At 36.7% G+C, this 1,007,297-nt stretch overlaps 35 protein-coding genes, 4 long non-coding RNA genes and 4 other non-coding genes across 92 annotated transcripts in view; 21 read left to right on the forward strand and 22 right to left on the reverse strand.

Moving 5' to 3' along the window:
- Window positions 1-686: 686 nt before the first annotated feature.
- On the reverse strand, window positions 687-34,140 carry LOC143146755 (uncharacterized). Of its 2 annotated transcripts, none has more exons than XM_076311360.1 (4): window positions 34,022-34,140; window positions 13,671-13,886; window positions 10,318-10,610; window positions 687-4,646 (listed from the first exon to the last, which is right to left on the reverse strand). In XM_076311360.1, exons 1-4 carry the CDS (start codon window positions 34,025-34,027, stop codon window positions 4,352-4,354), a joined length of 810 nt encoding a protein of 269 aa, XP_076167475.1. In that variant the 5' UTR covers window positions 34,028-34,140; the 3' UTR covers window positions 687-4,351. The 2 variants fall into 2 exon arrangements, with proteins under 2 accessions (XP_076167475.1, XP_076167474.1); XM_076311359.1 differs by having other exon boundaries at window positions 13,653-13,886.
- A 35,035-nt stretch (window positions 34,141-69,175) lies between these two features.
- Serp (chitin deacetylase-like protein serp) lies at window positions 69,176-81,068 on the forward strand. The gene is made up of 5 exons (XM_076311764.1): window positions 69,176-69,556; window positions 76,197-76,598; window positions 77,439-77,760; window positions 78,228-78,527; window positions 79,526-81,068. Exons 1-5 carry the CDS (start codon window positions 69,508-69,510, stop codon window positions 80,052-80,054), a joined length of 1,602 nt encoding a protein of 533 aa, XP_076167879.1. The 5' UTR covers window positions 69,176-69,507; the 3' UTR covers window positions 80,055-81,068.
- An 11,570-nt stretch (window positions 81,069-92,638) lies between these two features.
- Trnay-gua (transfer RNA tyrosine (anticodon GUA)) lies at window positions 92,639-92,731 on the reverse strand. Its single transcript has 2 exons — window positions 92,695-92,731; window positions 92,639-92,674 (listed from the first exon to the last, which is right to left on the reverse strand). It is a non-coding gene; the product is annotated as a tRNA-Tyr (tRNA).
- Window positions 92,732-92,941: 210 nt separating this feature from the next.
- Window positions 92,942-93,043, reverse strand: Trnay-gua (transfer RNA tyrosine (anticodon GUA)). Its single transcript has 2 exons — window positions 93,007-93,043; window positions 92,942-92,977 (listed from the first exon to the last, which is right to left on the reverse strand). It is a non-coding gene; the product is annotated as a tRNA-Tyr (tRNA).
- Window positions 93,044-93,344: 301 nt separating this feature from the next.
- On the reverse strand, window positions 93,345-93,442 carry Trnay-gua (transfer RNA tyrosine (anticodon GUA)). Its single transcript has 2 exons — window positions 93,406-93,442; window positions 93,345-93,380 (listed from the first exon to the last, which is right to left on the reverse strand). It is a non-coding gene; the product is annotated as a tRNA-Tyr (tRNA).
- Window positions 93,443-148,141: 54,699 nt separating this feature from the next.
- On the forward strand, window positions 148,142-176,673 carry Verm (LDLa and CE4_CDA_like_1 domain-containing protein vermiform). Of its 2 annotated transcripts, XM_076313169.1 has the most exons (6): window positions 148,142-148,435; window positions 153,041-153,173; window positions 156,388-156,518; window positions 168,278-168,427; window positions 170,543-171,465; window positions 174,997-176,673. In XM_076313169.1, exons 1-6 carry the CDS (start codon window positions 148,363-148,365, stop codon window positions 175,228-175,230), a joined length of 1,644 nt encoding a protein of 547 aa, XP_076169284.1. In that variant the 5' UTR covers window positions 148,142-148,362; the 3' UTR covers window positions 175,231-176,673. The 2 variants fall into 2 exon arrangements, with proteins under 2 accessions (XP_076169284.1, XP_076169285.1); XM_076313170.1 differs by lacking the exons at window positions 148,142-148,435; window positions 153,041-153,173 and adding an exon at window positions 155,088-155,172.
- Window positions 176,674-182,881: 6,208 nt separating this feature from the next.
- On the reverse strand, window positions 182,882-185,615 carry LOC143146752 (guanine nucleotide-exchange factor SEC12). The gene is made up of 4 exons (XM_076311353.1): window positions 185,245-185,615; window positions 184,764-185,140; window positions 183,979-184,664; window positions 182,882-183,908 (listed from the first exon to the last, which is right to left on the reverse strand). Exons 1-4 carry the CDS (start codon window positions 185,380-185,382, stop codon window positions 183,823-183,825), a joined length of 1,287 nt encoding a protein of 428 aa, XP_076167468.1. The 5' UTR covers window positions 185,383-185,615; the 3' UTR covers window positions 182,882-183,822.
- A 121-nt stretch (window positions 185,616-185,736) lies between these two features.
- Nd-51 (NADH dehydrogenase (ubiquinone) 51 kDa subunit) lies at window positions 185,737-188,383 on the forward strand. Of its 2 annotated transcripts, XM_076312741.1 has the most exons (8): window positions 185,737-185,773; window positions 186,252-186,346; window positions 186,526-186,593; window positions 186,673-187,341; window positions 187,408-187,640; window positions 187,710-187,913; window positions 187,982-188,178; window positions 188,286-188,383. In XM_076312741.1, the coding sequence occupies exons 2-7, from the start codon at window positions 186,298-186,300 to the stop codon at window positions 188,166-188,168; spliced, it is 1,410 nt and encodes a 469-aa protein (XP_076168856.1). In that variant the 5' UTR covers window positions 185,737-185,773; window positions 186,252-186,297; the 3' UTR covers window positions 188,169-188,178; window positions 188,286-188,383. The 2 variants fall into 2 exon arrangements, with proteins under 2 accessions (XP_076168856.1, XP_076168855.1); XM_076312740.1 differs by having other exon boundaries at window positions 185,738-185,773; window positions 187,982-188,383.
- A 352-nt stretch (window positions 188,384-188,735) lies between these two features.
- Window positions 188,736-600,390, reverse strand: LOC143147485 (pseudouridylate synthase RPUSD2). Of its 3 annotated transcripts, XM_076312737.1 has the most exons (8): window positions 600,274-600,390; window positions 599,203-599,391; window positions 327,366-327,470; window positions 306,544-306,631; window positions 260,539-260,761; window positions 209,009-209,096; window positions 195,715-195,891; window positions 188,736-194,068 (listed from the first exon to the last, which is right to left on the reverse strand). In XM_076312737.1, the coding sequence occupies exons 1-8, from the start codon at window positions 600,289-600,291 to the stop codon at window positions 193,316-193,318; spliced, it is 1,641 nt and encodes a 546-aa protein (XP_076168852.1). In that variant the 5' UTR covers window positions 600,292-600,390; the 3' UTR covers window positions 188,736-193,315. The 3 variants fall into 3 exon arrangements, with proteins under 3 accessions (XP_076168852.1, XP_076168853.1, XP_076168854.1); XM_076312738.1 differs by lacking the exons at window positions 599,203-599,391; window positions 600,274-600,390 and adding an exon at window positions 512,746-513,526; XM_076312739.1 differs by lacking the exons at window positions 599,203-599,391; window positions 600,274-600,390 and adding an exon at window positions 512,433-512,544.
- On the forward strand, window positions 600,367-604,938 carry LOC143147487 (ADP-ribosylation factor-like protein 2-binding protein). Its single transcript, XM_076312742.1, has 8 exons — window positions 600,367-600,615; window positions 602,269-602,481; window positions 602,918-603,202; window positions 603,365-603,472; window positions 603,534-603,640; window positions 603,717-603,802; window positions 603,893-603,989; window positions 604,052-604,938. The coding sequence occupies exons 3-8, from the start codon at window positions 603,184-603,186 to the stop codon at window positions 604,142-604,144; spliced, it is 510 nt and encodes a 169-aa protein (XP_076168857.1). The 5' UTR covers window positions 600,367-600,615; window positions 602,269-602,481; window positions 602,918-603,183; the 3' UTR covers window positions 604,145-604,938.
- On the reverse strand, window positions 600,723-602,696 carry Nesd (SHC binding and spindle associated nessun dorma). Its single transcript, XM_076312695.1, has 5 exons — window positions 602,650-602,696; window positions 601,662-602,579; window positions 601,392-601,596; window positions 601,058-601,321; window positions 600,723-600,983 (listed from the first exon to the last, which is right to left on the reverse strand). The coding sequence occupies exons 2-5, from the start codon at window positions 602,564-602,566 to the stop codon at window positions 600,723-600,725; spliced, it is 1,635 nt and encodes a 544-aa protein (XP_076168810.1). The 5' UTR covers window positions 602,567-602,579; window positions 602,650-602,696.
- LOC143147484 (nuclear pore complex protein Nup93) lies at window positions 603,758-607,600 on the reverse strand. The gene is made up of 7 exons (XM_076312735.1): window positions 607,368-607,600; window positions 606,886-607,066; window positions 605,843-606,806; window positions 605,447-605,771; window positions 605,025-605,381; window positions 604,838-604,955; window positions 603,758-604,760 (listed from the first exon to the last, which is right to left on the reverse strand). The coding sequence occupies exons 1-7, from the start codon at window positions 607,592-607,594 to the stop codon at window positions 604,449-604,451; spliced, it is 2,484 nt and encodes an 827-aa protein (XP_076168850.1). The 5' UTR covers window positions 607,595-607,600; the 3' UTR covers window positions 603,758-604,448.
- Window positions 607,601-608,179: 579 nt separating this feature from the next.
- Cyld (ubiquitin carboxyl-terminal hydrolase CYLD) lies at window positions 608,180-614,240 on the forward strand. Of its 2 annotated transcripts, XM_076312275.1 has the most exons (11): window positions 608,180-608,926; window positions 609,113-609,248; window positions 609,318-609,554; window positions 610,078-610,253; window positions 610,312-610,431; window positions 610,510-610,733; window positions 610,831-611,003; window positions 611,075-611,371; window positions 611,447-611,562; window positions 611,641-611,857; window positions 611,942-614,232. In XM_076312275.1, the coding sequence occupies exons 1-11, from the start codon at window positions 608,447-608,449 to the stop codon at window positions 612,130-612,132; spliced, it is 2,367 nt and encodes a 788-aa protein (XP_076168390.1). In that variant the 5' UTR covers window positions 608,180-608,446; the 3' UTR covers window positions 612,133-614,232. The 2 variants fall into 2 exon arrangements, with proteins under 2 accessions (XP_076168390.1, XP_076168391.1); XM_076312276.1 differs by lacking the exon at window positions 611,075-611,371 and having other exon boundaries at window positions 611,942-614,240.
- Maf1 (repressor of RNA polymerase III transcription Maf1) lies at window positions 612,503-615,540 on the reverse strand. The gene is made up of 5 exons (XM_076312281.1): window positions 614,532-615,540; window positions 614,300-614,440; window positions 613,810-614,091; window positions 613,618-613,737; window positions 612,503-613,542 (listed from the first exon to the last, which is right to left on the reverse strand). Exons 1-5 carry the CDS (start codon window positions 614,612-614,614, stop codon window positions 613,473-613,475), a joined length of 696 nt encoding a protein of 231 aa, XP_076168396.1. The 5' UTR covers window positions 614,615-615,540; the 3' UTR covers window positions 612,503-613,472.
- On the forward strand, window positions 614,942-621,142 carry Wdr59 (WD repeat domain 59). 4 transcript variants are annotated; one of them, XM_076312269.1, is made up of 20 exons: window positions 614,947-615,893; window positions 616,017-616,066; window positions 616,155-616,290; window positions 616,357-616,567; window positions 616,638-616,771; window positions 616,871-617,020; window positions 617,092-617,251; window positions 617,320-617,399; window positions 617,474-617,540; window positions 617,613-617,821; window positions 617,881-618,144; window positions 618,225-618,375; window positions 618,441-618,634; window positions 618,728-618,861; window positions 618,945-619,154; window positions 619,228-619,354; window positions 619,826-619,855; window positions 620,283-620,443; window positions 620,578-620,831; window positions 620,917-621,142. In XM_076312269.1, exons 1-20 carry the CDS (start codon window positions 615,840-615,842, stop codon window positions 621,054-621,056), a joined length of 2,916 nt encoding a protein of 971 aa, XP_076168384.1. In that variant the 5' UTR covers window positions 614,947-615,839; the 3' UTR covers window positions 621,057-621,142. The 4 variants fall into 4 exon arrangements, with proteins under 4 accessions (XP_076168386.1, XP_076168384.1, XP_076168385.1 ...); XM_076312270.1 differs by lacking the exon at window positions 619,826-619,855 and having other exon boundaries at window positions 614,948-615,893; XM_076312271.1 differs by lacking the exons at window positions 620,578-620,831; window positions 620,917-621,142 and having other exon boundaries at window positions 614,942-615,893; window positions 619,952-620,422.
- LOC143147216 (uncharacterized) lies at window positions 617,338-621,733 on the reverse strand. Of its 2 annotated transcripts, XM_076312283.1 has the most exons (3): window positions 621,390-621,733; window positions 621,082-621,325; window positions 617,339-620,427 (listed from the first exon to the last, which is right to left on the reverse strand). In XM_076312283.1, the coding sequence occupies exons 1-3, from the start codon at window positions 621,532-621,534 to the stop codon at window positions 620,397-620,399; spliced, it is 420 nt and encodes a 139-aa protein (XP_076168398.1). In that variant the 5' UTR covers window positions 621,535-621,733; the 3' UTR covers window positions 617,339-620,396. The 2 variants fall into 2 exon arrangements, with proteins under 2 accessions (XP_076168397.1, XP_076168398.1); XM_076312282.1 differs by having other exon boundaries at window positions 617,338-621,325; window positions 621,390-621,732.
- A 250-nt stretch (window positions 621,734-621,983) lies between these two features.
- Window positions 621,984-625,921, reverse strand: Ahcy (adenosylhomocysteinase). Its single transcript, XM_076312278.1, has 6 exons — window positions 625,763-625,921; window positions 625,196-625,386; window positions 623,262-623,603; window positions 622,945-623,160; window positions 622,614-622,840; window positions 621,984-622,361 (listed from the first exon to the last, which is right to left on the reverse strand). Exons 1-6 carry the CDS (start codon window positions 625,788-625,790, stop codon window positions 622,064-622,066), a joined length of 1,302 nt encoding a protein of 433 aa, XP_076168393.1. The 5' UTR covers window positions 625,791-625,921; the 3' UTR covers window positions 621,984-622,063.
- Window positions 625,922-628,105: 2,184 nt separating this feature from the next.
- Window positions 628,106-660,683, forward strand: LOC143147213 (uncharacterized). 2 transcript variants are annotated; one of them, XM_076312279.1, is made up of 6 exons: window positions 628,106-628,242; window positions 653,617-653,686; window positions 656,474-657,184; window positions 658,221-658,455; window positions 658,524-658,614; window positions 659,056-660,683. In XM_076312279.1, the coding sequence occupies exons 2-6, from the start codon at window positions 653,635-653,637 to the stop codon at window positions 659,164-659,166; spliced, it is 1,200 nt and encodes a 399-aa protein (XP_076168394.1). In that variant the 5' UTR covers window positions 628,106-628,242; window positions 653,617-653,634; the 3' UTR covers window positions 659,167-660,683. The 2 variants fall into 2 exon arrangements, with proteins under 2 accessions (XP_076168394.1, XP_076168395.1); XM_076312280.1 differs by having other exon boundaries at window positions 656,474-657,178.
- On the forward strand, window positions 629,121-629,193 carry Trnar-acg (transfer RNA arginine (anticodon ACG)). The gene has a single exon. It is a non-coding gene; the product is annotated as a tRNA-Arg (tRNA).
- A 228-nt stretch (window positions 660,684-660,911) lies between the features above and the next one.
- LOC143147211 (lipid scramblase CLPTM1L) lies at window positions 660,912-663,207 on the forward strand. The gene is made up of 8 exons (XM_076312277.1): window positions 660,912-661,342; window positions 661,431-661,545; window positions 661,603-661,826; window positions 661,904-662,189; window positions 662,264-662,452; window positions 662,546-662,718; window positions 662,789-663,040; window positions 663,113-663,207. Exons 1-8 carry the CDS (start codon window positions 661,089-661,091, stop codon window positions 663,201-663,203), a joined length of 1,584 nt encoding a protein of 527 aa, XP_076168392.1. The 5' UTR covers window positions 660,912-661,088; the 3' UTR covers window positions 663,204-663,207.
- Window positions 663,208-663,321: 114 nt separating this feature from the next.
- LOC143147206 (rifampicin phosphotransferase-like) lies at window positions 663,322-669,817 on the forward strand. Of its 2 annotated transcripts, none has more exons than XM_076312268.1 (20): window positions 663,322-663,533; window positions 663,765-664,427; window positions 664,506-664,633; window positions 664,710-664,848; window positions 664,935-665,115; window positions 665,190-665,300; window positions 665,380-665,604; window positions 665,686-665,807; window positions 665,878-666,003; window positions 666,075-666,283; window positions 666,375-666,505; window positions 666,590-666,853; window positions 666,926-667,076; window positions 667,150-667,689; window positions 667,772-668,074; window positions 668,131-668,520; window positions 668,666-668,991; window positions 669,075-669,159; window positions 669,223-669,523; window positions 669,619-669,817. In XM_076312268.1, the coding sequence occupies exons 2-20, from the start codon at window positions 664,319-664,321 to the stop codon at window positions 669,705-669,707; spliced, it is 3,930 nt and encodes a 1,309-aa protein (XP_076168383.1). In that variant the 5' UTR covers window positions 663,322-663,533; window positions 663,765-664,318; the 3' UTR covers window positions 669,708-669,817. The 2 variants fall into 2 exon arrangements, with proteins under 2 accessions (XP_076168383.1, XP_076168382.1); XM_076312267.1 differs by having other exon boundaries at window positions 666,360-666,505; window positions 669,619-669,816.
- On the reverse strand, window positions 669,228-673,745 carry Sec5 (exocyst complex component secretory 5). Its single transcript, XM_076312274.1, has 13 exons — window positions 673,558-673,745; window positions 673,375-673,483; window positions 673,000-673,300; window positions 672,747-672,942; window positions 672,175-672,676; window positions 671,815-672,104; window positions 671,542-671,726; window positions 671,357-671,471; window positions 671,000-671,278; window positions 670,504-670,830; window positions 670,239-670,423; window positions 669,943-670,154; window positions 669,228-669,876 (listed from the first exon to the last, which is right to left on the reverse strand). The coding sequence occupies exons 1-12, from the start codon at window positions 673,564-673,566 to the stop codon at window positions 669,968-669,970; spliced, it is 2,685 nt and encodes an 894-aa protein (XP_076168389.1). The 5' UTR covers window positions 673,567-673,745; the 3' UTR covers window positions 669,228-669,876; window positions 669,943-669,967.
- Window positions 673,746-674,631: 886 nt separating this feature from the next.
- On the forward strand, window positions 674,632-678,899 carry Akt (AKT serine/threonine protein kinase). The gene is made up of 7 exons (XM_076311491.1): window positions 674,632-674,907; window positions 675,527-675,794; window positions 675,870-676,098; window positions 676,179-676,376; window positions 676,459-676,729; window positions 676,801-677,037; window positions 677,120-678,899. Exons 1-7 carry the CDS (start codon window positions 674,826-674,828, stop codon window positions 677,458-677,460), a joined length of 1,626 nt encoding a protein of 541 aa, XP_076167606.1. The 5' UTR covers window positions 674,632-674,825; the 3' UTR covers window positions 677,461-678,899.
- LOC143146822 (acid phosphatase type 7) lies at window positions 678,590-681,066 on the reverse strand. The gene is made up of 7 exons (XM_076311492.1): window positions 680,482-681,066; window positions 680,135-680,329; window positions 679,737-680,064; window positions 679,486-679,668; window positions 679,207-679,426; window positions 678,911-679,105; window positions 678,590-678,838 (listed from the first exon to the last, which is right to left on the reverse strand). Exons 1-7 carry the CDS (start codon window positions 680,579-680,581, stop codon window positions 678,737-678,739), a joined length of 1,323 nt encoding a protein of 440 aa, XP_076167607.1. The 5' UTR covers window positions 680,582-681,066; the 3' UTR covers window positions 678,590-678,736.
- A 2,719-nt stretch (window positions 681,067-683,785) lies between these two features.
- On the forward strand, window positions 683,786-822,053 carry LOC143146776 (uncharacterized). Of its 4 annotated transcripts, none has more exons than XM_076311388.1 (18): window positions 683,786-683,994; window positions 684,716-684,828; window positions 685,353-685,410; window positions 715,436-715,496; window positions 717,982-718,063; window positions 719,827-719,912; window positions 722,645-722,786; window positions 726,088-726,278; window positions 794,035-795,862; window positions 799,167-799,340; window positions 809,302-809,521; window positions 810,808-811,043; window positions 811,748-812,078; window positions 813,209-813,423; window positions 813,853-814,055; window positions 814,410-814,585; window positions 814,667-814,831; window positions 815,481-822,053. In XM_076311388.1, exons 1-18 carry the CDS (start codon window positions 683,931-683,933, stop codon window positions 815,969-815,971), a joined length of 4,836 nt encoding a protein of 1,611 aa, XP_076167503.1. In that variant the 5' UTR covers window positions 683,786-683,930; the 3' UTR covers window positions 815,972-822,053. The 4 variants fall into 4 exon arrangements, with proteins under 4 accessions (XP_076167503.1, XP_076167504.1, XP_076167505.1 ...); XM_076311389.1 differs by having other exon boundaries at window positions 715,439-715,496; XM_076311390.1 differs by lacking the exons at window positions 683,786-683,994; window positions 684,716-684,828; window positions 685,353-685,410 and adding an exon at window positions 713,152-715,269 and having other exon boundaries at window positions 715,439-715,496.
- On the reverse strand, window positions 740,535-741,181 carry LOC143146778 (uncharacterized). Its single transcript, XM_076311397.1, has 2 exons — window positions 740,743-741,181; window positions 740,535-740,642 (listed from the first exon to the last, which is right to left on the reverse strand). Exon 1 carries the CDS (start codon window positions 741,170-741,172, stop codon window positions 740,786-740,788), a length of 387 nt encoding a protein of 128 aa, XP_076167512.1. The 5' UTR covers window positions 741,173-741,181; the 3' UTR covers window positions 740,535-740,642; window positions 740,743-740,785.
- On the reverse strand, window positions 756,172-758,671 carry LOC143146779 (uncharacterized). Its single transcript, XR_012992078.1, has 2 exons — window positions 757,525-758,671; window positions 756,172-756,352 (listed from the first exon to the last, which is right to left on the reverse strand). It is a non-coding gene; the product is annotated as an uncharacterized LOC143146779 (long non-coding RNA).
- LOC143146777 (uncharacterized) lies at window positions 810,651-852,301 on the reverse strand. 5 transcript variants are annotated; one of them, XR_012992077.1, is made up of 3 exons: window positions 849,506-849,659; window positions 812,047-812,243; window positions 810,651-811,988 (listed from the first exon to the last, which is right to left on the reverse strand). XR_012992077.1 is itself a non-coding variant. In XM_076311394.1 (2 exons), the coding sequence occupies exon 2, from the start codon at window positions 820,694-820,696 to the stop codon at window positions 820,532-820,534; it is 165 nt and encodes a 54-aa protein (XP_076167509.1). In that variant the 5' UTR covers window positions 820,697-821,491; window positions 849,506-849,659; the 3' UTR covers window positions 820,509-820,531. The 5 variants fall into 4 exon arrangements, 4 of the variants coding, with proteins under 4 accessions (XP_076167509.1, XP_076167508.1, XP_076167507.1 ...); XM_076311392.1 differs by lacking the exons at window positions 810,651-811,988; window positions 812,047-812,243 and adding an exon at window positions 824,084-826,473; XM_076311394.1 differs by lacking the exons at window positions 810,651-811,988; window positions 812,047-812,243 and adding an exon at window positions 820,509-821,491.
- LOC143146942 (uncharacterized) lies at window positions 826,378-853,440 on the forward strand. The gene is made up of 15 exons (XM_076311703.1): window positions 826,378-826,481; window positions 839,834-841,828; window positions 842,055-842,761; window positions 842,847-843,447; window positions 843,553-843,881; window positions 844,201-844,868; window positions 845,530-845,698; window positions 845,776-845,974; window positions 846,276-846,770; window positions 846,866-847,100; window positions 847,182-847,350; window positions 847,461-847,575; window positions 847,718-848,036; window positions 848,119-848,329; window positions 849,130-853,440. The coding sequence occupies exons 2-15, from the start codon at window positions 839,867-839,869 to the stop codon at window positions 849,257-849,259; spliced, it is 6,309 nt and encodes a 2,102-aa protein (XP_076167818.1). The 5' UTR covers window positions 826,378-826,481; window positions 839,834-839,866; the 3' UTR covers window positions 849,260-853,440.
- Window positions 853,441-854,163: 723 nt separating this feature from the next.
- Window positions 854,164-856,912, reverse strand: LOC143147450 (uncharacterized). Its single transcript, XR_012992263.1, has 4 exons — window positions 856,908-856,912; window positions 856,778-856,818; window positions 854,725-855,326; window positions 854,164-854,464 (listed from the first exon to the last, which is right to left on the reverse strand). It is a non-coding gene; the product is annotated as an uncharacterized LOC143147450 (long non-coding RNA).
- Mlt (tubulin folding cofactor E like protein mlt) lies at window positions 854,315-882,539 on the forward strand. Of its 7 annotated transcripts, none has more exons than XM_076311031.1 (7): window positions 854,346-854,712; window positions 860,180-860,439; window positions 869,590-870,615; window positions 874,625-874,851; window positions 875,182-875,290; window positions 877,052-877,156; window positions 878,019-882,539. In XM_076311031.1, the coding sequence occupies exons 3-7, from the start codon at window positions 869,602-869,604 to the stop codon at window positions 878,169-878,171; spliced, it is 1,608 nt and encodes a 535-aa protein (XP_076167146.1). In that variant the 5' UTR covers window positions 854,346-854,712; window positions 860,180-860,439; window positions 869,590-869,601; the 3' UTR covers window positions 878,172-882,539. The 7 variants fall into 7 exon arrangements, 5 of the variants coding, with proteins under 5 accessions (XP_076167144.1, XP_076167146.1, XP_076167145.1 ...); XM_076311030.1 differs by having other exon boundaries at window positions 860,180-860,434; XM_076311029.1 differs by lacking the exon at window positions 860,180-860,439 and having other exon boundaries at window positions 854,315-854,712.
- Window positions 882,540-887,275: 4,736 nt separating this feature from the next.
- On the forward strand, window positions 887,276-938,512 carry LOC143147504 (uncharacterized). Of its 14 annotated transcripts, none has more exons than XM_076312782.1 (10): window positions 887,276-887,791; window positions 919,673-919,791; window positions 920,083-920,257; window positions 924,497-924,827; window positions 924,905-925,208; window positions 925,271-925,558; window positions 926,161-927,359; window positions 928,030-928,428; window positions 929,327-929,413; window positions 929,517-938,512. In XM_076312782.1, exons 2-10 carry the CDS (start codon window positions 919,702-919,704, stop codon window positions 929,671-929,673), a joined length of 3,030 nt encoding a protein of 1,009 aa, XP_076168897.1. In that variant the 5' UTR covers window positions 887,276-887,791; window positions 919,673-919,701; the 3' UTR covers window positions 929,674-938,512. The 14 variants fall into 14 exon arrangements, with proteins under 14 accessions (XP_076168897.1, XP_076168898.1, XP_076168905.1 ...); XM_076312783.1 differs by having other exon boundaries at window positions 929,330-929,413; XM_076312788.1 differs by having other exon boundaries at window positions 887,277-887,791; window positions 932,211-938,512.
- Window positions 938,513-942,056: 3,544 nt separating this feature from the next.
- Window positions 942,057-949,722, reverse strand: LOC143147114 (uncharacterized). Of its 2 annotated transcripts, none has more exons than XM_076312049.1 (6): window positions 949,525-949,722; window positions 948,371-948,610; window positions 945,708-945,794; window positions 944,402-944,533; window positions 944,168-944,319; window positions 942,057-943,547 (listed from the first exon to the last, which is right to left on the reverse strand). In XM_076312049.1, exons 1-6 carry the CDS (start codon window positions 949,720-949,722, stop codon window positions 943,421-943,423), a joined length of 936 nt encoding a protein of 311 aa, XP_076168164.1. In that variant the 3' UTR covers window positions 942,057-943,420. The 2 variants fall into 2 exon arrangements, with proteins under 2 accessions (XP_076168164.1, XP_076168165.1); XM_076312050.1 differs by lacking the exon at window positions 949,525-949,722 and adding an exon at window positions 949,312-949,505.
- On the forward strand, window positions 943,421-946,760 carry LOC143147116 (uncharacterized). The gene is made up of 3 exons (XR_012992172.1): window positions 943,421-943,628; window positions 943,692-944,652; window positions 945,765-946,760. It is a non-coding gene; the product is annotated as an uncharacterized LOC143147116 (long non-coding RNA).
- LOC143147115 (uncharacterized) lies at window positions 947,165-949,055 on the forward strand. Its single transcript, XR_012992171.1, has 3 exons — window positions 947,165-947,637; window positions 948,259-948,354; window positions 948,418-949,055. It is a non-coding gene; the product is annotated as an uncharacterized LOC143147115 (long non-coding RNA).
- Window positions 949,723-959,721: 9,999 nt separating the features above from the next.
- On the reverse strand, window positions 959,722-963,611 carry LOC143147451 (uncharacterized). Its single transcript, XM_076312696.1, has 5 exons — window positions 963,390-963,611; window positions 962,164-962,409; window positions 961,939-962,070; window positions 961,274-961,425; window positions 959,722-960,384 (listed from the first exon to the last, which is right to left on the reverse strand). Exons 1-5 carry the CDS (start codon window positions 963,609-963,611, stop codon window positions 960,258-960,260), a joined length of 879 nt encoding a protein of 292 aa, XP_076168811.1. The 3' UTR covers window positions 959,722-960,257.
- Window positions 963,612-972,605: 8,994 nt separating this feature from the next.
- Tor (serine/threonine-protein kinase Tor) lies at window positions 972,606-982,038 on the forward strand. 5 transcript variants are annotated; one of them, XR_012991981.1, is made up of 9 exons: window positions 972,606-972,960; window positions 973,034-979,320; window positions 979,390-979,532; window positions 979,609-979,749; window positions 979,815-980,439; window positions 980,565-980,745; window positions 980,870-980,916; window positions 981,700-981,768; window positions 981,845-982,038. XR_012991981.1 is itself a non-coding variant. In XM_076310829.1 (8 exons), exons 2-7 carry the CDS (start codon window positions 973,098-973,100, stop codon window positions 980,883-980,885), a joined length of 7,329 nt encoding a protein of 2,442 aa, XP_076166944.1. In that variant the 5' UTR covers window positions 972,606-972,960; window positions 973,034-973,097; the 3' UTR covers window positions 980,886-980,916; window positions 981,700-982,038. The 5 variants fall into 5 exon arrangements, 4 of the variants coding, with proteins under 4 accessions (XP_076166944.1, XP_076166943.1, XP_076166946.1 ...); XM_076310829.1 differs by having other exon boundaries at window positions 981,700-982,038; XM_076310828.1 differs by lacking the exons at window positions 981,700-981,768; window positions 981,845-982,038 and having other exon boundaries at window positions 980,870-981,268.
- A 1,096-nt stretch (window positions 982,039-983,134) lies between these two features.
- Ube4b (Ubiquitination factor E4B) lies at window positions 983,135-990,396 on the forward strand. 2 transcript variants are annotated; one of them, XR_012991982.1, is made up of 9 exons: window positions 983,135-983,984; window positions 984,924-985,214; window positions 985,285-985,689; window positions 985,764-987,130; window positions 987,214-987,361; window positions 987,437-988,123; window positions 988,198-988,519; window positions 988,600-988,776; window positions 988,865-990,396. XR_012991982.1 is itself a non-coding variant. In XM_076310833.1 (8 exons), the coding sequence occupies exons 1-8, from the start codon at window positions 983,961-983,963 to the stop codon at window positions 988,662-988,664; spliced, it is 3,309 nt and encodes a 1,102-aa protein (XP_076166948.1). In that variant the 5' UTR covers window positions 983,135-983,960; the 3' UTR covers window positions 988,665-990,395. The 2 variants fall into 2 exon arrangements, 1 of the variants encoding a protein (XP_076166948.1); XM_076310833.1 differs by having other exon boundaries at window positions 988,600-990,395.
- Window positions 990,293-992,286, reverse strand: LOC143146523 (uncharacterized). The gene is made up of 4 exons (XM_076310834.1): window positions 991,467-992,286; window positions 991,243-991,369; window positions 990,987-991,158; window positions 990,293-990,907 (listed from the first exon to the last, which is right to left on the reverse strand). The coding sequence occupies exons 1-4, from the start codon at window positions 991,572-991,574 to the stop codon at window positions 990,694-990,696; spliced, it is 621 nt and encodes a 206-aa protein (XP_076166949.1). The 5' UTR covers window positions 991,575-992,286; the 3' UTR covers window positions 990,293-990,693.
- Window positions 992,287-992,867: 581 nt separating this feature from the next.
- On the reverse strand, window positions 992,868-995,139 carry Heix (UbiA prenyltransferase domain-containing heix). Of its 2 annotated transcripts, XM_076310909.1 has the most exons (3): window positions 994,899-995,139; window positions 994,579-994,826; window positions 992,868-994,113 (listed from the first exon to the last, which is right to left on the reverse strand). In XM_076310909.1, the coding sequence occupies exon 3, from the start codon at window positions 994,098-994,100 to the stop codon at window positions 993,102-993,104; it is 999 nt and encodes a 332-aa protein (XP_076167024.1). In that variant the 5' UTR covers window positions 994,101-994,113; window positions 994,579-994,826; window positions 994,899-995,139; the 3' UTR covers window positions 992,868-993,101. The 2 variants fall into 2 exon arrangements, with proteins under 2 accessions (XP_076167024.1, XP_076167023.1); XM_076310908.1 differs by having other exon boundaries at window positions 994,579-995,139.
- A 232-nt stretch (window positions 995,140-995,371) lies between these two features.
- On the forward strand, window positions 995,372-1,000,562 carry Mlf (myeloid leukemia factor). 4 transcript variants are annotated; one of them, XM_076310913.1, is made up of 7 exons: window positions 995,374-995,662; window positions 996,288-996,477; window positions 996,557-996,854; window positions 997,386-997,527; window positions 998,554-998,649; window positions 999,270-999,333; window positions 999,582-999,658. In XM_076310913.1, exons 1-6 carry the CDS (start codon window positions 995,601-995,603, stop codon window positions 999,286-999,288), a joined length of 807 nt encoding a protein of 268 aa, XP_076167028.1. In that variant the 5' UTR covers window positions 995,374-995,600; the 3' UTR covers window positions 999,289-999,333; window positions 999,582-999,658. The 4 variants fall into 4 exon arrangements, with proteins under 4 accessions (XP_076167026.1, XP_076167025.1, XP_076167028.1 ...); XM_076310912.1 differs by having other exon boundaries at window positions 995,375-995,662; window positions 999,270-999,329; window positions 999,582-999,721; XM_076310910.1 differs by lacking the exon at window positions 999,270-999,333 and having other exon boundaries at window positions 995,373-995,662; window positions 999,582-1,000,562.
- Window positions 1,000,563-1,000,849: 287 nt separating this feature from the next.
- LOC143146544 (uncharacterized) lies at window positions 1,000,850-1,003,651 on the reverse strand. The gene is made up of 5 exons (XM_076310914.1): window positions 1,003,496-1,003,651; window positions 1,002,203-1,002,536; window positions 1,001,932-1,002,121; window positions 1,001,304-1,001,858; window positions 1,000,850-1,001,224 (listed from the first exon to the last, which is right to left on the reverse strand). Exons 3-5 carry the CDS (start codon window positions 1,002,085-1,002,087, stop codon window positions 1,001,045-1,001,047), a joined length of 891 nt encoding a protein of 296 aa, XP_076167029.1. The 5' UTR covers window positions 1,002,088-1,002,121; window positions 1,002,203-1,002,536; window positions 1,003,496-1,003,651; the 3' UTR covers window positions 1,000,850-1,001,044.
- Window positions 1,003,652-1,007,245: 3,594 nt separating this feature from the next.
- Window positions 1,007,246-1,007,297, forward strand: part of Anchor (integral membrane protein GPR155 homolog anchor) — a 3,892-nt gene continuing 3,840 nt past the window's right edge. For both annotated transcript variants that reach the window (XM_076312433.1, XM_076312432.1), the window contains exon 1: window positions 1,007,246-1,007,297. This exon is cut by the window's right edge. The gene's annotated coding sequence lies outside the window, so the exon portion shown is untranslated.

Below are 1,007,297 nucleotides of genomic sequence, written 5' to 3' on the forward strand. Positions count from 1 at the left end.
AAACACCATTAACGATGTTGATAGCAATGAGACATCCTGTACGTTAAATTTTTTTTTTATTCAATACAAGATTGACGTAATATTTTTCTTGTATTTTATTCTTCTCGCCAAGAGGTATCCAGAGATAATTGTTTTAATTTAAAAGGTAGGTAAAGTAGGTCTTGTTTAGTAATTTTATTGCATCGTGATGATACAGAAAATGAAAAATGGAGAAACAATAAAAGGATTGATTATATTTATAAAAATTTTATATGATGTTGACAATTATTTTAGTTATTTTTTATTAAACACAAAAGCTATTTTTGGAAATAAAACATTTCATCGAACAAAAGCAGCAATAAAGAAAATTTAGATTACTTTCAATTCGAGTTTCATTTTACTTTTGATTCGACCGATAGAGATTGCAAATTTAATTGTTATTTCGATTAAATAATTTTAATTGGACAATTTTCTAAGGAAATTTGGAACATTTTGTAGTGCAGAAAGGAAGAAAAAACAATTTCACGATGAGAGGAATGTGATACCATGAGTAAGTAGAATGTGGATCGGACGAGTATATGGTCAGACACATTGGCGTCGAATTGGAAACTTTGAATTTACATATATTCATTCTTCTTAATTAAATTATAATTAAAATATCGATTACACACCGAGGGGGTGCAAATAAACCGACGAACCATTGGAAGAACTTTATTTTCAAATTTATTTCGAACATATACGAAAGTTCTTTACAGTACGAAGCGACTGATCGAAGAATAGTTTTAAATCATTTGACTATGTTTGTCCTCTCGCATCTTGAAAAAGAATGATCTGTCTCAAAATAATAGAACGAAAGGAATCAATCCCAGCGTCTACATTAATTTTACGTTCAACTACTACGACAGCGAAAACCGTGATCTCTTTATAAAAATCAAATCTTCGTATTCAATTTTCTTCATTTTTTATGGAAAATTTTGCACCGTTTTATGGAAAAATATTTTCGATTCGCAGAAATTACTTTTGTTCTCTTTTTATAAATCAGCGAGTCCTTGGCCTGAATCATCGTTACACCGCAGAAAGTACAATTTCATCGAGGTGAAAAAAAAATTTTTCTCCTCAATGATTATGTATATGTATATATACTTTCAACGTTGCACATTAAAAAAAGATTAGAGTGCGGCGTTGTTCTCCGTCAGCGTGACAAGATCTCAGGATTATTTTAGAAATTTCGTTGCTTATCAATAAATAGCAGAACGCTTAGAATGTACAGGGTGTCCCATAAAAATCTGGACATAATGTTTCGGGGGAATGATTTGGACTTTCAAAAATAATTTAAACGTTCGTGTAAACATTTAATACACCCACCTTCTCGATAATTGTTTCTGCATCGTGCCAGTCCTCGCACATAATATTATTAGAAATTTGCACAGAGCATTATGAAAGCGTTTACAAATAGTTAACAAGATCGCATACGAGACACAAACCGTAGATCGAGAACATCGTGTTGATAAATATTTATAAAAACATATTTTTATTACTTTCGTTTATTCTATTCACGTTCAAAATCGTGTCCAGATTTTATGAAACACCTTGTATATATTAGTTACAATACACGTATAGTATATATGTGTACATGTACAATTCACGATTATCTTGTGCAAAGTACCAACGGTACGTAACCCGAAGAAAAATATCTCTTAGCGCGTTTCTTTTTATAAAAGTCGAAACTCGAAATTCAATCGATTTCTACGAAACAATACGTATCAATGAATCGGTAATATCGACCGGTCGAAATTATAGTTACATCGATGGAAAATTGATTACAAAGTATGTATGTACTTAAATTGTTATTAAATAGGAAATAAAAGCAAAAAGATATTTATTCGAAAAATTAGAAAAATTACGAAGAGACGGTTGAACGAAAAACGTTTCGAGGATTTCGAATTTCACTTCGAGTTTCATTAACGCTAAAGAGCACTCCAACAGGCTGCCTTAACGTTACAATTAGCACGAAGCGGGAAGAGAATTTCAACGATCTGACGATCGCGCATGCGCCGTAGATTACCGAGCCTCCCGGTCCACCGTGAGCTTTTAATTTCTCGACGAGGACGCAGCTCGTGATTCGCTTAAAATTACGGTTTAAATGTTGGAGCGATTGTCGTCGAGAGAGAATCGTGTAAAGCACTTGAAGAGTCACGGATTTTTACCTAATTGTGCCTGCTTGTGCACGCTCTTGTGTATACAGGGTGGTCCGTAAAAACAGTCCGCCTTGATGCTAAGCAGTTTCGTTATTTTAATCAATAGAAAGAAACGTTAATAATGAGATTTATAGACTTCGAAGGAACCTTAATATGGGGAGAATAGTTCCTTTGTGTGTGACCTCGTAGATAAGATTCGAAGGTCAAGTTTATTTTATTTTTCTGAAATGCAATGACAGTTCTTTATGGTGGAATTTAATCGAACAATGAATTCTGAGAATAAAAATATTGAAAACAAAAATATTACGGTGTATCTGGTTCTTCAGTGTTATTCAAGGTCAAATTGTAAGTTTATAATAATTGAATATCTCGAAAAATTAGTAAAAGGAAAACTATTACCATCGTATTGTGTTCCTATCAAAGCCATACAATTTTTGTTAGCGACACTTTTTGTTATCGATTAAAGTAACGATGATATTACAGTGGTCTGTTTTTAGTGAACCACCCTGTAGATGAGAAAAAAAAAGATCAGTCCTTGGAAGGAATTGCGAGTTGCATTGGGCCAGACATTTAAGGCCTGAGACTAAGCAAAAATTTGTCGATACTGTTGACACTTTACCTACTCATTGTACCATCATTTTAACAACTCGAGACTGATTTTTCTTTCTCCCTAGATTACATCGCATTAGCTTTTAGATTTTTCACGTGGACGAGGTTCTCAAAGTCACTTCGCGAGACTTAAAATATTGCACAACGCGTTTTTTATTTTGTTTCGACAAATATCTCGGTTGAATAATTGGAAGATTTTAATTATATAAAATCGAAAATAATTCTTGATTTCGATATTTTCAATTTTCCAATACTCACAATTCGTTCTGCGGAGGAAAAATACGCGGTGTTTTTTATCCGGTTAATTTTTTAAAATATTTCATTCAATTCTATTCAATTATCGAATTGTTTAAATTGTATTCTACACGTGTACCTCGCCCGCTTGAAAATGTTGCAGCAACGATAAATTTTCAATTATTATTTACCGCTCACTGTTTTTACAGTAAAAATGCTCGTTAACGCTGCGGTTAAATTATTCAGCACCGTATCAAAATGCCACCCTTTGCTCCGAAATTCCGCTTTTAGCCGCTGAATTCGTGCACTCCGTACACCCTGAATATATCTAAACAATCAACATCTAAACAATCTGCGTTCAGTTTTATTGTATCCTGTCAAGCTCGTTCGTTACATTCTATTTTGAACTACGTGTTACTTTCGATCTTCCGACACCTTGTACATTTATGGTATCTATTTTTGTCACTCAACGTCTCTCGAATGAAGTGAGCCCTTGATCCGTAATTTCTTAGCCACGCACACTTAAACAACTTTTTTCCCTCCCATTATGGAGATCTCAATGAATAATTTGTCCACAAGAGGCAATTAAAATTGTTAAATATATAATTTCTTTACGATATAGCGAAGCTGTTCAGAACTACGGTACTCGTCAGTCTTGATGCACTTCGCTGCAATTCGTTCTACAGAACGGGACCCAGATTGCGCAATTCCTCAAACATTATTCAATATTTTCGCGTCAATATTTTCGAGAAAGAAATGGAAAAGAAATGATCGTCGTACGAAACTTTCAATCCCTACAATTCCAATAGAGATTTCACAACATACAGCCTTAATCGTTCCACACAAACAACTCCAAACATCTACAAAAATTCAAAAAGCCTCTTCAAGAGGCTTTCATTATCTGATTCACCTCCAAATAAAGAATCCAACGAACCAGGAACAAGAAAATAGACCTATAATCCAACTGAAAATAAATTCTCATAAACGAGAGCCCGTGACAAACAACCTTAAACTTTCTGTTCAAACTTCCATCGAGATTCACTTCACTGCCCTTTCAAAGTACAATAGAAAACATAATTTACCTCGAACTTCCTCAAGTTTCTTGTTTAATCTTGTTTAAATTTCTTCAAACTTTCACTCGCACATTGAAACTTATTTAAACTTCTTCAAACTTCTTCAAACTTCTTCAAACTTCTTCAAACTTGTTTGAGGTGCAGAAAGTCAACACAATCGATTGATCGGACAAGTTAATTGCCAAGAGGATCGCCGGCGCCCGGTCGACTGAACTCCTGCGACGTGGCAGGTTGTCGATCGGGCACCAGCAGCCATCCTCACGTCCTCACAAACTTGTAAACAACACCGAAGACCAATACGCTGACCAGAACCAGAACCAGCGCGGTGACCACCTTAGCAAACGCGTTCAAACCGCTCTCCGTGTGCTGTTGAGGCCTCCTGGTGGGAATGCTCTGCTTCGAGGCCAAACCACGAGCCAACGCGGGGAACGCGAGGCTCTGGGTGAAGGTCAGCTTGTGCAAGGACTCCGAGAGAGAGTACGGACCTACGGAGCCACGTGCTGCTGCCCTCAGGAGGGAATACTCCAGGTCCAGAGCGTCGAACATGCTGTACCTGTTGAACAAACAAGACGTTTACTTTGGTGACGTCATAAAGAATGGCGTGTGACACCTCGGTCTCTTATTCACGCTAGAGTGCAACTTGAAGGATCTGTCTAGTTTGGAATACTGAAAATTGGGCGATATTTAATATTTTTTTTTAGGACACTATTAGACGTATGGATTTTAAGTTTTGTACACGTTATATTCATTTATAATTTTTCAAGCTGTATGAATTTTTTTAGGTACAAATAATTCTATTTGTCGATTGCATACTAGTATAGAGTTATAGAGTCCTATTTGTTGAAGGACCAACTCCTCAGGTGCGAACGGGACAGATATACATCTTTTTAGTACCCGAGGAGATCAAAATAGGACCGATCGTAACTCCAGATGCAATTTCTTCGTACACGTACTGTAGATATAAATTTTTGGAATACACGTGAATATTTTGGGCAAGAACCTAACTAACGTCAGTGTATTTCATTTGAAGAGTGTACGAGACGTAAAACTTGAGAATTAAAAAACAGTAAAAATGACAGAATTATTAGAAACGCGACAAACTGATTAAAATACACATTATTATTTTAAAAAAATTTCTATTTGGACGACTCCTCCACAATATTCTCGAAAAACAATCAAAAAGAACCCACACCGTAGTCTTATTAGCAAAATATAGTAATCCCCGCTTTCAAGCAACATCGTCTCTAGATCGCTTGAAAACGGGGTAGCAATTTTTATCTCACACGGAGGATAGTTTCATATATGCACACGAACAATGAAAGGGACAAATTCCTTCACTCGGATCTGATGTAAAAGTTGTCACTTGAAAGCGGGGATAATCCTGACAACCGATTCGTACAAGTTAATTATTTGATACCAAGACTTTGAGGCTTCTAAACGACCACTTTCGTAATACTTGGTTTGTTTTATGTTACTGTAAAGCTTGTCGAATGAAACTGAAACTAAATTCCTTCACTCGGATCTGATGTAAAAGTTGTCACTTGAAAGCGGGGATTAAGCTAACGACCGATTCGTACAAGTTAATTATCTAATACTAAGACTTTGCAGCTTCAAAATAACCACTTTCGTAATACTTGGTTTGTTTTATGTTACTGTAAAGCCTGTCGAATGAAACTGAAACTAAATTCCTTCACTCGGATCTGATGTAAAAGTTGTCACTTGAAAGCGGGGATAATCCTGACAACCGATTCGTACAAGTTAATTATTTGATACCAAGACTTTGAGGCTTCTAAACGACCACTTTCGTAATACTTGGTTTGTTTTATGCCACTGTAAAGCCTGTCGAATGAAACTGAAACCGCGTACACAGTTGGATCGATTCAGTGTCTGGGTGAAGGTTTCACCCTTGAAACTTCAGGGCGCGATGAAAAGAAAGGAGGCGAAGTCGAGACGATTTCCGTCTTCGGGGAAAAGCACGAATTATTCGGATACCAGCCGCGATTAATATCACCGGGTGCATAATGAAAGGGCGTTGGGTGGTAACTCCACGTGCTCGGGGTTGCTGGTCGTCGTATTTGCATGGTGCCAGGGTCGCGCCTTGACATGAGCCAAGATCGACGTCAGACCGTGTCAGCCCGAGGGATTATTTCTAGCTCCACTTTCCCCGTGTAGTAATTTCCACGGATCGGGAACAGAGACCTTCGGGGACTTCCTCGCGCGGGTTGATGGTTCTACAAATGCTGCTTCTCATTTTTCTGGAGGCCTCGACTTTGCAAATGACAAAAGAAAACGAGCTTCCGTTTCTCGTTTGCAATTCTCCGGTCGAGGATTGGAATTTTTTTTTTCTTTTTTTTTTTTTTTTTGAAGATGACGGAATACCGTAAACTTGGAAGAAACATCCCCCAAATATCACCCCTTCGATTTTGACGAAACTTTGTCGGTTTATGGGGCAGTAAAAAATTAGGGGCACGTAAGTTTTCTTGGCTGCAGAAACGAAAGCAAGATTAAGGGTCTTTCCTCGAAATTTTTAATAATTTTTTTGTTAAACGCTATGAAATTTATTAGATTGAATGAGTGTTTGGAAATGTATGAAAATAGATTGCTTCGTGAGTGTTTCATATTTTTTGTGTACGCATTTTTCTCGAATATAAATTATTTGAATAAAATTTGATTATATTTGTATACATATACCGGTAGAAAAAATAAACCAGTCACTTTTGCTACTTTTATTTTCAAAATTATCGAAAAGACAATAATATACAATGTAATAATTAGTCCCAAATTTTTTTACATTGTATTAATATTGTACACATATTGACAATTTTTAAACACAACGAGTAATTGCAAAAATTGTCTTTAGACGATAGTAAACATTTCCATGTGATTTACTAACGTTCGTATTAATTTTTTTTGGTCAATGAGTTCTTCGTGTTATTTTCTATAAAAAACCATACAGAATTTCTTCAAAAGCTTATCTTACTCGAGAATATGTACTGTCCATGCGTGAAAAGAAGGCAACCTCATGTTTCCATCCCCACTCTAGTTCACAAACTACTAACTCCCCTACCGCTGCACGCCTTATCGCTATTGGTCACTCTCGATCTCCGTCACCGCTCTCAGCCAATAGCAGCAATGCGTGCTCCGGTAGGAGAGCTAGAAGCGGGGATATACACACTCGTTAGCCATCTTCTCGCAGACGGACACTACACACACACTCGATGATTTTCAACGCGGCTGCAACCTTGAGAAGAGATGAAAAACTTAAAAAATGTTACCTTTTAAAAAATAAATACGTGTCCCCCATTTTTCAGCGCTCCAAAAACCCAAACAAAGTTTCGTCAGAATGAAGCTATGGAAGCACTATTCAAAGTCCTTCGTTAGTGTACTACGATGACTAGAATGAACACGATAGCCAGTTTTAATATTAATTAGTACTCCGAATTAATGAATGAAACTGGACAAAAATTGTGCCCCAAATACGAATTAACTTCGGTGTGACACAAGTTGGCGCACGATTGGCGGTTTGGAATTGTTTCGCGGGACCAGTGGCATTAAGGTCGACGGTAATAATTTTTGTAAATTATCTGGCCACGTATCGCGAAACATCGATGGAATCAGCCGTAACGATCCCGTGGTATTTATATCGTGTGTCACGCGTACGACACGCCGGTACATTCACGCGAGACCTTTGTTGACCTATTACCGATTTAATAATTCATTGTCCGGTGTACGTTTGTAGTAGCAACAAGTTCATCAATGTGGAACGACGACATCGACGATGATAGGAGATTGAATCACCGAGGGTGCCCTTTCTCCACCTGTCGCTATATTTACAGGGAAATGTCAGGTGTAGTCGTAAATGTACTGTGCAAATTGACTCGAACGGGCCGGTACGGCTTATCGCGATCAACGCAAGGAATAATTCTGATTTCCTTGTTCGTGGACTCGTTGGATAAAAATTTCCATAGTCGGGAACTGGTCTCGGATTGTTATCATCGGTTTAGAATTATTTAACTCGCTTTTTTTTCTCGACACGCCGGCAAATAAATTTCCAGATGGTGATTATTAACTTGCGAGATTCGGTATCGTTCAATCCTCGTAATGTCGACGGTTTAGGCGATCAGGGGTGAGGCCGCGCGTGGGTCAAAACTGACCCGTGATTTGACCACGTACAAATATCTCGAAGAAAGATTCCATTATTTTGTGATATTTTTCTTAATTTTTAGGAAAAGTTGTACTAATGATATATTATTAATTGCTATTAATTGTACAATAGGAAGGTCTATCTGGGTCTCAAGAGACCCAGATGTGATATGGCGAGGGTTAAATGTGAGCGTTTAAGTATTTGAGAAAAAGATAGGAATCTCGTTTGAGGAATTTATTTGGTAAGAGGCAGAGGTTTGTTAGATTGGATACGTTTCACATAACAAGACTATTCTTGACACAATACTGGGGGATACTTGACGGTAATCCGTATCACAGCAGGAAGCCTTAATGGCTTGTGGCATCACAATGGAAACGATTGAACGTTCAGTGTCGGGTGGCTGAACAATGTCTATTTGGATGAAAGATTTGAACAATGAATAAAAGAAAAACTAGTTTATATATACAAAATACTAATTATAAAAATTTTGCCTATTTCTAAACAATATAAACCTTTAAATGTTTAGGGAGAAAAAATGACTGGGGTGTTTTTCCGGTGAAAAGGGCAACGAAGATTTTTTGGAGTGTTAATAATCAATTAACGTCGTTTATAACGAATGAAAAAAAATCTATTCAATATTTATGAAATGTAAATTATAGAATAAAATACTTCAGAATAATCGAATAAAAATATAATTAATCGTCACCTTTTATTTGAATAAAATTTTCCCCTATTCTAAATAATATAAATCTTTAAATATTCGGGATAAAAAAAGAACCGAGGCAAGTGCTTTTCCGGTGAAAAGAGCAACGCAGATTTTTGGAGTGTTAATAATCAATTATCGTCGTTCACAACGAACAATAAAAATCTATTTAATATTTATGAAATGTAATTATAGAATATGTAATTATGGAATAAAATATTTCAGAATTGTTGAATAAAAATATAACTAATTTGAATAAAATTTTCTCCGTTTCTAAATAATATAAACATTTAAATATTTGGTAACAAAAAAGAACCGAGGCAAGTATTTTTCCGACGATTTTCTGAAGTGTTAATAATCAATTAACATTATTTGCAACAAATAAAAAGAAATCCACTTAATATTTATGAAATCTAAATCATATAATGAAATATTTCCCAATGATGAAATAAAAATATAATTCCATCGTCACCTTTTAATGTTTGGGAACAAAAAGAAGCTAAGGCAAGTGTTTTTCCCATGAAAAGGGTAACAAAGATTTTTTGGAGTATTCATAATCAATTAACATCGTTTACAAGGAACAACAAAAATCTACTTAATATTTATGAAATCTAAATCATATAATAAAATATTTTCCAATGATGAAATAAAAATATCATTTATCGTCACTTTTTAATGTTTGGGAACAGAAAGAAGGTAAGGCAGGTGTTTTTCCTATGATAAGGGCAACGAAGGTATTTCGTAGTGTTAATAATCAATTAACATTATTTACAACGAATAAAATGAAATTTACTTAATATTTATGAAATGTAAATCATATAATAAAATATTTCGCAATGATCAAATACAAATATAATTCCATCATCATCTTTTAATGTTTGGGAACAAAAAGAAGGTAAGGCAGGTGTTTTTCCTATGATAAGGGCAACGAAGGTATTTCGTAGTGTTAATAATCAATTAACATCGTTTACAACGAACAACAAAAATCTACTTAATATTTATGAAATGTAATTATAGAATATGTAATTATAGAATAAAATATTTCAGAATTATTGAATAAAAATATAACTAAGTTGAATAAAATTTTCTCCGTTTCTAAATAATATAAATATTTGGTAACAAAAAAGAACCGAGGCAAGTATTTGTCCGAAGTGTTAATAATCAATTAACATTATTTACAACAAATAAAAAGAAATCCACTTAATATTTATGAAATCTAAATCATATAATAAAATATTTCCCAATGATGAAATAAAAATATCATTCATCGTCACCTTTTAATGTTTCAGAACAGAAAGAAGCTAAGGCAGGTGTTTTTCCCACGATAAGGGCAACGAAGATATTTCGAAGTGTTAATAATCAATTAACATAGTTTACCTGCTGCTACGTCTCCTGTCTTGAGAGTGCATCGAGGCGACAGCCGAGCTGGGCATAGATCGTAGACTGCTGGTGGTCGAACTGGAAGGACTCGGCGGGAGTGGTGGTGGTTCTTCGTCTATGGACGCTCTGTCAGGGGTTGGCGGATTCTTAGACCCGGAATTGTGGTGATTGTGATGCAGATGATGCAGCTGCAGTCGAGCGTGATCCGGATGGAGTAGACTGGCGCGTCGCGATTGTTGCGGCGTCGCGGCGGGGCTGGTGCTCGCTACGCCGCAGGGCGATGGCGATGCCTTTTAACACATCGTTCGTGTGGTATAATAATGCAATCATAATTCTCCTGGTGCACTGAAACGCTTTACAAAGGTAGGACAGACGAAACGCTGCAACGATAGTCGAACGTGAGCAAAATTCCTATACGACGTGTCTGCTAAAATTAACACCCTCGTTGCAAAAATAATTCTCCGTTTTCAGTTGCAAAATGGTACACCACGACATTAAGGGAGACTCGTGCGAAACGTTTAAATGATAATGATTTTCGACAATTCTTTTATAACATAACTCGATTATACTTTTCGTATATATTCTATAACATTCTAAGATATAAATTGTTTTTTTTGTATTTCTGTTACAATTTATCGACTTTCGTTAATAAATGTTACTCTCCATAGACTTTCCTGTCAATGATATGCAATTTAGTATTATTTTATGTCAATTTGGAATAAAAAATCAAAGGAGGTTTTTTTTTAAATTACTTTTATTTAAATGTTTTATTCGAGTCTCTTCCCTTAAAATAGTGTACTATATATAACTGGAGAAACAATACATTTTTTGGAACATTTTATTTCAGAGTGAGATGAACTTTTTTTATTCAAATAAAGTAAGTTTCTAGTGCAAAAAAAAAAATCAATAAATAGGTATTTCATCCACGATTGTGAGGGCAATGGTTTCACCAATTTAATATGAATATTAAACAATGACGAAAATACGAGTTTAATATTTTCCAATACCCTGTGTATATATTTAATTTCACTAAAATCAAACATTGACAATTGTTTGACGTTTCTTGGCAGTATTGTAGAGAGAAAGAAAAATCAGTCTCACGTTAAGGGGAATATAGTACCATGAGTAAGTATTATATCGTTCAGAAAGTTCGTGCTCCGGACGTAGAGAGTTTATTACCTTTTTACCTGAGTAATAAAACATCGTTTGACCTACAACTCATGTTGTGTGTTCCGAGTGTAGCTTCTGTGTGAGTTAATCGTTCATTTTGTGTTTCTCGCGAGAAGTATAAGCAAAAAAACTATAAACGAATAGAAGGTACGTTGCATCGTGTTGTACGTATCACGAAAAGCGTTTGAAGGATCAATTACGAAAGATAATGAGCACAATTGTACAAATTGAAAGAAACTATATTTCATAAAAGTGATCGATGAAACGTTGCGAGAATCGTGTAAAAAAAAGAAGAAAAACCTGTACGATTTCAATTGAGAAATATTACAACACCTTATTTTGCAGACATTACGTCAGATTTCTATTTATTACGTCGGATTAATTATCAGGAAGAAACTTTCCGAACAAAGAAACTGATCCAAGTACGAGCAAGAATTTTTTTATGAAAAAAATCAAAAGAGTAGAACATTTTACAAAAGTGGAATAATGAACTTATCGGATAAACGAGAAAGGATTATCGAACAAGATGGAAGCTACGTTTCAACGTTAAAGAAGAGAAAAAGTGAAAAATATTGAGCTTCGTTGAAATGATGGAAACGAACTTTTTGGATGACCTAATGGAATATGGATATCGTCGAGTAATTTTTCCTCAGTCGCCAGTCACACAAAGGCTGACCGAAACGTCTGACCCAATACGTCTTGCATTCCTTACGAGACTCATCTTTCTTTCTCCCTAGAGTACAACAGATTTACACACACACGCAAGAGGCAACAAATAGCGGTCTATTAACCTTCCGACTACTGCAGTTCCGAGTTCCGTGCCGGAGTCATTTTTTATTCACGTCGATATCTCACTAATTGTACACATCGTCGCGCGAGTCTTTTGTTTCTGTACCTTTCGTTGCACATTTGTGATAACGCGGTGTTCAAAATAGATCGTTATTTCATTATCCGGGGCTAAAGCAACTATAGTGACTACGTCACTAAAGTAATCACGAGACTAAAGTAATCACGTCACTAAAGTTACCACCATTAAAATAACGACGGCACTAAAGTAACTATATTACTAAAGTAACTATATTACTAAAGTAACCACGTCACTAAAGTAACTAGATTACTAAAGTAATCACGTCACTAAAGTAACAATATTACTAAAGTAATCACGTCGCTAAAGTAACCACGTCACTAAAGTAACTATATTACTGAAGTAATCATGTCCCTAAAGTAACTATATTCCTAAGTAATCACGTCACTAAAGTAACTATATTACTAAAGTAATCACGTCACTAAAGTAACTATATTAGTAAAGTAATCACGTCACTAAAGTAACTATATTACTAAAGTAATCACGTCACTAAAGTAACTATATTACTAAAGTAATCACGTCACTAAAGTAACTATATTACTAAAGTAATCACGTCACTAAAGTAACCATGTTATTAAAGTAGCTACGCCACTAAAGTAACTACATCACTAAAGTAACCATGTCACTAAAGTAACCACGTCACTAAATTAACCATGTCACTAAAGTAACCATATTACCAAAGTAATCACGTCACTAAAGTAATCATATTACTAAAGTAACCATGACACTAAAGTAACCACATCACTAAAGTAACGCAACTACACGATGAAGTCGCGAGGACTTTATAAACTCGTGGGAAACAATGATCTCAACTTACAACGCTCAAAGTGCCAAATTATGCGAGTTAATACAGGGTGGGTGAAAAAAAAGAATAAGAAAACAATGAGGTATAGAATATTTACACTCGCACAATAAAATGAAAGTAACAAACTTCAAGTTCGATTTTCTCGAAAACAAAGGTCTAGGATGAATAAATTGCATACCACATGTTCTTCTTTTTTAAGTAAAATTACCCCCTGGCAGATTGCACTGCAATTTTCAACTCACTCTGTAAATGATGCTTTCAAGAATGAATATTTAAAGGTAATTAAAATGTATAAATAATTAACAAGAAAAAAATACCAAGCTTCACGTCTTGCCTCATCGTGTAGGGATTATTTAACATACGCCAAGTTCCGTCATTGTGTGCGTTATAGTCATCGTGACAGTTTGGGAGACAAAAGCAGTGACTCGGGCACAGGACATGGTGGGTTAAATTCGGAGAGTCGTTACCAGGTTTGCTGGAAGCTACACGTACGTTTCTAGCGAAGGCTACCTGGATGGACTCGATGCCGCTGTCGTTGACGTTCTCCTGGACGTCTGGGAATACAAACGCCTGGGCTTGGCCATCTGCCTCCCCTCTGGGTGAGTCGCTCGGCCATACCTGCAGTAGAGGAAGTCCGCCGCGTGTCTCTACGGAAACTTCCGCGGTGACGACGTTGCTCTGCTCACCCGTACCGAGGCACAGCCGGCTCAACTCTCTCAGTGGCTTCTGTCGAACATTAACCATTGTTTATTTAGAGAAATAAATAGAGAAATGAATAGAGAAGTACATGAAGAAATAAGTAGAAAAATTAATAGAGAATTTAATTAAAATATTAATAGAGAATTTAATTAAAAAATTAATAGAGAATTTAATTTAAAAATTAATAGAGAATTTAATTAAAAAATTAATAGAGAATTTTATTGAGAATTTTATAGAGAATTAAATAGAAAATTTAATAGAAAAATTAATAGAGAATTTGATAGAGAATTAAATAGAAAATTTAATAGAAAAATTAATAGAGAATTTAATAGAGAATTAAATAGAAAGTTTAATAGAAAAGTTAATAGAGAATTTGATAGAGAATTAAATAGAAAATTTAATAGAAAAGTTAGTAGAGAATTTAATAGTGAATTAAATAGAAAATTTGATAGGGAAATAGAGAACGTTATTTCTCTTTTAAATAATTGTTTATTTAGAGAAATAAATAGGGAAATTAATAGAGATGTAAATAGAAAATTAAATAGAAAATTTAACAGAGAAATAGAGAAATGCATTTCTCTATTAAATAATTATTTATTTAGGGAAATAAATGAAGAAATAAATGGAGAAGTAAATGGGGAAAATAAATTTTCTATAAATAGAAAAATTAATAGAGAAATGAATAGAGAATTGAATAGAAAATTTAATAGAGAAATAAAAGGGAAATAAGTAGAAACATTAATAGAGATATGAACAGAGAAATAATTTTATTAAGTTATTAAATAATTGGAAAATAACACTCAAATCGTGAATTAATTTTCATAATTGAATCAGAGACTTGATTTTACTCAAACACTAAAATCGAATTTTTAAAAAAATATATAAAATGCATATCTTAAAATATTTGAAATTAATTACCGCAAAAAATATATCCTCATGTGAAATTTAAATAATTCAGACATCGTTTCTTTCTTTTTGTTCGAGGCCCATGTTCGTTAATAAATTTGACACTACTGTCGCGAGGGAAATAATATTCGTCGCGAAAAATTTGTCTCCCGACGCCTCGTGACCGAAAAATCAGAATCGACCATCTCCCATTTCATTATTTACAATTTTCAATCAACGATTTTAATCGTACATTTCCACGATACTGGAAATTCCGTATCACCTTTCCTATCGGGGTGTAGCAATTTTCAAGAAATTACTTTCAGGTCGTTCAATATCTTAACCGAAGCATCGCAGCCTCCTAAATAAGAGAACGTACGTGTCCACTGGGACTGACATAACCGTGTTCCTGTCCTGATAATACCGTTTCTCGGCGTTATGTCACTCACACGCGCGCAGGCACGTTATGCACGTTGCATTTGCGTCACGTGAGGGCTGTCACTGGCTCGAATTGATTCGTCCAATGAAAATGTCCACGGAAATATCGCCGCAGGCGAGCGATGTGTTTGGACGTGTTGAATCAATTGCCTGATTACATTTTCACTGGAATATTGTTCACCGGCTATCGCGACACATATTCCGAACAATGCGTTTCGTAAACAATAGTTACAATTGTCGCGTACAAAACGATCGTTGTTCGTCTCGATTCGAGAAAAAAAAGAAAGAAACGTGCATCGATAATACGCACAACGAACGTTCAATTCGTTTTCGTTTCGAATTAAAGTTTCACCGCAACCGAGTGAATCGACGGAGTGAAAATTCGAATCGGCTTATCGACTCCGAGGCGGGAAAGCTTCCTGTAATTCCGTTCGTCGTCCACGTTTATGAAACACGATTAATCGACACATTGAAAATACACATCCCTGCATACGATTCGGATTAAAGCGTCCAACTGTTTGTAATCGAATAAGTGGATGATTTGGATGAATAATTAATGACGAAGCGGGTTGTAGTGGACAATCCACTAATGACTGTTGTTTGCTTCGTGGTTCGATTTGAAGATTTACCTACTCGGATCAAATGGAGAGGTAATTCGCTAATATGATTTTTCGCGACTTTGTGACACTGTAAGTTGCTTGTAAAGTGTAGATAATTATCCATGATTATTGTTTATCGTTTTCTTTATTTTTTGAATCGATCAGTGTTCGATACTTGAACTCTTGATAGGAGAGAAAATTTACAAAGAATGTCTATGATAAATAATATCTGTTGTAATTACGTTTATCATTACATTCATTGTAAATAAACTATCTCCAGTTTTAACGACGCGGAATTTAAAATTGAGAGACAATCGTAACAAATAAGGACGATGCTTAAAATTGGACAAAAAATGTTTACTCAGATTTTAAGAACAACGGTTAGATATTTTTGTCCACTTTTTCACAAAAGTTGTATCAATTGTCAGCAAACAAAAGATTACAATTGGACCACAATAGCTCTGTTTAATTTTTTAAAGTTCATCGAGTCAAAACGTGTGACTTTAATAATTAAATAATTTTTATCGTTTTCATGAAGCGTGTTTAGAAATACTTTTGTCTAACGTGAATAATAAAATTCTGACTTTGAATAACGTAATTGAAGAAACACTTTCGTCGAAACGAAACGAATGGAAACTGTTCGTTCAACTATTTTATTTACCTACCAGATGAGTGAAATAAATGATTCATACGTTCGGATGTAAAATGCATATTTAATACACTATTCTGCACGAATGGAATAAATAGGAAAGTGAAGAAGGTATAAATAGAAATGGAGAATATAGCAACGAGCGCTTCGACAGAGTTGGTTAATTTTCCAGGCTCGTCTAATAAAAGATTGATGAAGTCTTTGTTTCATTATCCGCAGGAAACATTTATGGAATGTCCGAGAATAACGTCCAATCGAGTAGAAGAGAGCATTGTTTATTGCCATCAAAACAGATTAATGGGAGGAGAGACGCTTTCAACGAAAAATCGTTATCGAACGAGATCACCTCGATAAAGCGTCTTCCTCTTGCTAATGATCGACTTTCCTTTAACGAGTAATTTTCTTCGCGCAAAAACTATAAATCATCCGTTAATTTTATGCAGTTGTCAATCTACACGCATGCAATTTAATTCAATCCACGATTAGAAAGAAAAAGCGAAAATAAGATAATTTCTCTCTCGTGGAAATATAATTTTTTTCGCAAGAAAAATATACTTCCACGAGATTTTAACATAAACATTCTGATGTATTTTTAAGAAAGAGAGGGATAATACCTTTCGGTCGATTTTTAATTGAAGAATAACTAAAAGTGTAACGGGCTAAAAATTATTATTTCAGTTACCATACTGAAATAATAATTTTTCTTGCATTATATTTACAACAGCCTTGAAAGTACAGGATGAACTCGGTTAGATTATCAAAGAAATTGCAAACGTGCAGAAGAGATTTCCAAAGGTCGTTCCAAGGTGAGGTTAAATTTTTCAAAATCAGTATTTTAACAATTTATTTTGTAATATCTACACTTTAGATGTTCGTATCAGCCAGCACTTTTTTTAATCAATACTTTATCATTAAATATCAGCGAACGTACAAATATTCGTACACAAAAATAATTGCAATTGCTAAATTAACGATTCTCGTTTCTTCAAATTCCATTTTTTTTCAGTTAATACACTGGAGAAAATTACTAAAATTTACTAAATGTTCCTAATTGAACTTCTCTATGTGTAATTTTCCATTCTAAAGATTTCCACATTAGAAAAGAAATTAATTCTCACTCGAAGAGGTTCGAAACAGGAAAACTCTGGCGAATGGGTTCCATAATGGCGCTGGTAACGCGGAAACTCGAGACAATTCACTCCATAAATAAATCTAACGCGAACTTTCGATTCGACGGAAGTTTGAAAGTCTTCGACCTCGCACAAACCCGTTGCTTTCGTTCTCGTCATCTTGAAATATTCTCAGGATTGGATTTTCATTAAGGCCTGTTTACATTGACACGATGAAGGTCACTACGCGGTAACACGGCTCGATTCTTCGCAACGTGATGACGTAGGATGGACGCACGAGAGGATTTGCAGCAACAGTTCACCGGTAATATTTATCACGGCGTGGTAATAAAAGTGCAAAGTTCGCCGGCTCGTGGCTTACTAGAGTAAGTAACTATAGTGAGTACGTCACTAAAGTAACCACGTCACTAAAGTAACCACATCACTAAACTAACCATATTACTAAAGTAACCATATTACTAAAGTAAGCACGTCACTAAAGTAACCACGTCACTAAAGCAATCACGCCATTAAAGTAATCACGTCATCAAAGTACCCACGTCACTAAAGTAACCACATTACTAAAGTAATAACGTCACTAAACTAACCACACCACTAAAGTAACCATATTACTAAAGTAACCATATTACTAAAGTAAGCACGTCACTAAAGTAACAACGTTACTAAAGTAATCACGTCACTAAAGTAACCACGTCACTAAAGCAACCACGCCATTAAAGTAATCACGTCATCAAAGTACCCACGCCATTAAAGTAATCACGTCATCAAAGTACCCACGCCATTAAAGTAATCACGTCATCAAAGTACCCACGTCACTAAAGTAACCACATTACTAAAGTAACAACGTCACTAATCTAACCACATCACTAAAGTAACCATATTACTAAAGTAACCACGTTACTAAAGTAACTACATTACTAAAGTAACCACATGACTAAAGTAACCACATTACTAAAGTAACCACGTCTCTAAAGTAACCACGTCACTAAAGCAACCACGCCATTAAAGTAATCACGTCATCAAAGTACCCACGTCACTAAAGTAACCACGTCACTAAAGTAACTACATTACTAAAGTAACAACGTCACTAAACTAACCACGTCACTTAAGTAACCATATTACTAAAGTAAGCACGTCACTAAAGTAACAACGTCACTAAAGTAATCACGTCACTAAAGTAATCACGTCACTAAAGTAACCACATTACTAAAGTAACCACATTACTAAAGTAATCACGTCACTAAAGTAAAAAAAAAATACTATGACACTTGAACTTTGAACAACTGTGAATATACGAACGAGTCGACAAATCTACATGAAACTTCACACGTGTTCATCGAACAGTAGTACCATCTTTGGAAAAATAAAACTACGAAGCTGATAGCTCCATTTCTTATCGAACGACAAAACTTATTGAGAAACTTATTAGAGAGCAAAAATATCGACGACGAAGAATGGTTGAACTATTTATGGGGCTATTCTTGTTCCAGGGCGAAAGAATGGTGTTCTTTAAGAACTTTCTGAGAGGAAAGTATAAGAGTAAACATAGATTTTAATATTATACGGGCTGGTAGAGTGTACAAGGAGTCTAATCTAACTTGATCACCTTAATTATCTTATTTGTTGAATATTTTTATTTTTGACGATGGGAAAAAAAGCAGAGAAAAAAATCTGTTTAAGAATGAATACGATAAGAAAACAATATTTCTATTGTACAATGCAAATATTATTTGATACTTTTTAAATGTGACTATATAGTTTGGTTTATTGTTGTTAGTGTGATGTAATAGTTGCGACCAAGATGAAATAAATGTAATATTTAAGTAAATAATGTGTCGAGATTTTTCTTTTATCATCGAACACAAGTGGAATATTTAAAATAGTCAAATTGGATAGAACGTCCTGTATACACTTTGACATTTTTTATGTTACAAATATCTGTAGAGCAAAACTAAAGTTTCTTTCTGAGGAAACATCTCTTGGTAAGATTTATTTAAACGCAAGTCTCCCGTTGAATTTGTTCTGAAAATCGAGAACTTCTGATCGATTGGAGTCTCAAATCCCTGTGGAGAGAAATATCACACGAATGTTTGGATATTGGTTTAAGAAGGAAAACCTCACAATCCTCTGGTAAGGTTTCTTTAAAACGTGTCTTTCGTCGAACCAGAAAATTCCAAAAATCGAGATCATCCGATAGATTGAAGTTTCGAGTTTCTTTAGAGAGATCTCGGTGGATAAAATATTTTTATATTTTTTATTACATTTTCACGAGAGTATTACCAATGGATTGGCGAGATTTTTTCAGTAAAAAAGAGTCTAAGCGCAATATTATTCGAAAGACTTCATATTTGAAAATTTAACAATGATTATTTTGACTCACAATTACAAATAATACGTATAAGGTTTGTTTAGATTGATTTTCATTGAAAAATCGCGCAAATCCATTGATAATATCTATTGTGAAAATGTAACTGTAAATACACAAATTATACAATAATAATTATACAGAAATAATTATACAAAAATTATACAAAAATTATACAAAAATTATACAAAAATTATACAAAAATTATACAAAAATTATACAAAAATTATACAAAAATTATACAAAAATTATACAAAAATTATACAAAAATTATATAAAAATAATTGTACAAAAATTACAAAAATTACAAAAATAATTATACAAAAGATTAGTTTTCATAAGTGCATAAAATAAATTCTACCAAGGAATTTCACCAGTTAAATCCAAATGTAAAAGTTGTGACTTGAAAGCGGGAATTACTGTAACATCAATGTCTACTCCTCATTGCCATACATTCAAGCAACGAGACTCGTTTTCGTATTGTTACACGTATACTGATGAGAAATAGCATTGCAGTCTCTCGACAATGATTCTCAATCGGGGTTAAACGTTTCGCTGGGTTTTTCGATGCTCACAGCCTGAAAAAAGTTGACTCCGATCTCCGTGGGAAACAAAATGAGAGAAAAAAGTGAAGGGGGGGGGGGGAGGGGGTTGAAACTCGAAACGAATCGATACCGGGGAAGTAGAAAATATCGCGTCGAAACGTATTTTTCACCATCGAAAATCAAATTTTTGTCAAGCTACCCCACTTTTTGTACTCAAAGCGCGCTCTTGCTTCGAACTAAAAGAAAAGAAAACCATAGAAATGCAATTAAATATGATCAATTCTCCAAAAATAAATTATACTTATTTTTAAATGGAAATTTACAATAATACTGTTCGACAGAACCTAACAAATTTCCAAGAGAATTTTCCAGTGTTTCAGATTCAGGTTCATTTATTTAAAAAAAAAACAATTCGAATTTTGTTACATTGCTCTATAGTCGGGACTTTTTTTTCACATCTATGACCCAATTTCCGTTGAAATTTTTAGCTCGAATTGGAAAAACGTTAAAAGCAATCACTTCGGTTCCTGTGAAATTTACTTAACACTTTTCAACTTGGAATCTATAAGCGATTTTCCAACAATTCTTCACAAATCATAAATGTTTAAGAAAAAAATATATTAGAAATCAATCGTCGCACAGTTTTGTACAAAATAAACAATGGTAAACGATAGAAGATATTCGTCACGACGAACTATTGATTGTCATCGATTTCTAACCTCAAAATGTTAAATATATTTCGATTTCGTCTATCTATAACAATACACATTTTCTTCCCGCGTGTGTCTTTCTTAATTTACTTGTGTACACTGATGTGGGTTTCCCGTTTATCGATACAAATAAATAAATAAATATCGGCGTTTACAAAATATTACGTACAAATTTATCATCGTTGCGTTCGAAGGGATTCGAACGATGCAATTCGTAAGAGTCAGGGGGATGACATTTAAACGATTCACCGGGTAAAAATATCGCCACGGGTCTACACCTTTTCTCAAAATTTTTCCATCGGGGTATAATTATCCCAACCTCGTACGAAAAAAAAAAAAAAAAAAGAAAATCGGTGGTCTAACAAACAGTGCGGACACAGATTGATATAGTACAACCAGGAAACTCCCTAATGAAGCTGGATGGTTCTTTACAGGTTTCCTATGCCCTGAATAGAAGCAAACGGTATTCCGTATTTGCAGAAAATGGACCATCTGCCCCGAGACAAAGGTCACAGTGGACTCGGGTGATATCGTAGATAAAGCAAACATTTCGAATTTACTGAAGTAGATTAGCCCGTGATAACTGGTAACCTATTCGGAGTGTGAAATTTTAATTCACTAAATTCAATAGCAAAACGGATTTATTAGACGTATGTATACGAATATGTATAGAAGGTGTGTAATCCTATTTTAATATGTAAGTGTGAAAAGAAAATTTGTATAAATTTTAGAAAGACACTGACGTATATTTTACAAGTTTTTATTTTGACTCGTAAAATTTTCGAAAGATTAAATCTATCCTAAGTATTATTCAATCGTATTTTATTTTTGCTTTTAGATGTTAATAAGGGGAATTGTATATTTCCTAAATATATAAACTTTGGGACAAATTTAATTTTTGGAAATATTCAAAGGAGAAATTAATCGTTCAAAAATTGTAAGAGATGTAAAGTAAACAATGGAAAACAATGCAAGATATTCGTCACGATGAACCATTGATATCGATTTCTAACCTTAAAATGTTACAGGGTTTGAAACAAAAAAAAAATCCATCAGTGCCACTAGATTTCAAAATCGAGACACAGAGGTTGACAATGTTGCTGGTCTCTTTACACTCGATCAAACATTTTTAAATATTCCGCGCTATGGTTATCGATTACCGATTTCTAACCTTAAAATGGAGCCACAGAGTTTAAAATAAAAACAAGATCATCAGAGTGTCACTGGATTTCAAAATCGAGACTCAAAGGTTGATAATGTTGCTGGTCTCTTTAAACTCGACCAAACATTTTTTAAATGTTCTGCGCTATGGTTATCGATTATCGATTTCTAACCGTAAAATGGAGCTATAGGTGTGACAATGAGACAAAAAACCGCCAGACAGACAACGGATTTCTTTTTATTGTTCTGGTGCTGCGAACCGGTTGCGACACTTTTGTGGTTTTTTTTCCAGGGGTGGATCTGTGGCAAACAAAGAGCCGCGATTTGAGCGAAACAAGGATCTGGCTACGGTCCAAGCGTTTATGTGGGAAAAATGATACAGCACAAAAGGCAGTAACGACCAACCACTGCTGCAAAGGCATCAAATTTGTATAATCCTCTTTGTTTATATTTGTCACTTCCTGTCTTCGACACGAAGCTTTGTAATTATTGCGTTTGCCAATGAAAAAGGTATCTGTGTTCTCGGAGTAATTTGAATAATTGGCAATATTTCTTAAACAATTTACGAAGAAGAATAGTAATCGAATAATTCAATTTTCGTAATCGAATAATTCGTAATTCGTATTCGAATAATTCGCATTTCATATTCAAATAATTCGTATTTCATATTCAAATAATTCGTAATTCGTACTCGAATAATTCGTATTTCACATTCGAATAATTCGTAATTTGTATTCGAATAATTCATATTTCCAATAATTCGTATTTCGAATAATTCGATTTTCGTATTCGAATAATTCATATTTCCAATAATTCGTATTTCGAATAATTCAATTTTCGTATTCGAATAATTCGTATTTCCAATAATTCGTAATTTGTATTCGAATAATTCGTATTTCCAATAATTCGTAATTTGTATTCGAATAATTCGTATTTCCAATAATTCGTAATTTGTATTCGAATAATTCGTATTTCCAATAATTCGTAATTTGTATTTCCAATAATTCGTCATTTGTATTCGAATAATTCGTAATTTGTATTCGAATAATTCAATTTTCATATTCGAATAATTCGTATTTCGAATAATTCGATATACCGAGATGGTATTTTTATTTTTGTTCGGGAATCATTTGTTACCAATTTTTCAAATTCTTTATCGTACATTTTTCGTACTCTTCGATAAATATTTTTCGAGAGAATTCATGATACTTCCATGACCGCAACAATAGTTCCTTTGTTATGAATATAATGGTCGATCATGCGCGTCCGCATAGTAGAAACACACGTATAGGCAGAATTGAAGGATTGAAACGAAATAACTGAAGATTCACAAACTATTGTCGATGCAATGCTCTTGTAATAATTTACCTCGAAATACTGATAATCTTGTAGAGAGAAAAAAGCTATTCAGGAAAATTGATCGTTCAAAATTGAAGAGCGAAGAAAGAAGTCACAGAGAATTATGAAACACGATTATCATTGTTTTCAATTAGAAAGGACATTTCCATGGTACGTATTATGAAAAGTAATGACCAAAAAATGTAAAATACTATGTAGAGACTAATTGATTAACTCAGACCTAATTCTCTTTGTATTTAACATTGTTCTAGAAATTTAATCTCCCATCTTGATAATTATTTTTCATACTGGAATATAATCTCGTTTTCCTTCGAATTCAAATTTAAATAAAACTAAATAAAATAATTTTACTTTTAAAATTGATAGAAAATAAATGCTTCAAATAACCGAGAATATATCCTATTTTAAACATACGCTCAAACGTGGGAATCACTCGTTTTAGAACTCTACCAATATTTTGTATCAAATTATTTTATTACACATAAAAGAGACAATATTACTGATGGACTTGAACAAGTTATTTAATTATAAGAAATAAGACAGTAACGGAGTATGAATTTTTTCAGAAATCATATCCCATAGTGTGTTTTATTTTCTCGTAGAAAAATTGATGATTAATTTGTCTGGCTTGATCCAGATGAAATGAGTTAATCCCACACACTTCTCCGAGCCTACTATTGCAAAAAATTTCGCGGCGCGTTTGCTGTATTAAAACGCCAGGAATTAATTAATCGCGCGCCGTCAGCTCGCGGAGAATATTAAAAAGTTCGTTATAGCGCGAAACAAAAATAAATATCTTCTTCGTTGCAAGCTCGACGCATTATCAGCGGCCTAATAAATTATAAATTTTGCCAGAGGAAGTTCCGTGCCGTAGCTAAAGCGAAAAGTTTCAATGATTTTCATCTTTCTTTCCGGTTCTCGTGTTAGTTATTAGATTACCAGACCGGCGTACGATACGCAAATTAATTTAAAAATATAACCGAGACATTTGAATAATTCAAAGATAACGGCACGTGTAACGTAGAACGGTATTTATTCAGAAATCACTGTAGATAAAAATAAACGTTATCGTCTGTTGAATTTTCGGTTATTTTCTATTCTTTGTTTTTACGTCTGACAAATATAACATTCTGGACATTAATCACTTATTTTCAGATATGTACTTATATGCTTTTCAATAATTGAAAGGTGTTATTGCCAATGGAAAAACACGATTTGCAGGTACGAAAATTTACTATTGTTTACTATAAATTATACTATTATTCTCAAAGTCGATATTTTAGCACCACGTTGATATTTTCTCTCAATAGTTTCAAAATTCTATTATTATTCCCAAAATCGACATTTTAGCATCACGTTGATATTTTTTTAAATCGTTTCAAAATTATTATTTTCAAAGTCGATATTTTAGCACCACGTTGATATTTTCTTCCAGTCGTTCCAAAATTATATTATTATCTTCAAAGTCAACATTTCAACACCACGTTGATATTTTTTCAAATCGTTTCAAAATTATTATTCTATAATATTATTCTCAAAGTCGATAGTTCAGCACCACGTTGATATTTTCTCTCAATAGTTTCAAAATTCTATTATTATTTCCAAAGTCGACATTTTAGCACCACGTTGATATTTTTTTAAATCGTTTCAAAATTATTATTCTATAATATTATTGTCAAAGTCAATAGTTCAGCACCACGTTGATATTTTCTCTCAATAGTTTCAAAATTCTATTATTATTTCCAAAGTCGACATTTTAGCACCACGTTGATATTTTTTTAAATCGTTTCAAAATTATTATTCTATAATATTATTCTCAAAGTCGATATTTTGGCACCACGTTGATATTTCCTCTCAATAGTTTCAAAATTCTATTATTATTCCCAAAGTCGACATTTTAACACCACGTTGATATTTTTTTAAATCGTTTCAAAATTATTATTCTATAATATTATTCTCAAAGTCGATATTTCAGCATCACCTTAATATTTTCTCTCAATAGTTTCAAAATTCTATTATTATTTCCAAAGTCGACATTTTAACACCACGTTGATATTTTTTTAAATCGTTTCAAAATTATTATTCTATATTATTATTTTCAAAGTCGATATTTTAGCACCACCTTAATATTTTCTCTCAATAGTTTCAAAATTCTATTATTATTTCCAAAGTCGACGTTTTAACACCACGTCGATATTCTCCCTCAATCATTTCAAACTCACCAACAACAAAACGAACAATAACAAATATCACAGTCGCCTTCAAACGACCCAAACACCCTCTCCAACAATCGAACACCAATATTTACAATATTACAACGTCTTTCGAGAACGAACACTTCCCCTAATCCCATCGAAATCACCAAAAGCACGCAACAATCGCAACGAGTATTAAAAATTCCCGAAATTGACAACAAAGTATCCTTATCCATAACACGTATTCCTGCAAACGAGCTTCCTATGCACTTTGGCCATCGTGGCTCGCGTAATCCATTAAAGATTTCGCGAAACGTGCAACCGATCTGCACCGAGGAGAGAAGGGTTGGAGAGGGTGGGCGGGGGTGAGTCCATAATCGCAGCTAATGGTTTGCAAAGCGTGTCAAACAGACAGAGAACGATGTTCGTGACCGTGACTCAAAGATTCTTGGCTCGAACAGCCTTGACACGACACGGTCGATGAAGGTGAGGAAAAAAAAATGGGGGAGGGGGGTTTGGGTTTTCCTTGCATGGCCCCACGCGTGTAAATAGAAACAGTCCACCCTCCTTTACTCCCCCCACTCTTCACCATCGAGTCACGAAAACGTGGTTCGATTAATTCTTAATAGCCAATTACGGATGAAAATCGTTCAAATTTCGCGCCATTTCACACTGGAACCATCTAAAATGGCAGAAATATTTTCCAAGTTAAATAGGGAAAGAGTAAATTAATTTACAAGTACCATTAATTCTCCATTTTGATAATAGTAAGCGAACACATCGTTAACGGTTGAGTATCGGATTGTTCGTAAAGTAATTTCGTTTTCCAAAATGGAGAATGTATAATTTAGTAAAATGTTTATTTCACTCGAAAAAAATCGTGTTTTATTTTCATCGGGAAAAAAACGAAACGACTTTTCGAACAATCTGATAATTTTAAAAAGAAATTCGAAACAGATCCAATTTATCACCTAAGGTGGTTCCAGTGTTAAAGTTCCTCCCGATCCTCTTTGTTTCCACGAGGAAGCTCGATGGTGATACGATTCATGGTGAAAAGAAATTCCACGGGGTGTGGATATCGGGAGTCAAGATTATTATTTTCGACGACGACGCGAAACTTTCAGATCGAATCGGTTTCGACGAGAGGTTAATGGAAAAGTTGGGTGTTGCTGGCACGGAGATTAATTGAAATCCATGGATCTCGAACCCCGATGGGGAGGGCTGGCTGGGGGTGGGGGAATGTCAAAGGGAGCCGCAAACTTTTTGCTCGCTCGCGGAACGAGCAACTTCGTGATGTTGTGTCAGGTGATGAGGAAAGAGGAATTTACTTTTGACGCCATTTTTTCAAGTCTTTGATCGTACGGTTACATCGACCCTAATGGAATTTTGCACTATTTATTCAACGTCGCGCGCAAACGTTTCGATAACACGTTCGTGGTGATTCTGCGATTTAATAAACCGAGAATCGATCAACGAGAAAAAGAAATTAAATTTAAGCTCTTTGAGGAGCCATTTGTTACTGATGGTACGATACAGAATTGTTGCATACGTGCAAGTTGTGTTTCTCTATTGGCAATATCATCTTCCGGTTACTGGAAAGTATACTAGAAGAATTACTAGGGAATTTTGAGTGAAAAAATAAATAGAAAAAATAAAGAATAAAATTTGTTCGTTCGAGGCTCTGTTTTCGAGAAAATCGACTTTGGATATTTGTGCAATTTTTGTTTCCATTTCTGTAGATTTGTGTCAACGTGGCGTCCTAAGCACTTGTCACGATGTCATTTGTTGTCTTTGTGTGTTATTGTATTGACTGGCAGTTTCTGTTGATTTCTCGAGAACACGTGGATACGATGATTGCACCGATGCACTTACCTGGTACAGAATCGATATTACGAATGACATTAGTGCTATTTATAAATCACAGACGTGAGTAAATATATTCAATATTCAAAAACAGAGCCTTAAATGAGAAAATTGTATTCTTCATTTTTTATTCATTCCTTCGGCCGAAAAATATACAACGTTTCCTGTTTTCACCTCTTTTTATAAATAAATACCATTTCTTTCGCATCTTTATCCATTTCAAGTTTTTCGTAGAAACAAGTACCGTTTCTTCTGTTCTTTCACCAATTTCTGGTTTTTAATACAAATAAATACCATTTCTTCTGTAAAGGTCATTTGATTTAAAAATAGCCAACGTACATCCGGCAACAGGTCACGATATGTTTCACCGAGGGTTGACTAAACCTTATTTAAGAATTATGTTAATTTAATACGAAGTAACAATTGCAAATAGTTACTCGTAATTAAATTTTCCAACGACAGACCTCAATATTGTCACAAAATTAACAGTCGATGTGAATCTTTACTTACTCCAAATAAAATCTTTCTCGAAGAGATTATCAGTAGTTTGGAAGACCACAGGGGAGACCTGGGTCTAAATGGACCCGTAACTCGACCTCCCACAAATCCTTCGAACCAAGATTCTTTCTATTATTTTATCATACTTGTTTTTAATTTCAAGGAAAGCTGCATCAATTGAGCTGAAGTCCCTCCGGGTCGGAGAAGACCCAGACGTGACACAGGATCAAAAAGACCCACGTATATTTCTTTCGGCAGTAAAAAATTGCAACAGAAAATTAACCGTAGCGAGAGAAGCAAATACAGTCTTCTAAAATTAATTTGTTTCGAGAATACGTTATACAACGAGGGTATCGCGTATTTTTGTACAACTCCTAAAAATACACCCTTTCAGAAATTAATTAAGAATGTCGTTTACAGGCCAGACCGTAGCGCGCCGATGCCTCGAATGTTTTCAAAGGGAATACGAGGCATTACTCGATGTTATTTCGCTCTGATAGCGAAACCGAAAAACGAAGAGGAAGAGAATCTCATTACATCTCGAGGAGAATCTTTGGCCCCCTTTCATTCCAAAACCGAGTCACGGGTTAGCGTGGAAACAATCGAAACTCGTTATTATCAAGGGCACTTCCTCCTCTCGTGTTTGATTCTACGTGGCGTTGATTTGTTTGCAGCATTTGTGGCGGCTAGGGCTACGAAACCTTTGGAAAATTCACCCTGTTGACCCTCGTGATCACGCCGTAATTGCAAATCGAATCCGACCCCTTGATAACTGGAGAAACAATGGAGAAAGACGAGGAGGAGAAAATGTCTGAATTGCTGGCACACCTTCCAGTGACACTTTTGCATCCTAAAGACGCAGAAATTTAAATAACAGAGAACCGAAGTTGATGACAGAGATGGATAAATTTTTTCTAGGCAAAAGTTTCCTATAACGAGAAAAAAAGAAATCGTTTACACGTTATTGATTTGTTAATAATTTTTACACGTTACTGGTTTTATAAGACCGAGATAACAGAGAAACGAAGTTGATGACAGAGATGGATAAATTTTTTCTAGGCAAAAGTTTCCTATAACGAGAAAAAAAGAAATCGTTTACACGTTATTGATTTGTTAATAATTTTTACACGTTACTGGTTTTATAAGACCGAGATAACAGAGAAACGAAGTTGATGACAGAGATGGATAAATTTTTTCTAGGCAAAAGTTTCCTATAACGAGGCAAAGAAGAAATTGTTTACAAGGTATTGATTTGATAATCATTTTTACACGTTACTGATTTTATAAGACCGAGATAACAGAGAAACGAAGTTGGTAACAGAGATGGATAAATTTTTTCTAGGCAAAAGTTTCGTATAACGAAAAAAAGAAGAAATGGTTTACATGTTATTGATTTGATAATAATTTTTACATGTTACTGGTTTTATAAGACCGAGATAACAGAGAAACGAAGTTGGTAACAGAGATGGGTAAATTTTGTATTTTTTTCTAGGCAAAAGTTTCGTGTAACGAGAAAAAGAAGAAATTGTTTACAAATGATTACATGTACTAAATTATTTAATAAAAACGAGAATTTCAATTGCAGAATGAAAGACTCTATGGTGGTTAAATAAAAATTGAACTCTTCGATGGAAGAAACGTGACGAATAAATTGTTGTACGCTGGCTTTATTCTTATTTTTATTCGAACGAAAATTATTATGATTTTTTAACGTCGAGCAGAGAGTTTTTAAACGATAAAATTTGCATTCTCTCGTGATTATGAAAATGTGGATCTGGATAGGTGATTTAATATTGGAAATGTTCGAGAGATCGAAATTTTGAAGAATTTAACGTGACTTGTTTCATTAATATTTAGAACTTATTTCCATGTATTGTAGATCTGGTACTGAAATTATTTCCTTTTGAAAATTTATGTTTATTGTCTACAAACCTCGTACGATATTTAAATTTATGATACTAGGAAACAAAATTTTCCGATTACTGTACAAGCAGAGACTGGTAAATAATGGATGAAGAATGATAGGGAGAAATAGTAATTTTTCGATATTTCTCGAGGTAAAGAACCATATTCGAGAAGCTGAACGTTAACTGGAGAAGGTTTGTAAATTCATTCGAATAAGCGTATTGTAAGGTTCAGGAGAAGAATACGTATTCTGTATTTGAGGAAATTACGAGAAAAGCGATGAACAAAGCACAATTTAATAGTGACAAACGACGATTCAGTTCCAACAAAGCTCGAGTAAACTTCACGAAGAAGACAACAAAAGGACCCCCTTTCCTAACCTCGTGTTTTAAGTCAACAATTCAGTTTCAAGAAATTTCGAAGTGACAGATTTCGTCGAGAAAATTTGCCAACTTCGATTTAAAAGATTTTCGAATTCAATCAAGAAGAAATTACCCCAAATCTTTAAGAAGGAAAATAAATGAAAAGAATTAAGTTAATTAATCGTAGGATGATTCTACGGTATTTTGAAAGTCAATACAAGAGAATTTACCCTTCTACATAAAAAAAGAAAAACTCGTAACAAACAGTAATGCTAATTTAATTTCCATAGAGCTTAATTTATTTAGAGAGAAATTATTTTGATGGAAATAAATAAAAATTCAAGCTGATACCGGTACTCGTGACATCAATTAACGTTGTAACAATATTACCGCGTTCTCTTACCGGAAAATTTAATTTTAAATATTTATTCGCAATTAGTGATGTTACAATTTAATTTCAGCAGAGCTTAAGCTCCTCGGGGACGAATTATTTCGTTTGAAGTAAATAAAAATTGAATCTCGTCGTAGAAATTAATACTGCGGCCGTATTATGTTGGAAGGAAATTTAATCATGAATATTTTATAACAATTTCAGCCGTTACTTCCATGTTACAATATTTAAGATAACTTAAAAATTAAACGTACACGTACGCCCACTATCCTTGCAGAGATCAAAGATAAGATACCATTTTATGTTTACCTCCAAGATGTCGTAAAACCTAACAAAAAATTATTACTCCAAACACGAAAACAAGACACCATTTTATGTGTCGCCCCAAGGCGTCGTAAACTCTGCCGAGAAAAAAAAATATTTCTTCAAACAACAAGAAACTTATGGAGTATTTGCAAATAAATGCAGATTCCTTTGAACCAAGTTTAAACCGATTGATCGAAACAACAAAACGTTTGGAAACTTTGTTCGCGAAATTTTCGTTCAAGTATCTCTCATAACAGATACTTTAGAGCCTAACAAAGACAAATCGATACTAAGTTCCAAACATTTCGTGACTAGAAGAAATAACTGATAAGGAAACTTTTGACACCGAGTTCTTCAAAGTTTGCTCAATGACACTTGAAAATTCAATGAAAAACACCAACTCCAAACATGTAACAGACACGATACTATTAAGAGTAAAGAAATTTAATTCGAACTGGGGGAGAGGGCTTCATTAACGAATTCTCTTGAAAACTTCATCCCCTGAAGGATGTCGTTACTACACAAGCAAGGGATAATATTAAATCTCGAAAACTCATGGTTGACTCCGCGAGTAAACAAATTCAATCCGAAGAAAGTTTCAAGCAACAGACTCGAACGACGAAGTGACTCGAGCGTGATTCCAAGATGTCGAAAAATTAAATAAAGAAACTAGGCTAACTCCAAATGTACCGATAATACGAACTGAAACGAACCATTCGATCGTAAAACAAACCTGATTGCACGAAATATTCTGAGCACGTATTTAAAACAATCACCGTGAACACCTAAATCGAAATTAATAAGAATCTTTAGAAATAGATAAAAAAAAAGAAAACAAATACAAAAATCGTAGAATTCGAAGAAGAAAATCTGGCTGAAATTTATTCCAAGATATGCAAAAATTAAACAAGACGACTCGCTTCGAGTTTCTGGATAATATGTAAATCGTTTAATTACAAATCACGTTTATAAGGTACGTATCAAATGCTCGAAATAATCACTCACAATTCCCGCCATTAAATATAGACTCCCCTATAGTTTCCAGCCCTCGTAAAACGGGCAATAAAAAAAAAACACGATCATCTCAGGATCCACCCTAACAGCTAACTGGTCGAACTCGAATAACAAAGTTCCCCAAACACAGTCTAAAGATATCTACAGATCAAATAATAAAGAAAGAGACCTCCTCGGATAAAGTAGTCGCGAGTAAATAACTTAATGGTGAATTAAACGGAGGAATTAGGTATGGATGGAAATCATTGTAAACAAAGAAACTTTCGATCTAGGAGCAATGCGTCATAGAATTCTCACCCATCGAAACCCCCTGGGAACGAACTGAAGAAATGTACCTAAATCGTGAGGGTTGACTTATCGAATTGGGACAACAAGGTCCCCTAAATTCTATTCCGGAATATGAAAAACTCGAATCGATAGGCCACGTTTGAAATATTCGGATAATACGGTAACTGCATTATAGTTACGAGTGAACGAGTTAATTGAAAATCAATACTACAAATTACACATCCAATACACGAAATAATTATTGCGAACACCTGAACCGGAATTAAAGACAATCTCTGTCCCAAGTGCTGTGGTTCATCGTTTCCTTGTTACCAACTCATACTCCTTTTTTGAATCTATTACATAATTAGGATAGAAAATAAAAAAAATCAAATTTTCAAATTTGAAAATCAACCCAATATTCAAAGTGGAACGACAATGTCTCTGGAACTTTATTTCGAGACGTGTGAGAACGAAATAATAAATGAACGTAAACTTGACATTTTTAAGTGATAAAAAGTACGTAAACTTTTATGCATACGATTCAGTTCAAGATCGATTCTTCACATTGTGTACAGAGTATGAGAAACAACCACTATGAACACCTCAAGTGAAATTAAAGAGATTCTTTATCCAAGGCACAGTGTTTTACGATTTCCGTGTTTTGATGTTCTTTCTTGGAAGTTTGATTGGAGGTGTAGAAAAGAAGAATACATCTTAAGAATCACTCTAACTGCAAACTCATCGATGCTCATCCCCAATTTGATCTCAAATTGTCTAAGAATCGAATAATAAAATTGATCGTCTCCAAATTTCCAACTAATATATATACATAATCACAAACACCCGACTTAGTTGCAAATTAAATCTACAAATTGCACATGAAGCAATCAAAACAATCGACTGAAAATCAAAGAAACCCTTCATCGAACCGTGTCTCAAACATTCGCGTATCTTTGCTTTCTTCGTTCAAGAAGGGGGGCGGGGAGTGGAAAACAAAGGAGCGTAATAGAACTGGTAAAACACTTTAAACATCGTCGTTAAGACTTCTACGAGTTAACACGAGCGGACATTCCCCAAGTCCAACCATAACAGCCCCCTCGAATCTCCGAGTAATATATACATCACAAACCCACAGCTTCTTCGACCTTTAAAAATACAAGTAACACAGAAAACACTTTTAAAAATAGAAAAAAAAACCGAGAATATTGAAAACAAAATATCCCGGTAAAAAAAATAACTAAAAAAAATCAAATGTACCAATTGCACACGAGACGACCCGTAATAGCGAACTCTGCGATCACTCGAATTAGAATTTGAACCGTCCGAGTGTACCGATGTCGTGGATCTTCTTCGAAACGCCACAGAAACGATCGGAAACGGAAGAGAATTAAGAAAAGAATAAAAGAAACAAATACGTTCGAGAAATTGACCGACCGAATCGAGACTGTAACGAACCGCGTCAAAGCGACTGGGTCGCGTGGAAACGGGACGCGATTGATGGGAATCGAGCGACCCACCTGCATGCTTCCGGGGCCGAGCTCATGGCCAAGGGTTCCGGCACGATCCTTCGACTCGTGCCCAGGTGTCGGCGGCTAGGTTATATCGGCTCCTCGATCGGTCTCCTAGGGGGTTCGAACTGCGACTGGTTCCGCTGCTCGGGACGCTCGAGACAAGCGTGCTCCGTTGGAGTGGGGGAGGGGATGAGGGTTGCCTCGGTCCGGTAGCTCGCCAGGAGTGGGGATGGGTGGCTCTGTATCGCTGTGGTGGGGGGAAGAGAGGTACACCACCGCGAGTACTGATGAGAGTTTGATTTACCCTTCGCGTACCTAATCGTTACCCAGGAGGGTTGATTCGATGTTTATCGGTACCGCTGTCGATCAATCGACGCAACGATTCTGTGAGTCGATCGATCGAATAATCACGTTCGTACACGTGAGAAAGTATTTGTACACTATTATAGTGCGAGTGGATCGATCGAATAATTACGTTTAATTAACAATGCACGCTGGATCGAAAAAATATTTGTACACTGTATTATAGTGCGAGTGGATCGATCGAATAATTACGTTTAATTAACAATGCACGCTAGATCGAAAAAGTATTTGTACATTGTATTATAGTGCGAGTGGATCGATCAAATAATCACATTCGATTAACAATGTACGATAGATTGGAAAAGTATTTGTACACTGCATTATGAGGAAATTGTCCTAACCTACAAGGATAAAATGAAGACTCGAAAATTTTTTGTTTCTTTGTTGTTTTAATACGATTCTTTTGGGGGACTTTTCTGACAATCGAACGATAGAGCTTTGAAAATTGAATATTTTTTTGTAAGAAAATTTTTGTCGTATTTATTACGAAGTTATAAAGAAAATGAAAGTCGTTGCGAGCTCTTCAATCGTTCAACTTTCTCTTCGATTTTCACGTGAAGCAAAACTTTTCATGTGAAAAATGTACAGCTCATTCTGTTGCAAAAATGTCACAAGAGAAGTTGTATGAAAAAAAATAAAAAATACATTAAAACTTTGATTTCACCTTCTTGAAGAAATTTTCTGTAGATGCAACAATTTTTCTGCTTATGCACTATTATACTCTTCATGAACACAAACTTTCATTGAAATCAGACTCACAGGTAAGAAAAATTTCCTTATAATAGAGCATGCAAATACTTTTTGGAGTCACTGTATATTATTATAACAAGAAAATAAAATCACACAAACTAGTATCGGGTCTCTGGAGACACTCTCTTTTGCAATGTTGGTTACACACTCGTTGCATGTATCAACCTCAAACGTTCATGCACACTCTCAAACTGTATCATATATATGGTACCTAGGTCATATAACACTCGTTGCATGCACACACGTTTTCATAACACGAACTTTCGTACTTGTTCGTTGACAGGATATTTTGCAGAACGATAGTGGAGCAATTGTTTTTGACGTATGTAAAATATTAGGTGTAGACGTTCGATGGTTTTTGAGATATGAATTTTGCATTAATCGTGAAAAAAAATCTATTGTGTCTGATGAGACTCGATCTGGCAACCTTGAGTATACTGGTTTAACCTTCAATCCACTTCACCATAGTAATCATGAAACACAATGTGTATATCACAACACATCTTCTTACGTGTCACAGATATGTGACTTTAATTATTTATAACTTAAAAACCATCGAGTATCTACGCTTAATATTTTGTATACATCAAAAGGGATCATTCTACTGTCGTTCTGCAAAAGCACGTTAAAATCGAAGTTGAACAATTCGTGTCCTTCCCTTGTCAGTTTCACGCTGTACTGTTGCATATTTTATGAAACCTGTACCACAGGTTGTCTCTTCACCTGTCTCGAGGGTGATGAAATATTTGTAGACGTTCGAGGAATACGGTGAGATCTTGAGTAGTGAAACCGATACGTAGACTTCCTCTATTAATTAGTGACTTTGTTTGAATTCCAGTTGGGGAAGGTTTAGAGGTCTCAAAGGGTGGAACTGTAACGATAAAAAGGGAGAGTCGCGTTAAATTACTCGTAAGTGATTTGTAGTGTGAAACAATGTTGCAAACAAAAGTTACGTGACATTAAGAGTGTCTTTCGAGACAGTGATTAGTTTACTGTCTTTTATCGAGTCTCGAAGGTCACCTTGAGATTTTCGAACAGAACCCTCGACACTTCGCTTTGGATTTCGCAAGAGTGTCGAGTGCTGAATAAAAAGGCATCACGGTATGTGGAACGAAAATTGTATTCTATTCTCGGTGAGAAAAATTGATTAATCACACTATTTAAAAATTTCCTTTACCGTGATTATATTTAAAAAAAAAAAAAAATAGAACTGGATAATTTATATTGAATTTTCCATTTTCATTGAAGGAAACTATATTTCTTAAATAAATTCTAACGTGTACAATTCTGGAAGTTTCAAAACCTTGAAAAATATCACCTTGAGATAATCAACCAACTGCACCGAAAAGAAACAAAATAGATCGATTGTAATGCTGATTGCATTACTTTCTGTTTAAATCTTCGCAATTGTATGTGACGAATGTTTGAAAAAAATCCCAAGTACTCTTTAACCTCCGAATCTCATCCCTTCGTCCCTACAAAAATAGAAGTAGTCTCTAAAAAATTTTTCAAAATTGCGAATTCGCGTGTAGCGATCAATTGTGCCAGTTGCGTGCATTTCGTCGCGGCGTTCATTGTCACCGAAGCGTGCAGCGGCTATTAAATAAGAACAAACTCTTCGTGATTTCTTAAACGGGATCGCGGACAATGGAACGGAAGCTCGACTGGTCGTGGAAAGAGCGATTTGCTCGGAGACGGAACCGTGGTGGAAACGGTGAACCAATTCATCGAGAAAATGTGTTCGGATTATCGACAGATTGAAAAAGTTGAGAGCGGGGAGGGGAACAACGTGGACCGAGAGATCCCGAAGTGGCTGGACTCGGTTCACGCGATAACGAAGATCGAAGGTAACGCCGAGGGAAATCCACAGCCACCTAAAAGCTTTCGAGAATAAAGCCTCGTGAATCTGGAAAAAGGATTCACCTCTTATCGTAGAATCGTGGCACCGGACGTGTCCCGTTATTGGCAACGTGGAACTACGTAACTGCGAAATTTTGCAACTCAACGGGAAGCGAGCCTACGCCAATGGGTTCACAGATCGCTGAAATCAAAGGTTTCGTACGATCACGGTACGAGAGGCGGATGCACAGGTGGTACGAAGAGGTGATCAAAGAATTTGAAATTCGACGTGCAGAACCACCGGGGCGTAAATAATAAAACCTTGAAGTACGAAACAAGAAGAAAGAATGAAAGAGCTCAAGGGGCAATCAGAGAATCCTTAAAACTCGAGGGACAAAAGACGAGAAAACCCGAGTAACGAATTCACCGAGGAGTGAATTAAAATAGAAGGAGGATCCCTTCGCGAATCCTTAATATTCTAACGGTAATACAACCGAGATCTAAATAACAGGATGAGATATTAAATTGGGAACCACAGAGGTAATTGGAGAATGTTATTGGAACGATGAAGGTGTTTGTAAAATTCATAGGATAAAGTGTGATAAATTTTTCAGTATTAATTGAATCGGTTACCCCGTTGGTATACTGAAATTTAGATGAGAAATTTATCTCGTAATATTTTGCGTTGTTTAATTCCAATTTGTTCAAATTTAGTCCCGAAAGAATTATTAGAATCTAATTTCCACGTTCGGTAGAGTTAAGAATACGAGAAAGTATGTAAAAGGAATATTTCTATTGGTTTCTTGCTATACATTTATTTATCATTTCTGCGATCATTAATAATGTTCAACCGTATATATAAATTTACACGTGTGTGCCTACGCAACCGTGTGATATTTAAAAATCGCTCAAGAACAAACCCATTGAATACCCTTATCCAGGACGTCGAGATCAACCCTTTGTTGCGTGATATTTTATTTTTATCCCAAAATCATACAGTGGACGTGAAGTGTACTATATTTATCGGGAGAAATAATGAAAAATATCTTTCTCAAAATTGAAAGAGTTAAACGTCTCGTTTTGTATCCGAAAGAAAATTAATGTTACAAAAGTACACACGAATGTCGAGAAATAAAAGTTAATTTTATATTTTACACTTCATTGTTATATTATCTATCAACGTATCCCAAAATAGATGGATACAATAAATAAACATTCAAACAACCGAATAAAAAGGAGTTAACTATTATAAGGAGTTAACCTAAAGGCGTGCCAAAAACAACAAACATAAATTCTAATTTATAAATAACAAATATTAATTTATCGAGTAATACACGTATAAAAATATATCAATTTCTTGTCACTACCCTAAAACTAGCAACATTTCTACCATGACCCCAACGTAAACCGTCTGTTAAATTACACGTTAAAAATTTAATTTACAATCCAGGAAACGTTTTATTAAAACGTAGCAATTAACTGCAGCCCATTTGCAACGTGCATGCACATTCCACAAACATTATTCCTAACCGGTGGAATTTCTATGGTCAACACTATAAACGCGAGCCAGCAACAGTTAATAATTGAGGAAAGGAGAGTAACCTCTAAATAATCCGCAAACACACGTAGGTCGGAGGTCCCGGGACCCTAAAAAGTAACTGCCGGCTCGTAAATAGCAGAGAACGGGGCGAAGCTGGTAAACAGGGAGAAGATAAAGTGGACAAAAAGAATCCGAGATTCATCCATTAGGAATGTGTGTTACTCGGCGGGACAACACGGTGCAAAAATTTCTAACGAAAAAGAAGAAAGTAGATTTGTCGAGAGAACTCCGTGGGAGGGGTGGATGGACAGAGTGTGACCCGGGGAACGAAATGGAGGGGGTTGGCAAACGAGGGGTCAGGGTGCAGAGAAAGTGACGAGGATCGACTGACGACGTGGCTGCGGCGTCGAAGGGGGGCGGAAGGGGTAGTAGACGCGGGACGCCGGGACGCCTCGAAGAAGCTGGAAAGAGAACGGAACAGGGCGACGCGATGGGAGGAGAGGCCGAGGACGCGACGCCGGCGCGAGAGAAACCCCGTAGGTCAAGGTCGCGGCAGGTGGCGTCGAGAGCCGTGCCACGGCCCTGAAGCCCCACTCGACCGCCAGAAAGCTTCGTGCAGGACGATCTTTGGCCCCACTCGAGATCGATATACCCGGCCCGGTGAAGCTAAACCGGTCGACGTGCAGACCAAACAGCGCTAGCCCTGGCTGGCTTCGACCTGCAACGTGGCAAACGATGAGGGTCGCTGGGCTCCTGCGAATCGATCAACCCCTGCTGTTACAGTTAATTTCAAGGCACTTGACCGGGGTTCGTGTTACCGTTTAAGAAGGATGACGCGTTTTTGAAGTCGTCATTTTAAGACACTTTTGCGAATGGACCAAGCCATGGTGTCATAGTTTATTTTAGGGCACTTGACTGGGGTTTGTGTTACTGTTTAAGAAGGATGACACGTTTTTGAAGTCGTCATTTTAAGACACTTTTGCGAATGGACCAAGCCATGGTGTCATAGTTTATTTGAGGGCACTTGACTGGGGTTCATGACGCGGTGGTGAAGTCGTCATTTTAACACACTTTTGCGAATGGACCAAGCCCTGCTGTCATAGTTTATTTGAGGGCACTTGACTGGGGTTTGTGTTACTGTTTAAGAAGGATGACGCGTTTTTGAAGTCGTCATTTTAAGACACTTTTGCGAATGGACCAAGCCCTGCTGTCATAGTGTATTTGAGGGCACTTGACTGGGGTTCATGTTACCATTTAAGAAGGATGATGCGTTTTTGAAGTCGTCGTTCGTAGACACTGTTACGAATGAACCAACCCAGACCTAACCACCCTTTATACTATAGTTTCTTTGGGGGCACTTGACCCCGGTTCCACGTTACCGTTTACGAGGGATGTTACGTATCTGAAACCATCGTTCGTAGACACTGTCGCAAATCGACTAACCCCTCATGCTATAGAGTTTCTTTGAAGGCACTTGACCCCGGTTCACGTTACCGTTTCTGAGAGATATTACTCGTTTCTGAAATCATCGTTCGTAGACACTGTTGCAAATGGACTAATCCCTGCTGTCATAGTTTACTTAAGGACACTTAACTGGGGTTCACATTACCCTTTAAGGGAGATGTTACCTTTCTGAAATCATCTTTCATAGACACTGTTGCAAATGGACCAACCTCTTGGTATTATACTTTATTTAAGGACACTTGACCGGGGTTTACATTACTGTTTAAGAAGGATGTGATACCTTCTTGAAGTGGTCGTTCGTCGACATTGTTCCAAATGGACCAATCCCTTGTATTATAGTTTATTGAAGGGCACTTGACCGGAGTACGCGTTACCGTTTACGAGGAATGATGTTACGGCGGCTTCTGAAAGGGTGTGATGAAGGAAAAGGAAGGTAGAGCGTTTCATGCCAGGCTTGTTAGTGGACTGATAAATAAGGCATTCTAGCAGGCCGTACCTTGAGGCCTTGGGACATTGGGTCATCGGTAAAGGATTGTATATATACCGATCGGAGCTGCTACGAGCACTTGTGGGAAAACGATCAGTGATTGGTTTCCCTCTGGTGGCGAGTATGAGAAGTGTCACCACAGTGTCATCTTTAAAATCATCGTTCGTGGACATTGTTGCAAATAGTATTAAAGTTTATTTAATGGCGTTTGATCTAGCCTTACGTTAGTATTTACGAGAGATAATACAATTTTTGAAACTGTTGCGAATCGACCAAATCCTGATGTTAAAGTTTATTTAAAGATACTTCACCAGGGTTAACACTACTCTTAGTGAAAATGTCGGAATTTCTGGTACCGATACCATAGGCGTCGTCTAATGCGAATTACTTTTTTTCGATTGTCTTATACTCTAGGTGTCCATTGTTAAAATTTCAACAAGGGTGGACCACGTGTTCGAAAGTTATTAATATTTTGGTGGATGCGACAACGAATAGGACCCGCCGTACCTTCAGTTGCAATCTTTTCACTTGTCTACTATAGATAGTGGCCAAGAATTATTTTAAAGGGGAGATTATTAAAAGAATCAGTATTTGAACGACAATCAATATTACAAATTTAACAATAAACAATAGAATTTAGAACATTCCCCTGCTACTTATTATACACACCTGTTACGGTTACCTTTTTTGATATTCTAATCGAAGGAACTTTTCATCAATGCAGACTGCAGAGAATTTGTTTCTCAAACCTTCAAACACAAGTGTTCGAACACCTGGTTCGTTAACTTATTTTCATTCCAGAGAGATCGAACAATTTTCCATTCTTACAAAATTTTCCATTGACAAAATTCGAGAGTGGTGTTACAGTCCGGACGTGGACGAGAAAATACGAATAACAAAGGAAAGATCTAAGAACTTTAAATTCAGCGTGCAGGAAGGTGTCGAGGTGTAAATAGTAGAACCTTGCAACACGGAATAAGAACAAAGAATAAAAGAACTGAAGAGGCAATCAGAGAATTCTCAAATCTCGCGGGACAAAAGGTGGAGAATCCAAATGAAAAATTCAGCGAGGAGTAAATTAAATGACAAGAAAAGGGAACAACCCGCGAATTCTTGATATTCTTACGATAATACACCCAAGACGCGAATAACAGAATCGTAGGGCATTGAATTAAATATAAAGACATGCAAACGAAACATCCAGCTCTCCTGCTATCTGGCTCGACCTGGAACATGGAAAATGAGGGTCGTTGGGCTTCTGTGAATCGATCAACCCTTGCTTCGTTAACCCATTTTCGCTCTGAAAGATCTGTGTCCGAAGACTTTGGGTATTAAGCATCCACAGATTTGGCATCTTATCTAGACACACTGGGTCTTTAAGGATCAGTCGACGTTCTTAGTTGACCCAGTGCGAGAAAAAAAATGTGTCGAATTATTCACAAGCTCCTCGAGGTTCCACGAACTCTACTGTGACTACAGGAGACCTCAAATTTTGTGATTGCCGAGTGCCTGGGGATACGAGGTGTTCAGAAATTTCAATAACGAAAAATCTAATGTTCCTTGGATGATCCAGTGCATCTACTAATTGTAAGTGCTGGAAAGAGAGCACAAAGTATTGCAAGGAAGGATAACGTTTGGGCACTGATGAAAGGAATCACACCAGCTTTTTGATACTGATTTCAATGAAGATTTGTAAATAATTGGAAAGTTAAAATATATCTGGTGCATGTTTGGTCGTTGAAGCTGATACTCGGTAGTTTATGAGACACTTAAGAATAAAGATCGCGTTACCGAAGTTAGCAGGTACTTTATCGGTTATCAGGTTTGAGTAACTGTATGGTTTGGAGTATGGAGGTTTTGAATCGTGTGAAATGAACGTCGAGTATCCTTTTGGTAGTTTTGGGAACATATTGTTAGCTTTGGATTAGTTGGAATATGTAATCAATTAACTTTCGAACGGTTAGATTCAGTATTATATTGGTTTTGGTTTGACGAGGTTGAATGCATGTTTGACAAGGTTTGAGGAATGTTTGAAAGGTCGTAGAGTGAAACTGTAGAGTTTGTACAGTACAAATTCTAAACAATTACTTAGGATTTGTTTCAGATTTGGATCAAAAACGTTATAGAGTAATTTGTTGGCTTTGGTTTGATTGTGTTGAACAGGTATTCGAGACGATTTTGTAAAACGTCAGGTTTAGTTTGAAAAGTAATTTGTTCACTTTATTCGGTTTTCAATTATTGCAGGACTACTTTTCTAATGTTTTCAAAGGCATCCACTTGATCAGGAAAAATTAACGAACGGAGGTAATTTGCATTATTTTATATTTCAGTTAACACCTTTGGCAAATATTCTCAAAGAAGAGCTACTTTATCGTTCACCACGCACCATGTATTCCTGCCAATATTTTACGATGCGAATAGCATGGTTTATTCGTCGATAACAAATACAACGATTCGCGTGTCTCAAAGATTTTATACCATTATGAAACACTTTATTACGTAGCTTCCGGTTCACTCGTTCAGGTTCGTTCCGAAACATGCTGGAACAATTAATTACCGTGAATGTTCAATACACTTCTAATAATTGGTTTCTGATGAATAATTATTTGCGTTTCGCGTCACGGAAGACCGTCTATTAATTTCAAAATATATCCACGTCGAGGAGATTCTATCTCGATGTGACATTAACGTTAAAAACAATTTCGTTTCGAGTGAAAACATAAAAAAAAAAAACTTACATAAATAAATCATCAAAGGTTTCGATAAACGACTCATTGAACGAAACACTGTTCTCTCTTGTTTTATTCAAATTGAATATTTTATTTGCGGAGGTAACTATAAAAAATGCATTTCACGGAAATTCGTTAAATCGTACACCGAAAGAAACTAATTATAACACTCTTATTCAAATTGGTCGCTTCGATGTCAAACGATCGAGATAATGCATAATGAGTCGACATTTTAATAAAATAAACCGAGAACATCTCGATGAAATAATATTATTCGACCTATTTATTGAATCACTACCTAAGAGAACCAAATTCTGATATTTTTTCCTTGCAATCAAACGGTTAAAAATGGATGTCCTTCTATCCGTGCCAAGGAAAGCATCGAAGATGCAGTTCTTAATACGACTGCATCTTCTGCATCTCGGTGCAACCGTGTTATGCGTGTCTCGTACACGGGCTATAAATATTTCTTTATTCCACGGGAAATTTTCCACGAGAGACCATTTCTCACAGGATTCTACGAGAAATAATATTCCACGACAAGAAGAACCGATTATGTTCCCCCATCGATTCATATAACACGGATTTGCCAAAGAATCAAGTCGTCGAGTATGCTAGGATTCTTATGCGACACTTTGCGGCCGCGTTTCGTTCGCGTGATTCCGTTCTGTCAGCAATTTCGTCGTGGAACCATGATTATCTTGATTTCTTTTACGATTATCCTCGAGAACCTCGAAAAGTGTTCAATCTTCGAGCACAAGAAGTTGTTAAACTTTAAGCACTGGGTACAATCTTTCAGGTATTCTTTCAAAGACGAATTTCGAGGAATAATTGCCCTTGTGTGATATAAAATAAAAATAGAAAACACTTTCAGAAATATTTCTGTTTTATATACAGGGGATGAAAATGTTGTTAAATTTTAAGCACTGGGTACAATCTTTCACGTATTCTTTCAAAGACGAATTTCGAGGAATAATTACCCTTGTGTGATATAAAATAAAAATAGAAAACACTTTCAGAAATATTTCTGTTTTATATACAGGGGATGAAAATGTTGTTAAATTTTAAGCACTGGGTACAATCTTTCACGTATTCTTTCAAAGACGAATTTCGAGGAATAATTACCCTTATGTGATATAAAATAAAAATAGAAAACACTTTCAGAAATATTTCTGTTTTATTTATAAGGAATGAATTACGTAATCTGAAGATCTTACATCACGCGTAAGCTCTTTGTTTTATGGAAAAATATTTTCCATAGAGATGGAATATAATTGTTAAATTTTTCAATTTCTTTAATAGGACTTCGACGATTTGCTTTTAAAGATAGATTATTGTTCAGGGTCGGGTTGGTTTTGTGTTTATTTTTCTTTTGCTTTTCCTTTCTTTACTCTTTCCTGGTTTATAACGGTGCAGTGAACGTTAAATAAAAATTGAAAAAGAAAAAGGAACGATCGAACGTTGACTACGAGCGAAGAAGTATCGAAGTATAAAAGGTGAAGTGTTAACATTTGCCGAGATATTTCTAAAGCAGTTGTCTAAAATTAAACTATTATTATTAAACATTTTTATAGCTCACGATAGCGTGCGTATAATATAATACCAGGAATAATTTTGCATAACGACGAAATATAGCCAGGAACTACTTTTGAGTCTAGTTTAAATCATGTCTGGCGTGGCATAATTGCTAACAATGCAATATTTCATTGTTGTCTGCGTTGTTGAACCAGTTCAACACAGAGGTAATTATTGATAACGAGACAACAAATTAATTGACCCGCCCCGTGTATTTTCAATGCGAATACTGAAAACAGGGATTGTATTAAAACTTTAATTATAAAATATTGTGGACGTACAAATTCTATTTACTTCGTCAGAAATATCATTATCGTAACTTTCCAACCTGTATTAAAATTCTTATCTAAAAGAACGACTATTAATTCTAATAAAGACGTCACTAAATGGAGTACTAAGCACTAACCATAAAGATAGCACAATTTCTGGAACAGTGTGCGTTTCGTTAAGAAGGCTTGCAGGCTGCTGGTATCTTTTAGAAGCTACAGTGTGGTGGAAAAATCAAAAACCAATTTCCTTACTTCTGATTAATCGAATTGAAGAGATAGCTGAATGGTTCGTTCCAGGAAATTATTTATCATTGTCGGGTAATTTTATTAGGAAATTTATCTAATAAGAATTTATCTAATACTACCCGATATCTTGGTAATATTATCTAATGTTACCTGATGGTCTATTAATGTTGTAATATCGAGCAGCCACTGAATCGATTATAATAAAATACAAAGAAACAACAGCGTTGTCGTGTTACGTAAATAATCGGTTTCACGCTTATGTTTAAACAAAGCGATGTAATAATAAATTAAAAGCAAGTAAATTAAGTTTCTTCCCACAGTAATTTACAAAAGGAATTTTTTTCTATAATTTAACATTCTCGAGCAAGTCATTTCGTAGAGCGGTAGTTTAATTTAATAAAAAAAACAAAGTAAAATATTCTAAGAAGATAGAATAAATTAAAACAGTGTAATAACTAAAAGATAAATTAAAAAATAATTTTTCATTTTGCAATCAGAGTCCTCGTTACCAAGACACACTTAAAATTCAAATTTTTCCACTTTTGATACAGATCCTGGAACATAATTAATAACTCGCGCATTGTTAATGAAAATTACATTAAAAAATTCACGTACTATCTTCACGAGTATACTATCAACCATACAAAATTTTAGTTCATGAAATGGCGTACTTCTTTAAAAAAAAAATTCCGAAGTTTTTGTTCCGCCCCTAAACTTTAACCTAAACTTTAAACCTCCCTCAACAGGCTCCAAGGTCCAGTCACACAAAAATCGAATTCTTTTTTCTTATTTTCTTAAAGTTTGAAGTGCGTAGAATATTATGTTAAAAGGATATTTCAAAATTGTAACATTTGACGAAGTTGCAACGATAAATAAATATATTTTACGTTTGTTACAAAACTATATTTTCCAACTTGGTCAACAATCACAAGAACTATACATCCGATTTACTTCAAATTTTATAGAGACACTCTGCATAGAGTATTCTACAATATAGCGCACGATTTTTTAAATATATTAATTATTCAATTTTTCATAAACGTTCAAAGTCGTTCCCTTGGATAAAAATGATTGCTTTTCTTTAACCTTCGACCATTCATACAATCATTAAAATTTTCGAAAAATCTTACACTACATTCCAGACAATACTCCCTAATCTATAAACCAACAACATTTTTTTATTTCAAACCTCCCAGCTCTCGTCAATTGTAACATCCAACAAACAATATTTCACTGAGAAGGTGTTCAGAGAATACCTCATAACTTCGCCATTTTGTACAATTTTTACTTCTAAAAATTGTAAAACAAAGTCGAAAGTTACATTTACATTCCCTGAAAAAGACTACATTTTTCCTTTAGTAACTACTTGGAAAAAAATTCGCAAACTTTACCCATTTCTTAACGTCTTTAGTAATTCCGATAGATCGTTCGTGGGTTACGGGGGCACTTTTGTTTGCGTCAGCCTGTACTTGGACCAACCACTAAAGCGGCTGTAACGTCGCACAAAAGGGAGAACACGGGGTATAACGACTGTCGAACCGCTCGAAGTTCCAGAGTTCCAGTTTTGCAGCGCTGTAAGTTTGCCAGGGAACGTTTCCAGGGGCGCGTTTGACGGGGAAAGTTCGCTTCGATTCCAGGGTTCAAGAAGAGGCAACGACACACGTGATCGGGGGTATAGCAAACCCCCGAGGACCGATCCATCCGTGGACGGATTGAATTTCCACGACGAGCGGAATTCAAGAATTTTTCCAAAGGAACCGCAGAGTCTCCGAGTCCCGAGATGACGAGCCATCCCGTGGGATGAACCTGGAGAGGTTCAAGGTACAATGGTTTCTCGACGTGGAGAAACAATTTAGAGCTACCAACGTTGACGATGAATGAATTGTTAACGAATTATTGGCTTGCTCGGAAAGTAATTTCGTTTTCCAAAATGGAGAATATATCATTGAATAAAATGTTTGGATATTTTTAAAAAATTGTGTTCCATTTTCACCGAAAAAACGAAACCATTTTCTGAATAACTCAATACTTTTATCAGAAAGGAAGTAAGAGGAAATTTATTAGAATTATTAGATTTATTAAATCGTGTGGTTGGACAAGTATCGAGGTTGTGGATTTTGGTCGAAAATTCGAATTTTTCTAAATGTAACAGTTTTTGGGTGAAATTGTTTACTGATTTTTGGAGCATCTTGTAGGATGTACACGTTGAATTTGTTAAAAAGCGAATTTATTTCGAAGATGATTTTAATGTTATGAAGTGTAAATTATAGAAGGGAAGAATTGATTAGTATTTGTATATTGTAGGTTCTAGTCGTTCTACGAGTACGTGAATTCATGTTTCGAGGGTGAAGGTCGTTCCAGGATCACCTTGCTGCCAATCGTCAAATTTGTCTTTTTATCGACCACGGTGCACTGGTAAAAAAATAGGCGATCATTTGAAAAATTCAAGATTACCTTGACATCTCGAAGGCATGAATAAGTGAAACGCTTCTGTTCGATCAGAACCCATCCAATATAACACATTGCATACAAAAGAGATGCTCTTCGAGTGAATAAATAACTAGCTATTTCATAGGTTAGTTGTTGTTGACTCACCTGGTATATTTCGGTGCCTTGATTACGTTACTCCAAAGAGAATCAAGAGTCGAGAAAAAAATGAAGAATATGAAAAATTGTTTCGTACGAAATTAATTTACATTGCGTTGAATTGCATTAGAACGAGATACGTGTCTGTTAATTTTCGTCTCGATGGAATTGTTCTTTAGTAGAAAAACAAATGACAAAGAACCCTCAGGTTTCAACACCAGATACCAGTCTATCCACTTAAGAGGCCGGAGAATACTATTGTTGAGTATAATTTGCGAACAATGGGGGTATAGTCGGTAGAAAAAAGTAATTTTATTGGATTTTACGTGGTAAAATCCTCGATGAAAACGCCATTTCATGGGGAATCGTCTTAGTAATGAGTAGAGGGGTTGTGCAAAGTGAAAAATTTCCCGGTTGAAGTATCCATCGGTTTTGTTTAATTTTTCTCCACGAAACAGGAGTTTTCCTTTTGCAATGATACTGCATTATGCAAAAGCCAGACGCTACCTGCAACTCCCACCGTATTGTTCCGCAGTGTTATCGACTGACGCGTCTCGATTCCCGAATTTCGTGTGGGTTGCGTATCTTCTCGTTAAATTAATTCGTACGAACATTATCAATTTACGGTGTCCATTTTCGTGAAATATTCGAAGCTTTGACGTCGCGATTATTTAAAACACACGTTAACACAGCAACGCGAAACAAAGGAACGTTGACGTTTCAATTGTAAATATTCAGGAGGATACGAATAAATAATTAAAAAAAATATGAAATTCGTTCCTCGATGCAACTGGAAACGTATTGATGTGCATAAACGGTGAGTGGAAAACACCTGTAACACTTATATATATGTTCAAAACACTTACCAGACCTATGCAGTATTCGATATGTCTACTAGATTCACTATACGATGTTCGACACGCTTAGTAGATCTACTGTACAGTATTTGATATGTTTACTGCATTTACTATACAATGTTCGACAAATATACTAGATCTACTATACGATGTTTGACATGTCTACTAGATTTACTATACAATGTTCGATATGCTTACTAAATCTACTATAAAATTTTTGACATGTCTACTAGATTTACTATACAATGTTCGACAAATATACTAGATCTACCATACAATATTTGACATGTCTACTAGATTTACTATACAATGTTCGACATGCTTACTAAATCTACTGTACAATATTTGACATGTCTACTAGAGTTACTATACAATGTTCGACAAATATACTAGATCTACTGTACAATATTTGACACGTCTACTAGATTTACTATACAATGTTCGACATGTCTACTAGATTACTAGATCTACTGTACAATATTTGACACGTCTACTAGATTTACTATACAATGTTCCACAAATATACTAGATCTACTGTACAATATGTGACATGTCTACTAGATTTACTATACAATGTTCGACATGTCTACTAGATTACTAAATCTACTGTACAATATTTGACATGTCTACTAGAGTTACTATACAATGTTCGACAAATATACTAGATCTACTGTACAATATTTGACACGTCTACTAGATTTACTATACAATGTTCGACATGTCTACTAGATTACTAGATCTACTGTACAATATTTGACACGTCTACTAGATTTACTATACAATGTTCCACAAATATACTAGATCTACTGTACAATATGTGACATGTCTACTAGATTTACTATACAATGTTCGACATGTCTACTAGATTACTAAATCTACTGTACAATATTTGACACGTCTACTAGATTTACTATACAATGTTCGACAAATCTACTAGATCTACTGTACAATATTTACCACGTCTACTAGATTTACTATACAATGTTCGACATGTCTACTAGATTACTAGATATACTGTACAATATTTGATATGTCTACTAGATTTACTATACAATGTTCGACAAATCTACTAGATCTACTGTACAATATTTGACACGTCTACTAGATTTACTATACAATGTTCGACATGTCTACTAGATCTACTATACAATATTTACCACGTCTACTAGATTTACTATACAATGTTCGACATGATCTCTACAATATTCACCTATAGAATACTCGCCTATATAACGGTGAGTAACTCGAATAAAACCAATGATTCTTGTTTCAGTTGTGGCTAGAGAAAATCGATACAGAAGGATAACTCGAGTTTTTCAAAAGTGCAACGGTGCACGCAAATGCACTTCACACAAAATACGATTCCAAATTATTTTTCAATCGACCTACACACTTTCATTTATACGAATCGATTTATACATCTCCGTTAATACAAAATCAAAATTGTATTTCAAGTAGTAAATATCAAAATTATATTCCAAGTCACTTGACAATTAAAAATCAAGACCATAATGTCATTTTTACGATTCATTTTTTCTACTAATTTTTATCGTTTCCTGTACATTGAAACGTTGCTTGTTAATATTGCAACTCGTTCGAATGAAATTTGGTGATTCGAAAAAAATGAGTTTCGGCCGGTTTATTCGGTTTATCGACCATTGTGTGACGCAACGATGGTAATTCGCAACGGAATTGCATCGGTAAAAAACGAGATTTCCACTAAAGCGGAAACGTTCGGTGTAAACGTTGTCGAGAAAACACGAGACGAGGCGAGGGATTAAAATTCAATCCCCTGTTTCCTCCGGCGCGAAATTCACCTGGCAATATCGCCGTGGTGGTCGTGGGGAAAAAAAATTTTTCCGAGCTTGAGAAATCGCGCGCCGCGGATGAAACTTTCATCCTGTGCGCCTGGAATTGATTTCCGCCTCGGCTCGAGAGCATCTCCGCCTCGTGCTTTTTCAACCACCGTGCATCTCTCGTGGGACAAAGATGTGATTTTTAATTATTATATCGATTCTACCGCTGAAAACGGAATATTAAATTACTCCCCCCGTTTCCAACGATACGAAATTATATCAGACGTAATTCGAGTAATTTCGAAAGGTGAATAACAGACAGGATAAAAAATGTTTTTCAGAGTCTTTTCTATTTTAGAATTTTTTCGCGTAAAGATATACAAGATTCTTTAAGTCTTATTTTTATATCTTATCTTCGTTTCAATTTTATTACTTCTTTCTTTTATTATCTTCATTTTTGTCACGTATTACGTATTGTGTATTTTTATCGTGTATTTAGAAGGTTCGTGCTGTTTGTAATGATAATAATAATTAATATACATTGTTGAGAAAATATAGTGAACGATCTGAACTTATAACTTCCATACCTTTCAAGAAATTTAATAATGAAGTGGTGCATAAAGAAGTGAGATCTTCTTTTTAAACAGTGGGTACAATTTCTAGTTTTACAGCATTCGTGAAATGTTTGTCTTTCGATCGCTCTAACTTGGTATACTATAACTGTAGGTATAAAGTGTCCGCGTGTGCCAAAGTGCTCGCATACAAGTGTCCTTAAATGGATCACCATTTTCTACAGCTTGATGTCGAACTGAAATAGGCGAGAGACAAGTTAATACCTTGAAGAATTTAACGCAGCCGTTACTTCCCTATATTCGGACATTTCAATTGAATTTTCTGATTAGTTTTCAAGGTTCTATCGAATTCTTGAAATTCCCGACAGCATTCCGCGCGTTAAATGGAAAGCTTGGTTGGCTGCTTAGGACTGTAATTGAGGTTAGATTTTAATGACGACATTTTACCTGTACCTTGTCTCGTACGTACTCGTGTACTACTTTTTAAAATTTATTTTCATATTAAAAAAAAATAATAATACATAAATAAATAAAGAAATAAATAAAATTGTTATTATATTCGCTGGTTTCGTTCCACTTGCGCAATGAAAAATTGAAATAAGAATAAAATAAATCAACATCAGAGCTTTGAACAGAACAGTGAATACTAATTTAGGGGTAACTATGACGAACAATTATTGAGGTTAGGTTTCGAGGAATCCATTTTACCTATACTTTACCTATACCATTTATTTTATTTATTTCCATGTACTTAAAGAAATAGATAAATAAATAAAATTGCTATCGTATTTGTTCTATCCCCTCCGTTTTCGCAATGTAAATATTAAATAAAAATAAAATACATTAGAAGTGCTTATCGAACAGAGTACTGTTTGTTAACTTGTCGGTGACTGGGACGAACAATAATTGAGGTTATGTTTCAATAACGACCCTTCAGCTGCATTTCTTTCTACGTGGGTAGAAAAATTAAAAAAAATAAAATAGAATTGTTTTTCACGTTTTTATATCTTAATATGTAAATATTAAATAAAAATAAAATACATCAGAAGTGCTTATCGAACAGAGTACTGCTTGTTAATTTGTCGGTGACTGGGACGAAAAATAATTGAGGTTATGTTTCAATAACGATCCTTCAGCTGCATTTCTTTCCACGTGGGTAGAAAAATTTAAAAAAATAAAATACAATTGTTTTTTACGTTTTTATATCTTAATATGTAAATATTAAATAAAAATAAAATACATCAAAAGTATTTATCGAACAGAGTACTGTTTGTTAACTTGTCGGTGACTGGGACAAACAATAATTGTGGTTATGTTTCAATAACGACCCTTCAGCTGCATTTCTTTCTACGTGGGTAGAAAAATTAAAAAGAATAAAATAGAATTGTTTTTTACGTTTTTATATCTTAATATGTAAAAATTAAATAAAAATAAAATACATCAGAAGTGCTTATCGAACAGAGTACTGCTTGTTAATTTGTCGGTGACTAGGACGAACAATAATTGAGGTTATGTTTCAATAACGACACTTCAGCTGCATTTCCTTCTACGTGGGTAGAAACATTAAAAAAAAATAAAATAGAATTGTTTTTTACGTTTTTATATCTTTACTCTAACGGTTACGTAATAAAGACATTAAGATAAAAATAGAATGCTAAGTAACGTCATCAGAGATACGCATTGAACAAAGCACTGGGTGCTGGTTAGATGGGGTGGCTGCGGACCGATTCGGCCAAGGACGAGTAGGGTCAAGTCCTCGGGATGCAACAGATAGCCCCGACTGCATCGCTTATCGTGGTGGCTTCCTCGTAAAGAAGAACGAGGGAAAGAAGGCTGTTTCGATTTTCTGTTCGAATTACTGCGGTAGAATCCTTGGATTGTCACGTCGCGCCGGTAAAAGGGGCTCGGCATCAGGCTGGATTACAAACAGTCAATCAGCGAAATGGAAACTTTCCTTTTCCTTTATTTTTCCAGAGGATCGCAGCAGACGATACTGCATTTGAGCTTCCTCTGCAAGTACAGTACATTTCTCTGCGAAATTATTTGATCGTTCAACCGTAACCTTCCGCACGATTTAATCGTTGAATCATCGACTATTGTAATTTATACGACACGCGGTAGAAGAAACAGGTGTACTTTAAAGAGAGAGTTCCCTTTTTTAAACAATTGAAATTGAATTGAATCTTTCGAGTGTGTTGAAACTGGAGAAAAGTGCACAGATCGATACTGTGTTTCGGTTAATTGTTAAGTGCATCGTATATGACGGGATGGATTAACACAGTTTCAGGTAGAAGGATTTTAATGTAATTTTCATCATTTTAGGGCATTGTGTATTCATCATGTTGCAGTAATAATGTTCGAATAATGATATTTCAATGTTCAACTATACTCAGTTAATTCCTAGTATTCAAATATTCAAATATTCTCGGTTTATTCGTACTATTCGAATACTCAAGTATTCTCAGTTAATTCGTGCTATTCGAATACTCAAATATTCTCAGTTGATTCGCACTATTCGAAAATTTAAATATTCTTAGTTTATTCCTTTTATTCGAGCACTCAAAAATTCTCAGTGCATTCGTAGAATACTCGAATATTCTACGCTGATTCGCAACATTCAAATATTCAAATATTTTCCGCTGATTCGTAACATTCGAACACTCGAGTATTCTCAGCTTATCCACATCATTCGAACACTCAAATATTCTCAGTTTATTCACATCATTCGAACACTCTAACATTCTCAATTTATTCATATAATTAGAATACCTAAATCTATTCGGTTAATTCTACCATTCGAATAGTCAAATATATTCCGCTGATTCGTAACATTCGAATACTCGAATCGTTTCAGTTTATTCATCCAATTCGAACACTAGACTACTCTCAGTCTATTCGTACCATTCGAATACCAATAAAATTGATTCGAATTCCAACTCTGTGACATACAAATCTTTTCAGTGAATTCTACTATTCGAATAGTCAAATATTTTCCGCTGATTCGTAACATTCGAATACTCGAATCGTTTCAGTTTATTCATCCAATTCGAACACTAGACTACTCTCAGTCTATTCGTACCATTCGAATACCATTCGTACCATTGGAATACCATTCGTACCTTCGAATACCATTCGTACCATTCGAATACTATTCGTACCATTCGAATACCATTCGTACCTTCGAATATCATTCGAAAACCATTCGAATACCATTCGAATACCATTCGTACCATTCAAATATCATTCGAATATCATTCGAATATCATTCGAATATCATTCGAATATCATTCGAATATCATTCGAATACCATTCGTACCATTCGAATATAATTCGAATACCATTCGTACCATTCGTATCATTCGAATACCATTCGTACCATTCGTACCATTCGAATATAATTCGAATACCATTCGTACCATTGGTATCATTCGAATACCATTCGTACCATTCGTACCATTCGAATATCATTCGAATATCATTCGAATATCATTCGAATATCATTCGAATACCATTCGTACCATTCGAATATAATTCGAATACCATTCGTACCATTCCAATACCATTCGTACCATTCGTACCATTCGAATATAATTCGAATACCATTCGTACCATTCGTATCATTCGAATACCATTCGTACCTTCGAACACCATTCGAATACCATTCGTATACCATTCGTACCATTCGAATACCATTCGTACCATTCGAATACCATTCGAATACACTCAGACTCGATCGCGTGGACTCCAGCGACTAGAATCCCGCGAGGCTGTACCGATCAAGGCAACCTTACCGCTCGATCACCACAAGCGGTTGGATCGTCGATCATTGATCGTGACTGTGTAAATCGAGCGTACCACGGTAGATGGAGCCCCGTGTACGCTCGCGGAGGCCTGGTGAAAAATCCGCTCGCTTTGGCCGCGGGCAGAGAAAGCTCGCGACAACCTCGAGGCCTTCGGCTGATATCGCCGCGCGGTCGCCTCTTCTTCATCTTCTCCTCCCTCCTTTTCCTTTCACCGATGCGGCATATGTCACGTCGGTGCCGCACGATTTCCAATGGGATCGTCGTGCTTCGTGTCCTGATAACGATCGAGACGGTTTCACGCGCCCGACCTCAAAGATCATCGTGAAAATTAGCGTTGCTCACCAGGACGAAAGTGTCTTTGCTCTCGAACGATACACACCTTCCCCCCCACCCAACATTTTTCCTCGTTTACGAGCACCGAGGAAGCATTTCGTATATTCCGCGTAATAATCGCGCGAGGTTTCCTCCAGGAAGCGTTGCGCGTAGAAGGAACTGCCAAGTTTACCGGTGAAGGTGTTTCGTGGAGAGAGAGAGAGAGAGAGAGAGAGAAAAAAAGAAATATTAATATGTTAATTCGATTGCAGGAAGTAACGTTTCGTGTAGGTAACGTGAATTTTTTTCTCAGAGGTTGTGGGAACTTCGCTCGACGGAGCTCGGGCCACGGTAAAAGGGATCGCGAATTCCGATATAAAAACCGAGGACGATTGTCTTGGCTTTGTCTTGTCCGAATCGAGGTTACATTGTTAAATTTCACGAAGCGTAATCTACCCAGAACGTGCAATATTTTCACGTTATAATTGTACAAGATTGAGGTTACCGTTCTTCGTCGTTAGCCAATGGTTCATTGCAAACGAACCATTAAAACTATATTTATATTAATGCTAATGTATATTATATATTTACTTGTAATTATTACGTATCAATTATATTAATTCTAACGTATATTGTATATTTATTTACGTTATATTTACTTGTAATTATTACGTATCAATTATATTAATTCTAATATATATTATATATTTATTTATGTTATATTTACTTGTAATTATTGCACATTAATTGTATTATTATTATTTTCACTATTATTAATTTTATTATTATTAATTTTATTATTATTATTACTATTACTATTACGACTACTACTACTACTACTACTACTATTATTATTATTATTTCTTTTTATTACCATTAATATTGTTATTATCATTATTATTATTATTACTATTACTATTACTATTATTATTATTATTATTAAATTAAGAAAGTGTGCAAATGATATTTAGGGCAAAATAACATTGTGTAAAGACAAAGACTGTTCTCGAATTCGAGAGCAATAAAAGAAATAAAACTAAAGGAAGATTTGTCGATGTTTCGAGTAGCTAGAAATAATTCTTGACTTAAATAATCGATAGGTGTTTTAGTATTTGTAGAATCTAACGAATCTTTCTAAATGGCCACGATACTGTCGGTCACTGCCCTCGCTGTAAGACAGCTGACGTCCACGCGTTGGCAGTGGTGTAAATTCCTCGCGTCTGACACCCTTTACGAGTATTTGCAGCGATCAATTATTCGGAAGCAACCTTTCAAGAGCAATTCCGTCATTCTTGATTTTTGTCTTACTTCAGTACGTGGAATCGTTCCATGAAATTTCGAACACCCTGAATACACTGTTTATTTATTTTTGAATAATCGAATAACATAAATTGTGTATATATTGTAGTGTATATATTGTGTATGTAGAAAATATATATATATATATATATATATATATATATATATATATATATTTTTTCATTCGGTAATTGAAATATATATACAAAATTTATGTTATTATAGACAATTTAAAACACATATTTTTGAAAAACTGAATCACCAAAATAGTATACATCTTTGCGAATATGATCGAATAATTTAATTTGCACAAGAGAACTTTAAACTGATCAATATTTACAAAATTCTACAATTCAGACAATAAACGAAATATTTCAAATTCTATTTCTGCTAACAAAAATTAAGATACTGTATACGAGTACGATATATTTTTATTATTTTTTGTAAACAATCTTACATTCTTTACATCAATTTCGAACAAAGTATATTCTCACAGACGAGCGTAACAATCACATAAATTACCACTTGCATTAATCGAAGCTTAATCTCAATATACAGTACTGTTCTACACGATCGGCACCGTCTAATTTTTATCAAAAAATACGTTCTTAATTTACTTCTGTGCCTCGAGTCACATTAGACAACTGTAACAGATTGCTCAATCAATTTTGTCGTTCGATAAGAAATGGAGCTACTATGTTCTTCGTTTTATTTTTCTAAAGATGGTACTACTATTTTATAAACATGTGCGAAGTTTCATGTAGATCTGTCGATGTGTTCGTATATTCACAGTTGTTCGAAGTTGAAGTGTCATAGTATTTTTTTTTACTTTAGTGACGTTGTTACTTTAGTGACGTGGTTACTTTAGTAATGTGGTTACTTTAGTAGTAATATAGTCACTTTAGTAGTAATGTGGTTACTTTAGTGACGTGGGTACTTTGGTGACGTGATTACTTTAGGGGCGTGGCTGCCTTAGTGACGTGGGTACTTTAGTGACGTGATTACTTTAGTGGCGTGGTTGATTTAGTGACGTGCTACTTTAGTGACGTGGTTACTTTAGTAATGTGGTTACTTTAGTAGTAATGTGGTTACTTTAGTAGTAATATAGTTACTCTCGTAGTAATGTGGTTACTTTAGTGACGTGGGTACTTTAGTGACGTGATTACTTTAGTGGCGTGGTTGCTTTAGTGACGTGCTACTTTAGTGACGTGGCTAATTTAGTAATGTGGCTACTTTAGAGTCATGGTTACTTTAGTGGCGTGGTTACTTTAGTGACGTGGTTACTTTAGTAACGTGGTTACTTTAGTAATATGGTTACTTTAATAATATGGTTACTTTAATAACGTCGTTACTTTAGTGACACGGTTACTTTAGTGACATGTTTACTTTAGTGTCGTGATTACTTCAGTGACGTGGACACTTTAGTGACGTGATTACTTTAGTGACGTCATTACTTTAGTGATATGATTACTTTAGTGTCGTGATTACTTCAGTGACGTGGATACTTTAGTGTCGTGGTTACTTTAGTGACGTGGTTACTTTAGTAATATGGTTACTTTAATAACGTCGTTACTTTAGTGACGCGGTTACTTTAGTAATGTGGTCACTTTAGCAGTAATGTAGTTACCTTAGTGTCGTGATTACTTTAGTGACATAGTTACTTTAGCGACGTAGTTACTTTAGTGTCGTTATTACTTTAGTGACATGTTTACTTTAGTGGCGTGGATACTTTAGTGACATGTTTACTTTAGTGTCGTGATTACTTTAGTGACGTGATTACTTTAGTGACGTGATTACTTCAGTGACGTGGTTGCTTCGTGCAGATCCGTCGACCAGTTCGTGTATCCACAGTTCTTCAAAGTTCAAGTGTCACGATATACTTTTCCACAATGGGTACGACCTGGTGTACAGACTTGCAACACCGACTGTACACATTCAACAACGCCAACTGGGTTAGGCATTAGTATATCTCGTCCAATGACGAAACAGGAAGAAAATTAGACCGTAAAGGGTCAAACGCTACGCAATCACGCGCTTTGCGACGCGCTTAACTCGCAAACGCAATTTATCAAGCGTGTTTTATTAAATCAACGCCCGAATCGATTATCGCGGCCCGTTGGCTAACGGTGCACTTCGCTCGTTGCACGCATCGCAGTCACGCGTGCAGTTTTCGTCGGAGGCGCGAACGCGGAGAAAATGACCGCCGGCATTCCACGCGATCATTCCTTTAAATAGACTGCGGTCGAAGGATAACGGACCTCGTTCCTTTCTTCGATTTGTCTTCCCCCACACACCCCTCTGCCACCTCTCGTCGCAAACGATCCTCCGCGCTCGTTAAAAATAAGAAACCAAGGGGATCTTTTCCATCGAAGGACGCACACCGACGATGGTAATGGAGATAACTATGATACCTTTTCTTTTCGCGTTGGATAACTTTGTTTGCCGAACGCAGTCTCGTGAGAAGCACGAGAGTCGATTATATAAGTCGAGACGTCGGATAGGTGGATTGTTCGATCGCGAGAGTACACCAGGTTTCGAAATTTATGATAATTTTACTTGGATTGTTACGAGGTGATCGTTTTTTCGAGGATCTTTAACGAATATATACTTCGAGGTTGTCTTTTCCAGAGTCTTGAAAATAAAAAAAAAAAAAAAAAAAAGCATTCACTGGAATGAACGCGAGGAGAAATTTAGAAAATGTAAATAACCTCGTAAGAGTGTGCACAATGGTGGTCGATTATGAAAATTTCCCTGCGATTGGAGAGTATAATTACGTAACGGAGTGTGAAATTTTATTAGCGATGGATCGTATCGTCACGGGATTTGTTTAAAGCAACGACGACGATTAGAGAGATGGATTTGGAACTAGGTCGAATTTCACTTGGAGTAATTGTAACAGTTCCCCGAGCCTGAAATGGAAAATGAGTGTGTACGCAAGGAGTGTAAGTAAAATGGAAAGTACACGTGTAAATCTTCCTTTTAATTTCCAAATGCGTTTCAACGTACTCGGTTTTTCCGTGCACGCTTTTTCTTTACGCAAGTACCGTGTAAACACCGAAAACAAACAAAAGATCTAACAGATCGAAATGCAATTTGACGATTAGGGAGAAAGTTACTGGTAGTTTGAATTTGATTTGAAACTGTTCAAAATTGAACACTGGAAACAAAAAAAAAGTAAAATTAATTTAAATATAGATTGAAAATTAGAAAGTTACCGATAATTCAAGTGTGATTTAAAACTATTGAAAATTGAACACTGGAAACAAAAGGAAAGTAAAATGAATTTAAATATACATTAGAAATTAGAAAGTTACCAATAATTTCAATTTGATTTAAAATTATTCAAAATTGAACACTGGAAACAAAAGAAAAGTAAAATGAATTTAAATACACTTGGAAATTAGAGAGAAAGTTACCAATAATTTCAATTTGATTTAAAATTATTCAAAATTGAACACTGGAAACAAAAGAAAAGTAAAATGAATTTAAATACACTTGGAAATTAGAGAGAAAGTTACCAATAATTTAAATTTGATTTAAAATTATTCAAAATTGAATACTGGAAACAAAAGAAAAGTAAAATAAATTTAAATATACATTAGAAATTAGAAAGTTACCAATAATTTAAATTTGATTTAAAATTATTCAAAATTGAATACTGGAAACAAAAGGAAAGTAAAATGAATTTAAATATATATTGAAAATTAGAAAGTTACCGATAATTCAAGTGTAATTTAAAACTATTCAAAATTGAACACTGGAAACAAAAGGAAAGTAAAATAAATTTAAATATACATTAGAAATTAGAAAGTTACCAATAATTTAAATTTGATTTAAAACTATTCAAAATTGAACACTGGAAACAAAAGGAAAGTAAAATAAATTTAAATATACATTGAAAATTAGAAAGTTACCAATAATTCAAGTGTGATTTAAAACTATTTAAAATTGAATACTGGAAACAAAAGAAAAGTAAAATGAATTTAAATACACTTGGAAATTAGAGAGAAAGTTACCAATAATTATGAGTTGAAACTATTCAAAATTTCGTTCACTTACAACCCTTACATTATGTTACAATTTGCACTCCCAAAGAAAGCCAAAAACATTGCAAAATAAATCAAAATATTCCCTCTCTGAAAGCACACACTTTTAAACCGAATAATCCACATATTGACTCCACATTGTTTACACGGACACCGGAAACGAAGAAATTCCCATTGCATAATCCAGCTTCGCTAATCAGAAAGATTACTGTCAGAGACACGACGTCTACCTGCCTCGATCCTTATCGAACGATTAATATTTACCGAGTAGACTTCAAACAGCATGAAGCTCGAAACTGGTAAATGGAACGGTGTGTCAATTTTGACAATTTCGTTGACATTTCGTGACGTTGGAAAAATAACGAGCACGATCGTTACGACGAAACCGTGTGATCCGCGACGAGTCGAAAATCGTGAACGATCGGTATGTAACGGTGCGTTGTCTCTTCCTCGTGGGATCCACAGCCACGTAATTATCGCGATCGATCAACGTGGATCGAGAAGAAGGAAGTGCACGTTTCTCTCGAACGTTTCCCGTTGGTTTCATAGCCGATTCGCGTGATCAAAGTCACGTCTGTCCAGGTATTTCGCGATCGGTGGATCCTCGATCTTGAGACCGGTAAGGTGCATTTAGAAAGTGACCGGTAATTATAGCGCGTATTAAACCGTGAATCAACGTCAATTATTCGTTTTTTGATCGTTGCTCGAAATATATTCTTTTTCTTTTTTTACGAGTCATTTAGAAATTAAATAGGGAGGTATCGAAAGAGCAATCTTGGAAGACATGGCTCGATTGTTTGCTTTTAAATAGTTGCTCGAAATTTGTTTTTTTTTTTATTTTTTTACGAGTTATGTAGGAATTAAACAGGGAGGCATCGAAAGAGCAATCTTAGAAGCTCGTCAATCAACATAGTTTGTTTATTTGCGTTTCGATTTTGTTTGAAATGTATTTTTACGACATAACGCGATTATTTGCTTTTCGATCGTTGCCCGAAATTTGTTTTTTTTTTTTTTTTTTACGAGTCACGTAGAAATTAAATAGGGAGGCACCGAAAGAGCAATGTTGAACGACATAGTGCACGTGCTGGGGAAATTTACATAATCGAATAACAGGATTATCGAACGCTCGCGCATTCCATTTATTCGAGTCGGTTCTATTCGGTTCCTACGTCTCGCAAAGGGCAAATTCATGCGGGTGAATTTAACGATGATCTCTGGCCGAGTGCCGGTCCGTATCGTTTCACAATAAAATTTCGATACGAACACGCGAGTTCATGACACCTGGTGTTTCGCGGTATCGATGTCCCAACGCTATACTGTACGATTCGATCGGTGGGAAGCGTATAGGTATCGTTACGGTGCAAAAAAGAACCAGACATAGACGATTTCACTTTTTTGGGCCGAGCGATACACATAATCGTCGATTCTTATGAAACGTTACGGCGACTATAACAGTAACTTACCGTGATCGGTATTACCAAACGTTGCGACAACTGCGTGGCCGATACGTTGAATTAGAAACTTTTACTGCATTCGTGAGGACCATTAGATACTGCTGCTAAATGTCACCGATTGTATCTGAAATACATTCGAAATTGTTAACAGACCTATTATACAGTATCTGATTGGCTTGTCCACGCTCGTTACAAATATTGTGTTAATAGATCTACTATACAGTATTTGATATACTTGCCTACATTCTTTACAAATATTGTGTTAAGTTAATAGACCTACTATAACAGTATTTGATATGCTTGTCTACGCTCTTTACAAATATTGTGTTAATAGATCTACTATACAGTATTTGATATACTTGCCTACACCCTTTACAAATATTGTGTTAATAGATCTACTATACAGTATTTGATATACTTGCCTACATTCTTTACAAATATTGTGTTAAGTTAATAGACCTACTATAACAGTATTTAATATGCTTGTCTACACTTTTTACAAATATTGTGTTAATAGATCTACTATACAGTATTTGATATACTTGACTACATTCTTTACACATATATTAAGTTATTAGACCTACTATACAGTATACTCTTTGCACTTACCAAGCTTTCCAAATGATCTATACTATACTTTCCACGCTTACAATACTCGCCAGACTTACTAAACTACTACTCTCTTTATACTTACCATACTCTCAAAATAGTCTACACCCACTATACTCTGCATCCTTACAATACTCGCCAAACTTACCAAAACTACTACACTCTTTATACTTACCATACTCTCAAAATAGTCTACACTCACTATACTCTCCACACTAACAATACTCACCTTAAAATACTCACTTTACAATACTGTCCATAACTCTATACACTTACTAAAACCACTATACCCTTTACACTTACCACACTTTCCAAACAGTCCACACCTACTATACTCTCCACGCTTACAATACTCGCCAGACTTACCAAAACTACTACCCTCTATATACTTACCATACTCTCCAATAATCTACTCCCACTATACTCTCCACACTAACAATACTCACCTTACAATACTGCCCACAACTCTATACACTTACTAAAACCACTATACCCTTTACACTTACCACACTTTCCAAATAGTCCACACCTACTATACTCTCCACGCTTACAATACTCGCCAGACTTACTAAACTACTACTCTCTTTATACTTACCATACTCTCAAAATAGTCTACTCCCACTATACTCTCCACACAAACAATACTCGCTTTACAATACTGCCCACAACTCTATAGACTTACTGAAACCACTATACCCTTTACACTTACCACACTTTCCAAACAATCCACACCAACTATACTCTCCACGCTTACAATACTCGCCAGACTTACCAAAACTACTACCCTCTATATACTTACCATACTCTCAAAATAGTCTACTCCCACTATACTCTCCACACAAACAATACTCACCTTACAATACTGCCCACAACTCTATACACTTACTAAAACCACCATACCCTTTACACTTACCACACTCTTCAAACAATCCACACCTACTATACTCTCTACACCCACGATACTCACCGGTCCACTAACTACTACATTTACTCCAAGCACACAATGCACTTATTAAAATCACTGTACCCTTTACACTTACCACACTTTCCAAACAATCCACACCAACTATACTCTCTACACCCACGATACTCACCGATCCACCAACTCCTACATTTACTCCAAGCACACAATGCCCTCTATCCCACTCGCATATTTACCATTCGAGCTTCGCTCTCCGCACCGCTTACGCGATTCATCCTCCAACCGTTGATGGAAGAAACATCCCCGTGTCTGTACAATGACACACGGGAATCATTATCGTTCCTCATTCAACCGTACCACCGCGTTTCATTCATCGCGAGCGCGAGCGCGTTAAACACGCCGAGCGGCATCAGCCGCGAAAAGTTTACTCGACATCGTTTACATCAACCGAGATCATCGAAAAGAATCATGAACACTCGCGAGCCACGCCGGACGATCCAACGACCATTCACGGCGCAACGGTCGAAACGCGGGAATCCCGCGGCGTTTCGTAAAGGGTAAATACCATCTACCAGGTCCACAATGACTTCTCGCCGAGTCATCGGTTCGCTTGGCAACCTGTTGGCGGAACGGCCGAAAGATTCGCGGGAATCTTGGCATTTACTTCGCGCTCCGCATCCCAGCACCAAGTAACGGACGATGGCGCAATAAATGCGCGCGCAGACTTCCTATGACGATGCCTCGTCACTTGGTCCAAAATGCCAGGCAAACCCTTCCACGCGGCTCTGACATTTCAGGGACTCGGTGTGTAACCGTTGGAATCGAATTTTCTGGCAACGATCGGTACGCTTTCCGATTGACCGAACGAAATACGAGTCTTCTGTTCGTCGTGAGCCGATGAGACGTTAGGAAAGATCGAGATGGAGATGCGTGGGAGTTTGAGAATTCTATTGTCAAAGGTTCGAGTGGTACGCGGGATCGGGAGTCGGTAGTGTGGTTCGATGGATAGAGTCCCGGTGGAGGTTAATTTAGGGAATGGTGATTCAGTTGTGAGTAACTGAAGAAGGTTTGGGGGTCGTTGGTACTGTGGTCTAACGTCACAGATCTGTGACATTTAGCGTAGCTAGTGTACGCGATACGTTTGTTGTAGGTGGTAGAAGGATTTACTATTGGTGGCTATAGTCGACGTATATGCTATAGATGTGTAGCGTACTTGACGCGTTTAATAGAGGTGTATGCTATAGTTGACGTACTTGTTATAGATATTTAACATACTCGATATATTTGCTATAGATACCATGTTTGAAACATTTACTATAAATATCTACCACGTTTGACACACTTGCTATAAGTATCTACAATGTATGACACGTTTGCTATAGATACCTACCATACTGAACGCATTTGCTATAGATATGGAGCATACTTGACGCGTTTAATATAGGTACATACTATACTCGACAGATTTGCTATAGATACCTACGATGTTTGATGCACTTGCTATAATTATCTACAATGTTTAACACATTTGCTATAAATACCTACTGTACTCGACATATTTACTGTATGTATGTACCATGCTTGTCACATTTGCTAGAGATACCTACCATACTCGATGTATTTACTAGAGACACTTACTATACTCTACACATTTGCTATAAACACTATATATGATATTTATACTCGACATATTTTTTACAGATATCTAACGTACTTGACATATTTGCTATAGATAACTATCATGTTTGACACATTTGCTATAAATACCTACTATACGCTACATATTTACGATATGTATGCACCATGCTTGACATATTTACTATAGATATGACATGCTTGATACATTTACTATAGATATTTAACATACTTGACATATTTGTTATAGATATCTACTATATTTGACGCATTTGCTATAGATACTTACAATACTTGACATAATTATTTACTATACATACATACTCGACACATATTTTACAGATACCTGCGACACTCAATACATTTGTTACAGCTACATAGCATACTCGACACATTTACTATATATACCATCCATAGTCGACACGTTTACTACACCTACTATACTCAAGATGCTATATTCACAATACATTCCATACTTGCTCTATTCACCATACGTACCATACCTACTCTAACCACGATACTTACTATACCACAGTATAGCTCTAAGGTATAAATCTGTGTCACGTGTACTACATTAGATATACCTCTAAAATGACAGTGAATACAGAAAATACCAGTGATCACAATCGTCACGTTCACTATACTTAATCGCAATGCAAACGAATCGCCACCGTTGAACTACTTCGGTCTTCGAGTATTCGTAATTGCACTCTCGAAATTAAATCACAAATATCTACAAATCCTCCGTGACAAAATAATCGTTCATCGGGGCACAAGACAGCCAATAAATCTCACCAATAGCGAACTCGGTTCAGTAAACTATGTATCTCTCCTCGTCAGATTCCAGGATTCGTCGCATCGATGACCCCCTCGCTGCACAACGAATGCAGTTGCATTCGAGCTCGTTTCACTTTCGACGCAATGGCTACCGCGTTTCCGAATCGACGGAAAACTGCGTTTCCTTCGTTACGTAAAAATCTTCGTTGCAAAAAAAAAAAACCCGCGAATTACACCATCCCGTTTTTCCATCGATTTTTTCCCTATCGATACCCATTGACGAGTTCCAATGCAATCAACGAACCGTAGACCAATTTCCTTTCCTCGTTTCTACCATTTATTTTTCATCCCGATGGACCGTCTCGCTCGATCTCTGCGAGCTATTCTACTCATAGAGGAACGAACTTATCTCGTGTCTCGTGGGGATTTAATTCAACCTGGAAACGCGTTTCCTCGTAAACGATAGCGTTTTACGGCGAAGTTCGATGCAGCTCGTAAACGTTCCATCGATCGTCGTGTTTTACTGCCGAGTAGGTACAGCAGGACACCGTTTACGAACCGAAATTATGGCAATTTGCTCGATAAACTCACTGGTGTAAATTCGACCGATGGTGTGTCGATATGGAACTTTCGACTCGTAAAATTTAGAGGAAAGAGGTAGAAACAAGTTGGTCGAAGCAACTGGTGTCTGGAGCAGATCAGCTGTGCGCTTTCAGGAACAAACGGAAGGATGTTACTACACGCGAAATTAATTACTCGACAATCGCATCGTGGATCAATCTTCATTGTGAAACGTATGGTTAACGATACGTGGTTGTAATTTTATTTCTCCGCGAAGATTTGCCCGATAGTGTGTTCATTTTAACCCTTTGAACTCGATTCGTTCCTTTGTACGTGAAACTGGAAACCTCGAAGAGATCTTCTGAATCGAATGTAAGAATAAATGGTAGAATCAATTTGAATCTTGTATTTTTTGGGGAAAAGTTCTTTTTTGGAAATTAGACAAATTAGAAAAATTACGGTGGATTAATTGGCGATCGAGAGACGCCATTCGAGTATAAAGGATCAATAGTGTTCGTTTAGATGGAAACAATTTGGTTTAAGTAACTAAAAAGGTAATTTTGTTATAGAGAGATTAATTTGAGTACTTGAAATATCCCTCTCGAATATTTTGTTTGTTTCGATCCATTCGAACGTCTGTATTAAAACATTCTTTAGAGAAGTAAGTCAACTTTAAACATTCATTCGTTAATTAATCATACAGGTTTCGAAATTCTATATGACGAATCATACGATGACTCTACATTTTATATATACATTTCATGGCCAGAGATATATAAAAGACCTTAGTACATCAGAGCTGGAATAATCAAGCATCGAGCTACAGGTCGAACAAAATATCGCGTCGATATTTTGTTGAAATATTTTTTTACTTCGGGACTAGGTTAATAACATTACTATCGTCATTAAAGGAAGAAGTCTTCGGTACAAAATACATAATACAAGACACAAATACAAAATAAAAAAATGTACAATAAAATAAAATAAAGGAAAGACATAAAATGAGGTATAATATACTTAAAATTGTAATACAAAAAGCGATAAAATAAGAGAATATAAAAAAAAACTAATAGCCGTTACTTTAAGCACGTACTACATAGACAACAATCATTTGCATTCATATCCTGAGTTGCAGAATATAGCTGTACTTTGCCTGCAGTATATAACGATACCTTGCTTTTGTCACGTAAGTGTAAATATACCTTTACTTCCATGTACTATTTTTTCTTTACTCGATACTCAAATTTCATATTGTATATAATTCTGGCACGATAAAAAAGTATTATTTTTATTATATAACACAAGTAGCTATTAATATGAAAAGGCCTAAGAAACGTACAAATTTCAAATAGAAACAAGTTTCCTTATTCCAGTCCTGAACGAGCAAAAACGAGTGAAATAATAATTATTATTATTACTAACGTTGTAGTCGTAACAAACCATTAATCGTTTCAATTTAGTATTTTCGACCAGTAGTGATCACCTTTGAGAGGTTTAAATTATAAAATTATACTTTTTGAGCATTTCAAAAGGATTTGTTGGTATTAAAAGTGGAATTGAATCGTGTAGAAATAAATACATATGAAAATATACAAAAATAAAACATTCTCAGCTGAATGAAATTTACAAGTAACAAAAGACACTATTATTTCACTCGATAAAAATTGTAATCCAAATTATAAAGTATTACAAAAAACACTATTATTTCACTCAATAAAAATTGCAACCCAAATAATAAAACACTAATGCTGTTGCCAAAAGTCATCGTGTAGAAATAAATAAATATAAAAATGTACAAAAATAAAACATTCTCCCCTGAATGAAATTTACAAATAACAAAAAGCACTGTTATTTCACTCGATAAAAATTGTAATCCGAATTATAAAGTACTACAAGAAACACTATTATTCCACTCGATCAAAATTGCAATCCAAATTATAAAACACTACTGCTGTTGCCAAAAGTCTACGTGTAGAAATAAATAAATACAAAAATGTATAAAAGTAAAACATTCTCCCCTGAATGAAATTCACAAATAACAAAAAGCACTATTATTTCACTCGATAAAAATTGTAATCCAAATTATAAAGTACTACAAAAAACACTATTATTCCACTCGATAAAAATTGCAATCCAAATTATAAAGTACTACAAAAAACACTATTATTCCACTCGATAAAAATTGCAATCCAAATAATAAAGTACTACTATTGTTGCCAAAATTAAAATAGAAACTATCGTGTAGAAATAAATAAATATAAAAATAAAAGATTCTCAGCTGAATGAAATTTACAAATAACAAAAAACACTATTATTCCCCTCGATAAAAATTGCAATTGAAATTATAAAGTAAAATTACACCTTGTACGAAGAACTGTTCGACAGTACGAACGTTGCAAGCGTGCATTTCACCGTGTGAAAATTCGGCGTGTATCGTATCGAATGGTGTCCATCTCGGTCACCGAGTCCCCGAAAAACAGTGGCCTCTACGCCATTGCATCCCGACAGCAGAATCGAACCAATGGCTCTTGGATCACCATAGACCCATGCACAGACGGCGCAGCGTTCAAAGACACGAAATGGGGGGAGAGGTGTCCGTCGCGGTCCGTAGTGGTGGTGGTAATATAAGGCCTGACGAGTGGCGGGCCTCAGTCAGTCCGTGAGCGGTACCTACACCTTCAAGGTCCGCGTCCTTGAAGCGATACCCGGCCCCCCGAACGAAGACCAAAGGATCCCCGTGTACGGCGCCCGCGAGCGCCCGGAGATCGTCGCCAACCTTCCGGAAGTGGTGTCACGAAGATTCGTGATCTCGTTCGTTTCGATCCCCACCCGTACCCCACCACCCACCCAGCCATCCGTCACTACGGTCCCCGCTTAATTTCGCTTGCCACGTTCGAGCAGGAGTGACCGAGTAGGGCCCGTGGATACGACGGTGATCTCGTGTAACGACCACGGAACGTTCATCGGGAACAGGAAGTCCAGCTCCTTCCGTCAGAGGAGGATGAGGTCCTCGCTGGTGCTGCTGTTGTTGGCAGCGATCGCTTTCGCCGGTGAGTAATGCGAGCTATCAACGACCCCGGCTGGATCGTTTAAATCGTACGAGAGCCGCGAGTTACGTCGATGACACCTTGGGGGAAGGGTGGATGAAATTCGGGGGGACGTAGACATCGGTGAGACGAACCAACCGTGTCCCGTACAGTGATCCAGAGTGGAATATGGCAACGTCGGGGAACATGGAGTCGTTTCTCGAATTCGTGCGGGAATTTTCAATATGGGACCGGTTTTCGACCTCTGTCGATCACCGTGGAGACGGGCCCAGGGTTGTTACGGTCCCCGTTCGGGAAGATGGCGATCACCGTGATGGCGATTTTTCCATCGGTAACGATTCGTGATCACTGTACTCGTGGCATCGGGCCACTCGTTTGGGAATTCCACGCTCCGCGTACCGTAGCCACGGACGCGGCCAAGTTTCTAAATGGGTTTCCAAACGATCGGGGAACGTCATTGGTCGGGTACTGTTCTCCTATTACCGCTGGTTATCCAATGAGCACCTACCGCCGGGGCTGTTGCATAAAAAAAAACCGCCAACCGAATCACCGCGTGAAATTCCGTGTTACATGGAACGAGCGCGAACGGAAGCGGGCGCACGAGCGGTGCACGTGAGGCCCCAAAATGGCGAGCGGTGCGCCCGACGTTGATCGAATCGATACGTGCCACGGTTCACCGCGGTGTCTTGAAACCGGGCAGACGCTCCACGGTACGCGGGGACACCACCGAACGGGGAGAAAATCCTAACCAGAATACGATTCTGACGGTCGACGGAGACGACAGGTTGCATAAGAGATTAGAGCGTGAAAGCCTCTGGGTCTGGTTGGTCCCGGATGGGTGACGTCACTGCCGTGCCCTGAAAAACAACGGGGTGGGGGGGCCCACAACTTTCCCCGTTTGTCGTGGCGCCGCGCGGACCCGACGGGACCGAGAAGCTGTAGAAATTGTCCATCGAGTGCTCCGCGCTCCACTTTGAACGGGACTTCGCTTTTTGAAACTGGAATGCTCCTCTCTGGACACTATGGAAATTACTATGGAAAGATTAGGGTACTGGAGAAATTACCAGAAATTTCAGTTTGTTTAATCTTTTTTTTTCTGAAAATATCGCGAGTTTAATTTGAAAGCTTTCCTGGACCGTTGCTTTTGAAGTTACTTGTAGAATGGTCAACTTTTGAGGAAATTTAGATATTCGAAAATTATTTTTTAAATGTATCCTGGTCAATTTTCGAGGAAATTTAGATATTCGAAAATTGTTTTTTAAATATCATTAAGAGCTCCGTGGTTTATTTTGAACGAAGCTTCGGTTTTTGAAACTCAAGTGCTCCTCTGTGGACACTATGGAAATTACTATGTAAAGATTAGGGTACTGGAGAAATTACCAGAAATTTCAGTTCGTTTTTCATTTTTTTTTTTTTTCGAAAATATCGCGAGTTGGATTTGAAAGCTTTCCTGGACCGTTGCTTTTGAAGTTACTTGTAGAATGGTCAACTTTTGAGGAAATTTAGATATTCGAAAATTACTTTTTAAATATCATTGAGAGCTCCGTGGTTTATTTTGAATGAATCTTCGATTTTTGAAATTCGAGTGCTCCTCTCTGGACACCGTGGAAATTACTATGGAAAGATTAAGGTACTAGAGAAATTACCAGAAATCTCAGTTTGTTTTTCATATTTTTTTTTCTGAAAATATCGCGAGTTGGATTTGAAAGCTTTCCTGGGCCGTTGCTTTTGAAGTTACTTGTAGAATGATCAACTTTCGAGGAAATTTAGACATTCGAAAATCGCTCAGTTCGTTTTTATTTCCAAAAGAATCGCGAGTTAGATTGATCGTTATAATTACGTTTGACGAATGGTGTCAAAGTTTTCCTGGACCGTTACTTTTGAAGTTACCTGTAGAATTCTTCATTTTCAAGGAAATTCAGGGATTCGAGAATCGTTCTTTAAATTTTGTTCTATTCAGTGGATTTTTAACAGGAGAAACAATTCTCTCTGTTACGTTCGAAACAATTTTCGTGGAACACCACTCTTGGAATTAATTATACAATGCTTAACCCTTAAATAAAACCAAAAATTCCAGTTAAAAATTTTGCACTTCTCATCCTCTGCGTTCGATTCTTATTGTAGAAATTCTTCTCGTCGTCTGATCATCGTAAGAGATCATCGTTCTCTCTTCGAAACGATTATTCTCGTTCTCCAATTTTGAAATCGCCTGTAGAATGATTCGCGAGAATATTTGTAAATTTTTCACCTCGAAAATTTTCTATCCGCTCGATTTCCCTGTAATCGAGGCTCGACGATTTCAATTCACCATAACAATCGTTCTCGCGATCCCTCGTTGAATCACCCTGTAGGTACCTTGGTTTTCAAGGAGATCCGGAGTGGTAGCACACCACCGTTTCTGAAACTCCCCGAAGTTCCAGTCTTTTTCTTTCCCATACCTGAGACTCCGAGCGATCGTCACAGAAGTTGTTCTTGACCTAACCCAGACCTTCGTTTTTGAATTCGCCGGTACTCGTGCTCAGTTTCCAAGCGTCTCGGTGGATCAAAGTTTGTCGCTGCTGAGACACGTCGAACGTTTCATCTCCCACGTTCGTAGCACGAACGAGTTGACATTCCTCTTTTAGACCACCTTCAGGAATTTCACTTTCCTTTGCGTGTACTGACTCTTTTTTCTCGCAGTTCGACGTCTTTCCAACCGAAGTTGAAACTCACTCCATGATTTTTCGTCCCTTTCAATTTTATACTCGCTCCATGATTTTTTATCTCTTTCAATTTTATACTCGCTACATGATCTTTCGTCCCTTTCAATTTTATACTCGCTCCATAATTTTTTATTTCTTTCAATTTTATACTCGCTCCATGATTTTTCATCCCTTTCAATTTTATACTCGCTCCATAATTTTTTATTTCTTTCAATTTTATACTCGCTCCATGATTTTTCATCCCTTTCAATTTTATACTCGCTCCATAATTTTTTATTTCTTTCAATTTTATACTCACTCCATGATCTTTCGTCCCTTTCAATTTTATATTCGTTCGATGATTTTTCGTCCCTTTTAATTTTATATTCACTTCATGATTTTTTATCTCTTTCAATTTTATATTCGTTCCATGATTTTTCGTCCCTTTTAATTTCATACTCGCTCCATGATTTTTCGTCCCTTTCAATTTTATACTCGTTCCATGATTTTTTATCTCTTTCAATTTTATACTCGCTCCATGATTTTTCGTCCCTTTCAATTTCATACTCGCTCCATGAATTTTCGTCCCTTTCAATTTTATACTCACTCCATAATTTTTTGTCCCTTTCAATTTTATACTCACTCCATAATTTTTCGTCCCTTTCAATTTTACATTCGCTCCATGATTTTTCGTCCCTTAAATTTTATACTCACTCCATGATCTTTCGTCCCTTTCAATTTCATACTCGCCCCATGATTTTTTATCTCTTTCAATTTTATACTCGCTACATGATCTTTCGTCCCTTTCAATTTTATACTCGCTCCATAATTTTTTATCCCTTTCGATTTTATACTCACTCCATGATTTCTTCCATATTTCGTTCATTTCACCATCTTTGAACGTTTGTACTTTTCTTCGAAAATTTTTAATATTCCTCACTTCTCTGCTCCCGAAGTTTCAAATTACCCAAATCAATCATCCAACCCAAACCTGTTAATTCGTTCACCATTCTCCATCTCACACTGCTCCAAACCGCTACACATTGCTACCTTCCCGTCTCGACTCGAAGATTCGTTTCCTTCTCATGGAAAAACCATTCAACATTTATTCATCAACGTTTGTTCGATTTCTCGGTACAGTGAACGGTCTTTTCCACGTTGAAATGTTTCTAAAATTTTCACTCGACGGACTTCCCACTCCGCAGAAGCAATCGAATCGACCTTCTTCGCGGAACTCCTTCGACAGGATCGGGACTTTCTCTCGAGAGCGACGATCGTTCAAGGAATAACTCAACCAGGTGTCTTCTTCATCGACGAACGCGATTCACCGTGATCATCGTACAAGATTGCAAGACCGTGGAATTGTTTTCGATGACCGTATAAAGCACAGATTCGATTTGGTACGTGCCGCCAATAAAACAATGTCAATCGAGTGGCACGAAACAGCTTTCTCCGTTCCGTAGCTTTGATATATATATATATACATACATACATATATAAAATTAACACGGGCTCCAAACTGCAAAAAGAAGAAAGCAACACGTGCTTCCCCGCATGTAAAAATATACAGTTTGCCACCGCTTTCACGTCGAAAGCGTTTCCTTCGATCGTTAAACGAATTTAACCGAAACAATGCTCGGAACTCGGGTAAAACCTGACACTCATATCTGGAAAATTGTTTAACAATTATTCACTAAATTTTATCACCGACAACGAACCGTATCTTGTACATCCTCATTTTTGCTCACCTTCGAATTATATTCTGTTTCGATCGATCAATTTTCAACGATCGACGTTCCTCTTCGATCTTATCTTCACGTTCTTATAGAATTTTAATCACCTCGTTAATTGCACAGGAATAAATATTCTCGATGTGCCTGTTACTCAAGTGTATTCGTGTTTTGCGAGTGTACGTGCGAATGATCTATAATCGGAAGGATTTGTTTACAGTGAGGCAATCCGTATCGTAGAAAGGAATTAATATTTCTATTATAGGCTTCTAATTTTATTGTATTATCTGGAAGAGTTACGTAGCAGAGATAAATATTGATCGAATCACACGAGGCACATTTATAACGCACCTGTTACGTAAATAATAAGATTGGTTTTCACTTCCGTCTAGGGTACGTGTGATATTAAAGAAAAGAATTAAATACGAGCGATTAACGAGATACAAAATAAGAAAGAATTATGTACGAGCGATTAACGAGATATCAAATAAGAAAGAATTGTGTACGAGTGATTGACGTGATCGCGAAAAAAATTTAATCGGGGTTCTTCGTGTTGAGGAATGAGTAACGTGAAACGAGACAGAATGCGTTATTAGTACATACGTAATCTACGATCGGTTTTCATGAGATGCAGTTTGGCAACTCTATCGATCGACGGAATGAATAACTACGAGCTAAGTTTGTATCGGCACTAATCTCTCGCTTTCCATAATCTCGCAACTGATATTCTCGCGGTTACGTCATCGTGTGTATCTCGAAATTTCACAGTGGTTGTTCAAACAATGTTCGAGGAGACTCTGGAGGAAATTAAACGAGACGTACATTTTTATTTACGGTGCCAATAATCGTAGAAATGAGAAACAGGGTCGAGATAAGATACTAATTTTTCTAGAAGCTTACGTATATCTAGGAGAAATGAAAGTAGTTTTTGTTTACGTACAGGTTGTTTTGTAATTCGTCGTGCGAACGAAGAGAGTATTCTGAGTATTCTTTGTTGAAAGATAAATTTACATGGAAAATCAAATTTTGTTTCATCATGCTCCACTTCTCGAGATAATCGATTTTGAACATACGTGGGTTAAGTTCGAATGTTGATATTTTTAGATTCAATTTTTGAGGATAAGTTTGTAAACGAATCTGTGTATTATGCACGAGCATGATAAACATCCGTGATGTGTGCATTATGCTGCGTTTTACTTGAATTGGCGCATGCCCAAATTGTTTTCAAAATTTATTATCTCGAAAAGAAAGCTTTCTAGAAAAAATTTTATTGTACATTTTCGGTTCATTCCTGGAGGAAGAATATTTGAAATATTTTAAAATAATAATTGTAAGTGTTGTCACGTACGAAAACAACAAAGTTTCCAATGTTTTGAATCGACGTGAAAAATTTTATTCCAGGTCGAATGCAAATTTAGTTTGCAAATTGAGTACTTGTATTGACTGGTAGATTTTTTATGAAATATTTATCACACCAAATACAAGTGGGATTAATTATCACATGAAATTAAATATCGATATTGCATACTATTGTAAAAAAAATTAAATATTTAAAGTAGTGCCTCTCGCTAAATTTTTCTTTTGTAGATAAATTTTGTTTATAGTAATGTTTCCAAAATATTAATTAATTTGATGTTACCTAAATTCACAGTAAAGAATGCTACTGTACTAATAAGTGTCAGTGAATAAATATCAATATATTTCTATAGAACATAACTAATAATTAACAGTGAACAAAGTCTACACACACACATACACTGGAATAATAAGTGTCAGTAAACAAATGTCAATATATTTCTATAGAACATAACTAATAATTAACAGTGAACAAAGTCTACACACACACATACACTGGAATAATAAGTGTCAGTAAACAAATGTCAATATATTTCTATAGAAAATAACTAATAATTAACAGTGAACAAAATCTACACCCACATATATATTCTCCCTAAAACATTTAACGAATACTCTTGCTAGCTGGTGTTAAAATTAACTTACATAAAAAACAAAGATTTCAAATCCTCCATGATGTCCTTCATTCTAACCTCTAACATCCCATAGCACCTCAACATCCTATTCAATCCTCACCAATAAAAATCAACTCTGTACCTAATTCCCTTACAGTCAGTTATCTCCCTTCAAAAATCCCATATTGTCTCCCATTATCCAAGTTCATTTCACAGACGAAAGTCTTCTTCCTAAAGAAAGCGACGAACGCTGTAATTTTAGAGGGCGCGGAGCGTGTGAAGCGGCAAGAAGATGCCAAAAAGGAGGAGAGCTTCGAGAGCGAGATCTGCAAGGACAAGGATGCCGGGGAGTGGTTCAGACTGGTGGCTGGAGAGGGTGACAATTGTCGTGACGTGATCCAGTGCACAAGCTCTGGTCTCCAGGCGATCAGGTGTCCCGCTGGATTGTACTTCGACATTGACAAGCAGACGTGCGATTGGAAGGACTCGGTGAATAATTGCAAATTGAAGAACAAGGAGAGGAAAGCCAAGCCGCTGCTCTACACCGAGGAACCGCTCTGCCAGGACGGTTTCCTCGCCTGTGGTGATGGCTCTTGTATCGAGAGGGGACTGTTCTGCAACGGTGAGAAGGACTGTGCCGATGGATCCGATGAAAACATTTGTGGTGAGTAGAAGAATTCAATTTTTGGTGAGTTTCGTTACTTCTGACTAGCGTAGTACTCGAGAAATACTTGATTCTATTATCGGGGATTTATCATGGAGTAGAATGTAATGTTGGGTAGAAGCTTGATGGATTTGAAATTTTTTTGAGGAATTGTGAGGGGAAATTTTAGTGTCTCGTTACTTGGTAATGATGATAATATTAATATTAATAATAATGTAGCTGTATTCCGAATTATTACATACAGTAATTAAATTTTGACAAGTGTAGTATTCGAGAAATACTTGATTCTATTATTGGAGATTCATCATAGAGTAGAATGTAATGTTGGGTAGAACCTTGATGGATTTGAAATTTTGTTGAGGAATTGTGAGGGGAAATTTTAGTGTCTCGTTACTTGGTAATGATGATAATAATAATATTAATAATAATGTAGCTGTATTCGGAATTATTACATACAGTAATCAACTTTTGGCCAGCATATAGTAGTATAATACTCGAGAAATACTTGATTCTACGATGTGAGTTATTGGAGATTTATCATAGAGTAGAATGTAATGTTGGGTAGAAGCTTAAAGGATTTGAAATTTTTTTGAGGAATTGTGAGGGGAAATTTTAGTGTCTCATTACTTGGTACTGATGCTAATAATAATATTCATAATACTGTATCTGTATTCGGAATTACATACAGTACGAAATGAAGTATTCAACCTAACCTCATCGTCAGTGTTCCATTTTTAATTTTATCGTTACTTCAGCATTTGCGGTACTCGGTTAATCGCTCTCTGAGGAGTATTCGAGTAGACAGCACCCAAGAAACAATCTTGGTCGTAAAAATTCCAGACATGGACAACGATCCCAACAGGGCGCCACCATGTGACCCCGTAGTCTGTGTTCTTCCCGATTGTTTCTGTTCGGAGGACGGCACCACGATCCCTGGCGATCTACCGCCGAAGGACGTGCCGCAGATGATCACGATCACCTTCGATGACGCCATCAACAATAATAACATCGGTCTCTACAAAGAGATCTTCAACGGGAAACGCAAGAACCCTAACGGTTGCGACATGAAGTCCACCTTCTTCGTCTCCCACAAGTACACCAACTACTCGGCTGTCCAGGAAATGCACAGGAAAGGACACGAGATCGCTGTTCACTCTATCTCGTAAGAACATGTCCCTTGTACTCTAACAGCAACGCAAAAATTTTAAATAATCGTTTCCAACGACTCATTCCCGACGATGATCTATCAGACTGAAGTGGTCAGATCTAAGTTTCTAATTTGAATAAAAATATTTGATTCTTGGTATCAAAGATTCACTTATTTGGGGTCTAGTGTTTAGGTCTGAGTTTCTAGATTGAATGACAATAGCACTTCGAATGATCAGTCTTTTTGGTATCAAAGATTCACTTATTTGAGGTCTAGTGTTTAGGTCTAAGTGATTAGATCAAATGAAAATAATACTCCAAGTGATCAGTCTTTCTTGGTATCAAAGATTCACTTATTTCAGGTCTAGTGTTTAGGTTTAAGTGTTTAGATCAAATGAAAATAGTACTCCAAGATTCACATATTCGTGGATCCAGTATCCCTAAAGTCAGCGTTAACCCAGAGGCGACTGCTTCTGTTTCAAGTCATAACGACGACGAACGCTTCTGGTCCGACGCCACTGTCGATGACTGGGCCAAGGAGATGGCCGGCATGAGGATCATTGCCGAGAAGTTCGCCAACCTGACCGACAACAGCGTGGTCGGTGTGAGAGCACCGTATCTACGAGTCGGTGGGAACAATCAGTTCACCATGATGGAGGAACAGGCGTTCCTCTACGACTCCACCATCACCGCGGCATTGAACAACCCACCACTCTGGCCCTACACCATGTACTTCAGAATGCCCCATCGCTGCCATGGAAACCTCCAACACTGCCCCACAAGGTAATCTCGTAAATTTCAATTTCAAAAAATTGGACGACTAACACGGTTACGTCAGTGCCTCCCAACTCCGGTGTGAATATGTTTCACTTCTTGGCACAACGTTTCAAAATTGCTAGCTTAATTGGCAGTATGCCAACTTACGAGAGATTTACAATAATTGGAACGTATCGTCAATTTCGCTTCGTTCCTTTCGCAGTGTGTTTCCAGCGACACGTGTCCACGTGTCAAATCATTCAATCCTTAACTTCCTGTCATTTTCACAAGTGTATATACAGAAGATTCTAACATTCTCGTTATCAATGCACTTCGATACTAGCCTATCGAAGATCAGCCTGCATCAAAGTGCCCACTTCTCCAAAACCTACTTCACGAATCTGTTCTCGAATTTGTTGCATGTGAACTTACGAGAGATTTACAACAATTGGAACGTATCATCCAATCCTTTACTTCGTGTCATTTTCACAAGTGTACGTATGACACAATAGAGAAGATCCTAACATTCTCGTTATCAACGCACTTCGATACCAGCCTCTCAAAGATCAACCTCCATCGAAGTGCCCACTTGCCCAATACCCAGTTCACGAATTTGTTGTATGCTATCTTACGAGAGATTTACAATAATTGGAACGTATCATCCAATTCTTAACTTCCTGTCATTTTCACAAGTGTATGTATGACACAATAGAGATTGTCGTTATCAATGCACTTCGATACCAGACTCTCAAAGATCAACCTCCACCGAAGTGCCCACTTGCCCAAAACCCAGTTCACGAATCTGTTCACAAATTTGTTGCATGCTAACTTACGAGTGATTTACAACAATTGGAACGTATCATCCAATCCTCAACTTCCTGTCATTTTCACAAGTGTACGTATGACCCAATAGAGAAGATCCTAACATTCTCGTTATCAACGCACTTCGATACCAGACTCTCAAAGATCAACCTCCACCGAAGTGCCCACTTCCCCAAAACCCAGTTCACGAATCTGTTCCCCAGGTCGCACGCAGTCTGGGAGATGGTGATGAACGAATTGGATCGCCGCGAGGATCCCCAGAACGACGAGTACCTGCCCGGTTGCGCGATGGTGGACTCGTGTAGCAACATCCTTACCGGTGACCAGTTCTACAACTTCCTGAACCACAACTTCGACCGCCATTACGAGCAGAACCGTGCCCCGTTGGGTCTCTACTTCCACGCCGCCTGGTTGAAGAACAATCCCGAGTTCTTGGACGCGTTCCTCTACTGGATCGACGAGATTCTGTCCAACCACAACGACGTCTACTTCGTGACGATGACCCAGGTGATCCAATGGATCCAGAACCCGCGCACGGTGACCGAATCGAAGAACTTCGAGCCCTGGAGGGAGAAGTGCGTGGTGGACGGGAACCCTGCCTGCTGGGTGCCCCATACCTGCAAGCTGACATCGAAAGAGGTACCCGGAGAGACCATCAACCTGCAGACCTGCGTCCGTTGTCCCAACAACTACCCCTGGGTGAACGATCCGACCGGTGACGGCTTCTTCTAGGTCGCATTCGTCGTCGCGTTATCCCCCATATCTCGTCTAAGTCAAACCCTCTGACACTGCTCTTGCCTGTCGTTTTGGGCGTTCACCTTTTTCTTTTATATTCCTCCGATCAAACACCCCGGGTGTTCCCTCACCTGTTCCACCTCCCCCTTATTCCCTCGCCTAGCCATCGGCCAATCGGTCTTCACCAGTTTCACGGTGGACGTGGGGTCGTCGGCCATGTTTTCGATCCGAGGGGACGATAGGGGAGTCGGTACTGGGTACAGGTTACGATGGGGTAACACACAGCCGGATCGGCGCACTTCAGCCGCATGGAGGTGTCAACGAGGATTGAGAACGACGTCCACAGGTATCCAGATAGGGATGTACCGGGCAATGGTCGCCCCACCGTCGATGGAAACGAGAACGAACCTCTCCCTGCCCTACTACCCTACCCCAACGCATATCCCCTGTCCCAAGATCGGCTCACGAAAACCGTCCGTCACGTCACCAGCGATCTGTGATAAGTATCGAACGCCCCGAGATTCAACGACCAGGACGACGAACTTGACGACGACGAGACACATTCATTTCCAGCCCGCGACGGACTCCAAACAGTATCTGTCCCTGGCCTATCATGAACCGACGGAGAGAAATGGCGGGTCCGCTTAGACGGGTCCGCGAGGATTGCCTCGTATTTTGTAATATAAACGCGTGTCCCGTCCCTGCCCCCTGCCCCGACCCCCCGAACCCCCACCACCCGAAGTATTCCTGCCTCCTCGAAAGGACACGACGGATTAGCTAGAAAACCGGGCTGGTGTCCTGTTCCCCCAGGAAAATCGATGATCCCTCAGCGACCGCCAAAACTACTCCCACTTTAAGGGGCGGACACCCTTATTTTTCTAAGGGTCAGCCAAACTTATATAAATATATATATATAAATATATATAAATACACACATATATATATATATATTATATATATAAATATTAAATAATACGTATGTACATTTTTAAAGCTAAGTGATACTATCAATTGCCGAGAGGAACCTTTAATAAAAGAGAAACTTGCGAAATACCACGGACTCGTGTTTATTCCCAACCCTGATCACCCAACGGGCGCGTGTCGCGTCAACGAAGAAAGTGGAACAGGTTCGGAGCGTTAGAATCTCGACTGTCAAGTTCAGACTCACTCTTTTGTTGCCAAGCTGGGTCACCGAACTGTTCCACTGACGTTCGATCCGCTCCGATAACGATCGACCGCGTCTAACAGGTAGATGTCTCGATTGAACGTTACCATGTTACTTTTCATATTCGTTTCTCGTGGTCTTTAACAAAGGATAGAAGCTTCACGTTCTTGCTTTCGAGTGTCCAGGTGCTCGATGCGAATTTCCGGTTAAAATTATTAATTATCCAGTTGTTCGAGTATAACTGAGTCCAGTTGTTCGACTGAGTACAGAGTATTCGACGTGCGAAATGAATACAGAGAAGTGAGATCAGTTGTACAATTGGTTCTCTTTGATTTCGTCCTGTCAATTGACAGATCGCCATATTCGTTTCGTTGCAATGGTCTCGAAGATAGGTGACGTTACATCGCTACTTGTAACACGAGCAAGTGCTAGAAAGCGGGTTCTGGTTGAAATTGTAATCGCGAACGTGTACAATTTACGTGTACAAATTGAAGCGTCCGAGATCATTTGAATAACTGGCTTCAATTCCGCTCGATCTCGGCCGAGACACCTAGATCTCTCGATCCAGTGAAAGGATGTGCTATTTTCTGTCTTCGTTCCGTCGACACCTGACGGTCTTAAATCGAAGGAAGCGTCGCGTCTAGCAACGTGCCCGGTAGCTGAAAGCATGGTTCACGGTTGAAATTGAAACGCGAACGTAATTGCCACGTGACACGATTAAGGCCTCCGACGCTTCGAATTCAACCAGGAGGACGAAAATATCGTACGAGGGATCGGTACCGATCCCACTCAACAAAATCATCGATCCATCTCTCTCGTGAAAGAGTTGGATCGATGTTCCATTCTTTCACGTTTGTAGGTGTTTGAGTAAAACGAGGAAGCAATCTGTCCAGCGTGACCGGACACCAGAACCGTGTACCATAGTTTGAAATTGAAACGTAAGTGCAATCTACTCGTGACGAAATAAAAGAATCTAATACTTGGTGTGTACCGGCTGTTAAGATCACTTGATCAATTTACTCCAATTCAGCTTGACCTCGATTGACAGCTTGATCTTACGACCTAACGATCAGACGTCATTCTTCGTGTTCGTTTCTCGAGATCGTTGCACCGCTGTTTTCATGTCCAGGTTACGCGGTGCAACGTGCATTACGGTCGGATCGCTAGCATCGGTAACGATGTATCACAGTGACGAAATATGCAGCATTGAACAGTTAAGAGCTACCAAGGAGGGTGTCGAGACCAAGCCTCGTGGTAGCTACGGTGGTTTTCGTTTCAGGGCGAAACGAACTGTCGGTTTTCGTTGCTGGAAATTAGAACGGCGTCGCGAGTACGTGGCCAGCATCGTGGACAGTTCGAAGGCTCGAAGACTGTGGCCGAGAAAACGCCGACTGCATTCTTCGGGCTTGTAGGTTACGAGAAAGGACCTTTCTGTCGCGCTGTAACGCGAGGTTTTCTGGCTGTGGTACGATCGGGGTGACGGTGGCCAAGGTCCGGTAATTTTCGGTCGATTTAGTGTACACGTTGCTGTACACTGACGTTCAAAAGTCTGGAATCGACTTGACGATTCTGTATTCAGAACCGAGACGTAGAAAGGTGCGCGTATAATGTAGTCGGGTTTCAATTTCAACGGGTTTCGTGAAACAATCCGACACAGCTAATCTGCTTTGTGCACCGTATGGGTATTTTTAATTGGTCGTGAGTGTGTATTTTTCTTCACGGAGTTGTTTTAACTGATTAATCGCGACAATCTGTTCTCAAATTTTTTATGTAATAATTGGAAATCGGGAGAGGGGATTTTAAGAACTTGTACCAGTATTGTCTCTCGATTTCTATAGAATTGATATAATAATTTTACTTAGTAGGTAATTTTCGTGTCTTCTGTACTAAATTCCATGAAATAATGCACTTGTGTAGAATTGACAATAATTTTACTTCACAGGTAATTTTCAAGTGTTCTGTACTAAATTCCATTAAATAATATATTTCTATAGAATTGATACAATAATTTTACTTCATAGGTAATTTTCGTATCTTCTGTACTAAATTGCATTAAATAATGCACTTGTATAGAATTGACAATAATTTCACTTCACAGGTAATTTTCAAGTGTTCTGTACTAAATTCCATAAAATAATACATTTCTATAGAATTGATACAATAATTTTACTTGATAGGTAATTTTCGTATCTTCTGTGCTAAATTCCATTAAATAATATATTTCTATAGAATTGATACAATAATTTTACTTCACAACCAATTTTCCTATCTTTTCTACTAAATTCCATGAAATAATATATTTCTATAGAATTGACACAATAATTTTACTTCACAGCCAATTTTCGTATCATCTCTACTAAATTCCATTAAATAATATATTTCTATAGAATTGACACAATAATTTTACTTCACAGTCAATTTTCGTATCATCTCTACTAAATTCCATTAAATAATATATTTCTATAGAATTGACACAGTAATTTTACTTCACAGGTAATTTTTATGTCTTTTGTATTAAATTTTATTAAATAATATATTTCCATAAAATTGACACAATAATTTTACTTCACAGCCAATTTTCATATCATCAGTACTAAATTCCATAAAATAATATATTTCTATAGAATAGACACAATAATTTTACTTCATAGGTAATTTTAATATCTTCTCTATTAAATTCCATGAAAAGTGGCAATGTTTCCAGTTATCCACTAAACAAAAAACTGTCGCAGAACTTTTTTCAAAGCTTCACGTCGTCTTTAATTCGCACTACACAATGACAAGATGCAACGTATGCATCGTGAGATATGGCTCCCTGAAGCCATCTATCGAAAAACGCTCAAAACTTTTTACCTCGCCAATTATTTCAATAGAATCGCCACAATAATTTCACTTCATAGATAATTTTCGCGTCTTCTGTACAAAATTCCACGAAACACAAGAGCACCGGTGTATTAAAAAATTTTTGATAAAATTACACAGCATTGGAATCCGATAACTCGAACATTTCATCCCTTTGACTCCCTTTGACTCCCTGTGAAGTGCATCGTACTTTTTAAACGTGAATATTTAAATTCTCTACAGTTAAGAATACAGTATCGTACCTGCAAAGTGCAAATGGAGAATCTGCCGATAAAATTTTCGTATCGAGAAACTCGAATACCACACGAGTACAAATATTTGTACACAATGTACATATGCGACATTTACTCGCAGATCCTAATGTACACTGCACACTGGAGATGAATGCTGTCACAGCCAGGTTCCATTAATTCTCTCCGTTTAAGCGGAAAGCTCACCAGCCCTGCCATAAAGCAAGACACCACGGCCGAAAGGAGCTGTTGACTCTCCGCTTAAATGGAAAGAATTAATAGACACCATTAGTGACACATCGGCATTCTTCTCGGGCGCCAACAGTAGACGGTGTCTGCTAACATAAAGGCTGACTAAAATAATCGTTTCCTACGGTAACCTTGCGCGAATGGAAGTGCAGCGTTCACCGCGGGGGACAACGTGGATAAACAAGGTTACACGAAAGGATAGTATTTGTAAAAGGTTCTGACAGTGAAATATTACGGATTTCTGAAACGCGGGCCACGCGAAACCGACGGTATGATGCACAACGCCTTTGAGAAATGTTTCTCGATATCTATTCGACACCAAAGGAATTCACGCGCGTTCGAGGACAAGCTCCGCGGAAGAAAACAACGTTTTTAGAACGAAACAATGGTCAAGGATTCGAGAACGAACTATCGGGAAAGTTCCGTGAGAAAATGCATTTCGTAGATACGCGTTTCAGGAACGTGCATCTTGATTCGAGTCAGAGATTACAAAGTGATAATAATTATTGTTTCTGAAAATACAGAATTGACACGATCATTTTACTTCACAAGTAATTTTCGTATATTCTCTACTAAATTCCATGAAAAGTGGAAATATTTCCAATTTTTCAGTAAACAAATAACTAATCCAATACGTGTACGATTTACTTTGTCGTATATTTATATCACACGGACAGGTTACTGAATGGATAAAATTCATTGGTGTAAATATATTGAGAACGTAGTATTTTCTACATCTACTATGTATTGTGTTGCTCACATGTTGCATAATGTATGTTTGAAAATAGTAGATGTGATTAATGTAGAGATTGTGCTAATTGTACGCGACAGGAAGAATACAGTAATTATTGTATCTATTGTTAATGGGTTACACTCTTTGTATGCAACAGGTGTTGCACTGATTGCATTGTGCTGCACCTTGGTGACACGTGTATAGTGTAAAGTGTAAGATTAGATAAAGCAGTGTAGGTTCAGCAACATAAATGTAGTACGTACTGATTACGTGTAGATATCATAATGTTGCAGCTTTTATCGAATGAGAATTTAATAAACTCTTTGGAATGAGCATTTAATAAACTCTTTGGTAATCGTGTCATCGGTTGAGACGAAAAAATAAATGACACGGAACTTCAACTAAAGCACGAAAGAACGTATTGAAACTAATAATACGTCTAACACTCGTGTACACGGTATATTGGTTTCGTAACAGTTCCGTATAAATCGAAACTGATAATCCGTGTAAAAAAATTTTACAATTATTTTTAGAATGTAATATCTATCTACGAAGAAAATCAGGACGTAAGTTTCGAGATTGAAAACTCAATTTCCCAATGTAAAATGAACGATTTACTTTCTCGTTTATCGCAATCTTTATAGATTTGCAAAACGTAACATAAAATGTTACTATATGTACGAAAATGGAATTTTATTTTGTTCCGGAGAAGTTAATGGCTTTGTTTCGATGAAATTTATCATCAAAATTGAAATTTTATTGGTATTTAAAAATCTATAATGGTACACTTTTTACTGCACCGAAAATGTACGTGCAAAAATTAAAAGAAGAGAAATTAATCTACAAAAGTAACGGTAAATAGACAAAGTACACACACCTCTGAAAATAGTATACACATCCTGAAAAACGACACAATAAGAATGATATAAAAGTGATATATTTAAATAAATGAAAACGAAAAGAATAAAAATAAGAAAAATATATATATGCAATATAGAAACATGTGCCTGTAAAATTGCAAAAAAAGAAAGGAAAATTACTCTCCGACTAAAAAATATATACATCATATATTCCAATAATTAATATAATTTTCATACAATATATTTTCCTTTCAAAGTTTTTCCTGCACTGAAATATAAAAAATTAAAAAAAATAATAAAATCAGACTAAGATCGAAATGAAACGTTTGGTGAAACAACTGGACACATTTCCTTAAATTTGTCCATCTTATTAAATCGAAATCGTACAGTTCGAAGGTTAGTTAGGTGTACTCGAAGTTATGGCAGATTCTATTTGCGTCGATGTTTCCAGCGAATAAAGAGCGGAGCCGATCTCCGTCGATCGTGAAAGCAAAACGGCACTTAATGGCACGGTAGCGGGAACGCTGGTCGTGGAACGATGAAATTACAATGGCAGCCGATTAACTCGCCGATTGCGATAAGTCATCGTCGACAACTCGGCCGTGCTCTGGCGCGCGTCGAACAGAAACTTACGAGTCGCCGTTTTGCATACCGGGTACCGTTATTTTCCGTGTGGCCAAGAAACAGAGAAAGAAAGGACACGATGGAAAAACCATGGTAACCTCGTGAAATACCAACGGACGCTTGGCGGTACGCTGCGACTCTTGCATTCCGATGCAGCCTTTCTTTCGTCGTCGTTCATGCATCGTTTCCATTCCGCGACGATCCCAACCGGTGCCTGTCGGCGGCTGGAATCCCTTCTCGATGGAAACGAACGCGAAAGTGCACCACTTCTTCGAAGAAAAGAAAAGAAAAAGGAAAGAAAGCAATTCGATGTAGTGTGGAAAAATTGGTTCGAACCGTTGAACGTTTCATCGTTATTTATAAATATATTTCACTTCTGTTTCTTAAGTTTTCATTTCTCGCTGCTGTCATAGAAACTCGCCTTTATGAAATTTTTCTTAGATTTTTATTTCCCACTGTAGTCATAGAAATTTGCCTTTACCAAATCTTTCTTAAATTTTTTATTTTCCACTGTACTCATAGAAACTCGCCTTTAAGAAATTTTTCTCAAATTTTGTTTTTCCATTGCAGTCATAGAAACTTGTCTTTACGAAATTTTTCTTAAATTTTATTTTTCCATTGCAGTCATAGAAACTTGTCTTTACAAAATCTTTCTTAGATTTTGATTTTCCACTGCAGTCATAGAAACTCGCCTTTACAAAATCTTTCTTATACTTTGATTTCCCACTGTACTCATAGAAACTCACTTTTATGAAATTTTTCTTAAATTTTGATTTTCCACTGTAGTCATAGAACCTTGCCTTTATGAAATTTTTCTTGAATTTTAATTGTCCACTGTAGTCATAGAAACTCGCCTTTACAAAACTACTCCGGTGTGGGATGAACACTTTCTTCTAATTTGCGTAATAAAGATGTTAAGAGAGAATATTTCTCGATAAAATTTTTGAAGAGTTTATGCAAGTCGTCTGCTTCTGATCGGTGACAAAATCGTATAAACTAGTGGGGGAATGTTACGTGTTTCGTAATATACCGTATACCGAGATCGATTTCGACAACTCTTTTATCAGATTTTTACGGAGGAAAGTGAAATGGGAATTATGAATCTTTAACGAGGTGTCGTCCGTGTTCTTCATTTCCTTGAATAAAGTTCGCGTTAGCGAGAGACTCGTAAACACGGGTTAGCATATAAAAGCACTCGAGACGTGTCAGATTAAATAAATATACATTACAAACAGGAATTGATAAATTTTCAAGAATTCAAAAATAAATTTCGTCTAACTATCATGAATAAAACGAGAAAAATATACATATACACTTGTGCAACTGTGCAATATTACAGCACAAATTACAATAAATTGCAGGATTTTATTTGTAACAAACGAATTAAATTTTCAAAATAATAATTAGAACAGTACCTCCCTCGTACGAAATTATTATAATTTTCGTCAGTCTGTTTGACTTTAAATGTATAAATATTGAATATAATATATTAATGCAGATATTGATATTCAACTTTAATACACAAATATTTAATACGATACAATATTAACATTTGACCGTGGATACATAAAGTTGGACAAAGATTGAAGTGAGTCGTCATAAATTCCCAAGAGCACGTTGGATTACTTTGTAATAGTAATTTTATGTATCTTTCCAACTTGCTCCAGATGCGATCGTGAAATGTTCCCCATCGCGTCTTCGCATTCTTCATTGATGATTGCAACGATGCACTCTGGCTATATAAAGAATTTCGTCGATTAATTTCCAACCCACCGCGGGATTCGTTTGCACCCACGTACTGCGGAGGCAATCAGCAAATGTCGCAATTAAATTCTGGTATCTCGGCCGCATAAATCTTTGGAAAACACACAACGTTTGTAACGTGGCCATACTTTATCGTCAATTGTGGCATTATTCTTCAACACGTTAAACGCGTTGAGCATCGAAGTATCATGTAAAAATCTCAATTATTGGGTTGTTCGGAAAGTCGTTTTGTTTTTTTTTTTTTTTTTTGGGGTTGAAAATAAAAAACGATTTTTTCAGAGTGTATAAACATTTTATTAAGTTCTATATTCTCCATAAAGTTTTAAAGTTAATCGAATTTTCCTTGTACCGAATTAAAAAGTAGGTTTTCGATATAGAAGATTATATTGGGTTGTTCGGAAAGTCATTTTGTTTTTTTTTTTTTTTAATTTTATTAAGTTATATATTCTCCATTTTGGAAAACAAAATGACTCTCCGAACAACCCAATATAATCTTCGATCTCGAAAACCTACTTTTTAATTAGGTACAAGGAGAATTCAATTAACTTTAAAACTTGCTAAAAATCTCAATTAAAATATTTTCCTCAACATTTGTTTTTTACCTCGTACCACCAAGATACTCTAAATTAATTTAAAAAAAAAAGAAATATATTCTGTGACTTGTATATTAATAAATAATATATTTCAGATAAAATATTATAAACATTTCATATTTCTTTCTGAGAATTTTTCATTCTACTTAGAATACTAGTTGCACAAATATGAACAAATCTATGCCAGATAAGAATCTTGAATATAGTATAAGAAACGAGTAAAGTCACAGTGATCTAAAATAGCAATCATTAATTGCATTCCTCTTTTAACGCGGGAGAATTCAATTGTCTTGAGGAATTTACTTAAAGCAGTGTTTTCTAAGATAGAAGGCCCATTTCCGAGACTACTTACAATCTAAAACGAACGCGAGGGAAAATTTTTTTTTATAGAAAAAGAATGCGGATAACCTAAGCACCTCTTTCCATTAATACCGCAGAGGTTTATTTCTCATGTATCATTTTAAATATTCCACTTATTCAATGAACGTCCCCAATTCGAAATTATCGTTCGAGAAAATAATACAAATACACAACTTTCACAATTTCTTACTTTGTACCCAATCATTTGCAACATGCACTCCAGTAAATATTATCTATTAGGTTATTCGGAATATAATTTAATAAAATGTTTATATACTCTAAAAAAACTCGTGTTTCATTCTTTCCAAAATGAAGAATATATAATTTAATAAAATGTTTATGTACTCTAAAAAACTCGTGTTTCATTCTTTCCAAAATGAAGAATATATAATTTAATAAAATGTTTATATACTTTAAAAAAATCGTGTTTCATTTTCACCAAAAAAAAAAACGAAATGACTTTCCGAACAACCCAATATTTAACAACGCAAAAGTTCCCCACGTATTTAATCTAATCACACATTTCCACTAAAAGCTTCTACCTGTCGATCAATCAAAATAAATCTAACAAATAGATTTCGTTACATCGTTTCATCCCTTTCCAGAAGTGCATCTTCCAAATAGTTCGAAAACTACCAACCTAAAAAAACGAACAAAACTCGTCCTGTTATTATCTGTCACCCTAACCTTCAACTCCCGTGGAAAGAAAAGTTCGCTGTTCGTCATAACCAAACTTCGCTCGTCCATAACCTTACACTCTGCTGCTTATGCTTTCCGTCGTAATTCACCAACATCTTTATTCTACCGTGCCGGCAGCGATTCCGTTAATGGAATCGTTTCCTCTTTGGTCGACACTGAGCGAATATTCTCCCGTGGAATGCGCACGGATCGGGACGATTAACACGGACAATACTGTGCTCAGAACAACCATTACGGATTGCCGATGGCGGGCAGAAAATCTCGCGTAAGCGAAAGTAGAGAAAGCTGCGTACCTCGGCGCCGTGGCAAGGCCGTCCCTGGTTAAGACTCCTTCGACAGGATGCCGATCGCAGGAATCTCATTAACGTGTTCCCTCCTACTCGAGTTACAGAAAAAATAGCCCGTTCGGGGAAACGAACATTCGGCCGCGTGGGAAAGAACTTGCCCAATGTTCCGCGAGACATATGGGAGCTGTAAACAAATACGTAACTTTAACGAGGATAGTTTCTTTTATTCGTGAACGTTTCGGTTATATGTTTGGACCTGCGGTGTAACAGACGAGAGGTTAATTTAATGTAAAAGTACGTTATGGATTAACAAGTGATAAAAGTATTTGATTGTTGTAATAAGAAATTCTTAATGCTTACAAATTTTGTGCTTTAGGTTGAAGTAATGTTTGTCTTTGAAGGTGACTGAAATGATAATTAATATATATAAAGAGAATTTGTATAAAAGAATGACTAGGGTAAGGTAAAGTTACTGGAGTAGATGTTAATATTTTTGATATAAATTGTTCCCTGGACTTCAGTGTATGGTGTAGTATATTTTTTAAATAAACTTCGGAACGTATAAACAAATTATTCAACCGTGTGCCATTGACCTAACCTAGATTCTAGAAGATAAGATAAGAGCATTGAATGTCGATTTTGGAGAGGTAGAAATATGTCTGCTTAAAACACGAAGTCTGGGAATGCTAGTGAATTCCGGGGAAGTGAAATTATAGAAATTGAGATACGATAGAAAATATCGATGTTGGCAGTCTGGGTATACTGAAACGTAAATGGCCTCCTCTCGATAAGTAGAAAGGTAAGAATTGGAAAACTGGATTTTAGAGAAGTGAAAATACGAAAATATTCGTGTTTCTCAATGCTTCCATTCCAACCCGATTTCTCTTTGTCGATTCGTATCGATAACTTATCTGATCGATACGCCGCGCTGTTCGTAAGTACAATGGCAGTGTCAGTGTCAGCTTGACCCTGAGACGTCTTGCCCCGCGTTGGTAATCTCAGTTTCTCCGATAAACATCGACAATTTTTATTACCAGACGTTCGATCGATCATCCTTAACCTTTTCGATGCATAGATTTTAAGATTCATTGTTGGTGTACGCTCTGTGCGGGATTCGCGTAGTTACGTTTCCTTCGTGTATGTTCTGAACGCCTATCGGCGTACACCGCACGCGTGGCACGGGTCGATTCAATGTTTACGCGACCGCGGTGACCAGAGTCAACGTGGCAACGTCGAACTTTGCCCTTCGTCGACAACCGATTCTCGTGACATAACGAACACCGGGGCTCGAACTGTCACGATCCATTATACGATTGTCAATGGCAGCTGAATTTCACGTTGAAAACTTTTGACTGCCACTGTATGCGACGCGCCTTCGAAGAAATGGGAGCCAGTGAAATTGATTCCTATTAGGTCAGCGAACGATGGAAGCCGAATACCACTGCTGGATTATTTGTCCTCTCCTTTCGAGTCTTGCAATTAATCTGCACGGTGCTAATTGGAATTCTCCTTCCACGGGAGGAGGGACACCGATCGGGGGCGATTAGATTTTCTCAGACGTCAGTTTCACCCGTTAATTGGTACTGCTATTTAACCGTAAGGTGCAGGAAAATAACGGGATCGTAATGCAAGCGATATCCGCGATGAGTTTAACACCGTTATTTTGGTAAAATTTTAATTTTGCAGAGGGAAGACTAATCGTCAAAATTTTGCTCCTCTGATAATGTGTGGAAAATCATCGGAGATATGGTGAAGTTCTCTAATTGAATTTTGTATGATTTTTTACGAAAAATAACATGGTACATGCGTTATATAATAGAAATAAAAATATAACAAATTTCCTAAGTGTATGCAACCAAACTTGTCAAGAGGATTGTTGTCTACCCCCATTCTTCGAATCAGAGATTATTAAAAATGATCGCATCGCTTAGTATTAACATATTTTATAACGTATTATTTTTCAAACAAATTTTTGTATTGTGATTCATATATATAATTCATCGTACAACTATTTGCAAGCGCCTTAACTCCTGTTTCAAGAATCGTTTAAATTAAACAAAAATAATTAGTAAAAAATAAAGTAATTATTAATGTTAGAAAGACGTAAAAATAAGCAAATGAAAAATTGTTTATTTCGAAATAAAAAAAAAAGGTTTCCTTCGAGCCGGATTCGAACCAGCGACCTATGGATGACTTCAATGTATATAACCTCTACAGTCCACCGCTCTACCAACTGAGCTATCGAAGGAAGTATGAATAAATCTTGTTAAATGCGAGTAATAAGCCGAACAGTTTATAATGTAACATTTTTTGACAATTCAATTAATAAATCATAAATTAAAAACACAAATAATAATTTTGATTACCGCACAACAATTTATATGTGCAAAAAAAAAATTAATGTTATAAAATTGAGAAAAAAATAATTTGTTAATTTTTCTTTGATAACAAAATAAATTCCTTCGAGCCGGATTTGAACCAGCGACCTATGGATATCCCTCTTTCCTCGATCATTCAAACAAACTACAGTCCACCGCTCTACCAACTGAGCTATCGAAGGTACGTGGAGTGCATGCAGTTACGGTTATTCATTCATTAGTACCGTTAATGACAGTAAATTATTAAATATTTATGTAAAAATATTCCTTCGAGCGGGGGATTCGAACCACTACCGACCAATGGATTTCTTTTATAGAGTATCAACAAATACAAACAACTCACAATCCACCGCTCTAACAACTGAGCTACTGAAGGGATATAAGGAGATGTTGTTAATACTGGATCTAACTGAACGAACACAGAAATGTTCGATTAAAGAAAAGCTCGACAATAGTCAGGCCACATTTTGATAAAAATATTCTTCCTTCGAGCCGGATTCGAACCAGCGACCTATGGATATCTCGATCTTGAAGCAATCAACCACTACAGTCCACCGCTCTACCAACTGAGCTATCGAAGGCCCGTGATTGTCGCTTCGTCTTCGATGCTCATAATTCAAACTGTTTGCTACTGATGCGTCAAAGAGAAAGGAGGCTTGTCATGTCCGACGAAGAAAAATTCCATCGAGCCGGATTTGAACCAACGACCTATGGATGCCTTTCGTGAGACATGGGATTCAACTGTTCGATCGTATCTCTGTATTAACGTATTTCGTTCTCAACTGGTTAAACGATTCGTACGAAACGTGAACACATAAAATAATAGCAAAAATTTGCACGTGTGTAATGATAATAATGCACCAATAGGAATGAAACTATTGACCTTTCAGTTGCAATCGTGATATTATCGTATGAATTGTATTGAGACTGTAAAAATAACTACGTGTATCAATTGTTTAGTACATTCAAAGTTTTTCACTCTTTCGACTTGGACTTTATGTACGTTTCCTACCTATTCTCCCTTCATTTTTATATTTAGATTAAAAAAATTTATTAGAATACAACAAACTAACATGTGTAATTCGTTAAGATTTATGTAATTATAGTTACCCTACAACTCTTCTTTCAAATGTTTCCACCTAATCCAGTTCGTTATTATTCGTCGGTATCTAATTTTACAATTACGTACTGTTGTTTATTTGCGCAATTTAAGAACATATTTGAGGTTAGAATTTAGTAACAACAATATTAACTGCCCTTCGATTTTACACTCATACGTACTTCTTGCTCTATTTATTTATATTTATGTATACGTACCCTTACATTGGCACAAATAAAATATATAATAGTATAATGTTAAAAAGGGACCTACCTCAGCAACACAGCCAGGAGGGCAACATGGTGCCAGATGTTCCCCTCCTTAATCAATCGGTATCAATACTGATATTCATGAAACTCGGATATACTAACAAAAAACAACGATTACTATAATTCTTCCATGCATTACTATCATCATAAAACCCTTTCTTACTAACTTAAATATATACAAATATACATACACAAATTTCATGAAAATGTAGCCACATAAATACGCAAGAGGCAAGTGGGTCCAAAGATGCTTTTACCAAAACCTAACCCCACTTACGTTCCTCGGATTAAAAGAAACGCAGACTTCATCCAACGGGGAAGAATCATATAATAGATCCTTATTTACTTAACATAAAAATGTGACTTTTTGTTGCGACTTGCTTCATTTCCAGGGAAGAAGAGTACACAACGCAAGAGTAAACGTACAGACACCGAGCCTTTCGTAATCGCGAATCAGGCCGATGGAAAATCTCACCATTCCCAGCGAACAAAATATCGAATCGTTCGGTAACGATTGCACAGAATCGCGAATTATGTCGTTGACTGGCAAGAAAGAGAGAGAGAAAGAGAGAGAGAGAGAGAGAGAGAGAGAGAGAGAGAGAGAGAGAGATTTAGACGGTGGAAATTTATGGGTCTCTTAACGCTATTTCACAGACGCGTTCCGGTGCGCGACGCGTTAATGTAACTGCGACGACGTAACGCATAATAATAAGGCCGTGTATTCCGCTACCGGCGTTACGGGATCGTCACGGCTCGCCGAGCAAAAATTCTCTTCTCACTCCGATTCCCTCGTTCCGCGGTTTAACGAGGGATAAATCGTTCGAAACGCGGTGGCGATCGGTCCGCGGCTACCGGCTAGGGGAAACTCAGTCAATGGAAAGCGATTACGCGGTTCGACGTTTCGGCCGCGTTGAAAACACGCCGTGGTCGTTCGCGATCGCACGTTTGTTCATCGATCACGCGAGGTAAATACAATCCTGTAAGTTTCTTCCGTTGACAATCGTGACAATCGCAAGGATGTGGTTAACGCGACGATTCGTTTCCTCGCTAGTTTATCCGGGCACGTGCAGTGTTATTGTATCAACGTTATAGGTTAGAATACGCAATGATTTGCAACGTCCGACTTGAGAACTCGATACGTGCAAAATAATCCACTCTATTATCGCGGAGTCCATGTATGGATTCTTTGATTTCAAGAGAAGTAACAGAATCTCTATGTTTCTTATATAAAAAAAAAGAATTAATATATTCGTTCGTAAAATTGCAGAAATTATCGATATATTGTACTGCATTATTTACGATCGACTTTTACCGATCAATTGTCAATTACGTTATGTAACTGTCAATTGAAAAATTAAACACATCGATGAGGTTAGGAATCGTTAACTCTATACTGAGTAGATGAAGAATTTGGAAGATTTTCTTACCTAGATTGAATGTCTTCTAAATATTACCATCTCGCAATATTTAACTTGTGGAAATTATTCTTCTCAATCATATAATTACTAATTAACTGATCTCAATTGATTTTAAAACGTTCGAATTAACTTTTTGTGGTATAATTTGCCACGTGCGGAAATCCTGCGATCGCGTTTGTTAGAATACACGTCGAACGCGTCACAGGCGTTTACCGCACGTCATACACTGATCAATAGAACGTTCATAAGCGTCCACAGCACTCGAAGGGATAAGAGTACTTAATCTCAACTAGGTCATACTATATTAAATTACAACGGAACTGAACACCAGCTAAATTCCAATAAATTAATATGGATCAGGATTTGCCGTTCTTTTAGGAAGTTGTGTAACTGTACTTCCTTTAGAAACTGAGTATATATTTGCTCCTGTTTCAATTCATATTTAGATTTGCTTCCTTTATTAAGAAAACAAATATTTCGTGTATATGTAATCGATTGTAATATCATAACTTGTCTGAACTGTAGTTTTTCCACTTAGGATTTCTATTATTTTTAAAGTTTCAAATTAAATGGATCACATGTGTTTACATTAGTACAATTGTTTGTTTAAAATTGTAATAATCGTGCCGTTTTGGAGAAACCAGTGATAATCGATGCTTATTATAGTGTGACTTTCAGTAGTGTTTGTTGTGATTTGATTGAAAGGCATCGAAAGAAGAGTGGCCCTAGCAACGGTTCATAGCAACGGGTGATTGGCAGTCTACGAGTATAATTTGTTTCGTCCTTAAACTTTACTAGAACAATATTATTTAAAGATTCACATATTATATTTATTGTATACATTATTATACATATTATATTATATACAGATAAATATTGAACGAATTTCGATGAAACCTTATACGCATTTGAATCTTATATTCCCATCCCAATATTTGATTAAATATTATAAAAAATCGATCAATGAAAAATAATGTTTACACCTTGAATTTTCCTTTCGAAAGACAATTTTACCCAAAAAAGTTAAACGAACGTTTCCCCTACGTTCTCTAACGAAACAAAATTGAACAAAATCTCATTCATCGCATACTTGAACCACACTTCGTTGAAAATCATAACCTATCCTATGGATCTCGTTTCGTCCTTTTAAAAAGAGTGTATTCAACTTCGATAAGTCGAAAGTAATCGCACGGTGTGTTACCATCGCCAAAATGGTTAAGTGTACACTTTTACAAGACCACGGTTGATAACCCTATTATTCGGCCCGGTTCTGGACATTAAAAACCCGCAAACGCATCGAGCAATAATTTAAACCAGAACGATCGAGTCGATGTTTGCGACACAATTTTTCGCCACGAAATCGGGTAAAAGTTACCACCGTCAAGGTTTCGCTGTGCATGAGGTGAGCGAGTTTTACGAACGAAATAAAAAGATCGATTCGTCCTTCGTCGATCATCGAATCGAAAGTCGACGACCCCGAGGAATCATCGCCCCGTACGAACCGGAGCAGATCCGCGTCGTTCGCGAACGATTTGCCATTGCCGACCCATTTTCGATCCCATCGTGTCGAGCTCGAATTCACGTTGCATTGTCCCCAAGGCGCGTACCACACCTCTTTTCGAACGCCCACGCGCATTCCTACGTTTCTGTCGTTGCTGGAACTTCGCTCTCGTTCGTGTTCGCTCGTGTTCGTTCGTGTTCGCTCGGTGGCTCCCCACCCCTCGCGGTCCACCCGTAGAAATTGTCGCTGGATTCTCGCGTCTGTTTCCGGACTAAATTCCGGCCGTCCTTAGGCAAGGACAGTCTCGAGGATCGCGTGATTGATCGAATAAGGTCTCGTCCTCGAAATACCTTCACTGTCAGGATCACGGAGACGCGAAAAGAGGGACAAGGCGGCCTCCGTTCGAACGTATCGTACGATGGACCTTTTTTCTCGTTTTCTTTTTTTTTTTCTTCCTTTCTTCCGTCGATTTTGCAATTTCAGCGTAACCGGGGTAGGTGAAAGGAATGGAAATTGTCGTAGGAAGCGCGGTAATTGCATTTCCACGGGCGTGACTCGGGTATTTCAAGTATGCCGCGTGATAAATGAAAAGCTGGTAAACGCGCGGATAACGTGCACGGGGGTCTGAGAAATTGGAACGGGCTATAGATCACTGTCGGCGGACAGCGGGAAATATTTGTAAGAAGTGTTCAGGAAGGAAATATTAACATTGGCAATGATAGTGGGTTCACTATCGTTTGCAAATGTTTATTAAACGTTTCGTGTTCAAAGTTCTGGGACTGCTTCCTTTGCTCTTGCGAAATTTACGATGACGAGCATTAATGTCTCTAGCGACCTTGAGCTACACTGGTATTAAGTAGTGATTTTTTTTTGTTTAAAAATCGTATTCGAGGTAAAATTATAAAGAGTATCAATGATACTATTAACCTCGAACTTGTCTGGTATTAAATAGTGAATTTGAAAATTGTATTCAAGATCAGATTTAACATTTGAAAAAATTACAATTGCATTTGATGCAATGTGAAAATTGAACTAGATCTGAACTGTGTATGGAACTAGGTATCTTTGCCGCAATAGATACGATTATCATAATTATTCTGGAATTCACGAGGACTGCAATACGATCTCGTCTTCGAGCAGATCGGGTGATGCAAGTGCATCTTTGATTTGATAAATCGATTCCGCTGATCGTTCTCGACTCGAAGTGGACTGCACTCGTTTTCAAGTGCAACGACGCGAGGAAAATATGCAGCCGTGCCATTTTCAAATGGAATTATGCGTTTTTTTACTTTCCATAGAAGAATTCACCGCGTAAAGTAACCGTTTACAAGAATAACACCAAGATACTGGAGTGGAGCAGTATCACATTATCATTAAACATTCTTACATAATTATGTGTAAAGGTAAACACACAAATGTGAAAAATAAAAGGAAAAAATATTTCTACGTAAATCTATAAGAAGCGAATACACATAAATACACAAATGTGAAAATTAAAAACAAGAAATATATTTATGTAAATCTATAAGAGGTGAATACACATAAATACACAAATGTGAAAATTAAAAACAAGAAATATATTTATGTAAATCTATAAGAGGTGAATACACATAAATACACAAATGTGAAGAATAAAAACAAAAAATATATCTATGTAAATCTATAAGAGGCCAATGCACATATATACACAAATGTGAAAAATAAAAACAAGAAATATATTTATATAAATCTATAAGAGGTGAATACACATAAATACACAAATGTGAAGAATAAAAACAAAAGAATATATCTATGTAAATCTATAAATCTATAAGAGGCGAATACACATAAATACACAAATGTGAGAAATAAAAACAAAAAATATATCTATGTGAATCCATAAGAAGCGAATCGTTTCAATATTATTCTTAGAACCTAACCTTTACACGAAACCAGTCTACGCTATATCACTGCTAAAGGATTACACCTACAGTTTTAAATGAAGTGTTTCACGAGAGCGTAAAATGAAGGTTATGAACTGAACTTCGGTCCAAACGAGCGGAAGAAATTTATCTCGCGAACAAAGTTGCAATTCTGTTATAACGCAAAGTCTTGTTCTTTGTGCTTCGTAATTTTCGTCTTCCATAGAATGTTACGGTCGAAGCTTCGGGATCGTGTTGCATAAAATATTACAAAGCATCCGAGTTCAAGCATTAACCATATTACAGTAAGTTTCACAATGGATACCTTCGTCACAGTATAACTACTATCGTTCTAACCTCTTCAACTATGATACTTCGACATTGTATCTACACTATTGAAATTACACTATTCCATACAATACTATCCTAACCAATCAACTCTACTAATTCATTCGTTCACGTATTCGTTGCTCGATGTACACCATCTTCTTTGTTACTTCTTTACCCCATTAATTCTCTTCTCAGGTGTCTAACGTATCCATTATTGTACAATAGTGATAATACTTGAGGAAGAGCGTATTGTACAACCTGCGATTCTTTGCTGAAGCGTAACGAAATCGATCAATTCTTGAAGCAAATGGTGACGGGATGAAAAATGGGTGACATGCGAGAACAACAGGCGAAAAAGATCATGGTCCAAGTGCGGTGGGTCAGCTCAAACAATCGCCAATCCTGGATTAGGGACCGAGAAGGTTTCATTGTGTGTTTGATGGAATTGGTAGGGAATCCTCAGCTATGAGTTGCTCCCATCGGGCCAATCACTCGATACAAACCTATACTGTCAACGACTGACCAGATCGAAGCAGCCGATCGACGAGAAGCATTCAGAATTGGTCAATAGGAAGATGTTGTGTTCCATGAAGACAACTACAGGCTGCACACATCTTTAACAACGCGTCAGAAGCTCCGAGAGCTTCGATGGGAGGTTATATCGCACCCACTGTACAACCCAGACCTGCCACTAAGAGATTATCACCTTTTCGAGCAATCGCAAAATTTTCGTCGTGGTAAAACACTGGCCTAGAGAGAGGCTCGCGAAAATGAGCTGGTCGAGTTTTTTACCAATAGAGACGAGGACTTCTTCGATCGCGAAATTACGAGATTGCTTTCGAAATGGATAAAAGTTATCGAACAAAACGGTACATATTTCTTCTAAATTCGAAAATTCTAAGTTTGGTAATTTCATCGTCGAAGTGAAGAGAAGAAACGCTCAGAACTTTTTACTTCGTCTATTGTTTCATGGAATTTTGTACAGAAGACACGAAAATTGACTGTGAAGTAAAATTATTGTGTCAATTTTATAGAAATATATTATTTCATGGAATTTAGTAGAGAAGATTGGAAAATTGGCTGTGAAGTAAAATTATTGTGCATATAGAATATAGTACATGCAGTAATATATAAAAATATATTATTTAATGGAATTTAGCACAGAAGACACGAAAATTGACTGTGAAGTAAAATTATTGTATCAATTCTATAGAAATATATTATTTCATGGAATTTAGTAGAGAAGATTGGAAAATTGGTTGTGAAGTAAAATTATTGTGTCAATTCTATAGAAATGTATTATTTCATGGAATTTAGTACAGAAGACACAATGATTACCTGTAAAATAAAATTATTGTATTAATTCTATAGAAATACATTATTTCGTGGAATTTAGTACAGAAGACACGAAAATTGGCTGTGAAATAAAATTATTGTATTAATTCTATAGAAATACATTATTTCGTGGAATTTAGTACAGAAGACACGAAAATTACCTATCAAGTAAAATTATTGTGTCAATTCTATAGAAATATATTAATTGATGGAATTTAGTACAGAAGACACGAAAATTACCTACGAAGTAAAATTATCGTGTCGATTCTATAAAAATATGTACAAATCGTGGACCCATCGAGAGACAATGGTGTTCCAAGTTCTCGAAAACCCGCTCAGAACTTTTTACTTGGTGCTTGAGGAAGAGCGTGTTATACAACGCTCAGAATTCTCGCAAAGATCGTAGTTAAGGTTTCTTTTATTTTGTTTCCGTGAACGGTGGTCAGTTCGACGTTGAACAAAGAAAAGGGAAATGATTCCTTGGCGGACGTTCGTTCGCGGACATTAAATCGAGAAGGTTCCACGGGTCTCGGCGTCTTCCACTGTCACTTTCAACTTTCAACCGTTCGTAATCGTCGTCCTTCCCGCGGCGCGTATTTCTTTCTTTTTTTTTTTTTTTTTTTTCACCGCTTTGAATGCGCGTCGAAGGTGTAACGATATACCCACGCGCGTTGCGACACCTCCGCTCATTATCCGTCGAAGAATCTTACGACGATGCCGATTCCCAGTGCCGAACGAGATATGTAATTTTCCAATTCCTATAAATTGGATAACCATTGGTAGGATTAATTGCACAATCGTCGCGATCGGTTATAATACTCCCGGCGTGAAAGTCGTGAACGGAAGTACCATCTAGGATACACGCCGCCATATCCGACGTTTCTTAAAGTTTAACGCCAGCCTCGCATAACTAACGCGCCGTAAATTGCGCGTGAAACTTTTTATCGTAATTAGGAAGAAAGTTTGTTTTGCAAGACCTACATGCTAGTATTGACAAACTCGTTAATAAGGTTCCCGAACATTCTTTTTTTCTTTTAGTCTACTTTGGATACCGATTGTGACGCAAACTGATAAATGGTAAAATAAATACTAACGGAATTGTATATTTAAAAAATTGGTGTGTAATGTTATAAATTACACCTATCGATACTGAGAGAATAATTTATGTATTTAATGTATTCTTGATGCATTTAAAATATTTAATATATATATTCCCTGTAGTTTTCTTCTCGGTTGTGCGTAATGTAATTTATAGTTTACGCGCGTTTTTCACCGATTTATTCCGATTGAAAAATTGAATACGAACTTGAATCGGGAAGTGGTAAAATTTTCGTTTCGCTGCACTGCTTTTTAACGAAAAACGGTGAACGTTACGACGTAACTGTCGATTGAAGTAACGAAAAAGAAACTGGGAATGTCGATGAGAATGATTTCGTTATCGAGCCAGTGAGCCCCGATTTATCGTCACTTTCACTGCAAGCGCGAAATATAACCTCGTTGATAATATTAAGGAAAAAAAAAAAACACGAACTGTAAGAATACATGCAAGGTCAAAAAATTATCATGCGTGGATAATTGCAACGGATTAATCGCGCGATACTACGATACAGGCGACGCTTTCACTGGAAATAAACTGGTTCTGTATATTTCCTGGCAGACTCATCAATTTTGCGAGAACAAGGTGCATGGAACATTTCTTTGCACACTCGAAGGTACAATTAATTTATAAAACTTAATCCTTCGCGGTCCAATGTCGAATCGATTTAAAAGCAGTCGTGTACCATCGGAATATGTGAACTAAATCTTTGATCGAATGCGAGATAAAACCACAGACTAGGTATAGTATCAGAGATGGATAAAATTTTATTCGAACAGAACCAGCCAGTATAGTGATCCATTCGATCGGATAGTTAAGTTTTTATTACGTTAGAATTCACCCTGTAATTCAAATTCTAATTTTTATTTAACGAGTTATGGATTAAAAGCTATCTTTTATTCATTATTTGGAACTTTTATCCGGATTAAAATTTTACCCATTTATAGGATAGAGTATTCTGTTTCATAATTTGGAGAGCTTTGGGAATTTTACCTATATATAGGATAGAATATTCTGTTTAATGATTTAAAGAGCTCTGAGAATTTTATCCATATATAGAACCAAATATTCTGTTTAATGATTTGGAGAGCTTTGAAAATTTTACTCATCTATAAAATAAAATATTCTGTTTAATGATTTGGAGAGTTTTGAAAATTTTACTCATCTACAAAGTAAAATATTTTGTTCCATGATTTGGAGAGCTTTGGAAATTTTACTCATTTATAGAATAAAATTTTCTCTATTTTCTCTTCCATGATTTAGAAAGCTTTGAGAAATTTACTCACATGTAGAATAAAATTTTCTATTTTATAATTTGGAGAGTTTTGAAAATTTTACCCATTTATAGAATAAAATTTTCTATTTTATAATTTGGAAAGCTTTGGAAATTTTACCCATTTATAGAATAAAATTTTCTGTTTAATAATTTAGAAAGTTTTAAAAAATTTTACCCATATATAAAATAAAATTTTCTGTTCCATGATTTGGAGAGCTTTGTAAATTTTACCCATTTATAGAATAAAATTTTCTGTTCCATAATTTGGAGAGCTTTGAAAATTTTACCCATTTATAGAATAAAATTTTCTATTTTATAATTTGAAAAGATTTGGAAATTTTATCCATTTATAGAATAAAATTTTCTATTTAATGATTTGAAAGGCTTTGAAAATTTTATCCATCTTAATATCTAGAATAGAATTTTCTATTGTATGATTTAGAAAGCTTCGAAGTCCCTTTACTACTTTCGTGTCAGATGGAATCAGTGACGCAGCCAGAGGGGGCGTAAGTCCCAAACTCGGGAGAGTTGTTTGTGTTGTCAGACTTCCTAAGTCGTGTCGTGGGCCCGTGACGGGATAAGGAGAGGGGAGAAATGGGGGCCCCGTTTCTGGGACAGTGATCATCTTCCTCTTCGATCGAACTCACGAAGGGGAAACGGGACTGATCATAAGGCCGGTTTATACCTAATCTCTTCCAATATTGTCTTACTTTCTTTGAAATAGTAATCACTCGACAGAACTAAACAAAAATCTTAAAAGATTGTCAATTTCAGTCTCCTCAATTCGCTAATCTCAATTGCAAAAATAATGCATTTTTCAGAGAGATCGATAAATACATTGGTTCCATTTTTTTACCGATACTACTATACACATTTAATTTTGAACGTATATTAAAAATTGTAACATGAAATCATTAAGTTTGTGAGGAAATATTCACAGTTAAATTTCTCAATAGTATTATACAATAGTATTATTTCTCGATAATATTACCCATTGACATTATCGTAAGTTTGACAAATATCACGAGCCAATATTAATCAGAATGTTTATATCGAGTAAAATTATTTAATTTTCCTCGCTTTGGAGAAGTTACGAAGCTTTGTATATTTTATTGCAATTTAAGAATATACATACCTCATGTTTCTCGGTAAATTCATTCCCACTAAGAAAAAGATCCTTCCTTTCTCGTTTTCTTCCCCTTATGCAATTCTAAATTATGAGACAAAAGTGATATTTAACTTTCAAATAAAGTTCGATCGTTCTTTCCTTGGAATATAAGTCGTAACTTTCAAAATATACTCTGTTCCAGGTAACGTAGTACCTTCCTGAACTATTCCGAGTATCATTTGTTCTCACATTGTTGAAATTTCTCAATTCTCATCTACGTTAACATAAAGCCACGCGAACGGATGAAACTCGCTCTTACATAATGTATCCACTATGTGCAATACATAGGAACGAATTTTGCTCAACTTTACCAATTTCGTGGCAACACGATTCTCGGAATCATCGCCCTTAAGCCCAGAATTCACTCCAAAGTCATTAATTTTTCACGAGATGGCCACTTGATTTCGTGAGACAGAAACTCTCGTCGAATGTTCGGTCTATCCTATACCACGTCGATGGTGAAACTTTCTAAAAGTTACTTGATGCTTCGAGCTGTTAAATAATCTAAACTTTCAGCAGGACTGCAACAGAACAACACAGACGTATCGACAATTATATATTGCGGAGCAATTATAGCACTTCGAGAAAGAAAAGAAAAAAAAAGAACAAAAAACAAACGATAGAAGTATACGTAAGTACGTGTGCATGTAACGTACCGATATAAATCTTGAACGAGGAACGAATAAAAAAAGAAAAAAGCTTGTTGAAACTTACGTACGTAATAGATCATCCAAGCTTTATCTTGGAGTCGAAGTTGAAAGAAAGTATCGATCCAAGCTAATCGTCTATTTACTAATACCGCGATTTTTGTTTCCCTCTCAATGAAGCAAACTATCCGCCATTCCGCAATTGATTGCCTGTCCAGTAAGTACTTCCATCTGACGCGATAAAATGGCGAAATTGCTAGGTATACTTATGAAACGACGCGTGCCTAAGCTACATCGTTTCGAACACTTTCTTTACCTAGGTTTAACTCTGAAACTTTGTTGGGTTAACCGACGTTTATGTAACATTTTTTTTCTTTCTTTTTATCTATTTTATGTCGTGGAATTTTCTCCGCGAAGGTTCGGAAACGTTCGTGGCTCTTCCTTAAATTAAACACGAAAATCGTAACTTCGCAACAGCAAAGATCACGCGTTGAAAATCGTTGTATAATTTGTACAATAATAAATTTGAATTTCAGATCTTTATCTTCGAGACGACTTTTGAATCTCGTACGAATATTTCGGTTGTTTTTTCTTTCTATTGTTTAAGTATTTGTAAGCATTGTAAGGTAGAAGATTGAGTCTTGACTTCTAACGATACAAGTCACGACTGGGTTATGAAAATATATTTGTTTTTGTTGAGATTCTAAGGATTTTGGACGAGGGCTCGAATATTTGGACCACCGATCGAAATTTCGACATAAAATTGAACCCATGAAATACAACACAGAATAAGCAACAAATTCACATTTTTCCAGAATTTTTGCCTTGATTACTATCAATAATTATAAGTAGAATAATTATCACTCGTAATTATAATATCGAGAAAAAGGACAAGCAATAGATTCAAATTTTTCCAGAATTTTCACTCAGACTATTGTATAATAATTATCACTCGTAATTATAGTCAAAAATGAAAATAATCGGAAAAGAATATAAAGCAAGAGGTCAAGCAATAAATAAATCCAAATTTTTCCAAAATTTTCACCCCGACCACTATTGTACAATAATTATCAATCGTAATTGTTATATCGAGAAAAAGGTCAAATTTTTCCAGAATTTTCACTCAGACTATCGTACAATAATTATAAAGCAAAAGATCAAGCAATAAATGAATTCAAATTTTTCCAAGATTTTCACCCAGACCACTATCAATAAAATAATTATCACTCGTAATTATTGGGTACTACGAAAAGTCATTTCGTTTCCCAAAATGGACAATATAACTACTATTAACAATTATAAGTACAATAATTATCACTCGTAATTATAATATTTAACAAATTATAATTAAACATAATTAAACATAAAAAATTATAATTAAACATAATTAAACATAAAAAATTATAATTAAACATAATTAAACATAACAAATTATAATTAAACATAATTAAACATAACAAATTATAATTAAACATAATTAAACATAAAAAATTATAATTAATCATAATTAAACATAATTAAACATAAAAAATTATAATTAAACATAATTAAACATAAAAAATTATAATTAAACATAACAAATTATAATTAAACATAATTAAACATAACAAATTATAATTAAACATAATTAAACATAACAAATCATAATTAAACGTAATTATAATTTAACAAAATGTTTATACACTCTAAAATAACTCGTGTTTCATTTTCACCCCCCCAAAAAAAAAAAAACGAGATGACTTTCCAAATAACCCAACATTAATAAACGCGAGAGCTGTCGTGAAATTTGTCGGGCAATTTTGGCGCCAATATTTCGAAAGTCGTGTTATCCACACGGATAAGCGAGACCGCGGTGAATGTCGCGACAACGCGACATTTCATGTTTCCACGGTGCCAAATGTCGTGACATTCAATGTCATGGTATTAAAAACTCGCGAGTGTACGTCACTTGAAAACGTAGCTGAAATTCCTCGTCGCCGGCAACGAGGTGCAACGGAACGCGTTGCAACACCCACGCTGGCCCATTACGCGGGGTCATTCTCATGTTTTGCGCGCGCAAACCTATCCAGAGGCTTCGGCCCTGGATTACGTGACGTTTGACAGCGAAAGTTAACCGTGGCCGGCCCCAGGGTGCCGTGCAACACGAAAATTCTCGTCTCTCGACCTCACCGTAGGATGAACCAGCTGGAATATTAAACGACGACCGCATGGGGTTTGATCGATAGACCTGTGCCTGCGTAGGCTCCCACGGAGCTATTACGAACAGTAATTAAAGAACAACGTCCACACAAGTCGCGTATACAAACGACCAACGTTTCAATCGCTTTATTTCGATCCACTCGATCGTTGGTCCGGTTGATCGACACGTTCATTAAGAAGAGAATCTTCGAAAGGTCGTGTTCAATAGGTTCTTTTCACCACCGTTGAATAACTCGAGTCGTCACTGTTATCAACGATTCGAAGTTCGAGTTTTTTTCCTCTTTTATTATCCTCTTTGTAGGTCATCTCGACAAGTATCAGATGACATCTGCTGTGTAGGTTCTAGACCCAAGTGACGATTCAATCGTACGATCTCAACTTCATCGTTCAATCCTGCACGATCGGGTCACCAGCTCAAGAATCCTATTAAACTTGTCGCACACTATTATACAGAGTAGCGTCAGTGATCTTGTCAATTGGTGTTTTTTTTTCCAAGCCTACTGGAACTAATTATACCCGCCAACGTCGACGATTGAATATGGATTAGTGTGTACGACTGTCACATTTCATCAAAGTGTTAAGTTGGGTGTCGTTGGTTCGAATTAAAGACGAAAGGTGGGAAAAGAGATGCACATGATTGTAACGTGGCCATTTTTGTGTGTTATTCCCCGAACGGATATGGATACGGTAGAATTTATATTAATTATAATATTTTTAATCTTACGAAGCATCGTTTCGTGCAAATGGGATATATATTTCTTGGATTTTTGGACAAATAGATATTATATTTTAATATATAGATAGATAGAAATATATTTTAAATAAATAGATGGATAGATAGAAATATATTTTAAATAAATAGATGGATAGATAGAAATATATTTTAAATAAATAGATGGATAGATAGAAATATATTTTAAATAAATAGATGGATAGATAGAAATATATTTTAAATAAATAGATGGATAGATAGAAATATACTTTAAATAAATAGGTGGATAGATAGAAATATATTTTAAATAAATAGATGGATAGACAGAAACATATTTTAAATAAATAAATAGATAAATGGATAGACAGAAACATATTTTAAATAAATAGCTAAATGGATAGACAGAAACATATTTTTTAATAAATGAATTATCGATGGAAATTCAGTTTAATGTGATACATTAAATAATACCATAGAATTTTCTCGTTCGGTTAAACGACGATAATTGCGAACTTCGAGACAAGGAGGTTTCTTTTGAATCCCTTTACTTATGCGATGCTTTCATCATCGACGGAGCTACGTCAAACAGGAAACGCAACTCGATGCAAATTTTTACCTTTATACTCGCTCGTAATTATCATCCAGCAGCGAAACAAACTCTCCCGTTTCATTTGCATTCCAAACACTGTACAAACTGCTTCGAAACTCTCATTCGAGAAGTACTTTTACCTACCGCTGGTGCTTCTTTGAGGAAGCACGATACACGAAATTCAATCACGACGTAACATAACAATGAGACGGTGTTATGACACAAATAAATGTTTCTCGTAACAACAGTCGTGGAAATATCACTTCGAATCGGTATTGTTCGAACTTTCTACGAAACATTTCCTAAATCGTTTCATTCTTTTTACCACAGAACTCAGTTGATCTTTCGTTGTTACTTTTATCGAATATTTGACTTATTTATTTAATTGAAAGATCAATAATGTCGAATGAAACAATTTTTCCAATGCGCGAACGGCTATTTTGTTAAGTCGAACAATATTTCTATTGAAAATTGCTTGAAATATTGTGTAAAAAATATTAGTAAAAGAATATTCCATAATATTCCACAATATTACATAATATTCCATAATATTCCATAATATTCCATAATATTCCATAATATTCCATAATATTACAAAATATTCCATAACATTCAAAAATAATCCATAATATTCCATAATATTCCATAATATTCCATAATATTCCATAATATTCCATAATATTCCATAATATTCCATAATATTCCATAATATTCCATAATATTACAAAATATTCCATAACATTCAAAAATAATCCATAATATTACAAAATAATCCATTGTATTCCATAATATTACAAAATAATCCATAGTATTCCATAATATTACAAAATAATCCATAGTATTCCATAATATTACAAAATAATCCATAGTATTCCATAATATTACAAAATAATCCATAGTATTCCATAATATTACAAAATAATCCATAGTATTCCATAATATTACGAAATAATCCATAGTATTCCATAATATTACAAAATAATCCATAGTATTCCATAATATTACAAAATAATCCATAGTACTCCATAATATTACAAAATAATCCATAGTATTCCATAATATTACAAAATAATCCATAGTATTCCATAATATTACGAAATAATCCATAGTATTCCATAATATTACAAAATAATCCATAGTATTCCATAATATTCAAAAATATTGCATAATATTCAATACTATTTCATAACATTCCATAATATTTAAGGAAAGGTACCTCCTGAAACATTCTCTCGAATTTCACGTTCAATATATTTTTTACAGGAAATTTCGTTATATTTTTCAAGCCTCCGAAAATTGTTCACTGCCCGTATTAAGGTCACGAGTGAAATTGAATTCGTGCACGATCGCATCTAACGAAACGAACACGCTCTAAGGACCAGGTTGAGGCTGTTTTTCGGCCGCGGAGCCATTTTTCAGGGGCAAGGTCGACTTTCCTGGCGCGCGAAATACAAGTCTACGCGAACAGGATCGCTCGGAGACAAATAGGCGTGTGCGCGATCTCTCGATTCTTTGCTCGATCGAGCCACGCAGACGAACCCGAGTGAAAGTGACAAGAACAAGGTCGTCGACGTTACAAAATCGGCAATTTCTCGAAAACAGCTCGATACCTGGCGGTGGTTGTGTCCTGGCGCCTTGCTGGAAAGACGATATTGCGCAACACTCGTGAAACGAACATCGCTAATACAGTATAAATGTTCGCTGATTGGCTGAATGAATTAGAAAACAATTCGTGCCTGTGAATCGGGAACAGTAGGCGGTTAGACATTGATTATTCAAAGTATCGTTTATATGGAGATTTAATCATCAATTATCCTCGATAAACTCTTTTACTTGATTTTTCTTTGCTTCTGAACTGGAGTGGGACGATTCGTCGAATTTTTCGGTATTCGAATATTCGAAACACTTTATTCGTTCAAATACTTGGTGAATATAATTCATATTCGAATACATGTGTGTTTGAATATTTGACTATTCGCACACCATTTGAATAGTGTTCGAATACTCGAAATACTATAAATGATATACGAATATTCGAGTATTCGAACACTTATAGAATAGTCAAATATTTGTGGATTATTTTACATACTATTCGAATACACGAATGCTTGAATATTTGACTATTCACACACCATTTGAATAGTATTTGAATACTCAAAATAACACAAATAATCTACGAATATTCGAGTATTCGAACACTTATAGAATAATCAAATATTCGTAGATTATTTGTAATATCTGAACACTTATAGAATAGTCGAATATTTATGGATTATTTCACATACTATTCGAATACACGAGTGCTTGAATATTTGACTATTCGTACACCATTTGAATAGTATTTGAATACTCAAAATAACACAAATAATCTACGAATATTCGAGTATTCGAACACTTATAGAATAATCAAATATTCGTAGATTATTTGTAATATCTGATCACCCATAGAACAGTCGAATATTTATAGATTATTTGTAGTATTTGAACACGTGTTGAATAGTTGAGTATTCGTAGATTATTTGTAATATCTGATCACCCATAGAACAGTCGAATATTTATAGATTATTTGTAGTATTTAAACACATGTTGAATAGTTGAGTATTCGTAGATTATTTGTAGTATTCGAGTACCTAGAAAATATCCTATTTGTAGATTATTCGTAGTACTCGAGTACCTTTAGAGCAGTCAAATACTAAATTATTCGAATAGTCACAGTTCTACTTTAGACTTTCCTTTCGAATGATCAAGTAGATAGACGTATTGAATTTGAATTATTCGAACTGCACAAGTATGATCTTAACGGATCGTGTTCTAATGATCGGTGTTCTATTTGGACAAGAACTGTGACATTAACCGAGGTAAAGAAATGGAGATTGCAGTAATCGACGTTCTACTGGACTGAATTCTTGAAGCGTCACCGGAGATCGTTTCAAGAAGATCGTGCTATCTATGCTAGAAAATTTATTGTAAATAGAGCATAAAATCTTGTAGTCTCGAAGGCGTTGTGCCGGGTACATTTCGATATATTTTACTACGTACAACGAGTGCGATCTCCAATGTGGGTTACATAAATCATTTAATCAAAATTTTATGGAATGATGCTTCTTCGCGAGAATTCGTAAAGCGTATCCTTTTCAGAGAAAGTTGTTTCGTCGGTTATGTTAGTTGAATTGTAGACTCAGCGTAGCCGCATCTGCTTAAAATGATAAATGATTCTTGTCCGATCCATTAATTTCTCAAGGAACGTACAATAACTTAGGAAAATGACATTTCATACACGGACTGTGTCTTTGAAAACAAGTTTTCCTTATTACCTTCAAATCCTTATCGATGTTACTACCAATTAGAAACCATGTGATTATTGCTCCTCAGAATGGTACATAAACTTTCTTAATTGAAAAAATTTTACATACCTTACCGAGCCTCTTTTAGAATATTAATATTCTAACAAAAGTTTCGGGTTGTTGATACAGAGTTCTAGCGCTTCGTTCAAAAATAAACACCACATTCAAATAGTATTTGAATCATTGACGTGTTCGAACATTCGAATAGTATTTGAATCATTGACGTGTTCGAACATTCAAATAGTATTTAAATCATTGACGTGTTTGAACATTCGAATAGTATTTGAGTCATTGACGTGTTCCAACATTCCAATAGTATTTGAATAATTCACGTGTTCGAACATTCGAATAGTATTTGAATCATTGACGTGTTCGAACATTCGAGTAGTATTTGAATAATTCACGTGTTCGAACATTCGAATAGTATTTGAATAATTCTCGTGTTCGAACATTCGAATAGTATTTGAATCATTGACGTGTTCGAACATTCGAATAGTATTTGAATCATTGACATGTTCGAACATTCGAATAGCATTTGAATCATTGACGTGGTCGAACATTCGAATAGTATTTGAATCATTGACGTGTTCGAACATTCGAATAGTATTTGAATAATTCACGTGTTCGAACATTCGAGTAGTACTTGAATAATTCTCGTGCTCGAACATTCGAGTAGTATTTGAATAATTCACGTGTTCGAACATTCGAATAGTATTTGAATAATTCTCGTGTTCGAACATTCGAATAGTATTTGAATCATAGGTATCGATCCAATTGATAACAACAATTTCCAATTGTGATTACAAGTGTTATTGTGTCGTACAACGTCGTATAACTCTTGTAAACACGATTGGGAAATGTTATCAATTGGAGTAAATTTGAACGTATAATATTATATTTGTATTATACGTATGTTTACGTATCGTCTACAATTGTATAATCGTAATGCAATTATTCCAAATTGAGAACTATGATGTAGAAAGGGAACACTAAGTACACGTGCATGTATAGAAGCTACATCTCATGAAATCAAGTGTAAGTATAGTAGTGTTGGAGTATCAACGTCCAGAAATCGTTCCAATTATAACATATTCAGACGATGCAGAGATGATGCTACGTTCTGGCGGGTGCCATTAAGTTTCACCCGGATTTCCACGTGGAATCCCCCGACGTTTCCTCGCGAAAGCGTGAAAAACCAATATCTACGCGCTCTCGTAGGTTCATCAACGTTTCACCGCTGGCGCGCGCCGCTTTTGTTGCACTCTGACCGCGATGGAACAAAGGAAAATTATCTTACGCGAATATTTTATAAAAGAAACGACTTTGCAAAAGTTTCGTGTCGCTCGTAGCCACAGATCGCGGTCGCGAATTGAATAAAATGAATTCAAAGGGGAGAGAGAAAAAATTTCGTTTCATTCCTGTACGAGCGTATACGTGGATCGTTATTGTAAATTAAATTAAATAAATTCTGGGGAGAGGAAGATTTTATGGTTCGAATTGGAACTGGGATCACTTTTCGAATGTTCGAACACTTGAATCATTTGAGTAGTATTCGATTGTTCGAACAGTTGAATTATTCAAATACTAGTCAAATACTATTCGAATGTTCGAATACTTGAATAATTTGAATACTATTCGAATGCTCGAACACGTGAATTATTCAAATACTATTCGAATACTTGAATGATTCGAATACTATTCGAATACTATTAGAATGTTCGAATACGTGAATTATTCAAATACTATTCAATTGTTCGAACAGTTGAATTATTCGAATACCATTCGATTGTTCGAACACTTGAATTATTCAAATACTATTCGAATACTATTAGAATGTTCGAATACGTGAATTATTCAAATACTATTCGATTGTTCGAACATGTGAATTATTCAAATACTATTCGAATGTTCGAACACGTCAATGATTCAAGTGCTATTCGAATGTTTGAACACGAGAATGATTCAAATTCTATTCGAATGTTCGAACACTTGGATGATTCGAATACTATTCAAATACTATTCGAATGTTCGAACACTTGAATGATTCAAATACTATTCAAATACTATTCGAATGTTCGAACACTTGAATGATTCAAATACTATTCAAATACTATTTGAATGTTCGAACACTTGAATAATTCGAATACTATTCAAATACTATTCGAATGTTCGAACACGTCAATGATTCAAATACTATTCTAATATTCGAACACGCCAATGATTCGAATACTACTCGAATACTATTCGATAAGAAGTAATGTATTTACATGCATCGGCTGTAACTAGGTTCAAACCTTCACACTCGATACTGTGCCCTACAATACACTAATGGAAGACATGATACGCAAACGAGCCGCTGTATACCTGCACGCAGATTATTGATTATCTCCTAAGAATCATCGATTTCACTTACCGCAACGGTACATCCGTACGCGTAACCCGATAATCGACCGATGACAACATATAATATTTACATCCAATACCAGTATCCAGATTAATAAAATATTGCAAACATCTGAATATTTTCTTATTCGAACAACAGCATTCGAGTGGTACATTCGAATTGTAATACTCGAATACTTCTATCGCGATATTTACGTTGTAATACTCGAATTCTAATATTCAAATACTCGAATATTTGAATTTGATTCGTAGTACGTGCAATACTATCTGATGATCGATGACGTATCAATAATCAACGGTCGAATTCTTCCGCGTGTTATCGAATCGACGAAATAGGAGCCAGGTGATGCAATAACCAATGCTTAAAGTGGTGACCTTGCGATAGAGGTACCTTGTGTAAACGAAGTTGCCAAGCCGAGACCTTCGGATCAAACGTAGTTAACGAAGGGTCGTCACTCGAACGCGAACGGTCGTCTTAAGTGCACGTTGCCAACACGAAATTGCCCGACGAAGTCTATTAAATAACTCTTCCCAGAAAATTACGTTTCTTTAAATGCCACTAACAGTAAGTACGAGCTTTCAATTTCCTTGCAAATTACTCATTTATAATTTACGTTCCATCTATATATAATCCTTGAAAAAAATATTATTTCCACTCGTGGAAAAATTTTCTTTCGCAAAACACAACTCGATACCACACTCGTACATACCTAAGAGTCTTTACTAATAATCAATACAGTTGTACAATATGTTCGATGAACATTACCATCGATCTTTTAAAATATACAGTGTATCTCACGAACCCTGTCCACCGGAATATCTTGGTTATTTTAAACAGTAGGTGAAAAAGTTACGAATGTAAGTTTAGAAAATATATATAATATAATAAGAATTGACTGTTTACTTAAATTCGTTTAAAGAAATAAACTTGACCTCCAGATCAATATTTCTGTAAACTTTGGAATTTTTCTACCACTTTCCAAGTAAGGAAAAACTCGTGAGACGTAATTGTACATTTTACAAATTTTTACTCTAGGTACGAATAGAAATTAAATTGCAAAAATTAACTAAAAGAGATTAAATTTGTACAGTTTACAAATTTTTACTCCAGGTACAAATAGAAATTAAACGAAAGAGATTAAATTTGTACATTTTACAAATTTTTACTCTAGGTACGAATAGAAATTAAATTGCAAAAATTAACTAAAAGAGATGAAATTTGTACAGTTTACAAATTTTTACTCTAGGTACAAATAGAAATTAAACGAAAGAGATTAAATTTGTACATTTTACAAATTTTTACTCTAGGTACGAATAGAAATTAAATTGCAAAAATTACCTAAAAGAGATGAAATTTGTACATTTTTAAACAATTTTAATCTAGGTACAAATAGAAATTAAATGGCAAAAATTACCTAAAAAAAATTAAATTTGTACATTTCACAAATTTTCACTCTAGGTACAAATAGAAATTAAATGGCAAAAATTACCTAAAAAAAATTAAATTTGTACATTTTACAAATTTTCACTCTAGGTACAAATAGAAATTAAATTCCAAAAATTACCTAAAAGAGATTAAATTGACTCGTTGAAAATTTTAGGAAAACCGAATTAACAATGAAATATATACGTCACGTTAATTCGTGGGGGTTTGTCGAATTGTTGTTATTTATTCAGCGCGTTCGTTGACGTATAGCTTTCGCGAAGGGCGCGGTGAAATTCAGCTGGGCGGTGAAACGGGTCGCGTGAAAAATATCGAAAGCGGAAAGAACCACATCTGCGGGCTTTGCTCCAGTGAGTTTTTACGAACGAGACACGCGTTTTCGTTTTATTTCGGAGTGTCTTGTGTCGTTCGAGCGGAACGATTCGCGTGTATGCGTGTAAAGAGTGGATAATAAACCAACGTCGGAGAAAGGTGGAGGAGCAACGTGAAACCACCGAGCAGGTTTCCGGGATGTCTTCGATTATGGTTGCGATTCGTAAAACATGAGTGATATTCGGGGAGTATCGGACAGCGACGAACACGTTTCGTTGAACGCAAGAGATTCGAACGTAGTTCCTCGTCTCGTTTGAATGGCGATATTTAAGTGTTTGCTGCAGTCGATGCGACGCGACATGCGCGACGAAATTTATGCGACGTGCTACGGGGAAGGAGGAGGATGAGGAGGAGGAGGGGAGAATTGCATTTTTATTTCGCTGGAAATGACATTTGCGTTGGATGTTTGCACCCTCCGTGTGTGAAATAATCAATATTTGCACGATCCTCGCACATTCGACGCTGCGTTTATATTTACAATTAGTTATGATTGTGATGTATGTAAATATGTACGAAGGCGGTGCACCGTCGCTCCGTGTTTATGGAAATGATTGGAGAATTTATTCGGAATATTAATCGATCCACGAGTGCCAACGTTAGCTTGTGTCGTTCGTTGGAAATGTAGCAGATTCGCGGGAGAATTGCAATCGACTTTCACTGAAAATTCACTGAGATTTTAGCAAGGATCGTAATAATTTATAATGCTTGATAATATCTAGACAAATTTCGAAAAATTGTAACGCGTGCGTGTGTTTGAAAATATTTGAGAATTATTCGCGAACGATTCGAAATTATTCGTGTTCACGAAAGTTCTGAGAAATTATAGTGGAATTACTATATTCACAATACTTGGCAAGAATTGGAAATGTTTGGAAACATTGTGATGTATACGATTTATAAAAATAATTAGTTTGGGAAAGATTCACAAGAATTAGAAAAGCTTGGAAAAATTATATTGCATACGATTTACAAAAATAATTAATTTGGAAAAGATTCACAAGAATTCACAATACTTTGCAAGAATCGATAAAAATTTCGAAAAATTATAATGCGTGTGTATTTTCGCAAAAACTCGAACATTATTCGCAAACGATTCGAAATACTTAATTCGTGTTCACGAAAGTTCTGAGAAATTATAATGGAATTATTCACAATACTTGGCAAGAATTGGAAATGTTTGGAAAAATTGTGATGTATACGATTTAAAAACATAATTAGTTTGGGAAAGATTTGCAAGAATTAGAAAAATTTGGAAAAATTATATTGCATACGATTTACAAAAATAATTAATTTGGAAAAGATTCACAAGAATTCACAATACTTTGCAAGAATCGATAAAAATTTCGAAAAATTATAATGCGTGTGTATTTTCACAAAATTTCGAACATTATTCGCAAACGATTCGAAATAATTCACGTTCACAAAAATTCACAAATCGTCCACATCATCAAGATTGCTTTACACTGGAATAATTAATATTTTCTGTAGTTAGAAATCGATCGTACAATTTACAAATATAACTGATTTGGAAAAGATTCACAAGAATTCACAATACTTGGTAAGAATTCAAAAGCTCGGAATAATTATAACGCGTGTGTATATTCACAAAAATTCAAACATTACTCGCAAACGATTCCAATAATTCACGTTCACAAAAATTCACAAATCGTTCACATTATCAAAATTGCTTTACACTGGAAGTTTGAGTAAACTTTAGTAATGAATTGTAATTGATATTTTCTGTAGCTTGGAATCGATCGTACAATTTACAAAAATAATTAATTTGGAAAAGATTCACAAGAATTCACAATACTTTGCAAGAATCGATAAAAATTTCGAAAAATTATAACGCGTGTGTATTTTCACAAAAATTCAAACATTCACAAACGACTCGAAATAATTCTCGTTCACAAAAATTCACAAATCGTCCACATCATCAAGATTGCTTTACACTGGAATAATTAATATTTTCTGTAGTTAGAAATCGATCGTACAATTTACAAATATAACTTTGAAAAAGATTCACAAGAATTCACAATACTTGTTAAGAATTCAAAAGTTCGGAATAATTATAACGCGTGTGTATATTCACAAAAATTCAAATATCACTCCTAAACAATTCCAATAATTCACGTTCACAAAAATTCACAAATCGTTCACATTCTCGAGATAACTTCAAAGATAAAAGTTTAAGTAAACTTTAATAACGTATTATAATTAACATATCCCGCGGTTTCCGATCGATCGTATAATTTAGAAAAACAACTGATTTGAGTTTTCGTTGCATTTAAATCTAAAATTTACTACCATACTAGAAAACGAGATTAAAGGCTAACCTAAGCCGAAATGGAACGATCACCATATTGAACACGTTGTTTTCCATACGTTCTGAATACACCTACGCGATTCGAGCTGTTTTTTTCTTTCTTTTTTTGTTTCCACGTTACCACGACTCGCCTCGAATAATCTCGACATGTTTATTTATCACGTGGCCACAAAATTCGGCGTTCGATTTAGAAAGGTGGTCGTCAAATTCGGGTCGTCGAGACTTTCTTCCAGACCTGTTGAATATCGACTTGCATATCTCATTTGAATCGATGCTTCTCAACGCCGGCGACTGTCGACCTCGTCCTCGAATTTTTCAAAAATATTTTTTAAATATTCTCTCCTATAGAAAGTGTCAAATCACTGTCAAAAGTTTCTCAATCTTATCTTATCTCTCTGATCGAAATTTCGAAACATTTTCACCCGAAGTAAATGTCACGAGCGGTAGAAATCTTTTACCAGGAAAAATAACATTAAAGAGAAGACAGATTTGGACTTGGAGTCGAATTTTCGAAATGTCGCGAAACTCGACGATTTCGATTAGGAAATACACGCTGTATTTTACGATCGTTTTCACTCTTTGGGGCACAATGTGTCAAGATACGTCCAATCTTTCTAACACCTTGATATTCATGGTGGGATATTTTCCAACCCACCATGAAAAATTAGAATGACTCCATATAAATTGCATAGTGAAACTGTTAATATTCCTTCTCACAATTAAACATCTGATTAATCTATTTTTCAATTTTAATTATTTTGTAGCATTTCACATATCAATTTTCCATGTTTAACAATATCCACGACTTAATTCAAACCATAGCATAAAAATCAGAAAAATTCCATAGTTTCTCAGTATACTTGTTACATTCCATCTCACAATTAAATATCTATTTTTCAATTTTATTTTGTATCATTTCACACACCAATTTTCCATATTTAACAATATCCTCGACTTAATTCAAACCATAGTATAAAAAGTAGAAAAATTCCATAGTTTCTCAGTGTACTTGTTATTGCACAGCATTACTAACGACGTGAACATTATTTCAAAATTTTTCCTCGTGAACTTTCTAAGAAACGTAATCCACCGGTCACCAGTGACCACCATGACATTTAACCTGTTAGAAGATCCTCGAACAGATAACGAAGCTCGAAATTGATTTCGTGATCGATAGTCCAGTTTGAAGCGATTCACTCGTTCACAAAATCGAGCAACGTGAATCGTGGAACGTTGGAATCGCGATACATCGATTGGAATGGGACTCTCGTCGGCAAATATTGCCGGCAAACAGGAACAGATCGTGCGAAGACTCGTAAAATCGTTGCTTTTTAACCGGCGCGACCGTGACTTTAAAAGTACTTTTCCTTTGTCTTGGCGTGTGACTCGTCGCATAATGATCGAGGAACGTGCTCGTGCCTTGCATTCGACATTCCGTGCTGACAGAACGAAAATAAAGTAGTTCGAAGAACCTTTGCCTCTACCGGAAGCCACTATGGCGATTATACATGAAACCGGTGTCACAGTCGCGACAAAGAAATATATCGCGTCGTGCTTGACAAGATCGAATTAACTTTTAGAATCTTTCGAGAATTCTGAAGTCTCGTGTTAACCTGAGTGAACGACCGATGAGCAAGAAACGATTCTTCGAATGGAACTTCTTTGTTATTTGCCTTGAATTCATGTATCAGTGAACGTGTGTTCTTTGGTTAGAGGATATCTTAGATAATTTTATTTGGGAATTTTTTCGAATGATTTTATTGTCTGTTTAGATCATTTTGTTTAGGAATTTTTTGGAAGATTTTATTATCTGTTTGTAATTGACTTGATATCGACTGAACTGTGATAACTTGATAGTAGAATTACAATTGGGTGAAATTGAGATAGAAGATTTTTAGAATATTTTATATAAATCTGTTTAGGAATTTTTTGGAAGATTTTATTATCTGTTTGTAATTGACTTGATATAAACTGAACTGTGATAACTTGATAGTAGAATTACAATTGGGTGAAATTGAGATGGGAGATTTTTAGAGCACTCTAGATAAATCTATTTAGAAATTTTCTGAAAGATTTTATTATCTGTTTATAGTCGACTCGAAGTCGACTGAACTGTGATACCTCGATTGTAGAATTACAATTGTGTGAAAGTTTTCGATTACTTTCGTGACCTGGACTTTCCAAACGCAACCAAATTTTACTATATACTCTATATAACAACAGTTTACACTTTTTTCTAAATTTCTACTAGCTATTTTTTGCAAAATTGAGCTAATGAACAGGAACTCACAAACAGTATCACAATTATCCCAAAAGATTGAATCATCTTTACAAGCAACCAACTTTGAATATATACTCTATATAACAATAGTTTACCCTTTTTTGTAAATTTCTAATAGCTATTTTTTGCGAAATCGAGATAATGAACAGTAGCTCACAAGCAGGATCACAATCATCCCAAAAAATTATGACGAGCAATCAAATTTGATTATATACTCTATATAACAATAGTTTACACTTTTTTCTAAATTTCTAATAGCTGTTTCTTGTGAAATCGAGCTAATAAATAGTAGCTCACAAACAGTATCACAATCACCCCAAAAGATTGGAATCATCTTCACGAGTAACCAAATTTGACTATATACTCTATACACCAATAGTTTATACTTTTTTGTAAATTTTTACTAGCTGTTTCTTGTGAAATCGAGCTAATAAATAATAGCTCGCAAACAGTATCACAATCACCCCAAAAGATTGGAATCATCTTTACAAGCAACCAAATTTGACTATATACTCTATATAACAATAGTTCACACTTTTCTCTAAATTTCTAATAGCTATTTTTTGCGAAATCGAGCTAATAAATAGTAGCTCACAAACAGTACCACAATCACCCCAAAATATTGAAATCATCTTCACAAGCAACCAAATTTAACTATATACTCTATATAACAATAGTTTACACTTTTTTTTAAATTTCTACTAGCTAATTTTTTCGAAATTGAGCTAATGAACAGTAGCTCACAAGCAGGATCACAATCATCCCAAAAGATTATGACGAGCAATCAAATTTGACTATGTACTCTATATAACAACAGTTCACACTTTTTTCTAAATTTCTAATAGCTAATTTTTTCGAAATTGAGCTAATGAACAGTAGCTCACAAGCAGGATCACAATCATCCCAAAAGATTATGACGAGCAATCAAATTTGACTATGTACTCTATATAACAACAGTTCACACTTTTCTCTAAATTTCTACTACCTATTTTTTGCGAAATCGAGTTAATAAACAGTAGCTCACAAGCAGGATCACAATCATCCCAAAAGATTATGACGAGCAATCAAATTTGATTATATACTCTATATAACAACAGTTTACACTTTTCTCTAAATTTCTACTATTTTTTGCGAAATCGTGCTAATAAATAATAGCTCACAAACAGTACCACAATCGTCCCAAAATATCGAAACCACCTTCACAAGCAAAGTTCCTCCACAGCGACAACCACATCTTTTGCTACGCTCTGTAGATATCTCCAGATAGATTCGAGTCTATCCCAAGACCCGGGAGCTCAAAATGGAAAAAGAAGTAATGGGTTCCTTTAGTTCGCCGCGGCCCAGGTCTAACTTTTGCGTCTCGGAGTGAAAATATCTTCCGTCGTTCGTTCGTAATATCAAAGAAGACCTCTTTTCGTGCCACACCGTCACACAGTTACACCCGATCGCGACTCCTCACCCTTTGCTCCTCGAAACCGTAAAATCTCCCTCTCGAAGTGCTTCCTCTTGCCTTCGGTGACTATCAAGCGTTATTAAAAATCCCCAAAAAAAGAAAAAACCTCATCTAGTTTCGTAACGCTAGAAATCCATCACACGAACGGATTTTTTCAAACTTGAACATCGCAACGCGTAATTGTTAATCTCATTCCCAGTAACTCCATAAAAAAAAGAAAAAGAAAAACACGAATTTAGTTCAAATTATTCCACGTGACATCACGAAAGGGACAACATAAAGACGCGTCCCTCAGTCCACCTTGTCTCGATTGTGACTCGACTTTCACCGATTAAAAATGCAGAGAGTTCCTTGGAAACGTTCACAAGACGCTTTTGTACACCATCTTCTTTGTTCGTCGGGGTACAATGAATGGACACATCGTTCGAGTAGTCGCCACGAGGAAAGTGCGGACGCCGGGTGCATTTTCTCGCCATCGATGGCGGATCGATACCGAGCTGGCCGTGGCGTCTATTACGAGGAATAACGGAAGGCTGTTTCTGCAAGGTGAACCACCTTCTTTCTCACCTACGAACAGGCTATCGTGCGCGTGTGCCCGCCGCAGGAGAATTTCTCTTTCGATTCCCTTTTAGAGAGCGTGGAAACAGGAGAGAGAGAGACAGAGACAGAGAGAGAGAGAGAGATAAAGAAAAAAAAAATATCTCCCCGGCGACTCTATCGACTGGTCGGTTTATTTCTGTTACATTATTGAGAAATCCGTCAAGGTCTTCGCGATTAATTTTCACCATTTCCAGGTAGTTTCCTCCGATCAACGTATTCCTCGATATTAGCAACCGGTACTCGAAGAATTTAGCCGTCGTTTAATTGCAGTAATTCCCTCTTTCGAACGCTAGAAATGGGTCAGTCGATTCACTTGAAAGCGGGGCGTAATTGAATTTTCTTTCTCCGGTTCGATAATTGTCTCACGTTACGACCACTTTGTTCCATCTTTTCGGAATAATGAGAGAATTGTACCGTTCGGGTCTCTTTCAATGCAAGGTGTTCGAATATCGTTTCAACGTTTCGAGTTTACGACTTTTTAGGACACCGTATCTTCACGGTGAATTTTAATCGAGGTAACGATCGACAACTGCGATTAAGATGATTAATCGTTGGTTCTCGTGCGAGATGAATGCGCATCGTTGGAACACGTAGTGGAAATACAACGGTGCGATTTTATTAAACATGGAAATTGTTATCAGTGACTTCATCTGCTCGAGTGGATACTCTTTTGAGAATTATGGTACAATGTTACTTTATCGTATAATTATCGTGTCTTGATCGAATCGTTTTACCATAGGTGTGTGCAAATATCATTTTTACGTTTTGTTAGGGAAGATTAGAAAATTTATTCGTATTGTCGAAAGTGTCAATTTACTTTTCGTATTAGTTTATATATTTTTCGTTTCACGTACAGTCGTAATGACTACGAAATTTGCTCGACAGTGACTTATTTAAATGATTACCGGATATGTAAATATTTCTGAACGACACTGTACAATCTAGATTCCTATATGTCGTAATAAATCACACCAAGAAGAAACGTTTAATGTAAATAGTAGCAAAAAAGTAATACAAGTTTGGACAAATTGAATCCACTGTAATAAGGATAAGAATATTTTATTGTCTCCGGTTAAACGATTTACGATGTAACGACTTTAAGCGAAACCTGGCTATTTTCTGCTGACAATTGCAACGCATTAATAATACATCACTATGCTTTTATTAGTGTCGATCGTAATCCCATATATTCATTCTATTGTATAATTCTCTTATAGGTATACGTTTCTAATTTTCTTTCTTTTTCTCTTCACGTCTCTTCTATCTCGTTCTTGGTGTATTGCATTCAAGGTAAGGTTAACAGCAGCAGGTACTTCTACACATTAACCTTCTAGTATAATTTTCTTCTTTTCCTTTTCATTTGTAATATTTCATTTTACAAAGTGCATCTTCATCCAGTGAAAACTTAATATCGTTATTATATTTACGCAAATAGAAATTTTCACCGTATAACAATATTCTCGTGAGAGTATAATTAATCGAGATGAATTCTAAAAGAATCTATTTTACGTTGAAAAATATTCGCACGATTCAATAAGAAAGAAAGGCCTTGATCGAAGCAATCACGATTAAGGGACCAATTTTACAGAGTGTCCCAATCATCACCGGTCGATTTGAATTTCCCGCTATTTTTAAAACATCGAACCGATTAAATTGAAACTTGACGTGTGTCGTCTAGACAGACGGGAAATCAATCGTGGGAAAGTGCACGGTGAAAGAACGCGTGTAAATTATTCAACCTTGTTACGAAAAATCGCACCGTGAGTAAACAAAATTGTCGCATATGGGGAACGTTGCGAGAAATTTTGGGAAAGGATCGGTGATTTCTGAAAAAAAATCCAAGACACCTACTTGAAAGACACCTTATCCCATTATTAACTCCCAAGTTCGTACTTTCGTACAAAAAAGAACCAATCGAGATCGCTCGAACCGTTTAAATTTTATTCGAAAAGTAAATCGACCGGTGACGACCGGGACACCGTTTATAATGGCCCCTCGAGTGTGCAATTTCCAGTTTTCGACGTTTCTTTTTCCAGAGCCACGATGAACGAGAGCAGCGATTCGACGAGGCGAGCTACGTTTTCCCTATGGTGGACACGAGTGAACGAAAGCCGTGTGCCTTTATGGACGAAAATTGGCCCGTCGCGAGAACGCCAATTAAACGTCCCCGTGACGTCGATTCCTGGCTCTATTACAGTCTCGTGAAACGACGATTCACTCTCTCGTCGAGTCACTGTTCGTTCCTCTCTCGAGTGTTTTTTTTTTTCTTCTTTTTTATTTCTTTTTTCTTTTTTTTTCTCTCCTTCTCGGATAGCTGCTCGACGTGGGTCGTCGCTACAAGGTAAACCACCTTTCTTATTCACCGCGGTGATGAGCATTCTGTAATTCGCGTTTAGCCAGAACCGGGCTAATTAAACCCGTGTTTGATCGTCAACGAGGATTTGTCGTTCTCGTAAAAGATTCGCACGATTCTCGGTAAATTCACCGACTGGATTCCTCCTTGTTGTAATATTCCATCTCAGTTACTTTCGAGCCATGATACCACCATCAGTCGCGTTCATTGTACTCGAATTTTATTCCTTTCTTGTCGACGGATTGCAAGGATTCAACAGACTCCTCGTACTCGTTTGAAAATTATTATTTCTCTTCGAACGTTTCTTAATTTTTTTAGGTTACGATTTGTTTCTACTCGAAACGTTTCTACGAGAGTAAGGTTACGAGAGTATAAAGTAAACAAAACGGAGCACGCACTACATAGTTGCAGCTAAAATGCTGCTATTAAAACCTAACCTCGTTTCATCGAATTAGTATTCAATAATGTCGTTGATACTAGGTGAACACGTACGAGGCAGGTTAATAATACCACAGATGAATGAATATCACAGTAATAACTGGCTCTCGACATTGCTGTTAATTAATATTATGGTTGTACAAGAGTGCAATAAATCAAAGTTGTGTCTATCGATTTAATTAATTATCAGCAGCATCGAATGTTTATTATCTGCGATTGAAATCATTAGATGAATTTTTCATTTATGTGTATTTTATACAAAGTCTTCGATTAATATCAATATTACACAATTATTATCATTTTCATTAATTCGATCGACGTTAGTATTCACTTTTAGAAGATTGTATTACAATATATATTAATATATTTGTACATTTGTTTTGTGTTGCAATATAATAATATTTTCATCGGTAAAATTAGTATTAAACGAATCGATCTGAACTCTATCGATGAAAGTGGATTGCACGACCAGGTACGAATATTTATGTACAATAGTAGACCGTGTTATCGGTGTTAATGATGTCGTTGTGCCATTGACTGTCCCACATTAAATTTCGAGGCTCCACGAGAGGAGGTGTCGCCGAAGGTACAACGATGGACGATGACCCCCATGGTCAAGGTGAAAATCACGTCGTCGGTGGTGTGCGTCGATCATACGAAAGAGTATTCTTCCGGCACGTGATCAGAATAGAGTCTCATCCGTTCGTTGATCTACGAGAGACGATCTAACCCGGTTAATATCATATCCATAGATCGTTGGGTCGAGAAAATCGAACTTTCGAAATACTCTTCTCGGACAATGGAGTACAGTGAAAAATCATTTACAGAAGTAATGATGAGTACACGTTCTCGATAGAAAGATCCTAACCTCCAAAGCAATTAACATAACCTGCAAAATCGTTTCCTCGTAACGATAGTTTTCCTTTGCTTCTTTGACGAGATCTATGCTTATGATCAGTTCTTTCGGATGAGGGAATATTGTTCGAAAGGAGTTTCGAATTTTAGGGAGAAATAATGGTAAAATGAGTTGCAGTGAGAAATAACAACGAAAGTTTTCGAAGATTTTTTTTTTGTGGAATATATTTAATTTTTATGGTTTGTAAAGTTTGCATCGATTTCAGCATTGTTTTTCGATACGAAAATTGCACGTTAATTGATCGTTAGTGCAAATGGTTAAATATCAGGGACGGTAGAAATATTTGTGCAGATAATATAGTAGATAATATTTATACAAAAAAAAATAAATTCTCATCTTGGAGATTTTCAAGATAATTCACTGAACAGAAGACAAAGTCAATTAACAGAGTCATCTTTGATCGTTTCTTCGTGGATGAATTATTTTATTCTCATAAGTAAACATTAAAATTCATTCTATTACTCACCCATGACACGTGTATATGTACCCTTACGTTACAGCTGCATCGAAATATTACAAAATTTGATTAAAAATGTTTATTCGCAATTCCAACCGTTACTTAAACGCGTAAATAATTCCAAGTGAAAATCAATGATAAATTTCGTTCGATCGACGCAGATTTAATGATTCTTTTTCTACGAATCCGGGCCACGCAAATGATCTTTTTTCTCGGTAAAAGAAGAACCTTTCGAAATGTTTCGAAATCAGTGTGGCCGATGGCGGGGTTCCGGGTAACATTCTAACGTCAATTTCCAATTCGTCACGAGGCGTCGACAGTGACATTACGGTCATTAGCGCGAAATTCATGGCAGTCAATGAAATAACAGCTAGGCGTTGAATTACATACCGCGGTGCAGCGTGTTATGCGCCATAAAAGGCAAGTCTCTGTGGCATCACAAAGGCCGATCGAAAGGTGGACGGCAGCTCGGGGCGTGCCAGAAAAACGGAGGACAACGTTGCATTCCCGATGCATCTAAGTAGGCGCGTATAATTATGCGCATCTCGTATTTCGAAATGTCTCTCTCTTCTCTCTTTGACGTTACGCGCTCTGCCACCGAGCCGAGAGCCGAGAGAGCTGACTTTTCGACGAGGAAAGTCTTCGAAACTAGATGGTCGTGATGCACTTTCATCATTTTCAATTTAATTCACAATGGTAGACGAATAATTATTAGGGTTCAGAATTGGGTGAACGAGGTGTAGTTTGATAATTTCGAATTTGATTTGCAACGTGTAGGCGAGTAATTATAATTTTTTGTGCGATACAAAATTTTAATAAAAGTGTAAAGAGTGTGTAAGTATCTTATACGAGACATTGAATCGAAAATAAAGATTATGCGATAGTTATTGTAGAGGAATGATGAAGCCTTTGAAACTAGATGGTCAAGGTGCACTTTCATCGTTTTCAATTTAATTCACAATGTGTAGACGAATAATTATTAGGGTTCAGAATTGGGTGAACGAGGTGTAGTTTCATAATTTCGAATTTAATTTACAACGAATAATTATAATTTTTGGCGCGATACAAAATTTTAATAAAAGTGTGCAAGTATCTTATAGAGTGTGTAAGTATTTTATACGAGGCATTGAATCGAAAATAAAGATTATGCAATAATTATTGTAGAAACATGATTAATCCTTCAAAATTGGGTGGTCGAGGTGTAGTTTCATAATTTCGAATTTAATTTACAACGTGTGGACGAGTAATTATTATTTTTGGTGCGATACAAAATTGTAATAAATGTGTGCAAGTATCTTATAGAGTGTGTAAGTATTTTATATGAGGCATTGAATCGAAAATAAAGATTATGCAATAATTATTGTAGAGGAATTATGAAGTCTTAAAAATTGGGTGAACGAGATGTTTTTTCATAATTTCGAATTTAATTTACAACGTGTAGGCGAGTAATTATAATTTTTGGTGCGATAGAAAATTTTAATAAAAGTGTAAAGAGTGTATAAATATTCTATATGAATCATTGAATCGAAAATAAAGATTATGCGATAGTTATTGTAGAGGAATGATGAAGCCTTCGAAACTAGATGGTCAAGGTGTACTTTCATCGTCTTGAATTTAATTTACAACGTGTAGACGAATAATTATAATTTTTTGTGCGATACAAAATTTTAATAAAAGTGTAAAGAGTGTGTAAGTATCTTATACGAGACATTGGATTGAAAATAAAGATTATGTAATAATTATTGTAGAGGAATGATGAAGCCTTCAAAATTGGGTGGTCGAGGTGTAGTTTTATAATTTCGAATTTAATTTACAACGTGTAGACGAATAATTATAATTTTTTGTGCGATACAAAATTTTAATAAAAGTGTAAAGAGTGTGTAAGTATCTTATACGAGACATTGGATTGAAAATAAAAATTATACGATAGTTATTGTAGAGGAATTATGAAGTCTTAAAAATTGGGTGAACGAGATGTATTTTCATAATTTTGAATTTAATTTACGATGTACACACGAAGAAAAATCGAATAATCACCGTTTCGTTGATTTTTAATGATTTTGCTTTCCATAATTTTAATAAAAGTGTACAGGATGCATAAGAGACCATATAATAATTTTACTCTTCCTGTTCTGATAATCAATTCAATTCAAAGGAGAAGTTTTCGTTAGAAATTTGTATTTTTATCATCGTCCTGGAAATATCGAGAAAATTTTATTCCATGCGACTACCGAGATCTTTGCAACGTAAAAGTGTAGCCCGATATGAAAAATAGTTGACTTGTTCGAACGCTCGAACGCGTCTATAAATATTTAAGAGGCCTTCCATAAAACAAAAATCAATGCGCTTTTTCGTACATCAAAGTTTCGAAACGAATCGGAAATTCCTGTTGAAAAGTATACTTCTTTCGGAGAAAGGTCAACGATTTATAAAATCGACATTTATGTTTTTTATGTTTCGATATTTGCAACTTCGAGGAAAACCACTATGTTTATATTTCCTGGAAAGAATCTTTCCCAATTCGACAAAGTTTCTAGTAACGAGTTTCCAAAATCATTCAAGCTTGAAGAAAGTAATCCTCATAGCTATTTAGAACGTCAAGGAAGCAATGTTTCAAATAATAAAAAGTCAAACTGAAGTATCTCCAAAACCAGAACCGGAGACAAGAATTTCCAAAATTGAAAAATAGAATTGTCAAAGCCATTAGAATACTCCAATTTCGAGAAAAGAATTTCCAAATTGGATGGATTGGATCAGATCTTGAAAAAATAAATTATTCCCAAAGTTATTGGAATGTCAAAAGCTAAAATTAAAAAAAATTATAACTCAAAGAAAAATATCCCCAGACTCATCAGAACTCGAAATAATAATTTCCAAGTGTTTTAGAATTAAAAAAAAAAAAATGAATCTCAAGTCTCTGAAATTAAAGAAATGAAATTTTAAGAAAAAAGAGTTTGGGCTAAAAGTTTCTAAAATCGGTGTTCAAGAAAGAATATATTCGAAGTGCAGTGTACTTCGAGTCCAGTACGTATGGAATATGTTTCTTAAGATCGCATAATTGTTAAAATGTTCGTACGATTGTCAGAGAAGAAGATCTATAGCCTCCTCTTGCGTAGGAAGAAACGTTGACAAGTCGATCTTCATCCTGGATCATTAAGAATAGCTGTTGGATCGCGGACTTCGAACCTTTCGAGCGTCGATCGATCAGTGATCCAGAGATTAATCGCGACTCGTCGCGAATTGAATGCAGCCACGCGTTCCTTGAACGACGACGATCTCGAAGAGGCACGAGGATGGTTCAAGGAGAGGTTGCGATTGTAGAAAGCATGAAGGAAGAAGAAAAGAGCAGGAGAAAAAGGTCTGTGGGTCACTGTGCTATCCGATTACGTAACCGTGTAACCTTCAGCATTCGATTATCGCGTGCAAAACGTATTTTATACGTTTTCACGACTTGCAACCCTCGCGCGCCCCGAACGCCTGGCTACGTTCGTTTGAAAATAAACGCGGGAAACGTTCTCGCTTTCGTCGGAAGTTGGTGACATTAAAAGAAGGAGAATCGAACGTTTGAGCGCAGGAAAACGATTTCTTGAAATGTGCAAACGATCGACTAAGGGATCGAGTATCACCGAAAATTACAATCACGAAGAATTAAAAATTATTTAATCAATCGTTTGTTTTATTATATTTATTATATGTATATTATGCAATTAGGTGTTTATTATAATTATATATATATAATATATGTGTATATATATGTATATAATAATATATATGTATAATTCTTCCAAACCACTCTGTTTATTGTGAATAATATAATAAACAGTTTATTATATTCTATAATTATATTAATTCCTCCAAACCACTCTGTTTATTATGAATGATATAATAAACTGTTTATTATATTTTGTAATTATATTAATTTTATAAAAATATAATTCCTCCAAATCACTCCATTTATTATGAACGATATAATAAACAGTTTATTATATATTATATTATATATATGTAAAATAGTTTATTATATTATTCATAAATAAACGGAGCGGTTTGAACGAATTATATTTTTTAATTTTCAATATGTTTCATTGTATTTATTACATTTCAGGATCAACTTAATGAGTTGGTTTAGTTTCTTTAGATTATCACTTCTAAGTACTCCCAATCTTCTGCATCCTTCGCATACAAGAAGACGCTGAAGGACCTTTTCCTGTATGTCAACTTACAATTCCTTTCTCAAATATTTGAACCGATTGATTCAAACGAAATAATTGTATCGATTGTTCCTCCAAACGTAATTTCAATGTAATTTCAATTATTGCAAGATTAATTCATTGCTACCCCTTATTTACTGGGCCTGCTTTAAATAAACATTATTTAAATATTCAATTTTACATAATATTCATTGGTGTAAGCACAACATTTTTTAGGATTAATAGAAAGAAACATTTGACTAACAATACAATTACAATTTTAAATTTGTGTCAATTATTTCCACGAATAAAACTTCAAAAATGTACAGTTTTGAGGGCTACGATAAATTTCAAACGCACTCGACTAATTCTTCGATCAAATTCAATGATAATAATTCTTCAAATATTAAATTTTCAAATTCTCCGATATAACGCAAATCTTCAAAATTAAATTTCTCATCGATACAACTATCCGGTTCTCGGTTCTTTATCGTTGCAAGATTGATTGATATCCTAGGTAAATATCAATTTAATTTTCGTCGATTTCGACTAAAAATAATACGTCCCTGAAGAGCTTGATCAATAAACGATGGCAGCGATACGTGTCCGTGGGTCCACGAGTAACAAGTGCAACGTGATTCTGTTAAATTTTCGTCGATCGCGTCGAGCCAATCGAGAGCCACCAATCAGATAAGTGGCGAACGAAATAAAAAACCAACGAAGAGAGGAGGGCTCAAGGTTCGATTAGAGACATTCTCGGGCGATCGGTGATTTTTGTGGCGCCTGGCTGCATAGGTCACCGGAGAAAGATAAAAAACAAAAGGGGAGACAGAGAGACGGGATGTTGCACGCACTGGCTCTGGTGAACTACGAAAACTGGTTCCACGGGGGCCCTCCCCCCATATTTATTCTACGGTGAACGTGTGCCCCCGTTGGCATCCCGACGTGTGCATCGTCAAGGACTCGGCACGCCACGAGTTTAGAAATGCCATTGGATCCTCCTGGATCACAATGTTAAGGAACGTTAAACGTTAAACATTCCGTCGTTTCGATAATACGATTACTTGGTGGTTCGATGAAGAGTAAATGAAAAGAAAAAAAAAAGAATGAAAAGAAAAAAGAAAGAATGAAAAGAAAAAAAAAGAATGAAAAGAAAATTCCATGGATCGTGAAACTATCGAAAGTAAATTTGTATTTCGTAATGAGTTGCCGATCGTTCGAATAATTTCATTTCGGTAGTTAATACCGATTGGTAGAGTAGTAATTATTGCTACGGAAGTAGAATAAGGTCGTGTATTTAAATTTAATTCTACGGTACTGGACCGTATCTCCTTTCTTTTTTCTCTTCTCTTTTCCTCATTCTGTATTATTTCCCTCCATTTTTATTACATTGCTTTCGAGGTTAGGTTAATAGCAGTATGTACATACATAGCAGTACTTTGCCCTTGTACCGAACGTATACTTATTTTTAGTTTTATATATTGACTTTTTATTTTCGTTTTCTCAGTGCAAGACGTATTATTATTATTATTATTATTATTCTGATTCTTCTTTTTATTATTATTCAGATTCTTCTTCTTATTATTATTATTCTGATTCTTCTTATTCTTCTTCTTCTTCTTCTTCTTCTTCTTCTTCTTCTGATTATTATTTTGTTGGTTATTCTGATTCTTATTATTCTGATTATTATTCTAATTATTATTTTGATTATTATTCTGATTATTATTCTGATTATTATTCTGATTATTATTCTGATTATTATTCTGATTATTATTCTGATTATTATTCTGATTATTCTTCTTCTTATTCTTCTTCTTCTTCTTCTGATTCTTATTATTCTGATTATTATTCTAATTATTATTCTGATTATTATTCTGATTATTATTCTAATTATTATTTTGATTATTATTATTATTGTATCTGGTAAGTTTGATCAGTTTATTGTAAAAATAAAATTCTTAAAATTGCACAAATTCTTTTTAATGAAAAAAAAAGAAGGACAATTTAAGTTTATTCAAGCTCTTTATTATGACGTTTTGAAAATAAACGAGAATAAATACAGACACTAATTTAAGAACCAATAAAAATTGTACATTTAGAAGAAAAATGAAGGTGAAAATTTCTTAAGTTTCCAAATGTTTCTCTCTTTCCAATTTTATTATAACAAGCGAAATTAATCTAAATCCTGGTAAGATTGAAATATAAACTTCCGGATAACCGAAAAATTAAAATAAACAATGATATTATAATTGTGTCTCTTCCTTCAGAGAGGTTAAAAAAATGGTGTGTTTAATTTAAAGAATTATATATTCAAATATATATTCAAATTTCATTGTTAAAAACCATTTTCTACCCAAACGACCAAACTTTATATTGCAAAACTCGTTCGTAAAAGTCAACCGGAAATTTATTTTCAATTTCGTCCGAAATGCACTCGTTGCATTTGCAACTTCCCCTTGTTAATTACGAAACTTTTGCAACGCACCTCGTGGCTACGCGATTGCAATATTTTCAACGAGTTCAGAGTACTTATCATATTTCAGTGGCGTAATTTTTGCATCGATATCACCTGACAGAGGAAAATACCTTTCCACGAGTACCATTGTGCCATATCACGATATCGTTGCGTACGCAGAAACGCACGAAACAGGATTTAGTAGCTCCATTGTACCATACGTGGTTCGCATTGTGCAATTTGGAACAATATTGTATTAACGAATCGCGCGTAGGCAGCTGTTCGAATATATAGAAAAGTCATATTGAGATGAATCGATTGTTTGAAACGAACAGAAGATCCTACTTGGAATCCCGATTCCAGCGTAACACGCGTCTATAGGGTGTCCCGATCGTCACCGGTCGATTTACTTTTCGAGTAAAACTCAAACGGTTTAAGCGAACTTGATAGTTTTTTTTTATTTAAAAGTACAAACTTGGGAGTTAATAATGGAATAAGGTATCTTCCAAATAGCCAAATTTTTCACAAAGCAAAATTTGTCACGACGTTCCCCATTTTCCGAGCCCCATACGCGATAATTTTGTTTACTCACAGTGCGATTTTTCGTAACAAGGTTGAATAATTCGCACGCGTTCTTTCACCGTGTACTTTCCCACGTTTAATTTCCCATTTATCTAGATGACACGTGTCAAGTTTCAGCATAATCGGTTCAAGGTTTTAAATATAGCGGGAAATTCAAATCGACCGGGTATGATTGGGACACCCTGTACTATCTCCCTTTTCGTGCTTTATCAGAATCATCGGTCTTCCACAGAGGATTTCGTTCCGTAATAGTCGCCATAGATTCACGTTGACTGTATATTACAATGTGCCAGCGATATCAGATCCTTTTGCAGCGGCTGAAGTGGTTTGAATATTAAAGTAAACTCTATATCGGATTTTGCGAGGTGCACGTTGTACGAGGACTATCTCGATCGTTTCTGAAATTTGTAGTTCCACAAATAGTAGATAGAGAAGATCTGCAATTTGAAAGAAAAATTTCACGATTCTGTTTCACGATCTTCAATTTTCCAAACTCCATGGTATTCGTCGCTGTGCGAATTCTAGATGTTGCGAAAACGTGACACGGATCGCAAGATCGCGAGTAACGAGACAAATGCTAGTCGCGTATGTCAATTTAGAATTTTTCCATCGTTTATCGCCCGAATTGTTGTATGTGAAATTAACTAAAATTTAAATCGACATATACCGGTGACATTCGCCAAATCTTTTAACAGTCTTATCGCGTTGCATGAATATTTATTTCCACTTTTACTGCTTACTTCCGAGTTAAAATATTTTAAATAATTCCACGCGCTTCTTACGATCCACACGATAACTGTTGTATTAGCACTGTTTCGTGACTAAATTATTTCGGTTCAACCGTCGCGTTTCGTGTTTGGATTTTTATACTATTTCCCCTTTTTTTTTTTGACAAGCTTTTTTCAATCTACATGTGTGCCGACACTTGCTAATGGGATAAATTATTACTTTAGTGAACAACCTTATGAAATAAAATATAAAACTTTACAATTTCTCATTAATATTAATACCCGAACAATAAATACTATTTATTCATTAAAATCGACTCTATAAAATGAAATATAAAAATGTACAATTTCTCGTTAATATTAGTACCTGAAATAACTACTATTTATTTATTGAAGTCAACTCTACAAAATAAAATATAAAAATATACAATTTCTCATTAATATTAGTACCTGAACAATAACTACTATTTATTCATTAAAGTCAACTCTACAAAATAAAATGTAAAACTGTACAATTTCTCATTAATACCTGAACAATAACTACTATTTATTTATTAAAGTCAACTCTACAAAATAAAATGTAAAACTGTTCAATTTTTCATTAATACCTGAACAATAACTACTACTTATTTATTAAAATCGACTCTATAAAATGAAATATAAAAATGTACAATTTCTCATTAATATTAGTACCTGAAATAACTACTATTTATTTATTAAAGTCAACTCTACAAAATAAAATGTAAAACTGTACAATTTCTCATTGATACCTGAACAATAACTACTACTCATTTCTTAAAATAAACTCTACACAATAAAACCTAAAAAAGTACAATTCCTCGTTAATATTAATACCCAAAAAGGACTCTGTATATTTTGCTTTTCTCAAATTCCAAAACATTAAAAAGAAATCACCTCTATTGATCGCCATATTGAAATTATTTCAAACAACTCCAAAATAAACAAGATATCCGTGTATCGATAATTCTCTCTTCTATTATTTTATTCGTTACAACGAGCCGTAGGATCGAGCAGATTAATCATTCCCGGCGTTTTTATTAAGAAAAGGAATTAACGTTGCGTACCCTGTTACACTCGTGTGCGTAAGCACGTGTTCCGTGATTAACGACCAGGAAACGGCAATCTCCTTATTTAATCCGAGCACGGTTACGAAGTTTCGTGGGATTGATAGAAACGCGGTTGTCCGAGAAATCAGGTTACACCCGTAAGCCTCGCGAAATCATGAATCATTGGCTCTTTGTACTCGCGTGGATACGTACGTAGAGTGTCTTCTAGAGGGTGTCCCAATCATCGCCGGTCGATTTACTTTTTCCCCGAATTATCAGCCCGAAGGATCGTCATTTTTCTTAATACGCTTGAATAATACACACGCGTTTTTCCATCGTGTACTTTCCCCCGATTAATTTCCCATCTGTCTAGACGACGTATGCAAAGTTTCAACCGAATCGGTTCGACGTTTTAAAAATAGCAGGAAATTCAAATCGACCGGTGACGATTGGGACACCCTGTACCAGCGTCTGTAATTCTCCAGACGTCGATCGCTTCCCATTTGCTCGAGGAGCAATATTGTTAAATGGCACTTCCTGCATATTTTATTTAATTGCATGCAGGCAACTGGTCCTGCTCGCGGTATTTGCATGGCACGACATCAAATTGTCAACGACAAATAAGGCAACTGGGAATTGTAGGAACGTATATAGAATATGACAGCGGACAGTGCTCGATGTTGGCTGATATGCACTTTCAAAAATGCAAATGAACGTCCGCGGTGAATTTTAACGATCTTTACAGGTTCGTGTATTAATTATAAACGTGGATTCGTTATTTTTGGATTCTGGGTGCACTGAATGCTTACCGTGAATTTTACGGTTCGATGGAGGAAAGTAACTTGCACGATTCGTAAAAATTCGTAATAACTATCGAACGTATTACGAACTTGGGAATTATGAGCTTTTATTTTAGAAAGTGCATATGCACACAGGTGCATATTCTTATTATCTCATGTGTCCGGATCGAACTAGTTTCGATTCATATTTCATATATATATGTAAAATAACTTTATATTAATAAAATAATAATTATAAAAATTGTATTTTTATAAATAAAAAAACTTAAATTGTCAACGATCAGTAAAAAAAATATGAATGGATATTAGTGTAATAGTAATAACGATAAAGACGTTCAATAGTAATAATAATAATTCGGAACAAAGTTATGCTCAACATAATAGTTAATAATAAACTATTATACGAATTTTGTTTTTTTATTACAACTATTATACGAAAACTGCACATACTGAGTATCATGATGAATAATTGCTGCAAACTCGAGACGAATTAAATTTTACTCATAAATTTCGAATCTTTGAACATAATTAATAAATATACGATAGAAGTACAGAGTAGTTGTAAATTTGAGAAAATCCCAGTCTAACACTAGATAAATTAATAAGCGTGAACGTGTGGTTTTATTGCACTTTTAATCGCCTACTCGTTTCCTCTTTTGAGAAATTATGAATACGCACTTGGTCTATTTTTACTCAAAGCCTTTCACGTACCTATCTTCGTATGATTCAGCGATTACCATACTCTGTTTCATCATCATCACTTGCACCGCATTCTGTGCAATCTACGAAACATTTCATGTATCACGTACCCGTGGTTTCTTGCGAGCTAAATACTTCTTCCTTTTCAATTCGTCGGTTCTTCCATCACTTGGAGTGCATTTCCACTCGAATGGGTTTAGGCAACTCAAATTCTATTCTAATGAGACGTTGCACTGAAACTGCAATTACCCAAGGATTCATTCCACGTTTCAACGATCTCCATAAACTGCTCGTCGAAATTTTCAGTTTCCGAATATTTTTTTAAACTTAACGATTCGACTGTTATTCTGTCTCATCAACGAGATTATTATTTTACATTCGAATATTCTTATTATTTACTTTACTTGCCTCACCTTTCTTTTTCCCTTGTTCCTCATTATTTTGTATTCGAGATCGTATTACTTATTCTACATTATTTTATTGTATTCTTATTATATTGTCTTCGATGTTACGTTAATATAAACATATTATGCACATACACACTTTTCCCTTTGTATTTTTTTTTTAACTTAATACTTCATATTTATACTTACATAATTTTCTTTCTCTACTTTTCTCCACACAATACTTCAATCTCATTGCACTCGATACAATAAAGAAGTATTATTATTACTTGTATAATTCCTACACTCGAGTATTCAAAATTAATTCAACTTATGAAATATTCAAATATTAAATTATTGGAACAGTCCCAGTGCTACCTGGTACCACAAAAAACAAAACAAAAATAAATGCACTAATCTAAAGATTGTTTGCATTAGAATCTTTAGAGCTATCCTTAAAAAAAAAAATAAAACACCATCATTGTTTTTTATCAATTCCAGTATGCCATATATTTTGGTCTCTGGTCCCCCAAGGAATGTCAGTTAGACACCAAAGGTATTTTCCAAGATATAATACGGTCTAATAGTTTCTTCATAGTCCTGTTCGCGATTCTGAACACGATATTGTTATTAAGCTTTATCTGCAACAGGTCTCGCTTTATCTCAGGATTTATTGATATTCTTGGAGAGCCTCCGCTTAATCCTTCAGAGGTACAGACGTTATTTGTCGTTGGTGGAAGGAACACGACGTGATAAAATTGTGACACAGGAGTGTTCTGGCCGACTCGAAGGAAAACGGGAGTGTACTGGATCGATCTCAATGGCGGCTCGGTTAGTCTACGCAAATCTCTGCTTTCGCAACGGTTTGTTATTGGGAACGAGCGTGCCGCGAATCTGTTTTCCTGACGGTTTCCAAGAACTCGTGCGAACGTCATCGACGAAAATCGAACTCGACGAAATTTCGTTACCTGGAACCCTCGATCGTAACGTATTATGCATAAAGTGACCGGTACATAAAATAGAGATGGGTGACATTCTTATTCGGGGAAATGTTTAGAACGAGGAATAAAAAGTGGACAATTTTGTATCCGTTACTCGTTAAATAAACATTAGAATTCGAATTGTTGGATGAAGTATTTTATAAATAAAAATTTGACGATTGAATTGATGTTGCATGTAAATTTCTATACGTAGAAATGGGGAATATTGGTATTTGGATAAATGTTTAGAATTAGGGGTAAAAAGTGAAGAATTTTGTATCCGTTACTCGTTAAATAAACATTAGAATTTGAATTGTAGGATGAAGTATTTTGTAAATAAAAATTTGACGATCGAATTGATGTTGCATGTAAATCTCTATACGTAGAAATGGGGAATATTGTTATCGGATAAATGTTTAGAATTAGGGGTAAAAAGTGAAGAATTTTGTATCCGTTACTCGTTAAATAAACATTAGAATTTGAATTGTAGGATGAAGTATTTTATAAATCAAAATTTGACGATTGAATTAATGTTGCATGTAAATTTCTATACGTAGAAATGAGGAATATTGTTATTTGGATAAATGTTTAGAATTAGGGATAGAAAGTGAAGAATTTTGTATACGTTATTCGTTAAATAAACATTAGAATTTGAAATGTAGAACGAAGTATTTTATAAATAAAATTTTGTTGAATTAATGTTGCATGTAAATCTCTATACGTTGGTTTTTGTCATCATTTATTCGAATAAAGATTGTTTGCTTGAAAAATATTAGATTCTTTATTCTTTTGGACGAAGACTGGATAATTCAATTTCTGTGGAAAATTAATTTTAGTTTTAATTTTAATTATATTTCATTTCTTTTACAGGATGTACACTTTGTTAATTTTATAATTCATAAATTTGTATGTATAAGTTCACTAACGATGTCACAAATTCGTAGATATAAAATCTTTAAATTTCTTCCCTAATCTCTTCAGTCCTTTTCAATTTTCTCTCACAAGTTTCAAGATATTTTAAACATTACAACCCCGAAAGAAACCACTAAAATTGAATAAATATTCTCACAATCAAATTTCTCAATATCACAAGCAGACACCATAATCGAAAAATTGATCAATTCTTTGTGCATTTCCAACGCAATAATTCATCCCTGAACAAGTTAAACAAACCCTAAGATAATTTTCCAGATACCAACGAATGCATCCAATTACATTTCTGTAACAATTAAAGAAACATTTCACGACCTCGACTAAAAAATTACCTGTCTCATAAAACAAACGAATCCTTAAAAAAAAAAAAACACTCTGCTCCAAATTAATTCCACCATTTAATCTCATTTTTTATTCAAACGATTCGTCGAAGTTTCGAATTTCCACAATTAAAAAAATGCTTCGAGGGCGAAGTGTTGAATCGCGTCACTCCAGCGAGAAAAGAAATCTTTCTCCGCGACAAATTCCCGTACAATCACCGTTATTGTTCGTCAAACCGAATCAATGCACTTTGTTGTCCCTCTTCCCAGGTCTTGGTGTGCGAAACACGCGTCTAACGCAATAGTACGTCTCTTAGAAGTTATTTCGCCGGGAACGACGTCGATAACCTTTTACCGCGTGTACCGCAAATTTATTGGCCACCGGGTGCATCCCGACAAAGCTCGGGAATAAATGCGTTGCGCAAGTGCGACACACTGAACAGTGAAACAAAAAAAGAAAAAGGAAAAAATGTTAGAGGAAAGATGCATCATTCTGCGGACAGCTTTTTAAAAGCCCCGTAAATAATTCATGGGCTTTGGTCGCGAGCAGTGGTCGAGAAGAGGAAACGGGAAACGAAGAGTTCTTTCAAGGGGCTTGGCTATTTGAGAAAACACCAATAATGATAATAACACGGATCATTCAAGGAAAAATAAAACGTGACGCGAGAAGAAAATAATAAACATTGTTAAAGATAAATTGCGATCTAAAGAGCAGAGTATTTGTATTGTTTAATGATAATTACGTTGCGAATGAGTGGTAAATTGTGTGAACGTTGTAAATGAAACTTTATAAGTATAGGGTTTTTATTTGTCATTTTATTGTTGTTATACGAATAAGATGGTGAAGGATAATGTTCTGCGTTAGAGAAAAATATGCTATTGTTAAATTCCTCTTCAGAAAGTGAACTGATATTATACTGCTGATAAATTTATTGGAAAAGTAAACAAATTTAATACTTAAATGCAACAAAAGAGTCTTTAACAACGTTGGAATCAAGTTTGTGGGATAGTTCTGTTTCTGTTGTAAATAAACAGTTGTAAAAATTATCTCTTTCTTCGGTATATTTATTACGTATTGTTAGTTTCTCCTTTTGTCATTTATTATTTTTAAATGTATTGCCAAGGAGAGAGATCAAAAGAAATTGATCTTTGATACTTCTGAATTATATTTTAATTAAAACTTCGTCAAAGCAGGAGCACCTGGTGGTCTCTACGTGAAAGTATCTTCTACATGGGGATATCTTCTTCATGGAGGTCTCTAAGGGGCCCTTAACATGGGACCCCTTCTAAATAAAGATTGCTTCTACGTGGAGACAACTTTTTCGTAGAGCTCTCTAAGAAGTTTCTTCTATAGAAGAGCTTTCTACATGGAGGTGCCTTCTTCATGGACATCCTTTCTTCATGGAGGCCCATTTTACATGGAAATCTTAACTTTACAGAGGCCCCTTTTTCATGGGGTTACTTTTTCACGAAGGTAGCTTCTACATGGGAACGTCTTCTTTATGAATACCTCCAAGAAGCTTCTCCTAAAGAGGAATAAAACTACACGGAGTCTTCACATGGGGACTCATGGGGCCTTCTTCGTGGAGGTCTTTTCTTTATGAAGGCCCATTTTATTTGGAGATTCCTTCTTTATGGTCCTTTCTAATAATTGCTTCTTCTACAGAAAAGTCTCTTCTATCTAAAAGTACCTTCTTCATGGAGGTCTCTTCTTCGTGAGGGCCCATTCTACATGAGGGCCCATTCTACATGGAGGTGGATACTTTTTTACAGTGGGTCCTCTTCTATGGAGGCCTACTTTACATGGAGATTCCTTCTTTATAGTCGATCCTTTTTTATGAGGAGTCCTTCTACATGGAAATCTCTTCATAGGGCCCCATTCTACTTGAAGAAATCTTAACTTTACAACTTACATTCTACATGATTCCTTTTTTATGCACGATTTTTTTTTATAAATGCTTCTTTTACAGGAAAGTACCTTCTACCTGAAGGTATCTTCTTCATAAAGGTACCTTCTTCATGAGGGCCTATTCTACATGGAGGTGGATACTTTTTTACAGTGGGTCCCTTTTCATAGGGGCCTACTTTACATGGAAATTCCTTCTTTACGAAGATTCCTTTTTCATGAGTGGTTTTTCTACATCGAAATCCCTACTACATGAGTGTGTCTTCTTCATAAGGCCCCATTCTACATGAAGATTATTTCTTTTTGTACGAACCTTTTTAATGACTGTTTCTTCTACAGGGAAATACCTTCTACCTAAAGATACCTTCTCCATAGAGACCCCTACTTTGTAGAAGTCCCTTCTAGATGTAGATCCATTCTTTACAATGGGTCCCTTTTGTATGGTGGTTGTAGAAAGTCCCTTTCTACACTGAGTTCTCTTTTACATTAATTGTAAAACCTCCTTTATGTCAAAGAAAGAAAATGACTTCTAGACCTTTAAATAAAAACCTAAAGGTACCTTCTTCGTAGAGGTCCCTTCTTCATAGGGCCCCATTCTACATGTAGATCTACGATGGGTCCTTTTCATGTGGATTATTTCCCCTTTTCTATGTTTAACCTCTTCGACACTGAATTCTCTTTACATTGAGGCTCTTTTGTGTCAAAGGTCAAAAAAAGGTCTTCTACCTTCACGTAGAAACCTAAGGATACCTTCTTCGTAGAAGTCCCTTCTAGATAGAACTCCATTCTTTACAGTGGGCCCCTTTCATGTGGATTCTTTCCACATTGGAGCTCCTTTTGTATAATAGCCTCTTCTACACTGAGTTCTCTTTTATCAATATAAAAGATAGGTCCTTTCTACACTGAGTTCTCTTTTATCAATATAAAAGATAGATCTCAATAGGTCCTTTCTACACTGAGTTCTCTTTTATCAATATAAAAGATAGGTCCTTTCTACACTGAGTTCTCTCTCATCAATATAAAAGATAGATCTCAATAGGCCCTTTCTACACCGAGTTCTCCATTATCAATACAAAAGATAGATCTCAATAGGCCCATTCTACACCGAGTTCTCCATTATCAATATAAAAGATAGATCTCAATAGGCCCTTTCTACACCGAGACCTCATTTACATCGAGAGACCCTTTCCACACACGAGCCTCTAAACCGAAGCTCCCTTAGCGCATCAACGTTCCCATTCAACCTCCATTCGAAGGCTACGTGGCAAAGTCCATGAATTATCGATCTGGTTTCCAGCGAGCGGGAAAACAGCGGAACAGAAAATTTCACGTTTTCTTGCGCGTCTCGTTGCGGTCGCTTAATTAACGCCGCAGCCTTCTTTTCGCGAGTGCGCGCGCCTAACCGGCCAGCTCTTAAAAGACCGTGACCAATTACGAGCCAGTCGGCCGGCCCTTTATCCTTGGAATAATACATCGCGAGAACAGTTTCGCGCGCGGGTTTCGTAACCGGAGCCATGAAAAGCCGGGACTTTCGAGAGATTTAGAAAAGCGAGTCGCAGGCGAAACCCGCAACCGGTGTGTCGGATCGTTGCTTCGGGCGCGATAAACGAAACGAAATTTATTGAATGAAATTGTTCCGTTCTCTTCACAGAGAGGAAATTATGAGAGCACAGCATCGTTCGGACGATCACCATTCGCAGGGACATCGATCTCGGTACACTCGATTACAGAGTTTCCAATTGTTTGAAATGGTTGGTCACGAGTGCGATTAAATAATAGTTGGATATTTCTATTTTGTCGATAGATCAAATTTTGTTAATATTCCGGGAGGTGTATATTTTGCGAGAGTTCTTTAGATCGATTTTTAAATTAACTAAGAAATCGGAGTTCGTCGTGGTGACAAACGAACTTTTAATATTTTGTTTAATAACATTATATGTGTATACACATGCATGTACCTATATATATGTATATATGAATGCATCTATGTGTATATGAGGTATGTATGAATTTGTGTATGTGTATATAAGATTGTATATGAATGTCTGGGTATGTGTATATAAGATTGTACATGAATGTTTGTGTATTTGTATATAAGATATATAAGATTGTATATGAATGTTTGTGTATATGTATATAAGATTGTATATGAATGTTTGTGTATGTGTATATAAGATTGTATATGAATGTTTGTGTATGTGTATATAAGATTGTATATGAATGTTTGTGTATGTGTATATAAGATTGTATATGAATGTTTGTGTATGTGTATATAAGATTGTATATGAATGTTTGTGTATGTGTATATAAGATTGTATATGAATGTTTGTGTATGTGTATATAAGATTGTATATGAATGTTTGTGTATGTGTATATAAGATTGTATATGAATGTTTGTGTGTGTATAGGACGTGTATATGAATGTATGTATGTGTATATGACATGTATATGAATGTATGTATGTGTAAATGACATGTATATGAATGTATGTATGACTATGCAACGTATATATGAATGTATGTACATACATACATACGTACATACATACAAACATACATACACATACTCACATATATATATATATATATATATATATATATATATATATATATATATAGGGCTATTTGAAGTGATTTTTGTTGTATCATATTTAAACGGTATTGGAAATCCAAAAGCAACAAATTGTACGACGTGAAAAAAATATCCAACCCAGAAGAATAATTTATAATTAATTCATTGTGTTGTCCCGAGAAAAAGAGTTTTAGTTGGAAAACGTTTAATTAATAGCTACCACGTTTCTCTTCTAATATTATACAAACTTTCTGTAATTTTCGTGTCCAATTTTTCATTAGTATGATAATAATTTATTACACTTCAACAGAAGTACGCCTAATTTTCTTAATGTTCCTAATGTTCTTGTATCGGGTACGAAGAAAATGAAAAGAAAATGAAATTGTTTCTTTACGTTTCACGGAGCAGTGACGTTTTAAAACATAGTAGCAAATTTTATGCTTTATAATTTACCCTAATAAGAAATTCAATGAAACATTTTTACAAAGTTAAGAAGTAACGTATACATTTTTCATGTGCGAATTTCTTTACAATTGAAATATAGTCCAAGCGATGCTAATAACAAATATTTTTTGTTTCGATGATAAAACGATCCTACGAGTGAAAAAGTCCCCCCTCTTCTCGAAAGAAAAAAGAAATTACAATTTTTCATATTATTTTAAATACTCGTAAAACTGTGAAAGATATTGGCAAGAAATTTAATCGAAACTTTATGGTGTTTTAATACTTTATAACAGGGTGAATGAAATAAAATTTATTAAATGAAATTATTTCGATCTCTTGGAGAGGCAATTATGAAAAACACGGTGAAACTGAATTTTTAAATGATATATTTCCAAATTTTCTATGTTTAATTACACGATTATTTCGTATTAAGATGTAGAAACGTTTCTGAAGAAGACCTTCAACTTGAGCCAAACTTTCGTTTGATTTTCTCTCAAGAACATCGAGTGGTAACTTTATGCTTCTAATCGTCTATTTGTATTATTCAAATCGTCCGAGAAAAATAAGACGATTAACCAAACTGATTTGAATACTGAAACCAGACGAAGCGAGGATAGAGACGCGCAGGTTCAAGGTTTATTTCGTCGACGAAAGTGTTTGTAAAGTAGTTTTCGCGGAAAGTTGGCTCGAGGTCGACGATACTTTCTTCGTGAATTTTACGATTGCCAACAATTTTTCGTCGTTGCTTTCTGAACACCCGTTGGCTCGTACAATTTCCATGAAAACCGTAAAAAGGTATGCAAAGCGCGGTTTCACTTGGACGAAGAGTGAACGATCTCGTAACGCGGACCTTGAACGTCCCAAGGGCTGTTTGCGTTGCACTTATGCTGGTAAAAGTCGACATTTACATATTTCTATTTTTCCCGATCGGATTCCTTTTGAATCGGTCCGGTTTGCGTATTAATAATTGCATAAAACGTGCACGAGTACAATATTCGATCTCGTATAACGATTACGAAAATAGTATGAGTGAATACAAAGTACAGTGAATGAAGAACACAGCGAGCGTAATCTATAAATATGAAATTTACCAATATAAGAGCAGTGAAAAAAATTTACCAATATAAGAGTAGTGAAAAAAATTTATCAATGTAGGAACTGTAAGAAATTTATCAATATAAGAACAGTGTCACAAACTTAACAATGTAGGATCAATATAACAAATTTATCGATGTAAGAGTGGTATAACAAATTTACCAATATGAAATTAATATAATAAATTTATTAATATGGCACGAATACCAAAAATTGGCCAATATAAAAATTTCAACAACGCAAAATAAACATCGACGATTAATCGATGTAAAAATGAAGGAACAATATCATTTGAATTTAAAATTGAGGAAAGCAGTAGATACAAGGTTAATAAGAACTAGAAAAATGTAAAGATTGCGAAAAGAATGGAAATGTCAGAAGCAGGAGCAGTCGAAGACAAAGATCGTACAGATACAAGATGTTTGCACCTTCACTGAAGTCACGTTGGTGAAAGACAATAAAAATGTCCTTACGAGCCAAGAAATGCTCTAACGTGACCTAATCGGCACCGTTGACCTCGAGTTGTAGCCATTTTTCTGCTCCGATGTCTTTCAACCAACCGAGCTGGACTAATTGATTCCACTGAACTGTTCGCCAACACATAACCAGCGACTTAGGTAGATAAACATCTACAGCTAATACGATCAGTGACAAGTCTATTACCTTACATGGAGATGCACATTGTTTCAAGCAGCTTGATGTAAAAATAAAAGACAAAAGTCTACGCAAACCATATTCAAACAGTCGCAAACATTCACATTTCTTTCGTTGCTCTAAATTCACACCAAAATGCTTCTAAAACAATACAATTCAAAGAACACTAATGACATTTATTCTACAATGAAGAATATATAAAAAGCAGTAGAATAAAATAAAACAAAAACCTACGCAAACCATATCCAAACAGTCACAAACATTCACATTTCTTTCGTTGCTCTAAATTCACGCCAAAATGCTTCTTAAACTGTACAATTCAAAGAACACTAATGGCATTTATTCTACAAAGAAGAATATATAAAAAGCAGTAGAATAAAATAAAACAAAAACCTACGCAAACCATATCCAATCAGATCATACACAATCACATTTCTTTCATTGTTCTAAATCTACTCGATAACTAAAGCTCCTAAAATTATACAATTCAAAGAACACTAATGAAATTTCTTCTACAAAGAAGAACATATAAAAGTAGTAAAATAAAGAAACAAAAATCTACGCAAACAGTATCCAATCAGATCATACACAATCACATTTCTTTCGTTGCTCTGAATCTACTCCAAAACTAAAGCTCCTAAAATTGTACAATTCAAAGAACACTAATGAAATTTCTTCTACAAAGAAGAACATATAAAAGTAGTAAAATAAAGAAACAAAAATCTACGCAAACAATATCCAATCAGATCATACACATTCACATTTCTTTCGTTGTTCTAAATCTACTCCAAAACAAAAGCTCCTAAAATTGTACAATTCAAAGAACACTAATGAAATTTCTTCTACAAAGAAGAACATATAAAAGTAGTAAAATAAAGAAACAAAAATCTACGCAAACAATATCCAATCAGATCATACACATTCACATTTCTTTCGTTGTTCTAAATCTACTCCAAAACAAAAGCTCCTCAAATTGTACAATTCAAAGAACACTAATGAAATTTCTTCTACAAAGAAGAACATATAAAAGTAGTAAAATAAAGAAACAAAAATCTACGCGAACCATATCCAAACAGTCACAAACATTCACATTTCTTTCTCCAAAATTAAACCTCCCGACACTAAACCAATACAAAGTACACTGATAAAATTTCTCCCACGAAGAGGATATCGAGTGTACGTTCGAACAGTGGGTCAAGAGTAACAGTCCCCTCGTTTATTAATCACGAATCCAAACCGCAACGAAACTCCCTCGTTAGCGATTTCTTCGATCCAGATGGAAGAAAACAACCAAAAGACAAAGTGCACCCCGCAAGAAGTATTCACGAAATTATTGTCGTTAGAGAACGAGCGTGTCGAACGAAAGTGGGACGGGACTCGAGATTCGGGACGGTGAATTTTTCTTTCTTTTCTTTTCTTTTTTTCTTTTTTTTTCTTTCTCACCCTTGCCAATTGTATCCAACGATCCGTGAACTCTTTCTTTCTTTCTTTCTCGCGGATCTCTCGGCGAGTCATCCGTGGGGCCCGTGAACGACAGGTTGCACACCCATCGAGAAACAAGAAAAACGTAGAAACGACGCGGAATTCGTCGAACGGTGCCCCTCTCGTTCTGAAACGGAAGGATTGGGCCTGTTCTGCGACGTGGAAAAGATGGCAGCACCATCCGGATGGTGAAAGTCCTCCGACGTTGAGGAAGGAGTGGTGGTGCACATATAGAGGGGCGAGAGGGCGCGGCTTGTCCAGACGCTCTTTGTCCCGACGACGACGATGACGGCGACGACGACGTACACGATGTCGCCGAAGTTCCTGTTCCTTCTTGGATCCCTATTTCTGTTCACCGGTGAGTACACGCATCTCTTCCCTGGTTCGCGCCGAGACCATCCCATAGATAAAAATCCGGATCTCACGTCCCACCGTTTCGATTCGAGTCCACGGGTTTGAATCTTGCGCCAATCTTCTCGAGAGTAGCAGTGAGAGTCACTCGGAAGTTCGATCCTGGATCTCGTTGCCCCCCTCGTTTCGAGTTTCGAGTTTCGCGACACGTTCCAGAGGGTTTTGCCTCTGCCCCGATGGTTCGATTCCGTTAGTTTCGAGAAACGTTTCGATTCGTTTTCGATCGCGAGTGCGAGCCAGTTTCGAAGATCGAGAGACTATACGTGGACTACGTCTCCGTTGGAAGAAGTAACCAGGTATTTGTGAAAGTTGTTTTCGATGTTTCGAGAGCTCGACAGGTACGATTCCTCGTGAGAACCGACGAGTGTACGTCTCGAACGTCGATCGGATATTGCGAACGCAATTCACTCTCGTCTACGTTCCAGGGAGTAAATATTATTTACCTCCCACGATTTCTAAAACCGAACAATCTTTGTTCGCCGAGGGATTAGAAAGTAGTTTGTTCGAACCCCAAAGCCGAAAACAATAATTACGATACTTCCGTGTACTTTCTAGAATCGTATTAACAGTTATGCTCCTTTCGTTCACCGTGCCGACGAACTTTCTATCTGTCGCTCTCCGTGTGCTCGTGATTCTTTTTAGAAAGCCGTTATCATTTCGGAACGTTCCAAACTCTCCGAAACGCTACCAAACTGTCCCCGGAGTGTCGAAATGTGAACCGAGGTTGTCCTCGAGAGACACTCGAGGCTCGAAACTTGCGCAGAAGCCGCGAAAAGCTTCGTGTGACTTTTACGGGGAACGTCCGCGTTACGAGATCGAGAACAGTCTCGGGCGCCATGAAAGTTCTGGTTATTTCAACGCCTGGTAACGCGACGAACTATGGCCGCGACAGTGCCATTGTGACACTTCGACGACTCTGCTGCGACTGATCGAGCGTTGATCGAGATCCACTCTTTCGAGATCGTTTGTAGACAATTGTTATGCATTGGACGATATATAATTATTTAAACTTTCTTTCGATGTTTAACGTGGTGCGTTTCGGTCTAGGCAAATCTTCGTTCGAGTTATTCGCTATTTACTCGAATCTGAGCAACTGTAGCGATTCAATTATTCTTTATCTGCTATATTTTGATGAAGCAACAATAGCGATCGAATTATTCTTTATTTGCTCTATTCTGATCAAGCAACAGTAGCGATCGAATTATTCTTTATTTGCTCTATTTTGACCAAGCAACAGTAGAGATCGAATTATGCTCTATTCGCTCTATTTTAACCAAGCAACAGTAGAGATCGAATTATGCTCTATTTACTCTGCTATAACTAAGGAACAATAGTAATCGAATTACCCTCTATTTACTCAACTCTAACTAAGGAACACTAGTGATCGAATTATTCCTTATATACTCGACTCTAATTAAGAAACAATAGCAATCGAATTCTGCTCTATTTATTCAACTCTAACTAAGGAACGCTAGCGATCGAATTATGCTCTATTTATTCGACTCTAACCAAGGAACGCTAGCGATCGAATTATTCTCTATTTACTCAACTCTAACTAAGGAACACTAGTGATCAAATTATTCTCTATTCATTCGACTCTAACCAAGGAACGCTAGCAATCGAATTATTCTCTATTTATTCAACTCTAACTAAGGAATACTAATGATCGAATTATTCTCTATATACTCGACTCTAATTAAGAAACAATAGCAATCGAATTCTGCTCTATTTATTCAACTCTAACCAAGGAACGCTAGCAATCGAATTATTCTCTATATACTCGACTCTAATTAAGAAACAATAGCAATCGAATTCTGCTCTATTTATTCAACTCTAACTAAGGAACGCTAGCGATCGAATTATGCTCTATTTATTCGACTCTAACCATGGAACGCTAGCGATCGAATTATTCTCTATTTACTCAACTCTAACTAAGGAACACTAGTGATCAAATTATTCTCTATTCATTCGACTCTAACCAAGGAACGCTAGCAATCGAATTATTCTCTATTTATTCAACTCTAACTAAGGAATACTAATGATCGAATTATTCTCTATATACTCGACTCTAATTAAGAAACAATAGCAATCGAATTCTGCTCTATTTATTCAACTCTAACTAAGGAACGCTAGCGATCGAATTATGCTCTATTTATTCGACTCTAACCAAGGAACACTAGCAATCGAATTATTCTCTATTCACTCGACTCTAACCAAGGAACACTAGCGATCGAATGATTCTCTATATACTCGACTCTAACCGAGCAACAGTAACGACACGTTCTCTTAGATCTCTTCCGAAATTCCTCCTCTGTATTTTACGAACGATCCGAAGTGAGCACTTCCGCAACGAGACAGGATTCGTGGAGTCTCGTTCGGCGTGAAAGTTTTACAAAAGACAATGCTCGTCCGGAAGCGGGCGATCACGATCGCGGATCACGATTCACGAACGCGGTGGATCGAGAAGGCACGATCGAAGTCTCGAACACCGATGTCGGTACGTACGAAAGGGCGGATGAGGGACGCGGAGGGACAACCGGCCAGAACCTACTTTGGAGAACCGCTGTCGCTTCCCTCCCCACCCCCGTCTTGTTGCCCTGACATTTCCAAGACTTTCTACTTCTACGGGGGGTTCAGTGACCCCGGCGTGTTCGGTTTACGATCTCTTGGGATCGTGGCTTCCAGCGATCGCGACATTTTCCACGACTAATCCCGAAGCGCTACGTATCTGCCCTTTTTATTCAAATGTCACGCACGCTGTTCCCTGGATGTCATTTAGCTCCTCGATGGTACCGAAGGTTAGGTGATTCTGTTCGATTCTGTGGAAGACGGAACGAGAAATGGTTGGGCATCGTGCAGCATTTGTTCATCGATTTCTTACTGTTCGTCGATGTTGGGAGACTGTTCAAGGGACAGTGGAATTCTCTGATCTTTTAAAGAAAATAGTGTAGAAGATAGGTCTTCCAAAGAAAGAAGAATAGAGAATGGATCTCTTAAAGAAAACAGATTCGAAAATAGATCTTTTAAAGCAGAAAGACTAGATAATAGATTTCTGAAAAAGAAAAGACCAGAAAGTAGATCTCTTAATGAAGAAGGACTAGAAAATAGACTTTTTAAAGAAAGTAGAGTAGAAAATAGATCTTCCAAAGAAAGAAGAATGGAGAATGGAACTTTTAAAGATAACAGACTCGAAAATAGATCTTTTAAAGCAGAAAGACTGGATAATAGATTTCTGAAAAAGAAAAGACCAGAAAGTAGATCTCTTAATGAAGAAGGACTAGAAAATAGATCTTTTAAAGAAAGTAGAGTAAAAGATAGGTCTTTCAAAGGAGGAAGAATAGAGAATGGAACTTTTAAAGAAAACAGACTTAAAAATAGATCTTTTAAAGCAGAAAGACTGGATAATAGATTTCTGAAAAAGAAAAGACCAGAAAGTAGATCTCTTAATGAAGAAGGTTTACAGAATAGACCTTTTAAAGAAAATAGACTAGAAAATAGGTTTTCCAAAGAAAGAAGAATAGAGAATGAATCTCTTAAAGAAAACAGACTCGAAAATAGATCTTTTAAAGAAGGAAGACTAGATAATGGATCTTTTAAAAAGAAAAGACCAGAAAGTGGATCTCTTAACGAAGAAAGACTAGAAAATAGACCTTTGAAAGAAGAAATATTAAAAAAAAAATATATCTTTCAAAGATAAAAGACTAGAAAATGGTTCTTTTAAAAAAGTGGATTAGAAAATATATCTTATAAAGAAAGAAGACTAGAAAATGGATCTTACAAAGAAGAAGAAGCTAGAAAATTGATCTTTTAAGAAAAAGAGTCTAGAAAACAGATCTTTTAGAGAAAAAAGACCAGAAAATAATTCTTTGAAAGAAAAAAGACTAAAAAGTAGCCCCCCATGAATGTTAATGGAAATTTGATTCAATTCGATCATTGAAAATCCAAGAATTTCAATCGTTGATTCTACGTTCCTCTTTACTTCAGTAAATCTCGAACAACTCATGCTTTGAACTTCGAACACTTTCTTCTTAAAGTTTCTCGTAAACACGTCTAAGCTTTCGAATGATATTTGACCTGTCCTCTAACAATTTGAACGTGGAACATTAGCTCAACATTCAACGTGTAAAAAGTATCGATAGAAAGAGTAAAAGTTGATCTGTTTGCTAACACTGACTCAATTGAACAAAGAAGCAAGGAATGGTCTTTCGTTGAGTAATTTCATCCTTTTTCTATTTTCTGTCGTCGTCACGTTACTTGTCGTTGGTTACTTTAACAGAAACGGTGATAGGGGGAGAGATTATTGATTGTGAGGTCACATTAGAGATTGCGCTCGTGAATTGAGAGTCGTTTATGTAATCGGTGATAGAAAGTATGTAATCGTCAGTGATCGAAACGAGAGAGTGGGGCGGTGATGTCTCTTTACCTTCCAAGATCACTTTCCTCTCTCGAACGAGACAAGAGACACTGCTTCTTAGAATCTCTCGTTTCGTTTCGAATCGCGCCGATAACTGGGAAATATTCACAGATTTTTATTTCGTTCGTTTATTTTCAGGCACGCTGGTCAGGGCTCAAGATGACGAGGGGGGTGACGGAATCGATGCAAACGCCGAAGAATTGTGCCAAGACAGACCAGGAGACGAGTACTTCCGGTTGAGCGTCGAAGGAGACTGTCGCGATGTCGTAAGGTAAACCATTGTTTATTATATCACGTAACGTTCGGACGACAATTGTCGATCAATCTCGTGTGTGAAAATTTATCGAAATTAAGTCACCGATTATCAAAATTATCAATTATCGTTTCAATGATCATTTGTAGGCTAAATATCTTCGCAAAGTTTGTGCAATTTATTTAAACGTTTTCGATCTCGAATTTTGGGAAGTTTTCAGAAACGAATGTGTAATTATGCAGAACTTGAAAGGTATTAATTAACGTTCAATGTCGAGTAAAGGGGAAACGTAGTATTTTATAACAGAAATTTTAATATAAAGTAATCACGGTGTAAATGATTTGTGCTCGGTTGAAAAATTTATGAGACGGATTAATAAATCGTACGAAGCTTGTGACGATTGTTTCTTTAATAAATTATTATCGTTCTGAGAGAAGATGGTACTGGGTCTCTGAAAAGGTGAATTATACACAGTGAGGCATAAATTTATCAAAAAGAGTTTAATATTAATTATCTTCGTTGAGCTATATTATGTAGTGTCACTTTTCGATTAAAATTGAAAAAAATAAATAAAGATCCAACAATTCGACTATATATAAAATAAAATTTTATACAGTCAATGTTTATTCGCAAAGTTTAGCAAAAAGTATAGTAGATTTTAAAAAATTCTAAGCATTTAGTATAATTTTCTTTTATATCTTTCACTAGGTCGAAATGCTATTATTATTTCGTTTCTATTACATCTTAAATATACGTGTATTAGAAACAATATTTTAGGCACATTTCAAAGTTATTTTGCATACAAGATTAGATTCACTCATAACATCCAAATAAATATTTCAAATTCCTTTTAAACTAGATTCTCATTTTACATTTAAATTCAGAGTTCAATGCACAAAATTCAAATAATTTTACCTTCTTCAGAGACACAGATACACATACATACACTAAGTTCTTAAATTATTTTACAAACACTTTAACTGTCGCTAAAAATTCTAAATATTCAGAACGAATGTTTCCATTCAAATCATCTTCAAAATTCTCTAATATATCAAGACTACAATAAAACGATACAATTTTTCGACATGCCACGGTCGCAAAAATTTGAAATATTTTCCAATATTTTAACCGTCGAGTTCTTAAAAGGAGCAAAGTATTCACTAAAGATACGCTCGTTGAAAAAAAAACGCAAACATTGCTCGAAAAAATTTTTTGAAAAAATCTTTAAACGTTCACTTCGAAAAGATAGCTCACTCGAGAAGACGCGTCACGAGCAGCTTCTATTCGTAGCTCTGAGACCGCAATCGGTTCCGTGACGCGGTAAAAGTAACCCCGAAGGACACATATCGCAGTAACCATGATGTCTGCACGCGAAGTTAACGGTGAAACCGCGATTTACGTGAACGAGGGATCGAAGAACGCGCGGCGACGTCGCTGAGGATTGAAAAGCGAATTCCTCCGGTTCCTCAGCGATCGAATTCCGCGTTCGAAGGTTCAAGGCGAGCCTGATACTGGATACAGGACTCGCCTTCCAACCAATGACGACAGAACCGAGTGTCCTGACTCACTCGAACGGACAGTGTATTTCCGTCGTCAAGGACACGTCTGCAGAAATATCCTCCGAACAGGATATTACGCGTCAGACTGTTTCACCCGGCGCGCATTTTTCGAGAATCGTGACAAAAACATTTTTACTTAAACTCTTGAAATAAATCTCGTAATACGATGATCGATGAATAATACCTGCTTCGTTATTATGGAATGGTTTTTATCGAAACTTGAAACGTTATTCTTGTGTTCTTGTGTTTCCAGTTTCTGGAAATTTTACGTTAGTAGATTTATCTTTTAGAAATATTGTTCTGATTAATACTGGATCATTTTTGCTTTTTGAAATCGTGTGAAGATTGTGTGATCATTTTTACCGTGAAATGTCGTGTCACGTGATCGAGATATTTTGTTGGATATTGGATTAAGTAATGTTGCATTGATTACGGTGATAGGAAATGGATAACGAAAGGTATTTTATATGTGATTTTATCAATGTCGTTAAAAGTTGTTTTTCTTTAATGGAACGACTCGCGAGTGACTGTTTCTTTTTTCCCATATGCGAGAACAAAAATTGAGGTTAGGTTTCGTAACGGTATATTTAGCTGCATCTCGTTTCTTAGGCATTTACGGATTTTAGTTGTATTTTAGCTTTACGTATATTCGTGTGTATATTGTGTATGTTATTTATAAAGTTAAAAATGTAAGCTGAACAAGTAACTATTGAAATAAAATTCTTGTCATCTGTGAGTATAATTACGGTTTGTCAGTAATATTTAATTTATAAAACTGGTAATAATTTTGCTCAGGAAGCTTATTTGGTGTGATTTATTTAAATGAAAATTATTTTTTCCCCAAGTGAACGAATATTTATTCGTGCTCAATTAAAGATAGTAAGAAGTGACAATAAAGTTAACGATAATATTAGTAAAATAATAAAAAATGATAATAATATTGTCTCAATCATACTTATACAGAAACATACAAAATATACAAAATATACAAAAGGTAAATATCAAATTAATAACGGTGCAAAGGGTGAGATACAGCGAGATTAAATTTAACCCTGAAAAAACGACAATTTATACACGACAGTTTGCAATAAAAATCACAGTAGAATATTAAAAATTAAATAACAAAGTAGAGAACCGAGCTAACAGTAAGTTGTATCGAGCTATCTCACATATAACGTGAGTTCGTATCTCTATTCGGAAAAGGATGAAATAAAACCATTTATTTATAATCATCGATATATCTTTCTTTTATTTTCCATTACGACTTTCCTGCAATCTACCAATTTTCCGATTACTCATTCACAAGAATTCTTTAATCCAGTTGTGTACCTTCTAACTCTATTTCTCGACTTCTTTTCGAAAAGGTACGCAAACTTCCAAGCAAGTAACAATTCAATGAACAAATATCGTTAATTTCATAATTCACAAACTGTACAACGAACGATTAAACGAGGAAAAATATATCGATGATCGCGAGTAAATTATTTTCGAAAAGAGAAAAATATTTGTATCGCCTACGAGAGGAGGTGTTTATAACCTCTAAAAAAAAGCGGAGTAAGAGTCAAGAAAACACCTATGGTGGTAAGAAAGCCTTTTAGAAGCGTTCAATTTTTGGACGACAGCGGACACGATAATCAGAACGAAGAGACAAAATTAGAATAAATTAACTACAGATGCGACAAAGCGACCGAGATCGGCGTGACCAGGTTGGCCACCGTGAGATGTCCTACCGGTTTGGCGTTCGACATCGAGAGGCAGACGTGCGACTGGAAGACCAATGTGAAGAATTGCGACCAGCTCGAGAGTAAGCATCGATATTGAATCCTCTGACTGAAAAACGCCCCGTTTTCTTTCTGTCCCGCTTGAACAGATGCACGAAGTCCGGCCTGAAGCAAATCACGTGCCCCAGCGGATTGGCCTTTGACTTGGACAAACAGACCTGCGACTGGAAGGGCAAAGTCACCAACTGTGACAAGCTCGAGAGTAAGTCGATGTATCGACCAGGGTGAACCGGTGTATCTGTCTCCGTTTCTGGTGTTTTCTTCCTTTCGAAGAATGCGTTTATTATTTCTTCGTTCTCACAGAGGTGGACATTTCACCCGAACTCTTCGTTACTTTACAGTATTTGCAAATTAACCTTCAAAGTGTACACGCACGTTGAAAGTCCATCGCTAGGATTCGATTTTTTAAATCGAGAGTAAATCTATCTATTCTTTTATTTTCTTTTTCTTTTCTCATTTTCTTCTCTTTTTGAATACACATTTTCGAATATTTTCAATTTTTTAAATCGAGAGTAAATTTATCTATTCTTTTATTTTTTTTTCTTTTCAAATTTTCTTCTCTTTTTGAATACACGTTGAAAGCTCGTCGTGAGAATATTTTCGATTTTTTAAATTGAGAGTAAATCTATCGATGCTTTTATTTTCTTTTCTTTTCTTATTTTCTTCTCTTTTTGAATACACGTTGAAAGCTCGTCGTGAGAATATTTTCGATTTTTAAAATCGAGAGTAAATCTATCTATTCTTTTACTATTTTTTCTTTTCTCATTTTCTTCTCTTTTTGAATACACGTTGAAAGCTCGTCGTGAGAATATTTTCGATATTTTAAATTGAGAGTAAATCTATCTACTCTTTAATTTTTTTTATTTTCTTCTCTTTTTAAATCCACGTTGAAAGTCCATCGCGAGAATTTCGATTTCTAAAATTAAGATTAGATTCAGCAATTTTAAACTTTTTTCTCTTCTTTTAAATCTACGTTGAAAGTCCATTACGAGAATAATTTCGATTTCTAAAATTGAAAATAGATCTAACAATTCTTTTGCATTTTTCTTCTTTTCATCTTTTTTTAAATCCACGTTGAAAGTCCATCGCGAGAATTTCGATTTCTAAAATAAAGATTAGATTCGGCAATTTAAAAATTCTTTTCTCTTCTCCTAAATCCTCGTTGAAAGTCCATCAACTTAAAAGAATAAATCAGTCTATTCTTTTATTTTATTTTTTTATTTTCTTCTCGTTTTAAATCCACGTTGAAAGTCCACCGCGAGAATAATTTCGATTTCTAAAATTGAGCACAGATCTACCAATTCTTCTATTTTATTTTTCTATTTCCTGTTTTAAATCCACGTTGAAAATCCACCGTGAGAATAATTTCAATTCCTGAAATTAAGAACGAGCAATTATTTCATTTTTCTCTCACGAAACTCGAGTAAATGACACTCGAAATCGTTCCAACAATCTCGGTAGTAATTATTTAAATTACACACACACCCACACACACACAGTTTCATTTCACCCGAGTGAACAAACTGAACGTTCCTCCTACGCGTTAAGAGTCCCGTACCAGGGAATCGAGTCATAACAAACGCATTCTTTCGTGGGAAGGAGCCATACCTGGAACGTTTCAATTCGTCCTCGTGATTCGAGGATGTTGAAAACAGTTCCAGGTGATACGGAGTAGTTCGGTTCCTTCGTAGACTCGCAACGTAGCACGCACCATTCGTAATTATACTAACTCACCAACTATCCTCGCGTACCCTCGAGATCCACCGCACGATTCGTCTCGTCTCCACGTTAAACGTTTCTCACGCATCGAATTCTTACACGTTGCGTTCGAAATCTCCGATTCGACTGTTGTCTTTTCGACGTATTGTTGAAGTTAACATTAATATCGTACTATTTACGGTCTCTGTGCACTTCGTCGAATCGTTCGGTCCGTGTTTTCAGCACTTTCTAAACGCACGCGAGACTAACGCTTTTTCGACTTTGCAAGGTTTTCTTTTCCCCTCGTGGTGTCTCGACTGGCTGTGAAAAAGAAAAACAATTTAAGAAAAAAAAAAAAAAGACAAAATATAGAGAAAAAGAAAAAAGAAAGAAAAACCGGGGTCACGAGCGTAAAGTGAAAATGTTGTTGCACACGGCCGTGTTCATAATTATTCGTACGCGGTCGTGCGAGCGTTTCTCAAATCGCGGCTTTCTAAAACTTAATCGACGACCCGCGTCTCGTGAGATGGACGCGCTCCCGTGGCGATGAAAATTTTTAAACGAAACGGAATCCACTTCAGACTCACTCCTCCGGTTGTTAATTGGGCCCACTTGTGGTACCCGTTGCTATAGATTTCAAAACGTGATTGCTCGCAGAAAATTGCAATTATGCGGTAGTTTCTTATCCCGTGGTAATTGATGTATAGTGCACAGTGTGTACGAGTGTTTCTCAACATCTCGAGGACAGAGACAAATGTGTTTTGTGTAAAAATTCTTCGATTCGTGAGGGCGATAATTGATACGTCCAATTTGTTTTTGAAAAAGATTTCAATGCGTTTCATTAATTTGTTCGCGCGGTATCGTTAATTTTTGTTAATTTTTTTTTTATCGGTATCGTTAATTTTTGTTAATTTTTTTTTTATCGGTATCGTTAATTTTTGTTAATTTTTTTTTTTTGGTATCGATCATTTATTATGTATTAATATTGACTATTTATTTACTGGATATTAATATCGATCATTTGTTACGTATCAATATCAATCGTTTACTGGATATTAGTATAGATAATTGAGAATATATTAATATCATTAAATTATTGTATATCTGGTCACTGTTTTTAAATTACAACGCGAAGTCAGATCGATGAAATTGTAAATTTTGAAAATAGAATTTCAATCCAACGTTGCAATTTTGCCCTTCGAAATCGAACACCTTTTATACAAACATTTATACATATCCAAGAGTTTGATAAATTATTTTGTGTAGACACTCTAATCGAATATGCTTTGAATATTGAAATTAGATTCCATTGCAAAATTGCATTTCATTGTTTCTTCTCCATGATGGAAGAAATAATTGCTGATTTTTTTTTGTTAATTTTCAAATCGAATTGTACAGTTTATTTCAAAATTACAGCTACAAATACAACGATCGATATAAAAAAAGTGTTAGTGAACATATTGAGATATTATGTATTGAAGAATTAACATTATCATATTTTAATTTTCCAACTTCATTTTTTTAATTCTATTGAAATTCCTACATGGTAAAATCTTATTCAAAATAATCTACAGTTGTACATCGATTAATTAATCCTCCTACTCGTGAAAAGTTCTAATACCTTACATTTACATTAAATGGAATAAACAAAGAATGGAAAACTTCATAATTGCAACAGAAACGCGACGCAACAATTTAAATAAAATAATAAAACGACACTTTTGATAATAATACAAATTCCCTCTCACGGTGTATCTCGAAACAAGTGCAACTGTCTCTCGTATTTCCAAGCGGATAATAAAACAAAAAAAAAAGAAAAATATTAATCCAATCTCACGTTCGAAATAACGAAGAAAAAAAGGAAAAAAATTAATTCGATCTTACGTTCGAAACAATGAAGAGAAAAAAAAAAGAAAAAAAAATTAATTCGATCTCACGTTCGAAACAATAAAGAGAAAAAAAAAGTAGGGGGAAAAAATTAATTCAATCTTACGTTCGAAACACGAGCACGACTCGTGCCATTTAATACGCCCGAAAGAGTCGTGTTGGTACCGATAGCTCCGAAATATCTCGTATAATTAACCAAAAATCGTATTCCCATCTTGGTTCGGCGTGTTTCGTAATCTCGAACGATAAACGCTAACGAGCACGTTTCGTTAAGAATAATTCTCGCTTTTCCCAACACGGTAGAACCGTTGGAATAATTATGAACGGTACTGTACACGTAAGTCGCTTTCGAGACGCTGTAATCTCCGGTTCAGCCACTTTCGATTCAGCCGCTGAAAGACTGGTTTCGATTTTGAGCGAAAGTGCAGCGCGCCAGCGCGAGCCAGCGCGCAGCGAGCGTGTAACGCGGAGACGAGAAGCTCGAGCGGTAGCCGCTCGGTCGGTCTCGAATTATTCTAACCTAGTTTCGTGCCCACCTCGAAGCCCTCTTCCTGCTGCCAGTTCACGCAACTCTATCGATTCACCTTGCTCGACTAACAACCATGAAAATGTATACGCACTTTCCACTCCGCGAATCTCGCTGCTGTTAACCTGAGCTTCGGTCGAAAAGAATCGCTTTGGAATATAAATTGCGTGCCATCGTTGTCCCGGGAAATTCAAAAACAGGATTCTCGTTAGATCTGTGGGAACGGCTGGTTGCTGGAAACGCGTAGATCGGTCTCGAAATTCGATTCGATTCGAATTATACGAGAGAAGAGGGAAGTCTTTTGTTTTTTAATTATTTTATTATTGAACACGGAAATAAACAATAGAGTTGTCGATCGTTTCGATAAAGTTTAGATTGTTCGAGAAAAGAGAAAAACAATTGAGAAAAATATTCAATCGATTTGAAATTATAAATAATGTAATGGATGGGTCGAATTAACCCCTTGTGTTCTATTTTTTGATTATTTATAGAAAAAAGAAATAGAGTTGTCGATCGTTTCGATAAAGTTTAGATTGTTCGAGGAAAAAGAGAAACAATTGAGAAAAGTACTCAATCGGTTTGAAATTATAAATAATATAACGGATGGGTCGAATTAACCCCTTGTGTTCTATTTTTTAATTATTTTATTATTGAACACGGAAATAAACAGTAGAGTTGTCGATCGTTTCGATAAAGTTTAGTTTATTCGAGAAAAGAGAAAAAAAATTGAGAAAAATACTCAATCGGTTCGAAATTATAAATAATGTAACAAATGGGTCGAATTAACCCCTTGTGTTCTGTTTTTTTCTTTTTTTAATTATTTCAAGTATTTAGCACGGACATAAGCAGTAGAATTGCGGAGGAATATTTCTAATTAAATTTCTCCACTTTATTATCGTAATATTATCGACGATAAATCACCAATTTCATTTATCGATAATTACAGAAAGAAAAATAGAACGCGCACCATATGGCGCACTTCGCATATAAGGGGTTAATATCGAGCCATTCTACTATACCTTTCGCATACTTTCGTCGCAATTCGATCGGCAGAATAATTCACGAATCGGTAAAAAAACTCGATCGATTAATCATTCCATGCACCGCCTTCGCTGTTGGGCAAGATCGCTGACAATGTCCGTGCAATACCACATTAAAAAGTGGAATATTTCCTACACAAAGCCAGCTATCCTCGAACACGCTACGGTATTAGCTATCCGAGAACCAATTACGACATCTTATCGAATTTATTTACGGACAAAAGAGCTTTCTTTCGGGGAGCAGGTAATGGCTCCCCGGTTTTAATAAACGAATCGTGTTTATCGCGTCTCTCGGAGTCAACGCTGGCACGCAACCACCATTTAGCTTTTATAAAATCCACGCGCTCACACCTGTATGTACTGTTACACACCGACACCACGTGCACCACGTGACTTCTTTCTCTCCGCGTATCGCTCCAGGTACGAGGTAGCACGTTCTCGATCACCGATCTCGCTCCTTTTTCTTTTTCTCTTGTTTTTTCTTTTTCTTTTTTCCCCCCCACCACCCATTTTTTCTCACTTCTTCTCTGTCTCGCTGTCTGTCACTTTTTCTCCCCTTTTTTCACTGTCTCTGTCTCGCTCTACCTTTGCATCTAGATCGGTTTCGCTTCGACGATCTGGCCTCCTTACGAGAGCTCCTCGTTATTCAGCTCGGCTCGTTCGCTGTCGCCGCTCGAATCCCGCGCGAACGAACCAACCAACGAACGATCGATCGATCATTAATTTTTCTCGCGCACGCGCACGCGCACGCGCGGAAGACACTCCTACGGCTCTCATCTCGTCCTCGTTGGCGTTACGCGTCTCCGACGGCTTCTCATCATTCTCTCGTACGTCTTTTCGTCATCGAATCATCCCAATCGAACGGAATACGCTTTCCATCGCTTTCCATCGAGCGCGAGGTGTCGCCCTTCTCGCCGTGGAATTCGTTGCTCCGATTTAATGTCGATATTTCACGATCTAATTTCGATATTTACGATTTAATTCAAGAACGTATTAACGAACGTTGTTCCAATTTATTGGAACCACCAACGAACGTTGTTCTAATTTATTGGAAACACTAACGAACGTTGTTCTAATTTATTGGAAACACCAACGAACGTTGTTCTAATTTATTGGAAACACTAACGAACGTTGTTCTAATTTATTGGAAAAAATAACGAACGTTGTTCTAATTTATTGGAAACACTAACGAACGTTGTTCTAATTTATTGGAAACACCAACGAACGTGTTTCTAATTTATTGGTTTGTATTTTTGAAATACAGAAAGGGGAAAGATAATAAATGTAATTACTTGTTTCGATAGCCATCGAATGGTTGATAATCGAGTGATCCTTTAAAGGGGAGTTAAATGTTTTTCTGTTTTTCTTTTTTTTTTGCAAGTGATCAGGGAACGATTCATCAAGATAGTTTTCTTGATTTTATTAAAGTCGAATGGTATGTTATGCAAGACAAACGAAAGCAATTTATTATTAACTTTTTCGACGCACGAAATATTGAGTTTCGAACATTTTATAAAGTTCTATGTAATTTTTTGTATTTTTTGTATTTTTTGGTTTTGTTTTATTACTTCTCTGAAGTGGATCTTCTCGATTTTTTAATACAACCGTACGATAATTGTTGTTTTTTGGTTGGTTCAATTTTAGTACATTTTGGTCTTGTTGTCGAATAAATACAAGTAATATTCTATTAATATTGAACGTAATAGGAACGACGAGTAATTATATAAAAAGGAAAATAATAACGTGACAGTGGTGTAAATAAAAGGAGCTTACATAATACTGCAGAGTAACATGATGCAAATGGAAGATCGTATTAAATCATAGTTTTTAACACCATTGAAACGATTCGAAATGTCATAATGATTTTCATACTCGTGTGAATTCAGTACAGTGAGAACTGGTTTCTTTTTATAGTACGATTATGGCAAAGTAATATAGTAGATACTGTTCAATTTTCATTATATACATACTGAATGAAACGAATCGCGAGCAATAATTCAAAAGTTATGAGCCGTAAATGCGAACAACATAGTAATGCAGATACACTGCAGCCATGTTTGATGCATTTAATGCATCGATTTATCTCGTTGCATACTCTGAAAATTGATTGCAGCAGTGATCGACACTTAGAGTCAATAAATTTCACGAGTAAAATTTTTAACTCTTAACATCAAACAAATGTACCACATAGATACATCGATCACACTTAATTCCCGTATTAAAAAGAACTGAAATCTCAAAATTTCTATAGAAAATGTTTATTACACAAATCGTCGAATCATCTTTCGATTTATTTTTGAAATACACCGATTTTAAGCAAAATTCTCAAGGAAATTAAACAAACGTATTATTTACCAAAATAAAATTACTTCGAAGCTCTTCCTTTCGCGCAATGCTAATACAAATATACCTAACGTATAAATTCTTAAAATTGAAATATCATGTACAATACTCGTGGGAGTAGATTGCATCGAGCGTTACGATTGGTCCTTGAGAAGTCATCTGCTTCGAATGCAATCTCTTCCCACGCGTACTGTACACACACGTGTCTCATCATTGTATCCGAAAATATCGATTTATTAATATTATCGACCAATGTTATATCACGTTTATCATCGATCACGTATCGAAACGATCGAATCGTAAATGAAATCGGAGCACTCGAATACCATTCACGTGTTCTCGGTACACGTTTGATAATCATCTCGAATCACTTCTATTTTTTTTTTTTTTTGTCTTTTTTTTATTCTTCGCTGTACTTCCATGTGTCTGTTCTCTCATTTACAACACGCCTAAGTGTATCACGGGTTCACCTGCGTGCGAATCGCTGCGAGCCAACGAAGCAACCGCGAATGGAACCTCTCTCCTCGCGATGGGTATCGGTTCGTCGATTCTCGATACACGATTCCCTCTCAAATTCCGATGCGTTTAACAATCTTGAAGGTTTCTCCATCGGAGAACACGCGGAGAGATCCGTGATTCCTCCCGACAGAACTTTCAAGCGTTGAGGAGACAATCCGCTTTCTGTTTTCGTCCGACGACGATTCGCGAGAGGAGACCAATGGACAGTGGGGGTTCTCCTGGTCCATATGGTATCCTCGTTGGTCTCTTTGCATCTTCCCGTCGCAGGGTGTCACGACACGGAGAAACATTCTCTCGAAAAAAGGAGAAAAAAAAAAAAATGAATAAATACGAACATATGTACTGTTAGTCGAACGACAAAAGTGACTTGGAGGCAGTGGCGTAGGAACGTAGAACGAAAACAATCCGAATTCACGAAGAACGTTCACGCTTTCGCGACCGAGCGAAATTTATCGATTTTTATTCAAATCTTTCGCAAATTATCGACTAAGTGTCGAATATATCGAAGTAAAATTTCTGACTCGATATAAATATTCCCCGAAGCTTATTTCAAAGAGACACGAAGATTGAAAATGATCGAAATTAAAATTCGAATCTTGAAAATTTTATGCAATTTTCGATTTAAAATTCGAATCTTGGAAATTTTATCCGATCTTCGATTTAAAATTCGAATCTTGAAAATTTTATCCAATCTTCGATTTAAAAATTGGAACCTTGAAAATTTTATCCAATCTTCGATTTAAAATTCGAATCTTGAAAATTTTATCCAATCTTCGATTTAAAATTCGAATCTTGAAAATTTTATCCAATCTTCGATTTAAATTTCGAATCATGAAAATTTTATCCAATCTTCGATTTAAAAATTGGAACCTTGAAAATTTTATCCAATCTTCGATTTAAAATTCGAATCTTGAAAATTTTATCCAATCTTCGATTTAAATTTCGAATCATGAAAATTTTATTCAATTTTCGATTTAAAATTCGAATCTTGAAAATTTTATCCAATCTTCGATTTAAATTTCGAATCTTGAAAATTTCATCCAATCTTCGATTTTTCTTGGGATTTTTTATTTAAGTATTTAATAGTCGCGAAAGCGTCGAACGAACTCCTCGCACGTATATGTATATAAAGTTTGTGTGTGTACATATTAGATTACACAGGCGATCGATTTTAAACATAATTTGCTCTAGAAGACGCAATTAGTTTGATACTAAATATACCTGAGTTGGCGAGGTACCCCGTAGCTTTGGACTTGGGTGGACATTAATTCAGCACAGTAGCAACTTTAACCCTTTGAGGATTGTTCTGGATATATTGAGTGCGACTCACGAAGTATTATGGTAATTCTGCTGTCACTGAACTCGTCTGCCAGGAAAGAGATTGTCTGCCACAGGGGGTTAACAATGTTTTGTTAAACGAGCCGAGTCTCGCAATTGGGACGATTCTTCTGTTTCATCGACGATGAAAAACCATGATGGAGGAAAAATTTTAATAATAATGGTATCTGCCTTGTTTTATTTTTTTTTTTTTTTATGATAATACAAATGCAAATAAAATGCAATATGGTTAGAAAAGTCGGTGTAGATTATTCAATGTTTCGTTTCAAAAATAAGTGCAATTGCAACTTGCAGTTGCATCGTTGCATTTACGGAATGTATCGAGAATTGTAGAAAAAGATCTTTGACTTTTTTTATTCTTAAAAAAGTTTGAGCTGTGCTTATGAAAACTGTCAAGATTGTTTGTGAATAAAATGTAGGCTTTAGTTTAAAGTTCACGAAAAATTGAACTTCTAAAATATCTGAAAGTAACGAAACGAAAATAAGCTTATTTAAAATAAATCGTAAATTTTGCTCGAGGCTTGATTAAAGGGTTCTGATATATTAATAAAGTTTAATTAAAATCTGAGTTTATTTCACAGTGAACACTGTGTGTTTTATTATGTACAAATTCTATAATGTCACGTGTATAAAATAATTAATTAAATGCAGAATGGATGGCACTGGGTGGTGACAGCGAGAAAGTATAATAATTTTACATGTAAAAATATTTTTCCATACAAAGCTTTGCTTTTCAAAGAATCAATTCTATATAACAATAATAATAATGTCGTCTTTATCACATTATTTAAAAACAATATATACATAGAATGCTGTTAAAGGGGTTCAGTTTCGTTGCTATTAAACCTAACTTATGATGATATAGTCTGAATAAGTATAAAGGACATATTCTCGAAAAAAATTTGGTGAAAAATCTAGAGGGCATGAAATAATAATACTTGCTATGAATTATTACCTACACGTATTCTACAGAACTATGATACTACATCTGTAGCAAGATCCATTAGACGAATGTCAGCGAAATGCCACCCAAACGAATTCAAACTAAATTTTCTCAAAAATGAAGCTTCGTATGAGAAAAATTTTTTAATGTTGAATCTCTTCCTCGTTAGTTCTACAACTCGTTGTAGGAAATCTTTACATGGTAAAATTTAAAAAACATGTCACCCCTGACTTCTGTGATGCAGAACACTGTTCAAATTAATTACCGACAAAGTGATTATAAATTATAGATTTGACCATTTTTAGAAGACTTTAGGTCGATGAAAGATTTTTAGAAGACTTTATTCTTATTTTCAACCCACTTTGTAATCTAGAATCACTCTCTTTTCAATTCTACTGGTCATTAGGAGAAACCTTTACATAGACAAATTTGAAAAAAAATATCATTCACCATTTCTGTGATATAGAGCTTCAAATTAATTACTGACAACAACTTATACACTTGACAGTTTTTAAAAGACTTTGGGTCGACGATACATTATTTTATTTTATATTTCCAACTCATTTTGTAACATAGAATCTCTCCCTCCTCAGTTCTACCATTCCTTAGAAACAACCTCTACACGATAAAATTAAAAAAAGAATCCATCCCTAATTTCTGTAGTACAGAACATTGTTTAAATTAATTACTCACAGTAAATCGTACATTTGACAGTTTCCAGAAGACTTCAGATCGACGATAGATTTCTTTAAGCTATATTTCCACCATAGATTTCTATATACGATACTACACTATATTATACTATTCTATATATTACACTATATTTTCAACCCATTTTGTAACATAAAATCTCTCCCTCCCCAGTTCTACCATTCCTCAGAAGCAATCTCTACATGATAAAATTAAAAAAAAAATCCATCCCTAATTTCTGTAGTATAGAACATTGTTCAAATTAATTACTCACAGTAAAAAATCATACATTTGACAGTTTCCAGAAGACTTCAGATCGACGATAGATTTCTTTAAGCTATATTTCCATCATAGATTTCTATGTACTATAATTCCAACTCATTTTCTAACATAGAATCTCTCCCTCCCCATTTCTACCATTCCTCAGAAGCAACCTCTACATGATAAAATTAAGAAAAGAATCCATCCCCAATTTCTGTAGTATAGAACATTGTTCAAATAAATTCCTCACGAATAAACTCACTTGACAGTTTCCAGATCGACGTTAGACCGTAGACTCGAATTTTTCCTCCGATCGTTTGGTCCCGATCGCGCGACTCGGCCCTGATTGGTTCCTGCGCCGCTGTTTGTATCGATCTCTGTACATAAAATTGGGCGACTCGATACAAGTAGAATTTGTGTCCCGCTCCACGCACCGTTCCGGTGAACACCGAATGGTCCCAGTAGTATCTATCGGTTGCCACATCGAGGCCGTAAGGCCGCGCGAACCGGCCCCGTTAATGAGGATTACGTTTGCAGAGCCACGTAAGGTCTTGCCCATCCTGAGGACCGACGAACCGGTCTGCCCTGAAGGGAAATTGTCATGCGGTAACGGCGAGTGCGTCGACAAGGAGCTCTTCTGCAACGGTAAACCGGACTGCAAGGACGAATCCGATGAGAATGCCTGCAGTAAGTATCGCCAAGACCGAGCCCGTAACCGTCCTGACGTTTACTCGACACGCGTGCCGATGAAAGTTAAATTGGCTGTCTAATTTGCATCTCAAACGTCGGCTCGCCGGTCACGAAAGACGTCTCACTCCGAGATTCTCGTACGAGTGCGTCCGTTCGGTTGGTGAACGATCCATTGGTGATTTCGATGGTCGTAAAAGGACGACACCGGGAATCTCGGTGTTACGTTCGATGGAATATAAATTGACGAGCTCACGTACTCGTAAAGACATTCTTTCGACACGTTCTCGTAGGAAACGTTTAACCCCCCATCGAACGGTGTCGTGACATTTGATCGTAAATGGCGTTACGGGGAACGAACGTGTAATTAATTTTGAAAGATACCACGCGTTTCGAGTACTCGAACGACTGTAATAAATAATCAAAGATACGACCGAAAGATCTCACAATTGAGACTCGTTGGTAGGATGTCTTTGGTGGTGGAAGTAGTTGAGTGTAGATATTCAAAACGTTCAACCGGTTGTATTGTACTGTACCAGAAAATATTCGGGACATTGAACTAGAAATATTTATATTGGTTTGTATCTTGTGTATTGATATTTTGTTAAGATTCAGGTATTTTTGGTTCAGGTGTGGGTATGTTTGTTGGACAAGACGTGTCCATGTTTAAGCTTGGCAATTGAATTTCGATTCGATTGATTTAGATGCAGACTCGTTAAAGTGGTGATAACAAAAGTTCATTGTTAGAGTCTCTAGGTCAACTATACCTGGATCTGGTTCACGAAGTAACTCACTGATTCCTATTACAGGCATGGAAACTGGTCCAAACTTAAATTTGGACCGATGAAAGTCCTTCGATCGATCAAATTGCTAATACCAAAATCCAATCTTCTAATTTTACCAACAACAAGTTCTAGATCTATACATTACCAAGGAATTCTTCGTTACCTCCTATTAGAGCCATAGAAACTGAGCCAAACCTGAATCTCGATCTATCCTCAAATTATTTAAATTGTATATATCGAGCCAGAACTTCCTAATTATCAATTATTCAACTTCCACAATATTATTTCTAGACCCAGAAATCACCAAGTAACTCATCGTTAGCTTTCATTAGACGTGGAAACTGATTGAAACTTAAATCTTGACCTAGTCTTCATAAATTACTGAAATTGCAAATATCGAGTCACCACTTCCTAACCTTATCCATCACATTTTTACTCTTAGACTGACAATCCTCATGTCCCATTAGAGTTCCAGAAACCGATCTAAACATAAATTTAGCCCAGTCTTCTTAAATCATTGAAATTGCAAATATCGAGCCACAACTTCCTAATTATCAATTACTTAACTTCCACAATATTACTTCTAGACCCAGAAATCACCAAGTAACTCATCGTTAGCTTTCATTAGACGTGGACACTGATTGAAACTTAAATCTTGACCTAGTCTTCTTAACTCATTGAAATTACAAATATCGAGTCACCACTTATCCAGCTTCCACACTTCCACTTCAGAAGTGACGAATCATCAAGTAACTAATCCTCATGTCCCACTAGATCTCCAGAAACCGATGTATAGTAAGCATAAATCTAGGCCCAGTTCTCTTAAATAATCGAACCACCACTTATCCAGCTTCCACACTTCCACTTCAGAAGTGACGAATCATCAATTAACTAATCCTCATGTCCCACTAGATCTCCAGAAACCGATGTAAACATAAATCTAGGCCCAGTTCTCTTAAATAATCGAAGCACCACTTATCCAGCTTCCACACTTCCACTTCAGAAGTGACGAATCATCAATGAACTAATCCTCATGTCCCACTAGATCTCCAGAAACCGATGTAAACATAAATCTAGGCCCAGTTCTCTTAAATAATCGAACCACCACTTATCCAGCTTCCACACTTCCACTTTAGAACTGATAAATCATCAAATAACTAATCCTCATGTCCCACTAGATCTCCACAAACCGATCTAAACGTAAATCTAATCCCAGTCTTCTCAAATCGTTTAAATTACAAATATCGAGGCACCAATGATCCAGCCTTCACTGGACATCTCACCTACACCCACGAATCACTAAGTAACTCACCATTGTCTTCACTTACAGCCGTGGAAACTGACCCAAATCGCGCCCCAGACTGCGACCCCACCCAGTGCTCCCTGCCTGACTGCTACTGTTCAGCTGACGGTACCAGGATCCCTGGTAACATCGAGCCATCCCAGGTGCCCCAGATGATCACGATCACCTTCAACGGAGCCGTGAACGTCGACAACATCGATCTCTACGAGGACATCTTCAACGGACAACGTCAGAATCCCAACGGTTGCCAGATCAGGGGTACTTTCTTCGTCTCCCACAAGTACACCAATTACTCGGCCGTCCAGGACCTCCACAGACGTGGTCACGAGATCTCGGTGTTCTCTCTGACCCACAAAGACGATCCACAGTACTGGACCCAAGGTAGCTACGACGATTGGCTGGCTGAGATGGCTGGAGCCAGATTGATCATCGAACGATTCGCAAACATCACCGACGGTTCCATCATCGGGATGAGGGCCCCGTATCTCCGGGTGGGTGGCAACAAGCAGTTCGAGATGATGGCCGATCAGTTCTTCGTCTACGATGCCTCAATCACCGCGTCCCTTGGACGTGTACCCATCTGGCCATATACCCTCTACTTCAGAATGCCCCACAAGTGTAACGGGAACGGTGGCAACTGCCCGTCCAGGTCCCATCCGGTCTGGGAGATGGTTATGAACGAACTAGACAGAAGGGACGACCCAACATTCGACGAGTCTCTACCTGGTTGCCACATGGTCGACTCCTGCTCGAACATACAGAGCGGTGAACAATTTGGCAGACTGCTCAGGCACAATTTCAACAGGCACTTCAACAGCAACAGAGCCCCGTTGGGTCTTCATTTCCACGCGTCCTGGTTGAAGAGCAAGAAAGAGTACAGAGAGGAGTTGATCAAGTTCATCGAAGAGATGCTTGCCAGGAGCGACGTTTACTTCGTCACTATGGTTCAGGTGAGTGGTTCTGTCCTGGGTTATTTGGGGGATGATTCAGGATGACATGAAGTATTGGGTTGTTTGGAAAGTCGTTTCGTTTTTTTGGAGGGAAAATGAAATAGGAATTTTTTAGAGTGTATAAATATTTGAGTAAATTATATGTTCTCCATTTTGGAAAACGAAACGATTTTAAGAACAATTCAATAGGTTCGAGGGACGAGGAAGAAGAACGAGGATTAGAGGTAGTTTAATGTTCGAGAAATTGAGGATTTGACGTGATTAGGGTATTTGAAAGGGATTTGTTGCTTTTGAAATTCGTTTTTGATGTTTTCCATTGAATTTTACGACTCGTTTGGTTTTTATTTATTTTGTTACGATAATTGTGAAGGTTACCTGGATAAAATGTCTGGAAAAATTGAATTTGTTAGTTAACAATGCAATAAGAAATATTCGAATTGAATATCGAAATGTAAATAATTGTAAAAGGTATGAATTGTATTATATAATAATAGACGTGGAATTAATATAATAATAGACGTGGAATTAATATAATAATACACGTGGAATTAATATAAAAATACACGTGGAATTAATATAACAATACACGTGGAATTAATATAACAATACACATGGAATTAAAATAACAATACACGTGGAATTAATATAATAATACACGTGGAATTAATATAATAATACACGTGGAATTAATATAATAATACACGTGGAATTAATATAATAATATATTATTTTATAATAATACACGTGGTAGATCGATCGAAGGGTGGAAAGGAGTAATTTATTTTCAAGAAGATTTCAAAGTTCGAAGGATAAATTAAGGATTTATTCTAATTGGAAAATTTGAATGGAACTTCTTCATTTATCACGTTGCTCGTTCAACTGTGTAAATGTTGTGGTCGGTGATTTTGTTTACTTCCAGTATATTGCGTGAACGTTTTTTCTTTATATTTATTATACATATATCGCTGCACGTGATATTGTGTAACACGTTCTGGATAACTTTTAGGCCGAAGAAAAATGGAACGATCAGCAAGGGTTGGAAAGTTTGAAAATGGAATTGAGAATTGATTGCACGTAAACAATTTTCCACGGTAACCTTTTCGGTTTTCCGAATTCATTTTTAATGTATTATTTAACCAATTCCATGAATTATTCAATCGTTACTTATTTATTCTATTTATACCACATTACTCGATACTATATTTATACACTTCATATTTATGATATTTTAATGGATTTTTTCCGCATAAACTTCTCGGAGATTCAGCCTGGGAGTTGGAAATGGTGATTCATTGTAATTAGGGAACAGGTTCACTTATTCTTTTTTTTTTTTACGCTCTTGAACTTTATAGCTCGTTGCGTAGAGCTTGGAGAGCGTTCGATCAAAACCTGAAACGTGTGAAATTTTTTAAACAACACGAGGATCGAAGCTTCACAAGTGAAGAAAAACATAAAACAATATTAACATTTTCTCATACAAAATCAACGTACACGTATCGTTGAAAATTAACCGAATATTCAGAATTCTTTATACAATTCGAAATTTTTTCCAAGACACATTTGATTTTCGTAATTTTTCCAAATAGTCCCAATAGACCAACGTTTACGTTAGGCCAGGATTTACAATTTTTATTTTCGATGCGGTCCACAAGTTTCGTTTTTAAAACGCAGGGAAATGGTTCCCAGTCTGCGAGAGATTTCTCATTGCTGAAACTGTTATTACGACTACCTTAGCTTGTTCCAATTTATCTCCCGTTTTCAATCCTGCCGCATCACGACGTTTCTCATTCGTGATCCATCAAGCCTCGAATCGTGGTTTTATTTCACTTTACGTCGATTTATTTTCCGCTTTCAATCTAGCCGCGCGATAGGAACTCTCTCTCTCTCTCTCTTTCTCTCTCTTTCACCGCCCGTTTCAATGTATCTATAAGCTCTCTCGATCAGTTGGTAATCCAGCAGAAATTACTTGTTTTAGTTTTATTTTGCGGGCAATATTCTCGTTCGATTCTCGAGCACCGTTTCCGAAACAAGGAACCGCAATTGCATTCTACGAGCACAGCAATCACAGATATCGTTACTTTTGGTACGATAATTGTAACATTTGCGTGTGTGTGCTTCGTAAAGATTGAAACGAACGAGTAAACGAAACAATTAGATCGATTCTCGTTCTATAAGAAGAATTTTCCATTGATGAATAAATACTATTGATGAATAAATACTATTGATAAATGTATAAATATTAACGATGTTTTGAAATGATTCAACGCGCAAAATCATAATTATTCCCTTTGATCTTGTCACGAATGTAATAAATGACTTCTTGTTTTTTTTTTATTCGAAGTACGTATCGAGAGAAGAAGTTTAAGTAACAATTCTTAAATATCTCTATTGCGAATTAATTAGATTCCTCACCTAGAAATTATCTTAAGGGAAAACATCCCCCTGGTTTCCAACCCTCTAGATTATCCAAATTTCGTCTCTGTTAAATTAAATAGTCGAGGAATTATTGTATACTGATGCATCGTTTCTCTGCTGTTAAATTTTTACCATTTTTGAAGTTGCCTGCGAATTTTTACAATTTTTAAATTTACAATTGAATTTTCATAATTTACTATTTTTAAAGTTTCAATTGAATTTTTATAATTTTTAAATTTATAATTGAATTTTTACAATTTTTGAATTTATAATTGAATATTTACAATTCATAAATTTACAATTATATTTGTAGAATTTTTTAATTCACAATTGAATTTGTACTATTTTTAAATTTACAATTGAATCTGTGCAATTTAGAATTTGCAATTGAATGTTTACAATTTTTGAATCTACAATTGAATATTTACAATTCATAAATTATATTTGTAGAATTTTTGAATTCACAATTGAATTTGTACCATTTTTAAATTTACAATTGAATCTGTGCAATTTGGAATTTGCAATTGAATTTTTACAATTTTTGAATTTATAATTGAATATTTACAATTCATAAATTTACAATTATATTTGTAGAATTTTTGAATTCACGATTGAATTTGTACTATTTTTAAATTTACAATTGAATCTGTGCAATTTAGAATTTGCAATTGAATTTTTCCAATTTTAATTTATAATTGAATATTTACAATTCATAAATTTACAATTGAATTTGTACTATTTTTAAATTTACAATTGAATCTGTGCAATTTTTAAATTTGCAATTGAATCTGTGCAATTTGAAATTTGCAATTGAATTTTTACAATTTTTGAATCTACAATTGAATATTTACAATTCATAAATTTACAATTATATTTGTAGAATTTTTGAATTCACAATTGAATTTGTACCATTTTTAAATTTACAATTGAATCTGTGCAATTTTTAAATTTGCAATTGAATTTGTACAATTTTCGAATTTACAATTAACTATTTACAATTTGTAAATTTACAATCGAATTTCTACAATTATCGAATGTACAATTTCAAAAGAAAATTCCGCGATCAATTATGATCGAAGCCACGTCTGACCATACACCGCCTTGTTCTACTTGCAGGTGATCAAGTGGATGCAGACACCGACCGAGCTCTCCGCTCTGCGAGATTTCCAGGACTGGAAGGAAACGTGCGACGAGAAGGGGCAACCGTACTGTTCCCTGCCGAATGCTTGTCCCTTGACCACCAGGGAGCTACCTGGCGAGACCCTTCGTCTGTTCACCTGCATGGAGTGCCCGAATTATTATCCGTGGCTGCTCGACCCAACCGGCGACGGTTTCACCGCGAACAAATGAGCGGATCGAGAGCGGTGAAATCGATCGATCGAGGGGCGCGTGACTTCGAGGAGAACGCGTCGATCCTAGAGACCGAGATCGATCATCCTTGGAGAGAAACGCGCGGGAAACGTCTCGCGAACGCGTAAATCGAGTCGAAGTCGATACTCGAATCGAATCCTGACGCGCAATTTCGACTGTGAAACTCGAGTAATCGATCCACGTGATCGAAGATCGAACGCTGCCGAGTGTTTCGATAGTATCGAGATCACTCTTGCATCGAAATGTTCCACGGAATGTCTTCGAGAGATTCGAGACTCGAGACGCGTGACTATCGATTGTATCGAGCTTAATATGCGAGGTTATGTATTATTGGTAATATTTGGGAGATTTAATGCGATTGTAATAACTGTGATGAAATAATTGTCGACGAAGGAATACAATTTAATATTTTACGGTTAGGTATTCCATTGTAGTGGGTTAATGAAATGAAACATAATTTGTTATTCTGGAAATTAATTACCACGGTACGCGTGGTATTGTATTATATTTCAGCTTTCACTTTTGAGAAAATAATGTTTCCCATCTTTTTCTTCCTAAGTCGATTTCATTTTTTTTTAATTAACAATAATACCAGCTTCTAACGAGGTAATGAATTTGCATGAATTTAAGGGATTGGTGTTGAAAAATGAAAAATCGTGGAAATATACTTAGTAAAAAATTATTAAAGATACTCAAATATTTCACAATTTTATCAGACCAGTTGCATCAATATTTAACGTTTGCACAGAAAATATCAACAAGTAATTACCAACACCGTTGACAACTTATTTCTACATTTATCTGGCATTTAAACGCAACACTTAAAAATTAACTAGAGTTCTTTTAATATGTATCGGTATTAATCAGTGTGTGATTGATTCGATCGCATAGTTAATTAAAAATCGACCAATTCTTGCGAAGAGAAATTCTTTAAAATTGAAAATACTTCGCGATGTCTCGAAGGACGAATGATGAGCGAAAAGTGATATGTAAATTATTTTTCTTTTCTTTTCTTATTGGTGTACGATCCTCAAAGAGAGTCAATTTTCAATTTGCGGTCAGGATTTTTCCAGCGAATGTTCGCGAAACGTTTCTGTCGTCGATTGCGTATAAAAAGGGATTCTCTCCTCGAGGGAATGGAGCGAATCCTTTTGCGAGGACACTCAACTTTGTACATAACCACCGTATCCTTGCCCTCCCTGATCCCTTAGTCCTTATCTTCTATTTTTTTTTTTTTTTTTCGGCGCATGTATTCCCAACGAATGAATGATAGATCGTTCCGCAGCAACGTCGTCTAAGAACTCGTGTAAGGATTCCATGGCGCCGAGATTATCCTTGGTTGAACGTTTTAGAGGTTAAGAGACGCGCGAGAGAAAGTTTAAAATAATTTTTAGAACCCGTGAAATATTTCTGAATAAAACGTTTTACGAAAAAAAAACAAAACAAATCCAGACCCTATATCGAAACACATGTCCTTTTCTACCTACGTTTCTTTACCAACGAATATCGAAGAGAAGAATATTTAAACAATATTTTCATCAATCTTGTAGAGTTATTTTAAGTAATTTCCGGGGGAAAGAATGCGATTTTCTATGTAATTTCTATGTAAAAAATTTCATTCAATTCTTTCTTTATCAAAGAGGATAAAAGTAGAGTTTATTTAATTTTTTTTATGTAAAATTTCATTATTAGAAAAATCGAAATAGTACAAGAGGTGATCATTCTTATCCGTGGAATAATTTTTCTCGAAATCTATGAGAGTTCAGAACTTAAATGTAAAGTTTCATTGAAATCCAATTTAGATGCAATTGTGCATATGTACTGCACGCACACGAGAAGATTACACTTGGAGTCATGGAGGGTTCTATTCGTTCAGGGGTAATCCAGTAAGGCAAAAGAAGGATGTATATATATCTACCGTGATACACACACACACACATATACATATGGGATATATATCTACCGCGCATGCGCTTGAAGAGATGGCCCCTGAACAAATGTTACCCGCCAATATTCAGACGTAATCTTCTCTTGCACGTGCTGTACGTACGTCTATGCACACATTGAAATACAATTTTTTCGAAATTGTTTATTTGTACACATAGGTAAGATTAGATATTACACGTTACTGGTAATATCTATCGTTATCAATGTACGTGTTTATTGTGCATTACGGTGCAATGTATATATATTTTCATAGAAAGAATAATTTGCACAATGGCGAGGTACAACCTAACCTCAATAAAGTGAAATTAAAATGCGATATTGTCCATGTAAAATTAAAAGAAGTTTAAGTCATTATTTGCTGATTTCGAATTAGTTTAAAAAATACAGCTTGTTAAGTAATGGGATTTATTTTATTTTAGCGGAAACGGATTACTAATGAATTTTTATCTCCGAAACCATTAATCTGTTTCTTTTTTTTTCATTAGGAAGAATCGACCTTTTGGATTAAATTTTTTCTTAGATTGAAATGTCATTTTTGACATATGAAAATTATAAATAAATCCTTATGTCGTAACTGGGGTTTTTAAAAAATCTGGAGAAATTAAGCATATTCCTTGAAACTTTCTCTACAAAATAAAATTATTTCTAGAGTGATACATAATAAATGTGATACATCGTGCTTCTCATAAGCAATTAATAATTAATCGTTACTACGATGGTTTAATTCGATCAGGGACGAGAACCTTCCAATTTGTATATTAATTTATCTCCAAAATGAAAACTCAAACATTATTCACATACACTTTACCCATCTTTTAATCCAATTTTTTAATATCTTTCCATTCTACGTGATCTCAGTTCAAAAAGTGTCATTTATTCTAAAAAGTAACAAAATTGCAACCACTGAAAACAACAGTGCTACATATAAACCGTATTACGTAACGTACAATGCGTTAAGTCATAAACGACTCCATTTTTCCATCAACGGAAATTTTTAAACAATCTCTCACGCTCTATAATAACCGAAAGCAATTCTCGCGATAATTATCCAAAGTTTCCCAAGTGTTCCGAATTATCAGAGTATTTTTTCACGTATGTCGTAAACACAAAGTGAAATAAAAAAAAAAAAAATATATGTAGTCGACGAAGAGAACTAAAAAGTTCACTCGAGCTTTTTAGTTTTCCTATTTTTCACTTGCACGACTTCCTGAACCACATTTTTCCCAACCTCTCCTTTTGAATATTCTTTCTCCGATTTCGTTCGCGCTCGTTGCTCTCCGTGTCGTTTTTCGCGAATCAGGACGTGCTAATTCACGCTTGCGGAATTTCGCAAGATGTGCTTGGAGCAGTCAACACGAACGTCGGAACAAAAGCAAAGCAAGTAGCATGAGAACTTTCGACATCGTTTATTTAAGATGACGGCGCATTTAACGCTCAGTCTACAGACTGGGTAATTTCTCCATCGTAAACGCCCATGCGACCGTAATTAAAAATGTCTTGTGTCACTGCAACGACAAATGCCACGCAATTTGGGCAAATAAATCCGAAACGTGACAAAACATCGAAAAACTTCATACGTTCGCTATTTTAAATAATGGAAAAAAAGTGTTTCGTACAAACGTTGTGTAATTTCAAGGAAAATGCTACGTGACTGCAATAGTTTCTTTATTGGTGAAAGTGTAGAGGTTCGAAGGTCAACTTCGTTTTCTTATAGAGAATATGTAAATTTTTATTAGAGAGTTCGATAGAATAATGAATTCAGAGAATAAAAGTACTAATATGTATTCTAAAATTAATACTTCGAAGGTGTACGAAACTTCTGAAACAATATTGAACATTCTAATGTTTTTCATCCGAGGTGCTGAGTTTGTATAGACGAGAGAAAGAAGAACAGACTTAAAAAGAAGTTTGAGTCATACTGAATCAAACGTTCTGATCAGGCTTTACGAGGTCTACCGTTGTGCAAATGTTTCTTAACATTACTCACGGTGTGACTACTCGTGTTATTGTAGAGAGAAAGAAATACTAATCTCAAGATAAAGAGAACGTGGTATCAATAGTAAATATAATACAATGTGGACAATACTTAATCATTTTTCCTCAAAAGTAGGTCTTATAAAGACTTTTGGGACTGATTTCTTTTTCTCCATAGAATACATTTCTAACTATTAGCTTCAGGACACGTGTACCAAGACTCTTTTGTTCCTAAAATTTATTATTCTACCGAATTATTTTTTCTGAGTCAATACTACTCGTAATTTCTTCCAAGATTTTTCTTTCCTTCTCCCTAGAATACAATTCTAACTACTACTTGTAGCACAGGTATACTTCGATACTTTCGTTCTTAAACTTCATTACTCTACTCAATCCAAGACGATTCACAATTCCTTCCAAGATTGGTCTTTTTGGTCCCTAGAATAAAATTCCAGAATTGATCTTTCTTAGTCCCTAGAATACAATTCCAACTATCAGTTTCAGGACACGTGTACTTCGATACTTTTGTTCCCAAAATTCATTATTCTTCCAAATTATTTTTTCTGACCCAGTACTACTCATCATTTCTTCCAAGATTGTTCTTTCCTTCTCCCTAGAATACAATTCTAATTATTAGTTTTAGGACACTTGTACTTCCACACTTTTGTTCTTAAAATTCATTACTCTACTCAACCCAAAACGATTCTCAATTCCTTCCAAGATTGGTCCTTTTGCTCCCTAGAATAAAATTCCAGAATTGATCTTTCTTAGTCCCTAGAATACAATTCCAACTATTAGTTTCAGGACACGTGTATCTCGACACCTTTGTTCCCAAAATTCATTATTCTTCCAAATGATTTTTTCTGACCCAATACTACTCATAATTTCTTCCAAGATTGTTCTTTCCTTCTCCCTAGAATACAATTCTAATTATTAGTTTTAGGACACTTGTACTTCGACACTTTTGTTCCCAAAATTCATTATTCTTCCAAATGATTTTTTCTAACCCAATACCACTCACAATTTCTTCCAAGATTGTTCTTTCCTTCTCCCTAGAATACAATTCTAATTATTAGTTTCAGGACACGTGTACTTCCACACTTTTGTTCTTAAAATTCATTACTCTACTCAACCCAAAACGATTCTCAATTCCTTCCAAGATTGGTCCTTTTGCTCCCTAGAATAAAATTCCAGAATTGATCTTTCTTAGTCCCTAGAATACAATTCCAACTATTAGTTTTAGAACACGTGTACTTCGACACTTTTGTTCCCAAAATTCATTATTCTTCCAAATGATTTTTTCTGACCCAATACTATTCATAATTTCTTCCAAGATTGTTCTTTCCTTCTCCCTAGAATACAATTCTAATTATTAGTTTTAGGACACTTGTACTTCGACACTTTTGTTCCCAAAATTCATTATTCTTCCAAATGATTTTTTCTAACCCAATACCACTCACAATTTCTTCCAAGATTGTTCTTTCCTTCTCCCTAGAATACAATTCTAATTATTAGTTTCAGGACACGTGTACTTCGACACTTTTGTTCCCAAAATTCATTACTCTACTCAACCCAAGACGATTCACAATTCCTTCCAAGATTGGTCTTTCTTGGTCCCTAGAATACAACTCCAAGATTGGTCTTCCTTGATCCCTACAATACAATTTCAACTATAAGTTTCAAAACAGACGTACCTCGATACTTTTACTTTCAAAACGATCATTATTTACTCCTTCGAATTTTCTGTAGTAAAATCCAATCCAATACTCGATTCAAAAAAACAAGATTCTCCTTTAAATTTCACCTACCCCTTCCATCGATTAAAAAGTGATATCAGCCAGAAATATACAAATGAACTTTTTCTTTCGGTCGCCAGGATTCTCGAATCTCCGATAACTTTCCATTGCACGCGACTTTGTTACTCCGAAACGATGATACGTTCTCCGCAGCCTTGAGAGTCATCGACAGGCGCCAGCGTTAAGGTCGTAAAATGTCATTTCTGACTCGTTCCACCACCCCCGCCTCGCCCTTCGTCATTACGTTCGGGCCTGTAGGCGCCTTTCGATTTCGGACGACATTCCTTTTCAAACGAGAGTCCTGATTCATTGGTCGGAGGAGGGAAAAAAAAAAAAAGAAATGAAGAACATTCCTTGCACTTTCTTCAAGACGACAGCCATCAGGGACGCATCGTCGCCACTTATTTTCGAACAAGGGTCCGTAATAATTTGTTTGAAATTTTTTTTGTTTAAATTACTCAATCATTAACAGGGTGTCTTTACTTACAATATTCGTAGACAATTATCGAAATAGACAACTAACGGTACTCGTAAATTAATTTGCCCTTTTACCATCTATTTAGTTTGATACAAATAACTAGTGTTAATTGTGTGTGTGTGTTTTTGTTTAAGATACATAATTGAATAAAAAAATGAAAGACAATGTATTCTTTGGTTTTTCGAGTGCTACAAAAAGAATTCGTAATTTAACGACGATTAACCCATCGTGATAGTTTATTTTTAATTGCGAAGAATATTGTTGAAAATGTTTTAAACAGTTTTCTTACAGAAATGAATTGGTAGTTTTTAAGGAACTTTTTAAACGAGTCTTCCCGGTAAGTATAATTCCGTTTCGAAAGGAAATTGTTCCAGTAATTAATATTATGCGAATGTCAACAAATGCAAATTAACCACGTATCGTGTACCCCATTAGTATGTTGTAGATTTACATCATTGCATTACAAATGCTAATGTAATTGTTCTACCGGTAGTTTGGCAAGAATTTCTGTCACGGGGTAATTTTGCAACACTGTACGGTGTAGTAAGATTTCTGAATTTAAAATTTGATTTTAACAAAGCTGTAAAAAAATATTCCAAATTTTTACATCAACAATATGTGGACAAATTGGATTTTCAAATGAGAAATAAAATACGTGTAAAGTTGATTGTTTCGCATAATTGGCTCGGTACTTATAAAATTCAATTTTTTTAAATATTTTTTTTCACACGTTTAACATCAAAGAATGGAAATATATTAAAAAAAAATAATAATCTTGTCGAATTCTATGTTAAAAACAAACAAAAGTTTTCCTTCGATATTATTTTGTAAAGTCAATAATTTGTAAACGTTGGGCATTTAGATTTAGAAAATTGATCAGTTCGTTTCATCAATGAAATTATATTCAATTCAAATTTTATTAACATCGTAAAATTCCAAGAATGGTAGAAATTGCAAATAATTCGATTATTTCACTATACAATTTTTGTTTACTTTATACAGTTTATAATATTTAAATTTTTTAAATATATTTCTAAATCACTCGGTTAATTTATAGAAAAATCGCCTTTTTTCCGTGTGAGCAACATTTATCTGTTTCGGAGATAGAAAGATATGAAAGTGAAACCTCCAATCACGCGTATCTTAGAATAAAAATGATAATACTCCAAATTATGCAACGTATAGTAAAATTCTCAGAAATACGTGCAGTAATATAACCTACTTCCATTACAGGAAACAGATGTCGCAGTCAATCAATCATTGTCGTACGTATTACGTTATCTTCAAATATCGTAAATCGTTTGTCAGCCATTGGCGTAGTCATTGAGGAAACAGCTCGTCTATTTCAATATTGAAGACGTATCATCGATTTTCTTACAAAATTTCGTGCACGTTTGTAAAGCTTGATAAATAAATTTTAAAGAAACAAAAACAATTTATTAATTTTATCATGTATCTTTATTACATTAACAAATGTACATATTCATGCCCCTATACACAACCCGATTGTACAAGTTTGATTTGTGTCACGGTGAAGCATTTCTGAAGACGGATTCTTCTATGGCAATCTCTCTTCTTATGGGAAATTAAAGGCGCAGGGAAATAATAATATTCTGTGTAACGCGTGTGTTATTTGGATGCAACCTGTTCACCTTAATCTATTTTCTTAAGAGCAAAATAAAGCGACCATGAGTTCCAAGTTATTCTGCTAAGAAATATTGATAAAAAAAGGAAAAAAGAAAGTTAATCGAGTAAAAATGTATGTAAACATATTTAACACTAAAGAATGTACATAAACTATTACGCTTTGTCTACGTTCGGCTGTACATGGAAATATGATACATAGACAGTAAAATTAAATAAATGCAATAGTAAGACGATTTTATCAAATTTTCTTGACAAGGAAAACGATGTAAATTGGTCTCAGAGTGTGAAAAATAGTTTGCGACCAAAGGAAAACATTGAGCTATCGACATTTTCTATTTAAAAAAAAAGAAAATGAATTGAAAATATCTATTTACATTAATGTTCGTTAATTAATTTGTCTAGTGCAATTGCAATTGTTTATTACAGCAACATCTCGTTTGGATCAAATTTCTTTCAGTAAATGAGTCCAAAGAATCTATTCTTGTACGAGATGTCGACCGTTTGTTGGCAAAGAAATAGCAGAGAATCTTACGTATTGTCACTGAAATCGTGCACATATGTTTATGAACAAACACCATGACGAATTTGAACAAACTACGACTTCCATTTCTTCACTAGAAATTACTTTTACGATCTAGAAAAGGCATGTAAGAAACTTCGATGTTCGAGTTACAGAATTCTAGAAAAAGTGCTGCTCCTCTGGACAGTATTAAAAATATACTTCTGGGGTCATATTTCAAGGTAGCTGCAGAAAATGAATGCACCACAGACACTCAAGATGATCAGTATAATGACGAACCAGAATGGCAGTGTGTCTGTAATGAAAAATATTCTTTAGAATTATTCGTTCTCCTTAAAAAATGTTTAATTACAAAATATACTTACGTCTAAAGGGTATGCTATGTATGCAGATTTTGTTATCTACAGAAATGCTAACGACAGCCGTTTCGGTGTTACTTGTAATTGCCGGACCGTCCAATTTAGTTGGTAAGAATTCTAGACCAGTCACGAACATGCTGTGTGCACCAGGCACGTGCAAAGCTCTCCTCAAACTGAATGCAACATATATGTCAACACTACCAGAGAACATTGTTCCAACAGCCACAAATTTCCCATCGTCTGACACTGCCAGAGCAGATAGAGTTTCTTTGTATGGAACTGATTTCACTATACTTGCAGAATCGATGTCCCACATCTGCAGAAAACTAGTTTTCATTGCATTAGAGAGCATGAACAATTGCTTTTTTGATTTATCATCTTCTAATTTTCGAAATCTGCATCTTTTGTACATGTACTTCAAACCATCTGAAGGTGACCAGGTCAATTCCTTGTCTTTTGTGCCACTACTCACATTCCACAGAAAAGCTTTGCCATCTTTTGCAATGCTCACAATTGACATACCATCCGGACTAAAATCTATATCGTCGATTTCGTTTGTATGTGCTTCAAGATCGTGCAATTTCTGTAACTGTGGAAATTTCCACAATCTCACATGACTATCCGTTCCACCAGTGGCCATGACTTTTCCATTTAAACTTATTCTAATGATCCTCTGGAAGGGTTCGTCCTCACTATTGACAAAAATTTGTATTCAAAACTTGGTACATTAAATAAAAGATAAAAAATGATAAAAATATTAAATGTCTTATAGAATTTTAAAATATAATCACCTAAAATCTGTCTGTACACTGTCAGCTGGCTTCACTTTCAGCTGTAATTTTTTGTTTTTAATATTGCAATTGTCTTTAATTTCCTCTATCCTTTCCTTGAAAGCAATATTTTCCTCCACTTTTTCTGCATTTTTCCTGTACCTGAGACCATCCTTAACATTGTTGCTAGATCCTTTAGTGATATCTCCGTTCTCAATAGTTATTACTTTAGTATTCACATTGTACAGCTGACAGTGACTCTCCTGACCAGCTGCGATCCAGGTTCGTTTGCCATCTGTGTAAGTTGTACAATTCATGACAACACTAGGACCTGTTTCATGCCTGGTCACTTCTTCGGCAATAAATTGTGTTCCATCGTGAGATAATTCATATACTTCCTGTAAAACAGAGAGAGTCCTTTAAAAATTGACTTCCTTTCACTGATTTGAATTGGTTTTCAAAATTATTTTTTCAGCAACAAGAAATTTTTATAAATACTCACAAAACCATTGGCCACCCCTGTTTTCGAAGAACCTCCACCGCCACCGACAAGAATATGCCTGCTTGTCAGCATCTGCAACGTGTACAGGGGAAAGTTCACCCTCGCTAGGAGGCCGCAATTGTTTCTTCTGGAAGGCATGCTGGCAGAACAATTGCTTCTCCAATGTGAACGTTCCCGGTCTCGTTGCTGTCACCGAGACAGGTCTCTATTGATAGTCAAGGACCGTGACTAGCTAGAAAACCAGGCACCCGTCGAGTTTCCCCATCACGTAACGAAATATCTGTTTTTATCGAACATCGTACATCCAAAACGCGTCCTAGCACGTCTAACGGACACTGACACAATCTGATCCCTGCGTGAACGGCGACAAAACAGCGATGAACACGTATTCAACTCATAGTCTAGTTCAGAAACGCGCCGCAAGATGACTATGGTATTATTTTCTAGGTGGCCAATGTTTTGTAGTCAACTTCAGTTCGATCTGTTAGAAAATTGCCTGAATCCAAGCGAAAAGTTTTGGTCACTCAAGGTCAGTTCCACATTTTGATTGTAATTAAATATACATTTTGAGTACGTCACGAAACTAATAATTTTTTTTACAAACTTTTACCAAGTTTATCAACTCTATTCATTGTACTAAGTTTGCAACTCTGGGTATATTATTTGTATTGTTATTCGATTTTCTTTGTTACTCCTTCGTAAAGATATTTGGAAATTAAATGATTCTTTTATTTTCAGTAATTCGGTGTTAAAATAATCAATGTAACGATAGTTTTTATCAGTTGTCTTAGTTTATAAGATTGTGCAATATGACATTTGACTACGACGTTTGTGTTTGAATATTTGAAGTGCGCGGGTATTGGCTCTGGCTAAGTTTCAAAAATTTTCTTATCATATAAGTATTACTCGAATATCCGAAATGGAATGTCAGATATATTTTTATAACTAGGACCACAGTCTTGGGAAAGTAAAGTCTAGAATCTTTTGTCTTTCTCTAATAAATACAGTACTACAATAGTAGCAGTGAACTTCAGGAAGTCCGTATACGGCAAGATGGCTGGTGCCATAGTTCGTTGTTTTCAGGTCCCAAGGAGACAATTAGGTAAGTTTTGACGTTAATTTGTTTCTAACGTGTACAAAGTGTTCAAATGTTCGAAGTAAATGATGCCGCGTAAAACGGCGACGTTTTGTTGTTTCAAGAATTGAATAAAATTCCTTAATTTTGCGTTGTCGTATAGACAAGGTTATGTAATTTAAAGAGAAAATTCGTTCACTTTTAAGGTTTCCTTGGAGCGACTTTAAGCAACCAACAGCAGCGAACGCTTGCCGATGCCGCACCAGAAGGAAAGGTACATTGATCTTGTTTCTCTTAAGATTTCGTGATGTCGCGACATACATTTAAAACGCCTATTCTGATACCATTTACAGAAAAGGGGTGGACCCTTGGCTGATCAGGACCGTATCTTCACAAATTTGTACGGCAGACACGATTGGAGGTTAGCAGGTGCTCTGCAGAGGGGAGATTGGTACAAAACTAAAGAAATCATAGACAAAGGTGCTGATTGGATTATTAATGAAATCAAGGTCTCAGGTCTGAGAGGTCGTGGAGGGGCTGGTTTCCCATCTGGTATGAAATGGTCTTTTATGAATAAGCCATCCGATGGAAGGCCAAAGTATTTGGTAGTCAATGGAGATGAAGGAGAACCTGGTACCTGCAAAGATCGTGAAATTTTACGTCATGACCCACATAAGTTGGTAGAGGGTTGCCTCATTGCTGGTCGTGCAATGGGAGCTTGTGCAGCTTACATCTACATTCGCGGAGAATTTTACAATGAGGCATCCAATATGCAAGTGGCCATTGCCGAAGCTTATCAATCTGGTCTTATTGGAAAGAATGCTTGTGGTTCGGGCTATAATTTTGATATCTTTGTGCAACGAGGAGCTGGAGCATACATCTGTGGAGAAGAAACAGCTCTTATCGAATCTATTGAGGGAAAACAGGGAAAGCCTAGACTAAAACCACCCTTCCCAGCTGATGTTGGCTTATTCGGATGCCCCACCACTGTTACTAATGTCGAAACAGTTGCTGTGGCTCCTGTATGTATTTTAAGATATATGCATATATAAGGAGTTTATTTCTAAAATTAAAATTTTTGTATATAGACAATTTGTCGACGAGGCGGAGCATGGTTTGCGTCGTTCGGTCGTCCACGTAATCATGGGACTAAATTGTTCAACATCTCAGGTCATGTGAACAATCCATGCACTGTGGAAGAAGAAATGTCCATTCCTTTAAAAGAACTCATTGAAAGGCATGCAGGAGGAGTAATTGGTGGATGGGATAATTTGCTGGGTGTGATCCCTGGTGGATCTTCTACTCCTGTTATTCCCAAAAGGTACTAAAATAAAATTAGAGACAGACCTAACCTAACCTAACCCTCTTTAATCACATCAACAATTTACAGCGTCTGCGATACAGTGTTGTTGGATTTTGACGATCTTGTCAGGGTACAAACTTCCTTTGGTACAGCAGCTGTGATTGTAATGAACAAGCAAACCGACATCATCAAGGCCATCACGCGTTTAATCAGTTTCTACAAACACGAATCTTGTGGACAGTGTACCCCTTGCCGTGAAGGAATCAGTTGGATGTTCAAAATTTTGAAGAGGTATTTACTTAATCCAACTTTAGAATATAAATGCTCGAAGGGTACTGAAAATATGTCTTTTTTTTTAGGTTTGTGGAAGGAGAAGCTGAACAGCATGAGGTAGACATGTTGTGGGAACTAACCAAACAAATTGAATTGCACACTATCTGCGCCCTAGCGGACGGTGCTGCGTGGCCAGTACAGGGTCTGATCAGGCATTTCAGGCCGGAAATAGAAGCGCGCATTCAGCAGCGCAAACAAGCCGTTTCCAATTAAAAAATTTAAGGTAGAGACTAGAAAAGCCGAATTACCCATGTTTCTTACATGTCGAATGTGCGAAAGGAAGAAAGTGCGAATTGTATAAATTGTATAAGATTTTATATTTATTTTCAGTGTACGTATGTGCGCGGTGTAGTTACATTTCGTCTGTAATTGCGTCGGACCCAAGTTAAATCTTGATGGTTTGACGAATAAAACGTATAAAAATGAAATTTTGTGCCATTATGTGTGCGCGTTCCGTACGAACAACGTGTCCACCTATTCCTGGATATCATTGGTGTATTTGTACATAGCAATAGAAGAGAAAGTAGAGGAGTGTCGTGTCCTCGGAAACATTTGTGCGATTTTATTGGTTGAAATTTTAACAATTTTTTCAGAAAACGATTCTTTTGCGGTGTGTAGTTTTTCTTGAATTTGTATATTGTTGTTGAATAGAAGGCAATATTTAATTGATTTTTTTGTACATTATGTAAATTTAAAAATAATGGTTTTTCAAGGTTGAAGCGTCGGGGGTTGGATCGATCGAGGAGACGAGGTCGGAATAAGAATATCGAGCAAGGCATATACCGAACGATACTTTGCATTTATTCGTCCATTATACAAGAAAAAATTCTCTAGCTCTAACGTTCCGCTGACTACAGTACAGATAATAATGTCGCTCGGATACGGTACAATGTGCGTATACAATATATATGTATATCGTATACAATACAAATATATATATATGTATATACATACAAAAGCGCTCGCTCGATTCACAGACCGATGTTTTTTCTCTCTGTTGCCATTTTGATCGGGACTGTCTTTTAGAGTTTCGTTCCTCTTTTGTTTTTCCATTTTTTTTTTGTGTGTTTTTCTTTTGTCAATATCAAGTTAGTTTACTTAAATAAAATTAAGCTAGCCATTACATTCGGAATAACTTGCGCTCCCGACAAGATATCCCGGTGAGTTAGTAAGCGCACACACTGTCTTTTATGATAGGTCCGTTGTTACGTTATCTCCCTCCTACCTCTATATACCTAAAAATCTCTGTCCACCTCTCTCTGTTTTGCGTCTCGCTCTTAATCGTGAGGGGCAACGGGAAATGTATAGATAACCTTGAATATCTCATCCTCATCGTTCGATCAAATTGATTATCGCCTTATTGCCTTATTCTTTATTCAGGTTTCGCGGTTATTACAAAGTGTTCATAGAAAAGGAGGTTTTTGTTCCCTTCGCGTAATCTCGTTGGCTACCATCAATCTCGTAATCCGTTTACATGGTATAGTAGAACGTTGATTACATTTGACAGGGTCGCCACGAGATACTGGTACACGAGTACAAGCGTGAGCCAAAGACGCTTCACCGGGTGACAAGTTTGATTTGGTTTTAGCAAAAAATTTTACACGATACAGAAGAAGGCAAGAATTATTGCGATATACGGAACATTAACTCCGTTCGAGTGGCGCCATCTTTGACCCATTGCGTGAACGTACTGTCACACATTAAAGGGATCTACAGTCAGGTTGAAAAAGAACCTACTTGATCGATGGTTGGCGAAGTTGGATTCTAATATTCCAGGCACCTCAAGAGAGTATCAATTTTAATTCGACATTAATTTTCACTCGTATTCAAGGTCTTAACGATCTCATTTTTGTATTCGTGAACTAAGTAAATAAATGTTTCATCAAGTTTTGATACTGTTATACGCGTTATGCATATATTTTATTGCTACAGTCGAGTCAAACTCAATTAGCCGCTCAAGGTCACTTTCTTTACTGCAAATCACGCCATACACACCATTCTATACTCTTAGAGAATATTAGTTCGCCGCTCTATTCGAAAGACAGAGGGCGTGATTGTGCCAAACGGCGAAAAATATAACAGTGAGGTTAAATAATATGGTGGGGATAACTTGTATCGACCTCAAGTGGCCAATTGATTTCGTTCCGATTATAGTATCTACGAGACTCGATACATCTGGTTACTACTTAAACGCCCAATAAAAACTGCGTACATTTTTGTGCGACACTACAGTCAAAACGACATGAATTGACCGTTCAAGGTCACCGAGGTTCCTTCGCCGTATCGTTTGATTCTCTATTCTTCATAGTGGAGTCACTCCTTAGTGTTATGGTGGGGGTGAACCTCGATGACCTCGAGTGACTACATTGATCTCATTTGAACTTCAATAAACAAAAACACTGATACATTAGTCAATTTTCAAACAAGTGATTAAAATGGTGTGCATTTCCGTTAGATACGGAAATCAATCAACTGCTCAAGGTCACCGAGGTATCCCCACCACACAATTTAATTCTCTCCCTTTCGTAACGGAAACACTCAATGTTACGGTGTGGGTGAACCTCGACGACCTTGAACAACCACATTGGTCTTGTTCGGATTACAGTGTCATGGTGGATGGTGGACATCGACTGTCCACGTGTTATGGTGGATGGTGGTCACCGGTGACCTTGAGCAGCCAATTGATTTCGCACCGACTGTAGTAAACGCAAACTCTTCCACCGTATGGTAGATAGTGTTTCCCTCTATCGGGATAAGTTTCGGTAGCATTTCCCTCAAGTGTATTCTTTTTTTCAGCCGGATGGTAGGTCCCTGTTTCCCGTCGCCGGTCACGGACAATCCGGCACACGATAAAACCTTATGTATAGCCCCGCTGGAGAAGCCGAACGTGACTCGTAGCAAAATAATGTACGACCTTAATCTTCGTTATTTCACACTCGGTTCGATTGTACTTGTTGCAAGTCCCTGCCGCTACGCCGCGGTTGGTTCGGACGCGCTGGAACAAGGTACACGTACACGATATGGTTGAAGTGAAGCTCTCTGTCTCTCTCTCTGTCTCTCTCTCTCTGTCTCTCTCTCTCTCTCTCTCTCTTGCCGGACGCGCTCGCTCTTTGGCATGATCGTTGGCTATCCTCTGGCAAGATCACGCTTATCGTCGGAGACCCCTGCCGCTGGACCTGCGCCACTATTTAGTTTCCTGTATATGTGTATGTGTATGTATATATATATATAATCAGCCATAAAAATAGACGCGTTTCTATTGCAGTTTCCTACGACAGCCCCCTTTGCCTGCGCGGCTCTCGAGGATGATCACTGAACGCCAGTCGACGACGATTACTCCTTTGTTTGGTTAACGACTCTCTGCACTCCGGTTACGAAAGGACACACTCGTGAACGGTGGCTGGTTCGGTTCGGTTTGAGACGTTCGTTGGGCAAGTAAATCGGTCGAGTTGACGAGAGACGAAATCAATAGCCCCGTGATGGTGATCGTCGATGCTCCGCGCGACGCAACGTCGTCACGTTTGTTCTCGTTGGCTCGCGAAATCCGCGTACAAGAAGGGTAGGTGATTTACGATCGAAGTACGAGATCCGTCTATGAGTCCAATTGCTGAAGCGTGTCGATGAACCCCCGACTGGCAGAGCAGAGTTTCGAGGTCTCGATTGAAAGAACAGATGGAACGTAACGCGAGACTGTAGCTACATCGATGATAGATCAACTTCGAAAGAAGGAGAGACAGAGGGTAGGCAATGTTTTGGATAATTGATTTTCGTAAGTGCGGGGAACAGTGTGACCTATATCGACACTGCTTTACCAGTCGACGGTTCCTAGAATCGGGTAGGGGGTGTAAAAGAAGCTGGAAATTAGTGTCCAAGAGTCGAGAGTAGTCCCCTGCCTCGGTTCTCGAATAGAAAATTCATGAAAGTAGCTTGCCCGTAGGCTAGCTACCCTTCGAGATCTGAGGCGGCCAATTTCGTCCTCGACACGCGGCCATAGAAATAGAAAGGAGCGTAAGCCTCTTCTCGTTCTTGTCCACGTCATAAATGAAGAATACGAACGATACGATCCATCTCGGCTACCGCGGCTGACGGTTGCATCAATCTTCTCTCGTGCGCTCCGGTGACAGTGACTTTTCGACCGACCCGTTTATAGAACCAGCTGGAATCGTTCCATCGTCCCGTACCAGGCTGACGGTTTGACCTCTCGTGTGATCCTCCGCGGGACAATGAGTGGGAATACCTCCCCGATTCGAATCCATCGACAACGCATGAACCCAGAGCCAAATCAGTCGCCGAAGCGTACGTATCTAGCTCCCTCGTTGCTCAACAGCTGTTAGGACCCTGGCGTGGACCTGGGATGGGGGGATTCGGGAGAAATTCGAAGTACAGTAACGTCTCCGTACGTGGCGGTATTCCGGGACAGCTCAGTGCCAGTTACAGAAGAGTATACGATTCTCAATTAGTGAAAACGATCGTTCCAACATCGCTATCCCTACTCTCCATGTTGAGTAAAGATAGGTAACTGTTAGTTACAAAGTAGCAGGGATGCCAGGTTACCTGTTACCGTACAGCTACTGGTTAGAATTCCTCTTACATCACCGAAGGGAGGCCTCCTTCTCTACTACTCTTGTTCCAGCAAATGGTATGGAAGTGCTGTATCAGAGGGGTAGCAGGAAACCTGGCATCCCCACAAGAGTAGTCTTTGCCACTTGTAGAGTAGCAGGGATATCAGGTTCTCAGCTACCACGCAGCGATTGGCTGGAATTTTTTCTTACATCACCGAGGGAAGGCCTTTGGGTCTCGTTTCCTCTCTACTTTTCTTGTTCCAGCCAATGGCATGGAAGTGCAATGTCAGAGCAGTAGCAGGAAACCTGGTATTCCCACAAGAGTAGTCTCTGCCATTTGCAGAGTAGCAGGTATGTCAGGTTCTCTGCCACCACATAGCGATTGGCTGGAGTTTTTCTTACATCACAAGTGGAAACCTTTGGGAGTTTGTTCCCACATAGTTCCTTCTACTTCAGTTCCAGTCGATGACACGAAAATGCTGAGTGATAGCAGAGGACCTGGTAACCCCAACGGAGTAGTCACGAACTGCCACTTACGGAGACATCACCGCAACCGGGACAGGTTCGTCTCTCGGTGCCTCGGAATCGGACGCAGACACCTGGCGCGGACACTCGGCTCGTCGATGACCAACGTCGAGGTCTCATCGCGAGTCCAGCGACCCGGTCGCAGGGGTGGGGTACATGTACGATGGTCGAGATCGCTCGCTGGCGGATGGAAGGCACGGGGTAAGGATATCAAAAAGGGGTACGAAGGGTGATGACAGCTCGTCCGCTCGATGATGGTCTCCCGAACCGGAACTATCGGTCCTCCTCGACCCAATCGCTGGCCGCCCACGCGGGGAGCGGAGTCTCGTACTCCCAGCCGGGGCCGCAGTAGCGCCACGCGTGAAGATACATCACCAGATCGCAGGGCTTCGGGTCTCTGTACTTCACTTTGCACTCGTAGCAGTGCGGGTCGACCGTCATCTTGTCGTTCGCGAAGCTGGAATCAGGCGGCTCCAAACCAGTCTGGGTGCCCACCGTCACCTTCAGCGACGGTTCCTGTTGTTGTTGTTGCTCCTCCTCGCCCAGACCAGGTGTCGATGACGGCGACGAGCCGTCCTTGTCGTTGCTCAGCACACGGTCCTCCATGTCCAGCTTCGGCTTGAACAGACTCATCTCCGAGTCACCGTCCATCCCCAGCCAGTTCTCCGCGTTGTGGATGCTGATCAGGTCCTTCACCAGTTCCTCGTCCGTTTTCCCGATGTTACCACCCTTACCCTTTTGCGGCCCGAATACTACGTGGTTGTAGAGTGGGTCGTTCACCACCGGGTAGCCCAGGAACTGAAGGTGCACGCGGATCTGATGCATCCGGCCAGTTTGGGGCTTGCACAGCACCACAGACGACTTGCCGTTGTAGCTGAGACGCTTGAAGGGGGTCACGCAGTCCTTGCCCTTCTCGGACACCTTGCACACACCGATCTTGTAGGACACCACCTCGATCGGCTCGGAGCAGACCACCTCATCCTCGGGGAACTCACCCTCCACTCGACACACGTACTGCTTGTGAACCTGGAATTGGAGAATTTTTGGGGTTAGCTTTGGGGCAGACTTTCGTAGCTAGGGTTCTTACAATCGATGGTAGGGGACTTGGAGGTAGAGTGGAAAGGTTGAGATTAATTATGATTGGCAGGCTGAAATCTCGACTGAGTAGTAATCTAACCTAACTTTTTTTTGAATCAAACTTACCAGAAGTATATCGTTAACTATTGGGTTGTTCGGAAAGTCATTTCGTTTTTTTTTTTTTTGGTGAAAATGAAACACGATTTTTTTAGAGTATAAACATTTTATTAAATTACATATTCTCCATTTTGGAAAACGAAATTACTTTTCGAACAACCTAATAGTTTGTATAAAGAGTATTTTTGGTACTAAGAGCACAAAAAAGTGTATCCTTTCGTACAAACGAGAAGGATTTTTGAGTTGCAAATAAATCGAATAGTTTTCTTCAAATATATTGTTGTATAGCATTAGTTTTCTATTTCATTTTTCTAAGACGCAACTTCTTTGTGCTACTAACAGATGGCAGTAACTAACGGCGGCCATTTTTGCAGTCTTAAACACACTTCTGGCTGAAGTTCGCGCCACTTTGACTCGAGATCCTACAACTAATAACGAGGCTTCCAGTACTGTGAGGGACGAAGTTTCAGGTGACGTCTATTTAAGTTACCAAAAGTCAAAATGGCGTTGCTCGTACTTTCAAGAGACAATTTGTATCGATTGTTTCATTCAGCCCTTGAGACTCTAACCTTAAGTTAAGGTAATAATTTTGATTTCATATGACTAGTGAACTAGGAAACTATATCCTAGTACGAGAACTATATTCCAGTACGAGATCTACACTTTAGTATGAGATCTATATTTTAATACAAGAACTCATTCAATCTTTTAATAAACTGCATTCTAAGTGAACCTTTAGCCCAGATGACTGAGTAGGTTCTATCAAACCTATCCATTCCTCTATTTTATATTTCAAAAGAATTTTGATTATTCTATCCATTTCTCGTGACAGAGTACCTCCAATGATAAACACAGGTTTACCCTATAACCCCAATTCCAAGTGAACCTTTAGTCCAGGTGACTGAGAAGGTTCTACCAAACCTATCCATTCCTCTATTTTATATTTCAAAAAAATTTTGATTATTCTATCCGTTTCTCGTGACAGAGTACCTCCAATGATAAACACAGGTTTACCCTATAACCCCAATTCCAAGTGAACCTTTAGTCCAGGTGACTGAGTAGGTTCTACCAAACCTATCCATTCCTCTATTTTATATTTCAAAAGAATTTTGATTATTCTACCCATTTCTCGTGACAGAGTACCTCCAATGGTAAACACGGGTTCACATTATTTTCACAAGTCGATGAATTTCCACTACCCAATTTGCAGAGAGCCTGTACAGGTCTGAACAGAACTCGGATGATTTCCAATTCAACACCGACGTTCCCGATACTTTCACGAGCAGGTGTCCAACCACAAATTGATTCTAATGCATCGCGACAGTTTCTCCCTAATGGTGTCTTTTCTCCATTCGAACGAAGGCATTCTGGGATCTTGCGTTCCATTCGTGAACCTCATCATCGTCGTTTGAAGATTCAGTAGAAACTTCGATCGTTCTCGATCGGTTTCCCTCGCATACCAACGTTACGAAACGAACCTGTCGGTTTCTTATTTGGTGCTCCATCTGCCTCGCCTTCTTCGGCGTCCTACCGAAAAGGAGAATACCACTGGTCAGTCTGTCCAGCCTGTGGATCGTCCTGAGGTTCTTCAGATTGTACTCCTTCGCCAGGATGAAGACGACGGTGTTGTGCCGGTATCGTCCACACGGGTGCACCTGGAATCCCAAGATTTGATTTCATTTATTCATCGTGAGAACCAGAAACGAAAGTTTGAAGGAGGGGACTGTGATGAGTTAGAAAGGATTGCGATATCGATGCTACCGTATACCGAGTGGAAACACTTTAAAAGAAAAGCAGAGTAAGCTGGAGCGGGAAAGGATTTCCTTGTGTTTCTGAAGCCTGGTTTCGAGACATTCGGCCAATTTCGTGAAACGCATACCGCTCGTTCCTTTGGCCATTAGTAGGTCGACCGTCTTCAACTTTTGAGATACGAGCGACTTGGAAGTTCTTCGAAATCTACGTACAAATATCTGAAAATCGTTATTCGGTCTCGTTTCCGTGGACTCTTGGAGGGTTTGCAATTTTATCGAGGATATTCTTCTCGGTCGATTCGAATTGTTCAAACAATGGACAACTCGAGCAGCTTTGGTCTTGTAACTTTTGTACTCGTTCTACTGTAAAGAGATCTAAGAATTAATTTAACCTTTTTAGATGTGACGGTCGTATAGGATATACTTCTTTTTTTTTGTATTCGAATATTCGAACATTTCGATGATTCGAGTATGCGACGAATATGATTCAGATATTATTCGAATACGTGTCTGAGTAATCGTAGTATTTGTACAATTTAATGTGAACTGTTCGAGTTGTTTTGAGTTGAAAAAACTACATACTGTTTTAATATAATATTCGAAAGATAATATTCGCATACTCGTACATTCGAATATTCAAATATTCGAGTATTCGATAATTCAGACATTCGAGTATTCAATAATTTAGATATTCGAGTATTCGATAATTCAAATATTCGAGTAATCGATAATTCAAACATTCGAGTATTCGATCATTCAAATATTCGAGTATTCGAGTATTCGATAATTTAACTATTCGAGTATTCGAAAATTCAGATATTCGAGTATTCGATAATTCAAATATTCGAGTATTCAACAATTCAGATTTTCGATAATTCAAATATTCGAGTATTCGATAATCAAATATTCGAGTATTCAATAATTCAGATTTTCGATAATTCAAATATTCGAGAAACGATATTCCATTACTCAAATATTCGAAGTTTATTCGTGGCATTCGTACACTTATAAATTATTCGAACAGACACCTATTTTTAATAGCCTCCATTAAATGCCAACATAGTTCTTGGAGTAATATTTTCGAACTGCGTGTACAATGTTGTAATCTTTAGTGATATTTAAACGCATCTCGAAGAATTTTTCAATCTTTATTAATTCCAGCGCTACGTGAATAATACTGCTACATTTTCTGCAATAACTTATAATCGAAATAAACTTTTACATGCCTTCGCCAAAGACTACTAAATCGAATTAAGAAATATTTCTTGTATCTTCAAAAGCAGTTGTAAAATAAAAAATTCTGAAAATTTATCAAAATTCTATTTCGAAACAGCTAGAAAAATAAAAAATGCTGAAAATTTATCAAAATTCTATTTCGAAACAACTGAAAAAATAAATAAAAATTCTACTTTGACACAGCTAGAAAAATAAAAAATTCTCAAAATCTTACTTCGAATCAATCGAAAAAATAAAAAATTCTCAAAATCTATCAAGATCTTACATCGAATCGTTTGAAAAACTAAAAAATGTTGAAAATCTATAAAAATTCCTACGAGATGCGTTTCAGCATTGCCAAAAACTCTAAGGTATAAAAGTTTCAGCGAGTCGAAAATTGTTGGTACAAAAAGTATCCCAGTTGGCACCGAACGAGCCAATAGAAAGATCGGTTCATCGGCCAAAGTGACCGCAACGCTCGAACCTGCAGTTTACTGGAAATTAAAAGGTGCGGCGTTTGTTCCATCGAATGAAATCCGAGCCTAAGCTCGGGCAATTCCATCGGGCCATTAGAATATTACCGTGGTCACGTGCAAACCGTCCGAGCAGAGTAACGACGCGTCGTGCACGTGCACACACGAGAACGCACCTGCAAACACGGTAGGTACACGCGATCGCGGCCGCGTGACACGACCCATTTCTCCCGGCCATTTGGAACAACAGAAAGAAAACCGATTGGCCCCCGACAAAGGGAAGCGATTCGACCGCCGCAGCGTTTGCTGGACCGATGTCGATGTACGTGCCCAGTTCTCCAGTTGTGGACACATAGGCTAATTCGGAACAGTCCATCCGAAAAACCGAGAGTTCGACCACCGACGAAAGAGGGATCGTTTCGCGTCGTTGAACGAGCCTTTAATAAATGATACGAGCTAGAGGGACAGGGATCGAGAAGGTAAGGTAGCCATGGAACACCCACGTGAGCCTTCGTAACCTAATGTTTCTTCGATACAATTTCGTTTCTCAAAATACAGGGACACGAATTTGATCACTTGAACGAGTGTTGGGTGACTACATAGGTAATTGATAGGGGATACTTGATGCGAAGAAATAAAAGGAAAAAAGAATTTTTTAAAGTAGATTCTTCGATTATTCGATGCAGTAGGGAGAAAAGGGTGATCGAGTAGGTTGGAAAATTAGGGGATCTGTTTCCTTGGGATAATTGGTAGATATGAATGTATATTTATCCGTCCCTTGTTATATCTAGGTAGGGATATTAATCTACTATTTTAGTCTGACATTTACTATTTCGGTCTGTGGTTGAGTGCCGTGCGTACTACTTGCAACCAAAAAGGACGAAGCACGCGAGGAAATTTAATAACGCGATGAAAATTTGTATATTTGTTGCTTGATATCGGGGAGAGTAGTGTTAGTGAATTGCTGAGGTTTTTACGGTGAAAATGAGTCCAAACACGACCTTATTCCGACTACTTTTAATTATACATTTTTTGAAAAATTTTTGAAGAATTTTTGAAATTTTTTTTGATGCATGTAATTCAAAGTAATGAGAATATGGTCGTGTTTGGACTCATTTTCATCGGAAAAGTTTCGCTGATTCGTTGATAATACTCTTGCGAAGATTTATTGAGAATATTGTTATTTTTATTCCTGATCGTAATATTTTTAACAGCAGTGGGAATTATTCGTATCGTCGAGAGATTACTACGTTGACTTGTATGGAAAACAATATTTTAATTGCCTGCAAATACAGAAAATATTTCAGGCAATAAAATAATGCGAAATATTCAATGTAACATAAAATTAGTTGTGATACTTGTTTTGTTAATATCATTGAGCTTTCTGTACACACGAGACAAGATTTTTTAAATATCTGAAGTTATTTGAACGATTTTGGGAAACAGATAAATACTACTGTAAATTGTTTTGGAGAAGTGGTGGTATAATTAATGACTTTTACGATATTTTCTATATTTGATTTAAAATGTTTCTTTTTTTTATTCCTCGACGCTTATTTTGTACCGTAGCGCTAGTAAATTAGTTGACTTAATTATAATGAGAAAGAGAATTAAAGGGAAATAAAAATGTTCTCAGGTCTTTAATCTCAAAGTAGAATAAGATCGTTCCTGGCCAGACGAGGGAAAATTTGCTTCTAATGGAAAAATTAAGGCGAATATGATCAAAGACGGATATTTTAAATGTAATATTAACTAATTTATCGACTAATCTGATTATCTAAAATTTCAGTGAAATTACAATCTCCTTGGAGTAAAAAATATTTGAAGTATCTTCAATTCCCAATCTCGATCTCTAATTTGCAATTTTCACAAGAATTACAACCTACACTCGACTTTTTCTAATTTTCACAATAATAAAATCTCCGTATAAAGCAATTCACAAAATCTTCGAACACATTTTCAATGATTATCAACATATCTAAATGTAATAACATTTCTCCAGAAAGTACACTATTAATAATAGGACAAATTCTAAAAGAATTATTTCTAAATTCAATAACACCAAATTCTCCATTGAAAAAATTCTTAGAAAACCTAATTATTTCTTAACAAATTAATCATCCTGCACGAAACTTGCAAGAATGTAATCAACATCGATCTGCTTCTCAGATCACATAAGTGTTCTCAAGGTTAGATGAGGAAAGGGCAAATTAATTTACAAGCACCATTAATTGTCTATTTCAATAATTGTCCACGAATATTATAAGGAAACACACCGTTAATAATTAAGTAATTTTAAAAAGAATTTTGAAACAGGTCAAATTGATACTTTTGGTAGTTCTAGTGTTAACGTTCCCATAAAAAGCTTTCACTCCATAACGAGGGAAGAGACACTTGTGGTCTATGGTAATTGAGTAATTATAAAAAGAAATTTGAAACAGTTTAAATTGATACTTTGGTAGTTCTAGTGTTAACGAGAAAAGAATTACTTGTGATCTATAGGGAATTGAGTAATTATAAAAAGAAATTTGAAACAATTCAAATTGATACTTTTGGTAGTTCTAGTGTTAACGAGAAAAGAATTACTTGTGGTCTATAGGTAATTGGGTAATTATAAAAAGAAATTTGAAACAGTTCAAATTGATACTTTTGGTAGTTCTAGTGTTAACGAGAAAAGAATTACTTGTGGTCTATAGGTAATTGGGTAATTATAAAAAGAAATTTGAAATAGTTCAAATTGATACTTTTGGTAGTTCTAGTGTTAACGAGAAAAGAATTACTTATAATCTATAGGTAATCGAGTAATTTTAAGAAGAAGTTCGAAACAGTTCAAATTTGGTAGTTCTAGTGTTAACGTCACTATAAAAAGCTTTCACTCCATGTCGAGAAAAGAAACACTTGTGGTCTATAGATTCGGGAGCTTGCAGATCCTTGGGAGGAACATAGCAATAAATTCGAAAGGACTTGTTTGAAGAACGACTCGTTCGGATATCCTTGGTCGTCGGTAGGAACTATTTAAGGCGTGAACGACAAATAAACGGGATAATAAACAGGAAGTAGCGGCTCGTAAAGACGCGCTGACAGTTGGCTGACAACGAGAGTCACTCGATTCCCCGGATAATCCTGTCTTTATTCTTCTCGTTTCTCGGTGAGTCTCCTTCTTTTCGTTCCCTATATGCTTGACCCAATCACTGTCGAGCCCCAGGCAAATATACAGGGTGGGAAAAAAACATGCAATACAATCGAGGAGGAAGTACGATTTTTCGTATAAAATAAATCGAAATTGTAAAATATTGTTCGGGAAGTCATTTCGTTTTTTTTTTTTTTTTTTTTTTAGTGAAAATGAAACACGATTTTTTTAGAGCGTATAAACATTTTATTGAATTAGATATTCTCCATTTTGAAAAATGAAATTACTTTACGAACAACTCAATATATATATTTCTTCCATTTTCTCGAAAATCGATTTCGAAAATTTGCCAAGAGATGAGAAACAATTAATTTTGGCAAATATTGGTTCTGGTATAATATTGTCCATTTTCCATCGGTCTTACAACCTTCTAACTGGTTGGAACTATTAAAGTTAGAACAGATAACATTAACCTAAGTAGAAATAGCGTGTACGGAGAGAAATGTTTGCCATGTTCCACTTAACCTCAGTGTACTTCATTAATTTCAAAAATCGTTTTCCACGGAAACGGAGCTTCGCGCGAATAAATTTTATTCCATACGTTCGATTTGTATTTACACGAAAAATCAACGTATGTTGCAAATTAAAATTAGAGTTGCAAATTCGTTAAACTTTGAAAACACTGTACTCACTGTAATCACAAAAGAATGTCTTACGAGCACATATTCGAGATTGTTTTCTTTTCAAAGTTATATTATTATTAAGTTATATTATTCAACTATTATTATTTTTTCATATTATTTCTTATCTAACGATTACTGTTCCATGACTTAACTTGAACAGTATTTAATAATATCTCTATACTTAACATTTTATTTGCGCGACGAAATCTATCCACCGATGTACAAGTTTCGAGGTTTGTAACTTGCAAAGCATTTACGGATTTGTTTCTGCGTATCCTCTTTCTCTAGTAACGTTTAAATCGTAATTAGTTTGTGAGCAATTCTCTTACGCAATTAATACTTCCAATATTATTGTCATCTCGAGATTTTTTACAATCGTAACAAGTAGAATACTTTTGTTCACTACTTATTTTAAGAACACCTTCTATATGTTGCGCCAACCCCCACTGTTCCGCCCTCGTCTTTTAGGTCAAACTATTTTTTATCACGTTAAGAGGCACTCGGGATGGACTTAATTTTTTAAGGCGATTGCTTCGCGGCGAGCATTGTTGTTCAGTGAGTCCCTCTTCTTTTTTTTTTCACGGACGATTGCGAAGTTAAGGCCGGCTCTGCGCGATCGAAAGAATTTGAATTTTAATGGGCGTGCAAGTTTCGTAAGTCGAGATTTAACGAAATGTCTTTTAAGCGGCATTTGACATTGTGACCGAGTGTATGAAGTGTTCAGTTACTATTGTCAGTTATACGAGTCTGAACGTACACATTTAATGCGGTATTAAAAATTAAAAGTAAAATGGAGGCGTATCTACACTGTTACGGGAATGTTAAATATTTAGAAAAAAGAAATTTCGTAAATTTTAACATATTATACCTTCGATATTTTAATATACATTTCTGCAACATTATGATTTCTAATTTATTTTCTACTCAGTGATATTTTCTTTCGAACGAATTTAGTAAGTTTTATTATCTTTTTTAAATATTTCCGACCTCGTCTGACAAACAATTTATTAACTAAAAGAATTTAATACACAAAGTTATCGAAACTCTCGTATTAAGAACAATGTTAGCTACTTTTGTTCAAGTGTCGTGTATTTAATTTGGAAAAAGTTTAAATCAAAATTGGTGTTCGATAAAAAAATAATACAATACTAATAATGTACTAATAATTATTCATTCATCTTTTCGCAAGAATTTACCTCCATAGTATACTATTCGATATTTATACAAAAATAACTACTCTAATCCTTGTCATATATTTCTTATTGTATTTCAAAACAACTCTTTTTTTCGTTGTCAAAGATCAACGAATAAATCGGTCGAAACGTTCGGTAATCAAGAACGAAATACTTGAATTGACATTATTATTTAATAATGGTAAATACAATTTGTGTTCGCTGGTAAATAATATATTAATTTGTCAGCGAATGAAATTAAACGAGTGGACGAATTAAATTCCAATTTGTAAGCTACAGTGGTCACGGAGACAGGAAAATTCGGGCGATCGAATATATCGTAAAATCTAATGCATACTTTTCAACGCGTTTCGGACCGAAACAAAAGACTGGGAAATAAAATTGGTTGGCCACTGTTTCTCGTGTAATTAAATGATCATTTTACGGTCGTGAAAATGTTTTTACGCCGATTAACTGAATGGACTGAATGGTAATTAAGCGTGACCCAAAGTTTTGCAACAGTTTCCCTTTGGCATTGGCTTCGTGCACGGAGACTCATAAATTAAACGAAGAACGGTAAACAAAAACTGGCTCGTGTCAAATTCTCTGCCGAATCGAAGTGACTTTGTTCGTTTTATTTGCGGTGTCTGTTGAATTTTTTACAAGTCGAATAAAACAGAAGAAATAAAATTATCTTGTTAGGTTTGCTCCATATTGAACAATTTGACAATAATCTTGGAATTCACAATTGTGTAATTAAAAATTGTCTTCGACGATTAATATGTACTTTGTTGACAAATGACTTTGCTTGTTTTATTTGTTGTGTCTGTTGAATTTTTTACAAGCCGAATAAAACAGAAGAAATAAAATTGTCTTGTTGGTTTGCTCCATATTGAACAATTTGACAATAATCTTGGAATTCACAATTGTGTAATTAAAAATTGTCTTCGACGATTAATATGTACTTTGTTGACAAATGACTTTGCTTGTTTTATTTGCTGTGTCTGTTGAATTTTTTACAAGTCGAATAAAACAGAAGAAATAAAATTATCTTGTTAGGTTTGCTTCATATTGAACAATTTGATAATAATCTTGGAATTCACAATTGTATAATTAAAAATTGTCTTCGACGATTAATGTATATTGCAGTAATCTTGATTTTTGAAAAATCGTTCGAACCATCTTAAAAATTTTGCATTTCATTTACATTCCGGATTATAAAAATTAGAAACAACTTTATTCGTTACTGTTCTGCTTTGAAATTTTTTTTCGATGATAATTTTCTTTTCTTTTTTTGTTTTTATATGTAAAATCTTTTCTTTTGTATTTTTTTGTATACGTTTGTACCTTTCTGTGTCTTTTCTTTTGTATCTACTTGTATAAATGGGCTTTCAAGCTGGTGAATAAACTATTATTATTATTATTTTATTGAAATATTGTCATTCTAAGTTTGATTCACAATTGATGTATAATACTCGTGCAAAAAGTTTAGAATCAACAATTAAGATTTTTGTTCCCAATCGAAATCCAAGATTTCAAATTTCTCTGACAATGTTTCACTAAATTTTCAGTATGACTTTCAAAGCTAATTTCAAAATTTTTCAAAAATTCAAGGAATACCTAATCACAATGTAGAATCAATACTTTCCACAATAACCAAAAGTTTCGAATCACAATCAAGAATTTCGTTCGCAATTAAAATCCAAGATTTCAAATTTCTCTGACAATGTTTCACTAAATTTTCTATATAACTTTCAAAGCTAATTTCAAAATTTTTCAAAAATTCAAAAAATACCTAATCACAATGTAGAATCAATACTTTCCACAATAACCAAAAGTTTCGAATCACAATCAAGAATTTCGTTCGCAATTGAAATCCAAGATTTCAAATTTCTCTGATAATTTCACTAATATTTTTAATATGACTTTCAAAAAGCTGATTTCAAAATTTTTTATACGTTAATCGTTAAATCGTTATACGTTAATGGTACCTTGCGCACAATTATCGAGACACAGACAGTGAACACCAGCGTGATCATTCTCAAAATTAGTTTCACATTAACTACATCTCGCGTTGTGAAATCTTCAACGATCTCGCGGTGACATTTCCATTGGCTGTCAGAGAGTCACTGATTTACCACGCTGGTGCAGCGAGCATGATGCACCGCTTCTAACAACAGCGTGCGCAAATCCCGCGTAATCCCCAACAATTTTAATCGTGCCTCTTTGAACGACACATCCACAATCACATCTAACCGAGATGTAATTTACACCAGCCATTACACGCACTGCCGTGAGCCAGTCTGTGATTTTCAATTATAACACGATTATGCCAGCGACGAAAGAAACTAATACCAACATACCGAGACGTCGAGTTAGCTAATACGCGCGACTTTATTTCGAAACGTTATGTAGTTGATTTATCGTAATTGGATTTCTAATCATCTACGTTGATCTTTTACGAGGTATTTACCAGAGAAAGAAACTCTTCATAAACCTCCTTGCATTTTTATGGTTTCTATTATTTTCGTCGTAGCATTTATAAGAACAGTGTACGATTAACAAGCGTGATGTATCGGTGAATAACACGAATGGGAATATTAGATGCACTTTTTTCTTTCCTTTAAGGAAACTTTGGAAATATTTTTTACAAAAACGGATTATTGTCAATACAAAAGTGTGTGTGTTTTTTTATATCGTAGATTATTGTGAAGATACACGAATGTATAAAAAATAAAAGAAGTATATAAATGAATATGTGATAAAGTTGCAATTAAAAATACCGTTAAAATCTATCATTTTTGTCCTACGTCCGGCAGGTCCTGGAGTTTATTACCTCGAATGCAATTTGCACGATTATAATAATTTCCGTATAGTAGTTAAATGTTTGATGTAACTTGGAGAACAGGTTTAAGCGAATGGTCCTCCAGAACGTATGTTTTCTAGAAATGTTATCTAAAAACGTATGTTCTCCCGCTCGAAGATCATAAAATTTAAATTCAATTTCTCCAGTTTCCATAAAAGTCTCTTTTGAACTCATCGTAAAGAAAAATTTATCGATTCGTTCCTATTTACGTTACTATTGAATTTACGAGACAAAGATAACAAAAAAATAACACTCGAAATTCCACTGTTACGAACTTCGTCATTTCTGATACTTTCTTCTAAATTTCTGTCACTGGAATTTTTTTATACAATTTTTTTTTACTGTAAACGAACGATGGTTACGTAGATCTAAGAACGAAAGAAACGACGAAATATTTACGTGAATATTCACGCGATCGTTGAAATTACCCATTCGTCGATAAATTTTGGTTAACGAGCAATAAAATGTTCAAACGTTTAAACAAGGATTCACGAAATAACAATGATTATAAAATGGCGCTTCGACGAGCGCGTTGCTAACGAACGAGAACGCGACAGAGTGAATGCATCGACTTGGCAAATGAGAAGAAAAAGAAGAAAAAATAAGGAATCCTGAGGAACGATGAGCGGGGGTGAGGATGGAGGGGGGTGGTTCTGCGAAATAACGCGAAGCGAACGTGAAACGAGGAGTCAGCGCGCAGAAATGCATTGCAAAATTGCCGCTCGATTATTCATAACGTTTTGCCACGTCCGGTTGAAGGTTACAGGAGTCGGATGATGAGTAAACGTAGCTCGACAAGGACACAAGGTAAGAAAAATTAGTAAAATACATTTACGAAGCGTGCGTGTGGTTAATTGCGAGCCAAAGCAACGGAAACTTACCGTGATGCAGTGAAGGTGCGAAGGAAAGACATGTGTAAACATTTTGCGGGGATTTCGAACGACGATTGAACGCATTGCTGCATATACTGCACCATCAAAAGTGCAACGAATATCGAGCTTTCGCAAAAATTCGATCACGGATGTTCCTAACCTGGGAAATATTTTTCATTCATAATTTAGTGTACTTTTCGTATTACATGGAAAATAATTTCTACGTGGAGAAACGTTAATTGAAAATTTTGAATATTATTCATTAGTATTGAATTTTTTCGAGTCTTCGAAATCGATATTTCTAAGCTGGAAACTGTTTTTCTCTTTGACCCATTATTTAGCGTACTTTTCGTATTCCATGAAAAATAATTTCTGCGTGGAGAAACGTTAATTGAAAATTTTGAATATTATTCATTAATATTGAATTTTTTCGAGTCTTCGAAATCGATATTCCTAAGCTGGAAACTGTTTTTCCCTTTGACCCATTATTTAGCGAACTTCTTGTATTACATGGAAAATAATTTCTACGTGGAGAAACGTTAATTGAAAATTTTGAATATTATTCATTAATATTGAATTTTTTCGAGTCTTCGAAATCGATGTTCCTAAGCTGAGAATTGCTTTCACTTTGACCCATTATTTAGCGTACTTTTCGTATTACATGGAAAATAATTTCTACGTGGAGAAACGTTAATTGAAAATTTTGAATATTATTCATTAATATTGAATTTTTTCGAGTCTTCGATTTTAAATTCGAATTATTTACAGTATTGTATTTTTTGCCCATTTATGATCAATTTCTCCGCGAGGGAAATTGAGGATGAATATATTTCATTTGTTTTCTATTATTGTCCTGGAACTTTTATTTATACTTTTAAATTATTAAGCTTCCGAGTTAGTGGATAACGATCGCGATTGATACGATCGTAATTGAAAAACGTTTAGTGAACTGTTCGAACCTGGTTCAGGAGGAAAGAAAATAATAAAAAAGAAAATAATTGAAATTTTTTTTTTAAGAACAAATATTCGAAAGTAGAATTATTATCACCGTTCTATCGATTGTCAAGGTAGCAAGTAATTTAGATATCTGTATTCAAATTACAATCGAGATGAAATTAATTGGCTGCTCAAGGTTACTTTTTCCACTATGAATTTTACAAGACTCAATTCCAGCTTCCATTCAATCAAAGGTTGCATCTCCATTCAAGAAACAGACAACAGATAGGAAGAGACTCGAAATTGAGTAATATAGGAGTGAGGTGAAACGAAGTGGTGGGGGTAGCCTCCCAGTGACCTTGAGCGGCCAATTAATTTGGTTTCGAGTTGAAAAATGATATCTGGTATACCTCTCGAGTGAGGTGTCGTAAAATGAATGTATTCATCCCCCAATTTCAATCACTACCCTCCCTTTATATCAAGACCATCGTTCTTCGTGATTCGAAGTGACTTATCTTCTCAAATTGATAAATTGTCCGTCGAGTAACTTTCAATTTACGCTCCGTATAATCGAATACAGTATTCTCCTGATACCTGGAAATATCAAGGTCTCAGCGTTTCAATTACACAGCAAGAACTTTTATTCCAGGAATACGACAAGTATAGCAAGCAGGGTAAAATAAAATTTCCCACATTGTCCATTATATATTCACGAAAGCACCATCAACAAATCGGCGAGGTTCTCCCGTTGAAAACGAGTCCAAACACGGCCACGTTCAAATTGTTTTTAATCACATATCGTTCGAATAAAAAAAAAAAGAAAAACCAAAAATCGGTTACGTAAAATCAAAAACACTCCAAACAAGGTCGTGTTTGTACTCATTTTCATCGGGAGAATCTCACCAATCCATTTTCGATACTCCCGTCTGAACAGTGTGACCAACATCAGAATTTTAATCCCCACTTTGTTGAAATTCGATCCCACCGGGTCGGTTACTCGCAACGCCTACCCGCGAACGATATCGAACGATCTTTTCACTTATCCGTGGTAAAAATAGTTTCACTTAACCGGGTAAAAACAGTTTCACTTATCCGGGGTGTACCGTATACTCGTACCCCGCCAACGTTCAAACCCTCCAACCTCTCCTCGCGATCCGTAGCTTATCCCCCGAATTAGCGATGCATATACATCTCTTTAGCAATTACCAAATTGAACCCCTTGAAATCGAGATTCACTCCCTAATCCCTCGGGGGACATCTCTCCTCCTCGTGTCCCCGAAGCTATCCGAATTAGCGAATTATCTCTCCGTGGCAATTTCCAAATCGATGCCCCGCACCTTCGAAAATTACCGTTTCCCCCACTCCATCGGTGACAATTTTTCGCGGCTCGCGCGTGCGTAGTCATTCACCGCGCCGAGTCAACGAATCGAGATTTTTCGAAAATCGCTCCTGTCGCGTGTTCCCAGCCAGAAACGGACCCGTGGGTTCGCGGAACGAGAAAAAACACGGGGATCGATCGCGCGGGTCGGTGCCTTCGGGGCAAAAATAATCGGGCCGAGTTTGGAAAGCTAGCGAGCACAATCGCGCTGCGCGCGGACAATCGTCGTCGCGTACGGGAAGCAGACGTAGGCGACAAGCGTTTTGGCAGTACAGTCCTGGCAGTACACCACTTACAGGGATGGAGGCGGGCTTGTTGACCACGACGACGTCCTCGTCCATGTGTATCACCGTGATCGGCTCCGAGGTGACAGGCACCTCGTGTCTGCAACACACCAATCGCAACCAGCTTAACGTGGCTTTGTTCCTCTTACGCGTACCTCCTTTTTCTCATCCTTCGGTCAGAATTGTCTCATTCGTTCGCAAACAGACATACACACTGAGTAGAACAATATGGTGGTCGATCGCTCGGCATGTAGGGAGGTGGTAGAACGATCAGTCCTGGGTTAGGGGAATTTTCGTGGCACGAATGTATCTGAGGATGTCTGGGGATGTCTGGGGATATCTGAGGATATCTAAGAATGTTTGGTGACATCTGGGGACTATGGACGTGGAAATGCATTGACTGAGTTTTCGAGAAATTCCTTCCAGGGCTGATCTTTCTTCCTCCTTGGGGTACATTGGTGAGAATACGTGGTGAATGTACTTTTTCTTCTTCTTTTTTAATATTTTCGATCTTTTTCTTTTTTTGAAGTTATTTTCGAAACGACGAGGTAAGAATGACGAGAAACAATGATTGTGTTCGTGTGAAAAAACATGTCTGAAAATTTGTGAGAGTGACATAATTAAGTGTACAGTGGATACGAGAAAATAGCGATTTTGGTACTTCGATCGAGTATGAAGTATTAAAATGAAATTCTTGTTTTTTGAACACATTGAAATTTATATATTTGACGTATCTTCTGTATAATTTATCGTGTTACTTTATTGAATAGATTTATGTAAGTTTCTCTGTTTAAGTACGAGATACTGTTCAAAATACTGTTGAATCAGTTTACTTTGTTGTAATGAAGATGATCGAAAATTTTTAATTAAATTATCGTATCTACCACGTATTCCCATTATTGTATGGTAGAGTAGAACTTCGTTTATCAGAGGGACACGTATTGAATGCATACTTTATCATGCAATAATAATAACAATAGGCATGATCAGCGATGGGGATTTGGATCTCTGACTCGGAAATTTTCTAAATATTTGAAAATCCAAACTGTTTTGAATATTACACGAAATTGTAGAATTTTAAAGTTTGGAAGAATCTTAAAGAATTTCGTAAATCTTTAAATTTTCTAACTCTTGCAAAATCTTAAATGTCTCGAAAGTCTTGAGAAGTGTCAAAATCTCTCGAAAGTTTTGAATAATCTTGAACGTCTTACGAATCTTGAACATTCAGTAGTTTGTTCAATATTTATATAAAAAAAAAAGAAAAAAAACTTAAAACGTTCAAAACTTCCAAAGTGTGCAAGAGTATCAAGGTTTCTCGAAACAATTTAGAGTTTCAATATTTTTCGAGATTCTCAAACTTCTACAAGTTTCTCAAGCTTTTATAAAATTCTCAAGCTTTTATGAAAGTCTCAAGATTTGTTGAGATTTGAAAGAATTTAAAAAAAAATTTCTTCAAGTAACATTCAAAGCGATTCGAATCTCACGTAACGTGTTCAGAGTGATTTGAAACACGAATGGTTCGTTCAAAATGATTCGACGTGTCTCGAACCCATCGCTAGATACGACCGTAACGAACTGTACAGGTTCTTTCAATCGAGAATCGTGACTCTAAAGCTGCTTCGGTCGCAATTTAAACAATTTCGATCTTCTTTGTTTCCTTTTTTTTTTTTTTTATATAAAAAAATGATTCTTCGTTCGAAATAACCTGTTGTTCGTGACGTTTTGCCTACAGAAACGTTCGAATAAACGAAGTTCGCAAACACACACGCAGGAATGGTGGCAAAGAAGTAAAAGTTCGAGCAGAGGACTCAGATTTCTAAGTACGAAGGAGAATGTTCGAATTTACTTGTGCCTGACATTCCGTGTGGAAAGGTGAGCACGAGAAGTGTTAAGTGTAAGTTGTTCTCTTCGGGATTGTTTACCCGTGACGCATGCTTGCGCGATTTTTAGACGGGATTTCGGAATTATTTACGATTAATTTAACTTCTCTGAATATTTGGTAATAAATAGTTTGAGAAACTCCAGTCATCGATGATTTTTATTCGTACGCGTTTATGCATCTGGACAGATTTTCTATTCTGCGTACTTTCAGCGAAACATTTAACAATTTTCTCACAGAATACTTTACCTTCTCCAATGGCAATTAATTCAATCGTATCGAATTCGTTGAATTAAAAATATCTTCGTTCTACCGGGAATGTTTAATACCTTTTTTTTTTCTTCGTAATGATACCTTTATAAATGGAACATAAAACAGTGACAAAAAGATACACAAGTTAAATCATAATATATTTGATTGTATTATATTTTTTATGTATAATTAAAAAAGAAAAGAAAATAGGGGCGATGATTTATTATACGGTAAGTCGACAAGCAACAGTATTCAATACTGGCACGTATGCTGTTTTTCCCATAGACGCAACAACCTGTTGTTCGACAAATCTTATCGAGAAGTAGTACACTTCTTCTTAGGAAGAAATACTTTCGCATCTGTACTTCTTTCTCGAGACGTGAATCGTACGGAGAATCTTTCTCACTGGCCCCGAAATGGCCACGTTCCAATAGGATCCAAGATTATTCGAATAATTCAATTTTTAAATATTGTACCTATATGCAGATATTCCTAGAAATATCTTCGAGTATTTAAGTATTCGGATAAACTTCGAATATTTGATTATTTGTAAAAGCTTGGAATATTTGAATATTTAACTACCATTCTTACATTTAAGTTTCACGTATCCTAATCTTAAGAGTTGATTATAACCCGAGCAAAATCGATTTACTTCTTTTTTTTTTAAGTTTAAAAGAAACCTTAAAGAAAATTCAATTTCACCTGAAAAGTTAAACAACATTCTTTCCATCGTTTCTAATGCAGCAAAAGATGAACAAACTAGAATATTTTCGCCTAAAAATATTAAAGAAACAGTTTATTTCATCGTCTTCGATAAAACAAAAATTCATATTTTCTACAATTAATAACTCCAACGCAAAGCCTCGAACGTAATTCCCTGATTCTCGGTATTCGTCTCGATTCGACCGCTAGAACCACCCTGCATGTACTACACGTAGCTGGAAAGACGTCACCTAACAAGAAGCACGAATCGTATCGGATCGGACGACGTTGATCCTCGAAGGCCCGAGACGGTGCAAAAATCGCTAGTATCCCTTACACGCGATACCACACGTTCACCCTAATCCGTGGCTGAAATCTCTCGAGTTCCCCGTGGTACAGCTTTACAAATACGCGCAACAAAGACGTCGAACGAAACCGGTCGTAGCCTCCCGAGACGCCCTGTAACCGGACGTGATTCCTCCGTGGAAACCGTTTCGGCCGATCGAGCTGTTATCCAGGTTCAGAAAGTGGAAACCGCGGCGAACCGAAAGTGGAAAGCGTTGCGCGATAGAGCAACCCTTTTATCCGATACCGCGGCTAAACAGGTTAATGGCGAAACGCGCGCCGACGGGACAGGCGAGGAGTGCCGGGGGTAGGGATCAACGGAGAAGGAAATCGAGAACGGGACAAAGGAGCGAGAGACGAAGACCGGAGTGGGGATAGCTCGGCGTAGTGGGGACGACTGAGCGTAGTGGGGACGACTCGGCGTAGTGGGGACGACTCGGCGTAGTGGGGACGACTGAGCGGAGTGGGGATAGGTAGCGGAGTGGGGGTAGGTAGCGGAGTAGGGATGGGCAGCGGAGTGGGGGTAGAGGCACCCGAAGAAACACGACAGGTGGCTACGTACGTACACACGCTGCGACTCCAATTACACGTTCCATCTACCTAATGCATTTCGCTTCGTGGAACTGCAGTCGTCGCGATGCACGTGGAGCATTCTCTCGTCGCGGACAATAAGGAAGCCTCGACTGGAAAGAAAGAGAGAGAGAGAGAGAGAGGGGGAGATTTCTTTCTAGCCGCGGCTGGAGCAAATTTTCGAATGCTTTTCACGACTTTCAACGTTTCTTCGCCCCGGAGAGTCCTCCCCTCCTCCTTGGCTTTCTTTATCTCTTCCTTCTCGGGCCCCCCCACTCCTCCTTTCTCCACGGTTATTCTTTTATTCTTCTTTGCTCCTCTGTGCGCGCCGCTGTTTGCGCTCACCGCGCGGGACTTTCGTTCTTGACCACCCTGCGCGCGTGGGTGTATTGTTAACGAGGAACGCCCTTCGCGGTGGCTTTTTAAATAATTCGATTCGACGTCGAGAGATTCTCTTGCGATATTAAACGCGCGTGTATATATATATATTTGTGTGTGTGTATGTGTGTGCGTACGCCCGGGTGTGATTCATCAAGGCTGGACGTGATGTTTACGAGCCACGAGGCGTGAAATTGTAAAATGTAATGTATGCTGTTTGGGTGGGTCCGTGAATAATCAACTGGGCGAGTCTTGGTGACGTCTATTGTCAAGAAATCGACTTGGGGGGGTGTAAATTAGACTGGTGAATTATGGAACTGAATTGGGCGATCGGATTAGCGAATTATGGAAGTGAATTAGTAAATTAGATCAGTGAATTATGGAATTGACTATCTTCAGGGAGTTTTGTCGGAAAAATAATTTTTCGAATGATTTGTCACGTGACAGGCTGTGATAGGTTCGATGGTGGTAGAATACTTGTTGGTTAATGAAATTCGTCTTGCGTTAGGTTTACTTTTCAAGTAGTCCAAGTTTATGGAGCCAACATGTGCGGATCCAATCCTTATCTAGACTCAATGCAGACTTAATTTATTCCCGACATAGGAGAACTTGGTCTTGACTCGTGTGTCGCGGTGATCTCTAATGAAGTTCTGATTTAAATATGACACAGAATTTCTTACAGGCCCAAAGTAAACCGAATCCAAAGTTAACTCCGAGGTAGCTTGGAACAAACATAGAAGGAACTTGTAGCATACCAGAACTTAGTCTTGACCTATGTTGTATCTAGACAGAGTATTAACCTTGTTCCACTCTAGATCCAATGCAGCTCTAATTTATGAACTCAAACGAAGATCCAAGAGCGAAGAACTTAAACCTAACTGGGCACAAACCTAGTAGAAACCTGTTCCTAACCTACCTAGCCCTGACATATGCCTTGTCTAGATTGTGTTCTAATCTAGACCCAACACAATCTTAACTAACGAACTGGATGAAAAATTAACATAGAACCAATGTAGTTCCAATTTGGAACTTATACATGTCTAATCGTTTTCTTCGAAATATGTAAAAATTTGAATTGTTGAAGCGTTACGTTATTGAGAAATTTAATTTCGAAAATTCAACCGCGATATTAGTGGTTACTTTCGTGTTAGAATATTTTAAATAATTCGAAAAGTAAACGTAAAGAATTTGTAAGCTTGTAAGCTTACGTTGTAAAGAATTTTTTAAAATTGAATATTATTTATTTTTCTTTCAACTCTAATATCGGTTTGACAATAAGAAGAAGACACATCGGGAAATATAGACGGATAAAAACCGGAAAAGGAGATGAATAATAAAAGAAATAAAAAAAAAGAAATGGCAGAATAGAGTTCCTTACTGAATTCCATTTCATTATTCGTCACACAACTCGGGATAAAGTTCGGCCCTCCATGGAAAATCCAATAATTACGTTGGCCGGAATAAACAGCTATTATTATTAATAAGCAAAGAAGCGTCTAAACTTTTAGAAGAAACTTTCAGATCGTTCGGCGATAAACCAAACACCGGCGATACAATTAAAAAGTTCGACAGCATTTTGCCAATAATGCGATCGATTAATGGAGTCCCCTGTTGCGAATATCGCGCGGTAATTCGCGAGAATTTTTTATTCGATGAAAATATACGATCGAGGAATGCGGAGTGCAGTAAAACGCCCTGTTATTCGATTATCGATATTATCAGATCAAAGTACGCGCTTCAATTGAAATATTCTTGCCCGTTGGTCAAAAGTTATATCGTAGCCACAGTCATTTCACACGAAATTAACACCACGCGATATAAAGCTATCGAATTTGATTGATCAAGTTCGGTGAAAATGTACGAAGAGACAAAATTCGATTTGAAAAAAATTTTTCATCAAATCTCGAAGAACTTCTAATTGAAATGGAAAACGAAAAACCGAATTCGAAAGCCAAATTAACGGTGCAATTGAACGATAAAAAAGTCTGTATCTCCGTGTACACGATACGTCTAAACGACCATAACAGATTCCAACGAAACTTCGTATTCAAATTTCACACCCTCGTTTCAAGATATCCCTCCATCGCGCCTTAAATCGATCCACGAACAACAACGATACTCGCCATTTCTCTCTAGTTTTCCCATTCATCGTTCGCGAAATGTTTAAAAAACTATTTTCAACGAATTGAATATTACAACGAAAAAATTACACGAACGATTTCCCTCCATTTTCTCCGGGCAACGAAAATACATAATTCAATCTCGTTCGTTGCATATTTAAAGCAGATTCCCTTCAATTCAAACAGTATTACTCGTTGCATCGGGAAGTATTGTGACGTAATCGTCCATGTTAATTTTCTTTACCTCGGACACTAAATAGACCCTCCCCCTCCCCCCTAACGCGATAAAAGAACAAATGGAAAATTGAAAGTAAAAAGATGCTCGTTTCCGCGTTGCTCGTGTTGGTCCATTAATTCCCTCCTCGTTTCTCTCTTCCTTTGACGTCGCTTTAATCGCCCGACGAGCCGGATTAGCGTGTAATTCGAGCAGAATCAGCTTGCTCGTACTCGCGCTCGCGCTCGCGCGCTCACGGCTTCTCGCTTTTTATCGAGGCGGCCGACTCGGGGGCCAATTACCATGCACGACGCGATCTTAATGACCCGTCGTCGCAACCCGGCCGCGATTAATTATATCCCTGATTTTTCAGCCCGCGAACGAGGCACGGATTTCCACGCCAAACAAGAGTTAACCGAAGTAACTTTTCCGTAGCTCGGTTCGCTGATTCGCGGCTGCCTGGCTATTCCAGTTATCCGGGGGCTCGTGAAACCGTGAGCCGAAGTTTCGCGCGTCCTGACCGCGAAATAGAAGAGTTTACGGTTGGTTCTCGCGTACGGCATACTTCGACTCTATCGAGAGTGGTTTTCTTTTTTTTTTTTTCTTCTCCTCTCCTCTCCGCGAAAACTGTTGGTTTGTCATTAACGAAGAGCACTCGGTTCGGTGAGTTTCAATTTTGAGGATTTTTTTTTTTCATAAAAATTCCAACGTTTAAGAATAGAATGTAGCAATAGTGAAACTTTCGAGGTTGAAGTGATTTAAAAATTTTTCCACGATCGAAAATTTGAAATCGGTAAATAAATGTGTGAAGAAATCGTACTTTTTTTAAAATAAAAATTCCAACGTTCTATTCTTGTACCAATAACGAAATTATCGAGGTTGAAGTGATCTAAAAAATTGATTCACGATCGAAAATTTGAAATCGGTAAATAAATGTGTGAAGTAATCGTACTTTTTTTAAAATAAAAATTCCAACGTTCTATTCTTGTACCAATAACGAAATTATCGAGGTTGAAGTGATCTAAAAAATTTATCCACAATCGAAAATTTGAAATCGGTAAATAAATGTGTGAAGTAATCTTAGTTTTTTTTTTTAATAAAAATTCCAACTTTTAAGAATAGAATGTACCAATAGTGAAACTTTCGAGGTTGAAGTAATTTAAAAAATTGATTCACGATCGAAAATTTGGAATCGGTAAATAAATGTGTGAAGTAATCGTACTTTTTTTAAAATAAAAATTCCAACGTTCTATTCTTGTACCAATAACGAAATTATCGAGGTTGAAGTGATCTAAAAAATTTATCCACGATAAGAAAGATAGAAACATTTTTTGGAATATGAAATTGTAAACAAATCTAAATGCAATCGAATGTGTCTATTTTTGTTTATCTTTTGTACATTACGAAAGAGAGATTCCATATGCTTTACTCTTCTTGTTAAATGTAACTATTGTTATTCTAGACTTTTATTTAAAAAAAATTCATACTTTGTATTAACAGTGAGGCTTCCTTCGAGATTCAATTATTTCGTAGGTTTATTCACGAGTGAATATTTATTGAACGAAAATTTAAGGGAAGATTGAACCCTGACGAATATTTTGTTGTTTCTTATTATTTGTCGAGAAACGATTCGAGTGATTCTAGCCGTCCGGAAAGAAAATATTTTCTGATGATTACGCAAGGTGTAATTCTTTGGACAGACGGATTTTCACCTTGCGGTTCTAGGGCAAGGAATCGCGAAATTATTTATAACAACGCGCCACTTTGATTCGGGCTTATGCAATGGAGATCGTGTACAGGGATTTTGATTCGATACCGACATTGTCGTAATGCGTTTGTTTAACGACCGTAGGCTTCCGTCACGCGTATCCACTGGTGTGTCTATATTAAGCGTGGAAGGATAATAAATAAGTCGATCTCCTTCCGAAATTGCTCGAGTGCCAAGAGTCCATCGGGCCAACACCGAGGCTTTTAGCGAAATAGGTTCGAAGAAGTTCCTAGGGGCGTGGAAAAATTAGGAAAATTTGAAACTGTTGGAACATTAAAGGGGGCTTCGAACGCCTCTGGTAAAAGGATTTGTAAATTTAGTTTCGAACAGATCGAAATTCGGACGTAATCGAAGCTTCGTTCGGAATCGATCTTAGTGAACATCGAAGAATGATCTCTGACTGAAAATAATCTTAATTTTTGCTTAAATTCGACATAGACGTAACCTAGATTTCTCTTATATCCAATTTAGATTTAATGTAATAAGTATCAATGGCTAACGAGACGGAATATAAAGCTAAAAATGAAACGAAGCTGTGAACAAGAGGCAATCTGATTGCAATGTGGCGATGAATCCTAAAATTATCATAGAAACGATCTAGATGTAACCTAATAACAATTCTAGTTAATCCAGATGTGTATCTAATACGTAAGGTAATCTAGACATAATTTAGATCTATCCTGGAGTAATTTAATCTTAATCGAGTGTTCAAGTATACCCAATGGATCCTCATCTGCATTTCAGGAATTTGTAATCTGGACTACATTCAATATAAAGCAGATCGAATGGTCCTGTACCCTGGACATAGTTGCAACATTACGATAATTCTGTGTTATGTATCCTAGATACGGGCCAGGTATAAACTATTAATAATTACAGCTAATTCGGATACAATATAGACTGCACACAGTGCTTTTCTATACCCAATGGGACCTCGACCAAGTCACATAAAGTCCTGAGCTAGACGCAATGCGATACGAGGAAGTGTGGGTAATCTTCTAACGCAGACATAATCGCAAGACAATAAATCCAACTTTAATATATCCTAAACGTAACCTAATAATATCTATAGATGATCCAGATGTGGACCTAATGCATAACGTAAACTGGGTACAACCTAGATCTAACCTTGGACCAGCAGAGACTCCAGTGGATAAACTAATCTAATGACAGTAAATCTACAGCTAGTTCAAAGTTAGATTATAAAGTATAGGATCTTGCCTAAATCTCATGAATTCCCTACTTAGATTCAATTTGATATAACAAATTTTAAAGTTTCTAACCCACCTAATAATATCTATAGATGATCCAGATGTAGATCTAATGCATAACGTAAACTGGATGCAACCTAGATCTAACCTTGAACCAGCAGAGACTCCAGTGGATAAACTAACCTAATGACAGTAAATCTACAGCTAGTTCAAAGTTAGATTATAAAGTATAGGATCTTGCCTAAATCTCATGAATTCCCAACTGAGATTCAATTTAATAGAACAAATTTTAAAATACATTTACCCAATTGTAAAATACATTAAATCTATTCTTCACACTCTAAACAACCATATCTAACCTAGACGTAGGCCTAATAACATGTACACGACCTGAGCAGAAAATATTCTAAAATCAATTAGGCATTAATTCAATTCAAAAACTTAATATACTTCTGACTAGAAATAATTACTAACAATTGTGTCAAGGATATAAGTTTCCTTTCCATCTTTTTTTTTTTTCGTGCGGTGTCAAGAGCTAAACGAATGAGGTTGTAAGATGACTGGACGAGACTGGGTCCTTTTTTATACAACAAGACAAAAATTCGTCAGCTTGAGATTCGAACCCTGCGCGACCTCGGAACGATGACCTGGCTTCTGGAGATAAGGGAGGGTTAGAAAATTCTTCGGGAATATTACAACGTTTTATGCTCGCGCCTTGCTCCAACAAGGAGCCACGTGCTACGTGCCTGTAATGCTAGATTGATGTCTTGATATCCGCCCGAGATGGATGGATGGAATACGTCGAAAGGACGATAAAGGTTCAGCGGTGAAAGTTGTCGTGGGGTGTCATTAGAAACGTTTTAGCGGAGGACACGTTTTTTAGGGTGAAGGACACTCTGGATAAAAGACACGGAGGGCGAAGCAATTTGTTGAGCACCATTCCTCTCCTCCCTTTTCACAAGTGTGTTTCTTTTTTTTTTTTAATACAAAATTCCCCTTGAAACGTTCGAAAAAGAATCGTTTAGTCTCTCAATTCTACCAATGGGTCTACCAAATCTACCAAAAGTTAAAAGACACCTTCACGATTGTTACAAAATTCGTCCAAAATCAGGTTACTTGAAATGATAAACGATACCTCGTAAAGTGTCTGACCTGCTTCAGTTAGGACCGAGGTACTGGTATCGATTGCCAAAACAATAATACATTTACGTTGACAAATGCCAGACGAATTGTCCAATAAGAACAACAAACTTTATTAGCGATTCTGGGTATCACTTGTACATTGTACGAAGTTAAAAATAATTGGAAGGTACTTTCCCAATAATTCCATCGCTCCTGGTTGTGCAAGGTTTGAACAAGATCGTTATTATGTTAAATAGAGATTAGTGTTTCGATCGATTAATAAGAATAACAAATTTTATTAGCGATTCTAGGTATCACATGTACATTGTACGAAGTTAAAAATAATTGGAAGGTACTTTCCCAATAATTCCATCGCTCCTGGTTGTGCAAGGTTTGAACACGATCGTTACTATGTTAAATACAGATTAGTGTTTCAATCAATTCGATCTGTTAATAAGAATAACAAACATTATTAGCGATTCTAGATATCACTTGTACAGTGTACGATGTTAAAAATAATTGGAAGGTACTTTCCCAACAATTTCATCGTTCCAAGTTGTGCAAGGTTTGAACACGATCGTTACTATGTTAAATACAGATTAGTGTTTCAATCAATTCGATCTGTTAATAAGAATAGCAAACTTTATTAGCGATTCTAGGTACCATTTGTACATTGTACGATGTTAAAAATAATTGGAAGGTACTTTCCCAGTAATTTCGTCGTTCCAAGTTGTGCAAGGTTTGAACAAGATCGTTACTATGTGAAATACAGATTAGTGTTTCGATCTGATTCAATCTTTTGAATTGCCCACATGTGTGACGTTCTGACCGTCTCCAGCGGTGTTATTAACACCTTATCTGGACGCAGTCCGGTATCGCGGACGAATCAGTTTGTCTAAAAATATATTTTGTGTACTCCAGTGTGGCGTAAACGGCCTCCAGCTCGCGACGCGTAAAGCAGAGGCTTCGGGGAGGAACTCTTGGAAAAAAGGGCGCGCACACGAGCCCCGAGATATTGCGCGAATATTTCAACTCTGCCCTGGTTGACAAACTCCCGTCTGTTCCAGCGGGTCCCGCAGCGAAATATATCGCGAGGCATTCGCATGATAAAGTTATGACGTACTGTAACGCCGTTGGATCGAAACGTGACGCTGAATACACGATTCTTTTGTGTCGTGCGGGCTAACGTTCGCGAGTAGCGTACAAACAGCTGGTTCGCGTGCATATTCAGACGTGAAGAGAAAAAAAATTTTGGACTTTAAACGGACCAATTGGGCACCGATGAGCTAAAATCCTGAAAGTGGACAGAACTGCCGAAGCAACTTCGCAACAATCGTTCAAGATAGGATTGAATCGAGTTAGATCTTGGGTGAATATAGATTGGGTCAAAGGTGGAATGGTTTTCAATCAGTTGGACATGGTTGATCAATGGGAGGGTTGCTTGGGAGGAGATATTCTTGATCTTGTGACCTAGAGAGGAACCAATTAGGGATCAGTGACCTAAAGATCAAGTTGGGGTAGATTTGGTTTGGATATAGCTTAGGTTCGAGAGACGATGGTTCGAGACTAGTTGGGTCTGGATGTTAAGTAGAAATGGTTTGGGAGAAGTTATTTTTATGACCTAGGGAGGAACCAATTAGGGACCAGTGACCTAAAGATCAAGTTGGGGTAGATGTTTGGATATACTTTAGGTTCTAGTTGAAACATTTCCTGGATTAAGTAGACTTAGATGTTTAATAAAAGGTTGCTCGAAAGAGGCTACTCATAGTTGTATTGAGAACAACTGCTTGCTCGAAGTCACAGTGGGGCTATTCCCTTCCCGCATTTGGTGGTCCTCTGCTGTTATGTCTTTCACCTCTTCACGCAAAAGTACCTAACATTTACATGGAAATATTTGTTTTGTGAAACTTTGGTAAGGTAATCCTCCGGATGAGGACTATGTACAGCTTTGAAAAGGTAAGCAGATGCAATAGCTACATGGGATCTAGGGTGTCGTTGCATCCAACTCGAGTTATTTTGTTATCTAAATTCAAAAGAAGTATATAATGCTGCTAAATAATGCAAAAGTGACTTCACTCCAGTGTAAAAGTAGGAATGGAAAAAGTATACATAGTTATATGACACTTTTAGAACCGTGTAATACTCATTCGAGAGATATTCTCTTTAAAGTTGCAACAAAGTGTTCCGAAGTAAAGATTAAGTTACACCATTTTATAACGGATGATAGAATTTGCTAGAGTTCTCATAAGACCTGAAGGAATCATAGTTCAACGAGAACTCCCCTTGGTTTCAACTTTGGTAGGCGTGGATGATTAACCTTAATGGCCTCCGGTAATAAATGTTACTATTACTGCTACTAAGTTCGAGATAGCCATTTCTTAGATATAGTGTAGTTAAGGTTCAAGTTAGACTCAGTGATACTCTCTAAAGATAGATGTTACTATTATAATACTATGTCCGAGCTAGACTGAGCTGTCTCTTTGGTAGACTCTGAGTTCCGGTAGATCTGGGTTATAGCTTTTCAGAGAATTGTCCAGACAAGTCCAGCTTAGGATCTTTCAGAACAGTGTCAATGGCTAGAACACAGACTAGCTAGATATGGTATAAATTAGATTTAGATTCAACGATATTTTCTGACAATAGAATATTACCTCTCTTAGCTCCAGAGCTAGACCAAGCTACCTTTCAGATAGTTTAGGTTCGTACATCCTGGATACACCTTCACAATGATTCCAGATCAGTCAAATACAGGACTCTCGACAACACCAGACTCTTAATAACTAGACAATCGAACAGTGAACCACCTAGTCGATAAAACACTCGAATCAAATCTCCAGTAATATTATTCGCAAAAGTAGGTTCATACTCGTTAAGAATACACTCGATCTAACCACAGAAGTGTCTCTCCGATGTGATCAGAAGACCAATTTATCCATCGCTGGCCAAGTTCATGATACAGCGTTAAATTGCGTCTCGAGTTCCATGATTCTCGAAACGATAGCGATTGCACGGGTAGCAAAGTCGCAATGATTATTATAGAGCAACCTGAACGCCCACTTGGTATTTCAAATACTCCTTATTGTTCCGCGAAAACAGGGTCGTTAAAGAACGACGCGTGTGTTCGAGTCCACCCGTCTCGACGTTTGCGACGTCGTCAGCCACTTCGTAACAACGTTCACGCAAATTAACGCGTTCGCCCGGGCAGAGAAAGCTATCTTTGGGTCAGCGTCTGGAGAACACGATCTCCTGGCGACGAACAACCGCTCCCGACCTCTCGATTCACCGGCTCGAGATAACCGCAGAGGAATCGAACTCCCCTTATCGGCGCAAGTTTCCCCCACGGTTGTCAGGGAACAAGGAATAGGTTGGGTCGGGGTTGGTTCCTCCACCCGGCCACAACTCACGATTGCTCAAGTTATGATTGAACTAATCGAATCGGTGGCCCGTTTGCGGACCCGTGGCATGGATTTCGAGACCCGAGTTCGGAGTTATCGGATCGTTAAAAATTTTCGTTACGGAGCCGTGGAAGGATCACCGGGCAAAAGTGGATCGGGACCTAGTTCTGGGTGGTGAGTTTCGCAATATTTTAAAGGACCACCGCGATGGATCTTCGACGTGCTTGGTCTACTGGTGGATAAGGAACCGGTACGGTTTACGTCGCGTACCAGCGGGTTGCGCAGTTGGGAACGATTTATTTCGGGAACCGGGCGAGCAGGACGGACAACGCGGAATTACGAAAATGCTTTTCGGGCTCAGGGACGGGGTTAGGTGTTGTAATTTGACAATTACGAGCCGCCACTTTCGAAACCTTTTGCGATCCGTGAGTAAATTGGCTGACGATAGCCGCCGACAGAGTGGAAAGATTTAAGGGACACTTTTTGCCTCTTAATATGCTCGCTGGTGATTCCGACTAGTCGCCGGTTAATTCGTAGGAAATAACCCGCGGGTATTTCGAGGGAAGACGGTGGGTCTCGTGGTGCTTGTTATTCGGGAATCTATTCAAATTGGACACCGTGTGCCATTATTTGGACAAGTTTGAGGGAAGAGGACAACTTTCTGATTTTTAATTAACGAAAGATGGAATATTTTTAATAGACAGAGTGTGATGATGTAGGTTGTTTCCTGATGTTTGAAGGGACAAAGGAGAGAATTGATGGGACAAGTGTCTGGTAATTTGTGCAGTAGGATGATTTTTTATTTAAAAATAGGTGCTTGTTATTTGGGAATTTATTCGAATTGGACACCATGTGCCATTCTTTGGACAAGTTTGAGAGAAGAGAACATTTTCTGATTTTTAATTAACGAAAGATGGAACATTTTTAATAGACACATAGTGTGGACAAAGGAGAGAATTGTTGGGACAAGTGTCTGGTAATTTGTGCAGTAGGATGATTTTTTATTTAAAAATAGGTGCTTGTTATTCGGGAATTTATTCAAATTGGACACTGTGTGCCATTCTTTGGACAAGTTTGAGAGAAGAGAACATTTTCTGATTTTTAACTAACGAAAGATGGAACATTTTTAATAGACACATAGTGTGATGATGTAGGTTGTTTCCTGATGTTTGAAGGGACAAACAAGAGACTTGCTGGGACAGGTAGACAGTGTATCGTAATTTGTGCAGTAGGATGATTCTTTGTTTAAAAATAGGTGTTTGTTATTTGGGAATGTATTCAAATTGGACTAATTGGATTTTCAACTAACAAAAGATGGAACATTTTCAATAGACACATAGTGTGATGATATAGGTTGTTTCCTGATGTTTGAAGGGACAAACAAGAGACTTGCTGGGACAGGTAGACAGTGTATCGTAATTTGTGCAGTAGGATGATTTTTTGTTTAAAAATAGGTGCTTGTTATTTGGAAATGTATTCCAATTGGACTAATTGGATTTTTAACTAACGAAAGATGGAACATTTTCAATAGACACATAGTGTGATGATGTAGGTTGTTTCCTGATGTTTGAAGGGACAAAACAAGAGACTTGCTGGGACAAGAAGACAATGTGTACGTAATGTTGTAGAGAATGTTTCTTAATTTGTGTAACAGGGTGATTTCTTGTTTCAATATGAATCGAAAATGTATAGAAATTTTTTTTGTAGCAAGTTTTGTTTCCAAGATCACCGATTTTAAAAATGCTATATTTTTAAAAATTCTATTACAATACTTAAAATATAAAATATCCTATTTCTTCTAACAAAATATTATAACAAAATAAATGTTTAAATACTTTTATTACTACAATTTGAACCGAATTCGTTTCAGTCTCATTGCAGATATTACTCGTGCAGTGTAGTATATATATATATGAGTATCAATTAATTTTTACCGATGGAAAGTATTCTGTAATTGCAAGGAACAAATTTGATCGAATAATTTTAAAAGTGGATTATCTCAAGAACGATATCACGTGCAAGAAAAATTTACACTTAGATTTTCAAATAATTTTTGGACAACGAATCCCTCTATTTTGATTGCATCACGAATTATGCAACTCACTGCATTCGGTTTGTTTCTCGGGGTTGTAGTAGCTTGGACATTTTGTTACATGTCTAATAAATAATGAGAGTTAAAATATCCCACTGCGTAAGGTGAGCGAAGTCATCGTAACGGAGCATTTAAGCATATTTAGAACTGCAAGGAAAGCAGGTCTGAATTCAACCGCAGAAGTGGAACAAAATATAAACTTTACAGAAGCGAGCTGACGTAATCCTAAGAAATACGATATTATTGAACGATCCAATGCATGGAATGTAACATTTGTTTTTATGGTTATTAGACGGTTCCGACTGAAGCGTATTCAATCGATTGATATCAGTGAGTGCATGTTCAACACGATCCTAAGGCTACCTACTATCGCGAAGTATTTCATTTTATCCTTCTTCTTCGTTTTTTGCCCATAAAAAGAACGAAAGAGCAAATTTACCGAAAGACTCGATACAAGAAATGTAACAGTTTGTTTTTGTAATCATTATTCTTTCCTATCAAATGAACCTGATCCTAATATTACCTATATATAACCTCAAAATATTTCATTTCATCTTTCTTTCTTTTCAAAAAAAAAAAGTAGTAAAAAACAAACATAATGGAAATATTTTCTTCTATAGTTACTTTATACAGTATTTCACTTCACCTTTATTTTTTCTTTTTCAAAAAAATAAATAAAAGCCAAATTTCCGGAAAATGTAATATCTTCTTCTGTAGTTACTCTAAATTATGACAAAATGAACAATACTTGATCAGTATTACTTTACCTTTATTCTTTTTTTCCAAAAAAAAAAGATTAAGAAACAAACATAATGGAAATAATCTCTTCTATAGTTACTTTATACAGTATTTCACTTCACCTTTATTTTTTCTTTTTCAAAAAAATGAATAAAAGCCAAATTTCCGGAAAATGTAATATCTTCTTCTGTGGTTACTCTAAATTATGACAAAATGAACAATACTTGATCAGTATTACTTTACCTTTATTCTTTCTTTCCAAAAAAAAGATTAAGAAACAAACATAATGAAAATACTTTCTTCTATAGTTACTCTATTATGACAAAATAAACAATACTCGATCAGTATTTCACTTCACTTTTAATCTTCCTTTTCCAAAAAAAATATTAAGGAACAAACATAATGAAAATACTTTCTTCTATAGTTACTCTCGATTATGACAAAATAAACAGTATTCAATCAGTATTTCACTTCACTTTTAATCTTCCTTTTCCAAAAAAAATATTAAGAAACAAACATAATGGAAATACTTTCTTCTATAGTTACTCTATTATGACAAAATAAACAGTATTCAATCAGTATTTCACTTCACTTTTAATCTTCCTTTTCCAAAAAAAATATTAAGAAACAAACATAATGGAAATACTTTCTTCTATAGTTACTCTCAATTATGACAAAATAAACAGTATTCAATCAGTATTTCACTTCATCTTCATTCTTTCTTTTCCAAAAAAAAACAATAAAACCCAAATTTCCTGAAAATGTAATATCTTCTTCTACAGTTACTCTCGATTATGACAAAAAGAACAATATTCCATCGATCGAGATTTTTGAATACAATTAGCTCCATCCTAACGCAACCTATAGAATTCAAAAAAAAAAAAATTTACTTTATCCCTCTTTCTCTCTCTCTCTCTCTCTCTCTCTCTTTATCTATCTATCTATCTATCTATCCATCCATCCATCTATCTATCTACCTATCTATCCATCTATCTCTCTCTCACTCTCTCCTTTACCTCCAAGTTCTCGGTAGATTTCAATTTGGCTCTTTCATTGAACCCGTCGTTGATTCAAAACTGCCTGGCTTCATCCGTTCGTTTAAACGTCGGCAGGTACGGGCGAAACAGCCGTGCATATTTCATTCGAGATGCGTGTCACGTCGGTATGTGACCCGCGTTAAATTTGGAAGGTGCACGACGCTGTGACTACAACGCGGCACTCGTACGTCGAGTGTTGCACTTTTCAAATGTCAGCCGACGCGACGACGCGTCTAGACCAGCTAATGTCGTCTTCGATGGAAATTGTATATTTCTATCGCGAGCTCTGACCCGCTAATTTAGACAGAACCACCCCCGTGGACCGACTACTAACAAGAAGAAGCATAATTCGGTAGACTTTCGGCTCGGTGTTCGTTCAATGGCTCAAGAGCGTTCTCGTAAATTTTGTTAAGCAGAATTCAGGATTTTTCAGAAATTCCACCGCAGTGAACCCGGTTAGAAAGTTAAATGGCTTCTCGAGTTTTCTTACGACTTCCTCCGTGTATCTCAACATCGTGCCTCGCGCCTCTTTCACGAGAATTTGGAATTTTTTTTCTGTGCACAATTTCTTCTGCACCGAGTTACGAACGAATTGAAGAGAATTCTCGGTATTTTTCTTTTTTTTTTCAAGGTTCATAAGATTTGTTTAAATCAACGAAGTTCGAATCGAGAGAATTCTACGGGTTAGCTCGAATCAATATCGACTAAAGATCGTGTACCGATTCTCTTTCAAGAAGAGTGTATTTTCCAAAAATTTATTCATATAGTAGAATGCTAGAAATTTCTACGAACCAAGTCGTGTCCGAATTAAACGAACTCTCCAATGTTCTTCAAACCCTGTCAGTGGAGAATTTCGAGATCGTGTACCAATTCTTTTCTCCCAATTAGAGTTTGGAATTTTTCCAAAAATTCTGCCCGCAGAATTGACACAGAAAGAACGATCGATCAAAAACTGTCTTCGCAACGTGTTCGTTCCAAGCCCTATTCTATTCATTTCGATGTACATTTTTCCCAACGCAATAATTACAAAGACTACGAGGTGTGTATCGTACACTTTGATATAAAAAGAAAAAAAAAAATGTGCATGGTTTCGAATTTACAGTTGGATGAAAATTAAAAATGGTAAACGAGGAAGAAACTAAACTCGAAGAGGAGCCGAGTTACTGTCCTCTCATTTCTGGTTTTAATAATAAAAAAAAAAGAAAAAAGGTACTGTATCGAGCGATAGTCGAAAACGAGTATAAATTTGGCAAATGAAACGTTCGAGGAGTTCGTTAATACTTGGAAATAAAATATCCGTGAAACTGGAGGCGCGAGGAGGAAGAGGCTTATTAGAAACGTTAATTCTAGGTAGGAAGGGACCTGTTCGCTCATTCTGACGGGACCGTCGATCCTAGGATGTCCTCCTGCATGTCCCCGGTGACACGGGAAATTGGGTAGGATGATTCAATTAGCCAGGAGCGGTTCCGTAGGCGAACGATCCGCTTCCGTCGGACACGTCGCGCAATTTCGCACAAGAGTAGCCTTTAGCGGTGAATTAGAAACACATTTAGCCGGCTAAACGGAGGGTAGCCGAAGCTTAGTCCCTATTTCCTATCCATAATTTATAACGTTTCGCGTCTACGGATTCGATCACCGGGCCGAGAAGTCGTCTGGGAGGAGATCGATTTAAAAACCGAACACTTCGAGTACCTGTTCGTCTGTGTACTGGGTGTTCTCGTTATTATCTTTTGGTGTCTTTTCACGGTGATGGTAGATTTTGGAAAAAGAAGTAGAATAGTCTATCGTCTGTGTATAGAGTGTTCTTCTTATTATTTTTTGGTGTCTTTTCTCGGTGATGGTAAATTTTGGAAAAAAAGTAGAATAGCCTATCGTATGTGTACTGGGTGTTCTTGTTATTATTTTTTGGTGTCTTTTCACGATGATGGTAGATTTTGGAAAAAAAATTAAAATAGCCTATGGTGTACAGAGTGTTCTTGTTATTATTTTTTGGTGTCTTTTCACGATGATGGTAGATTTTGGAAAAAAAGTAGAATAGCCTATCGTGTATGTACAGAGTGTTCTTCTTATTATTTTTTGGTGTCTTTTCACGGTGATGGTAGATTTTGGAAAGAAAGTAGAATATCCTATCGTTTGTGTACAGAGTGTTCTCGTTATTATTTTTCGGTGTATTTTCACGGTGATGGTTGATTTTATAAAAAAAATAGTAGAATAGCCTATTGTCTGTGTACAGAGTGTTCTCGTTATTATTTTTCGATGTCTATTTTCGCTGATGGTAGATTTTATAAAAAAAAAAGTAGAATAGCGAAGAGTTTGATAAGTTTTACCTTTTTTTTTGTAATATCATTTTTTAACTTTGGAATGGTGGAACGATATTGTTACGGTATTATCTTTTCTTTTTTTAAATCGATACTTATTAATTTTGTTTGTATTTCATAATAGTTACTGGATGATTTAATAAAGGAAAAATGCAAATGCAAATAGTTTAAGTAATATCATTTTTTAACTTTGGAATGGTGGAACGATATTGTTAGGGTTTTCTTTTCTTTAAACTGATACTTATTCATTTTTTTTCATACTTCGTAAAGTCACTGCATAATTTAATAAACATTTACATCTTACAAAGAAAAGAGAGTTTCGTTTAAAAAATTTGTAATATTACAATTTTTTTCTAGTTGATATGTATAATTTCTTTTTTATATTTTATTAATTATCAAGAATATGCTCCATATAGTTTCCATTTTGTGCTAGGAATATTTCTGCTTTTGTAATTACATTTTTCGTACTTCTTTTTTTATGTAACGTAAATAATAGATTTAAGATGACCCCAAAGAAGAAATTCATGGGTGTTATATCTGGCGATCGAGGCCATTACACAAGTCGGCTTGTTCCTTTCCATTTATCATCGAATCAGTTATAATGAATTACGCATCGAGATATTTAGCACGTTTTTGACCTTGCCCGAAATATTATTAAGATAGCATTACGAACTCCTCGAATAATATTCTCTTGATTTTTGCCTCTTTCGTTTATTAAATCTTATCGTAGAATAGATCGTTGAATTTATCTCGATAGACGTTATCGTTAAATGTAATGTACAAAAAATTATAGGTGTAGATTTGGAAAAAACTGTAAAATTGTCATCTCGAGATCACCGTTACAAATTCAAAAAATTTCTAACATTGTCGTTTCGTGGCTACGGTTACAAATTTAACAAATTTGTAAGATTGTCATTTGTGGTAATCGTTACAAATTAAAAAAAATTTATAAAATTATCAATTACAGTAACCACTGTAATTTAAAAAATTTGTAACATCGTCATTTGTGGCAACCGCTACAAATTTAAAAAATTTGTAACATCGTCATTCGTGGCAACCGCTACAAATTTTACAAATTTGCAATATTGTCACTCGTAATAATCGCTACGAATGAAAAAATTTGCAACAATGTCGTCTATGGTAACCGTTGCAAATTTAAATTCATTTCCATCGATATAAACACATCTTCAAGAGACGCTTCTTTTACGATGCAAGTTTAACGACGTATTTTACATTTAATCTATTTCATTCATCTACCCAAAGTCTTCTCTAAAGGACCTATTACCTCGTTCAAAATCGAGCAACGCGTTAATCCGTCTTCTTCGACACGAGTACATTTTTGAAAGACGCGTTAACTCGTTATTGCCCGCTTAACGAGTTAACAAAAGCTGATCATATTTTATTTTTAATTCAATGAATAATTACATTGATTGTTCCTCTCTTCTTGCGCAAATCGATCTCTACGTGCCGGAACGTGTACCGAGATCTAGAGCTGGTTTTTGTACACATAAATCCATATCTGCGTACGGATCAAAGAATCTAATCCATCGTATGATTACCAACAGTAACATTCTTTATAATCGTATAGATTTTTTCCGTGGATCTTTGCACATCTTTAAAAAATAATTGCTATATTTTATATGAAGGTGTTCGGTCAGTTTATGAATGATAATAAATATTAATAATAATGACGATGATGATGATTATGATGACGATAGTGACGATGATGGTGATGATGATGGTGATGGTGATGGTGATGGTGATGGTGATGATGATGATGATGATGATGATGATGATGATGATGATGACGATGATGATAATGATGATAATGATGATAATGATTATGATGATGTTGATGATGGTGATGATGACGATAACGATGATGACGATGATGATAATGATTATGACGATGTTGATGATGGTGATGATGATGATGATGATGATGACGATGATGATGGTGATGATGACGATAACGATGATGATGATGATAATGATTATGATTATGATGATGATGGTGATGATGACGATGGTGATGATGACGATAACGATGATGACGATGATGACGATGTTGTTGATGATAGTAATAATAATAGTAGTAGTAGTAATAATAATATCAATAATAATAACAATAACAACAACAATAATAATAATAAGAACAACAACAATAACAGCAACCACAACAACAACAACCATAATAATAATAATAATAACAGAAAGTGCCCCGAGGTGAACGTCCACCGCGAAACTCCAAGATCACCGTGAGATCGTTATACGCGGACTTAGTCGATAAACCGTTCCGACTTCCATCGAAAACTTCCGTTAATGCCCGCGGGCAATGAATAACGCAACGAGGACCACCCCCCTCCCCCCCTCCGCACCACCCCACCCACACCGCCCACTCCTTGCTCCATGAGGTCTAAGCGTCTCCATTATACCGTAGGGAGGCGTTCGCTCGCGATTCGAAAGCATTGAAAAGGGATAGGAACGAGCGAGTTGGAAAATTTGCATAAAAATCAACCATCGTTGGCGGTGGCCAATTAATTATTCCGGAAACGAGCGGACATATTAAGTATTCAAGCCTCCGGGAAATGTACAAGGATACGCAGGATAACGAAACGCGCTCGTCGGTCTCGTCTTTCGCTGCGTTTCACCCCCACCACCTCCTTCATCTCCATCTCTTGTCTCTCTCTCAACCTGATCATTTTTATTCCCTTCTTATCGACGGTCTATTATCTTTGAGAGCGTACCGGTAACGAGGCTCGAGTAGCATCTAACGAGACCGATGCGGAAGCTCCCAAAAGCTGCGGCGCAACGGGTAATTGGACGAGCGGAGGTCCTTTCGTAATCGAGCCGGATAAAGAATCCTCGGAGCTGGGTGCAATTAAATGCGCGGCAGGACGGCTCTCGCGCATCGGCGAAAGGACAAAGCGAGCCCTTTTCGTGGATACCTGGCCCGATCGCTTTGATCGAACGAACTCGGGGGAAATTGAGAATGAAATTATTATTAGTTTTTACGGGCCGGAACTTGTTCCCGACAGACACTCCGATTCGGTTAGGTTTGTGTCGTTCGATAATGTTTTTCGTACACCCGGTGTACAAGAGAACAAAAAGTAGAAAATTAATTGCAGAACAAGATTTATTCGATTTTATTCGGATGAGTGTGCAGCAAGAGAAAATTCCTGATACGTGGATTAAAAATGTGGGAAGTTTGCTTTATTTATTTAACATGTTCAATATTTTTACGGGCTGAAAATTATACTCTTCACTTTAGTTAAGTTTGTGTCGTTCGATAATATTTTTCGTACATCCGGTGTACAAGAGAACAAAAAGTAGAAAATTAATTGTAGAATAAGACTTATTCGGTTTTATTCGGATGAGTGTGCAGCAAGAGAAAATTCCTGATACGTGGATTAAAAATGAGGGAAGTTTGCTTTATTTATTTAACATGTTCAATATTTTTACGGACCAAAAATTGTACCCTTCACTTCAGTTAAGTTTGTGTCGTTCGATAATATTTTTCGTACACCCGGTGTACAAGAGAACAAAAAGTAGAAAATTAATTGCAAAACAAGATTTATTCGATTTTATTCGGATGAGTATGCAAGAGAAAATTCCTGATACGTGGATTAAAACTGTGGGTAATTTAGTTTATTTATTTAACATTTTTACGTTATTATAAAAATGCAACAAAATAAGAAACAGGAGGAAGGAGAGAATAATGACGAAGAAAGTAATGGTGCAATTTTTTAAGATGAATATGATTTTGAAAGACAATGTATAGTACGTGGAAGAGAAGATTGCATTTGAGGGGTTTTATTGATTCAAAGTCCATTTCTTCAGGTGCACATGGGATGAGAACACGTATACATGCTTTTTGGGCTTGAGGAGATTGGTCATCAACGAGTAGGATTTTCCAAATGCAATCTTCTCGCGCGCGTATAGTAGATACTTTACTCGGTTATGTTCGTTTACAACCCGGTTGCCTAAAACAAATTGATTCTACTTATAATATTTTGATAGATGAAATTCTAGTTCGTAATAATAGTCATTAGGAGGTGACTTTGTATTTTCACGTGTTCCTGTAACAACTAATGTGAAGAATATTTGTAAAAGTGAATTGAAAATGTGGAATAAAATTGTTCAATACGTGTCTCTGTTTTCGAGGTAATCTCTTTTGAAATTTCTATGGACACGTGTGACGTTTGAGTGCAATTTGGTTAACGCGTCTGACCATTACTCGTTATTTCTACTTGTTCCAGTATTTGCAAACATTGACGGTGGTATTATTCTTTTTCCATCGATATAACATTTCGTAACCAGTTACGAACTAACTGAAAACAGATAATACCGCACCATCGTTGATGTTTACAAATACCAACGCAAGTAGAAATAACGAGCAATGAGCAGACACGTTTGTCGTACTCGATCACGCGTGTTCCCGACGAATTTTAAAGAATCAGTTTTTTTTTTCGAAAATAGAGCTGTGCAGAAAAAAATTGTTATCCACACTTTCGACTTATTTTTACACAAGGAATCGAAGAAACTTCGTTCACTTTTAATTCTAAAACACGTATGTGTAATATTTTCTTAAATATTCAGGAACGTACCAAAGTACCCCTAAAGTTGCTCGTCGTTGGTTCTGAAACGTGAGCATCTTCAGAAACACTATGGTAAGTGTTTTATTACAAAAGAAAAAGAGGTTAACACGTAATCCTACCTAGTTTACAATTACTTCGAAATTCACCACGTAACGATATAATAAATTGTTCGACTAATTTTACCTACTGTGTGTAAATAAAAAAAAAAGTCACACTGTATAGTGGTGGCTCGTTATTTCAACCGAATGGATGAAAGTTACGTTCGATGCTGCGGTTGCCTTCGCAATGTTTCTCCATTCTGTGCTGAGCAGTTTAAAACTGATCTCGATAATTTGGAATTTCGCCAATAGCTCGCGCGATGAATTAGATTTTGTTTGTTCGATTTATTCGCATTATTTGAACGATTTAACCTCTCGACTGCCTTAAATAGGTCCTATGTCCGCGTTCTGTACCTTTTCTTATTTCTCTCATTGCCACTTACGCGTTTCCACACAGTTTCCACTCACAGGGTGCTCCAGAAGTAAGTGAACAGGGTGTGTAAATTTAATTAAAATCCAAATTAAATTAAATTTACATTTTCAATCATTGGACCACTTTTGGTACGCGACACAACGATCGAGAAACACTGCTACGAAGGATTGTGAATACTTTACAATTATACACACTATAAACCACACACTATTATCTCTAGTTGAAAAGACGTATACGTTGAATCAATTCCACACTTCGAATTTACCAAGACTCCTGCTACGTAGTATAATTTGTAAAATAAAAACGTTCAAAATTGCCGCTCACGGTAAAAAAAATTATTCAATTTATTCAACAAAAATACAATAAAATTCCAAAAACACAAAATATAGTCCCAAGATAAAAACATGATTATAGAAAATCACTTTGGAAACTCTTCCAAGTTTCATAAATCGTAAAAATCGTTTAAAATTCCTCCTACTCGCTATAAGCACCTAATATTCTTCTCAGTCTAGTCGGGGGGCGATTAACGCAAACGAGGCACGCGTTAAAAAATTTTAAACATCGTTTCGAATCTTTATATCAAAGGGGAGGAGAGATGGGCGTACCAAGATCCATCAGCGCTGTATCAATTAACCTGTAGGAATAAGGTTGTAAAATTTCCTGGTCCTCTACGATAAGAGGAAATTTTCTAGGGGCGGATAAGCGAGACGTTGCGGTGTTTGCGTTTTGACACACGAAACGCTCGCGAGCTAAGGGACGAAGGAGGTGGGGTTGCTTGTGTGTAACCACGGAGAGTCAAACGGAAGCTGTACTTGTTGCGGAAATTGACGTAGGATCGGTGACAATGTTTGGCGAAGGCGGTTGCCAAGAAATACAACCGTCCATTGGCGTTTCCGCGACAAGGAGAGTGACTCGGTGTGGCCACGGTCTAGAGAGGCGCCCGCGGTCGCACACCCGTTACAGAAGCGAACTTGTTGCTGAATTTGGCAGCTCCGACAGGAAGTTGTGGAAGAGGAGGAGCACCCGCCGGTTGGAAGTTGTTGCCTCCTTTAAATTTATACCCTTCCAGCGTAATTCCAACGACGCGCTGGAAATTCGTCCCTCGTCGAGAGATATTCCCCGGGAATGTGACGTTGATGCATTTTCACGGGGAGGGTCGGCTAACGTAGGTCTTCACGTCGCTTTGATATTTACACACCGCGATTATTTTAGTGGACGTTGATCGGCGGGACGATCGGAAACCAGCAATGAACGAAAGAGAAGGGTGATAGTAATGGATCTTGGGGAACTTTTTCACGAATTTGGAGAAATTCTTCTCGTTTGACGATTATGTGTGCTTGTGGGTGAAATGAAAATTGTGTAAATTATATATATGTGTATGGGTAATTGTTGAATAGGAAGATAGAAATTTCTGGGAGGAATGAATCGTAGAATTTACAGAATGTATCTGATACAAGATTTTATATATTATAGGGAAATATATAATAATATAAAATAAATAATAATAATAATAATGATAGTGAACTGTAGTATTTAATAATGAAGTAGTAAATTTTATAAGGATATAGTTTTTTCAAGTATATCTTCTTATTTGACAATTATATGTGCTTGTGTATGAAATAAAAATTGTATAAATTATGTCATGTGTATGTATGCATAATTGTTGAATAAGAAGATTAAAATTTCTGGGAAGAATGAATCTTAGAATTTACAGAATATATCTGATACAGGATTTTATATATTATAAAGAAATATGTAATAATGATAGTGAACTGTAGTATTTAATAATGAAGTAGTATTTAATAATAAAGTAGTTAATTAAATAAGGATATAGTTTTTTCTAGTATATCTTCTTGTTTGACAATTATGTGTGCTTGTGTGTGAAATAAAAATTGTGCAAATTATATTATGTGTGTGTATGCATAATTGTTGAATAAGAAGATAGAAATTTCTGGGAAGAATGAATATTAGAATGTTCAGAATATATCTGATACAGGATTTTATATATTATAGAGAAATATATAATAATGATAGTGAACTGTAGTATTTAATAATAAAGTAGTAAATTAAATAAGGATATAGTTTTTTCTAGTATATCTTCTTGTTTAACAATTATGTGTGCTTGTGCGTGAAATAAAAATTGTGCAAATTGTATTATGTGTGTGTATGCATAATTGTTGAATAAGAAGATAGAAATTTCTGGGAAGAATAAACATTAGAATGTTCAGAATATATCTGATATATGATTTTATATATTGTAAAAGAATATAGCTTTGAAAGAGTATATATTTAAAACAATGATAGTGAACTGTAGTATTTAATAATAGTAAGTTAAATAAAGCTATAGTTTTTTCTAGTATTGTTATTGAATACTAAATTGTTAAATACAAAGAAGATTTCAGATGGAAGTACTGGAAGAGAACCAGGAAAAAGTGCAGGTACTATTCTACAATATTCTGGAAAGACAGCATAAAACAGTTATGACCCTAACACAATACCGAATGTTACAAAGGAAGCCCAGTCTCGTATGAAAAAGATGCTTTCGAATATTTAAAAAAAAAAAGAAAAAAAAATTCTCCCTTCTCGATGCTCCGGAAGATGCTTTCGAATATTTAAAAAAAAAAAAGAAAAAAAAAGAATTCTCCCTTCTCGATGCATCTCTTTGCATGCATGCATGTTTGCGTCGATTCACAATCCCCCTCCCTCTCGATGAAATTGTTCGAATACAGGAAGCCTCGTCTTCGAACGAGGACAACGAACGCAAAAGAGAATCCGAAGAAAAGTCGCGCTCGATGCTGGAAATTCTTTTTATTCTTCGACGATCGGCCGTCCCCCCTTTTCGCAGGGGGTTTGCTCCGTGTCGGGGGTGTGTTCATCGGGATCGACGATGAAACGCAAGTGGCTCGTGAATTCTGTAGTTTCGCGATTAAGAACAGAGAACGATGCGCCGGAGATTAGGGCCGAGAGAGATTGATGACGAGCAGCTGGAAGTCGTGTTACCTGACGAGACGGTGAAAATATTTGGCCGTGGGGTTGGTAGTGGGGCTGGTAAGTGGGGACGAGAAAGTTGAAGCCAGATTGGTGAATGTTAGATAGGAGGATGCAGGGAGGGTCGATCCTCGTTCGATAAGAGGAATTGGAAATTGCGAAGGTGGGGTACGCAAAGAGGGGGATGATTTTTCATGGGGAATTTCAGGTCCAGGGTTAGGGGGTTCGACGGTGTTTGCGGTGGCGATTTAGGCTGATCCCCACGACCCATTAACCGGCCGCGTTTCGGTAATTTTCGAATCGCCGTAATCCGGGAATTCCTGAGATTCGAGATTTACGATTCGAGTAATTTGCAAACGGATTGCGCATTTCAAGGCTGACGGTGGAATTGGAGACTCGGCGGTGCCGGTGGATAACCTCGCGAATGTCGAGTTCGGGGAAATTCGAGTTCTGTCGCCGAGGAGCGAATCGTTTGATCGAGGATCGTTCGTGGATACGCGGTGGGTACGTTTTAAATGTTGTGGAGTGGAATACGGTTTGTAAAGTTTGGAGAAATTTTTCGAAGAACGATCGTTTTTCGTTTTGGAACTCGAGAAATTTAATAAGCTGCGAGCTCGAGAACTCGAGAGGGGCAATTGCGTGTTCCAGAATTCGAGAAATTTGTACGACTTTCGAGTTCCTGAATTTGAGAAATTTATGCGACTTTCGAGTTCCTGAATTTGAGAAATTTATGCGACTTTCGAGTTCCTGAATTTGAGAAATTTATGCAACTTTCGAGTTCCAGAACTCAAAAAATTTAATAATTTGTGAGTTCCAGAACTTCATAATCGTAACAATTTACATGCATCAGAACTTGAGAAATTTATATTACTTTCGAGGACTAGAACTCGAGAAATTTAATAATTTGTGAGTTCCAGAATTTGAGAAATTTGTACAACTTTCGAGTTCCAGAACTCGGGGAATTTAATAATTTGTGAGTTCCAGAACTTCATAATCGTAACAATTTACATGCATCAGAACTTGAGAAATTTATATTACTTTCGAGTACTAGAACTCGAGAAATTTAATAATTTGTGAGTTCCAGAATTTGAGAAATTTGTACAACTTTCGAGTTCCAGAACTCGGGGAATTTATATAATTTTCGAGTTCTAGAATATCATAATCGTAATAATTTACGTGTATCAGAACTCGAGAAATTTATATAACTTTCGAGTTCCAGAATTTGAGAAATTTATACAACTTTCGAGTTCCAGAACTCGAGAAATTTATGTAACTTTCGAGCTCCAATACTCAAGAAATTTATACAAGTTTTGAGTTCTAGAATTCGAGAAATTTATACCACTTTCGAGTTCCAGAATTTGAGAAATTTAATAATTTGCGTGGAGTTCTAGGATTCAGAAAACGTAATAATTTACAAGGTTCGGAATTTCGTAATCGTAATAATTAACACGTATGAGAACTCGAGAAACTTAATAATTCGCGAGTTCCAGACTTCGAAAAACTCCACAATTCGGGGGCTCGAGAACTCAAATAACTCGATAACAATTTTCCAATCGCAGAAACCGCAAACTAACGAAGAAATCGTTCGAAAATTCCATTACATTCAAATTTCAGAACTCGAGGTATTCTATACTTCGCGAATTTCGAAACTCGTGAAACTAAATACTTGAAATATTCCAGAACCGAACGAACGTGACAATTTTGTACATAATTCCGATTGCAAAACACGTTTTAAAAAAGAACACAACAATTCGCAAATTTCTCTGCTCGAGAAAAGCTAGAAGATTCGCGAGACCTCGATAACCATCAATTTCGTACCTCGATAAACGGAATAAGCAAACTACGGAACTCGAAGGTGGCGTTAATCCGCAGTTTGCCATAACCTCAAATTACGGAGGCCACCAGCTGCGATAAACTCGCGCAAATCACCCGAACTCTCGAGTATCGTGGAACTTTGCAAACATCGTAACTTGAGTGGATCGATCTTTACTCTCGAAGATTCCTGACCGAAAACGGAGTCCATAACCAATTGCGGAATGGTGCAACAAAATCTCAAGTGCGAGGAATAGGAGGTGACGTAACAATTTGCTTAACGAAACTACCCGAAGTTGGTTAATCTTCGAACATGGAAGGCTCCCCGGAGCGCTATACCGTCGTTGATTTGGTTAGAGTCGTAGGGGGGGTAAGCGGGGCGGGGTAAGTGTGTTGCGGGTCGAGGGCGAAGCCAAAGCTCGGCGACAGGTTGATTTATTAGCTCTGGCCTGGTGCACGATGATATCTACAAGGATTGCAAGTCGGTTGTTTTTGGACCATGCGATATCTGTTACAGTCAAGAGGGTCACCCCCTGCTGTTGCCCCTCGCTTATCGTGCACGATCCCACCCTTACGTTTTGACCTTTCGCGTACGCAGTCGTGCACGCATCACCTTTTACCGAGGTCGATCTCGTTCTGGCGATTACATCTTCAGATTCGTTCGATTCGTTCGATAAAATTTCATTCTGATACGCGATCGCCGGAGTTGGCCATTATTCGGATAACAATTTATTCAGGTAATGTTTAGAAAATATTCTTCGAGTTATATTTAAAAAAATAATTTGAATGATATTTAAAAAAAATTCTTTGAGTAGTATTTAGAAACTATGCCTTGAATAATATTTAAATATAATTCTTGGAATAATATTTAGGAAATATTCTTGGAATAATATTTAAATAAAATTCTTGGAATAATATTTAGGAAATATTCTTGGAATAATATTTAAATAAAATTCTTGGAATAATATTTAAATAAAATTCTTGGAATAATATTTAAATAAAATTCTTGGAATAATATTTAGAAAATATTCTTGGAACAATATTTGAAAAAAATTCTTCGAGTAACATTTAGAAAAAATTCTTCATATAATACTTAAAAAAGAAATTGGAATAATATTTAGAAAAATTCTTTGAATAGTATTTAGAAACAATTTTCGAATAATATTTAGAAACAATTTTTGAATAATATTTAGAAAAATTCTTTGAATAGTATTTAGAAACAATTTTCGAATAATATTTAGAAACAATTTTCGAATAATATTTAGAAAAATTCTTTGAATAGTATTTAGAAACAATTTTCGAATAATATTGAAACAAAATTTTTTGAATAGTATTTAGAAACAATTCTTCGAATAATATTTAGAAAACTTCTTTGAATAATATTTAAAAAAAAATTCTTCGAATAATATTTCAAATACATGTGTGTGTGTAATTTTATTATTTCCATGCAGGTAAATATTTCTAACAAAAATACGCGTTCAAAGACATGTATTCTTCTCATAAAATAAAACTAAATTTGTCTCACGTTTAATTAAATATCTTTGATCGATAAGGCACGTTAATTAATTTTTCCTCTATATTTTACATTCCTTCGTTCCTTCCACTCTTTACCACTTTACTCGTTATGGTCTCAGTCGTTTATCTGGTAACTATATCTTTCGAGTTAACTCGGGCATAGTGGTTAAGTGGTCAACCCACAAAATCGTAACTCTAGAATTCTCTAGAATTCTCTGACCGATGATTATTAAAATTCCTCGACCATCGTAACAAACGAAATGTTATGTCTCACTATTATTCTTCGCAAATTCTATCACTAGCCTCTAACCAAGTTAGACATCTTTTATTGGAATTACGAATAACAAATAATATTTCAATTGTTGTTCCAATAATTGTTTTGATATGTAATTCGGAGAATTTATTCAAAATGTAATTCGAAGAATTTATCCAAAATGTAATTCGAAGAATTTATTTAAAATGTAATTCGAAGAATTTATCCAAAATGTAATTTGTAGAATTTATCCAAAATGTAATTCGAACAAAATATTGTATATTGTATACATAATATTATGTATAAAATATTATAAAAATTTTTCAAAAATATACAACTCTTCAAGAATAATAAATAAAAGTTACTAAAAGAGTATTTCATCGAATGTGCTTTCTAACGAACGATGGAATATTTCTATGGGGAAGTATTATATTTTTGTAATTGCTTTTAAGTATTTACAAAGTGAAATAAGAAAATGTTAGCTTCTCAGATCGATTATCGAAGAAGATTAGCCAGGAGAGTCGTAAAAAAATTCATGAATCGCAATGGCGACGAATTTCAGTACTTGGGATGCACGGTTATGTGCAAATTATAGTAGTTGAAAATGGAACGCGAAAGTTCGTGAATTACAATGTTAGCGAATTTTGGAAAATGCGAGTACACGTTGTAACGAGTAAATTTTCATAATGGAAAATTTCCCGGATCAATAAATTACGCGAGTAACGGTAATCGCACATTCGGGAGGGAAACTCGATAAATGTGACACCGTGCGAGTTTCCATAAATGTGACTCGATTCGAATTTACAAACTTCGATAATTGTGAATTTTTGAACTCTCACCAACAATATCCTGCGATTTTTTAACTCGAGTATCATTGAACACTAACACCTGCAAATGTTCAATTATCCTCCAAACGCGACTACTTGCAAATACACGGTACTCGATAAATGTACAATACTTCTCAAACTACCAGATTCTCAATTTTCAGATCACCCTACTCGTTCGCTACGATACGCAATAAAAATTCTCGTACGATTGAAAATCGTGTCCACTCGTGTTAGTTCGCGAGATTCTCGAACAATATAAATTATCGTATAATTCCCCGTTTAATTGTATAATTTAATCGTGCAATTATTCCGAGCGTTTGAACGTGCAATTTAATGTGTTCTCCAAATGACGAAAATTTTTGAAGCGTGCAAACCAAGCGCTGATCGGGCAACGGATCGTTTAATTCCGGCACGATTCGGAAAATTGGAAAATTACAAAATTCTTGGTAAGCGTAATTTCGAAAATACGGGCGTAACTTCCAACACGGGCGAAATTTCGCGGAACTCCCGTAACGATATTTTACAGAATTACGCGGCGGTATATTAATTCGTAAAAACGTAGCGACGCTAAATTTCCGTATTACCGGGGAACCATTAACGGCGAGACTCGTAAAACTCGTAAAGTACGGCAATGAAACGAAAATAATAAAATACGAGACTTTCGATAATTGCGCGGCAAAACGGTCGACTACACGGATCGTAACTCTCGAGCTGCCTTTTAAATTGTCGGATCATTGACGAAGTCAAACGGCAGTCGTTCAACCGGCTTCGAAAAAAAAAAAAAAAAAAAAAAAAAAAAAAAAAAAAAAAAAAAAAACGGATACGCAAACGAATGCGATGATTCAAAAACCCACACGTGCGCGCGCGGTGGAAAAAAAAAGTATCGTTGGATTCCAGGTGGATCGATAATCTGGAAAAAATTTTCTACGAAATGAAAATAAGAAACAATTATTTGCAAGAAAGATATTTGTATATCAGTAACGTTACTCGAAAATAATTAAAATAGTCGTTTTTTTATTCGAAACAGGGAAAATTAATTTTGAAATAATGGTGCAATAAATGGTTTGAAATAATTGTGAATAAAAAATCGACTCGTCTGATTAAACGTTTGTTCGTTGTTTTGCGGATTGACAAGAATTTTTCTAACGTGGAGGATTTTTTATTTATTCCCTTTCTTCGAATCGTTAATAATGGTTCAATAATACGGAGAATAATGTTAAAATAAATGATACAAAATTTGTAATTTTATATATGTGAAATTAGAGGGATTTCTAAACACATCGATCATTTTATTATTTTTAGTATAATACGCTGGATGATTGGAATAATTATTGTATAAAATACAAAAATTACACACTCGATTAAAAATTGAAGAATCGAAACGATAAGAATCTATCGATTGTAAGAATTACATTATTTTTACTAATTTTCTTCTCCATTCATTACACTCTTTTTACAGACTGCAATCGATGCAATTCTTAAAGTTACATCACGAGGGAAGTTTAACGTTATTGCGTATCACGAATGAAACGATAGCGAAATAAGAGGTATCGTGTTGTTCGAAACGCTATCTGAAACAACGTCGCGTGAAAAGTGGCCAGATCTGTTTCCATCGATTCGAATCGACGACCTAGTCTCGTCGTGCACGTGCTTTAAAGAAAACTTCACACAGAAACGAGCCACGACATAATTTCACCATCAGTCCACCCATTTCACCGTGCTTCGCTATATTCCGTATCGTTTGCCAATATTCAGATCGACTCGCGCGAAATCTATAAATTATGAAACGCCCGTTTCAGCGAAACACCGACACGATTCGTATTGGAAAAGTGTCGCGCGGTTTAGTTGGTGTTTTACCGATCAGCGATAGATTCGCGAGTGTCGGCAGGTCGCGTTCGCGCGATCTCATTCGACGAAACTTCGATGGGAAAATTAAACGTCTGATATTTCATTTAGTCGCGAACGAACGCTCCAACCAGCTGGCTGTATTTACGGATGCAAGCTTGGAAACGATGTACGATACTCGCTGTTCCATCACTTTGATGGATCGTCAAACTTAACGTAAATTACGAGCTTATTTGATAGCGTGACGTACACGTTGTACGGAAATTTGTGAAACTTTTTCACTTTCTTCGAAAAATACGAAAATTGAAAACTGAATACGTGTTACGAAATCAAGTACGAAGAATATTGTACAATTTTTCCTCCACTTGCTCGATTTTTTAGTATTATAATTTAAGAATGTGTTAAATATTGTTTACATTGAAGTTGATCCGAGAAATTGAGTGGAAAGAATTGCAAATTGATGTGTCAATCAATCGGTGATTTTGCATAAATTTTCTACCAAAAAGACATTTAAAAAAAAAAAGAAAGTACAAATGGAACCTACAGTAGTGTTTCGAATTTTTCCAATTGTGTACCAATTATAAAAATTCGAAAACTGACGCAACTCTTTCTCGTACGATAAACTTTCATCAAATTTTTCCAAAAACTAGACAAATCTCGAAAATTGTAAAAAATCGTACCCTTTTCAACTTTCGACCCTGGTTGAAATTCCAGCCCGTGGGAGGTGTTGTTTTTAACCGGACGCGAAAAATAATGCAAATGGAGCTCACCGGAGCGTCGAGAAGTTCTCGAATTTCTTTCTTTCTTTCTTTTTTTTTTTTAAATACGAGCGACGAAAGTTCAAGAACTGGCGCGACTGTTCGTCGCGTTATGGTCGCTTCATGAACTCAATTAAAAACAACGAGAACCAAGAGACTCTGTTGCGGGCTGACACCGAGCCATCTCCACCCGCAATTCGACCCGTGTCCCGGCCACATTTGCGTTTCATGAGGACGCCGAATTAGTTTCCGTATGCATTAGGTAGCCATTCGATGGACACACAACACCGTAAGACGAGACAGCGACCATCCGCGAGCGACAACACCCAAGCCCCGAACTAACTTGAAATTACGACAGAGTCGGCTAAGATTAATTACTCCAACGACGGAATTTATTCATCCCGGTGGATGATAAATCGTCCTTGTCCCGTCGTTGACGGGATCTTTCAAGCGACCATGATGATGGTGCATCTTGACGACTGCGTGAGTTCACTTGTGTATTATACTAGGGGAAGTGAAAAAGGGAGACCGAGGGAAGACCAATGGGAAGAGTATCATAGAACGTTTGGAGAATTTTTTGTATAAGGAACTCTTCTTGTCTCGTCTCGACTCTTAGGTTAATTTATGATTGTTTCAATTTTGAAAGTTTCATTGTACAGAGGAAAGTAGACATTGTATTGAGAGAAAGGAGACTAATGGGAAGAGTGTCATAAAACTAAGATAAAATTTTTCAGAATTTGCAGAATTTTTTATACAAGAAACTCTCGTCTTGTTTCAACTTTTATATTAATTTATGATTATTTCAATTTTGAAGTTTTTATTGCACTAGAAGAAAATTAAAATAGAAGACCAATGGGAGGAGTACTATAGAACCAACGTTTAGAGAATTTTTTATACAAGGAACTCTTCTTGTCTCGTCTCGACTCTTAGATTAATTTATGATTGTTTCAATTTTGAAAGTTTCATTGTACAGAGGAAAGTAGACATTGTATTGAGAAAAAGGAAAACTAATGGGAAGAGTATCATAAAACTAAGATAAAATTTTGCAGAATTTGCAGAATTTGCAGAATTTTTTATACAAGGAACTCTCGTCTTGTCTCGACTTTTAAATTAATTTATGATTGTTTCAATTTTGAAATTTTTATTGCACTAGAAGAAAATTAAAATGGAAGACCAATGGGAGGAGTATCATAGAATCAATGTTTGCAGAATTTTTTTCACAAGGAACTCTCGTCTTGTCTCGACTTTTAAATTAATTTATGATTGTTTCAATTTTGAAATTTTTATTGCACTAGAAGAAATTAAAAAGGAAGACCAATGGGAAGAGTATCATAGAACGTTTGCAGAATTTTTTATACAAGGAACTCTCGTCTTGTCTCGACTTTTAAATTAATTTATGATTGTTTCAATTTTGAAATTTTTATTGCACTAGAAGAAAATTAAAATGGAAGACCAATGGGAGGAGTATCATAGAATCAATGTTTGCAGAATTTTTTTCACAAGGAACTCTCGTCTTGTCTCGACTTTTATATTAATTTATGATTATTTCAATTTTGTAATTTTCATTGTGCTAGAAGAAAATTAAAATGGAAGACCAATGGGAGGAGCATCATAGAACCAATGCTTGCAGAATTTTTTACACAAGGAACTCTCATTTTGTCTCGACTTTTAAATTAATTTACCATTGTTTCAATTTTGAAATTTTTATTGCACTAGAAGAAAATTAAAAAGGAAAACCAATGGGAGGAGTACTATAGTACTATAGTAGTTTAGAGAATTTTTTATGCAAGAAACTCTTCTTGTCTTGTCTCGACTCTAATATTAATTTATGATTATTTCAATTTTGAAATTTTCATTGTACTAAAGAAAGTAGATATTGTATTGATAAAAACAAAGGAAAACCATTGGGAAGAGTACTATAGAACCAACGTTTCCAGACTTTTTTACACAAGGAGTCTTGTCTTATCTCGACTCTTATATTAATTTATGATTGTTTCAATTTTTAAATTTTCATTGTACTATGAGAAAGTGAAAAAGGAGAAGAGTACTATAGAATGAACGTTTGCAGAATTTTTTATACAAGGAACATTTCTTGTCTCGTTTCGACTCTTAATATAGTGAAGAGATAAATGGTTTTTTGTATTTTCGCAATTTACGTTATTTTTAAACAAAATCTGAAGCATTCTCAGCGTCATTATTTCTATAATTTTCAAAATTTCTTGTTTCCTTTGGTCAGAAAATTTGACAAATTCTGAGACCATACGATCGATTACAGTTTCTGTGGTTTGTGTCTTTTCGACGAACATTTGAGAAATTTAAGGCAGCCCTGCTTCGGATTCTGGGATTTGTGTCTTCTGGACAAGAATTTGAGACATTCGAGGTGCCACAGTTGGCTCGATCGGAAGGAATTTGAAAAATTTCAAACCCGATTCACGCATTAAGATTAACAAGTTACTCGTCACATACTGCAATACACTATCTTCCAAAATTTTTGAAAATAATTAATGGTCTCTAATTTTTAACATATACTATAATGATTAAAGTTACACAGAACAAACTATAAAGTAAAGTTCTTATTTTTGTACATATTTTTCTCAGTATAAAAGAATATGTACAGATAACAATTGCAATTAGAAATAATTACTTACTTATTCCTTTCAGTATATATTGCTTCACACTAAATATCTTGCATTTAGTAAATTTCTTAGAACAAACTCAACTGTTTCTATATCTTGTATCTTTTCTATCGAGTTTCAGAAAAATTAAGTTTCAAGGAATTTATAAAATTAAAAACGAATTTTTCTTCCTAAGAAGAATTTTGAAATTTCTTGCTCGATGAAATTTTTGATAAATTATGCGGTTGCCGCTGCTGCGTCCAGATAAAAGAAACTGATTCGATTCGAGCAATAGGTTCTGATGAAAGTATGTAAATGCAAGGGGAGCCACATTTATGGGGTCAATCCAATTCATGAGCTGGAGTGTACTAAATTCGGATCGCTATTACACCTACAGTCCAGCTGGAAAATATGCAAATATTGTACATCAAATTATTCAGAATTCTATGTATTTTTCTTCGAGGAAAAACGAAACTACGAGCTTCTTATTCCATTCGTACCGCGTGTCAATTTTACGACACGACACCGAGAAGATTCACATTTTTATTTTGCAAAATAACACGACTTGCGAATTTAAATTTCATCACTCTTTCCTTATTCGATTTATACAAGCTGGGATATCCTCGTTTCATTGAATAATAAAAACATACTCGAAAGTTAACTTTCGATAAAGTGTTTAAAATAAATATTACAAAATGCGTAAAAGTTCTAATTAAGATTGATTTTTAATTTTGTATATAAATAGAAACCAGAAAATTGACAGCAAAAATCGAGAATTATTTCTTAAACAAAAATTACTCTCCTGCATTTCGTAAGAATGGTTGTACAAAAATGGAGAATCTTTGTTCGTTTTTATTTACTATGTACGAGTCTTTTTTAACAAAGTGCAGACACTTTATTTCTTGTTGAGAATTATTTCTTAAGAAAAAATTACTCTTCATGTCTTTTGTAACAATCGTACAGAAATTAAGAAATACAGTTGTCTGCACTTTGTTAAAAAAAAAACTCATACATAGTAAATAAAAACGTACAAAGATTCCCAATTTTGTATGCAAATAGAAACTAGAAGATTGACAGCAAGAATCGAGAATTATTTCTTAAGAAAAAATTACTCCCCTGCATTTCGTCAGAATGGTTATATAAAAATTAAGAAATAAAGTGCGTGCACTTTGTTAAGTAAACTCGTACACGGTACACGAATACGAGAAAATGATCGGAAGCTTTCAGAAACGATGAACAACGATCAAAATATATTTTCTCTATCAACAGGTCGGCTTTGTTGAAAATTCGAGCATTTTCGCGCGAATGGCGCCGCGTATTCTTCGATTGCGGGCGGAGTCGAATAATCGCGCGGGCGTTTTAATAAAATCCGATCGGACATTTAAATGCTCGCTCGTTAAGCATCGCTCGAAGTAATAAGCGTCGAAAAGCGGGACCCTAATAAACCGCTCAAGGAACACTCGAAACGTGATTAAAGTGCAGTTGACATTTCGCCTAGTCTTGCACCTGTAGCTCGCTGTTTCACAGAGGAAGGCGAAACTCGCCTCGTAAATGGACGGAATTAACGCGACCCTCTTGGTACACAATCCTCGAAACTTCGCCTCCCTGTACCCGATGTTCGACAATTCCTTATGTAAGCCGCCTTCCTCCGTGAAACTCGCAACACAATTACGTAAAACGTTTTATCTCGTAAAAATTCCACCCGGAGGATGCTTCGATAAATGTTGAAGGAAAGAAGAAAAAAAAAAAAGAACAGGAGAGAGAGAAACGTGATCAACGTCCTTGGAAATTTTTCTACGTTGACGACACTTGTCCGATTACACTTTCCCACGAAACGAATTTTTTAGGGTATGTAGAATCGGAGCACGTAAGGATTTGAATATTTTTGAAAACATTGGAGTAAGCTGATTGAATATTTTTTAATACATTGGAGTAACGTAATTGAATATTTTTAAAAATATTGGAGTAAGGTGATTGAATATTTTTTAAAATATTGGAGTAACGTGATTGAATATTTTTTAAAATTATTGAGACACTGAGTAATATTGTTAGACGAAGTTCTATTCTGGAAGCATGCTTTTTGGTTTGATTTATTTTATTATGTATTAATGTGTCAAGGAGATTTCAAGGTCATGGAAGTTTTTCAAATGGAATTGTATGTTTTTTAACGTGTATAGTTGGCTGGGATAATTTCAAGGTCATTGTTACAGGCAAGAAAGAGGTGGTTGTATTTTTTTTTTTTTTTCAATTATATTTGTTTCTAACATTCAATTTTTCAGCGACTCTGAGTGTCTCTGGTTATGAATTTTCCCGAAATGTGGACTACGATTATGTTAACAAATACGTAATTATCGTAACACCATATGCAACAAAATTTTATACTCAGTATATTCTTCGTTCGATTTAAGTAATTTTTATCATATCCTTTATTCAGGTCAAAATGAAAATTATGTCTAGGTACAAGTTAAGAGAAATTTTTCTCTGGAAAAGAAGATAATTTTTATAAATTATCAACAGAACCCCCCAAAAGAGCCACTATCTATGAAAATATTTATTATTTTTCGAAATTGAACACCCCTGGAAATTAATACAAAGAATAATTTCGATAAAAAGTATTAAATATATAAAGATCTATTCACATCATTTTTAATAGCAAAACAAAATTCGTGTCAAAATTATTATCCTCACTCGTGGAAATTACGCAGAAGGATAAACTTCAACCCTCGTCCATTAATTCGATAGAATATCGACATTATATTCACGGTTTAGTGGCGAGAAATTTTTGCCAGAATAATGAAACGGAATTAGAAAAGATTTGAAATATCTTTGAGGGAGATTTTCTTGGAAGAAAATACGCCAAGAGGACAAAAATTCCCTCGTATAGGGGGCGAAAGTAAATCGCGATTAAAATTCAACGATCAGGGTAGGGGACATAATTCGAGGAAATTAACGTCAGCCCCTGTTCGCGTAACTTTCATCGAAAGTTTATCTCGCGAATAGATGTTTGACAATTCGTTACGTAAGCGACGATCCAGCATAGATTCCCACGAAAAGGACGACCGATTTCGTTGGAATATCATTTCCATAATTTTCAACGTCGTCTGTGAAACGCCGTGGAACCGGTACGTGATCAAAGCATTATCGAGGAACTTATGTAACGTCGCGGAGGATTGCTTTTGATAATCAAATTGGTATTACTGATAAAAGACGTCCATCGAGAGGAGTTAAGACGGTGATTCTTTTCAGGGAGATAAATTCAGATTGGATATAAGTTATAGGTACTTTGAGACCCGATAGGTAACTCCTTTCTACTTTGAATCGAATTAAGGTAATTGTTTCGTAGTTGTAATTTATCAATTTGTGAGTTAAAGTTGCGCGCCGTTACAGACTTTTCGATCGAGGTCTCATTCTCACGGAGGAATAAAGAATATCGAACGATTTCTTTGGTTGAAAAAGGTGTTGTTTATTTAAAGAGTACAAGCAATATTCTTTTTCAAACAAAGAAATCGTTCGATATTCACTGTTCTTATGTAATAGGAAATTTCAAAATTTGAAATACCTACATACTGATTAATTAGCAAATTTCTGTGTCGAGATTCGTCGATTACAAAAATAACCAATTTTGGGCATTTGAGACGTGCGATAATTTGAAAATTCCGATAATAATTTTCAAACTTGAGAAGACAATTTCGAATTTTAATGATTGATAATCTTCAAATTTGAGAAGATGGGCTTTGAATTTCAATGATCGATAATCTTCAAATTTGAGAACATAATTTTCGAATTTTAATGATTGATAATCCTCAAACTCGAAAAGATAATTTTCGAATTTTAATGATCGATAATCTTCAAATTCGAGAAGATAATTTTCAAGTTGTAACAACTGAGAATGTTTCCACCACGAGAAACAACCGGCAAATTAACAAATTTCCAAATTAACAACTCGAGGGACGCGATGATTGGTAAATTTCAGAATTCGAGTAGTCGTAGAACAATAATCGAGAACGTTGCTCAAAGTTAACTTCGTTTCAAGACGAGAATTCGTTCGTGATCGACGGGAGTCCTTGGGTCTCTAGAGCAGAGATACGCGCGTCTAGATTCTAAAACGCTATCAGCGATAAAATATTAAAACAAACAAACCGTTGGCACCGTGTCAGGAATCTCGAGCAGAATTCACCACGCGCGATATTACGTCAAACGGTGCATCGAAGTGCAACAAAAGCCTTTGTTACGGGGTACAGATGTTGCAACGCGAAGACGCGTTGTCAAAGATACCGGTCCATCGATCGCAAAAGAAGATGTTATTATCGAGGCCCATCGCAGTCGTCGATAATCGAGCAAAGCATCTTCCCTGAGGGCGAGGGGGGTGCGGGGGAGACGTTCGTCTACGAATGTCCTTCGTTTTGCGCGAGAAAGAAGAATTCTGTTCTTGGCCTGAAATCGATCGTCCCTCACTGTTTCTTCCTTCATTACGAATTACGCTTCGTCAAACGCTTATTTTCCAGCAATTTTCCAGCAACAGGATTTATGAACCGAGATAATTGACTTCAAAGAACGCGAGAGTCTGAAACTTCAATTAAAAATTCACAGTTGTTACTTCTCTTTGTTTCTAACGATTCAGTAACCTTTGAATACATAAATTGTTGTGTTTTTTCAATGTTCAGAAATGTTCCTCAACAGGATTTGTGATAGTTCAAAGGTCGCGAGAGCCAGAAAGTTCAATTCGAAATTCACAGTTGTTATATTTTTCTTTGTTTCTAGCGATTCAGCCAACTTTTGAATGCACGCATTGTTGTGTTTTCAATGTTCAGATATATTTTTTAGAAACACTATATATCGTTGTATTTAATACACGATAGTATTTATCGAATCAAGAATTCGTATTATTGGTGGTTGGATTCGAGATTCCGAATTTGAATTAATTTTTGGGTCGATATTCGATGAAAATTATTTTTCGCTAAAGATACAACGAAGAAAAATCGCGTTTCGTTGGAAAATATCAAAATTCGAAGAAACAACGCACAAAGAGAATTTCGGGACTCGAACCTTGGACATTGGAACTTGAAAGTTGGCCCACTAACCACTCTGCCAAGGTCTCATTCGTTTTCTTCTTCTCTTGTCGGTCTATTACTGACGCTACTTTATTAAATAATTCCACGGGGGATATTACTCTTTCCATATAATCATTTTTCTTAACTTTCTAAAAATTCATCTTACTCTTGGAAAAAGAAAATATTAGATTCCATCGTGGAGAAGAATTTCGTACAAATTGAGCGTCAGGTTATCTCGCAGCGGTACCAACCGTGATATTTGTCAAACTCTTCGTTACTATTTTAGATTCGCGAAAGACGGGCGCTATCCACGATAGATAAAAGTTTAAACGAAGAATCGAATGCAAAAGTACTTCGTTCTTATCTATTATTTAGGCTGCTCGAACGACCCGGTTACCTTAACTCGACAAACAACGGCTAAAAAAATGTTGTATATTTTATTCGTTGTCAGTTGCACCCAGTAAAATTTTTACTTTTACACGTAGCCGTAAAATTTTTATTTAGCTGAAAATTTTGTCAATTCCCCTGTGTTGATAACGTTGCACCATTTTTTTTACAATGTTCTCCTCTCTTTATAAATGTAACTCGTTCGTAGAAAAATGTCAGGGTTCTTCGAGGAACGAATTGTTTCATAAAAATTGATGGCCAATTAGAAATTCTGCTATCGATGAAACTCTGGGAAGACAGGATGCACGAAATGAAATAATTTTCTACTTCCTGGGGATTCTGTAACGTCCAAGGTCTCCTGGTGGCGAATAAGAGACCGGATAGGATTAACTCGTAGAAGAACATCCAGTTCGCCGAGCATTAAGCAAAGAGCATTAACTGAAGAATATTAAATTAAAATTCCTCGACGGGGAATTTCATGAATCGAAGATTCCGAGGATCCACCGAAGCGATCTCCACTGATAGTGGATTTCCAAAGAATCAAGAGAAAATTAAAAGGAATAGTAGTCGAAGAGCAGGTGATACCACCATGCTTCCACAATTATATTACAGCACTCCACGTTGCGCAACGATTCTTTCAATAAATTAAATAATATCCGTATGGAACAGTTTTGCAAGAATAATCACTATTTAATTTACACGAAGCACTGAAAAATTTAAATACCACCTGCATCACCATGTTTCTATTATTATAGAATTGTATGATACAAAAAAATTTCAATTAAATTTTGACATTATAAAAATGAAACATTATAAAAATTCTATCACTGTAAAATTCAAACGATACAGGTGGTATTTTAATTTTTTACTCATTCGTTATTCGCACATTTGTTTAATCTTTTTTCACGATCTTTATTGCACGAATTACGTGCACAGAAAATAAAACACAAAAAGGGAAAAGAGAATTAAATGATAAAAAGAAACTTTAAAAAAAAATAAGGAAAAAAAGTTAAAAAAATGTGAAGAAGCGCAGCTCGAGTATTCTGATAACCTAACCTTAAATTTGGAAAGTTGGTCTCTGGATGTAATGTTACCCTTTTCGAACATCGAATCATTCGATTGATCTAATTTTTGTCGTTTGAAGGATCGTTGAAAAGAGCAGAGAGGAATGCAAATTTGTTCCAAAAGGATTTTCTTGGTTAAGTCGAGACCAAGGGTAAGAGTTCGGGTAATTAATCGAAGAATGCCGGTGCAATTAATGACTATTATCGCTGGAAGACGATCTTTCCAGTCGTGGAGTGACGTCAACATCCGTGTTTTATTGTTTACTGCGTGGATCACGAACCGACCCGAATGATCTATCCGCGCGACCTTCGCCCGAAGAAACGGGTTCCTCGTTGATCGAGGCATTTGCGCGTGACGTTGCGAAATCACCGACAGAAGTGATGATTTCTACGCCAGCGGTGCTACGCGTCGTTATTTAGACTAAACAACGCGTACGCTGGCCTGGATATAATGCACGACCTGCGTAAATATTCCAATTTGATCGTTTGGAATAATTTCAATGTCACGATTTGGATGTAAATAGCAATGAAAGGAAGCTGATACGCCTCGTGATGGACTTCTTTGGGGCTATTATACTCGAGAACAGTTAATACGATCTAGGCTACCTCGAGAACATCGGATCTAAACCTGAACTGCTCTGGATTATGTTGAAAAAATTTGACGTAGAATGTTATATAGTTGTTGAGAACAGCTAATATAGGTTAGATTGTTTTGAGAACACACAACTTAACACATACCTAACTTAGACTATGTCGAGAATATTTGATGTAAGACAGACCTAACTTAGACTATGTCGAGAATATTTGATGTAAGACAGACCTAACCTAGACTATGTCGAGAATATTTGGTGTAAGATAGACCTAACCTAGACTATGTCGAGAATATTTGATGTAAGACAGACCTAACCTAGACTATGTTGAGAATATTCGATGTAAGATAGACCTAACCTAGACTATGTTGAGAATATTCGATGTAAGACAGACCTAACCTAGACTATGTCGAGAACATTCAATGTAAGCCATACCTAATCCAGACTATGTTGAGAACAGCTAAGAGAACCAAGGTTATTTTACGAACGAGTGACTTAACTGAGATTTAATCTGAACTATGTGGAAAAATTCGATCAAATGCAAATTATGTGGAGGACAGTTAATGCAACTCAGACTATGTTGAGAACGTTCGATCTAATTCAGGCTTAATTCAGATTATGTCGAAAACACTCGATCTAACCCAGACCTAATATAGACTGTGTCGAGAACAGCTAACATAACCTAGACTATCTCGAGAACACCTGACCTAACTCAAACCTAATCCCAAGACTACATCGAGAACGAATTGTCGAGGTTTATGGGATCTATTTAGTTTGGAGTTTTCTACATTGGGTGATATATGAGATCTTTGTTTAAAAATTTATTAGACACATTAAATTTAAACTTTATAGGTATGTTTGGTCGAAGCAAAAATATACTACTGTGTGTGTAAAAAGGTTATTATTATAAAAAAAAGAATGAAAAATACTTTTACAGTGCACAAGTGTGGCTATCATTCGAACAAGAATAAATAAAGTAACTTGAAAATTGATAAAATTGCAGTTATCGTGGACATTGTACTTAAATCCAAATGTGAGTTGAAACGAACGAAGGATCATGGATCAATGCATGGATCATTTGTTACAATCGAAGGTAATATTTCGCTATTGAAAATGCATCGTAAATCAAAGAAAAGAATTACTTATGGATCTGCATATATTAACGCTTCTTTTACTGTTTCAACAAACAGTAGGTGTCACTGAAGCTTGACCTCAAAGTTTTTTCAAAATTCTGACACACGTTCTTCTTCATCTGACGACCTCCAACTCAAATTACTTTTCGTTTTATAAGAAAATATTTAAAATACATAATTCCATGGTAATGAGAGGCTCGTTTAACATAATAATTAATATCTCCACACTTGCTTTTTTCTGATGTTTATCTATGATTTCTTATGTATAACAAACATCTCAGGCACCTCAGTTTCCTGTCCATTACAATACTTTAAATTGAATACTTAATCAATCGATAGATCTAGAGGAAGTTTCCAATCTAACCTCAAAATCCCCTTTGATTGACAAAAATTCTCATATTCCCAAAAAAGATAGTTCTCTGTCTACTATAATATTTTAAATCCAATATTCAATTAATCGATCGATCCAGAGGGAGTTGTTAAACTAACCTCAAAATCCTCTTTGAACTACCAAGATTCTCGTATACCTCGAAAAAAGGTAGTTTCCTGTTCCCCTGTTCATTGCAATACTTCAAATCCAATACTCAATTAATCGATCGATCCAGAGGGAGTTGTTAAACTAACCTCAAAATCCTCTTTGTATTACCAAGATTCTCGTATATTTCGAAAAAAAGTAGTTTCCTGTTCCCTGTTTATTTCAATACCTTAAATCCAATATTCAATATTCAATTAATCTATCGATCCAGAGGGAGTTGTTAAACTAACCTCAAAATCCTCCTTGAATTATCAAGATTCTCGTATACCTCGAAAAAAGGTAGTTCCTGTTCCCCTGTTCATTGCAATACTTCAAATCCAATACTCAATTAATCGATCGATCCTGAGGGAGTTGTTAAACTAACCTCAAAATCCTCTTTGAACTACCAAGATTCTCGTATACCTCGAAAAAAGGTAGTTCCTGTTCCCCTGTTCATTGCAATACTTTAAATTCGATACTCGATTAATCGATCGATCTGGAGGGTGGGTCCCTCCTCGTGTGGTTTCTCCTTCAATTTTTTGCCGAAAGATCAGCGAGAAAATGTGGAACGCGCTCGAAGGTCTCATTAAATTCGCGGCTAGGTAGACGCCGTGGTCCGAATGAAACTGAAGCGTGGATTCCGGGCGAAATCGTTTCATTCTTCGTTCGTCGCCGCGGACCTTGAGACCGGCAAAAATCGCAACCTCGCGCCTCGGTATACGATAACCGGCGCTGATAATAGAAGCCTCGTTGAGCGACGACGCGTGAGGAACGAGCCGAGGCTCCGTGTACACGGATTCCTTTTATATCCGTGCCAAGGATATCGCGACGACCGCGCGGTTCCTCGACGCGCGCGAGGATAACGGGAGTCCTTTGTCATTCGCACTTGGAAACACTCGGCGCCTGGATACCGAGAACGAGGCGTTCTCCGTCTTGCTTTTGCCTTTTGCTTCTCTCTCTCTCTCCTTCTCTTTCTATTTATCTCTCTATCTATCTCTATATCTATCTATCTCTCTCTCTCTCTCTATCTCTATCTTTTGGCGTGTAGTGTACCATAGCGGTGATTCAACGAAAGTGATTTAGACGGAAGCACCGCGCACGTAGACGCTCAGGGGATCTCTGATTACCGCGAAACTGGTAGAGGGATCTTCGGATCTCTGTTTATGAAAGTAAAATACGGCGGTGCTTGGGTCTCTCGGCAGATGGAGACGTAATATGCCGTCGGATAGCAAACGCAGTCGCTTGATTAACCTTAGAACGACTTCTGTCGAGTTTGACTTTGGGGATAGTCCTTGGGCCCGGGAGGACTTTTCGAGCGATTTAATATTCGAGTATTCCATGGATGTTCGAGCGGTGATTGGAATACATTACGAGTACTCGAGTAGTGGAATATCACTGCTTGGATATTCGGGTATTGGGAATAGTATTACTCGAATGCTTGAGTATTGGAATTTTATTGCTCGAATATTTGAATGTATTCAATTGCTGAAATTACGAATACCATTACTGAAATATCATTATTTGAATATTACTATTCGAATACCATTATCGAAATATTAGTACTCGAATAATATTAGTCGAATATTAGAGTATCGGAATATTAATACTCAAATATTATTAGTCGAATATTCCAGTATTAATATTCCAATATTCATATACACTCAAATATTCGACTAATAATATTCAAATATACTCAAATATTCGACTAATAATATTCAAATATACTCAAATATTCGACTAATAATATTCAAATATACTCAAATATTACTATTCAAATATTCGAGTATATTTGAATATTACTATTCGAATATTCGAGTATATTTGAATATTACTATTCGAATACCTGAGTATTTGAATATTGCTACTCGAACACCATTGTTAAAATACTATTACTGAAATATTATAAATCAAATATTACTATTCGGATACTATTATTTTCATTGTTAGAATATTAGTATATTCCGAAAATTGAATACAATACGGATTCCTTGAATTCGTAGAAATTAAACAAATATAAGTTTTCTTCCCTGGTAAAATGAGTTAATACACTGTGGTATTTACAATTCTAGTTACTCTATATTTAAATATAATTTAAATATAATTTAAATATTATTATACCGGTTAAAGACAGGTATAATTAAAAAATACTTTAAGAAAGTAAAACAAACTAATACAGACTATATTTGTTTCTATTCGTCTTCGAAAATTTCAACCAAACTGATTTCAACAATAGAATTGTTTATGGAGACGAAAGGATTTCTTACCTTTGTTTATGAAAGTAGAATGCTATAGTCCTTGGGTCTCCGATCCATTAAATATGTAATGTCATATTATATAACGATTGAAGTTCTAGATTGATTAAGGCAATCCGCGTTTATTTCTATGCGCCCTTGAATATTTCAGTGGAAGCGATATTATCGGAATTACTCTCGACAGAGATGATTGGATTTCTAATTATCATGAAACTAGAACAGAGTGATCTTGAGACCTTCTTTTATGACAATAAAACATGGAGGTCCTTGGATCTCCGATCCAACGAAGGTAGTACGACAATATTGAACTATGTTCTTAACTTATTAAAGCACGATAGTATTCTGACTATAAATTTGTCAACATAGGACATTGTAAATGGTTATAAAACATTTTTATCTATGGAATATTTAATGACCACTCGACTATACTAATTAATCTTTTCATGCATAATGTATCACATAGGTACGTTTAGTTCCATTAGTATTAAAATTCTGAATGTAGGTTTATTATGATTTTTTTGTCATGTTCTGCTTCTGAAATATAATAGCGGTGAGATAATCGCCAGCCTCAAACAGTCTTCTTCTAAATTATTTATGGTCATGCAGTTTTATCTCGTTCGTCGCGATGGAAATAAGGTAGAGGTAATTAACCTCCGTTAATGCACTCTTTTCTTAATTCTTCGTTGTGAATATAAGAGTAATATTTCTTCTTAGTAACATATTGTAAGAATTTACAATATCTCGAAAGCTGTCAAATTAATTTTTTTCAGCAAATATTTCTCTCAACTAGAACAATAAGTTTAGCATACTTTGATTTTGAAAGAAAGATATTAAAAGGAATACTTGATTATTTAAATACTATTCGAATACTGTCTGAATACTGCATTATTCAAGTAGGCAATTATACAAATACATTTCTACTCGAATATTTGATTATACGTATACTTTATTACTCGAATACTCGACTATACGAATACTTCCCTACTCAAATACTCGACTATACAAATACTTTCCTACTCAAATACTCGACTATATAAATACTTCCCTACTCAAATACTCGACTACACAAATATTTTCCTACTCAAATACTCGACTATATAAATACTTTCCTACTCGAATGCTCGACTATACAAATACTTTCCTACTCGAATGCTCAACTATACGAATACTTCTCTATTCGAATACTCAACTATAGAAATACTTTCCTATTCGATTACTGAACTATTCAAACAATTCCCTATTTAAATACTTTTCTATTCGATTACTGAACTACTCAAACAATTCCCTATTTAAATACTTTCCTATTCGATTACTGAACTACTCGAATAATTCCCTACTCAAATACTTTTCTATTCGAGTACCGGACTATTCAAACACTGAATAACTCGAATACTTTCCTACTCGAAAACTTGTCCAGTCAAAAACCAATCTACACCAAATTCCTTACTGGAGTAACAACACTCGAGTAGCGATATTTGAAGTTTATCGAATTATTCGAACAGTGCTAATCGAATTGCAAATTGACCGAGATAGTTTACGCACCGATCGCGATATAATTCCACCGTTTCAAACGGTTTCTATCCCTTTATTTGTTCGGCGAATAACATTACCGCGACCGCACGAGCGTTTGGTAAATTTGACGAGGGGCGTATTCGCTTACGAGCTCAGCTATTTTACCCGGTGTGCGTGTGGTACGTGTGCTCGTATGTGTTTTTTTCGTTTCTTCTGTTGATAAAGCTGTTTATCGCAACGATCGCGTTCCACGGCCTCTGATTTCAAGCGGAATACGTTCACCGCGGAAACGGACGAAACGTGGTTACTCGATTAGGTTGACTTACGCGAGGCTTTGCTCTGCTCTACATTTCCTTCGCATGGCGGGATCCTCGCAAAGAAAGGGGGATCGATTCACGTTGCTTCGTTGACCATCTAATCGCGAGCGAGTAATCGGGGCCAGCGAGTGCACGACGTTACGCGCGTTTTCCACGACGTGGGGGAATCCCCCTCGTATTCGAGCACTGTTCGTTCGCAAATGAAATGAACGGGACGACACACACTTCAGGTTCACAGTACACGTACGAAACGTAAACACAGAAAAACATCCGACGACAGAACCCCGTCGCACTTGTCACGAATCTTGCAAGTTTGGTGAACGCAGCGTTCAGATACAAAATTGATCGTCGATCGAAACTTTCATAGAAAAATCGTTCACCGTTTGCTTCTATCGATTTCTATCGTTTCATCAGAGTTTTACGATTCAAATTTTGGATGTTCGAGGTCATTTTCAGAGTCACGAATCATATTGGGATGGTTTATTTTTGTTTAGGAGATCGGTGGACAGTATATACAGGTTTGTGTTTTCAGGGGGCGGAGTTTATACTTCCTAGGGGCGGCGCGAAGAGAAAGTGGGCGGAGCAACGGAGCAAAAGTGGGAGTTAAACGTAATGGTGGGGATAGGTGCTCACCTTGAACCGTATCTGCGGTATAATTGAAGATTTTAATTTACTAAACTTTGTGAACTGTTTCGATCGAATATTATTTAAATATTATTTTAAAGATCGAGTGAAAATACGTCCGAATGTTATTCGTATTGAAGTTAGACGAAGTTTGTTAGTGTGCAGTGGGCTACAATTAAGGACACTGTGACAATAATTTTATTTATTTCAGTGGACGATCAATTTTGTAACCGAACGAGACATACTCAAAATATTAACGTGTTCTTTCCTCTTACCTGTGAACGACATTGGCCAGCAGATCATTGTGCCGCAATCTATAATCGACGTCCACCTTCTGATAGTTCACCGTCAGGGTCCCGGCACGGATACATCGCTCGTACTCTTCCGCCGGATGCGCGCGGAACTCCCGCGCGAATACCTCCAGGATCTTCTCGCCGACCCATCTCCCTTTCGTGAATGTGGTGAAGGTGAAGTAATAAGGGTACACTTTTCGGAGTCCTGTAACAGAGAACCCGTCCCCAATTGAGTTAATCGATTGATTGATTTAACGTTTCAATTTGTGAGTACTCTTAGAACGATTCACCAACATAATTATTCCAATCTTTCGTGTTTGAACTTATCAGGGCTGGGACTTCTCTTCGAATTTGTCTGTATTAGGATTCTAATCGAATAATTGACTATTCAGATAATTCGGCTACTCGATTGACTATTCAAATAATTCGACTACTCGATTTACTATTCAAATAATTCGACTAGTCGACTGACTATTCAAATAGTTCGACTATTCGATTTACTATTCAAATAATTCGACTACTCGATGGTCTATTCAAATAATTCGACTACCCAATTGACTATTTAAATAATTCGACTACTCGATTGACTCTTCAAATAATTCGACTAGTCAATTGATATCCGAATAATTCTAGTATTCGATTGATATTCGAACAATTCGACTACTCGATTGATATCCGATTAATTCGATTACTCGATTGATACAGGACAATTCGACTACTCGATTGATATCCGAACAATTCTACTACTCGATTGATATCCGAATAATTCAACTACTCGATTGATATTTGATTAATTCGACTACTCGATTGATATCCGAATAATTCAACTACTCGATTGATATTTGATTAATTCGACTACTCAATTGATATCCGAATAATTCAACTATTCGATTGATATCTGATTAATTCGACTACTCAATTGATATCCGAACAATTCGACAATTCAAATTCTACTCGAATACTTGACAATTCGAATGCTACTCGAATACTTGATAATTCGAATGCTACTCGAATACTTGACAATTCGAATGCTACTCGAATACTTGTCAATTCGAATGCTACTCGAATACTTGACAATTCGAAAATTTCGAACGAATGAAACATGCGGGTTCGTAATGTTAGAACGGTGTGATTTATTTTATCTTTATCCAGTGTTGTTTTATTAACCGCCCTGTTTAATTAATTGTCAGCTCTACGAACCCCCCCATGGGAGCCGACATTCCGCGACGAAAGGATTTCAGACGTATAAATCTTCTCGAGGGCAGAACGCCTTGATATAATATTTCGCTAGTACTCGAATTATTATTTCGTACAAATCAAAATGATTCCACGCACGCGGAACATTAACACACTTTGTCAATTGTCTCGCGGGACACGGTGTATTAAAATCGATTCTATGAACTCCGTGGGAGCTGAAATCCGCGGTGTGCGCGCTTCCAGCGGAACCAACAGGTGCAATGCGAGCGTGCACGTGCGACGATAAATCGTCGTGAAGTGCGCGGTCGCCTGAACGACAGACACCGAGCAGTCGTTTACGTAAGCAGAAAAGATGATAAGGGACGTGCACCGGGTAGCCTTCCAAGTTTCCTACGTCCAGTAATCCCGTTATTATAATCTTTAAATAGTGTCGTGCCCGTGCGATTGTTTCGTAATTAATTACAAATTGGCACGACGTCCGCGCCAAAACACTCGAACTCGCCGAACCGAAAATAAACCGCGCGGAGATCGCGCCAATCGCTGTAAATCACGATAAATCCAGCCAGGGGCGTCCAACGGGCGACGAGCGAGCGATTATCTCGCGAACGATCGCCACGAAAATTTTCTATTTGGCCGCGCTTTTGGCCGCGCGTCAACATCGTGGTCTGCGCTGGACTCTCAAGGGCCATTTTGGATTATAATAATGGGAGAACGTTTCGAGAGGGACCACGACCAACGGCTATGGATGATTCTCGTAACTGGCCAGAGTTATGTCTCTGTTTCTATTGAAGATAGAACGAAATTGTAGAGGAGAATTTCGACAAATTCTATTATCGTGAAATGCAACTTTCTTCGATGGTGCATCGGTGCAATCGTCATGTGCAATTGCAGTTATTTTTTAACATCTTTCTAAGGAAAAGCAAAAAAATTGTAGAGGAAAATTTTGCACCGTTCGACAAACTTTATTATCGTGAAATGCAACTTATTTCGATGGTGCATCGATGCAATCGTCATGTGCAATTGCATTTATTTTTTAACATCTTCTTTCTAAGTAAAAGGGAAAAAATTGCGGAGAAAAATGTTGTATCGTTCGACAAACTCTATTATCGTGAAATGCAACTTTCTTTGCTGGTGCATCGATGCAATCATCATGTGCAATTGCATTTATTTTTCAACATCTTTCTAAGTAAAAGGAAAAAAATTGTGGAGGAAAATTTTGTATCGTTCGACAAACTTTATCATCGTGAATTGCAATTTCTTTCAGTAGTGCATCGGTGTATTTGCAATGTGCAATTGCATTTGTATTTTAAAAAGAACCCTATAATTTTTCTTGTTACTCAATCCTTCGTGTAATTCTGCATAGAAAAGTATTAACGTACCGTAATGAAGAAACGAATATTTTTTAAAGTATTTTTTGCAAAGTTTTTAAAAAACATTTTATGCGTAACTTATTACCATATTGTTGTAGTCGACAAAAAGAACAATATTACGCAGGGTCTCAAGCAACGATTTATACTTCATTTCGTACGTACATCGAATTAAAAATACAAATTCCACACGAGGAGGAATTTCAGCGTAGCATAAAAAGAAATTTAACGCTCAATGCTAACAGCGCAGTATTAACAGCGCGCTCTTGCTGCAAAATGCGATAAATTTCAACACAAAGTCCAATTATAATTTGTCTTAATTAATTCCCCCTTTAACAGAATTAATTTCTCTTGTAATTCAAAAAGGGGAAGAGCGAAGCTCGTGTATTTACTAATAATTAATAAATTATTAATTACGTATCATTATTTTTAATCTCTGACTATTTGTACAATAAGCAAGTAATACAATGTCATGGTTTTCGTATAAATTAGGGTTCAATTAATAATTTACTTAAATTTGTAATTCAATGGTCTATTTGTGTTAATTTGTACACGATTCTTCCTCAGATTAGCAATCATTTCTACCGAAGACTCGAATTCAAGATAAAAAAAAATATTTACCATTAATAACAATAATAATATACTTGTATTCTCGTACGATTCGTTCGAGATATATTTCCTTTTCATAATTTACGAAAAATAGAATAAAATTCATGCAATGGGGGGTTAAATCGGAACTGCCGATCGTTTTAACGCTCCAGTTCGTCCTCCTTGGCGAAGAAAGCGAAAAACGACTCGACTTCTCGCGCCGATAAGCACGGGTCGCTTACGCGGAAGCTTAGAAAGAAGAAGCTCCCAGGTTTCGACGAAAACTAGAAACGAGCGTTTTTGAGGTTTCGCTAACGATTCGTGCGCGACTGCCTTTCCCCCCTCTCCTTCTCCCGAGGTATCGCCATGTGGAAATTAATCTGACTTTTCAGGCGATCGTTCCCTTCTTCCTTGCCTCGACTGGAAGCACTCGGCACACGTGATGTAACCGAATCCAAAGGAACTGCTTTTATTTTTTATTCGAGGAAACTCGTTTAGGAATTTACTATTTTTTTTTTTTAGTAGAATAAATTTCATATCAAGCTCCATCTTTATTCCAAAGTTATCGACTATGATCGAGTGTTTCTCTTTCTTAATCTTTAGTTTGTTTTATAGTCTTCCACTATCTGTAATGTACACACGTTATTATAAAGTTATTTTTATACGTTTTTTTTTCTTCTAATCTTTAGTATGGTTTATACTCTTTTATTATCTCTGATATGTACACGTTATTCTTAAATTTTATTCCTTTGCGAATAATGTTTACTAGCCGCCACACCGAGTGTTCGATAAGGTAACAGATAAATAATATTTTCAGCATAGAATTTCTGCTTCGAAAATGTCACGTTCACAGGGAGGGTACTTTGTTTATGCGATGGAAGATTAGACTCGTGGCGAAACCGTGAAAGAAGAGGTATTTTATGACGCGTGACCTTGAGCGGTCAAAACATTTGGCACGCACTTCGGTGAAGATATAGAGGTAGAGGTATTGAATAGCATAATCTACGTCCATTGTCACTGGCTACTTCATACATCAAGATTGAACGGTGTTTATTTTAAGAACGTATAAATATAGATTTAGTTTAAACGATCTATCACCCACTAGCGATCTTTATTAAAAAAAAAATTACACTTTGAAGGACCTATGTATGTATCTGCTCTGAATAAATTCTATTATTTTCATTTTTTATTTAACGACGTTATCCTCTATAATGAGACAAATATATATATACAATTTCAGTATACGAAAACATGAAACATATTTGAAAGGGAAGTATTCGAAAGGGCAAGGGTTCAGTGAATTGCAACTTTGTAATCTTTCTCTTGCAATTCATTACTCTAAAAAAACCGAACCAGACTTAGTAATTGTAATTCTAGTGATATGATCTCATTATTATGGTTCTAATTACAATTCTGTTAACATAATTGCAACCATTACGATAATATCTAACACAATGAGGGCAAAGATGTACTCGCGTGTGGTGTTGCGAAATAAAATAATCATAAAAACAGATATTACAAGCATGATATATTTATATAATAACAATCTATGAAAATTTCGATTTTGATTTTAGGTTTCCCCTAGTATATTCATCTAAAAGAAAAGACCTAATTACGTCCAGTAAGAGACACATAATTGTCTTTTTAAAGAAAAATATGTAACACGATCTAATTAACCCTCCAGCCACGAACGTCGAGTTAAAAATAAAATATTCGGTACAAGGTACGTAACATATTCATACAACAATAATATATAAAAATTTCGATTCTGAATTTCACTCTTCCTTGGTATATCAATCTAAAATAAAAACAACGAATTATGTTTAACAAAAGGCACACAATTGTCTCTTTGAATAAAAATACGTAACCCAATTTAACACCAGATTCACTATTATACTTTTCAACATTTTTCATAATGAAATTTGCTTTATAATCCATACCATGTTTTTCAAAGACGTCACGATTGTTTGTATTTTATACATGTATCAATTTTTAAATCAATTTTAAAAATTCCTCTTTTCCTTCAACGATTGGTTTCCTTTTACACACACATAAGGTATAATATTCGAAAATCTGTCAGTAGTTCTAGTGTCAATTAACCCTTTGACCACTAAGGTCAGAATACCCTCGAAAACAAAACAATATAATTTAATAAAATATTTACACACTCTAAAAAAATCGTGTTTCATTTCCACCAAAAAAAAAAAAAAAGAAAAACGAAATGATTTTCCGAACGATCTAATATATTCGTGCGTCGGTGAATTTGTATTGTTCGTTTAAATAAAAGATTGAAACGCGAAAAGAAATAATTCCGCGTACCAAGAGACAAAAGTAGCCAACAAAGTCTAATTAACCCTTTGGTCGGGATACTCTCGTAGAAAGAATTCTCTGAAACGTTCAACTTTCAGAAAGATCGAGACCCTTTTTTCTTTTCTTTTCTTTCTTTCTTTCTTCTTTTTTTTTTTTGAAATCGCTGCCAGGGGAACAAAGAGAGCATCGCGAAAGAATCTTGTAACGAAAATACATCGTCGCGGAGCCGCGTTACAGCCGCTTGAAGTCAGACTCGTCAAGACGTCAAAGATGAAATTACAAAGGGCGGAAGAACGCGGCGAGGAATCGCTCGACTCCATTTTCGCAATTAAAATCATTTTAATTAAACACCCGGATAGCTTCGATCGGCTCGCCGAACCGGAAGGGGCGAGCAGACCACGGATGAAAGGAGAGAGGCTTCTCCTTTTCAGCGGCTCGTCGAAGAAAGAGATTACCCTGCAATTTATGGAGCGGCCCGAAGAGGGTGTGTCATCGAAACGAGAGCGTCCGCGTGTTCTTTAAAGCGTGAAAAAGGGAATTTTTATTCACCGGTAGGAGCTTGTTCGTTTCCACGATGCTTTTTAATTAATTGAAACACGACGATGAATTCCGCCCCGTATCGCGATACGCGACAACCTCGTCATTTTTACGTTTGACGTTTCGACGGCTTTGTAAACCGTAGATCGCGACGATATTTTATATTCGTTATTATTTACGTTCGATAATTTAAACACACTTCGTTCTGGAGTCGTTTTTTTACCATTTCAACGCAAGTTTGCCTAACAAGAAATTTCAAACCATTTTATTTTCGAAGTATTCGACTCTTTTGTCGTATTTTGCAATTTTTATGTAAGTTTGTTTATGTGTCCAGCGAAAATAAGCGTAGAGTATACAGAACTGGGAATTTTGAAAATTCAAGATGGCCGGAAAATTTTATTTTGGAAAAATTCGATTCTTTCGTCGTTTTTACAATTTTTATGTAAGTTTGTTTATGTGTCCAGCGAAAATAAGCGTAGAGTATACAGAACTGAGAGTTTTGAAAATTCAAGATGGCCGGAAAATTTTATTTTGGAAAAATTCGATTCTTTCGTCGTTTTTACAATTTTTATGTTAGTTTGTTTATGTGTCCAGCGAAAATAAGCGTAGAGTATACAGAACTAAGAGTTTTGAAAATTCAAGATGGCTAGAAAATTTTATTTTAGAAAAATTCGACTCTATGGTCGTTTTTACAATTTTGATGTAAGTTTGTTTATCTATTAAACAACACCAAAGATAGAATACGAGGATGTTTGACCATTCGAGAAACTAATAGTTTTATAAACTCAAGATGACGAGCAAATTTGATTCAATCTTATTTACACTTAATAATTTAAACATATTCAATATTTTCACCGATTTTCGATTTTGGTATACGTTCGTTTATTCACTGAACGAAATAATGATATATAGAATAGAGAAAATTTTCTGACGAAAATAATGTTTTTCCTTTTCAAATAATTTTTACCGTAAATAAATATTGATTCACATTTGCATCGTTGGGCATTTAAATAATATATTTTATTTGAGATTTGTGACATTTATTTATATAAGAATCATTGGGCATTCGTATATTGCGTTTGAAATTTGTACGGAATCGATAACGAGGAAAATGAAAAATTAAATATTATTTTACGTTTTGCACGTGAAATATTTGTTACAACACAATTTAGAATTCACCTTTTCGTTGCTACGTAAATTGTTTTCTTTGGCTAAAGAAAATATTGTTTACGTGTTTCGAGTTATTTAAAGATTGAAACAAATTTAAATATTTAGAATGATATATATATATATATATATATATATATATATATATATATTTATTTATTTATTTTTAATCTAAAATATTATATTTTTGTTTCCACAATGGATATGATTTTTCATATAAAACGTAAAGTATATTGCAATGAAAATATTATTCCAGTACCCTAACATGCACCATCTTCAACAATCCCCCATTTTGCATTAGTGTCAAGTTATTTGAGATTAGGTTTAAATGTAAGCTTGTCAATACCTCGTCTTTACTCAATATTATCCTATTCGATAACCAATGTGTGCATTATTGTTATTTGCACGTTACAGACGTCATAATAGTAATTATTATTCGTTCAATTTGCAATGTTCAAGTAATTGTAACGAAATACACTCGACCAGACATCAACTATGGTTATCTGATCTTTTTTATTCAAACTTCTTTCGTGCCTGCTGTATTATTTTCGATATACACCAGCTTCAGGCAATTTACATTATCATTACAATACCAACTCCGGTTTCGCCTCGTATGGATTATTCATTAAGGTCGGTACACTACTTGCAACCATGTTTAGTGTAATTTTTCGTGAAACCAATCTACGTTGTACTTTTTCTTTTCAGCAATCTGATCGTATTTACGATAAAACAGTCGCGATGTGTATTACGAAAAAGAAATAATCATCGTCCCAATTAGATACGATAAGGGGTTAGGGAATTAATTATTTTATGTTAAAAAATAACCCTAAAGTTTCCACGTGCACGTAAACTCTCGAGTAACACGTAAACACACAAAGTTTGTCGAAAGTTGGAAATAAAATTGCAACAATTATTTTACTCGTGATAAATGGATATTGGCTAAGAGGTACATTAAAATATATTTTTTAGAGATACTGTTCGCAATACGTTGATATTGTTTAGGAAAGAAATTAATATCGACGAAAATATTTCGTAGAAATAGTAGATCACTGGTATCTAATAACATCTGTATGAATAAAAAATAATTATCTACCAGATCGTCTGTACGAGTTCGAAGGTTAAAGCATGCGATTAACGAGAAGAAAATGGCTGTTTAAAAATGGCAGAAAAATTGTCCACGGACCCAACGATCTAATTTGTCGCATTCAATCGATACAAGAGAGGATAAGGAACAAGACGACCGGAAGAGGAGATGGGGAAATCGACGGGAGTAGGATTGAACAAGCAGAGAGTCGAGAAAAATCGAAGGAAGAGACGGCTGGAGATTCCTCGGAATTCCATGGCAATCGTCCACGGAATTGCAGCGATCTGTGCAACCAGGAATTACTCGTAGAAACCAATCGGGTCCTTTTAGTCGACCGTTCGATCGGCAGAGCGAGCATTCTTGCTGAATTAAAAGGAAATCCTAATAACAAATTCGGTCGATCGGAGAAGGATATGCAAGTACTCGAGGAAACGAAAGTGAAAAGGAGCGAGGAAAGAAGAAACGACGAAAATAATTCCGAGAGAATTTTTTCTTAATTTCAGGGGAGAAGTATGGGGATATTTTGAAGAGAAGAAGAAACGGTGAAAATAATTTGGAAGAAATTGTTTTTTAATTTGAATCGAGAAATATGGGAAATATTGTGAGAAAGAGAATAAGAAATGGTGGAAATAATTTGGGAGAAATTGTTTTTCAATTTGAATCGAGAAATATGGGAAATATTGTAAGAAAGAAAATAAGAAATGGTGGAAATAATTTGGGAGAAATTGTTTTTCAATTTGAATCGATAAATATGGGAAATATTGTGAGAAAGAAAATAAGAAATGGTGGAAATAATTTTGGAGAAATTGTTTTTCAATTTGAATCGATAAATATGGGAAATATTGTGAGAAAGAAAATAAGAAATGGTGGAAATAATTTGGGAGAAATTGTTTGTCAATTTGAATCGAGAAATATGAAGAATATCGTGAGAAAGAAAATAAAAAATGGCGAAAATAATTCAGGAGAAAATTGTTTCTTAATTTTGTACGATAAATATGGCGAATATCGTGAGAAAGAAACTGGTTTCTAATTTTACTCGGACATTGAAATCGACAGGCCTTTTCCACTGTTTAAAAAGAAATTCAAGTATTAAAAGTCTTAGACTCGGTCCACATCGCTATATTAAAGTCAAATGTTAGCGAAGAATCGAGAGGATATCGTGAGGATTTTTCTTCAATTTTCCCGGATCTTCTCTAAGCTGCGGAGAGAAAATTATGTATAGAATCAACAAGTAGGAATATTTGAGTAACTTTGTATAATAATATTAAAAGTAACTTTGGGATTTATTTATTCCGAGTTCCGTTTACTCGTTTAAGCTGCATTTTGCTGGGTGAATTTACAAATTCGTTTCACGAGAAGTTTCTAACGAGAATAATTCGTTAATATTATACGAAAGGATTTACAGTATTGGAATGTAAATTTGACGAAAAATCTTGCATCCGTTCTTGAAATAAACAATTACATTGGATTTGTATTAATGTATAAACGCGTCTTTTTATTTACCACGTTATTTTTGCGTTATATTTTAATATTAACATAACATTATGTTTTATATTTTCTCTAGTCAGAAGCCTCTGATTTTATTTTTTGCACCTAATCGGTAGCTACAAAATTTGTATCTGTCTAGAAGTTTCGAACAGCGCATAAAAGATCGACAATTTTTTACAAAAATTAGAATTTAAATCATAGAAGTATTTTAAAACGATCGAATAAAAAATGTAACAAATCGAAAAATTATTGCGAATAAATCCCTTATATATTGCTTCTTTATTCTCTTGTTATATAAAATTTTACCTGTCTTAATCAATAACCGTTTAAGATTTTATTCAACTTTACCGGATGTTAACTCTTTAGGCGTTTTATTGCATAAAAACATGGTGACAATGAAACACAATTTTTTTAGAGTGTATAAACATTTTATTAAATTATATATTTTCCATTTTGGAAAACGAAATTACTTTACGAACAAGCCAATATAATCGTTTCGTTCAAATGTCCCAATATTTGTATGTAACGATGCAACATCATGAATCGTTGAATAATTATAACTCGCCGCTTCTCGAAACTGAAAATCCAATAGGCGAAGGTGTATGATACAAAATATCGCTCCGAAATCCACCCCGCCCCCCGAATCACCCCTTTTCATCCGCGTGGAAACGTTGAATCGGTGGAACCGTACCACGGGCTTGATTTTCCGCAACCGCGCCGGAAACCGCGCGACCGCGTCCGCAGAGAAGGCTACAAATCGAGCAAAGAACCAACGAGGAACAATAGCCGATGGAAGGGGCGCCGAAAGAATGGCAGAGGGGATCGAAGAAATCGCGCGCGATTCCTCGGCTAAGAAGATGGGCAACTCGAGGAGGTAGGGGCGCGGGGTAGACACTTCGCGGAATAAAGAGCCACCGAGAGGCGGGTGGGGGACGGGGGGAGGGGGTAGCCGAAGAAAGGGAGGCTTACGAAGGGCCAGAACGCCTCTCCACGTGGATCTGGATTACGCGGCGAGTGTGAAACGTGCCAAGAGGCGCGAAACCGACGACGAAAGTGAAGAGCGAGGAGTGGGGGGGACCACTAGTCGAGAGCGAGGAGTGGGGGAGACCAGTAGCGGCGAGCGAGGAGTGGGGGGACCGGTAGCGGCGGAGAAGTGGGGAGACACGCCGAAGGTTCTCTCGAAGAGATCGTCGTAAGTTCCTCCGGATGGTGGCGCGGAGTGGGGGGACCGGTAGCGGCGGAGGAGTGGGGAGACACGCCGAAGGTTCTCTCGAAGAGATCGTCGTAAGGTTCCTCCGGATGGTGGCGCGGAGTGGGGGAAAAGAGAGAGGAAGAAGAGATAGTCGAGGAGACAATGCGTCGTCCTCCGCGACGCGAGTTAAGCCTCCTCCGGAAACTTCGCCAGTTTCCTCGCGAAGGAGGATAGAGGGGGAAGGGGTGGGGAGGTGGGGGATAGAGGAAGCGGTTTTTGCCCATCCGAAGCTCGAACGAGGCCTCCGGACGATTTTCCACGCGGATCCAAGGGAGTCCTCGCGGAATTCATTACCTGGAGGTCGATGGGTGGGGGTAGATTCAGGGGTGGTGGGGGATTTGGGGATCCTTTACAGCCGACTGTTGCGGCCGTAATTACCGAAACTGTTATTAATCGACGCGATTCCAGCTGGCACACGCCGCACCGTTTTCGTTCGACGTTGTTGCCCAGGATATATTTCGTATCAGGGGATTCGGTGTTTTATGAGGTCGTTCGTTCGATGTATGCTCGGTGGCGATGGTCGGTCGAGGATTACTTTCGCGGGGCTGCGACCATGAGTAATTTCGAAGTTGGAGGAAATCTGTCGCTGTTAAGGGTTCGATCGGGGGATTTTTCGGGGGTGTGTGTTTGCGAGTCGAGGGAAATTGATTTTTTTTGTTTGTTTAATATTGGATAGAATTTTGGAGTTGAAAGAAATTGATTTTTTTTATATTTTGGTTGATTAATTATTGTATAGAGTAGGAACAATATTGGGTAATTGTTTTATAGGAAGTATGGTTAAATTGAATAAGAGGCGATAATTTGAGCCTACACGATACTCGGTTACTTACTTCTTTGGGATCTTATTTTTTTTTCATATAAAACGATAATTCGAACCCTTAAAAATATAAAAAGTTTCTGTAAAAAATATCGTCATAAGGGAAAAAATATACCACCTACAACTATATAATTTGTATACAAGCTTTGACGCGTTTTTCTCGAAATTCCTTCCAGAAGTCGTTTTCCTCTCTTCCTACAATACATTTCGTACTCAATCTTATTATCGAAAGTTAATCAAAATTAAATAAATTTGAACGTGCGTTAAATGTATTTCGTTATGAATTGGAGAAAAATACAAAGAAAATAGAAAAAAAAAATACGTTTAAATATATATAAAATAACGAAGATATTCAAATGAACAAGATACGTGGGACATAGTGTATATACAGGGTGGACCAACAACTTTATTAACCACCTTGAATATTTCCATTATAATTAGATATGAAATAACTTTATATCAAAAAGTTGTACAGTCGAGTAGAAAATGTGCAACATGCAATTTGTAATTATTCAGCAATAGTTTAATTATTTTCCCAAGAATTAAAGATCTTCATTTTTCCAAACGATATATTTTTCTATTCCCAATACAATAGCGAGTGTTCGGATTTAATCGACCCCGATTTATCTTGAATAACTATTTAATATTCACATTTAATATTAAATTTCCTTAATATTTATTTTTAACATTGAATTTCTTTCGTGTCCATTTTTTATATTAAATTTCTTTAATATTAAAAAAATAACACTATGACTTCGATCATATAAGTCTCTTCCTACTATCCTCCATAAATATACATACAATAATTACCAGTTAACAAAATCTAGAACAAATAAATGATAAACTCGTTCACCTCGACTATCGCGAAACACCCCTCGGCCGTTCCCCAAAATTCCAATTCAGTGTCTCTGGAATAACAATTTGCCAAATTCCCCGGCGATTAAAAACGGACCCGAGACATGTTCGTCGTTTAAATTTACATCGCGCCCCCATGACCAATACCAGCTCAGTGGCTCCGTCAATGAAATATGCTCGACAATGTGTAACCGGTCCCGTGCTCGACCACGCGCCACCAACCAACCCCCGCGGCATTGTTTCGCTCGCGATTCGTCCCCCACCACCGCTCCGTTAGCCTGGCCCCCACACTCCTCCCACTCCTCCCCCACCACTGCTCCACGGCGAATCCCTGAATTATGCATCGACGATCTCCAATCCAAAAAGCGTACAAAGCGATCCGCAACAACGGAGCAAATTCCAAACGATTTGCGCGGTTTGGAAACTTTCCGCTAAGGAATTCCGCATCCGTGTATCGATGAGATACGAGAACAAAACCAGAGTAAGAGGTGCACGGTGGTAGGAGGGAGGTTCGACGAGGACAATTACAGCCTGTGATCGGCGGATTCACGTATCGCAGACGGATCCAGTGGCTCGGCAATTACTGCTTGCGTGGTTGTTTGAAGATACGGTGAATTTTCATGGGAGTTTGTTACGTGGTCGGAGAGGAGAACTCTCTTTGGGATTCCAATGTAGCGGATCGGGCCACGAGTAACGAGAATTCGAAGCTTTTTCGATTGGACGTCGACGACTATAGCTCGACGCGTGTACACGCAATGTTTAGGAATTCTGAGCGATGTATTGTATTTTTACATGGTTCTTTTTTTTTTGAAATTATGGGAGAATGAGGGAATTTTTTCTGGAGGAAAATAATTTTTTGGGTAAAATTTAGTATCGTTCGAATTTTGTTGATTTGGAGATAATTATGGTATGGATTGTCATGAAAGTAAATTTTTGAGGTTATGTTGACGGGTGAGTGAACTTTTTTAGGAGAAAATAATTGTTTATGTAGGTTGTAATAATGCGAGGAGGGGGATTGTTGTTATATTCTTTTTTAGAGGAAAGTAATTTTTTGGGTAAGTTGCAATATTGTTGCATTTGCATCGCTCCAGTTTTATAGATTTGGAAATATTTATGGCGTAAATTTTTGAGGTTATGTTGAGGGGTTAGTGAACTTTTTTAGTAGAAAATAATTGTTTGTGTAGATTGTAATCCAATTCCACCTTGGATTGTAATCCAAGCACTATCTTGTGTCAATCTTTAACAATTAAATTACAAAAAGTTTTACGCGTTTGTAAAATCACAAACACAACGACCTAATAATCTAATTATAATTTATCGCGATAGTAAACCATCGAATAAAATTTTCAAGGGATGAAACTCGCGAAACGAAACGAACTGAAAAAATAAAAATGAAAAAAAATCACTTTTCCAAACTTTCGAATGATTTTTTTTTTAATATACACCCAAATTACTTCATATTTACTCCTTTGTTAATTTTCACGATACAACACGAGTTCGCGACCTTTCTCCGGTGAATCAACAACAAATTTGAACATTTAAAAGACTCAAATTGTCTATCGACTTTGAATCATATCCAATTTGGACAATTTCTATTTAAGTTATCGTTGTAGAGTTAAACAACAATTTCCTTCTCCGTACCAGAATTACGTACACGCTTGATTATGTTCACTAGAGTTCTGTAATATTCGAAGGACATTCCGATACAAGTATGACCGTGGGGAAGTTGTTTCAACGATTTGTCGCAAAATTTCCAAATGCAAATTGAAATAGTTCGGTGCGCGACGCTTCGGACGTCTCATCATTTATCATGTCAAACTAATCAGGATAGGCGTGTTAACAATGTCCCGAGTGAAAGGGTGTTAATTGCATACCCGCACCAGAGGAGTACATTCCAGTCCCAGATACTCGAGTCTTTGTTGTTCGGCTGATGGCGTGCATCTTGTTGCGACAACGTTATCGATCAACAATTTAAACGCCCAATAGGGCGTCCATGAATTTTCCGCGCCGCGTTATTCTCGACAAATTTGTGCCGGCGTGGTTAAATTCTTCGCGCAGTTTCACGCATTCGCTCGTCAATTGTTGCATACCATCGCGAAATAAAATAGTCCAATCTTCGAAATAAACAATTTCAACACAACCGTCGCGGTTTTGCGGTTTTCAGAATATTTAAACCTTCTCTTTGAATTTGAATATAATTCCTACTTGACTTTATTCGGTTACGCGGATAACGCGGGAATAGAAATAAAATTTATTGTGATATTTCGTAGTTCGATATTGTTTTTTTTCTTAGATCTTTCGTCTCGCTTTCGGTGCATTTAATAAAAATACAAATGTTAAAAGTTTCCACTGTCACAAATATACCATCGTTGCTCCATTTGACAAAATACTTAAGAATAATTTACTAATTTCTTCTATTATCAATCATTATAATTTTTCTTGTATTCTGATTAATAAATATCACTTTTAATAAGATTACAAATATTGAAAGTTTCTATTATAAATTCACTTTATTTCCAATGAAAAAATAATAATTTACTAATTCCTTTCATCCCCCTGTTATAATTTTTTTCTATTTTAATCAATAAATACTACACATTTAATAAAATTACAAATATCGAAAGTTTCCATTACAAATTCACTTTATTTCCAATGATAAAATAATAATTTACTAGTTCCTTTCATCCCCCAATTATAACTTTTTTTCTATCTTAATCAATAAATGCTACATTTAATAAAATTAGAAATATTGAAAGTTTCCATTACCAATTTATTCACTGCCATAAACACATTGCAGCCCACTTAATTTCCAACCACAGAATAATAATTTACTAATTCCCTTCATCCCCCTATTATAATTTTTTTTTTTATCCTGATCAATAAATATTCCATTTAATAAAACTACAAACATCGAAAATTTTCGCTACCAATTCACTCACTGCTATAAACCCCATACCAGACACTTAATTCGCAAGCAACTAATAATAACAATTTACAAATTCCTTCTATCCCCAAATAGCAAAAAAAGATAGAGTCCCTCCAACGAATAAAAATTCTACTAAACTCTCCTCGAATTCTCTCCGGTGGTAGACAATTTCCTTTCGAAAGATTGTTCCGCGAAATACCACGATTCACCATAGTTGGATATACCAGTTCCATCGGTTGATACTTCTAATGGAACTTTTACTCCGAATAAGTCACGTTCCCCGTGCGGCATTCAACGCTTCCAGGTATCAATTAGGTATAGACCGGGTTCCAGGTATTGGTTATCAGTGATCTATTCGCGGTAGAAGTCGATCGAATCCAAAAGGGGTGCGTGAGATCGTCGCGATTTCTTCCGCTCTGTTCACGCAAATGGCCAGACACGGTTCCCGACTTCTAACGAACTCGGCTCGCCGGCCGCGTCGCGCGGAATTTTATTCCCTATCGATCGTCGACGCTCCCCTGTCCCATAAAGAAAAAAATATTACCCTCACGGGGGTGAGGGAGGGGGAAAAATTACTCGACCGCCCGTTCCTTTTCTTTTCTTGTTTCGTTTCGACGTCGAGCCGCGCAGTCCATCTGTGTCTTTTAAAAATTAACTTTTATCGCGCGTGGTCGCTCGTCGCCAAAGGAACCGCGAAATATATTCCAAGCTCCTGCGAATTTTAAACAACGCTGTAACTTTCATCCTCCGAAGACCATCCCAGCCCCCCTCCAACCCCTGAAAGGTACCAGCGGTCGTATACTCTTCTACTTGGAATTTTTTAATAGCGAGCTGCTCGAGGATTAATTTTCTACCGTTCTCGGCGATAAAAAAAAAAAGAAAAAAGAAAAGAGGTAGAGAGAGAGAAAATAAAGAAAAGAAAAATAATGGTATCCGAAAGTTTCTCGTTCATGAAAATTGTTCCGGTGATTATTTTTAATTCAGCCCTTATACTTCGTTAATCACGCTCCCGTAAGTTCTTTGAGGTAATTTTCTTTCATAAACTAACGGGGGAGCGTCTGATGCAGTACCAACGACTTTATTATAGTCTGGTTATAGATATTTTCGATTAGCCTTTGAAGATTGTTTTTCACATTTATTTATGTGTCTTTGGAGAACGAAATGGGAACGTGTCTTTGATTGTGCAGTATTGTTATTAATGGTGAAGTCTCGTTTTGAAATAGATATTCTAAATTACATTTCGAACATTCTTAACATTCTTTTGCGAGTGCAATTTGCGCAAATAATTTGCGAATTGGAAATTATATATGTATGTTTCTCATAAAGGAAGAAAAGTGTGTGTATAGAACGTTATATTTTTTGTTATAGTCTCCTGGTACGTTACATTATTTTATTTAGTACGGTACAGGAACAATATTTATGGATATTGGTTGAAGAATTTTTCACGATTAGAATTTTCTATAATAATGCACGCGTTAGAAATTATAACGAGGTACGAAGCTTTTGGTACAGAGAGAAGACGTGTCTGACCATAAGAGGTCCATTTCTACTCGCGCTGGATATCTTCCCCCACTCTCACTCTTGGTCTGTCACCTCGAAATGAACTGTGTTTCTTTTATGATTTTCCACCTGTACATCGTTCTAGAAATTAATTGAATGGAATATTTGATTCGTTGATTCGATCGATAAAAATTTCACAAAAATATATAAATTTATTTCACGTTATTTCTAGCTCTATTGCTACTGTTACTATTACTGTTCTTGTACTAAACTGCTGATTTTACTAATGCTATTGCTACTGCTACTGTTACTGCTAATGTTATTTTTATTACTGTTGCTACTCCTATTTCTAATTCTAGTGTTACTTTTACTTCTATTGTTAACACTACTACTACTACAACTACTGTGAACAACTAAAATTATTTTTACTATTAATTTTGAATATTAATATTATATATTTCAATAATAACGTATACTCAACTGAAAAAACTTTTAACTCGAGGAGATGATCGTGGAAGAACACGAAATGTGTTTAATTAAAAAAGACTCGAAGTCTTGTACTGTTTATTAATATACATATGGATTAATAGTGTACTTTATACAAATATTTGTGTCTTAAATGGATGAAACAGAAGGAATAGAATTAAGTAGAGTAATAAATATATATTTAAACAATTTTGAGGTTTAATTTCATATATTTGTAAGAGAGTAATATAAGAAACCCACATAAATAATATACCCACATAATAATAGCTTTATGGAGCTGTGAATAGACGTTTTGGATTTTAAAACACTTCGGGGACCAAAAAGTTTGAAAACTGCTGCTATAAAGAGACGAGTGACGAAGAAAATGAAAACTATTACCATAAAAGAGCAAGAAAAAAAAGTATAAAAAAAAAAAATAACAGTTATGGAGTTTAAGATTCACGAATAGATTCTGATGGTCTTAAAACGAGGTAAGAAAAACAGCTCATCTCTAAATATTTTTAGGTTTATTATTATATTTATATTTTATTTCAAGGTTTTTAGGGCTTAAAATATTACATTCCTTAGATTTCAATTATAATAGAATTCTTGGTACCTTACACTCTGAGTTCAGGAATCCATACAATTGTTATCACACTTCTCTGTTATTCAATATAAATATTTACACTTTATCTCGTACAAATAAATACACAATAATCGATATAATAAATTAGAAGGGTCAATTGAACAAATTTTACATTTAAAATATTGTTCTCCCACCAGGGATCTAAACAATTGGTACCACATGCTCCTAATTATTCGGTACAAATATTTACACTTCATCTCGTATCACCACATTCCCCTGTAGTTCACCATAAATGTTTACACGTCACTCGAACAAAGTAAGAAGAGTTATTCGACATTTAGAATATTGTTCCCCCACCAGAAATTCACACAATTCATACAACATTCCTCCGCCTTTCAGAAGTATAAATATTTATACTTCATCTTCTAGAAACGAGAGAAGTTTATTGGACAGATTTTGTAAGAACTGCCATCCAATCTTGGTCTCACTCGATATTTTCTCATTCTGGAATAATGTCAAGTCGTTCTGGGCACAATGCGTACCTACGAAATTTTACACGCTTGTATGCTGTCATAAACATTCTTGAACTGTTTAAATTTAATATTCCTTCAAGATCGCTCAGTCAGGGCGGATTGTTCCACTTAAACCGTCGCCGTATCACCTTCGGTATGCAAAACTGTATCGATCGTGTGTAGTACAACACAGGAAATGGAATTAACAAATCCGTTGTCTTTTCTCAGTACTCCTTGTACTCGTTCAAATGATATCTGCATTCACCAACATTCTTGCACCTCGTTGGAACACTGCATTCGTTTGCACACATTCGTTTGCACACTCGCAGAGTTAGACACTCGCTCGCGAATACATGTTCCTCTCTTGTTGGAAACTGTACCCACTGACGATAAAATAATAATCACGAAAGATAATTTTTATCTTTAAAAATTGATACAATAAATCATTAAATGGTATATATTAAATGATTATACATTAAATGGTTCTCTATTATTTATCGACTCGGGAGGAACAACGAATCTATTTGCGTGAATGTTTTCGTTTCTGACAGGTTATCTTCGGGTAAGTTTATTGTTTTGTCTCGACGGGCGATCTTGGGACAAAATTTATTATTTTGTCACGACAGGTCTTCCTCGAACAAAATTGTTATTCTGTCTCGACGGATTGTCTTTGAGTAAAGTTATCATTTTATTTCAACCTGTCAACGTCGAGAACGTTAATACAAATACAGGTCAATGAAGTATTGAAAACGCAGATGTGATCATACGACTGTCCTTTCGGGTGATTTACTAAAAAAATAACGATAATAATGTGACTGTATCTGTGTTTAAATTTATGCGTTGCCAGAGTCCCTACAATGCTCGATTAAATTCGCTGAATGCTTGTTTCAAGTGACATAACTGCAAAGTCAACCATCCGATTAATGTGTGTGTTTTGAGGATTGCAAGTTACACAAAGAATGTTTATTTCGTTCAGAAATGATGGAATATTTCACGAGAAATTAAAGGTACTAAAACAATTTGCTTGCAAAAGTTATCAAAACGAAGGTGAACACTACATTCTACACATAAGTTTTATTGAGGTTTAATGGAGCATCCACTTTACATAAACAATATTTGTCTTTCTTTTCAACACTTTAGAACTCTACCCTTTTTCGCATATATTCCTGTGAATGGCGATCACCGAACTATGATGTACTTCTGAATCGATTTCAATCAACAGAAATTTCATTGATAGAATATTCTAAATTCGCAGCCAATTAGCTCGGTACTACCCGCGACGAATAATTATTGTTCGCCGCGAGTAATACCGATTACCAGGTCTCACCACGTGGAGGTTGCTGCGAGCGGAGACCCGGAGAGAGATAGATGGAATCGAAGTTCCATCGATCTCCCTCGGCGCGCAATACAAACGAAATTGCTAAACCGGGAAGATGGAAGGAATCAAAGTTCCTTCGATCTCCTCGTTTAGTTCTGCCGAGCGATTACATTGTGGAAAAATGAGGCAAAATTGGGAAAGACGCGACGCGAACCGTATAGTTGCTCCTACTTGGTCTATCCCGTTTCCCCTTAATGAGGCCGATTTTCGAGGAACTGCGCGACGCCGTCCACTCCACTAGAGGAGTGCCCCGTTTCTCCCAACTTCGCGTCAGGAGCCACGCAAGCGTGGACCTGACTCACGAAGGTTGACAAAGAGAGGGTCTTATGATGGATCAAGGGCTTCCGCAGGGACCGGCATAAATACCTGCCCCTGTGTTCGCAGCATGTTCGCTCCCGAAGCGGACCCACCGGAAGAAACGCAGATAGACCGTTCGGACCACCTACACGGCCGGTCACTTGCTTATGCAACAAGCAGAGGTGGCCGGACTGTGAGACGAGGAAGCGAGCAAAAGTAAGCTACAGATTGGATAATTGCTCGGCAGATCACAGATATTCGTACAGGGTGGCCTTAAAACTAACTTATTCTAAACTTAACTAAATATCCCACGGCGGTTGCGACGAGAGAGTCCTCTTCGTTCTTCGTTCTTCGTTCTTCTTTCTTCGTTCTTCTTTCTTCGTTCTTTGTTCTTCTTACCTAAGAGAAACCTAAAGGCAAAGTACGATAGAAAATAAAAACGAAGTTGGTTAGCGATTAAATCAGTCATTCAATAACAAGGAAAATAAAGAAAGCAGTGACAAAAAAATAAACATGGAGAAACAAGTACGAATTAAAATCGGAGAACAAATAAGATAAGTTAAACAAAGAAAAAAATGAAAAAAAAAAAGGATTAAGAGAGTGGTCGCCAGTACCGGCCACCGCCTATCGGCGGTCAGTACCGGTTACCAAGAAGCTCCCCCCTCCATGTACCTAAAAAGAAGTCTTCCGTCCACCTCGGAGGCTCCCGCTGGAATGAAATTTAAGAAAACGGGCGACTCCTTATATACCCACAACAAGGTCACCTACCGTTATTTTGATCGTCTTTGTTCGATCTAAACGAATTTTTCGAGAAATTGATGGCTGTTTCCCATTATTTCTACTAGAACATTGTTAATAATTGTTTAAACTAAAGTCATACGACGGTTGTTAATAATTGTGATAAATAAACATCAAGATATTGCAAAATCTGCGAAGCCGAATAGTTTTGGTGAATGTTTGTTCGTTTTCGCGATTGTTATTAACATTTACGCGTGTTCCCAATAGTAGTCGAACAATGTGTATCTTATTTGTGCATTACAAATGATTAATTAACTTACAGAAATTTATTTTGGTAGAGATTCGATGTTAAAACGCGTTTCGTATAGTTTTGAAGCGTGGAAAGTAATAACTGTCTATTTGTTGCATTAATTTAACATTTGTTTAATTCTTATAATTTAGACAATACGCGTAGAAGTTGTAGTTTTTACATAAAAGTACGATTGTTATTCACATTTAATCATGTTTCCAATAATAATCGAACAATATGTATTTTATTTTGCATTACAAATGATTAATTAACTTATAGAAATTGATGAAGATTCGAAATAAAAATGTGTTTCTTAAAGTTTTAAAGCATGGAAAGTAATAATTGTCGAATTGGTACATTAATTTAGGCTTTGTTTAATTCTTTTAATTTATACAATACACCTGGAAGTTGTATTTTTTATTTAAAATCAGCGAAATTCAATTAATAGCTTTTTTAGATAGAAAAATTATCGTGATAAATACTTGTGAATCGATAATCGATATGTGTAGCCTTCGACAATTTCGGTTGGACCTTAATGACAATAATTCCATCGTAAATAAAGAGTATTTCAACAAAATAATATTTTAAGCAATTATTTATACAGGGACATTGTTAATAATTGTTTAAACTATGGTCCTAAGACAGTTGTTAATGATTATAATAAATAAACATCAAGATATAGCGAAATCTGCAAAGGCAAACGGTTTCGCTGAATGTTTATTCATTTCCGCGATTGTTGTTAACATTTACGCCCGTTTCGAATATCAACATTACAATGTGCATCTTGTCTGTGCATTATAAATCATTAATTACTTTACAAATATTAATTTTGATCGAAAATCGAGAAACATACCACGTTTTACTTTAGTTTTCGATCAAATTTAATTTCTATAGCCAATTCAATCATTTACAATGCATAAAGAACATGCACATTGTTCGATTAAGGTTGAGAATGTGCGTAAATGTTAATAAAAATCGCGGAAATGAACAGACATTCACCGAAACCGTTTGCCTTCACAGATTTCGCTATATCTTGATGTTTATTTATCATAATTATTAACAAACATCTTAGGACAATAGTTTAAACACTTATTAACAATGTCCCAGTATAAATAATTACTTAAAATATTATTTTGTTGAAATACTCTTTATTTGCGATGGAATTATTGTCATTAAGGTCCAACCGACATTGTCAAGGCTACACATATCGATTATCGATTCACAAGTATTCGTCACGATAATTTTTCTATCTAGAAAAGCAATTAATTGAATTTCGGCACTTTTATGTAAAAAATACAACTTCTGCGCGTATTGTGTAAGTTATAAGAATTAAACAACTGTTAAATTAATGCACCATATAGAAAATTATTACTTTCCACGCTTCAAAACTACGCGAAACAAGTTTTAACATCGAATCTCTATTAAAATAAATTTCTATAACTTAATTAATCATTTGTAATGCACAAATAAGATGCACATTGTGCGACTATTATTGGGAACACGCGTAAATGTTAATAACAATCGCGAAAATGAACAAACATTCGCCAAAACTATTCGGCTTCGCAGATTTCACAATATCTTGATGTTTATTTATCACAATTATTAACAACCGTCGTATGACCGTAGTTTAAACAATTATTAACAATGTTCTAGTACAAATAATGGGAAAAAGCCAGCAATTTCTTGAAAAATTCGTTTAGATCGAACAAAGACGATCAAAATAACGGTAGGTGACCTTGTTGTGGGTATATAAGGAGTCGCCCGTTTTCTTAAATTTCATTCCAGCGGGAGCCTCCGAGGTGGACGGAAGACTTCTTTTTAGGTACATGGAGGGGGGAGCTTCTTGGTAACCGGTACTGACCGCCGATAGGCGGTGGCCGGTACTGGCGACCACTCTCTTAATCCTTTTTTTTTTTTTTTCATTTTTTTCTTTGTTTAACTTATCTTATTTGTTCTCCGATTTTAATTCGTACTTGTTTCTCCATGTTTATTTTTTTGTCACTGCTTTCTTTATTTTCCTTGTTATTGAATGACTGATTTAATCGCTAACCAACTTCGTTTCTATTTTCTATCGTACTTTGCCTTTAGGTTTCTCTTAAGTAAGAAGAACAAAGAACGAAGAACGAAGAACGAAGAACGAAGAACGAAAAGGACTCTCTCGTCGCAACCGCCGTGGGATATTTAGTTAAGTTTAGAATAAGTTAGTTTTAAGGCCACCCTGTACGAATATCTGTGATCTGCCGAGCAATTATCCAATCTGTAGCTTACTTTTGCTCGCTTCCTCGTCTCACAGTCCGGCCACCTCTGCTTGTTGCATAAGCAAGTGACCGGCCGTGTAGGTGGTCCGAACGGTCTATCTGCGTTTCTTCCGGTGGGTCCGCTTCGGGAGCGAACATGCTGCGAACACAGGGGCAGGTATTTATGCCGGTCCCTGCGGAAGCCCTTGATCCATCATAAGACCCTCTCTTTGTCAACCTTCGTGAGTCAGGTCCACGCTTGCGTGGCTCCTGACGCGAAGTTGGGAGAAACGGGGCACTCCTCTAGTGGAGTGGACGGCGTCGCGCAGTTCCTCGAAAATCGGCCTCATTAAGGGGAAACGGGATAGACCAAGTAGGAGCAACTATACGGTTCGCGTCGCGTCTTTCCCAATTTTGCTTCATTTTTCCACAATGTAATCGCTCGGCAGAACTAAACGAGGAGATCGAAGGAACTTTGATTCCTTCCATCTTCCCGGTTTAGTAATTTCGTTTGTATTGCGCGCCGAGGGAGATCGATGGAACTTCGATTCCATCTATCTCTCTCCGGGTCTCCGCTCGCAGCAACCTCCACGTGGTGAGACCTGGTAATCGGTATTACTCGCGGCGAACAATAATTATTCGTCGCGGGTAGTACCGAGCTAATTGGCTGCGAATTTAGAATATTCTATCAATGAAATTTCTGTTGATTGAAATCGATTGAGAAGTACATCATAGTTCGGTGATCGCCATTCACAGAAATATATGAGAACAAGGACAGAGTTCTGAAGTGTGTACTCTGTAAGTTATTTCGACAATTCTGTCGGGCAGTTTCTTTATCGAATATCTCTATAGAATTCGATCCTAAAGTTTTCGTCATAGGTAAAGAACTTTTCTTAAATATACAAAACTAATGCAGATAGACTACACACATTTGCACTTCTTTAAACTTTGACGTTAATTTGTAACTATTTGGAACCAAAAATGATTAATAATCCATATACCACAATGTTCGAGAAGCTCTTCTCTTACTTTGAGGATAAATTAAAACTTTCTAGCCTTTTAACTTTTCGTGTAATACCGCACTTTGGTAAAAAAATCTGATCTTTCGTAAAATTCGTGTTTTTCGACAATTGCTGGTGACGCAGTAATTCGGCTTCTGGATTCATGTTTGGTGAGTGTAGCTTTACAAAGATCATCCATGGGTTATTGGAAGGCAAAAATCATGTCGGACAGTCTAATTGAAAGAGTCGATTAAGTATGCGACACGGACAAGATCAGTGACAGACAGAGGGTGCGATCGAAGTGCGACTTCAACCCCTCGAGCACCTCCACACCCTGAACGAGAATAATCGTCCACGTCTGCGAAATTCAGGGTCGAAAGCGAAACACTGTTAAATATTTGTGTCCCATAGAATGCTGCGAATAGTACAGGAGAAGCTAATAAAAAATTTCTTACGACTGAATCTCGTAACAAAGCAACAGGGAGCATTTAGAAGTAAGTTGTTCTTCTTGCCATACTTTAAGAACGTGAGAATCAATTATTGAATCTTGAACCTCGCAAAGTTAAAAGTTTATTTCCTTCTTATACTTTCTTTTCTTCCAGTTTTCTCCTAACATTCTTCTACAAATATATCAAATCAAACCTAAAAATTGTTTAAATATATATTTATCGCTCCACTTGATTCTATTCCTTGTACCTCATCCACTCAAGACACCAATATTTGTACAGAGTACACTATTAATTCATATTTATATTAATAAACGGTGGAAAATCATTATTTCAAAGAAGATCATTGTTTTTTATTTAAATACATTTTTCTTCTTCCACGATTATTTTCTCGGGTTAGAAGTTTTGTTGTACGTTATTATCAAAATGTGTAATATTAATATTCGGGATTGATAGTTGGTAATAATAATTTCAGTAATCACGGTAGTGGCGCTATCGAGATACTCGTGGAACCGGCGTCAGTTCCGTGGTGCTTTCAGTTGACCCACGAATTACACCGTGAATATGGAAATTCGGTATTTTTCATCTCCCGGGGAACCGTTTTCCGCACACTCGGCGGCGGCCGCAGTCCGTTTCGCGGACGAGCCTGAAACGCAACGCAATTTGCATGCCCGTGTTTTTTACACGCATCGTCTCGAACGAGAGACATTTTCTTTGCACCTTTTGCAATTTATTTTCATCCCTCGTTCTCGGAATTTCATCTCGACGTCCGTTGCAACGGTCGATGAGAGCGAAATAATTATAGAATTTATTGGTAAATTTCATTGGCCTGTGCTATGGTATTCTTTCGTTTCTTTTCTTTTTTTTAACCAAAAAACAACATTTTAATTTATAATTAAAATTCCCTCCACAATTATTCGCCCTCTAGTTTTCATATTTCCAAACTTTTAAAGGAAATAACTTCGATATAATATATATATATATATATAAAATATAACTCGTGTTTGTAAATTGGTTCCTTCCGTATTAAATTTTCTTTTCGTTTATTTTAAATCAACATTTTCATTCGAGTGGATCGAAACTAGGTTAAAACCTTTAAGTACTTGTACAGAAGGCTCGCCCTGATCCCTGTCCATTATCTTTCTGATATTCCACATCACGTGCAGCTTTTACACGAATTATATAAATATTTTTTTATCGATTAATTATCGTTGATAATTTAATACTTTTCGTACAGGAGACTTTCTGCAATTTATTTCTCCACTGACACCATAGAATTGATCGTCCCTTTTTCTCTTTTTTTATTTGTGAGCTCGTTCTATTATTGTGGAAATTCTATGACTGTGAAATTTACTACCGCATTATATAATGCAAGTGTACATTAATTCCGGGATAATCCTGAAAGATAAATGAATCGGTAATTCTTCACCGTTCCTGGCAAACTATAATTCCCTGACAACACTGTCACTCTAGCCCTCTACACGTCGATGCACTTTCATATTACACGACTGGAACAATGATCGAGTCCGAAATGACGAAAGTTATAAAATTAGAGAAGTTCCGGAATGTAAAAAAAACTCCGTTCGCGAATTCACAGTCACAGTTTGCGATATTCGAGTAAAAATTTAACGCGGACGATCCAAAGTATTTATTGTTCGACCGTTGTAATATATCGACTGAACAAATTATAAGTTTTGTCAAAATTTGTCTTTATCGATCGCGTCTCGATTTATTTTGTCGCTACAAGCGTTAATTTTCATCGTAATTCATAAATACTTCCAATAATTTCTTATTTTCACAAACATTCAATATTTTTGGGCTCGATATTTTCACAAATATTCCATATTTTCAAAAATATTCCATATTTTCACAAATATTCAATATTTTCAAAAATATTCCATATTTTCACAAATATTCCATATTTTCACAAATATTCCATATTTTCACAAATATTCCATATTTTCACAAATATTCCATATTTTCACAAATATTCCATATTTTCACAAATATTCCATATTTTCACAAATATTCAATATTTTCACAAATATTCAATATTTTCACAAATATTCAATATTTTCACAAATATTCAATATTTTCACAAATATTCAATATTTTCACAAATATTCAATATTTTCACAAATATTCAATATTTTCACAAATATTCAATATTTTCACAAATATACAATACTCCTGGATTCAATGTACTCACAAACATTCAATATTTCCACATATAATATTCTTATAAACATTCAATATTCTCACATTTAATATTCTCTTCAAAATTTCCACATTCGATATTCTTGCAAACATTGAATGTTCAATATTTTCACATTCAATATTCTCACAAGTGTTCAATATTCTTACAAACATTGAATCTACAAAATTTCCACATTCAATATCCTTGCAAACATTGAATCTACAAAATTTCCACATTCAATGCTCTTGCAAACATTGAATGTTCAATATCTCCACATTCAATATTCTCACAAGTGTTCAATATTCCCACATTCAATATTCTTACAAACATTGAATCTACAAAATTTCCACATTCAATGCTATTGCAAACATTGACCCTACAATATTTCCAAATTCGATATTCTCACACAAAATATCGTTCGCCCTTTCTTGTCGCGTACGTTGTTTACTCCTCGCCCTATTATTGTTCCACAGTGCATACTTTGTCCCACCATCGTCGTCGCCCATTTAATAATGCATTTTACAATCGTTGCACCGCGATGCACCGCCATAAACAGCTGCGTGCTCGCGAAGTGGAAAGAGGGTTGCGTCTCAACCCCTATCGGTACACCATCACGGTTGAACCGATATCTCCTAAACCAAACTCGGAGAACTCTCTTCGTACATTCATGCACAGCACCGAAGTCGCGTGATAAGTTCGAACTGTCGTAAAACTTCGTGCCCTCGGATGAACAGGTACTCGCGAGACGAGTCCAAAAACGAAGTGAATTCGAGCACACTTTTATTTTTACACTCCTCCCTAGGGGAGTATTACTTAATAAATCGCGGAGTTTTATTCTCAGCGTTGATCGAGACGCTTCGTGGAATTATTTATCGGCGGTTTGTTATCTCAACCGCGAATCGGTGCGAATAAATTTGTACACCGTGTATATAATTGACGACACGAGGGCAAGGAAATGAAAAACTTGGGTGGAAATGTATTTACGAAAGATTGTGTACAATGGTAAATATTGTGGTAAATTGATAAAATTGATCATTGATAATTTGCGAAAAAATGTTTATTTAACTTTGAAGTATATTTTGGGGTAAATATGATATAGAAAGTACTAATCGTGCTTGTGTATTCATAAAAATATAAGGAAGATTGTGTACAATGGTAAATATTGTGGTAAATTGTTGAAATTGATCTCTGATAATTTTCAAAAAATGTTTATTTAATATTGTAGTATATTTTGTGGTAAATATGATATAGAAAGTACTAATCGTGCTTGTGTATTCACAAGAATATAAGGAAGATTGTGTACAATGGTAAATATTATGGTAAATTGTTGAAATTGATCATTGATAATTTGCAAAAAAAAGTTTATTTAACTTTGAAGTATATTTTGGGGTAAATTTGATATAGAAAGTACTAATCGTGCTTGTGTATTCACAAGAATATAAGGAAGATTGTGTACAATGGTAAATATTATGGTAAATTGTTGGAAAGGATCACTGATAATTTGCGAAAAAATGTTTATTTAACTTTGAAGTATATTTTGTGGTAAATATGATATAGAAAGTACTAATCGTGCTTGTGTATTCACAAGAATATAAGGAAGATTGTGCACAATGGTAAATATTATGGTAAATTGTTGAAATTGATCTCTGATAATTTTCAAAAAATGTTTATTTAATATTGTAGTATATTTTGTGGTAAATATGATATAGAAAATACTAATCGTGCTTGTGTATTCTTATCGAAAATTTTTCCGACAGAATTGATCAGTTTTGAACAATTTCTGAGAAAGTTTTTATTATTGTTGTAATTCCCTGGGTTTCTTCTTTATTTTAGATTCGTGACACGTGTATTTTATGTATCAGGAAAATAAGTTTATTTATCTTGTATTGTATTGAGGGAATGTTTTTATAATTTTGTAAATGATCTGGAAGAGTAGAAAGTGATAATTTCGCTGAAGAATTAGGTCTGTCCAGTAACGGTGATATACTACTTGACAGACCGAGCAAGTAGTGCAGGTAAGTGTATAAGCGGACGTAATGGATTCAATTAATCGTGTTCTTCGTAGTGGAAAGAAATGATTCATAAACGTAACATAGACTGTATTTATAAAGCTCAGAGTCACTCGACGTTAAACAATACCGTGGAAAAAAATCACATTTGGCATTGTTAAAAAACATTTCTTTATTGCTGTCTCCATATAACGACACTTCAAAAGCTACAATTTATTACGCGCAGCATTTTCCTCGCTTGAATGCCGAACGGTAGCCAACCACTGAATACGATGAAATTTAAACAAATGTGTTACTGCAAACGTGGTGCAAATTGCACAAATTCGTCCGCCCGGCTAACGTTTATTTAAATTACGTGGACATACGTAGGGGGGAAAAAAAAAAAAGAATAAAACGTGGACTAGTTTCATTGTCGATCGCTCGAATAGAGTAAAAAAGAGAAGCGGATTAATAACAAAGTAATAAGATTACCTGGAGATTTCTTCTGTTAATCGAGCGAATCGAGGAATAAATGTATCGAATAAATTATTGTTAAAAGCTTTTATTAAGCGTCGTTCGGATAATCGAATTTCTTGGCGAGACAAACGATGTCGCTTTGGTAGAAGTAGAATTATTTATTGCGCAATATTTATGTGTCTTATTATTAATACAAATTGAATTTTTTTTAATTTTTATTTTGCCCTTGCAATTTTTCTAAAATGTCAATTTACATACATTTTTTTATCATCCGTATTTCAGTGGGATTATTACTTCTTGTTTACGAGTGACATTATCTCAGGGTCTTCAAAGCAACGAATGTTTTGCAGTTAAATGGAATGTAATTTTCGTCGCGATAATTTTCTTCCTTGTCACCTTTGTCCGCCATTGATAATGTTCATACTTTCGATGATTTCTTCGTCGATCGTTTCGTTCTTAATATTTGGAAAATAGTTTCTAGCTTCATTATCCGTTGCACTGGTGGATGCTGTTCGGATAATTGAACGTTCAATTAAACAGTGTTCAGCTAATCGAGAGTCCATTTTAATTACACGGTTAATTGCTCTACGTTGCACTACACCGGAACTAATACTTTAATTATTCTAGTGTGATTGTACCACAACTGTTATGTTAATTATTCTACTTTAATTTCATTATCATTGTTAAGTCAATTATTCTACTTTGATTTTACTATCATTGTTAAATTAATTATTCTACTGTGATCTTACTGTGCAATTGATATATTTATTATTCTACTTTGATTCTACCACACGTTTTGTTTATTATTCTACCTTAATTGTACCATAATTTATTATTCTACTTTTATTTTATTAGCATTAAGTTAATTATCCTACTTTAATTGTACCACAAGTGTCATATTTATTTCTCTACTTCGATTCTACGATCATTGTTAAATTAATTAATTCACTCTACTTCTACTATTATTATTAAATAATTTCATTATCAATCCTATTATGTAATTTCACTACCTGTCGAATTATTCAACAATTTCATTATCTATCGAATTATTCTATTATTTTTGCTGATTGAATTATTTGATTATATCATTATTGAACGAATTATTCGAAAATTTCATTACCGATCGAATTATTCAAAAATTTCATTACCGATCGAATGATTCGACTATTTCATTACCGATTGAATTATTCGACAATTTCATTATCGATTGAATTATTCGACTATTTTATTACCGGTCGTATTATTCGAAACTTTCATTATCGATCGAATTATTCAACTATTTCATTACCGATCGAATTATTCGACTATTTCATTACCGATTGAATAATTCGACAATTTCATTACCGATCGAATAATTCGACTACTTCATTACCGATCGAATAATTCGACTACTTCATTACCGATCGAATTATTCGACTACTTCATTACCGATCGAATAATTCGACAATTTCATTACCGATCGAATAATTCGACAATTTCATTCTCGATAGAACAATTCGACTACTTCATTACCGATCGAATTATTTGACAATTTCATTACCGATCGAATAATTCTTCGAAAATTTCATTATCGACCAAACGTTTCGAATTGCCTTTTGTCACGAATCAATGAAAATTCTAATGTCTGCCAACCGTCGTTAATATTCTTATAGGTTATTGCCAAACCGCGTTGGAAGAATCCTAAAACGCGGCACGCTTTCGCAACGTATCATTACGGGTCGCACGACACTAAATCGCGCGGTTGTATCTGCCGCCCCCCAGGCGTCTTGTACGCCCTCTGCCGTCTCTAATCTTATCTCGTCGCGAATTATACACGGCAGACAGAAGCCACGAATTTACTGGCGCTCGCGAGGATATGGAGATTACGGCGGACTCGCGTGCGTCTCGGCGATGATCCGTGTGACAGCAGCGGCTGTCGCGACCAAGACTCTCGTTAGCGCCAAACTGGATCATCCATAAATTATTATTATTATTGCTAAACGACTTTATCAAGTGCACGTCGAGATATACGAATGTGAAACGAACAAAAGCAGAAGGACGTAAACGCCTAAGAGGTTAGGTGCAGCTAAACCGCTGCTGTTAAAACCTAACCTAACATTACAGGAGTCTTATGGAGACAGTGCCGGCACTAGAGATTGCGGCACCTAGGGCAAATTCGAGATTGCGGAGATTCGAAAATAATTGAAAAAATTTTCACGTACTGGTTCCTACAGAGTACAGTGTTCTATATTTTTCAGAAAATTACACTTTATAACACATCTCGATTTCGTCGATGTAATTTCCAACTTGAATTTATTACAAGAATATTATACTTGTAAAAATATAATAAAAAAATTGAATACCCTCGACTACTACAATTGCATTTATTTATTTTTTCATAAAATGTGGAAGTAACTAACAATAAGTAACTTAAGTACTTAACAACAGTAAGTTCTTAAGAACCCCTAGTTTACAAGTGTTGGCGGTTACAGTGTACAATTCACTTCCAAACTTTTACTTTTAAATCGAGTCATATAATTCTAAAAGTGTGTTGACAAAAATTGAATGCCTCGACCATTACGAGTACATTTATTTATTTTTTATAAAACGTGGAAGTAAGTGACAGTAAGTGCAGCAAGTGCCTCACTTGCACTGGTTGTAAAGGCAGTACTGCTTATAGACCACGTGCGAAGAAAGAAACTGTGGGTAGTTCGGCGAATTTCCGAGAAAATTGAACGAGAGTGCCCGGTGACATCGGTCCGGTGTGTTAGTTCACCAATGGGCCGTGGGTCGCGCTGTGTGCAAGGCCTCTAAAAAGTGTACGCGACGTATTGATAGAGAAGACATTTTACTTGCCCCGATTCTTAATTCTGGCATGAGTTTCACGTCCGTGACGGCCTCTAAAAGTTGTATAGGAACAGAAAGAGAATCGATTGGCTGGATCAGTGGGTCGTGGCTCGAGCCCAGATTCTTTGTTTGTAGAATCGTTCTACCAATTGCTCTCGAGTCGATAGATACTCTGGCCCCCAAGTCCAATATTTGCACAGTTGTCCGCAGCTCTAGTTCCTGATTCTAACCTCAAATCTCTCGTAAAATAATATTCCACAATTCGGTTTAAACACATCTCGAATTTCGAACTATACTATACACTTTCTTCGTTTCTTTAAGTTTCTCGTTCTTTAACAAACCTGCTGTAAAATACCATCCCGAGTGATCGTAAAATTTGTCAAATAAAATTTTTAATCGTCCGGTAAAACACTCCACGAACACCCCAGTAGTTTAAGAAACGACTGGGTAGGTTCGTTATTAAAATTTGTTAAATAAAATTAACCACGTGGCTCGTTATCGACCCTCGTCGCCGTTCAAGGGGATTTAAATCGAACTGTTAACTCGATTAGCTCGATACTGGTATGTTCGTAGCTCCGTGAAGCAGTTTAGAATTTTTCTCGTGCGCTTTGCGTTAATCCTGTTGGCGGTTAAAAGGGATACAAATCCGATTTCTAACTCGAATGGTTCTGGAAAGGTTCTGGAAAGGTCCCGATGCGGCCAGTTGCATTCACCATTCCGTAGAAGTCTATGGACTCGTGGAGAAAAGGGGAAACCCCGTGGTACAAGGAGCAGAAAAGAACGAGGGAGATCCCGGAGAATGGCGGTGCATTCGAAGATACAAATGTCTGCGGCCACCTGCTAACTCCGAAGCTAAGACTGGCCCGATGAAGGCTGTTTAAAAGGTAAGCCAAGAAAGATAGAGAACTGAGGGAGGAGAGAGAACGCGAACCGCCGTGAGCCAAGGCTAGCTCCGGGCCAATAGCGTACTCTTGGCTCCTACAGCTGAGATAGGATCGGATCTAGATTTGAATCACGTAGAGGCTCCTCCCCCTATCTTCCCTGTGTACATGTGTATCAGCAGCGCCAGGGTTGATCGCACGGCTATGAAGCCCTACCAGCGTGAACGTTGCATCAACGTGGCTCAGATAACGGTCCGTTCAGTACCACCGTCGGTATGAAGCTTCGATTCACCACTCGATCGATTTAATTGTCCCACGAATCTTGCACCAGCCTTTGGACGTTCCAGCACTGTGCTCACTTTGCTTCGTTTCGCGATGCAACGACCATTTCGAATATTCCAAATCGAGGATTTCTTTGGGAAGAACAGGTAACATCGTAGACAGAAGAAAAGAAACAGAGGAGTAGTTGGGTTAAGGTGGACAGTGTTGAACGATCTTTGCACAGTTGTAGATTCGATGAAGGGTGATGTCAAGATTCGTATGAGTTGTGATTATTTCCAGGATCGATATTCTTCTTTTTTTTCTAGAATACATTTGACATTCAGGTTTTGTTTCGAAAGTTCAAGTTTGAACAGGTAACATCGTAGACAGAAGAAACGAAACAGAGGAGTAGTTGGGTTAAGGTGGACAGTGTTGAACAATCTTTGCACAGTTGTAGATTCGATGAAGGGTGATGTCAAGATTCGTACGAGTTGTGATTACTTTCAGGATCGATCTTTTTCTTTTTTTCTAGAATACATTTGACGTCCAGGTTTTGTTTCGAAAGTTCAAGTTTGAACAGGTCCATGCAATGTTTACAAAAAGGTGTATTCGAGCAACGAAGACTTTACTTTGTGTCTCAATATTTCTGACAATATTTGTACGAAAAGAGAACCTTTCCTTGGGTGTACAATCATGTGTATCCTATGGAGTAAGTAAATAATAAAATTGTTGCACAGTCGTATGTCTGATGAAGGCTGTTAGAACATTTTAGTAATTACTTTCAGAATCGATTTTTCTCTCTCCCTACAATACATTTGGTGGACAATTATAATTTTTGAAAGTTGATCAAAGCTGGATAAATTCATTTAACCTTTACGAAAAGGGAAATTGAAGCACCTAACACATCTAAATATTTACTTCAAGTTAAAGTTTCCCTGTGTCTAATATTATATTGTGTGTGTATGTGTGAACAGCTCTACATTAAGGTAGATAGCGTCGAGTAATCTCCGTACAGTTGCAAGCCTTGCAATGGCCGACGAAAATGTCTAATACTACTCGAAATTCTTCCCAAAAGTGATTTTTCTCCCTCCGTGCAATACATATCGTGCCCAATTTTAGTTTGAAAAGTTAATTAAAGTTTGAACAGAACTATGTGACCTCCTTTATGAAAAGAAAACTTTATTTCATGCCCGAATCTTTCTGAGGAATATCTTCGTTCTAAGCGAAGCATCCCCTGCGCCAAACTTGTATTCCAGGGAGAAGGAAAGATCAAACTCGAGTTAAGGGGGACGTGGTACGAGGAGAATGTGGAGAGTGTTGAGTAATCTCTACTTAGTCGCAGAGTTCACGAAGACCGACTGAAACGTCCGACCCAATGCTACTCGCAATTCTATCCAAGATTAATCTTTCTTTCTCCCTTCAATACATTCTGTGTTTACACAACTGTCTTACGTGGAAAGTTTACTGTGTAAGCATCAGTGTACGGACATAAATTTATTAAAACTTTTATCCCTGCAACGACGAACACTACTAACCCTAAAAGTTTCTAATCCATATGATTGAATTATATAAACAAAAACACCCTGTACAAGTCGCTACATTTGACAAGCAGTGACCTTGGAATTTCTTTCCTTAATTAACAATTAAAAGGAACGATACAGTTTCTTTTTTATCATTTAATTATTTTCATATCATAATTACTAGAAAACTGCTCCAGATAGTGAACAATATACAGGGTGTGTATATTTAAAAATATTATCCATTTTCGTGAAATGATTATTTTTAAGAACGACTAGAACTAATACACTATTGTTTGTTCTTCACATGTGAGATTAATAGAAAAAGAAAGTTTCTTACGAGTAATTATTCTCCGGATAATTTTGGTTCATCTAGGTAATATTTTTCATGGATTCGAGGTTCATCGAAACCGATGGCCAATTGAAATTTATTAACTTCTAATCGTTTCCCTGGTTTTCTCTTGCTCGCTCCCTTGACTCCTCGTATTTATTGATCCGCAGGACTCGTACCGATGGTACGTTTAATTCGTGGTTAATCCACTCGCACTTAATCTTCCTAGAAAACCGTGTCGTTAGTGTATCTTTTTATCTGCCCCGCGGGAAGGATTCGCCACGGCCGTTATTACTTTCTCTGTAACGGGAGTACAATGATGTAGAGAAACTCTTTCTTTCGACCGTTTCTTGTTATTAAAGTGGAACAAGTAGGCGAGCACCAGCGGGCTGCCACACGTCGCAAAAAGTGTGACGAGCGGTGTGTGGTTATGGATGTACGGGGTGTCCTTTCAATTGGTTGACATATTTTTCGAAACTTTTTTCGCTCGTCGCGCGCGAAATTCATTTAAAGAAAAAAATATATGTATGTATGTATATGTAAATAAAATCACAAATCAACACACGTCGATAACAATCGCACGAAGAGAACGAAACGTCTTATGCAATATTTTTTCTAGATACAGTGTGATTCGTTTTAATGTACAGATTCTTTTCAATAGTTGCGTTTAATTTTAAGAAAGAAAAAAAATAGTTATACAGAGGGTGATGTATCTTAAAAATTGATAAAATTTAAACGACCTTGAAATGTCCTTGACACCGTTCACCGATCGATCTTCTTCTGCGAATTCGTTCAATTTTTTTTACTTAATTTTCCAAACTTTCCACAATTTTCCAAGTTGAAAGAGAGGACAAAATTAAAAACGAAATATTGTCACATATTATATAAATCATCAAAAGAAGTAACCAAAGTCAATCATCTTGGTCGTCCGAAACGAAACCAAAATATTGTTTATACGTAAATATTTCACTTTTATTTCAAACCAGTCGATATTTTTCCACGCTAAAATTTGTATACACAAATATCTCCATTGTTTATCCAGTCGGTTATATCGAATAGTTCCAAAAGTAATTTCGTTTTCCAAAACGGAGAATATATAATTTAATAAAATCTTTACATGCCCCAAAAAAATCGTTTCATTTTCACCAAAAAAAAAAAAAAAACAAAATAACTTTCCAAACAACCAAATAGAATACCACAGTAACAATTCCTCTCCATTTCTATTCTCCTCTCTTCATCTTCTAAAACACCCCTATACATTTCACCCAAAATCAGTACACGTGTAGATCAACTAAAATTACTTCAACCCACATTGTAACCCAAACAAAAAACCACCCTCCCTTGTATCGTTACGAGAAACTTTGCAACGTTCTCTCAACGAATCCGAGAATATTAAAACGTCCATTAATTTTTCGCTGGAGCACTGGTGGACCGGAGAATGTTCCAGCGGTTAATTCCCGACACACCCCGTAGACACAAACAGACGATTCTCGTCGAGTTCAGGCTTCTTGTCCTCCTCTGTCTTCGTGACTCTTCTCTGTGTTTTTCTTCGTCGATTTTGCGTCTCAAACGACTCTCGAAGTCGGGAAAAATATTTCTCCCGCCTCTCCTCCCTACCTACCACCCTCCAACCCACCCCCTCCAACGCCACCCTACTCTTTGCTTTCTGGTTTTATTGTGCTCCCGGAAACTCCCAGGCTATCGTTGTCGTCGTTACCAACCGTCTTCATTCGAAGAGTCAAGTCCTCCTCGGGCAACCGGAGACAATCCGTCGACTTTGCGGCCAGTTTTCAGAGGATGCTCGCTGATTCGTCGCTGGCTTTACATTCCGGACGATTTCTACGTTTCTCCTCTTTGACGACCAGGCTGATTCCAAACGCGGGAAGCCGCGCGATCTGTGGAGTTACTATTGCTGGAAGTCGTTCCATCTTCGTTCGGTTTCAGTGAATTTCCTTTCTCGTTCTCTTTTTCTCAGGAGCAATTGCATCCAAACGATCATTCTTCGCGAAGAATCATTGTTTCTACGAAGTCTGTTGATTTCTCACCGGTGGTATACAAACGAGAGGATTTCCGTTTGAAAAACGTCTCTCCTCGAATAGTCGAGACTCTGTGCTCGGTTTGGTTGAATTCTGAATCTCACATGCACACACACACAAACACACATACGGACTGATTATAGTACTCACTTGTGGTTAGGGTACGTTCGATTTTGGGTTGCAAGAATTTGTCAAGGGACGGATTTAACCATGTTGATATTCGAATTTATGTTATTCGGTTTCTATTGCCTCAAATGTTTGTTTTTAATTTTTTTTTTTAATATTTTGTATTTTTTATTCTCTGAATTCTCTCTCACGTGCATGGACACACATATTATGACACTAATGTCACGTGTGTAGCCTCAAATTTTAGTCATTTGGTCTTTGTAATATAAGTCCAAGAATTTTTTTTACTTCTTTTCTTTAAATATTTTGTATTTTTTGTTTAACGTCTTTATCGTACTGTATTTGTGGCACTGTACGCCCGAAGTAAACATTAATTTACGGTGAGTGAGGAGATACGGGAAAATGAAGCGTGCAAAGAGGCGAGGTGCAGCTGAAATGCTATTTCTAAACCTAACCTCGAAAGAAGGTGGGAAAGGTGGGAAAGCAGAATACGTGTCAACTTGTGTATATTAGTGAACTCGTTGGTAAGATTATTCCTACGTGTATTTAATTAGACATCTTAAAATTGAACGAAGATAGACAAAATGTTTAACATAAAAAAAGTTTGGTTCGTGACCAAATTCACCAAGTCGTAGATGGCGCCACTGTAGCCAATTAAATTACTCTTTCGCAGACAGCTGACTGGCTACAGTAGCGCCATCTATGACACGAACTTCTTCAAAACTTGCATTTATGTCGAGAAGCTTTTACGTTTCATCTAATATTGTTTAACAAAGTTAAAACTATGGAAAAATCACAAGTTCCAGTGTTGAATTGTTAAAAAATACACACTTGAATTTAATACAAGTTTCATCCCCTAAAATCACACGAATCATTTAGTTACAATTTCGTTCAATTTCTCCAGAAATTTAACCTACAACATCCCCCGCAAACACCGAAAATCGCACCAATTGATTTTCAATGTCGAATTTTATTTTTACCTACTGATATTTAAAGTTACATAAATAATCAAGTAAATTATTCTCTTACAAGTTTCATCCCCTAAAATCACACGAATCGTTTAGTTACAATTTCGTCCAATTTCCCCAGAAATTTAACCTAGAACATCCCCCGGAAACACCGCAAATCGCACCAGTTGCGTTGCGGTCGCATGGTCGAATTTTACTCGCGGACCGATGTGACTGGAAAGCGACGCGTCCCGAAACGAGTCTCGCGGTTCGAGACGGCACACGAGCCGTCCTTCCTGCCTGGCAACAAAACACAGCCTGTCCAAAAGACGAAAAAGGAGGTTAAGCTAAGTGTCTATCGGCCCGCTGAATCACGTGGTGTGCCCAAGTGGTTTGCAGCGGATCTACGAAGTTTGAGAAGCACTGCACCGAGAGAGCACGATCGAGCGTACAAGGAGCGTTCCCCAAACGAAGCCAGTTCTATTCAGGCCTAGAAGTGGCCGCGGTGTCCGCTAATCCGCGATCGATCCACTCGAGGCGTAAAATCGAAAAGTCACAATGGGAACGAGAGACCAGCGAGAGGGAGAGAGAGAGAGCAGAGAGAACAGAAAGAGCAGAGAGAGAGAGAGAGAGAGAGAGAGAGAGAGAGAGAGAGAGAGGGGGAGAGAGAGAGCAGAGAGAGAGAGAGAGAGAGAGAGACAGAGAGAGAGACAGAGAGAGAGAGAGAGAGAAAGAAAGAGCAGAGAGAGAGACATACGAAGATGGAAAAGCGCGGTCGGTCGTGTCAGAAGTCCCCCACGGTAATGGAATGCGTTTCTCGCGTTAAGGGGACGTTCGCGGGGGCGGGTGGGGGTTAGCGGAGTAGTGGGAGGAGGCGCAACGGTGGGCGTGTGTCTTTCGAGTGGCATTAATAGGTCTTTGTTTCGTCGGAGGAGGAACCGGAGTATGCCCCGGCAGCACGTCGTCAGCCGCGCGCGAGTCTATTATTCGAATGTGGAGCAGATATCGGTTGTCGATACGCCACCGGGTCTAAATATTCGATCGATTCCTCCGTCCATCCCCCGTTTCCCCCCACCACCACCGTCGGCTTCCCCTCCCGTTCTCACCTCCGCTGCACCTAACCTTCCCGTTCTCCTCCCAACCTCCCTCAACGGCACACTTGTACGTCGAGATTCGGTCCTTACGTGCTTCGAGCACCACCTTTCCTTTTGACTTCGCCAAACCGGTCCTGTTATCGCGAACGCGACTGCAACTTGCAATAATGAACCTCAATAGGGAACCGATAGAGGTATCCAACGACCAGCCCACTGCTCGTATCCCGCGAACTTCGGGGCAATTTTGCACCGGTAAACAGCCCGGCTCGGATGGAGCGGGACGACTCGATTCCGACGAAACGTTTGCCCGGAAAATTGAAACAAAAATTGCGTTTCGACGCCCGCTGGGTTTTTCAAGCCGGGCGGTGGCAACGTGCATAGACGGAGCTCGACGTAAACAGGATTTACATGTTGCTTCTGGGGCTCGATAAGCGAACCGCGCGACTGTTGCGTTACCGATACAATGCGATTCATTTTCGAGGGTTTGTGATTCTTTCCAAGTGGAAATCGAGATGGAAAAATTCCTCTTTTGGATACAGGTGAGATAAAATTGAATATGTTCGGGGAGGATATTAATTTGGGGATAGCACTGTGTTTGGAGTTTCTTATTGTCTTTGTTTCTTTTTGGTTCTCCAGATTTCAATTTTATTTAGTATTATTGTTGTTATTGTTAGAATTAACAGGTGAGATAAAATTGAATATGTTCGGGGGGGATATTAATTTGGGGATAGCACTGTGTTTGGAGTTTCTTATTGTCTTTGTTTCTTTTTGGTTCTTCAGATTTCAAGTTTATTTAGTGTTATTGTTGTTATTGTTAGAATTATTACTATTATTGTTATGGTTTGTTATTATTAATGTTCCTTTTATCGTTGATATTATTAGTGTTATTATTGTTAAACGTTCTTACTACGTGAGTTTAGGTTACTGATACACGAGTATAAATAAACAAATCAAACAAGAAGCGCACAAGTGCATCAGCAGTGATGAGCGGTTGCAATTGCTGTCATTAAATCCTAACCTCGATTCGAGCGGCCGATGCAAATACCACTATCATCGTATCAAACACTTAGGCAAGTGATATTTACCAATTGCCTATTCCTTGTATGAAATTTTCGCCAAGGAATTTTCCATTATAAATATTAACATCCAACTGAATTTTTTATTCCAAAATAAGACACTTGGTAAGAATTTCTCTACAATAACGAATTATTTCCCACAAATGACGTCACAGATGTCATCGAAACAATTCGAGCTCTTCTCATTCCATTCAAACAAATTTTCCATTAAATAATATTAGCAATCGAAACTAAACTTTTCGTTTGAAAATAAAAGTCACCTGACAAGAATTTCTCTACAACAATTAACTATTTCTCATAAATGCTCTTACAGATGTCATCGAAATGATTCGAGCTCTTCTCGTTTCATTCAAACAAATTTTCCACTAAAAAATATTAGCAATCGAAACTAAACTCTTCGTTCGAAAATAAAAGACACCTGGAAATAATTAATAATTTTTTACAACAATTTCCCATAAATGCTCTTACAGATGTCATCAAAATGATTTGAGCTCTTCTTGTTCCATTCAAACGAATTTTCCACTACAAAATCTTAACAATTGAAACTAAACTTTTCGTTTGAAAATAAAAGACACATGGAAATAATAATTTTTTTACAACTATCTCCCATAAATGCTCTTACAAATGTCATCGAAATGATTCGAGCTCTTCTCGTTCCATTCAAACAAATTTTCCACTAAAAAATATTAGCAATCGAAACTAAACTCTTCGTTCGAAAATAAAAGACACCTGGAAATAATTAATAATTTTTTACAACAATTTCCCATAAATCCTCTTACAAATGTCATCGAAATGATTTGAGCTCTTCTTGTTCCATTCAAACAAATTTTCCACTAAAAAATACTAGCAATCGAAACTAAACTCTTCGTTCGAAAATAAAAGACACCTGGCAAGGATTCTGCAACTATGAATGTCACGATTCTAAAAACGACGTTACCGATGTCGTCGTAACGATTCGAGCTTTTCTTCGAGCTATTGTTATCGAAGGATAAATGTTGTTTCCACTAACGAGCCAAACGAAGCCAGTCAGTAGCGTCCGTCTATCAAACGATTCTCCCGGAACGTCGATAATGCGTTGTGCGAAGTGGAAACACAGAACGACGTTGCCGCAAGGCTGTACTTTAATTACAGGACGTATCGACACTCGATAAATCGACTCGGGCCCTTTCCATCGTGATATTAATTTAAACCGGCTGGTTTTCTAATATCCAGCTCTCGGTACGCGCTGGCTACTGTTTCAGCTCGACAACGCAGCTAAATCGATCAGCTACGCGAATAACGGACCGACACGCACGATAGTCATCGAACGTCTGTTTTTAATTAACGCGATACGTAATTAAAACTACGCTGTCGCATCCTGGACCGTGCGGAAGAACGAAGAAAATCGTTATGACCGGTACGAACGTTCGAACGAGTCTTTTGGAAATATTCACGGTTAAACGAAGAAATAAATCAAACGGTATACTTTTGTGAAAAAATTAAAAAAATGACCTTGAAACGTCCTTGAGGCTATTTGCTTATTTTTTGTTTGGGTGAAGAAATATTTTAATTATTTTGGAATTCTTTGAAATATGTTTCTTAAGAGAAACACACATTTGGAAGTTTAAAATTGATCATCTTTTATACAGTCATACAATGTGTGAGATATCCTAAAGGGGGTGATACTACGCATAAAAATGAGTGAAAAATGTAGAATAAAATTTTGTCGTTCCATGTTTCATTTTCGAGAAAATTAATTTGGAGACTCTGTATACTGTGACATTTATTTACACAAGATAAATAATTTTACCCTCCTCGTTCAATGTATTGCGATCACACTGTATATTATCTATCAAAGAGGGCTCAAACTAAAGCTTAAAACGTTTATATTAAATAAATAAACAATGCTTCTTCGAACTCTGCATACTATAATACAATTTTATCTACAATTAATAAAACTAATCTTAACCCCCACATTTGCTCTATTACAATTATATCATATATTATTAAATTATTCACCGAAGGCTCAAACTAGAGCTCTAAATATTTATATTAAACTATCGATGCTCGTTCAGACGTCAGTATATGCTACAATATTTATTCATTTTCAATTTCGTGTCCCCTGTGTCGTTTATCAAGAAGCACCGAAATTGCGGTTTTGAAACAAAGCTACGCGGTTCGCAGAGACTGTTAAAACGATGAATAAAAAGACAACTCGGGGCTGCAAAAAAAAAAAAAAAAAAAAAAAGCGAAAAAAAGAAAAAGGGTCAATGAAAGGGAAAACATTGAAAAACGTGGCTTTTGTCTCGATCTGCCGGTCGTCCCTTTTTTCCATTCGATCCCGGTGCCATTGCCACGCGTGTTAACTGCGCCGGCTAACTCGGTCGAAGGTGGAGAATCTCGTCGGATTATTGCTCGGATCGCGCCCATTCGCGGGATTATCCACGATTACCTCGGAACAGTGCCGGCAAACCTGCAGTTACCGGTGTAAGGTCGACGCGAACGCGGATGAAACGATCAATGGCGTATCACGGTCTCACTCGTTCCACCGTTCGTGTCGCCGAGCACTTTCCACGGAGGGTGAAGTCAAGTCGCAGAATATAGGTAGGTGGCTCGGTGGTCGCTTTCGTTTGCAGCGGTGTGTCGACACGCTGCGGGGATTATTCGGAAGTCTCCATTGCTTTCGAATCGATGCTTCAGAACTTCGTAAAGTTTGTCAATGGATGGCCGGGGAGGACACGGTTTCGGTAAAAGTGGAGTGTTCCGCTCCGTTAACGCCCGAAGCACGCCGCGAGTTTCAATCTCGACCGATACCACGCGCCTTATTTACGTGAATTTCGATACATCTTCGAAATGGTGGGGAAATATTTGTTTCTTTAGAATATGGATATAGTTCGACAATTTGGAAAAGATCCCGGAGGGGCGTGGTCTGAGTCTAGAGTGGAGGGGATGAAACTCGGAGAATTGTGTAGATATTGAGTGTCGTTTGATTCTATAAAATAGGTATAGTTCGACAATTTGGAAAAGATCCCGGAGGGGCGTGGTCTGAATCTAGAGTGGAGGGGATGAGAGGCGGAGAATCGCGTAGATATTGAGTGTCGCTTGATTCTATAACATAGGTATAGTTGAGAATTTAGAAAAGATCCCGGAGGGGCGTGGTCTAAGTCTAGTAGAGTAGAGGGGATGAAAGGCGGAGAATCGCGTAGATATTGAGTGTCGTTTGATTCTATAAAATAAGTATCGTTGAGAATTTAGAAAAGATCCCGGATGGGCGTGGTCTGAATCCAGAGTGGAGGGGATGAAACTCGGAGAATTGCGTAGATATTGAGTGTCGTTTGATTCTATAAAATAGGTATAGTTGAGAATTTAAAAAAAATCCCGAAGGGGCGTGGTCTGAGTCTAGCGGAGTGGAGGGGATGAGAGGCGGAGATTCGCGTAGATATCGAGTGTCGTTTGATTGTGTTTAAGAGAAATAAGATTATAGAAGGATAACGAAACCTTAAATTTTCCAAAAATATTCATGAACATTTATTATCTTGGTAATTGTTCAAAATAGTTTGATATTTTGCAACGTCATAAATTAAAAAAATAATAATACGAAGTCACGGGATTCCAACTAGAATAACATGAAAATGTTATTGTCAAGAAAGGCACATTTGAGTCTATGAGGATTTCTACTGAGAAAAGGGGCTGGACTAACGTCCTTCCATCATAGGGATCTTTTCTTAGTTGTCGAGCTATATATTCGACAATTACACGTCGACTGCTGACAATGTTTTATTTCAAGTAGTTTGTCATAGTCCTGATGACTGCATTCGTGTCTGCTCTGTTGTAGGCGCAGAATCTCTCAAACAGAAGGGGTGGAGCGAAGAGATAGAGCCGGAGTAACGTAAAATGGTGGGGATAGCCACTCACTAACTTAGAGAGGTCAATTCTTTCTACCTTGTGTGTATATTTAAGTACGTTGAATTGCCACGAGTAAAGACAGATAGAAACTGTAGCAAAGCTGTCATTCTCCAAGTGTTCAAATCTTCAAATTTAATGGTATTAATAAAGTATGTACTCATTTGCCTTCAATTGTTTGTACAAAAGTACATTAACAAGAATAAGAGTCGATGACTCGTTTAAACTCGTGAATTTATCACGATCTTTTATCTTTCCGAGAAGTGGTTCATTAATTCATTAACTATGTCATTTATCGATTTAAAGAGCTCGCCGGGTATGCAATTAAAAACTAATAAAGACGAATTAACTAGTTCATTATCCCACAGAAAATAAAAATATTACGTAATTTATTTCTGAAACAAGTACAATGCTACAGAGACAAAGATCTATAGATAAATACATAAAAAAGCAAAAAAATTTTAAAAAAAATGTACTATTTTTGTCGTAGAAATAAATAAAAAAAATGATATATTTATATTTCCAATACGAATGTAATTATATGTAATTATTTTCGCTACGAGTTCATTCGTTCCACTCAATACGAAGACGTTTTCAAAAGACACTTTATCTCGTTTATCCGAGTTAATAGCTTAACGCATTGGCAATGTAAAATTACGATTTACGAAACACAATCCTCGCAAACACGCATCTTTGCCCACTGTAGTGTTCCCCGACTTATAAAATCCAACAATCCCTTCGTTTGTATTTCAATCTCAAAAAAAAAAAAAATAAATAAATAAATAAATAATTATAAACAAAATTTTCCATTTTTTATCCCCCCTTTAACGTCACAACTCCGCAACAAACCAGCCGTAATTTTGTCGCGGTGAAATCGATCGCGTTAACATATTCACGACGTTCTACGTCTACGTGCTATATGCAACTGATCTACACTGGCGCGATACATTCTAGTCAGATGCACCGTACGTCCAGCGCGCGTTTAACAGCAAATCGGGTTACCGTGTTCCCTCGCCATCGGATTTCTCAATTCCCCTGGTTGAAAACGTTCCATCGCCTCATTAGCCGTAAACGAACGACTCCCCGGCATCGTTCAATGATCGATCAACGATCATAAATCCAAGCGAGAACTGTTAATCGCGCGTGCACGTCACAAGCGTTCGGGACCTGGGCACGAACGACTCTCCGAGGGGACACTTTCACGGGATCGTTTATCGGATAATATCGAGTGCCCTGGATCCCGTGCGCCCGCGGATTAAACATAAAACGATCTACATAGGGGGTTGGTGGTGTTGGAGGGGATATACTGACCGTTCTCCACGTAATAGCTGGTCTCGTTGTACCGTTCGTCCGTGAATCCCGGCCTCTTCGCTTTCAGGGCTTTCGTTTCCAATTTCGCCTGGAACAAAGGGCGTGGGGATAAGTGAACCGTATGGTCAGCTGCTCGCCGTCGTTGCTCGGACACATGGCCGTTGGGTAAACGGGGAGAAAATGAACGGGGAATTGAAGAGGACCGAATCGCTTCTAGCTACAGAGCGAAATGTTCTCTACCTTGAGAGGATTCCGCGATAGACCTTCGCACCTACGATTGAAATATCGTTGATTTATCTTTCGTGACCCCTTGGCCATGGGGAACCGATCTCGACGGGGTTAGATGATCAATTCGTGCAACGAACGCTCGAATCATTTTTTTACGACCGAACGAAATTTTGATGACCACCGGTAAGGAACATTTTTTAATTTTATATTAATCGTTATATCCTCGCGAGATTGTTACAGATCGATTGGCGAGGTTCTCCCGATGAAAACGAGCCGAAACACGACCTTATTCGGAGTATTTTTAGTTCCGCGTAATTTGAGTCGTTTTTTTTTTTGAAAAACTGACAACTACGTGGAACTGAAAGTTGTCCAAATATGGTCGTGCTTGGACTCATTTTCTTCTGGAGAAGGCTAGGATTTCGTTAATAATGGTATTATGAAGGTACAATGACAAATAAACAAATTTCAATTTTTATTAGAAGATAAATTGATATTTAAGTGTGATTTGGGATAAACAGGGATCAAATTGTGGCATCAAAACGCCGTCTAATCAGTTTGTGACACGATTTAATTTCATGTAACGGGGGGCTACTGTAAAATGTATAAATTGTTTCGGTTTTATTCATTTTATTTGTTTGAAATTTCGTAATTGAAATTGTTAGCAAAAATCAACGATGTAAACTCGCATTTGTTAAGTACACGCAAACTGTACGCAGATAAAATTTAATCTGAGAGAAGAAAAAAAAACCGGTTTTAATACCGGTCGGGTCGTAAAGGCTTTTATTTATCGCAGAACTGCGGTTTCGAACACAAAGTTCGCAAACTTGCTACGAAATTCGCGGGAACGCTCGTGGAGCTTAACAGATCGCCATGAAAATAGGAACGTTGGCCAAAGATAAGGCAGTGCAATAATTCGAAACGACATTTATCATCCGCGGTTAGTCATCCAGTAGATAGTGACCGATGTGGTCAGCCATAGAGTTCATGTTTCACTGGCCGCTGATACAGTACAGTGAACGCGAAGAAAAAAGTATTGGCATCAAACACGCTCGGTGATAAAGCACAAAGTTTCGCCCAAGACCGGTTTCGAACTATAGCAGTGCCCATTTCAACGTTACTCTTTGCGAAAACTTTGATTACTTTGAGTAAAAAGAAAAAGTTGTTTTCACTGCAAGAAGAAACTTCTTAAAAACTGTCAACTACTTCAATTTACATACTTTTCCATCAATTTTTGTTCTCCTTCGATAAATTGTCAATATTCCAGACAGTATTTACTCGATATTTTATTTCGTTTGAAATTACAATAATTTATTCGAAGTGGATTTTACTTACAGAGTTTACATTAGTTAATCGATATAATTGATTACTAAACGTCAGTATTTGAAAAATTTGTTTCTTCCCGCCAAATTCAAATTCGACTTAATACAATTTCGATTCGAAATTATCTACAATAACACTTTATTTTTATTTAACGTCTCTCACTAATTTATCCTCGTTTCGAAACTTGAAGAAGCAAATATTATATTACTTAAATATATGACAATTGTAATAAATATTATAAATTACAATCACTATAATACATTTATTACAATTATCATAAATTTATGATTATAAATTTTGTTTACATTAGTTAATCGATATAATTAATTAATAAACGTCAGTATTTGAAAAATTTGTTTCTTCCCGCCAAATTCAGATTCGACTTAATACAATGTTGATTAAAAATAATCTACAATAACACTTTATTTTTATTCAACGTCTCTCACCAATGACTAATTATCCTCGTTCCCAAACTTGAATAAGAAAGTATTATATTACTCAAATACATGACAATTATAATAAATATTATAAATCACAATCACTACAATAAATTTATTACAATCATCATAAATTTTAGAATCCATTTTCTTGCTCGTCCACCAAGTGATCGTAAACCCTCCGTAAAGAATAATAATAAACAATCGAACCACAAAAAAATACTAATTATTCTCATGCAACGCACATCTTTTAACTCGATTACTTAAAAAAAATTCTCGTTCGAATAAATCCAACGCGTTCACTTTTTCAAGAAAGAACTACATCCACAACAAAAAAAAAAACCCCCAGTGTGACAAGTTGTTAACGAACACAGAAGACGAGGCAACAAACGCGAACAATGACAATCGAAACCGCGCGTAAAATAATAAAGATCCGTGGCGTTGCCGAACGAACGAAGTGTTCGAGGTCTGTGGGAAAAATTGAGCGAATTTTTGATTAGAAAAACGAGAAAGAACAGAGGGAACGTTGACGCAGCGCGATCATTTCCGGGTTTCGGCGCCACTATAGCAGCCGCTCCCCCCACTCTACCGACCGCGGAACAATCTTTCGGTTGTTATCCGCGAATCGTAGCTGTTCCAGCGTTTCGCGCGCGGTGCAGCCTTCAATTATAGCGGCCGGTGCGTCGCTCGGTCGTCCGAAATAACTTTACCCCGCGGCTGACACTAATTCTCTCTTCGATCCCGTGCCAATAATTCTTTCATTGCCGTTCCCGCGGCGATGGGCCGGCTCTGCGAGTTGCCCGCGCCGCGAAACGGTATTGCCGCGCGAAAACGACGCGTCGATCGCTCGCGTGTTACTGACGAGACGCATCGCCCGAAAGATTGATCGCCGCCAGCTAAAATTAAGATCCAACCGCGATCGCGGACTGTTGTCCACACGATAGGGAAATTGGAGCGGAGTCACGATGAAAGTAACTCGTTTCTAGAGGAGGGGATCGAAAGGATAGAAATCCTTCAGTTCTGAGGATACGCTGAGAGAAATTTATTGCTCGGAAAATTGACACCCAGATTTTGGGACTATTATTCTGTTTTTGAATCATTGATATTGTCAATGAAAATTATACAAAGTTTATACATATTAGTAGTTTCACATTGTGTCACACTTCGACACACATCATGTATTGGGTGTGTTCGGAAAGTAATTTCGTTTTTCCAAAACGGAGAATATATAATTTAATAAAATGTTTATAGATTGTAAAAAAATCGTGTTTCATTTTCACCAAAAAAAAAAACAACCCAATATTATTGTTATAGGGTGATTGAATTTCTATTGATATGGGGCGATTAAATTATTATTATTATTATTCTATCGAATTATAGTTGTTACTATTACGGTATGATTGAATTATTATTACAATGCGATTGAATTGTTACTATTATTACGATTTGAACTGTTGGTATTATTGTACAGTGATTGAATTATTATTATTGTTATTATTCTATTGAATTATTGTTATTATAATAATTATTATTATTCGATTGAATTATTGTTGTTGTTGATATTATTATTATCATTATTATTATGGTTCTATTGAATTATTGTTGTTACTTTTACGGTGTGATTGAATTATTATTACTGTGCGATTGAATTGTTACTATTATTACGACTTGAACTGTTAGTATTATTGTACAGTAATTGAATTATTATTATTGTTATTATTCTATTGAATTACTGTTGTTATAATAATTATAATTATTATTATTCGATTGAATTATTGTTGTTGTTAATATTACTATTATCATTATTATTGTGGTTCTATTGAATTATTGTTGTTACTATTACGGTGTGATTGAATTATTATTACAGTGCGATTGAATTGTTACTATTATTACGATTTGAACTGTTGGTATTATTGTACAGTGATTGAATTATTATTATTATTATTATTCTATTGAATTATTGTTGTTATAATAATAGTTATTATTCGATTGAATTATTATGGTTAAGGTTACTATTATTCTATTCAATTTATATTATTATTACTATCATTATTATCGTGCGGCTAAATTTATAATACTAAATTTATAATACTAAATATTTCACTCGATACAAACAATCGAGAAATAAAAATTAAAATGAAGTTCCGTATGTAAAACACATACATTAACTTTCCAAAGTATGATCGCAGAAATATTAAAAATAAAGAGTGTAAATCCAATATTTCACTCGATACAAAAAATCGAAAAATAAAAATTAAAAAGAAGTTTCGAAATTTATGATAAATGATAAAATCAGCAAGGCAAAGAATCGGTCGACAACACCCTTTCCTATTAACTTCTCCACTGCTGGAAACTATATTCCATGTCGTATCATTTACCAAAAGATGATTAAGTATTTCCTAGTATGAAGCACCCGAAACTCGATGTCTGTTGAATATTCCATCAAACTACCCTCGTAAAAAGTGAATCAACCGAGAATTCTAAAAGACATCACCAAGACCTAACATTTATGGAATTCATACATTCGAAAGGAGTCATTAACCAACGGGGGAATTAATTTAGAATTTTACCCCCCTCCGTGACGAGGCTTCCGGAGCACATAATCCGCTTAATTCGCGGAAGTTCGTTTAATGCGCACAATTAATTAACATTTAACCGATTTCAATTTAAACATCCACGGCAGTGCTCGGTTTCTTAAATCCCCATGAAAAAATTCCATCATCAACCACTACCCCCTCCACCTCCCTCACGGTCTTCCATTTTGAATTTCCATACTTGGTTAAAATTTTCCGTAAATCTTGAAATTGTTAACCTACGGGTTCGTTAAGTCGTTTAATTTCAAATCAATGAAAATTTCAATCTCAGATGTTGCAAACTCTCGAGAATGTTACAAATAATACACGACGCACTATTCGCATGATTTCGTGTCGCGTAAATATCGATTTCATGAAAGTCGTTCGTGAGCGAGTATCCGTTAAAATGGCGGAGAAACTCGCGTGGAGGGGGGAGATTGGTTGGTTTTAATATCTGTTAATCAGCGCGGTAATTATAGGTTTGAAACGACAGCTGGATGCTCGATTTTCCCACTCTCGGAACAAACGGAGCATTACACTAATGGATCCTAATATTCTCGTACTCGTACCCCCTCCCTCCTCCCCCTCACCCTCCCTCTCTTCCTCCGTAACGTGGAAACGCGCGCGCGCGCGTGTTCATACGCGTTGCGCGTTTTAATTAAGACAATAATTAGCCGAAACATCGACCCATGTAAATCCGATTATGCCGGACGTGTAACAGGAATTCACGATGTGCAAACAATTCAGCAACGTGGATCGATAATCCAGCAACGGAACGACATAATTGAAAGGCCCTACAGTGAAACGCGTATGATCGGGCTCGGTGAGAAATTATCGAAACTGTGGCACGGTATGATGACTACGTATTACGGAATTCGAACGATAACGGTTGAGGGCAATTTGCGATAAAAATAGATCTTTGGTCGATGAACATTGAAAGTCCGACTTGCAACAGTTGGAAGGTCTCGTATTAGTTCGGTGAAGTCGAGGATTTTTGATTGTTGAAAATTCGGAGCTCTTGTTGACAAGTCGTAGAGACTCTGGATACCGAAGCTTGGAAGCTTTATGGCTCTAAACATTATAACTTGGAAGCTCTGTGACCCTGGATACTAAGACTTGAAAGCTCTACGTAATACAGACTCTAAACGTTATAACTTGGAAGCTCTATGACCCTGAATACTAAGACTCGAAAGCTCTACGTAATACAGACTCTAGGTATTGTGATCCTGAATACTAAAACGTGAAAGCTCTACGTACTACTGATTCTAGATACCGAAACTTGATAGTTATATGACTCTGGTTACTATAACTTGAAAGCTCTGTGACTCTAGATATTAGAACTTGGAAACTCTATGAGTTTGGATAGTGAAACTTGGAAGTTCTATGACTTTGAATCTTAAAACTTGGAAGTTTTATGACTCTAGTTACTAAAACTTGAAAGCTCTATAGCTCTAGATGTTAAAACTTGGAAGCTCTTTGGCTCTAGACATTAAAACTTGCAAATTTTATGACTGGAGATATCAAAACTTGGAAGCTTTATGACTCTAGATATTAAAACTTAGAAGCTTTATGATTCTGAATACTGAAAGTTGAAAGTTCTACGACTCTAGATACTGAAACTTTGAAACTCTATAACTCCAGTTACTAAAACTTGGGAGCTAAAACGTAGTTACTAAAATTATAGCTCTAAACATTAAAACTTGGAAGCTCTTTGGCTCTAGACATTTAAACTTGGAAACTTTATGACTCGAGATATTAAAACTTGGAAGCTTTATGGCTCTAAACATTAAAACTTGGAAGCTCTATGACTCTAGTTACTAAAATTTGAAAGCTCTATGACTCTAGTTACTAAAACTTGGAAGCTCCATGATTCTGAATACTAAAACTGGAAAGCTCTACGACTCTAGATACTAAAACTTGAAAACTCTATAACTCTAATTACTAAAACTTGGGAGCTCTATGACTCTGAACATTAGAACTTGGAAGCTCTATGACTATAGTTATTAAAATTTGAAAGCTCTATGACTCTAGTTACTAAAACTTGGAAGCTCCATGATTCTGAATACTAAAACTGGAAAGCTCTACGACTTTAGATACTAAAACTTGAAAACTCTATGATTCTACTTACTAAAACTTGGGAGCTCTATGGCTCTAAACATTAGAACTTGGAAGCTCTATGCCTCTAGTTACTAAAACTTGGAAGCTCAATGGCTCTAAACATTAAAACTTGGAAGCTCTATGACTCTAGTTACTAAAACTTGGAAGCTCTATGACTCTAGTTACTAAAACTTGGAAGCTTTTTGACTGTAGATATTAAAAATTGAAAGCTCCATGACTCTGATAGATACTCTACGAGTCTCTAGTCACAAACGCTTGTATGCCCTATAATTCTCAATCCCAAAACTTGAAACCTCCAATCCGTGAAAAGTGAAGTCTGCCGCTAATCGTGCCACGGACACACAAAATGGTCGATCAACCACTTCGAACGACCAATCTCCCCACAAATAACCTCTTCATCTCTCATACATCAAAACTTCACCTACAGATAAACTTTCCAACCCCGGAATCGATTAAGAGCGTTCCTTAAAATCATCCGCATCCCTGACTGCTTGATTCAATTACAATATAAATTTCATTACCGACCACTTGATAGTACCCGCGAAACGATTTTCTCTCAAATAATTCCCAGTCGCTCGTTAAATGGAATTCCCCTCCACCCCAAACACGGTCGTTCGAGATCCTCATCGTTCGATCTTACCCAAAATGACCCAATCGAAACTTACAAAAAAAAAAAAAATAAAAAAAATAGAAAAAAAAACTATGTAGTAGAATTTCTCGAACGAAGCTCAAATTCCACGACAAGTTCATTAATATTTCCCTTCGGTCGGTAGTCACGTAGGTTTCAAGATCCGCAGGCGAGCTCCGAGGAAGGCCGCGCGAAGAAAAAGCTCCCGCGCGCGCTCGATCGCGTGAAATAAAGTGTTCCGAGTTCCCAGACACGATGTCGAAACTCCGCAAGTTGCGGGCCGGAAAATAAACCGAAAGAAAAAAGGAGAGCAAGAAACCACCCTCGGCTGCGTTCCCGTTCCACCACGTTCCCCGTGGTCCCCGCTCCGCCCCTGTCCCGCGAGTCAGCCCGCCGCGCGCCGGTTCAGCCCGCTTCTAGTCCGACTTATGTTTCCATCCGCACGAATTTTCGCGCCACTCGCCCCGTTCTGGACTTTCGGCTGTATCGACCGGCCCTGAGGCCTCCCTTCGCCCTCCAGCGACCCCTTCCAGTCACGGTTTCTGTCTACAAGTCAATGTCTCCTTTCCACCCATCGGCCAATCCCCACCACGTCGCGGCTTTCACTGCCCGAGGGCATCTCTCCCGGTGAATACCGAAGCCGCCGTTTAGGCTTCACCCACTTTGCCGCGTTTCGCTCCACGGCTGATGAGATTTTTCTTCTGTTAGGCGCCGGATAGACCCCGCGGCACGTTTTTCGGCACTTCGCACCCTGTGAGACGTTGGCCCACACCGACCACGAAGGAGACCGACTTCGAAATGGACAAATGGTGTATGTAGAATGCTCTTGTATGTGTTTGTTTGTTTGCGTGTGTTTGAGAAGATTTTCGAATCGAGAATTGTACATTTGCGGACACTCGATAAATGTATTGGTTTTTAGTACTGGAGAAAGTGATTTGGAAATGTTGCAGTGTTCGATAGAGAGAGTGTGTGTATGTGCGTGTTTGTTTGTGTGTGTTTGAGAAGATTTTCGAATCGAGAATGGTACGTTTGCAGACACTCGATAAATGTATTGGTTTTTAGTACTGGAGAAAGTGATTTGGAAATGTTGCAGTGTTCGAGAGAGTGTGTGTTTGTTTGTGTGTGTTTGCGAAGATTTTTGAATCGAGAATTGTACATTTGCAGCCAATCGATGGCTACTGGTTTTCAATACTGAGAAAAAGAGGGATTTAATAGTGTGTAATGTTTGAGTGTGTGTGTTTTTGTGTATTTTTGAATTGAGAACTATACATTTGCAGCCAATTGATGGCTATTGGTTTTCTATATCGAGAAAAAGATGATTTCAAAGTGTAATAGTGTATAATGTTCGAATATGTGAGTGTTTGTCCATTTTTGAATCGAGAACTATACATTTGCAACCAATCGATAGTTATTGATTTTCAATATCAAGAAAAAAGTGACAATTCATTGATTTTTGTTAAAGGAATGGTACATTGGAGTTATCACTTATTTTAAGATTTGAAAGAAGTATGTGGAAAATGTATTGTTTGCTTCTGGAGATTGATTGTCAGAGTCATTTGCCATGTAACCCATTCTATGATGTAAAAATGTATTATTTATTTCTTGAGATTAATTTTCAGTACTCTTGCTCATTTTGTCGTATGAAAAAATATATGAAAAAAATATTATTTGTTTCTTGGGACGAATTGTGGGTGTACTTGAAACATAGGTGAGTTAATATTAGAAGTGTACTTGAAGTGTACTTTTAAAAACCATTTAAAAAATAATTAATACCGAAAGATTCAAAAAAAATTAATTGCTGTAAAAAATGTAATAGATCTTCTGCGAGTTAATGCGTCAAAAAAATTTTTTGAGCGCGTTTGGATTGCAAATTTTGCACACAGAAAATTAGCTTTTGTGAGCACTTTGAATTATCGAGAAAAAGGATCTGAAAAAAAGTATTATTTTCAGAGGAAAAAAATTTTTCGCGAAAATTTTGTTCAAAATTATTCTTATACATGTTGATACAATGAATAGTAATATAATGAGAACATTGGTCAATGTACAATTTAAACACTACATTAATATTTTTATTATCTATCTTTACCCCTGATTTTTCTACTTAATTCTCTTTCACGGAAAACTCATACCTTTTAACAATAATTAATAATTGAATCGATTCTTCTTGTACCACTTCTTTCCACATATTTTAACTAAAAATTTACCACCGTAAAGGACCCAAACTAGATTCGAAACGTTTTCAATTTTTTCGATCATACGTCTATCGATCATTGTCATTATCCATTTTGTAACTTCGCTGAAATTTTTCGTTCGTTGAAAATCTGGCCTGCTAAAAGCTCCATTGAAAAGCTTTTAGTTCGTTGAAGTTTTTGGATTAAGGGTCGATGAGTTTTCTTTTACTCTTATCGAAAAAAAAGCTCTCGCGGCAATTAAAACCACCGGCTGAAAATTATCTTTCAATTTTTACAGCGTCGAGTAAAGCGCACGAAATAAGCGCGTACCAAGAAAGAAAGAACCAAGAAAGAAGGAGTGAAGTTCATCGTTCAAGCGACAATGGATAATTTTAAGCTTCGGGGGAAGAAAGAAAAAAGCCAGTCTGTAAGAAGGAATACTTCAACAAATTTCCTACCCCAAAGGGGTACTCCAGAAAAGTGAAAATTCCAAGTACGTTTGAAATAAATATACACAAAAGATCATGGTTTCTGTTCCGAAGTATTCTAAAGCTTCAAAGTCACTGGATAGCTTCCGGTTCTTCTTACTTTCAGGATTACTTTCCAAAGAGTATTCTCTGATGTATTTTTTTTTTTTTCTTTTTTTTTCTCTTACGAAGAACTTACTTGGCTCAAAGGTTCTTCCCTGGCACCGAAATCTTTGCCCAACATCCTGCCATTTAGGCTCACGTCCTCGAGCGTCCTTTCTTCGAGGCTTCCTTTCAACCGTGAAAGGACAAAGTTCCTCTCCGTAACAAGCTTGAATACCAGCCGTGTACAAGCTTATCGAACGGCGCGTTAAAAGGATCTCCTCTTCCCTGATTTTTATTGATATTTTTAAATCGATGGATAAGAAAACGGGGAATTTTCACTGGGATTATTGACCCTTCGAACTTTCCTTAACCAACACGATGAAGAACATGTTTATTCCGAGGTTGAGATCAGTGGCAATTATTGTAAAAGAACACGCTGTAATATATTTAACGGGAACTTTTTTTTATTTTTATTTTTTATTTAATAAGTACATCTCGTTTGGCATCAAAAATAGCACGTTAGGTCGATTTGTAAATATACGATGTACTGTACGGAGATCGAAAGATGACTCATAGGCTAAGGTAAATATAGTGTTGTTCGTTAAATAAGTGAATCTTGTATGATATAAAAAATAGCACAATAAATCCTCACGTGAGTGGATTGTGTGTATATACAATGTATTGTACGGAGAACGAAAGATGACTCCTGGTCTAAGACAAGTGTAGTATTCTTTGTTAAATAAGTGAATTTTGTATGTTGTAAAAAATAGGACAATAAATCCTCACGTGAGTTGATTTGTGTATATACGATGTATTGTACGGAGAACGAAAGATGACTCCTGGTCTAAGACAAGCGTAGTATTCTTCGTTAAATAAGTGAATTTTGTATGATATAAAAAATAGCACAATAATTCCTCACATGAGTTGATTTGTGTATATACAATGTATTGTACGAAGAACGAAAGATGACTCCTGGACTAAGACATGTGCAGTATTCTTCGTTAAATAAGTGAATCTTGTATGATATAAAAAATAGCACAATAAATCCTCACGTGAGTTGATTTGTGTATATTCGATGTATTGTACGGAGAATGAAAGATGACTCCCGGTTTAAAACAAATGTGTTACCATGAATAAAGGATGAAGAACCCCGTACGGTAGACCCTCGATTAATGCGCGAGAGACTCGCTCGCTGCATTGCATTGAGAAATGGAGGGGATGGTCACGTAGCAACGATTGAAGTTGGTGGGGGAAGTAACTGGCAGTAGTGGCTATCGGTAGGGGAAGTATACCGTGTGAGTGGGAGTGGCTTATGTTTTACTGTATTGGCTGCTACTATTCAAAATTAAAGAAGACACCACCCCTTTTGTTAGAGTCACTACATTTTCCTACGTTAATTCAACTCTTGAACTAGAAAAGAAATTAAAAAATATTTCTAGAAACCTGTCACTAGTATTACAAAAGATATTGAAAAATATTTCTAGAAACCTGCCACTAGTATTATAAAAGATATTACAAACGAAATTAAAAAATATATTCACAGGCCTGCCACTAGTATTAAAAAAAATATTAAAAAATATATCTACAGGCCTGTCACTAGTATTACAAAAGATATTAAAAAATATTTCTAGAAACCTGCCACTAATATTACAAAAGATATTACAAACAAAATTAAAAAATATATCTATAGCCCTGCCACTAGTATTTCAAAAGATATTAAAAAATATATCTACAGCCCTGCCACTAGTATTACAAAAGATACTAAAAAATATTTCCACAAGGCCTGCCACTAATAATAAAAGAAAACATAAAAAAGTGTTTTTCTTCCAATTTTTCTACTAATTCTCAGCCATCACAAACGGTACAATTTTTATTCGAAACATTTTCAATACCTTCTATATATTCAAGAGTTACTTAAGTGAGTTCCTTAAATAAAACAATTACTTCCGCTGTAAGGGTAGTTTCTCTCTTAAGGTCGAAAAGTAATAGCAACGAAATACATGATTCTTAGTTCGTTCGAAATGAACAATTATGCAACGTTTCGTTAAAAACGATGTCTGTCGGTTAGCTGTCTTCCTTCGACAGTTGTAAAATCGTTCGAACCGTTTCGAATTCGAGGATGTTTTGTTTACCATGGATCTTTATCCTGTCTCGACTGAACGGGGGCGGGAGTATTTTTCTCGCTGCGATGCACGAAAAGCGTCGACGTTGCACAGCAACAGGCGGCAACAAACTGCACCGGAGTTTCCCGACGCCGTAGGTGGAGGAGGGTTTTCGGCGTGTTAACGTGACGCCAAGCGTCCTTCGATTCCACAAAGTTGCCCTCTCTTATTCTACCTCTTTTTTCCCCTGTCCGTGTTCTCTAATCATTCTCGCTGCCGTCGACATCTTTTTTTCCTCCAGCTTTACATTCCGCAATTTGTTTTCCCTTCTTTCGCAGAAACAACGACTTCTCTGACAATTTTGCGCGGACAAGCTGACACGGGAATATTAGAACTTTTTATTTTTTTTATTTTTTAGCAGACATTAGAATTTAGTATTTTTTAAATAATTTTACAAGGTTACAATTTAATCCCCCGAATTTGAAAATAATTTTACAACGTCAGATCCCCAAATTGAAAAATAATTTTAGAATGTTACAATTTAATCCCCCGAATTTGAAAATAATTTTACAAGGTTACAATTTAATCCCATGAATTTGAAAATAACTTTAAAACTTTACAATTTAATTCCCCGAATTTGAAAAGAATTTTACGTCAGACCCCCAAATTGAAAAATAATTTTAGAATGTTACAATTTAATCCCCCGAATTTGAAAATAATTTTACAACGTTACAATGTTGTTCCTCGAATTTTAAAATCATTTTACAGACCCCTTGTGTTCTAACTTCAATGAATGAAGTGAAAAATTTGTTATTGACAATTTTAATTACAAAATATTAAAATTCTTTTCTCCGAAGAAAGACTATTAAAGAAATTTTAATATACATAATTTAAATCACTGACAGTAATAAAGCTACTAGTTTATGAAATTTAATTTAATAATTACATTCACCGTTGCCCATTTGCAATTTAATTTAACAGGTACATTCATGGTTGCCCATTGGAAATTTAATTTAGTAATAACACACATTATTACTCGTTAAAAATTTAATTCAATAATTACATTCACGATAGACCAGTAAAAACTTAATTCTGCTCCAATAAACGGGTGGTCACTGGTCTAATCGAGCATTTTACTTTTATTTAACCATCTCGACCTTGTAATACGTAATAAAAAGCCAATAAAACGTATGTAATAATAATAAAGAAGTTTTCCTACTAATTATAAAATCACATATTTCTAAAAACTTGTCACAAAAATACTAATGGACCATAATGTTCCATAGATAAAACACAGAAAACAAAAATAATAGTAAAAAAATTATTTAGGCCAATTTCGTATTTTTTCATTGAATACCTACGTGTAGTTACCCTTTTCTAAGGGTGCACAAATTCTTTACGCGGGATTAACACGAAATTAACAATAGACCTTTCTTTCGTTTAATTTCAATGTTTTTTGTTCGAGCTCTGAACGAAATGGAGATTTTGTTACCGACGCAATTGTTGTTACGATGTTAATTATCGCTTTGCTCGTACCGGTTTTAACGAATCGCGATTACCGGGGGTTTTTTTTTTTCTTCGTTCAAAGGCGCAAGAACAAACGAAATGAAAAGTCGAATCGCGTTTCGGTCGTTTCACCTACTTGGAAAATTTAATTTAATACGGTCGCTGTTAAAAATTCTACTCCTTGTGCGACGTAAATTTCAATTAAACTTTCGTACAAACGAAACAAGAACGTATGAACTGATAAACTGTCGAGGAGTGACTCTTTTGTTATCGTGACTGAAAATGGCAGGCCAATACCAATTAACCAGTCACAATCTCGCGCGTGCGACTGAAATTCCACGCGACATCAAAGTACTAGTGTTTAAATTGAATTGTTGCGTACATTACATCTGACCCTCGATTTACACGCTAAATTGGCTCTATAATAGTTTCATGTACAATCGAGAGTAATATTAATTTATATATGTAGACCAAATATTTACTCTTATAATTAATGTATACTAATGGACTATTCCTGTTTACCGAAATTAATTAATAATAAATAGAGATTCGTGTACCAAATGAAGAGATTAATATAAACGTTCCAATCCTCGTTTCTGAATATAAAATAAACTATTTGAATTGATGAAACAATCATTTTTTATTGAAGAAATAATTATTAATCAGACTTTCTAGAATTTATATTTGATTGTATAAGTAGACGATGATACAATAATTATTTAAAAGTCTTTTTTAATATTATGGAATGTAAAATTGGTAATACTTGAATGGTAAAAGATTTATCAATATGGTAGCAATCATTATTTCTATGAACTATCCTTCAAGAACATAAGTTTATTAATTTATTTATAGACCACGTAGAACCCTATTGTAATATAAAATAAACTATTTACCGTCGTACATTACAAACGATATTAGTATGTGAAATACTATTTTAAAATTCACATAAACAGATAATTTTAAATTTTATTTTGTATTATATTTTTACAAGTTATCTTCGTGACTTTTATTATTGTATAATACCTTCGTTCTCATTTCTTTTTCTAACGTTGATGACATCGTTTCATGAAAATCCCATATTAGAGCTTGTCTCTCATCTTTATTAAATTCTATGCAAATTTTCCCAATAAATATATACACATAACATTCCTTCATAACCTCTTCAGGAATGAATTACTATGCTCGAACAAAGTACAAATAGAAAGTATGATACTAATCAACTGACTGATCATATCAGTGTATTACATCACTGAAAAATTTAATAATAAATATTTCTTTAAAATTCTAACGGTTTCACATAAGTTACAATAATTAAAATAACTGACCAATTAAAGGTGACAGTATCCCTGAAGAAATTACATTGAAACTCCATTTTTTGTAATTTATAACTTACAAGTTACTATTACCATTATAAAGGGTACTGTTACTATTATATAAGTTACTATTACCGTTATAAAGGGTACTGTTACTATTATATAAGTTACTATTACCATTATAAAGGGTACTGTTACTATTACCATTATAAAGGATACTCTTACTATTATATAAGTTACTATTACCATTATAAAGGGTACTGTTACTATTATATAAGTTACTATTACCATTATAAAGGGTACTGTTACTATTATATAAGTTACTATTACCATTATAAAGGGTACTGTTACTATTACCATTATAAAGGATACTCTTACTATTATATAAGTTACTATTACCATTACAAAGGGTACTGTTACTATTATATAAGTTACTATTACCATTATAATAAAAGTTAGTATTACTATAAGTTACTACTATTATAATAAAAGTTAGTATTATTATAAGTTACTACTATTATAATATAAGTTACCATTACTATTATATAAATCACTGCTACTATAATATAAGTTACTATTACTATTATATAAGTTTCTACTAGTAAAATATAAGTTACTATTACTATTATATAAGTTACTACTACTATAATATAAGTTACTATTACCATTATACAAGTTACTATAATTATTACAAAGGTTACTCTTACTATCGTACAATCTACTATCACTATTATAAAATTACTATTACCATCACAACTACTATTATTACTCCCATAAAGGTAACTGTCACTATTATACAAGCTACTATCACTATTACAAAAGTCACCATTACCATAAACTACTATTCCCATTACACAACTTATTAAACCTACTATCACTATAAGCAATCATGTAACAATTCTCTCCCTAGATATCAGACCTAAATCGTACAACACCGATGCAAATCGAGGGTCGAATGTACAAAAAAATTCGTCGTCGCGCAACTTTGCCAAATCCAAGGGAAAACGTGGCCGGAACATTGTAAACTTAGCCAAATCCTTTCTTCAATTTTCACAAGGATCGCTCCTCGAGGATTTTCAAGATCCTCCCACCGACGTTTCTCAAAGTGATTCGAACTTTCGTACAACTAAATCCCATACAAATTTACGGAAAGAGCCCGAGGATGGTGAAAGACCGGGAGCATTGAAAGCTCCTCGAGTCTTTTCAGTCTTCGTCAGAGCTATTAGGTCTTTCGAGATCACGATCTCAGACGTCTTCGGAGTCGAACAACGCGACGTGTATACCCTTTGTTGGGCGCTAGGTTCACCGTACAAATTCTCGTGGTGAAGGGGGTCGCGGTCACCGACGGTACGACCGGAAACAATTCGATGCAAAGAACAATTCGCGTTGCAAGCTGCCGAGCAAATTTATTTCGAGTTCCCGCGCGTGTTTCCGTGGATTAATGGCGGATTAACAAAGTCCTCCGCGTCGAGGTGGTCCGGTTTAAGACTTTAAGCGCTACCTTCAGCAATTAATTTCGAGTGGATCCCAAGCTTGCAAAGAGAGGGAGGAGGGGGGTCGAGGGAACTTCCACTGACATTGAAAAAATAAACAACGGTAAATTATTCAGTTCCCGCGCTGTCCTGCGAGATAATTATAGACGAAATTAGGGAGACATTATGGTCGAGAGGGGGTTGAAATTTTTGAGCAAAGGGATGAAATTTTTTTTGTATTCTCATTGTGTGCAATAGTAACGATACAATTTTTGAATTGTTATTTAGGACAGTAGTGGATTAATGGGAATTGTATACAATTGAATGAACAAAATTTCGTGCATTGTTTAAACTGATAGGGAGGTTTCATTTGAAGAATCGACAGTGAAGGTTATTTTATGTTCTTTATTTATTTATCGATACCTCTGATTTTGTTCTATTTTTTTTTTTTTTCGAATGAAACTTCGTGATGTGGGTGCTTTATTAAATTTATGCATTAAGAAGTAACAATGGTGGTTAAGTTAAATTTTCAAAATTGAACTAGCAAAATTTAAATTTATAAATTTAGATTTATAAATTTTGCCAGAACCTACGATATACGTTTCTGTGGAACTTTTTTTCGGACGAATATAAAATAACTGTAAAAAATAAACTTTTACCACAGGGTTGAAGCTTAAACGAAATATTTTAATCGAAAATCGAGAGGAAACGATTTAAAAATTACAAACTACGTGTTTGCAAGTTTTGTTTGTGAAAGTTCACAGTTTCGTTCGGTCTGTGGAAAATCATCATGAACAAACATTTCGTTGCAAAATATAGTATTTATCAAAACTTGTAAATGTTTCGATCTTTTCGAGGAATCTTCAGTACGAGATAAAAATATATTGCAATAATGTTTCAAAATCAAATTATTTAAATTCTTAATTTATCAACGAATTTGCGATCAAATTGATAGAAATGTTTTGTAAAAACGTTGACAGTGATCGACTGGAAATTTTACTGCGAACTTATTTTTGTTAAAATTTCACGACACTCCTTGTGCAATTTTCCTCTTTATAAAACGAACAGTTTAATACCAAAAAACTGTTTGATTGAATATCGTTTAATTGCATTCGGGTCCAACTTCGTTTAAACAATATTTATACAAACAGAGCCCACATTGATGTTGCTACGTTATGCTCTCTGTATTTTTTATTTATTTATACTATGTACCTGCCAACGAATTTCTCCCGGATGTAGATAAAGAAATATTTAAGCGACATTGTTCGATATTAATAAAAATTCTGAAAACACTGGCAGAAATCGAGAAACCATTTTTCCCTTGTATTAATTCAAAACAAAGATCAATAACACGTGTTATTTTCAAGTCCTTTACAGTACCAGTCAGACATTTTTATTTAAAAAATATTTTTAGTTGCATCTCGCCTTTTTTACATATTCTAGTTATACTACGTATATAAAATACATTCACCCGCATAAATGCATAGTATCAATAATAATAACTTTTCTTACACAACCATGGTAATATTTATAAAACAACAAATTTTTCAAGTATTAATATAACGATTAATCTAATTTTTATTTTTACTCTAATCCTCGTTAGAAAAACTGATTCGCGTATAAATTATATAAAATCACCCACTGGGTACAATTATCATTGTATTAAATACTAATTTTCTGTTTTTATTCTAAACATTTAATTCGAATTTCCGAGAAGCATGAACCATTATTTATCCCAAGGGATATTTACAGCGTGAAAAAACAAATAAAAACCGGAGAATCACATTTTTTCATACGGCGCCTCATTCTTCAAAAAAAAAATCGATTTTAAAAATACATGCGCGTTGACCGGTAAATTTTCATTTCGCGAATTTCCCTGCGCTATTACGTTCATGCGTGACAAACATAAAGTTAATCACGAAATATAGCGCACTACAATTCGTTACTACCATACATTCTGTATCAAGAGACACCCATAGGAAAATCTCACGTGCCCCAAAACAATGTTCTCAAAAACGAAATCTCGTTGGAAAAAAATTTCTTCCATATTTTCGATCTATTTCTTCACATAAAATCGTCTCGTGCTTCGTTATGCTAGATTTTATTAAGAGACACTAATTGCAAGAACGTAAAAATTTCCAAAAAAATTTTCTCAAAAACGAAGCTTTCTTGGAAAAAAATTTCTTCCATATTTTCGATCTATTTCTTCACATAAAATCGTCTCGTGCTTCATTATGCAAAATTTTATTGAAAGTCACTTTTTGCAAGAACGCAAAAATTTCCAAAAAAATTTTCTCAAAAACGAAGCCTCTGCAGAAAAAAATTTCTCTCATGTTTTCGATCTATTTCTTCACATAGAATCGTCTCGTGCTTCGTTATGCTAGATTTTATTGAAAAACACTAATTGCAAGAACGTAAAAATTTCCAAAAAAATTTTCTCAAAAACGAAGCCTCCTTGGAAAAAAATTTCTTCCATGTTTTCGATCTATTTCTTCACATAGAATCGTCTCGTACTTCGTTATGCTAGATTTTATTGAGAGACACTTTTTGCAAGAACGTAAAAATTTCCAAAAAAATTTTCTCAAAAACAAAGCCTCATTAGATAAAAATTTCTTCCATATTTCCGATCTATTTCTTTACATAGAATCGTCTTGTGCTTCATTATGCTAAATTTTATTGAAAGTCACTTTTTGCAAGAACGCAAAAATTTCCAAAAAAATTTTCTCAAAAACGAAATCTCATTCAAACAAAATTTCTTCCATATTTTCGATCTATTTCTTGACTTAGAATCGTCTCGTGCTTCGTTATGCTAGATTTTATTAAAAGACACTAATTGCAAGAACGTAAAAATTTCCAAAAAAATTTTCTCAAAAACGAAGCCTCCTTGGACAAAAATTTCTTCCATATTTTCGATCTATTTCTTCACGTAGAATCGTCTCCTTTCGATCTACTTCTTCACGTAGAATCGTCCCGTTTCGATCTATTTTTTCCCATAGAATCGTCCTGTGCTTGTTTGTGCTAGTTTTTATTCAGAGACACTGTTCGCAAGAACGTAGAAAACGGTCGACAGAGGAAGTTTCGGTGAGAAATCTACGAGATCGAAGTGTCCTCGAACGCGTCGACGCGAATATTTAACGTCGACGAAGCCAGGGAACAGCGTCTGATTTCAAAAGGTAGGCGGTTCACGGGCGTTTATTTCGTTAATGACGACTGGCCGTTGTGGACTAACGAGGACGCGGCCCGTGACGGCGCCGGGATGCTCTGGGCGTCGAATATCGACGAGAACGGCCGAGATACGCGACAAGTGGATGAAATACGCGCTCCGTTTCGGACCTGTTATACCGATTTCGGTGGCCAAGGAGCACTGGCCAAGGAGCTTTCAAAATAGACTTTTGGAGAGGCTCATCGAACCTCCACTCTCTGTTCTGGGGTGTTTTTTTTTCCTTTTTTTTTTTTCGTTTCTGTTTTTGTTTCAACTTCGTGTAATGGGGTTCTTGTACAACCGGGAATACGAATTTACAAGGAACGTTATTGTTAGAACGGGTCAGCGGAATTTAATACGATTTGAACAGATGCAGACTCCGTTTGGATTTACACGGAAGCTCGAATAATTTGATTCATCAGGGGAATGCGAATTTATTTCAAATTTTGTCTCGGGTTGGTAAAAATTTCTGGATATAGAATTCTGTCGAGAATTTATCAAGAAATGCTGAAGAATATTAAGAAGAGTATTGTAAATCTCTGCTCAATTTGTTAAGTGAATTACGAAAATAAACTTCTTCTCGTTTAACTCAAATTTTGTTTCGAGTTGGTAAAAATTTCTGAGTATAGAATTTTGTCGAGAATTTATCAAGAAATGCTCAAAAATATTAAGAAGAGTATTATAAATATCTGCTCCACTCTCGTATCGCTCAAATTTTGTCTGGAGCAGATAAAAATTCTCGATTATAGAATTTTCTAGGAATTTACAAAAAAAAAAAACTACTTAAAGAAGAACAAGAGTATTTATAAATCCCTTCTCAATTTGTTAAAAAAATGATAGAAATAGATACTCCTCTCATAAAAGTCCTACTCCAAGATTATGATTAATTGTGAAAAATCTAGAATTGTGGATTGTCTCTACCTCTGAAGTATGAAATTTTCATAAATAGAAACATAAAGTCTAGACGTGACTGAATTTATTTTGGAGTAATGTAAATATAGATTGGAATTGTCAATATTTGATTGTAATTTAGACAGTGAGCAGCTCGAAGTAAATATGTCGAAATTAGGAAATTTATTTGTAAACTGATAATTATAATAATCACAATTATATCAATTCGCGTCATTCTGTCGAAAGATAGAATTGTGATTCTATTTATATATATTTTTACTATGCTCACCTTTTTTAAATCCTTGCTGGCATCGGCTTCTTCGGCCTTCCGCTTCTCTGAGATCTTCGGCGTCGGGACGGCGATCGTCGCCTCCCTGAGTGGTTTCAAATCAACCTGAAACAGAACCCAAATATTTAAAATTAGCCACAGTTCCAAAAAAGTGCACAGCAACATCCTCGATCATTTTTTCAGAGAATTCGATTCGATGACGCAAATAGTCATAATACTCTACGCTCGAAGGAAGCCATTTTCTGAATCAAAGAATAAACAATTTTAAAAAGTCACGATAACGTGGACTGAAAATCACACTTGAAAAAATTTTACAGTTTACCTTTAGGTCGTACTATGATACCTAAGTTAATTTTTGTTATCGAAGAATATATTACCGAAAATATACTGTATTTCATTGAAAAGTATTGACACCCCGAGAAAGTTCTAAAAAGACAAAGAACACTTTTAAAATTTATCTTAAAAAAAAAAAGACAAGAAAAATATAGCATTCCGTAAAAAAAACCTGTATGGAAACGACCTTAAACAAAGAATATAAAAATATCACTCATCCTATTAATTTTCACGTCAAGAACAAAAATAAAATCGTTTCCTCTATTGTTATTTCACAAAATCAATAATTTGTATTATTTCAAGGGTCGATTGGTTTGAGACACCCGGTATATTGGATTCGATTTAATAGCTACACGAAATCGAGACAAGAGTAAACAGCTCAGAACATAATTTCGAAGGAATGAAAATTTTAAGAACAAAAATAAAATTGTCTGCTTTATTGTTATTTTACAAAATCAATAATCAGGCGTTGCTTCAAGGATCGATTGGTTTAGGACACTGGGTATATTGTACTCGATTTAATAGTTACTCAAAATCGAGACGACAATAAACAGCTCAGAACATAATTTCGAAGGAATGAAAATTTTAAGAACAAAAATAAAATTGCCTCCTTTATTGTTATATTACAAAATCAATAATCAGGCGTTGCTTCAAGGATCGATTGGTTTAGGACACCCTGTATATTGTATTCGATGTAATAGTTACTCGAAATCCTGCCATCGAGACGACAATAAACAACTCAGAACATTAATTCCGAAGCAATGAGAATGTTATCGGGGCGGATCGAGTCACGATTTTCTACGATCTTGCAGAGAGCCGAGACAAGGCGTCGTCGTTCATTGTGCGTGTCTCGTTAATGCGGTCGCGGCCGAAGGTTCCGGGCGCATCGATTCACGCTAATCGGTTTAACCCGTCCATGCTTTGCGCGCAGCCCCGCACATGCTAATTTCTCGTTAACAGGACGGCCAAATAGAGAGAGACGAACGCACGGCCGCCGATTTAGTGGTGTGGTAATTCGACCTGAGCTTAATGGCGCGAATCGGCGAAAGGCGAGTTAATCGATGACGCGCGAGCCACGTTAATATAATTAGATCCTGTGATCCTTGCGACTCGTACCGTTCCGAGTACGTTACGTAAACCACGTACCGTTGCGCCACGAAACACGATCGTCTTACGAATAATTAATGCCGCGATGAAGGACCAGACGCTGCGCAAGATGTATCGGCTGCTCGAGGTCGCGCGAGTGGCTACCCCCACCACTCCGTTTCGGTTCCCCGCTCTACCGGCTCCGCGTGCCGCGGGCGTCTTGTCCCCTGGCGTCTCGAGTAGGAATACTTGGAATGTATAACAGTTATTAAAGAAACTGAGCAATTGCTTCAATGTTAAATAAATACTGGAGCTTCTTTAACAATTGCAAATAAAATTGTGCGAAGTGAGAGGCCAAGTAATTGTATTCCAAATAGCTAATCTTATAGTAAATTATGTAAATACTATCTTGAAACGGTAGTATCGTGTTAGTGAGTTATTGATATAATTCTGAAGCTATTTAAATTTGATAAGGGAATTGAAAATAAACTTTGTGGAACACTGTGACAAATTATTTCCATATGTATTATTTTTTGCTTAGTGTGTTTGCGTAATAGGAAATATTAAATAAGAAGTAAAAGGCTGGGTAAATAATAGGAAATAGAAAAGAAAAGACAGTGTACTATATATAGGAAAGTAAGAGATAGTAAATAAGAAATAGAACCTGGCTAGCCTCCCTTTATTTCAAATATACAAATTTTCAACTTCGTTTATATACGATATTGGTCTGGGCGTAACATGAATATTTTATTCCAAGTGAATTCAAGTGTAAATATTAGATACTGTCTGTCTGTCCCATAGATACTGACCAAAATAGTATTTCCTTCGTATGAAAGTTTTATATGCATAGATGGAGAACCCCAAGGCGTTAGGGGGACAGGAAATCCAGACTTGTAAACATACGCGCGCTCTCTCTTAAACAGAGAAGCGAGTAGACGCGGCGCAACAGTGGGGATGGTGTCTAGCGTGTCTATGGTGGGGGTAAGTGATATTGACCGTAGCGGTCAATATATTCCGCCTCAACTCAACCGAGGCGTGACTGTGCTCTTAAGAATAATTATAATTAGTATTTTCCTATCGGTAATTGTCCATAACGTTAGATCACATCGAAATCGTACACCGTGTCCCTATGGTAATTATATTAATTTCCACTTGGGAAAGAGTATAATTCATCTTAGTCACCAGGATTATATTCTTAAGAACGCGTTAGAGCTTCGAAAGTACTGGACAGGTGTTTCCCTAATTACTTTCAGTCGTCGTGGAACTAATAAATCATTTCAGGAAATCATTTCTGAACCTTTGAGAAATAAACGGTCGAACCTAATCACAAACACGTTCGTGAAAACGATAAGGTCGTCGATCCACGTGACGATCAATTTACGACGGGGCCAGCTTCTGAAAAGTTTCATGGGTCGCGAATGGCGGTAATTAGGTGTCGAAGTTTTAGTGGTGCGTTAAGATTTCGGACAAGAACGCCACCGAGAAAAGATTAATGGATCGAAGATTTTAACGGTCGCGCGGGAGAACTAAGCCCAAGAATTAACTTGGTTATTAAACTGAGCAAAAGTGCGATTTCCTTGCTTACCATGATCGAACGAAAGTTTCATCGAACGCTCTGCTGGCAATTAAAAGGCACCTTTGTCCAGCACATTCGGTGTTGGAAGTTTTTAAAAACGTTTAGATAAATTTTACAGATCGAGAACAATTATTATTTTTTTTTTTTTTTTGACACTTTAAGGTTTGACGAATTCGATCATAAATTCAAGAAAAGTCAAGACTTTAACGTCAATACTCCGTCAGACGTTTGTTAATTCGATATTTACTAACCGATGTTCCATTTCCTTTCGTATTTGTGTTTTCACTCTATTTCGATTTTCTGCCACCGTGAATTTCGCTATTTCGTTTCAAACGCAACATATGTTCAAATTAATAGGAGGATCGCGTTTCTGGGCCACTCAGACGAATGAACCATATATCAAGGCTAAAATACTGTGTATTTAGGGCTTAATAACAGCCAAGCTGAGTCTCGCATCAACGCAGACCTGTACACGAATATAATTTTGATACAGTGTAACGTAAATGAGAAATAATATTTGAAGAATTTTTATGATTGCGAGGTTTCGAATTTAGCGTACCGGGGCACGAATCGTTGTTTGACTATGCAGAGATTCGAGTGACACAAGGAAAGGTTTGATTCAGGAATACAATATTTAGTCAGAAGGGTTGGTGTTGTTAATTACCATGGAGTAAATAGAGTGTTTCTCGACTCTGTTTGTACAATCCGTTTCCATGACAATGTAAGTGGAAGTTCCGACACACGACACTGTTTGTAGACTTGGGTTAACCGCGTCGGTTAGTTTACGAAACTTCTGATCGGTAGAACAAATTCTTCCCAGAAGAGATCTGTACAACTCCCAGCAGTACACGTGACAGAAAAGACTCGTTCGTGCTACCACAGATGCACGACAGCTGCTAGCGAAGAAGCGACCCCCACCCGAGCACGCAATGCGCGAGATAGTTGCGCATAACGTTAGTACATTGTCGACTGCCGTACAGCGCGGATCAGAGCGAAGTCGCGCCCTATACTTTATCAGTATTGGATGGTTGACGCGTCAAAATTTTAATTTATATTGTACTCACGGTTTCTGAAAAAAAGTATCTTTCTAATTATGTACTTTGTTAGAAATAGATACACTTTTTCAAAAAAAGCACCGATGTATGTAGTGTCATATTAAAAGTATGTGTGTAGATTATTATATAAGATGTTCCATCTATAGGTATCCATCTAAATATCTACTCTACTTGTAATGATATAACAAATATTTTGTATGCAATTTAACCTGGTATCAAAAAATTTATACACAAATATCTCTCTAACTTGTAACAGTATAAGAAATATTTTGTATGCAATTTATGTGGTATCATTGCACTAATACACTGCAAAAATAATTTTTCTTTCAAAGGTCATTTTTCTTCTTCGAAGTTTCGAAAGTCATCGATGTTTTTTTGCATACATTTTTCTCCATTGCATCGTGTAGTTGATATTATAATATATACTCAGATATGTACAATGACATGACCTTGAAACGACCTTAATTTACAAAATTAGAAACTGGATAAATTGAAACTTTTTTAACGATCCAATTTCATTTTACAAATAATCATCCTAAACGCAAATCACTCGAGTAAGGTAAAGAGTGTATTCTTTAGAGTTCCTTCCAGTAGGTTACACACCGCCAAATAACAATGTTCTTTTTTCAAAGATATCAAACGACCTCGTACGGTGGATTTTCGCTGTGAATTTCTCTCCGAGCAGTGGATCAACTTTCTGTTCGCCCATGCTAGTACGATATTTATACCCAGCGTCGTGTTAAACGAGAGATAAACTCTTTCGATTCGCGCCCCGGTTTCCGCAGGTGTGATTTATTTACAGGATAGTGATACGATGCCGACAACGACGATCAGATACAACTGGTACATCGAGTCCCGTTATTTCATCGCTTCGCTTCGTCGTCGTATCGCGGCGCAGCCTCGTGTTTACACGCAATCAACTTCATTCCCGGGGAATGCAGATTACGAGAATTTTGCCGTGTTATTGTGGTGTCGCGCATCGATGACTCCGTGAATCGATGCTTTCCCTTACTCGGTTAAAACGCTGCAATTACGCTTGTCCGTACTCAGCTCCGTCATTAGCCATTCGCATTGTCTTCTGTGTTTCCCGGAGGAAACACGAAGGAATTGAACGTTTACGTTCAAATAGGGGGTTGCAGAGCGTACTCAAACGGAGTCAAGGTTGGAGCTAATAAATCGGATTAACGGTGTAGTAATTGATGGATAGAAATCCTCTTCAAGCTTTTCCATCTTTGTCTTTCCTGGTTCTTTGATGTCTCTCAGAAAAAGACACTCAGGAAACGATTGAAATCAATCGTAAGTATTCGATAGATGTTGTCCAAGTTACGGATAAAAGTACTGAGATAAAATTCTTCGCGATACGAATCTTGAAATAATTTTTTTTAGGATTGGAATACTTTAGAATGTTTAGTATTTAACGTGTCACATTGCAAACTTGTTACAAGTAAGAATAATCATTGAACTGATTAATGACCCAGAGTCGGGGTCTACGTTCACGGTTCAGAATAGGGGTCTACATTCACGGTTCCGAATAGGGGTCTACATTCACGGTTCCGAATAGGGGTCTACATCCACGGTCCAGAATAGGGGTCTATATCCACGATCCAGAATAAAGGTCTACGTCCACGGTTTAAAATCGGGGTCTACATCCACGGTCCAGAATAGGGGTTTACATCCACGGTTTAAAATAGGGGTCTACATCCACGGTCCAGAATAGGGTTCTACATCCACGACTTCTTTTCTTCCCGATACACATGAATAAATGAATGATACATGAACAAATCTAATGGAACATTTCCAATAATTCAAAATTGTCTTTGAATCATTCATGAGATCTTCTGCCTAAATAAAGGGCATTTTCAATTAGAGAATTTCTACAATGGAAAGGTCTTGAATCTCGACCGATAATAACACTATATCCTTCATATTATCGCAATTTTGTATTAATATTCCTATCCATATTAAGTTTCTATATTATTCTTTTGTACTTAGATCGGGTTACGAAGATCGTATCTACGCTATAAATTTGTACAAAAATTATATTTACCGTTTTCTATTAATCATTCAAATAACACTGATCAAGCTGCAATATATTGTCACAATTAAGTGGTAATACAAATTCCATAAATTGACCTAAAGATATAATAATATTACCACCAGTGCGGAATTGCAATTAATTTTGACAATAATCCTCCAAGGGTATCGATCATTCGTTTTTGCGTCGTGAATTTTTTTTCCCACTCCCCGATCGCCGTAAGGGCGATCCGTAATTTAATAATAAATATTCACAATTAACCAGTAAATCGAGAGACCTCGTAATATTAAAATTCACCCATTACGTACAGAATTACGACCTCGCGGTGTTTCTCCGTCGTCGGGACCATAATTCTAGCAATTATCCTATCGTGGATTTACGCGGGACACGATTAAGCGATCCTTTCCTTCACTGGCGAGCGATCTTTAACAATAACGATGAAAACTACAAACCGCTGAATAATAAAGCCGTGCGTAATTAACCTGCTTACGGCTCTATAATTTATCGAGCTGCTTTACTGCATCGAAGCCACGAGAACGAGGGGCGATCGTTGTCGGCGAAAAAACCACCGATCCTTTTCGAAACTCAACTTCGAACACTGCCGTGTTTTAATCACCGAGTGTGCAACCCGGCCCGTCATTAAAACTTCCTTCGAATCAACTAACAATTTTCAGCGGAACGTTGCATTCTGTCGAAACAGTTCAATCGTATTTTCCTGTTACACAATGGAAATGCGTTGTGAAAAAAAAAAGTTATTGCCCCCTCACAACCGAGTTAATTATTTCGCTATCTCGTCGGCGAATCGATAATTACCTCGGGAGCTGAAGAAGGCTTTGACGCAGCGAGGCAAACATTTTGAAAAATTTAGTACAGCGATGTTCCCCGCTTTCGAGTAACAAAATCGGAACTGTCGGGTCGCTTGAAACCGAGTTAGGTATCGATTCTTATCTCCGGTGGAGGCTCGTTCGCGCGTGTATCGTTCGATGGGGAAAGTGAAAGGGACGCACGAGAGTGAGAGAGACAGACTAACAGCCAACGAGTCTCGCATTACACGCGCTCGATCGCTGAAACTTTAAAGCGATACTATTGGGTTGTTCGGAGAGTCATTTCCTTCTTTTTGGGGAAAATGAGTAGTGATTTTTTTTAGAGTGTAGAAACATTTTATTAAATTATATATTCTCCATTTTGGAAAACGAAATCACTTTCCGAACAACCCAATACACGGTGTGTGTCGAAGTGTGACAAAGTGTGTCACTAATACAGCATAAAAATTTGTATAATTTTCATTGTACGAAAAAATGTACACACTGACAAGTATAATCGAGTAACTTGAACATCGATTTACTCGATGAATAGAAATTCGATTTTATTTCAATTCGCTGAGAATCGTTTCCTATCGCGAGTTGAAAATACTTGCGAATAATTGATAATAAAATAGGAGAAGGTGATTTTCGATTTGTGTTTGTAAAACTTGGGACGTCGAAGTCAATTATTTTGGACGTTTAAAATGAAACAATTTGCTCGGTATTTCGATGAAGTTATAATCCCTGATAACGTGAAACAGGGGTACTTCATTCCAGAAAGTCTGAATCACCGGTTGGTACACCAAAGCGATCGATACTGAGAATCCCAATCTCCACGAAGAACAGGAAAAAAATATCTAGAATATTTTAGAACACATTTAGAGAGTTCGTGGCACATTTATATCTACATTGAAGTTTGATTTTGAAAATTCTGAGCGACGAGATAAACAAAGGTGGTTTCACTCTTGAATATCGAGACAATTGCATTACAGATGCGCATACTATCGAAATTGGTTAATTTTGCGCATTATGCATTGTTCTTTAAAGTGTTAAGTGCCAAAAGAGCGACCGAAGTTGACCCACTATACTTTCATTGTTTCGTCTCAGTCCAGGTAACCGTCTGTATGCTAATACGTAATTTGCAATAAAGACACAATCGCCATTGTTTATGACACTATTATTAACATTCATTGGGTTGTCGTTATTATTAACGTTCGCTTGGCAGAAATGAGGTACTTGTTACGCAATTGGTAAAGTGAGGCCAATTTGACCCCGTTAAAAAACTAGGCGAACTACACTTCGATTAAATGAATACATGGCTATACTTGCGGTAATGGTAGAATGGAACCACTGTTATGAAAATATTACCGGTAAACGGGAAATTAAATTGCTGTGACGTAGCCATTTTTGTTTGCAATCACGGTATCGGATATTAAGTAATGTTAACGTCGGATGAATGTACGTTTGAAATAATATTTTCTTAATATTATTGTTAGAAACTTTTTTCAGAGTTAGATTAATATTTGTGCATATGAAAAATATAGTAGAAGAATACTGAATAAATATATTATTATCATGTGTAATTGAAAAATATAGTAGAAGAATACTGAACAAATATATTATTATATTAATGTCATGTGTAATTGAAAAATATAGTAGAAGAACACTGAACAAATATATTATTATCATGTGTAATTGAAAAATATAGTAGAAGAATACTGAACTAATATATTATTATCATGTGTAATTGAAAAATATAGTAGAAGAATACTGAACAAATATATTATTATCATGTATAATTGAAAAATATAGTAGAAGAATACTGAACAAATATATTATTAATATCATTGTTTCTACTGTTTCAAATACTTGTTCGATTATTATTATCGTTAAATTCCAATTTTATGTTAACGGAATTGAAATATGCAATGAAAACTTCGGGAAAAAATTATTATGTTCGCCATTATTAGAATCAATATTATAATCGTTCGATCACTTTCGTCGTCGATACCATTAGTGAGCAATTAATACTGACGTCAGTACGGTGAAACCTCAATCTACTATTATTATCGCCATTACTACCAACACTCATAATGCTCAATTACTCTCATTATCAATACCATTAGTATGCAATTAAAATTGATCTCCATACAATGAAACCTCGATCGACATCGTTAGTATTATGTATAAGAATACTCCTTGGAATCACACACGTTATCAATACTTTCGACGTTAATTAAAAGTGTAACTTGTTGTTAATATTAATAAATTTTCATACTGAACCGTTCATATTTGAAAGATAGAATGTAAACCAATAACCATTACTGACCAAGTTTTTGCGATATTTTATTTTAATTATGACAAGGTATAATGTAGCCAGGAACGTATCAGTAATTACATCGTGTTATTAACAAAGAGAAATAACATCAAAAAAATTTAACGCATAGAGATTATTGACTTTAAATTATATTATTCTTAGTATTATTGCAACCATTAAGAATACTCGTTCAATTATCCTCTTTATTAATATTATTAGTGTGCAATTAAAATTGATGTTCGATACAATGCAGTCGCAGTTTATGAATTATTAATATTGTTATCATTTTTAGTACCGATACTAAAAATCCTCGTTCCATTACTCTCATTATCAGTACCATAGGTACCAATGAAATTTAATATGAGCGAGATGAAAGCCCAATTTTTTATTATTTTTGTATCGAATGGAATATTTATTAAAATTAACTCAAAGACAAAACTCATGGGGAAAAGAACAATCGAATTGTGAAAAATAAAAAAGAAAACGAAAGTTTATAAATGTGAGAAATGTTAAGGATATATATTACTGTCGATAAGTTATCAAACATTTGTTTGTCCAATATAACATAAATTATAATAGTGATGTATAATAATACAAATTTTTCTCCATCAATTTTAAGTCCTCAATATATGTAGATTACGATTAATATTTCTTCTAGAAGAATAAATATGTGTTAATTTTCTCTCATAATTTTTATAATTTCCCAAAGACAATTTCTGTTCATTGTACACTTTACCTCAATCCCTTTAGTGAAAATGATGAGTCAAACTCAACTTTGACGGTCCACGTAAACCACAATATTCAAATTGTTAATCACCATATTGGTGAATAGTTTCTGGTAATTTATGTGAACAAAGTACACAAAGCAAAGTTACGGAGTAATTTTGCAACCCATCTGTTTGTCACAGATAACGCATTGTTTCACGAAACAACAATCTTCTTTGTAACAAATTCCACGAGTTGCGATAAAATATATGGTACATGCAGGCATTTGCTTTAAAATACATCATGAAGCTTACCATACATTATAATTTCCAATTCACCATGCAATGTAAGGAATTAGTGAGCTTCAACTTCTCTTGATAATTCACAAAATTTTGAAACAATGTTTCGTATTATTCATACTTGATCTGCGATGCAAAAACTTGAAAAGTCTCAATGTTCTCTAACAATTTGTATAATTTCGTAAAAACTTCAAAAGTCTCAATTTTCTCCATCAATTTATATAATTTCGTAAAACCTTAAAAAGTCTCAATTTTCTCCAACAATCTATCTAATTTCATAAAAACTTAAAAAGTCTCAATTTTCTCCAACAATTCACATAATTTCCTAAAACCTTAAAAAGTCTCAATTTTCTCCAACAATTCACATAATTTCCTAACAACAATGCATCATTATCCCACATTTGTCACCTACAATTCACAATTAACAATATAAACAATTACTAATTCTCAATTATCCACGACAATTTACGCAATCTCGTAACAGTGACTCGTTGTTATTCTGCAATTTACCGGGTACAAAATAATTTACAATTTACCCCGCGATGCAAGTAACTGCAGTTCAGAGTGCAACGTAAGGAATTGTGCATCACCATCCGCATTCGCCCCGCGATGCAGGGAAATCGTCGACTAAATTTACGACCGTGTCACGATTTAGATTTACCGCAGGAAAAATGAACAAATATCAATTTTCCTCGCCGAGTTGTATAATTTGGTAACGGTGCGGTTTGTTGTTACACTGCGTTTAATGTGCGTTTCGCGAGGCGGATACCGGTCGAACGAGGACACGCCAAGTGGAACGGAACACGAGCGTGAAACATCGTCGATGAGGATTCGGTCGTCCAGGTGGTCGAGCGCATCCAGTTGCAGTCGAAATCGAGGATCGATAGGCGCGGGGTTGGCTATTATTTCGCGGCCGGATCGCGAGGTGTTCGTTCGTTCGACGCGAATCAGGCCTTACTGGTCGCTAGGGTCGCCCCTGACAACGCCCTTGCCTGCATTGCGGTGCCCCTCGTCTTTCCACCCTGCGTTATCCTGCCACCATAACGTCTGACAATGGCCCGAGAAGGTCGACGAAGGAACGCGAATCCTTTATTCGTATGCACCTGCCCACTGCGTTCCCTGCTTACGGGCACGGGTAATGATATCTGTTGCTTGGAAACCGGCTACACGCGTCGCCTTATCCTCTTCCCAACCCCTCTCGGGAGACTCTATTTGGAGGATGGAACTCAAGCTTTCTTGTTTAAGGTCTACTCCAGACGCTCTGGAAGAACGATAATTTTTTCTTTTCTAGTTTCTTGGAAAATTGACATTTTTTTCTTCGGAAGGATAACTGGGCGAATTTCATTTTTTTTTTCAATTTTAGATTATACCAAAGGACTATTGAGTAAAGTTACACTTAAGATCTACACTCCAGTCTAACGCTCTGGAAAAACGATTATTTTTTCTTTTCTAGTTTCTTGGAAAATTGACATTTTTTTCTTTAGAAGGATAATAACTGGGCGAATTTCATTTTTTTTTTCAATTTTAGATTATACCAAAGGACTATTTAGTGAAGTTACACTTAAGATCTACACTACAGTCTAACGCTCTGGAAGAACGATTATTTTTACTTTTCTTTTCTAGTTTCTTGGAAAATTGACATTTTTTTCTTCGGAAGGATAACTGGGCGAATTTCATTTTATTTTTTTTTCAATTTTAGATTATATCAAAGGACTATTGAGTAAAGTTACACTTAAGATCTACACTCCAGTCTAACGCTCTGGAAGAACGATTATTTTTTCTTTTCTAGTTTCTTGGAAAATTGATATCTTTTTCTTCGGAAGGATAACTGGGCGAATTTCATTTTTTTTTTTTCAATTTTAGATTATACCAAAGGACTATTGAGTAAAGTTACACTTAAGATCTACACTCCAGTCTAACGCTCTGAAAGAACAATTATTTTTAATTTTCTTTTCGAGTTTCTTGGAAAATTGACATTTTTTTCTTCGGAAGGATAATAACTGGGTGAATTTCATTTTTTTTTTTCAATTTTAGATTATACCGAAGGACTATTGAGTGAAGTTACACTAGTGAAAATTCTTGTTTGAAATTTATTTTCAAATTGGAACGTATTATTGGTTATTCGACGAACGATTGACTTCTTAAGGAAAGAAAAATGAATAAAGAGAGAATTTTATTTAATAAGTGAATGCATACAAAATTTCCTTGGAATTTTGAAAGTAAAAAAAATTTTCTTGGAATTTTGAGTATAAACAAAATTTTCTTGAAATTCTGAAAGTATGCAAAATTTCCTTGGAATTGTTAATGTGTACAAAATTTCCTTGGAATTTTGAACGTATACAAAATTTTCTTGGAATTTTGAACATATACAAAATTTTCTTGGAATTCTGAAAGTATACAAAATTTCCTTGGAATTGTTAATGTGTAGAAAATTTCCTTGGAATTTTGAACGTATACAAAATTTTCTTGGAATTTTGAGTGTAAACAAAATTTTCTTGAAATTCTGAAAGTATACAAAATTTTCTTGGAATTTTTAAAGTGTACAAAATTTTCTTGGAATTTTTAAAGTGTACAACATTTTCTTGGAATTCTGAACGTATACAAAATTTCCTTGGAATTGTTAATGTGTAGAAAATTTCCTTGGAATTTTGAACATATACAAAATTTTCTTGAAATTTTTAATGTGTACAAAATTTTCTTGGAATTCTGAACGTATACAAAATTCCCTTGGAATTGTTAATCTGTACAAAATTTCCTTGGAATTTTGAAAGTATACAAAATTTTCTTGGAATTTTGAACACACAAAATTTTCTTGGAACTTTGAATTAAACAAAATTTTCTTGGAATTCTGAATGCTGGAAGAATGTTTCGAAGTTGTCAGGGGGGAACTGAAAAATAATCGTGTATAACTAAAAATACAAATGTGTTTTCAAATAGCTGTTGAAATTAATGTTTCTTTGTTAGAGAGGTGATAACTCTGCAATTCTTATTATTTTTTTATACTACTTTGCACTGTAGAGTAAAACAGGAATATTTACAAATAACACACGTGTGTGAAATAATTTTTAAATTTGGATGCTTCAATCGATGCGTTTATAATAATTAAAAAATTTAAATGTTTCAATGGATGCATTTATAATAATGAAAAAATTTTGATGCTTCAATTGATGCATTTATAATAATTAAAAAATTTAAATGTTTCAATGGATGCATTTATAATAATTAAAAAATTTCAATGTTTCAATGAACGATTGACTTCTCGAGTAAAGTAAAATCGACGAAGAGACAACTTCGATTAATACCTCGAATAAATGCACCCGTATGAAACATATAAAATAACACAAATGGGAAGAGAACTCGAGAGCTCACTGTACACAGTGACGTACACAATACACTGTATTTGTTAAGCATTCAAGGCGCAATGTTTCCACTTTAGTTGTTCTTACGACAAATGCCACTCGCAAGAATGCGTCGTATATACAGTAATTCCTGCTTTCAAATCATAAAATGGTATCTGTCGCGTAACGATATCTATTGCTTGGATACCCGCTACACAAACGTCGTCTTAACCACCACCAACCCTACTCCATCCTCGCGGGAAACTTTATTTAGCTGGCTGAGTCTGAGGCTCGAGTTCCCTTGTTTAAAACGAACCACCACTTGGAAACTAGACACGTCTGTCGTTTTGTTTTCGTCTCGTTTCTCTATTGGTGTCTGCTTTCTGTCGTATGTTTTCAAAACACCAGTCACTTCTTGCAAACTGTCGCGATAATAACAATTTGAAACATATTACATTAAGTATTTGTAACGTGTTCATGGTGCACGAAACCTTTCAGTATTAAATGCTTCGACTAACGACAGCCACGAACATACACGATGTATACAGAGTAATTATTACGTAATATTATTCAATGGCAATTTAATACGCATTGTGTGACTATTCGATACTTGTTGCGCATTTATGATGCACAAAACCTTTCAGTATTAAATGCTTCGACGACTAATGGCAGCCACTAAAATACACAATGTATATACGGTGATTGTTATATAATGTTATTCAATAGGAATTTAATACGCATTGTGTGACTATTCGGTACTTGTTGCGTATTTATAGTGCACAAAAACATTCAGTATTAAATACGTTTACGATTAATGACAAGCACCAAAATATTCCAGGTGAATGGAGTAATTATTGTGTAATAATATTTTATTTTCGTACAGTTTAACAACTGAAGATATGCAAAGATAGGTCAATAATCTTTGTAAGTTTGATTTTTTTTTTATAATTTTTATAAAACTTAGAATCTTTATTTATTCCAAGCTTTGAGCAAATATTGTTCAATAACTAAAGATATGCAAAGATGGATCAATAATCTCTGTAAGTTTGATTTTTTTTTATAATTTTTATAAAACTTAAAATCTTTATTTATTCCAAACTTTGAGTAAATATTGTTCAAGAACTAAAGATGTGCAAAGATAGGTCAACAATATTTGTAAGTTTGATTTTTTTTTATAATTTTTATAAAACTTAGAATCTTTATTTATTCCAAGCTTTGAGCAAATATTGTTCAATAACTAAAGATGTGCAAAGATGGATCAATAATTTCTGTAAGTTTGATTTTTGTTTGTAATTTTTATAAAACTTAGAATCTTTATTTTTTCCAAGCTTTGAGCAAATATTGTTCAATAACTAAAGATATGCAAAGATGGATCAATAATTTCTGTAAGTTTGACTTTTTTTTATAATTTTTATAAAACTTAAAATCTTTATTTATTCCAAGCTTTGAGCAAATATTGTTCAATAACTAAAGATGTGCAAAGATAGGTAAATAATCTTTGTAAGTTTGATCTTCTTAGAATATTTAATGCAACGTAAAATCTTTGTTCGTTCGAAACTTTGAGCAAGTATTGTTATTACTATACTCGTTCAAGCGACAAAATAGTATGTTGTTCGAAGACTAGTTATTCATTCTATCGCCTTGCCCTCTTCCAACCCTCTTTTCACCCTCAGGTTGAACTTTATTTAGAGGGTGAGTCAAGATTCCAAGTTTCTCCTCTAAGCGAGTAGTCTGGTCTAGAACTTCAGGAAACATCGATATATCTTCTTTTCAGGTTCCCTTGAAATTTTAAACACTGTGAACCGTGAATAAATTTCACGTATAACGAATATTTTAAAATGATTTAAAGAATAGAAAAATTTGAAGAATTGGGAAGAATTGTGGAACTTTTGATATTGTGGAACACGCTGATATTGTAACCGTGCAAAATTTGAATATTGATATAGAAAGAAAGGAAATTCTTAAGAGTGGACTTGGATTAAAAACAAACATAATTCTCCACGAATTGTGGATGGAAACCTCTCGATAAGGAAATCAAATCTCGCGATGGGGACGGAAGTCTGCCAAAAGGAAACCGTTTTGTGAATACGCGAGCAGAAAGGGCCAGAAAATGAATCATCGTGGTCATCGAATAGGAAATTTCACATATCCTTCCAGGATCAGGAAGACTCCTCGACAAAAGAGGACACGTCGAGAAGATATGTAATTTCATTGAAAATACGAATCGTTCATCCTTTTGTACGAAGTAGTAAAAAATAATAAAAATATTTCGTAATAAAATGAAAGACACTCTTGCATATACTGTTGTTTTTTTTATTGTTCACCAGGTTACACTAGCGAAGAATTAAAATACTTGTTACATATTTTGCAAGATGTTATTCAATGTGTTCAAATGTTATCGTGTCTAACTTGCATAATTTTTTTTTTTAATTTTGGCAGTAATTGCTTTATGTAACATTTATTAGGAATTTACAATAATTGAAATTTCAAGAAAATGGGAAGGAAAGAAAGATCTATGTTTTTTAAAGTTTGAGTAATATATGCATTGACAATGGATGTGTCCATGAAGATGTCCAAAAGGACCCATAACTTGACCTTGTACAAATATTTAAAAAAAGATTCTATTATTTTATCGTAATTTCCTTAATTTCCTTGTACTAAGGGTACAATTGAGTAAAGCAAAATCTCTTTGGGTCTGAAAAGACCCGAGCATGTTACAACGAGGTGCATGTTACATTAATATCAATATAAGTAAAGTTTATTCAACAATATACCACTTCTCCCACAATTATTTACAGATCAGTATGCAAATAGCAATGCAAAGAAAAATTGTTCCTAATTTTTAATACCAGTAACTCAAAACGATGAGAAGGTACGTAATTTTATTGAAAAAGTAAAAAAAAAAAAAAAAACGTCCAAGGGGAGACTAACTAAATATTGCACGAAAGACGATAATGAAAATATTTCGTAATAAAAATATCATCGAACCAAAGAGTTTACAATAGCTCGATTGTCCACCAGGTTACCCTAGTGAATAATCAAAGTACACGTTACACGAAACGTTACCACCGATGTCGATCACCATTGTCACGGTTACCGAATTAATTTGGAATCGATGCGAGAAAAAATTTCTTTCGAATTTTTAATACCGGTCGCACGAGACTGGAACAATACCTGTTAGATTCGTTACACCGGCAACGTGTGCATTAACCGACACGAAAAACGAACGCGTCTCTCCTCGTCGTTGTTCCTCGCCGGATCGACAAACAGTTAATTAAATTGAGTTAGTTTGTTGTTCGCGATGCGAGCGGAATAAACACCGAACCAGGTCAATAATTTCGCCATGACACAAATAATCATCTGCGCGTAATGCAAAACCGGCTCGACTCTTTGCTGTTATTTGGAGTGAATAATTAATTAGAACCGAAGAAGTTGCGTTGCGCGATTTTGCGATTGCCGGCCGATCGATTCGAGTGGCATTACCGTTCGTTGCACAGTTTCGGAAACTCGTGGAAACGAACTCGTGTAACTCGTGTACCAAACGAACTCGGCTCGGCCGGCTCGCGTGTTCACCGGCGAACTTCACGATCTCTATGAAAATTATGGAGATCGCGACGTAGAAACTTAATTAGCGAAACCTTCACCGGAGAATGGAAATCCAACCGATTCTCGTTCCTCGTTGACGATTCATTCGCGAAGATGCACTACAATTTTTCGCTATTTCATTGACCATTTGGAGAACGGATCATTCCACATGGAAGAAATAGAAAGGAAAATTTGTATTCATCTGTAAACAATTATCAAAGGAGTAAAGTATATATATATATTTTTTTTTGCACAATTTTGTTACGTCACTAGAAAGTTTAACTGCGAATAGTTTTTTAGAATTCTTTTGTAGTTACGATAAGTAAGGTAACTTGAAAATTATAGGTACATGTACTGTGCACGGTTCAAAAGAAGTTATTTGGAAGGGCATAGGGACGAGAGGACTTTTTTTACGATTGTGTCCAATTTTTACAATTGTGTGATCTATTTTTACAATTGTATCAAAGGTAAGTGAAGTAACTTGAAAATTATAGGTATATGTACTGTGCGCGGTTCAAAAGAAGTTATTTGGAAGGGCATAGGGACAAGAGGGCCCATGTAGCTTTGTATGCCCCTTTTCTTCATTTTTTTACAATTGTGTCAAATTTTTACAATTGTATGATCTATTCTTACAATTGTATCAGAGGTAAGTGAAGTAACTTGAGAATTATAGGTAAATGTACTGTGCGCGGTTCAAAAGAAGTTATTTGGAAGGGCATAGGGACAAGAAGACTGTTTTTACGATTGTGTCCAATTTTTACAATTATGTGATCTATTTTTACAATTGTATCTAAGGTAAATAAAGTGACTTGAAAATTATAGGTACATGTACTGTGCGCGGTTCAAAAGAAGTTATTTGGAAGGGCATAGGGACAAGAAGACTGTTTTTACGATTGTGTCCAATTTTTACAATTATGTGATCTCTTTTTACAATTGTATCTAAGGTAAATAAAGTGACTTGAAAATTATAGGTACATGTACTGTGCGCGGTTCATAAGAAGTTATTTGGAAGGGCATAGGGACAAGAGGACTTTTTTTACGATTGTGTCAAATTTTTACAATTGTATGATCTATTCTTACAATTGTATCAAAGGTAAGTGAAGTAACTTGAAAATTATAGGTATATGTACTGTGCGCGGTTCATAAGAAGTTATTTGGAAGGGCATAGGGACAAGAGGGCCCATGTAACTTTGTATGCCCCTTTTTTTCATTTTTTTACGATTGTGGCCAATTTTTACAATTGTATGATCTATTTTTACAATTGTATTGGAGAAGATTAGCCTATAACCCATCAGACCTTTTAAATGACGTTTTGCAAATCTCGCACAGTACATATCAGAAGAATTTATAACAAAGAAACACGACCCAAATTGTTTACTCGTGTGATACTTATACTATATTATACATACAAACCTATTTTGTTTTCTTGATTTTACGACCAGATTCTTCATCAATTAATTGTGTCTTTATTCTTGTTATTATATATTTTATGCACGTTTCACCCCTTTCTTTTGAGAACACAATCGAAGAATATAATTTATACAATTAATTGGAGTTTCAAGTATCCTGGAAGTTGTGAAAAAGATTCGATGAAATTTCGTACCCTCTAAAAACAAATTCGAAAGTGGTTTCTCCCAATTCTGGAAAGTCCTGGGACTTCGTGGACGCTTAAAAAAAGCGGATTTTCCAGCTTCATGGAAGAAAAAGCTCCTCGAAACTTTCCACGAATCCGACAAACTTCTTTGCCTTCGGAAAGAATTTGGTAAACTGCTGCGAGATCCTGGAAAACATCACCAGCACCCTAAAAGGAATCGAAAAGATCTGTCGTGGGAAAAAAAAACGAACTGTCCGAAAAAACTCAACCCATTTCAACTTGAGAAATTCTTAACGAGGCCTTCCAGAAATTTCAGATTGAACCTCGTGCAACTTCTCCGGAGTTTAATAAAAACACCCGAAAAATCTCGCCGCGGTCGAAAAGGAATCTTCAAGAATTCCACTCGACTGTAAAAAAAAAATCAACGGAATCCATTTTAAAGCGAGAAATTTTTAACAAGCTCCGCGAAACTTCCGAACTTTCGAAAGTTGATCACGTTTTCGCAGAAAGAAGTTTTCACACCACGGGGAAAAAATAATTTACATCCACAACATACCCGATTCTTAACACTGAGATTTTTAGATCATTTATTTACGTATAATATTTAAATTTTAATCCTTAGAGTCACGTTACTCGTACACGAGCAACGTATAGATTTTAATTATTGGAAATTTTGAATTTTGAATTATAAGGTAACCAGAAATAACAATTTTTTGAGTTTTCAATTCAGAATTAACCAACCCTCTCGTTTAAATTCGATTTATTCGAATTTTGTGCGTTTCATTGTATAATTTTGTTTCGCATAATTTTGTTCGTTGTATTCTTTTATTTTGCGTCACTATCGTTAGCACGTACGGTTGACTTTATTATTGATTATTGTAAACAGAACGAAATCGTGTAATAAAATCGGACTGCGACCATGCACACGCCACGAATATTCCCGATTAATATTCCATTTAATTAGCGATTTTCCGGTAAATACACGACGATTAAATTAATCAAGATGATCACTGCCCGTAACTGATCATTTTGCGAAACGTTTGAAATGGTGCAACGAAGCAAGAGGAAGTTACTTCGAGAATCTGCGAATACAGTGTTAACAAATATTCCAATTACCCTTTGAAATTCTTACAAATTTATACCACATTTTACCATGCACTTAAACGAACGAACAATCGATGCAAAATGTTAACGAATAATTAGTACAGTGACTTTTGGACCACGTACCAGGTATCTTGGGGTCATTTATAACCCATTAATGTTTCGTGTGGAAAATTATAGGCATTGTTGCTTTAAATAACATTAACAATCGTACGGAGTACGTAGAAAAAAGGAAGAATATATTATCCAGATAACACTAATTGTATTGGCAATTACAAAGGAGAATGTGAAACGAATAGAAAGTTTAACGTATCAGTGACCAAACGATACCAATTATAATAATGCACGGTTAACTTTCATAAGATTTGGGACCCAGAAGTGAAAGTTTCGCGTGCAGGGTAGCATACTTTTTGCAGAACTAAACTAGATAAATATAATACGACCAGCAAGAAAGTCGAAACTCGACAATTTAAAAAGATAATAAAAAAAGTAATTATGCAATATAGAAAATTTTACTTTCCGTACTTCTCATGTTATATTTCTTAAAAATGGTACGTAGATGCATTCTTTGGATTTTTCCGATTAAAATGAGTCCAAACACATAAATTAGCATAATATAGAGCCAAATTAGACTACTTTTAATTAAATGGAAAAAATGAGGAAGGGGTGGAATTTGGAGAAAATTAACTCTGAATTTCTGTACAGGTTAACGAACAATCTTTTTAACAGAATCCGCCAATTTTAAAAATTCCCCTAAAAAATTTCTCAATTATGTACTCTTCGTGTACGAGAAGAAGGCAAACGAATGTTTCTATCCCCACTCTAGCTTGCAATCCCTTACGCTATTGGCCCTTACTGTCACGCCCACTGTCGCTATTGGTCCTTACTGTCACGCCCACTGTCGCTATTGGCCCTTACTGTCACGCCCATTGTCGCTATTGGCCCTTACTGTCACGCCCACTGTCGCTATTGGCCCTTACTGTCACGCCCAATGTCGCTATTGGCCCTTACTGTCACGCCCACTGTCGCTATTGGTCGAAGATGTCAGAGATCAGCCAATAACATACAGAAGCTACCAGATCGTAAACCAGAACGGAGATGTAAACACTCGTTAGCCTTCTTCTCGCGTACCAACAGTAGGTAATTTTCGATCGTTCGTGAAACACAAATTTCAACCTCGTGGGGAGGTTTATGTATACCGGATTCGTTTGCACTCATCGCGTTAAAGTGTCGCGAGCAGTATCGGAAAACAAATTTTTGTTTCCACGACGAGATCGTCGATGTTTCACCCCCTACCCCTACCCCTTCCCACAAACTTTGGGAGTCAATTTTCAAATGGTCGAAACCGACGCGCAAGAGTCCCGACAGCGGAAAAACAATATTTACCGACGTCCCCGGCCCAGACGTGGTAATTAATAGCACGGGTAAATTGCCATTTCGTTGGCCACACTGACGATTATTACTCCTTGTTCGACAGCGATTTATCATAGCGGTGTGTACGCGTCACGCAAATGGCGCGTCGTTAATCTCCGGTTCGAAATATAAAAGAGAATTAAAAAAAAAGAAGGGGAAGGAGAAAAAAAAAAGAAAGAAAAACAACAACGTCGCGTCGCCGTACTAATTTTGCTAATTACCGGTGGGTAAATATTAACCTTGGAACGGATTTCAAAATTCTGGTGAACGACGCGCCTCGAATAATTCAACGAAAATCACCACCTGGAGTTACAACGTTGCCAATTTTTCAGGTTTGAAAAATCAAACAATCTGACGTTTCTGGTCAGAAATTTAGGGTGCTTTTTTACAATTGTTTTTTATAATATTTGGACGTGTATTTGTATTTATATTTTTTTTTTGTTTTTGTTTTTTTTTTTGGTTCTTTAGCCAGTATTGAAAATTTGAAGAAAAATAAGAGGCGTAATTTATTTTCGACATACTGACGATCATTACGAGGAAAGTTGATCAATTCCCAGTGGCTCGTTATAACCGAGTTCAATTGTATATAGATTTGCTTTATTCGATACTTTGCCTCACATTACGTGCAATTCTCGTGCAACAAAGACGTATTATTATTATTATTATTATTATTATTTTCTTTTACCTCGATGCACTTCTTTTCTTCTTACGAACGCAACGCTCGAGGATCCTTGGAAATTATCGTCGGGGAATAATAACACGTTTCTACGATGGGTCGCCATTATCGAGGGAAGAAAGTCGAAACGATGGAAACTCGCGCGTTTCACGGATGGACGATCGGAACACGCGAAAATGGAGATCGAAAGGAAAATTTCTCATCCTTGTTGAAAAACACAAATTAACATCGTGTGCAGAGTGGACAAAAAATATTCATCAAACGATTGATCTGTTATCAATTCTTTTTTTATTTTCGATGTATATTCCAGAAAATAAAATTTGAGAAGTGGGAAAAAAAGAAAACAAATACACCTGGTATATATACATGTTATTATCACAAACAAAAGAAAGGATATTAGAAGTTAGATGCAGTAAAAAATTGTTATTAAAATCTAATTTCAATTTAACGATAAAATTCTTTCTCTTTACATTATACTTATTATGGATTTTTTAGTTTTTATTTTCGGTGTATATTTCTTTGAAAGCAATCTTTTTAATGGCTGAAACATTGTAGCAGAATATTATATTTTACAAGTTTGCGAATCTCTACATAACAGTCTGTTTGTCAGAACAAACTAGGCTCGCGTGTGGCACGATTCAGTTAGGAAAGTGGCCTTGAGAGACCAATTGATTTTATCCCGACTATAGCATTGGATTTACTGGAACAGAAAAATTGCTATAACTCGGAGGAGAATCGAAATAGGTCGTATGTTTATACAAACTCTATCGTTGTTCGGTGCTGAACCATCCCTGAAGTAGGTCCTGCACTACATACAGGGTAGCTAAGAAAAAATGGAACATTTTTAAAAACTTACTTAACAATCTGGAGTATATTGCATTACAAAAATCTTGCTGGTACTGTTTTCCAAATTGACTTAACGAATAAAAAAATTCCATTCATAATAATGAATTCTAAATACGAAAATGTATTGCTTAACAAATAAGTTTATTTCAGAATTAAACCACAAAAATACGAGAGTTCCTTTAGAAATTTTATTAAATTTTCACACGAAACGTATATAAGTACTAACTTTTGAAAATATTAAATCATTTTTAACTGATTCTAAACGTACAATTTATAGACAAAAGAAAAAATTTAGTTACAAAAGTATTTGCAAAAATGAAAATAGTTCAATTACTTTTTACTCGCTCTACAGATACAATTTATAAACAGAGAGGAAAGTATGGACTTAATAAGAAACTTAATTTTTAACGTACATAAGTATTGACCAATTTCGAAAAATGTCAAATTATATTTCACTCCCCCTGAACGTAAAATTGATACTTCAAAAGAAGTAGTACAAACGACTTAATAAAAGACTTAGTTATTTTCGAAAACCTTCAATTACTTTCTACTCGCCCTATAGATACAATTTACAGACAGAAGGAAACGTATAGAGGACTTAATAAGAAACTCGGTCCAGGTGTGATAAATTTTTGAAAATGTTCAATTACTTTTTCATCGTCCTGTAGATACAATTTATAGAGAGAGAGCGAACGGTGTGTATGACTTGGAGTAATGCGACGCGTCCATCTCTGTCTCGGCGACTAAAGCCCTAAGGGTGGCTGCAACCGCTTGAACCTTGACCATTTGATTCTCAAAACATCGAGGGAGTGGACTGAGTGTAACTATACGAGCATAAAGAAGAGATAAGAAGCTAAAAAAAAAAAGAAAAACACCCACTGGTTCGATATAGGTACCGTGTAGGATTAAATGCGAAGTGGTGAATCTGTATATATAAAAAAAGAGGACAAACAAACAGAGACAAACATACATGTTGGCAGAGGAAGGAAAAAAGGTCTAGTCGTTCGGTATTGGAAAACTGGGGAAATCCTTTCGACGCGATTGAACGTACAACCGTTTACCTTGGCAAGAAACCATCGTTAACATTCACGTTGCACTCCTGGTGCAAAGTAATAATTCAAATAATTCGCCCGCGAAAGGGGTCGACCAGCTGGAAGACAGCACCATGTAATAGGCCGAGGGAATTTCATTAAATATTCTTCGCTTTAACGGCACAAAAGTGGAGCACTAATGGGCCAGAAGTTTATGCATCTTGTTACATTATATCTTCATGGGGACCGCTTTTTCCACGGTCTACTCTTCATCGTTAACGATCGAGTGGAACACACTTCGCCAAAGATTCGAGCTTGAGTGAAACGTATCGCGCGATCGTGTGTCGCATACTGTTGGTGCTGGGAAATTCGGTCGATTATTTTCCAACGATGGAGTATTACGTCGATGAAAAAATAAGTATATGAAATACGTACTCAGGGTGTGACACTATCGAAAGATATTGGTATCAAAGATGTAAGAGTAGGTTGAAATTGGTATCAGGAGGTTTGAATTATAGTGAAATAATTTTCAGAGATTACTTTAAACATTTTTACGTTGCGAAGCTCAATGAGTATGTGACACTATCGAAATATATTGGTATCGAAAAAGTAAGAGTAGGTTGAAATTGGTATCAGGAGGTTTGAATTATAGTGAAATAATTTTCAGAGATTACTTTAAATATTTTTACATTACAAAGCTCAATGAGTATGCGACACTATCGAAATATATTGGTATCGAAGAAGTAAGAGTAGGTTGAAATTGGTATCAGGAGGTTTGAATTATAGTGAAATAATTTTCAGAGATTACTTTAAACATTTTTACATTGTAAAGCTCAATGAATGTGTGACATTATCGAAAAATATTGGTATGGAAGAAGTAAAAGTAGGTTGAAATGGGTATCAGGAGGTTTGAATTATACTGAAATAATTCTTAAATAGGAAGTATGGAGTTTAAGCACGTTTGATGTGGTCAGACGATGAGTTCTCAGCTCGTAATTCTAACCTTTCGAATCTTAACTTAGCTCTTTCTAACCACTTTGTAACTTTTTTGTACTCATGGATCACGTTGACTCTCTAATTCTAATTTCTCAGTGCTCTTTGACACTTGGACTTTCTAACTCAGACTCTTCTTAGAATCATTTCACTATGGTACTCTTTCACACTTTGACTTACTAACTCTGACTCTTCTTTGAATTATTTTATTTCAATATTCTTTGACTCTTCGACCTCCTAACTCTGTCTCTTTTTTTAAATTATTTTATATCAATACTCTTTGACTCTTTGACTCTCGAATTTTGACTCTTCTTAGAATTATTTTACTTCGATACTCTTCGACTCTTTGACTCTCAAATTTTGGTTCTTCAGTAATTATTGACTGTTAGACTCTTAAAATCTGACTCTTCAGTACTCTTTGGCTATCGAACTTTGATTGTTCAGTAATCATTGACTCTCAAACTTTAGAAATCTGACTCTCCAGTACTCTTCAACTATCGAACTTTGATTGTTCAGTAATCATTGACTCTCAAACTTTAGAAATCTGACTCTCCAGTACTCTTCAACTATCGAACTTTGATTGTTCAGTAATGATTGACTCTTATATTCTTGAAATCTGATTCGTATGCACTCGTGAACTCTCGAACTTTAATTCTTCCGTACTCATTGACTCTTGAAATCCAACTCCCATGAACTATTTGACTCTTCAATTACTCTTCGCATCTTTAACTATCTAATCCTCACCCATCTCTACTCTTTGACTCCTCGACACTCTAACTCTGATTTCTCAGTATGTACTGGTGAACTTTATGCTCGTTCACTCTCTAATTCTCACTCAACGAATCTGCATGATTCAGAGTTTCAGAAAATTTAAGCGAGTTCAACGACAGTTAGTGATAGGTTACGAAACATTCACTCGACAAAGCTCTTTCATACTGTTTCCTCTACTGTGTGTCATGTTACACACCCTTCAACTTGTATTCTCTTTTCTTCACTCCCATTATGATTAGGTTAGTAACAACACTTGTACTATTACTAGTGCTGTGCTGCTACACATCTGTTTTGTACAATTATGCATATTTCAGTATGTATATTTTACTCGTATTTTCTCACACATATCCACCACTGTGTATGTGTAACAAAAATACCGAATGAAAATATTATAGAAGAACACAAAATTAAATAAAACAATTGATTCAGCCTAAATACTCAAATACCTTCAATTCTATTATTAAATGATTTAAAATATAAATTTGCAATTTAAAAACGATTCCGTAATATCTGACGTACTTTCAACACTCTGACAAATTGTAATTTTTCTAATCTCTCATTTTCGAACGCTCTCGATAAACAACGCGATCGTGTAGATCTTCAATTTATTAATCCAGGTCCAGTTTGTGGCAGAATCGATACTTCACGCATACATTACCTGTCGAAAACAACAACAACCATCTTCCTTCGGTCAAAGACAAACCTAATCACTCGCGATTGTCACACCGATCGATCGAGCTTAATCGTCCAAAAAGCGCCATTGAAATCATCCAGGATTCCCGCGTCGTGTGTTCCCCTATTGTTCGCGCGGCTTAAAGCCCCGCGGAATACAAATCGATCGTTAACGCGATCGACATTTCGAAGCGACAACGTCCTCGAAATCCTGCCATTGAATTTCGACTAATCGCTTTGAAACTCCTGGTACGCCTCGCGCTACACAACGATCGCGTTTAGCATGCGAAACAACAAGAAAATTGTTCGGTTTGTAAAAGAAAAAGTGAAAATAGTTTTAAAATGCTTCTCTTGAAAAATACCTTCGAGTTAAGAGGTACACGAGGGTGTTTGATAAATTGGATGAATTTTATAATATAATATTATTATATTATATTTAATATTGTTACAAGATTAGTGATACAGAAGATGGATTCTTCTAAATATTTTTAATATATGTAATCGAGACAACGTTGAAGTGACAAAATATATGTATTTGTTTGGTAGATACTTTTTCATTGGATCTTCTTGAGAGTATTGTCAATGGATTGGTGAGGTTCCACCGATGAAAATGAACCCCAACACGACCCGGTTTGGAGTATTTTTAATTACAGGTTACTGGAATTATTTTTGAAAAACTGTCAATTGTATTGAAGTAAAATATTCGAAGAATCTACACTTTTAACGAGGAACACATTCGAAAGTTTTGTTCAATGTTTCTTTATTGGAGTAAGAAGCTACACTTTTAACGAGGAACTACCCTACTCAGTTAACCTTAAATTTTCAAGTCGATGAAAGATGAATTTCTAAACACTTACGGAGGTAAGAATCCACACTTTTAACGAGGAACACATTCGAAAGCTTCGTTCAATATTCCTTTATTGGAGTAAGAAGCTATACTTTTAACGAGGAACTACTCTAGTCAGTTAACCTCAACTTTTCGAGTCGCCATAAGAAGAATTTCTAAACACTTACAGAGGTAAGAATCCACACTTTTAACGAGGAATTATCGTATTCAAATCACACATCCGAAAGATTCCTTCAATATTCTCCTCCTGAGGTAAGAACCCGTACCTTTAACGCGGAACTACCCTATTCAATTAACCTCAACTTTTCGAGTCGCCATAAAAAGAATTTCTAAACACTTACGGAGGTAAGAATCCATTTTTAACGAGGAATTATCATATTCAAATTACACATCTGAAAGATTCCTTCAATATTCTCCTCCTGAGGTAAGAAACTGTATCTTTAACGAGGAACTGCCCTACTTAATTAGCCTCAAGTTTTCGAGTCGCCATAAGAAGAATTTCTAAACACTTACGGAGGTAAGAATCCACACTTTTAACGAGGAATTATCGTATTCAAACCACACGTTCGAAAGCTTCGTTCAATAACCTTTTACGGAGTTGCGAACCCGTACTTTTAACGCGGAGCTAACGTTTTCGAGTCAACGAAGGAAGGATTTCGACGCGATCGGACATAATGGAGACTAAAATTGAGAATCACGGCACCGCAACAAAGGACGCGAGTTGGTTCCTCGCTTAGAACCGGGCCAGCCATTACAATTCATCCATCTCGGTCACGTCACCGGTGATGCAATCGGGAAAGCATCCACCCTGTGGCCCGCCAAGGGTGGATTTTTGACCCTTAAACGAGCCGTGGCGTTCGACGGGCACGCGTGCAATTTTTCATCGCGTTGCATCGGACATGTCCGACGCCGTGAGTGACGAATAGTTCTAGTTGCTCGCAAGTCGTTCGGCCCTTTGTGAGAGATTTTTCCACTGCATCGCGGCGGAAAAATGAAATACGATTTCTTCCATCGGGATTTGCGGAACACGTCCCGCGCCCTTCGCGATTCTCGAATCCCTCTTGTTGTTGCCAACATCGATTTTTCTAAATGCTAGCAAATTGAAAGCAAATCCGTGGAATTCCACCAGCACGATTCCAAGCGCCAAAATTGCTCCACAAGTTTCGGAAATGTTTCGTCGACGGTCAGAATTATTTGTTAAACGCTCGCGTTTCACGAGAAGTTCGTGAAACTTCGTGAAACGGAATGGAAGAAAATTTCACACCTGTTTCAACCAAGAGTACATATTAAACTACTGTATCGTCCAAAGGCGAAATCAAAGTGCATTTACGAAATGCTATTCTCTTTCATTTCGTTAGGTGAGAATTTTTTTTTTATAGAAAATTAACGCGTGTGTTTCGTAACGTTTGAGGGACGTTTGAACGAGTTTGAACAGTGGTAAACAATTTTTGCCAGATGATTTATAAACTGTAGAGTGGTGTGTGATGAGTCGATAGAATTTTCAAGTGTACGTGTTGCATAGTTATACATTTTGCTTCTATTATGGTCGTGTTTGGGTTTTATTGGATCGTCAAAGTGATCTATGATTCAGTAGAGGTTTTTGATCATTTCTTTCAAAACTCTAACCACGATAATTTGGGAATTAAAGTATTCAGAGTCGAGTGTCCAAGGAAAATTCACGGTCTATCGATAAGGTAATGAAAATCAGCTCCTGGGATGCACTATTGCACCGGAGAAACTGCACTACAAAGGAAAAATTTATTCGACAACCCTCTCGGGGGAGTTCACTCCAAGAGTACTCGGAATACGAGATGTAAGGATTACTGCGTACCACGAAGAAGTAAACGAAGAAAATTGAAATACAACTACCTCGTTCGCCATGTCCTGAACGTACAGCAACGTGCAACGTTTCCATGTTTCTCATAAGGTACCGGTATAAACGACAATGAAAAAAAAAAAAAAGGAAAGAAAGAAAGAAAGAAAAAGGAAAAACGCAACGCAAAGTACTCGTTACAGGGAAGAAAATCTGAAGCACGTACTCCGTAAAACTTTAACGACACTTGATATTTTGCTGCGAAAAGAACAGCAACCGTAAAGAGACCCCCCATAAAAAGGGGGTCGCCATCAGGGGCATGAAAACAACGCGCATAACTTCGGAAAAAATCTCTAACGAGATCATTAAGACGACGTGACGATGTTAAATGAAACAACGAATCAAAGGTGAAAATGAAAAAAAAAAAGAAAATGGAAGGAAATTATTTCTTTGGGCAGGTACTTACGTATTTGTTGGTTTACTCTTGAAGTGCTATCTGCTCGTGAGGCGATTGTTCTCTTTATGCGTGCAACATTTTAGAAAGTAAATATTATTTGTTTGCCGATATAATTGTACTTCTAAGAATAAAATGTTACACAATATACATAATTTACACTATTAAAAATAGTCAATTTGATGACAACATTAGAGAGTGAGAATCTAAAATTTGTACGATTTGATTATTTGTTGTTAGTTATACAGGAAGAGAATTTTTGATATCTGACTAGAAAATAACGTGTACTATTAAAAGTAAGGAATAACGAAATTAATAAAATTATTGGAGATTGAAAATTCAAAGTTTCTACGATTTAATTATTTTTACAGAAAGAGAAATTTTCACCTTTTTGCGAGAAGTGTTAATCGGTGTTGCAAATTTTGTAAATTTTACTTTCACTTTGTAACAATTTATAAATTTTTCGTTTCACTTCTGCGAAATTTATCTCGGATAATTATTATCAGCGTTAAACGAAAAGGTGGAAGTGAAAACGCTGTTCTATGAAATCTCACGCGAAAAATGGTTTCTCGATCTGAAAATATAAAAATAAAACAATGTCGACAAACGGTGGATAGAATAGAAACGGTAACGATCAAACTGAAACAAAATGGAAACACCCTTGAAACAGTTGCGGAATAAAAGGGCGAGACTTTTAAGTTGTCGAATACCGTTTTGCAGAAATGTAAAATTTCTTGCCAGTAGGAACAAAAAGCGCGGGAAAAGGGTCCATTGACACTACAACACCGATAGATTTCGAAATATTAAGGTACACCTCGTGTGTATTTAAAAAAAAAAAATAAATAAATCAATGAGGAAGAAGATGATAAGTTGAAGAATTTGATAAAGTTGATCATATGTGTGGAATAGAAAAATTCATAAAGTCTTTAGAGAAGACTATATAGAAATAAAGATCTAAGAGTATTTTAACACGAGTATTTTTTTATAAAAATATACATACATTTTTTTGAACTTAGAAAAAAATATTAAAAGATCTAAGCTACGAAATTTGAAGTAAATTTCGTTACGAAAACAATTGGAACCAGTCAATTTCGAGTGATTGGTAAATCCAGTGCTAACAGACGTGTTGCTCGTGGTTGTTTTTCGCGTACAAAGACGCTTTTCGTTGCATCTCGCGGCTGGATTTTTGGGATCGTATTCGAGCTGCGTGAAAAATGCGCGGACACAACGAGCGGCCGAATATTGTTCCGTCGATGGGGATTAATTGTATCCAAGCTCGATTTATATCGAGGCTCTCGAGTGGTGGCCGCGAAACGAGCCATGAAAGTGTGATCGTGGAAAAACTGGTGAAAACGTTCGTCGACTCTGTTCCTCCGTGACAATCGAACGGTCGTTGCTTCACGGAGAGAAATGGCTGTATGCATAACGGTGGAATTCGAGTGCATCGCGGAATTCAACAAGCGTAAGTCGAACTCCAATGTCTGTCGAGATAATTGAATCGGTGAACGAACGTTGATGGACGGATGATTGACTCGCGCGCAAAAACGCACAAAGAATGGGTCTGGAGGGCTCGTAGTCTCGTTTATTTTTTTTTTATTTATATATATATATATATTTTTTTTTTTTATGTATACATTTCTGAACTTATATTTCAGCGTGTGTCTTAATTCGAAATATTAGAAATTCGAAATTCACTTGTAAAAAAAACTCTAAAATTTTAAGTTCGAAAAAAATATATATATATGTAAAATACATAATATAAATAATGTACACTGTTTGTGAGTATGTGAGTAATGTGAGTATTTTTTATGAAAATATATACATATATATTTTTTTAATCTTAAAAGTTTAGAATTTTTTTACAAGTGAATTTCGAATTTCTGAATTAAGGCTTAAAAATTCTAAACTTTTAAGTCAAAAAAATATATATTTTTATAAAAAAAATACATAATGTAAATAATGTACACGAGTATTTTTTTATAAAAATATATATACATACATAGTTTTTTAACTTAAAAGTTTAGAATTTTTTTACAAGTGAATTTCGAAATTCTGAATTAAGGCTTAAAAATTCTAAACTTTTAAGTTAACAAAAATATATATTTGTATAAGAAAAATACATAATGTAAATAATGTACACGAGTATTTTTTTTATGAAAATATATACATACATATTTTTTTGAACTTAAAAGTTTAGAATTTTTTTTTACAAGTAAATTTCGAATTTCTGAATTAAGGCTTAAAAATTTTTAACTTTTAAGTTAAAAAAAATATATATTTTTATAAGAAAAATACATAATATAAATAATGTACACGAGTATTTTTTATGAAAATGTATACATACATACATATTTTTTAACTTAAAAGTTTAGAATTTTGTTACAAGTGAATTTCGAATTTCTGAAATTTCGATTTAAAATACAGGCTGAAATATAAATTTGAAAATGACGAATTCTGAATGGTACTATAAATATTTTTGTATCGAAGATTTCGAGATTTGAAACATTACGTTAGAAATTTTTTAATCGTGAAGTTTTACATTACAAACTCCCGATTTCAAAATTCCAAATCGTCGACTTTAAATGTAGCATTGTGACTATTTTTGCACCGAAAAGAATCGTTACAATTTTCATCGATTTCAAGTCACTCCATATTATGACTTCTTCGCTTTCAATTGGAACAGTAGAAAGATGGGTTGCCGAATTTAAACATAGTCGTACAAGTCTTTGAGACGATCCACGCGAGGGACGTTGAAATAGTGCATCGACACCAGAAATCGTAACAAAAATACAGGATATGATTTTGGAAGATCGTCGATCAACCGAGAGGGATTTAGCAGAATCCCTAGGGATCTCGTTAGGCAACGTGAGCAATATTTCAACTGAAGTTTTGGCTTTCAGAAAGCTGCGTGCACAATGGTTACCGTATTCGATAACAATGGAACAAAAACACATTCGAACAAGCGACTTTCTCGACAACATTTGGAACATTTTAGAAAGGATGAAAAGGATTTTAAGCACCGTTTCATCACTATGGATGAGACTTGGGTCTACCACCATGATCCTGAATCAAAACAGGAGGCTATAGAGTGCTGTGAACCCGATACTTCGATTTCGAAGCGAGTCAGGGTCGAGAAATCGACCAAGAAAGACTCAGCGTCAATTTTTCCGAATACAAACGAAATTTTGTTCGTAGATTACCTGCAAACTGGTAAAACGTTAAACTCAGATTATTATTGTAACCTTTCGGATCGGTTAAATGTAAAAATTCGTGAAAAAAGACCTGGTTTACAGAAGAAAACAATCATTCTTCATAGAGAGAAACCAGCTTGTAAAACCATTACGAAAATCAGTGAATCGAAGTACAAATTGTTGCAATATCCACCCTATTAACTAAATTTATCTCCCTCCGATGTCTGGATGTTCTCAAATTTCCAAAAATTCATCCATAGGAATGTTTATCATCGAACGAAGAATTAATGGGAAAAGTGAACACGTGTTTGGACAGTCTTCCGGATTCTCGCTTAAATTATGTAATCATTGAAACGTCAAAATTGGAACATCGTTTGAACAAATGTATGGAAGTTCAGGTAGAGTATAATCGAACAACAAACTAAATTTCGTACCGTGAGACACTGTGTTTTTTTTTCTTTTTTTCACCGAACGTCGAAACTTGAACGATCCGGTGTTTCCCGCGAAAATTCATTTGAAAATCGGATGAGTTAATGCGCGTGCGTGGGAAAAACAACGATATTTATCGTAACAGGACCAAACGAGATATTTTTACTCCTCATTTTCCAGTCCATTTCCAAGCGTTGCAGCGTGAAAAAAAAACCTAGCTCGTAAAAGGACTGCGCGTCGAAACTTTGTCGTTCGGTGTTTCTCTTTTTTTTTTTTTTTTTTTTTTTATTTCCGTACGACGATGAAATTGTTTTCGCAGCGAATTAACGTTCACGCGGCACCGTTACGACAAATCAACCGAGGAATCGTTCGATACTTTTGCATAAACGTCCGAATTTCTTTCGACGACCCAGATCCCCCGTGCCCGCTCGTTCACCGCTGTAAACGAAAATCAATGGCGAACCGTAATTGGTTCGCGCAGTGTTTCGTCGGTCACGCGGGTCAGATGAACGCCGCGGCGAGGAAAAATGGTGGAAAAAAAAGAAACAGAAGGGGGCAGAAATTGCGAAATTTTTAGCTGGAACAACGCGACGAATTACGACCGCGGGAAAATCGAAACCGCGCGCGTCTCGTCGGTTGCGGGACGAAAACAAAGCAAGTGTTTCCGTCGGGTGGAATTTTGTTGGAAAATAAAAAAGAAAAAAGGAAAAAAAAATGTAAAAATGTTTCCGTAGCGATTACAAAGTGTCCGTGGTGTTATCCACGGTCGATAAGGCAACGAAACGCGCGCGATGAGGAAATGGAAACCGGCGAGGGAAAAGTGGTATTCGGTGAGACGACAACGTTGACGGAACAGAAGTGAATTACACGTTGCCTTTTTAGAACGCGCGATATTTATACAGGCCGCGCTAAAGTTAAACGATCGAACTTCACCGGTTTTACCCTTACCATTTTTAGACGTCTTTTTATGTAAGATCTATTCGTGTACTTTTACACGGTTCGAAGCTGGTGCGTAACTCCGATCTATTTCGACGTATTTGAGATATTGGTATTCGGTGATTATAGTTGCTTCACTATGGCCAGTTTATGTGTCTTATTGTATTGTTTTTAGATAATTATTGTTACGATATTTTGCTTCATTTCGATATTTTAACGTATTGTTTTCTGTATAATTATAGTTAGGTTACTGTTATATGTTTCAAAGTATTATATTGTTTTTGTATAATTATAGTTGCAGTTTATTCTGGTCTACCTCGACGACTTATATTGTTTCTATATAATTATTGTTACGATATTCTGGTTCATTTCGATATTTTAACGTATTTTTTTCTGTATAATTATAGTTAGGTTACTGGTATATGTTTCAAAGTATTATATTGTTTTCATATAATTATAGTTGCAGTTTATTCTGGTCTACTTCGACGACTTATATTGTTTTTATATAATTATTGTTACGATACTCTGGTCCATTTTAATATTTTAACATATTGTTTTTATACAATTATAGTTACGTTACTGTAATCTGTTTCAACGTTTTATATTATTTTTATATAATTATAGTTACATTACTGACATCTATTTCAACGTTTTATATTGTTTTTATGTAATAATAGTTACGTTACTGTCATCTGTTTCAACGTTTTACATTGTTTTTTAGATAATTATTGTTACGATATTTTGCTTCATTTCAATATTTTAACGTATTGTTTTTGTATAATTATAGTTAGATTACTGTTATATGTTTCAAAGTATTATATTGTTTTTATATAATTATAGTTGCAGTTTATTCTGATCTATTTCGACGACTTATATTCTTTTTATACAATTATTGTTACGATACTCTGGTCTATTTTGATATTTTAACATATTGTTCCTATATAATTATAGTTACGTTACTGTGGTATGTTTCAACTTTTTATATTGTTTTTATATAATTATAGTAACGTTACTGTAATCTGTTTCAACGTTTTATATTATTTTTATATAATTATAGTTACATTACTGACATCTGTTTCAACGTTTTATATTATTTTTATATAATTATAGTTACGTTACTGTAATCTGTTTTAACGTTTTATATTATTTTTATATAATTATAGTTACGATACTGTCATCTGTTTCATCATTTTGTATTGTTTTCATATAATCATAGTTGCATTATTCTGGTCTGTGTCAACGACTCACATTGTTTTTATATAATTATAGTTGCGTTACTTTGGTCTATTTCGACTTCTTAATGTATTATCATGCTATAATTATTGTTATTATACTCTAGTCCATTTCGATATTTTAACATATTGTTTTTCCATAATTATAGTTGCGTTACTTAGATTCATTTCGATATTTTAACATATTGTTTCTCCATAATTATAGTTGCATTTCTCTGGTCCATTTCGATGCCTCGACATATTGTTTCTTTCATAATTATAGTTACGTTACTCTAATCTATTTCGACGTCGTATATTGTTTCTTTTATAATCATTGTTACATTGTAACAATGTTACAAGTATTGAAGTATGTTCTAAAATATTTAATTCTAAAGTTAACCATAATACATTATACTTACAATTATTACCGTGATATAAAATATAATATAATATTCAGTACAGTATTTGTTTCTATCATACAATACTTAACAACGAAAGGACATTTTAAAACACGTGTACCCTGCAGAGCTATAAACTATACAATACCACACATACAGTGTACAAGTATGCAACGATTTAATAACAACGTACAACAAATATCTCGATTATTAATTTATACGAATTTCAACAGTAAGAAAACCAAAGGGAACAAGGATGTTGTATCATTACCATACACAGACTTCTCTTTCTTGTAATTTTACAAATATAAATTCAACGTTACAAATATAAATTCAACGTTACAAATATAAATTCAACATTACAAATATAAATTCAACGTTACAAATATAAACAATCGTTTGTATATTCGACACGTGTCGACAATACCGTTCGATATTTTTCTCATCGAACTAGTCTCTTTATCCCCCCCCCCCCCCACGCACACACACACAAACACACGATACACGAGGAAATATCACCATGGAAAATTTCTCGTCCCAGGCGCGAGATTCGCGGTTATCGTCGATTCGAATCAATGAAATCGGCTTTCCATCGTTCCGGTGCCCAGGAGGGAAATTTGGTACGGGACAATGCGAAAAAATATTTCCCAGCGATAGAAAGGAACGCATACGTGCAATAAATATCGCCAGCGACGAAACGCGCTACCTGAACATGAAACACGCCTCGGAACTTTTTTAACGACGCTCGGGTTTTACTTTCGGTTGTCGAGCGAAACAATCGACGTCGAAGGAAAGGGGAGGGGGAAAAAAAAGAAGAAGGAAAACTACGAGGGAAAATGGTCGGAGATAAGCAACCGTTTGAAGTACGCTCCCTCTGGAAGACGGCGACAACGAGCGACGAATTTACGGCTAAACTTCGTCGAACGTGCCGAAGTCTGTTAAAATACGAAGACCTTGGGCGAATTTTAAACAACGAAGGGTTTCGAGTACGACTGTCGAAGGGGTGACGAAGATACGGGAGAAATATATCACTTTTATTTCCAACGATGTACTCGAGTGTGAATGTATGCTTTGTTAACGTCGAAACCTCGAAAAGAGGGTCTACCCGGATAATTGAACGTGTGTTGTGTACAGTTATTTTGGAAAAGTAAGGGATTTCAGTGTGAACGTATTGCTTATAGATATTGAAAGCTCGAAAAGAGTGTCTACCCGGATAACTGAAAGTGTATTTTGTATAGTTATTTTGGAAAAGTAAACGATTCTAGTGTGAGGGTATTCTTTATAAATATCGAAACCTCGAAAAGAGTGTCTACCCGGATAACTGAACATGTGTTGTGTACAGTTATTTTGGAAAAGGGATTCCAGTGTGAACGTATTCCTTATAAACGTTGAAACCTCGAAAAGATTGACTACCCGGATAACTGAAAATGTGTTGTGTACAGTTATTTTGGAAAAGTAAACGATTCTAGTGTGAGGGTATTCTTTATAAATATCGAAACCGCGAAAAGAGTGTCTACCCGGATAACTGAACATGTGTTGTGTACAGTTATTTTGGAAAAGGGATTCCAGTGTGAACGTATTCCTTATAAACGTCGAAACCTCGAAAAGAGTGACTACCCGGATAACTGAAAGTGCATTTTGTACAGTTATCTTGGAAAAGTAAACGATTCTAGTGTGAAGGTATTCTTTATAAATATCGAAACCTCAAAAAGAGTGTCTACCCGGATAACTGAATATGTGTTGTGAGTTATTTTGGAAAAGTAAACGATTCTAGTGTGAGAATATTCTTTATAAATATCGAAACCTCGAAAAGAGTGTCTACCCGGATAACTGAAGGTAGATCGTTTTCACTTATTCGGGAAAGGTGACGATTTGTAGGTTATTACAGGTTAGACGAAACTTTGTTCAGCGTGCCAAGGTGCGATGAATTATTATTTATTTATCAATGTTATTCGCCACAACGAGAGCAAAAATAGAAGTTCGTGTGTATAAAAAATGGGGAGAAGCAGTTATTTATAGAATATTATATGTTAAAGTTTGTAGCGGCAAAGTTGAGCAACGTGTTTTATTTACGCCACTCTCTACAGGGTGTTGAAAGAATATTTTTACCGCGGCTTTTTCAGATAAATTTGTGCAGATGGATCGTTCGAAGTTTGTTCAAAAAATTTAACGCGAACTTCATTTTATCCGTAATAGTATGGATAACAATTTTTGCGCTTGTTTCCCCGTACACCACTCGGCCAGAGGATAAAAAATTCAAAAAGAATCGTATATGGCAAACGGAAGGTTCTCGCATAAAATATTGTGGAAATTCTAGCCAATTAGAATGCGTCGAGTTGCTTGTAGGCGTGATGCAATTCATCCGTGTTATTTCCCATTACTACGTGTCACTACTGTCATTCGCATGAGATCCTTTAGCAAGTTTTATCCCCCTGTACACGTTGTATTTTGTATGCATAATCTTATTGACTGAAACATTTGCAGGAAAACCAACTGTTTTCGATACGGGGTACCTTTAAAAACAGTTCATCCTCTTATCAATTAGAATGTACAGGAGTAAGAAGAAATTTCTATTTGAATTTTAATTTTCAAAATAAATCTTGCAACATATTTTTTACAATATCATTCACGAAGACATCATTTTTATTATTAACGATACAACAAAATATTATTATTATCATAATTAATGCTGTATTAAAACATTATTATTATTATTATTATTATTATTATTGATGATCATTAATAATATTATTATTAATATATTATTCTTATTCTGTTCTACTAATCGATTTTATTTATCTTTTTCACTATGCACTCATAACGTACAAAACAGAGCACTAATGGTAAAGAAGACTCTGTTCACTTATCGAGGGGTAGAATTCACACGAAGAAGTACGATTTCGATATTCACCAGGTTTCGAAGGACCACTCGAATAGTTACAAAACGATTCAGTCCACCTCGATTCATTGAATTACAAAAATAACGAATCGTGCCTCGGCTACGATATTACAATCGTTGCGACACGGAATCACGATCAAATTGAGTATAATCCTTTCTTCTCATTGGTGCCGCTGCTTTCCCAATGTGTCATCGTCGTAACAGCGAAGTTTGAAATCGTTGGGTGGCGCGAGACGATGAATAAAAGATGTAATGTGTCACTTGCAAACTTTTTGCCACGTGAATACTTAAATATATTTAACAGAGTGACGCCATGAGAGACAACAGTGCACGAATCGGATGTTTACCGGATGACAGTTGGAAACGTTTCGTCGGTGTCTTCGATTTCCTTGCATTTATTTATGAGCGCTTGCGAGCGATGTATTGTACAGGGTGATTAAGAAATACGCGTCCATACTTCGGGAAGCAGATCTACAAAAAATTTCATCACGAGTCGATATTAATCGGTTGCTAATTTCATTAACGAATTATTCATAATTTTACGTTTGCGCGACATTTTTTATCCATCTTAGTGCATAGATTCACCTTTCGAAGTATAGATAGCAATTTGAATCAATTTCTCAAAGAATCGATTTTTGAATCGACTCTCGATCTATATCGATTTGAAAAATCGATCTTTTCAGCAAGAATTGTCATCCCTACATATTAAACAATATAATGTGAAACAACCGTTTAATAAATGAAAAATTAAATTCGATAGTTTTCGGTGAATACAATTTGTTGACACTAAACATTTTCTGTACATTTATATAATAGTTAATATAATATGAAACAAACGATTAATAAATGAAAAATTAAATTCGTTAAATTTTCATGAAATACAATTAATGGATATTGAAAATTTTTTGTACATTTATATATTAGTTAATAGAATTTGAAACAAATGATTAATAAATGAAAAATTAAATTCGTTAAATTTTCATGAAATACAATTAATGGATATTGAAAATTTTTTGTACATTTATATATTAGTTAATACAATTTGAAGTAAACGATTAATAAATGAAAAATTAAATTATATATTAGTTAATAGAATTTGAAACAAATAATTAATAAATGAAAAATTAAATTCGATAATTTTCCATGAAATACAATTAATGGATACAAACTTTGTATTAGTTTCAAAAAAAAAATTTCATAACCCTCGAGTATGAATTTCTGAATCACCCTGTACAAACGACGCTTGTATCGAGGGAACGGAAGAGGCTCGCAGACTCGCACAGTTTAAGACACGAGACGACGATCAACGTCGAACCGAGAATGGAAATAATCTCAGGATGGTAAACGAAATACGTTTTATTATGGGGACGGTTCGTTCGGTGTTTTATGGCCATCGCGGGTGCTCGACAATTGACAATCTTAATCCGCTGTTCGTTTCAAAATTTTATTCCACCGTCGGACTCCCGAGTTCTAAGAGGATCCAGTCGAATCAGGCTCAGCTGCTGTGGAAGCACATTTTTTCCCTCGCATCCTCCGGGGATGGAAGCACTCTTGAGAACCTCGTTCGATCCTCGCATAACCTACGGAGGAGTCGGTCTAATTCCACGCGACCGTCGTTAATTCGTAAAGTGTCCAAAAAGAGTAGGGACACGGTTACCAGAAGGGATGAAAAACAAGAGCAGAATGAACGAAGCCCCAGCGAGCGGGATAGAAAAGAGGATGAAAAGCGAAAGGAACGACGGGGAGGGAGGGGGAGGGAGAGAGAGGTAGGTAGGTAGGTAGGTAGGTGTGTGATTTATTTACGCGGGATTATGGAGTTGTAAGTGCACGAGGTAACGCGAGGAGATTGTATAAATATTTATGGGAATTTATGAGGGGACGAGACAGTAAGACTTGAAGGGGGGAGAGATGGTGAGTAAAAGGCTCGGAGGAGGGAGGAACGACTGGTGGACGCAGATGCGAAAAAAAAAAGAAAACGTTGCCTGGAAGATATTAACGAGAAAAGGGGGAAATTAAATGTACGGTGGGTGAAATTATTAACTGAAAGATAATATCGAAGAGGGGAAGTAGATACGCTGGAAATGATGGTGGAAACGAGGAGCATTGGTTGAATGAGAAAATCTGATCGCGAAAAAGAGATTCTCGATGGGAGTTATCGGAAAGAAAGACAGAAATAGGATAAATGAAAACGATATTGGATCTACCGAGGAGATCTTTGTTTAATGGGTGAAGATGAGCTACCATTAGTCGTGATCTGGTTCAACTTGGGTGGCCATTTTTTCCTGTACAAATTGTAGCGTAAATATGGTTGTATAGTTATTGTTAGAGCTACCGCAATGTGTTGTACACTTATTGATAGAGTCTCTATAGTGGGCTGAACACTTAGTGTTAGAGCTATCACGGTGCATTGACAGATACTTTAGAGCTACTATAGTGTATTGTACATTTAGAGGTATCACAGTGTATTGTTTATTTAGAGCTACCACAGTGTATTGTACATTTAGAGCTATTATAGTGTATTGTATATTTAGAGCTACCAAAGTGTATTGTACACTTAGAGCTATCACAGTGCATTGAGACTTATTGTTAGTGCTACTATAATGTATTGTACATTTAGAGCTACCACCGTGTATTGTACATTTAGAGCTATCACAGTGCATTGAGACTTATTGTTAGTGCTACTATAATGTATTGTACATTTAGAGCTATCACAGTGCATTGAGACTTATTGTTAGTGCTACTATAATGTATTGTACATTTAGAGCTATCATAAGGTATTGTACATTTAGAGCTACCACCGTGTATTGTACATTTAGAGCTATCACAGTGCATTGACACTTATTGTTAAAATTACCATAGTTTATTGTACATTTAAAGCTACTATAATGTATTGTACATTTAGAGCTATCATAATGTATTGTACATAAAGAGCTATCATAATGTATTGTACATAAAGAGCTACCACAGTGTATGGTTCATTTAGAGCTACCACAGTGTATTGTACACTTAGAGCTATCACAGTGCGTTGACACTTATTGTTAGAACTACCATAGTGTATTGTACATTTAGAGCTACCACAGTGTATTGTAAACTTAGAGCTATCAGAGTATATTGTACACTTACAGCTATCACAGTGTATTGATACTTATTGTTAGAGCTATCATAGTGTATTGTATATTTAGAGCTACCACAGTGTATTGTACACTTAGAGCTCTCAAGATACATTGTATCATTATCGTTATCTACCATAATGCGTTACATACTTATTGATAGAGCTACCAGGGTGTATTTATGGCGCACAAAGTAATCGAATACTATACTGTCGAATACCCGAATACCGTTCAAATACTCTCAAATTTCATTCACCGAAGTGTTCAAACACACACAAATTCGACAAACACCATTTCCACCCTGTCCAACAACAATAAAAATTTACTCCGTGTCCGATGCGAGGCAGAATAAAGAAAATCCCCGATCGAGGCGCAAAATAAGGTTCAAGTACCGATAAATTAAATAAAAACTCTAAAAGAGAACGAGATCCGCCTTGGCGGTGGTAAACGGAGAAAACAAATGGAATTACAAGGAGAAAATGGGACGATGAAAACTCGGAAGGTAGAAAGAGAAAAATGGATGAAAAAGAGAGGGAAGCGTGAAAAAATCTGTGAACATTACCGACAAGAAAGAGCAAGAACGCGAGAGAAAGAGGGAGAAAGAGAGAGAGAAAATGAGAAAGAGAGCTCGCGCAACAGGAAAAAAGGAAACGTTTCCAAAACAAGGAACTCGAAAACACAAAGACCAGCGCCACAGCACGAGAGCCCGGGAACCAGGGACCAATTACAAAAACCGTAAATAAAGAAGCGCGCGGGAAGGGGGTGGGGCCAGTGGGGCGGTGGGGGCGGGGTAGGGGGGCGTGCCCGCCTACTGCGAACCTAAAAACGCGGTGGGAAAAGCACGAAAACAGGTAGAACGAAGGGAAAACGGCCGAGGGAAAAAGCTTGGAGGACAGGGACGCGCACACCGGTGTGGTGGAAAAAAGAAAAAAGAGAGAAGAAGGAGAAAAAAAATAGAAAAAGGAAAAAAAACACCAGGAAAAGGGCGAAACGCTGGGTTGAACTCGGCGCGTGGAACGTCGACCGAGAGTAATTCCGCGTGGAGGAGAGCGGTCTCGACGGTGTCGTCGTCGGCGTCCTTCCCCGGCGGAATTTGCGTCTGCAAGCACGGTAATATTTCAGAACATCGTTTTCACGGTAAATTACACGAGAATAATCAAAGAGACCTCCGTGGCGCTCGTCTTGGGAGGCTCGCGAACGCCCGCCGTGATGACAACTTCGGCCGGAAAGAGAGGAACGCGTCGAAAGTGGGGGCGGGGGAAGGGGATGGTGGTGGCGGTTGGTTGGACGGTGCGGTTGGTGAGGAGTAGGCGAGGGTTGGGGGTGTTGCGGAGGCCGTGGGACGACAGAGAGGGTTGTTTCAAGCGTGTACCAGGGCTAAGTGCAGCATTGCCACTCTAATGGGAACGTGTGCTGGCTTCTGTGTTCCTTGACGTCATACGTGCACGGTTATTACTCCACTACGCCTACTGACTCCTGTGCTCTTTCGACTCTTCCTCCACTCTGTTCCGTGTTTTTGGTTCGATGCTTGCCGGTGATTGTCCGTGGACTCGGATCTACAGCGACAGAAACGCGAAGAAGATCGAGAGCCATATCCTTTTGATGTTCGAGACGGTTCTATTTCTGGGTTTGTTGGAGGGGGAGGGGGCAGCAGGAGTTGGGAGTGCTTGGGTACAGTCGGTAGGAATTTTACGAACGGAGTTCGTGGATTTGAGCGTTCGGGTTCTGCGAATAATGTTCGAGTATTTTAAAAGTCGAATGTTGCGAATAAAGTTCGAGTATTTGACTATTCGAATGTTGCGAATAAAGTTCGAGTATTTGACTATTCGAATGTTGCGAATAAAGTTCGAGTATTTGACTATTCGAATGTGGGGAATAAAATTGCAGTATTTGAGTATTCGAATGTGGGGAATAAAGTTCCAGTATTTGAGTATTAGAATGTTGTGAATGAAGTTCAAGTATTTGAGTATTCGAATGCAACTTTGAATATTTGAATATTGGAATATTCGAATGCTACTAATAAATTTTGAATATTTGAATGCTACTCATAAACTTTGAATGTTTGAATATTCGAATGCAACTTTGAATATTTGAATATTTGAATATTCGAATGCTACTAATAAACTTTGAATATTTGAATGCTACTCATAAACTTTGAATGTTTGAATATTCGAATGCAACTTTGAATATTTGAATATTTGAATATTCGAATGCTACTAATAAACTTTGAATATTTGAATGCTACTCATAAACTTTGAATGTTTGAATATTCGAATGCAACTTTGAATATTTGAATATTTGAATATTTGAAAATTAGAATATTTGAATATTTGAATATTTGAAAATTAGAATATTTGAATATTTGAATATTTGAATATTTGAATGCTACTAATAAACTTTGAATATTTGACTATCCGAATCTTTAAATGTTCCAATATTGTTATTCGAACCTTTGAGCATTCGAACATTTTTATTCGAATCTTTAAATGTGAATACTATTCTTTGAATATTTTTTTACATTTTCCTAATTCTGAGAAGAGTTTTCTAAACCTTACAAAATTGGCAATTTGTTGAGAATTCTGAATGAAACCTTCTATATACTCTATAGAACGCACGCAAAACTTTCAATCCGTTTAACTTGGAACAATAGTTTTCAAGCTACTTGATGTAATACCTGGAGAATCAATAGACCGATTGTCTTGAAATCGAACACACATGTAAAGTAAATGTTCCTCTATCGTCCTAACCAAACTCAACTCGATACCCTTAACAGTCTCTGTTTTCCAGTTGAACAAACGACAAAACACAGCAGAATAGTCGAATTTTGTCTCTTAAATGTTATAATTTAGTCAATTTCTAGTCTCCTTGTTTGTTAAGTCACAATTTAAGAGTCTTCTTAAATTTTTATTTACGATTACTAAAATTGAGATTTATCACATCAATCATGTACACAAGCTTCTTTTATACAAAATTCTTAAAGCTCAGCGAGACATAAATAAACGTATGTACAAAGTTTGAAATTTACATATCGAGTAGTTGTGTTTAAAACAATTTCAAAGATCCCTTAAACACCGAAACGATAATTATGGCTTTCGCGCGAAATAATAGATGAAAATGGGTGCACACGATAGTCTGAAGTAAATCGAAGCGAAACAGGGTTACAATTTTTTTTTTTTTTTTTTTTTAATTTCCAAGATGGAGGTTCAACTCGGTCAATTTAAATGGATAACTTGCGAACTTAATTGAATAATAGCTGGATAAAAAAAAGGTGGAGCAACCCTAACGGTCTCGTGACATGCGATGCTCTGATCGGTTACACACCCTTAGGCGGCGTGCAGATTATATTAAATAAGGGAAGGAAAAAGCTTTCGGTGCTTATAGAGCGAAACAAAGATGAAATTCTCGGAACATTATTCTATCGAATATAATCGACCCTAAGTATTTTTTTTTTTCAGCCATGGAAATATTTTTCGAATTATACACTTCTTTCCACTTTCGAATTCACTTCAAATTTGTAACTTCGGTTATTCATTCAAATTGGATACACTCAAGAGTGTAAAAAGTGCAAACAATTTATATGGAAATTGCGCTCCACGAAAGAGTGAACTAAACAAATTGTGTTTACGATACGTACAACCTGTTCTTCTGTTATATTTCAATAAAACTAGAAAACTAGTAACAAAAATTAATAGAATCGTTTATTTTAACCCTTCTAAAGGGTTATTATAATTTAGCACCTTAACGGTACACACTTTGATCCAGTCATACATAATCATCTTATATTTCCAGTAGAATCAGTACCTCGAAAAATATAATAAAATTCCTCGAGGTTCTACGAGCTAAATTTTCTCCACACAAAGTCTTCAATTTCGAGATTTTCGAGCTTACGAGTCCTCGAGATCCGCAAGAAATTCAATAACAGAGAAAAAACTGTTCCTTACAAGACCCAGTGTGTCTGGAAAGGATTAACATGTACACTACCACTCGATGATATTTGTTCACATATTCAGTCTACTGAAAATTTATTTTCTACCATAAAATCCTAACTCAATAACATATTTTCATTACAAAGATTTACTTTCGTACAAAAATTGTACGTATGATCTCCTTAGAAAGAAATAATCAAATTTTTACTCTTTGTAGACACGTGTATAACAAGCAGTTAAATATCACACAGATGAAACAATATTCATCGTTATAAAATTCGATAAGCCTCGTTGTAAAAATATCGATCATGTGTTCACCTAACATTTCCATCGGCAGCTTCCGCGAATGTTAATCAAGATTTTCGTTCGTTCATTTTTTCTCGAAATAATCCACGAAAGGTAGAGAATCGCCTGGAAATCCAATTATGGAGCGAAATACACGACGAACAGTCGAAACGAACGCGAGAGGCAAGCGGAACAGCGACAATCCTGTTTGGGGAAACCTTCGGTGGCGTCGAACGATGGTCAGACGAGTGCAACAAGGTTAACTGGAACGCGAACCCAGGAAGAGAGACCAGAAAAGAACGAAACTATCCGACGACACGCGACGTACCCTCCGATCGGTCCCCCATTCGTTCACCCGGATTCTGACTCCACCCCCGCGACCAAAAATCAGAGAGTGGTGGGGGGCGAGGGACACTCGCGTGTCAACCGCGCGTATATTATCGTAAACGGTGTGCCAGGCGCTTCACACACCGTCGTGTGCTCGTTACGGCCGGTTCGCGTTGGAATGTTTGTACGAATCTAATGCAAACTATTTCGTGTTAATTAAAGCGACGTAACGTTGCGAATTAACGCTACAACTACCGAAAGGGTCATCTGACGAATTTTCAGTTTCTTTTCAAAAGGCACTATCGTTTGTAATATTCGGTGACAATTATTGAAATAGAAAATTAATAATCTATTCGTATAAAATTAAGAGTAACATTACTAAAAGGGTAATTTGACGCATTTTGAATTTCTGTTTAATGTTATTCAATTATTTACGGCACTTTCGCTTGTAATGGTCGGGGAGAATTATTGAAGTAGAAAATTAATTTATATTTGTATAAAATTAAGAGTAACATTACTAAAAGGGTAATTTGACGAATTTTGAATTTCTGTGTAAAGTTATTCAATTATTTACGGCACTTTCGCTTGTAATAGTCGGGGAGAATTATTGAAATAGAAAATTAATTTATATTTGTATAAAATTAAGAGTAACACTACCAAAAGGGTAATTTGACACATTTTGAATTTCTGTTTCAAGTTACTCAATTAATTGTCTCATTTTCGCTTGTAGTAATCGGTGACAATTATTGAAATAGAAAATTAATTATATTCGTATGAAATTAACGCTAAAGCTACCAAAAGGGTCGTTTGATGCATTTTGAGATGCTGTTTAAAGTTACTTAATTATTTACGGCACTTTCGCTTTCAATATTCGATGATAATTAGTATTAACTATTTTAATAGTTTAATAGTTTAATATTTTAATATTATAATATTAATTAACTATATTCGTAAATTAATTTATCTTTTTCTCATCCACTTTTACAGATAGGTACCTACGAAATTTGGTAAAAATAGGAATATGTTTACAGTTGGCAGTCTTAGTGTTAATCGCGGTAAAAAAATATAAACATCGATCCTTATTTTATAAATAGACGAGATGGGACTAGACGATACTTTTTACAGCCAATCTTCGTTGGAATTTTTACACAAATGTTATGTGATATATGTTGAGTTAATTAAAGCAAAGTAATGACAGAATTAATTATGGTGAACAAATATAAACCTTGATTCATATTTTCTGTAGAAGAGATCGGGAAATATTTTTATCTAAATTATAATATTTAAAAATGGTGTTTCAGATTATGGCCAAACTTCGTCAGAATTTTTACGCGAAAATAATGCAAACTATTTCGAGTTATTTAAAACGAAATAACTCTAGAATTGTAAGAATTAATTTTTCTTTGGACAGACAAAATATTGTCATTTAGATAAAAAGTAAAGAATGAAAGACAATTAAGTTCCTTGGTCATTTTAGCATTCAGTATACGTATAATTTATAGTTTAGTTACAAATTTCTGTTCTCCTATTTAGAAAACTTAATTAATGCACGAATAACATAGTTAAGAATTGTAACATTCGACGGAGTGAAAATAAATAATAAAACAACCCGTGGAAAATGTTAAGGATGTATACCTATTAAATAATTCCAGCAACATTTGATAATAATTGTATTTCCTAAGTAAAACAAATAAAGACTCGCGTGATATATAGTATTATTACGCGCACAAGTCATTCACTGGAAAAAAGATTATGCAATAAATGCTCGAATTACCGTAAAAGAGGTTCGTTTTAATTTTTAATAAAGTGAAACAACATTTCATTCGTTATTTATTCCGTGGAAATTACAATCCGTATTGCGAAATGAAATTATATTTCACGTTGAACGAATAATAAAACCTTATTTCAATAACTGTTCGATCAAATAAACGTTCTTTGTTATTCGCATAAAATTTTACCGATCTCTAACGAGATACAACGACGTCCCCGGTATTAATGCAAAATGGTGGTAATGTTCAGGGTGTGTCATCGAAATCTGCCATCAGAAAAAAAGTTACCTGTCTTACGTAAACTTTAATTAAACTGTTATAGCTCTTTGATATACAGCGCGATCTTTTCTAACGTCTTTATTACGCAAATTAGAAGAAAGTTGTAGATTTCGTATCAGTGTAATTACATAATTGCGTAAAAGTGAGCTACTGCCGAAGGCTGCTTTTAAATTTAACCTCAATTTCGTGACACGTGTGAAATATAACAGCACCTTGATATAACATATTGCATTCGAATCGATATTACTCCCCCAAAGATTAAAATTCTCGATAAACAATTACTTCAAATTGAATACAATGAATCATAAATTTTCTTTTCCAATTTTGTTTCAAATAATTAAATTTTCTTAAATTTCTCCATCAAATATTTCCACAATTCTCTTCACTCACACTTACACAAAATTGTAAGTTACAAAATTACATAAACATTTGTTTCGCCCTAGTAAATTTTACCTCCTCCATTTTAATCACGATTTCGTTATTTCCAAACGAGAGGAAAAATTTTCAAATTCCACCCTCATTGTGCCTCGCGACAAAAATTCCCCACTTCGCCTCGAAGTTCAATTTTTCAAGCTTCGCGCGGTGGTGTGACGTGACACTCGACGTGTCAAAACGACGAGAAGAAACCAGCGAGAAAACGTGTTCAAAAATTCAGCAAACTGTGCTCATACCTCCGAAAAAAAAGAAGAAAAAAAAAGAGAGAAGCAATAGTTGTTTCGTGTTCGTAGCATCGAGCCAACGTTACAGTCTCGCGTTTAACGAACCGTGCACCGAAGAGAGAGAGAGAGAGCAAGAAATAGAGAAAGAGAGAAGAAGAGTTAATTACAAATTAAATAACCCAAACCGCGCGACTTTCATCCCCGAATAATCCTCGGTAAAGTGCATCCGCGCCAGAACGTTTCGACGGGGATAAACTGGCAACAGGAATTCCGGGAGGTTGGTTCGACGAAACAAAATCAAAAGCCTCGAAATATCGTCGAGGATCTCCCCGAAACGTTCACGCGGCAGATGGTGAAGAGATATGGGGGTTTAAGGGGTGGTGGGTTTCCAGGGGAAGTTAATTATAAAGCTCGACTCCGTTCACCTGCCATTTATCGTCCAACGATGAACGTAAGAAGAAAAAGAAAAGATTAAAAAGAAAAGGAAAAGAAAGAAACGATGGAAAGATGCAACGAAAGAAAATGCACCGAGAACAGTGAGACGAACGAGTTCGAGAAAGGACATCGCGATTTTCGCGCGGAAAAAGTCACGAGTACCCTCGTGGAAAATATCGGGCACACTCGAATGCTCGTTTCCTGGGGAAACGGCTCCACTGCTCCGATTCGCGGCGCGAATCGTTCGACAGTTCCTTCCTCCATTCGACACCAGACGTCGTCGTTTTTCTCGAGCCGCACGCTCGCGCACACAAGTATCGATGAAATGAACGAACGAAACGATTTTTGGTCGTACCGGCGATCGTTTATTCGCGAACCTCGAGTTCGTGGACGGGTTTTCATCTTCCGGGTCGTTCTCGGCGAACTTTTTGTCCGGGTGGGAATTTTCGAAGGACGAATAATAAAAGACGAGGAACTTTGTTTGTTTTTATCTTTTTTTTGTAATTTGGTGGAAAGTATGAATTGGAATTCGAATCGTGGAGTTATTGATGTATTTTAATTATTATTTATTATTTGTCACAGACTACCCAAAACTTCGTGAAAAATTCGTAATTAGTAACAAAGGGTAAAGAATGGAAAATAATTTGTATATCTTGCATTAGAATATTTCTAAATTAGAAGTATTTATTTATTTACCTGTGACTCGTCGAAAAGAATTAGAATTTGAATCGTGTAATGAAATACTTCACAATGGACAAATAATAATAAAAATTAATTTACGTATGTAGTTTTCCTTCTTTTAATTTTTATGTTTGCAATATTGCCGTAAAGCTTCCCTCAGTGAAGATATAAACTAAGATTCCAACCGAAAAGGTTACAAATATAAAAAGTTTTCCGAAGACTCAAATCGAGTTCCATAATTTACGGTGAAGTTTTTGAAGTTGGATTTATAGAAAAGGGTCCGGCGATGAAAAAAAGTAGTTCACGAAGGCAACTTATTTTCTGTTCGTTGTTCGCTCCGATTCGCCGAAAGTTCCTTTCCTCTACTCGACGCCGGGCGTCGTTTTTCTTTTCCCCGTCCACGGCCTGCGGGTTTCGTGCACACCAATGCTGACAAAGTCTACGAGCGTTGAATTATCTTTTTCCTTTTCGATTTCCTCTTCGATTATCGCGATCGGGGGTTGCAACCCCCTCAAATTCGTACGTAGGGATACCTTTATGAGAAACTCGAGTGAAATTTGTATGTTGTTTGATTTAAAAATTTTTAGTTTTAATACTAACTCGCTTATATATTTAATAACAAAAAGAAAACCATTAAGATGCCCAAATTGCAATTCAGATCTCAACGAAAAACATGTTATCTTCAACTGTGATAACTTTTACCATAATAAAGATAAATACAAGCTTGAAAATGACACGAGTGAAGTATTCAATTTGAAAGATGAAAGTCTTACAGCACGTAAATAAATTCCGTCGTTGTTGCAACCGACGAAATCTGTTTCATGGTCGATACAGACACCGAAAGAGAAATTTTATAATTTATTTTTCGCGCAGGAAGTTCCATTTCGAAGAAAAACGACTCGTTCGTCCACGTAATTGCGACTGAAGATAAGGACGGGGTCACTGCCATGAAAGATTAAGCAGACAGTATGGGGAAGTACAGTGAGTTGCGGTAATGGAAAATTGCGCGATTAAACTTCATAATACAGCTTCGTATAATACTGTACGAAGTATAGCCTCCGTTGGATTCTAAAATTTACAAAACTTCGATTAAATTTAAACCGGGTCATTGTTCTGGATATAGAGTCGCTGGAAAATCTGAAAAATTAACGGTTGTTCTAGGTGAAATCCGTCGGTACTCGAAAACTTACACGAGATAAGCAGTTTCCATGTATAACAACACGTCGAGGACGGTTTAATGGCGCCAAGGCCGAGCTGATTTTAAACTCTTGGAACAAACCAACTACTCCCTCTCGACCTATCCGTTCAAGTTCGCCGGGAACAGATATACAAGAGTATTTTGTATGTGCATCCCTCTCGGGGGGAGGGGGGTAAAACAACGAAGATTAGATCAACCCCTTGCAGGGTACACACGCGAGTCTTCGCCGTGCTGTTTCGTCGGGGTGACTCAGCTCTCTGCGGTTTCATCCACTCTCGACAGGATACACGCCGCTTCGTATTCGCGCGCGTGTACACGAGCCGACCGGCAACCGTGCTGAATTAATTAACCGTCGTTACGTTACGTGTGCACCGACGCTGCGCTGCACCGCCGTTGCTATATGCATCGCGGTGCTTTGATCACGAGAACACGCCGGTGCACGCATGCGTTCCGGTTGTCCGATGCTGGACGGACGGATTCGTTGTGTGCCACGTGCGTGCCTGGAAAACCGTGTGTGCTTTTTCCGTAACTCGCACACGAATAATATCCCCCCCCCCCCCCCCCCCCGTCACCCGATGCTCCGAATCGATTTTGTTTAAATAGTACGAGAGAGAAATTCGTCCTCGCCTGTATACATTATTTTGTTTATGAACGGAACACCCTCCCCCCGTTCTTTAAATTCCATTCCAACCCTTATAGATATCTATTTTCCCTCGCATCGAGAAATTCCGCGCGAGAACCAATATTAATTTTTCTTTCCTGGGAGAATTTTCGCAAATCGTTGAAAATTATTACTATTCTCTCTGAGATTGTTAATTATTAATAACGTTTTCGCGTGGAAATTGTCGTCGATAGGAATATCAAGAAGAAAACGCGGATTCCGAAGAAAAGTAGGAAAGAAAATTTTCTTCGATATATATCATCTCTGGGGATTCGAAACTCGGTAGATTTGGTGGGAAGCACGTGCGTTACGTGTTCAGCCAAGATGACTACGATATACGCTCGACACGTTTCGGGTATATTACGCTCACGGATACGCCGTTTACGGAAAGAACTGGACATTTTGCATCGGATACTTTGAAATAAAGAATGCAGAGTATTTTGACAAACGGATCGAAACTTTCTTGATCGTGTGGTACTGTCGAGAGTCTAATTCAAGAAAGATTCAAAAACCAATCGTAACGAAGGTAGAAACCTACACAGATTTTTGCATCGATTTCTAATAAAAGGTGCTCGAGTTATCTATCAATATTTAGAAATAGTACACTATTATTGTCCGGTAATGACTGTTGACACAGTACACAAAAATATTGACAAGATAAACAAATATTATGGATTAAACTATGGACTTTGTGTCGTATCGCAAACCCAGTGTGTGGACGCATGTCAAACACTATAAATTCCACAAAATCAGCATCAGAACATTAAAACCTTTTTTTGTTTCTTACAATATTCTATTTCTTTTACCATGATCTTCTCACTTGCACTTGCACTTTCCCCGACCTTTCCTTAAATGCACCTTACACTTCTCTCACGACTTCTTCCAACAATTTTTATACATTCTTAAACATCTAATCCTCATCGACCATTCTCAATTTCATTCTTATTGGCTTCGACACCTCCACCAATTAGAAGCTACAAAAGATCAACTCACGAGCAAAGGTACAAATCCTACGAAGTCATCACCAAAATTTTCCTTGACAGTTCCCAGTTAACTTACCTTCAGAGATCTTCAAATCTAATTCACTCACTAGACACTCATCTACCTTCGTTATACCCTTCGCAAATTTGACTTACATTGTATCTCGTTAAGTTCAAATAAACCACCCCAGTGTACATTCCTCGCAATTTTATATCACCGTTACTCATCGGTCACGGAAAATTAATTCGACGCGTAACAAGTGTCAATTATTACATTGCACGAGAAACATCCGATCGAATTGGATTCGAGCAAGATACATTTGATCGAACACAGCCCGATTTGACACGAAATTACGTACGCATCGACGTGTACAAATTACTGACAAAAATAATGCGAATTTCGCTAGAAATTTCTGTACACGATACAATTTTTCAAGTTGTTTTCGTAGAGAGAGCGATGAATAAACCAGTAATTATCCTGTTTCACTGTATCCACTCTCTCTCTCTCTCTCTCTGCATAAAGAAACATCGGTCTTTCTCAATCGCTAATGTTACAAAGGCAACGTCGAATATTCCAGCGAATCGGACCCGATGCACTAGCTCCGCCCACTGGGGCAGGACGCTTGTGCTTCCATCTATAGGGACGCTCGTGCTTCCATTTATGAGATCGCTGGTGCTTCCATCTATGGGCTCGCTCGCGAACAGCACTACTTCGATGTTAGAGCTGTCTCTCTTTTTCGAGTAGAGCGCATCGAACGTGGATAACATTATATCATCGAGAATATATCAAGAGCCACCGCGACGACGAAGGGTATTGAAAAAGTTTTTAATTGCCAAGACCTCTCTATTTCTCTCTCTGTCTTTCTTTCTCTCTCGTTCTCGTCTTCCTTCTCGAGTCTCTTCAATATTTTTCCGCATTTCTCTCAGTGTCTCCGCTCCGACAGTCTACCTTATTTCGTGTCTTTTTTATTTCTTTTAAATAAAATTATCAACGCCCTCTCTCTCTCTCTCTCTCTCTTTCTTTCTCTCTCGTTTTCGTCTTCCTTCTCGGGTCTCTTCAATATTTTTCCGCATTTCTCTCTGTGTCTCCGCTCCGGCGGCCTACCTTATTTCGTGTCTTTTTTATTTCTTTTAAATAAAATTATCAACGCCCTCCCTTCTCGTCTCTCTCTCTCTCTCTCTCTCATTCTTTCTTTCGTTCTTTCTCTTGCGGTGTGTCCTCGAAATGCTCCGGAAAAGGAACGTTCTCCACGAGGACGAGAAAATTAATTAAAGTGCGTGGTCCCCCACGCCGAAGGGGGTCGAGGAAGTAGGGGTTGAATTCTGCCCGACAGCCGAGCCGGAGAAAGAGGAGAGGAGAGCCACGCGGTGGAATAATCGCGGCAGAAGGCCGCCTCGGAAAAAGCTCTCGTACGGGAAACTCGTGGAAGTCTGCGCGCGAGCAACCACCTTGCGCTCTACTCAAATTAATCGCTTTTTCTTCTCGCCGCTTCCTTGCTCTCTCTCTCTCTCTCTCTCTCTCTCTCTCTCTCTCTCTCTCTCTCTCTCTCTCTCTCTCTCTCTCTCTCTCTCTCTCCCTCTCACGGGGGAAAAAAATGATTGTACACGCCGCGGACTTGTATGGAGCAAACCGGTGTCTGGCCCCCGAGATAAATTTCTCGAAAACTAATTAAGACGAAAAAAAAAAAATGAAAGAGAAAAGAAAAGAAAAATTAAAGCGAGGGAAATAAATGGAAATTGTCGAGTGGAGATACAGGACCGAAGGAATCTGTGAATAGATACAATATGATTCGATTGGGATTCGATCAAATTTTTATCACCTCGAATCGACTTCTTTTTTTATATTCGACTTCTTTTTCTGTTTTTATTAGTTTCGGAGATATGTTTCATGTGTTCGAGGATAGTTTTCGTTCCTTGAATGTGAATATCGAAGATCGATACAAAGAGACAGATGTATTATTGTTTTCAATTTTCTAGCAGTGTGTCAAGTTCTGTGAAAATCGACGGCTATTGATTGGGCGATGTTTCTTATCGGTAGACAGCGAGCGTTGAGTGATGAGTATAGTTATTCTCGATAGATGGTATGCGCTGAGCGTTGGCTATAGTTACCCTTGGTACAGTCAGAGCGTTGAACAGTATGCTTACTTTTGATACACAGTGGAATACGCACTGATGACTGTACACAACTTCGATACACAATAGTAGTAACTATAATCACAATTGATAGACAGCAAACGCTCAGTGTTGACTATAATCACTTGTGGTACACAACAAGCACTCAATAGTAGCTATAGTCATCTCTGGTACATAACAAAGTGCTCAGTGCTGACTATAATCATTCTCAGTATAGAGAAAACGCTCAGAAGTGGTTAAAATCATCTTCAAGTATGCAGAAAATGTTCAGTGCTGACTATATCACCTTCACTCTACAACGAGTGCAGTGGTTACAGTCACCTTCAATACACAGCTAACGCTCAGTACTGAGTATAATCACTTTCGGCATAGAACGAGCACTCAACATTAGTTATAGTCACCTTTGGTATATAACAAAGTGCTCAGTGCTTACTATAATCATTCTCAGTATAGAGAAAACGCTCAGCAGTGGTTATAATCACCTTCAAGTACGCAGAAAAAGCTCAGTGCTGACTATAGTCACTCGACAAAACAAGCGCTGATATCTACTACACTTACTTGTAGTACTCAGTAGTGCCCCCACCGAAATCTGTACTCAATTTCGATTCACAGTAGTAGTAACTATAGTCACCGCTTCTACACAGTGAGTGCTCAGTGCTGACTATGGTCAGTATCAGTGTGTAACAAGCACTCAGCGATAGGTAAAGTGAACTTTGGTACACCAAAAGCTCAGTGCTGACTATATTACCTTCACTCTGCAACGAACATTCAATTATAGTCACTTTTGGTACACAGCTAAAGCTCAGTGCTGACTATGGTCACTCTCAGTGTATAACGAGCACTCAGCGATAGCTAAAGTCAACTTTGGTACACTCCAAAAGCTCAGTGCTGACTATACTACCTTCACTCTACAACGAGCGCTCAATTATAGTCACCTTTGGTACACAGCTAAACCTCAGTACTGACTATGATCACTCTCGGTGTATAACGAGCACTCAGCGATGGCTAAAGTCAACTTTGGTACACTACAAACGTTCAGTGCTGATTATGTTACCTTTACTCTACAACGAGCGCTCAATTATAGTCACCTCTGATACACAGGTAAAGCTCAGCGCTGACTATATTACACTGCGCTCTACAACGAGTGCTCAGCAGTGATTACAGTCACCTTCGACACTCAGCTAACGCACACTACCGAGTATAATCACTCTCACCACAGTACGAGCGTTGTACAACTATAGTCACCCTTACTACCCAACGAACGCTCAATAACAATCGACCACAGCCACCCTCGGTACATACGACGAGCGATAACCAAGTCCCTGTCAGCGCACAACGAACGCTCACTGATAGTCCATTGTCTCCGTTCATGATAAATCCTCGATGCTTACCGCAGTGGTTCTCAGCGCTCGACAAGCGCTGACTATAATCGTCCTTGGCGACGAAAGGATTGAAACTCGACTTCACGTACGCGACAGCTAAATACCGGTGAATTATAGCTAATGAAAGTCACACTTTTCGGTGACTCTGGTTCTCCGTGAACTCCATCGACGGAAAAAGGAATTTTTCCTACGAGAGGAGGGGGGCAGCGTCGTCGTCGTCGTCGAAACTGCTCGGTCTCGCGAGGGACTCGCTCGTATACGTGTTTCGTCGTTTCTATTTCCACAAAAGGGGGAAAACGGGGCGGAACGCGGGACGCGGGCAATTTAATCGAGTCCCCGGGAAAACGCGCGCCGCGGCCCGGCGAAAGCCAGCCATCGGCCGGCGTCCCAGCGAGAATAGAATTACACCGCGAATTAGTGCGCCGCGGCGCTAGAGAGTACAGCGGTGCCGCGACTACGCGACGAAATTGGCAAACGGAATCGAGCGGACAGCGGCGATGCTCGTCGCCTAAAATATCTCCGTGTGGACGACGATTATTTACGAAGACCGCGTGATAAACATACGGACACAACCAGCGTTACGTTCGCGGGGAAAAAAAAAAAAAAAAATGGGCTGCAACTGCACGGAAAATGCACCGAGCCACCCTCGACATCTTGCTCCGAGTCGGTGACACGGTAAGAGAGACTTGTTGCCCCGGAGATATCGAAAATTTGATATAACCACGTTACTTTTAAGTGTTGTTATCCATATTTGATATTTTTGTTTACAATCTTCGAAGCCTCGACGATTAATTGATTTTATTGTTTGTATTATTCATCGACGACGATACTTGGTAATTTGTGGAGAATTGATGAGAAGCCTCGATGAGGAATTAAGTTTACTGTTTGTATTGTTTATGGAGGATGATGTTTGTAAATGTGTGGAGAATTGAATAATGGGTGAGAATCCTCGAATTGATTTTATTATTTATATTTATCGACGGTGATACTTGTAAATGTGCGAGAAATTGAATAAAGAGTGACAGAAGCTTCGGTGATTAATTAATTTCACTATTTATATAACGATGACGGTGCTTGTAAATATTTGTAGGGAATTTAATTAGTCATAAGGTATAAAATGTTTATATAGTTGGTGTTAAAAGATGAATTGTGGGTAAATGTCAATAATTGCATTGTTTCACTGTTATACCTTCGATTCACTTTTATTTTATGATTTAAGATTAACATTGTAATTTTAGTTTTAATTTTCAAGCGTTGATTTACGAACAATGTATCCATGAATGTTGCCTTTTACGCTACGGATAACATTGCTTTCGTTTCTCTTTTGTAACGTTCTTTTTTTCGTCGCGAATTGTAACCGTGAACAATAAAGACAGTATTATTGTTACTATTATTACCATTATACCTTGGAGACTGTAGAAGCAGAGACAAATTTCGTCGACGAAAGCTACACGACACAGAAGGGAAATGGAAACGTTTACTGTTTAGGGTATAGTCGCTTCCAAGACCACCTTTTTTATACACTCTCAAATATTTTCATATTTATCTCTTCCGTCGAGTAAATTAACTAACGTGTCCTTGGAACATAATTAACTTACGCTTACAAAAATACGAAAAGATTGTTCACGTGTAATTTAAACATTAAACACTAAATACTTCCCAAATAAAAAAAACTTTCTTTCCAATGTTACTTTTTAAAAATGGTCAAGGTCCTTGAAACATAATTAACTTATGCTTACAAAAATACAAAAAAATTGGTCACACATAATTTAAACAACATTGAAAACTAAATACTTCCCAAATAAAAAAAGCTTTCTTTCCAATGTTGCTTTTTAAAAATGATCAAGGTCCTTGAAACATAATTAACTTATGCTTATAAAAATTCGGAAAAATTGTTCACGAATAATTTAAACAACATTGAAAACTAAATACTTCCCGAAAATTAACATACTTTCCAATGTTACTTTTTGAAAATGATCAAGGTCTTTGGAACATAATTAACTTACACTTACAAAAATACGAAAAAATTGTTCACGAATAATTTAAACAACATTGAAGACCAAATACTTCCCAAATAAAAAAACTTTCTTTCCAAAGTTACTTTTTGAAAATGATCAAGGTCCTTGAAACATAATTAACTTACACTTACAAAAATACGAAAAAATTGCTCACTCATAATCTAAACAATATTGAAAACTAAATACTTCCTAAAAATTAACTTTCTTTCCAAAGTTACTTTTTGAAAATGATCAAGGTCCTTGAAACATAATCAACTTACGCTTACAAAAATACAAAAAAATTGCTCACACATAATCTAAACAACATTGAAAACTAAATGCTCCCCAAAAAATTAAAATTCTTTCCAATATTACTGTCAAAAAATAATCAAGGTCACCGATACTTTTCCACAAATAAATATAACAAATTATACACTCCTTCCCCGTTTCGTACCCCGGTCTCCTTCGCCAAGTATCGTTCAATAAATAATTTTTCCCTTCTTCGAAAGTTTAAAACAGTTCGGATAATCGAGATATCACTGTGTCCTGTAAAAAGTTTCGCCAACGATCCAAGCAGCCGACAAATTGCAATTAAACTTCGAACAAAAGCACGCCCAACAATAACAGCACCTGTAAAAAGTACTAGGGACAGAGAAGACGAAACAAAACAAGCAAAAAAAAAAAGAAAAGAAAAAAAGAAAAAAAAACAGCTGGACTCTTAATAAAGCCTCCGTTAATTTCGCCAGTGCGAAGCAATTAACAGGTCGCGTCTGCTGGCGACCGCTGTCCGCGCCAGGCAAAAAACACGGTCGCGTAGACAACTAATAATAAACTAATAATGCAACTGCATCGAGCCTCTGGCCCGTGGCGTTCGTCTATTTGTCGCGCGAAGTTTATTCTTGGTCGGTACAGATTATCGAGACCGTTCCACGGTCTGGTTGCGCGCTCGCGAGCACGAGTCGACTTAACCCTTTGCACTCGCGAGGCGGCTCTCAATTGACAACTAATTTACCTGAACTTCTACAAGTGAGGAAAATTTCAAAGCTCGACATCTCAAAATAAGAAATACAATTTTATCACACTTTTCCTTTATACATCTTTTGTATATTTTTTAAGTACAAATTTTTATTTTTGCTGAATAATGTTTCCAAATTTTTTTTTTGGATTAATAACAATTTGAACTTGACGAGAGTTTATTATATCGAGGGACAATAATTTTTAGAATAAAGAAGCTTTTTTATACGCTTTCGTGTATGATTTTTTTTCATTGAACTTTTCCAAGTAAGGAAAATGGAAAATTTCAAATCTCGACATCTCAAAATAAGAAATACAATTTTATCACACTTTTTCTTTGTACATCTTTTGTATAATTTTTATTTCTTCAAACGAATTTAGATTGTATTTTTAAATACAAGTTTTTATTTTTGCTGAATAATGTTTCCAAACTTTTTTTTGGATTATTAACGCTTTGAACTTGACGAGAGTTTATTATTCCGAGGGATAAAGATTTTTAGAATAAAGAAGCTGTATATACGCTTTCGTGTATGATTTTTTTCTAAGTAAGGAAAATTTCAAAGCTCGACATCTCAAAATAAAAAATACAATTTTATCACACTTTTCCTCTGTACATCTTTTGTATAATTTTTATTTCTTCAAACGAATTTAGATTGTATTTTTAAGTGCAAGTTTTTATTTTTGCTGAACAGTGTTTCCAAACTTTTTTTTGGATTAATAACAATTTGAACTTGACGAGAGTTTATTATTTTGAGGGAGAATGATTTTTAGAATAAAGAAGCTTTATATACGCTTTCATGTATGATTTTTTTTCATTAAACTTTTCCAAGTAAGGAAAATTTCAAAGCTCGACATTTCAAAATAAAAAATACAATTTTATCACACTTTTCCTCTGTACATCTTTTGTATAATTTTTATTTCTTCGCACGAATTGACATTGTATTTTTAAGTGCAAGTTTTTATTTTTGCTGAACAGTGTTTCCCAACTTTTTTTAGATTAATAACACTTTGAACTTGACGAGAGTTTATTATTCCGAGGGATAATGATTTTTAGAATAAAGAAGCTGTATATACGCTTTCGTGTATGATTTTTTATCATTGCGAAAGAGATGATTGTGTCGCGTGCAACAGAGCCAAGTATATCTAAAAGGAAGTTATTTATTTATTGAACGTAAATTGCCAATAGTATTCTAAGAATAGAAAATATTCACGCGGTGGAGAAGTATATCGCGTGGGTTTGAGAAACACTGATATAGAATCCGGAAAAGTTACGGAACGAAACGTCGAGATATTTAATATTTAAAATAATAATATTGCCGTGGAAAGTCCAAAAGAAAAAAAAAAATAGAAAAACGGAAATTTTTCAAAGTATCAAATATTGCAACTTGTAAAATGTAAAAATACACCAAATAAAGAAAAGAAAGAGTTAGATTCTAAATTAATCGTATAATTTATTTTAACAAGTGAAAATTGCTTCGAGTGTAAAGATTTTAGGGAGGATTTTCATTGGATCAATTATTGGAAGTTTCTTAATTGAAAAATGTGCGAAGAAATACAAATGGGAACTTTGGTGATTTTTATACCGATTTTTACATTTTTTCTAAACGACCAGTTGCAACGAATATTTTTAATATTCGAAGTCGAGCTACATCCGTTGTTCAAGCAAAGGTGTTTTACTAGCCACGCGATTGGCGCTGTTCCACAGATAGCAAACAGGTGAAACAAACAAATTACTCGAGCATATGAATGTGGCTATCACCCGTGTCAAAATAAAAAATAAAAAAATACAATTTTACAAAATTTCGGACGGGTCTACACAAATAGAACATTCACAGATGTCGACCCAAGTCTGGCTGAGAAAATAAACATTATGATTTAGAAAGTTCCGCGTTAGAAGAAATCTTTCGTGAAATCACAGCTTCACTGTTTTCACTGCAAGGTATTGTTATTCTTTTATTTGTGGACACACAATCGGTTTTATAAAGGACAAAAGTCGAGAGATGAAGTGTACTCTCGATACGACTACACTTAATGAAATTGTTCGTTTCAACGATTTAAATTCTACTTCGAAGCACTTTGAGGCGAATCGATAAAAAAAAAAATTGAATTAAAAACGACAAAGGTCGCGAGGTAGAATGAAGTGTACTCTTGATACTACTCTAATTTATGAAGTTGTTCGTTTTTACGATTTAAATCTTACTTCGAAGACACTTTGAGATAATTAAGAAAAAGAGGGAAGAAAAAGATTTGAAGAAGAACAAAGGTTGAAAGATAAAGTGTAATATACGTTCAGTAGGAATCTGGTTGATAAAATTCTTCGCTTTAACGATTCAAATTCTACTTTGAAGACGCTTTGAGACGATTCGAGGTAAAAAGAATGTAAAAAGAACAAAGATCGAAGTAAAATAAACACTGAATACGACTCCAGTTCATAAAATTCCTCGCAGTGACGATTTACACTCTGTTTATTAAAATCGTGGACACGTCGAGCCCGAAAGAAATAATTTTACACGTCCGATTTACTTCAAATTTTATAGAGATATTCTACATAGAGTATTTTACAATCTAGCTTACGATTTTTTAAATATGTTAATTATATAATCTTTTATTAACGTTTAAAGTCGTTTTTCTGTAATAAAAAAATATCACTTTTTGCTTTTTCTTTGAAATTCGACCATTTCTACAATAATTAAAATTTTCCAAAAATCGTACGCTACATACTAGACAATAATCTCTAGTTTATAAATCAACAACATTTTTCCATTTCAAAATTCTCAGTTCTTGTCAACAGTAACAATCAACAAACAACGTTTCACCAGAAGGGGTTCCAGGAACAGCGAATAACTTCGCCATTTTGTACGATATTTACTTTCGAAAAATTGCAAAATGAAACTGAAAGTTGTATTTACATTCTCCAAAAAAGTCTACATTTTTCCTTTAATAACTACCTAAAAAGAAAATTCGCAAAATTTACCCATTTATTAACCTCTCAGTGATGTCCCCCTTTAACGAACAGTTTATTATTCTTCAATAATTTTTATCCAACGTAAAAACTTATCGAACAACCTAATACTGTTAAATAATTTTTATCCAACGTAAAAACTTATCGAACAATCTAATACTGTTAAATAATTTTTATCCAACAACGAGACTTATCGAACAATCTAATAGTGTTAAATAATTTTTATCCAACGACGAGACTTATCGAACAATCTAATACTGTTAAATAATTTTTATCCAACAACGAGACTTATCGAACAAGCTAGTACATTAACCATAAGATGACTTTTATAAAAGTAGAGAAATTTTTCTAGACAAAATAGTTTAAATACATTCGATGGTAACTGTTGATCGAAAGTATTTTATTTCAATCGAACGATCATTTTTATCGAACGTAAAAATTCATTGAACAAGCTAGTACCGTACGATAGGTTTGATCGTACGACAAATACAAAATACTTGGAAAGGATTCGATAAAAGGAAATCGATTTTTTCAATATTCCCGATGGGAATCCCCCATTAAAAAGTTCGATCAACGTCTCCAGCGGTAAGCCCCGTCGCGATGCTTCGTATTCGTCGCGTGTCCCGAGCTCGCGTAAAGAGGAATTACACGGTGGCTCGTCGTCCCGCCGCCAGCGGCCCTCGGCACGTGACCGCCAGACGCCGTGTCTTCCGAGCGTAATTACGCTCGGTGAAATGTTCGTATCGCCCCCGTTTCGTGGCACGGCTCCTCCTACGGCGTTTAACTTATTGTTTTGCGCCCCATTCGTGCACGGAGCTCGTTTCACGTCCGGTGAAAAATCTGACTCCGTAGCGTCACTTATTCACGAAACGTCGGGGAACTGACGCGGTGCTCGTGCGTCGCGTTCGTATTGAAATACGACGTGATTCTTGACGACGGACCGGCATACGTTCGTGATAAATCTGGACCTCGAACGGAGAGGGAAGGGAGGGGAGAAAAAAAAAATAGTTCCACGAGCGGAACACGTGCTATGGCTCCGGTCAACGAAACGCGAAGAATTAAAGAAATCGTCGCCACGCGAAATAATCGGTGCGGTGTTTGAAGTGAAATAACGGGTGATTACGAACGGTAGGATAATTCTCGAGGTACCGAGGTGAATCTAGGGTACACAACGAGGGAAAAAGGTTATGTGGGTGTACTTCGTTCGAGCTCTGATTAGCGAGGTATAATTAATTAAAGAGAGAGTATGTATCGCACCTCCAGTATCGCGTCGAAATAACAGGTAGGCCTTTAGGTTAGAATACAGGGTGATTACGAATGGTGTGGTAATATTTAAGGTACCAGGGCGAATCTAGAGGACAGGACGAGGAAAAAAGGTTATGTGGGTCTACTTCGTTCGAGCTCTGATTAGCGAGGTATAATTAATTAAAGAGAGAGTATGTATCGCACCTCCAGTATCGCGTCGAAATAACAGGTAGGCCTTTAGGTTAGAATACAGGGTGATTACGAATGGTGTGGTAATATTTAAGGTACCAGGGCGAATCTAGAGGACAGGACGAGGAAAAAAGGTTATGTGGGTCTACTTCGTTCGAGCTCTGATTAGCGAGGTATAACTAATTAAAGAGGGCGGATGTGTCACACCTTCTCGAGAATCGCGTCGGAGTAACTGGTACGCGTTTACGTTAAAATAGAGGGTGATTGCGAATGGCGTGCTAATACTTAAGGTACCGGGATGAAACTAGAGCACACAACGAGGAAAAAAGGTTATAAGAGTGTACTTCGTTCAAGCTCTAGTTAGTGAGATATAACTAATTAAACGAGGCGGATGTGTCACATACACTCGGGCATTATATCCAAATAATTGGTACCCGTCTACATCGAATTACCGAGTGATACCGAATTACACGGCAAATCTCGGGGTATCGGGTTGTATCTAGAGCACGTAACGAGGAAAAAATGTTACGTAAGTGTTCGTTGTTCAGGCGCTGCTTACCGAGATAGAGATGGTGAAAGAAAGCAGAGTTTTCGTATGTTCTCGAGCATCACGCCCACGTAACAGCGTGCATCCACGTTGTGACACGGGAAGATTATGAATGACAGGTCGATAATTAACTAACTGGAGTAAATCAAGAGCACACAACAAGAGATAGAGAGAGAAAGAAAGAACGTGTGTTATGTAAGTACACACTGTCCGGACATTAAACGACGAGATACCGAGAATTAAAGTAAGCAGATGTGTCATGTGCTCTCGAGCATCGCGTCACCAATTGGTACATGTTTACGTTCAAGTACATGGATGATTTTGAACGATGCGTTATTACTCGAACTACAAGACTAAAATCTAGACCACACAACCAGGAAAGAATCTCAGACGAGTGCACGTTGTACTAAGCTATAATTAGCGAAGTATACCGCATTAAAACAGGCGGATGTGTCACGTGTCTAAGATAGTTCAAGTGCCACGGATAAGTATAGGTAGTAAAGGAAAAAAGAGAGAAAAATGTTGTACGATTGAAAATTATCTAGCTTCTTGTTAACGATGTACAACGGAATCAATTGAAAGGAATTCTTTCATACGTCCTCGAGCATTACGTCAAAATAATCGCTGTACGCGTTTACGTTGACATACAGAACGCTTTCGAATGGTACTCGTTTTCATGGAAATACACGGTGATCCTGAATGACATGTCAATACTTAAGGTGCTGTGGTGAATCTAGGCCACAGAACGAGAAAAAAGTGTCATGTGAATGTACATTGTCCAGGCCCAAGTTAGCGAGGTATAGCGAATCGAAGAATGCAGATGTGTGGCATCTTCTCGAACATCGGTTCGAAATAATCGGTACTCGTTTTCATTGAAATACACGGTGATCCTGAATGACATGTCAATACTTAAGGTGCTGTGGTGAATCTAGGCCACAGAACGAGAAAAAAGTGTCATGTCAATGTACATTGTCCAGGCCCAAGTTAGCGAGGTATAGCGAATCGAAGAATGCAGATGTGTGACATCTTTTCGAACATTGGTTAGAAATAATCGGTACTCGTTTTCATTGAAATACACGGTGATCCTGAATGACATGTCGATACTTAAGGTGTTCTGGTGAATCTAGGCCACAGAACGAGAAAAAAGTGTCATGTGAATGTACATTGTCCAGGCCCAAGTTAGCGAGGTATAGCGAATCGAAGAATGCAGATGTGTGGCATCTTCTCGAACATCGGTTCGAAATAATCGGTACTCGTTTTCATTGAAATACACGGTGATCCTGAATAACATGCCAATACTCGAGGTGCCGTGGCAAATCTAGGCCACAGAGCGAGAAAAAAGTGTTATATGAGTCCACGATGTCAAGGCTTTAGTTGACGAGATGTAGCGAATTAAAGAAGGCGGTCAATATGCCATCATCTCGTACATCGTGTCGAATCAATTGCTACGTGTTTGCGTTGATACACTGAGTGATTACGAATGATATGCCATTATTTGCGGCGCTAGGATAAATCTACTCGGCAACACGAGAGTAAAAACGAACGAGAAACAAATGTTAAACGAACGTGTGCTTTGTCCAAACGTTGTTTAACTATATATTGGGGAACAAATATAGCGAGATGTGACATCGTTTCGACTATAAGATTCTTTTCGAAACGAAGGACGATTGTTGTGACACTCGTTCGAATCTATATTATATAATGAGAAAAAAATTTACGAACATTGTTTCTCCAAATAATAATTAATCGATAAAGAGAGATTGTTAAGGGTGTGTTTATTGTCGAGGTACTCGAATTTGTATAAAGTAGGGAGAAAATGTTATATGAATGTAGTTTCTCCAGACTATAACTAACCAGATAAGACTATAACTGATAAGGAATTATATTGACAAAGTTTGAATTATGTTCGACCATAATTGCAAGCATACGTGTGTGTTCTAATAACTCGGAAAATGAAGCTCAAACTGCCTATGCCTGTACGATGTTTTTTCTTTATTTTATATTCTCGAATCACCCTCTCGAGGGAGTTTAAATAAACATCGTTAATTTCGCAACAAAATCGAGGTCCAAAAAAAGAGTACCTTGATTCCCATTGATCGTGGCAGAGAATTAGCATGTATAATAACGTTTGTTTAAAACTTTGAGCAAATAAAGATTGATAATCCACCCACGTCAAAAATCTAGGACACTAAAATATCATAAAGACTTAAAAAAATAAAAAAATAAAAATAATAAAAATCGTTGAAACATCCTTTTTTATATTTTACGCTATTAGTTGTGTGCAGAATAAAAAATATGTGCAACAATTTGCACGGAATCATATCAATATCGTCAAGAATAATTAAATATTTTATTTGTCTGTATACTTTCCATGTGCTAAAAATTCCCGTTTTCACTAATTTTTACATCCCAGCGATTAGTTAGTTTATTCATAACTTTTTGATTCAATACCGTTTCGTAGTGTAGGTGCACGTGAGATTTTAGAATTTTTTTTTAACGATTCAATTACGTTTTTCAATATTTAAAACATTTGAACGAATAAACTTTTTTTTACACTTAGTTAACACCGAACATAAATCCACAATTGTACTAATAAGAGAATAAAACAAATAATTTCGATAGAATTTCAATAATTTACATTACACCAAATAACAATCGATAATTTCTATAATTTACATTATCAAACAAAATTTGTCATCACCAACCAGTGAAACGACTGATTTCAATTACTTTTACAAAGAAATTCAATTTAAACTTCATAACATATTTTCTGAATATATTATGAATTTTTCTATTCTACACATACGTTCAATTTTATAAATTCTTTTTCCTCCTCGTTCATTGGTTTTCCTGAGAATATAAAGTATACATTAATGTACCAGAATCTGTTAATGGTTCTAGCGATAAAATGCATGTGTCCTTTTGAGCGAAGGTGTACATTTGGTGCGTTACAAGGACTGTCTGGGATTAAGGGGAATGTGACGTTACGCGTAAGTAGAATATGGACAGCGTTGAGTCATTTTACCTTACGAAGGCTGACCATAATGTCTGACCCAATACAAAATTTCTTTCTTCTGCGCAGAATGCTCCCGACAATTTTTACATTTTTCCTATGATCGACGAACAGACCGCTCGATTAAGGGAGGACGTCAGTCACTCCGAGAGGCCAACAAATGGGTAAATTTAGCGAATTTTTTTTTTCATGTAGTTACTAAATGAAAAATGTAATCTTTTTCAGAGAATATAAATATAATTTTCAGCTTCGTTTTACAATTTTGCGAAAGTAAAAATCGTACAAAATGGCGAAGTTATTCGCTATTCCCAAAACCCCTTCTGGTGAAACATTGTTTGTTAACCGTCACGGTTGACAAGAACTGGGAGGTTTGAAATGGAAAAATGTTGTTCATATATAAACTAGAGACTATTGTTTAATACGTAACATACGATTTTTTGAAAATTTTAATAATTGTAGAAATGGTCGAAGTTTGAAGAAAAAGTAATCAGATTTTCATGCAGAGAAACGACTTTAAAGGTTTGTAAAAAATTAAATAATCAACGTACAAAAAAAATCTTAAGCTACATTGTAGAATACTCTGTACAGAATATCTCTGTAAAATTTGAATTAAATCGGATGTGTATTTCCGGAGTTTAATTATCGCTGCAACTTTGCTAAATGTTCGAATTTCGAAATATCTTTTCGATCTAACATTCTACACACTTTAAACATTAAAAATACAAGAAAAACAATTCAATTTTTTTTTGTCTTATCAAGGTAGTGTCCCCATTGACCAGAAATTTTTATTTATTCTATACAAACGGTTCCGATCACCGGTCGTCCATTGAAACGAATAAAATTTTCAAATCGAACCTCGTTACGCATAAACAACGTCGAGCTTTTTTTCGTCGGGGCCAGTGGCCACAAACCTCGATCAGGGCGACGAATTAAATTGAATCTAATCGCGACAGATTCCCTCCAGTTTCCTCGCGCATTTTCACGCGTTAATTCGATTCGACGTGTCGCGCCAGGGAAACATTCAATCGCTGTTTAATCAGAGACCACGATCGAGTTTGGTCTCAACCACCGGCTCCGAAACGAACTTAATTCCCGCATAGAGTTCCATTTGCAGCATGATTTCACCCTAGAGAAGACACGACCGAAGAAAGAAACGCTGACAATTGTTTCATCGCTCGTGATACAATCAGAAACAAATTTTTCGACCGTTCTTCTTACTCCTTTTCACTTGAAACACTCGCAGTATAGTGTTTCCTCGATAAATGTGAAAATCTCGGAACGAAAATTCACATTTATAGAGTACCACTCGTAAAACTACATTTTTATCGTCATTTCGTCAGTAGGTGGGCATAGAAAAGCACAGGAAATGAAAGAGAAAGAGAAAGTGAGCTTCGAACCAGTAGTCGAAGTTTGAAGGCCACTCGATCGTTTATAACATTAATGTAAACACGTTTAAAACAATTCTTTCTCTTCGTGAAATCTTCATCGACATATTTCTAAGATCTTCCTGGTTAAAATGAGACCAAACACGACACACTTTGGACGATATTCACTCATCTAGCAAATGATATCAACTCAAAGAAGTGTCTTTTCCATTCACACTTATCGTAATCGTGCAAAGCGACTAAATGCAACTCAGAATCGATAAAACTCGCTTTCTTTCGCATTTATCGTTCAATGAGTAAATAAACCTGATCGAAATTGCGTCGTGTTTCGTCTCATTTTAATCACAAAGATCCGACAAGTGCGACACCAACAGATTCACATTAATCGTGTACCAGAGTCACACTTATAGAAACCATACTGTACCAGCGGTTTGGACGACTGCTGATGAAACCACGGGTGGGTCCAAACTGACCCTGTAACTCAACCTAACCGGTACAAATGTTACGAATAAAAATTCCATTGTTTTGTCGCATTTTTATTAATGTTTAACGAAAATCGTACCGAAAGATGCGAGTTCGCATGGGAACTCGAAACGCAAAGACCTCTGGGTCCGGAAGGACCCGAGCTTGGCAGAACGATAAGATAAAGTATGCCTTCGTAAACGTTGTACTTTGTTCCGTAACGGTGAATAAACAAAACGATCGATATCGTTGCGCAAATAAAAGGGAGATAAAAACGTTACAAATCGAATTCTCCGCTCCGTTTCAGAAAATTCGAGAGGCGAAAACGCGAGCGATCGCGAGGAAGAGCATGGATGCGGGCGAATCCAGGCTAATTAATGCGCTCAATTAACCTCCGACTACTGTCACGAGAAAGAGCATAATTTCATTAATTGCAGGCAGAGAGCCAACCTTTTCGTTTCGAACGGCGGTTACATCGATACCACTTCGGCCATAAATGAGACTGTTTATTTATACATTCGAGAAGCGTGCACTTGCACGTTCGCGGAGATGATTCTTTTCATTTCGAAGGGGTAGCGGAACAGAGTGCTCTGTCTCAATTAACGAAATCAGCTTTTCAATCGTTCGGAACAGAAAATGTTGCTCGTCGAGGCGAGCAACGGACGACCGTTTCGTAAAATCGAGAGATTTCACCGAAACGAACGGGCAACATTTTTATCCTGATTTTCGAGCAAACGAATCAAATGTTAACGATTTTTTCAATTTATTTATTTACCGGTTGAATCCTTCGCCGATTAAAAATACGGAAATATTGTACAGAATTGTCACGAGGGCCTGACTATTACTTAAAATAATTTCTAAATTTAAAAAAAAAAATTTAGAAATCTACAAAATTAATATCTACACATTAATATACAGGGTGTTCTTAATCTACTGATATTAATGTACAGAGTGAATAAAAGACGAGAAATGCAATTTTTTTAAAAGAATATTTCATTTTCCTGAAAATGAATTTCGAAAACGTTTAAACCGACTATTAAACCGACCATAAACTATTCTATGGAATTTTAATCGCACCATTAAGTGCTGTCTCGGTGAACTCCAAGGTATATTTAGAAGGAACTTGGATAAAATACCAGGACAGGTGAAATTTTATCCACGATTCGTTGAACGAAGATTCGAAATTCGAATGAAAGAATTGAATAATTTTCTTTCGTACTTCACTCGAAGAAAAGTGAGTAAACTAGTGGTCGTTGCACAGTGATTGTTTTTCGTTCGGTGAAAATTTTTCTCTCGATTCACAACCGAGTGGACGGTCACAGGATCGAAAATGGTGGACGAGGACTCCAAGACGGTTTTAATGTATGCGAAAAATTAACCAGCGACGTTACAAGATCGCCCCTAATGGGGTCTATATTACAGCCATTAATTTCCTTTACAATGCCTGTTTAAACTTACTAGTCCCGGTGTTCATTAACGCTTTCCAGCTTCTGTCTCGCTCGCGTCGCTACTAACAAGGGAAGTTCGTCGACGTGAAAATTCCGATTTTCGTGAAATTCCGTCATGGGGCTCGCGAGCGCGCCCACGTACACGTGGAACACATTTACGTAACAGTGAAAATGAGCTTATAAATACATAAGCCACTTTTAAGGGGCTGCTCTCGTGCCGCGAACCAGTCCCCGCATCGGCAGAAAATTTCGACGAACGCGAACAAGGGAAACTGGATTATTTATTAATTATTCAACCGTGCGTCCCTGTTATGATGTACACGGGTAGAATATTTATTAACGAATGGTAATAATTTTCCTCCCTGGTGACGAGTCGACAAATCGGGAAAATTATTTCGTTCGTGGGAATGGTATTATCGTCGATGCGATTTATGTAGATTTAGAAGAAGAAAAAAGTAGTTGCGATGATATTTGGGTTGGTATCGGAGGATTATTTTTGTACGATTGAATCAGTTTGGGTTTGGTACAATTTTTGGTAATGTGGGCTGAGAAATTTTAAGAGGGTTGTAAGTTGATAAACTTTAGGTATTTATGTGTGAAAATATTCGTGGAAAATATCTAATATTTGTAATCAGATTATGGAATATTTCTGGCAAAAATATTTAATATTTTTAGTTAAAATATCTAATTCTTTTAGTTAAAGAATCTAATATTTTTAGTTAAAGAATCTAATATTTTTAATCAAAATATGTGAAATTTCTAGTAAAAGTATCTAACATTTCTAATAAAAATGTGTAATATAACTAGTAAAAATATCAAATATTTCTAATAAAAATATGTAATATTTCTAGTAAAAATGTCTAATATTTCTAGTAAAAATATCTAATATTTCTAATGCAAATTTTTAATATTTCTAGTAAAAAAATGTAATATTTCTAGTAACAATTTCAAATATTTCTAATAAAAATTTTTAATATTTCTAGTAAAAATATCTAATATTTCTAATGCAAATTTTTAATATTTCTAGTAAAAAAATGTAATATTTCTAGTAACAATTTCAAATATTTCTAATAAAAATTTTTAATATTTCTAGTAAAAATATCTAATATTTCTAATGTAAATTTTTAATATTTCTAGTAAAAATATGTAATATTTCTAGTAAAAATTTCTAACATTTCTAATAAAAATATATAATATTTCTATAAAAAATATCTACAATTTCTAGCAAAAATATCTAATATTTACTAAACATCATTCCTTCTAACATAATTTCAGTACCATGAAATAACAAATATATAACACATACATAGAAATTTTGTTAAACAATAATCAGACAAATTTTCCCAAATACAAACCCTTCAAAAAATCCAGTGCATAAATGAAACTACTTCGCAGAGACTCGTTCACACAGTAATCTTACAAACATTAGCTTGTTCGTAAATTCATTTTTCTTGATGAAAACGAAACACAATTTTCTTAAATCCTACAAACATATTCTTAAATTATACATTCTCCATTTTGGAAAACGAAATAACATTCCGAACAACCCGCTGCAATAATTTCGTTCGTCCCGAGAACCATTCATCCTCGAAGAAGATCGACAAAAAAAAAAAAAAGAAAAAACCTCTTTAAATGAATTATTTCGTAATAAATTTCAATCCGTACCGGTATCGTTCTTCACGAGCGAACGAGCATCGGTAACGAGTGCTCTCTACTTTTAATTAAATTTCGATGAGATTACTGCGCGCGTAATTGCACAAGATTCGAAAGACATTATCGCTGGAACTTTCCTCGCGGATTGAGACGCAATTATCGCCAAAAACGAAATGTTTCCTACCCCCAACCCCCCACCACCGACCCCCTCCCCCGTCTAACCCCTTTTACCTCACCGAGGCGTCGACTTTGACCGATTGTTCGCGTATTTTCAACATCAAAAGAGGCACTCGGACAAATTAAAACGACGTCTCGTTAGAAATCTAACGCGAAAACAGCAGACAGAAGGGCGCAACGGAAGAGACAGAGGAGCACGGGTACTCGTTAATCAACGCCTAGCTCCGCGCTGGAACACAACGAGCGGAAGAAAACGGGAGGCGCATAATTAGATGCGTTCCACGGCGACAGAGAAACAGTAACAGGAAACAGAGGCCGATTAACGGACAAATTTCATTCGTTCGCTTTCGCTTTCCGGCTTTGTGTACACCCCGCGACTCTTTCGTTCGCGTTTCTCTTTCATCGTATCGTCGTCGCGCGCGCCCCGCCGGAGATAAAACGCGAAGGTGAACCCAACGACCTCGGAAATAACTAGCGGCTCTAAAAAGGGCGGGAGAAATGAATGGCGTAGCCTGTGGAGAGAAAGAAGGAAGGAAGGGGTGAGCGAAAAAACGGTGTGGATGATATTAAGGGGGATAACCACGGAACAGAATCGAGGGAAAAGGGAACATTTTTTTTTGTTATAATTTTGATACGATTTGACGCTGAGAAATATTTTTTTTTAATTTTTGGAGTGGAGAGAATTGATGCCAGTACATGTGAGAGTTTACGTTTCTTTGAGGTTTCGTGGTTTGGGAATGATGTTGTTTTGTTTGGATATTAAGGGGGATAACCACGGTACAGGATCGAGGGAAAAGGGAAATTTTTTTTTGTTATAATTTTGATACGATTTGACGCTGAGAAATATTTTTTTTTAATTTTTGGAGTGGGGAGAATCGATGCCAGTGCATTCAAAAGTTTACGTTTCTTTGAGGGTTCGTGGTTTGGGAATGATGTTGTATTCTCATGTTTTGTTTGGATATTAAGGGGGATAACCACGGTACAGAATCGAAGGAAAAGGGAATATTTTTTTTTGTTATAATTTTGATACGATTTGACGCTGAGAAATATTTTTCTTTAATTTTTGGAGTGGTGAGAATCGATGCCAGTGCATGATGTTGTTTTGTTATGTTTTGTTTGAATATTGTGGAAAGGGGATTGTTTAAATTGAAGGAAGAAGGGAGAATACCCTTGGAAATAAATAGTAACGAGAAAATTATTTTAATAGTTATTTAATAGTTATTTTAACAGTCGAAGCATTTAAGAATCTTTTGTGAAATTTTATTTTGCAGTTTTAGCAGATTGGAAACTGTTTGGGCTGGGCAGGGATGGGAGCATACTCTCGAGAGTGGTTTTAAATAAATAATAACGGGGAAATATTATAGAAGTTTAACTATTTAAGAATCCACCCCTTTTGCAAAGATTTATTTTGCAAATTTTACAAAATTGGAGTTTCTTGAAGTTTACCCAGGAAAAAGTACAGCTCTGCAAATACCTTCGAGTAAGTAATAATTATGAAGAAAAAATTCTTTTGAATATTCTTGCAAAAGGTTAGAGCTGTCTTGAATTATTATACGAAAGAAACTATAATCAAATTGCACTGTCAATGATTCTTATGCGATAATTATTCGTTCTCTTTTCGTCGTTATCGTTTGTCGTTCGTTTTTATTTCACTTCTCGGGGAATTAATTTCTTCGTACTTCAACGGATTAGAATTATAAAAAAAAAAAAAAAAAAGAAAATATCACCGAGTTTAAAGATAACATTCAGAGATGACCTTACTTCTCGACCCCGCACCTTGGTTATCCTCCTTAAGCGAAAACGCTTCTAAATTCTGTGAGGTAAGGAAGAAATATTGAAGCTCGAAGAAAAAACATGATATACCGTGTCTTTCGAGACGAGCAAAAAATTGTTCTAAAGGTGGATTCACCTGAAAAGTATAAAGATACTAGTTTCAAAGAAACATTTCTTCACTGAGATTACTGTATTAATCTTCTTTCAAACAACTTTATTATATAAATGAAAAGAAAGTCTACACGTTCAAGTAGAGTAGTTTCATAATTGCGTAGAAACGACGTAGAAACTTAAAGTGCTTTTAAATCGAACTTCAAATTTTAACAAACAAATATCGTTGATTCATCGTACACGACCGATTTTAAACTATAGGCGCGAATAATGAAACGATGATTAAATTTTCGATTTGTTCCTTTGGTTTAAAGATCGTCGAGACTGAGTTAATTATCAACAAATTGAACAAGACGTTCGTAAGAAGATTACGATCAAAGAATATCTATAGACACGAATAGGATATAGTTGAGTCGTGAGTCATTTATTTCACTGGATTATGTGCAAAACTAACGTTCTTAATCTCGGAGTTAATAAAACATTTCGTATTCGCAAAGTAGACGAGGGTGAAATATTTCATATTCATATTCACCGTTGGCATGATCACCTCCTGGTCACCACAAATGTAAAATTTAAAACTATCCTCGATCTCCATAAACTGAGCCACGCTTCGCACCGAAATGAATAATAAACGAAAGAAATTTAAAAAAGGGGAATATTTCGAAGGAAAAATTCAGTCCTTGCGTAAAATTTTGTGATTCTTTGTCATAGTGATAAAAAAACAAACTTCGAATGTATCGGGTTCGCGAAAGTGACATTTATTTCGTATGTGTGTAAAATTTTAATTCGATCGGTCCATTTATTCCCGAGATATTACGCGAACGAGCTTGCAAAATAATGTTTCGAGAAAAACGGCTTTTACCTTTTCGACGATAATGGCGCATTAGTGTACGTCTAGTTTTTAGACGTTTTAAATAATGTAACGTGCACTCACTGTAATTATAAATAAATGCTCGTAAGTAAATTTTCCGACGATATAACATTGAAACATTATTAAAAGTTTGACGAATATCGTACACCAATAACAGTCTCAATTTTTGTTCACTTCGAACGAAATAATTTCTCCCTTGAAGAGATTAATGTTAAGCATACAGTGTTATGAAAATAAAAGTTTCGGTTCGAAAACCTCGTAACTTTTTCCATTGTTTAAATTTCACCATAAAATTATACTTTGTGAGTATGAAAGCAAAAAAAAAAACAATTCGTTGATTACGCAAACAAATTGAAAATTTTCACGGACTAATTGTTTGTATTACTAACATCGAGCAAAAAGAAAAAATCAAACTTCACCTTGCCAGTTTTCACATATATCTTTCGTCCTTGTATATATTCCCTCTATATATTATAATCTGCTAATGGATTCCACTCGCACAGTGCAATGTAACCCACTGCAATCGTTAACACTGATTACTATTATTTCCATAATTTACACTCTTGAAGAGTTCCCAAAGTACGAACGAAATAATTTATTTCAAGTCCCGGTTCCTCCAAAAATTAAGAATAATTTTCCTCAGTTCCTCCATGAATGAAAAATAATATTCCTCAGTTCCTATAACAAGGAAAAATAATTTCCCTCATTTCCCCTAACAAGGAAAAATAATTTTCCCCAGTTCCTATAACAACGAGAAATAATTTTCTTCAGTTCCTATAACAACGACAAATAATTTTCCCCAATTCCTCTAACATCGAAAAATAATTTTCTCCAGTTCTCCTAATAGGAAAAAATTATTTTCCTCAGTTCCTATAACAAGGAAAAACAATTTTCCTCATTTCCCCTAACAAGGAAAAATAATTTTCCTCAGTTCCTATAACAAGGAAAAATAATTTTCCTCAGTTCCTATAACAAGGAAAAATAATTTTCCCCAGTTCCTATAACAACGAGAAATAATATTCCTCAGTTCCTATAACAAGGAAAAATAATTTCCCTCATTTCCCCTAACAAGGAAAAATAATTTTCCCCAGTTCCTATAACAACGAGAAATAATTTTCTTCATTTCCTATAACAAGGAAAAATAATTTTCCTCAGTTCCTCCAAGAACGAAAAATAATTTTCCTCATTTCTCCTAACAAGGAAAAATAATTTTCCCTAGTTTCTATAACATCGAAGAATAATTTTCCTCAGTTCCTCCAAGAACGAAAAATAATTTTCTTCATTTCTCCTAATAAGGAAAAATAATTTTCCCTAGTTCCTATAACATCGAAGAATAATTTTCCTCGGTTCATCCAAGAACGAAAAATAATTTTCCTCAGTTCCTATAACAAGGAAAACTAATTTTCCCCAGTTCCTCTAAAAACGAAAAATAATTTTCCTCATTTCCCCTAACAACGAGAAATAATTTTGCCCAGTTCCTCTAAGAACGAAAAATAATTTTCCTCAGTTCCCCTAACAAGGAAAAATAATTTTCCCCAGTTCCTCTAACAACGAGAAATAATTTTCCCCAGTTCCTCTAAAACCGAAAAATAATTTTCCTCAGTTCCCCTAACAAGGAAAAATAATTTTCCCCAGTTCCTCTAAAAACGAAAAATAATTTTCCCCAGTTCCCCTAACAAGGAAAAATTATTTTCCCGGGTTCCAATAACAACGAAAAATAATTTTCCCCAGTTCCTTCAAGAACGAAGAATAATTTTCCCGGGTTCCTTCAACAACAGAGAACCCAAGGCACTCGCGGTCGCGTCTTCGATTTCTGTCTCGGCTCGATAGCCACCCTTCGAAATTCTCCCTCGGCGCGGGGTTGGCCTTCGAGGCAGCTAGACGCTCGTAAAATCAACCCCCGAAAGCAACGATATCCCGGCGACGTGGCCTCTCTTCTTTCCACTCTCTTTCACCCCCACCTACACTCCCGCTTCATTTCGGTTTCACCCACGAGCGACACTCAGCTCTCGTGGCCGTCCACTGGTCGCAGACACCGCTGCGAGCAACAGGCCCCCCTTATCGACCGTGTTTCATGCGTATTCCACCCTCGTTTCCCTGCCAACCCCCTCAGCTGTTCGATGCCGCATTTTCCACCCGCTCCTGGAATGTCCGGGATCGCACAAGTCCCTGGAAGAAGTTTATTTTGTTCTGTGTTTTCGTGGCTCCGCAAGAGGGTGAACGGAAGGGATCGAATCGCTTCTCAAAGCTCACTTGTCGCGAGTGTGTTTCAATTGGTCGCTGGCTAATAGGATGTGACGCGTTGCATGTTACAAGGAACTCTCTTTCACCTGATTGCACATTAACAGGGACAGGTATAATTTTTGTTCGAAGAACAGAAACATTCAGCAGCGATTTATTCGCAATCGAACCGAGTGTTTATCAAGATGATTGTAAATTGTAAATTTTTGTAAATTGTAATACGTAATTCGAATGCACAGTTTTGGTCTTTTATTCGATGTTTGAAATTCTGCGTAAGAAGATCTGTGATCTTTCTGCACAATATTTGTTGCAAACAATTAAACAATTGTGCGACATTTCTCGTTGGATTTTTATGGGAATATTATCAATGGATTGGCGAGATCCTCCCGTTGAAAATGAGCCCAAACACGACCCAGTTCGGATTATTTTTAGTTACAGTACTCGAAAGTTTTTTTTTGGAAACGATGGAGACATTTTTGTAAGTTTTTCGAAGTTTTTTTTTCATTAAAAGTAGTCCAAATAGGGTCGTGTTTGGACTCATTCTCACCGGGAGAACCTCAGCAATTCGATGATACTACTCTCCTCGTGATATCAGGAGAAATGTAGAAATTTTCATTTGGTTGATGATTTGTCGGACTCGGTTGCTCGAGTCGGTGGTAAAGATTGTCTCGGGAATGGGTGAATCATTGCAGGTATTCGACGGTGTCTCCCAACAGCGAGATCAAGTACCAGAAACACAGACCTGGGTCCGAGAATATTTTCCACTTCGTCACGAACGAGAGTAGACCCATAAATCGTCCCTTTTCCCACTCGCCTACTTCATTTTTGTTTCCCTTGTCTCGCTCGTCTCGTAGAGACGCAGAGTTTACGAGCGTCTGCTGCCAGAGGATCAGCCCACCGAGAAAGGGGGAGGGCGAACGACCAAGAAATCGAAAACGCGAGTTGTGATACACGAGGGTAAGGTCGCTGGGCCCCTGTTCTTTCCGCAGGATCGATCCTGCAAACGACAGCCAACCTCCCCTCGTCCCTCTCCACGAGATCACAGGGTCACTGTCTTCCAACGAGCTGTCTGGCTACTGCTGCTGGAGAATATTCGGCGACCCTTTCGCTTTCCTTGGAGAAACTTTTCCGCCATTTCAGCTCCTCGTTCTATTTACTTCAGTAATTACTTGAAATAACTACCCAGCTCCATTCCAACGACCCTATAGTTAAAGTAGAGTCCCTACGTTAAAGGACGAACGTCGACGAATTTTCTACGGTTAGAAATAATGGTCGTCTCAATTCTCAAGAAACAATTATTGTAAATCCGAGTTACAGTGTACCTGTACATAATTTACAGCTGATTCTGATTCAGTTTTCAGTGTATAATTATTATAAATCTGAGTCATAGGGCGTACACCTAATTCGGAATATAATCTTTCATTTTATTTTGAGAGATAATAATAGAACAGATGGTCAGATACGAGAAACGAGAAACGAGAACCAGTGATTTTATGAATCATTATGGTCTACTGAGGTCAGGGTCGCTACTTTTTCTTCGAGAATACTCATGAACCCTATTTAAAAAAAAGAACAATTACTCGTATTAATAATGATCTTGCTGATTTGAATGGCCTTCTAGTATGTTATAGACGAAAGGTTTACGAGTGTGGCTGTTTTTACATATATTTTTTAGTCTTATTCTCAACTTCTTTCCACAATGTGTATCGATTATTTTATAACCTGCTGAGTTGTTTCAAATTTACAGATTACATAATTTTGTTATTTCTCTCTGAGGATAGCTCAAAGTATCGCAAATCAAAAAACGAAATAAGTAAAAAAATTCGTTCAAGATTTCATTGTTTATCTCTTATTCTAATGAATGCTGACTCGAGAAATATTTGCTAGTCCGATGAAGTTTTGCAGTGGGAATTTACAAGTAATAAATCGAGAATTTTACATCCAGATCCTAGATAGAAGTATTCGTTAGAACACTTAAGGAAAAATCCATTTTTTTCATCCTGTTGCTTAACTCATTGGCATCAATAGATAATAGATAACAGATTATAGATAAGATAACTTGACCTCACGTGAACTCACGCCAACTCACGTGAAGTGCACAACTATCAGAGAAACTATTGAATCAGATAAATCCATTGATCAAGAGTCTTCTCTCGCAGAGTTGAGGCATCATCATTATTTCTCAATTATTCTTACTTCACTGTTAAGAGATTACAGCGAGCGTTACATGTTGTTAGATAGATAACGAATTATTCCATGTGTACAATTAATCACTTTTGCTGAAAATAAGTCGTAATAATTTATTCAATATTTGATCAACGTAAAAAATCTGGACATCGATTTCTCTTTGCATAAAAAAGGAAAATATCATTATTTCCAAGGACGAGTATTTTCCACCGAATATAATTAACACTGATCAAAGGTATTGTCCAGACTAACAAAGGAATCGCGATGTTTATCATCTAAATTTATAAATAACAGTTTCTAATCTTGAACTTTGGTCGAGAACTATATTTATTGATTCTAAATTGGTGTTCTCGACGAAAAAGTAACGAACAAATATTTTTAACATTCTTTTACTTAGTATCAATAATGGTCAGTCAATTTGACATCAGGTTATAATAACAGCAATTTTAGCCTCTCACGTGCATATGTACTTATTATTTTAGCTTGTTTATGTTCGCGAATCCTCACAAACTTGCGTAATAAAAACTTTTTAAATAAAACTCCAACAAAAAAAAAAAATAGAAATCGACGCAAAAATTATAAACCTTTGATCAAATATTCATCGAAATGAGCGTCCACGTATCTCTCGTCAATATTTTTTCAAAGTTACATTTCTGAAATAAAAAATTAACAAATTTAATTTCTAAAAAAAAAAATGGAGAAAAAAGACCGGTTTTTTTTCGCTGGAATAATTTTTTTTAATTTCTCCGATCATCGCCGGACCACTTGAAAATTTCGAATGTTTCGAAAGTTTCTGGACTCTCGCCGCCAGTTTGAAACCAAAAATGTACTTCCTGTTTCGTCTTCGGTTCGGTTTATTGACATTTTGCGCTCTCGTCGGTAAATTTGTCATAGTATTCTTCCTTTATCGAAGAAGTGAACACAAGACGACCATTAACGAAAAAAAAAAATATATATATATATATATGTATGTATATACATGTGCACACGAGACGAAACGGTGAGAATGACGCAAGAGATTAGTTTAGGCTACGTGCTTTATGCTGCGCGCCAACGTCGATTAACTGCTCGAGACAGCTCGATGACGAAATTTTTTTACTTTTGCTCCGAGCACCGGACTGGAGGCTATTTATACGGTTACGTCACTACACCTGAGGAAACTACAACAATAATTGCGTTGCGCGATCGTCTTTGATCTGACGAACGGCGAAAATAATCATACGGATTATTAATTCTTCATTGGGCAATGCGTTCGACGAATCTCTCGCGCGACTGGCGCGCCATCTCGCGAGTGTTCGCTACGGTGGCTCGTATTCTTGTTCATACATTCGTGCTGATCGTTGGGAAATGTTTGTACAATTTACGAACGAGTTAAACTGCTCAAACGTTGCACGGAAAAGATTCTTTAATTTTTTTTTTTATAAATACATACAGGATGATCTTTGGAAAGTATGTCCATCTTGACAAGTTTCGAGCATTTATTAAGATAAATTTTCTCCATTCGTCTCTCCGCGATAATAATTTCACCGATATTGCATTTATTTCCATTCTATAGGGCGTCTTTCAGTTGTTGGTGTTTCAAGGTCACAGGAATGTCAGATCGTGGGATTTATTTTGACCCCAAAATAAGTCACAATGTAAGTAAAACTATAGTCTTGTATAAAAAAACATACCAATGGCCTTGAGAGAAATTTGTTATTGTAATAATTTTTTATAAAAAGTCGCTTTTTTGATCAAATAGTCGCTCGATGATTCTATTAAACGATTTCTAGTAGATCGTTCGCATGATCTGTGAATAAATTGGTACTGCTAAATTTGAAATTTGAAATTTTAATAATTTTACGATTATTGTTTTTCCATTCGTTACATCACGGTTGAAATATCAATCGATTACTCGATCTTCCCGATAACGATCGAATCAAATCGGAGATAACGTTCGATAAGTCAACAGGGCTCGACGATTTATGACTCAATGGAATTGAGAATAATCAGAACCAACAATTACAATCAACGTGTCAATAAAGATGGTAGTCGTCAGCAAATCAGCATAACAGGCGATGATTGGATCAATTAAATTAATACACGCACCGGTAATCAATGAATCGCAGAAATCGACGACGACGAATACACCGATGAACACTGTGTACATGTTGATCAGCAAATGTATGCAACGAAGCATAATCGCTTTACTCGAACACAATTGATCATTTGTGAAAGGTATAGCGAAGAATTCGAATTGCAAATCATACTTTTATTCCTTTCTCGTCTGTTTACGGGAAACGAAGTTGCAATACAAAGTGCAAGAACCTAAGTGACGACTAAAGTAATGCATGAATATTGAGAGACACAGAGAAGACCTGAGAATATAGGAATGACTCAAGAATGTTGATAGGAACACTAATTTAATTATCTCTAGATCTAGGATCTACGTTTATGACTGTTTGAAAATGTAAAAATACAACTGACTCAGAAAACACTCTGAGAATAATGAGTGATACCCTAATGAAAGGATAGAAGTATGTGATATCCACTGAGACCTTAGTTATCATTTGTTCTTGACGTTCAGGTCAAATTTAGAATTCACGATAATTGTACGATCGAGTCTTGGACGTTTTATAAATGTAAAATTAGAAACTTTCGAGTAATTCTTATGCAATAAAGATGAAAACTCGATGAACAGATGTAGTCACATCACTGTAAAGGAGACACTTTGCTATCACGTATTCCTGACATGTTGGAAGATTCTATCAGAAGACTAGGTTTGACGATGAGACTTATCACGAATGTAAAAATACAGATTCTGAACTTTTGAAAATAAACATAAAGATGTAAGAAACTGATAAAAACCGAAGAGTATTTTACTTAAGAAAAAATATTGTAATTGTAATTCTTGAATAATTATGAAGAAAATGATCAAAACCAGAGAAGAGTATTTTAACTAAGAAAGAATATTTTAATTGTAATTCTTGAATAATTATGAAGAAAATTATAGAAGTCGAAGGACAATATTTTACTTAAGAAAAAATATTGTAATTGTAATTCTTGAATAATTATGAAGAAAATTATAGAAATTAAAGGACAATATTTTACTTAAGAAAAAATATTGTAATTGTAATTCTTGAATAATTATGAAAAAAATTATAGAAGTTGAAGGACAATATTTTACCTAAGAAAAAATATTGTAATTGTAATTATTGAATAATTATGAAAAAAATTATAGAAGTCGAAGGACAATATTTTACTTAAGAAAAAATATTGTAATCGTAATTATTGAATAATTATGAAGAAAATTATAAAAATTGGAGGACAATATTTCACCTAAGAAAAATATTGAAATCCCAATATTTGAGCAACTATATAGAAAATTATAGAAACTGGAGAACAGTATCTTAACTGAAAAAAAAAAAGAAAAAAAATAATCGCAATACTGGAAGAACTATTTTCTAAGAAAAGTCCACAGAAGTTAGTTAACAAGTCGCTAAATAAAAGAACAGTGAATACCCAAAGTCCCCTTTACCAGCAAAGATAAAACCCCTATAAAGAGAACAAAAAGGCTCGATTATCGTTTAATCTTGTCGTTCGGTTCCGATCTCCGTGGCTCGTATCGTTACCTAAAGCAGCTCGTAAATCGGAGTACCTGAAACCTAACCGAAAACTCCGTAAAAGCGTGAAAAGTCTGGAAAATCACATTGTCGAAGCGAAAGCCTTTAACAGTTTTAACCACAGGTGCATCGAACCCTCGTATACCCCTAACTCTCAGACCTACCGCGATCTCGCTCCACCAGCCGAACAAGAGAAAATCTAATTTGCAATAAAGCATTTATGGAGTTTCGCAACGCCTCTGCGATTTCACCCTCGCCTACCCCTACCTCTGGCCCCCATCCCATCCCATATAGCCCGATTTATCGGCTTTGCCGCAAACAATAACTGCCAGCCTACATCCTTCGGAGACAAGAGATCCCAGCAACGAGAAAGCATCGTGTATTCGTTCTTTACCAATAAGACGAGTTACCCCAGACGCGACCATCAATCTCAGCCTCTTATGGTACGGCTGGATCGCGGCTTTCCCCACGAGCTGGCTTCTTTATATATTCATGGGACGCGTTTGTCCCATATAAACACTCGCTTGGACATTTAATAAAGACTTCAATCCTTACAAATGGTCACCGTAACGATATGCCCCTCTTCCAGACTGACCGTAACGATATGCCCCTCTTCCAGACTGACAGTACCGTGTTCACCGATAACGTCAGAGAAGAACGAACTGAATTCGAATTACTGTAGGCGTCATGGTGAACGGACCTTTCCTCGCTTTATTATCGGTCGTTATCCCCACCATTTCTTAGAAACCTATAATCCATCCAGAGAGATACCAATATTTACATTAACGCCTGCGTGATCGGTTAAACGGTCTGTTGGTCTATTTTCTTGAGCTCCAGGAACGACTCTTATTCAGTTATACAGGGCTATTTGCAGGGTTGGAATAAACCGAACGGTTTGGAGGAACCGTTTGGAATTCACACCGCGCGGCTTTTTTAGAATCGCTTGATTTAGTTCGATTTCAAGTTCCTCGGTTTATTCGAATCGTTTTGTATTCTCGAACCAACGGAATATTATTCGGTAGCAGTGACAATGGTAGTTTAAACAACGATTCGGAATATACTTTTAATAGAAGAAATTACTTTGTCTAACTTATTTCATTTATCCCGTTAGTGTCCCATATTTATCTCGTATTTCTTTAAGAAGTGACTGTTTATAAAAAAAAATAGTTCCTTTTTTGCGCGTGCAGTTGATTACACGAGTCATTCAATTGTAAGTCGAGTATAAAAATGAAGTTTTAAAGTTTAAAAAAAAATAAAATAAAGTTTAAAAAGTCAAATAATTTAAATTAAAGAAAACAAATGAAGCTTGAAAAGTTGAATAATTTAAATTAAAGAAAAGAAAAATAAAATGAAGTTTGAAAAGTTAAACAATTTAACTTAAAGAAAGAAAAATAATATAAAGTTTGAAAAGTCAAATAATTTTGGAAACAAAATAAAATTGAAGTTTAGAAAAAATATTCTACATAATCATTGGATCCGAGTATTGCAAAGTAGGCTTCGATCTGATCACACATTCGTCACGTTCGATACCTCCTCTCGTTGGAGGAATTATGGCAGTGAGCTTCATTTTTGTACAGTGAGACACAAGACGATCGACGTCGTGTCCACGTTTGCACGTGCCGTGTATGTCTGGCTCACGCTCATCCCCTCTCCTTCGTTCACGCTCATCCCCACTCCTTCGCTCACGCTCATCCCCACTCTTTCGCTCACGCTCGTTCCACTCCTTCGCTCGCTCTCATCCCCACTCCTTCGCTCGCTCTCAACCCCTCTCCTTCGCTCACGCTCATCCCACTCCTTCGCTCACGCTCATCCCCACTTCTTCGCTCGCTCGCGTTCGCAGAAGACACTTCCCCGGATAAGCGTCCGTACTCGGACCCTCCTGCGTACACCAAAGCGGGCACCGGTGTATTTGTAGAGATCGGAGCCACACCGATAGGGGAAACTCTGTATCACCGGATACAGAGATTCCTGGAGATTCTCTGGTCGCAACGTTTCGTCGGTTCTTTGATCTCCAATGAGTGAATACACCGCTCGGAATAATTGGAAGAGCCGAGAGGGCTCTTCGCGCGTCGAGTCACAAACGACTTTATAAAAGTGACGCTGGTCGCTAAAGGCGAGTCTACTTATTTTACCTTCGATTATTTGTCACGTCCTTAACCCCCGTCACGTTGTTTATCTACCGAGAAGGCTTTGATACCCAATGAGAACATCGACGAGTGTACCGCGTTGAGTTTGACGAGGCTTTGGGTGTTTGTCGACCACCCGAGAATAATGGACACGGGATTTTTTCTTTTTTCAAAGCAGGGATAGCCAACTTTAAGGGACGCCACACGAGGGGTGAAGTCAGTGCCGTAACTGGAGATTTTGGGGCCCGGAATAATTAAATATTTACCACTATTTCTATTGTAATATTATTTAAAATTTTCAGGTGTTATAATGTACTCAAGAACCTATATTTTTCAGAAAATGACTACAAGAACAATGTAGTTTTGAAAGTATATGAACAAAATGTGACGTCTTCACCGATAGAATTATATTCATTTGTTTTTTTTATAAAATGTGGAAGTAATTAAGAACAAGTACGAAGTACAATTATATTCACTTTTTTTTTCTTTTCTTGTAAAATGGAGAACTACAGAGATACAGAGATATTGAAAGAAAGAAATTCTTCAAGTACTTTGATGGAAAATAAGATTGTGTACACACTAGGGAATGAAAGAGTAAAAAAAGTTAATAAATCACTCACAATCACTGTGACGTATACACATATGTAGACATCTAAGGTTAATTATAGGCATCTGAGATTGATGATTCAACACCGTTCGAAGAAAATCGTTACAACTACTGAAGTTTTCTATATGGAATCACACATTATCTTGTATACATTTTTTGCACAGAATATACAAATGCATAAAAATAACTGACTGTTTCACCTTCGCAAAACTATCAAAAAATAAAAAGAACGACAGTGACTTGTTAACTACTTTATAAATTTCTTCACCGACTTCCATATATTACCCTCCATCAAAAAACTACAATACAATAAATTCAAAAATCATCTCGAATCCTAAGTGAAGGATCAAAAATATTACATCTCGATAAAAATACACCAAACCTGGAAGACACCCAAAAACATGTCGTTCCAGGTGCAAAGTGAGAAGATCCGTGTGAATAATTAATTATTCCTACCGCGTCGAGGCGTTAATATCGCTGCGAAACTATTAAATAACAACGAACGTCTCTGTAACTTGGTTGTTAATTTCATTTCCCGTGGTCACGATAATTGTGAACGTATCCAGTGTGCGTCTTTCGCCGCGTTAAATGCGTGAAAGTTATCGGTTGCTCGCCGGGTGCACGTTGCTTCAGGCGTTGAAATCACCAGAAACGTTCTGTAAAAATGACGCGGAGCCCGTTTGTTGCACGAGCCGCGCGGTTGTTGCGTGAAAACGTTAAGTTCGATCGATGAATACGAAATAATAGTGTTCGCGTCATCGGTTCGGGGCCACGATTCTCTTGGGTAAATAGAGAGGCCCAGGAATAGAATCAGTTTGCGGCGATGCAGCTCGCCTTTGCGTTTATACAAGAATCCAGTCCGGTATTCTGGCTGCAATTCTCAGTTAACAACGATTACACGTGCCTCGCTATGGAAATTGTCTGCATTAAGCGTTACGCAACGCCGAGTAAAAATCCTCGCGGTGAACCGCTCAAATGTGATATAATAAGGTCCCGGTTGGCCAACGACGGGCGTAGAAATCATGCACGTGTAACGGGGGTCAATGGATCCCCGCACCCGTGAAAATACAAACGTGACTTTCACGATTCGACGATCGTTAGCGTTTGTCATTGATCGAGCGAGGAAAAGTGTCGATGATCGATCGAAATGCGATGCATCGAACGCCCGAAGTCGTTTAGATTGCGAAACGCGAAGCTCGTTCGATGTTTCTTCGTTGTTTGTTGTGGGTTTATTGTAAATTATTCGATTGTACGGAAAATCGTTTCGGTTTCCAAAATGGAGGATACGGAATTTGATTAAATGTTTATTCACTTTGAAAAAATCGAATACGAAAAATCGATGCGAATATTGTTTATCGATACACGTGGATTCGAAAAAATCGAATTGAAAAAATTTTTGGCAAATTCGAACAACCATTACAATAGTTGTAATATTACAAAATATTACAACTATTTTGTAATATTTTTGTAACACGATTGGGTAATATTTAAATTTTAGCGACGATTGGTCGGAGAGCTGATGTATGTGTATGTATACTTGTGCAGGATGAATCGTTTAGATATTTATAAATAGAAAGATACTGAAAGAGAAACTTTTGCGAATGATATGGAATTGAATATTTTATTTCGAACACTTTCTTGTGGTTCTTGTTGAAAAAAGTGTGTTTTAGTTATGTTTTTTTTTCTTTCTCTCTTGGTGTACTGTTTGTATACTTTTGATATTTATGTGCTGTACTGGTTCATTATACTTATACATTGGTACGTATATTTATGCTAAAACAAATGCTATATTGGTACATTATACTATTGTTTTTCTTGTGCAATTGGTACACTAGTGCGTATTGTATAATACAATTGGTACAATATATTCGTTCATTGTGTATATTCTTGTACACTAGATTGGGACATCATATGTTTGTATACTTTGTGCAAATAGGAACACTATGTCAGTAGATTATAATTTTAGACACTATAATTCAATATTATATCTTCATACTTCGTACAAATTGGTACACTATATTGGTACGTTATAATTTTAGAAACTATTTTGGTACATTGTATTTTTGTACTGTATACAAATTGGTACGTTATATTTTAGCACAGTATCAAAATATCAGTATCACAGTATTTTTGTACCATGTACAAATTTATACATTATATTTTTGTACTGTGTACAAATTGCTACATATTTTTATACTATGTACAAATTAGTACACTATACTTTTGTACTGTGTACAAATTGGTATATTATCTTTTTCTACCATACACAGATTGGTACATTATACTTTTGTACTGTATATAAATTGGTACATTATATTTCTGCACAGTATCAAAATATCAGTATCACAGTATTTTTGTACAGTGTACAAATTTATACATTATATTTTTGTACTGTGTACAAATTGGTATACTATATTATCTTTTTCTATTAAATACAAATTGGTACACTACACTTTTGTACTATGTACAAATTGTTATATTATCTCTTTCTACCATACACAAATTGGTATATTATCTTTTTCTACCATACACAAATTGGTACATTATACTTTCATACTGTGTACAAATTGATACACTACACTTTAGTACAGTGCACAAATTGGTATATTATATTTTCGTACTGTGTACAAATTGGTACATAATACTTTTGTACAGTGCACAAATTGGTACATTATATTTTCGTACTGTGTACAAATTGGTACACAATACTTTTGTACTATGTACAAATTGGTATATTATCTTTTTCTACTATACACAAATTGGTATATTATCTTTTTCTACCAGACACAAATTGGTACATTATACTTTCATACTGTGTACAAATTGATACACTACACTTTTGTACAGTGCACAAATTGGTATATTATATTTTCGTACTGTGTACAAATTGATACACTATACTTTCCTACTATATACAAATTGGTACATAATACTTTTGTACAGTGTACAAATTGCTACACTACACACTTTTGTACAGTGCACAAATTGATACATTATATTTTCGTACTGTGTACAAATTGGTACACAATACTTTCCTACTATATACAAATTGGTACATAATACTTTTGCACCGTGTACAAATTGATACACTACACTTTTGTACAGTGCACAAATTGGTATATTATATTTTCGTACTGTGTACAAATCGGTACACTATACTTTCCTACTACGTACAAATTGATACATAATACTTTTGTACAGTGTACAAATTGCTACACTACACACTTTTGTACAGTGCACAAATTGGTACATTATATTTTCGTACTGTGTACAAATTGGCACACTATACTTTCCCACTATATACAAATTGGTACATACTACTTTTGTACAGTGTACAAATTGATACACTATACTTTTGCACCGTGTACAAATTGATACATATTTTCGTACTGTGTACAAATTGGTACACAATACTTTCTTACTACATACAAATTGATACACTATACTTTTGCACCGTGTACAAATTGATACACTATACTTTTGCACCGTGTACAAATTGGCACATCAAATTCTCCTCCTCTGAACCGAGACAATTCTCGTACCTCGTGCAAACTGTTCTCCTCCTCTAACATACTCTAAATTCCACAAATCGACACACCACATCGATAAGTTCGATTCCCCAACATCGAAGGTTACCCCCAAACGAGTCAAGACACACATCCACGTGTATCGATAAACAATAGACGCGTCGTCCTGTCGAGCGTAATTCCATTTTATACGTCAACGTGGAAATTCAATCCTGCGTCGTTTCGATGTTGCATTTCGTGTAGCTACAGCCCAGAACAACGACGGGACAAATCGAACCACGGTTCGCAGCTTCCGTTGCACAACAGTTAACACACGACAGTTACGTTCAACAGGGCCGCGACACGCAATAGCAACTATGTACTGGCATTTCGCCGCGCGACGAGCCTGCGGTTCACCGTGCCACCGCGCCATGACACCGGTTCAATGATGCCAGTTTATTTCACGTCGATCGTAATTATTTCACGTCGGCCTCGTCGTGCATCAATCTTTCCATCCCACCTGCAACCACCAACGTTTTTCTCGCCTTTCGATTAACATTTGTCGTTCGTCGGTGCTTTTTGTCAATCGTTCGGACTGCCTCTTTCGAGACCACCTGTGGCTGGACATTTCAAAGCGGACTCGTCGCGCGCGAAACATTCACATTCGGGTAGAAATTTTCGTAATTCGTGAACGATGTTTTCCAACGTTTCATTTTATATTCGTGTAATTCTGTTCAGTCGTACGACCGGTGTATTAACATGCACGGATTCCAAGATTGGGGAAATCGTGGTCTGGAAATGTTTTCGTAAGAATTCAACGATAAACATTATGGAATTTTTTTTATAAATTTTGTCGTAGAAGTACAGTACATGTTTGATAGTGTGAATCGTCGTGTGAGGAAATTATGAGTTTGCTAATCGTGATAGATTGAAGGAAAATTGGTGACTTGAGAAAGTTTTTCTTTGTTTTTTTTTTACACTTGGAATTGAAACAGGTAAATTTGTTAATAGTTGGAGAATTTACAGAAATTAAATATTTCTAAAATGGAGATCAAAAATATTTACGTTCGGGGAGAAATTTTTGCAATTTGTGACCCCTTTAAGCAGTGTTTTCGACCGTTTAATTTTTCGTTCGTGAAATTCTATTGAGTTGTTCGACCGGTATATTAACATACACGGATTCCAAGATTGAGGAAATCGTGGTCTGGAAATGATTTCGTAAGAATTCAACGATAAACATTGCGGAATTTTTCTATAAATTCTGTCGTAGAACCACGGTGCATGTTTGATACTGTGAACGTTGCGTGAGGAAATAATGGATTTGCAAATCGTAAATAATCGGAGGAAAATAAAAAACTCGAGGAAATATATTAACGTATGTTACGTGGATTTTAAGATTGAAAATTATAGACAGCCTGGAAATATTTTCGCGAGAATTCTTCGATAGTTATTGTGTAATTTTTATGTAAATTCTTCTGTCGTAGAAGTATGGTATTTTGAAAATAAAAACGTCACGTTGAGAAATTATATATCGGTGAATAGTAAACATTTAGAAGGAAATAAACTCGAAACAATATTTTTTCGTTTCTTCGTTGACTTCTCTGCTCAAAATTGAACAAAGCACGTCGATGACGAGTAATCATCAATATTGACAAAAAGTTGAATATCACAATATTCGAAAGGGCTTCTCAATAACGAGTAGTCAACAAATTAAGAAAAAATTGCATATCTCAATATTAAAAAGGGCTTCTCCATGACGAGTAGTAAACAAATTGATAAAAAGTTGCAAATTTTAAAAGTTGAGTAGATACAGATATTTTTCATGTATACAAGAAACTGAAAATTTTCGAAAGAAATGAGAAACAATTGTTATGCAAAAGTCCTGGAGTAAAATGATAAAATAAAAAATTGATATAACTCTCCTCCATCGTCCCTATTTTACATTCACAAATACAAGAATAATTTTCATCAGAAACTGAACAATTTCCAAACTAAAATTCTCTTCTGCCACTTAAATATTAAGTAATGTTCTAGTAAATATTAAGTAAATATTAAGCTGTAAATATTCTAAATACCCCATTCTAGAGATTGTTTCAATTTTTTTCAATTCTAATGTAAAATTGGATAGAATTTTTTCCAGGGGAACAAATAATCTTGGAGAAATTTAGAAAGACAATTAACCTTCTTTGTGTTAACATGTGTCACATGTTAATAACATTAAATAGCTCTTATAATCTCGAAGAGTGGTATAAAGGCAATTAACCAATTTTGTGTCAAATGTTAATAACATGAAATAGTTTCAGAAAGATTCACAAAGATTAACCAACTTTGTGTCAAATGTTAATAACATGGAATAGTTTCAGTAAGATTCACAAAGATTAACCAACTTTGTGTCAAATGTTAATAACATGAAATAGCTCTTATAGTTTCAATAAAATTTACAAAGATTAAACCAACTTTGTGTCAAATGTTAATAACATGAAATAGCTCTTATAATTTCAGTAAGTATTACAAAGATTAACCAATTTTGTGTCAAATGTTAATAACATGAAATAGCTCTTATAGTTTCATTAAGATTTACAAAGATTAAACCAACTTTGTGTCAAATGTTAATAACACGAAATAGCTCTTATAATCTCCAAGGAATTTACAAATAGAATTTACCAATTTTACATCAAATATTAGTAACATAAAATAACTTTTATAATCTCATAGTTACTCACAAAAACAATTAACCAACTTTACATGAAATATTGCTAACATAAAATAACTTTTGTAATCTCATAGTTATTCACAAAAACAATTGACCAACTTTACATCAAATATTGGTAACATAAAATAACTTTTATAATCTCATAGTTACTCACAAAAACAATTAACCAACTTTACATGAAATATTGGTAACATAAAATAACTTTTATAATCTCATAGTTCTTCTCATAGTTAAAAACAATTAACCAACTCTACATCAAATATTAGTAACACGAAATAGCGTTTACAATCTCATAATTATTTACAAAACCAATTAACCAACTTTACATCAAACATTAATGACACAAAATAGCTCTGACAATCTCGGAGAGATTTATTTACAAAGGCAATAAAAGCAACTTCGGTTCAAGTTCCGTGAGATTCGTTTGGTGTTCTTGTTTCGTTCGGATAATTATTGTTTCCGTAGAGTCGGAAACCGTTGGTAATCGGTGGTATCGTCGAAACGGATTAGTCCCGAACGTAAACTCCCTTTATCGAGGGGACACACACAGAGGGAACAAGCGGGCCTCGGTAGAGTGGGGGGGAATACAAAGGCTTAACTCCGTGTTCGAAGTACGGCGAAGTTGGCCAAAGCTACTTCGTTACCAGCGTCGTCCGAGACTCGTTACCGGCCCGTAGGAGCCAGCTTGTTGGAAGCTGCACCATTGACGTCATACAACAACGTGCAACGCTCCTTGGAGAGAGGCCCGACCACGTAACCGGATTAATCGTCATCCGGTCCACGAGCCGCGAGATAAATTGCTCGAGATCCTCTCGTCAACTCGAACGCTCCGTGGAACCTTCGTCATGGCCACTTGCTCGTCAAGGTTAAAGGATTAAATTCTTTTTTCCTCGTCCCACGGTGCACAGGGCGCTTCTTCTTACCTTATCGTCCTATTTATCTGCTCTCGGAATTGCCGGAAACTTTGTGAAATTCTGTTCACGAAAGACAAGAGAAACCGAAGCTACAAGAGGGTACTCTAATTGGACGAATCACGAATTATCTTTTAATTTGTCGATTTTTTAACAGCTCTTTTTAAAAATAATTTTAATGCAATGGTTTGGTTTACCAGAACGGGAGAAACTCAATTTTAACACTGATTTTTAAATTATATTGACATTGTATGCACGGATAAATATAATTAACTTTTTTTATTCAAGTGACAGTTTCAAGGGTATAAATTATGTTTTATTGCATACTCTATGAATTTATCTTGCACACTATGGGCTTGGATTGTTATTGAAATAGAATGAAAATAAAATAAAGTGAAATATTCAATGGACAGTAGATTCGCAATTTTTTTATTTTTAATATGTCAATCAGAGCTAAAGTATTTTTTTCATTTATATTTTTGTATTATTATGAAGTCTGTGTCTCGATTAAAATCTACCAGGACGATTTATTTGTGTATTATTCCCTTCTCTGTAATTTTATCTATTCAATGCTGAATAACAATTCGAAATGTTGCAAAGCGTCTACGGATGATCGACACGTTGACAAATATCTTTCAAAGTTATCAACCGGTGTAAATTACCGATTTTAAATGTCACTGTAAATAATAATACAGGACACTTTGAATCTACTGTCGGTTAAATATCGTAACGAAGTGCTCGTAAATAAAATCACACAACTGCGTCAAGATTATACCATCAGAGAGCTATTCGAGATTAAAAATTAACAAATTTGTATAATTTTGAATTCTTTCAGTCAGAAACATCTGCACTTCTCTTTTGGATTCTCGCTCTGTTTCACAAAAACAGTTTCTCAAGCAAAGATAATTATTTCTAACAATTTCTCCAAAGGTAGATAAGCTACTATTACAACACAATACAAATTGTAACTTGAGAACAGGAAGGTGTTCTCGAGTTTGTAATGCTAATGCTTGTACACGTTCTTTTTTATTTCGTAACGCAAAATTCAACCCTGTTGCACCTTCTGTTGAAATATTAAAGAGAATAGTAAATAAATCTACTTGGTCTTTTCCTTGTTAACAGAGCAAGATTATCATATATTGATAATCTACCGAATAAATTCTTCGCTCGTAGATTTCTTTCACTAGCTCCATTTTAACTACATCACAACTGCTTCTACCATATACACACTCTTTCTCTTTTATTGTCCTGTCTTTCTTTCCTTTGCACTTTAATTTCTCTTTATCGCCTACTCATTCTTTCTAAAGGGGTGTCCCAATCATCACCGGTCGATTTACTTTTTGAATAAAACTCAAACGATATAAGTAATCTTGATATTATTTTTTTTATTTAAAAGTACAAACTTGGGAGTTAATAATGGAACAAGATATTTTCTAAATAATCGCCTCGGCTTTTTTCACAGACCACCGATCTTTCCCCAAAATTGTTCACGACCAGTTAAAGACTCCGCAATAGTGTCCCAATCATCACCGGTCGATTTACTTTTTGAATAAAACTCAAACGATTTAAGTAATCTTGATATTACTTTTTTTATTTAAAAATACAAACTTGGGAGTTAATAATGGAATAAGATATCTTCCAAATAACCACCTCGGCTTTTTTCACAAACCACGAATTTTTTCCCAAAATTGTTCACGACCAGTTGAGAACTCCGCAATAGTGTCCCAATCATCACCGGTCGATTTACTTCTCGAATAAAACTCCAACGATATAAGTAATCGTGATATCATTTTTTTTATTTAAAAGTACAAACTTGGGAGTTAATAATGGAACAAGAAATCTTCCAAATAACCACCTTGACTTTTTTTGCCACCGATCTTTCCAGATTCTTTCGCGTTCGCAATTCCCAAACAGAATATTAATAAATTGTAACGACAGCTTCGAAGAACATTCGGTATCGAGTCGAACTGAATCGAAATTGCTATTTTTCTTCACCAAGAGGAGGCGAACGGTGGAATAGTTTCTACGCTTTTGAATAACTTAGCCGAGACTAATTCAACGGTATGTTAAATTAGAGAACGAGTTGCCGGAGCTCGAACGTCGACGTCGCCGCTTCGCGCGCCACTTTTCCGCGATCTTCTCCGATGTAACTAAACTAATTTGCGATTGTTCCGCCGCTGGTGGAGCAGCGTGGCAAGTTTCGAAGTTTGTCGCGGTGCTGGTAGGCCCCGAGCAATTACGGGAAATTTGCATCGATATTCCCCCACCAGACCGAATAATTACGAACGCGAGAAAAATTAAGCCGCGAACGAAGTCGGCGGAAGTTGCCAACTAATTTCACGGCGGAATATTATCGGCTGCGAATCAGCGATAAAGCAACCGGCGAACTGAAACTCCGACGAATCGAATATATCGCTGGTCGATAACGGGTCTGGGACCATTCGAATAATCTAATCTCAGTAAATGTGTGTAAACTTCACCGTTTACTCGAACATTTGAGTACTCGAGGATGTTCGAATATTCGAGTAGTCGAAAATCGTTATTCAAATATTTGTGTATTGGAAAATCGTTGTACGAATGTTTGAGTAGTCGAATATTTGAGTAGTGGAATATTTGAGTAGTGGAATATTTGAGTAGTGGAATATTTGAGTAGTGGAATATTTGAGTAGTGGAATATTTGAGTAGTGGAATATTTGAGTAGTGGAATATTTGAGTAGTGGAATATTTGAGTAGTGGAATATTTGAGTAGTGGAATATTTGAGTAATCGAATATTTGAGTAGTGGAATATTTGGGTAATCGAATGTTTGAGTAGTCGAATATTTTAGTAGCGGAATATTTGAGTAGTAGAATATTTGAGTAGTCGAATGTCTGAGTACTCGAGTAGTAGAATATTTGAATAGTCGAATGTTTGTGTAATCGAATGTTTGAGTAGTCGAATGTTTGAGTAGCAAAATATTTGAGTAGTCGAATATTTGAATAGTCGAATGTTTGAGTAGTCGAATGTCTGAGTACTCGAGTAGTAGAATATTTGAGTATTCGAATATCAATGTCCAAATATTTGAGAGTTTGAATATCACTGTCCAAATATCTGTGTGATCAAACATTATTCTTTGAATATTACAAATATTCGAACATCTGAGTAGTCGAATATCATTTTTCGAATACTTGAGTGAGTAATCAAGTTTACATCATTCTTCGAATATTATTCATTGAATATTTGAGTCTCAGAGTATCAGTATTCGAATACTTGAGTAATCGAATATCGTTATTCGAATACTTGAGTAATCGAATATCGTTATTCGAATACTTGAGTAATCGAATATCGTTATTCGAATATTTGAGTAATCGAATATCATTCCTCGAACGTTTGAGTAATCGAACAGCATCATCCGAATATTTCACGATACAAATTACATTCGCCAAACGTTTAAACCGTCGAAGTGTTCGAGTATTTGAATACGGAAAAATTCCACTAGTAATTCTAACTACAGTGGATAGTATGCTTTATCATCGACCAATTTCCAACAACGTTCTATTCTCGTCGCGATCGTGTAGAAAATTCAGGACAAAAGTCAAACTGCTGCGCGACAGGTGCCAATAAATCTGCGCAATTATATAATGTTTCCTCTCTTGGAATTTCGAGAGATTCTTTAAAAGGCCGTCGGCATATTTCGCTGAAATGCGAGATTTCATGGTAATTGCGACACGACCTTGGTTAATATGTATTTCTTAAGTCGGAGGAAAAAGTTCTGTTGAAATATCGTCGCATCTATGTACTTCGTTTTTGCTCCTCGAGTCCACGAATCACCGCCTCCCTCCATTAAAGAGCGAGTAATTTTTAAACGAAAATAGATTCGCCATTTACTGATTAAAAATTAAATGACCTATAAATATTCCGAGCAGCGTATTCAATCGATTATGAAAATTGAACAAGATTGAAACGGTAGACCGAATAACCGTGCTTCGAGAATTTTATACAAATGATTAATCAATCTGCACGTTGGCAAATTTTATCAAGAACACTTGAACCATCAATTTTGGCAAATTCGACTGGTCAATTCTAATAAATTTCCTACTCCAATTTCATCCTAACGAGTCGTTTCACAGAACGATAATCGCTTCCGTAAAATCGGAAATAATTCTTAATTGGTGAAACGCAACGATTGGAAGCAACTTTCGAGGTTTCGTTTCCACGTGGAACTCTAAACGAAGTAACGTTCCGTTTCGGTTCGTCGCGTCTCGAAAAATTAAAACTCTTAAACGAGAATCGCTTCTACCTTCAAGAACATTCTATAGACACTCAATTATCCAAAAAATTCGCATTTTGAACAATCATACGTTATAAAAACACTCGAGAACTCGTTAAATTCGATTCGTAAAATTGCAAACGATCGTGTCTCAAATTTGTAAACGTTCTCGCCACGATTCGACCTAATTCCGTATCACGAACGAATGTACAACGAAAATAGGGAAAAATATTTTACAACGAGTACCAAGTGAGAACATCGAGGAAACGATCAATTACGAACGTTCAACAACGATTTCACGATTCACTGGCTAAAACGTTCAAGTGTTCCTCCACCGCAGTCCCATTGATTTGTTGCTCAATTCGCGTCGCGATTGGATGACGCCGCTAAGTGTTAAGTCAATATTCCAGGGGAAATGGTGGTCAAGTATCAATTGTGCTTCTTAGAGGCGGGAAGAGCGTAAAACGGATTCTTCGGGGGGATTCTATGGGGCTCGATACGTTATCTTCGTGGAATCGTTACGTGTAAACCGATATTGCTTTAGTGCGGTGCTTTTGTAAACGGGCGTCGTAAAATCATAACCGACGCAATTTCCACGGCCAATAACTTCCATTCGGTTGCCCCGGACGTTCTCTTCGCGCGAAGGCTAACGGTGGATTTTGCTTGGCATTGTTCCCCACGATTCGTTGCAAGAAAGTTCGCGCAGCTTGTGCCACTTTGGGGAATATTCGATAGAAATTTATTTTCGTTGAAACCTTTGGAAAAGCAAACAGAAGTTGGAAAGACTCGTACTGTTCGTTACACGCCAACTGATTTCACGCGTACCGGTGTTGCAAATTTAACACTGTGGAACTACGGGCATTAGAGCAGCCAACTCTGGGAGTGGAGAAATTTAGGGGGCTTGAAATCTAGACTCAAGGACGATGGAATTCCGGTACTGTACAATTACAAAGATATAGAAGTTTCTATTTAGGAATGGAGGAGTCTCTAGGCAAGAATAGAGGAGCCTCTAGATAAAAATATAGGGGCCTCTAGATGAAAATATAGGAGCCTCTAGACAAAAATATAGAAGTCTCTGAACAAAAATATAGAAGCCTCTAGATGAAAATATAGAAGCCTCTAGATGAAAATATAGAAGCCTCTAGATGAAAATATAGAAGCCTCTAGAAGAAAATATAGGAGCCTCTAGATGAAAATATAGGAGCCTCTAGATGAAAATATAGAAGCCTCTAGATGAAAATATAGAAGCCTCTAGATGAAAATACAGAAGCCTCTAGACAAAAATATAGAAACCTCTAAACAAAAATATAAATAGAAGCCTCTAGATAAAATTATAGAAGCCTCTATACTCTATTATAATTACGGATATATTATATATATCCGAGAATCTTCTAATATTCTAGAAGACTCCAAAAGAATGGAATTCCAGTACTTTACAAATATAGAAATATATTTTAGAACTATAAAATTATAGAACTCTAGAATTGAAGCACCTTATTATTTTAGAACTCTTGTACGATAAAATTGTAAAACTCTGGAATACTAGATCTCTAAAACTCGAGGTCCCTAAAATTCCAGAACTCTAAAGCTATAGAGTTGTAGGATTCTGAAGTTACAGAGCTCTAGAATTGTAACTCCTTAACACTCCAGAATTCTTTAACACTAGAATTCTAGAACTAGAAAAGCAGTTGGAAGTATAGAACTAAGAAATTATAAAACTATAGAATTATTGAACTACAGGCCTCTAAAGCTATAAAATTCTAGCAATTTAGTACTCTACGACAATAACACTTCAGCATTATAGCATCATAGAGCCATAGAGCTCCGAAATTATAGCATCCTCAAACCGTACCACCCTCCACAACACCAAGGTGAGCTATAATTATCGACATCCATCAACGATCGAAAAACAAAATGAACGAAATGCCCCCGAACAATCGCCCACTACCACCGTCACGATGAACGTACATTCCTCCTAATTTCTACTCTTCTTCACCTCATTTCTACTCTCATCATTTCTTTCGATTCTTTCGTTTCCCAAGTTTATCCCGTAGCTTTCGCCAGAAACGAAACAACACGAAGCATACGTTCGTAAAAAAGAAAAATAATGAAAGCGGTGGAAAACTTGGAAAGAAAATACGTCGGGTCACCGGGCGGAAAAATAATTTACCTGACAACATCCGCCCCGAACGATAAATATTCATCGATTCGTGTAGGGGGAATCTATTTTCCCGCACTGTTCGAAATACCTATCAAAATACCTTGGACTAATTTCCATTTTAAGTCCACCGTCGTCGCTCGAATGTTCGCGTAGCCTACGTTCAACGATTGACACGCGAACTCCCCCTAGATCCTCGGCAGCGGCTCGAAGGGCCTTAAAGGAAAGTAATTCGAGGGCTTTCGTATACACGATCGTTCCGCCACCGGTCCCGAGACAATACGACGGAATTAATTTAACAACTCACGTGCCCGATACGCGACTTAATCGACGCCCTGAAAAATCCAACGGGCCATTCGCGTTCAGCCGGTGGATCGAGGCGTACTTCCTCGCGTCGCCAGCTTTATTATCCCGTCGGGCATAAATTTCACGGCTTTACAGTCGTGTACCGTGCACAACTCCTGTACCACGACCACCCACCTGACACCGGGGGCTGAAATATCGAAAGGTGGAGGAACGAATTCGGACACCGGGGAAAAGAAACTGCCCGGCGTCGTTTCCTGGTAGAAACGAAATCGTTTCCGGATCTTATCGGTGTAAAGTTGCATTCCTAACGAGACGACCGGGTTCCACGATTAACCGTGAACCACCGTCCCGATTAAGTCGATCCGACACCAGGATTCGATTAAGTTCGGCCGCGATTGGCCGATCACTCCGGACAGGGAAACTTTTCCCTTGTGGTTGAGAAGTTGGGATTCGGTGGTCGGAAAGTCGGGATTTCCGTCCGGGATCGTCTCTATCCGGGTTTCGGAGTTCTAGAGCACTGGACGTTGAGAGCGCTAGAAGTCTAGAGCGCTAGAGGTCTAGAGCGCTAGAGGTCTAGAGCGTTAGAGTCCTCGAGTACCAAAGCGTTGGAATTGGAATTGGAGATGCCTAGAGTTCTAGAGCTCTCCATTTTAGGGAGTTTTAGAGCTCTCTAATTGCAGGTTTACGGATCTCTAGAGCCCTATTGTTGCAACTCTATATCGATAGAGAAATATAACAATCCAGTTTTCTAAGATTCTATCGTTTTAGAAGTCTGACAACTACCGAAGTACTGGAATTCGTGATGCCTAGAGTTTTAGAGCTCTCTATTTTAGGGAGTTTTAGAGCTCTCTAATTCCGGGTTTCTAGAGTCCTATAGTTGAAACTCTATGACGATAGAGAAATATAACGATCCAATTTTTTTTATGATTCTATCGTTTTAGAAGTCTGACGACTACCGAAGTACTGGAATACGTGATGCCTAAAGTTCTAGAGCTCTTCATTTTAGGGAATTTTAGAGTTCTCTAATTCCGGGTTTCTAGAGTCCTATGGTTGCAACTCTATGACGATAGAGAAATATAACGATCTGGTTCTCTAAGATTCTAACGTTTTAGAACGTCTGACGACTATAGAAGTCTAAGATTTTAGTAGTATGGGACATTATGTTTTCAATATTTCGCCGCTATAAAACTCTATATATCTATAATTATATCATTCTAGTACTATAGAACTCTAGATTCCTGGAAATATGACATTCTGGCCCTCTAGAACCCTAGATTTCTAGAATTACGACATTTTGACACTCTAGAACCGTAGAAACCTAGAGTTTCAATATTCTAGCACTCTAGCGCTCTAGAATTTTAGAATTCTAACGCTTTATCGCTAAACGTAACACTCTACCAGTCCAGAACTCTACATCTCTAAAACTATAGCACTCTCGCGCTATAGAATTCTATATATTCCATTACTGACTCTCTAACTCTAGAATCTCTAACATTGTAGCACTGTAACACAATAGAATTACAGCGCTATAGAATTCATCACTGACACTCTAACTCTAGAATCTCTAACATTATAGCACTGTAACACAATAGAATTATAGCGCTATAGAATTCTATACATTCCATCATTGACTCTCCAACTCTAGAATCTCTAACATTACAGCACTGTAACACAATAGATTTACAGCGCTATAGAATTCATCACTGACACTCTAACTCTAGAATCTCTAACATTATAGCACTGTAACACAATAGAATTACAGCGCTATAGAATTCTATATATTCCATCATTGACTCTCCAACTCTAGAATCTCTAACATTACAGCACTGTAACACAATAGAGTTACAGCGCTATAGAATTCATCACTGACACTCTAACAACTCTAGAATCTCTAACATTACAGCACTGCAACACAATAGAGTAACAGCAGCCCAGAATCCTGGAAATCTCGTCTAAAATTTCACACTTGGATACGAATCGTGTCTCCTTCTCGAGAGTATTGCCACGGTTCGCGTCTGTATTCGGTCGTTTAATTCGGTAAATTGATTCAGGGGTTGAAAAGTCCTCCATTATGCGATCGAATTAAGCGACAGGCATTCAATCGTGGATATCGAGTGAATGCAGCACTGACGAGCATCGACGTGGCCACCGACAAATAAACAACTCCGTCATCCGCCTGGCGCGTACCTAAACGCGTAACCCCTTCGACTCTTATCGAATTCAGTTGTTTACCCCGGGCCCGTGTGCATCGGAACGTCCCGAATTCCATGCGCAATTTAAACCCGATTCAAGCGAGCCGCGTAGCAAGAATCCATCGCGTCAATATTCCTAGGAGGAGCCTCGCTCCGGAGAGCACTAACGACGTGATCGTTCCTCGGTTTCCCAAAGACCTGGACGACTCTGCCTGGTATCTTCGGCACGACGACGTCCTCCCGTGTACCGGGAAGAGGGGGGAGGGGGGAGAATATCAATTTCTTTTTCTCAGCCACGAACCTCTCGAAAAGAAGCGAAAAAGAAAAGAAAAAAAAAACTGCCTAGCATGAGAAACGAGACCACGAACGTGACGAACGACCGTGAATCCCGATCGGCCGGAAGCACCTTCGAAACCTGCTGATAATTTCGTTTTTCAACCGTACGCTGACTCGACCAGCCCGATAATCGTGATTTCAGCTCGAAATATGGCTCGCCTTCGCTGAATTATACCTACCCTCGTATATTATCCACGTTCGACCGCGACCTCCGTGCCGCTGACAGCTCTTCTTGATATTGTGGTGATAATAGTAGTAGTAATAATAATAATAATAATAATAGTAATAAAGAACGCGAAACGGAAGTATCGAAGTTTAATTGATACATCGATTTCGAACGATGCCAAGACGATATAAAAGAAGCAAGAAAGTAGGGAATATTTTGTTTAAATACACTTAATAATTTAAATTAGAAGACTATGGAAGTGAGATTGAGTTGGAATTGTGATGTTGTTGATAATAGTCACTGGAATAGTTTTAGAGGATTTTTGAAAGATTATAGGCCTGTATTATATAAACAAGTGTATAGAAGGCGTTGAAAGTAGAAAAAGAAGAAGACAAATAGAGAAGAATATTTTAAAAAATACAGTTAAAAATTGAAATTAGAAGACTATGGAAGTAAGATTGAGTTGAAATTGTGATGTTGTTGATAATAGTCACTGGAATAGTTTTGGAGAATTTTTGAAAGATTATAGGCCTGTATTATATAAATAAGTGTATAAAAAGCGTTGAAAGTATAAAAAGAACAAGACAAAAAGGAGAAGAATATTTTTTAAAAATATACTTAAAAACACATTTAGAAATTAAAAGTCTGTGGAAGTAAGATTGAGTTGCAATCGTGATGTTACTGATAATAGTCACTGGAATAGTTTTGGAGAATTTTTGAAAGATTATAGGCCTGTATTATATAAACAAGTGTATAAAAGGCGTTGAAAGTATAAAAAGAACAAGACAAAAAGGAGAAGAATATTTTTAAAAAATATACTTAAAAACACATTTAGAAATTAAAAGTCTGTGGAAGTAAGATTGAGTTGCAATCGTGATGTTACTGATAATAGTCACTGAAATAGTTTTGGAGAGTTTTTGAAAGAATTTATGAGACTATATTATATTTACAAGTATACAGAAGATAATAATACTAAAATACTAAAACCATACGACAGAGTTGTGTAGATAAATAAATAGAGAAAGGATATGATTCGACGACATCAAGAGAGAAAATAATATACAAGGCGTGATCGTTAAAAAGTTCGTGGACGTTTGACAGAAATTGTTTATTTGAAGGCGTGAGCGAATAATTCACAATGAATCCACTTCAAAATAAGCTCCTTGGTAAGTTGTTTCCAACTTGCGAACGCATTTGCATAAATCGATTTCGGGATTACCTTCGGCACAATTTTCGAATTGATGTATACTCCGCGCGTGATAACGCACAGTAATCAACACTCGTGAACTAATTAACTGATTGTTTCGATATTCGGCATACATTTCGCAAAAGTATGAAAATAACTTTGAAATCTCGTATATTTACGTCGTGGTCGTCATCATCTATTGCAAATGTCACCAATTTTTGTCATCCCACCGAGTATATTACGAAGTAATTTTTTATTAAAAATTAAAAAAAAACTCTTTAACAATCTTAAAAAGAAAAATTTCAAACTTCTCGTTCTAAATACTCACACCATTAAAAGTATTACACCAACAGACATTAACAGCAACGATACCAACAATTGGAGCAATAATTCTAAATACGATTATAGTAAAATTACGTACACAATTATTTGTCCGGCTTCTGCGTAAATTTTGCATAAATTCATCGCACACATTTCTCTCACGAGTAGCAATTAAAACTCGATACTCTGAGTGCTGTTTTAATGCAGTATACGCCTGATATTCCTCGGTTCGTTCATCCTGTTTGTTTACCTTGATACTTTGTTTCCAGCGACAACTTTGAGGTTAGGTTCAAAAGCAACCCGAGGCCGTACCTACCTTCGCGCAATTATGCAACGAGTCTCTGTTATGATATGCAAATTTTCTTTCGATCTGGGCAATAAAGAGCCAACGTTAATAAAACGATGATGATAATAATAAACAAGTATCCGGAATTAGCAAACGAAACGAAGAACGTATTTATCGGACCAATTATAATCTTCACAACTTGCATTATTCTCCGCAAACGACACTTAAACAATTATTAGGCATTAAACAGAGACTCGTGCTCGATTTACTTTAACGAAACATATTTTACAATGGAAAGGACCTAATTTGTACCCCTCCAATTTGAACGTATTTCTACAGGACGTTAGAAAGCAGTTTTCAGTTGCAATAAATTATCTCCAAAAAAATAATCAAAGATGCTCGAAACTTGCAAAGATATCTATAATTAAAATTAATAAGGACGTGAACCTTCCACGATTCGTTTCACTTTTACAAACAAATAAACAATATCTTCGTTTATAACTTTACAATTCCATTACTCAACACTGTATTTACAAAAGTACCTTTCTTTTTTTTTTCAATACAATTTTCAGTACGTTAAATTCCCCCCAATAATTACTCTTTATGATATCAACCCCCACATTGATCCCAACGATAGATACAACACACGTGTATTGTACCTATAATCGTACACTCGATTATTTATATCTCCGAAACTATCGAGTATCCACGTCTAATATTCCATACATCCCAAGAGGGACCCGTGCTCCATCGTACTCCAAAAGCGCGTTAAAATCGGAGCGCAATAACGTTCGGTAGAAGAAAAGAAAGAACCATTGCGTGATTCTCGACAATAGCTTAGTATCTCGGTTGGAAAATCTGAACAAAGTGACCACGATAGAAAAAAAAGGCTATTAATACCAACGGTGACACTAACAATAAGTAAAGTCCAAGACACGTATCCAGACAAAACGTGTCTCTGTTACCCTCGCGAATTATTAATATTATCAATACCGAAGTAACCGAACAACAACTCAGTTCTTCGCATCTTCTTCACTGATCATTCGTCAACAGAACAGAGTCTAGAGCCAAGTATAATAAACCACGTCGACAACCTCGAATCGTAACCACCATCAACCATCTTTGGAATTGATTTTTAAACTCCAGGACCTGTCCTACAATTTTTCCATATCACCCCTCCATCGAGATCGATACCGTGCAGTTACACCCTCTGGTATTTAACACGATCTCCGGTTAACGAGCAACGAATACGAATTCCCAGTGTCCGCAACCAGGAGATGGACAGCGTGGAAGGGATAGAGGGGAAGAGTGGGGGGTTGGGAGGTTCTCGGGGGTTATTTGCTTGGTCGACGTTCAACTGATAGCCAGAGACCGGTCAGGCTCGATCACGCGAGCTAATCAGTACAGTGCTCGATTAGCGAATTAGCAATAGCCCAAGAGAGTACTCGGAAGTAATCGCTTCCTGCTCCCCGAGAGCCACGGTGTCCTTCCTCCTACCGCCTCTTTTCTAACCACCACCACCACCACCACCCCCCTCCAGTCCCCCAGCCTCTAGGTCTATCGGTTGATCGTACTCCCTGGACTGGAAGGTAGATACCAGAAAAAGATAATTTATTACGGTGAACGCGCGTGCACGGCCATTTCTCGCGAACGAAATTTCGCTTTCCGTAATCCGCTTCCCTCTGGGGTAAATGTACAACGATAACGCGACGGAATATGGAACACCATCCGCGGTTATTATGGTCGAAGTGTCTCTCGATAACGCTTGGTAGGGATCGCGAGACAACGAACCGACGAGACTGTCTTGAAACGAGGGTGAAGAGTTCTGGTAGAGGAATCGTGCGGTAGGGTTTTCGGATTGATCGTTTGGGGAATGATTATGGGTCGAAGTGGAGAATTATATTTACGAGTGTATAGAAGACATTGAGAGTATAAAAAGAAGAATTAAAAATACACACCTCTGAAAATTGAAATTAAAAAGCTATGAAAGTAAGATTGAGTCGCAATCGTGATGTTGTTGATAATAGTCACTGGAATAGTTTTGGAGAGTTTTTGAAAGAATTTGTGGGATTGTATTTTATTTACAAGTGTATAGAAAGCAGAAAGAAGAGAAGAATTAAAAATACACACCTCTGAAAATTGAAATTAAGAAACTATGTAAGTAAGATCGAGTTGTAATTGTGATGTTGTTGATAATAGTCACTGGAATAGTTTTGGAGAGTTTTTGAAAGAATTTGTGGGATTGTATTTTATTTACGAGTGTATAGAAGGCATTGAAAGTATAAAGAGAAGAATTAAAAATACACACCTCTGAAAATTTAAATTAAGAAACTATGAAAGTAAGATTGCAAAATTAAATCAATCGTGATGTTGTTGATAATAGTCACTGGAATAGTTTTGGAGAGTTTTTGAAAGAATTTGTGGGATTGTATTTTATTTACAAGTGTATAGAAAGCAGAAAGAAGAGAAGAATTAAATATACACACCTCTGAGAATTGAAATTAAGAAACTATGAAAGTAAGATCGAGTTGTTGATAACAGTCACTGGAATAGTTTTGGAGAGTATTTGATCGAAGGTTAGATCACGAGCTACCGAGGTTATTAGATCGTTGTTACGTGAAATATGTCACAAGATCACGAGGGTGGACTTTTTACAATGGAACTACCGATGGGGTTAATTTTAGTTGTTTGAGAAACTTCTGTTTGAAGTTAATTGGTTATTAACGGTGTCTTTGGATATTCGATGTATTGTCGTGCAATATTTGTGGAAAATTATCGAAGTAGACGATTAATTGTAGATGTAAATTAATTTAACTTTTCGCCAAGATTTCTATAAAGTCACCATATAATTCTTCCCAGAGACTTCCATGGGGTCTTTCTGGGTTGGTAGTTTATTGAGAATTAATTGTTTTTTGTATTTATGATTTCTGTTAATTGTATGGAGAAGGAAATATTAGGTGATGTTGACAAAAATGGGTTGAACATAACCTGGACAAAATAATGTACTGTGTATGGATTAGAAGATGTCCTGCGAGATGACACACGTGTTCAGTGAGCCGCTGTACCATTTCGCAGGACATTTTGTGAGCTGTGCACAGTACTTTTAATTAGTATGCTAATAATTTGGTTCTTTTAAAAAAAAAATAAATTTTTTTTTGTAGATTATATTTAGAATCTATTTAACCTTAATTTCTAATAATTATTCCACACTCTTCTATTATAATTATAACATTTTACAGGTGTTTACTTAAAATACTTTATAACAACAGACTCTACGTAAACATTCCTAATAAATTCGACAAAAAGAAGTAAAGAAAACTTTTCTAAATATTTTGAGTAGATTATATTTAGAATCTTCTTAACCTTAATTTCTAATAATTATTCCACACTCTTCTATTATAATTATAACATTTTACAGAAATGTAACATGTTACTATATAACTCTCTATAGAGTTACTCTATAGAACTCTCTATAACAACAGACTCTATGTAAACATTCCAAATAAATTCGTCAAAAAGAGATAAAGAAAACCCTTCTAAATATTTTACGAACATTGAACCTCGAATCTAATCTTAATTTCTGATAATTATTCACCACCCTTTTATTATAATTACAACATTTCACAGGTGTCTACTTAAAATACTCTACAACGACTGACGCAAACGTTCCAAACACACCCGACCAAAACATCACCGATAATAAAAATAATATTCACCCGTTTCCCAGACTCTTTCCGTGTATTTCTACCCAGACCTACCCCACCCCATCCCCCCTCTCGAAAACAACGCAGCCCGCTCGCCACGAATTCTCTTTCACCGCGAGAGAGTCGATATCCGCGCCAGAAACAATCGAGTCCTCCGCAAGTGCTCGCTCCCGTATCGTCTCGTTCCCCAAAAACAAAAGTGCTCGTTATGGTTCGTGTGTTCGCAAATCGAATGCCAGCCGCCACTGTGTTCGAGGACCGGAGAGAGATCATTAAACTCCGTTGAGCCACAATTATCGACTCTTATCGAAACAGAATACGGTAATCGCGCGGTTCCACCGGCCCGCGGACCGACGGGTCTCCAATTTGAAAACGAAACGCGATATTTCGACCATATCGTTGGAAATATAGTATTACGCGCTCCGGCGATTAATTCCAATCCGTATGGAAGTTAATTGGTCGAACGCCCAGCTTCTCTCGGCGGAGGACTCGCGTGGACCAGGAGGTGTTCTCGTAGCCTGGACACGCGCGTGGACAACGCTCGCGCGAAATTACGCGCGAGTTTCTTGTTAACGAACTCTTCATCGAGGAGATACAGCGACAAAAGTATCCATCTGGACCGTTCCGACGCGGTTGGATTCTCACGCCCACGGTGCTCGTAGCGCGAACTGGCCGCGTGGGCGAAAACAATCCGGACGGGGTGTATTCTTGAATCGAGCGCAGATTGTAAATCCGCCTGGCTGATTCGACCATCGCCACCGGATAGTCGAATCGAAAGGTTACTTTCCCACGAGATACCGAAACGTCCTCAGTGATAGCGACCAACAGAAGGTATTGGATTATAGCTTCGACCGGGCTCTAGAATTCTGGAGCAATGATATTTTGTTGCTATAGAAACTCTACTCTAGGAAGAGGAACAAGTCTGAAATTCTAGGGCTGTGATATTTCAAAGTTATAGGAATTCTACAAGTCTGATATTTGAATGCTCTAGAATTTTAGAGCATTGGCGTTTCGGTGTTGTAGAAACTCTATTCTAGGTAGAGACACCACTCTAGAATTCTAGAGTTGTAATATTTCAAAGCTATAGGAATTCTACAAGTCTGATATTTGAATGCTCTAGAATTTTAGAGCATTGGCGTTTCGGTGTTGTAGAAACTCTATTCTAGGTAGAGACATCACTCTAGAATTCTAGAGTTGTAATATTTCAAAGCTATAGGAATTCTACAAGTCTGATATTTCAATGCACTAGAATTTTAGAGCACTGGCGTTTCGGTGTTGTAGAAACTCTATTGTAGGTAGAGATACCACTCTAGAATTCTAGAGTTGTAATATTTCAAAGCTATAGGAATACTACGACTCTGATATTTCAGTGTTCTAGGATTTTAGAGCACTGGCGTTTCGGTATTGTAGAAACTCTATTGTAGGTAGAGACACCACTCTAGAATTCTAGAGTTATAATATTTCAAAGCTATAGGAATTCTACAACTCTGATATTTCAATGCACTAGCATTTTAGACCACTGGCTTTTAGAAACTCTATTGTAGGTAGAGACACCTCTCTAGAATTCTAGAGCTGTAATATTTCAAAGCTATAGGAATTCTACAACCCTAATATTGCTCTAAGATTCTGGAGCACGTTTGGTGCTGTAGAAATTCTACAGTTTTGATATTTTATCATTCTAAATTTTTAAAATTCTAACATCCTAGAGCTGCAACAGCTCTACAGTTCTGATATTTCAACGCTCTAGGATTTTAGAGCTCTAACACACTAAAACGATGTAACTTTGAATCAGGAACATTCTAACACTCCAAAACGATAATGCTCTAAAGCTTTACCGTTATGAAACTATAATACTGTGTAAATATAAGATATTAGAAGACCAAAATTCTAGAATTCCAATATTTGAGAGCTCTAACACTCTAGAACTAATATTATTTTAATATAACAACGTTATAATACTATGAAAATATAAAATTTTAGTACACTACAAACGTAGAATTATAGAGCTTTAATACTGTAGCTGACTAGAACTTCCTGTCACCAACATGCTGATACTCCTGAGCGCTTGAACTCCAGAACTCTAATTTTTCAGCGCTCTGAAACTACATATGACAAAAATACTACCACTACAAAACACTAGGACTCCAGACTATTAACACTATAGTATTACGACAATGTAAACGTATAAGCTTCTGCTATACGACCAACCTCGAAAACAATTTAATAAAAATGGAAACAAATCGTATCAAATAAAAATAAATAAGAACAAAGAAAAAGTAACACAGGAAGTAAGAAAATATATAAATCATGAAAACTGATCAATCTGTACTGTCCTCGACATCAACCCATTCTTGTCCAATCTCGACAACGCCTACGCACTCAAATCGTAACGTCTGCCTAGTTTCCATAGAGTAATCTCTGAATAGCCAGGTTATCTTTATTATCCTCTAGCTCATACGCGAAACACGGTGGCCTGTAGGCGATGCAAAAGGTTTGTTGTCGTGCACGAATCAAGGTACCTGCACTATCAGCTGACACTTTACTGTCATCTGGGTCTGAGGATTAGAGAAACAAAGAGAAGGCAGGACTCGATTCTCTCACTCGAACATAGCATTGTCCAACCTGTATTGTTCTGGACTGTTTCGCAAAGGTTGGTCAAAGCTTTGAATAGGACCCCACGTGTTACAAGGTAACATAAAAGTGAACAAAAACATTTTTCAAGAAGAATGTTTTTCGTGGGTCTTCAAGCACTTTCATTGGTATTGTCGCTTATAGGTCGATCATAGAATGCTATAAGCACTCATTGTCAGACGATTAGTGAATTGCATGTAGTGAACGCCTACGTGCGTAAATATACAGGGTGGGTAGCTAGAAACGAGCAACCTTAATATCTTCTGTATTTTGAATAAAAGAGAGAATAAAATGTTTCTTTTCGAGTAGAGAAGATTCGAAAGTCTTATCTATAAATAGATAATTTTTATTATCTATAAGTATATATAACAAAAATTCAAACATGTGTGACTACATATCTATAGAATAACTTAATAAAAATACAAGCTATACTCCGTACGCCTGAAGTATCATATTTTAACATTTGGTTAAAGAATCATCTTCATCGAAACACACTCACCGCTCTTAAAAGCGACCATACTCGTTCCCAGTACGCAACTGCTAACTAACGATGAGTCACGCGCGTCCAGATGTCGCCACACGTATACTATCGACGCGCCATCTGTGCCAAACACCCCAAAACTCTCGTCAACCGAGCGATTGCCCCGAACAAAGTTCCACGCGACGTATCTCGCTTACCGTTCCTCGTACGACAAAAACATACATAACAATAATTCTCGGAAATTGAATTCTCAATCATTTCTGTTCTGTACAAATTTTCGATAAAACGAACAGAAACCGAGATATCGCCCCAAAACTACCCGAACGAGAAAATCGTATCTCAACTGTTCCGATTCGTGACAACGAAGCCAGAACTTCTTCCATGAAACGAAAATCGACTGCAAAGTCCGTGCAACACGCGCTACAATACGGAGATCATCGACCCACGTTCACTTTCGACCACCGTGCACGATCACCTTGTCCCGGGGTACGACGAGAGCTCTCGATGAAACGCAACTCTACCGAATTACAATTGCGTTCGTTCACGGTGTGTGGCGGGGAGGGAGGATCGTGAATGGCGCCAATAAATCCGCGTGGAACAAGCCGTTGGACGAGGATCGGAAGAATCGCGTTCCATTACGCGCATTCATCGGCGAAAAGGAACGTCCCGATGAAAGATTCAAGAACGTCGAAGCCAGGAATGATAAATTTCCAGCGATAATACGAACCAACGTGGAGATGATGGCCCTCGTACCGGCTAGGGGAATCAAGAGACGGAAATTGCGCGGGTCTTTCGCGATGGAATTAACAAAGGGAACGCTCTTCGACGAGAAAAGAAGAAGGAGGAGGGCTGGGGAGGGAAAAAACAGCAAACAGAAAAAGGAAGGAATTTGCTCGGATGAAACGACGAGTTTACCCAATGACGAGGCACGGGTCCTCTTTTAGATGGACTTCCGTCGTTACGCGAGCGAAACGAAATCGGCGACGAAACAATGGCGGACTAACGAACACCCGCCGGGAGGGCGCAACAACTTTCGGGGGAATAATTATTCCGTGGAACAATGTCTGATAAAAAAAAAAAAAAAAAAAAAAAAAATACTCATATTCGGAGTGGACACATTAGCATTTATTTTGACGAAACTCTCGCCACGTTCAACATTGGCGATCTTTTTGTGTTTGTAATTCTTTTTTTGGGCATTTCTTTCTTTCTTTTCTTGAGAATTTTTTTCTTTCTTTTCTTGGGCATTTTTTTTCTTTCTTTTCTTGGGCATTTTATTCTTTCTTTTTTTGGGCATTTTTTTCTTTCTTTTCTTGGGCATTTTTTTCTTTATTTTGGAGGGGAGGGGGACATTTTATTCTTTCTTTTCTTGGGAATTTTTTTCTTTATTGGGGGGGGGGCATTTTATTCTTTCTTTTCTTGGGAATTTTTTTCTTTCTTTTCTTGGGAATTTTTTTCTTTCTTTTCTTGGGAATTTTTTTCTTTCTTTTCTTGGGAATTTTTTTCTTTCTTTTCTTGGGAATTTTTTTCTTTCTTTTCTTGGGAATTTTTTTCTTTCTTTTCTTGGGCATTTTTTTCTTCCTTATTTTTGGGCATTTTTTTCTTCCTTATTTTTGGGCATTTTTTTCTTTTCTTTTTCAATTTTAAAGAACCGACGATGTGTATATAGTAATCTCTCGATAGTCCATATACGTTGAAAATTTAGAGTATGTTGAAAAATTAGAGGATTAATGGTATTAGTTTAGAGAGAGTTTATCGTTCATGAAGAATTTTATGTTGTGTTTTAAATATGTGGTCTTCACTCGCATAATTTTCTCGCTTTGTGTCAATAGGAGAATACTGCGCGATGTTTCGAAATATTTTAACAGTTTGTTTCGCGAGTCCATTTTGCACTCTACTCTAATCTATATAAATTCACTTTGTATGCATTACAGTCCATGTTACGTACTCGAGCAATGTTTATCATATTATAGAAGAATGTTTTCTAAAGTAGTTATACAGTCCAAGAGGGGCGCTAAATGAATATCTTTGTGTAGGAAAATGTCGATAACTTACACCTACTTTTATTAATATACATCAACCAACGGAGCTTAATTGTAGAAACATAACCAGAATCTCAAAGCAGAGCATATAATTTGAAATAAAATAATTACACGAAAACAAATTTGTCGATAATCTCAGTGTAGAGATTTTTTCTTTATTATTGCACGGGCAGAGAAACCTTTGAAAATATTTGGAAACCGGTATTGCGGAATAACATTTCCCGACACGTCGAAAGGGACCAATTTTCTGTAGAAAATGTGTGAAAATAGATGTTTATGCAACTTCGGTGGAAGTTCCACGAGCTCGCTCGAGGAATCGGGAAACTAATGGAAAAATATTCACCGTCGTGGCATCTCGAGCGATTTCTGAACGAACGATTGGAAATTGTGTCGATTATTTATGAGTGGGAAAACGCGAAGGAGCGAATGAAGTTAAAGACCAAAGTGCGATCAGGGATCCGTGGTAATGGAAGCTTCGATGATTTGGAACTGGGATACAATGGAGCCGAGTGCTGCACGACTAACGCATCATCAATTGAATCCTGGAAAGCTGAATCGAGAAATTGAGAAATGGATGTCAAGAGGATTCGAGTGTAATGGATCGTTTCTTCGACTTTGGAAATAATTTCAAGAATACTCCACGGAGGTAAGAATAATGGAAGAACTTTGAATGTATCGTTCGACGAGTAAGAAAAGATCCTCGGGGGCGTGGCTTGAGCGCGGTGGGTGGGGGAGAGGCGGAGCCTTAACGATCTACAGGCGGAGCAATTTTGTACTTCTTTCAACCTCGTTTAAAACCATTCGAGGGCCACGGTAGGAAAGTAATTTCTAGAAAGTACGAGTTCTCGTAGCTTTGAAGTTTTTCGAGATATTAAATTTTAAAGTTTTGAAATCAATTTATCCAATTCTTCGAAACTTCCCAACATTTAATATCTTGAAAAGTTTTTCTAGTGGGAGACGGGGGCTGCGCAAGAATAAGATAGTCGAGGTATATACATTTCCTGGGATTGCCTCAGAAATAATTCAACTGACGTTTCGTTAATCCGCGCGCGTCGAAGATTTATGCACACCTCGGATATATTTGATCGTTTGTTAAACGTTCGTCTGAGTAAAAAGTAAAAGTTTGATTAACACTTTTAAGAAGCTAATACCATTCCTTCGAAAGCAAACATTTGCAATAAAAGAAAATCCAAATACTCAAGAACATGTATACAACAACAAACAATTTTTCTTGATTCAAATATCTATGAGAGTAAAATAAAAATAATTTTTTCTTCCCTCAAATATCCACGAGTGCATACAAATTACTTTAGTGGAGATCCTTGAATAAATGTTAAAAAAATTCTATAGGGTGGCGTTTAATTTAATTCCTTCAAAAGCAAACATTTGCAATAAAAGAAAATCCAAATACTCAAGAACGTGTATACAATGAAAATAATTTTTTCTTCCCTCAAATATCTACAAATGTAAAATAAAAATAATTTTTTCTTCCCCCAAATATCAGTGAGTGTAAACTCATTGATAAAATAATTTTAAAATAGTTTTTTCTTCTCACAAATATCTACGAGTGTAAAATAAAAATAAATTTTCCTTGGCTCAAATATCTACAAGTGTAAAATAAAAATAATTTTTTCTTCCCCCAAATATCACTCATTGTTCAAATAATTTTAAAATAGTTTTTTCTTCCCACAAATATCTACGAGAGTAAAATAAAAATAATTTTTTCTTCCCTCAAATATCCACGAGTGCATACAAATTTCTTTAGCGGAGATTTTTGAATAAATGTTAAAAAAGTTCTATAGTGTGTCGTTTAATTTAAAACTGAACCGTTACGACATTCTGTCTTTTAAGCAAAATTTAAAAAAAAAAAACATACGTAGAGAGGTCTAAGAAAGTTTCGTGAAAAATTCGTAAGACATTTTTCGGGTCGGTAACCTTTTCTTTTCGACACCCCGGTATACTCGTGTCTCGTCTCGTCTTCGTTTCTACGTCTATCTGCGCGCGAGACAGCTTTCATCGCGGAGAATAAGGCTTAAAGAAGAGCCGCGGGCTCGTGGGAGCCTAATTGATTCCCCACGGTCGCGGAACGTCGTCCAACGGTTCCAGTCAGCGGTGCTGGAGGTTCCACGGGGTCGTCTCGAGGGTGAGGGCTCGGCCGATTCAGCCACCGTCGAATGGATCAGGAAGTGAGACGATGCACACTGAAATCGACAGACGGGAACGAAGAGAAGACGCGTCGAAAGCGATCGCTTTGGTTGGCTCAAAGAAAGGCCCCGATTCGAACGCGTTTCCCGTGTCGATCCGACACGTCAGCCGTGCAAACGTGACGCCGATACGAGAGGATTATTTGCATCCAGCGGCTGGATCACGTAGCCGGGGATTACACGCGTCCTGAATCTTTCATCGCCGAGAGAAACATTACCGTGTCGGCTGTCGTGATTCTGCTACCGACCATTTCAAAACGGACACCATCTTTGCCCGAATCACTGAACATTATACCAAACGTTCTCGATAGACTCGTTCACCTTAACTCTCCGTTACGCGAATTCTTAAATATTGTAAATTTATACAAATTAAAAAAATTTTTTTTTTTTAATCTTTCGTGCACAGTTCTTTATCGTCAGTTCAACGATATTTTCTGATAATGTTTTTAATTGACGCTTTGACTGTTATTTTTTTTTGGAAATTACCAACAGAAATTATGATTATCGTAAGTTTCTAATATGTTTTCTCACAAAAATATTTTCATCAATATTTTATATCAACCCTTTGTTGTATGTTATATGTTGAGATCAGAAACGGGTATACTAAATATTATAAATTTATAAAACTCTTTTTCCGTAATCTTTTGTGTACAGTTTTTTATCGTCAAATCAACGATATTTTCTTCTTGCTAATGTTTTTCATTGATCCATTATATAAATTTTGTATTACTTTCCGGGTACCATAAAAAGCAACTAATATATAAATATTGCAAGTACCGGCCTTGCAAGCGTAATTTTAATATTCATTGATATTATGAACAATTTTTCATTCGTAAATATGAACGGATCACTGTCAATTCACGTTGTCAATTTTTTCCTACGTCTAAAGAAGGAAATAAATACGTAACTTTCAAATCGTTACAAATATTTTAATAGAAATTTCGCGCAGAAATAAACCAAAAAATTATTGCTTCCGGACGATAGAAAATTTCTACAGGTCATTATTATTTTGCACAATTTTGTATACCCATTTTGTCAGTTTATGGGGCAAAAAAAAATCATATTCATTGTTAGAGCAACAAAACCGATTTTTACCGATCGACTCTGATAAAAAACTATCTCGGTAAAACCTTCTACGTTCTTTCAGACGACATAAGCCAGATGTTCGGGCAATATTTCGTTTACGAGATACAGCGTTTAAGCTGTAGCATGTTTTATGACTTTAAAAATTATGCTACAACCACTCTTTGACCAAACACATTTCGTACTCGCGAGGTTTGTTAAGTAGTGAATTGTATAAATTAAAATTGCATTTAAAAGATTCGAAAACGCACAATTTATCTTCAGGTTTTCGTTTTACGAAAGTGTATCGTTATTTTATACGATTTTATGGAATTTTTCTATAGCATAGAAACGTTAACAATGTAACGAAACATTACTTACAGTAACAGCCATTAATAGAAATACGCTTCGCGATGCTTTTAGCTTACCTGAAACAAGAAAAATAAAGCACAATTACAAAACAATATTTAACTAGGAAATCGTGGAATTGTTATAAGAAATTACAATGTACAGTCGGTTATTGTTACATTCTGATTCAATTCCTCTAATGAATAACTGGCGGAGAATACTGAAGAGAAGCACAAACTACAACTTTGTGAATTATTTATTCAGAATTCGAATCATCTGATTAAACTTTATTCATATTCAACACTTCTATCACGATTAACATTTGAGATATTAAATCGATGAAATATTCCTTACACAATATTCATAGCTGCAACATGGATCAACTCAAATAATAAAATTGTAATTAATAAATATGTAGTGATAAATGTAATTAAGAAATATATATATATATATATATATATATATATATATATATATATATATTATATTAATTATAATGCACGAAATTGGAATTATAATTCACTAATAGAAATTATAATTCACTAGCTAACAGTAATTATAATTCACTTAGAAAGAATGTTTCTTAACCTCTTTGGATTAACGATACACTCTGAATTTAATAATATTTCTGCAACGCGCAATAATTTTTAAAATAAAAACGTTTAAAATTATCACAATCGTAATACACTTTCGTATATGTTTCTTTTTGTTACGAAAGAAATAATTCTACGAAATTTAATAGAGCCAAGTCGACTTAAGAAAAAGTTATTTATTTGCACGAGTATGTCGCAATACATGGATTGGGAAACACTGCTCTATTGGTGTGCCAACTTTCATTCAAATAAAATTGATGATTTTCCTTACTAGTGTTAATAACAAGTATCAACGTACGTCATGAGTGACTCAAGTATCACTACGAGTCACAAGAGAACCAAGTATTAATATGGATCACAAGTGACTCAAGTATTAATATGGATGACAAGTGACCCAAGTATTAATGTGAGTCACAAGTGGCCGAACTATTAATATGAATTACAAGTGAACCAAGTATCAAGGCGAATCACAAGTGATTCAAGTATCCATACGAGTCGCGAGTGATCCAAGTATTAATATGGATCACAAGTGACCCAAGAATTAATATGGATTATAAGTGAATCAAGTATCGATGTGGATGCAGGTGGCCCAAGTATCAAGGCGAATCACAAATGATCCAAGTATCGATACAAGTCATGAGTGACTCAAGTATCAATACGAGTCACGAGCGAACAAAGTATTTTATGGATCACAAGTTACCCCAGTATCGATACGAATTACGAACGCCCCAAGTATCAATACGAGTCACGAGAGAACCAAGTATTAATATGAATCACAAGTGACCCAAGTATCAATACGAGTCACAAGAGAACCAAGTATTAATATGGATTACAAGTAAACCAAGTATCAATACGAGTCACAAGAGAACCAAGTATTAATATAGATCACAAGTGACCCCAGTATCGATATGAATTACAAACGACCCAAGTATCAATACGAGTCACGAGAGAACCAAGTATTAATATGAATCACAAGTGACCCAAGTATTTATATGGGTCACAAGTGGCCCAAGAATTAATACGAGTCACAAGAGAACCAAGTATCAATATGGATCACAAAGGAACCAAGTATTAATACGAGTCACGAGAGAACCAAGTATTAATATGAATCACAAGTGACCCAAGTATTTATATGGGTCACAAGTGGCCCAAGAATTAATACGAGTCACAAGAGAACCAAGTATCAATACGGATCACAAAGGAACCAAGTATCAGTACGAGTCACGAGAGAACCAATTATTAATATGAATCACAAGTGACCCAAGTATTTATATGGGTCACAAGTGGCCCAAGAATTAATACGAGTCACAAGTGAACCAAGTATCAATACGAGGCACGAGAGAACCAAGTATTAATATGAATCCCAAGTGACCCAAGTATTTATATGGGTCACAAATGGCCCAAGAATTAATACGAATTACGTGTGACCCAAGTAAAAACGTTGATCGCAAATGACCCAAGTATCGTTACACGTTACAAGTGACTCTAATACTAATATAGGTCACACGTGACGAAAAGTATCATGATACAGGTCACAAGTGACCCGAACAATGACGTCCACGATAACCACCATGAAACGCCTAATAATACACCGTGGTGGGGGCTGTCCAGAAATACGCAACCATCGAAGAGGAACGTAGCGGTCTGAAAATCTTTGGGAAAAATCACCGGTATAAATAAAACGTTACGTTCACCGCGGTCTGAGAGGTCGAATCCGGTTCGTAACGATACCGTAGCGTGGTCGATCGAAATCGGATTACCGTTGAATTTCAACAAAGACAGAACAAATCGGATCACAACGGGGATCGATCAACGCTTTCGGATCCTGGCATCCGTGCGCGTGTAATTTGATTGAAAGAATTATCTAGCCGAGCTGGCCAAAGGTTTACGCGCATTGGGACGCGTCCCACTTTACCCCCGGACATCAACGTACTCTTCTTCCCAGTGTTTCCCAATTTTCCTTAAAATAAACAAGCATTCATCATTCGTGGACAGATCGCTCCGGATCGCCCCAGGGTCTCTCCGTGTTGCTTTTTCTGCCCGCCACGTGCACGCGTCTTCAACACGTGACTGGTAATTTTCATCGTGTGTCCGTCTAGACAGCCCACGACTGTCACGCGTAACACGGATCAGCTCCGGAGGCTCGCTGAGAAAATGAGACAGGGACGAACGGGTGCCATAAGTTCGTCGACTTTTTTTTACCCCCACATCGAGTCGGATGCTGGGCTCGAGAATCAGCCTCCATTCACCGTTGCACGACGAAGACGGATATATATCTTTTAACCGGGACACGTCAACGTCTGCTTCTTACGTCACCGTTCTAACAGACTTAGGAGTTCTCGGTGAATCCCGTGGAGATCATCGTTCGAGACTCTTGAGAATTACAGAGGCTTTCTTTCGAACTTAGTTAGAGTACTCTCGGTACTACGTTCGTGAAATCGTCTTCGGTGAACACGAAGCAGAGATTCTTCGGCTCTGCTGTCTAGCCATCAAAACCATACCCAGCCGTTTAGCAGCCTGTCTCTGCAATCTTATTTGCGACGAGCTCTCGTACCCACTCTACCGATGCCCCTTCAGTTCGCCCCCATGTATACGTATACGTACGTCCGAGTATAAAATATCCGTTCACCCTGTACGTGTAACGTGTCTAAATAATTCTTCAGTTAGAATTATCGATTTTAATTGTATAATTACGAATTTGAAAATTGGACACAATTTATGTAATAATTGAAATAACATCAAACAGGATCAAACAGGAGGTTTTCCATAGTATTTTATTAATTCTGAAGTTAGAATTCTCGATTGTAATTACAAAATTACGAATTAGGAAATTATGCACAATTTATGTAATAATTGAAATAACATCAAACAAGATCAAACAGGGGGTTTTCTATAGTATTTGAATAATTCTAAAGTTAGAATTCTCGATTCTAATTATGCAATTACGAATTAGAAGATTGGACACAGTTTACGTAATAATTGAAATAACTTCAAACAAGATCAAACAGGAGGTTTTCTATAATCATTTTGAAGTTAGAATTCTCGATTCTGATTACAAAATTAGGAATTAGAAAATTGTGCACAGTTTATGTAATAATAGAAGTAACATCAAACAGGATCAAACAGGAGGTTTTCTATAACCATTTTGAAGTTAGAATTCTCAATTCTGATCACAAAATTAGGAATTAAAAAATTGTGCACAGTTTATGTAATAATAGAAGTAGGACCAAACAGGAGATTTTCTATAATATTTAAATCATTCTGAAGTTAGAATGTTCCATTCTAATTATAAAATTACGAATTAGAAAATTGGACACAGTTTATGTAATAATTAAAATAACATCAAACAGAATCAAACAGGAGAATCTACTATAGTATTTAGATCATTCTGAAGTTAGAATTTTCCATTCTAATAATAAAATTACGAATTAGAAAATTGGACACAGTTTATGTAATAATAGAGTTAACGTCAAACAGGATCAAACAGGAGGTTTTCTATCGAAATATTAAGTAGACGTTAAAATAGCAATTGAAGGAAAATAGCAGAAGAACCTGATGAAGAAATAACATCGTTTTAATATGGCATCGATTTGAATATGGTACCCTTTGAATTTTTCCTATCGGTTGAGGATCGAAAAGAATGGTTTCTGTTAGAACAGTGAGTCCCTATTAGCATTGCAATTGAACAGAAATAACAGAAAATAAGAACATTCTTTACCACCAAGTAACATCGGTCCAATGTGACATCGATTTAAGTGTAGATCAACAGAAGGTTCGCGAACTCACTTATCTCTCAACATGGATGGCCAATTGTTTCAAAATTGGTCATTTCTTTCGCTAACCCAAGGGAAACACTTCGAACCACGAACATTTTTACGAAGAAATAACACCGATCCAATTTGGTGACAATTTAACTCTCGCCTGACAGACTACGGGTCTATTTTGACCCACACCAGTGAAATAACAACTGTAACCATTGACATTCATGTTCAATGGTTATAGCCACTGAAATTAACAAATAAAGAATTTCTAAATCTAATGAAGCAAAACTTTGATCAAAACCCACATATTCGAATGTGGATTAATAAAATATACCTTTGGGTCGGAATGGACCCAGAGTCCAAAGGTTAAGTAGGGTAAAATTGCCTATATTATTTCTCCTAATACGAAAGCTTAATTTATCTCTAAGATGACCTCTTCTTTGCAAATCTCTCAAATGTCATAACAATGTCTTACTGTTTCATAACCAACCTCGTATTTCTTTGTTTCGTTCGCAAGTTGACATTAAAATCAATTCAGCAACTCGAGCAGATGTATTTGTAAAATACGTTGCAAAAAAATGTTCACGTGGTTCGATTAAATTGCAAATGCTTTCAGAATGGTGTACAATAATTTTCATAAATATTATCGTACAATAAATGTTAAACTGTTCAAGATTTACTAGCCGTGTATCATTAAATAACGAATAGTTAACCTCGAAACTACTTACACGTTAATGTTTCCGAATATAGCACCCATAGAAGTTCTTATCGCGAGACCAATTTCGTATCAAGTACCCAATTCTATTTTAGGTCCATTCCACTAAAAACAGCAACAATAAAACAAGGATCAGATGATATTGACGGTTAAAGCTGCGAGACAACCTACCATGGTTTATAAGCCGAGATAAAACATTTTATCGTCTCTTAAGAAACTCTTGAACTCTGTCCCATGGTGAACAATGGATTAAGTGTGCACGGTCCCATGAAGACCGATGTACTCTAGAAATAAATTTTACATCCCCGTTGTGTCAAAAAAAAGAAAACAAGAAACAAGTCCCAGGAACAAACGAGATGCTTCTCGCATTAAAAATCCATTTTTCAATTTTCAAACGTGTGCTCAAGTTTAATAAAAAATCTCCTCCGTGGAAGGTTACGATTCTTTTTTTTTTTTTCAAAATGGTGTACAATTTTCATTTTTATTCTATCACGAAGAAATCGAAATTTCTTTACTGTATTTTTCAGTGGATTGAAAAACAGTACGCGTTTCACTTTTCAAACGTGTAACCGATTTTGATAAAAATCTCCTCGATCCATTTTTGAAAAATGGGTTTCATACTAGACAACTTTATCTCGTAGATCGATTACGTGCTCGTTGAATTTATTTATCCGGGAACGTGGATTGGGAACTGGTACGAAAATTATAATTGTTTCCAGCACTCGGAACAGATAGCCCAAAAAGCGAATCGATGGGCATGGAAGATAATCTCAGGCAGGTCACGGCCTAACTTTTCAGCCTCTGGATCGCGTGTGTGTGCTTGGTTCGACGATATCGTCGCGTACAAACGAGCAGTAGGTATAAAGGCCTACCTTAATAAGCGCAGGCACCCCGTGGCTTCTAGCCAAACGCAACATCGCTCGGTGCAGAAAACCGTGCGCTTATTTTTGTCCCATTGGAGAGCCTTCGGGATTGCGTACAGAGTACCATAGCCACGTGCTTCTTCGTCTAACGAGATCCGAAGGGAGCAAACGCCACGAGGACGCACGATCATCGTCCACGTTGAAACGTGTCCCCGGTGTAAACATGAAACATGCACACCAAATTATGCGATGCCGCTGTACCTACCGCCGTTCTTTATTTCGCTACAGGTCCGATATACAGGGTAAAAGTTCCCCTATACGAGACTCACTTTTTTAAAAAATCATAAACTTTCGATCGAGGACACTTTTATCTCGAAAATTGAAATACTTTACAGTTCACTGTGGAAATATAGTAAAGAAATTTAGGTTCCTTCGTGATGAAATAAAAATAAAAATTGTGCAACCATTTTAAAAAGAAACATCATAACTTTCGATCGAGGACACTTTTATCTCGAAAATTGAAATATTTTACAATCCACTGTGGAAATATAGTGAAGAAATTTAGGTTTCTTCGTGATAAAGTAAACATTCAAATTATGCATCAATTTTTTTTAAAATCATAACTTTCGATCGAGGACACTTTTATCTCGAAAATTGAAATATTTTATAACCTACTGTGGAAATATAGTAAAGAAATTTTATTTTTGAAAAAAAATATGTTCTCTGTAGTTTTTCTAGAGATATTAGACAATTTCGTATATTCGTATTTAACTTAGGGTCTGGTGCAAGCATACACGAACATAGTTCCACGACGATCTTGTCCAGAATAACATTTTGACATTCATTTTTGGTCACTCATTGCATACCTCTTAATTGCAATTATAAGAAGGAAATTCTTCCGAGGCGAAAAGAATTTATACTTTAATTAAATTTACTTAAAGACCACCATTTTGTAACATCCTTGACTATTGATCGTTCTCAGAAATTACAAATTTTTAACGTACAAACATTAACTTTTTTAATTACTAACATTATTATCCGAAAGTAACCAGGGTCGAAAAGTTTAAATATAATATTATCCTCGAAGTTATTTTCCTACTTACGTATATTCAATATGACCAGCTTCTGGATGAATTTTCTAGTATTTCCCGCGTATCTATGTCTACAACGCAAACATATATTGCAGTACGTTTCAAGTCTCATAAAGCGATCCAATATTTTTATTAACATTCGTTCTACCGTATACGGCGAGTTCTATTTGCAAATATTCCCCAAGACCATCGGTCATCTTTTTCCACGACTATTATTTCCATAAAAAATTTTTCCATGGGAGTGCACACGGGACCTCTCTACTTTCGCCAAATTCGAAGCGTAAAATTAATATCGAAGAACGCGAATACAATCGCCTTACAGGAGCAAAATCCGGATCGAATAGTCGAGTATCCCTCGCACAAAGAATGCCGAAAAAAGGTTACCAAGTGGTTCGATTCAGAAAATTGATATCGAACGACGACGACCCAAAGGTTCGACCTTAATATTCCTACCCCATCGGTGAAGTATAAGTCGCTTTTTTTTCGATTTCACAGCGCGAGACTTCTCTCCGTTAATAACGATTTTCTTCTTCTTCTCTGTGAGAAGAAATTCGAATTCGAATCTACGACGAATCGCTACACTGGATCACACGCTTCGAGGAACGCAATTTGTACACACCGATCGTATTCGTGTCGAGGATCGGAGGGGGCTTAAACGGTACGGACGATCGGATTTTCTTTTCTCCCGGAGAAATTGTCCCGCGCGCTCTAAGACACGCTATTATTCGCCCTCTACTCGATTGTTACTTCACCGACAGAGACATTATTACAACGCGCGACAGACGTTATGGTCCCGAAAGGCGTCGCTGGAAAATGTAGACCGGAAAATCTCGCTTTCTGCAGGCTCTCTCTTTCGCCTTAACCACCTCTATTCCTGAGAATGATTCCTGGAGCGTGCACGATCCGACGAACGAATAAATCGGATTCCGGAGTAGGTCTCCCCGCGAACCGAGCCGAGAATATTTCTCTCTCCTGCATTCTCGCGCACGCTTACCAGCGGCCACCCCCCTCCTCCCTCCTTCCCTTTTTCTTCCTTTTCTCTCCTATATTTTCTCAGAGAATTCCATTTCCCTTCTGGAAAACTACGAGTTCTTGGAACGAAGCTCGAAATCTTTCGAAATCTACTTCCGTGCGTGCATAACCCCCCCAACAGAAGGACGTAATTTTTAAACTCGATTTAGAGAGAGTTTATTTTTGTATAGTTTTTATTTACAAGGTTGGTAAAATCTTTTTCTTTTATCGACTTTTATCTGAAGATTTATTAAAAATAGGCGCTAGAAAACGTTATTTACGAAGATGAAAATCGAAAAGGAACTCAAGGCGGTTTCGAACCCGGGCCATTTTGGTGACTGTCGAGGACGCTACTCATCGAGCCACTCGAGTCTCCGTTGTATTTCTGTTACAGTTCGAGTATTTCTACGTGAACGGGTGACCGTCAGAGTGTTGGTAAATTATCGAAAGCTCTTGTTTCACTGCGTATAGAAACGTAATCACTTCGTATCAAAGCGTAGCGCATCAAATTACACACCAATTGAATTGCAATTTAACTATACGGTGAAGAGTAACATTAAACTATAATATGCGAGTCAATCAAAGGTTACGAAAGACACTAACTTACGAATTTATCGCACACTTTACGATGTCTCGAAACTCAAAATAAAATAAAAAACTCACCGAATGTTCACTGAAAAAATTCTCAATTCTTAACTGACCGACAAAAGAACTATGTCGTCAAAATATAACTTCGGTTACAATCGACACGTTCGTTCGAAGGTAAAAAGTACCCAACGTAAATAAATTACATCCTTCTCGTAAATAAAGAAGCAAGAAAATTATGTTGCATAATTTCGTTTGGAGAAAATTCCTAAAGAAAAAACAATTCACCAACCGATCGGATAAAGCGCTGAAATTTCCCGATTCGAATCGACACTTTTCCCCAATGTTCGAAAGATAGATCAAATTTCTGGGGTGAAGCGGATAAAGCACCGGAATTCTACTTCGTTCCCGAAAGGCTCGACACGCAACGTTTTCCAGGACGGGGAAGAACAGCCCTCTGGTTTCGCCGAACGGTTCAGCAAGTCGATGAAGTTCCATCTTCGAGCCGGCTCGGCGTCTCCCCTAGGAAATCTTACGTCACCGGGACAGGTACGAGGGAACGCGAAGGTACCAACACCTGGCCGAACTACACGATACACCGACTCATCGTTGTAATGCCACCATACGTCTGGCGTGTCGACTTCGACCTCCGCCTCCTTTCCACCCCGTTTAACCCCGGGGATATGATAATGCTACCCTCGCACGAGGAAAACTTGCCTCACGTGTTATTTATGCGAACCGAATGACCTGACATACAGACGGATACACACGTACACGTACACGCAACCGTTTTCTGTTTCACCGTTTCTCGATTCACGGACTCATCGCGACACGCGCTATCAATTCGCGCGAATCGATTTCACTCGACCAGCGACCACACTGGGCCAATATTTGGGCTCAGATCAGACACGAACGCTTTATGGGTATAGGAGTATTGCGATTAAGCATCGAATAACATTGTTCGAATATATGAATGATAATATAATGTTCTTCGAATTTTCTGGTATTCAAAGATTTGAATATTCTGATTTTTGAATACTTTGGTATTGAAGCGTTCTGAATGGTTCAGTGTTCTAATATCTGAGTGCTCTGATATTTGGATACTCTGGTATTTGAATTATCTGATTTTTCAATGTTCTGATAATTGAATTCCCTAGTATTTGAATTATATGGAGTGATCTCAATCACTAGAGTGCTCCAATATTTGAATGCTCCGATATTTAAATGATCTGATATTTGAATGGTCTGATATTTGGATGGTCTGATATTTGAGTATGCTGATATTTGAGTACTCTGATATATGAGTACTCTGATATATGAGTACTCTGATATTTGAGTACTCTGATATTTGAGTGTCCTGATATATGAGTACTCTGATATTTGAGTAGTCTGATATATGAGTAGTCTGATATTTGAGTACTCTGATATTTGAGTACTCTGATATTTGAGTACTCCGATATTTGAGTACTCTGGTATTTGAGTACTTTGATATTTGAGTACTCTGATATTTGAATACTCTGATATTTGAGTACTTCGATATTTAAATGCTTCAATATCTGAATGGTCTGATATTTGAATCCTCCAATATTTGAATGATTTGAAATTTGAATAGTCTGATATTTGAGTACTCTGATATTTGAGTGCTCCGATATTTGAGTGCTCTGATACCCAAGTGTTGTACTAATAATTGGCAACTGACAATTGAAATATCAGTATTCATTAATTCTTCCTTGTGATTAATTAAACGAAAATGATCAACACAGATTAAGGAAATTACTTCTCGAATGCTTCCCTCGGTATTGTTATCACTGAAATCAGTCGATAATTTTGGCTAATTGTTGATTTCGGTCAATTTGTATGTAACTGATAATATTATCTTGTTCCCCTAATTATAAAGCCGATTTATTGAAAGCTAGAAATTGATACTGACATTAATAGAATTTTTATTCGAGTAACCGAACTATAATATGAAACGTTATGAAACCTCGATAACTATCCCACTGGTAAACAATTAATCGAGACCAGTAACATTTTAAACTAACAAAAGTTCAAAACCAACTATCCTATTGTTAACTTTTTCGCAACCACGCACCCAAAGCGATAAACATTATTCCTTTTCTTTTTTAATTCACTCGTCGCAAATATAATAATATTACCAAAAAAAAAAAAAAAAAAAATGATTAACAGTAGCGAAGCAATCTAAAACACTATTCCGTAAAACAAAAACGCAGAATTACTATTCTAATAAAAATAAAAGTAATCCAAGTAACTACAAAGTATTATCTTCGATATATCGATATATATATATATATATATATCTTCGAGATATCGAATATCTCGGATAACCGAAAGTTATCGATCGACGATCGTTTCGTTTCGTGATAACCGTTCTTTCGTTAAATAACTAACAACGAATCTTCTAAAAATACTATCTCGGGTAAACAGAACACGACATTTCGTATTCTTCGAAATTGAACACGGTACGAAACAAAGCGCAGATAAACTCGGTGGTTTTATACGCGTTTTATGCAATGACGCAAGAAGCGGCACGGTATAAAACGTATCGTGCAAAGTATAAATTCAATTTCGTACGTATCACGGGACACATTAGAATCTCAACATTAATCCTTATCGCGAGGTACACGATGTACTGATTCATCGTCATAATGCCGCCATATGTCTACCTTGTCGGATACAGCCTCCACCTCCTTTCCACCCTGTTTAACCCCAGGGATATGATAATGCTGACCCGGCCCGAAGAAAACTTGCCTCGCCCTATATTTATGCTGTGGGAGCGACTTTTGAATCGAGACAATTCGGAACCGAGAATAGGAATCACTCGGTCCCCATGAATTTTTTTTTTCCACCGCGTGATATAACATCGCGATACAGTTATACCGAGTGTCTCGAAAAACGTGGAGAAACTCGAAAGAGCGAACGAACTTTTCGAAATAGAGAAACAAAATTTTTTTGGCTGGATTTTTCGTAAGAAATTACTTGAAAAAATCTTCACAAAAATTATATTTATTTTTGCGTTTGTAGAGGGCAAAATTTTTCAAAATTATTCTTCGATCACTATCCTATAGTCAAAATTAACTCTCTTTGTATGCTAAATCTTCATAAAAATTATATTTATTTTTGCATTCGTAGAGGGCAAAATTTTTCAAAATTATTCTTCGATCACTATCTTATACTCAAAATTAACTCTCTTCGTATGCTAAAATGAAGTACACTTTCGATAATTTCTTAGCAAGTTAATGAATCATAAATAACAACGTATGGAAATTTTTTTCAACGTTTTTCATATTTTTTTAAAATCTATCGTGTGATTTGAGATCAATTTAAAGAATACACAAATTCGTTAAAAATGCACAAATTGTTTCATTGAGATTAAATTTTTGAATTTTCCACGAACAGCAAGATTAAATCGTAATATTGGAATTTATATTGTAAAATTACCGAAGAATGTTTACCGCACATTTTTCTAGCTTTTCTCGTCTCGAATTGTATTTTATATGGAAGAGACGAATAAAAAAGGCCGAGTCAAGTAAGAACACGTGCACTCGGTAAAGTTTCGAGGTAGTCCTTATAGAAAGGGAAGCTTTCCATGAATAAAAATTTATTCCACAATTTCGCCCTATTTTTTTCACGCAGAATCACTACCTGTCGGCTCGTGCCACGTATTCTGGCCCAGCCTGTATAAATAAACGGAGAATGGAATTCACGCCAACGCTTTAACTCTTTAAGAGGTTAATACGCCTGGTAGACGCTCACAGCGATATGAGCTTACACTGTTTAGCACTTATTAAACAGAAGGTAATAAACTACGAAAAATACAACGTCTTAGGGTAAATTCCTTGAAACAATTACTAACTTAAACACAAAGAAGAATAAACATTTCATTGGCTGTATTACATAATTTCCAATGCGTTGTTAAATATTAAAAATGATATGAAAATGGAGTGGAAGAAAGAAAACGATGAAAGTATCACGATGAAAATAGTACGGTGAGTATTTTTAGTTAATATACGAATTATTGTTACAGATGTTATAGTAAAATTTATTTGAGATGATATTAGAGTTTATAAACTATTTATAGAATATAAAACGATTAGTATTAATGAACCAACGTCACCTAATCGATTACACAAAATAGATAACTTACTTTAAATTTTTGAAATCAAATTTTGGTTATAAATTACTACACAAAATGAAATTGAACCTAATCGTGACCTAATAAAATTCTTAAAATTCTGGGACCATTTTATTAGAATATTTTATTACAATATTTTATTAATATTAATAAACCATCACCTAATCGATTACATAAAACAGTTAATTTACCAGAATATTTTTAAATCAAATGTTGGTAATAAATTACTACACAAAATGAAATTGAACCTAATCGTGACCTAATAAAATTCTTAAAATTCTGGGACTATTTTATTAGACTATTTTATTACAATATTTTATTAATATTAATAAACCATCACCTAATCGATTACATAAAACAGTTAATTTACCAGAATATTTTTAAATCAAATGTTGGTAATAAATTACTACACAAAATGAAATTGAACCTAATCGTGACCTAATAAAATTCTTAAAATTCTGGGACCATTTTATTAGAATATTTTACTAGACTAAAATTATTAGACACATCGAAACGATTAATAACGAAACCAAAAACCTGAAACGATTAACGGTTAATTATTAAATTCGATTTCATATATTCCATTCTGTGCAAGAGAAACCATCGATGAAACGTACGACTCCGTGAACCGATGACACGAGTGATTTCTTTCTTGTAACCGGGTAAATGAAAATCGTTTTCGAAATGGCGTGGAATTAAACGTCAAACAGGCCCGCTGCAATAATTGCTAGAAACTCCAGAATAACCGTATAATCATGAAGCATACGATGTAGCCAGCTCATCCTCATAATAGCACTATACGTCTATCCTGTCGGCTACAAACTTCTGCCACCCAACCCACGACTACTTTGCACCCCATTTAATCCACCGAACGCGATGACGGCGCCACTGGCAAAAAATGTTGTTATCGCGGATGAAAGAAACCGTGAACAGCCGAACTTCTCGTTTCGAGCGAGAATACTCCCTAATGGTCCTACGTTCACCTTAATTTTAGTAGTCCACCCATTAAATTCCACGATGTATATTTTATTTTTCTTCAATAGCCATTATCAAAGGAAATTTTTCACTAAATGTATAAATAAGATAGCAGAAACAACGTCAATTACAATTACATCACACTTGCACTTATAAGTGGACTATATCTAAATTAGGGTCTAGCAATTTTTATCGAATTCGTCTATGTGTGTTTTCTTTCTGTTTAAAAGCATTAAGGAAATTTTTTTACTAAATATATAAATAAGATACTAGAGAAGAGACAATGTTACCTAAAGTTACATCACATTTAGTTTTATGTATGAACTATATCTAAATTAGGGTCTAGATACCTATATTAAATCCCTCGATATATATTATATTCTTTTTCGATTCAATGGTGATTATTATGATAGATTTTCTATTAAATACACGAGTGAGAGAATATAGACCAGGTCACATGGAATTAGATTACCTCTATCTATATGGATTATACCTAGGTTAGATCTAACACAGATTGACTTAGCAGATTAAGTGTAGGTTAAGACTGACTTAAATCTAGATTATTTGAGATGTGTTTAACATACGCTTAGTTAGGTTCGAGTTAGCCTTACTGGGATTGTTTTACCAGAATTCAGACTAGTACAGGTTATGCTAGGTCTCGAGCGAATCTATGATCGAATTGTAACATACTGAGTCTAGATTAAGATTGAAAGAGGTCTGGGTTAGGTCTACAATAAGATGGGACTGAATTATATCTATAATAGTATAAGGTTAAGTCTTGAATATACCTGACCAAAATTTAAATTAGGTCTTGAATATACCTGACCAAAATTTGGATTAGGTCTTGAATAAGGTTAAGAGAAGTTAGGTTAGATCATGGCTGCCATAACACTGATCTTATATATATTATAAGAGATCTAAGGTAGGTCTAGAATAAAACACTGCAGACTGAATTCTATTTGATGTATCTTGGATCGACTTAAATATATTAATGATACAAACTTAAATTAAATCTAACCTAAGATTGGAAGAAACTTAGGTTAGGTCAAGAATAAGACTATAGAAAGCTGTGTTAACTCAATGATTAGAACTGATAGGTTAGGTCCACTAGAAGACTAAATCAAAATTAAATCTGACCTAAGATTGAAAATAACTTAGGTTAGGTCAAGAGTAAGACTATAAAAAGCTGTGTTAACTCAATGATTAGAACTGATAGGTTAGTTCCACTAGAGGACTGAATCAAAATTAAATCTAACCTAAGATTGAAAATAACTTAGGTTAGGTCAAGAATAAAACTATAGAAAGCTGTGTTAACTCAATGATTAGAACTGATAGGTTAGGTCCACTAGAAGACTGAATCAAAATTAAATCTGACCTAAGATTGAAAATAACTTAGGTTAGGTCAAGAATAAGACTATAAAAAGCTGTGTTAACTCAATGATTAAAACTGATAGGTTAGGTCCGCTAGAGGACCGAATCAAATGTCTAGTTTCAAGACACATTGTCACGTTAAACTCTAGGTTACATTCTCGCGCCAATAACACAACTCTCAATATACGAAAGTTGAACGAAGAGAGATCACCTCCCACGGTCTTTACTGCGAGTATTATAAAATCGTACGCGATGCTAATTGCATTATAAAGGAAAGACAAGGGTAATCTTGTTACGGTGACATATGGCAGTTCTTAAACTCCCGGGGAGACGAGGGTGGGAAAAAGAAGGCAGTATTATTCTAATCTCACGTGCTAAAGCTTGCCAGAAGTTCTCTGTCCCACAAATTCGCAAAGTTTCCGCCATTTCCCTGTTGTAATGCCCCTTCTGGAGCACCGGTTACAAGCACCCTTTTCTTATCCGGGGCGAAATCATCCCCATAGAAACTACAACATCTTCCGACGAGACTTGTTGCCGGAGTAGTCGAGCATGCCTATACCCCGGATCGGAAGCCATATCTCCGACAAAATTATGAGTACACGGCGAACCAATCTTCGCGATCGAGGATCTCAGTTCGAGTTGATTAAACGGTTTCTCAACTCGATAGAAGTGTTGATTGAAAAGATTCGAGTTCATCAACAGAGTTCATTTCAACGAAATGATTTTCCTTGTTTACCTTCTGACGGGGGTAAAAAAATTATTATTATTATTAGTATTATTATTAAATACAAATTTTGTTACACTTTTCTGTTGGAATATTTCAAACGAGCTCGAAAACAGACTTCTCTCTGGTTTGTGGAGTAATAACTAGAATTTTAGAATCGAGATTTTGTAGAGTGAATTTTAAAAAATAGTAATTATTATTATCTCGGGAATATTATAAATTTCTTTCCAGGTTTTTATGAGTAGTACGTCGAGTTTTATTTAACCCGGAATTTTTAACGTTTTAAAAATATAGCGAAATCAGAGGGAAGTTTACATTATTCTTGAATTAATAATAATTATTCTCATTCTTTAAATACAAGTTGGTTAGAAATTTTCCGTTGGAATATTTTAAATTAACACGAAGATAGACTTCTCTTTGATTTTGAAAGTAATGTCTAACATTTGAAAAATATTACAAAACCAAAAGGATTAATATTCTACTCAAATTAATAATAATTATCATTGGTTAAATAATCGTGTCTCAACGACATTTTTCTCGGACCTGGTAGACAAACATTAATAACAATTATTATTTAAATAATCGTGTTTCCAGGATCATGGAGACAAACGTTGCAAATTTATACAATTATTGAATTAATAACAATTATTATTTAAATAGCCTGAAGACAAAAACCTGAAGACAAACATTGCAAATTTGTATTATTCTCGAATTAATAATAATAATTATTTAAATAATCGTGTCTCCACTAACCTGGAGACAAACATTGCAAATTTATATTATTCTCAAATTAATAACAATTATTATTTAAATAATCGTGTTTCCAGGAACCTGAAGACAAACGTTGCAAATTTATACAATTATTGAATTAATAACAATTATTATTTAAATAATCGTATCTCCAGGAACCTGAAGACAAACATTGCAAATTTGTATTATTCTCGAATTAATAACAATAATTATTCAAATAATTGTGTCTCCACTAACCTGAAGACAAACATTGCAAATTTATATTATTCTCGAATTAATAACAATTATTATTTAAATAATCGTGTTTCCAGAAACCTGAAAACAAACGTTACAAATTTATATTATTCTCAAATTAATAACAATTATTATTAAAATAATCGTGTTTCCAGGAACCTGAAGACAAACGTTACAAATTTATATTATTCTCAAATTAATAACAATTATTATTAAAATAATCGTGTCTCCACTAACCTGGAGATAAACATTGCAAATTTATATTATTCTCAAATTAATAACAATTATTATTTAAATAATCGTGTTTCCAGGAACCTGAAGACAAACGTTGCAAATTTATATTATTCTCGAATTAATAACAATAATTATTCAAATAATCGTGTCTCCGCGACGTTTTTCTCGAAGCTGGTAGGCAAACATCGCGAATTAATAAAACGAAATCGAGTTTACGAGAGACGGGATTGAACTCGACTCGTTAGAGTGCAAAAATCGCTGGAAAAGCACGGTTATCAAGAACGACTTAATTACAAGCGACCATGGACGGCTCGTTTTCGGTTTCTCGATCCACTGGGAATTATTCGACATCGCGGAGACCATTTTCACGATGCAGTGAACCGACTACTCGCGTTCGCTCCTGATGATTTCGTCGCGCGTTTTGTATTTACACGGCCGGATCTTCGTTTTTCATTTAATTCGAAACGCCCGGTCGGTCGCTTCCCTCATTAAAATATCGAGGTTCTGTCGATACAGTAGCGAAATTAACAGTGTCAATAACAACGGAGCCGTCGTGGCCTGGAAAATTATTCAATGCTATAAGAATCGGGTTACTTCGCCGTGGAAATACAATTCAAAGAATAAACGAAGCGTTCGATGTCGATGGTACCTCCAATTTTTTATATTAGCCTTCAACAATTGCATTTTAATTACACTTTGTCTCGCGTTTCGTCTCTACGTTTCTTTCTCTCGTGTAAATTTATTATTTCGTTATTGAAATCATCGTTCGAACGAAGTAGCAACGTTTAAAATTCGATCTTTAACTCGAACTCACGAACCTGATTCCCTCGTTCGATCTCCTTTTTGTAACTTTTGCTTTTAGCCCGATCCCCTTTGGGAAAGCTTTTGTAGAATTCCCAAGTAGAAGCGGGAAAGTCGAATTCAGGAAATCTCGGAGCGAACCGAAGAGAAATGTTTCTGGTCGCTACACTTGAGGAGAGGGGAACTAAAGAAGAAAAATTCGGTACAATTTCCACGATGTTTCCTCGAAAGAAACGAAAATTACGAAAGAAACCACGGTGTTGTCATTTTTGAGGTTAGGACGTGCTTCTTTGTTCAACGATCACGTTGGAAATAGAACGATTTTCAATGTTTATTTGTTTTACTCGTTCAACGAACAATTCAACAAATAATTCAACAAATAATTCAACAAATAATTCAACAAATAATTCAACAAATAATTCAACATTATTATACTGTGACAAAATGCAAATAAAATGAAATATAAATACTGATCGGTTGATTTGTACCTCGGAATCAAAATGGCGGCGTTAAGTAGCTGCAAGACTTAACCTCAATTGTAACAAGAATGAATTGTCAATTTTTTTTTCAAGAATAATTGAACTCCAACAGCAACGAAGGAAAATAAATTTCACGTTTCGGTTGGTTACTTTTCAGTCCACAGAAACTCGGATCTACGTTGAAATGTATCGCGATACGTTACTGCGGGTCAAATGAATATACACGCGTGCTTCCGACACCGAATTTAAATATTACATTTGACGGGGTCTATTGTATTCTGTTTTACACTGGTTCGTTTCATCGTGAACAGCGTTATTCTTCGCAATGTGAAACGATTCTGCGGCAAATCTTTCGCGAAAGATTTTTTTCACCGTTAACATTCTTCGAATCGAAATTACTTTTTCTTTTTTTGTATTTCTCATTATTATGTCTCGATTGGGTGAATTGAGAGAAACTGTACACGATGTCCTAAAGTAGTAGTCACAATTAACTATATGCGAAGCACGGGTAAAAAATTGTCAGAACTGATCGAACTAAAATAAACTTTTCCAAGAGAACAGTTAATGGGGTAAAATAAAGATGACTGATGGTCAATTCGAGCAACAAATTTAAACAATAACCGAGACACTACTGTACAACTGAAACCTACTTCAAAACCGATTCTTAAATTGTTTAGAAGAGCTCGATCTCTCTTATCGACCGAGGAAATTATTATTCCACATTGGTTTCTCGTAAAGGTAAGTTATAAGCAATTGAGTATCTGTACTGTAACTAGTATTGATAAACAAATTTGTAAACGAATAATATCTATTTCATAGTTTCCATACTGGGGTCAATATAGATCCTACTCTACCTCTTTTCCATTTTGTCATTCTATCGATTGTCTTGTCGGTTCTGAAATGAACAATTCCCAGCTGAAGTTACTCGTCGTGAATTAAGAAATAGGTTATTGCGAGCGTGGGTCAAAACAGACCCAAGACCAATGGACGAAGAAGTGACAATTTTTAACAAGTGTAAAAATAGACTCAAGCTACTCGTCACGAGTCAAGAAGTAGATTACTGCTAACGTGGGTCAAAATAGACCCGGATTCGATCGAAAAAGAACTAATAACTTTTAACGAGTGTAAAAATGGACTTGAGCTACTCGTCTTAAGTCAAGAAATAGGATTATTGCAAATTTTGACCCATGCTTGATCGAAAGAGGATTAATAACTTTTAACAAGCGTAAAAATAGACTCGAGCTACTCGTCTTAAGTCAAGAATTAGATTGTTGCAAGCGTGGGTCAAAATAGACCCACGCTCAATCTAAAAAGAATTAATAACTTTGAACAAGGGTAAAAAATAGACTCGAGTCGGTAAATAGATTATTGCGAGCGTGGGTCTGTTGTGACCCACGCTCAATCGACTTCACAACACCGCTACGACGACGCACGTGTACAGTCCCGAAGAGATCGACGAACCTCGAGAAACGAGACCCGCGTATACCCATACCGGTGTCAATTTCGCGGGAAAACGTTATTACCACGAATTGTGCGTTCGTCGGGTTGTCGAGGTACGCGACGCTATTAAACGACGCAAAGAAAGACGTATTTCCAGCCGCGCAACAAGGCTCCTAATCGTCCCGAGTAAAACCCTCCAACGATAGTAATCCTCGGCGTCGTCCAACGATCCTCGGCGGGGCAACGGAGCTTTTTCCCGTTGATTTCAACGTTCGCCTCGGCCCGTCGAGTTTCAAGGAGATAATACGATCCGCGCGAAAACTCGCGACCGAAACCCCTCGCCACCGCCCGTGGAAACGTAAAGTCCGCCGGAAAGCCGACGCGAGCTTGTGGATTTAGGCGTATTTGCGACGTGGATGTCACGGGAAGCCCGTTACTCGAGCGAAAGTTCATCCATTGGAACGCGCCGCGACGAGCCGAGAACTTTGCCCATCAACGATTCGATGCTATCCGTACGAGAGCCCGGTGGAAGAACAGTGGGCTCCCGCGAGCTCGATCGAAATTTATAAACGAGCTCGACGTACGGAAAATTCGTCACCACTGAATGGTGACGAGTCGTTCGAGCCACGGTGAGTCGTAATTCCGTTGAAACGCTCGGATCCAGCGAGAACGTTCGAGAAAAAGTGGCACTGAACTGCAGCTCGATGGAGCTCGAAGGTGCGAGTACACTTGAGCTCGCGAGCATCGGAACGTTTCACGAGCCGGAGCGTTTCACTATGGAAACTTTTCTTTTTTTATTCAATGCAGAGACGCGCGCCAAGAAAGTCGGTTCTTTGTATTCGAATTTGAGGTTAGGAAGTTTCCATCGATTGTAACGGAAGTTTCGCGGAGCATGGAAGTTTTGAAGGTTGATATAGGTGCGATAAGGTGAACCGTGGATGATTTTGAGGTTGGAAAGTTTCACGGAGTGAACCGTATCAGATTTCGAGGTTAAGGTGTTCCTGGGAGTAAATTACACGAGTTTTTGAGGTTAAGAAATTTTAGAAAGCGTGCTGTGAGAGTTTTTGAGATCAGTGGGTTTTACTGGGTGAGTTGTGGATGTTTTTGAGGTTAAAAGGTTTCACGGGGTGAACCGTAAACGGTTCTGAGGTTGAAAAGTTTCACGGCGTGAACCGTGCTTGTTTTTGAGGTTAGGGAGTTTCGAGAAGTAAACTGAACGAGTTTTTTTAGGTTAAGAAGTTTCATAAAGTGTACTATACAAGTTTTTTTTGGATTAACAAGTTTCACAGGGGTGAACCGTAGGTGGTTTTGAGGTTAGAAAGATTCAAGAAGTAAACTGCACAAGTTTTTGAGTTTAAGAAGTTTCAGAAAGTGTATTATACAAGTTTTTAAGATTGACAAGTTCCACGGGGGGAAACGTTGATGTTTTTTTTTTCTTTTTTTTTTAAAGGTTAAAAAATTACATAAGGTGAACCACACGAGTTTCAAAGGTATGGAAGCTCAGAGGGTGAAGCACACACGTTTTTAAGATTAAGAAGATTCTGTCAATCAAGTTGTCAGGATAAAGGTTTTTAAGGTTTCACAGGGTGGGCCATATAACTTATCCACTCGTATTTTTTCTGTCTTTAATATATCGGTAATAATTTTGTTAACGCTAATGCTATAATTCAGAAAATCCTCCAAGAAAAAAAAATATGTTTTCTTTCTTTTTTTTTTAGTTTTTAAGATCATCTGCAATTTTGACACAACTATAATTTCTCAGTGCAATCGACAATCAAATAATAAACTAATGTTTCAAATACGTTCGATCTCCAAAGTTTTTATTTAAACATTTTAGTATAACGTTATTATCCATTAAATCTAACTTTTTATTTATACATAACTTCCACTGTATTTCATTTCGTCCAAATAACAAGACAAGTATACGAAAAAATTCACAAATTATTTCAGAAACTACTATACTCAATCTTCCAATTTCAATCGGTTGAAATTAATTTTAGAGAAACAATTGACACATTTCTGATTAAAAATTACGCTACCTGTTCTCGAACTTAATAATTTCGAAATTGAAGAATTTCATAAATATTAAGTTACGAACTGAACGAATCAAATTCAACATTCTGTACTTCGAAAGGGCATGTGCAACGCACACTGCACTTTAATTTTTCCATCGTTCATAATTATCAAAACTTCGGTTGTCGACTGTGGTCTCTCGAATGACAATAAAATTGCGTCACAAAATATAAAATGGAAGTTGAAAAAACTCATAAAAATAATTCCGAAATACGTAGTTGTAACATGACACAGAAACAAATTCTTTCCAATTCGATTTATTTTCCCATATTGACTCAAACATTCGATCATTCGCCATTAATGTGCAACGCCATTTGGAATCAATTTCTAAGAAGTGAAATCGATGGACCCTTTGTTGACGATGGAGTTTCGTCGAGTAGCGAACGCAGAAAAATTGTTGCGACCCCTGGCCTTAAATTAGATCCAGCCTGAACCAGTTTCTCTTTCGAAACTTCGTTTACTGGGTCGCAATAAATAGCGTTAATTTTCCTGCAACCCCAATTCGCCTTACTCCTCGAAGAACAGTCAACGACAAATCGGAATTGGTTGAAATTAGCATTGTCCTATTCCGGAGTCGACTGGTCTCGAACGACCTACACGAAACGTGGCAGAAGATCGTGTGCAATGAATCAATATTTAACAAGTGCATTTCAAAGACTGCACTGTGCAGTACTGAAATTTCTCAGATGCTCTATTTCGTCGATTCGTGAACAATTTTCCATTTTGTCGCTTCCACGAAATAATTCACAGCCATGTATACATCATCTGCATGAATTTTTTAATTTTTTTTAGAAAAAATACGACAATAATTGACGAAAGTGATAAAAGTTGACCTTGAATTGTTTTTATACATTTTTCTTTCACTTGGAGGTATCCTACGAGATGCATCCACTTGTACGTTAAAACGGCACGCAATGTGTGTATTTATCTGCGTGCATTTAAATATTTGACAGTACTTTACTGTCCTTTGGTGTTATCTACGGAGTACACCGTAAAATGTACGCGTAACTTCAGAAATGCATTCACCGAGCGGAAATAGTAAAAAAAAAAAAAAAAAAACGGAGTGTACATATGAACCATAAAATGTACCGTAAAAGAGTGTCATAAATAAAAGATGTTCATATACACGTTCCTCCGCCCTATTCGACTTTCTGTTCGAGTTACAGCCTTCTCTGTTAAATGTCAATAAAAATGGCATCGCACGTTACCGCTAGATTTGTTTCGATGGCTTCTGCACACCAAGGGGAATACAGAGGTATACTCGATACGATTCTATTTGAGAAAGTCAAGGTGACCTTGTTTCACCTCAAGAAAAACGAGTATTGAATGTTATTAGAATGTATCGTACGAGTGATGATTTTTTGTATTTTTTTTTTCTTTCTCTTTTTATCACGAATAAAGATACCACGAACACCAGGTGAATTCGAGGTAAAACCTCGCGAATTGAAGCTATAAAAAATGGCATATATTGTACGAGTAAAAAAAAAAAAAAAAAATCTAACCCAAAATATAAAATGGAAGTTAAAAAAACTCATAAAAATAATTCTGAAATATGTAGTTGTAAAAAATCGTGCGGATCTGGCATTCAAATATTCGGTATTAAATCCAAAAGTTCATTCTGATTCTCCTGGTGAACAATTGTTTCAAACATTGCAATATGAAACGTTAAAACGGTGAATAAATATTTTTAATTATACAGTCTAATGATATCTGCAAGAAAACTTAAATATCGCGGAAAATATGGATAGCAGAAAAAAAAGAGACGTAAAGACACTCGAGTGCCATTTTCCTAAACCAGACAGACCGTGACCAGTCACGGTTTAAATGTCTTAAAATGACTGTGCCATTTCCATTTACAAATGACTTTGTCGCGGTACGTGCGTCAATCGAACGAAATCGTACAAAGAACACTCGAGTGTCATTTTTCTCAAAGCGGACAGACAGTGACGAGTCACGTCCAAAAATCTTAAAATGAACCCTCTATATATAGTCCGTACCAATTAAATTTATAAATGGATCTGTCGCGGGGCACGCATCGAACTGAACAAAATTATTCGAGGGTTATAGAAATGCCATTTTTCCTAAAACAGGTAGACCGTGACCAGTCACGTTCAAATGTCTTAAAATGAACTTTCTATATATAGAGTACGCAATTTCGATCTGTAAGTGGTCCCGTCACTAGCGTACCTTGAACCGGACAGAATTGTACGAAGGGACACAGAAGTACCATTCATTTGTGGGCGGACCGATGGTCTAAAAATGGTCATTCTATATATAGACCATTTCCGTCTATAAACGAATCCATCGTGGAACGAGTCTAGAATCGAACAGAATCGAATACAAGGATACTTGAATGGTATTTTTTTCCGAATACGAGACTACTCGAGTGACATTTTCTCCAAATACCATACTCGAATGATACTTTTTCCAAGTACAGCAATACTTGAGTAGTAGTATTTCTGAGTAAAAGGATACTTATGCGCCATTTGCTACAAATACAAACACACTCGTAATATCTTTTTCGAATACAAAGATACTCGAGTAGTATTATTTCTGAGTAAAAGGATACTTATTCGCCATTTGCTACAAATACAAAGACACTCGTAATATCTTTTTCGAATACAAAGATACTCGAGTGGTATTTTCTCCAAACACAATACTCGAATGATACTTCTTCCAAGTACAACTATACTCGAGTAGTACTTCTCTTCAAATACAAGAATATTCGAGTAGTATTTTTTCCGAATACAAGGATACTCGTATGCCATTTGCTTCAAATACAAAGACACACGTAACATTGTTTCGAATACAAAGATGGTATTTTTTCCGAATACAAGAATACACCATTGACATTTTCTCCAAATACAATACTCAAATAATACTTCTTCCAAGTACAACTATACTCGAGTGGTATTTGTTTTGAAATACAAGAATACTCGAGTAGTATTTTTTCCGAATACAAGGGTACTCGTATGCCATTTGCTTCAAATACAAAGACACACGTAACATTGTTTCGAATACAAAGATACTCTAGTGGTATTTTTTCCAAATACAATACTCAAATGATACTACTTCCAAGTACAACTATACTCGAGTAGTATTTCTCTTCAAATACAAGAATACTCGAGTAGTATTTTTTCCAAATACAAGGATACTCGTATGCCATTTGCTTCGAATACAAAGACACACTTAACATTGTTTCGAATACAAAGATACTCCAGTGGTATTTTTTCCGAATACAAGAATACTCCATTGGCATTTTCTCCAAATACAATACTCGAATGATACTTCTTCCAAGTACATCAATACTCGAGTAGTATTTCTCTTCAAATACAAGATTACTCGAATAGTATTTTTTCCGAGTACAATACTCGAGTGGTATTTCTCTCCAAATACAAGAATACTCGAGTAGTATTTCTTCCAAATACAAGGATACTCTTAATCCATTTACTTCGAATACAAAGACACACACAACATATTTTCGAATACAAAAACCCTCGAGTACCATTTATTCCGAATACAGAAATACTCGAGTACCATTTACTCCAAATACAGTAATACTCGAGTACCATTCATTCCAAATACAGAAATACTCAAGTGTAATTCGCTCCGAATGCAAGGACACTCGAGTGTCATTTCTTCCTAGTTACAAGAATACCCAATCTTTTTCCAAATTCAAACATGTAATACTCGAGTGCCATTTTTTTCACCACGCGTCGTACGATACAATCCCGCATTGTTACGACCAATCGCACGGTTTACCGCGCCGCGAGGACAACAAATCTATTTTCGATCGTCGGCTTTACCAGTGAGCTTCTTTTCGTCCCTTTGGTGCCTTGACCCGCAACTAATTATTCGCGATCTGCCTTCCGGGCGACGCGATTGGCCCGTGGGCCGAGCGCGCGGACCATAATGGCGAATTCGCGATTGCGAAACGGCGAGGCGGTGACTGGCCGTTGCCAAAATATTTGTTGCGTAAACCCGTAGCATGCCGGTTACGTGGTTCGCGCGACGCGCTTCGCAAATGGGCCGTGATTGTCTGATCGCCTTGTGGAAACCGCACTAACGATCCTGTTCGCTCTAATTGTACTTTCCGCGCGGCTTTTATTCCACCTTCCGACCGCACGATTTATTACCCGGCCGAGAATGCGGAGGAAAGCCGCGCCAAACGTCGTGTTCCGCGAAGAATCGTTCCTTCGTTTAACACTTCGAGGCCAAATTGTATGAATTAACAACACGGGATATATGAATTTCTCCTACAGAGTTTGACAATGAGAAATAAGACCGAGGGGAGAGTGATCGACACTTGGTGCTGGATTACGCGTTCCGATCGGGACTGGGACTAGTCGAGTAATGCACGATTACTCGAATGACAATCGCGAATGAATTTTGAGTATTTCAGTGCTCGAGTATTCGAGAATTCGAATATGTACACGAGGATTCGAGTATCGTTATTCGAATGCTTGAGTACTTGAATGTGGCTATTCCGAATATATCTGAGTATTCGAGTACTCTTGTTGGGATACTTGTGTACTCAAATAGCGTTATACGAATACTTGAGTACTCGAATGTCGTTATTCGAATATATTTGAGTATCGTCGTTCGAATGCTTGAGTACCCGAATATCGTTATTCGAATACTTGAGTACTCGAATATCGTTATTGGAATATATTTGAGTATTCGAGTATCATCGTGGGAATATTTGAATATTCCAGTATTGTCGTTCGAATATTTGAGTAATCGAACATCGATATTCGAATATACGAATATTCAAATACAATTATTCGAATATTGAGAGCACTCGAATATAGTAATTCGAATATTTGAGTATTAAAATATCATTATTCGTATACTTGAGCACTCTAATATCGTTATTGGAATATATTTGAGTAGTCGAGTATCATCGTTCGAATATTTGAGTATTCCAGTATTGTCGTTCGAATATTTGAGTAATCGAACGTCGATATTCGAATATACGAATATTCAAATAGAATTATTCGAATATAGTAATTCGAATATTTGAGTATTAAAATATCATTATTCGTATACTTGAGTACTCAAATATCGTTATTGGAATATATTTGAGTACTCGAGTATCATCGTTGGAATATTTGAATATCCCAGTATTGTCGTTCGAATATTTGAGTAATCAAACGTCGATATTCGAATATACGAATATTCAAATACAATTATTCGAATATTGAGAGCACTCGAATATAGTAATTCGAATATTTGAATATTAAAATATCATTATTCGAATATTTGAGTATTAAAATACCATTATTCGACTATTTGAGTATTCAAATATCATTATTCGACTATTTGAGTATTCAAATATCATTCGAATATCTAAGTATCAGAATATCATTATTCTTTGAGTGCTCGAACCTAATTATTCGAATCCTTGAATACTCGAGTATAATTATTCGACTATTTGAGTACCTAAAGATCATTAGTTACGTAAATACTATTACTTTCGCACACAATACATACCCTAAAGCAATCTACCGATTATCTTTAGAACTAGGAAACACAGAGAGGTAAGAAACTTCTCCCCGTCTCTATCTCTCTCCCACTCTCGCCCTCTTTGAACTATTTAGATAAAATCTAAGTTCAAAAGTCTGAAACTGGCTAAGAAAGCGCAACAAGATTTATGATAAAGTGTCTACCAAATAATAGACCTCGAAGTAAACGAATCATAAATCTTGATACGGCTTAACGTAACAGTTTTCTGATTCATTGCCTTCAGAAGTTTATTTTTTCTCTGCCCCCCCGACAATCTGGATTCCCTCGCACGGAAATAAAGATTCTTACGTCAGGGGCAGGGAAACGTCCCTTATCTCGGCCATGGAATCTACTTACTGATATCGTAACACAATTTCCGTTTCCGAAAGGAAAGTTCCCTTTGGTAACTTCTGCTTCTCCGAAAGTCAATTTTCCTCGACTAACTATTATTTTCTTTTCCTTTTTTTTACCCTCTTAGCTGCCTCCACGAACCCCGATGAGTCTAAACTTTTCCTTTCAGCAATTCGCCCGCACGAAATCTACTAATAGAAGAGAGAGAGTGTTTTATAAGAGCATGATAGGTTTTGCAGGCCCCAGTGACACTATTGTCACGATCAGGACGCACAATGTTGAAACGCTAACGAATGCTCCGAAGCGTGAACACTGGTGCCCACTATTTCGTTTCGAAAGGACCGAATACTATTTGTGGTCAAGCCCAAATAATACTGTAATCAATCGTAATACCAGTCCCTTCGAAGGTGTCAATTAGGTTTAAATAATTAATCGTAATACCAGTCTCTTAAAAAGTATCAATTAGGTTTAAATAATTAATCGTAATACCAGTCTCTTAGAAAGTATCAATTAGGTTTAAATAATTCTAACTTATTCCGTGTATAAATTAATTCTTTGCACTCGAAAGGTGCCATTTTTGTGTAATTATTTATATAATGGTATTACTGTAATTATGACATTATCTGCCAGCTAATTTATACCAACAGTCGTTCCATGTATACCCGGGTGTAAAATTAAAATTTTCATTAATAAACATGGTTGATTTTTGTTAATTTATTTATATGATCATTTATCTTGTCGGTATGGAGAAAGTTTTGGTAAAATTGTTTCAAATTGGCTTTAAATTTCACTAAAAAATTCTGCTGCGTGCAAAAAGTTAATTTTGATGGTTAATTTATTGTCTTAAATAATCAACTTTGTTAATTTATTCATTGAAGCGTTTGTTTCTTAATGTACACTTCTTTGTTAATATTGTACTTGACGTTGAACTGTGCAAATATTATAAATGTATCGAAGATAAACTACTAATGTAACAATGATAATAATATTAGTAACACGTGCAAGGCTGAAATAGTGTTTAATAACTCTATAACTAGAGTATACCGAATAACTACACACTATAACTAAACCTGTTACCGCATACATACACGTGCATATATCAACTCCAAATAATGATAATTTACTACTCCGCAACTACCCTATAAAGGCATCGTAATTGGCCCATAATTATAAACGAAGCTCGAATGTTTAATCACTTCACAACCAACTCGTGACCGTGCCCCGACAAGATAGTTGTATAAATCAAACCAGCGGTAATTAAAACTGAAGATTGAGGAACTCCAAACACGCATCCAAAAATAATCCGGAAAAAACTTTTAAATGTTGCTTCGCAATGACAAATGTGAGAACATTGTCAAAATTACTTTTACTTTACCCAGAACATGGAACAATCAATCTTTAAAAAAAAGTGAGCAATATATTGAAACGACCCAGAAAACTATTATGCATTTTGAAATGTTAATTTATTGAATCATAACTGAAAGTTAATTTACATATGATATTTTACCATCGTTCTGAAAGTAATATTTCCACAATTCCAGCTGTGGTTAAAAGGATGCCCTATTGTGAATTATAATTCAGTTCAAAGTAATGGAAACATTAACAAAACGAAAGTTAGATGTTCGTAATCGAGAACGTTTCAAACTATTGTTCGATACGTGTACCTTACATCGACCAGATAGTTTAGAAATAACAAAAAACGTTTCCTGAGCTACTGTTCAAAATAACTCCTCTATTAATATGAATAATAGAGGTCCTGTGAACAATATTTAAAAAATACTATGGCTTGGACTTATCATCTACTGAACGTTGTTTATAAAAGTGCCTAATACACATTTTGGAGACTATTGTTCAAAAAAACTCCCTTGAAAGAACATTCTCTTCTATTAATATGAATAATAGAGGTCCTGTGTACAAAATTTAAAAAAATACTATGGCTTGGACTTATTACCTACTGAACGTTGTTTATAAAAGTGCCTAAAACACATTTTGGAGGCTATTGTCTAAAAAAGCTCTCTTACAAGAATAATTCTCCTCTAATAATATGAATAACAGAGTTACTATGAACAAAATTAAAAAAAAAAATTTGCCATGGACTTATCACCTACTGTACGTTATTTTTAAAAGTGCCTAAAACACGTTTCCTACGCCATTGTTCAAAAATCTACCTTCCAGGAACAATTCTCCTCTACTAATATGAATAATAGAGTTACTATGAACAAAATTAACAAAAACAATTTGCCATGGATTTATCACCTACTGTACGTTATTTTTAAAAGTGCCTAAAACACGTTTCCTACGCCATTGTTCAAAAATCTACCTTCCAGGAACAATTCTCCTCTACTAATATGAATAACAGAGGTACTATGAACAAAATTTAAAAAAATACTATGCCATGAACTAATCACCTACTGAATACTATTTATAAAAGTGCCTAAAACACATTTCCTACGCCATTGTTCAAAAAACTCACTTCCAGGAATAATTCTCCTCTATTAATACGAATAACAGAGGTACTATGAACAAAATTTTAAAAAATACTATGCCATGAACTAATCACCTACTGAATACTATTTATAAAAGTGCCTAAAATACGTTTGCTACGCCATTGTTCAAAAATCTCCCTTCCAAGAACAATCCTCCTCTATGAATACGGATAATGGAGCGAATAAAATAGAAACAAAAATAGTAAAATACTATAGCGTGGACTTATCACCTATCGAACGTTGTTTCGTGTCGAACAGCCCCACGAAAGTCGTTACCCCCCTGCCCCCGAGGGTCGGGCCACCACGAAAATCCCAAACGTGGGCACCCGTAGTACTATCGGGGAACGATAGGCGAAAGTGTGCCACGGGACCAACGTCGATAACATGTTTATTATTATTCCATAACGTTGATATCCATTTTCGAGCTACGGGTTCCGCGTCGGCGTCCACACGGAGCGGATTTACGACGGTTGGAGAGACTTCGATGCCGAGGAAGGAAAGAAACGCGGCATTGGCGTGACCCGTGTCACTAACGTGTTTCTGCTCGCGGGTGACAAATGGTATCTGCAATCGCCATTCGGCGTGCTTACACGGCAACGCTCGACACGATTCCCGAGCGAAATAAAACTTATTAACCCAGAATATTATGCGACCGAGTGTGTATTTTTGTTTGCTCGGAGTCTATAAAAAGAGACGACCATGCCGTTTCCTATGCGAAAACTGGCTCGCGTGAACCGAACGGTGTGTTTATCGATGCGACATCTGCGCCATTCCCTTGCCTTCGAATCACGACAATGGTGACACTTTGTATAATTTCAATTTGGTTGCTCGCTTTTCTTCTTTTTCTTTTCTTAATTTTTTTGTGCCGGGGGAAGGAGAGAGAAACCAGTACGGAAATTATAAAAAGTGACCTCTGTCGACAGCGGTTATTCGATGGAGGTTTTTCGGTACTTAGAAGATTGTGTTTCGAATGTTTTTTTTTTGGGGGGGGGGGGAGAAACGAGTCAAGAAATTATAAAAAGTGACTTCTGTCGATAGCGGTTATTTGATGGAGATTTTTCGGTTTTTAGAAGATTGTATTTTGGTTGTTTTTTTTTATTTTTTTTTTTTCGGGAAGAAAAACGAGTGACCCCTATCAACAACAGTTATTCGATGGAGGTTTTTCGATTTTTAGAAAATTGTATTTCGGTTGTTTTTTTTTCCTAGGAGAGAGAAACGAGTTAAGAAATTATAAAAAGTGACCCCTGTCAACAACAATTATTCGATGGAGGTTTTTCGGTTTTTAGAAAATTGTATTTCGGTTGTTTTTTTTTTCTAGGAGAGAGAAACAAGTTAAAAAATTATAAAAATTAACCTCTATTGACAGCAGTTATTCGATGGTTTTTTTTCGGTTCTTAGAGTGTGTTTAGTGTGTTTCGGTGTTTAGTGTATCTTATTAGTGTGTTTCGATCGTTCTTTTTTTCTGGAAAAGAGAGAAATGAGTCAAGAAATTATAAAAAGTGACCCCTGTTAACAATAGTTATTGGATCGTTTTTTTTTTTTCAATTCTTAGAGGATTCTGTTTTGGTATTTTTTTTTTTTTTTTTTTTACAATTATTCAATGAGTTTTTTTCAGTTCTTAGACGATTCTGTTCCATTTCTTTTTCTTGCAGTTACTCGATAAATCTGTTTCGTTATTTTTTTTTCAATTCTCCGAAGATTTTATTTTAGTGCAAATTTATCTAAAAAGATTCGAACTTTGAGGAAATTTGAAACTTTTTTAAACGATTGTTACCTTATACACGATCGCGTTATTCAATTCGACGCTAAAACTACGTGAATAATAATTCTCTAAATCATAAAAAAAAAATCTTTAACTAACTTTAAATAATCTTTAAATCGTGAACTAGCAATCTCTACATCGGCGTTGTAAATTATGAAAAAATAATCTCTGAATCAATATCCATTAGATATATTAGATTTTCCTCGATACTTCTGCACAAGGTTTTTCCATTGGTATCGTTTCTTGTTTATTCGTTTTATTCGATTCGAATCCGACCGATGTTTCCCTGCATTATACAATAAACATGATTTGTACGTATCTAATTATTTGTAAAAAAAGAGTCCCTATGTGGGTCGATTCGTTGAATAAATAAATATTGGCATTCGAGATATAAGAATGTTCGCATTAGATTGAATTGCTCGTAGCATTGTAGAGAGCTGAAATAAGAGTACTAGAAGAAATTGCGGATGATACTGGGTCAGACATTCTAGTCAGCCATCGTAAAGTCTGACTAACAAAAAGGACGAGCATTGTCCACATTCCTCTTGCAGGAACCATACTCCCCTTGGCTTATCTTCTTGCGTGGGGTATTTCTCCCAAAAAAAAGGCAACCAACGTTGCATAATAATTCTGCATCTGTATTTGTACATTCTCATACTCGTCAATGAAATAACGAAGCACTCTTGCGAATAATCCAGGTGTGTCGAAAATTGTAACAACTCGAGCGAGAAAAATTTGAAATTTCATTGCGTCGTTAAAAAAAACGTATTAACTTTCTATTTGCGAATGAAAAATAAATTTTTGCACGGGATAATAAAAAGTTTATTCGTTACGCGAACGATAACACCGTTACCTCGGAATTTATACGAAATACCGGTTATTGCGAATAACAAAACGACTTACTCGAAAATATCTATTGCTTCGAATAAATGAACCGATGTTTCGATTATTTTTAAATAACGGTGCGCGTGATAAAAGATCGAAGTGTTATTATTTTGAAATAGTTTTTCATTGCGAATTGAATTTGTACAGGTAACGAGAAAATGAATTTCTATTCGGTGTAACTGTCGAGAAGTGAATTGGAAAACTTGAATTATAATTTTAAATGGATATATTCTTAGGAATTTTGTTTTCGAAAGAGTACAAGGCGAATTTTCCTCAATTATTACGTAATATGACTTTCTTGGATTATGTAACAGAATTTTACAATTTTTACTACTGGTTTTATTTTTAGGTGGAAAATCGATATGCAGTGGCGTTTATAACGCTTTGGCGTGCAACGTGGTGAGAGAAACACGCCTTCGCGACGTGCACTGTCACACTTCCAGAAATGCACTAATGTCGTGAATTCAAAGTGAAAAAGTTTCAATTTTACGATCGTTTCTCGACATTCCTGAATATGACAAAAATATCATCTTTAATAATACCAAGGAGATTATTAACTTCCCGAGGGATACTGGTTCAGTTTCTCAAGTTATTTTTAATATCATTACACGGAAGTAACCGCTGTAATTGTAAATAAATATCAGTATTAAATTTCAGTTATTTTTTTTTGGTTTATATTAAATTCCATCGCCACAAAATTGATAGAAACCGTGGTAGAATATCATTTATTACATGGAAAATATCAAAATTTTATTTTTCAAATTTTCTAGAATTTCAACTTTCGATCGAAATTTTCAACGCGTTCTATTCAAAGATATATAATTTTGTTAATTTTAAGAATGTTCTTAAATAATTTTGGAAATATTAAAATTTTCTTTTTGAAATTTTCCAAGCCAAGAACCTTTTACGCAATAATCCCTCGTCGATCGAGTTCTCCTAAATTTCCCCCATAATTCGACAAAGTTATCCTACGCACCTTGTGCTTTTGAAAAACACAAAAATTTCACTTTTCAAAATTTTCCAAAGCAAGAAGAACCCTTCCCACAATAACACTTTACTGATAGAAGAATCTTCCCACCATTCCACAAACCTATCCTACACACCCTGTAATTTCGAAAAACACAAAAATTTCACTTTCTAAAATTTTCCAAAGCAAGAAAACCCCTTCCCACAAAATCTCTTTAGCAAAGTTCTCTCGAATCTCCCCACAATTCTAGAAACCTATCCCACACACATACTTTCCAAAAACACAAAAATTTCACTTTTCAAAATTTCCATACCAAGCAAACCCCTTCCCACAATAACACTTCATTGTTCAAGTGCACAAGATTCGAGAAAACTTCCCACAATTCCACAAACCTGTACTACATACCCTGTACTTTTGAAAAACACAAAAATTTCACTTTTTAACATTTTCCAAAGCAAGAAAAATTCTTCCCATAAAATTCTTTCGAATCTTTCCACAATTCCACAAACCTATCCCACACACCTTATACTTTCCAAAAACACAAAAATATCACTTTTTAAAATTCTTCAAAGCAAGAAAACCCCTTCCCACAATACCACCTCATCAAATTTCTCTCGAATCTCCCCACAATTTCACAAACCTAACCTACGCGCCCCATATTCAAAAAAAACACCAAAATATCACTCTTCAAAATTTTCCAAAGCAAGAAAACCCCTTCCCACAAAACCTCCTCATCAAAGTTCTCTCGAATCTCCCCACAATTCGACAAACTCATCCCACACACCTTATACTTTCCAAAAACACAAAGATTTCTCTTTACAAAATTTTCCAAAGCAAGAAAACCCTTTCCCACAAAACCTCCTCATCAAAGTTATCTCGAATCTCCCCACAATTCGACAAACCTGTCCCACGCATCCTATTTTCCAAAAACACAAAAATTTCACTTTTTAAAATTTTCCAAAGCAAGAAAAACCCCTTCCCGCAATACCACCTCGTCGATCGAATTTCCCAACGGCGAGAAAGTACTCCTCTCTCGCGGCAATCAGAACTCGTTAGAGCCACGGGTAGCAGCTTCCGGGTGAAGACACTCGGTTCCTCGATCAGTAGGAACGCCGTCTCGGTTTTTGGCACGCGTCAAGCCAGCCCTTCGCGTCGTGACGATTGCTCGCCCTCTCTCCGTCTCGCTCTCTACCACCCCCTTTCCATCCCTCTCGCTCTCGCTCTCTCTCTCCGTCTGTCCGCGACGTGCGAGAAACACGCGCGTTTGGAACCAGTGCCAGGAAACGAGTTAGCGAACTAGGGACTCGAAAAAGCATATTCCCGGCTGGGGAGACACGCACACCCTCAAAACCCGACCGAACACGTACACACACATACACATACACACGTCCCGCGTATACGTGCACGCAAAAAGAGAGAGACAGCGTTACGCTGTCTGTAGAGACGAGACGTTTGAGTGACACGGTTCCGCAACTATAAGGCGGCCATATTGCGGCAGGCTCGCTACGTTGCGCCAGCCAATATATAGCCGGCCGCATATATCTAATATAAACGGAATTTCATTTAGTTAATGCGGATGCGCCGCGTTGCCAGAACGCTCAGGTTTGTTAGAGGACCTACGCCGTTTCCATCCGTGGCCTTTGTACGATCACGGGGCTGTCTCTGTGCACTTTAGAAAGCGAACCGATACGACCGAAAGATCGACCAACGAAACGATAGATAGACCGACGTATCCGCTGCGGCCTACCAACCTCCCCCCTGGCTCACCCGTCCCAATCCCCTACTCGTTCTTTCACCTGGTTGCAGATAGAGCCTTGCACCCTCGCGAACCCCATTACGTAATTACGTCATTCCCGGAGAAGTCGATTTCGCGCACCGTTGATCTTCTTTGACTTGTCTTCTTTTCGCTGTTCAACGCGTACGGCTGTCTGCCGTCTACTTAGTCCCTATTTTGTTAATTGCGTAGCTGGCTCGGGACGTTGTCTGAACATTCGTGACAGATGACACTCGGACGGTGATTGTTGCGTATTGGTGGTTGGTCGGTCGTCTTTTCGCGACACGGGTGACGTTTGGATTTAGTTCTCGTTTTCGAAACGAGCAACATCAGGATTGGGGATTTGGGACGGGGTCTCTGGGTTCATCTTGCGTTTTTGGAGCAATCGTGGGTATTGTTCAATGTGTCGTGATATTAGTATCGACGATAACTGTCTTTGCCGAATGGTAGTGGATGTGTATTGTGTATTATGGTATTGGTCTTAAAATTGGTTGTTTTTACCAGAAAATTATTGCAACGAAAGAAATTATCGAATATTGCAAGTGTGTGTCTATTGTAGTAGAGAAGAATGTGTTGGAGGATGAAATAGAGCACTGTATCGATAACAGTGTCATCCTCTGGGAAGCTAACAGCCAAGGAAAATAATCATTGGTATCGAATAATGGTAAATGTTTATCATGTCATGTTTATCATCTCGAAAATAATTATTGTTACCGGAAAACTGTCGAATATTAGAAGTGTGTATATTTTCTAATCTACAATAAAACGTCGGAGGATGAAATAGAGCATTGTATCGACAACACTGTCGTCCTCTGGGAAGCTAAGAACTCTCGTTACTATGACGCAAGAAGACATCGTTATTTTATAATTGCACGTTTTAATGTACGATACATATGTGATTGTAAAGAAGCAACTTGGGTTAAGTACCGAAATTGGACTACGTGTCAAGATTGTTCTCCTGTTAAACATTTTTTTTTTTCTATCCGTTTGTAACAGAAATTTCACAATAAATACTTTCCCTTTGTATTTAAAAAACATTTATTTGACACTTGGCCCCTTTCGTGTGTCTGCTCTACAATTACGTAGTATCTCGCTAATAACAACATTACGAACCACGTTAAATTTACATTAAATCCATTCTCGTTGGAAAGATGATTAGAATCATTTGTTCGATCTCGTATAAAAGTGGTCAAATTTCTATTATACAATCGTACACAGTTCCTTCTAACGAGTCTACCGAACAAACAGGCGGCAACAAATTATGATCGCTCATGATCACCGATCAATCTCCCCACCATGCCCTTGGAGCGCCCCACTACTCGCGCGTGCCTTCGCTCCGCCCTATTGTGGGCGTGGCGTAAAAGTGGGGGTCGTGCTACGCGGCAACCAATTGTGATCGCTCATGACCAACGATCAGTCCCCCCATTACTCGCGCGTCCCTTCGCTCCGCCCTATTGCGGGCGTGGCGTAAAAGTGGGGAGGTCGTGCCACGCGGCAACCAATTGTGATCGCTCATGACTACCGATCAGTCTCCCTACTACTCGTGCGTCCCTTCGCTCCGCCCTATCGTGGGTGTGGCGTAAAATTAGGGGGTTGGGCTACACGGCAACAAATTGTGACCACTCACGACCACCGATCAGTCTCCCCACCATGATCTTCAAACGCCCCACTACTCGTGCGTCCCTACGCTCCGCCCTACCGTGGGCGTGGCGTAAAAGTGTGTGTCGTGTGCTTCACCTTCCATTCACGATTTTTCGCTCCTGATCGTGAATCTTCAAAACTTTCTAGCGTACAGTTAAAAAGTATAACCATCTTCCGGATGTCGTGCGCAACTAGAAACTCAAGGAACGTGTATCAACTGACCCTAGACCCTTGAACCTTCTCAATTCGAAAGACCATCCGTAGCGAAGATCGCGTGAACTTCTCGTGTAGGTCAACAGTCCCTCCTCAACGTCCACGGTTACGATCCACAACGTCTTACGCAATCGAGCGGCGCGGGACGTTACAAAAGATAAGAAAAGAAATATTAAACGAACACCGGATCCATCCAATCTCTGTTTGGCAGGCGATCAAATACCGACGGTGGGGAACGCGCCATCTGCCAAGAGACAGGAACTTTATTAATTTCATTACCTAAAAGCACATCGACGTCGTTCGACGACAGCCTGCCAGTCGGAAGTAACACGGAACCACGTAAAATCCCGAGGTCCCTCGCATACAGTCCTGCTGATTCGTGACGCGCGTTGCCCTGTCCGTTCTGTGCACATATATTCCATGTCTTTCCGGACTTCGCGCGTCCGCAGATACCCGACGTATATGCACAGGATCGCGAGCGTGTGTATGCATGTCTGACCTGACACAGGAACATAGTTAAACCGAGAGAAACTCAGCCTGGACGAGGAACTAACTTTACCCTGGGTCGTACCGATGAGCACTGACGTAACGTCAGTCGAAAGGGCAGGGAAAAGGGGGATGGTGGGGAGGGGAAGGGCGGGAGCTGGTGAAGAGAAGCATTGAGAAAGCGACCGGGTACGAGAGAGTAGAGGCTGGGTAAGAGAAACGAGAAATAGACGGTCTAAGTAAGCTTGATACGAGATTTTCTACCCAGACACTATCTAAGGCTTGACATTTGTTATTCTTGGACCGTGTTGGTCTTTCTTGACGGCTGTGATCGTCATTTTGTGAATAGCTATTTCCAGTCGCGTTATAATTCGAAGATGAGCCTCTCAATGGTTATTGCGTAAGAGACAGACGTCGTTCGATTCTCGATATCTTTTATGATCTTTTTGTTTACGAATAGCGTTTCCATTACTGGCTGGATTACTTCGCAAGTGAAACACCGCGAGGTGGGAATCTAAGTGTAAAAATAATCGAAACCTTTTCATTCTAAGACGACGTTAATAATAATGAGAAATATTATCATTCGCTCAGAAACTGCCGGTTGGACTCACAGATAGACGAGAAAAATGAGCGCAACGAGAGTGAGAGAGATGGAGCAACAGCGGACGAGACTCGCATTACATTTACCCACGTGCAAAGTCAACATTATTATATCGTTCATTACGTTTCAACGAGGGTATTGTCATCACCGAGATTCCCCTGATGCAAATAAATACCACATTTACATTAATTTTAATTACACATCGTTCAAATAATTTCTGAATTATTTCACCTGCGCGTGATTAAAAACACTTCGAACACGGTCGTGTTCGGGCTTATTTTCATCGCTAGAACCTCGTCGATCCATTAATTACATCCTCGTGCACGTACAATAACAGACATACAAATTTTATATTTTCATTGAAAATTTCAACTGCACAAATACAAACAGCAGAAAAGGAATACAATCTAAATAAACGACCGTCGCTGGTAATTCTGATCCTCTTCGGTAGATTACAATAATTCACTCGATCGTGGATTGTTACGCAATTTACCAAAGGGGGTCCAAATTACGAGGGAAAATGATAAAATGAGGCTAGATTTGCAGAGACTCATACGATAACGAATACGACATTTCGAAAAGGAACGGTACGCCCTGTCCCGGAATATTACTCGTATCACGGCGAAAGAAATCGAATAGAAGTATGATGCCGAAACAAAGAACGAACGACTCAAAGGGAAGACGTTAAGACTCGCGTTCTTCGAGCCATCGCGTTGCAGTGATTGCACTTCTCCGCGAAATCGAATGTTCGTGGAATGCGTCAGGTCGCGCAGAGAGGGCACAAATGGCTCGCTCCTCTTTCACCTAAACGACGAAGTCGAGCTAAGTTCGTTCGCCATTGTGGATTGTCGGAGAACACGCTTTGAGACTGAAATACCCTCAGGCACGTATCTCCCAACGGCGCCACGTTCATCGGGCGAATATTCGAAATTCACTAATTGACTTTTCCAACTAGCAACCACAACCTCTACCGTCGATAACCCTTATCAGTGACGTCGTTTAAAAAGAAATTTCAGCGAGTCCCGCCAGCCACGATCGATCGTAAACTCACAACGACACTCTCCGAACTAATTTACATTTCGTTGTAATTTTTTTAACAAATTTACATTGTTCCACTATCGGTAAGAAATAGTGTAAATTCACGTAAATCGAGCAGATGTTACTGCTAATTGAACATCGAAACTGCACAATTTACATTTTCACAAAGGGGAGAGATAATTAATTTATTGTAATTCGAAAAATTGTTATTTGATATGTTGATTGAAAGTGATCGAAAACAGAGAGGTCTTATGGTTTTTTATAATCGAGGAATATGAAATGCTAATAATTTATCGCTTTCAATTAGTCGATAATGTGGTGAATATCGAGTACTCTGAATGAACATTAGTATACGTCACGTAAACGAGTCGAAGCATTTATGATGCTCGAATATGCTTGGCTAACGATACAAACTGTTGCACGGAGTTGAGAGAGATTCAAGGATCGTACTTACATCGATTCGTTCCTGCGAAAATTATGTATACGGAGAACATTATTTTCAAATAATTTAACGAACGTGAGTGATTGTTATTGAACAACGGAATAACTGGAAATCGTGTTCGGAAGTTCTTCAAAATATGATTTAGAAATTCTTTATTTATTGGACCGTTTCAAAAGTTTTCTTTGTATATTTAACTATGCCTATTTTTGATTCAATGTAAACAAACATAAACGTAACACTACCGGCTAAAACTACAGAACGTCCATCACTCCGAATTCGATATTCCAGCCGTGAAATGAACGCGAACAACATAATTGACTGATTTTTCAATCGCAAACAAACATGAGAAATATTCGCATTCGACGCACTCTGTTTCTCGAATTCGGTGAAACAGAACACACGCGGGAAAATAATCTTGTTTCTCGTAAATTCAAGATAAAGATAAAAAAAAAGAAGGTCTGTCAGGATTGTTGGATCGAATAAAAGAATTAACAAAATAAATCTTGGACGTCCGGGACGCGATTAAATTTTATACACAATTTCAATTTTATTCGTATTTTCATTTCGATTTTTATTTCGAATTTTATTTCGATTCCTGGTTTGATTAATATTTTTACTCGGGTTTCATTTTGATATATTATTTTTGAGACTTTATTTCCCCTATTCATTTTATTTACACTTCTATTCGGATTTCATTTTCGTTCTCGCTTCCACTTGGATTGCATTCACATTTTTCATTTTTTTTTTTCTATCGCGTATTTAAAATTTTCTCGCAACGGCACGTCGTCCGTTCGTTTCTATTTTCATTTACGAAAATTCCCCCTAATGCGAAATTCCAAGATTCAACGAAGCTTTCGAAAATCATTTCTTTCATCGACCTCGGCTCGCTTCTAGCGACCCGAAACTTGTCGAAAGAGGCCGTCATACGCTTTCGTTATATAAATATATACACAGGTATAACCTCGGTTCTTCTGCCAACGGACAAGACAGTTCTGTGATCTGTCAACGACGTGGAGGTCTATGGATTACATAAGTCCCTCCCCGCCTCCATCTCTCCCCAGCCGAGCTCTCTCGCTCTCTCCCACTCATTTTCTCTATTTTACTTCTTCGCCGTCTCGTTCCGTGCGCCGCGTGCTGCCGCAAAACGGCGGTCGCCGTCACGTGATCGAGTTATTGTGCGAAGATAATTAAGCTACCCGGAATAACCGCAGCCTCTCCCTATGGCTTTGCTCGCTCAAAGGGGATGGGAGTGTTCACGCGCGCCCAGCGTGGTCGCGCGCGGATCAAGCGCCTCTGATAGCGCGATACAAAGCGACTGGTGACGCGAGAGAAAGAGAGAGAGAGAGAGAGAACGGGAGCTTGAGAAAATGAGACGTTAAGAGGTTGAGAGGTTGCGAGCTTGGGAAAATGGGAGCTTGAGGGAATGGGAACTTGAGGGAATGAGAGCTTGAGATAATGAAAGTTTAAAAGAATGAGAGATTGAGAGCTTGAAGGAATGAGAACATGGGATAATGAAAGTTTGAAAGAATGAGAGCTTGAGGGAATGAGAGAATAGGAGTTTAGGAGAGTAAGAGCTTGCAGGAATGAGAGCTTGAGAGCTTGAGAGAATGTGAACTTGAGGTAACGAAAGTTTAAAAGAATGAGAGATTGAGAGCTTGAGGGAATGGGAGTTTGAGGGAATGGGAGCTTGAGAGAATGAGAGCTTGAGAGAATAAGAGCTTGAGAGAATAAGAGCTTGAGAGAATGAGAGCTTGAGATAGTGAAAGTTTAAAAGAATGAGAGATTGAGAGCTTGAAGGAATGAGAACATGGGATAATGAAAGCTTGAAAGAATGAGAGCTTGCGGGAATGAGAGAATAAGAGTTTAGGAGAGTGAGAGCTTGCAGGAATGAGAGCTTGAGAGCTTGAGAGAATGTGAACTTGAGGTAACGAAAGTTTAAAGGAATGAGAGATTGAAAGCTTGAGAGAATGAGAGCTTGAGAATGAGAGCCTGAGAGTGAGAGCTTGAGAGAATAAGAACCATAAAGAATGTGAGCTTGAAGGAATGAGAACATGGGATAATGAAAGCTTGAAAGAATGAGACCTTGAGGGAATGAGAGAATAATAGTTTAGGAGAGTAAAAGCTTGCAGGAATGAGAGCTTGAAAGAATGAGAGCTTGAGAGCTTGAGAGCTTGAGAGCTTGAGAGAATGAGAACCTGAAAGAATGTGCGATTGAAGGAATGAGAACATGGGAAAATGAAAGCTTGAAAGAATGAAAGCTTGAGAGAATGAGAGTTTGAGGGAATGAGAGTTTGAGGGCATGAGAACTTGCGAGAATGAGAGTTTGAGAATGAGAGCTTGAGAATGAGAGCTTGAGAGAATAAGAACCTGAGAGAATGTGAGCCTGAGAGAATTACAACTTGAGAGAATGTGAGCTTGAGAGAATCACAACCTGAGAGAATGAGAGCTTGAGGGAATAAGAATTTGAGGGAATGAGAACTTGTGAGCTTGAGAGAATAAGAACTTAAGCCAATAAAACTTAGGAAAATGAGAGCTTGAGACAATGAAAGAGTGGGGGAGTAAGTAAAAAAAGGATGAAAAAATTGTAAACAAACGAAACAGATGAACGGCTGTCGACTGACTAATGCAACGACTGGGTTAATTGTAGTTCTATTGGGACCTTGGTGCACCGAAATGAGAACTCGCAAGATTTCGGAGAAGCTTTTAGCGAGTTGACTGGTACCGTGCTGTTGGACGAAATGATTGCCGACACCATTCTTAGCACAGGCGCCAGCTACGACATGACTTGTCACTCGTTTTATTTTCGTTATGAACAAATAACCAGTTCTGTGGTGCACAATGGTTTGTAATCTTCTCTGAAACATTCATTATCCATTATTTAGTTGCGCGTGATGACTGGTAACAAAACGGTAGTCATGAATTACCTTGCATTTGGTGATCAACATGTTAGATGAGAATGGTGATAAGAATAAGCATAATTCTTGAACATATGCATACGTGTGAGCAATATCAAATTTTATTAGCGTTTATTAAATATTCATAAATCGTTATGTGTTATATGTTCGAGGTTTGTTAATTTATGTACTGGTTAATGTAATTATCGTTTCCAACTTGTTAATTCCGTTCGTCTGAAATTAATTTAACAAAAATTTAACTTGGACGTTCGTTGTAAGTAGTACATAGTAAATAAACATAAAATTCTAATCAAAGGAATAATAAAATAAAAAATAAATTGTCATCGGTAGAGCATATGTAAAACTATAGAGGGTGACTCCCTTGTTTAGTTGCAAATAAAAAAAAACTGGTAGAGGAAAAAGTTGAATGGTATAACAGGACCTACCTTTCTATGACCTCATTTTTTCCCCAAGTGCAACGATGCACCTGCAATGTGCAATTGCGCTCTCTTTTAAATCGGACCATATGTTTTTTCCAGACAGATCGATTATTCTCATCATTCTGTCTATAAAAGGACGCGAAGAATTATTTAAAAAATGAACATTTCACGATACATTACAAATTTCTCAATAATGCAATACATGTGTTCCATTTAAAGAGATTCTTTTGTTCCCTCATCGCATAAGCATTTTTCAAATTGTTCCTTTCCATTTTTCATTTGTAACATCTTGTAATTATTCATTTTTTTAACATCTGATCTTAATATTTTTATGCTCAAAGTATGTCCATGAAAACCAATCTATTTTCAAAAATCGCACGATTCTGCATGTTTGAAAAAAAAATGCAATTGCACTTTGTAGATGCATCGTTGCACTTGGAAAAATAACATCTTTGGAAGCATTTAATGTTTTGCTTTACCATTTTCATTTACCTGAACGATAAATATGATTTCACACAATTGCACGAATATGATTACCAACTACATATGCTCCAACAAGCACAATTTCCATTTGATTTTATTATTCCTTTGGAATAACTATAAATTCGAGATTATCTTGATATATTATGTACTACCTATGACGGACATTTAATTGAATTTCATTAAATTACACTTAATTAAATTTCAAACTGAGAAAGGACATCTTCATTCTAATTATTTTAAAGATTTATGCAATTTCTGGAAAAGAGAAGGTATTTTTCGCCAATTATTTTAGACGAGTGGAGGGCGAAGCATTTAGGTCAACTTTCAAGAAATCCTTCACGAGAAAAATATTTCCCGATGATTGTTTCAAACTTCTTAAAGACGAAATGTTTGAGTAAATTACAGGTAAATTTTCACAGTCGGGGCACCAGCATCAATATAATTAAATCAAACAATGTGAACAAGATAAATTTAAATTCAATTTCATTTAAAAAGAATCTTTATCTTCAAAGATGAATTTGAAATATAATTACAAAAATAGTGTACAGGGGTAGAGTTTAAAAAACTCGATTGAATATTTCGAATTGAATTAAATTTTAAATAATATTTCATTAACGTCATAAATTTGTTTCAACTCTTGATTTCCATATTATTGTGAGTAATAAAATATAAATTAATTTAATTAACTCACCATGCATCCTTCTTCTACATTTACAACCGTTACCATTATCAATTTTGCATTCTTCCTGTCTGTTAATTATAACATTATATATCTTTAAATACTCTAATATTACATTGTACTGAAAAGAACTAGAACCCTAGAATCCAATCACTTAAATTCATTGAACTACACTTACACAGACATTTCTATCAAATAATTGTCATTTCACAGTCTCAAATCCCATATATAAATTTATATCTCTATAATTCGAGTTAGGTTCGTATAACAGCATTTTTAGCTGCGTTTCTAGTTAAATTTTATTCCAAATATATATTCTCGTAAATACTTCCACACACGTGTAACGAAAAAGTTCAATAATAATAATTCAACAAAGGAACGTGATTTCGGTCGATAAACGTTATTAAAAATCTCTTCCAAAATTTACAATCGTCATATTATGTTTACATTTCGAAAAAAAACCTATCGAACAGCTCCATTCACCTGCTCGCCCTATAAACAATAAATTGAAAGAAAAAAAGCTTAAATTAAATCCTGGCAACCATTTAAATATACCCAGTCGTAGACGTTGCATTCTTCTCGCGGTTAATTTACGTGCACCGACAAAGACAAACGCGAAATCGTTGACATTTTACGTGACACGTTTCTCCGTGGCGCATTTGTGATTCGCGGTTTTCGAATGCCAACCGGGGCTTATTTAATCGACTGAAATTTACAACACGTCAGGAAAATTAAGCGACTACAAGCGGCGATGCGTATTTTCTTATCTGTCGCTCGTTAAACGAAAAACAACAATTTCAATCTATAATTAAACATTCTACAACGGTAGACAACTTAATCAGCTTTCCATAGTCTTCCAAGAACAATTTGTTTCTATTAACACGTTGGCTAGCATTATGATCGCTAATGAACCGCGTGCAACGTGTTCGATTTGCGTTAAACAATTCGAAAGCTTAAAAAGTCCCGATCGAATTTTCTTGGAGAATTTTTTCAAGGAATTGCGTTCAATTTTTATTGTCGAAATTTCTAATTTCGAAAATTGTCGTCGCAACATTTACGCGATTGAAATAAAATTTCTAAGACACTGAAACAATTGTGAAACTTTTGGTAATAGTATTGTTATTAAAAATATTGCAAAATGAGAAGTTCTATTAAACATTTTTATTATCTCTCCAAATATATCTGTGTGAAATAAAATTTCTAAGTAGACACTGAAAAAATTGTAAAACTTTTGGTAATAGTATTGTTATTAAAAATATTGCAAAATGAGAAGTTCTATTGAACATTTTTATTATCTGTCCGAATATATCCGTCTGAAATGAAATTTCTAAGTAGACACTGAAAAAATTGTAAAACATTTGGTAATAGTATTGTTATTAAAAATATTGCAAAATGAGAAGTTCTATTGAACATTTTTATTATCTGTCCGAATATATCTGTCTGAAATAAAATTTCTAAGACACTGAAACAATTGTAAAACTTTTGGTAATAGTATTGTTATTAAAAATATTGCAAAATGAGAAGTTCTATTGGACATTTTTATTATCTGTCCGAATATATGTCTGAAATGAAATTTCTAAGTAGACACTGAAAGAATTGTAAAACATTTGGTAATAGTATTGTTATTAAAAATATTGCAAAATGAGAAGTTCTATTGAACATTTTTATTATCTGTCCGAATATATCTGTCTGAAATAAAATTTCTAAGTAGACACTGAAAAAATTGTAAAACATTTGGTAATAGTATTGTTATTAAAAATATTGCAAAATAAGAAGTGCAATTGAACATTTTTATTATCTGTCTTAAATAAAATTGCTAAGCAGACACTGAAACAATCGTGAAGTTTTTGGTAATGGTACCATTATTAGAAATATTGGAAAATAAGAAGTGCTATTGAAACTTTTAATTTTTTATACTATAATTTGGATAAATTTCGACAATATTCTTCGATATGGAAAGTTGGTGCGGCAGTGAACACGATAAAAAGGAACCGCATTCTGTATGCAACGTCCGACTCTTGCACTACTGTACAAATGAAAGAGTCTTCTACTAATTAACGTAACAATTCATTCGGAAATACAGGAACAATGAGTTTCAAATATTAATAGAATTTGAATGCTGAGATACTAACGACTACACCGCTCGCAGATTTTTGTATTCCTTTTCAGTCACAGAACACTGGAAGCAACAGAGTAACGTAGTAACTCTTCGTTGTATGATTTTTTAATTATATCCACCGAAATATAAATTATACGAGAGAAATACTTTCAAAAATCTTTCTCAAAACATTTATTTTACTTTCCAAAGGAAGTTATTATTATGAATGTACAACATTATGTAAATTTGAGGAAAGAGAAATTAATCACGTATTGTGTACTCCATTGGTACGTTGTACTTTTACAATATTGCGTTACAATATTTTAAAATTTCTACCGTCTTCAGTTATACGAAATTGAATCGAATCAGGCGAATTTCATACAGGCAGAGAAGGTAACGTCTCTATTCCACGAATCGATCTCTTTTATCTCGGGTTGAAGCTAAAGCCTGCACGTGTCACGTAACTAAAAGAGTGAATAGGATACGAGAGTGAGTGAGATAGAGCAACAGCGAGCGAGACTCGCATTACTTTCTCGCAAAAATTCTTGTATCTTTCGTTTCATCTGTATGAATATTATCAATGAATTAATGAGAGTTTTCCGGTAAAAAAAAACCCAAACACGACTATATTATGATTAATCGAAATAAATAATGATTGAAATGATTTGAAAATGATTTGAATAATTCATCATTCAAAATAGTCTGAATATAGTCGTGTTTGTACTCATTTTTCTCGTAAAATCCTCACCGATCTTTTGAGAATACTTTCACAAAGATATACCAAAAAAAAACTGGTAAAAATTATAATTTCCATTGGTAAATGACATAAGCTCCCTCGTGCATGCCTTTCGCTCTCGATGGATAACCGAGAACAGCAATGGGGACATGTAAATTTTACCTATCCGGGGAGAAATTATTTCACACAACCGGGCACTATTATTTTTGTTTTTTTTTATTTTATTTACAAAATCGTGCAATTGAAGATTCAAAAGACACGTTTCAGAATCGAAGCTTTACAATCTCGTCGAGTATATATAGATATTTCAAACAATAAACCAAGACTCGTTATCTCGAAAAACGGGCAAAAATTTTCAAAAAAAAATGTTCAAAGCTGCGCGTATTATTATCCGCATAAGAAAAACTCGGATCGTCGAGGCACACCTGTTTGCTCGTAAACTGCCGTGTATACATTTCGTCGATTTTCGCGTATGCGTGTGATCTTGCATAGACTTGGGCACACTAACAAACCGCGGGGGCAAATCTATGCGAATATCCAGCACGTAACCACACGGTCGACGCTCGTTTCGGGATGGAAGAGATCCGTGGAAGATCACGATCCACGAACGGAGCCGCCTTTATCGTCAAACGGATCGCGCGACGATCCGTGAACACTTTAAGGCTACCGAAACTGGAACGAACTGCGGGAAATTAAGACGAGAAGCCAAGGGGCTTGGAATGTTTGCACTGGAGTGAGGGCGCGTTTAAGTTATTTCGTTCGCGGTTAAAATAACGAGTACCGATGTTGTTTCAGGGCGTAATGAAGTCGAGGACGTCGCCCGATCGGGAAAATAAATATTCGAATGCATAACGACGCTATCGGAATAATACGTATGAATTTGAATCGAGCTTCGATGTAGCTGAGAATATTGATCCTGTTACTCGCACTGTAAACCGAAGCCTTATTGTGCTCTTTAGTCGGTAACTGCAAATTGCGTAACACGCAGAGAAATACGTTTCACGTTGCGTAGAGAAATTCGCGGCTATCGAGGATAATAATGTCCCCATCGCGATACATTGATTGGATATTATGCTCTTGGGTCGTTTATCGTACATTTCGTAGCACGTAGTACTACGTTCGACAAATGTAATAGTAATTTGGGAAAATTGAGAATATTAATATCGTGATTTATGTTCAACGGATATTCCTTGTTTGATATTTACAAATTGTATATCACGTAGTACTACGTTTTAGAAATTTAACAGAGATTTAAGAGAATCAAGGACACTAGTGTTGTAGTCACGTTATATGTTGAAAGTATATTATATCAAGTATCTATAAGCAGTGATTTCTATACCACGTAGTAGTACGTTTTAGAGATTTGACAGAGATTTAAGAGAATCAAGGATACTAGTGTTGTAGTCACGTTATATGTTGAAAGTATATTATATCAAGTATCTATAAGCAATGATTTCTATACCACGTAGTACTACGTTTTAGAGGTTTAACAGAAATTTAAGAGAATCAAGGATACTAGTGTTATTGTCACGTTATGTGTTAAAAGTATATTAAATCAAGTATTTATAAACAATGATTTCTATACCACGTAGTACTACGGTTTAGAGATTTGACAGAGATTTAAAAGAAACAAGGATACTAGTGTTATTGTCACGTTATGTGTTAAAAGTATATTATATCAAGTATCTATAAGCAATGATTTGCATATCACGTAGTACTACGTTTTAGAGGTTTAACAGAGATTTAAGAAAATCAAGGATACTGGTGTTATTGTCACGTTATGTATTAAAAGTATATTGAATCAAGTATCTATAAGCAATGATTTCTATTACCACGTAGTACTACGTTTTAGAGATTTGACAGAGATTTAGGAGAATCAAGGATACTAGTGTTATTGTCACGTTATGTGTTAAAAGTATATTAAATCAAGTATTTATAAACAATGATTTCTATACCACGTAGTACTACGGTTTAGAGATTTGACAGAGATTTAAAAGAAACAAGGATACTAGTGTTATTGTCACGTTATGTGTTAAAAGTATATTATATCAAGTATCTATAAGCAATGATTTGCATATCACGTAGTACTACGTTTTAGAGGTTTAACAGAGATTTAAGAAAATCAAGGATACTGGTGTTATTGTCACGTTATGTATTAAAAGTATATTGAATCAAGTATCTATAAGCAATGATTTCTATACCACGTAGTACTACGTTTTAGAGATTTGACAGAGATTTAAAAGAAACAAGGACACTAGTGTTATTGTCATGCTATATCGAAGATATATTATATCAAACATCGATTAGCAACGATCTGCATACCACGTAGTACTACGTTTTATCAATTATCACGATATTGATGTTAATTTTGTACAATACTTTATGTATTAGTGCAGTTATTCGAATAAGAAAATTGTCCTCGTCGTACTGCGACAATTTCTGATCACGTAGTAATACGTTTCAATTCATTTGTCGTAGAGTAAATTGTGACTCATCTAATACCATGTTTAGCGGACTGATATAGTACTGTAGATCATGTTCCCTACGTCATACTTCACACGATAGCGATAAATATTGATCCCGTAGTACTATGTTTGTACTTTTAAACTACTGAATTATGCATGACATAATTAGCAATAAACTGTGAAGTACATACATAACAGTACTCACGAACATAGCCATCTCGTGCAATCGTTAATCACAATTTACTCGTACTACATTGATTATTTATTTTGTCAACACTTTTGATCTAACACATCGGTTTTATACTTCCGGTCAAACGTTATGGAAAATCGTCGGAGTAAACGTTCGCGAAGTAAAAATTTAAAAACATTTGTTGTTTTACTTGTTGGTTCTCTTTAAAACAAACAGTAACGATAAACAATCTAAAACGAAATTATTCTCAGTCTCGATACTCTTTATAAACAATATATCATTTCTTCCATTATTTTATAATTCAACGTTTCTTATCGTACAGATTTACACTCTCTTCGGTTTAAATATATTACAACACTAATGAACAATTGAACAATCTGAAATAAAATTATTTTCAGTCTCTATGCACTTCATAAACAAAATATTCCGATTTGTATCTTCCTCGGTATAAACACAATAGTAACAATCTGAAACCAAAAAAAAAAAAAAGAAGAAAAAAAATGTACTCCAAACGAAACATTATTTACAATCTCGTTTCTCACTTATTTCACAATTCGACCGTTCGAGGACCAACGATCGCGAACACTTGGCGAAACGACACTCCGCGTGACTGAAAAACGTTTCAATTTATTCTCCGCGAAAAATTCCTCAACGAATTTCCGTTTTTCAAGCTCGCGCCACGACGAAATACACTTGAACGCTTGGGAAACATTTGCTCGCGAAAAAGATGGAAGGGCCGACGATCGTCGAGAATTTCACAATCGTTGGTTCAAGAACAACTTGGCCACGCGGTGCACATCATGCGCCATCTGGCGTGAAATCGACGATCGATCTCTCGCGGAGGAAACTACCGATTCGCGAAAATTCCAGTCAGACTCGATTTCCCGGGATGAAAGGTCGCTCCACGTAGAAGGGCGCGAAGGGCTCTTCGTTGTCGGGATCGATACTATTTTCCCGCCAGCTTTACGCTCCACCTCTCCCCCCACCCCGGCCCGCACCGCGCGAATTTCATGTTTCACGAATTACGGTAATGCAGGATCGCGCGACGAAGGACGAAGCCGAATGTAAAGCGACGAAACGATGGCAAAGTGATGGCAAAGTGCTCGTCAAATTATAGGTATGCAGCCGGGGAACGTTTACGACGTGGTACGGAGCTGCCTGCCCCCGTAGCAGCTCCCGCGATTCGAATTTTCCGGTAAGTGTCCGTCCTTCCGCGGTGCTTTTTAGATCGTTCGTTTTAACGAGGCTGGGCGAGAAGAGAACCTATCCCCACCACGATTCTTGGTTTCTGGAAAGTGACCGTGGAGACGAGGCTCGCGACTAACCGGGGTATTGATGGGGACTATTTTGAGTAGGTTGATCGAGTTTTTCTGTTTTACATTTTGAGTTTTGAGTTTTGAAATATAGGGGGGGGGGGGATGTAAAATAAGAACGAAACAATTGTGAAAGAATTTTGAAAATGTTCGTGTCAAGGATGTCAAATTTTATATTTCCAAGTTTTTAGTAAGTGTCCATCTTTCCTCGAAGATTGCTTGTCGTTCCTTTTAACGAGGTCTTTTTGTCTTAAAAGTGATCGTGGAGACGAGGTTCGAGTTGTTATCGAGTTGGACTAACTGGAGTAATAACAGAAGACATCTGTTAATACTGTTTTACATTTCGAGTTTTGAGTTTTGGAATATATGGAGGAAGGGGTGGGAGGGGGGGAGGGGGCATAACAACGAAATCATTGTGAAAGAATTTTGAAAATGTTCGTATCAAGGATATCAAATTTTATATTTCCAAGTTTTTAGTAAGTGTCCATCTTTCCTCGAAGATTGCTTGTCGTTCCTTTTAACGAGGTCTTTTGAATCTTAAAAGTGATCGTGGAGACAAAGTTCGAGTTGTTGTCGAGTTGGACTAACTGGAATATTAACAGAAGACAGTAGGTTGATCGAGTTCATCTGGTTTACGTTTCGAGTTTTGAGTTTTTGAATATTGGGGGGGGGGGGGGGGGAGAACGAAACAATTGTGAAAGAATTATGAAAATATTCGTGTCAAGGATATCAAATTTTATATTTTCAAGTTTTTAGTAAGTGTCCATCTTTCCTCGAAGATTGCTTATCGTTTCTTTTAACGAGGCTGAAGGAGGAGGAAACAAACAAATAACAAGGAAGCAATTATATCAAGGATTATTAGTGTTAAGGATATGTTTCTTTTAAATTCTATGTTTCCAGTTTAAAATTTTGGAACATCTTCCAGTATGAGTCCATCTTTCCTCGAAAATTGCTTGTCGTTCCTTTTAACGAGGTCTTTTGGTTCTTAAAAGTGATCGTGGAGACGAGGTTCGAGTTGTTATCGAGTTGGACTAACTGGAGTATTAACGAAAGACTATTTTCAGTATGATCGAGTAAAAAAAAGATAACAGAGTTTTAGAACATGGGGAGGGGGGCATAAATAACAACGAAACAATTGTGAAAGAATTGTTGAAATATACGTGTTACGGATATGTTTCTTTTAAATTTTATGTTTCCAGTTTTGTATTTTAGAGCACCTTCCAGTAAGTGTAAGTTTTCCCTCGAAGCTTGCTTTCTAGATCGTTCGTTTTAACGAGGCTGACGGAGAGGGGATGAAAAGAAACAAATAACAACGAAACAATTGTGAACAATTCGCGTTAAGGATATGTTTCTTCTAAATTTTATGTTTCCAGTTTTAGATTTTGAAGCATCTTCCAGTAAATGTCCATCTTTCCCCAAAGTTTGCTTCTTAGATCGTTCGTTTTAACGAGGTTCGTGGGTTCTTAGAAATGATCGTGACGACGAGGCTCGCCTTGTTATCGAGTTGGACTAACTGACATATTATCGTAACTATTTTGAGTAGGTTGATCGAATTTATCTATTTTACATTTCAATTTTTGAGATTTGAAATATTATAACGGGTGTATGTGTTTATTTGTGTCCGTGTAGAAAGACACAAATAACAACGAAACAATTGTGAAAAAATTATCGAAATATTCATGTTACGGATATGTTTCTTTAAAAAGTTTCTTTTCTCGGAGCTTTTTAAATTGTTCGTTTTAACGAGGTCCATGAACAAGTATAAGTCCTGCAATTCTCAAATTTTACACGTAGAATGTACAGTTAAACTCGCACTAATTTCTTTTCAGTACATGTGCACTCGCATCTCAAACCATAATCGAACCCACGAATTACATTGAAGCTGACAACCAGCAAGAAATTCGTGGAATATTGATCCCGTTTTAACGAAAAACGAACAAAAATTGACAAAATGAACGAAAATAACCCTCGATAGAAAACTATTCCACTTGAAAAACCATTCGTCGACGTACCCGAAGATATAGAATATCTTTCTCTCTTTCTTTTTTGTTTTTTATTTTATTTTTCAAATTTTTAAATTAAATTCGCTATTCTCGTAAAAATACATTCACACTTTCTCTATTGTATACCGGGTACAGACTTCTATTTCTTTTTTTTTTTTCATTTACGATTAAAATCGTTCAAAATATAAATAAAACGAAGCGATGTAAAAAAAAAAGAAAAAGCGTAATGCAACTCTCATCTGTACAGAACCGTTTGAAAAATGTAATGGTGCCCGACAGGAGGGTAATTCTCCGTGAAAAAATAAACCGAAAACGTGGAATATATAATATATACATATTTTATTATTATTTTTTTTCCGCGCACGAATTCGTTTACGAGAGAATCGATATTGAAAGTTCGTCGGTGCGCGCACGATCAAGTACGACTCGTCTAACGTGTCTGTCCATTACTGGTTATTTCTACTTGTGTCGGTGTTTGTAAACATCGATGGTGGGTGCGATGTTATCTGTTTAAACTGGTCCTAACTAGTCAGGAGCTAGTAATATGAACGGAAAACCAATAATACCATACCACTGTCAATGTTTACAAACATCAAAGCAAGTAGAAGTAATGAGTAATGGCCAGACACACTGACCAACTTACACTTAATCGCACGGGTACTCTATAAATTTTCAAAATTCATTTTCTCGAAATCGAAACCTCGTGAAAATCAAATTTCATATCGCATCTTCGGTACAATTGTTCGCGAAAATTTTTGTTCTATTTTTATTACGCTTCCAAACAGTCCCCAGATGCAACGAAATAATAACGCTATTGTTACTAGTTTTAAGAAACTCGTAATTCATACTTTTTGGTACGATTTTACTCAATTGTGGAGCTTCTACTAATATAGCTATTGTTACGAGCTGTAAGAAATTCGTAACTCTCACTTTTTAACAAATTTTCGCACAGTGATGGAGCTTGAAATAATAAAGCTACTGTTACAAGTTTCGAGAAACAATTTCGGTTATGTAAGTATCGATGACGAAACTTCTTAACGTACTCGAATTATGGCGCCTAACCTAGTCATTGTTCCTCGTGGCTCGTTCATTTTTTATCACCCAATCGTGTTGTTATAGTCCCACGAAACTTTAACCTTAAATGTCTCCTAAACTGTTTACCGTCTACACTTAAAACATTATATCAATAACTTCGATACTTCGAGCCCTGTCACTGTGCAAAAGCTCGTTAGAAAGTGAGAGGTCACGTCGAAAGTGTACTGTGCACCATTCACAGGAGGAATACTGACAAAAATGCAGATCTGATTGGTAGAATGGAAGAGAACACGCCTAGTTTCATATATAGTGATTCAAAAATACATTTTCGTACATCAGAGTAAATTTGTATACTAAGCTGAATAAAAAACATCATATGAACGTATGTTCTATATATCTTAGATTTCGAGTTATGAGTGATTGAAGATATAGTTCAAATTTAAAAAAAAAAAAAAACAATTTAAATTTTTTGTAACTTTTTGGATTATCAGACACTTTTTTTTAAGAAAAATGTAACACCATACTATAGAGGAATGTGGACAACGTAAAAAAATTTTTACTCATTGTTTGACGAAAAAGATTCTCAATTTCTTCCACAGGTCAACTTCTCAGTTACGCACAGTACATTGTTAGCTTCTATCCGAAGGAGACACTTTGAATATTTTCTTCAATCGTTCGTAACTCAAAAACTAAGATATATAGGACATTCTAGTAATTTGACTTTAAAAAATCGATTTTTTTTATTAACACTGAACATTTTCTTCCATAATCCATAACTCGAATACTAAGATGTATAGGACATACGTTCATAGGACATTTTTTACTTAGCTTAAATAAATTTTTACTTTACTCAAAATACTTTGGTACCACACAGACACACACACACACAATTTAGACGTTAAAGGTGGGGAGTGGGGAAACGATTGGGAAACCCCCTCTCACTCCTGTGCTCTCTCAGCGACCATCTTGCGAGCAGGGAACAGTACATTTTTCGATACAGGCAAGGAGCACTCTGTGAATTATTTTTTAAATGTTCACCCCGACTATACGACTATTTGGACTTAACCTGAACAACGAGAACGAGTAAGATAACCAGAACGATTTCTAATACGTCAAAACCTGCTACGTGGCCCTCGAAGGGTGCTCCTTCTTTCGTGTCGATCGATGAACTTACGCGCCCTTTTAAATTACTTTTATCGCGAAAGCCCCGATGGAATGTGTTCACCAAGCTCGACAAATATTTTGCTTACCAATACGCCGCTAATGGAACACGTAGCAGCGCGTAGTCCGCTGGTTGTGCTCCTTGCCGCGGTTAAAAGCACACGCACGCCTGTTACGACCATTACGCTTTAAAAACTGAAATATTAATCCGAAACGAAAGCTCTTTTCGTTCTTTTTATTCGTGCCCGGATTTGCGTAATAACGCGAAATTGAAAAACACGCGGGAAAAGGGGATTTTCCGCGAGTTTCTTTGTTTCTTCTCCCCACCGGTGGAAAGTCGAAGAACAAACGAACGGGAAAAACATCGACCTCTTTCTAAATTTTTTTCGAAGAAACTGTACGACTTTTCAGCACGAAATTTTCACGCGAGTATTTAGTCGCGTTTACGCTAGATTCGTGATTTTTTATAAACGGAAATAATAAACATTGTTAAAGTTGTACTATTTTAGGTGAAGCATGCTTTGGAAAACAGTCTGGTGAATTAGCCGAATACTAGCGACTTCTTCCTGATTTTTTTTCGAAGAAACTATAAGACTTTTCAGGATAGAGTTTTCACGTAAGTATTTAGTCGTGTTTACGCTAGATTCGTAATTTTTTATAAATGAAAATAATAAACACTGTTAAAGTTATATAATTTTAGGTGAAGCACGCTTTGGAAAACAGTCTGGTGAATTAGCCGAACACCATCGACTTCTTCCTGATTTTTTTTCAAAGAAACCATAAGACTTTTCAGGACGAAATTTTCACACAAATATTTGTCCATATATACACTATATTCATGATTATTTATAAATGAAAATAATAAAAATTGCAAGCGTTATAAAATATTAGATGAATCCTGTTTCGAAAAACTGATTCGAATGACTGACACAATTCCTGTCGTTCTGCTCAGGTGAAACGAAAAAAACCAAACTACATCTCGATTAGTATGAAAGTGACTATACCATGAACCAAAAAGGAAAAAATCTCGAGTACGAGAAAAACTATAAAAATTTGAAGTTCGTGTATCGATTTGTCCTCGTCCTTTTCGTCTTTAGCATGCTAGAAAAAAAGATAGAAAAAATAGAAAAAAACATGATGCATCGAAATCCTTGGTTCCTGCGATAGAGGAACATCCGCCGAGGGTTCTCTTCAAATATAAAGTGAATCGGTCGACTAGAACGCAAGCTACGAGCCGTACACTATTCTCTTTGAACGTCTATAACTTCGTTAATTTTACGAACTCGAAGAAATCCTTTTGCACAGATATTTCGCGAAGCGATGTACTGTGCACGGTTCACAAGATGTCCTGAGATGGTACAAAGACTCACCTAGCACTATTTCACTCCGTCTCGGGTACGTTCCATTGACTCTCTTCGTCACTCGACCCAGTCGACACGATTGGCTACACCGTAGCCAATAATACGAAGTGTATCCCTTCCATTCCGACCAATTAGACCCGCCTTCCTACCGCGGGACATCTTCTCAACCGCGCACAGTACATTGAGAAAGTACACTTTAAAAAATCGATCTTCCGAAAGAAGAGAATGACAAACACGTACCAGAATACACAAACGTGATGTACAAGATGTACCGTAGGACATCTTCTCAACCGCGCACAGTACATTGAGAAAGTACACTTTAAAAAATCGATCTTCCGAAAGAAGAGAATGACAAACACGTACCAGAATACACAAATACATACTTAAAACTCAAATTTTACCATTTTTAAAAACATATACCTTCGAGAAAAAGGTAAAAATTTTTTAAAAATCAAATTTTTTCAAGAATTACTACCGGAACACCACCACATCGAATCGTTCTCTCACTCTAACGACACCAGACAAGAAAAATTCGGTTCCTCGTTATTCGCGCGAAATCCTAAACGTAAATGTCAATCGGATCGGTGATTAAAATGGCGATCGGAGCGAGTGAATCGCGACGAGACTGGCAGATGTTCGCATTTCAGAATTAATGAATCGAAACGACGATATTCCGGCGCACTTCTTCGCTTACGCTATTTATACGTTTGCCTAATAATATATATTTGCAACGAAGTGGTGAAAATTGCAACACGGGAGCAAGATCGTCGCCGGGGTGCAAAGCACGATATACGAGCGACAAGTGTTCCAGCTCGTCGTGAACAATTTCGGCTGACGCGATGGAAAACGATACGAGATGGAAAACGATGACGCGTTTATCGTTGCAAACACGTGAAACGCCGATCTGCGGGTTCCAGTGGCGAAACAAGGGTTGTGTCAACCCCTTCGTGATTGTACTTCGATACAAAATGTTCGAATACAAGAGAATATTTATTTATATTAGGTTGTTCGGAAAGTCACTTCATTTTTTTTTTTCTTTTTGGTGAAAATCAAACACGATTTTTTTAGAGTGTATAAATATTTTATTAAATTGTATATTCTCCATTTTGGAAAACGAAATGAATTTCCGGACAACTCAATAGTATACTTCGATAGTGTGGATATTTATTTATTTTTTTTTTTTTTTCTTAGTACGCGTTGGTGTGTTTCTGGAGTGAGTATAATGATAACGTGCAACAATTAACAAAGGGGATCTCGTTGTAATATTTTCTAAAAAAAAAAATATAGTTCGAGTATGCAACAAATATGATTTCGTTGAATTTTTCTTCAGAGAGCTTATTTAATTCGTGCAGAAAAATTTAATTCAATTTAAATTAAAATGTTAATTAAGATTTGAATTTGGTTGATATATATATATGCTCTGCTTAGAAATGTTGTTCGAATTCTAACAACGATTGTGAGGAACTTTTTCAAAGACGATAATTTTGTATTTTATCTTCGTGAGAGTATTTTCAATAGTTTAGCGAAAAACAACCCTATTTATTATCATACGTGGTTGGAAGTTTTTCGAAAATAATTTTAATAATGGAAAAAAGAAGAAAAAAAGGTAAGAATGATGTGTTTGAACTCACTTTTACGAAACCTTGACAATTTACTGATACTAATCTCACGAGGATACAAAGCTAAATATAAAAATGTTAATTTTTATTTGTTTAATTTTGTTATCTGGACAGTACTATATATCTCACTTAACTGGAGACTTATTAATATTATTTTAATGAAACTGTCGTGCCAAGTAAAGTCATCTTCAGAATGACGTAACATACAAAAATACATAGCCAAAAGAAATATAGAATAACATAGTATAAAATTAATTCATAATTCGAGTTTCTCATCTGCATCTTTATATTACAAATTTTATATTTTTGTACACTATATATATTTGTCTACACTTTTATATTACATATTTTATATTTTTGTACACTATATATATTTCTCTACACTTTTATATTACATATTTTGTATTTTTCTACACTATATATATTTATCTACACTTTAATATAACACATTTTACATTTTTGCACACTGTATATATTTATCTACACTTTTATATTACATATTTTGTATTTTTCTACACTATATATATTTATCTACACTTTAATATAACATATTTTGTATTTTTGCACACTGTATATATTTATCTACACTTTAATATTACATATTTTGTATTTTTCTACACTATATATATTTATCTACACTTTAATATAACACATTTTACATTTTTGCACACTATATATATTTATCTACACTTTAATATAACATATTTTACATTTTTGCACACTATATATATTTATCTACACTTTAATATAACACATTTTACATTTTTGCACACTGTATATATTTATCCACACTTCAAAATTACACATTTTATATTTTTGTACACTATATATTTTTCTACGTTTTCTTGCCATGGTCAACAATATCAATATCAACAATTAACTGTATTTCAGTATCGTTTTATAGGCCCGAACACGTTCCAATTTAATAAATCATACTTGTACAGACTTCTATTGCAATTTCACTCGAATCGGGAAAGAATTTAAGTCGAAACGAGGAACACGTCAGTCACGTTTGCAAACTTTTGCGAATATAGATCTACGTGACGGCGAACAAAAGTTTCGCGGCCGATTAGAGGAACGTCGTCACGTCAAACGCTTCAGCCAACTCTATTATTTTTCTCCATTACTGTGTTAACCACGCTGCACACACGTCGAGGATAAAGCGAATTCTAAATTTATCACTTCGTCGACAAATTTGAATACAAAGTATACTTCTGTGCTGATAAGATTCGACGAGTTTCCAATGCCTACGACGACAAAGAGCTCACTCTTTACCCGCAAACAGTCCGTGAACTCCCATAAGTATCATTAACGTGTTTAAGATCGAGGCAAAATGAATAATTCAATCACGTCCTCCCACACGAAAATCGAAAACTCGGTTTTTCGTGACTGAATCTTTTCTAGAGCTTAGTTTCTCGATCGATTTATGTCACGTTTAATGAGAATAAATTAAATTTATATTTGACGATATATCTCACGCGTGAAAATTATTTATTAGAACCGAGATAAAGAAAAGGTAGTTTTTTCTTCGCTGTTAAAACTTCTTGAGTTTGTTCAATTGCAAAAAACCTATCCTCCATTTACCAAGAACGAAACACTAGATTTTTTATTCCATCGTCGAAATAAAAAAAAAACAAAGTGTTATTGTCAGCTGTTACTACCTGTTAAGTTCGTTCGTCGCACTGAAATGAATAATAAACACCAAGTTATCGATTGTTGTCGAGGTAGATAAAAATTCCTTCGCGGTTATAACAGAAACTATATTATTAAAAACTCTGCACAGTAGCTTTCCAGTTACTTTCAGAACTAGTACAGTGTTATTTCTGAACGAAATTTATAATATGTGTTGCATATTTACCGAAAAGAAAACGAACAAGAAGCTTTTAATAATATCAAATATGTGAAAAATATCCTCAAATGCATCCGTAACAACAAATCGTTCGACAAATTTATCTAAACACTCATAAATAATTCAAAGAGATCTCTAGCCATTGTGTCAGTGTAACGTTGTACTTTCAAATTAAAAAAAAAAAATTACAAAATACAAAATACAAAATACAAAATACAAAATACAAAATACAAAATACAAAATACAAAATACAAAATACAAAATACAAAATACAAAATATAAAATACAAAATACAAAATAAATACATAAAATAATTTTCTTTAATCGAACACTCGATCTCAGGTTTTTAAATGGAAGATAGAATCTTGTCGAGTTAATCTTGTTAAATTATCTTGTTAAGTTATCTTTTTAAGTTATCTTCTTAAGTTCTTTTAAACTTCTCTAGCCTCTCGATGGTACTCGTGTACGATGCTCGACGAAAACGAAACGAACACACGGTATCTCGCTCGAAAATCGAAGCTGGTATCTTATTCTTTGCTGATAAGTAGTAGAACATGCAAGACACGAGTTCCAGCACACCTTCTGTGTCTTTCTAGTCACATATCTTATATAGGAATCGGAAACGTTGCCTACGTAACCAGCTATGGAAACCATAAATCCGCGCCAATGAAATATCCGGAAAAGTCAAAGCGCACCGGAAGTGGCTCTGTCGGAACAATGGATAATAACTCGCTACAGAGTGAAATCGACTTTAAATGAAAGATAGAACCTTCGAGTTATGCGTTCCTCTCGTGAATATTTTATTCCAAAGTACCACGGCGCGGTAAAATTACATTGAGTTAAATTAACAAATTTCATTTCAATTTCTACGTAAAATCCATTAAATTAATTGAAATTATTCAATCTTTTTTTCCCTGCTCTTGTGTGTCTACGAGAGACGGTAAAATTATTAATGTAACTTTTTTTAGAAGTGTCGAACACCGAGTATTTGACAATTGTTTAACAATGAACAAGGTTCGGTTAAAAGGTGACCTAATAATGCAATCTTTTTTTTTATACTTTTGTGTGTCTATGAGAGACGATAAAATTATTGGTGTAACATTTTTGGACGTGTCGAACAACGAGAATTTAATAATTGTTTAATAATAAACAAGTTCGATCGAAAGATAACACTGTAATTCAATTTTATTCTTTCTGTTCTTGTATGTCTACGACGGACAATAAAATTACTGATGTAACTTTTTTTAAACGTCTCGAACACCGAATATTTAATAATTATTTAACAATAAATAAAGTTCGGTTAAAAGGTGACCTTATAATGCAATCTTCGTTTTTCTACTTTTGTGTGTCTACAAGAGACAATAAAATTATTGATGTAACATTTTCGGACGTCTTGAACACCGAATATTTAATAATTATTTAACAATGAATAAGGTTCGGTTAAAAGGTGACCTCATAATGCAATCTTCTTTTTTCTACTCTTGTGTGTCTACAAGAGACAATAAAATTATTGATGTAACATTTTTGAACGTGTCGAACACCGAATATTTAATAATTATTTAACAATGAATAAGGTGACCTCATAATGCAATTTTCTTTTTTCTACTCTTGTGTGTCTATGAAAGACAATAAAATTATTGATGTAACTTTTTTTAGACGTCTCGAACACCGAATATTTAATAATTATTTAACAATAAATAAAGTTCGGTTAAAAGGTGACCTTATAATGCAATCTTCTTTTTTCTACTCTTGTGTGTCTACAAGAGACAATAAAATTATTGATGTAACATTTTCGGACGTCTTGAACACCGAATATTTAATAATTATTTAACAATGAATAAGGTTCGGTTAAAAGATGACCTCATAATGCAATCTTCTTTTTTCTACTCTTGTGTGTCTACGAGAGACAATAAAATTATTGATGTAACATTTTCGTACGTGTCGAACACCGACAATTTGATAATTGTTTAATAATGAACAATGTTCGATCGAAATGTGACGTAACGAAATTCGGTCGCCTTTATTACTAATAATAGAAATTTTCCGGTGACAGGGAATAGTTAGACCGCAAACGGTCGGACCGCACAATTATTTGACAGCTACAACGTTTAAATGAACAACGACGCCACGTGACAGCTGAGTTGCACACGTTGACTCATGAACGCTTTCGCACGCATCGCAATATTAAGAATAATTATTGTGATGTTGGAATCGAGAAACCAACGATTCGTTCTGCTGCAGTTTTTCGGCCACGATTCCACATTAACAGAGTAACACCGTTGTTAACTGAACGTAGGAGTCAATAAATGTGAACTCAATAGAGCATAGCGGAGATTTATTAAAGAGAGCGTCGATTGATTCGAAACACAAAAACTGAGAGCAAAAAAAAAGGAAGAGTGAAATCTTGTTCCTTGAAAAGATTCTCAAGATAAATCACGAATTCGAATTTATCGAGCTCGTGTTAATATTTATAAGTTCTGAAAAAAAATTCCGGGACCGGTTATTATATTCTCAAAATGCAATGTATTATTTATCTCGACGTAATTTATGGTTCCACCTCACCGTATTTGTATAGCGATATTTTTGGCACTGTCATCAGTCAGTTTCATTATGTATTACGAGAGTTCTAAAATACTCGTGTGTTAATTAATAGTATTCTAATTATTGGTGTATCGCTTCTTTGTGTTTTAAGGAACAAACGAGTCATTTGAATGAAGATGTTTTATCGTTCGTGAGTTTTAAAGCTCGTTTTAACGACGAAGCTGAAAGAAAGTCAAATTACTTTGTTTAATTTTAAGAATTAATCCAGTTGATTGTGCGTTATTGTTCGGTGAGAAAGCTCGACGGACCGATAGCTTGAAGATTAATAATTGTCTGTAGAATTGCTCGTGCAGCAAAAAAGGTTACATTTGAGTCAATCAAAAGAAAAACTACTGACAGTTTTCCTGTCAGACGATCACTCAAGTGTCATGCTACCATGAAAGCATGAAACGTAAAAGTTTCCAGGGTATTTCCAAATTATACGATCAAACTGACAGTAGGTCTTCCAAATCGAAATAAAAGCAAAATATTACGTAGGTATAGGTCGAAAAATATTTTATTAAAAAGTTATTAGAGAAAAACAATAAGAAACTTAACATACTACAATCTAAAAACGATGAAACTGACAACGTGTCCTTCGAGTTGAAATAAAAACGAAATATATTACATAAGTATAGGTAAAAATATACTTGATTAAAAAATTATTAGAGAAAAACAATAAGAAACTTAACACACTACAATCTAAAAACGATGAAACTGACAACGTGTCCTTTAAGTTGAAATAAAAGCAAAATATATTACATAGGTATAGGTAAAAATATACTTGATTAAAAAGTTATTTCACGGTTGAGAAAAATATGTAAATAGAAAAACAATAAGAAACTTAACACACTACAATCTAAAAACGATAAAACTGACATGTCCTCCAAATTGAAATAAAAGCAAAATTACATAGGTATAGATAAAAAAAAAATACTCGATTAAAATATTATTTTACAGTTGAGAAAAATATGTAGAAAAACAATAAGAAACTTAACACACTACAATCTAAAAACAATGAAACTGACAACGTGTCCTCCAAGTTGAAATAAAAGCAAAATTACATAGGTATAGATAAAAAAAAATACTCGATTAAAATATTATTTTACAGTTGAGAAAAATATGTAGAAAAACAATAAGAAACTTAACACACTACAATCTAAAAACAATGAAACTGACAACGTGTCCTCCAAGTTGAAGTAAAAGCAAAATTACATAGGTATAGATAAAAAAAAATACTCGATTAAAATATTATTTTACAGTTGAGAAAAATATGTAGAAAAACAATAAGAAACTTAACACACTACAATCTAAAAACTATGAAACTGACAACGTGTCCTCCAAATTGAAATAAAAACAAAATTACATAGGTACAGATAAAAAAAAATATTCGATTAAAATGTTATTCCACAGTTGAGAAAAATATGTAGAAAAACAATAAGAAACTTAACACACTACAATTTAAAAACGATAAAACTGACAACGTGTCCTCCAAATTGAAATGAAAGCAAAATTACATAGGTATAGATAAAAAAAAAATACTCGATTAAAATATTATTTTACAGTTGAGAAAAATATGTAGAAAAACAATAAGAAACTTAACACACTACAATCTAAAAACAATGAAACTGACAACGTGTCCTCCAAGTTGAAATGAAAGCAAAATATATTACATAGGAATAGACAAAAAAAAAATACTCGATTAAAATTTTATTTCACGGTTGAGAAAACTACAAACGGACGGAAAAATATTTAATTTTTGCAATCAGGGAACGTTCTAGCACTGTTAGTTCAATTCGTACGCGCCCTGTACAGTCGAGCTGTTATTCCAAGCGATCTGTGAGTCACCGTGTTCTATAAAGTTGCACAGCTATTAAAAGAAAAAAGTGACAGTAACAACGCACAGACTGTGGCCGATAATTCCGCGTTTATTTGTTTTCTGCATCCTTGGAAACTCTCGGGGCTACCGCGTGCAATACTCGACGTGATTACCAAGAACCAACAGAAGTATGTAACCGCAATGCAAACGAGGGATCAGCGAGGATCTCCGAGGCCGATAAAATTTGTTCGGATGAAAAATTATATAATCGGCTACGACAACATCAAAGGTGAAGACGCGAGCGTTTACGAGCAACGCTGACAATAATTAACACTCGTCCCGGTGGCGAGTCTCGATTCTCTCGAATAGCTGCACGCGTTGAAAAATGCAACGACCCGGACTCGGAGACGAGCGCGCGATTTTATTCGAACAACAAGTGCATAAAATCGCTGCACAACGATTTATTCGCAACGTTTACACGGTCGAATGAAATTCGAATCGTACGTTGCGAATCATAATTTCATCTTACGGACAGAAAATTGTCGTTTTTACACCGAATAAAATACCTTTCAGATGTACAAATTAAATAAATCTTTTCTTTCTATTTTTTTTTTCTTTCTTTTTTTCGAAATTTATAAATCATACGAACGTATAAAACGTTCCTTCCCCTTTATTCGAAATTTGTATGTAAATGAATATTTTACTCGGTTTAGCAAATTAATATTTAGATTGTGCTGGTAGTTGGAATTTTTTCGAGGCAATTTTATTCAACGTGTTATTATTTTTTGTGGAAAATTCGTACGTTGGAAGTAATGTAAATCGTTTTTAATTAGTGTAAATTTGTATGTATGTTGAATCTAATATTATAGTAGTGAATATATTTCGAGACAAACGTGGCTAAAATCGAAGAAAGATTTCTAGGGAATGTTAGAGAAAGATTCGAAATGAAATTAATTCAGAGATAAGGAAAAGTATTAATTGATAGAATTTATATGATTTAAGTGAAGTGTGAAGAGTGCAGAAACGAAAGATAGAGATACTTTTGATTGTGAGGATAAAAGAGGCTGCAGAAAGTTGACAGATTGAATATTTTGCAACTTTTGTTTCACGAGTCAGTGACACGTGCCCCTGAAAAGTATTAAAATTTCAGATCGATTCGAATAAAATGATGTACAAGAGCACGTGTCTGTTAAAAGTGTGGTGCAACAGAATAGAGTCAATTTGCATAACACGGTGGCGTCAGAACGGCCAAGTAAATAATGACAAGAAAACTAATTTCATAAATGACACGGTTTTTTTTCATCCTGTGTGAAACGAATTGAATAGGAACTTCCAGCCGAGTTACAGAAAAACACGAAGCTCAATTTACATAGAATATGTGTGAAAATCGTAAGCATGATTAATGAAATCCTCATGCAGCTACTTCCTACACATTGAAACGGTTGCAGTTTCCAAGTAACCTTGGAATAATTGTTTAATATATTTCGTACTCCGTAAGTTTTTAAGACGACCAACTACGTCAATGATTCTGTAATTATTTCAAAGTTAATACGAACACTTTTAATTATTCTCTCTATCCTTGACGACTGTCTGAGCCTTTCGAAAGACAAAAACTGATCCATTCCATAAGATGAAAAGTGGAGAAAATTTGTAAAAATAAAATAAATAAATAAATAAATACAACTCTTTTTTTCCTTTCGATTCAATTAATCGTGTTCGATTATTTCGAAGAATTCAGGTTTGTTAATTTGTCAAAAATGTGTGTAAGGTATATCGATACGATGTATAACAGAATGATAAACATTCAGTCAGAAAATTTAAACGAAATTGAAAAATTTGCAGAAAATTTACCCGAGCAATTTGACCTATGAGTTCTATATTCTGTTGTTACTCCTAATTGTACTAATTTCTCGAAATGTTATCAACCTTATCAATCTTATCAAACTTATAATCTCCCTGATTGTCAACATTCGATTAAATTTATCAAAGGAAACTCTGATGTATATTCAAACAATGAGGTAATCGAAAGCAGTGTAAGACAAAATTATAGTGTAAAAGAAACTTATGAAAGATGATTTTTATAAAAACAATATTTCGAAGACACGTTTGAATGACTCGAACGATTCAGAAAATAAATCAATTTTATCACAGTCTGATTTATAACGACTGAAAGTCGTTAATATCAGGTAAAATAATGAAAGAATTTATTCGAACCACAAAATTATTTCAACCTCGAAACTACAAAATAAAAATGGAAGGAAAATAATGATTTAAATTGGTTCTTTTTCGTGAATGTTAAAACACGAGTGTCGTGATCGTAATAGATCGAATTTTTGCAAAAGAAAAATAACGATCGAAGGAAAACAGTGATCGGAATTCATTCTTTTTCGTGAATGTTAAAACACGAATGTCGTAATCGTAATACGTCGAAGACAATGATCGTGCAAAAGGTCGTGTACATTAATTATTTATTCTGCATTATTTCTGTCGTTTCGTGGTAATTTTTCGCACCGTAATACACGGTAGAAAAATGTTAACTTATCCAAGAGCCTCGAATGCATCGATAGATATGCTTGGCCATCGTTTTTTAAAAATATTATATATTCAAAGGATCCCCAGCCAATAACATTATCCATCCGTTCATTTATTCATTTATACCGGCATCGACCGACACAGTCATCACCTATACTTTCCTGTGAACTTTAGCTAGATAGTTATGTAACTTAAACATAATTATAATTTTTTTTTCCCAGCTCGATTCTTTTTCACAATATCCTTTAGTTAGTATTAATATCACGATTGCGTAAGATCGAAGATATGTTTATCTTTACCTTTCGTACAGTTGGCTCCGATTTTCATTGTTTTCCAACGTGCAATTTGCAAGAAACAAATAAGTTAATTTCTCTGTATATTCGTTGTTTCGTTCACGCGTTTACAGAACTTTACAACAAAGGTTATGATAGATACGTTAATCCTTTCGAACAGATTTAATTAATCTCCTTTACAATTTTTCAATTTTGAATAATTATTAAATACAAACTGTACCGATTACTAAACATCACTACGTACATCGAAGAGGATCGTTCGCATAATTTCATAAATACAATCTACTTGTTACTTGCACTTTGGATTGTTACTTTAAACGAGTCAACGATCTGTAAAATTTTACCGTTTTCGTGTAAATAAACATTCTTGATGAAAATACGTGCAAGTTCAAAGACACTGTCTCTGGTACACTAAATGAAAATAAATTTCCAATTCTACCGAATAACGATTCTATATTACACTCAGATCACCATGCAAAATTGACATCGTTGCTAATAATTAAAATATTGAGTTCTTCGGAAAGTCATTTCATTTTGTTTTCTTTTTTGAAGAAAATGAAACACAATATTTTTAGAATGTACAAACATAATTTTATTAAATTACCCATTCTCCATTTTGGAAAACGAAACGACTTTACGAGCAACCCAATACATCATCCATCTACCAAACATAATCCCCCCTCTGTGTAATTCAAACGTAAGCAAACATCTGTTACTCCAACATTTTCAGAAACCGCGAAGAAGCTACAAACATCTACAAGAATCGAAATATCGCCCGATCTTACGTGAACGAACATCAATTTCGAAACAATCGAATAAACAAATTCCAAAGATTCGAGTAACTCTGTTACGTGTCCCCTGTAACACACTTACCGCATCCATGACGCAATGACCATAATCTTACCCTCCCGATAAAGCTATAGGCGACCTCACAGTACCGAACATCGATCACACGTAATCACTTAATTGAGCCAAAATTGAACAACGAGAAAAAAAATATCACAGATCCGTGACACGGGTCCGATATCAACCGCGGTGAAACGATCTGGTGGCGGAACACGGCTCTTCTGGTCAATGAAAAAAAAACCCCCGCGTCCCTTCCCCGTAGGTGGAGAAAGGATTGACGGATCCCCCGACGGTGGTTGAACGGGTCGATAATCGAAAGAGAGGGTGAACAGGCTCCTACCTTTCGCGGTTCGGGGGCGTAGATCCCTGGCAACGGTGCCAGCAGGTGCAAACCGGGATTCGGTATGCCGGAAGCGGGATGTCCAGGCGGTATCGGCAGCGGCACCAGCTTCAGGCCCCAGGGTAGGTACCAGGGCGCCGTGTGGTGCATGATCGCGGCACGATCGTGTGTAATTCCACTGTACGGCGGGAACAACGCGCCAGGATGCGTTGCGCGGGACCGCGAGTCGAGCTGCTCACTTGGTGTGTCACGGGGTCTCTCGTGCGCGAGACGCTCGGTGAGACGAGGTGTGTACGGTTGGGACAGAGAGAGAGATAGATAGATAGAGAGATAGAGAGATAGATAGATAGAAGAGAAAAAAAATAAGAAGAACGGGCCTCGAGCGGGAAGAAGAACGTGTTCGGGACGATCGAGGCGAACGAAACAGGATTCGGGATCACGTTGGCATCTTCCGTGAAAACGTGTTTCGCGGGAACGCCGATTTCCTTCCACCGGGATCGATATCGTTTCTCACCCCCCCGTCGCGTAGCGGGAATCCTTGCGATCACACGCGCGGCGAGCACTCTGCGGTGCGCACTGACGTCATCGTGGTAACGCTCGGTTTCGGGGTACACGATCGGTGGTAGTTTGTATGCTTCTTCGTGTATCGTACGTTCGACCGAGCGGTGTACACGAGGATCGTGGTAAACGGTGATCGCGCAGTCACGGTGACCGAGACGCGAGAGACCGAGCGTACGAGTAACGATACGTGAACGAAAACACCCGACGTGCTCAGCGTGAGCGCGCGGCAACGACTGATCACCGATCGAGCGTCGACGCGCGAGCACATGGCCGCGGCTACCCCCACCCCTCCCGGCGCGCACGGGCTGCTTCTAGGCCGCCAGACGCTTGCGAGCACCACACCCCCGCGGCCACCCCATTTCCACTGATCCCCGGTACAACCGTTTGATACGTTTGACTTTACCCCCACCCCCACCCCCGTCGCCCGTCAGCCCCCGCGGGTGAGCTCCTTTCTTTCCCGAGCCGTTGTTTCCTTTCCGTTCTGCGCTTCTTTCGAACGCACGCGTTGTCGCGTTCCCGTTCCCTCTCAGGTAGGCACCGTTTAACGAGCGGAATGGGTAACGCTCGGCAACATCGATTGCCGCGTACGCGGCGTGTGTGAAATCGTTTGCCGCGCAACGTCCACCGGCCCGGTTCTCTTCCAGTATCGGAATACAATTAATGAATTTGATAAGTGTATGTGTGATTCAAAGTTCACATTTTCGACAGTTCATTTTTTTGAGGAATTTCTGTATTAGGTAATTCTGTGTTGGGTAATCCACTGGAAGAATTATATTAGATCCGTACAGTGCTGGTTTTAGAATTTGTGAAATATTTAGTTTCGTGTTATTTAATATCATTTTGACAGCTAATTGTTTAAAGGAATTTGTATAGTATTAGATGTTGTTTACTATAGCTCTATATAGCCACTCGAGCTACGTGTGTGATATGTGTACAATAACGCTCGGTTTACCAAAGTTTCTCTAATTTTACCTTATTTTTGTCACAAATGTACAATATTCTCACAATACTTTTAATTCCCAATAAATACAATTGAATGTATATAAACTGAATTATTAAACCATGACCAAACGAATGTAAAATGTTTCGCTATTTTATCAACCAAAGTTTCTCAATTTTTATCAAAACCATCTTAACCTTAATGTAGTTCCATATTTGTCACAATTATAAAATAAAATACTCTCAATCAACAATTACAATCAAGTATATTTAAACTGAATTATTAAACCATGACCAAATGTAAAATACTTCCTCTATTTTATCTACCAAAATTTCTCCACATTCATATAGTAAAAGCCATCTCAACCTTAATGTACTAGATTATTCAATAAGTGTTATCGTTCGATAAAATGAAACACTTATCGAACACAAACAAAACTTATCGAACCATCTACGATTTTCATATTTGTCCCAAAGAATAAAATAAAATACTTTCAATTCTCAACAACTACGAGTGCACATAAACGGAATTATTAAACCACGTAACGAACCTAAAATGTTGCAGTTCACCGTTTGGTGTACCCAGTCGTAAAAATATGCGACGATCTCAGTTCTGACCGCAACTAACGACGCACGCGGCACGTCTTTCCGTCGTAAGTGGTTAACGAGCAGAATGGCTCGATTACCGCGAACACTCAACGTGTGAAACAACTTGTCGCGTTATCGTCCATACCAGAAAATTCCTCGACAAAAAACGAATCGAAACTGTCGAGGACAGATTTCCCATACGCGTCTTCATTTTCGAGAAAATCGATCCCGAAGACACGTTGGGGCACCATCGTGACGACATCGTCGCGCCCGGTGCAACAAACATTTTTCACCGTTAACTCGAAAACGGGACCTCCTTTGAAAAAATCCTATTCCACCTTTTTCTCTTATTTCTTCACGTAGAATAACCTCCGCCTCTTTTCACAACCCAATACGCAACATTCCGCGCGTTGCTTCACCGTACCCTCTTACCTTTACAAGGAAAGCTTGTCGCGAAGTTAAATATTATTTCTTCGTTCGTGGTCTCCGTATTCGTATACCCAGGAAATGGAAAATTAACCCGAAGGTGAAACTGTTGGTCTTGTTTTTCGATACAAATTGCATCTACTATTCGAGCGAGTAGATAGCGAGACAAACGATCGGGAAGATCTCGAGCGGCAGCGATTGAAACCGCAGAGTGGCCGCGATCGAAAATTTAATTTCGTACTGGATCCGCGTAAAAGTTTCGCGCCTCGATCGCCGCGGATTCGTGCGTATAAATTATTGCCAGATTAAATAACCGCGCGTTCGTTCGATCGAGGAATCGTCGACGATTAAATTACACGGCAATTTCATCGACTCGTTAGAAACTCGGTTACGGATTCGCGCGAATTATTTACATTCTCATTAAATATAATTGCCATCGGACGGGTGCAATCTAAAATTGGACACACACCGGGGGGATCTAACCGTATCTAACTTCGCGGACGGAGGATACCCGTAGACTATCAAACGAGATCCCATATTACGACGATCCTCCCTTAACGAATAATATATTTATCGATGGTGGCTTTCCTGATACCAACGAACGTAAACTCTGTAAACGAGCTCGGTTAAAATGCCATCAATGAAAAAGCGAGTTGTTGTGAGCAACCCCCCCCCCCTTCTTGACGAAAAAAAAAATTACACGGTAGTTTTTTCATTTGCTGTGTCAACACGAGAAATTTGCGATACGTATTAACCAGAACGTAATGTTACAGGTTGGGACAATAATGACGTACGATGGATTGTATAAACGAAGTTATTTCGACAGAATTGAGTTTATTAACGATAAATGTGGTATGAAAAATTTTCAAGATAATTTATTTTTGGAGCGTTATTTTCGGAGCTGAAAAGTCTTTTCCAAGCGAAATTTTAAGAAAGGAAATAAATCACGGAGAATGTTTCTCAATTATTTAATTATCGAGCAAATTTAATCTAATTGTAGAATTTATTTCGAGCTGAGGTTTTAATAGTAATAATTCAGTCACAGCTCACCTCTTATATATTGGCGTACTTTTTATATGTATCTATAGAAATGTATATTTATGTCTCTGAATTTGTGCAACAAAATTGTTTAGAAATAATGAGAATTTTAGCCACAGTAGTTGCTGCGTATAAATTATTGCACTCTGTGTTTGTTTCTAAATATATGTACAATTTTGGGTAAAGATGAATAGATTTAGATTTAGAGTTATTTTAGATATTTTATTGTAACATGAAAATAACCACTGCGATGAATGTTCATAATTCAATTTCGACGGCGAATAAAATCAACACATTCTCATTTGGTCGTGACGTTTATGCAATTGAATAATGAAATTGTTATTTGTTCATCGTGATATATTTTATAGTATAAATTAAATTCTAATTTTTATGGAACGAGTCAAGAATGTGATTAGTAAAAAATAAAAAATTGTTCATGTTTTATTCGTTATTAGAAACTTTCCTTAACAAATTGAAAATTAAATTGTTATTTGTTCATCGTAGTATATTTTATAGTATAAATTAAATTCTAATTTTTACGAAACGAGTCACGAATATGATTAGAAAAAAAAAATAAAAAATTGTTCATTTTTTATTCGTTATTAGAAATTTTTCTTGACAAATTGAAAATTAAATTGTTATTTGTTCATCGTGATATATTTTATAGTACAAACTTAATTCTAATTTTTATGAAACGAGTCACGAATGTGATTAGAAAGAAAAAAGAAAAAATTGTTCATTTTTTATTCGTTATTAGAAACTTTCCTTGACAAACTGAAAATTAAATTGTTATTTGTTCATCGTGATATATTTTATAGTACAAACTTAATTCTAATTTTTACGAAACGGAGTCACGAATGTGATTAGAAAGAAAATGAAAGATTGTTCATTATTTTTTCGTTATTAGAAATTTTGTATTAGATCAAAATGTATAGTATTCTCAGCTCCGTCCCAAGTTCGAAAAATTTTCGTAAACGGTCGCGAATGTCGATCGTGACACGCCGCTACTTTGAACGCACAGTTTTAAAGCAGTCGCTATTGAAATGGCTTCCGACGCTATTAAAACCGGGCAGGAATGAGAGGCATCGGTAAACAGCAAGTGCACCCGGTGCCGTATGTTAAAGCAAATATTGATGAACAAACGTTCGTACGCTCAGAAACGAACGTCGAATATTAATATTAATGTGACGTCATTACACTTGCTGATCGCGGCCCTATTGCTTCGCGCGGAGGTGACCATGCGGTGGATAAGTTTCACAGACTTTCCACCACTGATTTACCAACACGTTGAATTTGCAGATTTGTTATGAATTCAGACTCTGATTTTCGATACTCGAAAGCAACAACGACAACAATAATACGATTTCGTTGCGCTGAAATTGTATATATAAAATAAAATATTTAGTTGAGGGAAGAAATACACGAAAGTAACTACAAGTATAAATTTACAGTACTCATATATGTACTAATAACCTCGAAAACAATCCAATGAGAGTACTGTGAAATAAAATATAACGAAAAAGAGAAAAGAAAAAATGGATCGTATACAGTAATAGATAAATATAATATACGTATAGAGCATTATGTTTTTTTTTTGTGCAGAATGTATTAAATAAATTATACTGGATCAGTGTATGATTATTGGACTGTAAAAATAGCTATAATGAAGTAAGGTAGATGATTTATATGAACTTTTTGATTGTTTTTATAACCCCTGTCTACCATCGAACTAGGTAACTACAAGTTATGAAACACCCTGTATATGAATTCTAAGTACGAAAGTTAACGATTTAAACAATACAAGTAAATTACTATATAAGATTAGAGAAAGTGAATACACGTTGAAACGAGACATTAGAATGGTTTAACTCTCGTCAGCCAAACGAGTCTATTGAAATTATAGTTAACCCTTTGGATGTTGCAGAGACTTATGAGCGATCAGTCGATCAATGGGCTGCTTGCGGTGAATACTTATGAGGATTAGGCGAATATGCTAACGACCGTAATTATGGTATTTCCACGCACTCCGTCGAGCAGTCAAATCGTGGTATACACCAAATACGATCCATTTATTATTAAACTATCGAGAGTCGAGACTTGTTCCTACCCCAGTGAATTTTACTTTATCTTATCAGAAATATTATTTCACCAGAAATACCCATTTTTATTTGATCAGAAATACACAAATCTAAATACAGAAACTATCGATCCATAATCAATACAAAAATTAAGAAATTAACAACTACAGAAGAATTATATGTATATTAGTAACACAAGGAGTGCATTAATTGAAACTATCGAATAAAAAAATTGCAAAATTTTATTTCTAACGAGACAGAATCGTGTTACCAATACACAATGATCTCGCAGTCTGTACTAATTTGTTTCTCCTTGAAAAATTCGCGATGAAAATTTGTTGCAACAAATCGAAAGACGAACGAGAGAGTAGAATGGGTTTGTTGGTAAAAATGTTCGAATCGAACGAATTGCAAACCACTGCAACACCTCGTAGGAAGAAAATGTAGATTTACAGCACTCTTAAGAAAAAGAAAAAACAAGTAATTCGCGAGACAACCCCGTATAGAAGGAAAAGGGAGACCAAGAACGGTAAACACAGCGACCGTAAATCGACGACTGAACCTCGATTCTACGAGTAGAGCGAAGGAGACCGAATACACCAAGGGAACGCGTTTCTGAACAAAGAATAAACATTAGCTGAACGGACGAGCGATTTTCATCGCCGTTTCGTATCGCCACCGTGGTTCTCCAGTCGCAATCCACCGGAATGGAAGGGATGTACTCTGCTCGAGAACGAAACAAGCTCACGACATTGAATCGATCTTACCGAATAATAGGAAAAATAGAGAAAATTTCGAATAACGTATAAAAGATAAAGATCTTCCTTTCGTTATTGCTCGAATAAAAATTGAAATTCGAATTGTACGTCGTATCGAACGATAACCATCGTTATTGATTATTTTTAGTCGCCTGATTGATAACTACCGGTTTATTCGTTAGAGAAATTCGTTAATGATTGTGGACTGAATAGTTATCTACAATAAGGATTCAACTCGTTCATAACGAAGAAGTTAACACGACGTCAATTCTAAATTTAAAGATTGAAAAATGTATTATATGTTTATCTCCGGGTAAAAAATGTATTCCGTGTTTCTCTAATCGCTCAGTTTTTTCATTTCTTTTTAGTTGCTTCCTTTCTTAATTTTTTCTTAATCTCCCAATTTCTCAATTCTTCTCCTTAAATTTCTAGTTTCTCAATTTATTAATTTCTCAATTTTTCTTAACTTTCTAATTTCTCAATTTTCCTTAATTTCTTAATTCCTCAATTTTTCTTCATTTCTTAATTTTTCAATTTTCCTTAATTTCTTAATTTCCCAATTTCTCAATTTCTCAATTTTTCTCAATCTATTAATTTCTCAATTTTTCTTAACATTCTAATTTCTCAATTTTCCTTAATTTCTTAATTTCTCAATTTTTCTCAATTTATTCATTTCTCAACGTTTGTCCACTATTTCTTAATTTCCTAATTTTTGTTCTCAGTTTCATCATTTTTAAATTTTTAAATTTTTACATTTCTTAGTTTCTTCATGTTTTTTTTCTTAATTTTTTAACCTTCTTCTCCACTTCTTAATTCCTTCATTTTTGTTCCCAATTTCTTAACCTTTTCCTCCACTTCTAAATTTCTTCATTTTTCTTCTCAATTTCTTAACCTTCCTCTCCACTTCTAAATTTCTTCATTTTTGCGCTTAATTTCTCAACCTTTCTCTTCGCTTCTTAATTTTCTTTTCAATTATTCTTATCGAAATTCCACCGCGAAGAGCAAAATTCGGTCGAGTGAACCGTGAAATTGTGAATGGTTTCACGTGGAACCATGAAACCGTGAAACCGTGAATGGTTTCACGTGGAAGTTGGAAATTCGAGTCGAATCTTGCGATATGGTCCACGCGTACCACCCCCCACCCCCACCCCCCACCCCCCACCTATCATACACCGCGTTCAAACTTATTCGAAAGTTGGTCTTTTCGCGAAGAAAAAAAAAAAATTAGATTCCCGGGCGTCTCTTTCGACCGATAGGATTTCGTTCCGTCTGAACTGGAAGGCTTCCTTCGACCCTGCTTTGTATGCGATACGTATCACGTTCACAGGGATTGATTGCCACTGAGGGTTGGTTTGTTCATTCAACGAAGCAGTAAAATAGCAACTGAACGACTCGGTTTGTTTTTTACTCTTTTTATTCAGGACTTCGCCATTCTCCCGATCGTTTTATGTTGACGATGGGTATCGATTAATCTTGACAAGTAAGATGAGAATGCCCTCTATAGCGTACACTGTATTGCGAGTACCAAGGCACGATAATTTGAGGTTAGGTTGCGAAACAGTGCTTCGAAACATTGTATCTTTCTGTATCTATTCGAATCCTTACTATAGTCCCTCTTTGAGTCCCTAATATAGCTCCTCGTTGAGTTCCTAAAATGTTTCCAACTCGTGCAAAATAATTGCTCAAAATACAGACTTTCTTTGGACGCTCAAAAATATTTAAAAAATTCACTTGCACTTTCATCATCAATTTCGTATAGAATTTTGGCCTGCTATAATCTCTCTTTGAGTCCCTAATATTGCGCCTTTTTGAGTCTCTAATATTGTTCTTTCAGTCGCTAATATAGCCCTTCTTTGAGTCTTTAATATAGCTCCTCTTTGAGTCCTTAATATAGCTCCTCTTTGAATCTTTAATATAGCACCTCTTTGAGTCCCCAAATTTTTCTAACCCGTGCAAAATAATTGCTCATAACATAGAGCAATTCTTTAGCCCCTCTTTAGACCTTCACAATATTTAAGAAATTCCCTTTCATTTCCATGGTCAATTTCGTACACAATTTTGGCCTACTATAGCACGTCTCTGAGTCCCTGATATAGTCCATCTGAGACCCAAATATAGTCTCTCTTTGAGTATTCAATATTGCTCTTCTTTGAGTCCCTAATATTACCCCTCCTTAAATACTTAATATAGCCCCTCTTTGAGTCCATAATATAGCACCTCTTTGAGTCCATAATATAGCACCTCTTTGAGTCCATAATATAGCACCTCTTTGAGTCCATAATATAGCACCTCTTTGAGTCCCCAAAATGTTCTAACCCGTGCAAAATAATTGCTCATAACATAGAGCAATTCTTTAGCCCCTCTTTAGACCTTCACAATATTTAAGAAATTCCCTTTCATTTCCATGGTCAATTTCGTACACAATTTTGGCCTACTATAGCTTCTCTTTGAGTCCCTAATATGGTCTCCCTAATATAGTCTCTCTTTGAGTCTTTAATATTGCTCTTCTTTGAGTCCCTAATATTGCCCCTCTTTAAATCCCTAATATAGTCTCTCCTTGAATAGTTAATATAGCCCCTCTTTGAGTCCATAATATAGCACCTCTTTGAGTCCCCAAATTTTTCTAACCTGTGCAAAATAATCATTCATAACATAGAGCCATTCTTTAGCCCCTGTTTACACCCTCACAATATTTAAAAAGTTCCCTTTCATTTTCATGGTCAATTTCGTACACAATTTTGCCCTACTATAATCCCTCTTTGAGTCTCTAATATAGCCCCTCTCAGTCTAATATAGTCCCTCTGAGTCCCTAATATGGTCTTTCTTTGAGTCTCTAATATGGTCTCTCTTTGAGTCTTTAATATTGCTCTTCTTTGAGTCCCTAATATAGACCCCCTTTGGGTTCATAATATAGCCCCTCTTTGAGTCCCTAATATAGTCCCTCTGAGTCCCTAATATAGTCTCTCTTTGAGTCTCTAATATTGCTCTTCTTTGAGTCCCTAATATTGCCCCTCTTTAAATCCCTAATATAGTCTCTCCTTGAATAGTTAATATAGCCCCTCTTTGAGTCCATAATATAGCACCTCCTTGAGTCCCCAAATTTTTCTAACCCGTGCAAAATAATTGCTCATAACATACACCTTCTTTAGACCCTCACAATATTTAAGAAATTCCCTTTCATTTTCATCGTCAATTTCGTACACAATTTTAGCCTACTATAGTCCCTCTTTGAGTCTCTAATACAGTCTCTCTAATATAGTCCCTGAGTCTAATATAGTCCCTCTGAGTCCCTAATATGGTCTCTCTTTGATTCTCTAATATTGCTCTTCTTTGAGTCCGTAATATAGACCCTCTTTGGGTTCATAATGTACCCCTTATTTGAGTCCCCAAATCTCTCTAACCCGTGCAAAATAATTGCTCATAACATAGACCTTCGAATCCTCGCAACATTTAAGAAATTCCCTTTCATTTTCATCGTCAATTTCGTACACAATTTTAGCCTGCTATAGTCCCACTGAGCCCCTAATATGGCCTCTCTTTGACTCTCTAATATTGCTCTTCTTTGAGTCCCTAATATAACCCCTCTTTGGGTTCATAATATACCCCTTATTTGAGTTCCTAAATCTTTCTAACCCGTGCAAAATAATTGCTCATAACATAGACCTTCGAATCCTAGCAACATTTAAGAAATTCCCTTTCACTTTCATCGTCAATTTCGTACACAATTTTAGCCTGCTATAGTCCCTCTTTGAGTCCCTAATATAGCCCCTCATTCAATCCCTAATATAGCCCCTCTTCGAGTCCCTGATATAGCCCCTCATCGAGCCTCTAAACTACTCCTAACCAGTGCGAAATAATTGCACGTTGCAACACGGGGGTAGGAAAATGTAAATCGCGCCCCGAGGTTGGAACGAGTTTCAAATTCCACGGCCGCGAGTTATTCGCAGTCCTGACGGTTACACCGGACAGCGAAACGTAACGTTTCCTGGGCTCTCTGTGTATCGATTTTTCGCGCGTGTGGTCGTCACAGGTAAACGTAACGGCATCGTCGCGACGTCACGGCGATTTCTTCCGAGGGGATTCAAGGTTTCCATCGCGGCGATATTGAACTGCGCCGCTCGCGAAAGGGGCGGCGCTTGATTTCGAACCGCGGGATTTCGCGCGCGCGTTATTCCATATCGGTGTTACGCGATGTGTTACGCCGCGTTACGTCGCGCGTTACGCAAAAACTCGCGTGACGAGTCCCGTGTCAATGACTGAGGAAATCTCGCGCCTCGATACCACGCGCCACGGCTGTCCGGATATCCTTCGATCTTTGAATAATGACCCGGGCCAGGCAGATGTCGATGGCGATACGACACTCGAAACGATGTTGCGAATTACCACCCACCGACACTTTTTACGACTCACTTCCCAGACCCGTCTATTTCTTTCGTTTTGTTTCGCGTTACATTTAGTCGTTCCGTGTATACAATGGTACGTCGATTTTATCCACGTTTCGATCATCCGGCACAGAATGAATCACGTATTCGTGCTACATACGCACGCGTGTTACGGTGTTTTGTACATGGAGTTTAAAAATTGCAACGTCGACGATGTTTTAGAATTTTTGGACGTTGGTAAATTGTGACCGAGGATGGAAAATTGGGAGTGACGAAATTATTTTACTTTTATTGGTAAAAGTAATCGAGGATGGAAAATTGTGAGTGATGATATTAGTTTGTTTGTTCTTGACAAAAATTATGTCAGAGGTGAATTACGTATTTAAACTACGTGGATAATGATGTTTGAAAATTTTTAAATATTGGTAAATGTAATCCAGAATGTAAAATTGTGAGTGACGATTAAGTTATTTTATTTATTCTCGACAGAAATTATATCACGATTGTTGAACATTATAAGAGACACTGATTCATTTTATTCGATGTACACCGACCATTTTTATTAACGCGCGCTGAAAACGTTATAATAATAACATTAAATTAAGTATCAATTAGTTTGACTTTTTTTCCGGTAAAGATCAACATTATAATCATAATAACAGGTTTCTCTCGCGGTCGTTCGTTTTTAATACGACGACCTTTTGATCGAACGTTTTTAAATTATTTACCATTTTTTCGTCATACCTGAAGAAGCTCGAAACGTTCTCGAAATAAAAATAAACGACAGTGTAAAAAATTGCTCGTAAAAATCGAAGAAATTACACCTTCCGTTTCGGCCATAATAATACTAACAACTCTTACAATCTTCATATAATAATATTATTGGACGATAATTTCGTCACTCACAATTTTACGTCCTCGATTACATTTACCAAAGTTTAAAAATTCTTAAATATTATTCTACACGTACTTTAAATACGTAATTCACCGGTGACATAATTTTTGTCAAGAACAAACAAAATAATATCATTACTCGCAATTTTTTTACATCCTGGATTACTTTTGTCAACATTTAAAAATTCTTAAATAATATTCTACATGTACTTTAAATACATAATTCACCAGTGACATAATTTTTGTCAAAAACAAATAAAATAATATCATTACTCAAAATTTTACATTCTGGATTACTTTTGTCAACGTTTAAAAATTCTTAAATATTATTCTACACGTACTTTAAATACGTCATTCACCGTTACATAATTTTTATCAAAAACAAACAAAATAATATCATTACTCACAATTTTACATTCTGGATTACTTTTGTCAACATTTAAAAATTCTTAAATAATATTCTACATGTACTTTAAATACATAATTCACCAGTGACATCATTTTTGTCAAAAACAAATAAAATAATATCATTACTCAAAATTTTACATTCTGGATTACTTTTGTCAACGTTTAAAAATTCTTAAATATTATTCTACACGTACTTTAAATACGTGATTCACCAGTGACCTAAATTTTATCAAGAACAAACATCCATTTCTGTCGATTGGATGTTAACGATTGTTATTTAAACTAACGAGAAATCTTTAAAATAAAAAAAAAATAAAAAAGAAAAGAAAAACACTCCTATTTAAAATCGAGATCTTTCGTAACGAAACGATCGATCGTTATTCCATTCGAATCGTTGATACATTCTTCAGAATTGCAAATCTCAATTTACAAAGCTCCCTTACTTCTCAATTTAACGTTCAAGTATAATGAGAATTGGCTGCGACGAATATTGAGTGCCACCTTTAGATACCTTTCACTGATCCACCGAAGTTGCAGCTTGTAACCTTGGTAAAAGAGAAACTTGTTTGTTTAAACGATCGGAGATTTCACCGGTTTACTTCTCCACAATTTCAAGTAAATACGTGCTCTTGTTAATCAACACTCATTAGCTGTATATTTAACGAGCCACACCGAACCACATTAGCGTACGCGTAATTTATCGTGGCAACATTAAAAAATGCTTATCCGATCGTTATCCGTACTATAGGAGATGGATTTCTTGACACGAACGAAAATCTTCGTTACAAAATTAACATCACATGCTCGTTAATCCACGTGAAACCGGCCGACGATGAAATTGTTGTGACACGTTTGTTACGCAATCAGGTATCGTTGAATATAGAAACGAGAATCTGGAGAAAAGATATTTTAGTATTGCGAGGTTGGTTCCACCAGTGAAATAAATCTTTCCCCATAGAGAATTATAAACGATCGTAAACGGTGACAATTTCTCAATGTAATTCGGCCAAGTATTGCAATCGATTCGATTTATTTCTATTAAACGCTGACTTACACCAACCACCTATACAGGGTGTCTCGATCAGATTGTATTAATATTTGTCTTGTTTTTTACCATTTTTACCACAAATGGAATTTCTTCTGAAGGATGAGATTTCAAAGGTCGTCGATAATTTGTTTTCAAACGATTTCCTCGACGAAAATTACTTTCTCAAAGTAATTTAGCCAAGTATTAGTTGTATAGATAAAAATTTTTAAAAGTTATCTTTATCTTTTTTCTTTCTTTTACTTTGTCTAAGCTGTACTTGTTCTTTGCAGAAATTATTTCAAATAATTGCAAAGGAAATGAAATTTCATCTAAAAAATAAAAGATAAATTATATCTTCCCACAAAAAAAAATGAAATAAAATTTGTTTCATTGCAACCCAAAGCACCATTTCCATCAAAAGAGAAAACTATTCTATATAAAAAAGAGAAAAATTTCCTTTTTTAAATTTTTCCAATTTGTACTTATTCTTTGCAAAAATTATTTCGAACAATCCAAAGCAATAATAACACTTGCAAAATAAATTGAACTTTACTTAAAAAAATAAAAGATAAATATTGTCTTCCCACGCCTTCCTTAATAAACAAAAAAAAAAACGAAACAAAATCTTTCACGTCGCACCCCTAAAGCACCGTTTCCATCAAAAGAGAAAACTATCGTGACGCGTCTCTGTTAGTTATTTTAAAAATACCACAGAAAACAAAAATTTCCTTTCTTAAATTTTTCCAATTTGTACTTATTCTTTGCAAAAATTATTTCGAACAATCCAAAGCAATAACAACACTTGCAAAATAAATTAAATTTTACTTAAAAAAATAAAAAATAAATAATGTCTTCCCACGCCTTCCTTAATAAACAAAAAAAAAAAACGAAATAAAATCTTTTTCGTCGCACCCCTAAAGCACCGTTTCCATCGTAGATGAAAACAATCGCGACGTGTCTCTGTTATTTTAAAAATATCACAGAAAACAAATAATTCCCCTTTTTAAATTTTTCCAATCTGTATTCGTCCTTTGCAACAAAAAAAACTATTTCGAACGATTCCAAAGCGAATGAAATTTCACCTAAAAAATAAAAGATAAATAATCTCTTCCCACGCCTCCTTAGTAAACAAACCAAAAAAAAAAGAAAAGAAAAGAAAAACGAAACAAAATCTTTCTCGTCGCACCGTTATTTATACCTTATTCCTTGCAAAAATTATTTCGAACAATCCAAAGCAATAATAACACTTGCAAAATAAATTGAACTTTACTTAAAAAAATAAAAGATAAATAATGTCTCCCCACGCCTCCTTAGTAAACAAACCGAAAAGAAAAACGAAACAAAATCTTTCTCGTCGCACCCCTGAAGCACCGTTTCCATCGTAGATAGGAAAACAATCGCGACGCGTCCCTCTGTTAGTTATTTTAAAAATATCGCACAGAAAACACCGTCCGAATTATACTCCTAGCGCTACATAGATGGAACATTTACTCCATTTCGCCGCCCCCAACCGCGTCATTTCCAGGCACACCCGTTACGACGAGACCGTGGTCGCAGAGTAAGCAGCGGGCAGGCAACGCGATCAAAAAGGAAACGTCCTTTATTTCCGAGAAAGAGAGAAAGGAACGAATCGTCGCGGAACAGCTCACGGTGATATATATGTGTACGTCTGGAGATATATATATATATATATATATATATATATATATATATATATATATCACACGCACACATATATATCCATACACACTCTCTCTCTCTGTTTCTCGCTCGCTCACAGTCGCCACGTATCGTCAACGTTCACCGTCGCGGACAAAGGGCCGCACTCCAGGCTATTTGCTCCCGTGATATTTGTAAGCTACCGAGAAGGAAGATTCGGTGTCCCCGCGTCCGTGCGCGGACGATCGCGGCCAGCGGCGCGAGAACAGGGTTACTCGAACGTCCCGTGAGCGATCGCTGTAATGGATACGGTGAAATTAATGACTCGATCCGCGGACCAAAATTATCCCCGCGATAAACGTCCACCGACGGGTGCCTCTATCTCTATTCGAGGCACGAGTCGTCGAGTGCCTTTTGCGCGAAAATGGAAACCCCGCGCTGAATAGAAGATACGCTCGGAGCTGCAATTTGAGAATTCGCGAAGCTTTTAAATTGAGCGAGTTTTTTCTTTTTTTTTTTTTTTTTGCTTTTTTTATATACTTTTTCCCCGTCATCCACGCCCACCGCCCACCACCCCGCCCATTGGATCGCAACGTTTGAAGTGTACGGTTTTATAAGCGGGGACGCATCCACTTCCGAAGTATGCACCGCGAATTCTATATTTAGTCGAATTCTTCGCGACGTGCTCGAGTTACGATTTTAAGTCCCGTTTGCTTCGTTTTTTTTGACGTTTACCCGGAAAGGATCCAGAGTGGAGATGTGCGATTTTTCACGGTTGTTCTTGTACATTTTTTAATTGTTTGTACCTTTCGGAGTAACGGCTGGAAAAAATTGGGAATTTTTTAAATGGTAATTTTTTGTAGGTTATTCTTGGAAATTTGAATTCGAAGGATTTGTTCCCTTAGTTTTTTTTATCAAGTGGTCGTGCACGACTCGGGTGAAGTTTGAAATTATCTAGTTATTTTGTAAGACACTAATGATATTTTGGCGTTTATTTTTTGGGAACGACACCTGGAAAAGATTTAAACAAAGGAGAAATGTTATTTTTTTTACAAGTTACTGTTGCAACTTTAGATTCGTAGAAATTGTTCGATTTTTAATATTGTTTACCTTTTTGAGAGTGATACCTGGAAAAAAACTGTAAAGAAATGTTATTTTTCTTTTCTTATGAGTCAATTTTGAAACTTTAGATCCAAAGGAATTGTTCGATTTTTTTAATTGTAGGAATATGCATTTTGTGAACAAATAATACTGGTCTTTTTATTTTTCTCTTTTTATCGAAATCTATAAAATGTAAAGGCTTCTTTCAAATAAGGACTAGACAATTTTAGTTAATAAACTCATTTGTATCGAAAATAAGCAACTATGTACGACCTGGAATTTAAGGTATGACTCATTAAAAGGGCGTGTTTCCACTTATGGCATTTTCTTCCTCGTTAGACCAAGTAGCTCAGCAGCTGGTAATTTAACCAATTGACAGCCTCATGATTAAGATTATAATTCAGAACATAATTACCCACCAATATTCTACAAACAATCAACGTTGCAAAATCGATTCAGAAACTATTCCTGCAAATATCTTAAACCTCCCAAAATTTAAAAAACAAAAACTGTCCATCATCATTTATAGAAAACTTTCACTAATTGACAGATTCATGATTAAGATTATAATTCAAAACATAAGTATTCACCAATATTTTATATACTATTGAACTTGCAAAATCGATTCAGGAACTATTCCTGCAAATATCTTAAACCTCCCAAAATTTAAAAAATAAAAACTGTCCATCATCATTTATAGAAAACTTTCACTAATGGACAGACTCATGATTAAGATTATAATTCAAAACATAAGTATTCGCCAATATTTTATAAACTATTGAACTAGCAAAATCAAATCAGAAACTATTCCTGCAAATACCTTAAACTTCCCAAAATTTAAAAACAAAACCTGTCTATCGCTATTTGTACAAAACTTTATCCAATTCGTTTTCTCAAGATCTCCTCCAAGTAGCTTGAGTAGTGGTTAAAAATACGATGGAAGAGTTAAAAATATGAATGATTAATGAAAATTGACCAGAGGAACTTTCAATCTTTATTTCGATCCTGGACGAAAATATCTGAACAATATTGACAATGGTCGCTCACGAAACAATAAAAGGATAAAATTTATCCAAATAGTTGTCTCAAGAACTCCTTCGAGTAGCTTGAGTAGTGGTTAAAAATACGATGGAAGAGTTAAAAATATGAATGATTAATGAAAATTGACCAGAGGAACTTTCAATCTTTATTTCGATCCTGAACAAAAATATCTAAACAATAGTGACAATGGTCACTCACAACCATTGACCTGATACCTGAAAAAAAAACTGTTTAAAGGGAGAAAACTTGTTTAAAGGGACAAAATTTATCCAAATAGTTTTCTCAAGATCTCCTTTGAGTAGTGGTTAAAAATACGATGGAAGAGTTAAAAATACGAATGATTAATGAAAATTGACCAGAGGAACTTTCAAGTTTTATTTCGTCCTGGACGATGAATCAAGACGAAAATATCCGAACAATAGGGACGATGGTAGCCCGCGAAACAATAAAGCGACGAATTAACTCGGCAATCAGAGGGATCGGTCCTCGAGAATAGAAGAAACTCATTTCTACGAAGTCACCTGTCGCCGATTTGTCATTCGACGCGCATAGCTGAACGGATAATTTATCATGCATACTAGAGAGGAGAAGGTATAATGGGTGCTATGATCTGTGATCGCGACGGTGACTAGCACACGATGAATGCACGACCAGGAATCTCTTCCACGATACACATAAAACCGACGCCGATGCACCAACATTTCACTTCCACGTGCCATTTCGACCGACTTACATAACCGAGAGCCCGAGACCCCTCTTCTCTCTTCTTCTCCGTTTACCGCCTCGTTAAAGCGCCCGTGGTTTATGCAATTAAACATGCACCACCGTCTGCCATCGATCTGTCTCTTCCTTATTGTAAAATACGCACAGTCGGCTCAACGAATTTATATACACCTGTCAAATATTGTGCGATAAACCTGAATATCTCTACCTCGCGATACACGTATATATTATTTCGAGGACGGTGTACGTTTAACACGGAGGAACAACCGGTTTTCAAACGTGTGTGTGTGTATATATAAATTAATTATATTATAATATAATATAATATAATATGTATATATATTGTAATTAATATATTATTATTACTTTTGTGCAAGAATTTTTCGTTCTTTTGTATACAATTATGGCGTAATAAAAACTTAGTATTATTATCGATGTAACGATATGAACAATTGTAAATAATATATATACATTTTAAATCAGAGTGCCATTTTTTTCACTTTTGCTTCATGATTGTTCACACGATGAATAATAAATAAATTACAACACTGGTTAAAGCGTTTTCTGATAATTATAGATTAATATATATATGTTATAATATAATTAATATATTATAATTTATTTATATATATATTATAACTTTTGTGGAAGAATTTTTCGTTCTTTTGTATACAATTATGGCGTAATAAAAACTTAGTATTATTATCGATGTAACGATATGAACAATTGTAAATAATATATATACATTTTAAATCAGAGTGCCATTTTTTTCACTTTTGCTTCATGATTGTTCACACGATGAATAATAAATAAATTACAACACTGGTTAAAGCGTTTTCTGATAATTATAGATTAATATTATAATATAATTAATATATTATAATTTATATATATATTATAACTTTTGTGCAAGAATTTTTCGTTCTTTTGTATACAATTATGGCGTAATAATAACTTAGTATTATTATCGATGTAACGATATGAACAATTGTAAATAATATATATATTTTAAATCAGAGTGCCATTTTTTTCACTTTTGCTTCATGATTGTTCACACGATGGCTAATAAATAAATTACAGCACTGATTAAAGCGTTTTCTGATCATTATAGATTAATATATATATTATAATATAATTAATATATTATAATTTATATATATATTATAACTTCTGTGCAAGAATTTTTCGTTCCTTCGTGGCGTAATAAAAACTTACTATTATGTAACGATATGAACAATTGTAAATTTCGTTTAATTTTTCTCTCTTTTTTCTCCAAACACTTCACTTCTCTCACTTTTTAAATACACTCTCGATGCAACGTAAGATTTATTGTCGTTTATGATAATTTTTTGTAAATTTTGATATTTTTTTGTTCCGTTAGTTTAAAATAGAAACGTTACGAGAAATTTTCGCTCGAATATTTTGAAGCCATGTGTGTTGTTCGTGTTGAGTTCGATTTTATTATACAAAGTGTCGCAAAATTTGTAGTACAGATCCATAATGTTCAATTCCACACGAACGAAAGGAAAAATTGTGAAATAAATATCCTCATGAAGGATTATTCTTAAGAGAAATTTACAGTGTATTTTGAGCTTCGAGAGCACTCGATTGCACTTCGATGTTCATCCGCGAGAACAATTTCCACAGCGCTGCAATTACGCAACAAAACGTATCGTGATCCATTCGCCGTTGTCCGCTATATTGCACTTTCTTGTGAACTTTGAACTTTCGAATCGACGCAGAATGCTCCCCAAAATGTTGCAGTCTTGCTGCAATCGAGGCGACGAAAGTGCATCCAAAGTGAACGTACAAGTCGATACGTTCGTGACCGAATAAACGTTCGCGAATAATATTCGTTATTTAATGGGAAAATTAACCATATACCCTAAAAAAAAAAGAAAACAAAAAAAAAACAATTAAATTATACGTTCAGACCCCGTCGTTCGATTTCTCCTCGAAGTACTCAGAATTATCCCTGCGAAATATCCGAAGTGGTATTTTTGTACACGTAATGTGATGTTTACATTTTGTAATGTTCTGTGAACGAAAGAAATGATTTCCCAATCGAATCTGTCACGTAATCGGAATCACGAATCGCAACGAAAATTCGTATACGAATTTATTACGCGGTGTTCGTTACACTTACGTAAGAAAAATTGAAGAATCGCTTCCCTGTTCGATGAACTCACGGGACCGGATGTTACGTAACCGTGAACATCCTTTCGAAATTTCCAAATACCCCACTCACGGTTTGGCAATGTTTCCGATAAATTTTGGGCGCTTGCTGAATGAACCCCAAAGATTTTACTATCAACGCGAATGGTTCGTTCATACGGAACGTAATTGGCAAGCGATCGTTCCGCGAAGAATCGCAAATTTAGATCGGATTTATCATACCGAAGGGGACAAATTACAACACTGATTAAACAGTTCTCTGGTAATAATGGATTTAAAAAATTCATTCGCTCGTACATTTTTTTTTTCCCCCAATTACGAAGAACTTTTAACGAAGAATTTTAAATCAGAGTGCCATTTTCTTCATTTTTGCTTCATGATTGTTCACACGATGAATAAGAAACAAATTACAGCACTGATTAAAGTGTTCTCTGATAATTATAGATTTACAAAATAAATTTATTCGAATATTTTTTTAAAATTACAAAGAATTGAACATTTTAAATCAGAGTGCCATTTTCTTCATTTTTGCTTCATGATTGTTCACACGATGAATAAGAAACAAATTACAGCACTGATTAAAGTGTTCTCTGATAATTATAGATTTACAAAATAAATTTATTCGAATATTTTTTTAAAATTACAAAGAATTGAACATTTTAAGCCAAAGTGCCATTTTTTTCATTTTTACTCCATGATGACTCACACGATGAATAATAACATAATCTAGATCAATAATTTTCTTCATTTTCAACGTTTATGAAATTAACGGTTTACTTCAAATTGTGCATATTATTGGAAAAGATTTTTCTGTGTAACACGTTTTAAATTTTAGAAATAATATTTCGAGACGTCTCGTTAAACTCGTATGTTTATTAATTTTGATCCCGATTGAATTATATCCAAGTAAGGAAAATAAATAATAATAAAGAATGGTCAGTTTTCAAGGAAATATAGCAGGTTGTCACTTTAAACAGATTATCGCAAACGAAGCGAGGAAAAATCGAAAACGTTTTGCTGTTTTCAATTATCTCTCATTGAAATTCGAGTATACAATTAATGGCGTGGTAAATGCGATATGCAAACCCAACACTCGTTAAGGCAACAAATTTTTCGTGTTTGCTCGGGACCTAATTGCGATGCAAAATTAAGCAGACTCAACGAGCCCTAACGCGAGGTCGGAGGAGCTAAGTTCACTCTTAAGCCTTGTTTCTATGCATACAAAATGCATCCCGAAGCATTATTCAGGACGACGACGTTGCAAACAAACGACGCCGCGAAAGCGATGTAACTGTGGTTCAGATGTCACGAGAAAAGAAAAAGTCGAAAATTAATTATCCGCCGCAACTAAAACGTATCCTTGACCTGGAATCATTTATCAAATTTTTCTATATTTTGTCATTCGAATATTCAACGAATTTCATTTGAATATTATTCGAATATTCGGCGAATATAATTTGAATATTGTTCGAATATTCAGTGAATATAATTTGAATATTATTCGAATATTCGGCGAATATAATTTGAATATTGTTCGAATATTCAGTGAATATAATTTGAATATTATTCGAATATTCAGCGAATATAATTTGAATACTATTCGAATATTCAGCGAATATAATTTGAATATTATTCGAATATTCAGCGAATATATAATAATTCGAATATTATTCGAATATTTTACACGCTAATCAAGTACTTGATATTGGAAGTATTTGAATAATTTGATATGTACTGTAAATGAATTCATTTACGTACAACGTTCCTTTTTTCTTTCTGAAAAATGATACTCGAATATTAATATTCGAAGAACAATATTAGGCTACTCAAATATTCGAGTAATAATACTCTGCTGTTCAAACATTCAAGCAACAATAATATTTGACCGCTCAAATATTCGAATAATATTGGACTACTCAAATGATCGAATAATATTGGACTACTCAAATATTTAAAAAATAATACTCATATAATAGTATTTAAATACTCAAATATTCGAGTAATAACACTGCACTACTCAAGTATTCGAATAATAATATTGGACTATTCATGTATTCGTATAATAATATTGGACTACTCAAGTATTCAAATAAAAATATTGAACTACTCAAATATTCGAATAATAATATTGGACTACTCAAGCATTCGAATAATAATATTGGATTACTCATGTATTCGTATAATAATATTGGACTACTCAGGTATCCGAATAATAATATTCTACTACTCAAGTATTCAAATAATAATTTTGGACTACTCAAGTATTCGAATAATAATATTGGACTACTCAAGTATTCCAATAGTAATATTCGACTACTCTAAGTACTCGAATAATAATATTGGACTACTCAGGTATCCGAATAATAATATTCTATTACTCAAGTATTCAAATAATAATTTTGGACTACTCAAGTATTCGAATAATAATATTGGACTACTCAAGTATTCTAATAATAATATTCGACTACTCTAAGTACTCGAATTGTAATATTGGACTACTCAAGTATTCGAATAATAATATTCGACTACTCTAAGTACTCGAATAATAATATTGGACCACTCAAGTATTCAAATAATAATATTCGACTACTCTAAGTACTCGAATAATAATATTGGACCACTCAAGTATTCAAACAATAATATTGGACTACTCGAATATTCATTTAATAAAATTCGAATAGAAAAATTTTCTCGAATACTCGAGGATTCGAATATTGAAGTATTTCGTTACTTCAACGTTACTTGATACACAAAGCTACAGTTTCCATCGCAGCGACAACTATTCGCAATAAACGACGGTTGTGGATGTCGAGGCGAACGTTCATTCTGATCTTAAAATTACGTGGGCGGAGAACCGCGTACAATGTTCGCGCCCGGCATGAGAATGGTAATTAGGGTAAAATGCCAAAAACGCTGAGGCACGAGGATCATCCATCAGACGTCGTTGAATTATTGGTAGGTATCGCGAACGTCAAAATAAGTGATTAACCCAAGACGATTATAAATCACCGTTTATACCTTCTCGCATAATTGCGCTAAATATACAATTGTAACACAATCTGTTCATAACGCTATACGCGTGTCTAATAACTGAAAAACGAATCTTGTGCTCGTAAAGGAACAAAGGGATTTTAAATTTTTAATTTCGTCCCATAAAAATATTTTTCGTTACGTTCCATTTACTTTGTACATTATTTTAAATTTTTCTTACAATTATATTGACTTTCCAAAGCTAATGGACCAGTTAACCCCCATGTAAATGTAATAAATCGCTGCTCCGATAGTATACGCTCAACAAAAAAATGAAGTTACATTCGTTTTCCATATCGATACTATATACAGTGAGTTAGTAACGACCATCATTCGAAATAAGTTGTAATTTATGGACTTTATAAAACACTGCTTTGTACGAAATATACTGTACTCGATAAAATGGAATGGAGAAATTTTAATAAAGATAACAAAACTGGCAAAAAATAAGTACACAGTCTACTTTAGAAAATTCAAGGTCACTTTAATATTTCCAAAAATACAACCCAAAAAAAAGAATCTAACCCCCCTAGTGTAATTCAAATAAAACAATTTCACCTCCGATCGATAAGTAACGATCAATTACAATCAATTATTATCGATTCAAATTCCGTCCAATTCCAGCGTAGCTACGAATTTAATTCATTACGATCGATCACCAAACATGAATTGTTTCACGATAGAATTTCCATCCACGAATGACAATTCCTCGCTCGAAACAAGCCTCGGCTATTTTTCAACGCGAGAACAAATATGAAAAATGTACGATACTTTCCATTTAACCTTCTTCGAAATCTAAAATTAAAATCATCGTTTCTCGAGATTGAAGTAAACTCGCGAATATTTGATGGTACTTCACCTGTTTCGCGAAGTTCAAACGAGGTGCAGCGATCCACTCGCTCCGATCTTTCGTGATCGTGGAAATTTACGAGACGGTGATGATCAGCGTGACTTCGCTCGGATCGCTTTCTTTGATGTGTCGCTTGTTCGTTTTGCCCACGCGGTTTGCTTACACGAGACAGACTTCATCCACGGAGTTCTCGCGTGGAAAAGTTTTCACGTAAAAATACCGCAGCGGCCATACTGCAGCCAGATGCTACCGTATCATGACCTACCCTCATCGAAAGATTCTCTCTTCCTCGTTCGCCGAGTCACTACGCGTTTGCGGGATCATTGACTGCGGAAATTATGCGCCTTTCTCGCCAGCTACGTTCCCCCTTTTTTCCACTGTATTTACACTTTAGCTTTCGTATCGCCTTTGAGCGTCATTCTTGATGACGATTTTGATAAAAATTTTTCAACGAATGGAAATCGATCGAGTACTTTCCCAGGTCGAAGATGCAACCCCGTTCGCGTGAACGGAGATTCGTGTATGTGGAACAATTTGGTGAGTGAACTGAATTTGTACACTTTGAAAAATTCGGTGACTGAACAAAATTTGTACACTTTGAAAAATTCGGTGAGTGAGCAAAATTCGTACACTTTGAAAAATTCGATAATTGAACAAAATTTGTACACTTTAAAAAATTTAGTGACTGAACAAAATTCGTACACTTTGAAAAATTTGTACACTTTGAAAAATTCGATATTTGAACAAAATTTGTACACTTTGAAAAATTCGGTGAGTGAGCAAAATTCGTACACTTTGAAAAATTCGATAATTGAACAAAATTTGTACACTTTGAAAAATTTTGTAACTGAACAAAATTCGTACACTTCGAAATATTTAATGACTGAACAAAATTCGTACACTTTGAAAAATTCGATAATTGAACAAAATTTGTACACTTTGAAAAATTTGGTAAGTGAACAAAATTCGTACACTTTGAAAAATGTTATGACTGAACAAAATTCGTATATTTTGAAATTTTCAATTGTGTTAAATTTATGTGTACCGAAGAATTAGTAGTCGAAAAATTGATTAATGAAGAGAATTATTGTATTTGGAAGATTTTTTATCTATCGAAACATTTATTGTACCGAAAAATTCGGATATTCTGGGGAAAGTAATTATCAACAATTCCAAACCAGGAAAATTATCAAAAGTCTCAAACTGTCCACAAAATTGCAAATTATAGGATGTATTATTTCGAAAAAAACGATTAAAAAGAAATTTAATACCTCCGTTCTATGAACCCCCAGTATAGTTTAAATAAAACAATTTCTGCTATAATCGATAAATAACAATTAATTAGAAACAATTATTTACGATTCAACGTCCGTTTAATTCCAGTATACCCACGAATTTAATTTATTTCGATCGATTAGCATCCATGAATTGTTTTATAATAGAATTTCTTACATATTGAAAAATTTGTATATTTTGAAAAATTTATAAAAATGTAATTATTAACAATTCAATGTAATTATTAACAATTCCGTACTCAGAAAATCATCAAAAGTCTCACATTATCCACAACATTACAATTTAATTTAATTCTAAATCAAACCATGCAACAAACATATTCAACTGTTTCGAACAACAAAAATTGTATACTTTTCCTTCCAAAACTATAAATCATAGAATATTATCACACATAAATTTATTTCAACAGAAGAACCAACCATATGCACCAACCTTGAATTCCCAATACTTAATAATATTTTTTCTAAAAACAACTTACACAAATCCACATTCAATATTCTACAGTTTGTTTACACCTAACGACCAGTAAAATCTAGTCCCGGTTCCGTTGAAAAACTACAAATATTCGAAAACATGTTCCTGACGAGGCAAGTGTCGAACAGTTGCAACTAGAATGCAACTCTTGGTAATGCACGCGGCAATTTTAATTCCTCGATTCGACTCGTTGCGCGTTTCATTTTTTCTGTTCAAATTATTCAGAGTAAATCTTCAGAAAGAAACGGATCGAGAGTGGTAGGCTCGACATCACCGGTGCGGATCGTTAAAATTTTTAATTAAAATCGAAGCGCCAAGAGATTCCCGGGACCGACTTTACGTAATAACGTTCGATTGTTCGTCGCAAACAGTGTGAAAGGGGACGAAAACGAAGGGCGGAAAAACGTTAGTCAGCGATAAAAATAACAACGAGTCGTTAAACTAGATACAACGTTGCACGGTGAACGTCACAGCCTACTCGAAATCGCTGCGACCAAGACAAATATTATCGATGCTTCATTTCGACTGTGACAATATTATCCCATTTATTCCAATCCTCTTTCACTGTTTTGATTTTAAAAAGACTCTCTCGCCATGAAAAATTCATCGTCCTCGCTCGTGCTCGAATACAATTCCACGTAGTAGCAGTAGACATTAGCGTGTCTACATCACCTAGTTGGATGACTGGAATGTTCTACATCACCTAGTTGGACGACTAGAATATCTACATCACCTAGTTGGACGACTAGAATGTCTACATCACCTAGTTGGACGACTAGAATGTCTACATCACCTAGTTGGAGGACTAGAATGTCTTCATCACCTAGTTGGACGACTAGAATGTCTACATCACCTAGTTGGATAACTAGAATGTCTACATCACCTAGTTGGAGGACTAGAATGTCTACATCACCTAGTTGGATTAATAAAATGTCTACATCACCTAGTTGGATTAATAAAATGTCTATATCACCTAGTTGGATTAATAAAATGTCTACATTACCCAGTTGGATGACTAGAATGTGTACATCACCTAGTTGGATGACTAGAATGTCTACATCACCTAGTTGGATAACTAGAATGTCTACATCACTTAGTTGGATGACTAGTCATGAATACTTGGATGGACCTCTAGAGATTAAGTCTTTAAACGGACAATTGGATGATAATGGATCCTTAAGGGCATACCTAAACTTTGGATCCATACTTAAACTCCTAAAGGGTCTGGACTTCTCTGTTAACCAAGATTTCCAAGACTAGTGATAGAATTCCTACCCGAACCTCAAGAGGTTTAAGATATCTAAGTATTTGAATTTAATTGTGTTCCCTAGGTGTAGTTCTCTAGGTAATAATGGATTTCCAAATGGACCATTAGCCTGTCTACTGTACCTACGTGGTCGTGAATTCTTAGATGGACCTCTAGGGGTTAGGTTTTTAAACAGACATCCGGATGATAATGGATCCTTAAGTGCACACCTAAACTTTAGATTCATTATCGGACTCCTGAGGATTTAGGCTCTTCTGTTGGATAAAATGATATTAAATCTCTAATAATAGCCTAGTAGACCTCTGGTTGGTAATCAATTTCTAAATGTAGCATTTCGATTCCTACCTGAGCCTCTAGGGATCTAAGGTCTTTAGTTACGTAAAGGATGATTATGGATTTTCAAATGGACCATTAGAGTGTCTACAGCACCTAGTTGGATGACTAGGTGGTTGTGAATTCTTAGATGGACCTCTAGGGGTTGGGTCTTTAAACGGACATCTGGGTGATAATGGATCCTTAAGTGCACACCTAAACTTTAGATTCATAGTTCCCCTCCTGGGAATCTAAGCTTCTCTTTTGGATAAGAAGATTATATTAAATGTCTGAGTAGACCTCTAATTGATAATAGATTTCTGAATCCAGCATTTGGATTCCTACCTGAACCTCTAGGCATCTAAGGCCTCTAGTTAGGCCTGAGAAGACCTCTATAGAGGTCTAAGAAATCCAGAATACCTAATTGGTCTGCTACTATTAAAAACTGACGAAAATGAATCCAAGAAGTATTACAAGGTAAAGAGAATGCTTCACAATCTGTCTGCGGTCTTCCATGAAGATGTAATTTACCTAAATGCCCACCTGCTATCAATGTAATTGTTTCATGAGCGACTTAATAGTTGTTTGTTAGGAAGAAGTCAAAATATAACATAGACCAATAGATGACCCTCTATGTACATCTCCATTAAATTTACTCTTTTTAGATTCGAACAGTAAGTTATGAATCGAGGTGATCGTGAATTCTTAAATAGATCACTAAGGTTTTATAATGTCACTACTTAAATCCCTGCTTAGACCACTGGAGTGTCACAATTCCTAATTGAACCCCAGGAATGTCATATCCTTAATTGTATACCTTAATGATTTTCCAAATTTGAATCTCATATATTTCTAAAAAGATATCTCACTCGTCTCGAAAAATAAAAAATAGTGCAACGATCGAGCGTTGCACTTCCTCTATACTTAGTTCGTAAAGAAGTGATCCTTATTATTATCATTTTTTTCAAGGTCAAGCAAACCGTTATTAAAATTTTTGCAAAGTTCTACGTTGATATTCCATTTACAAACTTTTCTAGAATTTTTTCAACCAAATTATACACACATCTCAAAAAATCAAAAATAGTGCAACGATCGAGCGTTGCACTTTCTCTGTACTTAGTTCGTAAAAAAATGATCCTTATTATTATCATTTTTTTTCAAGGTTAAGCAAACCGTTATTAAAATTTTTGCAAAGTTCTACGTTGATATTCCACTTATAAACTTTTCTAGAATTTTTTCAACCAAATTATACACACATCTCAAAAAATCAAAAATAGTGCAACGATCGAGCGTTGCACTTTCTCTATACTTAGTTCGTAAAGGAGTGATACTTATTATTTTTTTTTTGTTCGAGGTCAGTCAAACCGTTATTAGAATATTTGCAAAGTTCTACGTTGATATTCCATTTACAAACTTTTCTAGAATTTTTTCAAGCAAATTATACACACATCTTAAATAATCAAAAATAGTGCAACGATCGAGCGTTGCAGTTCGTCGACTCGCGCGCGCGGAAAATTCCTCTATTCGACCACCAGTTCCGATCGTTTCCACGAACTTGGAGGTACGTTGACAATGCACGGTGAAAGACCTCGAATATTTCTGAATTTCTTCGTTTCGTAGGATATCAAAAGAAATCGAATTTCCTGCGAACGCACAAGGATCGTTAGATCAAACGGTGGCACGGCGTAACGACTACGATTTCCAGGAGCGTGTGCAGGAAGACTGTGGTTAGGAATTCAATGTTCTGCATTGCAGTAAAGGGACACACCACCCGAACCGGCTCGCCACGCATAAGCTTAGCCCGCTTCGGTTCGCCGCAACGTATTTCAGTCCGCGTGCAACCGTCCACCATTTTTCATCGTTCGTAGAACGCCCGGCTAGATTTCGCGAAACCCCGCAACGGCGCATAATGATAGCCTTTGCGGCGACAACGACAAATTTCGCTATGAAAAATCTGATTCCGGACGGCCCGGCTCCACCGAACGATAAATACCGGCCGAGGAAAATTGTCGGGTCGTTTCGAGTGCACTTCCATCCAGGCGCGAAAAGTGCATCGAATGTAACGACGCGGTCGTTTGCATTCCCGCGAATAACCTGTACACCTTTCCCGCGATATCAACATTGTACGACACGCGGGGACCTCAGACTCTATTATTATTGTTATTTATCGACGTGGCCGCGTCGAGGGTTAACAATTCAACGGGGTCAGTCGCGAAAAGGACCTTTCTTTTTCTTTTCTTTTCTTTTTTTTTTTTTTTTTTTTTTTGGAAACGAGTTCACGCATTCGAGGAGGAACCTGAATTAAGATGATTTTGAAAATTATTTTTTATTGTTGAGAGGGATGAATGTTTAACGGTAGTGAGATCAATGTGGGAGTACTTTACAAGAGAATTGGGAAAAAATTCTTTTTTATGTCTCGATTGTTGTTTGTGTGGTCCTTTTAAGGTTGGGGTCCTTGGGTCTTTTTTGACCCGGTCGGGTTCTTGTAACATATTATTTTGTTTTCTTATAATTAAAGCTGTTATGATGAATTGAATCGGATGATCTTGTGTCTTTTTCAGTCTTTTCGTTGTACCGTAATGTTTAAAAAAACGAGATCTGTGTATTTGGAGTATATTTGATTTAAAAACTTAAAGTGTATAACTTAACACAGTTAAGTATACTTATTTCTCAATCCAGATGCTTCAAGTGTACGATAGTAACTCAGATGGGTCGCGGAAATGTTTTATATTTGTAAAATTTTATTATATTTTTTTTTTTTATTCAATTTTGGTTAAGTAAGTAAATAACTTTTCTTTAACTATACTTGGTTCCGTTATATTTGATACAATTATTCTTTTCGCAATGAAGAAATACATATACGAAAGTGTGTTACACTTGTGGCAGTTTTGAAAATTCTTTTATAGAATCGATAGGTAACGAGTCATTTCAAGCGTTCGTTTTTATTGACTCACCCTGTATACACTACCGCGCCAGAGTCCCCGTATCCGACGCTATCAATCTTTGAACTGTTATAACTTTGTGAAAAATAGTCATAAGATAATCTTCATGGAGTCATTTTAAAGAATGAACCCTACGCTTTCATGCCCCTAAGTTCAATTCTCCTGAAAATTCTCTTACACTCAGAAGCGATTGAAAAAGTGAAGATGGTTTCTCGAGAAAAATTGAAAATTTCAAACCGCCCTCGATTGTTTAAAAAATTTCTTACGTGTTTAAAATTGTCACGAATATAAAGATCGAAGCTTCTTCTTTACAACGACCTCCTAAAAGTTTATATACGATTTTTTTTTACCTTGTTATTCAACTTCGAATGAAAAGTGTCTCGTCAACATTAGAATACAATTTGATGCCAATAAGGCAATTATCTAAACACTTGTAAAATGTATAATAACAACGCATAAATGTAAATTAAATATCTAAAAGAGTAATTTTTATCGTAAAATGTCACTTGAACGGTAAGAGAATTATAAATATCGATTTCAATTATTATTTTTACTGCACGAATTATTCGTGCAAAATGTTCAAATGAATATTGAACTTTCAATGAACTACTACGAATAATCATAATTATATTATACGTGTAACGTATAAACGTGTAAAATATATGGTAAGTACAAGTATAAATTTATTCGTTAAAATTTTATCAAAATTTATTCCGTGCGAGCAAACGTTCCAATTGTTCTTATTTTCGTGTAAAATGTTCGAATAAATATCAAATTTGCAATGGACTACTACGAATAATCATAATTACACAAAATTGTGAAATAAACGGTCCATTCTTTAAACTTTTATCATAAATTATTCCGTACGAGCAAACGTTCCAATTGTTCTTATTTTCATGTAAAATGTTCAAATAAACATTAAACTTGCACAGACAAGTATCATATCAAGTATTCTATTCAATTTTGCCCTTTACTCTATATTTCCTTAGAAAACTATATAGAATTCTATAAGTATACTAGACATCGTAACATACATATTGTTATTCTAATATTGAAACGATAGATATACGTTCAACACGTACGAAGAAGGTAACATTTTTATCGTGAAATGTTCATGTATGTTACAAATAATTTCGAACAAATACCACCGTTACTTATCGTTCGAATCTCGGCGAAGTGGAGCGCGGGAAAACCGAGAATACGAATCCCCGTTTCTCCGAAGATCGCACGGAAGCGTTTACCGCGCGCGCGAGATTCAAATTTCGGAAAGAGTCGAGAACGAACGAGAAACGGAAAGAGCCGACAGGAACAACGGAATGCACGATCACCGAAGCTGGGAACGAGCATTCGATTCCATCTTTCTCTTTCTCTCTCTCTCCTCGCCGCTGTGTCGCGAGTTTTCCAGCAATTTTGCACGGAGTATTACCCGAATTTGAAAGCACTCGAGGACCCTGGAAGCATCTCGAGATAGTTTTAGCATCTTTAAAGAACCCCACGGTACCGCCTCGAAAGTCTCGAAAGACGACGAGAGATCTTGAAACACGATTCTACGGGATCCTTGGAACTGCCGTGGAATATGCAACCGTATCGGGCCAGAAATTGTATTCTTGACTCGTCTCGTACGTAGCAACGAATCCGATAGAAGATAACCGAGAGTCGGTTGAAAATGTATACCCTGTGACTTTCGAGAAAGAAGAAATAAATAAATGGTGTGTAGCACGTTTGGTACAACGTACCAGCTCGTTCGAAACGAGTAGAAAACTGACCGAAAGTGTACAATTCGATGAAATGATGGAACTTTGTTCGAAATATTTGTGTGGGTTAAGTTACGGGTCATTCTTGACCCACGCGCGGTCTCTCCCGTGATATTGCAAGGCTCGATCCACGATCGCGTTTAGTTCGATCGAAGCGAACCCTTTAACGGGAAAATAATGTAACCAAGGTCGAGAAAATGGATAATAAGGAAACGAAAATCATGTTTTCCATTTTTCTACGCATATTGTTGCAAACATCGCCACCGAATTCGTTTTTATTACATGGAAACGAAGGTTTCTGGGTGTTTTTTATTTTTCCGCCCGATCGTGGAATACGTGAGAGCGAATAACTGATACGGTTTCGTTTCATTTTGTTCGATATACGTTTCGAATTTTCTCAGACTGATTTTTGAAAAATTGTCCTCTGCGAAACGTGTATTTATTTATTCTTCGCGAACTAATTGTAATACTTCGATTACTCGACACCGATTTAACGTTTTCATGAACAGAATAGCTAAATTTTCATCGAGGTTGTTACACGATGTAACAATTATACAAGGTGTGCTGATTATAATTTTTCGAAATGGAAAGAATATTGTAATTAAATTTTCTTCTCAGTGTCGCGTGACGTACGTCGATTATAAAACAATTTTGATTCGAATAAAAGTTTCGAACAAATAATAAAGAATAAACTGTTCGTATCGTTTACTCCGTGAATGAAAATTTGAATATTTATTATAGAAAGACGTACTACACAATAGACGAATAAAAGTTTATCTGTACGAGTAAATGTTACAAAGCGGTCGTTTCACGTTCATTTTATTTATCACCTTCTATTCGAATAAAATTTTCACCGCCTCTGTTCCAGATGGTTACCAATACTGTCAGTCACTGCTTCTGCTGTCAGACAGTTAACGTCTGTACGTCGTCAGTAGCATAACTCCTAACGTCTGACAACTTTTACGTGTATTTTCAGCAGTTAATAACTCGGACACAAAGTTTCGAATGCAATTTCGTCACACTTGGTTTTTCGTCTAATTTTAGCACGTAAAATCGACCTTTAATGTTTGGGACACCTGTTGCCGAACACCCTAGATAAAAAAAATTTTTAATACTTTCTTAATATTTTCACGATACAGAAGTGAACGCAATTGTAACCGGAATAATAGGAATAAACATTCGTGGCTTTAATATATTTTCGAATTATTCTTATATTGACTTTATTTAACGTTCACAATGAAAAGAAGAATACTTGATTCGTAAACGATGATTCGAATCATTTTCTCTCTGATCATTTGTGAGAAAAGTTCAAAAACAGCTGATTCGATCAGCAAAATTTATTTTCGATCTTAAAAATCTCACTGTCTTTGGGTAAATCGATATTTCGAAAAATTCCAATGTGCAACGATACTGGGATTCGTCTAATTTCTACAAATCCTAATTTTCTTCAATTCTGATCATTAGAATCGGAGAAAGTCATTTTACTGTACGATTAGACAGTTCAGGTAACGTGTTGTCAATATATTTATATCTTCTATGAACAATAACATTTTTCTATGAAATTTGGCAAAAATATTCTTCAAAGTGTATATTTTTAATCTATGTGCGAAACATTTGTAGTAGACATTTTCTATCGTCGGAAAAAATATCTAAACATTGGCTTTATTTTCTGCCTTCAAAGGAGTGTTCTACCTTAACCCTAAAGTATTCTTCTCTTCGATTATGCACTCCAGTTTTTCTTAAAAATTGTCCAGAATATACGAAACTTTAATTTGTAACTGTATAACACAATAGGAGGACCTAGATGAAACACAAGTGCATAAAATCGCTTTTATTACAATATTTTTAATTCTAGGAAAACAATACCTTGTGAAGAGACAATGGGTCGAAAAAGACCCGAAGGTAGCACAACTAAAGTGACGAAACAAAATATCGATCGAAGACTTTTAATAAAATTATGCTCACTTAACAATGTCTCCAATTATTTTACCTACGTACAAATCATTCTGAATGATAATAATGTTCCAAGTATCTCGAGACTCCCCTACTCGAGTCATCGAGCCGCGATCATTGACCGTGCCTGATTATTCACCGCGCCAAAATTCGCTTAGACCGCTTTTCGAGGCTAAAGACTTTCTTTGAAAATGTTCGGAATGTTGATAACTATATTCGTAACACTGTGATACAATAATAGAATAAGTGGACCTAGGAAAGTATAACACATTTCCTCCTAAAGGAAACACAGAAGCATTCAAAGAGTATTCGTTGTAATATTTTTAATTCCGGATGAACAATATTTTGGAAGGGTCAAAAAAGACCCGAAGAGCTCACCACGCCCAAAGTCTAAAATATCAGCGAAAATCTACCATTTAAGAAACCACTTTGAACAAGCCGGATCACTTTTGTCAAGTGTAGTAAACTACACTTTTGACAAAGATTTTATGGGTCTAAAAAGACCCGTAGAACTCACCACGCCCAAAATCCAAAATATCGGTAAAAATCTATCATTTAAAAAACCCTACACTTTTAACAAAGATTCTACGGGTCGAGAAAGACCCTAAGAGCTCGCCCAATACAAAGCCCAAAATATCGTTAAAAATCTACAATGTAAAAAATGAAAATATCGGTAAAAATCTACCATTTAAAAAACCCTACACTTTTAACAAAGATTCTATGGGTCTGGAAAGACCCGAAAAGCTCACCACGTCCAAAATATCGATAAGAATCTACAATCTAAAAAACCCTACACTTTTAACAAAGATTCTCTACGGGTCTAAAAAGACCCGAAGAACCGGTCCAACACAAAGTCCAAAATAATCACTGAAAATCTACCATCTAAAAAATCCTACACTTTCGTCAGATTTCCATGGGTCAAAAAAGACCCGAAGGGTCCACCACGCCCAAAGCCAAAAATACCGTTGAAAATTTACCATCTAGAAGAATGTACGCTTTTGGCAAGAATGTTATGGGTCTATAAAGACCCGAAGAGGTCGACACGCCCAAAGCCGGAAATACCGTTGAAAATTTACCATCTAGAAGAATGTACGCTTTTGGCAAGAATGTTATGGGTCTACAAAGACCCGAAGGGGTCGACACGCCCAAAGCCCGAAATATCGATGAAGAGCTACCACCTGGAAAAAGCCAACGGTCGGCCGACAATACTCCTAATTATTCCGCAGGCCGGTACAAATCATTCCGAACGATAATAATACGCGAAGCGTCTCGAGACTCCCCTACTCGACTCATCGAGCCGCGATCATTGACCGTGCCGAATTATCCACCGCACCGGAATCCGCTTAGCCCGCTTTTCTCGCCTCTCCTACACTGGTGCGCGACCGTCTCGCGCTCGCACACCCGTTTCAGCCCGTGTGCTCTTCGCCCACTCGCTGCTCTTGTCTGTCCCCGTATTTTCATGCGCGGCCACCGGTTGTGTTCCGTTCGCGGGTGCCCGGAGCGTTGCAATTGGCAAGGGAGACAAATGCGGCGGGGCAGAAATTGGCCGTGGCATGTTAGAGCCGGACAGTAGCTCGAGAGGAGACAGAGTATAGAGACTCGGTTATGTCCGTGCCAGAGCCGAGTTATTCGCATAACCGTCGACCGTCGTCCGCCTCGCCTCTTCGTCGGCTTCTCCACGCGGCTCAAGCGACTTCGTTCGAGCCCTTCTGCCCGGGGAATAAATAGGGAGACGAGCGGGCACCAATGCACAACCAACGACATCCGAGGAGACACGCAAGGATGACAGGATTACGGGTCAGGATTGCGGATACTCCGTCGTGCTTCAACGTCTCGACCTTCCCCCTCCTCTTCCTCCTTCTACACCCCCCTGGTTTTCCACGAGTAATATTCGGACCGGTGATCTCTACGGTACGAGCTTTGATGTTTTGCAGGGGAAATTAAAGGTCTTTTTGTTGGCCGTATTGGAACCCCGCGCGACTGGATACGCTCGCGTGTACCGTTTCGGGACATTCAAGCCGTTTACATTGGCTTCTGGCAGTTTCAAAGCGATATTTAGTCGTGACCAGCAACGTCACGTGACCGGGTCGCGATCTGACACGAGGGTACAACTTCGAATACCTCGGCATTCCTCGCGCTGGGAAGAAGTGGTCCTGAAGTTGATTTTTTTTTTATTTAACCTCTATTCGAAAGTGTTGGTTTTATGTTCTTGATGGAAAATAGTATTGATGAAAGTAATCTTCTAAATTTTTTACAATTTTCTTTGGAACTCAATTATTGCTCAGTAGTGGTTTGTTAATTTTTTAATTTAACTTCTCTTGGGAAGTATGGATCATTTTTTTATATTCTTGGAAAATAGGGTTTATGGAAGTAACTTTCTAAATTTTTTCCAATTTTCTTTGAAACTCAATTTTTTAATTTAACTTCTCTTGGGAAGTATGGATCATTTTTTTATATTCTTCGAAAATAGAATTGATGGAAGTAATTTTCTAAATTTTTTACAATTTTCTTTGAAATTGAATTATTGCTCAGTAGTGGTTTGTTAATTTTTTAATTTAACTTCTCTTGGGAAGTATAGATCATTTTTTTACATTCTTGGAAAATAGAATTGATGGAAGTAACTTTCCAAAATTTTTCCAATTTTTTTGAAACTCAATTATTGCTCAATTTTTTAATTTAACTTCTCTTGAAAAGTATGGATCAATTTTTTTATGTTCTTGGAAAATAAGACAAAAAAACTTCTAATTCTTTTCCAATTGTATTTAAAACTCAATTATTACCCTAAGAATTTTTTGGACTTTTTAATTTAACTTCTATTTGAAGGTACAGAAACTTCTTTTTTTGGTTTTGGAAAATAGTATTTTTGGTCGAAATAACCTTCTAACTTTTCTCTAATTTTGTTCGAAACTTAATCATTTCCCCCAAGAACTTCGTTTCTTATTTAACTTTTATTCGAAGGTATAGAAATTATTTTCTTTTTGTCTTGACGAATGTTATTAATGTAAATGTCCTTCTGATTTTTATCCAATTTTTTTCTTCGAAACTTAATTGTTGCATAAAAGCCTGAACAGGCTATAACGGTTCTATAATCTACAAATTAATCAATTCGAAGGTTACCCTACCGGAAGGATTAAGGAAGCTCTTCGACCATAAGCTCATCATCCCTCAGATACAGATCATTAATGAAAATTGGAGCCACTATTATAATAATTAAGTGCGTATCAATTTTTTAGACATAGTATCTATTTATGGAAAATATTTTTTACAAAAACAATTAATTCTTCTACAGATTCTGAGTCCACGTAATAGCCCAGAAATTCACACATAACCTAACAGTTAACATTTAACGCACTCAGAAGAACAACCCTTTAAAAGAAACTTTGAATATTGTGCTTCATGGAATTGATTTAAATTATTAACTGGAACTGAGTATTCTTAAAACAGCGTATTCAAACTTCAGAAGCGTATTTTAGTCATTGTGTCGATAAAATGAAGCCATACAAGCCTAAGTTCGTAAATGCTTGGTTTCCTTATTAGAGGTTATACTACGAAGGGAATAGTTAGTATGTAAACGAGATTCTAATTCGTTCGAATTCCAGATAATGATAAGTAATGATGGTATTTGTACGAAATTATTTTTAACATAAATGAACATTTCCCGATAAAAACGTTGTTATCTTGCTCGTACGTGTATAATATTGTGAACAACAATATCTTACGATATGTTACGATACCTAACCTGCTCTAATGATGTATAGAGTAAAGAGCAAAATTGAATGCAATATTTGATATATTAATAAAAACAAAAAGTGTTAAAATATCGTATATAGTAAGTTGCTCAGTAAGTTTGATCGTACAATAAGAAATGGAGCTATTAGGTTTGTTTTATTTTTCTAAAGATGGTACTACTGTTTGATGAACATGTGTGAAGTTTCATGCAGATCCATCGACTCGTTTCTATATATTTACACTTGTTCGAAGTTCAGGTGTCATAGTATTTTTTTACAATGGAAAAAACGACAAAACTTATCGAACAACTTAGAAAACATTCAATTTTGCTCCTTACAGTATACATCCTCTTAGAACACAGTGTCGACCACTGGTATCCCTCGTGTGAACCATTCTTACAAACAAACAAAAAATCGAATAAAAAAGATTTATCAAAAATCTACCCTGTAATTTATATACCGTGCGTCGCACTTACGAGAAACTCGACTCAGAACATCGCTACTCGAACGATATCCCACCAATGAAATTATCTATAGTTGGCTAATCTCCAGACCTCCTCCAAAACCAACCGAGACACTTGTTGACGAAATGGGCAGCCAATGAAGACGCTGCATCAAAGGATCGCGCGATACGTCAAAACCGCGAATCAGAAGAATAAGACATTATTCAGTCTCAATCTCAAGGATCGAGTTAAATCACATAGAACAATTGTGGATCCATCATTCTGTCGTCGCGCGCTCCAAATCGCGCAAAATCTCGGATCTGAATCGTCAACCGAAATATCTTTCAAGCCTATACGCGGCACCATTGTCTCTCCCCACTTTCGTAGGTCGACGTGATAAATCGGAAACTCGACGGATGGAGCCGTGGTCTCCCTCGTCATACATGATTTACCCCGTGAAAAATGAACACGCCAAGGTGGGAATCGTATTCACCGGTTAACGCCGCAGAAACTGGGACAAGTCGGGGTAATTCAATACGCGTCCGTCGTGTTTCCGCGACTCGACGCGGAAACTTTCTTACGTGGGGAACACCCGTGGGATCCACCGCGGCGAATCGTATCGAAATCATTCCCCGTGCATCGAAACAGAAGAAAGTTCGATCGAATCGACGTCAACGGGTCACCCTTGGACACCGTTGAGGTGTCCTGACATCGTGGATTCTGGAACTGCGAACTGATTTGGAAATAGTTCACTCTTTGAGAGTGCTCAGCATGGATAGTAAGAGAGAGGATTGGGCAATATTTATTATTTTAGGTGATATCGTAGACCACACTGCTGTGAAACAGTTACACTGAATCCTCTTGTATTAATCGAGCAGATTCTAAAACTGTAGTTGAGTTGCCTTGTAGTTGAGGTATTCCCTTCTAGTTGACTTGCCTTGCAATTGAGATATTCCCTTCTAGTTGACTTGCTTTGTAATTGAGATATTCCCTTCTAGTTGAATTATCTTCTAGTTGAGTTACCTTGTAGATGAGGTATTCCCTTCTAGTTAACTTGCCTTATTCCCTTCTAGTTGACTTGCCTTGTAGTTGAAGTATTCCCTTCCAGTTGCCTTGTAGTTGAAGTATTCCCTTCCAGTTGCCTTGTAGTTGAAGTATTCCCTTCCAGTTGCCTTGTAGTTGAAGTATTCCCTTCCAGTTGCCTTGTAATAGGTTGTTCAATAAGTTTTGTCGTTCGATAAAACGTATTGAACAACCTAGTAGTAGAGGTATTCCCTTCTAGTTGAATTTCCTTGTATTTGAGGTATTCCCTTGTAGTTGAGTTTGTATAGTTAACACTTTGAGAATGACACCTATAAATGGGTCAATGTGAACACCTCTTAGCAATCAGCATATATGAAAAAAAAGAATCATCCACTCAGATCAGTTATGACACAACGGTGACTCCTTGATGCAATACACTGTTACTACTGGTTGGTGTAAAAGTTCACCACTTAGCAAGTGACGTGAACGAAACACAACACGACAAGCGAGATGCAACGATAGAGTTTACGATCGCACTTCAGACATGTTTTGCACTTCGACGATACGAAAAATACGCAAAAGTACCTCGTAGACAAGCAAGAATAAATATTCTGAGGACTGCCGGTCTGTAGCTTACTTTATGGTCCCTAGATGTATCACAAGTTAAAAAAGAAAATTTCTATACACTTTAACTTCGCGTCGAACCGTATTTCAAAATTCCTAACCAATTCAAATTTTTGCATGTTTCTAAGCACAAAAAGAGGATTGTTAAATGCATCGATTGCTGCAGTGATCCAACCGTCCGACGTGTTAACATCGTGGTCACCTAAAAGATTCAAACGACCACAGCCATTTTTAATCACCTAATCCCAACTGACTCGATATCATTGCATTAGTTACCACTCAATTACTCCCAATTACCGTTAAACGCGGAAATACGTAGGATTCAGCCGCGATACAGATTCCGGAACACATGCAGCCAGAGGGTAGCCCCTGGTGGGAGGAGGAAGACAGTGGCCAGACATTATATTTAGCGCGAGCACGTGGCCGGGCATATCTCCGTGGCGGAGAAAACCTTATGGTTGCAGATGTGTGGGTACCTGTTGCCCCTGGGGACGCCCAGGCGCCTCCGTTTCCATCGCCTTCTGCCGCCTACTCCCCCGAAATCAGCAGAAATCCAAGCCACGGGATGCGGATCCTCGAGCGACTGAGCTCTGGCCCTATGCCAAACCTCGTGCCCGATTTTCACGGCAAGTTTCGTACCGTGGCGAAAGAAGTCTCGAGGTTCTTTTTACACGCTCGTTACCGACCAAGTGTGACGCCGCTAGACCTCCCTCGGAGGCGTCTGTTTCGCGACGATTGCGTCACAGATCGGCCAGGCAAGAACCACGACGATTCTATACAGAGAAGTCGAGCTTGTTGCTTGGGGGAGTTGCTTAAATTGGTATTCCTGAACGGCCAGGAACCAAGTTTTTGTGAACCATAGAGCCTTCAAGGCATTTGTTTCGCATTTGACCGCAAGGATTCTACGCAGAGGATCTAAGTTGAGTGAAGAGGATCCTAAGTTCGGATTCCTGGGGAGCTAGGAACGTCTATTATATGCATTATAACACTTTGGAGGATCTGTTCCTCTATTATAGAATAAGTAGGCAAGGATCATGAGGGTCCTTGCGCAAAGAAGCTAAGCTTGCCTGGAGAAAATCAGAAACTGGGAATCCTGGACAATCAGAAACCTACCATTTGTAAACTATTCCATATGCTGTAAACTATAGAAGCTTGGAAACGTCTGCTTCGTGACTGTTGTGTCACAGGATAGGCAAACAAGGACCATACAGAAGACTTCAGCTCGTAGCTTGGAAAAGATCCTAAACTGGGATTCCTGGACAACCAAGAACTCGCGTTATATGAATCGTAACACCTTGGAGGTGTTTGTTTAGCAACCGTTGGGTCACACATTAGGCGACTCTGTCTTCTAGTACAGAGGTTCTCAGCTTGTTACTTGGAGATGATCCTAAATTGCAGATCCTGGACATCCAGGAACGTACATTACACGAACCGTAACACCTTGGAGACTCTGTTTCGCGACCATTGTGTCACAGATTAGGTAGACAAGGACCAAGAGGATCCAACGCAGAGGACCTAAGCTTGTCGTCTAGAGAACATCATAAACTTAGATCCGTGAATAGACAAGGATTGCATATGTGAACAAAAAATTGACCATTCGAATAATTAGTTGTCCACTTCTCATTTCCAAGAATCACAGAACTGTACAAGGTGCAAGGAAATTTTAAGACGTGTCATCTTCTTCGACATAGCCCACAGATTTTCAAGTGTATCTCATCAGGCAACAAATTTTTATCGAGCATTTCCAATTAATTTTTTTATGGAGTATCACCCTCCCTATTACGATTATTGGGACACTGTTCGGTATTTTAACGTATTGTAGCTAAATGAGCCTGACGTGTACTCCGATGTTAACCTTTATTAAACATTCTCATTAGAAGAGATGGCTGGTGTACGCAATTGGTGTGACTCCGGGGGTGACATTCTCGGATAGTGTGGATCGAAGGAAAGGTTCCAGACTTTCCTTTCACCGTGTATTGTCCTACGATTCTTGGAAATCAGTCGTTGCAGGTGTCCAACAATCCCAGTTTATGGTGTCGCGTGTAACGAACAGATTTTTAAACACGCTTGACTTTTCAACCTTCGCTTGCAAACACCAACATACCAACAGTGTCTCCGCACAATAGCATAACCAATAAGAAAATACAAAGGTTAACAACGGAAAGTATGTCGTACATATTCATACGTAATTCATTCGAACGTCATTCTTCTTTCTATATTCCAGTTTTGTGTCATCAGTGCCTAAATAACAATAATCACCTCTTGTTTGATTTTTCAATTTTTCTAGTATACGTCGTTTGTAAAAAATCGAAAAGAGTTTCGTTTCATTTTTACTTTGTTGAAGAAGATAGGGCAAAAGTTCGTTTAACCTTTTTATGCAAGATTGAACACTCTTCGAGATTATTTAAGACACTATTCTTTAATTTTTGCGAATAACTTTTTTCCAAGGGACCGAAAAGAGACAAGAGACAAGAGACAAGAAAGGATTCGTCGATGTGTTTTTTTCTCTTTTTTTTCTTTTTTTTATTTCACGCACGCACGTTAAAATTTATTACAAGTATCGATCACGGTTATCGAGCTTCCATCGAGCACCTCTCGAGATATTAATATATCACGTGAGCAACGCCACGTCACGAGTGAAAACATCGTTCGCGATTCGTGCCGCAACAACGACGAAACAAGAAAAAGTGTCGCGGGAAAGAGGGGAGTTTCGGACAGGAAGTGTCGCAAGCGGAGGCGTGTAAAGGGGGGGAGTTGGATGATGGATGAAATTGAGGATGATTGATTTCTGATACGCTGGGGGAAACGGTTTAACTGTCGGAGAATGAGACAGCGTCTGCTGAGTGTTGCTCGACGAGACACGTCGGTCGTTTGAAATACGAGGGAATGGTTTTTCAACCGACGATGCTCGCGTTAAAAGAGATTCGACTCGCTTGTTAACAAATTTCAAAGGCGGATAATGAAGTTTTATACTCTTCCACGTTTTTCGGTGGACGGCCAACTCCACGGGATATTGTTAATATTCGGACAACGAATGCTAATTAATATCGTACGCAATTTCACGAAAAGTGATTAACATTCCATGTTGAATATCGGGTGGTTGTAAGTTATTAATACCGAATATTGAGACACTCGATTATTTTTAATTATTAATACCGAATATTGAGATACTCGATTATATTAAATTACTAATACCGAATATTGGGATAGTCGATTATTTTTAATTATTAATACCGAATATTGGGATACTCGATTATTTTTAATTATTAATACCGAATATTGAGACACTCGATTATTTTAAATTATTAATACCGAATGTTGAAATACTCGATTATCTCAAATTACTAATACCGAATATTGAGATACTCGATTATTTTAAATTATCAACATTTAATATCGAGCGTTAGTACAGTATTGCCTATCGTAGGCGTAAAACTGGCTGTGACAACCTGAGAAACAGGTAGATGAAATCGTTGTTCAAGCTCGTTCGACTTTATTTGGGGCTGAAAAATAGCGACAGTAAGTGAGACATTATGAACAGTGGGGGAAGTAAATTTGTGACAACCTGAGAGTCACTACCGTAACGTTGAATTTTACCAATACACTGACAAGTTGTTATTGTTTCAGAATCATTTACACTAGTATATATTGGGTTATTCGTCTTTTTTTTTTGGTGAAAATGAAACACAATTTTTTTAAAGTGTATAAACATTTTACTAAATTATATATTCTCCATTTTGGAAAACGAAATGACTCTCCGAACAACCTAGTATTTCGTCTCAAATTAACTAAAATTCAAACCGAAATTGACCCATGACATCACCGAATGTACCATTACAGATCAAATCATGAATCTTTGTTTGTTTGTTTATTCAAGGCGTTCGTTAATCCGTGGAAAATATTTGACAAAAACCTCGTGTGACATTGCACATTACCAATTCTTCGTGCACGATAAAAATTACTTTCGTGTTCGAATAATTCGAGTAATTTAGAAAGTAAAGCTGCACACACGTGCCAGTGTACGCGAAGAGGTCGAGTAAACATTCGATTTGCATCAGACAGCTATACATCATAGTTCACGCTCCGCGCACTCGGTACCAAAATGGCGCAGTGAAATCCCCCAAAGGAATTCCCGTTTATAACCACTACTTGACAAATTACCAGTTTGAAAGAAAGATCGTAAAAAAGAAATTATTTACTCTAGAAGGCGATCACTGTACCGTCGGTTGCTACTTAGTGCCCTTTAAGGGGATTGTTGTACACCAGTTTTCATGCTTCAGTCGCGTTCCAGGGCATCGAATGACATTTAGACGTGCTGCGACCGAAGGTGATCGAACCGACTGGCATAAATCACGCTTAATGTCTCCAGTATCGAGCAACATAAATTGCTACGTCATAAGAACCTTCAATTATTCCATCTCATGAATTTCGTGCGTCCAACAACGAACTTGAATCGCTACCCTAAATTCCTGACTACCCACTTGGATTTTTTCCACACAAACTGGAAACAGTTCATAACGTGGTGGTAGATCCACGAAGTTTATATCCACTTTTGTGAAATAATTACAATTTTATTAACATTGTTTGAGAAATTCTTGCGCTCGACTAATACAATTTAGCCTATCCCAAGGAAAAAATGCAATTTGATGAAAGTTCATCGAGAAGTTTTGAAGGAGACTTCGTCGAGCTGGATCGATATGCAAATTAGTGAACAATTTCAAAGGAACGAGTTTTCATTTTTTTTTAACAAATTCCATAGTCCAACGCAGTATCTCTCGATTCTTTTGGATCGTTGACACAGTTTTATATTGACGAGATTCCTGCGACGATAATTTTTTAAATAAAAAAGTTTCCAATTGTTACCATTACAATACGTATTATAATTTTGTACACGGTTTTTTTCGTTACCATAGAAATAATTGAATCGAATATAACGGGGCTGTATGTAGTTTACAAAAAGGTATTTATTAATGTAACGAAAATTACCGGAAGATTTAATAAAATTCTAAAAATATAAATAATTTTCGCGACGAGTGTTGTGCAAATGGAATGGAAAACACTGATCTATGGGATGAAAATTATAAACGTAGAAAACTTGCGTGAACGAATAAGAAATCTAACAAATAACACAACTTTACGACTATCCACTTGCTTGCAAATGTTTTGTAAATTTTTAAGCAATCCTAAGATACTGATGGGTGCCACGTTGAACTCTGCTCTTTGGATCGTAAATTCTATTTCTTGGCATGAAAACTTATGCCAAATGGTTCTTGTTATTGTACCTACTCCTTTCTATATTTTCCATCTATCTACATATATACCTCTCCAGTATCACATTATTTTCCTACTTGCATATTTCTCTTTACCTTATATCATCTCGTCTCACGTCGAAAGACTACCGTTAAATAAATGACAATAACAGACAATAATAATAAAAATGTCCCTATCTCTTGTCAAAATTTTATGAACAGGATTTTGGTGGATCCTGAATTTCCTCAGCACGGTTAATTAAAAAATAGTCGTTAATTCGATTAAATTGAACGTTCCATAATTTCGTGCCATTTATTTTTCCATCATAGAAAATAATATTTTAATCTTACCCAAGAAGCTGTCACACGTACAGCTTTGACGTCATTCCCATTTTCTTCAAATGTCTAGGTACACACGATTTTGACATACATTTGCAACATTTGCAATATTTGCAACATCTGGATTGGACGTCCAGCTCGTGGTTCATCTTCCAGATTGAAATTTTCCTTCCAGAATCGATTAAACCACTTTCCGCGCGTACGAGTCGATAAAACAACTTGCCCATAAACGACCCAAATGTTATTTGCCGCACTTGTTGCCTTATTCCCTTTCCAGAACCCATTCGACACGAGATGACGAAAATGGGCATGAAATTCACTCATTATTTTACCGAGAATTAAACATAAAAATCTTACAACGTCACGACCTGTGGCTTTCGAATGCCTTGTAGAGACTAAACTGAAGCATAACAGTTTCGTCAGCCAAGTCCTTCTAGCTCTGTACGTTTATGAAACATATCCCAAGAAGTATAAACACACCGAACTTATGGAACGACCTAATACATTACACGTCGCGACAGCCTCAGACCCGGTCGCCTCGATCGAGTACCGCACCGACTTCGTTAACTCTTCGACTACGAAAGACGTATATACACGCCTCTGTAAGTCTATTAATATATACGAGAGGCGCATATGTACGCCCTTAGAAGTCTATTAATATATACGAAAGACGTATATACACGCCTTTGTAAGTCTATTAATATATACGAGAGGCGCATATATACGTCCTTAGAAGTCTATTAATATATACAAAAGACGTATATATATGCATCTACAAGTTTATTAATATATACAAAAGACGTATATATTCGCCTACATAAGTCTATTAATATATACGAGAGGCGCATATATACGCCCTTAGAAGTCTATTAATATATACGAGAGGCGCATATATACGCCCTTAGAAGTCTATTAATATATACGTGAGGCGCATATATACGCCCTGAGAAGTGTATTAATATATACGAAAGGCGTATATATACGTCTGTACCAGAACTAACCAAAAATAACCACGAAACGTGTTAATTCGAACAAAGACTCGACCAATGTGAAGTATCAAACTCAGAGCTAACCCAAACCTAACCTAGATTTAACTCAGACCTAACCTAGACGTAACCCAAACCTAACCAAGACCTGACTCATCGTTCAGAAATAATCTATTACTAGATGACATGACCGAACCTTGCCCTTCCAACTCACCAAAAACAAACCCATAGTCCAGGAATGACAGTACCTGGATGACATCAACTGAACTTTACCTTAGTCCCCTAGATCTAACACAGACTTAACCCAGACCTGACTCATCGTTCAGAAATAATCTATTACCAGATGACATGACCGAACCTTGCCTTTGCAACTCACCAAAAACAAACCCATAGTCCAGGAATGACAGTACCTGGACGATATCAGCTGCACTTTACCCTAGTCCGCACTCTTACTTACTGTACTCTAAAGCAAACTAACAGAATAAGACTGTATATATAGAACGACGTGCGAATAAACGAAAAAATCTGAGTCTAACCTTTAAACTGAATACCTGTGTCTTTTGCCTCATCTTGGAAGGTGTTTCTTGCCTCACCTCACAAGGTGTCTCTTTCCTTCCTTTACTACGGTTCAGCGAAGTGTTAAAGTCGAGTAGATTCACGTGACAATCGAATCTTTTCTAACTTGAAAGATTCATTTCTTTGACACTAGAACAACCAATGGTGAATGTACTCAGATCTCTATCAGACCGGCATAAGTATCTCCAAAGTTAGATAAAAAAAGGACAAATTAATTTAGTTGTCTATTTCAATAATTGTCCACGAATATTGTAGGCAAAGACACCGTTGACAATTGAGTAATTTTAAGAAGAAACAAGTCGAATTGACCCTTTGGATAGAAACTTAACTAGCGTTAAGTTTAATAACCCTTAGTTGGAATTATTTCCATCGTTTCGAATATATTATTTCACCAAATGACACGTTAAAGTCCCGTCACACCAACATCGTCAACGTAGACGACTATCAGACCAACACGTGGGGAGAGCAGCACGAGCGACACGGTGCCAATGATCGATGGTTCGGGTGGTTTCTGGTTCAAGGCCAACCGCGTCCCGCTATCGAGAACAAGAAAAAGAGAGAGCAGGTACTCGAGCTGGCCGCGGGCTAGTTGCGCAAGAAGCTGCTGCAAAGATCACGGGATGACGTTGCGTGCGCCTCGAGATGCCCACCAGCTGACTAATTAAGTGAAAGTAATTCCTGCGTCCCGGAGATAAGAGAACGACGAAGGTAGCGAATAACGAACGAGCGTCCTTTCCCTCTTCGTGAAGGAACAAACCCATTAGAAGTCGCTTGGACGATGTAACAAGGTGGCGATGTGAGATAAAGTTTGAAACCTGGTGTCAGGTAAGACTGATGGCTTCTCGAAACGCTCACCAAATGTCACGAACGTCCAACGTTGATGATCATTTTCTATTTTATGTTCGTACGAACAAACAAAGTATATTTCATACTTATAATGGTTTATTGACCATCGTAACTACCTTAGTAACTCCATCAATTCCCTAAAGTAAAGTAGGAGTTCGACCACAGCGTGGGTCCAAACAGATCCGTGGCTTAAACTTGCACAAATATCTTGAACGAAGATTTCATTATTTAAACAGCTTCTTGAAACGAAGATTCAAGAAGCTTATACTTAAGTATTCGTAACTCCCTTAGTAACTCCATCAATCCCCTAAAGTAAAGTAGGAGTTTGACCACAGCGTGGGTCCAAACAGACCCGTAGCTTAAACCTGCACAAATATCTTCAATGAAGATTCTATTATTTTATGGTACTTTTCTTAATTTCTAAAGAAAGTTGTACTGACGATAGAAGAGTAATTTAACAATTTTAGCAACAAATGTCGTACTACAGTCTATACACAAAGGAGGGAACAGTACTCGACCAAGATCGAAGCACACTATAATTGTACACGAATACCTGATTGAGAAATCCGAACCCCCATAATGTAACCTATGCCAGATCCAACCTATGCCATAATGACTGATGACATTCTATACGACTGCAAATAAACCGAATCTATAAGACGAAAATCCGAAATCAAATCCGACAGGACCCTAATGTCGATAAAACGCATAAGAGCAACAATAAATTATCTTAAAGAAGCGAATGCTGAAAATATAAAATATCGTCATAAACTCGTCATTAATGACCTGGACGTCAGTACGATGTAAAACAGAAACGAAAACGAAGCGTCTGGGTCAAAAAAGACCCAGGCTTGGTACATCGAGGATTAAACGCTTTACAAAAAAAAATTTTATCGATAATAGCGATAAATATTCTACCTCCTTGTCACTGTGATATAACTATGTTTCGAAGCTTTCGAAAAGCTTTTAGTTTAATCGTACGAATGTTTGTTGCGTGAAAACTGGCCTGACCAACTCGTGTTAATAAATTCTATTCGCAGATAGTTGAAAATACTGCACGAAGTAAAATTAATAGAAATATAGTTCTATGTAGCGGATGGATTTTCAATTAAATTGATTGGACATACACGTTTGATTTCGGACAGTATAAAAAATGGATTAACAGATAACCGTATTGGAATGTGAAAAAGGTCTTTTCGTGTTAAATTTTTTGCAACTTGTAGTACACCTTCGTTAATTTTACCCTGTCGTGGGAAAAAATTTCTAGATTCGTTTCGCACTTGCACATGTACCTAAATTCTTGATCCGTGGATCGTGAAGCAAACACTTTTTTAATATTTTCTTATTTCGGTTCTAGATGTCTCTCGTGTTTCACAAAAATATTTATGCATTGGAACAATTGACCGAGATGACTTCGAGTCGACTTTGGAACCATAAATTGATGTCTAATCTCAGCGTTCGTCCTATCGTCGAAATCCAGGTAGGTGGATCCAACCGATAAGAATTTCAAGAGACCCTCAAAGCTCCTCAAGTACCTTTTCCTTTCACGCGTGTCTCCCACCCTCGCAAAATTATTTATTATACCTACACTCGTACAAATATCTTCCCAATTACTTACCACAGAAAACTCAACACCCACTTTCTAAACTCAGTCTTCAAAATCTATGTAGCCAACATAAATAAAAAAAAAATAAAAAAAAGATTCGATAAAATTCCAAATTCTCAAAAAAGAACACCAATCTCTTTGCCATAAATTTTATTTTCTATTGCTTTCAAGTACGTAACCCTACTTTATTGTTTCTAAATTGTTTATGGTTTACTTTGCTCAATTTCATCGTAGACTTACCAAAATATAGATTACCATGATAAATTAAACATTAGGAAAACAAGAAATATAAATATTGTATTAATCAAAGAATTACTACTTACAAACAATAACCTGTTACTGCAAATACTAGTCTAAAATGACGCGATCCAAATCTCGTATTAATTCTACTTTGTTTTTCAAAACTTCCAAAACTTTTCATCCCTCCCCTCAATTTGTTTCATTTCTCGACAAATTAGAACTCGAAACGTGCAACAAAAAATTTGTAACTATCCAAATCTACAAAAAAAAATCATCAGAAAATGTATTTTTCTTCGTCGAAGATTTTGAGGATCGACTACCTCTTTAATAGTATCTACTCTGAAACTTTTAACGAGTCACCTGCACACCTTCCTCACGAATCTCGTGTTCGGGCGATTCTTACCAAAATTCGCCTATTCGATCGACGGAAAGTCCAATCGAACTATGATTTCCGCCAAGTGACAATTTTTGACGTTATCGAGCAAGTGACTTCGAGAATGGTCAGTTCGTGGTTAGATAGGATCATCGTTATGCCAGTTTCGCGGGCGAATTACCAGGTCGGGAACATTCGTTTCCGGTTGTCGGTTTACGAGTGCGCGGGATATACGGCCAGGTGAAGAATCCACGTGTGTACGCCTCGCGAGTAGCCATAAACGAGCTATCGTTCGCTCAAAGGCCACAACGATACGCTTAATACCCTCTGCAACAGAAATTCGTTCGACCTTCCAGTATATCGTGAATTATTTCGAGCATGAAGCCCCTGAAATTTCAATGAATTTCATTCCTCAAACGTTCGACCTCGATACTTTTCGCGTGCATTATATATCGTGCCCGATATTTTTAGGTTAGGAGGATCTTTCACGGTTCGGACACCGATGTTTCGAGAAGAGTTGGACAATTTTCACCGTTTCCTTGAAACGTTGAATTCCATGGTGGTCATTGATGACCGGTTCACGAAACTTTCAATGTTTATTTAACCCCTCGCTGATTAAAATTTTGCACTTCGTATGGAGTACGGTTTCTTCGTAAGCAAGTGAAATTCGTACGTACGTACAGTCCGCTAGAAAACTGCATTCTGCAGTGCAATGCGTCTAATGAAGGTTGACGTTCAATGAAGCTTGACACGAACCAAGGAAACGTTAATTATTTTATTCGTGATGTTGGCAAAAATCAATTTTAAATAATAGTATTCTATCTGAACGTGTAAATGATTTTTACTAACATTTCTTGGCATTATTTGTCACTTATTACGTGAGAATCTTTTAATGGAATAACTGGTCGGTAGTAGGGGACCATTTTTCGTTCACTGTGATTTACATTTTTTCGTAACTTTTTAAACACGAGTTTTCCTCCTTTTATCAAGGATCATTCACACTACAAATCGCCTTTTTAAAAGTTGTTTTTTACCGAGGCTTAAGTTACAACAAAAAGAAACTTAAAATGATCGATTCTGGGGACCCTTTTTTGTCTTTTGGTAAATTATAAACTCGTGGAGAAATTCTTTTTTAGATTTCCTCTAATTTCATTTTCCTCAAATATTATTCATCCACTATTTCACTAGAAAATCCACACGTTTATAGAAACTGCACCAAGAGGAAAATTGGAAAAAATACCGCAAGAAACGCCAAAAAAAAAATTAAGTTACGCGTCTTGAGCGTGTTCGTTCACCATTAGACACGTGAGAGTGTGGCTTTAGACCTCGAGTCCGGTCAGATCTGAAACATATACCTTCCGCGTGGCCATTATCCTTCGGTCTCTTCGATGAATACCTTCCGTATTGACTCAGCCAGTGTCCCTCGAGTTGTGCGATCCTCGTACGCGGAGTGACTGGTGCCCCCTTCGTCAACGTTCAAAGAAATCGAACCCCCCCTGTTAACAACATTTCTAATTCGTCGCGATTTGCAAACATCCACCGTGGAATCTCGTCCCGTGGATTCTTTGGTTTCGTTTGTTTTGATGTCTCGGTTGCTACATTGTCCGTCTTTCGAGTGTCGTGGAATAGCTAGCATAATCCGTGCAATTTCTCAAAAGAGAGACTCCTCTGGCCGACGTGAACTATAAAATATAGCCGTTGGTGGATCGCTCTGTTCGCACCGGTGCAATTAATCCTAACCGTAATGTCTTGAAGCGACACTGCAACGACACTCACGACAGAAATAATTGCCCGATTTTATTTTACATCCCCCCAATTTACATTGTTTCGTGTTCGTTAATTATTTGTTCTATCCTTGAGATGCTTTTGTTGCGTTGGTACAACTGTAGCTTGATACCTTTGGAACGAAACTCCCACCCAACGAACAGTTTTCGAGAATGACTTCATCCCTGGGCATCTCCAGCCTCTGTTAGTATTCGATAAGTGTGTCACTTTTAAAATGAACGAGACCTTCGATGCAATGTTAATTATGGAGGCAAATCTTGAGATTGTTAGGGAATTGTGCTTGTAAGAGGAACGACGATGAAAAAGTGAATTTTTTATTTATTTAAATAGCTCTGATCAAAGATTACAGTACAGTTAATGATCAGATTATTGTGAGAACTGTAAAGCTACTATTTATTTGAAGTTTGGTCAGGAATGGAATTGAAAGTGGGCTTAAAACGATATTTTGGTCTCTTTTTTAATATATATCATTTTACAGTTATTTCGAAGGTTTTACTATAAAAACGATTGCGTATGTATGAATATTTTATCACATCGTTCTTTGCACACGTATGAAATAAAATGTGACTGTAAATGAAAATCTTGAGACTGTTGCTGGGGACTCTTGTAAGAACATTTGATGAAAAAATAGACGAAAAATGGATCTAATTGTTCTTGAAGATGTTGGTGAAATTTTATGCATATTGTTGCGTATAATTTTGCATTCCACATACAGCTAATAGTGTAAAATATAAGGAAAGATTATTTTCTGTTAAACTTTTCATCGATTTCTTTTTTTATAACGTTTTAGTAGGTGTCTTGTGATTTTTTAGTAAGAGTGTAGGTGAAGAGAGAGGTTAGAATTGTACAATCAACATCCAGATAACGAGTGTGTTGAAAAGATGTTCGATACGATTAGGACATTCGAAAAATATTCCACTTGTACAAGTAAACGTTGGAAAAATGTTTAATATGATTAAGTGGATATTCAAAAGATATTCCATTTGCATAAATATACATTCAATAGAAATTCCAATTAGTTAGACGTTCGAAAGAGACTCCATGTAGATAGGTAGTTCCAAAGATAAACAATGTAGTTAGGTAGGCGTTTGAAAGGTGTTCAATGTGGAAAAGTTAGGTGTGAAAGATATTCTGATCATTCTACTTGTTATTCGAAAGATATTCGACGTGTACAAGCAAACATCCATGTTTAATATAATTAAGTAGACATTGGAAAGATATTTCATTTGCATAGACGTTAAAAAAATATTTCATTTCCATAAATACACATTCGACAGAAATACCAATTGGTAAGATAATCAAATGATTAAGTGTACATTCAAAGGACATCCATTTACATAAATATACATTCAACAGAAATTCCAATTATGGAAATATAATCAATGTTAGACGTTCGAAAGATACTCCATGTGGATAGCCAGTCCCAAAGATGAACAATGTAGTTAAGTAGACGTTTGAAAGGTGTTCAATGTAGCTCAGTTAAGTATGAAAAATATTCTAACCATTCTACCCATCGAGTATTATTTTCTACTCAACCAAACTTTAAATACTCCTCTAATCAAACGACTAGAATGTCTACATCGAACATCTTTCCAACAACGACCTAACAATGCACCAAAAATTGCCAAGATGGAGTCTAACGACGAATTGGGGTCTCCACGTAACATCCTCCATCCTCACTCAACTTCTTCAAACCCAGTACTCTGGACCAGTACTCTCTACAATCAAATCAAACAAGTACAATCGAGACACCAAAACAACATCGATTCGAATTATTCCCCGAACGTGATTGAAAGCCAAGGTACGTACGTATTTTCCAAACCATCGGAAAAACTGAAACGGTACGCGAAACTACTTACGAGCGGGTAATAACTCTCACGCGCGGAGTCAACTGATTTATACTCTTCCATAGTTTTCGCCATGCTGTAACTTCGCTCCCTGTTATCACACATTTAACGACTTACGGGCAAACTTTGAGTTTTGTTTCCTCGGGAACTCCAGTTAGAAGACACTTTCGTCCCCATTACGGGGACACGACAACGAGAAACAGGGGGAGGAGGGGTTGGTGGAGGAGGTGGAGGTGGTGGAGCACACCTTGTCTCAAACTCGACTTTCGTGCCATTGGTTGGCTTGTTTTGAACTTCCCGATTCGAAGATTTCTCCAATTTTTGGGAAACTTGAGTCTAGGTCGAAGGAAACAACCGGAGAAGATCTATATACTGGGTGAGTCTGGTAACTGGGGTGTCACAGTTTCCATCGAAGATGGAAGAAAAATTGTGGAGTGAAAGTTTCCATCGTTCGTTCGAGCACCAAACAACGTGCAGTGCTAGGTACCTGTTTTCGTCAGGGTTGCATACGGTGCAACTGCACTTCCCAATTGGACTTGTTTCGTTAAATGATATTCTTTAAATTTTTATCGCGCGATTCGTTTCCCTGTGCGATTCTGCGTGAAAAATTATAAGGACACCGTGTCGAAAATATTCATACTCGACGAGATATTTAACTTTTTATTAACATCTATAACAAATGTTCAAATATTCCATTATTGGATTCGGAATATTTCCTCGTTCATTTTTTTTACTCTTTTTATTTTATTCTTCGGTTATCTAACACTCACATTTAAACAATTGTTTCTAATTCGTTCTTTCGTGTTATCCACTCGAACGAAAGATTGCAAATAAAAAAAAAAGAAAAACGCAAAAGTATATTGAGAAGTGTTCGAATTTTGTCAAGTAATATTTTTATATGCAAAAAGCACACGAAGAATTAAATTGTATAGAAAAGAAAATGATAAGGTTTCATTCGAAAAATAAATGCAATTGCACACTGCAACTGCACCGATGCACCTCTAAAGACAAGTCGATTCAAAATTTTCATCCACAATTTTTTCTATTCTTTGTAGAAACAACGATACAGCTCGATTAAATAACTAGATTCACCCTGTACAGTCGAAGCACTTAAAGTAGGGCATCTGAACAACTCCTTTACATTTACTGATAGAGGAAAACGTTTCCAGTAGACGATGTTTGGTCTCAAGAGGGACATTTTGTGCTCCGGCTCTAAATAGAAGTGTACAGGACAGATCAAGGTAACCATCTTTGTTTAAAAAAGATTGATTTATGTTTTCATCCATCTGCTAACAAAAGTTTCTGAATCAAGTACAATGAATCAAAGTCATTGCCCATACTTCAAACGTAATTGTATATTTATTATTCGTCCTTTTGTAAAAGTTTCTGTGACAAGTGCAATAGCCTACTGTTCAAGGTCGTTCAAGTTAGACCAATGTCACTTATAAAAAATAATATTTTCTTTCAACGATCAGGTCAGACAAGTAAGTAAAGATTCGTTCTATCTTAAATAATTTCTCACGAGGTGATTTAAAAAAAAAAATATCTTCGAAACAAGACACCTGTGTCATGGACATTTGTGATCCAAACCTGCATGAGCTAAACTTCAGAGCTTGGGGAACTTCTCCATTTTATTTTGATAAAACGTCGTTAACTGCTGACATACGTCCAATATGGTTGATGTCCGTTCTTTTTCAATTGTTTCTCCCTTTCTAAACTATCTCTGTCGCTTACAATCGATGACAGTGTGGGAAACTAAACGATACGCAGTCCCCTTTCTGCAGGTGAACAAACCTGGTCTAATCGAGTAGAAAAGTATAGTTCGTTGCACAGAGGTATCGAGATAACTGTTTGCGAATCTTTAATGGCACTGTTTACATTTTATAATTGAAAAAGAGAAAATATATTCGCGACGTGATTTACAAACGAGAACCAGTTCTGTTTGTAATTATTTCTAATAATACACACTTGCATATTTATAAACCAATGAACGTGTAACCGCCTACGTCCTTTCGTTTAATAATAATTTATCCTTACTAGATGTCGAGGGCTAGGGTCGTTCGAAAGTCATGTTGCATCATCGAATAGGTTCGTATGCCAACATAGTGCTACAAAATGATACAGTGTACGATTTAAAAAATGTAAAGTTATCTGGTTATCTCGACATATACACTCGTAAATAAAAAATCAAAGCTTCGATGTTCGTGGAGCACGTCCAACCTCAAAAATGAAATAAAATCCCATCTGTTTTCAGTGCAGCTACCTTCTCACTTGGAATTTAATTTCTCCGCCATGTTTGCTTACATACAACTTCGACTATTTTTCTAAATAATCTACGAATCCACTTGCTAATAAAAAAAAAAGAAAAATTAATTAATCGAATAATTCTTCTTGTAAGAAATTCTTTTTTTCATCACTGGTGGTGTAATTTTTCCAAAACAATGTTCTTTGAGTCTTCGTTACAATTTTCTTTCGATTTTAATAAACATAGAGCTCTCTACAATTATGTTCTCACTGCCTTCATACTCTCTGTGTCCTCCATATTTGTTTACAAACAACTTGGCCGATTTTTCGAAACAATCCACAAATCTAGGAGTGATATTTATATTATTGTATATATATTATATTTATAATATTGAGATAGTCGATTATTTTAAATTATTAATACCGAATATTGAGATACTCGATTATTTTAAATTATCAACATTTAATATCGAACGTTAGTAAAATATTGCCTATCGTAGGCGTGAAACTGGCTGTGACAACCTGAGAAACAGGTAGACGAAATCGTTGTTCAAGCTCGTTCGACTTTATTCGGAACGAGACTGAAAAATAGCGACAGTAAGTGAGACATTATAAACAGTGGAGGGAGTAAGTTTGTGACAACCTGAGAGTCATTACCGTAACGTTGAATTTTACCAATACGCTGACAAGTTGTTATTGTTTCGAAATCATTTACACTAGTATATATTGGGTTGTTCGAACAGTCATTTCGTTTTCCAAAATGGAGAATATATAATTTAATAAAATGTTTTAATAAAATTTAATAAAACCCAAAAAAAAAACGAAACGACTTTCCGAACAACCCAATATTTTAATTAAATTCTTTTCTCAAAAACCAAAAAAAAAGTAAAATCAAATTCATCGAATAATTTCTCTAAATAAATTCTTTAAAAAAGAACATCTTTAATTTTATTTTCATTACGTTTTCATCGCATCGTATATTCATATTTGCCAATGTTCATCGAATTCTTCTTCGTTGCAATTTTCTTCACGACTTCAACATCGGTGTAACTCTCAACAACCTGTACAATTTAACGCAACGCGCCAAAGCGGGACCAGACGAACGAATAAAATTTTTACCGGTTTTCCTCCCGGCTGTTCATTTTTTCTCGCTCCCGTTTCGAAGTTAGACCCGGTCAGCCTTGCGGGAGTGCGTCACAGGTGAAAGTGGTCGGTGCCAGTCGCGGTCCAACGATTCCTGCGGATTTTTTCTTTTTATTCCTGCTCGCAGCCTGGCTGACGCGCGACACGGGTACCGAGTATCGTGAAAAACGAAATCGAAAGAGGAATCTTTTTTTATTTTCCACTGTTTTCTGTTTTTTTTTCTCTCTCTTCTCGCGCGGAATAATAACAGATCACCGTACTGGAACAGTACGAAGCTTTATGAATCAGAGAGCTGAGAAAACAGTGCACCGAGGAACGACTGTCTGTCTGTCTAGTATGTTAAACGAGACACGAGGTTTAGCTGCAGGTCGTTATAGTACGCAACACTTCCTCGTTCGAGCCGGTTACGAAACTTTCGATACGTTCACAACGTTTGCTCGAACGTTGCGTACTACGTATTTAAGAGAGAAAAAATAAATAAATAATAATTAGCAATTATTTTAACGCGTCGACTCTTACGAACGAGGTTAGATTGTATAACAGAACTTCGCGTTGCACTTTTCTTTCGTTTTTTTTTTTTTTCACTGTTCACCTAATTTTGTTTTTCTTCCTTTTTATCGTAGCGTGTCCGCGAATCGAGCGCTAAATATGCGAAGTAGAGAAATAAACACGGCGGTAACTGCACGACCTCAACTTTACTTCGCTGCTAGGTTTATTTAAAGAATATTCATGAACGTTGCTTATCCTCTTTTCCAAAAATCTTGATGCAGTGATGTTTGCACGTTTGGGAAAATTATCGAGGAGAGCACGTATCACGATGGAAAATTTTTCGAGGATTATGCGATCGATAAACCAAAGGGATTGCTTGTTACAATTAGAGAAATCCGTTGTTTACACTTCTCACGAGTATAAAGATATCAAGATTTGTATATTGTATTTCATTCTGAATTAAATTACATATTATATTTCATTCTGAATTAAATTATATATTATATTTATCTCTGAATTAAATTATATATTATATTTATCTCCGAATTAAACACATATCTGTGAATCTTATTTATCCCTGAAATTACTGCTATAATATACTCTACTAGCCAGTGGTAGTTAAGTATTGTTTGTAACTTTTTGCAACAGCAACAAAAAAATAAGTGCTATTTTATTTATAGGTTTTTATTGTACTATTTCGTTATGATATACTCTAAAATTACTGCTATAATATACTCTACTAAATACCCATACTTAACTAGTGCTTTCTTGGGGTCTTTTTGGACCCATCGCATCCCCTCAATATTACTTTCCTATAACAGACACAACTCGAAGTTTCTAGTAAATATAATTAAGTACAATTAGTAAGTAACTCATTCTACAATTAAGAACATATATTACCCAACAAATTCTTAAGATTGAAGATTATTCCTGACCTTTTACAACAGCAAGAGAGAAAAAATTCCCAACAGTTCACTTTTTAGGCAAAAAAAAAATATCTCCATTAGTATCAGACATACCAAATCACAAGACCTATTACCAAACACCGAAACATACCTCTACTGCATCCTTGGGGTCTTTTTGGACCCATCGCATCCCCTCAATAATATGACTTTCCCATAACAACAAATAAAACTCGATGTTCCTACTAAAAATTAGTTTATTCAAAAAGTAATTTCGTTTTCCAAAATGTAAAATCTATAATTTAATCAAATGTTTATACATTCTAAAAAATTTCATCCCAACCAAAAAAAAAAAAGAACGAAATGACTTTCCGAACAACCCAATAGTATCGCTTTAAAGTTTCAGTGATCGAGCGCGTGTAATGCGAGACTCGTTGGCTGTTAGTCTGTCTCTCTCACTCTCGTGCGTCCCTTTCACTTTCCCCATCGATCGATGCACGCGCATTCATTCTCACCAAAAAAGAAAGAACGAAATGACTTTCCGAACAACCCAATAGTATCGCTTTAAAGTTTCAGCGATCGAGCGCGTGTAATGCGAGACTCGTTGGCTGTTAGTCTGTCTCTCTCACTCTCGTGCGTCCCTTTCACTTTCCCCATCGATCCTCTAATTCGACAGTAAACTTACCGATACGAGTTCCATGCATTAAAGACATCCTTTACCTAACAAATTTTTAAAATCAAAGACTACATTCCTGACCCTTCGCGACAGCAAGAGTAAGACAATTAATTCCCCAACAGTTAAGTATCTTTACCCACACAAAATCTGAAAGAGAAACATTGGAGCGAGACGTATCCTGTCACAAGACCGATATACATCACCGATCGTGCGCCCTGTTCATCGCCAGGCCGGTTTTCAATTTCGGTAGCTCGTTTCGAAATCGCGATACAACCTCGCATATTTTATCAGTACTTTCCCTCCCACCCCCACTTCCCTACGCGAGTCGCGAAACCTCGGACCGGGGTTAACCGTCGATCGTTTCCCGGCTATTATCGCGAAGGGAAATCGCGGCAGGGACACACCACCGTTCCGCGTGCACCGCCCGATAAGACCGAATTTATTGTACCGACGAACGACTCGACGAACGATTCACTCGTGTCGAAACAAACGGCGTCCAACGTCAAACCATGGAAAGCGGGTTGTCCTCGTAACGTTGGATAATTAACAGGTACCCCCCGTTGGTTTATTCGCGGCGCTGTCAGTGCAATGAAGAACACGTTTACCATATGTGGGTGAAATTGTTGCTGGAACTTCATTGTACGGACGGGCATAATTAGAACTCGGGCAACACTGAATGGGAACACTCGGCCGGCTCTAAATACGATAATTTCGTCGTTGAACGAGCGTATACCTTTGCAAACTTGTTACAGCCGTGAAGGTTGTTATTGTGCTTGGAATAAACGGGTGCACTGTGATGTTGATGAAAGTACGAACAATGTCGGTGTTTTAACCGGGAGCGTCGAGCGAGAACCGATATTGGGAATCCATGCTGGACGGAGTTCGATGCTAGCCACCAGAGGGACGTTCCAACGATACGTTTCTCGCAAGTTATGGATTCTCTTAATGTATACTACGTACTAGGTGTCCGTTTCGACTCGGTGTCGTCTTTTGTCTTACGAGTGCAGAGTTATCTCGAGAAAGAGGGACGTTACGTAGGAAATGTTTCAACGAAAGTTGAAGGGCAGGTTTGTGCAAACCTTGGTTTCTGTGTGTAATTTTTTAATCGATTTAACTCCTTTTTGATGGAACACTATGTTTTACGATACATGGTGCGATAGTGTTTGCTGAAGCGAACTGAACGAGCTACCGAGAAAGACGTACAATTGTTTAAAATTAAAAATTAGACTTGGCGCGGGTATTTAACGAAACGAAATGGAGTTTAAGATCTGAAAAAGTATTTATATCGTGTAATGTCTTTATCTGTACAAAAGAAGTTTCGTTAAAATATTTTTTTCGTTGCGTTACTTCCATTAGAGATATTCCAATTTATCGAAAGAAAACAGAATCACTGTATAGTGGAGTAATAGAGCAATTAACGAATCCATTAGCGGGAACAAATTGAAATTTAATTCTCTTTTAATTATCTCTAATCTTCTCTGTTCCAATTCTTCGTCTCCCTTAATCGTCATACCTCGATCGTGGAACGTCACATATCGAGGACCTCTAGTTGGAGGGATTTGTTTTCAGTGACTTCTTCTTCGTGAAAATTGATATCGGCAACGTTCGATTCGTAGAATCCAGTGAAGAAGAGTCTTGACTCTCCTGTCCTGAGTCTCCTGAGACACAATATACACGCCACCGAGTCGTGAGACACCTGATAGCAGAGACCTTCGATCGTAGGATTTAGTAGAGAAGGCTCTCGGAGTCGTTGGATCTGGTAGCAAAGACTCTCGATGGTAGGATTTGGTCGAGAAGACTCTCCGAATCGTTGGATCTGGTAGCAAAGACTGCAACGATCGTGAAACCAAGTAGAGAAGTCTCTTATAATAGTCGAAACTCGGCAACTGCTCGAAATCTTCCGATAACTGAGTCTCACGAGTCGTGGGATCCACTTTCGATAACTCCCCTGATAACATTTGATACTGATAACTTTCAAATCTTGTAAAATGCTACTGATAACATTCCTTGGTATTAGACCCGGTGGTATCATTTCTCAGGTTGTATCATTTCTCAGATTGTACTATTAACTCTGAAGTTAACTCTGGATTTACGTTAAACCATTTCTCAGGTTGTACTCTTAACTCTAGAATTAACTATGAAATTAACCCTGGACTTATGTTAGATCTAGTACTATCATTTCTCAAACAATACTATTAACTCTGAAGTTACCTCTGGACATACGTTAGGCCATTTCTCAGATTATATTCTTAACTCTGAAGTTAATTCTGGATTCATATTAGACTTCTAGCTTCCTATTGTTAGACCTAGTACTGTCATTTCTCAAATCGTACCACCAACCCCAGAATTAACTCTAGATTGAATACTATCATTTCTAAGGTAGTACTCTTAACTCCAGAATTAACTCCAGAGTTAAATCTCTAGATAGGGAGCCAGAAGTCCAACCCAAGTCCTTACATCAATAACTTTCGAATCTCGAGACCTAGAGTTACCTCCAGAGTTAACTCTAGGCCCAATACTATTATTTCTCAGTATTGTTAACTTCAGGCTTAATATTGTCATTTCTCAGGTCGTACTGTCAACACCAGAGTTAAATCTCTCGATCGGGAGCCAGAAGTCTAACCCAAATCCTTATATCAATAACTTTCGAATCTCGAGACTTGCAGTTAGCTCCAGAGTTAACTCTAGGCCCAAAATTATTATTTCTCAGTATTGTTAATTCCTGGCGTAATATTGTCATTTCTCAGGTCGTACTGTCAACTCCAGAATTAACTCTAGACCGAATACTATCATTTCTGAGGTAGTACTGTTAGCTCCAGAGTTAACTCTAGAAGCTCAATCCTATTATTGCTCAGTATTGTTAATTCCAGGCCTAATATTGTCATTTCTCGTGCCGTATTGTCAATTCCAGCGTTATCTTCGGAGTTAAATTTCTCGATAGGAAGCCAGAAGTCTAACCCAAGTTCTTATATCAATAACTTTCGAATCTCGAGACTAATGGCTCTCGAGAGAAGCACTTAAATCGAAAGTAGTCAATGACAACCCCGATGAAATTGGAGATATCCTCGACAGAGTGTGCAATTTGCACGTTCGACGTTCAAAGAAGAAATAGTTGCATCAACTGACAAGTACCGCGTACGAACACTTTGTGAAATTTGAAATAGAAGTGATTTAGTTTAATCCACACTTCGCGGGAGTCCCTTGGCGGTATTAATGGCACGCCAGGATATTAGGCGACATCGTAACACAATATCTGGATCCCAAAACGCCGTTGAAATTTGCTAATCCGATTATCCCCCAACCATGACCAAGTGAAACAATAATGCGTTTAGTGCTCTTGTCCGCGCTAACTTTGCGTCGCGCTACGCTTTGAAATACGAGATCAATAACGTTGACTTTTTTTACAAAAAGTACCAAACACCACGTGAAAACTTCTATAACAGGAGGAATCATCGTTTCGAAATCGTAAACTCCGTTTTGGAATCCAAGTTACCCCATGAGATCCACTTAGGTGAAGCTACCCATTATTCTTTGCCAATTACAAATAATTTCAGGCAGTTATCGCGGTCAATAATCGTTCAACATTACGAATATACACGCACGTGCGTGATAGAACGTTCTCACTGAGATTTTCGATTTAAAATTAAGAGAGATCGAGTTGCAGTCTTCGATAGTTGGACTCATCTCGTTGCACCTTAATGCTTAATCGAATTCCAGGGAATTGGGGTTCCTCTTTCGTCCTGGGGAGAATTTACATTTTTTACATTAACCTCAAAGGATCCGGCAGATCAAACGCGACTATCTGTGTGCAACCTCACCGTTCGATAAACCGATCGTGCTGTATTTTCCGATACCTTACCGCCTCGGACACAGGCGTGCGTAAATCAACCTTTAGGTGACTCGCGTTTCGCCTCCTACGGGTGGACAAGCTGCCTACGGGGCTAGTGGAAATGGTAAAACTCATGCTCGTAGGTCTATATGGAGCTTCTGGCGGCGTGGAACGTTGTTGCACAGAAATAGTTGAGCGAAACGAGCCGAGAAAGACGGTTCGCTACTGCAAATTCGTGATCGATTATACCAAACAGAAACGATCCGTGAGCAACGCGAGACATTCCCCGCTTAAATGTCCATGCGACCGATCACGTGTTACGCGACACGTGCGACGTGCTAATCAAACGCAGAGAGCCCAAAGCAATCGAGATTGCGGAAAGAAGGACAAAAACTATCTAGCAACCACTGTTCCCAGAGCGAGAGTTCCCATTGGTCGTTCAAGATCGGTGCATCCCCCCACCCCCAATCGCGTTACATTTCGACTCTCATCTTTCGAACGTGTCGGTAGCTTTGCGAGAGAGAAAGTCGAAAGACCGTAACCTTGATCGAATCCTTTTTACCTCAATTTCCATCGACACGTTCAAATTTCTCCTTGGCGTGGAACGTGTTGAGAATAAACGTGGAAATTAGGTTTGCAAATCTTGTTGGAAGAGAGCGACAACGTTTCGACGACTCGCGCGGTCTCGTTTCGACCGTGCGAATCACAATTGTGAAATTAAAATGTTGCAAACACGTCGGAAGATCGGGTTCGATCCGCTGCGTACCGAGTCGGCCGCGCATCGAGGCCGCGCAGCACGTGACTGGGGAGCTCGCGGAGTGGGGAGAACACGGAGTGGGGAGAGCGCGAAGTGGGGAGAGCGCGGAGTGGGGAGCGCGCAAAGTGGGGGAAGCCATCTTTCCCTCGCCACGCTGCTGACGAAACGTTCGAGCTTGACGTACGTAGCAACGCTCGCGGGACCGCGCCGCGTCTAGGATGATAATTATAAACCGACGCATCGCGTCGCGACTCCCGACAACGCGGTCTATTTTGTACCCACGAACACATTCTTTCGTTCGTTAGGAACGGGAGTTAACGTAATTAACAAACCCTGCTTTATATCACCGTTGAACGATTCGCAGACGGGAGGGGGGGCGTCGACTTATCGATATTTTTAATCCGTCTACCAATCGACACAGCGATTTTTCACGCACGATCGAGACAAATGGAGACACAGATCGAAACCAGAACTTGCTGAAATCTGTAGTATATTTTGATACAGCTTCGTATAGGTGCGTTTCGTAAATCTTTGGTCGAAAAGATTCTACGATGGAAGAAGTGTGCCTCTACGGTTACTATGAATTTAGGAGAGTAAAGTATTCGAAAGTTTTTGGTATTTTACAATCGATTACGGTGAGAGGTATCGAAAAGTTGACCGTTCGAACGGAGATAAATTTAGCAACGTCTATTTATATGAATTTTCATATTTCCTTTGGCGTTTACCGACTTCGAAACGTTGATCCGATGTGACGGCTGAGACCGACTCAAAGTAAACCATGTAGCGGTGAACGTTTCCTCGAAAATACACAGTCTGTCTCTAACCGTTCGTAAATTACCTTCACGCCCGTTACGTTATTTCACGTAGTACGTACCGACACGCAGCTCGCGCCAAATTATTTGAAATTCTCGTAAAACTCTGCCGCAAGTTCTGGATTCTGACTTTGGACTCGGGTTTCTATTTCAATCCGGCGCATGCCACTCTCCTCGTTGTATATATTTTAAACAATGAAGAGGGCAGGATCGTTTCAATCGCCAGCGTTCTGTAAACCGCAATCGAGAATATTTCGGCGACCTTACGACCTGATTTCGATGCGAAAAGAAAGCAAATTGATCGGTGGATCCAACGTATCAACAGATTTATCAACGTCCAACGACGCAATTACACAAAACCTGACACGAAATAAGCGTTTCGCTTGCCACGTGTTCCCAACTGGCTCCACGTCGTGAATTTTCAACGAAACAGAAGCATCAGGGTCTTCTCTATCATTGTGTCACTGGCTCGTAACGGAACCGCGACACAATGAAAGGGAAGAAATACGAAATTCGATCGCTCTTATCTCCCCTCGCAGTGAGACTCGCTCGAGTTATGTTTATACCCAAGAGGGGAATCTAGAACGATAAGAACGACTGAGAAACGATGAAAACGAGTCAGATATAATTAATACTTAATCATCGAGTGATTGTCTCGCGTTTACAGTACATAATATCGATCGCTGGTAGTTTTAATATACTTTCACCGACAGTGATACAATTCGATACTTTTGACCACTTTTAATTTTTGTAAAACTTTCACATAAAGCAATTGTTACAAAAATATTCAACTCTTATTTTTCTTACCTGTATAACATACTTTACTCGTAATTTTATTCGGTTAAAAACCTCCATTGTACCAGCGAGCAAAGAAATTTGATTTTTATTACTCTGTCTTTCACATAAAGCAGTTGTTAAAAAAATATTCAACGCCTCTTCTTTTCATCTATATAACTCATTTCACTCGTAATTCTATTCAGTTAAAAATCTCCATTGTAACAACGAGCAAAGAAATTTGATTTTTGATACTCCGTCGAATATTGTCAATTGTCAATTTTCAACGCTCGTTGAATCAGTCGTGGACTCGGAATCGTTCCAATACGTTCGTGTTTGGTGTCGTTTTCATCGTGAAAACCTCACCGATACGATTGAAACAATTACGTAACCGTGAGATCAAAAATGTGAAATTTTTACTTTATCGCTACCGTGACTCATCAGCGGTAACTTGAGACATCGTTGATCACGTGACGGTAGATAACGTCGAGGCTCGCTACGGAAGTGGTGGGGATGACTGCGCGACACAATGAGAGAGTTTGTGACACAATGAAAGAAATTACTATATCGTGGCGGCGTTTCGCATTCAAGTTGCAATTCAATGGCCGCGGAGGAGATTACGGGTGAGAGAGAGCCAACCCCCCCCCCCCCCCCAGCTAGTCAGTTTGTGTATAAACATATTATAAATGGGCAGCACGTGGTCGTGAACTGCCTCCGGCGCAAATCGTTCTCCGTGTCGTGTTCAGGAAATGGGCGGGGAATTTTTCCGCGATTCATCGTCGTTACGTGCCAAACGAAGCTCCTATATTCGTCCATACTGGAACAGATGCCCACCACTCGTCCCACGGTTTTTACCACTGATCACGTTCCCGTAATCTAATTCAATTTCGATCTAACCGTGCCCGAACGAGCACCCACCAGACAATGATAAATTCGTGACGACGTTCGATACACGTTAGACACGTTGACTCGATTGTTGCACGGTTATTAAACGGTCATCGTTTAGGTGGAAACCTGTTGGCCGCCTCGCGACGATTTATCGAGCGCAGAGGTGGCTTCGTTTGAGATCCACTGATGCAGGGCCATTCGAAATGTACCTCACCGATTTTACCGTGCTTCTGCTGAATGATGAAAGACCGAGACCCAGATGCAATGTGGGAAACATTAAGCGTGGATACTCGATAATTGTGAGGATGTAAATAATTAATGTTACGTACGATGTAAGTCGTCATCGTGGAAGGAAACCTGTTTGCCACCTGAGGACGATTTATCGAGCGCGGAGGAGACTTCGTTTGAGATCCACTGACACAGGGTTAATGAAATCTCGAGTGAATTTTTAATCTAAAGTCTAAGTTGTAAATAATAAGAAAAAACTGGAGAAATTGCAATGAATCGTATCTCTATTACGAGACCTGTTCGGATTTTTTAATTGAAAGTCCAAGTTGTGAATAATAATAAAAAAAATGTAAAAAGTGCAATGATCAATGGTAATATGTATATAAAAAAAGTATCTAGTGTCTACATCTAATCTTTTACGTAAAAGGGGTAATTGAATTACGAAAAATAATTATTTAAAGATTGTTCGAGTAAGGTGTTTAAACTCATTTTCATCGGGATAACCTCGCCAATCCATTGATGGTATTCTGACAAAGATAAAATAACAATTACAACAATTTTAATATAAATTAGTTCACGAGTCGATAGATCGTTCGGTGAAGAAGCACAAGCAACGAGGACAAATCCATTTCATCGGAAAAATGATTTTATATAATCTGTTACTATTACATGTGCTTGTTTTAGGGTAGAATTTTCTAATTCTTGACTATCTCTTCGCTATTGTTCCAATACTGCAATCGGAAAAGTATTAATTCGCCATTCAGAGTCACTGGGTGATTATCCCCACCACACAGCTTGGTTACACCCACTACTTAGGTACGCCCATTACGTGGGTACGCCCACTGCTTAGATACGCCCACTGCTTAGGTACGCCCACTACTGAGGTACGCCCACTACGTAGGAACGCCCACTACTTAGGCACGCCCACTACTTAGGTATGCCCACTAAGTAGGTACGCCCACTACGTGGGTACGCCCATCACTTCACCTCCGTGCAACCCCACACGTTCTCTGTCTCTCGAATAAAATAACCAAGTAACACGATCGAAGAGTAGGGTAATTTTTAACCGACCAGTTGGATTTGGTCCGCTATATATTTCCCCGCTAGAGACCGCCACCAATCTTTCCCCAATAATCCTGATCCAATAATCCCCTACAGAAAACGAAATCCCCCCGTTAAAATGTAATCCAGAATCATCGAATATAATCTTCAGGACTTTCTTAAGATTCCATTTCGAATGGGGAGTCGGTTAGACGTATAAACTTACACGAGATAGACTATAATTTGCTATTTTATTCCCGCGCTTTTATTGCCAACCCTTCGAACCACCCGTAGAAGTGCTCCCGGCTGTAATTAACTTTAATTACGAGTCGCTTTTACACCCTTTCCTCTCGCTGCACCATGTCTTCCCCCTCCCCTCTCCTCCCTCCCACATCCTCCCTCCCGCATCCTCCCGTCCATTACGATTCTATTTTTGAATTAGTTACCTTTTACACGGCACGCTAAGTGCGACTTATGAATTATTTAACGCATGAATTATTCATGCACAGAAAACTCACAATAAATCAGACTTAATTGTATACCCGATACACAAACGGATAAAACCGGACGCGTTTCGTCCTTATCGTGGGACCGCGGCGTGTCCGGCGAAAATACGTCAAACAAGAAGCTGCCTCGTGGCACGATTTCGTTTAACTTCGTAATAAAAAGCCAAGTAATCGGCGTGTGTTCAAGAACTCTGATTGCTTTAAAGGGCAAAATTTAACTAGATGGCGGATGTCGGTGTAATATAACAGATCGTGCCAGATTACAGGGTGTGACGTGTAAAGAGATTGTATACGAAAGCCTTTACAACCCGAGAGGGAACCGATCCAATTATCATTAGAAATCGTTTAAGTACTTGTTTGTATTAAAAACAATTTAACACTTCTTACTTTGTATTTTCTCGAACATTTTTTTTTTCTGTTAACGTTTTCGACCTTTACATCGCGATTCTCGATGGAAATTAATTAAATTAACTTACACATATTTGTAAAAAAAAAGAGAGAAACAAAATTTTTGTACGCTCTTGATTTTACAAGATCTTGGTACACTCTTGATTTTACACGATCTTGGTACAATTAGGTCGTACTGTTATTATCGTTAGTATTGTTATTATTGTTATTGTGACAAGTGGCCACGGAAGCCAAACTCTACGTACGTATCCATTTTCATCGACACGATCGTCTCGCCACTGTGCAACGCGCCAGAAAACGAAAATAAAATTAAATCGAGCTTTTCGCGAGCGCATTCCGTGATCCAAAGCTAAACCGCCGTCTGTCCGTAATCCGAACGGATCGTGCCAGCAAGAATCGATTCTTTCCCCGCGAACGTAAACGATCGCGTAAAAACAATTATTGATGTTACAACGGTTGGTACTGTAACGGCGGGAAAATTTATTTGTCTTGAAGTCGACGGCAGCGTAACGTATGAATGAATGCGGCGACGTCAATGAATTGCGATGCGTTCATAGTTAAAATATCACGAGATTCAAACAACCCGTGTATTTATTCAATAACCATTGTGAAACGAGAGAAAAATTTTCAGTTGAATTCGAGTCTAAATTGGACTGCTAGAACTACGCACGATGTAGAAAGCAATGCAATTTGAAAAATACAGTTAGCTGCATTTTTAAAAATCAAATAAAATACGAAATTCTCTGTATAAGCATATCGATGGGGCTTTTTCGGTATAACATATTAGCGTTCCAACAAAATTGAATACTATTGAAAAAAAAAAAAAGAAATTAAATATTGCAGCAAGCACGAATTCGGTTGAAAGTTTCAAAAAAAGATTATTTATCAAAAGTCAACTTAAAGTGGAACCATCGAAACAACAGTAAATGGTGATGATATATAGAAAAGTTTAGAATGACGATAAACGAATGGCTGTGAATGAAAGGTACGAAACAAAAACATGTATATAAACATTGTAAAGTTGTGAATCCGATAAAATAAAATTGTTTGACTTCCTGTCCGTCGAACATACAGTAAAGATTAAAAACATAGCTGCGGAAGATCACTTTTACGAGTGAAATTCTCATAAAATCTCCACTTTTACGTCGGGGTTTCTTACATAAATTTCTCTAAGGTATTCTCTCACTACTCTACTCTTTTCAGTTACTTCCGTGTTGACTGTGAGATAATATTTTTTTAAAAATACAAGATATCATTAGAATACTTAAAACGTGGCTTTTTATATAAACTACCATTGAGGTGCCATTCATTAACGAATAATGTGGCAGACAATGCATCAAAGAATAGAGTAGGCGTGTCTGAAGATTCGCTGAGAAGTGGGCGGGGCGAAAATGCAATAGATAAAAGGGGCGGGGCGAAAATGCGAGAAGTGAAAGGGGGCGGGGCTTCCAAACGGTGTGGAGGGGATAGCTACTAAACAACCTTCGACGACGAATGCATTTAGCTTCAAGTTACACTTTTTATTAACAGATGGCGCGATGCTACACTCCTTCGTAAATTGCAGTTAGAAACCTTTACCGTAGTATTACGTCTTCTGTCATACATATCACTTTAAGAAAAATAAACTAGTAACAGACGTCATGTAATGAGTTTAGTAACTCTTTATCTCAAATATTATATTCTCAATGATATATATTAAAAACTACCAGTAATAAAATGAAAGTACACCGCCCACTTATAACATACAAACATGTTCATTTATCATTTATAGTAAAACAGTCGCGTATATAATTAAACCAAATATATAATTCGTCTATTTTTTTGTCTATCTAATTATATCTACTTGATATATTATATTTGTAATTAAAAACTTCTCAGAAGTAATTCAAATAACGTATAATTAAAACCAGCCCGAATAAGGCAAACAAATTAATTTTATTTAAAGTCCATATCAATACATTGATAACATTTGCTTAAAGATACAATAAAGAATATCAAAATTTAAATTCCCACTACTGATCAATCTTTAAAGATTTCGATATCTCTACTCGCAACGGTACCACCCGGATAACTGATCCCGAATCGTATCCAATACAATTCAGTTAATCGGGCGAGAGTCTATTTCGGGGTAAATTTAACGTTTAAAATTTTGATCGCCGTAATTTCTCCACAAAACGACCACACCACACTTTCGGTTCTCTTTGTCTCTCTGTTAATTAATTTTCAACCCTATCGAGGGGAATATTCGCTGGAAATTAACCGTCTTCGAGGGGCCGTGTTCGAGACGCGCGCGACAAATTGGAACGGAGCTGAGGTAAAAATTCGAGAAATTAAAACGTGTCTGCGGGCGTATTGCGGTCGATAACGACGCCTGCACGATTTTCGGTTTTATCGTCGGGGTAGCTTGTTCCCAGTCACGGTGACGTGGATCAGTTAACGAAGTACCCGCCGTTCGACGATATTGCTCTGCGCCCGATCGACCAAGCCAATTTCCAATTACACTTTTTCGGGGTGCAACTGCGCCTCGCGGCCGTGTCCGCAAACTACCCGCGATTCGTTTCGATCCAGTAGAACCTGCTGCGACTTTTCGGTAACGTATTGCGCGCGCGACGTCGAATTTTACGTTTGTAGCAGCGTGCACGTTTCGAAAAAAAAAAAAAAAGGACGAGTAGAAATTGAACGAAACGCTACAAATTGCGAAGAAATTCGATGGAAGGATAGACCAAGTTAATTGAAAGTGACGAACACACTTCAGAGGAAGTCAATTTCAAAATCAGAAATCGACGATCGTCGATCGAGAACAATGTATCAATTTTTCAAACAAAACTGAATCTATCTGTTCGAGAAAATTATTCTTGTTATTATTGGACAATATAGAGCTGTTTTTTTTTTTTTTTAATAAGATTAATCCTTTTTAGATTTTATAGAAAATTAACAACGTTTCGACTTGTAGTATTTCGAGTATACTTGACGTAAGAGAAGTCAATTTTGAGATCAGAAATCAAGGATTATCGATCGTGAAGAATGTATAAATTTTTGAAACAAATCTAAATTGATCTGTTCGAGAAAATTATTACTATTGGACAATTTAGAGCTGTTTGTTTAAAACAATGTCACCAACCTTTCGACCGCTAATATTTCAAGTGTACTCACCCAAACAGAGCTCTCTATTTAAAACAAAAATAATTCTTTTAAAATTTTACACAAAATGACCAACCTCTCCACCCCTAACATTCCAAATCCTTCCACCTAAATAATTTCCAAAAAATCGAATTTGGAAACATTCTCAAAGAAAAATAATTCTCTTCGAAACAAAAAATAATTCTTTAAAAATTTCACACAAAATGACCAACCTCTCCACCCCTAACATTCCAAATCCTTTCACTTAAAAAATTTTCAAAAAATAATTCTGTACAAATTTTACACAAAATCACCAACCTTTCGACCGCCAATATTCCAAGTGTACTCACCCAAACAGAGCTCTCTATTTAAAACAAAAATAATTCTTTTAAAATTTTACACAAAATGACCAACCTCTCCACCCCTAACATTCCAAATCCTTCCACCTAAATAATTTCCAAAAAATCGAATTTGGAAACATTCTCAAAGAAAAATAATTCTCTTCGAAACAAAAAATAATTCTTTAAAAATTTCACACAAAATGACCAACCTCTCCACCCCTAACATTCCAAATCCTTTCACTTAAAAAATTTTCAAAAAATAATTCTGTACAAATTTTACACAAAATCACCAACCTTTCGACCGCCAATATTCCAAGTGTACTCACCCAAACAGAGCTCTCTATTTAAAACAAAAATAATTCTTTTAAAATTTTACACAAAATCATCAACCTCTCCACCCTTAATATTCCAAATCCTTTCACCTAAATAATTTCCAAAAAATCGAATTTTGAAACATTCTTAAAGAAAAATAATTCTCTTCGAAACAAAAAATAATTCTTTAAAAATTTCACACAAAATGACCAACCTCTCCACCCCTAACATTCCAAATCCTTCCACCTAAATAATTTCCAAAAAATCGAATTTGGAAACATTCTCAAAGAAAACTAATTCTCTTCGAAACAAAAAATAATTCTTTAAAAATTTCACACAAAATGACCAACTTCTCCATCCCTAACATTCCAAATCCTTTCGCACAAAAAATCGAACATCGAAACATCCTCAAAGAAAGATAATCCTATGCACATCCCAACCGGTTTAATTTCACGTTGGATTTTGAATTACCGCGAAAAACTCGATTGGCCAATTTCGTGGAAAAACAATCGTCGGGAATAATTGACGATGAAAAACAGGTACCCGTTGCGAGCGGTGAATAAATAATACACTCGAATTGTTGATAATCGGAATTATTCGACGCGTCGATCGCGGGCTCTGAATTGGACCGCGCGGTTAAAACTAATAAACTTTCGGAATACAAATTAGCCTCTAATTGACAACCGATCGTACCGGTCGCGGTGATCTGTGCGTTAACTATTCGTTAACATTTCACGTAACGCGATAAACTTGTTTTATTTACTGTTGCCCCGCTGTCGTTGCAACAAGGCTAGACGTGAGCCTCGGCGAACTTTACGCGCCAATAAATAATCTATTTCTTCGGGTGTTAGCACGTGTACGTTCGGTAGAACCCTCTCGCTCCGTCCAATACGGGTTCCCGATCTCGTCTCTCCCTCTTTGTATTTTCTACGCGCGAGGAGCGCACGAGAATCTCGCGGGTATAACGAGAATGTGGCTCCGTCTGTGCATCCACGGAGCTAAAGCCCGAAATAAGCCACAGCTGGAGCTGTCTAGGGTCTTCTTCCTTGTCGGTGGCATCATCGCCGCTATTGATTTATCTTTTGGCAATACGCTCCGGCAAAGATTCGAAAAGTGTCAGGGTGGAGGGGAGGGGGGTGGGGGCTGGTGTGTGTTTGCGCGGCCGGCCACGCCAACGTAAGCAGGGTGATTTATAATACCGTGGATAATTGCAACGTCAAACCCGCTGAAAATCGGAGTAACGTACGACCGAATGCCTCGCGATTGCGTAACCCCTTCGAATCGTCGTAACCCTTACTGTATCGAAGAATCGAAAGAGTTAGGGTAGATAGTAATCGGAATCTTCCACGGGGGATCTTTTAACGCAAATTGGAAATTTGAAATTAATGTACTGTGAGACTTCTCGCGTTGAAAATAATATGCTGGATTGTTTCAGAAATTAATATTTTTATTTTATTAAATTTTACGTTTGATATTTAAGTATTTCGGGTTGTAAAAGATTTCTGAGAAATTTGAAGCAACGAAGGATTTTTCTTCTTGTAGTGTCTCGCGTTGAAAATTATATGCTGGATAGTTTCAGAAATTAATTTTGTTTACTTTTAATATTTTTTTTTTATTAATTTTACTTTTGATATTTATTTGGGATTGTAATAGATTTTTGAGGAATTAAGGAATTTGTTTCTTGCTATCTGTGTGGGTTACACATGAGTTTATAAAGTTTGAAAAATTATGGTTTATTTTTTTATAGTTTCTATTTATTTCTAGTTTTTGAAAAGGGCTCAAAATAGATGAAAAATCTAAGTAACGTTTCTTTCGAATTGAAACAATATTTATAAAGTCTCTTTTACTATATTTTATCCACGATAAATAACGATACAAAGGAGTAGACTTTTTTTAAATATTTTTCTCTTTAAGTGTAATTATTTCTATACTTTAAGAAACGAAATGATTATTTATTTAACGAGTTTGTCGTAGTTCCACAAATTCTTCGAAAAATAGTCTACACTAGAGAGAACAAAAATTTAATATAATGTAGAACATGGATCGTTTCATTGCCCGCGGTAATGCGAGGTTCAGCTGCTGTTTTACAACGTAACTCTACTAAAGTGCACGTTAACCACTTCCCTGGTGAGTTGTTTTCATTAGTCGAACTGAAAAACATTTTCTCGCTTAATTTTTCAAATATTTGGACGCATTTACGGAAATGTATTTAAAAATGACTGCCCTCGAATTTTTACGTTTCTTTTTATTTCACTCTTTATGATTGCAGTCGTTAAGCACAATTTCACTGAATTGTCCGGCGACTGCGTTTCACGATGAAAATTAAAATTTTTATTATTTATTTAATACCATCCACCAATTTGCGAGTTTAACACAATTTTTTCCAGACAATTATCAACGAATTGTAAAATATTTGTGAAAAAAGATATACTTAATTAAAAATTTGTTTACGACTCGAATACTTCGTAATCATAAATAATTTAAAGGATATAGTGTTCGGGCTCATTTTCACCCGAGTTTCTCGAATCTATCGACAATATTCTAACGAACACATAATGGAAAAATATACAAATTTAAATTTTCCCTAGTGAATGATTATCCAAACGTAAAATTTGCAAACAAGATACTCGTTGAATAGCATATGTGAAGTATCTCGTTTCGGCCCGAGATAAAAAAGCTCGGTTTCTAGAATAAAATGGCCACCACTCTGCGTAACTGAAAAAGTGTGAACTCCATTCGGTTTTAATTAGCCGGAAAATAATGCTCGTAAATTTTCCATAATGTTCCAACCACTTGTTTTTGGTCCCCATGAAACGTAAATATTTATTGCTCGCACAAATCTACATAAATGAACAGAGCGATAGAGGAGACAAAAAATTATTCATAAAAATAAGATCTTATGAGTATTATTCGTGCAACAAAGGATTCTCGAAACGTGAAATTCGCATTTGTGACACGGTCGAATAAATAAAATATTACTACTATTAGATATAATATTGCTGTTACCAAAAATGGACCCCATTTGAGATTAATTAACAAGGAACGGTGGAAGAACAGTGTTCCCGCCATTTTTACACGCTCAGAGAACTATCGAGTTGTACTGTGCGTAACTGGAAAGATGACAAGCAGAAGGAACGCGCGTACGATTGGTCGTAGCCAATTGGCCACGCCCACACGCGCACGTGGCCTTACAAGGGACATCCCTGAAGTGTAAATCACCGATTTTAACGAAATTTAGATATAATATAGTTCTTAGAAAAATATTTGACACGTATTTTTTTCATCCGCTATTATCCATATCTAGGGGGTGAAATCAGCCCTTGAAGTTAGGGGAGAAAAACATATTTCCCTCGATAATTCGAAAGTGACGATACCTAGAAAAAAATTCTACGGACAAGAATTGCGTACCTTTGAATAATGAATAGTGCAAAGAAAATACAAATAGTGAAAATTTCGTAACACGTTGTTCAAACGAATTGATATTTTGCAAAACTGTTTGGAGGCTTAAATTGTGGTGCAAATTGTTGAGAAACGTTCGTATATAAAATTGATATTAAATTTGATCAGATGATGATAATCTCTGAAGAAAATTCCATTAGATTAATTCATTTTCTATTGTTTATTGGGGTGCAAACTGCACATGCACATGCACATGCACATGCACATGCACATGCACATACTATCCCCTCGTTTCGTTTTAAATGATCCGAAAAAATATATTCCGAAAATTTATTTACAAATTCGTAAAAAGAATCCCCGAGTACACATTGTTGTACATCCCAAGATTTCTATGAAATTTCCTCGATGACGTATTTGCTTCTATTCGAAGGTTTCACCCCGTATGTGATATTCCACGGGCTCGGTATTCGACTTTTCGGTAGGTGCGTCGATCACCTGTTACCGCGACGATTAAATATTTCATCGTCGTTGGAATTTTCGTTAATAATTGGATCAACTACATAGTTCCCGAACAGTGCACGCATTATTGCTGGCAACACGGTGGTCCGTATTGTCTTCCACGGGCTGATAATATATTGCGAAGCAGCGCCTTGCTTTTAAAATTAAATTGCCTCGCCTCGCCTCGCCGCACTGAAAATTGCTCGACTGTGAATATCGTGAATTATCCTGATGCGGGTCGCGTCAGTGCCGATGGTTCATGTGTATCATGTTGCCCGCGCGTCTATCCGCCACAGTTTCGCGCGTTCACGCTATAAACGCTCTTGCCAAAAACTACACAGCCATTGCGCCTAGGACTGGCGCTACCTCGAACAAACGATCGACGTTTGACGTTTGTAATGTGCTCGTACGTAGCTGTGTTCCTCGATCGCTACATGGTGATCGAAAACAACGGAAAATATCTATCCGTATATTGTATAAAAATTGTATGAAAATTGTATAAAAATTGTGTAAAAATTCTATGAAAATTGTACAAAAATTGTATAAAAATTGTATAAAAATTGTACAAAAATTGTATAAAAATTGTGTAAAAATTGTACAAAAATTATATAAAAATTGTATGAAAATTGTATAAAAATTGTATGAAAATTGTATGAAAATTGTATGAAAATTGTATGAAAATTGTATGAAAATTGTATGAAAATTGTATAAAAATTGTATAAAAATTGTATGAAAATTGTATAAAAATTGTATGAAAATTGTATGAAAATTGTATGAAAATTGTATGGAAATAGTATAAAAATTGTCTAAAAATTGTCTAAAAATTGTATAAAAATTGTATAAAAATTGTATAAAAATTGTATAAAAATTGTATAAAAATTGGTATAAAAATTGTATAAAAATTGGTATAAAAATTGTATAAAAATTCTGCCACTTTCGTAGATAAATTCATCTCGTTCTTTATCGATGCAATAGAATTTTTAAATTAACAATGGATCGGTATTCGTTAATGTACGGTAATGGTATAATGTTATTTATAATATTATTGTAATGTGAGAGTTCATACAACAAAGGTTCTAATGTATTTAAGATGGTATAGTGTGGAATACGAACTGTGTTTACATTCGTAGCTCTCCATGGTTGACATTGTAACACATAACCGACTATTCTCAAATTACTCCAATTCGTTTCGAAATACACATTTTACGGGGGTTCGAGGGATGTGGAGATATTTTTCGTTTATAATTGTATTTATGATGTTACAATATTATAATTGTGTTCGTGATGTTCTTATATTTGTTTCCAATAATATAAGTTAAATAATATTATTCTTTTTCCTTTCTCATTCTGTATTAATTGTTGCATACGAGAGAATTACAGCCCTATTGAACGAATTATTCTTTTTCTCTTACTCGTACATACTGATTATTCTGTACCATAGAAATCGTTATTATTTTCCAGCAACAAGGAATGTAAATAAAGTTTTGTTTTATTTTTATCGAGCTACTTTATTCGCCAATACGAGACCAAAGTGTACAAATTGAAGTATACGAAAGTGCACTGTATGGTGGTAGAGAAACAAAAATAGTAATTTAACTTAAAAATGTAGAAGAGGCGATAAAATGCCGGTAGATGGTAGAGAAACAGGAAAATCGAGTATTTTCGGAAATAGGGAATAATAAAACAACGAGTTGGATGTTTAGAAGAAGCGTGGAATTTTAAGGAACGAATGTATGTCGACCGGAATAGAGTTGAGATAGTAGGCAAACGCGAAGAAAAGGAAGATTGAAATTTAGTAGCTCAGTGAGGGGTACAAAAAGATTTAGAGAGAACATGCTGATTAGAACATTCTCGAAATGTGAAGACAAATTGAGGAGAAATAAATTAAACCAATAAAGTAGAAGTTTCAGAGGCAAGGACCTTCGTTTAATCCTCGCTCTCTCTCTCTCTCTCTCTCTCTCTCTCTCTCATCTCTCTCTCTCTCTCTCTCTCTCTCTCTCTCTCTCTCTCTTCTCTCTCTCTCTCTCTCTCTCCCTCTCTCTCTCTCTCTCTCTCTCTCTCTCTCTCTCTCTCTCTCTCTCTCCTCTCTCTCTCTCTCTCCTCTCTCTCTCTCTCTCTCTTCTCTCTCTCTCTCTCTCTCTCTCTCTCTCTCTCTCATCTCTCTCTCCTCTCTCTCTCTCTCTCTCTCTCTCTCTCTCTCTCTCTCTCTCTCTCTCTCTCTCTCTCTCTCTCTCTCTCTCTCTCTCTCTCTCTTCTCTCTCTCTCTCTCTCTCTCTCTCTCTCTCTCTCTCTCTCTCTCTCTCTCTCTTCTCTCTCTCTCTCTCTCTCTCTCTCTCTCTCTCTCTCTCTCTCTCTCTCTCTCTCTCTCTCTTCTCTCTCTCTCTCTCTCTCTCTCTCTCTCTCTCTCTCTCTCTCTCTCTCTCTCTCTCTCTCTCTCTCTCTCTCTCTCTCTCTCTCTCTCTCTCTCTCTCTCTCTCTCTCTCTCTCTCTCTCTCTCTCCTCTCTCTCTCTCTCTCTCTCTCTCTCTCTCTCTCTCTCTCTCTCTCTCTCTCTTCCAGTTAACCGGGGTATAAATACCTCCATTTTCTTTCAATATATTATCATAATAAAACTGTTTCCATTCGGGATTAAAATTTCTTCGGTTATCCAATATGAAATTACCCAATATTGTTTTCAATACATTCGAAACAAAATTGTTCCACTTATCTGGGTAGAATTATTTCAGTTATGCCGAATGATAATGTTTCGCTCATTCGGAATTAAAATTTGTTTCCATTATCCAGTATAAAATTATCCCGATATTGTTTCAATATATTCGAAGCAAAAGTTCTTTCATTTATCCGGGTGAGGATAATTTCAGTTATCCGAGTATTTAATTCTCGAGGCTCCTTCCGACCCCTTGCGAGTCAGTTGGAGTTTCCCGAGCATTGAGAAGCTTCTCGGAATACATATTCATACGGAGCTCGACGCGTCACGAATATTCGAGCTGAACTTGACTAGATTTCTCCCGGTACTCGAGGCTCCAGCTATCGTAGATAAGACCCGTGGGTCCGGGAGGTTCGTCAAAATGCTAGCAGACACGCGTCGTCGTCGCGACGTCCCCAACCCGGACAGCCCAAGGGTATATTTAGTCGAAGTAGACGTGTCCCGAATGACGAGGGTTTCGCGTAAGTGCCGCGGCAACAAATGCGGTGCAAAAGTGTCCGAATTAATGGTGCGCTATTCCGGGAAATAAACGATACGTTTTTGCTCGTAAAGCGATGGTGGAGGGGAGAGAGTGAGAGAGAGAGAGAGAGGGCGCTCTCGATCGTCCCGCGCCAGGATATTTGTCCGTTATGAATTTTGGCACGACGCAACGCGACGTGCAGCGCCGTCTAGCGCCGCGACAGACGTACGGAATCGATTTTAATCGGTCAGTTTAGAAAATACACACAGCCCTCCTCGCGGCCGGCTTTAAAATTAACGTGTGCGCGTGGGCGGGGATAATTTCAACCGGAAGTATTGAAAGTTCGGTTCCTGTGGGCGATCATCTGGTTCGTGTATTCGTCGAGCGAGTACGCGAACTAGATCGCTCGAGATTCACCAGCGTGAAACGTGAGTGGTGGATCTTCGTAAGGCACGATGGGAGTGCGATGCTTGAAACTGTTACGGGAGAGGTCACCGACCTTGAAAAGTATGGGAACTAATTATAATTCTCATAACTGGTGCGCTCGAATATGATGCGTGCATACGTATTCGAACACGTGTATTGATGTATGTGTGTGCTTATAAATACAAGTTATATATACATGTAATATGTGTCATATGTGTAATATATGTAATGTAACGTAACGTCTGTAATATAACATTTGTAATATATGTAATGTAACGTAACTACTGTAATGTAATATGTGTAATATATGTAATCTATCCAATGTATATAATATATGTACTTATATTTATACATGTATTTATATTCATACATATTCAAGTATTTAATTAAAATACGAGTGAATCTCGAAACGATTCATCGAGATGGATATTGTAAAATTTTATGATGCGATCAGGTGACAAGATCAACTCGCGATAAGGCCACCATCCCCACCACGCGATTTGGCTACGCCACCGCCATCTATCGTCCCTCTTCGCGAAACCCGTGCAAGCGCTCTCTGTCCGTCAAGCCCGGAGATAAATTGGCATCGTATGGTAAAAGATAATTGACAAAAGTAGGAATCGTGCTTCGTGACGGCCATAATGGAGTAGGTGACTTTGAGCAATCGGTTCATAGCACTTGTTCCAAGTATAAGTAATGTTGGACATGACTATGTAAGAATAACTTAATCTCAAAGTCCATCAGCATGATTAACCATTCATTGATAGGGTAAACAAAAAATAATAGGTCAAAATAACCTACCTAAAGTTTTGTATAATAAATTTACCATTAAAAATTACATGAATCGCGTGAAAGTATTAACTGACAACAAGTTGAATTTACACCGATTACAATCGCACATTTGGTCCTATAAAATTTATACATTACAATAATTGTGGAAGAAAGAAATTATTTCTTCTTTATCGGGTGTCGATCGCAAACTCGTTCATTCTCCGCTCAATTATCCTATTTGATTCACACGATCTCGAATACCGTCCACATGGACAAATTTTATATTTTTCCAAAATAATTCGTCCCCAAACGACGCGAGAAACTTTCTCGAACAAAGAGATGCTCTCCAGCATCCAAACACTGAGAACAGAAACGCCTAAAACTAGACCAGTGGGCAGATTTTCAAAGGGGGACAGCTTCTGTTTACGTGAGTCCACTGTCGAGTAAATGTGATATATGAAACGACGACAATAAAGCCACTACTTTGCCAGTGGCGTCTAGATAAAATGCACCGGAAGGGGCACAATGTGCGTGTGTGACTGCGCCGAGAATAACCTGTTCATGGTGCACCATGCGGGAGGAAAGAAGCTGGTTGAACGTAGACGTGGATTTGAACAGAGAGAGAGAGAAACAGAGTTGGAGAAAAATGGCTAAAAGCCGGTGGAACGTGGGTCAGAGGATTTGAAAAAGAAAGACCGGGCAAGAAAGTTTATTATGTCCTTGAATGGTGGTCTCGAAGAGACGTGCAATTCTTATGATAAAGCATACAATAAAGCGTGTCTCCGGCGAAAAGTAATATAAAAACAGTCGACGCGAGAAGAGGGCGTTGTTACGCGAACTATTAATTGAATAAACTTAAGGAGCACTATTATAATACGATGACAAAGGGGATTTGAATTTGATGACAGAGGATTGTCGATAAAAAATATTAATACATCTACTTTGAACCTCTGCAAAGTGTATACTTCGAAACGAATTTAAATGTTTCGAGAATAGTCGGTTATGTGTTACAATGGTGACCATGGAGCGCTGCGAATGTAAACACAGTTTTTGTTCCACTGTACCTTTTTGACACCATTTTGCCAACTGATTTAACAACCAGTCAAAATTACTTTAAATTCCATAGCATGTTTTTTGAAGGCGTTATGACTTTTTTGTTCTACACATGCAATCAATTTTATTAATTTTTCTTTTTCCTCGTCTGGATTGTTTTTTTTTTTTTTAATGATACATATGATATACCTTAAATACAGTAGAACCTTCGTTATATGAACTAATTAGAGTACGAAAATATATGACAAATTTCAAAATCATCGAAATCGATTAAATATTCTTCTAACCTAAAAAATTTACCAAAATTTGATATTCTACAAAGATGTACAAATAACCTGTCCAAAGTTAAGGATTAAAATACTCGTTGCTCTTTTAATTTATTAATTATTAAATACAACAAATTTTAATTATTATCCATTTTTGACCCGAAGAAATTATCACTTTGATACAGGTCTCGATCAAGGTCGATCGAAGTCGATCGTAGGTCCTGAATGAACCCACGTTGAATGAAAGAACAACGAAGTGGGGGAATACCGGATAAATTAAAACGGCGCGTAACGGTCGGGTAGAGGCAATAAATAAATAAAGAACCGTGGACGAGAGATTAAGCTCGAACGATAAAAAAAAAGGAAGGAAACAGCGTAAATGCGGCGCTGAATAAACTTGAGAAACGAAAACACGCGGAGCGGAAAAAAAACCGCAGTCGAAGATCGTACTTTACAACCTAACCTATAAAACTGTTCGAGAAAAAGTCGGTCGAGACGGAGGACACGAGCAACTGACTGACTAATGTTTGGCAACTCGAAAATTCAAAAAAAAGTGTGATTTTTTTTGTTTTGACAAAGAAGAGATTCTAGGGGTGAGAATATCTGCTTAAAAAAAAATATAAGTTTACTCATTATCGTAAATATTTTTGAAACCATATAAGATACGGAAAAAGAGTTTCGTACAAAATTTTACGGCATTTTATGCTCCACAGTATAGTCGTAAAGATTTTAAAAATAGCTTTTTTTTTTTAATTTGCACCTCTAAAAATTCTTTACGACCAAAAAATTCAAATTTTTTTGAATTTTCAAGTTGTCAGACATTTTTTGTTAGTCAGTCGTTGCGTGAATTTTGAAACATTTCTTTACTGGCAATTTAATGTCCCAAAGAATTTTCAAAATATATTTTTTTCCAAATTTGTATCCAAAAATGTTTAACGGTTACACTGAGAAACATCAAACTTTTTTTTGCATCTTATACGATTTTAAAAATATTTACAACACTTAAACTCGAATTTACTTCAAGAGGGTATGTTTTCACCCCTAAAATTTTACTTCTTTTTACCAAAAAAAAAAAAATGTGTTCCCTAATAAGATCATTTGCACCGCGTTTGTGAAAAGTTTCGAATTATTTTTGAATTTCGACGAAACTTTTTCGCGAGGAAATAGTGAAGATTGTCAAAGAAGGAAATACACGTGTTCGAGGAACGATTAAAATTAGAAGTCTGTGGCAGAGGGTGGGAGGTGCGGAAGGACGAGAAACAGGAAAAATAAGAACTGGGAAACAAGAGAATAAAGGAGAGGGGGAGAGGGGAGGGGGGAAGGGGACTGAACGCGCGACAAGAGGGCGATCAGTCATTCCGGAACAGACGCACGACCGCAAATAACTCGCGGCTCCGCGCCGGTCAAAAGCATCGGCGGATGCGTTATATGGTTCGTCGTTCGTTTTTTTTTTCGTCCGTGGTGTTTTGGACCGTTCCTCAGCCGGGCGGAGAGTAGGCGAGAAAAGAACGATGAAGGTCGGTTTTTATAGCACGGAAGGGCCTTAAATCAACGGAGCTCATTAACGTCACAGTTACGATTTTGTGCTTCATTCTTTTTTCCACTCGAGACCATTTTCCACGGGGAAGTACAGGTCGAAACACTACACTATTTACATGTGCTCCTACTCTACCACACAAGTTGTACCAACCAACCGTAAGTCCCTAAACTACAACCAGTGACTCGAAAATTGATTATTAGAAAATTTTGTCTAATTTCTTAGAAAAATTATTAGCGAAATTTTTATAATAAATAATATATTATATATATATAATGGTCGCCATTTTTAAAAGTACGTTTCAATCGTTCAACGATTGTTGTTTAAATTTGAAAATACATGTAACGGAATTGATTGTCCAGATTATTATTTCCCGGTACGTTTTATCGAGACGCGTTTATTTGCTAGGAGAATTTTGGAAATGTTTAATAATAAATATTTGTGTAAATTAATTTCCCTGTTGGACAATAAAACTTCACACAGAGTACGACCATCGAGCTCCTTTACAACCCGCGTTATGATCGTCGATGAAATAATTTCTAACGCGTGACGTCACGTTTCCAGTGAAAGATATTCATTCTCCGTGTCCTTGAGATTCGTTCGAACCGTGAAAAGTAGAAATGTTCGGTAGCCGGTTGAAATTCGTGACATTTACCGCCGCAACACGAAGTGATATTTTTAATTCCAAGGGAAGGCGCGGATGCGACGCGAAAATTTTAATCACGACCGAGAAGGAATGCAGAATTCGTCGATAAACAACGACGCAATAAAGTGATTTACGAGGCGCACGTGGTGCCATCGCGAGACCTCTCCCTTTCTCTCGCATGTCTGATGTAATTTTTAATCGTACCATCCGCGCGAACGATTCCTACGAGAGGAGAATGTGGGTTTCGCTTGTACGGTGAAAGTAACAGGTCGAGAGAAGTTGCCTCGTGGGAATATACCAAAGGGATGTGATTAATTTAAACGTTGCTTTTCGATCCGGTGTCGATACGCACTCGCGCGCCCAGACACTTCGGGAAATCTACAATGGGCTCGCGAAAATATTCGTACACTGTATTATGAGGAGTTAAATTCCCCGTAACTTGCAAGTATGATTTTAACGAAAGTTTGCTCGAATGCACACATAAGAAGCAATCCGTCCACAGAGAATTTCTTTAAGAAATCAAGTATCTCGAAAGTGTCAACGGTTTTTTATTTTTTATTTTTTTTTTAATTGTAATTTCTCTTAAAATTTTTTTGTAACATAACGATAGAGTAATAATAAGAGCTTGTTGTAGTGTCTAATAGGATTCCTATTGTTCACAGAAAATTTTATTAAGAAATCAAATATCTCGAAAGTTTCAACGGTTTTTTATTTTTTATTATTTTAATTGTAATTTCTCTTGGAACTTTTTCTGCGACACAACGATAGAGCAATAATAAGAGCTTGTGTAACGGCTCTACATGTGATGAAAGAAAAAGAAGGAAGAAAACACGTTTTTCATTCTGGGTCTGATATAGTGGACTTGTCAGTAAGGAATCTTATCAGGGACATTAAGTCAGCCGGTCAAGGATCGTATATATACCGATCGGAGATGGTACGAAAACTTGTGAGAAACAGTTGACGGTCGAGTTTCCCTCTGGTGGCGAGTATGGGAGTTGCCGCCACAGGTTAAACATTTTTCATACATAAAGTTTCGCTCTATTTCGTACCATTACGAAGTTATATTTGAACAATCGAAGAGCAAATGACACTGTAAAGGCTGATTTCAGTAAATTTCAGACGATTAAAAAAAATTGTATTAAAAAAATTTCGTTCGTCGACAAAAACACCGGGTCATATGCATCCCAGTATGCTTTACATGCACACAAATTTTCATTAAAATCTAAATTAGAATTTTCTTTTAATATAGCGTACAAATGCTTTCGCGAACCACAGTATATAACCGTTAGGTCTGCCATACTCAAAGTGCAATCCACGGCTCCACTGATGGGCCACCGCGCCGGACCGACATGACCGGGCGGTTCTCGTTTAATTTTCTCCGAAATTTCCACGACAACACACGGTTTCTCCTGCTTATAACTGATTCAAAAAAACGCCAGGTAACCAGACGTAACATTTGATTCACGAACGAAAATTTTTTAGAACGAATTTTGTCCGCAAACCGATGCGACTGGAAGCGATCCGCTGCGAATACAAATTTTCGTTCGAATTTTTAATTTTTGGGGGGAAACTTGCTCACCCATCGTGTTTATGTATTTTACCATATAGATCTCGGTCAAAAAGTACCAAAATTATTGATTCAAGTAATATTCACTGTATTAAATAATCTATCAAGCAGGACACCTAAAATTGTAATTTAAAAAATTGTTTGGAAACCGTAATTAATTTTTCAAGAACATATTTATCAAGATTGGAATGCAATTCTTTTGCATGAGTTTACACGCTTTCTTGTATACGATATTATAGCTCGTATCGCGACAAGTTCAATGATTTAAATTAATGAAACTCCTTGATCGAATAATTTTTAATTATTACGTTCTTGAAATCTCTTTCGATCGTTCTTCAATTTCAAATTTTCAACTATTTGCGGTTCAACGCACCGTCCGAGATGTATATATATGTCTATTTATAGATCAACTGGATCACCCTATATACAGAGTGCCTCATACCATGCGTCCACTCCTATTAAAATAGAGGGGAGTGACTTTTATGGAAAACCTAAAAGATTTTATTAACTAATGAAAATAAACTTTCTGTATTGACTACAAATAGAATATTCATACCGGAAATCGAGTTTTTTTTAATGGAACATGTTATCTTTTATCGAATATTTGGATTCTACCCAAAAAAATGTGAAAGTTTTGTTTCGAACAGTTTTCCCGAAAATGCATCCATTGAACGTAAAATAAAAGCGTATATGAAGAATAGGACAATTGAATAGAAAATTGTTTGTTTAAATTATGAATTCAAATTTTTCAAAATTCAAATTCCTCTTAGTTTAAGATCGTAACAAATTTCAAACGTTTTTTTTAATAATGATTTTTAACAAAATTTTTATATTTTTTTTTCATAAAATCCAAATATGCGATAAAGAATACCGTATTCCCTTAAAAAAGAAACTTGACTTCCAGTATGAATATTACATTTCCTATTGGTATCAGAAATTATTATTATTCGATAAAACATTTCCAATTAGTATCTTTCGAATTTTCCATAAAAGCCATTCCTCTTCATTTTAATAGGGATAAACGGTTGGTAGAAGACACTCTTTATGTACGTAATTAAATAATAAGCAGAATAAAAAATATAAAAAAAATAATTCGCATTTTGTGTCCCCATTTAACGCTTTAGATGCTGCAAACGTTTATAAACGTTTAACATCAATCGAACAGGGCAGTCCGTGTCGAGAACGCCTATAGGCGTTTGGCGAATATAAGTAATGTATACAACTGTGGGATTTCCGCACACTACGCGTGCCAAAAGTTCAGACCCTGTGTCGTAAGAGCGGAAGGGTGCGAAAACACACATAAATTTGTGGACTCACCTCCTCCACATCGGATGGCGGCTCCTCGTAATCCGATTGCGTGTGCTTGAAAACGAAGATGCAGTCCAATGGCTTCAATTTACGAGTGTTGCCGAATTGCGTCTGTCGATCGGTCAACTGTTTCGATGAAGTCGTTTCCACCATGCTTAGAATTTTCTGAACCATGTACTTACTCCTTTTAATGGACATCTGTTATAATGACAAATAAAACGTTTCCATTATTTACTGTCCTTTTTATATTTTAATAACTGTTTACTTAATAATTTATTAATTTTAATTATGTCAATAAGAATTTTGTTTACAATAGAATTGACATGGAAGATTGATAAATATTTTAAGATTTGTAATTCGTTTTAGTTATATTAACTTTATCTATGTAGTTGTAGATTAAATCGAATAATTACTACTTATACACATTGTCCGCGGACTAAAATATAATTTACTTCTATTAACGTCTAGTTCGACCTCTAATTCTAAATGCATCTAATACCCAAAAGATTAATTATCTTTTTGCAGCCAGTTAATTTTTAAACGAAAGATTTCCATTCATCATCGAAAGTGCGAGCTTTTAAATCGCAATACTTCATTCATCCGTATGCACGTGATATCACCACATGGCCAGGTACTTATAGCTTCGTTTATAGATATGAACAAGCTACAGTCTTAAACAAACACGGCAATGAGAATGATTTGAATCGAATTATCGTTTACGTTACGGCAATGCACAATAACGGCGTTATCTCTTTCTATATATATTGAAAGTAATATTTATATACACATATCTAACATAGATGTAGATATGTATTGTAACGCTGTCCAAATAAGTTTATAGGTTAAATTTCCCGGCTTGCATTTTGAAATTCTTTTGAATGTAACATCTTTTTTAAGAAATATTACGTTAAAACTATAGATAGAACCATTAAATTGAACTTATCAAAATATTGAATACTAATGTCAGTAACAGAAAAATCTAAAAATATTGGAAGAACGTGATAAGGTTAGGAAGCAAACTCGGATTACTAGCAAAAAATTATTTAAACGTGACAAATATATATCTGATCAAAAACTTACAAAGACCACGTTCCACATATAAACAACTACTTTATATCCACGTGATAATCGCACTAAATCAATATATTATGCTTGAGATTGAACGCACACTTTCAAATTACAGAACATGTAGTAACAGCTGACAATTCAGAATGGTGCTGCCATCTATCGGTGGCAGTTTCAACGATAAAATAAAATTTTGAAAAACATCCTACATTCTTTGTTCAACTGTTAGAAGCTAAAAAAGATTATAATCATACAATTAAAGTTGATTTTTAGTATCTTCTCTTAAAATTGAAAGAATGAAGATAATTCTGTTCTTTCGTGTAAAACCTGTTTAATATAAACTCTGCAGATTTTCATGTAAACAAAAATACAAAATTCTTATATTTCAACAGGAGTATCATGGTTACATGTACTTTCATAATAAATGCAGAACATTTTTAACATTTTTAACTGATCAAATTACTTTAAGACTCTGTATTTATAGTTCCATCTTGTTTCGTTGTCAGAGCAAACGTTGTTCCATGTTTTAATATCACATGTCCTTTGCCATTAGCTTCTAATTTGCAATCGTTCAACGAGATTTCAGATATATTTTCTAATAATTCTGGGCCACCACATTTGCTTTCCGAACCACGTAAATATTTTTGCGTTTCCAATCGAATAGCATATTCTTTAAAGTGTCCCAGGAAACAATTACTCGCTATCAATTTTGTATTGTCATGAAGCTAAACAAATCATATTATGATATTATTACTTTCATAAATGCATACATGTAATAACATGGAAATAAATAACACACCTGTATACCCTCTGCACAATTTTTAAAGCTGCAGTTATTCATGAGTATTTCTCCTTTGCTGTAAATAACTAAAGCAGTTCCAAGGCCATCGAACATTGTATTTTCTATTATTAGTTTCGCTTTAGGTAAAACAACAACTCCTATTTTGACTATACTCTGATTTAAAGCACAAATTTTACAATTAACTATTTTTGTAGTTCCAGCTCTAACTATTACAGCAGCTCTAAGTTCACCCACATCCACAGTAACACTATCTAATAAGACCTATAAAAGTACATTTTTAAGTAAACCAGAATTAAAATCACTTAGAAGTAGTTTCTAAAGAATATCTTACTTCACTGCCAGAAAAGTCAAGCAATGATGGTGCAGTTTCACTATTTTTCACGGAAAGAATAGTATGTTCTATATTATCAACTCCCCTAATTGTGCCTCCTTCTTCCAAATTACCGGCACTTTGTATCAGATGAGTTCCTTCTCCAACTACAATGACATCTCCAGCATCACTGGCATGTAGGGTCTCTTGTAAAGATCCAGATATTCTAAATATTGAATATTTGAATTAATAATTAATTAATATATCATTCATAAAATCTGTCAAACATACTTAAAATATAACCCTGCAGGCAAACAAGCTTGAACTTTACTTATAATTTCCTTCATTTCTTCTAAAGTACCACCAAGCCACACAAAATGGCCTTCCATGCTTTTTTCTTTACTTTCTTGCTCCTGTATTTTGTCATTATTTAAGGATAAATTTCGATTCCTCACAAGGATTTCTCTCATAGCAGGATTTTCAAGAACCTCTACTTCTCTCTTAATTTGTTGAATTCGAAAATGAAGTTTCATTAGTTGACATGCTGTTCCCCCATCAACAATTTCGTGTGATTCTTCTCCTTCGGAAATAGTGTCTTCTAATTTTGATATCTGTTGTTGAATCTCTCGTCCTTCTCTTACTAAACTCCTAATAACATCACTAGTTTCTTTACTGACCACACCTCTTTTCATATCAAAAAACAACCTGATTCTTGTTTCTAAATGTACAGACACCCAATCAGTATTATCATCGTCATCCATATCCCATGGCATCCATAAATAATTAAAAAAAAATCGTAACTGATCAATACAATTTGCAGTGCCTACCACATCCAAGACATTATTCTCTTGAGTGTGTGTTGGATAAAGCTCTACCAGCTGTACATCATACTTTTCAGGTAAATGAATTTCATCTTGAACAGCAGTGATTTTAACCAATGCTGATAAATCGGCAAAATCAACTTGCTCGACTTCTACCACCACTATGGTAGGATAATGAACTTGAAAATCTTCACAAATTAACCGTGGTATTTTCCATAATGCCTGCCAACCTACAGGTTCTATTACAAGCTCTATGTGATAAGACCATTCTGCCTGAATTTGAGATGCAGGTACAATTTCACCTCTGCTGGATAATATTTCAGTTAATTCAACCAATCTTTCTTGAAGACTTTTGTCAAAAGTGTATACCTCCATTGATGCATGTGACCTATGAAATAAAACATAAAACTTATAGAACTTTAAAAAGTGACATACTAATTGTATACACAAGTGCTTACCTTTCGGTCTCGAATCTCTTTCAAAAATTTTACGAAAAATAAATTAAAGAAAAAAGCTAAACAAAAATTTCAGATAAAAATCTTCCTAATAAGAACATATATTTAGAATATTTGAAGTCCAAAGATCGAATAACGGTAAAAACAAAAGAGCACAACGTTTCAGTCAAAGAATAAATGATTGCCCGCTTTTTTTATCGAAATTAACGTGAATATTAATGAAAACCATACATCCATTGAACTATATCTTTGAATGCACGTTATTCCACAGAATAAAAACACAACATGGAAACGATTCGTAAGACAACATTCTTTTGAATGATTACAAAAAGATTTTAAATTAATTCTCTGCTGTATGGCAGGTAAAACTGTTGTAAAAAATTTGAAATGCAACGTTGTCGATGGTGATTGGTTGTCTCATTTCGATTATCGTTTCCAACAATTATTGACCTATCGATATGAACAATTTCTGACAGAAGATATATTGACTTTATTGTCAAAATAAACAGTGCCTTATTTTCGTTATCAATTTGAACTATGTCTGAAGAAGAAATAGGTTTGTTTATATTATTATTATATACAATTACGGGTACAGTTATCTTTTAAATATTACAGACATTTTTAAGTATGTTTTTCATTAATACTAATATATGTAAACAAAACGACGTGATCGTGGTACTATGTTTTTAATAAATATATCAAAATTTGCATTTGACAGATAATTGTTGTTTAATAAATGCAGATGAAAATATGGGACAGAGTTCTAAAAGCACAGAAGATAATCTTTTCGACGAGATTATTGGTCATATAGAAGATATTCTTTTAGGTATGTATTGAAAACAGTATTCCAAAAATTTCATTACTTAAATAAATTTTTGCATTTCTAGAAGACGATTTTAATGCCATACAAAAAAAATTTTTGAATGAGTATTGGAATATTTTTGAACCAGTCGAAGAAAATAAATTAATTTATACAGATATATTTAACGAATATGTAAGTACTTTAAAAAAATAATTCCATATTTCATATTTATAGGTAGAAGTATTAATACTTAACTTTTCTTTTATAGAAAAAGGTTGTGGAAAATTATATAGTGAATTATTTAGAGAAAGTCATACCATATTTTAATATAAACACATTCTTACAACTCTTAAGGTAAGCACTATAATTTCATTTATATGTATAAATCTCATACATATTGATTAATAAATGTTTTATTTGTTTGAATATTATTAAACAATATAGTAATAGACGAAATAAGTTGGAAGGTGAAGTTTTTGAAGTGTTACTAACATTCACAGACTACGTAGCTTTTAAAGAAATGTTTCTTGACTATAGAGCTGTAAGTATTATTAATATAAGATCATAAAATAAAGATTAATCTTAATAACAATATAATTTCAGGTGAAGGAAGGAAGAGTCCAAGATCTCAGCTCTGGAATATCTATCACATGTCTTAAAACATATAATATGAATGACAATGCTTCTCTTACATAAAACCATACTTTTAGATACATCTGAGTAATAAATTATGTAATATTTAATATTTATATCTGTCATGTTCAACGATAATTCTTAGAAGACAATACGTTGTTTATTATGTTTACAATTTCCTTTATATTTAATTTATGGAAGTACAAAAAATATATACACTGCATGGATAATACTCTGAAAATGGATCTAATAAGACACTGATTAGTTTTGTGCCTCATGAATTCAGTACTTGTACACATACGCTTAATGTATTATTTGAAGTACTGTATTTAAACTAAATTAATGAGAAACACTATAAATTTCTTATCTAACACATAAGAATCTCCATTTGTACAAGTTTACTGTTTGTTTCATTTGGCATACGATACGGAAGTGTTCCCGCGAAACTCGTTAACGCTCGTGCTTGTTCTCGAAGATCGAGAAGTTGTTGCTTTCGTGCTTCTTCATCGCCTGGTTCCATCGATCGTAATTTTTGATACTGACGATGATGTATCGTCATTGTTGCTAGAAGTACATCGGCTAATGTACCAGCTACTTCGGGTGACACGCGACGTAGAGCATTCACTCTTTCATCAACTTCTTTTATGTGTAACGGCAACAACTTTGATTCTGCAATAGTCTAAAATGAATTCAATAAAAAAATGTTAATATTAAGAAATATTTAAATATACGTAGTACTCATTGTTTAATTCTCACCCTAAGAGCGCTCTGATATTGTTCATTATGAAATTGATCAAAAAACACCATTAGATGTCTCAAAGTATGAAACGCAGAAACTAATTCAGATGGTGCTTGAATCTCGAAACTTTGATACCTGAAAGCATAGTTATATATATGTAGTATGAAATAATGATAATGAAATTTTACCTTCTTTTAATATTACCTTGCATTTAATTCATTAGTGGTGACTTGCAATCGAGATCTCAATGAACCTGGAGAAGCCTTTTGACTAACAACTTGTGCCAAAAGGGTACACATTAAACTAAGAACCTTTTCGTGATTACCAGCAATATCATACATTGTTACAGCATCTTCCAAAAGACCTTTCCTGTACAATGTATCTGCACTGATGTTTACTACATCCTGTGTGTTAATTTGAAATAGATCTAAAATTCCTGGAACCCAGAGGTCCTTGTGTATCTTTCCAACTAGCAGAGATTTATTTGCTGGTGAAGCTTCAACTACCATTTCTGCAGCTGATGCAGCAAACATATTACGATCGTGAGGATCTTTCATACTTCTAAAAGTAAAAAATAATACAATATGATTCCAAAACTATACAATTACATATTTCTTCATACGAACCTCAATAAGAATAAATAATGCAAGCATTCTTTTGGATCTGTGGAATCAAATCGTTTAACATACAACAATATTAATCTGGCAAAGTTTAATCTTTTGGCAGGTGGTTTGTCAGCAGGATCAACACTCAGCAAAGGTGCTAAGACACTTTGACTAACTGCTAGAAAATTATGTTCGTGCATAGCAGCTGCTAAATGCACTGCATGCGGCAAATGCTTTGCTCCCGCACCTCTTGCCAAAAATTCAATTGCAGCTTCAAATTGACCAGTTAAAAATAGCATTGAAAAATACACAAACGGCTGTTCAACCGCGTGATAATAAGATTCTCCTGCAATATTTACATAATCAATTATATTAATTCTAATCATTTATTATAAATGTAAAAAAAGAGTTTGTTACCATATATTTCTGAAATTGTAGTTTGTAAATAATCTAAGGTCAACTTGTTTTCTGAATCTGGTTGATCTCTAACTTGACATAATTTTAACCATAAATAATCGTCGGCTGTACAAATTACTTCAGAATGTAAATCATCAGGTTCGCAAGGCACTAATGCACAATATGCTACTCTTTTATATGGATCTGTAACTGATCTTACGTGCTTTCTGTAGTGCAGCTTCAGATTTGATTCTGCATAACTGCTAGGATGTCGTTGGGGGTCATTACAAGCTTCTTCTAAAGCAAGTTTAAATTCTTGAAATTCTGTATTGCACTGAGTAAGGCAACACAATGCTGCTTTATAATTACCAACTCTCATACAATAATAGACTAAAGGCCATAATGGCTTGTCCTTGACCATAACATCTTCTAAATCTCTAAGATTTTGTACTTTGACGCTTACAAAACTTTTAACTAATGGCACAGTGCCTGGAATGCCACCTCTCTTTGCCTGTGCCAAGTTTTCACTAATGACAGAAGTCATAAAATCTCTATATCTATTTTCTAAATATTTTCTGGCTTGCAATACAATCTTTTTCTCAACAATAGGAGTACTTCTGGATTTAATTTGATCTTCTCTAGGAACTGGTGGAATGTCTACCATATACTTAACCATTTGCCAAATATCTACAATTTTTTTGTCATTGAATGACTCTGCAGCTTTACAAAATGCATCAAACAAGCTTGGTTTATTTATTCCCCTAAGTACATGATCATTATAATTTTGTAATTCTTTGACATAAGCTACTTCCACACTAGATAAGCCACTGATCATTGATCCAGCTAATTTAGTGCGCTGGGGAGTACCGCTCAAATCTACTAGATCTCCAGATGGACCTGTCATACCATTTATTATTTCATAACGCATTTGCTTCCATTCTCCCAACATATGTTCCATTTGTTGAATTCTAGTAAGTTCAAATGTCTAAAACAAATAATCATAAACTTAGTATACAATATCATAAAACACCACTTACGTAGAAAAATAATATAAAAACTCTTACGTCTTTATGAACTTGTTCGATGATTGACAAAATAGCATTTTCTTTTTCATTTCTAAGATAACTAACTATATCTGTATCTGCAATTGGATCTAAGGGTTCAAATGTGCGTCTTGCACTAAGTGAACTTAATTTCTGTGATATTTGAGGTAAATCAACCCCACGTGATCCAAGCAAAAGATGCCTAAAATTATAACATATTGTCTTTTTTAAGGCCAATAAAATAAAACTCAATAGATAAAAATTACAAAATATATTTTTATATCGTGAACTGAAATAAATAATCCTAATCATTATCAAAAATTTCGATAACAATAAATAGAAATGTTTTGGCGCCAGAACTTTGTAGAATTTGTAGGTTATGTTATATTTCGTACATGATTGTAAATGAATACATACAATTTTCATTATAAATATACATTTTAAAAGAAACTTATAAGAACTATTTATAATTTTATCTATGGTAAATTTGTAAATTTCCTTACGCCTGAACTTGGTTATCTTGAGTACCGGTTTGTGTGACACGAGACCAAAGTTCGTTGGAAGCTTCTAAGATTTGACGAAGATTTCTCTCAACTTGAGGAAGTTCTTCATTACCTTCTACAGCAGCAGACAATTGTTCTGCTGATCGCAATAATTCACTAAAACCAGAATCTCTTGTTACTCGCGAGGAATCCGTATTTAACATATCGGTGTGCCCAAAATCGCCCATATTTGAAACACAATGTTCACAAGTTCTATAAATCACGGAACGAAACAAATGGAAGTGGTAGGGATTTTTGATTTTGCTACAGAATATTGAATCTCGTTACTTCTAACGTTCTCACTGAATGATAAAATAAAAACGATATAAAGAATTTATGCTATTTAGGTATGATTAGTAATGTATTAAAATAATTCCCATCTTTTAACTAATATTTATTAAATATAAATATTAGAAAATTTGACACAAAGGCGATAGTAAAAGAAATAGATTATACAAGAAAAGAAACCAAAAATATTTTAAACAAAAATTATTTGTTTTTATACGAAGTATCAAAAAATTCAATTTACTTACTGTATATCATTTCATTAATAAAAAATTAAATGATTGACATTTCTGCTGCTTGGATTCAACAACAGCATCACACATATTATGGAAAATATATGTAAAATAAACCTAAATTATAAAGAAATTCTATCGCTATTTCTGATTTATGCGGAACACTTAATTTAAATGAAAATATGCCTTAAAATTAATGCTGCCACTATTGCAGTCTGACATCTTCACTGGCAAATACCCTATACGAATTGACAGTCAAAGTGTAATTTTATGCTTGAATTTGATTGTCGCGAACGTTCATGCGTATCCATGAACGATATTTCCTTAAATAATTCTATCAGTTGTCTGCAAATTTGATTAGCCTAATAAACGACATGCATAAAAGAATTTCTTTTGATTTGATCTTTACTTCGGAGACAAAAACTATACAATGAAAGAGGTAAATGTTGCATTTTATCCGCGTGCTTTACGTACGTCGTGGCTGACAAGTCGCTTTATCGCAATGATAGTCCGTAATTAATTATGGAAAAACGAAATGCCGGTAGCAAGGAGGACCGTCAGCTCCTCTTATATTACGTTGCCAAACAAAACACAATTCTGACCCGTATATCGGGTGAATGTGACAAGAATGTCAATACGTTGCGTCTCGGCATGCTCGTGGAGGCACTTGAAGATCTGGGTGACAGTGCACTCAGAGTACGTGTCAATGACACAACAGGATCAGAAGTTTGGCGTGGTACTGAATGGCGTTGTCATAGATTTGATTTGATTCCTGTCTCGTCAGATGTATGGAAATTTCTGCCTGCAGTATCGGTACCTCAAGAAAGAGTTCGCTTGGCCAATCATAAATTATTATGTAAAGAACTCATAAGCCTGAAAATAGATCATACTGTTTGGTATTGTCCTGATCCTCAGGGGTATAGCAAATATTTAGCTATTATCAAATATATAGGACCTGTTCCACAACTTAGTCAAGGATATTACTTTGGCCTTGACTTATTGGTAATTTTATATGATATTTTGTACGTAATTGCAAAATATATGTTTTTGTATAATCTATAATAGTGTAATGTCTCAGTGTTGGATTTTAAGTCACGTAAATAAATTAGTATAATTGTCCTATCTAATTTCTGGAATTGTTTATATTCATTGGTTTAAATTAATGTGCATTCAATAATCTAATTGTAGGAAGGTCAAGAATCATCTAAAACAGCTTTGTTAAGCAAAGAATACTTTGTCTCTACTCATTCAGAAGGGAGATTTGCTACGTTAAGTAACATTTTCCCTTTAAAGCCTGAAGGCCCCATAGGTCTGGGAAACTCAGGTAAAAGTACAGAAATAAATATTCTGCTTCTCTTGACTTGTGATATTATTAACATATTTTCAATTTCAGATTCTTTTTTAAAAACAGATTCAGGAAATAATTACATGAATGACAAAAAAAAATCTGTGTTAGACTCCACCCCATCTGTTCTTTTAGAAAAATTTGCTACGTTCGATGATAATAAAAATAATAACAGGGATCAGCGGTCTCTATCAAAAGAATATCTCCAGTTGACAAAATCAATGACACTTGAAAATGATAGCAATGTAACTAAAAACACAAATGTCCATGCATATATACAATCTGGTAATAGTAAAAGTACAAAAATAAATATAAAGCTTGGCTTCTTGATTAATAGAATATTTTGCTAGCTTTGCTAGAAATTCCACATAGTATGCTTGTCTTTACCCACTGCATGTAGTAGAGGGAGTTATTCTTAACTGAGGCAGTTAAAAATAGACACAATCTTAGCCTGTCTCAGTGTTACCGGCAAGTCTTTCAGCGTTGTAAACTTATTATAATTTTATTGTAAAATGGCTGCTACAATACAAAACATTCCTACCTTTGTATTAGAACATAAATGGAGCAGTGACATAGAATCAAATGTGTACAGTGACATAGAGGAATTTGAACATTCAAGTCCATTGGATCATAGTAAGGGAAAATAAAAATTCGTGTGAACTCTAGTGCACTTCCGCGTATCATGTTTATATAGTCTACTACTTTACTTTATACTGCATTTTTCATATTTTCTAGTGCAATATTTTTTGTTGAAATATTTATACCCTTATTATTATTATTATTACTATTACTATTATTATTATTATAGGTAGCACACCAGAAAAAAATGAAAATAAAAAGTTTGCACGGGTGGAAAACACAGACTTAATTGTGGGTTCCAATGTAAAAGTTCTTTTGGATTCCGATGTACACTATGGAGTCATTCGTTGGATTGGAACACCTTCTGGTATTACTCCTAGTAAATTAATGGCAGCTGTAGAACTGGTATGTATAATGAATAAGTAAGTCTGGCATGTAAAATATACAATTGCTTCATTTTTAGGACGATGGTCACCCGTCAGGTACTGATGGAACATACAAGGATGTAAGATATTTTCATTGTCGGCCTTACAGAGCTGTTTTCACAGACCTTGAAAAATGTTCTCGTTGTGATGCAATGGTTGTAAGTATTGAAGAATGTTAAATATTTTTGTCTGGTACATTTTATTTTTTTAATATATAAAAGACAATATTGTCACAGGCGAAAATTGACGAATCCGCAGCACCAATAAATACAGATAATTTTGGAAATATGGAAAGCTCCGTGATTATCGGAATGGTGCGTCCTATTTCCGTTAAAGGAAACTTGGAAAGTATTTGTGGAAAATATCGAGGAATTCAAGGTCATCATAATTCGTGTTACTTGGATGCCACTCTTTTTAGCATGTTCACCTTTACTAGTGTATTTGATAATCTCTTATTTAGGTAATAATTAAATGTTACTTAGTTTATTTTCATCAAAAACAAGAATAATTTTTTATTCAAAGTGAAAAAATATGTTATATATATTAATATATTACAGACCGCCAAACGAAAAAGACTGTCCACAATATGAAGAAGTGCAAAGGGTATTACGTGAAGAAATAGTAAATCCACTTAGAAAAAATATGTTTGTCAGAGCAGATCATGTAATGAAACTTCGAACATTGCTTGAAAAATTGTCGTCAGTATCTGGGCTTACCAGTGAAGAAAAAGGTTTGTGTTCACAATGTATTTTGATTATTGATAATCAATAATCGAGTTAAAATTATTTTGAACTGTCTTAGATCCTGAAGAATTTCTAACATCACTAGTCGCTCAAATTTTAAATGCTGAGCCATTTCTCAAGTTAAGTTCTGGACAGGATGCCTACCATTATCAACTTTTCGTTGAAAAAGATGATCATTTGAATCTTCCAACTGTACAACAATTGTTAGAACAAAGTTTTCTTACAAGTAACATAAGATTGAAAGAGGTCCCGTCCTGTCTTATTATACAAATGCCTCGATTTGGAAAGTCATTCAAAATGTATCAAAAGATACAACCTACACTTTTACTTGACGTAACGGACATAATCGAAGATTGTAAATGTCACTAAAATATTATCATTGTAATAAATTATGCAGATAATGTAATCATTATCAATGTTCTTTTTTCAGCTCCCAGACAATGTACAGTTTGTGGAAAATTAGCGGAGTTTGAGTGCAAAGAGTGTTACGGGCAATGCGGTGTTGGACTCGAGAGTATTGCCTTTTGTTTGCAGTGTTTAGAGAAGGTAAACAGAAGAGAAAAGTAAAAGTGAAAAAAGTATAAAGTCAGGGGCATTTTAGAGAACGAATTATATATATTCCAGGTTCATCGTCACGAACGAAGAACAAATCATGAACCAAAAAAGCTTATAGTACCAATGGAATTTGCTATCTTACAAGAACATTGTCCTGTTCCACGATTGTACCTGGAATTATCGGCAGTAGTTTGCATCGAAACATCTCATTACGTATGTTTTGTAAAATGTGGTTCTGGTTCAGAAGCACCATGGTGTTTCTTTGACTCTATGGCTGATAGAAAAGGTACTTCATCCACGTTTTCTATCTTTATTATACGAACTTTGAGATACTGTATGGAATGTTATATTTTATTTCTTAATTGTTCAGGGGAACAAAATGGTTACAACATACCAGAAATGGTTCCATGCCCTGATTTCCCATATTGGTTAAGCGAAGAAGGTGGAAATTATCTGACTGAATTAACGGATGATCGTCACTTACCGGAGCATGCGAAACGACTCTTGTGCGACGCCTACATGTGCATGTATCAATCTCCAGACGTTATGATGTACAAATAAGTTGAATTGCCTAGTAATTTAGGTAAGTTAGGTTTACAGCCATTATGCAACAAATTTGGGTATAATGTTTGTGCTTTATTTATCAATGTTCACAAACTGGTTCGACAAAAAGAATTATTAGCAAAGACATCTATTTGTAAAAATGAGAAGTAAAGACAAGAATGGTGTAAAATTGAGCTACATCGATTCATAAAGTTTATTGAAATGCTGACAGAAAAAAGTGTAGTCTTAAAGAAACTAAAGTTATACAGATGTTATACAAATCGTCTCAGAATTATTATTTTTTTCATATTGAAACCTAAGAATCTAATTCAAGCATAGTACTGTCTTTTTTAATTCATGATATATTTATATATACACAGGTATATATTTATCAATGACATAAAATTAAGTTTTCATTCTACATAGAATTGTTATGAAAGTCTATCACGCTATTATAAAATTTATCTATCGCGCATTCTATTCGTAAATTTGATCAAAATGTTTGGACAAACTGGATGGAAATCTTCGCAATTTGAGAAGATTAATATTTACATATAAATACAGATTAAGATCGTGTATACTTGCTAGAAGTTGCACACGAAAAAATAAAAAGCAGTTTTATACTAAGTTCTATAATATACTGAAAATATTTTGTGACATGTTTATAGCAAACAACACAAATAGTTTGCTGAATTTTTCTAACTTAAAAGTACAATGACTAGGATTCAAAAGTTAATGCTGTACTTTTAGCTTCTACTGTTGCTCTAATAATTTTCTATCCCTGTCTAATAACCCAATATTGATTTATCTTTCAAATCTAATAGAGTAACTTAGCACAACATCAATTTGAAAATCCGTTGTCAGTTTGTTCTTGCATTTAAACAATGATAAAGATTTTCTCTACTATTTCGAACTCGAATACATCATGTAGAACGTAAATGTCTGTAATTGTTGGATTTACACAAATTTGATTAATATTTAGGTGACTTGACTTGTATACTTAAAATATATTGAATAATAATATGTACGTGGAAAATACGCTTCAGGCGGGAAAAAACAGGTTTTTAAAATCTCCCAAACTTGTTCTTCTATTTGATTCTCTGTCAACTATAATTAAATGTTAATACTCTAAGAAATTAAAGAGCAAAGTGGTAGGAGAATTTTCTATTAGCGATATTACATCCGAAACAAACATCACTGCAAAGGAAGATATATAAAATAATTATGAAAATTAAAATGTATCATTGTACATAATAAGAAGAGTTTTATATAATGGATGAAATTGAATGTTCATTTTGCCTTCCCATGGCAGAATTAATAAAGATGGGGATAAAAGTTTGTAAATATGTATAATAAATTTAGTATCTATCTTCATCTTCATCCATGGCAAAGTCACTGCCAACTCCAGAATCTAGTACATAGAGAGGACTGTGAAAGACAGAAAAAAGAACATTTAAAAGGGTTCAAATAAGAAAACTCGATTTATGAAGTTAGTACACTTACTTTATTGCTCTGCATGTGAAGAACACAATGCGTTTTAACTTCTTATTATAGAAGAAATAATTGAAGGACCACAAACATCCATCTTCTCCAAATGGATCAGACACAAAGTCTGGATTGTAACTAAAATATTTTCATATTATTAATTTACTTAGTACATTCTTTAATTTGTTTTCGTATGATTTAGATGTTTACCTATAAATATCACATTCATTTAATGACATTTCATCATCGATGGCTGCCCATAAAGCCGTTCGAAGGGTGCGGTAATGATCTCCTGCGGTTGCACTCAAATTGCTGTCTACAGCATTCATGACCCACGTTAAGCTTGGTTCTTTGCTGAATTCATGACTCTTAGCATCAGAAAAATCATAATCTGGGTGAAAAGCTGAATTCAAAGTGGCAATCAAATAGAATAATGTTTTTCTACTGATTGTGTCGCACAATGGACCATCTTCATCGCCAGAAACACTGCGACTATAGAAAAGAAAAAAATATGAAAAAACTGTGATTAAATTAATGTACAGGTAATATACTTTATCGAACTGTAAACATAGACATTTTAGACTTTTACCAGTTTTGTTATTTTACAAAATTATACATTCTATATTAAAGAAGAAAATATTCACATATATTTATTATTATCACATTCTATTTTAACTAAAACATTTAATACCCAAAATACCTTTGAGCAGGTGATGTTCCCAAAGATGTTTGTGGTGGTGATAAAGCTTGAAGATCATGTGGAGTAAATCCTTGCTCTGCATTGAAACGTTTATACAACTGTTTATCATTTCCAGCCATTTTGCAGGAGTAACTCTCTATTCTGAAAATCAAAAGAAGTCTCAACGTCTAATATCATTTCAAAAGGTTGTTAGATCAGATAGATCCAATAAATATCAATTTAATCATCTCACCTGCCTATTATCTTGCTGTCTCCGGTCTTGATGGACAAGGCACTGTTTATAGCTTCAAAACGTGTACTCTCCAGCAACTTCATCTTGCCGACAACAACAGTTTCCCCTTACGATCTGTAAAAACAGCTTCCACGCAGTGGGTATCCTTGGTGCATCTCTTGGATGAACGCTTCTTATGTCATTAACGCTCCATTACATTGGGGTCAATGACCTGTAGCGTATACTTCTTGGCAAAATCTTGACCTCGTCTTTCAGTCGCACGGTCAAGGTGTTCAATATAATCGAAATGTTAAAAAGCTTCTTTGACATCGAAGACTTATTGAATCTTTGTACGTTTGTTTTATGTATATGAAAATTCCTTTCCTTTTCGAGTGTACGAAATTAATTGTGGACGTAATGATTTTTCCCGTAGCTCCGAGCTTGTACATCACAGAACTCTAATTAAAGATATTGAGACGAATTTACGTCCGTGCGTAGCCCGAATTCGGTAATCGGTCTTTGAATTGGAGCTTCAGTCGTGACGAGCTGTTGGCTTCTTGTGCTGCGCGAATGACGTGCCCAGCTGAAGAGAGGGAAATCGTTGTAAAGGACGGAGAAACTACCCTTCAGAAATAAAAGACGCCGTCTTTCGATTGAAAAAAACCCGCGCTAAACAGAAAGTCGTTGGCGGACCTGCCACGAAGCTAATAGAAACAACGACGGATCAGAATCGCTTATCGGAATTCAACTAAACAAAGTGACTAACAAACTTCACACGTCCGCTACTGGCGAAAACAATCCATAATCACGGACATTGTTGTCGCTCGAATTAGCACTTGAATTATCACGATCACTGTCAAACGAAACACCAAAACTTCAATTTAAAGTATGATGTGATGATCGTCGGTCGACAAACTTCAACCTTCTTCGCTCCTGTTTCGCACCGTTTACCAATTATTTGCGTCTCGATGTCAGAACGCCTATATGCAACAATGAATATATGCGTTCTACGTGACAGAAATAGCACAACGAAGCGTCTTGAACTTCCCTCTCTCTCTGTCTCTCTTTCTCTCTCGTACTCTTTTTACCTCGTTTTGCCCCCTGGCTTTATCCCCTCATCCACAGTTGCTTTAGGTGGGGATACATGCGTGAATTTCACACGGCCAATCGTGAGCCACCGATAAAGATGTGTGCATGTAGGACGCGGTGCAACGCGTCGTATATATATTTCGAATAATGCGTGTTGCGTATGCGGTTTAACTTGAGCCGCGTATACGGTTTAATTCTAACCTTGCAGAATGGTGACAGGAATTCGAATTTATTGGTAAAATGTCAAAACGTTGGGGCAGTGACTATGTGGTTACAGAACACCGTGATTTACAGGTACGTTGTCCCGTGACATAAGATTACGTTCGTACGTTAAATATCGCAAAAAATGTACTCTTCGATTTTAGGTGTTATAACACCCGAATAATTTAATTGCTAAATTATTGTTGTCACTTGCAGGCTAATAGTATGGCCGTGGATTCAACTGGCAACTATGTTTTACTTGCCGGGTAAGTACCAATGACTACTGTTTACTGTCTTTTTTTTTCAGACTTTGTGTTTTTTATTTTGGGCGTTTTTTTTTCTTCTTATCTTTAGACGTAGATGCTTTGCGGTAAAGCATCTTGATGAAGGTGCTGATGATTTGAGAAAATTTCAACGACAGAGCAAATATGAAATTGGCTCTACAGAATGGAATCCTACTAGTCTAAATTCTCATCTGTGTGCTGTGTCGGTCAGTAATTGAAAGATACTTGTGTTAATTGTATTCTCTATAAATTCAATTAATTTTTAATCATAGAGCAATACACGTATTGAAATATTGTCACTCACTGGAGGTGTTTATGAGTTGCAAACAACAAATAGTCTTAAGGCACACACACGAGTAGTGAGTGACCTAAATTGGCATCCTAAGGAACCAGATATCATTGCTTCTTGTAGCATTGATACATTTATACATATTTGGGATATAAGAGATTATAGAAAGCCTTCTTTATCTTTGTCTGCAGTAGGTGAGCTCATATTTTCTTATTGGAAAATAATTGTTTAAATAGCTGGATATATACTTGATTAAATTTATAGCTGGCTCTTCTCAAGTACGATGGAACAGTTTATCTTCCAATATGTTGGCCACAGCACATGATGGAGATATTAAAATATGGGATCAACGAAAAGGAAATAGTCCTGTACAGTACATAGCTGCTCATTTAACAAAAGTACATGCTTCTATTTGGTTTGATGAAATTATTTTAATAATTAGTTGCTTTAATAGTTTATAAGTTTAATAGGAAACTTTATAGAAAAAGTTATTTTAGATACATGGTTTAGATTGGTGCCCTTTCCAACAAAATCAACTGGCAACTTCTAGTCAAGATTGTACAGTAAAGATCTTCGACATTAGTTGCCCACGTAGGGCTGAAAGTATTGTGACAACTAATTCACCAGTATGGAGAGCTAGATATACGGTAAAGATATTATTTCATTTAATAAAATTGAAGTGTGTTCATCTTTATAAAATAATCTATATTATCTACAGCCGTTTGGAGAAGGATTGGTAACAATAGTGGTACCACAATTACGTCGAGGAGAAAACAGTTTATTACTATGGAATACAACAAATCTCAGTGCACCTATTTATACTTTTGTAGGACATACTGATGTTGTTCTTGAGTTTCAGTGGAGACATAAAAAATTAGGTATGTCTTATAGAAATAAATTTTAATGTGAAATAAAAAATATTATGAAATATATTCATTATTTACAGAGAATAGTGACTATGAATTGATAACTTGGTCGAAAGATCAGTGTTTAAGAATATATAAAATTGATCCTTTTTTGAAAAAGGTACATATTTATGTACTATATAATAAGCTTCATTTCTTATTCATATAAAAATAAAATACATAATTTTCTTTTAGTTGTGTGGACATGGCATAGACGACGGCACATCTATTTATACACAGTATTCTGAAGATAATAATTTAAGTATGTACGTGTTGCATTAAAGTATAAGAACTTTTTAATTTCATTAAAATAATCTATTTATTATTAATACAGGAGCACTACAGTCTGTTCAACAATTACAACTTAATGATTCTCAAAATGATCGCGAAATGAATTGTATAACAACAAAAGTTGATGAACCTACGTTAAATCTTGAAACAGATACATATATTGAAAATAATAAAGAAATATCATCCCCTACACAACCAAAGACTTTACAACAAGAATTTTCTTTAATAAACATCAATATACCAAACATAGAGGTAATAATATATATAGATATAATAGAGATATATGAAGGTAAAATTTGTTGTCATTTCAGGTCAATGCAATGGATGCAGTAGAACGTAGTTGCACCGTAACGGCATCCAATAAAAGTTATAGAGTGATATTAAAAGTAAATTTTCCTGCAAATTATCCATACAGCGCACAACCTACATTTCAATTTTGTCCTGGTACAACAATTGACAATTCAACAATGGGAAAGTTATTAAAAGTTCTGAAACAAACTGCTCAGCAGCGTGTTAAAAAAAATCGATCATGTTTAGAACCCTGTCTGAGACAATTAATTGCAACTTTGGAACAAGTAAAAAGAAACATATACTTATCAAATCTTATTGATGACTGATTTAAATAATGTCTTATAATATTTTTCTGTTTTGATAGACGTGTAAAAAAGACGAGAATGAAAGTAGTCACTTAGGATACGACATTCAAGACAACGCAAATTTTTTGAGTTCCTCTAACATATGTACAAATTATCAAGACGCCTATATACCATTCCCTCGAACATCGGGTGCTAAGTTTTGTTGTGTTGGTATGTAAATAAACGATGTAGCATCAAAACATCGTCTACTAGGACTCAACTCTGTGTTTCAATAGGTATTCTTGTATGTTTTGGTCGTGCTTCGTACACCAGAAGGTCGTCAATGAAACCTGAGAGTACAACACCTAGAGCACTTTCCGCATTGGGAAACGGAATTGGCAATGGGGAACATTTTTTACATATGTATCCAAATTCCTACGTACAATCGAACGATAACATTTCCATTAGTTCTTTTTACTTTCAAGATCGTGTGAGTAAACATCTTTGTGCAACAATTGTAATACAAAGTATTTATCAATTTTATCAATAATTATATATCAGCTAATTACTCTGGCTTTAACAGAAAATGAATCGTGGATTACACAATACCAACAGAATGTCTCACAGATCATGTTGTAAAAATTATCATTTTATGGTAATCACATATGATGCCTCTTCGTTATTTTTTGTTAATAAGGAACTTGCTGAAAAATACGTGTAAGTAACACTGGTAATTTTGTTATATCAACTTGTTTATTGATATCTCTCACAGCTAAATAATTTTATTTGTTTTTTATTAGTATCAATATAACCGACATTCCAGCAATGTGCCAATATAATGCAAATGTTGCTGCACAACTGGAACGTCCTGATTTAGTTCAGGCGTGGTGTTTAGCCGCTCTTGTGATATCACAACCAGTTTCCAATGTTGGGCAAAATCCTTGCCAATCACCTGATATTGATGCTCCATGGCCGTTACATCCTTTTGGTCAAAATTTAATTCATTCCTTGTACGTTACAAGTAAATTGTAAATATTATGTTATAGAGACAATATCGTGTGTTAATTATTGTTTGCCATTTAGAATACAGCATTATGCCAATGAGTCGGACATACAGATGGCGGGCATGCTGAGCTGTGCATTTAGTTATCGTTCGGAAAATTCAGACGTTGCTCAAACACGTCTAAATAGCAAATCTGTTAATGTCAGTGTAAGTATGTTGCTTTTGTTTGTGAGTTAATTAAAGTTTTTGGCATGGCCTGACACTTGCACTGTTCTTATAGTATCATTAACGATCAATGCATCCCATGTTTTGATCATATCTTGTCTTCTGTTCGTGAAAGTCATTAAACATTTCAGTATTTTATGATGCTCTTCAAATATAATTATTTATTGTACCATAATTTATGTTTCAATATTGGCCTTTCCAAAATGCAGTATATCACATCTTTCATACTTAGTACACATCTCTTTCTTCTGATGCACGAGCAAATTATGATTTGAGAATGTAAATGTAATCATGTGTAATAAAATGGTATAGTATGAGTTCAAATACAAAACAAAACGAAATTTGGTCAGATTATACTATACCAATGTATTACACATTTGTAGTTTCGTTCCAGTATTTTATATATTTTCAAGAACTACCAGATGATTGATACAAATGTTATCTTTGTTATAGAGGCTTTCTACAGGAAAATGGTGGTTAAAGGTAAGGCATGGTTTTTGAATTTTGTACGATTATGCGTGTTTGAGACATTGGTCCTTAGGGTTCTCTATCATGGTGATATTTGTTACTGCCTTACAGCATCGGAGTGGAAGTGTCGTGATGCTACAAAGCATGCAGGTTTGGCCGTGCTTGGTTTTAAAACGCCAAACATTGAATTTATAATTGTCTTGTATTACGATCAATAACCATGACAAATTGTCAAAGTATTTGTAGTAATTAATCAACATATGTGATGTACTGTCTGTAGTGATAATGCCTCAAATTTTGCACAGAAGACAAATTTCTTTGTGCAAGAAGTGATCACAGACAATGCCTTTTCACTTGTCGATTATATATATGTATTAATATTGTTGACAGAATGTATATGAGTTGAATTGTGATTTATCTGTTATTCAATATATCCTTCTAGCCTGGTGGTTCACCATACCATACGATTCATCTAGCTGATACCACGTTAGAAGGATGGAACTTTCAAAATTTGAAACAACATCGATCGAACTCATGGTCTGATTCACTCGATGATTTAAAACTTATTCAAGACACATTTGGTGACTCTGCAAAAAGTATTAGGTATAGAATAGACTTTAAAATTTTTGTCCATTATAAATGCAAAAGTTTATTGTACTTAAATAGCAAAACATATTGTGATAGAATCAATTTAGTTATTTATAAGTTAATAGATATTATAGACATTGATTATGTAGGTTACTCGATGAAAAATACACTACGCTTTATGATGGATACAAAAAGGCATATGCTGAAGTATTGCATAGATGGCGTTTGTTAGATGCTCGTGCACAAGTATTAAAACACGTAAGCACAACTCCTCTGGACACACATAAAGGCGTTGAATTCCAAAGTGAATGTCAGATATGTAGCAAAGTTAGCAGAGGTCCCCAATGTATAAATTGCAAACGACTGGCTCTGGAGTGTGTTATCTGTCATATCTCCGTAAGAGGTACGTTAAATTTCAATTATAAACATTTAGTTCTTTTTTGCGGAAAAAGATATACTACAAGATAGTTTGTTTATGACACATTCAGGTCCAAGTAATTTCTGTATAATTTGTGGTCATGGAGGACATACACAACATTTGGCAACATGGTTCATGAGTGAAACATTGTGTCCTACAGGTTGTGGATGTTATTGTCTACAAGAAAGTTCTGCCCTTTTAAAAGTGTAAATAAAATAAAAGAAATTGTACATACTTGCGACAATATATATGTATAAGTAATGTTATAAGAGAATAATAAATGTTTTTCTTTGATATGTTCGCATCAGATTTCTGATTTACTGTACAATCAACTTTATTTTCACTGGAAGGAGTAATAGTTTCTGTTGTGCTGTTATTTGAGGCTAATTTGTTAACCTTTAAAAGTGAATATTCATTAGATGACATTTTGTCAGACGAAACAGTTCCCAAAATCATTTCTTCAAGTTCTCTCATTTTAACTGTAAAAAAAACGAAACGAAATTTGCAAAAATATATGTTGTCGCAAAAAACATTAAAGTATACCCATGTTAATGTAACATTTTTCACAAGCAAGATATTCTTCTCTCGCAGCTCTTGCATTTTCTTCTTGTTCACGAAACACCTTGTTTAAAGAAGCATATTCCTTTTGTTTAACGAAACCATAAATCACTCCAGCAATTAAATACATCCACCTGACTAACTACAATTACAAATTTTAATAGGTTGCTCAATAAGTTTTGTCGTTCAATAAGAAATGGAGTTATTAGGTTCATCGTTTTATTTTTCTAAAGATGGTACTATTGTTTGATGAACATATATGAAGTTTCATGTAGATGTATCGACTCATTCGTATATTTACAGTTGTTTAAAGTTGAAGTGTCAGTATTTTTTTACAACGGAAAAAACGACAAAACTTATTGAACAACCTAGTACAATAAAGAGATCTCAATATTTTCTACGAAGTACTATTACCTTTTTTAAGAGATTAGCTTCTAACGGAGTCAAAAAGATTTTTTTTTTTTTGCCATTTAAATAAACTATAGTCGTGAAGAAATTGTATTTATTTAAAAATGTTAACTGCAATTAATAAAGATACGCAAAATATTCGATGACCACACATTAAAATTAACAAATGAATTGACCAGAAAATTTGTCACATTTTTATTATGTCTATGGTATATGAGTGTACATAAAAGCCTTTAGATATTTGCCCATAACTAATATCGATAATGATCAGCTTTGTAAGGTCCATCCACAGATATACCAAGGTATTTGGCTTGTTCCTCTGAGAGTTTTGTTAGTTTCACACCAAGATGATTCAAATGCAATGCTGCAACCTCTTCATCCAATTTCTTTGGCAACATATGAACGCCAATTGGATAGGATTCTGATTTTGTCCATAATTCTATTTGTGCTAGCACTTGATTTGTAAAGGAATTGCTCATTACGAAACTTGAGTGTCCTGTTGCACATCCAAGATTAATTAAACGACCCTCTGCGAGGAGAATGATATGTCTGAAATGGGAGAATTGAATATGAACTGTAAACAATGAGGAATCACTCAACTGTTTGATTTACCATATTTAAACATAATGAGAATTAAGTCTCTAATTGGATATTTCTGAATTTTTATTGTAACTGGTAAATTATTAATCTTAAAAATTTCTAATTGCATTTTTGTAAAAAATATTTTGTGTAGACAAAATATTATTATTAAAGCAAGTTTTAATTATCTATACAAATGCTGAGTACTATGTAATTGCCTACCTGCCATTCTTTAATTGGTATCTATCTACTTGGGGTTTAATGTTGACTTTTTCAACTGCATTTTTTTTAAGCCAATTAACATCTAACTCGCAGTCAAAATGACCAATATTGCAGACTATAGCATCATCTGGCATGTTTATAAAATGACGGCCCAATATAATATCTTTGCAGCCAGTAGTGGTGACATATATTCGTCCTTTGGTCGATGCTTCTTCCATTGTAGTCACCTGAAAAGTACACATATAAATTTATTGATCCCAATTGCAAATCTTCTAAAATATTGTTATTGCTCTTTTGCCTTTGAATATTGTTTTAAAATATCAGTAGTCACCTCATATCCTTCCATAGCTGCTTGTAGAGCATTAATGGGATCAATTTCCGTGATTATAACACGACCACCCAGTGCTCTGAGACTCTGAGCACATCCTTTACCAACATCTCCATATCCAGCCACCACACAAACTTTCCCAGCAATCATAATGTCTGTTGCACGTTTAATACCATCAATTAACGATTCTCTGCATCCATACAGATTGTCGAATTTGCTCTGCTCGATAAAAAAAAATCTCCGTTTATATGAAATTTAAAATACAACTGCAATTAGAAGGTGATGGAAGTTAAGAAACCAATGTTATGCATATGACGAACTTTTGTTACTGAGTCATTGACGTTGATCACAGGAACTTTAAGGGTTCCCTCTTTCATCATACGATAGAGATTGTGCACCCCCGTAGTGGTCTCTTCAGAAATGCCACGGCAGTCCTTCAGATATTCTGGAAACTTATTATGTACCAGGTTGGTCAAGTCACCACCATCATCAAGGATAAGATTTAACGGTTTGTCATCTTTGAAGATAAGAGTTTGCTCTATGCACCAAAGGTACTCTTCATCAGTTTCACCCTTCCATGCGTATACAGGAACCCCTGTTTTTGCAATAGCTGCAGCTGCATGGTCTTGTGTACTGAATATATTGCACGATGACCATTGAACCTAGTGAATGAATAACATCAATGCCACTCTCTGAAGAATTGTTTTGCATTGAATATCTTTAAACATATAAGTATCAGATGAACAGATATTTGTCTGATGTTGTGACATATGAGGAATACTCAATTGCTGAATTGTTAAACTCATAACATCATGTTCTTTCAGCTTTTAATGGTACATATACAAGATGGTTCAGCAACTAGTAGTAGGTATCTTTGTATTTATGAGAGAAATGTAGATTCATACCATTGCATAATTCACTGATGAAGATATTCTTCAGTAACATTTTTTGGAGTGACATATGATAGTGATAAATAGTAATATATTATTACCCAGTGATAAGAATGTGCTATTTAAATCTCAGTGATAAGAGATATATTCAATACTAGAATCATACAATATTACAATACAAGAATAACTGAATTTATTGCATTACATTACATTCAAATGTATGGAGTATATTTTCTGATTTTAACTGTTATAAGAATAAGTTGAATTACAATGGTGGTTAGCATTTTGAATCCAATTTTGACCAATGTGATTTTAATCTGTAGTTGGAAATGATTTGAAAGCTCTTCAATGTCTGATACAACTGTAGGTGAACTTTGTGAAAAATACGGGGTCATGATTTATGAGATAAGCCTGCATTCGCGTGTAAATGAGAAGTATTTTCGTCATCTTTCTTGCTTTTATTCTTTATCAATGTGACTAACTTTTCCTATGATATATTTTTCAATATTGTAGAATAAGAAATGTACTAAAAAAGTATTATTTTCTGGTTAAAAATATTTTGCAACTATTGAATATTCAAATAATACAAATTTGTTTAATAAATACTCTTAATATATTTTTAACACTTCTTAAATTAAACTTATTCAAATAAAAGTATCATACTGCTCGTTTGTAATAAAAAAATTAATTAAATAAATTAGAAACAATTATTTGTCTTTGAAATTATTTATAATGACAATGGTCTCCAAAAATATAATCGAAATAATAAATTATATTTGTAACTTCCATTATTTAGAATAATATTTCGATTATTATTTTGATCAGGTATACCAACCTTATTTCAGCCTGAGACCAATTTACATTTTACTACTATGTCGTGAGCTGCAAAAGTACAATTATTTTATAAAAGTCAAAAATATCTCTAAGGACATTTTTTATAGCATCACCATTAATTACACCATGATATAAATAAAAATGGGTAGGATTTAAAAGAAAATAATAATTTCTTACAAAAAGGCACAGATACATTGGCAGAAATTTTGTTTTTTAAATAACATTATTTAATTTTTTGAGGAATATAGTTGTACATATTTTATATAAATATAACTTACTCTTTTTGTGTCTGTATTAAATTGTTTTGATTCAATTTTTCTTGCATTATTAAAAGCAAATAATTATACTTAATATGCTTTGAACAAGTGTAATGTGCTTTGAGCAAATAATTATATTTAAAATAAAAGGGCAAGGAGGATTGCGTATTTGACATGCCTGATTCAGATCTTTCTTGATGAAACAGTTCACGATCCATTTTGAAATTGCGAACGTTACCGTAAAAATAATAAAATAAAAATATTGCGACTTACCTCGGCTCCAAGTTCGACGAGGGTTTCAATGAGAACCGCGGTTTGTACTGTCATGTGCAGACAACCGGCGATACGTGCACCTTTTAAAATTTGTTCAGGACCGTACTTTTTCCTTATGGCCATCAACCCTGGCATCTCATTTTCTGCCAGGGTAATTTCTTTCCGACCCCATTCCGCCAGAGACAAATTGGCTATGACGAAAAAAATTTCGATATATAAATTACCAATAGACTGCGTTTAACTTCATTCTGATATCTTTCTGTTCCTATTAATATTGATGCAATCGAAATACATATGATGTATACTATCCACGGCGAATTAGATTTTTCTATTTAAGAACAAATTTATTTATTTATTTTTATGACGATTCAAAGATATCAATGTTTCAAAATTCACGATTCAAGACCTTAAATCAAATTATGTTTGAATAAAATTTATTTCAATTTGTATTAAATACAAACGGTTATATTATGGCACAGTTTCACACATTATCAATTAGGCTGCAAAACAATGACCACGTGTTTAACGAACATTACTCCAAAATTGTTTTATTATTCTGTGACTTACCGACTTTGTACGCAGGTTTGGTTGACATTCTTCTCTATTGAAAAACGATCGTTCTGCAAAAATTAAATTACGTCGGGAATTCGAATTATCGAATAAAATACGGACCCATGAAATACACGTTTCCACCCGGCGAGTTGCGGTAAAACTACGTTTGGGGAAAGTGCAACCATTCTACTTTAGACGATGCCGGTAGACATCGTAACTACTATCTAATCACGTGAACAGATTTTCAAAATTTTGGCGCGTAGTAGCTTATCGTTTAACGACGGTTTTCTCTGTAACAATATGTGTATAACAAAATTTTACCCTTCTTTTATCTTGTACAATACTACAATTTCAATTTAATATTGTAATTTAATTCTTATTATTAAAATTATGTAAATTAAATTATACTATTGCAAGTGCCTAAGGCACGTAAAGTTAAAGTTATAAGATAAAACTTACGCAAATTATGACTAAAGTTAATTCGTCCGAAACACAATGAATTAAATTGGAGATGTCCATGTAAATACAACTTTGTAGAAAATAGTCGATTTTTACTCGGCTGAATTAATCAAACTAGTTGCATGTACTTTGAATATGGACATTATTGGTGTAAATGAATGATACAAATAAGATATGGGATAGATGTTTCATTTTAGAGGAATTGATGACACACGATCTGAAATACCGACCTTGTAAAATATCAATAGTTTTAGAGCGACATCTTCGTTTAAAAATGACGATTCTAAGAACTATATACAACTGAGTCACTGAAGTTGGTAAAAATTATTCTGTAGAAATTAATTTTGATCGAGATTCGAAGTAAAAGATGATTTCTGACATTTTTCTTAAATAAGTAAAGTTTTAAAACATAAAAAGTAACAATTGTTTATTAGATACATTGATCTAACATTCCTTCAATTCTTATAATTTACACGAAACGCATAGAAGTTATAATTTGTACATAAAATTTAGATTGTGAGAATCATGTTAACTTTTTAAAGAAATAAATAATTTTCAAGCATGGTAAAATTCCAAGAACTGCAATTCTACGATCCACTATCGTGTCACAAGTTTTCTTCACGATGTTAAAAAATGCAACTTCTATATGTCTCATGCAATTTATAAGAATTAAAAAATGTTAAATCAATCTATCTAATAAACAATTGTTACTTATTATGTTTTAAAACGTTGCTTGTTTAAGAAACATGTCAGCATTTTTTACTTCGAATCTCAATCAAAATTAATTTCTATAGGATAATTTTCCATGTTTTCTACTTTATCGACTTCAGTGGTGCAGTTGAATATAGTTCTTAATATCATCATTTTTAAACGAAGATGTCACTCCAAAACTATTGATACTTTATGAGGTCGGTATTTCAGATCGTGCGTCATCAAATCCTATAAAGTGAAACATCTATCTCATATCTTATTTGTATCATCCATTTACGTTAATAATGTCCATATTCAGATTACATGCAACTAGTTTGATTAATTCAGTCGAATAAAAACCAATCGTTTTTTGAGTAGCGGAAAATAATACAGGTTGTGTACAAGGTTATATTTACATGGACATATACAATTTAACTCACATTGCTTCGGACTAATTAACTTTGGTCACAATTTGCTTAATTTTTATTTTGCAACTTTAATTCTATATACCTAAAGCACCCATTAATCAACCCCACCCAACATCAGTGATTTTATGGTATATTCTACGTTTAAAAGATAGTTCTGTAAATTATTGTTAACACACTTAGCAAAGTCGATAATGTTAGTATATGCAGGAATTTATTTCTTTGTGGTTATATTATTTAAATGAAAAATTAATATCACCGATAAGATATGAAATAGATTGAACCAGAAGCAAGAAATGCACTCTCTGTATTTTCTGTACCTCGTTTATGGTATACAGAAACGAATAAATCAACTATCCTTTATGTATTGAGTATAATTACTAAATAAATGTATTTGAATATCGACGTATATAATTTGATAACTAATGTTATGTAAACTCGAAATATGGACTTTAAGAAAGATAAATATGTCAAATGGCTCTTTGAGACAGTAGCCAACTGTTGAACAGTATCATGTCGGTCATGTAGTTTGCAACAGCAAGTAAAGTTTATTTGTATCGAATTGAATAGAGATTTGCGCCATTTTTCGAATTATATATTGACAAGAAATAGTTCATAAAGGCACCATACGTAATATTATTTTGAAAGGGAGCACGTTTGATTTGCCAAAGGATTCAACCGATTGAACCTTCGAACATCAGCGATGCATTGCGGACGACGTTTAACTCCCGGGCAGCCACCTGTCGCGCGCATGCGCTGTCGCGGTAAAACACCTCGCTGCTCGGTGCGAGTGTCAGTGTAAACCAAAATGGCGAGTGTGATGAAGGTTCGTGACAGCTCTCGGCGCGTTTCGCTCGTGTTCTCGGGTTTCTGAACGGGACACGCGCGACTATGTGACTCACGTGGCTGATTCTACGAACGGTGAGTGGAAAACGATGATTTATTCGTGACGAACAGCGATGCGCGATTATTTGGAGTATCATCGGATTGGCACCCTTCTGTTCTCGATGGATAGTACGGTGTGACATTGACGTTACCCGTCGAATTAAGGTGTTCCTACAATTGGTCGTACATCTGATTTGTTTTCAATTTAACGTCAAATGTGTATCGTCCGTCTTAACGCAGACGACAAGAGAATATCGCTTTCCTGGGTGTGTATCGTTTGAATGTCAGAAAGAGGGATCGTTTGACGAGTGTCGATTATTATAGTTTCGCGGAAGTGTCACGAAGTGCGTATTGTTCCGAAAGTATCGAATCTGTGCCGAGCACGTTCGAACGTGCACTGATTATTACGTAGTCCTCTATGTAGAAACTGTCGTGTACGCAATAGTTTTCAATTCCAAGTCTACAGTTCGGTTTATCCGTCGGTCACTGTTCGTTCGATGTTTAGACACGATGACATTAAATGTCGTGTAATATTTTTATCGCACTATTACAGTCATGTATCTTTATCGACACGAGCGAATATTTCTGTGTTCACAAGATTAGAATCGTTGATACGTTAACAGCTTTGCATGTGTTTATTAAAATTACTTCGTACCTTCACTGCAAAATGTCAGACTGTGGGTAATATTCGTTGAATTTGTTAAATACCGTACATTTTGTCCCTTGCTAATTTTTTTCTATTAAAATGTCACCAAAAATGCATATAACTTCTTCAGTTCGCTATGGTTAGTCAGATAATAAACTGTACTTGTTTACTAATTTACAAAATAATACGTTACTTCATGTGCAATAGTTTTTCTTAAAAGTTTATGTATTATTAACATATATCAAAATTAAAAATCTCATTACATATTGGTCCTGTGGCGCAATGGACAACGCGTCTGACTACGGATCAGAAGATTCCAGGTTCGAATCCTGGCAGGATCGGAATTTTTTTTTCATTTCTATCGTTGTTTTTGTACTACATTGTTATCATTATCATTATGGATCTCAGGGTACATTTTCAACGATAATCCTATTGTTAAAAATGTAATATAAACATTAAATCCTTTCGTCTATGGTACTTTAGAAACTTGAAAGTAACAATATCTTGAAACAGCAGTCGTAAGTTATTGGGAATTTAAAATTTCAGTAATTCAACATTTTCATTGTAATGTGCATATATATTATTGAATGGAATTTTTCGATTGCCAGCGTTTAACAGAATGTATTTTACAACTCGCTGTATCGAAATTCACATGGAAACGGATTGTAACCAGGAACAAGAAGTTTTTCGCAAATACGAGTATCGTGTCCCTCAAGAATCTCCAGGAATAGTACGCATTCCGGACGGGCCAAGACGATGACCCGTGCACTTTGTTTCTCTTTTTGCGTTCTCCGCCACGAAAGTTCACCCGGAAGATAAACAGAGTGACGAGTCTTGATCTTCTTCGAAATTCACTCCGTAACCGACTGTTACTATTCTATAATAAAGTTGAGAGCATTCACCGAGGTAAATTCCAGTTCCGTATTTTAAACGGTACGCGCAAGTATTGTTAAAATATAGAGTAGAATGATATTTAACGAAGTGCGCAGTTGTAGAAAGAAAAACTCATTCTCGAATTCGTAAACGCTTCGCTCGCGTAACTCGTCAATCGATAACAAGTGAAAGCACTAAATTTTTTTCCACGATGTGGTAAAACTTTCTCCTTTTTTTTTTGAATGCGCGTTAGAACACACGGACAAATATTCGAGATGGAAATATTCAACGGTTACCCGAATTCGCGGACGCGCCGTTTTCAGAGAAATTGTAACGCAAGAAACACGCTCAGGCTGGTTGGCGTTACACCGCGGCCTATTTTCTAACGCTCGTTTTCTTCGATCCAGATAACACAAATCGATACGAAGCGTTAAGAGCATGATCAGTCGAGATAGATTTTCTACTTATCTCTTCGGATTCTAATGCATCCTTTCTCGTGAAATTATAGCGGGCTAACGACTAATTGATACGATTAATTGCCGTTCGATTCGATTAGACGAAAATTGAAACGACCGCAGAGTCGCTCGCGGTGTGGCGATTGATTATTCGCCCGAGTTAGGGCTCGCCACAGCGTACAAATTGCGCAGATCTAATTGCTCTCTTTCTCTCGTAGAGCACGCAATTCAACTTATCATACGCACGACAAATAATCAGCACAGCTGTCTGGGAACGCGTATCTCGTTTGTGGTCACCCTCGAACTTCCGTCCGGGGACGTGAATTTCCACTACAGGATGTTCCTATTCCGTCTATGTTTGTCGTCGCGGTTCAAACGAGCGGAACGAATCGTGAATTTTTTTCCTCCGTATCTCTCGCCTTTCCTTTGTCCGCAAGCAAAGAAAAAAAAAAACACCGTTCCTCGTGGCGTTCACTTTTCTCTGTGCCTGCGTTACGGTGCTCGCGGTAATTCGACACTTGTGTATACATTACGGAGGCATAGTTATCTTCTTACGATTTCGTTTTCATAATCCGTTAGATTCGAGGAAGAAAGTGGCGTACTCTGTTAGAACGAACGCTCGCACAAGGCGCCCTCTCCGTAAGTATTATATACTAACGGTTTTTTCTCCTGTAACGTTGCTCACAGCGATACGGCGCGAGGACGAATGTTTGCAAACACGCGTTTCTTTCGTAGATGTTCGTAAACGTTGAAGTAAAGCGCAGCATGCGACTCCCCCCTCCCACCCTCCCTCCCGTGGCGTGGATCCATTGTTTTCTATCCTAGGAAACCGGGATCCTTATCCAGGACGCGAGTGTAAGTGAAAGGGAACTTCTTTCGGTTATCTCTCTACGCGGACAATAGACAATAGCCCGCGGCAAAAGTGCATCGTGAAATGGCGCGTCCTTTTCTCCGTTTCGTCTTTTTCCTCCCATCGTTTCCAACTATCGGCCGACCAAGAGGCGGCAATTACTCGATCATTGTGATTTATACCTCGTATCGCACGGGCACCCACCACGCTGCGTGACCTCTACTCAGTGTTTGTTTACATTCTCTTTTTTTCCGTCTGGCATACTTCGTTCTTTGTTTACCATTCGGAAGTCTTTTCCCTCTACTTCGACGAGATTATCCCCAATTTCAGCTTCCTTTTCGCCAAGAACGAGTGATTCTTTTCAATTTCCACTTTTAATTTAATCCCGTCCACGTACTCTCAGTTTTTCGACACCGAGAGCTTTAACGAACTACCGTTTCTTTTTCTATGATTTCGCGTGGAAAGAATTCGCGGTACGAGCGCTGTATCCAATTGAGAAACACTCGTCGCGTCCTAGCACAGAATCGCGTTCCTCGTAATTTCGTTATACCGTATTCTACGTGTTGACGTTCCGCGCGTCTATTAAGTTTGCAAATAACGCGTATTCTCGCGGTTCTGTACAAAAGAAGGCCAATTGGATAAAATTGTAGCGAAGTTGGGTCAGTCGGTGAAAACAGGAAAGTAACGATTATTCGTCGGCGAGTGCGCGTCCCTGATTGCTATTTCGACTCCATCGACGGGGATTAAATTTTTACCAAGGGGGGAAAAAGTTCTCACGGGAGGAAGAGGATCGAGTCTCTCTCAAACGGCTGGCTGTTTGTTTGCCGGTAATTTTTATCGCGTGCTAAATATACCTCCGGTGAGTCTGTTCTGTTTCTGAAGGGTACCGTCGCGTACGCGCGGTTAGGCGAATCGCATTAATTGCTTCGAGAGAACTCGCAGGTGGCCCGCGCGTGCAGCATTCCGAGCAGAAATCATTTGACCATCCCCCGACAGTTTTTTGGCACGAATCCGATCGGTTTATAAATGAGAACACGCAATCGTTCCTGCAAAAATAGATCGAAATAGTAGATTGATGTTAACGGTTATTGCCGACACAATCAAAACGATACACTGTTGCGATGGAAAACTTTGTTTGACTCGGGGCACCGAGATAGGCAACAATTTTCTATAGACAAATGTTCCGAATAACGAACAGAAGATAAACAATTTTCCAGCCGTTACTCGTCGAAGAAAAGGTAGAATTTGAATAATGAAATTCAATATTTTATTACGAACGAATAAAAATTTAACTGTCCAATAGAATAAAGTCGCTGATAAATTGCTGTATGTCTTGTTATAATTGTTTACGTTATAAATACACACTATGGTCGAAACAGTGACATTACACACAAATATTGTGACACAAAGTACTGAGCACGTACAATGCTCTATCCGCACTCCGCCAGTTAAGCCCCTATGCCCGCGGGCAGCGACGCTCGCCCTTGCCCACGGGAGATTTCATTGAATGTGCCTAGTATATTAATTTCTTCACGATACGTAACACAATCTACGTTAAAAAATAAATGTAAAATATACCTATTATGCGAATTAATAGGATTACACTATATATTGGGTTGTTCGAAAAGGCATTTCGTTTTTTTGAAACATGATTTTTTTAGAGTGTATAAACATTTATATTATAAACATTTATAAAAAATTATGTTTCAAAAAAACAAAATGACTTTCCGAACAACCGAATAATTTTGGTAGTTTTTTTTATCAAATTTTTCTTCCACCAATTCGATTACGAATCAATAGGTTCGCACTATACGTTTCGGTAGCATTTTCTTATCGAATTTGTTTCTCTTCTACCGATTCGATTCCGAACCCTTTGGACGCGTACCGCGCATGCGCGCCCGCGCACACGGTTAATCGCGCGGCTAAGTTGTAAAAATCAGGGTTTATCGAGCATGGTGAGGTTCTATTAATCGGCGAGGAAAGCGAGGGCCCGGCTTTCTCGCCGGTTTTGCATGATCGCGAGCGTGACTACCAGTTGCATTAGAAGCTTTCGCTTTCAGAAACATATACATTACAACTTATTAGCCGGTCATGACTGGAACCGCCGCGTGTGTCGCGACGCAGTAACTCACGGATGCGCCTTTACGTTTTCTCTCGCAGTATGTACACGAACTCGAAGCATTCCGCCACCTTCCTCGATAGATCTTTGCGAGTAGAACGCAATACCACGGTGTATGTACTCTGGGCGAAAAAACAATTATACTGCCAGCGTAGGTACGTTTCAACATCACGATAGAACGTGGTCGGACGAGTAAACCGATTGGCGATGACTCCAGTCCATCCGTTGCATAGTGTAGATAAGTTTCGTCGCGCGGAGACTGTTTATCAGGTTATCACGATTTTCAACGTAACTTCGGTTTCGACCATGTGTAGATCGTAAACACGGAAAAGATCGACCAAAATACATGTTTCCTAATAAGATAAAAACGAAAGATAAGGAATATTATTATTAAAGTTTATTTTCGGTGAACACGGCACTTTAAGTTATTTCTATTTTCAAATTTATTATAAATTAAAAAAGTCAAATAAAGACTAAAAGACAGTGAAATTTTCTCGAGTTATTTTCGTCGTGGTTGTCACAACAAACTCGATTGGCTCGGTTCGAATAATTTATTTTACGACGAATAAAACCAACGTGTATTTATACGTTTATTAATTAGCCGATTAAATTTTTATTTTGCGTATTGTGATGTACTTTATTCCGTGATCCAAACTGAAATTGTGTTAATGGATAAAACATTATCTATCTTTTATTCGTTGCTCGAGACTTCTATGTAAAAATTTTTACCTATCTCTGATTAAAGCTGCAATTGTCGTATATGCTGAGTACTCATGAAATTGACGTAAGTAAAAAATCTGGAAACACTTTAATTTATTACTTATTTTATACATTACGCCGATTCCCGTTATAATAATGCGAAGAAAAATGATATGAGAATATATGTGGCGAGTCGATAGAGACAGTACCGTATTATTGAAGATATAATTTTGTTTTGTTCCCGGCACGAAGACGCAACTCACTCTGTTCTCGGGTAAAACGAATCAGAATTAGAAACGTTGCCGCACCGAGTCCGTAATTTTAACGGGAACTTCATCGGCCGTGATAATTCTGCGCGCAATTAAAAACATATTTGAAAAGTTTGTTCATTTCGACTGGACGCGACGCGATGCCGAGGACGCGCCGGTGATAATTGGTTGCCGCAATAACGAATCGTCTGGCCGTTACTAACGAGATACACCGTTGGGCGTTAATTGTTTCCTCCGCGTGTACTGTTGTCCGTGCTTTAGCACGTTTTGTTTTGCCATTGTATGTGCGACTGCGTACGGACACGTCGCGTCGCGCCGCCCAGCGGCAAACGACGACACGCACGCGCACAACCGAACATTTTTATCGGTCCTTCAATCGCCAGCTGACTTTCGACGAGATTCGCATCGCGTAACCTCAACGCCGCTGATGAAAATCGACGCTCTCCTGACTCGTAGAGACATAAATTAACGTTTTCACGCGATAAATGAAGAAATTAAATCTGAAATTATTCCCACAGAGTAAATGCCTGGGGCTTGTAAAAGGTTTCCAAGCGGAACAGTGTTTACAAACATTCATCCGATGGACCAGTGCTATAGTAATTGCTAGCGGGCGCAGCAATTACCAGCACGAAGGTATTACGTCGGTGCATACAAATTGTTCTTTACTATAGGGGGCATTCGTGTTCCTGAAGAAAAATACGATAAATCTTCATAAAATGGAAAGAGAGATAATCGACAAGAAAGGATTTGTGAACGAAAAATTGCTTTTGGGACGGTAAATAGATTGCACTTATGAAATTGAATACAAATTTGGAACAATGCACAGGTTATGGATACAGTGAGGATCGTGGCAATTCAGATGGGCAATGCAGTCGCCGGCAATGCAAAATATTTTTATACGTTGGCACGAGAGCAGGACTAATATAGTTTAAACGCTTTGAATTGTAGTTGAATGTTTTATGTGAAATTAATTATTCAGACTGGGCCAATTAAGTTCATAACCGCGTTAAAAGTAACTCGAGAAGGTTTCACTGTTTTTTACGAGGAATGACACGACCCAAAATTAATTTAATCTAAATTTATAGCAAATTTCGAAATAGAAGAGCGACACTGTTACGTTGTATCCTTGCGTTCGGTATCGGAACTCTATAGACAAAACACAAATTGTTAACTTATTCATGAATGTTTATTGCCCTTCTACGAAGTAATCACCATTGACCGCAAAACATTTGTGTCAACGTTTTTTCTAATTGTCAATACGCTTAAGAAACTTAACGCGCAAAAGGCTTAATTACCAATGTTTATTCATTCTTTAATCAGGAAAAATCTCGCGACACACAACACCGCGATAATCGAAAAAGAAACAGCGAATATGACTTTGACTTTTGATCAATTTTGTATCGTGTTTTAACGATTTTTCTGCCTCTCTGCTAAACATTTTATGCCACTCGTAAACTCTTGTACGCGGTAAACATTGATCGCCAAACCCTATTCGCAACGTTTTATGTGTTTTGGTGAAACAAATTCCACGCGTAATTCAAACTTCATCGCGAACTTTTGCCCCGTAAATTTCACCATGATAAAACTCGTTAACGCTTATTAAGTGGCACGTGCAACATCTGCGTTCGTTTCTCGATTATTTTTTATAACGACCCGAACATTGTACACCAGCGTTACCTGTATCTATTGTACGAGAAAGTTTCGATATTTCTTTAATGCAACAGAATGTGAAACAATCTGAAACGTGGTGTTTGCCGAATAAAGAACTATAATAATTATATTGTCCGTATTGTGGTGAAATCGATCAGATTAGATAGAAGTCGTGGCGATAAAATCCGTCGGACAGTTTGAGCTGCGATTGAAGTTCCCTCCAAAGAGTGGCGCAACAATGTGAAGGAAGAACGTGCTCGGTCAGAAATCAACGGTAATTCCCAAGCGGCGATTTCGTGTTTTCGGCATTATTTCAACGTGAAACATATTGGGTTGTTCGGAAAGTCATTTCGTTTTTTTTTTTTTTTGGTGAAAATGAAACACGATTTTTTTAGAGTGTGTAAACATTTTATCAAATTATATATTTGGAAAACGAAACGAGTTTCTGAACAACCCAATAATTATCACGCGTTTTCGTTAGGAGTATGCTGGTATTCTATCATTTGTTCGAGAAAACGAGTACTTGACGATGTTCAAAACAAAAATCTTTATTTATATCAAAGTTTCGGTCGAGACAGTTTTCATTCAATAAAAATGAAGTTTTTAACAAGTTCATTCAGGGTAAGTTTTATACTCGAACAAATATTTGTCCTCGTTTTATCTGTACTTGTACTCTTTAATAGTCAATGTGTGAGTTGCATTTTTATCAGAAAGATTTAAAGATTAAAAGATATTAATAGAACAATCTTTTCCTCCTTTCTTAATGTGAAAGCAATAACAAGCAGAGTGTAACCCCTTTGAGTCATGGACTTAGTCAGAATTAAATCTTCTAATTAATTTATTCTTCTTTTATTTCTTAATATGTTCCTTTTTGAATTTTGTAATTATCGTGTTTTATAACATTTTTATACTTTTTTTAAACTTTGCCAAACTACATCAACTTGGCTCAGTATTTTTTGCGTAGGTACAATTTTTTTTGAATCGGAATTATTATGTAATAAAAATATACCGGGAGACTTAAACATTGAAAAATGGAATTTTGTGGTAACAGCGATTACAGTTCTCGAGCCCATAACAGAAGCAACGGAAGTTGCGACTGAAGAACTCTATCCCACATTATCTTTATACTTTCCAATATACTTACATACGTTGGATTACAGAACGTACTTGAACCATATTGCACTCAAAGTGCAATAATTACAGATACGTGTCATAATGTCCGTATTGCATTAAAGGTAATTTTATATGTTTATTTTGCCTTGTTTCGCTAAAAGGGTGAATCGAACTGTGTTGCGGTTAAATGAAATATATATTTTATTTGTAGAAACGTTTGGAACGCATTGTAAGATGATACGGTAATAAATGCCATATTGCTAGATTCGAGATTCAAACATCGTCTTTTACCGGTAAAAGAGCAACGTTCAATTGTTGAAAAACTTAATAAGAAAGTTGATTTTATAAAACAGGCAGTGAATAGTTTAGACGAATAATTCAATATCAACTTATAAAACACTTCCGGCCAACGAAAATAATACGTCTTGAATTATACGTGTACTTACATACAATATATGTATATATAAGCAGATAATGCATCGTACTTTCATTAACTTAATGAATTTCAAATTTATTTCTTATTATTTGGAGAAAGTCTGATCAAAGTTAATAAATTTTTTTGATACTGTTTGCAAGATCCCGTCCGATCTTTACCGACCCAACTCGAAGCATCGAGTACCCGACGCGTCATCCTGTTCGCACGTCTCTAGTGTCCGCGATGTCGGTGCGAAGAGGAAGAAACAACAGACACACGCGACACTCGATACGCCAAGTTAAACGTATAATCGTGCCGCATCTCGCGGCTGACCGAGATTCTAGAGGCGAATACTAATCTCTTTCGGACGATTGAGCTCGTATCATCGCGTCCCTCTAGAATGAAGAAATCTCGTTACCGATGGTGTAATTGGATTAATTCGGGAACGTCGCTCCAATTCGGAATCACGATTTATCGAGTTACGCGCGTGCGGAAGACTTTCAACTAGCGCGATCGATATCTCGCTTGTTGGATTCCGAGGACGCCGAAACTCGTTCGCGCTGAACGTTACCATACGGGACTTGTGTCTTCGCAGCCTCTATTCGAACGCGTGGATTCGTGACGGTTTTGTAATGCTGGTAGGGGAACGAGGGCGTTCGAATTCTCTCGGCGAGTGACTCGAGACTCCGTGTCCCGTCCACGCTGTACGAATACCCGTCGAAAGTTCGAATTCGAAAGAAAAAGGAAGGAATAAAAACGCGATCGTTTCCCGAGTGAAAGCATGAAGCGCACCGGTCGAATCCAGGAAAGAAAACGGATGGTTAGTGAACCAAAACGATTTTTTAGCGGTGCCATGGCAGAGAGAGAGAGAGAGAGAAAAGCGCCGCGAAAGTAAACAGAATTTTACGGGGCTGCGCACGCTCGACTGCTGCGACGACGCACTATAGGAAATTCAAGTGACAACGGGTGAGGGGAGCACAGCGGTTTCAGGCGCTCGACGAACGATCGGAACTCGGTTACCCCATTCTTCGCGAATTCTTTCCTTTGTGTCTGGTATTGACGATAAAACATCGACGTGTCAAGGGCAAGCTTTATTCTCCATATGCATGGTAGAGTATTCCTCCCGTTAAATGATAAAAAATTGGTACCGTCAATAATCTTTATTGGTTTAGAATTTGCTCCGGGAACCGAGCTAAAATCCCTCGAAGAATGAATTTAATACCATATCGAGAACGAACGAGATTAACATTTACTACATTGTTCTCTATATATTCGCGAGTAATATTAAACATTTTTCGATTAAAATTTAAACACAATGTCGTTTCAACTATTTTCAATCGAACGTTCAATTGGATAAATGAAAATTTACTTTTATTAGTATTATTACTATTATTCTTTGACAGGTTAATGGCCCATTTTATATACAGATTCGTTACAACATTATCGTTAAGATGTAGAAAATAACTAAATATACATTAACCAATTTTGTTCTTTTTACCATCGTACACGGTATTACCACTTTCCTGCTGCCGTACGTGTTGCGCGAGTTAATAATTTTTTATTCGAATTACTGGAATTACCGTGTATTACCATGTGTTAGAAAATAAAGTTCGTACTATTAGAGCATCCACGGTGCGTTAATTCGTGCTGGATACTTTTCTGCGGTGTTACAACAGCGGACTTCGTCTTAACGACGGTGTTACGTACGATTAGTAGATTAGGTATCGCGAAACTCTGCACCGGTTTTCTTTCCTAATCGACGCGGGACGATAAGCATTGTTGCCTCGAAATTTCGTCTCCCGGCTCGAACACACGGTTCACCCAGTTTTCTCGCTTCCGTGACCGAGATTCTCACGATTCTCCCCGGTTAGAACGAGATGTTTATCGTTCGTTGGTTGCTCGTCACGGGAAGGATGTGTTTGCACCGAATCGAGCAACTGGCGAGAATTTCTTTCACGGTGAAATAATTCTAGCGAGCGTCGCGTCGCGTTAACCGCGGACAAGCTCGTTTCTCCTTGGCGCGGGGAACGAGCAACGAAACCGCGTGTACGCTATTCGAGCGATTCGTTTCGCTCGCGTTGTTAAAGCCGCGCGCGAGGTTCTCCGACAGCTTTTTGCTCGGCGACCTTAGCCAGTTAATTTCATATTAACCGACAGATCCCCGGTAGACGTTCAATGGTCCGAAACTCGTTCCACTCGCTCGACGAAGCAGCGGAGCAGCTTACCACGACATTATGCAATCCGATAATTCAAACAATCCACGGTTGTCGCTTTTCTCTCCTGTCCGGTTGCGCGTGGAAACGATCGCGCTCGTTCTATCGACGCGATAAGAGGAAAACGCAACGTTGCCGAACCTGGACACAAATTAGAATAAAACACTGCTTCCAGAGTTAACCCTCGCGCGATGAAGATTGCGATTTTTTAAAATTCATTTTCAAAGCGTTCGACCTTACCGCTTTACTTCTTATCTATATTCAATGCATCGTTATTCTTACGAAGAGCTTTTATCTGAAATACATTTTTTATAAATGTATGTAAAATACACTTTTCATATTATCGTTCGATTCGTTCGAATTACGGTAGAGAAATGTATCACGGTGTCCGGTGAGTAACCGATTGGTCGTGCTTTTAATAGTCCGATATAAATTTGAGGTTAGGTTTAGAAACATCGTCTTGACAGCGTCTCGTTTTATTTGCACACTTTATCTTCTTGTGTTTCATTTCTTGCGGTGAACGAATATTAACCCGATATCTACAGTGTTGCAAACACGGTGCAATAAAGAGGTTAAATATATAAACGATAGAAGATAAAAATAAGTGTATAGTAATCATTCGATAAAAGTCGCAAACTGAGGATCCACTTGGAGATTTTTAACAATTTTATTCCAGGAATCGATAACTCTTCCAACTCGACTCAGCCTCGCCTCGCCTAATCTAACTTCTTTTAACTCAATTCGAGGCTGAGCGAGGTGGACCAATAGCGAGGGTGCGGTTGAAATTTCGTAGGCGATGCTTCGCGAATATCGGTGAATAATTAATTTAAAATTGAATATTTTCATATTTTTTTAATTGTATCTTCATGGGAATATTACCAGTGAATTGACGAGGCTTTCCCAGAGATGATAAATACAAACAAGATTTTATTTGAAATAATTTTAATTATACGTTGTTCGAATCATTTTCACCGCAAATAATTCAAACTAGTTAAATGTTCAAACTCATTTTCATCCACCGATCACACTTTCACGAAGGTACGATAATTAATTTTATAACTAGAAAAATATCAATCTATACATTTATCAAATTTTGATTAAAATGTCGATGAAAACGGATTTTAAATGCGCGAATAATAAAAGTTTGTTTCGTTCGTGTTTTCTAAATTCCTTCGTTATTTGTTTCTTGTTCATATTTTTGAATAAAATTTCCACCGAAGTGGCTTTTAGTTTCCTTCGAATTTTCTCCGAATTTCCTGGCCACTGTTATAAAACAAGGGGTTAAATATCGATCGATAAACGTCGAAAGGTTGTATCTCACGAGGCCGTAGAATCGAAGACCATATATAGTAGTACGCGTATTTCATAACGTTTCGTGCGACTGGATGCGACTGGATGCGACTGGATCGAGTTTATAGTCACTTTAACGCCCCCCATGAAAAAATGTAGCGCCCCTAGGGGATCTCCACCACCTACGTTGAGAAACGGTGGCTCGAATGGACCAACAGTACCATTCTTTAGAACCGAGCAAACGCTGCACTTGCCCCGGGCCGCGCACTTGTTGTTAGCTACTTCCACAATTTATAAAAAATACACGAATGTAATTGTATTAACGGAGGTACTCAATTTTTTTAACGTTTGTTTTAAAACTGTATTATTTTCACGGTAAATTTAAATTAGAAACTACACCGACAAAAATTGCGGTGTACCGTGAAAAAATAGTTTCCTGAAAAATATAAATTTTAAAATGCTAATGTAATTTCTAGCACTTGTCGGTGCACCCAATCTTTTTAACGTACTTTTAGAACTATGTTATTTTCGCGGTGAATTTAAATTAGAAACTACAATCGACAAAAATTGCGGTGTACCGTGAAAAAGTAGTTTCCTGAAAAATATAAATTTTAAAACACTAATGTAATTTGTAGCACTTGTCGGTGCATTGAATTTTTTTAACGTACTTTTAGAACTGTATCATTTCCGCGGTAAATTTAAATTGGAAACTACATCGACAAAATTGTTTCCTGAAAAGTATAAATTTTAAAACACGAATGCAATTGTAGCACTTGTCGGTGCGCCCAGTCTTTTCAACGTACTTTTAGAACTATGTTATTTTCGCGGTGAATTTAAATTAGAAACTACAATCGACGAAAATTGCGGTGTACCGTGAAAAAGTAGTTTCCTGAAAAAAAAAATGTAAATTTTAAAAGCACCTCGTACGCTACAGCGGTGAACAATTTGAAAAATTTGTTAATCGCACGAAACGTAATGGGAAAAGTGCCGCGAGAATTAATATTCGCGAAGTTACGAACAATTTTTTGTTTCTGTTTAAGTAAGTGACTCGTTCGTTTCGGGAGTTATCGCATCGCGTTGGAAACAATGGATTATAACTGTCTTTCCACACTGCACGCGTATCGTAACACTGGATTATCTTATTACGAGGCGTCTCATCGCAACAGAAACGTTACTCGCACATCTTGGGGATCGTTGAACGGTTACCGAGTTAATACGAAATGGAAACAAAAAATAACAATTCTTCGATCGTTAGCATCTTCTACTCCAATTGGTCACCGTAGAAATATACGAAGACTGTTTTTTTTTCTCTCCGTCCTGAATTGCGATAAAACTAGCGAGCGAGAGAGCGATCTCTCTCGAGTCTTCGATTCGAGCATCTCCCATGCTCTGTATTGGAAGTTGGAACAAAAAGGAGAGTCGCGATACGGTTGTAGTCTCGCGTAGTCAAAACTCTGGCAACCTAGATTAGGTTCATGGACATCCGTGCAAGAACTCATCCCGACCCACATGACCGCGAACGCGTTAACGATCACTTGTTGCGAGCGGAACTCATCTTTCTCTCCGGAAGCAGAAACGCGGAAGAGGTGATAAAACATCCGTGTTAGGCGACGAGCAGGGAGAAGCAACCGGTGTAACAATGCGCGGTGACGCGATCGCTGAAGGAATCGTGCGAATCGATCTCCCGGGCACGAGTGAAAGATGGCACACCGACTGTTTCTCTTTTCTACGCTTTTCCCCTGGCTGGTTCGTTCCAGAGCAGGTCCGTTCCGAGACAAATGGTCTCTCGGGAGTCAAAAAGATGGAGTCACGTAGCCCGAAACTCTATTTTGTCAACGAATACTCTTAGAAAAATATTAGATTGTTCGGAGAATCGTTTCGTTTTCCAAAATGCAAAATATATAATTTAATAAAATGTTTATAGACTTTAGAAAAATCGTGTTTCATTTTCATAAAAAAAAAAAAGAAATTACTTTCTGGACAACCCAATATGATAAACGTGTATTGTGACATTTTCAACTCCGATTACGAGCACTTTTTGAAAAATTAACCATCCATTATTTACACAGATAGGAGAATTATGTAAATAATAGATAGGAGCGATATACAATTATACTTATATAAATAATAGAGAGGATAATTATGTAAACGATGGATAGGAGTAATACCGAGTTATTTCAATATTTTAATACAATTATAATTATAATTTTGGAATAATCTGAGACTATTAGATGTAATTTATATAATTATTGTACAATTATAATTATAATTTTGCAATTTGATATCACTGCTAGATATCATTTATATAATTATTGTACATTTACCGAACTTGTTTATTTGTTAAAGACAGATCACCATCAGGGTTGAAAGTACAAACGTTGTTTATTATATGAAAGAAGATCACGATAATAATATCATGGAAATATTTTTCCAAAGTTCCTTTCAAGCTCGATAAGCAATAAATAGAGTGAAAATATAGATTCTAAGAAATAAACATTTCTAAAAGTGTCGCGTATCTTAACGTATCAAATTTCACCCCATTGCACTCGAAGCATTTCTGCTTGGTATGGCAAAATAATATTTCACATCGATAATTGAAGCAAAAATAGATCCTAAAATTACTGTAAAATCTCACTCTTCTATTCCAATGTTCCACGTATTTTAAAAAGGGGGAAAGAATTGTTGTTCGAAATTTTCACGTCTTGAAAAATACGGTACCTAGTTTGGTAGAATTCATTGGTCTCGCGAGCCGCAGAAAACGATGCCGGGGGCCGCGGTTTGACCGGGACCGTTTCAGAGCGAAACGTTTGAAGATTTCGCGAGAAAGTTTGAAACACCGTGCCAGAAGGGAAAGACGACGCCGCGCGCTTCTAAAGAGGAGAAGAGTTACTGAAGCAGGGTCGAGCCGAGGGCAGCCCGTCGATTGGGAAACGTGATTAACGAGCAATTAGAGCCCGTAGTGTCAATCGCTAAAATTAACCTTTGCTCGGAGCGGACCGGATTGCCTGTTAACAAACGGCAGAAAGAGAGAGAGACCCACTAATCAGTTCATGGCCATTAGCCTCGGAAGCTGAAGCAACGCAGAGGCCTGGACTGCTCGATAATGCACGTCCGTGTCTATTAAAGGGTTACGACAACCTGACAGTCGGGAAAATATCGTAGATTTCAACATTTTTTCCTCGACACACGCCCATCCGACTTTACACAAAACTTTATCCAAAAGTGATTACATTTAACTACGCTAAATTTTATTCAAAAATTTTATTTGAAAATTTTACTTAATTTTATTTAAAAATTTTATTTAAAAATTTTACTTCAAAATTTTATTTAAATATTTTATTTAACCCTTTCCACTCGAGAGGCGATTCTCGATCGCCACTCAATTCGGTGTACTTTCTCCAATTCAGAAAATCATCATGTTTTATAATTGAAATTAAAATTCAATTACTCCTTTCTTGTAAGATGTAAACATATGTATATGAAATGTTGAAATAAAAATGTTCCGTTTGAAATAAATTTCAAAGCTTTCAGAAGCTAAATTCAAGCTTTCAGAAAAGTTTCGAGTGCAAAGGGTTAAAAACTATTATTTAAAAATTTTGTTGTTAATGTTATACGTTGAATCGCTTGGAGTCACTGTATGCGCATAGCTGGTAGAAAATGTGACTAATAATCGAACGAGCTGAAATAAAAAAAAATATCTTCATAAAAATTACAATAATTTTTATAAAACGTGTGTCGGTTATCAAAGAGTGGACGCCTTAAATTATAAATCTACACTGTCCTGTTCAGAAATTTTGATCTCTGTAAAAGTTAAGATCGATCGTGTGGAGTCACTTCGCATGCGCTGGCAGAGGACTTAACGACTCGTTTAAATTACTATGAAACAAGAAAGAGAAGGAAGGTGTGAATTTTTTTTTTTTATCCTTTCGAAATTTATTACGTAGAAAAATGAAGAAACATAGAACAAAAAATCCAGTGTTCGATTTCGAACTGATGCAAGAAGTCGAAAAATAAAAGTGAAAAAATAATCCGTATATTTAATAATAACGACGGCTCGTAATAAAACTGATTTTTAATTTCGTTGGATTTGGTTATTCGACGAGTTAAAAATTCTTCTTCGTCTTTTACGATACGTGAAAGTATTTAAATCGTCGTGCAGATAGTTTTTCGAAAAATTATTTCGTTGGAGTGTTCGTTATTAGATGGTAAGATTTGATTTCGCGTTAATCGAATGTTAGGCTGATATGCACGTAATAAGTCATCGTGGATTACTCTGAGACGTTATAATTTTCATATACCAAATTATTCAAAAGTAACATTTTTACAGTTCGTTGTTATGGTCTTCTATAATTATTTAAGTTGTACGTAAAAAGTTGAATCGAATGGACGGTGTTTCGTAAGTAGCGCAGGATCTGATAAACGTAGCCTTAACGATAAGTGCAATTGGCAGTCTAGGATGAAACGCAAAAGAGATCGGGAACCTTGTAATTGACCTTGTTTCAAGTTACTCTGTATTTGAATAATTCTCGTTGAAAACAATGCTAGCGTAACTAATTCCACTCGATGTTTATTAGCAAAGCTTCATACTTCACGTACGACCTTACCGATCGTCTGTAAATATTTTCATAATGTTGTGTGTCGTTTTAGATTGTTCTTTAATTAATAGCATCGAGTGTTTACGATAACCATGTAAACTATTCGTGATAGCTTCTACTCGAAGGAGTAACGATAGTGTAATGTACGAGAAGAGAGAAATTTCTTTTTTTTTTTTATTAATATTTTAGAACAAAGGAGAGTACTTTTCGTGTACACCTTGAGACTAGAACGTGTGCAATTTCTGCAATTCTCGTGTGCTTTAAAACATCAATAAGAAAGGAATCGTTATCTTTTTTTTTATCTTCGGTATGTTTATTTTACGAAAACCAACATTCCTTAATTTCATTCTTGATTATCAGTACTAAGAATAATGGGGAAAGATAAAGAAACGAAGTACGAACCGTACGTTGAATATATATCACGTATACGGAATATTGTACCGTTTAATATTTATTGTTTATACGTAATTTGAAACGTGCACTGCGTCGGATAAAATTGCTACGAGTGTAACGTGATTCGTGACGGACGATTTTCCGACTGAATGGTAGTGGTGAACTTATGAAATTCAACAATTTGAACGTAACTGGTGCAATATTACGGTAGAGATGCAGCGGTTGGGCGAGAAAGAAATAAATTGGTACTCTGCCAGAGTTTGAATGCCGACGTACAAGTGGAGTGGTACCACTCTGCGAGAGTTTGAACGAAATGCAATGATTTTTAAAGAGTTTGGGAAGCTGGGGAGGATACGATGAAACGAGAGAAGGTACAGGAAGCTTCGTCGAGAACATTGAGGCTAGCATGACGCACTATTTACGAGGATGAGTAACGCAGCGTTTTCAGGTAAGAAGTCACGCGGAAATTAACGCAGGCACACCACGGTAGACTATGCAAACGTTGAAGTGGCAGATATGCACGTGACGAGTCATCGTAGATTAGACGTTACGATTTTCGTATGCTAAATTATTCAAAAGTGACATTTTTATAGATGGTTGTTCTGGTCTTTTAAAATTATTTAAGTCGTACGTAACAAAGTCGAAGGTGATCGTGAAACTTACAAAAAAAAGAAAAAATGATCGATAACAAGACTTTGGTATTAAAATTTACCAAGTACAATTGCACTCGTAGGAAGTCAATTATTGTTTAACGTTTTCGACCTTGCGCTTGCGGTCATCTTAGGAACAAGACACGCATTATACGCTGCGATACGAGAGAAAAATTAACAAGGATGAGTACGTCGCAATATTTTCCGAGAAAAAAACTATCGCTCGAGCGTGCAAGGAATAATTGTACGTCTGTTAGATCGGATTGAGGAAAATGGTTGATAGAGGAATCATCGAATGGAAGAATAAGACGCATAAAAAATCTATTATATCGGGTTGTTCGGTAAGTGATTTCGTTTTCAAAAATGGAGAATATATAATTTAATAAAATTTTTGTACACTCTGAAAAAATCGTGTTTCATTTTCACCAAAAAAAAAACGACTTTCAGAACAACCTAATAATATCGCCGTTAAGAATAATATCGTGTCGTTCGCGAATAAAAAAATTTGAATTTCGTCCACCAACGACGAAAATAACAGAAACGAGCGAGTTACGTGGTTCAGTCTGTATATAAATACGAAAGAAGAACGTTAAAAAGTGGAGCCAACCGAATATTAACTTCCACCCGGGTTTTCATCCAGATCCCATTGAACGATCGATCCCTGAAAGCCGACGTCTGTCGGTGGATTTTGTCTCTGTGCCCTCTCCTGTTGTCCATGCCAGGACAATGGTCCATTAGTCACGTGGACACGCGCGAATATCGGCCGTCGACGTGGACAGAGTGCCGCTCGAAACGCAATGCTCGACGAACACGGGAAGATTGATTTAGAGCTCGAGTTAACGCGCGCCAAGTACCCACCACCAGTGACTTTCGAACATCGTTAGAAAAACTGACCTAACCCAGACCCAACTCCGACCTACGACGGAAAATATTGGCCGCTGAAGATCGCTAAGCGGCTGACCACTGTACCCCCACTCCCCGCCCGCTCAACCGCTAGACCGTTCGGTCTCCGCAAACGTGAATCACGATCGGGAAAGTGACGTCAAGAGATCAGAATTCCTTGCCACGAGCGTGGTGATCTATCGTATCGACAACTTTTGCTATTTTAAATAGCAAACCCTTGTCCGCTGTACCGCTCGACCCGTGTCGTTATCTGCTTTTGAATGTACAATACGTTCGCGGCCGACCGAACAGAGCCGCGGTTGCTCGTCAACCAGAAAATCGGATATTTGAGTGAGTAATCGGTGACCGGTTGCTCAATCACGATCTCAGTGTGACTCATCGCGAGAAACGCTGCGGTAAAAATTTTTCGAACGACGGTCCACTACCGTGGGCGTTTCATAATCCGAGTTTCACATAAATATTTCAATATCGACTTTATTATACAATGCGCAACGATGAATTGACTACGTTCGGCATCGGATTCCGTTACGAAACCTAACCTCAGCGGTGGGATACCCGAGTCTAATTTTACCCTAACGTAAACTTAATGTAAAAAAGATGAATGCCACGATTAAAATCGAGAGAAAGGAGAAAGTTGAAGAATTAAAAAGAATGTATATCGGAATAGAACTGCTATGCGCAGTTGTTAGCGAATTGTTAACTTTGACGGTGGTCGAAAAATACGTTGCGGGTCGTATTGGCGAAAATATGTTGAAATTTACCAATGACGAGGGTACGATTCAATATCGATCAATTTTTTTTATTTCACTCTTTGGGTCTAAATGTTTTTTTATTTAGGGTTTGTTAAATGTAATCGATGGGAGCGATTACAATGTTTTCGTGAATTTTATTAGTTAAAATAATATTTGTTGATTTATTTCTAATGTAAAAGTTCGTTTAAATGAAAATTGATACATTTTAGATTGTGAATGAAAGATTGGCGTAAAGAATAATGGTTTTCTTTAACGTGTGAAACATATTGCAATAAGAGTATTATTTCAAATGTTCTTGCAAGGATCATCTGCAAAGTGTCTCGCTCTGATTTTGATGAAACTGCGCGGGTTTATAAATTGATTAAAAATGAAAAGTACATATTTTTGTTTAACTTAGGTAACTCAAGTTTCAAGGATGAAACCACCCTCCACGATTTCACCACAAAATCACCACCTTAAAAATCATTGGCTATACAAGAAAGTTTTAATGAAAATTTTTATCAATGTTATTTTCTATTAAGAACTGACAAACTTATGTAACAAACTTCCTTGTATCTCCAATAATTCTCAAGATAGCTTTAGGGGTTGAAACTGGAGAGTAGTCTCACCCTTGAAACTTGGGTTATTTTTGGCCGCTTTACAAATCTGCAAAGTTTCATCAAAACGAAGGTGTGGGGGTTCCTCTCATAATCTGTTACGTTGCATTGGCGCCAAACTGTTTGCGATATTCATCGACAGATGTCGCTAATTGCCACGTAAAACGCATAAACAGAGATCGATCGCGTTTGCGTGACACTTCTTATTACAAGGAATTGATTATTTTTTACTAAGAAATAAACTTAAAGTGAATGTACATTGAAGTATACGAGCCTGAGGAGGTTGATGATTACACGCATCAAAAATCAACGTCCCTTCAAATCAAAGTGGGGACGATGAAACGAGCTTATCCGGTGAAATTTCGCAAATTGAACGCGTCCCCGAGTAAGAAAAGTTTCGCCTGGGCCCCCTAACGAAGCGAGAAGCAGGGAGGCACGAAAAAAAATCTGGTACAGTTACTTGCAGACCGGTCATGCTCTCTTGACTGTAACCAGTTGCACCTGGATGCGCCGCGACGTCAGGGTGCGCGAACGATGTCGCAATTTTCCCGCCTCCTAGTCCAGCCTTAACAAACATGCCGGAACAACCGCCGCATTGCCGCTCCCTTTCCGCTCGGCAAACGCTTCAACTCATTTGCATCGTTTGACGTGCCGAGGCGTCATAACCTAACTTTCAGATACCACAGATTACGCACCGGTACGCATGGGATGGGTGCACTGTATCTACAATTCATTATACGTATGCATATATATATATACACTATACACACATACAAGTAGCGTTGAGCACAGGAATGGACAAAATTTTCATCTAGATAAAAGTTTCGAACAATGAATAAAAGATGAACAACTTTTTATCGGTTGCTCGTTAAATAAAAATAAAATTTTAATTTTATAATGAAAGGTTTTCTTTTATTACAATCTATTTCATCGATCGATTAATTAAAAAATTATTCAGTTGGATTTTAATCGCGGGTAAAAATTAATTCTTAATTATTAGTTGCCGGTTTGTAATTGCGTGAGACAATTATATAGTTATTTCTTAGTAATGCACGAAGGGGGCAGGAACAAGCGCGGATCGGTTATCCGACTCGGATTATGCGAAAGGCACACACGCATAAAGAAATATCTACGAAACGAGCGACGCTAATGCCAATTTCTTCGGATTACGGCTAGAACAATTGTTCAAGTGCATTTTTAATTGATAATTAGTCATTAATTGTAATTGCCACGGTTAATTGATTTTTGCAATTAAAATTGTTCATTGTTAATTGCCAATTAACGATCAAATATTGCAATGGTAATTATCAATTGTCAATCTAATTATATGTTACCCGAGCCTATTGACAGAAAATTTCGTAAAGAAAATTTGGAGATTATTATCGCTAATTTTCTTATCTTGCAACTGTATCTATAACATTCCATCCATGTAGGGAAATTTGTAAACGATTATTGGTCAATGCAATACTTTCGTGGTCTAGTGCGCATAGGTTAATCCAGTCCTTCCGAATCGCGACATCGTGACGTCAGTGTTGCGCGAGAGAACCACGTCCAAAGAGGCCTTTGAAGCTTAATACGGCGTTGCGCAACCCCTCGTGCAAGGAGTACTCGGCGGAAGATTTTTTTCTAAAAATTCTTTCGCGCTTGATCCGTTTCCCGAGTCTCTTTTTTCGCGCGTGCAGTCACAAAGTATTCGACTTATCGATCGCGAGCTGCCCGAAGTTATATAAAAGTACGCGTTATCTCGATGAATCACGTAGATAATGGAGCAAACGTTCGTCACGGAATAAGAAGTAGATTATTATCAACTATGATGACAAGAATCACAAGAGAACGTAACGCACGAGTACAACATCCTTTTACACGAAGTGTCCTGTCCGCCTTCCCGACGCGAGCGTCGTGCCACTTCGTTTTCAGACCAAAAACGCTCTTCTGCCATTGATCGCGTTCCACGCGCTCTCTCGTCCGCGGTACAGCCGGGCGAATCGGTCGTTCGAACGCGAACACGAATCAGATTTCAAGACCTGATCGCGGGAATAAACGTCTCACTCCACGACGAATCGTTCCATTTCGTTTCTAGACTGAAAGAAGAATCGTCCGAAAGGTGGAGCGTTCCCAACTTCGATAATTCGCTTAGAGGTGCGTTATTTACCGAGCGTCGTCGAGAAGTCGCGCTCAGCGCGAATGGCAATCTTTACACAAAATTCTGTTAATAATATTTCTATATCCGAAACAGATTAATCTTTGGACCAACCGGTCCAAGTCTCCTAATAATGATTCAAGATCAGCGTCGTTTCAAGCAAACGTTGAAATCATCGACTATCCGAAACCGTCTTCGAAATTTCCGGTAAATCGATTTCCATTTTAAGAAAGTGAGGTTATGAGTTTCGATCGAACACATTGAAATTCACAGTAACAATTTTCACTACCACGTTGGTCATTTCTCGAGTAACAGTTCGATGCTAAGAGTTAGAACACAGATGAGATTTTTTTTTTGCGCCGTGTTTTTCTCGTCCGAATAGTTGTTTACGCAGCGCGAAGCGTAAAAAAACGTTCGCCTAACTCGGAGCTTGGCGGTGAACAGCTGGACGAGCGCGAAACGTTCGATGTGATTCGGTCAGAACCGTTTCGTTCGGTATGTGTAAACGCGCCTTAACGGTTTTCTTAATAGACCTGGAAAGAAGACGTAGCCTGTTCGCGGCCCTGTCGAGCCTGAGAACCGACCTGGACAACGAAAACGTGTTTCCTGAACGACACGCGTCCTCGACTCGGTGGCTCGCGACAAAAGGCGCGTTGTTGCGTAAGCGCATCTCGGGAACTCGTTTCCTCTGCTCGTGCTTCATTCACTTTCCATATTTCTTCGCCGGGACGGTTGACCTTCGTGACTGGACTGTACTTCGCGCGAACGGCTCGAAGGTTGTCGCGGCCGCTGATACACCGCTCGAAATATCAGACTCCAGCAAATGAACATCGAGAATGAAAGGGACACCGGGTATTTAATACCGTCAGATTTTTACCTAATTTCAAGATATCAGTTTCTTGATCCCCGCAGGTGATTCGATCATTTCTATGGTATCTGAGAAAGTCGACCATAAATCGTGGCAAACACGAACGTGTTGCGAATAATTTTCATTTCTAATTGCCATTTTCTGGAACGAAAATGCCACGGTTTCCTTTTCCCCCCTTTAGGCTGTTGGTTTCAGAGCGAAATCGCGTAAAGAAGGAGACCGTGTAACGGGACATCGTGCAAACACCTTTTATTTAAAATAACGATCGGTGGTCAATTTTCACCGTTAATCTTACTTTTTCGTTTAAAAAATACTCGAGACAATATTCACGGGCAAATCAAATTCGACGATGTTACAGACGACGTGAATTTGCCTAGTAATATTAACGTAAAAAAGGGAAAATCACACTTCACATAGAGATATTGAAATATTGAAATAGAGACATGCAACACTAAGTAACGAAGATGTACACCCTGTTAAAATAAGTACATAAAAACAGTGCGTGGAACAAATATAGCGATCTTCGCAAAACGTAAGGAGCGAAGATGGTAATACCCTTGAGTGTAGGATGTTAACATTCAGGACCAACCTGAAGCGATTCTTTTGGGCGCTAGAACCGATCTAAAGACTCCTACACGAACCCTGCTTATTCACTATATAAGAGAGATTGGAATAGTTTGGAATTTTTTTATTAGGATCAATAGAAACACTAAACTTTTCTTTTATTCTATTAGATTATCTATTTTTTGTTGAAAAAAACACATATTCTAATGGTGTTTTTATATATAAATATTTATTATCATAGTATAAATTTCTATAGAAACAAATAAATAAATGTTCTTTAAAATGCAAATTTTATCGGTTAAAAGCATTCTTAATTACGTTCACTGATTCTTTTCATGCTTGCTATGTAATATTACCATATAATCCTTGAGAATATGGAAAACTCAAGTTCCTTGGCCGAAAAATAAAAACGAAACTAACCTAGATCCATTAAGTATTGCCCTTTTGGCAACAGGCAGCACTTCTGGAGAGAAAAACTCATTTGGCGGCCTCTGCTTTACAAGAGTATCGCTTACCAATCGAGCGTGTTTCAAGCAGATCGCTTTATTTTTTTCACGCACCACACGTATAATTTTATTTTATTATCCGTTGCGTTACATTTATTTTTCGAACACGTCGTCGGTCACTTCATCTGTTCAATTGGTCTTACGCCATCGCTTTGACATAAGACGACCGATTGCGTATATCGTCGCGGTCGTGAGTACGGATTTACGACCTCGGGAAATTCATATACGGAACTGCAATCGTATACTTGTATATATACTTTCATGTACTCATTTTTATATAATCAAAATAATTTACAGTGCTAGAATAACTTACCATCGTATACATAAACTTATGTATCGGTGTCAATCCAAATTTTTTCCTTTCTAAGAATTACAATGAATCGGTACAGTAGGTACCTTTGTACCGCGTGGTCACCCAGGTCAATTTCCGCTTATAAATCACCGCAGTCACCGTAGGTGGCGATCGTTCTCGACATACAGGGAGAAAAGATCCGTAGACGACCCGGATGAAGTACAATCGGTAGCCCGTGTGCTTACAAACGGAAAGATCCGGTTTTGAATCCGGATCCAGCAATTCGCTCGGTCGATTCTTTTTCTCCCTGTGTTACGCAGTTGCCTGCCCGCTTTCGGTAGATCCAACGTTTTGTCCAGGAAGATGAATCGATGTCGATGGTTTCGAGGAAGAATCGAACGAATATTTGCACAGTGAATCATTCGTCGAGAGTTCGTGATCGTTCGAATCCGCGTCCTCCCCTCCCCTCTCACCGGTCCCTCGCTCGTTACCACCGTAGCTATTGCGTAACCAACCGATCGACGATTTTCTACGTGTGTATGTGTCTGTTCTGTTACAGGTACACGCAGATGACGCGATGACGCTGCATTGGTGGATGCACTGGTTCTGGGTTACCGCTCAATTTCTCGGTGCGTTCTAAATAGTCGTTAGAATCAAGGACATCTCTCTCGCGATTTTTCACGCCTTTCACACGTTCACGACGCTCGCCCAGCGTTCACGGTCCAGATAAAAATCCATACGAAATACGTGGACGCGTGAAATCGCAAACGGGATCCCTTCTTTCCGTGAAGATCAAGGTCTTCGCAACTTCGCGTGGAACCCTCCCCGTGTCTCGCTACGGTTTCTCTCCTCTCTCCGTCTCGGTTCCACTTGACTTCCAATTCTCGTCACGTGGTTGAGGACGTTCGTCGAGTCGAAACGATTCGTGCGCGCTGGAACTTTTATAACTTCGTTGAAAACCACCCCTGTAGTTATGTTATACCGTGTACGTTCTATCTCGAGTCTCCGCCTTCGGTAAATCTGCGAATTTGCAACGACAGTCTAACCGGTCAGTACCGCCTTTAGAACGGACTCCATGCTTTTGTTGTCAGTTACTTGCACATTTTATAAAAAGAAAATAAATAAATATAATTATACCAATCGAAGGATTCAATTCTTTTTTAACGTATTTTTAGAATTATATTATTTTCGTAATAAATTTAAGTTGGAAACTATATCGACAGAATTAAGGTGTATCGTGAAATGTAGTTTCTTGAAAAATATAGCAAGTCCTGCAATTTCTAGGGGCGGCACTGTACTCAATCGTCGACGTTGTTATCCGTAGAACGAATGACGGTAAATGAAAAAAAACAGTGTTTGACAAATTTTACCTCGTATAAAACAGTGTATCGTTAAATTATCGAATTTTAATTAAATTATTTTAAAAGTAGAGGTTTTGAAAGTTACAATAATTTTCCACTTAAGTATATACATTGAATAATAATAAATAACAAGAAAAACATATGCTGTTAGTCGATAAGTAAAAAAACTATGCAATAATATACGGTCCTTAAAGTGTCGGTAATTTGGCTTTCTACCGTATATGTAGTGTATCAGTGTATTGTATACATCTAGTATATGTGTAGTACGTATGTGGTATTTATGCGTGGTCTGTGGTATTTATATGGTGTGTGTGTGTGTGTAATGCGCATGTGTACCATGCGCATGTGTTCCATGATATGAAATGGGGCCAGGGAGATTTTATGGCTCGAAATAAGACGAAAATATAGAGTAATAAAATTACATCGAAGGCTTCGTTTTCGAGAGAGATGTATTTGAAAATTAATCTAGTATCGTGCACCTAACTAATGACTGGCATTACGGATTCCATTTACAGTATTTCTCTATGCATCTTAAGAACGCGTTAATAGGTGGCGTGTATCGACAGTAAACAGCGCTTGACATTGTATCCTATAGAAAAACACTCGCGGTAGCCGACTATAGTGAAATCCGTAACACTAGTCATCGTTTAGGTGCACGTGTACCTAACCTATCACCAAGTACATTTTTCTCGAAAACGAAGCCTCCGATGCAATTCTGTTACTTCACATTTTCGTCTTATTTCGAGCCATAGAATCTCCCTGACCCAATTCGTACCACGAATTTTGGCCCACAGTGTTTACGTGGTATTTGTGCAATGCATATCTGGTACAGTGGAATCAGTTTTATTACTACTTTGAAACTTGCAATTTTTGTCTAAAAATAACCGGCTGACAACATTACACAGAGGATAAACATTGTAATTAACGAAAAATTATTAATTTATTGTAAACAATTACAACATTTGTACAATGTTTAACACGATACCATACACTCGTGTAAAAGATAAAGAATACGCTTTAGTTAAAAGTAAGTTTCGAAGAAATGAGTCATTTAGTAGGAATTTGGTAAGAATTGTCGAGTGTAATTATCATAATCAGTAACAATAACATAAGTTTGTTTATAATAGACGGATTATTTTTAACAAATTTTTTCTAGAGTATTTTAAGACCGATTATGATAACAGTAGTCAATTGGTGATATTATCCGCGATTATAGTAACTGGATTCCATTGTATCTCTACAGTGTATACGTGAGTAGTACGTACACCCTCGCTCAAAATCCATATAGCACCTACTAAAATGTCATAAAAGTTTAACAAAAAAATAATGAAAATTCTCGAAGTATTCGCAACCGAAAATAATCTCTCTTCATATTTTACACTATTATCTACGAGTAGAATAAAAAATATGCGAAATAATTTGTACCGAATCTCAGCAACATCGTTAATAATAATTACATCTTTCTTTCTTTTAACAAAATTTCTTAAAACGAATAAGTGTCCTGTGAGTTTTGAACAGGGGTGTGTATTAGAGGTGTTCAAATACTTGGAATAAAACCAACCGAGTTATATTCGAAGTTGAACCGATCCAAAAGAATCGAACTCAAATCGAGACGAGTAGTTCTAAAAGACCAAGCCATTCAGAAAAATCAAACTTTCGAGCTACTCGATTCAGATTGAACTATTCGATTCAATTCGAGCTACTCGATTCAATTCAAATTATTCGTTTCAATTCGAGCTGCACGATTCTCTCGTCATCGGTTCGAACGTTCAAGTCCCGTCTCGATTCGAATCTCGAGCCGCATCGAATATTCGAGTATTTGAACGCACCTCTGGCGTGCACGGTATTCGTTCAATACGCGCGCGCGGTGCTCCCGTAGCATCAGCTTCGATGCGTCCAGCGTTTGCGCGGATCAAGCGCGTGTGACCGTCGTGCGTGTCTGGTTGTATTATGTAGCGACGAGTAAGAAAGCGTAAAAAGTAGAAAAGAAAAAAAAAGAACAAATTTTCGCTTCGCTCGTAATTTTCTGAATGAAAATTCCGATTCGATTTTCAGTGATCTTAGGGAACCCAGTGCCATCGAGCACGACGGATCCCCGTGGCCAGGCGCTGGATCGCCCGAGCTCAGAATCGACGTCCGAACTATCGTCCGTGGACACGGAGACCGCGGAACCGCGACCTAGTTTCCGCGTGGCCAAGGCCATCGGTCTTCATCCCCCCACGAACGCGGCCGTGATCCTCGATAGGCAATCGACGACCACGATCTCGTCTCCCATGGAGATTCGAGGCAACGTCGCCGAGACGAGCGCCAATCCCGTGCCGGAGGAGTACCGCAAGAACGTCACTAGCAACACAGTGAACACCGAAACGATTTTACGGACCTTGACACCGCAACGAACGACAGACGTCGCGGACAGGATACGTAATCCACCGACGAAGAAGGACACCAAGATCACGTGGATACTGACGAACAAAACCGGTAGATCGAAATACGAGCAAGAGGAGAAGGTGGACGGGAACGGTACCCGGGACGTCAGCGCGGACCAAATCGAGGATCTCACGGTGCTGCCGCTACAGGAGGAGGTGTCTCGAATCAGACTGATACTGAACAAAACCCAATCGTCGACGTTCTTGTCGTCGTCCTCGTCCCTGGCTTCCTCCGGCGGCATCAGGACGTTCAATCGGTCCGACGACGACGTCGAGATCGACGAGGAGTTCGTCGAGCCGCAGATGTTCGCCACTGCCGCCTCGATTCTCGAAGGTAAAGGTAGGATTTGCTACAAGAACGTGTACGTTCGTCGCGTTGTCGCGGAGGTGCGTGTACACCGATGAACAGTGTGCTAACTTGGTATACCGGTCTTGAATCGTTTTTTTTTCCAAAAAGGAGATTTTTCGTGTCGATTTTTTACACCGATTTTTCGCAACGATTTTTTATACCGATTTTTTGTACCGATTTTTCATACCGATTTTTTGTATCGATTTTTCATACCGATTTTTCACACCGATTTTTCGTATCGATTTTTCATACCGATTTTCGTACCGATTTTTCACACCGATTTTTCATACCAATTTTTCATACCGATCTTTCGTCGATCAATTTTGACACGAATCGATTTCCCCGTCACAAAATCGGATCGATTTAAAAAACAAACGCGCAGTTGTCTTTTTTCAACAAAAAATTTGACATTTAATGAATTATTAAAAAACCCTTGCAAATGTAACAGTAGAAGTTTTGTTTGAAAAGAAATGGAAATATAAAAGTTTCATCGTTACATCAGTATTGTCTCACCAATATATTTTTCTTCTCGCCTTGATTCTCGGACCTTTCTCTTTCATTTGTCTATTTCTACGTTCAGCACAATACAAAGGTAAACCTCGAAGCACGATTTCAGCCGTATCGGGTCTAAAACTCACCTTCATTGGATAAGTGCTTGACTAGGATCTGGATTTTTACGCAGTTATCTAACTTTTACTGTTAATAACAAAATACCATACGCGAACGATTATCATTAAACCACAGAAAAATTTCTATGGTTTGCTAGCAAAATCAGAAAGAAGTCTATGATTTTTAGAGTATCCAAGATTATACAACTGATAAAATTTTTATTATTTTCATTTATAAAAAAATCGCGAATGTAGCGCAAATATGGATAAATAAATGTGCGAAAACTCCGTATCGAAAAGTCTTACGGTTTCTTTGGAAAAAAATCAGAAAAAAGATTTCCAACTCCTTCGAAACAAAATTTCCACGATCGGTTTCTCGTTAGATTGTTTTTCGTAAACTTTTGTGTTCGATTTCGCAGTCGGTGTGAGCGAGTCCACACGGTTGAGCAGAGCGCGGAGCGCATTTCCCAAAGATTTCCAGAGGGATCAGGTCCAGGAGGATCATCTCTCCGACTACAACGACAGCAACAGCGAGAACTCGAAACAAGAGAGCTCGTCGAGGTCCACGGTGGACATTGCCGCTATTACCGGAAGCTGCCTACTGACTGTGGTTTTGCTCAGTACAATGGGCAGCCTTGGGTTCATTATGTACAGGTAATTAACTGATAGCAGAAGTTGGCCTGACTCGACGAAAGAGATCTAACGACAAATTCACATTGCAGACGCAGATACCTGAATCCACCGCAGACGCTAAACAGCGACAAATGCAGTAATCCCGATAGTTCCGGTTATATCGATGATTCCACTATTCGTGTAAGTATCGACGCTGCGTAGAAAGGTCTGGTTGTCTTTGAACAAACGACGAAGCATAGTACTTGCCCTTCGGGTTGTCACATAGTTCACACACTCCAATGCAATGTATACAAAACGAGCTGGAAGAGTAAGAATGAAATTTCACCGTCTGTGACAACCCGAACGATCGTATCATAAATTGCTAAATGGTACGAGATACGAAAGAGCGTGAAAAAAAATGATTTTAAAAAGATACTTTGAAAATTGAGAAAAATATACTGTTTTCCGATACCGTAAAATTCTACGTAGAAAATGGCGATGAAAAGCCGTCTCGCGTTTCCTCGTATCTCCTATTTTAGTAATCGTTTCGTGCGTCACCGATCCAGAGACAACCCAAGTACCCAATGACCAATATCACGATGACAAAGTACTGTTGAACGACCTCGCGCTTTTTCCTTTCAGGATAACTCCGAGGAGATGTACAGCCTGGATAACGACTCGTTCCTAAATTCGTTAGAGGCGATGACAATACAGAACTACTGGACGGACAGCGTCAAGCATACGAAGCTATGACAAAAGCAGATAATCCAGTCCGGAAAGAGAATCGAAACGTTCAGTATTTCCGACGGTGAAGCGCACGAACAAATTTCATTGTTGGAGCAGTAGTACTTACTCGATGCGTGCTAGGTGTTCTTCTCTTCTTTTTATTTTCTTTCCTTTTTTTTTATTTTTTAATCTGAAAGAGGACAGTGGGTTATACTACATTTTTTTTTTCACTTTTCGTCGTTAGAGGGCGGTCGATAACAAGCCAGACGCGAAACGAGTGAACAAAGCGTGTTTTATCCGTTCTCGCAACTTATAGGTAAACTCTGTCGATCGTGCAGTTTCGTGCAAAGAAAACTGACGATACATTAAAATTACAGGACGCGCACGCATTCCTACATTCGTGTTGCATATCGAACGCGCGCACGAATCTTTCGCGTACGATATCTTAACGCGGAGTATCCATGTATATGCCTGAATTTTAATTTTGTCACTAGCATCGTTCTCTATATTTTTCTACCGTGAAGGCGATTGATAGTAATGAACGTTTAGAGGAAAAGCGACGACAAAGCAGTCGTTTTCGTTCGGACTGCGGTAAATCGGTTGGTGCAATAAAATATGTACTTTATCGATGCGATGATTAACGATAAACTTTTAGAACAGTAAGTACAAATAAAACCATTAATTTTTAGTTAGGGATAATTAGGGAAGAGACAAGCGTAATTTAATAAGAACGAATTCCTACGAATCGCCAGAGAATACTTCCGAATACTTGTGTGTACGTGTGTGTGTATATATATATATATAAATATACATATATAATGTATGTATGTATATATATATTCATATATAGTGTATATATATATGTATATGTATAGTATACATATATAATGTATATATACAATATATATATACAATATATACAAAATATATATACAATATATATACTATACTATATATATATATATATATGAATTTCAATTTGTAAATCCGTACTTATGTATCTATTTTTAATTTGAGATCAAGCTTGAACATTTTCCACGGTGTTCGAATTTTAAAGAGTACACGGTTCTAATAGAGTAATAAAAACCAAACTATTCGCTTGCACATATACACGATCAGCTTGAAATATTTTCGAAACAGGATCGGACTAACGAAAGGATCGGACCAAATACATACATAGTGTGTAGCTTTACGCCTTTATAACATATCCAGCAAAATAAGAAAAAAATGGAGATTTGATTCAAGTTTTTCACTACACTTCTAGCTTGTATATATGTACATGTACATGCAGTGTACAATAATACAGATATATCTTATAAGTATGCAGAAATTTTTGTGTCGGTCCCAACTGCCACACCCTCAGAATAAAATTTACGTTTTAGTAGAAGTTAGCGCGCGTTTGTTCAAATATATTTCTATACGAGCCTCGCGCGAACGAGGAAAAGAGTTTATTGTGATAGATCGTAGTGTTTAATAAATGTAAAAATTATCACCGATTCGTCTTATGGTAACGGTTGTGAATAAACCCACTCGTATATTATTAATCGTGCTCTTTTCCCTTTTCTTTTCCCTAAAATAAATCAAACAATTATAACTGGTTTTGAATACGTGTAAAGCAGAAGTGAACCTAAAAGTATGCAACCTGCTTGATGAACAAGTATGGTGGGATGTATACCTTGCGAAACGATTTTAGATTATTTATGTCACCAGGTGGATCTAGTAGTCGATGTATGTAGTTATTAATGATGCATCGCAGCGACACTAGCGTTTATTGTCGCTGTACTCGTGGCGATATCGCTAGCCGTGTATTGGCGTCGTATTGCAATATTTTTTTGACATTTAAACACAAGTTTAAAACAGCGTATTATAAAGTAACGTAGCACTAGCTATATCATTTACTCGCGAACGAAGGCGATAATGTTGAAAGGATTTAGACAGAATACGAAAAAATGCAGTGGCCGTCATTGAGCCTGATATTGATAAAAATATTTTTAGTTTATACCGCGTACTGTATTTATGATATGTACCCTTTATTCGTGACACCGTTTTGCGAAGCAAATAAACCATGCTTGACATCCTACTTGAACCAAAAGCCGCGTCTGCAATTGAAAATTTACAGTTCCGTCAACAAACACGCCACCGATACACAGTTCAATTTTGTTTACAGTGCTGAAAATTTTAATTACACGCACGCAAATAGTTTGTAAGTACATATTTTACATTATTGAAATTGCATGACTTGTGGAACAATTATTTTGCTAAATTTTTGGAAACAAACATTTTTCTTTTAGTCCTGTGACTTTGAACATACCACGCGAAACACGAAATAATGGAACATTGTTTCTTCACATCGTACTTACTCCTATGTCTAAAAAATACAGAAAAAGCATCATCGATATACAAAAGGTGAACAATTCCAATTATATTTGTATATAATTTTGATTTAATGCAACTATATTTCAGGATCCGTATACGTCCTATGCTGCTATTAAACTAACACAATATATAATTCCTGAAGCAGAGGCTTTTAATTTATTAGGTAACAAAGATGCAGATACAAACAAGAAGAAACAACAATTTGTGCATCCAGTAACCCATATTACGAGCCGTGTTACCTTTGGAATAATGACCGACGATGTGAAACTCCCTGTCCATAATGTACCAATGGAACTTGTTCATCACCTTAAGTATATAATTAATACTTCTAATGCTTCTGTTAACAATTCTTCCGAAAGAAAAATATAATAGAATTTTATTTTTTTAGAATAATACATGGCAGTACATTTTTACCCATTATTAACAATGATTTTCTACAAACTCGACATCGTGATTTGATGAAAGTCATGCCTCAGAATAACACACTTAACATTACACTGCAATATTATCCAATTTCTCTTGGAAAATTAAGACTGATATTACTTGTAAAAACAGCTATGCAAAACTTAAAGAATCTTGGATTTTCTGATAAAGACGCAGATGAAGTAAAAGGAATTTTAGCAGACACTAATATGTATATTCTGGGAGGAACTTTCATTATTGGAACTATTCATGTATGTAAATCGAATAATAAGTAGAAGAAATTTCCAAATATGATTTAACATTATGATGTTTGATATCATCATAGTTACTGTTTGATTTTCTCGCCTTTGAAAATGATGTCAGTTATTGGAGGAAAAAGGATAATCTCGTAGGCCTCAGTAAATGGACCGTTGTATGGCGAGGATTTAGTCAAACTGTCATTTTTCTCTATTTATTAGACGAAGGTTCCTCCTTGCTTCTTCTTATTCCAACTGGAATTGGAACTCTTCTTGAAGTAATATTAACATTTATTAATGAATGCTTATACTTGTATGTACTTATGCATAATCTGTGCTGCTTATATTTGTATCTTTCTTTTTCTTAATAGATATGGAAACTGAAGAAGGTATTGAAACTTAGATTTAATAAAAATCATAATAACATGGCTGAAGTTAGAACAAGAGAGTTTGATGCAGAGAGCATGCGTTATTTAAGTTACTTGTTATATCCTCTTGTTATCGCAGGCGCAATTTATTCTTTACTTTGGCAACCTCATAAAAGGTATACTGTTATTTTTTAATCTATCTAAAGTATATGCAGTTTCTTACATATGCAATATTTGAAATTTCAGCTGGTATTCGTGGAGCATAAATTCTTTAGTAAATGGCGTTTATGCATTTTCATTTTTATTTATGTTTCCTCAACTATTTGTAAATTATAAACTAAAATCCGTAGCACATTTACCATGGAGAACATTTATGTACAAGGCATTTAATACTTTCATAGACGATATATTTGCATTCATATTCGATACACCGACCGCGCATAGAATAGCTTGTTTCCGAGATGATACAGTTTTTCTTATTTATTTGTATCAAAGATGGTAAGTCACATTTCTACTTATGTATATTATTATAATGTCTATTTACATTTTTACAAATATTATTATTTGCAGGCTGTATCCAGTAGACAAATCTCGTCCAGATATTGATTCTATTGGCGAGGAATCTCTCGAGTTTAGAAACTCAAATAAAAAGACTAATTAACCTACGTTCCTACAATTATTTTTGTTATTTTTACCCTGTATAAGATAGATTAACATTATTCATACTTGTTTAGCATCTATTTGAATAATTTATGAGATTATTATAAACGCTTAAATGTTGTGGTCTTGTTATTTGCATTTACGAAAAAGGTCTCAGATATTGGAAGTGTTTTCTACTGTTTTTAACACAATATATAAATAATGACTTGTTGGTGTGTGAAAAACCATGGTGAAATCCATTATTTTTAGTGCAACAGAGTAATTTTTACAACGAAAATTTGTATTGTCAGTATTAATTGAAAGAAAGCATTTGCTTCGTTAAATTTGATTTGTAAGTAGCATTAAAGCTATTTAGTGGTTTGTGAAAGATAAATATATCTATAATTTATTAGAAGTATCAAGAATGTGTATTTATAATACTTTATCGTGTAATTAAAACAACAGTTTTCGGCGATTTAATTACAAATAATAACAGTTATAATTAGCATTTAAAAAAGTTAATATAAGTAGCTTAGATAATATAAGAACTTACTATATTCGACTTTATTCAATTTACTTACAGCTACCCAGTGAGGTTTACAAACTATAGTATTCAAAAATTACAAATTTTTCAATTTGTATTTACGATGCCGCGATGTTGAGAAGCACTGGTGAGAATTGGAGAGATAGTGTGTTTATTTCATAATCTTCATCAAGGTCAATTTCAATGTTGGTTCAAACCATTTGAATATAGACGTTGGATAATCAAGTAATTATTATTACAATCTTGTGCTTGCAAGTAGTTGGTGTCTGGAAGCGATTAAAATTCTACTTAGTAGCGGAAAAATCACATCAAAACGATAGAAATTTATTACTGTAAATTTATTCGTGTATATTTATTTAGTTTTATCTGTCACACTACTGATAAGCGAGTTCTTAACGATGATTATTAACAGTAATAACGGCGTTTCAAAAATAATATAGATAAGAAGATTAATCGCCTGAGAGAATAAAAATTGAATTTCATTGAACAGTATACAGTGATATAACCATTTTTATGGAGAAATAAAATATGCAGTATACGTTATTATTTATATTTAATACAACATTATAGTTAATTGAAACAAATACTTCAAAATGGGCAATATTCTACTTATCATTGAAATTACATTTTCCATTCTTCTTCCTTTATGCTTGTATTTTTGGTTTAAACAATCATGCTTGGATTTGAAAGGCAAAATTTCAAGTAAGTGATTTTTTATTTAGTTAAGTACATAAAGCAGGTTCAATTGTTATTTACTATAGTAATACAAATTATTTGTAGGCATTTATTTCTTGCTAAAGTGTTGGTGGGCAGAACATTGCATCAATATGAAAAAGAAGGAAATAAATATGTGTACATGTTACTCTTACTACAATTATCTAGAAAACTCGCAAATTAAATATAAAGATGTAAGTGTTATTTGTTTAGCTAAACTTGCAATTGTAGTCTTTAATATATTGGATAATAATTTTAATTAATTTTCAGAGTATTAACAGCATGCTTTTTTATGGCACGGATCAAAAAGAAAATTCTTTGTTTATTAAATTCTCTTATAGAGGATTTAAAACAGTAGAAGTGTCATTACATTTTACTACATCCAACGGTCAAATATACGTCTTACCCAGTATTAAAATCTTTATTTACTAATTACGATTTTATTAATGTAAAGCAGAAAATAATTTTGTTTTAAAAACAACATTGCTTTTATAGCATATCCTGATACCACATTAATAAAGGGTCTTAATCAAGAATGGACAGCAGCTGGTCTCAAAATTGAATTATTAAAATCACAGGAACGTTGGAGAATAATTTACAATGGTATGCTTAGAAACTTGACTCAGGGTGAAGAATGCAGTGATGAAAATATTGAACATATTCGCTTCAATTTCATGTAAGAAAAATAAAATTTCTCATAATGTTTAATATAAACTTTGTTAAAAATAAAGTAATTCATGTTTTATCTAGATTCATTGCAAATTCTGTACCGTTAAAATGGCCAGATGATTGGAGTTCTAAATTGCATGCAGAAGCATTAGCTTTTGAACCATGGAAGGGCCCTGAATGGATAGACAAGATGTAATGTAGAAAGATCAAAATACTTTTATAAATTGGTTCATTGTTTATATAAATTTTAGAATGTTCTCAACCTTTACAGAAAATTATTGGAATACACAGGTTTTGATCAATTTGGATCTATGTTGGGTCAAGTGACATATTCAAATGGACTTATTTCTACATTATATTTGCGTGGACTTCATCAACATCGTTGGGGAAAGCACGAATCACTTGGATTTCACGAGTCTATTACTTTATTTGGTGTAATGCCTCTAGGAGCAATATATTACCTCAGTGTGTGCAGTACAAAGCATAGTTTTCCACAGTAAGCTGAAAAGTTTATCATAATTATAGAAACATAACGAAATTAAAATTCTTTTACACTACTAAACAGTGTTAATTGCAGAATACAATATGGTCAGTTTAAATGTAACAACGAAGATATTTGTAACATAGACAATATGGGATTATCTGATTTTACACAAGAAAAATTTACAGATAATGTGGAATACAAAATCTGGTTTACAGGTTACTTACAATTCATATAAAAATTCTGCTTTAAAAAAACTTTGCCTAATTGTTGCCCATTCAATTTCAGCTGAAGGCAAACGGTATAATATTCTTGTGAAACATGAGGGTAACCCAATAACTTTATATTGTGGTCAACCATGGAACTGGATGAATAAAATTGTTACTGTAAAATTAGAATTAAATGGAAGATTAGGTATTATGATCAAACCATCTCAATACAATATTTATATATTTCTAATGTCCAACATGCTAAATTTTTTGCAGGCAGTGGATTGATGCAATTATGTCATCCTTATAATGGACCATATCAAGCGAAGACATCTGCAAAATTACAATATTTAAAACAACCCTATACATATATACAAAAAAATGATTACATCATACACTTTAACAATAAAAATTGCCAAAATGAAAATGTTGTTGGTGGAAAAGGATTCTCACTTGCAATGTTAACTTCTATTAAGGATGCAGATGTAAGTAGTACTATACATACCACTATTACTTGAGTTTGATTTTTATAAATATGAAAATGAACAATAATAATTGCAGTTTATTGTACCAAAGGGATTTTGTGTAACAGTTTTTGCCCTCGAATTGCAATTGCACACGCACAAAGAATTACAGAAAGTAATTGATGATATTCAGAAAGTTAGTGTTGGTAAAAAGGAAGCTGATCTCAAGAAATATTGCGACATGTAAATTACACTTCTTCTCGGAATTATAAATCCTTTATTATTTTATTACTAGGTAAATAATTATTATTGTCTGTTTTGCTTTAGAGCGGTTTGCACTATTCAATCCACTCCTGTTGTAGAAGAAGTCAAAGATGCAATTTTGAAAGCAATAGAGGATTTAGAATTAGAAGATAATGATAAACCGCACAGGTATGCAATAAGATCTAGTGCTGTTGGCGAAGACAGCTGTGAAACCTCAGTCGCCGGTCAGAATTCAACGTATTTGGGTGTACAAAGTGCAGATGATATTATCAAGAGTGTAGCCATGTGTTGGGCAAGTTTATTTTCGTATCAAAGCGTCGAATATAGGTAATACAAAGCTCTTGAGGAAACCGTTATCTATAATTTCTAAGTTCTAACATAAAATTTCTTACACATTAGAAGACAATATGGTATGTTTGTAAAAACATCTATGGGAGTTTGTGTACAAAAAATGGTGAATGCTGATGCTGCTGGTGTTATGTTTACCAGACATCCGACTACCGCAGATCCCTCAAACATTGTTATTACAGCTAACCATGGATTGGGAGAAGTATGATTAAACTAACATTCGATTATTAGTGGTGAAAGATTAAAACTAATTATATCTTCTTTGGTTTGACTAGACTGTCGTATCAGCAACAGTAGAACCAGACACTATAATAGTTCATAAAAGTTGGGATAACAAGTTAACTGTGAAAAATACGATAATAGGAAGTAAAAAGAAAAAAATGTTAGTAAACAGTGATGGACTGGTTACAATTGATTTGCATGGTCAGGAGAATACAGCAATTTGCATATCAGAGAAGATTGTACTTCAATTAGCTGCGATAGGAGTGTATTTAGAAACTCTATTTGGCAATCCTCGAGATATAGAATGGGCAGTGATCGACGAACAAATTTATTTACTTCAAGCACGTCCTATCACCACTTTGTACACGTGGACAGAATTCGAAATAACACACGAATTAGGTACAGGTGTGCCCAGCGACATAGACATACTGACGTTTGCAAATGTGGGTGAAGTGTTCCCAAACCCACTATCTCCTTTAACAATTTCTATAATTATAAACGCATTTAACAAAGCAATATGTGACGCATACTGCATTTCTGATCGACGCTTTATGAATGTAGTAGGAATGAAATGCATGTTAAACTATTATAATGTAAGTTATTTCACAAATTTTACGTATATTAAGCATACGATATAAATTTGAAAGAATAAAAATTCATTTGTTTTAATTGTAGACATTTTTACGACATCCTAACGAAAAAATAACGCTTTTGAACAAAGTAACTGATATAGCGGTTAGTGGAAAAGTTGTAATAACGCCAGAAATTCATAAAATTGCTCGCGAAAGAAATTTGGAAGCTGGCGTACTCCACAACTTTATTGTACTATACAGACTGATACGCGAAGTAATGTACAATACTGCAACGGAAATAGCTGCTAAAGAAAATGATCGAAATTTAGTTCTGGACACTGAAAATTTTAATACCACATATAGTTTGTATAATGAGATCAATCAAAAGTTTCCTGGATATTTAAAGGTAAATTCACTAACATTGTAAAATTTTTTAATAGTTAAAATACATGGTATTTTCAGGCAACAATGTATCATATGCACACATCAAGAGTCAATGTTTCTTATCAAATTTTTGCAATGTCACTCTTGACCAGTGGTTATGAAGACTTCGTACCAGATCATTTTTCAGATATTGCAATTTTGTTAGGCTCTTGTAGCAATATCATTAGTGGTGAAGTACTACTGATGCTTAAAAGAGTAGTAAATTATATTAAGGAGATTGAAGAAGATGAGGAGTTTAGACAATTGGATCCTAAAAGAGCTATTAATTGGTTGGAAGTTAATTGTCCACCAGCAGCAAAGGAATTTAAAAATCTTCTTAAAAATCATGGACATAGATGCATTCAAGAATTGGATTTTTTATCTGAACCCTGGGCTCTTAGACCTGAAAACCTGATCATCACACTTCAGGTAAAGCAAATTATAAACATAAATACATTCAAAAACTAGATTTTCTCTCTGAATCCTGAGCTCTTAAATCTAAGAACCTGATCACCATACTTCATGTAAAGCGAATAAAATATATTGCATGAATTAATTATAATATGTTTATCAGTCTATGATATCGTCTTCGGATGCAAGTAACGTAAAGAAAACGCTCAACGCGGAAGAAACAGTGGCCTCTTTAAAAACACCTAAATCAGCGTTTGTCAAGTGGTTATTGAAGAAACTTGTACTTCGTTCTAGAAAGGCCGTTATACGTAGAGAAATGACGAAAGCGATATTTGTAAATGTTATACATAAATTCAGGTTGGCTTACAGAAAACTGGGAAAACTGATGGTTCTAGAAGAATATTTACCTAGCGAGGACCTAATATTTTTTTTAACCCACGATGAAATAAAACAAGTTTTGAATTGTCGTCATCCAACACTTGTTCAAAAGTAATTAACCATATCATTAATTAGAATTTTATCTTTTCTTTAAATGATCATAATAAGTAATATATTTTAACAAATTTTGTTAGAGCCTTGCGTAGAAAAAAAATCTTTCCTCAACTGACAAAACTTCGGTATGCGGAAATCAATGTAGGAATGCCATTTCCAATAAAGGTACATCATTTTATTTTATTTAGCATTCAACGTTTAAGTACTACAAGTGTTTTTATTTTCTAGAATGAAATAAATACGATGTTGCCTGACGAAACTGTAAAAGTTCAAGGAATGACAGTATGTGGTGGCTCTGTACTTAATAGAGCCTGCGTGATAATAGACTTATCGGATGCGCAAAAGATACAGAACGGTGATATTTTAATTACTTATGCCACCGACATTGCTTGGAGTCCGTACTTCGTGTTATTGAGTGGCATAGTTACGGAATTAGGTGGACTCATAAGCCACGGTGCTGTAGTGGCTAGAGAGTATGGATTGCCTTGTATAATTAGTGCTAAGGAAGCTACGCAAATGTTTCAAACAGGTAACGTATTGTTGTATCTTTTAAATAAATTTATTTTTCTTCGACTTTTTTTTGTTAAAAGAAAAGAGTACATTGCAATTTAATTGCGCTTTTAGGTGACACCGTGTTATTGGCTGCAGACATTGGAGTTTTACAACTAGTGAAGAGACATACTCAAGAAGAAGATCTGAAGACTTTCAAATGATATTTTTCAAAGTATATATAATATTTTTGAACCAACATTGTATTAAATTTTTATAATGAGCAATAATTATTTACAATACTTATTTCTCATACGTGTTTATTCATTTACTTTTGCATCTCACGATGGTATTTGTTACGTTTATCCAAGACAATAGTAATAAATTTGGAGACTGAAATATAGAGAATCCCGTTGTAAGAGTATAAAAATATAATGATCAATGTAATAAATTACTTACTTAATTCTTTAAGGTACAATTACAACTATACAGTAGTAACGCGATTAGGATCGGCTACCATTGTTGGAGTATTACTTGTTGTATCACTGGCAAGACACGATAATTGCAACTGCATGGACGTTGCGACTTTTGATAACAACATATCGACTCGCATACGGTCTTCTTTGCTAACGGTTCGAGGTATCGCATCTAGAGCTTCTTCGAAGAAATTTCTGTCAATTAAAGGTTACATTAAAAATGATACAATAGTAATTATTACAAGTACCAAGGATCGACCAAAGAATAAAGATAATTACTTGGCCCTAGTTGTACTATAAGATTGCAAAGCGTTTCGTAGAAGTATGATGTCGGTTCGTGCTTGCACAATCCCGGCAGGACGAAATTTCGTAACGCAGGACATAAGTCTTGCAAGTTCTTCTGCTACGGTTTCTACAATATGAGACAGTACCCGTTGCAACAGAGCTGGCGCGACACGACGTACCTGCAAGGAAACAAATTATGATAATAAGAATTGTTTCATTAAAATTCGACACTTCGAATAAAATAACAAATGGTAAATACCTCTGCGTGAACCGCAATTAGATTTGCCAATATTTCCTGTGCATATGGTCTCACATGAGTTGGTTCAGTTTCAAAGTCCCATTCTAAACCACCAAGATACATACTCGGTTCAATTGTACCAACCAATGGATCGCAACGACGTTCCAAATACGCGTCTAAAACAGCGGTATCCAATGTTTCTAGCTGCGTCCAATCGGAGTTCCATCCAACCACATTTGACAAGCTCGGATAATCCAAATTTTTTAATGCGTCTCCAACTTTTGGCAGGATAGTGTTCAGTGTATAACGAATATTACTTAATGAGATCAAGAGGCATTGTTCCCATGTCTGATAAAAAATTCAGAAGTAACGCTAAAATACAGCATTAACTTCAAAAGATGCTACAAATTACATTTTTTGTTGCTCTAACGGCACAGTTAACATACGGACTATTTGCCTTTAAATAAATTGCCTTTCTCTATAAATATACCATGTTATTAGTCTAGCAAAAACTTACTGGACCTTGATGTTTGTTGCCCTTACTGGTATAGCCTGAAGGAGAACCAACTAGTTGAGAAACTGACTGTTCGTCGTCTTCCAGAGCTTCTTCGCAACCACTGAATGCCAATTGTTGCAAACATCGCGCAAACGACGTAAATAATGTTTTAATAGAATTATAGTATAATTGTTGATGCGCGGGATTAGCAAACAATACTCCTTCTCGAGGACCGCAAGCAACTACCGTATCTCGCGCTCGCTTTGAAACTTCTTTGATCATTTCCTCAAATAGATATGGCTATTTAAAGTTAGAAAATACATATACAGTTAAAAAATAGACAGGTAAAAATTCTGATGTAGAAGATTCGGTAATTACCACTCTTGTGACACCACCATCTTCGTTCAAGTATTCAATCTGCCAAGTTTCTTTCTTGTGCAAGGCTCCAATGTTCTCTGCTGTTTGTTTAAAGAGAGCAGTAAAACACTGTAATCTGTTTTAAATAATTTTTAGTTTAGAATGCAAAGATGAAAATTATTTATTTAAAAAGAAAGATTTCATACCTTAAATCTAGTATAAGCTTCCCGAAAATGTCCAATGCATCGCTTGGCAAATCCAAGTGAATCAATGAAGCATACATTTGTCTAATTCTGCGTAAAATATGTAAAAGCCATACTGCATCTAAATCATTGCTACACGTATTTCTCATCGCTTCCATGGCATATTGCATGCTTGACAATACTAGATTCTGCATGAAAATAATTTGTCGTATTCATGAAAATTACGTCTTCAAGTAAAATTAATATTAGAAACATTTTTGATAGACGCTAATTTACTTTGAAAGATGTTTGTTTCTCCGCATCTACGGCAACATGCAACTGTCCTGTAAAGTAACTTTGACCCAATCTCCATAGATCTGGCAGTTGCTCAATAACATCATCGCATATTGCCTCTATACACGATATTTGCGGAGGAATAGTAGTTCCATCATTTTTGTTCGCTTTCACTTGTTTATTGTTTTGCATAAGTTTTGATTTGCTTAAATCATCTCCACTAGCATAGTCTATTTCCAAGTGTTCTTGTACACAAACAGTAATACTTTTCTTTAAATAATTCGCATGCGAAACTGGAAAAAATATTTATTAGTATTTTATTTTACACAATAATACTGATACTTATTTTAAATGTATGGATACCTATTGCATCCCAAGCTGGATCTCCTTCAGTTTCCAAATTAACAAGATTTCTAATTATTTTTTTATGTTCTTCCAAACTAAAAGGCATTTCTTCAAGCTTCTTTCTTAAAAATACTTTAAGCATTTCAACTCTATTATCAATTTCTTGTAATAATTGTTTAAAGACTTCAACTTCCGTATTTTTAAATAAATTCTTTACTCGAGCATAGTCATTAATTACAAGATCATAATTGCCTCGTTTTATGTTCTTTTCTATATTAATTGGCATACAAAAGAGGAACTTGTATCGTTGCATTACAGCTAAAGCATTTCTTGTTGCATCTGCTCTATCTCTTCTTGCCAATACCTCATCAAACAATTTATAAGCTTCTGACATGGATTTTTGTATAGCCACTTCTAATTTTACAGTAGGATCGGTACCATAAGTTTTTATGTCCGTTTCAAACTGTTCTTTTAATAACATTATTGTATCCAATTGTTCCATTACTGATCCTACATTAGCCTAAAAAAATTATAGACAATAATAAGTGAAAGTATTGAAACCAATATTCTTTTTTCTGTTAATTCAATACCTTTAAAAATGATAATTGACCCTCCTTTTGAGAATTCACTTTTCTTTTAAGATATGCCAATCCAGCTTTCAAGTCTTCAAAAGTGGTGGCATGATGGTGCTGCAATAAAAACCAACCAGGATGAAATTTTTCACTAGTAAGATCTCCGCTACCTTCTCCAAAAAGTTCCATTAACTTATCTTCAGGAAATTTTTTACTGTAAAGAAACACATTAAGGCACTGCTGTTAATAAATAAACATAATGTGAACATACTCATTGCCCTCAACGCTCAGACCCAAAGGATCTTCTTGCTGATAATTTGTTGGAGAAAGTGTTCTTCTTCCCCATACAAAACTCTGCATGGGAGCTTCTTCTACCCATACTGCAGACTCCTTCATAGGCCCTATAGTTTCATGATAACCACGGAATTGTACAGTAGAAGTTCCTTGTCCTCCACTGCGAGTTGTTACTATAATGTCACCACGACCTTTACAAGGTCCTGATCTGGCAATAATTTTATTGGTGGATTTCCATTCCGCAGATAAAAGACAGTCACAACCGCATATCGTTAGACCTACATGCATTACATATTACATTTCTTTTCGTGAAAAATATGTTTTTTAAATAATTTTTGCAAATGAAACTAACCTATAAGATCTTGCACTTTGTTTCCCAAGAATTCACCGCGAACAATCACGCGGGTTCCTGGTGGCCCTTCCTTGGGTGATATTCCCGTTACAACCGGTGGAGGACCCATCTTTTCAATTATATTTTAATACAAAATTCTTTCTATCTTTGTACAAATAAATATCGATCACGCATAATTCTAACCTGAGTCATTGATTCGTGATTACGTTCACGGTTTTATTTTCGGAACGTTAGAAGTAGGCTATTTCATTTTTTAAGTTTTAAAATTCTTTTAGAATCTAAACTGTCAATATTGATTACTAGAATAAGTCATGGGTGTACAGGTTAGAGAAAGAAACTGAACGGCTGTCAAAATAAATGACGGCTAATAAGTCAATGACAGAAGCGGCCATTGACGCGAGTGCGTAGGAGGTAGATTTAGATAAACTAAATCTAGTTTTTCATTATTTTCTCTTTAAAATATAGTTATGTCATTTCATTTTCAAGGACTAATTTTCAACATATTAATTGCAATTATATTTGAAACAACGTAATAATAAAGTAACTGGGTAATACCTCAAATGTATTAATTACATAGTGATATTGTTTTCAAAATATAATTGTATGGTAGAACGTTACATTTAACTCTTCTATTTAAACGAGAGATAAATTAAACGTTTAAACGAAGATAAAACGATAAACGATTCATGTTTACTATCTAAATGCAAGAAGAAATAGATGTATTGACATTCCTGGAAGATAAAACAACTGATCTGTTCCTGTTAAACGATTATCCCATAAAAAAAACTTTTTTTTTACGATGCGTCACATAATCAATCTTTTAATCGTATCAACAAACTGTTATCTGACGATAAAACATTTAGTTTTTAATGTATTATACACTTTTACTAAAGACAAATAGTAGACATATACATTTATCAGTAAAAATATCATTAATCCAGTATCTATACACTCTTGCTGGCGAAATTAGTATGAATGTGCATTCGTAGTAAGAATTAATATGGGTATGCATTGATCAAGTTCATGTTTTTACTGTAATATACATATATGTATATATACAACAAACCGTAATAAACAAAAGGTTTTGCGCATGCTTGTCTTAAAAGACAGAATATATAGAAAGGTCGTACTAATGACAATATTACTACCGCTTGTTTCTTGTTGACCAAAAGTAGACTGACATTGTTTCATGAGAATTCGTCTTTAATCGTGATTGATCGACGCGCCATCTTCGGAATACAAGCAGGCAATGTTAGTTAGTGCGCATTAGTGCGTCCGTCGATCAGAGTATAGTCGAGTTTACCTGCCAAACGTGTATCTATGATTGCTCAAGTTTGTATACTCGTGCCATCCTCGCTGTTGTGTTTCGTCAATTTTCGTGGAATATTGAGCCTGAACGGGAATACGAAGTGTCAGGAACGTGAATACGAGTGCGTATCGAAGAAGGAGTTATGGGGGACGCAGCGATGAATGTCGCAGCGTCCGGTGGCGGCGGTCAGCGTGTCGTTAAAGAAGGCTGGCTTCAAAAACGCGGTACACCTCAGACCAGTTTCATAATATTTATGTTTACAATTTCGCTTCACTTCAAGCAGATCAGCAATACACACTCGCGACCTTTTCCTCGTTTTCTCGTATACCCTTCAATCTTCAGTTAGTTTTCCGTTCAACAAAATGTCAAAAATACATTGAACGAGATGTCTTTTGTGAAAATTTTAGAAAGTATCCGGTCATTACATGAGTAATGTCGTTTCTAACGTAACTTTAATACATTAGAAAACAGAACGTACTATGTTTACTAATTAATAATACATTGACCATAAGTTTCAACAATTATATTCCACACTTTTGGGGATAGTCTTTCGATTCCTTGCCTGAATAATTGGTGAGATTTTGATCCAAAGTGTAGAGTGACTGTTCCTTTATGTTCTACCATTATGCCAAATTTTTTATGTCTTACAAAATTTTTTGGTTGTCAGAGATCATTGAAATGGATCAGAAGAAGTGATATATAATTACATTTGAAATGACCTAATATTTTTTGAAGTTGAGACTTTCTGTTTGCATATTCACTGTTACATCTTCATTAGATGTTGTTAATGGTTTTCAGACTGAGCAGATGGGATTATGTGAATATTTTGTTACTTATGTACAGGAGAACATATAAAAAATTGGAGGTCAAGGTATTTTGTTTTGCGAGACGATGGTACACTGGTTGGCTTCAAAGCAAAACCTGATCAACAAATGGCAGCAGCCGCACAGCCTTTAAACAATTTTACAGTTCGAGGATGTCAGATTATGTCTGTAGATAGACCTAAGCCTTATACCTTTGTGATTAGAGGTTTACAGTGGGCAGCTGTAATTGAGAGGACATTTCATGTAGAAACAGAACAAGAAAGGGAAGATTGGGTGGCAGCAATCAGGTTTGACTGATTTTTTTAATTCTGTGCATAATATGTGAAAACTAAAGATTTCTTAAATATTATTTTTGTTAATAGGTATGTAGCTGCTAGGTTAGCAAGTGAAAAGCAACAGCAGACACAAATGCAACATTCATCTTCATCAGAAGATGTTGAAATGGAATCTTCAGGAGGTGGTAGGTCAGATTCAAGTGGGTCTGTTGGAGTAGTATCTTCTGATGCAGATGGTGGCAGCATAGATGAACTGTCTGCAAAATTTAGTGTTCAAGGAACTTCAAGTAGTAAAAGTACAGGGAAGAAGAAAGTAGTAAGTAAATGATTGTCACATATTATTGTCAGTTTTCTAAAGTAAAGATCCATTGTTTAAATTTAATATTTTTATTATAGACCCTTGAAAATTTTGAATTTTTAAAAGTTTTGGGGAAGGGGACATTTGGAAAGGTAATCCTTTGCAGAGAAAAGGCAACAGGTCACTTATATGCTATAAAAATTTTACGAAAAGAAGTAATTATTCGTAAAGACGAAGTTGCGCACACACTTACTGAAAATAGAGTATTGCGTACAACTAATCATCCGTTCCTAATTGTATGTATCCTATATATACTGCTCCATTTTTTCCTCAAATATTTACAGACGTAATTAACGTTCAATGTTTGTTAATTTACAGTCTTTAAAGTATAGTTTTCAAACAGCAGACAGGCTGTGTTTTGTAATGGAATACGTGAACGGCGGCGAGTTATTTTTTCATTTGCGACGATCCCGTGTATTCGGCGAGGATCGTACTCGATTCTATGGGGCTGAAATTATTTCAGCATTAGGTTACCTTCATTCGCAGGGTATCATTTATCGTGATCTCAAATTAGAAAATCTTCTCTTAGACAAAGATGGACATATTAAAATTGCTGACTTTGGATTATGTAAAGAAGACATAACATACGGTAAGTGTAGAATTAAAGCATTATTAAACATAAAAACATTGAAAAGTACCAGTAACATTTCGAACGTGTAGGAAGAACGACAAAAACATTCTGTGGAACTCCTGAATATCTTGCACCAGAAGTGCTTGAAGATAACGACTATGGGCGAGCAGTCGATTGGTGGGGAGTTGGTGTTGTTATGTACGAAATGATCTGTGGTCGATTACCTTTTTATAACAAGGACCATGAGAAACTTTTCACACTTATTGTAATGGAAGAAGTAAGATTTCCTAGAACGATCAGTAACGAGGCGAAAGATATGCTTGGTGGTAAATAGATAATGTATTAAATGATTGTATTAAAAATTATTAGGGTATTTTGCTTACCAACTTTTTTCTTCTTTTTTTACAGGATTGCTTATAAAAGATCCAAGCAAAAGATTAGGAGGCGGACCTAACGATGCGAAAGAGATTATGGACCATGCATTCTTCTCCTCAATTGATTGGTCGGATCTTGTACAGAAAAAGATTCCTCCTCCGTTCAAACCTCAAGTAACTTCCGATACAGATACCCGATATTTTGATAGCGAATTTACGGGTGAAAGTGTTGAACTTACGCCGCCCGATCAAGGTTTCTTAGGCAGCGGAGCTGGTCTGAATTCAATAGCTGAAGAGCAAGAACATTTTCCCCAGTTTTCGTATCAGGAAAGTCACTCAGCAGCAACCTCTTCCATCGTTTCCATTAATCACTGACAGTATCAAGGGTTTCCTTTGTTTATATATTGAGATGTGTGGCTAAATGCATGGAAAGGTCAAACAAAGACATTCGATTGCAATGAGTATTCGTGGATTGTCTGCCAATTTGGAAGAATTTTTTTTAAAGCAGATCAATCGGAATATCATTTTTTGCTAATTTACGATGCTTTTTTGTGCATCTTCGGAAAATTTTAACACATATCTCCAATGGCAGATCAGATTTGTGCGTGTTTGTGCGTGTGCGTGTGTGCGTGCGTGTGTGTGTGTATGTGTGTGCACGTGCGCATTTACACATACTCATTGAAATTGTACATGGAAAAATTGTGTACTATAAGATCCGATTGAGCTAATACTATTTATACCTGCTGAGTAGGTTCGCGACGATATAATGGGGATAAATTTTTGTCATAAAAGAAAAAGCGAAAGTTAAGTGAAGTTCATCCCCTATGCTGTATTACATTGTAAAGAGTGGCACGTTTCTTCTCTGTGGAAGAACGATATTTGATAATCATAGCTACAGTCCTTTCTTCAATGAAAGTGGTATTCGACACTTTCTAGCTTCATTGTCAACTTTATTGTAATAATTTATGGAAGGGCAGTTCCTGGTTATTTTTTTAAATTCGTTAGTCAACTGTTAGAGCAAAAGCCAAAATAGTAAATTATACTTGGCAAGGAACCAGCCAATGGGCAAGTGGATTATCCATTTTAAAAGTAGAAGCATAGAAACATTAACAGCTTTAATTGCACTACTGTGTAAATCCGAGATCAAGAGTTTTAGTATCGAAAAAAAGCGTTTTTTTTTTTTTTTTTTTTTTTTTTTATAAATAAGTTAGTACTATCGAATTAGGAAATTTTTGTTTTCCTTAATATGGTCCGCGCTATTCATCATGTATCATTAACAAATAATGATTTACTGTGAGAATCAGATGGAAATATGAAATGCTACCCTAATATTATATTATTAATATTATATGCTACAATGATTATATATACATATATTTATATTTTAACAATTAAAGGATTATATTGTACGTATGCATTATTAATTTCCATCTCATTTGTAATTAGCAAATTTTTGTAGTTCATTCGTTTCTATGCGAGAGGGAATAGGGAGAATTTTTAAAAGTAGAATTAAAGTCGATTGTTTGAAGTTTACAGACAGACAATTTTGCTGTTTACAATAAAAGAGCATGGTACATTGTCAATCGAGACAAAATGAACTAAAAAGATATGTCTATATATCGTTTCAATTGCTTATATCCTAAATTATGCTTCATATTTTATTTGTAAGGTGGTCTATATTGTATGCTGGGAAAATATCGTCCTTTATAAGCCAAACTTGATCTAAAACGGCACCTTCCTTGTCATCGGATACCTGTTATTGAAACATTGTAAACTGAATAATAATGAACATTCCTTGTGTCTATTTTTCCAAACTAACCAATACCTGTTCAAGGTAAAGATGAGTCTTATTATATGCTTTGATCCTTGTGTAACCATAATCTGAGCTGCGATATGCAGACCATTCTGGTTTATGTGGGACGAACTTTTCTCTGCCTTCTTTGCATCCGGCCGAACCAGTTACTATGTGTACAGGTGCCTTATAATTCTTATATGGTTCTTCGTAGGTTCCATTTTGTACCTAATATTATTTCCACCTTTTCTTATTTATTTTATTCTCATTATTGGCTAAATCTATTAAAAAATATTTAAAACTCTGGGTTTGCAGAATAATAGAATTACCTTGAAATTGTACATGGGCCACAAACGTTCATAACTGTGTTCATGAGCCCATAATAATAAATCTACCTTATGCTTAAAAAAGAGATTTTCAAGTCCAAACCAATTAAACAATGGCAATCCAACTCTAACAAGACTTTGGTGATTGGTACAATCATCTTTGTTTGCATTACTGCAATACATTGGTCTGTGACCGAATACTACTATCCATGGTCGCTGCAACCTGTATCAAATTGTTTGTTAGTTTTCATTATATCTCAATAAGAGAAACTGGAAGCTTACCTACTTGTAATCTTGTTTGCTTCATTTAAATCCTTTTCTAACCACTGGTATTGTTTAATAAGCTGTTTTATACCATAATTCATGAAGTAATAAGCTTCTGTTCCTATACCTATAAAATGGACAGGTCCTACATTGAAGCTATACCATAAACCTTCACTTTCACCAGGCATTGTAAAACGTGCTCTAAGAAATTGATATCAAGAATTAGCAGTTAAGTAATTGCTAATTTAATTTTTGAAACACACTCTTACCTGTAATTACTAAAGTTATAATGTTCTTCATGATTACCAGGTACTGTCATATAAGGTAAATAAGCAGCAATACCTTCTACTTGTTTCATAAATTCATCACCAACGCGTGCATTATCAGTGTTCATATCATATGCAAAATCTCCAACATGAATTGCTGTATCATATAGTCCACGCTGTGCCTCTTCCTGTAATCTCGACAAACTTTGAGCATTTTCATTACCCATATCACCAAATACAACAATTTGCGGTGACCAGTCTGCCGATTCCTCAGGAGCAGTTTTCAAATAAAATACATTTGACCATCCATATTTGCTGCCGCAATGATAAACTGTTTAAAAGATGTATATGTATACATTGTTATATAACCTCATACAAAGGCAGAAAATTATTCAACTTACTGTATTTGCTGTTGGGTGTTAAATTTTTTAGCCATACTCTATGAATATATTGTTTTTGTTTTTCATTTCCACCATCGATAAACGGAGTAGAATATCCTGTGGCAGTAAGAATAAGTCCCCCTATTCCATATTCTACAATAGATTCATTTGTATCATTTCTAGTACTCCATGTCACAACAATATCATGAATGTTATCTAAAAATTAAGGAACGTTTTAGTTATTACATTTGATTAGATAAATTTTAAATGACACACTTTCAGTAGCAAATAAGCAAATGACAATGACACGCAATTAAGGTTTTAGCAATAAATAATTTATAATGAATGTTCTTAAAGGTTAATGTTACCTCCATAAGCAAGATGCACAGCCTCGGGTTGATAGTAAAGAACATTGCACAATACGTTAGATGTTGATAAAATCACTAATCCGACGATAAATAGTATCATTTTTTCTTAAATTATTCGTAACTGTAGTAGCGTTAATAATTGCTAGTCACGACTTCTAGTTTCTTGTATATCTAATTCCTCTAAATGGAAGAATTTCAACGATTTTCGGATTTCAAGAACACTGGTGCCAAACTACAAAGAATCTGATGCATTGCTGTATCTAGTCTGTCACGAGAACAAAAACATTCCAACTCTTTGTAAACAGTAGATATGGTCATTAGCGTCAGTTGTGATTAAACGATGAATCAGATATTATCGCGGGATCCTATATCGCCTGTGCTGCATCGTAAACAGTACAAAGTTAATTACCGTATTGTTTAGACGTGCAATCAAACGAAGTTATTGATTGTAAAACGTGTTTTCACTCATAATTTTTCTATAGTCAGTCAACTTCGATACCATTTAAAACGAGAGCAAAATTCAACTTGCGATTAAATAAGCACAATAGAACTGTATCGCATCTTGTTATACATATCAGCGCCATCTCGGATGCAACCATAATTGATTGCAGTTTGCTGCACAAAGCATTTGCAGTGTCCAGAAGTTTTTGAATGATAATTCAGAACAAATGGAAATTCTACTGGCTTAAAATGTTACGTTAGAGCGATCAGTGGAATTATTTAAGGATTTCCACAAGAGTCAAGGATAGAAAGATAGAATTCAAAACAATTAGGTGACATCATTTCAGGCGATATGGATGTTAGGTTTCGTTGATGAGCGACGTTAGAACTAGAATAAGTCTAGCGGAACTTTACGACGATCGAAGAATCGTAGGGCGATCAGTTTTCTATGTACCTTTTGGTGTATTGATCAAAGGCATTTCTAAGTTAAGCCCGCCGATATTAGTCGCGTAAGATGGAAGCTGAAAGGGAATAGCCCAAGGAGAACTGAACAGGCAATTGCAGAGCTAGCATCCCCCATGCCCTATATTGATCACGCGCTCTGCCAGTTCTTTCTCCCTCTTTCTCGAAACGATTGCTTGCTCTACTTTTCTGGCGCACGTGCGCGGACACGTATTTACACACAGAATGCACCCGTAACGTGGATACACACGTTCGTCGGACACCACCCAAATGCACTTTCATTCTTGTCCTATCTGCCCCATTTTAAGGTCGCGATGCTCTTCTTTGTGTACTATTCAGAGTCACTTATCATCCGGATTTCCTTTCGCGACGATTGAAATTGAGCAAGTTCGTGTCATATAATTGCTATTATATCTTTTGTTAAGAATTTTTATTAATAGTAAATTCAGAACAATTTTTTGCCAATAAACGGATATTTTACTTCGATATAATTAACCAATAATTTTTCGGTCACATATCTATAACGTATATAATTATCGATAACATTTTTAAACGTCGATCTGTAATAAATATAAATTTTCTAGAAAATAATAACGGTGAAAAAAAGATTTAAAAAAAACTTTCTCCTTTTATTTATAATATGTTATTGTAAAGTTAGATCGATAAAACCGACCATCAACGAACTACACGCAATATATTTCTGTATGTTCCGTAACGGGGCCATTTACTTTGTTTACTCAAAAAAAAAAAAAAAAATGTTTCCGTTCTTCTGGCAAGCCGAGTGTGCCTGAGACACACTCTCCTTTTTAAATCGTACAAACGTTCGTAGAGTACGTGGAAAAGGCGACGGAGAGCGTTGCGGAAGATTGAAAACACGAAGATGGAGGGGTTGCCGGCGCGAGAACGACGACGGCGCCGCATCGCGGCCGCCGCTGTCGCCGCTTCGCGGTGAGGGCTGAAGATCAGCGGACGACGAGCGATGTCAGGGCTGCTGCCGCCGTCGGTTAACACGCACAGGTTCACACCCATCCTCGCCGATAGTTTCCACAACCATCGACATCGCGGGAAACAGAAAGAACGATCCTCGAGCAACGTAACATCAAAGTGAATCGGTGAATCGACGTGATCGGGATAATAACCTCGGGGTCGGTTCAGAGAAAACGATTATTGTGATCGAACGAAGAAAAAGTGCTGCGTACCGGGGCGCAGAGAGAGGCAGGGTGGTCGTATTTGCTGGATGATGCTCTCGTGAGATCCTGTCCGCGTAATCGAATCTAGAAGGAGATGCAGTGTAAAGATCGTGTGGACGTTCGCGAACGATCGGTAAGGTTACGTCTACGCGTAAATCGTTCGTGCGGAATTCATTTCCGATTCTGCGTGTAATCGAGACGTCGCGAGTGTCCTTCGAGGAGGGAGAGAAAGAAGACAATCCGGACAGGAGTGCTAGGACGAGGGTAGAATTGCATAAGAATCTCTCGACGTCGTGACAGTGGTTCCCTTCGGTGTTACGAGATATCCACGGAGGATGTGCATTTGATTGGAAGCTCGAGTCGAAGGAATCGAACGGAAGGTATCATGTGGATAGTTGGCGCTGATCCCGTCTCGTCGAATCGAGGCATCCTCGCGGTTTCCGAATGCCACTCGCGACGAACCGTGCGTTCCAGGATGCAAGGAACCAGGATAATTGAATCGAGCGAGAAGATGAGTTCGGTAAAAGCTCTGATCAATAGGCCGGGACATCGGGAGTTCTGAGCTCGGTGGATCGTTCGCGGAAGAGAACATCATTACGAGGATGTAGGGGGGCCCATACACACGGGGCCCCGGCGAGGGTTTCCTCCTGGACTTTTCGCGCCAAGATACCCCTGAGAGTGGAGAGACAGTCGTTGGAAACACATTACAGAATCTTCGGACACTCGTCGAGGTACACGTTCCTCGGATTCTCGCAGTCCGCGTCGAAAGTGACGAGAGGTTACTTTCGGGAAGCACACTACTAACAGCGCGCACTGAAAGGAATGATCAGCTCAGAGAGAGGCCAATGTTAACGTGTTCTATAGTAAAACACTCGTAAGAAATATTCGTCGTTAGTTATTGTTTTTAGTCGTTAATCGGTGTACGCGACTGGCACGACTGCCTTAGTAATCCGTTAGTGAAGTTTGAAATTCCCGGGCGATTGGTCGACCGTTGTTTCCCACCAATTACGATTAACCGATCGGAAACTGTGTGTCGGACCGTTCGAAATTTCGAGCCGACGGGAACACCGGGAGGAACGAGAACGGGAGAAAGATGCGCGTTTACGTTTATAGGAAACATAGGTATTGTCGGTGAAAAGTAGGTCGCGTGAGGTCGATAGTACCATCGAACGCGAAGCGAAGATGCGAGAGGAAACGGAAGGAATGGCACGCGGTAACGACGTTAATATCGGCGAATCGTTTTTTCGGCGATGATGGGGCTGTAATCGCGCACGCCGCCGTCAACACTCGCCTGAAGCAACGTCGCTCTCCACTTCTGATCGAGTAGACCAGCGTCTACCATCGAAGCCAGCGAAAATGGTCGATCTAGTGGGATACATTATCATACTGATCAACCAAAATGACAAGATCAAACTGTACGGTGAGCATCGATTGCGTCCAGTGCTATAGATATCGGGATAAATCGGTTACACGAGTACCTGAGGGAACAAGCATCTGGATGTATTGTTCCCTGGGTATTCTAACCGTGTTATCGGTCGAATATTTCAAATTTCTTGCATCGTTAATTTTACTATCGTTATTTTTATGAAAATGTTTTATACGATAAGAAATTAAGAATAAAAAATTAACAGATTCGAATCAACGGCATCGATTGCGTCGTTACATAGACAATACGCACTTCGTTTACCATTGCAGAGCGACAAACTATTTTCATTTTAATTAGCAATGGTCTGTGCCGTTTAATGAGCGCGAACAAAGTCGGCATTTAACTACGTCTTCGCTCTGAAATTTCTATTTCTATTTCTATTTCATTTTTGAAACGATACATCGTGTAAAATCATTGGTATTCGAAATGCATAATTGGATCGTTCGTTTCATCGTGTGTCATGCGTATCTACCTGTCTGATCTAGCACGCTTATTTTCTACTGATTCTGGAATTGACAAGCTTCGTTTCCATCGAACATTCTGTCCGTCAAACTGCACTAGTTTTTTTTTTTTTTTGCTGTTTTGTATCACGTCTATAATGCATTCTGTGAATAGTAAACTCTATGGGTCTGAGAATTTTTTCTAAAATATTGTTATCGAATCTTTTTTAAAGTTGTGTCTCACTAACTTTTGAACCTTTTTAAATATGGCGCAGGTTCGCCGGCCGACAACGCGGACACGTTGGAGGTGAGAGATGAAATTTTACAAGTTAATGGTAGCACGTTGGAGAATGCCAGTCAATCCGAAGTCACTCAATATATAAACAAGGTACTTAATGTTTGTTTCTTGGGAAAACTTTAATTCGTACTTTCATCCTTTGACGATGGTAATCACACGACTCACTTATATAAGGTACAAAAAAGGTTGATGTACAGAGAAGAGAATGATGAATCAATTTTTTTGCCAAATTTAGATGATTTTAACAAACTTATAGATATTTTAATAATAACCGAAAATGTGAGTCATTTTGAAGAGAATATAGAAACTGTTTGTCTGAATACATTTATCTAATACTGTACTTTATAAAAAAAATTCTAGCCTTAAAAGTTGAAATCTTGTATGACCTGCCTCTAAAAAAAAAATGGAATTTGGCCAACTTAGGATCAACGTCAAAGGCTTAACTATTATGTACTTATTTATTTATACATGTCTAGAATATGTTTTTTCTTATCCATAAATATCAAGAATGTGGTCATCGTTACATTTGTTTTACTAATTACAAATGAGGATAAGAATTGATAAATGAAACCGTCGGTCCTTCGATTAATCAAATCGTTTCTTTCTTTTCTCAGTGCATCGAGTCGCGAACGATATGCCTGCGAATACGGAGGAGGAGCGGGAACAGAAGGGGTGAGTGTTTCTACAAAAATCTTTATATTCGTATAAGTTCGAAAATGGGAAATAATTGTAGTGGTACGACTAAATTCAAACAGCGCGAAGTTGCGCAGATCGTTGATCGATATTTTCTCTTTCGCGCGATCTTGTAGCACGTCGAGCGAACGTTTCGAATAATTTCTCGCAAGTGGCGCCACACACACATACACGCGAGAAAAAATCGACGGGTAAAATGGACCGTTAAAGAGGATAAACATGTTACATCGAAAGATTAGAAACATCGAGTGGTATCGATTTTCGATATCATAGTCGATCTGCGGCACCTTTTCGGGCGACTGACGAGAGTGAATTCGATCTGCGTCACAGTTACGCAGATTTCTCGCACCTTTGGTATATTTATCCAGAGATTCTTCTCTCGATATTAGATTCAACGCGTGTTATATACGGATAGAGACATTCAGCACCCGAGATCGAGTATATTTATTTTTTGAAGCAATTGTATTCGAACATATCCCGCCATCTTCCGATTACACTTGACTACGTTGTTGCACATAACCTGTTAACCCCACGAACAGAAGCACCATTTTTCTGCATAAATCGGTCAATCATCGGAACGAGTCGAAGATTATTCCCTTTAAATGATTTCGCCGATAGAATCGCGGACTCCTCAGCATTCGAACATGCGGACAGGTAAATCGTCGGTTGATTTCGTGTTTCCTCGTACGATTCCGGCGTTCGCCAGGCAAACGTTCAGGTCGCCGCTCGTCTGTAATCGTGACGACGATAGAGGGGGGCCAGAAGTTGGGGGAGGGGGGGAGGGTCACGTAGAGAACTCGGCGAGAGGCCTCCAGCGCACACAGGAATCGAGTGAATCTAACCTTCGAATGTATCCGCTGTCACGCTCCGTCCTCGCTAGTACGGAACCGTCCATACGTGCCAGCGGTTCCGCGGCATTCCGCGCGCTCTTACCTTCCACCTAACCTCTCGCGTGCGTGTGTGTATGTGTGTGTGTTTGTTTCGCGAACGACGATAGTCAGTGCAGGATTCGCCGTGATGGCAGCTTGATGCGCCGCGGTTCCGTTCGCGTAACCAGGAAGGAAGCATCGAGTTCGCGCGAGTGCGTCCACCAGTGCTGTGCGTTCTGTTTCGCGGATTCGTGGTTTGGTGTCCGCCGTGCGTGTCCCGTGTCTGTGTTTTCTTGTTGCTCGCGGTCCCGGTCGCGTTACCGGTCGAGGGAAACGGGACGACGAACCAGATGGCAGCTGGGTACGCGGACGAGCCTGCTAGGATCCCGAGGATGCGTGTTCACCGAGGTCCGGAATCGTTTCACGATTTCTGACCGGTGTTACCGTTAATCGTCGATAACCTTCGCTGGATCCCTGTCGATACGGAAGGTGATTGCTCCTCTTTCTATTCGTACGCGTTCGAAGCAGGCGGTATCGTAATTTTTAAGGTACCGTTTATCCAAATTGTACTCTATAGATCGACATTTCGCGCGACGCTAGTGGGTGTTCCGTAACTTGTCATTAAATTCCAACTCGATAAAACGGTCCCCGATTTCGCGTTATGCTTTCCCTATTTTCGTGGAACAACTGTATTTCGCGGAGCGTAATTGGGCGAACGGTGTTTTTAAGGCCGCGTTTCGTCGGTCGTGCGCAATCGCGATTAGTGTTCGCGTTGTATACGGGCCCTATCTCGGGCGACCGGGAGAAATAAGTTTTCGTGGCCGTGTTTGTTCGAAGACGTAGGCTCGCACGACCGAGTAATGTGTCATCGTTTTACGTGACACGTTAATAGCCGTGCTCCGTACGCGAAAACAGAGACGAGGAATCCGTCACGGTTGCAGTTTCTGGGTTAGAGAGGCGATCGGTGTCGGATGCGACTATTGGGTCGTTTCGTTGCTCTTTTCGTGCGTAACCTTAAACGCGTTAAGAAATGGAACGTGTCGTGTCTATTAATCGATAATATGCATAATAATGAAGCAGTGTCTTTATTACACCATAAACGAAGTATACGTATAAAGTGGTGTAATGGGCAAGGTTTAACCGCGCTGCTATCTAGCCTAACTTACAATTGCTTAGAAAGAGAAAAGAATTAATCGTGAATGAATGGAAAACCGTTGCTTTCTACGATCGTGTTCCATGTTCTTCGATGATTTCGTTTCACTCGAAAAATAGTCTCAGGTTCAATTCGAAGTAACGGGCTGCCTTCAAGAAGTTCGTCGTTGCGAATGTTTTGCAAGTTAAAAGATTTCGTCGCGACTGAAATGAATGCAAATTCGTAGACGCCTAAAAGTTCGGAATTAGCTGAGTATTGTACGGACACGTCGTTGAACTGTCGAACCACGTTTCGCTTGTGTCACCAGATAGGAGGAGACGGGGTTCGTTCTTTTTCCCATTTTTATCTTCCGTTCTCGCTCTTTCGCGTTTTCGGGGCCGCAATAAAACCAAGTCGAGCATGGGTGCGACGGTGAAAATGGATTTGTTCGAGGGTATTGAAGTTGCGCTGAATCGACGTTCGATTCATTTTTTCTCGTTCTTCTCGACGATCATTCGGTGCATTGTGAATTAAAATTTTGGTACCGATCGACATTACACTGTTTGTTAGTCATTATTTATTTATGAAATATTCGCGTATTACATACGATGTACATACAGTACGGTACTGTGTCGTTATGATTTAACGAGTTCAGTCCTAAAAGTTTTATAAGGTTATTAATTCGAGGTTTCACGGTTACTTTTCTTAATTTGGCTAATTAACACGTTGACCGCCGTACTAATGTGGGTTCAGGGCGTCACGTGTACCAATTTTAATGCACTCCTTACTTCCTACCATTTGTACACGAACTGAGAACATTGCATGGATGGTATATCATGAACTCTGAACAGAGCCTATCAATTTACAAGGGTGTCTCCCTTGGGGCGTCGGGTAAACATAGAGGTCGAATGATGATATTCTGTAGGCACGTTGAAACTTGTAGAGTTTCACAACTATATTCGTGTACGTAATATTAATTTGTATAACCGGAGGTACGATTCTTTTTATAACAATAGTTGTTATAACGCAAGGAAATAATGTTTCAAGAGTTTCGACGCGCAAAAATATCAATCGAGAAACTTTATTTACGTCGTCAAAAACACGATAATGTCTAGACAGACAGGTGACGATGTGTACATATGCACATACCGTGTACCTTTAACGCGCACCGGATGAATTTCGTAAATATTACGAGAAACGTGTTCGTATTTTAAAATATGTATCAATGTACACTTGTTTCATGAAAATTAGTCACGCAATAATGATCGTCGGAGGACTTTTTACAGAAATCCTCGTATTAATCGTTTCGAACGCGGAACATAAACTTGGAATTTGTTCGACTCGTTTCGATATTCTTAGCATTAACGTTACGCATAATGCGTTCATAATTACGATCGACAGCGGACATTATTGAGCAATTAGGTTTACGACAGACGAACCGGCGACTACGTTTTCGATGGACTTGATAATTAACCGACTCTTTCCGAAGCGAATAACCTTTAATGGTCGAGCGACTTCACAAAGGGCGAAAAAATGCATCCATTAGCGGCAGTGGTGGGAGGGGAGCAGGGGGCCTCGTAAAAGCGCGTCGAATTAAGGTTTAATCGCGAGTCGGGTATTTGGGTCCGCGCTCGGAATCGATAACGAAATCGCTGCGTCGATTCACAGCCAGCGGCGGGATTAAGGCGCGCGTTTCACGATAAAAATCGCTCGCGATCGCCATAGCGCACAGTGGCGTGAAGATTTGTGGAGCGTGGTCAAAATGCGAACGATAGATGCATCGACGTTCCGCATATAAACATAATTAATTTCTAAGAAAAGTGCAACGCATTGCGCATACAAAACGATGTAAAAGTTTCGATAACCAACATCTTAATAAACGCATAATCAATTCTACTAGTGCTTTTTTCACGAGTTAGTGGAATTTCTTTGCTATTCGAGGAATTCGGTATTTCGTTATTGTTTTAATAATTCTTACGAAAACAAATTTATGAAGAATTCAATTTACTAGCAAAAGTAAAGAATCATCGAAAATTTGTTTATCGCAGCGAAGGAGTGGAATTTATTTATATTTTTCGCTATTCGAAGAATTGAATATTTTATAATTTTTTAAATCATTTTTGCGGAAATAATTTACAAAGAATTTAATTTATTGGTAAAAAAAGAAAGTATCGTCAAACTGGTTAATTAAAAGATATCTTTAGCACTTTGAGGAACTACGCGACCTCTAAGGAAAATCTGTTTATCGTACTAGGCGAATGAGGGAACTGGTGTTTGACGAAATAAGGAGCATGTGTAACAGATCCTCGTTTGTACCTGCTCTTGAAGTTCTCCGAGTGAAATTTCAACGAAACTTTTGAGGCCTTTGTTTCTGGCTTCGTGAGCTTCCTTGGATAATTGGTGAACGGGTAAGAGAGCTTGCGATATAGAGGCAAACTCATGAGCGAGTACTTTATGAACAGAAGCGGGCAGATGGATCCACAAATTATCTTTTAGATATATAGTAGTTTCGCTGCCTTGTGGGAATAAGTGTAAGGTTTCTCGGGTATGAGAGTTAAATTTTTTAGGATTCTGAACTTAGTTTACGAGACAATTTTCTATTTAAAAAATACAGTAAAAGTAAGGTACGTGGAGAAATAAAGTTACACAATAACGAATATTATTACCAATTAAATTAATGCCTTTACTGCACGGTTTTAAATATTTGATGTTATTACGGACGAGAAATTGATTTAATCAAATGCCATTAGGAATTGAATAAACTGTCTACATACGTTGTTTGACCTAATTGCGATATCGTAAAATTTTACAATCTAAGCAAGAAAATTATCCACGGACGATTACAATGCTATTAATGTAAACCACAGGTCGAAACAATTGTGAAACTTTTTTAATACGTATATACCATTTCAACGATTCGAATTGAACTTTTTTAAATAGTTTTCGTATTATACGTTTCGATGGGAAATACAAGTTTTAGTTTGATTAGAATTTATAAAGAATAGAAATGTAACAGGTACAGTTGTTTTATTTGTCAATAACAAAAAAGTTTTTAATCCAAGTTACACTTTTTTATTGTAACATATATTGAATATTATTTAGTACAAATTTTTCTCCAAAGGTACTACATTAATCCAAAATCTTTTTTAAATCAAAGATTTCTATTAGAACTTATATTGAAAAAATATAATTTTTTCTTCGATCTCTTATGTAACCCGTGTATCGAAGGAGACGAAATACAATCGCCTATTCACAAACGGGTTTAGGTAGGTAGGTTATTTACACAAGAACAAATGGCACGAATATTTAGTTTCATCATCAGTCATGATCATTATTTGAAGAATATCATTATTTATATTTCATATAAATACAATATATTTGCAATATTTGTCCGTTTGCCAGTTATTCGGATAATCTTTGATTCATTTAACGTGAAATACAATTGAACTGTACAATTCAAATATTAATTTTTACTGAACAAATAACTTATCCAAAGTAGTTCATCACCTATTTAGATACAAAATTTATCATCTCTATTTTATTCTAGTTCTTTGTTTTATTGCCGAAGAAGACCAAAAAATAAATAATATAATACACAGTATAGTATTTAAGCTAGAGAGGGGGGATATGATATACCGTTGGAAAGCTTATAAGTAGAGTCCAACAAGGGTGGTCACGGTTACCGCAAACGTGTCCCGTTCAGAAAATATAGGGGTGAACTTGTCAAGGTACTATCTTCTCACTTTTTTAACCACTTTTTTATAACGTATACACAACAGAAAAAATAATTGAGCAAGTTCATTGCACCCCGATGACCCGGAGACAGAAATAAACAAAAATTTGTTCGATGTATTATAATCAATTGCTTCGCAACCGTTAAGTTTCACTAATAAACGGTTGCCGATCATTCCGTCGGTAACATCGCATTGGTTATCGTATTAATTCCTTTTATTATTACCATAGTATTCTTACCGTTACTAATCTCACAATTACTTCACAAGATCGAATCAGTGTTTACAGAATTAGACAAGAGCGTGACCGTCGTCGGATCTATACATTTCATCCTGTATTTTTTAAGTAGGATAAATTTGAAATATCATCCTCGTTGGACTCCCCTGCTTGTAAGCTTTCCAACGGTGTGTCATACCTCCCAGCGGTCATTGGTCTAAATACTATTGTGTACGCGGTGCAGCGGTAAATTGGTTGAAACGTTCGATAATAAAGAACGAAGCAATAGGATCGATATTATCGCTTAATAATTATTTTACACCAAGCGACAACCGTAGCGGTAACACAGAGTCGTACACTGGCAGCTCGATGGACGGAGCGTGTGCAAACGTATTTGCTTATCGCGCGATCGACGCGAATGTTTTGCCGACGGGGAGCAACAGTCGGTCGGCGCACGACGCGTATCGACGTGCGTGTCGCGTTTCGACTTTGTTTTCAAATCGCTGGCTCGCCATCGCATCGTTTCCAGGAATCGCCTCTTCCTCCTCCGAGACACTTTCCACACTCCCCTTCGTAACGGTCGAACGAGTGATTCTTTATATAAAAAAAACAAAAACGGTTGACCAGATACATCCACTGTCTCCGCGTTTGTTTGTATAGACCAGTGGTTCTTAACCTTTTTAACCTCGCGGCATAGTTTCTCGAAGAAGATTCTTAATCTACAGGCTCATGGTATAATAGGCATGTCGAACACACCGACCGATCCGCTAGCTTTTGTACTCGACCTTTTTGTCGTTACTTTTGTTTTATTGCGCGAACTTTCGTCATTTGCATAATGGATTTTTAGTTGCACATTCGAGCAACTTTTTTCAACAACGAATGACAATAATACACTCGACTGATTAACCGATTAATAGCTTCTTTAATATTGAAAATTTCGCAATTTTATCATTTGTAATTTTATAAAAAATTTCGACGTTTCTGAGTACGCGGAACGCTGTTACGTATTTGAAACAAAATACGAAATAATGTGATTTCAGATAAATTCTTTTTTATCGTACCTACACCTTTTTACAAATGGTTACTTTGTGTATTTTCGAGGAAATTATTTTTTTCTTTTCAATCCTAGGCATGTTTGACTGCGAAAAGGGATCTCTGAACATTCTTGACTATTGTAAAAGTTTGACTTGCCTGGTTTAGATATTATTTAGGAATGGTAATATTGAATACTATAAAAGATAGAAACTCGATAGATCTTTAGACGATGAAATATAGCTGGCTTCATAGCACAGTGGTTAAGAATCACTGGTATATACATGGGCCTCCACGAATTGACCTCCGTTCTATTCAAAAAAGCAATGGTCCGGATCACGACCTCCTTTGGCAAGACCAGAAATCGATGTCCGTTACGTAGTCTATTTTAATCTGAACAAAATTGTGAAGGATCCATTTGGGGATGAGAGTAGGCATACATAAGTGCACGAACTTCTTTGAAACGGTGTCATCGTTTATATTTAATATTTTTTGAAAAGGCTTTTTGAAAAATTGTACATATGTTTCAAAAATTTTAATTCGCTTGATGTTACTTTTTGAATGAAAATTTACTATATATTATTCTTCTAATTCAAATAAATGTGTACGTCTCCTTGCTATAACTTGGTTTTCAGGTAAAACTGAAACCGTTGTTGTCTTTTATTAATTTTAAAGGAAGAAGGGTAAATAGTAATGAATATATTATAAGTACAAAATAGTGTTGATAAATCTATGCAAAAAATTTCATCTGCTTCGAACTTTCAAGCTTTTCAGTTTCCAGTTTCTTCTTTGACGTTTTTATTGCCGATGCAAGAACCTTTTCAATGAGCGTTTTTAATAAGAATGAAATAAACTTTTTATTTGTTTTGAAACATTAATTTTTAAATTAAAATTATTTTTCATAATCTTTAATAAATTTTCAAAAAAATAAAAACTTAATATATTTAATGGAAACCATTTGGGGCTTCAAACACCTCTACAATTTAAGAAACACTAGTTTAGAAAGTAGAATAACATTATGTACACCTTCAAAGTTAGCAAATCTTAAGAACAAATTTATAATTTTAAATTGTTAGTTTTCATTTTTTTCCCTGTTTCTTATATTTCTTTTTTTGTATAAATTTTCATAATTTTCTTCGTATGCCCCTTCCCCCTCTCCGTAAAGAATTTATTGCTACATATAGACAATTATTACTATATTTATATACTTACAAATACCAAATAATCTTCAGTTGCTGTATTTTGCAATAGCTTGTGATTTCACAATTGCATCGTACGGTGCACTCTGCAATTTAAGGGGTTAACTACTTAGTGTAGCGGTTCTCCAATTCTTTTTCGTGTACCACGTAACTACCATAGGATTAGGTCAAGTACCACTTAGCAGAAAGTATCTATTAATTTATTTATAAGGAGACATTTGTTACAGTGATCTCATGAATAATGTGGTGCTCGATATATTAAATCAAAAACAGGTTTTGATTAATATATGTTAACATTTATTACCTATTTAGAGTGGGAAAAAGTATAATATTTGTAGTCATTAAATTTATTATCCTGAAATAAGAATAAATTAATTCGACGAACAGAAATGTACAAAATTAATGCCGGTGGAAGTTAATTTTAATTGTAGATCGAACTCAAGAGTTGTTCGATATTTATTTTTATTATTATTAGCAGTAGAAGAACTAGTTTCGCGTGCAGTTGCTGTGTAAATAAAATAGAAACTTCATCGCGTTCGTTGAAAGAGAATATTCAGTCTTTTTTAGACAGTATCCGTGCAATTCAGCATTTTTTACTTCCGTTGGAAGATTTCTGTCGCCAAGAAAGTTTAATCGAGGTTTCTTTTACTTTCGGTGTTTTTCCACTCAGGAAACTATTCTGAAAAGGGTTTCTCATTCATAATTGTTCGCGATAATTTTCTTTGAAATGTTTTTCAAAGCTTTCAACAAGCACTTTCGAGCAGCGTTGTATATAATCAAGAATTCAAAGGTCAATTTCAATATTTAACTTTGAACGATCGTCATCTGTAATACGCGTAATTTTTGTTGCGTTTAAAAAGTGTAAGTATAATTCAGTGTGATCCCGGTCGGTAAACTAGAAACAGTTGTAGATAATTAAAAAGTACAGATTCTATCGAACAAACGTCGTACAACTGTGAGAATTTCTATCGTCGTTTCTTAGACTAAAAAATTCTTATCTAAAATTCTTATCTGGATAACAATTTCGAATAGCGAATAGAGGATAAACAATTCTTTGTCCGTTACTCGTGGAAGAAAAATTAGGATTTTATATATGAAATATAATATTATATTTCACAACGATTGAACGAAACTGTTCAATTCGATAATGGTAGTAATAATAATATTCTTTTATTGTACCAAAATTGCATACATTATGAAGGAAACAATAACATCGTATCGAGGGAAGAAATAAAAAAAGAAAACCAGAAAAGAACGAAGTATACGTTCGATAGAAAGGCACGGCTATATGCTGTTATTAACATAACCTTGAAAACGATGCAACAAGAATGCACAACGAAAGAATGAAGAGAAAGAAAAAAGGAAAAGTAAATCCGACTTTATTTATTGAAAATGAAGATAAATGTATAAAATTGTAATTACGTTGGTAAGAAAGAGAAATGATAAAAAGCAAACTAATATAAAACAAGTACAAACGTCGCGAATATTCGTCTGTTCGAATAAAATTCTGTCCATTTCCGCCTCACTTCGGTTGAGAACTACTGTCCCGGAACAGGGGGCATCGCTTTTTTTTCTTTTTCGGCGATGTGTAGTCGCTGGAGCGACATGGAGGCGGAAGGAAATCGCTCGAAAACGGTTAATCGAGTCCCGATGGCAAATTCGAGGGTATCATTTTCCGTGGTTCAAGCACGAGCGGGTGTTCCGCGTGGAAAATAAGGAAGAGAAGTTGCACGCACCGCGAGCACGAGACAATTACTGGATGCCGTTGCGAACGGTCGGAAGAGGAGGAAGTAGGAAAAAACGAGGAGAGCCGGTAACGGTGGAAGAACGTACGCAGCCGTCGCGCGCAGCAGCGTCTGTCGCGGAGAGAAAGAGAGGTGGCGAGCGAGCGTGTAGGTGTTTGATACGGGGCGTGAAAACGTAGGGTGAAAGGGAGAAAAAAATAGATCGTTGGAAAATATTTATACTTGGCGCGCATCGGCCGTCGTCGAGCACCGCCCGTTTGATTATCGGGTCACCCCGTAAGTGGATACGAATTTTCCTCTTGTATTTTTAGAAGATCGAGCCAACCGACAATTTCTTCAGCGAATTACGCCGGGTTTAACGGGAACGAGCTTGCGCGACAATTCGCGCGGCGCGCTGTAAACAGGGAATTACACCGATGACCGCGACGCGTATCCCGTGACTGTGCGCGCTCGCCGATTGGTAAAATAAAAAAGTGTAAACAGTAACTCGGACGCTTCGCGCGTAAACACGGCAGCAGTAGGGTTGGGCACGGTTTTATTTAGACAACGAATAAAAACGAGTACAGTTTTATCCGAACGGAGAAATTAATCGAAGATAAATGTTATTCGGGTGAAAGTTTCATCTGGCTTGAAATTGTTCCGGCTTAAAATTAATTTATTCATTGTGAAACCATTTGTTACGTATCAGGGCCGTCTGGTAAAATAGGCGTGTATTTTAAGGAGAAAGAACGATTACTTTCCGCATGAGAAGAATATTGTACCATGAGTCAGGGGAATGTGGAGAACGTCGAGTGAGTTTTTTATAGTTGCAGGGTCTACGAAGATTCACTAAAATGCTTCACTCGATACGATTCATAGTTCCTTTTAGAACTTATTTTCCTTTTTTTTTTTTACAGTACACGCATTTTGTGTATCCGTCTCTGATAATCGAGTTAATGAATACGGGTATATGCGTACATGTACATAAAACTGTGCAATGCATGAAACACACGAATTTGTCTGTAAATAAAATTTTATTTACACTTAAATGATTGTTTACAATTTAATGAAATTATTTAATTCGAAGAATTTATTTACGATTTTGTTATATGTCTGTTCAATAGTTTTATCACGCCTTTCTTTATATTGTTCATTTTTTTTTTTACACGAATGAATTTTGTTTATTTACGTATAGGAATTTTTATTTTTACATATTTTACACTTTTCGTCACTAGTATTTGGTTTGCAAAATTAGAAATGTATAACACTAGAGGACATTTTATTTTCAAAAAGAAGATCGAAATAAATATATACGTATATAAATTATAGTCATGTTTGGAGAGTCTGAAGGAATATGATACCAGAAACGGAAGATAAATTATAAAATACAATAATCTCTTAATATTTCAATAATCTCTACTGCAAGTAAAAACCAATCGGTACATTTGTTTTCGCGCGTTTACGTAAATACACTGTACACAACAAATGTGCAGCTGAATATCTCTGTAACATGAACTTATCCGTGTAAAGTTAGCCGATCTGTTACCTTATATCGTACAGGTTTTCTGATACAAAAGCGGGTGTACACTCTACTACACGGAATTCATTTTAATTATTAATCACAATTTAAGTTGGCTTCGTTTGTCGTCCTTTATTGAAATAAAATTTCCTCCCTCGTCTCCGGTTCACGTCCCCGTACCGAGTTCTCGAAATTGGGAAAAATTCCAGTGAAGATTTATTTCGAAGCGATTCGAACGATCCGTAACCCCGCGCGATCGTGGTCCACGTCGAGTGGTCCGTGAAGTCGAAATTTAGACGTACAACGTACGCGCGTTCGACTCCACTCGATCGCTCGCCGGGTCTCTCTTTTTTTTTTCGCGCGCGATCGAGAGGTCGTAGGGTTCGTAGATGGTTTCGACATGGATTGGCTGTCGACGCGGCAATGGATGGGTGTCGAGTTTCGTCGGAGCGCACGTCCGCGATCCTCTTCCGTAGCGAGCGTCCTGCCGAGTGCTCCAGTTTATGCGCGCGAAGCAATTTAGACAACGCGTTTTCCGCCGCTAATGGTTCGATCTTATCGCGGCGTCAATCGAATTTACCCCGTAGCGAGTGGAAAGTGGCCGACGCTAATCGAATTTACTTTCACGCCACGACGAGGAAGAGCGGCGTTCCACGTCGTTGCAGGGGAAACGGAACAATTTCAGGAATTTCACCGAACCTTCTCGCGCGCGAGAAGGAAACTCGAACGTTTGATCTAGAATGCTCACTGGTCAGACTCGCGTTAAGTAGCCGGACGTTTCGTCCACGATGCTTCGACAGACCGGAGCTCGCTTCTCCCCGGAGGTCCACTGTAAATGTGAAACCCGTGGTACACGATAGTTGTGAAACCCAAGGTCCACTATAAATGTGAAACTTAGGCACACGATAATTGTGAAACCGAGGTACGCGATAATTGTGAAAATCGAGGTACGCGATAATTGTGAATCGAGGTACACGATAAGTGTGAAAATCTCGAGGTGCGCGATAATTGTGAAAACGAGGTACGCAATAATTGTGAAAATCGAGGTCCACTATAAATGTGAAACTTAGGCACACGATAATTGTGAAACCGAGGTACGCGATAAATGTGAAAAGTTTATCCCCACTACTAGGGGGCGTCTCCCTTGGAACCAGGGAAGCGATTAATGTCAATATGCTATAAAACAAATGTTTGTGCCAGTGAAATAATACTAATGGAAAGATAAACTTTTTTCTATTATTGGTCGAGTTTGTTCATGAAAATGTTATCATATTTGTTAATAAAGTTTGATTTATTTTGATCTTTACGTGCCATTAAGACCGCAATAGATTAAACATATTAGAAAATGTTGTATCTCTTAGTGTTTTCACTTAGTGCCTCACTATGGCGTGTTGGAGCTTCTTTACAAGCTTTATAATAAGGTTACAGTGAATCTTATAGTTAATAAAATAATATAAAATTCTTTAAATTAGGATGTTTTATTTCTCAACTTTTTTCCATTGTATTTTACAGCAACTATTTCGTTGCTGAAAAAGTAGTGTGTAAATGGCTCGTATTGTATGGGGAAAGAAAAATCAGGCTCAACGTAAAGGGAATGTGGTTCCGTGAGTAAGTAGAATGTGGACGGTGTCGAGTAGTTTTGAACAGACCTTACGAAGTCTGACTAAAACGCAACGTCTGACCCAATACCACTTGTAACTCTTTTCTCGTTCGATCGTCGATGTAGATTTCTTCCCGCAATACTTGTCCTGCATTGTGTCTTAGTTAAATATCTTTCTTCGAGATAAATAATTATTCATCGTATTTGTTATTTTAACAAATAACCATACCTACTTTTCGCGAAAATCCGAAAAATAGTTCATTCGATTAAAGTTTAACTCTACCTTGTGTAAAATAAATATCCATGGAAAGTTTGAACTTTCTCAGAAATTTCTTTCGATATATCCAAACACGTTTGATGAATTATCTCGTCGACGAGTACGGTTTCTGCGTAACCTAAATCCCTGCCGAGATATTCGATGTAGTTTGCATCGTCATGATACTAAATACCTCGTATACGCTTCGAAACTTCTCCGAATTCCTGCTTCGAGGAGCTTTCTACAAATTTGCATATAACAAATCGGTGTTTCGAACGTCGAGGGGGCTGGATTAAACGTTGTAATTTGGTCAGTTGGGGTGCCATCGAGTCTACGGATTCGGAATCCATCAGTGTAGGGAAGTATCTTCCAGAGACGCGTGGTATTAAATTGTCGGTTGCCTCTAAGAGTATGGTAAACAATGAGTGATTTCTACGATCCGGTCGTGGAACGCGCGCGCGCGCGCGCGTTGCATCAACGAACGCCTATACAGTTAGAAAACTGGTTGTCGTCGTCCTAGTCGTGCGTCAAGGTGTACAGAGTCGACTATGATTGAAACCTCCCTTCTCGGGTATCGCTGTGCGAGTATAGTTCTCCGGTGTCAGCTGCATTCACGCGAGGACGCGCGCGCGTGGCAGCGCACGATGCTCGAAAATCGTAAAGAGTCGAATTTGCTTTTTTATCGTACGATCTGTAGAGAAGTATTTCAGTCGCGAGAAAATTGTAAAACAATTTTTCCATCGGATAATTATATTTTTATAACGGTACACAAATACTCGAATAATCGAACATTCGAATTTTGATGGTCGAGCAGTCAAATATTTGAATTATATTTGAGTGTTCAATTATTCGAATACTCAAATATTCGAATAGTCTAACATTCGAATGATGATAGTCGAGTAGGCAAATATTTGAATTATGATATTTTAGTGCTCAACTATTCGAATACTTGTACATTCAAATACTCAAATACTCAAATAATGATACATGTTCAAATATTTGAATTCTCAAATGTATGAATATTCAAATAATCGAACAATAGTATTTGAATAATGATATTTGAGTATTCAAATATTCGAATAATGTTATTTGGACACTAAAATATTCGAAAGTAATATCTGTAGGCTGAAATGTTCGAATAATAGAATTTGCATTCATTTTCAAATATTCGAATACTTATATATACTTATGCTTAAATGCTTGAATAATGATAACCGCGTGCTCGAATAGTTCAATTCTAAATATTTAAATAACATTGTTTTAATTCTGCTCGAATATTTCAATTCTAGATACTCGAATAATATTGTTTTAATTTTCGACTATTCGAGTAATGGTGTTCGAATTCTGAATTACTCGAATAACGGTATTCGAATTCTCAATTGTTCGAATAACGGTATTCGAATTCTGAATTACTCGAATAACGGTATTCGAATTCTCAACTACTCGAATAACGGTATTCGAATTCTCAATGACTCGAATAACAGTATTCGAATTCTTAATTGTTCTAATAACAGTATTCGAATTCTCAATGACTCGAATAATAGTATTCGAATTCTCAATTGTTCCAATAACGCTATTCGAATTCTCAATTGTTCTAATAACGGTATTCGAATTCTCAATTGTTCTAATAACAGTATTCGAATTCTCAATTACTCGAATAACGGTATTCGAATTCTCAACTACTCGAATAACGGTATTCGAATTCTCAATGACCCGAATAACAGTATTCGAATTCTCAATTGTTCTAATAACGATATTCGAATTCCCAATTATTCTAATAACAGTATTCGAATTCTCAATTACTCGAATAACGGTATTCGAATTCTCAACTATTCGAGTAACGGTGCTCGAATTCTCAATTACTCGTATAACGGTATTCGAATTCTCAAACACTATAATAACGGTATTCAAATTCCCAAACACTCGAATACCGGTACTCGAATACTCTACTCGAATAACGCTACTCGAACGCTCGGGAACATGAAACCCCCGAGTACCATTCGCGACACACGACTACCCACGGAATCGTGGCAGTGGTCCCACTCCTGGTCCCGTCCCGCGACCGGATAACACGGTCTCGTCGGAGAAAGAAGGTTCCCTGGAACGTCAATCGTCACGGCACCATTTCGCTCGACCCGAATCCGACGAATCGCGTGTTCGACCGTGACCGTCGCAATTTTACGCGAGATTTACTTTAGAGAGTCCCCGGCGTGGGAGAAAATGTTAATCGTTTCGCTCGTTAGACGAACGTTTCCGTCGAACGGATGCAACGTGATCCGGTATCGTGACCGGCGCATGCGCGTTACGTCGATCGCTCGTCGGACGCCGCGAGTTTTCGATGCGCGGCTACGTGTACGAAATCACCGTCTGCGTTTCGCTCGTCGCACGTAGCCACCGTTGCGGCTTCTCGCGCGGAATTTCGTCCTTGCCTCGTTTCCCTGGACCGCGTCTACGGATCTCGGGGCGTCGGTTCGTTTTCAAGCTGAAAAGCGCGACACCGAAGGTCACGAGTTGTTTGACCCAGATTTACGAAATTTTTGGTCGCGTGACTCTGCACGTGCCGCGTTCCTTTTTTTTTCTCGTACGGCCTTGGGGAGCGCGTTACCAGTGTCTAGCGTCGAAGGTAGTGTCTTTCAAAGTTAGAATAGAAGGGGGGGGGGGGCTTCGCAATTTAAGAGGAGTGTGAAAAAAATTTTTTTTTTAACGTTGAAGAATGTGAAGAAATCAAACGTTTATTTGTATCACTATATATATCATTTTATTTTATCCACTGTATAAAATATGTAAATTAAAATTCGAACGCAAGATATTGATTCGTTGCGTGTGTAAATCTTAACTGACGATAGTCGTTTGATTATGAATATTTATAAGTAATAAGTGTCGTGGCACTTGAAATAATATTTCAAACTAAATGTATCACCTGTGTGCCTCTAATCTCGAAGGGAAATTACTTTTTATTTAATTTATTAATCGTTTTCGTTCGTAAATTTTAGATCGGTAGAATTATAGAAATTGTTGTATAATTGCACGGAATTATCATCTATATTGAAATCGATTGAAACAATTTGATTTTCAAGTAATTAAAATCAATGCCGGAGCAATTGTTCGTACGTAATACAATGCATTGTACGTTCACCAAAATAAAGTTCTGGCAGCTATATTCAAAATTTGTATTATCGAGTTCTTATTGTTCGTTCGATTGCTTTTTCGAGAGGCTGGACACACGAGGTCTCGAAAAATGTAGTATTAACGATTACCGGACGATTCCTTGTGTAAAAGTATATAAAAAATGTCGAGTAAATTTTTTTCGTACGAGGCATCGTTTCCCGGAAAATTAATTTGTAAAGTTTGTTCGTTGGTCTTGGTCAGAGTGTCTGACCATTACTCGTTATTTCTACTTGCGTTTGTGTTTGTAAACATCGGTGGTGATGCGTTATTATCCGTTCTAACTGGTTTTGGCTGGTTAGAGGACACGAAGGTCGAAGAAATACGAATAATAATACCGTATCGTCGTCAATGTTTACAAATAGAAATAATGCAAGTGGAAATAACAAGCAATGGTCAGACGCGTTGGCCAGACCAACGAAATAAATTTTCCAAATCAATTTTCTGGAAAACTGTGCCTCGTATGAAAAAATTTCACTGCACATTTTCCATTCACTTTTTTACAAAGAATCATCCTCTAACTGCCAATACTACTATAAATATTCTCAACAAAGAATATTCTCGTTACAAACAAATCACTGTTATATGGATCGTTAATAAGATTGTAGAATATTTTGTTATGGTCAATGTCCTGATCAAATCTTTTATCGTTTTCCCATCTGAAGCTTAGTTATCAAGGTATGAAAAAATTAGACTACATATTTTCAATTCACTTTTTACAAAGAATCATCCTCTAACCGTTAATACTACTATAAATATTCTCGTTACAGACAAATCACTGTTATATAGATTGTTAATAAAATTGAAAAAATTTAACTGCACATTTTCAAGTCACTTTTTTACAAAGAATCATCCCCTAACCGTTAATACTATTATAAATAGTAGTATTATTATAAATACAGACAAATCATTGTTGTATAAATTGTTAATAAAAAATTCGACTTTTTTACAAAGAATCATCCCCTAACCGTTAATACTATTATAAATAGTATTATTATTATAAATACAGACAAATTATTGTTGTATAAATTGTTAATAAAAAATTCGACTTTTTTACAAAGAATCATCCCCTAACCATTAATACTATTATAAATAGTAGTATTATTATAAATACAGACAAATCATTGTTGTATAAATTGTTAATAAAAAATTCGACTTTTTTACAAAGAATAATCCCTTAACTGCCAGTACTACTATAAATATTCTCGTTACAAAAAAATCACTGTTATATGGATCGTTAATAAGATTGTAGGATATTTTCTTATGGTCAACTCCTTGTTTACAGAGAAATCGATAAATCTTTTATCGTTTTCTCGTCTGAAGCTTAATTATCGAGATACGAAGAAAGTTGTGGTAAATCCAGGTATGCTATTTATGTACCTTGATCAGCTGATCGCCCGGTTACACACGCACGTGCTCGCGCACGAGTAAACGCGTGTACGCGGCGTTTACACGCGTGGAAACTTCGACACTTTGTATCTCGACAACCGTGCTTCTTCCGTTCGCGAAATGGAAAACAACTTTTTGTTTTCCACTGGCACGAGGAATCGGTCCCGAGATGTAACTCCGGCTTGTTTCTTAAGCCATTATGTAACGGTGTCCTATTTAAGGGACGTTCCGAAAATATTTGTTTACTCACGAAACTCCGAATCTATTTGAATATCGTGTGACGTATGTATAAGGTATGAAGCTGGAAGTTGAATAAATCAATTGCGGGAAGATGATAATTCGGTGCTCGATGTTAAGCTTCCGATATCGAACAGAATCGTCCAGTAGGGAGAGCAGAGTCATCGAGACGACTGAAGAATTACTAACTATTAGAATTTAACTAATAGTTAAGTATTTTACTTATCTATTAGTTAACTAACTAACTAAAGAATTTTACTCGAGTGGAAAATTTATTTTTCTCTCTTCTCTCCAATAAAAAATTAAAAAATGGAATATTGATTGTGAAAAGACAATAATTTGCTACTTGACCTTCTAATGACACGTGTACACGGATGTGCAGGGTCATCGAGTCGATGACAAGATTAATTGAAGAATTTTACTCGAGTGAAAAATTTCTTTCTTTCTCTTCTCTCGAATAAAAAATAAAAAAATGGAGTATTGATTATGGAAAGACAATAATTTGGTACTTGACCTTCCGATTGCACTTGTACACAGAAGTGCAGGGTCATCGAGTCGATGACAAGTTTAATTAAAGAATTTTACTCGAGTGAGAAATTTCTTTTTCTCTTTTCTCTCGAATAAAAAATAGAAGAAAAGAATATCAATAATGGAAAGACAATAATTTGGTACTTGACCTTCCGATTGCACTTGTACACAAAAGTGCAGTGTCATCGAGTCGATGTGCAATCAGAATGTCAAACTAAACTCTAACTACAGAATTTTCCTCGATGAAAAATTTCTTTTCCTCTCTCTCGAACGAAAAACAAAAAGAAACGTACATCAAACAGTGAAAAGACAATAATTCGTTACTTGACCTTCCAATTACATTCCACACACAACTACAGAATCATCGAGCAGTTGACAAGTTCGACGAAAGAATTTTTCTCGACGAAAGAATTGATTTTTCTCTAACAAAAAAAAAAAAAAAAAAAAAAAAACACATGATAAAAGAATCGTGGAACGTCGATCGTGGAAACGTAATTCGTTGGCTCGACGTTGACTCTCCGATATCGCCTCCGCGAATCCAGTGTCATCCAGTCGGACGATGACAAGGAAATGGGAAAAAAGGGAAAAAGAAAAAAAAAGAGTAAAACCAACGGCGGATCCTTTTGTTCCAAGCTGACATTAGCACATCGCTGGGAGCGTGGGCGACAAGGTTTGGACTTGCCCTTGAAAAACCATCGTGGACAAGACGAGATGTCGTGGCTCCACTTTCTCCGAATTCGTCGAGCGATATTCGAACGCGTTCTGGCCGCCAGCCAAGTTCCCTTCGACAGAGACTGGGCCAGCGTTGCATTGTTACGAATTTTCTTCGAGCGAATGCATCGGCCTCGAGACGAGAGAGCTCGTGTGCAACGAGTAGGGTAAATTTGCGCGTTAACCGGCGCGGCGGACTGTCGGGGGTTGATACAGCCCCGTTGCACGATGTTTGCGCGAATCGCGTTACGTGCTCGACTCGATTGCCTTCCACGCTGGAAATAATAGGTCGAGGAACCGCGTGCATTTTCGCGGCGCGCTTTGATCGAAATTCCGTTGCAGACGATGCCACTCGACACTTTTCAACGAGGAGGTTCACTCGTCACGTCCTGCGCGGCAACCAATGCGATTTCGAGACGGTCTCGCCGGCGTTGGTTTTGCAAAATCACGGGACGGTTTTGTGTACACGAAAGTGGAAAACGTTGCAAATCGAGACGAGTTTACAAACAAATTTTTAATTACGAAAGTATCGATTTTGATCGTTGATGTACCAAGCTTCGATGGTCGGGGATCTTTAACGAGGGAGGTTCTTAACACTATTAACGGGGTAAATTTGACTTTTTTGAAGCAAATTTTTATTTATGGAAGAATCGATTTTAACAGGTGTACCGAGCTTGGATGGTTGAGGATCTTTAACGAGGGAGGTTCGTTATACTATTAACGGGGTAAATTTTATTCGTTTAAAGCAAATTTTTATTTATGGAAGAATCGATTTTAACAGTTGGTGTACCGAGCTTCGATGGTCGAGGATCTTTAACGAGGGAGTTTCATAACACTATTAACGGGGTAAATTTGACTTGTTTGAAGCAAATTTTTATTTATAGAAGAACCGATTTTAACCGTTGTATCGAGCTTGGATGGTTGAGGATCTTTAACGAGGGAGGTTTTTAATACTATTAACGGGGTAAATTTGACTCGTTTTAAGCAAATTTTTATTTATGGAAGAATCAATTTTAACAGTTGGTGTACCGAGCTTCGATGGTCGAGGATCTTTAACGAGGGAGGTTCGTTATACTATTAACGGGGTAAATTTGACTCGTTTGAAGCAAATTTTTATTTATGGAAGAACCGATTTTAACTGTTAGTGTACCGAGCTGAGATGGTCGAGAATCTTTAACGAGGGAGGTTCTTAACACTATTAACGGGGTAAATTTGACTTGTTTGAAGCAAATTTTTATTTATGGAAGAACCGATTTTAACCGTTGTATCGAGCTTGGATGGTTGAGGATCTTTAACGAGGGAGGTTCTTAACACTATTAACGGGGTAAATTTGACTTGTTTGAAACAAATTTTTATTTATGGAAGAATCGATTTTAACAGGTGTACCGAGCTGGGATGGTCGAGAATCTTTAACGAGGGAGTTTATTTTTAGATTTTAATTCTAGAAGAGTATACAAATTTCAAATAGACTTAAAAAAAGAAGACAAGATAAATTATTATTCGATGATTTATCGAATCTAGCAAATGTTATTTCGAGTAAAAATAAATTTAGCGTGGATAACGACTTAAAGTTAATTGTAACTTTCTTAACGAACCTTAATATCGTCCTGGAAGCAAGTTAGGCCAGCAGAGCGCCATATACAAGGTGTTAATCTCTTCAATTCCTACGGTCGAGTATACTATCGAATCAAAGAGTTAACTCGAGCATATGAATCTGGAATAATATTATTATCTGGCGCTGATTCTAGTCAAAGGGTTAACACGATCGCCTAAATCGAGAATAGTATTATCTAGAATAATATTAGATTTGGTATAAGTAAAATACACTCTCTATATCTAGATTTGGAATAATAATAATATTCTAAATTTAGACGATGATTCCATCGACTGCGATCGACGTTTGTGTATCTTCAATCGGTCAGTCGATCGCGTGCGGTAAACGCCTATGGGCGTTCAATATGTACGTAGACTGAATATACAAAACGATCTTCCGCACACAGCGTACGTTTTGAGTCAATGATATTTCATATTCAAAGAATTGAAGAACACATCAGATACCCACACTATTTAATTCTCGTAGATAATTTTCTAAGCTTGTTTACCTCTTCATTAAATGTACGTATACACGTATTTACAAGTGTATTCGATACGAAATAAAATATGAAACGAGGCACTCAGGCTGATTAATTCGACAGTGTGGATGATAACGAAAATAAATTTTTCTCGAACGCGTGCACGTACGAACGATCGTATAAAATTTGTAGAACAACGTGCCAACTGTTTCTTTAGAATTTTACGAGGCCATGGAAACTTACCAGGTGTGGATATGTTATTGTGTCGCATATTCTGGGAAAATCGTAAAATGTTACAGTAGTTGACACCCGCCGACATCGAAAATTCTAATACTCGACCTGTTTTTGATTCGGTAGTCGACCTCCTTCTTATTGAAAGCATTGGGGAAAAAACTGCCTGTTTCGATGAACACGCTTCTTGGATAATAGTAAATTTAAAAGGAAAACGTAGGTTACATAGGTGTAATTAAAGATATAATTAGATACTTTTAAGAAAACCTCTGAACAATGTTCGATGTTTTTTTTGTTTATTAATTTTTCAACTACGATGTCTGTTTTCTTTTAAACCAAAAATAAAGAGGTAACTGTCACGAAACGAAAAGAAAAGTTTTTAAAAATTACTCGCATCGAAGATTGGCTTCAGTTAGTTTTCGAAAACATTCTAAACACCAAATTGTAAAATTGATCATTAACCAGAGTATTCTCTAAAATCAAAATTCAGTAATTGCACCTGTCGATCAAGGACACAGAAAGCGATCTACGTGAAAAATTTCGTCAAAATAAGCAGAAACTTAATAACCATTTTCGATATTTTCGTATATTCGTATTCGAATATTCGATAAATTTAAAATTAAAAATTTCTAATTTTTGATAATTTAAAAATTATACAACGTAAAATTAGGTCCGTGAAAATTATTAAACTAAAATCGGCACGCGTGAAAATCATTCAGTTTCAAAGGACACGTGTGAAAATTATTCAACTTCGAATAATAAGCGTGAAAATTATTCAATTTCAAATAACACGCGTGAAAATCATTTAACTTTGAGTAACACGCGTGAAAATCATTCAACGTCAAATGTCATGCGTGAAAATCATTCCAATTTGAATAACACGCGTGAAAATTATTCAAATTTGAATAACACGCGTGTAAATCATTCAACTTCGAATAACACGCGTGAAAATCATTCAACTTCAAATAACACGCGTGAAAATCATTCAAATTCAAATAACACGCGTGAAAATCATTCAAATTTGAATAACACGCGTAAAAATTATTCAAATTTGAATAACACGCGTAAAAATTATTCAAATGTGAATATCACGCGTGAAAATCATTCAACTTTAAATGTCATGGGTGAAAATCATTCAACTTCAAATATCATGCGTGAAAATCATTCAAATTTGAATAACACGCGTAAAAATTATCCAAATTTGAATTACACGCGTGAAAATTATTCAAATTTGAATAACACTTATGAAAATTATTTAAGTTTGAATAACACGCGTGAAAATCATTCAAATTTAAATAACACGCGTGAAAATCATTCAACTTCAAATAATACGCGTGAAAATCATTCAAATTGGAATAACACGCGTGAAAATCATTCAAATTTGAATAACACGCGTGAAAATCATTAAACTTCAAATAAGACGCGTGAAAATCATTCAAATTTGAATAACACGCGTGAAAATCATTCAACTTCAAATAATACGCGTGAAAATCATTTAAATATATATGACACGCGTGAAAATCATTCGATTTCAAATGTCATGCGTGAAAATCATTCAAATTTGAATAACACGCGTAAAAATTATCCAAATTTGAATTACACGCGTGAAAATCATTCAACTTCAAATAATACGCGTGAAAATCATTTAAATTTGAATAACACGCGTGAAAATCATTAAACTTCAAATAAGACGCGTGAAAATCATTGAAATTTGAATAACACGCGTGAAAATCATTCAACTTCAAATAATACGCGTGAAAATCATTTAAATATATATGACACGCGTGAAAATCATTCGATTTCAAATGTCATGCGTGAAAATCATTCAAATTTGAATAACACGCGTAAAAATTATCCAAATTTGAATTACACGCGTGAAAATTATTCAAATTTGAATAACACTTATGAAAATTATTTAAGTTTGAATTACACGCGTAAAAATCATTCAATTTTAAATAACACGCGTGAAAATCATTAAAGTTCAAATAAGACGTGTGAAAATCATTCAAATTTGAATAACACGCGTGAAAATCATTCAACTTCGAATAATACGCGTGAAAATCATTCAAATTGGAATAACACGCGTGAAAATCATTCAAATTTGAATAACACGCGTGAAAATCATTAAACTTCAAATAATACGCGTGAAAATCATTCAAATTTGAATAACACGCGTGAAAATCATTCAACTTCAAATAATACGCGTGAAAATCATTTAAATATATCTGACACGCGTGAAAATCATTCGATTTCAAATGTCATGCGTGAAAATCATTCAAATTTGAATAACACGCGTAAAAATTATCCAAATTTGAATTACACGCGTGAAAATTATTCAAATTTGAATAACACTTATGAAAATTGTTCAGTTTTAAATAACACGCGTGAAAATCATTAAACTTCAACTAACACGCGTGAAAATCATTCGACTTCAAACTCGTAAAGATTAACAAATTCCCTTATCACAATTCGTCGTCACCGTGCGGCACGTATCGCTTCGAAACGTTTCGCAAATATGACAACTGGTGTCAGAAATGGTTCCGAGCACGTTCCTTATTTAACATCCCTTAATTCGACGAGTGCGGGACCGCCGCCGGTACTTTTCTACCCTTATTAAAAATCAACCGGAGCGCTTCGACGAACCAGGACTAATTGGCAAGCGTAATCTCGGCGGGTCTCGAGCAGTTAACTTTCCAGTTCGCCGCGACACCGATAAGCACGCTCGCAGTTGGTATCGCGTCGAATGTTCGCGCGATTGTTACGGAGATAAAATCGCGGTGCAATTTACGCGCCGCGCCGAATTTAATACCGGTCCCCATTATTCCAGGACCGGTTCGCTGGCTCGCGGAACCGAGTCCGTGTTGGCAGAAAAATAAATGAAAATTCTGCTGACTCGTTGTCGCTTCCGGGTCAGTGGCTGTTTCCCAGAAACTCGTGGTGTCTCCCACACGATAAGATGATCGCCAGCGTGCAACTGTAACGCTCAAGTATAGTGAAAACCTTGGATTTGTCTACGAGAGACCTTTGCTAAATTCTCCAAGTTACGGTATATCACTGTTGAATTTATTTATGGAGAACCCTTTGTGCTGATCGTGTCGTTTATAATTAACATCTCGATTGACCGATTACTTATCGATTTAACGTTAGAATTACCGATTGATTCTAGTGTATCGTGTATTTTTGTATATCTGTGGAAAATCGACGATTGAGGGAAACGAGGAAGTTGTGATATTTATTGTGTGGGTTGAATAGAAATTTTATAACGTCTTTTGAAAATGTACTATGGAAGTTTAAGTAAATTTTTTTTTTGTAAAAGGGTTGGTGAATTTAGTGTTAAGGAAAAACAGTCTGATACGAATTACGTTGCACTCAATGGGGTTTTATTTATCAAATTTAGGAAAAATTATTTCGTAAGAATTACGTTATATTAAATGGAATCTTATTTAGTAAATTAAGGAAGAATTGTTTCATAAGAATTACCTTATATTAAATGAAATCTTATTTATTAAATTAAGGAAAAATTGTTTCGTACGAACTACCTTGCACTCAATCCTTTATTTATCCATTTAAGGAAAAATTGATACATTTTGAGAAGGGTTTCCTTTAAAATAATTTTCCATTGTTAATTTTCTCCGTTTCTTAAAAATTTAGAAACGAGGGCATTTGGTAAATGAGATGTAACGATGTATTTAAAATTGTACGAGAGAAATATCCCCCCACAGTTCCACGATTAATTTATTAATAGAAAATAATGTTATTCCACATCGGTGATTTTTCAACATTAGTAATTTTCTTTCGTGTCACTCTTGAACCGTAAGTCATCTCCCCCGAGGAGTGCCCCCTACTTTAAAAAACACTGTTCCAGAGGAAGCGTTGAGTTTAATTAGCCTGGTGGATGGCCAGGAAATTTATTTGACCATTAAACATTTTATAAAGAAAGATGGCATCGGTGAGCCTTCCTACCGGCTACCATCCTTTGCATATTAAGTCCATTAAAGATAGAATCTGAATTATACTTCGATCTTGTGCGCGATGCAGTTAAACGTGGAAATTTGCATCGAATATTTTCCAATAAAATATAATATTTAATAAGGTACTGGTCTGGAACGGGGGACCAATCGATACGTGTTGTTACACGTTTTTTTTATTCCCCCCTTTTGCATCCATCGACGCGTTTTATTTCATTCAATTGTAAATAATAACAAAATATAAAGAATCCTTAATATTTGAACCACCTTTATTGAGATTGTTTATTAAGACCAACTTTCAACGAGAAATTCGCTCGATATAATAAATTTGGTTTCCAGAGTCTTCTAATACCCCATAAAATTATTAATGTTGGTGTGCATTGTCCCCATTATGATTGCACTATGAATGTAAACATTTTTTCTTTTTACACACGTGTGCAAACTATTACTATAGGCGTTATGTTTTTATCGTTGATAAGATTTTTTCAATGGGACCTTTTTTGTACTATTTTTAAGGGTTTACTATGAAAAAAAGGTAACAAACTATTTTTTTTATATTATTTTCAAGGGTTTGCTAAAATAGTTACTTTTATTTTCTACTTTGGAAAGGGTCTCCAGAGAACCTGCATGTTCAAAATTATTCTACATAGTTTATCGTGAACAATGTTACAATTTTAACTATAATTTTGTTAATTTTTCGAAAACATCTCGTAAAACTTCTTTAGACTCTTCTCTATACTGTATACGAGTGAATAAAACAAAAAATGATTGTTTCGAACACATATAGGTATATATATATGTATATAGAATAAATAAATAATAACAAAATTGAACAACTCGTGTTTTACGTACACGTGATCGTGTATCAATCGTAACACGTTAAATAATTTAAAGTTCATCGTAAATTTTCGATACACGATGCAAAATAACAATCGAACAATAAACATCCGTCTGTTAACAATATGGACACCGAGTAAACAAATATAACGAACGAAATAACTTGTCCGCATCGAGCGAGTGCTTGTTTCTTTCTTTTAATCTCCAATTCGACCCTTTTGAACGAAATACCGATCGTTAATTAGGACTTTTAAGCACCTTGTTAGTGAAAATTTGTAATTGAAGTTCAAGAACGCGATCGACAAACAATTGTTACGTTATTGGTCGTGTTCGAAAGTAACGTTACCATCGAGTGTCTGTCGTCAAACATCTCGTGGTTTATCCAGTAATGAAACTCTAGACACGTGAATAACAGTTTTACAAATTGAACAAACAGAAGACGGAGAATTCACTTGAGAAACAGTGGAACTTTGTTAAAGAATTAAAGAAAAAGATTAATAAGAGAATCGACCACACGTGCAGGGGTGATCGGGTTCAATTGTAACGTGTTAAATAATTTAAAATTCATCGTAACGATTATTGCAAATTTTTCATACACGATGCAAAATGACTATCGAACTATAAACATCCGTCTGTTAACAATGTAGATAAACGAATATAACGAGAAATGGTGATTATTGGAAGAAAAGAATCGGAGCACAATACGAAGAAACACAAAGGACAAAGATAAATAAAAAGACACGTAATCCGTATTTTGAAAAAAAATTAAAAGAACAGGGATGAAGAATGCAGCGAAGAAGATGATAAAGAAAATTTATTGCCTTGTGTACAACGATTCGTACGGTTCCAGCGAGCCAAATGAGAAACGAGTGCACGGAGTGCAAGTATAGGGCACACGAAGAATGTGCAACGTGCAACGTGCAACGTGCAACGTGCAACGTGAATTGCACATTTGTCACGATGATTCAAAATTGATTGAAAATTGAGAATTTTTATGGAGAATTTTATTTCTATTTAATTTTCTTTCTTTTTTTTCGTAAAATTACAACTGTAAAATTACTACTGCATTTACCTTCACGTTTTGTTGTAATTTGGTTCAACAAAGGATTTAATTTTATTTATAATGCAATTGTGCCATGTGCCAACTTTTATCTCAAGTGTAATAATTTTGACGTATTTGTACTTCGAATTTTTATTTTATTTTATTTCGTATAGTCGGATGATCCTGTTCGTGTATCAGTGATTTGATAAAAAATATGGTTATGTTATGTGGATATAAAGAAAAAGTCACATTAAATTGACATAAACGAAATTTTTTGGCACGAAAAAATTCGGATCAGATTACGTATGCTTATTTAATTTTAATCAAAGCTTTATGTACACTGGTTTGGAACGAGTCAGGGTTATGTGCAAAAAAGTCGAGTACATTGCTATAGTCATTGGCCGGAGTGGTTATTCTAGTAATCGGATCGGTGAAGATAGCTTGGTGGAGTATTGGAGATTGTTACTACAGTGAAATACGCTTATTACGATCACTTTGAGAGCTAAAGAGTTTTTTTTAAGTATAACCGGCTGACAATATTACACTCAGGATAAACAATGTTCATTATTGAAATTGAAGTATAGAAAAAGATGTCGATTGGACAAAGTTCAGTAAGAACGAAACGTGACAATAGAATACAATGTATGGAAAATGATGTCAATTGGACAAAATTTGGTAATAATAAAATATGACGAATATATATTGGACAAAATTTAGCAAAAAGTAAAAGTCGCCAAAAGAAACAAAGTGTTAAAGAAGATGTTGGACAAAATTCAACGAAAATAAAACACAAAGAAAAAGATGTCAATTGGACAAAATTCAACAAATACAAAACACTCTAAAAGAATACAGAATACAATGTATAGAAAAAGATGTCAATTGGACAAAATTCGGTAATAATAAAATACGACGAAAAAGTTATATAATGGATAAAATTTAGCAAAAAGGAAAAGTCGCCAAAAGAAACAAAGTGTAAAAGAAGATGTTGGACAAAATTCAACGAAAATAAAACACAAAGAAAATGATGTCAATTGGACAAAATTCAACAAATACAAAACACTCTAAAAGAAACAAAGTATAGAAAAAAATTTCGATGGGGAAAAATTCAACAATTGTAAAACACTCTAAAAGAAACAAAGCATAGAAGAAAATATCGATGGGAAAAAATTCAACAATTGCAAAACACTCTAAAAAAAAAAACAAAGGATAGAAGAAAATATCGATGGGAAAAAATTCACCAAAAACAAAACACTCCAAAAGAAACAAAAAATAAAAGAAAATGTGGATGGGAAAAAATTCACCAAAAACAAAACACTCCAAAAGAAACGAAAAATAAAAGAAAATGTCGATGGGAAAAAATTCACCAATTGCAAAACACTCTAAAAGAAAGAAAAAAGAAAAGAATATTTGAATCGGAAGAGATTCGCGGTCTTGTTGCATCCTTGGTCTCTATCTCGTCGCGTTGATCCGTTCGTATTTGTCGGTTCGGCACCCTGGCCGTAGCGAAATTCGAGAACGATACTCGGCCGGTGGTAGAAAGCAAAACGCGTGCGATTCCGTCGTCCAGTGGCGTAAAGCGCGTTCTAGCGGCTACGGGCCTCGCTTTCCCTCGTTAATTTTTCTCGTCGGTGCCAGTGTGGAGCGGTTCCAAATATAAACCCCTTCGTTCGTTCGTTCGTTCGTTCCTACGTGCCATCCATTCTCGGCCCCTGGTGGAGAGTTTATTTTCTATGGTCCCGGCGACACGTGCGCGCGAACGTCGTCGTCGTCGTCGTCGTCGTCGTCGTCGTCTCGTCTCGTCTCCTCGAGAGGAGTACACGCTCTCGTGAAAAATTTCGCGAACGCTCGTACGCCGCGGACTTGAACCGAGTCTTACTTTCCACGCTCGAAGTGTACACCACGCCTCGAACCCTACGTCCCTACGGTGTGTCGTCCTCGTCTCGAGTCGCGGACGAGTGTGGTCGCGCGTAACACGTACACCGGCGTACGTTGCCCGCGTAGTTTCGCGACACGGGTTTTTCCGTTTAACAAGCGGAGTCGCGTGCTCGTCGTACGATGAGAGCGATCCGCGGACCCGTGAACCAGCCTCCCGAAACACGGGACCGGAGCTCGCGCGCTCGCTAACTCGACACCAGAAACGTTTCACGAGGATGTCGAGGTTCTTACGCAAGATCCTCTGCGGGTGTTCGAAACGCGGCAGCCTCGACGGCCAGACGTTCGTCGTCGACGAATCCGTGGTCGACGATGGCTCCAAGTCGGTCGAGTTCCCGTCGTGCGACGAACAACAACAGGAGGACGTCGCGAGATACTTCGATCTGTCCGCCATTAAATTCATTGACGACGAGGAGCCGGACGAGGATGCCGATTTTTTTGGAAACGGTACGGGAGTTGTATGAAAAATAATCGGCTTGTTTCTCCGTGTTGGGTGGTATACGATGTCGTGACGTATGTCGGGGAAAGTGACCGGGGAGTATAATATGTATAAAAATTAATGAAAATTAAACATCGAGAAAGAGGATTAATATACTTGGATTATTGTTCGCAGCAGAGTTGGACGGGTTCAAGGCTGAGCGGGTGCGAGAGGCTTGGTTCATCGCTGTCGACAGGTAATTAATTGTTTATCTAGTGGTCCGATCGTGGAAATTAACGAAAAAGGCCTTGGGAGCGAGATCGATTAGAAATTTATTGGGTCGTTCGGAAAGTCATTACGTGAATTGCCAAAATGGAGAATATTTAATTTAATAAAATTGTGGTTATGTGGTTTAAAAAAATTGTGTTTCATTTTCATTGAGAAAAACGAAATCACTTTCCGAACAATCCAATATTTACCTGTGTGTTACGAGAAATAGTCTCGGGAGAGGTAACTATTGGAAATTTATTTACAGAGTTCGGTTTTTTTCTTCTTTTTTTTTTTTATGAGGATTTCTTTCGAGAGAATCGTGAATTTTTGCTGGTGTATTTTTACACGCGTTGGTGAATTTTGGAACGTTGAAAAAATGGAACGATAATTCGTCGAGATGTGGATGTTTATTTCTCGAGCAAGAGGTAATAAAAATTCTTTGTTGATTTTATTTAGATCTCAAATCGATCGATTTTTGAAGTTTGGATTGCTGATAATTGGTTTAAATCTTTGGTTAATTTCTACGGAATGTATTCCATCAGTTGTGTAAATTTTATTTTATTTCTCGGAGATTGTAACAAGAAATTAATTTTCGTATATTTTTTGTCTACGAGTTAATTAATATGCCACCAAGGAACACGTGACTGTGTCTCTAGGTGTCTCTCTGAGAAAATATGCGTAAATACTGTAAACATTTTTTCATTGACTTTTCGTGGGATATTTTTTCATTGAATTCCTGATCGATCACGTTATGCAATAGAGGGTTAATTACAGACGTTTAGGCTCTGCACTGTGTTCACGTTACCCTTGTGAAAAAATACTTTTCGATATAACTCAATTTCGAGTGTGCAAAACGAAAAAAAAATGTCTCCACGGAAATGAAAATTAATAATAAAAAAAATAGTTCATTTTCGATAAATAATCGATTCACAGAAACAGGAATAAGAAATTTGCAATAGGAAATAATAATAATAGTAATAATAATAATAATACTAATAATAACAATAATACGCCTTTATTGCACAAACATTCATATTATGCATTATTCTCACACAGGAAAATACAATAAATATGAGACAAAAAAAATGACAATCGAGAAAGTTTTGTAAACAAAGTTGCACGTTGCTAAATTTCCCTATGGAGACTTTTGAGACACCCTGTATTATTGTGCAATCCTTTGTTTGCCTAACGTAAGCAACGCATCGAAGTTTCGGTTTAGAAACTGCAATTCGGTTGCACCTCGTCTATATTGCACATTTTTTTTCCGATTAATCCAATACTTTTTATGTACGACACTACAAAACTTTACGGAACGAATATGTTAAATAAAAATGAAAGAACACACCCGTATAAGTAACTTAAATTATTGAAATAGAAAATTGCTGTTTACTCTGCGTCGTTATCGATTAAACAGTTTTCATTCCGTTTGATGAGTACCACAAGCAAAACACTCTTCTTACAATTGCATTATTACAAGGAAATGCACTTCAACCAGGGTTGCCTCGTACGGGTGTGCAGGTTGTTCACCGCACAATGATACTTGATCAACAGTACGGCATACGAATCGATTAATTGAAAGTTAAAATTTTCCTCTCAATATTAGTATTTCATTACTTAACTAATTTAAATAATCGAACGCTATTTACCGAACCACCCCCTTGCACGAACATTTAACAAACTTGTCTGTAGCGTGTACAGAAAATAATATCATGTGTACTTTGAAGATTGGTAAATTAATTAAGAATTATTTAACAGTAAAAGTTCAAAGCGAAAAAATTCAATTTTGTTGCTACCAAAACTGTCATTCGCGTACGAAATCTTCTTATATTGTTTCAAAATTATTCTTTTTTATTTTTCTGATAAATTGTATTTATTGTTTTATTCAATTGCTAGATTTGTACAAATTTTTCAAAATCAATTTCCAACAGAGACACGGTTTTGTTACACTTTGCTATACTTTGCACAAGAACAGTTCATATTCACACGATGGCCCTGTACTTGAGATTACTAGAACGTGTAGTAATTGCTATAGACTCATGTCGAGACCAATTCGACGTAAAACCACCTGGAACGAAAGACGTCCAGTAAAAATCGGGTTAAACGTCTGGAGAAACAGATAGACAGGATGACGAACGACAGAAAGGGCAGAATTTCCTAAAAATAGTAACCTAAAAAAAATAAAACAATAATTACCAGAAAAATACTATTTTCAAACGTCAAAAGTCGTTTCGTTTTCCAAAATAGAGAATATATAATTTAATAAAATATTTGTACATTCTAAAAAAAATCATGTTTTATTTTCACAAAAAAAACGAAATGATTTTTCGAACGACTCAATACATTGCACCTGGTATTGATCCTCTGTTGCTCGACGATTCGACGAACGTAAATCAATTCGAACGAGGAGTCGTCGTTTCGTCAATCCTTGGAACCTTGACCCTCTGACAATAGGAAATGTTTGTCGGTTGCAGGCGTGCAAAGGAAAGATTGCAGAGGCTGACGTCGCACTGGAGGATTCAGCCTCGAGATATCGAAGCGATTCTACACCAGGAGGTAAGTGCCCCTAACGAGCAATCACAGAGAGCTAGGCCTTTCGAGTTCGATAGACGTCTCGATAGATTCGTGGAAAGAAGGTCCTACTGGCCTTTCACCGTGTCGGATGAACGGGATACCTTACGTAACACCGTACGAATACGAGTACAGACCAGACTTGTAATAATATTCTACTCCTTTTTCAATAAAACCGAGTAATAAGTTGGAAAGGGTATCCTCCTTTCTCGTTGACGTTGAAAGCGCACAATTGAACCGTGTCGCAAAATAGCTCATTAGTTTCAACATTTCGGCTTCGTTTCTGATATTGGGGGAAAATAGAGCCAGAAAATATGTACACGTTTCGAATGACGGAGAATTTTAAATAACTTCATAGTTTGAAAGAAAAAACTTATTTAATTATACGGAGAATCACAAACGATGAACTTGTGTCATAATTTGAAAATAACAGTGTTATCATTTACGCGACAAATAAATATTCATGCGACGGTAAATCTACTCGTTATTCGGAAATATTTAAAAATATTTTGAAACATTTTCATATTATATTATTAATTTTGAAAGTACGAATAATTCTACTTCTGTTCTACAGAAGATTCATAAGTGACTAACGCAGTGGTAATTATTCAATAATTGAATTTACGATAGAATTACCGACATCGGATAATGTCTCCCGAGAAATCAGGGAAAATTCGTCCGGAAGCGTTATCTCCCGCCAAAAGTGAGCTCGATTATTCATCCGAATCGTTTTAAACTCGTCTCACCCTGTACATTGCGACTGTAGCAATATTCGAAATCGATATTTCGAACGTCGATTCTATAATTACCAGTTCTCGATTTTTCGAAGATAGAACCGAATCCGAAACGTCGAAATAAATTATTTCCGGACGTAAATTGTTCACTCCCGTCGGTAACTACCCTCTCCAACTACATACATACATACGTAACCGATAGAAGCACCGCCACCGGGCGAACGGTTAACGCGAACGAAATCAGCGCAACCCTAAAGGTAAATCGAGCGTGTCGTGGTACAACCGAGCCCGCGGTTAATTTCTGTTTCTTCGCGCGGCGTCAATTACGAATCGATCCGCGCGAGCGATCGGAACGATTCGCGTTCTCGGTAAACGACAACACCGGCGAGGAGTGGGGAGAGACGGTTAACAGGCGGCGCGAGCGCGCGCGTGCGTGCGTCTCCATTGTATTCGATGTAATTAGTTTCTATTCCATCGACGTCCAGTCCGGGATCTATCGGACATTCTAATCAGAAAAGCGTGTTGCCGGCAAATTCACGGCATTCCGCGCCGAACACACGGCTCGGCCACGGTAGCGTTGCTTCGCGCAGTGCCGAAACGACGAACGTATCGGTCGCAGGGAAATCGTTACGGAGGCTGCTTATGATACACGGAATGCTAAGCAAACGAGCGGCGAGTGAGCGGCGGCCACACGCGATCGCGCCACGGCCTTGGATGAGTGCAGCTCTCGCTCGGTTCACGCGTATTCCACAGGTTGTGCGCCCCCCGAAACGTTTGCCACCAACGGAGTTCGCTCTCTCTGTGCGATATTTTTTTTTTTCTCTCTCTCTCCTTCTCTCCTCTCCCCGTGCTCTGTTCCGTCGGTGTCGCGTGCCAAGGCGAAACCGACGAAAAAGAGCATCGATCGAGAGCTGCTGCTTTCCCGTCGCGCGGGAACCCTTTGTTCCCGGCGGCGAAGCGCGGCCGTTTGCCAGGTAACCCCGGCTGATCGTTTTGCGTGCTCGCTCTGTGCAGATCAACGAGTCAGTCGCGTCCACGAGCGGGGACAGCGCGAGCAAAAATGTGACGGGCAACCAAATTACCGTGACGCTTGCCGACAAGTAAGTGGACATTTCATTCTCGACGGTTGCTTGCTCTCGATGCTCCCGCGTCGAGCGTTTCTCGACGGGGAGCTTCGACGAAGGACCCTTGCTTTTTGACACGTTGCGATCGGGGCCACGTGCACCGGGCCCGTTACTCAAACGAGAAATTATTTATCAGTCGAGCGCTCGACCGACGGAAGAAACGATCATTTTGTTCGAAAAATCGGAATTCTTGATTGGTTCATTTTGCACACTCTGTCTTTGCTTTATGTTTTGGTACCAATATTTTTTACTAAAGAGGATTCACATTGTGCCTGGAAAATCTAAATGTAAGTTAAGTATATTTTGCTTCCGTGGATCATCGATCTTTTCTTATTTACGTAGCAAAAATTAATTTTTATTTGCTTTGAGGTGTATTTTTATTACAAGAATCTGCTTTCATGGAAACATTAAAATTATATATATTATCAAATCTTTCAAAATAATAGGCAAACTTTTATTCTTTTATCGAATATAAATGACTTACAGGGAGTTCAGGAAAAATTGTTTTTCGATATTAAAATTCATTTAAACATTGCAGTGACGTTTATGCATAAAAAACATTCATTTTGGAAGAGAAATAATTTAATACACAATGGATTATTTAAATCTGAACTCCTCGAGTTAAGAATTGAATATATGGATACGTGTACTGGATGGTACGTTCTGCCATGAATTATAAAATACATTTGTCCCAGGAAGTACAATAGAAGGTTGACCATTGGGAATAGTAGCGAAACAAAACATTTCCTATAATTGAATTTTCGTGGAATCGATTGATAAAAGCAAAAATAGAAACGTTGCACGTGTAAAGAACAGGTGTAATTTGTCACTGACTTAATCCGTTTCAATAAAATTGTTTTTTCCCAAAATCAACATTTCGGTTAAGTGACATTCCTATAATTAACATTTTACAGTGTACAAAATAATTAGAGAAAATATTCAGAATATGTTGCTAATTAGTGATATACTAATATTGTTGTTGATATACTAATATACTACATTGTTTTTAAAACAAAGGGTCAAATTGTGGCAGAATGTTACCACGTTAGTATAAAAAAGACATTAATCCGCAAATGCTCTGTTTTCGAGTTCCAGGCTTTCAAAGTTTCGTAACAGAGGTTATGTTCCGAACGGAATGTCAAGTATGTAAACACGACTCTATTCCGTTGGGACGCGATAGCTAATGTGACCATATTATCCTCGCATAAAAGCGGAACAGTCCCACAGAAATGGGTAATTGTTATGCGTTTAGTTAAACGGTACCGGTGATTAATTTTCCAAATTCTTAACTCGAACTAAGAAACAAATAAACAATCATTAAACTGAATATAAATTTAAAAACAATGAAACTTTAATTTTTATAATAAAAACAAATGCTTCGTTAATTTCGAAATTTTCGTTAATCTTTCGTTAATTCGTTTCGAAAATTTTGTAATGTATAAAACACCTCGGTTGAATTTATTATTTTATGTCAATCAATATAATTATCAATGTTCTAATTGTTAATTACATTTTTCAAAGTCCATAACTTAATAATATTTATTGGGTTGTTCGGAAAGTTATTTCGTTTTCCAAAATGGGGAATGTATAATTTAATAAAATGTTTATACACTTTAAACAAATCGTGTTTCATTTTCACCAAAAGAAACGGAATAACTTTCCGAACAACCCAATAGAATATTTAGATACCAGGTCGTTAGATACTAGGTAACGATAAGAATGACATTAATTTATGATTATTAGTCATAACAGAAATGGATATCCGTGAATTCAGCCGTGGAAAAACAAAGTGTCATGATTTCACGAACTAAACTCGTGCTCGAGCGTATTTATGTTTACGCGTTTGACTTTCAGTTCGAAACGTAATCTTTGTTACAAAACTTCAAAATCCGTAATTTGGAAACGAAGCATTTGGGGATCTGTGTTTGTGTGACTTTTTTTTTTTATTAGGACGATGAGTGGAATACGCCCCTAAAGTTTGTCCAGTTATTATAAGAACACCCTGTATACATACATGTCAAAATGGCTCGACGGGTCAACTATCCCCTACACTCGATAAGATTATTATTTTTATCCTGTTTATCTTCGATAAAAGCGTTACAACGGCATTACAAGAGTTAATTAATTATCCCCTTCTGGGAATTTAAAGGGCTGCAACACAAATGTTTTGTAAAAATGTTTCTGGATAATTTTAGAATCCAGTACGAATATTAGTTATTGCAAACTTTTGTTCTTTCGTTCGCGAGAATATTGAGAAAAAAATTTTATTCCGATGTTTACGCATTTACGAATAGGGACATATATATTTTTGCTTATTTCCATGGAAATGATTGTTTCCTTATACGACGATGTAATAACTAATTTTAGCACGACTAAAAAAGCTCCAGTAAAATATTGTTGACTGTTGGAAGTAATTGGTATGCCTGCTTTAACGGTTCCGATTTGTCAGTAAAATCGACGACGCGCACGCACTCTGAACGTACGGTAGTAAGCACGAAACGTGAAAACTCGCGGCACACCAATGGGAAGTACAATTACAGGCCGGATGCGAGAAATTGCGATTGGCGTGATTGATATCCCATTGCGATGCAACCGCGCATGGCGTCGGTGTTTTTGTTCCGGAGGCATTACCGTGTCAGAAGCCCATGCTGCGTTTCTCGACGCCAATCTATCATGATTGGCTAAGATGTTTGTCGATTCTGTCACAGGGAACCGACTTCGAATGCCTTCACCACGAAACTCAGCAACGGTACGATCCCGAAGGGCATAGGAAAGGATACGAAGAACGCTTGGGAAGGAAACGACGCGTTGGACAAGCTTCAGCCCTGTTCCGGGGAAACCAATCTTTTGGTTAGTCAAAGAAATCCTTTTATTCGTTCGTTTATCGTAAACGGAAGTAACGAAACTGCACCGACTTCGCACGTAGTTGGTGATATATATTTACACTTGAATCCGGTAGAAGTGTTTTTTTCTTTACGCGTAGAGTGACCTTTAATTTAGTGCATGCTTACAATAAGAATTCTCGACGTTCCGCTTTGTATTGTCGGCAGACCTATCGGTAAGGGTCGGTAACCCCTACAAGTCGCCATCTGGTGGTGTTCGTTAAGAAGTTTCAGCCAATATAAAAATGTAAAGCCGACGAGAGATATCTGAAATTGAAAAATAACATTACAGTCGCCCTGGGTTGATCATAAATCACTGTAACGTAATGGTTTGACTTATGGAAGGTGATGTTTATTTATATCGAGACCCAGTGATGGTTCTCTTTTTTTTTTGTGTAACGGAAAAGACCTTTAACGAGTCTTTGTGTATACTCCATCTAACGGACGAATACCTACTGGATGTAAATAAAACCACTTGACTACGAGAGGGCCGAAACGGTGGAATGTTATTCTTGAATAGATACAGACACGATAAGATTTATACAAGTTACTGTTTATATCTAATGGTAATAATAATAATACGTCTTTATTGTACTAAGATTGTACACATAAAAAGAAAATAATAATATTGTTTCGTGTAAAGAAAGTGAAGTTCAATATAGGTTCGGTACAGTTATGTGTTGTTAATAACCTAACTTTGAAAATAGTAGACCTCCTTTCGAAAGCTTCAACAATTATATGAATTTTATAATGAAAGTTTCACTATTGATTTTTCAATCATTTTTCGAGTCCTTTCGTGTTTCGTTCCACTATGTGTCGCACTTGCGATACACTCCTGTCCAGTGCAATGTGGCGACGCAACAAACTAATCAGAGTCTGTCAAAGTTTTGTTTACCCCGAGTATGACCTTTCGTTAGAGAAAGCGCAGATATACGTGCATCACCGTCAATAAGTTAAGCAATTACATTACTTTAGTTTTCGATCAACATACCATGACTGTAACATGAATTTTTTATTTATATGTTGCGGCGAGCGAAAAATCTCCGGTATAAATAAAAAATAATTATAATAGAGGGTAAAGGAAAAGTGAACAGATAATATAAGTTTATGAAATTTATAAAATTCATCTTTCAGTTCAGAAGGTTAATTTTACAATTTTTCGATGGATTGTAAAACTATTGTCTATCTATCTATCTATTTTTATAAGTTGTAATTTTCCAGTTGAATTGATGGTTGAACTTAGTGAAATTTTCTAAATTTGAACAATAAATTATTTTTTTCTATTGTTATACATTTTTTATTCCATAAAAAATAGTGTTTTTTTTTTTCATCGAAGAAGCCGAAGGTCGGTCTTCGATCAATTTTTTAATTTTTTTTTTCCCCTCGTGTTTCGAACAGATTTATTCTTTTATGCATTTATCTTGAAAGGAATTCATTTTTCCAATGGAAAACGCTGCCACAACTAAGCGCGAAAGATAAAGAGTAACGCCGAGTAAGCAGCTAACGCGAGTGTATCGGTGTTTTTAATATCCTTGAAAGCGACTCGCGGTTCACTTCTATCTTTACACCTGCCAGGTAAAAAATGATTTCTCCTTCGCGTTGGTTATGTAAAGGCGTCCGTGCGAGTGGGTTAGGTGTGAAGTAACCATTTCCCGGAATTGCAATTCGTTGTCTGTGCTTCATTCCTACATAATTAATCGGCGTGAACGTTACAAAGAATTCGATGAAAAATGTCATGGGAAACGAGTCGCTATGTACGATTAACCCTTTGAGCGTTGCTTCTAAGCATTCAGTTGAATCAGTGCACCGCGTGCGGCGAACGCCTATGGGCGTTGAACGAATATGCTTAATAGATAGGACCATGGAATAATCGCACGGTGCGTATGAGTCTTCGAATCTTATGAGGAGTCTACCATTAAGATGAATGTTTTTTCTGGATGAAAAAATGTTATATATAAACATATATTTTATACATAAAACATTCGTATGTATAAAAATCCTATCATATTTAACTATTTTATCGTTAAAAAAAATAGTTTTAAACATTCTTTATTCGAAGCAGTAACTCTACTAGAATAAAAGTGGTCTTGGACTATAACTCGATCGATAAGAGTTCCATTCTTCCGTGGAAAATTTTATATAGTTTAAAATGATATCTTCTACCATTTTGTTTAATGCGTCTGATCAAATTTAATAAGTTTTAATGCAGCGTTTCAATAAAAGAAATTACATTCTTACAAACGCGTCAATTTACAGTACTGTCTCTCAAGGCTCGAAACCGATTCGTGACAACTTGAAAGACAGGCAGGCGAAATTTAATCACGTAGAATTTCGTAATTCGCGGTACGAATAGGAAATTGCGAATACACACGTAAATCATAATTCCTCGTTGTATACATCGTAATTGTCATCGTAAATTACAATTGCGTGCAATTAAAAATAAATGTAAATTTTTCGAGTAAATTTCGACTTTCGAATATCCCCGTTGGACGTATTTAAAAATACGCGGTTTCGTTTTCGTACCGGTATGTTAAATTGCAAATTACAAAATTTAATTAAGCGTGTTACGTAAAATGACAGGAAGCCATGAAAAGAAAAGAGTTATGTAAACAAAAAAAAAAAGAAAAAAGAGAGAAAAAAAAATTAAACTCTGGCATCGGAATTCGAACTCTAATTATCCAGGTTGTAGTGCGTGACGCCGACACTTTGACTACGACTATAGTTAAAACAGTTTCCGTTCTAATAGATTTATGAGAACGCTTCGAAAGTTTCAATATTAAAAGCCAGATTTCATACAAAACGATTTGACGTTGGCAGCAACTATCCCAGGATTTGTTTATACTCATCGTACCCTACGTAATAGGTTAGGCTCAATAGCAGCGACGCCTCGCCTTGCCTCGCCTTTTACACCGCCCACTGCATGTACTTTCTTTTATGTCGTAATAAATACAGTATCATTATTATTATTATTTTCCGCTCCCCATTCAAAAAGCGCTCGTTCCGACGTCCGTAGACGTCCCTTGTTAGAACCGAAAGGGTTAATCGAGTTTCGTGACCTAGATAAAGTTTGTATCGATTTTAGATCGTTAACGAAGCGTATGAGCGTTTCACAGTCTCTAACGCGCTCTTCAATCTCGTACCGCACTCTTGACAAAGTCTATTCCGCGACGCGTGAAAAAGTAGTCGCAACAACTTGATTTCCCTGCGGGCAGAATGTTTGTTCGAACGGAGCTCGTTTCGTAATCGCGAAACCGTGATTCATCTTCCAGACGCCGGTGCAAAACGGAAGAGTCGGGGAACGACGTGCCAGCAGTCCCTTCCAAAATGGTCAAACAGAAGTCCTGATCGGGGAACTAGAGGGCGGGCCAAGGTCGCCACGGGGCTCGACATCTTCGGCGGTAAACGACGGCAATTTTCTCAACGCACCGGATGAACGCGACGACCAGCAGCCGATTTGCAGGCGAGTACAAAAATTAAACGTTGATCGATCAGCGTTATTACTTTTCCTTCGTCGCTGTTTTCGAATCATCGTAAAATCGATCTTGTTTCGGCGTAAAATTTCAACGGGACAAAGAAATATTTTAAAATGGTTCGAATCGTTACGTATTATACCGTTCGAGGAGAAAACAAGGACCGTCTTCGTCGTTAGATCGATCCACGCGAGATGTCGTTCTTGTAATCGAATTTCAATCCGTTCGACTGCTAAGATTTTAATATCATTATCGTCCGTGCCTTGAACCGAAGTTGGATGGAAACTAAGCTCATCGCGTGATCGAAATTTCATTGGTCTGCTGTATCCATACGTCACTCTGGTCCAATGATGGTACCGTAGCTTCGACACACGATGGATTTAAATAGGGGATGAACGATTAAAAATCGATGGTAAAAATTCTGTTTAAATATTGTTATAAAAGTTATCCACCTTGTAAAGAACCTAAAATATGTAAATATGTGTTTTTATATGTAAATTTGTATATTTCATATATAATTATTATACCGGTATTTATTTAAGGGCGTTGCTCTTTGTCGTTTCGGTCCTGGCACGTGGTTTTGTTTACATTAAGTCCGTGAGTTGAACGGACTGTAGTATCGTCTGAAATTCTCTTTTGGGTATTTGTCCTTTTATATCTTCTTAAATTTTGTTTACAATATCTAAATACAATTAGAAATATATACAGGGTGCACATCATTCGATGGTTTCTACTATTTTCTATATAAGCTGATTGTACATTTATTATACGCGAATACTTGTCGAAGTTTATATAGTGACCTATAATATTATAGACGAACTTGTATAATTTTGCTCGATTGCAGCTAAAAAAACACTATCGGGAAAGTATTTAGAGATTTACAATTTGACGAACGTGTTCGAAATGCCGTCCCTCATTTTCAGTACACTTCTGTATGCATGGAATGAGCGAACGCCATTTGCCTAAAAAACACATTAACATTTACTCCTGACCATACATCTATTATTCATTGCCACGGATCGTCGATCGCCATAGTCAAAGCGGCACCGTACACTGGCTCTAATTTGTATACAATTTCGTTTTTTCCGCAATTTAAATTCGCAGTAGAATCAAAATATTTATTAAAGATATAGCACGCAGTAAAACCGTCTCTATCGGTACGTTAATCGTAACGTTTGAATATTGGGTTATGACGTCCCAGTACGGCGGAAGAATTAGTGGTTAAAAACACGTAAATTTCCTTAAATTTAGCGTTCGACTAGGTTATCGTGACGGCAGATCTCGCAGATCCCTGCAGCTCGCGAGTGCGAACGCATCCACGCGTTCTTGATTCACGGGTGCATAGAGGATTCTAGCGATGGTTGTCAGATGTCGCGGTGGTCGCGGTGGCGCACACCGGTAGCGCCAGGAATCTCCGTTATCGGGAGAAACCAGACGGGAGTGTTTCAGGCCGGGTAAATCCGGGGTTCGTTCGTTCTGCCGTCTCGACAGTTTTAAGTGGAGACTTAAATGGAATTTCAGAGCCGCGTCACAGGCCAGAAGACGAATTGTCCTAGACGCGGCACGGGGATTAATCTCAGTGTCAGAGTCTGGCGTCGCCAACCGTAGGCTCTGCAATTATAACGCAATAAGGATAATAATGCTAATGGAATACTGTAATGCAATATCGCCCTCCATTTCGCTTCGCCGGAAAGTGCGCGTTTACGAAGCTGCGAATGATCCAAAGAGAAGTTCCGGACCCGGTTCAGACTCTAGTACCGCTTTCATCCGGGAATTTTATCGCGAGCATTCAACGTGATGCTCCTTACGACTTACCGGCTGTAATTAAGTAGGAAATACTGTTTGAATGCAAATATTATTTTAGCGTTTCCTGACGTACGGTGTTTTTCGTTTTATTTTCTGGGACACGAATAAAGAGAGCTCCGGGCTGCGCTACTCGTCGCCGTGGAGCAGTGTTTCTCAATTCGTGGACCCACGGACGGTTTGGAAAAAGAATCGTGGCAGCGAAATGAAAAAAATTCTTCCCGGGGAATTTTCCGCTTACCAAGAATCACTCGGTTTAAACTAAAGAGTGCGGGACCGGTTGAATCGAATAAAAATATTCAACAAGCGGATACATTTTTTTTTACAAAACTTGTAAAAATTTACTAAAAAAAAAATAGTGTCTCTATCTCGAATATTATTCCGTCGAGAATCAGTGGACAAGAAAAAAGCGTCGTTCCTTCGATTGTATCTACCAGAAAACAGTTCACGACGTAAAATTCGTATCTTTAAAAAATTTATCTTCTCGAATGAAGTAATATCATCGACTCGATGCACTTTGTTAAAATAAAAACTTTTCGTTAACCATCGAAGTGTCCAATAGAATCTTGGGAAATATCATTTAGGATTATTCCAATTATTCGTGACGAATTTCGATCGGATATTGTTACACGGATTAACGTTCGACCGCGGTTAACTTTTATTCGTAGCGATCGGGCGACCGTCGAGGATTGATTCTTCGAAATTGTTTCCTAGGAGCGTGTCTCGAGGTCGTTCCGGGGGCGGTGTGTTTTATTTTTGAAAACGAGCTCCGTGCTTTTAATTAAACGTCGCCAGGATCGGGAACGGTTCAGTGGACCGAGGTTCGGTGATTAATTCTCCGAAAGCTGAGTCGATAGAGCCGAGCGGATCGCGTCGAGGATCAAATAGACTCCGGACTGGGGTCCACTAGAATCTTTTACGCGGCTCGAGTATCGGACACCAAGCGGGCTGGCTCTCCATCTCTCCTCCAGTCGCTTCGCCGGTATTTCACGCTCGCGACACACCCACCGGTAGGTCGGTGTAAGTGCGGCCTAAACAATGCGTTTTCCAGTCTCGCGATGCTCCGCCTCGCTCTATCCCAGCGTTTCCCAACCTCTCGCAGCCTCACCGCTCCCCTAACAAGGAATCTCTGTTTAATTTCGTGACGGGAGTCTACTGCTACGCGATAGATGAAAGACGCCGGCTCTTTACTAAATTTTCTTCCTCAAACACTACCGATAATAGCTATCCAAAACTTTGCATACACGGTTATATCTATCTCTAGGAAACGTGTACGTGTACCTTTCTCGGAAAGAAATACGAGTTATTAATTCGAGCGCGTTTATAAGGAAGGTCTCGAGTGGTAAAAATAATCTTTCGGTAAGGAGACCATTCTTGGGCTTCATTTTTTATTTATCAAAAGGACGCTTTTAACCGGGTCGTATCGTTGGTAAAATTGGTTTCATTTTTTTTGTATATGTTAGAATAGAATTATTAATAATATGTAGTGTATATATTAGAATAGAATTATTAATGATATATATATACTATATATTATTAGAGTAGTATAAAGTATATATATTAATAGAATACTTTTGTGTACTCTTCGAGGTGAGTTGTGATTGTTCAATTTTACAGGTCTCGGTGATTCCATTTTATTGTAATATATTGGTCTCCGATATTTTTGGAAGGGGTTTACCCAATAAAAGAAAGAACTTTTTCATCCTCGAGATAAACGGTGTAGTTAAAATTTTACTGGAATAATATACCATTATAGTTATCAAATCCATACTTTTCTGCTTTGAAAATATTCCTCCGTGCACACTATAGGGATCGTACTTCGAAACACCCTTACTTTGGGGAACACTGTACCATATAATAGGTACAAAAGATCATAAAGTTTGAACTTAGTAAAATTTAGTAAAATTTGAAGAAAAAAAATTGAAAATGACTTTGAAACCTCAACAAGAAACAAAGACGTGTAAAAAGGTCACGTGTTATTATTTTTAAGAAGCTTTTCCAATCGGTGAAAACATTTCAGTCGGTCCACCACGGAAGAAACAAAAATGGTCGAATTAGGTAAAATCTGTTTAACCATTGATAAGTCCAAGATAGCTGTGACACTCGTGGTTTCGATGTGAAAGCATTTCGTGGAAATTTCTCTGGAATTCTTTCAATTTGTGCTCGATGTTTAACGTTCATTGTATCGGTGATAAGATAATCGGGCGATACTGGAAGTGTGACGAAACGAGAGTACCGAATAAAGTGTTTTTTTCGGTAGGTAGACATTGTAAACACCGATGCAGCCGAAGATTGGGAAACGCTGTCGCGTTGGTTTCGGATACCACCGAAGCGTTCCTTTCCTGACTCTTTCTTTCATCGTGCCCTCTCCCACTTTCTTTTCCCCTCGGTTGTCTTCGCGCGGACGAACGACGGAGACGAATGGTACGCCAGTGCTCGCGCAGAGACGAAGAGACGGTCGACCTGCCTCTTCGATCGCGAGTAGTTCAGCCACTCTCCCACCTACGCAAAACGATCGAGAGAAACTCTCACTTACGCGACACGACCGAGGGAATCACCTCAGAGTACGTGTACGTCGATTCTTTAAGTTGTTCTTCCACTTGAAGGACGAGAGATTTCAATTTTAGAAGAATGACCATTTGAGAGTCAGGTCATTGAATATTTGCTTAGATTGAGGAAACAGTTGGTGTACGTCAATTGTTTAAGTTATTCTTACACATGAAGGACGAGAGTTTACAATTTTAGAAGAATGACCATTTGAGAGTCAGGTCATTGAATATTTACTTACATTGAGGAAACAGTTGTTGTACGTCAATTGTTTAAGTTGTTCTTCCACTTGGAGGACGAGAGATTTCAATTTTAGAAGAATGACTATTTGAGAGTCAGGTCATTGAATATTTACTTACATTGAGGAAACAGTTGTTGTACGTCAATTGTTTAAGTTGTTCTTCCACTTGGAGGACGAGAGATTTCAATTTTAGAAGAATGACTATTTGAGAGTCAGGTCATTGAATATTTACTTACATTGAGGAAACAGTTGGTGTACGTCGATTGTTTAAGTTGTTCTTTCACTTGAAGGACGAGAGATTTCAATTTTAGAAGAATGACTATTTGAGAGTCAGGTCATTGAATGTTTACTTTCATTGAGGAAACAGTTGGTGTACGCCGATTCTTTAAGTTATTCTTTCGCTTAAAGGGTGAGATTTCAACTGTAGAAAAATGACCATTTGAGAGTCAGGTCATCGAACCTTTAAGCCCTTCTCTCACTTAAATGTACGTCATTGAATAATCACCTACATTGAGGAAAGAGTCGGTATACATCGATTCTTTAAGTTGTTCTTCCACTTGAAGGATGAGACTTCAACTGCAGAAAAATGACCATTTGAGAGTCATGTCATCGAACTTTATTAGATTAATTAGATTTTACACGTGAATTTTAAATAAATTTTAAATAAAACGCTTCTACTTGTTAAAAGGCATTAACTTCGGCAGCCAGATATAAAAACATGATACTTATTTTTATGTACAAGAAATACAAAACCCATCGCTACATTACAAGGATGGTATCTATCATAACCTGAGCTTTTTGACCCGCGTTCTAAACAGCTTCGTCGAACTTCTCATCTTACTGTTTATCTTGGAACTGATAAGGCAACCCGTGTGCGTCGTAATGCATTCCTTGAAGTACTTTTAAGCAAGTAAAGACATTTTATTTGAAAGTTATTTAAAATTCAATATACGTTTTCACGCGTGGTATTTAATTAATTTGAATGACACATACTATAAATCGAGAAAAGACTGTCTCTTTTCATGGAATCGAACCTCGTTCATATTCTGTAGAATTTCAATACGTCTCAATAACATTTGCTAGTTACTTCGATTGAAATTATAATTTAACGTAACGATAAAATATTCACTTTTAATTATGAATGTTGAAAAATTATTAAGTAACCAGTTCTAAGACCATTTAAACTGACTAAAGCTACCAGTATGCAAAGATTCTCTTGTAAGTGACAACCTGAAAGAAAAGTTAGCAACCTAAAGGATACGATCGTATTCGTTTAACGCAGAAAAGTTTCGTTTATTGTATCGATGTTCTTAACAGCCAAAAGAATTACCTTCAACTTATTTATAGTCTAAATGACAACCTGAAAAACAAATCGTGACAACCTGAAGGATACGATCGTATTCACTCAATGAAAATAAAACGTTCCATCGTTTACTTCTCTCGATCTTAAAAAAAAATCGTTTGATTGTTTAACTTGTTTCCACGATTGCAACTCGTGACAACCTGAAGGACACGATCGTAGTCGTTCAATAAAAATAAAAGTTCCATTGTTCATTTCTCTCGATCTTAAAAAGAAATCGTTTGATTGTTTAACTTGTTTTCACGATTGTAACTTGTGACAACCTGAAAGACACGATTCTAGTCACTCAATGAAAATAAAACGTTCCATCGTTTACTTCTCTCGATCTTAAAAAGAAATCGTTTGATTGTTTAACTTGTTTCCACGATTGCAACTCGTGACAACCTGAAGGACACGATCATAGTCGTTCAATAAAAATAAAAGTTACATCGTTCACTTCTCTCGCTTTTAAAAAGAAACCAAACAACTTCTTTCCACGATTGCAACTCGTGACAACCTGAAGGACACGATCGTATTCACTCAACAAAAATAAAAGTTCCATCGTTCACTTCTCTCGCTTTTAAAAAGAAACCAAATAACTTCTTTCCACGATTGCAACTTGTGACAACCTGAAAGACACGATCCTAGTCATTCAATGAAAATACTCGTAAAACGTTCCATCGTTCACTTCACTCGCTTTTAAAAAGAAACCAAACAACTTCTTCCCACAATTGCAACTCGTGACAACCCGAAGGACACGTCGCTCAAGAAAATAAAAGTTCCATCGTTCACTCCTCTCGATCTTAAAAAGAAAAAAAAAAAGAAACAAATTCCCGCGAAGTCGTCCCGCAAAAATTTGAAAAATTAGTCCTTCCGCGTGACATTCTGAAAGCCCTGGGCGCTGGCTCTCGGTAGTTTCGTGTTTCCGTTCGGTCTCCGTGCAGCCGTGCCCGAGACAAAGATACCGGGGACGTTCTCGAGAGGGAAGGAAATTACCTTCAAGTTATTCATAGACGGCGCAGGGGAAGCGTTCAGGTGCGAATGAATGCGCCCATTGACATCGGGCCACTTTTGCACGGGGTGCAACGCCGTGAATGGTCCGAAACGAGCGCTTTCGGCATCCAGCGTTAAAGCGTGCCGACTTCGCGTTTTAAGGTCGTCCCTCTCGCGTTAACACGAAACTAGGCTGCGTTGGATCGCTCGTTTCTTTTCTCTTCCCGGCCGGTATGCTCGATTTTCGTTATGGATCGCGATCCACTGTCCCACTTCTTTTCTCACCGCGCTCGTTCGTTTTCTCGGCCAAGACCCACCGAGAGCCCTTCAGGATCGCGGCCGTAACGTTTCCGCGTAACGAATTTCCTGTTTCGACAGCTCTCGTTTATCCACCGGACGGATGTTGACGCCAGGCTGGTCCAATAACCGTGGCTCGTGGCTTTCCTTTTACGTAGTTGTTGACAATAACGAGGCGGCCGCGATTTCACGATCGCGATTTCATTTCAGCGATTAGAAAATCGAAAATAGACCAACGGAGATTAATTTACCATTAGGGATACGCTTGATCGGTAATTTACACACGGTGCATCCACGGTTGCGTGGATACGGTGTACAGATCGACGATCAAGAGAACATTCACCGAGTGGTTTAAATATGCAACGAAAATTCATTCTGTTTCATTTTTCATTCGCCAGAGAAGATTGAGAAAATGTTTATGCGATTGTTTTATGTACCTTTAAGATATATTTATTTTTGAGATTTAAAAATTTTAGTTATTTTTAAGATTTCTTCGAAACGTTTTTCAATATTTTTACTAGTAATGAACAATTTTTTAAAATATACAACCAATAAGGTTTTGTTCAATATTTTATTTACCAGAGAAGATAGGAGAGTGTACTTGACTGTTTTATGTAGAATTTAGATATCTTTAAGATTTCTTTGAAACATTTTTCAATATTTTTACTAGCAACGAACAATTTTTTTAAATATGCAACCAATAAAGTTTTGTTCAATATTTTATTTACCAGAGAAGATAGGAGAGTGTACTTGACTGTTTTATGTAGAATTTAGATATCTTTAAAATTTCTCTGAAACATTTTTCAATATTTTTACTAGCAATGAGTATATATCAGAAAAAAAATACTAACGAGAGTATAGAACTTAAGTATAATTTATTCAACAATTTTTCTATTTTAATGGTCGAAACGTGACTGGAGAGAGGGGGCCTAGAACGTGTCTTTCCGTGAAAATAATTACACAGTACCTTCCTCGTCCAAAGTGAAATGAAATAATAGAAAAAAAATATGAAAAAAAGTCGAAAATTGGATTATAGTATATATCATCTGGCACGAGTCCATTGAGCATAGAAAATTGAATATAACCGAGTGAGGGAACTCGAAACTTGTGATCGATACACACGGTACACTCTTAATTGCGATTCGATGATTAAAAATAAATTTTTGTTTTCTCCTATCTCTGAAAATAAAAATCTATACTTATATTATATTTTAACGAGTATTATCAATGATTTCGCGAGATCTCTCCGGTGAAAATGAGTCCACGTACGATCTTGCTCGGATTATTTTTAATAATACGCAATTCGAATTATTTTTGAAAAAATATTTAATCGTACTTTATCGATAAAAAGTGATTCAAATACGGTCGTGTTCGGGCTTGTTATCATTGGGAAAACCGCATCAATCTATTGATAATATTCTCGCGGCGATATATTGAGAAACATCAAAATTCTTTTTTATGTGCTCCGTGACGAACATTTATTTACTTATTTCTTAGTCAAGCGGATCGATGAGTCGTTAACGATAATTAAATATCTCTTAGATACCATAGTATTTTCAATAGTACCGTATCGATATGCTATGGGAAAACTCCGTTGTTATATCGATAGATTACCATAATCGTTTGCCCTTAATGTATCTAAGGACGTAGATTTAAAGTATTATTTTTTATCGGTTAAAAGTGCACTTTTCGAATGTGATGGAAAAATCGAGGAAAGAAACCTTCAGGATAAATAATAAAAGAAACAAATATATATAATAGAAATAACAAAAGAAAATGCTTTGATAAACTTTAACGATAAATAATAATTAAAGGGAGGAGTTTATACAAATAACAATAGAAAATGCTTTAGTAAACCTTAACGATAAATAATAAAAGAAACAAATATATACAAATAGCAAAAGAAAATGCTTTAATAAACCTTAACGATAAATAATTAAAGGAATAGATATATACAAATAACAAAAAAAATTTCTCAGTAAAGCTTAGTAAATGGACATTGCACACAAAATTGAAATACTTACTTTCTGACAATAGGTGTCACAAATTGGGATTCCAAAGTCAGTGCCAAATATTATGGCCGCTCAAGGTCATTTTCCTGCTAAAGAAATAAAAGATTGGTAAAATTTCTGAATGAAATAAACATAAATAGATCTTTCATTTAGATATTATCAATCAAGATTACAATTTACACATGTTCCTAGAAAATTTATTTCCCCCATAAATGTATATAATTTGCGCCAAAAAAATAATACATATATTTTGTAATCTTTAATTATTATTCTCACAAATTTATACTTCAACTGTGATCAAGTATCACTATTTAGATATTAACAACCAGGATGAAAAATTGCACATGCTCTTAGAAAATTTTTTGTCCCCATAAATGTTTCTAACTTGCATAAAAAAAAATAACACATATATTTTGTAATCATTAATTATTATTTTCACAAACTTATACTTCAACTGTGATCAAGTATCACTATCTAGATATCAACAACCAGGATTAAAAGTTGCAAATGCTCTTAGAAAATTTTCTTCCCCCACAAATGTTTATAATTTGCATAAAAAAAAAAATATACATACATTCTGTAATATTTAATTATTTCCACAAATTTATACTTCAACTGTGATCAAGTATCACTATTTAGACATCAACAACCAGGATTAAAATTTGCACACACTCATAAAAAATTTTTCTCCCCCCATAAATGTACATAATTCCACAAAAAAAAAAAAAATATATAAATATATTCTACAATCCTCAATTAATATTTTCACAAACTTACAAAATCGATCATCAAGCTCGGTGTAACAAACTCGATCGAGTATTTTCCACCGCGTCCTGTAAAAAAAATTGCACATCGATTTTGACGAAAGAACAATTTCGTTTCTCGAAACGATTCGATCGAAAAGATTCCGTCTCGCGCGCGATAACGTCTCTCGGGGCGACAGGTACGCGAGAAACCTGGCGATATATTCGTAATTATAATCTTATTCCGGTCGTACTCCCGGAGAAGAAAGACTTTCACGGCGATAAGTGTCTCCGTGTCCAAGCCCGATGATTCGCGGTCTGGTGTCCGTTATCCGAGCCACGGATATCGATTTGCACTCGCGAAATCGATATCGAGCCGACGTCCATGTCCACGCTCCTGCCTCGCAGTCGTCCGTACTCGTATAACATTTTTTCACGTCGCGCTGCGAGCCGGATTTGCATTTGACGGCGCAGCTCGAGGACTCGGCCGTGTCGCCTTAAAAAGAACTGCTATTCTCGCGTCGCGTTTATCGGTATTCTTGTCCTCGCGCTTCTCTTCAAATAAATCGGTCATCTTTCTCGCTCGTGCGAGCTTCACCTTCGTTAGAAATCCCGACGATTCGAATGCAGCAGGGTGAGTCGAGTCGGATAGAAATTGTCGTCCGAAATAACTTTTATTTATCGAGTTTCCGCGAAAACGATCATCGTCGTCTCTGTTGTTGAGAATCGGACGAGTCTTTTAAATGTATCGGGATGAGAGAAATAAAATTTACAGATTGACGATAAAATGAAAATTATTATTGTATACGTTACGATACTTTTTGCCAAAAATATCGCTTTCTTTAAATGTATCGAAATGGTAGAAATAAAATGTACAGATTGACGATAGAAAAGAAAATTAATAAAGATGAAGGCTTGTGATAATTTCTGCTAAAAATATCAAATCTTGTTAAAAGTTGAACGAGTTCTTTAAGTATGGCAAAATAACACGAATAAATGTACAGATTGACGATAAGAAAATAATTAATATAAAATATATTGCAATATTTTCTGCCAAAAATATTATGCTTGTTGAAAATTAAGAAAGTTTTTTTGAATATATCAGGATGACATAAATAAAATGTACAGATTGACAATAAAAAGAAAATTATTACTTCGTGATACTCTCTGGCAAAAATATGTGGTTTAAGTATGCAACAAATAAGATTTCATGTTATTTTGTTATTAGCAGTGATTTCAGGTTATTTTTTTATTAGCAGAGATCTGGTGTTATTTTTTTATTAATTAGAGGAAAAATTTACTCGACTGTTTTACCCAGAATTTGGTTATTTTTAAGATCTTTTTGAAACACTTTTGAATATTTCTGCGAGCAATAAGTATATTCCAGAAGAAAAGGAAAAGAGTACAAGAACCATTGCAAAAGAAAAAACTATGAGAAACAATTTGGAAAAATTTGGATAGGTTCTTGAGAAAAGTGTACATAATTTAAATACAAAGTTACATTAAAATTCATCGAATTATAAGACACAATCTTATTAACAAACGTACGTTAATATACATATTCATGAAAAACTGTTTTCTTTCTCTTTTTTTTTTTAATGGTCAAAACGTAATTGGCTAGAAGGGAAGGCTCAAAAGGTGCTTTTTCCTGAAAAAAATTTTACAATACCTTGTTTCTGTATAGATTGGAAGGTGAATGGGAAAAATACGAAAAAAATGAAAATTGGATTACGGTAGATTGGTATCACAGATTATTCTTTTATATTCGTAGGAATTGTTGTCAAAGAGCTATGAAAAATAGTTCTTTCTCGCGATATTATTCATTGGTCTCGTCAAAGAGAAGCCTTTCACGTTCTTCGTGTTTTGTACTTTCCAAGATATTAAGGTGACCTCGAATTTTTTAATTGGCACCTTCAATACGGAGTTATAGTCGATAAGCAGACAAATTCAAGCATGCAAAGATACTTCGAAATGGCTCCAATAAGTTACAATAAACGATAAACGCAAATAATAATAGAATTCCAAATTGTGAATAACTCCTACGTAGAAATTAAAAGAAATGAAATATAATTCAAGGATAAATACAATTCTGTAAGAGATAATTGAATTTGTTTCTTTTATTGGTTACAACACACTGTTAAAAAAATGTAATAGTGTCATTTATAAAATTCAAGATCACCTTGATATGTTTAGGAACACAAAACGTGAAAAGAGTGGAAAATATTGATTTCAAAAATCAATAAGCAACAAGTTATTTTAGATGATAATTGTCAATGGGTCACTGAACAATTCTCTAGAATTTCCATAAATTAGTTTAATTCCAATTGTCACACCACTGTCTTCTAAAATAAGAAACTACGAATTATTCAACAAATCCAGATGGAAAGGTAACAATTTCTACATTGTTGGTATTTTCGAAACAAGTATCGACAACGATGAAATAAATTTATTAATACTATTATATATGTTACAATAAATATATTCTAGCATCTTTCGTGGAGCCCTCGTCAAGTAAAAGTGTAGACCAGAAGAAATATATAGTTGCATAAAAAATAAAGAAACAGAGAAATTAATTCTTTTGTACATTAACAATTGTTACTTGAATTTATCTTTTTCTGTTTCTTTCGTGGTAACAAAACAAGAATACAATGTTTCGTTAAAAAAAAAAGCAACTTTATATGTCATTGAAAAATCGAGTAGAAAATTGTGTCCTTTGGTCCATCGAATTCTACATGAAAAATGACAAAGAAAATCTTGTTAGCCACCCCTTCTAGTCGCTAGATAGCTGTTACTAAGACCTTTCTCGCTACTGAGTTTGAACCAACGACTTCACATATAGGGAGACTGTCCAGCTAACAGGCACGTCTAATGCAATATCTGCTAAGCCTTACTGATGAAGTCCTATTAGCAGATTCAGGGCGAAACGTTCGTAGTTTTTACACTTATGACAAAATAAAGTGCATCCTTGCACAAAATCCTGTTACGTTTTTCTCGTGTCACCTACAGTTCAGTAATTTCTTCAAACAATAGATTTTTGTAGACGCCTTGTACATGTATAGAACTTGTACACAGGCTTGAAGAGAATCGAAAAGTTGCACGAATAAATCGCTTGCCATCCTGGATCATTCGTTATTTTAAAATATCAACAAGGAAGTATTCGGATTATTTGTAATTATACTTGGAATATTTTTAAAATTGATTCGAATGTTACATAAATAAAAATGGTTTGAATGATGTCGTGTTTGGACTCACTTTCGTGGACAAGATTTCGCCAATTTATTGTGAACACATTCAAATCTAATTAAAAAGATAAAAATGTTTCAAGAGTACATAGTAGAAGACTCGTTGGCCGTTGTTACCCCGTTTTCAAGCGAAATGAAGACTCAGATGTCGCTTGAAAGTTTCAGTAAATCAATTTCCACTCGGTCGACATTATTCCTTGTTTCAAAATACCAACATAGAATGAAATGTCATCTTCCCTGTACTTAAAACATTTATTAAAACAATTAGAACACTTTAACTTCGCTTTTACTAAACTCACAATGTTGCAATTTGTCCAGCTGGAGACAGAAATCACTACCTACCCCGTTTTCAAGCAACTGACGACCCAGATGTCGCTTCAAAGTTTCAATAAATCAGTTTCAACAACGGAAAAATTATTCCTTGTTTCAAAATACCAACACAGAATGATATATCACCTTTCTTGTACGTAATACATTTATCAAAGCAATTAGAACATTTTAACTTTGCTTTTACTAACCTCACAATGTTAAAATTTGTCCAGCTGGAGACAGAAATCACTACCTACCCCGTTTTCAAGCGACTGACGACCCAAATGTCGCGTGAAAGTTTCAGTAAATCAATTTCCACTCGGTAGATATTATTCCTTGTTTCAAAATACCAACACAGAATGAAATATCACCTTTCCTGTACGTAAAACATTTATCAAAGCAATTAGAACATTTTAACTTCACTTTTACTAACCTCACAATGTTAAAATTTGTCCAGCTGGAGACAGAAATCGCTACTTACCCCGTTTTCAAGCACTGACGACCCAGATGTCGCTTCAAAGTTTCAATAAATCAGTTTCAATAACGGAAAAATTATTCCTTGTTTCAAAATACCAACACAGAATGAAATATCATCTTCCCTGTACTTAAAACATTTATTAAAACAATTAGAACACTTTAACTTCGCTTTTACTAAACTCACAATGTTGCAATTTGTCCAGCTGGAGACAGAAATCACTACCTACCCCGTTTTCAAGCAACTGACGATCCAGATGTCGCTTGAAAGTTTCAATAAATCAATTTCCACTCGGTCGACATTATTCCTTGTTTCAAAATACCAACATAGAATGAAATGTCATCTTCCCTGTACTTAAAACATTTATTAAAACAATTAGAACACTTTAACTTCGTTTTTACTAAACTCACAATGTTGCAATTTGTCCAGCTGGAGACAGAAATCACTACCTACCCCGTTTTCAAGCAACTGACGATCCAGATGTCGCTTGAAAGTTTCAATAAATCAATTTCCACTCGGTCGACATTATTCCTTGTTTAAAAATACCAACATAGAATGAAATGTCACCTTTCCGGTACGTAAAACATTTATCAAAGCAATTAGACCAATTTAATTTCACTTTTACTAAACTCGCGCTATTGAAGTCTATCCAGGTGAAGCTTTTCAATTCGGTGGGCGGAATGTTACCCCGGGGAACGGAATTGAAATTATTCCCAAATTGTTCGTTTTGCGTCCAATCCGGTGACCGACGGCAAACAGTTCGAAAGCCTCGATTGACCGTTCGCTCGGTGCAGCCTGGGTCCGGTTCTCGTCGTGGCAGTATAGCGTTTCGTGGAGGTTCTCTGTGACACGACCATGGAATACCGATTGCTCGCTCTCCCATGGCGTTTCCTGTTCCGACCACGTATCCCGCTTTCGAAATAAAAAAAAAGCACGCAGAAGGAAACGAGAATGAAAGAGAAAAGGACGCGCGAAAGGGAGAAAAGCGTGAACGGTAAGGGGTGGCGGGGGTGAGGAGGGGGAGGGTCGACGTAACGAGTAGGGATGGGACGAACTTCGATACGTACTCACGAATCCGAGTCAATTCCAATATCCAAGGTACGAATGGTACTCACTGAAGAAAGAAAAACGTGTACTCGATCTTTACGAGGTGGTTTTTTACTTCAGAGTATCTATAGGATTCGAAAATGTATTTGAGTAGTGCGTGTGTGTGAATAGAGAAGAAGAATTGAATTTCTAACGAGTAGTATTCGAATATCGACTATTTCGGTATTCAAGATTCGAATTCTATTCATTGAAGAAAGAGAAGTGTGTACTTGATCTTTACCAGCTGGTTCCTTACTCAAGAGTATCTATAGGATTCGAAAATGTATTTGAGTAGTACGTGTGTGTGAATAGAGAAGAAGAATTGAATTTCTAGCGAGTAGTATTCGAATATCGACCATTTCGGTATTCAAGATTCGAATTCTACTCATCGAAGAAAGAAAAGTGTGTACTTGATCTTTACCAGCTGGTTCCTTACTCAAGAGTATCTATAGGATTCGAAAATGTATTTGAGTAGTACGTGTGTGTGAATAGAGAAGAAGAATTGAATTTCTAGCGAGTAGTATTTGAATATCGACCATTTCGGTATTCAAGATTCGAATGCTACTCATTGAAGAAAAAAAAGCCTGAACTCGATCTTTAAGAGCTGGTTAAATAGAGTAATTAATTAATTAGAATAAAAATACTTCTTCCCGACTGTATAATATGAAGTACTTAGCAGCGTCTTTAAAGTGACAAGAATGAAATACAAGAGAGAGAAGAACAGATCTAAACATGAAAAACAAAAATTGGGGAACATAATGAATTGAGTTCAAGTAGTAAGAGTAGCGTTGAGTCAGAATGGGTTGTTTTCAAAAGCCAGTATCTCAATCTGTATTTATGGAACAAACTACATCTATTCCATTAACACAAAAAGAATCTAATATTCTTTAACATGGATAAAAATGTTGATAAACCAGATTCGTACAAATCAGGTTAATGTGAGAAAGAAAAAAAAACAGATCCTGCGATCTCTAGAACCGGCACCGACTACTCGTATATTCGAAGTCTACTCGTATATTCCAAGTCTACTCGTATATTCGAAGTCTACTCGTATATTCGAAGTCTACTCATATATTCCAAGTCTAATCATATATTCCAAGTCTACTCATATATTCCAAGTCTACTCATATATTCCAAGTCTACTCGTATATTCGAAGTCTACTCTTATATTCGAAGTCTACTCGTGTATTCGAAGTCTACTCGTATATTCGAAGTCTACTCGTATATTCGAGGTCTACTCACAGCGTTCGAATACCTACAAAATATTCATTTATTCGAATAGTTGCGGTCCTAGTCATGATTCGAACGTACTTGTAAGGTGGTCGATCCCATCGCTGGTTACTTGGATGACGGCATTGCTATCGTCGAATCGACGCCTCTTCTATTGTTCCCCGGGTCCTATTATGCGCATCATTCGTCGCCTTTTATTCGTCCGCGTTCGTCGTCGCACGAACATTCGCGTTTAGTTGCGAAACCCGCGATCGAGGATATTCGTCTCCCAATCGTTGTCGTCGGTTCGCGTGGGATTGTTCTCCTTGCACGAGCTTTCGCTGGGAAACTCGATTAATAAACCTCGCTCGCTCCTTGCTTCCTTGCGGTTGAAAATCCCGGTGACCTTGTTCGAGATCAGGTTTGCTTTGCGACTGCTAAGTGCAATTTTAGTTCGGGCGGCGAGGGAAATTCCCTTAAAAGGGCGGAGCGTCTCTCTTGTTCTCAAAGTAATTTTTTGTTCCACTCTCTGATGCGGAGTTCGCACGTTTCGGTCCCTCGATTGAAATTTAATTACCGGGAATCGTTATTTCAAAGTTACGGAGAACCAACTTTTCGAAAATCGAACCGATCGACTTCACTTTCTGTAAATTTCTTCATTTTGGCTGAATTTTTAGAAATTTCTACCAAAATTTTTGAAACTTTTAGAAACTTTAAAATTCTTCGAAATTTCTATTAAAATTTTTAGAAACTTCAATTAAAATTTTTAGAAATTTCTACTCAAATTTTTAAAACTTTTATCAAAACTTTTAGAAATTTTAATTAGAATTTGTAGAAATTTCCACCAAAATTCTTAGAAATTTTTATTAAAGTTTACAAAATTAGTACTAAATTTAAAAAATTGTTCCTAAGATTTTTAGAAATTTCTACCAAAGTTTAAAAAATTTGTATTAAAATTTAAAAAATATCGGCTAAACCCTCTTAATTAAATTTTGAGAAACTTTTACCAAAGTTTTAGAAATGTTAATTACATTTTTGAAAATTTTGACTACATTTTTACAAACGTTTTATAACTAAATTTTCCAAGAATATTTTTTCTATCGATTTTTTTACTTTTCGTTGAATGGACTTGATAAAATTACGGAATCGCTTGTTTAACTAACGTGATAATTGCAACAATGTTTGTGCAATAAGGAAATAAATGAAAACAAAACTGTCGAAAAATTGCTCACAGTAAATATCATCTGTCAATTTGCAAGGTGTATTATAAAAATCGAAAATAATAAAAAAATATAATATTTGCAATATTTGCACCTCTTCTATCGTCGACACTGTGAAATTTATTTAATATTGATTTTACGAATCTTTCCGTAAACGTAAAAGGTATTTTTAAACATACTATCTTGTATGCACTTCGTATACAGAGTGTTAAGGAAAATTTGACACTTCTTTTCGTAATTAATTGCTCGCTCATAAGATACCAAAAATGTTCTTTACATTTCACAATCCGAATCTTCGTTATCGAGGTGTAAGTAGTCAATGTTTACCGATGCGTCTTCCGGTACGCGCTGTATATATTCCAGTCAGCTGATTATTCGCGGCCGCGCATGCGCACGCGAGAAATGCGTGACTGTAACGTTCGCGTGCGCAAAAGTTTTAAACGCTTGTATCTCGACAACGAAGCCTCGAATTGCGAAATGAGAAAGGACATTTAAATTCTATTTTGACACGAGGAATTAATTCTGACAAAAGATCCCACATTTTTTTTTAACACTATATACATGAACATAATTTAAAATCGATATGCAACTTATTTTGACTATGAGCCACTGTTATACATTTATGTAAATTTATTTAATTTCTCAATTAAAAAGAAAATTACGAAAATTTAATCGGTTTTCGTAAATTTAATATTCCCAAACGTCGAGAAAGAGAACAATGTTTTTCTTTTTACTACGTTGGTGTAAATAAAACACTTAGAAGCACGTATAAAATAATTGATTGAAACGATATTCGAACTCCTTTTATTGGAACCCTCTTCAAACGTGGTTTCGATAATTCATTTTATTTACGTTCCTGCAAGGTTAATTCGCTCTAAAATATCAAGTGGGAAAAAATAGTTAAACTTTCCTACGTTGTATCGTTTCTGTCGAAATGCAGAATTGCATCCGTGAAACGTCTTTTGGATATTGAGTTACATCTTTTATATGTATGTCGTTTGCTTATCGAAAAATGTCAAGGATACACAATTGCCGAATTTTAAACACTCGAGTTGTCGGGTTCGTGCGCGAACAGTATTATTCTCGGTTACGCGAATACGAGTACATGAAAATTTATTTACGTGACGAAGATAACGTGTCTTATCGTGCACGTCGTAAAATTCCGATCAACTCGGAATGCACTCGCGCGTCGACATTTAAAAGCGACTTTGGCGAACCGATTTATTCCTCGCCATTGACACCATTATGGCGATACGCGACAAGAATACCATTAAAAAATGATCAGACTGATATTAAACGCGCGCGATATTTATTGCACTCGTTACACGCGTTTGATTTGTCGCACGTTTTGTTCGTCGTTTGTTTAAATGTTACCTAAACGCACACATGTTCACACAAGTATATTGCATCGTTAATCGGCCGCTCTCGCGTTCACGTGAGTTCACGAACCCAACCGTGATCGGCCGCAGTCACGCCTGCGTGAATTTACGAATAAGCATAAAAACTTGTATAATTCTACTACAAAAACATATTTTTCTGTTTTAACAATTTTCGGACCCCACAATTTGCAAAAGTGTTCCATCCAGAATGATCATTCTATTAAATCTGTGCAAAGTATATTTTTCGGTACAATAACACGTTCCAAGATTTATGAAAAAATTAAACATTGATACAGTTTTTAGGTGACAAAATCAAAACGCCCAATTGAGTTCAAAGTAACTTCGCGGACGTGTTGATATATCGACCGCTAATACACAAAATAAAAGATTGTATATTTAACATATATTTAAATTTTATATTTTTTTAATTACATCTGTTTAAAAATATTATAAATGGATTGGCAAGGTTTTCCCGGTTCTAACGAGCCCAAACACGACACGGTTCGGATGCTTTTGGTTCCGCGCAAATAGAATCATTTTCAAAAATTTAAAAAATGACTGTAATTAAAAGTGGTCCGAATAGGGTCGTGTTTGGGCTCGTTTTCATCGGGAGAGACTCGCCGATCCGTTAACAATGCTCCCGCGAGGATACGACGACAAATATACCATAAGTGAAATTCGATGTAAAAATGGTCGCTCGAAATTGCTCGCTCGTGCTCAGTATCGCGTGTCCGATCGGGGTTACAGCGTGTTTGATGAGAAACTGTCTTATTTTGCATATTTTGACGCGCACGCGAAGCGGTTCGCGCCGATACGCGCGCGAGTACTCGTGCTCGTCGAGAGTGCACGTCGAGTGCTCGTTCACCGAGCTCTCGTGGCCTCTGTGAAAGTGGTTCGAACCGTTAAAGCGGCGCTTTCGTTCCGTGCTCTCCAGCTGGCAACTTCGAAAGCTCCGAAATCGAGTGCTTTCGTGCGCGCGCGCGCGCACGAGCGTTTCTTCCCCTGAAAGTTAATTGCGCTCGTCGACGAGGCTCTGCTTTCCATGGATCTCTCTCCTTGCTCGAATTAGAAATTCGTTTTATCCGACTCAGCTTCGTTTGCACTCGCGTTGATCGATTTTTTACTCCGTATCGGAATTGTCCACCGCGTTCAACGAACGAGAAACTCGACGTACGCGAATGATTCGCGCGATACGCGTCATCGTGTCCTCGCTGCGATCGAACACGGTTGACGATTCTGTAAATAGACGATGCACAATGCTACTCGTGCCGATTATGGTCCTGTTTTGGTCTCTTGATACGGATTGATCGATAGACGTAGCGATGGGAACGATCCAACGATGCGGTAGCACCCCGCCTGTTGTTCGAAAATTGTGATCAATATGCGAAGCACGGGGGGGAAGAACTGGTGAGTATTTTGTTCGAGAAGATGATAAAATAGGAAAATTTCACCAATTTATGTCGTGTTTGGAGTCATTTTCATCGGGAGGGCCTTACCAATCTGTTGGCACTATTATTGTAAAGTAATAATTATTGACACTATTGTTATAGAATAATAACTGTTGACACTATTATTGTAAAGTGATAATTGTTGACCCTATTATTGTAAAGTAATAATGGTTGTCACTATTATTATAAAATAATAACTGCTGACCCTATTATTGTAAAGTAATAATGGTTGTCACTATTATTATAAAATAATAACTGCTGACCCTATTATTGTAAAGTAGTAATTTTTACCCTATTGTAAAATAATAATTGTTGACTCTATTATTGTAAAATAATAATTGTTGACCCTATTATTATAAAATGATAATTGTTAAACCTATTATTGTAAAATAATAATTACTGACATTATTATTGTACTGTAATAATTGTTGACCCTATTATTGTAAAGTATTAATTGTTGACCCTATTGTTGTAAAATAATAATTGTTGACCTATTATTTTAAAATAATTATTTTTGACCCTATTATTATAAAATGATAATTGTTAACCCTATTATTGTAAAATAATAATTACTGACATTATTATTGTACAGTAATAATTGCTAACACTATTATTACAAACTAATAATTGTTGACACTGTTATTATAAATATATATTACTATCAATACCATTTTGCAGAATAATCGCACACAGATTTAAAAAAATATTAGGTGCAGTTATTCAATAATTTAAAAGATAGAAATAATTACAGTTACGTACCCTCGATATACACTACAAGCATAAACACAGAACTTTGAAGCACCATTGGCGTAGAGAGATGAGTTATATGCTAAACTGACGGTTCGAAAATCGATTTCTGTTTATCCTACATTTTTGTCTCTAATTGCAAATTGCAAGGTAATATTTGTCATAAGTGCATTCAAAACATGAAAAGATGCAGCACTATGAACACATAATAAAAGTCTGTTTATTACATTCATATTTCTTCTTTATCCTTTCATCTGCAAATTCAACCAAATTTACATATATACTTTAGCACACTTATGATAATTATACAAAGATTTCTGCTTGTAGTTAATTGTGTGCAACTGCATCTAATTGAATGCAATCGAATTATTTTTGAGTTTCGAATGCATGTATAAATATCAGCATAGTGTATACCATTGTCGTGACAAAATTAAATGAAATTAAAAAAATAAATATTTCTACTATTAGTTTATCGCCTAAGTACTCATCTCACTATGCCAACGTAACATTATGATGTCTCAAAATTCTGTGTACATACTTGCAGTATAAATCGAGGGTATGTAACTTTCATTGTTTATATCTATGAAATTATTGAATAATTACATCTAACATTTTGCACATACAATAAGGAAACTGTACGCTATTATTCTGCAAAATTGCATTAACATTTGAGAGGATCTCTTCTCTCGATAGAGACTCTCTTCTTGTAAATAACGAGGGAATGGTGAGAATGGGTCATTGAAATTTAGGCGAGACAATTCCATTAAAATTTAAGCAAGCAGTGCTGTATCAATATGCGAGGCACGGTTAGAGAAATGAAGACAACGAATGTTTCATTCAAAGATGCTCGAACGATCCGCCATCGCGTAACAAGAGCATGTTGTGGATCATTTGTTCGTGCTTCGAGGTCTTTGACAAGGAAAGAGAATAAACGTGGTGAAACTAAACGAGAAAGAAATATTGAGCGAGGTAAAGATGGTTGATCTTGAAGCATTCCGAAGAAACATCGCGCGCACGATGAATCATTCGATTACAAAAATTGAAATTTTTGCATTTTTTCACTTTACCTTTGTGATAATGGTATCGATGGATCGGTGAGATTCTCCCGATTAAAATGAGTACCAACATGACGTATATGGGACGAACTTTATTTGCAATAAATTTAAATATTTCAGATAGCGAAAATAATTGAATAGTAGTAAAATTTTTTTTGAATTTATGACGTATTTGAACTCGTTTCTATCTTCAGCTTGTCGATACAGTTATTATAAAGATAAGGTAAAAAATATAAAAATTTCAATTTTTTTCATTGAACGATTCCATTTGGTAAACTATTTGCGTCTTGCTTGTTCTTGCTATATCTGTTTACTGTTTTACAAATTGTTGCACACATTTTTTATTCGATACAGAGGCAATAGTGTAGAATATAAGAAAAGATTGTTTTCTATATGGAATGTTTCAACGATTTCAAATATTTTTTTACGTCTTTGTGACTTTATAATACGTGTTCTGTGACTTTTAAGCGGGGATGTATAATATAATATAAGACAAAGTTACTGATTTTGACAATGTATTACAAGGTCATTGAAATCAACATAGTGACCCCTGTTCTAGATACTTACCTAAATATCTAAATATCTAAATATCTATATATATATATATTTACATAATTATCGAAATATTTGAGTGTATATATATTTTTCTAAAGAATTACAGAAATATTTGAGTATGTGTATATTTTTCTAAATAATTACCAGACTATTTGAATATACTCCATTCTCTCTTGATATTTTCATACGTAAAATGGTTGAGAAGATTAGATCGACCTAAAATAATATAGCAGCAGTGCCTCACATAATGTTCGAAACCTGGGAGTGCCCATTATCAATATGCGAAGCACGGTTAGAGAATGTTTTGTCGATCTAACAATGAATGGAATACAATGGGATGTCGTCCGTTTGAGATAAAGAAACACAAACAGTGATAGGGATGACTCCTGTTCATGAATCCGAGCAACAAATTTGATCGAGACCCGAGACACAACCGTATATCGCGACTGATAAGGGACCAAGTGGAAGATAACCGACTGAATTCGTTCTTAGCCAGCGGTATGGAGTAGAAATTAACCGAAACGTACAATTACAATTATTAAACTTCCACTTGAGAATATCAATGAAGCAACTGACCATGGAGAAAGCAATAGAAAATATATAATTTTAACAACGGTGAAATTAAACTATTTATAAAGAACACGCGATTAAGTTTTATTCGAATGTTTTTTATTATTCTGTTAAACATTTGAAATACATAAAAAGAAATCGTTTATTATTATTTGTCGTCCAATGGAAAGTATAATGTGCAAGTGTAATAGACAAATGACGACGAATAATGTTTACATCGATTAAGTAATAAATAAATTATTTACTTAGCTATAAATTAACCAAGATTTATTGCAACGAGTAGATACGATATAAACTGTAACAAGATCAACTTAGTCATAGTCGTGTAACCGTAAAATAAAAAATTAGAACTTGGATCTTAACTAAAATCGTCGTGCAACATGGTTACCAACGACGCTCGTTCTACACGACCGAGACCATAATTTACCAAGAACGCCCGAAACTTCTCAGCCTGGAGCACCACGTTGGACGTCGTACTTTCCATAATCGTGTTGCAGGTAGTTTCGAAGTTCACCGACTTGATGCTTCCGGCTATAGCGTCCGGGAACCTACTCTCGAACCCTAAGAAAAGCGGCGATTCCTCATCAACTTTTCACCTAAACACTGGCAACAATAACTTTGTCAAACTTTCTATATTTATACACAAAACAATAATATTACTTAAGTTTAGATTTTCAAATACCATTTAAATCGAAATAAAGATTGTCAAAATATCGTGAGTAGATCGTCAATTAAATAGACGCCATTTTATTTTCCCGCGTCCGATGCGAAAATAAAAAATTTCATTTCATAGCTTATTGTACGTTTCATTCTTAGGAAAAAGATTTATTTCGATCGGGCGTTTAGTATCGTTGCAAAAAATTCACAAAGATACCGTCGATTTGGTCTTTTTATCGAGGTGGCGCGTCCCCTCGGTATGAGTCGAACGTAAGAAAATTTACTAATAAAAAATTTCACATTGTAGCTTATTATACGTTTCATTCTTCGGAAAAAGATTCATTTCGATCGGGTGTTTAGTATCGTTGCAAAAAATTCACAAAGATACCCTCGATTTGGTCTTTTTATCGAGGTGGTGTATCCCCTCGGTAGGAGACGAAGTTAATCCTTGAAAAAATTTCGCGTTAATACTCAACGTATGTTTTATCCTTAGGAAAAAGATTCATTTCGATCGAGCGTTTAGTATCGTTGCAAAAAATTCACAAAGATATCCTCGATTTGGTCTTTTTATCGAGGTGGCGCGTCCCCTCGGTATAAGTCGAACGTAAGAAAATCGGCGAAGAAAAAAGATTGCACGACTTCCATACACATGAATTGTTAATCACCGCGTTCTCGTTGTACCTGGTCCCAGGCGTCGGCGAAAGAAAAAGCGAGAAAAACGTCGGCAAGAGCGAGTGTTAAGTGGATCAACGGAAGAGCCGTAGAATCGTGAGACGGGATCGAATAATGAAGCGTGGATGTTGACAGAGCGGTCGTTAATCAAACCGATTAATCGAATGTCACGGAACGTTCTGGCATGGTGGATTCCTCGGCATGGAAAACGGTACTTAAACGTCGAGTGCCCGCGCAACACTTTCCAATCTTCGGCCATAATGAGCCGTAACAACGCAGCCACCTGGGAAGTGGAGCATTTTATCGGTGCTTCCTCTTCTTTTCCCCACGGTGCTGCATCCGTACTCTCTATCCCTCTCCTTGGACCGTCGTGAACGATCGTTCGATGCTCAAGGTTGTAGTTGTATCGATTAAAAAAAGAAAAAAAAAAAAAAAACAAGAAAAACGAGGGAATGGACTAATTATATTTCCGTGGAAAGTCGATCGAAGTTCTATTAACGACAAGCACGACGAGCCGCGCGTCGTTCATAATATTAATAGAATATTTAACGAAGGCCGTGATACGGCTCGTATTAATATAAAATATTCCCGCAAAATTGAAACAAAAGGTCGATCGAAATTCGTGTCTCGATTTCAGTCAAAAGAATTGAAAATAAATCGCTAATTGTTCTTTTATCTTTAAACATGTTTGATCATTGCAACGACCTTCGGTTATGTTAAAGAGGAGCTGTCGAAGAGTGTTTCCAAGGTATAACGATCGATCGTTGTTAGTTTTCAAGATTATTTAAAATTGTCATCATGTTAGGGTAGTGTCCGCTTTCAAGAAACGAACATCGAGGTGTCGATACGCTTGAAACCGGGGTGGCGATTTTTATTTCAAGCCGAGCACCGTAGTAAGTAAATAAAATAATTTTTAAAAAATATCGCAACAAAGTATCCGGTTCATTTTGCCGAAGGTATCGTCGATAAGAAAAACACAAAACAAGATAATAAATTATCGTTGTTGCAAGAGTTCGAATGTCCGGTGGTTCGTAAACGAATTCGAAAAATTATCATAATTATGCATGACAACGAAATTTGTATTCTTTTCGACCTATTAAAAAAAAAGAAAAAAAAATGTTTAATAAATGTCCGAAGAGTATCGAATTCATGGTCAATCGTAGTTTTTCGTCGAATAAACCGGACGACGAGAAATCACGAATTAGGATTTCCGTTGTTCCTAGATCTTTAAAGCACGGCGATTGTCTTCGAAGCGAGCAGGCATGTGCACAGACGTGCAAGGACTGCGATCGTTCGCGGCAGTGAATCGTAAAAGAATTCGGCGTGGCCAGCTACGGACAGTCGGTTCTTCACAGGTTTTCAAGCAGTTTGGTCACGCGACGATTCGAATCGCTCAAAAAATCTTGAAAGAGATTCCACGATCGAAAGGATCTCCACAGACTCGAGCGTTCCGAAGGTTTCGACGGTGCACGTACGTTTAAACTTCTTGCGCTTCGAAAGCGATAGTAACGCCATCGAAATACGATGGAACGATGATTTTTCGAAGTATTCGACAAATTCGTTTCGATCGTGGTCGAGGCTATTCGAATTATTTAGCATTCGAAAATTTTACAGGTATTCAAATGCTACGATTGAATTGCGAATATTCCAGTATTCGGATGCTACGAGTACATTTTGAATATTCGAGTATTCGAGTGCTACGAATGAACTTCGAATACTCGAGTACTCGAATGCTACGAGTACATTTTGAATATTCGAGTATTCGAGTGCTACGAATGAACTTCGAATACTCGAGTACTCGGATGCTACGAATAAACTTCGAATGCTCGAGTACTTGGATGCTACGAGTACATTTTGAATATTCGAGTATTCGAGTGCTACGAATGAACTTCGAATACTCGAGTACTCGGATGCTACGAGTACCTTTTGAATATTCGAGTGCGACGAATGAACTTCGAATACTCGAGTACTCGGATGCTACGAGTACATTTTGAATATCTGAGTATTCGAATGCTACGAATGTACTTCGAATACTCGAGTACTCGGATGCTACCAGTACATTTTGAATATTCGAGTATTCGAGTGCTACGAATGAACTTCGAATACTCGAGTACTCGGATGCTACGAGTACATTTTGAATATTCGAGTATTCGAGTGCTACGAATGAACTTCGAATACTCGAGTATTCGAATGGATGTTGAATATTTGAACATTTGACTGCTGTGAGTAAATTTCAAATATTCAGGTATTCGAATGCCACCAGTAAACTTTGAATACTTGAATATTTGAAATTTATTCGTAACGCTCAAACGTTCAAATATTCAAACTTTATTCGAGTACTTGAATATTTGAAATTTATTCGTAAAGCTCAAACGTTCAAATATTCAAACTTTATTCGAGTACTTGAATATTTGAAATTTACTCCCAACACTCAAATATTCAAATATTTACAATCAATGAACAGTCAACCGACATTTGGTGACATTCAGCAGTCAAATACGTCTACATTTATAGAGTTACATCTCTACAAAAGTTTCATTAGAAAACGCTCTAAAAACTAATATTCTTTTTTCAAGTTGTTCGAAAAGTCATTTCGTTTTCCAAAACGGAGAATATACAATTCAATAAAACGTCCACACACTCTAAAAAAATCGTCTTTCATTTTCACTAAAAAAAGAAAAAAAAAAAAACAAAATGACTTTTCAAACAACCTAATATTTTTTAAATCAAAAGTGACAATTTAATTATAATCGAGTGTTTCGTTTACGTTTCAAGAATATTTATTCTAAATTCCAACACGTGGGTCACCAGTGACTGACGTACCGTAAAATCTGTCAAGTGGATCCTGGATTCACAATACCAAATACCAGGAATTATCTACTTTCTATAAAATTTTCCTCGTCGATTCGAGACGATCGAAAACGTCCAGCGAGTCTATTGGTATCGTGCGAGACGTTCGTGGTAGCCGCGGTTTTTTTTCAATGGAAACGTTAAGGGAAAAGCCGTATGGGCGGTTTACCTGCGACCTGCGACTGTTTACTCGTACCTGCCGTCATTGTGATACGCTCCCCTGAACCCGAGCGAGGTCCCCTCCCGAAATTCAGGTTGTCGTCCCGCGAACCGGGGGCTGGCCTTAAGCTCGGTCCACACTTCCCGCTCGTCGCGAGTATACACGCGTTTCCGCTCGTTATCAGCGCTAGCGGCTTATATTTGCGTTGTGCACACACGCGGTGTTATCGTCGGGCAATTAATCCTTCCGAGCCGGGGTCGCTCGAGTTGATATTAAGCGCGTTAAACATCCTACTCGAAGTGTCTTTTTAACCAAGCACACTTTCCTCTTTCGAATTGCTTCGTTGCGTGAAAAGCCAACGAGGGAAACGATTCGTTGAATGAAACGTGTGCCCGTTAATTCGTCGAGGCATCCCCGGTTCGAAATATCTTTTTCAATTACACGACCGAGGCTGGGTCATTGAAGACCGGCTCGCTTCGGAGCAAGGAGACACCGTTTCCTTTAACGTATGAACAGTTATAACGAACAGTGTAGTATCTGGTAACTCGATGAATAAGGAAACCGTGAACGACGAGTAAGGAAAAATTAGTTTACGGGTGGGTATCATTTTTTCGAGTGTTTTTCAACGAATTCTTCCTCGTTGCACAAGGTATCAAGTTCGTATCTTTGACCTGCCGTAGAATGGTAAAGAAGGTTCGAGTGTTTGAATATCATTGAGTATTCGAATATTTGAATATCATTGAGTATCTGAATATTTGGATATCATTGAATATTTGAATATCAGTAAGTATTTAAATATTTGAATATCAGTGAGTATTTGAACATTTGAATATCATTGAGTATTTGTATATTTGAATATCATTGAGTATTTGAATATTTGAATATCAGTGAGTATTTGAACATTATTGAGTATTTGAATATTTGAATATCATTGAGTATCTGAATATTTGAATATCATTGAGTATTTGAACATTTGGATATTATTGAGTATTTGAATATTTGATTATCCTTGGGTATCTGAATATTTGAATATCATTGAGTATTTGAATATTTGAATATTAGTGAGTATCTGAATATTTGAATATCAGTGAGTATTTGAATATTTGAATATCATTGAGTATTTGAATACTTGAATATCATTGAGCATTTGAATATTTGAATATCATTGAGCATTTGAATATTTGAATATCATTGAGTATTTGAATACTTGAATATCATTGAGTATTCGAATACTTGAATATCATTAAGTATTTGTATATTTGAATATCATTGAGTATTCGAATACTTGAATATCATTAAGTATTTGTATATTTGAATATCATTGAGTATTTGAATATCTTTGAGTATTTGAATATTTGAATATCATCGAGCATTCGAGTCAATGAACATCTGATATTCAAATATTTGAGTATTTGAATATTTGTCATTCGAATAGTTGAATATTCAAATTCTAAAAATGGTTAGAGTTACTTGATTATTGCACCAAATAGTCGAATAGTCAAGTATTACCCTAGCAGTAACATAGCTTTCGTATTATATGCGAATGTTCGAATCACCAAAGTGTTCGAATCCAAAAAAAAAGAATCGTCGATTAGGTTACTTCAAACTTCTCAAAATTCGATTCAACTCCCCACACTCCCCCATTACTCCATTATCCTCTCGATTGCATCTTTCAACCATTCCCGTCGATTCACCAGCAAAATATTGTTCAGGGTGGTTTTTCTTTATCTCGGTTCGCAACGTCGAATTCTTTATCACAAAGTAAATGCCTCTCCCGATTTTCGAAGACGAAGAGACACTTGGTTAAAAAAAAACGAAACCTACCGTTTTATTCCTCGCTCGTTAATTTACGTAATCCGATAATGTCGGCCCGTGGCGGAAGTAACGCGAGTCGTGCGATTACGATATCGATGTGCAAGGAACGAACGTACCGGACAAGGTTGCACGGGCGTTGAATTGTTACGGGACCAAGTGTGAAACGTGCTTTATGAGTCGATCGTAGACCGAGTTAGCTCGACCTCCAGGTAGGGTGGATCCACCGACCGTGTACACCTGCGTTTCCTGTCGCTCGAATCGCAGGGGCGCGCACCTGACGACCGGAAGCCGCTCGTCCCTAAACGAAACTGGGAATTCACTCTCGTTTCCTCGACGAAAGTGAAACAGGACTCGAATCGAGCGTTTCTAAATAGTGACTTTTCCGCCACCGTTTTTCCAAATATTGAGTTTCTTTTTTTTTTTTTTTTTTTTTGATGAAAATGAAACACGATTTTTTCAGAGCGTATAAACACTTTATTAAATTACGTATTCTCGATTTTGGAAAACGAAATCACTTTTCGAAACAATAGTTTCTTAACTCGTTTGTTTATCCGTTGTTTATTACAAAGTACAGAATATTCCACGTACTATTACTTTTTGGTCGTCTTTCGTGCGTTGCTCGGCTAGATTGAATTCTGTTCTGAAATATGTATAATGTTTGGATTAAATATAAATAATAGTTTACTTGTGTTTACGATTGTTATATTTAATTTCGATTAAAGTTCGTGAGACTTTCGGTTGAGCATCTATGATTTATGAAGTTTTACAATTTTGAGGGAAGATGTAAATGTAATACCATCGGTAAACGATTATACACACCTGGGTCCAAACGGACCCGTAATTTGATCTGGCTCGGATAAATATTTTGAATAAAAATTCCATTATTTTATCGTATCATTCTTCATCTCTAAGAAAAGTGATATTAACGATACAATTGAGCAATACGAAAATTCACCCGGGTCAGAAAAGACCCACGCGCAGCAAGACAAAGGTTAACAGGTTGATCGACTTTAAACTTTTTGTAAATTTAATATCTTATCAAAAAGTTATTCAAGGCCAAAGTTTGATTTTAGTTCAAATCAACTTGAACAATGCACGAGAGAAAAATAAAATTTACTATTTTTTATTTATTTCTAACCATTTGCAATACGTTCGAAATCGAGTCGACGATAAATGTGCATCGTTTATGCAATCTTTTTTGTCTTATTTTCTTAAAGTTTAAAATGTGTAGAATGTTATATCGGAGAGATATTTTAAAATTCAAACATTTAACGAAGTTGCAACGATAGATAAACTTGTTCTACGTTTTTTTTTCTATAAAACTAACTATATTTTTCCGATTTTATTCACATCCGATTTACTTTAAAGTTTGTAGAGATATTCTGCACAGAGTATTGTACAATGTAGCATAAAATCTTTTAAATATATCAATTATTTAATTTTTTACAAAAAATCGCATTTAAAGTCATTTTTTTTGATAAACATGATTGTCTTTTCTTCAAACTTCCACCATTTCCACAATGATAAAAATTTTCCAAAAATCTTACGTTACATTTCAGACAATAGTCTCTAGTTTATAAATCAACAAAATTTGTTTATTCACAAACCTCCCACTTCTCGTCAACTGTGACAACCAACAAACCAATGTTTCACCAGAAGGGGTTCTATACAATAACGAATAACTTCGCCATTTTGTACGATTTTCATTTTCCCAAAATTGTAAAACGAAGCTTAAAGTTTCGTTAATATTCTCCCGAAAAGACAAAATTTTTCATCGAATGGCTACTTGGAAAAAAATTCGCGAAAATTCACCCATTTCTCGACCTCTCGACGTGAGGTGACCACGTCTACCCGTGAGCGAGTGACGCGCATGCGTGTAAGAACGCGGCTTTACGGTAGAAAAGCCGAATGGCGAAAGAGTCGAGGGTTCCGGAAACAAGGAAACTTCATTAGATGCTCGTGTCCGTGCCGTCTCGCGAAATGAATTTTGCTCGCGCGAGCAACGTGACGTCATCCACGCTCCACGGTATCAGCGACGAGTGTTGCGTCATCGTGTGGTATCGTTACGAGTTGTTCCCATTTCGAGATCCACCGTTTCCACGTACGTATGTATACACACGGGCTTATGTAGACCGATCTGAGAAGGTCGATCGGTTTCCATGGCTTTTTATATACGTTACAGTGAGTCACCCGAAGGGGTTGCGTCTATCGCGTGCACAATTGATCGCGCACGTTGTTTGTCCTGTCAGGTGTGCACGTACACCGTGTGTACCCTGCAAACAGACCAATTCGATCGGTCACGTGCGTGCGAGTAAGCGTCAGCCAATCGACATGGTAGCTGTTATAGCTTCACAAAAAGAGTTCTGCTCGAACGGATCTTTCGTTTCTCTTAAAAACGTTTCAAGACTCCGGATCGAGTTATCGGAACACCCGTGGATAGTTTCCGGAACAATCGATGTCGATTGGAATAACACCTGGTCCTCTGTTCCGTGGTTGTTTCATTTTCGAGGCACGATCGCGCGTTCCTTCGTCGAGAGGTAATTCGGAAAATAGTCATTCTTTATTCAAAATGGTGAAATAAATTATACGAGATAGAATATCGTTGTTCGGGTATTATTATTCAGACGACGGGGTATGTATTTGCACTGTTGCATATTGGTGATGTATTTGGGTACTTTACTCGGTTGTCGGTTAAATGTCGCGTTGCAAAACGACAACAAATTTTGCAAGGTATTCGTATGTATGAATGCAGGTGTACGTGAATGTGTACAGCAGCTTGTTTTGCATAACGTGTCTTATATTAACGTGCTGTGAGAGACAATGTCGCGTACCATTGTGTTGAAGCTACTTCCAGGGGAGATGTAATTGTAAATATAAATATATTACGTTATAGCTTGATTTATAATGCTCGTCACACTATTTGAACATTTAACTATGTTATGTAGTAGTATTCGAATTATATTCGGGGTATTCAAATAATATTCGAATTATATTCGGGGTACTCAAATAATATTCGAATTGTATTCGGAGTATTCAGATAGTATTCGAATTATATTCGGAATATTCAAATAATATTCGAATTGTATTCGAAGTATTCAAATAATATTCAAATTATGTTTGAAATCGAATTACCTTAGATTCAAATTGCATTTGAAGTATTCCAATAGTATTCTAAAAGTACTCGAATTACGATAGATTCAAATTGCATTTGAAGTATTCCAATAGTATTCGAATTGTGTTCGGAATATTCAAATAATATTCGAATTATATTCGAAGTATTCAAATAATATTCGAATTGTATTCGGAGTATTCAGATAGTATTCGAATTATATTCGGAATATTCAAATAATATTCGAATTATATTCGAAGTATTCAAATAATATTCGAATTATGTTTGAAATCGAATTACCATAAATTCAAATTGAATTTGAAGTATTCTAATAGTATTCTAATAGTACTCGAATTACGATAGATTCAAATTACATTTGAAGTATTCCAACAGTATTCTAATAGTACTCGAATTACGATAGATTCAAATTGCATTTGAAGTATTCCAATAGTATTCTAATAGTATTCGAATTGTGTTCGAAGTATTCCAATATTATTCGAAGTATTCAAGCAGTATTTAAATTCCACGAAATAATTCCATTACTCGAGATATACCCGTTATTTGAAATTCCGAAATAAATTTCACCGTTCGATACACTTACTATTTCAAACAATATTACTCCCCACAGTAACATCTTTTTCTAATTTCGAAAGCCACCGAGATTCGAGCGTTACGGTCACCATTTGTCGCGTACGATGTTGTTACTTTGCTACTTACCGATCGGTTCTGTTAAAAGCACTCTTCCCGTTTCACTACTCGTAACGCTTTACTTAAAAGTGTTACACGACTCGACCACCACCGATCACCTCGATAACTATTCTATTTTACAATCGTCGAGCCAGCGACAACAATTACCGCGGCGAAATCTCGAAAGTATTGTTTTCCCCGAACTGTGCGTCACCTTTGATATGTAATTCTCGTCGAGTGTCGCGATTCAAACGACAACGATTTGCCGCCAACGAAAGAGACACACGATTCGGAAATATCGGTCGGGTTCCATCAAAGAAAAATCTCAGCGGTACGTCTCGCGACGTACCGTGGTGACGGATACAAAGGAAATAACGAGAAACGGCGACCGATACGAAAGGAAGCGACGAGAAACGAATATCGCCCGAATGTTCGTAAAAAAATTCGTTTCGCGAACGCTTAAGCGACCTCACGCGCGATTACGAGTAGAAATGGGTGAACGGAGACGACTCCGTGGCGATTACGGGCTCGCGCGCGCGCGCGCGCGAACGTACACCGACAGATCGAAAGATAGCAAGGTGACCGTGTATGCACACAGAAGGAAGGAGACGAGAGCGATAAGCTTTCGATATCAGGTGCCGAGTCCGATAAACCACATTCCAAGTTGCTCGAGCGGTTCGAGTCGTTCGAGTCACTCGAGTCTTTCGAGTTATTCGAGTTATTCGAGTTATTCGAGTTATTCGAGGTATTCGAAGTATTCGAGTCATTCGAGGTATTCGAAGTATTCGAGTCATTCGAGTTAGTCGAAGTATTCGAGTCATTCGAGTTAGTCGAGTTATTCGAGTATTTTCGAATCGTTCGAGATTTGTCGAGTTGTTCGAGGTTACTCGAGTCATTCGAGAGGTGTCTCGGGTTCGTAAGGTTTTGTATTCGATCGACTCGAGTATCGTGTTCGAAATATTCGGAGGTCTGTTCGAATCGTATCGGTGAATCGTGTCAACAATTTTCGCTCCCGTGTCCGCGTTCGTGTTTTCGACGTGGTTCGTTCACCCGCGTTCGGTTTCTCCTCCTTATCGTCGGACTGTCCTTCTCACACGGTTTCGTCCCAGCCAGCGATGTTGTCATCGGGTTGAGAATGATCGACGCGATTTGGACACCTTGCCACTCGTGCAGAGCCTGCTGGATGTGCTTGGTGCACAGGCTCGGAATCTCGGCCGTTTGTTGCAGGTAAAGGAAGCTGTTCTCGTTGTGACTGTGACTGGGTGGGGAGGGGTGGGGGAAGGGTTACTCGTTGAATTTCTCTGTATTCGAATGCTTGGACGCTACTGTGATCAGGATGTGTTGTCCGGGTACTCGAGTATTCGAATGGATCGAGTATTCGAGTATTTTGTTTCGCTGCTCGAGTATTCGAGTATTTTGTTCGCTGCTCGAGTATTCCAGTATTTTGTTCGCTGCTCGAGTATTCGAATCGATCGATTATTCGAGTATTTTGTTCCCTGCTCGAGTATTCGAATCGATCGAGTATTCGAGTGATCGAATTGTTTGAGTATTTTGTTCGTTGCTCGAGTATCTTGATACTCAGCGAAATTGGAAATCAGATGAGAAATTCGAGAGAGTGAAGTGTAGAAATGAACGACGAACTTAGAGAACTTGATTTGTAGTTCTCGATATGCTGGTAAGAATATTTAAATACCTGATCGACGAAAAATATTCGAATATTCGACTATTTGAATAGTATTCCAATTATATTCAAACTGTTCCGAATTATATTCAACTGATTCAATCGTATTCGAATTATATTCAACTGATTCAATCGTATTCGAATTATATTCAACTGATTCAATAGTATTCGAACTATTCCCGTAGTATTCGAATTATATTCGAACTATTTCAATAGTGTTTGAATTATATTCAAACTATTCCAATGGTATTTGAATTATATTCGACTACTCTAATAGTATTTGAATTATATTCGATTACTCCAATAGTATTCAACTTACATTTAGCTTCATTATTTAAAACATCAGCTAATTTAAATTATGAATCATCTCTGTTGTTTAAGATACCTATTGTTTTAAATAACATTACGTTATTACGTTAACGACGTAACATTAATACAATTATTTATAACATTCGAAACAAATCTCTTTAAATTCGAACCCTTTCGATACTTAAAAATTAATACATTTAATACTCAAAGTATTGTGCATTTATTTACTCGAAAAATGTAACTTTTCTATGCTTCCTTCAATATTTCCAGTGAACAATAATCTAGACTCTCAGACCACATATGTGATTCGTCAGAAAATGATCATATATTTAAAGACTCATGATTTTTCAACCTCTTTAAGAGTCCATTAGAGTGCACAAAATATTCACCAAAATACGCGACTAATAAACACTCGTTTACGCAATCTTTACCACGTGTTCTCACGTATCGTTCAACGTAATAAAATTGTGGATCGTCAGTGATTTTTTATTTAATTTCTCACTCGCGGGAGTTACGCCAATTCGAAGAATTGGTTCACCAGTGGAAGATACGAACTCTCCCCTTTCAAATGGTGACGCAACGCTCTTCTATTCGAGAAAAAGGTTGCCCGGGATACGTTGTACATCAAAGAGAGCGATTTAATAATTCCAGGCAAAGTCGGTTTATATTGTTTCCTCTTGACGCGAGACTCGCTCAGAGGCGGCTTTTATTCCGCTCGACTCGAAGCGGATGAACGTCGGTAAACAGAAAGGTTGGCCGATCGAATTTCCGCGCAGGAACATCCTGTCCCCGAGCTGGAAATTTCGCTTCTTCGAGGAACCGATGGCGAAAAGAATGGATGAAAGAAGGCTGCCAGCCTCCCGGAGGCACGAGTTCTTCCTCGTTTTTCCCTCGTTTCGGCCGGCTTTTGCAACTTTGGTCGAACTCGGGATCTTCGAAGAGCAAACGGACGCTGACCCTCACCCAACCCCCCGAGAACCTATTTACCGAACGAATTCCGAACACTCCCGGAAAAAAACGAAGCTGCACAACGAATCACGTAGCGAGGAAAATTGCCAACCGAACCGCTTCCTTCCGCGACTTTGATGCTCGATCGGGAACTGGTTCGAACCACTTGTCGAATTCTTTTATGTTCGAATATTTGAAGAGTTTTGTAACTCGAGTATTTCGATGATTGAAATATTCGAATACTTCTGTAATTCGAATAGCTCGGTGATCGAAATATTCGAACATCTGAGTAATTCGAATAATTCAGTGAATGGAATATTCGAACACTCGAGTAATTGGAATAGTTCAATGAGTGAAATATTTGAATATCTTTGTAATTCGAATAGTTCAGTGAATGAAATATTCGAACACTCAAGTAATTCGAATAGTTCAGTGAATGGAATATTCGAACATTCAAGTAATTCGAATAGTTCAATGAATGGAATAATACTCGAGTAATTCAAATACTCGAGTAATTCGAATAGTTCAATGAGTGAAATATTTGAATAGTTTTGTAATTCGAATATTTCAGTGATTAAAATATTCGAACACTCAAGTAACTCAAATATGGCAATGATTGAAATATTCGAATACTTCTGTAATTCGAATAGCTCGGTGATCGAAATATTCGAACATTCAAGTAATTCGAATAGTTCAATGAATGGAATAGTCAAATACTCGAGTAATTCGAATAGTTCAATGAGTGAAACATTTGAATAGTTTTGTAATTCGAATATTTGAGTGATTAAAATATTCGAACACTCAAGTAACTCAAATAGTTCAATGAATAAAATATTCGAATACTCATGTAATTCGAATATTTCAGTGATTAAAATATTCGAACACTCAAGTAACTCAAATAGTTCAATGAATTAAATATTCGAATACTTAAGTAATTCGAATATTTCAGTGATTGAAATATTCAAATATTCGACGAATATAATTTGAATACTTGTATAATCGAATATTTTGTACACCAGGTATCCCATTATTCGTACGTGTTAAATAGTACTGCGTGGAATTAAATCTAATTCGTCAAGTAAGTGTTGCTCTTGTAAATTTCACTTTCATTTAAAAAATTCAATTTCTTAAAAAATAACTTGTTCTTTTTCGGATCGTCAAGACAATCGATTTTTGAACTTTGTACCACTATTGCTGACCATCTATCGCTATCTTAAACAATTTTGATTTTGAACGGGATTTTCGTGTCATCAAAAACCATCGGAGATGTTTTGGTACGTTCCCTTTCAGGTATCTCATGAATACTAAACAGGAAGGGACCTGAAGTAGGTCACGAAAGTATTCAAACACTTTTACACTGTGATCTCCATAATGTTATTATTACGGTAGGATGCAACTGTCAGGATTATACGTCTTAAATTTGAATAATATAACGATACAAACAATACTTATATAACATTCCATGGAAAAATTGATTGTGCAAAAATGGCGGAAGTATTCAACGATGTAAAATTTTCAACGGAATATGTTATTAAAAAAAAGAACAAAGATAAATTTATTCATTGTGAAAGTATTCAAATATAATACTTTTAAAATTATATTCATCCAACATTTGAGTGATCAATTCTTCGAGTATTTCAATACAGAAAAATTGTATAAATGGCTTCAACTCTTTATTAATGTTAAATGCATATGTGAAAAGGAAAATCAAACGAGTCGACACAATATAAACACTCTAAAATATTCAAAATTACTCAAATATAATTACTCGAATACCATTACCCAAATACTATTCTTCAAATACCATTATTCGAATATCATTCATTGAATACCATCATTCAAATATTATTCAAATACTGTTACTCGAATAACAATACATACTCATCGAATATTCGAGTAACCGAATTGTTCGAATATTCAAAAGGAAAATCAAGCGACTACAAAATACACACACGATCCAACATTGAACTTCGAGAGTTCCAATAGACAGGGGTCACAAGTGACCCACGTGTCCATAACAACAGCATAAAAAAAGGATTCCTCGCTCTTCAGTCCGACGTGAGGCGATCGAATAACGACAAACTTTCGAATGGTGGTCCAGTTCGCGACGTGTGGGTCACTTCCGGCCACTCGAAGATAAAAATGAAGGATCTCGTGTACCCTCGTGGGTGTTCGTTCGAGCAGTTACCGCGACGCGAATCTGTTTTCTCTCGAAACTTCCCCACGGGGTGCAAAACGTTACGGGGATGGACGTATTGTCCCCGTGGTTGCTTCTTCGTAAAATACAAAGTCGTGTCTCGTAACTGAAACCCGATGGCGATCCTCGTCGTGTACACGTGTTACTCGATGGTTGCTCAAATTTGACTGATTTGTCTGTGTACTCGGTTGGGGGTCGGTGGACTATACCGTGCAATGCCGTTTCTATTAGCGCGTGAAACGTCGCTTTTCACGGTGAAACTTCGAACACGTGTAATCGGTTCCCAAACTTGATGCGCTTCCTCCATTCTTCCGTGTAACGTGTACTAAACTGGGTTAGGTCTGGGTTAGGTCTGGGTTAGGTCTGGGTTAGGTCTGGGTTATTTCTTTTCAATATCGGCACAATCGTCGTGTGCATTCGTTTGTTGGTTTTTCTTTTTCAGTATTGTCACACCGATCGTGTGTGTATTCTTTTTTTTTTTTTTTTTGTTGGTTTCTCTTCTTCAGTATTGTCACACCGATCGTGCGTATTTTTATTCTTGTTGCTCTTTTTTTCAATATTGTCGCGCACCGATCGTGTGTACTTTTTTTTTGTTGCTTTTTTTTTTATCAATATTAAAACATCGATCGTGTGTGTTCTTTCTTTTAAAAAATAATACACTGATCCTGTGTATACTTCTGCTGCCTTTTTGTTTCAATATCGACCAATTCGTCGAGTGCATTCTTTTGTTGGTTTTTCTTTTTCAATATTGACACACACATCGTGTGTATTTTTTTTCCTGCATTTTTTCTTAATATTGAAACATTGATCGTCGTGTGTTATTTCTTTTAAAAAATAACACACCGATCGTGTGTATCTTTTTGCTGCTATTTTTTCAATATCAACACACTCTTTTGTTGGTTTTTCTTTTTTCAATATTGACACACCGATCGTGTGCCTTACTTCTTTTCAATATCAACACATCGATCGTGTGCATCTTTTTTGCTAATTTCTTTTCAATATCAACACATTGTTGGTGTGTACCTTTTTGCTGCTTTATTTCAATATTAATACATTAAACGTATGTGTTAACTTTTTTACCGTTTTTTATCTTCCAATATTAGTATATAGATTTACGCCCTGTACATTAATCACAATGGTAAATGTTTACTTTGGAAACGGCGTTGTTGTAAGTTTATTAATGTAAAATGCGATGTTGCACATCTTATACAAAATTATCGAACATTTTATTAAACAACGACAACATTGACGCAATGAAATCCGATTGTTGCAATTACGAATAATGTCTTCAATTGTTTGTCGTTACCATAATCGATCGGTTTCAAAATACACTAAATACAATTAGTTAAAAACGATATTTATATTGTTTTTAATCGCTCGTTATAATGAAACTTCCGTTATTAATATCAATTCCGATAAATACACTCGGGGACCAATTATTTTAATTGCGACAACCATTCGTAAATATTTTCATTGAAAATTTGATGGATCCCCTTCGATACGACATAATCAAAAACAAACGTTACTTTAATTAAAAAGATGAAAATATTTCTAGGCAAAAAAAACTTTTTGATACAATATTCCAGATTCTCAGGTCAAAAAAAAATAAATATATATATATATTCAAACTTTCAAATTTTTATGCACAGATATTCTATTTTTTATACTTTTTCATTTACAAGTACCCATTTTTTCATATTCTATTGTACGTTATATATAATCGTCGAGGAGAATTAAAATAAAGCCATTCAAAGAATTAAAAGAAAAGAAAATTAAATTAAAGTCTTCCAAATGCTTGGAAGAATATTATTGTTTAATTATTAGGTAAAATAAACCGTGAAATTAATTCAACGCAGAGACTTTTCCTCTCGCTGATTAATTCAGCAGACCATGGGGTTAAAAGACTTCTTCTGGAAGATTCATCGGCATGCGCAATATGTTTGGCGTCGAAATCGTTCAAAGGGACCCAAATCGGATCAAAGCGGCGCGCACTTTAATCCGTAATCGTCTTCCACGCTTCAAAAACGATCCTTCGAGGCCGGAACACATTATTGTCGCGTCACGTGAGCACGCTCAACTTCCAAAACCCATGAAATCACTTATGGGATGAACACAAATGGCACTTCACGTTGTCACGTAACTTCTCCATTTTAAAACTCTTTTCGTTGAATATTATTAAACATCCTGATTCTGGCTTTGGGTGTATCATTGTGCAAGTATCGATCTGAGAAATATTATACATCAGTATAGTGCAAGAAAATTTACTAATTTAAATGATAAAAACTCTTTTTAAAACTCTTTTGAAAATTCTTTTTAAGATACTTTTTATTTTGTATATTGATTACTATTACGATAAAAACTCTTTTTAAAACTCTTTTAAAATTCTTTTTAAGATACTTTTTATTTTATATATTGATTACTATTATGATAATAGTGGTCAAATATAATGTATCTACTCTTAGAATATTTATTAACTATTCCGATTCTACTCTTGGCTCCACCAATTCATAAGTATCGATCTAATAAATATGATATATTAGAATAGTGCAAAAAAATGTACTATTATTAATTTAATTTAAATTACTCGCCATATTTGTATACATTAAGCATAAAAATATCGCATTTGAATGATTAAACCTCTTTTTAAAACTCTTTTTAAAATTCTTTTTAAAACTCAACAAAATGTACAACAAACAATACTATTATTAATTTAATTTAAACCACTCGCCATATTTGTACACATTAAGGATAAAAAAAATTGCACCGAAATATTTGCAAAATAATTCACACATTATAAGAGTATATTACATTTGTTAAGTTAATACTTTCGCTCACGTGACGTGTTTATACCGTGTTTATATCGTGTTTATATCGTGTTCAACACCCCATCACGGAAAGAGGATCGATCTATGGCACGCGTGCCCAACATAGCACGTGAGATTTGATCGGCACGCAATCGAATTCTAAATGAAATTAATTTTATCCCAAAACTTAAACGAAACCCGACGACTATTGGAAACAGTAAATTAAATATTCTAAAGAAAATTGATATCAGTTACATTTTTAATAAAAATGTAATATACAAAGTTATTAATTAAAGTATTATAATTTATAAAGTTTTATAAGAAACTTAAAAAAAATTGCAAATGTGTGTTTAGAAAATAAGTACAAGTACTCATTGTTCGTATGCTCGCAATTAAATATACAAACGCAATCACGATGCAACAGTAATCACAGTCCGTGTGAATAAAATCTTATTCGCTATTTTTAATCAATAATTTCAATTGACACGCTTCATTTGGCTTACATTTATTTATTTTCTTTCTTTCTTAATCTTTGACTCGCGGTGACAGAGGTTCGCCAACCTTGTCCCGTCACGTACCCACGATACGTATCTTTTCGACTCCTTGAAACCATCCGCGGTTTCCTCGATGCGTGATTTCACGCCCATCACGCTTTCAGACCGCGTCGGAGACGCCGAGCGCGCAGGAATTTCGCATTAATTCCGTGAAATAATTACGCGCGGCGGCCGCCTTTCGTTCATCCCAATTGAGCCTCGTAACTGCGTTTTTATTTCTTTCTTTCTTTCTTTCTTTCTTTCTTTCTTTCTTTCTCTCCCCCCGCCCCTCTTTCTCTTGTCCCCCCCTCTGTTCGTTGTTGCGCAACCGTTTCGTAACGACGCGCCGAAATATTTACGCGCGCGACCGTACGAGAGGGAAATTCGTCGATCGAAGAACGTCGGCTCGAAATCCACGTGAAGTGAAACGAACGAGAGATGAACGCGACGAAGCGCCGACTGCACCGTCCGGTAAACAAGCCTATTACGTAAACGATGCGCAAAAGATCGTCGCGACGATCCCCGGACGATTGCGCAACCGAGCCGCGCAATTAACATGGCGGCTCAGTCGTGCGAAAACCTTCCGCGAATAATTCAGCGAGTTCACCGCGATCCGTGCGGACGCGTCGAGCGTCTCACTTTCGTTACTCGCATTTCATTTCGTGTTTTTCAAGGTGTTGGTATCGGTACGTGGATTTTTTCTCGTTGTTAGAATTCTTCGAGTATAGTTCGATCCACATTAGTGTTCGTCTATAACAGGGGTGGGGGATTGAGGATCGTAGGGGACCAAGGAACGGAAGATTCTTGCGTAGAATAATGTGGATAACGTAGACGTTTTTTATTCGACGAATTAGCGTTACCGATGAATTAGTATACCGAGGGGGCGGGGTAGAAAAATTCTCGCGCGGAAAAATGTGGATAAATGTATACATTTATTCGCGTCAATCGAGGCCTACGTTTTTAACGAGGTGGATAAAAGAAAAATGTTCATTTTGTAATGTGTGGATAATGTAAATATTTATTTGCATCAATCGAGGCCCACGTTTCTAACGAAAGAAAAATTTTTATTTGGAAATATGTGGATAATGTAAACATTTATTTGCATCAATCGAGGTCTACGATTCTAACGAAAGAAAAATTTTCATTTTGTAATGTGTGGATAATGTAAACATTTATTTGCATTAATCGAGGCCTACGTTTTTAACGGGGTGGAAGAAAGAAAAATTTCCATCAAATATGTGGATAATGTAAACATTTATTTATATTGATACATTGATTGTCGAAGTTTGATTTTGTAATATAATTTGCATAATTTTAAGCGACATATATAACGTAAAATGAATTGTTCCCTCTAGGTGGACGGTTTCGGAGTTACTATAGACAATTTGCTTTGTTTACACGGAAATCTGTCCGGTGATTAACATTGTAAATAATTCCCAAAGATTCTCTTCTTTGGAGTGGACAATAATACTATTGTAAAAATTCAAGTAAAAAAAAAGAACACACACTTGAATTTTTTAACATTTGTCGGCAAATGCTCCAATAGTTTTTGCTTCTTCGTATATGTTACATATATTTGAAGAACAATACTTACGACATAAATTATAAAATTAATCACTTTGTATTTAACTCAATCAGGTGAAACAAGACAGCATAGTTGATGAAAAAGTCTCCAATAACGAACAAAAAGTACCAAACGAAAATTTTCTGTCATAGAATAAATAATTGTCAACAAATGTCATCATAAATTGTTTATTTTATACATTATCTTTTATTCGAATAAAATATTATCAATTTTTGAATAGAAGCGGTACGTTTGCGACGATTTGAATTTTGTCGAGGTTTCGGTTTTAGGATAATCGAGTTAAAATTGGAAAGAAACGATTCAGGGTGTACTGTTGGTGCACTGTCGACTGTCAGGTGAAGAGAAACGTCGATCCGGAGCACCTGATTCTTTTTCGTCCACCAGTAGGACAGTAGGTCGTAATATTAGAGCTCTCAGAGTCGTGTCGTTCAAACGATCTCTCTGCAAACGCTAAGTTCAAGGCTGCTCGAATGTAAAAAATTTGATAAATTTTTCTAAACATCACACTGGTCGATTATACAAAAATAAACAACCGATATAGCACAGTCACGAACGAGTTTCTTTATAAATTCAATATTTATATATCGAATAATCTTCGAAAAGAAACGACACACTATCATACATCTCTGAACAAAACAGAATAAACTGTCCAAGGCATGGATAAATATTGGATTGTTCGGAAAGTCATTTGGTTTTTTTTTGATCGTGAAAATGAAACACGGTTTTTCTTTTAGAGTGTATAAACATTTTATCAAATTACATACTCTCCATTTTGGAAAACAAAACAACTTTCCCAACAACCCAATACATCTCTGAACAAAACGGAATAAATTATCCAAGGCATGGATAAATAATTATAAAAACAAATATTCTTTTTTTCAATAATTACCCTTTGTTTCGTTTAATAAAATTTCGGAATTAATCACTCGTTTAAAATTTAATTTTCAATTCGAGCAACACGTTACACGAAGATTTGTATTTTTTTTTTTTTTTTTTTTTAATTTTAAAAATTATCGTCGCTAAAAGAAATCGTCGAGAATAATATTTTTCTTTTGTTATTCGGCTTGACTCGATTTCGATGATCTCTCCACTGTAGGTTCTATGGCAATCGATATCGATTCGTTTTTTCTTCGTCTGTCTCTCTCTCTCTACGAGGTTGAAAAACAAGTTCGTTAAAAGCGTTAGTTTGGTAAAAGCGGAAGCGAGTTTGGGACCGAAAACGTGCAGAATGTACTCGGCTCGATCTTGTTGTCCCGTTGGTATTCTCTTGTGCCATTGTCGCTCGGAACCCAGGCCTGTGAATGGAGGAACTGTACCCCGAGGCTGTTTAACCCTCAGGATGTTGTACTTTAGACAATAGCGTACGTACACGGTCCAGTTAAGCGGTTACTTTGACATTCGGTTCACCCGGTTCCATCTTCACCCTTTTGTCCGATTTCGATCTTCGTTGAGAGACGATTGGATGAAAAATTTAACATGGAGCTCGAGGCAAGATTATGAAATCGTTGATATTAAAAATTCGTACGGTTTCGTTTACAAAAAATCCATTATAACGATTATTGAAAGAGAAAAAATTCAATTATTTCGTGGTAAAATAGTCTTCGTCGTGACGTTCAATTTTTTTCTGTCAATTTTCGAATTTATGCTCAGAAGAAGAGAAAAATTCAATTATTTCATGAAAAAATAGTCTTTGTCACGACGTTCAATTTTTTTCTGTCAATTTTCGAATTTATGCTCAGAAGAAGAGAAAAATTCAATTATTTCATGAAAAAATAGTCTTTGTCACGACGTTCAATTTTTTTCTGTTAATTTTCGAATTTATGCTCGGAAGAAGAGAAAAAATTCAATTATTTTGTGAAAAAATAGTCTTTGTCACGACGTTCAATTTTTTTCTGTTAATTTTCGAATTTATGCTCGGAAAAAGAATTTTGCTCGGCTTGGTTTTTGTAAGTGTGCCATAGATTCCTACGGTTCACTAAATTAGTACTTACGGTACCACGTTGCTTAAATATTTGGAGCACTCTTTAATCTTCATGGAGATAATGTTTTTTTTATGTGTGTGTACCTATTCGTTACGTTGAATTTATGCTCGGAAGAAGAGAAAAAATTCAATTATTTTGTGAAAAAATAGTCTTTGTCACGATGTTCAATTTTTTTCTGTTAATTTTCGAATTTATGCTCGGAAGAAGAGAAAAAATTCAATTATTTCGTGAAAAAATAGTCTTTGTCACGACGTTCAATTTTTTTCTGTTAATTTTCGAATTTATGCTCGGAAGAAGAGAAAAAATTCAATTATTTCGTGAAAAAATAGTCTTTATCACGACGTTCAATTTTTTACTGTTAATTATGTTACTGCATATTTTTCGTGTCTCGTGAAAATATGTATGAAAATTCATAAGGTGTGAAAAAAATTCTTTTCGACGACACCTATCGTACTTTATTGTTCCATTGATGATTGATCGTTCGGAAAGAATAATTTTATATCAGAGAACGTAATTATTTCAGTGGATAAATTAAAAATTGAAAGGATTATCGTCGATTGGAGGATGATTACCGATGAAACGATTATGTCTCTTTATTATATAAAGGTGAAACGAACACTTCTGTGGAAAATGAACTTAAAAATAACTTAAAATCGATACCCACGGAATCTTCAAGTTATGCAACGTGCATTAGGTATGTACAGACGAAAATATGATAACTAATAATAAAATCTCGATCTTGGGTCGAGAATGTAAAACTTAAATACTACGTTTTATTAAAATACGTTTAACCGTTAAGCCGAATTGTCTGATGAAAACATTCACACATAGATACATATGTGTATTTAAGAAAAAAAGTTCTTTAATACTCAAAATACAATCTACAAATTTTCAGGGAAATTTTTCCCCACTTTTTTTTCTTATACATCCAAAAATAAAAAATAATAGCTTCTTTGAAGAATAATACACAAATTTATATAACAAATTTTGTCGTATTTGATTTTTGAATACATCAAACAATAATACTTAACAAAAATAACGATAAAAATAATAAGACAGAAGACACGGCGAAACGCACGAGTCCGTGTACTAATAAAATGCATTGTATCTTGCATTACAATTGCACAAAGCGATAAAAACTAACCTCGATAAATATTCGATTAAAAAATTGTTCAAAATTTGGAATTAATTATATTTCCACAATCTCTCATTATCTACGTACTATTCTATCCAGTAAACATCCATACAGAATTATTTTATCGTTGCAAGAAATATTCGCTAATTTAATTCACCAAGACCGATTATACGAGCGGATTTGTCGTCCGATTAATTCGGATAATCGACGTTCCGCCGTGTGTTATCAGAGACAGTTTGACGACCCCTGGTCTAGACGCGAAACGCGATTGCGCGGGTATCGGATCGTCGAGCGCGTTCCTGCGAGCCCGTGCGTGGCCGAGAGACTTCAATGCTCGGCTACGTGATCTCCGGAACGCAGGAGCGACGACACCGTGAGAAAGAGAGGGAGCGATGACGTCGAGAGCGAGAAGGGTCGGAGAGAGCCCGTCCGCGAGCGACGAGCGAAAAGAGACGGAACGACCCGAGCGCGCTCGGTACCCCAGCGCGAGAAAGAGGGAGAGGGGGAGAGGGAAAGAGAGCGAGCGAGCGAGACGCGAGCACTGATAACGCGGAAAATGGAGAACAGCGAAACGGGACGGGTTAAAAGGAATCTCCACCCAGTCGGAGATTGAGAAAAGTCGGTGAAAAAGAGAATTTACGGTAAAAAGTTCGCGCGGATGAAAAAGATCCTGCACCGATGGGAGATGATACGAAATTTCTAAAAGGTGCACGCGGGTGATAGGCAATTATCCAGTTGGCGAGGATCTGTTTTTCTCGTCGTCTCGTAGCTGGTATAGGAAAGCTGTCCGGGAAACAAAAGTGGGGAGAACTTACACCTTGGAATCTCGTTTAAAGAGCTACGAAACTTTTGAAAAGACGAGAACGAAAAGGGTAGAACCGCGTTAAAAGGGCCGTTGGGTGAAATGGAGGTCCGTTGGAAGATAGTGTATGGGGATAAGGTAGAGCCAAGAATCGAATGGAATTTTAAAACGGAAAAATTATCACCGAACGGGATATCGGGCAATCTGGATGGCTGTTTGAACGAAATTGGTGTTAAAATGTAGGAACCGAGAGGAGGAATAAATAAAAAATAAATGAATTTTGAGATATTAAGAGCAGATGGTCAGCCATTTTTGTATAAAAGTAACTGTAAGTGTTAGAATTTTCAAATTGCGCGTTGGACATTGTTTATTGAAAAATGAAGTTTTGCACAAGTGTTCTGAAGCAGGATAGAATTTTTCGATCGAACCAACAAATTGGTTTCTGGAGTAAAAATGTACATTGCTGAGATGAGCAATTTTTTAAAAAAACAAGGTCGAGCGGATAACTTGAAAATTTTTATGTTAAACGCGTACGGGTTCCCACCATTTAATTGGAGCATCGTCCGCAACAGACCACGCTCCATTTGTAGCCATTTTATTTAACACAATACATGCTTCGAATTACAAACAGAACGTATTGACCCAATATCGCGTAAAAATTTTTAAATTTTCACCGCGATTCTGTCTATCGGAAGGGAAACGAAATATAGGAAAAATGTTTAACATCATTGAGTTAATTTAAGCAATTATTGATTCGTATATGCATCATCGAACATGTATGCACGTTACGCGCAAAAAAATTGGAGCACCGTATATACGTTCAAGACCGGTAGCGTTCTGCCCGAGTGCATTTGTCCTAAATTTCATTATTAACGAATCAGTGTTGATACAAAATGTATACTTTTAACCTAATTTGAAGACTCACCGGAAGACACGCCTCCGAGTATCGGGTATCTATCGGGTTGTTCGGAAAGTCCAAAAAGGAGTATATATAAGAAAGTCCAAAATGGAGAATATATAGTTTAATAAAATGTTTATACACTCTGAAAAAATCGTGTTTCATTTTCACCAAAAAAAAAAAGAACGAAATGACTTTCCGAACAACCCAGTACATTACTCGTACTCAAATCGTTGAAAAACGACGTCCGCGTAACCAAAACATTAGCACCGCATATATACGCATGACGTGGCAGTTGACGCGTTAAAAGAGAATGCTTGTAAAATCGGCTGACCATTCGCAACCAACGTTCTAGGATTTGTTTACACTCATCGACCTCTACGTTTCAAGCCCGGTTGCGCTCGACCCCACCTAGACCTCTCCTAGTCGGTAAAAAATATTGGCGAATGTCGTGGCACCTACTCCGAGTTTCATCGACGATCCCATCGATTCCGCCGTCGAAGTCTCCCTTAACCGCGATCGTTCCTCTCTGTCCCGTCTTTTCTCTCCGCGGAAAGAAAGTCGTTGAAAAACAAAAGCCCAGCCGGAATCTCGCGCGACGAACAAAGAGGCGAAGCATCTGGCGGAAAGGGACGAAGACGGAGCAGAAGAGAGGTGAAAGAAACGGATGGAAAGAGGCGTACGCCGAGAGGACCGAGCGCAAGAGCAAGGGAATACCTCGTTGGGGCACAGCGCGTTGAAAAGTGACAGCGTCGCGGGAGCCAGGACCCGCGCTGGTGGGGCACGTAGTGCGCGGCTGGGGTAGGGGGAGAGGTTAGGAACGCGCAGCTGATAGGTGGGGGACTCGATGGCGAGGGGTGGGAGGTATGTCGAGGGAAAGGAAGGGGGAGAAGAAGGGGACACCGGCTTGCCTCGGTCGGAGTAAAGCGAAGCCAACAAACTCACGTCAGTCCGAAGCTGGAGGGATGCCAGCGTTCCTCGTGTGTTCTTCGATCGTATCGTGCCCGCGTCCCGTGCTTCGGCAACACCGAGAGAGAGAGAATACCGAATGTCCGTGGATAACCTTGAAAGTGAAACTGGACCGGATTCGGTGAATCGCGGAGAGATTACGGGTTCGTCGAAATCTCCTGTCCGTGGAATTTGAATTCTTCCGTTACCTCGGTTAGGAAGCCCCGGGAGTGTCGTTCGCTGGATTCCAAAGACTCCGCGTTCGCGCGCTACTCGCTTTCGAGAGGGCCGAGGAAGCCCGAGTCGTAACGGTTGGCGTTCGAGGTTTCTACGGAAACGAATCTCGGGCAGTCGTTCCAAGTATTTCGCGCGGCGTGTCCTACGGTGCTCGCTGGTAAGAGGAGAAAGCCGGGGCCGCAGTAATCGGTGAATTTTCCACGCGCGTTTCGATCGTTTTCTCGCCGTTCAGCCCGCGAAGAGAGGGAGCAGAAGAAGCAAAGGGGTGGCGAAAAGCGTCGTTTTTCCGTCGGGTGATATGAGCCGGGCGCAATTAAGGCGGTTAACGGAGTCGGGAATACCTGTCCGGCGGCGGGCCAAAACCGGTACGAGCGTTCTCCACGCGATATAGCGCTCTCTGCCCGCCTCCTCCTTGGTCCTCCGTCGTTCCTCGTGCCGCCGTCGAGCCGCCGCCGCCGCCGCATGCAGCCTTCAAAAGGTGCATACACCTTCGCCTGCCAGCGAGTCTGCGCTTCTTCGTGCCGCGCGCGCGCCGCTTCTCTCTTTCTTCGTCGTTTCGTCGTTCGCTACGCGACGGGCTTCTCGGGCCGCGCGTTCAACGAGCGATACTACTCGTCCTCTACCACGGGACCGTCGAGTGCGCGTCCACGGTGTGTCGGGGGTGTGCAGGGGAGTGTGCTCAGCCGGTGGTGATCCACGAGGTGCGGAATCTTGTGCGCGGTTGTGTTGTGTGGTGAATGCTCGAAAGAGCGCGGGAACGGGTGGGCGACACGAACGAGGGAGACGAACCGAAGAGAAAAGAAGAGGAGGACGCCGTGTGGAATCCACGGGGGAACGTCGACGAACGAGCGAGACTCGGAAGCGACGGGAGCGCGCACCGTTCGTTCCTTTTTTCAGAGCTAGCGAGAAGAGGAATAACGAACGTTTACCAGGAGAGGATGAGAGTCGATGTATGAGAGAGGAGGTCGAGTGGATAAGGAATCGAAGAAGGGAAATAATGGAAGGTGTTCTCGAGATAGCGAGCCATTGAAGATTCTTTGGTCGTTGGTTACTCGGCCACGCCGCGAGCTGCGAGAGAGAGAGTCCGTCCATGAGGTTTGAACGAAGGACGAATTGTTAAGAAGCCACGCCATGAGAATCCTCAAAACGCTACACTGGTAGGTCCTAACGACGTTGACGTCTTCTCCGCGCGTCTCTCTTTGCCTTTTTTTTTTTTTAATCGTGCAACGATTCGGGGGTTACTTTCGTCGACACGAAAAGACATCTTTCCGAGGGAATTTTTTGCCGGGGAAACACAAGCGCGAGCGGATTGAGATTTTAACGCGAGGTTACGGACCGTGTTTACCACGCGTTGACATTTTTAGCCGAGTGTCGAGCGAGTTTTTCGTTTCACCGAGGCGTTCGGAATTACCCTAGACGTTCGTTCAAATTATTCTTCGAAAATATGGAACCGCACTGCACGGAGCTGCAAAGAATGTATCTGAACTTGTGACTTTGTTTTAACCGTATTGTTAGTCATTAATAGATTGAGAATTTTGTGCACTCGCGGCGTGTGCAAATACGAAAAATATGTACCGGACGTATGCAAAAATTATGCAAAATAGTAATGTATACGTTTTGCATGTATTTTCCATATTAGCAGACGTCATAAATGCATAACTACCTGTCTTCGAATGGTTAGTGTGTGTGATACGAAATCTTGACCAATAGTGAAATAATTTTTTCAAAAATTTGAATCGCAAAATTTAAATTTCATCCCGGGGCACTCAAACCAGCTGATCGGTTGTACACTTCAGTCGTACACTTATTATTTTATATACTACTCTTAACGATATTAATGTTGTTCAGAAGTTTGGAATTAATTAAACACACGAGTACCTGATAAATGTTCAAAAATGTTTCTCCTCGATAACGGTAGATCGTAGAAAAAAATATTTTTTATGTTTTCGATTCATTTTTCCACGAAGAATCACCCCTTTTGCAATTATACCACGATTACTGAGACACTCTAGGAAGCGTAGGAAATATTGTACAAGTGCGAAAAGCTTTTTTGGTGCACATTTTTTGTTTCAACGTTTGGGGTAGGGATAAATAGGGTTCTGCCGCCACTCACCCTCGTATTAAAGGAAAGAAGGGTCGGTATCTCGGTTACCATCGATTCTATCGAAAATCTGTATAGAATAAAAAGGTTTCTAAATTTAATTTCCAGCAACTTTTGTTGCGCGTGTTTTTATTGTAAAAGCAACGGTATGCGAGACAGCGTGCATAGTTCCTTGGCGCCCGGCAATTCTCCCGTCCCGCAGGAATTTTGCGACGTAACGTAGCTTAACCTGAGTTACTTTATAAATGCGCTCCTGACTTCATTAAAATTGCTTCAGCGGTAACTTTGCGTCACGGTAACAAACATTCGTCAAAACTTACGTTATCATTTCAATTATATATACAAAATGACATAACCGTGAAATAATGGGTGAACATTTATCTATTCAGATATATTCTCATCTAGATAAAATATTAGCCAGATCAATTTTAACGATCACCGAATAAAATACTTTTATCTACTGGGTTGTTTGGAAAGTGATTTCATTTTGCAAAATGGAGAATATATAATTTAATAAAATGTTTATACACTCTAAAAAAAATCGTGTTTCATTTTCACCAAAGAAAAACGAAATGACTTTTCAAACAACCTAATATATAATTTACATACCCACTTATGACGTTCATTGATATAAAAAAAAAAGAAGAAAATGCTAAACGTATACGGAACGTATTCGATAAATTGATATATAATATCTTTTTAAGTGCATATTCATGCGTTTGTTTCTCGCACTCTGGTACATGATAAATTTACACGGTCTACGAATACCGTTACGCTCTAACTCGACTATTATCGCGTAATAATTCTAAAAACCCGTCGAGGGTAAACCCTTGAACGCGTCTGGCGCTGCGTGAACAGAATGGTACGAAAAACTCGCTGGCCACCGACCGCGTTAAGGCGACGCGTAGTCGTTCGTCCTCTAATCCCCAGTCAGGGTTGTTCAGGTTGTTCTTTGTATGGAAATCGGTTCGCAGAAACGTTTGTCTGAGAATCCGTGTCCCCCCCGTCCCACGTCTCTCCCCACCTCCTTCGACGCGTCGTTGAAAAGGTGTCAACGAGGCATCCTGTAAACGCTATCGAACACCGGGTAGAAAGTCGAATTACGGAAAACGGAGGCGAAGATCGCGAGACCGAACGACGGACGCGTTTCATCGACTAGAGTCGCGCACAGGATTCTCGCACGGATTGCGTCGCTCGCGCCTGGTACGCGTACCTCCTACCGGAAGTGTCGCGCCGCGCAAAATATCCAAACCTTGACGAACATGTAGGCGAGGAGGTAGCGTAACCGCGTCAGATCGCGATCGCGAGAAAGGAGAGAGAAAAAAGAAAACAAACATCCTTGCGAACGATGAAACATTCTCCTCGACTATTTCGAACGTATTCCATCGAGTGTTGGTGCAAAAAAAAAATTCAATCCACGGCGAACAGATAGGGGAGGAGCGTGACAGTGGCAGCTCGCGACCGTGAGGGGGAAAAAAAAGAAAAGAAAACATTCTCGAGAACAGTGAAACGTTCTCGTCGATCGTTTCGAACGCGCGGAAGTGTCGCGGGCGTAAAATATTTAACGCGTTAAACGTCATGGTGGCCCGTCAAAGTTACGATTATTTAAGACGCTCACAAGACACGAATTCTAAAATTTGTAAACTTTTAAATAGCGTTACTCTAGCTAGGGATAGTATAAAATAAGTATATTGACAAATTGTCGAATATTTCAATTTTTTACGCTAGGATTTGAATATCGGAGACTCTCTGGTTAGGGATACTATAAAATAAGTATTTTGATAGGTCGTTGAATATTCCAATTTTTTACACTAGGATTTGAATATCGGAGACTCTATAGTTAGGGATACTATAAAATAAGAATACTGATAAATTGTCGAATATTTCAATTTTTTACACCAGAAGTTGAAGAAATATCGGGGGCATCTAAGTATAGAAAACTGACATGGCGTTCAACGTGTTAAAGCATGACGGATAGATAGGCACAGGAGGTAGCATAGCAGCGGCAGGTCGTGATCGCGAGAAAAAAGCAAATATCCTCGCGAATGACGAAACGTTCTCGTCGACTGTTTCGAACGTCTTCCATCGAGTGTCGCGCGGTGCAAAAAATTCAATCCTCGACGAACAGATAGGGGAGGAGGTAGCGTGACCGCGGCAGGTCGCGACCGTGAGCAGAAAAAAAAGAAAACAAACATTCTCGGGAACAGTGAAACGTTCTCGTCGACCATTTCGAACGTCTTCCAGCGGAAGTGTCGCGCGGCGTAAAATATTCAAACCTCGACGAATAGACGGGCCCGAAGAGCGTAGCGTAACCGCGACAGGTCGTGATCGCGAGTAGAAAAAAAAAATAATAAAAAACAAATATCCTCGGAAAAGGTAAAACCTTCTCGGCGACTTTTTCGACCGTCTCGTTCGCGAGGCCCTACTCGGCGCTTCGACGTTGTAAAACGCCATAGGCATTTAATGCTACGAGCGTTAAGTATCCTCTAGTCCCCCCTCTTCCCCTTCTCCCGTTAACGAGCATGAATAGGTAGACGCAACGGTACTCGCTGGAGGCGTCGTTCGGGCCTCCCGACCGCTTCGAGGCTCTCCTGACCGGCTGGAATTTGGGAAAATTTCGCGAATTCCTAGGGAATTTGTAATTGGTAATTTCTGTTCCGCAATTGCGCGCGCGCGCGTCGAGCGGAGAACGTTCGAATCGTCGAGGATCTGAATTCTTTTTTTTCTTCTTCCGAGGCGCACGAACTTACGTAATCCCGTGGTCGGAAAGGAAAGCCATTAGACACTTGTTCTCACATTGTGTGCTCGGGGCGGGTGGGGGAGGGTTGGCGTGCGTTTCCGTTTCTGCAGCCCTGCTTACCTGGCCGCCTGCGCAGGTATCGTCGAGCCTGGGACGCGTTTCACCGATCGTGGAACGAGCAGCAACTATTCGACGACGGATTAGGGGTTGGAATGTTTCGGATCGTAAATTTCTCGTCGAGATAGAGTGAACCGAAAATATTTCGCGAGGTATTACACTTCGGTAAAATTCTATTTAGGGCAGTGGTCAATTCGGAGGTTCGGTGAACTTTCACAGGGGAATTATTAAATATTCTCTCTGGATAGGTTATGTCTAAAAGCATGAACTTTGAACTTTAACATTTTTGATCGTTTAAAATATAGGGCAATAGTTCTCAACTCGAGGGTTCTACGATTTTGCGTGATGAAATATTAAATATTTTCTTTGAATACGTTGTACCGTAAAATATAAATTTTTAACCTTTTCTGCTCTGAAATTACAATAGTCGATTATTGACAGTAAATTATCTCTTCCTGTATTCTACAGTGTATACTCGTTGAGAACAAGTAGCTCCCTAACACGAGCTCTTAAGGTAGAAGTGACGTGTGTACGTTTTTCTCTTATTCCTAGCTTCTTTCTTTCAATTCCTTTAACTCACTCTTCGCATAACAAGAGTGAATTACAAACGTCAAGGAGAGAGTGAGTGACTTCCCTTCGCGAGCTCTTAACACAGAGATGCATTTAAAATTCTCTTTTCTTTCTCGCTTCTTTCTTTCAATTCCTTCAATTCAATCTTCATATAACAAGAGTAAGTTACAAACGGTAAGAAGAATAAGTGGCTTTTTTGCGCGAGCTCTTATCGCAGAGACGCGTTTAAAATTCTCTTTTCTTTCTCGCTACTTCTTTTAATTCCTTCAACTCAATTTTCATATAACAAGAGTAAGTTACAAACGGTAAGAAGAATAAGTGGCTTTTTTGCGCGAGCTCTTATCGCAGAGACGCGTTTAAAATTCTCTTTTTCTGTTTCTTTCTTTCAATTCTTCCCACTTGCTCTACAAGACAAAAGTGGATTACAAACGGTGAAAAGAGCGCCAAGCTCTTATCGTGTAGGTCGGGCGCAGCTCTCAACGAGTAAACACTGTGATCCAATCCCGGCGCCCGAAAAACGTCGTCTCCGATATCCCCAAAGCGTTCGATAATTTTTTTTCGCGCAACTGAATTCACGGGAACGGATCTCAAGGTGCACGGTCACAGAGAGGAAGGCATCGCGAAAACGATAGTGTATCGTGTTACGTAAACGATGGAAGATTTCACAGCAGATTGTTAGGAGAATTGTTCGGGCCTCGAGCTCACTTCGATCCATCGTCGAATACCGTTGCTGCATTGCGCCGTGATTTAGCGCCATGACTTCCGCTGCACCGATAAACGTCGTCGTCGTTCGTCCTCGCGTGTTTACTCGCCAACTAGTGAGTCCACATGGCGATCGCTAATTGTACGAAACTTTGTTTCGATAATGAAACCAAGAATGACCACATTCGTACGATCTTTCGAACGAAAACAAAGATCACCATAATTGTACCATTTTCGATGATTTTTCAAATCTCAATCTCTCCAACGAACTTACATTTATTATCAAATCACAGAAAAAATAGTTTTCGAAGAAATTTTGTTGAAGATATAATTTTGTTTATAAAATAATTATTTTAATAAACAATGGTATCTGTCTGTGTTAATTTAGACTTGAAACCTCGTTATATTTTGCGAACGTACCTTTGAAAAATAAAATATTTACAATTGATGGATAACGGATAGAAAATATTTGAATGCAAAATTTTCAGTCTCGTATTGGCAAAGTTGAAAGTTACAATTTTTTTCCACTGCCTGTTTCGAACTGATCGGATCGCTACGCGTGGGAAGTCTGGGACTTTGATCGTCTCGATGAGATTCTCCAAGTTGTACGAAGTCTTCCGTCGAGACTTCCGATCGTCTTATCGTGCTCCGCGTTCGTGAATCGTTAAGCTTGTATAGAAACCTCCGAACAAGTTTGTAAAGGAACATGGGATGGTTTTAGCAAATTCCTTGCAAGAAGAGGACCACCGAAGAAACGGGAGCTGAAGAGGCGCAATGCTATTAGGTCTGTTCAGCTTTGAACCACTGATGACGACGGGGTACTTCGTGGAACAGTTCTAGACAAAAACCAGGTCCGTGTGCCTTAAAAGGACAGACAGTTCTGTGAAACATAAACGCCGCCTTTGAGAATCCTCGGATGAACGAACGCTGCGAGAGACAATTAGATTTTAGGGTACAATATGGGGTGATTCTTCGGATTAATACTCTAAACAGGAGTCCTCGTCTCCTTCGAACACCTATAAAAAAAGAATTACTATTAAAGATGGTCAAATATTCTAATAGTATTCGAGTGGTCAAATATTCCAATAGTATTCGAGTGGTCAAATATTCTAATACTATTCGAATGGTCAAATATTCCAATAGTACTCGAGTGGTCAAATATTCCAATAGTATTCGAGTGGTCAAATATTCCAATAGTATTCAAGTGGTCAAATATTCCAATACTATTCGAGTGGTCAAATATTCCAATAGTATTCGAGTGGTCAAATATTCTAATAATATTCGAATGGTCAAATATCCTAATAGTATTCAGGTGGTCAAATATTCCAATACTCTTTGAGTGGTCAAATATTCCAATAGTATTCGAGTGGTCAAATATTCCAATACTATTCGAATGGTGAAATATTCCAATAGTATTCGAATGGTGTAATATTCCAATAGTATTCGAGTGGTCAAATATTCCAATAGTACTCGAGTGGTCAAATATTCCAATAGTATTCGAGTGGTCAAATATTCTAATAATATTCGAATGGTCAAATATCCTAATAGTATTCAGGTGGTCAAATATTCCAATAGTATTCGAGTGGTCAAATATTCCAATACTATTCGAATGGTGAAATATTCCAATAGTATTCGAATGGTGAAATATTCCAATAGTATTCGAGTGGTCAAATATTCCAATAGTATTCGAGTGGTCGAATATTCCAACAGTATTAAAGTGGTCAAATATTCTAGTGGTATTCGAATGGTGAAATATTCCAATAGTATTCGAGTGGTCAAATTTTTCGACAGTATTCAAGTAGTCAAATATTCCAACAGTGTTCAAGTGGTCAAATATTAGAACATTATTAAAGTGGTCAAATTATCTAATCGTATCCGAAGAGTGAAATATTTTGTTAGTATTCGAGTAATAAAGAGTTCTAATAGCGTTCGAGTAGTTGAGTATTCCAGCAGTATTTGAATAGTACAAAATTCTAACAATATTCGCGCAGTCGAGTATTCTCACAGTTAATCAAGCACACTAATACTGTTCAAGTAGTCTCGTAGGATTCGAATTCCATTCGTCGAATATTCGAAAACGAACGAATTCAACAAGTAGTAGTTCCAGCTATGGACTGAAAGGAGCTCCGTCGCTGTCCACGAATAATATTTGTCTCTCGTCGGAGCGTTCGTATCGAGACAATCGGATATCGTCTACGAAATAAACACACGCCGCGTGAACGTAAGAAACGCGCGAGCGACGAAACGAAAATGGCGTTCGCGGACAAGGAAAAATAAAAACAAACGGTGCGTGTTGGAGGTCACTTCGCCGCTCTCGACCGCTTTTCCTGGAAGTACCCCGTCGGTTCGACTCGTGTGGTCGTTCCCTTTAAGAGTAATCCCTGTTAAAAGCGATCGGCCACCGACTAGCCTAGATATCGTTTCCCCGCTTTAGACAAACTTAGAGAGAGCCGGTCGAGTTTCCCTGTATCGCAGTAGCCACGTAGCTAGATATGCACTCGCGCGATGTGTCACCCTGTCCATTTATCTGTTTGTCGTTCTGTCCGCCAGAACACGTCCGTGTGTAGCCTTCCATTGGCTGCGACTCGTTACTGTTTTCAGTGGCCTTGATCGACCGTAACACACGACTCGATAGAACTCGCGATTAATTGCAATCACGAGAAGAATTATTACCACGATTCGAATAACATCCATCAGTTTACGACAACTACGTCCATAATGGTTGTACAATTAATTTCGTTGCTTCTTCGACGAGCGATCTTCTCTCCTGGACGATGTAGGATATTTCATCGCGGGACAAAAAATACGATGAATGAAATTGATCCATTGTTTTACAGTGCCCCACTGTTCGAAGTTGTCTGTTTAGTAAGACAAACCTTATACGTGTTCTTCTTGTATATTTGGTAACGTTGATTAAAAAGGGGAAAAAAAACGAAATCCTTCGAGTGAGAAATTTTACTACGATATATTCGAGAGAAAATTCTTGCAATAAAGGTTTTAAACAATTGTCGAAAAATAAATACATTGTCGGATAAATTATTCAAAAAGTTGAAAATGGTTATCAACGTCAATAGAAAAGAAATTACGCTTTTTAATTGTTTAACTCGTTTATTGAAAACAGAGCAACATCGTTGCAAAATCAAATAGGTAGAATGTTTCGAAATGGATGCTTGCAACAAAGTCAGGGGGTGATTCTACGTGTAGAAATAAATTGGAAGCCTGAAATTAAATTTTTCCTCGCAACACTTCGTTTTCGAGAAAATCAAGTTTGAAAATACAATTTAGGAAGATATGCCCAGTGTGTGTTTTCGTTACTCATTATTTTTATTTGTGTGAGTGTTTTTAAATATTGACGGTGGTGTGGTATCATCTACTTTAACTGGTTATAACTAGTTAGCGGATAATAAGGAATACAGATAACCCCATATCGTTATGGATGTTTACGAATACAAACCAAAGTAGAAGTAATGAGTAATGGACAGACACGTTACTCAAGACACAATTCATTGGCAGGAGTTAGCGACAAATTTTTCAAACTAATTTTCTCGTAATCGAAATCTTTTGTGAACCAATTTTATAAAGCATTTTCAAATTATTTTTACACGCCGAATTATCCCCATGCTTTTTGTGCCATTCGTCTTGAAACAGCTTGTATATGTGCAGTAATGCATATTCCTGTCAACGTCTGAAAGATAAGGTTTCAAGCATCAAATTTTAAACAGAGACATTCAATGTGCACAATTTTCACAATTAAAAATTTTAACGTTGTTACATTGCTACAAATGTATTACTAATGCATTGGTGAGGTTTTCCCGATGAAAATGAGTCCAAACACGACCCTATTCGGATCGTTTAAAAATTATACGCAATTGGAAAATTTTTGAAAAAATTTTGAAAAATTTTCAATCGCGCGTATTCAAATAAAAAATAGTCCGAATATAGTCGTATTTGGACTCGTTTTCATTGGGGAAACGTCGCGTAAATAATCCTACCTCGACTTTGTTGCTTACAAAGGGAAATTACCTTATTCAAACTCGTATTTTTATATTACCGCATTCTTACAAAAGTATTATTAATGCATTGATGAGATTCTACCGATGAAAATGAGTCCAAACACGACCCTATTCGGATCGTTTAAAAATTATACGCAATTGGAAAATTTTTGAAAATATTTTGAAAAATTTTCAACCGCGCGTATTCAAATAAAAAATAGTCCGAATATAGTCGTGTTTGGACTCGTTTTCATCGGGAAAACGTCGCGTAAACAATTCTACCTCGACTTTGTCGCTTGTAAGTAAAAATTACCGTATCGAATTTCACGTTTACCGTTTGACCCTACGAAACAGTTTCCAGCCTCGTTGTTAATTCCCGGTCGCCGCGAGACTGATTCTTATCCTTCGTTTTCTCGATTTAATTAAAATTCTTTTAAGGTCTAATCACATTCTCTTCGTAGATCCTAGGCACGGTGCCTGTTGCGCTTAACGGATAGCACAGACCCAAGTTCATCGATTCTCCTGCAATCTAATTATCATTCTCTTGGCAATCGTTGCTCGTTCGATTAGCTGCACGCACAGGGAATCGTTTGAAAGGAAACAGGAGAAAAAGGAGAAGAGGAGAACGGTCGGTGCGGGCGTGTTCCTTGGACCCTTTGAAAAGAGGACGTGAACCCGTTTACGTTCGACCGCTCGCATATGGTGAACCGTGCTATTGCGTTCCGCGTTTTCTGTCGCTTTTGTCCGGCCAGCCAGTATTGTCTTCCTTTTTTCTTTTTCTTTTTTTTTTTTTTTCCCCGGCGAAGTCCTCCGTGAATTCACGTGGGCCACTTACGTGCAACCGTAATGCCGTCGCGTCTCTTGTTCTTCTCCCCCTTTCCGTTGCCCTTGTAACTGGATCCACGGGAAAAATCGCATTCAGACCCCACTACTTACGATCTCTCGTAAGTTCCTCGAATTCGTCTCGAAACTTTTGCGCTCGAACGGTCCATGCTTTTCTCGTGTGTCACGGAAAAAAGATCTGGGTTCTAGGAGTCTTGAACAGAGAAGGGAAACTTTCTTCTCAGGATGAACATTTCGGGTAACAAATAAAAGGCAAAGAATTTCTAATCGATTTTTTTGTTCGGTAAAAATAATAATGTAAATTGTAAAATGAAAATACACTTTTTCTTCGAGTATTGTTCAGGTGTGGATAAATTTATTCTATGAATGAAAATTATAGTGACGAATAAGAATTTTTAACGAGTTATTTATTCAGTAAAAATAACAATCTGAATTGTGCACAATGAAATTATACGAGATTTATATTCTAGAAATCTCAGTCGAAGATGGGAAAATTTCTTGTCTAGATGAAAATTTCGAAAACTGATTAAAAGACAAAAAAATTTTAATTTGTTACTCGATGGATAAAAACATAAATCTGAGTTGTGAAATGAAATTATATTTCAGGTGAAATGTATGAAAGCTTCCCTCGATAACTGTTGAATGAAATAATCCTTAAGGATAAATCCCTCTACAGTGTTGAAAATTTATTAAATTTTTGGGAATCTTGCATATTTTAACCTATTCTTGCACGAATTTCTTTCTTGAATATATTGTGATTTTGAATTCTGAAAATTTCCACTGGAACTTAAATAATTTTTGTTATTTTTGGAAGAATTATACACTACTGTGATAACAAATCGATAATTGTTAATGTTAATCCGTAGTTGATATGATGACATTTCGGTCATGTATCTTGGGGTCATTTTTGACCCGTTACTATTTCATGTGGTTAGTGATGATTATTATTACCATAAAAGGCATTAATAGTTGTATATGGTATGTATAAAAAGAAACAATCAATTTGTTAGAATTTATATCGGTAATTGTACAAAAGAATATGAAACGGATAAAAACATTAATGCAACATCAATAACTCGACAATACCAACTATGAATGGAATTAAATTAAAAAATTTGATTGATCGTAAATTGTTAAATTTTTAATTTTAAAACCGATACATTCGTGGAACGCCCATAGGCGTTCAACGCACGGGGTGCATCGATCGACTATTGTTCGTGGTATCTAAAGAATTAAAATAAAACTGTCGCGTGGGCGGTGTTCGGAAGCCTCGTTTTAATCTCCATATCGAATGAATTGTGTTCCTTCGAATAATAGGATCGATCGTGAGAACGATTTCCATAAAGTGCTTCAATCGCGATGATATTCCCTTGAATCGGTCGTAACAATCGCGAGTATTGTCGTCGAGTAGCACTCGACGTATCAGTAGACTCGAAAGGTTAACAAATGTCTCCAGATGGGACTATAAAATTGTAACAATAATAACACTTAACACACCGCCCATTTCTGTGGACGTATCTTCAATTATGCATTTATCATTTTACAATATTCCCAATGATATTAACATTGTTCGAAAGTTTAGAATAATGTCTTTCGTATTGTCACAATACATAAAAGTATAGTTCGAACCCGTGCAATAAGTAGGCGAATAGATATAACGATTAATACAGTGATGTTTATTCGAGTATCTATATAAGATGAGTAAGATTAAAGAACTATTAAAGTTCAGTATTGGATGAATAAGGATTGAAATAACTATCAAAATTCAACATTGAATGAGTAAAGATTAAAAGTACTATTGAAGTTCCAATATAGGCTAAGTAAAGATTGATAAAACTACTGTAGCTCCATCTAGGATCAGTACTAAGATTGAAAAAACTATTAAAGTTCAATATTGGATGAGTAAAGATTAAAGGAATCATCGATGTAGGATAGATAAAGACTGAACGAAGTATTGATGTTCAATCCAGGATAAGTAAAGATTAAAAGAACTGTCGATGTTCGATATCGAATAATTGAAGATGAAAAGAAATTAGGTATTCAAGGATTATGGCCAGGGATGTTCGGATTGCGAACCACTGCGCGTCGTCCGCGCGAGCCGAGGAAACATAAACAGTGGTGGGGATGATTCGCACACATTCGATGCCCAGAGGCAGCGACGTTTGCCAGCGTTCGCCCTTGCCCGCGAGTGCCTTTGTTGGACGTGTCTATTATAAATTAAAAGGAGCATCGACGATCTCGAAACGCACAGTCAGCGAATTAAACGGCGAAACGAACAATTTTTCTTCCGAAAGGTGGAGTCGAGTTTCTACCATCGGATTCAGACGTGGAATCGGTGTAGCGGGAAGAATCGTTAAACAAACTGCATTCTTCTCGTTTTCTTTCGCTGTCCGGTCGACGGTCGAATTAACGAGCGAAGTTGTTCGAGCGACGCGCGACTCGGAATTTCATCGGTTTCGTTCGCGGACCGTGGAAAAAAAAGAAGAACCACGAGAGGGAAAAAAAATAAGTAAAACCAAGGGGGCCCCGGAGTCGAAGCGAGCCGATGAACGTGCTAATTGTCGAATCGATAAAATTCTTCCCGGGGACACAATCGTGCGGCGAGTGTACGGCCGCGATCGCAGCGCTCGAACAATCGGGGACCCCCGATCGAACGACCGCGTGCCAGCGCGACTTTCGACTTGAAATTTCTAACGCGTTATTCACGCCGACTCTTTCGCGATGCTCGTCGAACTGGTAAATACTGGTTCCGTGAGCGAATTCCTCGGTGGCGGGAGTCCGCGAACCATTTTCATTAATTCTCTCCCCGAGCTTGCATTCTCCTGCTCGGAGAACGAATGCCCTTTCTTCGACTTTCCGTCGAATTTCTTGCCCCGTTCCAACGCGCGGACCGTTTTGCACTCGCAAGCGCCGGTTACTACCATTAAGAGCGGTTAGTGTTTTCAGAGACACAAAGATCGATTTTTCTTTTGTGTTTTTACTTTTTTTTTTCAATTCGCTAATGAGGGTACGCTTGTATTTTCTTGTAAATGGATTAATTTTTTTTTCTTGTAATTTCTTAAATTTATCGAAAGGAACTGTGGTATTTTTACGTATAATGATTTTATATAAACTTATTGAGGGTTTGGTAACTTTAGATGTAAAAAGTTTTTCTTCGACTTGTTGAGAGGGATAATTCGGTAATAAAAAATTTTAAATATTCAATTTTCATTTTCTTGTGCATTTCAAATACACAAAAGTAGACCTGAGAAATACTTAGAACATTGATCGCAAAGTTTACGCGTAAGATTACGTGTACGGAACAACTAGTATAGTAGAAAAACTTCGTCATTTTTTACTGGTTCGAATTGGGTTGCACAAATCTGATCCGCCAGTCACCGTACCACGTCATCTCAGGAATTATATCTCGTTCGTTTCGCATGTCAGAAGTCTTGAGCAAGTTTCCGGATCTCGATAAGAGCCTTCAACGAAGTCCCAGGAAACTTGGCGGCGGAGAAACTCGGTCAGATTCGGAAAAACCGTGACAGAGCGCTGACATACCTTCCGTCTTGTTTCTATAGTCTACGTTTCGTGAGAAAACCTCAGTGGGATGTAAACAGACCGCGTGACGACGTGACCACATGACTGTGTGACGACGTGACCACATGACTGTGTGATGACGTGACCACGTGACTGCGTGACGGTGTGACGACGTGACTGTGTGACGACGTGACCACGTGACCGTGTGACGACGTGACCACGTGACCTCGTGACTGTGTGACCACGTAACTGCGTAACTACGTGACTGCGTAACGATGTGACTGCGTGACGGTGTGACGACGTGACCACGTGACCGTGTGACGACGTGACCACATGACTGTATGATGACGTGACCACGTGACCTCGTGACTGTGTGACCACGTGACTGCGTAACCACATGACTGCGTAACCACATGACTGCGTAACGATGTGACGACGTGACCACGTGACTGTGTGACGACGTGACCACGTGACTGCGTGACGACGTGACCACGTGACTGTGTGACGACGTAACCACGTGACTGTGTGACGTAGCACACTTGAGGTTTGATTTAAATTTTTCAATATTTTGCTATATTTTTTGAGTCGTGCACACACAGGCTTACGTAGACAATCTTAGAAGTATCATGAATATTGGTTATAAGAGGGAAAAAATAATACTAAAAAAAATAATAATATAGCCCAAGAAAATATTAAACAGTGGATTTGAATAATTTTTGACTTAAGGATACAAAATTTATCGATTTAAAAAATTTGGAAGTCTTCCAAGGGAAGCTCGAAAGTTATTTACAACTTACTGAAAGATATGAATAATTATGGTACAAAAAACAGTAATGAACAATTCTCTACGACTTCTACTCGTGAGAAACGTGCAATTTTCTTTACTGCTTCTCGTGTCACACATTATGTGAAATTTCTTGGAAAGTTGGGGTTCAAATTAATCCTAGAAACATTCATCCTGTATTTCAGACACGTGAGAATATTATACGATGAGAACTGAAACGAAAATTTGCATTAGCAACGAGACACGAAGATCTCGTCTAAAAAGTAAAAATATTCCATATCTTGACCGACCAGCACGTTCTTCTGATTTAAATATAGTTAAGAATTTTTAGAAATACCTTTTTGAAGCAGTCCATAGAGAAAATAGGCAATTTCAAAATATTAACAAATTGAAAGTGTGTCTCAGGGAAAAATGAATAAATTGTCACAAGATTAGTTATATTCATAGATTATTTCATTCTTCACCAAAATTAACGATTGAAATAATTGAAAATAAAAAAGGATCTATACACTGCTAAATAATACAAACTATTAACCCCTTTTTAAAAATATATAATTCATACTTAACTTTCTATTAAAATAAAATCGAGTAGGAACCTCGTAAAAAAAATATGAAATTTGTTGATAAAACTATAAAAACATTCAATACCCCTTTAAATTCAGTCATTTGTCATTTCATTTGTCAATTAATTTAAAACCGTATAAATACGTGGAAAATAATTTTTCATTTGAAAAAAATTCGTGCAACGCAAAATCAACGTTACAAATAATTACCAAAAATTTGTCTCGCCCTACCAGTACCAAAAATGGCTATTTTCAAACATTGCCCTTTTAGTTCTCGTGAACATTGCCCAGTTCGTTGAAGGAAAGCTCGCTTCTCTCTACGGTACACCCTTCATAGTTTCTAATTACGAAACACGTGGGCACACGAGGGATGAAAGTGTTAGGAGTGGGGTCGAAACTCCCTCTCTCCATACTCAGTGTCGCGTAAATATCCACTTTTACCGAGATCCTTCTCGGCTGGGTTTGACACGTGTTAGTATCAATCGCGAGGTTCGTCTTTTTATAACGAAGCTGCGAGCTCCTCCTAAGGTCAACCCTTTCCTAACGATGCTCCGTCGCTGAGTTAGGTCCCCATAGCGAGAATGAAAGCACTCTCGGTAAAAGAATTTTAAGAGACGGGCGAGCAGCAGTCTGGATCCGAAAAGGTGGCGGGTTGTAGCTCAAAACTAACATTTCACGCTCGGTAAGTGGCTGTAACTTTGGCCGAAGGAACGCGTTTAGAAAACTCGTTAACCCGAACCCGGTTAATTACCCTTATTAAGTAGTTAGCGTATTCCCAAAGCACCTTGATACGTTTATATCGGAGCTCACCAGAGTACCCTTTCCCCAGTAACAATTTGCTCGTGTATTCGATGTATTTTTGGTAGAGGTGTACCAGATCTCGAAGATGTCCAGACGAGACGAGAACTTTTGTCAAGATCGAGACAAGATCTCGTATGTATCTCGTCGCGAAAATTTTCTCGGAGGTATTTGAGAATCTAGAATGTATCGAATTTCTCGGAGAAATTTGAGAATCTAGAATGTACCGAATTTTTTGGAAGTATTAGAGAATCTCGAATGTACCGAATTTCTCGGAAGTATTCGAGAATCTCGAATATATAGAATTTCTCAAAAGTATTCGAGAATCTTTAATAGAATAAATGTTTCAATTATCGCCACTTTAAGCTTATCTCGTAACTTCGTTTAATTATTTTAGAAGCTATTTAACCTAAAAAAATCGTCCCAGGTCGAAGCACAAAATTTTCAAAATTCTCGACACTCTCGAACGATGAGACACTTTCGAGGACTCAATATTTTCGAGATCTAGCACCCTTCTAATTTTTGGTAATCTCGTAACAAATATTACTTCTGCGTTGGCTTAAAAGCGAAGAGATTTTCAATCCTCGTTAGTCGTTTTTAATCAAAACACGCACGCTTTTGTAATATGTATAATATTTGTAATTTACTCTAGCATTATAAACGGCTCCTAATATTCTGTCTCGAGTTCGCACTATTATTAATTTTAAATTGAGAAATTTAACCTTCTATATTAATTGTGGGCATATTAAAATGTAATTAGAGACGTATTATCGGTTATTGGGAAAAGGTTGAGAGAAGTTTTTTAATGGAAACGGGTTGACCTATAGATAGCGCTACTAGAGGATCTACCTAACCTTTATTTTATATAAGGTAGTCATTTTCAAACACGAATAATTTTTAATTTAATTTAGTTTCGCTTACTCAAATGAGATGAACTCTCTGGTATTGAGAGCGAGAAAATTTAGAGATCAAAAGAAAAAAATATATAGAATGAAATAAAAAAAGAGAAGAACAATAATTGCGTTTACAATTGATCAAGCTCGTAGATAATTGCAACAATGTTGCCTTAAAAAAACTTTATCAAAAAAAAAAAAAAAACAATTTTATATATTAATTTATTATATATATATATATATATATTAAAATAATATTAAATAATATTAAAATAATAGATAATATATTAAAATAACAATAATCTAAATTCTACAAGAAGAGATCCCTCAGACGATCTCTTATCGAAATAATCGAAATAAACATCGCTCCGATAATACGTCTACGATTACGATTACGGAAACTCATTTCGTTCTCCAAAATGGAGAATATACAATTCAATAAAACATTTGCACGCTCTAAAAAAAATCGTCTTCATTTTCACAAAAAAAAAGAACGAAACAACTTTCCGAACAACCTAACAGAAATCGAATCGTTGATAAAAAAAAAAAAAAAAAAATTGATAGTGTCTCGTGAAAATTCTCCTCGTTTCGCGTGGTACGCGGGAAAAAAAAGAAAGAATCCGTGTCATCCGCGATCGAGGTGAATTTGCAAGCTACGGCACGCCGCCGCCGCCACTTTGTTCCCTAAATAGCGCGAGTGGAACGCTGATGAATAGGAAACAGTAGAGCGTTCCACGAACCGGTGGTTAGCCCGAGAGAAATCTCGAGAAAGAAAAGGGGAAGTGGCACTACTCGTTGCATCGAAAATCGTTAAAAAGGTCACCCTCTCTGTCTTTGTCACGCAGGTCCCGAATTCGTAACAGCAGTGGCGTGACGGACATACACTCGCAGCAGCAGCACCAGCACCAGCACCAGCAGCAGCAGCACCACCATCATCATCATCACCAGCAGCAGCAGCAGCAGCAGCAGCTGCAGGAGAACAACAACGCCAAGAAGCCGCAGGAGGGACTCGGTCCCGATGAGATGTGGGCCCCTGGCGGCCTGGGGCCTCACCGGGAGCTACCAGTCGACGTGCCCGACACCCTCCTGCAGAAGGCCTACCCCAACAAGGTAAAGAACTGCTCTTCCGACTATAGGAACGAGCTCCGTGGCCCCCGTAGCGAACTAGCTAGCGACCTCGACCTCTCCCTAAACCTTAAAAACGAGACCCTTAAGTCACCGCAATCACCGCCACCGCCGCCACCGCCACGCATCACCAATACGGACGATCGCGCTAGAACCGTGACCATCGTCGAGCACACGGACGCGAACGACGCGTCCGTTGTTAAACCGTGTGTAAGGAACGGTCATCACCGTCACCAGCCGCCGATGGTGAAGATCGAGCTGAAGATCGAGTCGGAGAACCTCGAGGACGAGGACGAGTCCAAAGTGACCAAGGATCTGGACGTGGACAATTTCGGGAATGGTCGTAGCCCGTCCGCGTTGGGCTCCCCGGATCTGAAGAAACCGTTCAAGGATTTCGACGAGGAGGAAGAGGAGGACGAGGGTGTAAACGAGGACACGTCGGCTCAGAAAGAGTCCAGCGTGGACGTGGACGTCGAGGAGGATTATCCGTTCGCCAAGGAGGACTACCCGACCATGTTGAAAACCTGTAGCGACGACTCGGCCAGTCCGAGGAGTTCATCGGGCAGATCGGACAGTACCGCGCCGTTGGACAGTAGTCTGGTGCTGAGACACGCGAAGAACCGTGGCAAAGACTCACCGACGGGATACGACGCCAGACGGATAGACCTGGGCTCGCCGTGTCGACCGGTGGTGCCCGAGATCAAAGTGGCACCGTTGTTCGGTAGAGCCAGAGACACCACTTCGTTCGACAACCCGGCGTACGGATTGGCCGATCTGCAAGACCTACAGGGCCTGTTGATGCGATCCGACGAGGTCTCCGATTTGACCAGGTTGATAGACGAACAGTGCGCGATACCTCGGCTACCGAGAGATCAAGTGTCACCGGTGAGAGCGAAGGAACAACGGGTGAGCGAATTGTTACCGTCCGAGTCGTCGACGCCGATCGGTAAATCGGTGAAAAGTTCAAAGTCGCGCAGACCGAACGATGAGCGCGGTAAATTGAAAGCGAAGACGAGAAGTCTCGACGCGGAGGAATTAATACGGGCCGGTTCGAACGAGGATCTCGTCGGTATCGAGTCCGGTAGCAGTCTCTCCTCGTCCTCGAGGCAACGACCGAAGAAGAAGCGCCACCAGCAGATTTCCAGCGGCTACTCGACGCTGAGGAGCGACGCGTCCACCGATCACGAGCACGCCGATCGTAGCTTCTTGGTTGTCGGCGGCAAAGCCTATCGCGAGGTGGCCGTCGACTGCCCGCCCGATTTCGTTCCCGTTACCAAGTGCCACCCCGTCTATCCCCCGCCGAACAAGACCCCCGGGAACAGCAAGCACAACACCCTCGAACCGAAACGGGAGCGTAACGGGACGGCGAACAGGGACGGTGGTCTTACGGCGGGGGGACGAGGGGACGATGGGAGCACGATCGCTACCTCGTCACCCTGCCTTCCCTCGAACGAACTTAGCCTCGCAACGCTGGCTAGCGGCGACGAGCGCGCTACGGAGACCGTAGTCGCGCGCACGCTAGACAGAAAGCACGACTCCTCGAAGAAGGTAAGGTCCAAAGTCAAGAGTTTGCTTCTCGACAGCTTCCTCTCTTTCGTACACCACGAGCCACCGCCGCGGCACCGCAAACCGCTTCACGCTTCCAGCACGCAGCAGCACACCACCGCCACCACCTCCCCTTCTAATCGCTCGTTGCTCTCGCTAAGCTCCAGCTCCGATCGGGCAACAACCGTTCCGCGCGCGTCGATTCGCGAAACGTCCGCCAATCGCGTCGCGAGCCGCGACATCGGCACGGTGGTCGCGGTCTCCTCCCGCGACCTCTGTCGACCGCGGCGCGCGCAGGTGCGTTTCTCGTGCCACGTGACCACCACCGACTACGTCGCCGCGAGTCCTTGCAGTATCGTTTTCGACGGGGACCCAGCGCGCTCGTGCAACGACGAGAAGCCCGCGTCCCGCGGCGCGCTGTTGCGACGCTTGTCGTTCGTACAGGAGACCAATCAGAACTCCCGGAACTCGCTGCGCGAACTATCGAAGTCCCGGCGTAACTTGGACGAGTCCCCGAACGCGCAAAACCAGAAAAACTACCGGCTGTCTCTCGAGTACAAGCGCTCCAAGCTTTTGGACGTTTCACGCGGCTTGTATGGCGGTTGTTCGTCGACGCGTCGGGACGCGTCGAAAAGCGACTCGGAGCTGTTCTCCTGCTCCTGTCTAGCCGACTCCTATGCCGGCGTACAGTCCTGGCTGTCGGACTCGAATCTGACCGCCCCCTCTTCCTCGAATCCGTGGCGAACTCGCGTCGGCGAACCTCGGCTCGACCGACGCGGTTTCACGTTACACGATTCGAGCCGGAGAGCATCCAGACCAGCGAACCCGACGCCGGACGCTTCGAAGATACGTACGCGCCCTTTGTACCAGGGCCTCGACGATCTTGACCAGCACCAGGTAAACTTTCCTTCGACCTTCCAGGAATAAATACTTCTTGTCTCGTTGAAAACGGTTACGTCGATGTTCTTTCCTCGTGCGGCCGACCGCCCGCGACACATCTACGCGAGTGGAGAATACGAAATACGAAATAACGCAATCCGTTGCGTCCGCCCGACCCGCTGAATCGAGTGTAAACAAAACCACGTGACTGCGGCAGAACCTAACCTGTAGAGGATCGTGCCCTCGATTCTTGTCAAAGAATTTGACAAGACAATTCACTAATTTCGTGCTTTCGAAGGATTCTTTTTTGGGTTCTCTTTTGATAGTTGGTCTCTACCTTTTTAATTTATTATAATAATACAAGTCTCAGCACCGATGTACTTGATATTTATTTTTGAAACAGTCGACAATCGGTTGCATTATGTCGAATCAAATTATTGGCATACTGCATAAGAAATATAATGTACGTAAGTAAACGTATTCGAATCATTTCCACAAATTACACAAATTTATTTATTTTACAATATATGACAATAACGAAAAGTAAGAGTAATTCGAAATACTGTTTAGTTAATGATTTTTCTTCTCTACCTACATTATTTTACTAACTTGTACTTAAACGATGTATCGGTTATAGGTCTAGTAGAATTTATACAAATTACTATTTATGTATAATAGTAGACTTCCTTTTGAAAACTAATAAGCTCTATAGTCACTTTTTTACTACATATCCCGAGGTAGGAACGCTACGGCTCGGTAAGATTCTCTTGCAATTACGAGGTTTTATTTACACAAAGTCCTGATAGTTGATCGTAGTAAGTGCATAGTTCCAGTTTAACGATGGAAGAACTTCCGGAGTCTATTCTGATCTCACGAGTTTCTAATTATTTACGGGCTATTTCCCTCTTTTTGATTACTAACTTTCGCTCAGTTCAATTATCTTGAATTGAGAAATAACTTTATTCGTCGCGCGCTTGAAAATCAGAAAATAAATATAACAGCTTAGCTTATAAACGGTGATTTATAATATTTATGTCACGATAGCAATCTTTTTTGCTACAGAGTAACTATTAATTTGTATCGAAATAGGAAATACACGAATGACCGTATAATAAAGGTAATTAGCTACTTTGGTAAAGTGACCATTAATAAAGCACACAATTAATATTTTAATACATTATGTTAATTAGTATTTTTACTATTTTGGTACAGTGACTATTAGTAAAACAAGCAATTAATATTCTAATACATTACGTTAATTAGTAATTTTTGAACGAGTAATTATATAATTTAATGTTAACTTTACAATGTTTTACCTAACGAATTAATATTTGCGCGTAATAATTAATTATTGTAAATGATACTCTGAAATCACGGAGCGCGGAAACAAAATTTAAATTGGTTCGATTATTTTTAACGCGTTTTTTGGCAAAAATGCCGTATTACATCATCATTCAACATTCTTTTATCGTGTCTGTGCTCTTATTCACCATAAACATGATATACATACATCGATATTTAAAAAAAAAAACTATTATTTACAAATACTACAAATTCGCCTTTTCGTCGCGACTTGGTCAATGTTTATTCGGTCATTATTTGGCCCATCGTAGCAACTTATATATTATACGTTTCATCCCAACGATCTAAAATATTTTTCGACAAGCTTGACGTCCAAGCGCAAGAAGAACGTAATTAACGAATTTGACGCGAGAGAATTTACAGGAATGGTTCGATACATACAGATCCGTAACTCGTGGAATCGTTTCATCGACCTACACGCAACGAGAACGAACGATTAAAAACATCGAGAGATCGCGGTTAGGATTTTTCCCGCACGAGCGATCGAAAGCCAGCGATAATGGCGCCACGGAGGTTTTGGAATTCTTTAACGATCGTCGGTCGACAAAGCCGCAAGAACACACGGACCGTTTTCGCGTGACACGGATCGATTGAGAACGCATGCGGAACGAACACACATTTAGCCTTGACAAGCATGGTAAAGTAGACAAAACCCCATTGTAAACACCTTCCGTAGTCGTAGAGAACTGTTTCTCTCTTCGTGCACGTGCCCGCATCTCTGGCTCCACGCTTCTCCCAGTCTTGGGGTCTCTTCTTTTTTTTTTCTTCGATTCTTCGACTGCTCATCGCTTCCGCGCAGCCGCGCGAAGGCGGGCGCGTATATATACATGTATATATATATACGTGCATACGTGTGTGTTCGGGGTGGGGGAGCTTCCTCCAGTCGTACGTATCGTTCGAACCGTAGAGCGTTGAAACAAAAAAAAAAATAATAAAGGATGATGGAAAAACACAAGGAACAGAATGTAAAGGGAACGAAGGAAGACTCTTTCGGTAGTCGCGATCGCGGCGGTCAGTACGGAGGAACGATTAATGCGAGCTGTTTCTTTTCGGAACGGATTTTTAGGCCGGTCTGAACGGGGTGAAACCTGCCATCCCCCCGAGAGACCAAAAGAGGGCACCTGCCAGACCGCCGAAAGATAATCTACGTCTATCCACGCAGAACAATAATGTGGAGAGCACCGATAACGCCAACGCCGAGCCTACGCAGCAACAGCTGCATTCCATCAGAAAATACCAGGTACGCTTTTCTTTCGGGAAACCTCGTGCGATCCGAGACACTTGTGTCGGCTATGCAAATGTAACAATTGTCGACACAATTTTCAACGAGCGTCGCTCTCGACGGTGATAGAAAATTGTGGGTACGGTTGTCAATAAATGAAGCACCGGTGGAGACATTTTTCTAGTGGATGGAACTCGTATTCGTATATACAGTAGTACTTCGTATAATGGGCGAGAATAGGGACGACTGATTATCAATAAGCGAAGCACAGGTAGAGAAGTTTTCGTTAGAGCTTGTGGAACTCAAATAGGCATATACTGTAATGTAGTTATATTATTCGCATAATGTGTGAAAATAGGGACGATATATTATCATTAAGCGAAGCACAGGTGGAGAAGTTTTTGTTAGAGTGAATGGAACTCAAATAGGCGTGTAGAGTAGGGCCTCGTATAATGTGTGAACATAGGGACGACTAATTATTATCAATTAGCAAAACACGGATAACGAATTATTTTTAACAATGAATGGGATACTACTAGGGGATAAATTTCGGTCAGTTGGAGTAGCTTAACCACCCTGGTTGAGGATTCGATAAAGTAAATAACAAAATAAATTTCAGAGGAATAAATGAATACACGTGCACATTGGGGAACGCAAGCACGAGTTTGCAAGGATTTTTAAACGGCTTGGGCAGACACACTGTCATCGCCAACTGTGTGTTACGAGAGGTCACGTGACCATGTTGGATTATCTAACGACCACCCGCGTTTCTCAATTTTCGTTAGACAGTAATGTCATACTATTTCAAATGACATATTATTTTGTTTAAAAATTATCTGTATTTTTTAATACAATTTCCGTATTTAATTTCAAAAACTTATATTTAGAGTAATAATTGTGTATTTGTATCATTTAATTTCCAAAGAGACAATTACAGAAAAGTAATAACACATGTATTATTTTTAAGAATGTTTCCTCATCGTATCGCCTTAAATACATAATGAAATAATAACAAAATTGCATAAAAAAAAAGAGAAACAATTATCATGAAATAAGACAATACCATATGAAATAGTATTTGGGACAACGTTATTTTATAAGTGCCAAGGTTTAGAATTCTAAAAGTCACGGGTTCTCAAATTGTAATCCAGGCTCAACTCAAATTTAAGTCGGGGAAAATTCGATTTAAAAATCGATGAAAAATAAACGCACAATGTACAGTGTGTATCCTAACTTTCGAGGATATATTTACATACTGTCATATTCATATTTTTTTTTTTTACTTATTTGTTTCTTATTTAACATAAATTAAATCACCACCGTGATTATATTCTACAATTTTTGATCACCACCGTGATTATATCTTGCAATTTTTGGTCGCGGTTATGTTTTGTAATTTTGGGTCCTTATCGTGACTATATTTTGTAATTTTGGGTTACCGCCGTAATTATATAATTTTAGGTCACTACCGTAATTATATTTCATAACTTTTGTCTCACCAATTTGTTTATATTTGGTAACTTTGGTCGATTACATTTTATAATTTTACATCACCTCATCACGATTATATTTTACAATCTTAAATCACCACTGCAATTATACTTAAAAATTGTTGCTTCACCAATTTGTTTATATTTGGTAACTTCGGTCAATTACATTTTATAATTTTACATCACCTCGTCACGATTATATTTTACAATTTTAAATCACCACTGCAATTATACTTAAAAATTTTTGGTTCACCAATTTCTTTATATTTGGCAACTTCGGTCAATTACATTTTATAATTTTACATTACCTCGTCACGATTATATTTAACAATTTCACAATTTTAGATCACCATCGCAATTATACCTAAAAATGTTTGGTTCACCAATTTGTTTATATTTGGCAACTTCGGTCGATTACATTTTATAATTTTACATCACGATTACACTTTACAATTTCACGATATTGGATCGCCACCTTAGTAACATTTCGTAATTTTCGGCCACGGTTGAAGAATCGGTTGAGAACCACTGCCACGAACGACTTCGCAAGTTTGTATGTTTCCCGCGTTCACGTGAGCCCACGTGCCGTGACGACAATGCGTTTCCGCCTTAATCGGACCAACGTTAGTCGCGAGGTATGCATTTAGGGTGGGAGCGACGGAAAGTATTCGACGCGGAAAACGCGCGTGGTATTCCGCGCGAATGATTTAGCGTTGCGTAACACAACGTAAAGGCCAGCAAACGACAGATTGTTGTTTAAAGGGACGTACGGGGTGATGCGGGGCGCCACTGTTCGTGTTTCAACAGGAAATTACGGATCCCAGGACGCGCAATGATTACCGCGGAGCCGATTCGATGGCCTGGCCGTTTCTATAGTTTTCGAATTTACCTATTTCAACTGGAAACGACGATTGGGATGTTCTCACCGTGGCAGGATGGAAATTAATCCATCGACGCTTGCAACCATTGCGGGCATCTGGCCGTTGTTGCACAAACCCGTCGAAGGTTTATGTAAATTTCCATAGGTATCGTTGAACAACCGTGGGACGTAACTCAATAGTATGCAAGCATTGAGAAATTTTCTTCTCGCTACGCGTCCCTGTGTTCCTGACGCGACTATTGTACAGGGTGTCCCGCTCGGAATGGACCATCCAACTGTGTATCCTAATTATCTTAATAATGGATAATTATCTTCTTTGAGTCGTGGCATTCTTCGACTTTGATGGGGGAATTGCAGGTCGTGTTTTTCCAATAACGTGTAATTTTTTATTTTCAAGGTCGTGGAGGATGTTTGTTACTTATCGTTTCGTTGCTACGTCTCCATGGTTTAGACGTGTTCATTCGATTTTCAGTTGAAAGTTTGATTTAAAGCTAAAAATTTTTAAAGTTAAAAATTTCATTTAAAAATTATTCTCTTGCTGGATTAGGTGGTTTAAATAGATCACCGGTATTCGAATTGTTCAAATGGTGTGAGTATATTCGCAATAATAATATTCGAATACTTAAATAGTTGAGTAATGGTACTTGGATACTTAAATGGTCAGACAAGGATGTTCGAATATTCAGATAGTCAAATAATGATATTCGAATACTCAAATTATCACATAAAGATGTTCGAATATCCAAATAGTTATGTAAAGACATCGAATACTTCTATGATTAAATAAAGATATTCGAACAGTGCGATTCGAAACTCGAATAGTCAAATAAGGATGTTCGAATACTCAGATAGTCGAGTAATGGTACTTGAATACTTGAATGGTCAGACAAGGATATTCGAATATTCAGATAGTCAAATAACGGTATTCAAATACTGAAGTTATCAAATAAAGATATTGGAATACTCAAATACTTCGTGACACAAGACATTCGTGTACTCAAATACTCCAATAATGAGATTCGAAATTCGAATAGTCAAATAAGTATGGTGGAATAAGGATATTCGTGTACTCAAATATTCCAATAACGAGATTCAAAAATCGAATGGTCGAATGTATTCGTAGCACTCGAATACCTCTTCGATATTCGAATATTATCCGATCAGTAGCATTCGAGTATTAAATTACTCGAGCAGTCCCAGTTTTATCGCAAGCGGAGTTCGAGCCGGATCGAACCTGGAAACATGCTCCGTCTGGCGAACATCCAATGGAAACCTCGAAATCGACCAAATTCAAAAGTCAGGTCGACAGGTCGCACAGTAAAAGGCAACCGGCTTGAGAAATACCAGAAACCCTTGCTGGCGTCGCGTCTCGATGCCAGTGTGTGCACGCTCGTCTTATAAAACTCCTCGCGCCGGGGCCCGACCACCTTAAGTCAAGTGTGGTCTGGAATGTAAAGAACCCCAGCACAATAGTCTAAGATTACAAGGCTCGAGTGTAACGTTACGAAGTGTTTCGATAGGTGCAGACGTAGGCTGACTCAGGACCGCTGCATACCTCTCTCTTCCTCTCTCTCTCTCTCTAACTCTCTCTATCTGTGTCTCTCTAGCTCTCTGTAGCTGTCCCTAACTCTCTGTATCTCCCAAGCTCTTTGTAGCTATCTCTAATTCTCTGTATCTCTCTAGTTCTCTCTGGCGCTCACTCTCTCTCTCTCTAGCGCTCTGTGAAGCTCTCTCTAGTTCTCTATAAAGCTCTCTAATTCTCTGTATCTCTCTAGGTCTCTGTAGAGCACTCTCTAGTTCTCTGTAGAGCTCTCTCTAGTGCTCTGTACAGCTTTTTCTAGTGCTCTGTACAGCTCCCACTAACGCTCTTTCTAGTGCTCTGTAGAGCTCTCTCTAGTGCTCTATAAAGCTCTCTAATTCTCTGTATCTCTCTAGGTCTCTGTAGAGCACCCTCTAGTTCTCTGTAGAGCTCCCTCTAACGCTCTTTCTAGTGCTCTGTAGAGCTTTTTCTAGCGCTCCTTCTAATGTTCTGTAGAGCTCTCTCTAGTGCTCTTTCTAGTGCTCGGTAGAGCCCTCTCTAGCGCTCTGTGAAGCTCTCTCTAGTTCTCTATAAAGCTCTCTAATTCTCTGTATCTCTCTAGGTCTCTGTAGAGCACCCTCTAGTTCTCTGTAGAGCTCCCTCTAACGCTCTTTCTAGTGCTCTGTAGAGCTTTTTCTAGCGCTCCTTCTAATGTTCTGTAGAGCTCTCTCTAGTGCTCTTTCTAGTGCTCGGTAGAGCCCTCTCTAGCGCTCTGTGAAGCTCTCCCTAGTTCTCTATAAAGCTCTCTAATTTTCTGTATCTCTCTAGGTCTCTGTAGAGCACTCTCTAGTTCTCTGTAGAGCTCTCTCTAGTGCTCTGTAAGCTCTCTTTAGTGCTCTGTAGAGCTTTTTCTAGTGCTCTGTAGAGCTCTCTCTAGTGCTCTGTAGAGCTCTCTTTAGTGCTCTGTAGAGCTTTTTCTAGTGTTCTGTAGAGCTCTCTCTAGCGCTCTTTCTAGTGCTCCGTAGAGCTCTCTCTAGCGCTTTTTCTAGCATTCTGTAGAGCTCTCTCTAGCGCTCTCTTTATCTCTATGTAGAGCTCTTTTTAGCGCTCTTCCTAGCGTTCTGTAGAGCTCTCTCTAGCGCTCTCTTTATCTCTATATAAAGCTCTCTTTAGCTTTCTGTAGAGCTCTCTTTAGCGCTCTCTCTGTAGAGCTATTTATAACGCTCTCTCTCTCTCTCTCTCTCTCTCTCTTTCTCTTTCTCTTTCTCTACCCTGACCTCGCTCTCCGCTTTTCTCTGCCCCATTACGGGGAAGCCGCATTTTTTCCCCTCCCCGAGTCGCGTTCTCGCCGTTAAAAACCAGACTCGATACTCGAACGCGAGTTCCACGGAAGAGAATCCATTCCCGTGAACGATAACGAGCCCCGAGTCCCCCGTCGTTTCGACGCTACCTCGAAACGAAGAACTCCAGATCTCGTTGGAACGCAACCTCCTTCGATGTCCTCCGATCTTTTCGTCGCTGCCAGCAGGCCGTCACAAGGGTCGTGTACAGGGTCACGAACGCAACCATTTATCTCGCTACGATTAATCGGCACGTTACGTGATCGTACCGACCTGTTGTACGTAGATTTAACGCACAGATGCGACGACCCTGTCGTTCGACCGATCTTACCCAAACGCAGTGCACTCGCGGGGCTTCCGATCGGTGACGCACAGTCTACCACTTGGGTGTCGGAACATGCTTCGAGTATTAAGGCGTGTTTACACATAGGGTACGATAACCGTCCAACAGCTTCGAACGAATCGTGTTGGACGTTCGGTGAGCAGCATTCCATGTTTGTTTAGACCACTGGTCGCCAAGGTATCGTTTGCAGCAACGAGTTTGGACACTCGTTTCAATTTATGTGCATACATGTGTGTATTGTAAAAGTACAATTTTTTCGTTCAGAGAAATCACCACTTTGTGACAATTTGTTATAGTTTTGTATTTGTCGCTTCTGTATTTATGTGTATGTACGACGATTATTAGATTTCAAAGGAATAGCTCATCGGAAATTATCAGATTTAGTTTCTGTAACGTTTAAGGTTGACGATCACTGATCCAACCTTGGGTTCGGTCTATTCTAATAATTTAATATTTGAATATTTTATAGATTGTCGAAAGGTACGAATAAATTTTGAGTATTTGAATACTCGAGTGTCGTTATTCGAATATCGTTATTTATATACTTGGGTATTCGAGTATCGTTACTTATATATTTGAGTATTCGAATATTATTATTTGAATACTGTTACTTATATATTTGAGTATTCGAATGTCATTATTTGGATACTTAAACTATTGAGTATTCGAATATCGTTACTTATATATTTGAGTATTTAAATATCGTTACTTCTATATTTGAGTATTCGAGTATCGTTACTTATATATTTGAGTATTCGAATATTATTATTTGAATACTGTTACTTAAACTATTATTGAGTATTCGAATATTATTATTTGAATACTGTTACTTAAACTATTATTGAGTATTCGAATATTATTATTTGAATACTGTTACTTAAACTATTGAGTATTCGAATATTATTATTTGAAGACTGTTACTTAAACTATTGAGTATTCGAATATTATTATTTGAATACTGTTACTTAAACTATTGAGTATTCGAATATTATTATTTGAATACCGTTACTCAAATATTTGAATGTTCGAGTATCATTATTCGAATATCTCGATATCGAATAGAATTATTCAAATACGAAGTACTCCAACATATAACCAGAATAGGACCTATTTGTTTCATGATTTACAGCACACTACGCAAACAGTACGAATATTCAGACATCGAATCAGTGCACATGGTATTCCCACGCAGAAAACTTCGGCAGGTAGACCCAGCCCTGGAGTTTGAGAAGAAGGGGAAGAGAATGCGTTTGATTTGTCCCGTTCCCCTCAAATGGCCACACCATGACCATCTCTGTGTACAGACACTGCACACTGCACACTGCACACTTTACAATTATCTCTGAAACAGTCGTATCGACCATAGTTGTATAATTTATCGCACGATAAATCGTTATGTCTATAACAACATCCCTATTTAAAACCCCCATTAACATTGTGTCATATTTTTTCTCATTCTTCTGTACGATCCTCCTCACTGTGGAATTTTCGGAAATGCCATGTAAATGTGCAAGAGACAGAAATAAGCAAAATTTCTATCCAGATAAAAGTTTTGAATGACAAATAAAACGTGAATAATCCATTACTCGTTGAATAAAAATTTTAATTTTCCTAACAGAACGAAATGTACGAGAGACAGAAGTGAGGAAAATTTCTATCCAGATAAAAGTTTCGAATATCGAATAAAACGAATTATTATGTTTTGAATAAAAATTATACTCGTCGAATAAAAATTATAATTCTCCTAACACAACGAAATATACAAGAGACAGAAGTGAGGAAAATTTCTATCCAGATAAAAGTTTCAAATATCGAATAAAACGAATTATTATTTTTTTTTTAATAAAAATTATACTCGTCGAATAAAAATTATAATTCTCCTAACGTAACAAAATATATACGAGAGACAGAAATGAGGAAAATTTCTATCCAGATAAAAGTTTCGAATATCGAATAAAACGAATTATTATTTTTTTTTGAATAAAAATTATACTCGTCGAATAAAAATTATAATTCTCCTAACATAACGAAATATATACGAGAGGCAGAAATGAGGAAAATTTCTATCCAAATAAAAGTTTCGAATATCGAATAAAACGGATTATTAAGTTTTGAATAAAAATTATACTCGTCGAATAAAAATTATAATTCTCCTAACATAACGAAATATACACGAGAAATGAGGAAAATTTCTATCCAGATGAAAGTTTCGAATATCGAATAAAACGTAAAAAATTACAATTTCAATTACACGACAAAACACGTCGCAATGAACGAATGAGAAAATTTAATCGTCCAATTGAAAAAAAGAAAAAAGAAAAAAAAACAAACAAACGCGAATAAATCGCTCCACGTTGGTTTCATTTATCGTCTCTCGTTCGAATCGAATTTCGTCCGTCTACGAGGACAGCTGATAGCCCGGCGAATGTTCTCAATTCTGTATGTTTACACGATTCCCTGACGCGTTTCCAAGTACCTGGGTCAGAATCATTGGAAATCCATCGGATCCGCGAGAGCTGACCCTTGGGAAGCCTTACGCGCGCGTACGGCGAGAGTAAACGGGGCTTCGGCCGAGTATTTCTGTTCCGGCGATAATACGCGAGAGCCTCTGACGTTACATAAATCGAGCACTGCGTACATTTCGACGGGATTTTTCGCTTCGAGGGCAAGCTTTATCGAGCGGTGGGCGTTGATCGCGATTCGACAAACGGCACCACGACTCGCCGATATCGCTGTTGTTTTCTGTCGCCCATGGGAGTGATTTAATTGTCACGGACTACAACAATATAATCCGGTCCGGTGTAGAGTGATTTCAGAGTCGTGTATTCGACCACATTGGTCGAGTGATTCTCGAACGATTTGTTTCTTTTTTTTTTGGACAAACGAAAGAAAGGAAAAGCAACGTAATATAAAAAATGTATATTCTACAACTACAAAAATTAAATCTGATAGATGATTTTTAAAGTCGTGTGTTCGTCCATATTGGTCCGAGTGTTTTTCTACCGATTATTTATTTATGTAGGATAATTAGATGCTTTTATTTTGTAGAGAAAGGTGAAGAGAAAGAAAAGTAACACAATGTCAAAGTACAAAAAATAATATACATTCCACTATCTCTCGGAGGAAGTAGTTGGAATATTTACAAATACTTGAAGAAACATTAGTACCGTGAATATTTTGCAACGAGCTGCATTTCACTGTGGCTTATTACGTTGCATCACATTTGAATCTCGATCGAATTCCCCTGCGAATGCCTGCTTGATGTTAGATAGAATTTTTTCACGTTTCATAGATCGATGTTCTCTTTTCTGTTCGTTCATTGAGATGTTCGTTGTTGGTGTGTTACACGTTTTGTTTGTTTGTTTGTTGACCGTTCGCTCGACGAGAAGCGTGGGAAAACGTACTCGAGGTAGGTAACGGAAGGCCCAAGGACGTATCGTTTCTCATGGATCGTGGCTTCTGAAACGTTAAAAATGAACCCGCGAACGAGTATAAAGGGACCGTGGAATAATTAATAAATTCCGTGGAGGGATCACGGAGCCACGATTCCAATATCGTCTCGAAAAATCTGCCCGGAAATAGAACATGTTCGTCACGAGTGTCCACGTAAAAATCTCTTCCCTTTCCCTCGATGAACGCGACGCCATATTGAATTGAAATTTATTCGTAGATGCCTGCAACGAAAATAATCGACCAATTTTAACGATAACCCGGAAGGAAATACTCGATAAGCAATGTCTTTCTTATTTAAAACATCACCATTACAGATTAAAAAAAAAAAATAAATCGCAATTGTTTTTAAACGTAGAGACATTTTATCGATAAATTTGATTTGCATACTACTTTGTAAAATAACTACGAAACTTGCTCCGTTTAAGGTTAGACTTGTTGCTATCTGATCTCAATTTTTAAAAAAGACAAAAACGATAACCTTGAAAAAAAAATGGAAGGAGCTATTAAATATTTTTCCTGGGCGCGTTTAAATCGATCAATTACTTTTAGCCGGCTTCGAACGAATTCCAACCAGCCATGGCGACGCGACATCGAGTGACGCGCACGTTCATTATTCTGTTTATCCGCCATCGATTATCCCGTGAAATTACGTAAATCAGCGCCGTGTAACGAACAAGGTAAGGCAATTAAACGTACCGTGGCACGATTATAATCGAACTAAACGCCGCTGTGAAGATAACGCGCGAGGGATTCGGTTACATCACAGCCACAGGACACCGTCGGACTCGCAGACGTATATCGTGCGCGAAAATACGATCCACGACGTTACCCGATCGTGTTTGCCCCTTCGGTCCGCGACCGATAATCGAATCGAGAAGTCTGTATATTTCAGGGAATATCGGTGGATCTCGCTCGAGGTTTCTGCGGAGAAATAAATCGATTGTTTGATCGTAGGAGCAACTGCGGAAACGGAAGAATGAAGAGGAGAGACAGGAGATACTCAATCAATCGTTACGCGGATCCACGAAGCTTCAAGCGTTGGAAAGTCACGCGACGAGCCTCGCGGGCCAAGAAAATCCGGCTTACGCTCAGGACGAGGTGACCACCGTTGGTCGTTCGGCTCATGTCGCTGCGAACGCGGCGCAGGAAGTCGAGGAGCCTCCCAGGCCACTCAGTAAGTCTCGTTTTCCCTCGAGATACGCTTCTCGAAGGACCCCCACTTGACTCGATGGCACGCCAACGACACTCAACCGACTCTATTTATGTTTCGATAATTCGTTTGTCGGGCCACTTTTCGTTCTACGCTCTCGTGGGTCTTATTACGGGATCGGTAATTAACCGGAATTTGTTCAGCTGGAAGAAGGAACTGTAAATTCTTCGGTCTTAAGAGCAATTTACTCATTTATTCGTAATGAGAAGGCAACGACGATTTAGCCCCCATCAGGTGTACACTAGGCGCCACGAAACTTGTCACACTACCACAGACGCGCGAGAGCCGCCAACGGAGAAACGACACTCACTCGAGTGCCGCGTGGTGCGCAAGGTAGATGCGCAGAAGATTAGTCGACGCCGACCACCGCATGGTGTAGATCGCACGGACGGCGAGTGTTGTCAAATGGGTAATTGGTAACCGATACATCGGGTCTTCAACTTAATGCTGCGTCTAACATTTTTTAACAAGCGAAATACCCACCTTGGTATGCGACGTTGATTATCAGGATGCAGGAATCGTTGTACGCATGAAGAAATGTAATATAATAACTAAAGAGATTGAAACTTTTTCGAGAAGACAATAACTTGTCCTCGAGAAACCTTAACTCGGGAACTACAAGAATACTGTTTAATCTGTTTCTCGTTTGCAAAAACAACGAATGTAATTTAAATAAAATTCTTAGCGCATCGGTTACCGATCACTTAAATACTTGTCAACGCAGGCAACTGCACCGTGCAGGCAGTTGACACCGAATAATCCACTGCGCATCTACCTTGCGCACCACGCGGTACTCGTATAAGAGTCGCCTCCTCGCTGGTGACTTTCATGCGTCTGCACAGTATGGACAAGTTTCGCAGCTCTGAGGTATATAAATAAAACGTTCCGTTTATATTATTGCAGTTACAGAGTATAATCTACAATTAAAGTTCAAGTAATTGAATAATTCAAATAACGTACAATTGAGAAAAAATTGTGTTTGGATTCATTTTCGTAGGAAAATTCCATCAACTCGTAGAAATTTATTTATTTAAAATAAGCCTTTTTATTACTTAGTACAATGTAGGGAATTATTGTATATATATATATATATATACAAGAGAACTTCGCATGTAGTGACTGTCGTCTAAGGGTAAAATTGCGCGCTTTCCTTTTTTCCTTCTCCTTTCCACCAACCCGAGAAATCGATGTTGGATTGTGGGTCAAATGTCTTAAGAATCTCTCTGACCGAGCTTTGTTGCATATTTCAGCATATGGAGAGGTCGTTGCAACGTTGGAGAGGCTACAACTTCAGCTGCGCAATATTTCCGGTGCCCTGGGCATCTCGGGTCCTGGCGTGGAAGCCGAACTCGAGGCGGTACGGACACTTCTGGTGCAGAGCAGATTTGCGTCCGCCCTAGCCACGCATCATGCCTTGAAGAACAGATTGAGATCCAGCAAGGTTCTGAAACACCATGCAGAGGACGCCTCCGCTTTAGCCCGGGATGTACGTAACGAACGCAAGCACCAGAAACGTCGCTATCGAGAGCAAAACCGTTTTTGTCCCTCAGGTTGTCACAGATGGGATCGTAGCCCGTGATAGACTCAGTGAAATTCGACCATTGTTATCTCTCTGATTCGTACAGTTGTTTACGATAATAATATTAGGTTGTTTGGAAAGTCATTTCGGTTTTGTTTTTTTTTTTTTTTTTTGATGAAAATGAAATCCGATTTTTTTAGAGTGTATAAACATTTTATTAAATTGTATATTCTCCATTTTGGAAAACGAAATGACTTTCCGAATAACTCAATATCTCTCAGGTTGTCGTAGTACCAATGACCGAGCTGTGCCAATCTGAAAGACAAGTAGAGGAAAAGTAGTTACTGTTACGTATCTCTCTAACTCGTTCAATTTTGATTACGATAGTGCTTTTCGAGTTGTCACCGTATCGTAACTGAGTACAAGTTGAGAAGCAGGTAGGTTAAAAACAGTGGTGGGAATAAGTCTGTGATATCCTGAGGGACAGTACAGTAATGATAATCTATATTTTGGGAGTATGAAACTCTGATATTTTGTTTTATTCAAGTTAAACACAAAGCGGACGTAAACAACATATTGTCACGTGATCAGAATCACATTGTCTGCGTCGTTAAGAAGTGTTATAAAGAAGAAAGTCTAGGTAATGTTTCAGCAATGTATCAATGTTTCAGTGCGTGGAGATCCTGGAGAAATGGCAGTCCTCGTCGACGGCAACAGGTGTTGGGGGAGCGGAAACGATGGCCGCCGTGGAGGAGCTAACCGGGATTCTGACGGGCGATGGCATGGAGGCTCTCCTTCTCTCTCACGACTCGATCGTCTCGTACGTCGACGGATTGCAGAGAAAACAAAGCCCCTCGTCTTCGTCGCCGAGCGGACCCCCGAGTCCTACGTCCAGCTGGAGAGGCTCCCGGGCTGTGGATAATATCAAAATCATCCGAATCGAGAAGACGAACGAACCTTTAGGTGCTACCGTTAGAAACGAGGGTGACGCCGTCATCATAGGTACACCCTGGCCTGTTCAATCGCAACGTGACCGTATCACTCCAGCATAAAGGCGGTCGTACAAAAATGGCGGTCTTCTTGCATTTAATTAAGGAGATACGCTCTCTGGATCAGGCATGTCCATGGGCCATGTTTCTGGTAAAATTGCATCAAACTCCGGCAGATCTAAGGATTCCACAAAGAAAACATTTTCACAACCTTTGGAGACTGGTGCCTAATAAGTCTTCCGTACACTTTGTGACTTGTATAACTAATTGTGTAATATATAAATTAATAAGTAATTATTGTAACGCTAAATTATAACTAGTTATTCCGAGTCAAATACACTCTGCTGATGCTTTAAGAAGGAGATTTTATTGTACAGTTTGTGATAGGATCAGAAAGATTACAGGCTCAAGTCTCAATATTTTTTGCCACGGAACTTAACACTCAAAGCCCACGGGTAGGGTTAGGTCTGGGTTAGGTCGATAAAACCTTGTCACTTCTGTTTCTGTTGAACATCTAATTCGTAAAACAAAAAACGATAGACCACTGTTTACACGAAACATTTATTTGGTCGTTTATCCTATAGCGCAGCATCAACCGTTCTACAGTACCATGGTAACCGGATGAAGTGAGGGTAGATGCCTAAGCTCCGGAGCTTAGCTCGGACATGCCTGCTCTAGACGGTCATTTTCGGGATGATATTGAATTAACACGTTCTCTACCACTGATCGGTTAGACCATGATACATTTGTAACAATTTATTTAGCTCGGTGTACGTTCTTAACTGTGTACAAATAAAGAAGTCAAAGAGTATCGATTCTTTATATAACGTGTATTAAATAGGTCAACGGAATATTGTGTATTAAACGCGACACTGGCCTGTAGGTTTAATTTAATTTGTTTCCATGGGAACAAAATAGAAAATCATCTCGCTGTTATGGATACTTGTTATAGAATTAATGCGTGATAGCGAACGTGTTAAAGAGAAACCATTGAACAGAAACCATACAAATGAAATCAATCGAGACAGTTGGTGTTGAAAACACAGAACTGTGTTACGAAAATCGGGGCGTACGATCGCTTTATTCAATTGTGTAATTCGATTTCGTTCGCGTCTCTAATCGGTTATTCGATGATGCTTGTAGGTCGCGTGGTGCGCGGCGGTGCGGCGGACAAGTCCGGGCTGCTCCACGAAGGCGATGAAGTTCTCGAGGTGAACGGAGTGGAAATGCGCGGGAAAAGCGTGAACGAGGTCTGCGATATTCTGGCCGGCATGCAGGGTAGTTTAACCTTCCTTGTGCTTCCAGCTCCCACGAGTCATAGAAACAACTTGTCGAATAGAAGAGAAGATACCAACCAGGTACAGAATCATCGATCTTTACGCATTATAATTAACGGTAAAGAGAATAATAATTATATATTTTTTTCTTTTTTAGCTTCAATATCTATAGATGAATGTCAAGTGAAGTTTCTTCTTTTTTAATAAAAAGCCATTTCATGGCACTTTGAATAGCAATGTATATAATATTTTTTTATTTCTGTTCTGAATGTTTTTCCAACCAAAACTCAACGGTTGTTATTTAAAAACGCACACCTATGAAGTCTGTAAATCTGAAACTACACAGATAGCCTGATTTACTGTATTCCTAAAGAGGACTACGTCGATCAAAATGGTATTAAATATTCGTTGTTGTCTTGATTGACAAAAAGAAGGACATCACTTTGACATTAATGTATTGCACATTGGAAAATGATATTCAATTAAACGTCTTGTAAATCTTCTCACCAGATACAGCATATACGAGCGCATTTCGACTATGACCCTGAAGAAGATCCTTATATTCCTTGTCGAGAGTTGGGAGTCGGCTTTCAGAAAGGTGACGTCCTGCACGTTATCTCTCAGGAGGATCCGAATTGGTGGCAGGCATATCGAGAGGGCGAAGAAGATCAAACTCTGGCAGGCCTGATACCTAGTAAAGCCTTCCAGCACCAGTAAGTCGAATAATCGTTTATCCAAACATACGGATAATTTTTATTCATTCGAAATCGAATGTTTTTTAATTCGTGCTTGGCTCATTTTCACCAGAAAATCGTCAAAAATCCATTAGTAATACTTTTGTAAAGATATAATTGCAAACCTACAAATTTTAATTTTCATTGGAGAATAAAATTCAATTCTGTGTATCTCTTTGTTTCCACTTGGAACCGTTCAAAAGAAATCAATGGGACGTTTGTTGTGAATAAACATAAATAGTAGTGGAGACGGTTGTGCAAAATGTGCCACTCGACGTGGGAATTACTTGGGTGTATCTGACTTTTCACCAACACTGTCAACTTTTTCCCTAGACGCGAGTCGATGAAGCAGACCATTGCTGGCGACAAGTCGACGACGGTGCGCGGTTCGAAAAAGTCCAGCACGCTGCTATGCGCCAAAAAGAATACAAAAAAGAAGAAACGGAACAAATTCGGAGCCAACTACAACGACGACGGTTATCCACATTACGCGACGACCGCCATCGATGGTAAATATCATTCGTTTAGGTGCATATGGTAAATGCATTCCATCTCTGTTCGTTGATTAAACGTTTCTGTTCTATTCGTAGATTACGATAGCGAGGAGGTGCTAACGTACGAGGAAGTCGCTTTGTTTTATCCAAGGGCGAATCACAAGAGACCGATAGTTCTCATTGGACCGCCAAACATCGGACGACACGAACTGAGACAGAGACTGATGCAAGACAGCGAGCGTTTTGCGGCGGCCATTCCTCGTAAGGGTTCACCGTTAACGCGTTCGTTTGGTTAACTTTTTAGCTACTGTACGCCACTATAGTGACTTCTCATTAGATCCTCTTGTTAACAAATTACCATTATAGTGAATCGTTTGTTTGTTTTTTTCACGTTGAAAGCCATGTACATTATCGAACACCAGAACTACCAAAGAGGTCAGTTTGACCTACTTCGAACTTCTTTTTAAAATCGCACAATTACTAACGATACTTTTATCGAAATATTCGGTGACAATTATTAAGATAGAGGCACCAGTTATATTCATAAATTAATTTACGTTTCTCCCTTTTTAATTTCAGAGATATGTACGTGACCCGATATAAATAGCAATACGTTCACTGTTGGTAGTTCTAGTGTCAATTGAAACGACAACACAATTGTTTGTTTATTGTTATCGACGGAATAAACCTTCTGGTACAAAGTAGTGAACAAAAAAAAAGTATTTAATCTTTTAGCTATGTCGTTTACGTACAGTCCGCGGAGAAGCTACAAGGAGGGTACAGCTACGCGATTAGTCTCACCGTATATGAAAGGTTGAACCGTGCTTGCGTCGCCGATTGTTCATTCATTTGTTCAAAAATTCCCCAGCGGTGATAAAATCTATCAGACGTTAACGTTCGTCGTTTTCAGACACGAGTCGTCCCAGGAAGGACTCCGAAGTCGACGGGCAGGACTACCACTTCATCTCCCGTTCTCAGTTCGAGTCGGACATCCTCTGTCGAAAGTTCGTCGAGCACGGCGAATACGAGAAGGCGTATTACGGCACCTCCGTGGAGGCTATACGGACCGTTGTGAACTCGGGCAAGATCTGTGTTCTGAACCTGCACCCGCAGAGCCTGAAGATTCTACGGAACTCCGATCTGAAACCGTATGTGGTGTTCGTCGCGCCGCCGAGCTTGGAGAAGCTTCGACAGAAGAGGATCAAGAACAACGAGAGCTTCAAGGAGGAGGAGCTGAAGGACATAATAGAGAAAGCGCGGGAAATGGAGGACAAGTACGGCCACCTGTTCGACATGATCATCATAAACACGGACACGGACCGCGCGTATAATCAATTGCTGACGGAGATCAACTCGCTGGAAAGGGAACCCCAATGGGTCCCAGCATCCTGGATACAGTAAAACGCGGAACGCTTTTCGAGGTCTAACGACCGCGAAGGTCTGAGCCGAAACGATTCCGGAGGACTGGTTCTTCTATCTGGTGCCTGTTATACAATTTTACGTTTCGTACACGCGCGCATATGAAAACTCCCTGCCAGGCTATCGTACTCCAAGTACCGGCTGGTTTGGTGTTTGTAGTCTTCCGTGTCGCGTTTGTCGGTGCCATCGGATGTCCCCGAACGAGTATCGGTTCGGTCGGCGATCGTCGGAGCGGTTCCTCGAGCTCCAGCGAAAAATAGAAAAAAAAAATAAAGAACAAAGAAACCGAAGCACCGAACACGATCCAGGATCGATCGTCCTCGTCCAACGGAGTCGTGTCGTCCCGAGTATGGGTTCCACGTGGTGCTCGATTCGGCACGGTTTTTTCACTATCGACGCCGCGCGGTTCCGCTCAGGACCCAACTCCTACGTTCATTTGTACAGAGAAAGAGAGAGAGAGAGAAAGTGAGAGAGAAAGAGAGCACGCCGTGAGATAGAGATCGCGGTGTACCATTTTCCGTGTAAGACGCTAAGAGAAAAAAAAGAAACGACGAAAAAAAGTTTACCCAAAGATGCGTGAACCTCGAACAAGGGATCTCGCCCGCCTTCTTTCAGAACTCACCAGCCTTCTCTAGGATATACTGTCGCGAGCCACGAAGGATATTGAAGAACCGCGATAATCTCCGCCAGCAGGGGCATTTTCACACGCACGCGTAAAGTAAACAACTCGCTCAAGGAACGCTCCTGCTGATGTATTTTAATCCAGACACGGCCAAATTGTTAACTTGAGGTTTTTAACGTGATCGCGTCCCCCCACCCCCTAACACCCCCGCGTTAATCCGTGATTCGTTCGAAGACGAAACACCATTTATCTTCCCCCTCACACCCCGTTCATCGTTCGCCGTAGACACTCGTGTTCGTTTAGAGAAGAGAGAATCCGTATCCGTACACCTACATCCCCGTAGACGCCCGTTGACGCGTTAGACTTAGGCTCGCGCGCGAATCGGACTCTCGATGAACTTCAAAACCTTCGGTATTACTTGGTTCCTTCCTCCCAGCGAGTTGGGACGATTTTTCTCCGTTTTTCGTTCACGTTTCCTCTTCTTTACTCGACTTGGCAATAAAGGTCCTCGCGAACCGCGACCCCCTGATCGTAGGGTAGTGATGGGTACGAGCGAAAGTCGAGCAAGCGAGCAAAAAACGTTCGTTTCGATCCGGAGACAAAACTCGTGTCGAAAGTAGTTCAATTACGGTTTGGATCGTTCACGATTACGTTCATAGAACGCGTATTAAGGTTCGTGTATCGTAACGCTTCCGGTCGAATGTAACGGTCACCCTTCGTATGAACAAAAATCGTGTAATCCGAGTTACAGGGGAAAAGAGATTATTCGTATTGGTTGTAATAGCGCGATAAGAGCAATTACCGTTGTATTCGAGAACGAACAAAATTATGTCGGTGCAAGGAAATTGAAAAATGAAAAAAAAAAGAAGTTTCAAGTCACTCACGTTCGTAGTGAAAATAGTCTTGTCTGGAAAAGCTTTAGTCGTAGATGTAAAAATATTTCCGACCTAAATGTGTAAATCGTTACGAGAGTAAATTTGTAAGGTTACGTTAAGGACTAAAATAATATCGTTATTTACATACATATGTACAGAAGTTAAAAAGTGTGTGGAAAAAAAATCGTTAATAATTCTTACCTATGAGCGAAACAATAATAGTTAATTGTACGAATATCGTCTTCCGTTTGTAAAACTTGGATCGCTCGGTTTTTCCTACTGCGAGGAGAGCGCGAAACTTCGGCCAAAATTGTTACGACACACGAGGCTCGGGAAGTGGCCAAACCCTTACAACGTGCTTAACTTCGGTGTCGTGTAATCCAGCTAGAGGACGAAAAAGCGAGAATGGTAATTTTAGACGATCGTTTCGTTGATCTTAACGGAACCTCGCACCACTGTTGTGCCAAGTATTGAAAAAAAAGGACACGGAGAAACTGAGATGTGCCAAAATAGCGTCTGGAATTGTCTGTCCAGAGAGGAGTTGAATTCTTTTCATTTGTCGCGGGAAAGACGCGCGAAACGATAGGGAAAACAATTTATGTACGAGAAACACGCTCAACGGCACATTCGCATCCGTCATTATATTGATTCTGTAAATATTTGTGCACTTGTATAGAAAAAAAGAAGAAGAATAAGAAGTTCTATCATTATTATTATTATTATTATTATTAATATTATTATTATTCTTAGTAGCAGTAGTGGTAGCCTTATTTTTATTATTATTATTATTATTATTATTATTATTATTAATATTATTATTCTGATTATTCTCTCTGCTATTGTCATCGTATCACCCGTACTCTTTTTCTCGAGCGATTGAGACAGGCGTTTAGGCGATGCGAAAGAAGGTCAGTACGATTGTATTTTTAAGTGGTTAATCAAAAAAAAAAAAAAAAAAGAGAAAAACCTCGTCGACGTGTTTCGAGTGTGGATCCGTCTGTGGAATGCATGGGGTACTGCATCGTTAATGCGTTACGTACGGATATACGAATTTCTTCTGTATCTTTCGAATGTTGTTATCGTACCAACTACTTCTTTTGTCCTCCCCTCCACTCCATTGGATTGTGTATGTTGTTGTATATTTTTAAACTCGTAGTTACGCAACCCTTGCATTCGCGGGAAGCAACGCGAACCGCGAGAATACCGCCGCGCGACGGTGTTACTCGTTCGAAGTGTGACAATGAAAGTGTGTGACGGTTGCCGGTTCTCCGGATGCCCCGAGATATTTATATAATCGCAGTGTTCGCTCCGCGAGACGAGACGAGGACCGATAAATTTTCCGTAGGTAATGCGTTAAACGCCGAGTACTGTGCGTAGCGTGTGTTCAACGACCGATGCCTGTTCAAGCTGTGTGTACATTACTTACCGCTATAAACGAGTATGATTTCTTTTATTCGACGATCAGATCGATTTTATGTGTAAAATAAACGTACAACTTGAAAGAGGAAATATAATAAGTGTAGGGGTGCATAAACGTTTTGTATATACGTATAGTATATACGCGCGCGCGTGCGTTGTATCATCGCGTGAGTCTCGAGTAGACCAGGCAGGAATATCAAAATTCAACGTGCATTTTGTTAAATTCACTTGTTGTTGACTCCCACGGGGAAACTGTACAATAATTTCGCGCCGTTCGTTTTCTTCCAGCTCTTCTTCTTTCGCGCTCTTCCAACGTTCCGTGATTTCTCTCTCGCGCGGAAAGTAGTGATGGAACCAAGTCGCGTTTCGACACGCGATCGATACGCGTTCACGCACGAAATCGACACTCTTGTATCGAACCGAAAGAATCGTCTAGAAGGCTACCGTATCGATTACGGTCATGCTTCATAATACTCGACGATCAGTCTGAATAATTGATAACTTTTTGAGGTTAGAATTCGGCAAGTGGATTGTGAATTTGATGTAATACACTGCACACGCCGTACATATGTTTTCCATATTAACCACAAATATGTTAAATCTGCAGTTTGCCGGTGAATTTTCCATAATTAGTACTCGATATTTCAGATTTAAGGGGAAGAAACTAACGCAACAAATACCGCTCGTTAACTTTATAGTAATTGTCAAAAATGGTTATTTGTTCCACAGCAATATCAACAAGTTGATTTCGTTTTTCCAATTTCAAAATTTATCGTCTTAACGATAATGTTTAAATGGTATCGGTGCTACGAGTAACGTCGAGTGATAATTTATTTCGATATTGTTTTGGTACCTCAATATGATACTTGGGAATTGATAAGTATCGGTATTATTTAGTGTGTTGTTGATTTGGTCCCATCACTAGCGGAAAGCACGGATTTCCTCGTTCGACTGTATCAACCCTTACAAGCGCTCAGTCGATAACTAATCACGGCGTGCGGTGAACGCCTATAGGCGTTTAGAGACTGTACTTGACGAATACAACTACCGGATTCCCGCACACGATGCATGCCAAATCTTCGAATCATAAAATTACTACTGAAAGAATTAATAAGAGCGATACCATAGTGTCGTAAGGTCGTTTAAAAACAGTGTTGAGCAAATATAGGTAACTGCTTACGATGCTCAACGATTAAAATAATTGTTAATCGTTTGCAGCCGTCGTTAATTAAATTAATCATTATTCTTTGGTGGTGTTAAATCGAAAACATCGACAATTTTTATTTTATATACTTAAAATAATCAACTACATGGTATGTTCCTGACGATCTATCTTCGAATTCAAAAAAGTAATAAAATTATAAAATATTTTTAAGTGCACATGAAAGCACAATTGGGCACATTTATATCCAGATAACGAATAACGTTTTATCTAGATTAAAATTTGTTCAAATTTCGGTAGATGGACAAATAACAAAAATTTCTTATAATTTTATTATTTCTTCGACTTTTAAAATCTACAAGAATATATTCTTAAATAATTAAACGTTTTAAATATGTAAAAAAAAATTTTCGATGTTTTTGAATAATGATTAATTAATTAGCGATTAACGATTCATTTGATCGTTAATTGTTACTTCGATTCAAATTTGCCCAACACTTCTGCATACAAAAATCATGCGAGTCAAAAAGATAACAGCGATCAAATTTCACCTGTCCCGCCTCTGAAGTTATCACAGCTCGGTATCGAGTTTTTGACAACCTGAGAGACAATACTGTATCGGTGTTCATTGGGGCATTTTAAGTGGTATATGGGGTGTCGCAGCCAGGTGCCCCACAGAGCACGCCTCACCCTCTCCCCTCTTTCAAACGGAATAACGTATACATTTTTTTAAATTGTTCAATTACGGGTTAAATATTCTTTAATCGACTCAATTACATCGATCGATAACAAACAATGAAATATAATTCCGAAGCGTCGTTTACAATTACCATAATTATATTTTATTGTCTTTCATTGATCGATTTAATCGTACCAATTAAAGAATTCTCACGCTCGAATTAATCAATACGTAAAAATCAATACGGTGTCCCGTTCTTACACGATTAACCATTGAGTGGCGATTTCTAACCTTAAAATGGGTATACATTTTTGTAGTTTTGGACGGTTCTTGTAAAAACAAAAATAATATTCGTTCGAAACAATCTTTAATATTTTACACGGAAAATGAATTTGTCGCTGTTTGTCGATAGTTCCCGAGAATGTAGCTCGTGACGCTTTTTACACGGACCGCCCCATATAAGAGTACGAGAATATGTGTTCGCGAACGATACCAAAACGACGCGCAGTATAATTAGCAATACATAACATGAAGGTGATGTATTGTACGGAGAAAGACAGTCGGTCCTGGAAGTAGGTGCGCCTCGTAATTGGTCAGACGACTCGATCGACTGCGTAAAGTCTGTGCTGAACGAGAATTATTCAAAACTGTTCACCGTTCCTTGTGATATCGCAATCACATTCACCTTCACTCCCGGGACTGATCTTCTCTCCGTGCTGTACAGCGTACAATGCGGAGAAACATTCTAAAAATAAAAAAAAAATCAAGTATTCTTCCGAGACACGTTACACAGACACGTACACGTACAATTACGCATTGTACCATTAAAATAGGTCGCAAGCGGAAGTAAAACGGGTGTTCGAAGAAAAGAGTCGTTAACCTCGCGAAAGAAGAAGCCGTCACCCTTCATTACGGAAGAGGAACACTCGTGCGATACGTACATATGCGTACACGTATGCATGCACGCGTGTTTGGCGGGAAAGCAGCTATTCCGCGCGAAACAAAGAAGACGGAAGACCGAAAGATGCATTTCGTTTGGAGCGGAGGTCTTGGGATTGAATTCGATCGCGATTAGATTGTTGTTTGTCGAGCGATGTTGTGTAAATAGAAAGAGAAAACGAAGATTAGGCGTCGTATAGATGATTATATACAGGAACACGTATGTACACATATGCATATGAACGCGAGACTTCAATTCCAAGCCCGAGATATCCCGAGCTCGCAAGAGTGTCGCCGTTTCACTCCCTCCAGTTTCCTCCATATTCTGTTATATATATATTCCGTTAAATAAAAGTTACTGTAATATTTCTAAGGTCACTTGTCAACTTCACACAGCCCGATCGATATTATCGACGGCCCCGTCGATAACTGGTCGTCTACACAAGTCGCCGCCTGTCGAAAATATACGAACAATACAATCGATTGTTTCTTGTTTGATTCTTTTTTCAGAGATCAGTAACGACGATGAAAGGATTGCACGAGATTCGAGAACAGCCGCAAGAAACGAGGTAATCGAGAGGATATTCGATGTAACGATACAAAAGAGGTATTAGAGTTAGGAACCGAAGTTGTGCGTTGGTTCAGTGAATGTCTAAATAAAGATTTATGCGAACAAGCTTCCGTGAAGTTTACGATTAAACTAGCAGTGTTCATGAATAACGAATAATGTTTCGTCCGAGGAAAACTTATTCGAATGACTTTTCTTTGAGGTTATGAATAAAGTTGGTACAGAGTTGGGCGTTAGGTGAATAATGATTCATTCGATCAAACTCTTGAAGTTTTCTGGTAAACCAGATATTATTCGTGAATAATGCATAATATTTATTCCAATAAAAACAATTTTGAATAAATTCTCTTTGAGGTTATAAAAATTAACTTTTTATCCAAATACATTTTCTATAAGTTTACCCAAAAGATAGTGTCATTTAAATATTGGTCACGACGACTAAATTCTAACAAACAGGGAATTAAATTCATTCGAATAAATTCAAACACAAGTGAAAATGACAATTTATTCATTACCGACGAATAAATGCTATTTCTATTAAAAAATTGTCCGTTATTTACGTATGCACGTAGAATGTGTGTATGTGGTATTTGTACCGTGTATGTAATATGTGTGTGATGTTTGTAGGATCTTGTATGATATGTGATGTGTCGGTGTGTGATATTTATTTTCGTTATAAATCTATAATTGTTCGAAATAAAATGCGTCCAGCTCTGTTAGGAACAAATGGTAAGTTCATTGTTATTTTCAATTCTTCGTTTTCAAATGAAATGCAATAGAACAGTAATTATACAGAGTATCCAGTAAATTAGAACAACGGAGAAGGTAAATTCTAGTAAAAATACAAGTAAAATATATAACATAAATTCTCGCGAATTTTGTAGTGTCACAATATTATTATCTTATAAAATAAGCATGCATCAGGGTCATCCGTTAAGGATTAGTATTAAGCAGAATTAGCTTTAATTAAATTCATAGTGTTTTGGTTCAACGTTCAAATTCTTGCTACTTTTTTAATTGTTCTTTTAAACAAGGAATGCTCGTGTGGCAGTTATGCTATGATTTATTGAGCATCATTTACAAATGACGATTGTTATAGATCTTTTTCCGAAATCTCTCTCTTTTTTTCTTTCTTTCTTTCTCTGTATTACGATACGAGGTTTCTAAATTAAATTTTCGTGGAAGAGTCATGCTTCGCTGAAATTCCTAATTATGTACTCCATCTCGACACTGAGTTGCGTCACACTTTCTCTTGAACACGATAACCTCCAACCTAATTTGTCCAGGTCATCGTAGATCGATCGACAGATATCGATATTGCCTTTTATTTATTTAACAAAAGTATCCTTTCTCTATCCAAGTGTTCGAAAAGGTCGTCTAAAGAAAATCACACCGTCATCGTCGGAGTGCCTTTGGCGAAAGGGCTACGCGACGCCGCGAAGAAGAAAAGGGTAGTTAGCGATGGGTTTAAGACTCTTTAAATCCGATCAACCCCAAACTTAAAAATTTCGAATCCCCTCAAATATTACTCCTAGAGATTGCAAACAAAAAATAGATCTCTTAATGAATCTTACGAATCTCTTAAATATAAAATCATATTCTTACAGGTTAAACCATTTTTTCCTATTACCGAAATTTAACCCCGTTGGGGACGAAATATTTTTTTGCAAAAAAAAAAACAAGAATTCAAATTAACACAGGATTCATATTTTTATCAATCTTGTGGAAGGATGCTGCTTTGTATATCAATAGAAATTTAATTATAAATATTTATTCACAATGTAACGTCTTTGTTACAATATTTACAATTTATATTAAAATAAGTTGAAACCTAAACGTACATGTGTAATAATTATAATTATTTTACTGGCTTAAATTACTTTCTGTTACATTTATTTCTTTTTTATGATTACATGTGGTACAGGAATATTAAAAAATATTGTTTCAAGTCACTTTCATAATCATCATAACGTATCGTTAATAATCAGGGTTTCAATATAGGTTAACGATATTCAAGAATTGGAGATCATGTTTCTGACGTTCTTATCCTTTGCGGAATGCTTCAAACACACCATCAATGATGCGTCTAAGTCTCTTAGATTCTTAACACATATGTAAGACTTTAAAAATATTGATATCGGTATTGAATCCCTATCTTTAGAATCATTGTGTTACGACAGAAACGTTAAAATGTTAAAGTCGTTTTTTTCAAAATAACATTTTCCAACGTAGTGTACGTCTTAAAAGTTACTTCGTCAATCAGCTTGAATATTAATTATATCTATAGAGAAAACATTTGACCAAAGAGCGAATCAACATCGACAACAATTTAAAAAATTTTTTTTTTTAATTAATTTAAAAAAAAAGAAATAGATCGAAAAAGTATTTTCTACACTAGTACAAAATTTTGACCACAGTACGGTTAACTTGATAGATAAATTAATTAAAATTAATCATCTCATTTATTTTTTCGGTCAGTTCTTGAAATCATACATACCATTAATGCAGACATTTTGTTTTGGTTGTATTTGAACAAAGAAGAACAAAATGTGTTTCGAAAAAATGATAGGACATTTCGTGAAACTACATTGCAAAAAATGTATATCTGCTTATTTTCATTCTAATCCAATTATTCTTTCGTAGGAAAAAAAAAATACGAAGAACCCTCCATTTTCGAGCACCAGTACCAGACTACCGTCTCAAGGAGAGTTTTAAATTTGAACGTTCCTGAAACAAGGAGTATCCTCGAGATTTTATAAAACAAACTGCTATTCCTCCAAATATTTAAAAATTTGTTACAAGAATGTTTGTAAAATTTCAGATATTAAAATTTATTTCCATGGTATGTATAATTTCAGATAAAACGCTAATCAGACAGACAGAATTCACGAAGATTATTAACTTATTTTTTCTATCGAATCAGCCACCGTGAAGTCTAAATTTCAAAAATTAATAAATTGGTCACATTTTACTTTCCCAGTTTTTCAGTCGTTTTTTTTTTTTTAGCTTCCAAATCGGTTAAAGAATAGAAATTTTTAAATTTCGACTTGTTTCTGCCAGACTCGATCATTGAAGCCTTCTTCCATATTCAAATTTCCACTCGATCAACCAACTTTCGAGATAGCGCGCCCATCGTACCGAAAAATCTCTTTCAGCGAACATAGAAACTTGATTCAAAGCCCTTCGACGTTTCCAACTTCTCAAATCCTAAATGCAATCGTTCGGGAACAGCGTTTACGAGATTAGAATCTCCGAGAAGATGCAAGAAAAATCGAGTTTCTCGTTCAAATTTACCAGAATAGCTCTCCTCGGTTGTTAAAAAATTTCCGAAATTTCGGAGCGGTTGGTCTCGAGGGACAGGTGGAATTAATTGTAAACTCGGCCGCAGTCGTTCGCGGAGCTTCGTTTCAATATCTCTATAGTCGCTCAACGCTTTCAATGTCTCGCGTTCGATTGCAATCGTTCGTGAACGCCGCATTGGAGATTCGAATTCCCGCGAGAACGCTTGAAAAAACGAGAAATGAATTTTTCGCTCAAAATCCATCACCCGTTTCTCGGGTATAAACTTGCAAATATCTCAGCGACGAGTGTCGAAAACAAACGGCTGCGAATCGATTGTAAACTCGGCCGCAGTCCGTCGCTCCAGTCCATCGGTCGCGTTTCCAGGCCGTCGCTAGCCCGAAGGGTGGCTCGGGCGGGCGGTCGGTCGTTGTCGCCGGTGGTGGGGATAGCACGGTAGCACGGGGGAGTCGGGGGAGTCGGGTGGGCGTCCGTGTTGTACGCGCATGTTTCTTCTCCGCGAAACGGACGGATCGATGCTGGAAATAGCTCGACCCGCAGGAGAGTACGAGGTGAGTCGGCTTCGCTTTCGGCAGGGCCTTCGCGGCTCTCTACGCCACGGTTCCATCCGATTTTCCAGTAACAGCGAGAGAACGAGGGAGCGAGAAGTTATCGCGCTTCGCCTCGTCGCCCCGTCGTCGCCGGTTCAATCGCGTACGGTTCGAATCGTCTCGCATCCGTCGGTGACGACTTGGTCATCGTTCGCCGTCTCACCCTCCCCTCCACCCGTCCGTCCGTCCGTCCTTCTTCTTCCGCTTCCTCTTCCCTTCGGGCGCTGGATTCACCGTCAAGTGCGCGACCGTACGGCGAGGAGCGTGGTGTTCTCTTGTTCGCGGGATGACTCGAAAAAAATGTGCGTCGTACCGATGTGGCTGACGAGGCTGGAATCGTAAGTACAGTTTGCTTGCGTCCATGGTCGAGTGAGCTAACTCGTAGCCGTGTTAGAGAGACACAGAGAGATTAGAAAAAAAGCGACACCCGACGCCTACGCTTCGACGATTGATCCGCGTCGCTGGCGTGCACGTCTTCGTCGATTTTTTCGGGCGGAGTGGGGGTACGGAGCTCGTAGTTTTCGGGCAGCCAGGGCCCGGAGGGGCCTCCCTTGGCCTTGTTTCTTAGGGTTTCGCGACGACGCTTTTAGAGTTTCTCCGCGGAGAGGCCCTCGGCGAGGGTAGTGCGCGAACCGTCCACGCGGCCACCCGCTTTTCGCCTGTTTTCGAATCGATCGAACGGAGACGACGTGGATAGAAAGGGTAGACGTTTCTGGAGAAACCTCCCGACGGAATTCGCCGATCACCGGGGCGGGCAGGGGGGGGGGGGGTGTTTCGAAACGACTCGGGGAGGATTTTTAAGGATTTTTGAGGGGAGATAGCCCGTTCTTTGTACTATTTCTACCTGAGAAAATAGGGAAAAAATATATTTAATACCTGTGCTCTATAAATGTATCTTTCGAAAGAGGACGACATGAATGAAAAGGGGATTACCACGGGTGGTGTTCTCGGGGAAATAATTCGGGCAGGGTTTTTAGGGTTTTTAAGAGAAAATAGCTTGTTCTTCGTATTATTTTTATCGGAGAAAAAGGGGAAAAAAATATATTTGATACCTTAATCTATAAATATATCTTTCGAACGATATGGATGAAAAAGGTATCACGAGGAGAGGGTGTTTCGAAACGTTTCGAGGATGATTTTTGAGAATTTAATGGGAAATCTGAACCAGCTCCATTTTGATGTTATTTTTATCGAAGAGAGTGAGGAAAATGTATGTAATATTTTTTATCTATACATTTAACTATTATCTTCCCTTGAACGTTGATTTTTGTACGTGTGTACATAGACTAGGGGGGTACACATAGAACGAAATGGGGAATGTCCAGTTTTGGTGACTCTACGGCGTAGAAGGGAGTTTGTTGGATAGTAACTGGGGGGATTACGAAACTGTCGAGTCACAGAGGGTCCGTAGAATTGAAATGTCGACGTAGAATAACGTTAACTATTGATTTGGAGCTACGATTGAAAAATATTTAAAAACTGGAGAAATTTTTGTATATATATGGAGATGTAAGTTCTAAAATGTAATTAAAAGGAAAATTCTACCTGTGGGTACCAAAGAGTATAGTCAAATTCATTGAACCTTGTCTCCCCATTGGGGAACTGATTTAAAAATTGAGTTCTCGGTAAATTATTTAACGATTCCTTAGTCGAAATGTTAAGATGTGTTCTTGAATCGTGCTCTTCCGTAACAAATTTTTATTTCGTTTACTTGCTTTTTGTTGTAGATCGATAAATATACACTTGGGCATTCGTGTATTCGAAAACGATTTGTATCGACTTCGAAGCGACTAGTCTCGGCTCGAACGACTGATTACTATTGTCCATGAATATTTGTATTATCTCGTGTACCGAATGCTTCTTTCAAACTGTCGAGTATTTTTTTTTTTTTTTTTTATCGACTTCACGAGTTTCACAATCAATTCCTCGAATGGGAATTATGAATAAAAATGGTAAGGTTAAAGTAAATTCGTAAATTGTCGCAACAGTTGATTAATTACAGTACGTACGGTATAATGTATATTGTTCTGTTTTCTATTGTTTGGAACACGAATCGTAGCGATAGGGAGAGTTTATAAACCAAAGAAGGCTCAAAAATCAAAATTAATCTCGAGAAACGTGCACAAATTATTTTTTATTCCATCGATACACGGTTCGTTGAAATTCGATCATTGTAAGGGTGTATTTGTTTATCATCTTCGTCTCGTGCCGTGAAATCTATCATTGTACATCGAGCGTAGAAATTTTCTTCTCTGTTTAGGGTGGCACCTGCCAAAATGTTTGGAAACCACTGCTCTAGGCGAAGTGTTTCCGTGTTTCTGCAGGTGAGGATTATATGTTCGATTGTTAACGTTTGATTACGTGTAAGATGATTGAGTGCTGAGTGGTATTATCGAATAGGTGTTCGTGTGCGAGTTCTGTGTGTCCTATTTTGATTCAAGTAGTACTAACTTCATCTATTTGGCCGAGGTTTGCCGTAGGTGGTCGTTGATGGTCATCGATTGATGTGAATCTTTAATATCCTGTGTTTCCCATTTTTATGCAATTGTATACCTTTTCTTCTTTTTTTTTTTTTTAATTTTGAAGCAGAACAACGGATTAATATTTTTTTTTTTAATTTTCAAACGAATGGATAGATTTTTTTATTAAATTTCGAAGCAAAACAATGAATAGATTTTTTATTAAATTTTGAAGCGAAATAAAGGATAGATTTTTTTATTAAATCTTGAAGAGAAATAACGGATAGATTTTTTTATTAAATCTTGAAGAGAAATAACGGATAGATTTTTTTATTAAATCTTGAAGCGAAATAAAGGATAAATTGTTTGATTAAATCTTGAAACAAAATAATGAATAGATTTTTTATTAAATTTTGAAGCGAAATAAAGGATAGATTTTTTTATTAAATCTTGAAGAGAAATAACGGATAGATTTTTTTATTAAATCTTGAAGAGAAATAACGGATAGATTTTTTTATTAAATCTTGAAGAAAAATAACGGATAGATTTTTTTATTAAATCTTGAAGGGAAATAACGAATTTTTTATTAAATCTTGAAGAGAAATAATGAATTTTTTATTCAATCTTGAAGAGAAATAATAAGTGTTCACACTTTTTTAAATACTTTTTTTAAATAGTTACAGGATTGTCTCGTGTATTTGCAAAGTTCTTAACTATTTCCTATAACGTATGAAAAAAAAACTTCTCTCCATGGTTGCCACGATCGAGGACACCCTATTCATTCTAAATGTATGGATCCACGAGAACTTTAATCTATACGAGTGCTGCTATCGACTGTACCAGAATAATACACAGAGAATGTAATTTGACAAAATGGCGGCCTCGGTTGAAGACAACGGTCAATTTCTCTACTTTTCGATTTTCTGGACCGTGGAAAGAAACCATCGAGTTTAATTCTGTCACGAACAATAAATCAAGTATCTACTTTGCGCGTGTGCGTAAAATTTGAAATCGATCGATTATTATTAATTTTTGGGATATCGTGGCAGCCAGTTTGCATGTACTTTCAACGCATGTGGCAATGTGTTTATGAACACTCTCCTTTACGAAAAATTCGTGTAAACCTATTTTTCAAATCTGTGAGCTATTCTTGTTTGTTTGGACACGTTAAACTTCTCTCTGTTCTCTGAAATCTCTTCTCGTTCGTCGAAGCAACAAATATTGATTTCCAACTACTACTGATTCCTATCGAATGTATTGGGTTGGTTCGGGAAATGATTTCGTTTTCCAAAATGGAGAATATGTAATTTAATAAAATGTTTATACACTCTAAAAATATCGTGTCTCATTTTCACCAAAAAAAAAAAACGAAATCACTTTCCGAACAATCTAATAATAATTCCTAGAAATGAAGAAAATCTATATCGTTGCATGCACATAGTATTCGAATACTCGAATACAGAATCGGTGATTCAAACATTTGGAAAATACATTTCGAATACTTTGTGCATTGGACATGTATTCTCAACCCTTCTGCAAGTATAAGAATAGTTTCTTTTTTCAATAATAGTATTCGAATACTCAAATACTCGAATGTACATGATATGTACATATTCAAACATTCAAACAATTATATTAAAATATTAATACATATTCGAAACTAATTCGTAGTATTTGAATACCTATAAAATAATCAAACGGTCCTAACCGTGATGCAAACTATTTAAAAAAGTGTAATTTTCATTGTCAGTTTAAATTTTCATTATTGCTTCCTGCAAGTGAATCTAAACATCGTTCTAACAGTATAGACATTGAAAGTTAAATATTGTTTAATTTTCATTGAAACCAATAATATTTTAACATTCGAGTACTATGAGTAGAATTTAAAAATTTGAGTATTCGAGTATTTGAGTACGCGAGTATTATGATTCGTGTATTTGAGTATTTGAATATTGTTCTATTGGATGAAAAACATGTCGAACTTTTTTATCCATATGCATTGTAATATTTTTTCGAGTTCGTGAATCATGCGCACCTGTATTCTAACTTGCGTTTGTAACAGTCGCACATCCAGGATTCAGAATTCGGTCGGCTTGGCAAATCGAAGCTGTATTAAGATGCTTCCTATTGAAAGCTATCGGTTTCTTTTTATCCGTGGTTCGTTTCCTGATGTCGGAACTGAAAACTCACGCTTCGAAGCTATCTACGCGAAGACATTCGAACCAGTCCAATCGTGGCTTCGCGAATGTGGCTGACGTAGCCGGTGATCGTTGCTAAGACGATAATGAAGCTGCTCGTTGAAAACCAGCTTGATCGATATTAGAACTCGGACTACTCATCGTATTTTTTCTGAATTGGAATACCAAATACCAAATATAATTCGAATACTGTTCAAATACTGAATATATTTCGAATACTGAATATAATTCGAATACTGTTCAAATACTGAATGTATTTTGAATACTGAATGTAATTCGAATACTGTTCAAATACTGAATATATTTCGAATACTGAATATAATTCGAATACTGTTCAAATACTGAATATAATTCGAATACTGTTCAAATACTAAATATAATTCGAATACTGTTCAAATACTGAATATAATTCGAATACTGTTCAAATACTGAATGTATTTTGAATACTGAATGTAATTCGAATACTGTTCAAATACTGAACATATTTAAAATACTGTTCAAATACTGAATATATTTCGAATACTGTTCAAATACTGAATATATTTCGAATACGGTTCAGATATTGATTATATTTTGAATACTGTTCAAATAGTGAACATATTTAAAATACTGTTCAAATACTGAATATATTTCGAATACTGAGTATAATTCCAATACTGTTCAGATACTGATTATATTTCGAATACTGTTCAAGTATTGAACATATTTTGACTACTGTTCAAATGCTGAACATATTTTGAATACTATTCAAATACTGAATATATTTCGAATACCGTTCAAATACTGAATATATTTCGACTACCGAATACAATTCGAATACTTTTTGCACCGATTAAGTACCTTAAGTGTTCATGGTATTCGAATAGTATGATTTTAATTATGATTCAAACTGTTTAAATTCACCGTATTTTTTTTTAATTTTATTCTCATTTTGGGTGTTATACAATACCAATGTATGTACATTTTTCAGCTGCAAGCAACTTCGAAACATCCCACGCGATATTGTTCTCCGCCCTAATGTCGGTCATGTTACGAAATCAAGTCACTGTGTACGTATACGTTTATGTACAACTGATTCGTGTTTGTTTATATACATGCAGATTATTGATCGTCCGCTTAATAGTCATCGATTTCACTCCCAGCAACGGGTTCATCCATGTGCGTGATCCGATAATCGACTGATGACAAGATGTAATATTTAAGTACACTACCAATATCTTCATTATTCAAATAGTGCAAATCTATGCACACATTCTGATTTGAATAACGATATGCGAACAGTATTCGAATTATATTCACCGAATATATGAATCACTCGAGGGTTTAAATATTCGAATGCAGAAGAATTCTACCGGCTGATAATTTGTTACAAATTGTGTATAAAAGAAGAATAATTGCTATAGAAGAGAAAAAAAGCAGAGAAAAATGTATGAGAGAAAAAAAAAAAAGACTGAGAGTTACAAGTGCTAAAGTTTGAAGAATATGTGTGTGTAAAAAAAGTTAGGTTAAGAGGTCAGTCTGGTACTTTGGACAGAAAATTGCACGTTCTTTGCAAGTTTCTTTTTCCATGAAAGAATAATTTGATTCGAATGAAAATTAGTCGACATGCAGCTTGTGTACTTTAGTCTATTCAAACAGATATTTTTTCGAAACAATTTTTTTATTGTGTTTTTTAATTCAAAATATGTCGAGAAAGTAAAATCTAAATCTAGATTAATTTATCGATCGAGTAAATTACTATGAAGACAAAATTTCAGAAATCAATCAAAGCACACACTACTTCTCTCAGAAATATTCAATTTTTCGACCTCTTTCCTTTATCTGAAGTTGGTTAAAAAATTGTAAATATTCAACATTTTGGATCGATGGTGGTTTTTTAATTTCATTGACTGTATAAAGAAACGCGTTCAAAAGACTCGACTTTTTTATCTGAAACAAACCAGGCTGAACCCTTTGGATAAAGCAAAGGTAATTCAGGTTTTAGCCACAGTTCTCGATTTCCGGTTAGAAGTTTCACCGGAAGATGATCCGACAATGCTCATTGCAATTGGAATAGGTCATGGGTAAAATTCCGTTGAACGGTTTTCAATCATATTTGCGACGACGTGGCAGATGAAAAGCTTCTTAAATCGTGAATTATTGGATCCGATAGTGCGCTAGAATGTTTGCAAATATCATCAATCCACTGATATTACTCTCACAAAGATCTAACAAAACATACCTTGATGAGAGTATTCTCAATGAATTGGCAACGTTCTTCCGATGAAAATGAGTCCAAACACGACTATATTCGGACAACTTTTAATTTTTCGAAATTGAATGGTTTTTCGAAAATTTTTCGAATAACGTATAATTCAAAATAGTCCGAATGTGGTCGTGTTTGGACTCATTTTTACCAGAAAAACGTCACCAATTCATTGGCGATACTTTCACAAACATATAATAACAAACATAAAAATTCTAATTTTCTTTATTTGTTAAAATTCCACCCGATGTATGATAAGAATAGTTCGCCCTATGTGAACAAGAACACTGGAAGATAATTCTGTTACCTAAATCTAGTATAAAAAATCTGCAAAAAGTCAATGTATAAAAAAAATTAATCGGTACAGAATTCTTAAAATGTGCAAACTTTGAAGTATTAAAATATTTTCCTCTTCGTAATAGTAACTATATAGTTCACTCAATTGTTCTCTTTTCGGGACACGTAACGAATGACCATACCTTTTGCCCCATTATAGCTCGTGAATCGAAAACCCTGATCAAACAGAAAGACTGAAATTCGTCGACGTTGCTTTAAAAAAGCGAGGAAACGAATGTAGCTGATTCCTTCGACTCTTGCAAATTGGCTACGCTTCGTCAGGGTCTCGTAATTAACTCGTAACAAGTGTCGGTCTCCATTCTCCTCTCCACAGGGGCACGAACTGTACCGGTCGATAATCTCTATTCAATCTGGTGACGTGGCACAGGCCAAATTTAATTATCTGGATGCCGAAGATAAGAATACACTTTATCGTGCCTCGACGTCGATATCGCAACGCGTTACTCCGTTGTCCGATCGTTTCTAGCATCCGAGTACAGTATCGTCCATAAATATTCAAATACCCAATGAAATCTGGTCAACAACTTTTCGTCACTATTTTAACGGAAGAACTCTGAATAGAGTTAACACTAATGACAATTTCTGACGGTATACAACAAAAACAAGGAACATTTGTTAGATCCTCGTGTCCCAAAATTAATAAAAAAAAATATTTTGGAATAGATAAAAAACTAAACTTTAGTTTTCAACACTAAAAAAGTTATTAAACGAACCAACCTGAGCGATGTACTTTACAATTAGTTATTTTATAATAAAAATGATAAAATTTGGGGGCACGTGAAACGATTCAAGTCCCTAAAAATTATACAATTTTTTGTTTTCGAAGGTAAAAAAGTTATTAAACGGACTAACCTATACAATGTACTTTACAATTAGTTACAGAGGTATCTAAAGTCGTTTTTTTTTTGTTCTTGTTTGATTGTTCGGGCCGGAGACATGATCGGTTGTCGATCGTGTCGGGAACACTTGCTCCCGGAGAGATTACCGAGAACACGAGTCGATTCATCTCCCGTTATCGATTTTAACTTCCCGACTTGTATGCAGGTGCGCTGCTATCGGTTCTAGTAGAGTGGTGGTGGGGGGGTGTGCTACGATAGGCCGGGAATTTGTTAGCACGCCAGCCCACCCGACACGACCAACCAGCGTTAATCTGGAACACGTGCTCCCTCCCCACCAATTATCGACAAAATTCTGTTTCGTACACGCTACTGGTCGACCACCCTTGTCCTGGTCGTTCTCCTGTTGAAACCTCTGGCTGAGTGAACCGGTAAGCTTTCTCGCGCGATTGAAACAGTAACGGTTGAAAGTCACGTCGAACCAGTGTGACAATATTCTTTTTAATAGTTTACAATCTCGAAAATCTTTTTAACGAACGAACAATCGAACTGGAAAAATTTTTAATAAATTGTTATCAGGAAGCATCGTTACCGGTGGAAACGTGTATACTTACGGAATATGAAACGATATATCTAGAGCCACATTTGCATAGTTAAAATAGATGGAAAATAAATTATTACACGGCCCTCCCTTGTAGTGAAAATTTAAAATATTGAAATTATTAACTGTAAATTGGGGAGGAAGTGACATATAAAAGAAAATAAATAATTTTTATTATGTATGGTACTGTTACATTTATAATATTATATATGAAAGTGTTTTTTTTTTTTTATATAATATCATTTTGAAGAAGACGCAATATTTTCTCGAAACACACTTTACTAGGTGGGTTTTACAAGCCCAGACTTAGTTGGTATTCCTGTAACGTCCGAGGAATTTCATTCGAAGGAGCTTCTTCAAAATGGCCTCCACGGTATAACATTTAAATTAAACGAGACTTCATGTCGTTGCTAATTGAAACAGATGGTATCGACTGTCGTTGTCTCGCTGAGTATAACTTTCGATTCCAGTGTTAATTAAATTTTCTATCCGGAACGGATTAATTCGACTAATATGCTAAGTACGCGTATCGCGTAAGACTTTAAGCTTCTTATCGTCCGGACGAAATATAACCCGGCTTGCGATACATCTAGTCGACCGAAAGGACGTTGTATAATTACATCGTGTTTCTGTCTATAACGTCGTTAAAAATATTGTAGAACGTCGATGTCTCCTACTCGAGTCCTACTTTGACTCTTCCGGTTCTAGGAACGCTTATGACGTAGTTTACTCGATCGGTACAGTCTGTGCGGTGAACGCCCTTAGGCGTTTTTCTTGCGTGCTCGATAAATGCAACTATGGGAATTCCGCACACGGTGAATGACATACGTTCTGATCTTACAAAAACCACTAGCCAAATGATAATTTCCAATCTTTATGAAACATTGCACACACATTGAATAATATTAGACCAGTATTTTTTTCATCGGTTGATATTCACGTTCGAGATATGAAAACTACCCCCAAAGTTGAAATGCAGAGATGAAATACATATTTAATTAAACATCTCGAAAAGTAACGAAGATAGAAAAAAATGTTGGAGATGAAAAATGTTTGATTTTTGACGAGTAATCGCAAGGTTTAAATAGAAAGTTCAAGTTGTAAATGGTACCACTGCAAACGATTATATATTTATAAAGATTATTGACTGCAGTAGCACCATCAACTTGGTGAAATTTTTGTTTAGACACTGTAATTGGTAAAGAATTAACATTTTTAAATAAACATTTTTTTCTATCTCTATAAGTTTTCCAGACGTTTAAATAAAGTAGTATTTCATTTAATACATTGAGGTTAGTTTTAACCCCTTGGTCATGAATGTCAATCGGTAAAAAATGTATGATATATTTTAATGCTCCGGCTGCCAAGTTTCGCAAAAATCGAAGATTGTCAATTCCATTTATGTTCCATGTTATTTGGAGCAGCGAGGATTAAACTATTCGAAACTGGATTAATGTCGACGATGAAATATTCTTTCTAGCCAACGTGGTAGTTGAAACGATCAAAAGAAAGAAACTAGAGGTTTCTTGGAATGTTTCGAACTCTATACTAAAATAGAGACACGTGTATCGGTCGTTATTACCATTATTTCTCTTCTCCTCTTCCATATCGTCTTACTGGCTTTGACAACCTAACCTAATTTTACCGAATCACCACACTGTAGCTATTTTTATTTTTGCTTCCCTATTTTGTTTTCTTTACCGACCCTGTAATTTGTGTTTGTGTATTTTACATCGTTATCTGAGAAGGACCAAAATAGAACTCGTCCTAAATAAAAAAAAAAAAACATCTTTTGATGTCGACACGTAATCAAAAAGTGATTTTGATTAAATTGTATACATAAATCAAAGTCAACGCGAGAAGTCACATTTCGTCGTTTAACTAGGTCAGAACTAATTGAGGTTAAGAAAAAATTATTACGTTTTATCAAGTCCTAGTTTTTCATAAAGGACTTTGAATAAAATTTAACATCGAGGAAAAGATCTTGATCGTGTCCATCTAGTGGTGGAATTTTTCAACAAAAAGAAAATATTGGAATTTCATGCAACATTAATTGAAGAAAATGAATTCAAGCAACAATTTTGAACGTTAAAATTCACGAAATTATTTACACAAACAAATATTACTTACGATAAACAATATTAACCTAACTAAAATTTTCATTAATATTATATATTATTATAAAATTACTCTTCGAAGTTACTTTCTTTACTCAACGTACATTAAATTCCAACATTCTTTTTTTTCTGTTTGGAGTTTCTGCTCCTAGATGGCCACCCTAAAGATCCCTTTCTCGATGCTCAGTCCGACCTAAATTCTCCACAAATAAAAAACTCTTCTAAAACAGAATCCGTTGAAAAGTCTTGCTAAAAATTCACGTATCTTAAATGGAATACAATAACGTTCGCTCTTATACCGAAGAAATTACTTTCTTTTTTGTACCGATCTTTATTTCGAACCGGGGCAAATAAATAGAAATTTTCATTATTTTTACCACGAAGCAATTTCGTCTCGAGGGACTATACTCCGAGGAAAAATCGATCGATACTAGAAAACAAGCGCATTCAATTTTCTCGCAATTTCATTTATTTTTATTGTCGACTCTCGAGAGCAAAGGAAAGGGTGAAATAAGCACCGGTACGGCACTGCGATCGATCGGGTTGTTCCTGGCAACGATCCCATGACGCGTGCAGTGAAACGTTCGCGGAAAAGATTTGTATCGACTCGATAGAGATATCCCAGATAACGGGCACCTCTTTTGTTCCGCCAAGAACGATATTTCTCCGTCAACCATTCGTCGCATTTCACCAGTGGTTCGATCGTTCCCGACTATTCAGCGAATCCGTTTCACCCGCGAGGTCGTTGTCGCGACACAGACGTAATATAACCTAGCAATGGATACACGCACTGTGTTGTAACGCGGCGTTAAAAAAGAATCGGACGAATTTAGCACCTGACGGTTATAAGGAGTAACTGGCTAAATAAAGATCGCTAGTGTGCAACAAGTATTCGACGATTCGATAAAGTAGCGTCGTGACGGCGTGGGAGCTGGCCTTCGCGCGCGACGAGACACTGGGCGTCGGTTTTGTACGCTTCGCGTAAAGGCAACCAGCTTCTGGACACAGTGTCGCATTGATGCTTGAACAGATCACCGATGCCCCGAGAGTGCAGCGAGTACGAAAGTCCGCGCGAGGTATCGTACCCCTTTGACTGTTATCGGCACCTGTGGACGTTCGACTGCAGCGCCCTCCGTATCGTGCTCGGTCGATAAGTGAAGCGCGTACGGTAAAAACAAGCAATTTCCGTTTTCGTGTGACGAATCAAGATTCTCGATCTTGAAACCGGGCCGACCGGTTTTATCTCGACCTAAGCTCAAAGTATCGGTGTCGCTAATGTCGAATAAAAAATATTATAGTTTCCGTTGTATCTTCGTGAATTCCTGGTGGAAATGAATCCAACCAAAACCGCGTTGGAATAATTTTTAATTAAAGAAAATTATAACAATAGGTAAGCAAAAGTGGTACAAATGTAGTCGTGTTTGGACTCATTTTTCTCGACGAAACCTCTCAAATTCATTGGTGATACTTTTGCGAGGATACATAAGAAAATATAAAATATTATATTTTTATAAAAAAAAAAATAATGAAATTTCATTCGGCGTGCGATAAGAATATTTCTTTTCCGCGTTGCTCGAGTAGGTAGAAATTATGGTTTGTAGAGATAAATAGGGGTAATTTCGTTACTTGTATCCGGGGCAAAATGTTCTCACTTGAAAACGGGAATTAGCGAGTATACTCGACGAGTGATTAACTATCTCGTGCACAACACCGGCGAATACGACGCGTACCCTGCTTCCAAGTGCAGTCAAAGGGTAAACACACCCAGTAGAGCCTCTCGTTCGAATTGTCTTGTCCCGCTTCCTGTGCTTAGAATTAGAGATCACTTAATGGTTGCCAAGTAATGAACGTGCACAGTAATCGTCGGTCGAAAGTTGAGGTACAGTTCATGTACACACCCGCCCAAAAAAAGGGAGAATAAAAATTGCTTATCCTTTAATGAGAATTGGCTTCAATGAGTCCTAAACTTTCGAACGGTCACCAAACAAAATTGATTCGTCGAGTAGGACGACCTTATAGTACAATTCGTAGTAGGATTTATAGCACCCTTGTAGTTCAATTTGTTTTGGATCACGTAGCTCACTGTAGACTCTTCGAGGGAGAATCACCATAGAGTAAAGACCATTAGAATGAGAACACCTAAATATAAACAGTAATACACTATATCTACCCCATCGATCGATTTAGCTTCATCCCGAACAGTTTTTCCCTATATCCCTAAGCAACAAAGATATTGGGGTGTTCCCCTTTGTACATCACGAGTGCAGCTTTCGTCTTCGGCATTGACAAAATGCCATCCCTTTGAAGACATGAAATAAATTTACCACAAGCTTTGCACTTTATTTTTGCATTGTAAAAAAAAAAGTTGTTCAATCGTAGTTTGTACAAAAACTGGATGTTCACTTCACGCGTGCCTGAAGTATCAAGTCGATAGGTCAATTTGTTTCTCAGATATCGTGTTTGCCTGTTTAAAAATGTCGCTACAAAAAAAAAAACGTGCGTTCAGAATTCTGCATCTCGATCTCACGCATTTGAAGGAGGATATTTCGAAAATCCGTGTAAAAATCTTCTCTGTTTTTCCAATTGCGAGGAAACCCCTTTGATGTTCTAGCGCCCAAAACATATCCCCTCGTGTCGACACCAAACTGTTTGTTACGAGACTGTTGTATTAGATTGTTCGTAAAGTCGTTTTGTTTTCCAAAATGGAGAATATAAAAATTAACAAAATGTTTGTACGGTCTGAAAGAATCGTGTTTCATTTTCACTAAAAAAAAAAGAAACGAAATGACTTTCCGCACAACCCAATGCCTCTTCCAAGAAGCATACCCCTTTCTGGCAGAAGGTGGTCCTAATGCGGACGGGATTTATCGGTTGCAGAGGCCTCGCGCGAACCACGGTAGTTTTTAAAGGATGCACAAGCTAGCCAAGGGCCTGAAGAAGAAGAAAAAGCAGAAGAAGGGCAAGAAGGGGGCAGAGGAAGACGAGTTCGACCCGGAGGAGCTCGAGAGCTATAGGCGTTCACGGGCATTAGCCCAGTCGAAGGTAGAGCCATCTGGCGAGGAGGCCAGCAACGCTGGTTCCGACGAGTGGAAGAAATTCGAAGCTCTGACCGCTGGTGTAGACTCGATCCTAAAGAAGACCCAGGGTGACCTAGACCGGATCAAGTCTACCTCGTTCTTCCAGCGGAAACCGCCGTTAGAGGAGAAGAAGGAACAACCGGAGGACACCCAAGAGGAATCTGACAAGAAAGGTTCGTCGAAGAAGTGGGTGGGTTTCGACGAGGAGGGCAATCCTATCGAGGAGGAACCGCCAGACTTCGAGGGTAAGTCAGCGGCGAAGGAGAAACCGTTGGTCAACGAGGACGGTTTCGTAGAAGTAGAGGACGACAACAATGAACAGGAGGTATCAGGAGACGAGGACATCTTCGACACCACTTACGTCGACGTTCTCCAGAACATCGATGTTCAACTAGCTTACATACCCGACAGTCCCACCGAGGAGGAGGCCGGTGACGATCCGTTCGACACCACCAACGCGGACAAGGTTCTGAAGACAGTCGACAGCAAGGGGAACAAGTTGGTGAGCCTTGGGAACGCGGTCGAGGTACTATCCGGGAGGATCGACTACGTCAGTTCCTGCAAGATCACCAAAGGTAGAAAACCAAGACTCCAACAGGATTTGTTGTTGGACGACTTCGAGGAGCCTGTAACAGTAGAGGAGAACGTCGCACCGGAACCGGTCGAAGCGGAGAAGACCTTATTGGACGATGACACCGACCTACCGGACATCCCTGTCGATCTAACCAAACTTCCAGCCGTGTTACCCAAACCGGTAACTCAGGATAACGTTGCAGAGAACAAAGTGCTGAACGAGCCGCTCGATATCTCGGAGTTCGAGGTGCTGAAGGAGAAGTCCATATTAGAGGAGATCCCGGTTTTGGACGACTTGGAGTTCGAAGAGGGTGTCACCACAGACGAGGTGCCGCGTCTCGAGGAAGCCGAGGATCCATTCGGTAGCAAGGAACCGGAGACCCTAGACTTTCAATCGGAGATCGTCGAGGCCAGCTTCGAGGCGGCAACATTCGCCAACGAGGAAGATCCTTTCGACACCACCTTCGCTGATAATATACTCCCTGGAAAAACAGAGCTCAAGTTCCTCGAGAAGGAGTTGGAGGAACTGCCTATCTCCGAGGTGACGATCTCTCTGACCGATCCTGCTGGCCTGCACAGAGACTACGAGACAGGTTTACTGACGGATGAGAATGAGGGGACAGGTTTGCAGGCAAAGAGAGACCTTCTAGGAGGATCGACGACTGATTTGAGTCAGTTGGCCGACCAACCCATCGCACCTGTCGAGGATATCACCTACGTGGATCCGTTCGATACCTCAGCGGTACAGGAGATCCCACCAGGCAAGACAGAGCTGAAGTTTCTCGAGAAGGAGTTCCTGGGGGATCGAACGCAAGACACGAGCGTTTTAGAGGACGACGACTTCGATCCCAGAAAGGACGAGCAGGTTATCGAGGCGACACCGTCGATCAAACCGTCTAGACCACCACCCCCTACTGTACCGGTTCAACCAACATTCACGGTTAAGTTCGACGAGGAGGAAACGAAGGAGGACGTGACCGAACACAACGAACGAAGAACTTCCAGGCCTGAAGTACTCGAGCTAGCACCGGCCAAGGCGGTCGTTTTCGAACTACCTACACCGTCCCAGAGACCAGACCTCCTAGCGACCACCGAGGAAGAGAAGGCATTGCCCTCGAAGCCACTCACACCGTACTATTCCCAGAAGTCTATCGAGGAATCATTACCCATCGAGGAAGAGGAATTGGATGTCGATCCGTTCGACACCAGTTTCGTAGCCAAGGTAGACAGATGAATGTTTAATTAAACTCTTCGTAAAAGCAAGCATGTCTTTGTTTTTAAGGTTCTCGACCACGGTATTTTTCGCTGTTGAGTATAAGATGTTTGCTTAATTTTTAAGGATACCCTTTGCCAACAAGTAGTTGAACATATCTGTTAAAGGGGATAAAGGATGGTAGGGCTCAGAACACACGTGTAACGTTACTTTTATTATCGTCTTTGTTACGAAGGTTGCGCCAGGGAAGACGGAACTGAAGCTGATAGAGTCGGAATTGCTGAAACAACAGGAGCCAAAGTTACCGCACAGCATCAGCGATCACGATTTCGATCCCAGAGCCGAGTGCGAGCAGACCAGAAGGCAGAGCGACTTCACGGCCACCTCTATCAGGCCAAGCGACTTGAAAATCGACGAGCTGCAGAGCACCGTGCTTCAGAAGTTCGAGGAGCAGCCACGTACCAAGGAACCGCACAGACAAGAGAGCTTACTGGACGCGGAGATAGAAGTGGACGCGAAACCACTGACACCAAGGATCGAACCGAAGCCCATCGAGGAGGAGGAGATCTCTTACAACGATCCGTTCGACACCTCTATCGCCAGCAACATCCTACCCGGTAAGGCGGAGCTGAAGGTGCTGGAGAGCGAACTGGAACAGATCTCTGGCGAGATCCCTGTGCGTCCTGCCCCCATCAACTTGACAGCGATCGTCGCTCCTACGGTACCGGAGATCGACGACTTCGACCCCAGGGCAGACGAGAAGAAGGAGTCGCAGGACTTCCTGTGCATCGACGACCCGGACCACGAGGTGAAAGTCCTGACACCTCTGCAGAACGAGACTTTCGCTTTGGGGGAAGACGTGGACCCATTCGACACCAGCTTCGCCACGCTAGGACCTGGAAAGACTGAACTGAAGCTATTGGAGTCCGAATTGATGGACAAGTAAAGAAGCCGAGAGAAAGTGTACTTCCAAAGACTCACTACTACCTATCCGCGCGCAATTTTACGAAAGTAACGCTTAAGCTAGTCAATTAATCACTTTGGTCAACATGGACTCCAAAGGGGGAAATCCGTTCCTGATGGACGACTACCAGGCCGAGTCGGACGACAGGGTAACCGGCCAGGCAACTTCGAATCCATTCCTCCAGGACTTTGGGCCCACAGAGACGACCAGTACTGGGGAAAATCCGTTCCTGAACTTCGCCGCAGACCAATCGTACGAACCATCGATAGATGTCAACTCGACGAATCCCTTTGCATCGTTCGGCATGGACACGTCCTCACCGGGCACAGGTTTCGATACCACAACCATCACCAATACTCCAGCAACCGATATAATCACTAGCCAAGCGACGGACATGTTCGCGACGGCCGAAGAGGAGCCAACCCCGAATCTATTCGATACGAAAGTTCCGGCGCAGGCGACCGAAGAAATGTTCAGTCAGCCTATAGAGACAGCAGTATCGGTAACGTCACCGCCACAACCGAAAAATGGGAAGACAGTGCCGTCAAGACCGCCTCCACCGAGACCTCAACCTCCAGCACCTCCCAAGAACACAAAAGATCTAATCTTGTCTGTGACAGGAGCTATGGACGCCACATCGAATCATCTTTTGGATCGGCTTCAGGTCGGTAGATTTATTTGGGTAAACCTAGCCTCAATTCTGAGGTGTACCGAGTACACGTGGAGTCTATTGGTAATCTTCGATTTTAATCTTCTTCGTTCGTTACAGGCAACCAGAACACCCAGTCCTACTCTAATGCACTCTCCATCTCCCACTCCGGAGCACAGCTTCGCAGATCTTCTGGATGTCGACTCGAATGTTCCGGATCTGTTGTCGGATGACAGTAAAATGGTGGACACACCAAAGAACCAGGACATTCTGGACCTGCTGGACGCGCCCAACACGGACACCACTACCACTACGATCTTCTCCAGTTCGATGACTACCGGCGACACCGCTAGTTTGATCTCTGGGGTGCCTCTGGCCGCTACTACGGCTCAGGACAATCCGTTCTCGACTATCGAGCAGGAAACATCCACTGCTCAGGCAGAAGACGGGTTTGTTGATATTTGTATCACTTGGTAGAGCATACGTTTCAATTTGAAGATTCTGGGGTAAATGCCATGCGGTTTCTCATAGTCCTCTTAGTAAAAGGCATATTTGCTGTCTTTGATCCGTGGCCAAACTCTTTAGCAGCAAGACCCCTTTAGTGGCACGACATACCCAATAATTGGGTGACTGCAAGTTGCCAGTCATCGTTCAGCACCTGCCTCTTGGGACGCATGTCTTGCGTCAAAGACCTATGCAATCCTTGACCAAGCCATATACTTTTAGGGTCATCTGACTTTGAAACATCCTTGAAATATGTTGATGCAGGTATCAGTCGGACTATCCGGAAACCGCGTCCATCAGCAGCGAAAAGAGACCCTCCATCGCCTTATCGACAGGTGGCCAGGGGTCTGACACTGTCGACAACATCGGGTTGGACTTCACCACGGAAGCTCCAGTCACCACGGAGGCTAGACCTTCGATCACTACTGCTGAACTGTTCTCCACCACCACCTCGGAACAATTTTCGACCGCTACCGCGGAATCCACGTTCTTCTCTGTCACAGAGACAACCACCTCGGCTACGTTCAGGGAGACCGAGGTCACGTCCACGCCGTTTTCGACGAGCTCCGTACAACAACCATCTACCACGGAACCTCTGTTCGCAACTGTTGACATCAGCGCACCAACTTCTCAACCTAGCGGACCGTTCGCTTCCGATTTACTCGGTGATTTCGGAGAACCGACCTCAAACATGGGTGTCCCGATAGCAACCAGCCCGGTTCCTGCCGCCGAGTTCCCCGCAAGCGAGGCATATAAGCCCGAGGAACAGCTGGACAACTTCGCCGTCACCGCGAAGGCCATTGAGAGCACTGGCGACGCCTTTGACATTTTCGCCTCGAAGTTCGACAAGGCTGCAGAACCGGACAGCAACGCTGATCCGTTTCTTGACGCATTCGGCAGTGGGCCAACCGCTATGGACACCTCCAGTGACGGTGAGAGAAACGTAGTGGAATAATGGAAATGTCTGTGAAAGAATACAGCCGTCCCCGGTTATATGAAATTCACTCGTTTTCATATAACCGGGGAATGTAGCGATTCCGTTCCACAAATAGAATAAGGTCTCATAGGGATTAAAAACAAAATTTTTATTTCTCGATAAACTTATTAACCGAACTTGGGTTGTTCGGAAAGCCATTTCGTTTTCCAAAATGGAGAATATATAATTTAATAAAATGTTTATACACTCTAAAAAAAATCGTGTTTCATTTTGACCAAAAAAAAAAACGAAATGACTTTCTGAACAACCTAATATTTTTTATGAGAATTTTACCAATCGATCGACAAAATTCTCCCGATGAAAATGAGTCCAAACACGGCCATACTGTGACTACTTTTGATTACATATTTTTGAAGTCGTTAAAAAAATGTCCAATTTCGAAAAATTAAAAATTGTCCGAATATGGTCATGTTTGGACTCATTTTACTCGGGAGAACGTCGTTGATACATTGATGATATTCTTATGTAGTATGGTAAAATTTTGGAACTCGATAACACTCGAATTAAACATTCTACCGAGCAGTTTGGCTAAAAAATTGTAGCTGCTAGGACACAAGTTTTTAACTTCGCCAGACTTAACTTTGCATTATGTTCAGTTTGGGGCGATTCGTCTGGGACTGTGTCGGAAACAACAGCAACTGGTTTCGGAGAAACCGATGGATTTGATTCGTTTTTGAGCATGACCGCTCCACCACAGGAAACAACGGTGAAGAGAGCTGATTCCGCGGACTCTGACGATGATCCAGACTTCAGTGTTTTCATCAAGTAAGTAACAATGGTACCAATTCGAAGTTACATAAAGCCACTTGGTATATTGACCGTTCGACATTTTTTCTTTCAAGGTCTAAAGACGATGATCAGAGTGGAGTGCTCGAAAATGTAGCTGTGCCTGCGTTAGCTCCACCACCCAAGAGCCCGCAAAACACCGCGTACGCTGACACCTCGCCACGATTCAATCCTTTCGACAAGTCAGGAGTTGCCCAAGATGCTATCATCCCCACAGAAATTGTTCAACCAGAACTGACAAGAACAGATTCTCAGGTAGCATAGATATTATTGTACCAATACGATTACCACGATTAATCGTATACTCTTATAAATAATCCCTAGAGGACTCATTTGCATCGGTAATCTAAATACCCCAAGCTATTTACAAACTGAATGCTCAGTTAACGATTTGCCCCTTTCATCTCCAATTTCACGTGCCCCAGATCCTTGCTTCTGCACTGTTCCGCATTTGGTGACACAGATGACCTAGCACAGGGAATATTCCAATTATCGATGCAAATGAGTCAGCACCTAATTGGCATAGTGAGAAGAAAGTACAACGATTCTATTTCAGGAAACTCCACCTACTCCCTTGTTCGACGAGGATGTCAGTCAACCCCTGGAAGACTTCCCAAGAGTAACCTACACAGGTGACGGGTGGGACATGCAACTGCGTCAGCCAATTAAGAAAAAGATAACGGGCCAACGATTTTGGAAGAAGATCTTTGTCAAGCTTACCTATCAAGGCGACAACCCGGTCCTGCAGTTCTTTAACAGCAGAGAAGACGAGGAACCATTCCAAGAGTTACATTTGTTACCTTTCTACTCAGTTTCCGAGATCAGTGCGCAACAGTTCGATCAGTACGGAAAGATATTCACGGTTAAGCTGGAGTACATCTTGTACAAGGGACGACCTGGAGTTCGACCTGGCCAGGTGACCAAAGCTGAGAGACTGACGAACAAACTCAGCCAGTTCGCAGCGTATGCTATTCAGGGCGATTACCAAGGGGTAAAGGAATTTGGAAGCAATCTAAAGAAGCTGGGTATGCCAGTGGAACATGCACCGCAGGTACAGTTTCGATTTGAGGATTTGAAGCTTTGAAACTTCATTGAGGATTCTGCTCAACGATAAACATTCTTACCCTTTGACAACAAACGTTGCAGATCTCTCAACTGTTCAAGCTCGGCTCACAAAGTTACGAGGACATGAAGGTGTTCTCCTGCGCGATCGAGGAGGCTTTGTTCAGGCTGTACACTCATCGGACCCAAGCGCTCAAGTACAAGATGGAGGAGGTGCAGATAACTGTGGTGGATGAGCTCTACGTCGAGCAGAATGCCGACGGTCACGTGGAGAAACAGATCGCTCGCGTTCGATTATTCTTTTTGAGTTTCCTTTCGGGTACGAACATGTCCGAGAATGTGTAAACCGTCTTGTGTCCTGGTATCGCTGAATCTCTGATGATTTTTTAAATCGGTTCAGATATGCCTGACGTCGAGCTGGGGATAAACGACATGTGGCGCCAAGGGAAGGAAGTGGTGGGTAGACACGACATCATTCCGGTCGTGACGGAAGAATGGATCCGTTTGGAGAACATCGAGTTCCATGCTTGCGTACAACAGGACGAGTATGAAAAGTCCAGGATCATAAAGTGCGTACCCCTTGTTGCGTTTATCAAGATCCGTACCATCTAACAGCTGTATCGTAACTGATAATACTAACCGATTGATCGTGGTTAATCCCTGACTAACCCGTTTGAAGGTTCAAGCCGCCCGATGCATGCTGTATCGAACTTATGAGATTCCGAGTGAGGCCGCCTAAAAATAGGGAGCTTCCCCTTCAGCTTAAAGCCGTAATGTGCATTACCGGTAACAAGGTAATGTTGCTTTACCATCGAGCAATAAAATATGCAAACGTTGTCCGAACCTCTGTAGTACCTCGCTGGCACTTGCACGAACGTATCCTGTTGTCAGGAATCAATATTCGTTGCCTTTGACCACTGTCCTTTCTGTCATTAGGTAGAGCTGAGGGCAGACATACTTGTGCCGGGGTTTGCGTCGAGAAAACTGGGCCAAGTGCCCTGCGAGAATGTAATGGTCCGTTTCCCGATTCCGGAGTGCTGGATCTACTTGTTCCGAGTCGAGAAGCATTTCAGGTACGGGTCCGTGAAGTCAGCTCACAGAAGAACCGGGAAAATTAAAGGTATCGAGAGATTCCTCGGCGCAGTCGACACTTTGCCGCCACAGCTGATGGAGGTGACATCGGGCCAAGCTAAATATGAACATCAACATCGTGCTATCGTTTGGAGGATGCCCAAGTTACCTAAAGATGGCCAAGGTACCTCATTGTTCGAATTTGCTATCTACCGTAACAGCGAGTCCTACTCGTTACACAAATCATCGTTTCTCATGATTCTTAGGAGCTTACACGACGCACCAACTGGCCTGCCGCATGATCCTGACTTCGTACGATCAGATCCCCGAAAATCTTTCCGAGTACTGTTACGTAGAGTTCACGATGCCGGCGACCCAAGTGTCTCACACGACCGCGAGGAGTGTCAGTTTTCAGAACCACAAGGGCGACACCCCGCCGGAAAAATACGTCAGAAACTTGTCGCGGCATGAGTACAGGTATGTGAAGAACACACTCGAATGGTAAAGATGAGTACTCGAAAGATCTGATGTGTGATAAGCGAACTGACTTCGCGAGATTCTATTTGTAAGAATACTTGATGCTGCCTTTCAAACGTTCGCGACTAATAAATAACAATAAACGGTGACCCCTGCTGGTTAATGTATACTGAACTCAAAAAGAACTTATCCGTAATCGTCACAAATGTGTAGATGTTGTTTGACATCCAATTGAAATAGTACGGTTGTATTTGTGGTAGTACAGACAAGTATTTTAGAGGTCAATGTACACCCAGTAACATGGATTTGTACTGCGTGAGAGGTTAATGACTCGGTTCGTGCTACCCCCTTTCCTTCGTAATACACTTTTAGTTGTTACGCAACTAAAAGGCTAGATGGCGTTTTGCAGCAGTATTATAGCGATTGAAAGAGCGTTTTGTCCTAAGTCTGTTAAAAGATGCATCAATAATAGTTTGATTCTCGAATATATACGAATTAACTGCTGATCAATAATCAGTGAGAAACAATAATTAAAGATGATTTTATTGTGTTCATTTGGTAAATCGACAAGGAAGGTCACTACGTACCTACGTGTCATTATTTTGTGGAATGCGTCATAACATTGTAGTATCGCCATCTAGCGTTGTAGCAGCAGAACAACTAGAAATGTATCTCGAGAAAAACAAACACCGTGAAACTAGACCACATGCCTCTCAAGCGTCGTCGGGTGTACCACCCGGAACAGAGCACACCGTTCCATTAATTTTGCGATAAAACATTTTTACTTGTTTCTCTCTCAGAGTTGGAATCGAGCACATACACGGCGAAGGACCAGGAGCATACGTATCGGCAACGATCGCGAACATCCCAGAGGTACCGGTCGAAGCTCCTGTCGCGGCCGCGGAATCTGATTCGGATTCTTCCGAATAATTAGCAATCGGAACTGCGTAAGGTAACAAGTCCAACACGTATGAAACTAACAAAATACATTCATGCAAGCGGTAAAGAGTTACTGGCTAATACTAGTCGTTAAAAGAGCATACGTAGAAGCTCTTATACTACTGAGGGTCTATACAGAGAGAGAACGATGCCTGTGACTCGACACGGGGCGTGGCGTTTCACGGATCGTCGTTGAGAGCAAACCAATAATTTCCACGCGAAAGAAGCGCAACATACCTTGATCTAAAATAATCGTATAATCCGCCGGAAAGTGAAGGTGACTTCCCCCCGTAGTTTCGAACGCACATCAGTATTAACGGTTACGATATCGGTCGCGTTGCTTCGCTCATTTCAATCGACGCGATTCTTGAAACGCCCGTTGCTGCGCGTTCGCGTCAAGCCACGCTCCCACCTCAGGAACACGCGCCTGCGCGGAACACGCATGCGGCTGCGCAAACGGGTCTCATTTGTAAGAGGGCGCTACGCAATAGAAGAGGAACGCTTCGGCCGTGTCCCACGCAGTGCATTCCACAAGTGGGAACGCAGCTTAACGCATAGCAGTTAACAAGATGTACGTACGAATCAAGTAATATGTAAGGGAGGACAATACTGATTTTACGTTCAGTTTAGCTTGCTAAGTAGTAGTACGTGCTCGCGGCGAAAGGCTTTGCGGACTACACGTTTCAAAGACGACTCGACGTAGACAAATAAGTCTGGAAAAAAGGAATTTGTTTATCTCTTTATGAATTTCCCAATTCTGCTGTAATTGAGAGATGGGTAAAGTTTTATTCGAATCGATGACGAACAAAAAACACACATGAGTAATTTATTTATTCGTTCATTCCATTGGAAATTTCTATTCATTCAACATGATACAATTTCATTCTATACTTCAAATTCCAAATTTTATTTTACGAATAAAAGACCGTTTACTTCTTCTAGATGAGAATTTTGCCCATCACTGTTATAATTTCATCAGGTTTTATCACACCGTTCAGTATTTTCAAAAATATTTCAATTTGATTTCTAAATGAACGATCATATCGCAACAACACGACGATCAGAGGACAATAGTTGTTAATTAAGAAACCCGTTAATTATAATCCGAAGTATCATACGCGCATATCTTATCGTTTGAGCTTGCAGATGATCTATATCAAATGTTATCCAGTCGTTCTTAGATGATAGATTATTGAGATTAATCGTCGGTTATTAGACACGTAAGAAAATAATAATAATAATAATAATAACAACAATAATAATAATAAAACAATAACAATAAGAATAATAATTGTAATAATAATAATAGTAATAGTAATGGTAATAATAATAGTAATAATAATAATAATAATAATAATAACAACAATAATAATAAAAATAAAAATAAAAAGGTATCGACAATTTCGTGTGGGAGTGAGAATTTTCAGTGTGTGTGTGATATGAATGCGAGTGTGAGAGGCTGTGGGAGACTGTGAGAGACTGTCTATCTAGTCTTTAACAATATTTCATACTTTTACGCGTCTATAGGATGCAAAAACAGGTTCAGACGCTTTGCAAATCGATGTATCTAAGTCGTAGGCGTAAGTTTCCGTTTCGAGTTTTCTTTGTTAGTTGAAATCTATGCGAAGTCGAACCGATCGATTTCTCGACACTGGTCGAACTATTCCGCGTGAAAGTGACAGCACACATCTATGTAAGAGGAACGACGTGACGTCGTTCCAGTAATTCCATAAGGAGAACGAAGACCTAGACACGTAAGTTTCCGTTGAGGTTTTACAATTTTTCGTTGAACGTTTCTCATCCTGCAAAGGAGATCAGAAGAGTCTATTCTAGTCCTTAGTATGTAAGAAAATCGTATCGACTTTTCGCGTGCCAGTTCACCGGGTCGTACGTTTCGCTATGTCTAATTTAAATTATAACGACTAACGGATAGTTGTAATCGATTCAACGACGTTTGGAAATGTCGGCCGATATGTGAGCTAACTAGTAGATTATTTAGTATTACTTGATCCTGTACCGTCGGTTATGGGTTGTCGCTCTGATCCGTGTCAGTGCGAATTGCGCGTTTCGTCAAATGATGCATCGAATCGTGGACAGACAATATCATTTAGTTATGTCAGTGGACGTAGTTTTTTGAACGAACAAAGAAACGTAGTGTAGCTATTCATTGTGCAGCAGTTCTTTGAAAACCAGCGCAAAGCTTTTCGGTCAGCGGCGCGACGGTCTGTTTGCGTTTGATACATTAAACGGATCTCGAGAGAACTTTTCTCGCGAAAAGTTTATCTCTGGATAAGACGTTACCAGCTCGTGATCTCAACTACGCGTAATATCGCACCGTCGTGCGATATTCGGAACGACGTTTGTGTATCTAAAGGAAAAGAAACCGACTAAACACATACGATGCATATATAAATATTACCTTAGGGATGGTATTCGAATTTAGAGGTTATGTGTGGTATCGGCATGCCTACCGATGATGTTTCTCCAACGTTAAACAAGTGTGTCACTAACGAACAAATGCATCGGACAAAGAAATATAGCGATTGCATAAATTCTTTCGTCTGTGCGAGGAGGTCGTAATTCGAGTTTAATTTTTGTTATCAAAACTAGCACTATTCTTTGAGGGAAGTTAGCTCGAAGAACATCGCGATTGGACGGAACGTCGCGTGAGAAACATTGGATTCCGTTCAACAGTTTACCATAGTTTAGTAACCCTTTGATCAACGATTGAGGTGAGACTACAATTATGAGATACGGATCAGAGATGTCACTTCAGTTCGTTTCGTAATAATAATTGTCCATTGCATAAATGTTAAAGGGTGAATCTTATCGTTAATGTCGAACCAAAGAAATCAGCTATGAAAGTCTCGAAGCATTTAAATATTTAAATCAATCTCGAAAAGTTACTTCTAGAAACAACGTTACCGAGATTATACTGCGTCGATAAGGTAGAGTTTGCTTTAATCATTACGACCTCCGTTGTTGTTACTCTTAGAAGTGTCATCCCATTCTCTCGAGTTTATTCGTTTACATGCGTATAAATATTAAATTGCGTAGAAATATAGATATAACCCTGTTATCTCGAGTCCATGTAACGATTAATTGTAAAGGAAAAATTAGTAGTATCGTTGTTGTTCTTATCATTATTGCTGAACAAGAAAACATGTTCTGTACAGGTGAAGAGAGTCTGTGAAGATACAGTTTACGAGTCGTGCTAAGATCAACAATTATAGAATTTAGAGAGAACGTCCTTTGCACGAATCGAGCAATGAAGGAACGAAAACCCCTTAAATGTGCATTATCGTCTTTCCCGCGCCATGACAGTTCGAGTGATATTTCGTCCGTCAAACTTTTTATCGAATGTTGCAAAGGTAAATTTTATACACAATGCTAAGAACTTCATAATATTTCAGTTAAAAAAAGAAAATGAGTGGTTAAGTTAATTTATTTAACGTTGTATATTATTTTTTTCGAGCGTTAGCCAATGAAATTTCCTATAAATTAGTTTCTTTACCATGTGTAATAGCGATATACCAACAAACAGTGAAAACAATAACGATCTCAATGATTTCAAGAGATATCGTTAGAATTTAGCGAGATCTGTATAGACAGGTTGGTTTTAGTTTCATGTTGATGTTTAAGTATGCTATTTAATAAAAACACTCGGTTAACGTTTAGTGTTTGCAGACGAAAGAAAAAGCATGTAAGTCGCGTAAAGTAAACAAAAATCTTTTCCGTTCAATCGTTATAAATTATTTAACCATTTCTAACGGCATCAAGCCACAAAGTATGGCGAAAAGAGGATGTCCGTGGATATCGAGTCTGTAATTTATAAATATATAAATATATAAATATATAAATATATAAATATATATATAAATATACATAAACATATGTATGTAACGTCGTAATGTGTAATTATACGTGTATGATGTATGATCTGTAATTGTAATCTAACAATAATCAGTGCGGTGTATACAAAGTGACAAAAGAGAGAGGAGAGACATGATTAAGGAGGCGACTACTGCTCTCCGATATATATGTATTATAATTTCGCAAACGAGAGAACGAGAAAATGACAGCATTCGAGAAAATAGACAGGAACAAGTGTAACACTGTTAGCTAATGGTATTATTGATAAATTCTATGTATCAATAAATAATATAAAATTGTTTAAGGGTCGAAGTTGGGTTAACAAGGAGATCTTATTATCGAGTCTCGATTTACGCCTTTTAGTAACGCTCGAAAATTTCGTTTTAAAGGTTAAAATATTCACGCGATAGAGAATCCATCTTTATCCGTCAATTGTCAATTTTTATCTTACACTTCATGAACTATCCACAGAGTTCGTGTGAGAATGAAGACACCTTCGTGGTTCATCGCGGATTGTTCGACATTTCGGTAAGTTGTAACGGTAAAACAGGTTGCAGTAGCGCAGCGTCATCCATCGGCATCGCGGTTTGACGCCTAACACTGTCTCTAACGGCATTCCTCAATCGTGTTACATAATTTCTGTTATGCACGCCACCAACGAATTACAGATTCCCATTTCGCAAGCGATGCATTTGTGAAATCTTATTTCATCGCGTTTATCGATTTCTTTCTCCGTGACACTGAAATTCCAGTCGTGTTCTATTTGTATTATTTAGTCGAGGATGCATCTATGTTACGCAATTGCAAAAACAGGTGCACCGTAATACGTTACGAACTAATACAAACAACATCGCAAAGATAGTAGCTCGCATAATCAACATAATCGAATTACTTTTACTAAGAATAATCATCTCATTCGTTTTAGGTAATTTTTATTTATTGCTAAACCTTCGTAATTAACGACCACCTAGGGGTCAATCGATTCATGTGGGAGTTGGTAAATTACAGAGAGTCATTCGAAGGTCGGTGGACAAATTGATTTTTATTACATTAAAAGCAACGATAAACATAAGACATAATAATTTGTATTAGCCAGGAAGTTTGCGAATCCCGGATCTCTCGTCCTATTTGTTCCAGTACCGTGGCATCGTGAGACGGCCCTGCCCGACATAACGCGTCGATTGGCTGAACGGCTGGGCCCACGTGACCTTCTGTCAACAAACGTGCTTGCGCTGTGCACTCGCCGTTGTGCGGGAAGAGAGGACCAAACTCCCGCCACTACCACCGCCGTAACCAGTAGCGCGGCTCAGCTGTTTCTGTTTACTAAACAAAGGAGCCAGAAATCAGTTCAACGGTGGACGGCGAGCGGCACGTTCGTGTGTCCGTACGCGACACCACTCCCTTCCTAACCCCCTTCGACAACCGACAGACCGATCTCGGGTACATGAACGCGGCAATAAATCGTGAGTGCATCTAACCAGGATACTCTTCGTAACCTCCTCGATCGCCGATCCACACAGGATACTGGGAGAAATATCGCAGGATAGAGAACGAAATAAGACGAAAAAACAGTAAGTACTCACCTGCAACATCGTGTCCCGAAATGCATGCTCGTATCTCTGTCGTCCAGACCATACGGGTAATCCTTGACCCGATTTCTTCGCGATATTCTTATACCCTCGTCTTAATTCTGTTCCCGTTCAGTCTTTCCAAACTTGTGCTCGATCGATCCGTCTAACTTGAGACGCAGAATCAACGTTCTTTCTTATCTCTCTGTTGCGAAATTCTGTACAGAACGTTACCATTGTAACATGGAACGAAATTCGCTACTCGAGAAATACCGGATCTGCGTGCACGTAGAGAAACGTAATTCTCGATGGTGTCAAAATCTTGATCCAGATGAAAAAGACGTTAATGCAATGCGATAGGTCTTTTCAAGGCTTTTCACGATAGGTAGAACGCTTTTAGTGTCTCGGTGGCACAGTCGGTTGCATTGACAGCAGTTTACTACGCGTTGTGCGTTCGAGCATTATATAATCGCTATCAGCTGTGCGCGCACGACAATCTACGCTTTTAGCAATATCTAAGGATGCTTTGACAGCTGGTAGCGTCGTATTTTCATTGCAACGCTGTTTCTTCGAGCCAGTACTATCTGATGCAATCGCTTTTATCTCACGTTCGTATCCTGAAATTCGCGTTAAAGAATCGTTTCTGATTTATCGACGGTGGGTGGGACTGACAATTTATTAGTCACGTATTTATAGGTGTCGTTTAGTCATAGTTCGCAAATTTAAACACCGTAGGTAATGACACTAGTAAATAAACCAGAAAAAGGCGGAACGAATCCATAAAATACTGTGCCACGGCAGCAGGTTAAGTAGATCACGAGATGTTGGTTTTTCCGAACGTGTTCATTACATTTCGGAATACATATCGTGAGGCGTCATAGTCGACCGATAATGGACCGTAAAAGAAGCTCGAACAAAGAGCCTCGGATCGTGAGAATTGCGTCGTTCTTTGTCTACTAACCTCAAGGCCAACACAATTAGAAAGAATTGTACTTTAACACATTTGTTCGGACATAAGGAAGCGCGATAATCACGCAGCTTTAAGTGCCATTTAGAATCGGAATTTCGTGCTTTCAATCATCGGATTACTAGCTCCTCGAATGGATTGTGATCAATTTTCTAGGTTAGTCCAGATTTTTACAGTTCATTCTGGTTGCAATTTCCGGGTGTAAACAGTGCTCGTTTCAAAAATATTTCATTGCCCTTCCTGATTGTTTCACATTATCGGGGAGATTAGATAAAATGTCTCTTGACATTACGTTATTATCGTCGCGTGTATTCGAGCGGGATTCATTGTTAAAACTCGCGCGGAAAAGTAAAAGTTTCGCGGGTGATCGTTGCACGAAGAACACCGTTTATCGGAAATCTTTGTTTAGAGGGGTTCCATTGGCGTCGACCGAACGCTTACGGAAGATGTGGATTATGTAAACGTAGAGCGATTTGACTCCGGGAATAACGCTTCTGCAACGTTGATAGTATAGTGAGGGTGTTTCGCTAAAAATACCCGTGTAAATAAATTATTTGAAAGCAAGGGACGGTTACAACGTCCCTTGTCCTGCAATTGTTTACAAAGACCAAGTGCCAACTGTTCAGGTATATTTTCGAATATTACTGGTTGCCAATCGCACCCAAGATGTATTATCTAAATATCCGTGTATTCGAATTCTTGTCCGCGTTAATATAAACGTTACGGATAGTTTAGAAAAGAACTTATGAAAAGCGATTTTTGGGAGTACTCGTTTCTTTTTCATACACGATTCGAAGCGAACTTCGTAACGGACCAAAAAATTGTTCGTCGCGGGTAAAACTGATCGATCTCTATGAAACGATTTGTCGGACAGATCGAGACGCTACGCTCGCGTTAAATCATCGATCTGTGACGTACGAGTGAAGTATCGTCAGTTCCGATGGGAGAGTCTCGGTACCGATGAAACATGCACCGTATTGTACAGTGAACGGTGTTCGACGAGTAGCTTTTGTTGGCTTTCACACAAACGTCGATATAATTGCCCGTGCACCGATGCGAGACACGCTCTTAAAAGCCGAGAAACGAACAAAGAATACGTACCATGCGCGCGCAACGTTTCCCAATCTCGCCGATCGCGTCCTCTGCTTTCGGACCGTATTCTCGTTAACCCGTCGACGCGATTCGCGAAAAGTCGTTAAGGCAACCAACGAGACGAGAATCCTCAACAGACTTCATGGACCTTTGAAAAGTAAAAGTGACGCTTAACGGTTACATTCTCTGGTTTCCTGGTCGACTTACTAGCTTTGGTGCAGCCTTGGATTACTTGAAACCTCGAAACCGTTCAACAGTAGTCACGTTGCATTGTGTTCCATTTGAGCACCGATTAGGCCGTGAACCGAGGATACGTATTGCGCGTCGTTAATCGAATTGACCCATTCTTACTTAAAATTGAAGAAATGGGTAAAACTTATAAATATTTAGATCTTAACACACTGTCAGGAATAAGAGTTGCCATATATTGCTAGAAAAATTAATTTACATGAACAAAATTAATTTATGCAAATTTATGCAAAATAAAGTATTCTGTATATGTTATTCATATGTTTTCAATATGAACCGTGTAAATGCATAATAATATCAGTAATCTAATTATTTAGTTAGAAGTTATATTTTGCGTATGATTGATCATACGTTCGGTATGAAAATGTGAAGTGACAGAGAAAAAGGTGGGATACGCTGATACGTATTCGACGCGGTCACCATAGGTTAGAAACGGATCTATGCGTGTATCGTAGATGAGATCGTGTGTGTCGTCGTTGAGGTGTAGCACTGTGAGTGCGTGGCAGATATATCTGTGCACGTGCACAATGCTCGAGAGTGAGCAGAGCGAACGGCAACCTTGGGCAAGCGAGTAATATTCCGAGACGGGAGAGCATTTGCGCAGCATACTCGAGGCAACGAGCTTTTGTCGATATTTCCTTCTACCGGTTGTGGGCTCTTCTGGCCACCAGGAAAAGATCACCATTGATTTTATCCTGTTAAGTCTTCCGAGTGAAACAAAGATCTACGAATCGCCGCGCCTTCGAAATAAGGAAACCGCGCGTTAAAGATTCCGATGTACTCTTTTTATTTCACGTCTGGTTAGAAAGTATCGTTTATCAGTTTTTGTTATTCTCCGGTCTATACCCGAACGAAAATCATTACGAGAAAATTATAGTAGAAAATGTTTCGCCGGTTCGGGAGAGTGGCCCAATCTTTTCTGCCTCATATCTCGCGATAACTTTCTAAGTCCTTGAGCTACGAGAGACCGAAGCGAACGCATTCTATTCGAAGAATCCAAAATCTCGTGTATCACGATTTCCGCGATTTTCTGTATTTGTTGTACCGCATGTACTATTTTCTGTTTTCATTGTGTCGAGTTAGATGAAAGGTCCCCTCGAAATAATTTGTATTTTCTTGTTCGAAAAATTTTTCAAAATTGATAATATGAATCAGGAACGAACAAACTCTTTAGTGATTCTGAGAGTAATCTCTGGACATAATTTATTCATTTCTTCTACGTGTCGACCTTAGACGAAGGTCTTCGTCAAGAATACTTAAATTGTTTCGTAAGTAAAAATGTAAACAATTACGGAATTTGTAGATTGTGAGTAAATTGTACTCACTGATTAGTATTATAAATTATATATTAGTAGTTATGTAAATAATTACTATACTGATAATGCAATTAGCTTGTATAGAGATTAATTTGAACATTTGTTGCATATAACTGTTTTTAACTTTTGTGTTATTTGCTTTAATTTTTAATTAGGAATAAATAGAATACTGTCATCTAGTACTAAGTATCTAATAATATCGAGACATTTGTACAAGATACACTGTAAAGCAACGATATAAATACTGTAAGGTGTTACAAATATTTTCTAGTGGAAAACTATAACAACATAAGGTATTATAAAAAAGATTACAAAAAATTATAGTGCACCGTAGACAAGGAATAAGCGTAACATAGTTATGTTTTGAGTTTACACACGTATACATAATCTAATAGTTGACATTTAATGCATTTTTAAAATAAAGTGTTAATATATTGGTTGTGTTTCTTGTCTTTTGAAAATGGTTTGAATTTCTTTTAAACCAGTGAGAAGACTTTGTCAAATCCAATGATCTAAATGGCCGACAAAGGATCGTGAAGTATCAGGAGAGTAATATTTGTAAAAATATGTATTTCATAGAATCGGTCGTCCATATTTCTTCGATACGTGATAAGTACGTGTCTTTTCTCAAGACCAATCACTTGAATCTCTGGCTTCCCGACTGACCCAGTACGCGGCAGCTTCTGCCTGACATTTCGTAACCGTCACCACCAACGTATATTTAGATTCACGTCGCTACGGGTGGGAGCAACGCTTGGATTCGCGCCCTTACGGTGCTTTTACACTGTTGTCGTGGTACACAGTATTAAATCAGTGAGAAGAATGGACTCGAATTGGAATCCATTTCAATGGTTCTTGTTTTCAGTACGCCAGTAGAGGGAGACTCGTTCTTGTACCGGGGAAAAAAGGTTAAGCACTTTTGGTATCTTCCGCGCGGTTTGTCGCTGCAGTGTAAACACACCTTTAACGTCGCTAAACCACCGGAACTTGGTGAATCGTCAGCTGTTCGAGCCACGAGCGCACACTTGCTCGATTCTAACCTGTTAACTGCTTGTATCGCGTAAAGTGCACTAGAATACGGTGGTATTTTATTTACAACGATGAATATTAAAGACTCGCGAAGAGACCGATTCTACATCTGGTAACGACGTTCGAGTTTACCAGCGTGTCGTCTCTCTAGGAAAAAGAATTCCGAAGAAAGTTTTTTATGGATTATAATTTCGACGAAAGTACGAATTTCTCTCCCGTAATTGTATCTCGAGATAATCGAATCGACCGGTTTCTTTACTTAGTCGTACACAACCTCTTTTATTTAAATCACGTGAAGTATTATTACTCTATTTACAACATTGAGAAACGTTTTACTGTTACGCCGGAATGTAAAATTAATTTCTCGAACGCGATTCGATGGAACAGGATTCAAGTTGAAACTATCGCTGTTCTTTTTAATCGTTTCCTCGGTGAACTGGTTTCCGTTCGAATCTCCGTTTCAATTTGCACAGTTGAATTTACGCCCGCGAATGTTTTCCACGTAAAATCACCGCTCGAGGAGAAAGTAGCGTGCTCGCGTTTAGCATTGTTACTTCGTTCGATGCTAGAACAGTTAACAAACATTGCGGGCACGTGATGCAACGTACACGCGTTGTATAATTTCATTAGGATAATTGTGTATATTCCCTGTCAGCTCGAAACGCGTATTTGCATCCCGTTATGCCTTTTCTTGTCCCTTTGTTCGTTACAATTGCACCTTGACAATATATACCCACCTGCGGATTGCAAATTGTTGATTCGGTACACGTTTCATTCCCAGCCTGAAAGTTCCATATCCTAAAAGTCCGGTTTCTAGTTTTCAGCTTCCAAGTCGACCAAGTTTGTTGTTCCTGATCCACTACTTTCCTCCCCTCCTCAACCGGAACGGAATCACCGCGAAGGACCTTCCGTATTTCTACGCCACCCGGTATCCAGTGACTAATCCAGTCGACCTGTCATCGCGATTCCAACGCGTTGATAGCCATGGCTATACCGAAGTCTTCCCTTCGAGTTTTCGAGTAATGTGATTTGCCTGTAGGACACCTCGAATACCTCAAGATCCAACGAAACAGTTAGGTTATCTCTCCTTCAAGTTTGTTAAACCTCGCTGTATATTCTACGCTTCGAGCAACGTTTCGAGCGATTCAATCTTAACCCTTTCGGTGCCAGGGGCACTCCGTGACAAATTGCTCGCCAGTCACATCGGTCCGTAGATAAAATTCGTTCCAATCGTGAACCCAGTGGCACATTCGGTTATCTGGCGTCTTCCAGGCCAGTGTTCTCCAATGTAGAGGGCGCGAGCACTTGATCGCGAAAATAATAATCTAATGTAGAAAAATGTGAAGAACATAAATATTTATTTGTATCAATGCATTTATCATCGGAGTTTAACAACTTTGGAGTATATTTTTTTGGTGTCGTTTTAATCTTTTCAAGAATCAATTTTTTTTTTTATAAAATAATTGGATTAAAATTTTAATAAATATTGACTCGTGACATCAACCTTATAACCATTTTGTCGTATTATATTATTAGGGAAATTTAATTACAAATGTTTATTCACATTCGTAGCGGTTACCTTTACGTTACAGTATTTAAAATAAGATAAAAACTAAACATACATAGGTGTGCGACTACCCCTGAAAAGGTTAAACATACCACTTATCTCGTTTAACCTATTTATGCTTTGCGTTCTATAATATATATAGCCCATTTTAAAAAAATATTTTTTCTATTAATACAAAATTGTTTTTTGATAAATTAATCGGTATTGCGATACATACATTCAAGGTTTGTTAGTCTTATTTCATATTATTATCAAACTTTCAAAAATATTAAAAATAGTATACAAGTATGTTTTTCGAAATTTCCATGATTTTCTTCTTTTCTATCACAAAATGAAACGAATCATGAGGGTTCAGTCGATCAATGCTTTACCTGCGGCGAGAGCTCATAGACGTTCAGCAAATATGTTCAATGAACGTGACACGTTCAAATCCTGGCACCAAAAGAGTTAATCCTATGCACTCGAAGCTTTTTCGTTATGGAAAACTAGTAACGTGACGAAATCTTTCAAACCAACGGTAAAAATAAATTATACGATTACTTTGGAATGTAATACTTTTAATTCAATACTTCATGTACGTTTACATTTTAGAAAGCGGTACTTGAATTTTTAGCTACGAAATTTTGCCAAATTAGAAATATAACATCAAAGATGAGGTAGGTCGTTCGAGTGTGTCTCCACGAGTGCAAAAATAAATGATATGATTACTTTGGAGTGCAATACTTTTAATTAAATATTTTATATACTTTTACATTTTAGAAAATGGTACTTGAATCTTTAGCTACGAAATTTTCCTGAATTAAAAATATAACGTCAAAGATGAGGTAGGTCGTTCGAGTGTAGCCCCACGAGTGCAAAGTGTTAGAGCTCCTAGAAAGCGGCTATTCGGTTTATCAGGCTGACTGTATCGGCGATCGCAGTGCCCTCTGCGATCAGAGTTGCTCGACGTTCTAGCACCGCGTGATGGAAAACACCGCCGTACGAAGAATCGCGCGAATGGAATGCGGTAGTTTCTACTTGAAAAATTCGAGAGAGAGAGAAAGAGAAAAGAAAAGAAAAGCGCGGCAGCGCAACGAGCCACGACGGGACGAACGATTACAGCATATCCCGAGAGCAATGGGGGAGTAACGTTGCGTCAATTTGGCGGAGATCCGAGAAAAGGCAGCGAGCGAAGAAGAACGCGTCCACGAGCGTTGGACACGAGCCAACCCCGTGTCGTTTCCGTTTACATGAAACTTTGAGCTACACATACGTCACGATGGTATACAAGCTGTCCTGCTAAAAACAGGCCACCTCGATATATTCGCTGTGTTAATCCACCAAGGACCGTTTTAAAGAAAAGTGTATATTTAACAATTTTTCGCTAACTTTAAACTTAGAGATGCAAGTGTTTTCTTCAACAAATTATATAATATCGTTTCAAATAGTAAGATGTTTTTTTAAACGTTTCGTTCGAGGAACGAAGGTGTTAGGAGTAGAGAAAAAGAGAATGGATTTTATTATATTCTTTACTCGCGTTTGGGATCGAAAGTATTGAGGTTATATCTGTGCTGAAATTGATAATTTTCGAGATGTCCAGCTAGTAAAGAATTAGAATTGTAGAGTGGAAGTACTACGGTTAAACAGATGGGACGTTTCCATAATTAGATGCTGCATGCCAGTGCCAATAACCCTAGAAAAGAGCATTGTACCATCGGTGAGACATGAAATGTTTAGCATTGTTTTCTTGTTAAACATTTCTTTGTATCTTTTTAATGGTTCGTAAATATTTTGCACACTCTCTCTCTCTTTCTCTCTCTCTCTCTTTCTCTTTTATAATTATAAAACTACTACACAATTTGGCACTTGGTTTATCTTTGGTAAACTTACATTTTACAGTTGTAACGTTTAAAGTGCTACGTCGAGTGTTACGTGCACCCGGCGCAAGAAAAAGGGAAAAGAACGTGAACCGTTCAGCGTGTTTGTGGTGGTATGGGTAGGTTTGACCGCTACGGTCACATTGCTTCGGATGTAAACAAACAGCAGACACTGTTTTGACGCTGCCTTGGAAGCTGAACATCTCCAAGACAATTAGTTTTAGGACAAAGGGACCGTAATACTTTTATCTTGAAGGTGCATTGTTCTAGGAAATTTTCCAACAAAAAAACCGGATATTACGTTTAAATAAATAAATAAATTCATCTTTAAATCCGACTATATCAATATCTACGACGAAATTATCATAATCGTTTATGTCGTAGTACTTCCTTGAACAATGATTTTTCTTGTTATTTAAAATGATATACAGGTTGTCTAGCAAAATGTAGAATTGTAAATTTGTTCGCTAAAATCAGTGTTTCCGTTTCATCCATTACTCTTGCAAGTGAACACCGATTTGGCTAATGCGTCTGTCCGTTGCTCATTATTTACACTTGTGTTAGTGTTTGTAAACATTGACTGGTGGTGTGGTTTCAACTGGTACTAACTAGTCAGAAGACGCTAAGATCGACGGATAACATACCATCGTCGGTGTTTATATACACTAATGCAAATAAAAATAACGAGTACGCAATCGGATGCACGCGTTATCCAAGTTGTACTCGATCGCCAATAATTTACTAATTCCCCAAAAATGGTCAACATCAATTTTCTCGAAAACGATACCTCGTACGGAAAAAGTGTATTGCACATTTTTGTTCAATCTTTCCGCAATTCTTTAAAATTGCACTTTCAATTTTACAATTTACCTGAATACGGAATTACAAGAGCGTTGCTTAGTTTTCGAACAGTATTCGAAAATTCGTGTATTCAAATAATATTCAAATTTTCAAATTTAACAGTCTCACTTCTAATTTGTAACAAAGACGGACAAAATTTCATTTCTCAATTCAAATTCAAAATTTTTATTCGACAAGTAACGAACAAACTTCTTTTACATCAAATTTTCACAATATCTGCTTTATAAGTGAATTAACCATCACGAGTAGAATCGAGGACTTATCTATCATTCACCGAGTTTTAAGATGGTACGTTCTCAGTGGAACACCCTGTATAGCGCAGTGTCTCGCGCTTTCTAACTCGCAGGCAATTTTGTATCATTGTGTTGCGCGGAAGACACGGTGTATGTTCTTTTTTTTTTTTTTCGAACATCGATCTTCGAGGTCGGGGACGTGCAACAGTTTCATCCCCTTGGAAAATCGCACGAGCGAAATGAGAGGAGGAGCGTTAGGGTAACCGCGCGATCCGCTCGAGACGCGGTGAGGAGCGGACGGAACGACATAATAGCCGTTGCATTACTCCCTGGCTCCCCTACGTAATCGCGATATCGGTTCAACGGCCATGCGAAATTAACTTTCTCCGGTGCGCGGCTCTGCCAACGAGAAGCCGCGCGCGGCTTTGCGTTGTACTAGCCGCGTAGAGATGTTCTCAAAGCTCGTCGCGTCGCTGTTTTGCGTCGCAGCTGGAACTCGAACTAGGGTTACGATGGTTCGGTCTTCGTACGTTCGAACGCTTCGGTGATTCAAATATAATTTGTATACTACTCGAGTATCGTGATTATCTATATATTCGTAGTACAATTTAGATGTTTTATCAACGATATTCCGTAGAATACTTCTATTTCGATAGAGTAATTGTATTTTTTACATTTTTCGACCGTCGGCAGCTCTTCTCTCACTATAAATCTAGGAAAGAACAGTAATAATAGGGAATGGTTATATTATACTCGAATGATTATATTTGAATAGACAAATTGGTATGTTTGAATACTCGAATAAGTGTATCTGAATAGTCAAATGGGTATCTTTGAATAGTTGAGTAATTATATTTGAACACTCGAATGATTCTAATTGAATACTCAAAGAAGTGTATTTAACCGCCCGAATAATTACACTTGAATACTTATACTTGAATACTTGAATACTCGAATACTTATACTCGAATACTTATACTTGAATACTCGAATACTTATACTTGAATACTCGAATACGTATACTTGAATACTCGAATACTTATACTTGAATACTCGAATACTTATACTTGAATACTCGAATACTTATACTTGAATACTCGAACACTTATACTTGAATACTCGAATACTCAAACACTTCTATTTGAATACTCGAATACTTATACTTGAATACTCGAATATTTATACTTGAATACCCGAATACTCAAATACTCGTATTTGATTGAATACTTGTACTTGACTACTCGAATACTTATATCTGAATACCCAAATACTCGTACTTGACTACTTGAACAATAGACACTCGAACGCTGAAATATTCGATTCCGTTACTCGCAATTCGGTCACTTCTCCAGCCAATGGAAATGTCGGATCGCGTCCGGTAATTTTTCCCTCGGTCGTCGCGCTCGCAGCGCTCTCTCCGGGGAACGATCTTACGTTCTTCCGCCTGTAGCAACCGTTTCAAACGTCCCACGAGTTGCTCGACAGTCGCCGTCGCATTGTTACAGATTGTCGGGTTCACCCGGCACGCTCACCGTAACCCGTGCAAAATCACACGACCGTCCAGACACGATCGAAAGGAACACGAGAAACACATTTCGTTCCACGGGACAAAAGAAAGGAAACATGTCCGGAGAAGTTCGCGTATTGGCGAATCGCGTGGGTGAGGCTCGTTCGTTCGCGGGATAGTTTTCCAGCGACGACCGAGGATACCGGTACCGGTTTTCCGTTGCGGCAAAAAGACAATGCTACGACCTTAGCGGATATGGTCAGACCGGGTACTCCTCGAGGATGCCCGGTCCGCCGCCATCGGTGGTTTTTTTTTTCTCGCTTCTGCCCCTATCTTTCTTTCTCCGACGTCGATAGCCACCTTGTGCAGCGTCGGCGTACCCTTTGTCCGTTAAACGTCAGACGCTCGCCGGTCCATCACACTTTGTTGATCATCCTTCCAACGAAGATAAATATAAAACCGAATGATCAAATGCGCGGCTTTTAACAACCGCAGCTCGATTCTCGCAAAGAACGTTCCGATCACAAATTTAGATCTAGCTCGGTGCTGCGATGGAAATAAAAAGTAACGTTATTTTAACCTAATTTTTTGAACGCGCGGGAGAGAATTTTCTTCGGATACTATTCGTTACGTTGTGCTTGGAACCGAACGTTGTTTTAATGTAAATATAGAGACACGTGTTGGCGGAAAGAACTTTTTTTCAATACTCTTCGTTACGGTAATATTAAAATCAAACGTTACTTTTGTATAAATATAAGGACACGTGTAGGCAAAAAGAACTATTTTTCAATTTTTTTTTGTTATGATAATATTATTTTTATATAAATATAGAGACATGTGTAACTAAAAAGAACTTTTTTTCAATCCTCTTTGTTACGTTAGTATTAAAATCAAAGTAACGTTATTTTTATATAAATATAAAGACGTATGTAGGCAAAAAGAATTTTTGTTCAGTTCTCTTCATTACGGTAATATTAAAATCAAACGTTATTTTTATATAAATATATAAAGTCATGTGTAAATAAAAAGAACTTTTTTTCAATCCTCTTCGTTACGGTAATATTAAAATCAAACGTTATTTTGATGTAAAGTATAGAGACATATGTAGGCAAAAAGAATTTTTTCTCAGTCCTCTTCGTTATGGTAGTTTTAAAACCAAATGTTCTTTTAATGTAAAATAGAAAGACAGGTCTAGTTAAAAGGAACCTTATTTCAGTCCTCTTCGTTATGGTAGTTTTAAAACCAAACGTTCTTTTAACGTAAAATAGAAAGACACGTCTAGTCAAAAAGAACTTTTTTTCAATCCTCTTCGTTACGGTAGAATTAAAGGGACGAGTTATTTTAACGCAAAGTATGAAAGTAGGTGTAAGTAAAAAGAACCTTTTTTCGCATCCACTTCGGTCCGGTAGAATTAAAGGGAAACGTTATTTCGACGTAAAATATGAAAGTGGTTGTAGGAGAAAAGAATTTTTTTTATATGTGTCGTGGATTCAAACGCGATGAAAGCCAAGTAGAAAAATTTACGCGAACTTGTCCTTAATATTTCATAACTTCTTCAATTTTTAACGAGACGTTCAACTAACCAGCTGTCTCTGTTATAAATATTAGGTTATTCGAAAAGTAATTTTTCCAAAATTGAGAATATATAATTTAATAAAATGTTTACACATTCTAAAGAAATCGTGTTTCATCTTTACCAAAAAAAAAAAAAAAAAACGAAACAACTTTCCGAACAACCTAATAATTTTTATTCCCAGCAGAGTTCCCGATAAGAGTAGTCACGTTTCGAGTTGCAAGCACTGATATCGTTATCTTTTTACCGAGAAAGTAAACAAATAATAGTTGCTCACGGTCAGAGAGGTCTAGGTTAGAATCGGTATCAATCTACGTCTCTATAAGGAGTCTCTGGCTAAACGGTTAAGATAAAGCGCATATCAAGATGGCGGCAAGTAATTCTAACACGAAGTAGTCGGATATCCTAAACGTGTCGGTGAGCTAATGGAAGTTGCACGGAAGCTCAACTCTTCTATCGGGAAACTTTCCTCGAAGACGATGTCCTGCTAAAAATACATTTAGTTCGAGAACTTGATCCCTCTTAGTTAATAGAATTAATCTGAGACGAAACAGATTCGAACACCTGCGATCAAAACGCAAGAGGTTATAGGAGGAAATTCACGATGGTTCACACTCTGCTGAGGATTCGAAGATATAAATCTTTTGTACCAACATTCAACGAGTACGAGTTCTCTTGTCATCCCTTGGGATTAATTTTTCTTTGGATGGCACTTGCAAAAGTGCGTTGTTTCGAGGCTTGAGTTTTGAGTCGTGTTCGAAGACAAAAGGAACAAGTGACCCAAGAACAAATCGGTTATAAGAAAATTGTAAATAGGGGATCAATATTTTTCTTCGAAATTTTGAGTCATGTTCGAAGATGAAGCGAACAAATGTCCTGAGAACAAATCGGTTATAAGTAAATTGTAAATAGAGGATCAACGTTTAAAACAGAATGCAATAATATCGTAAAGGACATTTTTTTTTCATTTACAAAATAAATTCCGTGAACGAGAACTTTATAGATTATTGGAAAATACACAAGCAGAAATTCGTGAAAGCTTCAACGCATTTTAGTCCCTATCCTTGAAGGTTCCTCGTTAATAATTGTACTGATTGGGGACTTGACTCGAGGAGGATAGTTTAAATCCTTTGAATTTTCATTTGTAGAAGCATCTCGAGTTTCTCGTTTGTGATATTATTGATAAACCACTGTAGAAGTACAATAGTCCCTCGATATAAGTATTCGAAGAACGATAAAAATTTTAACTTTTATATTTTTCAATGTATTTTCACTAGTGTATCGACAAGTGGATTGGTGTACTTCGAACGTACATTTAATTATACGTTATTTGAATTATTTACGCAAAAGAAAACACTCGTGGAAATATATTGAAAAATGTAAAAGTTTCAAATTTATTTATTAGTATATTTTTGCAAGAATTCAATGTAGTTAGAGTCGTTAAAGTGAGTTTTTCACTCTCTTAAAAATTCAAACGATTGCAATCAACATAAAAACAGCGTAATTTTCAATGATTTCAATTAAAAGTAAACCATTATGGGAAAGGCTTTTTTTTCTATTTTAAGAATTCAGTCGATCGAAGTCTACTATTATTGAGACAAAAAAAAAGTAATTTTGAACGATTTTAAATCAAAGTGTTTCGTTCATATACCTCAGATGCAAAAGTTTTCATTATTTGAAGAAGCGGGGCGTGGGGGGCTTTTTTTTAAAATTCGGTCGATCGGAGTCACCATAGAAACGAAACATAATTTTGAATGTATTTCGTTTACATATATTTACCATTCCAAATTATGTTTCCTTTATGTATAAACCATTCAAAATTGTGTTTCCTTTATGTATAAACCATTCAAAATTGTGTTTCCTTTATGTATAAACCATTCAAAATTGTGTTTCCTTTATGTATAAACCATTCAAAATTATGTTTCTTTTATATATGTACAAACCATTCAAAATTATGTTTCTTTTATATATGTATAAACCATTTAAAATTATATTTCTTTTATATATGTATAAACCATTCAAAATTATGTTTCGCTTTTATATATATAAATTATTCAAAATTATGATTTCTTTATACATACACATGTAAACTACTCAAAATTGTTTTATCGTTATATATATAAACCATCCAAAATTATGTTTCATTTATATATGTTTCATATATATATACAAACCACTCAAAATTGTTTTATCGTTATATATATAAACCATCCAAAATTATGTATCATTTATATATATATACAAACCACTCAAAATTATATTTCGTTTTTATATGTATAAAGCATCCAAAATTAGGTTTCATTTATATATATATATATATATAAATATTCACAATATATATATATATATATATATATATATATATATATATATATATATATATATACACACAAACCACTCAAAATTATATTTCGTTCTTATATGTATAAACCATCCAAAATTATGTTTCATTTATATATATGTACAAACCACTGAAAATTATATTTCGTTCTTATATGTATAAACCGTTCAAAATTATGTATGGTTTTCTTCTCCGTAGGTAGAAATAGTCTCCGATGGTACGAGGAGCGAGCCCCGTTCACAAAGTTCCGCAAACCAGTGCCTTAATAACCTCGGTTGTCTCGTTTCAGAATGCAGTAAACATGCCGTCGTTGCTGGAAGCGCTGGAGCTGAAGTACGGCGGTTCAACGACCGAGTGCTCCCTCACCGACGAGGAGACTGAGTCGAGTTCACCGAAGGCCGCCCTCTCTGTCAGCATTTTCATCCCGAAGAAGTCGCCGCGTCACACGGTCCCGGCACTGCTCGTTCTCCAGGACTGCGACATCGAGTCGGCCGGGAACGACGCGGAGAAGCTGCGCAACAAATGCAAAAACGTCGAGGAGCTGGACCTCGCGCAGAACAAGCTCTCCCAATGGACCGAGGTGTTCGAGATACTGCACCACATGCCGAAGATCAAGTTTCTCAATCTGAGCTTCAATTGTCTGGCGGAGGTACTCGAGATCAGACACGGTAGCTACGATCACCTTAAGAACCTGGTCTTGAACGGTACCAGGGTGTCCTGGTCCACGGTGCAGGGTCTGGTACGGTTGCTACGCAACCTGGAGGAGCTGCATCTCTCGTTGAACGAGTACAAAACGGTCGATCTCGAGCACCAGAAGTCAGAGAACGGGAACGACTCGGTGAAGAAGCTACACTTCACCGGGAACCCCGTCGAGGTCTGGAACGAGATATCCAAGTTGGGTTACGTGTTCCCCAATCTGGAGAGTCTGGTGTTGGCCGAGTGTCCGCTCAGATCGCTCGCGTTGGTCGACAATAGAAACTCGAACGACGACGAGACGACTACGTGCACGGGCAAGGATCAGGAGAACCTCACCGAGGACAACGAGAACATGAACAACATGGACGCGGACGAGAGCGTCGTATCGGTTGACGAGAAGGGGAACAGGATATACGACGAGGGCAAGGTCACCTACGACAGGTCCGAATCCGAATCCGAGTCCAGCGGGACCAGCGTCAGGTCCTCCCACGATCCTTTCAGGAAGCTCAGATTTCTAAACGTGAACGGCACTCTGCTGTCCACCTGGGACGACGTCGAGAGGCTGGCCAGGTTTCCGGTACTCAAGTCGTTGAGGATTCAGGGATGCCCTCTTTTCGAGGTGAAAGACCATTTTATGAAAGATTCTTTACCGATGACTATACCCCTCGTCTCTTCTCGCGCCCCTCTGGGTTCGTATCTCGGCTCGAGGAACGGACAAGCTTTAGAATCTTTTGCCAAAATTATTATACGCGCTTGGTGAATCGAAATTTCTCGAAATACTGAAAATATATTCCTTTTTCTGTAATTTACTGTATCTGTAACAATGGTCTCTCTAGATGAAAGATCATTGTGTGAAATTCAATTGAAATCAGTTTTTGAATTTGTATTTCGGGCCAAAGAATGGACAATCTTTAGAATGTTTTGTGAAAAATTATTATACGCGCTTGGTGAATCGAAATTTCTCGAGATACTGAAAATATATTCCTTTTTCTGTAATTTACTGTATCTGTAACAATGGTCTCTCTAGGTGAAAGATCATTGGGTGAAATTCAATTGAAATCAGTTTTTGAATTTGTATTTCGGGCCAAAGAATAGACAATCTTTAGAATTTTTTGTGAGAAATTTTATGAGTGCTTGTTGAATCGAAACTTGTCGAGATACTAAAAATATATTCCTTTTTTTTGTAAATTATTATAACAGTAGATAGTCTCTTGAGACGAAAGACCATTTTATGAAATTCAGTTCAAATTATTTTTTAATTTTGTATCTCGGTTCGAAGAATATACAATTAAGATTTTTTGTAAAAAATATTATATATAAAATATTTCTTTTTCTGTAATTTATTATAACAGTGATTACAGAAAGACCATTTTATGAAATTTAGTTCAAATTTAGTTTTTGAATTCGTATCTCGGATCAAAGAAAGAGCAATCTTTAGGATTGTTTGTAAAATAGAAAAAAAAAACCGTACGCGTTTATCCAATTAAAATTTTTTGAGATGCATATTTTTTTTACAACAATACACAGGAATAATTAATAACCGTGATCGCGTCGTGTACAATAATAAGAAAATTATAAACAGATTGTCAATTTACACGAGCGTAGCTTTCGTCTAAACTGGTACAAAGGGATTTTGTTATTATTTTTGCATTAGAAAGAAGATTCTGACACGATTGTGAACATTGCGCGGTTTTCTAAATTTCATTGCGAAAGATGAAACGGTACGCACAATTCAGATGGACGGGCACGATAATTTCGTGGCTCGGTGTACACGAATAGAAAAGAAATAAGGCAAGAAGTATATCGACTGCGTAAGAGGTGAGGTGCAGCCAAGATGTTGTTATCAAAATCTGTGACCCCGTTTCCCTCTTATGAGCACCCCGTATAAATCAAATCGTAAGATAAAAATTAACAGACCGAAGGATAGTTTATTACTGGTTATTTGTAGTAGGTTGTAGCAACTCGCCTCGTTTTCGAGAGTCGATCGTGTTCAGATGCACTTGTGATGATTTAGCACTCCATGCGCCCTCTCGGTTCGATGAGTTGTTCTATTCTGGGAAGGACGATTGTGTGGTCAAGCAACGATTTCTGCGAGCGAAATTTCAAACGGTCGGTTAACGAGAACATTTGACGAAACCAATAAAAGGAATGTTGCTGAGCCGCGAAACCGTTACGACAGGTTGATCTATTATAGTGTGTGCCACTGGACCCGTTCGTTTTAGCCGCACCTAAGGAAAATCTTGGCACGAAATCAACCGAAAGAACGAATTTGTGTGCTCGTAACTTTCGAAAACAAGCTCCTCCCGCTGACGCGTTGCTCGATCGAGATCGTCACGTAATCCGTTCCGACTAGACTTCAGTTGCATCGAAAATCCAGTCGAGAATTTATCGAGTTCTAATTTTTAGTACGAGCCCTTTGGCGATGCCAGAATCTGGATAAATTACGTCCAGAGTGCGTAGGACATACGCACGGTATTGTTTCCTCGATAATTCCGAGCGGCCAAAATATTTGGCGCAGACTTAGTAGTATATGAGTTAAGGGGGAACACCTTTTCGGGCGAATAGAGTGGCAATGTTTTGGAATTGTTTTCAGTCCATACGGGATGTATAACGTAAATTTTGTGTTTATGGATTGAAAGTATACACTTTGAACTATATCTTAGCCAATTTTCAATAAAGAATGATTATTCGTTAAGAAGATATAAATGTTTTCGTAACACGCTAACTGAATCACGGTGGTGTGGATTTTTCTGATTTTAATAGTTGGAATTCAGTAAAAATAGAATTTTTAGAAAATAGATGAATGTTTGCAATTTTTTTTAATTGTATTGGTGGTGTTCCCTCTTAAAAGTTCAACTGTGCGGTTACTTTAATATTCAAGAGCGTAACCTTCTTTTCTCGGTGCCTTCTTATAGATCTAAAAATCGTTCGTAATTTTCAAAAAATTTGCAACGAACTAAAACATCAATCAAGTGGTTAATCATTAGTTAATAAGTATTATTAACATTATTAGTGATATTATAAGGTACTGCTATTATTATTAAGATACCAATTACATCAATACTAATATTGGTTTAAGAGATCAATTCAAGGATTACAAACACGAATGACGAAATATTAATAATTATAATAATTTTAAAATGCACACACAGGAACACAAAGTTTGGAATTTAATTGTACGATAAAAAGAAAGTGACGAATGTGAACGCGTCAGATAAACATTAGAAATCTGATATGCTGTGTAAAAAGAAGTAAAAATAATAATACGTATGATATGATAGCCTTCAGCGACCAAAATATTTGGCGCACACTTAAATGGTCAAGAATTCCACTATGTCGTTGCCATTGTGTTCAAAAATTTCTTGCATCAATATCCTGCTATAGATCTTAAATCACTTGCAATATAAAAGAAACTTGCAACGGTTGAACGCATCAATTGGACCATTAAATTGTTACATCACAATTATTATTATAACCTCGTTATTGCGCAAATTGGAGAAAAGTGTAGAGTTGTACAGAGTAATTACGCAATTGCAGCCAACCACTGTTTGAAAACATAACCTCAAAGATAATTTACAAACGAAATGTTCAACAAAACAATTCTGGACGAAAACAAAAGATATAATAATTGTGAACAAGTGGGGTAAGCCTTGTCATAGTGATACGAGGGACTAGTATGGATCAGGTTGACGATGCATGTAGGCCAAGAGGTACGCAGTGTCTTGTAGATAAAACAACAAAGGCGAAAAGTAGTGTTTAGTTAAAGAACGGGTACAGAATCCATACTACTATCGATAGAGAGTCATTGATCGATAACCCTCAGCGGCCAAAACATCTGGCACGAACTTAGTAGTCAAAGGGTTCTAGAGTGCTACATTGTCGTTGCCTTTGTATTCAGCACTTTAGCTTCTTCCATTAATATTGTGCTAGATATCTCGAGGTCGAAGCATCGAATAATTAATCTGGAAAATGAATAGCCCAATAAACATAGTTTAATTTTACAATTAATTAAACCTTTCGACCATTTGCGTTTCAATCCTCTTCGGTACTTATGCAATATTCAAATATTCTAAATAAACCCTAACTAATGTAACCATTATTTTACAATAATTAAAGAACTTTATTTACGTTTGTACACGATCCACCGAATTGGTGAAAAATTCAAACAGTCGGAACGTTTAATTAATGGCCTATAAAAAATTAAACTACCCTCGTAGTTAACTACTTTATCTGACCCTTTTTTTTTGGATATTTCTTTAATATTTCTATCAATATTTCTTTAATATTTTTATCAATATTTCTTTAATATTTCTATTAATATTTCTATTTTCTAGGTTTCTATCAATATTTCTTTAATATTTTTATCAATATTTCTTTAATATTTCTATTAATATTTCTATCAATATTTCTATTAATATTTCTATTAATATTTCTATCAATATTTCTTTAATATTTCTTTAATATTTCTATCAACATTTCCTTAATATTTCTATTAATATATCAATTAATATTTCTACCGAAGAGTATCGGTCCAAGATGAGATAAAGTCTCGGACGTGTTGCCCTGTTTAACGATGTAGACTCTGAAGTGGCCAGCCCGTGAGTTTTAAAATGATCGATTGGTTACAGAGCCCTCGAGAGTACACCGAGCACGAGAGGCGGCAGCTGTTGATCGCCAGACTCCCGAACGTGGAGACATTGAACGGCGGTGGTGTGATATCGTCCCAGGAGCGCGAGGACGCCGAGAGGGCCTTCATCCGATACTACATGGACAAACCGGAAGCGGACCGACCCGAAAGGTGTCGTAACCCCGAGACTCTCGATCCCCACGTCGATCCGCAACACTTGCGTTCCAGGTTCTTCCTGTTTCCCCGGAATCTCTCTCTTTTCGTCTATTTTTTATTCTTTTCTCTCTCTCTCTCTCTCTCTCTCTCTCTCTCTCTCTCTCTCTCTCTTTTATTTCACGCGTACGGCGATTCGCTCGTCCGTACTCGTACACGCTTTAATCGTATTCAGGCCATCGCGATTTCATTCCCGTTTCCATCTCGACGTTTCTGTCGTCGTCGTCGTCGTGGTCGTCGTCTATTCTATTCGTGCTAGAACCCATAAAGCTATTCTAGTTTCACGGTCATCGTTGTCGCCGTGGCGAGACGAACCCCAACTTGACCCTGTTTCTCCGTTTTCAGGTACTCCGAGCTGGTGGCTATTCACGGAAAGCTGGATCCGCTGGTACACGTAGACCTGACGCCCGAGAAGAGGGTCAAGGTCACGTTCACTTACGGAGACCTCGTCGAGGTAAATTCACGATTCACTCACGGAAACCGATAATTGGCCCCCCCTCATCCACCCTACCGTAATCGAATTCCAAGATCTCGGCTAGAATCGCGTTTCTAACGCGCCGGCGCAGAAGTCGTCTGTCTCGAACGTTAAGGGGAACCACACGTAGATCGTCGGTGATTCCCCGAGCCCGGTTTCTTCTCGATGGGTCGAATCAAGGGAGACGATCGACCGGGCCAATTTTCGGATAAACGCGCGAATAAAATAATACATTCGATTTTCGATCGAGTGAAAATTTAATTACGTTTTCATTTGTTGTTCGAGCGTATATTTTGATGTCGAATTCGAACAAGCTGATTGTTTGGACGATAGAATTGATTTCAAGATTTTTATCTACACCTGATTACCCTCCGAATGGTGAAATACGTATATATTTATAACCATTTGCACTCGAGGCTTGTTTGCTACCAGAAACCGACGCCACGAGAAAATCCTTCAAGTCGTAAAATTCATCTGGATGGAACAGTGAATTAGGTGGCGACCTCTCCTCTAGGGTCCAAAGGGTTAAATTAGAAACGTATGCGTGAATAAATACAAAAATAAAGTATACGTGAATGAAACAAATATAAATGCCAGGGATTGTTTGCAACGATTCTTGATGTAACGTGGTGACACTTTAGGTAAGTAGTTTTATTTACACGTGTTTCTTTAAAATATTACAATTCTGAGGACGATCAGGTGTTGATGTTAATTTTATTGTTGGAATAATTAGTTTCGTAGAAGACGATGTTGAAATACAAACTTGAATCACCGATGAAGACGATGGCTTTTACGATACATTTCGATTCAACGTAATGTGAAATTTCTTTTAAAAATATACGCAGGGTGTGTGAAAAAGATGGAAAAGACCGAAACTGGCACGTTGCTCAGGGAAAAAGGAGTCGAATAGTTCTTTACCGTTTTTTAATCGGAGCCCTCGTTTTCGAGATACACGAAGTTAAAGTTTGTACGTTCTCGCGTGCGTGCGTCGCGAACACGTGTCCCTTGGCCGCGAGTGCGCGCATGCGCGAACGCGCGATCAGCTGACCGACGACGAAAATGGCCGCGCGTCGAGAGTCACATCGGTACAACCGCTTGTATCTCGAAGACGAAGTCCCCGATGAAAAAACGGTAAAGGACTTTTCGATTCCTCTTCGCGAGATGAATATTTACATTTCGGTTTGGTCCATCGTGTTCTTTTAAAACTCCCTGTACACACTCAAAGGTTCACTAAGGTCCCGATGTATTCTATTGGCTCCTTAAGGTCGAAGAAGTACACGAAGACTGACCTTGGACCATGAACACAAACCGTTTAACCGTTGTATTCGTATTTTCAGCTCGCATCTGGTTCCCGATTTTGTTTTCATTCGTAGTCATAATTGAAAAAACCCTGTGTCGCAAACGTAAGTGCTGACCGGATGTATACGTGAGAATAGTGCTTTGTCCGAGATATTTGTGTTAGAGTTAGGTGTGATGTTTTCGTAGAGCGTTTGTTTAGAATTTTTAACGAGGCAAATCGGATTTTAACCGAAACATTACACCGTCGTGTATTCCCGTGCACATTTTTCGAAATTGTTTTCAATATCGTTTTACCAGTAAACCGAACGAAAGGAAAGTATAATACACCTCGACCGTAGATCCTTCGATGGATTCGCGAATAATTGCGTCTACGGTGACTAGAGGGCGTAACTGTACGCCCTGTGTGACCTTGAACACTCTAAACATTGCTGGCGCTTGTAGGTACGGTCCGTAGACGTGTACAGAACGGTTTTCGAGCTGAAAACCAAACTGGAAACGATGGTGAAAATCCCAGCCAACAGGATGAGACTCTTCTACGTCGATCAGGTGAGCCAGATCGTATCTCGCGACGCTTTACCGGGTGTTCTTGTGTCTGCTTTCAGAACTTTTGGTTCCTCGGGAGACCCCTTGAAAAGCACGAAATCACGATATAGAAAACCCCCCGTACCCCCCTCCACGCATTTTTCCCGATCCTCGGCGCCCTGCCAAATTTACGAAACGTTGAGCACACGGTAACGATCGGAGGTAAATTATTTCGAAAGTCGTTTGCTATTTTAACAAACCCGTCGTAAAAAGTATTATTATTATTATTTTTCTTTTTCTTTTAGTCGTAGCTGGAAATACACTGGGTGTCTATACATATTTCGCCAGGAATTTTATCGATCCACCACGCCCAATTCATTTCAAGTGTCGTTTAGTTGGTTCGAGTTAGGCATTATTTTTTTTATCATAAATTTTTATCTGGATGATTAAGTATTGGTTGTTCGGAAAGTCATTTCGTTTTTTTTTTTGGTAAAAACGAAACACGATTTTTTTAGAGTGTGTAAACATTTTATTAAATTATATATTCTCCATTTTGGAAAACGAAATGACTCTCCGAACAACCCAATAGATAAAAGTATTTTATTCGGCGATCATTATGGCCCAACGATCGTCCACGACGAATAAAAATTGATCCGGGTAATATTTTATCTAGATGAGAATTTTTATCTGGATAGATAAATGTTTACTCGGGATCAACGGATAAAAGTTTTGCTATAGATAAAAAATTATTTGTTATCTGGATACCTAATATTTCATCTTCACCTAATAACCTAATATTTCAAATTGGCACGTGTTTATAGACACCCTGTATATTTTCCACGTGTGCTCTTTACCACGCTTCTCATCTTGCAATTAACGGTTTCAGGAGATGAAGGCGCAGTATGGACCGGAAGAAATGTTGTACCCCAACAAGCAGCTGTACCGGTACAACATCCGGAACGGTGACGAGATCATCATTGACAGCAAGCTGAACCGCTTCGTATCGACGTCCTCGACCACATCTTCCATTCGTTCCTGAAGAAGGTTCGTCAGCGAATCGTCTGACGATGCGAAACACACCTGACAATTATCGGGATCCGATCTCCATTAACGGATCCACGATCTCGACGGTCGAGCTGCGTCGATCGTAGGATCGACAACGAGAAGACTCGGGATTTTTCATATATATATATATATATATACATATATACATATACATATATACATGGACGTGTATATATGTATAATGTATATATCCATACACGTGCCGAGTGAACATTGTTTTAGCGATTATATTTATCAACGATTCTTCAGGGTTGAGAGGCGTGCAACCGCGCGGTTGTTAGGAAACGAACGAAGAGACACGAGTAGCGCGATGAACGAGCGAGCACACGCGAAGATGGTTTTGGATTTTCACACCGATTCGTCGGTGGAAATATCGCAAGTTCGTCCAGGGACGCTCTTAATAGGACAAAGTACATATCGTGAACGAGAAAATTCTCCTGTACACGCATACACGCAAAAAATACACACACACATACATACATACATACACACACGCACACACACACACACCATGTATCTGTATTGTAACGTTTTCACGCTAGAAATTTCTCAATCGGTACGTTCGCCCCGGAGAACTCGCGACGCTTCGAAGAACTTCGAAGCCTCGCGCCGATCGTTTAGTGTAGAATTAGTGGAAATCGTAAACGTACTTAGTCGAAGTAGTGCTCCATCTACGAATTGTTTTCGAAGTAGTAACACGTGGCCCCCGTTGCCCCGGGACACGTGCGTTAATGCGTTAATTATTGTACAGAAACCCCGTAGCGTGATCATTAAGCGTTTCGAAAGACGAAATATCAAAAAATCATGTAGACCTTAACGTCGCGGACGAGTTAGTCCCCAAGATGGAATGGGACTTCCGGTCGGAGACGGTCTCACCGTGTTACAGGGATGTTAAGTAGTGAGATGTTGACTCCAGTTTGTTAATCGATATTCTGTAATAGCAAAGAGGACTCTGCGAAGAGGACAAGTGAGAGTTGAGTTCGAATCGTTTACGGATTTTTAAGCGCGACACGGTCGTGCACCTTGGAACAATGCAACGAGCTCGACGATGCAGGAAAAAAAGAGAAACAAAATCGAAAAAAAAAAGAAAAAAAAGAAAAAAGGGGAAAACGTCGAGGCTGCTGAAAAGATGAATGAACTATTTTTGTAGATCGCAGCCGATTGTATTTAAGAAGACGCGAAAAAAAGAAAAACGGAATGCGTGACCGGGCAATGATAAAAGTGTACACGGTATACGGTTTTTTGTTTTATTTACGCGACAACAGCGAATATTCACCGAACCTCTCCGTCGCTTACGGCGACACAAGGAGGTTCTATCTGTACCCCCGGTGTGGCTCAACCAGTTCGTGAAACATGAACACGTGTCTTTATGTACATCGTACAGAAGCAAACCGAAAGTAACACGGGAATCGTCAATGCAATTTTTTTCATACTTTGTATATTTGTTATCCAGCATAAGGGGATGAACTTCAATGCTTTCAAGACCGAACGATCAAATCACGAATTTTATGCCGTGTATCGTGCATTTTCGGTGTGTACTTACGGCTCCGGAATTATCGACGCGCGATAACCAGCGAAATATGTACTAGTAACACGGTATTTTGCCAAGTTTCTATATTTTTAGGGAATAATTTACAATCGTCTTTCACTGTGGTTTATACACACATACATACATAGATACATACACATACATACATATATATATACATATATATATTGTTTTCTTTTTTGTCTGGGTTTTATAAAATATGCAGAAACTCCAGTGTACGAACGATAGCCGTGACATCATCCGCGACAAAAGCTACTAATGCGCCGCCTGTCATTAATCTTTTAACTACTAGGGTAACGATATTATTTTAGATGCTCGTGTTAAAGAAACCACCAGATATAAAAAATCTTTTTTTTTTTAATGATTGTAGATATCTTCGAATGGTTTTTTACTTTGTTCAAGTTTTACGTCTATTTGAAATCACAATTATTGAAAAATGAATCGCAAAGTTGATTCAACATGGAGGCTTTCCTTGCTATCGAATCATTCAGTGGTAAAAAGATTAACGCACGCGAGGAGAACCGGGAAAAACGACGCAACGATGTCATGTGCTTCGGCTTGCATTCTGCTTGCAAGGGAGTTAAACCTTGAAGAGTCACTTAGTGCCTGCCTTTTACTAGCGTAACTCGGATACTTCTAACACTGCCCTGTAAATACCATAAACGCGCGTACTTCCGACAGATTTAGATTTCGCGAGCGCGAGACAACTATGTCGACTCTTCACGGGTAGCGCGTCGACCGTGTCCAGACTCCGAACATTGGAATATTTTTTGCGGATTTAAAATCGAATTGGTATCGATTGCACTCGCATCAAACGCGCTCCATTCAACGAGGTTATCGAGACGATACGCCGCTGGACCAAAATTTTAGAAAAAACTGTTGAAAACGAAGAACAGTGACGATATTCCAGTGCGTTAAACGCCCAGTATTCGTGAAAGAGTGAAGTGCACGATCGAACGGCGTAGGAGTCATTTGTCGACGCGTCTCTCGAAGATTAAATTGTGCATCGCGAATGTTGTTGATGTTGGATTTCAGGGTTGCCAATCGTTTCGAGTCTGTTTGACCGACCCGCGAAGAAATCGCATTAGGTTATGGTTACAGTGCAAGCGTATACGCGCAAATACGAGTGGTGCTTTATTTCGATAAACTGCGAATGATTTAAAACGATTTGCTGTTCAATCGTAATAGCGTGTAATTAATTTCATTGTTTTATCTGCATTATGCATGTTGACGTGTAATTTTATGTATTTTAAGGTTAGAAATCGATAATCAATGGGTGATTACGAAGAATATTTTACGTTGTTTAGACAAAATGTTAAAAGACTCTTAAATCGATCGATAAGAACAATCAAATATAATTATAAATCCAAAGTGATGTTAAAGCAGTCGAAACCTCGTTTTGGAATTGTCGTAATTATATTTGATTGTTTTGATTGAATATTATAATCGAGCCGTTTAAGAATTTTTAACTCTTTGATGAAATGATTTTATATCGGAGATTTTTTTATGTAACATATTCCGCGTGGCTGTTTTGGAGTAGTCAAATTTTCGCAGTTTTGTCCGATGGTGAATTGCGGTAACGATTGATGGGCATCAATAACTTCGAAATTTTGATTTCTCTTTTGTACATGTATCGACTTCGTGTGAAACGTGTTAAGACAATCACACTTAGTAGACAAAGAAAGTATCAGATAAATGATGTATTCTTATGTCTTGAATTTAGTGAATGTCATTGTGGTATTCACTGTTTGAAGAACTAAGATAAAAATTGTGTAAATTTGTTGAATATTATCATATGTCCTTGGAGGCATATAATTGTATACAGTGTCTCTAAAATAAGCACCTAAACTTAGGTATATTCTACTGGTAATGATAAAAGCATGTCATATTAACACATGACCAGGAATGTTTTCTTTTCAAGTTATAGTGTTTTGAATTTGCATGTTGAAAAAAGTACTTTAAAGTTGACACCTTGAAAGAGAAGACCATTCTAAATGTAACTAATACAATCATTCTTAACATAACTCGGTATCTAACTATAACTATTTACATTCCAGACTTGTTAGAGCAATAGCAAATAATGTTTACACGCTTAATGTTTCATTCAGATGCTGGAATTTTTTCACTAATGTATCACTATTAATGTCTTTATTTGCAAAGTAAGCATTTACCAATCTGTGTTCATATGACATTTGTTTACCAATACAATTAGTAGAATGTATTCCTAATGTATGGTTACTTGTTTCAGGAACACCTTATATATTAATGCAATGGAGATTGAAATATCTTTTTGAAATTACTTGCATCACTTAAAAAATTAATAGTAATTTTGTACCTTTGGTCCCTAGTTTATTAATTTTTCAGTAACCATTGTATATCGGTCATGACGTTTATTTGAATCCCGCGACTGTGCATTAGCCTATGTTCGTGCGACGCATGCCTATGGAACTTTTTAAAAACTCTATTAAAGGTATGGGGCCAAAATTTAACAAATTTTTAGAGTAGGATATCCATCTATTTATATTTGTTATGCCAAAGGGATTTAAGTTCGTGCGAATTCGCGTTAACTTAATCTTGCGTAACTACGCGTGAACCTGCGATACGCTTGCAGTGCAATTGCAGCGTTACGAAGGAAACAGCTGTGAAAGTGCGTTGACCCTGAGATCCTCAGCCCTGTATGTGTCTAGTCTCGGAAAAGGAACTCTGCATTATTCTGATTTTCTATAATAACGATCCTTTTTTGTGCTGGCGCAAACCTGTACGTAACTAACGAAATAAAATCTTTGTACGAGACGAGGAAAATGTTTAAGCAGGACTATTCAAGAGCTTCGTTAACCTCGATGACTTGCATGTTGTTTTTGTTGTCCGATTTCCTATTGGTTGCATAGGATGTGCCTGTTCAACTTGTTAATGAGACACCGTGTGAAACCGTCAGCGCATCGATCGCGTAGCGTCGCTCGGCGCCGCAACCGCCCTGAGGGCGACGCCGCGCTGATTGGACAGCGGGAATTGCGTCGTCGATGAATTCGAGAGACGAGACCGACGCTCAATGGTCGTGATCCGAGCGCCAACGAAACGACAATAAAAATACAAGTGAAACAAAACATTTTCAAGCAACTCTGGACACCAATTGTTTTCCATTCGTCGTTTCGTGTTTTTCGAAACGCTATTGGGTAGGGAGGGGCAATGGGACGACTCGCGCCAACCCTGTCCTTATCGGACGTCAGAGATGCCAGAGCTGGAGACGTAAACTCGAGCACCCTGTGTAACTTGTTATTATACTCTGTATAACAATTATATATTGACATGAAATTTTGCATGACAGAAGAATACATTTTCCTTTTCCTTTGCAGTCGAGAAGCACCGAAAACGAAATAAATAATTACAGGTTAACCAACTTTAACGATCGTTCTCAAGAGTGAAGAATCGGGGAATAATCGTTTGTTTATTTTAAGCAATCTTGACATCTTTGTTACGTTAATGAAAAAAAATGTACACATTGTGTATTAAGCAGAATAATGCGTAAGGCGAGGAACGGGTGAAGATACTTTTCAAATCTAACCATAAACATATTGAAATAATTATTAAATGTAAAATAAATCGAAAAAATTAGATGAAATAAATAAAAAGTGTTTCAAGGTATTCGTAACTGAACAATCTGGATAAATGGAACACGAAGAGAAATTAACCTTTAAGCAGGTATCGTTTACGAAATTAAAGAATATTGCTTTTTCGTCGTTCTAGTTTCCAATATGTTCCACAGGTTCGGTAGACTTGATTGCAGTTCAAAGAACAAGTCACTAATGATGTGATTTAAGCCTTCTCAAGACATTTTGATTCAAGGATACACAAGAAATCTCAAACGTTTAGAACGGCCTTCGCCACTGAAACTCTTAAAAATATTGTTGTCCCCAAGGCCTTAAAAGCTAAATACTTTCAATGTATGCACGTTCAAATGCACTCGCGGGTATATGTATGTATACCAACAAAGACAGCTGGGCAATGTATATAAACGAAAAATTATTGGATATTATAATGATAACGATAAATCGTTTTAAAGTTTTACAAAAGACATTCGACAATGTTTAACCTGTGTCAATTCCCAGACATTGAGGATAACCTTGAAACTTCGTTCGTGCGATTGGTTTAAAAATTCGTGAGGGAAAGAGTTGGAATTGCATTGAGTCACCAAGGTTCACTGTTTTGATTACATTTTAGTCGGGAGTTTCGGCATCAATATTGTATTAATTTCAGTTCTGTTTTTCCGTTGAAATCGATCGAAGCGCCGAGAGATGCTTGTCCACATCGGCCGACGGGATAAACAATTAACGCCGTCGCGAAATTCTCTTCAATTACATGATGCATCATACTATCCGGAATAATAGAGTGGCACGAGGTGACAGCTCGTTACGAGTTCCACCTTTTTCCTTTTACCTTTGAAACTTTACGACCGAGTGGGATCGTGACTAATGCCACCCTGGGGGAGTGTGCGCCCCTACTATGCCAGTAAATCCACAGGGACGACCACATTGATCTCGGTGCCCCGTCTCAGGATTCTCCGTCCTTTGGAGACGAGTTGAAAAATACGGTATTTTTTTGAAATTTCTTTCGAAGTCAATTATACAATTTTATCAAGTCTGTTACCATCACTTACAAGTATATGCATTAAACTACAAATTTACGAAATTTTATTTGAAAAATTTTGAATTTTGTAACAGATATGGCCCATTACGTTGACTTTGCGTGGACTAGACGAAAAGGTATTTAATATTGATATTGTTAATATTAAGGAATTTTTTTTAATTTTAATTTTTTATATCGATTAAAGGGTAAAGTGACTCTTTAAACATTCACACACGGTGCGTTTGTATATTTGGAAAATATACATATATAATATATTCAAAGATATGAAAATATAGATTGTAGTAATATTTCCTTATAATTTTAAACATACAAACCGTATAGCTGTTACGAGAATGAAAAGATTAACCTTTTAATAATACACTGGAAAATTAATATTTTCAATATTTTAGAGATACTTTTCTTTTTTATTGTTCGTTAATTTCAATTTAACATTTTATCACTTGCCTTCAGGTTTGCACAAATTCACAAATTTAACGGTTGTCTACTGGCCGCTCTCACGTTTGTGTGAGCTTACGAACCCAACCGTGATCGATCACTCCAACCGTGAAAGCTGTTTCCGTGGCTGAATTCGTTCCTCGAAGAGACAACTTTTGTATTGAAATTCTTTTCCTACTTCTAATACTGTTTAAAGTACAGTAATTTATACTTTCAAGTTACCAATTATAAAATCGTGCAGGTTCACTTGAAAGCGAGATTGGTAGCGATTTTTATTTTAAACGGAGGTCAAGTATTTCGTGCATCGCCCAATGAGAAAAATGAATGGAAAAATAAGCGAGACAGAGCAACAACGAGCGAGTCTCTCATTATTTGCACTATATCGTCGTATCTTCAAAGCAATATCACACTCGGTACGCCAATCGTTAAACATTTTCATCAAAATAAAAAAATTGATTCGGAGAATGATGATCAATTCGGTTAATGTCAAATAAAAAATTTATATTTTTTATTATATCGTTATGAGAGTATTACCAATGAATTAGCGAGAATTACCCGATAAAAATGAGTCCTAACACGACCTAGTTCGAATTAATTATAATTACACGTAAAATAAATGGTTCCTAAATTTAACAGTTGTCTTTGAATAATATCGTGTTTGGACTCGTTTCCATTGGGATTTCCATTAGTAAATGAAATTTATGACATTTAATTCGGCACATTATTCTAACGTGTTCGTAGAAGATTAAAATTAATTTCATTATCATATTCGTCTAGTTATTCAAATGAAAAATTACAAACAAAAAATATTATCGCGCGTCACGAGTCAGTCTCGGTATTCTTGTCCAAACAGTTTATATCCATCTCGCTCTGAGTAATTTACATACGCGTCAGACCACTGAAGGGTTAAGAAGATTATAAGATATTAAAAGTCGAAAATTTTCCATAAATTTATAGCGTGAAGATTTAAAATTAACGCGTAAACGGTCTCACAAGGGAATTCGCATTATTAATTATTGGGTGGCAAATTTGGAACATTTTTTATTTAGAATTCGAAACATAATTATATTTGAAATTTAATTTAAAATACGCGATCGAAAAAGCAAACACACAAATTTTTATCTGACAAGCAACAGCGTTTAGACGAAACATTTCACGTAATTATTCCACGTTCGCAAGAAAACTAGAAAGATTGCTTAGTGTGCTCTAACTAAAAAATGTAAAGGGTTAGAATACAAACATATTGTATGTACAGAGTGATTCTAGAAACTGGGCCAAGCTGTCCTTGATACGATGCAAGTGCAACATGTTTTTGTAAATCCAACCGTCGAATTTTTTTTTTTTTTCATAAATCGATCCTTCTCATCATTTTGCACGTAATAATATCAAGATATGACTATTGAAAACATAATATTTTACGAGATATTTCATATTTTAGATTTTCAATCGTCACCTTGAAATTGTACTCATCTAATGATATGTTTTTATGTTATTGTAAATTGGAGTTTCATTCCTAAAATGGAAGTACGAATTTACGCCTGAACCTGCTAGAACGAAATAACTATAGAAACTGATACGGACCGCAAACGTTTAATACGTTCGCTACCACGCGTCACATACGTGTGACGCACCAATTCGCGCGAGAGGCTAACGTCACATGTGCGTGGCACCACTGATATTTTATTTTACGTCCGTATGATCAAATAAAGCACGAACTATATAGCCTAGTTCCATATACGGGATGTATCGTGACACGTGGGACCCACTTCAGCGGTAAATTGAGAACACAAAAGCAATAACAAAGTTCATATAAACATGTGTCCGATTTCATTTTGTTTCGGTGTGTTGTCATTTTTGTATCGCAGTAACACGTAGTTGCTTCAGAGAGTGTTGTGGTGAATTCTCTCTACCGTGAAAGCTATAGCGAAATTTTGTCGGGGTTTTTAACTTTGAAAAAAGAAAACAAATTTATTCGGTGACAAATGTTACTACAAAATTTAAAAAGAAAAGAACGCTTAATCGATTAATTAATAATTAATTCTCACCTTTTGAATCTTACATTATAATTATTTAAATTCTTATAAAAAAAATCCTTAAAGAATTCTCTTGTCTACTATTAACCATTCAACGTTCTCTGTAATTGTTTCGATTCGTTTCAAAAAAGTTTGTGCTCCAAGGAACGAATCGTCATATTTAAATTCGCGTTAACTTATAACCTCGCGAGCCTTGTAATTTTTCGGTTGAAAAAAGTTTGCACACCGAAGCCACAGATCGTGCTTGTAAATACATAGTGGGTTAAGAAATGTCCCATGCACGGTGGGATATTTATCAATCCAGCGTGAAACATTCAAATAACAAGTTGCACGGTGAGACTGTTAATATTACATCTCGCAATTAAATATCTAATCAATCTGTTTGTTAGTTTTAGTTGTTTCGTACCGTTTCGCACGATCAGCAACTGTGCGTCAAAGAGTTGAGTATGAGTCATCGTCGTGGATGAAAAGGCGGCCGACTCGGAACACCAGTCCCGTGAGAGGCCGACCGTTCCCGATCGAAATTTCAAAGCTGGCGGGTGAACGGAGCCCGGTGGCCTTCCGTCGTGTTACGGCCCTGACGCGACGCACGTCGTAGGTAAGGGTGGCGCGTGTGCGCGGTCGGGAAACAGCGAAGCATGAGTAGGACGTGGGTCGTCGTGCGTCGCTGCAGAGGGCCGAGAGAGCGTGTCTCCTGCGGTACACAGCTGGCACGGACCGTCAAGATGTAAGCTGTCGGGGCAGAAGACGCGTTCCACGGTAGCCGTTGGCCCAGGCCGAGAGAACGCACGAGAAGAGTGAACGTGAACCAAGAGAGGGACCGCGACGGTACGAGAGGATCGAACTGGGCCGATCAGGCAGAGAGGATGGAGTAGCGGGAACCCGGGGGATCGATTGCTTCCCGATAGTTGGCATGGAGGACACGGCACAGGGGTAAGTGAGACACCGGGGGTTCCCGTGGCCCGCTTAAAGGGGCGCGTTCCGTGCTATCACGGCCAGGATTCGACGATCGATGCGTGAACACGGTGAGATCCCTGCGAGATCTATCGGCCACCTCCTCGCGTGTAACTGCGTTCCTGGTGCGCGACTCCTGCTCCACCGGGAAAAAGGGGAACGCACCGTGTTTATTAATCGATAATATATTGACCGTTTGTGACTGTGCTCCGTCTCTTTGGTGGACTCGTTATCGTCGATCTCCTGGAACCGTCAAGTGTGCATAGAGCGATCGTTTTCCAGTCGTGCTTTTCCAGCCAGAGACGGGTACGATTATTATCTAGATAAAAATGTCGAGCAACGTACGAAAGATACCACCCGTAACTTTTCGCCCGTTATTCGGCGAACGAACGTTGCACGGCGACTAAATTGCTACGGTAATAAAATTTGAATCGCGGAGTGAAATATTTCGCGAACCGAATGAATATTTTCGCCGCGTCCGAACGAATTAATTCGCCGCGAGCACACATCGGTTTTATTCGGGCCGAGATTTTACCCGTCTCTGTTGCAGAATTTGCCGATTGAAACGTACGAAAGGCTGGTCGGGTCTAGCGGTGGGTTTCAATCGTACCGTTTCAATCCTCGTCCAGCGTTGTTTTCGCCCGTGCGTGGTCGAGGGGAAGGAGCCTCTGTTTGTCGCGCGTGTGTGACCTCTACGATTGCGAACACTCTGGTCGTCGGTGTATAGATTCCGTTCTGAGAATTCAACGGCGCGAACGAGCGAAATGCACAACAAAAAAAAATAAAAGTTCTCGTCCCAATCTCGAGCGCTGTCCCTCCGCGAGCGGACACCCATTGTGTTCTTTGTAAATCGTCGTGCAGGCCTCGTTTTTCGTCTCCAGCGTGGTTTAGAAACGGTCGATTAAATCGTCTCCCTCTGTCCGTCTCTCTTTCTCTCTGTTTCTCCTCCACTCATTCTCTCTATCTCTCTCTCTCTTTTGGCTAGACACAAATTGTCGAACGCAGTCGCTTGGAATCCATTCGCGAGGTTTGAACGCATTCTCTCGATTTCTTTGGAAGCGACAATTCCCGTCCAATGGACGAACCCAATCTTTTTGCAATCTATTTTACTCACGGGCATGTGTGGAGGCTTTGCGTGGACTAAAGCCTCTTAAGAGTTCCATTGTGAAAGCCTCCGTCGCAGAACTGACGTTACCCTCACGGAACCTCAGCGACCACGCTTCCCTGTACACAAGGCATGTCAAACTCACTTCAGTGCAAGGGCCAATTTGCAATCTTTTATCGCGTGTAACCTATTTTCGTTTAAGGGATTAATAATACAAATCAGGAATAGATTGACTACTCGCTGATGCAGTGTTGTTCTAAAGAGGCGCGACCGCTATGGGGAAACGGACCGCCTTACAATTTAAGAAACACCGTTTTCCACGCACACTGAAAATACGTGGGATAATTTAAACGTTTGTTTTTAATAATAGATCGATTGAATCCAACAAACGTGATAGTACATTTTTTTCTCTTTAGGTTTTAAACTTTCGTACGAAATTGGGACATTTAATTACAAATATTTATTAACAACTGTAGTGCTCAATCTTGTACTATCTCTTTTTTTTTTATTAAAGCGAAACGGTAAAATTTTAACAACCGAGTAATTTATGAACAGGAGCACCTGAATCCAACAACCGTGAGAGAATATTTTTTCTCTTTATGTTTTAAACTTTCATACGAAATTTAATTTACAAATATTTATTAACAATTGTAGTGCTCATTTTTACTACTGTCTCTTTTTTTATTAAAGCGAAACGGTAAAATTTTAACAACCGAGTAATTCATGAACAAGAGATTTGAATCTAGCAACCGTGAGAGTATATTTTTCTCTTTAGGTTTGAAACTTTCACACGAAATTGGGACATTTAATTACAAATATTTATTAACAACTGTAGTGCTTACTTTTCTACTACTATTTCTTTTTTTTTTTTATTAAACGGAAACGGTAAAATTTTAACAATCGAGTAATTTACGAACAGGAGATTCGTATAAATTTTCTAACGAATTATATACGATGGAACGTATACATAACCTCTGGAAGCCGATAGATGGGAGGTCACTTTGATGAATCTTTGATACGCGTGTACGTTTTTTCGAAATAAATTTGTCGCGCGTTCAATCGAGACACATTGCACCGGAAACCCTCCCCGTGGGAAATTTTATTTCATTTCGAGAAACATCGGCCAGGATTGAACGAGACGCGATTATTTACGTAAGCAAGATAAAAAAGGACGTTACTTATGGAACGAACTGGTATCTTTCCGCGTTGGCGTCGACTGCTCCGGTATAGAGACTGCAATCGCCAGTTCCATCGCTCTAACCCACCCCCTGGGACTCTCGAGGTCATCGTTGCTCTGAAAGCAAGATTTCACTTAAGGGGGTAGTTCGGTGCAACGGGAGGAAAAGAAAAAGAAAAATTAAATTTGTCCGTCCGCGGAGTTTCGAAAAATTTACGGTCTCAACGGTGGCGACTTTTGTAAATAATACTTCAAAGAATTGACGAATCGGTCCTCGGACGGAAGGGTGGATTTTTAAATTTCTCCACTCGCCGTGTCCTCACATTGGCCCCGCCTTACGTCATTTTCCCGGAAACAAACAGCTACCGTTGCTTTGTTTCCTTAGTTCCCATTGTTTCGAGGGTTCTTCGAAATCTATATTCACGGGTTACGTAACTTAATACGTGGGTTCGTCGCTTGAAAGCAATTAAATGATTGCAAACAAAATAAACTTCTTTCTCCGTGTCGATAGATGGTAAAGAATTCGTCGACGATACTAAAAAGAGGAAAAATATTTTATTCGACGTTTTGACTGTATTTAGATGATATTGGGAAAAGTAACTCGTTTACATTACAAACGAGGTGATACAAATTTATTGAAAAAAAACATATTGATAATGAGCGTATACTGATCTGTGAATACTTATTCCTAAGTTTGCATTTTTCCCGCCTTTACTATTCTATATATATAGAATTATATATGATATAAATATAGATATAGAATTTATATATGATGTAACAGGACACAATAATAATAAAATATGATACATATAATTTCATATAATTTCATATATTTCATATTTCATATTATTTCATATTTCTTATTATTTCTTATTATTTCATATATTTCATATATTTCATATTTCTTATTATTTCTTATTATTTCTTATTATTTCTTATTATTTCATATATTTCACATTACATATTATTTCATATTTCATATATTTCTTATTATTTCTTATTATTTCATATATTTCATATATTTCATATTATTTCATATATTTCATATACTTCATACACTTCATATACTTCATATTATTTCATACATTTCATATTTCATATTTTATTATTATTGCGTCCTGTTTGTAACATTATCTAATTTAATTCATATCATAGATGAATGATATCTTTTTACCAGAAGATGTAGAAGAGAATATTATTTAATTTAATCACCAAATTTTGAACCATCTATTGGCAAAAATAAAATAACAACCACATTAGTAACTTGTATCTGGCTAAACTGACCATCTCGCATCTTGATGCAACTTACAGACGTCCGGTCATTGATCCCTTTAGTCTTTCAACACGTTCGAATGTTCGTAAGATTATGTTTGAAACCTCGATGGATTCGTTCACGAGGTATTCCAATAATGATGCACCAATGTGTGTTACGTAGTCGATTGATTCCGAATACCTACAGTAGTAAAAATCCAGTGGATTAAAATCCAAAAAGCAAGTTGGGTTGTGTCCCTGTTTGAGTACACGTAAAATATCGACTATTATTCGCGAGTTGACAACAGAGATCAGTTATGCCACCTTAACTTGTCAGAAGAATCAGTGGAACACCAGAGTTCTGTGTAACTCGAAAACAAGGTCAAATCGGACATACGTTTACACGAACTTATTTCATTGTTCCTAAGTGTTGGATTTCTCGCTGAACATTAAGGTATACTATGTGCAAATCTATCGGTGTGTGAATACGTTGAATGTATCATAAACATGAAGTGTTAATAATAATAGTAATAACATTAATAATAGTAATGATTGTAATAACAATAGGTGTATGATTTGGAAAAAAGCCCATCATTCAACTGAAACGTAAAAAAAGAATAATAATAATAGTGGTAATAATAATAATAATACTATGTTTGTATTAGATATAAATTTACGGTTTAAAATCGAGATATAGTTGTTTGTTATTATTGATCTAATCTCGAAAACAACCTAATGCGAATACGATGAAACAAAATCTAATAAATATTTACAAAACGGAGAAAATTAACTGAAAATATTAAAGGTTCGAGCAATACACCCACAATGGTGAAAGAAAATCTTTTTTTTTTTAGAAAGAATCAATATTCCTCGGATTCCAAGTTCCTTGAACTCTATTCTATGAAATAACATACAGCGGAAGACAGCACAAGTTATAGTATTATATATTAGTAAGTGGAAGTGGAGTCAAAGTGGATGAATGAGAACTCTTGATAACTTCGTGCGCGAACAGTCTCTCACTAAGAATATTTTCTAAGGACTTGAGCACATTTACTAAAATTCCTCGTCCCGACAATTAATTACAGCGATGTCTAACAATAAGAGCAACGCACGTGACGAATATTTGATTCCTTCGCATTGGAGAAGAATCATCACTACTCGAGAACCAGAGCTGAGATCATTCGAATAATTTCATATTCGAATATTGTGTAGGTACTCTAGTACTACGAATATATGTCGAATATTTGAGTGTTCGAATATCATTACTTAAATATTTAAGTGTTTGAATATCATTAGTTAAATTTTGAGTGTTTGAATATCATTACTTAAATATTTAAGTGGTTGAATATCATTATTTAAATATTTGAGTAGTCGAATATCATTATTTAAATATTTGAGTAGTCGAATATCATTATTTAAATATTTGAGTAGTCGAATATCATTATTTAAATATTTGAGTAGTCGAATATCATTGCTTAAATATTTCAATATTCGAAAATTACGAATACAATTCGAATATTTGATTATTCGAGAATTTCGAATACAATTCGAATATTTGATTATTCGAGAATTGTGGATACAATTCAAATATTTGATTATTCGAAAATTATGAATAGAATTCGAATATTTGATTATTCAAATATTACGAATACAATTCAAATATTTGATTATTCGAAAATTACGGATACAATTCGAATACTATTTGATTATTCGAATATTACGAATACAATTCGAATATTACGGATACAATTCGAATACTATTCGATTACTCGAATATTACGAATGTAATTCGAATATTTGATTATTCGAATATTACGAATACAATTCGAATATTTGATTATTCGAATATTACGAATCTCTGGACACTTGATTGAAAAATATTCGAGTACTCGATCATATTTACCGAGATGTTCGAATATTTTCGAATACAGAAAACTTCGAAACGCAATCCCAGCCCTATCGACTACGATCAGCGTGGAACGTATTTTTCAACGGAGGATTTTCGCCGATTTTTGAGAATTATGTCTCGGATGGGTCTGAAATTTGGCCCACGAGCCAAGATGTTTGTCGACAGGCGAGACGACCAACGAATAGGACGATTCGAGCGAAGACACTCCGACGCCGTGAAAAGGACAGGAATTGATCACAGATGGGGAAAATTGGAACGATAGATTTTCGAGAAAAGGGAAGGCGCACCAAATTTTCTCGCGTCTGGTCACGAGTCTTGGGAATTTTGCCCTCGACGCGTGAGAAAATGTCGAGAAAAATTTTCAGTGCATTTTCAATCTTGAAATCACATTTTTCAAACTCGCGACTACGATATTGCAAAAACTAATTAACCGAACGACGCGAAATCTTGGGCACGCGTAAAGTAAATATTAATTTTCAGGTCGGACAGGCATTAACTCATTAATGTTAACAACTTCTTTGTAATGCAAAAATCTAATTAGAGAATTTTTAGCGGGAACTGCTCTTATCCATTTAAAGCGCTGTCATTTTTTTACTTTTGAGTTTCGTTAATTTACTTTTACACGGACGAAAGTTACACCGATTTGAAAACTTAATCCGCTCGTTTGCTCCCAATTTACAGCGATTCGTTTCTCGTTGGAGTACTTAAATTGCACACGAAAGTATACCGACTATCTGTATTCAAATTTAACCCTTTCGTGCTTACAATTTTCATTACGCACAAGTTACAAGAAAATTTCATTCACCGAGACTTATATTCCCATCTCAAAATCCGATTAGAATCTCAAAGGGAATTCTAAATAAAAAAAAAGTGTTACACGATCTCTAATAGAAGACAAAATTAAACGTATAATTCAATATTTCGATCCAAATCGACCGTGTGTTTTCTTCCATTTTGAAACATTTATACGCAACAAATATTTGAATTAATATATCTCTGAAAATATTTTTTCCGTACAATAATTTTATTCAATGAAAATAGAATAATCTTCTAAATAAATACAACGACAAAATAATCGTGACACTAATTTAAATAAAATAATAAATAATCTTCACTGCACCTTGGTTCGAGGTACGAAGGGGTTGATAAGTATACGCGACAAATATTTGAATTAATATATCTCTGAAAATATTTTCTCCGTACAATAATTTTATTCAATGAAAATAGAATAATCTTCTAAATAAATACAACGACAAAATAATCGTGACACTAATTTAAATAAAATAATAAATAATCTTCACTGCACCTTGGTTCGTGGTACGAAGGGGTTGATAAGTATACGCGACAAATATTTGAATTAATATATCTCTGAAAATATTTTATTCAATGAAAATAGAATAATCTTCTAAATAAATACAACGATAAAATGATATTGACACTAATTTGAACAAAATAATAAATAATCTTCGCTGCACCTTGGTTCGTGGTACGAAGAGGTTGATAAGTGTATAAAATAAAAAAAAAAATTCTTGAAATATTTGTCTCGACTGAAGACAACGGAGCTCTCTTTAACTGTCCGGTCGATCCTTCGTTGGTGAAATCTTGGACGATTCTTGGGTTCGATGCACCGACTCTGGCGAGCAGATTCGTGGGGATCGTTCGCCGTGAACATTAGTTGGAGAGCTTCCAACGTTAATAGAGTCGCACCTCCCCCCACCCTACGGCGCGAAAAAGTTGTTAGGAGCTATTTACCTGAGGGCTCTAACCGACCCCTAGACTTTTCGAGCCCGTGGAAAGCCGGTCTGGAAAGCTTGAACACGTTGGGTAGTTGTTCTCTCGGTCTTCTTCGCCGCTTCGTTTTCTCTTTCGGTTCCTTGCTTCTAATTCGTCCGTTGACAGCGTTTCTTCGAACGTTCTGACCACGGTCCAACGTGAAAATTTCGCATCGCTAACCAATACACTAATTTTAGGTCGATCAGCGTCACTAATTTCAGGTCCATCGATACTCGTCGAGTTTTATTTCTTTTTATTTAATTCATTGTACAGGTGATGATGTGCAGAAGAAAATATAAAGAAATAATGGTATTGATAGTGTTGTGGAAAACAGAGCTTATAAGTTCAGGAAAAGAATTTCAGAAATTCTTTGGGGCAAAAATTATAGGGTAAAATGAAATTAATGTTAAGACTAATATTAAGATTTATAGTGTAGCAATGAATTATGATTTTGAACTGTTTGAACGTAATGACGTTTGAACATCGATTTTGAACCTTCTAAACTTAGACTTGAACATTGATTTTGAACCATCTAAATCTAAAAACACTTGAACATTGATTTTGAACCATTTAAACGTAACAACACTTGAACTTCGATTTTGACAACTTGAACAACCTGAACAAAGACATCCGAAGTTTGATTTAATTTTTATACAGAAAATATCAAATATTACTGTAAATTTTAACTCGTTTTAATACGTGTACTTGGTACTTTATAAGACACCATTTGCTTAAGCAGGGATCTTAACGAACCCTTTACGATCAATTTAACTTTTTATATTCTAGCTATACCTTGAGGCATAATTTACATTTTACACTTGCAAACTAACTACTTTTTGAAATACAATACACGATTTACAAGGATTTACAGTTCGTACAAGTGAACAAATACACATACCTGTGATCGTGTAAACGCAATGAAGATATTAACGTATATTGATCAATCTATCGAATAGTACAACACTGACGGACAGTAAAGATGTTAAGTGCTCGTTTATAAGATAATTCCACTTCAAAGTGCACCAGCTCTACGATATACGATTACTTGGTGCACCGTTTGAATTGTTTCTTTCATTTGTTCTCAATCAATGATGAAATTTCTCGTCGTTTTACTTAACGATACAATTTTTTTTCGCAATACAGAACAACGACAAACTTCGTACGAACCGGTTACTCTTCGAATTTTGTCCGTCGAAAATTGAAAAATTCGACGAGTGGTCCCACTCTTTCATTCTAATACGCGACGTGTCATCGTGCTTTTCACTCGTGATACTGGAAAGCTCCTCCCCTGTCCGCTCCTAAATTCTGTTTTCTATTTCAGGAACGCATCCGCGCGAAGCGTTTTTCATTCCGCGAAGTCGTCACTATCAACAAAGCGAGAAGCTTTCTCGTTAAAGGGGAGCCCTTTTCTCGCCTCGAACGCGAGTTCGTCGCCTCTGGTGTTGTTGCACGCCATCCGAAATCGTTCACCGTGTCACGGAAGAACGAGCTGAGCCTGTTCGACGCGTGTCTTCAAAGCGCGCGAGGTTGTCGGCTTGCACACAGGGTGTGTCAGAACCAACAACGAAGTGTTAGCCGGTCGATGAAACTCACAACAGCAAGCACAATTTTTATATTTGGTTGTTGCTGGTTTTCGACTCTCAAGGGTTAAGTTTGAGCTAGGTCTGGATTAAACTCACAACAACGAAAACAATTTTTGTATTTTATTCTTGCTGGTTTTCAAATCTTAAAGGTTAAGTCTGGATTAGGTCTGGGTTAGGTCTCAAGGGTTAAGTCTGAGCTAGGTCTGGATTAAACTCACAACAACGAAAACAATTTTTGTATTTTATTCTTGTTGGTTTTCAAATCTTAAAGGTTAAGTCTGGATTAGGTCTGGGTTAGGTCTCAAGGGTTAAGTCTGAGCTAGGTCTGGATTAAACTCACAACAACGAAAACAATTTTTGTATTTTATTCTTGTTGGTTTTCAAATCTTAAAGGTTAAGTCTGGATTAGGTCTGGGTTAGGTCTCAAGGGTTAAGTCTGAGCTAGATCTGAATTAAACTCACAACAACGAAAACAATTTTTGTATTTTATTCTTGCTGGTTTTCAAATCTTAAAGGTTAAGTCTGGATTAGGTCTGGGTTAGGTCTCAAGGGTTAAGTCTGAGCTAGGTCTGGATTAAACTCACAACAACGAAAACAATTTTTGTATTTTAATATTGCTGGTTTTCAAATCTTAAAGGTCAAGTCTGGATTAGGTCTGGATTAAACTCACAACAACGAGCACAATTTTTATATTTTATTGTTGCTGGTTTTCAAATCTTAAAGGTCAAGTCTGAATTAGGTCTGGATTAAGTCTGCATTAAACTCACAACAACAAGTACAATTTTTTTAATTTCGTTGTTGCTGGTTTTCCACCCTAAAGGTTTAAGTCTGAGCTAGGTTTGGATTAAGTCTGGGTCAGGTCTGGGTTAAGTCTGGTAGGTTTGGATTATGTCTGTATTAAATTCACAACAACAAGCACAATTTTTTTATTTCATTATTGCTGGTTTTCCACTATCAAAGATTAAGTGTGAGTTAGGTTTGGATTAGATCTGTATTAGGTCTGGGTTAGGTCTGGCTTAGGTCTGGTAGGTCTGGATTAAACTCACAACAACAAGCACAATTTTTTTAATTTTGTTGTTGCTGGTTTTCCACTCTCAAGGTTTAAGTCTGAGTTAGGTTTGGATTAAGTCAGGATTACGTCTGGGTTACCCAGCCAGTGAAACTCGCAACAACGAGCTCAATTTTTATATTTCGTTATAAGGTTGTGAATCTAAAGGCTAGTTTTTGAATCTTGAAGAAGAAATAGGGAAAAATGTTCGAAAATAAATTAATTTTATATCGAAAATATGTATATTCGATGATAAATTATTTTTTTATCAAAGAAATGTTCGAAAATAAATTGATTTTTTGTCGAAATGGTGTTTGAAAATTACTAGTATTTTGTTTGAAAAAGGTTTGAAAATAAATTAATTTTTTTATCGAAAAAATATTTGAAAGTAAATTAATTGTTTGTTGAAAAAGGATTTGGAAACAAATTAATATTTTGTCGAAACAATATTTGAAAATAAATTAATTTTTTCTCGAATATTTTTTATAATTTAAAAGTCATATAGATGCAATGAAATAGATGGCTTTGATATAAGAGGTGATTAAAGTTAATAAAATACAATATAGTTCTTGGATCGATCCGCTGCATATTTGTGCAAAATTTCATCGAAATTGGTGCCCGACATTTTATAGAACGTGTAACACTCTATGTGAATTGAAAATAAAAAATAACTATTGGAAATCAGATCTGGCCGCTCTTCGAACAACGTTATTTAAAATATTATCTCGAACGAAATGTGAACTTATTCCACGGTTATTTAATTTCTTTAATCGAATTACGTTACCACGTTTCACGAAATATGAAAATAAGAGTTCTACGTTTGAAACAATTGTAATAGGTTTCGAATACTCTCGTTCAGAAATCTCTCGGTGGATAAAATTATACATCTTTTTACGTCATAAAAGCGATGCAACGATAATATATTCACGAAAAAAGAGAAACGAGTATAACGGATACATTTTATTGATATTATGCACGTTCGTCGTTCATCGTACATATTTATATCTACGTGTACACAATGATTTAATGAATTATATAAATCACAAATGTACAGTATGTCCAACAAATTTTCGTGCAAACTTCGCTAAAATGTTCTTACGATCGAAACGAAAACGTTGGTTCCGCAAAGTGTCGGTTATTTCGTTCGAAAAAATTTCATCTCCCATCTTCGATTGGTTTTCCAATTTTTATGCACACCCTGTATAATCGATGGGGTTTCACGGAGTATCGAGTGCATAGCGAAGCGTCCAAGTGCGCCAATGGGTTAAGGAGAAACTTAAAGCTACCCTCCCGCTTCGTGGAACATCCGCGCTTCGATACGCTTCGTTCGCATCGATTGAACAGTAAAATATTCTGAATGCAATAAGCGTTCTTCTGCATTAAAGAGTAGACCTGAATGTCGTGAAGGGTTAGAGGCCCGAGGAAAAATCGGTGTTCGTCCGAAACGGTCACGTTTCTTCTATATCATCGATTATCCTCGTTCCGTGTAACCTCTTTAGTTTTGAAGTTACTCGATGTACTTACGACACGAAAACGATCACGGAAATTTTGAATGAATATTCATAATTAAATTTCCCAATGTACAACACGGCAACGTCGCCGCGAGCCTGACGAATTAACTGGTCGATATCAACTTGAATTTTTATTTTCAACCGAACGGAATTATTCGTTCCCAAAACGGGTTAATACGTTTTCATACGACAGTATTATTATTATTATTATTAACGAGATAGGCACAAACTTTACGGAAGATTCATTAGTTCGTAATAAATATATTTATAATAATTATACGGTTTGAGATTAAGAATAAGTACACCCTGTCGAAGTGTCACGGTTTGACCCTCTCATAATATCACAAAGTTATCTCCATTTCCTGGAACTGCCGAAGATACGTTGCTTATAAGCGCGGCCAACGATGACTCGGGTAACTAACGAGTTAGAAAAAGTAAAGTTTCTACAATTTTTACTTTATCGTTATGAAAATGTTTCAATCGGATCGACGATGTTCTCGCGGTGAAAATGATACCAAACACAATCGTACCTGTTAATGCTACTTTTATAATTATATAATGCGCAGCGTACGTAATACGAGATTAACTCACTGTCGTCTGTTCCGCTCGCTCTCGGTGCATCCCATTCATTCACTTCGTCGCTACTTACCCCGCTTTCGAGTGAACTTAGCGATCTCGTTTCGTTACTTGAAAGCGGGAATTACTGTACACGCCTCACTTCCGTTTTTTACATTATCAATGTTGTTCTCGGTACTTTCACCATGTTATGACTTTCTTCGTAAATTTCCTAAATTAAAAAATTCCTATTTACACGAATACAAGTAACGACTCCACTATGTATCTATGATGCACTAATGGATAGTAGTAAATTAGTAATATTATCGGTCATCAATGTTGATATTTCTGTTCAATTCCATTAATTACCAAGAATCGTACGAATCTTTCATATATATATACAAAATACAAACTGTACCCAAAAATATAAATTGATGGTAAATTAATAATAATGTAAATAATACTACCAACATTGGTATTTCGTTTAATTCCATTAATTACTAAGGATTGTACAATTCTTTCACGGTATACATATATACGAAATACAAACTATACCCAAAAATAAAAATCGGTAGTAAATTAATAATGATATAAATAATACTGTCAACGTCTACATTTCGATTAATTACCAAGGATCGTACGATCCTTCTACGGTACAACGACCCAGAATTAGTGCTCCCCTTTTAAAAATAACGCCGCTGGTTTTCCTCGTCCGATAACTATATCCGATCAATTGAACGGAACACGCCGGTGAATCTCGTCTCCCCTTCCTCTGGAGCGAGCAGTGACGACAGAGCCGAAACATGTGGACGCAGCTGAATATGGATCGAGAGAGTGCATGCCTTTCGTCGGAAGCGTTGAGAGGAAAGGGTGGGGGCTTAAAGCACGATCGTGTCACGAGATCTTTTAAAGGGGTGGCGGTCGATTAAGTCGCGAACCAGCCCGTGAAAGAATTCACCCTCTGTCTTGCGTAGAGGAGTCCACGAACGCCCGTGAGAGATCCGTCGGGCGCTGTTGGAATACTTTCCCTTTCCCTGGGAATTCTTCGTTCGCGAGAAATGAAATCTCGATCGGGTGGGGGGGAGTCACGTGACGATCGAAATTGAAGTATCGTAGAAATGGCGGACCCTTCCAAGAACGTCTAGATTTTTATCGAATGAATAATTTACGCTTCTTCGCGGCACCGTGCCTCGTACAAAGACAAATGTATATTTTTGCACATTCGGTATAAAGTAATGCACGGTTAACTTTCATGAGATTTGGGTATTCTTTGTCTAACTCAACTCGAACGTTGTTCGAGAAGGAAAGAGAATGGTTGTAACGGGAGGAAACGAGACAGATATAGGCGTAGCTGGTATTAAACCTAACCTATATATAACAGGGTAAATGTAGTAGAAGAAAGGCAGAAAATACAATCGACTCTGATATAAAATTCCTAAGATAAACCGAAGTCCAACTTTCAAATAAAGAGCTAAGGAGTCTCCGGCTTTTAATCCCGTGATTTTGATGGGGTTTGGGATGAAAGTTTTGGCCGTTTGTTCGAAGAAAGAAAACGTGAGGGGCGAAGTAATATAGTTAGTGAAAAATTGAAATTGTGGGGTTCGGTGTATGAAAGAGAATGATGAATTTAGTGAAATGGAAGATAGGAATGGAAAAATCTTCTTGGCGATTATAAGTTTGGAGGTTATGGAGACCTCTTTTTTCTTTGTTTCAAAGTTACGGGACAATTCGTAGGAATTTTATTATATATCCGAATCGATAAGTTGAATTCAGTTGGTGGAATCTCTACTTGGAGGCAGGGTCAGGACTATTCGAATAATACTATATTGGAATACTTTGTTTACGTATAATTTTCATTTCTATTATTGGTAGAGTGATAATTAGATGTTCATGATTGATAAAATTAATTAATAATTTCGAATCAAAGGTTTCTCTAATATTCACAGTTATTCAAATAAGAATTTTCCTATACATATTTCCACTGTTTAAACAATGCAGATATAGTGTACTTATGTAAATATTACATCATGCCGTTAGCCTATTAGTGGGTCATCCATATGAGTGAACCGTTCCGATACGTAAGATCGATGATTCTTAGAGAATGGTCAGACAATAGTGTTTACATTTTCCTAGAAGTAAACACAAAGTATACTATTCGAGTACTAAGAATATCCAGCACACAAATACTTTACGCCCACACTAATTTAAACGAGATGTATAAATAATCTCTTCTACGTGTATCTCATTTTTTACATATTCAGAATTAAATATCTCAATGATATAAGACTGCAACACGGTCGTGAGATTGATAAATGTTACGAGTCGATATCGGTTAAAACGATGCAAAAATATACTCTTACAATGATCAAACTCCTGTAATCGATCCACTAATCGACAGATATTAATGTTATCCACATTTTTCTACACGATAAATTATTTTTCACGCCTCCGATGTTTTTTCAGGGGCGCCGCCCTCTTCCTCGGGGATTGCGCCATCTATCGTAGAAAATACCGTTCAAATACTCGAATAATCCACAGAAAAATTCCACGCGCAGCCTTATTCGGAAGCAGGTCTATCCACGCGCGAGAAATATTTGCCAATACTCCCGAGCGTCTTCGGACCGTTAAAATACAATGCGTCGAGCGGCACGGAATATAGCTGAAAATATCAATCGTACGGCCACGCGACCAGCTGTTACACCTCGGGTTTCGCAACGCGTATGATTCATCGACGCTTCGAAAAGGAATTGGTCGCTGGCGTCCAGCGAACACGCGTCACTCGTGACCAGTTCAAATCCGTGTTCCGGCGTGTACTCGACGTGGTCGATTTGTGTCCCGTGTCGCGATTGACGGAAAGAACGAATTTGCGAACAATCGGTACCCCCCATCCATCATCATCCGTGAAACGGTGTCTCGGCGACCGCGTTTCATCGCGACAGTGCTCTCGATCCATCGTTCGAGTAACCTTTGTCCTAGTTCGAAGCCACCGAAAACGTTCGCGAACGTTGGTTAAAGATTTAATTAATTAACGATGATCTTAATCGGGGACCCGTTACTCGCGTTATAAATGGTCGTTGATTTTATTTCTTTTACATTTAACGGTGGCGGTACGATTCATTTGTAACGAATATCGGAAATAACCGTTCGGGATAAAATTTCGTTCCGTTATTTCTGGAAACGTTACATTGGAAATAAACGAAGCATCGATTTATTTGAAACAACAGTTAGTGAAACTATTTTTTGTCGCAAATATCGATGCGGGAATGGTGATTAAATTTATCTTACAAGGGAGGAATCTCTCTAGGTGAATTCTTTTTTTTTTAGAATTTTACGCAGCCTGTAATATTTGTGCAGAGTGTACGTGACATTTCTGGTATTTTTAAGGTGCTTGTAGTACGGCTACGGTGTGCGTTTACGCACAACCCACATGCTGCATGCCACATAATATGTAGAGAATAATACTACATACGCATGTCGTGAACACTTTAGTGCTTTATAATGGTTTACAAAGTAACGGTTCAATAACAAGAACTTCGCTCTCAGGATCCTTTTATAGGATGGATTAAAATATTTAAAATATTCTGATTATACTGTGATTTAAAATATTTAAAGGGATTAAACATTATTGCACCTAACCTATTTACCTAATTCAGCCATTACGTTTTCATAAGTATTCGAAATGAAAAATAACGATATTCTGTTATTGCTCGAAGTACCTGTTGTATAAATATTTATACGTACGTCTATGTTGTTTGAATAAACTTTTATTCAGATCACCTATTATCCGAATAAACTTTTATTCGATACAAACATATTCCTCATTTACAAACAAAATGTTACCAACTTTTAAACAAAGTATATAACATTTTTGTCTCGTTGTTAGATGCAGAATGTACTAACAAAGTTTATGCGAAAATTTGTTAATGTGTGAATTATTACCATGTCGCATGTTGAATTGTACAAATGCGTATGATGGATGTGCAAAATAGGAATGAAATTTATCACACTGATTTCTTTTCCTCTTTACACGAAAACTATATTTTTGTAAAAGCATCCGCTATTTCTAAAAATATTTCATTATTTCAGTTGCATAATTATTATTTGCAAAATTATTCGACAGATTGAAAAAATAAAGCAACGGATTATTTAAAATAATATTTTCACCGGTATTTCGAATAACATTATGCGTTATATCGCATTTGAAGTAACATTATTTGTTACGTCATATATTTCGTGTAACGTTATTCGTTGTATCGTATTTCAAGTAACGTTATTCGTTATATCGTATTTCGAGTAACGTTATTTAAAAAAACGTCCAGGTCCGGTGTTCACAGGGAGGCTCGTTTTTCATTGTGACCGGAAATCAATTTTTCGTTTTCGTGTGCAGTTACGAGAATCGAATCAACAATCGAGGTTGAATCGAGAGTACCGTTTAGAGAATCGAACGAGAGTAATTCTCGCCCTAACGGGTCCGATCGTGATGTTTTTCCACGATAAAATCGATTCCTCGGATGTACGGAAAAATATCCAGATCAGAATTTTAAAAGCCGCGAGATGAAAAGGACGTTTACGTATATAAAGGGGAGGGAACACGCGCTGGCTGGAGAGATAGCTGTGCAATCGTGTCGATCGTCTATCGCGTTCTAATACCTCGGAGAAAACGATGTTTTTCATCTGTTCGCAATATCGTCGAAAAGCCGATCGAATTTACCGAAGACCCATTGGCTCGTGTCACGAGCGAATCGTTCGAGAGTGCACCGATAACGAGAGAATAATACAGAGAGCGCATTACTGTGAGAAAATACTGTGTTCTGTTCTGAAAAAGGTTGTTTACATTCTGCAGGCCTCCTCAAACTGCGCGATCCCAGTGTTATTGAAGAACACGTGTTATTATACGCCGCTCTCCCAACAGTGGCGCACTAGAAACGGACGTCGTTCGAATAACTACGAATACGTCTTTGTTCAGTATATAATTGGAATGAAATGTTATCCGAGTAGTTCGGATAATCGGTGTACGTTAATCATGGTATTCGCTTGTAATCGATGAAAGTCTAAGTGGATAAAATATTATTCGAATAACGCAACCGTGAAAATAAATATTCATAGATCGTGTGAAATACGAAGCTGCTTTTACATAACCGCGTGTGTATCTACGGTGTGGTGCGTGTGATATATCGTACATATGTGCCCAAGTAATGTCGTGAGCATTACATGTGTTGGACATATGCAAGGGCGTGTGTAGGTGTTGGTTGTACATGTCACCTTTGATACTTTTGTGACATCTTTGATACTTTGTTCATTTTGGAAGCTTTCGTATTTTTGCTATAATTGAGACATCTTTGTGATAATATTTTTGGTGACAATTGTGACATCGTTGGTGTTTTCAGCAGCTTTGGTTTTTTGTGTGTGATAATTACACTATCCGTGGTATTTTGTACAATCATGACATTTTTTAAATTTTTGTGACGACCGTGACATCTTTGTTACCTTTGTGGTTTTATGTGATATTTTTACGTATATGTTATACACATTATAAAAATACCACACGTACAACCCGTACCAAAAGAATATCACGTACGAAGTTTTCTCTTATATCACAAAAATGTCATACTGTGCGTACATCACAAACATACTCGCGTGCACATAAATAATTTACTCATCGTTTACGAAATAAGTAAATGTTTATTCAGCCGTCTGCCTTGTTCGAGTAAATGTTTTCGTGGATAAAAATTATCTGTGATTCACGCACAAAACATTAATTCATTATTCAGCATTTCAGTTTGGGTTTACGATGACGCAAACGTTCGTCTTAAGTTCAATTCTGAGGTTATGACTCAACACAGTATTAGACCTGTTATTATACAAAGTGCTTCGTAATTGCGTGTCGATATTTCAGGCGGTGAATTCATGTTCCAAAGAGAAGAGAAAAAAAGTATACGAATGTATCTTACGGAACCGTTATTTTTCCACTTGTAACGAATTAGAGAAAGTGGTAACACGCACTATAGATTAAATCGGATCGTAGTGTGACGCGCGTTGTGTCCTTTAATTCGCCCTAACCGGAGAAGTCGAGCCCGAGAGTCCAACGTTCGTGAAACATTTTTTGTTTATTTGTTTATTCCCCGGATTTAATTGTCGAACCGTGAACGTGTAAAATTACAAATCACCGTCCATAAATCACTGTAGGTGTCGGTCGATGAACATTTACATTTAACGAACACTGGCGAAGAAAATGAAAAATGAGACCAAAGGTCGAAGTTTTTTAGAAAAATAATTCCTAGGTATTTCTATCGGTGAATTTATACGGATAACACGCGGAAATAATTTTCTCCGTTGCAATAAAACAGAGCCGGGTAAAATTTAATACGAACGAGAAATGACTAATAAAACCAATATATAACAATTTGTTCACATTTATTTAGCAGTCAGTTAAATTTTTAGCGAGAAATATTGTATTATACAATTCCACTTTTTATTCACCGAATAACAGTTAATTCTCTTTCATCCGTTTTGTGAAAATTTTCGTCTGAATAAAATTTTTCCCATTTTTGCGATAACGTAATTTTCGCATCAAATGTTTCCGATCCGCTAGCGGGTAATCTCTTTTAGACACGACATGATATAAAATTCACAAAGGAGCATATTTTTTCAATGCTCCACCTTAAGCTCCTCGATATGAATAAAATATCGCAAGAACCATTTTCCGTATTACGTAACACAGAACGCTACTTTCTCCTTCGAGAGTTCGTTTTGTTTTTCCTTCGAAATTACCCCGGCCTCCTAAAACAACAAAATTAACAGTTCCGACAACGGTCAATCGATGGAAAGTTATAATGGAAACGAGATCGCACGCCACGGGGGTTAAAGGTGAGGAGGTTAACACGGGGTGTATAAATCGTGGAAAACCACGAGGCCGGTGTCGTATTCATTATTCAGCAGGCGCGGCCGTTCGTTTGGTCGCGGAACGATTATCGGTCGAGGGTTGGGGTATGGAATGGGGGGGGGGGGGGAGACTGTGAGGGAGCCTCCTGTCGAGTTTAAAAAAAGAAGGAAATTGTGTATCTGGCGTGTCTACCCGGCGCGAGCACGTACGTACAAGCGCGTCGTGTAACCGCTAACAAGGCTCTTCTATTTATAGCGCGTCGTTGCCGTACGCCGCTTCGAGAAACGCGTTCCGAAGCCCGCCAGTTTTCCGATTTTCTCCGTAGACCGAGTTTCCACGACGTTGCTGGAGCCCGTGCCTAACCTAAATCGTACGTGATTCTTGAACGTTCGCCGCGCGCGAATATTCCACGCGAAACGGTAATCATCGGGACCGTCGATCGAAAGTTCGAGGATTCACCGCCAGTCCGCGCCTCCTGATATTTATTAAGGCTTGTCGGAAAGTCGAAGTTCGCGTTTCGTTGGATATTCGGCGGTAGACGCGTATTCTTCGCGAGTTCCAAACCGGGAAACAAAGAAGTCGTTCGTCCTTTTTGTTTTACTGTCCTCTCGCGCGCATGCGCGCGCTTCAAGACCGATCTTACATCGAGAATAGACACTTTTCAGATATTGGCAGTATTCCATGCTCCTGCAGCCACTCCCACGCATTAACCGGCGCCCATCCACTTGGAGTCGTTAAACTTGGCGCTGGTGTCGTCGCGCGCGGTGAAAAATCACGGAATCGGTATGGTCGTTAACGACGAGTCGCGTCAGTATCGTTGGTAATATAGAAGGTAATCAGTTTCCGGTAGAACGTGCCGTTAATGTAAAAATTATTCCGATTTCCCGAATAGAGCGCAGCAAGGTACGCGAGTATTTTTCGATAGTGGGATATAAGTGCAAATTTTAGAATATATATAGTATGTGTAGTTTTATCCACGTTTTAGCTAGATACTGAACCCTCTTCAGGACATGTGTACAACTAAAAGTATAAAACGTATAAAGTAATACATGATACAACGAATCATAAACCTTTGTAAGTTTAGACTATTATGGATTTATAAATTATAATTATTACTTCCATCTTTTGTTGTACACTTTTAATTGTGTATGTAAATGTATAGATAGAAATATAAATATACATACAGTAATTCTTTTTCTACATTTCTCCTATTACCGAAGAATATTCAGATACTCTGTCAGGATTAATATTTGAAGATGAGAATTACAAATTAAATGCAAAAACGTTTCACGTTACCACGACCATAATTATGAATCTCTCACGGCGATATCGAGAATCAATACTGTCGAGTGCAGAAGAATTACGTCGGACCTGATTTTCTTATTTAAAATATCGAATGACAAGATCAATTGTCCCCAGTTGCTCGGAAGTATTACCAGATACGAGACTCCGAGAATAGGTATATCTGCTTCTTGGTCCAGAAGAATGGTGCACGGAAGAGGGAACTTGGCCATAGTGACCTCGTTAATGGAATATGCAATTTAGCAAATGGTCTTAGTCGCGGCGTAGACTTTTTCTCACAGTTTATGGATTCGTCTAGACAAAAGTAAGTGCCGTATATTTCGGCCGCTTAAGGCTATTAAGGGATCCCCCACTACTATATACCGTTAAGCCATTCTGCTCGCTCTATCTTTCATCTCTTCGTGCAAACCTGTTGGCACGAGACTTCTCTCTTTCAAAGGAGGCGTTTAGCGAATTTTGCAAAGGAGAGCAAAATTCTTATCTATTAGGTTGTTCGGAAAGTCATTTCGTTTTTTTTGAAACACGATTTTTTTAGAGTGTACAAATATTATAATAATATATTAAATAAATAATTATTTGAACCACGATTTTTTTTTACACTTTAAAAAAATTGTGTAAAATATATATAAATATTTATAATATATTTTTATAATATTTGTACACTTTAAAAGAATCGTGTTTCAAAAAATTATTTATAATATATTTATAATATATTATTTATACAATTATTTATTATATTATTATAATATTTATACACTCTAAAAAAGTCGTGTTTCAGAAAAACGAAATGACTTTTCGAACAACCCGATAGATCAAAGTTTCGAATGACGAATAAAAGATGATTAACTTTTAATCCGTTACTCGTTAAAGAGGAATCAGAATTCCCTCTTAAAAGGGAAAGTAGATTGTAACGTCACTTAGAGACTCGGCAATGGCCTCGAGCGACCAAAATATTTGACACAGATCTAGGCAAGCTCAACTGGTCTCTCTCGATTAACTGCAGCAGTGGTTTCGATCGATATATTTATTTCACTGTTATCTATTTTTATCGAACGCGGTTGATAATATTTTTGGTCGTCTTAGATATTAAGTTTCTTAAGGAAGTCTCTTGACGGTGATTGTTTATTTTTTCTGAACGTTTATTATGTTTCGGATATTTTTATAAGCCCTCTTTAGCCAAGATATACAACATAATATTTTCCCGGAAGAGTAAATTGGTCGTAACCGAACCATGTGTGTTAATGATAGTTAGTTTTGCAGGTTATGTTATGAGAGTGCTCGCACGACTGTTGTAAACTTTATACAACTTTACCGCAAATTTTAAATTATACTGATTCACAATTCTAAACATTTTATATCCCATAACAATGTTGATACAATATCTGGTGTTACTATTTCAAACTGTATAAAATGTTAAATTGAAAAATTTGATTTCATTGCATTGTATACCCAAATCTTTTCTTTCTATAGTATTGGGTTGTTCGGAAAGTCATTTCGTTTTCCAATATGGAGAATATATAATTTAATCAAATGTTTATACACTCTAAAAAAATCGTATTTCATTTTCACCAAAAAAAAAAAAAAAAACGAAATAACTTTCCGAACCTAATATTTATTTTATCGTATTCCTCTTCTCGAATCTTGTTACCAATATCGGTCAAATACCTTCAGTCCGTATGCAAATACACTATGTACGTTTATAGTGTACCTCACTGCCTATTCGTTAACCACGAAGGCGTGGTTTTATGCCCGCAGGGGCGTGGCTTCGTGCCCGCCGAGAGTTAAATGCCCCCTCGTAATGAAAGACTCTAGTGTACACAATTAGTTGGTTACATTTAGTATAGTCCGCATCGAGAGAGCTTCGAAATATAATTAAACGCGTAATTTAAAACCAATTGCACGCGTGTATTAATTTTATCGAATTTCAGAGTCACTTTCGTGAATAACGGAATTCAGTAGATAAATAGACAATGTTCACATCGCGTTCGAAAAATTCCTCGGTATTTGTAAGCGACGCGAGGACGACAATAACAGCGAAAAGAAAAGCTGAAACACGTCGAACGTTTCGCAACGAGGACTCACGAATCTGTAAGCCGTACAAACGACACAAAGACCGTTTTAACGGGTCTAGACAAATGTAACCGAAAACAGGCGCCACAGACCGTGAGGTAATCTCTTTGAACTTATCGGCCGGAAAAACAAAGTTCGCAAACACGGCCGGGTTTCAAACATTTTTGAACGCCCACCAAGTCGATCCAGTGGCAATGGCCGCTCCGAGATGTGTGCACTCGGTTCGAAGTCAAACGGAGCACGAAATTGCGTTCCAAAGGTCCAAAGGATATCATCCCTCTGGACGTGAAGGCGCTCAAGTAGTATAAGTCGTCGCTGATTAGACGCGCATCAGCCACGAAGCCTATCTGCTACCGATTCCTGTTTAAGTTTGCGAATCGTTCGACAAAATCCTGTACCTTTTTCTTCTAATATAATTTCATATGTCGCCGATATGCGTTGAAACATACTTTGTATACTCGAAATCTTTTAACGAGGGATGGTAGAGAATTTGTTCCTAGAAGAGACCTTTCGTACACTTTTGGGTGCGATTAAAATGTTTTAAGGAGGGAAGGTAGAGAATTCGTTCCTAGAAGAGACCTTTCGTACACTTGGGTGCGATTGAAATGTTTTAAGGAGGGATGGTAGAGAATTTGTTCTTAGAACAGACCTTCAGTACACTTTTGGGTGCGATTGAAATGTTTTAAGGAGGGAAGGTAGATAATTCGTTCCTAGAAGAGACCTTTCGTACACTTGGGTGCGATTGAAATGTTTTAAGGAGGGATGGTAGAGAATTTGTTCCTGGAACAGACCTTTAGTACACTTTTGAGTGTGATTGAAATGTTTTAAGGAGGGATGGTAGAGAATTTGTTCGTAGAATAGACCTTTCGTACAATTTTACATCTACTTAAAATGTTTCAAGGAGGGATTCGGACTACTTTTAATTATACATTATTTGAATCATTTTCAAAAAATATCAAATTTTGTCTAAATAAAAATTGTTCGAATGTGGTCGAGTTTGGACTTATTTTCATGAGAAAAACTTTGCCAATTCATTAAAAATACTTTAATAAAGATACGATAACAATTGTAAAAGTTTTTAATTTTCATTAATTGTCACACTAACACGCGTACGACAATGGTTTGAAGTTCGGTCACTTAGTTTTTAAATCCACAGCTACAAGCTGCTCGCCTTGACGGTTGCCTAAGCTGCAAAACGTGAACCGTGGTGGACACAATTCTGTATATTTTATCGAGGGATAAACTTGATATTTTAACGAGGTATTAGTGTACTTACTCTGTTCTAGTGCTTCCTCGTCGAGAATATTGTTCTTCAATCTAAAACATTCGTCATCTTGTTAGTAATATCTCTTTGAAAAATGTTGCGCACAAACATGGACAATTTACGCTAAAGACGTGTCATGTAGACGATTCAATTTTTACGACTGTAGGTCTGTTCGCTACAATTTAACAGAATAGATATTCAAGTCGATGTCTACATGCAAAATTTTATGCTGCCATATAGTCTGTTCTAAAATCCTGGAACTTTTACAACTTGATCTACATTTATGACATTTAAAACATTTCCTAAATTTTCATTATTCATTGACTGTGTGATTAGAGACCACATTGACTGTGTTATTCAGAGATGAGTACCAAGTTGAAATGAATATGATACTGTAACTAAAATGTGATCAGAATCGAGTAATTTTTATTCAGGTTTATGAACAAGACTGAAACGTCTGACCCAATACGAATCGAGATTACTTTGAGATCTGATCTCTCTTTTTCACACTTACATCACAAGATAACAAACTAACAAGATATCAAGATAGTAATTTCTGCTCAGTCATAACTTTAGTGTATTCTTTCAAGATTAAAATTTTATCCCGAATTAAAATACCAGAATCATTCTCACCACTGTTCATACATATCTAGCATGGACGAGGCCTCGACGAAATCACTACCAACCCCGCTTTCAAGCAAATCAAAGGCCCAATTGTACATCTTGAAGGCGAGAATCGTATCTAAATTAGTATTTAAAGTCCATGCAAATATACACCAGGTACTATTACCTAAAGTGTCTTTAACGAAATCGCTACCAACCCCGCTTTCGAGCGAATCAGAGGCCCAATTGTACATCTTGAAGGCGAGAATCGTATCTAAATTAGTATTTAGATAAATCCCATGCAAATATACACCAGGTACTATTACCTAAAGTGTCTTTAACGAAATCGTTACCAACCCCGCTTTCGAGCGAATCAGAGGCCCAATTGTACATTTTGAAGGCAGTAAGTGTATCTAAATTTCTGTTCACGCGCATATACTCCAGGTACTATTACCTAAAGGGTCTTTGACCGTATAATAATAGTAATGATAACACAGTTGCTTCTTCAATTTGGAACGCGTCCACCGATCGAGGTTAATCAACAGCGACTAGCTCGAAGCGTAACCGTCGATCGTTCATATTTCAGCACCGCGATCATGCGAACACCGGCGGGATAAATCATAGGGGAGTCGAATCGGGAAGAATTGATAAAAAGTTTACGAACCGTGGTCCCACCTTCCAGCGAATCTATTTTAAATCTACACGAGTTTCGCTCGGCTTCAAGCCAAATTCACCAACTTGAGCGATATCACTTGTCTTTTCTTGTCTTCGAAACTTTTCCATCTCTGAACCGCATCTCTCGTATTTTTCGACCCACCTAGCCCCTCGTTTACCGTGTCCCCCCTCCCCCACGCTTTTCTTGTATCCGATCGTTATTTATTGGACACGGTGAAATTCAGAACAACTCGCATTCAGCGCGAATCTCGACGAAAAAGAAGGCTCGAGCTGGTCGCGGTGCATTTGCATTTGGAACTGATACTCTTGTGTGCAATCATTCTAGGAAATGTCTTCAAACGACTCGATACTTCGTTTACGGTAGTGCTGCTTTTGAAACGAGGTTAGGTTGATAACAGTATATCGCTGCACCTCGCCTTTTACGCCATAACGTATACTTACTTTTACTTCGATATACATTAATCTTCTCCTTTTCCCTCAATGCTTCGTTTCTTTTCTGTGACCAACCTTGAATGCAATAATGACGTATTATTATTTACTCTATAATTAAACCGACCAGATTTTCTCAAGGTAAGATCGATATATTTTTTTTTCATCATTTCGTCTACCAATGAAACAGCACTACGAAGATCGATTGCACGATTTCACGTGGTACGTTAATCTGTTATTGGTATTTGAAAAATAAAAATACATTACAGATGATTCTTCGAACCTCGTGAGAATAAGTCCAATCTCGATCACGTTTGAAAAAATTGAAGATTTGAAGATTTGAAGATTTCACACAGAATTGAATATTTTTCAATGTCTTCTCAATTCGAAGAAATTATTCATTTCTTTCGTGGAAATTACCAAAAGTGCGATACAGTTTTAAAAATATAAAAAACATTTTCACCAGTTATCCATTTACATCGTACGATAAACATTTATTAAAATGAGCGATGTGTGACTTTCGAACGAGACTGTACGCGTACACATCGTGAACTATATTCCATTGGTGCCTCGGGCTACGGGGTCTACACGCAGCCTTGCAAAATGACAATTTATTCCAATGCCTGTTAGATACCTCGATATAACGATTTGCAATTGATACTTATCGGTATTAACTAGTATACCGTTGAACAGATCCGATTTCATATATAAACGAGTACAAGACGCGGTGCGGCCGGCTTTGTTTCGAAACCTAACCTCACTCGCGCAACCCCGTCAACTTTCTCTCCGTTTCGTTCGATCATCGCCTCGTAGAAGAACCATAGTCGTTAGAAGGTTGTTTTTGCTGAGAAAGCGTACGGCTGAACACAGTGTGTTTAACACGTTGAAGCACGAGAATCAGTCTGAGCCCCTCGAGACTTCGTTGCTAATTGGCTCAGCGTATCAACGACCTTTCTTACATCGCGGAGTAACTTTTTCCAGAACAGCTCATTCTAATGCGTCAATTTCGCACGAAACTCGCACGTCGGATCCATTCGACCGAATCTTTTAATTAAGACCGATCGTGGTATCGGAACGATTAATTGGCCGCTCGACAGATAAATACCAAAACTGTGATTCCTGATTGCGTGTCGTTTTCTCTAATTTTACTCCTGTAACGACCAAATCGATTCGTTCTTTTTTTTTATTTCACAATTTTATCGCCTCGTTATTAAACGCAAACGAAACGAAACGTAAATAACGATTGTGTTGAAAATATTACGATAATAGTCACGATTCGATAAATGTTGATTTGGAACCTAACCTCAAACTTACGAATCGAATTTAACGCGTTGGGTTATCGTTAGTTGGAAAACTGTCCGCCATTTTGATTTTGAAGTAGTGCATCGTTTTAATAATAATGATACGTATATAATAATATTAGAATTAGAAATAAATTGTGTGGACCAAATAAAAATTTTGAATAATCTGTCACGTATACGTGACACTTGTTTATAGTTTGTATTTTATTTGTTTTTGAAAACTGAAGTAAACAATCTGCGATCCATTAACCTCGTAAGGGACGAACTATTTTATACGAAGTGAACAAAAATTTAATTCGATATTATCTATCAATCTTGTAACGACTCTGCAATATTTTATGGTTAGGAGATTTTAATGTAAATATTGTTCATTATGATTTACAAATCGGTGAATTTATTATGGTAGAGAATAGACGACCTCGCTTGTCAACGGTCACGTTACACGAGGGAATCCCATCTTAGACAATCTTGGTTAGGTCGATAAGGGTTGCCAACGTACAAACTTGACGAACTAAAAATAACTAGCTGATTCAAATGTATGTTCGCACTTTTAACAAATTCGTAACTTCCATGATCACTTTTGTGATATTGTAGTAAAAATTACTTAAAAAGTAAACGCATATGTATTACGTGCCAATATCCTTGAAAATATTAAGAATAGTACAAGGAGGAATTATAAAAAATAAAAAAAAATAGAATAAAAAATTGTAAGTTTAAAAGACAGAATTCTATGGACCGTATATTGAATAGTACATAAATAAACGTAATAGAAATCGCAATAATCAAAGGGAGACACAATTAACCAAAATCCTACAGAGGCATATATTTATTTTTCCAAGTGAAACATTTTAAAAAAGTTACATAAATTAGGGGTCAACCATATAGTGCAATATTTTGTAAAAAATTACATTTTCTGTATATATATATATATATTAAACTCTACCAAAAAGCTGTCTAATAGCGACATCTAGTTTTTTTTAGTTACACTTAAACAGTACAAAAAATTGTAAACTCTGTTATAAAATTATATTAATTAATTTCAATTTCGTTCAATGTTGTACAGTTATTTTAACTTTGGACTTGGTTATAAAATGGTATTGTTTAATTTTAATTTCGTTCAGAGTTGTGAGAGATTTTGAAAAAAAAAAAAAAAACGATAGTAATACGCGAGTTAATTATCGATAGTGTACGAATTTGAAGTTGGTTGACGAAACACGGAGAATATATATTTTTTACTCTATGCTGTAGATTCACCCTTTTCTTCCTCGAGGGTCGAATTTCTATATCTTCCCTACTGTGTAAGAAAGCAGTCGACAGGTTCTTCGATTTCATTCGACGTTCAGGTATTCTGTTTCAAAGAGAACAACAAGGAATTAATGGCGCACTGACTCGAGATGGATCGTTTGTCCTTTGCGTTGTGAAGAATGCGATGCAGAAAGCTTTGTGTAACTTAAGCCACGGATTGATTGCACGGCTCATAAATAGATTTTCTTTAGATATCAGTCTTTTAATTCCGTACCAAAGTGTCCACAATTTTCTTAAATTTGTAATACTATTATTATTATTGATATTATTAATCGTTTCGTAAACGAGTTAGCAAGTACCAAAATACATCGTTACGATGACACTGAGTGTGTCTAGACGAACTCCTCGATAAGAGTCTCGAAATTGGTTCCGTTCGGAGACTTATAACGAGTAGGATACTTGAACTTCGAAGTAATGCTGCACGTACGTATGTAATGTGTATATAAAATTGTAACGTGTAATAACATTTTTTTTAATTTCTTCCTTCCATCTTCATAAGACTCTCGGAAGACTCGAGCAACATGAAATTAAAAACAGTTCGAGTAAAGTCACGTTTGGACTCATTCTCATCGAAGAAATCACAACTGTCTCCTATCCTGGAAGATACAACGACAAAAAACAATGTTTATCTAATTCAAGAGCCAAAAAGTGCCGAGAATAATTTCGAAACTTTTATCGAGGTAAAAATCGCGACTTTTAACGAAAAGTTGCAGTATGCGAGCGCAGCAATGTGATTTCACAGGCTTCGAGATTCAACGAAATTTAACGCGTTGTTATTTAATCGTAACGATAACCAAATAATAATCCACAGTACACGAAAGTCAGAATCCTTAACTATTTCCATTCAGGTTAGAATTCTACACATCCATTCTACACTGTCTACGTGCCATATTTACATCCCACTTACCGCGCGCGTAGTATCTATAAATAATAATTAGCATTGTACTCGAAATTCGAGAAGTCTACATTGTAGGTAAATTCACGCGAGACAGCGACTAGTTTGTTTGCAGCTGTTCATCGCTCGACGTGTATCCCATTATCCTTCTGAGTTTTCCCAGGTACAAGATTGTTTGCGGCAGCAACTTGTTGGGCTCACAAGGAAGCCACTGTTTCCTGCGGTTTCCGCTGTCAGCGCTGGTTGCTCATTTTCGTCAAGAAGCAACCTTCTCTGTTAATTCTTCCGCGTGATTTTGAGAAAATCTTCCAGAAGAGCGTTATTCTCTTCGTGAAAGTGTTCGTTCGAGAAACTTTTAAAGAAATCGAGTTTCGTTCAGTTCGGGCACTGGTAAAGCCACTTACGTTACATGTGCGCCAAATGGCGAACCAATCGGTCTATTGGTTCCCCAAGTACCGTACCAATCAGCTTGAAAATCGTCACTCGGAGGAAACTTTTTAAAGTACGATTTGAGAGTACGTCGAAAGTTCAATTTAAAGTTCTGCAACATTGCTAATTCTCGAATTTCATCGCGATCCTTTCCGAAGTAATATTTTTCAGGTTTAAAGTCTTGAGAAAATATCGAAAGGAAAAAGTTCATTGTTTGTATTCGTCACGTTGGTAGACCTTTCAAGAGAGGGTATTCTGGTAATTTGACTGAAACGACTGAATTTTTCCTCTTGTTTATTTTCACGAAGTACATGCCTTCGTAAATATCCGTGGAAAGGAATTTCCTCGAGTTTGTAAAATTAACGAAGTTGTAAACGTTTGAAGAGAACGGTTTACGGCTCGCAGCGTGGATAAAGAAAACTTTAAACAGATTTTTCTCGAATTCGAATTTTTTAAAATGGCTGACAATATATCTGAGGTTTTACTCGGTCACTTCACTTCAAATTTCGAGAGAATCGATGTTGTTTTATATTTTTGTCTAATACATTAATAGGCGAAGAAGACACGAAAAAATGAATGTTCAAATTTCACAAGTCCCAATTTTTGTTTATTACAAGAAATTTTCTTTTCGGTAGTTGGTACCATAGCCACTTTCATACTGATCAAGATGTGTCTGGTTTTTTCATTTTGCATAAACGGAATGACAGGAATCGTATCAGCTACTCGAACCAGTTTTTCAAAACACGCTTTACCTAAGATTGTACAACTACTGCAATTTGTATTATTATTATTCATAAAAAATCATACCTCTTGTGTAAACATGGATAAATACACAGGTGAAAACTTCATACCGACAAGCCTTGTGGTTTAAAAAAAAAAAAAAATGAAGAAAAAGTCGATAGTTTTTGGCTAGATCGCCAGAATACCTAAGGTTGTACAACTTCTGCAATTTGTATCATTTTAATTCATAAAAAATCACGGACCTAGTACAAACATGGATAAATATACAGATGAAAACTCCATATTAAAAAGCCTTGTCGTTTTTTCGAAAAAAAATAAAGAAGTCGATATTTTTTGGCTAGATCACCAGAATACCTAAGGTTGTACAACGTCTGCAATTTGTATTATTTTAATTGATAAAAAATCACAGACCTAGTGTAAATATAGATAAATACACAGGCGAAAAATCTGTACCGAAAAGTCTTGTGGTTTCTTTGGAAAAAAATCAGGAAGAAATAGATGTTATTCGACTAGAGTGTCAAAACATCATCCCCTTTAAGCGGAAGACGTAGACCCAAACTGTCCCAAAATTTGCTTGATCGTTTCGATGACGATGTGGTTCAAGCGAGGCGGGAAATATTTAAAGATCGTCGGATGGAAAAATTAGAGCGGCGGTACTCGAGCAACGACGGTGTATGACGAGTGACCCTCGATGTCGGCACAGCGCGAGTTAATCGATTCGTCCTTCGCTTAAACGCTCTAACATCGGCTCTGATTAGCTCCTTTGGGCGGTGACCGTTCCTCGATTCGTACGTAAGGCCGTAACGAATCATTAACCGTTGCATACGTAATGAAGTTTCTCGCGTCAGTCGTAGAAGCGAACTTCCACTTCGTAGTGTGGCTTCTGAAGTTACTTTTCGAGGGACACGCGCGAAACATCGTATTGAACGCGACTCGATTGTATTGCACGTGGAAAGAAAGATCGGTCCTGGGTTGAAAAAGTGTGGGTACCATGAGTACAGGAAACCTGGACAGTGTTGAGTAATCATTGTTTTTACGAAACATTTGGACGAACCTTGACACACATAGTACTAAAAAATATCAGTGTCGAAAGAGTGAAAAGTATCCTCGAAGTTGTGAATTAAATATTTATTATATTGTCAATTTGAACGATTGAAAAACTGGTGGATGTAGAAGATTACACAGATTATGAAGAGGTTTGACGAGGTTTGACTACAAATTTCACTGATACGTAGATGGCGCCACTATAACCAATAGAATATTTATAAAGAAAGATTTAAAAAAGAAAAATTGCCAAATGGCTATAATGGCAAGATCTATGACTCGATAAATATTTTTTGTACAAATCCTTGAACTTTTCAGATAATCGTATCGATCGTTTTATATCAAACACCCAGTATATTGCACTCGAGTTAGATACCAGCAGGTTAGGTTAATTCGTGTCTACGATCCATTACAAAAGACACTCGATTTAACTTGATTTAAGGTCGTTAAAAGCTCGTAGAGTTAGGACGGATCTCGCATTTTTATTTTGCACAATCCACGGTTACGTCACATGACCTCTCTGTTTTTCATAATACGAGACGATATATAGTAGATAAGACACCAGGGATCTGATTAGATTTAGAATAATAGTGATGGCTCCTTTTCGGTAACATTTACGTCGTCTACAAATAATAATAATAGTGTCTTTATTACACAAAGAGAAAGATGAGTTAAATATTATTAGCATCTACGACAAAATAAAGAAAAAAGAAATATACGTATCAAAAATAGGAAAAGAACAAGTTACGGTTGCTGATGATTCACGAATTTGAAAAGTAAACCAAAATATATATCTAAACAAAAATTACACACATCCAACGGTTGTATCGTACTATTTGTACAACTATAAATTAAAAGTGATTCATCTCAACCATTGTTGTGCCTCGTTTATTGATCGAACCTACTTAAAGGGTGCAAACCCCTAGATATTAATAATTGATGATGATAATAATAACAATAATAATAATAATAGTAATAATAATAATAAAACGAAGGACGTTTTGCAGCATCAACGAGGGCTGAGCTATCAAAAAATATGGCGTCAGGATTACCGAGCGCTCGTCAGAGGAAGCTTGGACCAGCGCCGATAGCATCCTTCGAAGACCTGTCCGACGAGGTGGAAAACGTGAGTCCTTCCCTGTGTCCTCCCTGAGTCCTCTCTAAATCGGCTGTGTATCGAGCGAGATCCGCTCGAATCGTCGTCGAAGATCTTGCGATCGTGCTCATCTGCACGTGTTCCCCCTTGAAAAATCGAAGCTCCGTGTCCCGGAGCAGGCTGACCTGTGTCCAACACCACAACCAACCAACCACCAACCACCCACCACCAACCACCACCACTCAACCACCAGCCACCAACCACCACACCCCAGTGACTGTGACCCGAGCGACAAAACCAGCCTTACGAATTTGAATGCAGGGGGAACCGGCCGCGCGAATGCCAGGCATCGTCGAGGTCACCACGCCGGCAACGCCTGGCAGTTCGCTGAAAACACCCAGCACACCCAGAATAGACATCAGCCGGGCCAGCAGTTCCTCCCACCATGAGGACAGTAATTCCAGAGACTCAACGCCGGAGAGGGAGCTCCTCGCAGGTACCAGAATCCATTTCACGGTCCTAGTATAGCGGAACCTCGATAATTGTACGCAAAGGGAGCGCGACACTGCCGCTGATACGGTAGTCGTTGCTTTAAAGCGACCGAACCGGAGAGGGAGCTCCTCGCATGTACCAGAATCCATTTCACGGTCCTAGTATAGCGGAACCTCGATAATTGTACGCAAAGGGAGCGCGACACTGTCGCTGATACGGTAGTCGTTGCTTTAAAGCGACCGAACCGGAGAGGGAGCTCCTCGCAGGTACCAGAATCTATTTCACGGTTCTAGTATAGCGGAACCTCGATAATTGTACGCAAAGAGAGCGCGACACTGCCACTGATACGGTAGTCGTTGCTTTAAAGCGACCCAACCGAGAACTGTAGAAAAACTTGTTCGTATTGTTACAAATCCTCTGGTGTCATCAATCAACTTGCGCATCCAACATTATACCAATTGGATGTCGTGTACGTAATCGTATCGTATTATGTTATATACGATTCCCTAACCCAGACCTAACCTAACCGAGAGCGCGACATTGCCACTAATACAATAGTCGTTGCTTTAAGGCGACCTAACCAGGAGCGCGACATTGCCGCTAATACAATAGTCGTTGCTTTAAAGCGACCTAACCGAGAGTACGACATTGCGGCTAATACAGTAGTCGTTGCTTTAAAGAGACCTGACCGGGAGCGCTGACTCGCTTTAGAGCAGGGTAGGTAGTGGATATTGTCTAGAATCGAGACTCGAGCATCGTGAACCGTTCTACAAGGAAAGAAAAATGGGATGCAACAAAAATGAGTGAAATTTTTAAATATTTCTCATTGTATCTTTGCAAAAGTATTAGCAACGAATTGGCGACGTTTTCCCGATAAAAACGAGTCCAAACACGACCACATTCGGATCACTTTTAATTTTACCTGGAAAATTTTTCAAAAATGTTACCGAAAATTTGATGATTGAAAGTAATCCGATCAGGGTCATGTTTGGGCTCATTTTCATCGGGAAAACGTCACCAATTCAACGGTGGTATTGTCACGAAGATAGAACGAAAAAGTGTGCTGGTATCTGTTTCTTCCACGTTCCATTTTACTCGTTCCTGAGCAAGCTTCCAATGGTCGACACAAAACAATAGACGAGGTTGTATTTATCGAGGTTCTACTGTACAGGTTTGTTACGATCCGCGATAATAATTCTCTGTGATAATAATAATAATGAACACTAGGGTCCATTTCGCATTAAATAAAATTTAATCATCAGAACGGTCTGATTTACACGATAGGTGTGTTATAACCATTTGTAAGCAATCGGACTATAGTTAATTTGCCATTTTTTATTTACGTTCTTCGATTGTTATAAACCAATATTTACATCAGTTCTTCCGTACATTTATATACAACTTCGCCGCGTCTCTTACGTTCGCTATAATTGTTACTCGTCGATGGTGTTTTCGCTGAGGATGTAACTCCGGGCTTTAACACGTTTGCACAGGGGAAGAAAGAAGTTGTTGTCAGTAAAGAAGTTTTCATGCGGGTCGGAACGGTTTGCGCGAGAAAATTGAATTTTCTACGCCGGGGCGAGCCAGCGAGCGAACGTGTGACAAAATTCAATTACACGCCGCTAGACGATGCGTCTGTCTTTCTAGTTTCTCTTCTTAACGCGGAAATTTCAACGGCGACAGCTTATTCCATGACGTCGCCAATTTCGAGGATCACCGGATCCGGATTTTTTTTTTTTTACTTCCGTCGCGCGGTTCGATTTCTTTTTCCCCCCTGAGGATAGGCGGAATAATCCGGCATTACATCCGTGTCGCTCCGATGTTGGAGGTAACAAGATGTTCTAGATTTGTTTCGGTACTGTACATTCCACTTCTTTAAGGTTCGAAAGAATACAGCTATTCAAAATATACGGACACTACCTTAGGGATGAATTCGGTAGACAAAACTGATGCTGGTAATTCGTAAAATATTATTAAAAAAATGGTGCAATTCGTAGAATATTATATATTACAATAACGATGGTAATTGTATCAGCTTCGCGATACAGAGTGTTCTATTGCTCTTGTCCAAAAAGTATATTGAAGTGATTTTCTAAAATATTACAGAAGTATTGCTATTACTAATAATAATATCTTTATTGTACCATGAAAAGAAATACATGTACAGAATTGTATACAAAGTTTCAGCCCCGCTAGTAATAAGTCTAACCTATAAAATGTTTACCATCAGCGAGATGCGGACGAAAGTTTGCTCGTTATTATTAAAATACAGAGATCCTTATAACTTGGAAGCAAAATCGAACGGAATAAATATTTATTTCTCGTTATTTCCGTATACCGAATTCAATCACGTTATACGCGCACACTTTGATGTGCTCCGTGCAACTTCCGGTAGAAACAACTCGAACGAATAGCGATAGATAGTATATTTTACTTTGATTTCAGTTTTCTCGATATATACCCTCATTACGACGAAGTTTCGCTGAAACGTCCGGGCACTTCGAACGATTCGACGTTGCTACGAAACCGCAATGGAAACGGAATGCAATATCTTGCAAACTCTTGCGAGAATTCTAACCGGATAGCGAGAAGAGCGTCGCGACGAGCCGAGGTTCAGATCGATCGAGACAGAGACGTTCACCGTGGTTCTAAATGGTCCCTCGAGATAACGCGAGCTTGATTCCCGTTTATACGTGTTCTGTGAATTAGTACGCGCCGCGACGGTACGAGAGAATTCAAGGGAAACGCGGTGTACCGGAAGTTTGTCCTATATTCGCTAGGCTGGCTTTTGTCGAGGGACACATGCAAACGGTGCACGCACCTAGCTCGCTAAAAACATCCATACTGCCACAGTTGCACGAAAGCCGCCAGCGTAGAAGCGGCCCTCACCCAGCCGCCGCCGCGTGGTGCGCAAAGCAGATGCGCGGGAGACCACTCGCCGTGGACTGCACGGCGCGGATCACTGAGCCAGACGCGTGCGTTGGCAACAGAGACGGGTAAATCGAATAACAGGCGACGAATAAAAACACTGCGGACCGATTTATTCCGAACGTTCCTTCCACTTAATCCGAGACAGACCCTTATTCGTTCAATGTGATGTACAATCTCGTTTGAAAATTCTGATTGTAATTTTTATCGAAAACATAACGGATCGTAAGTCACTTGCCTTTTGTATGGTGTGATTTTTACCTGGATGAGATAATATTTTTGCCCGTCTCTGATTACCAAACGAGTAATCGATAACCAATACGTCGAGATTTTACTTCGTGCAATTTTTGTCGAAAAGGAATGCATCGCGGTGTGTAACGATGTACCGAGATGAGCGAAACAAGAAATTCGACGGAAAACGATGATCCAGAGATTAAAGAGATTGAAATTTCTTAACAATGCGATAGAACGTCGCTTCTGCGATCCGTATCATGCGACAGTTTTCGGCGAATAGTTCTCTGCGCATCTGTCTTGCGCATCGAACGCTTAGGTGGGGGTTGCCTCTCCGTTGGTGCTATCATGCATCTGTGGTAGTATGGACATGTTTTTAGCAGTCTAGTTCATCATGGTTCCCGGTTTGCTTCATTCTCAACCTAAATGTTTTACTTTCGGTTGAAACAACTCGTTGCTCACTATAGTTTTACTGTAGACTTGGTAAAACACAGTGTTAGCACAGTGTTAGCACTCCGTCGGAAGCCTAAAAAATACTAAAACTTGGTCATGGTCAAGGGTGATATCGAATCCATTAATTTCGATTCCAAACGTTCAGCACATTAGTGTAATTATTCCATTTGTATCTTAAACTTATTAAAGCAACTTGATCGAAGTATTCCGTATCGATAATAGCCAGCAACAACTATACTTGGTTCGACAAGACGAACCGTCGCAGGTATTAGAACTTTCGAAAGTCTGCTATTATTGTATAAACGTAGCCTGTATAAATTCTACTGTACACGAAGATAGACGAAATTAGTTGAAGTATAGATAGAATCACGATAAAATTGAAATGTTCGTAGAAAAACTGGACGTTCGCGTAGCATTGTTCGTAAAGTCGGTACCAAGAAGTAGAGAGTTTACTTTTAGTTGTAATCACGCTAGTATCCTTACGTCGGGACCAAGTATCTCTTGGACCGAGTTTGTCATTATCAAACGGTAGCCTCGATTGTTCACGAGTTTCCAGTTCTCCGTGAACAGTTAGAAGCTTGAAAAGCATTGTTCCGCGCAATCGTCGAAGGTGCACGAATGAAAATTCCAGGCGGAGAGCCTCCACCTGGGTGCAAGTTGACTTTGGGGTACAAAGAGGACGCCCAAGACCTGAGATCGTCCACGGAAGAGCTGGACCTGCAAGATCCGATCCACGAGCAGGATCTTAGAAGAGAGTCGAAGAAGCTGGCCAAGAGACGAAAGGAGGAAGGATCGCTTTCGGATTACAGTGGCAAACAATTGGACAGGGAACGCAAGGACAGCAACTGTTCCGAGATCGTCTTGTTGAACATCAGCGGCAGGACGTCGAGGCTGTCATCCGTGGGTAGTCAAGGTTCGGGGGCTTCCGGGAAGCTCTCGGTTGTTTCGGCTACGTCCTCCAGGTAGGAGAGAGTGGTCTTTCTCTTCGATGACCGTAGGCTAGGGATGTTGGCCACTGAACGACGATCGACTTCGTTAGGTCACCAAGCCCGCACAAATGCCTGTTAGAGACGTCGTTCTGTGGAAGCAAGCCCACGCTGGTGGACAACCTGATCGAGCCGTCGAAACCGGAGACGGACGACCTGGAGAAGATTCTGTTGAAGCGGGAAGCTGACACTACCAAAGCGTTGATCCCGGAAAGCATAAAGGTCTCCATGGTGGATGGAAACCTGAAACCGGACCCACTGGACAAACCACGTAGACGCGGTCGCGAGGAGAGAAAGGAAATCTTCAAGAGGGAAGTGGAGATCACGAAGAGATTCCTGGAGAAGGTGAACATAGAGGTGAGTGGCTCGCTCGCAGCTAGATAGATTCTCGGATGGTCTTACCATCGGACGACTTTCAGGTGCCGATCGTGAGGAAGCCAACGGACGTGCAAAGTGCAACAACGACCCCGGAAGAACCGATTAGATCCCACATCCAAGAGGTTCAGAAACCGGCGAGCCTGGACTTCAACGACAAGAGAAAGAAGACTCAGAATTTCAAAGAAATCGTTCAAACCACCCCCACGTCCAGCAGCGTGACCGGTAGCCCGAAATTGCCGAGGCATCAAAAGGTGCGCGACCTGGAGGGCTCCCGAACGCCCAGTCCCTCTTCCGTTTCTAGGAAAAGCAGCTTCGCATCCCTGTTCAAGGTACGAACCTTCCATTCTTCTGCGTTCGTTGATCTTCGACGCGTTGAATGCCGAGTGAACTTCATAGTCCCCGCCTAGAATGAAATTGTTATCGTTAGAAGCATGGGTAAAACATTACACACACCATTGACGCGCAGTGACATAGTTCTGCGCAGCTGGCCCGCGCCGCTGTCACGCCCACTAATGGGCGTGGCTGAGACGCATGCTGCAAAAGAGAGGGGGCAGCATGAACGTACGCCCCCCCGTGCGGCACGAGTCAGTGTCATCGGTTATAGATTAGCCGTAGAAAAACTTGTTCGCATTGTTAGAAATCCTCCGGTGTCATCGATCAACTTGCGCATCTAACGTAATACCAATTGGACGTTGTGTATGCGATCGTATCGTACACGTATCGTTGTATTGTGTATCTAATTAGGGGTCATCGATGACCCGGGCATTCAACGCGTTTAACGCAATTAGGTGTACTTTAATTACGCTTGCTCGCTTCGTTTGGTCCACACACGGACTCCTGGCTTTGTCTTTGTAGACGATCCGCTAGCTTTATCGAGAAGAATATCGCGAAACACTGCATGTTCTGACCGTCCGCGTGTTCAACTTTTAAGGCACGTACAGACAGCAGTGTGTTGAGCCCAGAATCACCCTCGCCCAACACAAAACCACGGCGTAGTCTAACCTCAAAGATAAAGGACACCACCGAGAGTTTGCGTAGCAGATCGAAGTCCCGCGAGAGGGTGTCCGCGGACAGCAGCAGAGCCTCCAGTTTGAAAAAGGACTCGAAGAACAAAGGGGTGTTCTCGTCGACGTTAAGTCTGTTCAAGAAACGAGAGAGGAAAAAGAGCTACGATGAGGCGATCGCTGCCGCTTGTGGGACCACCGACCTTATCGACTCTGGCGAGCATCCGTCCCTGGAGAGCATTGGTAACGTCGAGTTTCGATTCAACGCGGAGAAAGAGAACCGCAAAGATGACTCGATCTTCATAAGCCTCCACGCGGACGACAGGAACTACGAGGAGGCTCTGCCGTCGGAAAGTGTCTCTATCCCTCTCGAAACACCGACGAAGTTACTGGACGAGTACGAATCGGAACCACGTACGGGTAGTATAGTCACAGAGGTCTCGATCGAGCATCATCCGGCACCGATGAAGATCAAGACCGAGGCTCAGATCGAGACTACCTCGAGAGCGTACTCGCGGGACAGTCGAATCCCCCGTAGCGTGTCGAAGGATTCCGAGATCTCCAAGAGTTCCTCGAAAGACTCGAAACTCGGTGGTCACGGCAAACCAACCGAGGCTGCCGTCAGACCATCGTCCTCGTCGTCAATTGACAGCAAACACCCGGAGCACCGAGTGTCCAGTAGCTCCTCGAAGGATTCGGTCGGGAAGAAAGAGGTGACGAAACCGAAGAGGAAAAGCAAAGAGATGCAACAGATAGAGCCACCGGAAAGAATAGACGAGGATGGCCAACGACAGAGGCAAGCCAAGGAACAAGTGACACAGAATTCGGATACCAGAAGATCCGAGTTGCTCGACGACGGGCTCAGGCCAGAGGACGGGCTAGCGAAAGCGCCCAGTGTGATCTCTGATTTGGATCACAATAGCTCGGAGTCGGAGAGGGACTCGGAGATCGAGTTCATCAGGAACAAGGTCGAGAAACTCGCTCAGGAGTTACCCGACGAGAGGAAGGGATTGTTCTACGAGGAGAGTTTCGAAGAGGATCTCCCCTACGTACCGACGACTTTACCTTTAGAAAAGAGTGTGGCTATGCCGATCCTGCCTGTGAAACAACGACTTCAAGAAGTAAGGTAATTGTTACGAAATTGCAATTAACAATGAGAGATTCGAGTGCTTTCAGAGATCGGGGGGGGTGCTTGCGGTTGATAATATACGGTCGAGGCTTTCGAGTGGGCCCGTACACTCGTACGCGCATGGATTCTTGCCACCCGAGGGACAAGTGGCCAAGTTCGCGTTACTCCCTCCCCTTCTTAACACGTGACTCCCGGCGGGCACCAATGACGCTTGACGACTGCGCAACGTATGTGCGCCGGGGCCTAACCTCCTGAACATCTAACGTACGTGCATCGAGTCGCGTAAATCTATGCGAAACATTACACATAACGAAATTATTCGTAAAGCTTCGTCGTTTCGTAACAATTAATCACGTATGAGTTATTTCGGAAGATTAAAAGATTAAAAGCCACTCCGTGGCGCGGTTGATTGTGCAATGATTCTGCGCAACCGTGTCGCGCAGCTGACGCTCTCATTGGTGTTCGTGACCGAGTCGCTAGCCGTGAACGAGCACGGGTAGCGTGAACTTGACCATTCGGTTCGTAGCGTGCGAGAATCCGTGGAATCCAGTGTGCCCTCGGTGTTTACATTCGCACGGGTAACACTCGACAGTGTTATTCACTCTCTGTCCAATGTTCATTGATTGTTGAATTTATGAACTGACGATCATTTATTCGCGATGTTCAGAACGATACCCATCGAGAGGCCGCGATCCACGACGCCCATAAATCCTACTCTCCTCGACGAGTTCGTGATGCACACGTCCCTCGATGAACGCCGCATCGAGAAAATGAAGATATCCCTGCCGCGCGAGGACAGTCGCAAACTGAAGAGCCCACGGAAGCACGCGGCCAACACGTTCACAGAGTTCGCTGGTAAAGTGCCCGAGGGAGGTCGTAAGACTGCAGGGAAATCACCGAGTCCACCTCCACTGCCACCAAGAGCACCGGCCAGACCGAGCAACTGGATCAACTTCGAGGAGATCCCGGAGAAGAGGAAAGCACCGAAAAAGATCCAGATGCTTCCACGGACCGAGGACGAACTGAAAACTGGCAGCTACAGCTACGTGCAGCCAGAAGAGTGCAGGTACGGATACCATTTCTCATTTCATACGCACCAACCTAATGGTTGAGGCACAGTGAGAAGGGAAACACTGTAGACGAAAGACAGGATCCCTACAGGTTGTTATTGCAAAGTGGTTCGGACTTTGTAGGTTCGCAGCGTTCACTAAACCGAATAGAAAACGCTGTGACTACGTAGATCTGCGGATCAATTCAATCCTTCAGTGCTGTAGCCGAGAAATATCGGTTCAATAGGTGTGGCGTTCTAAGTGTAATTAATCACAGTATTCTAACCCGGGGGATGGTTAGAAACTGAAAATACATTTGAGAAGTTACTTCCAGCTCAATTTCGAGGATTGCTAGAAATCCAGATTTGGTATGATTCTATTACCAATTCAAATCCCACAACCTTACATCTATTTTGGTACATTTACAATACCTGTTGACGATGTCGCGGAATTAAACCAAGAACTAATGATCCTAGCTGAAATCATTTTCGAGATGTTAAATGTTGAAGTCTTTGTTGTTGTGTGGTCATAATCTCTTATTTCGAACAGTATCATACGCTGCACGATAGCCACTTGAGCTCCGATTGATTGATCTCGTCCCCACTACTCGTATCTCCATGCACAAACCACACCCCAAAGAGGCCAATCTTATCTACACTGTCGAGCAATCCAATGTTGAAACAGTCAGCCGCTATTTATTCCGAAAAGATTGATTTACGAACTCATGTTGACCGAGCATTTTTCTATTCAGTTTTTGGTGCACTACAAGCCTCGAAAGTTTCGTATCACTTTTCAAAAACACCCCGCATACACGTATGCTCTTACGGCGCTCGACAGGTGCGAATGTCACGAGGAGTCGCGAAGGGCGTCGATGAGAGAAGCTGCCGCGACCACAAGAACGTCGTCTTCTTGCAGTAGCAACGGCGAACGATCGTGTAACGGTGACAACTGTACGGTGCCGGCGTCGACATCGGGCTCTGTGGATCGTGCCAGCATCGTCAGGTAAACGCGCCCGGGTACGATCATCGATCACAACCGAACTGGTCTCGTAGGGCAACCGTCGAAGACGCTAGTGTTGAGTAGAAGTCTGTTTCTGTACTTTCAGTGACAGCTCGCTGGAGTGTAGCCTGAGCATCGAGGAGGGCACGCAAACCCTTCTCGCAGACTCCTCGTCGAAACCGTTTGGCATGGACCTCGACATCAGGTCGAACAGGTCCAGCATCGTGTCGCAGGACGAAACCGACGAGATCCAGCACCAATAATAGTTTCATGGCACGCCTCCTCGCCTTATTCTCCTTACCAGATTCTCCTCCTCGTTGGAACTCCCCCGGCCGAATTCTCGGTGCTCCTTTTAACGGTGTTCGGTATTCCTGAACAACAAACGATCTCCAATCTCGTTTCTTTCTATCCTGCGGTTGCTTCTTGTACTAAAACAGAATTCGGCGTCGGTGGTTTCAGTGATCAGTGGCGGATCTGTTGCAAAGCTTATGAAGTTTAACCCTCAAACGGTGGTTAATCTACGTATTTTACTTGGTAAGGTAAAATACGTCACATTCGAGTAAAAAAAAAAGAAGTATTATTCTGGAAAAAGCGCTAGCGGAGAACAACTGCGGTAAAAGTAACGGGAATGTTGGTATGTTGAAGGACTTCGCGACACCATTTAAGGATTAAATTTCACGGAGGAGTCATAAGGGGCTTCTCGAGTCCTGGTAATAAATAAATTGGTAATAAGTAAAGACTTATACGGCACTTAGTCACTCGACTTGAGCCTTCTTTCGAACCTACTAAATAATATAAAAATAAGTAACCCATTTTTGTGATATCTTCCTAGTGTCTTCTTTTCGTGAAATTTTCATTTTCATGTCATTGGAATTTGTTTCAGTGTGCGATGTTCGACACAAATGCCTCTCGTGTCAATTTTCTTAGCGATTATATATGAAATTGATTAACAATATAATAACTATATATCGTTAATATATATGTGTATACTCGTTACGGTATTTGCAAACAATGTTCTTAGAAGGGCCATTCAGAAACAGTAGCTTTAAGCCCTCAAATATGTAGATCCGCCACCGGTTGCGCATGCAGCAAAATTGAACATACTTTAAGGTTAGTTTGTCAACCAGCGGTCGCTGCATCTTGTCCTTTCTGTTACGCTGCGACAAGCCGTTAAATAAAAATAAATAAATAAATAAATGTAGCTGCAACGCGGATACTGAGAACCGAGGATTCAAAACAATGGAGTTGTTTGTTGTTCAGTTCACGCGGTGCAAAAGAATTCGCGTTAGAACACGTTACGAACGTTTCTTCGCTGGGCCACGGTTTTCGAGAATCGACGAGTCACGTGGGTCGCGCGCCATGTTGGTCACGTGGGCCGCGCGCCATGTTGGTCACGTGAGCCGCGCGCCATGCCGGTCACGTGACACATACCACGTGCCTGACTGCCTCGAGCGTTGGTGTAATTTTTCTCGACTTTTCTCGTCGTTGGCTACGATTGCGAGCAGTCGTTCGCGTTTTTTTCTGAAATTACAGCAACCTGGCAACTCGACACCGGTACATCGAACGATGGTCGTCCCGCGAAAGATTTTTGGTGCGCATGAAGTGTCCTGCGGTCCAATTTCATGAAAACGCGAACGACACTGACGCTCCGCTACCTTTTCGCTAGTCGTCTATCGAACACTTGTACATACATACCTTATAATAGTCGAATGTTGCCATTCTCGCGAGATTTTAGTCTAAGAACGTACCTTCCTACGAGAACCCTCGTTCGTTTCCTCGTTAATTAGAGTCTCACGTTACCTATAACGGACAGAAGCATGCCCGCTCTGGTATGCGCACGTTGACCAAATGCTTCCTTACGATAGAGAGACGTAACCTTCACGGTATCGCACGGTGGTCGATCGCAGACAGGTGGCTCGGGTCCGAGATTCATCATCGACGCTTTCATATCATGTAGATAGGTCTAGGTCTGTAAGTGTTCCGCCGTGGTATAGAGGAATATAAGCGCGAAGAGAAATTTATCGTATTGTTGAAACCGAGCGATTATTATCGGTGCACGGTCGCTCGGTTGTTCTAGCGCCTGGCCAGACTGAGACTATTGAGCCCGGCCGCAATATAACCGGTGAGACAAAATAAAGAAGAGATGTTCGAAGTATTTCACGTATTTGTTAAAAGTGGAAAACTCGGTGAGAATTATCGTCAAGAAAAAATAAAGGGACAGTCGTCTACCGCGACGAGAAAGATTGTCAAGTAAACAAATGGAAAGTATATAGAACAAAGATCATAAAAACAATTGTTCATGCGTTTCGTTAGTCGCATATGATGCGCGCGTTATCGATAGAGCGTTCTATCAGTATTACGTAAGAGTATTGTGTATGCATGTGTGCGTGGGGAGGTATTTACACGGCACCCTGTGGTGCACTTCATATCCATGGAATTCGCATTTTTTCCTAACAGTTTAGCTATCTCTCTTTGTTCTCTCGTGAGAACCATCGCATTTCTCAGAAACGAGCCACCGTTCGGCGAACGACAGAGCGCGACTTGAACGAGAACGATCTCCCACGGTTGTGCGAGAAAACAAAACGCGGAGATGTCGGTTAGTTAGTGAGTTTAGGCGTACAAGAAAGAATCAAATGACCACGAATCACCAGAATCATTGTTATTTTACACGTCGTTGAAAGAGGGGATAGGACACGCTATCCGAATTATTTTTTTTTTTCTTTTTCAACGATAACGTGAACCTCGTTTGTCCAACGATCCTAAATTCTCATCATTTTTTGTTTTTATTTTCATGACACAGCGGCAAATTCTGGAGTCGCGAAGAAAGGACACCGCAATTTCCATAACATTTTCACCTTCTTCCTCCACCCCCTCCCCATGGAGAGAAATTGAAGAAAGTACAAGGTAGTAGAGGTAATCGTACAATTATCCGATGCTCAGCGATTGATAGGGATGTTCTTAATTTAGCTGTACGACTGAGTCACGATAATCAGCTCCACAATTTAGAACAGGCGTGCCCAACTGAGGGCATTGTGCAGTGTGCCCGTGTCAATATCTACAGACGGGCACGAAACCACGCCTCCGCAGGCATAAGACCACGCCTCCGTGGACGTAAAACTACGCCTCGACAGGCACAATACCGTGCCCTCCCAAACAACAGTCTCGCGTTGGGCTACACTATAAATGCACACTATGTTTGTAGATGAACGGGTCTCTCGCAACTAGCAGCAAGATTCGGATAAATGTATTTTAAAATTTCCTATCGTATTCATAAATTAAATACAATGGAAGCAAATAACTTGCTCGAATATATTGGATACGTGCAGTGAAATGAACTTTGAAAATTTGCAAATTGTCTGAATGACATTTTTTAATCCAGTATTTTATATATGCATTCAAAGATTGTCACTAGATACTTTTATCACTGATATTTATTTAATTTCATTCGCCCATACGTATCGTCGTTATCATTGTAAATATCAGATAGAATATCGGTATATACCTTCTAGTTATTCCTAAATCTTTTTCTTGTACAATATTTTAGAATTGCACATTTGTATTAATTGAAAATCGTGTTAAAATTGTATGAATTTTTATCTTTGAACTAAAATCCGTTTTTGAAAATGTAGTATTAAACGAGTTCAATCAACTCGCTCATCTGATTGACTGTTGTAGACCAAATGAAAAGCTACGGAGGTGGTAGGAAAATTCTTTTAAGGAAATACAAATATAGACATCGTACTAAATATACACTTTAAGACCTAACTTACGTAAAAGTGATATGTTTTATGAACAATGATATAACGAAAAATTCAGTAAAATCACTCATACGTACACTCGGCGCGAAAACAATTGTCCATGCTACCAGAAATGCACGCAGCTCGTTAACGATAAGGAGATCCCCTTCCTTAGTGCGTGATGCGCGAGGTAGGTGCGTATAGAATTAGTATACCCTCGACTGTCGATGGGTGCGCATCAATACCATCTTTAGACGTTGCACCGTCTAACAGTTGACGGCGTAATAGTTTCACGCGTACCCACTCTGCGCATCACGTATTCAGAAAAACGTTTCACTATTAAGCTAGCAACTTTCATTCGTCTGTACGATAAAGTCTGGAATCGGGACCGTTTCGAGACATTTCGCGGAGGAAGTAGTTTTCTAGTTCTTTATCGCTGTTATCTTAGTTCTTAACTTGTTTGCCTTTATATACACTGAATGAGAACAACGAGAGCGTAATTAAAAATCGGGATATTCTGCATAACTATAATATGGACATGTTTCTTTTCACCGAGTGTACACTAACTGTCAATGTGTCCAGCGTACAACGTTACATTATCACTACTGCAGTTGGTATTCCCCTCGCATCATTTCCTGCTACATACAGTTGGGCATGTCTGGTCTAGAGCAATTAGACGACGGTGATGGTTGCAATTCCCAGCGACGATAATTGCACAGAACGTACTCCAAACGGATAAGTGATGGGCCACTTAATCGGCAAGAGCAATTTTTATTGCGTGCAGTGAGTGTTTTCACCAGACTTGATCGCTTTGAGGGCCCTTTTGCGTTTCCTTTGCCGTTAATCGACGGCTGACCTCAACCCCCACTCGTATTAATTGGGTTTACCAATAAACGCGAATTAGTCAGACTATAGGGGGTCAACCGGTCATATTAGTCTCGTCGTAACTCGGGAGATCTAATTTCCTTAAAAGGGATCGACGCTGATGTCGCTAGGGAGTAACCTAAACGCGCGATCCGTGACGTAAACGATCGCGTATCGTGCTCCTGGATCGTTCGTAGCACGCGTGAATCGTCGTTTGCAACGCTGCAGTCGCGTCGTAATAATTTCTGCTCAAGAACATTGCGTTTCTTCGACAATGTATCGTTTTCGTGACAACGCCAGCTGCGCGTACAACTATATATTCTGTGTTCAAAATGGAATTATTTAATCCTGTTGCACCGAACGCGACAATCTTCCTTCCACGTACCTTACAACCATATTTTTCATTCCTCCTGTCGCTTATCAATCGTTCAGATTCTCGGTGGATCGCAATAACAGGTTAACACACTCGAAAGTTTTCCTAATTTCGAGAATTTGATTTCCCGTCGGTGCACAGGAGTTCTTCGCGGTATACGCGTCTAGGAATTGAGTCATTGTTCTGCTTCCTGTTCATATCGTTTCATTCCCGAATAAAGAGATCCCCGTAGACCAGTACAAGAGGCAAATCAAGGAATCATCGAACGCGAACTGTGTAATTAGCAGCATGGTTTATCGAGATTCGTGTAATGTTAACCGATCGACGAGTTTTTCTTGGACGTTGGTGTTCAGCTTCGTCTTTTAATCAAATATTTAAAGCATTCGATCAAACTTTCGCAATATCGTGTTCTTTACGTTTCATCCAGTAGAACGACGGAATTGAAACAAGCGACCTCTGGAGATTGTCCGACGACTGCAGACGAAGCTTCAAAGGAGAATTTCGTTCCCGAAAGATGTGTAAATTCTCGTCTTCGGCGTCCCGTTCTCTGACTCGAAAGCTTCGCGAGAACAGTCGCGATGTCTTCCTTAAATTCACATTCCTCAAGTATTACACATTCGATTCGATCGATTCTGTCCATATTGTCACAAATGTACGAAAGTCACCAGCGAGAAGTGACACTCACACGCCGCCATGTTAGTTAAAGGGTCACACCTTTCGCGCATGCGCGCCGAATACAGTATCAGTAACGTGCCTTGATCGAGTGAAAATGGTTACCGTATCGCCCCTTTTTGTCTATTTTTTAAATATTATTTAAAAGTTATTAGAAAATTATTAAAGGAGGAAAGGTCGATAGAAGAACTGTTGAAACAGAGCGTTGATTTTGTATAATTCAAAATGCAAATTTTATTTGGCCGAAATTGTATAAAATATCAACATTTATTGTAAATATAAGAAAATCTTACCCTTATTTTGTGCAGAATACTTAAAAAAATCTGGGCATATTTTTTCGAATTTTGAAAAAGATCTCGGCCCGTGATGCTGAAGCATTTCTTAAATTTTGTTCATAACGCAACAGTCCTGTTATGTTTTGATGCGTATAACATTGGTTATACACTTCGCTGTTTTAAGTCATTTATGCGCAAAGAATGCGGTGCACCTGGTAATACACAAGGCCGTTTAATGTGCAAGGTAGGTGCACAAGAAACTATTTGTTGTTGATTACCGTCTGTTGAGAATTCTCCAAAATTTGAATTTGTATTACATTAGTTACTTTTAAATAAGAGAAGTGCACTGCATTATATAACGTTGTATCAGAATGGGAAAATCATTAAATGCAGAAATACAGTGCAAAATAATGGTATAGATATTATATTAGAGAGATTAAAACTTTATAATACATGCGTCGTCTCTGCAATTCGCATCGTGTAGTCGATGCGCATCTACCGTGCACATCACGTGACTCTCGTACATCTGTGAAGTATGGAGAAGTTTCGTGGCGCTCTCGTCAGTGTACCTCGAGATTGGAAAGAAGTAACATGAGAAACGGTGAAATTCACGAACGGCAAAATATCGCTTCTTCGTACCATTGGGAGAAAAAAAGAAGACGAAGCACTTTTTCGAACGGAAACTCCTCGAATTCGTCGAAATATTCCCCCGTAATCATCCCATCCAGCCTCCCCTAGCGTTCACGATTATTTTTAAGAACACTCGATTGCTAAGAGAAGTCTAAAGAATATTTAAATGTTTCTAACGTTGTGTAAATAAAAAAATCGGAGAGTGCATATCGCGGAAACGCTGTGAAAAGAGGTATGAGAGGGAGGGAGTGAAGTGGAAAGAGAATAAAAATGTTTGTGTTTTGACGGGTGGCTCAATCATTTCATAATTGTGTTCCTGTAGACTCTAGTACGCTCTCTTGCCTTGCGGAAAGTTGTAAGAATCATGAGGACTCGTTTACCAATCGAAAACTTTGACGAAACATTGGCAATCATTTTTTTTTTTTATTTTTCACTTGAATTCAAAAGGAACACAGATCTTCCAATTTACTTTCTCCTGAAGAATAGTTCTCGACACTGAACCGGGCGAGTCCTCATCGAAAAACCGGATCCGCGGCAAATTGCAATTGTTTATCTTTAGACGCTGTAGACAGAGCGACGTAAAATCGACGTTTCGAGGTCACGAAGAGAAAGGTCGAAAGAAAGGCGAAAGAAAAGCAAAACAGTGAAGCGACCCGTTATTAATACACAGAATGTATTAGGTTTACGGGAAAGTTCTGTTCGCATTTTAACGCATGGTGTTCAACCGAATAGAGAATATCAATAACATGCCATAAATGATTATTGACCCTTGGGTTTTCTAGGTACGTATATAGTATACAAAAAAGTAATTTGTCAAGTACAGTATTCCTCGGATAACTGAACAGAAGTCATCCATGGCATTAAACAAGGATATCTGATAAAATAAAACGGTAGCTTCCCCGGATAACTGATCAAGATTAGTTTACCAAGATTATTGTACTTAGTCTATTGGCGCTAATTAAGCAGTTGCGGCTATCTGATATTTGTAGCGCGATTTTGGACCAATTCCAACATCAAAACGTATACCTGGTGGTACGAATTTGTTCCATCGTAGAGATAAAGGACTCGTATGAGAACATCGCGAACTGTCAAACACCGAATTTGGTGAAATTTTGCACAAATGTACATTGGTTTATTACAAATTTTCAATTTTAAAGAAAAAATTCACCCTTCATATGAGAGCCACCCATTTTATTTACGTCTATATAACTTTTAAATCATAAAAGGGATCAAGAAATATTTCAAGTGAAAATTGTATTGTTTTTGAAAGTTTGTAAATTGGTAAGAAAAAATGTTTGAAAATTTATTCTGAAGTAGCGATAATACATATTCAATAAATAGTTTGATCCTCGGATTCGTAACCTTTTTTCAATATGAAATATCTTTGAGCTAGTATTAAAGCATTATTATTTCGTAACAAATGATGCGAATGGTCGCCAATAGGTTAGTCGTGCCTGGTGATTCTGCGCAGCTGTGTCGCGCAGCCATCAAACATTGTGAACTGCGAGTCACGTGCCCTCTATGATGGAACTAATCCGTTTCAGCAAGTGTAAACGCTGCGCTGATTTAAAAAATTCAAAGACAATGATTTTTCGTAGCACGGATGTAGAAAAAAAAAATTTTTTTTAATCACAAAATAGATCGAAAAGAAGCCACGTGACACTCGACGAACACTTTCCGATCGTATCGATCATTTAAGATTTCGTTGAGCAGACAGAACTTCCCGGTAGATCCGATTGTTATTCTCGTTCTGCGTTGTCTGCATTCTCGGGCGCGAGAGGGCGAACAATGGAGGAAAATCGCCGGCAAAAAGAAAGAAGAAAAGAAAAAAAAGAACGAAAAACACCGCGAAAAAAGAAATTCGTAGAAAAGCGAAAAGCTTCGTCGTGGACACGGCTCCGAGCCTGTTATTTTCTGAGGAACAGCATTAATTATTCCTATAGAGTCTATTCTTATAAATAATCTCTCGACTGAGTTTCCGTGTCGAATACCCGGAAGTAGCGTTCGATCAGCACACGCGCGCTCGCGTGCGAAACGAGTTCAAACGTAAAAGAAACAAAAAGGAAAAAAAAAGAAGAGGTGATGATTTTTTTCTGTATATATATATATATATACACATATATATATATATATATATATATATATATGTTTATTCTCAAAGAGATTATACAGCTATTATATAATAACATTAAAAAAAGAAAAACCAAAATAAATAAATAAATAAATATATATATATAAGACAAAATGGAAGGAGATTACATAAAAATAAAAATAAAAAGAAGAGTGTGTACTAAGAGAACAACGTATGCTATATATACGATATTTCGAAGCACATCCGTTTAAGGAATTGTTACAGAATGATTCAATAAATATTATGTCTTAATACAATGTAAAGGTGGCGATCCCTCGGGATGCATCGTTAACGAGATGCGAAGCAACTTTCAATCCGAACGATTCGAGTTGATTTCTCTACCCCTTTTTCGACTAATATCGTGTATCAATCATCATGTACCGATTGGTTTTATTTAATATACTGATTGTTAAGCTTTTGGATCTTGGATTTCGCTGACGTCCAGTAGGAACCATCGCGCTTCGTCTCGCCCCTCTTCTTGTTCTCCTTTTCTTCCTTCGTGTCCAGAATCACCGGTTGTACGTCATCGCGCAGCAACACTGTGGTCATCATCGTTGGCATCGTTGAATTATTATCCTGAAGAGATTGCTGAGGACACAAAGCAATTCGATTAGAAACGAGTACACGGAAAAATGTTCCGAACGAGAAACATCAAGATACGTCCCTGCATTTATTTACAAAGCACACGTCCCCTTAAAAAGTTTGTTAAGTTTTGTAAAAGCATTTTTCGAACATCTTTCCGTAATACCTTTGTACGCAAAATGGCGAGAAAAATCAATTTATTCAAAAAAAAAAAATATATATATATATATAAATCTATGTAATAATATATGTGTATTATTCATATAAAATTATACATATAGTTTTATTTTTCAAGAACATCGATGGCTTTGAAATCACGGAAAATGTTTACCCTAATTCGAACAGGGTAACTTCGTTCAGAAGAGTTTTATTATGTACTTATTGAGGATTCTGTTCAATTGGTCCACCCAGTATTCTAATTGGCCACGAACACACGATTCATTTTTGGCGTAATCGATTCACAAAAGGCGGATTCTCTTTGACCTTCTTCAAAGACCGCAACAATGGGCTTTGCGTCACATTTGACGAGAATGGACCAATGTCACATACTTTTAAACGTCTCGAATTAATCGGCGATGGTTACCTGCATGACGTTTATGAGAAACAGGAAAGCGAGCAAAGTCAATGCACTTAGCGCGGCCCCGCTTCCCCCACCTTTGCCCTTGGAGCTACTGAAACGATTCGCCAATGAAATGGTTATATTTTTTATTTATTTTAAGATATTTTAACACACTTCGAAAACATGTTAGGATTTCTGAAAAGCGTTAAAGAAATTTTAAACGTCGATGTGTACAAGTTAACGCAGCAGCAACTACGTTAATTGTATTTACCCGCGTGAACTGTGATGATAGCCGCTAGAACCGCTGTGATGGTAACCACCAGATCCACTATGGTGATAGACAGCAGGCCCACTGTGATGGTAGCCACCAGATCCACTGTGGTATCTGTCGATGGTAGGCCGAGTATAAGTACCTTTGGCAACATTTCCAAAATCCATCAGAGTCTTAAACGTCATCTGAAACACTGAATGCAAATTGTGGCATCTAGAAATCTGTCTCGCAAAGTATTTCTTCTCGATTGACGTTTCGACTACATTAAGCAATTATTTTTTAATCCGAAAGTCTAATAGGATTCTCGAGTAGTCTAATAGGAAGATCGATTAGGAAATGTACTCCAAGTATAGAAATGTACACCAAGCATTGCCACAGACCCTAGCTCCTCGATAGCGCCTCGTATCATTGTAATTCGTTTAATCGGTCGTTACTTCCATTCATTACTTATTAATTTTAAACAATTTATTCACTCGCCGGTAACCTGGATGGAAAAATAAGCTGAATTCCATGTGCAAGGAGTGGGACAAAGCTGCATGGACGGAGTGAGAAAAGTAACGGATGTACCTATTGTATTGTAGTTAGGTATACCGTGTTGTACCTGGTGCACCAATACAATAGAAACACTTGTTACTTTTCCCATTCCTCGCGCTTAGAAATCAGCTTATTTTTCTATCTAAATATCTAAAATCTATTTTCGATTTTCTATCGATCGATTTTCTATCTAAAATCTATTCTTATATCTTTTCTATATTCTCTGTTGCTCACAAGTATTCAAAAAAGAACTTCTGATAACCGAAAATTTCATCGTCCAATCTCATTTCCAACACCTCCACTCCTTCAGACCCCTTCCCCTTTCCTGCAAACACGCCTACTCCTTCAAACGCGTCCCCTTTCCTGCAGACACGCCTACTTCTTCAAACACGCCCCCTTTCCAGTAGACACGCCCTCTTTACTTTTGGGCACGCCCTCTCTCCCTTTAGGCCACGCCCAAATTCGAATAAAATCGGTACGTACTCGATCTAAATCCGAAAATTCTAACTTTGTTAATATCATCGTCGAGATAAATAGAAGAAACGCTCAGAAGTTTTTACCTTCCTTTCATTCTATTTCTTTAATATATCACACAACAAATAGCCATTTTAATTTGTATACGTTAAAGAGCATTCTTTTATTTTCATTGACACATTAAACTTGGAATTAACAAAATGAGCATATTTTAATAGTTAATATTTCTTATATTAGTTCTCTAATAGTTAATAATTTTAATATTTCTCGTTTGGAGAACGCACGATTTCCGCTCGAGAGTTAAAACTGTCGGTTCAGGGCGCGTACTCTCGACTTTCCATCGAACGAGAGTTCAGTCATTACGGTAAAAAAAACGTAGGCTTGTGTGGCAGCGTGTATAATTATCTTCAACTCGACCGATCTTCAACTCGATAAAACAGTCAAAGCGACACTTGCGCGCCAAGAAATCGTAAAACTGTGCCCGTCTAGATTGAACAGTTTGGTCGACAGGCGATCGATAGTACGTATCCAGCTTCGGACAATGGTACGCTTCAAACAGAGTATAGTGTCCATCGCGAGAAGAGAGCGCGAGTTTTAGAAACGTACCTTGAATTCGTCGACGATCGCGCAACAAACGGAAGAGACTCTCGTCTTTCGTAACTCTTTCACGAACTGCCGACTCAACGCGCTACGTTGGACTGTTTTCGCTCGGTGAAGGATCTGTTCCGTGTAAATTTTGTCACGGCACGTGAATCCCATCGCGTTTCCTGATGACGCCTCGAGCGTCTTTCCACGGCTTGCGTCGGTTAAATACACGTTGTCCTCGTTGCCACTTTCAAGAACGGCGAGGATCATTTTGGACATTCACGAGGTACTTGTTCCATTGTTCCTCAACTCGTCAACGCTCTGTAACCAGTTACTGAATTTTTTTCTCGCATGAAACGAACCATCTAACGTCACCGAAGAAATCCGTTTGAACAAGCGAAAGGAATAGCGTTTAAAAATTCATAAATTTCAGATTGTGTCAAAATCTTTGGACGATCGATTCTAACGCGAATGTCAATGTACTTAAATAGTTCATTTCGAGCAAATAATTTTACGCTGTCGGAACATTGTTCAATATTTTGTAGTATATTTTATTTTGCACACAAAACTGTCCGTTTAAGAGGGGTCGATTAATTTTATTATCGATTATATTAAAATTAAATGTCAGTATTCTAGGATCGGAAGATTTGGAAATACCAAAAAATTAACGTATCAATTGTTGCAATTTTCTTATTACTGACGCAATTGTCTGAATAACTACAGAAATGTATGAGAATAAGGTGAGAACCTGTTTAATTTGTCAACAGGGTAATCACCGCTAAGACCTTATTGTTTTTTTATAAATAGCGACTATAATTATTCACGACTGTGTCCTTGGTGTGTACAAAAAGTAACTGTAATCACAAAGGGTTAAGATCACAGTCGCGATGGAACAGCAACACTTTCTTAAAATACAAAAGAATAAGAAGAAGATACAAGTGACGAAACAAATGTTCATTGTCAACGAGACTGTTTATTAGCTTGATTTAAATACAATCGTACCGCACGTAAATACAACTTATTTCTAGTCGATACGCTAACTGAGCTAAATATAACGCGTCTATTGCGAGAAAAAAAAAAACTCTACCCGTTGGCGTACGTGTATATAATACCTATATACAGAAGTATAATTTCGAACGGGTGAACATATCCTGAGGCGTTAACTCGTACGAATATGAGGGAAGGTCTTTCAAGGGCGAGTCTCGTCGAACCACCTCCAGCGCCATGATCCTCGACCACGGAGAAGCCCGAAAGTGATTCAACGAGCCTCGCCAGGTACGTCGATATCACCGAACCTCGAAATTCCAGCAGTACTAAGCTCGTCTTCCTCCCTCGGTAAAGAATTTTTATGATGAATCTAGCGATTAAATACGTGCAGGAGGACTTTCATTTTCGCGATGCGTTCGTCCACTCACGATGATGAGGAAACGCGAGTCGAAGAATTCAGGGAGACACGTTCGAAAACGACTTTCGTCGTTCGCGTGATAATTTTGCGCCAGGATAGAGAACCACGAATTGAAAAATTTTTTTTTACAATCTCCAATCCACGTTTTCATCGAAATACGTCACAAGACCGCGTTGGAACGGGACCTCCCTTCGCATCGTAGCCAATCGAATACACGCTAACTCTACGTTTAGTATAATCAATAAATATAAATAAATATCGTGATCGTCGTCGAGACCTGTCCGAACGGTTCACAGTTCGTCAGGTCACGTGTGCATTTTTCGTGGATTCTTCTCTCCCTTTCTCGTGAGCTCCGTCGTTCGCGAACCCTGGATGAATCCACGGTGAATCTCGAAATTTCAACGACGCCGAGAATTTCGGCAAATTTTAACGTTTCTTGGTCATCGATCAATTAATTCCAATGGAACGACTGAAATTAATTGATCGACCGAAGTTTTTCACGGGACGCCTGAGTCCCGATTTCGTGTTCGATTCGTGTTGTGCTTTTTTTGTTTTGCAAGAGGACCGAATTGATACGTCACAGTACGATATGACCCGAGTTCGTCGATCGAGAGCTTTCGAGAAAAGTATCACCGAAATTCGCGGTGAGTCTAGTTTCCAACACGTCCGTTACGCATATTCCACGTCTTGTCTAAACCTACTATTCGCCCTTCTGCGGTGCGATCTAAGCCTCAGGACGTGAAAAACTCGGGGCGACGGGCCTTTGATTTTTTTTTTAAACGAGAGACACCGAATTTTTCCGAAAATTACACGAGATTCATCGACGTTGAAGTTACGGAGTATCCGAGCGATCGAATCCAGAGTCGTTCAGGTCCCGTAGCGCCTAAATCGTACTCAGCGAATCGAAACGAGGCTCCCTCATACGGCGTTGCAATTCATGAAAACCGTTCTGCAGTCCTCTCCGCTGCGACCGCGTCGACTTGCATCGTAGAGCGCATCGAAACCTATGCCGCTCTGCCTCTGGAGGAGATAGCTGGTCGCGTACCTTAGGGAGAAGAAAATAATCGATTGTGAGTATTGGACGAGCGATGGAGGGAATTGGAACTCGATGGCCCCTTTTAGCCAAGTTAGTAGATCAAACTTTGATTGTTTCGCATTTTAGCATTAATTATTAATTATAAAATTATAGCATTAATTCCGTTCGAGAGGAATACAACGCGTCAAGTGCAGTGCCCGTTCTTTCGTGTTGAACTTGTACTTGAAACGCTAGATGGCAGCACTGAAGCGACGCAACAGAGAAACGCAGAATCAGTACACCGCTGATCGCGGGACGAAGCGGTCGATCCTTTCGAAACATTTAATCGAAATGTGACAAGATGCGTAAATTGCTGTGAAATAACAATGCTCTGACAATAGGCTCGCAATATTTAAAGTTTACAGTAGATTATTAATCGAACGAACTCGTTATTTTTTATCGAATACGTATCGTTCGAGTTAAATGTTTCGAAAGATTGATATTTTTGAGGTTAAACGCTACAGTGCACCAGACCGAGAAGAAATATCTTGTAAACAATATTGAACGCTCGGTATCAACTAACTCTGAGCCATTAGCTTTTACCATAGAACGAATCCATGTTATGTGATACATATTAGGGAAATACTTACGATCCAAATTGACAGAAGACGGACGACGTGCCTTGAGCTTTAGCGACGCATTCGGCGCTTGCTTCACAGAGAGCTCTCTCGGCGCAACCTCTTTGACTCTCATCCTCGGCGCGTCCAACGTTGTTAAAAGATTTCAACGACCTCACGTAACCCTAAATAAAAAATACCAATCGAATAAATGAAAATTACCATTCGAACGATGCTGATTATTTTTCGATAATCGCTAGTATATACCTTCAGCATAGTGAGAGTCGTGACGGCAGCTTCGGAAATTGTGTCCCGTTTCCCCATGGATCTGGCGGTCAAGGAACGATGGGAGAACGATGTCTTCAATGCATCCAGAAGATTCACCACTATGTTAATGAACTGTTTAAGAAAAGCCGGATTATTGGACGTTTTCGAAATAATCTGTCCTCAACTCTTTGATCCGTGAACACTTTTTACAACTTTCTTGTCAGGATCAAAGGGTTCCCGCAGCAAACAAGGTGTGCAAAATGAACAGAATAGAAGCATTCTACAGAAGGGAAGCGTAAAAGTATTTCATCTCGACTCTCGACGCTTCGCCAAGTCGCTTACTAACTTCCTATAGTCTCGCACAATAGAAATGGAACTATCGTTTAATGGTTGATTCCCACCAGCGCTAAAACGACGCGATGTTCAAATGACGATCATGTTGAATGCGAGCATTCACGCCAGAGGAAACACAACGCCTGCGTTACGCTCAGTTAACCGTGTGCAATCTTTTGCGACGATCCTGCAGCGTCGTTGACCGTGAACGTAGATAGTTAGTCCGAGTTAGGTAATTATTTTCATCATTTATTGTCTAGCACTTCTTCTGCAAGTATGGCTGATAATACACTAATAACAATTTATAATTATTTCCTTGATGCAATTGCCGCTAAAAATCTAATTTCAATTTTAAAGCGTCTTCAGTTCTTTATACGATAATAAAACTTCGAATTTATCTTTAATCATCCGTTAAGTGTTGTTAGAATTGTTTTTCGTCGTCAATTAATTTGTAGAAAAGTATTGAAAAATTGAACTTCCTATTTTCTTTGAGACGAAGTACCTATCCAGCAATAATGTTAATGTCAAATCCTGGATGGAAAAATCGGTAAAATTCCAATTTAAACTAGAACTTTATGCGGTTTTCTCGCCAAATGGTTGAGTATGTTAATTTACATTGATTTTAAAAAGCTGAAGAAGCAGTCACATAGTGCACGATGTGTAAGATACCTAGGTACAACATTACTATTGCATCGGAGGAGCAACGCACATGCGAGCCGTCGATGGCATACTAATATTCTGCGCATCCAGATTGCGCAACATGTGTTTTGGAAGGGACCGTTTCTCAGCCAACGTCATTCCTGCATCCGTGTGGTACAATCAGTATGAATATGCATAACCGTTAACTTGAGCATCGCGTCTATTCAGCGCTAGTGGAAATCGAGCTTCGCACGCTATTAAGCGTAATAAATTCGCTTAGCGAAACGTCGAACAATTAAGATGTTTCTTTCAATTTATTCGATTGCGTACTAACCTCGGAAGCGTTTTTAGCCATGGAATAAATCTGATTAGGGTCTCTGTCTCGTCCTAGAAACGCGCCCAGCATCGCAGCCAAAATATCCTAAACAACCGACACCAGCCATGTGCTCTAAGTTGAAATTTCGATGATTATTTACAAGGGAGTCGCGTCCAACTTGAACCCCAACCAAAACGGACATTGATATTAATTACACGGGCAGGAAGTCGTAGCAATATAAAATCCGTACAGGTTTTGTCGTTAGTGGAGGACATCGAACATTTTTCTTCCGTCGACGATTAGAGAAACGTAATGATCGCAGACCCGACGAAAGAATGACTGCGAATTAAATCGTTTAGAAAACGTGAAGATCGTTAACGGCGCCACACCCCGTACGAAAATAATGATCGTTCTTTTAATTGCTTGGGAGACAGCCGGCCTCGTTACTGTGCGCAACCGCGCGCGTCAAAATCCGATTTGTGCACCGTTGTGATTTTTTTTAACAATACCATTGTCTATAATACGTGAAACTAGGTAAGCGTCAATTATTATTTCACAGTATCGAACAAAAGCGACACTTTCTACGGGGGAATAATAAGTAATCTTTTATCAAAAAAAAAAAAAGAATTCTTTGTGTCTGTTTCATGCTCAGCGATGTACAGTCTACTGCGTAGTGTGCTACTAATTCTAGTTAGCTATTTAAATGTACAGCGTGTCGTATCTTATATAATCAATTTACAGGGCGAACAAGTCGAACGATTCCATGGTAAACTCGTAATGGATAGTGATGGGGGTGAGACGTTTTTTAATAATATCGATATATTTTACTAAGCGATTACGTCGTCGTGCGACATCACGTGACATCCGAACAATGTTTTAAACCAATAGGTCGCTTATAGGTCACTAGACAAAATAATCTAGACTAAGGATGATCAATTTTTACGTGACCGCGTGCCAAATTTAACACAAAAATTCATGCTTATAGAACAGAGAATAAATTGTGATAATCATAAAATTTTTAGCGAGATTTTTGTTGTTGTCAATAATTTTCATAAAATTTTATCAATTCAATTTTGAACTACCCAAACATGATATAAAATATCAAAAACAAATGTGTGGTTAACAGTAGATTAACTTACTATAAAACTGTGTTAATATACTAGATTTAGTATATTACGAATATCATTTAACATGATACTATTCTTTCAAGAAATCTGACCATATGGCAAAAAATATTTTTAGTAACAAATGGTGCAATAATAATTAGTAAACAAAACTAATTTGATATTCTGAAAATTAATCACTATGGTATATGTTCATGTGTACTATATTTCACATTTAAATTTATAGTAATATTTAAAAAAAGAATTTTTTCCACCATTTTATGTTCAAAGAATCAAATATTCGATTGTTTAGATAAAAATTGATTCGAAATCATTCGAATAATCCACAACTCTGTTAATAGATTAATTACATCGTTGTCTTCTCTTCGAATTTGATGTTCAAATTGTATCGATATTATAAAAAGTGTCGATAAATACAATTTCGCTAATTCCAATGACAACTTATATCGATACATGTTAAATACACAATACCTGGGAATTGTTCGATATTAGTGTGCCATTAGATCGGTTCCATCTCTACTTAATGGGAAAGATGCAATCTTCCATCGAAATCGGACACTTCGCGGATGTTACCTTGCGAGCAAGATTTCACACCAGAAGAAGCATTGTCCATTGAATGATTTCCACGAGCCGTTACCATGAAATAATTCGCGTCAGCGATGCGGTTGACCCACATCGGGCTTAACGGTCAGTTCAGCTTGTGCTTTCGTTACGCGACCTGAATCGCGCCGCGATGAAAGTCTCGCGGAAACTTTGCTCTTATTGCGCGGAACCATCTCGAACGATCGTGAACGACGCGCGATTACTTTCTGGATCCACTTAAGGTGATATTCTTATCCGGAGCGTAGTTTTCTGGGTGATGTTTAGAATTCAAAATAAAAAGAAACGTAAGATCAAGGAATTTGCTAAAAAAAAAAAAAAAAAATTTCAAATTGAAATTTCTTGCAAGAATGTCCAGGAAAGTTTCTTTAAATTTATTATTTATTAATAACGGCTTTCACGAGTGGCCACCTTGTAATCATCCCAGACGGAGACGTTCAAGGAAATTTTCATTCGTTCGTAGTTACTTTTACATTATCTCAAATCACTTTGTATTATAAATTTGTAATCTTTCTTAATAATAATTATGATTATTATTAATATTATTCTGATAGAGAAAACAATCACGATAGCCATGAAGCCTAGTAACTTTCCTTGGTCTTATAATTTTTTTTTCCCCAATTACTCGGAAAAATTTGAATTTAGTATTTTCACGGAAACTGTTGGATTGTTCGGAAAGTCGTTTCGTTTTCCAAAATGGAGAATGTATGATTTAATAAAATGTTTACACACTCTGAAAAAATCGTGTTTCATTTTCACAAAAAAAAAAAAGCGAAATGACTTTCCGAACAACCCGATAAAAATTATTTACAAAAATACCGTCTCTGTTTATCGATTTGCTACAGTTCTAGACTATGGAAGCGAAACGTGTACTCGATATTCGAGTTAAAGCAGAAATGACCGTGATTATCGTGGAAACCGCGAAGTGGACAACCGAACAGGTATACTCTGACCTACCTGCATTGTGCTGCTCTGATTGTCAACCTTGTCTATACCATCGCCAGGTTGTTGAGGACCACCGAGCAGAGCAGTGAGCAATCTGAGGCCAACCGAGAGCAAATTTGCCCAAGGGCTGGCCGGTGCCCCATCGTCGATCTCGTTTTTGCTAGGTCCAGCAACGCCACCGGTTTGTCCCAGCAACATCTGCATCACCATGCTCAACATGTTCGACCACGAGAACCCAGAACTGCCACCTTCCTGATAAAACGAAACAGTGAATATGAATGACAGTGTACGATAAAATATAACACGTTTCGATTTGTCTCGAAGTGAAAACCGAGCGGTGACAACTTAAGGGGATGGTATATGAAATTTGTTCACCGTCGTCACTTCGGCCTGCCCGACTTTGTTTACATTTGGGGACGAGGCTGAGAAATACCAAGAACGAGTGGAACACAACTATGTGCTGGAGAGAACTCTGTGACAACTTGAAAGGGAGGTGAATGAAATTCTATTCGTGTTGTCTCACTGCGTTGTTTAACATCGTTTACGATGCAAACACGAGCAAGATTTAATCAACGATGGAGAGAACTCTGTGACAACCTGAGAGACAGAAGAGTGAGACACGGTGAAAGCGAGGGATGTAGTTGAAAATTGTTTGGATAACTCTGTGTCGAGTCTGGTTCGATTTAAATATTTATCATAACTGTAATTGTATACAGAGTCTTCCATCACGAATAATCAAGAAAGAATGATTTGTAAAAAAATGAATCGAAATCGCGAAATAACATTTTGTTTTTAAGGAAGTTCTTTAAATCAACAAAATTATTTGTTTTTTTTTATTATACGATTCCTATTCGCCGTTAACGATTCCATCATTTTATTTATTTATCTTTTTGTTATAGGAAAGAGAGGTGTAATATTTTCTGTCTAGGAACGTAAATGAAATAAATAGCTACCTGTTGCACACCTGAACCACACATCTGACTCATAATGCATGATTTGGATCAAAACACGTTACCACTAGTCCGACTCGTAGTACATGACTCGGGCCAAAATGCACTACCACGAATCTGACTCGTAGTTGTCAATCTCGGACCATTTGTGATATATTACGAAAGAGCATACTTCTTTTGTATCGTGCCGAAATTTATGTTAGGCATAACGCTCACCTGAATCTGATTGGTACTGATGTCATCCAAATCGTCGAGGGCCACCTTTTTCATAGCGTTCGGTTTCTCGGCGAATTTTCTATCTTCTCTGATCTGTTGTTGTACCTGCTGCGGGTACTGGGAATGCTGCGGTAACGCGGCTGCTTGCCCGAGAACAAGCGCCACCAAACACAACGACACGCACCGATTGTAATGCATTCTGTAACAGAAAATGCAAACACTCAGCCATCTGGTCGCGATAACGAAGAAAAGGGACCGTGATCGATAATGCAGGAACGCGTCGATGACTCGTATGGTATTCTATCGTGTCTCTGAAACGTGAACGCGAGACTCTCACCGCTCGACGACAACGATGACTCAGAGAGAGAAAAGAAAAGTGAACGACCGAATTATTGGAGGATACGAGAACACGGATCCAGGGCTCGAAAGAATTGATCCGGGAGAAAATCCGTGGCGGCACGAATGTGTCACACGATTCAGGCGATTCATCGTCGATAAGTAGCCCATATGGTCTCGTATGCACTGTGGAGAGACGAGACGTTTACGGACTATCCGCAACCTGAAACGGCGCAAGGGTAAAGAGAATACACTCATAGCGTTACAACGCCCTTATCCGTGCATAATATCGTTATTGGTCGAGTAGATTGTACGAGTGTGACGTTCATCGCGCGACGAAGAAAACAAACGAAATAGACCGCGACAGAGTGAGATGCAACGATAGTGCCATTGGCGTAGACGTATTTGAATTATTTGCCCTTTTTCATACGAAACTATTACAGTATAACGAATCTTGATACTGGACTAACGCTATTCCTTGAAACTGGTACTTAATATTATAATTTATACGATTGTATACTGAGTTACGATAATATAATAAGTGCAAGAAAAGAAACTTTAATAATGGAAACATGAAAAGGAATATGAATTATATTTTTTCGACGACTTTGCAGCAAAATTGCACCGAAGAATGCACGATGTGTTTATCCTAATTATTTTTCCAACTCTTGATAAGAGTTTCTTTGTCTTTAAGAGTGTGATGTATCAATTTAAACTTTACCGGTACAAAAGTGGTCGCTTATTTGACAGTTTGAGTCACAATACTAAAAACATTTTACGTAAAAAATGTAATTTTTATTGTTTAATAATTACAAATTTCGATAGAGTTTGCATTTTGCTACTGCAAATTTACTAAAAAAATTAAATATTTAAAAATAATTCGAGGTAACTATTACCATCGAATTCAAAATCCATGTCAGTAATATTAACGAATCGTAAGTAAAAATAACCTTATTTGAGAAAATTACCCAAAAAATGCAAAAACATCCCCGTAACTTTATCACAAAAAATCAGTAGTTTGGGTATTATTTTAAACGACACTATAGACACATTGTATATACGATCGAGACGTCGAATAGAACGTTTTCTTAAATAAAAGTGTGTTTCACTTTGCTCTTACGACCAAACTCTGACTTCCATTACTGACAATCAAATTTGTACCAACTTATATAACAATTTATTCGATTGAACAATTAAATTTGCCAAATGTTACGTGCTGTGATTCAAAATATTAATTTTTTACGACGAGTAACGCAATAAAAAGGTTGTTTGTGCCTTATTTGAGATTTGTATCCGGATAAAAAATATTCCCATCTCTCTTGACAATATTAAGTTGTTCTGTTTCTAATGGGACAACCTATAGAAGGTTCTTGTTACACTTATAACAAAGTTACACTTATAACAAGGTTATACGTATAACAAGCTTTACTTACAACAAGGTTACACTTGTAACGAGGTTATACTTATAACGAGGTTATACTTATAACGATGTTATACATATAACGAGGTTATACACATAACAAGGTTATACATAATAGATTGCTCAATAAGTGTTGTCGTTCGATAATACTATACAGTACCTAGTACTGTATAAGAAGGTTATGCTTACAACAAGATTATACATATAACGAGGTAATACGTATAATAAGGTTATACATATAACGAGGTAACGCGTATAGCAAGGTTATACATATAACGAGGTAATACGTATAGCAAGGTTATACATATAACGAGGTAATACCTATAGCAAGGTTATACATATAACGAGGTAATACCTATTGCAAGGTTATAAATCGAACTTTTGGTCGAAAAGTACCAGCACAACGATTGGTTAGATCTCATTTATATATATCTGTGATAAATTCCGGAAGAAGAAACGAACGAATCAGCTGACCTTGATCCTCGGTTACGAGCTGTCCTTGATCTTCGGGCCCAGGCGGAGCGTGGAAAAAGTAAACGATCGCGCGTACACGGAACGAATAAAGCTGAACGAGTCGCGCCAACCAGAGGAACGATCGTCGAATGGCAGGAAAGTGTGTCAGAGCGGTTAAGGTCACCCTGGCAGCACCAGGTAGCCCACTTCTCGATCGAAGCTACCGGTTTATTGAACCCGACAGGTACCGTTACCTGTAAACGCGGTCGCGACCTACTGTAGCCTTCGTCTTCCACGGCATCACCGACGAGCAAGCGAGAGAAAAGGAACATCGAAGAGAAAGAAAGGCGAGAAGAAATCGTGGAAATTCTTTCAACGCCACGAGCGTCACGTAGCTAGGCAGATTCCGGACGAGAGGATCCGTCGCGCAATTTACGAGCCGAGGTATCAGACACGAGAACAGATTTTTATAACTCGTTTCGATCCTTCCACCATCTTTGCACGTGGGAAGACAAATTTAACGATCTTGATGAAACTTCTCTAATCGGTGCATCAGGTTTATAATTATTTTTACTGGAAAGTAATTAATTCACGAAGGAACCGTTACGATTGAATTATAAAAGGATCGTTTGTATAAATTTCAACGTGGGAGAAACAATACCTGCGACAATATTGAAAATTGTCAGGCTGGAATTTTTTTTATATTTTGATAAGAATATAATAATTAATGAGAGGATTAAGAGATGAATATATTTTTTTTATATATGTATAATATATGGAAAGATGAGTGTACCAGAGTGTTTATGCATATAATGAAAATAAAAACTTTTCTCTTTGGTTAGTTATAATGAAACTTTCATGTGTTCCGAATAAAGAAAACTATTTAAAATACATTTGTATTTATAAAGTGTGGAAAAGAAAGAGTACGTCTATACGTATCGTGTCTCTTTATTTTTTAATATTATATTTACGTTCAGAGATTGCACGTTCAGCGATCATTTTTCTTTCTTATACTTCATAAATATAAGATTGTTGGAAATCGTTTTCTTTATTTCGAATATGAGAAAGTTTTCCTCCTGCTGATCAAAGAGAAAAATTTACTTATTATACACAATTCTGACATCTGAGTTTCTTTCATGTCCATCTCTTTTGTATATATTATATAAACAAATTATGTGAAAACGTTACAAACATACAAAACTTGTATATCAAAGATTAAACATTTTCTGAATAATTTTTATAAACACATTTTACAAAGATTCCAAGTCGCTATTTTAAAAAAAATCTCTTAATCTTATAAAATACTAAAATTAATTTTATTTTTTGCGTAAACAATATAAAAAATATAAACACTTTTTTTAAAGATTCCAAGTCGTTATTTAAAAAATATCTCTTAATCGTATAAAATACCAAAATTAATTTTATCTTTTGCATAAACGATGTAAAAAAAAAAATTCCTATTACAATTTCTTACGAGCGAACTGTTATTTCGATTATTGTTTTAAGGATAGAAATTTTCCCAAGAAAATATTGCGATGAAAGATTTGTCACCGTCTCGAAGAAGATATCGAAGTATTCAGAGATCGACGTTGAACGCTACGGTCTGCTGAAGAACGTTCCGTTTCGCGAGCATCAAATTTAACGCGAAGTGGAACGCGAACCAGAGAAGCATTTTAAAAACTCGAACGCGGTCTCTACAAGAAATTGCAGACGAACGGGATCGTTTGGTATTTCGTAACCGGAATCGTGGAAATCTCGTCGATTTGCTCGATGCTCTTTTACATGTTGTTACACGCAACGACCGAACGATATTCCCGTTGAAACGGAAAGATCGTATTTGAACACCGCGGGAACAAATAAAACAACTAAATGTCTCGCACGAAGAACGCCACGCCTTTCGAAAACGGTACACGTCGCGCCCGGAAAAATCACGAACGATTTCTAACTGTACCCTGACACCTGCGGAAGGTATTTTATACCTGTTCCGGGCTCGTTCCTGGGCTCCAGCCATTGTGAACTCTGCGAATATTATACCATGTACATCCAACGAATATGAACAAAACTTTACTCTGGATAAAAGTTTCGAACGACTAGCAAAAGGTATACTATCGTCGTATCTATTAATTGTTGAATGAAAATTTTAGAATTAAGTACTGTCCTATAAAAATTTAAGCGTCAAGTCACTATACTTTGGTTTTATTCGTCGAGTTTTATTGGAATGCAATTTTATCTATAACTGAGACATAATCTTAATAAGTGTAGTTTGTTTAATTAATAGTGTAAACATTTCCAGCCCTAATTTATTAAATATATATTAATGTATCTTCGATTTGTTTAAAAATATCACAATTAATGTAAATGCATATGTCTGTAAGTAAACCTGTGTAAGATCTCGATATTTTTTCGTTCAACAATATTACTTCCTTGCTTACAAATAGTGAAGATATTGTGTGGTAAAAAATTGTTGCAAATCCAATAGGAAAATTCATAAAAATTCCATAAAATCACGTATTCGAACATTCGTGAAAAATTCACTTCCATTCTGGGCGATACAAGTGCAGTGACCAGAACACAATCTCGTAAGAACTATAAACAGCAAGGGTGATAAAAAGTGTCCTTGAGTGTAGGATGTCAACAATCCAACACCGAGTCTGGGATGATCCAGACTAATGCTTTCTCGGACATTAGAAAGATGCCTTTGAGAGTTTAGTGCAATGCTTTTCATTTAGAAAATTCTGGATAACATGAACGTCTATTTCTATTAACACATTGACAATTTATTTTTTCTTGTACCATTTTAACTTCTACAAGAACAAAATGCTTTGTACGAATGTAAAGTAAAATTCTAACAAATAATTAATCAATGACGACTATCAATTCTGTGACGATGTTATATTATTTGGAAAATTTTATTCCGATACTTAATACTGTTATTAGGGAAACAAAGCTAAACGGAAACTGATATAATAACGAAATCGATTATTACGAAAATACCGGTATCATTGTAACATCGAAAACCGAAATAAATATCGGTATTATTCCGATATTTCTATTGTGGAATTATTTATTTGTATTCTACGCCTTTATCGCTATCTACTATCTCATTTTAATTTAAGGAACATCTATGTTTCAATGATACTGTATTCCTTATCTCTTTTCCATTTGTGAATTTAACAAAGTGGAGGCCTCTGGCGGTAAAATTTTCGGGGTATCTACCGGAGAAGAAAGGACACGCGCAAAATATATAATTCGATTACTTTTATCTCCTTTAAATATAATAATAAGATAAGAGTAATAACATATAAAAGTGTAGAGTTTGGAAGTCTAATATCATCTAGCGAATTGGACTCAAAAGCAATGTCACCGCCTAAACACCATGGCAATAATTCTGTATTTATGTACAATGATTTATCGATGAAGAAGTTAGTATCGTTGCGTCATCGGTTGATCAACGACGGAGACTACTGCAGCGGAAAAAGAGTATAATGTAAACGGAGAAAGAGTATAATGTGAGCGGAGACGGAAAAAGAATATAATGTTCACATCGTCATATTATGGAGGTAGTACCGGTTGGTGGTAATTATTTTTGTATTCGATACTATATCGATTTAGGTGTGAAAGACTTAATGTAAATACGATAAGAAAATAGTACAGGTTTCAGGCCCCTACTTGAGAAAGTTTTGAAAATTGCAATGAAATAGAGAAACTGGAAAACATGATCGGAAAATATAGATAAATATACCATTGTGTTCTATTCTTTGTTTTGTATAAGGCTTATAAAAATTAATAGTTAAAATTTCAGGATTTTACTTTTTGATATATCTAAGTCTCTAATTTAATTATGAATATTTATTCGCGATTGTAGTGATTACATCTACGTAACCATTTGTAAATTTTAATTCAAGAAAATTATACAAATTAGTTTTCTCGATTTTTGTGTCACTTTCATTGAATTATATAGCTTGGTAAATATAATTTGTCCAGAAGCTTCCTTTAAGTCATTTTTTATATTTGATAAATAAAATTCAATAAAAAGAACTTAACAACTTTCTTTACAAATTTCGATTGTAGAAATGAAAAAGATACTTAATAACAATTATTGCTAATTTCGTTCATAGAAAGACGTCGACATTTTGTTGGTCGTGTTTTATCACTTTTAATGCACTGGTAACCGCACCGAGGATCGTTATACACATTGTATATGTACCTTTAATTTCTACATTATTTTACGTACTGCAACATAGAAGTAATCATTCAATTTGCGAATAAATTGCAATATTCATAGTTCCCTAACAATTTATTAACAAAACAACATCCCCTCCCATGTTTCATAAATATCATACCTCGCCATATAGTATCACCACATAATTTTTTATAGAAAAACATTTTTTTTTTAAGTATGAATAAACAAACTAGCACGTCAAAAAAGTATCTAAGTCAAAATATCCATATTCATTAGCTATTAAATACCAACGTCCTGTGTATAGGATACGTAACTTAAAAAAAATTATATTAATAAAATTTCTAAAAAATATAATCTATAAAAAAAAAAATATAAATTTTTGAAAAAATATAATTTGATATTTAACAGACCCTCCAACGAACGTCTTTTCAATAGGTATGAACACATTTGAGACTTGTAGCCATGAGTATCTCTTAACAAACAGTTCGGGTATTGTTCTATATTTGTTTCGCGCACTATTCGAAAGTAAAATGGTGAAGTTGGAACCGTCGAAAAATAATGTCAAAAGTGTCAAGGCCTTTATGCTACTTACGTCCTCGAGGATGATCCGCACGTGACTAAAGAAATTAAAACAGAATTTCAAAAATGTTCGCGTCGACACGTTCCTCGGATCTAAGACCCACGGGGACCGACGCCAGGTGAACTATACTACTCACTTTGTTACTTCCAGGTAGACTTCCTTGACACTGACTCTCGACTCTGAAGATGAAATTCCATGCGGGGCCTGCTATATAGCTTGCGCGTCCACGTGGGGGTAGACCGTACGACCAATGACCGCACGCCTTTGGCACTATTTTCAATGGAACTGACCAATCCTCTGTCACCGTTCGATCGCAGAGAGCTCGAAGATCTACTTTTCGAATACTTTTCGACGAGATTCTACGATCACGACGCGTTCCAGCTACCTTTTATTTCGACCGAATTCTTTCGCGCTAAGCACAGTCTACGAACGAGCGGAAAGCTAGGATATCTCGAAGCTTCTCCTTTTCTGAAGAGAACTCTAGTGACGACTCGATCGGCGCACCACGTGCGGTGAACGCCCATGGGCGTTCGACGAACACGTTGAACGTATACGTGCACGAGATACCCGCACACGACCCGCGCCAAGCGTTCTAACTGAACACTCGAACTATCAAAGAGGTCAATTTGACTTGTTTCAAACTTCTTTTTAAAATTACCCAATTATTAACGGTGTCTTTGCTTACAATATTCGTGGACGATTATCGAAATAGACAACTAATGGTACTTGTAAATTAATTTGCCCTTTCCCCGTTTAACTTCGAAGATACGCATGTGGTCTGATACAAATTGTAATATATTCACTTTGAATAAACGTTCATCGGTGCAATCAAAAACCGTGTCGTAATTCGTTGATCTTAATTTTTTACTTTGAGGAAGAAATTGCATTTTATATCAGTTGCACTTTGTTTAAGCTTGTTTATATCATTTTTAAACTGCAAAAGATATTGAAAAATTGTTCTAAATACAAATTGTATCATTTTTGGAAGCCTGGAAATTAGTAGGTTAAAATGTTGAAAAAGAAATTTTTCGTAAGAATGTGGTACATAGAAATAAATTTCATTCAGGCTTCGTTAGATCAATTATCGGTGTTGCAATTTCTGTTGGTGCCATAAATTGTTCTTCTTCGTGAAAGGAAGACGTGATCCGGACTATCGCTTTTTACACGCAACAGAATTGGAAATGTAGACGTCGTTATCATTTTTAAATTACAAAATTTTGCAAGAGATAAAAAAAAATATTTTCTAGTTCAGGATAGCTCGATTTAAAGAAAAAGGTTGTGTCGTTGCGTAGCTCTATTTTATTTTAATACGATTTAAGTGATTTTTCAAGCCTTACGGGAACAGCACTCGCTTTTCTTTTTTTTACAGTTTTCTCTTTTCCTGTTTCCCTGTCACTTTGCGCGTGACGCAGTTGTTACTCCAACATTGAAGAAACCTTGGATTTGGAAGTTGAAAGAGTTCTATAGTTCCGTGAAGTCGTTTAAAACATTTACATTTATTTACAATCGCATATAGTTGATATTTACAATCACGTTATAAACAGTTGCGACAAGCTACTTGTGTGTATTTAAATGTGCGAGAAATATATTAACTTGGTTTTACCTTTCAAAGGGCTCCTAGCACTAAAATAGATATTGCCGTTGAACCTGATAACAATGTTGTCCTTTTTGAACAACATCGATTCATACAATCCACGACTATGTGAAGCAAAAAAGTTGCACGCAATGCAATAGAATCGAGATAACCAATTCAAGGCGAAGAGAAAATAAAAGTCATCTGACATCCTTTTTAATTAAAGATCCAAGCTTTTCTCCCCTTTGTGCTATAGTTGATTGAATCTACGCTTGGTACGATTTGATAAACGTAAATAAATATCGTAATCGTTGTCGAGACCTGTCCGAACATCGGTTCGCAGTTCGTTCAGACCTCGAATCTCATTTAATCTACATCTACGCCAATGGTTTTCAAATTCTTTCGAAAGTGTCTCCCTAAAAAAATAACAGAGTTTTCACCCTCAAAGATTTATGAAGAAAAATATTTTAATATCAAAAATTATTTACAGGAAGTCGTTTCTGGCAAAATTAAATGCTTGAAAAAATTTCAACCCGATAAATAAATTTATCACACTGTATAATACAAATTATTGTGACACAAAACAGGAATGGAGTATTTATTAAACGAGATGTAATGGTATATATAACTTCTTTAAAGATACTGGCTCATACGTATACGTTTAGTTTGTCGATTATTTTAAATTCTTAAAATAGAGGTCACGCCCTCTACGTTGGAAAACATTGCATTGAAAACATTGTTCTACAGCATGCGTTTCCTCTCCCCTTTACGCGTGCACTCGTTCACAATCTCGTACCTCGATATTTTCCTCACGAGTTCTTTTTTTCGTGGACGAACCGTCGATGTTCATGGGAAACCTTGAAATTCCCACAGACACCGAGAGTTCCGGCACATTTTAACGAACCCATATATTATTAACTAATTCGAGTTGCTCGAGAAGTTCGTAACGAGACAATCCTGCATATTCGAGACGAAATGCGGCCCGAATGTAAAAGCTGATTTCGTTTCTTTCACGTTTCTCGGTGATCTGAACCGTTCGTGTATGTTCGGAGGATCTCGGGTTGTTCCGTCGAACGTCGAGTGCGTCTCGAACAGTGAATGTATCATGGGAATTAAATCTGTCGAGTAGTACGAAAAACTTGTTGTATCAAAATGTATTCTAATTTTCTGTTTTTTTTCTGTATAAATAATAAATTTTATCAATTTAATGAATATAAAATTATAAATTCGGAAAACTAAAATGGAATAAATTGCTCGTATAATTTTCGATCATACGACCATTTTCAAAAATACCTTTCGTTCTTATTCGTACATATTCTGAGAAACTTAAATTAAAGAAACAAGCATGTTTCAACATTTATTTTCCGTAGTTAAAAAATAATTTTAATTCTTTGTACTTACAATTATAACTTGGTTTCAATTATTTTCGTTCTATTCTTTAAATTTATACGATTCACCATTTACGTAAAGAAAAACAGATATTTAAGTAAATGTGTGACAACAATTTTTTCGGTGTTACTCGAAATATACAAACGGCTCGAAACATATTTGAACGTTTCGAAAAAATAAAATTTCACGTAAGTATCCAAGATACTCCGATTATATACAAGCAACTAGGAAATACCGAAAATCGGAATCTCGAACAGCACTATAATTGTATATTTTCTATGTATATATATGTTGAGGTTAAGTTCAGCAACAGCGTCTCAGCTGCACCTCACCTCTTTGCGCGTTTTATTTTTTTATTTCCTTTTATCCCATCTCTTGCGATAAATGAATGTTGCTTCGCACGTATAATACCACAAACTCTTTGCAATAAAAACGTTAAGAAAAGTAATTAATTGTAATAGGTTAGCCGAAATTAATCGATCAATCCTTTCGGTGGTAAGATTTGAAGGGTTAGCACGTGCCGTGTACGAGGCTTCACTATGTGAAGTATACTCGCCGAACGCCTATAAGCGTTTGTTGCACACAGTGCACTGATCGACCAAACGTTTACAAGCGGCCGCAGCACTCAAAGGATTAATAAGTTGTCTGCTCGATCGATTCCCAGAATGACGTCCCAATTTCTTCGTTTGATTCGTTTCGTCGAGGAAGACTGTACCAAATCGATCTCTACCAATCAGTGAACCGACTTCGTCGATCGAGAACTTCGAGCACTTAACGGATCGAGACCGAACCGAGCCTCTCATACGGCGTTACAGTCCATAAAGAGAGTTCTACAGTCTTGGCCTGCACGACCACGTCGACCCGCTTCGTAAAGCGCCTCGAAACCTACTCCGCTCTGCCTCTGAAGCAAATAGCTGGTCGCGTACCTTAAAGAAACAAACACACGTTTCATTCAAGAAGAATTCGATCATCGAAATATTCATACAGCACGTTCCATGAGTCGATGAGTGGGTAAAGTAGAACACGCGACTGTGCCAGGGCCGTGTTGGCAAGGGGCTACCCGAATACATAGAATACAAGAAAACTTGTACAGGTTACAATTTAGGTATATAAATAGCAACAAATCATATTACAATTCTATATATGTTAATAAAAAAAATTATCATTCAACTTAAAAATTGTATTATACGAGACTGAGTAATTTTTATTTTGCACTTGGATACAATACTAAAGCGTCGTGCCAACCCAGCGAACCAATGAAATTTTGATCACGTGACAAACTCTATATACATCCTTCTCGTGAAACGTACTATACGATATCTCACATATACTATTATGAAAAATGTGCAGAATGTATGTAGAATATATGTTTCATAAATTAATGTAATAATATTAATATTTCATATGATATAATTGCATCGATTTTGAATACGTTTAGTATGTGTTTCATGTTTACATATACTGTAAATGTATAAAATTTGCAGTCTACTTATCATTAAATCGTGAATTAATAGTAAGAGTACAACTTACCACCAACTTACCATTTAGGAAAACAAAGTTTTTTGTAATTAAATTTTTCAGTGAAACTTTATATAGAACTAAATGCAACCGTTAGATGGTACAATGTATCTTTTAAACTATCCAACAATTTTTTTGTTTTAAATTATTAATGAATGTAAACTGCACAGATTTCAATCTTCATCTTATTTGATAATAACCTTTTAGTCGTGTTACAAAATATGCAACACCAGAGTCACCTATGACAGTGCTCTCCATAATCGCTCGAATAGAGTGCACGATAAAGAAATTACTTACGATCCAAGCTGACAAAAGATGGATGTTGTGCCCTGAGCATCTGTAACGCACTCGGCACTCGCCTCACAGAGGGCTCTCTCGGCGCAACCTCGTTGTCCCTCGTCCTCAGCACGGCCTACGTTGCTAAAGTTTTTCAGCGACCTCATGTAACCCTAAATCAGAGATGTTACTCCTTTGCAATACCACCTCCAGAAATTGCGAAACTTGCTACTCGTATTCTAATATAATTGAACAATTTTCAGACGTTCCATGGTAGCTATCACAGTGTACAATATACTTTAAAAATATATCTTTCAGGAGACTACATTTTACATTTAACTACATTTAAATCTCAATTCTGTTGTTATAGTTTCTCATTTAAATTTAACACAAATATAATATGATTCTAAAAATTCGTTAAAAAAAATTAGACACCTCGGGTACAATTACATACATCTACTTTTTATAAAATGTAGAAGCAACTAACAATGTTAATACTAAGTGGTCCTCAATTAATTAGAGAACCCCAGCGCGAAACTCGAAACAAGTGTTCCCTTTGCTCGGTGTTAAGGGTGGTACTGTCTCGTTGGTCCATAGATAAAAGGTTTTGATGTTCTTTCATTTGCAATGCAATCGGAATTGATGAGACTCGTAACGTGAAATGTTTGATCAATTTTTGAGGTTACCTTGAGCATGGTGATAGACGCGACTGCAGCCTCCGAGACTGTGTCTCGTCTTCCCATGGATCGAGCTGTCAAAGAACGATGGGAGAATGATGTCTTCAATGCATCTAGAAGATTCACCACTATGCTAATAAACTGTAAAAAAAAAAAAATAGAATTACCATATAAATTCGTACTCTTTCTGATCATTAATAGTTTAATAATTTTTTATTCATGACACGATCGTACCTGCATAGGGCTACCATCGTTGTTCACCTTGTCGATACCCTCACCATCAGAATGTTGAGGACCACCAATCAAAGCGGTGATCACTCTAAGACCAACCGAAACCAAATTCGTCCAAGGACTGACCGATGCACCATCATCGATCTCGTTTTTACTCGCTTCATTATCACCGGCCATTCGTCCCAACAACAATCGCATCATCATACTCAACATGCTCGACCAGGAGAACGCGTTACTGACGCCACCATCCTAATGAAACAGATCAGTGGGACGCTAGACTTTGTGCAGCGAAACGAACGTTCTTCGAATATCAAGTCATAGTGTACGACTTATTAACGACTATCAAGTCTTAGTCATAGTGCTTCGAAAAGATGAGACCACGTGCGTGGAAATACCTCGCACAAAAAGAAAGCAAAAAGTTCTTTAGCATTTTACAATTGGAAGCTTCGTTAGCGACATAGGAACAGTCAAAGTTTACTGACGTGACTCTCGATACAGGGAACACGTGTTCCGTTCGTTTTCATGTATCCGGGGAAAGTAGCGTTCATGGTGGTTAAACACCGAAAGTGAGTGAGATAGAGTAAATAACAGCGAGCGAGTTTCCTTGCAGAGGAACCATTGATACAAATGTATAATTTTCTATTTTGCATTATATCTTCGTAAAAATATCGTCAAAGGATTGGGGAGATTCAACGAATAAAAATGAGCCCAAACACGACCACCTTTGGACAATTTTTAATTATTCAAAATTGAATACATTTTGAAAATTACTCAAAAATGTGTAATTAAAAATAGTTCGAACAAGGTCGTGTTTGGACTCATTTTCATCGGGAGAATCTCGTCTATCAATTAACAATACTCTCATGAGATATAATGTCAAATATAAAAATTTAACGAATACTACGTGTAACATTGAATAAACAAACTGAGTAGTAGAAATACTCAATTCTGTCTATGCAGAGAAATATTAATATACGAACGGAGTCTATTGATATAACAATGTATAATATATTAATCACATTTAAATGAAAATAAATAATTACTTTTTATATATTTCCACTTCATTAATCGTTACCAATAACATTGTTCTACGTTCCTCGTCTGGTAGAATTAAAAATTTGAAAAAAATTCGTATCTAGTATTTATCCGTTCAAATTCTAATACTTTTTTAAATGTTAGGTACAGTTCGCCTATGCTAGTACCTCAAGTTACTCGAACACATAATCTACCATTGGGTCAATTTCACTACTCGCCTGAATCTGATTGCTACCAACTTCGTGCAGGTCATCGAGGCCGACCTTTTTCATTGCATTCGGCTTCTCCGCGAATTTTCTGTCCTCCCTGGTCTGTTGTTGAAGCTGCTGAGGATACTGGGGATGCTGAGGCAATGCCGCTGCTTGTCCCAGAACAAGCGCCACCAAGCATAACGACAGGTACTGATTGTACTGCATTCTGTAACAAAATTGTAACGACTCTGGTGTCCAAGTTGCAAAACTAAAGGGAAAAGACAGCTCGTCCGGTTCTTCGGGTTCTGAATCCCTTACATATAGTAACCGTGTACCTCGACCTACGAGTCCAGACCGACCTTGACCCTCGGTCAGTGAGCAAGACAGAGCAAACTGTAATATATCGCGAACGAGTCAAGCTGAACGCGTCGCGCGAGACAGAAGTACAACGTCCAGCAGCAAGAAAGTGTGTCAGAGCGGTTAAGGTCATCCTGACAGCACCACCTAGCCCACTTCTTGATACTGTCGGTTTGTTGAACTCAGTCTGGTACCGTTACGGGAAAACGCGGTCGCGATCTACTGTCGTCCTCGACTACACCGACCGATCGTACGACGAAAAAAGAGAATTACAGTAGGGAAACGATCCTCTCGTGTTCCTTCGTGACAGGAAGTGATCCTGAAGACTTTTCTCTTTGCAGCTAAAAAAGGGTAGCCCACGATCCGGACCAGTGCTCTTTTAACGAAACCAGACTTAAAACGTAGAAGTCGACGAATGCAAACCGATCCTAGAATATTAGCTGCAGATGGTGCTATTTATTTTTATAAAAAATTAGAATCGTACACTATTGCCATAGGAGTTCGATAAAAGTATCAAACTGGAACCAAAGTAACTTGGTTACTTTTTATTGTAATAAGAATATATTTAATTTTCGTTAAGTCTTTCGCGACTGTGTATACATTTTGTTATTGTTATCTTTAACCGCAACTAATAATACATTTTGATTCGATTTCGCGTTTCTGTACACGTTAACGACAAACTATTATAGATTTTACACTAATTGAAACCCGTCGAATCGAAAAAGTCTCGGTTAGTTAATGTTCGGAACAATTTCCTACGTGGTTAAAAATTTGCGATTAATATTCTAGAATTTGTTCGCACTCGTCTCTTCGTTATAAGCTCAGTCTCGTTCGAAAAGAAACGTCTCGTTCAGATCGTGACCTCGTCTTGCGGGAACACCTCGATCCCAAGCGAGAGGACGAACTCTGAACTCGAGAAATCTTCGCGAACGAAAGATGTTGGTGTGTATTGCTCGATGACGATCAGAAAGAGGGGAAGAGAATTTGAAAAATCGAACGTCGAAAATAGAATTTGACGTCGAACCCAAAGGCTGGGACGATCTTCCCATTGGTCAAGCTTAGTACCCGGGCGAAACTGTGCGCTACTCACTCGGTTACCTTCGGATGAACTTCCTTGACACTGACTCTCAGCTCTGAAGATGAAATTCCTCGTGGGGCCTTCTATATAGCCTGCGCAGTCACGTGGGGGGTACGCCGCCCGGCCAATGACCACACGCCTTTGGCACTATTTTCAATGGAACTGACCAATCTTCCGTCGCTGTACACTGTGGATTCCGAAGGTCTACATCTCGAACGCTCTTCGACGGGATTTTACGGTTATGGTTCACTTCGACCGAATTCTCCGCCATTAAACGATCGATGAACGAACGGACAGGAATCCGAAGTTTCTGTTGGAATCCCTTTTCTCATGCTCAACACGTTGCGTTTCGTACAATAAATATTCTATCCCCTTTTGTAAATAATACATATTATCAGTCGTGTGATAATTATATATTATATATGGGAACATGTTCCATTAGTGGATGTAGACGTTACAATAATTGAAAATATACGAAAGAATAATGCAGAAAATAATAATACAGTAAATATACAAAAGAATAATACAGAAAATAATAATAGAGTAAATATAGAAAAGAATAATACAGAAAATTAATACAAAAAATTTGACAGGACATGTTACAGATAATTACAAAAATTTATACCTCAAATTCTTAAAGATACCTGAACTACTCAAAAAGAAGTCTAGACGATTGCTTAACCATAACCTATTCGTTTCTAAACAGGCATGGTTTATGGGGTTCCAATCAAAGATCCATAACGGGTTGAATGAAATAATAACGTGGGTCTTAATGACCTCGAAGGTGCATAAAACTGTAACGTTGCTGATAGATCAGGGTAGCATACGACGTTATTAATTAGTTTGTGTAAGAACATCGTGTGATATACATACACGCGTTTTGAAACTTTAAGAAAGCTTCCAAGAAAGCTGCTATTAGAATTACCCTTGATATTTGTTCAAAGTATCATTCAACGGATAGAAACATTCTATACTTTAAGAGCTCAAGATGCACTCATTATTTTGAAGTGTTCTTATGCACTTGTGAACAGATGTTGTTCGAAAGTTTAGAAGTTTCTTTAAGCTTTTTCACGAAGCTGTGTCAGTCTCCAAATTATTTGAAAGTGTGCATTACCGGTGACTGTCAAGGTACTAGAACATGTTAACGAGGTTCAATTTGTGAGTAGGCTTCTTTAGCATCGACGAGAATCTAAAACAGTGGTTTGAAAATCTTCAGAAAGGCGATGCCCCTTTCGATCAAATAGAAAACTTTTTCCCCCGAAATTTATAAAGAATTTTTGTTACGTTTGCTTTAATTACTTCGAAATTAAATTTTTATCGAATTTCAATTGGTTGCATTTTTTATTCGTACAATACAAAAGATTACTTAAAGCTACTATATTTACCACACTATATATTGCAATAAATGCAAATAACATATTTGTATCATTTTCTTGAATGAAAAATTTATGAAGCGGACCATTTATTATGTAAGACGAGTTAGTATGTAATCTTTTGAAGGAGACTTGCACATACGTGTACTTTTTAACTTTTCAATTACTTTAAATATGGTAACACGAAAGTAACTTTTAAATTACTTTAAATATTATATAACAACATAAAGTAATTCTTAAAATTATAAATAATTGTTATATGCAAGAGTTGGTAGATGTCGTAAATAGATATCGGCTAAAATTTTAAATTATTTTATACGTACGAAATAATTAATTAAAAATGTTAAATTTTTTAACATTTTAACACTCCAATAAGTGTTAAATTCCAATGACCATTGTATTAATAAGAGTAGATGTCTATTAATATATTTTTAATACATTATCGTTAATGCATATAGATGTTTATTTAATAACACGATTATTATACCGTGATTATTAATACAATTATTAGACCATGATTATTAATACGGTTATTAAACTATGATTATTAATACAAATACAAATTATCCACATTTTGCTGCATTTTAAACTTTCTTTCGTATCCCCTTTGAATCATAAAGTACCCCTACTCTAGAAACACTGATCTAGAAGACCAGAAATCGTCCATATTCAGTATCTTTATCTCGATAGTTGTCGTTAGGTGTCTTATTAATGCTAACACTTCCCGTAGAAGTTGAAAAGTAGACTACTCAAATTAGTTTAGTCGACAAGTGGGTTAGGTTTCATCACAGCATTTTAATTGGCCCCCGTCTCGTACGTATTCTAATTATATTTAATTTTTATTCATATTTATGTATATATAGTTCCAGATATGCGTATTACGACACGTTTAATAATAATAATAATACTAATAAGGTATCATTAGCCGCTATAAACATCAGTAGCGGCCGTTTTGAAAACGTGTGCTTATTAATTACTTTTTCTTTTAGGTTAACTTTAATTCACCGTCGAGTAATCTTCTTACTACGTAGTACGGAACTAGCTAGCTGGTAAACGCGAATTCTTTGAAACCGTAAACATCTCTAATCATCGCCGATAGTAAGTAACTGGCGTAACTTTTTCACCCAGTTGAAGAAACAAATTCCTCCCGGGCGTTCTTGTGAAGATTTCTTGCCACTTCAAGTTCCTTCGACGTTGTGGGAGCAAATCAATCTTATTATTATGCACAGTATAACTAAATACAAATAAATAAAGAAAGAATACAGCATTCGTAACCGTAATATAGTAACATACAAATTTTACATTGACATTTAAGTATTAAAGTAAGTTTAAGTATTCTTCGGTGTGATTTGTAGAAAAAAACAATACGTTCGTCTTAACCTAAAAATAAGAAGAAAAAGAAAAACGACTAATATACGAGGGCAAGAAATCTCTTGTGTAAATAAAATTGACAATATACAAATTCTTACATAATTACATACGACAAAATGTTTATCGACATATTGTATGCGCAAGTAAACCACGACAAAAATGTTAACGCAAGGAAGAAGTAACAAAGAAGAAATATCGAATGTTTATATCATACAAAATCGATTTTTTTAGATCGAAAAAATTGATTCACGACAAAATTAATCAACGAAACAACGATGCAAAAAATCGATTTATCGTTGTAAAAAAAAAAAAAAAAGCGATTTTTCGAAGATCATTGAAGTTGTTCTTTCAGCAGCCCCGATGTTACGAAATAAAAAATACACCAGCGCCGTTTAAAAAATTCAAGGTTACCTAGACTTTCTATCGAAGGAAAAATTTTTTGGAAATTTTATCTGTTGCAATTTATCGCCATCGAGGTACCGTATAACTTTCATTGAAAAGTTAACCATCAATTTTTCCAATGGATTAGCGTAAACGCTAGAAAAATCGTATCCCTTGCCAGACCGTTGTGATACCACGAGTTATGGTTCTCGTATGATTTTAAGATCGCGAACGATGAGCACACACGTGGCATTAGGTTTCCAATTTTGACGCACTGTAGATTTGTCGCCATCGATCTGGTGCACCGTAATGCGTCTCAGTCCCCGTCAGCATCGCTTCACGAATGCATTCTCATTCCAGGCTGCAAGCCCCACTGAGGTGAAGGTGCATCGATCGCTGGATCAACCCCATTAACCGATCCCATGGCCAGAGGCTTTCCTTTTCTTCGCTGAGACCCATCTTTCACGTTGCACGCGTCCTGGTCTAGGTGATCACGGATTCATCATAACTGTTTCGGTAGCGGGATGCTGGCGTCGTGTCTTCTTGTTAAGAGGATCTTGCTAATCACCGTGCACCGAGGCGACCTGGGCTCCGCGCGATACGTAAATCGTACCACCGTCGGAACGTATTTAGCGATCTAATTGTTCGCGTCTCGTCAATTTTCACAGCAAATTAATCATCACGCGAGATCCTCGATGCCGTAAGATTCGTGAAGGTCCAACAGTTTGGCGACAGTCATTGACCACGCGGCACACTTCGCCGGTCGAAATGCCCGTAGCCCGATCCGATTTTAAAAACCGGTTGTTTACATACGCGCGAGTGCTCCGAATCGCTATACCGCGGGTTCCTTTTTGTTTATGAAAGGTCCTCCCAATGAGAACGATAGAGCTTCGAATTTAAATCGAATGAAAACTTATAAATTTAGATCACTAGTATACACTGGTATTATAATACTATAGTTTTATCGAGTATATAGATCTCGAGTATACGGTAGTACAATGAATTGTAAATAGAAGAATTCGTATGTTACGAAAGCAACATAAAACGTAACATTATTTAAGGAAATATTCAATTCGACGTTTTAGAAAAACAATTATTAAGAAAAGGTTTAATCTTCGGCAAACATAATTTCGAATATTCATCATTTCTTCTACTTCGTGCAGTAACCATAGCTACGCAGATCAATCATCTGTGTCATTTCTAGGTTAGGTTAATAACAACGTATTCATACACCTCGCACATGTACTGCATTGCATACCTAATCTCCACTTCTACGCCTTATTTTCTTCTTCTTACGCATACTCCACCTTTCATACTCAATTCTGATCCAATTATTACTATTTATTCGTTTGAAGCCATTTACGAGCATCAGAATTACGTCGACCGCGCGCAGATCGTTTTTCTGACACATGCGCAGCGATTTAAAATATCTTTGAAATTATTACTTTGTATTTTCAACAAACTTTACGTAACTCTATATATGCACAAATGACGTGATGTTAATAAATTGTTACCTTAATTTACAATATTTAATACCTCATTGTTTCCCGTATTTACACTATATTACTCACTAATTGCAAACGACAAACCAAAAAATAATGAAACTAAATAATAAAAATCGTATCCACGATTAAAATTACGTAACGTATTCTATTATGTTTTTAATAATAATTTTATTGAATAGAAACAATATTTTTATTTTTTATCTAGACGTCGCTTTAAATTTATACAAAATAACACAAATAGATGATTTTCTAAGGAGATTATCCACAAATAATTCCCTTCCGGAGAAGTGAAAGAGCCACTTTCTTCGAAGGGAGGGACTTCAAGGAATGCAATCTTTTTGATCACAGGAAAACGTGTGAGCATCCGTTAGTCGACGGTTAGTATGAACGGGGCCTCACAACGAACACGAATGCTTTTCTTTCGTACAAAGAAGTTCCCTCGTTTAACAAAGTTTCTAGGCCAAGCATTTGCTTTCCTGAAATATCCGCCGTACGCTTAAACAACGTCGCGCTCGTTCCTCGTGAACGAACCTCGAGAAATTGTCGGTGTTCTGCCATCTATAATAAAGCTGAAAGGAATAGAAGACCGGATCCGCTATTAGACCTTTACCACTGACACAGAAATGCAACGGCATACTAGCGAGCGTGAACCAGTCATTTTTGTTCGGCACTCCTTTCCAACCATTTCTTTCGTGACCGTTTAGAATTCAAGCATACTCTAGATTATGTATATCTGTAACAGAAGTAAATTTATTCCGACAGAACGTTTAGTAGCTTTAAAATTCATTTCGTGGGGAAAACGAAGAGTTAAACGTTAATTTAATTCCTCTTCTGGGTAAAAGTATCATTCTCAAAGACAAACTCTATCGAATCGACCTCCAATCGTGGAATTTTTAATCTTTTCGCAGAATTCTAAATTTCTTTAACATTTTTTAGTAAAAAATTCGAACCGATTTTACAAACCATTAATGTTATTTACCACAAAATGAATATATAACATATTTGTGAAAGATATAAACGCACCTGACGGCATACATGATAAACATGTACAACGGGTTGCATATATCCAGTTGCTACTTTAGTTCGTACGTTCAGACGCTAGATGGTCCCAACGTTTGTTTATCCATAAACTAAACGGAACCAATATATGCATACAAATAAAACAAATATTATTGGGCGAAATATGATTGCAGAATTATTGTACAAACGAAATGACACTGGTGAATACGATTTTTAATGATAACTTGTATATGTATGGATGGATAATCTATTTAGAAAGAAAATTGGCAATAAAATAGTATATAGCTAACCAACTCTGAATGGATTAATTGTACTAGTGTAGTAGTTGTACAGATAATTTTATAGTATATACACAGACGAGATATAAAATTAACATTTTATTTTACGGGGGTTGGTGTCACACATCTTCAATACCGAGTTCGTAAAATATCAGTGGTTTTTGAAGCGACCTCGTTGTTTAAGAACGGTAATTCTGGGAACCATATTCAACTGACCTACCTATAGTCGGTAATGATAGAAAATCTAGAAAACTTGTCTCTGTATGTACTACACCGAGCTGAGAAGTTGACCTCTGGAAAAAATTGAGAATCGTATTGAGTCACATAGCACATATAGAATTACTTTCCTCTTAATCCAAGAATCATTTTTACAGCTCCCAGTCATATATCGTTCGTGATTCCATTAAACCTACCAGTCCCAGAAAATATTATAATAATAAGTTCCATTCGGATTCACATCTTCAAATGTATATGTACCTATTACTATATAAATATTTATACAAGTTATTTGTTATTACTATACAAAAAGCAATACAAATTCAGAGTATTCCAACTGTTTTTTTTAAATTAGACCTTTTTCTTCAATCATTATTTAAGTAAAGGTAAATATGAAATTAAAATTATATTCAAAATTTTAGTCAATATTACGAAAATAATGTTTTTTGAAAGAAAACTTGGAAAAATTTATTAAACTATTAGGATAACTGTAACTTTAAAAATATTTTTAATGAGACTTATTGTTACAATATTTTTTGGGACTTATAGGTTTCGTGGCACCACAAATGATACACAAAAATAAATTTTCTATGCTTACTACCTTTACCGACTTTGATAATTCGGTTGAATATAATTCCTAGAATTACCTTTCTTAAATGAAGAGGTCACTCGAAATCCACTGATACTTTACAAAGTTGGTATTTCAGATCATGTGACACCTTCGTCTGTAAAGTTGTAACAACTATCTTATATCTCGTCTATGATTGTAGTACCATGGTAACGGAATAGAGCAATGGAAAATTAGCGTACACAATACTAGCTAAGAGTGAATGTTAACTAATTTCATTTATTTTTTTTTTTTATTTAACCCTTTGCAAGTGGGATTATTTGACGCAATGTTATTTTAAAATATCTACGGTGTACATTATTGATATGGCTCGAGTATGCAATGAATAAGATTTTGTTTAATTTTTCGTTATTAGTGAAGATAAAGTGTTTTTTTCGTTAAATTTATTGAAATTTTTCTTCGTTACAATGCTTTCCTATGTCATATGAATCGTAAACAATGTTCTATCTCCAAACGTAAACGACGGTCAAGCCGTCAACCCATAAATCAGATTTTAAACCCGTGAGAAACGAGAAAGAAAGCCTCACATTCTCTTTCTTTCTCGACTTGCCGAATCTGTCCAAAGTGCCGAACTCACTGACTGGCTTTTATATAGAAGTATAGTGGAGGGGGAAATTCACGTTCGCTCTGTAGCCATTATGTACGATTTGATACTGCTCTGGGACTCTTCTACTCTTGTTTGAATGTGTAGATACATTATTGTTATTACTGTTACTATACTTTTAAAATTATTATTCACACTATTAATTAGTAATGTTATTATTTTTCTTTTCAATAAATTAACATACAAATTCCTGAAAATAACATCTAACTATGTATGATAACTCATTCCTCGAACAATTACGTTTATTAAGAAAGAATAACTAGGATTTAATTAAAAGACTCCGATTCCTGTCATAATCACATGGTTTAATTACCAGAGTTTTTCATTTTACTAATGAAATGTATGACTATGATATTTACTAGCGCCGTCTACAAAATTTACAGTACATGTGGTTTCACATAGCATACATCGACGCTCATCTACGCTTGGACCCGCAGCTATTAGCTAATGATGAGGTTATAAACTTAAGATTAACTCTCGAAGAACACACCTTAATTTCTCTATATTTACTATAAACCATTTGAGTCAATGATATTGAACTAATTCAGATGTTGTGTGCACACATTATACACAGAACTTAACTTGACTCGTTTGACCTGAAAATAGCAAGTGTACCAAACATGTAGGATCTATGTGACAGACATTGATCCATATTAATATAATTAGAGATATATTGAAACTATATTCCCTAAAGAGAATAAAGCAGTAATGATAATCACGAAAATGTTGTATTGTAGTATAAAATTTGTGTGATGTCAAATAGGTATGTAGAAATTAGCACCGATTTATGATTTCTCTTAACCTTACTCTATATTCGTTAATGTCATTCTTTTTAGATATTATTATGAAAAGGTTGATAAGAATACAATTATAAATTAACACTTTGGTGAATTCTTAATAATGTCGATTATACTTGTGCAACAGTTTGTCCAAAGACTTAAATCCAGAAATGAAGAGGTACGTAACAAAGCGGCGAGAGATCTGTGTCTCTATGTTAAAACAGAGCTACGAGAAGCATCACAAGAAGAAATTACAGCTTTTATGGATGAATTTAATCACCACATATTCGAAATGGTATCTGGATCAGACGTAAGTGAAAAGAAGGGTGGGATATTAGCCATAGTATGCCTTATTGGAGCTGATGTAGGCAACATTAACACCAGAACTATAAGGTTTGCAAATTACTTGAGAAATTTATTACCTTCGAATGATGTGGGTGTTATGGAACTAGCTGCTAAAACAGTTGGAAAGTTAGCATTAGTTTCAGGTACTTACACGGCGGAATATGTAGAATTTGAAGTAAAGCGTGCCTTTGAATGGCTTGGTGGAGATAGACACGAAGGTAAAAGACATGCTGCTGTTCTTGTTTTAAGAGAACTTGCTGTATCTATGCCAACATATTTTTTTCAACAAGTGACTCCATTTTTTGAACTTATATTTAATGCCATACGTGATCCAAAGCCTGTGATAAGGGAAGGTGCTGTAGAAGCATTACGAGCTGCTTTAGTTGTTACTGCGCAAAGAGAAACAGCAAAACAAATGCATAAGTCTCAATGGTACAAACAGTGCTATGATGAAATAGTAGCAGGATTTCAAGAAGTATGTACTAAAGAAAGAGGGGTTAATAAAGATGATAGAATACATGGTTCATTATTAATATTAAATGAATTACTTAGATGTAGTAATGTTCAATGGGAAAGGAATTATGAAGCCTTAATGGAACGGTTAAATTGCTCTACACAACAAAACGAAAATGACATACTATCGTTGATGCCACGATTAAAAACGACTATAGTATCGAAATGGTCCAACTCTTCTCAGAATTCTTCTAATTTTCATCAAACATTATACCCAGCGCATGAATCTGCAGTTTGTCGTTGTTTGATGCAAGAAAGATTAGATGATATTTATAATGATGTAATGAATCAAAGAATGTCTAGAAGTCCACACATCCAGCATGCTCTAATGATGCTGTTGCCAAGACTAGCAGCGTTCAATAAAGAAAAATTTACAAAATATCACTTAAAAGAATCTTTAGCCTATCTTTTAATGACATTACGCAGCAGAGAAAAGGATAGGTATGCTGCATTTACTACAATTGGATTTATAGCAGTTGCAGTAGAAGATTCAATAAATCCTCATCTTTCCAGAATTATGGAAATGATTAAAAGTTTATTACCATCTAAAGAAACATCTACCAAAAAACGCGGTACTTCTTTAGAACCTGCAGTATTTGTTTGCATAACTCTACTCGGACATGCGGTGAGACAAGTCATAACCACAGATGTAAGGGATATATTAGAATCCATGTTAACAACTGGTTTAAGTCCAATTCTTACAACTTCTCTTAGAGAATTGGCCCATAGTGTTCCATCATTAAAACCAGATATATCTCAAGGACTTCTAAGAATGTTATCTCAGGTTTTGATGCAAAAACCTTTAAGACATCCTGGTGCACCATGGACAGCAACCAGTCCTATTTCTGCTCCACCTACAGAAGTAGATATCCCATCCACAGTTTTAGCATTGAAGACTCTTGGAACGTTTAATTTTGATGGTAATCCACTTTTACAATTTGTAAAGCGATGTGCAGATCACTTCCTTACATTTGAACAGGCAGAGGTTCGGTTAGAAGCTGTAAGAACATGTTCAAGATTATTAAGATTGGCATTAAATCAACCAGGACGTACTGTGACTAATACTGTTTCAACCGTTCTTGGAAAATTGGTTGTTGTGGGCATCACAGATACAGATCCTGATGTAAGACTCTGGGTTTTAGCTTCCCTAGATGATTCCTTTGATATTCATTTAGCACAAGCAGAAAATCTTTCCGCATTATTTATCGCAATGAACGATGAAATGTTTGAAATACGAGAATTAGCAATTCGTACAATTGGACGATTAAGCACAATGAATCCAGCTTACGTTATGCCTTCTCTACGTAAAACACTTATACAATTCCTAATGGAATTAGAACATTCAGGTATGGGTCGCAACAAAGAGCAAGCTGCCCGTATGCTAGATCACTTGGTCGTCAGTGCACCGAGACTCATAAGGCCGTACATGGAACCAATTTTAAAAGTTCTTGTCCCAAAACTGAAAGAACCTGAATCAAACCCCGGTGTAATTTTAGCTATATTGCGCGCTATTGGTGATCTAGCAGAAGTTAATGGTGCTGAAATGCAAGAATGGATGCCTGAACTTTTATCTATATTACTTGAAATGCTAGTAGATGCTAGTTCTCCAGAAAAAAGAGGAGTTGCTTTATGGGTTCTTGGTCAACTAGTTGGAAGTACAGGACATGTTGTAAAGCCATACATGCAATATCCTTCATTACTGGATGTATTGATAAATTTTTTAAAAACTGAACAACAACCCATTATTAGGAGAGAAACTATAAGAGTGCTTGGATTGTTAGGTGCTTTGGATCCATACAAACATAAGATGAATCTCGGTCAAATAGATTCTCAACTAGATACTCTTACATCTATGGCTGACACTAAAAGCGATGCTGAAAATACTCAAGATTTAACAACCAGTGAGATGTTAGTGAACATGTCTTCATCCACTTTGGAGGAGTATTATCCAGCAATCGCCATAGCAACACTTATGAGGATCATTCGTGACCCGACCTTATCGCAACACCATACCATGGTAGTTCAGGCAGTAACTTTTATATTTAAAAGTTTAGGAATTAAATGCGTGCCATACATTTCTCAAGTAATGCCAAGTTTTCTCAATGTAGTACGTATGGCTGATGTTAACTTTCGTGAGTATTTGTTTCAACAACTAGCTATTCTTATTGCTATTGTGAAACAGCATATTAGAAATTATTTGGACGATATATTCAATTTAATCAAAGAATTCTGGATTGTAAATAGTCCATTACAAACTACACTAATACTTTTAGTTGAGCATATTGCAGTTGCACTGGGTGCAGAGTTTAAGATTTATTTACCACAGTTAATGCCACAGATATTAAAAGTCCTAACACATGACACAAGTAAGGATAGATTAGTCACAGTAAAACTTCTTCAAGCACTTCAAAAGTTTGGAAATAATCTAGACAATTACCTTCATCTTGTCTTACCGCCAATTGTGAAATTATTTCATACTACTGATTGTCCGATAACAGTGAACAAAGTGGCCCTAGAAACTGTTGATCATCTGGCTGATACACTAGACTTCACAGATTTTGCATCCAGAATCGTACATCCTTTGGTACGAACTCTAGATCAGTGTCCTGAATTACGTAATACAGCAATGGATACGTTATGCGCGCTAGTAATTCAACTAGGAAGAAAATATCAGATCTTTATTTCATTAGTACAAAAAGTTATGACAAAACATAAGATTATTAATGCGCGTTATGACGTTCTAATCGATAAAATTTTGACAGAAACTACCGTGGCTGGTGGCGAAGATTTTCTGTTAATGAGACACCGACATTCAAGAAATAAAAATCGTGATTTATCTCTAACATCATCAGATACGACTACGATAAAAAGATTACATGTGTCTGCTTCGAATCTTCAAAAGGCTTGGACAGCGACAAGGAGAGTTTCCAAAGACGATTGGCTAGAATGGCTAAGAAGTTTGTCGATCGGGTTACTCAAAGAATCACCATCACCAGCATTAAGATCTTGCTGGGCCCTTGCGCAGACCTATTCCCAATTACCTAGAGATTTATTTAACGCCGCATTTGTTTCTTGTTGGACTGAACTAGATGATACGTACAAAGCAGAGCTCATACAAACTTTGCAGCAAGCACTGATGGTTCCAGATCTCCCAGAGATAACACAGACAATTTTAAACCTTGCAGAGTTTATGGAACACTGTGACAATGGCCCATTACCATTGGATAATAAAATTCTCGGTGAACGAGCAATGCATTGCAGAGCTTACGCGAAAGCTCTGCATTACAAAGAGGATGAATTTCATAAAAGCAGGAACAGTAATGTCTTTGAATCTTTAATTTCTATTAACAATAAACTTCAACAAAAAGAAGCCGCCGAAGGTCTATTAGAATATGTTATGAATCAAAATAATCAGCAAGATCTAAAAGTACAAGTTCGTTGGTACGAAAAGCTGCACAATTGGGACAAGGCATTGCAATTGTATAGAGAGAGATTGGAAAGTGATTCTACAGATGTAGAATCGACTCTAGGCGAGATGCGTTGCTTGGAAGCACTTGGAGAATGGGGACAGTTACACGATGTTGCCACTAAACAATGGTCAGATCAAAGTGACGAAACTAAACAAAGAATGTCTAGAATGGCAGCAGCTGCAGCATGGGGTTTAAGTCAATGGGAAAGCATGGAAAAGTATGTCTCATTGATACCGAAAGATACACAAGACGGTGCTTTTTATCGAGCCGTTTTGGCAATCCACGATGAACAATACAATGTCGCTCATCAACTCATTGACAGTGCTAGAGATTTACTAGACACGGAACTAACTGCTATGGCGGGTGAAAGTTATCAAAGAGCTTACAATGCCATGGTAGAAGTTCAAAAGCTAGCAGAATTGGAAGAAGTGATACAATTTAAATTAGTCCCAGAAAGAAGATCGACTATTAAATCAATGTGGTGGGAGAGGCTTCAGGGTGGACAAAGATTAGTCGAAGATTGGCAAAAAATCATACAGGTTCATACATTAGTAGTTTCACCTCAAGACGATATGTACACATGGCTAAAATATGCGAGTCTCTGTAGAAAAAACGGCAGCTTGGCGTTATGTCACAAAACGTTAGTTATGTTACTTGGATCAGATCCGTCGCTAACTCCTGATCAGCCCTTATCCACCACTCATCCTCAAGTAACGTTTGCTTACTGTAAACATATGTGGGTTGCCAATAAACGGGAAGAGGCATACAGTCAACTTCAAAATTTTGTACAAACATCTCTACAACCAACTACCCTGTCAGTAGTAAATCAAGAAGACGAGAAACAGCAAGAAGCAAGGAAGAGACTACTGGCCAGATGTTATCTGAAACTTGGAGAATGGTTAGAAGCTCTGCAGGGTATAAACGAACATTCTATACCAGCAGTATTATCTTATTATGCCAGAGCTACAGAAGATGATCCAACTTGGTATAAAGCATGGCATGCCTTCGCATACACTAACTTTGAAACTGTTTTATTTTACAAGCACCAACAGGGCGATTCAAACGCCGAATGTACTCCTGGAAATGGAACGCGTAGTAATTTCTCTAGTTCGCAATATATATCCAAATTCACTGTGCCAGCAGTAGAAGGATTTTTCCGATCCATTAATCTCTCTCATGGTAATTCTTTGCAAGATACTCTCCGGTTACTGACATTGTGGTTTGATTATGGTCAATGGCCAGAAGTATACGAAGCTATCGTCGAAGGCATCCGATTGATTGAGATCAATACTTGGCTGCAAGTAATTCCTCAACTTATAGCAAGAATAGATACGCCTAGAGCCTTGGTCGGTCGATGTATACACCATCTTTTAATAGATATTGGAAAAACGCATCCCCAGGCTTTAGTTTATCCCTTGACTGTGGCATCAAAGAGTGCCAGTCATGCTAGAAAAACAGCCGCGAACAAAATCCTTAAAAGTATGTGTGAACATAGCCCAACTTTAGTACAACAAGCAATGATGGCTAGTGATGAATTGATTAGAGTTGCAATTCTTTGGCATGAACTTTGGCATGAAGGGCTAGAAGAAGCCAGTAGATTATACTTTGGAGAAAGAAATGTTCAAGGAATGTTTGATACATTGGAACCTTTACACGCAATGCTAGAAAGAGGCCCACAAACTTTAAAAGAAACATCCTTCAATCAAGCTTATGGCAGAGATTTAATGGAAGCACAAGAGTGGTGCCACAGATACAAAACATCATGCAATGTTCGAGATTTAAATCAAGCCTGGGATTTATATTATCATGTCTTTAGGAGAATATCACGACAGTTGCCGCGGTTAACTAGTTTAGAGCTTCAATACGTCAGTCCAAAGTTACTCCTTTGCAGGGATTTAGAATTAGCTGTACCAGGAAGCTATAGTCCTGGACAGCCAATAGTCAGGATAGCAAGTATACAAAGTTCTATGCAAGTAATAACAAGCAAACAGCGGCCACGAAAATTGTGTATAAAAGGTCGGCGATCTGCTGCATATTTTAATGTGTAAAATTAAAAGTATAATTTCTAATGTTTGACATTTGTAGGTAGTAACGGTAAGGATTACATGTTTCTCTTGAAAGGACACGAAGATCTCAGACAAGACGAACGTGTAATGCAATTATTTGGTCTAGTCAACACGCTTCTATTGCATGATCCAGATACGTTTAGAAGAAATCTTACTATTCAAGTAAATATATTAAATTTGCAATAGTTTAGCAACGTAACATATTCAATAAATATTATTTAACAAATTTTACATATAGAGGTATGCTGTAATTCCATTGTCTACAAATAGCGGATTGATTGGTTGGGTACCACATTGTGATACATTGCACACATTAATCAGAGATTACAGAGAAAAGAAAAAAATATTACTCAACATAGAACATAAAATTATGTTACGTGTAAGTACTTGAAATAACCTATGTGATAAAGTTTCATTTGATAATTTAATTAATTTGATTTTTAGATGGCGTCAGATTACGACCACCTTATGCTTATGCAAAAGGTTGAGGTATTCGAACACGCACTTGAGCATACGCATGGTGACGATTTGTCACGACTTCTTTGGTTAAAGTCACCTTCGAGTGAAGTATGGTTTGATCGTAGAACGAATTATACTCGTTCTCTCGCCGTAATGTCTATGGTAGGATACATTCTCGGCCTTGGAGATCGACATCCATCGAATTTGATGTTAGACCGTTTAAGCGGAAAAATATTACACATTGATTTTGGAGATTGCTTTGAAGTGGCTATGACTCGCGAGAAATTTCCAGAAAAAATACCATTTCGATTGACTCGAATGTTAATCAACGCAATGGAAGTAACAGGAATCGAAGGCACGTACAGAAGAACTTGCGAATCAGTTATGTCGGTATTGCACCGTAACAAAGATAGCTTAATGGCGGTGTTGGAGGCATTCGTTTACGATCCTCTTTTGAACTGGAGATTAATGGATAATGCTACGCCAAAAAGTAAAAGATCTGATGCTCAAGGAATAAGCGCCAGCAGTAATCAAGAACATAGTGATACTTTAGATTCTCTTACCCCCACATTACCAAAGAAAGGAGTACCGTGTAGCGTCGAGAATGGAGGTAAACTATTATTATTCGAAGTTAATTTTGCCATATCCATCGAACAGAAAAGTTATTATAAATAAAATTTCGTGTCAGTTTTAAATATATGATGCAAAAATAAAATCAAATTTACCTTTCCTCAGGTGATACTAATCAACCAGAAGCATTGAATAAAAAAGCTCTTGCCATCATAACAAGAGTAAGAGACAAACTAACGGGACGTGACTTCTCTCATGAAGAAACACTGAGTGTACAACGCCAAGTTGACCTTTTAATTCAGCAAGCTACCAATAATGAGAATTTATGCCAATGTTATATTGGATGGTAATTCATTTTTCTATATTTTCGAAATTATGAAATTGTAACAAAATTACTTCATTTATATTATACTATAGTACAAATAATAGATTTTTTAAAAGTTCCTTCATAAAATTATATTTAATTACAGGTGTCCCTTTTGGTAAACCTTTTTCCATGGAGATCTTGGATGTGCATGTATGTACCATATGCAATCTTGTTCCTGTCTTTGCATTTTTATTGCTAAGAGATAATTATACCCAATATTATTCATTATTCATGCACTATTGTACATATATAAACTATGTTATAACATAGATTGTATATAATACTCATGTTACTTTCGCTTACCGAGTACAATGTATATTAGAGAACAATTCATTTTAGAAATTGCATGATAATCAATTACAATCATAGATTACTTTTTTTTTATGTAAACATAAAACAGCTGCTCAGGAGAATAAGAGTATTGTACCAATAATTTTCCATTAAGGATTGTCTTTGTATTTATTGAAACTTGTATAAAAACTAACATTTCAATTATTAGGATTGTACAAATCATACATTGACATTATTATAGATAAGTTTATATAATGTAATACTAACTGTATGCTTCTAATATTGAAGATAACAATCTTATAACAAAAAAACAAATTAGTATTAATTAAATATTATATTGTATTAAAGTTTTCTAGAAACTAATCTATAAAGTATAGTTTCTCTTTTTAGTAAGTATTTATTGCAAAACTTTTAAATTGCCAATACCAAAGGCATTAAGTAATAAATTACTTACTATAATTCGTAATGCGTTTTTCATGTTGAACACTGACAAATAAACTGGTATATCATCAAACTCTGCCATAGATTGACTGCAGAAACCACACAGTGTGCCAAAATTATCCTTTTTTATCAGCTACTATAATCAATGCTTTGAACTGTTTTTTCCTTCCGACATTGCTTTCACAATGGTTGCTCTTTCAGCACGTGTTCCAACAGAATAGGATACACCCTCTATATTGCATCCTATAGAAATGGTTCCACCAATGCAAGGTACAGCAGCTCTAACTTTGAATTTACTATAGTGTGTATAAGAGTGCTTACAAACTGCAACATTCTCTTTTATTAGAGTCTAAACATATGGTTCTATAAAACAGCGTAAACGTTTATGAACTATTAACATCAAACAAATTTTAAACGAACAACCTATTATTGTTCTATAATTACAAAGATATTTGAGGACTTGAAAATGAATGAATGTATAAACTTATGTTCGAAAATGACCACTTTAAATAAATGTATATTTTTAAATAATTATTGAAATAAAATAATAGTTTACAATAACTTATTGTGTACTATAATTTTTCCTATTATAATAAAATGATTCAGTACACGCAAATATAAAAATATGCTGTTGTAAAGCATCTCCAGTTATAAAAACATAAAAAATTAATGAATTTTATAAAAATGAACATGTGATAACAGACTATGGTGTCAGTTATTCATCAGTATAATCATATTAAAATATATATCACATTACAATATTATATTTATCCAGAGTTGTGAAATCCATAATTTCTTTCATACCCATCCATTATACAAATTGTTAAACAATTATATTTTGTATATATATTATTAGAATCAACTACAACTAGTTGAACTAGTAAATTTAAAAAAAGGAAGTTTTGTGTTTATGATGATAAAACAAAATACCAGTGTTGCTAAAGGCTTCATTTTCGCACTTGCGCTGATGAGTGACAACAAATATCATATAGCTTCCTGTTGTTTCAAAAAAATATCTAAAAGTTTTCAAAAAAACAAATATAGAAGTTAAAAAGGAGAAGGTTAATACAAGCAGGACCAATAGAACTGTTATAAAGGTATAAATAACATCATTGAAAAAACTACCAGAGTTGCTAATTTCGTTTATAGATAATGCAAATAATATAGCAATATAGTCAATCAACCATAAAAGCCAAGCGTTAAGTAGGTTACCTGAAACGAGACAGATCGCTGGTTCTTAATTGCTTATTTTTATGTCAAATTTTATAGCGTCTGTTCAAAAAAGTACTTATTTTGTAGAAAACATTTTGAAAAAACCAGAAATATTTTTATCTGGTTTTTAAGGAGATATTGAAGCTACATTCATACAATAACACAATAGTCTTATTGCTAGTTAGTTTACTACAATTTGCTGAGTCTGGTAGACTTTGACATCCACAAGATTAGTTATGCGGGTTGCTATGTCTTTCGTTTTCGCAGGCCGCGCATGCGCAAAGAAACTTGTCCGCTTGGCACGAAGCAAGCCCTACATTGATACTCGAAAAATACTATGTTCTAACCTAACCTTGTTTCAAGACCCACGTAAAAGTTAAATTTTCGAGAAACGCGTATATATCCGCGTAACGTAAACGAGACTTTTTTTTTTAATTTCAAACGCAAAATACAACAAATTTCACGATTCGTGGTATTCGAATTGAAAACATCAATATGACGATATTCGATTACGTAATTAAGCAAATGATTTACGAAAGTGTCTCCAATTTTGTATTACAAGAGAGAAGAGATATTAAGCCTTAACATTTGGTAATACCATCTTCAAATTTGAAACGAAATACAGAAACGAATTCTATTTGTTACAGAAAAGAAATTAGTCACGCGAAAGCATTAATGCAAACACGATTTTGAGCAAACTTTACTATCTAAAAGCATGTATAAACAATTAAACTTTACTCAGGACTTGAACTCGCAATAAACTTACAAGTATTAAATATATAATGTTCTGTATATAAATTCAGCATGTTGCAGAAATAAAATTAACTGCATGAAAATATCAGTGTATCTATGTAAATATAATTTTGAACGAATCAAACGCGCATTGCCGCGATTTCGACAAAAAATCCCCCGGTGGAACGCTACGTGATGTGCACGTAATTCCGTCAAGGTAGTTATCATTATCGATGCGAGAGAGCGTTCTCATGCGTGTTAGTTGCTCAGCTGTTTTGAAGAATCGACGCAGCCTGGCAGTGATTGTCCGTAACGCGGCGTGGAATCGCTGCTTTCACGTCCAAACGCAAACAGATGTGGAGTGACTGTCCAAATTTTTGACATATCTCGTCCAGGATTCTCCGAAAACAGCGAACACCATTTTCCTGTAGGATTTCTGTGACACGGTGAACGTGAGCGGTTTACGGGCGATCGGTGTCAGAGGTTAGAGAGACCGAAAAGGAAAACAAGGAATCGCCATGAGCGAGTTAAGCCAAGAGGAAGTGAGTACCCAGTGCATCGTTTTCAATCGTTGCTCGATAACGAGTCCGTTTTGTTATTACTATTGGCCTCGTTTTCTGGCCTTACTGTTTCTCTGGCTTGGTTGTCGAAAACGATGACTACGAAAGCGTCTATCGAAGATGACAGAGAGACAACACGATAAAAAAAAACGTCTCGTTTAACGACGGCAGAATTAACCGTAAATTAATCGACGTTTCACCGAGGCATCGTGGTTAAAATAATTATGTAACAACAATGAATTAAAACTGGTTTTCTGTTATAATGTTAGAGTCTTTTGGGAAAGTCCCCTTTCTTTGTTACTGACTACTAATGTAACTATCTTCTTGCAACATAAACAAAAACTTTGTTTCATAGTTTCAAACTGTGTCGAAGTATCTGGTGTTCAGTATACCATACTTGCATTTGAAACTGACTTCTTCTCGTTAAAAAGAGAGTATACTCTTATTCTTGTTCCTTGTTCTTTGTGTTCTTTGTCTCTGTTATAAATATAGTAAGGTTTCATTTGGATCTTCCTTAATTCATTTTGCTATTTTCATTATTTGTTACTTCATTCTGTGATATTTAAGTTTTGTAATATAATGTTTACAGTACGAGAGATCTTATTATTGTTAAATATTTGAATTGCAATTACAGTATTTAAATAAAAATTGTGGTTAATCAAAACTATTGTGTAATTATAAAACTGATTGGTAACGAACATCTAAAATGAACTACATTGTTATTGAAATGTTGCAACATAGATAGTGGATTGATAAAAATCTTTAATTAATTTTGGTACTTCAGTTTCAATACCAAAATTATTGTCCTTTCGAGAATTATACTTTTTAACATATTCATATTAAAATTATAAATCATTGATAGATCTCTTCAAACACTGTATTTAAAAAATGAGTGAGTATTGTTATGTACTTTAATTATAGGTAAGAAGAAGGCGAATGGTCCGTTTAGCAGGCTTAGATAACATTAGTTCAGCAACTACTTCAAATCATAATACTGGTCCAATTTCTCCGAGCACACCAGGTCCATCAAGAGCATTTACAGGACAAATAATATCTCCATCGAAGCAGCAACAATTTCAAAATCCTGAAATGCCAATGGAAGTAGAGGAAAGTAATGATAAACAATGTACTTCTGGAGTGGATGTAGATTCAGGAATTGAAAATATGGAAGTTGAAGAATCTGATAGAAAAGATTCAAAATCCAGATCACGTGTAAGCATTATACATAATTTTATGGATAGAGATACACTTATAGTTATCATCATTGCAGTTTCCTTTTCAGACTACAAGTTCTAGCACAGAAGTAACTATAGAGCAAATACATTCTGTGGTCTCACGTGTATTATGCATATCATGGAAGGAACCAACAGAGGGTACCATATTCCTACCGCAAACGGCGTCACATATATCGACACAAAAGCTTGTCGATGCTGCAGAGATTATTAATCAAGCATTAATGGAAATTCTGTGCATGTTTACGATAGGTGATAATCCTTTAAAACAAATTTATGTAGAGACGTCATCGGATCGGGAGGATAGTCCTAATAGGCAAGCGTGTCTTTCATTGAGCCCATTCGCGTTATTTTGCCGTTGTAGTATTTGTTGTGAAACGTCGCATCCTAAGAGTCTCATCTACTTACTAGACTGTTATTCAAGAATTGCAGTTGAAGAACGAAATCATCCAAAGGTATAACAAATACTACTTTTTAATAAAAATATCCGTTTTGGTACATAAAGTGATATTGTTCTCTTTGTAAACAGAAATCAAGTACACCACCACTCTCTGATGTACTAGCTGTGCTAAGAGCACAGTGTGTTCAATACTCCAGTCTTGTACTGCAAGGTCTGATTGGCATCAATCAATTTTCAACAGCGCATCATTTGTCTATGCCACCTCTTCTGTATCCAGTATTCTCGCAGAGTTTACCTCGAGGCTATTTACATGAACTAGTGGCAAGAACACACACAAATCTAACAGTATTCGATAAAATATTTACTCCACTGTTGCAAGGCTTGTATCTTTCAATGCAACAAGTTAGTTTGGTTGGAAACACACATCGAATGCCAATAGAAGCATTGGAAGAATTAATAGAAATTCGTTGTGGACCGACTAGTAATATTCGGCCAATTTGCCGTTTAATTACACATCAAATTCAATTTTTGCCCGATATCATGACATCAGCAGCTGGTAGAGAACTTACAATAACGTCTTACCTGGGTCCTTTCTTGTCGGTATCTGTGTTCGCTGAGGATCAACCGAACGTGGTTGAAAAATTCTTTAGTGGTAATCCATTCGTCGATAAGTCAATGAATTTAACGTTGCAGCAAGAGTTGGAAAGTACTAGAACATCGCTTCATAAAATGCTTCATGCGATACTCGCGAATAGCAATTGCCGTGACACTATGTTAACGTACTTGGCAACGTTACTACGTCATAATGAAAAACGTGCTCAAATACAAACGGAAGAGTTTTCTCTTGCTGGAGACGGATTCATGCTGAATCTATTGTCGGTTTTACAAATGCTTTCTGTGAAAATCAAACTGGACACAATCGATCCTTTATATCCGTTTCATCCTTCGAGTTTCGTCAAAATTAAAAATGAGACAAGGTTGAAACTTACATCTCACGAAGTAGCTGACTGGCTAAAACATTTGGAAAGAACTCACAAATGGGTCGAGGCAAAGTTTCCAACGCAATGTTGGTTCCTTACCCTACATTGTCATCATATAGCGTTGTTACCGGCTTTACAAAAATATCAAAGGAAACTGAGAAATTTACGTGACATCCAAAAAATGCTTGACGAGTTGCAAGCAACTGAACCACAATGGAAAGACACACCTTTCGCAGGGCGGAATAAAGAATTAATAAAACGTTGTAAAGAACAATTGAAACAACTTGGTAAATCCAAGTCATGTACAGATGCTGGATTAATTGATCCTGTCTTATTGAGAAGGTGCTTGCATTTTTATATTTCTGTAGCGGAGGTTCTGCTGAGTCTACTAACTCAAACTCCACCAGGAAATCCTCTTCCAGAACTTCCTCTACTGCAAGAAGTTCCACAAAAATTTACAGCACTACCCGAATGGTACGTCGAAGATATTGCAGAATTTTTATTATTTACTCTTCAGTAAGTATTATTTTATATTATTCTTGCAATATGAAACCAAAATTAGTATTCTATATGATCACTATGTTCAATATTATTTATAGATTTAGTCCTGGCGTAGTAACAAATAACATGGATAATTCACTCATTACATGGTTACTTGTTGTAGTTTGTACACCGCATTGTATACGAAATCCATATTTAATAGCAAAAATTATTGAAGTGCTGTTTGTGATAAATCCAAGTGTTCAGGTAATTCTCGTCTATACAATACAATCAAACTCATTGCAATTAATTTGTAACTAATCAATAAAATATTTGCTTCAGGGACAAACTGAATCACTACACGACCAAGTAATGGCACATCCTATATCCAAAACACTATTGGCGTCGTACCTTATGAAGTTCTATACCGACGTTGAAACGACTGGCTCTAGTTCCGAATTTTACGATAAATTTTCTATTCGTTACCACATTAGTTTAATATTAAAGTCTATGTGGGACAGCCCAGTACACCGGGAGTCGATCATTAATGAGAGCAATAATGGCAAGCAATTTGTGAAGTTCATTAACATGTTAATGAATGACACTACCTTTTTACTCGATGAAAGTTTAGAGACATTGAAGCGTATTCATGAAATACAAGAACTGATGTCTGATCTTAGAGCGTGGGCAGCGCTATCAAATGAACAGCAACATTCGCGGATGAGACAATTAGCGGCGGATGAAAGACAAGCCAGGTCGTATCTCACTCTAGCCAAGGAGACTGTTGCCATGTTTCATTATTTGACAGTCGATATCACGGAACCATTTCTACGGCCAGAGTTGGTGGGAAGATTATGTGCCATGTTAAATTTTAACCTACAACAGTTGTGCGGTCCTAAATGCAAAAATCTAAAAGTACGAGAACCACAAAAGTACGGTTGGGAACCAAGAGCTTTACTTAGTCAATTGGTCGACATATATTTACATCTTGACTGCGATAATTTTGCGGCCGCTTTGGCCAGTGACGAAGTAAGTTCGTAATCTCGCTAACGGGTACGTTAAATAATGGAACTTCCTTGCTCTAATAAACGCCGTAATTGCAGCGCTCATTTTGCAAGGAATTATTTACGGACGCTGCAAATAGGCTAGAAAGGTCAGTAATCAAGACTGCCACAGAAATCGAAAGATTTATAGCGCTCGCAGAACGTGCTGCAGTCATTGCTAGAGATAATCGTGCTCGTGACGAAGATTATGGAGATGCGCCTGAGGAATTTCGAGATCCACTTATGGACACTCTCATGGAAGAACCTGTTAAACTTCCATCTGGTATTGTTATGGATAAAGCAGTCATTATTAGACATCTCCTTAATAGTGCCACAGATCCTTTCAGTCGACAACCTCTCAGTGAAGATATGCTTACACCAAGTGAGTAGAATTCCTTTGTTCTTATTGATAATGGACAAGTATATTTTTCTTATATGATTATAAATCTTTAATATTTTCAGTGCTCGATTTAAAAGAAAGGATATCGATGTGGAAACAACAAAAGAAAAAAACAACAAACATATAAATTGTGATTCCAATTGCGACATCCACTTCACGGAAACATCACGATATTGCGTAGCTGATGTTGTGACTACACGATACATTTCACAAGCCCCTAGATGTATCATTCTCCTGTGGTAAATGAATATAGTGCAATGATCTCGCTATTGTGCAAATATTGCGCTCAATAAATTTACGGTTTTTATACATTAAAACGTTAAACAGACTGCAGCTAGGTAACTGCCAACCATTACTCCAAGAATAATACTTTTAAAAGAACTTGTAAATAACTGCTGGCTAACACGTCAGCATCCAGAGAAATTAAACTCTTATTCACAAACTTAGCACTTGTTCCTTTGTACGTACTGGTGCATGTGGCTGCGGGTGAAAAGTTAAAAACATATCCCGCGTTCAACCTTCGAAAACAAAAATATCAAATTAAACAGCATAGAATCAGGACATATTAACGTTCATCTCCAACTTTCACCCAGAATTTGGTATTTATGAACAAGGAGTAACATTATTTGATGCAAAATTTATGCATAAGGTTTGTATGAAATATTTCGAACGAAAGTTGTTATTGAAGTCTCGTTTTTAGGTGTTAACATGTGACATGTTGCACGTATGAAAGAAAATAATTTGCAGCAAGTATGGTCCTTTTTAAAGATGTACATGGTAAATGTATCATGCATATTCGTTCAATAAATTTCATGAACAAAGATACATACATGTATCTATGTATATAACAATGTGTTATTCGGAACTGTTCCATCCAATCAAGTATTTTTTGTTGTGTCATATGTAATTTTTTAAATAATTCTTTCTTAAATCTGATACAATGAATTCATACTTTTTTTTTCTTATTATTATAAATTAAGGTGCTTGTTCGCTTAAAGATTTATATTTTTTTTGTATGTTCATAATTTTCTAAATCATAAGAAATATCATTGGGTTTTTTTTTCCAAGACAGTATCAATGATTATTTATATGTCGTTCATCAAACATACAAAAATTTCTGACATTCCGAAAATTTGAAGAGTAATATTGGACGTTTAAAAATATGTTTATATTCATTAATTTTACACTGTTTTTATATTGATCTAAAATTCTTTTTTGTATGTTGCATTTACAAAATTCTATTTTTACGTTCGACTTCAATTTATTAATTATTAACGTCAAATAAATTTATCAGTAAATAACGTCAGACACCACTGCAATTATTAAGACACTAGGATACATCTTATTGTAGTTGTAAATATAAATTACAAAATATTTCACATCATATAATGTGGTGTCGGTAATGTGGAATTAAAATTGCCTGTTGCAATTAATTGAAGTAAACGAGCTACTATCATTCAGAACTGTAACAAATCATACACATTATTACATTATGTTATTGATAATTCTTTTTAGGTATAAATTTTAAATTTCTATGATCTATAATATGACTTTCATTGTTATTCACCAACTGGAAGTATATATTATCCGTTATATTCTTATTTTATGCATTATAATCATAAAAGGTTCAGTGTTTAGTTATATTCTCATTGTATTGATGTTTTTATTATATAACAATAATTTTCAATTTGTCACATAAAGAAATTAAACGAGGCATTCAATATAATTGACAATTAAGTATTGGAACAAAACAGCCACTGCAATCCCATATTTGTAAATAATTTTAGTTTTCTCATATACTACTAATATTTGTAACAACATTTTATGTAATGTCAAAGAAACTAAGAATAACTCATCTTTTGGAAAATTCTTCGCATCATGTTTGTAAATATTAAGATCAATGTAAATTACTAAAATAAAAAGATTTACAAAACTAAACAATTTTTAATGAAATTAAGTAACTAATTGATACTTAGAATATATAAGTAATAAGCTTCATATTATTTGTAAATGATAATGAAAAATATATCTTTAAAACAACATCAGCTCTTCTTTTAATTATCCTTACATAAAATATGAAAATTTATGTTTTTTTAAAAGAAGAATGTAATAATAAGTCAATCAGTTATCAAACATATATGTATAATTTAATGCAACTAATCAGCATTTGGTAGCCTTCCTCCTCTGCCCAATGCAATTAACTTTGCTTGCATTTTTTCTTTTGTAATTTTGCCTCTTCCAATTCCCATTGAACTCATTATTGATTCCGAATCTTCAATATCTGACTCTTCATTTTCTTCCCTCATCATAGCTTCCGAAAAGCCACGTGGAGCTCTTAGGTTTTTGTTTTCAATAATATTCTTGTTTAAACTAAAATTATATAATGAAATAATAAAAATGAATATGCAAGAAATTAAAGTGCAATAAAAAATATAAAATTCATTATTACTTTGAATCTAAGTCTTCTTTGTACATTTCAATATTATCTTCTAAATCAGATTCTTTATATGTTAAGAATCTTGAATTATCATTAGATTCTAAATCCCAATTTTCTGTACAATCTACTGTACTTGAAATTTCTGTTTGTAATGAAAAACTTGTCGAGCCATGTTCTCTTCGTTCTTCAAACAGAATGTTTTAATGTATTTATTACCAAATTATTTCAAAGTATAAAATTAAAAATAAAATATAAAATAAATACAAACCTGAATACATTTCATAATCTAATACACTACGTGCAGGACATGTAATAATATGTTCTTCTAATTCATGTTTGAATAAGCGATGAGTTGCATTATATGGGCACAAAACTTTGTAATGCTCTGGATATTGCTATGACAAAGATAGAATTTTTATAAAAACATTCGTATATTTTATAAATGTTAATTTCATCAATTTATTTATATTTTATTCAAATTTGTCTACTTACCTTTTCACATTTCACAATATGTTTTTGAATACGAGATCTTGCAATTAAATGATTTTTATCATAAGGACATATTACGACTGGATCAAGCAATTTAAAATACTTATACATTTTCTTATATTAAAATATTAAGTTTTTTAAACAAAAACTAGTTAAACGTAGTAAACAAAAAATAATTATAAAATATAATTATTGGAAGATTTAGTCAATGTTATTCAATAGTAACAATAGCTTTTCTTATATTTTAATAAGCGCCAAAGGCACGCGTTTATTACAAGAAAGTTACAAACAAAAGAGAATCGACGCTATAATTTTCGATACATCGTTCGATATCGATTTTATATGTGCTTGATAATTGTGGTTATGTCAGTTTATTTTTGATAGATTTTTAGATTTGAACTTTTTAACAAAAAGTAAATCTAAAAACTCTACAAAATCAAAATATCTGAATTCGTCGAAATAGTATGATGTTCTTGGATAAGTATTCAACTCAAAATAAGGTTACATTAGGATACGCAAATTTTATCGATTTAAATTTGCAATGAATATTTTATTCCAGATAGAAAATAAAAATTAATATCTAAATTGATAAAAAAACATGATTTATTAAATCATTATTGTAAAAACTTATTTTTTCTTTCTGAAATTAAGTATTGTAAAGATACATGTTTTTCTTTTGTCATGACTACGTATTCTACAAATCTGCAATTGTAACAATTACTGTTAATTAAATTTCTATTTGAATTTAGCATTTTCGTAAATAAACATTATATACTTTACATTTTTTGCTACATTAAGTCTTTACCCATCTGTAATGTATTTAAAAGTATAATATATCTTGTATATAATAAATAAAAAAAAAGAACATGAAAATTAACTTTGTATTTATTAATTTTAAATATTATCTGCTAACCTAATTATATTCTATATTTTAAAAAGCATGTAACACAATGACAGGTTTGTAGTCATAGTCAAAATTAAATCAATGATGTAACATAATTATCACATTACAAATTTTTGTCTGAATTATTGAACAATAACGTATGAGATTAGATGATTACCGAGACATCATGAGAATTTATTGTGATGTGTTGTAAATTTATCAATTTATAAAATGTGAAAACATCAATTTTAAGTTCTGTTATGTTTTCAAAATTACAAAATTTTTAGGATATGCATTCAGTTTCATATAAATAATGCTACTTAGAATTCTAAGTAATGAGATAAATTATGTATAAACATCAATATTTAAATAATTATATGTTTAAAATTCACATTTTTACTCCTGTTTAGGTATAAGACTATTATGCTTATTGCACACATCAGAGAAATACAAGTACAAATTCAGATTCTAAATGATGTAACCATTTTATACAGATCAAAGATCATCACATTACTAGAAAGTCACCTCTAAACATTTATTGTATTACAAAACCAGAAAATAATTTTTGTAATGTACATGGTAATGCTTGCACAAAGAAGGAAATAAAAATGACTTTCTTGTGAAAACAGAAAGCAAATCTGAATAATCGATAATTGTGTAATGGACGATCCATAACAACCCAGAGGCTATCAGCTGCCCATATAATTGCTCGAACATTCAAGTTCTTTTGAATAATAATGCAAGATATATGTATATTACAGATAAGGAAGAGGATTCACGAGTAAACAAGCAACAACGTATAAAATGCCTAGAAACATATTCAATTTAGCTGTTTGTTTAGGCACACTTTGAATCATGTAAGGGCTTCGGAATTGCTTTTCTATTTTAAACGCAGTTGGCAAAGTAATCACTGGTAATAGAAACCAAACGGAATACCTTAGTGCAAGCACCACAAGTGTTACATATGGTGTAAACAATAAAAATGCATATAAAACATGAGATACAGTGTGACCTATTAAAATTGCTAATGTTACTATTCCTGCTTTTTTGTCGCTCTCCAAATCTCGTGTGTTGTTACTATGTAGAATAGCCTCTGTATTTAGTGCAAGAGGTATAGCATAATATATTGTACCTAATTCAACATATCCAGTTTGAGCCATGAATGCAAACAAAACAGAAATTGGGCCAAATATAATTAAAACAAGAACATCGCCTAATGCAATGTATTTAAATCCTATTCCTCCAGTATAGAGAAATGAAGAGGATAAACCTCCAAAGTACACAAGTGCAAGGAGCTCCATTTTTGCAGGAGATATAGTAGTTAACAAAATGAAACCGAAACATCCTGCAGCATACAACAATGCTCCTAGTGAAACTAATTCATCTTTTGACAAAAGTTGATCCACTAATATTCTGTCATCACTTTTTCGGCTGTCTACTCCTTTTATATAATCGAAGTAAGTGTTTACTACATTACCAGCCCCATGTACACAAAACACTGTGTACAATGTGAGAACGAATGATATCCAACTAAAATTTGCCAAGCCTATTAACCGATATGCAAGTGCAGATCCAAGAAGTGTTGGCATTAATGAAACACTTAGGGACCAAGGTCGTACAGCTAAGAAGTATGAAGATAATTTCATCAATGGAGAATTTAATGTTGATGATGTCATGGGTGAACAACTTGTGTTGTTTGACATTGATCTCCCTCCAATTTCCTTCGTGGAAATACGAATACCATTGGACATCATACTTCGTGCTATGCTACAAAAAGATTACACAAATTATTACTTTAGAGCATGTGTACAAAAATCATAAAGCCTGTTATAATTATGATCTATTATAAATGTCTTGTGTACATATTTTAGATTTGAATCTACCAATTGAATACCAAATGTGTTTCCAAAGACTCTGACCAGACTTATATAATAGAGAAAGAAAATTATTTGTAATGAACTTTTTCTATCATTTTTAATGATACTATAGAAAAACAAATATTTAAATTACTAAAAAATCCTATTTTATTGTCTACATCAATGATAAACATTTTGTAAAAATTTTAAAGATTAATGTATTCATTTCAAAGTTTTACAACACTGTTTTGAACAAAATTTTTTTCCTTATAATAGAAGATATTAATATCATAATATTAACGGTACTAATTGAACAATTGTAAAACAAATTCATCTTCCGATGTAAATACTGTATTGTCGGAATGAACATACTTACTATTTGTCCAAACCAGAAAAAGTTAGGTTAGAATTTTAAAAATGTTGAAGAACATTTCGATTTCTTAGGCGAAATAATTTTCACATAGTTGACATTTGAACTTTGCGTTCGAGGAAGAATTTGGTTCTTCTTACTGAATATGTTTAATGTAACGGTAACGTGTTTTCATTAATTTGCACGTGGCGCTCTCTGAAACATTTCCTTTTTTCTGTATAGTCAACAGTACTGTCAATCATCTTCACTTTCTCCTAAGAAATTTGGAAATTTCTTGTTTATTTTCTATCTTAAAGACTTTACAACTTACAAAAAGATTATGTTACGTAAAATGGTTTATTGTTTTCTTCCTCATTTTTTCAAACTTTCAACTCTTTATACAAGCGATTTCCAGTTACTCCTAAATTTATTAGCAACTAAATAGTATTGTATTGAAGTATTTGTATTCAATCTAAAGTATTAAAATTACAATAGTCTACTTTTTCTGATACTTTTATGTCGAGTGTCTCAAACTTTCATAAATTCTTCTGTACTGCTGTTCACAATATTATATTTTAGATCATTCAAATCGATTTAACCGTTTTATGTATTTGAAAATAAAAATTCGTGATACAATTTTTTTAGTGAATCGAAAAAAACAAAATTCAATTCGTATTGAAAACAATCCGAAGATCTTGTATCCAATGCAACAACGTATTGGTTGAACATCGCGGGATTCATGGAAACAGATCGTAATATAGAAAAACTATGTTTGCATGTATGTATATAACTACAGCATTAAGGAGATTGGCTTGTTCACTCACTGCATACTGGTCGTTTCGAGATTGACAAACGGTGGTGCCAAGTAGTACTGGACATTCATTTACGTTTCAGCGCAATCTAGAAAGTTCTACGGTTTTCGCGAACTGAACTTGTCATAAGAAGTTGATACAGTTTTATTCAACTAAAGCATTTTGTATTACTCGGTCTTCCTCTATCGATCGTAAGTTTTCTTCTCGCAAGCAGTGTCCGATTTTCTGTTTTTCAAAATGTCCTTGTTCGGATCACTGGACGATGGATCGGGTGATTTCGACGATGATTTTATTTTTGGGTGAGTTGAGAGAAATTTCTTAAGTTTTTAGCTTCCTTTTAAACAAACACACCATATTGTGTTAAATAGTTCTTTGTTAATTTTTTTTATTAATGCGAGAAATGTGGTTGCGCTTGACTGCGGAACCATATGAATGTTTAAAAGAAACCATTCCTAGATATATTTGTCTGGTAAAAATTTGTCCTTTAATACGATATAACTTGTTATATAAATTATTGTATTTCTTTAACGAATTATGTTTATTACGGAAAAGGAAGATGATCAAGATGCTATTGAAATTAAAAAATTATGTTGAACATATTACTGTATCAGTGGATTAAACTAGTATAGGATACATAGAAAGATTAAAATCATAACTTATTGCCACACTTGCATAATTAAAAATACATTTAAACATTAAATGCAAGTTTTGTTTCCATAGTGATTCACATTTGTTTTTCTCCATGTTTATTTGATATGTCTCATATTACTTTCTAATCATTTCTTTACTCTTTTATAAACAATATGAATTTTCAAAATTAATCAACTCATATATGTATATATGAATGAGTTATGGAGGTTTTATGATATATAAGTAATCGGAGTTATTATGATATGGTATCAGTTTATTATGTTTTTATTATAGATCTCTGCAATCTATGAGACATATGAATATGATGAATTCCTTATTTGATGGTCCATTTGGATTGATGGGTCAAAATGCTATCACCAATGATGCCCATAGATGTAGAAATCACCAGGATGATCTGCAAATAATGCCATTTGGATTTCCACCAATGCCATCGTTTAATATGGGTAGATTGTTTGCAGATTTTGTAAGTAAATTTATTAATTCTTTATTATATAAAATTCTAAAACTATATAAGTAATTATACAATTTTCTTTATGTTTTAGGACAATCAGATGTTTTTGGCACCAAATGGAAATTGTCATTCTTTCACTTCTAGTTCTGTAATGAGCATGGCCAGTGGTCCTGATGGGCGTCCACAAGTATATCAAGAAACAATGTCTACAACAACTGCTCCTGGAGGTGTAACAGAAACAAAGAAAACAGTTTGCGATTCTCGCACTGGAGTAAAAAAATTGGCTATAGGACATCATATTGGTGAGAGGGCACATATTTTAGAACGAGAGCATAATGTCCGTAGTGGAGAACAAGAGGAACGTCAAGAATATATTAATCTCGATGAAGGTAATAATTTTTATGTATACAGAGTATTATATATTGTAACATGAGAGATCCACTTTAGCAATTGATTAGGAATACAAAAACAATTAAAAAATTCATATAACCATGTGCTTTATTTAATCTTGTACCAAAGTTATAGTCATGTTTATATTCCAATAACACATAGCTACTTACTTACCTTTATAGGAAGTGTTTGAAATAGAATTTGATTATTAAATAACCAAATTTGAATAATTTGACTCACAGAACAGAATAATTAACAAAGACAAGAGATATTAAAGACTTATCCAGCATCGTATGCAAACACTTTAGTAGAATCAGTTTTACTAACTTAAATAATGATTAAGAATTATCAGAGTGGAAATATGGCTGACTTAGAAACAAGGTCAAGTAGGGCACATATTTATATAAATACCTTTCATTGTTTTCTAATTCATCACTGAGATGGGTTCTACATGTTACTGCACACTGTATACTTACAAAGAATTTTTTATTCTAAAAAATGAACAATATAATATGCATATTATTTTGTAGAGGAAGCAGAGAGTTTCAATAATGAATGGGAATCACGTACTCGCCATGCAGTCGGTGCAATTGGCAATTCTCGTTACGGTGCTCACGGTCATAGAAGTCGCCCTGATCATAGACAACTGGCTTTACCAGATGCATCAGGAAGGTTAGTCTATTAAATTTATAATGTATATAGTAGAGAAAATCTTGAAGAAAGTACTGGTTAAAGGTAGGATAGTTCTTTGGAAAGAGCATAGATCAATTTAAATTAAAAAGGGTATTAGAAAATATTCTTTTTATGAAATATCAATGCACGTAGCATGCAAATGCAATATTTTTATGTATTGCCAAAAATATGTGTACAAGTATAATAATATTTCATATTTTGGTAAAGTAGTTCTTATTTAAAAATCTTAAAACTATAATAATAGATATAGATATTAAAGTATTTATATATGTTGCATTTAATTAATAAGTTAACATTTGCATTGTAAATGCAATATTATTGATATATTCAAATTTATACAGTGTGCATAAGAAATCCAGAAGGCGAACCAGTAAAAAAAAGTGAACGGAGAAATGGGATCACATCATGCTATATCAATTGTTTCTCACTTTGCGCATTCCCCACCAAAATTTTGTATCAAGCATTGAAATAAAAGAACGCATGGCTTAGTATTTATTTCTTTTCTCTAGGTTCAGTGTAGCATGATCAATAGGTGTACTTGCATTGCATTATACTATTTTTGTGATATTTATTATTTTTAATTTTTATGGTACTTTCCACACAATATTAAATTATAATCAACACACTATTATTCGGTGGATCTATCATTTATGTAATACTTATTCATGAATATGTACATCAGTATGGTAATAAATTATTAACTGTTTCAAGTAAAATTGTAAATTAAAACTTTGGCATTAGTACTTTGTAGAATTGTGAAAATATAAAAATTATGAGAACAATAAATAAAACCAAATGTAATTATAAACCATGTAATGTTGCACTTGATTTTATTTTTCTATTGTGCAAACAAATATAATATAAACATGCAAATTGGATTTCCTCTTAAATTAACTGTAAATCAAAGGAACTGACAAACACATCTATACAATTTTGGTTCTACTTCCTCGTTCTGTATCAGTTTCATTTTTATATTATTGATTTGCTTGTTATGTGCTTTTATAGTCGATACTCTAGTTCTTCAAGATGGACACCTTCTCCCAGACGTAGTTTAAGATTGCCACCTACATCTAAAATACACAACTCTACTTCTGCCTTGAGGTAAGTTTGATTCCAATTGTTTTACTCTTTTAAATTGAATTACAGGAAATATTTCATAATATGTTCATGTGTCTAAACAATAAAGTAAAAGCGAGAATATTTTCAACAATAATTTAAGCATAATTTTACACCTATAAAACAACAATTTATATTACAGTATGCAATTGTAATGTAGTACATAGGATATGATATTTGCAAATAATAGCAAAGATATTGGCTCTGAATTTATTGCATGTTTGATTAGTACATATATTTATTAGTTTTATTTGCAATTTTTAAAGATAATCTTTGTAATTTTTGTTTTATTCCTTGTGTATCATGTTTACATATGTTTTTATTAGGTTGCCCGAAAAGCTTTAGTCATATTCTGAAGTAAAAATGTGAATTTATATTTTTTTTTATTGATTAATATTTAATTTAGGAGACTTTCTGTAGTAACCAATTATATTCTTTATATGAATGTTTTTCATTGCTAAAATTGTGCTACTTTTTCTATGCGCATATTGACTAAGAAAGTATTATTCATGGCTGTATTTATTTGATAATTTATCATGTATCTTATGTTCTTTGTAATGTAGCAAAAGATACTGGTATGGAATACACCATATTGTGTATTGCAGGTACAGCCGCAAATATTAATAAAGTAAAAGCGTAGTACACAGTGGTGACACTTGTGCAACGTAAGTACGTTGCGCTTCATCCTACATTATTTATTATATTCAGCATTTTAATTTATTAATATACGTTACTGATTATTCTTTAGTTAGTTATTAATAAAGTAAAAGTGCATTGTCACTTACTGTAAAGTACTTTTCAAAAAATTTTTCCACATGGACTAATCGTATAACAACAGGAGCAATATTTGTTATTTTACTTTGTTTATTTTTCAAATAAGTAAGTATACTATACTTAAAACTTTTCCATGTTCACAGTTCTGATACATCTGGTCGTATTAAACCAGTTGCTGCTAAACCAACAGCAACACCAACAGCAACAGTTACAGCATCTTCTGCAAATGCAATAGGAAACCGAAAACGTGAACATACACCAGATGCTAAAGTTTACAAAAAACGTCACGCTGTGTCAGATAGTAATATTTAGATCTTCTATTAGAACCATTTAAACTATATTCTGGCAACACTGCAAAACTTCGGTAAATTTGATTTCTTTCAAACAATTTTTGGTAATATAAAGAAATGATCCACTTTATTCAATTTGCAAAATGTATATTTTACAATCAATTTTTTGTCTTACAGATTCTTCTTTCCCTTAAATTTTTGTTTAAAAACGAAAAATTAATCTTTGTTTAAAGTATATGTTCTCATTTACCGAGGTTTCTGCTGCAGTTACTTTCCATTTTACGTATAGTCTTACTTACTATTTCTAGAATCTCTATGGATAACATAATATAATTAGATACAGAGATTCTGCGGGATAATGTATAAGGTGTATGAAAAGTATGAGAGTAAGAATGCATAGGAATTATATAATTCTGTGTTGTTTTGAATGCGTTTATAGATGCATTGTCGAAGGACTGTTAAAGAATTATTATTTCTCATAAAGTTTAATTTATAGGTAAAAATAATAGTTGAACCGAAAAAATATCTTGTGCTTGATTAAAAGTAATTATCGAAGTATTGCCTCTTATGTTTTAAAGTATTTTATCTTTGTAGAAAATATCTTGAAGATTAATTTTAAGCGAAATTTTACTTTTAGTTGTATTTGTTTGGTACAAATTATGTTTGAGCTCAGAAATGTGTTCGTAGAGAGTATATTCAACAATGCCAAATACAATAGGAAGGAACATATTTTGGAGTAGCGTATTTATCAATAAACGAATGACTTCATGTAATAATTCTTCTTGTCACTGTTTATTCAAATAAAAATTATAGATGTAGTATAATCAGAACCCACGTTTTACGTTAAAGATAAAAAGAATAAATATAAATCATCCCTAATACCAAAGTTTTTCTATATAAGCAATAAACTAAATTAGCTTTATTTGATACTGTTTCAATGAAAACATTGAATTTCTCAAATACTTCTAAAACTTTATTTCAAACTTAAAAGATATGCAAACAACAATAATAATAAATTCAGAAATGATAATCTTATTAAATTTGAAAATTCATTTCCGAAAATTGTAAGCATATTTTATTAATGTTTTCATTGAACTGGCATTTCACAATATTACGCAAAATACGATATATATTTTTATTAAAATTTTCTTAAAAATATTGAACTCTATATAGTAACAAGAATAAAATTAATTTTTATAATATATAGCAAAACATTAACATGGTAGGCAACAAAACAAAAATAAAGTAATAAGAAAGCCGACAAATAAATGATATGTTATATTTTGGTTGTACCACACGGGGTGGATTGACATCTGTTAGTTATCCTCTGCTAAAGTGTTGATTCTTGCGTTAATAGCCAAAAGTTGAGTCACAAAGGCTGAGTCGCTCATAACTGTGGCAAGGGCAGAAAGCAGATCTTCTAATGTATCTTGCGACAGACCTAACTTTCGGGCACATTCTACAATGATTTCTTTCTCCTCAGCATCGGGATTAATCTAAACAGAATTTTATTTTTCTTTAAAATCAAAAAATTAAACACATGAAGTGACATTAGTTTATTTATATTTGTTTTACCTTCGGTGAACTGCAAAATTTGCTAAACGCCATTTTGACCCTCTTTTTGCCATTACTAGTTTGATAAAAAATCGTAAAAGTTGACGCATTGTTCATGTCTAGCACAACAGGGAAATATATACCAGCTATAAGATGGCCTTTCGTGTCTCTTGCAAGGAGACTTCGAAAGTTATAAACCAAATTTCTTCGTTCTGTAACATCAATAGCAGTTAAATATGGCCTTGCAACATAGATAAGGGCAACTTGTGTTCTCTCCAAGGCACCAAGTCGAGTTTTCCTCTCATGCCATTCGACATAATCTGGATCATTAGCACATAGAAAGTAGTTGTACTCTTTCTTACAATCTAGTTCATCAGATTGAATGAACCAGCCTGTATGCGGATATGATTTATCTTCCATTACAGTAATAACTCGGGCTACATGATATCCGGGATCAAGAAGCATGACTCCTCGACGTCCGCTAATATCAATCTTCAAGCACACTAGTACATGTTCCTTGTCTCTACTATCAGCAGCAGGTGGTCCACCAACATAAGTCTCAATGTTTTCAATGGTCTAAAAAGTACAATACCATAATATAAACTATTTAATAAAAAAAAATGAAATTTTTATATGATTTTAAACATACCTCTTCACAGGACACCAAATAGAGACCACTTGCTATACCAGGAAATCGTTTGTTTAAACCTCTTAACCGATGTAGTAACTCAAATCCTAGACCAACACAAGTGTGATGTTCTCGCGTTATGAGTGGTTGATATTTACGATAAAATCTGTCCAGCATGCTTTCACCACTTGCAACGTAGTCCTTGTAGAACCTATTAATTTGGAAGTAAAATGATTAATTAATATTTTGCTTGGGTTTACTAAAAAGAAAATACGCATGTCATTATATTTACCCAAGAAAGTTGCCAATGGTATCATAATGATGCTCACGCAGTAAGTGTTGCGTTTCTAATTCAACACTGCCTGCTAGTTCCTCATACTGCTCGACCGTTGAGACGGTCAGGGCTGGTGACTCATAATGGGCCCAAACCGGCAGGGGTAATGGCACACCCCTGATTCGGGGCCCGCGCGCCTGCCCCTGTGGCTGGCACCATATTTCTGCCGTCTCGAGTCAACTTGGCCATTCGCTCCCCCAGCGACCAACTGTTGGCACAAAGCCATGCTCATCCCTGCAGCTGCTTATTGGCTCCACAGGGCTCTCTCCGTGTTTTATACTCTTCTCTCGCTCTACAAATCATGATTTTTAAAAGTTACTTTCATATTTTGCTGACAGTTTCCTTTAAACATCTTTTATAAATGTTATAAAAAGAAATCTTCGTCGATACAAATTTATCTTTCTTACTCGATGTCATTTAAATCTCATTTTTAACAATTACTATTTCTATCGATAGAATTATTTACCGCAAGTCCACTGCTATTTAAGAACACGAATCAATACGGTTCCGTATGACAAAATTTGGGAAATAAATCCAGAGAGATGGATCGGTTTTATCGTTGGCTTGGTATCCAACATGGCGACGGTATGTACGCGTGGTGAATCAGTACACGACCAAATAGAGATGTAGCGTGCCACGTGTCTACTTCGACCTTCGCCGCACAGTGTTATCGTTCGTGCTAATACACTTTATTTCGCGTAGTAATTCGAAAGAAAGAAATTGCTGGTATTGACGATGTGTTAAAATGCTGTTAATCTACAAACGCGTCTAGTTTTCATCATTTAACATATTTGAAATAAATTAATTATCAGAATGAAAATGATTGTGTAAGTATAAACAAGAAGATATAGATTTGAATGTTCTCATTAAATTCGTATATTATTGTAACTTCCCACGAAGCAAACTGACTTCAAATTTTAATCATATACACGAGCATAAAACATCGATGACGCTCAAAATATTTCTGTTTACATTTGTTCTGCTCATCCATAATTCAGTCTTCCCGAAACAGTATCGCATCGTCATGAAATTCTGTGTCTCAGTTTGTTACGTCATTGAATGTACTGATTCAAGTCCCAAATATGTAGTGCTCAAAGTGAAAAGTATTTCCCTTCTATGCCAGTCATAGATGTTCAATGTACAGCGCAGGTAAATCGTTTTAACCGATTGAAAATTTATTCCGTAAGCGAATACAGATCGCGTTCAACACGAAAGACATAAATGAAAACTTACAACGAATGAGCAACTTACCCATACAATGGGCGCACCAAACAAACAAAAACTTTCTCTTCTCGAAGGCTTGGCACAATTCACGTGTCCGAAGCTAAGCAGAACTGGGTGGTGGAACGTGAGCGGGAGGATTATATATATTCAGTCTACTGCCCCTCCTCCTCCCTCACCCTCTACCAAGTCTTTGATAGGTCACCACGTGACCGCTATCCTCATGCAAAGTTTAGAAGATACAGTTCGTGCGAGTCCTCTTTCTTTGTAAACAAATCAGGATACTGATTTCTTTTTCTTATCCATTACTCAACGTATCACAACTACTTTGTCGCATTATATCCGATAACTTTTTACGTCAACTCAATAAACGTGTATATGATCGTTAGAAATTTATGCAGAGCAGAAATGGTCCGCATAAAGATTTGGTCCGCTTTTGACGTAAATGTAGAGTGAAAGGTAATGTATAATGTAAAAAAAAAGGCATCGAAATACGTAATAGGAATGTTCATCTTTAATATAATTGGTGGAATGCATTACGCCTCTGAAAGTTGTATATACGATTTTCCAGCTGTTGGGTATCGAAGCCTTACGTCAGTGATGCCCGATTCGAATAACGTCACGATGAGTAATGACTGCGTTCTCTGGAACGCTAACACAATTACCACAATTTCCAGGAAAAACTGGATATACCTGGACTCAGGGTTTGTCCCGCCCTTCGTTTGCCCCGAATGCATTAAGCATGCTATTTTTACAGGCCTTGAAAATGAAATTTTGAAGGATTTTATTTTTTTTTATATCTGGAATTATATCGCGATAAAGTTGCTGCTGTGAAGTAACGTTGTTTTAGTGAATCAGTTGACGTCACGGATAACTCGAAGCAATACACATTCGTGTCCAAATCTATACATACATTCACACGTGGAAATTAGTACATCCAATATCATGTAATGCTATACAGTTCTATACATAACCGAGGCACTACACGTTTTTCTATTGTTTGTAAATTTTTAGAATCGAGTTCTGTATTTGATTTTTCTAAATCATAATGCGGTTATTGAAATTAAACAGATTGAATTTGCTCTTATTAAAGAAAATTAGGTATACGCTACCGAAAGTTAAGATTCTTTTCAACATATGTTATAGTAAATTTTAATTGTTTGATGCGATATGTCTTATGCATAACTTTCTTCATGCTACATGATTATTAAATCCTTCGTTTTTTAATATTTTTCGATAAGTTATCACATATACTTAACTTTTTTATAGTTTCAGTGAATTTTATATTTTTAACGATGTATTGAACTGTTGATTTGCTTGTGTCGATATAATATCATGAACTAATATCAAGTATATTATGAACTTTGAAACTGTTGTAGAGGACATCGGAAATTTATAAATATTTTGTTCTTCAGTGTACACAACTGATACGAGTACAAATACTTTTGTGACATCAAATTTGCAACGATTTATTTAAATATTCAATTACATCATAACGAATTGTTACTTTTTGGTAAATAAATATATAAATTAAACACTTCATCATTGTACTAGATTTCTATTAATAAATATTTCAGAATGTACATTGTTAAAAAGTATTACTCATCTGAATACAATAATTACAAGGGTACGAATACTTCTGTGATTCATTGTATGTAGTTCATGTTAAATACGCTGACTATTGGCCACGTGATTGTAATGTGACCCGATGTGTGTGCTCCGATTAGAATGAAGTTACAACGCAGTAATATTATTTATTCGGGAATATTGGAAGTAAACCAACTGTTATTGGCACAATTTGACCAAGCATGGTTGGATAACTGTGATAATAAAACAGTATAAACTTAATTACGTTCCAGATAATTGCATAGAAGTTACTGTCTATATTTGTTTTTCAAAACACAGAGTTTTTCAATAAGAGCGATAGAATTTTGAATCAAAATAAAATTAAAACCACAAAAGATAATCTGGTACTTGTTGTTTTGTTTTGAAGCATATACAATGACATTATACACGAAATACAATATCGTTTAAATGGCCACCGCAATTGCATCTGGTGGGGCAAATACGACAAAGAAGTCCGAGAAATGCCTAATTCTTGAGAATGTCATGGAATCGATAAATTTGGATTCTCGGTAACATTTCCCCTTACAGTAAAAATTTCTTTTTATTTCTTGTATTACGTTGACCTAGTCAATATATGTTGGAATGGGTTGATCGACAAATGAACCAGTGGTATAACATTTTTCCACTGAATGATGGATTGTGAGTTCTGTTGATCGATTACGTGCATGAAATGTTGTTTAAATTGAATCAGAATTTCGATAATAAATTTTAATTATTTCAACGCGTTGAATAATTATGTGTATCAATCTTTGATGATTTGCAAAGCATTATCGAATACAAATGTCATATGACTCTGGCAATTCAATAACAAACATGGCGACAATTCAAAGCTCTAGTGTTCTTGTTAGAAAACTCTGAGTACATAATTTAACATTATAACTTTGCAATTAAGTTTTCCACTCGAAACAATATAGTATCTATTTGAAAAGTTTCCACAATATGGATGACTCATACGTTTCTTTGTGTTTTTATAAGCGATAAAAAAATCATATTAAAATCTTTATAGATATTCTGATAAAGTAAATTAAATATTTCATATACAAGAATGTTTTCGACGTAGATATATTTCTGTTAACCTTTCGATCGATAGATTAAGCGGCAGATCAACTGAGGTGTTTATCAAGAACGTTTCTCTTTAGATTGCGAACACATACGTAATTGCGCAAGGTGTAAGAATTTATGATTCATAGAGGTCACTGACGTAAAGATACACTTTGTCTGTCACTTTTTCTGTACGTTAGTATTGTAAGATGCATCTATGTAAATGCATTCACATGTATGCAAATAAACATTGATCTTGGAATCATTTATATAGTGTGTGTACATTTCTCATACGATTTGTAAAATGTATTAACAATATTTTTGAACTAAATTGCGTAGTTGTATGTTATTAAGAGAAATCTAAAACATATTGTACTTCATAATATCGATGTATGTTATATAATTCGTCAGAATTTTTTATCGATACCTTGCACAGAAAGTATTCATTTCTTTCTGTTTTTAAAATCAATATTAATAAAATTTTCTATTGAAAATATCTATCGTATATTTTATTTTATGTAAAATCGCAATCGCTTTGTTATCGATGATTCAAGTGTGTACTTAGAACTTATATATGTGTATATGTACGTACGTACGTGTATGGATAACGATGAAGAAATGCGAGTATTATTGACTTGTTCATAGATTAGATGTAGTATGATACACATATACAATGCATCTTTCAGTTTTCATGCAAAATATACATGATTCTTAATGAACCAGCAGATTTTTGTCAATTAATAAATTCGCAACAAATACACAATTTTTTATTTTATTCAAGTACATCAAATTTAAATTTAATTACACATATAGATTAATGAACGATTAAGTTGAATGAAATTCAAATATGACATGAAAGAGGTTATGCTTGCGTTAATCGAATTTATAAGTAATTATATTAGTTATAAAACTATTTCAAAGAGTTTTTTTATTAAGTTTTTACATAATCTTTGTTTTTTGATCGTATGATTTGAACTCAAACATTTTTGTATAATAAGTTCGATGCTTGCTCAGGGCACGTGATATGAACGGACCAATCAGATGAATCAGCGGAGAATTATCAATATTGTATGCATCTAAATAAGATTGAAAATTGCTTGCATACGTAACGCGTGTAGTGTATTGCGAATGTTTCGTCGATATGAATCCGTATATATTTTTACCA

Source organism: Ptiloglossa arizonensis, chromosome 5, assembly GCF_051014685.1.
Source record: "Ptiloglossa arizonensis isolate GNS036 chromosome 5, iyPtiAriz1_principal, whole genome shotgun sequence".
Lineage (NCBI taxonomy): Eukaryota > Metazoa > Arthropoda > Insecta > Hymenoptera > Colletidae > Ptiloglossa > Ptiloglossa arizonensis.

Bases quoted from the DNA above. Each gene is read 5' to 3' on its own strand.
- LOC143146755 (XM_076311359.1), bottom strand. The intron at 10,611-13,652 runs GTACGTGTAGCT...ATGTGTTAAAAG, and splicing joins AGGTAGCCTTCGCTAGAAAC to GCATCGCCATCGCCCTGCGG. The intron at 4,647-10,317 runs GTAAACTATGTT...TTTGTTCAACAG, and splicing joins GACAGGAGACGTAGCAGCAG to GTACAGCATGTTCGACGCTC.
- Serp (XM_076311764.1), top strand. From the start codon at position 69,508: ATGAGGTCCTCGCTGGTGCTGCTGTTGTTGGCAGCGATCGCTTTCGCC. The intron at 69,557-76,196 runs GTGAGTAATGCG...CTGTAATTTTAG, and splicing joins GGCAGCGATCGCTTTCGCCG to AGGGCGCGGAGCGTGTGAAG. The intron at 78,528-79,525 runs GTAATCTCGTAA...TCTGTTCCCCAG, and splicing joins CTCCAACACTGCCCCACAAG to GTCGCACGCAGTCTGGGAGA.
- Verm (XM_076313169.1), top strand. From the start codon at position 148,363: ATGACGGCGACGACGACGTACACGATGTCGCCGAAGTTCCTGTTCCTT. The intron at 153,174-156,387 runs GTAAACCATTGT...AATTAACTACAG, and splicing joins GACTGTCGCGATGTCGTAAG to ATGCGACAAAGCGACCGAGA. The intron at 171,466-174,996 runs GTGAGTGGTTCT...TTCTACTTGCAG, and splicing joins ACTTCGTCACTATGGTTCAG to GTGATCAAGTGGATGCAGAC.
- LOC143146752 (XM_076311353.1), bottom strand. From the start codon at position 185,382: ATGCCTTCCAGAAGAAACAATTGCGGCCTCCTAGCGAGGGTGAACTTT. The intron at 184,665-184,763 runs GTGATTATATTT...TTTTGTCAATAG, and splicing joins AGTGTACAGACAGATTTTAG to TGAGGACGAACCCTTCCAGA. The intron at 183,909-183,978 runs GTAAGTATATTT...TTTTCATTACAG, and splicing joins ACATAGCATACCCTTTAGAC to ACACACTGCCATTCTGGTTC.
- Nd-51 (XM_076312741.1), top strand. From the start codon at position 186,298: ATGGCTGGTGCCATAGTTCGTTGTTTTCAGGTCCCAAGGAGACAATTA. The intron at 186,347-186,525 runs GTAAGTTTTGAC...TTCACTTTTAAG, and splicing joins GGTCCCAAGGAGACAATTAG to GTTTCCTTGGAGCGACTTTA. The intron at 187,914-187,981 runs GTATTTACTTAA...CTTTTTTTTTAG, and splicing joins ATGTTCAAAATTTTGAAGAG to GTTTGTGGAAGGAGAAGCTG.
- LOC143147485 (XM_076312737.1), bottom strand. The intron at 209,097-260,538 runs GTAAGAGGAAAG...GGTGTGTTGCAG, and splicing joins CTGGCCAATGTCGTTCACAG to ACACGAGGTGCCTGTCACCT. The intron at 195,892-209,008 runs GTAAGTGGTGTA...TTGGGATTCCAG, and splicing joins ACAAGCCCGCCTCCATCCCT to GTGCACCCGTGTGGACGATA.
- Nesd (XM_076312695.1), bottom strand. From the start codon at position 602,566: ATGGAGGTATACACTTTTGACAAAAGTCTTCAAGAAAGATTGGTTGAA. The intron at 601,597-601,661 runs GTATGTTTGACA...TTCAATATTTAG, and splicing joins CCTGCAGGGTTATATTTTAA to AATATCTGGATCTTTACAAG. The intron at 600,984-601,057 runs GTGTGTTATTTA...TGATTTGTTTAG, and splicing joins ATTGTGCAGAGGGTATACAG to CTTCATGACAATACAAAATT.
- LOC143147487 (XM_076312742.1), top strand. The intron at 603,473-603,533 runs GTATGTATTGAA...TTGCATTTCTAG, and splicing joins TATAGAAGATATTCTTTTAG to AAGACGATTTTAATGCCATA. The intron at 603,990-604,051 runs GTAAGTATTATT...ATATAATTTCAG, and splicing joins TGTTTCTTGACTATAGAGCT to GTGAAGGAAGGAAGAGTCCA.
- LOC143147484 (XM_076312735.1), bottom strand. From the start codon at position 607,594: ATGGGCGATTTTGGGCACACCGATATGTTAAATACGGATTCCTCGCGA. The intron at 605,382-605,446 runs GTTCGTATGAAG...TTTTACTTTTAG, and splicing joins CATTATTTATTCTTATTGAG to AAGTATGAAAGATCCTCACG. The intron at 604,761-604,837 runs GTGAGAATTAAA...AATTCATTTTAG, and splicing joins AATATCAGAGCGCTCTTAGG to ACTATTGCAGAATCAAAGTT.
- Cyld (XM_076312275.1), top strand. From the start codon at position 608,447: ATGGAAAAACGAAATGCCGGTAGCAAGGAGGACCGTCAGCTCCTCTTA. The intron at 608,927-609,112 runs GTAATTTTATAT...ATCTAATTGTAG, and splicing joins ACTTTGGCCTTGACTTATTG to GAAGGTCAAGAATCATCTAA. The intron at 610,432-610,509 runs GTAAGTATTGAA...ATATTGTCACAG, and splicing joins CTCGTTGTGATGCAATGGTT to GCGAAAATTGACGAATCCGC.
- Maf1 (XM_076312281.1), bottom strand. From the start codon at position 614,614: ATGAAGTTGCTGGAGAGTACACGTTTTGAAGCTATAAACAGTGCCTTG. The intron at 614,092-614,299 runs GTATTTTGGGTA...TCTTTTCTATAG, and splicing joins GGAACATCACCTGCTCAAAG to TCGCAGTGTTTCTGGCGATG. The intron at 613,543-613,617 runs GTAAGTGTACTA...TGTCTTTCACAG, and splicing joins TTCACATGCAGAGCAATAAA to TCCTCTCTATGTACTAGATT.
- Wdr59 (XM_076312269.1), top strand. From the start codon at position 615,840: ATGTCAAAACGTTGGGGCAGTGACTATGTGGTTACAGAACACCGTGAT. The intron at 616,067-616,154 runs GTAAGTACCAAT...TCTTATCTTTAG, and splicing joins AACTATGTTTTACTTGCCGG to ACGTAGATGCTTTGCGGTAA. The intron at 617,021-617,091 runs GTAAAGATATTA...TATTATCTACAG, and splicing joins TATGGAGAGCTAGATATACG to CCGTTTGGAGAAGGATTGGT.
- LOC143147216 (XM_076312282.1), bottom strand. From the start codon at position 621,534: ATGTATTTAATTGCTGGAGTGATTTATGGTTTCGTTAAACAAAAGGAA. The intron at 621,326-621,389 runs GTATACTTTAAT...TTTTTTTTACAG, and splicing joins AAAATGTTACATTAACATGG to TTAAAATGAGAGAACTTGAA.
- Ahcy (XM_076312278.1), bottom strand. From the start codon at position 625,790: ATGTCAACCAAACCTGCGTACAAAGTCG. The intron at 623,604-625,195 runs GTAAGTCGCAAT...TTCATTCACTAG, and splicing joins TCGTCGAACTTGGAGCCGAG to GTTCAATGGTCATCGTGCAA. The intron at 623,161-623,261 runs GTTCGTCATATG...TTTATCGAGCAG, and splicing joins TCAATGACTCAGTAACAAAA to AGCAAATTCGACAATCTGTA.
- LOC143147213 (XM_076312279.1), top strand. From the start codon at position 653,635: ATGACGCTGCATTGGTGGATGCACTGGTTCTGGGTTACCGCTCAATTT. The intron at 658,456-658,523 runs GTAATTAACTGA...TTCACATTGCAG, and splicing joins CTTGGGTTCATTATGTACAG to ACGCAGATACCTGAATCCAC. The intron at 658,615-659,055 runs GTAAGTATCGAC...TTTTCCTTTCAG, and splicing joins TCGATGATTCCACTATTCGT to GATAACTCCGAGGAGATGTA.
- LOC143147211 (XM_076312277.1), top strand. From the start codon at position 661,089: ATGCAGTGGCCGTCATTGAGCCTGATATTGATAAAAATATTTTTAGTT. The intron at 662,453-662,545 runs GTAATATTAACA...TTTTCTTAATAG, and splicing joins GAATTGGAACTCTTCTTGAA to ATATGGAAACTGAAGAAGGT. The intron at 662,719-662,788 runs GTATACTGTTAT...TTGAAATTTCAG, and splicing joins CTTTGGCAACCTCATAAAAG to CTGGTATTCGTGGAGCATAA.
- LOC143147206 (XM_076312267.1), top strand. From the start codon at position 664,319: ATGGGCAATATTCTACTTATCATTGAAATTACATTTTCCATTCTTCTT. The intron at 666,284-666,359 runs GTAAGTAGTACT...TAATAATTGCAG, and splicing joins CTTCTATTAAGGATGCAGAT to TTTATTGTACCAAAGGGATT. The intron at 668,992-669,074 runs GTAATTAACCAT...AAATTTTGTTAG, and splicing joins CATCCAACACTTGTTCAAAA to AGCCTTGCGTAGAAAAAAAA.
- Sec5 (XM_076312274.1), bottom strand. The intron at 672,943-672,999 runs GTATGTTCACAT...GTTTCTTTACAG, and splicing joins CTGAGCGTTGAGGGCAATGA to TAAAAAATTTCCTGAAGATA. The intron at 670,155-670,238 runs GTAATTATCTTT...TTTAATTGACAG, and splicing joins TATAGTACAACTAGGGCCAA to AAATTTCTTCGAAGAAGCTC.
- Akt (XM_076311491.1), top strand. From the start codon at position 674,826: ATGGGGGACGCAGCGATGAATGTCGCAGCGTCCGGTGGCGGCGGTCAG. The intron at 676,099-676,178 runs GTAAGTAAATGA...TTTTTATTATAG, and splicing joins GTACAGGGAAGAAGAAAGTA to ACCCTTGAAAATTTTGAATT. The intron at 676,730-676,800 runs GTAAGTGTAGAA...TCGAACGTGTAG, and splicing joins TAAAGAAGACATAACATACG to GAAGAACGACAAAAACATTC.
- LOC143146822 (XM_076311492.1), bottom strand. From the start codon at position 680,581: ATGATACTATTTATCGTCGGATTAGTGATTTTATCAACATCTAACGTA. The intron at 679,427-679,485 runs GTAAGCTTCCAG...AATTTGATACAG, and splicing joins GCAAACAAGATTACAAGTAG to GTTGCAGCGACCATGGATAG. The intron at 679,106-679,206 runs GTAATTCTATTA...AAATAATATTAG, and splicing joins GGCCCATGTACAATTTCAAG to GTACAAAATGGAACCTACGA.
- LOC143146776 (XM_076311388.1), top strand. From the start codon at position 683,931: ATGGTCGATCTAGTGGGATACATTATCATACTGATCAACCAAAATGAC. The intron at 722,787-726,087 runs GTTAGTCAAAGA...TTCATCTTCCAG, and splicing joins CCGGGGAAACCAATCTTTTG to ACGCCGGTGCAAAACGGAAG. The intron at 814,056-814,409 runs GTAAGTCGAATA...CTTTTTCCCTAG, and splicing joins AGTAAAGCCTTCCAGCACCA to ACGCGAGTCGATGAAGCAGA.
- LOC143146778 (XM_076311397.1), bottom strand. From the start codon at position 741,172: ATGGGAGAGCGAGCAATCGGTATTCCATGGTCGTGTCACAGAGAACCT.
- LOC143146777 (XM_076311393.1), bottom strand. From the start codon at position 825,797: ATGGATTTTGAGCGAAAAATTCATTTCTCGTTTTTTCAAGCGTTCTCG.
- LOC143146942 (XM_076311703.1), top strand. From the start codon at position 839,867: ATGCACAAGCTAGCCAAGGGCCTGAAGAAGAAGAAAAAGCAGAAGAAG. The intron at 844,869-845,529 runs GTGAGAGAAACG...CATTATGTTCAG, and splicing joins TATGGACACCTCCAGTGACG to TTTGGGGCGATTCGTCTGGG. The intron at 847,101-847,181 runs GTACGAACATGT...AAATCGGTTCAG, and splicing joins CTTTTTGAGTTTCCTTTCGG to ATATGCCTGACGTCGAGCTG.
- Mlt (XM_076311029.1), top strand. From the start codon at position 869,602: ATGCCGTCGTTGCTGGAAGCGCTGGAGCTGAAGTACGGCGGTTCAACG. The intron at 874,852-875,181 runs GTTCTTCCTGTT...CTCCGTTTTCAG, and splicing joins CCGCAACACTTGCGTTCCAG to GTACTCCGAGCTGGTGGCTA. The intron at 875,291-877,051 runs GTAAATTCACGA...TGGCGCTTGTAG, and splicing joins CTTACGGAGACCTCGTCGAG to GTACGGTCCGTAGACGTGTA.
- LOC143147504 (XM_076312779.1), top strand. From the start codon at position 919,702: ATGGCGTCAGGATTACCGAGCGCTCGTCAGAGGAAGCTTGGACCAGCG. The intron at 924,828-924,904 runs GTAGGAGAGAGT...CGACTTCGTTAG, and splicing joins GTTTCGGCTACGTCCTCCAG to GTCACCAAGCCCGCACAAAT. The intron at 928,429-929,248 runs GTACGGATACCA...GGCGCTCGACAG, and splicing joins GTGCAGCCAGAAGAGTGCAG to GTGCGAATGTCACGAGGAGT.
- LOC143147114 (XM_076312049.1), bottom strand. From the start codon at position 949,722: ATGCATTACAATCGGTGCGTGTCGTTGTGTTTGGTGGCGCTTGTTCTC. The intron at 945,795-948,370 runs GTAGGTCAGAGT...TCGGTTGTTTAG, and splicing joins ATCAGAGCAGCACAATGCAG to GATATTTTGGCTGCGATGCT. The intron at 944,320-944,401 runs GTATATACTAGC...TTTTTTATTTAG, and splicing joins CGACTCTCACTATGCTGAAG to GGTTACGTGAGGTCGTTGAA.
- LOC143147451 (XM_076312696.1), bottom strand. From the start codon at position 963,611: ATGCAGTACAATCAGTACCTGTCGTTATGCTTGGTGGCGCTTGTTCTG. The intron at 962,410-963,389 runs GTAGATTATGTG...CTGTTTCATTAG, and splicing joins GTAGTGAAATTGACCCAATG to GATGGTGGCGTCAGTAACGC. The intron at 960,385-961,273 runs GTAAGTAATTTC...TGTTTCTTTAAG, and splicing joins ATCTTTTGTCAGCTTGGATC to GTACGCGACCAGCTATTTGC.
- Tor (XM_076310829.1), top strand. From the start codon at position 973,098: ATGTCGATTATACTTGTGCAACAGTTTGTCCAAAGACTTAAATCCAGA. The intron at 979,533-979,608 runs GTAAATATATTA...TTTTACATATAG, and splicing joins GAAGAAATCTTACTATTCAA to AGGTATGCTGTAATTCCATT. The intron at 980,440-980,564 runs GTAAACTATTAT...ACCTTTCCTCAG, and splicing joins GTGTAGCGTCGAGAATGGAG to GTGATACTAATCAACCAGAA.
- Ube4b (XM_076310833.1), top strand. From the start codon at position 983,961: ATGAGCGAGTTAAGCCAAGAGGAA. The intron at 985,690-985,763 runs GTATAACAAATA...CTTTGTAAACAG, and splicing joins AAGAACGAAATCATCCAAAG to AAATCAAGTACACCACCACT. The intron at 988,520-988,599 runs GTGAGTAGAATT...TAATATTTTCAG, and splicing joins TGAAGATATGCTTACACCAA to TGCTCGATTTAAAAGAAAGG.
- LOC143146523 (XM_076310834.1), bottom strand. From the start codon at position 991,574: ATGTATAAGTATTTTAAATTGCTTGATCCAGTCGTAATATGTCCTTAT. The intron at 991,159-991,242 runs GTTTGTATTTAT...TTCTGTTTGAAG, and splicing joins AGATTATGAAATGTATTCAG to AACGAAGAGAACATGGCTCG. The intron at 990,908-990,986 runs GTAATAATGAAT...ATATAATTTTAG, and splicing joins AAAGAAGACTTAGATTCAAA to TTTAAACAAGAATATTATTG.
- Heix (XM_076310909.1), bottom strand. From the start codon at position 994,100: ATGATGTCCAATGGTATTCGTATTTCCACGAAGGAAATTGGAGGGAGA.
- Mlf (XM_076310910.1), top strand. From the start codon at position 995,601: ATGTCCTTGTTCGGATCACTGGACGATGGATCGGGTGATTTCGACGAT. The intron at 995,663-996,287 runs GTGAGTTGAGAG...TTTTTATTATAG, and splicing joins GACGATGATTTTATTTTTGG to ATCTCTGCAATCTATGAGAC. The intron at 996,855-997,385 runs GTAATAATTTTT...ATTATTTTGTAG, and splicing joins ATATATTAATCTCGATGAAG to AGGAAGCAGAGAGTTTCAAT.
- LOC143146544 (XM_076310914.1), bottom strand. From the start codon at position 1,002,087: ATGCTGGACAGATTTTATCGTAAATATCAACCACTCATAACGCGAGAA. The intron at 1,001,859-1,001,931 runs GTATGTTTAAAA...TGTACTTTTTAG, and splicing joins ATTTGGTGTCCTGTGAAGAG to ACCATTGAAAACATTGAGAC. The intron at 1,001,225-1,001,303 runs GTAAAACAAATA...AATTCTGTTTAG, and splicing joins AATTTTGCAGTTCACCGAAG to ATTAATCCCGATGCTGAGGA.